The following is a 1,153,433-nucleotide window of genomic DNA, read 5'->3' as shown; positions in this document are numbered from 1 at the left end:
CTCATTGTCAGAGGCACAGCATAACATAGCATGCCAGATATGGCCATGCAATGCCGTGCCATACCAACTGTCCCTTTCCCACACTTGCTGTATCATGCATTTTCTAGGCATAGTCAATCAGAGGCCTGACCGTGTATTTTTCTATCATTTCAAAATTCAACATGCTACCTTCTGACTGCAGCTAATAAGGGCTCTTTCACCTGCACAACATTTTACCCTGCATTAAATCAACACCATTCAACCTATTTTATTATCTGCATGGCACCTTCCTCACATAATACAGCTCAATTCTGGCCCCCCTTAGGCCATATTTGTGCTCTCCAGAACACCAATTTGAAGAAAAAACGAATACATTCATAAATGAAGAGAAGACCTTGCTCCTATTTAAACTACTTGAGCAAAAGGAGGTAGGTGGCAGGTGGTGGTGGGGGTGGCAAGATTTGTAAATGTGCCCAACTAATGCAATCAAAAAATGATTTAAATTGTTCCTGTATTTTTTTTAACTAAAAATAATCTTTTTACGTGCAAAAAATCTAATACTAGATTTTTTTCAATCTAAACATACTTTAAAGGCGGGGGCTGGATTCAAACTCCTGTCCATGAGTATCTTCCTGCACCAAAGACACTAGACTTTGCCACTGAGCTATAGGCTCTTGATGGGCTTCAGTTGTGCAAGAGACCCTATCAGCATCTGACAAGCCTTGGTGTCATTGCTAATGGCTGCCCCTGCACAGGACACATCACAGCCGTGATATAGGGAAGATTTGACAAGGTAGATATAGGGAAGCCTTTCTGGTCCAGTGGGTAAGTTCCTGCCTTCCACCCAGACAAGCAGGGTTCAATTCCCAGGCCTGACAGATGACACACTCAATTTCTCAGCAAGCATCTGTGCTTCAACAATTTTTTTCTTGCAGTTTCCCTTCCAAATCCTGCAACACCTTCACCTCAAATACACTCAAATCATTCCTCGATACTCATTCACTCAGTCATTCCACTTCTCCATTCTACAAGCTCAACAAAAACCAACAAGAACAAGAGCTACTTCAGCAAGCAGATTTAAAGCCTCTCTTTGGATTTATCTTGATGCTGCTGCCCTCTAGTATTGTTATATGGCAAGTGCAGCATAATCACAGGATTGAGAAAGGGGCAGTCCTATGCAAATAATCTCCTCCCATGATTACTTCTCTGAGCTTCCGTAGTGGTACAATGATGGGACCTTCAACAAATGGTCTTCAGCAGATTTCTAAAGTTGCCAAATTGTCTTAGGCTAAGGATTCTTCCAGTCGAAGGCCTTCAGATATGGACCCCACCCTCACTTAGCAGGGTCCAGAATTACCTGCAGTAATCCTCTATACAGAACATGGGCGTTCGTGGGCGTTTGTGGGCCTACTGTAAAGGTTGCATGTTAAAATCGGGATGTTTAAAGTCCCAGTCCTGGTCTCATTGTCAGAGGCACAGCATAACATAGCATGCCAGATATGGCCATGCAATGCCGTGCCATACCAACTGTCCCTTTTCCACACTTGCTGTATCATGCATTTTCTAGGCATAGTCAATCAGAGGCCTGACCGTGTATTTTTCTATCATTTCAAAATTCAACATGCTACCTTCTGACTGCAGCTAATAAGGGCTCTTTCACCTGCACAACATTTTACCCTGCATTAAATCAACACCATTCAACCTATTTTATTATCTGCATGGCACCTTCCTCACATAATACAGCTCAATTCTGGCCCCCCTTAGGCCATATTTGTGCTCTCCAGAACACCAATTTGAAGAAAAAACGAATACATTCATAAATGAAGAGAAGACCTTGCTCCTATTTAAACTACTTGAGCAAAAGGAGGTAGGTGGCAGGTGGTGGTGGGGGTGGCAAGATTTGTAAATGTGCCCAACTAATGCAATCAAAAAATGATTTAAATTGTTCCTGTATTTTTTTTAACTAAAAATAATCTTTTTACGTGCAAAAAATCTAATACTAGATTTTTTTCAATCTAAACATACTTTAAAGGCGGGGGCTGGATTCAAACTCCTGTCCATGAGTATCTTCCTGCACCAAAGACACTAGACTTTGCCACTGAGCTATAGGCTCTTGATGGGCTTCAGTTGTGCAAGAGACCCTATCAGCATCTGACAAGCCTTGGTGTCATTGCTAATGGCTGCCCCTGCACAGGACACATCACAGCCGTGATATAGGGAAGATTTGACAAGGTAGATATAGGGAAGCCTTTCTGGTCCAGTGGGTAAGTTCCTGCCTTCCACCCAGACAAGCAGGGTTCAATTCCCAGGCCTGACAGATGACACACTCAATTTCTCAGCAAGCATCTGTGCTTCAACAATTTTTTTCTTGCAGTTTCCCTTCCAAATCCTGCAACACCTTCACCTCAAATACACTCAAATCATTCCTCGATACTCATTCACTCAGTCATTCCACTTCTCCATTCTACAAGCTCAACAAAAACCAACAAGAACAAGAGCTACTTCAGCAAGCACATTTAAAGCCTCTCTTTGGATTTATCTTGATGCTGCTGCCCTCTAGTATTGTTATATGGCAAGTGCAGCATAATCACAGGATTGAGAAAGGGGCAGTCCTATGCAAATAATCTCCTCCCATGATTACTTCTCTGAGCTTCCGTAGTGGTACAATGATGGGACCTTCAACAAATGGTCTTCAGCAGATTTCTAAAGTTGCCAAATTGTCTTAGGCTAAGGATTCTTCCAGTCGAAGGCCTTCAGATATGGACCCCACCCTCACTTAGCAGGGTCCAGAATTACCTGCAGTAATCCTCTATACAGAACATGGGCGTTCGTGGGCCTACTGTAAAGGTTGCATGCTAAAATTGGGATGTTTAAAGTCCCAGTCGTGGTCTCATTGTCAGAGGCACAGCATAACATAGCCTGCTAGATATGGCCATGCCACGCAATGCCGTGCCATCCCATACCAACTGTCCCTTTCCCACACTTGCTGTATCATGCATTTTCTAGGCATAGTCAATCAGGGGCCTGACTGTGTATTTTTCTATCATTTCAAAATTCAACATGCTACCTTCTGACTGCAGCTAATAAGGGCTCTTTCACCTGCACAACATTTTACCCTGCATTAAATCAACACCATTCAACCTATTTTATTATCTGCATGGCACCTTCCTCACATAATACAGCTCAATTCTGGCCCCCCTTAGGCCATATTTGTGCTCTCCAGAACACCAATTTGAAGAAAAAACGAATACATTCATAAATGAAGAGAAGACCTTGCTCCTATTTAAACTACTTGAGCAAAAGGAGGTAGGTGGCAGGTGGTGGTGGGGGTGGCAAGATTTGTAAATGTGCCCAACTAATGCAATCAAAAAATGATTTAAATTATTCCTGTATTTTTTTTAACTAAAAATTATAATTTACGTGCAAAAAATCAAATACTGGATTTTTTTCAATCTAAACATACTTTAAAGGCAGGGGCTGGATTCAAACTCCTGTCCTGAGTATCTTCCTGCACCAAAGTCACTAGACTTTGCCACTGAGCTATAGGCTCTTGATGGGCTACAGTTGTGCAATAGACCCTATCAGCATCTGACAAGCCTTGGTGTCATTGCTAATGGCTGCCCCTGCACAGGACACATCACAGCTGTGATATAGGGAAGATTTGACAAGGTAGATATAGGGAAGCCTGTCTGGTCCAGTGGGTAAGTTCCTGCCTTCCACCCAGACAAGCAGGGTTCAATTCCCAGGCCTGAAAGATGACACACTCAGTTTCTCAGCAAGCATCTGTGCTTGAACAATTTTTTTCTTGCAGTTTCCCTTCCAAATCCTGCAACACCTTCACCTCAAATACACTCAAATCATTCCTCGATACTCATTCACTCAGTCATTCCACTTCTCCATTCTACAAGCTCAACAAAAACCAACAAGAACAAGAGCTACTTCAGCAAGCACATTTAAAGCCTCTCTTTGGATTTATCTTGATGCTGCTGCCCTCTAGTATTGTTATATGGCAAGTGCAGCATAATCACAGGATTGAGAAAGGGGCAGTCCTATGCAAATAATCTCCTCCCATGATTACTTCTCTGAGCTTCCGTAGTGGTACAATGATAGGACCTTCAACAAATGGTCTTCAGCAGATTTCTAAAGTTGCCAAATTGTCTTAGGCTAAGGATTCTTCCAGTCGAAGGCCTTCAGATAAGGACCCCACCCTCACTTAGCAGGGTCCAGAATTACCTGCAGTAATCCTCTATACAGAACATGGGCGTTCGTGGGCGGTTGTGGGCCTACTGTAAAGGTTGCATGTTTAAATCTGGATGTTTAAAGTCCCAGTCCTGGTCTCATTGTCAGAGGCACAGCATAACATAGCATGCCAGATATGGCCATGCAATGCTGTGCCATACCAACTGTCCCTTTCCCACACTTGCTGTATCATGCATTTTCTAGGCATAGTCAATCAGAGGCCTGACCGTGTATTTTTCTATCACTTCAAAATTCAACATGCTACCTTCTGACTACAGCTAATAAGGGCTCTTTCACCTGCAAAACATTTTACCCTGCATTAAATCAACACCATTCAACCTATTTTATTATCTGCATGGCACCTTCCTCACATAATACAGCTCAATTCTGGCCCCCCTTAGGCCATATTTGTGCTCTCCAGAACACCAATTTGAAGAAAAAACGAATACATTCATAAATGAAGAGAAGACCTTGCTCCTATTTAAACTATTTGAGCAAAAGGAGGTAGGTGGCAGGTGGTGGTGGGGGTGGCAAGATTTGTAAATGTGCCCAACTAATGCAATCAAAAAATGATTTAAATTGTTCCTGTATTTTTTTTAACTAAAAATAATCTTTTTACGTGCAAAAAATCAAATACTGGATTTTTTTCAATCCAAACATACTTTAAAGGCGGGGGCTGGATTCAAACTCCTGTCCATGAGTATCTTCCTGCACCAAAGGCACTAGACTTTGCCACTGAGCTATAGGCTCTTGATGGGCTTCAGTTGTGCAAGAGACCCTATCAGCATCTGACAAGCCTTGGTGTCATTGCTAATGGCTGCCCCTGCACAGGACACATCACAGCCGTGATATAGGGAAGATTTGACAAGGTAGATATAGGGAAGCCTTTCTGGTCCAGTGGGTAAGTTCCTGCCTTCCACCCAGACAAGCAGGGTTCAATTCCCAAGCCTGACAGATGACACACTCAATTTCTCAGCAAGCATCTGTGCTTGAACAATTTTTTTCTTGCAGTTTCCCTTCCAAATCCTGCAACACCTTCACCTCAAATACACTCAAATCATTCCTCGATACTCATTCACTCAGTCATTCCACTTCTCCATTCTACAAGCTCAACAAAAACCAACAAGAACAAGAGCTACTTCAGCAAGCAGATTTAAAGCCTCTCTTTGGATTTATCTTGATGCTGCTGCCCTCTAGTATTGTTATATGGCAAGTGCAGCATAATCACAGGATTGAGAAAGGGGCAGTCCTATGCAAATAATCTCCTCCCATGATTACTTCTCTGAGCTTCCGTAGTGGTACAATGATAGGACCTTCAACAAATGGTCTTCAGCAGATTTCTAAAGTTGCCAAATTGTCTTAGGCTAAGGATTCTTCCAGTCGAAGGCCTTCAGATAAGGACCCCACCCTCACTTAGCAGGGTCCAGAATTACCTGCAGTAATCCTCTATACAGAACATGGGCGTTCGTGGGCGTTCGTGGGCCTACTGTAAAGGTTGCATGTTAAAATCGGGATGTTTAAAGTCCCAGTCCTGGTCTCATTGTCAGAGGCACAGCATAACATAGCATGCCAGATATGGCCATGCAATGCCGTGCCATACCAACTGTCCCTTTCCCACACTTGCTGTATCATGCATTTTCTAGGCATAGTCAATCAGAGGCCTGACCGTGTATTTTTCTATCATTTCAAAATTCAACATGCTACCTTCTGACTGCAGCTAATAAGGGCTCTTTCACCTGCACAACATTTTACCCTGCATTAAATCAACACCATTCAACCTATTTTATTATCTGCATGGCACCTTCCTCACATAATACAGCTCAATTCTGGCCCCCCTTAGGCCATATTTGTGCTCTCCAGAACACCAATTTGAAGAAAAAACGAATACATTCATAAATGAAGAGAAGACCTTGCTCCTATTTAAACTACTTGAGCAAAAGGAGGTAGGTGGCAGGTGGTGGTGGGGGTGGCAAGATTTGTAAATGTGCCCAACTAATGCAATCAAAAAATGATTTAAATTGTTCCTGTATTTTTTTTAACTAAAAATAATCTTTTTACGTGCAAAAAATCTAATACTAGATTTTTTTCAATCTAAACATACTTTAAAGGCGGGGGCTGGATTCAAACTCCTGTCCATGAGTATCTTCCTGCACCAAAGACACTAGACTTTGCCACTGAGCTATAGGCTCTTGATGGGCTTCAGTTGTGCAAGAGACCCTATCAGCATCTGACAAGCCTTGGTGTCATTGCTAATGGCTGCCCCTGCACAGGACACATCACAGCCGTGATATAGGGAAGATTTGACAAGTTAGATATAGGGAGGCCTTTCTGGTCCAGTGGGTAAGTTCCTGCCTTCCACCCAGACAAGCAGGGTTCAATTCCCAGGCCTGACAGATGACACACTCAATTTCTCAGCAAGCATCTGTGCTTGAACAATTTTTTTCTTGCAGTTTCCCTTCCAAATCCTGCAACACCTTCCCCTCAAATACACTCAAATCATTCCTCGATACTCATTCACTCAGTCATTCCACTTCTCCATTCTACAAGCTCAACAAAAACCAACAAGAACAAGAGCTACTTCAGCAAGCACATTTAAAGCCTCTCTTTGGATTTATCTTGATGCTGCTGCCCTCTAGTATTGTTATATGGCAAGTGCAGCATAATCACAGGATTGAGAAAGGGGCAGTCCTATGCAAATAATCTCCTCCCATGATTACTTCTCTGAGCTTCCGTAGTGGTACAATGATAGGACCTTCAACAAATGGTCTTCAGCAGATTTCTAAAGTTGCCAAATTGTCTTAGGCTAAGGATTCTTCCAGTCGAAGGCCTTCAGATAAGGACCCCACCCTCACTTAGCAGGGTCCAGAATTACCTGCAGTAATCCTCTATACAGAACATGGGCGTTCGTGGGCGTTTGTGGGCCTACTGTAAAGGTTGCATGTTAAAATCGGGATGTTTAAAGTCCCAGTCCTGGTCTCATTGTCAGAGGCACAGCATAACATAGCATGCCAGATATGGCCATGCAATGCCGTGCCATACCAACTGTCCCTTTCCCACACTTGCTGTATCATGCATTTTCTAGGCATAGTCAATCAGAGGCCTGACCGTGTATTTTTCTATCATTTCAAAATTCAACATGCTACCTTCTGACTGCAGCTAATAAGGGCTCTTTCACCTGCACAACATTTTACCCTGCATTAAATCAACACCATTCAACCTATTTTATTATCTGCATGGCACCTTCCTCACATAATACAGCTCAATTCTGGCCCCCCTTAGGCCATATTTGTGCTCTCCAGAACACCAATTTGAAGAAAAAACGAATACATTCATAAATGAAGAGAAGACCTTGCTCCTATTTAAACTACTTGAGCAAAAGGAGGTAGGTGGCAGGTGGTGGTGGGGGTGGCAAGATTTGTAAATGTGCCCAACTAATGCAATCAAAAAATGATTTAAATTGTTCCTGTATTTTTTTTAACTAAAAATAATCTTTTTACGTGCAAAAAATCTAATACTAGATTTTTTTCAATCTAAACATACTTTAAAGGCGGGGGCTGGATTCAAACTCCTGTCCATGAGTATCTTCCTGCACCAAAGACACTAGACTTTGCCACTGAGCTATAGGCTCTTGATGGGCTTCAGTTGTGCAAGAGACCCTATCAGCATCTGACAAGCCTTGGTGTCATTGCTAATGGCTGCCCCTGCACAGGACACATCACAGCCGTGATATAGGGAAGATTTGACAAGGTAGATATAGGGAAGCCTTTCTGGTCCAGTGGGTAAGTTCCTGCCTTCCACCCAGACAAGCAGGGTTCAATTCCCAGGCCTGACAGATGACACACTCAATTTCTCAGCAAGCATCTGTGCTTCAACAATTTTTTTCTTGCAGTTTCCCTTCCAAATCCTGCAACACCTTCACCTCAAATACACTCAAATCATTCCTCGATACTCATTCACTCAGTCATTCCACTTCTCCATTCTACAAGCTCAACAAAAACCAACAAGAACAAGAGCTACTTCAGCAAGCAGATTTAAAGCCTCTCTTTGGATTTATCTTGATGCTGCTGCCCTCTAGTATTGTTATATGGCAAGTGCAGCATAATCACAGGATTGAGAAAGGGGCAGTCCTATGCAAATAATCTCCTCCCATGATTACTTCTCTGAGCTTCCGTAGTGGTACAATGATGGGACCTTCAACAAATGGTCTTCAGCAGATTTCTAAAGTTGCCAAATTGTCTTAGGCTAAGGATTCTTCCAGTCGAAGGCCTTCAGATATGGACCCCACCCTCACTTAGCAGGGTCCAGAATTACCTGCAGTAATCCTCTATACAGAACATGGGCGTTCGTGGGCCTACTGTAAAGGTTGCATGCTAAAATTGGGATGTTTAAAGTCCCAGTCGTGGTCTCATTGTCAGAGGCACAGCATAACATAGCCTGCTAGATATGGCCATGCCACGCAATGCCGTGCCATCCCATACCAACTGTCCCTTTCCCACACTTGCTGTATCATGCATTTTCTAGGCATAGTCAATCAGGGGCCTGACTGTGTATTTTTCTATCATTTCAAAATTCAACATGCTACCTTCTGACTGCAGCTAATAAGGGCTCTTTCACCTGCACAACATTTTACCCTGCATTAAATCAACACCATTCAACCTATTTTATTATCTGCATGGCACCTTCCTCACATAATACAGCTCAATTCTGGCCCCCCTTAGGCCATATTTGTGCTCTCCAGAACACCAATTTGAAGAAAAAACGAATACATTCATAAATGAAGAGAAGACCTTGCTCCTATTTAAACTACTTGAGCAAAAGGAGGTAGGTGGCAGGTGGTGGTGGGGGTGGCAAGATTTGTAAATGTGCCCAACTAATGCAATCAAAAAATGATTTAAATTATTCCTGTATTTTTTTTAACTAAAAATTATCTTTTTACGTGCAAAAAATCAAATACTGGATTTTTTTCAATCTAAACATACTTTAAAGGCAGGGGCTGGATTCAAACTCCTGTCCTGAGTATCTTCCTGCACCAAAGTCACTAGACTTTGCCACTGAGCTATAGGCTCTTGATGGGCTACAGTTGTGCAATAGACCCTATCAGCATCTGACAAGCCTTGGTGTCATTGCTAATGGCTGCCCCTGCACAGGACACATCACAGCTGTGATATAGGGAAGATTTGACAAGGTAGATATAGGGAAGCCTGTCTGGTCCAGTGGGTAAGTTCCTGCCTTCCACCCAGACAAGCAGGGTTCAATTCCCAGGCCTGAAAGATGACACACTCAATTTCTCAGCAAGCATCTGTGCTTGAACAATTTTTTTCTTGCAGTTTCCCTTCCAAATCCTGCAACACCTTCACCTCAAATACACTCAAATCATTCCTCGATACTCATTCACTCAGTCATTCCACTTCTCCATTCTACAAGCTCAACAAAAACCAACAAGAACAAGAGCTACTTCAGCAAGCACATTTAAAGCCTCTCTTTGGATTTATCTTGATGCTGCTGCCCTCTAGTATTGTTATATGGCAAGTGCAGCATAATCACAGGATTGAGAAAGGGGCAGTCCTATGCAAATAATCTCCTCCCATGATTACTTCTCTGAGCTTCCGTAGTGGTACAATGATAGGACCTTCAACAAATGGTCTTCAGCAGATTTCTAAAGTTGCCAAATTGTCTTAGGCTAAGGATTCTTCCAGTCGAAGGCCTTCAGATAAGGACCCCACCCTCACTTAGCAGGGTCCAGAATTACCTGCAGTAATCCTCTATACAGAACATGGGCGTTCGTGGGCCTACTGTAAAGGTTGCATGTTAAAATCGGGATGTTTAAAGTCCCAGTCCTGGTCTCATTGTCAGAGGCACAGCATAACATAGCATGCCAGATATGGCCATGCAATGCCGTGCCATACCAACTGTCCCTTTCCCACACTTGCTGTATCATGCATTTTCTAGGCATAGTCAATCAGAGGCCTGACCGTGTATTTTTCTATCACTTCAAAATTCAACATGCTACCTTCTGACTGCAGCTAATAAGGGCTCTTTCACCTGCAAAACATTTTACCCTGCATTAAATCAACACCATTCAACCTATTTTATTATCTGCATGGCACCTTCCTCACATAATACAGCTCAATTCTGGCCCCCCTTAGGCCATATTTGTGCTCTCCAGAACACCAATTTGAAGAAAAAACGAATACATTCATAAATGAAGAGAAGACCTTGCTCCTATTTAAACTATTTGAGCAAAAGGAGGTAGGTGGCAGGTGGTGGTGGGGGTGGCAAGATTTGTAAATGTGCCCAACTAATGCAATCAAAAAATGATTTAAATTGTTCCTGTATTTTTTTTAACTAAAAATAATCTTTTTACGTGCAAAAAATCAAATTCTGGATTTTTTTCAATCCAAACATACTTTAAAGGCGGGGGCTGGATTCAAACTCCTGTCCATGAGTATCTTCCTGCACCAAAGGCACTAGACTTTGCCACTGAGCTATAGGCTCTTGATGGGCTTCAGTTGTGCAAGAGACCCTATCAGCATCTGACAAGCCTTGGTGTCATTGCTAATGGCTGCCCCTGCACAGGACACATCACAGCCGTGATATAGGGAAGATTTGACAAGGTAGATATAGGGAAGCCTTTCTGGTCCAGTGGGTAAGTTCCTGCCTTCCACCCAGACAAGCAGGGTTCAATTCCCAAGCCTGACAGATGACACACTCAATTTCTCAGCAAGCATCTGTGCTTGAACAATTTTTTTCTTGCAGTTTCCCTTCCAAATCCTGCAACACCTTCACCTCAAATACACTCAAATCATTCCTCGATACTCATTCACTCAGTCATTCCACTTCTCCATTCTACAAGCTCAACAAAAACCAACAAGAACAAGAGCTACTTCAGCAAGCAGATTTAAAGCCTCTCTTTGGATTTATCTTGATGCTGCTGCCCTCTAGTATTGTTATATGGCAAGTGCAGCATAATCACAGGATTGAGAAAGGGGCAGTCCTATGCAAATAATCTCCTCCCATGATTACTTCTCTGAGCTTCCGTAGTGGTACAATGATAGGACCTTCAACAAATGGTCTTCAGCAGATTTCTAAAGTTGCCAAATTGTCTTAGGCTAAGGATTCTTCCAGTCGAAGGCCTTCAGATAAGGACCCCACCCTCACTTAGCAGGGTCCAGAATTACCTGCAGTAATCCTCTATACAGAACATGGGCGTTCGTGGGCGTTTGTGGGCCTACTGTAAAGGTTGCATGTTAAAATCGGGATGTTTAAAGTCCCAGTCCTGGTCTCATTGTCAGAGGCCCAGCATAACATAGCATGCCAGATATGGCCATGCAATGCTGTGCCATACCAACTGTCCCTTTCCCACACTTGCTGTATCATGCATTTTCTAGGCATAGTCAATCAGAGGCCTGACCGTGTATTTTTCTATCACTTCAAAATTCAACATGCTACCTTCTGACTACAGCTAATAAGGGCTCTTTCACCTGCAAAACATTTTACCCTGCATTAAATCAACACCATTCAACCTATTTTATTATCTGCATGGCACCTTCCTCACATAATACAGCTCAATTCTGGCCCCCCTTAGGCCATATTTGTGCTCTCCAGAACACCAATTTGAAGAAAAAACGAATACATTCATAAATGAAGAGAAGACCTTGCTCCTATTTAAACTACTTGAGCAAAAGGAGGTAGGTGGCAGGTGGTGGTGGGGGTGGCAAGATTTGTAAATGTGCCCAACTAATGCAATCAAAAAATGATTTAAATTGTTCCTGTATTTTTTTTAACTAAAAATAATCTTTTTACGTGCAAAAAATCTAATACTAGATTTTTTTCAATCTAAACATACTTTAAAGGCGGGGGCTGGATTCAAACTCCTGTCCATGAGTATCTTCCTGCACCAAAGACACTAGACTTTGCCACTGAGCTATAGGCTCTTGATGGGCTTCAGTTGTGCAAGAGACCCTATCAGCATCTGACAAGCCTTGGTGTCATTGCTAATGGCTGCCCCTGCACAGGACACATCACAGCCGTGATATAGGGAAGATTTGACAAGTTAGATATAGGGAAGCCTTTCTGGTCCAGTGGGTAAGTTCCTGCCTTCCACCCAGACAAGCAGGGTTCAATTCCCAGGCCTGACAGATGACACACTCAATTTCTCAGCAAGCATCTGTGCTTGAACAATTTTTTTCTTGCAGTTTCCCTTCCAAATCCTGCAACACCTTCCCCTCAAATACACTCAAATCATTCCTCGATACTCATTCACTCAGTCATTCCACTTCTCCATTCTACAAGCTCAACAAAAACCAACAAGAACAAGAGCTACTTCAGCAAGCACATTTAAAGCCTCTCTTTGGATTTATCTTGATGCTGCTGCCCTCTAGTATTGTTATATGGCAAGTGCAGCATAATCACAGGATTGAGAAAGGGGCAGTCCTATGCAAATAATCTCCTCCCATGATTACTTCTCTGAGCTTCCGTAGTGGTACAATGATAGGACCTTCAACAAATGGTCTTCAGCAGATTTCTAAAGTTGCCAAATTGTCTTAGGCTAAGGATTCTTCCAGTCGAAGGCCTTCAGATAAGGACCCCACCCTCACTTAGCAGGGTCCAGAATTACCTGCAGTAATCCTCTATACAGAACATGGGCGTTCGTGGGCGTTTGTGGGCCTACTGTAAAGGTTGCATGTTAAAATCGGGATGTTTAAAGTCCCAGTCCTGGTCTCATTGTCAGAGGCACAGCATAACATAGCATGCCAGATATGGCCATGCAATGCCGTGCCATACCAACTGTCCCTTTCCCACACTTGCTGTATCATGCATTTTCTAGGCATAGTCAATCAGAGGCCTGACCGTGTATTTTTCTATCATTTCAAAATTCAACATGCTACCTTCTGACTGCAGCTAATAAGGGCTCTTTCACCTGCACAACATTTTACCCTGCATTAAATCAACACCATTCAACCTATTTTATTATCTGCATGGCACCTTCCTCACATAATACAGCTCAATTCTGGCCCCCCTTAGGCCATATTTGTGCTCTCCAGAACACCAATTTGAAGAAAAAACGAATACATTCATAAATGAAGAGAAGACCTTGCTCCTATTTAAACTACTTGAGCAAAAGGAGGTAGGTGGCAGGTGGTGGTGGGGGTGGCAAGATTTGTAAATGTGCCCAACTAATGCAATCAAAAAATGATTTAAATTGTTCCTGTATTTTTTTTAACTAAAAATAATCTTTTTACGTGCAAAAAATCTAATACTAGATTTTTTTCAATCTAAACATACTTTAAAGGCGGGGGCTGGATTCAAACTCCTGTCCATGAGTATCTTCCTGCACCAAAGACACTAGACTTTGCCACTGAGCTATAGGCTCTTGATGGGCTTCAGTTGTGCAAGAGACCCTATCAGCATCTGACAAGCCTTGGTGTCATTGCTAATGGCTGCCCCTGCACAGGACACATCACAGCCGTGATATAGGGAAGATTTGACAAGGTAGATATAGGGAAGCCTTTCTGGTCCAGTGGGTAAGTTCCTGCCTTCCACCCAGACAAGCAGGGTTCAATTCCCAGGCCTGACAGATGACACACTCAATTTCTCAGCAAGCATCTGTGCTTCAACAATTTTTTTCTTGCAGTTTCCCTTCCAAATCCTGCAACACCTTCACCTCAAATACACTCAAATCATTCCTCGATACTCATTCACTCAGTCATTCCACTTCTCCATTCTACAAGCTCAACAAAAACCAACAAGAACAAGAGCTACTTCAGCAAGCAGATTTAAAGCCTCTCTTTGGATTTATCTTGATGCTGCTGCCCTCTAGTATTGTTATATGGCAAGTGCAGCATAATCACAGGATTGAGAAAGGGGCAGTCCTATGCAAATAATCTCCTCCCATGATTACTTCTCTGAGCTTCCGTAGTGGTACAATGATGGGACCTTCAACAAATGGTCTTCAGCAGATTTCTAAAGTTGCCAAATTGTCTTAGGCTAAGGATTCTTCCAGTCGAAGGCCTTCAGATATGGACCCCACCCTCACTTAGCAGGGTCCAGAATTACCTGCAGTAATCCTCTATACAGAACATGGGCGTTCGTGGGCGTTTGTGGGCCTACTGTAAAGGTTGCATGTTAAAATCGGGATGTTTAAAGTCCCAGTCCTGGTCTCATTGTCAGAGGCACAGCATAACATAGCATGCCAGATATGGCCATGCAATGCCGTGCCATACCAACTGTCCCTTTTCCACACTTGCTGTATCATGCATTTTCTAGGCATAGTCAATCAGAGGCCTGACCGTGTATTTTTCTATCATTTCAAAATTCAACATGCTACCTTCTGACTGCAGCTAATAAGGGCTCTTTCACCTGCACAACATTTTACCCTGCATTAAATCAACACCATTCAACCTATTTTATTATCTGCATGGCACCTTCCTCACATAATACAGCTCAATTCTGGCCCCCCTTAGGCCATATTTGTGCTCTCCAGAACACCAATTTGAAGAAAAAACGAATACATTCATAAATGAAGAGAAGACCTTGCTCCTATTTAAACTACTTGAGCAAAAGGAGGTAGGTGGCAGGTGGTGGTGGGGGTGGCAAGATTTGTAAATGTGCCCAACTAATGCAATCAAAAAATGATTTAAATTGTTCCTGTATTTTTTTTAACTAAAAATAATCTTTTTACGTGCAAAAAATCTAATACTAGATTTTTTTCAATCTAAACATACTTTAAAGGCGGGGGCTGGATTCAAACTCCTGTCCATGAGTATCTTCCTGCACCAAAGACACTAGACTTTGCCACTGAGCTATAGGCTCTTGATGGGCTTCAGTTGTGCAAGAGACCCTATCAGCATCTGACAAGCCTTGGTGTCATTGCTAATGGCTGCCCCTGCACAGGACACATCACAGCCGTGATATAGGGAAGATTTGACAAGGTAGATATAGGGAAGCCTTTCTGGTCCAGTGGGTAAGTTCCTGCCTTCCACCCAGACAAGCAGGGTTCAATTCCCAGGCCTGACAGATGACACACTCAATTTCTCAGCAAGCATCTGTGCTTCAACAATTTTTTTCTTGCAGTTTCCCTTCCAAATCCTGCAACACCTTCACCTCAAATACACTCAAATCATTCCTCGATACTCATTCACTCAGTCATTCCACTTCTCCATTCTACAAGCTCAACAAAAACCAACAAGAACAAGAGCTACTTCAGCAAGCACATTTAAAGCCTCTCTTTGGATTTATCTTGATGCTGCTGCCCTCTAGTATTGTTATATGGCAAGTGCAGCATAATCACAGGATTGAGAAAGGGGCAGTCCTATGCAAATAATCTCCTCCCATGATTACTTCTCTGAGCTTCCGTAGTGGTACAATGATGGGACCTTCAACAAATGGTCTTCAGCAGATTTCTAAAGTTGCCAAATTGTCTTAGGCTAAGGATTCTTCCAGTCGAAGGCCTTCAGATATGGACCCCACCCTCACTTAGCAGGGTCCAGAATTACCTGCAGTAATCCTCTATACAGAACATGGGCGTTCGTGGGCCTACTGTAAAGGTTGCATGCTAAAATTGGGATGTTTAAAGTCCCAGTCGTGGTCTCATTGTCAGAGGCACAGCATAACATAGCCTGCTAGATATGGCCATGCCACGCAATGCCGTGCCATCCCATACCAACTGTCCCTTTCCCACACTTGCTGTATCATGCATTTTCTAGGCATAGTCAATCAGGGGCCTGACTGTGTATTTTTCTATCATTTCAAAATTCAACATGCTACCTTCTGACTGCAGCTAATAAGGGCTCTTTCACCTGCACAACATTTTACCCTGCATTAAATCAACACCATTCAACCTATTTTATTATCTGCATGGCACCTTCCTCACATAATACAGCTCAATTCTGGCCCCCCTTAGGCCATATTTGTGCTCTCCAGAACACCAATTTGAAGAAAAAACGAATACATTCATAAATGAAGAGAAGACCTTGCTCCTATTTAAACTACTTGAGCAAAAGGAGGTAGGTGGCAGGTGGTGGTGGGGGTGGCAAGATTTGTAAATGTGCCCAACTAATGCAATCAAAAAATGATTTAAATTATTCCTGTATTTTTTTTAACTAAAAATTATAATTTACGTGCAAAAAATCAAATACTGGATTTTTTTCAATCTAAACATACTTTAAAGGCAGGGGCTGGATTCAAACTCCTGTCCTGAGTATCTTCCTGCACCAAAGTCACTAGACTTTGCCACTGAGCTATAGGCTCTTGATGGGCTACAGTTGTGCAATAGACCCTATCAGCATCTGACAAGCCTTGGTGTCATTGCTAATGGCTGCCCCTGCACAGGACACATCACAGCTGTGATATAGGGAAGATTTGACAAGGTAGATATAGGGAAGCCTGTCTGGTCCAGTGGGTAAGTTCCTGCCTTCCACCCAGACAAGCAGGGTTCAATTCCCAGGCCTGAAAGATGACACACTCAGTTTCTCAGCAAGCATCTGTGCTTGAACAATTTTTTTCTTGCAGTTTCCCTTCCAAATCCTGCAACACCTTCACCTCAAATACACTCAAATCATTCCTCGATACTCATTCACTCAGTCATTCCACTTCTCCATTCTACAAGCTCAACAAAAACCAACAAGAACAAGAGCTACTTCAGCAAGCACATTTAAAGCCTCTCTTTGGATTTATCTTGATGCTGCTGCCCTCTAGTATTGTTATATGGCAAGTGCAGCATAATCACAGGATTGAGAAAGGGGCAGTCCTATGCAAATAATCTCCTCCCATGATTACTTCTCTGAGCTTCCGTAGTGGTACAATGATAGGACCTTCAACAAATGGTCTTCAGCAGATTTCTAAAGTTGCCAAATTGTCTTAGGCTAAGGATTCTTCCAGTCGAAGGCCTTCAGATAAGGACCCCACCCTCACTTAGCAGGGTCCAGAATTACCTGCAGTAATCCTCTATACAGAACATGGGCGTTCGTGGGCGGTTGTGGGCCTACTGTAAAGGTTGCATGTTTAAATCTGGATGTTTAAAGTCCCAGTCCTGGTCTCATTGTCAGAGGCACAGCATAACATAGCATGCCAGATATGGCCATGCAATGCTGTGCCATACCAACTGTCCCTTTCCCACACTTGCTGTATCATGCATTTTCTAGGCATAGTCAATCAGAGGCCTGACCGTGTATTTTTCTATCACTTCAAAATTCAACATGCTACCTTCTGACTACAGCTAATAAGGGCTCTTTCACCTGCAAAACATTTTACCCTGCATTAAATCAACACCATTCAACCTATTTTATTATCTGCATGGCACCTTCCTCACATAATACAGCTCAATTCTGGCCCCCCTTAGGCCATATTTGTGCTCTCCAGAACACCAATTTGAAGAAAAAACGAATACATTCATAAATGAAGAGAAGACCTTGCTCCTATTTAAACTATTTGAGCAAAAGGAGGTAGGTGGCAGGTGGTGGTGGGGGTGGCAAGATTTGTAAATGTGCCCAACTAATGCAATCAAAAAATGATTTAAATTGTTCCTGTATTTTTTTTAACTAAAAATAATCTTTTTACGTGCAAAAAATCAAATACTGGATTTTTTTCAATCCAAACATACTTTAAAGGCGGGGGCTGGATTCAAACTCCTGTCCATGAGTATCTTCCTGCACCAAAGGCACTAGACTTTGCCACTGAGCTATAGGCTCTTGATGGGCTTCAGTTGTGCAAGAGACCCTATCAGCATCTGACAAGCCTTGGTGTCATTGCTAATGGCTGCCCCTGCACAGGACACATCACAGCCGTGATATAGGGAAGATTTGACAAGGTAGATATAGGGAAGCCTTTCTGGTCCAGTGGGTAAGTTCCTGCCTTCCACCCAGACAAGCAGGGTTCAATTCCCAAGCCTGACAGATGACACACTCAATTTCTCAGCAAGCATCTGTGCTTGAACAATTTTTTTCTTGCAGTTTCCCTTCCAAATCCTGCAACACCTTCACCTCAAATACACTCAAATCATTCCTCGATACTCATTCACTCAGTCATTCCACTTCTCCATTCTACAAGCTCAACAAAAACCAACAAGAACAAGAGCTACTTCAGCAAGCAGATTTAAAGCCTCTCTTTGGATTTATCTTGATGCTGCTGCCCTCTAGTATTGTTATATGGCAAGTGCAGCATAATCACAGGATTGAGAAAGGGGCAGTCCTATGCAAATAATCTCCTCCCATGATTACTTCTCTGAGCTTCCGTAGTGGTACAATGATAGGACCTTCAACAAATGGTCTTCAGCAGATTTCTAAAGTTGCCAAATTGTCTTAGGCTAAGGATTCTTCCAGTCGAAGGCCTTCAGATAAGGACCCCACCCTCACTTAGCAGGGTCCAGAATTACCTGCAGTAATCCTCTATACAGAACATGGGCGTTCGTGGGCGTTTGTGGGCCTACTGTAAAGGTTGCATGTTAAAATCGGGATGTTTAAAGTCCCAGTCCTGGTCTCATTGTCAGAGGCACAGCATAACATAGCATGCCAGATATGGCCATGCAATGCCGTGCCATACCAACTGTCCCTTTCCCACACTTGCTGTATCATGCATTTTCTAGGCATAGTCAATCAGAGGCCTGACCGTGTATTTTTCTATCATTTCAAAATTCAACATGCTACCTTCTGACTGCAGCTAATAAGGGCTCTTTCACCTGCACAACATTTTACCCTGCATTAAATCAACACCATTCAACCTATTTTATTATCTGCATGGCACCTTCCTCACATAATACAGCTCAATTCTGGCCCCCCTTAGGCCATATTTGTGCTCTCCAGAACACCAATTTGAAGAAAAAACGAATACATTCATAAATGAAGAGAAGACCTTGCTCCTATTTAAACTACTTGAGCAAAAGGAGGTAGGTGGCAGGTGGTGGTGGGGGTGGCAAGATTTGTAAATGTGCCCAACTAATGCAATCAAAAAATGATTTAAATTGTTCCTGTATTTTTTTTAACTAAAAATAATCTTTTTACGTGCAAAAAATCTAATACTAGATTTTTTTCAATCTAAACATACTTTAAAGGCGGGGGCTGGATTCAAACTCCTGTCCATGAGTATCTTCCTGCACCAAAGACACTAGACTTTGCCACTGAGCTATAGGCTCTTGATGGGCTTCAGTTGTGCAAGAGACCCTATCAGCATCTGACAAGCCTTGGTGTCATTGCTAATGGCTGCCCCTGCACAGGACACATCACAGCCGTGATATAGGGAAGATTTGACAAGTTAGATATAGGGAGGCCTTTCTGGTCCAGTGGGTAAGTTCCTGCCTTCCACCCAGACAAGCAGGGTTCAATTCCCAGGCCTGACAGATGACACACTCAATTTCTCAGCAAGCATCTGTGCTTGAACAATTTTTTTCTTGCAGTTTCCCTTCCAAATCCTGCAACACCTTCCCCTCAAATACACTCAAATCATTCCTCGATACTCATTCACTCAGTCATTCCACTTCTCCATTCTACAAGCTCAACAAAAACCAACAAGAACAAGAGCTACTTCAGCAAGCACATTTAAAGCCTCTCTTTGGATTTATCTTGATGCTGCTGCCCTCTAGTATTGTTATATGGCAAGTGCAGCATAATCACAGGATTGAGAAAGGGGCAGTCCTATGCAAATAATCTCCTCCCATGATTACTTCTCTGAGCTTCCGTAGTGGTACAATGATAGGACCTTCAACAAATGGTCTTCAGCAGATTTCTAAAGTTGCCAAATTGTCTTAGGCTAAGGATTCTTCCAGTCGAAGGCCTTCAGATAAGGACCCCACCCTCACTTAGCAGGGTCCAGAATTACCTGCAGTAATCCTCTATACAGAACATGGGCGTTCGTGGGCGTTTGTGGGCCTACTGTAAAGGTTGCATGTTAAAATCGGGATGTTTAAAGTCCCAGTCCTGGTCTCATTGTCAGAGGCACAGCATAACATAGCATGCCAGATATGGCCATGCAATGCCGTGCCATACCAACTGTCCCTTTCCCACACTTGCTGTATCATGCATTTTCTAGGCATAGTCAATCAGAGGCCTGACCGTGTATTTTTCTATCATTTCAAAATTCAACATGCTACCTTCTGACTGCAGCTAATAAGGGCTCTTTCACCTGCACAACATTTTACCCTGCATTAAATCAACACCATTCAACCTATTTTATTATCTGCATGGCACCTTCCTCACATAATACAGCTCAATTCTGGCCCCCCTTAGGCCATATTTGTGCTCTCCAGAACACCAATTTGAAGAAAAAACGAATACATTCATAAATGAAGAGAAGACCTTGCTCCTATTTAAACTACTTGAGCAAAAGGAGGTAGGTGGCAGGTGGTGGTGGGGGTGGCAAGATTTGTAAATGTGCCCAACTAATGCAATCAAAAAATGATTTAAATTGTTCCTGTATTTTTTTTAACTAAAAATAATCTTTTTACGTGCAAAAAATCTAATACTAGATTTTTTTCAATCTAAACATACTTTAAAGGCGGGGGCTGGATTCAAACTCCTGTCCATGAGTATCTTCCTGCACCAAAGACACTAGACTTTGCCACTGAGCTATAGGCTCTTGATGGGCTTCAGTTGTGCAAGAGACCCTATCAGCATCTGACAAGCCTTGGTGTCATTGCTAATGGCTGCCCCTGCACAGGACACATCACAGCCGTGATATAGGGAAGATTTGACAAGGTAGATATAGGGAAGCCTTTCTGGTCCAGTGGGTAAGTTCCTGCCTTCCACCCAGACAAGCAGGGTTCAATTCCCAGGCCTGACAGATGACACACTCAATTTCTCAGCAAGCATCTGTGCTTCAACAATTTTTTTCTTGCAGTTTCCCTTCCAAATCCTGCAACACCTTCACCTCAAATACACTCAAATCATTCCTCGATACTCATTCACTCAGTCATTCCACTTCTCCATTCTACAAGCTCAACAAAAACCAACAAGAACAAGAGCTACTTCAGCAAGCAGATTTAAAGCCTCTCTTTGGATTTATCTTGATGCTGCTGCCCTCTAGTATTGTTATATGGCAAGTGCAGCATAATCACAGGATTGAGAAAGGGGCAGTCCTATGCAAATAATCTCCTCCCATGATTACTTCTCTGAGCTTCCGTAGTGGTACAATGATGGGACCTTCAACAAATGGTCTTCAGCAGATTTCTAAAGTTGCCAAATTGTCTTAGGCTAAGGATTCTTCCAGTCGAAGGCCTTCAGATATGGACCCCACCCTCACTTAGCAGGGTCCAGAATTACCTGCAGTAATCCTCTATACAGAACATGGGCGTTCGTGGGCCTACTGTAAAGGTTGCATGCTAAAATTGGGATGTTTAAAGTCCCAGTCGTGGTCTCATTGTCAGAGGCACAGCATAACATAGCCTGCTAGATATGGCCATGCCACGCAATGCCGTGCCATCCCATACCAACTGTCCCTTTCCCACACTTGCTGTATCATGCATTTTCTAGGCATAGTCAATCAGGGGCCTGACTGTGTATTTTTCTATCATTTCAAAATTCAACATGCTACCTTCTGACTGCAGCTAATAAGGGCTCTTTCACCTGCACAACATTTTACCCTGCATTAAATCAACACCATTCAACCTATTTTATTATCTGCATGGCACCTTCCTCACATAATACAGCTCAATTCTGGCCCCCCTTAGGCCATATTTGTGCTCTCCAGAACACCAATTTGAAGAAAAAACGAATACATTCATAAATGAAGAGAAGACCTTGCTCCTATTTAAACTACTTGAGCAAAAGGAGGTAGGTGGCAGGTGGTGGTGGGGGTGGCAAGATTTGTAAATGTGCCCAACTAATGCAATCAAAAAATGATTTAAATTATTCCTGTATTTTTTTTAACTAAAAATTATAATTTACGTGCAAAAAATCAAATACTGGATTTTTTTCAATCTAAACATACTTTAAAGGCAGGGGCTGGATTCAAACTCCTGTCCTGAGTATCTTCCTGCACCAAAGTCACTAGACTTTGCCACTGAGCTATAGGCTCTTGATGGGCTACAGTTGTGCAATAGACCCTATCAGCATCTGACAAGCCTTGGTGTCATTGCTAATGGCTGCCCCTGCACAGGACACATCACAGCTGTGATATAGGGAAGATTTGACAAGGTAGATATAGGGAAGCCTGTCTGGTCCAGTGGGTAAGTTCCTGCCTTCCACCCAGACAAGCAGGGTTCAATTCCCAGGCCTGAAAGATGACACACTCAATTTCTCAGCAAGCATCTGTGCTTGAACAATTTTTTTCTTGCAGTTTCCCTTCCAAATCCTGCAACACCTTCACCTCAAATACACTCAAATCATTCCTCGATACTCATTCACTCAGTCATTCCACTTCTCCATTCTACAAGCTCAACAAAAACCAACAAGAACAAGAGCTACTTCAGCAAGCACATTTAAAGCCTCTCTTTGGATTTATCTTGATGCTGCTGCCCTCTAGTATTGTTATATGGCAAGTGCAGCATAATCACAGGATTGAGAAAGGGGCAGTCCTATGCAAATAATCTCCTCCCATGATTACTTCTCTGAGCTTCCGTAGTGGTACAATGATAGGACCTTCAACAAATGGTCTTCAGCAGATTTCTAAAGTTGCCAAATTGTCTTAGGCTAAGGATTCTTCCAGTCGAAGGCCTTCAGATAAGGACCCCACCCTCACTTAGCAGGGTCCAGAATTACCTGCAGTAATCCTCTATACAGAACATGGGCGTTCGTGGGCGGTTGTGGGCCTACTGTAAAGGTTGCATGTTTAAATCTGGATGTTTAAAGTCCCAGTCCTGGTCTCATTGTCAGAGGCACAGCATAACATAGCATGCCAGATATGGCCATGCAATGCTGTGCCATACCAACTGTCCCTTTCCCACACTTGCTGTATCATGCATTTTCTAGGCATAGTCAATCAGAGGCCTGACCGTGTATTTTTCTATCACTTCAAAATTCAACATGCTACCTTCTGACTACAGCTAATAAGGGCTCTTTCACCTGCAAAACATTTTACCCTGCATTAAATCAACACCATTCAACCTATTTTATTATCTGCATGGCACCTTCCTCACATAATACAGCTCAATTCTGGCCCCCCTTAGGCCATATTTGTGCTCTCCAGAACACCAATTTGAAGAAAAAACGAATACATTCATAAATGAAGAGAAGACCTTGCTCCTATTTAAACTATTTGAGCAAAAGGAGGTAGGTGGCAGGTGGTGGTGGGGGTGGCAAGATTTGTAAATGTGCCCAACTAATGCAATCAAAAAATGATTTAAATTGTTCCTGTATTTTTTTTAACTAAAAATAATCTTTTTACGTGCAAAAAATCAAATACTGGATTTTTTTCAATCCAAACATACTTTAAAGGCGGGGGCTGGATTCAAACTCCTGTCCATGAGTATCTTCCTGCACCAAAGGCACTAGACTTTGCCACTGAGCTATAGGCTCTTGATGGGCTTCAGTTGTGCAAGAGACCCTATCAGCATCTGACAAGCCTTGGTGTCATTGCTAATGGCTGCCCCTGCACAGGACACATCACAGCCGTGATATAGGGAAGATTTGACAAGGTAGATATAGGGAAGCCTTTCTGGTCCAGTGGGTAAGTTCCTGCCTTCCACCCAGACAAGCAGGGTTCAATTCCCAAGCCTGACAGATGACACACTCAATTTCTCAGCAAGCATCTGTGCTTGAACAATTTTTTTCTTGCAGTTTCCCTTCCAAATCCTGCAACACCTTCACCTCAAATACACTCAAATCATTCCTCGATACTCATTCACTCAGTCATTCCACTTCTCCATTCTACAAGCTCAACAAAAACCAACAAGAACAAGAGCTACTTCAGCAAGCAGATTTAAAGCCTCTCTTTGGATTTATCTTGATGCTGCTGCCCTCTAGTATTGTTATATGGCAAGTGCAGCATAATCACAGGATTGAGAAAGGGGCAGTCCTATGCAAATAATCTCCTCCCATGATTACTTCTCTGAGCTTCCGTAGTGGTACAATGATAGGACCTTCAACAAATGGTCTTCAGCAGATTTCTAAAGTTGCCAAATTGTCTTAGGCTAAGGATTCTTCCAGTCGAAGGCCTTCAGATAAGGACCCCACCCTCACTTAGCAGGGTCCAGAATTACCTGCAGTAATCCTCTATACAGAACATGGGCGTTCGTGGGCGTTTGTGGGCCTACTGTAAAGGTTGCATGTTAAAATCGGGATGTTTAAAGTCCCAGTCCTGGTCTCATTGTCAGAGGCACAGCATAACATAGCATGCCAGATATGGCCATGCAATGCCGTGCCATACCAACTGTCCCTTTCCCACACTTGCTGTATCATGCATTTTCTAGGCATAGTCAATCAGAGGCCTGACCGTGTATTTTTCTATCATTTCAAAATTCAACATGCTACCTTCTGACTGCAGCTAATAAGGGCTCTTTCACCTGCACAACATTTTACCCTGCATTAAATCAACACCATTCAACCTATTTTATTATCTGCATGGCACCTTCCTCACATAATACAGCTCAATTCTGGCCCCCCTTAGGCCATATTTGTGCTCTCCAGAACACCAATTTGAAGAAAAAACGAATACATTCATAAATGAAGAGAAGACCTTGCTCCTATTTAAACTACTTGAGCAAAAGGAGGTAGGTGGCAGGTGGTGGTGGGGGTGGCAAGATTTGTAAATGTGCCCAACTAATGCAATCAAAAAATGATTTAAATTGTTCCTGTATTTTTTTTAACTAAAAATAATCTTTTTACGTGCAAAAAATCTAATACTAGATTTTTTTCAATCTAAACATACTTTAAAGGCGGGGGCTGGATTCAAACTCCTGTCCATGAGTATCTTCCTGCACCAAAGACACTAGACTTTGCCACTGAGCTATAGGCTCTTGATGGGCTTCAGTTGTGCAAGAGACCCTATCAGCATCTGACAAGCCTTGGTGTCATTGCTAATGGCTGCCCCTGCACAGGACACATCACAGCCGTGATATAGGGAAGATTTGACAAGGTAGATATAGGGAAGCCTTTCTGGTCCAGTGGGTAAGTTCCTGCCTTCCACCCAGACAAGCAGGGTTCAATTCCCAGGCCTGACAGATGACACACTCAATTTCTCAGCAAGCATCTGTGCTTCAACAATTTTTTTCTTGCAGTTTCCCTTCCAAATCCTGCAACACCTTCACCTCAAATACACTCAAATCATTCCTCGATACTCATTCACTCAGTCATTCCACTTCTCCATTCTACAAGCTCAACAAAAACCAACAAGAACAAGAGCTACTTCAGCAAGCAGATTTAAAGCCTCTCTTTGGATTTATCTTGATGCTGCTGCCCTCTAGTATTGTTATATGGCAAGTGCAGCATAATCACAGGATTGAGAAAGGGGCAGTCCTATGCAAATAATCTCCTCCCATGATTACTTCTCTGAGCTTCCGTAGTGGTACAATGATGGGACCTTCAACAAATGGTCTTCAGCAGATTTCTAAAGTTGCCAAATTGTCTTAGGCTAAGGATTCTTCCAGTCGAAGGCCTTCAGATATGGACCCCACCCTCACTTAGCAGGGTCCAGAATTACCTGCAGTAATCCTCTATACAGAACATGGGCGTTCGTGGGCGTTTGTGGGCCTACTGTAAAGGTTGCATGTTAAAATCGGGATGTTTAAAGTCCCAGTCCTGGTCTCATTGTCAGAGGCACAGCATAACATAGCATGCCAGATATGGCCATGCAATGCCGTGCCATACCAACTGTCCCTTTTCCACACTTGCTGTATCATGCATTTTCTAGGCATAGTCAATCAGAGGCCTGACCGTGTATTTTTCTATCATTTCAAAATTCAACATGCTACCTTCTGACTGCAGCTAATAAGGGCTCTTTCACCTGCACAACATTTTACCCTGCATTAAATCAACACCATTCAACCTATTTTATTATCTGCATGGCACCTTCCTCACATAATACAGCTCAATTCTGGCCCCCCTTAGGCCATATTTGTGCTCTCCAGAACACCAATTTGAAGAAAAAACGAATACATTCATAAATGAAGAGAAGACCTTGCTCCTATTTAAACTACTTGAGCAAAAGGAGGTAGGTGGCAGGTGGTGGTGGGGGTGGCAAGATTTGTAAATGTGCCCAACTAATGCAATCAAAAAATGATTTAAATTGTTCCTGTATTTTTTTTAACTAAAAATAATCTTTTTACGTGCAAAAAATCTAATACTAGATTTTTTTCAATCTAAACATACTTTAAAGGCGGGGGCTGGATTCAAACTCCTGTCCATGAGTATCTTCCTGCACCAAAGACACTAGACTTTGCCACTGAGCTATAGGCTCTTGATGGGCTTCAGTTGTGCAAGAGACCCTATCAGCATCTGACAAGCCTTGGTGTCATTGCTAATGGCTGCCCCTGCACAGGACACATCACAGCCGTGATATAGGGAAGATTTGACAAGGTAGATATAGGGAAGCCTTTCTGGTCCAGTGGGTAAGTTCCTGCCTTCCACCCAGACAAGCAGGGTTCAATTCCCAGGCCTGACAGATGACACACTCAATTTCTCAGCAAGCATCTGTGCTTCAACAATTTTTTTCTTGCAGTTTCCCTTCCAAATCCTGCAACACCTTCACCTCAAATACACTCAAATCATTCCTCGATACTCATTCACTCAGTCATTCCACTTCTCCATTCTACAAGCTCAACAAAAACCAACAAGAACAAGAGCTACTTCAGCAAGCACATTTAAAGCCTCTCTTTGGATTTATCTTGATGCTGCTGCCCTCTAGTATTGTTATATGGCAAGTGCAGCATAATCACAGGATTGAGAAAGGGGCAGTCCTATGCAAATAATCTCCTCCCATGATTACTTCTCTGAGCTTCCGTAGTGGTACAATGATGGGACCTTCAACAAATGGTCTTCAGCAGATTTCTAAAGTTGCCAAATTGTCTTAGGCTAAGGATTCTTCCAGTCGAAGGCCTTCAGATATGGACCCCACCCTCACTTAGCAGGGTCCAGAATTACCTGCAGTAATCCTCTATACAGAACATGGGCGTTCGTGGGCCTACTGTAAAGGTTGCATGCTAAAATTGGGATGTTTAAAGTCCCAGTCGTGGTCTCATTGTCAGAGGCACAGCATAACATAGCCTGCTAGATATGGCCATGCCACGCAATGCCGTGCCATCCCATACCAACTGTCCCTTTCCCACACTTGCTGTATCATGCATTTTCTAGGCATAGTCAATCAGGGGCCTGACTGTGTATTTTTCTATCATTTCAAAATTCAACATGCTACCTTCTGACTGCAGCTAATAAGGGCTCTTTCACCTGCACAACATTTTACCCTGCATTAAATCAACACCATTCAACCTATTTTATTATCTGCATGGCACCTTCCTCACATAATACAGCTCAATTCTGGCCCCCCTTAGGCCATATTTGTGCTCTCCAGAACACCAATTTGAAGAAAAAACGAATACATTCATAAATGAAGAGAAGACCTTGCTCCTATTTAAACTACTTGAGCAAAAGGAGGTAGGTGGCAGGTGGTGGTGGGGGTGGCAAGATTTGTAAATGTGCCCAACTAATGCAATCAAAAAATGATTTAAATTATTCCTGTATTTTTTTTAACTAAAAATTATAATTTACGTGCAAAAAATCAAATACTGGATTTTTTTCAATCTAAACATACTTTAAAGGCAGGGGCTGGATTCAAACTCCTGTCCTGAGTATCTTCCTGCACCAAAGTCACTAGACTTTGCCACTGAGCTATAGGCTCTTGATGGGCTACAGTTGTGCAATAGACCCTATCAGCATCTGACAAGCCTTGGTGTCATTGCTAATGGCTGCCCCTGCACAGGACACATCACAGCTGTGATATAGGGAAGATTTGACAAGGTAGATATAGGGAAGCCTGTCTGGTCCAGTGGGTAAGTTCCTGCCTTCCACCCAGACAAGCAGGGTTCAATTCCCAGGCCTGAAAGATGACACACTCAGTTTCTCAGCAAGCATCTGTGCTTGAACAATTTTTTTCTTGCAGTTTCCCTTCCAAATCCTGCAACACCTTCACCTCAAATACACTCAAATCATTCCTCGATACTCATTCACTCAGTCATTCCACTTCTCCATTCTACAAGCTCAACAAAAACCAACAAGAACAAGAGCTACTTCAGCAAGCACATTTAAAGCCTCTCTTTGGATTTATCTTGATGCTGCTGCCCTCTAGTATTGTTATATGGCAAGTGCAGCATAATCACAGGATTGAGAAAGGGGCAGTCCTATGCAAATAATCTCCTCCCATGATTACTTCTCTGAGCTTCCGTAGTGGTACAATGATAGGACCTTCAACAAATGGTCTTCAGCAGATTTCTAAAGTTGCCAAATTGTCTTAGGCTAAGGATTCTTCCAGTCGAAGGCCTTCAGATAAGGACCCCACCCTCACTTAGCAGGGTCCAGAATTACCTGCAGTAATCCTCTATACAGAACATGGGCGTTCGTGGGCGGTTGTGGGCCTACTGTAAAGGTTGCATGTTTAAATCTGGATGTTTAAAGTCCCAGTCCTGGTCTCATTGTCAGAGGCACAGCATAACATAGCATGCCAGATATGGCCATGCAATGCTGTGCCATACCAACTGTCCCTTTCCCACACTTGCTGTATCATGCATTTTCTAGGCATAGTCAATCAGAGGCCTGACCGTGTATTTTTCTATCACTTCAAAATTCAACATGCTACCTTCTGACTACAGCTAATAAGGGCTCTTTCACCTGCAAAACATTTTACCCTGCATTAAATCAACACCATTCAACCTATTTTATTATCTGCATGGCACCTTCCTCACATAATACAGCTCAATTCTGGCCCCCCTTAGGCCATATTTGTGCTCTCCAGAACACCAATTTGAAGAAAAAACGAATACATTCATAAATGAAGAGAAGACCTTGCTCCTATTTAAACTATTTGAGCAAAAGGAGGTAGGTGGCAGGTGGTGGTGGGGGTGGCAAGATTTGTAAATGTGCCCAACTAATGCAATCAAAAAATGATTTAAATTGTTCCTGTATTTTTTTTAACTAAAAATAATCTTTTTACGTGCAAAAAATCAAATACTGGATTTTTTTCAATCCAAACATACTTTAAAGGCGGGGGCTGGATTCAAACTCCTGTCCATGAGTATCTTCCTGCACCAAAGGCACTAGACTTTGCCACTGAGCTATAGGCTCTTGATGGGCTTCAGTTGTGCAAGAGACCCTATCAGCATCTGACAAGCCTTGGTGTCATTGCTAATGGCTGCCCCTGCACAGGACACATCACAGCCGTGATATAGGGAAGATTTGACAAGGTAGATATAGGGAAGCCTTTCTGGTCCAGTGGGTAAGTTCCTGCCTTCCACCCAGACAAGCAGGGTTCAATTCCCAAGCCTGACAGATGACACACTCAATTTCTCAGCAAGCATCTGTGCTTGAACAATTTTTTTCTTGCAGTTTCCCTTCCAAATCCTGCAACACCTTCACCTCAAATACACTCAAATCATTCCTCGATACTCATTCACTCAGTCATTCCACTTCTCCATTCTACAAGCTCAACAAAAACCAACAAGAACAAGAGCTACTTCAGCAAGCAGATTTAAAGCCTCTCTTTGGATTTATCTTGATGCTGCTGCCCTCTAGTATTGTTATATGGCAAGTGCAGCATAATCACAGGATTGAGAAAGGGGCAGTCCTATGCAAATAATCTCCTCCCATGATTACTTCTCTGAGCTTCCGTAGTGGTACAATGATAGGACCTTCAACAAATGGTCTTCAGCAGATTTCTAAAGTTGCCAAATTGTCTTAGGCTAAGGATTCTTCCAGTCGAAGGCCTTCAGATAAGGACCCCACCCTCACTTAGCAGGGTCCAGAATTACCTGCAGTAATCCTCTATACAGAACATGGGCGTTCGTGGGCGTTTGTGGGCCTACTGTAAAGGTTGCATGTTAAAATCGGGATGTTTAAAGTCCCAGTCCTGGTCTCATTGTCAGAGGCACAGCATAACATAGCATGCCAGATATGGCCATGCAATGCCGTGCCATACCAACTGTCCCTTTCCCACACTTGCTGTATCATGCATTTTCTAGGCATAGTCAATCAGAGGCCTGACCGTGTATTTTTCTATCATTTCAAAATTCAACATGCTACCTTCTGACTGCAGCTAATAAGGGCTCTTTCACCTGCACAACATTTTACCCTGCATTAAATCAACACCATTCAACCTATTTTATTATCTGCATGGCACCTTCCTCACATAATACAGCTCAATTCTGGCCCCCCTTAGGCCATATTTGTGCTCTCCAGAACACCAATTTGAAGAAAAAACGAATACATTCATAAATGAAGAGAAGACCTTGCTCCTATTTAAACTACTTGAGCAAAAGGAGGTAGGTGGCAGGTGGTGGTGGGGGTGGCAAGATTTGTAAATGTGCCCAACTAATGCAATCAAAAAATGATTTAAATTGTTCCTGTATTTTTTTTAACTAAAAATAATCTTTTTACGTGCAAAAAATCTAATACTAGATTTTTTTCAATCTAAACATACTTTAAAGGCGGGGGCTGGATTCAAACTCCTGTCCATGAGTATCTTCCTGCACCAAAGACACTAGACTTTGCCACTGAGCTATAGGCTCTTGATGGGCTTCAGTTGTGCAAGAGACCCTATCAGCATCTGACAAGCCTTGGTGTCATTGCTAATGGCTGCCCCTGCACAGGACACATCACAGCCGTGATATAGGGAAGATTTGACAAGGTAGATATAGGGAAGCCTTTCTGGTCCAGTGGGTAAGTTCCTGCCTTCCACCCAGACAAGCAGGGTTCAATTCCCAGGCCTGACAGATGACACACTCAATTTCTCAGCAAGCATCTGTGCTTCAACAATTTTTTTCTTGCAGTTTCCCTTCCAAATCCTGCAACACCTTCACCTCAAATACACTCAAATCATTCCTCGATACTCATTCACTCAGTCATTCCACTTCTCCATTCTACAAGCTCAACAAAAACCAACAAGAACAAGAGCTACTTCAGCAAGCACATTTAAAGCCTCTCTTTGGATTTATCTTGATGCTGCTGCCCTCTAGTATTGTTATATGGCAAGTGCAGCATAATCACAGGATTGAGAAAGGGGCAGTCCTATGCAAATAATCTCCTCCCATGATTACTTCTCTGAGCTTCCGTAGTGGTACAATGATGGGACCTTCAACAAATGGTCTTCAGCAGATTTCTAAAGTTGCCAAATTGTCTTAGGCTAAGGATTCTTCCAGTCGAAGGCCTTCAGATATGGACCCCACCCTCACTTAGCAGGGTCCAGAATTACCTGCAGTAATCCTCTATACAGAACATGGGCGTTCGTGGGCCTACTGTAAAGGTTGCATGCTAAAATTGGGATGTTTAAAGTCCCAGTCGTGGTCTCATTGTCAGAGGCACAGCATAACATAGCCTGCTAGATATGGCCATGCCACGCAATGCCGTGCCATCCCATACCAACTGTCCCTTTCCCACACTTGCTGTATCATGCATTTTCTAGGCATAGTCAATCAGGGGCCTGACTGTGTATTTTTCTATCATTTCAAAATTCAACATGCTACCTTCTGACTGCAGCTAATAAGGGCTCTTTCACCTGCACAACATTTTACCCTGCATTAAATCAACACCATTCAACCTATTTTATTATCTGCATGGCACCTTCCTCACATAATACAGCTCAATTCTGGCCCCCCTTAGGCCATATTTGTGCTCTCCAGAACACCAATTTGAAGAAAAAACGAATACATTCATAAATGAAGAGAAGACCTTGCTCCTATTTAAACTACTTGAGCAAAAGGAGGTAGGTGGCAGGTGGTGGTGGGGGTGGCAAGATTTGTAAATGTGCCCAACTAATGCAATCAAAAAATGATTTAAATTATTCCTGTATTTTTTTTAACTAAAAATTATAATTTACGTGCAAAAAATCAAATACTGGATTTTTTTCAATCTAAACATACTTTAAAGGCAGGGGCTGGATTCAAACTCCTGTCCTGAGTATCTTCCTGCACCAAAGTCACTAGACTTTGCCACTGAGCTATAGGCTCTTGATGGGCTACAGTTGTGCAATAGACCCTATCAGCATCTGACAAGCCTTGGTGTCATTGCTAATGGCTGCCCCTGCACAGGACACATCACAGCTGTGATATAGGGAAGATTTGACAAGGTAGATATAGGGAAGCCTGTCTGGTCCAGTGGGTAAGTTCCTGCCTTCCACCCAGACAAGCAGGGTTCAATTCCCAGGCCTGAAAGATGACACACTCAGTTTCTCAGCAAGCATCTGTGCTTGAACAATTTTTTTCTTGCAGTTTCCCTTCCAAATCCTGCAACACCTTCACCTCAAATACACTCAAATCATTCCTCGATACTCATTCACTCAGTCATTCCACTTCTCCATTCTACAAGCTCAACAAAAACCAACAAGAACAAGAGCTACTTCAGCAAGCACATTTAAAGCCTCTCTTTGGATTTATCTTGATGCTGCTGCCCTCTAGTATTGTTATATGGCAAGTGCAGCATAATCACAGGATTGAGAAAGGGGCAGTCCTATGCAAATAATCTCCTCCCATGATTACTTCTCTGAGCTTCCGTAGTGGTACAATGATAGGACCTTCAACAAATGGTCTTCAGCAGATTTCTAAAGTTGCCAAATTGTCTTAGGCTAAGGATTCTTCCAGTCGAAGGCCTTCAGATAAGGACCCCACCCTCACTTAGCAGGGTCCAGAATTACCTGCAGTAATCCTCTATACAGAACATGGGCGTTCGTGGGCGGTTGTGGGCCTACTGTAAAGGTTGCATGTTTAAATCTGGATGTTTAAAGTCCCAGTCCTGGTCTCATTGTCAGAGGCACAGCATAACATAGCATGCCAGATATGGCCATGCAATGCTGTGCCATACCAACTGTCCCTTTCCCACACTTGCTGTATCATGCATTTTCTAGGCATAGTCAATCAGAGGCCTGACCGTGTATTTTTCTATCACTTCAAAATTCAACATGCTACCTTCTGACTACAGCTAATAAGGGCTCTTTCACCTGCAAAACATTTTACCCTGCATTAAATCAACACCATTCAACCTATTTTATTATCTGCATGGCACCTTCCTCACATAATACAGCTCAATTCTGGCCCCCCTTAGGCCATATTTGTGCTCTCCAGAACACCAATTTGAAGAAAAAACGAATACATTCATAAATGAAGAGAAGACCTTGCTCCTATTTAAACTATTTGAGCAAAAGGAGGTAGGTGGCAGGTGGTGGTGGGGGTGGCAAGATTTGTAAATGTGCCCAACTAATGCAATCAAAAAATGATTTAAATTGTTCCTGTATTTTTTTTAACTAAAAATAATCTTTTTACGTGCAAAAAATCAAATACTGGATTTTTTTCAATCCAAACATACTTTAAAGGCGGGGGCTGGATTCAAACTCCTGTCCATGAGTATCTTCCTGCACCAAAGGCACTAGACTTTGCCACTGAGCTATAGGCTCTTGATGGGCTTCAGTTGTGCAAGAGACCCTATCAGCATCTGACAAGCCTTGGTGTCATTGCTAATGGCTGCCCCTGCACAGGACACATCACAGCCGTGATATAGGGAAGATTTGACAAGGTAGATATAGGGAAGCCTTTCTGGTCCAGTGGGTAAGTTCCTGCCTTCCACCCAGACAAGCAGGGTTCAATTCCCAAGCCTGACAGATGACACACTCAATTTCTCAGCAAGCATCTGTGCTTGAACAATTTTTTTCTTGCAGTTTCCCTTCCAAATCCTGCAACACCTTCACCTCAAATACACTCAAATCATTCCTCGATACTCATTCACTCAGTCATTCCACTTCTCCATTCTACAAGCTCAACAAAAACCAACAAGAACAAGAGCTACTTCAGCAAGCAGATTTAAAGCCTCTCTTTGGATTTATCTTGATGCTGCTGCCCTCTAGTATTGTTATATGGCAAGTGCAGCATAATCACAGGATTGAGAAAGGGGCAGTCCTATGCAAATAATCTCCTCCCATGATTACTTCTCTGAGCTTCCGTAGTGGTACAATGATAGGACCTTCAACAAATGGTCTTCAGCAGATTTCTAAAGTTGCCAAATTGTCTTAGGCTAAGGATTCTTCCAGTCGAAGGCCTTCAGATAAGGACCCCACCCTCACTTAGCAGGGTCCAGAATTACCTGCAGTAATCCTCTATACAGAACATGGGCGTTCGTGGGCGTTCGTGGGCCTACTGTAAAGGTTGCATGTTAAAATCGGGATGTTTAAAGTCCCAGTCCTGGTCTCATTGTCAGAGGCACAGCATAACATAGCATGCCAGATATGGCCATGCAATGCCGTGCCATACCAACTGTCCCTTTCCCACACTTGCTGTATCATGCATTTTCTAGGCATAGTCAATCAGAGGCCTGACCGTGTATTTTTCTATCATTTCAAAATTCAACATGCTACCTTCTGACTGCAGCTAATAAGGGCTCTTTCACCTGCACAACATTTTACCCTGCATTAAATCAACACCATTCAACCTATTTTATTATCTGCATGGCACCTTCCTCACATAATACAGCTCAATTCTGGCCCCCCTTAGGCCATATTTGTGCTCTCCAGAACACCAATTTGAAGAAAAAACGAATACATTCATAAATGAAGAGAAGACCTTGCTCCTATTTAAACTACTTGAGCAAAAGGAGGTAGGTGGCAGGTGGTGGTGGGGGTGGCAAGATTTGTAAATGTGCCCAACTAATGCAATCAAAAAATGATTTAAATTGTTCCTGTATTTTTTTTAACTAAAAATAATCTTTTTACGTGCAAAAAATCTAATACTAGATTTTTTTCAATCTAAACATACTTTAAAGGCGGGGGCTGGATTCAAACTCCTGTCCATGAGTATCTTCCTGCACCAAAGACACTAGACTTTGCCACTGAGCTATAGGCTCTTGATGGGCTTCAGTTGTGCAAGAGACCCTATCAGCATCTGACAAGCCTTGGTGTCATTGCTAATGGCTGCCCCTGCACAGGACACATCACAGCCGTGATATAGGGAAGATTTGACAAGTTAGATATAGGGAGGCCTTTCTGGTCCAGTGGGTAAGTTCCTGCCTTCCACCCAGACAAGCAGGGTTCAATTCCCAGGCCTGACAGATGACACACTCAATTTCTCAGCAAGCATCTGTGCTTGAACAATTTTTTTCTTGCAGTTTCCCTTCCAAATCCTGCAACACCTTCCCCTCAAATACACTCAAATCATTCCTCGATACTCATTCACTCAGTCATTCCACTTCTCCATTCTACAAGCTCAACAAAAACCAACAAGAACAAGAGCTACTTCAGCAAGCACATTTAAAGCCTCTCTTTGGATTTATCTTGATGCTGCTGCCCTCTAGTATTGTTATATGGCAAGTGCAGCATAATCACAGGATTGAGAAAGGGGCAGTCCTATGCAAATAATCTCCTCCCATGATTACTTCTCTGAGCTTCCGTAGTGGTACAATGATAGGACCTTCAACAAATGGTCTTCAGCAGATTTCTAAAGTTGCCAAATTGTCTTAGGCTAAGGATTCTTCCAGTCGAAGGCCTTCAGATAAGGACCCCACCCTCACTTAGCAGGGTCCAGAATTACCTGCAGTAATCCTCTATACAGAACATGGGCGTTCGTGGGCGTTTGTGGGCCTACTGTAAAGGTTGCATGTTAAAATCAGGATGTTTAAAGTCCCAGTCCTGGTCTCATTGTCAGAGGCACAGCATAACATAGCATGCCAGATATGGCCATGCAATGCCGTGCCATACCAACTGTCCCTTTCCCACACTTGCTGTATCATGCATTTTCTAGGCATAGTCAATCAGAGGCCTGACCGTGTATTTTTCTATCATTTCAAAATTCAACATGCTACCTTCTGACTGCAGCTAATAAGGGCTCTTTCACCTGCACAACATTTTACCCTGCATTAAATCAACACCATTCAACCTATTTTATTATCTGCATGGCACCTTCCTCACATAATACAGCTCAATTCTGGCCCCCCTTAGGCCATATTTGTGCTCTCCAGAACACCAATTTGAAGAAAAAACGAATACATTCATAAATGAAGAGAAGACCTTGCTCCTATTTAAACTACTTGAGCAAAAGGAGGTAGGTGGCAGGTGGTGGTGGGGGTGGCAAGATTTGTAAATGTGCCCAACTAATGCAATCAAAAAATGATTTAAATTGTTCCTGTATTTTTTTTAACTAAAAATAATCTTTTTACGTGCAAAAAATCTAATACTAGATTTTTTTCAATCTAAACATACTTTAAAGGCGGGGGCTGGATTCAAACTCCTGTCCATGAGTATCTTCCTGCACCAAAGACACTAGACTTTGCCACTGAGCTATAGGCTCTTGATGGGCTTCAGTTGTGCAAGAGACCCTATCAGCATCTGACAAGCCTTGGTGTCATTGCTAATGGCTGCCCCTGCACAGGACACATCACAGCCGTGATATAGGGAAGATTTGACAAGGTAGATATAGGGAAGCCTTTCTGGTCCAGTGGGTAAGTTCCTGCCTTCCACCCAGACAAGCAGGGTTCAATTCCCAGGCCTGACAGATGACACACTCAATTTCTCAGCAAGCATCTGTGCTTCAACAATTTTTTTCTTGCAGTTTCCCTTCCAAATCCTGCAACACCTTCACCTCAAATACACTCAAATCATTCCTCGATACTCATTCACTCAGTCATTCCACTTCTCCATTCTACAAGCTCAACAAAAACCAACAAGAACAAGAGCTACTTCAGCAAGCAGATTTAAAGCCTCTCTTTGGATTTATCTTGATGCTGCTGCCCTCTAGTATTGTTATATGGCAAGTGCAGCATAATCACAGGATTGAGAAAGGGGCAGTCCTATGCAAATAATCTCCTCCCATGATTACTTCTCTGAGCTTCCGTAGTGGTACAATGATGGGACCTTCAACAAATGGTCTTCAGCAGATTTCTAAAGTTGCCAAATTGTCTTAGGCTAAGGATTCTTCCAGTCGAAGGCCTTCAGATATGGACCCCACCCTCACTTAGCAGGGTCCAGAATTACCTGCAGTAATCCTCTATACAGAACATGGGCGTTCGTGGGCCTACTGTAAAGGTTGCATGCTAAAATTGGGATGTTTAAAGTCCCAGTCGTGGTCTCATTGTCAGAGGCACAGCATAACATAGCCTGCTAGATATGGCCATGCCACGCAATGCCGTGCCATCCCATACCAACTGTCCCTTTCCCACACTTGCTGTATCATGCATTTTCTAGGCATAGTCAATCAGGGGCCTGACTGTGTATTTTTCTATCATTTCAAAATTCAACATGCTACCTTCTGACTGCAGCTAATAAGGGCTCTTTCACCTGCACAACATTTTACCCTGCATTAAATCAACACCATTCAACCTATTTTATTATCTGCATGGCACCTTCCTCACATAATACAGCTCAATTCTGGCCCCCCTTAGGCCATATTTGTGCTCTCCAGAACACCAATTTGAAGAAAAAACGAATACATTCATAAATGAAGAGAAGACCTTGCTCCTATTTAAACTACTTGAGCAAAAGGAGGTAGGTGGCAGGTGGTGGTGGGGGTGGCAAGATTTGTAAATGTGCCCAACTAATGCAATCAAAAAATGATTTAAATTATTCCTGTATTTTTTTTAACTAAAAATTATCTTTTTACGTGCAAAAAATCAAATACTGGATTTTTTTCAATCTAAACATACTTTAAAGGCAGGGGCTGGATTCAAACTCCTGTCCTGAGTATCTTCCTGCACCAAAGTCACTAGACTTTGCCACTGAGCTATAGGCTCTTGATGGGCTACAGTTGTGCAATAGACCCTATCAGCATCTGACAAGCCTTGGTGTCATTGCTAATGGCTGCCCCTGCACAGGACACATCACAGCTGTGATATAGGGAAGATTTGACAAGGTAGATATAGGGAAGCCTGTCTGGTCCAGTGGGTAAGTTCCTGCCTTCCACCCAGACAAGCAGGGTTCAATTCCCAGGCCTGAAAGATGACACACTCAATTTCTCAGCAAGCATCTGTGCTTGAACAATTTTTTTCTTGCAGTTTCCCTTCCAAATCCTGCAACACCTTCACCTCAAATACACTCAAATCATTCCTCGATACTCATTCACTCAGTCATTCCACTTCTCCATTCTACAAGCTCAACAAAAACCAACAAGAACAAGAGCTACTTCAGCAAGCACATTTAAAGCCTCTCTTTGGATTTATCTTGATGCTGCTGCCCTCTAGTATTGTTATATGGCAAGTGCAGCATAATCACAGGATTGAGAAAGGGGCAGTCCTATGCAAATAATCTCCTCCCATGATTACTTCTCTGAGCTTCCGTAGTGGTACAATGATAGGACCTTCAACAAATGGTCTTCAGCAGATTTCTAAAGTTGCCAAATTGTCTTAGGCTAAGGATTCTTCCAGTCGAAGGCCTTCAGATAAGGACCCCACCCTCACTTAGCAGGGTCCAGAATTACCTGCAGTAATCCTCTATACAGAACATGGGCGTTCGTGGGCGGTTGTGGGCCTACTGTAAAGGTTGCATGTTTAAATCTGGATGTTTAAAGTCCCAGTCCTGGTCTCATTGTCAGAGGCACAGCATAACATAGCATGCCAGATATGGCCATGCAATGCTGTGCCATACCAACTGTCCCTTTCCCACACTTGCTGTATCATGCATTTTCTAGGCATAGTCAATCAGAGGCCTGACCGTGTATTTTTCTATCACTTCAAAATTCAACATGCTACCTTCTGACTACAGCTAATAAGGGCTCTTTCACCTGCAAAACATTTTACCCTGCATTAAATCAACACCATTCAACCTATTTTATTATCTGCATGGCACCTTCCTCACATAATACAGCTCAATTCTGGCCCCCCTTAGGCCATATTTGTGCTCTCCAGAACACCAATTTGAAGAAAAAACGAATACATTCATAAATGAAGAGAAGACCTTGCTCCTATTTAAACTATTTGAGCAAAAGGAGGTAGGTGGCAGGTGGTGGTGGGGGTGGCAAGATTTGTAAATGTGCCCAACTAATGCAATCAAAAAATGATTTAAATTGTTCCTGTATTTTTTTTAACTAAAAATAATCTTTTTACGTGCAAAAAATCAAATACTGGATTTTTTTCAATCCAAACATACTTTAAAGGCGGGGGCTGGATTCAAACTCCTGTCCATGAGTATCTTCCTGCACCAAAGGCACTAGACTTTGCCACTGAGCTATAGGCTCTTGATGGGCTTCAGTTGTGCAAGAGACCCTATCAGCATCTGACAAGCCTTGGTGTCATTGCTAATGGCTGCCCCTGCACAGGACACATCACAGCCGTGATATAGGGAAGATTTGACAAGGTAGATATAGGGAAGCCTTTCTGGTCCAGTGGGTAAGTTCCTGCCTTCCACCCAGACAAGCAGGGTTCAATTCCCAAGCCTGACAGATGACACACTCAATTTCTCAGCAAGCATCTGTGCTTGAACAATTTTTTTCTTGCAGTTTCCCTTCCAAATCCTGCAACACCTTCACCTCAAATACACTCAAATCATTCCTCGATACTCATTCACTCAGTCATTCCACTTCTCCATTCTACAAGCTCAACAAAAACCAACAAGAACAAGAGCTACTTCAGCAAGCAGATTTAAAGCCTCTCTTTGGATTTATCTTGATGCTGCTGCCCTCTAGTATTGTTATATGGCAAGTGCAGCATAATCACAGGATTGAGAAAGGGGCAGTCCTATGCAAATAATCTCCTCCCATGATTACTTCTCTGAGCTTCCGTAGTGGTACAATGATAGGACCTTCAACAAATGGTCTTCAGCAGATTTCTAAAGTTGCCAAATTGTCTTAGGCTAAGGATTCTTCCAGTCGAAGGCCTTCAGATAAGGACCCCACCCTCACTTAGCAGGGTCCAGAATTACCTGCAGTAATCCTCTATACAGAACATGGGCGTTCGTGGGCGTTTGTGGGCCTACTGTAAAGGTTGCATGTTAAAATCGGGATGTTTAAAGTCCCAGTCCTGGTCTCATTGTCAGAGGCACAGCATAACATAGCATGCCAGATATGGCCATGCAATGCCGTGCCATACCAACTGTCCCTTTCCCACACTTGCTGTATCATGCATTTTCTAGGCATAGTCAATCAGAGGCCTGACCGTGTATTTTTCTATCACTTCAAAATTCAACATGCTACCTTCTGACTGCAGCTAATAAGGGCTCTTTCACCTGCAAAACATTTTACCCTGCATTAAATCAACACCATTCAACCTATTTTATTATCTGCATGGCACCTTCCTCACATAATACAGCTCAATTCTGGCCCCCCTTAGGCCATATTTGTGCTCTCCAGAACACCAATTTGAAGAAAAAACGAATACATTCATAAATGAAGAGAAGACCTTGCTCCTATTTAAACTATTTGAGCAAAAGGAGGTAGGTGGCAGGTGGTGGTGGGGGTGGCAAGATTTGTAAATGTGCCCAACTAATGCAATCAAAAAATGATTTAAATTGTTCCTGTATTTTTTTTAACTAAAAATAATCTTTTTACGTGCAAAAAATCAAATTCTGGATTTTTTTCAATCCAAACATACTTTAAAGGCGGGGGCTGGATTCAAACTCCTGTCCATGAGTATCTTCCTGCACCAAAGGCACTAGACTTTGCCACTGAGCTATAGGCTCTTGATGGGCTTCAGTTGTGCAAGAGACCCTATCAGCATCTGACAAGCCTTGGTGTCATTGCTAATGGCTGCCCCTGCACAGGACACATCACAGCCGTGATATAGGGAAGATTTGACAAGGTAGATATAGGGAAGCCTTTCTGGTCCAGTGGGTAAGTTCCTGCCTTCCACCCAGACAAGCAGGGTTCAATTCCCAAGCCTGACAGATGACACACTCAATTTCTCAGCAAGCATCTGTGCTTGAACAATTTTTTTCTTGCAGTTTCCCTTCCAAATCCTGCAACACCTTCACCTCAAATACACTCAAATCATTCCTCGATACTCATTCACTCAGTCATTCCACTTCTCCATTCTACAAGCTCAACAAAAACCAACAAGAACAAGAGCTACTTCAGCAAGCAGATTTAAAGCCTCTCTTTGGATTTATCTTGATGCTGCTGCCCTCTAGTATTGTTATATGGCAAGTGCAGCATAATCACAGGATTGAGAAAGGGGCAGTCCTATGCAAATAATCTCCTCCCATGATTACTTCTCTGAGCTTCCGTAGTGGTACAATGATAGGACCTTCAACAAATGGTCTTCAGCAGATTTCTAAAGTTGCCAAATTGTCTTAGGCTAAGGATTCTTCCAGTCGAAGGCCTTCAGATAAGGACCCCACCCTCACTTAGCAGGGTCCAGAATTACCTGCAGTAATCCTCTATACAGAACATGGGCGTTCGTGGGCGTTTGTGGGCCTACTGTAAAGGTTGCATGTTAAAATCGGGATGTTTAAAGTCCCAGTCCTGGTCTCATTGTCAGAGGCCCAGCATAACATAGCATGCCAGATATGGCCATGCAATGCTGTGCCATACCAACTGTCCCTTTCCCACACTTGCTGTATCATGCATTTTCTAGGCATAGTCAATCAGAGGCCTGACCGTGTATTTTTCTATCACTTCAAAATTCAACATGCTACCTTCTGACTACAGCTAATAAGGGCTCTTTCACCTGCAAAACATTTTACCCTGCATTAAATCAACACCATTCAACCTATTTTATTATCTGCATGGCACCTTCCTCACATAATACAGCTCAATTCTGGCCCCCCTTAGGCCATATTTGTGCTCTCCAGAACACCAATTTGAAGAAAAAACGAATACATTCATAAATGAAGAGAAGACCTTGCTCCTATTTAAACTACTTGAGCAAAAGGAGGTAGGTGGCAGGTGGTGGTGGGGGTGGCAAGATTTGTAAATGTGCCCAACTAATGCAATCAAAAAATGATTTAAATTGTTCCTGTATTTTTTTTAACTAAAAATAATCTTTTTACGTGCAAAAAATCTAATACTAGATTTTTTTCAATCTAAACATACTTTAAAGGCGGGGGCTGGATTCAAACTCCTGTCCATGAGTATCTTCCTGCACCAAAGACACTAGACTTTGCCACTGAGCTATAGGCTCTTGATGGGCTTCAGTTGTGCAAGAGACCCTATCAGCATCTGACAAGCCTTGGTGTCATTGCTAATGGCTGCCCCTGCACAGGACACATCACAGCCGTGATATAGGGAAGATTTGACAAGTTAGATATAGGGAAGCCTTTCTGGTCCAGTGGGTAAGTTCCTGCCTTCCACCCAGACAAGCAGGGTTCAATTCCCAGGCCTGACAGATGACACACTCAATTTCTCAGCAAGCATCTGTGCTTGAACAATTTTTTTCTTGCAGTTTCCCTTCCAAATCCTGCAACACCTTCCCCTCAAATACACTCAAATCATTCCTCGATACTCATTCACTCAGTCATTCCACTTCTCCATTCTACAAGCTCAACAAAAACCAACAAGAACAAGAGCTACTTCAGCAAGCACATTTAAAGCCTCTCTTTGGATTTATCTTGATGCTGCTGCCCTCTAGTATTGTTATATGGCAAGTGCAGCATAATCACAGGATTGAGAAAGGGGCAGTCCTATGCAAATAATCTCCTCCCATGATTACTTCTCTGAGCTTCCGTAGTGGTACAATGATAGGACCTTCAACAAATGGTCTTCAGCAGATTTCTAAAGTTGCCAAATTGTCTTAGGCTAAGGATTCTTCCAGTCGAAGGCCTTCAGATAAGGACCCCACCCTCACTTAGCAGGGTCCAGAATTACCTGCAGTAATCCTCTATACAGAACATGGGCGTTCGTGGGCGTTTGTGGGCCTACTGTAAAGGTTGCATGTTAAAATCGGGATGTTTAAAGTCCCAGTCCTGGTCTCATTGTCAGAGGCACAGCATAACATAGCATGCCAGATATGGCCATGCAATGCCGTGCCATACCAACTGTCCCTTTCCCACACTTGCTGTATCATGCATTTTCTAGGCATAGTCAATCAGAGGCCTGACCGTGTATTTTTCTATCATTTCAAAATTCAACATGCTACCTTCTGACTGCAGCTAATAAGGGCTCTTTCACCTGCACAACATTTTACCCTGCATTAAATCAACACCATTCAACCTATTTTATTATCTGCATGGCACCTTCCTCACATAATACAGCTCAATTCTGGCCCCCCTTAGGCCATATTTGTGCTCTCCAGAACACCAATTTGAAGAAAAAACGAATACATTCATAAATGAAGAGAAGACCTTGCTCCTATTTAAACTACTTGAGCAAAAGGAGGTAGGTGGCAGGTGGTGGTGGGGGTGGCAAGATTTGTAAATGTGCCCAACTAATGCAATCAAAAAATGATTTAAATTGTTCCTGTATTTTTTTTAACTAAAAATAATCTTTTTACGTGCAAAAAATCTAATACTAGATTTTTTTCAATCTAAACATACTTTAAAGGCGGGGGCTGGATTCAAACTCCTGTCCATGAGTATCTTCCTGCACCAAAGACACTAGACTTTGCCACTGAGCTATAGGCTCTTGATGGGCTTCAGTTGTGCAAGAGACCCTATCAGCATCTGACAAGCCTTGGTGTCATTGCTAATGGCTGCCCCTGCACAGGACACATCACAGCCGTGATATAGGGAAGATTTGACAAGGTAGATATAGGGAAGCCTTTCTGGTCCAGTGGGTAAGTTCCTGCCTTCCACCCAGACAAGCAGGGTTCAATTCCCAGGCCTGACAGATGACACACTCAATTTCTCAGCAAGCATCTGTGCTTCAACAATTTTTTTCTTGCAGTTTCCCTTCCAAATCCTGCAACACCTTCACCTCAAATACACTCAAATCATTCCTCGATACTCATTCACTCAGTCATTCCACTTCTCCATTCTACAAGCTCAACAAAAACCAACAAGAACAAGAGCTACTTCAGCAAGCAGATTTAAAGCCTCTCTTTGGATTTATCTTGATGCTGCTGCCCTCTAGTATTGTTATATGGCAAGTGCAGCATAATCACAGGATTGAGAAAGGGGCAGTCCTATGCAAATAATCTCCTCCCATGATTACTTCTCTGAGCTTCCGTAGTGGTACAATGATGGGACCTTCAACAAATGGTCTTCAGCAGATTTCTAAAGTTGCCAAATTGTCTTAGGCTAAGGATTCTTCCAGTCGAAGGCCTTCAGATATGGACCCCACCCTCACTTAGCAGGGTCCAGAATTACCTGCAGTAATCCTCTATACAGAACATGGGCGTTCGTGGGCGTTTGTGGGCCTACTGTAAAGGTTGCATGTTAAAATCGGGATGTTTAAAGTCCCAGTCCTGGTCTCATTGTCAGAGGCACAGCATAACATAGCATGCCAGATATGGCCATGCAATGCCGTGCCATACCAACTGTCCCTTTTCCACACTTGCTGTATCATGCATTTTCTAGGCATAGTCAATCAGAGGCCTGACCGTGTATTTTTCTATCATTTCAAAATTCAACATGCTACCTTCTGACTGCAGCTAATAAGGGCTCTTTCACCTGCACAACATTTTACCCTGCATTAAATCAACACCATTCAACCTATTTTATTATCTGCATGGCACCTTCCTCACATAATACAGCTCAATTCTGGCCCCCCTTAGGCCATATTTGTGCTCTCCAGAACACCAATTTGAAGAAAAAACGAATACATTCATAAATGAAGAGAAGACCTTGCTCCTATTTAAACTACTTGAGCAAAAGGAGGTAGGTGGCAGGTGGTGGTGGGGGTGGCAAGATTTGTAAATGTGCCCAACTAATGCAATCAAAAAATGATTTAAATTGTTCCTGTATTTTTTTTAACTAAAAATAATCTTTTTACGTGCAAAAAATCTAATACTAGATTTTTTTCAATCTAAACATACTTTAAAGGCGGGGGCTGGATTCAAACTCCTGTCCATGAGTATCTTCCTGCACCAAAGACACTAGACTTTGCCACTGAGCTATAGGCTCTTGATGGGCTTCAGTTGTGCAAGAGACCCTATCAGCATCTGACAAGCCTTGGTGTCATTGCTAATGGCTGCCCCTGCACAGGACACATCACAGCCGTGATATAGGGAAGATTTGACAAGGTAGATATAGGGAAGCCTTTCTGGTCCAGTGGGTAAGTTCCTGCCTTCCACCCAGACAAGCAGGGTTCAATTCCCAGGCCTGACAGATGACACACTCAATTTCTCAGCAAGCATCTGTGCTTCAACAATTTTTTTCTTGCAGTTTCCCTTCCAAATCCTGCAACACCTTCACCTCAAATACACTCAAATCATTCCTCGATACTCATTCACTCAGTCATTCCACTTCTCCATTCTACAAGCTCAACAAAAACCAACAAGAACAAGAGCTACTTCAGCAAGCACATTTAAAGCCTCTCTTTGGATTTATCTTGATGCTGCTGCCCTCTAGTATTGTTATATGGCAAGTGCAGCATAATCACAGGATTGAGAAAGGGGCAGTCCTATGCAAATAATCTCCTCCCATGATTACTTCTCTGAGCTTCCGTAGTGGTACAATGATGGGACCTTCAACAAATGGTCTTCAGCAGATTTCTAAAGTTGCCAAATTGTCTTAGGCTAAGGATTCTTCCAGTCGAAGGCCTTCAGATATGGACCCCACCCTCACTTAGCAGGGTCCAGAATTACCTGCAGTAATCCTCTATACAGAACATGGGCGTTCGTGGGCCTACTGTAAAGGTTGCATGCTAAAATTGGGATGTTTAAAGTCCCAGTCGTGGTCTCATTGTCAGAGGCACAGCATAACATAGCCTGCTAGATATGGCCATGCCACGCAATGCCGTGCCATCCCATACCAACTGTCCCTTTCCCACACTTGCTGTATCATGCATTTTCTAGGCATAGTCAATCAGGGGCCTGACTGTGTATTTTTCTATCATTTCAAAATTCAACATGCTACCTTCTGACTGCAGCTAATAAGGGCTCTTTCACCTGCACAACATTTTACCCTGCATTAAATCAACACCATTCAACCTATTTTATTATCTGCATGGCACCTTCCTCACATAATACAGCTCAATTCTGGCCCCCCTTAGGCCATATTTGTGCTCTCCAGAACACCAATTTGAAGAAAAAACGAATACATTCATAAATGAAGAGAAGACCTTGCTCCTATTTAAACTACTTGAGCAAAAGGAGGTAGGTGGCAGGTGGTGGTGGGGGTGGCAAGATTTGTAAATGTGCCCAACTAATGCAATCAAAAAATGATTTAAATTATTCCTGTATTTTTTTTAACTAAAAATTATAATTTACGTGCAAAAAATCAAATACTGGATTTTTTTCAATCTAAACATACTTTAAAGGCAGGGGCTGGATTCAAACTCCTGTCCTGAGTATCTTCCTGCACCAAAGTCACTAGACTTTGCCACTGAGCTATAGGCTCTTGATGGGCTACAGTTGTGCAATAGACCCTATCAGCATCTGACAAGCCTTGGTGTCATTGCTAATGGCTGCCCCTGCACAGGACACATCACAGCTGTGATATAGGGAAGATTTGACAAGGTAGATATAGGGAAGCCTGTCTGGTCCAGTGGGTAAGTTCCTGCCTTCCACCCAGACAAGCAGGGTTCAATTCCCAGGCCTGAAAGATGACACACTCAGTTTCTCAGCAAGCATCTGTGCTTGAACAATTTTTTTCTTGCAGTTTCCCTTCCAAATCCTGCAACACCTTCACCTCAAATACACTCAAATCATTCCTCGATACTCATTCACTCAGTCATTCCACTTCTCCATTCTACAAGCTCAACAAAAACCAACAAGAACAAGAGCTACTTCAGCAAGCACATTTAAAGCCTCTCTTTGGATTTATCTTGATGCTGCTGCCCTCTAGTATTGTTATATGGCAAGTGCAGCATAATCACAGGATTGAGAAAGGGGCAGTCCTATGCAAATAATCTCCTCCCATGATTACTTCTCTGAGCTTCCGTAGTGGTACAATGATAGGACCTTCAACAAATGGTCTTCAGCAGATTTCTAAAGTTGCCAAATTGTCTTAGGCTAAGGATTCTTCCAGTCGAAGGCCTTCAGATAAGGACCCCACCCTCACTTAGCAGGGTCCAGAATTACCTGCAGTAATCCTCTATACAGAACATGGGCGTTCGTGGGCGGTTGTGGGCCTACTGTAAAGGTTGCATGTTTAAATCTGGATGTTTAAAGTCCCAGTCCTGGTCTCATTGTCAGAGGCACAGCATAACATAGCATGCCAGATATGGCCATGCAATGCTGTGCCATACCAACTGTCCCTTTCCCACACTTGCTGTATCATGCATTTTCTAGGCATAGTCAATCAGAGGCCTGACCGTGTATTTTTCTATCACTTCAAAATTCAACATGCTACCTTCTGACTACAGCTAATAAGGGCTCTTTCACCTGCAAAACATTTTACCCTGCATTAAATCAACACCATTCAACCTATTTTATTATCTGCATGGCACCTTCCTCACATAATACAGCTCAATTCTGGCCCCCCTTAGGCCATATTTGTGCTCTCCAGAACACCAATTTGAAGAAAAAACGAATACATTCATAAATGAAGAGAAGACCTTGCTCCTATTTAAACTATTTGAGCAAAAGGAGGTAGGTGGCAGGTGGTGGTGGGGGTGGCAAGATTTGTAAATGTGCCCAACTAATGCAATCAAAAAATGATTTAAATTGTTCCTGTATTTTTTTTAACTAAAAATAATCTTTTTACGTGCAAAAAATCAAATACTGGATTTTTTTCAATCCAAACATACTTTAAAGGCGGGGGCTGGATTCAAACTCCTGTCCATGAGTATCTTCCTGCACCAAAGGCACTAGACTTTGCCACTGAGCTATAGGCTCTTGATGGGCTTCAGTTGTGCAAGAGACCCTATCAGCATCTGACAAGCCTTGGTGTCATTGCTAATGGCTGCCCCTGCACAGGACACATCACAGCCGTGATATAGGGAAGATTTGACAAGGTAGATATAGGGAAGCCTTTCTGGTCCAGTGGGTAAGTTCCTGCCTTCCACCCAGACAAGCAGGGTTCAATTCCCAAGCCTGACAGATGACACACTCAATTTCTCAGCAAGCATCTGTGCTTGAACAATTTTTTTCTTGCAGTTTCCCTTCCAAATCCTGCAACACCTTCACCTCAAATACACTCAAATCATTCCTCGATACTCATTCACTCAGTCATTCCACTTCTCCATTCTACAAGCTCAACAAAAACCAACAAGAACAAGAGCTACTTCAGCAAGCAGATTTAAAGCCTCTCTTTGGATTTATCTTGATGCTGCTGCCCTCTAGTATTGTTATATGGCAAGTGCAGCATAATCACAGGATTGAGAAAGGGGCAGTCCTATGCAAATAATCTCCTCCCATGATTACTTCTCTGAGCTTCCGTAGTGGTACAATGATAGGACCTTCAACAAATGGTCTTCAGCAGATTTCTAAAGTTGCCAAATTGTCTTAGGCTAAGGATTCTTCCAGTCGAAGGCCTTCAGATAAGGACCCCACCCTCACTTAGCAGGGTCCAGAATTACCTGCAGTAATCCTCTATACAGAACATGGGCGTTCGTGGGCGTTTGTGGGCCTACTGTAAAGGTTGCATGTTAAAATCGGGATGTTTAAAGTCCCAGTCCTGGTCTCATTGTCAGAGGCACAGCATAACATAGCATGCCAGATATGGCCATGCAATGCCGTGCCATACCAACTGTCCCTTTCCCACACTTGCTGTATCATGCATTTTCTAGGCATAGTCAATCAGAGGCCTGACCGTGTATTTTTCTATCATTTCAAAATTCAACATGCTACCTTCTGACTGCAGCTAATAAGGGCTCTTTCACCTGCACAACATTTTACCCTGCATTAAATCAACACCATTCAACCTATTTTATTATCTGCATGGCACCTTCCTCACATAATACAGCTCAATTCTGGCCCCCCTTAGGCCATATTTGTGCTCTCCAGAACACCAATTTGAAGAAAAAACGAATACATTCATAAATGAAGAGAAGACCTTGCTCCTATTTAAACTACTTGAGCAAAAGGAGGTAGGTGGCAGGTGGTGGTGGGGGTGGCAAGATTTGTAAATGTGCCCAACTAATGCAATCAAAAAATGATTTAAATTGTTCCTGTATTTTTTTTAACTAAAAATAATCTTTTTACGTGCAAAAAATCTAATACTAGATTTTTTTCAATCTAAACATACTTTAAAGGCGGGGGCTGGATTCAAACTCCTGTCCATGAGTATCTTCCTGCACCAAAGACACTAGACTTTGCCACTGAGCTATAGGCTCTTGATGGGCTTCAGTTGTGCAAGAGACCCTATCAGCATCTGACAAGCCTTGGTGTCATTGCTAATGGCTGCCCCTGCACAGGACACATCACAGCCGTGATATAGGGAAGATTTGACAAGTTAGATATAGGGAGGCCTTTCTGGTCCAGTGGGTAAGTTCCTGCCTTCCACCCAGACAAGCAGGGTTCAATTCCCAGGCCTGACAGATGACACACTCAATTTCTCAGCAAGCATCTGTGCTTGAACAATTTTTTTCTTGCAGTTTCCCTTCCAAATCCTGCAACACCTTCCCCTCAAATACACTCAAATCATTCCTCGATACTCATTCACTCAGTCATTCCACTTCTCCATTCTACAAGCTCAACAAAAACCAACAAGAACAAGAGCTACTTCAGCAAGCACATTTAAAGCCTCTCTTTGGATTTATCTTGATGCTGCTGCCCTCTAGTATTGTTATATGGCAAGTGCAGCATAATCACAGGATTGAGAAAGGGGCAGTCCTATGCAAATAATCTCCTCCCATGATTACTTCTCTGAGCTTCCGTAGTGGTACAATGATAGGACCTTCAACAAATGGTCTTCAGCAGATTTCTAAAGTTGCCAAATTGTCTTAGGCTAAGGATTCTTCCAGTCGAAGGCCTTCAGATAAGGACCCCACCCTCACTTAGCAGGGTCCAGAATTACCTGCAGTAATCCTCTATACAGAACATGGGCGTTCGTGGGCGTTTGTGGGCCTACTGTAAAGGTTGCATGTTAAAATCGGGATGTTTAAAGTCCCAGTCCTGGTCTCATTGTCAGAGGCACAGCATAACATAGCATGCCAGATATGGCCATGCAATGCCGTGCCATACCAACTGTCCCTTTCCCACACTTGCTGTATCATGCATTTTCTAGGCATAGTCAATCAGAGGCCTGACCGTGTATTTTTCTATCATTTCAAAATTCAACATGCTACCTTCTGACTGCAGCTAATAAGGGCTCTTTCACCTGCACAACATTTTACCCTGCATTAAATCAACACCATTCAACCTATTTTATTATCTGCATGGCACCTTCCTCACATAATACAGCTCAATTCTGGCCCCCCTTAGGCCATATTTGTGCTCTCCAGAACACCAATTTGAAGAAAAAACGAATACATTCATAAATGAAGAGAAGACCTTGCTCCTATTTAAACTACTTGAGCAAAAGGAGGTAGGTGGCAGGTGGTGGTGGGGGTGGCAAGATTTGTAAATGTGCCCAACTAATGCAATCAAAAAATGATTTAAATTGTTCCTGTATTTTTTTTAACTAAAAATAATCTTTTTACGTGCAAAAAATCTAATACTAGATTTTTTTCAATCTAAACATACTTTAAAGGCGGGGGCTGGATTCAAACTCCTGTCCATGAGTATCTTCCTGCACCAAAGACACTAGACTTTGCCACTGAGCTATAGGCTCTTGATGGGCTTCAGTTGTGCAAGAGACCCTATCAGCATCTGACAAGCCTTGGTGTCATTGCTAATGGCTGCCCCTGCACAGGACACATCACAGCCGTGATATAGGGAAGATTTGACAAGGTAGATATAGGGAAGCCTTTCTGGTCCAGTGGGTAAGTTCCTGCCTTCCACCCAGACAAGCAGGGTTCAATTCCCAGGCCTGACAGATGACACACTCAATTTCTCAGCAAGCATCTGTGCTTCAACAATTTTTTTCTTGCAGTTTCCCTTCCAAATCCTGCAACACCTTCACCTCAAATACACTCAAATCATTCCTCGATACTCATTCACTCAGTCATTCCACTTCTCCATTCTACAAGCTCAACAAAAACCAACAAGAACAAGAGCTACTTCAGCAAGCAGATTTAAAGCCTCTCTTTGGATTTATCTTGATGCTGCTGCCCTCTAGTATTGTTATATGGCAAGTGCAGCATAATCACAGGATTGAGAAAGGGGCAGTCCTATGCAAATAATCTCCTCCCATGATTACTTCTCTGAGCTTCCGTAGTGGTACAATGATGGGACCTTCAACAAATGGTCTTCAGCAGATTTCTAAAGTTGCCAAATTGTCTTAGGCTAAGGATTCTTCCAGTCGAAGGCCTTCAGATATGGACCCCACCCTCACTTAGCAGGGTCCAGAATTACCTGCAGTAATCCTCTATACAGAACATGGGCGTTCGTGGGCCTACTGTAAAGGTTGCATGCTAAAATTGGGATGTTTAAAGTCCCAGTCGTGGTCTCATTGTCAGAGGCACAGCATAACATAGCCTGCTAGATATGGCCATGCCACGCAATGCCGTGCCATCCCATACCAACTGTCCCTTTCCCACACTTGCTGTATCATGCATTTTCTAGGCATAGTCAATCAGGGGCCTGACTGTGTATTTTTCTATCATTTCAAAATTCAACATGCTACCTTCTGACTGCAGCTAATAAGGGCTCTTTCACCTGCACAACATTTTACCCTGCATTAAATCAACACCATTCAACCTATTTTATTATCTGCATGGCACCTTCCTCACATAATACAGCTCAATTCTGGCCCCCCTTAGGCCATATTTGTGCTCTCCAGAACACCAATTTGAAGAAAAAACGAATACATTCATAAATGAAGAGAAGACCTTGCTCCTATTTAAACTACTTGAGCAAAAGGAGGTAGGTGGCAGGTGGTGGTGGGGGTGGCAAGATTTGTAAATGTGCCCAACTAATGCAATCAAAAAATGATTTAAATTATTCCTGTATTTTTTTTAACTAAAAATTATAATTTACGTGCAAAAAATCAAATACTGGATTTTTTTCAATCTAAACATACTTTAAAGGCAGGGGCTGGATTCAAACTCCTGTCCTGAGTATCTTCCTGCACCAAAGTCACTAGACTTTGCCACTGAGCTATAGGCTCTTGATGGGCTACAGTTGTGCAATAGACCCTATCAGCATCTGACAAGCCTTGGTGTCATTGCTAATGGCTGCCCCTGCACAGGACACATCACAGCTGTGATATAGGGAAGATTTGACAAGGTAGATATAGGGAAGCCTGTCTGGTCCAGTGGGTAAGTTCCTGCCTTCCACCCAGACAAGCAGGGTTCAATTCCCAGGCCTGAAAGATGACACACTCAATTTCTCAGCAAGCATCTGTGCTTGAACAATTTTTTTCTTGCAGTTTCCCTTCCAAATCCTGCAACACCTTCACCTCAAATACACTCAAATCATTCCTCGATACTCATTCACTCAGTCATTCCACTTCTCCATTCTACAAGCTCAACAAAAACCAACAAGAACAAGAGCTACTTCAGCAAGCACATTTAAAGCCTCTCTTTGGATTTATCTTGATGCTGCTGCCCTCTAGTATTGTTATATGGCAAGTGCAGCATAATCACAGGATTGAGAAAGGGGCAGTCCTATGCAAATAATCTCCTCCCATGATTACTTCTCTGAGCTTCCGTAGTGGTACAATGATAGGACCTTCAACAAATGGTCTTCAGCAGATTTCTAAAGTTGCCAAATTGTCTTAGGCTAAGGATTCTTCCAGTCGAAGGCCTTCAGATAAGGACCCCACCCTCACTTAGCAGGGTCCAGAATTACCTGCAGTAATCCTCTATACAGAACATGGGCGTTCGTGGGCGGTTGTGGGCCTACTGTAAAGGTTGCATGTTTAAATCTGGATGTTTAAAGTCCCAGTCCTGGTCTCATTGTCAGAGGCACAGCATAACATAGCATGCCAGATATGGCCATGCAATGCTGTGCCATACCAACTGTCCCTTTCCCACACTTGCTGTATCATGCATTTTCTAGGCATAGTCAATCAGAGGCCTGACCGTGTATTTTTCTATCACTTCAAAATTCAACATGCTACCTTCTGACTACAGCTAATAAGGGCTCTTTCACCTGCAAAACATTTTACCCTGCATTAAATCAACACCATTCAACCTATTTTATTATCTGCATGGCACCTTCCTCACATAATACAGCTCAATTCTGGCCCCCCTTAGGCCATATTTGTGCTCTCCAGAACACCAATTTGAAGAAAAAACGAATACATTCATAAATGAAGAGAAGACCTTGCTCCTATTTAAACTATTTGAGCAAAAGGAGGTAGGTGGCAGGTGGTGGTGGGGGTGGCAAGATTTGTAAATGTGCCCAACTAATGCAATCAAAAAATGATTTAAATTGTTCCTGTATTTTTTTTAACTAAAAATAATCTTTTTACGTGCAAAAAATCAAATACTGGATTTTTTTCAATCCAAACATACTTTAAAGGCGGGGGCTGGATTCAAACTCCTGTCCATGAGTATCTTCCTGCACCAAAGGCACTAGACTTTGCCACTGAGCTATAGGCTCTTGATGGGCTTCAGTTGTGCAAGAGACCCTATCAGCATCTGACAAGCCTTGGTGTCATTGCTAATGGCTGCCCCTGCACAGGACACATCACAGCCGTGATATAGGGAAGATTTGACAAGGTAGATATAGGGAAGCCTTTCTGGTCCAGTGGGTAAGTTCCTGCCTTCCACCCAGACAAGCAGGGTTCAATTCCCAAGCCTGACAGATGACACACTCAATTTCTCAGCAAGCATCTGTGCTTGAACAATTTTTTTCTTGCAGTTTCCCTTCCAAATCCTGCAACACCTTCACCTCAAATACACTCAAATCATTCCTCGATACTCATTCACTCAGTCATTCCACTTCTCCATTCTACAAGCTCAACAAAAACCAACAAGAACAAGAGCTACTTCAGCAAGCAGATTTAAAGCCTCTCTTTGGATTTATCTTGATGCTGCTGCCCTCTAGTATTGTTATATGGCAAGTGCAGCATAATCACAGGATTGAGAAAGGGGCAGTCCTATGCAAATAATCTCCTCCCATGATTACTTCTCTGAGCTTCCGTAGTGGTACAATGATAGGACCTTCAACAAATGGTCTTCAGCAGATTTCTAAAGTTGCCAAATTGTCTTAGGCTAAGGATTCTTCCAGTCGAAGGCCTTCAGATAAGGACCCCACCCTCACTTAGCAGGGTCCAGAATTACCTGCAGTAATCCTCTATACAGAACATGGGCGTTCGTGGGCGTTTGTGGGCCTACTGTAAAGGTTGCATGTTAAAATCGGGATGTTTAAAGTCCCAGTCCTGGTCTCATTGTCAGAGGCACAGCATAACATAGCATGCCAGATATGGCCATGCAATGCCGTGCCATACCAACTGTCCCTTTCCCACACTTGCTGTATCATGCATTTTCTAGGCATAGTCAATCAGAGGCCTGACCGTGTATTTTTCTATCACTTCAAAATTCAACATGCTACCTTCTGACTGCAGCTAATAAGGGCTCTTTCACCTGCAAAACATTTTACCCTGCATTAAATCAACACCATTCAACCTATTTTATTATCTGCATGGCACCTTCCTCACATAATACAGCTCAATTCTGGCCCCCCTTAGGCCATATTTGTGCTCTCCAGAACACCAATTTGAAGAAAAAACGAATACATTCATAAATGAAGAGAAGACCTTGCTCCTATTTAAACTATTTGAGCAAAAGGAGGTAGGTGGCAGGTGGTGGTGGGGGTGGCAAGATTTGTAAATGTGCCCAACTAATGCAATCAAAAAATGATTTAAATTGTTCCTGTATTTTTTTTAACTAAAAATAATCTTTTTACGTGCAAAAAATCAAATACTGGATTTTTTTCAATCCAAACATACTTTAAAGGCGGGGGCTGGATTCAAACTCCTGTCCATGAGTATCTTCCTGCACCAAAGGCACTAGACTTTGCCACTGAGCTATAGGCTCTTGATGGGCTTCAGTTGTGCAAGAGACCCTATCAGCATCTGACAAGCCTTGGTGTCATTGCTAATGGCTGCCCCTGCACAGGACACATCACAGCCGTGATATAGGGAAGATTTGACAAGGTAGATATAGGGAAGCCTTTCTGGTCCAGTGGGTAAGTTCCTGCCTTCCACCCAGACAAGCAGGGTTCAATTCCCAAGCCTGACAGATGACACACTCAATTTCTCAGCAAGCATCTGTGCTTGAGCAATTTTTTTCTTGCAGTTTCCCTTCCAAATCCTGCAACACCTTCACCTCAAATACACTCAAATCATTCCTCGATACTCATTCACTCAGTCATTCCACTTCTCCATTCTACAAGCTCAACAAAAACCAACAAGAACAAGAGCTACTTCAGCAAGCAGATTTAAAGCCTCTCTTTGGATTTATCTTGATGCTGCTGCCCTCTAGTATTGTTATATGGCAAGTGCAGCATAATCACAGGATTGAGAAAGGGGCAGTCCTATGCAAATAATCTCCTCCCATGATTACTTCTCTGAGCTTCCGTAGTGGTACAATGATAGGACCTTCAACAAATGGTCTTCAGCAGATTTCTAAAGTTGCCAAATTGTCTTAGGCTAAGGATTCTTCCAGTCGAAGGCCTTCAGATAAGGACCCCACCCTCACTTAGCAGGGTCCAGAATTACCTGCAGTAATCCTCTATACAGAACATGGGCGTTCGTGGGCGTTTGTGGGCCTACTGTAAAGGTTGCATGTTAAAATCGGGATGTTTAAAGTCCCAGTCCTGGTCTCATTGTCAGAGGCACAGCATAACATAGCATGCCAGATATGGCCATGCAATGCCGTGCCATACCAACTGTCCCTTTCCCACACTTGCTGTATCATGCATTTTCTAGGCATAGTCAATCAGAGGCCTGACCGTGTATTTTTCTATCATTTCAAAATTCAACATGCTACCTTCTGACTGCAGCTAATAAGGGCTCTTTCACCTGCACAACATTTTACCCTGCATTAAATCAACACCATTCAACCTATTTTATTATCTGCATGGCACCTTCCTCACATAATACAGCTCAATTCTGGCCCCCCTTAGGCCATATTTGTGCTCTCCAGAACACCAATTTGAAGAAAAAACGAATACATTCATAAATGAAGAGAAGACCTTGCTCCTATTTAAACTACTTGAGCAAAAGGAGGTAGGTGGCAGGTGGTGGTGGGGGTGGCAAGATTTGTAAATGTGCCCAACTAATGCAATCAAAAAATGATTTAAATTATTCCTGTATTTTTTTTAACTAAAAATTATCTTTTTACGTGCAAAAAATCAAATACTGGATTTTTTTCAATCTAAACATACTTTAAAGGCAGGGGCTGGATTCAAACTCCTGTCCTGAGTATCTTCCTGCACCAAAGTCACTAGACTTTGCCACTGAGCTATAGGCTCTTGATGGGCTACAGTTGTGCAATAGACCCTATCAGCATCTGACAAGCCTTGGTGTCATTGCTAATGGCTGCCCCTGCACAGGACACATCACAGCCGTGATATAGGGAAGATTTGACAAGGTAGATATAGGGAAGCCTGTCTGGTCCAGTGGGTAAGTTCCTGCCTTCCACCCAGACAAGCAGGGTTCAATTCCCAGGCCTGACAGATGACACACTCAATTTCTCAGCAAGCATCTGTGCTTGAACAATTTTTTTCTTGCAGTTTCCCTTCCAAATCCTGCAACACCTTCCCCTCAAATACACTCAAATCATTCCTCGATACTCATTCACTCAGTCATTCCACTTCTCCATTCTACAAGCTCAACAAAAACCAACAAGAACAAGAGCTACTTCAGCAAGCACATTTAAATCCTCTCTTTGGATTTATCTTGATGCTGCTGCCCTCTAGTATTGTTATATGGCAAGTGCAGCATAATCACAGGATTGAGAAAGGGGCAGTCCTATGCAAATAATCTCCTCCCATGATTACTTCTCTGAGCTTCCGTAGTGGTACAATGATAGGACCTTCAACAAATGGTCTTCAGCAGATTTCTAAAGTTGCCAAATTGTCTTAGGCTAAGGATTCTTCCAGTCGAAGGCCTTCAGATAAGGACCCCACCCTCACTTAGCAGGGTCCAGAATTACCTGCAGTAATCCTCTATACAGAACATGGGCGTTCGTGGGCGTTTGTGGGCCTACTGTAAAGGTTGCATGTTAAAATCGGGATGTTTAAAGTCCCAGTCCTGGTCTCATTGTCAGAGGCACAGCATAACATAGCATGCCAGATATGGCCATGCAATGCCGTGCCATACCAACTGTCCCTTTCCCACACTTGCTGTATCATGCATTTTCTAGGCATAGTCAATCAGAGGCCTGACCGTGTATTTTTCTATCATTTCAAAATTCAACATGCTACCTTCTGACTGCAGCTAATAAGGGCTCTTTCACCTGCACAACATTTTACCCTGCATTAAATCAACACCATTCAACCTATTTTATTATCTGCATGGCACCTTCCTCACATAATACAGCTCAATTCTGGCCCCCCTTAGGCCATATTTGTGCTCTCCAGAACACCAATTTGAAGAAAAAACGAATACATTCATAAATGAAGAGAAGACCTTGCTCCTATTTAAACTACTTGAGCAAAAGGAGGTAGGTGGCAGGTGGTGGTGGGGGTGGCAAGATTTGTAAATGTGCCCAACTAATGCAATCAAAAAATGATTTAGATTGTTCCTGTATTTTTTTTAAGTACAAATAATCTTTTTACGTGCAAAAGATCAAATACTGGATTTTTTTCAATCTATACATACTTTAAAGGCGGGGGCTGGATTCAAACTCCTGTCCATGAGTATCTTCCTGCACCAAAGGCACTAGACTTTGCCACTGAGCTATAGGCTCTTGATGGGCTTTAGTTGTGCAAGAGACCCTATCAGCATCTGACAAGCCTTGGTGTCATTGCTAATGGCTGCCCCTGCACAGGCCACATCATAGCCATGATATAGGGAAGATTTGACAAGTTAGATATAGGGAAGCCTGTCTGGTCCAGTGGGTAAGTTCCTGCCTTCCACCCAGACAAGCTGGGTTCGATTCCCAGGCATGACAGATGACACACTCAATTTCTCAGCAAGCATCTGTGCTTGAACAATTTTTTTCTTGCAGTTTCCCTTCCAAATCCTGCAACCCCTTCACTTCAAATACACTCAAATCATTCCTCGATACTCATTCACTCAGTCATTCCACTTCTCCATTCTACAAGCTCAACAAAAACCAACAAGAACAAGAGCTACTTCAGCAAGCACATTTAAAGCCTCTCTTTGGATTTATCTTAATGCTGCTGCCCTCTAGTATTGTTATATGGCAAGTGCAGCATAATCACAGGATTGAGAAAGGGGCAGTCTTATGCAAATAATCTCCTCCCATGCTTACTTCTCTGAGCTTCCGTAGTGGTACTATGATAGGACCTTCAACAAATGGTCTTCAGCAGATTTTTAAAGTTGCCAAATTGTCTTAGGCTAAGGATTGTTCCAGTCGAAGGCCTTCAGATAAGGACCCCACCCTCACTTAGCAGGGTCCAGAATTACCTGCTGTAATCCTCTATACAGAACATGGGCGTTCGTGGGCCTACTGTAAAGGTTGCATGTTAAAATCGGGATGTTTAAAGTCACAGTCCTGCTCTCATTGTCAGAGGCACAGCATAACATAGTATGCCAGATATGGCCATGCAATGCCGTGCCATACCAACTGTCCCTTTCCCACACTTGCTGTATCATGCATTTTCTAGGCATAGTCAATCAGAGGCCTGACCGTGTATTTTTCTATCATTTCAAAATTCAACATGCTACCTTCTGACTGCAGCTAATAAGGGCTCTTTCACCTGCACAACATTTTACCCTGCATTAAATCAACACCATTCAACCTATTTTATTATCTGCATGGCACCTTCCTCACATAATACAGCTCAATTCTGGCCCCCCTTAGGCCATATTTGTGCTCTCCAGAACACCAATTTGAAGAAAAAACGAATACATTCATAAATGAAGAGAAGACCTTGCTCCTATTTAAACTACTTGAGCAAAAGGAGGTAGGTGGCAGGTGGTGGTGGCAAGATTTGTAAATGTGCCCAACTAATGCAATCAAAAAATGATTTAAATTGTTCCTGTATTTTTTTTAAGTACAAATAATCTTTTTACGCGCAAAAGATCAAATACTGGATTTTTTTCAATCTAAACATACTTTAAAGGCGGGGGCTGGATTCAAACTCCTGTCCATGAGTATCTTCCTGCACCAAAGGCACTAGACTTTGCCACTGAGCTATAGGCTCTTGATGGGCTTCAGTTGTGCAAGAGACCCTATCAGCATCTGACAAGCCTTGGTGTCATTGCTAATGGCTGCCCCTGCACAGGCCACATCACAGCCATGATATAGGGATGATTTGACAAGGTAGATATAGGGAAGCATGTCTGGTCCAGTGGGTAAGTTCCTGCCTTCCACCCAGACAAGCAGGGTTCAATTCCCAGGCTTGACAGATGACACACTCAATTTCTCAGCAAGCATCTGTGCTTGAACAATTTTTTTCTTGCAGTTTCCCTTCCAAATCCTGCAACACCTTCACCTCAAATACACTCAAATCATTCCTCGATACTCATTCACTCAGTCATTCCACTTCTCCATTCTACAAGCTCAACAAAAACCAACAAGAACAAGAGCTACTTCAGCAAGCAGATTTAAAGCCTCTCTTTGGATTTATCTTGATGCTGCTGCCCTCTAGTATTGTTATATGGCAAGTGCAGCATAATCACAGGATTGAGAAAGGGGCAGTCCTATGCAAATAATCTCCTCCCATGATTACTTCTCTGAGCTTCCGTAGTGGTACAATGATAGGACCTTCAACAAATGGTCTTCAGCAGATTTCTAAAGTTGCCAAATTGTCTTAGGCTAAGGATTCTTCCAGTCGAAGGCCTTCAGATAAGGACCCCACCCTCACTTAGCAGGGTCCAGAATTACCTGCAGTAATCCTCTATACAGAACATGGGCGTTCGTGGGCGTTTGTGGGCCTACTGTAAAGGTTGCATGTTAAAATCGGGATGTTTAAAGTCCCAGTCCTGGTCTCATTGTCAGAGGCACAGCATAACATAGCATGCCAGATATGGCCATGCAATGCCGTGCCATACCAACTGTCCCTTTCCCACACTTGCTGTATCATGCATTTTCTAGGCATAGTCAATCAGAGGCCTGACCGTGTATTTTTCTATCACTTCAAAATTCAACATGCTACCTTCTGACTGCAGCTAATAAGGGCTCTTTCACCTGCAAAACATTTTACCCTGCATTAAATCAACACCATTCAACCTATTTTATTATCTGCATGGCACCTTCCTCACATAATACAGCTCAATTCTGGCCCCCCTTAGGCCATATTTGTGCTCTCCAGAACACCAATTTGAAGAAAAAACGAATACATTCATAAATGAAGAGAAGACCTTGCTCCTATTTAAACTATTTGAGCAAAAGGAGGTAGGTGGCAGGTGGTGGTGGGGGTGGCAAGATTTGTAAATGTGCCCAACTAATGCAATCAAAAAATGATTTAAATTGTTCCTGTATTTTTTTTAACTAAAAATAATCTTTTTACGTGCAAAAAATCAAATACTGGATTTTTTTCAATCCAAACATACTTTAAAGGCGGGGGCTGGATTCAAACTCCTGTCCATGAGTATCTTCCTGCACCAAAGGCACTAGACTTTGCCACTGAGCTATAGGCTCTTGATGGGCTTCAGTTGTGCAAGAGACCCTATCAGCATCTGACAAGCCTTGGTGTCATTGCTAATGGCTGCCCCTGCACAGGACACATCACAGCCGTGATATAGGGAAGATTTGACAAGGTAGATATAGGGAAGCCTTTCTGGTCCAGTGGGTAAGTTCCTGCCTTCCACCCAGACAAGCAGGGTTCAATTCCCAAGCCTGACAGATGACACACTCAATTTCTCAGCAAGCATCTGTGCTTGAACAATTTTTTTCTTGCAGTTTCCCTTCCAAATCCTGCAACACCTTCCCCTCAAATACACTCAAATCATTCCTCGATACTCATTCACTCAGTCATTCCACTTCTCCATTCTACAAGCTCAACAAAAACCAACAAGAACAAGAGCTACTTCAGCAAGCACATTTAAAGCCTCTCTTTGGATTTATCTTGATGCTGCTGCCCTCTAGTATTGTTATATGGCAAGTGCAGCATAATCACAGGATTGAGAAAGGGGCAGTCCTATGCAAATAATCTCCTCCCATGATTACTTCTCTGAGCTTCCGTAGTGGTACAATGATAGGACCTTCAACAAATGGTCTTCAGCAGATTTCTAAAGTTGCCAAATTGTCTTAGGCTAAGGATTCTTCCAGTCGAAGGCCTTCAGATAAGGACCCCACCCTCACTTAGCAGGGTCCAGAATTACCTGCAGTAATCCTCTATACAGAACATGGGCGTTCGTGGGCGGTTGTGGGCCTACTGTAAAGGTTGCATGTTTAAATCTGGATGTTTAAAGTCCCAGTCCTGGTCTCATTGTCAGAGGCACAGCATAACATAGCATGCCAGATATGGCCATGCAATGCTGTGCCATACCAACTGTCCCTTTCCCACACTTGCTGTATCATGCATTTTCTAGGCATAGTCAATCAGAGGCCTGACCGTGTATTTTTCTATCACTTCAAAATTCAACATGCTACCTTCTGACTACAGCTAATAAGGGCTCTTTCACCTGCAAAACATTTTACCCTGCATTAAATCAACACCATTCAACCTATTTTATTATCTGCATGGCACCTTCCTCACATAATACAGCTCAATTCTGGCCCCCCTTAGGCCATATTTGTGCTCTCCAGAACACCAATTTGAAGAAAAAACGAATACATTCATAAATGAAGAGAAGACCTTGCTCCTATTTAAACTATTTGAGCAAAAGGAGGTAGGTGGCAGGTGGTGGTGGGGGTGGCAAGATTTGTAAATGTGCCCAACTAATGCAATCAAAAAATGATTTAAATTGTTCCTGTATTTTTTTTAACTAAAAATAATCTTTTTACGTGCAAAAAATCAAATACTGGATTTTTTTCAATCCAAACATACTTTAAAGGCGGGGGCTGGATTCAAACTCCTGTCCATGAGTATCTTCCTGCACCAAAGGCACTAGACTTTGCCACTGAGCTATAGGCTCTTGATGGGCTTCAGTTGTGCAAGAGACCCTATCAGCATCTGACAAGCCTTGGTGTCATTGCTAATGGCTGCCCCTGCACAGGACACATCACAGCCGTGATATAGGGAAGATTTGACAAGGTAGATATAGGGAAGCCTTTCTGGTCCAGTGGGTAAGTTCCTGCCTTCCACCCAGACAAGCAGGGTTCAATTCCCAAGCCTGACAGATGACACACTCAATTTCTCAGCAAGCATCTGTGCTTGAGCAATTTTTTTCTTGCAGTTTCCCTTCCAAATCCTGCAACACCTTCCCCTCAAATACACTCAAATCATTCCTCGATACTCATTCACTCAGTCATTCCACTTCTCCATTCTACAAGCTCAACAAAAACCAACAAGAACAAGAGCTACTTCAGCAAGCACATTTAAATCCTCTCTTTGGATTTATCTTGATGCTGCTGCCCTCTAGTATTGTTATATGGCAAGTGCAGCATAATCACAGGATTGAGAAAGGGGCAGTCCTATGCAAATAATCTCCTCCCATGATTACTTCTCTGAGCTTCCGTAGTGGTACAATGATAGGACCTTCAACAAATGGTCTTCAGCAGATTTCTAAAGTTGCCAAATTGTCTTAGGCTAAGGATTCTTCCAGTCGAAGGCCTTCAGATAAGGACCCCACCCTCACTTAGCAGGGTCCAGAATTACCTGCAGTAATCCTCTATACAGAACATGGGCGTTCGTGGGCGTTTGTGGGCCTACTGTAAAGGTTGCATGTTAAAATCGGGATGTTTAAAGTCCCAGTCCTGGTCTCATTGTCAGAGGCACAGCATAACATAGCATGCCAGATATGGCCATGCAATGCCGTGCCATACCAACTGTCCCTTTCCCACACTTGCTGTATCATGCATTTTCTAGGCATAGTCAATCAGAGGCCTGACCGTGTATTTTTCTATCATTTCAAAATTCAACATGCTACCTTCTGACTGCAGCTAATAAGGGCTCTTTCACCTGCACAACATTTTACCCTGCATTAAATCAACACCATTCAACCTATTTTATTATCTGCATGGCACCTTCCTCACATAATACAGCTCAATTCTGGCCCCCCTTAGGCCATATTTGTGCTCTCCAGAACACCAATTTGAAGAAAAAACGAATACATTCATAAATGAAGAGAAGACCTTGCTCCTATTTAAACTACTTGAGCAAAAGGAGGTAGGTGGCAGGTGGTGGTGGGGGTGGCAAGATTTGTAAATGTGCCCAACTAATGCAATCAAAAAATGATTTAGATTGTTCCTGTATTTTTTTTAAGTACAAATAATCTTTTTACGTGCAAAAGATCAAATACTGGATTTTTTTCAATCTATACATACTTTAAAGGCGGGGGCTGGATTCAAACTCCTGTCCATGAGTATCTTCCTGCACCAAAGGCACTAGACTTTGCCACTGAGCTATAGGCTCTTGATGGGCTTTAGTTGTGCAAGAGACCCTATCAGCATCTGACAAGCCTTGGTGTCATTGCTAATGGCTGCCCCTGCACAGGCCACATCATAGCCATGATATAGGGAAGATTTGACAAGTTAGATATAGGGAAGCCTGTCTGGTCCAGTGGGTAAGTTCCTGCCTTCCACCCAGACAAGCTGGGTTCGATTCCCAGGCATGACAGATGACACACTCAATTTCTCAGCAAGCATCTGTGCTTGAACAATTTTTTTCTTGCAGTTTCCCTTCCAAATCCTGCAACCCCTTCACTTCAAATACACTCAAATCATTCCTCGATACTCATTCACTCAGTCATTCCACTTCTCCATTCTACAAGCTCAACAAAAACCAACAAGAACAAGAGCTACTTCAGCAAGCACATTTAAAGCCTCTCTTTGGATTTATCTTAATGCTGCTGCCCTCTAGTATTGTTATATGGCAAGTGCAGCATAATCACAGGATTGAGAAAGGGGCAGTCTTATGCAAATAATCTCCTCCCATGCTTACTTCTCTGAGCTTCCGTAGTGGTACTATGATAGGACCTTCAACAAATGGTCTTCAGCAGATTTTTAAAGTTGCCAAATTGTCTTAGGCTAAGGATTGTTCCAGTCGAAGGCCTTCAGATAAGGACCCCACCCTCACTTAGCAGGGTCCAGAATTACCTGCTGTAATCCTCTATACAGAACATGGGCGTTCGTGGGCCTACTGTAAAGGTTGCATGTTAAAATCGGGATGTTTAAAGTCACAGTCCTGCTCTCATTGTCAGAGGCACAGCATAACATAGTATGCCAGATATGGCCATGCAATGCCGTGCCATACCAACTGTCCCTTTCCCACACTTGCTGTATCATGCATTTTCTAGGCATAGTCAATCAGAGGCCTGACCGTGTATTTTTCTATCATTTCAAAATTCAACATGCTACCTTCTGACTGCAGCTAATAAGGGCTCTTTCACCTGCACAACATTTTACCCTGCATTAAATCAACACCATTCAACCTATTTTATTATCTGCATGGCACCTTCCTCACATAATACAGCTCAATTCTGGCCCCCCTTAGGCCATATTTGTGCTCTCCAGAACACCAATTTGAAGAAAAAACGAATACATTCATAAATGAAGAGAAGACCTTGCTCCTATTTAAACTACTTGAGCAAAAGGAGGTAGGTGGCAGGTGGTGGTGGCAAGATTTGTAAATGTGCCCAACTAATGCAATCAAAAAATGATTTAAATTGTTCCTGTATTTTTTTTAAGTACAAATAATCTTTTTACGCGCAAAAGATCAAATACTGGATTTTTTTCAATCTAAACATACTTTAAAGGCGGGGGCTGGATTCAAACTCCTGTCCATGAGTATCTTCCTGCACCAAAGGCACTAGACTTTGCCACTGAGCTATAGGCTCTTGATGGGCTTCAGTTGTGCAAGAGACCCTATCAGCATCTGACAAGCCTTGGTGTCATTGCTAATGGCTGCCCCTGCACAGGCCACATCACAGCCATGATATAGGGATGATTTGACAAGGTAGATATAGGGAAGCATGTCTGGTCCAGTGGGTAAGTTCCTGCCTTCCACCCAGACAAGCAGGGTTCAATTCCCAGGCTTGACAGATGACACACTCAATTTCTCAGCAAGCATCTGTGCTTGAACAATTTTTTTCTTGCAGTTTCCCTTCCAAATCCTGCAACACCTTCACCTCAAATACACTCAAATCATTCCTCGATACTCATTCACTCAGTCATTCCACTTCTCCATTCTACAAGCTCAACAAAAACCAACAAGAACAAGAGCTACTTCAGCAAGCAGATTTAAAGCCTCTCTTTGGATTTATCTTGATGCTGCTGCCCTCTAGTATTGTTATATGGCAAGTGCAGCATAATCACAGGATTGAGAAAGGGGCAGTCCTATGCAAATAATCTCCTCCCATGATTACTTCTCTGAGCTTCCGTAGTGGTACAATGATAGGACCTTCAACAAATGGTCTTCAGCAGATTTCTAAAGTTGCCAAATTGTCTTAGGCTAAGGATTCTTCCAGTCGAAGGCCTTCAGATAAGGACCCCACCCTCACTTAGCAGGGTCCAGAATTACCTGCAGTAATCCTCTATACAGAACATGGGCGTTCGTGGGCGTTTGTGGGCCTACTGTAAAGGTTGCATGTTAAAATCGGGATGTTTAAAGTCCCAGTCCTGGTCTCATTGTCAGAGGCACAGCATAACATAGCATGCCAGATATGGCCATGCAATGCCGTGCCATACCAACTGTCCCTTTCCCACACTTGCTGTATCATGCATTTTCTAGGCATAGTCAATCAGAGGCCTGACCGTGTATTTTTCTATCACTTCAAAATTCAACATGCTACCTTCTGACTGCAGCTAATAAGGGCTCTTTCACCTGCAAAACATTTTACCCTGCATTAAATCAACACCATTCAACCTATTTTATTATCTGCATGGCACCTTCCTCACATAATACAGCTCAATTCTGGCCCCCCTTAGGCCATATTTGTGCTCTCCAGAACACCAATTTGAAGAAAAAACGAATACATTCATAAATGAAGAGAAGACCTTGCTCCTATTTAAACTATTTGAGCAAAAGGAGGTAGGTGGCAGGTGGTGGTGGGGGTGGCAAGATTTGTAAATGTGCCCAACTAATGCAATCAAAAAATGATTTAAATTGTTCCTGTATTTTTTTTAACTAAAAATAATCTTTTTACGTGCAAAAAATCAAATACTGGATTTTTTTCAATCCAAACATACTTTAAAGGCGGGGGCTGGATTCAAACTCCTGTCCATGAGTATCTTCCTGCACCAAAGGCACTAGACTTTGCCACTGAGCTATAGGCTCTTGATGGGCTTCAGTTGTGCAAGAGACCCTATCAGCATCTGACAAGCCTTGGTGTCATTGCTAATGGCTGCCCCTGCACAGGACACATCACAGCCGTGATATAGGGAAGATTTGACAAGGTAGATATAGGGAAGCCTTTCTGGTCCAGTGGGTAAGTTCCTGCCTTCCACCCAGACAAGCAGGGTTCAATTCCCAAGCCTGACAGATGACACACTCAATTTCTCAGCAAGCATCTGTGCTTGAACAATTTTTTTCTTGCAGTTTCCCTTCCAAATCCTGCAACACCTTCCCCTCAAATACACTCAAATCATTCCTCGATACTCATTCACTCAGTCATTCCACTTCTCCATTCTACAAGCTCAACAAAAACCAACAAGAACAAGAGCTACTTCAGCAAGCACATTTAAAGCCTCTCTTTGGATTTATCTTGATGCTGCTGCCCTCTAGTATTGTTATATGGCAAGTGCAGCATAATCACAGGATTGAGAAAGGGGCAGTCCTATGCAAATAATCTCCTCCCATGATTACTTCTCTGAGCTTCCGTAGTGGTACAATGATAGGACCTTCAACAAATGGTCTTCAGCAGATTTCTAAAGTTGCCAAATTGTCTTAGGCTAAGGATTCTTCCAGTCGAAGGCCTTCAGATAAGGACCCCACCCTCACTTAGCAGGGTCCAGAATTACCTGCAGTAATCCTCTATACAGAACATGGGCGTTCGTGGGCGGTTGTGGGCCTACTGTAAAGGTTGCATGTTTAAATCTGGATGTTTAAAGTCCCAGTCCTGGTCTCATTGTCAGAGGCACAGCATAACATAGCATGCCAGATATGGCCATGCAATGCTGTGCCATACCAACTGTCCCTTTCCCACACTTGCTGTATCATGCATTTTCTAGGCATAGTCAATCAGAGGCCTGACCGTGTATTTTTCTATCACTTCAAAATTCAACATGCTACCTTCTGACTACAGCTAATAAGGGCTCTTTCACCTGCAAAACATTTTACCCTGCATTAAATCAACACCATTCAACCTATTTTATTATCTGCATGGCACCTTCCTCACATAATACAGCTCAATTCTGGCCCCCCTTAGGCCATATTTGTGCTCTCCAGAACACCAATTTGAAGAAAAAACGAATACATTCATAAATGAAGAGAAGACCTTGCTCCTATTTAAACTATTTGAGCAAAAGGAGGTAGGTGGCAGGTGGTGGTGGGGGTGGCAAGATTTGTAAATGTGCCCAACTAATGCAATCAAAAAATGATTTAAATTGTTCCTGTATTTTTTTTAACTAAAAATAATCTTTTTACGTGCAAAAAATCAAATACTGGATTTTTTTCAATCCAAACATACTTTAAAGGCGGGGGCTGGATTCAAACTCCTGTCCATGAGTATCTTCCTGCACCAAAGGCACTAGACTTTGCCACTGAGCTATAGGCTCTTGATGGGCTTCAGTTGTGCAAGAGACCCTATCAGCATCTGACAAGCCTTGGTGTCATTGCTAATGGCTGCCCCTGCACAGGACACATCACAGCCGTGATATAGGGAAGATTTGACAAGGTAGATATAGGGAAGCCTTTCTGGTCCAGTGGGTAAGTTCCTGCCTTCCACCCAGACAAGCAGGGTTCAATTCCCAAGCCTGACAGATGACACACTCAATTTCTCAGCAAGCATCTGTGCTTGAGCAATTTTTTTCTTGCAGTTTCCCTTCCAAATCCTGCAACACCTTCACCTCAAATACACTCAAATCATTCCTCGATACTCATTCACTCAGTCATTCCACTTCTCCATTCTACAAGCTCAACAAAAACCAACAAGAACAAGAGCTACTTCAGCAAGCAGATTTAAAGCCTCTCTTTGGATTTATCTTGATGCTGCTGCCCTCTAGTATTGTTATATGGCAAGTGCAGCATAATCACAGGATTGAGAAAGGGGCAGTCCTATGCAAATAATCTCCTCCCATGATTACTTCTCTGAGCTTCCGTAGTGGTACAATGATAGGACCTTCAACAAATGGTCTTCAGCAGATTTCTAAAGTTGCCAAATTGTCTTAGGCTAAGGATTCTTCCAGTCGAAGGCCTTCAGATAAGGACCCCACCCTCACTTAGCAGGGTCCAGAATTACCTGCAGTAATCCTCTATACAGAACATGGGCGTTCGTGGGCGTTTGTGGGCCTACTGTAAAGGTTGCATGTTAAAATCGGGATGTTTAAAGTCCCAGTCCTGGTCTCATTGTCAGAGGCACAGCATAACATAGCATGCCAGATATGGCCATGCAATGCCGTGCCATACCAACTGTCCCTTTCCCACACTTGCTGTATCATGCATTTTCTAGGCATAGTCAATCAGAGGCCTGACCGTGTATTTTTCTATCATTTCAAAATTCAACATGCTACCTTCTGACTGCAGCTAATAAGGGCTCTTTCACCTGCACAACATTTTACCCTGCATTAAATCAACACCATTCAACCTATTTTATTATCTGCATGGCACCTTCCTCACATAATACAGCTCAATTCTGGCCCCCCTTAGGCCATATTTGTGCTCTCCAGAACACCAATTTGAAGAAAAAACGAATACATTCATAAATGAAGAGAAGACCTTGCTCCTATTTAAACTACTTGAGCAAAAGGAGGTAGGTGGCAGGTGGTGGTGGGGGTGGCAAGATTTGTAAATGTGCCCAACTAATGCAATCAAAAAATGATTTAAATTATTCCTGTATTTTTTTTAACTAAAAATTATCTTTTTACGTGCAAAAAATCAAATACTGGATTTTTTTCAATCTAAACATACTTTAAAGGCAGGGGCTGGATTCAAACTCCTGTCCTGAGTATCTTCCTGCACCAAAGTCACTAGACTTTGCCACTGAGCTATAGGCTCTTGATGGGCTACAGTTGTGCAATAGACCCTATCAGCATCTGACAAGCCTTGGTGTCATTGCTAATGGCTGCCCCTGCACAGGACACATCACAGCCGTGATATAGGGAAGATTTGACAAGGTAGATATAGGGAAGCCTGTCTGGTCCAGTGGGTAAGTTCCTGCCTTCCACCCAGACAAGCAGGGTTCAATTCCCAGGCCTGACAGATGACACACTCAATTTCTCAGCAAGCATCTGTGCTTGAACAATTTTTTTCTTGCAGTTTCCCTTCCAAATCCTGCAACACCTTCCCCTCAAATACACTCAAATCATTCCTCGATACTCATTCACTCAGTCATTCCACTTCTCCATTCTACAAGCTCAACAAAAACCAACAAGAACAAGAGCTACTTCAGCAAGCACATTTAAATCCTCTCTTTGGATTTATCTTGATGCTGCTGCCCTCTAGTATTGTTATATGGCAAGTGCAGCATAATCACAGGATTGAGAAAGGGGCAGTCCTATGCAAATAATCTCCTCCCATGATTACTTCTCTGAGCTTCCGTAGTGGTACAATGATAGGACCTTCAACAAATGGTCTTCAGCAGATTTCTAAAGTTGCCAAATTGTCTTAGGCTAAGGATTCTTCCAGTCGAAGGCCTTCAGATAAGGACCCCACCCTCACTTAGCAGGGTCCAGAATTACCTGCAGTAATCCTCTATACAGAACATGGGCGTTCGTGGGCGTTTGTGGGCCTACTGTAAAGGTTGCATGTTAAAATCGGGATGTTTAAAGTCCCAGTCCTGGTCTCATTGTCAGAGGCACAGCATAACATAGCATGCCAGATATGGCCATGCAATGCCGTGCCATACCAACTGTCCCTTTCCCACACTTGCTGTATCATGCATTTTCTAGGCATAGTCAATCAGAGGCCTGACCGTGTATTTTTCTATCATTTCAAAATTCAACATGCTACCTTCTGACTGCAGCTAATAAGGGCTCTTTCACCTGCACAACATTTTACCCTGCATTAAATCAACACCATTCAACCTATTTTATTATCTGCATGGCACCTTCCTCACATAATACAGCTCAATTCTGGCCCCCCTTAGGCCATATTTGTGCTCTCCAGAACACCAATTTGAAGAAAAAACGAATACATTCATAAATGAAGAGAAGACCTTGCTCCTATTTAAACTACTTGAGCAAAAGGAGGTAGGTGGCAGGTGGTGGTGGGGGTGGCAAGATTTGTAAATGTGCCCAACTAATGCAATCAAAAAATGATTTAGATTGTTCCTGTATTTTTTTTAAGTACAAATAATCTTTTTACGTGCAAAAGATCAAATACTGGATTTTTTTCAATCTATACATACTTTAAAGGCGGGGGCTGGATTCAAACTCCTGTCCATGAGTATCTTCCTGCACCAAAGGCACTAGACTTTGCCACTGAGCTATAGGCTCTTGATGGGCTTTAGTTGTGCAAGAGACCCTATCAGCATCTGACAAGCCTTGGTGTCATTGCTAATGGCTGCCCCTGCACAGGCCACATCATAGCCATGATATAGGGAAGATTTGACAAGTTAGATATAGGGAAGCCTGTCTGGTCCAGTGGGTAAGTTCCTGCCTTCCACCCAGACAAGCTGGGTTCGATTCCCAGGCATGACAGATGACACACTCAATTTCTCAGCAAGCATCTGTGCTTGAACAATTTTTTTCTTGCAGTTTCCCTTCCAAATCCTGCAACCCCTTCACTTCAAATACACTCAAATCATTCCTCGATACTCATTCACTCAGTCATTCCACTTCTCCATTCTACAAGCTCAACAAAAACCAACAAGAACAAGAGCTACTTCAGCAAGCACATTTAAAGCCTCTCTTTGGATTTATCTTAATGCTGCTGCCCTCTAGTATTGTTATATGGCAAGTGCAGCATAATCACAGGATTGAGAAAGGGGCAGTCTTATGCAAATAATCTCCTCCCATGCTTACTTCTCTGAGCTTCCGTAGTGGTACTATGATAGGACCTTCAACAAATGGTCTTCAGCAGATTTTTAAAGTTGCCAAATTGTCTTAGGCTAAGGATTGTTCCAGTCGAAGGCCTTCAGATAAGGACCCCACCCTCACTTAGCAGGGTCCAGAATTACCTGCTGTAATCCTCTATACAGAACATGGGCGTTCGTGGGCCTACTGTAAAGGTTGCATGTTAAAATCGGGATGTTTAAAGTCACAGTCCTGCTCTCATTGTCAGAGGCACAGCATAACATAGTATGCCAGATATGGCCATGCAATGCCGTGCCATACCAACTGTCCCTTTCCCACACTTGCTGTATCATGCATTTTCTAGGCATAGTCAATCAGAGGCCTGACCGTGTATTTTTCTATCATTTCAAAATTCAACATGCTACCTTCTGACTGCAGCTAATAAGGGCTCTTTCACCTGCACAACATTTTACCCTGCATTAAATCAACACCATTCAACCTATTTTATTATCTGCATGGCACCTTCCTCACATAATACAGCTCAATTCTGGCCCCCCTTAGGCCATATTTGTGCTCTCCAGAACACCAATTTGAAGAAAAAACGAATACATTCATAAATGAAGAGAAGACCTTGCTCCTATTTAAACTACTTGAGCAAAAGGAGGTAGGTGGCAGGTGGTGGTGGCAAGATTTGTAAATGTGCCCAACTAATGCAATCAAAAAATGATTTAAATTGTTCCTGTATTTTTTTTAAGTACAAATAATCTTTTTACGCGCAAAAGATCAAATACTGGATTTTTTTCAATCTAAACATACTTTAAAGGCGGGGGCTGGATTCAAACTCCTGTCCATGAGTATCTTCCTGCACCAAAGGCACTAGACTTTGCCACTGAGCTATAGGCTCTTGATGGGCTTCAGTTGTGCAAGAGACCCTATCAGCATCTGACAAGCCTTGGTGTCATTGCTAATGGCTGCCCCTGCACAGGCCACATCACAGCCATGATATAGGGATGATTTGACAAGGTAGATATAGGGAAGCATGTCTGGTCCAGTGGGTAAGTTCCTGCCTTCCACCCAGACAAGCAGGGTTCAATTCCCAGGCTTGACAGATGACACACTCAATTTCTCAGCAAGCATCTGTGCTTGAACAATTTTTTTCTTGCAGTTTCCCTTCCAAATCCTGCAACACCTTCACCTCAAATACACTCAAATCATTCCTCGATACTCATTCACTCAGTCATTCCACTTCTCCATTCTACAAGCTCAACAAAAACCAACAAGAACAAGAGCTACTTCAGCAAGCAGATTTAAAGCCTCTCTTTGGATTTATCTTGATGCTGCTGCCCTCTAGTATTGTTATATGGCAAGTGCAGCATAATCACAGGATTGAGAAAGGGGCAGTCCTATGCAAATAATCTCCTCCCATGATTACTTCTCTGAGCTTCCGTAGTGGTACAATGATAGGACCTTCAACAAATGGTCTTCAGCAGATTTCTAAAGTTGCCAAATTGTCTTAGGCTAAGGATTCTTCCAGTCGAAGGCCTTCAGATAAGGACCCCACCCTCACTTAGCAGGGTCCAGAATTACCTGCAGTAATCCTCTATACAGAACATGGGCGTTCGTGGGCGTTTGTGGGCCTACTGTAAAGGTTGCATGTTAAAATCGGGATGTTTAAAGTCCCAGTCCTGGTCTCATTGTCAGAGGCACAGCATAACATAGCATGCCAGATATGGCCATGCAATGCCGTGCCATACCAACTGTCCCTTTCCCACACTTGCTGTATCATGCATTTTCTAGGCATAGTCAATCAGAGGCCTGACCGTGTATTTTTCTATCACTTCAAAATTCAACATGCTACCTTCTGACTGCAGCTAATAAGGGCTCTTTCACCTGCAAAACATTTTACCCTGCATTAAATCAACACCATTCAACCTATTTTATTATCTGCATGGCACCTTCCTCACATAATACAGCTCAATTCTGGCCCCCCTTAGGCCATATTTGTGCTCTCCAGAACACCAATTTGAAGAAAAAACGAATACATTCATAAATGAAGAGAAGACCTTGCTCCTATTTAAACTATTTGAGCAAAAGGAGGTAGGTGGCAGGTGGTGGTGGGGGTGGCAAGATTTGTAAATGTGCCCAACTAATGCAATCAAAAAATGATTTAAATTGTTCCTGTATTTTTTTTAACTAAAAATAATCTTTTTACGTGCAAAAAATCAAATACTGGATTTTTTTCAATCCAAACATACTTTAAAGGCGGGGGCTGGATTCAAACTCCTGTCCATGAGTATCTTCCTGCACCAAAGGCACTAGACTTTGCCACTGAGCTATAGGCTCTTGATGGGCTTCAGTTGTGCAAGAGACCCTATCAGCATCTGACAAGCCTTGGTGTCATTGCTAATGGCTGCCCCTGCACAGGACACATCACAGCCGTGATATAGGGAAGATTTGACAAGGTAGATATAGGGAAGCCTTTCTGGTCCAGTGGGTAAGTTCCTGCCTTCCACCCAGACAAGCAGGGTTCAATTCCCAAGCCTGACAGATGACACACTCAATTTCTCAGCAAGCATCTGTGCTTGAACAATTTTTTTCTTGCAGTTTCCCTTCCAAATCCTGCAACACCTTCACCTCAAATACACTCAAATCATTCCTCGATACTCATTCACTCAGTCATTCCACTTCTCCATTCTACAAGCTCAACAAAAACCAACAAGAACAAGAGCTACTTCAGCAAGCAGATTTAAAGCCTCTCTTTGGATTTATCTTGATGCTGCTGCCCTCTAGTATTGTTATATGGCAAGTGCAGCATAATCACAGGATTGAGAAAGGGGCAGTCCTATGCAAATAATCTCCTCCCATGATTACTTCTCTGAGCTTCCGTAGTGGTACAATGATAGGACCTTCAACAAATGGTCTTCAGCAGATTTCTAAAGTTGCCAAATTGTCTTAGGCTAAGGATTCTTCCAGTCGAAGGCCTTCAGATAAGGACCCCACCCTCACTTAGCAGGGTCCAGAATTACCTGCAGTAATCCTCTATACAGAACATGGGCGTTCGTGGGCGTTTGTGGGCCTACTGTAAAGGTTGCATGTTAAAATCGGGATGTTTAAAGTCCCAGTCCTGGTCTCATTGTCAGAGGCACAGCATAACATAGCATGCCAGATATGGCCATGCAATGCTGTGCCATACCAACTGTCCCTTTCCCACACTTGCTGTATCATGCATTTTCTAGGCATAGTCAATCAGAGGCCTGACCGTGTATTTTTCTATCACTTCAAAATTCAACATGCTACCTTCTGACTACAGCTAATAAGGGCTCTTTCACCTGCAAAACATTTTACCCTGCATTAAATCAACACCATTCAACCTATTTTATTATCTGCATGGCACCTTCCTCACATAATACAGCTCAATTCTGGCCCCCCTTAGGCCATATTTGTGCTCTCCAGAACACCAATTTGAAGAAAAAACGAATACATTCATAAATGAAGAGAAGACCTTGCTCCTATTTAAACTACTTGAGCAAAAGGAGGTAGGTGGCAGGTGGTGGTGGGGGTGGCAAGATTTGTAAATGTGCCCAACTAATGCAATCAAAAAATGATTTAAATTGTTCCTGTATTTTTTTTAACTAAAAATAATCTTTTTACGTGCAAAAAATCTAATACTAGATTTTTTTCAATCTAAACATACTTTAAAGGCGGGGGCTGGATTCAAACTCCTGTCCATGAGTATCTTCCTGCACCAAAGACACTAGACTTTGCCACTGAGCTATAGGCTCTTGATGGGCTTCAGTTGTGCAAGAGACCCTATCAGCATCTGACAAGCCTTGGTGTCATTGCTAATGGCTGCCCCTGCACAGGACACATCACAGCCGTGATATAGGGAAGATTTGACAAGTTAGATATAGGGAAGCCTTTCTGGTCCAGTGGGTAAGTTCCTGCCTTCCACCCAGACAAGCAGGGTTCAATTCCCAGGCCTGACAGATGACACACTCAATTTCTCAGCAAGCATCTGTGCTTGAACAATTTTTTTCTTGCAGTTTCCCTTCCAAATCCTGCAACACCTTCCCCTCAAATACACTCAAATCATTCCTCGATACTCATTCACTCAGTCATTCCACTTCTCCATTCTACAAGCTCAACAAAAACCAACAAGAACAAGAGCTACTTCAGCAAGCACATTTAAAGCCTCTCTTTGGATTTATCTTGATGCTGCTGCCCTCTAGTATTGTTATATGGCAAGTGCAGCATAATCACAGGATTGAGAAAGGGGCAGTCCTATGCAAATAATCTCCTCCCATGATTACTTCTCTGAGCTTCCGTAGTGGTACAATGATAGGACCTTCAACAAATGGTCTTCAGCAGATTTCTAAAGTTGCCAAATTGTCTTAGGCTAAGGATTCTTCCAGTCGAAGGCCTTCAGATAAGGACCCCACCCTCACTTAGCAGGGTCCAGAATTACCTGCAGTAATCCTCTATACAGAACATGGGCGTTCGTGGGCGTTTGTGGGCCTACTGTAAAGGTTGCATGTTAAAATCGGGATGTTTAAAGTCCCAGTCCTGGTCTCATTGTCAGAGGCACAGCATAACATAGCATGCCAGATATGGCCATGCAATGCCGTGCCATACCAACTGTCCCTTTCCCACACTTGCTGTATCATGCATTTTCTAGGCATAGTCAATCAGAGGCCTGACCGTGTATTTTTCTATCATTTCAAAATTCAACATGCTACCTTCTGACTGCAGCTAATAAGGGCTCTTTCACCTGCACAACATTTTACCCTGCATTAAATCAACACCATTCAACCTATTTTATTATCTGCATGGCACCTTCCTCACATAATACAGCTCAATTCTGGCCCCCCTTAGGCCATATTTGTGCTCTCCAGAACACCAATTTGAAGAAAAAACGAATACATTCATAAATGAAGAGAAGACCTTGCTCCTATTTAAACTACTTGAGCAAAAGGAGGTAGGTGGCAGGTGGTGGTGGGGGTGGCAAGATTTGTAAATGTGCCCAACTAATGCAATCAAAAAATGATTTAAATTGTTCCTGTATTTTTTTTAACTAAAAATAATCTTTTTACGTGCAAAAAATCTAATACTAGATTTTTTTCAATCTAAACATACTTTAAAGGCGGGGGCTGGATTCAAACTCCTGTCCATGAGTATCTTCCTGCACCAAAGACACTAGACTTTGCCACTGAGCTATAGGCTCTTGATGGGCTTCAGTTGTGCAAGAGACCCTATCAGCATCTGACAAGCCTTGGTGTCATTGCTAATGGCTGCCCCTGCACAGGACACATCACAGCCGTGATATAGGGAAGATTTGACAAGGTAGATATAGGGAAGCCTTTCTGGTCCAGTGGGTAAGTTCCTGCCTTCCACCCAGACAAGCAGGGTTCAATTCCCAGGCCTGACAGATGACACACTCAATTTCTCAGCAAGCATCTGTGCTTCAACAATTTTTTTCTTGCAGTTTCCCTTCCAAATCCTGCAACACCTTCACCTCAAATACACTCAAATCATTCCTCGATACTCATTCACTCAGTCATTCCACTTCTCCATTCTACAAGCTCAACAAAAACCAACAAGAACAAGAGCTACTTCAGCAAGCAGATTTAAAGCCTCTCTTTGGATTTATCTTGATGCTGCTGCCCTCTAGTATTGTTATATGGCAAGTGCAGCATAATCACAGGATTGAGAAAGGGGCAGTCCTATGCAAATAATCTCCTCCCATGATTACTTCTCTGAGCTTCCGTAGTGGTACAATGATGGGACCTTCAACAAATGGTCTTCAGCAGATTTCTAAAGTTGCCAAATTGTCTTAGGCTAAGGATTCTTCCAGTCGAAGGCCTTCAGATATGGACCCCACCCTCACTTAGCAGGGTCCAGAATTACCTGCAGTAATCCTCTATACAGAACATGGGCGTTCGTGGGCGTTTGTGGGCCTACTGTAAAGGTTGCATGTTAAAATCGGGATGTTTAAAGTCCCAGTCCTGGTCTCATTGTCAGAGGCACAGCATAACATAGCATGCCAGATATGGCCATGCAATGCCGTGCCATACCAACTGTCCCTTTTCCACACTTGCTGTATCATGCATTTTCTAGGCATAGTCAATCAGAGGCCTGACCGTGTATTTTTCTATCATTTCAAAATTCAACATGCTACCTTCTGACTGCAGCTAATAAGGGCTCTTTCACCTGCACAACATTTTACCCTGCATTAAATCAACACCATTCAACCTATTTTATTATCTGCATGGCACCTTCCTCACATAATACAGCTCAATTCTGGCCCCCCTTAGGCCATATTTGTGCTCTCCAGAACACCAATTTGAAGAAAAAACGAATACATTCATAAATGAAGAGAAGACCTTGCTCCTATTTAAACTACTTGAGCAAAAGGAGGTAGGTGGCAGGTGGTGGTGGGGGTGGCAAGATTTGTAAATGTGCCCAACTAATGCAATCAAAAAATGATTTAAATTGTTCCTGTATTTTTTTTAACTAAAAATAATCTTTTTACGTGCAAAAAATCTAATACTAGATTTTTTTCAATCTAAACATACTTTAAAGGCGGGGGCTGGATTCAAACTCCTGTCCATGAGTATCTTCCTGCACCAAAGACACTAGACTTTGCCACTGAGCTATAGGCTCTTGATGGGCTTCAGTTGTGCAAGAGACCCTATCAGCATCTGACAAGCCTTGGTGTCATTGCTAATGGCTGCCCCTGCACAGGACACATCACAGCCGTGATATAGGGAAGATTTGACAAGGTAGATATAGGGAAGCCTTTCTGGTCCAGTGGGTAAGTTCCTGCCTTCCACCCAGACAAGCAGGGTTCAATTCCCAGGCCTGACAGATGACACACTCAATTTCTCAGCAAGCATCTGTGCTTCAACAATTTTTTTCTTGCAGTTTCCCTTCCAAATCCTGCAACACCTTCACCTCAAATACACTCAAATCATTCCTCGATACTCATTCACTCAGTCATTCCACTTCTCCATTCTACAAGCTCAACAAAAACCAACAAGAACAAGAGCTACTTCAGCAAGCACATTTAAAGCCTCTCTTTGGATTTATCTTGATGCTGCTGCCCTCTAGTATTGTTATATGGCAAGTGCAGCATAATCACAGGATTGAGAAAGGGGCAGTCCTATGCAAATAATCTCCTCCCATGATTACTTCTCTGAGCTTCCGTAGTGGTACAATGATGGGACCTTCAACAAATGGTCTTCAGCAGATTTCTAAAGTTGCCAAATTGTCTTAGGCTAAGGATTCTTCCAGTCGAAGGCCTTCAGATATGGACCCCACCCTCACTTAGCAGGGTCCAGAATTACCTGCAGTAATCCTCTATACAGAACATGGGCGTTCGTGGGCCTACTGTAAAGGTTGCATGCTAAAATTGGGATGTTTAAAGTCCCAGTCGTGGTCTCATTGTCAGAGGCACAGCATAACATAGCCTGCTAGATATGGCCATGCCACGCAATGCCGTGCCATCCCATACCAACTGTCCCTTTCCCACACTTGCTGTATCATGCATTTTCTAGGCATAGTCAATCAGGGGCCTGACTGTGTATTTTTCTATCATTTCAAAATTCAACATGCTACCTTCTGACTGCAGCTAATAAGGGCTCTTTCACCTGCACAACATTTTACCCTGCATTAAATCAACACCATTCAACCTATTTTATTATCTGCATGGCACCTTCCTCACATAATACAGCTCAATTCTGGCCCCCCTTAGGCCATATTTGTGCTCTCCAGAACACCAATTTGAAGAAAAAACGAATACATTCATAAATGAAGAGAAGACCTTGCTCCTATTTAAACTACTTGAGCAAAAGGAGGTAGGTGGCAGGTGGTGGTGGGGGTGGCAAGATTTGTAAATGTGCCCAACTAATGCAATCAAAAAATGATTTAAATTATTCCTGTATTTTTTTTAACTAAAAATTATAATTTACGTGCAAAAAATCAAATACTGGATTTTTTTCAATCTAAACATACTTTAAAGGCAGGGGCTGGATTCAAACTCCTGTCCTGAGTATCTTCCTGCACCAAAGTCACTAGACTTTGCCACTGAGCTATAGGCTCTTGATGGGCTACAGTTGTGCAATAGACCCTATCAGCATCTGACAAGCCTTGGTGTCATTGCTAATGGCTGCCCCTGCACAGGACACATCACAGCTGTGATATAGGGAAGATTTGACAAGGTAGATATAGGGAAGCCTGTCTGGTCCAGTGGGTAAGTTCCTGCCTTCCACCCAGACAAGCAGGGTTCAATTCCCAGGCCTGAAAGATGACACACTCAGTTTCTCAGCAAGCATCTGTGCTTGAACAATTTTTTTCTTGCAGTTTCCCTTCCAAATCCTGCAACACCTTCACCTCAAATACACTCAAATCATTCCTCGATACTCATTCACTCAGTCATTCCACTTCTCCATTCTACAAGCTCAACAAAAACCAACAAGAACAAGAGCTACTTCAGCAAGCACATTTAAAGCCTCTCTTTGGATTTATCTTGATGCTGCTGCCCTCTAGTATTGTTATATGGCAAGTGCAGCATAATCACAGGATTGAGAAAGGGGCAGTCCTATGCAAATAATCTCCTCCCATGATTACTTCTCTGAGCTTCCGTAGTGGTACAATGATAGGACCTTCAACAAATGGTCTTCAGCAGATTTCTAAAGTTGCCAAATTGTCTTAGGCTAAGGATTCTTCCAGTCGAAGGCCTTCAGATAAGGACCCCACCCTCACTTAGCAGGGTCCAGAATTACCTGCAGTAATCCTCTATACAGAACATGGGCGTTCGTGGGCGGTTGTGGGCCTACTGTAAAGGTTGCATGTTTAAATCTGGATGTTTAAAGTCCCAGTCCTGGTCTCATTGTCAGAGGCACAGCATAACATAGCATGCCAGATATGGCCATGCAATGCTGTGCCATACCAACTGTCCCTTTCCCACACTTGCTGTATCATGCATTTTCTAGGCATAGTCAATCAGAGGCCTGACCGTGTATTTTTCTATCACTTCAAAATTCAACATGCTACCTTCTGACTACAGCTAATAAGGGCTCTTTCACCTGCAAAACATTTTACCCTGCATTAAATCAACACCATTCAACCTATTTTATTATCTGCATGGCACCTTCCTCACATAATACAGCTCAATTCTGGCCCCCCTTAGGCCATATTTGTGCTCTCCAGAACACCAATTTGAAGAAAAAACGAATACATTCATAAATGAAGAGAAGACCTTGCTCCTATTTAAACTATTTGAGCAAAAGGAGGTAGGTGGCAGGTGGTGGTGGGGGTGGCAAGATTTGTAAATGTGCCCAACTAATGCAATCAAAAAATGATTTAAATTGTTCCTGTATTTTTTTTAACTAAAAATAATCTTTTTACGTGCAAAAAATCAAATACTGGATTTTTTTCAATCCAAACATACTTTAAAGGCGGGGGCTGGATTCAAACTCCTGTCCATGAGTATCTTCCTGCACCAAAGGCACTAGACTTTGCCACTGAGCTATAGGCTCTTGATGGGCTTCAGTTGTGCAAGAGACCCTATCAGCATCTGACAAGCCTTGGTGTCATTGCTAATGGCTGCCCCTGCACAGGACACATCACAGCCGTGATATAGGGAAGATTTGACAAGGTAGATATAGGGAAGCCTTTCTGGTCCAGTGGGTAAGTTCCTGCCTTCCACCCAGACAAGCAGGGTTCAATTCCCAAGCCTGACAGATGACACACTCAATTTCTCAGCAAGCATCTGTGCTTGAACAATTTTTTTCTTGCAGTTTCCCTTCCAAATCCTGCAACACCTTCACCTCAAATACACTCAAATCATTCCTCGATACTCATTCACTCAGTCATTCCACTTCTCCATTCTACAAGCTCAACAAAAACCAACAAGAACAAGAGCTACTTCAGCAAGCAGATTTAAAGCCTCTCTTTGGATTTATCTTGATGCTGCTGCCCTCTAGTATTGTTATATGGCAAGTGCAGCATAATCACAGGATTGAGAAAGGGGCAGTCCTATGCAAATAATCTCCTCCCATGATTACTTCTCTGAGCTTCCGTAGTGGTACAATGATAGGACCTTCAACAAATGGTCTTCAGCAGATTTCTAAAGTTGCCAAATTGTCTTAGGCTAAGGATTCTTCCAGTCGAAGGCCTTCAGATAAGGACCCCACCCTCACTTAGCAGGGTCCAGAATTACCTGCAGTAATCCTCTATACAGAACATGGGCGTTCGTGGGCGTTTGTGGGCCTACTGTAAAGGTTGCATGTTAAAATCGGGATGTTTAAAGTCCCAGTCCTGGTCTCATTGTCAGAGGCACAGCATAACATAGCATGCCAGATATGGCCATGCAATGCCGTGCCATACCAACTGTCCCTTTCCCACACTTGCTGTATCATGCATTTTCTAGGCATAGTCAATCAGAGGCCTGACCGTGTATTTTTCTATCATTTCAAAATTCAACATGCTACCTTCTGACTGCAGCTAATAAGGGCTCTTTCACCTGCACAACATTTTACCCTGCATTAAATCAACACCATTCAACCTATTTTATTATTTGCATGGCACCTTCCTCACATAATACAGCTCAATTCTGGCCCCCCTTAGGCCATATTTGTGCTCTCCAGAACACCAATTTGAAGAAAAAACGAATACATTCATAAATGAAGAGAAGACCTTGCTCCTATTTAAACTACTTGAGCAAAAGGAGGTAGGTGGCAGGTGGTGGTGGGGGTGGCAAGATTTGTAAATGTGCCCAACTAATGCAATCAAAAAATGATTTAAATTGTTCCTGTATTTTTTTTAACTAAAAATAATCTTTTTACGTGCAAAAAATCTAATACTAGATTTTTTTCAATCTAAACATACTTTAAAGGCGGGGGCTGGATTCAAACTCCTGTCCATGAGTATCTTCCTGCACCAAAGACACTAGACTTTGCCACTGAGCTATAGGCTCTTGATGGGCTTCAGTTGTGCAAGAGACCCTATCAGCATCTGACAAGCCTTGGTGTCATTGCTAATGGCTGCCCCTGCACAGGACACATCACAGCCGTGATATAGGGAAGATTTGACAAGTTAGATATAGGGAGGCCTTTCTGGTCCAGTGGGTAAGTTCCTGCCTTCCACCCAGACAAGCAGGGTTCAATTCCCAGGCCTGACAGATGACACACTCAATTTCTCAGCAAGCATCTGTGCTTGAACAATTTTTTTCTTGCAGTTTCCCTTCCAAATCCTGCAACACCTTCCCCTCAAATACACTCAAATCATTCCTCGATACTCATTCACTCAGTCATTCCACTTCTCCATTCTACAAGCTCAACAAAAACCAACAAGAACAAGAGCTACTTCAGCAAGCACATTTAAAGCCTCTCTTTGGATTTATCTTGATGCTGCTGCCCTCTAGTATTGTTATATGGCAAGTGCAGCATAATCACAGGATTGAGAAAGGGGCAGTCCTATGCAAATAATCTCCTCCCATGATTACTTCTCTGAGCTTCCGTAGTGGTACAATGATAGGACCTTCAACAAATGGTCTTCAGCAGATTTCTAAAGTTGCCAAATTGTCTTAGGCTAAGGATTCTTCCAGTCGAAGGCCTTCAGATAAGGACCCCACCCTCACTTAGCAGGGTCCAGAATTACCTGCAGTAATCCTCTATACAGAACATGGGCGTTCGTGGGCGTTTGTGGGCCTACTGTAAAGGTTGCATGTTAAAATCGGGATGTTTAAAGTCCCAGTCCTGGTCTCATTGTCAGAGGCACAGCATAACATAGCATGCCAGATATGGCCATGCAATGCCGTGCCATACCAACTGTCCCTTTCCCACACTTGCTGTATCATGCATTTTCTAGGCATAGTCAATCAGAGGCCTGACCGTGTATTTTTCTATCATTTCAAAATTCAACATGCTACCTTCTGACTGCAGCTAATAAGGGCTCTTTCACCTGCACAACATTTTACCCTGCATTAAATCAACACCATTCAACCTATTTTATTATCTGCATGGCACCTTCCTCACATAATACAGCTCAATTCTGGCCCCCCTTAGGCCATATTTGTGCTCTCCAGAACACCAATTTGAAGAAAAAACGAATACATTCATAAATGAAGAGAAGACCTTGCTCCTATTTAAACTACTTGAGCAAAAGGAGGTAGGTGGCAGGTGGTGGTGGGGGTGGCAAGATTTGTAAATGTGCCCAACTAATGCAATCAAAAAATGATTTAAATTGTTCCTGTATTTTTTTTAACTAAAAATAATCTTTTTACGTGCAAAAAATCTAATACTAGATTTTTTTCAATCTAAACATACTTTAAAGGCGGGGGCTGGATTCAAACTCCTGTCCATGAGTATCTTCCTGCACCAAAGACACTAGACTTTGCCACTGAGCTATAGGCTCTTGATGGGCTTCAGTTGTGCAAGAGACCCTATCAGCATCTGACAAGCCTTGGTGTCATTGCTAATGGCTGCCCCTGCACAGGACACATCACAGCCGTGATATAGGGAAGATTTGACAAGGTAGATATAGGGAAGCCTTTCTGGTCCAGTGGGTAAGTTCCTGCCTTCCACCCAGACAAGCAGGGTTCAATTCCCAGGCCTGACAGATGACACACTCAATTTCTCAGCAAGCATCTGTGCTTCAACAATTTTTTTCTTGCAGTTTCCCTTCCAAATCCTGCAACACCTTCACCTCAAATACACTCAAATCATTCCTCGATACTCATTCACTCAGTCATTCCACTTCTCCATTCTACAAGCTCAACAAAAACCAACAAGAACAAGAGCTACTTCAGCAAGCAGATTTAAAGCCTCTCTTTGGATTTATCTTGATGCTGCTGCCCTCTAGTATTGTTATATGGCAAGTGCAGCATAATCACAGGATTGAGAAAGGGGCAGTCCTATGCAAATAATCTCCTCCCATGATTACTTCTCTGAGCTTCCGTAGTGGTACAATGATGGGACCTTCAACAAATGGTCTTCAGCAGATTTCTAAAGTTGCCAAATTGTCTTAGGCTAAGGATTCTTCCAGTCGAAGGCCTTCAGATATGGACCCCACCCTCACTTAGCAGGGTCCAGAATTACCTGCAGTAATCCTCTATACAGAACATGGGCGTTCGTGGGCCTACTGTAAAGGTTGCATGCTAAAATTGGGATGTTTAAAGTCCCAGTCGTGGTCTCATTGTCAGAGGCACAGCATAACATAGCCTGCTAGATATGGCCATGCCACGCAATGCCGTGCCATCCCATACCAACTGTCCCTTTCCCACACTTGCTGTATCATGCATTTTCTAGGCATAGTCAATCAGGGGCCTGACTGTGTATTTTTCTATCATTTCAAAATTCAACATGCTACCTTCTGACTGCAGCTAATAAGGGCTCTTTCACCTGCACAACATTTTACCCTGCATTAAATCAACACCATTCAACCTATTTTATTATCTGCATGGCACCTTCCTCACATAATACAGCTCAATTCTGGCCCCCCTTAGGCCATATTTGTGCTCTCCAGAACACCAATTTGAAGAAAAAACGAATACATTCATAAATGAAGAGAAGACCTTGCTCCTATTTAAACTACTTGAGCAAAAGGAGGTAGGTGGCAGGTGGTGGTGGGGGTGGCAAGATTTGTAAATGTGCCCAACTAATGCAATCAAAAAATGATTTAAATTATTCCTGTATTTTTTTTAACTAAAAATTATAATTTACGTGCAAAAAATCAAATACTGGATTTTTTTCAATCTAAACATACTTTAAAGGCAGGGGCTGGATTCAAACTCCTGTCCTGAGTATCTTCCTGCACCAAAGTCACTAGACTTTGCCACTGAGCTATAGGCTCTTGATGGGCTACAGTTGTGCAATAGACCCTATCAGCATCTGACAAGCCTTGGTGTCATTGCTAATGGCTGCCCCTGCACAGGACACATCACAGCTGTGATATAGGGAAGATTTGACAAGGTAGATATAGGGAAGCCTGTCTGGTCCAGTGGGTAAGTTCCTGCCTTCCACCCAGACAAGCAGGGTTCAATTCCCAGGCCTGAAAGATGACACACTCAATTTCTCAGCAAGCATCTGTGCTTGAACAATTTTTTTCTTGCAGTTTCCCTTCCAAATCCTGCAACACCTTCACCTCAAATACACTCAAATCATTCCTCGATACTCATTCACTCAGTCATTCCACTTCTCCATTCTACAAGCTCAACAAAAACCAACAAGAACAAGAGCTACTTCAGCAAGCACATTTAAAGCCTCTCTTTGGATTTATCTTGATGCTGCTGCCCTCTAGTATTGTTATATGGCAAGTGCAGCATAATCACAGGATTGAGAAAGGGGCAGTCCTATGCAAATAATCTCCTCCCATGATTACTTCTCTGAGCTTCCGTAGTGGTACAATGATAGGACCTTCAACAAATGGTCTTCAGCAGATTTCTAAAGTTGCCAAATTGTCTTAGGCTAAGGATTCTTCCAGTCGAAGGCCTTCAGATAAGGACCCCACCCTCACTTAGCAGGGTCCAGAATTACCTGCAGTAATCCTCTATACAGAACATGGGCGTTCGTGGGCGGTTGTGGGCCTACTGTAAAGGTTGCATGTTTAAATCTGGATGTTTAAAGTCCCAGTCCTGGTCTCATTGTCAGAGGCACAGCATAACATAGCATGCCAGATATGGCCATGCAATGCTGTGCCATACCAACTGTCCCTTTCCCACACTTGCTGTATCATGCATTTTCTAGGCATAGTCAATCAGAGGCCTGACCGTGTATTTTTCTATCACTTCAAAATTCAACATGCTACCTTCTGACTACAGCTAATAAGGGCTCTTTCACCTGCAAAACATTTTACCCTGCATTAAATCAACACCATTCAACCTATTTTATTATCTGCATGGCACCTTCCTCACATAATACAGCTCAATTCTGGCCCCCCTTAGGCCATATTTGTGCTCTCCAGAACACCAATTTGAAGAAAAAACGAATACATTCATAAATGAAGAGAAGACCTTGCTCCTATTTAAACTATTTGAGCAAAAGGAGGTAGGTGGCAGGTGGTGGTGGGGGTGGCAAGATTTGTAAATGTGCCCAACTAATGCAATCAAAAAATGATTTAAATTGTTCCTGTATTTTTTTTAACTAAAAATAATCTTTTTACGTGCAAAAAATCAAATACTGGATTTTTTTCAATCCAAACATACTTTAAAGGCGGGGGCTGGATTCAAACTCCTGTCCATGAGTATCTTCCTGCACCAAAGGCACTAGACTTTGCCACTGAGCTATAGGCTCTTGATGGGCTTCAGTTGTGCAAGAGACCCTATCAGCATCTGACAAGCCTTGGTGTCATTGCTAATGGCTGCCCCTGCACAGGACACATCACAGCCGTGATATAGGGAAGATTTGACAAGGTAGATATAGGGAAGCCTTTCTGGTCCAGTGGGTAAGTTCCTGCCTTCCACCCAGACAAGCAGGGTTCAATTCCCAAGCCTGACAGATGACACACTCAATTTCTCAGCAAGCATCTGTGCTTGAACAATTTTTTTCTTGCAGTTTCCCTTCCAAATCCTGCAACACCTTCACCTCAAATACACTCAAATCATTCCTCGATACTCATTCACTCAGTCATTCCACTTCTCCATTCTACAAGCTCAACAAAAACCAACAAGAACAAGAGCTACTTCAGCAAGCAGATTTAAAGCCTCTCTTTGGATTTATCTTGATGCTGCTGCCCTCTAGTATTGTTATATGGCAAGTGCAGCATAATCACAGGATTGAGAAAGGGGCAGTCCTATGCAAATAATCTCCTCCCATGATTACTTCTCTGAGCTTCCGTAGTGGTACAATGATAGGACCTTCAACAAATGGTCTTCAGCAGATTTCTAAAGTTGCCAAATTGTCTTAGGCTAAGGATTCTTCCAGTCGAAGGCCTTCAGATAAGGACCCCACCCTCACTTAGCAGGGTCCAGAATTACCTGCAGTAATCCTCTATACAGAACATGGGCGTTCGTGGGCGTTTGTGGGCCTACTGTAAAGGTTGCATGTTAAAATCGGGATGTTTAAAGTCCCAGTCCTGGTCTCATTGTCAGAGGCACAGCATAACATAGCATGCCAGATATGGCCATGCAATGCCGTGCCATACCAACTGTCCCTTTCCCACACTTGCTGTATCATGCATTTTCTAGGCATAGTCAATCAGAGGCCTGACCGTGTATTTTTCTATCACTTCAAAATTCAACATGCTACCTTCTGACTGCAGCTAATAAGGGCTCTTTCACCTGCAAAACATTTTACCCTGCATTAAATCAACACCATTCAACCTATTTTATTATCTGCATGGCACCTTCCTCACATAATACAGCTCAATTCTGGCCCCCCTTAGGCCATATTTGTGCTCTCCAGAACACCAATTTGAAGAAAAAACGAATACATTCATAAATGAAGAGAAGACCTTGCTCCTATTTAAACTATTTGAGCAAAAGGAGGTAGGTGGCAGGTGGTGGTGGGGGTGGCAAGATTTGTAAATGTGCCCAACTAATGCAATCAAAAAATGATTTAAATTGTTCCTGTATTTTTTTTAACTAAAAATAATCTTTTTACGTGCAAAAAATCAAATACTGGATTTTTTTCAATCCAAACATACTTTAAAGGCGGGGGCTGGATTCAAACTCCTGTCCATGAGTATCTTCCTGCACCAAAGGCACTAGACTTTGCCACTGAGCTATAGGCTCTTGATGGGCTTCAGTTGTGCAAGAGACCCTATCAGCATCTGACAAGCCTTGGTGTCATTGCTAATGGCTGCCCCTGCACAGGACACATCACAGCCGTGATATAGGGAAGATTTGACAAGGTAGATATAGGGAAGCCTTTCTGGTCCAGTGGGTAAGTTCCTGCCTTCCACCCAGACAAGCAGGGTTCAATTCCCAAGCCTGACAGATGACACACTCAATTTCTCAGCAAGCATCTGTGCTTGAGCAATTTTTTTCTTGCAGTTTCCCTTCCAAATCCTGCAACACCTTCACCTCAAATACACTCAAATCATTCCTCGATACTCATTCACTCAGTCATTCCACTTCTCCATTCTACAAGCTCAACAAAAACCAACAAGAACAAGAGCTACTTCAGCAAGCAGATTTAAAGCCTCTCTTTGGATTTATCTTGATGCTGCTGCCCTCTAGTATTGTTATATGGCAAGTGCAGCATAATCACAGGATTGAGAAAGGGGCAGTCCTATGCAAATAATCTCCTCCCATGATTACTTCTCTGAGCTTCCGTAGTGGTACAATGATAGGACCTTCAACAAATGGTCTTCAGCAGATTTCTAAAGTTGCCAAATTGTCTTAGGCTAAGGATTCTTCCAGTCGAAGGCCTTCAGATAAGGACCCCACCCTCACTTAGCAGGGTCCAGAATTACCTGCAGTAATCCTCTATACAGAACATGGGCGTTCGTGGGCGTTTGTGGGCCTACTGTAAAGGTTGCATGTTAAAATCGGGATGTTTAAAGTCCCAGTCCTGGTCTCATTGTCAGAGGCACAGCATAACATAGCATGCCAGATATGGCCATGCAATGCCGTGCCATACCAACTGTCCCTTTCCCACACTTGCTGTATCATGCATTTTCTAGGCATAGTCAATCAGAGGCCTGACCGTGTATTTTTCTATCATTTCAAAATTCAACATGCTACCTTCTGACTGCAGCTAATAAGGGCTCTTTCACCTGCACAACATTTTACCCTGCATTAAATCAACACCATTCAACCTATTTTATTATCTGCATGGCACCTTCCTCACATAATACAGCTCAATTCTGGCCCCCCTTAGGCCATATTTGTGCTCTCCAGAACACCAATTTGAAGAAAAAACGAATACATTCATAAATGAAGAGAAGACCTTGCTCCTATTTAAACTACTTGAGCAAAAGGAGGTAGGTGGCAGGTGGTGGTGGGGGTGGCAAGATTTGTAAATGTGCCCAACTAATGCAATCAAAAAATGATTTAAATTATTCCTGTATTTTTTTTAACTAAAAATTATCTTTTTACGTGCAAAAAATCAAATACTGGATTTTTTTCAATCTAAACATACTTTAAAGGCAGGGGCTGGATTCAAACTCCTGTCCTGAGTATCTTCCTGCACCAAAGTCACTAGACTTTGCCACTGAGCTATAGGCTCTTGATGGGCTACAGTTGTGCAATAGACCCTATCAGCATCTGACAAGCCTTGGTGTCATTGCTAATGGCTGCCCCTGCACAGGACACATCACAGCCGTGATATAGGGAAGATTTGACAAGGTAGATATAGGGAAGCCTGTCTGGTCCAGTGGGTAAGTTCCTGCCTTCCACCCAGACAAGCAGGGTTCAATTCCCAGGCCTGACAGATGACACACTCAATTTCTCAGCAAGCATCTGTGCTTGAACAATTTTTTTCTTGCAGTTTCCCTTCCAAATCCTGCAACACCTTCCCCTCAAATACACTCAAATCATTCCTCGATACTCATTCACTCAGTCATTCCACTTCTCCATTCTACAAGCTCAACAAAAACCAACAAGAACAAGAGCTACTTCAGCAAGCACATTTAAATCCTCTCTTTGGATTTATCTTGATGCTGCTGCCCTCTAGTATTGTTATATGGCAAGTGCAGCATAATCACAGGATTGAGAAAGGGGCAGTCCTATGCAAATAATCTCCTCCCATGATTACTTCTCTGAGCTTCCGTAGTGGTACAATGATAGGACCTTCAACAAATGGTCTTCAGCAGATTTCTAAAGTTGCCAAATTGTCTTAGGCTAAGGATTCTTCCAGTCGAAGGCCTTCAGATAAGGACCCCACCCTCACTTAGCAGGGTCCAGAATTACCTGCAGTAATCCTCTATACAGAACATGGGCGTTCGTGGGCGTTTGTGGGCCTACTGTAAAGGTTGCATGTTAAAATCGGGATGTTTAAAGTCCCAGTCCTGGTCTCATTGTCAGAGGCACAGCATAACATAGCATGCCAGATATGGCCATGCAATGCCGTGCCATACCAACTGTCCCTTTCCCACACTTGCTGTATCATGCATTTTCTAGGCATAGTCAATCAGAGGCCTGACCGTGTATTTTTCTATCATTTCAAAATTCAACATGCTACCTTCTGACTGCAGCTAATAAGGGCTCTTTCACCTGCACAACATTTTACCCTGCATTAAATCAACACCATTCAACCTATTTTATTATCTGCATGGCACCTTCCTCACATAATACAGCTCAATTCTGGCCCCCCTTAGGCCATATTTGTGCTCTCCAGAACACCAATTTGAAGAAAAAACGAATACATTCATAAATGAAGAGAAGACCTTGCTCCTATTTAAACTACTTGAGCAAAAGGAGGTAGGTGGCAGGTGGTGGTGGGGGTGGCAAGATTTGTAAATGTGCCCAACTAATGCAATCAAAAAATGATTTAGATTGTTCCTGTATTTTTTTTAAGTACAAATAATCTTTTTACGTGCAAAAGATCAAATACTGGATTTTTTTCAATCTATACATACTTTAAAGGCGGGGGCTGGATTCAAACTCCTGTCCATGAGTATCTTCCTGCACCAAAGGCACTAGACTTTGCCACTGAGCTATAGGCTCTTGATGGGCTTTAGTTGTGCAAGAGACCCTATCAGCATCTGACAAGCCTTGGTGTCATTGCTAATGGCTGCCCCTGCACAGGCCACATCATAGCCATGATATAGGGAAGATTTGACAAGTTAGATATAGGGAAGCCTGTCTGGTCCAGTGGGTAAGTTCCTGCCTTCCACCCAGACAAGCTGGGTTCGATTCCCAGGCATGACAGATGACACACTCAATTTCTCAGCAAGCATCTGTGCTTGAACAATTTTTTTCTTGCAGTTTCCCTTCCAAATCCTGCAACCCCTTCACTTCAAATACACTCAAATCATTCCTCGATACTCATTCACTCAGTCATTCCACTTCTCCATTCTACAAGCTCAACAAAAACCAACAAGAACAAGAGCTACTTCAGCAAGCACATTTAAAGCCTCTCTTTGGATTTATCTTAATGCTGCTGCCCTCTAGTATTGTTATATGGCAAGTGCAGCATAATCACAGGATTGAGAAAGGGGCAGTCTTATGCAAATAATCTCCTCCCATGCTTACTTCTCTGAGCTTCCGTAGTGGTACTATGATAGGACCTTCAACAAATGGTCTTCAGCAGATTTTTAAAGTTGCCAAATTGTCTTAGGCTAAGGATTGTTCCAGTCGAAGGCCTTCAGATAAGGACCCCACCCTCACTTAGCAGGGTCCAGAATTACCTGCTGTAATCCTCTATACAGAACATGGGCGTTCGTGGGCCTACTGTAAAGGTTGCATGTTAAAATCGGGATGTTTAAAGTCACAGTCCTGCTCTCATTGTCAGAGGCACAGCATAACATAGTATGCCAGATATGGCCATGCAATGCCGTGCCATACCAACTGTCCCTTTCCCACACTTGCTGTATCATGCATTTTCTAGGCATAGTCAATCAGAGGCCTGACCGTGTATTTTTCTATCATTTCAAAATTCAACATGCTACCTTCTGACTGCAGCTAATAAGGGCTCTTTCACCTGCACAACATTTTACCCTGCATTAAATCAACACCATTCAACCTATTTTATTATCTGCATGGCACCTTCCTCACATAATACAGCTCAATTCTGGCCCCCCTTAGGCCATATTTGTGCTCTCCAGAACACCAATTTGAAGAAAAAACGAATACATTCATAAATGAAGAGAAGACCTTGCTCCTATTTAAACTACTTGAGCAAAAGGAGGTAGGTGGCAGGTGGTGGTGGCAAGATTTGTAAATGTGCCCAACTAATGCAATCAAAAAATGATTTAAATTGTTCCTGTATTTTTTTTAAGTACAAATAATCTTTTTACGCGCAAAAGATCAAATACTGGATTTTTTTCAATCTAAACATACTTTAAAGGCGGGGGCTGGATTCAAACTCCTGTCCATGAGTATCTTCCTGCACCAAAGGCACTAGACTTTGCCACTGAGCTATAGGCTCTTGATGGGCTTCAGTTGTGCAAGAGACCCTATCAGCATCTGACAAGCCTTGGTGTCATTGCTAATGGCTGCCCCTGCACAGGCCACATCACAGCCATGATATAGGGATGATTTGACAAGGTAGATATAGGGAAGCATGTCTGGTCCAGTGGGTAAGTTCCTGCCTTCCACCCAGACAAGCAGGGTTCAATTCCCAGGCTTGACAGATGACACACTCAATTTCTCAGCAAGCATCTGTGCTTGAACAATTTTTTTCTTGCAGTTTCCCTTCCAAATCCTGCAACACCTTCACCTCAAATACACTCAAATCATTCCTCGATACTCATTCACTCAGTCATTCCACTTCTCCATTCTACAAGCTCAACAAAAACCAACAAGAACAAGAGCTACTTCAGCAAGCAGATTTAAAGCCTCTCTTTGGATTTATCTTGATGCTGCTGCCCTCTAGTATTGTTATATGGCAAGTGCAGCATAATCACAGGATTGAGAAAGGGGCAGTCCTATGCAAATAATCTCCTCCCATGATTACTTCTCTGAGCTTCCGTAGTGGTACAATGATAGGACCTTCAACAAATGGTCTTCAGCAGATTTCTAAAGTTGCCAAATTGTCTTAGGCTAAGGATTCTTCCAGTCGAAGGCCTTCAGATAAGGACCCCACCCTCACTTAGCAGGGTCCAGAATTACCTGCAGTAATCCTCTATACAGAACATGGGCGTTCGTGGGCGTTTGTGGGCCTACTGTAAAGGTTGCATGTTAAAATCGGGATGTTTAAAGTCCCAGTCCTGGTCTCATTGTCAGAGGCACAGCATAACATAGCATGCCAGATATGGCCATGCAATGCCGTGCCATACCAACTGTCCCTTTCCCACACTTGCTGTATCATGCATTTTCTAGGCATAGTCAATCAGAGGCCTGACCGTGTATTTTTCTATCACTTCAAAATTCAACATGCTACCTTCTGACTGCAGCTAATAAGGGCTCTTTCACCTGCAAAACATTTTACCCTGCATTAAATCAACACCATTCAACCTATTTTATTATCTGCATGGCACCTTCCTCACATAATACAGCTCAATTCTGGCCCCCCTTAGGCCATATTTGTGCTCTCCAGAACACCAATTTGAAGAAAAAACGAATACATTCATAAATGAAGAGAAGACCTTGCTCCTATTTAAACTATTTGAGCAAAAGGAGGTAGGTGGCAGGTGGTGGTGGGGGTGGCAAGATTTGTAAATGTGCCCAACTAATGCAATCAAAAAATGATTTAAATTGTTCCTGTATTTTTTTTAACTAAAAATAATCTTTTTACGTGCAAAAAATCAAATACTGGATTTTTTTCAATCCAAACATACTTTAAAGGCGGGGGCTGGATTCAAACTCCTGTCCATGAGTATCTTCCTGCACCAAAGGCACTAGACTTTGCCACTGAGCTATAGGCTCTTGATGGGCTTCAGTTGTGCAAGAGACCCTATCAGCATCTGACAAGCCTTGGTGTCATTGCTAATGGCTGCCCCTGCACAGGACACATCACAGCCGTGATATAGGGAAGATTTGACAAGGTAGATATAGGGAAGCCTTTCTGGTCCAGTGGGTAAGTTCCTGCCTTCCACCCAGACAAGCAGGGTTCAATTCCCAAGCCTGACAGATGACACACTCAATTTCTCAGCAAGCATCTGTGCTTGAACAATTTTTTTCTTGCAGTTTCCCTTCCAAATCCTGCAACACCTTCACCTCAAATACACTCAAATCATTCCTCGATACTCATTCACTCAGTCATTCCACTTCTCCATTCTACAAGCTCAACAAAAACCAACAAGAACAAGAGCTACTTCAGCAAGCAGATTTAAAGCCTCTCTTTGGATTTATCTTGATGCTGCTGCCCTCTAGTATTGTTATATGGCAAGTGCAGCATAATCACAGGATTGAGAAAGGGGCAGTCCTATGCAAATAATCTCCTCCCATGATTACTTCTCTGAGCTTCCGTAGTGGTACAATGATAGGACCTTCAACAAATGGTCTTCAGCAGATTTCTAAAGTTGCCAAATTGTCTTAGGCTAAGGATTCTTCCAGTCGAAGGCCTTCAGATAAGGACCCCACCCTCACTTAGCAGGGTCCAGAATTACCTGCAGTAATCCTCTATACAGAACATGGGCGTTCGTGGGCGTTTGTGGGCCTACTGTAAAGGTTGCATGTTAAAATCGGGATGTTTAAAGTCCCAGTCCTGGTCTCATTGTCAGAGGCACAGCATAACATAGCATGCCAGATATGGCCATGCAATGCCGTGCCATACCAACTGTCCCTTTCCCACACTTGCTGTATCATGCATTTTCTAGGCATAGTCAATCAGAGGCCTGACCGTGTATTTTTCTATCATTTCAAAATTCAACATGCTACCTTCTGACTGCAGCTAATAAGGGCTCTTTCACCTGCACAACATTTTACCCTGCATTAAATCAACACCATTCAACCTATTTTATTATCTGCATGGCACCTTCCTCACATAATACAGCTCAATTCTGGCCCCCCTTAGGCCATATTTGTGCTCTCCAGAACACCAATTTGAAGAAAAAACGAATACATTCATAAATGAAGAGAAGACCTTGCTCCTATTTAAACTACTTGAGCAAAAGGAGGTAGGTGGCAGGTGGTGGTGGGGGTGGCAAGATTTGTAAATGTGCCCAACTAATGCAATCAAAAAATGATTTAAATTATTCCTGTATTTTTTTTAACTAAAAATTATCTTTTTACGTGCAAAAAATCAAATACTGGATTTTTTTCAATCTAAACATACTTTAAAGGCAGGGGCTGGATTCAAACTCCTGTCCTGAGTATCTTCCTGCACCAAAGTCACTAGACTTTGCCACTGAGCTATAGGCTCTTGATGGGCTACAGTTGTGCAATAGACCCTATCAGCATCTGACAAGCCTTGGTGTCATTGCTAATGGCTGCCCCTGCACAGGACACATCACAGCCGTGATATAGGGAAGATTTGACAAGGTAGATATAGGGAAGCCTGTCTGGTCCAGTGGGTAAGTTCCTGCCTTCCACCCAGACAAGCAGGGTTCAATTCCCAGGCCTGACAGATGACACACTCAATTTCTCAGCAAGCATCTGTGCTTGAACAATTTTTTTCTTGCAGTTTCCCTTCCAAATCCTGCAACACCTTCCCCTCAAATACACTCAAATCATTCCTCGATACTCATTCACTCAGTCATTCCACTTCTCCATTCTACAAGCTCAACAAAAACCAACAAGAACAAGAGCTACTTCAGCAAGCACATTTAAATCCTCTCTTTGGATTTATCTTGATGCTGCTGCCCTCTAGTATTGTTATATGGCAAGTGCAGCATAATCACAGGATTGAGAAAGGGGCAGTCCTATGCAAATAATCTCCTCCCATGATTACTTCTCTGAGCTTCCGTAGTGGTACAATGATAGGACCTTCAACAAATGGTCTTCAGCAGATTTCTAAAGTTGCCAAATTGTCTTAGGCTAAGGATTCTTCCAGTCGAAGGCCTTCAGATAAGGACCCCACCCTCACTTAGCAGGGTCCAGAATTACCTGCAGTAATCCTCTATACAGAACATGGGCGTTCGTGGGCGTTTGTGGGCCTACTGTAAAGGTTGCATGTTAAAATCGGGATGTTTAAAGTCCCAGTCCTGGTCTCATTGTCAGAGGCACAGCATAACATAGCATGCCAGATATGGCCATGCAATGCCGTGCCATACCAACTGTCCCTTTCCCACACTTGCTGTATCATGCATTTTCTAGGCATAGTCAATCAGAGGCCTGACCGTGTATTTTTCTATCATTTCAAAATTCAACATGCTACCTTCTGACTGCAGCTAATAAGGGCTCTTTCACCTGCACAACATTTTACCCTGCATTAAATCAACACCATTCAACCTATTTTATTATCTGCATGGCACCTTCCTCACATAATACAGCTCAATTCTGGCCCCCCTTAGGCCATATTTGTGCTCTCCAGAACACCAATTTGAAGAAAAAACGAATACATTCATAAATGAAGAGAAGACCTTGCTCCTATTTAAACTACTTGAGCAAAAGGAGGTAGGTGGCAGGTGGTGGTGGGGGTGGCAAGATTTGTAAATGTGCCCAACTAATGCAATCAAAAAATGATTTAGATTGTTCCTGTATTTTTTTTAAGTACAAATAATCTTTTTACGTGCAAAAGATCAAATACTGGATTTTTTTCAATCTATACATACTTTAAAGGCGGGGGCTGGATTCAAACTCCTGTCCATGAGTATCTTCCTGCACCAAAGGCACTAGACTTTGCCACTGAGCTATAGGCTCTTGATGGGCTTTAGTTGTGCAAGAGACCCTATCAGCATCTGACAAGCCTTGGTGTCATTGCTAATGGCTGCCCCTGCACAGGCCACATCATAGCCATGATATAGGGAAGATTTGACAAGTTAGATATAGGGAAGCCTGTCTGGTCCAGTGGGTAAGTTCCTGCCTTCCACCCAGACAAGCTGGGTTCGATTCCCAGGCATGACAGATGACACACTCAATTTCTCAGCAAGCATCTGTGCTTGAACAATTTTTTTCTTGCAGTTTCCCTTCCAAATCCTGCAACCCCTTCACTTCAAATACACTCAAATCATTCCTCGATACTCATTCACTCAGTCATTCCACTTCTCCATTCTACAAGCTCAACAAAAACCAACAAGAACAAGAGCTACTTCAGCAAGCACATTTAAAGCCTCTCTTTGGATTTATCTTAATGCTGCTGCCCTCTAGTATTGTTATATGGCAAGTGCAGCATAATCACAGGATTGAGAAAGGGGCAGTCTTATGCAAATAATCTCCTCCCATGCTTACTTCTCTGAGCTTCCGTAGTGGTACTATGATAGGACCTTCAACAAATGGTCTTCAGCAGATTTTTAAAGTTGCCAAATTGTCTTAGGCTAAGGATTGTTCCAGTCGAAGGCCTTCAGATAAGGACCCCACCCTCACTTAGCAGGGTCCAGAATTACCTGCTGTAATCCTCTATACAGAACATGGGCGTTCGTGGGCCTACTGTAAAGGTTGCATGTTAAAATCGGGATGTTTAAAGTCACAGTCCTGCTCTCATTGTCAGAGGCACAGCATAACATAGTATGCCAGATATGGCCATGCAATGCCGTGCCATACCAACTGTCCCTTTCCCACACTTGCTGTATCATGCATTTTCTAGGCATAGTCAATCAGAGGCCTGACCGTGTATTTTTCTATCATTTCAAAATTCAACATGCTACCTTCTGACTGCAGCTAATAAGGGCTCTTTCACCTGCACAACATTTTACCCTGCATTAAATCAACACCATTCAACCTATTTTATTATCTGCATGGCACCTTCCTCACATAATACAGCTCAATTCTGGCCCCCCTTAGGCCATATTTGTGCTCTCCAGAACACCAATTTGAAGAAAAAACGAATACATTCATAAATGAAGAGAAGACCTTGCTCCTATTTAAACTACTTGAGCAAAAGGAGGTAGGTGGCAGGTGGTGGTGGCAAGATTTGTAAATGTGCCCAACTAATGCAATCAAAAAATGATTTAAATTGTTCCTGTATTTTTTTTAAGTACAAATAATCTTTTTACGCGCAAAAGATCAAATACTGGATTTTTTTCAATCTAAACATACTTTAAAGGCGGGGGCTGGATTCAAACTCCTGTCCATGAGTATCTTCCTGCACCAAAGGCACTAGACTTTGCCACTGAGCTATAGGCTCTTGATGGGCTTCAGTTGTGCAAGAGACCCTATCAGCATCTGACAAGCCTTGGTGTCATTGCTAATGGCTGCCCCTGCACAGGCCACATCACAGCCATGATATAGGGATGATTTGACAAGGTAGATATAGGGAAGCATGTCTGGTCCAGTGGGTAAGTTCCTGCCTTCCACCCAGACAAGCAGGGTTCAATTCCCAGGCTTGACAGATGACACACTCAATTTCTCAGCAAGCACCTGTGCTTGAACAATTTTTTTCTTGCAGTTTCCCTTCCACATCCTGCAACACCTTCACTTCAAATACACTCAAATCATTCCTCGATACTCATTCACTCAGTCATTCCACTTCTCCATTCTACAAGCTCAACAAAAACCAACAAGAACAAGAGCTACTTCAGCAAGCAGATTTAAAGCCTCTCTTTGGATTTATCTTAATGCTGCTGCCCTCTAGTATTGTTATATGGCAAGTGCAGCATAATCACAGGATTGAGAAAGGGGCAGTCCTATGCAAATAACCTCCTCCCATGATTACTTCTCTGAGCTTCCGTAGTGGTACGATGATAGGACCTTCAACAAATGGTCTTCAGCAGATTTTTAAAGTTGCCAAATTGTCTTAGGCTATGGATTCTTCCAGTCGAAGGCCTTCAGATAAGGACCCCACCCTCACTTAGCAGGGTCCAGAATTACCTGCTGTAATCCTCTATACAGAACATGGGCGTTCGTGGGCCTACTGTAAAGGTTGCATGCTAAAATTGGGATGTTTAAAGTCCCAGTTCTGTTCTCATTGTCATAGGCACAGCATAACATAGCATGCCAGCTATGGCCACGCAATACCGTGCCATACCAACTGTCCCTTTCCCACTCTTGCTGTATCATGCATTTTCTAGGCATAGTCAATCAGAGGCCTGACCGTGTATTTTTCTATCACTTCAAAATTCAACATGCTACCTTCTGACTGCAGCTAATAAGGGCTCTTTCACCTGCACAACATTTTACCCTGCATTAAATCAACACCATTCAACCTATTTTATTATCTGCATGGCACCTTCCTCACATAATACAGCTCAATTCTGGCCCCCCTTAGGCCATATTTGTGCTCTCCAGAACACCAATTTGAAGAAAAAAGGAATACATTCATAAATGAAGAGAAGACCTTGCTCCTATTTAAACTACTTGAGCAAAAGGAGGTAGGTGGCAGGTGGTGGTGGCAAGATTTGTAAATGTGCCCAACTAATGCAATCAAAAAATGATTTAAATTGTTCCTGTATTTTTTTTAAGTACAAATAATCTTTTTACGCGCAAAAGATCAAATACTGGATTTTTTTCAATCTAAACATACTTTAAAGGCGGGGGCTGGATTCAAACTCCTGTCCATGAGTATCTTCCTGCACCAAAGGCACTAGACTTTGCCACTGAGCTATAGGCTCTTGATGGGCTTCAGTTGTGCAAGAGACCCTATCAGCATCTGACAAGCCTTGGTGTCATTGCTAATGGCTGCCCCTGCACAGGCCACATCACAGCCATGATATAGGGATGATTTGACAAGGTATATATAGGGAAGCCTGTCTGGTCCAGTGGGTAAGTTCCTGCCTTCCACCCAGACAAGCAGGGCTCAATTCCCAGGCTTGACAGATGACACACTCAATTTCTCAGCAAGCATCTGTGCTTGAACAATTTTTTTCTTGCAGTTTCCCTTCCACATCCTGCAACACCTTCACTTCAAATACACTCAAATCATTCCTCGATACTCATTCACTCAGTCATTCCACTTCTCCATTCTACAAGCTCAACAAAAACCAACAAGAACAAGAGCTACTTCAGCAAGCACATTTAAAGCCTCTCTTTGGATTTATCTTGATGCTGCTGCCCTCTAGTATTGTTATATGGCAAGTGCAGCATAATCACAGGATTGAGAAAGGGGCAGTCCTATGCAAATAATCTCCTCCCATGATTACTTCTCTGAGCTTCCGTAGTGGTACAATGATAGGACCTTCAACAAATGGTCTTCAGCAGATTTCTAAAGTTGCCAAATTGTCTTAGGCTAAGGATTCTTCCAGTCGAAGGCCTTCAGATAAGGACCCCACCCTCACTTAGCAGGGTCCAGAATTACCTGCAGTAATCCTCTATACAGAACATGGGCGTTCGTGGGCGTTTGTGGGCCTACTGTAAAGGTTGCATGTTAAAATCGGGATGTTTAAAGTCCCAGTCCTGGTCTCATTGTCAGAGGCACAGCATAACATAGCATGCCAGATATGGCCATGCAATGCCGTGCCATACCAACTGTCCCTTTCCCACACTTGCTGTATCATGCATTTTCTAGGCATAGTCAATCAGAGGCCTGACCGTGTATTTTTCTATCATTTCAAAATTCAACATGCTACCTTCTGACTGCAGCTAATAAGGGCTCTTTCACCTGCACAACATTTTACCCTGCATTAAATCAACACCATTCAACCTATTTTATTATCTGCATGGCACCTTCCTCACATAATACAGCTCAATTCTGGCCCCCCTTAGGCCATATTTGTGCTCTCCAGAACACCAATTTGAAGAAAAAACGAATACATTCATAAATGAAGAGAAGACCTTGCTCCTATTTAAACTACTTGAGCAAAAGGAGGTAGGTGGCAGGTGGTGGTGGCAAGATTTGTAAATGTGCCCAACTAATGCAATCAAAAAATGATTTAAATTGTTCCTGTATTTTTTTTAAGTACAAATAATCTTTTTACGCGCAAAAGATCAAATACTGGATTTTTTTCAATCTAAACATACTTTAAAGGCGGGGGCTGGATTCAAACTCCTGTCCATGAGTATCTTCCTGCACGTGCAGCATAATCACAGGATTGAGAAAGGGGCAGTCCTATGCAAATAATCTCAATCCAGACAAGCAGGGTTCAATTCCCAGGCCTGACAGATGACACACTCAATTTCTCAGCAAGCATCTGTGCTTCAACAATTTTTTTCTTGCAGTTTCCCTTCCAAATCCTGCAACACCTTCACCTCAAATACACTCAAATCATTCCTCGATACTCATTCACTCAGTCATTCCACTTCTCCATTCTACAAGCTCAACAAAAACCAACAAGAACAAGAGCTACTTCAGCAAGCAGATTTAAAGCCTCTCTTTGGATTTATCTTGATGCTGCTGCCCTCTAGTATTGTTATATGGCAAGTGCAGCATAATCACAGGATTGAGAAAGGGGCAGTCCTATGCAAATAATCTCCTCCCATGATTACTTCTCTGAGCTTCCGTAGTGGTACAATGATGGGACCTTCAACAAATGGTCTTCAGCAGATTTCTAAAGTTGCCAAATTGTCTTAGGCTAAGGATTCTTCCAGTCGAAGGCCTTCAGATATGGACCCCACCCTCACTTAGCAGGGTCCAGAATTACCTGCAGTAATCCTCTATACAGAACATGGGCGTTCGTGGGCCTACTGTAAAGGTTGCATGCTAAAATTGGGATGTTTAAAGTCCCAGTCGTGGTCTCATTGTCAGAGGCACAGCATAACATAGCCTGCTAGATATGGCCATGCCACGCAATGCCGTGCCATCCCATACCAACTGTCCCTTTCCCACACTTGCTGTATCATGCATTTTCTAGGCATAGTCAATCAGGGGCCTGACTGTGTATTTTTCTATCATTTCAAAATTCAACATGCTACCTTCTGACTGCAGCTAATAAGGGCTCTTTCACCTGCACAACATTTTACCCTGCATTAAATCAACACCATTCAACCTATTTTATTATCTGCATGGCACCTTCCTCACATAATACAGCTCAATTCTGGCCCCCCTTAGGCCATATTTGTGCTCTCCAGAACACCAATTTGAAGAAAAAACGAATACATTCATAAATGAAGAGAAGACCTTGCTCCTATTTAAACTACTTGAGCAAAAGGAGGTAGGTGGCAGGTGGTGGTGGGGGTGGCAAGATTTGTAAATGTGCCCAACTAATGCAATCAAAAAATGATTTAAATTATTCCTGTATTTTTTTTAACTAAAAATTATAATTTACGTGCAAAAAATCAAATACTGGATTTTTTTCAATCTAAACATACTTTAAAGGCAGGGGCTGGATTCAAACTCCTGTCCTGAGTATCTTCCTGCACCAAAGTCACTAGACTTTGCCACTGAGCTATAGGCTCTTGATGGGCTACAGTTGTGCAATAGACCCTATCAGCATCTGACAAGCCTTGGTGTCATTGCTAATGGCTGCCCCTGCACAGGACACATCACAGCTGTGATATAGGGAAGATTTGACAAGGTAGATATAGGGAAGCCTGTCTGGTCCAGTGGGTAAGTTCCTGCCTTCCACCCAGACAAGCAGGGTTCAATTCCCAGGCCTGAAAGATGACACACTCAATTTCTCAGCAAGCATCTGTGCTTGAACAATTTTTTTCTTGCAGTTTCCCTTCCAAATCCTGCAACACCTTCACCTCAAATACACTCAAATCATTCCTCGATACTCATTCACTCAGTCATTCCACTTCTCCATTCTACAAGCTCAACAAAAACCAACAAGAACAAGAGCTACTTCAGCAAGCACATTTAAAGCCTCTCTTTGGATTTATCTTGATGCTGCTGCCCTCTAGTATTGTTATATGGCAAGTGCAGCATAATCACAGGATTGAGAAAGGGGCAGTCCTATGCAAATAATCTCCTCCCATGATTACTTCTCTGAGCTTCCGTAGTGGTACAATGATAGGACCTTCAACAAATGGTCTTCAGCAGATTTCTAAAGTTGCCAAATTGTCTTAGGCTAAGGATTCTTCCAGTCGAAGGCCTTCAGATAAGGACCCCACCCTCACTTAGCAGGGTCCAGAATTACCTGCAGTAATCCTCTATACAGAACATGGGCGTTCGTGGGCGGTTGTGGGCCTACTGTAAAGGTTGCATGTTTAAATCTGGATGTTTAAAGTCCCAGTCCTGGTCTCATTGTCAGAGGCACAGCATAACATAGCATGCCAGATATGGCCATGCAATGCTGTGCCATACCAACTGTCCCTTTCCCACACTTGCTGTATCATGCATTTTCTAGGCATAGTCAATCAGAGGCCTGACCGTGTATTTTTCTATCACTTCAAAATTCAACATGCTACCTTCTGACTACAGCTAATAAGGGCTCTTTCACCTGCAAAACATTTTACCCTGCATTAAATCAACACCATTCAACCTATTTTATTATCTGCATGGCACCTTCCTCACATAATACAGCTCAATTCTGGCCCCCCTTAGGCCATATTTGTGCTCTCCAGAACACCAATTTGAAGAAAAAACGAATACATTCATAAATGAAGAGAAGACCTTGCTCCTATTTAAACTATTTGAGCAAAAGGAGGTAGGTGGCAGGTGGTGGTGGGGGTGGCAAGATTTGTAAATGTGCCCAACTAATGCAATCAAAAAATGATTTAAATTGTTCCTGTATTTTTTTTAACTAAAAATAATCTTTTTACGTGCAAAAAATCAAATACTGGATTTTTTTCAATCCAAACATACTTTAAAGGCGGGGGCTGGATTCAAACTCCTGTCCATGAGTATCTTCCTGCACCAAAGGCACTAGACTTTGCCACTGAGCTATAGGCTCTTGATGGGCTTCAGTTGTGCAAGAGACCCTATCAGCATCTGACAAGCCTTGGTGTCATTGCTAATGGCTGCCCCTGCACAGGACACATCACAGCCGTGATATAGGGAAGATTTGACAAGGTAGATATAGGGAAGCCTTTCTGGTCCAGTGGGTAAGTTCCTGCCTTCCACCCAGACAAGCAGGGTTCAATTCCCAAGCCTGACAGATGACACACTCAATTTCTCAGCAAGCATCTGTGCTTGAACAATTTTTTTCTTGCAGTTTCCCTTCCAAATCCTGCAACACCTTCACCTCAAATACACTCAAATCATTCCTCGATACTCATTCACTCAGTCATTCCACTTCTCCATTCTACAAGCTCAACAAAAACCAACAAGAACAAGAGCTACTTCAGCAAGCAGATTTAAAGCCTCTCTTTGGATTTATCTTGATGCTGCTGCCCTCTAGTATTGTTATATGGCAAGTGCAGCATAATCACAGGATTGAGAAAGGGGCAGTCCTATGCAAATAATCTCCTCCCATGATTACTTCTCTGAGCTTCCGTAGTGGTACAATGATAGGACCTTCAACAAATGGTCTTCAGCAGATTTCTAAAGTTGCCAAATTGTCTTAGGCTAAGGATTCTTCCAGTCGAAGGCCTTCAGATAAGGACCCCACCCTCACTTAGCAGGGTCCAGAATTACCTGCAGTAATCCTCTATACAGAACATGGGCGTTCGTGGGCGTTTGTGGGCCTACTGTAAAGGTTGCATGTTAAAATCGGGATGTTTAAAGTCCCAGTCCTGGTCTCATTGTCAGAGGCACAGCATAACATAGCATGCCAGATATGGCCATGCAATGCCGTGCCATACCAACTGTCCCTTTCCCACACTTGCTGTATCATGCATTTTCTAGGCATAGTCAATCAGAGGCCTGACCGTGTATTTTTCTATCACTTCAAAATTCAACATGCTACCTTCTGACTGCAGCTAATAAGGGCTCTTTCACCTGCAAAACATTTTACCCTGCATTAAATCAACACCATTCAACCTATTTTATTATCTGCATGGCACCTTCCTCACATAATACAGCTCAATTCTGGCCCCCCTTAGGCCATATTTGTGCTCTCCAGAACACCAATTTGAAGAAAAAACGAATACATTCATAAATGAAGAGAAGACCTTGCTCCTATTTAAACTATTTGAGCAAAAGGAGGTAGGTGGCAGGTGGTGGTGGGGGTGGCAAGATTTGTAAATGTGCCCAACTAATGCAATCAAAAAATGATTTAAATTGTTCCTGTATTTTTTTTAACTAAAAATAATCTTTTTACGTGCAAAAAATCAAATACTGGATTTTTTTCAATCCAAACATACTTTAAAGGCGGGGGCTGGATTCAAACTCCTGTCCATGAGTATCTTCCTGCACCAAAGGCACTAGACTTTGCCACTGAGCTATAGGCTCTTGATGGGCTTCAGTTGTGCAAGAGACCCTATCAGCATCTGACAAGCCTTGGTGTCATTGCTAATGGCTGCCCCTGCACAGGACACATCACAGCCGTGATATAGGGAAGATTTGACAAGGTAGATATAGGGAAGCCTTTCTGGTCCAGTGGGTAAGTTCCTGCCTTCCACCCAGACAAGCAGGGTTCAATTCCCAAGCCTGACAGATGACACACTCAATTTCTCAGCAAGCATCTGTGCTTGAACAATTTTTTTCTTGCAGTTTCCCTTCCAAATCCTGCAACACCTTCACCTCAAATACACTCAAATCATTCCTCGATACTCATTCACTCAGTCATTCCACTTCTCCATTCTACAAGCTCAACAAAAACCAACAAGAACAAGAGCTACTTCAGCAAGCAGATTTAAAGCCTCTCTTTGGATTTATCTTGATGCTGCTGCCCTCTAGTATTGTTATATGGCAAGTGCAGCATAATCACAGGATTGAGAAAGGGGCAGTCCTATGCAAATAATCTCCTCCCATGATTACTTCTCTGAGCTTCCGTAGTGGTACAATGATAGGACCTTCAACAAATGGTCTTCAGCAGATTTCTAAAGTTGCCAAATTGTCTTAGGCTAAGGATTCTTCCAGTCGAAGGCCTTCAGATAAGGACCCCACCCTCACTTAGCAGGGTCCAGAATTACCTGCAGTAATCCTCTATACAGAACATGGGCGTTCGTGGGCGTTTGTGGGCCTTTGTGGGCCTACTGTAAAGGTTGCATGTTAAAATCGGGATGTTTAAAGTCCCAGTCCTGGTCTCATTGTCAGAGGCACAGCATAACATAGCATGCCAGATATGGCCATGCAATGCCGTGCCATACCAACTGTCCCTTTCCCACACTTGCTGTATCATGCATTTTCTAGGCATAGTCAATCAGAGGCCTGACCGTGTATTTTTCTATCATTTCAAAATTCAACATGCTACCTTCTGACTGCAGCTAATAAGGGCTCTTTCACCTGCACAACATTTTACCCTGCATTAAATCAACACCATTCAACCTATTTTATTATCTGCATGGCACCTTCCTCACATAATACAGCTCAATTCTGGCCCCCCTTAGGCCATATTTGTGCTCTCCAGAACACCAATTTGAAGAAAAAACGAATACATTCATAAATGAAGAGAAGACCTTGCTCCTATTTAAACTACTTGAGCAAAAGGAGGTAGGTGGCAGGTGGTGGTGGGGGTGGCAAGATTTGTAAATGTGCCCAACTAATGCAATCAAAAAATGATTTAAATTGTTCCTGTATTTTTTTTAACTAAAAATAATCTTTTTACGTGCAAAAAATCTAATACTAGATTTTTTTCAATCTAAACATACTTTAAAGGCGGGGGCTGGATTCAAACTCCTGTCCATGAGTATCTTCCTGCACCAAAGACACTAGACTTTGCCACTGAGCTATAGGCTCTTGATGGGCTTCAGTTGTGCAAGAGACCCTATCAGCATCTGACAAGCCTTGGTGTCATTGCTAATGGCTGCCCCTGCACAGGACACATCACAGCCGTGATATAGGGAAGATTTGACAAGGTAGATATAGGGAAGCCTTTCTGGTCCAGTGGGTAAGTTCCTGCCTTCCACCCAGACAAGCAGGGTTCAATTCCCAGGCCTGACAGATGACACACTCAATTTCTCAGCAAGCATCTGTGCTTCAACAATTTTTTTCTTGCAGTTTCCCTTCCAAATCCTGCAACACCTTCACCTCAAATACACTCAAATCATTCCTCGATACTCATTCACTCAGTCATTCCACTTCTCCATTCTACAAGCTCAACAAAAACCAACAAGAACAAGAGCTACTTCAGCAAGCAGATTTAAAGCCTCTCTTTGGATTTATCTTGATGCTGCTGCCCTCTAGTATTGTTATATGGCAAGTGCAGCATAATCACAGGATTGAGAAAGGGGCAGTCCTATGCAAATAATCTCCTCCCATGATTACTTCTCTGAGCTTCCGTAGTGGTACAATGATGGGACCTTCAACAAATGGTCTTCAGCAGATTTCTAAAGTTGCCAAATTGTCTTAGGCTAAGGATTCTTCCAGTCGAAGGCCTTCAGATATGGACCCCACCCTCACTTAGCAGGGTCCAGAATTACCTGCAGTAATCCTCTATACAGAACATGGGCGTTCGTGGGCCTACTGTAAAGGTTGCATGCTAAAATTGGGATGTTTAAAGTCCCAGTCGTGGTCTCATTGTCAGAGGCACAGCATAACATAGCCTGCTAGATATGGCCATGCCACGCAATGCCGTGCCATCCCATACCAACTGTCCCTTTCCCACACTTGCTGTATCATGCATTTTCTAGGCATAGTCAATCAGGGGCCTGACTGTGTATTTTTCTATCATTTCAAAATTCAACATGCTACCTTCTGACTGCAGCTAATAAGGGCTCTTTCACCTGCACAACATTTTACCCTGCATTAAATCAACACCATTCAACCTATTTTATTATCTGCATGGCACCTTCCTCACATAATACAGCTCAATTCTGGCCCCCCTTAGGCCATATTTGTGCTCTCCAGAACACCAATTTGAAGAAAAAACGAATACATTCATAAATGAAGAGAAGACCTTGCTCCTATTTAAACTACTTGAGCAAAAGGAGGTAGGTGGCAGGTGGTGGTGGGGGTGGCAAGATTTGTAAATGTGCCCAACTAATGCAATCAAAAAATGATTTAAATTATTCCTGTATTTTTTTTAACTAAAAATTATAATTTACGTGCAAAAAATCAAATACTGGATTTTTTTCAATCTAAACATACTTTAAAGGCAGGGGCTGGATTCAAACTCCTGTCCTGAGTATCTTCCTGCACCAAAGTCACTAGACTTTGCCACTGAGCTATAGGCTCTTGATGGGCTACAGTTGTGCAATAGACCCTATCAGCATCTGACAAGCCTTGGTGTCATTGCTAATGGCTGCCCCTGCACAGGACACATCACAGCTGTGATATAGGGAAGATTTGACAAGGTAGATATAGGGAAGCCTGTCTGGTCCAGTGGGTAAGTTCCTGCCTTCCACCCAGACAAGCAGGGTTCAATTCCCAGGCCTGAAAGATGACACACTCAATTTCTCAGCAAGCATCTGTGCTTGAACAATTTTTTTCTTGCAGTTTCCCTTCCAAATCCTGCAACACCTTCACCTCAAATACACTCAAATCATTCCTCGATACTCATTCACTCAGTCATTCCACTTCTCCATTCTACAAGCTCAACAAAAACCAACAAGAACAAGAGCTACTTCAGCAAGCACATTTAAAGCCTCTCTTTGGATTTATCTTGATGCTGCTGCCCTCTAGTATTGTTATATGGCAAGTGCAGCATAATCACAGGATTGAGAAAGGGGCAGTCCTATGCAAATAATCTCCTCCCATGATTACTTCTCTGAGCTTCCGTAGTGGTACAATGATAGGACCTTCAACAAATGGTCTTCAGCAGATTTCTAAAGTTGCCAAATTGTCTTAGGCTAAGGATTCTTCCAGTCGAAGGCCTTCAGATAAGGACCCCACCCTCACTTAGCAGGGTCCAGAATTACCTGCAGTAATCCTCTATACAGAACATGGGCGTTCGTGGGCGGTTGTGGGCCTACTGTAAAGGTTGCATGTTTAAATCTGGATGTTTAAAGTCCCAGTCCTGGTCTCATTGTCAGAGGCACAGCATAACATAGCATGCCAGATATGGCCATGCAATGCTGTGCCATACCAACTGTCCCTTTCCCACACTTGCTGTATCATGCATTTTCTAGGCATAGTCAATCAGAGGCCTGACCGTGTATTTTTCTATCACTTCAAAATTCAACATGCTACCTTCTGACTACAGCTAATAAGGGCTCTTTCACCTGCAAAACATTTTACCCTGCATTAAATCAACACCATTCAACCTATTTTATTATCTGCATGGCACCTTCCTCACATAATACAGCTCAATTCTGGCCCCCCTTAGGCCATATTTGTGCTCTCCAGAACACCAATTTGAAGAAAAAACGAATACATTCATAAATGAAGAGAAGACCTTGCTCCTATTTAAACTATTTGAGCAAAAGGAGGTAGGTGGCAGGTGGTGGTGGGGGTGGCAAGATTTGTAAATGTGCCCAACTAATGCAATCAAAAAATGATTTAAATTGTTCCTGTATTTTTTTTAACTAAAAATAATCTTTTTACGTGCAAAAAATCAAATACTGGATTTTTTTCAATCCAAACATACTTTAAAGGCGGGGGCTGGATTCAAACTCCTGTCCATGAGTATCTTCCTGCACCAAAGGCACTAGACTTTGCCACTGAGCTATAGGCTCTTGATGGGCTTCAGTTGTGCAAGAGACCCTATCAGCATCTGACAAGCCTTGGTGTCATTGCTAATGGCTGCCCCTGCACAGGACACATCACAGCCGTGATATAGGGAAGATTTGACAAGGTAGATATAGGGAAGCCTTTCTGGTCCAGTGGGTAAGTTCCTGCCTTCCACCCAGACAAGCAGGGTTCAATTCCCAAGCCTGACAGATGACACACTCAATTTCTCAGCAAGCATCTGTGCTTGAACAATTTTTTTCTTGCAGTTTCCCTTCCAAATCCTGCAACACCTTCACCTCAAATACACTCAAATCATTCCTCGATACTCATTCACTCAGTCATTCCACTTCTCCATTCTACAAGCTCAACAAAAACCAACAAGAACAAGAGCTACTTCAGCAAGCAGATTTAAAGCCTCTCTTTGGATTTATCTTGATGCTGCTGCCCTCTAGTATTGTTATATGGCAAGTGCAGCATAATCACAGGATTGAGAAAGGGGCAGTCCTATGCAAATAATCTCCTCCCATGATTACTTCTCTGAGCTTCCGTAGTGGTACAATGATAGGACCTTCAACAAATGGTCTTCAGCAGATTTCTAAAGTTGCCAAATTGTCTTAGGCTAAGGATTCTTCCAGTCGAAGGCCTTCAGATAAGGACCCCACCCTCACTTAGCAGGGTCCAGAATTACCTGCAGTAATCCTCTACACAGAACATGGGCGTTCGTGGGCGGTTGTGGGCCTACTGTAAAGGTTGCATGTTTAAATCTGGATGTTTAAAGTCCCAGTCCTGGTCTCATTGTCAGAGGCACAGCATAACATAGCATGCCAGATATGGCCATGCAATGCCGTGCCATACCAACTGTCCCTTTCCCACACTTGCTGTATCATGCATTTTCTAGGCATAGTCAATCAGAGGCCTGACCGTGTATTTTTCTATCATTTCAAAATTCAACATGCTACCTTCTGACTGCAGCTAATAAGGGCTCTTTCACCTGCACAACATTTTACCCTGCATTAAATCAACACCATTCAACCTATTTTATTATCTGCATGGCACCTTCCTCACATAATACAGCTCAATTCTGGCCCCCCTTAGGCCATATTTGTGCTCTCCAGAACACCAATTTGAAGAAAAAACGAATACATTCATAAATGAAGAGAAGACCTTGCTCCTATTTAAACTACTTGAGCAAAAGGAGGTAGGTGGCAGGTGGTGGTGGGGGTGGCAAGATTTGTAAATGTGCCCAACTAATGCAATCAAAAAATGATTTAAATTATTCCTGTATTTTTTTTAACTAAAAATTATCTTTTTACGTGCAAAAAATCAAATACTGGATTTTTTTCAATCTAAACATACTTTAAAGGCAGGGGCTGGATTCAAACTCCTGTCCTGAGTATCTTCCTGCACCAAAGTCACTAGACTTTGCCACTGAGCTATAGGCTCTTGATGGGCTACAGTTGTGCAATAGACCCTATCAGCATCTGACAAGCCTTGGTGTCATTGCTAATGGCTGCCCCTGCACAGGACACATCACAGCCGTGATATAGGGAAGATTTGACAAGGTAGATATAGGGAAGCCTGTCTGGTCCAGTGGGTAAGTTCCTGCCTTCCACCCAGACAAGCAGGGTTCAATTCCCAGGCCTGACAGATGACACACTCAATTTCTCAGCAAGCATCTGTGCTTGAACAATTTTTTTCTTGCAGTTTCCCTTCCAAATCCTGCAACACCTTCCCCTCAAATACACTCAAATCATTCCTCGATACTCATTCACTCAGTCATTCCACTTCTCCATTCTACAAGCTCAACAAAAACCAACAAGAACAAGAGCTACTTCAGCAAGCACATTTAAATCCTCTCTTTGGATTTATCTTGATGCTGCTGCCCTCTAGTATTGTTATATGGCAAGTGCAGCATAATCACAGGATTGAGAAAGGGGCAGTCCTATGCAAATAATCTCCTCCCATGATTACTTCTCTGAGCTTCCGTAGTGGTACAATGATAGGACCTTCAACAAATGGTCTTCAGCAGATTTCTAAAGTTGCCAAATTGTCTTAGGCTAAGGATTCTTCCAGTCGAAGGCCTTCAGATAAGGACCCCACCCTCACTTAGCAGGGTCCAGAATTACCTGCAGTAATCCTCTATACAGAACATGGGCGTTCGTGGGCGTTTGTGGGCCTACTGTAAAGGTTGCATGTTAAAATCGGGATGTTTAAAGTCCCAGTCCTGGTCTCATTGTCAGAGGCACAGCATAACATAGCATGCCAGATATGGCCATGCAATGCCGTGCCATACCAACTGTCCCTTTCCCACACTTGCTGTATCATGCATTTTCTAGGCATAGTCAATCAGAGGCCTGACCGTGTATTTTTCTATCATTTCAAAATTCAACATGCTACCTTCTGACTGCAGCTAATAAGGGCTCTTTCACCTGCACAACATTTTACCCTGCATTAAATCAACACCATTCAACCTATTTTATTATCTGCATGGCACCTTCCTCACATAATACAGCTCAATTCTGGCCCCCCTTAGGCCATATTTGTGCTCTCCAGAACACCAATTTGAAGAAAAAACGAATACATTCATAAATGAAGAGAAGACCTTGCTCCTATTTAAACTACTTGAGCAAAAGGAGGTAGGTGGCAGGTGGTGGTGGGGGTGGCAAGATTTGTAAATGTGCCCAACTAATGCAATCAAAAAATGATTTAGATTGTTCCTGTATTTTTTTTAAGTACAAATAATCTTTTTACGTGCAAAAGATCAAATACTGGATTTTTTTCAATCTATACATACTTTAAAGGCGGGGGCTGGATTCAAACTCCTGTCCATGAGTATCTTCCTGCACCAAAGGCACTAGACTTTGCCACTGAGCTATAGGCTCTTGATGGGCTTTAGTTGTGCAAGAGACCCTATCAGCATCTGACAAGCCTTGGTGTCATTGCTAATGGCTGCCCCTGCACAGGCCACATCATAGCCATGATATAGGGAAGATTTGACAAGTTAGATATAGGGAAGCCTGTCTGGTCCAGTGGGTAAGTTCCTGCCTTCCACCCAGACAAGCTGGGTTCGATTCCCAGGCATGACAGATGACACACTCAATTTCTCAGCAAGCATCTGTGCTTGAACAATTTTTTTCTTGCAGTTTCCCTTCCAAATCCTGCAACCCCTTCACTTCAAATACACTCAAATCATTCCTCGATACTCATTCACTCAGTCATTCCACTTCTCCATTCTACAAGCTCAACAAAAACCAACAAGAACAAGAGCTACTTCAGCAAGCACATTTAAAGCCTCTCTTTGGATTTATCTTAATGCTGCTGCCCTCTAGTATTGTTATATGGCAAGTGCAGCATAATCACAGGATTGAGAAAGGGGCAGTCTTATGCAAATAATCTCCTCCCATGCTTACTTCTCTGAGCTTCCGTAGTGGTACTATGATAGGACCTTCAACAAATGGTCTTCAGCAGATTTTTAAAGTTGCCAAATTGTCTTAGGCTAAGGATTGTTCCAGTCGAAGGCCTTCAGATAAGGACCCCACCCTCACTTAGCAGGGTCCAGAATTACCTGCTGTAATCCTCTATACAGAACATGGGCGTTCGTGGGCCTACTGTAAAGGTTGCATGTTAAAATCGGGATGTTTAAAGTCACAGTCCTGCTCTCATTGTCAGAGGCACAGCATAACATAGTATGCCAGATATGGCCATGCAATGCCGTGCCATACCAACTGTCCCTTTCCCACACTTGCTGTATCATGCATTTTCTAGGCATAGTCAATCAGAGGCCTGACCGTGTATTTTTCTATCATTTCAAAATTCAACATGCTACCTTCTGACTGCAGCTAATAAGGGCTCTTTCACCTGCACAACATTTTACCCTGCATTAAATCAACACCATTCAACCTATTTTATTATCTGCATGGCACCTTCCTCACATAATACAGCTCAATTCTGGCCCCCCTTAGGCCATATTTGTGCTCTCCAGAACACCAATTTGAAGAAAAAACGAATACATTCATAAATGAAGAGAAGACCTTGCTCCTATTTAAACTACTTGAGCAAAAGGAGGTAGGTGGCAGGTGGTGGTGGCAAGATTTGTAAATGTGCCCAACTAATGCAATCAAAAAATGATTTAAATTGTTCCTGTATTTTTTTTAAGTACAAATAATCTTTTTACGCGCAAAAGATCAAATACTGGATTTTTTTCAATCTAAACATACTTTAAAGGCGGGGGCTGGATTCAAACTCCTGTCCATGAGTATCTTCCTGCACCAAAGGCACTAGACTTTGCCACTGAGCTATAGGCTCTTGATGGGCTTCAGTTGTGCAAGAGACCCTATCAGCATCTGACAAGCCTTGGTGTCATTGCTAATGGCTGCCCCTGCACAGGCCACATCACAGCCATGATATAGGGATGATTTGACAAGGTAGATATAGGGAAGCATGTCTGGTCCAGTGGGTAAGTTCCTGCCTTCCACCCAGACAAGCAGGGTTCAATTCCCAGGCTTGACAGATGACACACTCAATTTCTCAGCAAGCACCTGTGCTTGAACAATTTTTTTCTTGCAGTTTCCCTTCCACATCCTGCAACACCTTCACTTCAAATACACTCAAATCATTCCTCGATACTCATTCACTCAGTCATTCCACTTCTCCATTCTACAAGCTCAACAAAAACCAACAAGAACAAGAGCTACTTCAGCAAGCAGATTTAAAGCCTCTCTTTGGATTTATCTTAATGCTGCTGCCCTCTAGTATTGTTATATGGCAAGTGCAGCATAATCACAGGATTGAGAAAGGGGCAGTCCTATGCAAATAACCTCCTCCCATGATTACTTCTCTGAGCTTCCGTAGTGGTACGATGATAGGACCTTCAACAAATGGTCTTCAGCAGATTTTTAAAGTTGCCAAATTGTCTTAGGCTATGGATTCTTCCAGTCGAAGGCCTTCAGATAAGGACCCCACCCTCACTTAGCAGGGTCCAGAATTACCTGCTGTAATCCTCTATACAGAACATGGGCGTTCGTGGGCCTACTGTAAAGGTTGCATGCTAAAATTGGGATGTTTAAAGTCCCAGTTCTGTTCTCATTGTCATAGGCACAGCATAACATAGCATGCCAGCTATGGCCACGCAATACCGTGCCATACCAACTGTCCCTTTCCCACTCTTGCTGTATCATGCATTTTCTAGGCATAGTCAATCAGAGGCCTGACCGTGTATTTTTCTATCACTTCAAAATTCAACATGCTACCTTCTGACTGCAGCTAATAAGGGCTCTTTCACCTGCACAACATTTTACCCTGCATTAAATCAACACCATTCAACCTATTTTATTATCTGCATGGCACCTTCCTCACATAATACAGCTCAATTCTGGCCCCCCTTAGGCCATATTTGTGCTCTCCAGAACACCAATTTGAAGAAAAAAGGAATACATTCATAAATGAAGAGAAGACCTTGCTCCTATTTAAACTACTTGAGCAAAAGGAGGTAGGTGGCAGGTGGTGGTGGCAAGATTTGTAAATGTGCCCAACTAATGCAATCAAAAAATGATTTAAATTGTTCCTGTATTTTTTTTAAGTACAAATAATCTTTTTACGCGCAAAAGATCAAATACTGGATTTTTTTCAATCTAAACATACTTTAAAGGCGGGGGCTGGATTCAAACTCCTGTCCATGAGTATCTTCCTGCACCAAAGGCACTAGACTTTGCCACTGAGCTATAGGCTCTTGATGGGCTTCAGTTGTGCAAGAGACCCTATCAGCATCTGACAAGCCTTGGTGTCATTGCTAATGGCTGCCCCTGCACAGGCCACATCACAGCCATGATATAGGGATGATTTGACAAGGTATATATAGGGAAGCCTGTCTGGTCCAGTGGGTAAGTTCCTGCCTTCCACCCAGACAAGCAGGGCTCAATTCCCAGGCTTGACAGATGACACACTCAATTTCTCAGCAAGCATCTGTGCTTGAACAATTTTTTTCTTGCAGTTTCCCTTCCACATCCTGCAACACCTTCACTTCAAATACACTCAAATCATTCCTCGATACTCATTCACTCAGTCATTCCACTTCTCCATTCTACAAGCTCAACAAAAACCAACAAGAACAAGAGCTACTTCAGCAAGCACATTTAAAGCCTCTCTTTGGATTTATCTTGATGCTGCTGCCCTCTAGTATTGTTATATGGCAAGTGCAGCATAATCACAGGATTGAGAAAGGGGCAGTCCTATGCAAATAATCTCCTCCCATGATTACTTCTCTGAGCTTCCGTAGTGGTACAATGATAGGACCTTCAACAAATGGTCTTCAGCAGATTTCTAAAGTTGCCAAATTGTCTTAGGCTAAGGATTCTTCCAGTCGAAGGCCTTCAGATAAGGACCCCACCCTCACTTAGCAGGGTCCAGAATTACCTGCAGTAATCCTCTATACAGAACATGGGCGTTCGTGGGCGTTTGTGGGCCTACTGTAAAGGTTGCATGTTAAAATCGGGATGTTTAAAGTCCCAGTCCTGGTCTCATTGTCAGAGGCACAGCATAACATAGCATGCCAGATATGGCCATGCAATGCCGTGCCATACCAACTGTCCCTTTCCCACACTTGCTGTATCATGCATTTTCTAGGCATAGTCAATCAGAGGCCTGACCGTGTATTTTTCTATCATTTCAAAATTCAACATGCTACCTTCTGACTGCAGCTAATAAGGGCTCTTTCACCTGCACAACATTTTACCCTGCATTAAATCAACACCATTCAACCTATTTTATTATCTGCATGGCACCTTCCTCACATAATACAGCTCAATTCTGGCCCCCCTTAGGCCATATTTGTGCTCTCCAGAACACCAATTTGAAGAAAAAACGAATACATTCATAAATGAAGAGAAGACCTTGCTCCTATTTAAACTACTTGAGCAAAAGGAGGTAGGTGGCAGGTGGTGGTGGCAAGATTTGTAAATGTGCCCAACTAATGCAATCAAAAAATGATTTAAATTGTTCCTGTATTTTTTTTAAGTACAAATAATCTTTTTACGCGCAAAAGATCAAATACTGGATTTTTTTCAATCTAAACATACTTTAAAGGCGGGGGCTGGATTCAAACTCCTGTCCATGAGTATCTTCCTGCACGTGCAGCATAATCACAGGATTGAGAAAGGGGCAGTCCTATGCAAATAATCTCAATCCAGACAAGCAGGGTTCAATTCCCAGGCCTGACAGATGACACACTCAATTTCTCAGCAAGCATCTGTGCTTCAACAATTTTTTTCTTGCAGTTTCCCTTCCAAATCCTGCAACACCTTCACCTCAAATACACTCAAATCATTCCTCGATACTCATTCACTCAGTCATTCCACTTCTCCATTCTACAAGCTCAACAAAAACCAACAAGAACAAGAGCTACTTCAGCAAGCAGATTTAAAGCCTCTCTTTGGATTTATCTTGATGCTGCTGCCCTCTAGTATTGTTATATGGCAAGTGCAGCATAATCACAGGATTGAGAAAGGGGCAGTCCTATGCAAATAATCTCCTCCCATGATTACTTCTCTGAGCTTCCGTAGTGGTACAATGATGGGACCTTCAACAAATGGTCTTCAGCAGATTTCTAAAGTTGCCAAATTGTCTTAGGCTAAGGATTCTTCCAGTCGAAGGCCTTCAGATATGGACCCCACCCTCACTTAGCAGGGTCCAGAATTACCTGCAGTAATCCTCTATACAGAACATGGGCGTTCGTGGGCCTACTGTAAAGGTTGCATGCTAAAATTGGGATGTTTAAAGTCCCAGTCGTGGTCTCATTGTCAGAGGCACAGCATAACATAGCCTGCTAGATATGGCCATGCCACGCAATGCCGTGCCATCCCATACCAACTGTCCCTTTCCCACACTTGCTGTATCATGCATTTTCTAGGCATAGTCAATCAGGGGCCTGACTGTGTATTTTTCTATCATTTCAAAATTCAACATGCTACCTTCTGACTGCAGCTAATAAGGGCTCTTTCACCTGCACAACATTTTACCCTGCATTAAATCAACACCATTCAACCTATTTTATTATCTGCATGGCACCTTCCTCACATAATACAGCTCAATTCTGGCCCCCCTTAGGCCATATTTGTGCTCTCCAGAACACCAATTTGAAGAAAAAACGAATACATTCATAAATGAAGAGAAGACCTTGCTCCTATTTAAACTACTTGAGCAAAAGGAGGTAGGTGGCAGGTGGTGGTGGGGGTGGCAAGATTTGTAAATGTGCCCAACTAATGCAATCAAAAAATGATTTAAATTATTCCTGTATTTTTTTTAACTAAAAATTATAATTTACGTGCAAAAAATCAAATACTGGATTTTTTTCAATCTAAACATACTTTAAAGGCAGGGGCTGGATTCAAACTCCTGTCCTGAGTATCTTCCTGCACCAAAGTCACTAGACTTTGCCACTGAGCTATAGGCTCTTGATGGGCTACAGTTGTGCAATAGACCCTATCAGCATCTGACAAGCCTTGGTGTCATTGCTAATGGCTGCCCCTGCACAGGACACATCACAGCTGTGATATAGGGAAGATTTGACAAGGTAGATATAGGGAAGCCTGTCTGGTCCAGTGGGTAAGTTCCTGCCTTCCACCCAGACAAGCAGGGTTCAATTCCCAGGCCTGAAAGATGACACACTCAATTTCTCAGCAAGCATCTGTGCTTGAACAATTTTTTTCTTGCAGTTTCCCTTCCAAATCCTGCAACACCTTCACCTCAAATACACTCAAATCATTCCTCGATACTCATTCACTCAGTCATTCCACTTCTCCATTCTACAAGCTCAACAAAAACCAACAAGAACAAGAGCTACTTCAGCAAGCACATTTAAAGCCTCTCTTTGGATTTATCTTGATGCTGCTGCCCTCTAGTATTGTTATATGGCAAGTGCAGCATAATCACAGGATTGAGAAAGGGGCAGTCCTATGCAAATAATCTCCTCCCATGATTACTTCTCTGAGCTTCCGTAGTGGTACAATGATAGGACCTTCAACAAATGGTCTTCAGCAGATTTCTAAAGTTGCCAAATTGTCTTAGGCTAAGGATTCTTCCAGTCGAAGGCCTTCAGATAAGGACCCCACCCTCACTTAGCAGGGTCCAGAATTACCTGCAGTAATCCTCTATACAGAACATGGGCGTTCGTGGGCGGTTGTGGGCCTACTGTAAAGGTTGCATGTTTAAATCTGGATGTTTAAAGTCCCAGTCCTGGTCTCATTGTCAGAGGCACAGCATAACATAGCATGCCAGATATGGCCATGCAATGCTGTGCCATACCAACTGTCCCTTTCCCACACTTGCTGTATCATGCATTTTCTAGGCATAGTCAATCAGAGGCCTGACCGTGTATTTTTCTATCACTTCAAAATTCAACATGCTACCTTCTGACTACAGCTAATAAGGGCTCTTTCACCTGCAAAACATTTTACCCTGCATTAAATCAACACCATTCAACCTATTTTATTATCTGCATGGCACCTTCCTCACATAATACAGCTCAATTCTGGCCCCCCTTAGGCCATATTTGTGCTCTCCAGAACACCAATTTGAAGAAAAAACGAATACATTCATAAATGAAGAGAAGACCTTGCTCCTATTTAAACTATTTGAGCAAAAGGAGGTAGGTGGCAGGTGGTGGTGGGGGTGGCAAGATTTGTAAATGTGCCCAACTAATGCAATCAAAAAATGATTTAAATTGTTCCTGTATTTTTTTTAACTAAAAATAATCTTTTTACGTGCAAAAAATCAAATACTGGATTTTTTTCAATCCAAACATACTTTAAAGGCGGGGGCTGGATTCAAACTCCTGTCCATGAGTATCTTCCTGCACCAAAGGCACTAGACTTTGCCACTGAGCTATAGGCTCTTGATGGGCTTCAGTTGTGCAAGAGACCCTATCAGCATCTGACAAGCCTTGGTGTCATTGCTAATGGCTGCCCCTGCACAGGACACATCACAGCCGTGATATAGGGAAGATTTGACAAGGTAGATATAGGGAAGCCTTTCTGGTCCAGTGGGTAAGTTCCTGCCTTCCACCCAGACAAGCAGGGTTCAATTCCCAAGCCTGACAGATGACACACTCAATTTCTCAGCAAGCATCTGTGCTTGAACAATTTTTTTCTTGCAGTTTCCCTTCCAAATCCTGCAACACCTTCACCTCAAATACACTCAAATCATTCCTCGATACTCATTCACTCAGTCATTCCACTTCTCCATTCTACAAGCTCAACAAAAACCAACAAGAACAAGAGCTACTTCAGCAAGCAGATTTAAAGCCTCTCTTTGGATTTATCTTGATGCTGCTGCCCTCTAGTATTGTTATATGGCAAGTGCAGCATAATCACAGGATTGAGAAAGGGGCAGTCCTATGCAAATAATCTCCTCCCATGATTACTTCTCTGAGCTTCCGTAGTGGTACAATGATAGGACCTTCAACAAATGGTCTTCAGCAGATTTCTAAAGTTGCCAAATTGTCTTAGGCTAAGGATTCTTCCAGTCGAAGGCCTTCAGATAAGGACCCCACCCTCACTTAGCAGGGTCCAGAATTACCTGCAGTAATCCTCTATACAGAACATGGGCGTTCGTGGGCGTTTGTGGGCCTACTGTAAAGGTTGCATGTTAAAATCGGGATGTTTAAAGTCCCAGTCCTGGTCTCATTGTCAGAGGCACAGCATAACATAGCATGCCAGATATGGCCATGCAATGCCGTGCCATACCAACTGTCCCTTTCCCACACTTGCTGTATCATGCATTTTCTAGGCATAGTCAATCAGAGGCCTGACCGTGTATTTTTCTATCACTTCAAAATTCAACATGCTACCTTCTGACTGCAGCTAATAAGGGCTCTTTCACCTGCAAAACATTTTACCCTGCATTAAATCAACACCATTCAACCTATTTTATTATCTGCATGGCACCTTCCTCACATAATACAGCTCAATTCTGGCCCCCCTTAGGCCATATTTGTGCTCTCCAGAACACCAATTTGAAGAAAAAACGAATACATTCATAAATGAAGAGAAGACCTTGCTCCTATTTAAACTATTTGAGCAAAAGGAGGTAGGTGGCAGGTGGTGGTGGGGGTGGCAAGATTTGTAAATGTGCCCAACTAATGCAATCAAAAAATGATTTAAATTGTTCCTGTATTTTTTTTAACTAAAAATAATCTTTTTACGTGCAAAAAATCAAATACTGGATTTTTTTCAATCCAAACATACTTTAAAGGCGGGGGCTGGATTCAAACTCCTGTCCATGAGTATCTTCCTGCACCAAAGGCACTAGACTTTGCCACTGAGCTATAGGCTCTTGATGGGCTTCAGTTGTGCAAGAGACCCTATCAGCATCTGACAAGCCTTGGTGTCATTGCTAATGGCTGCCCCTGCACAGGACACATCACAGCCGTGATATAGGGAAGATTTGACAAGGTAGATATAGGGAAGCCTTTCTGGTCCAGTGGGTAAGTTCCTGCCTTCCACCCAGACAAGCAGGGTTCAATTCCCAAGCCTGACAGATGACACACTCAATTTCTCAGCAAGCATCTGTGCTTGAACAATTTTTTTCTTGCAGTTTCCCTTCCAAATCCTGCAACACCTTCACCTCAAATACACTCAAATCATTCCTCGATACTCATTCACTCAGTCATTCCACTTCTCCATTCTACAAGCTCAACAAAAACCAACAAGAACAAGAGCTACTTCAGCAAGCAGATTTAAAGCCTCTCTTTGGATTTATCTTGATGCTGCTGCCCTCTAGTATTGTTATATGGCAAGTGCAGCATAATCACAGGATTGAGAAAGGGGCAGTCCTATGCAAATAATCTCCTCCCATGATTACTTCTCTGAGCTTCCGTAGTGGTACAATGATAGGACCTTCAACAAATGGTCTTCAGCAGATTTCTAAAGTTGCCAAATTGTCTTAGGCTAAGGATTCTTCCAGTCGAAGGCCTTCAGATAAGGACCCCACCCTCACTTAGCAGGGTCCAGAATTACCTGCAGTAATCCTCTATACAGAACATGGGCGTTCGTGGGCGTTTGTGGGCCTACTGTAAAGGTTGCATGTTAAAATCGGGATGTTTAAAGTCCCAGTCCTGGTCTCATTGTCAGAGGCACAGCATAACATAGCATGCCAGATATGGCCATGCAATGCCGTGCCATACCAACTGTCCCTTTCCCACACTTGCTGTATCATGCATTTTCTAGGCATAGTCAATCAGAGGCCTGACCGTGTATTTTTCTATCATTTCAAAATTCAACATGCTACCTTCTGACTGCAGCTAATAAGGGCTCTTTCACCTGCACAACATTTTACCCTGCATTAAATCAACACCATTCAACCTATTTTATTATCTGCATGGCACCTTCCTCACATAATACAGCTCAATTCTGGCCCCCCTTAGGCCATATTTGTGCTCTCCAGAACACCAATTTGAAGAAAAAACGAATACATTCATAAATGAAGAGAAGACCTTGCTCCTATTTAAACTACTTGAGCAAAAGGAGGTAGGTGGCAGGTGGTGGTGGGGGTGGCAAGATTTGTAAATGTGCCCAACTAATGCAATCAAAAAATGATTTAAATTGTTCCTGTATTTTTTTTAACTAAAAATAATCTTTTTACGTGCAAAAAATCTAATACTAGATTTTTTTCAATCTAAACATACTTTAAAGGCGGGGGCTGGATTCAAACTCCTGTCCATGAGTATCTTCCTGCACCAAAGACACTAGACTTTGCCACTGAGCTATAGGCTCTTGATGGGCTTCAGTTGTGCAAGAGACCCTATCAGCATCTGACAAGCCTTGGTGTCATTGCTAATGGCTGCCCCTGCACAGGACACATCACAGCCGTGATATAGGGAAGATTTGACAAGGTAGATATAGGGAAGCCTTTCTGGTCCAGTGGGTAAGTTCCTGCCTTCCACCCAGACAAGCAGGGTTCAATTCCCAGGCCTGACAGATGACACACTCAATTTCTCAGCAAGCATCTGTGCTTCAACAATTTTTTTCTTGCAGTTTCCCTTCCAAATCCTGCAACACCTTCACCTCAAATACACTCAAATCATTCCTCGATACTCATTCACTCAGTCATTCCACTTCTCCATTCTACAAGCTCAACAAAAACCAACAAGAACAAGAGCTACTTCAGCAAGCAGATTTAAAGCCTCTCTTTGGATTTATCTTGATGCTGCTGCCCTCTAGTATTGTTATATGGCAAGTGCAGCATAATCACAGGATTGAGAAAGGGGCAGTCCTATGCAAATAATCTCCTCCCATGATTACTTCTCTGAGCTTCCGTAGTGGTACAATGATGGGACCTTCAACAAATGGTCTTCAGCAGATTTCTAAAGTTGCCAAATTGTCTTAGGCTAAGGATTCTTCCAGTCGAAGGCCTTCAGATATGGACCCCACCCTCACTTAGCAGGGTCCAGAATTACCTGCAGTAATCCTCTATACAGAACATGGGCGTTCGTGGGCCTACTGTAAAGGTTGCATGCTAAAATTGGGATGTTTAAAGTCCCAGTCGTGGTCTCATTGTCAGAGGCACAGCATAACATAGCCTGCTAGATATGGCCATGCCACGCAATGCCGTGCCATCCCATACCAACTGTCCCTTTCCCACACTTGCTGTATCATGCATTTTCTAGGCATAGTCAATCAGGGGCCTGACTGTGTATTTTTCTATCATTTCAAAATTCAACATGCTACCTTCTGACTGCAGCTAATAAGGGCTCTTTCACCTGCACAACATTTTACCCTGCATTAAATCAACACCATTCAACCTATTTTATTATCTGCATGGCACCTTCCTCACATAATACAGCTCAATTCTGGCCCCCCTTAGGCCATATTTGTGCTCTCCAGAACACCAATTTGAAGAAAAAACGAATACATTCATAAATGAAGAGAAGACCTTGCTCCTATTTAAACTACTTGAGCAAAAGGAGGTAGGTGGCAGGTGGTGGTGGGGGTGGCAAGATTTGTAAATGTGCCCAACTAATGCAATCAAAAAATGATTTAAATTATTCCTGTATTTTTTTTAACTAAAAATTATCTTTTTACGTGCAAAAAATCAAATACTGGATTTTTTTCAATCTAAACATACTTTAAAGGCAGGGGCTGGATTCAAACTCCTGTCCTGAGTATCTTCCTGCACCAAAGTCACTAGACTTTGCCACTGAGCTATAGGCTCTTGATGGGCTACAGTTGTGCAATAGACCCTATCAGCATCTGACAAGCCTTGGTGTCATTGCTAATGGCTGCCCCTGCACAGGACACATCACAGCCGTGATATAGGGAAGATTTGACAAGGTAGATATAGGGAAGCCTGTCTGGTCCAGTGGGTAAGTTCCTGCCTTCCACCCAGACAAGCAGGGTTCAATTCCCAGGCCTGACAGATGACACACTCAATTTCTCAGCAAGCATCTGTGCTTGAACAATTTTTTTCTTGCAGTTTCCCTTCCAAATCCTGCAACACCTTCCCCTCAAATACACTCAAATCATTCCTCGATACTCATTCACTCAGTCATTCCACTTCTCCATTCTACAAGCTCAACAAAAACCAACAAGAACAAGAGCTACTTCAGCAAGCACATTTAAATCCTCTCTTTGGATTTATCTTGATGCTGCTGCCCTCTAGTATTGTTATATGGCAAGTGCAGCATAATCACAGGATTGAGAAAGGGGCAGTCCTATGCAAATAATCTCCTCCCATGATTACTTCTCTGAGCTTCCGTAGTGGTACAATGATAGGACCTTCAACAAATGGTCTTCAGCAGATTTCTAAAGTTGCCAAATTGTCTTAGGCTAAGGATTCTTCCAGTCGAAGGCCTTCAGATAAGGACCCCACCCTCACTTAGCAGGGTCCAGAATTACCTGCAGTAATCCTCTATACAGAACATGGGCGTTCGTGGGCGTTTGTGGGCCTACTGTAAAGGTTGCATGTTAAAATCGGGATGTTTAAAGTCCCAGTCCTGGTCTCATTGTCAGAGGCACAGCATAACATAGCATGCCAGATATGGCCATGCAATGCCGTGCCATACCAACTGTCCCTTTCCCACACTTGCTGTATCATGCATTTTCTAGGCATAGTCAATCAGAGGCCTGACCGTGTATTTTTCTATCATTTCAAAATTCAACATGCTACCTTCTGACTGCAGCTAATAAGGGCTCTTTCACCTGCACAACATTTTACCCTGCATTAAATCAACACCATTCAACCTATTTTATTATCTGCATGGCACCTTCCTCACATAATACAGCTCAATTCTGGCCCCCCTTAGGCCATATTTGTGCTCTCCAGAACACCAATTTGAAGAAAAAACGAATACATTCATAAATGAAGAGAAGACCTTGCTCCTATTTAAACTACTTGAGCAAAAGGAGGTAGGTGGCAGGTGGTGGTGGGGGTGGCAAGATTTGTAAATGTGCCCAACTAATGCAATCAAAAAATGATTTAGATTGTTCCTGTATTTTTTTTAAGTACAAATAATCTTTTTACGTGCAAAAGATCAAATACTGGATTTTTTTCAATCTATACATACTTTAAAGGCGGGGGCTGGATTCAAACTCCTGTCCATGAGTATCTTCCTGCACCAAAGGCACTAGACTTTGCCACTGAGCTATAGGCTCTTGATGGGCTTTAGTTGTGCAAGAGACCCTATCAGCATCTGACAAGCCTTGGTGTCATTGCTAATGGCTGCCCCTGCACAGGCCACATCATAGCCATGATATAGGGAAGATTTGACAAGTTAGATATAGGGAAGCCTGTCTGGTCCAGTGGGTAAGTTCCTGCCTTCCACCCAGACAAGCTGGGTTCGATTCCCAGGCATGACAGATGACACACTCAATTTCTCAGCAAGCATCTGTGCTTGAACAATTTTTTTCTTGCAGTTTCCCTTCCAAATCCTGCAACCCCTTCACTTCAAATACACTCAAATCATTCCTCGATACTCATTCACTCAGTCATTCCACTTCTCCATTCTACAAGCTCAACAAAAACCAACAAGAACAAGAGCTACTTCAGCAAGCACATTTAAAGCCTCTCTTTGGATTTATCTTAATGCTGCTGCCCTCTAGTATTGTTATATGGCAAGTGCAGCATAATCACAGGATTGAGAAAGGGGCAGTCTTATGCAAATAATCTCCTCCCATGCTTACTTCTCTGAGCTTCCGTAGTGGTACTATGATAGGACCTTCAACAAATGGTCTTCAGCAGATTTTTAAAGTTGCCAAATTGTCTTAGGCTAAGGATTGTTCCAGTCGAAGGCCTTCAGATAAGGACCCCACCCTCACTTAGCAGGGTCCAGAATTACCTGCTGTAATCCTCTATACAGAACATGGGCGTTCGTGGGCCTACTGTAAAGGTTGCATGTTAAAATCGGGATGTTTAAAGTCACAGTCCTGCTCTCATTGTCAGAGGCACAGCATAACATAGTATGCCAGATATGGCCATGCAATGCCGTGCCATACCAACTGTCCCTTTCCCACACTTGCTGTATCATGCATTTTCTAGGCATAGTCAATCAGAGGCCTGACCGTGTATTTTTCTATCATTTCAAAATTCAACATGCTACCTTCTGACTGCAGCTAATAAGGGCTCTTTCACCTGCACAACATTTTACCCTGCATTAAATCAACACCATTCAACCTATTTTATTATCTGCATGGCACCTTCCTCACATAATACAGCTCAATTCTGGCCCCCCTTAGGCCATATTTGTGCTCTCCAGAACACCAATTTGAAGAAAAAACGAATACATTCATAAATGAAGAGAAGACCTTGCTCCTATTTAAACTACTTGAGCAAAAGGAGGTAGGTGGCAGGTGGTGGTGGCAAGATTTGTAAATGTGCCCAACTAATGCAATCAAAAAATGATTTAAATTGTTCCTGTATTTTTTTTAAGTACAAATAATCTTTTTACGCGCAAAAGATCAAATACTGGATTTTTTTCAATCTAAACATACTTTAAAGGCGGGGGCTGGATTCAAACTCCTGTCCATGAGTATCTTCCTGCACCAAAGGCACTAGACTTTGCCACTGAGCTATAGGCTCTTGATGGGCTTCAGTTGTGCAAGAGACCCTATCAGCATCTGACAAGCCTTGGTGTCATTGCTAATGGCTGCCCCTGCACAGGCCACATCACAGCCATGATATAGGGATGATTTGACAAGGTAGATATAGGGAAGCATGTCTGGTCCAGTGGGTAAGTTCCTGCCTTCCACCCAGACAAGCAGGGTTCAATTCCCAGGCTTGACAGATGACACACTCAATTTCTCAGCAAGCATCTGTGCTTGAACAATTTTTTTCTTGCAGTTTCCCTTCCAAATCCTGCAACACCTTCACCTCAAATACACTCAAATCATTCCTCGATACTCATTCACTCAGTCATTCCACTTCTCCATTCTACAAGCTCAACAAAAACCAACAAGAACAAGAGCTACTTCAGCAAGCAGATTTAAAGCCTCTCTTTGGATTTATCTTGATGCTGCTGCCCTCTAGTATTGTTATATGGCAAGTGCAGCATAATCACAGGATTGAGAAAGGGGCAGTCCTATGCAAATAATCTCCTCCCATGATTACTTCTCTGAGCTTCCGTAGTGGTACAATGATAGGACCTTCAACAAATGGTCTTCAGCAGATTTCTAAAGTTGCCAAATTGTCTTAGGCTAAGGATTCTTCCAGTCGAAGGCCTTCAGATAAGGACCCCACCCTCACTTAGCAGGGTCCAGAATTACCTGCAGTAATCCTCTATACAGAACATGGGCGTTCGTGGGCGTTTGTGGGCCTACTGTAAAGGTTGCATGTTAAAATCGGGATGTTTAAAGTCCCAGTCCTGGTCTCATTGTCAGAGGCACAGCATAACATAGCATGCCAGATATGGCCATGCAATGCCGTGCCATACCAACTGTCCCTTTCCCACACTTGCTGTATCATGCATTTTCTAGGCATAGTCAATCAGAGGCCTGACCGTGTATTTTTCTATCACTTCAAAATTCAACATGCTACCTTCTGACTGCAGCTAATAAGGGCTCTTTCACCTGCAAAACATTTTACCCTGCATTAAATCAACACCATTCAACCTATTTTATTATCTGCATGGCACCTTCCTCACATAATACAGCTCAATTCTGGCCCCCCTTAGGCCATATTTGTGCTCTCCAGAACACCAATTTGAAGAAAAAACGAATACATTCATAAATGAAGAGAAGACCTTGCTCCTATTTAAACTATTTGAGCAAAAGGAGGTAGGTGGCAGGTGGTGGTGGGGGTGGCAAGATTTGTAAATGTGCCCAACTAATGCAATCAAAAAATGATTTAAATTGTTCCTGTATTTTTTTTAACTAAAAATAATCTTTTTACGTGCAAAAAATCAAATACTGGATTTTTTTCAATCCAAACATACTTTAAAGGCGGGGGCTGGATTCAAACTCCTGTCCATGAGTATCTTCCTGCACCAAAGGCACTAGACTTTGCCACTGAGCTATAGGCTCTTGATGGGCTTCAGTTGTGCAAGAGACCCTATCAGCATCTGACAAGCCTTGGTGTCATTGCTAATGGCTGCCCCTGCACAGGACACATCACAGCCGTGATATAGGGAAGATTTGACAAGGTAGATATAGGGAAGCCTTTCTGGTCCAGTGGGTAAGTTCCTGCCTTCCACCCAGACAAGCAGGGTTCAATTCCCAAGCCTGACAGATGACACACTCAATTTCTCAGCAAGCATCTGTGCTTGAACAATTTTTTTCTTGCAGTTTCCCTTCCAAATCCTGCAACACCTTCACCTCAAATACACTCAAATCATTCCTCGATACTCATTCACTCAGTCATTCCACTTCTCCATTCTACAAGCTCAACAAAAACCAACAAGAACAAGAGCTACTTCAGCAAGCAGATTTAAAGCCTCTCTTTGGATTTATCTTGATGCTGCTGCCCTCTAGTATTGTTATATGGCAAGTGCAGCATAATCACAGGATTGAGAAAGGGGCAGTCCTATGCAAATAATCTCCTCCCATGATTACTTCTCTGAGCTTCCGTAGTGGTACAATGATAGGACCTTCAACAAATGGTCTTCAGCAGATTTCTAAAGTTGCCAAATTGTCTTAGGCTAAGGATTCTTCCAGTCGAAGGCCTTCAGATAAGGACCCCACCCTCACTTAGCAGGGTCCAGAATTACCTGCAGTAATCCTCTATACAGAACATGGGCGTTCGTGGGCGTTTGTGGGCCTACTGTAAAGGTTGCATGTTAAAATCGGGATGTTTAAAGTCCCAGTCCTGGTCTCATTGTCAGAGGCACAGCATAACATAGCATGCCAGATATGGCCATGCAATGCCGTGCCATACCAACTGTCCCTTTCCCACACTTGCTGTATCATGCATTTTCTAGGCATAGTCAATCAGAGGCCTGACCGTGTATTTTTCTATCATTTCAAAATTCAACATGCTACCTTCTGACTGCAGCTAATAAGGGCTCTTTCACCTGCACAACATTTTACCCTGCATTAAATCAACACCATTCAACCTATTTTATTATCTGCATGGCACCTTCCTCACATAATACAGCTCAATTCTGGCCCCCCTTAGGCCATATTTGTGCTCTCCAGAACACCAATTTGAAGAAAAAACGAATACATTCATAAATGAAGAGAAGACCTTGCTCCTATTTAAACTACTTGAGCAAAAGGAGGTAGGTGGCAGGTGGTGGTGGGGGTGGCAAGATTTGTAAATGTGCCCAACTAATGCAATCAAAAAATGATTTAAATTATTCCTGTATTTTTTTTAACTAAAAATTATCTTTTTACGTGCAAAAAATCAAATACTGGATTTTTTTCAATCTAAACATACTTTAAAGGCAGGGGCTGGATTCAAACTCCTGTCCTGAGTATCTTCCTGCACCAAAGTCACTAGACTTTGCCACTGAGCTATAGGCTCTTGATGGGCTACAGTTGTGCAATAGACCCTATCAGCATCTGACAAGCCTTGGTGTCATTGCTAATGGCTGCCCCTGCACAGGACACATCACAGCCGTGATATAGGGAAGATTTGACAAGGTAGATATAGGGAAGCCTGTCTGGTCCAGTGGGTAAGTTCCTGCCTTCCACCCAGACAAGCAGGGTTCAATTCCCAGGCCTGACAGATGACACACTCAATTTCTCAGCAAGCATCTGTGCTTGAACAATTTTTTTCTTGCAGTTTCCCTTCCAAATCCTGCAACACCTTCCCCTCAAATACACTCAAATCATTCCTCGATACTCATTCACTCAGTCATTCCACTTCTCCATTCTACAAGCTCAACAAAAACCAACAAGAACAAGAGCTACTTCAGCAAGCACATTTAAATCCTCTCTTTGGATTTATCTTGATGCTGCTGCCCTCTAGTATTGTTATATGGCAAGTGCAGCATAATCACAGGATTGAGAAAGGGGCAGTCCTATGCAAATAATCTCCTCCCATGATTACTTCTCTGAGCTTCCGTAGTGGTACAATGATAGGACCTTCAACAAATGGTCTTCAGCAGATTTCTAAAGTTGCCAAATTGTCTTAGGCTAAGGATTCTTCCAGTCGAAGGCCTTCAGATAAGGACCCCACCCTCACTTAGCAGGGTCCAGAATTACCTGCAGTAATCCTCTATACAGAACATGGGCGTTCGTGGGCGTTTGTGGGCCTACTGTAAAGGTTGCATGTTAAAATCGGGATGTTTAAAGTCCCAGTCCTGGTCTCATTGTCAGAGGCACAGCATAACATAGCATGCCAGATATGGCCATGCAATGCCGTGCCATACCAACTGTCCCTTTCCCACACTTGCTGTATCATGCATTTTCTAGGCATAGTCAATCAGAGGCCTGACCGTGTATTTTTCTATCATTTCAAAATTCAACATGCTACCTTCTGACTGCAGCTAATAAGGGCTCTTTCACCTGCACAACATTTTACCCTGCATTAAATCAACACCATTCAACCTATTTTATTATCTGCATGGCACCTTCCTCACATAATACAGCTCAATTCTGGCCCCCCTTAGGCCATATTTGTGCTCTCCAGAACACCAATTTGAAGAAAAAACGAATACATTCATAAATGAAGAGAAGACCTTGCTCCTATTTAAACTACTTGAGCAAAAGGAGGTAGGTGGCAGGTGGTGGTGGGGGTGGCAAGATTTGTAAATGTGCCCAACTAATGCAATCAAAAAATGATTTAGATTGTTCCTGTATTTTTTTTAAGTACAAATAATCTTTTTACGTGCAAAAGATCAAATACTGGATTTTTTTCAATCTATACATACTTTAAAGGCGGGGGCTGGATTCAAACTCCTGTCCATGAGTATCTTCCTGCACCAAAGGCACTAGACTTTGCCACTGAGCTATAGGCTCTTGATGGGCTTTAGTTGTGCAAGAGACCCTATCAGCATCTGACAAGCCTTGGTGTCATTGCTAATGGCTGCCCCTGCACAGGCCACATCATAGCCATGATATAGGGAAGATTTGACAAGTTAGATATAGGGAAGCCTGTCTGGTCCAGTGGGTAAGTTCCTGCCTTCCACCCAGACAAGCTGGGTTCGATTCCCAGGCATGACAGATGACACACTCAATTTCTCAGCAAGCATCTGTGCTTGAACAATTTTTTTCTTGCAGTTTCCCTTCCAAATCCTGCAACCCCTTCACTTCAAATACACTCAAATCATTCCTCGATACTCATTCACTCAGTCATTCCACTTCTCCATTCTACAAGCTCAACAAAAACCAACAAGAACAAGAGCTACTTCAGCAAGCACATTTAAAGCCTCTCTTTGGATTTATCTTAATGCTGCTGCCCTCTAGTATTGTTATATGGCAAGTGCAGCATAATCACAGGATTGAGAAAGGGGCAGTCTTATGCAAATAATCTCCTCCCATGCTTACTTCTCTGAGCTTCCGTAGTGGTACTATGATAGGACCTTCAACAAATGGTCTTCAGCAGATTTTTAAAGTTGCCAAATTGTCTTAGGCTAAGGATTGTTCCAGTCGAAGGCCTTCAGATAAGGACCCCACCCTCACTTAGCAGGGTCCAGAATTACCTGCTGTAATCCTCTATACAGAACATGGGCGTTCGTGGGCCTACTGTAAAGGTTGCATGTTAAAATCGGGATGTTTAAAGTCACAGTCCTGCTCTCATTGTCAGAGGCACAGCATAACATAGTATGCCAGATATGGCCATGCAATGCCGTGCCATACCAACTGTCCCTTTCCCACACTTGCTGTATCATGCATTTTCTAGGCATAGTCAATCAGAGGCCTGACCGTGTATTTTTCTATCATTTCAAAATTCAACATGCTACCTTCTGACTGCAGCTAATAAGGGCTCTTTCACCTGCACAACATTTTACCCTGCATTAAATCAACACCATTCAACCTATTTTATTATCTGCATGGCACCTTCCTCACATAATACAGCTCAATTCTGGCCCCCCTTAGGCCATATTTGTGCTCTCCAGAACACCAATTTGAAGAAAAAACGAATACATTCATAAATGAAGAGAAGACCTTGCTCCTATTTAAACTACTTGAGCAAAAGGAGGTAGGTGGCAGGTGGTGGTGGCAAGATTTGTAAATGTGCCCAACTAATGCAATCAAAAAATGATTTAAATTGTTCCTGTATTTTTTTTAAGTACAAATAATCTTTTTACGCGCAAAAGATCAAATACTGGATTTTTTTCAATCTAAACATACTTTAAAGGCGGGGGCTGGATTCAAACTCCTGTCCATGAGTATCTTCCTGCACCAAAGGCACTAGACTTTGCCACTGAGCTATAGGCTCTTGATGGGCTTCAGTTGTGCAAGAGACCCTATCAGCATCTGACAAGCCTTGGTGTCATTGCTAATGGCTGCCCCTGCACAGGCCACATCACAGCCATGATATAGGGATGATTTGACAAGGTAGATATAGGGAAGCATGTCTGGTCCAGTGGGTAAGTTCCTGCCTTCCACCCAGACAAGCAGGGTTCAATTCCCAGGCTTGACAGATGACACACTCAATTTCTCAGCAAGCACCTGTGCTTGAACAATTTTTTTCTTGCAGTTTCCCTTCCACATCCTGCAACACCTTCACTTCAAATACACTCAAATCATTCCTCGATACTCATTCACTCAGTCATTCCACTTCTCCATTCTACAAGCTCAACAAAAACCAACAAGAACAAGAGCTACTTCAGCAAGCAGATTTAAAGCCTCTCTTTGGATTTATCTTAATGCTGCTGCCCTCTAGTATTGTTATATGGCAAGTGCAGCATAATCACAGGATTGAGAAAGGGGCAGTCCTATGCAAATAACCTCCTCCCATGATTACTTCTCTGAGCTTCCGTAGTGGTACGATGATAGGACCTTCAACAAATGGTCTTCAGCAGATTTTTAAAGTTGCCAAATTGTCTTAGGCTATGGATTCTTCCAGTCGAAGGCCTTCAGATAAGGACCCCACCCTCACTTAGCAGGGTCCAGAATTACCTGCTGTAATCCTCTATACAGAACATGGGCGTTCGTGGGCCTACTGTAAAGGTTGCATGCTAAAATTGGGATGTTTAAAGTCCCAGTTCTGTTCTCATTGTCATAGGCACAGCATAACATAGCATGCCAGCTATGGCCACGCAATACCGTGCCATACCAACTGTCCCTTTCCCACTCTTGCTGTATCATGCATTTTCTAGGCATAGTCAATCAGAGGCCTGACCGTGTATTTTTCTATCACTTCAAAATTCAACATGCTACCTTCTGACTGCAGCTAATAAGGGCTCTTTCACCTGCACAACATTTTACCCTGCATTAAATCAACACCATTCAACCTATTTTATTATCTGCATGGCACCTTCCTCACATAATACAGCTCAATTCTGGCCCCCCTTAGGCCATATTTGTGCTCTCCAGAACACCAATTTGAAGAAAAAAGGAATACATTCATAAATGAAGAGAAGACCTTGCTCCTATTTAAACTACTTGAGCAAAAGGAGGTAGGTGGCAGGTGGTGGTGGCAAGATTTGTAAATGTGCCCAACTAATGCAATCAAAAAATGATTTAAATTGTTCCTGTATTTTTTTTAAGTACAAATAATCTTTTTACGCGCAAAAGATCAAATACTGGATTTTTTTCAATCTAAACATACTTTAAAGGCGGGGGCTGGATTCAAACTCCTGTCCATGAGTATCTTCCTGCACCAAAGGCACTAGACTTTGCCACTGAGCTATAGGCTCTTGATGGGCTTCAGTTGTGCAAGAGACCCTATCAGCATCTGACAAGCCTTGGTGTCATTGCTAATGGCTGCCCCTGCACAGGCCACATCACAGCCATGATATAGGGATGATTTGACAAGGTATATATAGGGAAGCCTGTCTGGTCCAGTGGGTAAGTTCCTGCCTTCCACCCAGACAAGCAGGGCTCAATTCCCAGGCTTGACAGATGACACACTCAATTTCTCAGCAAGCATCTGTGCTTGAACAATTTTTTTCTTGCAGTTTCCCTTCCACATCCTGCAACACCTTCACTTCAAATACACTCAAATCATTCCTCGATACTCATTCACTCAGTCATTCCACTTCTCCATTCTACAAGCTCAACAAAAACCAACAAGAACAAGAGCTACTTCAGCAAGCACATTTAAAGCCTCTCTTTGGATTTATCTTGATGCTGCTGCCCTCTAGTATTGTTATATGGCAAGTGCAGCATAATCACAGGATTGAGAAAGGGGCAGTCCTATGCAAATAATCTCCTCCCATGATTACTTCTCTGAGCTTCCGTAGTGGTACAATGATAGGACCTTCAACAAATGGTCTTCAGCAGATTTCTAAAGTTGCCAAATTGTCTTAGGCTAAGGATTCTTCCAGTCGAAGGCCTTCAGATAAGGACCCCACCCTCACTTAGCAGGGTCCAGAATTACCTGCAGTAATCCTCTATACAGAACATGGGCGTTCGTGGGCGTTTGTGGGCCTACTGTAAAGGTTGCATGTTAAAATCGGGATGTTTAAAGTCCCAGTCCTGGTCTCATTGTCAGAGGCACAGCATAACATAGCATGCCAGATATGGCCATGCAATGCCGTGCCATACCAACTGTCCCTTTCCCACACTTGCTGTATCATGCATTTTCTAGGCATAGTCAATCAGAGGCCTGACCGTGTATTTTTCTATCATTTCAAAATTCAACATGCTACCTTCTGACTGCAGCTAATAAGGGCTCTTTCACCTGCACAACATTTTACCCTGCATTAAATCAACACCATTCAACCTATTTTATTATCTGCATGGCACCTTCCTCACATAATACAGCTCAATTCTGGCCCCCCTTAGGCCATATTTGTGCTCTCCAGAACACCAATTTGAAGAAAAAACGAATACATTCATAAATGAAGAGAAGACCTTGCTCCTATTTAAACTACTTGAGCAAAAGGAGGTAGGTGGCAGGTGGTGGTGGCAAGATTTGTAAATGTGCCCAACTAATGCAATCAAAAAATGATTTAAATTGTTCCTGTATTTTTTTTAAGTACAAATAATCTTTTTACGCGCAAAAGATCAAATACTGGATTTTTTTCAATCTAAACATACTTTAAAGGCGGGGGCTGGATTCAAACTCCTGTCCATGAGTATCTTCCTGCACGTGCAGCATAATCACAGGATTGAGAAAGGGGCAGTCCTATGCAAATAATCTCAATCCAGACAAGCAGGGTTCAATTCCCAGGCCTGACAGATGACACACTCAATTTCTCAGCAAGCATCTGTGCTTCAACAATTTTTTTCTTGCAGTTTCCCTTCCAAATCCTGCAACACCTTCACCTCAAATACACTCAAATCATTCCTCGATACTCATTCACTCAGTCATTCCACTTCTCCATTCTACAAGCTCAACAAAAACCAACAAGAACAAGAGCTACTTCAGCAAGCAGATTTAAAGCCTCTCTTTGGATTTATCTTGATGCTGCTGCCCTCTAGTATTGTTATATGGCAAGTGCAGCATAATCACAGGATTGAGAAAGGGGCAGTCCTATGCAAATAATCTCCTCCCATGATTACTTCTCTGAGCTTCCGTAGTGGTACAATGATGGGACCTTCAACAAATGGTCTTCAGCAGATTTCTAAAGTTGCCAAATTGTCTTAGGCTAAGGATTCTTCCAGTCGAAGGCCTTCAGATATGGACCCCACCCTCACTTAGCAGGGTCCAGAATTACCTGCAGTAATCCTCTATACAGAACATGGGCGTTCGTGGGCCTACTGTAAAGGTTGCATGCTAAAATTGGGATGTTTAAAGTCCCAGTCGTGGTCTCATTGTCAGAGGCACAGCATAACATAGCCTGCTAGATATGGCCATGCCACGCAATGCCGTGCCATCCCATACCAACTGTCCCTTTCCCACACTTGCTGTATCATGCATTTTCTAGGCATAGTCAATCAGGGGCCTGACTGTGTATTTTTCTATCATTTCAAAATTCAACATGCTACCTTCTGACTGCAGCTAATAAGGGCTCTTTCACCTGCACAACATTTTACCCTGCATTAAATCAACACCATTCAACCTATTTTATTATCTGCATGGCACCTTCCTCACATAATACAGCTCAATTCTGGCCCCCCTTAGGCCATATTTGTGCTCTCCAGAACACCAATTTGAAGAAAAAACGAATACATTCATAAATGAAGAGAAGACCTTGCTCCTATTTAAACTACTTGAGCAAAAGGAGGTAGGTGGCAGGTGGTGGTGGGGGTGGCAAGATTTGTAAATGTGCCCAACTAATGCAATCAAAAAATGATTTAAATTATTCCTGTATTTTTTTTAACTAAAAATTATAATTTACGTGCAAAAAATCAAATACTGGATTTTTTTCAATCTAAACATACTTTAAAGGCAGGGGCTGGATTCAAACTCCTGTCCTGAGTATCTTCCTGCACCAAAGTCACTAGACTTTGCCACTGAGCTATAGGCTCTTGATGGGCTACAGTTGTGCAATAGACCCTATCAGCATCTGACAAGCCTTGGTGTCATTGCTAATGGCTGCCCCTGCACAGGACACATCACAGCTGTGATATAGGGAAGATTTGACAAGGTAGATATAGGGAAGCCTGTCTGGTCCAGTGGGTAAGTTCCTGCCTTCCACCCAGACAAGCAGGGTTCAATTCCCAGGCCTGAAAGATGACACACTCAATTTCTCAGCAAGCATCTGTGCTTGAACAATTTTTTTCTTGCAGTTTCCCTTCCAAATCCTGCAACACCTTCACCTCAAATACACTCAAATCATTCCTCGATACTCATTCACTCAGTCATTCCACTTCTCCATTCTACAAGCTCAACAAAAACCAACAAGAACAAGAGCTACTTCAGCAAGCACATTTAAAGCCTCTCTTTGGATTTATCTTGATGCTGCTGCCCTCTAGTATTGTTATATGGCAAGTGCAGCATAATCACAGGATTGAGAAAGGGGCAGTCCTATGCAAATAATCTCCTCCCATGATTACTTCTCTGAGCTTCCGTAGTGGTACAATGATAGGACCTTCAACAAATGGTCTTCAGCAGATTTCTAAAGTTGCCAAATTGTCTTAGGCTAAGGATTCTTCCAGTCGAAGGCCTTCAGATAAGGACCCCACCCTCACTTAGCAGGGTCCAGAATTACCTGCAGTAATCCTCTATACAGAACATGGGCGTTCGTGGGCGGTTGTGGGCCTACTGTAAAGGTTGCATGTTTAAATCTGGATGTTTAAAGTCCCAGTCCTGGTCTCATTGTCAGAGGCACAGCATAACATAGCATGCCAGATATGGCCATGCAATGCTGTGCCATACCAACTGTCCCTTTCCCACACTTGCTGTATCATGCATTTTCTAGGCATAGTCAATCAGAGGCCTGACCGTGTATTTTTCTATCACTTCAAAATTCAACATGCTACCTTCTGACTACAGCTAATAAGGGCTCTTTCACCTGCAAAACATTTTACCCTGCATTAAATCAACACCATTCAACCTATTTTATTATCTGCATGGCACCTTCCTCACATAATACAGCTCAATTCTGGCCCCCCTTAGGCCATATTTGTGCTCTCCAGAACACCAATTTGAAGAAAAAACGAATACATTCATAAATGAAGAGAAGACCTTGCTCCTATTTAAACTATTTGAGCAAAAGGAGGTAGGTGGCAGGTGGTGGTGGGGGTGGCAAGATTTGTAAATGTGCCCAACTAATGCAATCAAAAAATGATTTAAATTGTTCCTGTATTTTTTTTAACTAAAAATAATCTTTTTACGTGCAAAAAATCAAATACTGGATTTTTTTCAATCCAAACATACTTTAAAGGCGGGGGCTGGATTCAAACTCCTGTCCATGAGTATCTTCCTGCACCAAAGGCACTAGACTTTGCCACTGAGCTATAGGCTCTTGATGGGCTTCAGTTGTGCAAGAGACCCTATCAGCATCTGACAAGCCTTGGTGTCATTGCTAATGGCTGCCCCTGCACAGGACACATCACAGCCGTGATATAGGGAAGATTTGACAAGGTAGATATAGGGAAGCCTTTCTGGTCCAGTGGGTAAGTTCCTGCCTTCCACCCAGACAAGCAGGGTTCAATTCCCAAGCCTGACAGATGACACACTCAATTTCTCAGCAAGCATCTGTGCTTGAACAATTTTTTTCTTGCAGTTTCCCTTCCAAATCCTGCAACACCTTCACCTCAAATACACTCAAATCATTCCTCGATACTCATTCACTCAGTCATTCCACTTCTCCATTCTACAAGCTCAACAAAAACCAACAAGAACAAGAGCTACTTCAGCAAGCAGATTTAAAGCCTCTCTTTGGATTTATCTTGATGCTGCTGCCCTCTAGTATTGTTATATGGCAAGTGCAGCATAATCACAGGATTGAGAAAGGGGCAGTCCTATGCAAATAATCTCCTCCCATGATTACTTCTCTGAGCTTCCGTAGTGGTACAATGATAGGACCTTCAACAAATGGTCTTCAGCAGATTTCTAAAGTTGCCAAATTGTCTTAGGCTAAGGATTCTTCCAGTCGAAGGCCTTCAGATAAGGACCCCACCCTCACTTAGCAGGGTCCAGAATTACCTGCAGTAATCCTCTATACAGAACATGGGCGTTCGTGGGCGTTTGTGGGCCTACTGTAAAGGTTGCATGTTAAAATCGGGATGTTTAAAGTCCCAGTCCTGGTCTCATTGTCAGAGGCACAGCATAACATAGCATGCCAGATATGGCCATGCAATGCCGTGCCATACCAACTGTCCCTTTCCCACACTTGCTGTATCATGCATTTTCTAGGCATAGTCAATCAGAGGCCTGACCGTGTATTTTTCTATCACTTCAAAATTCAACATGCTACCTTCTGACTGCAGCTAATAAGGGCTCTTTCACCTGCAAAACATTTTACCCTGCATTAAATCAACACCATTCAACCTATTTTATTATCTGCATGGCACCTTCCTCACATAATACAGCTCAATTCTGGCCCCCCTTAGGCCATATTTGTGCTCTCCAGAACACCAATTTGAAGAAAAAACGAATACATTCATAAATGAAGAGAAGACCTTGCTCCTATTTAAACTATTTGAGCAAAAGGAGGTAGGTGGCAGGTGGTGGTGGGGGTGGCAAGATTTGTAAATGTGCCCAACTAATGCAATCAAAAAATGATTTAAATTGTTCCTGTATTTTTTTTAACTAAAAATAATCTTTTTACGTGCAAAAAATCAAATACTGGATTTTTTTCAATCCAAACATACTTTAAAGGCGGGGGCTGGATTCAAACTCCTGTCCATGAGTATCTTCCTGCACCAAAGGCACTAGACTTTGCCACTGAGCTATAGGCTCTTGATGGGCTTCAGTTGTGCAAGAGACCCTATCAGCATCTGACAAGCCTTGGTGTCATTGCTAATGGCTGCCCCTGCACAGGACACATCACAGCCGTGATATAGGGAAGATTTGACAAGGTAGATATAGGGAAGCCTTTCTGGTCCAGTGGGTAAGTTCCTGCCTTCCACCCAGACAAGCAGGGTTCAATTCCCAAGCCTGACAGATGACACACTCAATTTCTCAGCAAGCATCTGTGCTTGAACAATTTTTTTCTTGCAGTTTCCCTTCCAAATCCTGCAACACCTTCACCTCAAATACACTCAAATCATTCCTCGATACTCATTCACTCAGTCATTCCACTTCTCCATTCTACAAGCTCAACAAAAACCAACAAGAACAAGAGCTACTTCAGCAAGCAGATTTAAAGCCTCTCTTTGGATTTATCTTGATGCTGCTGCCCTCTAGTATTGTTATATGGCAAGTGCAGCATAATCACAGGATTGAGAAAGGGGCAGTCCTATGCAAATAATCTCCTCCCATGATTACTTCTCTGAGCTTCCGTAGTGGTACAATGATAGGACCTTCAACAAATGGTCTTCAGCAGATTTCTAAAGTTGCCAAATTGTCTTAGGCTAAGGATTCTTCCAGTCGAAGGCCTTCAGATAAGGACCCCACCCTCACTTAGCAGGGTCCAGAATTACCTGCAGTAATCCTCTATACAGAACATGGGCGTTCGTGGGCGTTTGTGGGCCTTTGTGGGCCTACTGTAAAGGTTGCATGTTAAAATCGGGATGTTTAAAGTCCCAGTCCTGGTCTCATTGTCAGAGGCACAGCATAACATAGCATGCCAGATATGGCCATGCAATGCCGTGCCATACCAACTGTCCCTTTCCCACACTTGCTGTATCATGCATTTTCTAGGCATAGTCAATCAGAGGCCTGACCGTGTATTTTTCTATCATTTCAAAATTCAACATGCTACCTTCTGACTGCAGCTAATAAGGGCTCTTTCACCTGCACAACATTTTACCCTGCATTAAATCAACACCATTCAACCTATTTTATTATCTGCATGGCACCTTCCTCACATAATACAGCTCAATTCTGGCCCCCCTTAGGCCATATTTGTGCTCTCCAGAACACCAATTTGAAGAAAAAACGAATACATTCATAAATGAAGAGAAGACCTTGCTCCTATTTAAACTACTTGAGCAAAAGGAGGTAGGTGGCAGGTGGTGGTGGGGGTGGCAAGATTTGTAAATGTGCCCAACTAATGCAATCAAAAAATGATTTAAATTGTTCCTGTATTTTTTTTAACTAAAAATAATCTTTTTACGTGCAAAAAATCTAATACTAGATTTTTTTCAATCTAAACATACTTTAAAGGCGGGGGCTGGATTCAAACTCCTGTCCATGAGTATCTTCCTGCACCAAAGACACTAGACTTTGCCACTGAGCTATAGGCTCTTGATGGGCTTCAGTTGTGCAAGAGACCCTATCAGCATCTGACAAGCCTTGGTGTCATTGCTAATGGCTGCCCCTGCACAGGACACATCACAGCCGTGATATAGGGAAGATTTGACAAGGTAGATATAGGGAAGCCTTTCTGGTCCAGTGGGTAAGTTCCTGCCTTCCACCCAGACAAGCAGGGTTCAATTCCCAGGCCTGACAGATGACACACTCAATTTCTCAGCAAGCATCTGTGCTTCAACAATTTTTTTCTTGCAGTTTCCCTTCCAAATCCTGCAACACCTTCACCTCAAATACACTCAAATCATTCCTCGATACTCATTCACTCAGTCATTCCACTTCTCCATTCTACAAGCTCAACAAAAACCAACAAGAACAAGAGCTACTTCAGCAAGCAGATTTAAAGCCTCTCTTTGGATTTATCTTGATGCTGCTGCCCTCTAGTATTGTTATATGGCAAGTGCAGCATAATCACAGGATTGAGAAAGGGGCAGTCCTATGCAAATAATCTCCTCCCATGATTACTTCTCTGAGCTTCCGTAGTGGTACAATGATGGGACCTTCAACAAATGGTCTTCAGCAGATTTCTAAAGTTGCCAAATTGTCTTAGGCTAAGGATTCTTCCAGTCGAAGGCCTTCAGATATGGACCCCACCCTCACTTAGCAGGGTCCAGAATTACCTGCAGTAATCCTCTATACAGAACATGGGCGTTCGTGGGCCTACTGTAAAGGTTGCATGCTAAAATTGGGATGTTTAAAGTCCCAGTCGTGGTCTCATTGTCAGAGGCACAGCATAACATAGCCTGCTAGATATGGCCATGCCACGCAATGCCGTGCCATCCCATACCAACTGTCCCTTTCCCACACTTGCTGTATCATGCATTTTCTAGGCATAGTCAATCAGGGGCCTGACTGTGTATTTTTCTATCATTTCAAAATTCAACATGCTACCTTCTGACTGCAGCTAATAAGGGCTCTTTCACCTGCACAACATTTTACCCTGCATTAAATCAACACCATTCAACCTATTTTATTATCTGCATGGCACCTTCCTCACATAATACAGCTCAATTCTGGCCCCCCTTAGGCCATATTTGTGCTCTCCAGAACACCAATTTGAAGAAAAAACGAATACATTCATAAATGAAGAGAAGACCTTGCTCCTATTTAAACTACTTGAGCAAAAGGAGGTAGGTGGCAGGTGGTGGTGGGGGTGGCAAGATTTGTAAATGTGCCCAACTAATGCAATCAAAAAATGATTTAAATTATTCCTGTATTTTTTTTAACTAAAAATTATAATTTACGTGCAAAAAATCAAATACTGGATTTTTTTCAATCTAAACATACTTTAAAGGCAGGGGCTGGATTCAAACTCCTGTCCTGAGTATCTTCCTGCACCAAAGTCACTAGACTTTGCCACTGAGCTATAGGCTCTTGATGGGCTACAGTTGTGCAATAGACCCTATCAGCATCTGACAAGCCTTGGTGTCATTGCTAATGGCTGCCCCTGCACAGGACACATCACAGCTGTGATATAGGGAAGATTTGACAAGGTAGATATAGGGAAGCCTGTCTGGTCCAGTGGGTAAGTTCCTGCCTTCCACCCAGACAAGCAGGGTTCAATTCCCAGGCCTGAAAGATGACACACTCAATTTCTCAGCAAGCATCTGTGCTTGAACAATTTTTTTCTTGCAGTTTCCCTTCCAAATCCTGCAACACCTTCACCTCAAATACACTCAAATCATTCCTCGATACTCATTCACTCAGTCATTCCACTTCTCCATTCTACAAGCTCAACAAAAACCAACAAGAACAAGAGCTACTTCAGCAAGCACATTTAAAGCCTCTCTTTGGATTTATCTTGATGCTGCTGCCCTCTAGTATTGTTATATGGCAAGTGCAGCATAATCACAGGATTGAGAAAGGGGCAGTCCTATGCAAATAATCTCCTCCCATGATTACTTCTCTGAGCTTCCGTAGTGGTACAATGATAGGACCTTCAACAAATGGTCTTCAGCAGATTTCTAAAGTTGCCAAATTGTCTTAGGCTAAGGATTCTTCCAGTCGAAGGCCTTCAGATAAGGACCCCACCCTCACTTAGCAGGGTCCAGAATTACCTGCAGTAATCCTCTATACAGAACATGGGCGTTCGTGGGCGGTTGTGGGCCTACTGTAAAGGTTGCATGTTTAAATCTGGATGTTTAAAGTCCCAGTCCTGGTCTCATTGTCAGAGGCACAGCATAACATAGCATGCCAGATATGGCCATGCAATGCTGTGCCATACCAACTGTCCCTTTCCCACACTTGCTGTATCATGCATTTTCTAGGCATAGTCAATCAGAGGCCTGACCGTGTATTTTTCTATCACTTCAAAATTCAACATGCTACCTTCTGACTACAGCTAATAAGGGCTCTTTCACCTGCAAAACATTTTACCCTGCATTAAATCAACACCATTCAACCTATTTTATTATCTGCATGGCACCTTCCTCACATAATACAGCTCAATTCTGGCCCCCCTTAGGCCATATTTGTGCTCTCCAGAACACCAATTTGAAGAAAAAACGAATACATTCATAAATGAAGAGAAGACCTTGCTCCTATTTAAACTATTTGAGCAAAAGGAGGTAGGTGGCAGGTGGTGGTGGGGGTGGCAAGATTTGTAAATGTGCCCAACTAATGCAATCAAAAAATGATTTAAATTGTTCCTGTATTTTTTTTAACTAAAAATAATCTTTTTACGTGCAAAAAATCAAATACTGGATTTTTTTCAATCCAAACATACTTTAAAGGCGGGGGCTGGATTCAAACTCCTGTCCATGAGTATCTTCCTGCACCAAAGGCACTAGACTTTGCCACTGAGCTATAGGCTCTTGATGGGCTTCAGTTGTGCAAGAGACCCTATCAGCATCTGACAAGCCTTGGTGTCATTGCTAATGGCTGCCCCTGCACAGGACACATCACAGCCGTGATATAGGGAAGATTTGACAAGGTAGATATAGGGAAGCCTTTCTGGTCCAGTGGGTAAGTTCCTGCCTTCCACCCAGACAAGCAGGGTTCAATTCCCAAGCCTGACAGATGACACACTCAATTTCTCAGCAAGCATCTGTGCTTGAACAATTTTTTTCTTGCAGTTTCCCTTCCAAATCCTGCAACACCTTCACCTCAAATACACTCAAATCATTCCTCGATACTCATTCACTCAGTCATTCCACTTCTCCATTCTACAAGCTCAACAAAAACCAACAAGAACAAGAGCTACTTCAGCAAGCAGATTTAAAGCCTCTCTTTGGATTTATCTTGATGCTGCTGCCCTCTAGTATTGTTATATGGCAAGTGCAGCATAATCACAGGATTGAGAAAGGGGCAGTCCTATGCAAATAATCTCCTCCCATGATTACTTCTCTGAGCTTCCGTAGTGGTACAATGATAGGACCTTCAACAAATGGTCTTCAGCAGATTTCTAAAGTTGCCAAATTGTCTTAGGCTAAGGATTCTTCCAGTCGAAGGCCTTCAGATAAGGACCCCACCCTCACTTAGCAGGGTCCAGAATTACCTGCAGTAATCCTCTACACAGAACATGGGCGTTCGTGGGCGGTTGTGGGCCTACTGTAAAGGTTGCATGTTTAAATCTGGATGTTTAAAGTCCCAGTCCTGGTCTCATTGTCAGAGGCACAGCATAACATAGCATGCCAGATATGGCCATGCAATGCCGTGCCATACCAACTGTCCCTTTCCCACACTTGCTGTATCATGCATTTTCTAGGCATAGTCAATCAGAGGCCTGACCGTGTATTTTTCTATCATTTCAAAATTCAACATGCTACCTTCTGACTGCAGCTAATAAGGGCTCTTTCACCTGCACAACATTTTACCCTGCATTAAATCAACACCATTCAACCTATTTTATTATCTGCATGGCACCTTCCTCACATAATACAGCTCAATTCTGGCCCCCCTTAGGCCATATTTGTGCTCTCCAGAACACCAATTTGAAGAAAAAACGAATACATTCATAAATGAAGAGAAGACCTTGCTCCTATTTAAACTACTTGAGCAAAAGGAGGTAGGTGGCAGGTGGTGGTGGGGGTGGCAAGATTTGTAAATGTGCCCAACTAATGCAATCAAAAAATGATTTAAATTATTCCTGTATTTTTTTTAACTAAAAATTATCTTTTTACGTGCAAAAAATCAAATACTGGATTTTTTTCAATCTAAACATACTTTAAAGGCAGGGGCTGGATTCAAACTCCTGTCCTGAGTATCTTCCTGCACCAAAGTCACTAGACTTTGCCACTGAGCTATAGGCTCTTGATGGGCTACAGTTGTGCAATAGACCCTATCAGCATCTGACAAGCCTTGGTGTCATTGCTAATGGCTGCCCCTGCACAGGACACATCACAGCCGTGATATAGGGAAGATTTGACAAGGTAGATATAGGGAAGCCTGTCTGGTCCAGTGGGTAAGTTCCTGCCTTCCACCCAGACAAGCAGGGTTCAATTCCCAGGCCTGACAGATGACACACTCAATTTCTCAGCAAGCATCTGTGCTTGAACAATTTTTTTCTTGCAGTTTCCCTTCCAAATCCTGCAACACCTTCCCCTCAAATACACTCAAATCATTCCTCGATACTCATTCACTCAGTCATTCCACTTCTCCATTCTACAAGCTCAACAAAAACCAACAAGAACAAGAGCTACTTCAGCAAGCACATTTAAATCCTCTCTTTGGATTTATCTTGATGCTGCTGCCCTCTAGTATTGTTATATGGCAAGTGCAGCATAATCACAGGATTGAGAAAGGGGCAGTCCTATGCAAATAATCTCCTCCCATGATTACTTCTCTGAGCTTCCGTAGTGGTACAATGATAGGACCTTCAACAAATGGTCTTCAGCAGATTTCTAAAGTTGCCAAATTGTCTTAGGCTAAGGATTCTTCCAGTCGAAGGCCTTCAGATAAGGACCCCACCCTCACTTAGCAGGGTCCAGAATTACCTGCAGTAATCCTCTATACAGAACATGGGCGTTCGTGGGCGTTTGTGGGCCTACTGTAAAGGTTGCATGTTAAAATCGGGATGTTTAAAGTCCCAGTCCTGGTCTCATTGTCAGAGGCACAGCATAACATAGCATGCCAGATATGGCCATGCAATGCCGTGCCATACCAACTGTCCCTTTCCCACACTTGCTGTATCATGCATTTTCTAGGCATAGTCAATCAGAGGCCTGACCGTGTATTTTTCTATCATTTCAAAATTCAACATGCTACCTTCTGACTGCAGCTAATAAGGGCTCTTTCACCTGCACAACATTTTACCCTGCATTAAATCAACACCATTCAACCTATTTTATTATCTGCATGGCACCTTCCTCACATAATACAGCTCAATTCTGGCCCCCCTTAGGCCATATTTGTGCTCTCCAGAACACCAATTTGAAGAAAAAACGAATACATTCATAAATGAAGAGAAGACCTTGCTCCTATTTAAACTACTTGAGCAAAAGGAGGTAGGTGGCAGGTGGTGGTGGGGGTGGCAAGATTTGTAAATGTGCCCAACTAATGCAATCAAAAAATGATTTAGATTGTTCCTGTATTTTTTTTAAGTACAAATAATCTTTTTACGTGCAAAAGATCAAATACTGGATTTTTTTCAATCTATACATACTTTAAAGGCGGGGGCTGGATTCAAACTCCTGTCCATGAGTATCTTCCTGCACCAAAGGCACTAGACTTTGCCACTGAGCTATAGGCTCTTGATGGGCTTTAGTTGTGCAAGAGACCCTATCAGCATCTGACAAGCCTTGGTGTCATTGCTAATGGCTGCCCCTGCACAGGCCACATCATAGCCATGATATAGGGAAGATTTGACAAGTTAGATATAGGGAAGCCTGTCTGGTCCAGTGGGTAAGTTCCTGCCTTCCACCCAGACAAGCTGGGTTCGATTCCCAGGCATGACAGATGACACACTCAATTTCTCAGCAAGCATCTGTGCTTGAACAATTTTTTTCTTGCAGTTTCCCTTCCAAATCCTGCAACCCCTTCACTTCAAATACACTCAAATCATTCCTCGATACTCATTCACTCAGTCATTCCACTTCTCCATTCTACAAGCTCAACAAAAACCAACAAGAACAAGAGCTACTTCAGCAAGCACATTTAAAGCCTCTCTTTGGATTTATCTTAATGCTGCTGCCCTCTAGTATTGTTATATGGCAAGTGCAGCATAATCACAGGATTGAGAAAGGGGCAGTCTTATGCAAATAATCTCCTCCCATGCTTACTTCTCTGAGCTTCCGTAGTGGTACTATGATAGGACCTTCAACAAATGGTCTTCAGCAGATTTTTAAAGTTGCCAAATTGTCTTAGGCTAAGGATTGTTCCAGTCGAAGGCCTTCAGATAAGGACCCCACCCTCACTTAGCAGGGTCCAGAATTACCTGCTGTAATCCTCTATACAGAACATGGGCGTTCGTGGGCCTACTGTAAAGGTTGCATGTTAAAATCGGGATGTTTAAAGTCCCAGTCCTGGTCTCATTGTCAGAGGCACAGCATAACATAGCATGCCAGATATGGCCATGCAATGCCGTGCCATACCAACTGTCCCTTTCCCACACTTGCTGTATCATGCATTTTCTAGGCATAGTCAATCAGAGGCCTGACCGTGTATTTTTCTATCATTTCAAAATTCAACATGCTACCTTCTGACTGCAGCTAATAAGGGCTCTTTCACCTGCACAACATTTTACCCTGCATTAAATCAACACCATTCAACCTATTTTATTATCTGCATGGCACCTTCCTCACATAATACAGCTCAATTCTGGCCCCCCTTAGGCCATATTTGTGCTCTCCAGAACACCAATTTGAAGAAAAAACGAATACATTCATAAATGAAGAGAAGACCTTGCTCCTATTTAAACTACTTGAGCAAAAGGAGGTAGGTGGCAGGTGGTGGTGGGGGTGGCAAGATTTGTAAATGTGCCCAACTAATGCAATCAAAAAATGATTTAAATTGTTCCTGTATTTTTTTTAACTAAAAATAATCTTTTTACGTGCAAAAAATCTAATACTAGATTTTTTTCAATCTAAACATACTTTAAAGGCGGGGGCTGGATTCAAACTCCTGTCCATGAGTATCTTCCTGCACCAAAGACACTAGACTTTGCCACTGAGCTATAGGCTCTTGATGGGCTTCAGTTGTGCAAGAGACCCTATCAGCATCTGACAAGCCTTGGTGTCATTGCTAATGGCTGCCCCTGCACAGGACACATCACAGCCGTGATATAGGGAAGATTTGACAAGGTAGATATAGGGAAGCCTTTCTGGTCCAGTGGGTAAGTTCCTGCCTTCCACCCAGACAAGCAGGGTTCAATTCCCAGGCCTGACAGATGACACACTCAATTTCTCAGCAAGCATCTGTGCTTCAACAATTTTTTTCTTGCAGTTTCCCTTCCAAATCCTGCAACACCTTCACCTCAAATACACTCAAATCATTCCTCGATACTCATTCACTCAGTCATTCCACTTCTCCATTCTACAAGCTCAACAAAAACCAACAAGAACAAGAGCTACTTCAGCAAGCAGATTTAAAGCCTCTCTTTGGATTTATCTTGATGCTGCTGCCCTCTAGTATTGTTATATGGCAAGTGCAGCATAATCACAGGATTGAGAAAGGGGCAGTCCTATGCAAATAATCTCCTCCCATGATTACTTCTCTGAGCTTCCGTAGTGGTACAATGATGGGACCTTCAACAAATGGTCTTCAGCAGATTTCTAAAGTTGCCAAATTGTCTTAGGCTAAGGATTCTTCCAGTCGAAGGCCTTCAGATATGGACCCCACCCTCACTTAGCAGGGTCCAGAATTACCTGCAGTAATCCTCTATACAGAACATGGGCGTTCGTGGGCCTACTGTAAAGGTTGCATGCTAAAATTGGGATGTTTAAAGTCCCAGTCGTGGTCTCATTGTCAGAGGCACAGCATAACATAGCCTGCTAGATATGGCCATGCCACGCAATGCCGTGCCATCCCATACCAACTGTCCCTTTCCCACACTTGCTGTATCATGCATTTTCTAGGCATAGTCAATCAGGGGCCTGACTGTGTATTTTTCTATCATTTCAAAATTCAACATGCTACCTTCTGACTGCAGCTAATAAGGGCTCTTTCACCTGCACAACATTTTACCCTGCATTAAATCAACACCATTCAACCTATTTTATTATCTGCATGGCACCTTCCTCACATAATACAGCTCAATTCTGGCCCCCCTTAGGCCATATTTGTGCTCTCCAGAACACCAATTTGAAGAAAAAACGAATACATTCATAAATGAAGAGAAGACCTTGCTCCTATTTAAACTACTTGAGCAAAAGGAGGTAGGTGGCAGGTGGTGGTGGGGGTGGCAAGATTTGTAAATGTGCCCAACTAATGCAATCAAAAAATGATTTAAATTATTCCTGTATTTTTTTTAACTAAAAATTATAATTTACGTGCAAAAAATCAAATACTGGATTTTTTTCAATCTAAACATACTTTAAAGGCAGGGGCTGGATTCAAACTCCTGTCCTGAGTATCTTCCTGCACCAAAGTCACTAGACTTTGCCACTGAGCTATAGGCTCTTGATGGGCTACAGTTGTGCAATAGACCCTATCAGCATCTGACAAGCCTTGGTGTCATTGCTAATGGCTGCCCCTGCACAGGACACATCACAGCTGTGATATAGGGAAGATTTGACAAGGTAGATATAGGGAAGCCTGTCTGGTCCAGTGGGTAAGTTCCTGCCTTCCACCCAGACAAGCAGGGTTCAATTCCCAGGCCTGAAAGATGACACACTCAATTTCTCAGCAAGCATCTGTGCTTGAACAATTTTTTTCTTGCAGTTTCCCTTCCAAATCCTGCAACACCTTCACCTCAAATACACTCAAATCATTCCTCGATACTCATTCACTCAGTCATTCCACTTCTCCATTCTACAAGCTCAACAAAAACCAACAAGAACAAGAGCTACTTCAGCAAGCACATTTAAAGCCTCTCTTTGGATTTATCTTGATGCTGCTGCCCTCTAGTATTGTTATATGGCAAGTGCAGCATAATCACAGGATTGAGAAAGGGGCAGTCCTATGCAAATAATCTCCTCCCATGATTACTTCTCTGAGCTTCCGTAGTGGTACAATGATAGGACCTTCAACAAATGGTCTTCAGCAGATTTCTAAAGTTGCCAAATTGTCTTAGGCTAAGGATTCTTCCAGTCGAAGGCCTTCAGATAAGGACCCCACCCTCACTTAGCAGGGTCCAGAATTACCTGCAGTAATCCTCTATACAGAACATGGGCGTTCGTGGGCGGTTGTGGGCCTACTGTAAAGGTTGCATGTTTAAATCTGGATGTTTAAAGTCCCAGTCCTGGTCTCATTGTCAGAGGCACAGCATAACATAGCATGCCAGATATGGCCATGCAATGCTGTGCCATACCAACTGTCCCTTTCCCACACTTGCTGTATCATGCATTTTCTAGGCATAGTCAATCAGAGGCCTGACCGTGTATTTTTCTATCACTTCAAAATTCAACATGCTACCTTCTGACTACAGCTAATAAGGGCTCTTTCACCTGCAAAACATTTTACCCTGCATTAAATCAACACCATTCAACCTATTTTATTATCTGCATGGCACCTTCCTCACATAATACAGCTCAATTCTGGCCCCCCTTAGGCCATATTTGTGCTCTCCAGAACACCAATTTGAAGAAAAAACGAATACATTCATAAATGAAGAGAAGACCTTGCTCCTATTTAAACTATTTGAGCAAAAGGAGGTAGGTGGCAGGTGGTGGTGGGGGTGGCAAGATTTGTAAATGTGCCCAACTAATGCAATCAAAAAATGATTTAAATTGTTCCTGTATTTTTTTTAACTAAAAATAATCTTTTTACGTGCAAAAAATCAAATACTGGATTTTTTTCAATCCAAACATACTTTAAAGGCGGGGGCTGGATTCAAACTCCTGTCCATGAGTATCTTCCTGCACCAAAGGCACTAGACTTTGCCACTGAGCTATAGGCTCTTGATGGGCTTCAGTTGTGCAAGAGACCCTATCAGCATCTGACAAGCCTTGGTGTCATTGCTAATGGCTGCCCCTGCACAGGACACATCACAGCCGTGATATAGGGAAGATTTGACAAGGTAGATATAGGGAAGCCTTTCTGGTCCAGTGGGTAAGTTCCTGCCTTCCACCCAGACAAGCAGGGTTCAATTCCCAAGCCTGACAGATGACACACTCAATTTCTCAGCAAGCATCTGTGCTTGAACAATTTTTTTCTTGCAGTTTCCCTTCCAAATCCTGCAACACCTTCACCTCAAATACACTCAAATCATTCCTCGATACTCATTCACTCAGTCATTCCACTTCTCCATTCTACAAGCTCAACAAAAACCAACAAGAACAAGAGCTACTTCAGCAAGCAGATTTAAAGCCTCTCTTTGGATTTATCTTGATGCTGCTGCCCTCTAGTATTGTTATATGGCAAGTGCAGCATAATCACAGGATTGAGAAAGGGGCAGTCCTATGCAAATAATCTCCTCCCATGATTACTTCTCTGAGCTTCCGTAGTGGTACAATGATAGGACCTTCAACAAATGGTCTTCAGCAGATTTCTAAAGTTGCCAAATTGTCTTAGGCTAAGGATTCTTCCAGTCGAAGGCCTTCAGATAAGGACCCCACCCTCACTTAGCAGGGTCCAGAATTACCTGCAGTAATCCTCTACACAGAACATGGGCGTTCGTGGGCGGTTGTGGGCCTACTGTAAAGGTTGCATGTTTAAATCTGGATGTTTAAAGTCCCAGTCCTGGTCTCATTGTCAGAGGCACAGCATAACATAGCATGCCAGATATGGCCATGCAATGCCGTGCCATACCAACTGTCCCTTTCCCACACTTGCTGTATCATGCATTTTCTAGGCATAGTCAATCAGAGGCCTGACCGTGTATTTTTCTATCATTTCAAAATTCAACATGCTACCTTCTGACTGCAGCTAATAAGGGCTCTTTCACCTGCACAACATTTTACCCTGCATTAAATCAACACCATTCAACCTATTTTATTATCTGCATGGCACCTTCCTCACATAATACAGCTCAATTCTGGCCCCCCTTAGGCCATATTTGTGCTCTCCAGAACACCAATTTGAAGAAAAAACGAATACATTCATAAATGAAGAGAAGACCTTGCTCCTATTTAAACTACTTGAGCAAAAGGAGGTAGGTGGCAGGTGGTGGTGGGGGTGGCAAGATTTGTAAATGTGCCCAACTAATGCAATCAAAAAATGATTTAAATTATTCCTGTATTTTTTTTAACTAAAAATTATCTTTTTACGTGCAAAAAATCAAATACTGGATTTTTTTCAATCTAAACATACTTTAAAGGCAGGGGCTGGATTCAAACTCCTGTCCTGAGTATCTTCCTGCACCAAAGTCACTAGACTTTGCCACTGAGCTATAGGCTCTTGATGGGCTACAGTTGTGCAATAGACCCTATCAGCATCTGACAAGCCTTGGTGTCATTGCTAATGGCTGCCCCTGCACAGGACACATCACAGCCGTGATATAGGGAAGATTTGACAAGGTAGATATAGGGAAGCCTGTCTGGTCCAGTGGGTAAGTTCCTGCCTTCCACCCAGACAAGCAGGGTTCAATTCCCAGGCCTGACAGATGACACACTCAATTTCTCAGCAAGCATCTGTGCTTGAACAATTTTTTTCTTGCAGTTTCCCTTCCAAATCCTGCAACACCTTCCCCTCAAATACACTCAAATCATTCCTCGATACTCATTCACTCAGTCATTCCACTTCTCCATTCTACAAGCTCAACAAAAACCAACAAGAACAAGAGCTACTTCAGCAAGCACATTTAAATCCTCTCTTTGGATTTATCTTGATGCTGCTGCCCTCTAGTATTGTTATATGGCAAGTGCAGCATAATCACAGGATTGAGAAAGGGGCAGTCCTATGCAAATAATCTCCTCCCATGATTACTTCTCTGAGCTTCCGTAGTGGTACAATGATAGGACCTTCAACAAATGGTCTTCAGCAGATTTCTAAAGTTGCCAAATTGTCTTAGGCTAAGGATTCTTCCAGTCGAAGGCCTTCAGATAAGGACCCCACCCTCACTTAGCAGGGTCCAGAATTACCTGCAGTAATCCTCTATACAGAACATGGGCGTTCGTGGGCGTTTGTGGGCCTACTGTAAAGGTTGCATGTTAAAATCGGGATGTTTAAAGTCCCAGTCCTGGTCTCATTGTCAGAGGCACAGCATAACATAGCATGCCAGATATGGCCATGCAATGCCGTGCCATACCAACTGTCCCTTTCCCACACTTGCTGTATCATGCATTTTCTAGGCATAGTCAATCAGAGGCCTGACCGTGTATTTTTCTATCATTTCAAAATTCAACATGCTACCTTCTGACTGCAGCTAATAAGGGCTCTTTCACCTGCACAACATTTTACCCTGCATTAAATCAACACCATTCAACCTATTTTATTATCTGCATGGCACCTTCCTCACATAATACAGCTCAATTCTGGCCCCCCTTAGGCCATATTTGTGCTCTCCAGAACACCAATTTGAAGAAAAAACGAATACATTCATAAATGAAGAGAAGACCTTGCTCCTATTTAAACTACTTGAGCAAAAGGAGGTAGGTGGCAGGTGGTGGTGGGGGTGGCAAGATTTGTAAATGTGCCCAACTAATGCAATCAAAAAATGATTTAGATTGTTCCTGTATTTTTTTTAAGTACAAATAATCTTTTTACGTGCAAAAGATCAAATACTGGATTTTTTTCAATCTATACATACTTTAAAGGCGGGGGCTGGATTCAAACTCCTGTCCATGAGTATCTTCCTGCACCAAAGGCACTAGACTTTGCCACTGAGCTATAGGCTCTTGATGGGCTTTAGTTGTGCAAGAGACCCTATCAGCATCTGACAAGCCTTGGTGTCATTGCTAATGGCTGCCCCTGCACAGGCCACATCATAGCCATGATATAGGGAAGATTTGACAAGTTAGATATAGGGAAGCCTGTCTGGTCCAGTGGGTAAGTTCCTGCCTTCCACCCAGACAAGCTGGGTTCGATTCCCAGGCATGACAGATGACACACTCAATTTCTCAGCAAGCATCTGTGCTTGAACAATTTTTTTCTTGCAGTTTCCCTTCCAAATCCTGCAACCCCTTCACTTCAAATACACTCAAATCATTCCTCGATACTCATTCACTCAGTCATTCCACTTCTCCATTCTACAAGCTCAACAAAAACCAACAAGAACAAGAGCTACTTCAGCAAGCACATTTAAAGCCTCTCTTTGGATTTATCTTAATGCTGCTGCCCTCTAGTATTGTTATATGGCAAGTGCAGCATAATCACAGGATTGAGAAAGGGGCAGTCTTATGCAAATAATCTCCTCCCATGCTTACTTCTCTGAGCTTCCGTAGTGGTACTATGATAGGACCTTCAACAAATGGTCTTCAGCAGATTTTTAAAGTTGCCAAATTGTCTTAGGCTAAGGATTGTTCCAGTCGAAGGCCTTCAGATAAGGACCCCACCCTCACTTAGCAGGGTCCAGAATTACCTGCTGTAATCCTCTATACAGAACATGGGCGTTCGTGGGCCTACTGTAAAGGTTGCATGTTAAAATCGGGATGTTTAAAGTCACAGTCCTGCTCTCATTGTCAGAGGCACAGCATAACATAGTATGCCAGATATGGCCATGCAATGCCGTGCCATACCAACTGTCCCTTTCCCACACTTGCTGTATCATGCATTTTCTAGGCATAGTCAATCAGAGGCCTGACCGTGTATTTTTCTATCATTTCAAAATTCAACATGCTACCTTCTGACTGCAGCTAATAAGGGCTCTTTCACCTGCACAACATTTTACCCTGCATTAAATCAACACCATTCAACCTATTTTATTATCTGCATGGCACCTTCCTCACATAATACAGCTCAATTCTGGCCCCCCTTAGGCCATATTTGTGCTCTCCAGAACACCAATTTGAAGAAAAAACGAATACATTCATAAATGAAGAGAAGACCTTGCTCCTATTTAAACTACTTGAGCAAAAGGAGGTAGGTGGCAGGTGGTGGTGGCAAGATTTGTAAATGTGCCCAACTAATGCAATCAAAAAATGATTTAAATTGTTCCTGTATTTTTTTTAAGTACAAATAATCTTTTTACGCGCAAAAGATCAAATACTGGATTTTTTTCAATCTAAACATACTTTAAAGGCGGGGGCTGGATTCAAACTCCTGTCCATGAGTATCTTCCTGCACCAAAGGCACTAGACTTTGCCACTGAGCTATAGGCTCTTGATGGGCTTCAGTTGTGCAAGAGACCCTATCAGCATCTGACAAGCCTTGGTGTCATTGCTAATGGCTGCCCCTGCACAGGCCACATCACAGCCATGATATAGGGATGATTTGACAAGGTAGATATAGGGAAGCATGTCTGGTCCAGTGGGTAAGTTCCTGCCTTCCACCCAGACAAGCAGGGTTCAATTCCCAGGCTTGACAGATGACACACTCAATTTCTCAGCAAGCACCTGTGCTTGAACAATTTTTTTCTTGCAGTTTCCCTTCCACATCCTGCAACACCTTCACTTCAAATACACTCAAATCATTCCTCGATACTCATTCACTCAGTCATTCCACTTCTCCATTCTACAAGCTCAACAAAAACCAACAAGAACAAGAGCTACTTCAGCAAGCAGATTTAAAGCCTCTCTTTGGATTTATCTTAATGCTGCTGCCCTCTAGTATTGTTATATGGCAAGTGCAGCATAATCACAGGATTGAGAAAGGGGCAGTCCTATGCAAATAACCTCCTCCCATGATTACTTCTCTGAGCTTCCGTAGTGGTACGATGATAGGACCTTCAACAAATGGTCTTCAGCAGATTTTTAAAGTTGCCAAATTGTCTTAGGCTATGGATTCTTCCAGTCGAAGGCCTTCAGATAAGGACCCCACCCTCACTTAGCAGGGTCCAGAATTACCTGCTGTAATCCTCTATACAGAACATGGGCGTTCGTGGGCCTACTGTAAAGGTTGCATGCTAAAATTGGGATGTTTAAAGTCCCAGTTCTGTTCTCATTGTCATAGGCACAGCATAACATAGCATGCCAGCTATGGCCACGCAATACCGTGCCATACCAACTGTCCCTTTCCCACTCTTGCTGTATCATGCATTTTCTAGGCATAGTCAATCAGAGGCCTGACCGTGTATTTTTCTATCACTTCAAAATTCAACATGCTACCTTCTGACTGCAGCTAATAAGGGCTCTTTCACCTGCACAACATTTTACCCTGCATTAAATCAACACCATTCAACCTATTTTATTATCTGCATGGCACCTTCCTCACATAATACAGCTCAATTCTGGCCCCCCTTAGGCCATATTTGTGCTCTCCAGAACACCAATTTGAAGAAAAAAGGAATACATTCATAAATGAAGAGAAGACCTTGCTCCTATTTAAACTACTTGAGCAAAAGGAGGTAGGTGGCAGGTGGTGGTGGCAAGATTTGTAAATGTGCCCAACTAATGCAATCAAAAAATGATTTAAATTGTTCCTGTATTTTTTTTAAGTACAAATAATCTTTTTACGCGCAAAAGATCAAATACTGGATTTTTTTCAATCTAAACATACTTTAAAGGCGGGGTCTGGATTCAAACTCCTGTCCATGAGTATCTTCCTGCACCAAAGGCACTAGACTTTGCCACTGAGCTATAGGCTCTTGATGGGCTTCAGTTGTGCAAGAGACCCTATCAGCATCTGACAAGCCTTGGTGTCATTGCTAATGGCTGCCCCTGCACAGGCCACATCACAGCCATGATATAGGGATGATTTGACAAGGTATATATAGGGAAGCCTGTCTGGTCCAGTGGGTAAGTTCCTGCCTTCCACCCAGACAAGCAGGGCTCAATTCCCAGGCTTGACAGATGACACACTCAATTTCTCAGCAAGCATCTGTGCTTGAACAATTTTTTTCTTGCAGTTTCCCTTCCACATCCTGCAACACCTTCACTTCAAATACACTCAAATCATTCCTCGATACTCATTCACTCAGTCATTCCACTTCTCCATTCTACAAGCTCAACAAAAACCAACAAGAACAAGAGCTACTTCAGCAAGCACATTTAAAGCCTCTCTTTGGATTTATCTTGATGCTGCTGCCCTCTAGTATTGTTATATGGCAAGTGCAGCATAATCACAGGATTGAGAAAGGGGCAGTCCTATGCAAATAATCTCCTCCCATGATTACTTCTCTGAGCTTCCGTAGTGGTACAATGATAGGACCTTCAACAAATGGTCTTCAGCAGATTTCTAAAGTTGCCAAATTGTCTTAGGCTAAGGATTCTTCCAGTCGAAGGCCTTCAGATAAGGACCCCACCCTCACTTAGCAGGGTCCAGAATTACCTGCAGTAATCCTCTATACAGAACATGGGCGTTCGTGGGCGTTTGTGGGCCTACTGTAAAGGTTGCATGTTAAAATCGGGATGTTTAAAGTCCCAGTCCTGGTCTCATTGTCAGAGGCACAGCATAACATAGCATGCCAGATATGGCCATGCAATGCCGTGCCATACCAACTGTCCCTTTCCCACACTTGCTGTATCATGCATTTTCTAGGCATAGTCAATCAGAGGCCTGACCGTGTATTTTTCTATCATTTCAAAATTCAACATGCTACCTTCTGACTGCAGCTAATAAGGGCTCTTTCACCTGCACAACATTTTACCCTGCATTAAATCAACACCATTCAACCTATTTTATTATCTGCATGGCACCTTCCTCACATAATACAGCTCAATTCTGGCCCCCCTTAGGCCATATTTGTGCTCTCCAGAACACCAATTTGAAGAAAAAACGAATACATTCATAAATGAAGAGAAGACCTTGCTCCTATTTAAACTACTTGAGCAAAAGGAGGTAGGTGGCAGGTGGTGGTGGCAAGATTTGTAAATGTGCCCAACTAATGCAATCAAAAAATGATTTAAATTGTTCCTGTATTTTTTTTAAGTACAAATAATCTTTTTACGCGCAAAAGATCAAATACTGGATTTTTTTCAATCTAAACATACTTTAAAGGCGGGGGCTGGATTCAAACTCCTGTCCATGAGTATCTTCCTGCACGTGCAGCATAATCACAGGATTGAGAAAGGGGCAGTCCTATGCAAATAATCTCAATCCAGACAAGCAGGGTTCAATTCCCAGGCCTGACAGATGACACACTCAATTTCTCAGCAAGCATCTGTGCTTCAACAATTTTTTTCTTGCAGTTTCCCTTCCAAATCCTGCAACACCTTCACCTCAAATACACTCAAATCATTCCTCGATACTCATTCACTCAGTCATTCCACTTCTCCATTCTACAAGCTCAACAAAAACCAACAAGAACAAGAGCTACTTCAGCAAGCAGATTTAAAGCCTCTCTTTGGATTTATCTTGATGCTGCTGCCCTCTAGTATTGTTATATGGCAAGTGCAGCATAATCACAGGATTGAGAAAGGGGCAGTCCTATGCAAATAATCTCCTCCCATGATTACTTCTCTGAGCTTCCGTAGTGGTACAATGATGGGACCTTCAACAAATGGTCTTCAGCAGATTTCTAAAGTTGCCAAATTGTCTTAGGCTAAGGATTCTTCCAGTCGAAGGCCTTCAGATATGGACCCCACCCTCACTTAGCAGGGTCCAGAATTACCTGCAGTAATCCTCTATACAGAACATGGGCGTTCGTGGGCCTACTGTAAAGGTTGCATGCTAAAATTGGGATGTTTAAAGTCCCAGTCGTGGTCTCATTGTCAGAGGCACAGCATAACATAGCCTGCTAGATATGGCCATGCCACGCAATGCCGTGCCATCCCATACCAACTGTCCCTTTCCCACACTTGCTGTATCATGCATTTTCTAGGCATAGTCAATCAGGGGCCTGACTGTGTATTTTTCTATCATTTCAAAATTCAACATGCTACCTTCTGACTGCAGCTAATAAGGGCTCTTTCACCTGCACAACATTTTACCCTGCATTAAATCAACACCATTCAACCTATTTTATTATCTGCATGGCACCTTCCTCACATAATACAGCTCAATTCTGGCCCCCCTTAGGCCATATTTGTGCTCTCCAGAACACCAATTTGAAGAAAAAACGAATACATTCATAAATGAAGAGAAGACCTTGCTCCTATTTAAACTACTTGAGCAAAAGGAGGTAGGTGGCAGGTGGTGGTGGGGGTGGCAAGATTTGTAAATGTGCCCAACTAATGCAATCAAAAAATGATTTAAATTATTCCTGTATTTTTTTTAACTAAAAATTATAATTTACGTGCAAAAAATCAAATACTGGATTTTTTTCAATCTAAACATACTTTAAAGGCAGGGGCTGGATTCAAACTCCTGTCCTGAGTATCTTCCTGCACCAAAGTCACTAGACTTTGCCACTGAGCTATAGGCTCTTGATGGGCTACAGTTGTGCAATAGACCCTATCAGCATCTGACAAGCCTTGGTGTCATTGCTAATGGCTGCCCCTGCACAGGACACATCACAGCTGTGATATAGGGAAGATTTGACAAGGTAGATATAGGGAAGCCTGTCTGGTCCAGTGGGTAAGTTCCTGCCTTCCACCCAGACAAGCAGGGTTCAATTCCCAGGCCTGAAAGATGACACACTCAATTTCTCAGCAAGCATCTGTGCTTGAACAATTTTTTTCTTGCAGTTTCCCTTCCAAATCCTGCAACACCTTCACCTCAAATACACTCAAATCATTCCTCGATACTCATTCACTCAGTCATTCCACTTCTCCATTCTACAAGCTCAACAAAAACCAACAAGAACAAGAGCTACTTCAGCAAGCACATTTAAAGCCTCTCTTTGGATTTATCTTGATGCTGCTGCCCTCTAGTATTGTTATATGGCAAGTGCAGCATAATCACAGGATTGAGAAAGGGGCAGTCCTATGCAAATAATCTCCTCCCATGATTACTTCTCTGAGCTTCCGTAGTGGTACAATGATAGGACCTTCAACAAATGGTCTTCAGCAGATTTCTAAAGTTGCCAAATTGTCTTAGGCTAAGGATTCTTCCAGTCGAAGGCCTTCAGATAAGGACCCCACCCTCACTTAGCAGGGTCCAGAATTACCTGCAGTAATCCTCTATACAGAACATGGGCGTTCGTGGGCGGTTGTGGGCCTACTGTAAAGGTTGCATGTTTAAATCTGGATGTTTAAAGTCCCAGTCCTGGTCTCATTGTCAGAGGCACAGCATAACATAGCATGCCAGATATGGCCATGCAATGCTGTGCCATACCAACTGTCCCTTTCCCACACTTGCTGTATCATGCATTTTCTAGGCATAGTCAATCAGAGGCCTGACCGTGTATTTTTCTATCACTTCAAAATTCAACATGCTACCTTCTGACTACAGCTAATAAGGGCTCTTTCACCTGCAAAACATTTTACCCTGCATTAAATCAACACCATTCAACCTATTTTATTATCTGCATGGCACCTTCCTCACATAATACAGCTCAATTCTGGCCCCCCTTAGGCCATATTTGTGCTCTCCAGAACACCAATTTGAAGAAAAAACGAATACATTCATAAATGAAGAGAAGACCTTGCTCCTATTTAAACTATTTGAGCAAAAGGAGGTAGGTGGCAGGTGGTGGTGGGGGTGGCAAGATTTGTAAATGTGCCCAACTAATGCAATCAAAAAATGATTTAAATTGTTCCTGTATTTTTTTTAACTAAAAATAATCTTTTTACGTGCAAAAAATCAAATACTGGATTTTTTTCAATCCAAACATACTTTAAAGGCGGGGGCTGGATTCAAACTCCTGTCCATGAGTATCTTCCTGCACCAAAGGCACTAGACTTTGCCACTGAGCTATAGGCTCTTGATGGGCTTCAGTTGTGCAAGAGACCCTATCAGCATCTGACAAGCCTTGGTGTCATTGCTAATGGCTGCCCCTGCACAGGACACATCACAGCCGTGATATAGGGAAGATTTGACAAGGTAGATATAGGGAAGCCTTTCTGGTCCAGTGGGTAAGTTCCTGCCTTCCACCCAGACAAGCAGGGTTCAATTCCCAAGCCTGACAGATGACACACTCAATTTCTCAGCAAGCATCTGTGCTTGAACAATTTTTTTCTTGCAGTTTCCCTTCCAAATCCTGCAACACCTTCACCTCAAATACACTCAAATCATTCCTCGATACTCATTCACTCAGTCATTCCACTTCTCCATTCTACAAGCTCAACAAAAACCAACAAGAACAAGAGCTACTTCAGCAAGCAGATTTAAAGCCTCTCTTTGGATTTATCTTGATGCTGCTGCCCTCTAGTATTGTTATATGGCAAGTGCAGCATAATCACAGGATTGAGAAAGGGGCAGTCCTATGCAAATAATCTCCTCCCATGATTACTTCTCTGAGCTTCCGTAGTGGTACAATGATAGGACCTTCAACAAATGGTCTTCAGCAGATTTCTAAAGTTGCCAAATTGTCTTAGGCTAAGGATTCTTCCAGTCGAAGGCCTTCAGATAAGGACCCCACCCTCACTTAGCAGGGTCCAGAATTACCTGCAGTAATCCTCTATACAGAACATGGGCGTTCGTGGGCGTTCGTGGGCCTACTGTAAAGGTTGCATGTTAAAATCGGGATGTTTAAAGTCCCAGTCCTGGTCTCATTGTCAGAGGCACAGCATAACATAGCATGCCAGATATGGCCATGCAATGCCGTGCCATACCAACTGTCCCTTTCCCACACTTGCTGTATCATGCATTTTCTAGGCATAGTCAATCAGAGGCCTGACCGTGTATTTTTCTATCATTTCAAAATTCAACATGCTACCTTCTGACTGCAGCTAATAAGGGCTCTTTCACCTGCACAACATTTTACCCTGCATTAAATCAACACCATTCAACCTATTTTATTATCTGCATGGCACCTTCCTCACATAATACAGCTCAATTCTGGCCCCCCTTAGGCCATATTTGTGCTCTCCAGAACACCAATTTGAAGAAAAAACGAATACATTCATAAATGAAGAGAAGACCTTGCTCCTATTTAAACTACTTGAGCAAAAGGAGGTAGGTGGCAGGTGGTGGTGGGGGTGGCAAGATTTGTAAATGTGCCCAACTAATGCAATCAAAAAATGATTTAAATTGTTCCTGTATTTTTTTTAACTAAAAATAATCTTTTTACGTGCAAAAAATCTAATACTAGATTTTTTTCAATCTAAACATACTTTAAAGGCGGGGGCTGGATTCAAACTCCTGTCCATGAGTATCTTCCTGCACCAAAGACACTAGACTTTGCCACTGAGCTATAGGCTCTTGATGGGCTTCAGTTGTGCAAGAGACCCTATCAGCATCTGACAAGCCTTGGTGTCATTGCTAATGGCTGCCCCTGCACAGGACACATCACAGCCGTGATATAGGGAAGATTTGACAAGTTAGACATAGGGAAGCCTTTCTGGTCCAGTGGGTAAGTTCCTGCCTTCCACCCAGACAAGCAGGGTTCAATTCCCAGGCCTGACAGATGACACACTCAATTTCTCAGCAAGCATCTGTGCTTGAACAATTTTTTTCTTGCAGTTTCCCTTCCAAATCCTGCAACACCTTCCCCTCAAATACACTCAAATCATTCCTCGATACTCATTCACTCAGTCATTCCACTTCTCCATTCTACAAGCTCAACAAAAACCAACAAGAACAAGAGCTACTTCAGCAAGCACATTTAAAGCCTCTCTTTGGATTTATCTTGATGCTGCTGCCCTCTAGTATTGTTATATGGCAAGTGCAGCATAATCACAGGATTGAGAAAGGGGCAGTCCTATGCAAATAATCTCCTCCCATGATTACTTCTCTGAGCTTCCGTAGTGGTACAATGATAGGACCTTCAACAAATGGTCTTCAGCAGATTTCTAAAGTTGCCAAATTGTCTTAGGCTAAGGATTCTTCCAGTCGAAGGCCTTCAGATAAGGACCCCACCCTCACTTAGCAGGGTCCAGAATTACCTGCAGTAATCCTCTATACAGAACATGGGCGTTCGTGGGCGTTTGTGGGCCTACTGTAAAGGTTGCATGTTAAAATCGGGATGTTTAAAGTCCCAGTCCTGGTCTCATTGTCAGAGGCACAGCATAACATAGCATGCCAGATATGGCCATGCAATGCCGTGCCATACCAACTGTCCCTTTCCCACACTTGCTGTATCATGCATTTTCTAGGCATAGTCAATCAGAGGCCTGACCGTGTATTTTTCTATCATTTCAAAATTCAACATGCTACCTTCTGACTGCAGCTAATAAGGGCTCTTTCACCTGCACAACATTTTACCCTGCATTAAATCAACACCATTCAACCTATTTTATTATCTGCATGGCACCTTCCTCACATAATACAGCTCAATTCTGGCCCCCCTTAGGCCATATTTGTGCTCTCCAGAACACCAATTTGAAGAAAAAACGAATACATTCATAAATGAAGAGAAGACCTTGCTCCTATTTAAACTACTTGAGCAAAAGGAGGTAGGTGGCAGGTGGTGGTGGCAAGATTTGTAAATGTGCCCAACTAATGCAATCAAAAAATGATTTAAATTGTTCCTGTATTTTTTTTAAGTACAAATAATCTTTTTACGCGCAAAAGATCAAATACTGGATTTTTTTCAATCTAAACATACTTTAAAGGCGGGGGCTGGATTCAAACTCCTGTCCATGAGTATCTTCCTGCACGTGCAGCATAATCACAGGATTGAGAAAGGGGCAGTCCTATGCAAATAATCTCAATCCAGACAAGCAGGGTTCAATTCCCAGGCCTGACAGATGACACACTCAATTTCTCAGCAAGCATCTGTGCTTCAACAATTTTTTTCTTGCAGTTTCCCTTCCAAATCCTGCAACACCTTCACCTCAAATACACTCAAATCATTCCTCGATACTCATTCACTCAGTCATTCCACTTCTCCATTCTACAAGCTCAACAAAAACCAACAAGAACAAGAGCTACTTCAGCAAGCAGATTTAAAGCCTCTCTTTGGATTTATCTTGATGCTGCTGCCCTCTAGTATTGTTATATGGCAAGTGCAGCATAATCACAGGATTGAGAAAGGGGCAGTCCTATGCAAATAATCTCCTCCCATGATTACTTCTCTGAGCTTCCGTAGTGGTACAATGATGGGACCTTCAACAAATGGTCTTCAGCAGATTTCTAAAGTTGCCAAATTGTCTTAGGCTAAGGATTCTTCCAGTCGAAGGCCTTCAGATATGGACCCCACCCTCACTTAGCAGGGTCCAGAATTACCTGCAGTAATCCTCTATACAGAACATGGGCGTTCGTGGGCCTACTGTAAAGGTTGCATGCTAAAATTGGGATGTTTAAAGTCCCAGTCGTGGTCTCATTGTCAGAGGCACAGCATAACATAGCCTGCTAGATATGGCCATGCCACGCAATGCCGTGCCATCCCATACCAACTGTCCCTTTCCCACACTTGCTGTATCATGCATTTTCTAGGCATAGTCAATCAGGGGCCTGACTGTGTATTTTTCTATCATTTCAAAATTCAACATGCTACCTTCTGACTGCAGCTAATAAGGGCTCTTTCACCTGCACAACATTTTACCCTGCATTAAATCAACACCATTCAACCTATTTTATTATCTGCATGGCACCTTCCTCACATAATACAGCTCAATTCTGGCCCCCCTTAGGCCATATTTGTGCTCTCCAGAACACCAATTTGAAGAAAAAACGAATACATTCATAAATGAAGAGAAGACCTTGCTCCTATTTAAACTACTTGAGCAAAAGGAGGTAGGTGGCAGGTGGTGGTGGGGGTGGCAAGATTTGTAAATGTGCCCAACTAATGCAATCAAAAAATGATTTAAATTATTCCTGTATTTTTTTTAACTAAAAATTATAATTTACGTGCAAAAAATCAAATACTGGATTTTTTTCAATCTAAACATACTTTAAAGGCAGGGGCTGGATTCAAACTCCTGTCCTGAGTATCTTCCTGCACCAAAGTCACTAGACTTTGCCACTGAGCTATAGGCTCTTGATGGGCTACAGTTGTGCAATAGACCCTATCAGCATCTGACAAGCCTTGGTGTCATTGCTAATGGCTGCCCCTGCACAGGACACATCACAGCTGTGATATAGGGAAGATTTGACAAGGTAGATATAGGGAAGCCTGTCTGGTCCAGTGGGTAAGTTCCTGCCTTCCACCCAGACAAGCAGGGTTCAATTCCCAGGCCTGAAAGATGACACACTCAGTTTCTCAGCAAGCATCTGTGCTTGAACAATTTTTTTCTTGCAGTTTCCCTTCCAAATCCTGCAACACCTTCACCTCAAATACACTCAAATCATTCCTCGATACTCATTCACTCAGTCATTCCACTTCTCCATTCTACAAGCTCAACAAAAACCAACAAGAACAAGAGCTACTTCAGCAAGCACATTTAAAGCCTCTCTTTGGATTTATCTTGATGCTGCTGCCCTCTAGTATTGTTATATGGCAAGTGCAGCATAATCACAGGATTGAGAAAGGGGCAGTCCTATGCAAATAATCTCCTCCCATGATTACTTCTCTGAGCTTCCGTAGTGGTACAATGATAGGACCTTCAACAAATGGTCTTCAGCAGATTTCTAAAGTTGCCAAATTGTCTTAGGCTAAGGATTCTTCCAGTCGAAGGCCTTCAGATAAGGACCCCACCCTCACTTAGCAGGGTCCAGAATTACCTGCAGTAATCCTCTATACAGAACATGGGCGTTCGTGGGCGGTTGTGGGCCTACTGTAAAGGTTGCATGTTTAAATCTGGATGTTTAAAGTCCCAGTCCTGGTCTCATTGTCAGAGGCACAGCATAACATAGCATGCCAGATATGGCCATGCAATGCTGTGCCATACCAACTGTCCCTTTCCCACACTTGCTGTATCATGCATTTTCTAGGCATAGTCAATCAGAGGCCTGACCGTGCATTTTTCTATCACTTCAAAATTCAACATGCTACCTTCTGACTACAGCTAATAAGGGCTCTTTCACCTGCAAAACATTTTACCCTGCATTAAATCAACACCATTCAACCTATTTTATTATCTGCATGGCACCTTCCTCACATAATACAGCTCAATTCTGGCCCCCCTTAGGCCATATTTGTGCTCTCCAGAACACCAATTTGAAGAAAAAACGAATACATTCATAAATGAAGAGAAGACCTTGCTCCTATTTAAACTATTTGAGCAAAAGGAGGTAGGTGGCAGGTGGTGGTGGGGGTGGCAAGATTTGTAAATGTGCCCAACTAATGCAATCAAAAAATGATTTAAATTGTTCCTGTATTTTTTTTAACTAAAAATAATCTTTTTACGTGCAAAAAATCAAATACTGGATTTTTTTCAATCCAAACATACTTTAAAGGCGGGGGCTGGATTCAAACTCCTGTCCATGAGTATCTTCCTGCACCAAAGGCACTAGACTTTGCCACTGAGCTATAGGCTCTTGATGGGCTTCAGTTGTGCAAGAGACCCTATCAGCATCTGACAAGCCTTGGTGTCATTGCTAATGGCTGCCCCTGCACAGGACACATCACAGCCGTGATATAGGGAAGATTTGACAAGGTAGATATAGGGAAGCCTTACTGGTCCAGTGGGTAAGTTCCTGCCTTCCACCCAGACAAGCAGGGTTCAATTCCCAAGCCTGACAGATGACACACTCAATTTCTCAGCAAGCATCTGTGCTTGAACAATTTTTTTCTTGCAGTTTCCCTTCCAAATCCTGCAACACCTTCACCTCAAATACACTCAAATCATTCCTCGATACTCATTCACTCAGTCATTCCACTTCTCCATTCTACAAGCTCAACAAAAACCAACAAGAACAAGAGCTACTTCAGCAAGCAGATTTAAAGCCTCTCTTTGGATTTATCTTGATGCTGCTGCCCTCTAGTATTGTTATATGGCAAGTGCAGCATAATCACAGGATTGAGAAAGGGGCAGTCCTATGCAAATAATCTCCTCCCATGATTACTTCTCTGAGCTTCCGTAGTGGTACAATGATAGGACCTTCAACAAATGGTCTTCAGCAGATTTCTAAAGTTGCCAAATTGTCTTAGGCTAAGGATTCTTCCAGTCGAAGGCCTTCAGATAAGGACCCCACCCTCACTTAGCAGGGTCCAGAATTACCTGCAGTAATCCTCTATACAGAACATGGGCGTTCGTGGGCCTACTGTAAAGGTTGCATGTTAAAATCGGGATGTTTAAAGTCACAGTCCTGCTCTCATTGTCAGAGGCACAGCATAACATAGTATGCCAGATATGGCCATGCAATGCCGTGCCATACCAACTGTCCCTTTCCCACACTTGCTGTATCATGCATTTTCTAGGCATAGTCAATCAGAGGCCTGACCGTGTATTTTTCTATCATTTCAAAATTCAACATGCTACCTTCTGACTGCAGCTAATAAGGGCTCTTTCACCTGCACAACATTTTACCCTGCATTAAATCAACACCATTCAACCTATTTTATTATCTGCATGGCACCTTCCTCACATAATACAGCTCAATTCTGGCCCCCCTTAGGCCATATTTGTGCTCTCCAGAACACCAATTTGAAGAAAAAACGAATACATTCATAAATGAAGAGAAGACCTTGCTCCTATTTAAACTACTTGAGCAAAAGGAGGTAGGTGGCAGGTGGTGGTGGCAAGATTTGTAAATGTGCCCAACTAATGCAATCAAAAAATGATTTAAATTGTTCCTGTATTTTTTTTAAGTACAAATAATCTTTTTACGCGCAAAAGATCAAATACTGGATTTTTTTCAATCTAAACATACTTTAAAGGCGGGGGCTGGATTCAAACTCCTGTCCATGAGTATCTTCCTGCACCAAAGGCACTAGACTTTGCCACTGAGCTATAGGCTCTTGATGGGCTTCAGTTGTGCAAGAGACCCTATCAGCATCTGACAAGCCTTGGTGTCATTGCTAATGGCTGCCCCTGCACAGGCCACATCACAGCCATGATATAGGGATGATTTGACAAGGTAGATATAGGGAAGCATGTCTGGTCCAGTGGGTAAGTTCCTGCCTTCCACCCAGACAAGCAGGGTTCAATTCCCAGGCTTGACAGATGACACACTCAATTTCTCAGCAAGCACCTGTGCTTGAACAATTTTTTTCTTGCAGTTTCCCTTCCACATCCTGCAACACCTTCACTTCAAATACACTCAAATCATTCCTCGATACTCATTCACTCAGTCATTCCACTTCTCCATTCTACAAGCTCAACAAAAACCAACAAGAACAAGAGCTACTTCAGCAAGCAGATTTAAAGCCTCTCTTTGGATTTATCTTAATGCTGCTGCCCTCTAGTATTGTTATATGGCAAGTGCAGCATAATCACAGGATTGAGAAAGGGGCAGTCCTATGCAAATAACCTCCTCCCATGATTACTTCTCTGAGCTTCCGTAGTGGTACGATGATAGGACCTTCAACAAATGGTCTTCAGCAGATTTTTAAAGTTGCCAAATTGTCTTAGGCTATGGATTCTTCCAGTCGAAGGCCTTCAGATAAGGACCCCACCCTCACTTAGCAGGGTCCAGAATTACCTGCTGTAATCCTCTATACAGAACATGGGCGTTCGTGGGCCTACTGTAAAGGTTGCATGCTAAAATTGGGATGTTTAAAGTCCCAGTTCTGTTCTCATTGTCATAGGCACAGCATAACATAGCATGCCAGCTATGGCCACGCAATACCGTGCCATACCAACTGTCCCTTTCCCACTCTTGCTGTATCATGCATTTTCTAGGCATAGTCAATCAGAGGCCTGACCGTGTATTTTTCTATCACTTCAAAATTCAACATGCTACCTTCTGACTGCAGCTAATAAGGGCTCTTTCACCTGCACAACATTTTACCCTGCATTAAATCAACACCATTCAACCTATTTTATTATCTGCATGGCACCTTCCTCACATAATACAGCTCAATTCTGGCCCCCCTTAGGCCATATTTGTGCTCTCCAGAACACCAATTTGAAGAAAAAAGGAATACATTCATAAATGAAGAGAAGACCTTGCTCCTATTTAAACTACTTGAGCAAAAGGAGGTAGGTGGCAGGTGGTGGTGGCAAGATTTGTAAATGTGCCCAACTAATGCAATCAAAAAATGATTTAAATTGTTCCTGTATTTTTTTTAAGTACAAATAATCTTTTTACGCGCAAAAGATCAAATACTGGATTTTTTTCAATCTAAACATACTTTAAAGGCGGGGGCTGGATTCAAACTCCTGTCCATGAGTATCTTCCTGCACCAAAGGCACTAGACTTTGCCACTGAGCTATAGGCTCTTGATGGGCTTCAGTTGTGCAAGAGACCCTATCAGCATCTGACAAGCCTTGGTGTCATTGCTAATGGCTGCCCCTGCACAGGCCACATCACAGCCATGATATAGGGATGATTTGACAAGGTATATATAGGGAAGCCTGTCTGGTCCAGTGGGTAAGTTCCTGCCTTCCACCCAGACAAGCAGGGCTCAATTCCCAGGCTTGACAGATGACACACTCAATTTCTCAGCAAGCATCTGTGCTTGAACAATTTTTTTCTTGCAGTTTCCCTTCCACATCCTGCAACACCTTCACTTCAAATACACTCAAATCATTCCTCGATACTCATTCACTCAGTCATTCCACTTCTCCATTCTACAAGCTCAACAAAAACCAACAAGAACAAGAGCTACTTCAGCAAGCACATTTAAAGCCTCTCTTTGGATTTATCTTGATGCTGCTGCCCTCTAGTATTGTTATATGGCAAGTGCAGCATAATCACAGGATTGAGAAAGGGGCAGTCCTATGCAAATAATCTCCTCCCATGATTACTTCTCTGAGCTTCCGTAGTGGTACAATGATAGGACCTTCAACAAATGGTCTTCAGCAGATTTCTAAAGTTGCCAAATTGTCTTAGGCTAAGGATTCTTCCAGTCGAAGGCCTTCAGATAAGGACCCCACCCTCACTTAGCAGGGTCCAGAATTACCTGCAGTAATCCTCTATACAGAACATGGGCGTTCGTGGGCGTTTGTGGGCCTACTGTAAAGGTTGCATGTTAAAATCGGGATGTTTAAAGTCCCAGTCCTGGTCTCATTGTCAGAGGCACAGCATAACATAGCATGCCAGATATGGCCATGCAATGCCGTGCCATACCAACTGTCCCTTTCCCACACTTGCTGTATCATGCATTTTCTAGGCATAGTCAATCAGAGGCCTGACCGTGTATTTTTCTATCATTTCAAAATTCAACATGCTACCTTCTGACTGCAGCTAATAAGGGCTCTTTCACCTGCACAACATTTTACCCTGCATTAAATCAACACCATTCAACCTATTTTATTATCTGCATGGCACCTTCCTCACATAATACAGCTCAATTCTGGCCCCCCTTAGGCCATATTTGTGCTCTCCAGAACACCAATTTGAAGAAAAAACGAATACATTCATAAATGAAGAGAAGACCTTGCTCCTATTTAAACTACTTGAGCAAAAGGAGGTAGGTGGCAGGTGGTGGTGGCAAGATTTGTAAATGTGCCCAACTAATGCAATCAAAAAATGATTTAAATTGTTCCTGTATTTTTTTTAAGTACAAATAATCTTTTTACGCGCAAAAGATCAAATACTGGATTTTTTTCAATCTAAACATACTTTAAAGGCGGGGGCTGGATTCAAACTCCTGTCCATGAGTATCTTCCTGCACGTGCAGCATAATCACAGGATTGAGAAAGGGGCAGTCCTATGCAAATAATCTCAATCCAGACAAGCAGGGTTCAATTCCCAGGCCTGACAGATGACACACTCAATTTCTCAGCAAGCATCTGTGCTTCAACAATTTTTTTCTTGCAGTTTCCCTTCCAAATCCTGCAACACCTTCACCTCAAATACACTCAAATCATTCCTCGATACTCATTCACTCAGTCATTCCACTTCTCCATTCTACAAGCTCAACAAAAACCAACAAGAACAAGAGCTACTTCAGCAAGCAGATTTAAAGCCTCTCTTTGGATTTATCTTGATGCTGCTGCCCTCTAGTATTGTTATATGGCAAGTGCAGCATAATCACAGGATTGAGAAAGGGGCAGTCCTATGCAAATAATCTCCTCCCATGATTACTTCTCTGAGCTTCCGTAGTGGTACAATGATGGGACCTTCAACAAATGGTCTTCAGCAGATTTCTAAAGTTGCCAAATTGTCTTAGGCTAAGGATTCTTCCAGTCGAAGGCCTTCAGATATGGACCCCACCCTCACTTAGCAGGGTCCAGAATTACCTGCAGTAATCCTCTATACAGAACATGGGCGTTCGTGGGCCTACTGTAAAGGTTGCATGCTAAAATTGGGATGTTTAAAGTCCCAGTCGTGGTCTCATTGTCAGAGGCACAGCATAACATAGCCTGCTAGATATGGCCATGCCACGCAATGCCGTGCCATCCCATACCAACTGTCCCTTTCCCACACTTGCTGTATCATGCATTTTCTAGGCATAGTCAATCAGGGGCCTGACTGTGTATTTTTCTATCATTTCAAAATTCAACATGCTACCTTCTGACTGCAGCTAATAAGGGCTCTTTCACCTGCACAACATTTTACCCTGCATTAAATCAACACCATTCAACCTATTTTATTATCTGCATGGCACCTTCCTCACATAATACAGCTCAATTCTGGCCCCCCTTAGGCCATATTTGTGCTCTCCAGAACACCAATTTGAAGAAAAAACGAATACATTCATAAATGAAGAGAAGACCTTGCTCCTATTTAAACTACTTGAGCAAAAGGAGGTAGGTGGCAGGTGGTGGTGGGGGTGGCAAGATTTGTAAATGTGCCCAACTAATGCAATCAAAAAATGATTTAAATTATTCCTGTATTTTTTTTAACTAAAAATTATAATTTACGTGCAAAAAATCAAATACTGGATTTTTTTCAATCTAAACATACTTTAAAGGCAGGGGCTGGATTCAAACTCCTGTCCTGAGTATCTTCCTGCACCAAAGTCACTAGACTTTGCCACTGAGCTATAGGCTCTTGATGGGCTACAGTTGTGCAATAGACCCTATCAGCATCTGACAAGCCTTGGTGTCATTGCTAATGGCTGCCCCTGCACAGGACACATCACAGCTGTGATATAGGGAAGATTTGACAAGGTAGATATAGGGAAGCCTGTCTGGTCCAGTGGGTAAGTTCCTGCCTTCCACCCAGACAAGCAGGGTTCAATTCCCAGGCCTGAAAGATGACACACTCAGTTTCTCAGCAAGCATCTGTGCTTGAACAATTTTTTTCTTGCAGTTTCCCTTCCAAATCCTGCAACACCTTCACCTCAAATACACTCAAATCATTCCTCGATACTCATTCACTCAGTCATTCCACTTCTCCATTCTACAAGCTCAACAAAAACCAACAAGAACAAGAGCTACTTCAGCAAGCACATTTAAAGCCTCTCTTTGGATTTATCTTGATGCTGCTGCCCTCTAGTATTGTTATATGGCAAGTGCAGCATAATCACAGGATTGAGAAAGGGGCAGTCCTATGCAAATAATCTCCTCCCATGATTACTTCTCTGAGCTTCCGTAGTGGTACAATGATAGGACCTTCAACAAATGGTCTTCAGCAGATTTCTAAAGTTGCCAAATTGTCTTAGGCTAAGGATTCTTCCAGTCGAAGGCCTTCAGATAAGGACCCCACCCTCACTTAGCAGGGTCCAGAATTACCTGCAGTAATCCTCTATACAGAACATGGGCGTTCGTGGGCGGTTGTGGGCCTACTGTAAAGGTTGCATGTTTAAATCTGGATGTTTAAAGTCCCAGTCCTGGTCTCATTGTCAGAGGCACAGCATAACATAGCATGCCAGATATGGCCATGCAATGCTGTGCCATACCAACTGTCCCTTTCCCACACTTGCTGTATCATGCATTTTCTAGGCATAGTCAATCAGAGGCCTGACCGTGTATTTTTCTATCACTTCAAAATTCAACATGCTACCTTCTGACTACAGCTAATAAGGGCTCTTTCACCTGCAAAACATTTTACCCTGCATTAAATCAACACCATTCAACCTATTTTATTATCTGCATGGCACCTTCCTCACATAATACAGCTCAATTCTGGCCCCCCTTAGGCCATATTTGTGCTCTCCAGAACACCAATTTGAAGAAAAAACGAATACATTCATAAATGAAGAGAAGACCTTGCTCCTATTTAAACTATTTGAGCAAAAGGAGGTAGGTGGCAGGTGGTGGTGGGGGTGGCAAGATTTGTAAATGTGCCCAACTAATGCAATCAAAAAATGATTTAAATTGTTCCTGTATTTTTTTTAACTAAAAATAATCTTTTTACGTGCAAAAAATCAAATACTGGATTTTTTTCAATCCAAACATACTTTAAAGGCGGGGGCTGGATTCAAACTCCTGTCCATGAGTATCTTCCTGCACCAAAGGCACTAGACTTTGCCACTGAGCTATAGGCTCTTGATGGGCTTCAGTTGTGCAAGAGACCCTATCAGCATCTGACAAGCCTTGGTGTCATTGCTAATGGCTGCCCCTGCACAGGACACATCACAGCCGTGATATAGGGAAGATTTGACAAGGTAGATATAGGGAAGCCTTTCTGGTCCAGTGGGTAAGTTCCTGCCTTCCACCCAGACAAGCAGGGTTCAATTCCCAAGCCTGACAGATGACACACTCAATTTCTCAGCAAGCATCTGTGCTTGAACAATTTTTTTCTTGCAGTTTCCCTTCCAAATCCTGCAACACCTTCACCTCAAATACACTCAAATCATTCCTCGATACTCATTCACTCAGTCATTCCACTTCTCCATTCTACAAGCTCAACAAAAACCAACAAGAACAAGAGCTACTTCAGCAAGCAGATTTAAAGCCTCTCTTTGGATTTATCTTGATGCTGCTGCCCTCTAGTATTGTTATATGGCAAGTGCAGCATAATCACAGGATTGAGAAAGGGGCAGTCCTATGCAAATAATCTCCTCCCATGATTACTTCTCTGAGCTTCCGTAGTGGTACAATGATAGGACCTTCAACAAATGGTCTTCAGCAGATTTCTAAAGTTGCCAAATTGTCTTAGGCTAAGGATTCTTCCAGTCGAAGGCCTTCAGATAAGGACCCCACCCTCACTTAGCAGGGTCCAGAATTACCTGCAGTAATCCTCTATACAGAACATGGGCGTTCGTGGGCGTTTGTGGGCCTACTGTAAAGGTTGCATGTTAAAATCGGGATGTTTAAAGTCCCAGTCCTGGTCTCATTGTCAGAGGCACAGCATAACATAGCATGCCAGATATGGCCATGCAATGCCGTGCCATACCAACTGTCCCTTTCCCACACTTGCTGTATCATGCATTTTCTAGGCATAGTCAATCAGAGGCCTGACCGTGTATTTTTCTATCATTTCAAAATTCAACATGCTACCTTCTGACTGCAGCTAATAAGGGCTCTTTCACCTGCACAACATTTTACCCTGCATTAAATCAACACCATTCAACCTATTTTATTATCTGCATGGCACCTTCCTCACATAATACAGCTCAATTCTGGCCCCCCTTAGGCCATATTTGTGCTCTCCAGAACACCAATTTGAAGAAAAAACGAATACATTCATAAATGAAGAGAAGACCTTGCTCCTATTTAAACTACTTGAGCAAAAGGAGGTAGGTGGCAGGTGGTGGTGGGGGTGGCAAGATTTGTAAATGTGCCCAACTAATGCAATCAAAAAATGATTTAAATTGTTCCTGTATTTTTTTTAACTAAAAATAATCTTTTTACGTGCAAAAAATCTAATACTAGATTTTTTTCAATCTAAACATACTTTAAAGGCGGGGGCTGGATTCAAACTCCTGTCCATGAGTATCTTCCTGCACCAAAGACACTAGACTTTGCCACTGAGCTATAGGCTCTTGATGGGCTTCAGTTGTGCAAGAGACCCTATCAGCATCTGACAAGCCTTGGTGTCATTGCTAATGGCTGCCCCTGCACAGGACACATCACAGCCGTGATATAGGGAAGATTTGACAAGTTAGACATAGGGAAGCCTTTCTGGTCCAGTGGGTAAGTTCCTGCCTTCCACCCAGACAAGCAGGGTTCAATTCCCAGGCCTGACAGATGACACACTCAATTTCTCAGCAAGCATCTGTGCTTGAACAATTTTTTTCTTGCAGTTTCCCTTCCAAATCCTGCAACACCTTCCCCTCAAATACACTCAAATCATTCCTCGATACTCATTCACTCAGTCATTCCACTTCTCCATTCTACAAGCTCAACAAAAACCAACAAGAACAAGAGCTACTTCAGCAAGCACATTTAAAGCCTCTCTTTGGATTTATCTTGATGCTGCTGCCCTCTAGTATTGTTATATGGCAAGTGCAGCATAATCACAGGATTGAGAAAGGGGCAGTCCTATGCAAATAATCTCCTCCCATGATTACTTCTCTGAGCTTCCGTAGTGGTACAATGATAGGACCTTCAACAAATGGTCTTCAGCAGATTTCTAAAGTTGCCAAATTGTCTTAGGCTAAGGATTCTTCCAGTCGAAGGCCTTCAGATAAGGACCCCACCCTCACTTAGCAGGGTCCAGAATTACCTGCAGTAATCCTCTATACAGAACATGGGCGTTCGTGGGCGTTTGTGGGCCTACTGTAAAGGTTGCATGTTAAAATCGGGATGTTTAAAGTCCCAGTCCTGGTCTCATTGTCAGAGGCACAGCATAACATAGCATGCCAGATATGGCCATGCAATGCCGTGCCATACCAACTGTCCCTTTCCCACACTTGCTGTATCATGCATTTTCTAGGCATAGTCAATCAGAGGCCTGACCGTGTATTTTTCTATCATTTCAAAATTCAACATGCTACCTTCTGACTGCAGCTAATAAGGGCTCTTTCACCTGCACAACATTTTACCCTGCATTAAATCAACACCATTCAACCTATTTTATTATCTGCATGGCACCTTCCTCACATAATACAGCTCAATTCTGGCCCCCCTTAGGCCATATTTGTGCTCTCCAGAACACCAATTTGAAGAAAAAACGAATACATTCATAAATGAAGAGAAGACCTTGCTCCTATTTAAACTACTTGAGCAAAAGGAGGTAGGTGGCAGGTGGTGGTGGCAAGATTTGTAAATGTGCCCAACTAATGCAATCAAAAAATGATTTAAATTGTTCCTGTATTTTTTTTAAGTACAAATAATCTTTTTACGCGCAAAAGATCAAATACTGGATTTTTTTCAATCTAAACATACTTTAAAGGCGGGGGCTGGATTCAAACTCCTGTCCATGAGTATCTTCCTGCACGTGCAGCATAATCACAGGATTGAGAAAGGGGCAGTCCTATGCAAATAATCTCAATCCAGACAAGCAGGGTTCAATTCCCAGGCCTGACAGATGACACACTCAATTTCTCAGCAAGCATCTGTGCTTCAACAATTTTTTTCTTGCAGTTTCCCTTCCAAATCCTGCAACACCTTCACCTCAAATACACTCAAATCATTCCTCGATACTCATTCACTCAGTCATTCCACTTCTCCATTCTACAAGCTCAACAAAAACCAACAAGAACAAGAGCTACTTCAGCAAGCAGATTTAAAGCCTCTCTTTGGATTTATCTTGATGCTGCTGCCCTCTAGTATTGTTATATGGCAAGTGCAGCATAATCACAGGATTGAGAAAGGGGCAGTCCTATGCAAATAATCTCCTCCCATGATTACTTCTCTGAGCTTCCGTAGTGGTACAATGATAGGACCTTCAACAAATGGTCTTCAGCAGATTTCTAAAGTTGCCAAATTGTCTTAGGCTAAGGATTCTTCCAGTCGAAGGCCTTCAGATAAGGACCCCACCCTCACTTAGCAGGGTCCAGAATTACCTGCAGTAATCCTCTATACAGAACATGGGCGTTCGTGGGCGTTTGTGGGCCTACTGTAAAGGTTGCATGTTAAAATCGGGATGTTTAAAGTCCCAGTCCTGGTCTCATTGTCAGAGGCACAGCATAACATAGCATGCCAGATATGGCCATGCAATGCCGTGCCATACCAACTGTCCCTTTCCCACACTTGCTGTATCATGCATTTTCTAGGCATAGTCAATCAGAGGCCTGACCGTGTATTTTTCTATCATTTCAAAATTCAACATGCTACCTTCTGACTGCAGCTAATAAGGGCTCTTTCACCTGCACAACATTTTACCCTGCATTAAATCAACACCATTCAACCTATTTTATTATCTGCATGGCACCTTCCTCACATAATACAGCTCAATTCTGGCCCCCCTTAGGCCATATTTGTGCTCTCCAGAACACCAATTTGAAGAAAAAACGAATACATTCATAAATGAAGAGAAGACCTTGCTCCTATTTAAACTACTTGAGCAAAAGGAGGTAGGTGGCAGGTGGTGGTGGGGGTGGCAAGATTTGTAAATGTGCCCAACTAATGCAATCAAAAAATGATTTAAATTATTCCTGTATTTTTTTTAACTAAAAATTATCTTTTTACGTGCAAAAAATCAAATACTGGATTTTTTTCAATCTAAACATACTTTAAAGGCAGGGGCTGGATTCAAACTCCTGTCCTGAGTATCTTCCTGCACCAAAGTCACTAGACTTTGCCACTGAGCTATAGGCTCTTGATGGGCTACAGTTGTGCAATAGACCCTATCAGCATCTGACAAGCCTTGGTGTCATTGCTAATGGCTGCCCCTGCACAGGACACATCACAGCCGTGATATAGGGAAGATTTGACAAGGTAGATATAGGGAAGCCTGTCTGGTCCAGTGGGTAAGTTCCTGCCTTCCACCCAGACAAGCAGGGTTCAATTCCCAGGCCTGACAGATGACACACTCAATTTCTCAGCAAGCATCTGTGCTTGAACAATTTTTTTCTTGCAGTTTCCCTTCCAAATCCTGCAACACCTTCCCCTCAAATACACTCAAATCATTCCTCGATACTCATTCACTCAGTCATTCCACTTCTCCATTCTACAAGCTCAACAAAAACCAACAAGAACAAGAGCTACTTCAGCAAGCACATTTAAATCCTCTCTTTGGATTTATCTTGATGCTGCTGCCCTCTAGTATTGTTATATGGCAAGTGCAGCATAATCACAGGATTGAGAAAGGGGCAGTCCTATGCAAATAATCTCCTCCCATGATTACTTCTCTGAGCTTCCGTAGTGGTACAATGATAGGACCTTCAACAAATGGTCTTCAGCAGATTTCTAAAGTTGCCAAATTGTCTTAGGCTAAGGATTCTTCCAGTCGAAGGCCTTCAGATAAGGACCCCACCCTCACTTAGCAGGGTCCAGAATTACCTGCAGTAATCCTCTATACAGAACATGGGCGTTCGTGGGCGGTTGTGGGCCTACTGTAAAGGTTGCATGTTAAAATCGGGATGTTTAAAGTCCCAGTCCTGGTTTCATTGTCAGAGGCACAGCATAACATAGCATGCCAGATATGGCCATGCAATGCCGTGCCATACCAACTGTCCCTTTCCCACACTTGCTGTATCATGCATTTTCTAGGCATAGTCAATCAGAGGCCTGACCGTGTATTTTTCTATCATTTCAAAATTCAACATGCTACCTTCTGACTGCAGCTAATAAGGGCTCTTTCACCTGCACAACATTTTACCCTGCATTAAATCAACACCATTCAACCTATTTTATTATCTGCATGGCACCTTCCTCACATAATACAGCTCAATTCTGGCCCCCCTTAGGCCATATTTGTGCTCTCCAGAACACCAATTTGAAGAAAAAACGAATACATTCATAAATGAAGAGAAGACCTTGCTCCTATTTAAACTACTTGAGCAAAAGGAGGTAGGTGGCAGGTGGTGGTGGCAAGATTTGTAAATGTGCCCAACTAATGCAATCAAAAAATGATTTAAATTGTTCCTGTATTTTTTTTAAGTACAAATAATCTTTTTACGCGCAAAAGATCAAATACTGGATTTTTTTCAATCTAAACATACTTTAAAGGCGGGGGCTGGATTCAAACTCCTGTCCATGAGTATCTTCCTGCACGTGCAGCATAATCACAGGATTGAGAAAGGGGCAGTCCTATGCAAATAATCTCAATCCAGACAAGCAGGGTTCAATTCCCAGGCCTGACAGATGACACACTCAATTTCTCAGCAAGCATCTGTGCTTCAACAATTTTTTTCTTGCAGTTTCCCTTCCAAATCCTGCAACACCTTCACCTCAAATACACTCAAATCATTCCTCGATACTCATTCACTCAGTCATTCCACTTCTCCATTCTACAAGCTCAACAAAAACCAACAAGAACAAGAGCTACTTCAGCAAGCAGATTTAAAGCCTCTCTTTGGATTTATCTTGATGCTGCTGCCCTCTAGTATTGTTATATGGCAAGTGCAGCATAATCACAGGATTGAGAAAGGGGCAGTCCTATGCAAATAATCTCCTCCCATGATTACTTCTCTGAGCTTCCGTAGTGGTACAATGATGGGACCTTCAACAAATGGTCTTCAGCAGATTTCTAAAGTTGCCAAATTGTCTTAGGCTAAGGATTCTTCCAGTCGAAGGCCTTCAGATATGGACCCCACCCTCACTTAGCAGGGTCCAGAATTACCTGCAGTAATCCTCTATACAGAACATGGGCGTTCGTGGGCCTACTGTAAAGGTTGCATGCTAAAATTGGGATGTTTAAAGTCCCAGTCGTGGTCTCATTGTCAGAGGCACAGCATAACATAGCCTGCTAGATATGGCCATGCCACGCAATGCCGTGCCATCCCATACCAACTGTCCCTTTCCCACACTTGCTGTATCATGCATTTTCTAGGCATAGTCAATCAGGGGCCTGACTGTGTATTTTTCTATCATTTCAAAATTCAACATGCTACCTTCTGACTGCAGCTAATAAGGGCTCTTTCACCTGCACAACATTTTACCCTGCATTAAATCAACACCATTCAACCTATTTTATTATCTGCATGGCACCTTCCTCACATAATACAGCTCAATTCTGGCCCCCCTTAGGCCATATTTGTGCTCTCCAGAACACCAATTTGAAGAAAAAACGAATACATTCATAAATGAAGAGAAGACCTTGCTCCTATTTAAACTACTTGAGCAAAAGGAGGTAGGTGGCAGGTGGTGGTGGGGGTGGCAAGATTTGTAAATGTGCCCAACTAATGCAATCAAAAAATGATTTAAATTATTCCTGTATTTTTTTTAACTAAAAATTATAATTTACGTGCAAAAAATCAAATACTGGATTTTTTTCAATCTAAACATACTTTAAAGGCAGGGGCTGGATTCAAACTCCTGTCCTGAGTATCTTCCTGCACCAAAGTCACTAGACTTTGCCACTGAGCTATAGGCTCTTGATGGGCTACAGTTGTGCAATAGACCCTATCAGCATCTGACAAGCCTTGGTGTCATTGCTAATGGCTGCCCCTGCACAGGACACATCACAGCTGTGATATAGGGAAGATTTGACAAGGTAGATATAGGGAAGCCTGTCTGGTCCAGTGGGTAAGTTCCTGCCTTCCACCCAGACAAGCAGGGTTCAATTCCCAGGCCTGAAAGATGACACACTCAGTTTCTCAGCAAGCATCTGTGCTTGAACAATTTTTTTCTTGCAGTTTCCCTTCCAAATCCTGCAACACCTTCACCTCAAATACACTCAAATCATTCCTCGATACTCATTCACTCAGTCATTCCACTTCTCCATTCTACAAGCTCAACAAAAACCAACAAGAACAAGAGCTACTTCAGCAAGCACATTTAAAGCCTCTCTTTGGATTTATCTTGATGCTGCTGCCCTCTAGTATTGTTATATGGCAAGTGCAGCATAATCACAGGATTGAGAAAGGGGCAGTCCTATGCAAATAATCTCCTCCCATGATTACTTCTCTGAGCTTCCGTAGTGGTACAATGATAGGACCTTCAACAAATGGTCTTCAGCAGATTTCTAAAGTTGCCAAATTGTCTTAGGCTAAGGATTCTTCCAGTCGAAGGCCTTCAGATAAGGACCCCACCCTCACTTAGCAGGGTCCAGAATTACCTGCAGTAATCCTCTATACAGAACATGGGCGTTCGTGGGCGGTTGTGGGCCTACTGTAAAGGTTGCATGTTTAAATCTGGATGTTTAAAGTCCCAGTCCTGGTCTCATTGTCAGAGGCACAGCATAACATAGCATGCCAGATATGGCCATGCAATGCTGTGCCATACCAACTGTCCCTTTCCCACACTTGCTGTATCATGCATTTTCTAGGCATAGTCAATCAGAGGCCTGACCGTGTATTTTTCTATCACTTCAAAATTCAACATGCTACCTTCTGACTACAGCTAATAAGGGCTCTTTCACCTGCAAAACATTTTACCCTGCATTAAATCAACACCATTCAACCTATTTTATTATCTGCATGGCACCTTCCTCACATAATACAGCTCAATTCTGGCCCCCCTTAGGCCATATTTGTGCTCTCCAGAACACCAATTTGAAGAAAAAACGAATACATTCATAAATGAAGAGAAGACCTTGCTCCTATTTAAACTATTTGAGCAAAAGGAGGTAGGTGGCAGGTGGTGGTGGGGGTGGCAAGATTTGTAAATGTGCCCAACTAATGCAATCAAAAAATGATTTAAATTGTTCCTGTATTTTTTTTAACTAAAAATAATCTTTTTACGTGCAAAAAATCAAATACTGGATTTTTTTCAATCCAAACATACTTTAAAGGCGGGGGCTGGATTCAAACTCCTGTCCATGAGTATCTTCCTGCACCAAAGGCACTAGACTTTGCCACTGAGCTATAGGCTCTTGATGGGCTTCAGTTGTGCAAGAGACCCTATCAGCATCTGACAAGCCTTGGTGTCATTGCTAATGGCTGCCCCTGCACAGGACACATCACAGCCGTGATATAGGGAAGATTTGACAAGGTAGATATAGGGAAGCCTTTCTGGTCCAGTGGGTAAGTTCCTGCCTTCCACCCAGACAAGCAGGGTTCAATTCCCAAGCCTGACAGATGACACACTCAATTTCTCAGCAAGCATCTGTGCTTGAACAATTTTTTTCTTGCAGTTTCCCTTCCAAATCCTGCAACACCTTCACCTCAAATACACTCAAATCATTCCTCGATACTCATTCACTCAGTCATTCCACTTCTCCATTCTACAAGCTCAACAAAAACCAACAAGAACAAGAGCTACTTCAGCAAGCAGATTTAAAGCCTCTCTTTGGATTTATCTTGATGCTGCTGCCCTCTAGTATTGTTATATGGCAAGTGCAGCATAATCACAGGATTGAGAAAGGGGCAGTCCTATGCAAATAATCTCCTCCCATGATTACTTCTCTGAGCTTCCGTAGTGGTACAATGATAGGACCTTCAACAAATGGTCTTCAGCAGATTTCTAAAGTTGCCAAATTGTCTTAGGCTAAGGATTCTTCCAGTCGAAGGCCTTCAGATAAGGACCCCACCCTCACTTAGCAGGGTCCAGAATTACCTGCAGTAATCCTCTATACAGAACATGGGCGTTCGTGGGCGTTTGTGGGCCTACTGTAAAGGTTGCATGTTAAAATCGGGATGTTTAAAGTCCCAGTCCTGGTCTCATTGTCAGAGGCACAGCATAACATAGCATGCCAGATATGGCCATGCAATGCCGTGCCATACCAACTGTCCCTTTCCCACACTTGCTGTATCATGCATTTTCTAGGCATAGTCAATCAGAGGCCTGACCGTGTATTTTTCTATCATTTCAAAATTCAACATGCTACCTTCTGACTGCAGCTAATAAGGGCTCTTTCACCTGCACAACATTTTACCCTGCATTAAATCAACACCATTCAACCTATTTTATTATCTGCATGGCACCTTCCTCACATAATACAGCTCAATTCTGGCCCCCCTTAGGCCATATTTGTGCTCTCCAGAACACCAATTTGAAGAAAAAACGAATACATTCATAAATGAAGAGAAGACCTTGCTCCTATTTAAACTACTTGAGCAAAAGGAGGTAGGTGGCAGGTGGTGGTGGGGGTGGCAAGATTTGTAAATGTGCCCAACTAATGCAATCAAAAAATGATTTAAATTGTTCCTGTATTTTTTTTAACTAAAAATAATCTTTTTACGTGCAAAAAATCTAATACTAGATTTTTTTCAATCTAAACATACTTTAAAGGCGGGGGCTGGATTCAAACTCCTGTCCATGAGTATCTTCCTGCACCAAAGACACTAGACTTTGCCACTGAGCTATAGGCTCTTGATGGGCTTCAGTTGTGCAAGAGACCCTATCAGCATCTGACAAGCCTTGGTGTCATTGCTAATGGCTGCCCCTGCACAGGCCACATCACAGCCATGATATAGGGATGATTTGACAAGGTAGATATAGGGAAGCATGTCTGGTCCAGTGGGTAAGTTCCTGCCTTCCACCCAGACAAGCAGGGTTCAATTCCCAGGCTTGACAGATGACACACTCAATTTCTCAGCAAGCACCTGTGCTTGAACAATTTTTTTCTTGCAGTTTCCCTTCCACATCCTGCAACACCTTCACTTCAAATACACTCAAATCATTCCTCGATACTCATTCACTCAGTCATTCCACTTCTCCATTCTACAAGCTCAACAAAAACCAACAAGAACAAGAGCTACTTCAGCAAGCAGATTTAAAGCCTCTCTTTGGATTTATCTTAATGCTGCTGCCCTCTAGTATTGTTATATGGCAAGTGCAGCATAATCACAGGATTGAGAAAGGGGCAGTCCTATGCAAATAACCTCCTCCCATGATTACTTCTCTGAGCTTCCGTAGTGGTACGATGATAGGACCTTCAACAAATGGTCTTCAGCAGATTTTTAAAGTTGCCAAATTGTCTTAGGCTATGGATTCTTCCAGTCGAAGGCCTTCAGATAAGGACCCCACCCTCACTTAGCAGGGTCCAGAATTACCTGCTGTAATCCTCTATACAGAACATGGGCGTTCGTGGGCCTACTGTAAAGGTTGCATGCTAAAATTGGGATGTTTAAAGTCCCAGTTCTGTTCTCATTGTCATAGGCACAGCATAACATAGCATGCCAGCTATGGCCACGCAATACCGTGCCATACCAACTGTCCCTTTCCCACTCTTGCTGTATCATGCATTTTCTAGGCATAGTCAATCAGAGGCCTGACCGTGTATTTTTCTATCACTTCAAAATTCAACATGCTACCTTCTGACTGCAGCTAATAAGGGCTCTTTCACCTGCACAACATTTTACCCTGCATTAAATCAACACCATTCAACCTATTTTATTATCTGCATGGCACCTTCCTCACATAATACAGCTCAATTCTGGCCCCCCTTAGGCCATATTTGTGCTCTCCAGAACACCAATTTGAAGAAAAAAGGAATACATTCATAAATGAAGAGAAGACCTTGCTCCTATTTAAACTACTTGAGCAAAAGGAGGTAGGTGGCAGGTGGTGGTGGCAAGATTTGTAAATGTGCCCAACTAATGCAATCAAAAAATGATTTAAATTGTTCCTGTATTTTTTTTAAGTACAAATAATCTTTTTACGCGCAAAAGATCAAATACTGGATTTTTTTCAATCTAAACATACTTTAAAGGCGGGGGCTGGATTCAAACTCCTGTCCATGAGTATCTTCCTGCACCAAAGGCACTAGACTTTGCCACTGAGCTATAGGCTCTTGATGGGCTTCAGTTGTGCAAGAGACCCTATCAGCATCTGACAAGCCTTGGTGTCATTGCTAATGGCTGCCCCTGCACAGGCCACATCACAGCCATGATATAGGGATGATTTGACAAGGTATATATAGGGAAGCCTGTCTGGTCCAGTGGGTAAGTTCCTGCCTTCCACCCAGACAAGCAGGGCTCAATTCCCAGGCTTGACAGATGACACACTCAATTTCTCAGCAAGCATCTGTGCTTGAACAATTTTTTTCTTGCAGTTTCCCTTCCACATCCTGCAACACCTTCACTTCAAATACACTCAAATCATTCCTCGATACTCATTCACTCAGTCATTCCACTTCTCCATTCTACAAGCTCAACAAAAACCAACAAGAACAAGAGCTACTTCAGCAAGCACATTTAAAGCCTCTCTTTGGATTTATCTTGATGCTGCTGCCCTCTAGTATTGTTATATGGCAAGTGCAGCATAATCACAGGATTGAGAAAGGGGCAGTCCTATGCAAATAATCTCCTCCCATGATTACTTCTCTGAGCTTCCGTAGTGGTACAATGATAGGACCTTCAACAAATGGTCTTCAGCAGATTTCTAAAGTTGCCAAATTGTCTTAGGCTAAGGATTCTTCCAGTCGAAGGCCTTCAGATAAGGACCCCACCCTCACTTAGCAGGGTCCAGAATTACCTGCAGTAATCCTCTATACAGAACATGGGCGTTCGTGGGCGTTTGTGGGCCTACTGTAAAGGTTGCATGTTAAAATCGGGATGTTTAAAGTCCCAGTCCTGGTCTCATTGTCAGAGGCACAGCATAACATAGCATGCCAGATATGGCCATGCAATGCCGTGCCATACCAACTGTCCCTTTCCCACACTTGCTGTATCATGCATTTTCTAGGCATAGTCAATCAGAGGCCTGACCGTGTATTTTTCTATCATTTCAAAATTCAACATGCTACCTTCTGACTGCAGCTAATAAGGGCTCTTTCACCTGCACAACATTTTACCCTGCATTAAATCAACACCATTCAACCTATTTTATTATCTGCATGGCACCTTCCTCACATAATACAGCTCAATTCTGGCCCCCCTTAGGCCATATTTGTGCTCTCCAGAACACCAATTTGAAGAAAAAACGAATACATTCATAAATGAAGAGAAGACCTTGCTCCTATTTAAACTACTTGAGCAAAAGGAGGTAGGTGGCAGGTGGTGGTGGCAAGATTTGTAAATGTGCCCAACTAATGCAATCAAAAAATGATTTAAATTGTTCCTGTATTTTTTTTAAGTACAAATAATCTTTTTACGCGCAAAAGATCAAATACTGGATTTTTTTCAATCTAAACATACTTTAAAGGCGGGGGCTGGATTCAAACTCCTGTCCATGAGTATCTTCCTGCACGTGCAGCATAATCACAGGATTGAGAAAGGGGCAGTCCTATGCAAATAATCTCAATCCAGACAAGCAGGGTTCAATTCCCAGGCCTGACAGATGACACACTCAATTTCTCAGCAAGCATCTGTGCTTCAACAATTTTTTTCTTGCAGTTTCCCTTCCAAATCCTGCAACACCTTCACCTCAAATACACTCAAATCATTCCTCGATACTCATTCACTCAGTCATTCCACTTCTCCATTCTACAAGCTCAACAAAAACCAACAAGAACAAGAGCTACTTCAGCAAGCAGATTTAAAGCCTCTCTTTGGATTTATCTTGATGCTGCTGCCCTCTAGTATTGTTATATGGCAAGTGCAGCATAATCACAGGATTGAGAAAGGGGCAGTCCTATGCAAATAATCTCCTCCCATGATTACTTCTCTGAGCTTCCGTAGTGGTACAATGATGGGACCTTCAACAAATGGTCTTCAGCAGATTTCTAAAGTTGCCAAATTGTCTTAGGCTAAGGATTCTTCCAGTCGAAGGCCTTCAGATATGGACCCCACCCTCACTTAGCAGGGTCCAGAATTACCTGCAGTAATCCTCTATACAGAACATGGGCGTTCGTGGGCCTACTGTAAAGGTTGCATGCTAAAATTGGGATGTTTAAAGTCCCAGTCGTGGTCTCATTGTCAGAGGCACAGCATAACATAGCCTGCTAGATATGGCCATGCCACGCAATGCCGTGCCATCCCATACCAACTGTCCCTTTCCCACACTTGCTGTATCATGCATTTTCTAGGCATAGTCAATCAGGGGCCTGACTGTGTATTTTTCTATCATTTCAAAATTCAACATGCTACCTTCTGACTGCAGCTAATAAGGGCTCTTTCACCTGCACAACATTTTACCCTGCATTAAATCAACACCATTCAACCTATTTTATTATCTGCATGGCACCTTCCTCACATAATACAGCTCAATTCTGGCCCCCCTTAGGCCATATTTGTGCTCTCCAGAACACCAATTTGAAGAAAAAACGAATACATTCATAAATGAAGAGAAGACCTTGCTCCTATTTAAACTACTTGAGCAAAAGGAGGTAGGTGGCAGGTGGTGGTGGGGGTGGCAAGATTTGTAAATGTGCCCAACTAATGCAATCAAAAAATGATTTAAATTATTCCTGTATTTTTTTTAACTAAAAATTATAATTTACGTGCAAAAAATCAAATACTGGATTTTTTTCAATCTAAACATACTTTAAAGGCAGGGGCTGGATTCAAACTCCTGTCCTGAGTATCTTCCTGCACCAAAGTCACTAGACTTTGCCACTGAGCTATAGGCTCTTGATGGGCTACAGTTGTGCAATAGACCCTATCAGCATCTGACAAGCCTTGGTGTCATTGCTAATGGCTGCCCCTGCACAGGACACATCACAGCTGTGATATAGGGAAGATTTGACAAGGTAGATATAGGGAAGCCTGTCTGGTCCAGTGGGTAAGTTCCTGCCTTCCACCCAGACAAGCAGGGTTCAATTCCCAGGCCTGAAAGATGACACACTCAGTTTCTCAGCAAGCATCTGTGCTTGAACAATTTTTTTCTTGCAGTTTCCCTTCCAAATCCTGCAACACCTTCACCTCAAATACACTCAAATCATTCCTCGATACTCATTCACTCAGTCATTCCACTTCTCCATTCTACAAGCTCAACAAAAACCAACAAGAACAAGAGCTACTTCAGCAAGCACATTTAAAGCCTCTCTTTGGATTTATCTTGATGCTGCTGCCCTCTAGTATTGTTATATGGCAAGTGCAGCATAATCACAGGATTGAGAAAGGGGCAGTCCTATGCAAATAATCTCCTCCCATGATTACTTCTCTGAGCTTCCGTAGTGGTACAATGATAGGACCTTCAACAAATGGTCTTCAGCAGATTTCTAAAGTTGCCAAATTGTCTTAGGCTAAGGATTCTTCCAGTCGAAGGCCTTCAGATAAGGACCCCACCCTCACTTAGCAGGGTCCAGAATTACCTGCAGTAATCCTCTATACAGAACATGGGCGTTCGTGGGCGGTTGTGGGCCTACTGTAAAGGTTGCATGTTTAAATCTGGATGTTTAAAGTCCCAGTCCTGGTCTCATTGTCAGAGGCACAGCATAACATAGCATGCCAGATATGGCCATGCAATGCTGTGCCATACCAACTGTCCCTTTCCCACACTTGCTGTATCATGCATTTTCTAGGCATAGTCAATCAGAGGCCTGACCGTGTATTTTTCTATCACTTCAAAATTCAACATGCTACCTTCTGACTACAGCTAATAAGGGCTCTTTCACCTGCAAAACATTTTACCCTGCATTAAATCAACACCATTCAACCTATTTTATTATCTGCATGGCACCTTCCTCACATAATACAGCTCAATTCTGGCCCCCCTTAGGCCATATTTGTGCTCTCCAGAACACCAATTTGAAGAAAAAACGAATACATTCATAAATGAAGAGAAGACCTTGCTCCTATTTAAACTATTTGAGCAAAAGGAGGTAGGTGGCAGGTGGTGGTGGGGGTGGCAAGATTTGTAAATGTGCCCAACTAATGCAATCAAAAAATGATTTAAATTGTTCCTGTATTTTTTTTAACTAAAAATAATCTTTTTACGTGCAAAAAATCAAATACTGGATTTTTTTCAATCCAAACATACTTTAAAGGCGGGGGCTGGATTCAAACTCCTGTCCATGAGTATCTTCCTGCACCAAAGGCACTAGACTTTGCCACTGAGCTATAGGCTCTTGATGGGCTTCAGTTGTGCAAGAGACCCTATCAGCATCTGACAAGCCTTGGTGTCATTGCTAATGGCTGCCCCTGCACAGGACACATCACAGCCGTGATATAGGGAAGATTTGACAAGGTAGATATAGGGAAGCCTTTCTGGTCCAGTGGGTAAGTTCCTGCCTTCCACCCAGACAAGCAGGGTTCAATTCCCAAGCCTGACAGATGACACACTCAATTTCTCAGCAAGCATCTGTGCTTGAACAATTTTTTTCTTGCAGTTTCCCTTCCAAATCCTGCAACACCTTCACCTCAAATACACTCAAATCATTCCTCGATACTCATTCACTCAGTCATTCCACTTCTCCATTCTACAAGCTCAACAAAAACCAACAAGAACAAGAGCTACTTCAGCAAGCAGATTTAAAGCCTCTCTTTGGATTTATCTTGATGCTGCTGCCCTCTAGTATTGTTATATGGCAAGTGCAGCATAATCACAGGATTGAGAAAGGGGCAGTCCTATGCAAATAATCTCCTCCCATGATTACTTCTCTGAGCTTCCGTAGTGGTACAATGATAGGACCTTCAACAAATGGTCTTCAGCAGATTTCTAAAGTTGCCAAATTGTCTTAGGCTAAGGATTCTTCCAGTCGAAGGCCTTCAGATAAGGACCCCACCCTCACTTAGCAGGGTCCAGAATTACCTGCAGTAATCCTCTATACAGAACATGGGCGTTCGTGGGCGTTTGTGGGCCTACTGTAAAGGTTGCATGTTAAAATCGGGATGTTTAAAGTCCCAGTCCTGGTCTCATTGTCAGAGGCACAGCATAACATAGCATGCCAGATATGGCCATGCAATGCCGTGCCATACCAACTGTCCCTTTCCCACACTTGCTGTATCATGCATTTTCTAGGCATAGTCAATCAGAGGCCTGACCGTGTATTTTTCTATCATTTCAAAATTCAACATGCTACCTTCTGACTGCAGCTAATAAGGGCTCTTTCACCTGCACAACATTTTACCCTGCATTAAATCAACACCATTCAACCTATTTTATTATCTGCATGGCACCTTCCTCACATAATACAGCTCAATTCTGGCCCCCCTTAGGCCATATTTGTGCTCTCCAGAACACCAATTTGAAGAAAAAACGAATACATTCATAAATGAAGAGAAGACCTTGCTCCTATTTAAACTACTTGAGCAAAAGGAGGTAGGTGGCAGGTGGTGGTGGGGGTGGCAAGATTTGTAAATGTGCCCAACTAATGCAATCAAAAAATGATTTAAATTGTTCCTGTATTTTTTTTAACTAAAAATAATCTTTTTACGTGCAAAAAATCTAATACTAGATTTTTTTCAATCTAAACATACTTTAAAGGCGGGGGCTGGATTCAAACTCCTGTCCATGAGTATCTTCCTGCACCAAAGACACTAGACTTTGCCACTGAGCTATAGGCTCTTGATGGGCTTCAGTTGTGCAAGAGACCCTATCAGCATCTGACAAGCCTTGGTGTCATTGCTAATGGCTGCCCCTGCACAGGACACATCACAGCCGTGATATAGGGAAGATTTGACAAGTTAGACATAGGGAAGCCTTTCTGGTCCAGTGGGTAAGTTCCTGCCTTCCACCCAGACAAGCAGGGTTCAATTCCCAGGCCTGACAGATGACACACTCAATTTCTCAGCAAGCATCTGTGCTTGAACAATTTTTTTCTTGCAGTTTCCCTTCCAAATCCTGCAACACCTTCCCCTCAAATACACTCAAATCATTCCTCGATACTCATTCACTCAGTCATTCCACTTCTCCATTCTACAAGCTCAACAAAAACCAACAAGAACAAGAGCTACTTCAGCAAGCACATTTAAAGCCTCTCTTTGGATTTATCTTGATGCTGCTGCCCTCTAGTATTGTTATATGGCAAGTGCAGCATAATCACAGGATTGAGAAAGGGGCAGTCCTATGCAAATAATCTCCTCCCATGATTACTTCTCTGAGCTTCCGTAGTGGTACAATGATAGGACCTTCAACAAATGGTCTTCAGCAGATTTCTAAAGTTGCCAAATTGTCTTAGGCTAAGGATTCTTCCAGTCGAAGGCCTTCAGATAAGGACCCCACCCTCACTTAGCAGGGTCCAGAATTACCTGCAGTAATCCTCTATACAGAACATGGGCGTTCGTGGGCGTTTGTGGGCCTACTGTAAAGGTTGCATGTTAAAATCGGGATGTTTAAAGTCCCAGTCCTGGTCTCATTGTCAGAGGCACAGCATAACATAGCATGCCAGATATGGCCATGCAATGCCGTGCCATACCAACTGTCCCTTTCCCACACTTGCTGTATCATGCATTTTCTAGGCATAGTCAATCAGAGGCCTGACCGTGTATTTTTCTATCATTTCAAAATTCAACATGCTACCTTCTGACTGCAGCTAATAAGGGCTCTTTCACCTGCACAACATTTTACCCTGCATTAAATCAACACCATTCAACCTATTTTATTATCTGCATGGCACCTTCCTCACATAATACAGCTCAATTCTGGCCCCCCTTAGGCCATATTTGTGCTCTCCAGAACACCAATTTGAAGAAAAAACGAATACATTCATAAATGAAGAGAAGACCTTGCTCCTATTTAAACTACTTGAGCAAAAGGAGGTAGGTGGCAGGTGGTGGTGGCAAGATTTGTAAATGTGCCCAACTAATGCAATCAAAAAATGATTTAAATTGTTCCTGTATTTTTTTTAAGTACAAATAATCTTTTTACGCGCAAAAGATCAAATACTGGATTTTTTTCAATCTAAACATACTTTAAAGGCGGGGGCTGGATTCAAACTCCTGTCCATGAGTATCTTCCTGCACGTGCAGCATAATCACAGGATTGAGAAAGGGGCAGTCCTATGCAAATAATCTCAATCCAGACAAGCAGGGTTCAATTCCCAGGCCTGACAGATGACACACTCAATTTCTCAGCAAGCATCTGTGCTTCAACAATTTTTTTCTTGCAGTTTCCCTTCCAAATCCTGCAACACCTTCACCTCAAATACACTCAAATCATTCCTCGATACTCATTCACTCAGTCATTCCACTTCTCCATTCTACAAGCTCAACAAAAACCAACAAGAACAAGAGCTACTTCAGCAAGCAGATTTAAAGCCTCTCTTTGGATTTATCTTGATGCTGCTGCCCTCTAGTATTGTTATATGGCAAGTGCAGCATAATCACAGGATTGAGAAAGGGGCAGTCCTATGCAAATAATCTCCTCCCATGATTACTTCTCTGAGCTTCCGTAGTGGTACAATGATAGGACCTTCAACAAATGGTCTTCAGCAGATTTCTAAAGTTGCCAAATTGTCTTAGGCTAAGGATTCTTCCAGTCGAAGGCCTTCAGATAAGGACCCCACCCTCACTTAGCAGGGTCCAGAATTACCTGCAGTAATCCTCTATACAGAACATGGGCGTTCGTGGGCGTTTGTGGGCCTACTGTAAAGGTTGCATGTTAAAATCGGGATGTTTAAAGTCCCAGTCCTGGTCTCATTGTCAGAGGCACAGCATAACATAGCATGCCAGATATGGCCATGCAATGCCGTGCCATACCAACTGTCCCTTTCCCACACTTGCTGTATCATGCATTTTCTAGGCATAGTCAATCAGAGGCCTGACCGTGTATTTTTCTATCATTTCAAAATTCAACATGCTACCTTCTGACTGCAGCTAATAAGGGCTCTTTCACCTGCACAACATTTTACCCTGCATTAAATCAACACCATTCAACCTATTTTATTATCTGCATGGCACCTTCCTCACATAATACAGCTCAATTCTGGCCCCCCTTAGGCCATATTTGTGCTCTCCAGAACACCAATTTGAAGAAAAAACGAATACATTCATAAATGAAGAGAAGACCTTGCTCCTATTTAAACTACTTGAGCAAAAGGAGGTAGGTGGCAGGTGGTGGTGGGGGTGGCAAGATTTGTAAATGTGCCCAACTAATGCAATCAAAAAATGATTTAAATTATTCCTGTATTTTTTTTAACTAAAAATTATCTTTTTACGTGCAAAAAATCAAATACTGGATTTTTTTCAATCTAAACATACTTTAAAGGCAGGGGCTGGATTCAAACTCCTGTCCTGAGTATCTTCCTGCACCAAAGTCACTAGACTTTGCCACTGAGCTATAGGCTCTTGATGGGCTACAGTTGTGCAATAGACCCTATCAGCATCTGACAAGCCTTGGTGTCATTGCTAATGGCTGCCCCTGCACAGGACACATCACAGCCGTGATATAGGGAAGATTTGACAAGGTAGATATAGGGAAGCCTGTCTGGTCCAGTGGGTAAGTTCCTGCCTTCCACCCAGACAAGCAGGGTTCAATTCCCAGGCCTGACAGATGACACACTCAATTTCTCAGCAAGCATCTGTGCTTGAACAATTTTTTTCTTGCAGTTTCCCTTCCAAATCCTGCAACACCTTCCCCTCAAATACACTCAAATCATTCCTCGATACTCATTCACTCAGTCATTCCACTTCTCCATTCTACAAGCTCAACAAAAACCAACAAGAACAAGAGCTACTTCAGCAAGCACATTTAAATCCTCTCTTTGGATTTATCTTGATGCTGCTGCCCTCTAGTATTGTTATATGGCAAGTGCAGCATAATCACAGGATTGAGAAAGGGGCAGTCCTATGCAAATAATCTCCTCCCATGATTACTTCTCTGAGCTTCCGTAGTGGTACAATGATAGGACCTTCAACAAATGGTCTTCAGCAGATTTCTAAAGTTGCCAAATTGTCTTAGGCTAAGGATTCTTCCAGTCGAAGGCCTTCAGATAAGGACCCCACCCTCACTTAGCAGGGTCCAGAATTACCTGCAGTAATCCTCTATACAGAACATGGGCGTTCGTGGGCGGTTGTGGGCCTACTGTAAAGGTTGCATGTTAAAATCGGGATGTTTAAAGTCCCAGTCCTGGTTTCATTGTCAGAGGCACAGCATAACATAGCATGCCAGATATGGCCATGCAATGCCGTGCCATACCAACTGTCCCTTTCCCACACTTGCTGTATCATGCATTTTCTAGGCATAGTCAATCAGAGGCCTGACCGTGTATTTTTCTATCATTTCAAAATTCAACATGCTACCTTCTGACTGCAGCTAATAAGGGCTCTTTCACCTGCACAACATTTTACCCTGCATTAAATCAACACCATTCAACCTATTTTATTATCTGCATGGCACCTTCCTCACATAATACAGCTCAATTCTGGCCCCCCTTAGGCCATATTTGTGCTCTCCAGAACACCAATTTGAAGAAAAAACGAATACATTCATAAATGAAGAGAAGACCTTGCTCCTATTTAAACTACTTGAGCAAAAGGAGGTAGGTGGCAGGTGGTGGTGGCAAGATTTGTAAATGTGCCCAACTAATGCAATCAAAAAATGATTTAAATTGTTCCTGTATTTTTTTTAAGTACAAATAATCTTTTTACGCGCAAAAGATCAAATACTGGATTTTTTTCAATCTAAACATACTTTAAAGGCGGGGGCTGGATTCAAACTCCTGTCCATGAGTATCTTCCTGCACGTGCAGCATAATCACAGGATTGAGAAAGGGGCAGTCCTATGCAAATAATCTCAATCCAGACAAGCAGGGTTCAATTCCCAGGCCTGACAGATGACACACTCAATTTCTCAGCAAGCATCTGTGCTTCAACAATTTTTTTCTTGCAGTTTCCCTTCCAAATCCTGCAACACCTTCACCTCAAATACACTCAAATCATTCCTCGATACTCATTCACTCAGTCATTCCACTTCTCCATTCTACAAGCTCAACAAAAACCAACAAGAACAAGAGCTACTTCAGCAAGCAGATTTAAAGCCTCTCTTTGGATTTATCTTGATGCTGCTGCCCTCTAGTATTGTTATATGGCAAGTGCAGCATAATCACAGGATTGAGAAAGGGGCAGTCCTATGCAAATAATCTCCTCCCATGATTACTTCTCTGAGCTTCCGTAGTGGTACAATGATGGGACCTTCAACAAATGGTCTTCAGCAGATTTCTAAAGTTGCCAAATTGTCTTAGGCTAAGGATTCTTCCAGTCGAAGGCCTTCAGATATGGACCCCACCCTCACTTAGCAGGGTCCAGAATTACCTGCAGTAATCCTCTATACAGAACATGGGCGTTCGTGGGCCTACTGTAAAGGTTGCATGCTAAAATTGGGATGTTTAAAGTCCCAGTCGTGGTCTCATTGTCAGAGGCACAGCATAACATAGCCTGCTAGATATGGCCATGCCACGCAATGCCGTGCCATCCCATACCAACTGTCCCTTTCCCACACTTGCTGTATCATGCATTTTCTAGGCATAGTCAATCAGGGGCCTGACTGTGTATTTTTCTATCATTTCAAAATTCAACATGCTACCTTCTGACTGCAGCTAATAAGGGCTCTTTCACCTGCACAACATTTTACCCTGCATTAAATCAACACCATTCAACCTATTTTATTATCTGCATGGCACCTTCCTCACATAATACAGCTCAATTCTGGCCCCCCTTAGGCCATATTTGTGCTCTCCAGAACACCAATTTGAAGAAAAAACGAATACATTCATAAATGAAGAGAAGACCTTGCTCCTATTTAAACTACTTGAGCAAAAGGAGGTAGGTGGCAGGTGGTGGTGGGGGTGGCAAGATTTGTAAATGTGCCCAACTAATGCAATCAAAAAATGATTTAAATTATTCCTGTATTTTTTTTAACTAAAAATTATAATTTACGTGCAAAAAATCAAATACTGGATTTTTTTCAATCTAAACATACTTTAAAGGCAGGGGCTGGATTCAAACTCCTGTCCTGAGTATCTTCCTGCACCAAAGTCACTAGACTTTGCCACTGAGCTATAGGCTCTTGATGGGCTACAGTTGTGCAATAGACCCTATCAGCATCTGACAAGCCTTGGTGTCATTGCTAATGGCTGCCCCTGCACAGGACACATCACAGCTGTGATATAGGGAAGATTTGACAAGGTAGATATAGGGAAGCCTGTCTGGTCCAGTGGGTAAGTTCCTGCCTTCCACCCAGACAAGCAGGGTTCAATTCCCAGGCCTGAAAGATGACACACTCAGTTTCTCAGCAAGCATCTGTGCTTGAACAATTTTTTTCTTGCAGTTTCCCTTCCAAATCCTGCAACACCTTCACCTCAAATACACTCAAATCATTCCTCGATACTCATTCACTCAGTCATTCCACTTCTCCATTCTACAAGCTCAACAAAAACCAACAAGAACAAGAGCTACTTCAGCAAGCACATTTAAAGCCTCTCTTTGGATTTATCTTGATGCTGCTGCCCTCTAGTATTGTTATATGGCAAGTGCAGCATAATCACAGGATTGAGAAAGGGGCAGTCCTATGCAAATAATCTCCTCCCATGATTACTTCTCTGAGCTTCCGTAGTGGTACAATGATAGGACCTTCAACAAATGGTCTTCAGCAGATTTCTAAAGTTGCCAAATTGTCTTAGGCTAAGGATTCTTCCAGTCGAAGGCCTTCAGATAAGGACCCCACCCTCACTTAGCAGGGTCCAGAATTACCTGCAGTAATCCTCTATACAGAACATGGGCGTTCGTGGGCGGTTGTGGGCCTACTGTAAAGGTTGCATGTTTAAATCTGGATGTTTAAAGTCCCAGTCCTGGTCTCATTGTCAGAGGCACAGCATAACATAGCATGCCAGATATGGCCATGCAATGCTGTGCCATACCAACTGTCCCTTTCCCACACTTGCTGTATCATGCATTTTCTAGGCATAGTCAATCAGAGGCCTGACCGTGTATTTTTCTATCACTTCAAAATTCAACATGCTACCTTCTGACTACAGCTAATAAGGGCTCTTTCACCTGCAAAACATTTTACCCTGCATTAAATCAACACCATTCAACCTATTTTATTATCTGCATGGCACCTTCCTCACATAATACAGCTCAATTCTGGCCCCCCTTAGGCCATATTTGTGCTCTCCAGAACACCAATTTGAAGAAAAAACGAATACATTCATAAATGAAGAGAAGACCTTGCTCCTATTTAAACTATTTGAGCAAAAGGAGGTAGGTGGCAGGTGGTGGTGGGGGTGGCAAGATTTGTAAATGTGCCCAACTAATGCAATCAAAAAATGATTTAAATTGTTCCTGTATTTTTTTTAACTAAAAATAATCTTTTTACGTGCAAAAAATCAAATACTGGATTTTTTTCAATCCAAACATACTTTAAAGGCGGGGGCTGGATTCAAACTCCTGTCCATGAGTATCTTCCTGCACCAAAGGCACTAGACTTTGCCACTGAGCTATAGGCTCTTGATGGGCTTCAGTTGTGCAAGAGACCCTATCAGCATCTGACAAGCCTTGGTGTCATTGCTAATGGCTGCCCCTGCACAGGACACATCACAGCCGTGATATAGGGAAGATTTGACAAGGTAGATATAGGGAAGCCTTTCTGGTCCAGTGGGTAAGTTCCTGCCTTCCACCCAGACAAGCAGGGTTCAATTCCCAAGCCTGACAGATGACACACTCAATTTCTCAGCAAGCATCTGTGCTTGAACAATTTTTTTCTTGCAGTTTCCCTTCCAAATCCTGCAACACCTTCACCTCAAATACACTCAAATCATTCCTCGATACTCATTCACTCAGTCATTCCACTTCTCCATTCTACAAGCTCAACAAAAACCAACAAGAACAAGAGCTACTTCAGCAAGCAGATTTAAAGCCTCTCTTTGGATTTATCTTGATGCTGCTGCCCTCTAGTATTGTTATATGGCAAGTGCAGCATAATCACAGGATTGAGAAAGGGGCAGTCCTATGCAAATAATCTCCTCCCATGATTACTTCTCTGAGCTTCCGTAGTGGTACAATGATAGGACCTTCAACAAATGGTCTTCAGCAGATTTCTAAAGTTGCCAAATTGTCTTAGGCTAAGGATTCTTCCAGTCGAAGGCCTTCAGATAAGGACCCCACCCTCACTTAGCAGGGTCCAGAATTACCTGCAGTAATCCTCTATACAGAACATGGGCGTTCGTGGGCGTTTGTGGGCCTACTGTAAAGGTTGCATGTTAAAATCGGGATGTTTAAAGTCCCAGTCCTGGTCTCATTGTCAGAGGCACAGCATAACATAGCATGCCAGATATGGCCATGCAATGCCGTGCCATACCAACTGTCCCTTTCCCACACTTGCTGTATCATGCATTTTCTAGGCATAGTCAATCAGAGGCCTGACCGTGTATTTTTCTATCATTTCAAAATTCAACATGCTACCTTCTGACTGCAGCTAATAAGGGCTCTTTCACCTGCACAACATTTTACCCTGCATTAAATCAACACCATTCAACCTATTTTATTATCTGCATGGCACCTTCCTCACATAATACAGCTCAATTCTGGCCCCCCTTAGGCCATATTTGTGCTCTCCAGAACACCAATTTGAAGAAAAAACGAATACATTCATAAATGAAGAGAAGACCTTGCTCCTATTTAAACTACTTGAGCAAAAGGAGGTAGGTGGCAGGTGGTGGTGGGGGTGGCAAGATTTGTAAATGTGCCCAACTAATGCAATCAAAAAATGATTTAAATTGTTCCTGTATTTTTTTTAACTAAAAATAATCTTTTTACGTGCAAAAAATCTAATACTAGATTTTTTTCAATCTAAACATACTTTAAAGGCGGGGGCTGGATTCAAACTCCTGTCCATGAGTATCTTCCTGCACCAAAGACACTAGACTTTGCCACTGAGCTATAGGCTCTTGATGGGCTTCAGTTGTGCAAGAGACCCTATCAGCATCTGACAAGCCTTGGTGTCATTGCTAATGGCTGCCCCTGCACAGGACACATCACAGCCGTGATATAGGGAAGATTTGACAAGTTAGACATAGGGAAGCCTTTCTGGTCCAGTGGGTAAGTTCCTGCCTTCCACCCAGACAAGCAGGGTTCAATTCCCAGGCCTGACAGATGACACACTCAATTTCTCAGCAAGCATCTGTGCTTGAACAATTTTTTTCTTGCAGTTTCCCTTCCAAATCCTGCAACACCTTCCCCTCAAATACACTCAAATCATTCCTCGATACTCATTCACTCAGTCATTCCACTTCTCCATTCTACAAGCTCAACAAAAACCAACAAGAACAAGAGCTACTTCAGCAAGCACATTTAAAGCCTCTCTTTGGATTTATCTTGATGCTGCTGCCCTCTAGTATTGTTATATGGCAAGTGCAGCATAATCACAGGATTGAGAAAGGGGCAGTCCTATGCAAATAATCTCCTCCCATGATTACTTCTCTGAGCTTCCGTAGTGGTACAATGATAGGACCTTCAACAAATGGTCTTCAGCAGATTTCTAAAGTTGCCAAATTGTCTTAGGCTAAGGATTCTTCCAGTCGAAGGCCTTCAGATAAGGACCCCACCCTCACTTAGCAGGGTCCAGAATTACCTGCAGTAATCCTCTATACAGAACATGGGCGTTCGTGGGCGTTTGTGGGCCTACTGTAAAGGTTGCATGTTAAAATCGGGATGTTTAAAGTCCCAGTCCTGGTCTCATTGTCAGAGGCACAGCATAACATAGCATGCCAGATATGGCCATGCAATGCCGTGCCATACCAACTGTCCCTTTCCCACACTTGCTGTATCATGCATTTTCTAGGCATAGTCAATCAGAGGCCTGACCGTGTATTTTTCTATCATTTCAAAATTCAACATGCTACCTTCTGACTGCAGCTAATAAGGGCTCTTTCACCTGCACAACATTTTACCCTGCATTAAATCAACACCATTCAACCTATTTTATTATCTGCATGGCACCTTCCTCACATAATACAGCTCAATTCTGGCCCCCCTTAGGCCATATTTGTGCTCTCCAGAACACCAATTTGAAGAAAAAACGAATACATTCATAAATGAAGAGAAGACCTTGCTCCTATTTAAACTACTTGAGCAAAAGGAGGTAGGTGGCAGGTGGTGGTGGCAAGATTTGTAAATGTGCCCAACTAATGCAATCAAAAAATGATTTAAATTGTTCCTGTATTTTTTTTAAGTACAAATAATCTTTTTACGCGCAAAAGATCAAATACTGGATTTTTTTCAATCTAAACATACTTTAAAGGCGGGGGCTGGATTCAAACTCCTGTCCATGAGTATCTTCCTGCACGTGCAGCATAATCACAGGATTGAGAAAGGGGCAGTCCTATGCAAATAATCTCAATCCAGACAAGCAGGGTTCAATTCCCAGGCCTGACAGATGACACACTCAATTTCTCAGCAAGCATCTGTGCTTCAACAATTTTTTTCTTGCAGTTTCCCTTCCAAATCCTGCAACACCTTCACCTCAAATACACTCAAATCATTCCTCGATACTCATTCACTCAGTCATTCCACTTCTCCATTCTACAAGCTCAACAAAAACCAACAAGAACAAGAGCTACTTCAGCAAGCAGATTTAAAGCCTCTCTTTGGATTTATCTTGATGCTGCTGCCCTCTAGTATTGTTATATGGCAAGTGCAGCATAATCACAGGATTGAGAAAGGGGCAGTCCTATGCAAATAATCTCCTCCCATGATTACTTCTCTGAGCTTCCGTAGTGGTACAATGATAGGACCTTCAACAAATGGTCTTCAGCAGATTTCTAAAGTTGCCAAATTGTCTTAGGCTAAGGATTCTTCCAGTCGAAGGCCTTCAGATAAGGACCCCACCCTCACTTAGCAGGGTCCAGAATTACCTGCAGTAATCCTCTATACAGAACATGGGCGTTCGTGGGCGTTTGTGGGCCTACTGTAAAGGTTGCATGTTAAAATCGGGATGTTTAAAGTCCCAGTCCTGGTCTCATTGTCAGAGGCACAGCATAACATAGCATGCCAGATATGGCCATGCAATGCCGTGCCATACCAACTGTCCCTTTCCCACACTTGCTGTATCATGCATTTTCTAGGCATAGTCAATCAGAGGCCTGACCGTGTATTTTTCTATCATTTCAAAATTCAACATGCTACCTTCTGACTGCAGCTAATAAGGGCTCTTTCACCTGCACAACATTTTACCCTGCATTAAATCAACACCATTCAACCTATTTTATTATCTGCATGGCACCTTCCTCACATAATACAGCTCAATTCTGGCCCCCCTTAGGCCATATTTGTGCTCTCCAGAACACCAATTTGAAGAAAAAACGAATACATTCATAAATGAAGAGAAGACCTTGCTCCTATTTAAACTACTTGAGCAAAAGGAGGTAGGTGGCAGGTGGTGGTGGGGGTGGCAAGATTTGTAAATGTGCCCAACTAATGCAATCAAAAAATGATTTAAATTATTCCTGTATTTTTTTTAACTAAAAATTATCTTTTTACGTGCAAAAAATCAAATACTGGATTTTTTTCAATCTAAACATACTTTAAAGGCAGGGGCTGGATTCAAACTCCTGTCCTGAGTATCTTCCTGCACCAAAGTCACTAGACTTTGCCACTGAGCTATAGGCTCTTGATGGGCTACAGTTGTGCAATAGACCCTATCAGCATCTGACAAGCCTTGGTGTCATTGCTAATGGCTGCCCCTGCACAGGACACATCACAGCCGTGATATAGGGAAGATTTGACAAGGTAGATATAGGGAAGCCTGTCTGGTCCAGTGGGTAAGTTCCTGCCTTCCACCCAGACAAGCAGGGTTCAATTCCCAGGCCTGACAGATGACACACTCAATTTCTCAGCAAGCATCTGTGCTTGAACAATTTTTTTCTTGCAGTTTCCCTTCCAAATCCTGCAACACCTTCCCCTCAAATACACTCAAATCATTCCTCGATACTCATTCACTCAGTCATTCCACTTCTCCATTCTACAAGCTCAACAAAAACCAACAAGAACAAGAGCTACTTCAGCAAGCACATTTAAATCCTCTCTTTGGATTTATCTTGATGCTGCTGCCCTCTAGTATTGTTATATGGCAAGTGCAGCATAATCACAGGATTGAGAAAGGGGCAGTCCTATGCAAATAATCTCCTCCCATGATTACTTCTCTGAGCTTCCGTAGTGGTACAATGATAGGACCTTCAACAAATGGTCTTCAGCAGATTTCTAAAGTTGCCAAATTGTCTTAGGCTAAGGATTCTTCCAGTCGAAGGCCTTCAGATAAGGACCCCACCCTCACTTAGCAGGGTCCAGAATTACCTGCAGTAATCCTCTATACAGAACATGGGCGTTCGTGGGCGTTTGTGGGCCTACTGTAAAGGTTGCATGTTAAAATCGGGATGTTTAAAGTCCCAGTCCTGGTCTCATTGTCAGAGGCACAGCATAACATAGCATGCCAGATATGGCCATGCAATGCCGTGCCATACCAACTGTCCCTTTCCCACACTTGCTGTATCATGCATTTTCTAGGCATAGTCAATCAGAGGCCTGACCGTGTATTTTTCTATCATTTCAAAATTCAACATGCTACCTTCTGACTGCAGCTAATAAGGGCTCTTTCACCTGCACAACATTTTACCCTGCATTAAATCAACACCATTCAACCTATTTTATTATCTGCATGGCACCTTCCTCACATAATACAGCTCAATTCTGGCCCCCCTTAGGCCATATTTGTGCTCTCCAGAACACCAATTTGAAGAAAAAACGAATACATTCATAAATGAAGAGAAGACCTTGCTCCTATTTAAACTACTTGAGCAAAAGGAGGTAGGTGGCAGGTGGTGGTGGGGGTGGCAAGATTTGTAAATGTGCCCAACTAATGCAATCAAAAAATGATTTAGATTGTTCCTGTATTTTTTTTAAGTACAAATAATCTTTTTACGTGCAAAAGATCAAATACTGGATTTTTTTCAATCTATACATACTTTAAAGGCGGGGGCTGGATTCAAACTCCTGTCCATGAGTATCTTCCTGCACCAAAGGCACTAGACTTTGCCACTGAGCTATAGGCTCTTGATGGGCTTTAGTTGTGCAAGAGACCCTATCAGCATCTGACAAGCCTTGGTGTCATTGCTAATGGCTGCCCCTGCACAGGCCACATCATAGCCATGATATAGGGAAGATTTGACAAGTTAGATATAGGGAAGCCTGTCTGGTCCAGTGGGTAAGTTCCTGCCTTCCACCCAGACAAGCTGGGTTCGATTCCCAGGCATGACAGATGACACACTCAATTTCTCAGCAAGCATCTGTGCTTGAACAATTTTTTTCTTGCAGTTTCCCTTCCAAATCCTGCAACCCCTTCACTTCAAATACACTCAAATCATTCCTCGATACTCATTCACTCAGTCATTCCACTTCTCCATTCTACAAGCTCAACAAAAACCAACAAGAACAAGAGCTACTTCAGCAAGCACATTTAAAGCCTCTCTTTGGATTTATCTTAATGCTGCTGCCCTCTAGTATTGTTATATGGCAAGTGCAGCATAATCACAGGATTGAGAAAGGGGCAGTCTTATGCAAATAATCTCCTCCCATGCTTACTTCTCTGAGCTTCCGTAGTGGTACTATGATAGGACCTTCAACAAATGGTCTTCAGCAGATTTTTAAAGTTGCCAAATTGTCTTAGGCTAAGGATTGTTCCAGTCGAAGGCCTTCAGATAAGGACCCCACCCTCACTTAGCAGGGTCCAGAATTACCTGCTGTAATCCTCTATACAGAACATGGGCGTTCGTGGGCCTACTGTAAAGGTTGCATGTTAAAATCGGGATGTTTAAAGTCACAGTCCTGCTCTCATTGTCAGAGGCACAGCATAACATAGTATGCCAGATATGGCCATGCAATGCCGTGCCATACCAACTGTCCCTTTCCCACACTTGCTGTATCATGCATTTTCTAGGCATAGTCAATCAGAGGCCTGACCGTGTATTTTTCTATCATTTCAAAATTCAACATGCTACCTTCTGACTGCAGCTAATAAGGGCTCTTTCACCTGCACAACATTTTACCCTGCATTAAATCAACACCATTCAACCTATTTTATTATCTGCATGGCACCTTCCTCACATAATACAGCTCAATTCTGGCCCCCCTTAGGCCATATTTGTGCTCTCCAGAACACCAATTTGAAGAAAAAACGAATACATTCATAAATGAAGAGAAGACCTTGCTCCTATTTAAACTACTTGAGCAAAAGGAGGTAGGTGGCAGGTGGTGGTGGCAAGATTTGTAAATGTGCCCAACTAATGCAATCAAAAAATGATTTAAATTGTTCCTGTATTTTTTTTAAGTACAAATAATCTTTTTACGCGCAAAAGATCAAATACTGGATTTTTTTCAATCTAAACATACTTTAAAGGCGGGGGCTGGATTCAAACTCCTGTCCATGAGTATCTTCCTGCACCAAAGGCACTAGACTTTGCCACTGAGCTATAGGCTCTTGATGGGCTTCAGTTGTGCAAGAGACCCTATCAGCATCTGACAAGCCTTGGTGTCATTGCTAATGGCTGCCCCTGCACAGGCCACATCACAGCCATGATATAGGGATGATTTGACAAGGTAGATATAGGGAAGCATGTCTGGTCCAGTGGGTAAGTTCCTGCCTTCCACCCAGACAAGCAGGGTTCAATTCCCAGGCTTGACAGATGACACACTCAATTTCTCAGCAAGCACCTGTGCTTGAACAATTTTTTTCTTGCAGTTTCCCTTCCACATCCTGCAACACCTTCACTTCAAATACACTCAAATCATTCCTCGATACTCATTCACTCAGTCATTCCACTTCTCCATTCTACAAGCTCAACAAAAACCAACAAGAACAAGAGCTACTTCAGCAAGCAGATTTAAAGCCTCTCTTTGGATTTATCTTAATGCTGCTGCCCTCTAGTATTGTTATATGGCAAGTGCAGCATAATCACAGGATTGAGAAAGGGGCAGTCCTATGCAAATAACCTCCTCCCATGATTACTTCTCTGAGCTTCCGTAGTGGTACGATGATAGGACCTTCAACAAATGGTCTTCAGCAGATTTTTAAAGTTGCCAAATTGTCTTAGGCTATGGATTCTTCCAGTCGAAGGCCTTCAGATAAGGACCCCACCCTCACTTAGCAGGGTCCAGAATTACCAGCTGTAATCCTCTATACAGAACATGGGCGTTCGTGGGCCTACTGTAAAGGTTGCATGCTAAAATTGGGATGTTTAAAGTCCCAGTTCTGTTCTCATTGTCATAGGCACAGCATAACATAGCATGCCAGCTATGGCCACGCAATACCGTGCCATACCAACTGTCCCTTTCCCACTCTTGCTGTATCATGCATTTTCTAGGCATAGTCAATCAGAGGCCTGACCGTGTATTTTTCTATCACTTCAAAATTCAACATGCTACCTTCTGACTGCAGCTAATAAGGGCTCTTTCACCTGCACAACATTTTACCCTGCATTAAATCAACACCATTCAACCTATTTTATTATCTGCATGGCACCTTCCTCACATAATACAGCTCAATTCTGGCCCCCCTTAGGCCATATTTGTGCTCTCCAGAACACCAATTTGAAGAAAAAAGGAATACATTCATAAATGAAGAGAAGACCTTGCTCCTATTTAAACTACTTGAGCAAAAGGAGGTAGGTGGCAGGTGGTGGTGGCAAGATTTGTAAATGTGCCCAACTAATGCAATCAAAAAATGATTTAAATTGTTCCTGTATTTTTTTTAAGTACAAATAATCTTTTTACGCGCAAAAGATCAAATACTGGATTTTTTTCAATCTAAACATACTTTAAATGCGGGGGCTGGATTCAAACTCCTGTCCATGAGTATCTTCCTGCACCAAAGGCACTAGACTTTGCCACTGAGCTATAGGCTCTTGATGGGCTTCAGTTGTGCAAGAGACCCTATCAGCATCTGACAAGCCTTGGTGTCATTGCTAATGGCTGCCCCTGCACAGGCCACATCACAGCCATGATATAGGGATGATTTGACAAGGTATATATAGGGAAGCCTGTCTGGTCCAGTGGGTAAGTTCCTGCCTTCCACCCAGACAAGCAGGGCTCAATTCCCAGGCTTGACAGATGACACACTCAATTTCTCAGCAAGCATCTGTGCTTGAACAATTTTTTTCTTGCAGTTTCCCTTCCACATCCTGCAACACCTTCACTTCAAATACACTCAAATCATTCCTCGATACTCATTCACTCAGTCATTCCACTTCTCCATTCTACAAGCTCAACAAAAACCAACAAGAACAAGAGCTACTTCAGCAAGCACATTTAAAGCCTCTCTTTGGATTTATCTTGATGCTGCTGCCCTCTAGTATTGTTATATGGCAAGTGCAGCATAATCACAGGATTGAGAAAGGGGCAGTCCTATGCAAATAATCTCCTCCCATGATTACTTCTCTGAGCTTCCGTAGTGGTACAATGATAGGACCTTCAACAAATGGTCTTCAGCAGATTTCTAAAGTTGCCAAATTGTCTTAGGCTAAGGATTCTTCCAGTCGAAGGCCTTCAGATAAGGACCCCACCCTCACTTAGCAGGGTCCAGAATTACCTGCAGTAATCCTCTATACAGAACATGGGCGTTCGTGGGCGTTTGTGGGCCTACTGTAAAGGTTGCATGTTAAAATCGGGATGTTTAAAGTCCCAGTCCTGGTCTCATTGTCAGAGGCACAGCATAACATAGCATGCCAGATATGGCCATGCAATGCCGTGCCATACCAACTGTCCCTTTCCTACACTTGCTGTATCATGCATTTTCTAGGCATAGTCAATCAGAGGCCTGACCGTGTATTTTTCTATCATTTCAAAATTCAACATGCTACCTTCTGACTGCAGCTAATAAGGGCTCTTTCACCTGCACAACATTTTACCCTGCATTAAATCAACACCATTCAACCTATTTTATTATCTGCATGGCACCTTCCTCACATAATACAGCTCAATTCTGGCCCCCCTTAGGCCATATTTGTGCTCTCCAGAACACCAATTTGAAGAAAAAACGAATACATTCATAAATGAAGAGAAGACCTTGCTCCTATTTAAACTACTTGAGCAAAAGGAGGTAGGTGGCAGGTGGTGGTGGCAAGATTTGTAAATGTGCCCAACTAATGCAATCAAAAAATGATTTAAATTGTTCCTGTATTTTTTTTAAGTACAAATAATCTTTTTACGCGCAAAAGATCAAATACTGGATTTTTTTCAATCTAAACATACTTTAAAGGCGGGGGCTGGATTCAAACTCCTGTCCATGAGTATCTTCCTGCACGTGCAGCATAATCACAGGATTGAGAAAGGGGCAGTCCTATGCAAATAATCTCAATCCAGACAAGCAGGGTTCAATTCCCAGGCCTGACAGATGACACACTCAATTTCTCAGCAAGCATCTGTGCTTCAACAATTTTTTTCTTGCAGTTTCCCTTCCAAATCCTGCAACACCTTCACCTCAAATACACTCAAATCATTCCTCGATACTCATTCACTCAGTCATTCCACTTCTCCATTCTACAAGCTCAACAAAAACCAACAAGAACAAGAGCTACTTCAGCAAGCAGATTTAAAGCCTCTCTTTGGATTTATCTTGATGCTGCTGCCCTCTAGTATTGTTATATGGCAAGTGCAGCATAATCACAGGATTGAGAAAGGGGCAGTCCTATGCAAATAATCTCCTCCCATGATTACTTCTCTGAGCTTCCGTAGTGGTACAATGATGGGACCTTCAACAAATGGTCTTCAGCAGATTTCTAAAGTTGCCAAATTGTCTTAGGCTAAGGATTCTTCCAGTCGAAGGCCTTCAGATATGGACCCCACCCTCACTTAGCAGGGTCCAGAATTACCTGCAGTAATCCTCTATACAGAACATGGGCGTTCGTGGGCCTACTGTAAAGGTTGCATGCTAAAATTGGGATGTTTAAAGTCCCAGTCGTGGTCTCATTGTCAGAGGCACAGCATAACATAGCCTGCTAGATATGGCCATGCCACGCAATGCCGTGCCATCCCATACCAACTGTCCCTTTCCCACACTTGCTGTATCATGCATTTTCTAGGCATAGTCAATCAGGGGCCTGACTGTGTATTTTTCTATCATTTCAAAATTCAACATGCTACCTTCTGACTGCAGCTAATAAGGGCTCTTTCACCTGCACAACATTTTACCCTGCATTAAATCAACACCATTCAACCTATTTTATTATCTGCATGGCACCTTCCTCACATAATACAGCTCAATTCTGGCCCCCCTTAGGCCATATTTGTGCTCTCCAGAACACCAATTTGAAGAAAAAACGAATACATTCATAAATGAAGAGAAGACCTTGCTCCTATTTAAACTACTTGAGCAAAAGGAGGTAGGTGGCAGGTGGTGGTGGGGGTGGCAAGATTTGTAAATGTGCCCAACTAATGCAATCAAAAAATGATTTAAATTATTCCTGTATTTTTTTTAACTAAAAATTATAATTTACGTGCAAAAAATCAAATACTGGATTTTTTTCAATCTAAACATACTTTAAAGGCAGGGGCTGGATTCAAACTCCTGTCCTGAGTATCTTCCTGCACCAAAGTCACTAGACTTTGCCACTGAGCTATAGGCTCTTGATGGGCTACAGTTGTGCAATAGACCCTATCAGCATCTGACAAGCCTTGGTGTCATTGCTAATGGCTGCCCCTGCACAGGACACATCACAGCTGTGATATAGGGAAGATTTGACAAGGTAGATATAGGGAAGCCTGTCTGGTCCAGTGGGTAAGTTCCTGCCTTCCACCCAGACAAGCAGGGTTCAATTCCCAGGCCTGAAAGATGACACACTCAGTTTCTCAGCAAGCATCTGTGCTTGAACAATTTTTTTCTTGCAGTTTCCCTTCCAAATCCTGCAACACCTTCACCTCAAATACACTCAAATCATTCCTCGATACTCATTCACTCAGTCATTCCACTTCTCCATTCTACAAGCTCAACAAAAACCAACAAGAACAAGAGCTACTTCAGCAAGCACATTTAAAGCCTCTCTTTGGATTTATCTTGATGCTGCTGCCCTCTAGTATTGTTATATGGCAAGTGCAGCATAATCACAGGATTGAGAAAGGGGCAGTCCTATGCAAATAATCTCCTCCCATGATTACTTCTCTGAGCTTCCGTAGTGGTACAATGATAGGACCTTCAACAAATGGTCTTCAGCAGATTTCTAAAGTTGCCAAATTGTCTTAGGCTAAGGATTCTTCCAGTCGAAGGCCTTCAGATAAGGACCCCACCCTCACTTAGCAGGGTCCAGAATTACCTGCAGTAATCCTCTATACAGAACATGGGCGTTCGTGGGCGGTTGTGGGCCTACTGTAAAGGTTGCATGTTTAAATCTGGATGTTTAAAGTCCCAGTCCTGGTCTCATTGTCAGAGGCACAGCATAACATAGCATGCCAGATATGGCCATGCAATGCTGTGCCATACCAACTGTCCCTTTCCCACACTTGCTGTATCATGCATTTTCTAGGCATAGTCAATCAGAGGCCTGACCGTGTATTTTTCTATCACTTCAAAATTCAACATGCTACCTTCTGACTACAGCTAATAAGGGCTCTTTCACCTGCAAAACATTTTACCCTGCATTAAATCAACACCATTCAACCTATTTTATTATCTGCATGGCACCTTCCTCACATAATACAGCTCAATTCTGGCCCCCCTTAGGCCATATTTGTGCTCTCCAGAACACCAATTTGAAGAAAAAACGAATACATTCATAAATGAAGAGAAGACCTTGCTCCTATTTAAACTATTTGAGCAAAAGGAGGTAGGTGGCAGGTGGTGGTGGGGGTGGCAAGATTTGTAAATGTGCCCAACTAATGCAATCAAAAAATGATTTAAATTGTTCCTGTATTTTTTTTAACTAAAAATAATCTTTTTACGTGCAAAAAATCAAATACTGGATTTTTTTCAATCCAAACATACTTTAAAGGCGGGGGCTGGATTCAAACTCCTGTCCATGAGTATCTTCCTGCACCAAAGGCACTAGACTTTGCCACTGAGCTATAGGCTCTTGATGGGCTTCAGTTGTGCAAGAGACCCTATCAGCATCTGACAAGCCTTGGTGTCATTGCTAATGGCTGCCCCTGCACAGGACACATCACAGCCGTGATATAGGGAAGATTTGACAAGGTAGATATAGGGAAGCCTTTCTGGTCCAGTGGGTAAGTTCCTGCCTTCCACCCAGACAAGCAGGGTTCAATTCCCAAGCCTGACAGATGACACACTCAATTTCTCAGCAAGCATCTGTGCTTGAACAATTTTTTTCTTGCAGTTTCCCTTCCAAATCCTGCAACACCTTCACCTCAAATACACTCAAATCATTCCTCGATACTCATTCACTCAGTCATTCCACTTCTCCATTCTACAAGCTCAACAAAAACCAACAAGAACAAGAGCTACTTCAGCAAGCAGATTTAAAGCCTCTCTTTGGATTTATCTTGATGCTGCTGCCCTCTAGTATTGTTATATGGCAAGTGCAGCATAATCACAGGATTGAGAAAGGGGCAGTCCTATGCAAATAATCTCCTCCCATGATTACTTCTCTGAGCTTCCGTAGTGGTACAATGATAGGACCTTCAACAAATGGTCTTCAGCAGATTTCTAAAGTTGCCAAATTGTCTTAGGCTAAGGATTCTTCCAGTCGAAGGCCTTCAGATAAGGACCCCACCCTCACTTAGCAGGGTCCAGAATTACCTGCAGTAATCCTCTATACAGAACATGGGCGTTCGTGGGCGTTTGTGGGCCTACTGTAAAGGTTGCATGTTAAAATCGGGATGTTTAAAGTCCCAGTCCTGGTCTCATTGTCAGAGGCACAGCATAACATAGCATGCCAGATATGGCCATGCAATGCCGTGCCATACCAACTGTCCCTTTCCCACACTTGCTGTATCATGCATTTTCTAGGCATAGTCAATCAGAGGCCTGACCGTGTATTTTTCTATCATTTCAAAATTCAACATGCTACCTTCTGACTGCAGCTAATAAGGGCTCTTTCACCTGCACAACATTTTACCCTGCATTAAATCAACACCATTCAACCTATTTTATTATCTGCATGGCACCTTCCTCACATAATACAGCTCAATTCTGGCCCCCCTTAGGCCATATTTGTGCTCTCCAGAACACCAATTTGAAGAAAAAACGAATACATTCATAAATGAAGAGAAGACCTTGCTCCTATTTAAACTACTTGAGCAAAAGGAGGTAGGTGGCAGGTGGTGGTGGGGGTGGCAAGATTTGTAAATGTGCCCAACTAATGCAATCAAAAAATGATTTAAATTGTTCCTGTATTTTTTTTAACTAAAAATAATCTTTTTACGTGCAAAAAATCTAATACTAGATTTTTTTCAATCTAAACATACTTTAAAGGCGGGGGCTGGATTCAAACTCCTGTCCATGAGTATCTTCCTGCACCAAAGACACTAGACTTTGCCACTGAGCTATAGGCTCTTGATGGGCTTCAGTTGTGCAAGAGACCCTATCAGCATCTGACAAGCCTTGGTGTCATTGCTAATGGCTGCCCCTGCACAGGACACATCACAGCCGTGATATAGGGAAGATTTGACAAGTTAGACATAGGGAAGCCTTTCTGGTCCAGTGGGTAAGTTCCTGCCTTCCACCCAGACAAGCAGGGTTCAATTCCCAGGCCTGACAGATGACACACTCAATTTCTCAGCAAGCATCTGTGCTTGAACAATTTTTTTCTTGCAGTTTCCCTTCCAAATCCTGCAACACCTTCCCCTCAAATACACTCAAATCATTCCTCGATACTCATTCACTCAGTCATTCCACTTCTCCATTCTACAAGCTCAACAAAAACCAACAAGAACAAGAGCTACTTCAGCAAGCACATTTAAAGCCTCTCTTTGGATTTATCTTGATGCTGCTGCCCTCTAGTATTGTTATATGGCAAGTGCAGCATAATCACAGGATTGAGAAAGGGGCAGTCCTATGCAAATAATCTCCTCCCATGATTACTTCTCTGAGCTTCCGTAGTGGTACAATGATAGGACCTTCAACAAATGGTCTTCAGCAGATTTCTAAAGTTGCCAAATTGTCTTAGGCTAAGGATTCTTCCAGTCGAAGGCCTTCAGATAAGGACCCCACCCTCACTTAGCAGGGTCCAGAATTACCTGCAGTAATCCTCTATACAGAACATGGGCGTTCGTGGGCGTTTGTGGGCCTACTGTAAAGGTTGCATGTTAAAATCGGGATGTTTAAAGTCCCAGTCCTGGTCTCATTGTCAGAGGCACAGCATAACATAGCATGCCAGATATGGCCATGCAATGCCGTGCCATACCAACTGTCCCTTTCCCACACTTGCTGTATCATGCATTTTCTAGGCATAGTCAATCAGAGGCCTGACCGTGTATTTTTCTATCATTTCAAAATTCAACATGCTACCTTCTGACTGCAGCTAATAAGGGCTCTTTCACCTGCACAACATTTTACCCTGCATTAAATCAACACCATTCAACCTATTTTATTATCTGCATGGCACCTTCCTCACATAATACAGCTCAATTCTGGCCCCCCTTAGGCCATATTTGTGCTCTCCAGAACACCAATTTGAAGAAAAAACGAATACATTCATAAATGAAGAGAAGACCTTGCTCCTATTTAAACTACTTGAGCAAAAGGAGGTAGGTGGCAGGTGGTGGTGGCAAGATTTGTAAATGTGCCCAACTAATGCAATCAAAAAATGATTTAAATTGTTCCTGTATTTTTTTTAAGTACAAATAATCTTTTTACGCGCAAAAGATCAAATACTGGATTTTTTTCAATCTAAACATACTTTAAAGGCGGGGGCTGGATTCAAACTCCTGTCCATGAGTATCTTCCTGCACGTGCAGCATAATCACAGGATTGAGAAAGGGGCAGTCCTATGCAAATAATCTCAATCCAGACAAGCAGGGTTCAATTCCCAGGCCTGACAGATGACACACTCAATTTCTCAGCAAGCATCTGTGCTTCAACAATTTTTTTCTTGCAGTTTCCCTTCCAAATCCTGCAACACCTTCACCTCAAATACACTCAAATCATTCCTCGATACTCATTCACTCAGTCATTCCACTTCTCCATTCTACAAGCTCAACAAAAACCAACAAGAACAAGAGCTACTTCAGCAAGCAGATTTAAAGCCTCTCTTTGGATTTATCTTGATGCTGCTGCCCTCTAGTATTGTTATATGGCAAGTGCAGCATAATCACAGGATTGAGAAAGGGGCAGTCCTATGCAAATAATCTCCTCCCATGATTACTTCTCTGAGCTTCCGTAGTGGTACAATGATGGGACCTTCAACAAATGGTCTTCAGCAGATTTCTAAAGTTGCCAAATTGTCTTAGGCTAAGGATTCTTCCAGTCGAAGGCCTTCAGATATGGACCCCACCCTCACTTAGCAGGGTCCAGAATTACCTGCAGTAATCCTCTATACAGAACATGGGCGTTCGTGGGCCTACTGTAAAGGTTGCATGCTAAAATTGGGATGTTTAAAGTCCCAGTCGTGGTCTCATTGTCAGAGGCACAGCATAACATAGCCTGCTAGATATGGCCATGCCACGCAATGCCGTGCCATCCCATACCAACTGTCCCTTTCCCACACTTGCTGTATCATGCATTTTCTAGGCATAGTCAATCAGGGGCCTGACTGTGTATTTTTCTATCATTTCAAAATTCAACATGCTACCTTCTGACTGCAGCTAATAAGGGCTCTTTCACCTGCACAACATTTTACCCTGCATTAAATCAACACCATTCAACCTATTTTATTATCTGCATGGCACCTTCCTCACATAATACAGCTCAATTCTGGCCCCCCTTAGGCCATATTTGTGCTCTCCAGAACACCAATTTGAAGAAAAAACGAATACATTCATAAATGAAGAGAAGACCTTGCTCCTATTTAAACTACTTGAGCAAAAGGAGGTAGGTGGCAGGTGGTGGTGGGGGTGGCAAGATTTGTAAATGTGCCCAACTAATGCAATCAAAAAATGATTTAAATTATTCCTGTATTTTTTTTAACTAAAAATTATAATTTACGTGCAAAAAATCAAATACTGGATTTTTTTCAATCTAAACATACTTTAAAGGCAGGGGCTGGATTCAAACTCCTGTCCTGAGTATCTTCCTGCACCAAAGTCACTAGACTTTGCCACTGAGCTATAGGCTCTTGATGGGCTACAGTTGTGCAATAGACCCTATCAGCATCTGACAAGCCTTGGTGTCATTGCTAATGGCTGCCCCTGCACAGGACACATCACAGCTGTGATATAGGGAAGATTTGACAAGGTAGATATAGGGAAGCCTGTCTGGTCCAGTGGGTAAGTTCCTGCCTTCCACCCAGACAAGCAGGGTTCAATTCCCAGGCCTGAAAGATGACACACTCAGTTTCTCAGCAAGCATCTGTGCTTGAACAATTTTTTTCTTGCAGTTTCCCTTCCAAATCCTGCAACACCTTCACCTCAAATACACTCAAATCATTCCTCGATACTCATTCACTCAGTCATTCCACTTCTCCATTCTACAAGCTCAACAAAAACCAACAAGAACAAGAGCTACTTCAGCAAGCACATTTAAAGCCTCTCTTTGGATTTATCTTGATGCTGCTGCCCTCTAGTATTGTTATATGGCAAGTGCAGCATAATCACAGGATTGAGAAAGGGGCAGTCCTATGCAAATAATCTCCTCCCATGATTACTTCTCTGAGCTTCCGTAGTGGTACAATGATAGGACCTTCAACAAATGGTCTTCAGCAGATTTCTAAAGTTGCCAAATTGTCTTAGGCTAAGGATTCTTCCAGTCGAAGGCCTTCAGATAAGGACCCCACCCTCACTTAGCAGGGTCCAGAATTACCTGCAGTAATCCTCTATACAGAACATGGGCGTTCGTGGGCGGTTGTGGGCCTACTGTAAAGGTTGCATGTTTAAATCTGGATGTTTAAAGTCCCAGTCCTGGTCTCATTGTCAGAGGCACAGCATAACATAGCATGCCAGATATGGCCATGCAATGCTGTGCCATACCAACTGTCCCTTTCCCACACTTGCTGTATCATGCATTTTCTAGGCATAGTCAATCAGAGGCCTGACCGTGTATTTTTCTATCACTTCAAAATTCAACATGCTACCTTCTGACTACAGCTAATAAGGGCTCTTTCACCTGCAAAACATTTTACCCTGCATTAAATCAACACCATTCAACCTATTTTATTATCTGCATGGCACCTTCCTCACATAATACAGCTCAATTCTGGCCCCCCTTAGGCCATATTTGTGCTCTCCAGAACACCAATTTGAAGAAAAAACGAATACATTCATAAATGAAGAGAAGACCTTGCTCCTATTTAAACTATTTGAGCAAAAGGAGGTAGGTGGCAGGTGGTGGTGGGGGTGGCAAGATTTGTAAATGTGCCCAACTAATGCAATCAAAAAATGATTTAAATTGTTCCTGTATTTTTTTTAACTAAAAATAATCTTTTTACGTGCAAAAAATCAAATACTGGATTTTTTTCAATCCAAACATACTTTAAAGGCGGGGGCTGGATTCAAACTCCTGTCCATGAGTATCTTCCTGCACCAAAGGCACTAGACTTTGCCACTGAGCTATAGGCTCTTGATGGGCTTCAGTTGTGCAAGAGACCCTATCAGCATCTGACAAGCCTTGGTGTCATTGCTAATGGCTGCCCCTGCACAGGACACATCACAGCCGTGATATAGGGAAGATTTGACAAGGTAGATATAGGGAAGCCTTTCTGGTCCAGTGGGTAAGTTCCTGCCTTCCACCCAGACAAGCAGGGTTCAATTCCCAAGCCTGACAGATGACACACTCAATTTCTCAGCAAGCATCTGTGCTTGAACAATTTTTTTCTTGCAGTTTCCCTTCCAAATCCTGCAACACCTTCACCTCAAATACACTCAAATCATTCCTCGATACTCATTCACTCAGTCATTCCACTTCTCCATTCTACAAGCTCAACAAAAACCAACAAGAACAAGAGCTACTTCAGCAAGCAGATTTAAAGCCTCTCTTTGGATTTATCTTGATGCTGCTGCCCTCTAGTATTGTTATATGGCAAGTGCAGCATAATCACAGGATTGAGAAAGGGGCAGTCCTATGCAAATAATCTCCTCCCATGATTACTTCTCTGAGCTTCCGTAGTGGTACAATGATAGGACCTTCAACAAATGGTCTTCAGCAGATTTCTAAAGTTGCCAAATTGTCTTAGGCTAAGGATTCTTCCAGTCGAAGGCCTTCAGATAAGGACCCCACCCTCACTTAGCAGGGTCCAGAATTACCTGCAGTAATCCTCTATACAGAACATGGGCGTTCGTGGGCGTTTGTGGGCCTACTGTAAAGGTTGCATGTTAAAATCGGGATGTTTAAAGTCCCAGTCCTGGTCTCATTGTCAGAGGCACAGCATAACATAGCATGCCAGATATGGCCATGCAATGCCGTGCCATACCAACTGTCCCTTTCCCACACTTGCTGTATCATGCATTTTCTAGGCATAGTCAATCAGAGGCCTGACCGTGTATTTTTCTATCATTTCAAAATTCAACATGCTACCTTCTGACTGCAGCTAATAAGGGCTCTTTCACCTGCACAACATTTTACCCTGCATTAAATCAACACCATTCAACCTATTTTATTATCTGCATGGCACCTTCCTCACATAATACAGCTCAATTCTGGCCCCCCTTAGGCCATATTTGTGCTCTCCAGAACACCAATTTGAAGAAAAAACGAATACATTCATAAATGAAGAGAAGACCTTGCTCCTATTTAAACTACTTGAGCAAAAGGAGGTAGGTGGCAGGTGGTGGTGGGGGTGGCAAGATTTGTAAATGTGCCCAACTAATGCAATCAAAAAATGATTTAAATTGTTCCTGTATTTTTTTTAACTAAAAATAATCTTTTTACGTGCAAAAAATCTAATACTAGATTTTTTTCAATCTAAACATACTTTAAAGGCGGGGGCTGGATTCAAACTCCTGTCCATGAGTATCTTCCTGCACCAAAGACACTAGACTTTGCCACTGAGCTATAGGCTCTTGATGGGCTTCAGTTGTGCAAGAGACCCTATCAGCATCTGACAAGCCTTGGTGTCATTGCTAATGGCTGCCCCTGCACAGGACACATCACAGCCGTGATATAGGGAAGATTTGACAAGTTAGACATAGGGAAGCCTTTCTGGTCCAGTGGGTAAGTTCCTGCCTTCCACCCAGACAAGCAGGGTTCAATTCCCAGGCCTGACAGATGACACACTCAATTTCTCAGCAAGCATCTGTGCTTGAACAATTTTTTTCTTGCAGTTTCCCTTCCAAATCCTGCAACACCTTCCCCTCAAATACACTCAAATCATTCCTCGATACTCATTCACTCAGTCATTCCACTTCTCCATTCTACAAGCTCAACAAAAACCAACAAGAACAAGAGCTACTTCAGCAAGCACATTTAAAGCCTCTCTTTGGATTTATCTTGATGCTGCTGCCCTCTAGTATTGTTATATGGCAAGTGCAGCATAATCACAGGATTGAGAAAGGGGCAGTCCTATGCAAATAATCTCCTCCCATGATTACTTCTCTGAGCTTCCGTAGTGGTACAATGATAGGACCTTCAACAAATGGTCTTCAGCAGATTTCTAAAGTTGCCAAATTGTCTTAGGCTAAGGATTCTTCCAGTCGAAGGCCTTCAGATAAGGACCCCACCCTCACTTAGCAGGGTCCAGAATTACCTGCAGTAATCCTCTATACAGAACATGGGCGTTCGTGGGCGTTTGTGGGCCTACTGTAAAGGTTGCATGTTAAAATCGGGATGTTTAAAGTCCCAGTCCTGGTCTCATTGTCAGAGGCACAGCATAACATAGCATGCCAGATATGGCCATGCAATGCCGTGCCATACCAACTGTCCCTTTCCCACACTTGCTGTATCATGCATTTTCTAGGCATAGTCAATCAGAGGCCTGACCGTGTATTTTTCTATCATTTCAAAATTCAACATGCTACCTTCTGACTGCAGCTAATAAGGGCTCTTTCACCTGCACAACATTTTACCCTGCATTAAATCAACACCATTCAACCTATTTTATTATCTGCATGGCACCTTCCTCACATAATACAGCTCAATTCTGGCCCCCCTTAGGCCATATTTGTGCTCTCCAGAACACCAATTTGAAGAAAAAACGAATACATTCATAAATGAAGAGAAGACCTTGCTCCTATTTAAACTACTTGAGCAAAAGGAGGTAGGTGGCAGGTGGTGGTGGCAAGATTTGTAAATGTGCCCAACTAATGCAATCAAAAAATGATTTAAATTGTTCCTGTATTTTTTTTAAGTACAAATAATCTTTTTACGCGCAAAAGATCAAATACTGGATTTTTTTCAATCTAAACATACTTTAAAGGCGGGGGCTGGATTCAAACTCCTGTCCATGAGTATCTTCCTGCACGTGCAGCATAATCACAGGATTGAGAAAGGGGCAGTCCTATGCAAATAATCTCAATCCAGACAAGCAGGGTTCAATTCCCAGGCCTGACAGATGACACACTCAATTTCTCAGCAAGCATCTGTGCTTCAACAATTTTTTTCTTGCAGTTTCCCTTCCAAATCCTGCAACACCTTCACCTCAAATACACTCAAATCATTCCTCGATACTCATTCACTCAGTCATTCCACTTCTCCATTCTACAAGCTCAACAAAAACCAACAAGAACAAGAGCTACTTCAGCAAGCAGATTTAAAGCCTCTCTTTGGATTTATCTTGATGCTGCTGCCCTCTAGTATTGTTATATGGCAAGTGCAGCATAATCACAGGATTGAGAAAGGGGCAGTCCTATGCAAATAATCTCCTCCCATGATTACTTCTCTGAGCTTCCGTAGTGGTACAATGATGGGACCTTCAACAAATGGTCTTCAGCAGATTTCTAAAGTTGCCAAATTGTCTTAGGCTAAGGATTCTTCCAGTCGAAGGCCTTCAGATATGGACCCCACCCTCACTTAGCAGGGTCCAGAATTACCTGCAGTAATCCTCTATACAGAACATGGGCGTTCGTGGGCCTACTGTAAAGGTTGCATGCTAAAATTGGGATGTTTAAAGTCCCAGTCGTGGTCTCATTGTCAGAGGCACAGCATAACATAGCCTGCTAGATATGGCCATGCCACGCAATGCCGTGCCATCCCATACCAACTGTCCCTTTCCCACACTTGCTGTATCATGCATTTTCTAGGCATAGTCAATCAGGGGCCTGACTGTGTATTTTTCTATCATTTCAAAATTCAACATGCTACCTTCTGACTGCAGCTAATAAGGGCTCTTTCACCTGCACAACATTTTACCCTGCATTAAATCAACACCATTCAACCTATTTTATTATCTGCATGGCACCTTCCTCACATAATACAGCTCAATTCTGGCCCCCCTTAGGCCATATTTGTGCTCTCCAGAACACCAATTTGAAGAAAAAACGAATACATTCATAAATGAAGAGAAGACCTTGCTCCTATTTAAACTACTTGAGCAAAAGGAGGTAGGTGGCAGGTGGTGGTGGGGGTGGCAAGATTTGTAAATGTGCCCAACTAATGCAATCAAAAAATGATTTAAATTATTCCTGTATTTTTTTTAACTAAAAATTATAATTTACGTGCAAAAAATCAAATACTGGATTTTTTTCAATCTAAACATACTTTAAAGGCAGGGGCTGGATTCAAACTCCTGTCCTGAGTATCTTCCTGCACCAAAGTCACTAGACTTTGCCACTGAGCTATAGGCTCTTGATGGGCTACAGTTGTGCAATAGACCCTATCAGCATCTGACAAGCCTTGGTGTCATTGCTAATGGCTGCCCCTGCACAGGACACATCACAGCTGTGATATAGGGAAGATTTGACAAGGTAGATATAGGGAAGCCTGTCTGGTCCAGTGGGTAAGTTCCTGCCTTCCACCCAGACAAGCAGGGTTCAATTCCCAGGCCTGAAAGATGACACACTCAGTTTCTCAGCAAGCATCTGTGCTTGAACAATTTTTTTCTTGCAGTTTCCCTTCCAAATCCTGCAACACCTTCACCTCAAATACACTCAAATCATTCCTCGATACTCATTCACTCAGTCATTCCACTTCTCCATTCTACAAGCTCAACAAAAACCAACAAGAACAAGAGCTACTTCAGCAAGCAGATTTAAAGCCTCTCTTTGGATTTATCTTGATGCTGCTGCCCTCTAGTATTGTTATATGGCAAGTGCAGCATAATCACAGGATTGAGAAAGGGGCAGTCCTATGCAAATAATCTCCTCCCATGATTACTTCTCTGAGCTTCCGTAGTGGTACAATGATGGGACCTTCAACAAATGGTCTTCAGCAGATTTCTAAAGTTGCCAAATTGTCTTAGGCTAAGGATTCTTCCAGTCGAAGGCCTTCAGATATGGACCCCACCCTCACTTAGCAGGGTCCAGAATTACCTGCAGTAATCCTCTATACAGAACATGGGCGTTCGTGGGCGGTTGTGGGCCTACTGTAAAGGTTGCATGTTTAAATCTGGATGTTTAAAGTCCCAGTCCTGGTCTCATTGTCAGAGGCACAGCATAACATAGCATGCCAGATATGGCCATGCAATGCTGTGCCATACCAACTGTCCCTTTCCCACACTTGCTGTATCATGCATTTTCTAGGCATAGTCAATCAGAGGCCTGACCGTGCATTTTTCTATCACTTCAAAATTCAACATGCTACCTTCTGACTACAGCTAATAAGGGCTCTTTCACCTGCAAAACATTTTACCCTGCATTAAATCAACACCATTCAACCTATTTTATTATCTGCATGGCACCTTCCTCACATAATACAGCTCAATTCTGGCCCCCCTTAGGCCATATTTGTGCTCTCCAGAACACCAATTTGAAGAAAAAACGAATACATTCATAAATGAAGAGAAGACCTTGCTCCTATTTAAACTATTTGAGCAAAAGGAGGTAGGTGGCAGGTGGTGGTGGGGGTGGCAAGATTTGTAAATGTGCCCAACTAATGCAATCAAAAAATGATTTAAATTGTTCCTGTATTTTTTTTAACTAAAAATAATCTTTTTACGTGCAAAAAATCAAATACTGGAATTTTTTCAATCCAAACATACTTTAAAGGCGGGGGCTGGATTCAAACTCCTGTCCACGAGTATCTTCCTGCACCAAAGGCACTAGACTTTGCCACTGAGCTATAGGCTCTTGATGGGCTTCAGTTGTGCAAGAGACCCTATCAGCATCTGACAAGCCTTGGTGTCATTGCTAATGGCTGCCCCTGCACAGGACACATCACAGCCGTGATATAGGGAAGATTTGACAAGGTAGATATAGGGAAGCCTTTCTGGTCCAGTGGGTAAGTTCCTGCCTTCCACCCAGACAAGCAGGGTTCAATTCCCAAGCCTGACAGATGACACACTCAATTTCTCAGCAAGCATCTGTGCTTGAACAATTTTTTTCTTGCAGTTTCCCTTCCAAATCCTGCAACACCTTCACCTCAAATACACTCAAATCATTCCTCGATACTCATTCACTCAGTCATTCCACTTCTCCATTCTACAAGCTCAACAAAAACCAACAAGAACAAGAGCTACTTCAGCAAGCAGATTTAAAGCCTCTCTTTGGATTTATCTTGATGCTGCTGCCCTCTAGTATTGTTATATGGCAAGTGCAGCATAATCACAGGATTGAGAAAGGGGCAGTCCTATGCAAATAATCTCCTCCCATGATTACTTCTCTGAGCTTCCGTAGTGGTACAATGATAGGACCTTCAACAAATGGTCTTCAGCAGATTTCTAAAGTTGCCAAATTGTCTTAGGCTAAGGATTCTTCCAGTCGAAGGCCTTCAGATAAGGACCCCACCCTCACTTAGCAGGGTCCAGAATTACCTGCAGTAATCCTCTATACAGAACATGGGCGTTCGTGGGCCTACTGTAAAGGTTGCATGTTAAAATCGGGATGTTTAAAGTCACAGTCCTGCTCTCATTGTCAGAGGCACAGCATAACATAGTATGCCAGATATGGCCATGCAATGCCGTGCCATACCAACTGTCCCTTTCCCACACTTGCTGTATCATGCATTTTCTAGGCATAGTCAATCAGAGGCCTGACCGTGTATTTTTCTATCATTTCAAAATTCAACATGCTACCTTCTGACTGCAGCTAATAAGGGCTCTTTCACCTGCACAACATTTTACCCTGCATTAAATCAACACCATTCAACCTATTTTATTATCTGCATGGCACCTTCCTCACATAATACAGCTCAATTCTGGCCCCCCTTAGGCCATATTTGTGCTCTCCAGAACACCAATTTGAAGAAAAAACGAATACATTCATAAATGAAGAGAAGACCTTGCTCCTATTTAAACTACTTGAGCAAAAGGAGGTAGGTGGCAGGTGGTGGTGGCAAGATTTGTAAATGTGCCCAACTAATGCAATCAAAAAATGATTTAAATTGTTCCTGTATTTTTTTTAAGTACAAATAATCTTTTTACGCGCAAAAGATCAAATACTGGATTTTTTTCAATCTAAACATACTTTAAAGGCGGGGGCTGGATTCAAACTCCTGTCCATGAGTATCTTCCTGCACCAAAGGCACTAGACTTTGCCACTGAGCTATAGGCTCTTGATGGGCTTCAGTTGTGCAAGAGACCCTATCAGCATCTGACAAGCCTTGGTGTCATTGCTAATGGCTGCCCCTGCACAGGCCACATCACAGCCATGATATAGGGATGATTTGACAAGGTAGATATAGGGAAGCATGTCTGGTCCAGTGGGTAAGTTCCTGCCTTCCACCCAGACAAGCAGGGTTCAATTCCCAGGCTTGACAGATGACACACTCAATTTCTCAGCAAGCACCTGTGCTTGAACAATTTTTTTCTTGCAGTTTCCCTTCCACATCCTGCAACACCTTCACTTCAAATACACTCAAATCATTCCTCGATACTCATTCACTCAGTCATTCCACTTCTCCATTCTACAAGCTCAACAAAAACCAACAAGAACAAGAGCTACTTCAGCAAGCAGATTTAAAGCCTCTCTTTGGATTTATCTTAATGCTGCTGCCCTCTAGTATTGTTATATGGCAAGTGCAGCATAATCACAGGATTGAGAAAGGGGCAGTCCTATGCAAATAACCTCCTCCCATGATTACTTCTCTGAGCTTCCGTAGTGGTACGATGATAGGACCTTCAACAAATGGTCTTCAGCAGATTTTTAAAGTTGCCAAATTGTCTTAGGCTATGGATTCTTCCAGTCGAAGGCCTTCAGATAAGGACCCCACCCTCACTTAGCAGGGTCCAGAATTACCTGCTGTAATCCTCTATACAGAACATGGGCGTTCGTGGGCCTACTGTAAAGGTTGCATGCTAAAATTGGGATGTTTAAAGTCCCAGTTCTGTTCTCATTGTCATAGGCACAGCATAACATAGCATGCCAGCTATGGCCACGCAATACCGTGCCATACCAACTGTCCCTTTCCCACTCTTGCTGTATCATGCATTTTCTAGGCATAGTCAATCAGAGGCCTGACCGTGTATTTTTCTATCACTTCAAAATTCAACATGCTACCTTCTGACTGCAGCTAATAAGGGCTCTTTCACCTGCACAACATTTTACCCTGCATTAAATCAACACCATTCAACCTATTTTATTATCTGCATGGCACCTTCCTCACATAATACAGCTCAATTCTGGCCCCCCTTAGGCCATATTTGTGCTCTCCAGAACACCAATTTGAAGAAAAAAGGAATACATTCATAAATGAAGAGAAGACCTTGCTCCTATTTAAACTACTTGAGCAAAAGGAGGTAGGTGGCAGGTGGTGGTGGCAAGATTTGTAAATGTGCCCAACTAATGCAATCAAAAAATGATTTAAATTGTTCCTGTATTTTTTTTAAGTACAAATAATCTTTTTACGCGCAAAAGATCAAATACTGGATTTTTTTCAATCTAAACATACTTTAAAGGCGGGGGCTGGATTCAAACTCCTGTCCATGAGTATCTTCCTGCACCAAAGGCACTAGACTTTGCCACTGAGCTATAGGCTCTTGATGGGCTTCAGTTGTGCAAGAGACCCTATCAGCATCTGACAAGCCTTGGTGTCATTGCTAATGGCTGCCCCTGCACAGGCCACATCACAGCCATGATATAGGGATGATTTGACAAGGTATATATAGGGAAGCCTGTCTGGTCCAGTGGGTAAGTTCCTGCCTTCCACCCAGACAAGCAGGGCTCAATTCCCAGGCTTGACAGATGACACACTCAATTTCTCAGCAAGCATCTGTGCTTGAACAATTTTTTTCTTGCAGTTTCCCTTCCACATCCTGCAACACCTTCACTTCAAATACACTCAAATCATTCCTCGATACTCATTCACTCAGTCATTCCACTTCTCCATTCTACAAGCTCAACAAAAACCAACAAGAACAAGAGCTACTTCAGCAAGCACATTTAAAGCCTCTCTTTGGATTTATCTTGATGCTGCTGCCCTCTAGTATTGTTATATGGCAAGTGCAGCATAATCACAGGATTGAGAAAGGGGCAGTCCTATGCAAATAATCTCCTCCCATGATTACTTCTCTGAGCTTCCGTAGTGGTACAATGATAGGACCTTCAACAAATGGTCTTCAGCAGATTTCTAAAGTTGCCAAATTGTCTTAGGCTAAGGATTCTTCCAGTCGAAGGCCTTCAGATAAGGACCCCACCCTCACTTAGCAGGGTCCAGAATTACCTGCAGTAATCCTCTATACAGAACATGGGCGTTCGTGGGCGTTTGTGGGCCTACTGTAAAGGTTGCATGTTAAAATCGGGATGTTTAAAGTCCCAGTCCTGGTCTCATTGTCAGAGGCACAGCATAACATAGCATGCCAGATATGGCCATGCAATGCCGTGCCATACCAACTGTCCCTTTCCCACACTTGCTGTATCATGCATTTTCTAGGCATAGTCAATCAGAGGCCTGACCGTGTATTTTTCTATCATTTCAAAATTCAACATGCTACCTTCTGACTGCAGCTAATAAGGGCTCTTTCACCTGCACAACATTTTACCCTGCATTAAATCAACACCATTCAACCTATTTTATTATCTGCATGGCACCTTCCTCACATAATACAGCTCAATTCTGGCCCCCCTTAGGCCATATTTGTGCTCTCCAGAACACCAATTTGAAGAAAAAACGAATACATTCATAAATGAAGAGAAGACCTTGCTCCTATTTAAACTACTTGAGCAAAAGGAGGTAGGTGGCAGGTGGTGGTGGCAAGATTTGTAAATGTGCCCAACTAATGCAATCAAAAAATGATTTAAATTGTTCCTGTATTTTTTTTAAGTACAAATAATCTTTTTACGCGCAAAAGATCAAATACTGGATTTTTTTCAATCTAAACATACTTTAAAGGCGGGGGCTGGATTCAAACTCCTGTCCATGAGTATCTTCCTGCACGTGCAGCATAATCACAGGATTGAGAAAGGGGCAGTCCTATGCAAATAATCTCAATCCAGACAAGCAGGGTTCAATTCCCAGGCCTGACAGATGACACACTCAATTTCTCAGCAAGCATCTGTGCTTCAACAATTTTTTTCTTGCAGTTTCCCTTCCAAATCCTGCAACACCTTCACCTCAAATACACTCAAATCATTCCTCGATACTCATTCACTCAGTCATTCCACTTCTCCATTCTACAAGCTCAACAAAAACCAACAAGAACAAGAGCTACTTCAGCAAGCAGATTTAAAGCCTCTCTTTGGATTTATCTTGATGCTGCTGCCCTCTAGTATTGTTATATGGCAAGTGCAGCATAATCACAGGATTGAGAAAGGGGCAGTCCTATGCAAATAATCTCCTCCCATGATTACTTCTCTGAGCTTCCGTAGTGGTACAATGATGGGACCTTCAACAAATGGTCTTCAGCAGATTTCTAAAGTTGCCAAATTGTCTTAGGCTAAGGATTCTTCCAGTCGAAGGCCTTCAGATATGGACCCCACCCTCACTTAGCAGGGTCCAGAATTACCTGCAGTAATCCTCTATACAGAACATGGGCGTTCGTGGGCCTACTGTAAAGGTTGCATGCTAAAATTGGGATGTTTAAAGTCCCAGTCGTGGTCTCATTGTCAGAGGCACAGCATAACATAGCCTGCTAGATATGGCCATGCCACGCAATGCCGTGCCATCCCATACCAACTGTCCCTTTCCCACACTTGCTGTATCATGCATTTTCTAGGCATAGTCAATCAGGGGCCTGACTGTGTATTTTTCTATCATTTCAAAATTCAACATGCTACCTTCTGACTGCAGCTAATAAGGGCTCTTTCACCTGCACAACATTTTACCCTGCATTAAATCAACACCATTCAACCTATTTTATTATCTGCATGGCACCTTCCTCACATAATACAGCTCAATTCTGGCCCCCCTTAGGCCATATTTGTGCTCTCCAGAACACCAATTTGAAGAAAAAACGAATACATTCATAAATGAAGAGAAGACCTTGCTCCTATTTAAACTACTTGAGCAAAAGGAGGTAGGTGGCAGGTGGTGGTGGGGGTGGCAAGATTTGTAAATGTGCCCAACTAATGCAATCAAAAAATGATTTAAATTATTCCTGTATTTTTTTTAACTAAAAATTATAATTTACGTGCAAAAAATCAAATACTGGATTTTTTTCAATCTAAACATACTTTAAAGGCAGGGGCTGGATTCAAACTCCTGTCCTGAGTATCTTCCTGCACCAAAGTCACTAGACTTTGCCACTGAGCTATAGGCTCTTGATGGGCTACAGTTGTGCAATAGACCCTATCAGCATCTGACAAGCCTTGGTGTCATTGCTAATGGCTGCCCCTGCACAGGACACATCACAGCTGTGATATAGGGAAGATTTGACAAGGTAGATATAGGGAAGCCTGTCTGGTCCAGTGGGTAAGTTCCTGCCTTCCACCCAGACAAGCAGGGTTCAATTCCCAGGCCTGAAAGATGACACACTCAGTTTCTCAGCAAGCATCTGTGCTTGAACAATTTTTTTCTTGCAGTTTCCCTTCCAAATCCTGCAACACCTTCACCTCAAATACACTCAAATCATTCCTCGATACTCATTCACTCAGTCATTCCACTTCTCCATTCTACAAGCTCAACAAAAACCAACAAGAACAAGAGCTACTTCAGCAAGCACATTTAAAGCCTCTCTTTGGATTTATCTTGATGCTGCTGCCCTCTAGTATTGTTATATGGCAAGTGCAGCATAATCACAGGATTGAGAAAGGGGCAGTCCTATGCAAATAATCTCCTCCCATGATTACTTCTCTGAGCTTCCGTAGTGGTACAATGATAGGACCTTCAACAAATGGTCTTCAGCAGATTTCTAAAGTTGCCAAATTGTCTTAGGCTAAGGATTCTTCCAGTCGAAGGCCTTCAGATAAGGACCCCACCCTCACTTAGCAGGGTCCAGAATTACCTGCAGTAATCCTCTATACAGAACATGGGCGTTCGTGGGCGGTTGTGGGCCTACTGTAAAGGTTGCATGTTTAAATCTGGATGTTTAAAGTCCCAGTCCTGGTCTCATTGTCAGAGGCACAGCATAACATAGCATGCCAGATATGGCCATGCAATGCTGTGCCATACCAACTGTCCCTTTCCCACACTTGCTGTATCATGCATTTTCTAGGCATAGTCAATCAGAGGCCTGACCGTGTATTTTTCTATCACTTCAAAATTCAACATGCTACCTTCTGACTACAGCTAATAAGGGCTCTTTCACCTGCAAAACATTTTACCCTGCATTAAATCAACACCATTCAACCTATTTTATTATCTGCATGGCACCTTCCTCACATAATACAGCTCAATTCTGGCCCCCCTTAGGCCATATTTGTGCTCTCCAGAACACCAATTTGAAGAAAAAACGAATACATTCATAAATGAAGAGAAGACCTTGCTCCTATTTAAACTATTTGAGCAAAAGGAGGTAGGTGGCAGGTGGTGGTGGGGGTGGCAAGATTTGTAAATGTGCCCAACTAATGCAATCAAAAAATGATTTAAATTGTTCCTGTATTTTTTTTAACTAAAAATAATCTTTTTACGTGCAAAAAATCAAATACTGGAATTTTTTCAATCCAAACATACTTTAAAGGCGGGGGCTGGATTCAAACTCCTGTCCATGAGTATCTTCCTGCACCAAAGGCACTAGACTTTGCCACTGAGCTATAGGCTCTTGATGGGCTTCAGTTGTGCAAGAGACCCTATCAGCATCTGACAAGCCTTGGTGTCATTGCTAATGGCTGCCCCTGCACAGGACACATCACAGCCGTGATATAGGGAAGATTTGACAAGGTAGATATAGGGAAGCCTTTCTGGTCCAGTGGGTAAGTTCCTGCCTTCCACCCAGACAAGCAGGGTTCAATTCCCAAGCCTGACAGATGACACACTCAATTTCTCAGCAAGCATCTGTGCTTGAACAATTTTTTTCTTGCAGTTTCCCTTCCAAATCCTGCAACACCTTCACCTCAAATACACTCAAATCATTCCTCGATACTCATTCACTCAGTCATTCCACTTCTCCATTCTACAAGCTCAACAAAAACCAACAAGAACAAGAGCTACTTCAGCAAGCAGATTTAAAGCCTCTCTTTGGATTTATCTTGATGCTGCTGCCCTCTAGTATTGTTATATGGCAAGTGCAGCATAATCACAGGATTGAGAAAGGGGCAGTCCTATGCAAATAATCTCCTCCCATGATTACTTCTCTGAGCTTCCGTAGTGGTACAATGATAGGACCTTCAACAAATGGTCTTCAGCAGATTTCTAAAGTTGCCAAATTGTCTTAGGCTAAGGATTCTTCCAGTCGAAGGCCTTCAGATAAGGACCCCACCCTCACTTAGCAGGGTCCAGAATTACCTGCAGTAATCCTCTATACAGAACATGGGCGTTCGTGGGCCTACTGTAAAGGTTGCATGTTAAAATCGGGATGTTTAAAGTCACAGTCCTGCTCTCATTGTCAGAGGCACAGCATAACATAGTATGCCAGATATGGCCATGCAATGCCGTGCCATACCAACTGTCCCTTTCCCACACTTGCTGTATCATGCATTTTCTAGGCATAGTCAATCAGAGGCCTGACCGTGTATTTTTCTATCATTTCAAAATTCAACATGCTACCTTCTGACTGCAGCTAATAAGGGCTCTTTCACCTGCACAACATTTTACCCTGCATTAAATCAACACCATTCAACCTATTTTATTATCTGCATGGCACCTTCCTCACATAATACAGCTCAATTCTGGCCCCCCTTAGGCCATATTTGTGCTCTCCAGAACACCAATTTGAAGAAAAAACGAATACATTCATAAATGAAGAGAAGACCTTGCTCCTATTTAAACTACTTGAGCAAAAGGAGGTAGGTGGCAGGTGGTGGTGGCAAGATTTGTAAATGTGCCCAACTAATGCAATCAAAAAATGATTTAAATTGTTCCTGTATTTTTTTTAAGTACAAATAATCTTTTTACGCGCAAAAGATCAAATACTGGATTTTTTTCAATCTAAACATACTTTAAAGGCGGGGGCTGGATTCAAACTCCTGTCCATGAGTATCTTCCTGCACCAAAGGCACTAGACTTTGCCACTGAGCTATAGGCTCTTGATGGGCTTCAGTTGTGCAAGAGACCCTATCAGCATCTGACAAGCCTTGGTGTCATTGCTAATGGCTGCCCCTGCACAGGCCACATCACAGCCATGATATAGGGATGATTTGACAAGGTAGATATAGGGAAGCATGTCTGGTCCAGTGGGTAAGTTCCTGCCTTCCACCCAGACAAGCAGGGTTCAATTCCCAGGCTTGACAGATGACACACTCAATTTCTCAGCAAGCACCTGTGCTTGAACAATTTTTTTCTTGCAGTTTCCCTTCCACATCCTGCAACACCTTCACTTCAAATACACTCAAATCATTCCTCGATACTCATTCACTCAGTCATTCCACTTCTCCATTCTACAAGCTCAACAAAAACCAACAAGAACAAGAGCTACTTCAGCAAGCAGATTTAAAGCCTCTCTTTGGATTTATCTTAATGCTGCTGCCCTCTAGTATTGTTATATGGCAAGTGCAGCATAATCACAGGATTGAGAAAGGGGCAGTCCTATGCAAATAACCTCCTCCCATGATTACTTCTCTGAGCTTCCGTAGTGGTACGATGATAGGACCTTCAACAAATGGTCTTCAGCAGATTTTTAAAGTTGCCAAATTGTCTTAGGCTATGGATTCTTCCAGTCGAAGGCCTTCAGATAAGGACCCCACCCTCACTTAGCAGGGTCCAGAATTACCTGCTGTAATCCTCTATACAGAACATGGGCGTTCGTGGGCCTACTGTAAAGGTTGCATGCTAAAATTGGGATGTTTAAAGTCCCAGTTCTGTTCTCATTGTCATAGGCACAGCATAACATAGCATGCCAGCTATGGCCACGCAATACCGTGCCATACCAACTGTCCCTTTCCCACTCTTGCTGTATCATGCATTTTCTAGGCATAGTCAATCAGAGGCCTGACCGTGTATTTTTCTATCACTTCAAAATTCAACATGCTACCTTCTGACTGCAGCTAATAAGGGCTCTTTCACCTGCACAACATTTTACCCTGCATTAAATCAACACCATTCAACCTATTTTATTATCTGCATGGCACCTTCCTCACATAATACAGCTCAATTCTGGCCCCCCTTAGGCCATATTTGTGCTCTCCAGAACACCAATTTGAAGAAAAAAGGAATACATTCATAAATGAAGAGAAGACCTTGCTCCTATTTAAACTACTTGAGCAAAAGGAGGTAGGTGGCAGGTGGTGGTGGCAAGATTTGTAAATGTGCCCAACTAATGCAATCAAAAAATGATTTAAATTGTTCCTGTATTTTTTTTAAGTACAAATAATCTTTTTACGCGCAAAAGATCAAATACTGGATTTTTTTCAATCTAAACATACTTTAAAGGCGGGGGCTGGATTCAAACTCCTGTCCATGAGTATCTTCCTGCACCAAAGGCACTAGACTTTGCCACTGAGCTATAGGCTCTTGATGGGCTTCAGTTGTGCAAGAGACCCTATCAGCATCTGACAAGCCTTGGTGTCATTGCTAATGGCTGCCCCTGCACAGGCCACATCACAGCCATGATATAGGGATGATTTGACAAGGTATATATAGGGAAGCCTGTCTGGTCCAGTGGGTAAGTTCCTGCCTTCCACCCAGACAAGCAGGGCTCAATTCCCAGGCTTGACAGATGACACACTCAATTTCTCAGCAAGCATCTGTGCTTGAACAATTTTTTTCTTGCAGTTTCCCTTCCACATCCTGCAACACCTTCACTTCAAATACACTCAAATCATTCCTCGATACTCATTCACTCAGTCATTCCACTTCTCCATTCTACAAGCTCAACAAAAACCAACAAGAACAAGAGCTACTTCAGCAAGCACATTTAAAGCCTCTCTTTGGATTTATCTTGATGCTGCTGCCCTCTAGTATTGTTATATGGCAAGTGCAGCATAATCACAGGATTGAGAAAGGGGCAGTCCTATGCAAATAATCTCCTCCCATGATTACTTCTCTGAGCTTCCGTAGTGGTACAATGATAGGACCTTCAACAAATGGTCTTCAGCAGATTTCTAAAGTTGCCAAATTGTCTTAGGCTAAGGATTCTTCCAGTCGAAGGCCTTCAGATAAGGACCCCACCCTCACTTAGCAGGGTCCAGAATTACCTGCAGTAATCCTCTATACAGAACATGGGCGTTCGTGGGCGTTTGTGGGCCTACTGTAAAGGTTGCATGTTAAAATCGGGATGTTTAAAGTCCCAGTCCTGGTCTCATTGTCAGAGGCACAGCATAACATAGCATGCCAGATATGGCCATGCAATGCCGTGCCATACCAACTGTCCCTTTCCCACACTTGCTGTATCATGCATTTTCTAGGCATAGTCAATCAGAGGCCTGACCGTGTATTTTTCTATCATTTCAAAATTCAACATGCTACCTTCTGACTGCAGCTAATAAGGGCTCTTTCACCTGCACAACATTTTACCCTGCATTAAATCAACACCATTCAACCTATTTTATTATCTGCATGGCACCTTCCTCACATAATACAGCTCAATTCTGGCCCCCCTTAGGCCATATTTGTGCTCTCCAGAACACCAATTTGAAGAAAAAACGAATACATTCATAAATGAAGAGAAGACCTTGCTCCTATTTAAACTATTTGAGCAAAAGGAGGTAGGTGGCAGGTGGTGGTGGGGGTGGCAAGATTTGTAAATGTGCCCAACTAATGCAATCAAAAAATGATTTAAATTGTTCCTGTATTTTTTTTAACTAAAAATAATCTTTTTACGTGCAAAAAATCAAATACTGGAATTTTTTCAATCCAAACATACTTTAAAGGCGGGGGCTGGATTCAAACTCCTGTCCACGAGTATCTTCCTGCACCAAAGGCACTAGACTTTGCCACTGAGCTATAGGCTCTTGATGGGCTTCAGTTGTGCAAGAGACCCTATCAGCATCTGACAAGCCTTGGTGTCATTGCTAATGGCTGCCCCTGCACAGGACACATCACAGCCGTGATATAGGGAAGATTTGACAAGGTAGATATAGGGAAGCCTTTCTGGTCCAGTGGGTAAGTTCCTGCCTTCCACCCAGACAAGCAGGGTTCAATTCCCAAGCCTGACAGATGACACACTCAATTTCTCAGCAAGCATCTGTGCTTGAACAATTTTTTTCTTGCAGTTTCCCTTCCAAATCCTGCAACACCTTCACCTCAAATACACTCAAATCATTCCTCGATACTCATTCACTCAGTCATTCCACTTCTCCATTCTACAAGCTCAACAAAAACCAACAAGAACAAGAGCTACTTCAGCAAGCAGATTTAAAGCCTCTCTTTGGATTTATCTTGATGCTGCTGCCCTCTAGTATTGTTATATGGCAAGTGCAGCATAATCACAGGATTGAGAAAGGGGCAGTCCTATGCAAATAATCTCCTCCCATGATTACTTCTCTGAGCTTCCGTAGTGGTACAATGATAGGACCTTCAACAAATGGTCTTCAGCAGATTTCTAAAGTTGCCAAATTGTCTTAGGCTAAGGATTCTTCCAGTCGAAGGCCTTCAGATAAGGACCCCACCCTCACTTAGCAGGGTCCAGAATTACCTGCAGTAATCCTCTATACAGAACATGGGCGTTCGTGGGCCTACTGTAAAGGTTGCATGTTAAAATCGGGATGTTTAAAGTCACAGTCCTGCTCTCATTGTCAGAGGCACAGCATAACATAGTATGCCAGATATGGCCATGCAATGCCGTGCCATACCAACTGTCCCTTTCCCACACTTGCTGTATCATGCATTTTCTAGGCATAGTCAATCAGAGGCCTGACCGTGTATTTTTCTATCATTTCAAAATTCAACATGCTACCTTCTGACTGCAGCTAATAAGGGCTCTTTCACCTGCACAACATTTTACCCTGCATTAAATCAACACCATTCAACCTATTTTATTATCTGCATGGCACCTTCCTCACATAATACAGCTCAATTCTGGCCCCCCTTAGGCCATATTTGTGCTCTCCAGAACACCAATTTGAAGAAAAAACGAATACATTCATAAATGAAGAGAAGACCTTGCTCCTATTTAAACTACTTGAGCAAAAGGAGGTAGGTGGCAGGTGGTGGTGGCAAGATTTGTAAATGTGCCCAACTAATGCAATCAAAAAATGATTTAAATTGTTCCTGTATTTTTTTTAAGTACAAATAATCTTTTTACGCGCAAAAGATCAAATACTGGATTTTTTTCAATCTAAACATACTTTAAAGGCGGGGGCTGGATTCAAACTCCTGTCCATGAGTATCTTCCTGCACCAAAGGCACTAGACTTTGCCACTGAGCTATAGGCTCTTGATGGGCTTCAGTTGTGCAAGAGACCCTATCAGCATCTGACAAGCCTTGGTGTCATTGCTAATGGCTGCCCCTGCACAGGCCACATCACAGCCATGATATAGGGATGATTTGACAAGGTAGATATAGGGAAGCATGTCTGGTCCAGTGGGTAAGTTCCTGCCTTCCACCCAGACAAGCAGGGTTCAATTCCCAGGCTTGACAGATGACACACTCAATTTCTCAGCAAGCACCTGTGCTTGAACAATTTTTTTCTTGCAGTTTCCCTTCCACATCCTGCAACACCTTCACTTCAAATACACTCAAATCATTCCTCGATACTCATTCACTCAGTCATTCCACTTCTCCATTCTACAAGCTCAACAAAAACCAACAAGAACAAGAGCTACTTCAGCAAGCAGATTTAAAGCCTCTCTTTGGATTTATCTTAATGCTGCTGCCCTCTAGTATTGTTATATGGCAAGTGCAGCATAATCACAGGATTGAGAAAGGGGCAGTCCTATGCAAATAACCTCCTCCCATGATTACTTCTCTGAGCTTCCGTAGTGGTACGATGATAGGACCTTCAACAAATGGTCTTCAGCAGATTTTTAAAGTTGCCAAATTGTCTTAGGCTATGGATTCTTCCAGTCGAAGGCCTTCAGATAAGGACCCCACCCTCACTTAGCAGGGTCCAGAATTACCTGCTGTAATCCTCTATACAGAACATGGGCGTTCGTGGGCCTACTGTAAAGGTTGCATGCTAAAATTGGGATGTTTAAAGTCCCAGTTCTGTTCTCATTGTCATAGGCACAGCATAACATAGCATGCCAGCTATGGCCACGCAATACCGTGCCATACCAACTGTCCCTTTCCCACTCTTGCTGTATCATGCATTTTCTAGGCATAGTCAATCAGAGGCCTGACCGTGTATTTTTCTATCACTTCAAAATTCAACATGCTACCTTCTGACTGCAGCTAATAAGGGCTCTTTCACCTGCACAACATTTTACCCTGCATTAAATCAACACCATTCAACCTATTTTATTATCTGCATGGCACCTTCCTCACATAATACAGCTCAATTCTGGCCCCCCTTAGGCCATATTTGTGCTCTCCAGAACACCAATTTGAAGAAAAAAGGAATACATTCATAAATGAAGAGAAGACCTTGCTCCTATTTAAACTACTTGAGCAAAAGGAGGTAGGTGGCAGGTGGTGGTGGCAAGATTTGTAAATGTGCCCAACTAATGCAATCAAAAAATGATTTAAATTGTTCCTGTATTTTTTTTAAGTACAAATAATCTTTTTACGCGCAAAAGATCAAATACTGGATTTTTTTCAATCTAAACATACTTTAAAGGCGGGGGCTGGATTCAAACTCCTGTCCATGAGTATCTTCCTGCACCAAAGGCACTAGACTTTGCCACTGAGCTATAGGCTCTTGATGGGCTTCAGTTGTGCAAGAGACCCTATCAGCATCTGACAAGCCTTGGTGTCATTGCTAATGGCTGCCCCTGCACAGGCCACATCACAGCCATGATATAGGGATGATTTGACAAGGTATATATAGGGAAGCCTGTCTGGTCCAGTGGGTAAGTTCCTGCCTTCCACCCAGACAAGCAGGGCTCAATTCCCAGGCTTGACAGATGACACACTCAATTTCTCAGCAAGCATCTGTGCTTGAACAATTTTTTTCTTGCAGTTTCCCTTCCACATCCTGCAACACCTTCACTTCAAATACACTCAAATCATTCCTCGATACTCATTCACTCAGTCATTCCACTTCTCCATTCTACAAGCTCAACAAAAACCAACAAGAACAAGAGCTACTTCAGCAAGCACATTTAAAGCCTCTCTTTGGATTTATCTTGATGCTGCTGCCCTCTAGTATTGTTATATGGCAAGTGCAGCATAATCACAGGATTGAGAAAGGGGCAGTCCTATGCAAATAATCTCCTCCCATGATTACTTCTCTGAGCTTCCGTAGTGGTACAATGATAGGACCTTCAACAAATGGTCTTCAGCAGATTTCTAAAGTTGCCAAATTGTCTTAGGCTAAGGATTCTTCCAGTCGAAGGCCTTCAGATAAGGACCCCACCCTCACTTAGCAGGGTCCAGAATTACCTGCAGTAATCCTCTATACAGAACATGGGCGTTCGTGGGCGTTTGTGGGCCTACTGTAAAGGTTGCATGTTAAAATCGGGATGTTTAAAGTCCCAGTCCTGGTCTCATTGTCAGAGGCACAGCATAACATAGCATGCCAGATATGGCCATGCAATGCCGTGCCATACCAACTGTCCCTTTCCCACACTTGCTGTATCATGCATTTTCTAGGCATAGTCAATCAGAGGCCTGACCGTGTATTTTTCTATCATTTCAAAATTCAACATGCTACCTTCTGACTGCAGCTAATAAGGGCTCTTTCACCTGCACAACATTTTACCCTGCATTAAATCAACACCATTCAACCTATTTTATTATCTGCATGGCACCTTCCTCACATAATACAGCTCAATTCTGGCCCCCCTTAGGCCATATTTGTGCTCTCCAGAACACCAATTTGAAGAAAAAACGAATACATTCATAAATGAAGAGAAGACCTTGCTCCTATTTAAACTACTTGAGCAAAAGGAGGTAGGTGGCAGGTGGTGGTGGCAAGATTTGTAAATGTGCCCAACTAATGCAATCAAAAAATGATTTAAATTGTTCCTGTATTTTTTTTAAGTACAAATAATCTTTTTACGCGCAAAAGATCAAATACTGGATTTTTTTCAATCTAAACATACTTTAAAGGCGGGGGCTGGATTCAAACTCCTGTCCATGAGTATCTTCCTGCACGTGCAGCATAATCACAGGATTGAGAAAGGGGCAGTCCTATGCAAATAATCTCAATCCAGACAAGCAGGGTTCAATTCCCAGGCCTGACAGATGACACACTCAATTTCTCAGCAAGCATCTGTGCTTCAACAATTTTTTTCTTGCAGTTTCCCTTCCAAATCCTGCAACACCTTCACCTCAAATACACTCAAATCATTCCTCGATACTCATTCACTCAGTCATTCCACTTCTCCATTCTACAAGCTCAACAAAAACCAACAAGAACAAGAGCTACTTCAGCAAGCAGATTTAAAGCCTCTCTTTGGATTTATCTTGATGCTGCTGCCCTCTAGTATTGTTATATGGCAAGTGCAGCATAATCACAGGATTGAGAAAGGGGCAGTCCTATGCAAATAATCTCCTCCCATGATTACTTCTCTGAGCTTCCGTAGTGGTACAATGATGGGACCTTCAACAAATGGTCTTCAGCAGATTTCTAAAGTTGCCAAATTGTCTTAGGCTAAGGATTCTTCCAGTCGAAGGCCTTCAGATATGGACCCCACCCTCACTTAGCAGGGTCCAGAATTACCTGCAGTAATCCTCTATACAGAACATGGGCGTTCGTGGGCCTACTGTAAAGGTTGCATGCTAAAATTGGGATGTTTAAAGTCCCAGTCGTGGTCTCATTGTCAGAGGCACAGCATAACATAGCCTGCTAGATATGGCCATGCCACGCAATGCCGTGCCATCCCATACCAACTGTCCCTTTCCCACACTTGCTGTATCATGCATTTTCTAGGCATAGTCAATCAGGGGCCTGACTGTGTATTTTTCTATCATTTCAAAATTCAACATGCTACCTTCTGACTGCAGCTAATAAGGGCTCTTTCACCTGCACAACATTTTACCCTGCATTAAATCAACACCATTCAACCTATTTTATTATCTGCATGGCACCTTCCTCACATAATACAGCTCAATTCTGGCCCCCCTTAGGCCATATTTGTGCTCTCCAGAACACCAATTTGAAGAAAAAACGAATACATTCATAAATGAAGAGAAGACCTTGCTCCTATTTAAACTACTTGAGCAAAAGGAGGTAGGTGGCAGGTGGTGGTGGGGGTGGCAAGATTTGTAAATGTGCCCAACTAATGCAATCAAAAAATGATTTAAATTATTCCTGTATTTTTTTTAACTAAAAATTATAATTTACGTGCAAAAAATCAAATACTGGATTTTTTTCAATCTAAACATACTTTAAAGGCAGGGGCTGGATTCAAACTCCTGTCCTGAGTATCTTCCTGCACCAAAGTCACTAGACTTTGCCACTGAGCTATAGGCTCTTGATGGGCTACAGTTGTGCAATAGACCCTATCAGCATCTGACAAGCCTTGGTGTCATTGCTAATGGCTGCCCCTGCACAGGACACATCACAGCTGTGATATAGGGAAGATTTGACAAGGTAGATATAGGGAAGCCTGTCTGGTCCAGTGGGTAAGTTCCTGCCTTCCACCCAGACAAGCAGGGTTCAATTCCCAGGCCTGAAAGATGACACACTCAGTTTCTCAGCAAGCATCTGTGCTTGAACAATTTTTTTCTTGCAGTTTCCCTTCCAAATCCTGCAACACCTTCACCTCAAATACACTCAAATCATTCCTCGATACTCATTCACTCAGTCATTCCACTTCTCCATTCTACAAGCTCAACAAAAACCAACAAGAACAAGAGCTACTTCAGCAAGCACATTTAAAGCCTCTCTTTGGATTTATCTTGATGCTGCTGCCCTCTAGTATTGTTATATGGCAAGTGCAGCATAATCACAGGATTGAGAAAGGGGCAGTCCTATGCAAATAATCTCCTCCCATGATTACTTCTCTGAGCTTCCGTAGTGGTACAATGATAGGACCTTCAACAAATGGTCTTCAGCAGATTTCTAAAGTTGCCAAATTGTCTTAGGCTAAGGATTCTTCCAGTCGAAGGCCTTCAGATAAGGACCCCACCCTCACTTAGCAGGGTCCAGAATTACCTGCAGTAATCCTCTATACAGAACATGGGCGTTCGTGGGCGGTTGTGGGCCTACTGTAAAGGTTGCATGTTTAAATCTGGATGTTTAAAGTCCCAGTCCTGGTCTCATTGTCAGAGGCACAGCATAACATAGCATGCCAGATATGGCCATGCAATGCTGTGCCATACCAACTGTCCCTTTCCCACACTTGCTGTATCATGCATTTTCTAGGCATAGTCAATCAGAGGCCTGACCGTGTATTTTTCTATCACTTCAAAATTCAACATGCTACCTTCTGACTACAGCTAATAAGGGCTCTTTCACCTGCAAAACATTTTACCCTGCATTAAATCAACACCATTCAACCTATTTTATTATCTGCATGGCACCTTCCTCACATAATACAGCTCAATTCTGGCCCCCCTTAGGCCATATTTGTGCTCTCCAGAACACCAATTTGAAGAAAAAACGAATACATTCATAAATGAAGAGAAGACCTTGCTCCTATTTAAACTATTTGAGCAAAAGGAGGTAGGTGGCAGGTGGTGGTGGGGGTGGCAAGATTTGTAAATGTGCCCAACTAATGCAATCAAAAAATGATTTAAATTGTTCCTGTATTTTTTTTAACTAAAAATAATCTTTTTACGTGCAAAAAATCAAATACTGGAATTTTTTCAATCCAAACATACTTTAAAGGCGGGGGCTGGATTCAAACTCCTGTCCATGAGTATCTTCCTGCACCAAAGGCACTAGACTTTGCCACTGAGCTATAGGCTCTTGATGGGCTTCAGTTGTGCAAGAGACCCTATCAGCATCTGACAAGCCTTGGTGTCATTGCTAATGGCTGCCCCTGCACAGGACACATCACAGCCGTGATATAGGGAAGATTTGACAAGGTAGATATAGGGAAGCCTTTCTGGTCCAGTGGGTAAGTTCCTGCCTTCCACCCAGACAAGCAGGGTTCAATTCCCAAGCCTGACAGATGACACACTCAATTTCTCAGCAAGCATCTGTGCTTGAACAATTTTTTTCTTGCAGTTTCCCTTCCAAATCCTGCAACACCTTCACCTCAAATACACTCAAATCATTCCTCGATACTCATTCACTCAGTCATTCCACTTCTCCATTCTACAAGCTCAACAAAAACCAACAAGAACAAGAGCTACTTCAGCAAGCAGATTTAAAGCCTCTCTTTGGATTTATCTTGATGCTGCTGCCCTCTAGTATTGTTATATGGCAAGTGCAGCATAATCACAGGATTGAGAAAGGGGCAGTCCTATGCAAATAATCTCCTCCCATGATTACTTCTCTGAGCTTCCGTAGTGGTACAATGATAGGACCTTCAACAAATGGTCTTCAGCAGATTTCTAAAGTTGCCAAATTGTCTTAGGCTAAGGATTCTTCCAGTCGAAGGCCTTCAGATAAGGACCCCACCCTCACTTAGCAGGGTCCAGAATTACCTGCAGTAATCCTCTATACAGAACATGGGCGTTCGTGGGCCTACTGTAAAGGTTGCATGTTAAAATCGGGATGTTTAAAGTCACAGTCCTGCTCTCATTGTCAGAGGCACAGCATAACATAGTATGCCAGATATGGCCATGCAATGCCGTGCCATACCAACTGTCCCTTTCCCACACTTGCTGTATCATGCATTTTCTAGGCATAGTCAATCAGAGGCCTGACCGTGTATTTTTCTATCATTTCAAAATTCAACATGCTACCTTCTGACTGCAGCTAATAAGGGCTCTTTCACCTGCACAACATTTTACCCTGCATTAAATCAACACCATTCAACCTATTTTATTATCTGCATGGCACCTTCCTCACATAATACAGCTCAATTCTGGCCCCCCTTAGGCCATATTTGTGCTCTCCAGAACACCAATTTGAAGAAAAAACGAATACATTCATAAATGAAGAGAAGACCTTGCTCCTATTTAAACTACTTGAGCAAAAGGAGGTAGGTGGCAGGTGGTGGTGGCAAGATTTGTAAATGTGCCCAACTAATGCAATCAAAAAATGATTTAAATTGTTCCTGTATTTTTTTTAAGTACAAATAATCTTTTTACGCGCAAAAGATCAAATACTGGATTTTTTTCAATCTAAACATACTTTAAAGGCGGGGGCTGGATTCAAACTCCTGTCCATGAGTATCTTCCTGCACCAAAGGCACTAGACTTTGCCACTGAGCTATAGGCTCTTGATGGGCTTCAGTTGTGCAAGAGACCCTATCAGCATCTGACAAGCCTTGGTGTCATTGCTAATGGCTGCCCCTGCACAGGCCACATCACAGCCATGATATAGGGATGATTTGACAAGGTAGATATAGGGAAGCATGTCTGGTCCAGTGGGTAAGTTCCTGCCTTCCACCCAGACAAGCAGGGTTCAATTCCCAGGCTTGACAGATGACACACTCAATTTCTCAGCAAGCACCTGTGCTTGAACAATTTTTTTCTTGCAGTTTCCCTTCCACATCCTGCAACACCTTCACTTCAAATACACTCAAATCATTCCTCGATACTCATTCACTCAGTCATTCCACTTCTCCATTCTACAAGCTCAACAAAAACCAACAAGAACAAGAGCTACTTCAGCAAGCAGATTTAAAGCCTCTCTTTGGATTTATCTTAATGCTGCTGCCCTCTAGTATTGTTATATGGCAAGTGCAGCATAATCACAGGATTGAGAAAGGGGCAGTCCTATGCAAATAACCTCCTCCCATGATTACTTCTCTGAGCTTCCGTAGTGGTACGATGATAGGACCTTCAACAAATGGTCTTCAGCAGATTTTTAAAGTTGCCAAATTGTCTTAGGCTATGGATTCTTCCAGTCGAAGGCCTTCAGATAAGGACCCCACCCTCACTTAGCAGGGTCCAGAATTACCTGCTGTAATCCTCTATACAGAACATGGGCGTTCGTGGGCCTACTGTAAAGGTTGCATGCTAAAATTGGGATGTTTAAAGTCCCAGTTCTGTTCTCATTGTCATAGGCACAGCATAACATAGCATGCCAGCTATGGCCACGCAATACCGTGCCATACCAACTGTCCCTTTCCCACTCTTGCTGTATCATGCATTTTCTAGGCATAGTCAATCAGAGGCCTGACCGTGTATTTTTCTATCACTTCAAAATTCAACATGCTACCTTCTGACTGCAGCTAATAAGGGCTCTTTCACCTGCACAACATTTTACCCTGCATTAAATCAACACCATTCAACCTATTTTATTATCTGCATGGCACCTTCCTCACATAATACAGCTCAATTCTGGCCCCCCTTAGGCCATATTTGTGCTCTCCAGAACACCAATTTGAAGAAAAAAGGAATACATTCATAAATGAAGAGAAGACCTTGCTCCTATTTAAACTACTTGAGCAAAAGGAGGTAGGTGGCAGGTGGTGGTGGCAAGATTTGTAAATGTGCCCAACTAATGCAATCAAAAAATGATTTAAATTGTTCCTGTATTTTTTTTAAGTACAAATAATCTTTTTACGCGCAAAAGATCAAATACTGGATTTTTTTCAATCTAAACATACTTTAAAGGCGGGGGCTGGATTCAAACTCCTGTCCATGAGTATCTTCCTGCACCAAAGGCACTAGACTTTGCCACTGAGCTATAGGCTCTTGATGGGCTTCAGTTGTGCAAGAGACCCTATCAGCATCTGACAAGCCTTGGTGTCATTGCTAATGGCTGCCCCTGCACAGGCCACATCACAGCCATGATATAGGGATGATTTGACAAGGTATATATAGGGAAGCCTGTCTGGTCCAGTGGGTAAGTTCCTGCCTTCCACCCAGACAAGCAGGGCTCAATTCCCAGGCTTGACAGATGACACACTCAATTTCTCAGCAAGCATCTGTGCTTGAACAATTTTTTTCTTGCAGTTTCCCTTCCACATCCTGCAACACCTTCACTTCAAATACACTCAAATCATTCCTCGATACTCATTCACTCAGTCATTCCACTTCTCCATTCTACAAGCTCAACAAAAACCAACAAGAACAAGAGCTACTTCAGCAAGCACATTTAAAGCCTCTCTTTGGATTTATCTTGATGCTGCTGCCCTCTAGTATTGTTATATGGCAAGTGCAGCATAATCACAGGATTGAGAAAGGGGCAGTCCTATGCAAATAATCTCCTCCCATGATTACTTCTCTGAGCTTCCGTAGTGGTACAATGATAGGACCTTCAACAAATGGTCTTCAGCAGATTTCTAAAGTTGCCAAATTGTCTTAGGCTAAGGATTCTTCCAGTCGAAGGCCTTCAGATAAGGACCCCACCCTCACTTAGCAGGGTCCAGAATTACCTGCAGTAATCCTCTATACAGAACATGGGCGTTCGTGGGCGTTTGTGGGCCTACTGTAAAGGTTGCATGTTAAAATCGGGATGTTTAAAGTCCCAGTCCTGGTCTCATTGTCAGAGGCACAGCATAACATAGCATGCCAGATATGGCCATGCAATGCCGTGCCATACCAACTGTCCCTTTCCCACACTTGCTGTATCATGCATTTTCTAGGCATAGTCAATCAGAGGCCTGACCGTGTATTTTTCTATCATTTCAAAATTCAACATGCTACCTTCTGACTGCAGCTAATAAGGGCTCTTTCACCTGCACAACATTTTACCCTGCATTAAATCAACACCATTCAACCTATTTTATTATCTGCATGGCACCTTCCTCACATAATACAGCTCAATTCTGGCCCCCCTTAGGCCATATTTGTGCTCTCCAGAACACCAATTTGAAGAAAAAACGAATACATTCATAAATGAAGAGAAGACCTTGCTCCTATTTAAACTACTTGAGCAAAAGGAGGTAGGTGGCAGGTGGTGGTGGCAAGATTTGTAAATGTGCCCAACTAATGCAATCAAAAAATGATTTAAATTGTTCCTGTATTTTTTTTAAGTACAAATAATCTTTTTACGCGCAAAAGATCAAATACTGGATTTTTTTCAATCTAAACATACTTTAAAGGCGGGGGCTGGATTCAAACTCCTGTCCATGAGTATCTTCCTGCACGTGCAGCATAATCACAGGATTGAGAAAGGGGCAGTCCTATGCAAATAATCTCAATCCAGACAAGCAGGGTTCAATTCCCAGGCCTGACAGATGACACACTCAATTTCTCAGCAAGCATCTGTGCTTCAACAATTTTTTTCTTGCAGTTTCCCTTCCAAATCCTGCAACACCTTCACCTCAAATACACTCAAATCATTCCTCGATACTCATTCACTCAGTCATTCCACTTCTCCATTCTACAAGCTCAACAAAAACCAACAAGAACAAGAGCTACTTCAGCAAGCAGATTTAAAGCCTCTCTTTGGATTTATCTTGATGCTGCTGCCCTCTAGTATTGTTATATGGCAAGTGCAGCATAATCACAGGATTGAGAAAGGGGCAGTCCTATGCAAATAATCTCCTCCCATGATTACTTCTCTGAGCTTCCGTAGTGGTACAATGATGGGACCTTCAACAAATGGTCTTCAGCAGATTTCTAAAGTTGCCAAATTGTCTTAGGCTAAGGATTCTTCCAGTCGAAGGCCTTCAGATATGGACCCCACCCTCACTTAGCAGGGTCCAGAATTACCTGCAGTAATCCTCTATACAGAACATGGGCGTTCGTGGGCCTACTGTAAAGGTTGCATGCTAAAATTGGGATGTTTAAAGTCCCAGTCGTGGTCTCATTGTCAGAGGCACAGCATAACATAGCCTGCTAGATATGGCCATGCCACGCAATGCCGTGCCATCCCATACCAACTGTCCCTTTCCCACACTTGCTGTATCATGCATTTTCTAGGCATAGTCAATCAGGGGCCTGACTGTGTATTTTTCTATCATTTCAAAATTCAACATGCTACCTTCTGACTGCAGCTAATAAGGGCTCTTTCACCTGCACAACATTTTACCCTGCATTAAATCAACACCATTCAACCTATTTTATTATCTGCATGGCACCTTCCTCACATAATACAGCTCAATTCTGGCCCCCCTTAGGCCATATTTGTGCTCTCCAGAACACCAATTTGAAGAAAAAACGAATACATTCATAAATGAAGAGAAGACCTTGCTCCTATTTAAACTACTTGAGCAAAAGGAGGTAGGTGGCAGGTGGTGGTGGGGGTGGCAAGATTTGTAAATGTGCCCAACTAATGCAATCAAAAAATGATTTAAATTATTCCTGTATTTTTTTTAACTAAAAATTATAATTTACGTGCAAAAAATCAAATACTGGATTTTTTTCAATCTAAACATACTTTAAAGGCAGGGGCTGGATTCAAACTCCTGTCCTGAGTATCTTCCTGCACCAAAGTCACTAGACTTTGCCACTGAGCTATAGGCTCTTGATGGGCTACAGTTGTGCAATAGACCCTATCAGCATCTGACAAGCCTTGGTGTCATTGCTAATGGCTGCCCCTGCACAGGACACATCACAGCTGTGATATAGGGAAGATTTGACAAGGTAGATATAGGGAAGCCTGTCTGGTCCAGTGGGTAAGTTCCTGCCTTCCACCCAGACAAGCAGGGTTCAATTCCCAGGCCTGAAAGATGACACACTCAGTTTCTCAGCAAGCATCTGTGCTTGAACAATTTTTTTCTTGCAGTTTCCCTTCCAAATCCTGCAACACCTTCACCTCAAATACACTCAAATCATTCCTCGATACTCATTCACTCAGTCATTCCACTTCTCCATTCTACAAGCTCAACAAAAACCAACAAGAACAAGAGCTACTTCAGCAAGCACATTTAAAGCCTCTCTTTGGATTTATCTTGATGCTGCTGCCCTCTAGTATTGTTATATGGCAAGTGCAGCATAATCACAGGATTGAGAAAGGGGCAGTCCTATGCAAATAATCTCCTCCCATGATTACTTCTCTGAGCTTCCGTAGTGGTACAATGATAGGACCTTCAACAAATGGTCTTCAGCAGATTTCTAAAGTTGCCAAATTGTCTTAGGCTAAGGATTCTTCCAGTCGAAGGCCTTCAGATAAGGACCCCACCCTCACTTAGCAGGGTCCAGAATTACCTGCAGTAATCCTCTATACAGAACATGGGCGTTCGTGGGCGGTTGTGGGCCTACTGTAAAGGTTGCATGTTTAAATCTGGATGTTTAAAGTCCCAGTCCTGGTCTCATTGTCAGAGGCACAGCATAACATAGCATGCCAGATATGGCCATGCAATGCTGTGCCATACCAACTGTCCCTTTCCCACACTTGCTGTATCATGCATTTTCTAGGCATAGTCAATCAGAGGCCTGACCGTGTATTTTTCTATCACTTCAAAATTCAACATGCTACCTTCTGACTACAGCTAATAAGGGCTCTTTCACCTGCAAAACATTTTACCCTGCATTAAATCAACACCATTCAACCTATTTTATTATCTGCATGGCACCTTCCTCACATAATACAGCTCAATTCTGGCCCCCCTTAGGCCATATTTGTGCTCTCCAGAACACCAATTTGAAGAAAAAACGAATACATTCATAAATGAAGAGAAGACCTTGCTCCTATTTAAACTATTTGAGCAAAAGGAGGTAGGTGGCAGGTGGTGGTGGGGGTGGCAAGATTTGTAAATGTGCCCAACTAATGCAATCAAAAAATGATTTAAATTGTTCCTGTATTTTTTTTAACTAAAAATAATCTTTTTACGTGCAAAAAATCAAATACTGGATTTTTTTCAATCCAAACATACTTTAAAGGCGGGGGCTGGATTCAAACTCCTGTCCATGAGTATCTTCCTGCACCAAAGGCACTAGACTTTGCCACTGAGCTATAGGCTCTTGATGGGCTTCAGTTGTGCAAGAGACCCTATCAGCATCTGACAAGCCTTGGTGTCATTGCTAATGGCTGCCCCTGCACAGGACACATCACAGCCGTGATATAGGGAAGATTTGACAAGGTAGATATAGGGAAGCCTTTCTGGTCCAGTGGGTAAGTTCCTGCCTTCCACCCAGACAAGCAGGGTTCAATTCCCAAGCCTGACAGATGACACACTCAATTTCTCAGCAAGCATCTGTGCTTGAACAATTTTTTTCTTGCAGTTTCCCTTCCAAATCCTGCAACACCTTCACCTCAAATACACTCAAATCATTCCTCGATACTCATTCACTCAGTCATTCCACTTCTCCATTCTACAAGCTCAACAAAAACCAACAAGAACAAGAGCTACTTCAGCAAGCAGATTTAAAGCCTCTCTTTGGATTTATCTTGATGCTGCTGCCCTCTAGTATTGTTATATGGCAAGTGCAGCATAATCACAGGATTGAGAAAGGGGCAGTCCTATGCAAATAATCTCCTCCCATGATTACTTCTCTGAGCTTCCGTAGTGGTACAATGATAGGACCTTCAACAAATGGTCTTCAGCAGATTTCTAAAGTTGCCAAATTGTCTTAGGCTAAGGATTCTTCCAGTCGAAGGCCTTCAGATAAGGACCCCACCCTCACTTAGCAGGGTCCAGAATTACCTGCAGTAATCCTCTATACAGAACATGGGCGTTCGTGGGCGTTTGTGGGCCTACTGTAAAGGTTGCATGTTAAAATCGGGATGTTTAAAGTCCCAGTCCTGGTCTCATTGTCAGAGGCACAGCATAACATAGCATGCCAGATATGGCCATGCAATGCCGTGCCATACCAACTGTCCCTTTCCCACACTTGCTGTATCATGCATTTTCTAGGCATAGTCAATCAGAGGCCTGACCGTGTATTTTTCTATCATTTCAAAATTCAACATGCTACCTTCTGACTGCAGCTAATAAGGGCTCTTTCACCTGCACAACATTTTACCCTGCATTAAATCAACACCATTCAACCTATTTTATTATCTGCATGGCACCTTCCTCACATAATACAGCTCAATTCTGGCCCCCCTTAGGCCATATTTGTGCTCTCCAGAACACCAATTTGAAGAAAAAACGAATACATTCATAAATGAAGAGAAGACCTTGCTCCTATTTAAACTACTTGAGCAAAAGGAGGTAGGTGGCAGGTGGTGGTGGGGGTGGCAAGATTTGTAAATGTGCCCAACTAATGCAATCAAAAAATGATTTAAATTGTTCCTGTATTTTTTTTAACTAAAAATAATCTTTTTACGTGCAAAAAATCTAATACTAGATTTTTTTCAATCTAAACATACTTTAAAGGCGGGGGCTGGATTCAAACTCCTGTCCATGAGTATCTTCCTGCACCAAAGACACTAGACTTTGCCACTGAGCTATAGGCTCTTGATGGGCTTCAGTTGTGCAAGAGACCCTATCAGCATCTGACAAGCCTTGGTGTCATTGCTAATGGCTGCCCCTGCACAGGACACATCACAGCCGTGATATAGGGAAGATTTGACAAGTTAGACATAGGGAAGCCTTTCTGGTCCAGTGGGTAAGTTCCTGCCTTCCACCCAGACAAGCAGGGTTCAATTCCCAGGCCTGACAGATGACACACTCAATTTCTCAGCAAGCATCTGTGCTTGAACAATTTTTTTCTTGCAGTTTCCCTTCCAAATCCTGCAACACCTTCCCCTCAAATACACTCAAATCATTCCTCGATACTCATTCACTCAGTCATTCCACTTCTCCATTCTACAAGCTCAACAAAAACCAACAAGAACAAGAGCTACTTCAGCAAGCACATTTAAAGCCTCTCTTTGGATTTATCTTGATGCTGCTGCCCTCTAGTATTGTTATATGGCAAGTGCAGCATAATCACAGGATTGAGAAAGGGGCAGTCCTATGCAAATAATCTCCTCCCATGATTACTTCTCTGAGCTTCCGTAGTGGTACAATGATAGGACCTTCAACAAATGGTCTTCAGCAGATTTCTAAAGTTGCCAAATTGTCTTAGGCTAAGGATTCTTCCAGTCGAAGGCCTTCAGATAAGGACCCCACCCTCACTTAGCAGGGTCCAGAATTACCTGCAGTAATCCTCTATACAGAACATGGGCGTTCGTGGGCGTTTGTGGGCCTACTGTAAAGGTTGCATGTTAAAATCGGGATGTTTAAAGTCCCAGTCCTGGTCTCATTGTCAGAGGCACAGCATAACATAGCATGCCAGATATGGCCATGCAATGCCGTGCCATACCAACTGTCCCTTTCCCACACTTGCTGTATCATGCATTTTCTAGGCATAGTCAATCAGAGGCCTGACCGTGTATTTTTCTATCATTTCAAAATTCAACATGCTACCTTCTGACTGCAGCTAATAAGGGCTCTTTCACCTGCACAACATTTTACCCTGCATTAAATCAACACCATTCAACCTATTTTATTATCTGCATGGCACCTTCCTCACATAATACAGCTCAATTCTGGCCCCCCTTAGGCCATATTTGTGCTCTCCAGAACACCAATTTGAAGAAAAAACGAATACATTCATAAATGAAGAGAAGACCTTGCTCCTATTTAAACTACTTGAGCAAAAGGAGGTAGGTGGCAGGTGGTGGTGGCAAGATTTGTAAATGTGCCCAACTAATGCAATCAAAAAATGATTTAAATTGTTCCTGTATTTTTTTTAAGTACAAATAATCTTTTTACGCGCAAAAGATCAAATACTGGATTTTTTTCAATCTAAACATACTTTAAAGGCGGGGGCTGGATTCAAACTCCTGTCCATGAGTATCTTCCTGCACGTGCAGCATAATCACAGGATTGAGAAAGGGGCAGTCCTATGCAAATAATCTCAATCCAGACAAGCAGGGTTCAATTCCCAGGCCTGACAGATGACACACTCAATTTCTCAGCAAGCATCTGTGCTTCAACAATTTTTTTCTTGCAGTTTCCCTTCCAAATCCTGCAACACCTTCACCTCAAATACACTCAAATCATTCCTCGATACTCATTCACTCAGTCATTCCACTTCTCCATTCTACAAGCTCAACAAAAACCAACAAGAACAAGAGCTACTTCAGCAAGCAGATTTAAAGCCTCTCTTTGGATTTATCTTGATGCTGCTGCCCTCTAGTATTGTTATATGGCAAGTGCAGCATAATCACAGGATTGAGAAAGGGGCAGTCCTATGCAAATAATCTCCTCCCATGATTACTTCTCTGAGCTTCCGTAGTGGTACAATGATGGGACCTTCAACAAATGGTCTTCAGCAGATTTCTAAAGTTGCCAAATTGTCTTAGGCTAAGGATTCTTCCAGTCGAAGGCCTTCAGATATGGACCCCACCCTCACTTAGCAGGGTCCAGAATTACCTGCAGTAATCCTCTATACAGAACATGGGCGTTCGTGGGCCTACTGTAAAGGTTGCATGCTAAAATTGGGATGTTTAAAGTCCCAGTCGTGGTCTCATTGTCAGAGGCACAGCATAACATAGCCTGCTAGATATGGCCATGCCACGCAATGCCGTGCCATCCCATACCAACTGTCCCTTTCCCACACTTGCTGTATCATGCATTTTCTAGGCATAGTCAATCAGGGGCCTGACTGTGTATTTTTCTTTCATTTCAAAATTCAACATGCTACCTTCTGACTGCAGCTAATAAGGGCTCTTTCACCTGCACAACATTTTACCCTGCATTAAATCAACACCATTCAACCTATTTTATTATCTGCATGGCACCTTCCTCACATAATACAGCTCAATTCTGGCCCCCCTTAGGCCATATTTGTGCTCTCCAGAACACCAATTTGAAGAAAAAACGAATACATTCATAAATGAAGAGAAGACCTTGCTCCTATTTAAACTACTTGAGCAAAAGGAGGTAGGTGGCAGGTGGTGGTGGGGGTGGCAAGATTTGTAAATGTGCCCAACTAATGCAATCAAAAAATGATTTAAATTATTCCTGTATTTTTTTTAACTAAAAATTATAATTTACGTGCAAAAAATCAAATACTGGATTTTTTTCAATCTAAACATACTTTAAAGGCAGGGGCTGGATTCAAACTCCTGTCCTGAGTATCTTCCTGCACCAAAGTCACTAGACTTTGCCACTGAGCTATAGGCTCTTGATGGGCTACAGTTGTGCAATAGACCCTATCAGCATCTGACAAGCCTTGGTGTCATTGCTAATGGCTGCCCCTGCACAGGACACATCACAGCTGTGATATAGGGAAGATTTGACAAGGTAGATATAGGGAAGCCTGTCTGGTCCAGTGGGTAAGTTCCTGCCTTCCACCCAGACAAGCAGGGTTCAATTCCCAGGCCTGAAAGATGACACACTCAGTTTCTCAGCAAGCATCTGTGCTTGAACAATTTTTTTCTTGCAGTTTCCCTTCCAAATCCTGCAACACCTTCACCTCAAATACACTCAAATCATTCCTCGATACTCATTCACTCAGTCATTCCACTTCTCCATTCTACAAGCTCAACAAAAACCAACAAGAACAAGAGCTACTTCAGCAAGCACATTTAAAGCCTCTCTTTGGATTTATCTTGATGCTGCTGCCCTCTAGTATTGTTATATGGCAAGTGCAGCATAATCACAGGATTGAGAAAGGGGCAGTCCTATGCAAATAATCTCCTCCCATGATTACTTCTCTGAGCTTCCGTAGTGGTACAATGATAGGACCTTCAACAAATGGTCTTCAGCAGATTTCTAAAGTTGCCAAATTGTCTTAGGCTAAGGATTCTTCCAGTCGAAGGCCTTCAGATAAGGACCCCACCCTCACTTAGCAGGGTCCAGAATTACCTGCAGTAATCCTCTATACAGAACATGGGCGTTCGTGGGCGTTTGTGGGCCTACTGTAAAGGTTGCATGTTAAAATCGGGATGTTTAAAGTCCCAGTCCTGGTCTCATTGTCAGAGGCACAGCATAACATAGCATGCCAGATATGGCCATGCAATGCCGTGCCATACCAACTGTCCCTTTCCCACACTTGCTGTATCATGCATTTTCTAGGCATAGTCAATCAGAGGCCTGACCGTGTATTTTTCTATCACTTCAAAATTCAACATGCTACCTTCTGACTGCAGCTAATAAGGGCTCTTTCACCTGCACAACATTTTACCCTGCATTAAATCAACACCATTCAACCTATTTTATTATCTGCATGGCACCTTCCTCACATAATACAGCTCAATTCTGGCCCCCCTTAGGCCATATTTGTGCTCTCCAGAACACCAATTTGAAGAAAAAAGGAATACATTCATAAATGAAGAGAAGACCTTGCTCCTATTTAAACTACTTGAGCAAAAGGAGGTAGGTGGCAGGTGGTGGTGGCAAGATTTGTAAATGTGCCCAACTAATGCAATCAAAAAATGATTTAAATTGTTCCTGTATTTTTTTTAAGTACAAATAATCTTTTTACGCGCAAAAGATCAAATACTGGATTTTTTTCAATCTAAACATACTTTAAAGGCGGGGGCTGGATTCAAACTCCTGTCCATGAGTATCTTCCTGCACCAAAGGCACTAGACTTTGCCACTGAGCTATAGGCTCTTGATGGGCTTCAGTTGTGCAAGAGACCCTATCAGCATCTGACAAGCCTTGGTGTCATTGCTAATGGCTGCCCCTGCACAGGCCACATCACAGCCATGATATAGGGATGATTTGACAAGGTATATATAGGGAAGCCTGTCTGGTCCAGTGGGTAAGTTCCTGCCTTCCACCCAGACAAGCAGGGCTCAATTCCCAGGCTTGACAGATGACACACTCAATTTCTCAGCAAGCATCTGTGCTTGAACAATTTTTTTCTTGCAGTTTCCCTTCCACATCCTGCAACACCTTCACTTCAAATACACTCAAATCATTCCTCGATACTCATTCACTCAGTCATTCCACTTCTCCATTCTACAAGCTCAACAAAAACCAACAAGAACAAGAGCTACTTCAGCAAGCACATTTAAAGCCTCTCTTTGGATTTATCTTGATGCTGCTGCCCTCTAGTATTGTTATATGGCAAGTGCAGCATAATCACAGGATTGAGAAAGGGGCAGTCCTATGCAAATAATCTCCTCCCATGATTACTTCTCTGAGCTTCCGTAGTGGTACAATGATAGGACCTTCAACAAATGGTCTTCAGCAGATTTCTAAAGTTGCCAAATTGTCTTAGGCTAAGGATTCTTCCAGTCGAAGGCCTTCAGATAAGGACCCCACCCTCACTTAGCAGGGTCCAGAATTACCTGCAGTAATCCTCTATACAGAACATGGGCGTTCGTGGGCGTTTGTGGGCCTACTGTAAAGGTTGCATGTTAAAATCGGGATGTTTAAAGTCCCAGTCCTGGTCTCATTGTCAGAGGCACAGCATAACATAGCATGCCAGATATGGCCATGCAATGCCGTGCCATACCAACTGTCCCTTTCCCACACTTGCTGTATCATGCATTTTCTAGGCATAGTCAATCAGAGGCCTGACCGTGTATTTTTCTATCATTTCAAAATTCAACATGCTACCTTCTGACTGCAGCTAATAAGGGCTCTTTCACCTGCACAACATTTTACCCTGCATTAAATCAACACCATTCAACCTATTTTATTATCTGCATGGCACCTTCCTCACATAATACAGCTCAATTCTGGCCCCCCTTAGGCCATATTTGTGCTCTCCAGAACACCAATTTGAAGAAAAAACGAATACATTCATAAATGAAGAGAAGACCTTGCTCCTATTTAAACTACTTGAGCAAAAGGAGGTAGGTGGCAGGTGGTGGTGGCAAGATTTGTAAATGTGCCCAACTAATGCAATCAAAAAATGATTTAAATTGTTCCTGTATTTTTTTTAAGTACAAATAATCTTTTTACGCGCAAAAGATCAAATACTGGATTTTTTTCAATCTAAACATACTTTAAAGGCGGGGGCTGGATTCAAACTCCTGTCCATGAGTATCTTCCTGCACGTGCAGCATAATCACAGGATTGAGAAAGGGGCAGTCCTATGCAAATAATCTCAATCCAGACAAGCAGGGTTCAATTCCCAGGCCTGACAGATGACACACTCAATTTCTCAGCAAGCATCTGTGCTTCAACAATTTTTTTCTTGCAGTTTCCCTTCCAAATCCTGCAACACCTTCACCTCAAATACACTCAAATCATTCCTCGATACTCATTCACTCAGTCATTCCACTTCTCCATTCTACAAGCTCAACAAAAACCAACAAGAACAAGAGCTACTTCAGCAAGCAGATTTAAAGCCTCTCTTTGGATTTATCTTGATGCTGCTGCCCTCTAGTATTGTTATATGGCAAGTGCAGCATAATCACAGGATTGAGAAAGGGGCAGTCCTATGCAAATAATCTCCTCCCATGATTACTTCTCTGAGCTTCCGTAGTGGTACAATGATGGGACCTTCAACAAATGGTCTTCAGCAGATTTCTAAAGTTGCCAAATTGTCTTAGGCTAAGGATTCTTCCAGTCGAAGGCCTTCAGATATGGACCCCACCCTCACTTAGCAGGGTCCAGAATTACCTGCAGTAATCCTCTATACAGAACATGGGCGTTCGTGGGCCTACTGTAAAGGTTGCATGCTAAAATTGGGATGTTTAAAGTCCCAGTCGTGGTCTCATTGTCAGAGGCACAGCATAACATAGCCTGCTAGATATGGCCATGCCACGCAATGCCGTGCCATCCCATACCAACTGTCCCTTTCCCACACTTGCTGTATCATGCATTTTCTAGGCATAGTCAATCAGGGGCCTGACTGTGTATTTTTCTATCATTTCAAAATTCAACATGCTACCTTCTGACTGCAGCTAATAAGGGCTCTTTCACCTGCACAACATTTTACCCTGCATTAAATCAACACCATTCAACCTATTTTATTATCTGCATGGCACCTTCCTCACATAATACAGCTCAATTCTGGCCCCCCTTAGGCCATATTTGTGCTCTCCAGAACACCAATTTGAAGAAAAAACGAATACATTCATAAATGAAGAGAAGACCTTGCTCCTATTTAAACTACTTGAGCAAAAGGAGGTAGGTGGCAGGTGGTGGTGGGGGTGGCAAGATTTGTAAATGTGCCCAACTAATGCAATCAAAAAATGATTTAAATTATTCCTGTATTTTTTTTAACTAAAAATTATAATTTACGTGCAAAAAATCAAATACTGGATTTTTTTCAATCTAAACATACTTTAAAGGCAGGGGCTGGATTCAAACTCCTGTCCTGAGTATCTTCCTGCACCAAAGTCACTAGACTTTGCCACTGAGCTATAGGCTCTTGATGGGCTACAGTTGTGCAATAGACCCTATCAGCATCTGACAAGCCTTGGTGTCATTGCTAATGGCTGCCCCTGCACAGGACACATCACAGCTGTGATATAGGGAAGATTTGACAAGGTAGATATAGGGAAGCCTGTCTGGTCCAGTGGGTAAGTTCCTGCCTTCCACCCAGACAAGCAGGGTTCAATTCCCAGGCCTGAAAGATGACACACTCAGTTTCTCAGCAAGCATCTGTGCTTGAACAATTTTTTTCTTGCAGTTTCCCTTCCAAATCCTGCAACACCTTCACCTCAAATACACTCAAATCATTCCTCGATACTCATTCACTCAGTCATTCCACTTCTCCATTCTACAAGCTCAACAAAAACCAACAAGAACAAGAGCTACTTCAGCAAGCACATTTAAAGCCTCTCTTTGGATTTATCTTGATGCTGCTGCCCTCTAGTATTGTTATATGGCAAGTGCAGCATAATCACAGGATTGAGAAAGGGGCAGTCCTATGCAAATAATCTCCTCCCATGATTACTTCTCTGAGCTTCCGTAGTGGTACAATGATAGGACCTTCAACAAATGGTCTTCAGCAGATTTCTAAAGTTGCCAAATTGTCTTAGGCTAAGGATTCTTCCAGTCGAAGGCCTTCAGATAAGGACCCCACCCTCACTTAGCAGGGTCCAGAATTACCTGCAGTAATCCTCTATACAGAACATGGGCGTTCGTGGGCGGTTGTGGGCCTACTGTAAAGGTTGCATGTTTAAATCTGGATGTTTAAAGTCCCAGTCCTGGTCTCATTGTCAGAGGCACAGCATAACATAGCATGCCAGATATGGCCATGCAATGCTGTGCCATACCAACTGTCCCTTTCCCACACTTGCTGTATCATGCATTTTCTAGGCATAGTCAATCAGAGGCCTGACCGTGTATTTTTCTATCACTTCAAAATTCAACATGCTACCTTCTGACTACAGCTAATAAGGGCTCTTTCACCTGCAAAACATTTTACCCTGCATTAAATCAACACCATTCAACCTATTTTATTATCTGCATGGCACCTTCCTCACATAATACAGCTCAATTCTGGCCCCCCTTAGGCCATATTTGTGCTCTCCAGAACACCAATTTGAAGAAAAAACGAATACATTCATAAATGAAGAGAAGACCTTGCTCCTATTTAAACTATTTGAGCAAAAGGAGGTAGGTGGCAGGTGGTGGTGGGGGTGGCAAGATTTGTAAATGTGCCCAACTAATGCAATCAAAAAATGATTTAAATTGTTCCTGTATTTTTTTTAACTAAAAATAATCTTTTTACGTGCAAAAAATCAAATACTGGATTTTTTTCAATCCAAACATACTTTAAAGGCGGGGGCTGGATTCAAACTCCTGTCCATGAGTATCTTCCTGCACCAAAGGCACTAGACTTTGCCACTGAGCTATAGGCTCTTGATGGGCTTCAGTTGTGCAAGAGACCCTATCAGCATCTGACAAGCCTTGGTGTCATTGCTAATGGCTGCCCCTGCACAGGACACATCACAGCCGTGATATAGGGAAGATTTGACAAGGTAGATATAGGGAAGCCTTTCTGGTCCAGTGGGTAAGTTCCTGCCTTCCACCCAGACAAGCAGGGTTCAATTCCCAAGCCTGACAGATGACACACTCAATTTCTCAGCAAGCATCTGTGCTTGAACAATTTTTTTCTTGCAGTTTCCCTTCCAAATCCTGCAACACCTTCACCTCAAATACACTCAAATCATTCCTCGATACTCATTCACTCAGTCATTCCACTTCTCCATTCTACAAGCTCAACAAAAACCAACAAGAACAAGAGCTACTTCAGCAAGCAGATTTAAAGCCTCTCTTTGGATTTATCTTGATGCTGCTGCCCTCTAGTATTGTTATATGGCAAGTGCAGCATAATCACAGGATTGAGAAAGGGGCAGTCCTATGCAAATAATCTCCTCCCATGATTACTTCTCTGAGCTTCCGTAGTGGTACAATGATAGGACCTTCAACAAATGGTCTTCAGCAGATTTCTAAAGTTGCCAAATTGTCTTAGGCTAAGGATTCTTCCAGTCGAAGGCCTTCAGATAAGGACCCCACCCTCACTTAGCAGGGTCCAGAATTACCTGCAGTAATCCTCTATACAGAACATGGGCGTTCGTGGGCGTTTGTGGGCCTACTGTAAAGGTTGCATGTTAAAATCGGGATGTTTAAAGTCCCAGTCCTGGTCTCATTGTCAGAGGCACAGCATAACATAGCATGCCAGATATGGCCATGCAATGCCGTGCCATACCAACTGTCCCTTTCCCACACTTGCTGTATCATGCATTTTCTAGGCATAGTCAATCAGAGGCCTGACCGTGTATTTTTCTATCATTTCAAAATTCAACATGCTACCTTCTGACTGCAGCTAATAAGGGCTCTTTCACCTGCACAACATTTTACCCTGCATTAAATCAACACCATTCAACCTATTTTATTATCTGCATGGCACCTTCCTCACATAATACAGCTCAATTCTGGCCCCCCTTAGGCCATATTTGTGCTCTCCAGAACACCAATTTGAAGAAAAAACGAATACATTCATAAATGAAGAGAAGACCTTGCTCCTATTTAAACTACTTGAGCAAAAGGAGGTAGGTGGCAGGTGGTGGTGGGGGTGGCAAGATTTGTAAATGTGCCCAACTAATGCAATCAAAAAATGATTTAAATTGTTCCTGTATTTTTTTTAACTAAAAATAATCTTTTTACGTGCAAAAAATCTAATACTAGATTTTTTTCAATCTAAACATACTTTAAAGGCGGGGGCTGGATTCAAACTCCTGTCCATGAGTATCTTCCTGCACCAAAGACACTAGACTTTGCCACTGAGCTATAGGCTCTTGATGGGCTTCAGTTGTGCAAGAGACCCTATCAGCATCTGACAAGCCTTGGTGTCATTGCTAATGGCTGCCCCTGCACAGGACACATCACAGCCGTGATATAGGGAAGATTTGACAAGTTAGACATAGGGAAGCCTTTCTGGTCCAGTGGGTAAGTTCCTGCCTTCCACCCAGACAAGCAGGGTTCAATTCCCAGGCCTGACAGATGACACACTCAATTTCTCAGCAAGCATCTGTGCTTGAACAATTTTTTTCTTGCAGTTTCCCTTCCAAATCCTGCAACACCTTCCCCTCAAATACACTCAAATCATTCCTCGATACTCATTCACTCAGTCATTCCACTTCTCCATTCTACAAGCTCAACAAAAACCAACAAGAACAAGAGCTACTTCAGCAAGCACATTTAAAGCCTCTCTTTGGATTTATCTTGATGCTGCTGCCCTCTAGTATTGTTATATGGCAAGTGCAGCATAATCACAGGATTGAGAAAGGGGCAGTCCTATGCAAATAATCTCCTCCCATGATTACTTCTCTGAGCTTCCGTAGTGGTACAATGATAGGACCTTCAACAAATGGTCTTCAGCAGATTTCTAAAGTTGCCAAATTGTCTTAGGCTAAGGATTCTTCCAGTCGAAGGCCTTCAGATAAGGACCCCACCCTCACTTAGCAGGGTCCAGAATTACCTGCAGTAATCCTCTATACAGAACATGGGCGTTCGTGGGCGTTTGTGGGCCTACTGTAAAGGTTGCATGTTAAAATCGGGATGTTTAAAGTCCCAGTCCTGGTCTCATTGTCAGAGGCACAGCATAACATAGCATGCCAGATATGGCCATGCAATGCCGTGCCATACCAACTGTCCCTTTCCCACACTTGCTGTATCATGCATTTTCTAGGCATAGTCAATCAGAGGCCTGACCGTGTATTTTTCTATCATTTCAAAATTCAACATGCTACCTTCTGACTGCAGCTAATAAGGGCTCTTTCACCTGCACAACATTTTACCCTGCATTAAATCAACACCATTCAACCTATTTTATTATCTGCATGGCACCTTCCTCACATAATACAGCTCAATTCTGGCCCCCCTTAGGCCATATTTGTGCTCTCCAGAACACCAATTTGAAGAAAAAACGAATACATTCATAAATGAAGAGAAGACCTTGCTCCTATTTAAACTACTTGAGCAAAAGGAGGTAGGTGGCAGGTGGTGGTGGCAAGATTTGTAAATGTGCCCAACTAATGCAATCAAAAAATGATTTAAATTGTTCCTGTATTTTTTTTAAGTACAAATAATCTTTTTACGCGCAAAAGATCAAATACTGGATTTTTTTCAATCTAAACATACTTTAAAGGCGGGGGCTGGATTCAAACTCCTGTCCATGAGTATCTTCCTGCACGTGCAGCATAATCACAGGATTGAGAAAGGGGCAGTCCTATGCAAATAATCTCAATCCAGACAAGCAGGGTTCAATTCCCAGGCCTGACAGATGACACACTCAATTTCTCAGCAAGCATCTGTGCTTCAACAATTTTTTTCTTGCAGTTTCCCTTCCAAATCCTGCAACACCTTCACCTCAAATACACTCAAATCATTCCTCGATACTCATTCACTCAGTCATTCCACTTCTCCATTCTACAAGCTCAACAAAAACCAACAAGAACAAGAGCTACTTCAGCAAGCAGATTTAAAGCCTCTCTTTGGATTTATCTTGATGCTGCTGCCCTCTAGTATTGTTATATGGCAAGTGCAGCATAATCACAGGATTGAGAAAGGGGCAGTCCTATGCAAATAATCTCCTCCCATGATTACTTCTCTGAGCTTCCGTAGTGGTACAATGATGGGACCTTCAACAAATGGTCTTCAGCAGATTTCTAAAGTTGCCAAATTGTCTTAGGCTAAGGATTCTTCCAGTCGAAGGCCTTCAGATATGGACCCCACCCTCACTTAGCAGGGTCCAGAATTACCTGCAGTAATCCTCTATACAGAACATGGGCGTTCGTGGGCCTACTGTAAAGGTTGCATGCTAAAATTGGGATGTTTAAAGTCCCAGTCGTGGTCTCATTGTCAGAGGCACAGCATAACATAGCCTGCTAGATATGGCCATGCCACGCAATGCCGTGCCATCCCATACCAACTGTCCCTTTCCCACACTTGCTGTATCATGCATTTTCTAGGCATAGTCAATCAGGGGCCTGACTGTGTATTTTTCTTTCATTTCAAAATTCAACATGCTACCTTCTGACTGCAGCTAATAAGGGCTCTTTCACCTGCACAACATTTTACCCTGCATTAAATCAACACCATTCAACCTATTTTATTATCTGCATGGCACCTTCCTCACATAATACAGCTCAATTCTGGCCCCCCTTAGGCCATATTTGTGCTCTCCAGAACACCAATTTGAAGAAAAAACGAATACATTCATAAATGAAGAGAAGACCTTGCTCCTATTTAAACTACTTGAGCAAAAGGAGGTAGGTGGCAGGTGGTGGTGGGGGTGGCAAGATTTGTAAATGTGCCCAACTAATGCAATCAAAAAATGATTTAAATTATTCCTGTATTTTTTTTAACTAAAAATTATAATTTACGTGCAAAAAATCAAATACTGGATTTTTTTCAATCTAAACATACTTTAAAGGCAGGGGCTGGATTCAAACTCCTGTCCTGAGTATCTTCCTGCACCAAAGTCACTAGACTTTGCCACTGAGCTATAGGCTCTTGATGGGCTACAGTTGTGCAATAGACCCTATCAGCATCTGACAAGCCTTGGTGTCATTGCTAATGGCTGCCCCTGCACAGGACACATCACAGCTGTGATATAGGGAAGATTTGACAAGGTAGATATAGGGAAGCCTGTCTGGTCCAGTGGGTAAGTTCCTGCCTTCCACCCAGACAAGCAGGGTTCAATTCCCAGGCCTGAAAGATGACACACTCAGTTTCTCAGCAAGCATCTGTGCTTGAACAATTTTTTTCTTGCAGTTTCCCTTCCAAATCCTGCAACACCTTCACCTCAAATACACTCAAATCATTCCTCGATACTCATTCACTCAGTCATTCCACTTCTCCATTCTACAAGCTCAACAAAAACCAACAAGAACAAGAGCTACTTCAGCAAGCACATTTAAAGCCTCTCTTTGGATTTATCTTGATGCTGCTGCCCTCTAGTATTGTTATATGGCAAGTGCAGCATAATCACAGGATTGAGAAAGGGGCAGTCCTATGCAAATAATCTCCTCCCATGATTACTTCTCTGAGCTTCCGTAGTGGTACAATGATAGGACCTTCAACAAATGGTCTTCAGCAGATTTCTAAAGTTGCCAAATTGTCTTAGGCTAAGGATTCTTCCAGTCGAAGGCCTTCAGATAAGGACCCCACCCTCACTTAGCAGGGTCCAGAATTACCTGCAGTAATCCTCTATACAGAACATGGGCGTTCGTGGGCGTTTGTGGGCCTACTGTAAAGGTTGCATGTTAAAATCGGGATGTTTAAAGTCCCAGTCCTGGTCTCATTGTCAGAGGCACAGCATAACATAGCATGCCAGATATGGCCATGCAATGCCGTGCCATACCAACTGTCCCTTTCCCACACTTGCTGTATCATGCATTTTCTAGGCATAGTCAATCAGAGGCCTGACCGTGTATTTTTCTATCACTTCAAAATTCAACATGCTACCTTCTGACTGCAGCTAATAAGGGCTCTTTCACCTGCACAACATTTTACCCTGCATTAAATCAACACCATTCAACCTATTTTATTATCTGCATGGCACCTTCCTCACATAATACAGCTCAATTCTGGCCCCCCTTAGGCCATATTTGTGCTCTCCAGAACACCAATTTGAAGAAAAAAGGAATACATTCATAAATGAAGAGAAGACCTTGCTCCTATTTAAACTACTTGAGCAAAAGGAGGTAGGTGGCAGGTGGTGGTGGCAAGATTTGTAAATGTGCCCAACTAATGCAATCAAAAAATGATTTAAATTGTTCCTGTATTTTTTTTAAGTACAAATAATCTTTTTACGCGCAAAAGATCAAATACTGGATTTTTTTCAATCTAAACATACTTTAAAGGCGGGGGCTGGATTCAAACTCCTGTCCATGAGTATCTTCCTGCACCAAAGGCACTAGACTTTGCCACTGAGCTATAGGCTCTTGATGGGCTTCAGTTGTGCAAGAGACCCTATCAGCATCTGACAAGCCTTGGTGTCATTGCTAATGGCTGCCCCTGCACAGGCCACATCACAGCCATGATATAGGGATGATTTGACAAGGTATATATAGGGAAGCCTGTCTGGTCCAGTGGGTAAGTTCCTGCCTTCCACCCAGACAAGCAGGGCTCAATTCCCAGGCTTGACAGATGACACACTCAATTTCTCAGCAAGCATCTGTGCTTGAACAATTTTTTTCTTGCAGTTTCCCTTCCACATCCTGCAACACCTTCACTTCAAATACACTCAAATCATTCCTCGATACTCATTCACTCAGTCATTCCACTTCTCCATTCTACAAGCTCAACAAAAACCAACAAGAACAAGAGCTACTTCAGCAAGCACATTTAAAGCCTCTCTTTGGATTTATCTTGATGCTGCTGCCCTCTAGTATTGTTATATGGCAAGTGCAGCATAATCACAGGATTGAGAAAGGGGCAGTCCTATGCAAATAATCTCCTCCCATGATTACTTCTCTGAGCTTCCGTAGTGGTACAATGATAGGACCTTCAACAAATGGTCTTCAGCAGATTTCTAAAGTTGCCAAATTGTCTTAGGCTAAGGATTCTTCCAGTCGAAGGCCTTCAGATAAGGACCCCACCCTCACTTAGCAGGGTCCAGAATTACCTGCAGTAATCCTCTATACAGAACATGGGCGTTCGTGGGCGTTTGTGGGCCTACTGTAAAGGTTGCATGTTAAAATCGGGATGTTTAAAGTCCCAGTCCTGGTCTCATTGTCAGAGGCACAGCATAACATAGCATGCCAGATATGGCCATGCAATGCCGTGCCATACCAACTGTCCCTTTCCCACACTTGCTGTATCATGCATTTTCTAGGCATAGTCAATCAGAGGCCTGACCGTGTATTTTTCTATCATTTCAAAATTCAACATGCTACCTTCTGACTGCAGCTAATAAGGGCTCTTTCACCTGCACAACATTTTACCCTGCATTAAATCAACACCATTCAACCTATTTTATTATCTGCATGGCACCTTCCTCACATAATACAGCTCAATTCTGGCCCCCCTTAGGCCATATTTGTGCTCTCCAGAACACCAATTTGAAGAAAAAACGAATACATTCATAAATGAAGAGAAGACCTTGCTCCTATTTAAACTACTTGAGCAAAAGGAGGTAGGTGGCAGGTGGTGGTGGCAAGATTTGTAAATGTGCCCAACTAATGCAATCAAAAAATGATTTAAATTGTTCCTGTATTTTTTTTAAGTACAAATAATCTTTTTACGCGCAAAAGATCAAATACTGGATTTTTTTCAATCTAAACATACTTTAAAGGCGGGGGCTGGATTCAAACTCCTGTCCATGAGTATCTTCCTGCACGTGCAGCATAATCACAGGATTGAGAAAGGGGCAGTCCTATGCAAATAATCTCAATCCAGACAAGCAGGGTTCAATTCCCAGGCCTGACAGATGACACACTCAATTTCTCAGCAAGCATCTGTGCTTCAACAATTTTTTTCTTGCAGTTTCCCTTCCAAATCCTGCAACACCTTCACCTCAAATACACTCAAATCATTCCTCGATACTCATTCACTCAGTCATTCCACTTCTCCATTCTACAAGCTCAACAAAAACCAACAAGAACAAGAGCTACTTCAGCAAGCAGATTTAAAGCCTCTCTTTGGATTTATCTTGATGCTGCTGCCCTCTAGTATTGTTATATGGCAAGTGCAGCATAATCACAGGATTGAGAAAGGGGCAGTCCTATGCAAATAATCTCCTCCCATGATTACTTCTCTGAGCTTCCGTAGTGGTACAATGATGGGACCTTCAACAAATGGTCTTCAGCAGATTTCTAAAGTTGCCAAATTGTCTTAGGCTAAGGATTCTTCCAGTCGAAGGCCTTCAGATATGGACCCCACCCTCACTTAGCAGGGTCCAGAATTACCTGCAGTAATCCTCTATACAGAACATGGGCGTTCGTGGGCCTACTGTAAAGGTTGCATGCTAAAATTGGGATGTTTAAAGTCCCAGTCGTGGTCTCATTGTCAGAGGCACAGCATAACATAGCCTGCTAGATATGGCCATGCCACGCAATGCCGTGCCATCCCATACCAACTGTCCCTTTCCCACACTTGCTGTATCATGCATTTTCTAGGCATAGTCAATCAGGGGCCTGACTGTGTATTTTTCTATCATTTCAAAATTCAACATGCTACCTTCTGACTGCAGCTAATAAGGGCTCTTTCACCTGCACAACATTTTACCCTGCATTAAATCAACACCATTCAACCTATTTTATTATCTGCATGGCACCTTCCTCACATAATACAGCTCAATTCTGGCCCCCCTTAGGCCATATTTGTGCTCTCCAGAACACCAATTTGAAGAAAAAACGAATACATTCATAAATGAAGAGAAGACCTTGCTCCTATTTAAACTACTTGAGCAAAAGGAGGTAGGTGGCAGGTGGTGGTGGGGGTGGCAAGATTTGTAAATGTGCCCAACTAATGCAATCAAAAAATGATTTAAATTATTCCTGTATTTTTTTTAACTAAAAATTATAATTTACGTGCAAAAAATCAAATACTGGATTTTTTTCAATCTAAACATACTTTAAAGGCAGGGGCTGGATTCAAACTCCTGTCCTGAGTATCTTCCTGCACCAAAGTCACTAGACTTTGCCACTGAGCTATAGGCTCTTGATGGGCTACAGTTGTGCAATAGACCCTATCAGCATCTGACAAGCCTTGGTGTCATTGCTAATGGCTGCCCCTGCACAGGACACATCACAGCTGTGATATAGGGAAGATTTGACAAGGTAGATATAGGGAAGCCTGTCTGGTCCAGTGGGTAAGTTCCTGCCTTCCACCCAGACAAGCAGGGTTCAATTCCCAGGCCTGAAAGATGACACACTCAGTTTCTCAGCAAGCATCTGTGCTTGAACAATTTTTTTCTTGCAGTTTCCCTTCCAAATCCTGCAACACCTTCACCTCAAATACACTCAAATCATTCCTCGATACTCATTCACTCAGTCATTCCACTTCTCCATTCTACAAGCTCAACAAAAACCAACAAGAACAAGAGCTACTTCAGCAAGCACATTTAAAGCCTCTCTTTGGATTTATCTTGATGCTGCTGCCCTCTAGTATTGTTATATGGCAAGTGCAGCATAATCACAGGATTGAGAAAGGGGCAGTCCTATGCAAATAATCTCCTCCCATGATTACTTCTCTGAGCTTCCGTAGTGGTACAATGATAGGACCTTCAACAAATGGTCTTCAGCAGATTTCTAAAGTTGCCAAATTGTCTTAGGCTAAGGATTCTTCCAGTCGAAGGCCTTCAGATAAGGACCCCACCCTCACTTAGCAGGGTCCAGAATTACCTGCAGTAATCCTCTATACAGAACATGGGCGTTCGTGGGCGGTTGTGGGCCTACTGTAAAGGTTGCATGTTTAAATCTGGATGTTTAAAGTCCCAGTCCTGGTCTCATTGTCAGAGGCACAGCATAACATAGCATGCCAGATATGGCCATGCAATGCTGTGCCATACCAACTGTCCCTTTCCCACACTTGCTGTATCATGCATTTTCTAGGCATAGTCAATCAGAGGCCTGACCGTGTATTTTTCTATCACTTCAAAATTCAACATGCTACCTTCTGACTACAGCTAATAAGGGCTCTTTCACCTGCAAAACATTTTACCCTGCATTAAATCAACACCATTCAACCTATTTTATTATCTGCATGGCACCTTCCTCACATAATACAGCTCAATTCTGGCCCCCCTTAGGCCATATTTGTGCTCTCCAGAACACCAATTTGAAGAAAAAACGAATACATTCATAAATGAAGAGAAGACCTTGCTCCTATTTAAACTATTTGAGCAAAAGGAGGTAGGTGGCAGGTGGTGGTGGGGGTGGCAAGATTTGTAAATGTGCCCAACTAATGCAATCAAAAAATGATTTAAATTGTTCCTGTATTTTTTTTAACTAAAAATAATCTTTTTACGTGCAAAAAATCAAATACTGGATTTTTTTCAATCCAAACATACTTTAAAGGCGGGGGCTGGATTCAAACTCCTGTCCATGAGTATCTTCCTGCACCAAAGGCACTAGACTTTGCCACTGAGCTATAGGCTCTTGATGGGCTTCAGTTGTGCAAGAGACCCTATCAGCATCTGACAAGCCTTGGTGTCATTGCTAATGGCTGCCCCTGCACAGGACACATCACAGCCGTGATATAGGGAAGATTTGACAAGGTAGATATAGGGAAGCCTTTCTGGTCCAGTGGGTAAGTTCCTGCCTTCCACCCAGACAAGCAGGGTTCAATTCCCAAGCCTGACAGATGACACACTCAATTTCTCAGCAAGCATCTGTGCTTGAACAATTTTTTTCTTGCAGTTTCCCTTCCAAATCCTGCAACACCTTCACCTCAAATACACTCAAATCATTCCTCGATACTCATTCACTCAGTCATTCCACTTCTCCATTCTACAAGCTCAACAAAAACCAACAAGAACAAGAGCTACTTCAGCAAGCAGATTTAAAGCCTCTCTTTGGATTTATCTTGATGCTGCTGCCCTCTAGTATTGTTATATGGCAAGTGCAGCATAATCACAGGATTGAGAAAGGGGCAGTCCTATGCAAATAATCTCCTCCCATGATTACTTCTCTGAGCTTCCGTAGTGGTACAATGATAGGACCTTCAACAAATGGTCTTCAGCAGATTTCTAAAGTTGCCAAATTGTCTTAGGCTAAGGATTCTTCCAGTCGAAGGCCTTCAGATAAGGACCCCACCCTCACTTAGCAGGGTCCAGAATTACCTGCAGTAATCCTCTATACAGAACATGGGCGTTCGTGGGCGTTTGTGGGCCTACTGTAAAGGTTGCATGTTAAAATCGGGATGTTTAAAGTCCCAGTCCTGGTCTCATTGTCAGAGGCACAGCATAACATAGCATGCCAGATATGGCCATGCAATGCCGTGCCATACCAACTGTCCCTTTCCCACACTTGCTGTATCATGCATTTTCTAGGCATAGTCAATCAGAGGCCTGACCGTGTATTTTTCTATCATTTCAAAATTCAACATGCTACCTTCTGACTGCAGCTAATAAGGGCTCTTTCACCTGCACAACATTTTACCCTGCATTAAATCAACACCATTCAACCTATTTTATTATCTGCATGGCACCTTCCTCACATAATACAGCTCAATTCTGGCCCCCCTTAGGCCATATTTGTGCTCTCCAGAACACCAATTTGAAGAAAAAACGAATACATTCATAAATGAAGAGAAGACCTTGCTCCTATTTAAACTACTTGAGCAAAAGGAGGTAGGTGGCAGGTGGTGGTGGGGGTGGCAAGATTTGTAAATGTGCCCAACTAATGCAATCAAAAAATGATTTAAATTGTTCCTGTATTTTTTTTAACTAAAAATAATCTTTTTACGTGCAAAAAATCTAATACTAGATTTTTTTCAATCTAAACATACTTTAAAGGCGGGGGCTGGATTCAAACTCCTGTCCATGAGTATCTTCCTGCACCAAAGACACTAGACTTTGCCACTGAGCTATAGGCTCTTGATGGGCTTCAGTTGTGCAAGAGACCCTATCAGCATCTGACAAGCCTTGGTGTCATTGCTAATGGCTGCCCCTGCACAGGACACATCACAGCCGTGATATAGGGAAGATTTGACAAGTTAGACATAGGGAAGCCTTTCTGGTCCAGTGGGTAAGTTCCTGCCTTCCACCCAGACAAGCAGGGTTCAATTCCCAGGCCTGACAGATGACACACTCAATTTCTCAGCAAGCATCTGTGCTTGAACAATTTTTTTCTTGCAGTTTCCCTTCCAAATCCTGCAACACCTTCCCCTCAAATACACTCAAATCATTCCTCGATACTCATTCACTCAGTCATTCCACTTCTCCATTCTACAAGCTCAACAAAAACCAACAAGAACAAGAGCTACTTCAGCAAGCACATTTAAAGCCTCTCTTTGGATTTATCTTGATGCTGCTGCCCTCTAGTATTGTTATATGGCAAGTGCAGCATAATCACAGGATTGAGAAAGGGGCAGTCCTATGCAAATAATCTCCTCCCATGATTACTTCTCTGAGCTTCCGTAGTGGTACAATGATAGGACCTTCAACAAATGGTCTTCAGCAGATTTCTAAAGTTGCCAAATTGTCTTAGGCTAAGGATTCTTCCAGTCGAAGGCCTTCAGATAAGGACCCCACCCTCACTTAGCAGGGTCCAGAATTACCTGCAGTAATCCTCTATACAGAACATGGGCGTTCGTGGGCGTTTGTGGGCCTACTGTAAAGGTTGCATGTTAAAATCGGGATGTTTAAAGTCCCAGTCCTGGTCTCATTGTCAGAGGCACAGCATAACATAGCATGCCAGATATGGCCATGCAATGCCGTGCCATACCAACTGTCCCTTTCCCACACTTGCTGTATCATGCATTTTCTAGGCATAGTCAATCAGAGGCCTGACCGTGTATTTTTCTATCATTTCAAAATTCAACATGCTACCTTCTGACTGCAGCTAATAAGGGCTCTTTCACCTGCACAACATTTTACCCTGCATTAAATCAACACCATTCAACCTATTTTATTATCTGCATGGCACCTTCCTCACATAATACAGCTCAATTCTGGCCCCCCTTAGGCCATATTTGTGCTCTCCAGAACACCAATTTGAAGAAAAAACGAATACATTCATAAATGAAGAGAAGACCTTGCTCCTATTTAAACTACTTGAGCAAAAGGAGGTAGGTGGCAGGTGGTGGTGGCAAGATTTGTAAATGTGCCCAACTAATGCAATCAAAAAATGATTTAAATTGTTCCTGTATTTTTTTTAAGTACAAATAATCTTTTTACGCGCAAAAGATCAAATACTGGATTTTTTTCAATCTAAACATACTTTAAAGGCGGGGGCTGGATTCAAACTCCTGTCCATGAGTATCTTCCTGCACGTGCAGCATAATCACAGGATTGAGAAAGGGGCAGTCCTATGCAAATAATCTCAATCCAGACAAGCAGGGTTCAATTCCCAGGCCTGACAGATGACACACTCAATTTCTCAGCAAGCATCTGTGCTTCAACAATTTTTTTCTTGCAGTTTCCCTTCCAAATCCTGCAACACCTTCACCTCAAATACACTCAAATCATTCCTCGATACTCATTCACTCAGTCATTCCACTTCTCCATTCTACAAGCTCAACAAAAACCAACAAGAACAAGAGCTACTTCAGCAAGCAGATTTAAAGCCTCTCTTTGGATTTATCTTGATGCTGCTGCCCTCTAGTATTGTTATATGGCAAGTGCAGCATAATCACAGGATTGAGAAAGGGGCAGTCCTATGCAAATAATCTCCTCCCATGATTACTTCTCTGAGCTTCCGTAGTGGTACAATGATGGGACCTTCAACAAATGGTCTTCAGCAGATTTCTAAAGTTGCCAAATTGTCTTAGGCTAAGGATTCTTCCAGTCGAAGGCCTTCAGATATGGACCCCACCCTCACTTAGCAGGGTCCAGAATTACCTGCAGTAATCCTCTATACAGAACATGGGCGTTCGTGGGCCTACTGTAAAGGTTGCATGCTAAAATTGGGATGTTTAAAGTCCCAGTCGTGGTCTCATTGTCAGAGGCACAGCATAACATAGCCTGCTAGATATGGCCATGCCACGCAATGCCGTGCCATCCCATACCAACTGTCCCTTTCCCACACTTGCTGTATCATGCATTTTCTAGGCATAGTCAATCAGGGGCCTGACTGTGTATTTTTCTTTCATTTCAAAATTCAACATGCTACCTTCTGACTGCAGCTAATAAGGGCTCTTTCACCTGCACAACATTTTACCCTGCATTAAATCAACACCATTCAACCTATTTTATTATCTGCATGGCACCTTCCTCACATAATACAGCTCAATTCTGGCCCCCCTTAGGCCATATTTGTGCTCTCCAGAACACCAATTTGAAGAAAAAACGAATACATTCATAAATGAAGAGAAGACCTTGCTCCTATTTAAACTACTTGAGCAAAAGGAGGTAGGTGGCAGGTGGTGGTGGGGGTGGCAAGATTTGTAAATGTGCCCAACTAATGCAATCAAAAAATGATTTAAATTATTCCTGTATTTTTTTTAACTAAAAATTATAATTTACGTGCAAAAAATCAAATACTGGATTTTTTTCAATCTAAACATACTTTAAAGGCAGGGGCTGGATTCAAACTCCTGTCCTGAGTATCTTCCTGCACCAAAGTCACTAGACTTTGCCACTGAGCTATAGGCTCTTGATGGGCTACAGTTGTGCAATAGACCCTATCAGCATCTGACAAGCCTTGGTGTCATTGCTAATGGCTGCCCCTGCACAGGACACATCACAGCTGTGATATAGGGAAGATTTGACAAGGTAGATATAGGGAAGCCTGTCTGGTCCAGTGGGTAAGTTCCTGGCCTCCACCCAGACAAGCAGGGTTCAATTCCCAGGCCTGAAAGATGACACACTCAGTTTCTCAGCAAGCATCTGTGCTTGAACAATTTTTTTCTTGCAGTTTCCCTTCCAAATCCTGCAACACCTTCACCTCAAATACACTCAAATCATTCCTCGATACTCATTCACTCAGTCATTCCACTTCTCCATTCTACAAGCTCAACAAAAACCAACAAGAACAAGAGCTACTTCAGCAAGCACATTTAAAGCCTCTCTTTGGATTTATCTTGATGCTGCTGCCCTCTAGTATTGTTATATGGCAAGTGCAGCATAATCACAGGATTGAGAAAGGGGCAGTCCTATGCAAATAATCTCCTCCCATGATTACTTCTCTGAGCTTCCGTAGTGGTACAATGATAGGACCTTCAACAAATGGTCTTCAGCAGATTTCTAAAGTTGCCAAATTGTCTTAGGCTAAGGATTCTTCCAGTCGAAGGCCTTCAGATAAGGACCCCACCCTCACTTAGCAGGGTCCAGAATTACCTGCAGTAATCCTCTATACAGAACATGGGCGTTCGTGGGCGGTTGTGGGCCTACTGTAAAGGTTGCATGTTTAAATCTGGATGTTTAAAGTCCCAGTCCTGGTCTCATTGTCAGAGGCACAGCATAACATAGCATGCCAGATATGGCCATGCAATGCTGTGCCATACCAACTGTCCCTTTCCCACACTTGCTGTATCATGCATTTTCTAGGCATAGTCAATCAGAGGCCTGACCGTGCATTTTTCTATCACTTCAAAATTCAACATGCTACCTTCTGACTACAGCTAATAAGGGCTCTTTCACCTGCAAAACATTTTACCCTGCATTAAATCAACACCATTCAACCTATTTTATTATCTGCATGGCACCTTCCTCACATAATACAGCTCAATTCTGGCCCCCCTTAGGCCATATTTGTGCTCTCCAGAACACCAATTTGAAGAAAAAACGAATACATTCATAAATGAAGAGAAGACCTTGCTCCTATTTAAACTATTTGAGCAAAAGGAGGTAGGTGGCAGGTGGTGGTGGGGGTGGCAAGATTTGTAAATGTGCCCAACTAATGCAATCAAAAAATGATTTAAATTGTTCCTGTATTTTTTTTAACTAAAAATAATCTTTTTACGTGCAAAAAATCAAATACTGGATTTTTTTCAATCCAAACATACTTTAAAGGCGGGGGCTGGATTCAAACTCCTGTCCATGAGTATCTTCCTGCACCAAAGGCACTAGACTTTGCCACTGAGCTATAGGCTCTTGATGGGCTTCAGTTGTGCAAGAGACCCTATCAGCATCTGACAAGCCTTGGTGTCATTGCTAATGGCTGCCCCTGCACAGGACACATCACAGCCGTGATATAGGGAAGATTTGACAAGGTAGATATAGGGAAGCCTTTCTGGTCCAGTGGGTAAGTTCCTGCCTTCCACCCAGACAAGCAGGGTTCAATTCCCAAGCCTGACAGATGACACACTCAATTTCTCAGCAAGCATCTGTGCTTGAACAATTTTTTTCTTGCAGTTTCCCTTCCAAATCCTGCAACACCTTCACCTCAAATACACTCAAATCATTCCTCGATACTCATTCACTCAGTCATTCCACTTCTCCATTCTACAAGCTCAACAAAAACCAACAAGAACAAGAGCTACTTCAGCAAGCAGATTTAAAGCCTCTCTTTGGATTTATCTTGATGCTGCTGCCCTCTAGTATTGTTATATGGCAAGTGCAGCATAATCACAGGATTGAGAAAGGGGCAGTCCTATGCAAATAATCTCCTCCCATGATTACTTCTCTGAGCTTCCGTAGTGGTACAATGATAGGACCTTCAACAAATGGTCTTCAGCAGATTTCTAAAGTTGCCAAATTGTCTTAGGCTAAGGATTCTTCCAGTCGAAGGCCTTCAGATAAGGACCCCACCCTCACTTAGCAGGGTCCAGAATTACCTGCAGTAATCCTCTATACAGAACATGGGCGTTCGTGGGCGTTTGTGGGCCTACTGTAAAGGTTGCATGTTAAAATCGGGATGTTTAAAGTCCCAGTCCTGGTCTCATTGTCAGAGGCACAGCATAACATAGCATGCCAGATATGGCCATGCAATGCCGTGCCATACCAACTGTCCCTTTCCCACACTTGCTGTATCATGCATTTTCTAGGCATAGTCAATCAGAGGCCTGACCGTGTATTTTTCTATCATTTCAAAATTCAACATGCTACCTTCTGACTGCAGCTAATAAGGGCTCTTTCACCTGCACAACATTTTACCCTGCATTAAATCAACACCATTCAACCTATTTTATTATCTGCATGGCACCTTCCTCACATAATACAGCTCAATTCTGGCCCCCCTTAGGCCATATTTGTGCTCTCCAGAACACCAATTTGAAGAAAAAACGAATACATTCATAAATGAAGAGAAGACCTTGCTCCTATTTAAACTACTTGAGCAAAAGGAGGTAGGTGGCAGGTGGTGGTGGGGGTGGCAAGATTTGTAAATGTGCCCAACTAATGCAATCAAAAAATGATTTAAATTGTTCCTGTATTTTTTTTAACTAAAAATAATCTTTTTACGTGCAAAAAATCTAATACTAGATTTTTTTCAATCTAAACATACTTTAAAGGCGGGGGCTGGATTCAAACTCCTGTCCATGAGTATCTTCCTGCACCAAAGACACTAGACTTTGCCACTGAGCTATAGGCTCTTGATGGGCTTCAGTTGTGCAAGAGACCCTATCAGCATCTGACAAGCCTTGGTGTCATTGCTAATGGCTGCCCCTGCACAGGACACATCACAGCCGTGATATAGGGAAGATTTGACAAGTTAGACATAGGGAAGCCTTTCTGGTCCAGTGGGTAAGTTCCTGCCTTCCACCCAGACAAGCAGGGTTCAATTCCCAGGCCTGACAGATGACACACTCAATTTCTCAGCAAGCATCTGTGCTTGAACAATTTTTTTCTTGCAGTTTCCCTTCCAAATCCTGCAACACCTTCCCCTCAAATACACTCAAATCATTCCTCGATACTCATTCACTCAGTCATTCCACTTCTCCATTCTACAAGCTCAACAAAAACCAACAAGAACAAGAGCTACTTCAGCAAGCACATTTAAAGCCTCTCTTTGGATTTATCTTGATGCTGCTGCCCTCTAGTATTGTTATATGGCAAGTGCAGCATAATCACAGGATTGAGAAAGGGGCAGTCCTATGCAAATAATCTCCTCCCATGATTACTTCTCTGAGCTTCCGTAGTGGTACAATGATAGGACCTTCAACAAATGGTCTTCAGCAGATTTCTAAAGTTGCCAAATTGTCTTAGGCTAAGGATTCTTCCAGTCGAAGGCCTTCAGATAAGGACCCCACCCTCACTTAGCAGGGTCCAGAATTACCTGCAGTAATCCTCTATACAGAACATGGGCGTTCGTGGGCGTTTGTGGGCCTACTGTAAAGGTTGCATGTTAAAATCGGGATGTTTAAAGTCCCAGTCCTGGTCTCATTGTCAGAGGCACAGCATAACATAGCATGCCAGATATGGCCATGCAATGCCGTGCCATACCAACTGTCCCTTTCCCACACTTGCTGTATCATGCATTTTCTAGGCATAGTCAATCAGAGGCCTGACCGTGTATTTTTCTATCATTTCAAAATTCAACATGCTACCTTCTGACTGCAGCTAATAAGGGCTCTTTCACCTGCACAACATTTTACCCTGCATTAAATCAACACCATTCAACCTATTTTATTATCTGCATGGCACCTTCCTCACATAATACAGCTCAATTCTGGCCCCCCTTAGGCCATATTTGTGCTCTCCAGAACACCAATTTGAAGAAAAAACGAATACATTCATAAATGAAGAGAAGACCTTGCTCCTATTTAAACTACTTGAGCAAAAGGAGGTAGGTGGCAGGTGGTGGTGGCAAGATTTGTAAATGTGCCCAACTAATGCAATCAAAAAATGATTTAAATTGTTCCTGTATTTTTTTTAAGTACAAATAATCTTTTTACGCGCAAAAGATCAAATACTGGATTTTTTTCAATCTAAACATACTTTAAAGGCGGGGGCTGGATTCAAACTCCTGTCCATGAGTATCTTCCTGCACGTGCAGCATAATCACAGGATTGAGAAAGGGGCAGTCCTATGCAAATAATCTCAATCCAGACAAGCAGGGTTCAATTCCCAGGCCTGACAGATGACACACTCAATTTCTCAGCAAGCATCTGTGCTTCAACAATTTTTTTCTTGCAGTTTCCCTTCCAAATCCTGCAACACCTTCACCTCAAATACACTCAAATCATTCCTCGATACTCATTCACTCAGTCATTCCACTTCTCCATTCTACAAGCTCAACAAAAACCAACAAGAACAAGAGCTACTTCAGCAAGCAGATTTAAAGCCTCTCTTTGGATTTATCTTGATGCTGCTGCCCTCTAGTATTGTTATATGGCAAGTGCAGCATAATCACAGGATTGAGAAAGGGGCAGTCCTATGCAAATAATCTCCTCCCATGATTACTTCTCTGAGCTTCCGTAGTGGTACAATGATGGGACCTTCAACAAATGGTCTTCAGCAGATTTCTAAAGTTGCCAAATTGTCTTAGGCTAAGGATTCTTCCAGTCGAAGGCCTTCAGATATGGACCCCACCCTCACTTAGCAGGGTCCAGAATTACCTGCAGTAATCCTCTATACAGAACATGGGCGTTCGTGGGCCTACTGTAAAGGTTGCATGCTAAAATTGGGATGTTTAAAGTCCCAGTCGTGGTCTCATTGTCAGAGGCACAGCATAACATAGCCTGCTAGATATGGCCATGCCACGCAATGCCGTGCCATCCCATACCAACTGTCCCTTTCCCACACTTGCTGTATCATGCATTTTCTAGGCATAGTCAATCAGGGGCCTGACTGTGTATTTTTCTTTCATTTCAAAATTCAACATGCTACCTTCTGACTGCAGCTAATAAGGGCTCTTTCACCTGCACAACATTTTACCCTGCATTAAATCAACACCATTCAACCTATTTTATTATCTGCATGGCACCTTCCTCACATAATACAGCTCAATTCTGGCCCCCCTTAGGCCATATTTGTGCTCTCCAGAACACCAATTTGAAGAAAAAACGAATACATTCATAAATGAAGAGAAGACCTTGCTCCTATTTAAACTACTTGAGCAAAAGGAGGTAGGTGGCAGGTGGTGGTGGGGGTGGCAAGATTTGTAAATGTGCCCAACTAATGCAATCAAAAAATGATTTAAATTATTCCTGTATTTTTTTTAACTAAAAATTATAATTTACGTGCAAAAAATCAAATACTGGATTTTTTTCAATCTAAACATACTTTAAAGGCAGGGGCTGGATTCAAACTCCTGTCCTGAGTATCTTCCTGCACCAAAGTCACTAGACTTTGCCACTGAGCTATAGGCTCTTGATGGGCTACAGTTGTGCAATAGACCCTATCAGCATCTGACAAGCCTTGGTGTCATTGCTAATGGCTGCCCCTGCACAGGACACATCACAGCTGTGATATAGGGAAGATTTGACAAGGTAGATATAGGGAAGCCTGTCTGGTCCAGTGGGTAAGTTCCTGCCTTCCACCCAGACAAGCAGGGTTCAATTCCCAGGCCTGAAAGATGACACACTCAGTTTCTCAGCAAGCATCTGTGCTTGAACAATTTTTTTCTTGCAGTTTCCCTTCCAAATCCTGCAACACCTTCACCTCAAATACACTCAAATCATTCCTCGATACTCATTCACTCAGTCATTCCACTTCTCCATTCTACAAGCTCAACAAAAACCAACAAGAACAAGAGCTACTTCAGCAAGCACATTTAAAGCCTCTCTTTGGATTTATCTTGATGCTGCTGCCCTCTAGTATTGTTATATGGCAAGTGCAGCATAATCACAGGATTGAGAAAGGGGCAGTCCTATGCAAATAATCTCCTCCCATGATTACTTCTCTGAGCTTCCGTAGTGGTACAATGATAGGACCTTCAACAAATGGTCTTCAGCAGATTTCTAAAGTTGCCAAATTGTCTTAGGCTAAGGATTCTTCCAGTCGAAGGCCTTCAGATAAGGACCCCACCCTCACTTAGCAGGGTCCAGAATTACCTGCAGTAATCCTCTATACAGAACATGGGCGTTCGTGGGCGGTTGTGGGCCTACTGTAAAGGTTGCATGTTTAAATCTGGATGTTTAAAGTCCCAGTCCTGGTCTCATTGTCAGAGGCACAGCATAACATAGCATGCCAGATATGGCCATGCAATGCTGTGCCATACCAACTGTCCCTTTCCCACACTTGCTGTATCATGCATTTTCTAGGCATAGTCAATCAGAGGCCTGACCGTGCATTTTTCTATCACTTCAAAATTCAACATGCTACCTTCTGACTACAGCTAATAAGGGCTCTTTCACCTGCAAAACATTTTACCCTGCATTAAATCAACACCATTCAACCTATTTTATTATCTGCATGGCACCTTCCTCACATAATACAGCTCAATTCTGGCCCCCCTTAGGCCATATTTGTGCTCTCCAGAACACCAATTTGAAGAAAAAACGAATACATTCATAAATGAAGAGAAGACCTTGCTCCTATTTAAACTATTTGAGCAAAAGGAGGTAGGTGGCAGGTGGTGGTGGGGGTGGCAAGATTTGTAAATGTGCCCAACTAATGCAATCAAAAAATGATTTAAATTGTTCCTGTATTTTTTTTAACTAAAAATAATCTTTTTACGTGCAAAAAATCAAATACTGGATTTTTTTCAATCCAAACATACTTTAAAGGCGGGGGCTGGATTCAAACTCCTGTCCATGAGTATCTTCCTGCACCAAAGGCACTAGACTTTGCCACTGAGCTATAGGCTCTTGATGGGCTTCAGTTGTGCAAGAGACCCTATCAGCATCTGACAAGCCTTGGTGTCATTGCTAATGGCTGCCCCTGCACAGGACACATCACAGCCGTGATATAGGGAAGATTTGACAAGGTAGATATAGGGAAGCCTTTCTGGTCCAGTGGGTAAGTTCCTGCCTTCCACCCAGACAAGCAGGGTTCAATTCCCAAGCCTGACAGATGACACACTCAATTTCTCAGCAAGCATCTGTGCTTGAACAATTTTTTTCTTGCAGTTTCCCTTCCAAATCCTGCAACACCTTCACCTCAAATACACTCAAATCATTCCTCGATACTCATTCACTCAGTCATTCCACTTCTCCATTCTACAAGCTCAACAAAAACCAACAAGAACAAGAGCTACTTCAGCAAGCAGATTTAAAGCCTCTCTTTGGATTTATCTTGATGCTGCTGCCCTCTAGTATTGTTATATGGCAAGTGCAGCATAATCACAGGATTGAGAAAGGGGCAGTCCTATGCAAATAATCTCCTCCCATGATTACTTCTCTGAGCTTCCGTAGTGGTACAATGATAGGACCTTCAACAAATGGTCTTCAGCAGATTTCTAAAGTTGCCAAATTGTCTTAGGCTAAGGATTCTTCCAGTCGAAGGCCTTCAGATAAGGACCCCACCCTCACTTAGCAGGGTCCAGAATTACCTGCAGTAATCCTCTATACAGAACATGGGCGTTCGTGGGCGTTTGTGGGCCTACTGTAAAGGTTGCATGTTAAAATCGGGATGTTTAAAGTCCCAGTCCTGGTCTCATTGTCAGAGGCACAGCATAACATAGCATGCCAGATATGGCCATGCAATGCCGTGCCATACCAACTGTCCCTTTCCCACACTTGCTGTATCATGCATTTTCTAGGCATAGTCAATCAGAGGCCTGACCGTGTATTTTTCTATCATTTCAAAATTCAACATGCTACCTTCTGACTGCAGCTAATAAGGGCTCTTTCACCTGCACAACATTTTACCCTGCATTAAATCAACACCATTCAACCTATTTTATTATCTGCATGGCACCTTCCTCACATAATACAGCTCAATTCTGGCCCCCCTTAGGCCATATTTGTGCTCTCCAGAACACCAATTTGAAGAAAAAACGAATACATTCATAAATGAAGAGAAGACCTTGCTCCTATTTAAACTACTTGAGCAAAAGGAGGTAGGTGGCAGGTGGTGGTGGGGGTGGCAAGATTTGTAAATGTGCCCAACTAATGCAATCAAAAAATGATTTAAATTGTTCCTGTATTTTTTTTAACTAAAAATAATCTTTTTACGTGCAAAAAATCTAATACTAGATTTTTTTCAATCTAAACATACTTTAAAGGCGGGGGCTGGATTCAAACTCCTGTCCATGAGTATCTTCCTGCACCAAAGACACTAGACTTTGCCACTGAGCTATAGGCTCTTGATGGGCTTCAGTTGTGCAAGAGACCCTATCAGCATCTGACAAGCCTTGGTGTCATTGCTAATGGCTGCCCCTGCACAGGACACATCACAGCCGTGATATAGGGAAGATTTGACAAGTTAGACATAGGGAAGCCTTTCTGGTCCAGTGGGTAAGTTCCTGCCTTCCACCCAGACAAGCAGGGTTCAATTCCCAGGCCTGACAGATGACACACTCAATTTCTCAGCAAGCATCTGTGCTTGAACAATTTTTTTCTTGCAGTTTCCCTTCCAAATCCTGCAACACCTTCCCCTCAAATACACTCAAATCATTCCTCGATACTCATTCACTCAGTCATTCCACTTCTCCATTCTACAAGCTCAACAAAAACCAACAAGAACAAGAGCTACTTCAGCAAGCACATTTAAAGCCTCTCTTTGGATTTATCTTGATGCTGCTGCCCTCTAGTATTGTTATATGGCAAGTGCAGCATAATCACAGGATTGAGAAAGGGGCAGTCCTATGCAAATAATCTCCTCCCATGATTACTTCTCTGAGCTTCCGTAGTGGTACAATGATAGGACCTTCAACAAATGGTCTTCAGCAGATTTCTAAAGTTGCCAAATTGTCTTAGGCTAAGGATTCTTCCAGTCGAAGGCCTTCAGATAAGGACCCCACCCTCACTTAGCAGGGTCCAGAATTACCTGCAGTAATCCTCTATACAGAACATGGGCGTTCGTGGGCGTTTGTGGGCCTACTGTAAAGGTTGCATGTTAAAATCGGGATGTTTAAAGTCCCAGTCCTGGTCTCATTGTCAGAGGCACAGCATAACATAGCATGCCAGATATGGCCATGCAATGCCGTGCCATACCAACTGTCCCTTTCCCACACTTGCTGTATCATGCATTTTCTAGGCATAGTCAATCAGAGGCCTGACCGTGTATTTTTCTATCATTTCAAAATTCAACATGCTACCTTCTGACTGCAGCTAATAAGGGCTCTTTCACCTGCACAACATTTTACCCTGCATTAAATCAACACCATTCAACCTATTTTATTATCTGCATGGCACCTTCCTCACATAATACAGCTCAATTCTGGCCCCCCTTAGGCCATATTTGTGCTCTCCAGAACACCAATTTGAAGAAAAAACGAATACATTCATAAATGAAGAGAAGACCTTGCTCCTATTTAAACTACTTGAGCAAAAGGAGGTAGGTGGCAGGTGGTGGTGGGGGTGGCAAGATTTGTAAATGTGCCCAACTAATGCAATCAAAAAATGATTTAAATTGTTCCTGTATTTTTTTTAACTAAAAATAATCTTTTTACGTGCAAAAAATCTAATACTAGATTTTTTTCAATCTAAACATACTTTAAAGGCGGGGGCTGGATTCAAACTCCTGTCCATGAGTATCTTCCTGCACCAAAGACACTAGACTTTGCCACTGAGCTATAGGCTCTTGATGGGCTTCAGTTGTGCAAGAGACCCTATCAGCATCTGACAAGCCTTGGTGTCATTGCTAATGGCTGCCCCTGCACAGGACACATCACAGCCGTGATATAGGGAAGATTTGACAAGGTAGATATAGGGAAGCCTTTCTGGTCCAGTGGGTAAGTTCCTGCCTTCCACCCAGACAAGCAGGGTTCAATTCCCAGGCCTGACAGATGACACACTCAATTTCTCAGCAAGCATCTGTGCTTCAACAATTTTTTTCTTGCAGTTTCCCTTCCAAATCCTGCAACACCTTCACCTCAAATACACTCAAATCATTCCTCGATACTCATTCACTCAGTCATTCCACTTCTCCATTCTACAAGCTCAACAAAAACCAACAAGAACAAGAGCTACTTCAGCAAGCAGATTTAAAGCCTCTCTTTGGATTTATCTTGATGCTGCTGCCCTCTAGTATTGTTATATGGCAAGTGCAGCATAATCACAGGATTGAGAAAGGGGCAGTCCTATGCAAATAATCTCCTCCCATGATTACTTCTCTGAGCTTCCGTAGTGGTACAATGATGGGACCTTCAACAAATGGTCTTCAGCAGATTTCTAAAGTTGCCAAATTGTCTTAGGCTAAGGATTCTTCCAGTCGAAGGCCTTCAGATATGGACCCCACCCTCACTTAGCAGGGTCCAGAATTACCTGCAGTAATCCTCTATACAGAACATGGGCGTTCGTGGGCCTACTGTAAAGGTTGCATGCTAAAATTGGGATGTTTAAAGTCCCAGTCGTGGTCTCATTGTCAGAGGCACAGCATAACATAGCCTGCTAGATATGGCCATGCCACGCAATGCCGTGCCATCCCATACCAACTGTCCCTTTCCCACACTTGCTGTATCATGCATTTTCTAGGCATAGTCAATCAGGGGCCTGACTGTGTATTTTTCTATCATTTCAAAATTCAACATGCTACCTTCTGACTGCAGCTAATAAGGGCTCTTTCACCTGCACAACATTTTACCCTGCATTAAATCAACACCATTCAACCTATTTTATTATCTGCATGGCACCTTCCTCACATAATACAGCTCAATTCTGGCCCCCCTTAGGCCATATTTGTGCTCTCCAGAACACCAATTTGAAGAAAAAACGAATACATTCATAAATGAAGAGAAGACCTTGCTCCTATTTAAACTACTTGAGCAAAAGGAGGTAGGTGGCAGGTGGTGGTGGGGGTGGCAAGATTTGTAAATGTGCCCAACTAATGCAATCAAAAAATGATTTAAATTATTCCTGTATTTTTTTTAACTAAAAATTATAATTTACGTGCAAAAAATCAAATACTGGATTTTTTTCAATCTAAACATACTTTGAAGGCAGGGGCTGGATTCAAACTCCTGTCCTGAGTATCTTCCTGCACCAAAGTCACTAGACTTTGCCACTGAGCTATAGGCTCTTGATGGGCTACAGTTGTGCAATAGACCCTATCAGCATCTGACAAGCCTTGGTGTCATTGCTAATGGCTGCCCCTGCACAGGACACATCACAGCTGTGATATAGGGAAGATTTGACAAGGTAGATATAGGGAAGCCTGTCTGGTCCAGTGGGTAAGTTCCTGCCTTCCACCCAGACAAGCAGGGTTCAATTCCCAGGCCTGAAAGATGACACACTCAATTTCTCAGCAAGCATCTGTGCTTGAACAATTTTTTTCTTGCAGTTTCCCTTCCAAATCCTGCAACACCTTCACCTCAAATACACTCAAATCATTCCTCGATACTCATTCACTCAGTCATTCCACTTCTCCATTCTACAAGCTCAACAAAAACCAACAAGAACAAGAGCTACTTCAGCAAGCACATTTAAAGCCTCTCTTTGGATTTATCTTGATGCTGCTGCCCTCTAGTATTGTTATATGGCAAGTGCAGCATAATCACAGGATTGAGAAAGGGGCAGTCCTATGCAAATAATCTCCTCCCATGATTTCTTCTCTGAGCTTCCGTAGTGGTACAATGATAGGACCTTCAACAAATGGTCTTCAGCAGATTTCTAAAGTTGCCAAATTGTCTTAGGCTAAGGATTCTTCCAGTCGAAGGCCTTCAGATAAGGACCCCACCCTCACTTAGCAGGGTCCAGAATTACCTGCAGTAATCCTCTATACAGAACATGGGCGTTTGTGGGCCTACTGTAAAGGTTGCATGTTTAAATCTGGATGTTTAAAGTCCCAGTCCTGGTCTCATTGTCAGAGGCACAGCATAACATAGCATGCCAGATATGGCCATGCAATGCTGTGCCATACCAACTGTCCCTTTCCCACACTTGCTGTATCATGCATTTTCTAGGCATAGTCAATCAGAGGCCTGACCGTGTATTTTTCTATCACTTCAAAATTCAACATGCTACCTTCTGACTACAGCTAATAAGGGCTCTTTCACCTGCACAACATTTTACCCTGCATTAAATCAACACCATTCAACCTATTTTATTATCTGCATGGCACCTTCCTCACATAATACAGCTCAATTCTGGCCCCCCTTAGGCCATATTTGTGCTCTCCAGAACACCAATTTGAAGAAAAAACGAATACATTCATAAATGAAGAGAAGACCTTGCTCCTATTTAAACTATTTGAGCAAAAGGAGGTAGGTGGCAGGTGGTGGTGGGGGTGGCAAGATTTGTAAATGTGCCCAACTAATGCAATCAAAAAATGATTTAAATTGTTCCTGTATTTTTTTTAACTAAAAATAATCTTTTTACGTGCAAAAAATCAAATACTGGATTTTTTTCAATCCAAACATACTTTAAAGGCGGGGGCTGGATTCAAACTCCTGTCCATGAGTATCTTCCTGCACCAAAGGCACTAGACTTTGCCACTGAGCTATAGGCTCTTGATGGGCTTCAGTTGTGCAAGAGACCCTATCAGCATCTGACAAGCCTTGGTGTCATTGCTAATGGCTGCCCCTGCACAGGACACATCACAGCCGTGATATAGGGAAGATTTGACAAGGTAGATATAGGGAAGCCTTTCTGGTCCAGTGGGTAAGTTCCTGCCTTCCACCCAGACAAGCAGGGTTCAATTCCCAAGCCTGACAGATGACACACTCTATTTCTCAGCAAGCATCTGTGCTTGAACAATTTTTTTCTTGCAGTTTCCCTTCCAAATCCTGCAACACCTTCACCTCAAATACACTCAAATCATTCCTCGATACTCATTCACTCAGTCATTCCACTTCTCCATTCTACAAGCTCAACAAAAACCAACAAGAACAAGAGCTACTTCAGCAAGCAGATTTAAAGCCTCTCTTTGGATTTATCTTGATGCTGCTGCCCTCTAGTATTGTTATATGGCAAGTGCAGCATAATCACAGGATTGAGAAAGGGGCAGTCCTATGCAAATAATCTCCTCCCATGATTACTTCTCTGAGCTTCCGTAGTGGTACAATGATAGGACCTTCAACAAATGGTCTTCAGCAGATTTCTAAAGTTGCCAAATTGTCTTAGGCTAAGGATTCTTCCAGTCGAAGGCCTTCAGATAAGGACCCCACCCTCACTTAGCAGGGTCCAGAATTACCTGCAGTAATCCTCTATACAGAACATGGGCGTTCGTGGGCGTTTGTGGGCCTACTGTAAAGGTTGCATGTTAAAATCGGGATGTTTAAAGTCCCAGTCCTGGTCTCATTGTCAGAGGCACAGCATAACATAGCATGCCAGATATGGCCATGCAATGCCGTGCCATACCAACTGTCCCTTTCCCACACTTGCTGTATCATGCATTTTCTAGGCATAGTCAATCAGAGGCCTGACCGTGTATTTTTCTATCACTTCAAAATTCAACATGCTACCTTCTGACTGCAGCTAATAAGGGCTCTTTCACCTGCAAAACATTTTACCCTGCATTAAATCAACACCATTCAACCTATTTTATTATCTGCATGGCACCTTCCTCACATAATACAGCTCAATTCTGGCCCCCCTTAGGCCATATTTGTGCTCTCCAGAACACCAATTTGAAGAAAAAACGAATACATTCATAAATGAAGAGAAGACCTTGCTCCTATTTAAACTATTTGAGCAAAAGGAGGTAGGTGGCAGGTGGTGGTGGGGGTGGCAAGATTTGTAAATGTGCCCAACTAATGCAATCAAAAAATGATTTAAATTGTTCCTGTATTTTTTTTAACTAAAAATAATCTTTTTACGTGCAAAAAATCAAATACTGGATTTTTTTCAATCCAAACATACTTTAAAGGCGGGGGCTGGATTCAAACTCCTGTCCATGAGTATCTTCCTGCACCAAAGGCACTAGACTTTGCCACTGAGCTATAGGCTCTTGATGGGCTTCAGTTGTGCAAGAGACCCTATCAGCATCTGACAAGCCTTGGTGTCATTGCTAATGGCTGCCCCTGCACAGGACACATCACAGCCGTGATATAGGGAAGATTTGACAAGGTAGATATAGGGAAGCCTTTCTGGTCCAGTGGGTAAGTTCCTGCCTTCCACCCAGACAAGCAGGGTTCAATTCCCAAGCCTGACAGATGACACACTCAATTTCTCAGCAAGCATCTGTGCTTGAACAATTTTTTTCTTGCAGTTTCCCTTCCAAATCCTGCAACACCTTCACCTCAAATACACTCAAATCATTCCTCGATACTCATTCACTCAGTCATTCCACTTCTCCATTCTACAAGCTCAACAAAAACCAACAAGAACAAGAGCTACTTCAGCAAGCAGATTTAAAGCCTCTCTTTGGATTTATCTTGATGCTGCTGCCCTCTAGTATTGTTATATGGCAAGTGCAGCATAATCACAGGATTGAGAAAGGGGCAGTCCTATGCAAATAATCTCCTCCCATGATTACTTCTCTGAGCTTCCGTAGTGGTACAATGATAGGACCTTCAACAAATGGTCTTCAGCAGATTTCTAAAGTTGCCAAATTGTCTTAGGCTAAGGATTCTTCCAGTCGAAGGCCTTCAGATAAGGACCCCACCCTCACTTAGCAGGGTCCAGAATTACCTGCAGTAATCCTCTATACAGAACATGGGCGTTCGTGGGCGTTTGTGGGCCTACTGTAAAGGTTGCATGTTAAAATCCGGATGTTTAAAGTCCCAGTCCTGGTCTCATTGTCAGAGGCACAGCATAACATAGCATGCCAGATATGGCCATGCAATGCCGTGCCATACCAACTGTCCCTTTCCCACACTTGCTGTATCATGCATTTTCTAGGCATAGTCAATCAGAGGCCTGACCGTGTATTTTTCTATCATTTCAAAATTCAACATGCTACCTTCTGACTGCAGCTAATAAGGGCTCTTTCACCTGCACAACATTTTACCCTGCATTAAATCAACACCATTCAACCTATTTTATTATCTGCATGGCACCTTCCTCACATAATACAGCTCAATTCTGGCCCCCCTTAGGCCATATTTGTGCTCTCCAGAACACCAATTTGAAGAAAAAACGAATACATTCATAAATGAAGAGAAGACCTTGCTCCTATTTAAACTACTTGAGCAAAAGGAGGTAGGTGGCAGGTGGTGGTGGGGGTGGCAAGATTTGTAAATGTGCCCAACTAATGCAATCAAAAAATGATTTAAATTATTCCTGTATTTTTTTTAACTAAAAATTATCTTTTTACGTGCAAAAAATCAAATACTGGATTTTTTTCAATCTAAACATACTTTAAAGGCAGGGGCTGGATTCAAACTCCTGTCCTGAGTATCTTCCTGCACCAAAGTCACTAGACTTTGCCACTGAGCTATAGGCTCTTGATGGGCTACAGTTGTGCAATAGACCCTATCAGCATCTGACAAGCCTTGGTGTCATTGCTAATGGCTGCCCCTGCACAGGACACATCACAGCCGTGATATAGGGAAGATTTGACAAGGTAGATATAGGGAAGCCTGTCTGGTCCAGTGGGTAAGTTCCTGCCTTCCACCCAGACAAGCAGGGTTCAATTCCCAGGCCTGACAGATGACACACTCAATTTCTCAGCAAGCATCTGTGCTTGAACAATTTTTTTCTTGCAGTTTCCCTTCCAAATCCTGCAACACCTTCCCCTCAAATACACTCAAATCATTCCTCGATACTCATTCACTCAGTCATTCCACTTCTCCATTCTACAAGCTCAACAAAAACCAACAAGAACAAGAGCTACTTCAGCAAGCACATTTAAAGCCTCTCTTTGGATTTATCTTGATGCTGCTGCCCTCTAGTATTGTTATATGGCAAGTGCAGCATAATCACAGGATTGAGAAAGGGGCAGTCCTATGCAAATAATCTCCTCCCATGATTACTTCTCTGAGCTTCCGTAGTGGTACAATGATAGGACCTTCAACAAATGGTCTTCAGCAGATTTCTAAAGTTGCCAAATTGTCTTAGGCTAAGGATTCTTCCAGTCGAAGGCCTTCAGATAAGGACCCCACCCTCACTTAGCAGGGTCCAGAATTACCTGCAGTAATCCTCTATACAGAACATGGGCGTTCGTGGGCGTTTGTGGGCCTACTGTAAAGGTTGCATGTTAAAATCGGGATGTTTAAAGTCCCAGTCCTGGTCTCATTGTCAGAGGCACAGCATAACATAGCATGCCAGATATGGCCATGCAATGCCGTGCCATACCAACTGTCCCTTTCCCACACTTGCTGTATCATGCATTTTCTAGGCATAGTCAATCAGAGGCCTGACCGTGTATTTTTCTATCATTTCAAAATTCAACATGCTACCTTCTGACTGCAGCTAATAAGGGCTCTTTCACCTGCACAACATTTTACCCTGCATTAAATCAACACCATTCAACCTATTTTATTATCTGCATGGCACCTTCCTCACATAATACAGCTCAATTCTGGCCCCCCTTAGGCCATATTTGTGCTCTCCAGAACACCAATTTGAAGAAAAAACGAATACATTCATAAATGAAGAGAAGACCTTGCTCCTATTTAAACTACTTGAGCAAAAGGAGGTAGGTGGCAGGTGGTGGTGGGGGTGGCAAGATTTGTAAATGTGCCCAACTAATGCAATCAAAAAATGATTTAGATTGTTCCTGTATTTTTTTTAAGTACAAATAATCTTTTTACGTGCAAAAGATCAAATACTGGATTTTTTTCAATCTATACATACTTTAAAGGCGGGGGCTGGATTCAAACTCCTGTCCATGAGTATCTTCCTGCACCAAAGGCACTAGACTTTGCCACTGAGCTATAGGCTCTTGATGGGCTTTAGTTGTGCAAGAGACCCTATCAGCATCTGACAAGCCTTGGTGTCATTGCTAATGGCTGCCCCTGCACAGGCCACATCATAGCCATGATATAGGGAAGATTTGACAAGTTAGATATAGGGAAGCCTGTCTGGTCCAGTGGGTAAGTTCCTGCCTTCCACCCAGACAAGCTGGGTTCGATTCCCAGGCATGACAGATGACACACTCAATTTCTCAGCAAGCATCTGTGCTTGAACAATTTTTTTCTTGCAGTTTCCCTTCCAAATCCTGCAACCCCTTCACTTCAAATACACTCAAATCATTCCTCGATACTCATTCACTCAGTCATTCCACTTCTCCATTCTACAAGCTCAACAAAAACCAACAAGAACAAGAGCTACTTCAGCAAGCACATTTAAAGCCTCTCTTTGGATTTATCTTAATGCTGCTGCCCTCTAGTATTGTTATATGGCAAGTGCAGCATAATCACAGGATTGAGAAAGGGGCAGTCTTATGCAAATAATCTCCTCCCATGCTTACTTCTCTGAGCTTCCGTAGTGGTACTATGATAGGACCTTCAACAAATGGTCTTCAGCAGATTTTTAAAGTTGCCAAATTGTCTTAGGCTAAGGATTGTTCCAGTCGAAGGCCTTCAGATAAGGACCCCACCCTCACTTAGCAGGGTCCAGAATTACCTGCTGTAATCCTCTATACAGAACATGGGCGTTCGTGGGCCTACTGTAAAGGTTGCATGTTAAAATTGGGATATTTAAAGTCACAGTCCTGCTCTCATTGTCAGAGGCACAGCATAACATAGTATGCCAGATATGGCCACGCAATGCCGTGCCATACCAACTGTCCCTTTCCCACACTTGCTGTATCATGCATTTTCTAGGCATAGTCAATCAGAGGCCTGACCGTGTATTTTTCTATCACTTCAAAATTCAACATGCTACCTTCTGACTGCAGCTAATAAGGGCTCTTTCACCTGCACAACATTTTACCCTGCATTAAATCAACACCATTCAACCTATTTTATTATCTGCATGGCACCTTCCTCACATAATACAGCTCAATTCTGGCCCCCCTTAGGCCATATTTGTGCTCTCCAGAACACCAATTTGAAGAAAAAACGAATACATTCATAAATGAAGAGAAGACCTTGCTCCTATTTAAACTACTTGAGCAAAAGGAGGTAGGTGGCAGGTGGTGGTGGCAAGATTTGTAAATGTGCCCAACTAATGCAATCAAAAAATGATTTAAATTGTTCCTGTATTTTTTTTAAGTACAAATAATCTTTTTACGCGCAAAAGATCAAATACTGGATTTTTTTCAATCTAAACATACTTTAAAGGCGGGGGCTGGATTCAAACTCCTGTCCATGAGTATCTTCCTGCACCAAAGGCACTAGACTTTGCCACTGAGCTTTAGGCTCTTGATGGGCTTCAGTTGTGCAAGAGACCCTATCAGCATCTGACAAGCCTTGGTGTCATTGCTAATGGCTGCCCCTGCACAGGCCACATCACAGCCATGATATAGGGATGATTTGACAAGGTAGATATAGGGAAGCATGTCTGGTCCAGTGGGTAAGTTCCTGCCTTCCACCCAGACAAGCAGGGTTCAATTCCCAGGCTTGACAGATGACACACTCAATTTCTCAGCAAGCACCTGTGCTTGAACAATTTTTTTCTTGCAGTTTCCCTTCCACATCCTGCAACACCTTCACTTCAAATACACTCAAATCATTCCTCGATACTCATTCACTCAGTCATTCCACTTCTCCATTCTACAAGCTCAACAAAAACCAACAAGAACAAGAGCTACTTCAGCAAGCAGATTTAAAGCCTCTCTTTGGATTTATCTTAATGCTGCTGCCCTCTAGTATTGTTATATGGCAAGTGCAGCATAATCACAGGATTGAGAAAGGGGCAGTCCTATGCAAATAACCTCCTCCCATGATTACTTCTCTGAGCTTCCGTAGTGGTACGATGATAGGACCTTCAACAAATGGTCTTCAGCAGATTTTTAAAGTTGCCAAATTGTCTTAGGCTATGGATTCTTCCAGTCGAAGGCCTTCAGATAAGGACCCCACCCTCACTTAGCAGGGTCCAGAATTACCTGCTGTAATCCTCTATACAGAACATGGGCGTTCGTGGGCCTACTGTAAAGGTTGCATGCTAAAATTGGGATGTTTAAAGTCCCAGTTCTGTTCTCATTGTCATAGGCACAGCATAACATAGCATGCCAGCTGTGGCCACGCAATACCGTGCCATACCAACTGTCCCTTTCCCACTCTTGCTGTATCATGCATTTTCTAGGCATAGTCAATCAGAGGCCTGACCGTGTATTTTTCTATCACTTCAAAATTCAACATGCTACCTTCTGACTGCAGCTAATAAGGGCTCTTTCACCTGCACAACATTTTACCCTGCATTAAATCAACACCATTCAACCTATTTTATTATCTGCATGGCACCTTCCTCACATAATACAGCTCAATTCTGGCCCCCCTTAGGCCATATTTGTGCTCTCCAGAACACCAATTTGAAGAAAAAAGGAATACATTCATAAATGAAGAGAAGACCTTGCTCCTATTTAAACTACTTGAGCAAAAGGAGGTAGGTGGCAGGTGGTGGTGGCAAGATTTGTAAATGTGCCCAACTAATGCAATCAAAAAATGATTTAAATTGTTCCTGTATTTTTTTTAAGTACAAATAATCTTTTTACGCGCAAAAGATCAAATACTGGATTTTTTTCAATCTAAACATACTTTAAAGGCAGGGGCTGGATTCAAACTCCTGTCCATGAGTATCTTCCTGCACCAAAGGCACTAGACTTTGCCACTGAGCTATAGGCTCTTGATGGGCTTCAGTTGTGCAAGAGACCCTATCAGCATCTGACAAGCCTTGGTGTCATTGCTAATGGCTGCCCCTGCACAGGCCACATCACAGCCATGATATAGGGATGATTTGACAAGGTATATATAGGGAAGCCTGTCTGGTCCAGTGGGTAAGTTCCTGCCTTCCACCCAGACAAGCAGGGCTCAATTCCCAGGCTTGACAGATGACACACTCAATTTCTCAGCAAGCATCTGTGCTTGAACAATTTTTTTCTTGCAGTTTCCCTTCCACATCCTGCAACACCTTCACTTCAAATACACTCAAATCATTCCTCGATACTCATTCACTCAGTCATTCCACTTCTCCATTCTACAAGCTCAACAAAAACCAACAAGAACAAGAGCTACTTCAGCAAGCAGATTTAAAGCCTCTCTTTGGATTTATCTTAATGCTGCTGCCCTCTAGTATTGTTATATGGCAAGTGCAGCATAATCACAGGATTGAGAAAGGGGAAGTCCTATGCAAATAACCTCCTCCCATGATTACTTCTCTGAGCTTCCGTAGTGGTACGATGATAGGACCTTCAACAAATGGTCTTCAGCAGATTTTTAAAGTTGCCAAATTGTCTTAGGCTAAGGATTCTTCCAGTCGAAGGCCTTCAGATAAGGACCCCACCCTCACTTAGCAGGGTCCAGAATTACCTGCTATAATCCTCTATACAGAACATGGGCGTTCGTGGGCCTACTGTAAAGGTTGCATGCTAAAATTGGGATGTTTAAAGTCCCAGTCCTGGTCTCATTGTCATAGGCACAGCATAACATAGCATGCCAGCTATGGCCACGCAATGCCGTGCCATACCAACTGTCCCTTTCATACTCTTGCTGTATCATGCATTTTCTAGGCATAGTCAATCAGAGGCCTGACCATGTATTTTTCTATCACTTCAAAATTCAACATGCTACTTTCTGACTGCAGCTAATAAGGGCTCTTTCACCTGCACAACATTTTACCCTGCATTAAATCAACACCATTCAATCTATTTTATTATCTGCATGGCACCTTCCTCACATAATACAGCTCAATTCTGGCCCCCCTTAGGCCATATTTGTGCTCTCCAGAACACCAATTTGAAGAAAAAACGAATTCATTCATAAATGAAGATAAGACCTTGCTCCTATTTAAACTACTTGAGCAAAAGGAGGTAGGTGGCAGGTGGTGGTGGGGGTGGCAAGATTTGTAAATGTGCCCAACTAATGCAATCAAAAAATGATTTAGATTGTTCCTGTATTTTTTTTAAGTACAAATAATCTTTTTACGTGCAAAAGATCAAATACTGGATTTTTTTCAATCTAAACATACTTTAAAGGCGGGGGCTGGATTCAAACTCCTGTCCATGAGTATCTTCCTGCACCAAAGGCACTAGACTTTGCCACTGAGCAATAGGCTCTTGATGGGCTTTAGTTGTGCAAGAGACCCTATCAGCATCTGACAAGCCTTGGTGTCATTGCTAATGGCTGCCCCTGCACAGGCCACATCATAGCCATGATATAGGGAAGATTTGACAAGTTAGATATAGGGAAGCCTGTCTGGTCCAGTGGGGAAGTTCCTGCCTTCCACCCAGACAAGCAGGGTTCAATTCCCAGGCTTGACAGATGACACACTCAATTTCTCAGCAAGCATCTGTGCTTGAACAATTTTTTTCTTGCAGTTTCCCTTCCAAATCCTGCAACACCTTCACTTCAAATACACTCAAATCATTCCTCGATACTCATTCACTCAGTCATTCCACTTCTCCATTCTACAAGCTCAACAAAAACCAACAAGAACAAGAGCTACTTCAGCAAGCACATTTAAAGCCTCTCTTTGGATTTATCTTAATGCTGCTGCCCTCTAGTATTGTTATATGGCAAGTGCAGCATAATCACAGGATTGAGAAAGGGGCAGTCCTATGCAAATAATCTCCTCCCATGATTACTTCTCTGAGCTTCCGTAGTGGTACGATGATAGGACCTTCAACAAATGGTCTTCAGCAGATTTTTAAAGTTGCCAAATTGTCTTAGGCTAAGGATTGTTCCAGTCGAAGGCCTTCAGATAAGGACCCCACCCTCACTTAGCAGGGTCCAGAATTACCTGCTGTAATCCTCTATACAGAACATGGGCGTTCGTGGGCCTACTGTAAAGGTTGCATGTTAAAATTGGGATGTTTAAAGTCCCAGTCCTGGTCTCATTGTCAGAGGCACAGCATAACATAGCATGTTAGATATGGCCATGCCACGCCGTGCCATACCATACCAACTGTCCCTTTCCCACACTTGCTGTATCATGCATTTTCTAGGCATAGTCAATCAAAGGCCTGACCGTGTATTTTTCTATCATTTTAAAATTCAACATGCTACCTTCTGACTGCAGCTAATAAGGGCTCTTTCACCTGCACAACATTTTACCCTGCATTAAATCAACACCATTCAACCTATTTTATTATCTGCATGGCACCTTCCTCACATAATACAGCTCAATTCTGGCCCCCCTTAGGCCATATTTGTGCTCTCCAGAACACCAAATTGAAGAAAAAACGAATACATTCATAAATGAAGAGAAGACCTTGCTCCTATTTAAACTACTTGAGCAAAAGGAGGTAGGTGGCAGGTGGTGGTGGGGGTGGCAAGATTTGTAAATGTGCCCAACTAATGCAATCAAAAAATGATTTAAATTGTTCCTGTATTTTTTTTAACTAAAAATAATCTTTTTACGTGCAAAAAATCAAATACTGGATTTTTTTCAATCTAAACATACTTTAAAGGCAGGGGCTGGATTCAAACTCCTGTCCATGAGTATCTTCCTGCACCAAAGGCACTAGACTTTGCCACTGAGCTATAGGCTCTTGATGGGCTACAGTTGTGCAAGAGACCCTATCAGCATCTGACAAGCCTTGGTGTCTTTGCTAATGGCTGCCCCTGCACAGGACACATCACAGCCGTGATATAGGGAAGATTTGACAAATTAGATATAGGGAGGCCTGTCTGGTCCAGTGGGTAAGTTCCTGCCTGCCACCCAGACAAGCAGCGTTCAATTCCCAGGCCTGACAGATGACACACGCAGGCCCGTATTTATACTCCGTCTGCGCCGAATTAGCATCCTTTTTTTCGACGCAAATTCGGCGCAAAACTAACGGCATATTTATACTTTGGCGTTAGACGCGTCTAGCGCCAAAGTATGGGCAAATAGCGTCATTTTTTTGCGTGAACGCCTTCCTTGCGTTAATGAGATGCAAGGAAGGCGTTCCCGTCTAAAAAAATGACGGCGACGCAAATGCGTCGTATTTATACTCCCGGGCAAAAATCACGACCGGGAGGTGGTGGGTCAAAAAACCCCGCATTTGCGCCACTATTTAACGCCTGGGTCAGGGTAGGCGTTAAGGGGCCTGTGGGCTCAAAATGAGCCCACAGGTGCCCTCCCCTGCCCCCAGGGACCCCCCCTGCCACCCCTGCCCACCCCAGGAGGACACCCAAGGATGGAGGGACCCACCCCAGGGACATTCAGGTAAGTTCAGGTAAGTATAATTTTTTATATTTTTTAATTTTTTTTGGGTGGCATAGGGGGGCCTTATTTGTGCCCCCCTACATGCCACTATGCCCAATGACCATGCCCAGGGGACATAAGTCCCCTGGGCATGGCCATTGGGCAAGGGGGCATGACTCCTGTCTTTACTAAGACAGGAGTCATTTAAATGGCGTCTGGGCGTCGAAAATAATGGCGCAAATCGGGTTGAGGCGATTTTTTTGCCTCAACCTGACTTGCCCCATTTTAAGACGCCCTAACGCCATTTTCCCCCTACGCCGGCGCTGCCTGGTCTACGTGTTTTTTTTCCACGCACACCAGGCAGCGCCGGTCTGCTAGCGCCGGCTAACGCCATTCCATAAATACGGCGCCCGCATGGCGCTTCAGAATGGCGTTAGACGGCGCTAAATATTTTGACGCTAAACTGCGTTAGCGCAGTTTAGCGTCAAAAAGTATAAATATGGGCCTCAATTTCTCAGCAAGCATCTGTGCTTGAACAATTTTTTTCTTGCAGTTTCCCTTCCAAATCCTGCAACACCTTCACCTCAAATACACTCAAATCATTCCTCGATACTCATTCACTCAGTCATTCCACTTCTCCATTCTACAAGCTCAACAAAAACCAACAAGAACAAGAGCTACTTCAGCAAGCAGATTTAAAGCCTCTCTTTGGATTTATCTTGATGCTGCTGCCCTCTAGTATTGTTATATGGCAAGTGCAGCATAATCACAGGATTGAGAAAGGGGCAGTCCTATGCAAATAATCTCCTCCCATGATTACTTCTCTGAGCTTCCGTAGTGGTACAATGATAGGACCTTCAACAAATGGTCTTCAGCAGATTTCTAAAGTTGCCAAATTGTCTTAGGCTAAGGATTCTTCCAGTCGAAGGCCTTCAGATAAGGACCCCACCCTCACTTAGCAGGGTCCAGAATTACCTGCAGTAATCCTATATACAGAACATGGGCGTTTGTGGGCCTACTGTAAAGGTTGCATGTTAAAATCGGGATGTTTAAAGTCCCAGTCCTGGTCTCATTGTCAGAGGCACAGCATAACATAGCACGCTAGATATGGCCACGACACGCAATGCCGTGCCATACCATACCATACCATACCATACCAACTGTCCCTTTCCCACACTTGCTGTATCATGCATTTTCTAGGCATAGTCAATCAGAGGCCTGACCGTGTATTTTTCTATCATTTCAAAATTCAACATGCTACCTTCTGACTGCAGCTAATAAGGGCTCTTTCACCTGCACAACATTTTACCCTGCATTAAATCAACACCATTCAACCTATTTTATTATCTGCATGGCACCTTCCTCACATAATACAGCTCAATTCTGGCCCCCTTAGGCCATATTTGTGCTCTCCAGAACACCAATTTGAAGAAAAAACGAATACATTCATAAATGAAGAGAAGACCTTGCTCCTATTTAAACTACTTGAGCAAAAGGAGGTAGGTGGCAGGTGGTGGTGGAGGTGGCAAGATTTGTAAATGTGCCCAACTAATGCAACCAAAAAATGATTTAAATTGTTCCTGTATTTTTTTTTACAAAAAATAATCTTTTTACGTGCAAAAAATCAAATACTGGATTTTTTTCAATCTAAACATACTCTAAAGGCTGGGGCTGGATTCAAACTCCTGTCCATGAGTATCTTCCTGCACCAAAGGCACTAGACTTTGCCACTGAGCTATAGGCTCTTGATGGGCTACAGTTGTGCAAGAGACACTATCAGCATCTGACAAGCCTTGGTGTCTTTGCTAATGGCTGCCCCTGCACAGGACACATCACAGCCGTGATATAGGGAAGATTTGACAAGTTAGATATAGGGAGGACTGTCTGGTCCAGTGGGTAAGTTCCTGCCTTCCACCCAGACAAGCAGGGTTCAATTCCCAGGCCTGAAAGATGACACACTCAGTTTCTCAGCAAGCATCTGTGCTTGAACAATTTTTTTCTTGCAGTTTCCCTTCCAAATCCTGCAACACCTTCACCTCAAATACACTCAAATCATTCCTCGATACTCATTCACTCAGTCATTCCACTTCTCCATTCTACAAGCTCAACAAAAACCAACAAGAACAAGAGCTACTTCAGCAAGCACATTTAAAGCCTCTCTTTGGATTTATCTTGATGCTGCTGCCCTCTAGTATTGTTATATGGCAAGTGCAGCATAATCACAGGATTGAGAAAGGGGCAGTCCTATGCAAATAATCTCCTCCCATGATTACTTCTCTGAGCTTCCGTAGTGGTACAATGATAGGACCTTCAACAAATGGTCTTCAGCAGATTTCTAAAGTTGCCAAATTGTCTTAGGCTAAGGATTCTTCCAGTCGAAGGCCTTCAGATAAGGACCCCACCCTCACTTAGCAGGGTCCAGAATTACCTGCAGTAATCCTCTATACAGAACATGGGCGTTCGTGGGCGGTTGTGGGCCTACTGTAAAGGTTGCATGTTTAAATCTGGATGTTTAAAGTCCCAGTCCTGGTCTCATTGTCAGAGGCACAGCATAACATAGCATGCCAGATATGGCCATGCAATGCTGTGCCATACCAACTGTCCCTTTCCCACACTTGCTGTATCATGCATTTTCTAGGCATAGTCAATCAGAGGCCTGACCGTGTATTTTTCTATCACTTCAAAATTCAACATGCTACCTTCTGACTACAGCTAATAAGGGCTCTTTCACCTGCAAAACATTTTACCCTGCATTAAATCAACACCATTCAACCTATTTTATTATCTGCATGGCACCTTCCTCACATAATACAGCTCAATTCTGGCCCCCCTTAGGCCATATTTGTGCTCTCCAGAACACCAATTTGAAGAAAAAACGAATACATTCATAAATGAAGAGAAGACCTTGCTCCTATTTAAACTATTTGAGCAAAAGGAGGTAGGTGGCAGGTGGTGGTGGGGGTGGCAAGATTTGTAAATGTGCCCAACTAATGCAATCAAAAAATGATTTAAATTGTTCCTGTATTTTTTTTAACTAAAAATAATCTTTTTACGTGCAAAAAATCAAATACTGGATTTTTTTCAATCCAAACATACTTTAAAGGCGGGGGCTGGATTCAAACTCCTGTCCATGAGTATCTTCCTGCACCAAAGGCACTAGACTTTGCCACTGAGCTATAGGCTCTTGATGGGCTTCAGTTGTGCAAGAGACCCTATCAGCATCTGACAAGCCTTGGTGTCATTGCTAATGGCTGCCCCTGCACAGGACACATCACAGCCGTGATATAGGGAAGATTTGACAAGGTAGATATAGGGAAGCCTTTCTGGTCCAGTGGGTAAGTTCCTGCCTTCCACCCAGACAAGCAGGGTTCAATTCCCAAGCCTGACAGATGACACACTCAATTTCTCAGCAAGCATCTGTGCTTGAACAATTTTTTTCTTGCAGTTTCCCTTCCAAATCCTGCAACACCTTCACCTCAAATACACTCAAATCATTCCTCGATACTCATTCACTCAGTCATTCCACTTCTCCATTCTACAAGCTCAACAAAAACCAACAAGAACAAGAGCTACTTCAGCAAGCAGATTTAAAGCCTCTCTTTGGATTTATCTTGATGCTGCTGCCCTCTAGTATTGTTATATGGCAAGTGCAGCATAATCACAGGATTGAGAAAGGGGCAGTCCTATGCAAATAATCTCCTCCCATGATTACTTCTCTGAGCTTCCGTAGTGGTACAATGATAGGACCTTCAACAAATGGTCTTCAGCAGATTTCTAAAGTTGCCAAATTGTCTTAGGCTAAGGATTCTTCCAGTCGAAGGCCTTCAGATAAGGACCCCACCCTCACTTAGCAGGGTCCAGAATTACCTGCAGTAATCCTCTATACAGAACATGGGCGTTCGTGGGCGTTTGTGGGCCTACTGTAAAGGTTGCATGTTAAAATCGGGATGTTTAAAGTCCCAGTCCTGGTCTCATTGTCAGAGGCACAGCATAACATAGCATGCCAGATATGGCCATGCAATGCCGTGCCATACCAACTGTCCCTTTCCCACACTTGCTGTATCATGCATTTTCTAGGCATAGTCAATCAGAGGCCTGACCGTGTATTTTTCTATCATTTCAAAATTCAACATGCTACCTTCTGACTGCAGCTAATAAGGGCTCTTTCACCTGCACAACATTTTACCCTGCATTAAATCAACACCATTCAACCTATTTTATTATCTGCATGGCACCTTCCTCACATAATACAGCTCAATTCTGGCCCCCCTTAGGCCATATTTGTGCTCTCCAGAACACCAATTTGAAGAAAAAACGAATACATTCATAAATGAAGAGAAGACCTTGCTCCTATTTAAACTACTTGAGCAAAAGGAGGTAGGTGGCAGGTGGTGGTGGGGGTGGCAAGATTTGTAAATGTGCCCAACTAATGCAATCAAAAAATGATTTAAATTGTTCCTGTATTTTTTTTAACTAAAAATAATCTTTTTACGTGCAAAAAATCTAATACTAGATTTTTTTCAATCTAAACATACTTTAAAGGCGGGGGCTGGATTCAAACTCCTGTCCATGAGTATCTTCCTGCACCAAAGACACTAGACTTTGCCACTGAGCTATAGGCTCTTGATGGGCTTCAGTTGTGCAAGAGACCCTATCAGCATCTGACAAGCCTTGGTGTCATTGCTAATGGCTGCCCCTGCACAGGACACATCACAGCCGTGATATAGGGAAGATTTGACAAGTTAGACATAGGGAAGCCTTTCTGGTCCAGTGGGTAAGTTCCTGCCTTCCACCCAGACAAGCAGGGTTCAATTCCCAGGCCTGACAGATGACACACTCAATTTCTCAGCAAGCATCTGTGCTTGAACAATTTTTTTCTTGCAGTTTCCCTTCCAAATCCTGCAACACCTTCCCCTCAAATACACTCAAATCATTCCTCGATACTCATTCACTCAGTCATTCCACTTCTCCATTCTACAAGCTCAACAAAAACCAACAAGAACAAGAGCTACTTCAGCAAGCACATTTAAAGCCTCTCTTTGGATTTATCTTGATGCTGCTGCCCTCTAGTATTGTTATATGGCAAGTGCAGCATAATCACAGGATTGAGAAAGGGGCAGTCCTATGCAAATAATCTCCTCCCATGATTACTTCTCTGAGCTTCCGTAGTGGTACAATGATAGGACCTTCAACAAATGGTCTTCAGCAGATTTCTAAAGTTGCCAAATTGTCTTAGGCTAAGGATTCTTCCAGTCGAAGGCCTTCAGATAAGGACCCCACCCTCACTTAGCAGGGTCCAGAATTACCTGCAGTAATCCTCTATACAGAACATGGGCGTTCGTGGGCGTTTGTGGGCCTACTGTAAAGGTTGCATGTTAAAATCGGGATGTTTAAAGTCCCAGTCCTGGTCTCATTGTCAGAGGCACAGCATAACATAGCATGCCAGATATGGCCATGCAATGCCGTGCCATACCAACTGTCCCTTTCCCACACTTGCTGTATCATGCATTTTCTAGGCATAGTCAATCAGAGGCCTGACCGTGTATTTTTCTATCATTTCAAAATTCAACATGCTACCTTCTGACTGCAGCTAATAAGGGCTCTTTCACCTGCACAACATTTTACCCTGCATTAAATCAACACCATTCAACCTATTTTATTATCTGCATGGCACCTTCCTCACATAATACAGCTCAATTCTGGCCCCCCTTAGGCCATATTTGTGCTCTCCAGAACACCAATTTGAAGAAAAAACGAATACATTCATAAATGAAGAGAAGACCTTGCTCCTATTTAAACTACTTGAGCAAAAGGAGGTAGGTGGCAGGTGGTGGTGGGGGTGGCAAGATTTGTAAATGTGCCCAACTAATGCAATCAAAAAATGATTTAAATTGTTCCTGTATTTTTTTTAACTAAAAATAATCTTTTTACGTGCAAAAAATCTAATACTAGATTTTTTTCAATCTAAACATACTTTAAAGGCGGGGGCTGGATTCAAACTCCTGTCCATGAGTATCTTCCTGCACCAAAGACACTAGACTTTGCCACTGAGCTATAGGCTCTTGATGGGCTTCAGTTGTGCAAGAGACCCTATCAGCATCTGACAAGCCTTGGTGTCATTGCTAATGGCTGCCCCTGCACAGGACACATCACAGCCGTGATATAGGGAAGATTTGACAAGGTAGATATAGGGAAGCCTTTCTGGTCCAGTGGGTAAGTTCCTGCCTTCCACCCAGACAAGCAGGGTTCAATTCCCAGGCCTGACAGATGACACACTCAATTTCTCAGCAAGCATCTGTGCTTCAACAATTTTTTTCTTGCAGTTTCCCTTCCAAATCCTGCAACACCTTCACCTCAAATACACTCAAATCATTCCTCGATACTCATTCACTCAGTCATTCCACTTCTCCATTCTACAAGCTCAACAAAAACCAACAAGAACAAGAGCTACTTCAGCAAGCAGATTTAAAGCCTCTCTTTGGATTTATCTTGATGCTGCTGCCCTCTAGTATTGTTATATGGCAAGTGCAGCATAATCACAGGATTGAGAAAGGGGCAGTCCTATGCAAATAATCTCCTCCCATGATTACTTCTCTGAGCTTCCGTAGTGGTACAATGATGGGACCTTCAACAAATGGTCTTCAGCAGATTTCTAAAGTTGCCAAATTGTCTTAGGCTAAGGATTCTTCCAGTCGAAGGCCTTCAGATATGGACCCCACCCTCACTTAGCAGGGTCCAGAATTACCTGCAGTAATCCTCTATACAGAACATGGGTGTTCGTGGGCCTACTGTAAAGGTTGCATGCTAAAATTGGGATGTTTAAAGTCCCAGTCGTGGTCTCATTGTCAGAGGCACAGCATAACATAGCCTGCTAGATATGGCCATGCCACGCAATGCCGTGCCATCCCATACCAACTGTCCCTTTCCCACACTTGCTGTATCATGCATTTTCTAGGCATAGTCAATCAGGGGCCTGACTGTGTATTTTTCTATCATTTCAAAATTCAACATGCTACCTTCTGACTGCAGCTAATAAGGGCTCTTTCACCTGCACAACATTTTACCCTGCATTAAATCAACACCATTCAACCTATTTTATTATCTGCATGGCACCTTCCTCACATAATACAGCTCAATTCTGGCCCCCCTTAGGCCATATTTGTGCTCTCCAGAACACCAATTTGAAGAAAAAACGAATACATTCATAAATGAAGAGAAGACCTTGCTCCTATTTAAACTACTTGAGCAAAAGGAGGTAGGTGGCAGGTGGTGGTGGGGGTGGCAAGATTTGTAAATGTGCCCAACTAATGCAATCAAAAAATGATTTAAATTATTCCTGTATTTTTTTTAACTAAAAATTATAATTTACGTGCAAAAAATCAAATACTGGATTTTTTTCAATCTAAACATACTTTAAAGGCGGGGGCTGGATTCAAACTCCTGTCCATGAGTATCTTCCTGCACCAAAGGCACTAGACTTTGCCACTGAGCTATAGGCTCTTGATGGGCTTCAGTTGTGCAATAGACCCTATCAGCATCTGACAAGCCTTGGTGTCATTGCTAATGGCTGCCCCTGCACAGGACACATCACAGCCGTGATATGGGGAAGATTTGACAAGGTAGATATAGGGAAGCCTTTCTGGTCCAGTGGGTAAGTTCCTGCCTTCCACCCAGACAAGCAGGGTTCAATTCCCAAGCCTGACAGATGACACACTCAATTTCTCAGCAAGCATCTGTGCTTGAACAATTTTTTTCTTGCAGTTTCCCTTCCAAATCCTGCAACACCTTCACCTCAAATACACTCAAATCATTCCTCGATACTCATTCACTCAGTCATTCCACTTCTCCATTCTACAAGCTCAACAAAAACCAACAAGAACAAGAGCTACTTCAGCAAGCAGATTTAAAGCCTCTCTTTGGATTTATCTTGATGCTGCTGCCCTCTAGTATTGTTATATGGCAAGTGCAGCATAATCACAGGATTGAGAAAGGGGCAGTCCTATGCAAATAATCTCCTCCCATGATTACTTCTCTGAGCTTCCGTAGTGGTACAATGATAGGACCTTCAACAAATGGTCTTCAGCAGATTTCTAAAGTTGCCAAATTGTCTTAGGCTAAGGATTCTTCCAGTCGAAGGCCTTCAGATAAGGACCCCACCCTCACTTAGCAGGGTCCAGAATTACCTGCAGTAATCCTCTATACAGAACATGGGCGTTCGTGGGCGTTTGTGGGCCTACTGTAAAGGTTGCATGTTAAAATCCGGATGTTTAAAGTCCCAGTCCTGGTCTCATTGTCAGAGGCACAGCATAACATAGCATGCCAGATATGGCCATGCAATGCCGTGCCATACCAACTGTCCCTTTCCCACACTTGCTGTATCATGCATTTTCTAGGCATAGTCAATCAGAGGCCTGACCGTGTATTTTTCTATCATTTCAAAATTCAACATGCTACCTTCTGACTGCAGCTAATAAGGGCTCTTTCACCTGCACAACATTTTACCCTGCATTAAATCAACACCATTCAACCTATTTTATTATCTGCATGGCACCTTCCTCACATAATACAGCTCAATTCTGGCCCCCCTTAGGCCATATTTGTGCTCTCCAGAACACCAATTTGAAGAAAAAACGAATACATTCATAAATGAAGAGAAGACCTTGCTCCTATTTAAACTACTTGAGCAAAAGGAGGTAGGTGGCAGGTGGTGGTGGGGGTGGCAAGATTTGTAAATGTGCCCAACTAATGCAATCAAAAAATGATTTAAATTATTCCTGTATTTTTTTTAACTAAAAATTATCTTTTTACGTGCAAAAAATCAAATACTGGATTTTTTTCAATCTAAACATACTTTAAAGGCAGGGGCTGGATTCAAACTCCTGTCCTGAGTATCTTCCTGCACCAAAGTCACTAGACTTTGCCACTGAGCTATAGGCTCTTGATGGGCTACAGTTGTGCAATAGACCCTATCAGCATCTGACAAGCCTTGGTGTCATTGCTAATGGCTGCCCCTGCACAGGACACATCACAGCCGTGATATAGGGAAGATTTGACAAGGTAGATATAGGGAAGCCTGTCTGGTCCAGTGGGTAAGTTCCTGCCTTCCACCCAGACAAGCAGGGTTCAATTCCCAGGCCTGACAGATGACACACTCAATTTCTCAGCAAGCATCTGTGCTTGAACAATTTTTTTCTTGCAGTTTCCCTTCCAAATCCTGCAACACCTTCCCCTCAAATACACTCAAATCATTCCTCGATACTCATTCACTCAGTCATTCCACTTCTCCATTCTACAAGCTCAACAAAAACCAACAAGAACAAGAGCTACTTCAGCAAGCACATTTAAAGCCTCTCTTTGGATTTATCTTGATGCTGCTGCCCTCTAGTATTGTTATATGGCAAGTGCAGCATAATCACAGGATTGAGAAAGGGGCAGTCCTATGCAAATAATCTCCTCCCATGATTACTTCTCTGAGCTTCCGTAGTGGTACAATGATAGGACCTTCAACAAATGGTCTTCAGCAGATTTCTAAAGTTGCCAAATTGTCTTAGGCTAAGGATTCTTCCAGTCGAAGGCCTTCAGATAAGGACCCCACCCTCACTTAGCAGGGTCCAGAATTACCTGCAGTAATCCTCTATACAGAACATGGGCGTTCGTGGGCGTTTGTGGGCCTACTGTAAAGGTTGCATGTTAAAATCGGGATGTTTAAAGTCCCAGTCCTGGTCTCATTGTCAGAGGCACAGCATAACATAGCATGCCAGATATGGCCATGCAATGCCGTGCCATACCAACTGTCCCTTTCCCACACTTGCTGTATCATGCATTTTCTAGGCATAGTCAATCAGAGGCCTGACCGTGTATTTTTCTATCATTTCAAAATTCAACATGCTACCTTCTGACTGCAGCTAATAAGGGCTCTTTCACCTGCACAACATTTTACCCTGCATTAAATCAACACCATTCAACCTATTTTATTATCTGCATGGCACCTTCCTCACATAATACAGCTCAATTCTGGCCCCCCTTAGGCCATATTTGTGCTCTCCAGAACACCAATTTGAAGAAAAAACGAATACATTCATAAATGAAGAGAAGACCTTGCTCCTATTTAAACTACTTGAGCAAAAGGAGGTAGGTGGCAGGTGGTGGTGGGGGTGGCAAGATTTGTAAATGTGCCCAACTAATGCAATCAAAAAATGATTTAGATTGTTCCTGTATTTTTTTTAAGTACAAATAATCTTTTTACGTGCAAAAGATCAAATACTGGATTTTTTTCAATCTATACATACTTTAAAGGCGGGGGCTGGATTCAAACTCCTGTCCATGAGTATCTTCCTGCACCAAAGGCACTAGACTTTGCCACTGAGCTATAGGCTCTTGATGGGCTTTAGTTGTGCAAGAGACCCTATCAGCATCTGACAAGCCTTGGTGTCATTGCTAATGGCTGCCCCTGCACAGGCCACATCATAGCCATGATATAGGGAAGATTTGACAAGTTAGATATAGGGAAGCCTGTCTGGTCCAGTGGGTAAGTTCCTGCCTTCCACCCAGACAAGCTGGGTTCGATTCCCAGGCATGACAGATGACACACTCAATTTCTCAGCAAGCATCTGTGCTTGAACAATTTTTTTCTTGCAGTTTCCCTTCCAAATCCTGCAACCCCTTCACTTCAAATACACTCAAATCATTCCTCGATACTCATTCACTCAGTCATTCCACTTCTCCATTCTACAAGCTCAACAAAAACCAACAAGAACAAGAGCTACTTCAGCAAGCACATTTAAAGCCTCTCTTTGGATTTATCTTAATGCTGCTGCCCTCTAGTATTGTTATATGGCAAGTGCAGCATAATCACAGGATTGAGAAAGGGGCAGTCTTATGCAAATAATCTCCTCCCATGCTTACTTCTCTGAGCTTCCGTAGTGGTACTATGATAGGACCTTCAACAAATGGTCTTCAGCAGATTTTTAAAGTTGCCAAATTGTCTTAGGCTAAGGATTGTTCCAGTCGAAGGCCTTCAGATAAGGACCCCACCCTCACTTAGCAGGGTCCAGAATTACCTGCTGTAATCCTCTATACAGAACATGGGCGTTCGTGGGCCTACTGTAAAGGTTGCATGTTAAAATTGGGATATTTAAAGTCACAGTCCTGCTCTCATTGTCAGAGGCACAGCATAACATAGTATGCCAGATATGGCCACGCAATGCCGTGCCATACCAACTGTCCCTTTCCCACACTTGCTGTATCATGCATTTTCTAGGCATAGTCAATCAGAGGCCTGACCGTGTATTTTTCTATCACTTCAAAATTCAACATGCTACCTTCTGACTGCAGCTAATAAGGGCTCTTTCACCTGCACAACATTTTACCCTGCATTAAATCAACACCATTCAACCTATTTTATTATCTGCATGGCACCTTCCTCACATAATACAGCTCAATTCTGGCCCCCCTTAGGCCATATTTGTGCTCTCCAGAACACCAATTTGAAGAAAAAACGAATACATTCATAAATGAAGAGAAGACCTTGCTCCTATTTAAACTACTTGAGCAAAAGGAGGTAGGTGGCAGGTGGTGGTGGCAAGATTTGTAAATGTGCCCAACTAATGCAATCAAAAAATGATTTAAATTGTTCCTGTATTTTTTTTAAGTACAAATAATCTTTTTACGCGCAAAAGATCAAATACTGGATTTTTTTCAATCTAAACATACTTTAAAGGCGGGGGCTGGATTCAAACTCCTGTCCATGAGTATCTTCCTGCACCAAAGGCACTAGACTTTGCCACTGAGCTTTAGGCTCTTGATGGGCTTCAGTTGTGCAAGAGACCCTATCAGCATCTGACAAGCCTTGGTGTCATTGCTAATGGCTGCCCCTGCACAGGCCACATCACAGCCATGATATAGGGATGATTTGACAAGGTAGATATAGGGAAGCATGTCTGGTCCAGTGGGTAAGTTCCTGCCTTCCACCCAGACAAGCAGGGTTCAATTCCCAGGCTTGACAGATGACACACTCAATTTCTCAGCAAGCACCTGTGCTTGAACAATTTTTTTCTTGCAGTTTCCCTTCCACATCCTGCAACACCTTCACTTCAAATACACTCAAATCATTCCTCGATACTCATTCACTCAGTCATTCCACTTCTCCATTCTACAAGCTCAACAAAAACCAACAAGAACAAGAGCTACTTCAGCAAGCAGATTTAAAGCCTCTCTTTGGATTTATCTTAATGCTGCTGCCCTCTAGTATTGTTATATGGCAAGTGCAGCATAATCACAGGATTGAGAAAGGGGCAGTCCTATGCAAATAACCTCCTCCCATGATTACTTCTCTGAGCTTCCGTAGTGGTACGATGATAGGACCTTCAACAAATGGTCTTCAGCAGATTTTTAAAGTTGCCAAATTGTCTTAGGCTATGGATTCTTCCAGTCGAAGGCCTTCAGATAAGGACCCCACCCTCACTTAGCAGGGTCCAGAATTACCTGCTGTAATCCTCTATACAGAACATGGGCGTTCGTGGGCCTACTGTAAAGGTTGCATGCTAAAATTGGGATGTTTAAAGTCCCAGTTCTGTTCTCATTGTCATAGGCACAGCATAACATAGCATGCCAGCTATGGCCACGCAATACCGTGCCATACCAACTGTCCCTTTCCCACTCTTGCTGTATCATGCATTTTCTAGGCATAGTCAATCAGAGGCCTGACCGTGTATTTTTCTATCACTTCAAAATTCAACATGCTACCTTCTGACTGCAGCTAATAAGGGCTCTTTCACCTGCACAACATTTTACCCTGCATTAAATCAACACCATTCAACCTATTTTATTATCTGCATGGCACCTTCCTCACATAATACAGCTCAATTCTGGCCCCCCTTAGGCCATATTTGTGCTCTCCAGAACACCAATTTGAAGAAAAAAGGAATACATTCATAAATGAAGAGAAGACCTTGCTCCTATTTAAACTACTTGAGCAAAAGGAGGTAGGTGGCAGGTGGTGGTGGCAAGATTTGTAAATGTGCCCAACTAATGCAATCAAAAAATGATTTAAATTGTTCCTGTATTTTTTTTAAGTACAAATAATCTTTTTACGCGCAAAAGATCAAATACTGGATTTTTTTCAATCTAAACATACTTTAAAGGCAGGGGCTGGATTCAAACTCCTGTCCATGAGTATCTTCCTGCACCAAAGGCACTAGACTTTGCCACTGAGCTATAGGCTCTTGATGGGCTTCAGTTGTGCAAGAGACCCTATCAGCATCTGACAAGCCTTGGTGTCATTGCTAATGGCTGCCCCTGCACAGGCCACATCACAGCCATGATATAGGGATGATTTGACAAGGTATATATAGGGAAGCCTGTCTGGTCCAGTGGGTAAGTTCCTGCCTTCCACCCAGACAAGCAGGGCTCAATTCCCAGGCTTGACAGATGACACACTCAATTTCTCAGCAAGCATCTGTGCTTGAACAATTTTTTTCTTGCAGTTTCCCTTCCACATCCTGCAACACCTTCACTTCAAATACACTCAAATCATTCCTCGATACTCATTCACTCAGTCATTCCACTTCTCCATTCTACAAGCTCAACAAAAACCAACAAGAACAAGAGCTACTTCAGCAAGCAGATTTAAAGCCTCTCTTTGGATTTATCTTAATGCTGCTGCCCTCTAGTATTGTTATATGGCAAGTGCAGCATAATCACAGGATTGAGAAAGGGGAAGTCCTATGCAAATAACCTCCTCCCATGATTACTTCTCTGAGCTTCCGTAGTGGTACGATGATAGGACCTTCAACAAATGGTCTTCAGCAGATTTTTAAAGTTGCCAAATTGTCTTAGGCTAAGGATTCTTCCAGTCGAAGGCCTTCAGATAAGGACCCCACCCTCACTTAGCAGGGTCCAGAATTACCTGCTATAATCCTCTATACAGAACATGGGCGTTCGTGGGCCTACTGTAAAGGTTGCATGCTAAAATTGGGATGTTTAAAGTCCCAGTCCTGGTCTCATTGTCATAGGCACAGCATAACATAGCATGCCAGCTATGGCCACGCAATGCCGTGCCATACCAACTGTCCCTTTCCCACTCTTGCTGTATCATGCATTTTCTAGGCATAGTCAATCAGAGGCCTGACCGTGTATTTTTCTATCACTTCAAAATTCAACATGCTACTTTCTGACTGCAGCTAATAAGGGCTCTTTCACCTGCACAACATTTTACCCTGCATTAAATCAACACCATTCAATCTATTTTATTATCTGCATGGCACCTTCCTCACATAATACAGCTCAATTCTGGCCCCCCTTAGGCCATATTTGTGCTCTCCAGAACACCAATTTGAAGAAAAAACGAATTCATTCATAAATGAAGATAAGACCTTGCTCCTATTTAAACTACTTGAGCAAAAGGAGGTAGGTGGCAGGTGGTGGTGGGGGTGGCAAGATTTGTAAATGTGCCCAACTAATGCAATCAAAAAATGATTTAGATTGTTCCTGTATTTTTTTTAAGTACAAATAATCTTTTTACGTGCAAAAGATCAAATACTGGATTTTTTTCAATCTAAACATACTTTAAAGGCGGGGGCTGGATTCAAACTCCTGTCCATGAGTATCTTCCTGCACCAAAGGCACTAGACTTTGCCACTGAGCAATAGGCTCTTGATGGGCTTTAGTTGTGCAAGAGACCCTATCAGCATCTGACAAGCCTTGGTGTCATTGCTAATGGCTGCCCCTGCACAGGCCACATCATAGCCATGATATAGGGAAGATTTGACAAGTTAGACATAGGGAAGCCTGTCTGGTCCAGTGGGGAAGTTCCTGCCTTCCACCCAGACAAGCAGGGTTCAATTCCCAGGCTTGACAGATGACACACTCAATTTCTCAGCAAGCATCTGTGCTTGAACAATTTTTTTCTTGCAGTTTCCCTTCCAAATCCTGCAACACCTTCACTTCAAATACACTCAAATCATTCCTCGATACTCATTCACTCAGTCATTCCACTTCTCCATTCTACAAGCTCAACAAAAACCAACAAGAACAAGAGCTACTTCAGCAAGCACATTTAAAGCCTCTCTTTGGATTTATCTTAATGCTGCTGCCCTCTAGTATTGTTATATGGCAAGTGCAGCATAATCACAGGATTGAGAAAGGGGCAGTCCTATGCAAATAATCTCCTCCCATGATTACTTCTCTGAGCTTCCGTAGTGGTACGATGATAGGACCTTCAACAAATGGTCTTCAGCAGATTTTTAAAGTTGCCAAATTGTCTTAGGCTAAGGATTGTTCCAGTCGAAGGCCTTCAGATAAGGACCCCACCCTCACTTAGCAGGGTCCAGAATTACCTGCTGTAATCCTCTATACAGAACATGGGCGTTCGTGGGCCTACTGTAAAGGTTGCATGTTAAAATTGGGATGTTTAAAGTCCCAGTCCTGGTCTCATTGTCAGAGGCACAGCATAACATAGCATGTTAGATATGGCCATGCCACGCCGTGCCATACCATACCAACTGTCCCTTTCCCACACTTGCTGTATCATGCATTTTCTAGGCATAGTCAATCAAAGGCCTGACCGTGTATTTTTCTATCATTTTAAAATTCAACATGCTACCTTCTGACTGCAGCTAATAAGGGCTCTTTCACCTGCACAACATTTTACCCTGCATTAAATCAACACCATTCAACCTATTTTATTATCTGCATGGCACCTTCCTCACATAATACAGCTCAATTCTGGCCCCCCTTAGGCCATATTTGTGCTCTCCAGAACACCAAATTGAAGAAAAAACGAATACATTCATAAATGAAGAGAAGACCTTGCTCCTATTTAAACTACTTGAGCAAAAGGAGGTAGGTGGCAGGTGGTGGTGGGGGTGGCAAGATTTGTAAATGTGCCCAACTAATGCAATCAAAAAATGATTTAAATTGTTCCTGTATTTTTTTTAACTAAAAATAATCTTTTTACGTGCAAAAAATCAAATACTGGATTTTTTTCAATCTAAACATACTTTAAAGGCAGGGGCTGGATTCAAACTCCTGTCCATGAGTATCTTCCTGCACCAAAGGCACTAGACTTTGCCACTGAGCTATAGGCTCTTGATGGGCTACAGTTGTGCAAGAGACCCTATCAGCATCTGACAAGCCTTGGTGTCTTTGCTAATGGCTGCCCCTGCACAGGACACATCACAGCCGTGATATAGGGAAGATTTGACAAATTAGATATAGGGAGGCCTGTCTGGTCCAGTGGGTAAGTTCCTGCCTGCCACCCAGACAAGCAGCGTTCAATTCCCAGGCCTGACAGATGACACACGCAGGCCCGTATTTATACTCCGTCTGCGCCGAATTAGCATCCTTTTTTTCGACGCAAATTCGGCGCAAAACTAACGCCATATTTATACTTTGGCGTTAGACGCGTCTAGCGCCAAAGTATGGGCAAATAGCGTCATTTTTTTGCGTGAACGCCTTCCTTGCGTTAATGAGATGCAAGGAAGGCGTTCCCGTCTAAAAAAATGACGGCGACGCAAATGCGTCGTATTTATACTCCCGGGCAAAAATCACGACCGGGAGGTGGTGGGTCAAAAAACCCCGCATTTGCGCCACTATTTAACGCCTGGGTCAGGGTAGGCGTTAAGGGGCCTGTGGGCTCAAAATGAGCCCACAGGTGCCCTCCCCTGCCCCCAGGGACCCCCCCTGCCACCCCTGCCCACCCCAGGAGGACACCCAAGGATGGAGGGACCCACCCCAGGGACATTCAGGTAAGTTCAGGTAAGTATAATTTTTTATATTTTTTAATTTTTTTTGGGTGGCATAGGGGGGCCTTATTTGTGCCCCCCTACATGCCACTATGCCCAATGACCATGCCCAGGGGACATAAGTCCCCTGGGCATGGCCATTGGGCAAGGGGGCATGACTCCTGTCTTTACTAAGACAGGAGTCATTTAAATGGCGTCTGGGCGTCGAAAATAATGGCGCAAATCGGGTTGAGGCGATTTTTTTGCCTCAACCTGACTTGCCCCATTTTAAGACGCCCTAACGCCATTTTCCCCCTACGCCGGCGCTGCCTGGTCTACGTGTTTTTTTTCCACGCACACCAGGCAGCGCCGGTCTGCTAGCGCCGGCTAACGCCATTCCATAAATACGGCGCCCGCATGGCGCTTCAGAATGGCGTTAGACGGCGCTAAATATTTTGACGCTAAACTGCGTTAGCGCAGTTTAGCGTCAAAAAGTATAAATATGGGCCTCAATTTCTCAGCAAGCATCTGTGCTTGAACAATTTTTTTCTTGCAGTTTCCCTTCCAAATCCTGCAACACCTTCACCTCAAATACACTCAAATCATTCCTCGATACTCATTCACTCAGTCATTCCACTTCTCCATTCTACAAGCTCAACAAAAACCAACAAGAACAAGAGCTACTTCAGCAAGCAGATTTAAAGCCTCTCTTTGGATTTATCTTGATGCTGCTGCCCTCTAGTATTGTTATATGGCAAGTGCAGCATAATCACAGGATTGAGAAAGGGGCAGTCCTATGCAAATAATCTCCTCCCATGATTACTTCTCTGAGCTTCCGTAGTGGTACAATGATAGGACCTTCAACAAATGGTCTTCAGCAGATTTCTAAAGTTGCCAAATTGTCTTAGGCTAAGGATTCTTCCAGTCGAAGGCCTTCAGATAAGGACCCCACCCTCACTTAGCAGGGTCCAGAATTACCTGCAGTAATCCTATATACAGAACATGGGCGTTTGTGGGCCTACTGTAAAGGTTGCATGTTAAAATCGGGATGTTTAAAGTCCCAGTCCTGGTCTCATTGTCAGAGGCACAGCATAACATAGCACGCTAGATATGGCCACGACACGCAATGCCGTGCCATACCATACCATACCATACCATACCAACTGTCCCTTTCCCACACTTGCTGTATCATGCATTTTCTAGGCATAGTCAATGAGAGGCCTGACCGTGTATTTTTCTATCACTTCAAAATTCAACATGCTACCTTCTGACTGCAGCTAATAAGGGCTCTTTCACCTGCACAACATTTTACCCTGCATTAAATCAACACCATTCAACCTATTTTATTATCTGCATGGCACCTTCCTCACATAATACAGCTCAATTCTGGCCCCCCTTAGGCCATATTTGTGCTCTCCAGAACACCAATTTGAAGAAAAAACGAATACATTCATAAATGAAGAGAAGACCTTGCTCCTATTTAAACTACTTGAGCAAAAGGAGGTAGGTGGCAGGTGGTGGTGGGGGTGGCAAGATTTGTAAATGTGCCCAACTAATGCAATCAAAAAATGATTTAAATTGTTCCTGTATTTTTTTTAACTAAAAATAATCTTTTTACGTGCAAAAAATCTAATACTAGATTTTTTTCAATCTAAACATACTTTAAAGGCGGGGGCTGGATTCAAACTCCTGTCCATGAGTATCTTCCTGCACCAAAGACACTAGACTTTGCCACTGAGCTATAGGCTCTTGATGGGCTTCAGTTGTGCAAGAGACCCTATCAGCATCTGACAAGCCTTGGTGTCATTGCTAATGGCTGCCCCTGCACAGGACACATCACAGCCGTGATATAGGGAAGATTTGACAAGGTAGATATAGGGAAGCCTTTCTGGTCCAGTGGGTAAGTTCCTGCCTTCCACCCAGACAAGCAGGGTTCAATTCCCAGGCCTGACAGATGACACACTCAATTTCTCAGCAAGCATCTGTGCTTCAACAATTTTTTTCTTGCAGTTTCCCTTCCAAATCCTGCAACACCTTCACCTCAAATACACTCAAATCATTCCTCGATACTCATTCACTCAGTCATTCCACTTCTCCATTCTACAAGCTCAACAAAAACCAACAAGAACAAGAGCTACTTCAGCAAGCAGATTTAAAGCCTCTCTTTGGATTTATCTTGATGCTGCTGCCCTCTAGTATTGTTATATGGCAAGTGCAGCATAATCACAGGATTGAGAAAGGGGCAGTCCTATGCAAATAATCTCCTCCCATGATTACTTCTCTGAGCTTCCGTAGTGGTACAATGATGGGACCTTCAACAAATGGTCTTCAGCAGATTTCTAAAGTTGCCAAATTGTCTTAGGCTAAGGATTCTTCCAGTCGAAGGCCTTCAGATATGGACCCCACCCTCACTTAGCAGGGTCCAGAATTACCTGCAGTAATCCTCTATACAGAACATGGGCGTTCGTGGGCCTACTGTAAAGGTTGCATGCTAAAATTGGGATGTTTAAAGTCCCAGTCGTGGTCTCATTGTCAGAGGCACAGCATAACATAGCCTGCTAGATATGGCCATGCCACGCAATGCCGTGCCATCCCATACCAACTGTCCCTTTCCCACACTTGCTGTATCATGCATTTTCTAGGCATAGTCAATCAGGGGCCTGACTGTGTATTTTTCTATCATTTCAAAATTCAACATGCTACCTTCTGACTGCAGCTAATAAGGGCTCTTTCACCTGCACAACATTTTACCCTGCATTAAATCAACACCATTCAACCTATTTTATTATCTGCATGGCACCTTCCTCACATAATACAGCTCAATTCTGGCCCCCCTTAGGCCATATTTGTGCTCTCCAGAACACCAATTTGAAGAAAAAACGAATACATTCATAAATGAAGAGAAGACCTTGCTCCTATTTAAACTACTTGAGCAAAAGGAGGTAGGTGGCAGGTGGTGGTGGGGGTGGCAAGATTTGTAAATGTGCCCAACTAATGCAATCAAAAAATGATTTAAATTATTCCTGTATTTTTTTTAACTAAAAATTATCTTTTTACGTGCAAAAAATCAAATACTGGATTTTTTTCAATCTAAACATACTTTAAAGGCAGGGGCTGGATTCAAACTCCTGTCCTGAGTATCTTCCTGCACCAAAGTCACTAGACTTTGCCACTGAGCTATAGGCTCTTGATGGGCTACAGTTGTGCAATAGACCCTATCAGCATCTGACAAGCCTTGGTGTCATTGCTAATGGCTGCCCCTGCACAGGACACATCACAGCTGTGATATAGGGAAGATTTGACAAGGTAGATATAGGGAAGCCTGTCTGGTCCAGTGGGTAAGTTCCTGCCTTCCACCCAGACAAGCAGGGTTCAATTCCCAGGCCTGAAAGATGACACACTCAATTTCTCAGCAAGCATCTGTGCTTGAACAATTTTTTTCTTGCAGTTTCCCTTCCAAATCCTGCAACACCTTCACCTCAAATACACTCAAATCATTCCTCGATACTCATTCACTCAGTCATTCCACTTCTCCATTCTACAAGCTCAACAAAAACCAACAAGAACAAGAGCTACTTCAGCAAGCACATTTAAAGCCTCTCTTTGGATTTATCTTGATGCTGCTGCCCTCTAGTATTGTTATATGGCAAGTGCAGCATAATCACAGGATTGAGAAAGGGGCAGTCCTATGCAAATAATCTCCTCCCATGATTACTTCTCTGAGCTTCCGTAGTGGTACAATGATAGGACCTTCAACAAATGGTCTTCAGCAGATTTCTAAAGTTGCCAAATTGTCTTAGGCTAAGGATTCTTCCAGTCGAAGGCCTTCAGATAAGGACCCCACCCTCACTTAGCAGGGTCCAGAATTACCTGCAGTAATCCTCTATACAGAACATGGGCGTTCGTGGGCGGTTGTGGGCCTACTGTAAAGGTTGCATGTTTAAATCTGGATGTTTAAAGTCCCAGTCCTGGTCTCATTGTCAGAGGCACAGCATAACATAGCATGCCAGATATGGCCATGCAATGCTGTGCCATACCAACTGTCCCTTTCCCACACTTGCTGTATCATGCATTTTCTAGGCATAGTCAATCAGAGGCCTGACCGTGTATTTTTCTATCACTTCAAAATTCAACATGCTACCTTCTGACTACAGCTAATAAGGGCTCTTTCACCTGCAAAACATTTTACCCTGCATTAAATCAACACCATTCAACCTATTTTATTATCTGCATGGCACCTTCCTCACATAATACAGCTCAATTCTGGCCCCCCTTAGGCCATATTTGTGCTCTCCAGAACACCAATTTGAAGAAAAAACGAATACATTCATAAATGAAGAGAAGACCTTGCTCCTATTTAAACTATTTGAGCAAAAGGAGGTAGGTGGCAGGTGGTGGTGGGGGTGGCAAGATTTGTAAATGTGCCCAACTAATGCAATCAAAAAATGATTTAAATTGTTCCTGTATTTTTTTTAACTAAAAATAATCTTTTTACGTGCAAAAAATCAAATACTGGATTTTTTTCAATCCAAACATACTTTAAAGGCGGGGGCTGGATTCAAACTCCTGTCCATGAGTATCTTCCTGCACCAAAGGCACTAGACTTTGCCACTGAGCTATAGGCTCTTGATGGGCTTCAGTTGTGCAAGAGACCCTATCAGCATCTGACAAGCCTTGGTGTCATTGCTAATGGCTGCCCCTGCACAGGACACATCACAGCCGTGATATAGGGAAGATTTGACAAGGTAGATATAGGGAAGCCTTTCTGGTCCAGTGGGTAAGTTCCTGCCTTCCACCCAGACAAGCAGGGTTCAATTCCCAGGCCTGAAAGATGACACACTCAATTTCTCAGCAAGCATCTGTGCTTGAACAATTTTTTTCTTGCAGTTTCCCTTCCAAATCCTGCAACACCTTCACCTCAAATACACTCAAATCATTCCTCGATACTCATTCACTCAGTCATTCCACTTCTCCATTCTACAAGCTCAACAAAAACCAACAAGAACAAGAGCTACTTCAGCAAGCAGATTTAAAGCCTCTCTTTGGATTTATCTTGATGCTGCTGCCCTCTAGTATTGTTATATGGCAAGTGCAGCATAATCACAGGATTGAGAAAGGGGCAGTCCTATGCAAATAATCTCCTCCCATGATTACTTCTCTGAGCTTCCGTAGTGGTACAATGATAGGACCTTCAACAAATGGTCTTCAGCAGATTTCTAAAGTTGCCAAATTGTCTTAGGCTAAGGATTCTTCCAGTCGAAGGCCTTCAGATAAGGACCCCACCCTCACTTAGCAGGGTCCAGAATTACCTGCAGTAATCCTCTATACAGAACATGGGCGTTTGTGGGCCTACTGTAAAGGTTGCATGTTAAAATCGGGATGTTTAAAGTCCCAGTCCTGGTCTCATTGTCAGAGGCACAGCATAACATAGCATGCCAGATATGGCCATGCAATGCCGTGCCATACCAACTGTCCCTTTCCCACACTTGCTGTATCATGCATTTTCTAGGCATAGTCAATCAGAGGCCTGACCGTGTATTTTTCTATCATTTCAAAATTCAACATGCTACCTTCTGACTGCAGCTAATAAGGGCTCTTTCACCTGCACAACATTTTACCCTGCATTAAATCAACACCATTCAACCTATTTTATTATCTGCATGGCACCTTCCTCACATAATACAGCTCAATTCTGGCCCCCCTTAGGCCATATTTGTGCTCTCCAGAACACCAATTTGAAGAAAAAACGAATACATTCATAAATGAAGAGAAGACCTTGCTCCTATTTAAACTACTTGAGCAAAAGGAGGTAGGTGGCAGGTGGTGGTGGGGGTGGCAAGATTTGTAAATGTGCCCAACTAATGCAATCAAAAAATGATTTAAATTTTTCCTGTATTTTTTTTAACTAAAAATTATAATTTACGTGCAAAAAATCAAATACTGGATTTTTTTCAATCTAAACATACTTTAAAGGCAGGGGCTGGATTCAAACTCCTGTCCTGAGTATCTTCCTGCACCAAAGTCACTAGACTTTGCCACTGAGCTATAGGCTCTTGATGGGCTACAGTTGTGCAATAGACCCTATCAGCATCTGACAAGCCTTGGTGTCATTGCTAATGGCTGCCCCTGCACAGGACACATCACAGCTGTGATATAGGGAAGATTTGACAAGGTAGCTATAGGGAAGCCTGTCTGGTCCAGTGGGTAAGTTCCTGCCTTCCACCCAGACAAGCAGGGTTCAATTCCCAGGCCTGAAAGATGACACACTCAATTTCTCAGCAAGCATCTGTGCTTGAACAATTTTTTTCTTGCAGTTTCCCTTCCAAATCCTGCAACACCTTCACCTCAAATACACTCAAATCATTCCTCGATACTCATTCACTCAGTCATTCCACTTCTCCATTCTACAAGCTCAACAAAAACCAACAAGAACAAGAGCTACTTCAGCAAGCACATTTAAAGCCTCTCTTTGGATTTATCTTGATGCTGCTGCCCTCTAGTATTGTTATATGGCAAGTGCAGCATAATCACAGGATTGAGAAAGGGGCAGTCCTATGCAAATAATCTCCTCCCATGATTACTTCTCTGAGCTTCCGTAGTGGTACAATGATAGGACCTTCAACAAATGGTCTTCAGCAGATTTCTAAAGTTGCCAAATTGTCTTAGGCTAAGGATTCTTCCAGTCGAAGGCCTTCAGATAAGGACCCCACCCTCACTTAGCAGGGTCCAGAATTACCTGCAGTAATCCTCTATACAGAACATGGGCGTTCGTGGGCGGTTGTGGGCCTACTGTAAAGGTTGCATGTTTAAATCTGGATGTTTAAAGTCCCAGTCCTGGTCTCATTGTCAGAGGCACAGCATAACATAGCATGCCAGATATGGCCATGCAATGCTGTGCCATACCAACTGTCCCTTTCCCACACTTGCTGTATCATGCATTTTCTAGGCATAGTCAATCAGAGGCCTGACCGTGTATTTTTCTATCACTTCAAAATTCAACATGCTACCTTCTGACTACAGCTAATAAGGGCTCTTTCACCTGCAAAACATTTTACCCTGCATTAAATCAACACCATTCAACCTATTTTATTATCTGCATGGCACCTTCCTCACATAATACAGCTCAATTCTGGCCCCCCTTAGGCCATATTTGTGCTCTCCAGAACACCAATTTGAAGAAAAAACGAATACATTCATAAATGAAGAGAAGACCTTGCTCCTATTTAAACTATTTGAGCAAAAGGAGGTAGGTGGCAGGTGGTGGTGGGGGTGGCAAGATTTGTAAATGTGCCCAACTAATGCAATCAAAAAATGATTTAAATTGTTCCTGTATTTTTTTTAACTAAAAATAATCTTTTTACGTGCAAAAAATCAAATACTGGATTTTTTTCAATCCAAACATACTTTAAAGGCGGGGGCTGGATTCAAACTCCTGTCCATGAGTATCTTCCTGCACCAAAGGCACTAGACTTTGCCACTGAGCTATAGGCTCTTGATGGGCTTCAGTTGTGCAAGAGACCCTATCAGCATCTGACAAGCCTTGGTGTCATTGCTAATGGCTGCCCCTGCACAGGACACATCACAGCCGTGATATAGGGAAGATTTGACAAGGTAGATATAGGGAAGCCTTTCTGGTCCAGTGGGTAAGTTCCTGCCTTCCACCCAGACAAGCAGGGTTCAATTCCCAAGCCTGACAGATGACACACTCAATTTCTCAGCAAGCATCTGTGCTTGAACAATTTTTTTCTTGCAGTTTCCCTTCCAAATCCTGCAACACCTTCACCTCAAATACACTCAAATCATTCCTCGATACTCATTCACTCAGTCATTCCACTTCTCCATTCTACAAGCTCAACAAAAACCAACAAGAACAAGAGCTACTTCAGCAAGCAGATTTAAAGCCTCTCTTTGGATTTATCTTGATGCTGCTGCCCTCTAGTATTGTTATATGGCAAGTGCAGCATAATCACAGGATTGAGAAAGGGGCAGTCCTATGCAAATAATCTCCTCCCATGATTACTTCTCTGAGCTTCCGTAGTGGTACAATGATAGGACCTTCAACAAATGGTCTTCAGCAGATTTCTAAAGTTGCCAAATTGTCTTAGGCTAAGGATTCTTCCAGTCGAAGGCCTTCAGATAAGGACCCCACCCTCACTTAGCAGGGTCCAGAATTACCTGCAGTAATCCTCTATACAGAACATGGGCGTTCGTGGGCGTTTGTGGGCCTACTGTAAAGGTTGCATGTTAAAATCGGGATGTTTAAAGTCCCAGTCCTGGTTTCATTGTCAGAGGCACAGCATAACATAGCATGCCAGATATGGCCATGCAATGCCGTGCCATACCAACTGTCCCTTTCCCACACTTGCTGTATCATGCATTTTCTAGGCATAGTCAATCAGAGGCCTGACCGTGTATTTTTCTATCATTTCAAAATTCAACATGCTACCTTCTGACTGCAGCTAATAAGGGCTCTTTCACCTGCACAACATTTTACCCTGCATTAAATCAACACCATTCAACCTATTTTATTATCTGCATGGCACCTTCCTCACATAATACAGCTCAATTCTGGCCCCCCTTAGGCCATATTTGTGCTCTCCAGAACACCAATTTGAAGAAAAAACGAATACATTCATAAATGAAGAGAAGACCTTGCTCCTATTTAAACTACTTGAGCAAAAGGAGGTAGGTGGCAGGTGGTGGTGGGGGTGGCAAGATTTGTAAATGTGCCCAACTAATGCAATCAAAAAATGATTTAAATTATTCCTGTATTTTTTTTAACTAAAAATTATCTTTTTACGTGCAAAAAATCAAATACTGGATTTTTTTCAATCTAAACATACTTTAAAGGCAGGGGCTGGATTCAAACTCCTGTCCTGAGTATCTTCCTGCACCAAAGTCACTAGACTTTGCCACTGAGCTATAGGCTCTTGATGGGCTACAGTTGTGCAATAGACCCTATCAGCATCTGACAAGCCTTGGTGTCATTGCTAATGGCTGCCCCTGCACAGGACACATCACAGCCGTGATATAGGGAAGATTTGACAAGGTAGATATAGGGAAGCCTGTCTGGTCCAGTGGGTAAGTTCCTGCCTTCCACCCAGACAAGCAGGGTTCAATTCCCAGGCCTGACAGATGACACACTCAATTTCTCAGCAAGCATCTGTGCTTGAACAATTTTTTTCTTGCAGTTTCCCTTCCAAATCCTGCAACACCTTCCCCTCAAATACACTCAAATCATTCCTCGATACTCATTCACTCAGTCATTCCACTTCTCCATTCTACAAGCTCAACAAAAACCAACAAGAACAAGAGCTACTTCAGCAAGCACATTTAAAGCCTCTCTTTGGATTTATCTTGATGCTGCTGCCCTCTAGTATTGTTATATGGCAAGTGCAGCATAATCACAGGATTGAGAAAGGGGCAGTCCTATGCAAATAATCTCCTCCCATGATTACTTCTCTGAGCTTCCGTAGTGGTACAATGATAGGACCTTCAACAAATGGTCTTCAGCAGATTTCTAAAGTTGCCAAATTGTCTTAGGCTAAGGATTCTTCCAGTCGAAGGCCTTCAGATAAGGACCCCACCCTCACTTAGCAGGGTCCAGAATTACCTGCAGTAATCCTCTATACAGAACATGGGCGTTCGTGGGCGTTTGTGGGCCTACTGTAAAGGTTGCATGTTAAAATCGGGATGTTTAAAGTCCCAGTCCTGGTCTCATTGTCAGAGGCACAGCATAACATAGCATGCCAGATATGGCCATGCAATGCCGTGCCATACCAACTGTCCCTTTCCCACACTTGCTGTATCATGCATTTTCTAGGCATAGTCAATCAGAGGCCTGACCGTGTATTTTTCTATCATTTCAAAATTCAACATGCTACCTTCTGACTGCAGCTAATAAGGGCTCTTTCACCTGCACAACATTTTACCCTGCATTAAATCAACACCATTCAACCTATTTTATTATCTGCATGGCACCTTCCTCACATAATACAGCTCAATTCTGGCCCCCCTTAGGCCATATTTGTGCTCTCCAGAACACCAATTTGAAGAAAAAACGAATACATTCATAAATGAAGAGAAGACCTTGCTCCTATTTAAACTACTTGAGCAAAAGGAGGTAGGTGGCAGGTGGTGGTGGGGGTGGCAAGATTTGTAAATGTGCCCAACTAATGCAATCAAAAAATGATTTAGATTGTTCCTGTATTTTTTTTAAGTACAAATAATCTTTTTACGTGCAAAAGATCAAATACTGGATTTTTTTCAATCTATACATACTTTAAAGGCGGGGGCTGGATTCAAACTCCTGTCCATGAGTATCTTCCTGCACCAAAGGCACTAGACTTTGCCACTGAGCTATAGGCTCTTGATGGGCTTTAGTTGTGCAAGAGACCCTATCAGCATCTGACAAGCCTTGGTGTCATTGCTAATGGCTGCCCCTGCACAGGCCACATCATAGCCATGATATAGGGAAGATTTGACAAGTTAGATATAGGGAAGCCTGTCTGGTCCAGTGGGTAAGTTCCTGCCTTCCACCCAGACAAGCTGGGTTCGATTCCCAGGCATGACAGATGACACACTCAATTTCTCAGCAAGCATCTGTGCTTGAACAATTTTTTTCTTGCAGTTTCCCTTCCAAATCCTGCAACCCCTTCACTTCAAATACACTCAAATCATTCCTCGATACTCATTCACTCAGTCATTCCACTTCTCCATTCTACAAGCTCAACAAAAACCAACAAGAACAAGAGCTACTTCAGCAAGCACATTTAAAGCCTCTCTTTGGATTTATCTTAATGCTGCTGCCCTCTAGTATTGTTATATGGCAAGTGCAGCATAATCACAGGATTGAGAAAGGGGCAGTCTTATGCAAATAATCTCCTCCCATGCTTACTTCTCTGAGCTTCCGTAGTGGTACTATGATAGGACCTTCAACAAATGGTCTTCAGCAGATTTTTAAAGTTGCCAAATTGTCTTAGGCTAAGGATTGTTCCAGTCGAAGGCCTTCAGATAAGGACCCCACCCTCACTTAGCAGGGTCCAGAATTACCTGCTGTAATCCTCTATACAGAACATGGGCGTTCGTGGGCCTACTGTAAAGGTTGCATGTTAAAATTGGGATATTTAAAGTCACAGTCCTGCTCTCATTGTCAGAGGCACAGCATAACATAGTATGCCAGATATGGCCACGCAATGCCGTGCCATACCAACTGTCCCTTTCCCACACTTGCTGTATCATGCATTTTCTAGGCATAGTCAATCAGAGGCCTGACCGTGTATTTTTCTATCACTTCAAAATTCAACATGCTACCTTCTGACTGCAGCTAATAAGGGCTCTTTCACCTGCACAACATTTTACCCTGCATTAAATCAACACCATTCAACCTATTTTATTATCTGCATGGCACCTTCCTCACATAATACAGCTCAATTCTGGCCCCCCTTAGGCCATATTTGTGCTCTCCAGAACACCAATTTGAAGAAAAAACGAATACATTCATAAATGAAGAGAAGACCTTGCTCCTATTTAAACTACTTGAGCAAAAGGAGGTAGGTGGCAGGTGGTGGTGGCAAGATTTGTAAATGTGCCCAACTAATGCAATCAAAAAATGATTTAAATTGTTCCTGTATTTTTTTTAAGTACAAATAATCTTTTTACGCGCAAAAGATCAAATACTGGATTTTTTTCAATCTAAACATACTTTAAAGGCGGGGGCTGGATTCAAACTCCTGTCCATGAGTATCTTCCTGCACCAAAGGCACTAGACTTTGCCACTGAGCTATAGGCTCTTGATGGGCTTCAGTTGTGCAAGAGACCCTATCAGCATCTGACAAGCCTTGGTGTCATTGCTAATGGCTGCCCCTGCACAGGCCACATCACAGCCATGATATAGGGATGATTTGACAAGGTAGATATAGGGAAGCATGTCTGGTCCAGTGGGTAAGTTCCTGCCTTCCACCCAGACAAGCAGGGTTCAATTCCCAGGCTTGACAGATGACACACTCAATTTCTCAGCAAGCACCTGTGCTTGAACAATTTTTTTCTTGCAGTTTCCCTTCCACATCCTGCAACACCTTCACTTCAAATACACTCAAATCATTCCTCGATACTCATTCACTCAGTCATTCCACTTCTCCATTCTACAAGCTCAACAAAAACCAACAAGAACAAGAGCTACTTCAGCAAGCAGATTTAAAGCCTCTCTTTGGATTTATCTTAATGCTGCTGCCCTCTAGTATTGTTATATGGCAAGTGCAGCATAATCACAGGATTGAGAAAGGGGCAGTCCTATGCAAATAACCTCCTCCCATGATTACTTCTCTGAGCTTCCGTAGTGGTACGATGATAGGACCTTCAACAAATGGTCTTCAGCAGATTTTTAAAGTTGCCAAATTGTCTTAGGCTATGGATTCTTCCAGTCGAAGGCCTTCAGATAAGGACCCCACCCTCACTTAGCAGGGTCCAGAATTACCTGCTGTAATCCTCTATACAGAACATGGGCGTTCGTGGGCCTACTGTAAAGGTTGCATGCTAAAATTGGGATGTTTAAAGTCCCAGTTCTGTTCTCATTGTCATAGGCACAGCATAACATAGCATGCCAGCTATGGCCACGCAATACCGTGCCATACCAACTGTCCCTTTCCCACTCTTGCTGTATCATGCATTTTCTAGGCATAGTCAATCAGAGGCCTGACCGTGTATTTTTCTATCACTTCAAAATTCAACATGCTACCTTCTGACTGCAGCTAATAAGGGCTCTTTCACCTGCACAACATTTTACCCTGCATTAAATCAACACCATTCAACCTATTTTATTATCTGCATGGCACCTTCCTCACATAATACAGCTCAATTCTGGCCCCCCTTAGGCCATATTTGTGCTCTCCAGAACACCAATTTGAAGAAAAAAGGAATACATTCATAAATGAAGAGAAGACCTTGCTCCTATTTAAACTACTTGAGCAAAAGGAGGTAGGTGGCAGGTGGTGGTAGCAAGATTTGTAAATGTGCCCAACTAATGCAATCAAAAAATGATTTAAATTGTTCCTGTATTTTTTTTAAGTACAAATAATCTTTTTACGCGCAAAAGATCAAATACTGGATTTTTTTCAATCTAAACATACTTTAAAGGCGGGGGCTGGATTCAAACTCCTGTCCATGAGTATCTTCCTGCACCAAAGGCACTAGACTTTGCCACTGAGCTATAGGCTCTTGATGGGCTTCAGTTGTGCAAGAGACCCTATCAGCATCTGACAAGCCTTGGTGTCATTGCTAATGGCTGCCCCTGCACAGGCCACATCACAGCCATGATATAGGGAAGATTTGACAAGTTAGAGATAGGGAAGCCTGTCTGGTCCAGTGGGTAAGTTCCTGCCTTCCACCCAGACAAGCAGGGCTCAATTCCCAGGCTTGACAGATGACACACTCAATTTCTCAGCAAGCATCTGTGCTTGAACAATTTTTTTCTTGCAGTTTCCCTTCCACATCCTGCAACACCTTCACTTCAAATACACTCAAATCATTCCTCGATACTCATTCACTCAGTCATTCCACTTCTCCATTCTACAAGCTCAACAAAAACCAACAAGAACAAGAGCTACTTCAGCAAGCAGATTTAAAGCCTCTCTTTGGATTTATCTTAATGCTGCTGCCCTCTAGTATTGTTATATGGCAAGTGCAGCATAATCACAGGATTGAGAAAGGGGAAGTCCTATGCAAATAACCTCCTCCCATGATTACTTCTCTGAGCTTCCGTAGTGGTACGATGATAGGACCTTCAACAAATGGTCTTCAGCAGATTTTTAAAGTTGCCAAATTGTCTTAGGCTAAGGATTCTTCCAGTCGAAGGCCTTCAGATAAGGACCCCACCCTCACTTAGCAGGGTCCAGAATTACCTGCTATAATCCTCTATACAGAACATGGGCGTTCGTGGGCCTACTGTAAAGGTTGCATGCTAAAATTGGGATGTTTAAAGTCCCAGTCCTGGTCTCATTGTCATAGGCACAGCATAACATAGCATGCCAGCTATGGCCACGCAATGCCGTGCCATACCAACTGTCCCTTTCCCACTCTTGCTGTATCATGCATTTTCTAGGCATAGTCAATCAGAGGCCTGACCGTGTATTTTTCTATCACTTCAAAATTCAACATGCTACTTTCTGACTGCAGCTAATAAGGGCTCTTTCACCTGCACAACATTTTACCCTGCATTAAATCAACACCATTCAATCTATTTTATTATCTGCATGGCACCTTCCTCACATAATACAGCTCAATTCTGGCCCCCCTTAGGCCATATTTGTGCTCTCCAGAACACCAATTTGAAGAAAAAACGAATTCATTCATAAATGAAGATAAGACCTTGCTCCTATTTAAACTACTTGAGCAAAAGGAGGTAGGTGGCAGGTGGTGGTGGGGGTGGCAAGATTTGTAAATGTGCCCAACTAATGCAATCAAAAAATGATTTAGATTGTTCCTGTATTTTTTTTAAGTACAAATAATCTTTTTACGTGCAAAAGATCAAATACTGGATTTTTTTCAATCTAAACATACTTTAAAGGCGGGGGCTGGATTCAAACTCCTGTCCATGAGTATCTTCCTGCACCAAAGGCACTAGACTTTGCCACTGAGCAATAGGCTCTTGATGGGCTTTAGTTGTGCAAGAGACCCTATCAGCATCTGACAAGCCTTGGTGTCATTGCTAATGGCTGCCCCTGCACAGGCCACATCATAGCCATGATATAGGGAAGATTTGACAAGTTAGATATAGGGAAGCCTGTCTGGTCCAGTGGGGAAGTTCCTGCCTTCCACCCAGACAAGCAGGGTTCAATTCCCAGGCTTGACAGATGACACACTCAATTTCTCAGCAAGCATCTGTGCTTGAACAATTTTTTTCTTGCAGTTTCCCTTCCAAATCCTGCAACACCTTCACTTCAAATACACTCAAATCATTCCTCGATACTCATTCACTCAGTCATTCCACTTCTCCATTCTACAAGCTCAACAAAAACCAACAAGAACAAGAGCTACTTCAGCAAGCACATTTAAAGCCTCTCTTTGGATTTATCTTAATGCTGCTGCCCTCTAGTATTGTTATATGGCAAGTGCAGCATAATCACAGGATTGAGAAAGGGGCAGTCCTATGCAAATAATCTCCTCCCATGATTACTTCTCTGAGCTTCCGTAGTGGTACGATGATAGGACCTTCAACAAATGGTCTTCAGCAGATTTTTAAAGTTGCCAAATTGTCTTAGGCTAAGGATTGTTCCAGTCGAAGGCCTTCAGATAAGGACCCCACCCTCACTTAGCAGGGTCCAGAATTACCTGCTGTAATCCTCTATACAGAACATGGGCGTTCGTGGGCCTACTGTAAAGGTTGCATGTTAAAATTGGGATGTTTAAAGTCCCAGTCCTGGTCTCATTGTCAGAGGCACAGCATAACATAGCATGTTAGATATGGCCATGCCACGCCGTGCCATACCATACCAACTGTCCCTTTCCCACACTTGCTGTATCATGCATTTTCTAGGCATAGTCAATCAAAGGCCTGACCGTGTATTTTTCTATCATTTTAAAATTCAACATGCTACCTTCTGACTGCAGCTAATAAGGGCTCTTTCACCTGCACAACATTTTACCCTGCATTAAATCAACACCATTCAACCTATTTTATTATCTGCATGGCACCTTCCTCACATAATACAGCTCAATTCTGGCCCCCCTTAGGCCATATTTGTGCTCTCCAGAACACCAAATTGAAGAAAAAACGAATACATTCATAAATGAAGAGAAGACCTTGCTCCTATTTAAACTACTTGAGCAAAAGGAGGTAGGTGGCAGGTGGTGGTGGGGGTGGCAAGATTTGTAAATGTGCCCAACTAATGCAATCAAAAAATGATTTAAATTGTTCCTGTATTTTTTTTAACTAAAAATAATCTTTTTACGTGCAAAAAATCAAATACTGGATTTTTTTCAATCTAAACATACTTTAAAGGCAGGGGCTGGATTCAAACTCCTGTCCATGAGTATCTTCCTGCACCAAAGGCACTAGACTTTGCCACTGAGCTATAGGCTCTTGATGGGCTACAGTTGTGCAAGAGACCCTATCAGCATCTGACAAGCCTTGGTGTCTTTGCTAATGGCTGCCCCTGCACAGGACACATCACAGCCGTGATATAGGGAAGATTTGACAAATTAGATATAGGGAGGCCTGTCTGGTCCAGTGGGTAAGTTCCTGCCTGCCACCCAGACAAGCAGCGTTCAATTCCCAGGCCTGACAGATGACACACGCAGGCCCGTATTTATACTCCGTCTGCGCCGAATTAGCATCCTTTTTTTCGACGCAAATTCGGCGCAAAACTAACGCCATATTTATACTTTGGCGTTAGACGCGTCTAGCGCCAAAGTATGGGCAAATAGCGTCATTTTTTTGCGTGAACGCCTTCCTTGCGTTAATGAGATGCAAGGAAGGCGTTCCCGTCTAAAAAAATGACGGCGACGCAAATGCGTCGTATTTATACTCCCGGGCAAAAATCACGACCGGGAGGTGGTGGGTCAAAAAACCCCGCATTTGCGCCACTATTTAACGCCTGGGTCAGGGTAGGCGTTAAGGGGCCTGTGGGCTCAAAATGAGCCCACAGGTGCCCTCCCCTGCCCCCAGGGACCCCCCCTGCCACCCCTGCCCACCCCAGGAGGACACCCAAGGATGGAGGGACCCACCCCAGGGACATTCAGGTAAGTTCAGGTAAGTATAATTTTTTATATTTTTTAATTTTTTTTGGGTGGCATAGGGGGGCCTTATTTGTGCCCCCCTACATGCCACTATGCCCAATGACCATGCCCAGGGGACATAAGTCCCCTGGGCATGGCCATTGGGCAAGGGGGCATGACTCCTGTCTTTACTAAGACAGGAGTCATTTAAATGGCGTCTGGGCGTCGAAAATAATGGCGCAAATCGGGTTGAGGCGATTTTTTTGCCTCAACCTGACTTGCCCCATTTTAAGACGCCCTAACGCCATTTTCCCCCTACGCCGGCGCTGCCTGGTCTACGTGTTTTTTTTCCACGCACACCAGGCAGCGCCGGTCTGCTAGCGCCGGCTAACGCCATTCCATAAATACGGCGCCCGCATGGCGCTTCAGAATGGCGTTAGACGGCGCTAAATATTTTGACGCTAAACTGCGTTAGCGCAGTTTAGCGTCAAAAAGTATAAATATGGGCCTCAATTTCTCAGCAAGCATCTGTGCTTGAACAATTTTTTTCTTGCAGTTTCCCTTCCAAATCCTGCAACACCTTCACCTCAAATACACTCAAATCATTCCTCGATACTCATTCACTCAGTCATTCCACTTCTCCATTCTACAAGCTCAACAAAAACCAACAAGAACAAGAGCTACTTCAGCAAGCAGATTTAAAGCCTCTCTTTGGATTTATCTTGATGCTGCTGCCCTCTAGTATTGTTATATGGCAAGTGCAGCATAATCACAGGATTGAGAAAGGGGCAGTCCTATGCAAATAATCTCCTCCCATGATTACTTCTCTGAGCTTCCGTAGTGGTACAATGATAGGACCTTCAACAAATGGTCTTCAGCAGATTTCTAAAGTTGCCAAATTGTCTTAGGCTAAGGATTCTTCCAGTCGAAGGCCTTCAGATAAGGACCCCACCCTCACTTAGCAGGGTCCAGAATTACCTGCAGTAATCCTATATACAGAACATGGGCGTTTGTGGGCCTACTGTAAAGGTTGCATGTTAAAATCGGGATGTTTAAAGTCCCAGTCCTGGTCTCATTGTCAGAGGCACAGCATAACATAGCACGCTAGATATGGCCACGACACGCAATGCCGTGCCATACCATACCATACCATACCATACCAACTGTCCCTTTCCCACACTTGCTGTATCATGCATTTTCTAGGCATAGTCAATCAGAGGCCTGACCGTGTATTTTTCTATCATTTCAAAATTCAACATGCTACCTTCTGACTGCAGCTAATAAGGGCTCTTTCACCTGCACAACATTTTACCCTGCATTAAATCAACACCATTCAACCTATTTTATTATCTGCATGGCACCTTCCTCACATAATACAGCTCAATTCTGGCCCCCTTAGGCCATATTTGTGCTCTCCAGAACACCAATTTGAAGAAAAAACGAATACATTCATAAATGAAGAGAAGACCTTGCTCCTATTTAAACTACTTGAGCAAAAGGAGGTAGGTGGCAGGTGGTGGTGGAGGTGGCAAGATTTGTAAATGTGCCCAACTAATGCAACCAAAAAATGATTTAAATTGTTCCTGTATTTTTTTTTACAAAAAATAATCTTTTTACGTGCAAAAAATCAAATACTGGATTTTTTTCAATCTAAACATACTCTAAAGGCTGGGGCTGGATTCAAACTCCTGTCCATGAGTATCTTCCTGCACCAAAGGCACTAGACTTTGCCACTGAGCTATAGGCTCTTGATGGGCTACAGTTGTGCAAGAGACACTATCAGCATCTGACAAGCCTTGGTGTCTTTGCTAATGGCTGCCCCTGCACAGGACACATCACAGCCGTGATATAGGGAAGATTTGACAAGTTAGATATAGGGAGGACTGTCTGGTCCAGTGGGTAAGTTCCTGCCTTCCACCCAGACAAGCAGGGTTCAATTCCCAGGCCTGACAGATGACACACTCAATTTCTCAGCAAGCATCTGTGCTTGAACAATTTTATTCTTGCAGTTTCCCTTCCAAATCCTGCAACACCTTCACCTCAAATACACTCAAATCATTCCTCGATACTCATTCACTCAGTCATTCCACTTCTCCATTCTACAAGCTCAACAAAAACCAACAAGAACAAGAGCTACTTCAGCAAGCAGATTTAAAGCCTCTCTTTGGATTTATCTTGATGCTGCTGCCCTCTAGTATTGTTATATGGCAAGTGCAGCATAATCACAGGATTGAGAAAGGGGCAGTCCTATGCAAATAATCTCCTCCCATGATTACTTCTCTGAGCTTCCGTAGTGGTACGATGATAGGACCTTCAACAAACGGTCTTCAGCAGATTTTTAAAGTTGCCAAATTGTCTTAGGCTAAGGATTCTTCCAGTCGAAGGCCTTCAGATAAGGACCCCACCCTCACTTAGCAGGGTCCAGAATTACCTGCTGTAATCCTCTATACAGAACATGGGCGTTCGTGGGCCTACTGTAAAGGTTGCATGTTAAAATTGGGATGTTTAAAGTCCCAGTCCTGGTCTCATTGTCAGAGGCACAGCATAACATAGCACGCTAGATATGGCAACGCCACGCAATGCTGTGCCATACCATACCAACTGTCCCTTTCCCACACTTGCTGTATCATGCATTTTCTAGGCATAGTCAATCAGAGGCCTGACCGTGTATTTTTCTATCATTTTAAAATTCAACATGCTACCTTCTGACTGCAGCTAATAAGGGCTCTTTCACCTGCACAACATTTTACCCTGCATTAAATCAACACCATTCAACCTATTTTATTATCTGCATGGCACCTTCCTCACATAATACAGCTCAATTCTGGCCCCCCTTAGGCCATATTTGTGCTCTCCAGAACACCAAATTGAAGAAAAAACAAATACATTCATAAATGAAGAGAAGACCTTGCTCCTATTTAAACTACTTGAGCAAAAGGAGGTAGGTGGCAGGTGGTGGTGGGGGTGGCAAGATTTGTAAATGTGCCCAACTAATGCAATCAAAAAATTATTTAAATTGTTCCTGTATTTTTTTTAACTAAAAATAATCTTTTTACGTGCAAAATATCAAATACTGGATTTTTTTCAATCTAAACATACTTTAAAGGCAGGGGCTGGATTCAAACTCCTGTCCAGGAGTATCTTCCTGCACCAAAGGTACTAGACTTTGCCATTGAGCTATAGGCTCTTGATGGGCTACAGTTGTGCAAGAGACCCTATCAGCATCTGACAAGCCTTGGTGTCTTTGCTAATGGCTGCCCCTGCACAGGACACATCACAGCCGTGATATAGGGAAGATTTGACAAATTAGATATAGGGAGGCCTGTCTGGTCCAGTGGGTAAGTTCCTGCCTTCCACCCAGACAAGCAGCGTTCAATTCCCAGGCCTGACAGATGACACACTCAGGCCCGTATTTATACTCCGTCTGCGCCGAATTAGCATCCTTTTTTTCGACGCAAATTCGGCGCAAAACTAACGCCATATTTATACTTTGGCGTTAGACGCGTCTAGCGCCAAAGTATGGGCAAATAGCGTCATTTTTTTGCGTGAACGCCTTCCTTGCGTTAATGAGATGCAAGGAAGGCGTTCCCGTCTAAAAAAATGACGGCGACGCAAATGCGTCGTATTTATACTCCCGGGCAAAAATCACGCCCGGGAGGTGGCGGGTCAAAAAACCCTGCATTTGCGCCACTATTTAACGCCTGGGTCAGGGTAGGCGTTAAGGGGCCTGTGGGCTCAAAATGAGCCCACAGGTGCCCTCCCCTTCCCCCAGGGACCCCCCCTGCCCACCACAGGAGGACACCCAAGGATGGAGGGACCCACCCCAGGGACATTCAGGTAAGTTCAGGTAAGTATAATTTTTTATATTTTTTAATTTTTTTTGGGTGGCATAGGGGGGCCTTATTTGTGCCCCCCTACATGCCACTATGCCCAATGACCATGCCCAGGGGACATAAGTCCCCTGGGCATGGCCATTGGGCAACGGGGCATGACTCCTGTCTTTACTAAGACAGGAGTCATTTAAATGGCGTCTGGGCGTCGAAAATAATGGCGCAAATCGGGTTGAGGCGATTTTTTTGCCTGAACCTGACTTGCCCCATTTTAAGACGCCCTAACGCCATTTTCCCCCTATGCCGGCGCTGCCTGGTCTACGTGGTTTTTTTCCACGCACACCAGGCAGCGCCGGTCTGCTAGCGCCGGCTAACGCCATTCCATAAATACGGCGCCCGCATGGCGCTTCAGAATGGCGTTAGACGGCGCTAAATATTTTGACGCTAAACTGCGTTAGCGCAGTTTAGCGTCAAAAAGTATAAATATGGGCCTCAATTTCTCAGCAAGCATCTGTGCTTGAACAATTTTTTTCTTGCAGTTTCCCTTCCAAATCCTGCAACACCTTCACCTCAAATACACTCAAATCATTCCTCGATACTCATTCACTCAGTCATTCCACTTCTCCATTCTACAAGCTCAACAAAAACCAACAAGAACAAGAGCTACTTCAGCAAGCAGATTTAAAGCCTCTCTTTGGATTTATCTTGATGCTGCTGCCCTCTAGTATTGTTATATGGCAAGTGCAGCATAATCACAGGATTGAGAAAGGGGCAGTCCTATGCAAATAATCTCCTCCCATGATTACTTCTCTGAGCTTCCGTAGTGGTACAATGATAGGACCTTCAACAAATGGTCTTCAGCAGATTTCTAAAGTTGCCAAATTGTCTTAGGCTAAGGATTCTTCCAGTCGAAGGCCTTCAGATAAGGACCTCACCCTCACTTAGCAGGGTCCAGAATTACCTGCAGTAATCCTATATACAGAACATGGGCGTTCGTGGGCCTACTGTAAAGGTTGCATGTTAAAATCGGGATGTTTAAAGTCACAGTCCTGCTCTCATTGTCAGAGGCACAGCATAACATAGCATGCCAGATATGGCCACGCAATGCCGTGCCATACCAACTGTCCCTTTCCCACACTTGCTGTATCATGCATTTTCTAGGCATAGTCAATGAGAGGCCTGACCGTGTATTTTTCTATCACTTCAAAATTCAACATGCTACCTTCTGACTGCAGCTAATAAGGGCTCTTTCACCTGCACAACATTTTACCCTGCATTAAATCAACACCATTCAACCTATTTTATTATCTGCATGGCACCTTCCTCACATAATACAGCTCAATTCTGGCCCCCCTTAGGCCATATTTGTGCTCTCCAGAACACCAATTTGAAGAAAAAACGAATACATTCATAAATGAAGAGAAGACCTTGCTCCTATTTAAACTACTTGAGCAAAAGGAGGTAGGTGGCAGATGGTGGTGGGGGTGGCAAGATTTGTAAATGTGCCCAACTAATGCAATCAAAAAATGATTTAAATTGTTCCTGTATTTTTTTTAAGTACAAATAATCTTTTTACGTGCAAAAGATCAAATACTGGATTTTTTTCAATCTAAACATACTTTAAAGGCGGGGGCTGGATTCAAACTCCTGTCCATGAGTATCTTCCTGCACCAAAGGCACTAGACTTTGCCACTGAGCTATAGGCTCTTGATGGGCTTCAGTTGTGCAAGAGACCCTATCAGCATCTGACAAGCCTTGGTGTCATTGCTAATGGCTGCCCCTGCACAGGACACATCACAGCCATGATATAGGGAAGATTTGACAAGTTAGATATAGGGAAGCCTGTCTGGTCCAGTGGGTAAGTTCCTGCCTTCCACCCAGACAAGCTGGGTTCGATTCCCAGGCATGACAGATGACACACTCAATTTCTCAGCAAGCATCTGTGCTTGAACAATTTTTTTCTTGCAGTTTCCCTTCCAAATCCTGCAACCCCTTCACTTCAAATACACTCAAATCATTCCTCGATACTCATTCACTCAGTCATTCCACTTCTCCATTCTACAAGCTCAACAAAAACCAACAAGAACAAGAGCTACTTCAGCAAGCACATTTAAAGCCTCTCTTTGGATTTATCTTAATGATGCTGCCCTCTAGTATTGTTATATGGCAAGTGCAGCATAATCACAGGATTGAGAAAGGGGCAGTCTTATGCAAATAACCTCCTCCCATGATTACTTCTCTGAGCTTCCGTAGTGGTACGATGATAGGACCTTCAACAAATGTTCTTCAGCAGATTTTTAAAGTTGCCAAATTGTCTTAGGCTAAGGGTTCTTCCAGTCGAAGGCCTTCAGATAAGGACCCCACCCTCACTTAGCAGGGTCCAGAATTACCTGCTGTAATCCTCTATACAGAACATGGGCGTTCGTTGGCCTACTGTAAAGGTTGCATGCTAAAATTGGGATGTTTAAAGTCCCAGTCCTGTTCTCATTGTCATAGGCACAGCATAACATAGCATGCCAGCTATGGCCACGCAATGCTGTGCCATACCAACTGTCCCTTTCCCACTCTTGCTGTATCATGCATTTTCTAGGCATAGTCAATCAGAGGCCTGACCGTGTATTTTTCTATCACTTCAAAATTCAACATGCTACCTTCTGACTGCAGCTAATAAGGGCTCTTTCACCTGCACAACATTTTACCCTGCATTAAATCAACACCATTCAACCTATTTTATTATCTGCATGGCACCTTCCTCACATAATACAGCTCAATTCTGGCCCCCCTTAGGCCATATTTGTGCTCTCCAGAACACCAATTTGAAGAAAAAACAAATTCATTCATAAATGAAGATAAGACCTTGCTCCTATTTAAACTACTTGAGCAAAAGGAGGTAGGTGGCAGGTGGTGGTGGGGGTGGCAAGATTTGTAAATGTGCCCAACTAATGCAATCAAAAAATGATTTAGATTGTTCCTGTATTTTTTTTAAGTACAAATAATCTTTTTACGTGCAAAAGATCAAATACTGGATTTTTTTCAATCTAAACATACTTTAAAGGCGGGGGCAGGATTCAAACTCCTGTCCATGAGTATCTTCCTGCACCAAAGGCACTTGACTTTGCCACTGAGCTATAGGCTCTTGATGGGCTTTAGTTGTGCAAGACACCCTATCAGCATCTGACAAGCCGTGGTGTCATTGCTAATGGCTGCCCCTGCACAGGCCACATCATAGCCATGATATAGGGAAGATTTGACAAGTTAGATATAGGGAAGCCTGTCTGGTCCAGTGGGTAAGTTCCTGCCTTCCACCCAGACAAGCTGGGTTCGATTCCCAGGCATGACAGATGACACACTCAATTTCTCAGCAAGCATCTGTGCTTGAACAATTTTTTTCTTGCAATTTCCCTTCCAAATCCTGCAACCCCTTCACTTCAAATACACTCAAATCATTCCTCGATACTCATTCACTCAGTCATTCCACTTCTCCATTCTACAAGCTCAACAAAAACCAACAAGAACAAGAGCTACTTCAGCAAGCACATTTAAAGCCTCTCTTTGGATTTATCTTAATGCTGCTGCCCTCTAGTATTGTTATATGGCAAGTGCAGCATAATCACAGGATTGAGAAAGGGGCAGTCTTATGCAAATAATCTCCTCCCATGATTACTTCTCTGAGCTTCCGTAGTGGTACTATGATAGGACCTTCAACAAATGGTCTTCAGCAGATTTTTAAAGTTGCCAAATTGTCTTAGGCTAAGGATTGTTCCAGTCGAAGGCCTTCAGATAAGGACCCCACCCTCACTTAGCAGGGTCCAGAATTACCTGCTGTAATCCTCTATACAGAACATGGGCGTTCGTGGGCCTATTGTAAAGGTTGCATGTTAAAATTGGGATGTTTAAAGTCCCAGTCCTGGTCTCATTGTCAGAGGCAGAGCATAACATAGCATGCTAGATATGGCAACGCCACGCAATGCCGTGCCATACCATACCAACTGTCCTTTTCCCACACTTGCTGTATCATGCATTTTCTAGGCATAGTCAATCAGAGGCCTGACTGTGTATTTTTCTATCATTTTAAAATTCAACATGCTACCTTCTGACTGCAGCTAATAAGGGCTCTTTCACCTGCACAACATTTTACTCTGCATTAAATCAACACCATTCAACCTATTTTATTATCTGCATGGCACCTTCCTCACATAATACAGCTCAATTCTGGCCCCCCTTAGGCCATATTTGTGCTCTCCAGAACACCAAATTGAAGAAAAAACGAATACATTCATAAATGAAGAGAAGACCTTGCTCCTATTTAAACTACTTGAGCAAAAGGAGGTAGGTGGCAGGTGGTGGTGGAGGTGGCAAGATTTGTAAATGTGCCCAACTAATGCAATCAAAAAATGATTTAAATTGTTCCTGTATTTTTTTTAACTAAAAATAATCTTTTTACGTGCAAAAAATCAAATACTGGATTTTTTTCAATCTAAACATACTTTAAAGGCGGGGGCTGGATTTAAACTCCTGTCCATGAGTATCTTCCTGCACCAAAGGCACTAGACTTTGCCACTGAGCTATAGGCTCTTGATGGGCTACAGTTGTGCAAGAGACCCTATCAGCATCTGACAAGCCTCGGTGTCTTTGCTAATGGCTGCCCCTGCACAGGACACATCACAGCTGTGATATAGGGAAGATTTGACAAGTTAGATATAAGGAGGCCTGTCTGGTCCAGTGGGTAAGTTCCTGCCTTCCACCCAGACAAGCAGGGTTCAATTCCCAGGCCTGACAGATGACACACTCAATTTCTCAGCAAGCATCTGTGCTTGAACAATTTTTTTCTTGCAGTTTCCCTTCCAAATCCTGCTGCACCTTCACCTCAAATACACTCAAATCATTCCTCGATACTCATTCACTCAGTCATTCCACTTCTCCATTCTACAAGCTCAACAAAAACCAACAAGAACAAGAGCTACTTCAGCAAGCAGATTTAAAGCCTCTCTTTGGATTTATCTTGATGCTGCTGCCCTCTAGTATTGTTATATGGCAAGTGCAGCATAATCACAGGATTGAGAAAGGGGCAGTCCTATGCAAATAATCTCCTCCCATGATTACTTCTCTGAGCTTCCGTAGTGGTACAATGATAGGACCTTCAACAAATGGTCTTTAGCAGATTTCTAAAGTTGCCAAATTGTCTTAGGCTAAGGATTCTTCCAGTAGAAGGCCTTCAGATAAGGACCCCACCCTCACTTAGCAGGGTCCAGAATTACCTGCAGTAATCCTCTATACAGAACATGGGCGTTCGTGGGGGTTTGTGGGCCTACTGTAAAGGTTGCATGTTAAAATCGGGATATTTAAAGTCACAGTCCTGCTCTCATTGTCAGAGGCACAGCATAACATAGTATGCCAGATATGGCCACGCAATGCCGTGCCATACCAACTGTCCCTTTCCCACACTTGCTGTATCATGCATTTTCTAGGCATAGTCAATCAGAGGCCTGACCGTGTATTTTTCTATCACTTCAAAATTCAACATGCTACCTTCTGACTGCAGCTAATAAGGGCTCTTTCACCTGCACAACATTTTACCCTGCATTAAATCAACACCATTCAACCTATTTTATTATCTGCATGGCACCTTCCTCACATAATACAGCTCAATTCTGGCCCCCCTTAGGCCATATTTGTGCTCTCCAGAACACCAATTTGAAGAAAAAACGAATACATTCATAAATGAAGAGAAGACCTTGCTCCTATTTAAACTACTTGAGCAAAAGGAGGTAGGTGGCAGGTGGTGGTGGGGGTGGCAAGATTTGTAAATGTGCCCAACTAATGCAATCAAAAAATGATTTAAATTGTTCCTGTATTTTTTTTAAGTACAAATAATCTTTTTACGTGCAAAAGATCAAATACTGGATTTTTTTCAATCTAAACATACTTTAAAGGCGGGGGCTGGATTCAAACTCCTGTCCATGAGTATCTTCCTGCACCAAAGGCACTAGACTTTGCCACTGAGCTATAGGCTCTTGATGGGCTTCAGTTGTGCAAGAGACCCTATCAGCATCTGACAAGCCTTGGTGTCATTGCTAATGGCTGCCCCTGCACAGGCCACATCACAGCCATGATATAGGGAAGATTTGACAAGTTAGAGATAGGGAAGCCCGTCTGGTCCAGTGGGTAAGTTACTGCCTTCCACCCAAACAAGCAGGGCTTGATTCCCAGGCCTGACAGATGACACACTCAATTTCTCAGCAAGCATCTGTGCATTAACAATTTTTTTCTAGCAGTTTCCCTTCCAAATCCTGCAACACTTCACCTCAAATACAGTCTTATCATTCCTCGATACTCATTCACTCAGTCATTCCACTTCTCCATTCTACAAGCTCAACAAAAACCAACAAGAACAAGAGCTAGTTCAGCAAGCAGATTTAAAGCCTCTCTTTTGATTTATCTTGATGCTGCTGCCCTCTAGTAATGTTATATGGCAACTGCAGCATAATCACAGGATTGAGAAAGGGGCAGTCCTATGCAAATAATCTCCTCCCATGATTACTTCTCTGAGCTTCCGTAGTGGTACGATGATAGGACCTTCAACAAGGGGTCTTCAGCAGATTTCTAAAGTTGCCAAATTGTCTTAGGCTAAGGACTGTTCCAGTCGAAGGTCTTCAGATAAGGACCCCACCCTCACTTAGCAGGGTCCAGAATTACCTGCAGTAATCTTCTATGCAGAACATGGGTGTTTGTGGGCCTACTGTAAAGATTGCATGCTAAAACAGGGATGGCTAAAGTCCCAATCCTGGTCTCATTGTCAGAGGCACAGCATAACATAGCATGCCAGACATGGCCACGCAGTGCCATGTCATACCAACTGCCCCTTCCCCACACTTGCTGTATCATGCATTTTCAAGGCATAGTCAATCAGAGGCCTGACCGTGTACTTTTCTATCACTTCAAAATTCAACATGCTACCTTCTGACTGCAGCTAATAAGGGCTCTTTCACCTGCACAACATTTTACCCTGCATTAAATCAACACCATTCAACCTATTTTATTATCTGCATGGCACCTTCCTCACATAATACAGCTCAATTCGGCCCCCCCTTAGGCCATATTTGTGCTCTCCAGAACACCAATTTGAAGAAAAAACGAATACATTCATAAATGAAGATAAGACCTTGCTCCTATTTAAACTACTTGAGCAAAAGGAGGTAGGTGGCAGGTGGTGGTGGGGGTGGCAAGATTTGTAAATGTGCCCAACTAATGCAATCAAAAAATGACTTAAATTGTTCCTGTATTTTTTTTTCAGTAAAAATAATGTTTTTACGTGCAAAAAACTCAAATAGTGGATTTTTTTTCAATCTAAACATTCATTAAGAGCAGTGGCTGGATTCAAACCGCTGTCCATGAGTATCTTCCTGCACCAAAGGCACTAGATTTTGCCACTGAGCTATAGGCTCTTGATGGGCTTCAGTTGTGCAAGAGACCCTATCAGCATCTGACAAGCCTTGGTGTCATTGCTAATGGCTGCCCCTGCACAGGACACATCACAGCCATGATATAGGGAAGATTTGACAAGTTAGAGATAGGGAAGCCTGTCTGGTCCAGTGGGTAAGTCCCTGCCTTCCACCCAGACAAGCAGGGTTTGGTTGAGGCCTGACATATGACACACTCAATTTCTCAGCAAGCATCTGTGCATTAACAATTTTGTTCTTGCAGTTTCCCTTCCAAATCCTGCAACACTTCCCCTCAAATACAGTCTAATCATTCCTCGATACTCATTTACTCAGTCATTCCACTTCTCCATTCTACAAGCTCAACAAAAACCAACAAGAACAAGAGCTAGTTCAGCAAGCAGATTTAAAGCCTCTCTTTGGATTTATCTTGATGCTGCTGCCCTCTAGTAATAATATATGGCAACTGCAGCATAATCACAGGATTGAGAAAGGGGCAGTCCTATGCAAATAATCTCCTCCCATGATTACTTCTCTGAGCTTCCGTAGTGGTACGATGATAGGACCTTCAACAAATGGTCTTCAGCAGATTTCTAAAGTTGCCAAATTGTCTTAGGGTAAGGATTGTTCCAGTCGAAGGCCTTCAGATAAGGACCCCACCCTCACTTAGCAGGGGCCAGAATTACCTGCAGTAATCCTCTATACAGAACATGGGTGTTCGTGGGCCTACTGTAAAGGTTGCATGCTAAAACAGGGATGGCTAAAGTCCCAGTCCCAGTCCCAGTCCTGGTCTCGTTGTCAGAGACACAGCATAACATAGCATGCCAGACATGTCCATGCAGTGCCATGCCATACCAACTGCCCCTTCCCCACACTTGCTGTATCATGCATTTTCAAGGCATAGTCAATCAGAGGCCTGACCGTGTACTTTTCTATCACTTCAAAATTCAACATGCTACCTTCTGACTGCAGCTAATAAGGGCTCTTTCACCTGCACAACATTTTACCCTGCATTAAATCAACACCATTCAACCTATTTTATTATCTGCATGGCACCTTCCTCACATAATACAGCTCAATTCTACCCCCCCCTTAGGCCATATTTGTGCTCTCCAAAACACCAATTTGAAGAAAAAACGAATACATTCATAAATGAAGATAAGACCTTGCTCCTATTCAAACTACTTGAGCAAAAGGAGGTAGGTGGCAGGTGGTGGTGGGGGTGGCAAGATTTGTAAATGTGCCCAACTAATGCAATCAAAAAATGACTTAAATTGTTCCTGTATTTTTTTTTCAGTAAAAATAATGGCCCATATTTATACTTTTTGACGCTAAACTGCGCTAACGCAGTTTAGCGTCCCAAAATTTAGCGCCCTCTAACGCCATTCTGAAGCGCCATGCGGGCGCCGTATTTATGGAATGGCGTTAGCCAGCGCTAGCAGACCGGCGCTGCCTGGTGTGCGTGGAAAAAAACCACGTAGACCAGGCAGCGCCGGCGTAGGGGGAAAATGGCGTTAGGGCGTCTTAAAATGGGGCAAGTCAGGTTGAGGCAAAAAAATCGCCTCAACCCGATTTGCGCCATTTTTTTCGACGCCCAGACGCCATTTAAATGACTCCTGTCTTAGTAAAGACAGGAGTCATGCCCCCTTGCCCAATGGCCATGCCCAGGGGACTTCTGTCCCCTGGGCATGGTCATTGGGCATAGTGGCATGTAGGGGGGCACAAATAAGGCCCCCCTATGCCACCCAAAAAAATTAAAAAATATACAAAATTATACTTACCTGAACTTACCTGAATGTCCCTGGGGTGGGTCCCTCCATCCTTGGGTGTCCTCCTGGGGTGGGCAGGGGTGGCAGGGGGGGTCCCTGGGGGCAGGGGAGGGCACCTGTGGGCTCATTTTGAGCCCACAGGCCCCTTAACGCCTACCCTGACCCAGGCGTTAAATAGTGGCGCAAATGCGGGGTTTTTTGACCCGCCAACTCCCGGGCGTGATTTTTGCCCGGGAGTATAAATACGACGCATTTGCGTCGCCGTCATTTTTTTAGACGGGAACGCCTTCCTTGTATCTCATTAACGCAAGGAAGGCGTTCACGCAAAAAAATTACGCTATTTGCCCATACTTTGGCGCTAGACGCGTCTAACGCCAAAGTATAAATATGGCGTTAGTTTTGCGCCGAATTTGCGTCGAAAAAAACGACGCTAATTCGGCGCAAACGGAGTATAAATACGGGCCAATATTTTTACGTGCCAAAAACTCAAATACTAGATTTTTTTTCAATCTAAACATTCATTAAGAGCAGTGGCTGGATTCAAACTGCTGTCCATGAGTATCTTCCTGCACCAAAGGCACTAGATATTGCCACTGAGCTATAGGCTCTTGATGGGCTTCAGTTGTGCAAGAGACCCTATCAGCATCTGACAAGCCTTGGTGTCATTGCTAATGGCTGCCCCTGCACAGGACACATCACAGCCATGATATAGGGAAGATTTGACAAGTTAGAGATAGGGAAGCCCGTCTGGTCCAGTGGGTAAGTCCCTGCCTTCCACCCAGACAAGCAGGGTTTTATTCAGGCCTGACATATGACACACTCAATTTCTCAGCAAGCATCTGTGCATTAACAATTTTTTTCTTGCAGTTTCCCTTCCAAATCCTGCAACACTTCACCTCTAATACAGTCTAGTCATTCCTCGATACTCATTCACTCAGTCATTCCACTTCTCCATTCTACAAGCTCAACAAAAACAAACAAGAACAAGCGCTAGTTCAGCAAGCAGATTTAAAGCCTCTCTTTGGATTTATCTTGATGCTGCTGCCCTCTAGTAATGTTAAATGGCAACTGCAGCATAATCACAGGATTGAGAAAGGGGCAGTCCTATGCAACTAATCTCCTCCCATGATTACTTCTCTGAGCTTCCGTGGTGGTACGATGATAGGACCTTCAACAAGTGGTCTTCAGCAGATTTCTAAAGTTGCCAAATTGTCTTAGGCTAAGGATTGTTCCAGTCGAAGGCCTCCAGATAAGGACCCCACCCTCATTTAGCAGGGTCCAGAATACCTGCAGTAATCCTCTATACAAAACATGGGCGTTCGTGGGCCTACTGTAAAGGTTGCATGCTAAAACAGGGATGTCTAAAGTCTCAGTCCTGGTATCATTGTCAGAGGCACAGCATAACATAGCACGCCAGACATGGCCATGCAATGCCGTGCCAAACCAACTGCCCCTTCCCCACACTTACTGCATCATTCATTTTCAAGGCATAGTCAATCAGAGGCCTGACTTTGTTCTTTTCTATCACTTCAAAATTCAACATGCTACTTTCTGACTGCAGCTAATAAGGGCTCTTTCACCTGCACAGCATTTTACCCTGCATTAAATCAACACCATTCAACCTATTTTATTATCTGCATGGCACCTTCCTCACATAATACAGCTCAATTCTGCCCCCCCCTTAGGCCATATTTGTGTTCTCCAGAACACTAATTTGAAGAAAAAACGAATACATTCATAAATGAAGATAAGACCTTGCTCCTATTTAAACTACTTGAGCAAAAGGAGGTAGGTGGCAGGTGGTGGTGGGGGTGGCAAGATTTGTAAATGTGCCCAACTAATGCAATCAAAAAATGACTTAAATTGTTCCTGTATTGTTTTTAAGTACAAATAATCTTTTTACATGCAAAAAAAACAAATAATGGATTTTTTTCAATCTAAACATATTTTAAAGGCGGTGGCTGGATTCAAAATCCTGTCCAGGGGTATCTTCTTGCACCAAAGGCACTAGACTTTGCCACTGAGCTATAGGCTCTTGATAGGCTTCAGTTGTGCAAGAGACGCTATCAGCATCTGACAGGCCTTGGTGTCATTGCTAATGGCTGCCCATGCACAGGACACATAACAGCCATGATATAGGGAAGATTTGACAAATGAGAACTAGGGAAGCCCGTCTGGTCCAGTGGGTCAATTCTTACCATCCATCCAGACAACCAGGGTTCAATCCCCAGGCCTGACAGATGGCACACTCAATTTCTCAGCAAGCAACTGTGTATTGACCACTTTTTTCTTGCAATTTTCCTTCCAAATCCTGCAACCCCTTCACCACAAATACAGTCCAATCATTCCTCAATACTCATTCACTCAGTCATTCCACTTCTCCATTCTACAGGCTCAACAAAAACCAACAAGAACAAGAGCTAGTTAAGCAAGCAGACTTAAAGCCTCTCTTTGGATTTATCTTGATGCTGCTGCCCTCTAGTAATGTTATATGGCAACTGCAGCATAATCACAGGATTGAGAAAGGGGCAGTCCTATGCAAATAATCTCCTCCCATGATTACTTCTCTGAGCTTCCGTAGTGGTACGATGATAGGACCTTCAACAAATGGTCTTCAGCAGATTTCTAAAGTTGCCAAATTGTCTTAGGCTAAGGATTGTTCCAGTCGAAGGCCTTCAGATAAGGACCCCACCCTCACTTAGCAGGGGCCAGAATTACCTGCAGTAATCCTCCATACAGAACATGGGCGTTCGTGGGCTTACTGTAAAAATTGCATGCTAAAAGTGTGATGTCTAAAATTCCAGTCCCAACACTGGTCTCAGTATTAGAGGCACAGCATAACATAGCATGCCAGACATGGCCATGCAATACCGTGCCAAACCAACTGCCCCTTCCCCACACTTACTGCATCATGCATTTTCAAGGCATAGTCAATCAGAGGCCTGACTTTGTTCTTTTCTATCACTGTAAAATTCAACATGCTACCTTCTGACTGCAGCTTCTAAGGGCTCTTTCACCTGCACAACATTTTACCCTGCATTAAATCAACACCATTCAACCTATTTTATTATCTGCATGGCACCTTCCTCACATAATACAGCTCAATTCTGCCCCTCCTTAGGCCATATTTGTGCTCTCCACAACACCAATTTGAAGAAAAAACGAATACATTCATAAATGAAGATAAGACCTTGCTCCTATTTAAACTACTTGAGCAAAAGGAGGGAGGTGGCAGGTGGTGGTGGGGGTGGCAAGATTTGTAAATGTGCCCTACTAATGCAATCAAAAAATGACTTAAATTGTTCCTGTATTTTTTTTAAGTAAAAATAATCTTTTTACGTGCAAAAAATCAAATATGGGATTTTTTTCAATCTACACATACTTTAGAGGCAGTGGCTGGATTCAAACCCCTGTCCAGGGGTATCTTCCTGCACCAAAGGCACTAGACTTTGCCACTGAGCTATAGGCTCTTGATGAGCTTTAGTTGTGCAAGAGACCAAATCAGCATCTGATAGGCCTGTGGTGTCATTGCTAATGGCTTCCCCTGCACAGGACACATCACAACCATGATATAGGGAAGATTTGACAAGTTAGAGATAGGGAAGCCCGTCTGGACCAGTGGGTAAGTTCCTGCATTCCACCCAGACAAGCAGGATTCAATTCCCAGGCCTGACAGATGACACACTCAATTTCTCAGCAAGCATCTGTTCATTAACCACATTCTCTTGCAGTTTTCCTTCCAAATCCTGCAACCCCTTCACCACAAATACAGTCCAATCATTCCTCGATACTCATTCACTCAGTCATTCCACTCCTCCATTCTACAGGCTCAACAAGAACAAGAGCTAGTTCAGCAAGCAGATTTAAAGCCTCTCTTTGGATTAACTTGATGCTGCTGCCCTCTAGTAATGTTATATGGCAACTGCAGCATAATCACAGGATTGAGAAAGGGGCAGTCCTATGCAAATAATCTCCTCCCATGATTACTTCTCTGAGCTTCCGTAGTGGTACGATGATAGGACCTTCAACAAATGGTCTTCAGCAGATTTCTAAAGTTGCCAAATTGCCTTAGGCTAAGGATTGTTCCAGTCGAAGGACTTCAGATAAGTATGTGGAACTTGAGTGCAATGGCCTAGGTGTGCATGCAAATCATGATCATGGGTGTCCTTGCAACTCTGTGTCTGTTGTAAGTCATGCCTTACTGGAAGTATATGATGTGGACCAAGGTCTGTATTTCCTGACATGTGTAGCGCTACGATTTGTCAAGGGTTTGCTGACTCCTAATTGTTGATAGACCTTACCTGTGGTATGTGTGTGTAGAGCCAAACACGTGTTGAGCTTTCTATACACTCCTGGGTGTCCATGTTGTTTGGAATTGTTTGTTGTTTCTCCACCACCCCCCAAACACAGGCATGGGTTTATGAATAGGGTACCTAGGACTGATGCTACCAGTATGTTACACATACATGTGAATAAGTGAATGTTTGGTCGGAACCTAGTATACACACTCGGGTATGGCACATGAGTACTATACTAGCAAGTCCAATTACAACTTGCAGACCATGTGGCTTTAGATTTCCTTCCTGTCCACTGACATCTGTAGCCCAGGCATTGGCGGAGGATGTGTAGCATGATTGTTAGCTGACAACTGGCAGAACTCAGATGGCAAATTAATGCCAGTTGCTACCAATCTTTTACGTTTTGGATGTGCTATGTGTGATATGACCTTTGTAGGCTGGCCTGCCATGTACTTCCTCAGGGACATTCAATGATCTGTATGGTGATATGAGCTGTTACAAGTACAGTAGATGTATTGTCTGATTTACTTCTTGTGCCATTTCACACAATGCAGTTCCTAATGTAAATTGTTTGCCTTTGTCTTCACAGCTGCAAACATGACACCCATCCAGGTCCGTGAGTTCCAGAGGCGGGCCATAAGATACCAACATATCCTGCTGGTAGAGTCTGGGTTCAGGAGGATGGCCCGTAGATACCGGAATGAACGAGCCTCCGGAGCATGGAGGGCTTTCCCACAGGGTGGCTCTACTTTGCCCACCACAGCCGCCACCAGCACAACCACCAGTTCCACCCAGGTGGCACCACCCACAGCTGCGACTGTTGTCCCAAAGTCTGCAGTTGTTCCAGGCCTCAGCAGTGCAACACCTTCAGGGCAGCCCACAGGCATTGGCTCTACATGCCCACAAACCTCCTCCTCCGGTACCCAGACTGCCCCAGCTGCTACAGTTGACCCTGCAGCTTTCCAGGCAATGGAACGGAAAATGGACCGTGTGCTAGGGAAAATTAGTTATCTGAGCCGGGACGTTCGCCATATTATCAGGCGCAAGCGGTCCATAAAGCGGACCCTCCGGAGGGCCAACCTCTAGACTTTTGTATATGGGCATGATTCCCTCCCCTCCCTCCTCTTTCCTTGTTCTCATACTTAGTGGGCTTAGGGGGCTTAGTGTTAGTTTAGTATAGGCTGTTAGTTTAGTTAGTGTTAGTGGGTGGGGGTGGGGGTCCTGAATATTTCTAATTTTACTTATTAAGTGTGTTCTATGTTGGGGTTCTTGTGTGTATAAAAAACAAAAAAATCTAAAATAAAAAAAAAATACAAAAAAATATATAGTTGTTTAGGATAGTATAGTATATGTTTAGGTTAGTATCTGTTGTCCTCCATGTGTCCCGTCTCATAAGGGGGTGGGGCGTTGATGTTTAGAATGTTTCGTTACTTGTGATAAGTAAGTTTAGGTTAGGTTAGTTAGGGACAGTTGTGGGTAATGAATCGTCAGGGTAGATTACGGTAGGTAAGACTTTTCCCTCAGTTTCCTCTTCTGTGATTACCATTTAATAAATATATAGTGAACCCTTTACAGTATGTGTTAAGTACTTGTTGATCATGGCCTTGGCATTAGTGTACATGAATTTTGTACTATTACATTCGTGCCCTATGCTACGAACAAATCCCAACTGAGCTGTAAGATTGGCAGCTCCCCCAGAGCTACCTTGCAAAGATTCCACCATTCGTTGCAACCACCAATCACATTTAATATGGATCCCAACGTGTGTTTGTCAATAAGTATGTTTTCTAAGTCACAAACAGTGCTTCCAGATTTGGTATTGGGGGAACAGTTTTAGGTCTGACTGCAGTGTGATGTTCAAGGACACCCCTATAAGATGAGTTGTCATAAGCACTCTTGTAGTATCGTCTTCATGACTCACATAGATTATTTGTGACACTGTTCAGCATGATTACCTATGTGGATGTAAACTCAGTCACCTTCATTCATGCAGTTTTTGGAGTGTTTGCTTAGATTTGTGTGCACTGTTATATGTGTTAGTATTGCATGGTGACAACATTTTGCGGCTACTATTTGATGACTTAGATATCTCTTGAGGAAGCATTATTCTGTCCGACACAGCATGATGGTGTATGGTTTCTCACTTCATCAGATATTACCCTCAGGAAGGGCAGAGTATGATGCAATCCTGGCCACTGTGCAGATTTATATGACTGCATAATTTCAGGACAGTTGTATTGACAAGCTTCGTTATTTCACAGGAGGCACATTTCAGTTATCTACTGCACAGTTGATGTGTCACATTACCCAGATGCAGATTTTTGGTTTAAGTGCTATTTATTGAAAAGTGCAGTAGTGGTATATGTACATTGTCCATGATTGTAAGTCCATTATAGTGGCATCTTCCATTGTGATCCTACACAAGGGGTAAAGGAAAATGCTCTTGACATGCTGGGGTGAGGTTTCAGACAGTGCAGCGGGACAGGATTTGCCAATGAGTAAGAGAGAGACAAGCACTGGGCAGGCTGACAAGATATACAGTGGTTAGCAGAACAGTCATTGAGTACAGTTGTTGTAAGACTGGCATGTTAAAAAACGCAGGACCTTGGTAATAGTTGGCGATGTGGCAGGGACTAGTGCTTCCGGGTACTTTCCCATGTGAATGTGATCTGTTCCAAGTCTTATTCTTCTGATGTGTGTGTTTCCTCCTCTGTCCTTGGTGGTGGTGATTGTGAAGGGGCAACACACACCTCAGTCTTAGAAGACGTGGAGTCAGACATCCCGGTCGCTGCTACCTGTGAAGGTCTTAAGAGCAGTACTGCAGCAAGGAGGATCTGCTGATTCTTAAGAATAGCAGCCACATCATGATGGTAGGCATCCAGGTCGGCCCTGAGGGGGTCATGATTGCATGATTGCATTCGTGCATGCAGTGGAAGGTTTGGGGTGCGAGGTGTTGTGGCAACTCCCTTACTGCAGTGGTGAATTCCTTTACAGTTTCTAGTAGTCCTTACAGGATGGATGTTAGGGCTTGCATGGCTGCTGCCTGATCTGCAGATGACATCATGCACAAACACACCCCCTCTAGGCTGGCTGCCATAGTTTGCATCCCCACCCGCACCTCATTGGCCAGCTCCCGCTGTACCCCAACTACAGTTCTCTCAAAGCTGGTGCCTGTGTCGTCTGAGTCCTCAGCTGTATTGAAGCTGGCAGGTCTTACAATTGAGGTGGTGGGTGGATCCTCTACGATGGCTGCTTGTTCTGTGCTCCTCCTTTGTGACTGAAGGTGGGGTCTGGAGGGTTCCAAGGACATCTTGGATGGTCTGCTGGGGAATGTTTCCCAGCTCGTCATCCATGTCATCAGGGTATTCCGGGACAGGCATATCCCCAGAAGATCCATTGTCCTCTGAAATGAAATGGGGTACAATTAGTGTGTGTGTGTTGTGGCTTTTGTGATGTGACATGCCTGCCTTGTGATGATTTCACATTGTGATCTTGTTTCCTGTTCATTGCTCCAGTCTTTCAGATGGCCATTCTCCCAGGCCTATGCCCCACCTGCATGTCACATGTATTGTGGTAAGTTATTAGACTTGTCGGCATCATCTCCTCTAGGTGTTGGTTTTGGCCAAATAGTGATTTGCCACCTTCTTGTCCTACTCAACCCTCTGTCTACATCCATTCTCATGGTGAGACCTTTCACTGGCTGTGGGTGCTCTGATGGCACTAGCAGCACACTTAACAATCTGGACCTGCCCCAGTCTCTGATCTTTCACATCCACTTATATATAGTTGACCTGTAGCGTATCCTATGCATAGCATTGTCATGGCACGATATGGATGTTGGCATTGGTAATGTGTACAGCTGATGTTAGGGAATGTGTGGTACATTGAATTTCCCTGATAGTCTTAGCAGTGTTCTTCTTCGTCCTCTGACTGTGCAGGTGTATTTCAGTGACCAGTTACATGTGCCCTCCCCCTCAATGCTGTTGTCTGAGCAGTATGCCATTTGGGATGTTACATTGTGACCCAGCCACAGGATGGACCCAGACATATGCAGCATGGGTGTGACCTTAGTGCTGTGTAGGTCCTAATGTTGATAACATTGGCTGATGTTTGTGACAACTATGGGCATTGACATTTGACAGGACTGGAGCCTTTGTCTTGTTTCTGGGGATTATCAGAGTTGTCATCCTCAACCCTCTAATTTAGGTGTGTATGATCCATGGGGAAGTTACTGCCATTGGCTGCTTGAGCTGCACACAGAGCGGAGGAGTTAGTGGCAACTGTTGGCACTGTTACATTCCAGTTGTTGGTATGACTAGAGGTTGTTAATTGGGCCCTAGTTAATGTAGGAGGTATAGTGGCTGACGTGTGCCAGGATGTCAGTTTGACATTGTGCCCTTCCCTCCTGGCGTGGCTTTAACTTTGCTCCATCGTTGGCATGGCAGCATGCCCCCATGGGACTGTTGTTGGTGTAGTGTTATGGTGTGCCCCAGCTTCTCTCTGTGCAGGCCATGCCTCCATGCCATACCCCTTTACCCATGCCACTCCATGTATATAATGACTTCCATGCATTTTGTGGTCGGTATCCCCCTGCTTACAGTTGACATTAGTGCATTATAATTCCCCATGCGACTTACCCTGCATGTGCGTTGTCTCCTGGAAGTCTGCGCTGTCCTGTCCTGGAATCCCTGTGACGATCTCCTCAGGGATGACGGCTGCGACCATCTCCTCCATGTGGTCCAGGGCCCCCTGGTGTGCTGGACTCCCACCTCCAGTCTGCAGTGCTGCCTTCCTGTTCCTGGCCATCTTTTCCTTGGTCCTGCGCTTGCAGTCATGCCAGCATTTCTTGCACTTGATGACTGTTCTGCGTACTTCTGCCACACTGTTGATCTTGTCAACAATTTGTTGCCATATTGCCTCTCTCCTACTGATTGGCAACTTTGAGGTGACAAACAGTTGGTGCTGGTGTTCTTTCACCACTTTAACCAGGATTTCCTGTTCCTCTGCACTGAAGCGACACTTTCTTTTCTTCTTAAAAGTGTCCTGGTTCTTGTGTGGGTCCTCCTGGCTGGTTCCTGGTCTGTTGTCATCTTCCTGGGGTCTGTACAGGCGTCTAGAATCCATTTTGGCTTTCCTCTGCTGAAATGGCTGTGTTTGCGGGGAATTTTGACGCTATTGCATCAAAAAACGCACATATCCGGTGTGCAGTGTCGTAAATCGACCTACAGTCATTTCCACTGCGTTAACGTCATTTTGCTTTACGACTTGATGCTGCGGTATGCGTAAAAAAAAATGACTTACACCTGTGGTTTGCGCCGCCGGGCGTCAAAGTATAAATTTGACGCCCACACGGCGCACCCAAATGGCGTTAGCCAGCGGTAATATTTTTGACGCAAAACTGCACCGGCGCAGTTTCGTGTCAAAAAGTATAAATATGGGCTTGGATGTTTTGGGTCATACCCAGAAAAATAAGTACATTTATAAAAATAACGTTTCAGGCTCCCCACAGGTGGTGTTGAACAGTGTTCCCACTGTGTGTAATTAAGTATTAGTCTGTGTCTAGTGGCATGGTGCAGGTAGTAATGTTCCCAGTTATTATAGCAGAACATTTCCCCATAATTTATTGTATTTGTATATACATCATCACTTTCAAATACTGAATGGTCCTTTATTTCAGTTAACATAGAATCAACTGCCTGGACATCCCAATCATCCGATACAACACCAGGTGTAATTACATCAGTCATAGAAATTTTGAAGACATATGGAATGGAACGTTGTCCCACACAATCCCATCAGGAATTGGTACAGCCAAAATGTTCACAAGGGACAAGTCTCTTCGGACCTTCTGTGAGGAAAAATATGGAGTTAAGGCCTCATCCACAGGCGCAACAAAGGAACATTCAGGAAGGTAATTACCATTTGTGAGCAAAAAGAAAACAGTCACAAAACCAATCCATAGAAACAATGCAAAAAATGTCAAGCAGAACCATAAATAGTTCAATGGGTGAATTAAATAGTTATTTTTAAGCAATAGGTACAGCTTACGTGTCTTTGATACAGTTTCAATTACTGGAGTGGATAAATCTGAAGAAAAGTCATCAATGTCGAAGTAACCAGAAGGGGTCTTTGCAAACACAGGAGCAGGTGCATTACTGGTGTATGGATTCACTTCGTGTGGAGGTTCATAGTAGACTGTGTCATCAGTCTGTGTTGTGTTAGTGTAGAAAACAGCCAAATCTTGGGCAGGTGCTGTCATTGAAGTGTTTACTGGAATCAACAAGAGCTAATTTTCCACCCTCCCCGCAGCCGAGGAGGTATTTGCAGCATCATTGACATGCTTGTGTAGTCAGAAGTAGTGTTGTTATTTCTGCTTTGAAGAGGCATATCATGTTGGGTAGTGAGAGGGGACTGGGAACTACCCAAGGGACCTCTGGGTATACTGTTCAGGATTGGCCACATGGTGAACTTTGATGTCATCAATGGAAATGAATCTGTTTGCTTTGGAACCAGGCAGCGGTGGTAAGATGACAGTTCTAGTACTCCCAGGACTGAGACCGGTGCTCTGTAGGATGGACCGAATTCCTTCTTCACAGCGATCTTCTCACAAACCAGATCCCCGACTTTAGGAATCCAGCCGGTGGAAGTTGTTGGTAAATCCCTTATTCCTAAGGTGGCAGCACTGGAGGATGATTTATCATCACAAAATTGCTGAAGCTCCTGTAAAACACTGAGGCATTCATTTATGTCAAAAGGTGTGTCTGCTGCCACCAAACCAGTCCCATCAAGATCTGGGACATACATAGGTATCCCAAAGAGAACCTCATTGGGAGTGCGTCCCCCAAGGATCGTCTTGGCAGAATATTCAGTGCTCTCTGGACCCCATATAGGTGATGAAGCCAGATACGGCCAGAAGCTAATATTTTAGCTGTTAAGGACTGCTTTAGATCATGGTTCCTCCTCTCCATGACCGAATTTCCCTCGGGATGGTATGGTGAGGAGTAATGGCGTTCAACACCCATTGATCACATGGTGTCGCTGAATGCCTTAGAGGCAAACGCAGGGCCCTTGTCCGGATGCAATGATGCATCCGCAAATGTGCTGATAAAGATCAGCAAGGCTTTTGGGTGTGGCCGAGCCGGGCAAGATGTCGGACGCGTGATTGCGTAGCTCCGGCAGGGCCTGCAAAATTCTCCTGCCATAATACCCCTTACAGGGGCCTGGCGAATCCATCCGCTTCCTGCGGGGGTGCCGACCTGGGTGGGGAGCGGCGGAGAGTAGAGTTGCTGCCTGAGGCCTGGCTGACGTAATGACCAAGAAGCGGCCTGGGGCGCGTCGTGTGCAAGGCCGGAGCGGTGGCCTGGAGTGAGGTGAAGTGCCTGAAGGGGAGAAGGAGTGGAGGCTGAGGGCGCGGTCGGTCCCTCGGACCGCGCCATTATTAGGGTGCCTTCGGACCCAGGCCCTGCGCTGTGACGCTGCGGTGACCTGCTGGCTCCCTTGTGGTCTGGAGCGGGGCACGACGCGCAGCGGGAGAGGTGAGCCGAGGCCGCGGACTGCGGCGGATCCCCGGGCCGGAATCGGAAAGCTGCGTGTTCTTCCCCTGAGGCCCCAGCGTGGCCCGAATGATCCCGTGGGCCGCGGGGACGATGGACTACGCCCCGAGGTCAGAGAGGCAGAGCAGGTGAGCGGCCCGAGTGGACCCCGCGCCGGACCCCTGAGATCCTTGGCCCAGGTGGGAGGACCTGAGCGCCTGCAAGAAGAACTGTGGGAGACCACTGGGACAGTGAGGGGCCCTCCCCCCACTGGAGTGAGCGATCCAGATGCCTGTCCTAAGGCACAGCATGAGAGAACTGGGCACAGAGGCAATTTAGAGAAGATGGCATGACATGGGTGATCGTAGGCCGAGAAGGGGGCCGATGAGAGGACAGACCCAAGTCGAGGACTACTAGCTGGACCGAGGACCCAGCTGCACCCAGAAGGTACAGAACAGCGGCACACACACACAGAGGGAACAGGGACTGGAGACAGACCCACACCAAGAAGTCTGCGGAGACATGAGGGGCACATAGACTGGGCCCTGGGTCTCGGGGGTGCAGGGAGTACTGGCGGAGGGGGCTGAGAAGATCGATCCCCGAAACCCATAGTGGGGGGTCCTACACTGTTTGGGCATCCCAGTCACATAGCCGCGATCTACAGATGCCATCCAAAGCCCGGATCAGAGGTAGCATGGCGAGCCGCAGATCCCCAGATGATTGCCGTGATGGACACAGCGGAGACCCACGCCATCCAACTGTGCAAACCACCCTCGATAAAATATTAGACGCTATTGAAGACACTAAAACAACCCTGCAACATGACATCAATCAGGTGGCGGTGGAAGGTGGCCTCCTGAGAGCGGACCACCAGAAGTTGACCGACAGAGTCTGTGAAACTGAAAACAAAATCCTGGAAATTGTTCCGAAACAGGAGACACTGGAAGCCATGATAACCGACCTGACCGATCGGATCCTTCGCCTGGAGAGATGGGTTGAAGACGCAGAAGGGAGAAACCGCAGGAACAATGTGCAGGTGGTGGGTATCCCGGAAGGTACAGAAGGGAAGGACATGGTGGGGTTCATGGAGGAATGGATGTGGATGGTGGTGGCCCCTGGGGGCCTCTCACCTTTCTTCACCCTGGAGCGAGCACACAGAGTACCCTCGAGACCCTTGGAGCCAGGAAGACCACCGCGAGTAGTGGTGGCCAAATTACTGCACTACCGAGACAGAGGCCCCCTCCTCCAGCGTGCCAGAGAGGCTGGGCCCTTCAATGTAGCGAACAGGGAGGTGACATTGTTCCCCAACTTCATATTGGAAGTGCCAACCAAAAGTGTCAACACCAGAGCAGTACGCGCTCTATTGGCGACAAAAATGCAAATACCCAGCACTCTCAAAACAACGTAATTTATGCATTGTGCTGATATGTTGTGGTTTAACCTTTTGCATTGCAGAGTTCAATCCTGAAGACTTATTTTTAATATGCTTACAAATACTGTTCCTTTGCAATGTATTGCTGCAGGTTTTCAGAGTGTGTTAGGGAGTGGCCCCTTTCCAGGGCCTTCTAGAGACTTTCCCTGCAACATGCCTGGGCGTGGTTCTGGGCTGGGCCAAGACTCTATAAAAGAGAGCCAGCCCAACTCCCAGTGCTCACTATTCAGAGGTCCCGGTGCAGAGCAGCAGCTTCTTCCTGAGCTCCTGTCCAGGCGGCCTATTTGGATCTTCCAGTCTTCTGCCCTTCATCCTTCATTGGTGATCATTGTTCCAGGCGGTAAGACAGTGGTTGGACTGTTCCAACACCGCTATTGAGAATTTTCATATTCTTGGTTTAATTCTTAAATGAGTAACAGATTACTTGCGTGCTACCATTTCTTGACATTTATATGGTAGTTTACAAATAGGCAAGACGCTCGATTTGTTTCATAAAGGTTTGACTTTGTTATTCATTGCGTGCTACCATTTCTTGACATTTGCATGGTGGCTTAAGAATCGTCAAGACGCGCAATTCGTTTTATGGTGTTTAAACATTGTTGTCCATTGCGCTCCTATTTCTTGGTATTTTACATGGTGACACTTGAATCGGCAAGACGCACGATTCTCTCCTCGAGTTTATTTCATGTTGTTTATTGTATGCCACTATTCTAAGATATTTATTATGTAATATTTGAGTTGACAAGTTATGTGATTTGTTTCCTGAATCCATATTGTGTTATTCATGTTGCACAATCCTTTTATGGTGTTTACTCTATATATATACATATATATGCAATATGCGCAATTTGTGTTGAATCATTTTAAGAGAACACAGAAGACCAGAGTTTCTAGAGGCAATATTGTATGGTCCTAGTATACATTCTCAAAACAGGATTTATATGACTGGTTTAAAATTTAGTCAGAATGTTTTTTCTGATTCTCATGTAAAGGAAAGTACTTGAATAAGAAAGTTTTCATTTAATTCATCTTGATTCCCTTACAGGTATCCGGCCATCTTGAAACTTAGTCATTTTAAACTTAACTCTTAGATTGTTCATGTTTTCAGAGTGACTAGGCTTAGAATCATAGTCTAGTATTGATTTCAGGAGATATAATTTTCATATCCTGTGTTCTAACCTTTTTCTTACTACAGGTCTCCTTCCCAGCTGTTCCCTTCCTAATCCCCTCTTCCCCTCTTGAACTCTCTCAGTCTCTGTGATTTATCTATCAGAGTCTTGGAGCTGGTCAGTGGTGGACGTGTTGGGAACGTGCACAGACCCCGAGGATCTGGTGACTCTGACAAAAAGGGCCTCTTTCCTAGCGGTTAAGAGGGCGCTGAGGGAGGAGGGGATCCAGTACTCACTACTCTTCCCGGCCACACTGAGGATAATAGACAACGACAAAACCATGTTTTTCCTGCAACCTGATGACTCTTGGGAATGGCTGGAGTCCCGAGGATTAGGAGAGGGATGTCAGGGGGGAGGTGCCCGGACCTGATGGAACCCCTGCGGAGGATGGAAAAGACCACGGAACAAGCACCGGGCACGGGGAGAGCCGATCAGGGTGTGAAGGAATTGGCCAAGAAGGCAGCTCTGGAGGCAGCGGCCTCCATTACCAAGGAAACATCACCACGGGACAGCAGCGGAGAGGAATCGGATCGGGCCTCTGTGTCCTCGGTGGGGACTCGGGCTGCTCCCCACCCGCACCAAAAGTGACCCCCCAAACAGCAGATGAACTGGGATAAACAAACTCATGAACAGGCCCGAGGGCGTGGAGTACAGAATGGACAGCAGGCCCTAGCGGGCACTGAGCTCACCCCCCACAGGTGTCTCGTCCACTCTCTTCCGGATGGCGAGACCTTTATCTAACACGTTGACTAAGTCGCACAGTTGCACTCTTTCATGGGCCACCTACAGTTTGTGAGGCGCCCTGGGGAACGGGAGATGGGAGTTACGAGTTTATGTTTTTAAGGTGCTGTCGCATGGGGGGGTTGCGGAAATTTGGGACATGCAAATTGGGGGGTGGTCGGTGGGTCTGACCGGGAGGAGGGCTAAGGACCTATCAAGGACACACTACAATGACAGAATATAATATGTTGACATGGAATATTAGAGGAATGGGGTCACCTAACAAAAGACATAGGGTCCTGGCCTACTTAAAAAGGCGGGGCATACACGTGGCCCTATTATAAGAAACTCACATTGTGGCCACTGAGATCAATAAACTAAGGAGGAGGCGGAGGGGGCAGATTTTCACCACCAAATACTCTGCATTCACCAGGTGGGCCCTGGTATGGGTCAAAGCTGGGGTCCCATTTGAGGCCACCTCCACAGACATTGACCAGGAGGGCAGGTCCGTTAGGGGGAAGCTTCATGGGGCACCGATAGCACTGACCAGTGTATATGCCCCTAACCAGGATCAGATCCCTTTTATGCAACGGCTATCGGGCCACATCACACGTAGCAAGGGGAGGAATTAATGATTGGAGGGGACTTTAACAGCACAATGGACACTGACCTGGATCGTTCCACCCCGCCGCTGGTGGGTGCCCAGGCACACAAAATAGCTAAGAATCTAAGCGAGTGGGTGGAGGCTTGAGAAATGGTATACGTCTGGCGCAGTCAGCACCCCCAGGATAGGGATTACTCCTTTTACTCCTACCTCCACCGTGTGCACACCAGGATAGACAGGATAGTCTGCTCTGCCACAATTGCGCAAGAGGTAACACGCTCAGAATACTTGGGGTGCACCCTCTCTGACCATAGCCCTCTCATGCTTACCTGGAGAGCGACCAGGGATAGACCACCAATCCTGATATGGAGGCTGTCCCTCACAGCACTAGATGACCAGACGTATAGAGAAATGCTACGATCCCATCTGGCGAATCAGATCGCCATTAACAAAGGTACGGTGTCTGCGCGGCACGTGGAGTGGGAGGCTCTTAAGGAAGCGACCAGGGGTTTCTGTCTAGGGCAAACAATTGGAATCAGACGTTCACTGGAGTGGGAATTGATCAAGCTAGAGAAGGTTATACACAAAGGAGAAACAGGAAGGAGTGAAGAGGCAACTGAACGGGAAAGATTCATTGAGGCTATGAAGACCTACTCACAGGTTGAGGAACAGCTGAGATGCCATAGTACACAGAGACATTGGGTCTCAGTGCAGGCCGAGGAGGGCAGATCGGGTAGGATGTTGGCCTGGCTGGTGAGACCAAGAGGAGGGGAGAAACCCACTGTGGGGGTTAGAGACATGAAGGGGGTACATAGAAGTCAACCAGGGACAATAAACTATGCCTTCAAAGAATATTACACCTTTTTTTACTGGAGCCCAGAGGCGCTTGACCAAGAAGCGCTTGACACCTACCTGCGCTCAGTGCCCCTAAATAGGCTGGACCAGAGGGGGAGGGAGGACTTGGGGGGACCGGTGACCCTAGGGGAGGTACAAGATGCTATTGCGCAATTGGCAACAGGGAAGACCCCGGGTACGGACGGACTCCCAATGGACTTCTATAAGAAATACTCGACCTAGCTGGTGCCCCAGTGTGTGGAACTGTACACAGAGGCTTTCCAGAGGGGCTGGTTGTCGGACATGATGAGGGAGGCATTGGTGATCCCTCTTCCCAAGACAGACTCAGATGACGCGTCAGTGACCAATTTTCGCCCACTATTAATGCTGAATAATGACTTCAAAATTCTCAGCAAACTTATGGCCAACCGACTGTTACCACACATATCCAGTCTGATCCATGAGGACCAGAATGGGTTTTTGCCTGCACGCAATACCTCACTAAACCTTAGACGCCTATTTGCCATCCTATATATGCCGCGTGGAGAGAGACCTACTGAGAGGACGTTCCTGGCTATTGACTTCGAGAAAGCTTTTGACTCGGTTGGATGGGATTATTTAAGGGCTGTAATGCCTCGGATGGAGCTGGGGGAGGACTGGGTGAGATGGGTAGACCTATTATATGAAGCCCCACTGGCTAGAGTAAGGGCGGGAAGGATGATATCGGGAACCTACCCCATACATATGGGTACCAGGCAGGGATGCCCGCTCTCCCCACTATTATTTGCGCTGGCAATAGAGCCACTGGCTGCGTGGCTAAGAATGGAAGGTAAGGGGAGAGGGATAGAGTGGGGACAGGACGAACACATTATATCCCTCTATGTGGACGATGTCCTAATCTATCTAAGAGATGGTAACTCGGGACTGCCGTGGGCACTTGGAAACCTGGAACATTTTGGCAGACTGTCTGGACTGCGCCTTAACAGAAGTGAGACCTTCGTATTTCCGCTGGTGGAGGGTGGTTTACGCCCCCAGAGCTGCCCATAAGACATGGTGTGGGCACCGCACACCTTCAAATACCTGGGCATACAGGTGTACCATGAACTCAAGGACCTAAGGGAAGGTAATGTGGGATGGGCACTAAGATCGGTCCGCGCCTCCATGGGATTCTGGAGGTCCCTTAAATTATCCATAATGGCCAGAGTGGCATTGTCCAAGATGGTAATGTTGCCGCGCCTCCTCTACTACTTTACGAACCTGCCGATATCACTCCCGCGGTCGTGGTTCAGGGAACTGAACAGCCTTCTCAGAGATCTCATATGGGATGGAGGACGTAGGAGTTCCGGACTTTGAGTTTTACAACCTGGCGTGCCAGTTACAGTGGATCCTCAGATGGTGCTCAGGGGAGGGCTGAGTGCACAAGTGTAATAGCGGAGACGAGATAGGGATAGATCGGATTATAGCGCAAATGATTGGCAGACGAGTGGAGGTGCAGGAGCGGACCATTATGACCAAGGCAGCCCTGGTGTGCTGGAAACGATGCATGAGACGTATGGGGGGCGGGTACCCCTATTCTTCTGCACTACCTCTGGGAGTATTGACTCAGGGCACTAAGGAGGGAGCTCTACTGGGTTCTGGACTGGGGGTATGGGGCAAAGCCGGAGTAGGAAGCATTGGGGACTTCTTCAATAACAGGATATTAAGAACTTTCACGGAAATGGTAGAACAAAAGGGGATTCCGCCCGGCCAATTTCTGCTACACCATCACTTGTTGCACCACATAAAGACACATTGGGACACAATTAACGCAGAGCCCCCCACACAGCAAGTCCTACACCTCCTGCTGACATCAAGAACCGACCGACACCTAGTATCCGGGTTGTATAAGGCACAGTGCGAAGACCCGCTAGACCCACTACAAACATTGATAGAGAGATTGGAAAAGACACTAGGGAAAGACTTAACGGAGGCCGAGTGGAGGAAGGCCCTGGCGCACCCACGGGTGGTCTCACGAAACACTAGACTACGATACATACAATACAACTATATACATAGAACATACCTCACCCCGCATAGGTTGAATCTAATCTGTGAAGGTGAACCTCGAGGTTGCCCTAGATGCTTCGAGGTAGACGCGGACCTGGACCATATGGTTTGGCGCTGCACTGGGCTCCAACGGGGCTGATTTGGAGGGTCTGCTGGGTGTTGCTCTGGAGCCGACCCCCTCTATGTGCCTTCTGGGCCTGCATACGGGTACATCATTTGAAAAGGTGTGCAACCGATTCTTAAACCTGGCCTTAGTCTTGTTCAGAAGGCAAATTACATCAGGATGGAGGCTGTCGAGACCTCCACTTGTAGAGGATTGGAGGGATCTAATTAAATGGGCGAAGGCTGAGTTACAGGTGCTGAGAAGTGAAGAGGCTCTGGGGATACGGATGAAACCCCTGACACCGCATGCGAGGAAATCCTGATCAGATGGGAAGGTAATGAATGGGAAGAGAGGCTACAGGTAGGAGGGCCGGGGACAGACACAGACTGGGAGAAAGGAGAGGAACCGGAATAGGCTAAGCACACCCAGTCATAACATGGAGGGGCACAGCTGTCCACACCCTTCTCCTGAAGCAATCACAGATAAGGTAAAGGAAGGAGGGGGGAAGACTCAGAGAGTTGTGGGGAACATGGACTCCCCAGGGTAAACAGAGGTATGGAGGTGCCCCCCTCTGGTCCCAGGGAACTCCCCCACAGATGGGTAGCAATGAGGGAGACATACCGGGGATGCTACCCCCGATACCGGATCATCACAGCACCCCATAGCAAAGTAGTGGTCACTAGTTGCGCCCCCCCATGACACACCACTAGTTGATAGTTGGCATAGTTAAGAAGAACCAGGTTGACGCGACACAAAGGCAGATCGTTATTAAACATAATACATGAGCATATGGAGACACCGAGTATGGAAAATACAGAGAAGAGTTCTTGCAAACATGCATACAGGGAACACATGTGAAATTATAAATACACAGGCTGAACAAGTGAATATAACGGGGAATACATGGTCACCTATGAATGTAACGACATTGATGTAAGCAATTCATGGAAATGTAGGAGCGAACCAAGTTGAAAATGTTAATAAACAAAGATAAAAAATAAAAAAAGATCAGCAACTCTTTTATAACAGTTCGAGCGTCAGCTGACCACTGAGGCCATACCCACAGGAATCTAGAACTAAAATCTACAGTGACTAAGATGTATTTGTATGCACCATCCGGTTGAAGGGGACCACAATGGTCCAGGTACACACATTGTAGTGGCCTGCTGGACACTAAGAGGGATGTCTGCAGTGGGCGTTTAATGTTGGAACCCTTTTTCTGCTGGCAGATGCCACAACAAAGGACACATTGTTTTGTCTGCTTGTTTAGACCTGACCACCAGAAGCATTTCTGTAAGAGTGTTACTGTGGCCAAGATAGCAGCATGAGCTGAAGCGACACCCTCATGAGCTGCTTTTATTAGATCTAATCTCTGGTCTTCGTTGAGGATCACTCGATCTCCAACCCCAGGAAGTGTTGTATAAGCAACATTCTGTGCACTGATGTGGTAAGACTATTTTTTAGGGTATCCTTTTGGAAGAAGCTTGCCTTCAGTTGAAGCTTTCACGGCAGTCATAATTTCATTAACCAATCTCGTCTGTGAACGAGTTACTGCAGCCACAGAAGCTGTAACAACTGCAGATATGGCTGCTTCATCAGCCAAAATGTTGCTGATAATGTGTACACCTACACGTTGGTGGACCAATGTATGTACTACATGGACACACTGTAGTTTATCCTTGAGATCAGCCACCGTCCCCCACAATGTTTTGTGTTTTATGGTGTTCCCTTTGGAGTCTCTAAACCCATTCAGCTTCCAATGATTGAGGTAATCATTGTAGGACTGGACGCAGTAGTCTGAGTCGCAGACAATTGAAGTCGACAATCCTGGCTCTCTATGTTCTAGCACTAGAATAAGGGCTTTGAGTTCAGTCAGCAGAGCTGTGGAGTCTCCTAGGGTCTGCGTGTAGGTATTGTCAGGGTGGACAACTCCATCCTTCATCACTCCACTCACGGCTGCGCAAGCGGCTGAATATTAATGTTTCATACCTACAGCTGTTTGTACTGAACCATCAGTGTAAATGACAGTATGGTATCTGTCAAGAGGCAATATATCTAGAGGAGCGGGGTACTCCTGTTGGTATTGGAGAAATTCTTGTGTCTGAAGTTTTGGATCAAAGATGTGGTCAACATCGGTGGCAGTCAGGGAGGTTGCCCACTGAATCCAGCGTAGACATAATGCTTTAGCGTTAGGAACGCTTGCTTTGGTGACGGCATCTAAGATTGGCACCGGGGTAACGACAGTGAAGCGTTTCCCTTGGGCAAGTGGCCTCTCCTTAATGACAGCCATTTGAACTGCAGTTAGAATCTTTTCTGTGGGTGCAAATTGTTCTGCATTAGAATATAAATTAGATTTGTTATGCTGTCGGCACTGTGTTGGAAATGTCTAACTTTTATTTGTATTTTTTACGCACTACGTTGTTAATTAGTGCTGTGCTATGTGAAGTTTGTGTAGCGTATGTACGTGTATGACTGTTTAAGTGTCTATAATCTAAAACTATTCTGTAGGAATGGTCTGGTTTTGCAAAGGGGAATAACGGGTTATTCATTGCAGAGACACAGGGCTCAATTACTCCCTGGTATTCGAGATGAGTGAGGATCTCCCTCACTGGAGCTTTTGCTTCATGTTTAACAGGATATTGTGGCTGGGGTTGGGGTGTTGACCTGATAGGTATTACATGACAAAGAGAATCCTTGTCCCAACCTGCATGATTGCGGTACAACACAGGTGCCTGCGCTAAAGCCCAATTGACATTGTAGGCTTTTTTTACCGCTTCTGGAACAAGACCAGAGAAAGCAGGCAAAATGACATCTTCCCCATGTGGGAGCTTATGGACGTGCTCAGTTGGCCAGTCCCTTTCGGCCAGTAGGATATCACAACTAAGTTCATCCCAAAATGTCACCCCAATGGGGCGCTCTACATCTCCCTCCATTTGGATCATAAACCCTGTCGGGTGGGAGACCGCACCCATCCACAGTCTCAACTGCAATGAAATCGCTAGTTGTTGTTGCATCTAGATGATCTTTCAGACTCTGACATATTGTGACCTCTGCTGCGCTGTCTACCAGTTTCACTGCCCATGTCTTGTTCTTCAGCAATGTTCTCAAGTGTACTGGCATTTTTAATTGACAGTGCTGCCACCTTTTGTTTTTTTAAACTGTGGCTTGTGTTGTAGGGACTTTTCTTCTTTTTTGTCTGAAGATTGTGGTGAGTCTTTCTTCTATTTCACATATTCAGGACGTCGATCAGGATGGCCCCCTCTCTCGCCATGTCTATCCGGTGCATCCTGAAAGGAACGAGAGGGATGTGAATCAGTATATCTGTCAGGAGCTTTTATATTTTCTCTATTTCTGAGAGTATATCCCCTTTCGGAGTTCTACGGATGTGGAGAATCTGCTCTCTGATTTTATATGTCTTCAAATTGCTTTTGTTTATCCCAGCACTTCTTAGAACCCTCCTGTGCCTGTTTAGTACCTTCCTTAGGGTTGGTACTCTGTAGTTCAAGCTTCTTCGGCTTGGCTCCCAAACTATCCCGTCTTATACTAGTATGGGTATCGGAAATAATTTTCGGTAGCTGTTTCTCCTGGTCCAAGCGTGGAATCTCTCAGAGACGCTGACGTGTAGCCAGTGCTACTGCTTCCCCTCTAATGTTACTGAGTATGATTGAGGAGACCGCGTTGAAGTTATGCATTAATTTCATCCCCAAATCCAGGGCGGGTGCAGATCCCCTGCTCGTTTTGTTTTTGTTTCAACACTTCCAGCAAGTGTAGGGGTACCATGTGTGGTAGTATAAATTGCAGTGAAGACTGTACCCCATGTGGTGCAGTCATCCACCGAGGGAACCATCCCAAAGGGCAAGCACATTGTGAGAATTCTATGTTTCTCCTCTGGTCCCATGTGGGGAAACAGAGCTTCCAGCTGATTTATTTTCCTGGGCTAACCAGTTGGTATCTTCTCTTGTTCTGTGGGTACCTTACCCATGGTAGTATGTACTGTTTGTGGATTAATCCCAGTAGCCAATTGATATTCAGCAGGTGCTTGTGGTGCTGCACACGCTGGTGTAGTGTTCAAAGTTCGTATTACAAACTGAACAAGTCGTCTATAAAGTGTTACTAGTTCAAGGTATAAGTTTTGCAGGTCTGCTTCCTGTATATTTTGTATACCTGAGTGATGTGTGCATGTGGCAAGCATAAGGCAAGTTGGTCTATCATTACCTAAGGGACCTAATCTCACGGGTTGTATTACATGTGGAAGGGGGGCATTAAACCAGTTCTGATGATCTTGATAAGTAATTGCAATCTCAAGATACTGGTATGCTTGGTACCATTGAGGTACGTATGTGATTCTGTATGTGTGGAATGTAAATTATCTTTGGTCTTCATCTGGAAAGGTGACCCAAGACTAGAGTGTTTCTGTTTGGTAAGCTTCACTAGCTTTTACTATGAATGTAACATCCCCGTCCTCATGTGTTAAGCCATGCACTACTAGGTGTGGTGTCAATGCTTGTCTAGCATTCCCAGGAATGTCTATGGCATTAGCCATATTGTGAAATGGGAAAAGAGATGGATCACCAAACAAGGAGTATAGTCCTTTTAAGATTTTGAGCTTAAACAACCTACAGCCTAATTAGGTGCTCCCTGTTCAGCTGAGGAGGATCTTCCCCAAGACCACGGATGTCTTCGTATAATGGTGCTTAGGTTATCTGCTGTATGTGAGACAGTGATAGTCAGGGTATCCGTAAATTAGTGCCCAAACACCATCGTTGGTGGCGCCGTGCCGTAGTTTGAGTCTTGCTCTTGGCAAGACTGTTGGTTTAAGGATGACAGTACTTATGTTTGTAGGCGAATATGCCAGTCCTACAACAAGTTGCAACTGTCGTCCCAAACCCTCCCGGCTTACAAGCAGCACCTTACCAAAACTCAAACAGTAAAAGGTGATTTCTGGCAGCCTTTACGCATGGACTCAAGAGTGTGACATCTCAAGGAGTGCTGTGGTTAAACGGAGATTACCCCTTTCTCACATAAACACCAGGGCCCATATTTATACTTTTTGATGCAAAACTGCGCCGGCGCAGTTTTGCGTCAAAAATATTACCGCTGGCAAATGCCATTTTGGTGCGCCGTACGGGCGTCAAATTTATACTTTGACGCCCGGCGGCGCAAACCACAGGTGTAAGTCTTTTTTTTTTTACGCACAACGCAGCGTCAAAGCGTAAAGCAAAATGACGTTAACGCGGCGGAAATGACTGGGGGTCGAGTTACGACACTGCACACCGGATATGCGCGTTTTTTGATTCAATAGCATCAAAATTCCCCGCAAACACACCCATTTCAGCAGAGGAAAGCCAAAATGGATCCCAGACGCCTGTAGAGACCTCAGGAAGATGACAAGAGACCAGGAACCAGCCAGGAGGACCCACACAAGAACCAGGACACTTTTAAGAAGAAAATAAAGTGTTGCTTCAGTGCAGAGGAACAGGAAATCCTGGTTAAAGAGGTGACGGAACACCAGCACCAACTGTTTGTCACCTCAATGTTGCCAATCAGTAGGAGAGAGGCAATATTGCAACAAATTGATGACAAGATCAACAGTGTGGCAGAAGTATGCAGAACAGTCATCGAGTGCAAGAAACACTGGCATGACTGCAAGTGCAGGACCAAGTAAAAGATGGCCAGGAACAGGAAGGCAGCACTGCAGACTGGAGGTGGGAGTCCAGCACACCAGGAGGCCCTGGACCACATGGAGGAAATGGTCGCACCTGTTATCCCTGAGGAGATCGTCACAGGGATTCCAGGACAGGACAGCGCAGACTTCCAGGAGACAACGCACATGCAGGGTAAGTCGCGTGGGGAATTATAATGCACTAATGTCAACTGTAAGCAGGGGGGATACCGACCACAAAATGCATGGAAGTCATTATATACATGGAGTGGCATGGGTAAAGGGGTATGGCATGGGGGCATGGCCTGCACAGAGAGAAGCTGGGGCACACCATAACACTACACCAACAATAGTCCCATGGGGGCATGCTGCCATGCCAACGATGGAGCAAAGGTAAAGCCACGCCAGGAGGGAAGGGCACAATGTCAAACTGACATCCTGGCCCTCGTCAGCCACTATACCCCCTACATTAACTAGGGACCAATTAACAACCTCTAGTCATACCGACAACTGGAATGTAACAGTGACAATAGTTGCCACTACCACCTCCGCTCTGTGTGCAGCTCAAGTAGCCAATTGCAGTAACTTCCCCATGGATCATACACACTTAAATTAGAGGGTTGAGGATTACAACTCCAATAATCCCCTGAAACAAGACAAAGGCTCCAGTCCTGTCAAATGTCAATGCCCATAGTTGCCGCAAACATCAGCCAATGTCATCAACATTAGGAGCTACACAGCACTAAGGTCACACCCATGCTGCATATGTCAGGGTCCATCCTGTGGCTGGGTCACAATGTAACATCCTAAATGGCATACTGCTCAGACAACAGCATTGAGGGGGAGGACACATGTAACCGGTCACTGAAATACACCTGCACAGTCAGAGGAGGAAATAGGACACTGCTACGACTATCAGGGCAATCCAATGTACCACACATTCCCTAACATCAGCTATACACATTACCAATGCCAACATCCATATCGTGCCATAACAATGCTATGCATAGGATACGCTACATGTCAACTACATATAAGTGGATGTGAAAGATCAGAGACTGGGGCAGGTCCAGATTGTTAAGTGTGCTGCTAGTGCCATCAGAGCACCCACAACCAGTGAAAGGTCTCACCATGAGAATGGAAGTAGACAGAGGGTTGAGTAGGATAAGAAGGTGGCAAATCACTATTTGGCCAAAACCAACACCTAGAGGAGATGATGCCGACAAGTCTAATAACTTACCACAATACATGTGACATGCAGGTGGGGTATAGGCATGGGAGATTGGCCATCTGAAAGACTGGAGCAATGAACAGGAAACAAGATCACAATGTGAAATCATCACAAGGCAGGCATGTCACATCACAAAAGCCACAACACACACCCACTAATTGTACCCCATTTCATTTCAGAGGACAATGGATCTACTGTGGATATGCCTGTCCCAGAATACCCTGATGACATGGATGACGAGCTGAGAAACATTCCCCAGCAGACCATCCAAGATGTCCTTGGAACCCTCCAGACCCCGCCTTCAGTCACAAGGAGCACAGAACAAGCAGCCATCGCAGAGGATCCACCCACCACCCCAATTGTAAGACCTGCCAGCTCCAATACAGCTGAGGATTCAGACGACACAGGCACCAGCTTTGAGAGAACTGTAGTTGGGGTACAGCAGGAGCTGTACTCAATGACTGTTCTGCTAACCACTGTATATCTTGTCAGCCTGCCCAGTGCTTGTCTCTCTCTTACTCATTGGCAAATCCTGTCCCTCTGCACTGTCTGAAACATCACCCCAGCATGCCAAAAGCATTTTCCTTTACCCCTTGTGTAGGATCACAATGGAAGATGTCAATATAATGGACTCACAATCATGGACAATGTACATATACCCCTACTGCACTTTTCAACAAATAGCACTTCCACCAAAAATCTGTCTCTGGGTAATGTGACACATCAACTGTGCATTAGATAACTGAAATGTGCCTCCTGTGAAATAACATACCTTGTCAACACAACTGTCCTGAAATTATGTAGTCATATAAATCTGCACAGTGGTCAGGATTGCATCATACTCTTCCCTTCCTGAGAGTAATATCTGATGAAGTGAGAAACCATACACCATCATGCTGTGTTGGACAGAATAATGCTTCCTCAAGGAATATCTAAGTCATCAAATAGTGGCCGTAAAAAGTTGTCATCGTGCAATACTAACACATATAACAGTGCGCACAAATCTAAGCAAACTCTCCAAAAACTGCATGAATGAAGGTGTCTGAGTTTACATCCAAATAGGTAATCATGCTGAACAGTGTCACAAATGATCTATGTGAGTCATGACGACGATACTACAAGAGTGCCTGAGACAACTCATCTTATAAGGGTGTCCTCACACTGCAGTCAGACCTAAAACTGTTCTCCCCATACCAAATCTGGAAGCACTGTTTGTGACTTAGAAAACATACTTATTGGCAAAAACATGTTGGGATCCATATTAACTGTGATTGGTGGTTGCAACAAATGGTGGAATCTTTGCAAGGTAGCTCTGGGTAGCTGCCAATCTTACAGCTCAGTTGGGATTTGTTCGTAGCATAGGACACAAATGTAACAGTGCAAAATTCATGTACACTAATGCCAAGGCCATGATCAACAAGCATTTAACACATACTGTAAAGGGTTCACTATATATTTATTAAATGGTAATCACAGAAGAGGAAACTGAGGGAAAAGTCTTACCTACCCTAATCTACCCTGACTACTCATTACCCACATCTGTCCCTAACTAACCTAACCTAAACTTACTTATCACATGTAACGAAATGTTCTAAACATCAACCCCTGCCCCCCTTATGAGACGGGACACATGGAGTACAACAGATACTAACCTAAACACATACTATACTATCCTAAACAAATATATATATATATATTTTTGTTATTTAAAAAAAAAAAAAATATACACACAAGAACACCAACATAGCCCCCACCCACCCACCCACACATGTAATAAGTAAAAATGGAAAGATTCAGGACCCCCCACCCACTAACACTAACTAAACTAACAGCCCATACTAACCTAACACTAAGCCCCCTAAGCCCACTAAGTATGAGAACAAGGAAAGAGAAAGGAAAGAGGAAAGAGAAGGGAGGGAATCATGTCCATATACAAAAGTCTAGATGTTGGCCCTCCGGAGGGTCCGCTTTATGGACCGCACACACCTGATAATATGGCGAACGTCCCGGCTCAGATGACTAATTTTCTGTAGCACACGGTCCATTTTACGTTCCATTGCCTGGAAAGCTGCAGGGTCAACTGTAGTAGCTTGGGCAGTCTGGGTACCGGCGGAGGAAGTTTGTGGGCATGTAGAGCCAATGCCTGTGGGCTGCCCTAAAGGTGTTGCACTGCTGGGGCCTGGAACAACTGCAGACATTGGGACAACAGTCCCAGCTGTGGGTGGTGCCACTTGGGTGGAACTGGTGGTTGTGCTGGTGGTGGCTGTGGTGGGCAATTCCAGTATCTACGGGCCATCCTCCTGAACCCCGACTCTACCAGCAGGATATGTTGGTATCTTATGGCCTGCCTCTGGAACTCACGGACCTGGATGGGTGTCATGTTTGCAGCTGTGAAGACAAAGGCAAACAATTTACATTAGGAACTGCATTGTGTGAAATGGCACACGAAGTAAATCAGACAATACATCTACTGTACTTGTAACAGCTCATATCACCATACAGATCATTGAATGTCCCTGAGGAAGTACATGGCAGACCAGCCTACAAAGGTCATATCACACATAGCACATCCAAAACCTACAAGATGGGTAACAACTGGCATTAACTTGCCACCTGCGTTCTGCCAGTTGTCAGCTAACAATCATGCTACACATCCTCCGCCAATGCCTGGGCTACAGATGTCAGTGTACAGGATGGAAATCTAAAGCCACATGGTCTGCAAGTTGTAATTGGACTTGCTAGTATAGTACTCATGTGCCATACCCGAGTGTGTATACTAGGTTCCGACCAAACATTCACTTATTCACATGTATGTGTAACATACTGGTAGCATCAGTCCTAGGTACCCTATTCATAAACCCATGCCTGTGTTTGAGGTGGGGTGGAGAAACAACAAACAATTCCAAACAACATGGACACCCAGGAGTGTATAGAAAGCTCAACACATGTTTGGCTCTACAGACACACCACAGTTAAGGGCTATCAACAATTAGGAGTCAGTAAACCCTTGACAAATCCTAGCGCCACACGTCAGGAAATGCAGTCCTTGGTCCACATCATATACTTCCAGTAAGTCATGACTTACAACAGACACAGAGTTGCAAGAACACCCATGATCATGATTTGCATGCACACCTAGGCCATTGCACTCAAGTTCCACATACTTGTAGCACTACATTTGGAACTACATGCAGCTAGGAAGTTCAACCTACAGTTTAATAAGTACTTTGGTGAATAGGGAAGCAGAAGTCTGTTGGAAAGCGATTTGCAGTACCAATCTGGGAGAATGTGGGTCTGACAGGCATATTAAATCTGAGATGAGTTCCAGTGCGACTCTTGTTGATACAAGTGTTATCCACATGACTCACCCCAGTTCTCATTGCGGGGCTTACAGGAATGACCTACAATCCCTAGACAATACAATAGGATAAGCATTGGCCAACTCAAAAAGTTTGAGAAACTGAAATCCCACTCATGAAACAAGACAAATGATTTGCCAGCGCATCACACCTTGCTATGTGTTAAACACACAGGAGTCCATCACACATCACCAGCAAACACAACACATAGCAGACATATCAACACTTACTGGAGTGGTCGGGGTCCTCAAATGTAGCCACCTCTCCCACAGTGTAGGGTGCCGGTCCACCTGTAAAGCATGGAAGGAAGAAATGTGCTCAGAATCTGTGCACTGACCATCAATTTCAAAGACAAAAACAATGTGTAAGCTGACATAAGTAATGAAAGCCATTCAGACATGATGATACTGCATCTGATATATCACGGCCAACATGTACATAGCATGGGTCACCTGTGACAGTTACACACATATCTACACACATGCAGTGGCCCTAAGTATATGTGGTGGCAAACATGCTCCTTCATTAGTGAGCAGAAATAATAATGGTGTGTAATCGTCTCATCATGTGCATCCAAGAGAGACATCCAAAGCCTGGTTACTTGAGGACTGCATTACCAGTCAAACAGCCTATGTGGCCATGACACATTTATGACACATAGGTACAATGTACAGAGGGACAGGGACTTTTGTAAGCCCTCATGTTTTTACAGTTTCTTCATTTGATGTGGCCCAGCAATGGTGATTTGCACCAAACATGGAGATATGAACCCATGTGCATACCTTTGGACTGCCATCCCTAATTGGAATGTGGCACAACAAACTCCAAAAACCAGTCTATGTTAGCTGAGGGCACCTTACACCTTTTCCCGATGTTTTCAAATCCAGATCTGACATGTATCCAAAAAAATGAAGGACCACAATAATCCCTAACATTCATAGAACTTCCGTGAACGCTTTCCTTACACACTCACCAGACACACATGAGACATATGTCTGGGCCACATTGCTATCATCAATTGACGTGAAGCCAGCACTCATTCAAGTCAGTCTAGCTATGGCGTCAAAAAAGTTTGCCAATATTTTAGTACATCTATACTTCGCTGGCAAATGTGACCTATATAGACATGATTGGCTCCTATTTTGTTTTGTTGTCTGACACAAAGGCGGCACCAAATTACATTAAGCAAAAGTATTCTGTAAGTTTGCAGAGCACGTGCTTCCTGACAGCTAGCAATTGTGATCCTTCACATAGTGCATCAATGACCCTGTATGTTTCCGCAGCATTACACACAGGCAGCAACTGAGCTGGCAGATATTGTACAAATGATCTGATGTCACTACAGAGCTTTTAAATGTGCACATTTACATGATTTGTACTCACCAACAGGGCCACCAATCACTATTCCCAGGTGGTCCAGCAGATCTTGCTCCCTGGTGATGAGGTCAGCCCAGCAGTGCTTCAGCTGGTGGTCATTCCTCTAGCTCCCATACACGTGCTGCAAGTGATGCAGCACCTTCCCCCACCGGATTCTTCGCGCCTCAGTGTGATACCCCTGTATCACCCTGCCTTGATCATGAGTGGGAGGAAATGGCACACCAGCCATATAAACCCCCCCAACTCCTCCTCACCCATCCTACAAAGATGTGGCCTACCCAACATCTCAGCACTGAAAAGGGGAATAGGGGAGAAAGAAGAAGAAAGGAGAAAAGGGGGAAAGTAGGAGTACGAAAAAAGAAGTAAACTTAACAACTAAAAGAGCCCAACTATCCCCAAACTAGCACTACCCACAACAGACTCCCACAAACAACAAATACACTAGAATACTGGACAATTGTAAACAAAACACATTCAGACAGTATACAACAACAATATTTATTTCACAAAGTAACAAGTAAGATAGCACACAGGACACCAATGCACAAAATCACTGGACAACACTCTGAGCACAGCCACACAGTCTAGAAGATTCACAGACTGCAAAGTGAAAGTGAATGTACACCCACTGTACATAATCTGTAAACAGGATATCCTATTAGATCACATCCTGCATAAAATGGCTGCTGTTTTTATCGTTATGCGCCATATTTTTTCACGCATACAGAATGTGCATCATATTTTTCTATGCACAGGAGTGAAAATTAGGCTGCATCCAAATAGTAGTAAATTGTCTTTACAATTATTTGGATGTGGCCTAGTTTTCACTCCTGTGCATTCAAAAATATGACACACATTCTGTATTGGTGGGGAAAAAATGACGCATAATGCTAAAAACGTCAAAATTTCAGTGCATAAACTGGTTTTGGGGATTTTTTCAATTTTTATGTTATGTTACATTTGGGACACAACTGAGATAGGCTGATTGCACCACTTTGATGTTGATGGTGTATGTTCACATGTGAGACATCATACTGCAGCGGACCATGACCCGCTACTTCCTTAACAGGATTTTGACAGTTGGCTGACAGACTAGATGGCCATATGTGTGGCCTACATATATGTATTGCACAATTTGTGCATGTTTGGCATCAGGAGAGGATAGCAAGGTGACGTACATAAGTACAATACCTCAATGCCTATGGCTCAATGTGTGTGCAGTGGCAACTAATGTAGTTGTTGACCCAGTGTGTGTGCATCAGAAGATGCATTATTGAAAATATGCTTGTATGAATGTGAAGTCAATGTGTCCAAACCTTAGATGCAAGTCATTGTGGAAATGAGAGAGGACATGTGTTAGTCATACATGTAGCAACATCCGTTGTGTGCACCTCCAAAATTTTGGGTAATGTAGACACCACAAATGACAAAGCAGATGGCAGACGCTTGTTCATGTCAATGGTCCACAATTTCACCATCCCATGTCCTAGATTTTTGGTAACTGCTTCCTAGGCACTTGTTGGTGAATCCCACAGTGAGTCAGGCACATGCAGTGACGAAGTGGGTACCATGTAATTGGCCCAGACAGCCAAAGGTGAACCACAAATGTATTATGACGCCACAGTTGAGGTCATATAACTGAGTCACAACTCTCCAGTGGCTGTGGTGGACCAGCATACAAGGCAGCACGTGTCCACATATTTCCAGTGATCAATTGCACAGAGGTGTCTTGTTCATGTGTGTGGTCCAATGTTGATCCTGTATATTTTTAGGGGTGTATGTTGTCACAGTTACGTCCAGGTCTCATCATGAGTCAGTGGTAGCTATTCCTGTATCTACTGAGTATCCTTCGGAGATCAATGTGAGTAAAGTCAATGAGGACATGAGAACCTACATGGGTATGGTCCCACCCTGTCACTGAAGACGTGTAATGAGACTGTCAACAGGGCAACCCAGGTGCCATGTTCCGCAGGTGTCATTACAACATTTGTACACAGGTTGGCCTCTGAAATTCCCACTGCATCTGGGAACATCCTAGCCTCTGTGCTGATTATTTTTGCAGCTATTCACCACACACAACCCATCAATATGTTGTGAGCAATGTAATTCAGCGTGTGAACTGTCAGGGTCCTAACATCTGTGGACTTTTCATGGACATTATCAGGGGTTGCTGGTTCTGCTGGAGGCACCGTATCCAATCCCTGCATATGGCCCTGGGACACTGTCACACTTTGTCGTTCATGCATAAATGAGACCCAGACAAGGGATGGGCCATGATTTTGGTATTCAAAGACAATTTAACAAATATGGTACAATTAAAAGGCAGATGATGCTATACAATGTATTTTGGTATGCATTGATGAAGCACATGAAATAAGTGTGGTCCTCTGCTATTGCCCTTCAAAGGAGAAATGTACAGGATCTATGTCATTTACAGTGTGTGTGTATGTGACCGTTGTATGATACGCATCACAATTGCTCTGGGATTTTCAGTGTCATGATCGGTATATCAGCAATGCTCCACAAGGCAACGCTCTTATTCTGATAGTTAGAGATAAAGGTGAGCACAAATGATTAGCCAGACCATGATATGGTGATTATTATCGGTGTTTATTTACATTAGTTCATAAAGTGGTGATGGTGATTATATTTAAAATAAATTGTTCACGATATGTTGGCACCTACGCAATCCAGCGGCTGTGTTTTGTTGTTCCCCCTCATGTTGCAGGCCACCATCCTCCTCTTCCTCCTCTTCAGGCATGTGTGGCTCTGGTTCCAGGAGGGGAATGTTCCTTCTTGTGCAAATGTTGTGCAGGATGGCACATGTTAGAATGATCTTACAGACCATTTCAGGAGAATATAGGAGGCTACCACCAGTGATGTCGAGGCACCTGAATCTCGACTTGAGGATGCTGAAGGTCCTCTCAACTATGCTGCGTGTCCTCCTATGTGCGTCATTGTAGGCACGCTCTGCTGCAGTACTTGGGTTGCCAATAGGTGTCATAATCCATGGCTGGATCCCATACCCCTGATCAGCTGAAAGAGAAAATGAATGGGATCATGTTGATGTAGCTTGCCCCATTTATATCAGCTTGCATGGCAGTAGTTGTTCTGTGTTGTCTGTGACTCTTTTGTGTTATTGTGTTGCATACTAGGCTTGTAGGATGTACCATCTGCATTGTGTTGTTTCCTTGGCTGAACGAGTGTTTGGCTGCTGACCGGTTGTCAGCAGTATGTTTTGGGATTTGCAGTACAAAACATGGGCCTAACTAAAAACAAGGCAGCCATCTTAAAAGATTTAATTAAATAAATGTGCTAAAACAGAGCAAGCTAAGTAGGGTGACACTGACGGGGCACGAGTCTGCAAGCCAAAGGCTAAGCTAACTCCTGTATCCCATTAAAACAAACTAGGATTCAATACAGCAGGTGTCCACACATAGGGCCAGATGTAGAAAGCATTTTGCGGTACCGACTCGCAAATTGTGAATGCGACTCGCAAATAGGAAGGGGTGTTCCCTTCCTATTTGCGACTCGCATCGCTATGCTAAATTGCTTTGTGACCGCGAATGCAATTCACAGTTACTACCAGTGTCACACTGGTGGTAACCCATTCGCAAAAGGGAAAGGGTCCAATGGACCACTGCCTACTCTGAAAAACCGAAACCAAAAGGTTTTATTATTTTTTTTATTTTGCAACTCGTTTTCCTTTAAGGAAAACGGGCTGCAAAATTTTTTAAAAAATGCTTTATTTAAAAAACAGTCACAGACATGGAGGTCTGCTGACTTCAGCAGGCCACTATCCCTGTGAGTGCAGGGACTCGCTATGGGGTCGCAAAATGCGACCCACATCATTAATATTAATGAGGTGGGTCTTTGCGACCCCATAGCGACTAGCAGAAGGTGTCTGAGACACCATTCTGCATATGGTTTTGCGACTCCGAAATTGCGAGTCGCTCCGAGTCGCAAAACCTAGTTTTGCTACATTTGGCCCATAGTCCCCACAAGGATGGTAACACGTGTAGGTGTGTGTGTTGTATATATATATATATATATATATATATATATATATATATATATAGTCCATATATAGGACAGCTCTGAGGCAGTGTCAGAGACTGGGACAGCAGATACTGAGACAGCATCTGACGGACAGGACAATGGAGCTGAATCTGGGAGTGATTTTTCAGTCAGCAATGGCCCATCCAGCAACTCCTCTTCCAGTGATTCTGAGGAAGACGATGAGGACAGTTGTGCTGTCCCTTCACAAGCACAAGCTGTGCAGGAGGACAACAGCAGGTTAGCCCAACCCAGAGTGCAGGTGCGTGCAGCAGCAAGCACAGACAGATTGATCTCTTGGCAGCCCCTCACTTTAGTTCAGCCCCAAATTCCCCCTTTCGCCGGAAACGTTGGATGTAAAGTAGATATGCCCAGCTTTTTACCAATAGACTACGTCCATCTCTTTGGATGTTCACTTCCTTGTGCAGCAAGCAAATTTCGGGGGCACAGCAGTGGACTCCCACTTCGCTGGTGGAGTTGTGGATATTTTTGGCCTTAAACTCAAAATGGGCTTGTCAGAAATCCACCTTGCAGTCCTACTGGACGACTCGCACAGTTTGGGTAACCCCCATCTTCGCACAGGGCTGCGCCAGGAAAGGACCCCTAATCGTATTACAGAGACATCAAAATTACTTATCACAAAAACAACCTGATTTTGTAAGGCAGACACCTGCGTTTTTGGTCTTGGGCTCGGCGGCCACATAGGGAAACCTATCAAACTCAGACATTTCTGAAAACTAGAAACCCAGGGGAGTCCATGGAGGTGTGGCTTGTGTGGATTCCCCAATGTTTTCTTACCCGGAATACCCTGCAAAGGTGAAGCATTGAATAAAAACTCTATTTTTCCTTGCATTTCTGTCACGTAAACTACAGGAATATGCAGGACTCCACAAAATTCATACACCTCAACATTTCTCACTTGTACTGATAAAAACACTATCCCACTTGTGTGTCTGTGTCTAGTGCCTGCGTCAGGAATGGAGCACCCCTGGGTCAACAGTAGCCCTCATGTAAGGACAACCATTGATCGTTGTGTGATCTATTTTTGTCACGGGCACTAAGCCCAGGCACAACAGTGGAGTAGCGTTTTTATCAGGATAAGTTGGGGAATGCTAGATGGTAAGCAGTTTGTGGATCTTTGCTTATTCTTGTAGTTCACATCACAGAAATGCACAGAAAAATAGTGCTTTTATTCAAAGTTTTACCTTTTCAGGGCATCCTGGGGAAAAAAACTTTGGGGAACCCTCAAAAGCGATACCTTCCTGGACTCCCCTTGATATTTACTTTTTGGAAATGTCTGGGTTTGATAGGTTTTCCCTAAATCGTTCCCAATCCCAAGACTAATTATTACACTCACCTTAGTTATCATTATCACCACAATACGTTTTGGGACCTTCCCTGTCGTGGGCACTTGGCCTACCCACACAAGTGAGGTCATATTTTTATCGGGGGACCTGGAGAAATGCTGGGTTGAAGGACGTTTGTGGCTCCCCTCAGGATCCAGAATTTTCCATCACAGAAACACACGGAAAAAGTGTTTTGTTTTTTTACCAACATTTTGAGGTTTGCAAAGGATTCTGGGCAACAGAACCTGTTGAGAGCCCCACAAGTCACACCATCCTGGATTTCCCAAAGTGTCTAGTTTTGAAAAGCCAAATTCCACAGCTAAGTGCTTTGCAAAAAATACATCCAATTTCAGTGGGAAAATGTGATTTATCCACATTGTGTTGTGGGTCATTTCCTATCGCGGGCACTAGGTCTACCTACACAAGTGAGGTACCATTTTTATCGGGAGACTTAGGGAAATGCTGGGTGATAGGAAGTTTGTGGCTCTCCTTAGATTGCAGAACTTTGCAGCACCGTAATGTGAGAACATGTGGTTTGTTTTTTACAAAATGTAAGGTTTGCAAAGGATTCTGAGTGGCAGAAGCTGGAGAAAGCCCCACAAGTCACCCCATTTTAGATTCCTCTAGGTGTCCAGCTTTCAGTGGGAAAATGTGATCCACGTTGTGTTTTGGGTCATTTCCTGTCGCAGGCACTAGGCCTCCCATACAAGTGAGGTACCTTTTTATCGAGAGACTTGGGGGAATGCTTGGTGGAAGGAAATTTGTGGCTACCCTTTAGATTGCAGAACTTCGCAGCACCGAAATGTGAGGAAAATGTGTTTTTTAGAAAAAAATTGAAGTTTGCAAATTATTCTGGGTGGCAGAACCTGTTTAGAGCCCTACAAGTCACCCAATCCTAGATTTCCCTAGGTGTCTAGTTTTCAAACATATACAGGTTTGCTGGTTTTCCCTAAGTGCCTGCTAAGCTAGACCCCAAAATCCACAGCTCGGCATTTAGCAAAAAACACATCCATTATCAGTGTAAAAATGTGATGTGTCCACATTATGTTTTGTGGCATTTCCTGTCGCGGGCACTAGGCCTACTCACACAAGTGAGGTAACATTTTTATTGAGAGACTTACGAAAACACAGAATAGCAGAACAAGTGTTATTACCAATTGTCCTTGTCTGCATATTTGCCTTCCATATGTAAGACAGTGTAAGAAAGAAGTCATTTTAAGAAATTCCCTGAAATAGTATGGGATCCCCAAATTTAGAGATGTGCAAATAACCACCGCTTCTAAACTCCATATCTTGTGCCAGTTTTCAAAATTTACAGGTTTCCTTGATACCTATTTTTCACTCTTTATATTTTACCAATTAATTGCTTCATACCCAGTACACAATGGAAACCCATTGCAATGTGCAGTTAATTTATTGACTCTGGGTACCTTGGGTTCTTCATGAACCTAGAAGCCCTATATAGCTCCACAAACAGAAGTGTCCAGTGGGTGTACATATATTGATTTTGAAAATCTGCCATAGCTGAAAAAAGTTACAGATGAAAACGTAGACAGAAATGGCTGTTTTGTTCATCTCAATTTCAATATTTTTTTATTTCAACTGGTACATTCTATAAGGAAATTCTGAAGGATCTACACAAATGACCACTTGCTGTATTCACAATTCTATCTACTTTTCAGAAATTTCTAGCTGTCTGGGACTTACCATTGGTTTCATACCCATTTTTGTCACTAACTGGAAGGAGGCTAAAAGCACAAAAAATAGTACAAATGGGGTATGTCCCAGTAAAATGATGGAACTGTGTTGAAAATTTGGTTTTCGGATTCAAGTCTGCCTGTTTCTGAAAGCTGGGGAAATGGTGATTTTAGCAGCACAAACCCTTTGTGAATGCCATTTGCAGGGGGAAAAAACAGATGCTTTCTTCTGCAGCACTTTCCCCTCATTTTCCCCCAAAATCCCAAATTTTAGCTGTATCTTGCCTAATTTCTCAGTCCCCACCAGGGTAATCCACAAACCCTGGGTACTTTTAGAATCCCCAGGATGTTGTAAAAAAAGGATGCAAATTTGGCATGCATAGCTTCTGTGGAAAAAAAGTTATGGAGCCTAAAGTGCGAACTACGCCGTATAGCTAAAAAAGGGCTCAGCACTGGGGAGAAAAGGCCCAACAGCTAAGGGGTTAAGGAAAACAGGATGCATTTAAAAAAACTGATTTATTTAAAAAGCAGTCACAAAAATTGTGGTCCCCAGCAGGACACCATCCCTTTGAGTGCCAGCCACTCCCAATGGGTAATAAATTGTGACTTCTCTCATGAATATTAATGAGGCAGGTCCCTTGCAACCCATTTAGGAATCACAAACAGTGTTTGTGACACTGATGTATATCAGCTTTTGCGACTCGCAAATTGCAGATCATTAAAAATTGCAATTTGCGAGTCACAAAAGCTGACGGTCATACATCTGGCCCGTGTTTTTTTGTTGAAAAATCTTTAGGTGTTCCTCATTTAGTTGTGAGATCAAACTTTCTAAATCAATGCACTCACTTAACCTATAGCAGTTTCTTTTTAACTCATAGCTAAGGACACCTCATTTTCAATAATAGGCTGACCAAGGGGATCTTGACTATTAGGCACTGAGCTCTGGCTGTCTTGTGAGCTGTACTTTGCAACTTTTATAGCAAGTGTTTCCTCCTGTTGGATTTCCTCATTTGACATTTTCTGATATGCAGGAAATACTTCACATTGGATGCTATCTTTGACAGCATTTAAAGCATAAAGGAAGTCAGGTAAAATAGTTTTATTTTCTCACCTGTCTGACAGCTCAACGTACAATGAGGAATGAGACCTGGTTTTCCATGTTTCACTAAACATCCGTGACAGTCAGTCACTCCAAACATTCCTTGCTCAATGTTTTCATCTACATAAATCCTGTACCTATAGTACCTCATACAAACACATGTTTTCTAGTTGGTCACTTCAATTAAGGTAATAAGTGTCCATCATATTTGTTTTAAGGAGCTCAGTGCTTTCTGGATAAAATTGAACAAGATACTCAATTTCAGGAAACGGTCTCAACACACATATTTGTGTTGATGCCAGGCTTAAAATAGCTGAAATTATTGATTTGGACTGCCTGTATGAGCTTGAAGAACTATGTTTGGCACAACCTACATTGGATCCAATTTCTCTGTGTGAAAGCAACTTTAAACTGTAAAGCTTTTTACTTAAAGACCTCTCTGATGCTATTTCTTCCCATATATCCTTCAACTCTGTCTTTTCTGACTCTGCTATATATGAAGTGATGTATTGAGCTACAGCAATAGATTTGCCTGCTGCAAACTGAATATGCAAGTTGCCATTCCACATGGACAGGATTACTCTATTGGAATCATTGATAGGTTTTGAAGCCTCACTTCTTTTCCAGTCATATATATTTTAGGGGATTTTCCAACAATAGTGTGTCTGACTGCAGACATAACACATCACTCTTCCTTTGGAGATTGCAGGCCTAGGGACTCCAAAACAACACTTAGGGCCTGAGTACAGCCTTTTCATGGTGGGGTCCCTGCCGTGAAAAAGCTGGTGGAAAGGAAGAGTTGGGGGCAACAGGGGGACCCCTGTACTGCCCATGACCATGTCAGACAGTGCACATTCTGAGGGTGCTGTGTGCGACTGCATTGGCCTCAGCTCCCTGAGGGGGCTGAGTCCAATGCCGCAGACCTGTTTCCACCGGGCTGACTGGAGGGAAGAAGCACATAACCTCACCTAGTGGTTGGTTCTTTTGTTGCAGAAAAAATGGAGCATGGCTTCAAATCTGTGCTTGAAGTATCTTCAAACATTTTCAGGATCAATGAAACACAATTCTCTTGCAGACTTGAAATCGATCTCTGGAATGTTTGCATTAGCTTGCCTGAGAAAGTAATGAAGATCATCCCAAGCATACTCAGTGAAGCTCAAAGTAACAAACCAGGTAGGTGCATCTAGATTGTGTAACAAACACTTTAGCTCATCGTGATGGCAGATCCAATAATCATTGATACCATGTTGGCAAGTGTTGTAAATGGCCCTTCCTGTAGGGTTATCACCAAACTTTTTGCCTTTTTCCTCCTGTTTTTTTCTGACCAACTTTTTCTTGTCCATTGGACTCTGAGCACTTTACCACTGCTAATCAGTGCTAAAGTGTATGTGCTTCTCCCCAAACATGGAAACATTGGTGTAACCACAACTGGCATATTTAATGTACCTGTAAGTCCCTTGTAAAATGATATACCATATGCCCAGGGCCTGTAAATTATATGCTACTAGTGGGCCTCCAGCACTGATTGTGCCACCCACTTAAGTAGCTCTGTAAACATGGCTCAGGCCTGCCACTGCAGAGCGTGTGTGCAGTCTCACTGCCACCTTCACTTGGCATTTAAACCTCTTGCCAAACCCAGAAATCCCCTTTTCTTACATATGTCACCCCTAAGGTAGGCGCTAGGTAGCTCATAGGGCAGGGTGCTATGTAAGCAAAAGGCAGGATATGTACTTTTAAGTTTTTAATGTCTGAGTAATTAAAGAAAACTCCTAAAGTATTTTTTTTTGTGTGAGGCCTGCCCTTCTCACAGGCCAGCATTGGAAATTCCTTATAATACCTTTAAGCTCTAATTCCTGGTCTGAGATGAGTAGCAGCAACATGTTTAGTACCATTGGAATGGTAATAATAAATCCTAATAACTGGTAAAGTCAGATTTATTATTACTATCTTAAAAATGAAACTTTTAGAAAGTGGGCATTTCTCTGTACTCACCACCCTGTGTATCCACAGCCTATTCTCAATACATGTCTACCCTGGGCTGGGTGACAGCTACACTTGTGCATTGCCCTCCAGACAACCACAACACAAGATACTCAACTGCATCTGCATGCATCTACATGCTGATGGGTCTTCCTGGGGAGGAGTTTGGGAGGAGCTCATACTTAAACAGTCAGCAGTCTTTGGGATATTGTGCTACCTATAGCCAAGTTTGTATATAACAATAGCTTACATTCTGCTACACACTAACGCACCAATTAATTTCATGACAGGCTATCACCCTAGGACCTCATCTATCACCACCAACACTTCCCTAATCGCACCAGTCAAGGAACATCTCCAACAGATTCAAACCATTCAGGAATGTGCTAAAAACTTTTAACAGCTAAAGAGACCATGAAATTGCATGTGGATAAACACAGCAAACATGCTCCGTCATATCAAGTGAGTGACTATGTTTGATATCTACTTAAAACTGGAAGGGTTCCAAAAACTGCAACCTAGAATCATTGGACCATTCCCAATTGAAAAAATAAGCAATCCAGCCTTGGTTAAAATCCATTGCCCAAGTATGTCATGCATCCAGGGTTTCATGTATCTCTTTTAAAACCCCCATCATCCTGCCACAAGTTTAGATACTCCTCCACCTTGCATTCCCATTCAAGGTCACCATGAATATGAAGTGCATCAAATGCGCGGATGATTATATTACCTTGTGTTCTGTAAAGTATACGATGCATCAGAAGACTCTTGGGAACCAGCCTCATTTAACCATGCCCCCGCTTGCTTAGAAGATTTCATGCCCTGAACCCAAACAAACCCCGCCCTGTCAGGCGGCCTTTGGGAGGATAACTGCTGTGACTCTAATCCCTCGGGCTACAGCACACTCATAAGCATTGCTACAGTACAGTGGGATATGTTTCACATGTTCATGAATTGGGGTGTGCATGCATTTGATGGAATCATGACACAGGGTTTCTCCGTGGTACCATTTTGCACTAGGGTGTATGTGTTTGTGGTTCACTTTTTTTAGATGTTCAAGCAGTCGGTTGAACCAAATTATGTGAAAGAACATTGTTTTGTTTTCTAAGTAATCACCACGTGCTATGAGCATATGGCATGATGACTTATCCCTAGGTACATGGCAGCAAAGCGGAAGAAAACATGACTCATCCTTGAATAATCACAGCACGCAGAAGAAAACATGGCTGATCCTTGCTTAAGTCACCATCATGTGTTATGTATATATTGCAAAAACATGATGACTCATCCTTGATTAATAATCACTACCTGTTATGTACATATGCAAAATCATGATGATTCATCCATAGGTACATGAGCAATTAAGCCACTCACAAGGAAAACAACAGTGACTCACATCACCAACAAGACTATTTAAACCAACCCTTTCATTGTGCCCGTGCTTGGCCTTGTCAATACTTACATGAATCTCCAACCTCCTGTAGCCTGGTAACGGTCTTTTCCTTCTTCTACCTGTGTCCTCCTTCAGCATTGGTTCCCTGTGAGATGCGTCTCCCAACACGTTATGGCTTATTTGGTCCTTTTTAGGAAAAATGATTGACTGCATAATAGAGAATAATCTTTTGGTGAAGTACTTGCAAGAAAGACTGAGTAGTACCAGAATCCTGGAGTGCTTCAATTTACTGATTTTTGTTGTTTGCAAACAATTGACATTTGAATTAATCCTGATTTTATATGTTTAAAAAATAATTGATTGTTATTGCTAACCAAGACTTTCTTGGCTGCTGTGAAGAAACAGGAGACCAGATTTGGTGAATGACTGAAGTAGATTGTCTTTGAGAACTTTGGGGCATATTTATACTCTGTTTGCACCGAATGTGCGTCAAACATTTTGACGCACATTCGGCGCAAACTGTGCACCATATTTCAACTTTGACGCCGAGCCTGCGAATGCCAAAATGCTGCTGTGTGTGTCATTTTCTGGATGCGCGAAACCTCCTTGCGTTAATGACATGCAAGGTAGGCGTTCCCGTCCAAAAAATGACTTAAACACCCGTGCGCCTTATTTATGCTACCGCAGAAAAATGGCGCACAGCCGGGAGGCAGAGGCGGAAAATGACGCACAACCCGGTTTGCATAAAAAAATAACGCCTCGGTCAGGGCAGGTGTTAAAATGGGGCAAACACACATGTATTTAATGAAACCACACAGAAGCAACAGCAGAGCTCTAAAAGGAAGACATGGAGGTGCTTTTCATCCAGCATGCACGCAGACGCTGAGCACAGGAACAACAACAGCAGCTTCCACAACACCCGCAGGGACACCAAAGGCAACGCAGAAGGCAGGAGAGGATATTCCGCACCAGGACAACCCTTATGGGACTCCACCAAAAAGACATCATTCAGAGGTACAGGCTGAACTGACAAACCATTCAGCAGCTGCTGCACTTCATTGAGCCACAGTTGGCACCCAGATTGCAAACACCCCGCACCATTCCACCAGAAACCAAGCTGTTAGCTGTACTACACATGTTGGCAAGTGTCTCCTTTCAAACTACTGGCGCCCTGGTTGCTGGGATCTCACAGCCATCATTCTCCACCTTCCTACCCAAGGTACTGGATGCCATCATCTCACTCACACCCCACCACATCTGCTTCCCCAACACACAGCAGAAGTAGCAGAACACAAAACAGGGGTTTTACCTAATTAATGGCTTCCCACATGTCCTTGGTGCCATTGACTGCACACATGTATGCATTGTGCCACCTGCTGCAACCGAACATCTATACCGCAACAGGAAGAACACACACTCCATCAATGTGCAGGCCATTGTCGATCACCAGGGATTGATCACCAACATCGTGGCAAAGTATCCTGGGAGTGTACATGATTCATTCATCTTCTGTCACTGCACCATCAATCAACACTTCCAGGATGGACGATATGGAAATGGACTACTTGTTGGTAAGTACAGAAACCTACTTATATAGACACTGCACAGCAACCCTCTAGGACACACAACACATACACCACGACATCGGCATATGGACAGGAACACACTGAGGTTGTGACACCGCTAGGCATGCTTCATATCTTCACCCAATGGGAGACACACCAAGGGACAAATTACCATTCCAAATAACAACTGATGCCACTCCACAAACATAAGGGAACAATTAAAAAACAATACAATGACAAACACATGGCCCCAACTGGCAGTACATCTGGGAAGAAGAACCTTTCAATATCACATCAATAACACTCAATCCAACACCCTTCAAATCAATACGTGCTGTGTAAGTGGTGTGTAATGTTTTTAGCTGCAGGTCAAACACCATGACACACATAGCATGATGAGGAGTACAATGAAGGTCACGTGCAATCATTGAGGCTGTTCCAATATCTCACATCACTCCTGCTCTCACATTGCCCACTACCAAGAAGCAAGTAGACTGTGTGAAGAACACATCTTGATGGGACAATATTGAAAGTGCACATTCCTTCACATACCCATTGCGACAAATTAACACACACACAACAGATGAGATGTACTGCCATGTGGACCTTCTGAAACTCTGAATGACAATCTCACCACCAAGTTAGCCATCGGAACCTGCATATGTTCAGTTATATAGGAACACGTAACAACCTGAGTCGACTTGGCAAGGGCGGAGAAATAGGTCTGCAGTGAACTTGTCACACATGTGAAACCAGTGTATAGTCAATTGTTAACATGTCAGTGCTCACAACATATGGAGATGTTTTGCACAATATCACCTTGCCAAATCAAAGGGTCTCCCAGATCCTGAAATTAATCTATTGCATATGTCAAATTGTATGGGATGTCCAGGGTACATAGATGCAGCTGTGTTACCACCACTGTCAAATTGATTCTGTGTATGCAACTATCATCTCACCCCAAGTGAAGACACAGGGACACCTGTATCACAAATCACAATGCAAGGGAATACACACTGTACTGCAACTCTACAAAAATACTGCTGACATCCGGTCAACAGCCAAACACCCGTTCAGATAAGGAAACAACCCAGTGCTGATGGTACATCCTAGAAGCCTAGCAATTGACACAATAACACAAATACCAAGGAGTCACAGATAACACAAGAGACCTACTGCAATGCAAGGTGATATTTATGGGGCAAGCTACATCAACATGTTCTCACTCATTTTCTCTTTCAGCTGATCAGGGGTATGGGATCCAGCCATGGATTATGAAACCATTTGGCAACCCAAGCACTGCATCAGAGCATGCCTATAATGAGGCACATAGGAGGACACACACCATAGTCGAGAGGATCTTTTGCATCCTGAAGTCAAGGTTCAGGTGCTTCGACATCACCGGAGGCAGCCTCCTATACTCACCAGAAATTGTCTGCAAAATAATTTTGACCTGTGCCATCCTGCACAACATGTACTAGCGGAGCACAATTTTTTTTTCCTTTCTTTCTAATTTTTTCTAAGGTATTGATAATCAAAAAGTCAAAAAGTCAAATATGACTATATAATTAGTAAATTGTGATAGACTGTCCACAATCCATATACATTATTATCCTCAAACAATGTAGGTTCTCATAATTTTATATAATGAAAATATTTATTTAAAAAATTGGTGACAATAATAAATAACATACAACACTAAACCCCTACAGTAGAAAACCAACCAACATAAAAGACATAATGTAAATAGATGCAATAAAAATCCATAATCTAACACAGAAATGAACTATGAGTCAAAGGACCGGATGATATTTTGTCGAATCCACATGTAACATCAGCCGACACGTGTTTCGCCTACACATTGGACTTCTTCAAGGCTGATAAATCATAATTCAAAAACATTACATTAATAATTTAAAAATTACAAAATCTAAAAGACAACTCCAAAAATTAAAGAAAGGATCACAGTTAGTCAACCTGCACCAAGAGTGTGTTGGAAATAGAAAACGTGCCATAGAGAACCTACATCCCAAATTAGTCTTTGAGATTAATATAGTAAGTAAGAGTGATAGGGATGAAATTTGATATGAATGTGAAGGTGAGTCACTATTTTTAAGTATGAAAGAGAGACCCATGTAACCCCCAAAAAGAGTTTTGAAGGGAAAGTACCTTAATCTCTCCATTTACCACTTGTATCTCCAAATGATATTCAAATCTCTAAATAACAGAGAAACAGGGGAAGAGATCCAATCATCAACTGTCAAAATGTTGACCATATGTGTTACCTATATTCAAAATCTGGTACCCCACTAACCTTGGTATTGTCCGCACTAAGCTTGTTCATTGTACAAAAAAAAAAAAACTGATTTTCATTTTTTTGACAATATAATTTTAGTTCATCAGCTTATAGTTAGTCCTACAAATAAATGAAAAGAATATGTATGCACATATTAGTAGATGATATAGGCCATGTTATGGCCTTTATTTATCATATCCTTCTCATCAAAGGAACCGTAATTCAATCTAAACAAAATATCTAAACCGTCACGATAACATGAAACCTGGTTCCCTACAAAGTGTAATTTAACTCCATATAGATACATAACGTCACAAATAAAACTAACCTCTATATGTTGTTCAAAGTGCTTGGCCATAACAATGTCAGGCCACAAATAGAAAGTCACATAAGAAAATGTATCGCCGATACTAAATAAGGTCATGATATGAGAGAGAATATTCAAACCTGAATCAATATCAAATAGGTATAATAAAGTTCTTTTCATTTATTTGCATAACAATAAAAACGCACCGCATTTGAGGCAGGAAGTGATGTAATAGGATATCCTGTTTACAGAATTGGAATAGTGGGTGTACTTTCACTTTCACTTTGCAGTCTGTGATATTTCCTGACTGTGTGGCTGTGTCTAGAATTGTCTCTCTGTGCATTTTGTGACTTTGTCTCCAGTGTGGTCTATAAATTGTCTTTGTGTTTTTCATAACTGTCTGTGGTATCCTGACTGAGTGTTTTTGTGGTCATTTGTATTGTCAACATTTGTCTTTGTTGTGTTGGGTGTCTGTTGTGGGTGGTGGTAGTTTGGGTATAGTTGGGCTGTGTTAGTTGTTTTTTTTGCCTTTTTCCTGTCCTACTTTCTCTCTATTCTCCTTTTTTCCCATTTATCCCCTCTTTATTTTTCTCACATAATGTTGGGTAGGCCTCGTCTGGGCAGGATGGGAGAGGAGGAGCTGGGTGGGTTCATTTGGCTGGTGTGCCATTTCCTACCCCTGTTGATTGAGGTAGGTGGTCGTGTGATCCAAGGTTATCACACAGAGGTACGGAGGCTCCGGTGGGCAAAGGTGTTGTACCCTCTGCAGAGTATATATAACACACCACGAAATGACCACCAGCTGAAGCACCGCTGGGCTGACCTTGTATTCAGAAAGCAAGATCTGCTGGACCACCCGGGCATTGTGATTGGTGGCCCTGTTGGTGAGTACAAATCAGGATAATGTGCACGTTTAAATGCTCTGTAGTGACAGTAGCTGTTTTTTTCATAATCTGCCGGCAATGTTTTTGAACATGTGGAATGCTAGTGAAACATACAGGGCCATATTTCTACTTTGTTAGCACCGCAATTGCAAGCTGTTTTGAAGCAAGAGCGGTGCAAACTTCAAAAATACAATTGTATGTAGTAAGTTTGCGCTGCATTTGTGTCAAACAGCAACACAAATGTGGTGCAAAATATGTTTAGATATGGGCCACAGTTGCCTGTGAGGTGTAGAACTTTCCGACACATTACCGTCATTTGTTGACGCAATAGCTACACTAACTTTATAAACAGAACAGTAGCCAGACTATTAGTGCAGCCGTCACGTCAATTGATGATGGCAATGTGGCACAAACATATGTTTCATGTGTGGTCGGTAAGTGTGTCAGGAAACAGATCATGGAAATCTCGAAAATTTTCATAAATATTGTGTACCTCCATTTGTTTCGGATACATTTCTGAACTGGATTTGGACACATACGTAACAAGTTATAGCTGCGCTCAGATAACATCTTAGACTGATATTTGGAGTTTGTAGTGCCACATTTCAATTAGGGTGGCTGGCAAAAGGTATGCACATGGGTTCATATCTCTATGGTTGGTGCAACTCACCATAACTGTGGCACATCAATTGAAGAAAATGATACAAATTGAGGGGTAACAATTGTCCCTGGCCCTCTGTACATTGTATCTGTGTGTCTAAAATTGGTCTTAGTCACAATGTCTGGGTGACTGGTATTGCAGTCCTCACGGAAAGTGGCTTTGGATGTCTCTCATGTATACACATGATGAGAGGAATACACTCCATGATTGTGTCTGCTCACTAATGAAGGAGCATGTTTGCCACGACATGATAGTTAGGGCCACTGCATGTGTGCAGATATGTGTGTATCACTCACTGGAGTCCCCAGATCTGTACATGTTTGCAGTGGTATGTAAGATGCAGTATTATCATGTCTGAGAGGCTTCACTTTCTGAGTTCACATTACACATAGTATTAGTTTTTTGAATTGTTGTACAGTGCACAGACATTGAGCACATTTCTCCCTTCCATGCTTTACAGGTGGACCGGCACCATACACTATTGGAGAGGTGGCTCGATTTGCGAACCCAGACATCTCCAGTAAGTGTTGATATTTATGTTCTGTGTTGTGTTAGCTGATGATGTGTGATTGACTCCTGTGTGTTGGACCCATAGCAAGGTGTGATGTGCTGGTCAATCATTTGTTTTGTTCCATGAGTGGAAGATCATTTTATCAGCATGTTTGAGTTGGACGATTCTTATCGTATTGTCATAATTAGGGATTCTAGGTCAGTCATCTAGGCACGGCAATGTGAATAGGGATGAGTCATGTGGATAAAACTTGAATCTGAAAAAGTGGCAGTGGACCATATAAGGGAATTATTCAGCCAGTCAGACCCTGATTTTCCCAGAATAGGGATGCCAAAGTGTTAGCCACAGACTTCAGCTTCCCTATTCACTAATGGAAATGTTTGATAAACTTCCTAGCTGCATGTAGCTCCACATGTGGTGCTACGAGTATGAGGCACTTGAGTACAATGGCCTAGGTGTGCATGCAGCTCATGGCCAGAGGTGTGCTTGCATCTATCTGTTTGTTGTCATGGCTTAATGGTAGTAACTGATGTGGACAAAGGTATGCATTTCCAAAGATAAGTGTTGATGGGATTGTCCAAGGTTTGGGTGTATCCTATTTGGAGTTCCTCCTTATCTGTGGTGTGCTGCCAAAACCCATGTACAGCTTCCAAAGCTTCCTGGGTGTCCTTGTTATTAGAAATTATTAGTTGATTGTCCACCCACCCCCCCCCCCAGACACAGGCGTAGGGTTGGGAATGGTGTACCTAGGACTGATGATCCAAGTTTGGTACACAGACATGTAAATCAGTAAATCACTTGTCCAAACCTAGGGTACCCACTCATGATTAGCACATGCTTTCTATACTGGCAAGTCCATTTACAACTCACAGATCTTGTGGCCCTAGGTTGCCATCCAGTACATCGGAATTTGTTGACCTGGCAGTGGTGGAGGATATGCAGCATGATTTTTACCTGAAAACTGGCAGAACTATGATGCCAAATTAATTCCAGTTGTTACCCATCTTGTAGGGTTTGGATGTGCTATTTTATGATAGGACATTTGTAGACTGGCATGCCATGCACTTCCTCAGGGACTGTCAGTGATCTGTATGATGATATGGGCTGTTACAGATACATTAGATGTAATGTCTGATTTACTTCTTGAGCCATTTCACACAATGCAGTACCTAATGTTTGGTTTTCTATTTGTCCTAACAGCTGCAAATATGACTCCCATCCAGATTCGGGAGTTTCAACGCCGGGCAATGCGATACTGCGATACCGCCACATTCTTGATGTTGAGTCTGGGTTCCGCAACATGGCAAGAATATATCGCCATGAAAGAGCCTCCGGAGCGTGGAGGGCATTTGCACAAGGGGAACCCTCCATGTCTACCACAGCCACCAGCACCACCACTACCAGGCAGGTGGCACCAACAGCAGCTGGGACCTTTGTGGGACCATCAACTGCAACAGCATCGGAGCAGTCACAACACCACCTGCCCCGCAGTCTACAGACATTGCCCCGACAAGGGCCCATACTTCCTCGGCTGACACCCAGACCACCCCTGCTGCATCTATAGACCCTGCAGCTTTTGCAGAGATGCAAAGGAAATTGGACCGTGTCCTAAGAAAGATGACCAGACTGCAGCAGGAGGTGGCACAGGTCAACCAGCGGGTGCGTCCTATTAAAAAGACCCTGAGGAGGGCCAACCTGTAGGCATGAACGCAGACATGATTCCCTCCCTTCCCTCCTCTTTCCTGGTTCTTAAACTTAGTGGGTTTAGGGGGCTTAGTGCTAGGTTAGTATAGGCTGTTAGTTTAGTTAGTAGTAGTGGGTGGAGAGTGGGGTTTCGGAATCTTTCTACAGTTTTTTATTATGTGTGTATGGCAATGTTAGGGTTTTGGTGTTTAAAAACAAATATATATCTTTTTTTTTTTAATTACAAAAAATAATTTACAAAAAAATATATATTTGTTTAGTATAGGATAGTATATGTTTAAGTTAGTATCTGTTGTCCTCCATGTGTTCCGTCTTATAAGGGGGGTTGATGTTTAGATCGTTTCGACAAATGTGATAAGTACGTTTAGCTTAGGTTAGTTATGGACAGTTGTGGGTAATGTGTAGTTAGAGTAGATTAGGTTAGGTAAGGTGTTTCCCCTAGTTTTAACTTCTGTTTTTACTCTTTAATAAATATGTAGGTAACCCTTTACAATATGTGTCAAATGCTTGTAGATCAGGGCCTTGCCACGAGTGAACAGTGTCTCTTTTGTATTAGCTTTTGTGTCCCATGCATCAACAATATCCCAACTGAGCTGATACATTGGCAGCTACCCCAAAGCTACTTAGCTAAGATTCAGCCATTCATTGCACCCACCACTCACGGTTACTATGGATCCCAAAGTGTGGTTATTTTGTGATGTATGTTTTCAATGTCACATACTGTGCTACCAGAATTGATATTGGGACACTGTGTTAAGTCTGACTGCAGCCTGATGTCCAAGCAATTCCTTATAAGGTGAGTGGTAGTATGCTCTCTTGTAGTGTAGTGTACATAACTCACACATATCAATTTTTACAATGTGCAGTATGGTTACTTATTTGTATGGAAACTCAAACACATCCCTTCATGCAGTTTGGTGTGTGTTAGGTTTAAATTGGGGCAAATGTCAAATACGAATGTTTTCACTTTTAGCAACAATTAAAGGCAGTATTTTCTGGCTTAGACATCCCTTGAGGAAGCGTTATTCTGTCCAACACAGCATTATACTGTATAGTTTCTATTTACCTCAGATTTAACCCTTAGGAAGGGCAGATGATGGTACAATCCAGGCCACTGTGTATAGATATCAGCCCACATTATTTCTGGACAGCTGTAGTGACAATCTATAATCATTGACAGGAGGTAAACATCACTGATCTACCGCACGGTTAATTTGTCACATTACATAGAGACAAAGTGGTTGTGTAAGTGCTATTTATTTTAAAAGTGCTGTAGTGCTATATGTACATTGTCCATGATTGTGAGTCCATTATTGTGATATCTTCCATTGTGATCAGACACATGTGCAAAAGGACATGTCATTGGACATGCTGGGGTGAAGTGTCAGACAGAGCAGAGGGACAGGATTTGCCAATGAGTTAGTGAGAGACAATCACCAGGCAGGGTGACAAGATAAACAGCGGGTTGCAGAACAGTGCTTGAGTACAGTTGTTGCAAGACTGGCATGTTACAAAGCAAAAGGACCTTGGTAATATGTGGCCATGTGGCAGGGGCTAGTGCTACCGGGTACTCTTACGTGTGAAGGTGATCTGTTCCACGTCTTCATCTTCTGATGTGTGTGTAGTCTCCTCTGCCCTTGGTGGTGGTGGTTGTGAAGGGGCAACACACACCTCAGTGTTTGAAGACGTAGAGTCAGATATCCCGGTAGCTGCTACCTGTGGGGGTCTTAAGGGCAGTTCTGCAGCAAGGAGGATCTGCTGGTTCTTAAGAATAGCAGCCACATCACGGTGGTAGGCAGCCAGGTCGGCCCTGAGGGGTTCAATGTTGCATTCGTGCACGCGTTGATAGGATTGCTGTTGTCGGTGTTGGGTCAACTGTATTACGGCTGTGCTGATTTCCTTCAACCTTTTTTCTACTTCCTGCAAGATAGTTGTTCGCCCTTGCATAGCTGCTGCCTGTTCTTCAGTTGACATCATGCACGAACGCACCCCCTCTTGGCTGGCTGCCATATTTTGCATCCTCACCAGCACCTCCTTGGCCAGCTCCCGCTGTACTCCAACTACAGTTCTCTCAAAGCTGGTGCCAGTGTCGTCAGAGTCCTCAGCTGTGTTGGAGCTGGCAGGTTGTACAATTGGTGTTGTGGGTGGGTCCTCTGTGATGGCTGCTACTTCTGTGCTCCTCCTTGTGACTGAAGGTGGGGTCTGGAGGGTTCCAAGGACATCTTGGAGGGTCTGCTGGCTGATGTTTGTCAGCTCGTCATCCATGTCATCAGGGTAGTCCTGGACAGGCATACCCGCAGGATGTCCATCATCCTCTGCAATGAGATATGGTACAATTTGTGTGTCAGTGTTGTGGGCTTTGTAATGTGACATGCCTGCCTTCCAATTATTTTCACATTGTGATCTTGGTTCCTGTTCATTGTTTCTGTCTTTCAGATTGGCATTCTCCCAGGCCTATGCCCCACCTGCATGTCACATGTATTGTGGCCAGTTAGTGGACTTGTCAGCATCATATCCTCTAGGTGTTGGTTCTGGCCAAATAGTGAATTGCCACCTTCTTGTCCTACTCAACCCTCTGTCTACTTCCATTCTCATGGTGAGGCCTTTCACTGGCTGTGGGTGCTCTGATGGCACTAGCACCACATGTAATAATCTGGACCTGCCCCAGTCTCTGATCTTTCACATCCACCTATATGTAGTTGAGATGTAGCACATACTATGTATAGCATTGTTATGGCACAATATGGATGTCAGCATTAGTAATGTGTACTGCTGATGTTAGGGAATGTGTGGTATATTGGATTGCACTGATAGTCGTAGCAGTGTCCTATTTCCTCCTCTGACTGTGCTGGTTTATTTCTGTGAACAGTTACATGTGTCCTCCCCCTGAATGCTGTTGTCTGAGCAGTATGACATTTGGGCTGTTGTCTGGTGTCATTGGAGCTATAGTGACCCAGGCACAGGGTGGACCCTGACATATGCAGCATGGGTATGACATTAGTGCTGTGTACCTTCTAATGTTCATGACAATGGGTGAAGTTTGCGGCAACTTTTAGTGATCACATTTGACAGGATTGGAACATTTGTATTGATTTCAGGGGATTGATAACGTTGTCATCCTGAACCCTCTAATTTGGGTGTGTTTGATCCATGGGGACGTTAATGCCATTAGCCACTTGACCTGCACACACAGAAGAGGTGGTAGTTGCAACTGTTGTCAATGTTACATTTCACTTGCAGGTATGGCCAGATGTTGTTGATTGGGCCCTAGTTAATGTAGGGAGTATACTGGCTGACGTGTGATGGGCTGACAGTTTAATGTTGTAACCTGCCCTCCTGGCCTGGCTTAACCTTTTCAACATCCTTGGCATGGCAGCATACCCCCATGCAAAGGTTGACGGTATTGTGTAGTGGTGTGCCCCAGGTTTCCTCAGTACGGGCCATGCTCCCGTACAGTGCGCCTTACCTGAATATCATGACTTCCATGCATTGTGTAGTGGGTATGTCCCCCCCCACCAGTTGCAGTTAACAATTAGGCATTTTAGTTCCCCATGCAACTTACCCTGCATGTGTGTTGTCTCCTGGTAGTCTGCGCTGTCCTGTCCTTGAATCCCTGTGACAATCTCCTCAGGGATGACGGCTACCACCATCTCCTCCATGTGGTCCAGGGCCCCTGTGGTGCTGGACTCCCACCTCCAGTCTGCAGTGCTGCCTTCCTGTTCCTGGCCATCTTTTCCTTGGTACTGCGCTTGCAGTCATGCCAGTGTTTCTTGCACTCAATGACTGTTCTGTGTGCTTCTGCCACACTGTTGATCTTGTCAACAATTTGTTGCCATATTGCCTCTATCCTACTAATTGGTAACTTTGAGGTGACAAACAGTTGGTGCTGGTGTTCCGTCACCTCTTTCACCAGAATTTCCTGTTCCTCTGCACTGAAGTGACACTTTCTTTTCTTCTTCTCCCTGTCCTGGGTCTTGTGTGGGTCCTCCTGGCTGGTTCCTGGTATGTTGTCATCTTCCTGGGGTCTGTGAAAGCATCTGGGATCCATTTTGGCTCTCCTCTGCACAAATTGCAGTGTTTGCGGCGAATTTTTACGCTATTGCGTCAAAAAAAGCTGCATATCTGATTTGCGGTGTCGTAAACCGGCTCACAGTCATTTCCGCCACGTTAACGTAATTCTCCTTTACGACATGACGCAGAGGTTTGAGTAAAAAAAAATGACTCACACCTGTGGTTTGTGCCGCCATGCGTCAAAGTATACATTTGACGCCCGCACAGCGCAAAGAAATGGCGTTAGCCGACGGTAATGCCACAGACCAAACAAAGGCCCATATTTATACTTTTTGACGCAAAACGGCGCCGACTCAGTTTTGCGTCAAAAAGTATAAATATGGGCCTTTGTAAGGTCTGTGCTGTATGGGACAAAAGACATTATATGCGATGAAAGCCCCTGTTGAGATTTTAAGTACTGTAACCTGTATGTCCTTTGACATGTTAAGTTTTGTGGCATAAAATCAAAGCTGCTTTCAGAAGAGCCCACACATTAGTAAATTTATTGTGCCTCTGTTTAGAAATGTTCCCATGTTGGAGTCCTGCTAACCAAGGGGGCCGATGCCCACTACAACACATCCTGTCCATCCGTCCCTGCCTCCATAAGGAGTGCTGCGACCGAGTGGTTAATTTCTTCTCCTCCAAACCCCCTTCTCTTTGGGGCCTTGCCTGGTGCAGCGCTTAGCTAAAATAATCACTGCAATCGTGGCCAGCCTCTAGAGGAAGTTGAGGCCATACTCACCCCATCGGAACAACCTGGGAAATTCAGGTGTGTGGCTCATGACAGGTGGCAACATCCAAAAGACAACAGGTCTGATACAATCCCAGGAACTTCTATTCAATCATTGCTGCCGCTCTACAAGGCTCCCTATGGTATCAGGCGCTGCGGGATAAGCACATACGCCGTCTTCACTTGCTTATCGGACTCTACGGGGAGGTACAGGCAGGGTCTACTTAGACCTCCCTTTTGTTTGTATGTCCCATACTTGGGGGCATGCTTTTTGGACTTTGAAGTCGTTACGCGCAAGGAATACCTGGCCTTGATTTGGAAAGAACGCGGTTCTAATACTTTGGATTCTTAAATTTTTGAGTTAATTTCATCATGTGGATTTCAAACTGAACACCGTCAGCTACTCCTTTCTAAAGTTTTTCTAGAGCCTTGAAAAAGTCCGAGAGGACGAAACACGTGTTGGCTGTTTTGTTTCTCATCTATGCCTGTTCATTCTGAGGAGTCAGACTGTTATTGTAACCTGCTATATACTTTTTCATATGTGGATTTAAACATCTTTGAACTATGATTCAACTACCACTGAGGATTAAACGTTTCACACTAAGTCACCCGACTTTGGACTCATTTGTTTGGAGTGCCTTGGTTGCTCTTTTCTTAGATGCTCTACAAGATCTGTTCACCCAAAGTGGGTGTCTGTTCCTGGCTCAAACCCATGTACTTACCAACAGCAACGTATCGCTACAACAGAATAACAAGGGAAAATTAATGTTTTCACAGAAGAAATGTAACTCAAGTGATAAGTTTGGAGGACACATATACTTAGCACAAGCAAAGAAAATCTCTGTAAATAAACACAGTAGTCAATGTATGGAAACTTTGATCAATAAACATCTTTGTCTTGGACTTTCCTGAACTGACCATTACCACTACATTAGCATCAGAGACTGAAATGCTCAGTATGTCACAAGTTGTTCTGACATTGGAGGTTACAATATGTAAAGGTACACTTACGCCCAGGTGAAGAAGTGGTCAATAACATCTTGACGGAGGTCAGTTCCTTCTTCTTCACCACTGTCATCTTCATTGTGCAGTTCAACATCCTCACCCAGTGGCTCTTCACGGTCTCCGTCCTCAGCAATGTTTGGTATATTCCTTCACAGGGCTATGTTGTGCAACTGCAGCATTCCATGGTGATTGTGCACACCTTATGAGGTGAGTAGAGGAGGGATCCACTAGTCTTAACCAGACATATAAATCTGGCCTTAAGGAGCCCAAATGTCTGCTCCACTGGCCTCCATGTTCTTCCAAGGCCCCTATTGAAGTGGACTTCCCATGGTGTTGTTGGTTTCCTCAGCGGTGCTAACAACCCTAGTCTGTTAGGATAAGCTGAGTCTCGTACTGATATATTGCTTCCATGTAGATTATTATCATATGAAGCCATTGTACCTTCCTAAGCTAGAATTAAAGCATATGATCCTCAAGTAATTCTGTCCTTACCAACAAGCCAGACCCTCTCAGCTCCAAGTTGTGACATTTGCAGGGGTATGGCACACACACTTGAGATGTACAAATCAACTAAGCAGATAACTTTCACATTGATGGAATGAAACTTCTTCCGATTGCAGTATAACTGTTCCCTGGCGTGTGGTGGCACCAAGGCAATAAGTGTATGAATAGTGCATGGTAGGCCATCCAAAGCATCCATTTTCCCTTCACAGTGGCAAAATCCTGTTATGGTGGGAATGGATGTAGCTATTGATATGCCTCAGCATTGAATAAAGGACTTCTCGTAGCACGTCACTGACAGGTGGTTGGGATATGCCTCCTGATACTGCCACAGTATGTTGGAAAGATCCTGTGGCCACAAAGTGAAATGCTGCCATGAGTTTAATTATTGGTGCTATTGCTATTGCTGTTGTATTCATATTCTGGGGCAGGAGATCAGGCTCCAGTTGGTGACACAAATCCAGGATAGTTTGTCTATTTAATCTGAACTTTTTTATTATATCCCTTTCCTCCATGGTGCTAAGGTCTAGAATTGGCCTCAAGACATGAGGCAATCATCTTCTGCCCATGCCTGGGTTCAAATGTCTGCATGTATAGAAATAACTTTTAATGATCAGACCATACTTTAATATTCAACACACATCTTATACCTTGGTAACATTAGGAATCTCATTGTGTCATGTATGTATACATAATTTTAGCAAATTGTTTCTGCTTTAAAACTCCCTTTTTTACATGCCTGTTTTTTATTATGTGCATATAAAACATTGTAATGTATAATTTGCTAAATAAATTAATTAATAAATCTGATTGAGACTTCTAGTTGCAAATTCCTCATCTTAGAATTTCCCCCAGGCATCAGACTGGATCCGGAGATTTTTCTTCAAGCAATACCCTTGCGCCTCAGTAGATGGCGTTGGTCGACTCCGCAGGCGTGGTTGCCGTCATAGTCACTGCCTCAGCACAGTGATGTCAGTTCTTTCCTTTCCGCGCCACACGCTGATCCGGATAGAGCTACCCTGGTCTATTTTTGACCGACTTCGACCCTTTTGTTGAGTTTTCTGTGAGTTTTTTGGTGCGTCGAGGATGTCCCCGAAGACCAGTTTCAAGCTGTGCAAGGACTGTCACTGCATGATGTTGGTGACAGATTTGCATCAGGTTTGTTTGTGGTGCCTGGAGCGCGACCCAAAGTCGGGCTCCTAGTGCCGGGCCATGCACACGAAGGCCTTGAGGGAGCAGTCTCTCAAGCTCATGGCAGCCCGGCGCTCGACTCCACGTAGGTCCCAGTCTCGCTCTAGAGAAAGGTCTCAAGATCATTTGCGGAGCCTCTACCATTCTTCTTCCTCCAAATCTTTGATAGGTAAGAAGAAGAAGTCCCTTCGACTTAGCCCAGTCACTCGGCTGATGCAACATGGGCGTTGACGCTCGCGCTTGCCCGATTTTCCGGGAGCAGGAGCGACCCCTGCCCAAGTAAAAGAGCTTTATGAGGCCATGTGCCTCATTTTTGGGTGGACCGACCCCGACACATCGCCTTCGGGCCCAAGGGGTTCGTTCGAGGGGCCTTCGGGTTTGGCACCGGCGGCTTTGGCTTCGCCCATCTGGGTCCCCTCCGGATCAGCTCCCGGATCTGCACCAACGCCGGTCGTACCACTGAGACCTTCCACGGCACTGGTTCAATTGTCGATGTTCCCGACGTCAGTAGCGCCCACTAACGACATCGACTCGATCCTCATCCCCAACGAGTTGGAGTCAGAGCGGCATCGGCTAACGCCGCCTCTGTCCTCAATGAAGCGTACTCAGCCCAGGTTGGGTTTGGCCCCTTTTCCTTATGGGTACGAATTCAGAGGAGGATTGGAGGGGTCCCTGGACCCTTGCGGATACCAGGATGACCCATCTTTGGACTGGGAAGAGGAATTGGGTGAGGTCAGTGGATTCGACACTTCTCCAGACGCTGGCATGCTGTCTCCTCCTACTGTGGCTACGGTGGAGGGAGCGACTTATGCTATGGTGGTCAGTAGGGCGGCTGAGGTCCTTGGCCTTGAGAGGTCAGGTCCAATCTCCTGTTGTATGTGCTTCAACCAGGGGCTTCCAAATATGAGCCCTTTTTGATGCCCTCAATGGTGTCCTTTTGGGTACTTGGTCCGAACCCAACACAGCTGCTCCTGTGAATAGGACTATCGCACACTGCCATCGGCCCGCCCTGAATGACCCTAAATTTCTGTCCCAACACCCCACACCCCACACCTGAGAGTCTTGTCATCCAGGCTTCCTCTTCCTCAGGCACATTTCCTTCCGCACCCCAGGATAGGGAATTAAAAAGGCTGGAACAATTTGGGAAGATGTTTTCTTCCTCCAGTCTCGCGCTGCGATCCCAGTGCAGACACTACTGACACCGAGGGACCCAGTACTACAGAGGGTGAAGAGACTGTCGCGGAGGTCACGAGCGACTCCACATCATCTTCAAATGCCTCCACAGATGACCAGTCCCTAGTGGTGGCAGACCCTAGTGTGACTATTCCACCAGCATCATCGTCCACCACCCATGTTTTCATCTCCATCCTCCCTCTTGCTCCCCCGCCCCTACTGTTGGCCATAGCAGCTCCTCTAAAAGGGGTGGTGTCATCTTCGCTGCAGAGACCTCGCCCTGGTCTCCCAGGCTGCGCTCAACGAGGAGGCTATTGATCTTTTGCAGACTATCTTTTGTAGGCCATACCGCAGTACTAAGTGCCATCCAGGGACTTAGTGGTCAAATGGCACAGATGCTAACTTACCTGGATGGCATTCACACTGCCATGTCTGGCCTACAGTGGTGATTCTAGGGTTTGGCCTCCTCATTGACCACAGCCTCCCACCCGTCCCGACCTTATGCACCAATTCCCATCCCCTCCCCATCCCAATCCCTCTTCCCAGCCATATCTAAACACATGCGCTCCTTTACACTGACCTACTAGACAATACACAAACAGCACATCCTAACATAAACACTACAAGAAACATAGACACATACACACTTATGCAGAAACCACATACCCCACCACCATCACAACTACAAGCCTACCCACAGATACCACAACCATCACAACATACACATACACACTCACCACCAGTATACCCGCAGACATCAGACCCACCACAACACAAACATCCACACTCACCACCAGCACACATCAGACACCACACCCACTACAACACAAACACACACCACCACCACACCCGCAGACCCCACACCCACCACAACACACATATGCACCAGGACAATCACAGGCACAACCACACACAGCACCTCCAAAGTAGACCTGTCCACACACACACACATACTGTACACAAATGCACACATTCATCCACACAACAGACACACATTAAAAACACAAAACATACTCCATGTGTACCAGACCCTCAGGCATCCACGCCATCAACAGACATATGCACAACAGACACTGTCTCTCGATCTACCTCCCTATCCCTACTCCCTCCTGAACACCATACCTTTTTCCTAAGGAGCACCTTATGTTTGCCCTGGCCCTGACCCCTTCCTTATCCCAGATCACCCCTCCCCAATGTAAGAACACCCCTCCCAAACGTTTTGTCACCCCTTCCACACCCTACCCTCCCCTTCCATACCCCAACCCACCTCTTCCACATCCCAACCCCCCTCTCCCAAATCCAAATGCACCCCTCCCAAATCCAAACCCACTGCTCCCAAACCCAAGGACCTACCCCCAACATGTAATATCATTGAGGCACCTCCTCTCTGCCCCATAGATCCCCCTTCCAGAGGAGGTTTATTTAGACAGTGCAAATAAGGGGCAGGTTATGGGCATGCAACCCAGACTTGGGGCTTTGTGGCCTTGAGCCTCTGTTGTGTTTTTGCTTGTTTACGCCTAATTTCAGAGAGTTATCTCATTTATATAAAACATTTTACTTTGAGAATACCTTTGTCCTGGCCTTATTTTTGGATTGTTACTAATTGTTTGCTGATGATGTATTTTCTGCTAATGTATGTCCCATTAACGTATTCTCATTTGTGACAGTGACAAGCACAGGTTTAATTTTTTAGATATTATTAAAATGCATACTTTGGTGTTGTACTTTTGTGATAAACATGTCAATTTTGGTGAAAGCATTCATGACGTTATTGTACACCAAAATGTATATGTGTTTCTGTTATTGTGACTAGAGAATTCATGTGTGTGTATTTTAACATTATGTGTCAATAATATACACATAGGTATTACACAGGGAACCTGACACTTTACAGTTAAATGACATCTAATGTTTGTCATAAATTATTGCACACACCTCTATAGACACATTTCGATTTGTGATTGCTGTGACTTTTTGTGTGGGTGTCCATTGTCATGAAGGGAGTTATTACCAGATTGGTGGGTGTTAATATCTTGAGGTGTGTTTTTAAATATTTCTCTAACTATGATATTACACACATATGCATTGCACATTATTGTACTATTTCTCACAAGTATTTGTTAAACATGCTCTAGTCCAGTGATAATTTACAGCGAAAATTCCAACAATGACATTAAAACAGTGACTTACCTTCTGTGCTAGGGATGACGGGGTTGTTTTTGTCTCGGTCTAGTAGCAGCAGCAAAGGTAGTACATGTGCGATTAGGTTCATGGTCGCAGTAAATGGGAAAAGTGCGAAAAATGTACGGTTTGTGCTTATATACCTCCCAATCCGACCAATTCGGGTGTGGTGGCTTGGCCGCCACAGTTAGGTTGAAGGGAATACACATTGTGATTGGCTAGGTGGTTACAAGGGAAGCAACTTTTGCCTATGGCGCTATCGATGCAGGTGGTGATTCTTGGCGGTGACAGTGGTTCGCCGGCAGTCTTTTGTCTGTGGGATTGCCAACATCTAAATAGGGTGGGTGGATTGCCAAGTTGACTGACAGAGAATCTGACAGTAAGTCAACGGCGAGACAGTTACAACCAAGATCTAAATCAGGTCCTCTATCATTAAATACCTAAACTTCGAGTACTTTCTTAAATGCAGCTGAAGTTACCAACCTCTTTCAGCTCCAAATTAAATTACATCTGCTGAGCATAACTCAAACAGACTTTTTTCCCCTCCAATGCACCAAGGACAATCTGAGCTACCTCTGGTCTGCACCCAATTACATCACATTACTTCAACCATGCAATTAGAGTGGGAGCTATTGGTTGAGCCTTGGCCCTTTTTTTCTACTTCTCCCCATAAAATCTTGAGCATCTCTTGCAGGATGATAGAACAGTTCATGGCAGGCCCAGTAATTTTCCATGCATATCTCCCAAGAGGCTTCCAGGATCATAAAACACCTCATGGAATTCTCAGCAGTTTTCCATGCTGGTCTCGCAAGACACTTGGGAGAATTAATGAACCCTGAAGGTTTTCCCCTACTCTCAGAAGTGCGCTCACGAGTCTCTTGAGGGATCACAACTCAATTGTAGGGCAATAAGAGTACATGCGAGGGATTAGCCTCTCATCTGACAACCTTCTCCTGGATAATGTTTGTGCATACTAGGTTGAGAGGAGGGACTACCCTATCCTTTCAAACCTCTCTTTGAATTACAAGTATACATAATAGTATGTGGGTAGGTCCTGCCCTCTCCTGTCAGACCCCTCTCTGAGATAATGGATGTGCATGGTAGAGTATTTAAATAGTCTGGCCTCCCCTTTGAGACCTCTTTCTCAGATGACAGCTATGCGTAGAAGGGTGCGTAGATGCACTTCCTTTTCCTGGGATACATCTCTCTCAGATGGTGACTGTGCCTAGTAGTATAAGGGGAGGGACTGCCCTCTCCTGCCACCTCTTTCTGAGATGACGGGTGGACATAATAGTGAGTGGAGAGAGACTGCCCTTTCCTGTCATATCTGTCTCTCAGGTGACAGTGTCAGGAACACAGTAGCAGGAGTCAAAACTTTTTTGTGCAAAGGACGAAAGAGTCAGACATTGACAAGAGCCCAGCGATATCCGTATTGGAGGCATGGTAGGTCATCCACAAAACCATTGTTGAAGGCAATCCTCCACGTGTTTACTGCATGCTCCGATTCTGAGATCCTCAAAATGGGGGACATTCCCGGAAAGTTAGTGGTCTAGTTTTTATACGCAAGCAGCATTTCCAGCTCAACACCCAAGCGATCAACGAGGAAGACTTTGCACTTCAGCTGGACTTCTGAGGCACTGGTAGTGACTCTCCTATGTACATACTTTTCCTCTCAGAAGAATTTCTAGTCAGGAAGAATGCTACTCAGTCAAGTCATGGACAACTGCTCATGTATAAGAGTAGTCTCTTCTTCTTTTGTACAGCAAGTATTTCAGTTTCCTCAGCACTCATTTGTTTGACGGGAGTTAGAGTGCTGAGTACAGCGTTTCGCTTTCACCACAAAGGTCAGATAAGAGATACCTTTTTCGAAGTTGTATTTTTCAGATTGGGAGTAAGACTTTCTCCGTTAGGAAATTACTTTCTCAGAGAATTCTCATGACATTAAATGTATTTACTGTGGATTAAAACGGAAACAAGAAATCTATACAACTCATCTATGCAAATATCTACAAATATATTTATTCATGTACAACTAAGAAAGTATTAGAAATCTCTACAATGGAACTCACTCAATTCAATTCTACAACCTCCACATCAAGTGCACTGTCACAGTATTAGTATCATATTATTCCAAGAAAAAAAACACTTTTCTATTTATGTGACAAAGTATTTATTAAGAGAGGAGCACAAGTCTTGCTCATTAGAGGTATGAAGTAATGATGTACATGAAACAAGAAGTAAATGATTTAGTGATATTTAAAATATGTATTAGAAGTGTGATTTGCATATTTGTGCTTGCCTTCCCCAACAGGTAGCTGTCATCCATATCTTCGGGCAAATACAAAGAATAGAAGCAAAGATTCCCCTGCAAGACAGTCTCTCTTGTTTCTCTATCCCTTGACCTGCTTTTTAGGTCAGGAGAAGCTCCCCACACTGCACAGCTCCACCATTGTGCCCGCAGCCCTCTCCCCGCCGCGCAGTTGCTACTGCGGGTTCGAGGCCCACCTCCATCTGCAGGTCCCCGCCTCCACCTCATTCCTGGTGGTCTAGTGGTGCCGTAAGTATTGTCTGTCTGTTTGCCTTGTGTCTGTTTTTCATTTTCTTTTTCACGGCTTCTCTGTTTTTCTTTCTCTGTTTTATTGTGCTTTTTTCACTGTTTCTCTATTTTCTTGCCCTGTTTCAATTCCTTGTGCTTCCCCCGTGGTTCACCTGCTGCTGCGTCTCCCGTGGCTCCACCCACCTTGTGCGCCCATTCGTGCTTCCCTCCCACATCCCAGCTGCTCCTCCCTCCCACCTCCCCCTCTTAATGGCGGCCGCTGCGCGGTGAGGTGAACATCCCTTGACCTGCTTTTGAGGTCAGGAGAAGCTCCCCGTGCCGCACAGCGCCACCGTTCTGCCCGTGTCCCTCTCCCCACCCTCGCAGATGTTACTGTGACTTCGAGGCCCTCCTCCTCCGTCAGGCCCCCGCCTCCACCTCATCCCTGGTGGTCTAGTGGTGCCGTAAGGATTGTCTGTCTTTTTGCCTTGTGTCTGTTTCTCACTTTCTTTTTCACTGCTTCTCTGTTTTTCTTGCTCTGTTTTTTGTGCCTTTTTCACAGTTTCTCTATTTTCTTGCCCTGTTTCCATTCCTTATGCTTCCCCCTTGGTTCCCCTGCCGCTGCGTCCCCGCAGCCCTGCACCCCTCGCGTGCCCATTCGCGCTTCCCTCCCACCTCCCAGCTGCTCCTCCCTACCATCTTCCCCTCTTAATGGCTGGCCACTGTGCGGCCATGCCGGAGGCGCGCCAGAGGCAAGCCCGTCTGAGCAGTCCGCACCTGGATCACACCCAGCACCAGTCTCCCCAGCCTCCTAGATCCCCCCGGCACCAGACGCCACTACAACGCCAATGCCCTCCACGCCCTCAACACCGGCTGCTCTACCACCTGCTTCCAGGCCTCACCAAAACCCACGGCCCATTCTCCTGCCGGAACTGCAACTTCTCCACCCTCTGAGCCACCACCTCACATGCCAGAACTGGATGAAACCACTTCAGGTGCACCCTTCTTAACACCCACTCGGTCCACAAGCATGCCATCGAGCTCTGGGACCTTAACATCTCCTCCTCCTCCGACATCGCATTCCTGACAGAGACCTGGATGAACCCATCCTCAGCTCCCGACATTGCCATAGCCATCCCAGACGGTTACAAAATCACCCGCAGAGACCACACCAACAGACCGGGAGGAGGGATCGCCATAGTCCACAGAAACACCATCAGAATCTCAACACCAAAGACACCCTCAGCACCGGCGAACACATGCACTTCCAAATCCACATCGACCTCAAGACCACCCTCAGAGGTACCCTCATCTACAGACCCCCCCAGACCTCAGTTCAGTGACTCCATCGTCAACATCGTCAGCACTGAAGCCCTTGCTTCTACAGATTACATCCTCCTCGGGGACCTGAACCTCCACCTCAAAAACACAAATGACAGCAACAAGATCGCCTGCTCAACAACCTCGACAACCTCGGACTCAATCAACTCGTCACATTTCCCACCCATTCCGCCAGACACACGCTCGACCCCATCTTCTCCGCCAGCAGACACATCACCTTCAGCCACACCACCGAACTCCACTGGACCAACCACCCCTGCGTCCACTTCACCTTCAATAAACCCACCACCCACTACCACCCGCAACCGATCCCCTGCAGCAGCTGGAACAAGATCACCAATGACCGGCTGATCTCCGCCCTCGGCCGAGGCCCACCAGCTGACTCTACGGACACCGACTCAGCCACCCACAACCTCAGGTAATGGATCGACAACTGCGCCAACCCTCTTGCCCCAATCAAGAAGCCCTCTCACAATCGTGCCATCAGAAAGGTTACCACTGACATCCGTACCTCCAAACAGGCCTGCCGCAAACTCGAGAGGAAGTGGCACCAGGAACAGACACCAGCCATCCACTCAGCCCTCAAGAACGCCATCCGCAAGCACCCCCAGCTCATCCGGGCTACCAAGAGATCCTCCTTCATGGAACGTATCGACATCAACACACACAAGAGCAAAGAGCTCTTCAGCATCGTAAAGGAACTCTCCAACCCCAGCTCCAGCACCAATGACATCTCACCTTCGCAAGACCTCTGCAACTCCCTTGCCACCTTCTTTCACCGCAAGATCACAGACATCCACAACAGCTTCAACAACAAGACCTCATCAGCAGCCACTAACACCTCCATCTCATCGCCCTCCAACCACACCAACCTCCTGCTCTCCTGGGCGCACGTCAACGATGCCAACACCATCAAAGTAATGAACACCATTCATTCCGGCTCTCCAGCTGACCCCTGCCCGCACTACATTTACAGCAGAGCGAGCTCCATCATCGCCCCCCAACTCTGTATGATAATCAATAGCTCCTTTGAGACAGCCACCTTCCCAGAAAACTGGAAGCACACCGAGATCAACACCTTATTCAAGAACCCCAGGCGGATCCTAAGTACCTCAAAAACTATCAGCCCATCTCCCTGCTTCTGTTCCCAGCAAAGGTACTCAAGAAGATCATCAACAGGCAACTGTCCCACCACCTGAAGGAAAACAACACTCTGGACCCATCCCAATTCGGCTTTCGCAGCAATCACAGCACCAAGACTGCCCTCATCGCGGCAACTGACGACATTTGGACCCTCCTGGACTCCTGGGCTGGATCACCTCCTTCCTCACCGACAGAACACAGAGAGTCCGCCTCCCTCCAGTCCTATCTGAAGCCACCAAGACCATCTGCGGTGTACCACAGGGCCCCTCCCTCAGCCCGACACCTCCCTCAGCCCGACACTCTTCAATGTCTACATGGCACCGCTCACCAAAATTGTCCGATCTCACAACCTCAACATCATCTCTTACACCGACAACTCCCAGCTGATCCTCTCCCACACCAAGGACCTCGCCACAGCCAAAAACAACCTCCACGAGGGTATGAAGGCCGTCGCCAACTGGATGAAGAACAGTCGACTAAAACTAAACTCAGATAAGACAGAGGTCCGCATCCTCGGCCCCACCCCATCCACTTGGGATGCCTCCTGGTGGCGGCCGTCACTGGGAGCCGCACCAATGCCCACCAACCACGCCCGCAACCTGGGTTTTATCCTTGACTCATCGCTCTCCATGACCTAACAAGTCAACGCCGTCTCGTCCTCCTGCTTCAACACCCTCCGCATGCTCCACAAAATCTACAGGTGAATCCCTACCGAAACCAGCAGGACGGTTACCCAGGCCCTCATCAGCAGCAGACTGGACTACGGCAACGCTCTCTACGCGGGATCCACGGCAGCTCTCCAGAAAAGACTGCAACAGATACAGAACGCCTCTGCACGCCTCATCCTCAACATCCCCCGCCACAGCCACACGAGAGCCCACCTGAGAAACCTACACTGGCTTCCTGTCAACAAAAGGATCACATTCAAACTCCTAACCCACGCCCACAAAGCACTCCACAATGTCGGACCAGCATACCTCAACGATCGTCTCACCTTCTACACCCCGAACCATCAGCTCCGCTCCGCCAACCTCACCTTCGCCACTGTACCACACAGCCACAGGACAACTACTGGCGGCAGATCCTTCTTCTACCTCGCGGCCAAGACCTGGAACACCCTCCCCATCCACCTACGGTAGACCACGGACCTACTGACCTTCAGGAGACTCCTCAAGACATGGCTGTTCAAGCAGTAGCAGCTCCCCCCCTCCTCAAAGCGCCTTGAGACCCTCACGTGTGAGTAGCTCGCTCTACAAATACACTGATGGATTGATTGATTATCCATTTCCCCTTTCTCCCTGGTTGATATATCACATTGGCAATTAATCAGAGGGTCAGTGTGGATATACGTGGAGGAGCATAGCGACCAGCTTCTGGTCCTGAGGAATCTAGCTGTCTAGAACTTAACACTACTGACAGACAGGCATGTGTATTAGGGTGTGTACATGGACTGGCCTTTCCTTTCAGACCTCTCTCTCATATGATGGGTGTGTGTGTATTAAGGTGTATGGAGAGAGACTAGCCTCTCCACTGAGACCTCTCTCTTAGATGACTGGTGAGCGTACTAGTGAGTGAAGAAGAACTGTCCTTTCCTGTCAGACCTCTCTCTCTTAGATGACGGATGTGTATATTAGGGTGTGTAGACAGACTGACTTCTGTCAGACCTCTCTCTCAGATGATAGATTAGCATACTAAGTTGTGTGCATGGACTGGCTTCTCCTTTCAGACCTGTCTCTCAGGTGACGGTGTGCATTTTAGGGTGTGTACATGAACTGGCTTTTTCTTTCAGACTTCTTTCTCAGATGATAGGTGTGCATAGTAGGGTGTGTACATGAACTATCCTCGGGTGTGCGTAGTAAGGTGTGTGAAGAGAGATTGGCCTCTCCACTGAGACCTCTCTCTTAGATGTGTGTGTGCAGAGTAGGGTTTGTGGAGAGGGATTGGCCTCTCCGCTGAGACCTCTCTCAGCTGTCAGATGTATTCGGGTTTGTACATGGAATGGCCTCTCCTGTCTGACCTGTCTCCCAGATGACTTGCATATATCATAGGATGTGTGCATGGACTGTCCTCTCCTTACAGACTTCTCTGTCAGAAGACAGGAATGCATAGTAGGGTACAGGACGGGAGACTGGCCTATCAAGATCGCTCTCTCAGATGACAGTGTGCATAGTAGTGAGTTGAGAGTGTCTGCCCTTTCCTGTTAGACCTCTCTCTCAGAAGACAGGTGTCCATTTAGGGTGTGTACACGGACTGGCCTCTTCTGTCAGACCTCTCTCTCAGATGCTGGATGTGTGTAGCACGGTGTGTACATAGACTAGCATGTCCTTCCAGACCACTGTCTCAGATGACGAGTGTGCATAGTAAGGTGTGGGGAGTGACATACCTCTCTTTTCTAACTCTCTCTCAGATGATGGGTGTATGTACTAGTGTGTGTATAAGGACTCGCCTCTCCTGCCAGACCTCTCTCTCAGATGATGGGTTAGAGTAGTAAGGTGTGTGCATGGACTGGCATCTCCTTTCTGACTTCACTCTCAGATGATGGGTGAGAATAGTAGGGTGTGTGGAGAGAAACAGGCCTCTCCACTGAAACATCTCTCTCAGATGACAGTTGTGCATACTAGTGAGTGCAGTTGGACTGCTCTTGCCTGTCAGACCTCCCTCTCAGATGAAGGGTGTGCAAAATAGGGACCGTACATTGGCTGGCCTCTCCTATCAGACCTCTTTTTCAGATGACAGGTTAGCGTAGTAAGGTGTGTGCATGCACTGTCCTCTCCTTTCAGACTTCTCTCTCAGATCACAGGTGTGCATAGTAGTGAGTAGAGAGGGACCTCCCTTTCATGTCAGACTTCCCTTTCAGATGACAGGTGTGTGTAGTAAAGTGTGTGGAGAGAGACTAGCCTCTCTTCTGAGACCTCTCTCTCAGATGACAGGTATGCTTAATAATAAGTGGATAAGGACTGCATTTTCCTTTCGGACCTCTCTCTCAGATGGCGGGTATGCGTAATAAGGTGTGTGCATGGACTGGTCTCTCTTTTCAGACCTCTCTCTCAGACGGCAAGTATGCGTAGTGGCTGAGTGGAGAGAAACTGGCCTCTCCACTGAGACCCCTCTCCTGGATGAGAGGGGTGCATAGTATGCTCTGTCAAGGTACTGTCCTCCATGCTAAAACCCCTCTCTTTGACAATGGGTGTGCATAGTAGGGTGTGGGAAGAGAGTGTACTCTCCTAAGAACTCTTACCAGCTGATGTATATACATTGTAGGCTCTGATAAACATCTCCATAAAATTACTTTCCACAGCAGCAAGTGTGCATACTACAGTATTTTCAAAGATGACCTTATCTTTTCTACTTTTCATGGTCCTGCAAGAATCTTGCAAGATCGCAACATGCTTCTAAAATAAGAATCAGCCATCTACTCATCACAATACTTACATCTTGCATATTTCTTCTCAAAAGCAAAAGCAGGGACCACAATAGCCATTCCTACTAATAGAGTGTATTGAGACTCTTCTACTCATTTGTACTATTCACAGTCCTGTGAAAGTCCTTCAAGATCCTGAAAATTAGTTCAAAACAATAACCATTTATTATCTTCACGAATGTTATCCCTTGAACACCTCCCCTATAAATCTAGGGGACAGCATGCCATTCTGCTGCCCCTTTATATAGCTTTTTTAATTCAATTTCAACAATAGCTCCAATTTTTCATAGTAAAGAGAAGTCGAGGCCATTTCATTTCTAACATTCCAACAGTCAGCCAATCAGAGGGCTCGCGGGACTCATGGGAGCCTCTTGCTCCTGCAAGAGCATGGAGATTCACGTGAAAAACGAGTCTCTAATCCAATCTGTCGTGGATCCATTTTAGTTAGTTGCTTGAGCACAGTGATAGCTTAGCCTCTGCTTGCGGCCCATGCCCTTTTACCCAGTTGTTATGCTCTGTTCTTTTTGTTCATTTTATTTTCTTAAACTCTTAGTGGTATTGTTTTAATTTCAATTTCAGCTGCTATTCTGCAAAAGCGTCATTATCTGTGCTACGGATGACATACTTTACATCATGTTCTCTTCCTTGGAATCACAAGAACAGAATGTGAAGCAAACAGAATAGTATTTTGTATTTCCAGCCCCAAGCCTCCGTAAAGAGTCTAGCAATAAGGTACATACCCGCGTCAGGCTTCTGTGCATGAACATAAGCATGTCCCCTGTAAAAACATTTTGCAGGATAAAGTGTATTAGAGAGGGTTCCAGACAGAATTTTCATCTATGCTGCATGCCGGTTTTCCGGCTGACCTCAACCTTTGTGTCTCCACGGATCCCGATATGGAGACTGGCGGCCTGACCTTTTACCAAGGCAACGGGGTGGGGTGGGGTGTGGTTCTCATGGACACTGTACGGACAGCTTCCATCGCCATGCTCTCACTTAGGGGCTAGAGATTAGGCTTTTTAGGTAGGAATTGTGTACTCATGTTATTACAAATATGTTGTGGTTGTCTATATTCACATCTCTGATTTTTACAAACCTAATTTTGTTACTTCTCCTTATCCTAATCATTGCAGCTCATGAATTTTAGCGCAGATTGCAGTCTTTTAAATAAATGTATTGAAAACAATCCTGCATCTCTTTTCTTGCCTGTGTGTGTGTAAGAGACTTGTATGTGGAGAGAAAAGGGTAAGACGTATTTCCACAATGATTTACCTGAGGGGTTTTCAGAGCCAATGCAAGGCTGCCACAAATCATCTTTACCGGGTGGGTTTTGGTGAGGTGCTGCTAGTGAGCCGGGAAGGTTGGGCCAACAGTTGCCATCTGGTGTAGGAGTGACGCAAAGGTGCTGCAGCCCAAAATCCAGCAGTTATGTTACTGTGACAAATACCTTATGACAAATCACAAAGCTCCATTTTTGATTTTATGCTCTCACAGGAGGTCTGCGGGACTCTCGCAAGCCCACATGCCGAAATATACAATTTTTTTCATCCCTCAATTTCTTAAAAACTACTGAACGGATTTACACCAAATCACAAAAAGCACAATCTGCAGACCAAAATCTAGCTTCCTGACAATTTGATGTAATTTCATTTAGCATTTTTTGCTAAAACCTGACTTGAAGTCTAAGGAAAATGCAGATTTTTCTCCATCCCCGCTTGGCAGATCACCCCAAAACTTTCCAAGAAGGAGCTGAGGTGGATGAACTTTTTTGTGAAGTTTCGTTAAGATTCGTAAAACGAGGCCAACATTATTACCAAACCAAAAAAAGCTCATTCTGTGAAAAAGCAGACTTAACTATAACTACCCGATGGAGATCGCCACTAGGTAACATATATAAATTAAACTTTTAGACAGTTTAAAAATTGAAAAGGTTTTAAATGAATTAGTTATCTATTATATGACTTTTAACCAAGTTTACTAAATAAAATAAATTAAAGTGATAATTGTTTTTTTTTTTATGTTTATAAATTAGAAATTAAATTAATTTTGTTATTTAATAGACATTAAATTTGATAAGTTCCTGTGCCTGAAATGTTTATTTTATAATTCCAGATAAAATAAATGTTATTTGTGTATACATTAAAATATTTAAATTATTTGTTTAAATAATATTTAATAAGTTTCCCTATACTTTTCTATAGCGAGATCTGCACCTCTGTGGTGAAGGTTTCCACCTATAGGGGAGAAGTTGCTTTTAGTAACTTTACACTCGTCAATTTTGTTATAGAGGACTCCACCCTCTTATTTGAGGGGTGGAGACTTGTAAGTCTACACCTGAGGGGAGACATACAAGTCAGATTCAGAAATAGTGGCTAGAAAAATGAGAGAGTTGCGCCTAGGTGTGGGAGTAAATATGCATGTGAATAAATACACACCTACATATTTACCTTTATGAATTGGGCCCTTGATGTAAAACATATATAGGGACAATCACCAGAAAATAGGCCCACGAGTGCACACTTCATGCAATAAATGGTGTGCCTCTTTTATTCTACATATTCCAATCATGTTTCAGGGCTGTTTTTTAGTTTTAGATTTACTTGCTGCCCATGCCATTGACCTCTAGGTGTGCCTCTTTCAATTAAGAAATAGCCTTGCAGTACAGTAATTTACATTCCATATGTTTAATGTGTCTTTTAAGAGATCGTCAGGCCAGTTCTTATGGTCCTTCTCAATTCAAGGACAGAAAAACATGTGCTACAGCAAGCTCAGTTAAACACAAGGGGGCATATTTATACTCTGCTTGAGCCGAATATGCGTCAAAAAAATTTACGCACATTCACGCAAACCCTGCCCCATATTTATACTTTGACGCCCGACCCCGCGGACGTCAAAATCCCACCATGTGCGTCATATTTTGGAAGGGGGAACCTGCCTTGCATTAATTATATGCAAGGCAGGCGTTCCCTTCCAAAAAATGACCTTAAGGCCTGTGTGCCTTTTTTATACTCTGGCGTCATTTTGACGCACAGGAGGGGGTGGGCCTTAAAAATGGCGCACAGCCTGATGGGCGCCGTTTTTTAACGCCTGGGTCAGGGCAGGCGTTAAGGGACCTGTGGGCTCGGAAGGAGCCCATAGGTTCCCTCCCCTGCCCCTAGGGACACCCCCTGCCACCCTTGCCCACCCCAGGAGGACACCCAAGGATGGAGGGACCCATCCCAGGGAAGGAAAGGTAAGTTCTGGTAAGTATTTTTTTTTTTTTTTTAAGTGGCATAGGGGGGCCTGATTTGGGCCACCCTACATACCACTATGCCCAATGACCATGCCCAGGGGACATAAGTCCCCTGGGCATGGCCATTGGGCAAGGGGGCATGACTCCTGTCTTTGCTGTGACAGGAGTCATGTCAATGGGAATTGTGCGTTGAAAAAAATGGCGCAAGTCCAGTGTGAGGCCTGATTTTTGCCTCAGACCTGACGCACCATTTTTTGACGCACAACCCCCATTTTCCCATACGCCGCCGCTGCCTGGTGTGAGTCATTTTTTTTTTTACGCGTACCAGTCCGCAGCGCCGGCTTACGTCATTCCATAAATAAGGCGCCCGCATGGTGCGATGGAATGGCGTTAGCCGGCGGTAACATTTTTGACGCACAACTGCGTTGGCGCAGTTATGTGTCAAAAAGTATAAATATGGCACAAGGTCTGACCTTTTCAGTTGCTGATTTTTCGGAGGTAACAAATTAAAACAGTTATGGCTTACTCTCGGAGGGTGACTTTGGTAAACATCTTGATAAGATACTACATGTTAACACAATAAATATATTGTGGTAAGGCTATTCATTTCAAAGCGATCACCAAACTCCCCACTCATATTAATAATAATAATGTGCTCCTATTTCACACTTGCCTATTATGTGTAACCTTGTGTTGCTGTACAAGTTTTTTTTCAGCCGCTTTAGGATGAAAGTATGAGGCTGCTCCGCTAGTATTTAAATATGTGAACTTCAGCTTCCATTCAGTACGATGTGCATTAAACCACTGAGCTATCCTACTCAATTATGAACACAAGTCAACTTTGATATCTGAGCCAGGGCCCCTGGAATTATGTGGCAGGATTTACTCAATTGTGTAGCAAGAAAAGGCAAATTATCCAGCATAATTCAGATCACTTTGTGATGGCATTTCCTCAATATTTTGACAATTTTACACACTAAAACTATCCGAGCAAAGAGTTAACCTCATTAGTAAGCATATGACACAGAAATACAGCAGTAAGCAACAGAAAGATGCCCAGTCCACCTTAGCAAAGGGCCTTCCACTGTGCAACAACACGTGGTGTGATCTAGAAACAAACTTTTGTATTATTTAAAATCTTCAGTTCCTTCAGCAGATGACGGATTATGTGGCAAATCCATATTTATGCTAGAAACGCTGCTGCAGCGTAATTTCACTGCCCCTGCTCTAAGCACTATACTTATGACTTCTTGCAAAAGTCATTTGCCCACATGTAAACGACTATTTGGACTGGACTTTGGAAGAGGGCCAGGTCAGAGCAGGAATCGGAATGGAAATCCTATTTTACTGCGGAGCCTTGAAAGCGAGAGAGAGCCGCCACCAACTCCTGGCAGAGCGAAGGTGAAGGGCTTCAGCCACGGGCACTGGCAACAAGTTGCCGCCTCCCGGGTCCCTCCCTCTCCCTGCTGGAGGAGGTAACAATGCGGAAGTGCTCGTTCAAATAAAGTGACAGCACAAGAGGAAGCCACTGCAGCGCTGTGAGACAGTGCGCTCACGCACAGGGTTTGAGACCATGGCCACCCTATCCAGCGCAGACAGGAGGGCCTTCGCCATGAAGATCAACAGGTAAGCCCTCACACGCCGTCCGCGCCGGACGCGCTTGCTGTGCTACCATGACGCGCAGACGGGGTCCCAAGACACCATAGTGAAAACAAAAATATACCCCTGGGACAGGGAGAGGCGCGCATTGGGGAGCCCTGCATGGGAGGACTTGTTGTTTTTTCTTCAGTTGGTGGAACCGAAAAAGTAAACGTCTTCTTTGCTGAGAAGGGATAGTGTCCTTCAGGGAGGAGGTTACTGCAGTGCCCATTTCATGGTGAAGTGGAGCAGTACAACCCACCGCAGGACTATGCAAATGCAGCCCTGCCTGAATCAGGCACGTGCGTTCATGGTCCTATTACCAGCCACTTACAAGCAGGCTGCAGGTAACCAGCTTGAATTACTGTTTAGACCATGGGTACTCGCAAACATTTTCTCAGGGGCCAAAAAGTTTGGTCTGTGATGTGCCTGGGTGCCGCATTGAAGCCAGGGCAGTGGCGGTTGGGTGGGGTGGTTAGGGGGAGTGGTGGCAAGGTAGGTGTAGGGGAAGCAAAGGATACATTTAATGGCTGAAATAAACAATAGGAAACCAGAAAACCTGGAATTAATCCTGGCTTACCCACTTTTACAAATTGTGTGATCCTAGGCAATTGTTTAATCTCACTTTCCCTCCTTTTTCTGCATTATCACATTTAAGAGGACCTCAAAATACATGATTCATGGTGTGTGCTGCACAAAACCTGCTTCTATGTTTGATTTATTAAACTATAATTTTGTTGATGTATGATAGGAACCCAGGCCACCCATAAAGTGCACATACCAAGTGACTTCCCTCTTTCATTTACTATTGGTGGTGTAAGGGGAAGAATTCATGTTTCCAAATGTATGCTTGAAAACTATCACTTTTAAATTAATACTTCTCAATGCACTGATAAAATAAATTGTACTAAGGCGAAAAGGTTCTGCATGTTAACTAAATACACTTTTTTTAATTTTGAAGAGACTGTCTTAGTTTTACACTTATGCTGCAAGATGTCTTTAAAAATGAAGGCATTTCTAAAGTTAAGTGCAGGAGTCCCTAGTTACTTCCTTTCTTTAACACCAATTAAGTTTGAACTAAATGACTGTGTGTCTATTTAATATTTTTATTGTTAGTGCGGTGGAGTAAAACAGCTGCCCAGTGCTCCTGTTGCCCAAGGGGCCGCATGTAAAGGTCCGAGGGGCCGCATGAGGCCCGCGGGCCGTACTTTGAGTATCCAGGGTTTAGACCGAGAGCCTGATCTCCACCAGTAACTTTGTTAGAATGTCTGTGTTGTCAGGGAAACGGATGGCTGCATTCGTTGGTGGGTTTGGAAAGCTTCATTCTGGGAACCCATAAGTTGGGGATGGGGGTCAAGATGGGCAACTTAAAGGGGGTGGAGCATAGATGTCAATTCACCAAAATGCCAGGGGTAGCAGAAGTGACATCACATGCCTTTTGACCTCCACCTTCACTCATGGACACCTATTTACACATGCACACAAATTCATACTTACACATTCTCACATAAACACACTCCCACAAGCATGCGTACACCATACATTTCAAAGCATTTTTACTTTCCTCAGCTGCCATGAAAGGGCATATTCAAGCTAATTTTACATTTTTTTATTACACTTTTAGTGAATAATATGTTACTATGCGCTATTTGTGTAATAAATATTGACAGAAAAAAGAGCGAGTCCCAACTGACATCCATAAGGACTAGCTGCCCTTGTGTTTCTGGCACTGTATTTGCCACCTCTGAAGCCTGGGGTCGCAAAGGCAGTGCCAGGGGTCACAGCTGTGACCCCCTGGCGACCACCAAAACAATGTCCATGGGGTGGAGTCACTAGGAGCAGAGTTATAAAAAGTAGTTTAACAGTCAGTTTGTACATTTATTGACAAAAAAAACACTCTGTCACTAGTAAATTGGCACCAAGGAGAAATGTGGCAGTAAACCTGTTCTAGCTTAAATTGCTGCACTGTAAAATATCCTATGGGGTTAGAGCGCCTGTGCCGAGACCTTTGTCTGCTCAGTAAATCTCAGGCAATGATATTAAAGGTAAGATAAAGCTAGTGGCTAAAGCATTTGCTGGAGAGATCTGTTTTTGTTTAGTCAGTTTTGAATCAGTAAGTAGCATAGAGGAATAATGTGTCTCCGGGAAAGCACATTGTGTAACACACAGACGACAGAATATGATCTTATGTATATAGGTATGTGGGTCACTGCCTTCGACAAAAAGAGCCTTCTAATAGTTGGAGTTCATAAATTGCAGTCCTAATAAAGAACAGTAGCTATGAACCAGCAGCAAAGGCCTGCATGCAAAGTGCAAGACATGGGTTAAAAACACTATAGATTTTTCTCCAGCTGTTATTACAGAGCTATTAAAAAGAGTTTCTTTGAGAAGTAATAAAAGACAACATCAAGCACTGCGGTACATTTTAAATATTATGCGTTTCTCCTGGACATACAAATTTAGCACATAATCCCAACAATAAAGCTGATGCGTGACTCCTCCTACACCCGGATATTATCTTCATTTTATATAGCATCCTGTTAACTGATTTACGGTACACGCTTTTATGATTTATTGTCAATGTATAATGTATTAGTGATGTAAAGCACATTGACACTCTACAGTGGTGTTAGTATTGCTATAAAAGTATTAAATAAAAAAATATAGCAAGTGCTGTTTAAAATTGTTATTCGTGTAAATACTCGTACACACTGATACATCTGGCATAATTCCCATACATGCATCTCTCTTACATATAGGGGTTGCACAGTCAAAAATCTGCTGCCACATCTGTCAAGTAATTTTCCCATAAGTACTTTGTTACTCCATTGCATTGGCATCTAAGTGTTAGGCTGCAGATAGCTCTTAGCTGGAATTCTACTTCAATAAAAGGACTTCCCTTTGTTTTGGGCCAAATCTGAAAGAAAAAAAGAAAAATCCCACTTTCCTCCTGCTCTGAGAAGACGAAGTGCGGCGCTGCTGAATTGTGTCCCGGTGAGGGCAAATTACACCGGGACAAATTCAGCAAATTTCATTGTGGCCAGACGGATCCCCGATCCGGCTAATTAACAGCTGCTGGATTGGGGAGCTGGCTGGTTCCCCCTTCGTTCTCTCGCCGCCAACATTCATTTTAATGGGCATATACCAGGTGGAAAACAGTTTTCTCATGGCCCTAGTCAACTCTTGAAACGAGGAGACTCCCAGTCTAATTGTCAAGATGCTGGTCAAGGATGGCGGTCTGCCCCACACTACATATGTTCAGCAGGTAAACGACTTGTGGTTCCCTGCTCCCCATTTCCAGCATTATGTCACAAAAGAGGGGCATGCCGTCATCTTGTGAGGCGCCAAATTGTGAACATACCGCATAAGGCCGATGCCCACCTCTTAGGACTCAATCTCCCAGTTTTGAATCTCACACTAGTACTGCTAATACATTTTTCACCAACTCATTTGTAAAATCTGTTCTGACTGGGGCCGGCTTAGCACTGGTGGCGCCTGGTGCGACAATCTGTTTTGCCCCTCCTTTCCAAATAACCTCACTCACCATGAATTCCCCCACAACTCTCCAACAGTGCACCTCATACGTCCATAGCCCTCTCTGAAATATTTTTTTTTTTTATTGTGCTACTCATAGTTCACTCACTCTCCCTTCTGTGATTTGCATTGTACACGTTCTTTGCAGCAGGCACATTAACCCTCCAGGCTACTTTATGGTGAGCCAAAATTGCCACTAGGCAAAATTCCGATCTCTCACCAGTAGGAATATTAAAGTTATCTTGACATTTGTGGTTTTAAACCGAAAGCTATTTTTAACACAGTGCCCCCATTGAAGTCAGCGCCAGGTGCAGCTGCACCGGTCGCACCTACCTAAAGCCGCCCCCTGATTCTGACCAGTGCAGTTCGGTGGGGGCGGTATAGGAGATGCCCCTCGGCCTGACCGGCTGGGATCCCGATTTCTGCAATTTCTCGCAGAGAATGAGGCGAACGGGACATCTGCAATTCCAAGGCCTGCACGTGGTGCGGTGCGCGCACGTGCTCAGCATCAACACAATCACGCGAAAAGATTGCAGGGCTGAAGTGCTGTGAAACACAAGAACTGCCCCTGTATTTAACATTTCCGTTGTTTGTTAGTTTCTCTGCTGGCAAGTTCTGTTTTGGGTGCTGGCATGTTGCGCGTATAGACAGCTGCTTCCAGGCATGCAAAAAAAAAAAAAAAAAAAAAAACAGAGCAACCCGCAGTTGCTTACTCATATCCGCAGCGGTGCAGTAGGTACAGTCGAGACGAACCCCGGTACGCGAAGTTGACGAAGTGAAACCTTTACTAGCATCCACAGTACTGTGTAAACATGTCGGTATGTTATCAGGCACACGCAACGAATAGGCGCGCCGGAGACAAAATCACAACAGACTTTTTAAAAAATGAATAAAGATCAGTTGTGGTTGCCTCATTTTATTATTATTCAGAAGTTCGTGTTATTTTTTTCTGTGAAAAAAGATGACTGTTAATTTGCACCAAAATACTTGTATTTTACCTGTTTTCGTATATATGTCAGGTGCTGCATAGCCTGGGGCTTCTGAGGCCCATGTTTGAGTCTTCTCATAAGTCTTTAGTGAATAAAATGATCAGTTTTCTGCACAATCTGATCAGAGCCTTTGGGATGGTGGTGGTGGTTTAAGATACGACACAGCAGAGGACATCACTTATCTTCTATAGTTCCACTGAAAAGTGTCACACCAGCAGTCTCCCTGTTCACAGCATGTTTTGGGTACAGATGGCAGTTCCTGATTTACAAAATAGAAACCTGTAGACATTTTAGGGTGACCACCTGATTTCAGGTCATTATGGACTCTGACCTGATTTAGATCTTGGCAGAGGGAATACTCTGTCACAAACGTGATGGCTATCCTGTGCATCACATTACGATCCTCATAGCTTATCTTGGGATCATATTGCGGTAAATGGGACGACGGAGTATTCCCCTCTGCAGAGATCTTCACGTTTGTGAGGAGTATTCCCGTCTGCAGAGATCTTCACGTTTGTGACTGAGTATTCCCCTCCCCGAGATCTAAATCAGGCCTGATGTCTGCAGTCCAGATCTTTTCACCTACAAATCATTGATTTCTGGTGCGTTGGTCTAATTAGTTGAAGACTGCAGCACCCAGAATGCATTAGGCTATCTTAAAGAGGCCCCGGCTGTAAACAGTATCCTAATTGACATGGAAGAATGTGGCAACTTTAAGACATTTTTACCTCCAGTTGGAACTTAACACCACACCAAAACTCCCTAACCACCTTTCCCCCTACAGACATTGCTTTAGGGTGTGGGTGGAAGGATGCCCTTGAGAGAGGGGCAAAGGGGAGCCAATGGCAAGGCAGTGAATAGCCACAAAGCCATAATTTTGTGTGGCTTCACAAACCATACCAGTGATTGTCCACATCACATTTTCATACTTAAACGCTATGTCAACAATGGTAAAGGTATGCAAATTTGTTGTAAAAAAGAGAACAAGATTTGCATTGATTTGAGATTGGAGTGTGGTGTGGAAAGGTTACATCTAAGAACATATTTTTCTGGTAGACAAAACAAGTTGATTCCTGACACCCTCCCATATGCAGATTATTAGTTTGTTAACTGAACTCAGTTAGTGCAGGGACATCTCTGGATTTGAGGGGCTCTGGGCCAAATGCATTTTGAGGGCCCTTGTTCGGAAGAGCTTTGAATTTATGATCAGGGATAGTGACGTGTTTTCACTACTATACCACAGCGGCATATCACAAATATTACTGCAAATAAACTATGTCACACACTCCGATTTCTCATAAGTGAGGCCCTCTTTTGATCCAAAAGAAACTTTTTTATTGATGTTGTATGACACAAAAACATACCATTTCTCTGCAAAATGATTCACACATCCCCACTATAAAAATAAATTGAAGGAAAACGGTATTTAAAAAAAAATCTGCTTAGGACATATTCAGTGCCATTAGGGCAAAACTGCAGAACAGAACTGGCTGTATCAGGGGGGCCTGCTGAAAGGTTGGGGCCCTGGGTCAGAGCCCACTTTGCCCAGGCCTTAAAACGTCTCTGAGCTACAGAAGTTCGAGTATTCATGGAAATCACCATTTTGGGTAGAATTCCAAGCACTGTACTTGGGTATTTTATGAATCACTAAAAGAATAGAAGTGCACACAAATGATAGCCTAACTCTAGGATGAATGCTTATCTGTGTGTTCAAAGGTGGAACTGGATAGCTTGAATTATCAGCCCTCCCATTTCTAGTTTATCATAAGTGGAATGGAGAAGTTCACTCATTTCGTGACCTATATGTCTGCTACTAAAATAATAAGGCATACTCTTTAGATCATTCGCCCCTAACATGCAGATACTGTTATACATCGCACTGCAAAACAGCGCTTTCAAACAATGATGTGAATTTAAGACCCAAAATAATACTTTTCATCAGCAGTTTGAGAAATTTACTGTCATATTTGAAAAAAAATACTAAAATCACTTAGTGTAGTCGCTCATGGATCTGATATATTTTCATCACACCAATGATTATATGACAACGCTCCACAATGTCAGTGAATATTACTACTATTGTATGCTTACTCATCCCTTAAATCAGGGATGTAGGAAAGTGCCTGTGCTATAACCTGCTGATCTGGAAAAAGGGTTTTAGAATAATCCGGGTATTGATCTGGGAGTTCTCCGATTACCTTCCCTAATGGAGAGTCCTGTGCCCAATGTATGTACTTAATAACATATTTTTCTAAGATGCCTGGCTATTGTTCTAATGAAATATTTAAGTGCAGAGGTGAATCAAATGCAATTTGGAATTCTCGATATCATCTTCAACGCGTCATCCTGTTGCTCATTGTTATCTTGGCAGTGTTTACACTGCTTGACAACTGGGATCCGCCTATCATCACAATGACTGATAATTCAGGCCTTGTCTGATTTATGGCTCTTAAGGCAGCAATAATGCACTAGCTTACTATATGTGGGTAAGACACAGAACTACAGAAGTAGAAACAAACCGTCTTCGATCCAGGAAATGTTACAAATAGGGACTGCTGATATATATCTTATTTTAAGGATTTCATATATTGATTTTTTTCTCTTAGAGTATTTCAAAATATTTTGTGGAAGCAAAACCTGTCTCTCAGTGAACGTTCCTTTTTTTAGGAAATGTTTTTTCTCTCAACGACTGGTTTTTTAATTCTGGTGATTCCTTTAGTCGCCACAATCCCTTATACTATGTGACATAGACTACAAGATTTAAACAAGACTTGTGCACCCAGATTTAATTTAGACTCATCACCATAACATACAGATGAGGGTCTACATGCTCAGCTTTGGATCAGAATATGCAGTTTAAAATGAAGGGACAATTGCATCGAAGTATCCTACCTGAGAAACTCAGGGTCCACATGCTCCGTTTAATGTCCGAGAAATCACTATTTTTTCTGCTGGTGGAGCCTCCATTGTCTTCACCGGTGGAAACCTTTGACCGATGACCCTTATGACATTGGGCCATCCTGATAGGACCTAAGACCATTTACCATTCCGATGTACCTTTCCTTGTTTGAGCATATCAGGTAAAGACTGGAAGTCCTGAGCAAGAAGGCAAAAATACCTTTACACACTAGAAAACAACTTTTAGCTTGTCAAGAACATTTTTTAATTATTTTTTTTAAAACAAACTCTTGTTTGGAGGTTTGTTTAAAAAAAATAGTGGGTGTTCAACAAACTTTCAGTGCCTTTAACAGAGGTGCCACAACATCAGCTCTGCTGAAGGCACAGACCTCGGCCTGTCTGGTAGAGAGCTCTATATACGGCGAACGGTCTTCCACAAGGGCAGTGGAGTCAATCTCTTCACTGCCATGGCCACCAACAGACCAGCTGGCAAACTCTAAATGAGACTGTAGTCTTAAACAAACGCTTCAGGGCTTCATGCTCAGATTACAATTTTACATAGTTCTACCAGATCTCGATAAGGCTGTGCATACTCACATTTAGATAAGCTTCAATGCTCCAAATTTGAAAATAATTTTACACTTGGTTAGTTAGCTGCAACTCTGTGCACTCAGATTTCGACAAGAGTGTACACTCCCAGTGTGTTTTCTCCTTGGAGCTTTGCACAGGCACTCACACAACACAAAACAATTCATTGATTTACTTACCATTATAAAATCAGTGGGTGCAGCACACACTTGTGAAATGCCACCCATGCAACCTTTAGTAAATGAACCCCCTTACGTTTTTATGAAATTCCACAAACCAAGGTGAGGGAGCTGTACTTGGGCTTTGTGGCAGCCAACACAGAGAGTAGCGAGCTGCCCAAGCCTACTGTGAGAGGTTTAGTTGCAATTCAAATGGGCACAAGTACTGAGCTGCCTCTGTCGATTGTGAAATATGCTTGGGAATAGGCGCTTCTGACCCAATTTCACATGGGATACATAAAATGCCACCTATGCTTTCCACTAGGTCAGTTTGATATAAAATCTTTCTTGATCTGCCCGTGTGATGAATCCTGCCCCCAATATTTGGTTCACTTCTTTATTTTCTGCAAATTTTATCAGACGGCTAGGCGTAAATACCTGCCACCTGTTTTAAAACTTTGTGGATTTTTCCAATAAAGCCTTGCTTTTTATTTCCTTCATATGTTGTCTGTTCCACATGTGTTTTACGCAGTGGGGGGTTTCTTAAAAATGGGCTTGGACATTAGAAAACAAATGGCCATTTAATGTTGCTTCCTAATGTGCCTGTGCATTCCATTTCTCACTTGCAATTTTCATCAAACACTTGTGATATGCGGACATTTTTAACAATAGAAAGCTACTACTTGTTCTAATGTTTTATAGATGATGCATCTTTCATCGATTTTAGCTCATGTTACTGTATACACTTTTTAATATGTCTAGTGATTTTAAAAAGGCTCTTTTAGATAAATGATACATATGCAGGGAGTTTTCCATGACTGACATGGATTTATTGCAGACATTGTGTTTATTCTATTATGATTATATATGCATAATCAAATTAAGATTTATTTAATTTGATTAAATTCTACATGCTTATATTTAGGTAGCAAGACTACACTACTGCATTTAAAAGAATACTCCACACACTCAGATTTTTTTTTTGTATTCCTGTAGTTTACAAAAAGTAAACACAGTTGTAGATTTAATTACGATTCTGAGTATGGGACTTTAATAAATCTTCACATGCTTGGGCATTAAGGAAACTCACAGATTTGCATGGGTGTCTTTGGACCTCCAGATTTATTTGCAACTCTACGCACTGACCTTTTTCTGTGACTCTGACCCCTCTTTATATTCTAATTTTTTTATACTCTGCATTTCTGCATTGTGATGCATAGCTGTAGGAGGCACAATCTTTGCTTCACATGGTGTTTTACAGTGTAATATTTTTTTCTCTCGACTCCTGGATTTTACTATATCTTATACCAGGGACATTTTAAGGATTTTGGGGGCCCAGGGTCAAATGTGTTTGAGGGGTCCCTGTTTGGAACAGCTTTGAATTTATGATCCATTTTCATCTCTTTTATGCCCCCTTTGGCCAGGTCACCTACATTGCACAGGCAAACTCATCCTTATTCTAAATGTGTTCTAATATTCTGGGATAGTGGCATGTTTCTTCAATATTGTAAAACAGCAGCAGCTCACTAATATGTATTGCAAATAATATCCGTGACACCCTTCCATTTCTCATATGTGAGGTCCTATTTTGATCTAAAATATTTTTTGTGGATGTTGCATGAAACATATACACAACATTTCTCTGCAAAAGTTCTGTAACAGACAATCACATATTACCCACATTAAAAATAAATTAAAGAAAACTATATTTAAAAAAATCTGTTTGAGAATTATTCAAGGTAATTAGGGCAAGACTCTGCAGAACAGAGGGGGTGTATGGGGTGGGTGCTGAAATGCTGGGACCCTGGGCCAGAGCCCACTTTGCCCATGTCTTAAAACACCTCTACCTTATACATCATGCTAGTTATTAAACCACCCAGCTCTGCATTTTTACCCGTCTGTCCTGCCTCCTATATGAGGATACCCCAGGCATAAGATTCCAAAGGCTTTTGTAAACATTTCAAAGGCAGCATAAAACAGTGCAGCAGCCCCCAGGGCTCTATCGTCGTGCGCTATGAAGCACCTACCTGTCTGACACTTACAGAGTTAAAGTGAAATAATGTTTTTTTTCTAAGCAGTGTACATTAGTCATCGCCTGCCCTGAGGCAAACACACGTGGAGCATCTGAAACCTCTGCAATGCAATCCTCCATTGTGCTGGGCATAGCTCTTCTGCTGCAGTTTTAAGCAAATACTTCAGGGCCTGTCTGCCAAACCATGCTTAGCTAAGCAGAAGCATGAAAGAAGGCCAAATTTACTTGTTGGCATAGACATTGTCAACATTTTTGAATGCCACTCGCATGACGTAATAGGGCAATGCGGTCGACTCTTGGGGCATTAGCCAGGACTAACCTGCAAGACTATATTAATATTTGGAACATGCGAGTAAATCTAAAAATGAAAGCTTTCTCTTTACTTTGAACTGAAGCTGCATTTTGTTTTACATATTCGTGAATGTGCACAGATCCTAATTTTGGTAGACTCCGGCTTGGTAGTCACTGTGTTTGAGATTTTTGCTAACCTAAGAGGAACAGAGCCTGAAGAACTTCCGCGTCATCCTTCCCTCTTCGGTCAGATACAGGTTTTCCATGGCTCTGGGACGGAAGTATGTCGCCATCTGAAGTTAGCTGTGCTCGGAAGCCACGCACTGTTTAAGTAAAAGTCATGTCTGCGGGTCAGCAACTGTAGCCTCTGAATGCTTTCAGTACTTTGCGAAAACGCCCAGAACCGCGTGCCACTTGGACACTTTTCTCTCTGAATACATTGTGCCTATTAGAGAAAAATCTGTGGTGATTTCATACAGCTGTTGAGGTCACTTCCCCTCATCAAGAATACTGCTAAATGTCATAACCAGCCCCAAATGCACGCATAGCCAGCAACACAGCCTTACTCCTTGCACGTTGTTTTGCAGCACGGTCTATATAGCCTTAAAAACGTTGCACTGTATGTTTCCTGTGTGAGTGCCTATTTGACCTTTGACACATTTCACATTCCAGCTCTCAGTGGAGTTTCCCTTAAATATTCTTGTTGATTTCATGTCAACTAAACTTTGCAAAGCCTAGGATTAATCATTAAAAGACATGGTATGTGATTTGTCAGAACAGTTTGCACATTCATTTAGTCAGTCATTAATTTACGAATTGGTGGGTTTGAGTGCTGTCAAGCATACAGAGACGTGTCCTGTTGGCACTGTTAGGTCTCACCTACCAAACAGCACGAGCTGGCTAGTTGCAACAGGCCTGTCTCGGGCTTACCAAGACCTTTCAGTGGGCTTCAAGGCAACTGTTGCTTTCCATTGGATGGTTTCATTGTCTCTCTCACTTGCTTCTGTGTTATTCAATAGTGCTGGACTTGGCCCTTTCTACAGCGTCATCCCCAAACTTTTTGACTTCACCCTCCTGTTTGTTGACCTTTATGACTCTGCACATTTTACCACTGCTAACCAGTGCTAAAATGTTTGGGCTTTCTCCTTTAAGCCTGGTAGAATTGGCTTACTCCCAATTATCACATTAAATTTCATTTAAGTGACTTTTCTTTTTATTTGATTCATAACTTATGGCAGGTGGAATGATCAAAGCTCCTGCCACCCCAAGAAACCTTCTTGATCTTTGAGACAGTAACTGATTTGGAAGTTGCAGGGCGCAACAATCAATGCGGTCTGTACCATACAAATTTATTTTTCAAGTACTCCGGTCCAGAACCGTAGAGTGCTTTGTGCACCATGCCAAGAGCATTAAAGGCCACTTGCTTTTTCACTGCAAGCCAGTGAAGCTCCAATAAGGCACCCAAGACTGATTTAACCTTTGGTATGTTTTTTTAAGGAGATGGCAGCTGCATTCTGCAGTATCTGAAGTTTATTTAGGAAATGTTGATGTATGCCCAAGTAAAGGGCATTGCAGTAATCCAAACCCGATAACACCAATGCAATGATGAATAATTTCTGTAAATCAAAAGGAATAAAAGGCAGAATTGTCCTCAGAATTCTCAGCACAGAAAAGCAAGATGACATCAATTGACTGAGCTGGTCAGTAAATGAAAGGTTAGAGTACAAATCATCCCTAAATTCCTGTTTTTGGGTACTGGCATAGAGGAAAGCCCCAGGATCTGGGGCCACTAAGATTTATTCTAAAAGGAGGTGTCCTTCCTAAATTGGAGAACCTCTCTTTTTTCAGAGTTCAACTTGAGGTAGCTGTTATTCATCCAGCTGACAATTGCACACATGCATCTGTTAAAGCAATCATTGTCCTCATCAACATTGTGAGAGATAAACACTACAATTTGAGTGTTGTCGGCATAGGACACTGTAGCAAAGCCAAAGGAATGGATCAACTTGGCTAAGGGAGCCACATATATGTAGAGAAGCTTTGACCCCAAGAGACACCACAAGACAAGGAAAAAGATTTTGAAGTAAACTCTCCAAGGGCCACAGCTGCTCTCTACTAGTTAGAAATGAGAAGAGGAGATCAAAAGCCGATTCAGCAATCCCAATTTCCGCTAGGCGCTCCAACAGGACACCAATGGCCCATAGTGTCAAAGGCTGCAGACAGTTCCAAAAGGATCACTGCAGCCATTCCTCCGGTATCCATGTTGTGTCTTATCTCTTCAGAGGATACAATCAGAGCTGACCCAGTACAGTTAATTGTTCTGAAGTCGAACTGCGCTCCATTAAGTACCTCTTTTTATCTAGTTTCTTTGGCTTTGATATTTAGGTACTTCTCAAGGACCTTCACCGGCATAGGTAGGTGTGAGATGGGACAATAGTCTTTTTCTCATTAGGTTTGATGGAGTGTTTTTTTTAGCAGTGGAAAAATTGAAGCTTTTTTCCAATCTCAAGGGACGTTACTGTAACATACTCCCCAGCCTCGGTACCCACCAATTACTACGTCACACACAGAGCTGTAAATCACTCATCTTTATTCTCGTGCATGTGAAGTCCAACATTCCAAACAAAGCTTTCATTAAATTCAGTTCTAGTGAGTACATCACACCGCTACAGAGTCTGTTCAGAGCCAAAAGTGTTACATCCTAAAACTTGCAAGACACTACATCTCCCCCTCTATTAAATGAAAAATTAAAATGTTTACAGAACCAGTAGACACACACACACATATATACATATATATATAGAGATATACATATATAAATTCAGCAATTAGAGTTCTTTCAAGTAACTATAACTCGCACCATAAGGTAACTATAACTCATGCTAATTACACAGCTAATTACTCCACATGTTATATCATTGATAAGATCTTGTATGGCATCTTTGATATTATCACTGCAACATTTGCAATAAAATTCTTGATAAGAAAACTGTGCATGGCAAGGGCGCGAGTTATAGTTTTCTTAGGCCATGAGTTATAGTTACTTGAAAGAGCTCTAACTATAACTGCTGAATTTCTATGGTTTTGTACGAGTAAATTCAGAACCTGACTATAACGTCCCTGTAACCTTTGTGGTTTTTTTGGTGAATTTCTTAGTTTTTTTAACATAAAGTAATTTTAATTACTATATGTGATTCCAACCCCTTTGGCCGTGCACACACGGGGTTGATCGCAAGGCCTGACCAGCAGCCAGGCCTTACAGCCAAGCCATTATAACCACCCAACTCTGCACCATGCACAACCTTTGGCCGTACGCAGCACAGGTTGGCCACAGGGCCTGTCTCTGTCAGTGGATCTTTGAGTGGGTGCATGAGTGTCTGAGTGGGTCTGAAAATGTGTGTGTGAGTTTATGAGTGCATTGAGTGGGTACATAATTGTCTGAGTGGGTGCCTGAGTTTCTGAGTGCATGTATGAGTGAATAAATTAGTGTATGGATGAGTCTGTGGTTTTCCTTTCAAATGTTTTCAGATTTGCAAATATTTTGCAAATAATTTGCGAATATTTGTGAATTCTCATGAATCCCCCACAGGGTGCTGAAAAAATATTTAAAACCTATAATTGGCCCCTAAAACACAATTATATCACACCCCTGGGGTCAGGGTACCTTCACCCTGACCCATTATGCCACTTTCAATTTGGATTTTTTTACCCCGGGGACCTTGTTCCATAAAATAAAATGGTGGCTGCAACTTTCCAGTCAGGTTGCGGTCAGCCAATTGCAACGCTTGTTTTCAAAAGCATATTTGAGAAATTTGAGAATTTTTACGATTTATTTGCAGAGGGTCTGCGGGCCTAGATATACAAATTTAATTTCCCTTTAATATCTCCAAAAGTACTGAATGGATTTACACCAAATAAACGAAAGCACAATCTGCATATTGAAGCTAGCTTTCTGCCCCATTTGGTGTAATTCTGTCCAGCGATTCAGGCTGTAGACATGTCTAAAGGTCCTATGGGAATTAAGATGGGAAATGCAGCTTTTTTCACACACCCCTTTTTCTTAGCCCCGCTTGACGGATCACCCCAAAAATGTCCTTCCATAACAAGAATCACTGCAACACTTTTTTTTGGAAAGTTTTGTGAAGATTCATCAAACGGTGCTAAAATATAGGCATGTCAAAAAACGCTTTTTCTATGAAAACATGGTCTAACTGTAACTATCTAGTGGCAATCTGTGACTGACACTATGTTTGTTTTGTATATATACTAGTAGCCCACCATTCACCACATTGGAAGAATATTGTTTTTTTACAATTGAATCAGCGACCGCGAAGAGAGCCTCCAAGAGGCAGAGGAGAAGGGGGAGATTTAAAAAGAACCGGAGAGGGGAATCGACAATCAGAAACCGAGAAAGTGCCTGCGAGAAATATGCCACAGGGCAGGAGAAAGAAATAACTGATGAGAATAAACTCACCATAGTGAATATCTCCTCTTATGAATTATCACATGATGAATTATCACATTTTAGAGTTGGGGTTTATCATTCTGTCCAGTAGCTAATTTTAATTACACCAAAACCCGTATTGACATTTGTCAATTTGTAAGAAAATTGAAATTGTTAAACATTTTTACCCAACAAGATCGTATCCTGAGACAAATTCAACTATGATGGATTTGTCTACATAGTTGACGATAGGTGACATTGGTGGTCTAGCCACCCTTAGAGAATTGGAACTAGGAGAAAGAGGTTGGGATAAGGAGATTTAATTATTGCAGGGATTGGGATTGGAAACAAGGGGAACCAGTGTGAATAAATTCCAGTCGAAATCTAGATGTAATCCCACAACTCCCCGTGACAATATTGATGCTTTTCATGAAGCAGTAGTATTTGATTTGTTTAAACTCTGGAAGGACAGTAGGGATATGTTTGTGACTAATTTAACACCTGGACAACACGCATCATTAATTTCACCAAGTAAATCAAATGCCTTTGTGATCAAACCAGCAGACAAAGGTGGTAGTGTTGTATTATGGGATTTGAAAAAATATCAAAAGGAAGCAAGGAGACAGTTACTGTTGTCAAAATGTTATGAAAAGTCGACGCTAACAGCATATAAGAACTCATTAACATCATTCTATGAGTTATTGACAGGAAATTATAATTATGGTCTTCTCACTGAGGATGAGTTTAAATGTTTGCCAGTTAAAAAAACGGTAGCACCCTGTTTTTACATGTTGCCGAAAATCCACAAGGATAGGGTTAATCCCCCTGGTAGACCAATAGTGTAGGCGAAAGGCAGCTTATTAGAGAATACCTCAGTGTACCGTGACTATTTCCTATGTCCTTATATTTCTAGTCTGGTCTCTTTTTGTAGAGACAGTATGGACTTTATCACGAAAATACAAAATATGCCATGGCAGGCTAATTATATTGTGGTGACCATAGATGTGGTGTCCCTATATACATGTATCCCACACGATTTAGGTATCCAGGCATGTCAACATTTTTTTAGGGATAAGCCTTTAAGATTATATGAACATTCTGAATTGCTTCTAAAGATGTTGAAGTTTTGACTGGAGAACAACTTCTTTTTATTTGAAGATCAATGATATAGGCAGGTCACAGGGACTGCAATGGGAAGTTCCTTTGCTCCTAGCTATGCCTGTTTATTTATGGGATGGTGGGAGACACAACATGTGATGATGGAGGAAAATGAGAAATGGACTAAACATATAATTTTTTGGACAAGATAGATCGATTATATTTTTCTAATATGGGACGGACCAGAAAAAGTCATACACGATTTCTTGGCTTCGTTACCCAATAATGAGCTTAATCTTAAATTTACATATAAAACACACAGAGAGGTCATGTCATTTTTGGATGCTGAGGTGTAATAGAGGATGAGATTCCTCAGATTAGACTTTTTCGTAAAAGTACGGCGGGAAATAGCATCTAGCATGCCCACAGCCATCACCCACCAAGATTGAAGTGGAGTATACCGTATGGGAAATTACTCAGGGCTAAGAGAAACTGTAGTACATCTACGAGTTTTCATAGTGAACAGGCAAATATGATAAGAAGATTTCAATCTAGAGGATACCCCAGAAAAGTAAATAAGGAGGCCTGTGAAAAAGCGGCTAGGGTACACAGACAAACTCTTCTTATTCCAAGACAGAAGCAAGTTAATGATAAGGTTGTGAGATGCATTACTACCTATAATGCCCATTCGGACCCGGTCACGAAGATCCTGAATCGATATTGGCATCTAATTAGAACTGACAGGGCTATTATCCTGCTTGTTGGCCCACATCCAAGGATCACATATGGGAAAAGTAGTTCCCTACAGGATATACTTGTGCATGGTTATCAGATGAAGGACAGGGAAACTTTCTGGATAAACATCAAGGTTTTTTCAGATGTACAAAATGTAAGGCTTGCAAAAACAGTGTAAACTGAAAAACATATGTTGTATCCACAGGACAAGAAGTCAGGATAAAAAGATTTTTGAATTGTAATTCTGACTATGCAATCTATGTGATTATCTGCCCATGTGGGCTTCAATATGTGGGAAGTACAATTTTCCCCCCTGAATAAACGCATTTTAGAACACTGGCGAGCCATCAAGAATAATGATGCTTCTTATCCGGTGGCTCGCCATTGTAACCTTATGCATCAAGGAAGAACTGATGTAATGTCATTTTTTGGAATTGACAGGGTACAGCTATCTCCAAGAGGAGGTGATAGGGAACGGATTCTGTTAAGAATGGAGTCCGAGTACATAATTAGGCTTAATAGCAGACATCCGTGGGGACTGAACAAGGATGAGGAACTTCATGTGCATATAGGGTAATCCTTACATTATGTGAGTAATGCTGTGATGGGATCTAAAAAGGAATTTGAGATCAGGTTTATGTTAGGCTGGGTAGTGGGGTATTATGTATGACTTGCGTTTGTTTGATAGCCCAGACTCCAGAGTTATAATTTGTGTATCTGAATTCTTTTTTTTCTTTTTTTATATGTTGAGAAATTGTTTTTTCTTTTAAAAAAGACTTCAATACCTCAGATACTTCCTGGGATAATGGAATATTGTCGAAAAATGTGGTGAATGGCCACTTGGCTGAAACGGTGGTGATCATCATACCAGGCAATAGATTATACTTTTTCTGTTAAAAATTATAAAATTGAGAATTTCTTAAAAAATCATTTGAAAAGCTGAAAAATCTATAAAAAAAAGTCCAAACTTTGAGATAATGAAATTTTGGATATATATTTTGATAATAACTGAGATATTATTATTTTTGGATGATTTTATTTTAATTAAGATTTGGATCTATTTGGGGTGTTTTTGAAATTGTTTTCAATGTGGGATGCTGTGGTGTTCTTTTCAAATAATGATCTGTCTTTTATGTCTAGGGAAACCATGGGTATATTTTCTAAGGGAGAGGGGGCGTCTGTAATTATTTGGGCTGATGAAGAAGACTGCAGCCTTTGCAAGTCAAGAAATTGTTCTCCTTAAAATATGGGGACAGCCTTGAATAAATAAATCAATCGTTGTTTGGAGTGCCGTTTGGATAACTTTCCTTGTTATATTATATATATATATATATATATATATATATATATATATATATATATATATAAATGAAGAAATAGGTACAATTATATCTCTTCGATCAACCTTCTTGGCACTTTGATAATTCAACCCAATCTGGTTACTGAAAGCTTTGGGCTGTCAACCTCAGTGTCAGAGACTGCTAAGGATAGTGAAGAAGTTGCAGCAGTCACTGAGTTTTCAGGCTCAGTCTTTCTTTCAGCATTTTGAGTTATAGACTGATGAATCACTGGCCTGAAGTGAGAAAAGTTTCTGGTAACAGACTTCCCAGGGCACTGGGAAGTCACCATGTGTCCTTTGGTACACACCACTTTGAATGGTTCACCGTCATATGGAGCATCAGATTTTCTTTTTTGGGAGATCACTCAATCACTGTTTTCAAAAGGGATGTCCTTTGCATGTCACCTCTTGTCAGCTTAAGCTTTCATTTTCTTCCTGTTAACCAAGTCCCTTGTATGAATCAATGTTCTCCATCTGGTCTCTTTTTGTGGTCCATTAAGGTACCATGCTGTCCCAAACAACAACGTTGCAGGACTTTCACTTGTGGTCGATTGTGGTGCTGAAAGATAAGCTTGTAGATTAGCATTTAGTACTGTTTTCAAACTGAGCTTCTCAAGAGTTGCATGCTGTACTGCTTTCTTTAGTGTACTTATAAAACTCTCAACAATTCTATTGACCTGCGGCCACAAAGATGTACTATTTTGATGCTTTATATTCAGATGGTCCAGAAATTCTTTGAATGTTTTACTATTAAAGGGTGGGCCATTACCATGCTTCTCAATTGCTGGAATGCCCCAAATCACCAGGATGCCATACATTTTTTCAGTTGCTCGTTCTGACAATCAGGTGATGTCCATTGTCCTGTGGGCCCCAAAAAAACAATGGCTATTCTCTCCCATGCATGCTTATGGAGATCTGACATGTTCAGAGTATGTTGAGAAACATTGGTAGAAAGGCATGCCTTGATTTCCTTTTCATCTCTTTCATCTAAGTACAGAAACCAAACTCAGTCTTGGAGAGCTCCTTTTGTGGCAACTGTACCACGATGTCCTTCGTAAGCCACTTCAATTACTTTCTGTTGCAGACTGTCCGGAATTAGGATTATCGACCCTCGGAGTATGACTTCTTCTTCAGTTATGACAATTCATCCTTGACATTTTTGTATTTTTGATATTCACCGACATGGGTGAGAGGTTGAGTATGTCGGTTCCATGACTGATGTGTAATTATGGGCCAGATGTAGCAATCTACAATTTTGCGACTTGCAAATTGCGAGTCAGACCGACTCGCAATTTGCAACTCACAAAATTGTATGCAGAAAGTGTTTCAGACACCTTCTGCGACTCGCTATGGGGTCGCAAAGACCCACCTCATGAATATTAATGAGGTGGGTCGCATTTTGCGACCCCATAGCGAGTCCATGCACTCACAGGGATGGTGGCCTGCTGAAGACAGCAGACCTCCATGTCTGTGACTGCTTTTTTAATAAAGCAGCTTTTTTTTTTCTTTTTGCAGCCCGTTTTCCTTAAAGTAAAACGAGTTGCAAAAAGAAAAACTTCCGAAACCATTTGGTTTTGTTTTTTTCAGAGCAGGCAGTGGTCCATAGGACCACTGCCTGCTCTGAATTTTTTTTTTTTTCGGCATTCACAAAGGGGAAGGGGTCCCATGGGGACCCCTTCCCTTTTGCGAATGAGTTACCACCCACTTCAAGTGGGTGGTAACTGCGAGTTGGTTTGCGACCGCATTCGCGGTCACAAAGCAACTCAGCATGGCGATGCGGTCGCGAATAGGAAGGGAAAACTCCTTCCTATTTGCGAATCGCATCCTCAAATTGCGAGTCGGTACCGACTCGCAATTTGAGGTTGTGCATCACGTTCGGCCTTTTGCATGCCGCAAACTGCGTTTTTCGCAGTTTGCGACATGAAAAAGGCTTCCTACATCTGGCACTATGGGCCAGATGTAGCAAAACAAAAAATTGCGACTCGCATTTTGCGAGTTGATGCGACTCGCAAAATGCGAGTTGCAATTTGTAATGCAAGGAAAAAAAACGTTCCGAAATAGCGACTCGCACCCGGACTCGCAACGCATTGGGCGAGTCCGCAGATTGCGAGGTCGCTTTTTGCGAGTGTGCAAAAAACGAACTCGCAATTAGCGAGTAGGTGTCGCAAATTGCGATTACCTTGAAAATTGCTTACAGGTGCAGCAGAACACTCCAGAAACCACACCAGAACACTCTGGAAACACTTCCTGGCACATGATGATGACATCACAGCCAGGAAGTTTACAAATACACCTGGGAGGAGGCAGGACCACACCCTTTTATAACTGCCGAATTTCACACAGCACAAACAGCAGCTGCCATGGAGGGAACCCCAAGAAAGAGGAAGCTCAAATTTTCTGAGAGGGAGCTGGAGGTGCTGACAGAGGAATGCTGTCAGCACTATGATGACTTGTTTGGGAGAGCAGCCCTCAATGTTCCTGAGGCCACAAAAAAACAGCTGTGGCAGGACATCCAGGACAAGATCAATTCCCTGGGGGTGAGCCATAGGACCATCGACGACATCAAGAAGAGGTGGTATGACCTCCGCTCCCGGACCAAGGAGAGGGTGGCTGAAAGGCTACGGGAGATGAGAGGCACAGGAGGGGGACCATCGTCTGTGCCACCACCCACACCCCTGGAAGAAAGGGTGGAAGAAACCTTGGAGCAGGAGGCAGTGTCTGGATTTGGGGACCTGGACACCTCAGAGCCCAGCACATCAACCGGTGAGTACCATGTGATATGCCTGTACCCCTATCAATGCCACACCCCCACCCACCATGTACACAGGGGCATGCACAACCAAAATAGCTCCATTTCAGGGTAGCAAATGCCAGAATGATGCATTATGGGAAATGTAGTCAAGTAGGCAGTTCATAGGCAAATGTTTATTAGGAAGTGTGCAATAGATAGTAGACACTAACAGTCTGTTCCCCATGTCCCACAGGTCTCCAGCAAGACACCACCAACATTCCAAGCACCCAGGCCCATGAAGACACCCCAGGACCCGCCAGCACCCCCACCTGCACGGTCAGCAGCATCCCTGCAGTAGCCACACCTGCTGCAACAATTCCGCAAGAGGCTGCCCCAGCAACAGGCAGGGAGGAGACAGATGGAAGCTCAGGGCAGCCACCACTGCGCAGGCGTCGCAGGTCAATCCCATCTGGGCTGCAGTCTGCATCCGGGCTACTTCCTCCAACCACCAGTGAGGCACATCTGCTGCGTGGTCAGCGCCTGCAGAACAGAATTTTGGGCAGAATTAGTGGTGTGCTGCACCGCTTTGTGCGCAACAACCATGCCAGCATGCAGCACCTCAACACACGGATGGACATGATCTGCAGTAACACTGGGGACCTTGCCCTTGCCATGAGGGAACTGGCGGGAGGACTACTGGCCCAGGCAGAGGGTGGGCGGCGCAGGGATCGGCAGATCATGCACAGACTGGACAGGATGGCCACATCCATCGGCAGGCTCGCCATGAATACCACAGGCCTGTCGAGGAGGACAGTTGGGCTGCAAGTGGAGATGGGCCATTTCGCTGGGGATGTGGCAAGGGGCCTGGGACGTCTCACCCACATTATCGAACTGCTGGAGACACGGGAAATGTCGAGGGCCACAGGGGAAACACCCCAGGACAGTGAGGAGGGCTCAACAGTGAGCAGTGTCTCTGTCACTGACAGCAGGGTGCTCAGGAGTGGCAGGCAGAGCACCACGGAAGCAGCAGGGACCAGCCAGGCTGGCAGGAGGGGCAGAAGGTCTTAGAGATCACCCTGGACCATTAAATGTGGCACATGACGTTAATGTGCCACATGCCTGGTTGGCATTTTCCTGCCCATGGACAATCTTCACTTGTGAATAGTTTATTTAATACACTAATAAAACAGTTATTTTTTTGCCACTTGACAAATGGAGTTTTTGGTTAATAGGTGAGTATGGTGGGAGTTGACACGTACCGTCCAAAATATTGTGTTGCAATGTGTTCCCATCTCAGTCTGCCTTGATTTGCCATACTCCTATCCCCATGATGGCGATGTGGTTGTTCTTGCTCTTCATCATCAGGATCTGGGTCTGCAGGGGTGAGAGGTAGCCCACGTCGGGTGGCTATGTTGTGGAGGATGGCGCATGCGACCACAATTTTGAATGCGGTAATGGGGGTGTATTGGAGGGCACCTCCACTGCGGTGGAGGCATCTGAATCTTGCCTTCAGGAGTCCGAAGGTGCGCTCAATGAGGTTCCTGGTCCTCTTATGTGCACTGTTGTATTGCCTCTCTGAATCATTGCTGGGTGTTAAAAACGGAGTCATGATCCAAGGCCTGAGAGCATATGCACTGTCACCTGTTGGGCACAAAAGTACACTGTTAGGAAGTCCAGATTGTCGTGCACAGTGACCTGTGTGTATGTCTGCAAGTGTCTGTGGCTCCACCTAGGAGGTAACCGTCTCCGAATTCCCCACGTTCCAGGCGTTGATGTATCCCACTATGCCTAAAAATTTATGAGTCATGGGTACTGCCTGGAAACTTAGCTACAATGTCCGTGATGACATAATGGGCGTCACAAACAACCTGAATATTGAGTGAGTGGGTACACTTTCTGTTGCGGAAAAGGTGTTCTAGATTACCAGGGGGGCATATTTGAATGTGTGTCCCATCTACACACCTTATGACATGGGGAAAGTGGGCAATGCGGTAAAAGTCCAGCTTGGTGCTGTTCATTTCTGCCTCATTCCTTGGTAAGTATATGAAGTGGGACATGTGCGTGACTAAGGCATCTAGGAATGCCCTGAGGAACCTTGACACTGCACTTTGGGATACCCCACCTGCCACAGCAATGACCCCCTGATAGCTCCCTGAGGCCAAGAGGTGCAGTGAGCATAGCACTTGCACATGCGTAGGGATGGCGCAGCCACGCAGAGTTTGGTGCTCTAGCTGTGGTTTGAGTAAATCTATTAATTCTAGGATGGCTGCGCTGCTAAGGTGGTATTTGTCATAGATCTCATCCTCAGTTTGCTGAAAAAGAGTCTGCCTTGTTCTATATATCTTCTCCTGTCTGTGGCCCCTCCTCCTCTGCTGGGCTGCGTGGACTCTCCTTCTCACTGCTATCAGGTATATCTCCGCCATCTTGTGTAACCCAGATGCCTTCTGGGTCTCCTTTTATACATTGGTAATGGTTACCACCTGCTCTGAGTTAGTGGTAAATGGGACATGCAAAATGGGCTTTTTGCGACTAGTCGCAATTTGCGAGTTGCAATTGCATAAGGTTTGCGACTCGCAAATTGCGAATTGGTATTTGCGGGTCGCAAAATGGGGTCGCAACGGATGCGACTCGCAAACGGGTCCCATCGCTTTTTGCAAGTCGGAAATGGGCTTTTTGCATCCCATTTCCGATTTTGCACTGTCGCAAATTGCGATTCTGCCCGTTTGCGAGTCGCAAACGTTTGCTACATCTGGCCCTAAGTCCTTTAACTTCAGCATGTCACTATCATGGCTTATGGCAGTGATAATCTGGGCAATTGTAGTAGAAGCTAGTGTACTTGACTTGCCAATGAAATTAATGTAGGCCTCAACTGTCTTGGATGGAGTACCATGACCTTGTATATGCACTCTCGAAAAGCAGACAGCAGGATTCTGATCCTTCCCTGGACGATGCACAATCGTATAATCGTATTCTTCCGATTGGAGTCCCCATCATTCAATGCAAGGAGGCATCTTGGCTTTTGGATTGCCAAAGATTGTCAGTAAAGCTTGATAATCAGTTACTGGCGTGAAAGGCTTTTCATACGAGAATACATGGAAACGTTCACAAGCCCATAACATGGGCAAACTTTATTTCACAGATTGTGAGTAAGCACGTTCTGTTTGGGACAAACCTCTACTAGCATAGGCTACAATACGCCGTCAAGCATTTGGGTGTCCATTATTGTGTGTAAGAATAGCACCTAGCCTGACCAGGCTGACATTAACAACAACCTCTTTATGAAGCTTTGGATTAAAGTATGTCATTTCAATAGCATTTTCATGGCATGTTTGATCCTCTTGAAACTTTGCTCAAATTATTGTGACCATTGAAAAGAAACATTTTTCTTCATTAACAAAGTCTTGCATGTATCTTGAACAGTAACAGGCCATGCCAAGAACGGAACGTACCATTGAAATATTTTGTGGGGGATCAGCATTTGACAGAGCTTGTACTTTTGCTGGATCAGGTGTCATACCCCCATTAACTCTCCAGACAGCCCTCAACCCCCCTACATTCACACCACCCCAATCACACACACGCACACACGCAGATACACACTCATTCACACATACATGCATGCATGCATTCTTTCATCCGCACTCACATCCGCACACACTTCAAAATATGCACGCAGACGCGCATTCCTATTTCCATACATACTCACCCACACTTCCATACATTCACGCACACAATCAGCACTAAACACACACCCACATTCATGCACACACAACACCCTCCTCCCCTGTCGGAGACCTGACATACCTGGATCCAGGGGGTCTTCCGGCAGGAGACGGGACAGGGCGCTGCTACCACCAGCAGCACCTGCTAGGCCGTATTATTTGTCATAATACGGCTGGCGGTGGTCTACTTGCGTGGTGCCGCTGGTGGTAGCAGCACCACCTTACCACCAGTATGGCCACAGCAGGATCTCCGCCTTTCTTGTGGCGGAAATCCGGCTGTGGTCATATTATGGTGGACAGATGGTAGCCGCGGTGACGGTCTTTTGGCGGCCATCGCCGCGGAGGTAGGCAGTTTTTACCGCCAATGTCAAAAGACTTTGGCGGGCGGCATGCCACCAAGTTGAATCCGCCGCACGGCCGCCAATGCGGCCGCACTCCCGCTGTGGCCATTTGGAGATCACCGCTGGGCCGGCGGTCGGAAACCTAGTTTCCGCCCACCTACCCAACGGGGATCTCGGCCGCAACACGGGAGCCGGCTCCAAATATAGCTGGCGGTGTTGCGGCGGTGCGACGGGTGCAGTTGCACCCGTCGCGCTTTTCACTGTCTGCTATGCAGACAGTGAAAAGCTCCATGGGGCCGTGGCAAGGCAGTGCAGGGGCCCCCAGGAGCCCCGCGACTCCCCTTTCCGGCAGCCTTTTCATGGCGGTTCATACCGCAAATGAATAGGCTGGGGGGAGGGGGACTCGTAATCCCCTGGGCAGCGTTGCAAGCAGCGCTGCCCTGTGGGATTACAACCGCTGGGACCAATGTGGCGGGAAACCGCCGGGACCAATGTGGCAGGAAACCGCTGGGACCAATGTGGCAGGAAACCGCTGGTCCCGGCGGTGTGACCGTGGCGTTTCCGCCGCGGTCGTAATTCCATGGGAAGCACCGCCAGCGTGTTGGCGGTGCTTCCATCGAAACAGCCCTGGCGGTCTTTGAACACAAGGGTTGTAATGAGGGCCTAAGTCTCTTGTAGCGAAACACACCAACATGTGTAGAAAAGGCTGTATTGTACCTGCAAACTTCTTCAGGTTCCCACTGGTGATAACCTTTATTTTAATCAAGGTGACAAAAGATCTTTGCATTATGTATTTGCATTATCATGTCAGCAATATGTGGACCTGGATACCTTTCTCTTTCAATTGCCTTGTTTGCCTGATGCATGTCAACGCAGATGGGTACACTGTTCTTTTTAGGCACTACCAGTATGGGAGAAACCCATGGTGTTAGACCAATGGAACGCTCAATAATGTCATGTTTAAGTAGCAATTCAAGTTCTTTTTCAACAGCTACTTAAATTATCAGCAATTTGTCTCTAAGCAACAAGATGGACATCTTCATTAATATTCAGTTTTCCTTTCATAGTGTTAAATCTTCCTAAACCATGGACAACAAAAGAAATTGACTTACGATTTCATGATGAGCATTCCTGTTGAAATTCACAGAAATCAGTCCCATGTCAGCAGTTGTACTGAAGCTGAGTAAACAGGCACTTGACGCTGTACCCTGAAGCACATGGATCAGTGCTTGTACCTTTGTTTTCTTATGTTTTACTGTCACTGCAAATGAACCTTGACTTGTATGCATTAATGCAGCCCATGTATACATTTTGGTCTTCAATGATGTGAGGGTCGCTAATGGAGACAGTTAATTGCATTATGTTTATCAACTTTGTGTCCTTCAGTCCTTTGATTGTTGTACCTTTTACACTAATGACTGATTTGCTCTGGGCACCTCCGGTCTCCATGTCAGCAGCTTGTCTTTCAGCCCACTTAGCAGCTCTGGAAGCCATCAACACTTGCTCCAAACTTAGGGGCATATTTATACTCTGTCTGCGCCGAATGTGCGTCAAAAAGTTTGACGCACATTCAGCGCAAACTTTGCCCCGTATTTAAACTTTGACGCCCTAGCCCGCGGACGACAAAATTCCGCTGTGTGCGTCATTTTTTGGATGAGGCAACCCGCCATGTGTTAATCATATGCAAGGTAGGCGTTCCCATCCAAAAAATGACTTTAACGGGCGTGCGTCGTATTTATGCTTTCGGGCAACAATGACGCACGGCCGGGAGGCGGAGCCGGAAAATGACGCACAGCCCCATTTGCGGCAAAAATTAACACCTGGGTCAGGGCAGGCATTAAAATGGGGCAAACACACCTGTTTAATCAGAACACACAGAAGCAACAGCATAGCAGCAGAGCAGCAACAGGGAGACATGGAGGTGATTCTAATCCAGCGTGCACGTAGACGCAGAGCCCAGCATCAACAACAGCATCTACAACAACACCAGCAGGGACCCCAAAGGCAGGGCAGAAGGCAGGAGAGGATATTCTGCCCCAGAACAACCCTTCATGGCCTTAGGGAACACAACATCATCCAGAGGTACAGGTTGAACTGGCAGGCCGTTCAGCAGCTGCTGCGCAACATTGAACCGCAGTTGGCACCCACTTTGCTGACACCCGCACCATCCCAACAGAAACCAAGCTGATTGCCGTACTTCACATGCTGGCAAGTGGCTCTTTTCAAACAACCGGTGCCCTGGTTGCCGGAATATCACAACCATAATTCTCCGCCTTTTTGCCCAAAGTACTGGATCCCATCATTGGACTTACACTCCGCCACATCTGCTTCCCTAACACACTGCAGAAGCAGCAGAAAACAGAACAGGGGTTCTACCTCATCAGTGGCTTCCCACATGTCCTTGGTGCAATCGACTGCACACATGTACGCCTTGTGCCACCTGCTGCAACTGAACACCTCTACCGCAACAGGAAGCACACACATTCCATCAACGTGCAAGCTATTGTCGATCACCAGGGATTGATCACCAACATCGTGGCTAAATATCCTGGGAGTGTCCATGACTCCTTCATCTTCCGTCACTGCACCATCAATGAACACTTCCAGGATGGACGGTATGGCAATGGACTACTTGTTGGTAAGTACAAAAACCTACTTATATACACACTGCACAGCAACCCTCTAGGACACACAACACATACACCACAACAGCAACATGTGAACAGGAACACATTGAGGTCGTGACATCGCTAGCTATGTTTCTTAGGTCACCATTGAACCTGTCATACATCTGAAATTACTGTACAGCCTAGTGTTAAGACGTCAAAGATCACAACGTGTGGAGTGGGTTGCCTAAGTGTCACCTTGCAAAATGTAAGTGTCCCAATTACATTTACATGAATCCATTGCATAAGTCTAAAGGTATGGGATGTCCAGGGTACATTGATATGAACGTGTTAACAACACTGTCAATTTTAACCTGTGTATGGAACTATCATCTCACCCCCAGTGAAGACACAGGGACATCTGTATCACAAGTCACAATGCCAGGGAGGGCACACTGTACTGCAAATCCCAAAACATACTGCTGACAAACGGTCATCAGACAAACACTCATTCAGCCAAGGAAACAACACAATGCAGATGGTACATCCTACAAGCCTAGGATGCAATATTATAACACAAAAGAGTCACAGACAACACAACTACTGCCATGAAAGGTCATTTCAATATGGCCAGCTACATCAACATGATCCCATTCATTTTCTCTTGCAGCTGATCAGGGATATGGCATCCAGCCATGGATAATGACACCTACTGGCAACCCGAGTACTGCTGCAGAGCGTGCCTACAACAACGCACATAGGAGGACACGCAGCATAGTCCAGAGGACCTTCGGCATCCTCAAGTCAAGGTTCCGGTGCCTCAACATCACTGGTGGTAGCCTCCTATATTCCCCAGAGATGGTCTGTAAGATCATCCTAACATGTGCTATCCTGCACAACATTTGCATCAAAAGGAACATTCCCCTCCTGGAACCAGAGCCACACATGCCTGAAGAGGAGGAAGAGGAGGGTGCTGGCCTGCAACATGAGGGGGAACTACAGAACAAGGCCGCTGGTATACGCAGGCAGCAACATATCGTCAACAATTTCTTTTAAATATAATCACCATCACCACTTTATGAACTAATTTAAATAAACACCTATAATAATCACCATATCATGGTCTGGCTAATCATTTTTGCACACCTTCATCTCTATTACATTTGTGTCCTATGCTACAAACAAATCCCAACTGAGCTGCATGATTGGCAGCTACCCCAGAGCTACCTTGCAAAGTTTCCACCATTCGTTGCAACCACCAATCACAGTTAATATGGATGACAATGTGTTTCTGTTGATAAGTGTGTTCTCTGCGTCACAAACTGTGCTTCCAGATTTGGTATTGGGGGAACAGTTTTAGGTCTGACTGCAGTGTGATGATCAAGGACACCCTTATAAGATGAGTTCTCATTGGCACTCTTGTATTCTTGTCTTCATGACTCTCATATGTCATTTGTGACACAGTTCAGCATGATTACCTATTTGTATGTAAACTCAGACACCTTCATTTATGAAGTTTTTGTAGTGTTTGCTTAGATTAGTGTGCACTGTTATATGTGTTAATATTGCATGGTGACAACATTTTGCGGCCACTATTTGATGACTTAGATATCCCTTGAGGAAGCATTCTTCTGTCCAACACAGCATGATGGTGTATGGTTTCTCACTTCATCAGATCTTACCCTCAGGAAGGGCAGAGTATGATGCAGTCATGGGGACTGTGCAGATTTATCTGACTACATAATATCAGGACAGTTGTATTGACAAGCTACGTAATTTGACAGTAGGCACATTTCAGTTATCTACTGCACAGTTGATATGACACATTACCCAGAGACAGATTGGTTGGGTAAGTGCTATTTATTGAAAAGTGCTGTAGTGCTATCAATACATTGTTCATGATTGTGAGTCCATTATAGTGACATCTTACATTGTGATCCTACACAAGGGGTTACGGAAATGCTTTTGACATGCTGGGGTTGATGTTTCAGACAGTGCAGAGGGACAGGATTTGCCAATGAGCAGGAGAGAGACAATCACTGGGCTGGGTGACAAGATATACAGTGGTTTGCAGAACAGTGCTTGAGTACAGTTGTTGCAAGACTGGCAAGTTACAAAGCGCAGGGCCTTGGTACTAGTTGGCCATGTGGCAGGGACTAGTGCTTCCGGGTACTTTTCCTTGTGAATGTGATCTGTTCCATGTCTTCTTCTTCTGATGTGTGTGTTGCCTCCTCTGTCCTTGTTTGTGGTGGTTGTGAAGGGGCAACACACGCCTCAGTGTTAGAAGACGTGGAGTCAGACATCCCGGTCGCTGCTCCCTGTGAAGGTCTTAAGGGCAGTACTGCAGCAAGGAGTATCTGCTGGTTCTTGAGAATAGCAGCCACATCACGATGGTAGGCAGCCAGGTCAGCCCTGAGGGGTTCAATGTTGCATTCGTGCACGCATTGACAGTATTGCTGTTGTAGGTGTTGGGTCCAGTGTATTACAGCTGTGCTGATTTCCTTCTGGGTTTTTTGCAGTTCCTGAAAGATAGATGTTAGGGCTTGCATAGCTGCTGCCTGATCTGCAGATCTTGGTACCTGTGCCACCCACCAATGCAAGGGCCTTGTGAGTGTGACTCTTTGCACCACAGCAACCACCTGCAATGCCTGGCAATGTGAGATCTGTACTTCACACTGCAGCATCAATAGCCCATGGTGATCGCCAATTTGACCCTCCAGCAACGACCGTCCGCAATGCCCACTCTTTGAGCTACATCGACGATCATCCATGATGCTCTCCGTGCTCCTTGCTTCTCCCTCCACCACAAATGGAACGATTTGTGCTGGACATTTCAAGGTAACCCTTTTAATAGGACTAACCTGGTGCCTGTGTCTGGCCCACACTCCATCAGGGCTGGCCTGAACTTGTGACTTCACCTGGGTTTCACACAACCAGATATCTGCAAGTGCCACTTTGTGCTATTAAGTGCTTTCCTTACCTGAAATGTTTAAAATTACATATCTCCGGTTCAACTGATTGGATTTTTGTCATTTTGGTCTCAAATAATGCACTACATTATTTTACTCTATTTTTTAAATGGGTGTGGCATTTTTCTTGTGTTGTGTTTTCACTTTATTACATTTAGAACTGCTGCATAAATACTTCACACATTGCCTCTAAAGTAAGCCTGGCTGCTTTTGTGCCAAGCTAAGAGAAAGTTAAACACAGGTTAATTTGGGGTTTGCTTATGTTTTATCCTGATAGGGATTTGGTTGCTGCTTGAGTAGGATTTCACTCCCCTCAACCAGTACCCCAGTTTCCAACAGATAGGGTGCCTTCCTCTTTTGGTGTTTGTCTCTCCCCTGATGCCTAATCTCTTTGCCATTCTTTTGATTGGTTGACTTGTATCCTTCCACTGCTGAATTTTAGCGAATTACTTTTTCCTTTTTCTTAAGCACTCCATGTGAGTGCAAATAGGTGCTAGCTCTCTCCCTAGTGTGCTTTTCCCTGCCAAATACTTGCCCCTGCACACTGTGTGGCTCTCTTCCTCATGTGCTCTTTGTTCTCTTTCTTATATACTTTCCCTACCCCAAATACCCTTGCCCAGCTTTTGGAAACTGGGCTCCACCAATTTAATATGCCCTGATTTTTCCTTTTTGGATTACCCAGTTTTTGACTTTTTACTGCAGGTGAGTCTCACTACACGTGTCTCATCCACGGTAATCACATGGCATATGGATTACATATGTTTATCACCAGTATTCACCTTTTAAGATAAGGCTGTTGCGATGCCGCAAGGATAAGGGGCACTTGGCTTGTTGGACATGAACATGTGTGCACACTTGTGCACATATGTGAGAGCTGCATGTGTGCAGGCTGTAGGTGTGAAGGCTGGCATGCGCAGCCCTGTAACTGCACAGAGGAAGTCTGGCGCAGAGGGGAATCTGCAGGATTAGATATTAACCTGGGGTAGGGCTTATAATGTTAATGTACACTCATAGGGAAAGTGAGTGTGGTTTACTGCTTTGTCTCGAGTAACATGTAAATCTGCCTCAGAGTGCAATGTCACTTCCCTTTGGCCTACAAAGTCCAATGACATATCAAAAAAGAAGGTGGGACATGTGAGGCAGAATCATATCTGAGAGGTCGAAGAAGAAAACTGTACCACATAAGGGTGATCCAGAATTGTCATATTTCTCTGGCTCAGCAACAGTTTCAGAGCCCAGGCCTTTTCTCACCCTGCTGGGCAACGTTAATTTAATTTCTCTCCAGTAGCAGGAAAAAAGGATTCCCCACAGAAAAGTACTAATTAACAGTGCTTTTCTCAGCTCCTGAGCTTGAATAGGTGGGATGAAAATCTGCATCTGTTATTTCCCTGGCGAGCTTTGCCCTTTGACCAAAAAAGAGAGTGCATGGGACTCCACTGTATCTCCTTTGCACTACTTCTGGGGTGCACGACAATTATATCATTTGAGGGAATGGGCATATGTGGGCCCTGTACCCTTTTCCATTTTGCCCCATCGGCCGCCATCTCCCATAGCCTTTGTGCTACTCTAAGAGAAGGAGAAAGTGCCCAGGATCCATATTCTGTGCCCCCAATAGTGGTGGGACTGAACCTGCTCCCCATGCCCCTGTTTGCAGGGAACGGAGTGGCCACAACAGAAGGGAAACAGGAGCGAGCATGGGAGTGAGTTACCTTAACCTGCGGGCAATAGAGGAGATGCTTCTTGAACGGGGAGTTTTGCGAAGCAGCCAGGGGTCACCTACCCAGGCTGCCCCTATCAAAGGAAGGCATATGGGGTGCCAAGGTGGGACTCAGAACCCCTAAAAGAAAAAAAACAACAAAAGCAGCTCTCCCCCAAAATAGCAGGATAGCCGCTCATAAAATATTCACTGTTCCTACCTTGAACGCCCAATAATGCCCTTCGGGGCTTATCCATGTGCATATTGTTCTTGCCTTGTGGTGGCCCCAGGAGGACGGGTACCAGCACCGAATTTGAAAAGTGTTGTGGGGGGGCTATAGGAGCAACAGCAGCCACCCCCCGCCAGTGATATTTGAAAACTGACCCTACGCTTGCAGGGTCTAGCAATCCATGACCCTCTGGAATTCTCACTTAGTTTTTAAAGCACTCCTAAGGCTGGAGTTTTTGCTCTACTGCTGAGAGTGTAGTGGTCTCTAGGTGCTCATTTTATGACTATATTATATGTGACCTGAAGATGTATAAGGAAAACACACGGAGTGTAGTGTTCTGTAGCGGCTGTATATGGATGCATTGTATGCGATTTAGAAGTTGCGCTCTATTTAGGGCTGTTTTTATGGTTGTATTTCGTGTCTTCTGAAAATATGTAAAAACACAACTTTTTTGAGATAATAATGCTGACTGTGTTTACTGATCAAGTTTGATATGCTCTGTTGACATTACAAGTTGCCTTTATCCATGGTTATTATTGATTATTGCATTTATGCACAACATTATGTCAGCAAATGGTGATTACCAGCCCACACCACTTCCCGCTGAGTAGGCCTTGGACTGCTCTGTTTCACTACCCTGAGAAAATAATGCGCTACAGTGGGGTGCTTAGTTCGCAGTAACAGGCAATTGTGGAACTATTACTTGAGGGGGTATCACATCCTGCACAACTAATAACCCAGTTTCCCATATCAGCTCTCTGTGATGCTCTCTCCATTGTGTGCTACTCCCACACCCATCCTTCCTGCTCTTTCTATTGTGTGCTTCTCCTGCCCCATGCCATCCTTATTTCTCTCTGTTTTGTGCTTCTCCATCTTCCCTTTTTGCTTTTCCTCTCAGTCGAAGTCCCGTCCCCAATTTTGCTCTCTCCTTTGTGTGTTGCTTTTCCCGTTCTCCTGCTACCCACTCCCAGTCCCACTACTTCCATTCCCTCTTCATACCCTCCCATTCTTTTTTATTTTATTTTTTCTATTGTGAACATTTATTTACTGATCCAAGTGGCTTCTGCCATTTTTGTTTGGTAAAAAAGAAGAAAATTACATATGTGCCATTCTGTTGGTATACGCATATGCGCTGACAGATGCACACGCCTACAGAATAATGTGACCAGTAATGGCGATAGCATAATCATGCCTTTTGTTCCTCTTTTTTTGCTGTGGCTCTGCAGTGCTGGAAAAAACATTTAGCTTTTTGCTGATGATGTACACCATCAGCAAATAGCATTGGCAAAGCCAATAGGTCCAAAAGGTGAGACAATGAACATTCATTAAGTTGGTAATCTTTTACACTTATTTTTAAATTGCCTACCTTAAGAGAATCAGCAGATGGCTGCTTGCTGTAAAATGTTGGTTTTCCCTCTCCTGCAGAGTAACACCTTTCTGAAAAGTCAGCTTGATAGGTTCTAAAATATTCACCTTGCACTGCTTTGAGGGTGTACTAAATAAACATTATTGTTCAAGATGCTAACAGTGGTTAATACAGAGGGAATGCAGATATGACAAGCTTTAGTGTGCAAAAGTCCTAATTTTATTAAAGACACAGAGACAAGCATTATGCATTTTCTCTTTGCCTCTAATCCTGCAGCAGCCATACACTAAACAAAAATGGAAAAAGAAGCTTAGATATTTTAGGCCAGATGTTCAAGTCCTTTTTTGCATTTCTTACTGGCCGAATCGGTATTTCAGGCTGTTAAGAGATGCAAATCAGCCTTTTCTGATATACAAAAGCATTTAGGAAACCACAGTTTGCAATCACCAGAGTAGGAAATCATAAATAGGGATTACCTATTTGCGATTCCTTTTCTGATGTACGAAACATTTCCTATATACTATTTGGGCATTTAGGAACTGCAATTACCTTCGACCTTGTGCAATTTAAAAAAAAGCTCCTCAAAATGCTTTTTTTGAATTGCAGTGAAGCACATACATGCCCCTTGGGCATGTGTATGCTCCTCATGTGCACCACTATTTTTGGGGTGCACCAAGGGGGGCCTTTTGCCCATTGTAATCCTTGGTTTTGCATTTCCCAAACAGCGATTTCTTTGTAAGATTTAGCTATTTGGGAAATGCAAACCCGCCCATTGACACAAATGCGATGGGGTTCCTCATTAGCGATTTCCTAATAGTGATTCCTACTATGTAGAAATCGCTATTAGAAAATCATATCTCTGTACATATCATTTTGCATTTCCTAAACAGCAATTTCTTTGAAGTTGTGATATAAGAAAATGAAACTTGCATTTTTGTACATCTGGCCTTTTGAAACTACAGCTTTCAGCAGACTTTGGGATTTGAACTACAATAGGTGTAACACAGGTGCATCATAATGCAGTATGTAATGCTAGAAAGTGCTCAATCCCACATCTTTCTTGAAGTCAGTGCATATATTTTGGAAATGGTAGGAAGATGAAGATGGCACACAGATGAAAAACTGCGACCCATTTATTGCCTTTCACTGAATAATTAGGTTTAGGAGCTGTCATTAGACAACCAAAAACTAGAACAAAGTGATCAATACCAAAGACTTTATCACAAAGAGTGCGAGAAAAATAAAGTATTTCACCTCAATAAATAATCTTAGATGTCTGATAATACTTGCTATTGTGTCGTTGACAAAATTATGACTATCCTACATTAAAGATTTAAAAATCCGCATTTTATACCAGGACCTTCTGTTATGAAAGTTCAAAACTCCCATTATGCAAGTTCAAAGCATATTGATTGCAGAAAAAGTACCATGATTCGCGGCTTACAATAAAACGTTCTGAAAGTAGAAGCTGAGGGCCAAACTTCAGCTCTTAGGGTATCTTCCACTCTAGATCATGTCAAAAAAACGTTAAGGACCGTGGCTCTTCTAGAACAGTGAGCATTAAAAAGAAAAGTATCAGTCACATCCTGTGTCATAGCCCACTTAACCGATATGAATATTGATGTTGAGGATACTGGAGAATAACGTTTTCTGGAAGAAACCAGGGGCTGTGTGGAAGACATCTGGGGAGACGCTATGCAGGGTTTGTATTATTTGAGACAACAAATAACACAAAGTTCTGGATGATCTTGAAAAGAAGGATACTTCACCAAAGAAGATGCAGTTTTTGCTCTCCGGGACTTGGAAAAGGCTACAGAAGAAGTAAACTGTCAACCTGATAGATCCAAAGCTCAGACATCTGTACTCTTATACAGATCAAACACAATAACATAGTAAGCTTTGCTGACAATCATATGAAAGAAATTAAATGATTATCTGACAAACATTGTGTCAAATTAAGTACAATAGTTAAGTCCTACAAATAATATTTAACAGTAGGAGGTATAGTCACCCTTATTCCTTAGCATTCTAATGATAAGAGCATGTTCACCAAGGGCCTTCCCATCACAATGACAGTTGTACAAAGAAGTGGTGGCTATATGAGTATTAACCGACTTATCTGAAGCCACTATAAATGTAAAAACTTAGTTATAAGGGATATATCAGCTGAAGGCGGATTGTTGTTTGATTACATACACAAGCAAGTCAGGAAAGACCATGCTGGTTTGTACATGCTGACTGTTCCTGGAGCCCTTGATGAGTCGACAGAGTTCTCCAAAAGTCCTCGCCTGACCTACTAGTCCTAGTACTTTCTAGGCCATCAGTTGTAGCTGTCCAGAGTGAATCAATTTATTGATTTTAGAGGAGATAATTGTTGTTGGTAACTAGCATTTCAGTTTTCACTGACATCTCCACCAGGTCTGAATACCAAATCTGTACTGGATAAAATGGAGGTATTATCACCAGAGATGTCTTTTACCATTTAACTTTGTCAAGACAATGAGAAGTCCTCAAGAAAGATGGAAACACTTTGAAAGACACATATTCAAGAAGTGGAGAAAAGCATCCAGTCGCAAGAGCTAATGGACCGACAGCTGTGGAAGTGAGGTAGTAAACTGCTCAAGCTGGGAGAAAAGAAAGTGATTGAAAAATCCCCAAATAATCTGATATAGTTTAGTTTAATGTTTATTTTAATGAATTTATAGAGCGCATGGCTACCCGGGGGCTTCCCAGCGCTGAAGGTAGACCATAAACTAGACCGTAAACTCAGAAGAGCCTATACTGAAAATAAAAATGTCTTCAATTACTTGTGAAAGGAAGATTCCAACTGTTCTTGACGAAGTTCCAATGGAAGAGAGTTCCAGAGGTGTACGGCTTTAGCTGAGAAAGAGTTGCCTCCCCATGTTGCTTTCTTGAAATGGGAAGTGTTAACCAGCGAGGCAGTGGAGGATCTGAGTGGCCTTGAAGGGACGTAAGGTGACATACATTGCCTGAGAAATCGCAGACCCTTGTTGTGGAGGGCTTTATGTGTCATAATCTGGCAGGGATCTAACCAGAAGCCTAAGCTCTTTAGGTTTTCTTTGGGAGGGGGTAGATTTTTAAAGTTTTCCAGTGCTGACACAGGAGACTTAAGGAGAGCCTGGTTGCCAACTATCATTACTTCCGATTTATCATCATTAAGTTTAAGTTTAGAAGCAGTCATCTATTTAGCTACATCCACAAGACAGGAGGATAGATTAGTTTGGGCAGTATTTCCAGGATTCGAGAGAGAAACTACCAGCTGGGTGTCATCAGCATATAATATCAAGGAAAGACCATGAGGTTCTATGATTTTAGCTAAGGAGTGTCAAATAAATATTAAAAAGAGTGGGGCTCAGCGAGGAGCCCTGCGGGACCCCACAAGTGAGGGAAAATGTATTGGAAAGGAAGGTAGGGTCAAGAACTTGAAAAGTTTTATCTTTCAAGAAGGAGGAAAACCATCTTAGTGTGTTACCTTCGATTCCTATGGTTGAAAGTCTTTGAAGTAGTGGGCTATGGTCTACTGTATCAAACGCGGCACTGAGGTCTAATAGGATGATGGCTGCATGTCCACCTCGATCAAGTAATTGCAGGCATCTTCCATAATAGCTAATAAGGCTGACTCTGTACTGTGTTGTGGTCTAAATCCCATTTGTGAGGGGTGCAAGAGTTCATGGTTTTCAAGAAAACATGTTAATTGATTGTTAATGTGTTTTTCAATTATCTTCGCCAAAATGGGAAGGAGGGCAATAGGTCTATATTTGCTCAGAAGCATAGGGTCAAGTTTAGGTTTTTTCAATAAAGGCTTAACAACAGCATGTTTCAAGAGCTGAGGTACAAGAACAGAGGTTAAAGATTGGTTTAAAATGTTTTTTAATATAGGTGAAATTATATTGGGGCCAGAGCTAATATATGAGGAGGGGTGGGATCTAGGGGGGAATCCCGATTTTATGGTGTGCAGATGTTTAATAACTAGGGCCTCTGTTACAGGCCGAAAAGAGGGGAGTGAAACTGTCGGAGATTGAGGATCGTTATATGAATGCCGATCTATTTCTTGAAGGGAGATGGAAGGGAAAGTAGAATTAATATCTATAATTTTCTTTTGGAAGTAGCCTGCCAGTTTTTTGCTATGGGTGGTGGAGGCCTCTATAGGGATGTCAGTGGCGGAGACCAGAGTAAGTTCTTTAAAGATCGTCAAAATCTCTTTAGGGGAGTTTGCAGACTGTTCAATTCTAGATTTGTAGAATGTTACTTGGGCCAGTTTGATTTCTGCATGTAATGTTCTGATTGCCTCCCTATATTGTATCTTAGATTCGATATCACAGTCCTTTCTCCACCTTCTTTCAAGTTGTTTGCACTTTTTTTTATATTGAAGCAATTGATGTGTAAACCATGGCTTGGCTGTGTGATTGGTTCTTCTGACAACAGTCTTGGTTAGAAGTAAAGTGTCTAAGGAAGTAGAAATCCACTTATTAAAGTTTTTTATTAGGCACAAACTAGACTCCTCATAGATAGGAAGATGTAGAGTATCCTGCCAGTCTCTGTGGTTCAATTTTGACCATTGGCGGAGAGTTAACTATGATGGAAGAAAGGGAATTAGCAATATGATACAGCCATCCAATTGAACAGGAGATACTTTTTGTGAGATGAATGAACAAATGGAGAGATATGCGTCTGTTGCAAAGTGAGCCCTTTCTGACCCCAGCTTTGCATTTTTTTTGGAATTCAACTCTTGGTAATTTTGAACTCTAAAACTGGATTACTGCTATCCAGGACCCAGTGTATGTGCTCTGAACCTACAAAAAGTCGAATTTGGCTTAAAAACTATTTTGAATTAAGAACTGACCAGACAAATCTCAATTTGTTCAATGTCAATATTATTGTCAGTCTGACTGTTAACAGGCTCAGTCTAAGGGGGAGGCAGTGATATTTCATACTGCTCTTGAATGGATTGCTGAAGCTTGGCTGGCACTTTGTCTCATCACTGTTTATTTTCTTGGCACTAGTTACAGTGTGGGAAGCACCATTAGACAAAGTATTTCCTTACCTGTGACATTTCCGGAGTGTGTGTATGAGCAAGTGTCCGCATGTTCCTGAGTGCTCCCTCTCAAGTGGGCACTATTCTGGATGTTGTTTTTAAGGATGTATGTGCACTGATGAGATACCTACTATGAGTATAGGTGGCAAGATGCACCTATCATCCTACAGAAAGGAATTGCACGTAAAAGATATGCCCGCTGAAGGCATAAGCACTGTTAGCTGGTGTGCAGGAGAGTTATCATGGCGTTTATCAGGATATGGAGGTGCCTTTGGCCTACTTTTCCTGTAGTGTTATTTAATGTAGTGAAATGCGGCGTTTGACTTGTCAATGAGCATATGGCCATGGCGGATGTACAAATTGTCGTTGCAGGTCGCACTACACCTTGTACTATTTGTGCGCCCTCAACAAATGTAGCAGTGGGTTTGTAAAGCTCCCCTATGTCGTGCTGTGGTGAAATTGATGGCTAGCAAAATGATGCGTCTCTCTTTCCTGTGGAAACAATAAAGAATCCGATACAAACTCATGAATCAAGCACCTGAGATATGGCGAAAGCAACTGTGAGTGAAATGTAGCGAACCCTGACAAGTGCATGAGCTATAATCCTCAGCCAGGCAGTGTTGCGACACAAAATAGCCAGCCTGTAAAACGTAGAGTGATCTCTGCAATCTGTAAACAATAAAATGACGAGAACAGTATCAGTGTGACATCTGCCTTTACCCACAGAGCTTCAAACAAAGAATTACTCCCAAATGATAAGGTGAATAAGCATGAGCGAAATAGATACATAGTGCAAAATGCACAACCAAGCTGGTGCAGTAACGTAACAAAGGCCCCGGTGCTCCAGGGGCCCCTTCAGCACATTGCCCTTCTCTGAAAGCTCCCGAGTGAGCTCGGAAGGGCCCCCCTGCATGTACTTTGCAGGGTGGGGCCCTCAAGTTTCGTTATGCCACTGAGCTGGTGGACGATCCTTTCAATTATGTTGAAATAAAATCTAATTTTGGCAGTAGTCTAACTTTCTCAGAAATCAAAATTATTAATTACTTTAACAATCTGTTGTAGCTCTCTGTATGTTTTTAAATAAAATGTAGTTTGCCTTTAGCTGTCTAAAATGTCCCTTCGTTAAAAGCACCACGGTAGCATCTTTCCTTCCTATGCTTTCAGATGCAACAATGGCCACTCCTCTTGTCTCTGCCAACTTCTCAGAGACTGCTCAAAAACTTCATAGGCAGGGGCCTTTCGTATGCCAGTTATCAAAAACTTCAGAAGTAGAGGCCTTTCCCATGCCAATTAATCAGCATGCTTAAACTTAATTTTCTGAATGTCTAAAGCAGTGGTTCCCAACCTTTTGACTTTTGTGGACCCCAGGGACCCCTACTGAATCATTATTGGAATCCGGGAACTCCCCAGTAAGTCATTACCGAAAGCTGGGAACCTAATCTGTTAATATTATTTAATTTTCTAAGCAGTCGAGGACCCCCTGAGGAGGCGTCGCAGGCTGGGAACCACTGGTCTAAAAGGTTAGAAAACCTTGACAAAACCAAAAGGCGTGGCAATTTGGATAATTTTGAGGTTGACATCTTGTACCTAAGCCTATTTCGCTCTGTAACAGTATTTAAAATATGGTTTATATAACAAAAATACTATATCAGGGGGCGGTGAGGCAATAATCAGTAACATTTAAGAGTGTGGGTAGTATTACAACAGGAGTTTGTGAATCAACCCTGAAACATTCAATTAGTAAAACTGGAAGGTGGACATAGCACTTTGCATTTGTTCAAATTGTATATCAATATTCCCTGAATGTTCACATTTTATTCCCATTGATGTTTTGGGCGAATTCACAGAGGCACGTAAGAGTACATTCAAATAGTCCTATAGATCTACAAATTCCACAATACCTTTGTGAATAGGCCACAGAGTGTTCATGTCTGGTAGTCTGGCATTTTGAAATCTAGGCTTTCCACAAACATTAGGTTTGAGGTACCCCATGTGATTTTTGACTCTAAAAGTATTTCTTTGAGAAATGTATGTTATTTGGTTGAGCCAGAGAGAGTACGGCCTCATGATAGCAACACTTCTAACTGGGCATGTTTTTGCCCATACATACACACATAGAAAGTGATCCCATTCACTGAATCACACGTGTGTTACATACAGTGTAATGGTACATTATTTTGATGTCGAGACTGGAGATACACTCTGTGTGCAACATTTGATAGAGAGTATGATAGAATAGTAATATGAGAATGGACATCAAATCTTACCAATTTATAAAAAATTGAAAGGGCTTTTGTTCTAAATGTTGTGGGCCAACTGGTATAGTATGATTCATAAGTAAATAATAAAGCCTTAGTCTGTTGCCATGCTTTGCTTGGCATCATGCCAACTTTCTGTTTCATAAATAATGGGGTTTTCTTGTAGAAAGACATTATTGTGGTATGAGATTCAGGGTGACCAGAGGGTGGAGACATTTGATTCTTGGAAACAGTGATTAGAGCCTGTTAATTTTTTAACATCTATTCAGCTGCAACCAACTTCGGTATCCATTTTTTGAGTGCCTGATGTTTTTAATAATTGGAAACATCATGGGGCCTATTCATAAAGACATTTTAAGTAGTGCTCTTTCAATACTCTGCTATTTACTCCTACACGCCTTTGTGACTTTTTTTGTAACCATTTCTATTGAAAATACGGTACTGCGGCACATTACAAAATACAAGGCAGGAGCATTATTCATTGTGATGTGTAAATCCCATCATATACAAAACAGGATGTGTGGGAACAAGTGCAGGAGTAAACGGTTCGTTTCTTATCCAACATAAACAGTATAACAACAAGTGAACCAGCATGTGATGAGACGTTTAGCTTCATTGCATAATCGTAATTACACAACCACCTAGTCCAAATCTCGGGCTTAGTCCAATATCTTGTGTTTACCCCAATCTGTGGTGGTGCATAGAGTGGGGTGGCCTTCATGTGAGTCAACAGGAGGTGTAGGTGGACTTACTAATTGAAAAGATGATTTTTAGGTATCGTATGGTGCTAGATGTCGAAAAGTGAATGTGAAGTTCAAGTAACAATGTTTCCCAATCTGCAGCTATGGGATATTTCCAGAGACCTCTGCTTTCTACTCGTCTCAAGGATACTGTTTCCGCTAGGCCCCATTAAAGTGTTGCTGCTCGCCAGTGGGCAGCAGTAGTTAGCACCTGAGGTTTCCAATGCATAGTTATAAGTCTACAGGCCACTAGTACCGCCAGGTTGATAAATCTGTTGTTGGCCTTGGCGATAGGTGATTTGCGGAAGAGGTCAAGTAGCAAACCCTCAAGCAAGCACAAGTCAGAGCGCCCTGTAACACTTTCTATTTTGTTGTGTATTTGGGCCCAATAATCTACTACTTCTGGACAGTCCCAGAACATATGTTTCATGCCAGCCCCTAGTTGCTGACACCGTGGATATGCTGACCAGGAGCCAAACCTGCGAGAGAGTGAGGTACGCTCTATGCAGAATGTTATGCTGGGTATATTGAAACTTTGCATTGCTCGACACTCGCCTGGGGTACTCTAGAGCTGTCTCCCATTTCTTAATAGTGAATTCTTTACACAGGTCTCTCTACCACTCTCTATGAGTTGCAGCTAAGGGGTTCTTCGCAGCATGTGCAAACACTCGGGCCAGCCATGTTATCAATTTGCGTCCTTCACCCATCATTTACAACAAATGAACCAACAGGTGGGGGTCTGGTTCTGTGTCAGTGATCCCCCATAGACAGAGTGCTCCCATTGGCGGGAGGCGCACCTGGGGCATAAAGAGGCGTTGCATCTCTTCTCGCACCTGTGCATGGGCGGACGGGCTTACCTCTTCTGTGTATCGCCCCACCAACCAATATGCCGGCCTTTGTAACTGCGCCACCAAGTAATAATGCTCAAAATTAGGGACACCTAAGCTGCCTTCTGTTATGGGGCGCTGTAGTTTTCGAAGTGCTACTCGGTTTCTGCCCTTGTTCCAAATAAAGGACCCTAATATGGAATGCAAAGCATGAGAGGTAGATTGGGTATATTGAGTGTTGGATTCTGAAAGAAGTTTAACAGCCGGGGTAACATCACCATTTTTGCCAAAGACACCCTACCAGGAACTGTGAGGGGCAGCATGCTCCAAAAGGCCAGCTGAGGCATCATTGCTGCCACTGCTTTCATGAAATTACCATCTAGTAAATCTTGTTTGTCATGGTAGGTATTAATGCCCAAATACCTGAATGTGTGGGGTTCCCATTTTAGTCGGTGTCACTCTACTTAAAAGTCTTCTGGAGGGAAGTGCCATGTGGAATTCCCGCAATAGGGTCTGGACTGGGACAAAACCGTTACGGATGTCTCGGATATAAATCAGGACGTCATCCGCATATAATGGGACTGCATGAATTTCCCCATATATCGGAATACCTGTACACCCCCTAATTGGATTAGTTTCTGTGCTATGGCTCAATGGCCAGAGCAAATAAAGGGGACAGCGGGCAACCTTGTCACGTCCCTCATTTTATATGCAGCGAAGGGGAGATGCATTGTCCTATATGGACCCTTGCCATTGGATCTGTATATAGCAGTCTTATCAACGATTGGATCCTCCCTGTGATCTCAAATGTTGTCAGAGTGGGGAAGAGGTAGCCCCAATCCACTGTATCAAATGCCTTCTCTGGGTCCCGGACCAGGCATGCCGCAAAGGGCCAGCTGGGTGGGGCCTGTTCCAGCACTCTGTACAGTCTGCGATATTTAGCATAGTGGATCTCCCAGGGATGAACCCATTCTGGTCCCTATGTACCAGCCTCTCCATTAGTCCCTGTAGGTAGGCTCGCTAATATTTGTGCTCAGTATCTTATAGTCAGATCCTAACATAGATAATGGGCGATAGGAAGCCAGTTCTTCTGGGTCTTTACCTGGTTTGGGAAGGGAAACCAATAACCATCCCTGCATACTCTGCGGAAGGCGACCCTCATCTATTTCTGCGATGTATAGTTCAAGTAATGTAGGGGCAAGCTAGTGTTCATATGTTTTGTACAATTCAATTGGGAGTTCATCTAACCCCAGTGTTTTTTTGGTGTCTGCTCCCCGAATCGACCCTTTAATCTCCTGCAGTGTAATAAGAGTGTTGAGGTCTTCTCTCTCCACTGGGATTACGTTGGGGAGATCGACCTCCTCCAAGAATCTGCGTATGTTGTCCCGCCTGGCAACTTGGGGGGTTCATATAGTGCACTGGAATGTGTCGTGAATGCTTCATGTATCTGTGTCTGTTGAAGAGCAAACATTGTTAGAGAGGTGTGGATCCGCCCTGCGGGCCTAGGGGGATTTGCGCTACGGAGCAACCGGACCAGGAGGCAACCGGCTTTTTCATCTTTGGTATGCATTTTAGCTTGATATGACTGAAAGTCAACCTGTGTAACTGTTCCACTAAGTGTATATGCTTAGTTAGTGCTGAGTCTAGGTCCGTTTGTGCTACAGGGTCAGATCTGTCTCTATTTTCCAGGGCTTTCAAGGGCACCTCAGTCTGTGTCAGGTCCCTGTGTATTGTCACCTTCACACCAACCACTGTGCAAATAAAAAGGCCACGTAACACTACCTTCATTGCTTCCCAATCCATAAGTTTAGAACTGGAGGTACTCCAGTTGCCCTCAAAGTAATGTGTTAGTGTGTCTTTTGTCTCGTCCCGGAGTCCATAACCTTCTAACAAGGCCAGTTGTGACCTTTATGTGGGAACTATTGGTCGGACTGCTCCCCGTTCCAATTGTAATTGCATTGGATTGTGGTCAGAGAAGGTCTTACCCAGGTATTCTACCCCCATTGCTACTAGCCGGGTCACATAGGATTCTGTCTAATCTGACATGCAGGTCATGCACAGCTTAGTTATATGAATAGTCAATCATATTCAGATACAGGGACCTCCAGCAGTCTTAGAGCGGCCAATGTTGAAGCCACTGGGAAAATAATGTAACTGTTGACACAACAGGGGAACTTGTGAGTGGAGGAGTGCGAGCGATCCAACTATGTATCAAGTATGCAATTAAAATCATCCCCTAGTATCCAAGGGATATGGGTCCTACGTGTTAAAGCTGGTGAGAGTTTGGAGAAGAATGAAGGCTGCGCCACATTAGGGACATATATGCTACTTAATAATGCTGCCTTACGATCCAGGAGACCCTCCACCAACACATATCTGCCCTCTGGGTCAATGTCGGCTGATAGGAGGTGGAAAGGGACCCCAGACAAATCCAGATTAATGCTCCTCGTGCAAAGCCTGAATATGTGGTGCTACATCACTGACCCCTCCACCGCTTCTGTAAGCAAACTTCCTCCCCTCGTGCCACGTGTCTCCTGCAGAAAGCCTATTTGTACACCCCTTCTTAAATATTGCTGCACAGAGTGACTCTTCCTAATACTGCTCATCCCCCAGACATTCCATGTTATTAGTTTAAGTGGAGCCATCTACTCGGCAAAGGTATAGTGGTAGCCCATCTAGGGCTATTGTTATGAGTCTGCTGCCCCCACCTCCAATGTAAAGCCCAGGGGTGATCTAAAAAAGAAGGGTCCTTATCACATCACATGTTTTAACTGTTTGATGAACCTGAACTCCCAACTCCAAACCCAGGGCAGCTCCGGAACTTGGAGTCGCCCAAACCAGTAAAATTGTAGCCCATAGATGAGGTGCTCCCACACTAGCTTCCATACTGATGGCTGCGCCTAGGAGTCCAACGGTGAGGGAGGGTGATCAGCCTCAGTGAGGACGTGTAGGACTGTAACTGCTGTGGGTTACAGCCAACTTGTGAACCACGGACCAAGGGACCCATGTTATAAAAGTGACCACTGGCTCTATGCATGTATGGTACCCCACCTTACCCTTGTCTCACATTTTAATGCAGTATAAGCGCAGTTCTACAGGCCAAGGATCAAAGGATTTCATCTGCCATTTGGAGTGTCACATTTGGCAGTGATTGCAAAGTCATAGTGTCCTCTGAGTTCATGGAGGCATATTTGGCAGCTTCATTGTCTAGAGAAGCCTCTGGAAGCGAGGGGCTGTCTGTCTATAGAGTGACAGCAGTTTTCAATGCCTGGGCTTTTTCTACATTGGCTTGCTCCGGAATGGGTTTCCCCGGGATAAGGGCTTTCGGATGTGAGCCCGACACTCGTCTCTTTTTGTTTGATTTTTTTGTGCTGCTGCACTGGAGCACCGGTAAGGAAGGCAAGGAGGCCACGTAACGGTGGTGTTCCACCTAGTCCCAAGGAGTCTGTTGGCTCCGTAAAGAAGAAGGTTTTATTGCCAGCCATTACCTCTAACTTGTCTGGGAAGAGAAGTGAATAGCGGAGGCTTGCTTGTTGCAATTTGCATTTCACTCCAAGGAAGAAGGCCCTGCGACGATGTTCCGACAACGTGTAATATGGGAAAAGGTATTCTCTGTTATTGTCGTGGTGGAGTTGGGTCGCCATCCGAGCTGCCCGCAGAAGACTTTCTTTGTCTCTATAGTTCAGTATGCGCACAACCACAGGTCTTTGGGGAGACCGTGGTGGTGGACGTCGCTCAGGCATTCTGTGGGCACGTCCCACTAGAAAGTTTGTGGACAGTTGGGCCGGCGCCACCTTTTGTGCTAGCCATTGCTAAAAAAAAGACGTACCATTGGTGCCTTCGGCGCCCTCTGGAAATACCACGATATGGACACTGTTCTGGTGGTATATCCCTTCAGAGTCTTCAGCTCTAGACTCTAGTTCCCGTACTTTGGCAGTAAGTGAACATACCTGCTCTGTCAGTTCTTTGACTACTGGGCTGATTTTTGTGATGCCTTGTTCCATGTGGGTGACTTTGCCTGCCAATTTCTGCTGGTCGGCTCGTGGGAGTCCAAGCTCTATGGCTGTGGCATCCACCTTTGTGTTTAGCTCCTGCTTAGTGATTGTTATAGCAAACAGTATTTAATCTAGCTTGGCCTCTGGTGCAGAGAGGCGGGGATCCATCACTCCAGAGTTCGGAATTCCCAGGTTGCTGTGGTGGACGCCCCAGTCTGGCCCTGTGACTCATTCTCGGTGTGGCAGGTGGTAACCAGTGCTTCTTCACAACGGTCAGCTCCTCAACGCCAGTGATATACAATTACCAGGAAACTGCTAAGCAGTTTCTATGTGTTGCTTATCCTGTGCAACGCTATGGTATGAGGTGGGTTGGATCTGACGCAGGGCCTGCTGCTTCCCTACTACCAAGCCTCATCAGCAGTCCTCTCTCCATCCACGGTGCGGTCAGTGCCAGGGCCTCAACTGAGACAGCGTGTTGTGCAGGCCTTTGGCACTACAACGCTGGGGGGGGGGTGGAGGAAGAGAGAAGTCACCCCACGAGGTCTCTGCTGGGCAGCACCACAGAAATTGTTATATTGAAGGGGGGAGGAGGGCCGTTGTCCCATGGGGCTCTGGAGTTCTATTGGCGTGCAGTGAGGGAGTTCAGGCACTGAGTCCAAGGTAAGCAGGGTGTTTAGGAGGGAGGAGTGGGCCAAGATGATAATACAGAAGCAGTGAAAAGAGCACTTTATTTAGCTACGCGCATCACTCCTGCTCCTGCAAGGATTCCATGCCGTTAACCGAGTCGTTTGCTTTAGCCACAGTTTTAGGTCTTGGGCCCCCCTCGTCTCATTACTGCTCTCCGGTGCCTACCGCCGCTCGATCAGGGTTCCAGTGTCCACCATGTCCTCTTGCGGTAAGAATTGCGATGTTTATTTCTGTATTCATCCCTGTGTGCACCCCACTGCACATCTGCACCCCTGTGTGTGCGGGCGCCGGCTTCTAGGCCTCCGCTGGCCGGCACACATGTAGTCCAGGGGACGATGGTTATCTGCCGCCTGGCTCCCTGTCGAGTCCTCCTCCCAGGCCCACACATTCAGTTCAGTCCAGGGCGGAAGATGGCTGCAGGTCTTGCAGGATCTTGGATCAGCAGCCAGTGTGTCTCTAAAGTCTTGCATGGTTGGTTATGTCCCCCCCCCCCCACATGCCTATGTGACTTGACCCAAAAACGTACAATGCTAATAAAATGGGAAGAGTGCAAAAAAAGTACTTGAGTAGTTCTCCTACATGCTTTTGTGGCGTGGTCTAAAACATCTAAAATGGCAATAAAATGGGAAGAGTACATAAAAGAATACTCCTGTAGTTTCAGTTCCTGTACTCATAGATGTTTTTGTGAATAACTATATTCTAATGTGTACATTATTCTGTATGCAAATATATTTTGGGGGGGTCTGATTCAGTAATCATTAGACCTATTGAGTAACTGATAAGATGTCATTAACAGAAATAAAGCAAAGAGGCGAGTGCTCAGAGAGAAAATAGCTACTGGGTCTCACTATGTGTGGTCTGCAGGAACTCATACTGAAAACTATGCAGCCATCTTTGCCATTTGAACATTGACTGCCCCATCTCCTACTCATATTGATATTATTATTCAGGATTGGGTTGGAATTTGAAGTTTGCTGAATAAACTATGTGAACACATAGCTTGGGTTTTAAATTTAAAAAGGGGCAAGAGTGAAAAAGTGTAAAATTATATCGAAGCGGTGAAGCCGGCAGGCCTAACTTATTGTTCAGGTTCAGGTGTGAACAAACTGGCCCTGGTGACATTCAATTCACTGATGCGAGTCTTTCTGGTAGGAGGATGTTTGCTACTGCTACACTGAGCACTGGGCAATGTTCAGACAAAAATTCATTCAGGGATGTCATGCATCTGTTGCAAAAATCAGATCACTTCATAATGGTTGAAAGAGTTTCATCATCCCAGTGCAAACTTTTGTTTACAAAGCGCATCTCCACAGACTCTGTCAAGGAAAACGAGAGGATATTACCGACACGCCACCGTCCAGAGTTTGTCAAGGAGAAGAGGCAGGCTAGCAGTAACTCTTATGGTGTGTGGGAAGGAGCGAGCGCATGCACTGTCGTGTTCAGAATTCCACTTACATTTTTTTAATTAATTCTACTTTTTAACATTGCAAAATTGCGCAGTAGGAATCAAAATACTACAATTTTTGTGTGTAAAACATATTGCACAATTATTCCTATGCATTTGCTGACTGCAAAATGTATGCCTACTTCTTGGCATGTTTTGCTGCGTTCTAGTAAAAAGCGTAGGAGAAAGCTGAATGCACTTCTGCACATTTATATGAAACGCTTTATTTGATGTTGTTGCTTTGAGGGTGCAAATGTGTCCATAAGGATAAAAGCCATTGTGCTTTTTAAAGTTGTCGGCTTTGCAGATGAAAACGCAGTGAACATGAGACCCAAGCCTCTGTTTGTTGTGGTTGTAATTGGACTGTCTTCATCCTTTTTTATAAGATCTTGCTTCCTACAGTTCGCTATAATTGTGGTTAGCATGTATTATAAAAACGTTCTAAAATGATAGTTTCCTTTTTTACTTCCTTTGGTATCTAGAGAAGCGACCGATGTGTATGCAACATGAGCTGTATAAAAATATATGCAATTTTATTTATAGTTTATAATCAGAGGATGACAGGAAGCAATTGTGTGTTCCTGGGGACATAGGGCCAGATGTAGCAAAGGTTTTTACCCATTCTGTGTCTATGGGAAAAAGTGTTCGTACATATGGCCCATAGTACTTTACTGTGACTGCCAATGCAAAGTTATACACGAATGTTCAAGTCATTTATTTTAATTTATTTAATTTGTACAGTGCGAGCAATAGCATATCAAATCCGCTTCAAGACGCCTGCAAACAAAATAGTGCATCTAAAACAATCATAACTAAAACAATTAAATCCTGAGTTTAAAAGACAAGCCAAAATAAACTAAGTAATATGTGTTTCTAGGTACACAGCTTTAAAAATGAGTCTCCAATTTTCATTTAAAAGAGTACAGTTGAAAGAGCCAAATTTGCATACTTATCGTTCATGAACCGCCAATGATAACATAAACAATGTATTCTGGCTTGACATATGTTACATATGTGTACCATTTTTGTTTATACTAATGTATCTAAGACTAGCGTATGCATAAGTGAGTCTGAAATTCCTCAAAAAATTCACTATCTAAGATAAGATAGGTGATCAATGCTATAAAAGGCTCATTAAGTGACCATTAGTTTGGTGAGGTCCTTTGCTCCAGAGCATCACACAAGATACTTCCAGAAGATCCTGACAGAGACTGCCAGACTGCTGTACTGTGGCAGCATCCCGCCTTGCGCAGAGAGCTGATTCTGCGCCAACTCCGAGAGGAGAAGAGCTGAGTCCAGCTGATGTTTGTTTTCCTTTTGAGGGACCACTCTCTCCCGTCTACTGATAACTACAGCTTCTTGCTGTACACAGATATGCAGTGTGCTTAGTCCTCCTACAAAAGTGTAGATGCTAGTTAAGCTGCTCCATGCTCTCATAGTATAACATGTAGAAGTAGGCTTTAGGGTATTAGGTTGCCACATGGTATTTCCACTCTGGTAGAAACATTAATATTATTTTCGCTGTTAGCAATATGGTTCAGAGCTGTTTTATTCTGTTCTGTGTGATCATTTAACATGCACTAAGCAACAGGAAGAGACTGCTGAAATAAAACATTTTAAGCTTAAAGTGTCTTTATCTTAGAGCAGTGCTTGTGTGTGTATTATGAAGACTGAAATTGGGTTTAAATTATCACTGCTTTCCTGACCCATTTGTTAAGGACTGTTATTAACCCAGCATGGACACCACATCAACTATGTATTGAGTGGGGACTACAATAACCTGTTCCTTCACATTCACGCGTTGGTGCACTGAACTAATTTCAGAGGTCTGTTGGTGTGAAAGCAAACCATGTTGATGCCACTCCAGAGACTTAGTTTATGCAACACATGAACTACGACGGAATGTCAAATTTCTGCACAGGTCAATCAGGAAATGATCCTTAACTTTTATTCTTTGCAGTCTTTTTCATGGAGTGTGAAAACACATCTGGCATAAAGAACAGAATCCAAAAATTTAATATGAAAAAATGGGGATCAATACAACAAATTTCATGTATAATTTAATACACTAAAGCCTTTAGAATGAGTTCATTCCAAACAGAAAAGAAAAACGATTTGTGCTAGAACTACTCATTTCTAGTCAAAAAAAGATCTACCAATTTCTTTACTTCTCTATTCTTATTTTCAAACTTTACATTGGCTACCTGCCTCTGACCAAGCCATGTGGCCAACCTGCACTGCACATGACTGAAGACCATGCCTACTGGGGCTTGGCTGTCTTTGGTAGATGTTATTCATAGGATCTGGCTGAAGGGAAGACCCTTTGTTCAACCCCCTGCGCACAGCCTAAGTCCATGTGGAGCAGGGGTGGTCACCACCATCAGATGAATGCAGGGCATGGCCAAAGACTACCCCTATGGGCAGCCCTCACTGTGCACATTAGTTGGACACATGTCCCAGCCAAAGGCCAGGCTCATTGGCCAACTGGCTGTTGCCTTACCAGCCATAATTCACACTACACATGCGATGCCCACGGCCTCACATTTGATGTAACACATGACATCACAAATGACAAACTCACTTGTGACATGAAAGATTACCTTACCTTTAATGTTATGAGCAACATGGCTCTGGATTCTCTAGGACTTTCTTGTTTGGATGTGTGTGGAAATTTAAAGATGTGGTGTCGTCCTTTGTTATTGTTATAACTATTGTGAGGTCATGATCATTGCATCTGGCCAGGCCCTCCATCCAGCACCCCATGGATGGCCACCCAACCCCATGTGGACGATCAACCCTCCAACTGCTCATATCCATCAGCCATGCTCAGCTGGGTTTCACACGGTGCCCAACCTACTACAGACAGCATACAGCAAACAGCCTGCACAAACAGCCAGCACAAGCGGAGCCTATAAACTTGTTAAACATGTTTTTGGTACCATGGCACTGGATTAGACTAGATTGCACCTCTAGTACCACAGAGGTCCAGTCCTCAGAACTTCACTTCTAGGGATCCATTTTTTTTTTCATGTTTAAACCCGAGAGAAGGTCTCTTTAGGACATTTCACATGACCTGGGGGTCAGGGTTTGAGCATTGTTCTACCTTATGTGCCCTTTCTTAGGTTTTTTACAGGACTCGTAACTAAGTCTCAAGTCTTGTAATTGCAGCTGCAACATATTCTCCAGTCAGATAGTTTCAGTACTTTGGGTCCTTCTACAGATCCACGGTACACAAAATGGCTGACGGGGAAAAAAGTTAGCGCAGCCAATCAGAATTGACTATTTTTCAAATTTTTGGTACCGAAGAAGTACCGCAGTACTCCTGAAACACCAAACCACCCAGATATTTCTAACTTTTTCTGGGGATCGTCATCCTCAACCTGAACCCCTCATTAAATGCAAATTTCTCAAAAAGAACTAAGAGAAATTACACCAAATCACAAATCACTTTCTGAGTAAAGATTGGTGTAATTCAGTGTGTAAACTTTCCTATGAGAATACAAATGGGTGATCACACTTTTCTTGGTCTTCGTGTGACAGATCAGCACAAATCTTTCCAAGAAGGAGCCAGAGTGGGTGAACTTTATTCTTGGAAAAGTTTGCACAGTGGAACCAATGTGTAGTTATAGTTTGGACCTGGTTTCCTTAGGAAGAGAGTTTTTTGGGTTGTAATAACTTTGACCAATCTTTGCAAAACTTCCAGAAAGAAAGTTCATCCACTTCAGCTTTTTCCTAGGAAGCTTTGGAGTGATCTGTCAAGTGTGGGCCGAGGACAAAAAAGAGGGGTCCCAAAACATAATTTGCCCATGCAATTTTCTGTAGAAAAATTGAACAATGATCCCGCAGAAACAGCTAAACGTAATTTTAGCAAATTTGGCAGAAAGCTAGATCTTGCTCCAGACATCATGCCTTTTGTGATTTGGTGTAAATCTGCTCAGTAGTTTTTCAGAATTTAGAAGCTAACATTTTTGTATGTCTGGACTGTTGAATTTGTGGGAGGCTCTTGAGAGTCCCATGAAATCCACCAAAATACCCTAGCATCCCCGGCCCACCTACCCTTAAGTCTACCCTCAACCCTCCCGACCCTAACCCCTCTACGCACCCATAAAATAAGAATCAATCCCCCAACCGCTAAAAACAACCCCAGCCCCACAAACCTCGACCGATCCTTCTTCCTGCTTGCCCACCCATCCTCCCCCATCCTGATGCCTAAACCTCCCCTATCCACACCCTAAAAATCTCCCCCCAGGCCCCCTGCCCTTTAATCAACCCCAACACCCCCCCCCCCATTCTGCCCTGATATTCACACAACTACCACAATCCCCCTGGCCCCCTGCCCTTTAATCTACCCTGAACCCTCCCCACAACCATGAGAGCACCACCAGGATTGGTCTGAGCGGCTTGGTCTGCTGCTCAGACACTGCATGGGAGTCTGTGCAGTTTCTCTAACCCAGCTGTGCAACACGAATGGGTTGGAGAAACTTAAGTGCGCATGTCAGTTTGGCCACACTAAGAGGGCCGGCCAAACTGATATGCGCACTTAAGTGCATTCAGTGACTCCACTCCCCCTCCCCTTTGACCCCTTCCATGGCCCAGCCCTGCCCTTCCCTGAACATGAAAAATAAAACAGCAGCTGTTTAATTTTCAACTGCTGGCTCCTAGCAGGGGAGGGGGTGGCAGCGCTCCTGTGTCATTGCGAAGGAGCCGCTCCTGTCAATTAGTTCAAAACCTTTATGCCAATATGGGATAATATCACAGGTCGCAAACATATGTGCTGTGTCTGCTAGAGGTTTGCTAAAGGAAAACAATTCAATGTCTCCTTTAGGGCCCATTTATGTAGTTGATACGTGTATACTATAGATTATAAAAGGTTTTATAAAATAGGTATTGAACTGGGAGACATTTGAGATACTCTGAGTGAGCAGACTAGTTCGCGTTATCTAGGTGAGAGAGACGCTATCATTACAATTTTGCTAGCAGCCAAAGTCAAATTATTACCCTCTGACTCGCCAGAATTGTATAAAAAGTGCGTATGTATCCACGTCTCCATACTTAAACAAAACTCTGTGGAAACTCTTTGCTAGTCAAGTTGATCTCATTGGGAGAGCAATTCTCTTAACTGTAAGTAGCAAAAAGATCTAATTATCTTCTGTGATTCTTTTTTCCATCACTTAACTCCTGAAATTATAAAAGGATTAAATTAATGTGAAGCTGCCCAAGGTTAGACATTGAGACCCACACCAGCTGAGATTTTACCGAAGAGAGGCATCTTGATGGACATCAGTAGACGACTTATGGACCGATTAGCCCACTAGACCTTGCGGTAAACCAAGAGAGTTTTAAACTGTGTATGTTCAAAATAAGCAGTGCCTTTCAGGCCTTTAGAGGGGTAGAGACATTTGGGGAAAAACATGGTACTCAGGAATAAGCCAGCTAAGCCCCATTTACGTGGCCCAAAGACAGCTGAATGTCTAAAAATAATTGGGGAGATACAATAGTTCCGGAGTGAAAGAACTGGGAGCTGTAAGTAGCGTATGGCACACCAACGTTTTTTAAATTAACAGATACATTTCTGCCAACTACTTTCTTCTTATTTGAAGAAGCTCTTACAGAGATATAGGGGAATAGACCTAAATAAATAGAGATATCATAGCAAGATAACCTTTTTAAGAACTTTGCATCTGCCCATGGAAAGGGTTAACAAAGATGATGGTTTCCATACTAAGAGAAATATGAATGGCAAGATATCTAGCCACAGTGACGTTTTTTCAAGCATCAGGATTGTCCAAGCAGGCATTAGGTAAGATTTATGTCATGTACCATAGAGGCATTTTCTATAGCAGCGAGTGCCTTCATTGTAGATGATGTTAAAATTGCAATATCATTTGTATATGCTAGGAGCTTAGATTCCCAGTTATCCAGCCTTGGTGGTGGAATTGAGGCAGGTGATTTTAGTATCAAAGTATATGGATCAAGATAGAGGGAAAATGGCAACAGGTATAGGAGACATCCCTGCTTTGTGACCAAAATTAATTTGAATAACTTCAGAAAGGCCTTCCATATCAGTAAAGCTGACAGTTAGAGCGGAATAAAGCATCCTACTCCATATTATGAAACCAGGCCTGGAATCCATCAAAAGCATAACCATTCATAGGTACCACGAAGGGATTCTTTCAAATGCTTTTTTAGCATCCAACAGGATCATCCTGGCAGGCCTTCTCAACTCACATGCAACATCAAGCGCTAAGTTTATGTGGGAAATGGTATCCATTGCGGGAACAAATCCGTGCTGCATTGGGCCAATTAACGTAGTGGTAATGGCTGCCAGTCGGCTAGACAGTATTCACGTATAGGAATCTGCAGTAATAAAGATTCCCCTCAAGAGATTGCTGTCAACTTCAGAAAAGTAGATGAATTAACAAGTTCATGCAGGAGACAGGTAATTATATTTAGAAATCTCTTGTAAAATTCCGTCGGGATAGAATCAGGACCTGTAAATTTACCCATTGCCAATTGTGAGATAGCTCTTTCGATCGCCTCCCTACTGATTGAAGTATCCAGCTCTGCCCCCTGTTCAGCAGTAAGTTATTAAAACGAATTGCCTTTAAACAGCTGTCAGCCATACCCTGAGTTCAGTGCTTAATTTGTGCTTGTTGTTTCCGGTGCTGTGCACTTATTTTTTGAGGGCCGGGGCTTATTCTTCTGCCTCAAGCATTTAATGTGAGCAACAGACTCATATGGGAATGATGGAGGAAGGGAAAAACGAAAAAGCGTCACAAACGGCGAAAGTAGGAAACTTCTAGAGTGAGCTGAAGGGGGAGGGAGTGCCTGTAAATGGACTGAAGAGGCCCGAGATGGCTTCAGGATTACACTGCCTCAGTATTCCGTGCTCGCACATTTAATTGCAGCAGCCCTGAGTTTAAGAGGAGGACTTTGGGCACCTGCACGTTTTTATTTACAAATTAAGCACTGCCTGAGTTGCCCTGTAATCATCATTATAAAGGTTGGAATAAAATTTATAAAAGACTGCAAAGATATCAAATCTTCCTTGTTTCACCTATTATACTCAATACCAAGTTTTTATTGTTCTTTTCTTTTATTTGAAATGCGGATAGCTGGTCCATCTCCTCACTATTTTCGAAGCAAGAAAAGTGTTTCAACTGCTAATTAAGTAAACCCTATCCCAAATATTTTTCTTTCATTGCATTAGCAGCGCGGTCAAATGTCCAACTATATTAGAAACATTGTGCGGGCGATTTTTATACCTATGTCTGAGGGAGAATTCCAGTTAAAAAAGTTTCTCCCATAACTGTACCTCAGAGGCCCGTTACTTTTTGCCCTCTCTAATAGTGTAACTCAAAGTCTGGATGCAAACAAAAGCTTTTAGGGCATCCCAAACAGTAGCTGGCTTTGTGGAACATCTATGGATGCTAATAAATTTGCTTAAGCATGGACCCATATAGCTAATATACGCTGGGGCACTTTGTAACTTGCAATCAAAGATTCAGCGATGTATGGCATTACCCACTTTTCTTGACTTTACAAATAATGACAATGAATTGTGATCCAACACAGTTCTAGGGTTTGTTTTAATGGATAGGGCAGATATATTGCTGTGACTTGCAAAAAACTAATTTAGGCGGGAGGATATCCTGTGTGGAATGAAATAGTAAGGAAAGCCATGTCCTCCTGTCCCCGCATGGCAAGCCCGCCAAACATCTATATGTGTGTCAGAAACTGGTACCTTGTTGCAGTACCCCTCCACTTTATGCCTGGTTTATGAATGCAACTTGGACTGGAGTGCACTGGGATCCTGCTAACTAGGTTCCCAATGTCAGTGATCTTTCCCTAAAAAAATGCTAAAGTAATTGGATACACCTTTAGCTACCACTGTAAGTCCCTAGTAAAATGTATTTAGGTACCCAGGGCATGGGGTACTATAAGTAAGCCCCTGAGGTCAGCAGCACTGATTGTGCCACCCTCTAGGGCCATACATCCAGATGCACCCAGCACTGCCATAGCAGGCTGAGTGTTCTGGTGCAAGCCTAACACACAAACACGACTCGGCCCTGTCCACCATACACTGCATTTACTATGGGTAAGACACCCCTCTTGCAGGCCTTACATCCCTAAGGCATGGTGCCCCATATTATATGTGAGGGCATAGCTGCATGAGCAATATGCCCCAACTGTGCCCCTGACAAACCTGGGACATAGTGATTGAACAGAGCAGCCATTTAAATGGATGTGCTGGACACTGATCAACACGAGTTTCCCAGCTACTTAATGGCCACTCTGAACCCTGGGTTGTTTGGTATCAAACAACTCAGAATGACAAATGCAAACTGGTACCAATACTGGATTTATTATAAAATGTGCCCAGGGGTCACCTTAGAGGTACCCCCTGCAAAAGCTAACTATCCTGGCATGGTTACTGACTGGTTCCAGCCAGCCTGCCACATCCAGACGGCCAATACACAAACCTTGAGAGAGAGCCCTGTCTCTGTGGTTTGTAAAACAATGCCCTTCCTGGGTGGAGGAGCTAACACCCCCTCCCTCAGGAATGTGCACTGCCCTGGCAGTGAGCTTTAAAGGGCTACCGCCCTTGAAACTCAATCCTCAGGCCTGCTCGTAGCAGCAGATGGCCTCCCCCTTTGCAAACCCCCAGTTTTGGAGGGAGCAAAGGCGGGAAACCACACAAATGATAGGAGGAGTGGCCTCACCTAGTATGCACCACTCCTAGGGGCTTGCAGGCGAAGTGGACCTTCCATTTCATTTTCCTCCATGTTGGATGGCAGCAAAAAATAGCCAATGAGGTTTAGGGTAGTGACCTTTCCCACAGGAAGGGGTCACTGTAGTGGTTGTAGCCACCCAAGTGTAAGTGTGCCATTGAACACTACCAGGTTCTCCCTAGAACGCCCACTAAATTCAGTATTTTTGGGCTCCCCTAGACCAAGAAATCAGATTCATCAATCAATCAATTCTTGTAAAGCGCGACTACTCACCCGTTAGGGTGTCAAGGCACTGGGAGTGTAGCGTTCCCCGGTGGATCTTACAAAAGCCATGTCTTCAGTTCCTTCGTGAAGCTGAGGAGGGAGGTGGTTTGTCTGATGTGGAGAGGAAGGGCTTTGCAGACGGTGGCAGCGAGGTAGGAAAAGGAGCGTCCTCCTGTTCTGGTTTTCCTGTTGTGGGGTACTTCTGCATGAGAGAGCTGGGCTGAGCGCAGGGTCCTGTGAGGTACGTGAAGGTTAAGTTGATGGCTCAGGTAGTCTGGTCCGGTGTTGTGGAGGGCTTTGTGTGCATGGGTGAGGATCTTGAAGGTGATTCTTTTCTCTATGGGAAGCCAGTGCAGTGTACACAGGTGTTGCGAGATGTGGCAGTATCGAGGTAGGTCGAGGACCAGTCTGGTGACCTTCTATATGTTTTGTAGTTTGCAGATGAGTTTCTTGTTGATATCGACGTAGAGTGCGTTACCATAGTCCAGTCTGCTGATGATGAGGGCATGTGTGACGGTCTTTCTATGTTCGAGGGGTATCCATTTGAAGGACTTGCGTCGGAGGTGGAGGTTGAAAAGTAGATGGAGGTGACTGAGTTGATTTGATAGCTCATGCTGAGATTGGAGTCCAGAATGGTCCCGAGGTTGCGGGATTGACTGGCAGGGGAGGGTGGGTTTCCGAGGGTGGGTGGCCACCAGGAGTCGTTCCTCGCGTTTGGTTGAGGTCCCATGATGAGTACTTCGGTCTTGTTTACATTGAGTTGAGGGCAGCTGTTTCTCATCCATTTGGCGACTGCTTCCATGCCTTCGTGGAAATTGTGTTTCGCTTTGTTGGGTTCGTTAGAGAGGGAGAGGATGAGTTGGGTGTCGTCAGCGTAGGAGATGATGTTGATTCCGTAGCTTCTGACGATGGTGGCTAGCGGGGCCATGTAAGCGTTAAACAGCATGGGGCTGAGGGAAGATTCCTGGGGAACTCCGCATGTGGTGGGTGTGGGGTCTGCGAGGAAGGGGGCAAGTCTCACTCGTTGAGTTCTGCCAGAGAGGAAGGATTGGATCCAGTCGAGGGCCTAGTCTCTGATGTCAGCTTCGTGGAGTCTTCGTATCAGGGTGTGATGGGAGACTGTCGAAGGCCGCCGAGAGGTCTAGCAGGATGAGTGCCGCAGTCTCTCCTTTGTCCATCAGGGAGCAGATGTCATCTGTTGTGGCTAGGAGAGCTGTTTCGGTGCTATGTTTTTTCCTGAATCCCGGATTGGGAGATGTCAAGGATGTTGTGGTCTTCTAAAAACATGGTGAGTTGGCTGTTGACGCTTTTTCGATGACTTTCACAGGAAAGGGGAGTAGGGAGATGGGCTTGAAGTTTTTGAGGTTGGTGGGGTCTGCTGAGGGTTTCTTGAGGAGGGGGCTGATCTCGGCATGTTTCCAGTCGTCGGGGAAGGTGGTAGCAGCTAGTGAGCAGTTGATGGTGAGGCGGAGCTTGGGGGCGATGGTGTCTGCGGCTCTATTGAAAATGTGGTGGGGGCATGAGTCCTTGGGCACCCCGGAGTGTATGGACCTCATTGTTCTCAGAGTATCTTCGGTGGTGAGGGGGGTCCAGGTGATGATTGTTGGTTTGTTGGTGTCGGGTTTTGGTAGAGGGGGTTCTGCGCGTAGGTTGTCATTGCTGAAACTGTCATAGATGGTCTTGATTTTATGGTGAAGTAGGTGTTAAGTCTGTCACAGAGGTCCTGTGAGGGTGGGATTTCTGTTGTTTCACTGTTGGGTTGGACGAACTCCTTGATGATGCTGAAGAGTTCCTTGCTGTTGTGTGTGTGAGGAGATTCAGTTTTTTATAGCTTTCTTTCTGGGGTTTCTGATGAGTTGGTGGTGTGCAGTGGTGGCGGCTCTGAAGTTGCTATGGGCTTCTGTGGATTTGGTGTTTCTCCAGTTTTTCTCGAGGCGGCGACAAGTGTGTCTCGATTCTCAGAGTTCTGGGGTGAAAGAGCTGGCTTTCTTTGCGTGGGAACTGTTGTTCTTTTTGAGGGGGGCTATGGTGTTGGTGCAGTCAGCGATCCATTTGTGGAAGGTGCATGCTGTGGTGTTTGGGTCGTCGTTGTGTGCAATGTTGGGGACGGTGATTGCTACGGTGGCGGTGAGCTGGTCATCGGTGATTCTTGTCCAGTTTCTATGTGATTGTTGGTGTTGGGGTCTGATGACGATGGGTGTGTTGAAGGTGAAATGGATGCATCAGTGGTCTGTCCAAGGGAGTTCTGAGGTGTGACTGAAGGTAGCGGAGGTTCCTGTAGTGAAAATGGGGTCGAGAGTGTGTCCTTCTGAGTGTGTTGGCTCTGTCACGATCTGTCGGAGCCCTATGTTGTGGAGGTTGTCCAGGATGGATGCGGTGTTGGGGTCTTGTAGGTTGTCGAGGTGGAAGTTGAGGTCTCCCAGCAGGGTGTAGTTGGTGGCTATGATGGCTTGTGTTGATATGTAGTCCGTGATGGAGTCGGCAAAGGGAGCAAGTGGTCCAGGATGGGGGTAGATGAGGGTTCCTCTGATGGTGGATGTCGGGCTGGTATGTAGTTTGAAGTTGAAGTGTTCCATCAGGCTTGTGGATTCTTCGGAGTCTTCGGAATGTGTGTTCAGGTGGAGGTTGGACCTGTGGACGATGGCGATTCCCACCCCCCCCAGGGCGGCTGGGGCGTCCTTTCCGGATGATCTTGTATCCCTGGGGAATGGCGATGGCGATGTCCGGGCCTGAGGTGGTGTTGGTCCAGGTCTCGGTGAGGAATGCGACATGCGGGGTGGTGCTGCCAAGAGATCCCAGATTTCGGTAGCATGTTTATGGTGGGAGCGGATGTTGAGGAGAATGCACTTCAGATATTTTGTTGTCTGTGTGTTGTTGCAGGTGGGTTGTGCTGGGTCCAAAGTCTTGGTGGTGGTGTAGGTTTGGCAGCAGCGGAGGCAACTGAAGGGTCCGTGGGTGTTGGCTGGTGATGCTTGCTTGCAGTTGTTGTTGCATCCTTGGTTGAGTGCAATGAGTGCTGCTGACATGTAGAGGCAGAGGGTGTCAGTACCAGGGGTCCTGGAGCTCGTTGAGGTTGGGTCGTGGACGGGTGGCGGACAGGCGCAGACAGCCTTGCCTTTGGTGCGGCCACCATTAAGTAGGGAGGGGGAGTAGAGGAAAGCTGGGAGGCGGGAGCGGGAAACGGCACAAAAAAGGGAGGCGGGCCGCAGGGGCAGCAGCGGCAGGGAGAGTGCGAGAGAGAGAGAGAAACGAGTGACAAGAGAAATGAGGGAAGGATAGAGGAAAGCAGAAGGCGAAAGGCACAAAAACAGTACACAAAGGAAAAACAGCACAAAAACAGTACACAAAGGGAAAAGCAGAGGAAAAAAGAGAAAAGAGACAGAGGTCAGCCCAGCAGAAGAGCAGAGCTCTCCACTAGACACCAGGGATGAGGCGCAGGCAGAAGCCTGCAGTTGGAGGAGGGCCTTGAACTTCTGACCGAGGTCAGAGTTCGAGTCAGACGGGCTTCACCTGCAGGTGGAGCTACACAGTGGCAAAGCAGTTCACTGACTAGGTCAGTGAGGTTACTCTTCCTCCCGTGCATCAGGAAGAAAAGAAGACAGCACCAAAGAACCCGACAGGACATGAACAGAGGACCTGCTGCAACAGAAGAGGCTCCAAGACCCCTGCTTGTTGCACCAGAGTCCTGACAATTGCCACTGTGGAGGAGCTGACCATTGGACCAACCGCAAAAGAACCAGAGGACCTCCAGGCTTCACAAATAGCCTGAGATCTCCCTCCTGAGTGGAGGCACCACTCAAGAAGCAAAGAAACCTGCGAAGAACCAGCAAACCAGTGAGCATCACTTCTCCAACCGGACAATATCTCCACAACCGAAAGTTGCAGCTGGATCTGATGACACACCAATGACAGCCCAGACAAGACCTGCAAGTGTGCCAACTTTAGTGGCACAGCACCCTCCCATGGCCGAGTTGTGTCAATACCCCAGGTATTGGTCAGCGCACATTGGACACCACCAGAAACAGCTCACCCAGTGCTGCAACTGGACCAGGAGGAAGCCCCCAAGTTGAGGGACTTCAGGAACACCCTGGACCTTCCACCAGAGTACCCTCGTCATCCTGCAAGGCCCCCGGAAGAAGACTTACCTCCAGCTCCAAAGGGTTACATAGCGCACAGCATGCAACCGCGATCCATCCAGCCGCCCTGAGCCCTGCATCACGGAACCTGCTGTGTGCCACAGGTCCCTAACCTCTGGCAACCTCAACAGCCCAAGAGGGCCCAAAGGCACCACCTTTAAACCTGAAAACCAGCTCCTTTTCCAGGTGGCTCCTCCAAATGGCCCTGTGCCTATACGAAGAAACTTTCCAGCACTGCTCCCACTGGAACCGGGAGCCGTCTGAGACTCTACAGTTGGCACGGTGTGCCCACCAACCGCATCAACCATCCTACAAAAGAAGACTGGTAACTCACCTCAACCAGCTGCCTTAAAAATTGGAGCATTAGATAGTTTAATTTTTATCTCTGGAAATCAGCGTGTGGTTGCCTGGATCCCCTGCACAGTGTGCCTAGTTTCGCACACTACATAGAGTGTCAGCCTCCTACAATGTGTATCAAGGATTTGTTTCAGAGTTGCTCTAGACTTCCTCAAGTGCCACTGGCTTGATTCATGAGATGCTGTTGAAGTCACAACAGGTGAATAATCAAGGTAAAGTCACCACACATGAAAATTGAGTACTGCCACATGCAGAGTTTGTCAAGAAGGAAATCGGAAATTGTAGGATGATCTGTATACGGAGCAGAGATTATGCAGATTGTCAATTGTAAATTTTCATTCTCTGTATGAGCAATCAGATATCTTCCAGATTTATGAAGCCTGACCTAATAAGTAACCCATCTATCCCCCTGGAGAGTAGCGCCACCCCACTCTTTGAGGTTGTTTCAAGGGTATGATAACCTAGGGTACTCAGTTTATGAAGTTCACTTACAGTGACATACTTAATTCCTTTTGAACACCTCTGATCTAAGCAATGGTTACAACTATTAGAAGTATTATGAAAATGGGAGCAAAGTTTTCCTACCCTTGACATCAAGGTTTAATTTGGTTGAAACTTCATTCTTTCCTTTTTGCCCCTGCAACTACCCTATAGTTGCTTACTTTTGGTACAATGCCCAGAGTGCTTCTGCATGCCCATGTCCCTCACCAACCCTTGCCCCGAATGCCCCTCCCAGCCTTCTACCACCATCCAGCATACATCCATTCATATTCACATCCTGCTTTCCCTGGGGAAAGTAGGACTAAGCTGAGAGTAAGTCCACAAGTGAGTCCACACCTTTACCGCCCATTGTGTGAGATTACAACAAGACTGACAAAAAACCCACTCCTATTGAATACTACAATAACAATAGCTCCCAGATTCAACATATTCTCCCAAAATCAATTGATTACAAGAACAAACTGAAAAAAAAGAGAAAAGGAAAAAGCAAACTGAAAAGGAACCGAACAAACGTAAAAGAACAAAATGTGCCTTTAAAACATCTCTATGTATAAAATACCACAAATGAAGAAAGGCAAGCATAAATTCAAAGAAAAGTCAGCCTTTCCCTAGTCTAAGCATGTCAGCTTTGGCACAAGTCAAAGAATCACTTAGCATTAGATTCCCCCCATTGTTTTAACACATCTGGTGCTCTCCCTGGGTGCTCACAGTAGATTGTTTTACCATTAAAACATATCTTCAAATTAGAAAGCTCTTGAGTTGCTCCAAGTTTCTGGAAAGATGAAATTGTCTCCCCTAGACGCCACATGCGTTCTACTGTCTCATGAAAGAAATCAGACTTGACAAAGAACACTCCACAGGCTTTAATAGGTTTGGGTGGGAGAGTCAAATGAAAATAAGTTGCCTGAAAATGAAGATCAAGACAGCACACTGATACTGAGCGGCCCAACCTTTGTTTGGTTTGCGAAATGGACATCTATGAGCATGCTGTATCAGGCAATCTATATTCCAGTCACTGACTAGAGGGAATGATTGCCTAAATAAATGAATATAGCTTCTAGGATCACCCCCCTCATTTCCTTCTGGAATCCCCAGCATGCAGAGCTTGTTTTGCCTCTTGAGATTTTTGATGTCTTTCATCTTTTGGGGCATGTTCCACATTTTACCTTCAGGTTTGGCTGGTGTCATGGCGGCACTGGGCTGACACAGCTTTTGCCTCCTTCAGGGGACTAGATGAAGACTCTGGTTATTGATTGGCTGTTGGGGTGCATGGATGCAAAGTTCAGCAGAATAAAGAATGGCCGACAGTTTTGTATACCGCTCACACCACTAACTTGGCTTGCCTGTTCATTGAGCATTCTCTGGACGACTGGCGGTGGCGGCGTGGGAGTGTTTCCGGCACTACTGTTCTTCTGTATGACTCTCATCCCTGTTCCTACTGCACCAGTGGTGTGCGGGCTCAGACCCAGATCCTGACGACAGCAAAGAAAGAAAAGTGCTGCTTTGCAGTTGGGCCCTGCACAGCGTCTTCAGGGTGTGAGAGCAGCAGGGGCTGCCAGTGAGGGGCCGGATATTGCAGTGCCAGGTCCTAAATGGCCGCATAAAGGAAAGCACCCAAAAAGACACTCAAAACCCCCAAAAAGCTCAACACAGAGCACAACATGGACAAATACACAAGGAGTCCAACGAGGCTACCAGCCTGTCCAAGACACTCAACGCTTGTGAGGATAGCCATGATGGAGATACTATGGTTAGCAAGGAAGACGCTATTGCTGATGGAACCCTTGGAGCTGGGTTTATGGGATTGGTACTACTGCCAGCATTGAAGGCTCCTCAGTTAGACACCCAAGCAGACCTCTCAGCTGCACATTTTTACAGTGGCCCCCCAACAGATCCTCGTGCAGAAAACTATGGTGAACTTTTTTTGGCCCCAGGGGTTCGGGCTTGCATGATACTATCACCCCCTCACTTGGTCCTTCTGTACTTACAATTGGGGTTATTGCTGAGCTCAACTACAACTGCAACTGTGAATTGTAATGGCAGGCTGCCCCCATTGGCTGCTGTGGAGGAAGATTCTATAAAGAAGGATACATCCCTGATTGAGACTCAGGCGGTGGGTCTGACATGCCCTGGGTCCTAGGGTATAATGAGTCCGTGAATCAGAAAGCTCTAGAAGCCTTTTTCTCATTAGCAGATTTCTTTCAGACTGACAGCCTAGCCACTTAAGGCTCAGACTCTGAACACGCTCCAGTGAAGGAAATTGAAGCATCTAGTGCACAAACAGTAGGTGAGGGTAGAGGGCTAGCCCCTATGAGCTCTATAAAAGTGGCGAATGTCAGGGAAATAATTAGCCTGAACATCACCTTAATAATACAGGGGTCATTGGTGAGACAAGCGAGGATGTGCTCTTATGTGATTCTGAGGGAGTTGCACTAACCCCTAACAACGAAACCCAGCCGGAGCCATGATCAATGATATCTCATACAGATTTAGCTGAAAGTGGGAACAACCATCTTGTGGAATGGTCTTTAAATTCTCCCTTGGTGGTTAAACCCAGGCAGTCTATTTTGGGTGGAAAAGACTCCGAGTCTGGAGCAACAGATTCTCTCTCCCCATCTTCAATTTATAATCTGTTTCAACTCCACAGGGAGGAGTGTACAAAGGACTTTCCATCTAAAAACACAGGTGGTATTACGGAAAATGCCTGAGAACATGGACATAGTACATGGCCGCCTGAATGGTATGGAGTCACAATCTGCTAGACTCATGGAGTCAACACAAGTCATTAAAAGTCAAGTTGGTCAACATTAAGGCAAAACAAAGAACCTCTTTAATAACTAAATCTGTGGAAGTGTTTTTTAATTGATCAGACTTGTATTTTAGAGATGCTGTAAAATAAGGCACCATTTCGCTAATATAATTCAGAAATGTGTTATGTAATTCAATATCTGTTAGAGAGATAGCCACACTTAAATGTGGACCATCTTAGAACCTCCCATTCTTCTTCAAAGTTCAGCTTGAGCTGCTGCAGTCATATCATTCGCCAAGAAACTCTCACATAGGCCACTTCGAGTTCACATCCCTATTTCTCCACATACCATTGCATTCCTGAACACGACGCTGTCTTTAACGAGTTATAAGTTAGTCGAGTCAGGAAATGTATTAAGTAATATAAGGTTTACGATCACAACCGGCGCAGAGTCCACATTTTTCAGAACAAAATACACCTCACCAGCCACTTAACAATGTGATTTCTTTTCTAAAAAAAAAAGGAAAAAAGTTCATACATCTTTTGCTATAAAGTGGTGGATTTTTCACTACTATCATTTATCAATTTGGATTAGATGCACACACGGAAAGCTTATTTTTGTCGATTTCAGTGCAAAGATCGTGGTATTTTTGTGACCCTCAAGAGAAATGTAACATTAAATTATACCCCTGGGTGTATTGGTCCTAAAGTGACTATGAGATAACTGCCTTTAGTTTAAGTATTGCCCTTTAAAGCCTGTGAAAGACTATAGATATGCATGTTGTTTTTTTGGATCAGTTCATGATATTCTTTAAAGGTTCGAATAATTGCCGTATAGCAATAGTTTGTCAACTTTACCAACAGATTGATCCTGACAGACTCATATCAGATCTCTCCTAAAAGATATTTTAAATTTTTATTCAATTCAAAAGCTACTGTGTGAAGTGCAAATTGTACTTCGTTCGTTTACAAAATCATTCTTGAAAATGTGCCCATTTGCTGACTTGACTGCTACTTTTCTTTTTTCTCCCATTTTGCACTTCAATAATAATAATTAGGTTGCCTTGAGATGAGTCTGGAGAATACATTGGCTAGATAACAACTCTTTCAATGTTGGTTGCTCAATAATGTTTGTTTTGGTCGGCCTTCAATTGGCAGCGCATGCAATATGCGCAGTTCTATATTTGATTCTTCTAGCTAAACCGTCTCTTTCTACAGCCACGTATCCAAAACTTCATTCTAGTAAAGCAAACAACGATTATGCAGAGTTTAGGCTGCGAAAACGATTACATTAACACAAGGAAAACCCACTGGCATGAACTGAAAGGATAATGCCACTAGGTCCCAGCTCCAGACCTGTGAACTACATAACACTCCCGTATACAAGAAATGGAAGGTGGAAAAAGAGTGAATGGCGCTCCTGCCCTCAATTTATACGAGCCATATTATGATCACTCTACACGGTGCAGTAAAATGAGGTTCCACCCTCCGAACACCCCACATGGTAACCACAGAAGTTACCTCAAAATTAACAATGTATATCTGCACACAATGTATATCTGCGTGTTTCATCCGGCGAGTACGCCCGAGATCGGCTATGGATAGCCGATTTCGGGCGTACTCGCCGAGCTATGGGACCGCTGAACACAGGAAATACGGCGGAGGATAGATATTTACATACAATTTGAACAACACCAATCCGATATTGCTTTATAAATGGATATATACTAAGTATTTCAGAATATTGGGTGCTTGAAAGGTTGGTTACACCATTATACCTACTTGCAAGGAGGTCCTGAGGAAATCCAGGGGTACTCCCCGGATGAAACACGTGTTGACGGACAAGCAAGTGAACGATTTTGTAATAATTTGAACATTGTTTTTGGATACTATATGCGGACAAACAAGTGAACAATTACGTTTGAACTTCAAATATATTTTGGATTCTTGTTTTTGGGAAATACAATTGGATTACTGAGTACAGTTTGGAAAGACTCAAATATTTTGTGACCAGAGATCGTTTGAATTGGAAATCCGTTTTAAAAGATACCCACTAATGAACTTTTGGACTAAGATTTCTCTTTGTAATAAATTGTTTTTTGGAACTCAAGAAAGGACATTATTTTGAATGTAATATTATTGTTCGATTATATTCTGTACATATATATACTGCTCGATTATTGTTTTACACGTGTGCAGATATACAATATACAGTGTACAAAACACTCCCGGACACGCTATAAACCTTGCACCACTTTTCACTCCAGCCTTTGTTTTTGCACTAATGCACAAATGCATTCTGGAACATGTAGTCATTTAGTTCCTCAAAACTCACGTCCTGCAGGTGGCATCAGTTCATTATCCCTTTTTCTTTGATTGGTCACACTTGTTGTGGTTCTAGTTCCCTGTTTTCCTTTGCCTCCTCAGGCTTCCGTACTTTTTCCCTCCCCCACTTCCTGTGTCATCAGTGTTCACCTGTGCAGCTCTGCCGACCGGCATGTGCCTTCAATGCTTCTTGCTCTTGAAGCTGCCTTTCCTACTGACGCTCTGCTCAAACATGGTGTGACTTGCTGCTCTGCTTCAAGAACCCACTCTTGTCATTTCTGAGCCTTGTTACGGGATTCCGTTGCTCTTTCTTAGTTCGCTCTGTCATCTGTTATTTTGTGTTAACAATCTCGACATTGTTGTGAGTGTGCCAGTGATTTCTGATAAGGTTTGCCCCAGACACTCTTTTAACTCTCTTCTTCCGTTATTCAGCTCAGTTTCCTTTCTTATTGTGCTGTCTTCTAGATGCAAACCGATCATTCTCCTGGAGTATGTAAACTACCATTTTTGGTGGTTCGTCTATTGATCCTCTGCTTTTAACTTTTCTATTGTTTATGCCATATCCCTACACAATGAGCCGTGTACTGCATGGCTGTCTTCTTCCCTTGACATTGTGCAGTTCCTGTCCAGTTTTCAGATCCCACTCCAGCCCAGCCTACCTGTTTTCAGCTCCGGTCCTTCCTCTTCCAGGCCAAGGTAGCACCTATTATGTGCTAAACCCCTCCCCTGACTATTACTGGCCCAGCTGAGAGCAAGCTCTTCCTGCTAAACATGTGTCCTGTTAGAACCGCCTCACTTTGTTTACACATCATGCCATAATTTCGTAGTTTGCCTTTTCTTTCTTCGTCCTTTTTTCTATGCTACTGGTGTGCTATTGCCCATGGTTGTTAAACTTCAGTTTACACACAGGTCGGAATTGCGAGTTAAAAAGTATTTAACGCATCCAATAATTATCGGCTGTGTTAAATACCTCAAGCTTCTAAACTTTCAGCAGGTCAAACCTGCCTAAATTTAACGGTGGAACTGTGTACTGTATTTACCTTACCAGGTGCATAAATGCCAATAGACCTGTTTCAGGCTGGAGTCTCCTGGTTTTTTAATGCCAAAAACAGCTCAACTTTGGCTGTCTGAAATTGCTTCTGTTTCACTACAAATCAATAGAGGAAATACATTCTCCCAATTTGTTTTGAAAATCTCCCACTTTCCTCCCCTAAAATGCTGGTTTATATGCAGGCGGATTTGGGTGTGTTAAACACGAGAATCTGTTTGTTATTCCCCAATACCCCATAATAGGTGCTATTTATCACACTCAATAAATAACAAACCCCAGGGCATTGTTATTTACTAAGTAAAATAAATAGCACATTTACTTGTAATCAGGGCCTGTGTAGGAAGTGAGAGATGATGCCATTTCCTAGGCAAGATAGTCATTTTAGAGCTTATTTGTGTTGGATTCCACAATTAGCTATGGTACATTGCCTAGCATTGCAAATCATTTTCTGCAGCTGTAGATGTTTCACCATCTATATCCAGATGGGCTCAAGCAAGAGCAATTCTAGCATATTTGTTGAATATATCTGTCATTAACAGGTTTTGGATGCAGACTGTTCACTTTATGAATAATGCTCAGCTGGGGTGAAACTTTTTAATCCTTGTGACTTAAGCAAGGGCGTGTGATTGCTTGCAGTGCTTGCAAAATCATAAGACATTTGCTTTGCTGATTTATGCAATTCAAAGTAGAAAAAGGTTTAAGATTGGTTCCAGAAGAGTCAATTACATTTTGTATCTGCGTTGCAAGCAGCTATATTAGCTACAATGGTTCCCTTAAAGGTAACATTCACAAGCACATACATCTATAACCATGACACGCTCCCACCCTACTTGATATTTATCTCTGCAACACACTATGGCCCTCATTACGACCCTGGCGGTTGGCGGAGAAGTGGCGGTCTTACCGCCAACAGGCTGGCGGTAAAAAAATAGGAATTATGACCATGGCGGTTACCGCCATGGTCATCCGCCACTTCTCCGGTCCGACTGCCAGGGCAGAGACGACCGCTGGGCTGGAGACTTGGGTCTCTAGCCTGGCAGCCGTCACAAGAACGCCGGCGGTATCACAACCCGGCTGATCACCATGGATTTCATGTGGTTGGGAACCGCCATGAAATCCATGGCGGTAAGCGCTATCAGTGGCATGGAATTCCTTCCCTGGCACTCATAGGGGTCTCTTCCACCCCCCATCCCCGCTTCCTCCCCCCACCCCCCTGTCACCCCCAAAAGGTGGCAGGACCCCCCTCCCCACCCCTACCCCCAACATCGCAACCCAGACACACACCGTACACGCATACATACACCACCAACACACATACCCGCACACATATCACCAAACATGCCAACAGCCACACACAGTCATACACACACTGTTAGAAATGGGGTTTTTGGTTGGCAGTCAGGTTACCTCCTGTCCAAGCAAAAGCCCTCACTCTAGTCAGGGTAAGTCACCCACTATCCAAGATTATCCTGTGCCCACCCTCTGGTAGCTTGGCACGAGCAGTCAGGCTTAACTTAGAAGGCAATGTGTAAAGTATTTGTGCAATAAATCATACAATACCACCATATAGCACCACAAAACTACACCACACAGTGTTTAGAAAAATATATAATATTTATCAGGATAATTGTAGGTCAAAAAGAATAAAGTTGCAATGGAAAATTGTAGAAATATCACAGGGAAGTGATATAAAGTGTCTTAAGTCTTTAGAATGCAATACAGTGTCTTTCAAGCACAAAGTACCTGGTTTCTGGTGGAAAATCTCCTCAGAGGGCCACAGGAGAAGAGATGCGTGGAAAAAGGGGTGTGTGCGTCGATTTCTCCTCAGCACACACAGACTTGCGTCGGTCTTTTCCACGCGGGGAAGTCGGGCGTCGTTTTCCGGCGCGCAGACAGTCTCTTTTTGTGGATCGCGGGGATTACCAGATGTCCCGGGTCTGTGCGTGGATTCTCCTGCTTGTTTTCCGGCTGCGCGTCGTTCTGCGGGGCTGCGCGTCGAAGTTTCGATCTCACGGTAGGCGTCGCGTCGATTTCTCCTTGGAAGTCGGGCGGCGTTGTCCTTGCGAGGCCGTGCGTCGAAAGTTTGGTCTCACGGCAGGCGTCGCGTCGATTTCTCCTTGGAAGTCGGGCGGCGTTGTCCTTGCGAGGCCGTGCGTCAAAGTTTCGCACTCACGGTGAGCGTCGCGTCGATTTCTCCTGGAAAGTCGAGCGGCTTTGTCCTTGCGAGGTTGTGCGTCGAAGTCTCGATCGTCCCGAGGGCGTCGCGTCGATCAGCGTCGGTGTGCGGCGTTTTTCTCGCCGCGAAACAAGCTGTGCGTCGAAATTTTCGGCGCACGGAGCGTCCAAGTGAAAGGAAGAAGTCTTTTTGGTCCTGAGACTTCAAGGAACAGGAGGCAAGCTCTATCCAAGCCCTTGGAGAGCACTTTCACAGCCAGACAAGAGTTCAGCAAGGCAGCAGGGCAACAGCAAGACAGCAGTCCTTTGTAGAAAGCAGACAGGTGAGTCCTTTGAGCAGCCAGGCAGTTCTTCTTGGCAGGATGTAGTTTCTGGTTCCGGTTTCTTCTCCAGCAAGTGTCTGATGAGGTAGGGCAGAGGCCCTGTTTTATACCCAAATGTGCCTTTGAAGTGGGGGAGACTTCAAAGAGAGGCTAAGAAGTGCACCAGGTCCCCTTTCAGTTCAATCCTGTCTGCCAGGGTCCCAGTAGGGGGTGTGGCAGTCCTTTGTGTGAGGGCAGGCCCTCCACCCTCCCAGCCCAGGAAGACCCATTCAAAATGCAGATGTATGCAAGTGAGGCTGAGTACCCTGTGTTTGGGGTGTGTCTGAGTGAATGCACAAGGAGCTGTCAACTAAACCTAGCCAGACGTGGATTGCAAGGCACAGAAGGATTTAAGTGCAAAGAAATGCTCACTTTCTAAAAGTGGCATTTCTAGAATAGTAATATTAAATCCGACTTCACCAGTCAGTAGGATTTTGTATTACCATTCTGGCCATACTAAATATGACCTCCCTGCTCCTTTCAGATCAGCAGCTGCCACTTCAACAGTGTATGAGGGCAGCCCCAAGGTTAGCCTATGAAGGGAGCAGGTCTCTCAGTAGTGCAAAAACGAATTTAGGAGTTTTACACTACCAGGACATATAACTACACAGGTACATGTCCTGCCTTTTACCTACACAGCACCCTGCCCTAGGGGATACCCAGGGCACACATTAAGGGTGACTTATATGCAGAAAAAGGGGAGTTCTAGGCTTGGCAAGTACTTTTAAAGGCCAAGTCGAGGTGGCAGTGAAACTGCACACCCAGGCCTAGCAATGGTAGGCCTGAGACAAGGAAAAGGGGCTACTTAAGTGGGTGGCACAATCCGTGCTGCAGGTCCACTAGTAGCATTTAATCTATATGCCCTAGGCACCTGGAGTGCACATGACTGGGGACTTATAAGTAGATTAAATAGTTCAATCAGGTATGATCCAAAGTTACCATGTTTACAGAGAGAGCATATACACTTTATCACTGGTTAGCAGTGGTAAAGTGCGCAGAGTCTAAAAACCAGCAAAACAGTATCCAAAACGAGGAGGGAGGCAGGCAAAAAGTTAGGGGTGACTACCCTAAGGCTGTCAGGTCTAACATGTGTCCCCCCCAGCTGAAAGTGGGGAGAGCTACCCGACCTCCTGGGAGCTCTCATCGCTAAGGCGGAAGTACCTGGAGAGACCATCAGCATTGGCGTGGTCAACCCCTGGGCGATGTTCCACCGTAAAGTCCATCCCCTGTAGGGAAATGGACCACCTCAGAAGTTTTGGATTCTCACCCCTCATCTGCATGAGCCATCTGAGGGGTCTGTGGTCTGTCTGAACTAGGAAGTGAGTCCCAAACAGGTAGGGCCTCAGCTTCTTCAGGGCCCAGACCACAGCAAAAGCTTCTCTTTCAATAGCACTCCACCTCTGTTCCCGTGGTAATAGCCTTCTGCTAATAAAGACTACCGGTTGATCTTGGCCCTCCTCATTTAGCTGTGCTAGGACTGCCCCTATGCCATGCTCTGAAGCGTCTGTCTGCACGATAAATTCCTGGGAGTAGTCAGGGGCCTTGAGCACGGGGGCCGTGCACATGGCTTCCTTTAGGGCGTCAAAGGCTTTCTGACAAGCCTCTGTCCAATTCACCAACCTAGGTTGCTTCTTGGACGTGAGTTCTGTCAAGGGGGACACAATGGTACCATAGCCCTTGACAAACCTGCGGTAGTATCCGGTGAGGCCTAAAAAGGCTCTCACCTCAGTCTGGGTTCGAGGTGGTTGCCAGGCCTTGATAGTTTCGATCTTGGCCTGGAGTGGCTGCACCTTGCCACCACCTACTAGGTGTCCCAAGTACACCACGGAACCCTGCCCAATCTGGCACTTACTAGCCTTGATGGTCAGGCCTGCCTGTTGCAGGGCCTGAAGCACCTCCTTGAGGTGGAGCAGGTGTTCCTCCCAGCTGGAACTGTAGACAGCTATGTCATCCAGGTAGGCTGCACAGAAGGCATCCTTGCCAGCCAGGACCCCGTTAACCAACCGTTGGAAGGTAGCGGGGGCATTTTTTAATCCAAACGGCATCACTCGGAACTGGTAATGGCCGTCAGGGGTGGAAAAGGCGGACCTTTCCTTAGACCCCTCAGTCAGGGCGATCTGCCAGTACCCTGAAGTAAGATCAAACGTACTCAGGAACTTGGCAGCGCCTAGCCTGTCCACGAGCTCATCAGCTCGGGGGATGGGGTGAGCATCAGTCCGGGTGACTGAGTTGAGACCCCGGTAGTCCACACAGAACCGGAGCTCTGGCTTCGCACCTGGGGCAGTAGCCTTAGGGACCAATACCACTGGGCTGGCCCAGGGACTACTGGATTTCTCAATGACCCCTAGAGTCAACATCTTGGAGACCTCCTCCTTGATGCTGGTCTTCACCTTATCCGACAACCTGTAAATTTTGTTTTTCACAGGGAGACTGTCACCGGTGTCAATATCATGAACACAGAGGTGGGTCAGCCCAGGAGTAAGGGAGAACAGGGGGGAGAACTGCTCCAACAGCTCATAACAGTCTCCTTTCTGATTTAGAGTCAGGGTGCCAGACAGAATGACCCCGCTTACTGACCCATCACCTTCTTGGGCAGAGAGGAGGTCGGGGAGAGGTTCACTCTCCTCTTCCGTTCCTTCATCTGTGACCAGAAGCATGTTGATCTCCGACCTCTCACAATGAGCTTTTAGTCGGTTCACATGGAGCACCCTTAGGGGATTCCTAGGGGTTTTGAGGTCCACTAGGTAAGTGGCCTCCCCTTTCCGCTCCTTTATTTCAAATGGGCCAGACCAGCGGTCCTGGAGAGCTCTGGGCTCTACTGGCTCCATTACCCACACTTTGTCTCCAGGTTGAAACTCTACCAGGGTGGCCTTCTGGTCATACCATTGTTTCATCACCTCTTGACTGGCCTCAAGGTTATCTTGGGCTTCTTTCCAGAAGCGGGTCATCTGGTTGCGGAGGGCCAACATATAGCTGACCACATCCTGAGGGGGTGCCTTTGGAGCTTTCTCCAATCCCTCCTGGACAATGCTTAAGGGTCCCCTGACAGGGTACCCATAGAGAAGTTCAAAGGGACTGAACCCTACCCCTCTCTGGGGGACCTCTCTGTAAGCAAAGAGAAGGCATGGTAAGAGGACGTCCCACTTACGCCTCATGGCCTCAGGAAGGCCACCAATCATGCCTTTCAGGGTCTTGTTGAATCTCTCCACAAGACCGTTCGTCTGGGGGTGATAGGGTGTGGTGAACTTGTAAGTTACACCACACGCATCCCACAGCGACTTCATGTATGCGGACATGAAGTTAGTGCCTCTGTCAGACACTATTTCCTTGGGGAACCCCACACGGGTAAATATCCCCATCAGGGTTCTGGCCACCACCGGTGCAGTTACTGTCCTTAGAGGGATTGCCTCTGGGTAACGGGTGGCATGGTCCACCAAAACCAGGATGAACCTGTTGCCTAAGGCAGTTTTGGGGTCCAAGGGGCCAACAATGTCGATGCCCACCCTTTCAAAGGGGGTGCCAACGACAGGAAGTGGAATCAGGGGGGTTTTAACCCTTTTTCCTGCTTTACCACTGGCCTGGCAGGTAGGACAGGATCTGCAGAACTTGTCTGAGTGTGTCCTCATTTTGGGCCAATAAAAGTGGGTGACAAGCCTGTTAAAGGTCTTGCCCTGCCCCAAATGTCCTGCCAGGGGAATGTTGTGAGCCAGACCCAGTAGGAAGGTTCGGTAACATTGGGGGACCACCAGCACACGTGCTGCCCCAAAGCCCGGAACCTTAGGCTCACTGTAAAGGAGATCATTCTCCCAATATAGGTGGTGATCGCCAGAGGCGTCGCCGGCTGCCTGGTTTGAGGCTTGTTTCCTCAAACCTTCTAGAGTGGGACATTCTTTCTGCGCCTTGCAGAAGTCCTCCCTGGTGGGTCCACCCTCAACTTGCCAACCAGCAAGCTCAGGTAAGTCACCTAGGGCGGCGATGTCTTCCCCAGTTGGCTCGGAAGCCTCCTCCTCAGGAGCCCCGTCAGCCACTGTGGGAACAGCGGGGGCCGGTTTCCCGCACCCCTGGTCCCTCCTCCTGGCAGCTCTCTGGGCCATCGTTCCAGGCTCCAGATGCCCTTGACTTCCCTCTCGGTCAGCCATGGACCGTGTGGTCATGCAGACCCACTCAGGTAACCCTAACATCTCCAGGTGAGACCTGAGCTCCACTTCTTTCCAAGCAGTGTGCTCAAGGTCATTGCCTAACAGACAATCTACAGGCATGGCAGGACTCACAGCTACTTTCAGAGTACCAGAGACCCCCCCCCACTCAAAGGGAACCAGAGCCACCGGTAGGTGACTCTCGCGATTGTCAGCTACTCTGACCTGGTGGAATGTATTAGGCATTATCTGCTCTGCGGACACCAGCTGACTCTTGATAGTAGTCATACTGGCTCCTGTGTCACGCAGAGCCTCCACCCTCTGCCCATCAATGGTGACCCACTGCCGGTACTTGGAAGTATTTCTAGGCATGTGGGCCTTGGGCACCATTTCTCCTTCTCCCAGGGACACTAGGGAAATCTCTACCTGTTCCCCAAAGCTAGTTGGGTCCATCTCCCCCCCGAGTGCTACACTAGTCAACCCAGGTGCCTGTCCGGTAGTGGACGGTGCCCTCTTGGGGCACTGAGGATCGCCTTTGTAGTGACCATATTGGTAACATTCCATGCATTTGGGGCTAGATTTTCCTGACTTGTCAAATGTCCCTGGCTTTCTCCCAAATTTGGAAAAGGAAGGGTTGCCACCCCCTCCCTGGGAATTCTTTTGGGGGCCTTTAGAGAGTTCCTTATCTGTAAGTTTATCTCCCCCCTCTTTCTTCTGTTGGGAACCCTGACCACCTTTGTGGGAGTCCCCCCCAGGTACCTTTTTGGACACTCTGGTGCTAACCCAGAGGTCCGCCTCCTCAGCAAGCTTCCTGGGATCAGTCAGCTTACTATCCACTAGGTGCTGGCGCAAATCTGTATAAGTAACATTAAGCATATGCTCTCTCAGGATCAAATCATATAAACTTTTATAATCTGCTACTTTGTTGCCCCGCACCCATCCATTCAGTGCCTTACTAGAGAAATCAAAGAAATCTACCCATGTTTGTGTGGTTTGTTTGGTGCTGTCCCTGAACCTCTGACGAAATCCCTCAGGGGTCAGCCCAAACTTGGCAAGTAAAGTGGCTTTTTGGAGTGGGTATGTGTTTTGATCCGGTGGATCCAATGTGAGAAGTGTGTCCCTCCCCAATGGCGGCACATAACCCCACATAGCTACCCCCCATTGCCCTTCAGGAACCTCATGAGCCCTTAGTGCAACTTCATAAGCAGCTAACCATTTATCTATGTCATCTCCCACCACAAAACTGGGCACCACATTTTTGGGTATACGAACCTTCTTTTCTCCAGCAGGTCCTGTCTGTATGCTGCCACCATTATTGCTGGATTCAGACTGTCTTGCCTTGATCTCCAGCTCCTTGAGACTCAGTTCATGAGCCAACAATAGTTTCTTTTCAGCCAAAGCTCTTTCAGCTTCCACTTGTTTGGCTGCTCTTTCAGCTTCTGCTTGTTTGGCTGCCCTTTCAGCTTCTGCTTGAATCTGTTTGGCTGTCCTTTCAGCTTCAATCTGTTTGGCTGCTCTTTCAGCCTCAGCTTGTTTGGCTTCTCTTTCTGCCCTCCTCTCCTCCTGTTGCGCCTCAATTTTCAGTTTTGCCATTTGCAATTGGAACTCCCTTTCCTCTCTCCTTTCCTCTGCGGTCAGGCTTTGCATGGAGACACTGCTCCCTGGTCTGGAAGGGTGCACAATTGCAGTGGTAACACCATCCATAGATGGTGAAAATCCTTCTGAGGGGCCATTTTCTGGCTCCCCTTCCTCATCATCCTCTAAATGGGCTTCTGCCCAGGCCCTCAGCGCCACTTGAAAGTCCTCCTTTCTGGAGGCCCCTTGGGTGGGTACCCTCAATGCCCTGCAGAATCCTCTTAGTTGTTTGACCGTGTATGTATCCAACTGGACTAGGTCAAAGTCCCCTGTCTGAGACCCAGTCAGAGACATGTTGAGTGAGGATTTAGTTTTTGAAAATTGTCAGGAAAAAACGGATTTTCAAAAAGAGATAAAAACCAAGTTGACCTTCAACTGTGGGTAGGTAGTGAGATACTTAGCTACTGTATGTCACTGCACAAATACAAGTCCTATCCCACCGCTGCCACCAATGTTAGAAATGGGGTTTTTGGTTGGCAGTCAGGTTACCTCCTGTCCAAGCAAAAGCCCTCACTCTAGTCAGGGTAAGTCACCCACTATCCAAGATTATCCTGTGCCCACCCTCTGGTAGCTTGGCACGAGCAGTCAGGCTTAACTTAGAAGGCAATGTGTAAAGTATTTGTGCAATAAATCATACAATACCACCATATAGCACCACAAAACTACACCACACAGTGTTTAGAAAAATATATAATATTTATCAGGATAATTGTAGGTCAAAAAGAATAAAGTTGCAATGGAAAATTGTAGAAATATCACAGGGAAGTGATATAAAGTGTCTTAAGTCTTTAGAATGCAATACAGTGTCTTTCAAGCACAAAGTACCTGGTTTCTGGTGGAAAATCTCCTCAGAGGGCCACAGGAGAAGAGATGCGTGGAAAAAGGGGTGTGTGCGTCGATTTCTCCTCAGCACACACAGACTTGCGTCGGTCTTTTCCACGCGGGGAAGTCGGGCGTCGTTTTCCGGCGCGCAGACAGTCTCTTTTTGTGGATCGCGGGGATTACCAGATGTCCCGGGTCTGTGCGTGGATTCTCCTGCTTGTTTTACGGCTGCGCGTCGTTCTGCGGGGCTGCGCGTCGAAGTTTCGATCTCACGGTAGGCGTCGCGTCGATTTCTCCTTGGAAGTCGGGCGGCGTTGTCCTTGCGAGGCCGTGCGTCGAAAGTTTGGTCTCACGGCAGGCGTCGCGTCGATTTCTCCTTGGAAGTCGGGCGGCGTTGTCCTTGCGAGGCCGTGCGTCAAAGTTTCGCACTCACGGTGAGCGTCGCGTCGATTTCTCCTGGAAAGTCGAGCGGCTTTGTCCTTGCGAGGTTGTGCGTCGAAGTCTCGATCGTCCCGAGGGCGTCGCGTCGATCAGCGTCGGTGTGCGGCGTTTTTCTCGCCGCGAAACAAGCTGTGCGTCGAAATTTTCGGCGCGCGGAGCGTCCAAGTGAAAGGAAGAAGTCTTTTTGGTCCTGAGACTTCAAGGAACAGGAGGCAAGCTCTATCCAAGCCCTTGGAGAGCACTTTCACAGCCAGACAAGAGTTCAGCAAGGCAGCAGGGCAACAGCAAGACAGCAGTCCTTTGTAGAAAGCAGACAGGTGAGTCCTTTGAGCAGCCAGGCAGTTCTTCTTGGCAGGATGTAGTTTCTGGTTCCGGTTTCTTCTCCAGCAAGTGTCTGATGAGGTAGGGCAGAGGCCCTGTTTTATACCCAAATGTGCCTTTGAAGTGGGGGAGACTTCAAAGAGAGGCTAAGAAGTGCACCAGGTCCCCTTTCAGTTCAATCCTGTCTGCCAGGGTCCCAGTAGGGGGTGTGGCAGTCCTTTGTGTGAGGGCAGGCCCTCCACCCTCCCAGCCCAGGAAGACCCATTCAAAATGCAGATGTATGCAAGTGAGGCTGAGTACCCTGTGTTTGGGGTGTGTCTGAGTGAATGCACAAGGAGCTGTCAACTAAACCTAGCCAGACGTGGATTGCAAGGCACAGAAGGATTTAAGTGCAAAGAAATGCTCACTTTCTAAAAGTGGCATTTCTAGAATAGTAATATTAAATCCGACTTCACCAGTCAGTAGGATTTTGTATTACCATTCTGGCCATACTAAATATGACCTCCCTGCTCCTTTCAGATCAGCAGCTGCCACTTCAACAGTGTATGAGGGCAGCCCCAAGGTTAGCCTATGAAGGGAGCAGGTCTCTCAGTAGTGCAAAAACGAATTTAGGAGTTTTACACTACCAGGACATATAACTACACAGGTACATGTCCTGCCTTTTACCTACACAGCACCCTGCCCTAGGGGATACCCAGGGCACACATTAAGGGTGACTTATATGCAGAAAAAGGGGAGTTCTAGGCTTGGCAAGTACTTTTAAAGGCCAAGTCGAGGTGGCAGTGAAACTGCACACCCAGGCCTAGCAATGGTAGGCCTGAGACAAGGAAAAGGGGCTACTTAAGTGGGTGGCACAATCCGTGCTGCAGGTCCACTAGTAGCATTTAATCTATATGCCCTAGGCACCTGGAGTGCACATGACTGGGGACTTATAAGTAGATTAAATAGTTCAATCAGGTATGATCCAAAGTTACCATGTTTACAGAGAGAGCATATACACTTTATCACTGGTTAGCAGTGGTAAAGTGCGCAGAGTCTAAAAACCAGCAAAACAGTATCCAAAACGAGGAGGGAGGCAGGCAAAAAGTTAGGGGTGACTACCCTAAGGCTGTCAGGTCTAACACACACACATCCATTCAGACATACATACTGACAGACATGCACACATTTACAAACACAACACACCCCCGCATGCATTCACGCACTCACACACACCCCCTCTACATACTCACACGCACACCTCCATTCACGCACACAACACACAACATCCCCCACCCCCCTCCCCTAACGGACGATCAACTTACCTGGTCCGTTGATCCTCCGGGAGGGGACAGGATCCATGGGGGCTGCTCCGCCGCCAGCACCCCGTCAACAGATCACCGCCACGCCGAATCACGTGGGCGGTGTTCTGTTGACGGGGTGGTAGAGGTGGAGCAACCTCCACTTTCCCGCTGACCACCAGTATGGCTGCTGGTGGCTCTCCGTCCGGAAAAGGACGGAGGGCTGCCAGCAGTCAAAATTCGCAGAGCGGAAAACCGCCTGCACTAGCGGTCTTCAGCATGGCGGTCCCTCAGTGGTCTTGCAAAAAGACTGCCGAGGTTGTAATGACCACCTATGTGTTGAGGAGATAAAATACTAAATAGTTACTCTGTCTTGATCATTTCTCCGCGAGTGATGATTTGCCTGTTGTTGGTACAGTCAGTTAGTATCACTCTGAGAATATTGGTTGTTTCCTTGGGAATCTAGGGCTAGATGTGAAAAGTCATTTAGCATTTTTTAAAGGCCCAAAATTGCAATTGGGACTGTTAGGAAATGCTAAATGGGCTTTTCAGATGTACTAAGCGCTTTAGGGAATCATAAATTGTCATTTCTACCCAGTAGAAATCACAATTTGCGATCCTCTAAATAGGAAATCACAAATAGGGATTGCCTATTTGTGCTTCCTATTCAGATGTACAAAGCATTTCCTATATCCTAAGTGGGCATTTAGGAAATGCAATAACCATTAACTCCAAGTCTATGGTCACCATGTGTAATTAAAAAAAACACCAAAATATGCTTTTTTTAAGGTGCAGTACAGCACACACAAGCCCTTAGGACACGTGTGTGCTTTACATGTGCACCACTGATTTTGGGGTGCTTCCTAGGAGGCCTGTTGCCCATAGGCATCCTTGGTTTTGCATTTCCAGAAAAATCGCTATTTTGAAAACGCAAAACCGACCAGTTGTAACAAATGGCATGGGATTCCTTAATTGCGATTACCTAATAGAGATTCCTACTTTACTAATCACATTTTGATACATATCATTTTGCGTTTCCTAAATAGCGATTTATATGGAGTTGCAATCTAGGAAATGGAGAATTGCATCTACGTACATCTAGCTCCTAGTTCTTTCCTGTTAATGCCATTTAGTGGTGGTGATAGTGCTCTGAATCTCCAGTTGGACAGTTTATATGCAGTCTGAAATGATGACCTTAGAAGAGGCCGATAAGGGTTGAAATTGTAATGTGTGCAAAGTGTTGTAGGTATAGTTTTAGGGCAAATAAAGGCAAATACATGAATCATCTATATTAGAGGAAGTTGTGTCTGCGGGTCAAATCAAGCAATCATAGTAAATCTAGTAAACCTAAGTCCGAAATTAGTCTGCTATTGATCAGATTGGTCGGAAACCCATGAGATACCCAGATGTCTAACCCTAACCCACCTTACCCTTTTCAGACAGAACGGGCGAGCTGCACTGCTGAAGCAGCTGATAGAACTAGCAAACTCACTTGTGTGATACCACATAAGACCACCTCCTGTATTAGAGCATCCACACTGATCTTATTAGAGAGTCAGTCTCTCCCAGGAAGTCCACCCCAACAGAGTTAACCGGAATGCATTTTTAGTGTAGCCCCACCACAGTCTTCGCACAGTGAAACAGAATGAAGATGCAGCCGTAAGTCATTGACTTAATAAATCAGAGAAAGCATCATGGGCTTTCTTTAAGGTTGATGTAATTTTCTCTTGTAAGGAAGGCTGAAACTCCATGAAGCAGAAGCTTATATCATTTCCAAAATTTGTGCTAATAGAAAATACTTCTGATCTGATGAGGGGATACTTTGCATGGATGCAAGTGAGGTCATGACCATTCACTTAATTTGTCCAGCCAGTACATCCTTTATATATCAGTAATCAAATATTTATGAATAATGTGCATTTCACATAAAGTCAAGGCAAAAACAAAAGACATAAATACTGCAGTTGTCTGTCCTGTATATCCAATCTATTGTAAAACTACTTTTTGCTTTCATGCCCCAATTTATCTGAATAATATATGATATGCATAGTGAAGATTTGCGGCAAGTATTGAAATCTAAAAACCTTTGAAAAAATGTGTTAAAACCTTGAGACAGCAAAGGCAGCCTCAAACAGACACCTTACCAAAAGCAGTGTGACTCCAGACAAGTTGTAAAGTACCAGAAGGACATTCCAGTTGTTGTAAGTGCCATGAGAAACAAACAGCATAATCACAGCAACAGCACTGCACAACAGTAGATGCTCTTAGCACCCCTACAACATCCACCTCAAAGTACCTTCTTCTATAAGTATCTTCAGTGGGACTCATTATTTAGTAATGCACCAAATAGGAGCTCATGCAAGCTTCTCCCCATCGTCTCCAGTTTACCAGGCATGTCAATTTAGAAAGAGCCCGGAATCATCCTCACCCCATACTGATTCATCTCCTAAGGACAGTCAATGCAGATGGACCCAAACAATTCACATGTGGTTTGCAAACACACTCTTCAAACAGAAGAGCTAGTAACTGCAAGTGACTCTTGTCATGTTCTCTTCTTCACTGACACTTAGGATCTGATTTAGACCGTAGTGCCAGAGGTCATCCCCTCTGCTACCCTAGCCAGAGTACCACCTGTCAAATTAAGATATCACCTCTGGCCCTACAGTGATCTCTATATCTTCTCAGGAGCCACCGCCAGGGTGGGTCTTGGGAAGGCACATAATGTTCATCACGCATCCGTTATGTTTCTGATGGACGTGCACCAATTATTATTTTTCAGCAATAAACTTCTAAAGCTGGAGTGAGTTTGTGCAAAAAAGGGCCCTACCATGGGAGGTTTCTCCCAAGGTGTGGTGGCAATTATTCTTTTTTTTGTGTGTTTTACCTGGTGGTGATAAACAGAAAAAACCACCCGTTCTACTCTAAATAGGGCAGGCGGTCTGATGCTCTTACTCCGACAGACCTTATTCTGTTGGACTGTCCGAATAAGCTTTGCAATTGCATAATCAGCAGAGGCACCATCATCAGGATTTTGACAGTCTGCCCCACTCATAACTGAATGTGTAGGTGAAGGGTGTGGGCCTTTAATGAAACTACTTGATCACAGACTTCAAAGAACTGCTCCTTTCATATTTGCATTGTTTCACAAAAATAGATAAACTAAAGTTGAGAATTAGTATATTGATCTACGTGAGATTTATGTTTGTACTTTTGAATATCGTACCTGTGGTACAATAATTTCGAGGACAGAATATCGAAGGACAAACTATCAAAAAGTATGTGCATAGTTAAGTGTAGATTTACCACTTCAAACTCCACAGGTACGTCCCTTGATGATAGCTATAGTGCCAAGGTGTATATATGTGGAGTGTATAAAATCTAGACTTGCCTGTTGATATTTTATTTTCAGTATTTTGTCTTTGATATTATGTCACATCAGGATTCTGGTGTTCCTATTCATGGCACACATCATCTATTTAACAATCTGGTCAGCGTAGCACTGCTGACCTGGAGCCTCTGTTCGAGCTGTAGTTACAACCAGATTGGAATATTACTACCTTTGAAACTTTCCCTTGTTACTACACACTTCATACTAATAAGCAGTCAAAATGCATGACCACAAATATATGGACTACAAAACTGGCACCCAAACACATTGTCCCAAGTACCTTTTGTTTGTGCAAACCTGTGGGGGTATATTTTAATAAGGCTCACTATATTTTTATATTCCATTATGTCACATTTTCAATATGACTTCCAACATTGTATTCCCTATATATATAGCTATTCTCAGTATTCCATGTGCATTTAGATCCTCTTTACATCTCATGTTGCCTAATGACTTTCCACATTCCTCTAGTTCTTGCTCTAGTTCTTGCTGTCCAGGTAATGTGCATCCTGCTGCCATTTTTGTCAAACACGTTTTCTTGATCCATTGCCCTGATTGAACCATTTTTGTACAGCGAAGGAGTGAGCTGAAGACAGTACCCACCTTCCCCCCCAAAACCCACAGCGCGGTTACACTTCATCCACATTAAGACACTGCCTAGTCATTTTGAGAAAGAAAATCAGACACTCTCCAGAGTAGAGGTCTTCAAAAAGTGGGGTGCATCCCGGATGCCTAAGTTGATGTCCGAGGGGACACCAGGCTGTAGCCAAGAAAAGCTCTTAATATGCACCTGATGAGCTCGTACAAAGATGCCAAAACAGCACAGTGATTTTGTTTAGTAAAGAACAGTCAGCAACCCCAGTCTTGTAGTAGATGCCAGAGGAGGGCCTCCAAACTTGTGACACTTTTAATGTGACAGGTCAAGCAATAGCACAATGGCAATTATTTTAACTACTTTTAAAAGGCATAACTGCACATAGAAGCAATTGTCAAATATGTCAGTACTTCCCTTGACCCCCATTTCGAGTGAAACATATTTAGCATTCACACGTACTTCTCCAACAGCACACTGCATTTTAGAACTTGTATTTTTGTCTTTAACATTGAGGAAACAGCTTAAAAAAATCAACATCAACAGAGTATTTTGCTGAAAAGGGCCAGGACAGACTAGATTTGCCTCACATGACATGAGACAAACTGCATCCAAGGAATGTTGCTGTGACAAAATCAAACTCATTGTTGTGAACATTTCTTTCACACTGTTTGCCTCCTTTTATTACTATTTCACACACAAGATTTATCTTCAGGAAGAGGTAATCTACTAAATAGTGTCTGGAAGATTATCATTTGAAACGTTTGGTTTGCTTTGTTTTGCCCTTCATAGATCTAGCGTACAAAGTTGAAAAGCATTGCTGCAAATCAGCACTGTTTAGATTTGTTAGGGAGTGTGCGCTCAAGCCCCAGAAAGTTGTTTAAGTTACTTACAATATTTAGCATTCTCTGGAAAAAAAAATGATGAGAACTAGTTTGTTATTTGAGGGGGCCCGGTGAAACTGTGTTACTTAAGGGGGCACGGTAAAACATCTAAAGATTATTGCTCTAAGTTTTTAGCGGCTAGGTAGCTTGAAAATACAGGTATTTTCCCTAAGATGAGTCCAGTGTGAAACCTGATCAGCTTTAAATGCCTCTCATAAACTCCTGGCTTCACCATTCAGAATATTTTGAGGGATGAAGCAATTAGCCTACCCTCAGGCTCACACAAGAAATTGACCCCAACAAATATATTTGAGTATAAGCATTACACAATATTTTGTTAAGTACCATACAAAAAAATAGCAACTGTCCTTAATTTACGCGAACCCACAGTTTAGTATGGTTTTTACATGAATCTCAATGAGTGAATAAAGGGCCATATGAATGAACACAGTTTCCGATAGACATAGAATGGATAAAACCCTTTGATACATCTGGCCCTAAGTCCTTGTTTGTTCTCAGTATTAAGGCTATAATATATACTGATTACCCTTTTCTTTTTTTTCTGTTTCAATGTATCACACGTGGCAGACATGCAAAGTAAGTTTTATACTTTAATGTCCTCCTTTGGTTTCCTAATTTCTGTTGTCAGGTTAATTCACTCGGTCACCGTTAGAGACCTCCACCAGCAACTAGTTTTGTGTTTAGGGATATGACAACTGTCCTCTGTCGGTACTCTACATGCAGTTTAAGTTCAGCATTATTGATAAATAAAACACAAGTTTATTGTCATAAACATGGATGACTTAACAATGGGGAAAAAACACTTAAGTAAAATGGCTTAGTATGTGGGGGGGGCACAGCATAAGTGGTCATTTTAATGTATTTACTCTACCTGAGGAGAGGAGCGGCTCGCGGGGCTTTGTCGGGGTGGTGGGCACGGGGGCATGGGGCGAGGGGTTGGGGGGTCAGAGGGGCACGGGAGCAAATTAATAAAAAATAAAAAATCACTTACCTACTTTGCTCCTGCGCCACTCCTCTCCCGTCGCTGCTGCAGGCACAGGCTCCTAGCCAATCCTGACGCTGCTCAGAGCAGTGTAAGGATTAGCTGGTAGCACCCAGCCAGGGCTCTCCCATGCACACTGGGAGCCTGTGCAGGCTCTCTCCAGCCTGGCTGGAGAGAGCCTTGTATGCATGTGTGTTTGGCCGGCACAAGACGGCCGGCCAAACACACATGCGCTCTGAGGGGAGTGCGCAGAGCACTCCCCTCTGCTCGTCTACCCCAATGTCCCGCCTCTTTCACATGGAAATAATAATAAATAGAGTTTATTATCCTTTCCTTGTATAAAGATTTGCAGCAGTTGCTGCTGGCGGGGGGCGACACTCCTCCGCCCAAATGCCTTTTGCTTCTTGCACCACATGATTTGTGGCTACTTAACCTATATAGAGACAACTAAGCTGTTCAGCTGTCACCTACTTTTATAGCCGTTCCTTCAGGCAGTGATTAAGGGAAACCAATAAAGGGGGTTATATTTGCCTTTGACATTGAACTCAGAACCTGGTTTAATGATGGTGAAACCATTAAAATTGTGCCTCTGCGGTATCCCTGGGGGAGACACCACTCTTCCAGACTTTCTTTCCCAGTGTCTTTGGGCCAGGAACTGTTGAGTTTGCAACTCCAAACATGATAATTCTGGGCCCAGAGACATCAGGCCCATACTCACCAGTGTAGCTGCAGGAACTGCAGTGGCTACCATTCAGAGACCCTGCCTTCATATTGCAGCATGAGAGGAGCAAGAAAAAGCTCTCCCAAACTAAAGTTAAAACTGCTCACCCTCCATCCCTTTCCCCTGCACTGCAAATGGTAAATGCATTCAGATTTGAGCCCATTATTTCCCCCTCAAAGGTGGAAAAGATATGGAACTGGATACAATATTTCTGTGTCTATCTGTTATTCCCCTTTCTGGGAAAAATAACTCATAACATTCGGATACAGGTGTAGTGTCTTGCATGATTTAGAACAAAACCTTTCTGGCCACCAGCAGAATCAGTATCAGTGTGGGATAATCGCTAGAATGGAATGTTATAAAAGATTTGTTTCAATTGTTATGGTTCACACTTACAAACAAGGAATGAAGACGTGTGATTTACACCTCCGTGTGCAGCCTTGTCATTGGCAGGTACCCAGGCTGGGGAAGGCGCTACCACAACTATGGGGATACTGGCCAGAATCTCTGATTCTGGAGTCTAAAATTGCCAGATTTATGTGGAGGGATGTCACCCAGAAACCCCAATTCTGGCCCTCAGCTATCCCTGCACCTGTATCTTGGCAATTTATAATTCAGCTTTGTGTGAGCTAAGGCCCATATTTATACTTTTTGACGCAAAACTGCGCTAACGCAGTTTTGCGCCCAAAAAATTAGCGCCGGCTAACGCCATTCTGAAGCGCCATGCGGGCGCAGTATTTATTGAATGGCGTTAGCCGGCGTTAGCCGACAGGCGCTGCCAGGTGTGCGTGAAAAAAAACGACGTACACCAGGCAGCGCCGGCGTAGGGAAAAATGGCGTTTGGGCGTCCCAAAATGGGGCAAGTCAGGCTGAGGCAAAAAAATCGCCTTAACCCGATTTGCGCCATTTTGTTTGGGCGCCCAGACGCCATTAACATGACTCCTGTCTTAGCAAAGACAGGAGTCATGCCCCCTTGCCCAATGGCCATGCCCAGGTGACTTTCTGTCCCCTGGGCATGGTCATTGGGCATAGTGGCATGTAGGGGGGCACAAATCAGGCCCCCCTATGCCACAAAAAAAAAAAAAAAAATACTTACCACAACTTACCTTTTCTTCCCTGGGATGGGTCCCTCCATCCTTGGGTGTCCTCCTGGGGTGGGCAAGGGTGGCAGGGGGTGTCCCTGGGGGCAGGGGATGGCACCTCTGGGCTCACTCTGAGCCCACAGGTCCCTTAACGCCTGCCCTGACCCAGGCGTTAAAAAGAGGCGCAAATGTGTTTTTTTTTGCCCCGCCCACTCCCGGGCGTGATTTTTGCCCGGGAGTATAAATACCACGCACATGCCTGGGAGTCATTGTTTAAGACGGGAACGCCTACCTTGCATCTCATTAACGCAAGGAAGGTGTTCACGAAAAAAAATGACGCTAACTCCATGAACTTTGGCGCTAGACGCGTCTAACGCCAAAGTATAAATATGGAGTTAGTTTTGCATCTAATTTGCGTCGAAAAAAACAACGCAAATTCGGCGCAAAAGGAGTATAAATATGCCCCTTAATGTCTACATAATTAGAGTATAAAGAAGTTTCCCATTTAATTTAACCTTTAAGCTGTCAAATTAGGACCCTCTTAAACCCTTCTGACAGGATTAGATTCTAGTACACCAACTAAGGGATCAGGGTCTACTCATGCATGCATTCATACAAATTCACATTGTCCTACTAGACCTGTCTTCTGTCTGGAATCTTATCAGTGGTATCAGGGCCACATTTCTGTTTACAATAGATGCTAGATCTCACGTAGACACTAACAATTAAAGCATCTGCCTAACACCAAGCTTTAGCGGTGGTGAGGGAAGGGACTTCTTTATACAAAGGCATTTCCATAAAAATAAGGGACACCCTTTCCCATTAACAAAGATAGTGCCACCCAGTAAATATCACAAAAGACACACTTTGTTTGAAATTTCTTCATTTTAGCAACCTTGGCTGGATTTTGATAGGGCCTGAGTGCTGCGTGTTCTTCACACCTCAACAACCTCCAAACTGATATTGAAAGGCACCTCAAGCACACACACATGCTCTCAGCACTTCAAATGGCTCCTACTCACCACCCAATCAGCCTACTGCCATTCAGAACAATAAAGCAGCAGCACAATGTATTCACTACATACATAAGCCCTCTGTTTAACAATGCATCAAAGTTTTCACTCCCATAATGAGCAATGCTGAATCAGGTCAATCAGAGATCGAGGGCATAATTTAGAGTTTGGTGGATGAGTACCTCTGTCACAAACATGACGGTTTTACAATTCCCATAAGATATAATGGGATCATAATACGGCAGACGGGATATCCGTCATGTTTGTGATGGAGTAACCCCATCCACCAAAATCTAAATTAGGCTCTAAGTGCTGTTGCTGTGTGAAAATGTTCATGCCCCTTACATGAAGTGAGGTCAAGAGCTGGAGAAAAGGACACCTGGCACATTTTTATTATAATCGTCGTCACTATAGAACATAAAGTAGACCAACATAAATTTGTAACAAGTTGGCATACTTTTGGTGAAATGCTTCACAGACAGTGAGAGCTTGACAGGGCTGTTTAATTCCATGTACTACTTGAAAAACCTCGACATCCAGATAAACACTTGTGAGTAGACCTATCAGACCTTTTTTAATGCTTGGTTAATTCTCATACAGGCTGATCACCTCCCCTTTTATCAGGCAGTGGCTTTTCAGGTACCAGCACATTTCAGGTGAAAGCCCTGTAGTCTTACCATTGAACCCAGACCTTGATAAATTTCCTGGGACACCCTCTGGTCTTGTAGAGCGGCTGTCCAGCCTGCATGCTCAAATCCAAATTCTGGGCCCACCCATCTACCCCAAGGGGGCCCTACAGCCCCATAATTGGACCACATCCCACTTTGCCACCATCAAGCCAGTGTTAAAGAATATGAGATGGTATTTGGGAAAGGTTTGGTAACGGCGTATTCCTAGAAGTACCACCTGTGATGAAATCTTTATCATATTATCCAGTACTCTAGACAGATGCCTCTCCACCCCCTCCAAGAATGGCCATATGCTGGGACGCTAACTGACCATATGGAGCAGCGTTCCTCTCTAAGTGCAGCTCCACAGGAATCTACCTTTGGGGATCTGACCGATTTTATGTAGTTGTGTTCTGGTAGGGTAAGCCCTGTGGGGCACTTTAAGCTGCACTAGCCGGAAGCCCGATCAGATTGCAGCTTCCCGGGGGTGTCTATTGGCCTCGTGCTAGTCCCGCTCATTGAGGATCCCAAGATCACTTTTGCAATATTTCCTAAGGGTCACCAATGGTATCTGTGTGTTTAGTATCAGCATCCTATAAATCTTGGAGATTGCATGTTTATGTAACAGTGCTTTAATATTTCTATACTCTAGTGGGGCTCCTCCTCCATGCTTTCAAGGAAAGTCTTATAAGCAGACAATGCATGCTTCAATTGTCGCTGAAGGTCCGAGAAGTACAGTACGCCCTGGGGCCTCAGACATCCCCTATCTAAGAGATGTCAAACAAATCCCATTTCTTGGAATCTCTGCAGTGTTTTCAAGTCTTAGGTGATCATTACAACCTCGGTGGCCTTTTTGCAAGACCGCCGAGGGACCGCCTTGCTGAAGACCGCCAGTGCAGGCGGTTTTCCGCTCGCCGAATTATGACTGCTGGCAGCCCTCCGTCCTTTTTCCTTTTCCAGACGGAGAGCCGCCAGCAGCCATACTGGCGGTCGGCAGGGAAGTGGAGGTTGCTCCACCTCCACTGCCCCATCAACAGAACACTGCCCACCAAATCACATTCCGTGATTCGGCGTGGTGGTGTTCTGTTGTCGGGGTGCTGGCGGTGGAGCAGCCCCCATGGATCCCGTCCCCTCCCGGAGGATCAACGGACAAGATAAGTTGATCGTCCATTAGGGGAGGGGGGTGGGGGGATGTTGTGTGTTGTGTGCGTGAATGGAGGTGTGCGTGTGAGTATGTAGAGGGGGTGAGTGCGTGAATGCATGCGGTGTGTGTTGTGTTTGTAAATGTGTGCGTGTCTGTCTGTAGGTATGGCTGAATGGATGTGTGCGTGTATGTCTGTATGTGGGTGTGCGTTTATGACTGTGTGTGTGGCTGTTGGCATGTTTGGTGATATGTGTGCGGGTATGTGTGTTGGTGGGGTATGCATGCATGTACGGTGTGTGTCTGGGTTGTGATGTTGGGGCTAGGGGTGGGGAGGGGGGTTCTGCCACCTTTGGGAGTTGGTAGGGTGGTGGGAGGTGTGGGGGGAGGAAGCGGGGTGGGGGGTGGGTTAGACCCCTATCAGTGCCAGGAAAGGGATTCCCTGGCACTGATAGTGCTTACTGCCATGGATTTCATGGCGGTTCCCAACTGTATGAAATCCATGGCGGTCAGCCGGGTCGTGATACCGCCGGCGGTCTTGTGACGGCCGCCGGGCTGGAGACCCAAGTCTCCAGCCCAGCGGTCGGATCGGAGAAGTGGCGGAAGAACATGGCGGTAACCGCCATGGTCATAATTCCAATTTTTTTACCGCCAGCCTGTTGGCGGTAAGACCGCCACTTCTCCGCCAACCTCCAGGGTCGTAATGAGGGCCTTAGTCTGGCAGAGCCACATAGGGATGTTTCCAGAGAAGGCTTGTGCTCCCATCCCAATGCTTTGCAGGCCTTCATCCTAATTCTGACTGTTTGAGGCAGCTGACCATCCAGCCGTTCCCTCCTGTACAAATCCTTAAGGTGTCCCCCTGCTTGGCATTGATCAGATATCTGCCATTAGGAGGGTTCCCTTTGATCTGCAAATGTCCATTTGTTAACTATGTACAGTTGGGGTGCTCCATAGTACTGCCTGAGTTCTGTGGGACCCCTCCCTTGTAGGGACCCCTGGTTAGCATATGCAGAAAAAGTCTGGGGGATGTACCATCCCAAAGCAGCCAGTGAGTAACCTCATCCACCCTCCGGAAGAAGCTGTCAGGTGCTTTGACGGGTATATTATGTAACTGGTTTGGAGCAGAGACTGTGACTGTGATGGAAGCGGAACTGAAGCTTTTGCAGGATTTCTCGCAAGAGCTGCGGAATGGATCGGCAGCAGCAGCGGCACCCTTGATCTTCTCTATGCTCCTTTCCTGAGCGGGCGGCTTGAAACTTGATACTGCCATTCCGGGAGAGAGCCGGAGAAGAGCAGCAGAGCCGCGGAGGTAGCAACGGCGGCAGTAGTGACGGCAGGTCTGGGGGAGCTGAAGAAAGAACTGCGTCCTTACCAACAGCGGCAGCAGCGGCAATAGCGGCAAGCGGCAGGCCTTGAGGTGCTGTGCGCTGGGGAGTGACGCAGCTCAGGACGGAGTGTCGGTTGACCGATGGCTTGGCTGGTGGCTTGGCTGCCAGTTGAGTTGATTGGCGGCAGCTGGCAGTGAGTTATGGGTCCTGGGCCTGGGGCCATGGGCACGGAGAACCCCCTTCACAGCTTAGCATAGCTCCCCACAGCTGCTCTTCACTTTTTGCCCACAAGGAGCACTTTTGTCTTCGCTTACGCCCATATTGGACATAAGACGGGCAGAAAACGCTGGTGAGGACGGGTGAGGACCTCAGGGCACCCTATGGGACGCTGTGGCCCTACCCGGAGGGCCTGATAAGGTAAAACGTGATATAAGTATAAAACAAAAGGCAATTATAGACAATAAAAGACAACAAAAGGCATTTAAAAGTTATTGGGAGCGTCTGGTCGGTGGCTTGAGGAGCAAGACGACGGCATAGTACCGTCGTACCCCTGTACCCCTGTCGTACCTCTCTAGAAATAATTGGAGTGGAGAATTGAGGGTGGAGAGGCGGAAGTTTAGGATTATTCCTATCAAACCTTTTAGACTATCCACTTTCCACATCCTAGCTCCCCACGCCACCTGCTCATTGACAATTTTGCTTGACACTCCACTTATCTTCATGACTTTGGCTCATACTGTTTTCCCCTAGAGCTCCTACTCTGGTTTACTTTGGTCTCTTCTGGTCTCTTCTGGCCTACTCCAGCATACAAAGTCTTGTAAGTTGGGAATTAAGGTGCTGAATAAGAGTTGATAAAGCTGATAAAGTGCCTGAGAGAACTGAAAATAGGGGTCGAGGGGTAGAAGCTCTGAGTCGTTTGCCAACTCCTCAAAGTAGTTCCTTCCCTGGACATGATAGCTAAACATCTCCGAATAGGTAGAGCTTTCCTTAACTAGGCATGTAAAAAGACTTAATCTAACCCTCTAAGAAAGAAGAGCATTTCTCACCTGAACACAAAAAACTCTTGCAGCATTCTTCCTTTTTTTCAAAAGGAGCTAATTGATGAGCTACCATCTAAGGAGGAAGCTAACACAAACTCTAATGTTTTTGATACCTTTGGAAAGGGTGTGGCTCTAATTTCCCCGATCAGTAAGCCACCTATCATTGGAGGGGATTTGGAGAACACTAACTTTCCTCCTACCAATATGGGACCCCCCACAAATGCCGGGGATTTTTACCTTGCTGGACATCGAGGTGAATGGAGCACGAGATGTAAAGAGCCTGTCCTTTCATTGTGTGACCCCGTCCTCCGATGGAAGAGACAATCCTCCCGGTCTAAGGCTTACTAGCAGTACACCTTCGGATCCCTCTTTGTCTCCAGTATTTTCTTCATTGACTCATGATTTCATGCTTCCTGGGAACTCTCCAAGTGTACCTTTGGATCAACACATAGTAATTTTGGAGTCCATTTAATGCTTAGAGAGAATATTATCTTCTATCTTAGCACTTCTTAAAAAATCAATCAATAGTTTTGATCATTCTCAAGACACTCTCTTGGCTATATTGAAAGCTCTGACGGGCCAAAAGAAGGATGGGCCAGCCCTGGTTGAGAAAGTTCAAATGCTCACAAAGGATGCCCTCAATAAATCGAGGTGCAGCAGTCCTAGTACACCATTGAATGCCTTGGAAACAAGTTTCAATATGAACCTGACCAAATTTCCAGATCACACAAATAAGGGCACTCAGGCTGGTAAATCACAAGTGTCCTTTAAACCTGTGATCTGTGAGGAAACCCTTCAACCAGAAAGTTTTGACTATTCTTTAGAAAATTTATTTTCCAATCCACTTCCTCAGTCGAATATCTTGGTGTCAACAAACCCGAAGGAAAACTCAATTTCCCCCGTGGTCCCATTCCCGATATTTCTACTGCAGTCCAAGATACCTCCCAGTTCCTCAATTGCTGTGAACAATGGGAATGCATCTATTAAGCAAGTAGACAACAAAAGGAATATGGGAAAACCATTAAAAGGGAAAAAGTTGAGAAGAAAAGCTAAATAACTAATTCCCAAAACAAAACCCAAGAAAGGTAAAGTTCGACATCCAGGTACCTACAGGAATCCCCCTTTCCTAAGGAAGATAATAAGAGGGTCCCAAGGAAGAATATGTTCAAAGACCCGGAAGACCCCGTCAAGAGAAGAACTTGATCTAATACCCCCATGGGGTTCTCCTGTGGATAATGTGGATGATCTACCAAGTGTAAAGAGGATCTCATCCTCCCTAAATCCATATGCCTATTCGTTTTGTAATGTGAAATTAAACTCAGTGACCTCAAACTTAAATTCTGACCCCTTAGATGTGGGGGATGTTAATTCTGAGATGGAGAATATCCCGGCAATCTGAGACAACTTTATGTCTTGAGTTTTTTGTTTTATTTGATTTGAATTTACTTCTGAATCGCTCTCTTTTAAGTTCTTGCTTTAGAGATATACCTGAGTTAAAATTAATTGAAAGTAGTGATATCTCTTTTATATTCCTAATGCAAGGTCATGGTTCTGTAAAGACAAAAGTCTGGTTTTATTCTAAAACAATAGTAAATCTGATTTTAGGCAATTGTGAACAATTGTAGCATAGAGACATAGACGTGGTTCCAGTTAGGAGAAAGGACTCTCATTTGTTTAGACTGCAGTCCCCCACTGTTACATGTATGAATGGAAGTAACCTACTTCATGGGCGAGAGTCTCCTGCTTCCTCACTGGAAAATGTTAAGATCTCTCTTCTCCGTGGAGGAAGAGTGGTGCAGCTCGTTGAAGATGCCCCTTTTCCTCACAGGGGTACTAAGCAGGATAACTGGAGTTGGTTAGCGGGGGCCTCAAACAGTACTCGGGCTGAGGTTAAATTACCACAAGACAGTCTTTAACCATAAACTTCATGTGGTCTCTTGGAATGCTGCAGGAATAGAGAATCATATGGGTAAATTAGAGTTAATCCAGCAATGGAGGATGGTAGGAAAATGCCTGTGTTAGTGGTAAATGCTTATATTCCCTCTGATAAGGAGCATGATACGACATTACTGCATATGATTAATTATATGTCCTCCTTTTGTTTAAATTCACATGAAGGTGTATATGAAGTATTGATATCTGGGGATTTAAATTGTAAAATCTCTAATCTGTCTCTTTCCATTTTCTGTGATATTGAAAGAGAATCTGTGCTCAACATTCCTCCTATCTTATTTCCCCCTAAAATTAGGAAGGATAAAAGGGGATATATTTTATTAAAAGGTCAGAGGGAACTTAGTTGCATAATTTTAAATGGTCGATTTCACTCAGACTCCCCAGCAGCCTTTACCCATAAATCTCGTCTGAGTAGTTCCATCATTAACTATTTTTTGGCTTTTTACTCCCTAGCCCAATTAGTGGAGGACATGACAATCATCAATACTCCATTTAGTGACCATAAGATCCTGAGCCTTACACTAAAACTCCAACCATCCTCAATAGAGACATGGAATTTCAAGGGCCATAATATTAATTTTAATGGGAAAACCAGTATAATCCACAGGTCTCCTTCGAAAACTCTATTTGTGAAAGAAATGCTTGAAATACCCACGAGAATTATTGATGATTGGAATGAAGATGTGATAAACTGCTTTTCTGACTTTATGGGAAATATAATTCAGAGAGACCAGTTAAAACGTATTAAACCTCCACAAAAGAAATTAAGGCTTTCTCTTCTTCCATTGAATAGGGAAATCAATAGATTGGTTAGGTGGCAGTATGGGTGGGAATCTGAGGAGAGGAGTAGAAGAATTTCCCTACTTAAGAGGAGAAGAGTGCGGATGAAGTTGGGAATAAGGAAGGAGGCGGCAGACCAGAGATGGATAGCGTTGAGGGAAGCAACCATAGTTAAAAACACTCGTAAATTTTGGTCATTCATCGCTGAAGGCTGTGGGTCACGTAAATCTCCTTGGAGGCACTATATCCTCTTGCTGTATGATGAAAACGGGGAAGTTGAGTCAGGTGAATTGGACCTCAAGATTGGTAATTGTCTGGAGCCTGATGCCTTCAGTGCCCCTTCAGCTACTGAGATTGAGGGGTTTATAAGGTCGATGCGGGCATCTGGAGAAATGGGCCCAAATGAGGTTCCAATGGCAGTAATTAAACAAGAGCTCTTGCTTTGAGCAAGGATTCTCAACCCGGTATTCTATTCCTGTTATTCAAAAGGTATAATTCCGGCATCTTGGACTGGGAGTGTCATAGTTCCTTTGTATAAAAAGGGTGATAGATCTTCACCCATAAATTATCAGCAAATAGCCCTGTTGGATGCTGTTGGTAAGATCTTTGCTAAAAGCATACTTGTGCATCTAACATCTTGGGTTGAAGAAAATTTGATCCTCCCTTTCGAACAGGCAGGTTTCAGGAAGAAACATAACACTCTAGATAACATCCTATTAATGCAAACTATATATGAAAAGTATGTTTTGGTTATGGGTGGGGTGGTATATGCTGCTTTCATAGACTTCTCAACAGCTTTTAACAGGGTGGACCGTAAGATTCTATGGAAGAAATTATCTGAATTGAGTGTTCCCATAAATTTGTTACGCTTAGTTATAGCCCTGCACTCTTCAACATGGTTTAAAGTGCTTTTAGGCGGAGAGCAGGGTTTGTCTGCAGAATTTGTTACAATAAATGGTCTAAAACAGGGCTGCCTGTTGTCGCCCCTTCTTTTTTCCTTATATATTCATGACCTGCCCTCCGTATTAGGGAATACCAAGGCTTTGCACCTAAAATTGGAGGCAGTTTGATTCCTTGCCTTCTTTATGCTGATGACATAGTGGTGCTTGATCTTACCCCAACAGGTCTAAATAGGCTTCTGGCTGCCTTAAATGATTACCCTAAGCAGCATCACTTATAAATTAATGCGTCAAAGTCTCAGGTGGTATGCTTCTTAGGGAATAAATCCTGTAAAGAAAATAATTTCGTATGGTCCATGGATCAGCAGAGGTTGGAGCGGATGAATTCCTACTGTTTTTTGGGAAAAACCCTATCCTATTCTCTTAGTGATCGAGACCATATATGTAACAATGTCAGCAAGGCTCTGTCTCAGGCTCACGGTATATTGCCTTCTTATAATGCTGTGGGCTGGCGGCATTTTTCTAATCTATTATCTGTTTATCAAGCAAAAATCTCACCCACCCTTCTGTATGCCATAGAAGGAACTGAAATTTCAAAATGGGAGTTTTTAAATAAGACAGAAGGACAGATCTTAAGAAGCTTGGTCTCCGGTAATAATTCAGTACCCGTGGCAGCCTTAAGGCGTGAATTTGGCATTAAGAGTGTTTACACACAGGGCCTAGCTGTGGTAATTCAGAGGGCCTTCAGCTTAGCTCATAGTGCAGATTCCACACTAAGACACCTTGCATATAAAAAAATATTCGGTACATTAAGAGAAAAATCTCAGTTTTTTAGAAATTTCAACCTTGCTATGCAATTGTTTGAGTTAGATGTTGACCCATTTTTATCTCAACACCCCTTGTCATTTAAAAAGAGCCTAAAAGAGGCTGTAAGGGGTAAAGGTTTTTTATGGGATATGGAGTTTTGTCGCCAAAATAGGAGGCTTAGGTCGTTAACTAATTCTGTGATTTTTAAATATTCTCAACTTTATTTATTCGGGAATTTACCACATGGAGCGTGATGCTTGTTCACCCTGTTGAGATTTGATAGATTACCTCTTAAAGATTTAACTTCTATGTGGGATGGATCCTCGAATATTTGCAATCTCTGCCAGATGGGGGTACAGAATTTTAAGCATGTGCTATTCGTTTGTCCCACCTTAGTTGAATTAAGGACGTAATGGATGCTACATTTCTAGTGCACTATTTTACCTCATAGGCTGGGACGTGCTGTTATGGCCCTTCCCAGAAGTTATTGGTTTAGGATCAATGCACTATACCTTCCCTAGAATGGTACTGAATTGCTCTTTTGTATGATGTTGCTGGGTTTTAATACATCTTTTACATATCATAACGTTTTATATTGGATTTCATCTGTGTAATTGGTTAAAGAAGGTTGAGAACGAAAGTGATTCAACTGTAGTTTTTTTGTGATTATTGTTTCTCACATGTAAATATTGTATGGTATCCTAAGATGCAACTGATGGGCAGAAACTTAATTATATTGTATTTTAAAGATAACCCTGTTTTATATTTTTTTTATCAATTTAATGTATATTAAGCATTGTATTTAAAGATAGTCTGTTTAGATGTGGACCTCTTTGGTGTTCCAAATCGTGAAATAAAATACATTGAAATTTAAATATTATGTAACACACGTAAGAACTTATGCAATGTAGTCTTTTTAAACATGGCCGCTTGCCCCATGAGCAATAGGAGAGTTCCTTATAATATTTCACCTCAATGGTATAGGCATCAAGAATCTGCCTCAGATTGTCCCGGATGAATTGGGTGACATAAATTCCCAGGTATCAGAAGCCTTCTGTATTCCACTGGAACATCCCAGTTCTGAGGGAGATCCTAGGTGTGAGCAGGAAAACTACTGATTTGTGACAATTGACACACTCTCCAGTGTATCACCAAAGATCTTACTTTTTACAAGATTCAGGGAACAAAATAACAAGGGTCAGACAGGTACAACAGCACATCATCAGCATACAACAATATAATGTCACCCCAGCAAGGTTCCCAGTGGAGCACAAGTCGTACATTTTTTATTAGCACAAATACTGTCACTGTGCTTTGAGGCCCAAATTCTCTTTGCTTATGCTAGAGGAACATTCCTAGCTCAGCTATTCTGGATGAAGCTTTACAATGGTGCATTCATCATTTGCTGCAAAATACATTATCCTTAGATCCTCTACGCTTGCATCATGAAACCCCAACGTTGAGAAACGTTCCTAATCTCAAGAAACAAAACTAAATTTTAGTACACTGGAGTATTGCTCAAAATCTAAAGAACAACCCACATGATGCAATATCGAATCTTTCATCTCATTGCCAAAGAAAGAAGCTGACTCCTTCTCGGTTCTAGAGCACCACCACGGGAGGCAGATAATAACCATCCCAGGTCTCATTCAGTGGAACTTTCTACCGACAGGCCCCTCTTTGAAAGCAATCAGTTTCACTTATAGAAGAAAGTGAGGATCACTGCAACATATCACACTTGAACAGAACTCCATTCCACTTAATGTACTTAGGGGCATATTTATAGGCCCCCAGCGCCACCTTGCGCCACATTAACGTCATTTATTTTGACGTTAATGTGACCCAACATGGCCGAAATCTCTGCGCCGAATTTACAGTGTGGCGCATTGCATACATTGCGCCACTCTGTAACCCTTTGCGCTACATTATGCCTGTGCCAGGCATAATGAATGCAAAGGGGTGTTCCTCCGTTAGGTGAGCCAGGAAATGGCGTAAGGAAATATATAGGATTTCCTTACGCCATGTTTTATGGCACTTTTAACGCCTGCTCAGGAGCAGGCGTTTAAAGGGGCCTTCCATTCTTTATAATGGGGCCCTATGTACTCGGCAGGAGTAGCGCCAAAGTTTGGTGCTACTCCTGCAGAGTACATCAATAGCGTCATGAAAGATGACGCTATTGCACCCTACCCTTCACCATGGTGCGCCGTATTTTAAATACAGCGCACACATGGTGGCAGTAGGGAGGGTGCTGAGGGGCTCAGGGAAAGTGGTGCTGCACTCGGAGCAGCGCCACTTTCCATAAATCTGCCCCTAGATATCCAGATGTGACTGGTGAATATTAAATGAATAAATACACTGTGGAAACATAAATAGGACTACTGTTCTGCCAATCTGAAGAAAACACTACCAATGAAGATTTAGGGGGTCATTCCGACCCCGGCGGTCAAGGACCGCCGGGGCCAGGGATGCGGGAGCACCGCCAACAGGCTGGCGGTGCTCCTCAGGAGATTCTGACCGCAGCGGTTCAGCCGCGGTCAGAACAGGAAAACCGGCGGTCTCCCGCCGGTTTTCCGCTGTCCTGCAGAATCCTCCATGGCGGCGCAGCTTGCTTCGCCGCCATGGGGATTCTGACACCCCATACCGCCATCCTGTTCCTGGCGGGCGACAGGATGGCGGTATGGGGTGTTGTGGGGCCCCTGGGGGCCCCTGCAGTGCCCATGCCAATGGCATGGGCACTGCAGGGGCCCCCGTAAGAGGGCCCCACTTTGTATTTCAGTGTCTGCTTTGCAGACACTGAAATACGCGACGGGTGCCACTGCACCCGTCGCACATACCTACTCCGCCGGCTCCATTCGGAGCCGGCTTCCTCGTGGGGAGGGGTTTCCCGCTGGGCTGGCGGGCGGCCTTCTGGCGGTCGCCCGCCAGCCCAGCGGGAAAGCCAGAATGGCCTCCGCGGTCTTTCGACCGCGGAGCGGCCATATGGCGGCTCCCTCCAGGCGGGCGGCTCCCGCCACCCGCAGGGGTCAGAATGACCCCCTTAGTCCCATATTTATACTTTTTTAGCACCGCATTTGTGTTATTTTTTTACGCAAAAGTGTCGCAAACCTACAAAATACAATTGTAAATTTTACGTTTGTGGCGCTATTGCGTTAAAAAGCGGCGCAAATGTGGTGCTAAAAAAGTATAACTACGGGCCTTAATTTGATATTTTTTACGCATTAAACCAGCTCAACTGAAGCACCAGAGTAGATGTAATTAGATAGTCTCAGGTATATTTAGATGTTACTATATAGAAAGCCTTTTCGCTATCGGTTTTTGTATTCCCGCCTTGCTTCTTTCTCTTAGGCAGAGAGAGCATGCTGGCTCACCTGGCTGTGTGCTTATGGTCTGGCTGTAGTGAGAGATAATGATGGACTATGCTAAACATGTTCGCTGGGCCGTCGCGGGTCAGTGGACCAGTTGCACTTGAAGTGTGGATCCATTTAGGCTCAAATCTGCCCAGCGAGAGACGCCGCTGGAATATTTACATCACATTTGCAAGGCTTTGTTTGATTTTGCTGGTGTTTTTGTGTAACTCGGTATGAATACATGCTATGTTTGTGATGCATTTGCTTGTCACGGTGGAGACGCCATGACATACATTGTAGTGTACAATTCATCGCTTGAAAACATGGAGCAGTGCCTCGTCTTTGGCCTGCTCTGTGTATAAAAGTGAGTGTCGTATTGATTTATACCAGGAACAATTTCCAAACCGAAATATATTGCAATCATGTAAGACATCTTTCATGCAAGGACAAAAGGAAATGTCTAGAAGGAGAAACATAAGATTTGCACCGGCTCTGAAGAACTGTAAAGAAAAGTAGGTTCTTGCAGATATGCATGTCGGCCCCAAAGCAGCCTGTTAATTTTTCCATTCTTTAAGATGCCAGTGCATTTCTGAAGGAACTTCCATTCAAAACACTATTTACGTTAGTTAAACTGAACGTTTCTAACAGCAGGGGGTTTTAACATGTCAAGTTTAAAACTCGTTTTGATTCTTTTGACACATATTTGAATATATTCTTTTTTAAATAAAGTGGTACATTCACTGCGCTTTCCTGAACCAAGTTTCTGAAATCTAAAGTTGGGAATTTGATATGTTAATTGTTAATGATTAGGGTAATTATGTTGTGTGGGGTGCTAAACACAGCATAATGTTTAGGATTTTTCAGGCCCTGGGCAAAATATAATTTGTGGAACTCCGTTAGGAGAATATTGGAAAATGGATTATTACTAAGGGCAGGTAAGTACCTAAATTTAGCAATAGGCCACTAACCTCTGCTTAGGTCCAGTTAGGTCTCAATAAATTAAACCCAGCTAAACCCTTGGTAGCTTGGCAATGAGCGACAAGGCTTAACTTAGGAGACAAATGTGTAAAGCATTTAAAAATCACAAAACAGTAAATAAGTAAAACACAAAACACAATACAAATCCAATACCGATTTATGAAAATAGATTATATTTTTATCTTCAAAATGACACCAAAACAATTAAAATTGTATGCTGGTGTTTTCCTAACTCTGATGATGCCCTGGGTACTGCTAACCAGTCCCAGGGCTTGTGCTCTGTATAAAATACATATGCAAATTAGGCTAATTATAATTCTATGTCAGCCTACCTGTAAGTCCCTAGTATATGGTAAGGCATGTAGATTTAGGGACCCTAGCATAGATAGTACACCCATAGGTGCACTGCTGAGGTGTGCCGGGTCATTTTAAAGGCAGGCCTGCCTTGCTGGCTGCTTTTAAATTAATGTTATATGCAAATTCGACTTTGGAACTAAAAGTACCAAAACTACCTTATTTTTACATATGTCACCCCTAAGGTGTGCCCTATGTGCCCCTAGGGCTGGGTGCCATGTAACTATAAGCAGGGACCTTAAAAAAAGGTCCAGAGTTCAGGCCACCCACGAGGTAACACTGTCACACTTAATTTCAGAAGTGTTTCTTGATTCAGAAAAGTGGTCCACAGCACCAGTCAAGAGTTTTGAGGCTCTGGTTTGCCTCTTGGGGTTTGGGACTACAACTCCCACAATGCACCTCTTCAACTTATAGAGTTGCTTCAAACATTTCTAAACTTCTGGATCTTCTTCCAGAGGTCCTTTTTGGGTCCTTGAAGTGTCCTCAACTTGATCCAAGGTTCCAGAAGCTCTGAGTTGCTCCTTGGGAGTGGAAACTACTATTCCCAGAATGCACCTGGTCAGAATCCGCAAATGGCCACTGGACGCTGGTCAGTTGGGCTCTGCTTGCAGGACTTGATGCAGGGGACTCTGGGTAGCTCCTTTGTACCTGTAGCGAAGGGAGTCCCTTCTCGAAGCAGTAGAAGACAGGCAAAGTACTTTTAGTGTTGAAGCCCCAGTGTGCAGCTGGTGCAAACCTTTAGATTGCAGTGTCCAGGTACAGGTAAGGGGTCCAGCAGGGCACTCCTTCTTCTTCTGATGTTCTTCCTTGTAGAGATCTGGTAGGGATCTGAAGTGTGGGTGCAGCTCTGCCAGTTTTATCCTTGCTCCTGGGTAAAAAACAGGGGGGTTCTGGTTCTCCAATCAGATGCAGGGTCTTTCCCCCTGTGATGGCCACTTCCTGGGAAGTGGGGCACAAATCAATCCCAGGGAGCAATATTCTTCAAAAATCCATCATGGGTGAAACTGATTTTTGGAGGTTACATGTGGCTGAGCCCACCCACTGGTGTGGCTAAAAATCTTAAACACACCCCTCTCCTGCCCTCTCCTAATCTAATCAGGGGGGTACCTAATTGTCTGGGTTTGCAGGATGTGAAGGAGGTGCTGGGTTGCTCCAAATGTCCTTCACTGCCTTTGAAGACCAGTTTAGCAGCCCTTCCCCTTCCTGCTTCTCCATCTGCTGAGGGGATTTCCCCCCCCCCCCCCAGGCACCTCTCTTTGTGTTCAGTCCAGGCCACTTAACACCTCATCAAGGCAGCCTGGTGGCCAGAGGCTGGTCAATCAGAGAAGAGCACTACAGGGCTGAAGTTGGCAACTTTTTAGGTAGAGTTTAAAACCTGTTACCTGAACAAGTTATATTAAATCCGACAATTGTAAGTTGTTGGATTTATTATAACAATTAATTTGATACCAAACGTGAGCCATCTGAAACTTAAAGTGACTTTATAAATGTAAAAAGTCTCCCCATTCTAGCCTATGGAGGCCATTCACTACAATGAGGGAAAAACTAATTTGACTGTTGACCTTACCAGGGCTTATAGAACTATTTTACAAGGTCACTGCTTATAGTTGCATGGCACCCAGTCCTAGTGGCATAGGACACACCTTAGGGGGGACCTATGTGTACAAAATAAGGTAGTTTAAGACTTTGGAAGTACCTTTAATTCCCAAGTCGAATTTGCATACAACTTTAATTTAAAAGCAGCCAGCAAGGCATGCCTGCCTTTAAAATGACCCTGGGCACCCCAGCAGTGTACCTATGGGTGCACTCTCTATGCCAGGATCCCTAAACCTACATGCCCTACCATATACTAGGGACTTGTAGGGAGGTTGACATAGAATTATAATTAGCCTAATTTGCATACTTATTTTATACAGAACACAGGCCCTGGGACTTGTTAGCAGTACCCAGGGCACAATCAAAGTCAGGAAAACACCAACAAAAAGTGAAACATGGGGGCAGAAAAGTTAGGGGGCCTCTGCAGTCAGCCCCGTTTTCTCAGAGAGAAATTTTGAATTTTATTACCCATTTTCTGCTAATTTAAGCCCAGATGATATTGAATTATAAGTTAAACTTTCTGACACAGCCAAAATATGTTTTTCAAGGAGCCCCAAAAATCATTATACTAGCACTTGGTAATCAGAGTCACAGAGTTAAGTGGTAGAAGTAGGCAAATAAAGGGAGGGATGTTCATATAGAAAAATAGGAGTGAGCTATAGACAGAAATATCACCTTACCAGGGGGCCCCTTTGAGGATGTGGGCCCTGGACATGAGTTAAAATGTCTCAGCCAGAACAAAAGCTCTGTTTTTACTGTTTTTGGCAGTACTCCACCATGTTTCAGATTGGAATTGTCTGATGCTGTGTTCCAACTGACATTTGGAGGTGACAGCATTTATTTCCTTTGTCAGGTATTGTTGTTTAGTTCAGATACAGACAATTGTCACCTTTCACAAATACCTCTTTTATTGTAAGTTGTAGGCATGTTGACAACATGTGTACAAGCTATCCCTTTGACCTTTTACCTGTTGAAGTAGCAGAAATGTTATTAACTCATTTTATGTCACAATAATCATCTGAAAGTGACAGAGTTTGCATTTTGTTCTGTCAGTGCTAGCAAGTTATAAATTGGTGCACTGACAATTATATCAATGTGTACATCACTGAGAGTAGACCTAATTTGACTGATGTGGTACATGCCTAAAAATACAAATGGAATCACTTGTTCTGATTTTAATCATTTATTTGTGTTGTTAACTACTAGGTTTTATTAAAACGATAATAGTTTTCTGAAGAGGAATGTTTTAAAAGTAACATTCTCAGTTCTGCATGACACCTATTAGACTGTATCAATACAGTCTTCCATTTTAAAACACTTATAATATCATGAACTGACCATAATAATAATCTTGATTTTTGAATAGGCATGTTTTATGTACTTTGTTGAAAATATCTGAGCAACGTTAATCATTCCTAAGCCTTACTGAGGCCTGCAAGGCCCTGTTTTCTGAAATGCTTAAACATGTTTGTTCATCCTTGTTGCTGTGACCTTTTTCCCTTCTAGTTTACGTTCCCATGAGATGCTAGTTTGGTAATGGAATGTCCTATTGTCTTACACCTAGTTTAGATTGTCAGATTAACCTTGTTTCAATCAACATGGATGACCTCATGAACATGCCTTTTCCCGAGCTGGACCTGAGAACTTTGCTATAGGTTTTAAATTTCAGTCATATGCTTGATGGTCATTGGACAATTCAAAACGTTTGAATTTTGTGGTGTGATGGACTGACGAATCACTGTGTGCCATGGACTATAATATGTCGTCCCCTCCAGACGGAGGGAGGGTACCTTTCCATTTTAACATGGAGTTTTCATCATTTTTGCAGCAGTTCCTCAGAGCCACACTCCTGCCTTCCCGATTTACCTCCCATCTGATTTCCCCTTAGGAGAGGAGCATTTGCTCTTCTCGGAGATGGTCTTGATCCTGTTTTGTTTCATCTCATACTTCCCCTTAAACTCTCAAAAGGAACTCTTTCAATTTTCCCTTTGGACAGTTCCACTTAATTTCCCCCTGGATCAGTCACTCTGGTTGTTTCTCTATGACTCTTTTGAACCTTTGTCATTGTTGTGAAGAACTGACCCTATTGGGCTCTGAGAGGTACCAACTTCTCAGTATTTGTAATCATTCAAATGCTGTATTTAGTTTAGGGTTTTATCCTGATCCATCAAGGAAGACTCTTGATCGAGCCTCTGACATGCTGCTGCTTTCCCTTTTTACTTACCTATTGCCCATGCTGGCAATCTGCCTTTTGCCCCATATGATTTTTTTCCAAATTCTTGATGTTCCATATGTGCTTTTTGCTTACAAGTGTTGTAACTCCAACACAGGTATTTCTGTATCACGTTTGATAGGAATTTCCCTTGTCCAAACTTGATTAAATTAGGCAATTTAGATTGGCCCTGATGCAACCATTGCTATACAAACCTCAAATTGTATTACTGATATTTTACAGGATTATTCTTGAATGTTTTGTCCTGTTAATGTTGTCTCGTTTAAATCTATTCCACCATTTTGGCTAACCAATAGAGATTCTGTATCTTTATGTTTTTTTCTTGTGACTCATTTATATTACTCTAAGCATTAGCTTGTGATAAATCCTTGAACTTTCCCTGCCTGGAGTTTCTTTATATGGCCACATGGGCCATACTGTACTTTTGATTTGTTGTTGAAATTGTGGAACCTAACTAGTCCTACCTTCAGCTAGTTGCAAAGATTCATTGGCCACGTCTAATGCATAGATAAGGAGAAAATGCTTTATTACTATTGAGGAAAAAGGTCTAGTTAGTCAAAAAACAATACATTACATCCCACCCCTTCTGGGTCCTGGAGTGAAGAGAAAAAGAAACAACAGGTTAATAGTCTCTCTAGTGCGCCCTCTGTGTAAGAGTGCAGAGGGACATCTTTGGGTCTTCGGACATTGTTGTCACTATCATCATCTGATCCGTCCAGTGTTGCATAGTCACGCAGAAGGCTGTGGATCAACTTCTGGCAGGCCAGGGTCAATGTCTCCTTCTTCCCTGCCACCAAGCAGTTTCTGGAAAACAGAAGAACATCTTTAAAATAGTACAGGAGCCTCCAGCAGTCCTGGAGGTCTCCGAGTTTGTGCGTCCCTGGGAACAATCCATATATTACTGAGTCCGCTGTGATGCACAATGTTGGTATCAGCGTCCAATCTCCATGGTTAGGGTCTTCAGCAGGTCTTGGGTGTAGGTGCATTCCCAGAACAGATAGTAGGATGGCTCATCTGTGGTGCATCCTTCCGGGCAGGACTTGTATCGGTTGAGCCCTCTTGTGTGCATGAAGGCTCACACTGGCAGACCTCATTAGATGGCCACACAGACAATGTCTTTGTGGTGGTTGGTCAGGTGCTTGGAGGTGACGTTCTCCCACACATGGTCCCCTGTGGCAGAAGGGAGGGTGCTGATCGGTTGGCTGACTTCCCCCGCATGGATCTTGTGATCCTCAGAGTCAACTGGTTTGGGGCAGTAGTCACCAGATCATGTTCTTAACAAATGTTTCCACTTTCTTGTACAACCACAGGGTATCCCAGTTGTAAGGGTCAGCACTTGCCCACTCTGCACATCCGAGGCACCTCCACGTTGGCAGCATGAAGAAGCGGTCCTCTCGGTATCCCTCATGCAGTGGCACATGAAGATTGCCCTCAAGATGGTGGCAATGTCCGGAACTCGTTTGCTTTCTTTGTCATGGGTCTTGAACAAGACCTTACTCTTCAGTCTGTCCATCTTGGAATTCCTGATGAAGTAGAACATCATTGTTGTGATGCCTTGGCCATTCCAGGCTGCACTGGCCACACTTGGGTGATGTACTGGGTCTTGTAATACAGTTCCAAAGACTTCCCTCCGATCATCAGCTTCCGGAGGCTCCAGAGTCCCAGCTTCTGCTTCATCTTCGCCAGTCTCACTTCCCATGTCTTGTCTGCCGTACACCATTTTCCGAACTGATCTTAGCAGTCTGTGACACACTTCATCCAGTAAGGGCCTGTTGCATCGAAGGTTGCAGTCTGTCATTGATGACTTGACAGGTATTGGTGGTGTTCAGGTAATGATTCCAGTTAATCTTCAGTTAATCTTCATATATACAAAGAAGGCCACATGAACAGCGTTGGTATCTCCTCTATTCGGGCCTCTGATGTAACTGAGAATCCATGGTGGCTCTCAGAAAAACCTCACTAAAGATCACTTGCTGAATTAAACATTTCAGGGCAGACAGAAATAAACGTAGGGATATAGAGAAGTCAGAGAAACCAGAGCACTTCTAAGGTCACAACACTTCCCCATTCCTACTTAGCAAAATATGGGCAACCAGGCATACACAAACAAGAACGTACCTAAACAAGATAACAAATACACCAAGCACTCCTTCAGGAACAAATCTATCCAAAGATCTAGACACAATCACAAAACACACCCATACCCCAACATAGTGCCTCAAATAAAAAATGCCTGCATTCAGGCACGTGGTACACAAAAGTACACAACCATATAAAACAAAACACATACAGAAACTATCAAGCCCGTTGGTCCCCCTTACTATAAAAGTAGCCAACACCAACTTAGTTCCCTGTATGAATCCTCAATTCTATCCAGGAAAATGCACAAAATGTCTGAGATATATAGCACAAAGAAATCTTTCAAACCCTGAGATGTGGCACATAGAATGCACACCAATCAAAGTGGTGCATGACTAATAATCATCCTCAAAGTGGCACATGGCTTACAAGACAAAGGCCTGGGCAAACCATATAATGTGGTGCACAGCCCAAACAAATACACACCCAAACCACTCAAGTGATGCATATGTGCATGACTAATAATCATCCTCAAAGTGGCACATGGCTTACAAGACAAAGGCCTGGGCAAACCATATAATGTGGTGCACAGCCCAAACAAATACACACCCAAACCACTCAAGTGATGCATAGTCTAAGCGCATCTTCAAAATTAGGATAAACAATGGGCAATTCCCTATAGGAAGCATGCCTCAGTCAATGTTTACCAATGTCCTTGATCATTTTTTTCAAGACATCCACTGTATTTACCTCACATGAACTTATTGTTGCCATTATCAATGCGGCTGAGACAATGAAGCACAATATGCCAACAAACGTATCTGCACTACACGCTGTCACTCATAGTTGTAACGATCACACCCATACCATCCCACACTGAAAACTGTGCCCAACAAAAGCCAAAGCTGGCTAACAGCTCTACAAACTTGCAATAGAACATCCCATCAGTAGCAGTCTTGTGCCCTTTTTGAAAGAGTGTACACTGAATTGTTATTCAACCTGGGTACTGGGTCGATTGCCAGTGTGGTTCGGGCAGCAAGCTAAGCATTACGGATTTTCTATATCTTTATCCTGTGCAGTGTCATAGTGTTGAATTCATGTTGGTATTCTATTAAGGTATATGTGCATACTGCTCTGCAGGTTGATTACAATTCATTCCATGTGTTTTCATCTATGGTATGGGATCCCTGGAATTGTCCCCATCTGAATGTATATATGAGGCATCAGGTAACAGCAAGACAAGTAAATGAGCCAGAAATTCTCTCAGGTATTAAATTAGTGAAGCCCCATAACCACCTGGCTTAACTACGTGCCTTGTCAGTATTATTACAAAGTTTCCAGTATTCTTGCTCTTGGTTAAATTGTATAAAAACATGCCGTTATATGGAATTAAACTCATTCTTACAAACAAAAACTGTTATCTTTGTTATTCATATTGGGTAAAAAAAAATATGACTATAATCACTATCTCCTTCCAAACAGTTATATGAGATCAGGTTCTAACAAAGTGCCTGTTTAATGTGTTTGCAAAAATACTGTACGTCACTCAAATGGAACTTATTTGAGGACGATTGATATATAGGTAAGAGAATACTTATTAAAGTGAACAATAATAATGCCTTTCCCATGGCATTTGGTTTCCATGATGATGAAAGCGCATTCATCTTACTAAAATCTTGCAAAGATTTTACACCAGTTTTGCTTCTCAGAATGGGATTCCATGCACAAGACATCATATAGGCTGTTATCCATGTTAAACATGTACTATAAAATTCCTGAATTAGTACACCCTGACAAAAACGGGTTTCATACCTTGACACAGAACTTTCTCAACTCTAGCAAACACGTACTGAGGAATCACAAATGTCTGACTGCAACACCAGCAGAAATAGCCATAGATTTGGAAAAGGCATTCGATATGCTAGGATAGTTGTACCTACTAGCTGTATTGGAGCAGATAGGTATGGCGAAGATACAATAGAATGGGCCTCATTATTATACATGGGCCCCACTGCTTGAGTGTGACCCGCACAGTAGTGTTGGTTTGTTGCCTCCACAGGGTGAGATACTAGACAAGGATGTTGCGTTTTCCAAGTACTGCAGCATTGGTGCCACTGGAGAACATACTCAGAAGTGGGAAACAGCTGAGGACTGATGGTCCCAGAGATAACACGTCATATCTTTGAACGCTGATGACATACTGATATGTTTAAAGGATGTGAACATAGGAGTAAGATTAGTGATTCGGGCGTAGCAGCAAAAGTGAATTTGAAAAAGTCTTGTATGTGTGGCCTTCTAAGGAAAATGGAGGAGCCGCGGAGAGAGTGGAAGTGTATGAGGAATATAATGACGGGAAACAGGAGGGCGAGCACGGTGGCACTAAAAGTCAACAAGGCCATCTGGGAAATCTCACTTTTGTCCGTTATGGGACAGGTGATGCCATTGAAAATGGTGTAACTGCTGTAATTACTCTATTTCACAACAATTTCCATGTTCCTCCTGGCAGTGCTTTTTCAGGAACTGAAATCTCCACCCAAAGTGGTGTAGTGTTGCAAGGCAGACCCTCGTAATGCCACTGGGAGAATGAGAACTGGCAGTATCGCATTTTGAGCTGTATGTCACCTGCCAGTACAGCGCCAACCAGTGGCTGAATGTCTTACATACAAAATAATGATGAAGAATGGGAGGAGGTATCCTGGTTGCACACATATGGAAAGGTAGAGAATATCGAAGAAACAGCCCCAAGCTGCTACAGGTAGCTAAAGCTATTTGTGCCAGTGTTTCATAAAGACAGGAACAGCAGTAATGCAAGCCACAGATCTAATACTGCTAGTCTTTTAGATAGAGCAACAACCAAACAGCTATGTACTGTGACCCAGTGGCTGACAGCAGGGACAGAGAAAAGTGGTGAGCTAAAAAACATTGGTAAACTTAAAACGTTTGCTGAAATGGTAGAAGAGAATGAAACCATTAAAGCCGAATTCTTGCAATTTAAACCAACGAATAAACTAATCCAGCATATGTGAGGATGTGGTGCAACAAAATTCATGGTATATGGGGTTCTGCAGATGCCATTATTAGTAGGGTATAGTGAGAGGCGCGTAATGTTATCATATTGTATCTTACTGACCCAGACATAAAGGGACCTTGGAGGTCTAAGAAACAGATGGGGATCTTTATATGCATAGTGGGCGAAGTGGCAGGGGATGGGAGGCAGTCTTAGCATTTATGTTTAAAGTTTTGTGACATGCCCACTTCAAACTTATACAATATAATTATGTAAATCGAATATATTTGACCCTGACACCTCCTCCTGGAAATTGGACAAAATGCTCCAAAGGGCTGGCTATGCATGCCCTGTGTGCCAGGAAGAGGAGGTAAGTTGTTTTTCATATAGCTTGGGCATGGAAGATCATTGAATATTGAACTAATGGCTTGACATTTGTGACTGGTAAAACTGGTCTATTACACCTTAAAATGTTCCTGTTGAGGCTACAAAGCATAGCAAATAAACATTTTTGGATACAGCACTATTGCTAGCACTTAATCACCACATACTGAAAATCAAGTGTAGCACTCACGCCTATGCAGTGGCTGATAGAGGAATAGAAGTGGGAAGAGATAGAGCCTGCCATCAGTGAAGGCCTTCCAGACATAGGATGATAAGACAGAAGTGATAATAAATGGAAGATCAGAAAACGTGAGAGTCAATACGTTTTAGGTCCAGAATTTTGGGGAAGAATGAATGTCCGAAAAGTGTATCTGTTTCCAAGAACTGTGAAGGACTTTATGAATTTGCTGCTTTCTGGCACAAAGAAATATCTGGTATATGTGTATGTGATTTATATAAGAAATTTTCAATGTGAGCATTGGCCTCTTAGGAAAGCCAGCAATATACCAATATCGTGTATGGAAATCTGCAAATAACGGTGGGATTGGATTTTCTGGCCTTGTAATATTTCAACATCGTACTCCATAAATAAAATTCAGCTATCATGGACTCAGCATGAATGAAAACAGGAGAGGCTTGATCCACATATTTACATCATGCATGCATCAACACTGAATAAGACTTGGAAGACCTCAGAGGTTCCCAGGATGCCCTTTTTTGTTACTGTAGAAAACATAATTATGAGGAAAGACGGGTAACTTCCTCTTTGGGTAAAAACGAATGCAATTCTAATGGATCTGGTATTTTTTGCCTCGATCATAGATAGGATTGTAATCCAAATAGATAAAACCAGGAGTGCCCGAAGCTTAAACTTTGGGTAGTTACATTGTAATCCCAAGCCCTTTAGTATCACGCTATGGGGAAATAGTGAGGAACAGAATGGGAAGCGAGAAATACTGGTTTGCAATCTGTACAGAGACCCTTATTACTTGTAAGTAGAGATATGACACAAACAGACTTAAAATATACTTTACAAGTAGGAGCAATGAGGTTAAATTACATACAAGCATTTGTAATTCCACTCACCATCTGAAGGCTATGGGATAGCTTTGCCAACAGGGTGAATCCAGAGATTGCAGAATGAAAAGGAGCTGAGTGAGCAAGAACGAGAGGTGAGCAGCAACAGCTACAACACCCTGACTGCAGTAGTGTGGATAAAACGCAACTGGAAGGTAGACCGGCGTGACCTTAAATGAGGAACCAAGAAGCTCAACAACTGGTGGAAAACAAAGTCCATCTGAAAGTGCAGCATTTATATAATGCTATGCCCACTGTGCCTGCCACCATCTTGGATTGACAACGCCCCTATTCTCTACATAGAGAGCATCTGCAACTTAGAAAGGAGAAGGTGCAAATGCTTTCATGCACAACCTCCATTTGCCTGGTAGCCATGGACGACATGTCAACCTTCTGTTTTGGGTCATTCCCCTGATTCTCCTTTGTACCTGGAAACCCTTGGAGTCTGCAGTGTGAATTTTAAAGCCTGTTCACTGGTGTGCCTTGCCATTTGTCAACTTTGCATCATCATGTGTCTCAGTCAGATTTGGATTGCTGGAGTTATGGCTCCTGTTTTCCCATACGAAGACAGTAATTTATATTTGCTTGTCAGAGGAGTTCTTCAGTACACCTTTGTCAACCACAATGCTGTTTTTAAGTTCTCTTTATTCATGTGTGTTTTCAGTTCCCAATCAGTCTTACATCTGTACAAGCTTTTAAATAGTTGTGCTGGTGGAAAAGGATCCCAAGTCTTGGTTATGAACTGGTCAAGGTTTTTTGGCTATTTCTTAATGGGAAACTATGGAGCATATTTATAGTGCCCAAGCGCTACCTTGTGCCACATTAATGTCATTGTTTTTTTACGTTAATGTGGCCCAACGAGCCAAAATCCCCATGCCTTATTCACAGGGTGGTGCAATTCATGCACTGCGCCACTCAGTAACCCTTTGCACTACATTATGCCTGCACCAGGCATAATGTAAGCAAAGGGGGCATTCCCCCGTTAGGGGAGGCAGAAAAATGGCATAAGGAAATCTATGAGATTTCTGTACGCCATTTTTTATGTCACTTTTAATTCCTGCTCAATAGCAGGCATTAAAAAGGGCCTTCCATTCTTTAGAATGGGGCCCTATGTGCTCTGCAGGAGTAGCGCCAATATTTTTGCACTACTCCTGTAGAGTACATCAATAGCGTCATAAAAGATTACGCTATTGCCTCTTACCCTGCTCCACGGTGCGTCAACATGGTGGCGGTAGGGGGGGGTGCTAAGGGGCGCAGGGAAATTGGCGCTGCACTCAGTGCAGCACCGCTTTCTATAGATCTGCCCCCAGGTCTTGTAATTTCAACCATTCACTAGATTCACACCTGCGTTTAATCTCAAAGCAAATACACCTTCTGACATATTGTACTTTGATGATGGTATTGAGCTGGACCTATAGAGATAGGTCACTCTGATGGTCTTGTGACGAGACTAACTCATATGCTCGAGAGAGAGTTTAATTTCTCATTATTCCGGAGAGAGGTAAATGAACCCTTGCAAATACAAAACTCTTATTGGTGTTTTGTTGCAGGGCTGAGCCGGCTGACTTTTCCAGAACATTTTGTGCATCAAACGAGGAATACTCTGTATCACTACGATGTGATTTGGTAGGACTTTGTAGGACTGTATGTCTGATTGTCATACCCAAGATCTATGTTTTTTTTGTGCTTTTGTGCACTGCCCCCTTTCTTTGTGCACCTCCTTTCTCATTTCACCCTTTTCTGTGCTTTGTTTGTGTTTTGTTTACTACCCACGTCTGGATTTAGAGCCTGATTTACAGTTTTTGGTGGATGGGGTTACTACGTCAGAAACATGACGGACATCCCGTCCGCCTTATTACGATTTCTATAGGATATAATGGGATCATGATACGGAAGATGGGATATCTGTCACGTTTCTGACAGAATAACCCCATCCGCCAAACTCTAAAATAAGCCCTTAGGCCCATATTTATACTTTTTGATGTAAACCAGTGCCAGCGCAGGTTTGCGTCAAAAAGTTTACCGCCGGCTAACGCCATTCCAACGCGCCAGCCAGGCGCCTTATTAATGGAATGACGTTAGCCGGCGTTGCGGCATGGTTTGCGTCAAAATAAATGACTCAAACCGGGCAGCACAGGCATAGGGAAAAATGGGGGTTGTGTGTCAATGAATGGTACAAGTCAGGTTAGAGTAAAAAATCTTGGCTCTAACCTGACTTGCGCCATTTTTTGATGCACCCCTCCCCCCCATTGAAATGACTCCTGTCTTAGCAAAGACAGGAGTCATGCCCCCCTGCCCAATGTCCATGCCCAGGGGACTTATGTCCCCTGGGCATTTTCATTGGGCACAGTGGCATTTAGGGGGGCTCAAGGTTAGGTCCGCCTATGCCACTTAAAAAAAAATTATACTTACCTCTACTTACCTGTACTTACCTGGGATGGGTCCCCCCATCCATGGGTGTCCTCCAGGGGTGGGCGAGGGTGGCAGGGGGTGTCCCTGGGTGCAGGAAGGGCACCTGTGGACTGCTTCCATGGTCAGAAACCATGGAAATTAACCCACAGGTCCCTTAACGCCGGCCCGAAACCCAGGCGTTAAAAACGGCGCACATCAGGCTGGGCACCATTTTTTAAGGCCCGCCGCCTCCTCTGCGTCAAAATGACGCAGGAGGATAAATAAGGCGCAGATGCCTTAAAGTCATTTTTTGCACGGGAACGCCTACCTTGCATATCATTAGTGCAAAGTAGGTTTTCACGTCCAAAAAATGACGCAAACTCCATAACTTTGGCGCTGGACGGATCCAACGCCAAAGTATAAATATGGAGTTAAGTTTGTACCGAATTTGCGTTAAAAAAAAATGACGCAAGTCCGGCACAAACAGAGTATAACTATGCCCCTAAGTCTTTTTGTTAGGGAAGCACATTGCTGAAAACAAGGAAGAAAAGAGGTTTGTTTCAGCTCATGTGTCATTGCTGGATTTCACATTTTGTCATGACTGTTTTTCCACACTTATCGGATAGCTTAATGTTTCTGTTATCTCGTCCCTGATCATCTAAATTAAGGTTTTAGATGGAATATAGTCTTGCTGTGTAGTATGTACTTATTCTGTAGATATTAGATGTGTAACTTTGTTATGTCACAGAGTGTTTTGCATAAATAAATATGAAAAATTAATTTTATGAAGTTGCAGGTGCAAACTGGGTTTTACGGCTAAAATGTCAGCTTCCTTTAATATTTTTGTCTTTCATGCAAGTAGTAATCCATCTTAAAAAGGACACAAGAGTATATTCAAGGGCCTTGTTATTTGTGCAAACTTCTCCTTTAAATGTTTATGAAGTCCATTCTTAAGCTTCTTAAGCCAAGTAACTTGGTGGTACTCAGGCACAAGGTATCTACCAACACTTCCCTAAAATCCATGAAGTGGAATCTTACAGGTTGTACTGCATATCCACTAATATATGTTCAGAGCTGAGGTCCTGACAGTGACTTTTATAATTGTAAAAAATTATTTTATGTAAATAAATAGTTTATGTCAAATGATGTAAAGCAAATGGTGATTACTAGATCAGTGCACTACGTGTGATAATGTTTTTCAATAAATCTGATCTGGGGGCTTTCATGCTAAATCATTGATCAAAACTAGATCTGAGGATGACTGCAAATGTCATGCAGTTTACTAGTATGCTGACATAATACATCCCTGAGGGATATCTAAAATTGTCCTCCTTCACGATTACTTGAGAGCATCCCTAAACTCCTTATACTCTTTTATCACACACAAATCTTTCATTTTCATCGAACTCTGACAAGTGATTTTGGGGCCTCATTCACTCAGGACCTAACAATCACTACCCAACTGATTTATTAGGTGATCGGATGCCGACAGTCCTTGATGTCTTCATTACACGTTCCCCCCTTGTTGCAGTATGCAGAAATTCGCTATCCAGAGATTGCACTCATATCCTACATAGTGATTCAGTACCACCCTGTAATACTTAGGAAATCATAACAAAGATTCCATAACAATGAATCTAGTTACCTTAGGCTTATACTATTCATATTTTGACAATGATTGACTAAACTATTACCTTATTCATATCATATCGTGACACACATTTCCACGTAGGATTGCTTGCCTCTTTCCATGGTCTTCTAATTAGCATTTGTCAACTAAAGCAGAATGTGAGTTAGAAATGGGCAAAACAAAAGCTTTGTTACATTACAATGCTCTCAGCTTTCGATGGTATTGTGTATTTTAAATGATAACAAATTCTGCTCAAGTCTGGGTGTAATACATATTTCCACTTCTGGTGCTCCCTCAAGTGTGGTGAATAAAGATGCTGCTGGAACTGGTATGGGATTGTGCTTTGTTACATCAAACTAGAACTTACTTGCACTAGAGCATTCAAATTAAAAGGTGAAAGAATGCTCTGTGATATTGCGATTACTTTGTAATTTTAGGTATTCATCGGCTGAAATAAGAAAGCAATTCGTCCAGCAGCCGAGCCCTGCAATGTTCCACCAGCGCAGCATAAGCAACTCTGCCTCTGCTCCACTGCAGCTGGTAAGTAATGAAGCCCATTCTCCTGGGGTGTCTTCCAATTGAAGGTAAAAGCACTCAGGTGGCAATATGTATCAATCAGGGGTGTTTAACATAAGCCAAGTAGGGTCTGATCCATGGCAGATTTCAAGGATAACCACTGACTTTGCATTTTTCCATGTAGATTAATTGCATGTAATTACATTTTATGTGGCTATCTTAAAACTTGAACATGGATGCGGCCCCCTCCAATGTACTTTGGGCAATCCTGAAGTAGATCATTGAAGAAGATGGCTTTCTATGACTTGTTTTCCTAGACATTAAGATAGCAATACAGATGATTTTCATTTAGAAATTATTTCCTGAGCTTTGCATTCAAAGCAGGATCCTGCTCTTCCAGTCAGAGTTGTGGAAAACATCTGTGTGGGTAGCTTTATCTTGGGTCATGGATTTATAATAACGAGAACCAGATGAAGTTTAAGTTCTCATGTCTGTGATGTAAATGTTCTTCACTCCATTGTTAGTACTGGGACTCTAGAGTCAACATTGGGGCCGGTGTTGACTGGGTGCATTTTTCAGTTGTTGCCTTGCGGTTTCATTTTGTGTGATATTTGGGATGAAATAGTTCAGTGTTTGGATCTGTGCGTGAGGATGTATCTTTTACACAGGTCACGTGGTAAAAGGAGCCATGGGAGCGATTTGTGAATGAGCATCAATTGCTCTCTTTTGCTTTGTGTAGCTGGATTCCGGCAGCAGTCTAAGTACAATTAAATTGGATTTGGGATGTGAAAGCGCCCTTTGCCATTCTTGACGCTTCTTTAGTTTTGGGAATTTTAGAACAGCCTGTCTGCCTGTTAACAATGAAACAAAATTTTAAAAATCCTGCAACATAATGATGGGGCTAGAGAAGTGACAGTGAAAGAAAGTCAGTAACTCGGTATTATCTACAGGTAGTTAGATAAAGATGGGTAGGGTTTCTTTTTTCCAGTGTTTATTCTATTGCGAATTTCAGTGGGTATTTTTCAGTGCCTTCTTAACTTCTGAAAATCAGTGGTTAACAGTGGCATCCCATGATTTTCTCAAAACTGTTCTCTACTCTTTACAAAATATACTACAGAAAATTTAACTCAATTTTATTGTGGTAAGACCATTTCTACCCTAACAAAAAGTCTCTCTTTAAAATAAACAACTGAGAGTTTGGAGAAAGAACGGTTTAACAAGGAAGTAACCCTGTTGATTCAGGCGGTGGGTGCCTGTCTTGATATCTACTTTGCGTTTGAGTGCTCTCTCTCTCTCTCCTTCCCCCTCACAAACACAATTTTGTCAAAACTGACGTTGCCCAACTCCTATGCAGTTTGTGTTCATGTTTGCTCTCCTCCTCATGCCAGGCTCAGCTTTCTGAGCATCTCTTAAAAGCGGGTCACAATTTCTCATTAAAGGCATAAGGCTTAAGTGTATTCCTTAATAAGTCAAAAAGGGGGTCATTATGAACCCCGGGGGTTCAGACCGCCATGCCGGCAGTGGGGGAAAAGACCGCCACCGGCATGGCGGTCTGAACCGCCATATTATGGACACAGTGAGGGCCGCCTATGGTGTCCCTCCTCCACCGCCAGGCTGCCGCCGACAGGCAGGCTGACGGTGGAGGGAATCATTTTTCAACAGGGCAGCGCTGCAAGCAGCGCTGGCCCTCAGATAGTGATCCCTTCTGCCACCAGCTTTTCCCTGGCGGAGAAAGGATGGCAGAAGGGGTGCTCTGGGGCACCTCTGGGGGCCCCTGCACTGCCCATGCACTTGGCCTGAGCAGTACAGAGGCCCCGTGCAGTGCCCCTTCGCGCAGGTCACTGCCCGGATCTGTGCGACGGGTGCATCTGCACCCACCACACACCAACATTGGCGGCGGCTCCATTTGGAGACGCTGTCAATGTTACGGCCCAGCGGGGAAAACATTATGCGGCCGGGAAGGGTTGTCGCACTAGCGGTCTTCTATTGACCGCCAGCGCGAATCTGGGCGGTTAAAACCGCTGAGGTCATAATGAGGGCCAAAGTCTTTAGAGACCTCTCAGAGGCAAGCACATCAAACCATAACAAATTCCTATTGTGCCAAAGACATATGGCATGCATGATAGAGACTGTTTCTTTAAAATATTAAATTGTTGGTTCACTGTATCACCCTACTGCCAGAGTTCCTACACATTTCCTGCTATCAATATTTGCCCTATCTCTCAGCTCAGTGCCAGTCTTTTCCTCTCATTCAACGTATTGGCAGTCCACAGTGTCTGTCTGTCCTCTTGTGATTTACTGTCAGCTGCTGTGAGGATTGAGTGTGCTAGAGAGGTCTTTAAGTTGGGCACCAAGAGGATGGGTGGGACCTGTGAACAGAAGGAAAAGGAAGGCCTCAAGGCAAGGCAACACAGGCTTCTTAGAGAGTCAACAAACCACACCCAGCCTGGAAAGTATGCAAACGAATAAAGAGAGAGCGATCAAAATAAGCCAGAGTGAAATTATAGAGAGAGGAGAAACTGGGGAAAAATGACGAGAGAAAATGGGAGCTGTGGAGAAGCACAAAGAAAGGAACCTAGAAACAGAGAGGAGACTTAACACTTGAGAGTCACAGCAGTGTGAAGCTGTGATAGCAAGCACTACATAAAAGTAATCGTACTGCATTAGCATAGCTGCCCAGACCCAGAATGCAAATCGTGCTGTGCGTTAGGGTTCTCTGGGTACATCGTAAGAGCTGGTTGTAGATCCTAATACAGCACGGATTGAAGTGCACTACACGAGAGAGTGTATTACTAAATTTCACATATGATTAGGGGAGGGACTGAGAAATGGTCCCACGGATTATCAGATGGTTGGTGTGTGCACATGTGGAGGGGTGTATAACTGCAAATGCACTAGCATGGGACGCATACTCCAGATGTGTCTGTTACGAGCATAATATCTAATGTTCTGATAGCCGGGGAGCCAATACATCTGTGCATTTTTTTGATCCAGTTACAGTATTGGCACAGAGGAGAATGTGCCGAACTGAAAAGTAGGAATCAAAAAGTTTGCTGCAAACTGTACTGAAACTCCTAAAATTCAAGACTTTCAAGTTTCCTTGGCTCATGTGCGAGTAGCTCACCTAGTCCAGGTTTTTGCTTTGCAGTCTGGGACTTGAAGTCCTGGTTTTGTACAATAAAAAGAATGGGGATTAAAAAAACGGAGCTCTATCAGCTACGCATATTTGGACCTACGAAACTTGAGGGCTCAGGAAAACCACTAGGAAGAAGCTGATGGGGAATATCCTACTGCGTCACTAAACCCTTGTCAAATAATTTCAGCTGCTTCTAGAGGCTACTGAAATTATATTCTGCAGAACTAGGAAGAAAGCACCGCCGTGAAGCCTTCAACAGCTCTTATTCTTCTCCCTCCATCAATTGGTACAGAAGGTTGACAGCTGCCTTTTAGACAGACCTCCTTTCCTGATGGCTTCCTACATTAATGATGCCTGACACTGGGAGGAGGGAAAGGGAAAGAGAGTTAAAGTCAGTGGTGAGAGCTGTGTCTCTTGACATACCGGATTCAAAAGGGTGCACACTACTCACTGCCCCTACTTCCTGTGACGTTGACACCACAGTCCCTTAATGTGGATAGCGCAGCATGTGCAAGAGACATCTTGGAATAGGTGAAATACTTTTTTTAAAACAGTGGTTTCTAATTGAAACCGAAAAAGCTAATTTTGATAAGGGTTTTGAACTCGGTAGCAAAAGTAGGCAGCTGTTACACAGGCGTATTCTTTATTATCCCCTAGTACCACCTTTTTTACCAGAGAAGGTAACGACAGGCACCTATAATGAACAAGGCTCATACAGCTCTTTGCTTGGTGTAGTTTCTACTACTAGCCACTACCCTAATATCTCAATTGGAGGCTGTAGTAATAGGTCAATCCTGTGATATCAGGAGGCCAAAGAATGCATGAGCTCACTTCTGTTACTTTGTATTCCAGTGAATCCATATCCATGACTCCAAGTGCTACTCTAGGTAGGAAAGAGACCAGCTTTGTGATCCTTTGCCACTACAATCTTTGACTGTATCTTTGTACCGGTCTACAGTGGCTGGAAGGGCGATTCCTCTCTGCTCCACTTTCACTGCGTCTCTGCCTGTAGCACCCAGTATGTTTGGTCTCCTTTTTTTGTTAGCCTAACCGTAAACCCAGCCTCTCCACTACCTGCACATTCTGCCAGGGCTGTACTTCTCTACCTCGCTGTCCCTTATTACTGTGGCTGCAAAGCTCAGTCTGTCTGCTCCTCCTGCTTACTGCATGAGCTGCAGAGCCTGACCTCAGTGTTTTACTCTCATGTTGCCCAGATGGCAGAGTGTGTCTTTTGCTCACTTTTCCAATGTTACTGTAGTCTCAAAGCGCGCAGAGTTTAGCCACGTAGGCCCAGATTTATTTCAAAGTGGCGCAGCGCGATGCTGCCCCAAAATTGGCAGTGTCGTGCTGCGTCACTTTAGAAATGCGGGGATGCGCCCTATTTAAGTGAATACGGCGCACTCCTGCGTTTCCCTCTGTGCTGGCGCTAAATTTAGGTGCCAACGCAGGCATCCTTGCACCATCGTGCAAGGATGTCTGCGTTGAGGGGTGTGATTGTTTAAGTGCCAAAGCATCATGTCCAAATGATCGTTTATGTGCAGGAAGGGACATCTTCCAGCACATAAACAATAATTTCTGTCATTTTGCTTTTTGAATGTGTGCAGCAGAATGCGCAGCACGCATAGAAAAAGCAAATAGCGAGGAGGAATAAAAGTATTCCTCCTCATTGCGCCCTGCAAATGCCACCCCTGGGGATGGCGTTAGATTTTGGCGCTGCCTCAGGTTTACGAAGTTTCATAAATCTGAGGTGGCATCAAAATGCAATGGGTGTTGCTGTGGCACACCCACAGCAACACCCATTGCCCGCCCCTTCCACGCACAGTGCTGCGTGGGAAGGGGCCATACTTCCAAGGTGGCGATAAGCCACAAAAAGTGGCTTAATGCCACCTTGTAAATACAGTGCACTGTTTAGCGCCACAGGAGCGTCACAAAAAGTGACGCTCATGTGGCGCTAGGTGCCTATCAATACGGCCCATAGCTCCTTTCTCATTTCATCTTGGATGTAATGTTTGACCGCTCTACTATAACTTCTGCAGAGGTTGTCGTCTAAGTGTTAGGTATGATCAACAGTCGTCTTTAGCTGTCTCACTAGCCTCATATCAGCAAAAACTGCATTACAAGTACATATGTAGAAGGGCTTTGGAACAGCAGTCTTCAATCATTGGTACGTCCATTTCCCATTCCATTTCCAACACCACTGCATACAGCATGAAGGCAGTGGTTCAGTCACTTCAGCCATTGCGTCTCGTACATTGTGAGGGCGATCATTTTTCTATGCATTGAGAGACAACGTTTCTCCTGATCATATGACCGCTGCTTCCTAAATTAGTACACGCAGCAGCAGGGCTGGTAGGGAAATATATCAACTTGCTGCCGCCTTTGTCTTTCCATTCTTTATACTTAAAAAATGTAATCACCCTGATGTACTTAAAAGGTTTCGGGATCCAGTAATTCAAAACCGCTTTTACCTTTTCTGTGCACCAAAAGAATCATATTGTTCTGTGATGTACATAAAAACTAACAGGGGTTTCTATATCTTACCCAAGTATATCTGCCTGCCAGAAAGCACCCGTGCTATTCTATTAAAGCTATATGAAATAGTAATTTCTTTTTAACTACATTTTTTTATTGCAAGCACACAGCGGCCACATTTAGGCAGGGGCATGGTTTATTTCTTCTTTTTAATTTTGGGCATTTGTTTGCATAACAAAATAAGAAAAATGATTAACATTTGCACCAGCTTGTGATAGAAGGAATTATTTGCATTAGCAATGTTTGCTTTTGCAGGTTCGCTACAGACCTCTTTAGTTGTCTATGGAAGACTACTTTGTAACCAGTAATTTAACATATACTTACAGCGTGCTTTGAGTCTGCTACTTAGTTATAATTAGTTAATTAGAGATGGCTTAGGCTCTGTTGTGCTCATGACTGGATGGCTTTTTTTGTCTTTCCTTGTGCGCCCCCCCCTCCTTTGACTATTTACGTTTCACCCTGCTTTTTGATTGGTTGATTCTATTCTGTCACTGCTGATGTCATGGAACAATTTTCATTGTTGAATGTTTTGCTGCTATTGTAGCATTAGGCCCGATGGAAGAACATGTCCGTCTCTTTTTGTGTCTCTCACCCATCCTTTTTCTCTCTCCCATTCTCACATTCCAACTCATCCTTCTGATCCCGCAACTAAGCCTAAGTATCCCTCTCTTTCTTTCTCTCGCTTTCTCCCTCGTCCAACACCAAGCTCTGCTACCTCTTGATGTCTCTGCCACTTCTCACTTCTCTTCCATCTCTCTTTTCACTTACGCACTTCTCTCTCTCTCCTGCCTCTCTCTCATTCTGGCAAATTGTACATTGCCTGAAACAGCCTCTCCTGGTTTGGTGATCCAGGCTTATTTCCTGCTGCATTTCTCACCTTTCATCAAAGGGAGGAGCGAGCACTACCATTGAAATGTTGCCAAAGGCCAGAAGCAGAGACTGATTGAATGAGGGTCAGCCATTCAACCATAGTGAGCTAGCACGGAAGAATTTTATTTAGAGTTAAGTGAATGGTCTCCATTACCACCTTACTCTTGGCACCCCCCCACCCACTGCTGCTACTACTTGCATTGCCAGTGCTTGCTAAATTTCTTCACAAGCGGTGACCAAGCTGTGGTAGGTTGGGATTAGAATGTTAGGAGGGTGGTAGAATGTTGGAGGGGAACCAGAATGTTGTGGGGATTCTTAGCGGGTGAGTTGGACATGAGCAATTGATGGGCTGGGAGCAAGCTGGCACCGCTCCTTTACTCTGTGTACTTACTCCTCAATAAAGTACATTTTGATAATTTACCTGCTGCGGATTACTTTGAGAACACATTCTTCCACAAACTGAGAGCCGGGAGCGTCCATCTTGGAACATTATTTTATATACTCACAAGATGGCATGGCATGTAGATTTAATGTGGCAGCCATTTTGGAATGGTATAATAATTGTTTCTATAATTATTGTTATGTCATTTCAAGATAACTGCCACACCTATGCATGCATAATGATGGCTGTCTTAGAAGTATACAAAATAACAATTTAAGATAGCCTTCCAATGCTATTGGCCTTGCAAATGCTTGTGCCACAATTTTCTACACACTGGCATAGCCAGTACCACCAGCAAACTAGCATTGGCAAAGCAAAACTGATTAACTTTGCCAATGCTTGTTTCATTTTTCTGACTATTGCACAGCCTTGCCTCTCAGAATCTCCCAGTACCAGATTTTCCATGGCATTTTGATAATTGCATTGTGAAAATACCAAGTTAAAGAAAAGCTCATGGAGTTAATGGTTAGCACTTGCACTGGAGGGCACCTGTTCAAGAGTGGCCATGGGTCAATCTGTTGAGATCTCTTCTTGAGCACCCTAAAACTGTTTATGGTTGTACATCCGCACTTGATAAAAAAAAAAAGTGCCATAAGGGCTTGTCAAAATAAGAGACCTTTCTTCACAAGGGAACTTTTAAGGAAGTGGAAAAGGGCTGTGCTTGGGTCCAGTTTTCAACTTTGAAATGGATGAACATGGGCAAGAGCCTAACATAACGTATGAGTAATATTTTATTTGCAAAACAAAATGTATATTTCAAAAGAGGAATTTAGTGTTAGTTGGGCAATATTATTTTGCATGTAAGAATGAATTAATTTAGTGACCCAGACGTAAATAGGAAACAAGCACGAGTTCAAAAACTGGAGCATTCAGAAAGTATATACCTGCGTCCTACAATGCAGATTAAAGTCTGTGTCCATTGTGTTCAATCTAATTCCGCAAAATAAAGTCAGTTGTTGGAACTGGGACTATTGCAAACTATTGAAATCAGTACCAGAGATAGATGCAAGAGATTGAACTCAATTTCTGTCTGTTTCTGCGTGTCCCCCATGTCTTACTTCCTTGTTCTCAAATGCTGTGGTTTTGTGCTGGCTTCCTGTGGTTATTGTCAGAAAGAAGGTGACGTGTTCTCGTCTTCTGAAACCATATTGCTCTGCAAATGTAACTTTGTTCAATTTGACTTCCTGTAACCGCCATTTTGTGCGTCATCCGACCGAAGTACATTCGTCTCCAGGACTTTGAAAGGTATGGCTTAAAAATACAATTTGCTTAATTGATTCATTTTGAAGAGAGACGCTCGTTTTCTTTTGGTTATATAAATAGGAAATCAGAGCATACATAACTGAGTAAGGTACTCTTAAATTGTGTATGAGAATTTGCATGTGTTAATTCAATTACAAGTGCTTGCAAAACCAATAGGGCTAGAATTGGTTGCTGCCGTGTTTGCTTTGCCAATGCTTATTTTGTTTGTGTTTTTTGTTGTTGCTGAAGGCACGCATTGTATGAAAACAAGCATTCTCTAAAAGCTTTTATATAATGTATACATATATTTTCAATAAAAGCACACATTGCACTAGTAGGCCCGGACACTAGGGGATTAATTATTGTGGGATGTGCACAATGTTTAAAAATAGAATACCATCACTCACTGTAGTGGGTTGACTCTGTACCCTATGCTGGTGGGCTGATCAAACAAAAGGTCTTGTTTGCGCCAGACCTCAAATAACAAGATAACAAATGAAGGTTAATTTATTCTAATGAACCAACTTTATCTTGCTTTTGCCCATTTGAACTATACAGTAATGTAGAGTGTATTATTCAACAAATAATCTTTAGAAAACTTTGAAATAAATAATAAAAACGTGAGGGAGAAAGAAAGGTACTCCGAATAATTGAAATTATTTAAAAATGATGGCGTGCCTTCCATACCTAAAACCAAACTAGCAGAAACAGAGATTATTTTCATGGCATTGTTTGTTTCACCTAGTCTTCACTTTCTGTATGTATTGCTAGTTGTTGCTCTGCAATAGTTCTATGTTTAGTGCCCGTGCAGTTATCAGTGAAAGTGTTGCTAAGGATGTAGCAAATGTAAAATGCTATTAGTGGGGAGGGGAGGAGTAAGTTTTTTGCACTGCATTTTGAGTGCACTGTTTTTCACTCACTTTTGAAAAACAGGGTACCATTATTTGTTGGGTGGGCTATTTTACATCTGGCTTTAACAAGTATTGCCTTTTAGTCTCTGATGCTTGTGGTTAAGAGTAGAGGTGGGAATGCCAAAAAATTAACAGGAAGGGTGAACTAGAGCCGAGCAACGTTCTGACGAGGCTTTAAGAGCCTGCGCCCGAGCCGAGACATGAAAATGTTTGACATGTCATTTGTGCAACAGACTTCATGTAAAAATATCACGAAGTCAAATCAACATTAAAAAAATGTATTTCTTTAACAACCGGAAGCATTTTAGCTTAGTACATCAATTCATATCACAGCATTAAGAGGTATTTATTAAAGATGATAGTTTCTTAACATGAAAGTAGAAACATTCATGCCTCCACCTCGCCCTGGCAACAATGCCTTTAGTGAACTAAGGCCCATATTTATACTTTTTGATGCAAATCAGCGCTAGCGCATATTTGTGCCAAAAAGTTTACCGCCGCTAATGCCATTCCAACGTGCCAGCTGGGCGCCTTATTTATGGAATGACATTAGCCGACGCTGCGGCCTGGTTAGCGTAAAAATAAATGACGGTAACTGGGCAGCGGAGGCGAATGGAAGACTGGGAGCTTTGCACCAAAGAATGGTGCAAGTCAAGTTAGAGTCAAAAATATTGGCTCTAACCTGACTAGTGCCATTTTTTGACGCACAACCCCCATGGAAATGACTCCTGTCTTATCAAAGACAGGAGTCATGCCCCCCTGCCCAATGGCCATGCCCAGGGGACTTATGTTCCCTGGGCATGGCCATTGGGCACAGTGGCATGTAAGGGGGCCCAAGTTAAGCCAATTAAAAAAAAAAAAATTATACTTACTTGCACTTACCTTCACTCACCATGGATGGGTCCATGGGTGTCCTCCAGGGGTGGGCGAGCGTTGCAGGGGGTGTCCCTGGGTGCAGGGAAGGGCACCTGGGGACTGCTTCCATGGTCTCCCACCATGGAAATAAGCCCACAGGTCCCTTAACGTCTGCCCTGACCCAGGCGTTAAAAAACAACGCAAATCCGGCTGGGTGCCATGTTTTAAGGCCCGCTTCCTCCTGTGCCTCATTTTGACCGCGGAGGATAAATAAGGCACACATGCCTTAGAGTAATTTTTTGCACGGGAACGCCTACCTTGCATCTCATTAACGCAAGGTAGGTTTTCACGTCCAAAAATGACTCAAACTCCATAACTTTGGCACTAGACAGGTCTAGCGCCAAAGTATAACTATGGAGTTAAGTTTGCGCTGAATTTGCGCCAAAATAAATGACGCAGATCTGGCGCAAACAGAGTATAAATATGGGCCTAAGAGACATGTCACTTGTCATGTGCACCCTATAAGCTGTCTAGAGTCTTACTATACATGGAGCAACATTATACTATATTAAATCAAACATGAGAAAGATATTTGCCTTTGATCAGACAATTTTGTCAAGAGGAAAAGCTGGGACTTGCAAGCTTTCTGGTTTCACGTTGCCTAATTCAGCCACTACAGAGGCAGCTCATTTTCTCGCTTGTTTGACATAAAGGTTAATGCGCTGTTTTTAACCCCATCGCTGCCAGGCCTTTTCCGCCCTGTGCCAAGCCCTTTTTTGGCTATTTGGGGCAGTTTGTGCTTACGCCCTCATAACTTTTTGTCCACATAAGCTACCATTGCCAAATTTGCCTCCTTTTTTCCAACATCCTAGGGATTCCAACAGTACTGAGAGTTTGTGAGTTCCCCTGGAAGAGACTAAGAAATTAGCCAAAATACACCTAAATTTCATTTTTTTAAAGGGAAATAAGGGCTGCAGAAGAAAGCCTGTGTTTTTTTCTTGAAAATGGCATCAACAAAGGGTTTGCGGAGCTAAAATCACCATCTTCCCAGCTTTCATGAACATTTCACTGGAACATGCCCCATTTTTACTATTTTTTTGTGCTTTCAGCCTCCTTCCAGATAGTTACAGAAATGGGTGTGAAACCAATGCTGGATCCCGGACAGCTAAACATTTCTGAAAAGTAGACAAAATTCTGAATTCAGCAACGGGTCATTTGTGTAGATCCTTCAAGGTTTTCCTAGAAAGTAACAGCTAAAATAAAAAAATATTGGAATTGAGGTGTAAAAAAGAGACATTTCTGTCTACGTTTTCTTCTATAACTTTTTCCAGCTATGGCAGATTTTTGAAAGCAGAATACTGTTATGTCTGCTGGACTCTTCTGGTTGCGGGGATATATAGGGCTTGTAGGTTCATCATGAACCCTAGGTACCCCAAGCCAATAAAGGAGCTGCATCTTGCAATGGGTTTTCATTGTATACCGGGTACAGCAATTCATTGGGTGAAATATAAAGAGTGAAAAATTGGTATCAAGGAATCCTTGGTATTTCCAAAATGGACACAATATAAGGTGTTGAGAAGCAGTGGTTATTTGCACATCTCTGAATTCTGAGGTCCCCATACTAGCATGGGAATTAGAGGGCATTTCTCAAATAGATGTTTTTTTTTTTACACACCATCTTACATTTGGAAGGGAAAAATATAGAGAAGATAAAGGGCCAAAACACTTGTTCTTTTATGCTGTGTTCCCCCAAGTCTCCTGATAACAATGGTACCTCACTTGCGTGGGTAGGCCTAATGCCCGTGACAGGAAATGCAATATGGACACATCACATTTTTACATTGAAATCTGGCGTGTTTTTTGGATGCACTAGAGGCCTCTGCCCACCTTGGATTCAAGATGGCAGAATCAAGTGACCACCTGGAGGAGCTCTGTGCACCACCCCTGGGGTGGTGATGGGCAGGGGCGTGGTCACTCCCCTTTCCTTTGTCCAGTTTTGTGCCAGAGCAGGGACCAAGGGTCCCTGGACTGGTGCAAACTGGTTTATGCAAGGAGAGCACCAAATGTGCCCTTCAAAGCATACCGGTGGCTTGAGGAGGCTACCCCTTCCACATTATGTAACACCTATTTCCAAGGGAGAGGGTTTTACCTCCCTCTCCCACAAGAAATCCTTCCTCTGCCTGAGCTGGTCAAGCAGCAGGAGGGCAGAAACCTGTCTGAGGGGTGGCAGCAGCGCGGGCAGTCCAGAAAACCCCAGAAGACTGGTAGGAGCAATGCTGGGGGTCCCCTCAGGAGCCCCCAGAGTGCATGGAATCATACAACCAATAGTGGCAACAGTATGTGGTATAGTATAATTCCAACATGTTTGATACCAAACATGCCCAGGTCCGGAGTTACCATTATGTAGCTGGACACAGGTGTCCAGTACACCGGTACAATGGCTTCCCCTGCACTTACGTAGTCCAGTTTAATAGAGCTGGAGTTCGTAGGGGCACCTCTGCTCATGCAGGGGTCCCCTCACACACAGGTACCTGCACCCTGCCCTCTGGGCTAGGAGGGCCTGCCATAGGGGTGACTTACAGTGTTTGGAGTGAAAGGGTGCATGCACATTTTCACGCAGGCTGCAATGGCTGGCCTGCAGACATTTTTTGAATGGGCTCCCATGGGTGGCACAATGCATGCTGCAGCCCATGGGGATCCCCTGGTTCCCCAATGATCTGGGTTCCCTAGTACCATATACTAGGGACTTATATAGTGGCACCAGTATGCCAATTATGGGGTGTGCAAAGTCTTAAGCAATCAAGTAAGAATCAACACGAACAATCCAGGTTGTTAGGTGAGGGAGATTATTTAAAGTATGTATGTAGTCCTGGTAATGTTCTGGTTCTACTGAGTATAGTTTCCTGTCCTACAAGTACAAACTCTGTCTTCAGCTTCTGCATCCACTGGCAGATTGTAGTCACATTTGTTAATGAATAGAAGTGTGACTGAGATAAACACAACACACGATCGTCCTACACTTTACTTACAGATGAGTTTCATCTCCATATTTTGCCTACAATAAACTATGGCCCTTGTGAACAAAACCATTTTACGGTCAGTAAAGGTTTGAATCTGAAAATTGGAGCCTTTGCGACAGCAGAATGGCATTTATTTATTCAATTTGTCTATCGGTATGATGTTAGCAAATCTTCCCGAATCACAGTTTGGGTTTGGGGATAGATAGAGATTCGGTATTTGGAAGGGGAAAGTTAAGGGTGTCCTTCCAGATACCAAATTATTAACCTATGTATCAATGTTTTGCGTTCAAAATTCAGTTGCAAAACATAAATATATTACTACCTCATACGAGGTGGTAAGGCATTCGCAAAGGGGAAGGGATCGCAATGAGACCCCTTTCCCTCTGTGAATGTTCACAAAAACGTTTTTGTGAGCATGCAGTGGTTCATGAGGCCACTGCTTGCTCTTAAAAAAAGGTTTGTGTCATTTTTCGATGTTTTTTTAAAATGCATCCCGTTTGAAAGGAAAACGGGCTGCTTTAAAAATATATATATATATATATCTTTATTTAAAAGCAGCAGGCCACCCTGCCTGTTATTGTAGCCAGTCGTAGTGGGTTTTAATTTTCAACCATCCTCATGCATATTAATGAGGTGGGTCAAATTGCAATTGAGGAGTGACCTATTAATACTTAGGTCGGTTCCCAAAATGCAAATAGATTTGTTAAAAGTCTGTGCACAAATTGCGACCACTTTTAACAAATTAATTGTTGTACACTCCATTTAAGGGATGGCAAATTGTGATATCTCAATTTACAATTCCTTAAATTTAATCTTTGTGCATGAGAGCCTGTGTGCCTAAGTAAGACATCCTTGTGGTGAAAGCTGGATATTTTAAGGAAGAAGTTGGAGGATTGATCCAGTGTACCACTTAAAAGTGGGCGCCCACATCTTTTCCACCTGGTGGCAGCAGGCAGCTAAGGTACTCACCGCGCAAGCACAAAACAACCCGGCACATCTGAGCAAAGCCTTTTTTGGTGCTTTTGCAAGGAGATCATTTTTACTTCTGAGACAAGCAGTGGTGCACAGGACAGGCTTGTCTAGGATCATTTTCTCCTCTTTGTTTTGAAGGAACTGTTGTTCTTTTACTCCCGGTTTCTTGTTTTTGTTAGTTGAAAAAATCTCAAACTCCTCTTGTTTCAGGTGCCTCGGAGGATAGGATTTAACAAGTCCTGGTGAGCACGGTCACACAGTGCCCATAACAAGCTGGCATACTCTGAAGCGCTATACAGTGAGGGGTCTCTTAGGACCAGTGTAGGTAAGGTGGCATCCCTGGATCATAGAGAGGGAGCAGCCCACTCAAAATCAGCAAACAGCACAATTCCATGTGGGAAGACGGCAGTAGCCAGGCGCATGAGAGTGAGGACGTCTACCCACGTTAAACAAATGTAAAGGGAGAGTCTTTTATAAGATCCTTGGTGACATGAAAAGATTACTGTTGGCATTTTTTGCTACAATGTAAACAGAATAGTAGCTTTTTGCCCAAATCCACAGTGCACCATAATGTGGAAATGTGTTTTGTTTCATCAAGCTGATGGGTATGACCCAGAAGCAACAATTAACACAGTCACTGTGTGGACACAGTGATGACCATGTGTACAGAAAAATGTGTCTTGTTATTTTTCTGTCAACATTAGAAAGGAGATAATGAGATGTATTATACATTCCCAGTTCAGGGTGGTGGAATCACAAGAGACAAGCGAAGATTTGAAGATGTGGAAGAATGTATTCTTTACTGTTACTCACTTTATTAGAGTTCAGTATACTGACCTCAGAAGGATAGTACAGTATGTAAATTGTATGAATTAATTTATTTACAAAGTTACTCCTCTCGCGAGATGATCATGGGAGCCGAACACAACCCCCTGCATGGACTATGAGGGGGGCTGTACTTCCTGTCCGGCTCCAACGATCCGCTCGCAAGATTGTACATTTGCATAAGCTCATAACAGTGTATTTTTGCCATTTTGAAGAAAGTAAACTGTGAGAAGTGTTGTTTAAAGTTGAAAAACACTTGGTGTATTGTTGCATTTGAGGTATTTAGAAAGTTCTCCGTGTTTTACAATGTCACTGGACTCTTGCGAGACACCTGTGAGACACCCGGGAGATGAAAGACATCTGAAGGAAGGATCGTGAATGGTTCCTATGGGTGTCTTTATTTAGCAAAGAAAGATTCCTTACTTGTTGCTTCATTTGCCTATTGGGTTTTCCTGTGAATACACCTTTATGCTTAGCTCTCTGACTTTGCTCATTGTCTGTGATCAGATTGTCATCCCCTGATTCAGATGAGAACCCTACTTCTGTTCGTGCAAGTCAGCCACCCTGGTAGTCCTTGGTCTGGTAATTTTTTCAGATGATGCCTGGTGTGAAGAAAGTGTCAAAAATATGTAATTTGTAACATATGCAAACACAGAGTTCAGCAGGGGCAGCTGGAACAAGCAATATTACATGAGTGCCACTGGTATGCCTTGCTCAGGCTAAAGTAGCCTGAATTGCAGAGCTTGGTAATTCTTTAGGGGCGCCCACATCTTTTCCACCTGGTGGCAGCGGGCAGCTAAGGTACTCACCGCGCAAGCACAAAACAACCCGGCACATCTGAGCAAAGCCTTTTTTGGTGCTTTTGCAAGGAGATCATTTTTACTTCTGAGACAAGCAGTGGTGCACAGGACAGGCTTGTCTAGGATCATTTTCTCCTCTTTGTTTTGAAGGAACTGTTGTTCTTTTACTCCCGGTTTCTTGTTTTTGTTCTATCCCTTTTTAAAAAATACAATAAAGTTAAAAATGGTAAAAAACACAAAAATACAGTTTTTAAAACTTTTACTTGAAAAGGCTCTTTTCAGAGCTACCATGTACATTAATTATGTATGTTGGTGCACTATGTACCCTTTTTTCCTTCTTGATGATTCTCAAGAGAGACTTGCGAGAGCCATGATGCTCCCATGTATAGCTTGGGTAATTCTCGCAAACCTCTCACGAGAGTCAGGTGCACAGTCCTCTGCGTCCACTGCGAGGGAGCAGTGTTTGCTGGTTTGTGTTCACGAGTGTCTCGCAAAACTGTAGTTTTATAATGTAATTTGCATTTTCACTGAACATATCCTGGTATGATTTTTATGCAGACTTTGGTACCCTTTTTTTAGTACGATCTGGTGAGACTCTTATGAGATTGTAAAGTTTTTTTAAGTTGCAAAAAGTACACTCTCCTTCATTACAGTACGTCAACTTTTACTTCCTTCTCCTAGAACTTTAGGAAAAAGTGACCACTCCATTCCCACCTGTCCACAGTTTGGCTGTAAATAGTAGGGTGTGAGGAGAGACTGGACTCTTCAAAAACACCACACTACAGAATAACCGCTCTACATAATAGCTTATAATAGGGCTGGCCGTTCCACTGAGACCTCTCCCCAGGACAATATGGATGTGCAATACTGTGTGAGGAATGAATGGGCTGCACACTGAGAACTCTCTCTTGGGTGAAGATTGCGCTAGGGTGTAGGAAGAACGCAGCCTCTACACTCAGACCTCTCTCAGATCACAGGGGTGCATAGTAGAGTGTTGGGAGGTACTGGCCTCTCTGCTGAGAGTTCTCCCTGGGATAATGGGTGCATTTAGTAGGGAGTGGAGAGGGACTGGTCCCTATCGTTAGATCTCTCTCTTGGATGATGGGTATGCGTAGTAGGGTGTTGGTAGAGACGGGCCTCTGTGCTGAGACATCTTTGCTAAGACATCTCTGTTGAATAACAGATGTACAACTATGCTCCAGAGGGAAACTAAGCACTAAGCAAAGAAGTTTCTCTTAGGTTACCGGCATACAGACATAGATAGACTACCAGGTCAGACACCTCCCCAGAGTAAAACATGTGCAAAATAGGTTGTAGGTAGAGACTCCTATCTCTGCTAATACCTCTCTTTATGATAATAAATGTTATTAATAGAGTATGCTATGTACAGAGACAGGCCTCTGCACCAGTGAAACTCTCTCTAGAATGACAAGCATTTATACTAAGATTTGCAAAAGAACTGCCATCTCTATCAGCTGACAGCAGTGCACAGTATACTATGAGGATGCATTCGCTTCTGTGCCAAAACCTCTCTTTTGTATAAAAATCTTCATACTACAGTAGGAAGAAACACTAATCTCCTATAGTATCTTACACATACATTTACATCATGCAGCACAGATACAGCTCTTGAAGATGGGACTGCCACTTTAATTCAACATTTAAAAACTATAATAACATTAAAATCTATCAAGGAAAGAAATCAAAAGTAACTTTAAACTTTTGATTACAAAAAAGACAATTTAACAACATTATAAACAACGACATTAAAAAAACTAAAATAACAACTATAAAACCAAACAATACAACAGACTTAACTAATCTATAACATTTTTATCTCACTCCGGCACCAACACCTCCTTCGCTTTTGCTTCTTTTTCCTACTGGATTTTGTTGTGCGCAGATCTTCTGCTTCTTTTTATCAGCCACCTTAGCCTGCCATGCAATATCTGCTTTAATAGTCTTTTTCTGGCAGGATACGTGGCAAAAGAGTCACTTAAAATAAAATGTGCAGAAAGCAGTTCAGCCAGGAAATTAGAAATAATGAGTGTGTTACACCATTACAGGAATCTACACCTGCTCAAGCAGAAAACAGCCCTTCTTTTCTAAAAAAAAATCACATTTTTGCTGTTTAATTAAGCAGATATTTTTGTCATCAAAAAGAAGTTGAGCTATGTAGAACAAGATTCTTCAAGGGTACAAATGTTGCGTAGGCAGTAACACCATTATCAGTTGTCCAACTATTTTTTTTCCTGGCCTTCAACACAGTTACTGTTCTCTCTTTCTTCCTAAGTGAACGATTTTTGTTTTATTCCTCCAAATATTTTATGGCATGATACTTCTGTCCACCTAAAAAAAGAGAAGAAAACCAAAAGAATTAAAATTACATACTGATCAATAATTGATAACAGTGATACATCTCTATATACTCTAACGTTTGCTTATATTTTTTACCTACAATCACTTAGTAATTTGTATTGTACCATTATCTTCATATTCCCTTCTCTTAAATAATTTAACATCCTCAACCCATGCATTTTATTTCACAATTAAGTCATAACATGCCTTCAAACATTGTTCCATAACAACTGGTAAAGTAACACATTCCTCTTTGCTCACTAACAGTGAAACCAATGTTTTACTCTGGAAATTACACTATCCTCTCTAAAACATCTTGTGAGGTATTGTATTGACACATTGCTGATGTTTTATTTGATAATTTCAGAAGCACTACCTCTTTTACTTACAACTACATACAGATTAAACATTTCAATTTGTAATACAGCATCCAGTACTTGGTGATAACTCTCTAAATTCTAAGGTCTACCTCTCTAAAGCTAAATTAATTAACATGCACCTCTATAGACAGCGTTTCACTCACTAAACCGTGTATAGAATCAATTTACTTAGAAAAGTTTCTTATATACAGCTGAAGGCACCAGTCTGTCTCAGTTCCAGATCAGTCACTTCTGCTGAGCACAACTCCAACATGCTTCCTTCTCTTCCAAATCTCCAAAAACAATCTGAGCTATCCCTGGTTCTGCACCCTGTTACATCACATCATTTCTACAACCATGCAATAAACATATTGGTTGAGCCTTGGCCCTATTTTTTCACTCCCTCCTTATATGACCTTATGAGACTCTCGCAAGATCTCAAAACATATTGTGGCAGGCCCAGTAATTTTCCAGGTGGATCTTGTGAGAGACTCAAAGATTTCTAAAACACCTCAAGGCACACTCTGTAATTTCTCCTCAGGTCTTGCAAGCCTCTCATAAGATTGCACGTGTCCATGGTGCCAGCTTCACTCCCTGAAGCATGTAAGCTACTCTCATGAGAGGCTTGAGGAATCGCAATAAATAGTAGTGAAATAGTAGTATGAAGGATGGAGTATCCTCTTCACGGAGACCTATCTCTTATGTTACAGGTCTGTGTATTGAGGCGTAGAGAGAGACTGGCCTCTCCACCGAGACCTCTGTTTTAGATGACAGATGTGTGTAGTAGTGTGTATGGAGGGACTGGCCTCTCCACTGAGACCCCTCTCTTGGATTACATAGTAATGTGTGTACATGGACTGCCCTCTGCTTCCCGACCTCTCTTATAGATGACGGTTTTGCACAGTAGGGTGTATGAGAGAGACTGCCTCTCTACTAAATCTTCTCTCTCAGGTGACTTGTGTTTGTATTAGAGTATGTCCATGGACTGGCCTCTTCTATCAGACTTCTGTCTCAGATGATGGCTGTGTGTTGTAAGGTATGTAAATGGTCTACCCTCTCCTTCCAGAACGCTCTCTCAGGTGACGGGTGTGCATAGTAGGCTGCATGAGAAAGGCTGGCCTATACAGTGAAACCTCCGTATCAGATGACAGGTGTGGTTAGTTAAGCGTATACATGGACTAGCCTCTTCTGTCAGACCTCTGTCTCAGATGATGACTGTGGACAGTATTACATGGACTAGCTTCTCCTATCAGACCTCTCTGTCAGATAACAGGTGTACATATTAGGGTGTGTACTTAGACTGGCCTCTTCTGTCACAGCTCTGTCTCAGATGATGGGTTCGCGTAGGAGAGGGTGTGTGGAGAGAGACTGGTCTCTCCGCTGAGACCTCTCTCTTGGATGATAGGTGTGCATAGTATGCTATTACCAGGGACTATCCTCCCTGCTAACACTTCTTTCTGATAATGAATGTGCATAGTATGGTGTGGGAAGAGATTATACCTACTCACAACTCTTACAAAGTGTGCATTCTACAGTGTATTCAAAGATCAACTACTCCTTTCTATTGTTCACGATGCCATGAGAGTCTTGTGAGAACGAAACTTTTTTGGAAAATAGGAGTTAACTATCTACTCTTCACAGTACTTATCTCGTACACCTTCCTCTCAAAAACAATTACCACAATATGCATTCCTAATAATGGAGTGTATTCAGAACTCATCTATCCCTTTTTATTATTCATGACCCCGGGAGAGTCCCCCAAGAGTGTACAAATTAGTTTAAAACAATAATAATTTGTTTTCTTCACAATAGTTATCCCTTAGAGACCTCCTCTCTAAACTTAAGAGGACAGCATGCCTTTCTGCTGCCCCCTGGTATAACTTTTTTATTCCAGTTCCACAACAACTTAAATGTTTCACAGTGAAAAATAGTGGGCGCCATTTCATTTCTAACATTCCAACAGTCAGCCAGTGAGAGCACTCGTGAGATTCCTGGAGCCTCTTGCGCCTGATCACATGAAAAACAGGCCTCACAAACAACACAGGGCTCCATTTTTTTATTTGCTGTCTTATGGTGGCTCCTAGGACTCTCCCGAGCCCAACGATTTAAATATACAATTATTTTCAACCCTTAATTTCACAAAAACTACTGAAAGGATGCAAACCAAATCACAAAAAGCACAATCTGCATATGTTTATATTTAGCCCTACAGAGGTGGCGATCCTGGAGCTCCATAGAGCCTTAGGAGGGGGCCCTGGACACCTTTTTTTTTTTTTAATATTGTTTCTTGCCCCCGGGACCTGGCCCACCCAGGGGCTAAATTTTGAACAAGTGAGGGAGACCATACTTTTTTTTTCTTTAATTATGTATTGAAAGAGCCCATGGAGAGGGGTTTGTGCGGCCCACCTCCAAAATGTTGGGGCTCCCGGCTTCAAAGGCGTTGGAAGGGGAGGCCCCGTGTGCCCCCTCTTTTTTTTTTAAACCACGCATGCCTCCGGGACCTGGCCTACCTAAGGACTAAATTGTAAACAAGCGCAGGAAGCTGCACATGTTTTTTTTTTTCTTTCCCCACTGGATTCGCAGATCCATCGCAGTCTTCAGCTAAACAAAAAAAATATTTTTTGCCTTGACATAGTCCTTGGGCGACCCCAGCAACAGGGCTAGGAAGTCAGAGTATTCCTACCCTGCCCCCTTTTATTGTTTTTCCTAACTTGTTTTTTGTGACAACTGAGTCTGAGTCCCAAAATGGCTACCTACACTTCCTTGATGAAGTGTTGGCAGGCAATCAGATCTCAGCATGAGACTTCTGGGATTCACAGAGCCTCACCGGTCCTTAGTTATACACATTTGGTTTTCTGTAAATATCTCTAAAACTACTGAACTGATTTACACCAAATGACAAAAAGGGTGCTTTCTGGACGAAGAGCTACCTTTCCGCCAAAGTTGATGTAATTCCAACCAGCGGTCGGGGCTGCAGTTGTGTCTAAAAATCCCTACGAAAATTGCATGGGGGAAAAATCATTTTAAGACCTCCCCCATTTTCTCTGCCCTTCATGACAAATCACCCTAAAGCTTCTAAAACAGCAGCTGAAGTGAGTGGCAAAATAGTTTTGAAAAATTTGTGAAGATTCGTCAAACAGTGCTAAAGTTATTGGAAAAATAAAAAAGGCTTTTCCTATGGTAACTAGGTCCCAAAAAATAAGTCGCTCACCTCAGCGTCCGTCTGGAAAGTATTGGGGTGATTCATCAAGCGGGGGCCAAGAAAAGGGGGGGTCCCTTTTTCCCCATGCATTTTTCTATAGGGATTTTGAACAGGAATAGCGCCCGAGCCACTGGACAGAATTACACCAAATTTGGCAGAAAGGTAGCTCTTGGTCCAGGAAGTGACCTTTTTGTTATTTGTGTATATCCGTTCAGTAGTTTTTGGGAAATTGAAGAAAATCAAAATTTGTAAATATAGGGACACAAAGGCTCTGCAAACCCTCCCGATCTCGTGCTGAGATCGGATTGGCTGCCAACACTTCCACAAGGAAGCGTTGGTAGCCATTTTGAGACTTGGCTTCCGATAACACAAAATGGCAGCCTCAACTTTCTAGTCAGGTTATGCCCAGCCAATTGCAGTGCTTCTATTCGCACGCGCTATCAAAACAATTCATGAATATTTGCGATTTATTCAAGAGCAGAGATTAACAAATTTATTTTCCCTTTAATATCTCTAAAACTACTGGATGGGTTTACACTAAATAAGCAAAATGTTTTCTCTCAGCTCTTGCTATTGGCTTCTTGGTTTATCATTCCACCGTCCCGGAAGCATTTTCATTCAAATGTATGAGGGAATATTTTATATCTGAAAAGTACAGTCACCACACTGTTTGCCACATTCAGGGGCATATTTATACTCTGTTTGCGCCGAATGTGCGTCAAGAAGTTTATACTATGACGCCCGAATCCGCGGCAAAAATCCTCCGTGTGCATCATTTTTTGGATGCGGGCAACCGCCTTGCGTTAATGACATGCAAGGTAGGTGTTCCCGTCCAAAAAATGACTTTAAGGCCCATGCGCCTTATTTAGACTCCCATGTCATTTTGACGCACAGGAGGGGGCCAGCCTTAAAAAATGGCGCACAGCCTGATGTGTGCCGTTTTTTAACGCCTGAGTGAGGACAGGCGTTAAGGGACCTGTGGGCTCATTTCAATGGTCTCTGACCATGGAAACAGTCCAGAGGTGCCCTTCCCTGCCCCCAGGGACACCCCCTGCCACCCTTGCCCACCCCTGGAGGACACCCATTGATGGAGGGACCCATCCCAGGTAGGTACAGGTAAGTTGGGGTAAGTATCATTTTCTAATTTTTTTAGAGTGGCATAGGGGGCCTAATTTGGGCCCCCCTTTATGCCACTGTGCCCAATGGCCATACCCAGGGGACAGAAGTCCCCTGGGCATGGCCATTGAGCAAGGGGGCATGACTCCTGTCTTTGCTAAGACAGAGTCATTTCAATGGGGGGTTGTGCGTCAAAAAATGGCACAAGTCCGGTTTGAGCCATGATTTTTTACTCAAACCTGACTTGCACCATTTTTTGACGCACAACCCCCGTTTTCCCCTATGCCGGCGCTGCCTGGTTTGAGTCATTTATTTTTTACTCTGACCAGCCCACAGCGCCGGCTAACGTGAATCCTTAAATAAGGCACCTGCCTGGCACGTAGGAATGGCATTAGCCGGCGGTAATTTTTTGGACGCAAACCAGCGCCGGCGCTGGTTTGCGTCAAAAAGTATAAATATGGGCCTTAGTGCCCTGCGTGTGAGGCAGGGTCTAACAGTGCTCTGCCTCGGATCAGGAGACTAGCGTGCCAGCCCAAATCACACAGGTGAGGCCCCGGCTACTGGTGCTCCGGTAGGTCTCACAACACTGTGTTGCCATTGGAAGGTCATCTGGTGGCTCGCAGTCGTCCCTTGGTATCCCCAGTGACATCCGACACTGGGGAATGTCATGCCTGGCTGCGGTGCGGATAATGAAATGGATGGACGGGGATTAGGTTGGGGAGCCTCTGGAGCTCGTTTCTTGCACGACCATTACAATCGTCTGCTAACCACAACTTACCTTAAGTAATTATTAAACACATTTTTAATTACCGTTTTCCCTTCATTTGCTTTGTTTATGTTTTATACAACATCCATAAAAAAGTTTCTTTTAGATCAAAACAGAACCTCTCATATGAAAAATGTGAGGCGTCACAGAGAATATTTGCAGTAATATTAGTGAGCTGCTGCTCTGTTAAATATTGAAAACACAAGTCACTATCCCTGAATATTAAATGTAAACACATTTAAAATTTGCATGAGTGTGCCAGTGCACAGTCAGTGACCATGCCAAAGAGTGCATGAAAAGCTGAAATTGGATCATAAATTCGAAACAGTTGTGAACAAGGACCCTTAAAATCCGTTTGTCCCAGGTCCTACAAAATCCTTAATACCAACTATTCCATCATGGGCCTTTCAATTTTTACTGGAGCTTTAAAATGAATTTTGTAAACCCTACTCTGAGTTTTTCACCTGCTTACAAATTCACAAATATTTTCAACCTCCCAATTTGGAGGTATATTTTTGATTTATCCATGCAATCTTTTCAGTTTTATATGAAGATCTTGCTTCTATAATATAATGTTTTGGTATTCATTTACTTTCGCACCTCCTGCGTCCCAAACCCCGAGCCCATTTGCCATGCTATTAGGCTCCTGCGGCACAGTGGGCCCTCGCCCTTTGAGAGGGTCCCCAACCCTTCGGAAGGCCCCGTTCTGCCCAAGGCCAATGAATATATGGGAGACATGGGAGACCTGGGTGCCCCTTTTCACGTAATGGGGGAGGAGGGGGTCATCAGCGGGAGAAGGGGGGGGGCATCATTTTGCATTACGTCATTGCATGCTAATGAGCTAAGGCAGAACAAGCAATGAGTTTGTGTTTATTCATCTGAGAGTGCTATTGGTATTCGCGTTCCAGTGAAGACAAAAGCAGAATTAGGACAGGCAGCTTCTGTTGAGAATTCCCAGCCAATGTCTTGCATCTCACAGCCCTGGTTAGTGATTAAACCAGACTGAGGTATGCGGGAGAAAACTGAAATGCGTGTCTGAACTGGACAAGCTTACATAACGATTATCAAAACGAGAACTGGCAAATCCGTATTATTTACATTTTTGTTTAGAATATTGGGTGTCTACACTCTTCAGAAGTCTAGTCCAGGTGAAAGGTTTATGGTTTCTGACAATTGTGCTGTATGTAGTGGAATCTTTAATGTTTAAGACTAGGCATGTCAGTTCACATATCTGTGTGCCTCGGGCTTAAGAGAGGGAGTTTCTTTTCTCATTAATTATCCAGTGAAGAGGGCGATTTCTTGGCCATGCATGGCCGCGGAGAAAGTCTTAAATTTGCAAAATGGATGCTTGTTATGTCTTATGAAGAAATTACTTACTTTAGCAGATCCACCATGTATAGACAAAGCAAATAGATCTGGCCTTGGCAAGCTGGTACAATGGCTGTGTTTTTATTTTATATTGGGAGCATATTGCATATACCATAAAAATAAAGACATTGTGTTTGCACTAAAACGTTTACATTAAAACAAAATTAACCATCACAAATAATTTTAACAGTACATACGGGTGCTTCCCAGCAGGCATGTTTATTCACAACGGGTCTAGAAACCCTTTTTATTTTTAATCAACTTCATAGGAAATATATCCTTATTATGGGTGCAAAGAAAAGGTAATTATGGCTACTTTGAATTACTGTACCCGGAAGACATAGTTTAAACTTGTTAGGATGGCTAAACGTTTTTAAAAAAATGATAAAGGATGGAAAGAGAAAAGCATTTGCAAAGTGCTGTATTGGCCAAACAGTGCACTGAAGGAAAATCCTTGTCCTATGCTGTAGTGGAGGGAAAGAGCATTTTGATAAGGTATGATGCACATTGGCTATGAAGAAACGCGTGCATAAAGACAGTACATCTTGAATTCGTTTGTTTGGCTCAATGGGGGTCAGTGAATTTCATCAGAGTGGAAGTGATGTAGTTGGCAAGCTTTGTTCCAGTGTTGTTTTGTCAAATTTGCATATTAAAGGGCTATTCATTGATGTGCAGATATATGGACGGTATTTGACTTCTCATCTTCTTTTCACTGCATTTGAGAAGATTTACAAATACAGCAGTCACCCACTGCATGGTCTCTAAATATGACATACAGCGGAAACTCTTCTCCTTTTCCTGGATCCCATCCTTATGAAACTCCCACTATTTCACAAGTACCCAGTAGAAGGCAGTTGATGCCACATGGAACTTATAGATAAAGGGCTTAAAATACCCTAAGTAAAGGGCACTGGCACTGATTCATTGCCAGTGAACGCAACAAATGACGTTTCTGGAGATCTACTTTCATATTTTCTGGAACTTATAAAAGTAATTATGACAGGAGCTCTGAGCCCATCTTCTTGGGAATTAGCTCAAAATATGAATTTGTTGAAAAAAATGATACGCATCAATGAGATTAAGGCCGTGGAGACCATAATCCTTTTTATGTGCAGACTATAAAATGTATAGCTGATTGATCACTAAATTAGTTAAGAATATTTCTTCCTTGGTTTCACCACACCAATATGGCCTCATCCCAGCCATGGGCACCACTGTCATGCAAATATTGCTACTACACTGATAGTTGCTACAGAACAAGCATCACGTCCACTGACTTTTATTGAACTGAATGCTGAAAAGGCATTTAACCAGGTGGAGTGGCCCTTTCTTTGGTTGATGGTGTATGGGCTGGATTCCACCATCAGTTTGAGATTGGATTCAGGGGTAGTACCGGTCATTATGGGCCAATAATCAGTCGTCATACATTATCCCCATCGCACTGGTTACCTAGGTATGCTGACCCCTTTCTCCATTTCTTTATGCCCGAGCCAATTTGTCTACTACTACAAAATTCCAACAATAGTACTTCCTTATCGAGTAACTAAAATACTTCCATATGCCACCAACTTACTAATCTTTACTCCTAACGGACTTCTGCCCAAACCGTACCAGCAATAAAAGCAGCAGCTGAGGAATTTGGCTCTATTTTTGGTTAAACAGTTAGCAAGGAAACATGCATATTCCTATTGCAGGAGCATCAATGCCAAGCATTGCTATCCTCATTCCCTGTTTAGTAACTCAACTAAAGTATATCCAGGTCTGGCTAAGGTTTATGAGAAATTCTTAGGCCCTGGAACTTGAAGTAGCTCTTTGAAATGTTATTGGCCTCTGAAAAGAATGGGACTACCTACCCTTGTCCCTGTTGTGTCAGACTTGTGTAATTAAAATGATTCTCCTTCTGAAAATGTTATAATTTTGAATTAGTTAGGAATTATTTTGCTATACTCCTCAAAGTGTTTCTTTAAGCAAATATATGCAGTGTTTTTCTGTAAAAAAGAATGAGTGGTGGTGCCCATAGCACTGCTCAGAATCCTGTGGCCTACAATATTACATTTCAGCACATGGATCACCAAGGCTATGTCACCTTGAATCCATCCCAGGCCTCAATAGTCCAACAACAGACACCCCCTGCTCCTAGGTCTCACTCTCGTTGCTTCCTGCTTTCTCCCTTTGTGATGGGTTGTCTATCTTTCTATTCCTCCCTCTTTCCGCTTTATGGTTTTTTTTTTGCTCTCTTGCGAAATGTCAGAAGAAGAAAAATAAGAACTGTTACCTAAAAATCAGTGCCGGTGGCCCTCACCAGCAGCCACAAGCTCAAATTAAGCGATGACTATATGCGATACCTGCCTCAATTATCTGGGGCCATAAAGAACATAGACTCTATGTACACTGTCTTTGACTGTCCCTAATTAGGGAAGGGTGATCACTCCCCAATTTTCAGTTTTATTACTGGGCATCACTGATAAAGAGGCTCACTGGTACAAGATATTTCAATGATTCTGACTCTATGGTCTGATTTGTTCCTATTTTGAAATGCTAAACCCAGACACCATCCTAGACATTTTAATTTGAAAGATCTATAGACCTGTTTCAATTTTGGTCGGAAAATTGCTAATGACAAATTATCCTGGTGGTTTATTCTCCCATATGGAGTATTCTGATAGTGCCTGAAACGTTTTGAGTAGTTTAGGGCTCACTTTAGCTAGATTCAGATTTTTTGTACAAAAACCAGCTATTCTAACATGGGCCTTTCAATCTTTTCTGGCACTTTCAAATGAATTTTCAATTCCCTACTGGCAGTTTTTCACCTACTTACAAATTGACGAATGCTTTTAACATTCTAATTTGGAGGGACTTTTTTGATTTATCCCTGCAGTATTTTCAGCTTTATATAACAATCTAACAAAAATTAATTTTTAGCATTCATTTACTTTAAACTTAGAAGATGGTTCACTGATTTGGTCAGCACAGGATCCCAATGGTTCAATATCAATATAAATCAGGAACAGGGCCAACAGATTAATTATCAGGATGGAAATTACCTGAGATTAAAAATAATTTAATTTTGCATGCCATGTGAATTTGCTTGTTTGCAATTTGTGTACCAATAGAGAGACATCAGCTATTCAGATTTGCGCATATGGATCTATGAAGTAATGGATATTTTTACTTTAAAAACAGATTTTTATGACAATTCACCCTCAAAAAGTAGTTGGGTTTGAGGTCAGTTTCACAAAGATGCTTTTATGAACTATACTTATGATTGAGACACTTTACCGATTTTGCTGATTGTCATCAATAGTATTCCTGATAGCCAACTGTTACTAAATAATACCTGTTTATGATCTATTTGGATATTCAGATAGTAAGGATTCCAGCTTTTGGTTTTTCTGCTCTTGTTCGACAGGTGTTAATTGAAGTTTTCTTTTACTTTCTCTCTTGGATTTTGCTGAGAGACTTGGTGAAGATCAATTCTTTATGTGATGTTTCTTGGAACCCAGTTCCTCCTCACAGGTTGATGTCACTGTGTCTTTGATCTTCTCTCACTGAGTTTCGCTGTGTCTCTGTTGTATTCTAGTTCTTGCAGGACTTGAAACTTGTTACTAAGGGTGACTGAGTATTGGTATGTTGGTTCCATCCATGCTTTCTTCAGCTTTAGCTTTAGCCTGGCCATAACAAGGTGATGGTCCAATGCGCTCTCACATCCTGCATGCACCTTCGAAACTTCTTGGCAATTCATACATAGTTAATGTGATTGTCTTTTGAATGGGCTGGTGACACCCATGTTGCCTTGTGTATTCTTTTTTGTGGAAATTCACTACTGCCTATCACCAGACTGTTCAGGGCATAGAGATCTGTGATCCCTTCCCCATTCTCCTTCATAAGCAAAAGCTTAAGGCAATTACACCAAATTCAACAAGGAAGCAAATAGAAGCTTAAGAGCAGACAGGCGATGATTCATCAATGGTTTTGCCACCAAAGCCCAGGAAGCAGCAAGCCATGGAAACTTGGAATAATTCTACAACATAACAAGGATACTTTGCAGCAGATACAGCAAGCCAGAAAGACCTGTTAAAGACAAAGCTGGGAAGACAATTATGGGTACCAAAGGCCAACAACGAAGATGGGTCACTCACTGTGAAGAACTGCTTAACCAGTAAGTGCCACAGTCTATACCAGACATATAGCCAACTGACAAGGACTTACCAATCAACTGCAGCAGACCAACCAAGGAGAAAATAAGGCAAGCCTTCAAACATCTTAGAAATGGGAAGGCAGCAGGACTTGACAACATTCCTGCAAAGGCACTGAAAGCAGACATTGAAACATCAGTACACATGCTCTACCCCATGCTTTGAAAGATCTGAAAAGAGGAAAAAGTGCTGTCAGACTGGAAGGAGGGATATCTCATCAAGATCCCCAAGAAAGGTGACCTGAGTTACTGTGCAAGCTACAGAGGGATAACTCTTCCTTCAACCACAGGCAAAGTGCTCAACAGAGTCATCCTGAATAGAACAAAGGAGCAAATCAATCCTCCGTTACGAGATCAGCAAGCTGGCTTCCACAAAGATAGATCATGTATAGACCAGATTGCAAGACTGCGCATCATTATTGAGCAGTCGATGGAATGGAACTCCTCCCTCTTCATCAGCTATGAGAAGGCACTCAACAGCATGGATAGAGACCCTTGGAAACTCCTCCACCACTATGGTGTGCCAGATAAACTCATAACAATCATCAGGAACTCTTACAAAGGAATTACCTGCAAGATAGTCTATGGAGGACTACTCACAGAAGCCTTCCAAGTGTGGGACAGAGTCTACCAGGGATGTTTGCTATTGCCTTTTTCCTTCCTTCTGGCCATAGACTGGATCATAAAGATATCCACAAAAAGGAGAAGAAATAGGATCCAGTGGGCACCTTGGATGCGGCTTGATGACCTGGACTTTGCAGACGACTTGGCCCTCCTCTCCTATACTGTCCTGCAGATGCAAGAGAAGACCAACACAGTGGCAGCAACATCAGTACAATGTGACCTCAACATTCACAGGGGAAAAACCAAGATCTGAAGGCTAACATGGCCAGTACAATCACTCTTGCAGGTAATGCACTGGAAAAGGTTGAGGCCTTCACCTATCTGGGCAGTGTCATGGACAAGCAGGGTGGCACAGGCGCCGATGTCAAGGCAAGAATTGGCATGCAAGGGCTGCCTTCATTCAGCTAAAGAAGATCTGGAGCTCCACAGACCTAACACTGCAAACCAACGTAAAATGTGTCCTTCTGCATGGAGCAGAAACTTGGAGGATAGCAGTGACCACCACCAACAACATCCATACCATAATCAACAGCTGCCTGAGGAAAATACTCCAAATCTACTGCCCACACACCATCAGCAACAACTACCTATCGCAGAAGACTTTCAGGTTCCCTACTCATGAAGAAACTATGAAAAGACACTAGGCTATATAGGTCACACCCTCCACAATCCCCGCTCAAGCACCATCAGGCAAGTCCTCACCTACAACTCTCAAGGAAGAAGGAAAAGAGGAAAGCCAAGAAACACCTGGCACTGAGGCCCCAAGGTGACTCAAGGAGATGAGTTACACTTGGGGTCAGATTGAAGGAAAAGTCCAGGAAAGAGGTGGGTCAAGGGTCCTGGTTGATGACCTATACCACGGAAGGGGTAGCAGGCCTAAGTAAATATATAGAAAGGCAAATATACAAAAAACAACATATACATTGTTATTGTAAATTGTTGACTTGTTTGAAGTGAGTGATAACTTGTAAATTTATGATGATTTTGTAATCTAAGTTGTGCTCTAAAATGGGCATAAAATGGCTTACAATTAAGTTTTAATTAGCCTTTATTCTTCTTTAATGTTTCTAATTATAAGGCATACTCAAAGTCTATTTTCTCTGATTTACACCTTTATAAAGATATGATGGGGCTCTGCGAAACAATCTCCAAAATGGCCAAATATGAATAGAAAACAGGTAGAGCAACATTTGTGTCCTAAGCAGTATGGTAAGAGTCACCAACAACAAATAACACAGTTAAGGCCACTTGAGTCCCAAAGGATGATGGCCTAAGACTAATGAGGAAAAAACTTACAAAGGAAATATACAATGTGAAAACCATGGAGGTTTCTTTGAAAAGTAAGAATAATTACAGTCTAAGTATATAGTCAAATGATCTAATGATCTAATGTCAAAGAATCTGCCTTCATAGAAGCGGGAAAAAGTTCTGACAAACAAAAATATTTTATATTCTGAATTAAATAAGTCCAAAATGTGGGACTGCTTGGTATGAAAGCAAAGAAAGGTGTGGCTGATAGCCCAAAATAGTCACTTAATATAGTTTTAGAAGAGTCAAAAATAACCCTCTCGACATAACCTGTGGTGGTATCATATGACTGACCTAATAAAGTTACTTGACATAAACTGATCAACATCATAGAAATTGTGTTACATAAAACAGGCTATCCCAAAAAGCTCCTAAACATTTAAGAACTAATTATCCCCTTTACCTCATGTGTTCCAGTGTGTTTCCTGGAATTTCTTCCTCTTCACTACTACATCCTTCATGTGGGTGTAGGAGTCAGCTATCCCTTCCTCTACAGTTAGGAGTATGCCCCTCCTGTTTTAGGTACTAACTCCCAATAATGCTATAATAATGCACCCCAGTGCTTCTGGTCCAACCTAGCATTTTTAATGGTCTTTCATATGAGGCAAACCATTTGTCAATGTCACTACCCACCACAAAGCTAGGTACTACTTGTTTAGCCAATTGAGGAGTATGTTAACCCCCCCTCCCAGAACCTCGCCATTGCTGCCACCATCTCCAATGGACGTCAAGTCCAGTTTGGACTTTTTTTATTCTAAGGCCGGTCTCTCCTCCTCAAGTGCTCATTTCTTCTCTTCCAAGGCTAGGGCAGCCAGCTTGGTCTGAAGGTCACGAGAGACCAGGACAAAGGTAAGGTTAAAGGCTGACTGCAATGGAGCACAGGTCTGATATGAGGCCCAGGTTGCTCCCAGTCAAAGAGTTACCTTCTGACTTTGGGGATTTTTCAGAAAGTAGGGTTCTCAGTGTGGCAAGGCAACACGCTGGATCCAAAGACGGGGTCATTGATGATGGATTGCCAAATAGCAAGGTCTGTGCAAAGCCATTGAAGTCTAGCTCTTAAGGTTCTCCTTACAGGTTTCTACTTCTGGTGCAGTCCTTTTTTTGTCTTCCACAGGTCCAGTAGTGTTCTGAACAGGGTGCCCAGGGGTGCCACATTTATGCCTGGCACTAGTCTATGGGTGAGGTTCCTGACCAATATGGAAAAAGTTCCAAGGTGTAATCCTACCCACTTTTGATGTGTGCCCCACTGCAAACAATTTCACAGTGCCCCACTCTGCCCAAAGCCGACATGGCAGAACCTTTCCTCCCTTGTGCAGAGATCCTGAACCCACCCTAGCGGTATGGACAGGGAAAGAAGCAAACCCTCCTCACTGAGATTGGTGCCTGGCTGGCTAGAAGGACAATAGAAGGGTAGGCCCAGGTATGAGCTACATCTGCCTGTGACAGAGCAGGCCCCTTTGAAGATAAGTAGGTTTCCTGGCACGCATAGATGGTCATTGTGCCAAAGGAACAGGACGCCTCCCACTTTGATGTTTAATATTAAACCTTTACATTTCTTGATTTTAAATATAAAGCACCTTGCCTTTTTGCATTCAAGCCCCACTTAGGGGTGACATATTAATATTTAAAAGTAGGGTTTAGGCCTGTCAGAAGGCTATTTTGCAGGGATACATTTGCAGTTGAAACCTACACAGAAAAGGTACTGGTGGCAGGCCTGTAGTCATGTTTTGCATTGTTACATTGGTGATGGAATAATATGTGCTGCAGTCCACTATTGAAATTTAACTTACAGGCACTGGGTAAACTTAGTACCATATACTAGGGACTTATCGATAAGTTAAATATGCCAATTAGGTGTACACCACTTCAACATGTATTAGGAGACAGAGCACATACACTGGACATTGAACAGCAATGTCCCAGTGTACAGAGTCCAAACACCAGGTGACAGCTCCCAAGCATAAGCAAACACTTCGCTTCCAGCAAGCGGAAGCTTTAAAAATGCTCCTGCTTGCTGGAAGCGGAGATTTCACTTCTTTCCCAGATTAAATTATCACTCCCACACACAGGGAGCTGCTATTTCTAGCAGCTCCCAGTGTGGCGAAGCAGTGCCGGATCCTGCAGGAGACAGAGCCGGCTGTGACAATGCCGGCTGTGACAGTGGGGGCATGTCCCCCTTCAGTCACCCTAAGTTTGACTGGTGGCCAGGGACATGTGGCTGGGTCCTGGGGAATGGGGTCACCAGGGCTGAAATTGGCTTAGGGAGAGGGTCATGTGCCTCCCTCCCTTTTAAAAAAAAGTATTTGGCCCCAGAAAAGTGCTGGTCCCTGGTCGGGTCCTCATGGCTCCCCGTTCATGGCTTTTAAAATGTAGCCCCGGGGGAGTGTGTGCAGCCTGTCATATATTGTTTTAATGTTGTCCCAGGGAGGTGGTGGTCCCTGAGACTGGGGGGGGGGCGTTCAGTGTGGAACCCCCCCATATATTTATTTAAGGTTGCCCTGGGGTGGGGGGGGTGTTCCGTGAGGTCCCCCATATATTTATTTAATGTTTTTTTAATTAATGTTTATATATATCTATATATATATATATATTACCTAGTGGCAGTGGCTACTAGATAGTTATAGTTACAACCTAGTTTCTATATAGAAAGCGTGTTACTTGCCTACATCTTTGGCGCCGCTTGACAAATCTTCACAAAACTTTCCAAAAGAATTTGCCAGTTCAGTCAGCTGCTGCCTGGAAAGTTTCGGGGTGATCTGTCCACTGGGGCGTAGAGAAAAAAGGGGGGGGTCCCAAAACACGTTTTCCCCATTAATTCCCATAGGGATTTTGAACAGCGATAGCACAAAAACTATTGAACTAAATTACACTAAATTTGGCATGAAGGTAGGTCTTGGTCTAGAAAGAGAGGTTTTTTTGTTTTGGTGCAATTCCATTCAGTAGTTTTTTAAAAAATTAAGGCGAAAACAAATTAGTATATCTATGGACGTGAAGGATTTGTGACCCCTGATGAGCTTGTGCTGAGATCTAATTGGCTGATAACACTTCAACCACAGAAGCTGTTGAAGTGTTGTCAGCCATCTTGGGACTTGGCTGAAGCTGAGTCCCCAAAAAAACAAAACAAAACAAAAGGAGCCAGGGTACGAACACCCTGACTCCTTAGCTGTGGTGGTGGGGTCCCAAAGATCCCACCCCTCCCCTGGAGCTAAAAAGCCTTTTTTTTATTTTACGAGCGGGCCCATGGTGGATCCACAAATCCACTCGTAATAAAATTTTAAAAAACAAAGCATTGTCTCCCACGCTTTGTTAGTTTAATGCCCCCAGGTGGGCCACATCCCACAGGGGCACGAGTTATAGTTACCTTAGGGCATGAGTGATGAGGTAACTATAAATGTGAATTTCTATGGTTGTGTACGTTTAAAATGTGAGCCTAACTAAAACCTCCCTGGAACCTTTCTGTTTTTCAGTGAATATAGATATATATATATATTTATATATATATATATGCGGAGGGCCCAGGGTGAATATATAGGCAAACATTTACAAGGCTACATTTAAACATTTATATAACATTACCTATGACAGGACCTCCACCCTGAGCCTCCCGGCCCACCTTCCCACTATGTCTCCCCTCTCCTGGGAGCACGCAGCCAACCTTTTCCTGGGCTGCATGAAACACATTAATGACTTGAATTATTTTAGAATTTGGATGTGCCAATGGGAACTAGAGCATAGGTTTTAAATCTGCTTTGTAGAATGACTTGACCTTTGTCGTAAAAACCAGGACATGTATTTAAAATCAAGAATAACGTCTGGACACCGGGGCAGTCCTCTGAAAACCATGACTGTCCAGGGAAATCTGGGATGTGTGGTCACCCTACACGTGTACATTTGCATAGAGGGTTTCATCAGTAGTTGACTGAAGTAGGAGAGTGGGGTGGAAGGACCACTCTGCCTCCTCAGGAATGTAAATAGAGGTTCTGTGAGGAAAAGTGGACTTTTCTCTATCTGTGTACCAGCCTGCTAAGAAGCTGGAACTCATGCTAAACGTGGGTGGAGAATCTCTGCAGTTCCAAGAACATGCAGCTCTGGCCAAGCAGCCTGTAGTAGCTACTGCAGCTCAGACCCTTGTGAGTCTAAGGGGCATATTTATAAGCCCCTAGCCCCAACTTGCGCCACATTAATGTCATTTTGTTTTACGCTAATGCGGCACAACGGGGCCAAAATCCTTGCGCCATATTTACAAAGTGGCGCAATGCATGCATTGCACCTTTTTGTAACCCTTTGCGCTACATCATGCCTGCGCCAGGCATAATGTATGCAAAGGGGACATTCCCCCTTTAGGGAGGGGGCAAAAAAATTGCGCAAGGAAATCTTTGAGATTTCTGTGCACCATTTTTTCCGGCACTTTTAATGCGCTCCAAGCAGGCATTAAAAGGGGGCTTCCATTATTTAGAATGGGCCCCTGTGTACTCTGCAGGAGTAGTGGCAACATTTTGCCGCTACTCCTACAGAGTACATCAATAGTGTCTCTCAGAATACCGCTGTAGCCCCCTACCCTGTGCCATGGTGCGCCATAATTTAAATACGGTGCACACATGATGGCGGGAGGGGGCGCCAAAGGGCGCAGGGAAATTGGTGCTGCACTCGGTGCAGCACCACTTTGCATAAATCTGCCCCTAAGTATAAAGAAGGGAGAGTGAAGTGAGAGTTAGCATGGGTTGCTTGGTGACAAAGATGCTTGCACTGAAGTCAATCTTTACATAAGTGGGCAGTTTGGTTTCTTGTATTGCAGTGGTGCTGTCCATAATTGTGTTATGTGAATTCTGATATTACAGTGGTGTTGTAAGTATCCAAGAAATGTAAAAACAATGCCTGTGGTGCTGTACAAACCAGGGTATTGTGGATGCCTGTATTTAAATATTGATTTACATAGTGGAGAAATTTAGGGTTACAATGGTGCTCAACATACCTGTGCAGTGTGGTCTCTGGTATGCCTGTGGTGCTTTACATCCCTAAACAGCGCAGTTTTTAATGCTGGTGGTTATTTTACATACTGACGGAATGTAGATACTGCCAGGGCAATGTGCCGTGTTTATGTTGTGGCAATTTAGACATAGACATTAAAGCAGTATTTGTACCATAACAGGTACCTTTAATGTGTCGGGCCAGGCCCTGGAGCATTAGTACCCTACACCGGTTCTAGCAAAGGAAAAAACACAGTCAGAGCACCCTAAGCAGATCCTTGCTGCAGTGATCAGTCTTGTTTCACAGTTACCAACACAGATCTTGCTGAGCATCACTGATCCACCATGGTAAGTTGGCATTTTGAGAGGTATCTTGGCATCTTAGCATACTTGAGCTGCAACCAAGCAGGCTGGCAGATTTTGCACCATATCATTAACAGCACTTATATATCTGCTGTGTATGCAGCTGTTTTGTACCTGCACATAATTTATTAATAGGCATATACATGATTTTCTGTCTTGGAGAAATATTCATTCTCAGTAATCATACCAACGCTAAAGTATTGGAACCTTTCATTAATTCCCTTTTAGACCTGCTGCTAAATTCAGTGGTTCTCTTAGGAGGTATTTTATTTTGTTTTGGCAACTCTGGTGACACCTACAAACTTCTCTCAGGTCAGATTTTCAAACAACCCCATTGCTCTGGGCAAGTGGGCCTATCACTTGCACAGGGCAATGGGGCTAGTCTTATATAATATATACATTCTATACTGTAGTCTTATTTTGGGTCCTAGTCCTTTCCTGCCTGAACAACTGTTCTTGATTGTAAGTGTGAAATATGATCTCCAAGAGAAGATGAGGAGAAAATTAATGATTCTAAATCCTGAATGTTATTACTTACTCACAATTTTCTTAATATCTTTAGTCAACGAAACTCTAAATATGTATAATTGTAGTTATTTGCTACTTCTTGTTTTCAGTTTGAATTTGAAAATAATATAAGACTTTGAAATCACATTTAGCTGCATATTATCGATCTAAAACATAACAAATCGTGCACCATCACATCTAATCTCTGTTAAATTAAAGAATCAAATTAAGTTTAGCCTCCATACGTTTAAGTAGGACTTTTTGTCCAAAACATTTGCTGAGAACTCTAATGGAGGAAGCCTCTCTGTAAGGCTCCTGCTGGTGTTTCCCCACCCCCTACCATCCTGACTCCCAGAACGCTCCCCTGACCTCCCTGGAGGGACAAACAAAGAAACTAACGACCCCGTGGGTAATGAGAGATTCATAACTGATGCTGTGATGAAGTAAGCAGCAGATTCATGGGAGCATTGGTGGACGGACTGCGAGTAAGATGGCGGCCATGGCCTAGTGAAGGGACAGAGGATGATCTTGGTAACATGCAGCGGGAAGCTAACCCGGATCGCTGAAGAAATGCGGCTCCCGAGCATACCTCTCTCATAGGGGCAGGAGACTCCCGCTGACAGATGCCACAGCGACTACACAACCCTGGCAATGAGGCGGAGTGCGGTAAGAGTGTGCCACATGGGGAAGACGGCCTGAACGCCGAGTGCAGGATGAGAGTAGAGAGCCCTTCCTGCGTATGGCAATGAGCCGAAGCTGCTGCATGGGAAGGCACAACACTACAAGGAGGGCAGACAGGGCATCTAGCAACCCTCAGCGAGAGATTAACTATCTGACGCTCCATTAGGACAAGCAGCAGAACCGACAAGAGCAACAGAGATTTGGCCGTGCGTGAGATGGCGGTTGCAGCCCGCTGAAAAAACAGAGATCCTTCGAAGCAGCAGGCGATAAGGAGACAGCCCTGGAGATTGGCAGATCGCAACTCCTGATTGCACCTCTCCCCTAGGGAAGGAGAGCTCCCACTAAAAGACATCCCTGACACTATACGGCTTCCCGGCGACATGGTGGAGTGGGAGAGAGGCCACGTACGAGGTGAGGGAAGTGGGTCTGATTCACTCACAGGAGTGAAGCAGGGCTGCTGCACACAGCGGTGACGGACAAGAAGTGCCTAAAATCAGCAAAGGAAAAACAAGGTGCCTGATCTAAAATGCCTTGGGAGAACGCTTGGAGAAGAACCTGACCGACGAGAACTCTAGAGGCCCAATGAGGTATAAACCTGGTGACACAGGCCCAAGGGCCCTGACCAGTCCCTGGCACCGGTTGCTTTATGGGCACAAGGAAGTGAATTGAACGAGCACATACAAAGGTGGGCCCCCGGAGATCCGTGGAGGATGCAACCACCGCAACATACTGGCAGAGTCCAACAAGGTGATCTATAACCCATACCAAACCACTAGACTAACAGATCCGACTCGGGGTTCTGACAGTGGGAGCCAAGCGGAGCCAGGGTCTGGTATTGCAGCCACAACAGAGGCTCCCTGATTCCATGCCCGGACATTAAACAACCTCACCCCATAGAAGGCCCAGACAACCCCACCCTCCAGGCCATCTTGCAGGCAATCACAGCCTCTCGTGAAGCCCTAGGGGGAAAGATCGACGCAACGTCGACGGATCTGACAATACTGCATGATGACCACCACCTACCAGCGGAAAGAGTATCTACCTCAGAGAAACAAATCAAAGAGATCATTCCAGTTGTAAAAATTCAACCGATAAACTGAAAAAGCTGGAGGGACAAATCCATGTTTCGGAACTAAGAGCAGAGGATGAAGAAAATAGATCATGGAAGAATAATATTCACATAATTGGTTTACCGGAGCAAATTGAGAAGAAGAATATTGTGGACTTCCTAGAACATTGGCTCCGGGAGGCGGTAGCAGAAGAGGGTCTTTCCTCCTTTATCATCCTGGAGAGGGCACATAGGGTCCCAGCATGCTCTCCCCCACCGGGGGCCCCTCCACGTCCAGTCGTCGCAAGGTTATTACACTGTATGGACAGAGACTGCCTTCTGAGTCAGGTGAGGAAAAATGGTGACTATTCCCAGACTTTTCACAAGAGGTGCAGAAACGGAGAGCTACTTTTCGTGAAACAAAGCAAAAGTTGAGGCAATTGAACATTCAGTATGGCATGATGTTTCCAGCCCGCTTGCGCATCATAACAAAAAAAGGAACACAATTCTTTCACTCTTCAGAAAAGGTCTGGCAATGGATAGACACCTGTGAGACGAACGGCCTAGATACCGAAAGAGGTGCCACAACAACAGCAAAGACACCCTCAACATAGACTACAGCACAAACCAACTATCTCTTCCCCAGTGGAACTTCAACAGGAATGCCAGAAAGTGATGGAAGCAGTGGCCTCCCTGAACGGCTGGGCTATGGGCTCATCCCCAATGATCGGAGAAGAGATGGACCAGGCAAGCTCCGATCGAGACTCTGTCATCACTCGACTATCTGAAGAGACTGGACCAGAAGTGACACCAGGGACTTCTGACTGCATAATATGACTCTCTCTCCTTTGAAAATGTTGGAACTTGAACCACCGCGTGGGTACGATGGTGCATTAGCACAATGAGCTCCCCTGGGGAAAAAGGGGATGGAGATGGAGGAGAGGTTGACCAAGAAGACCGAGGACAGCTGAAACTATGGAGAAATTAAGATGGCGGGCAGGATACCGGCGGCGAAGCAGCACTACTGAAACAACTTAAATAGCCGGCCTCTAATTTTGTAAGCACTGTTACCAAATGTATAGTTTGGATGAGAGACAGTTGTCTTTTTGTCCTGGGGAAGAGGGGTTGGGAAATGGTTTGTTGTGATGTTTCTATAGGGGATTGAGTTTACTGCATCTGAGGGAACACATATAGACCTGGGGTGGGTCACGTTCAAATGATGGAAAGGAGGCAGAGAGGAGGGAAACAGAGGAATTTAGGATTAAGGCCAATCTGCGATTACACCTGAGAAATATAAGTTTAATCATGGAATGCATACAATGTCAAAAAGGTATAAAGTCTTCTATTTGCAACAACTGGGGTACATGTAGCTATGCTCCAAGAAACACATATGACACTAAAAGAGGGATGGACTATACAGAAACGTGGGAGAGGACAGGTCTTTTACACCACTTACTCAGCCTTCGCCAGAGGAATTTTGATCTGGGTGAGGGCTGGTGTTCTGTTCCAACCAATTGATAGTTTTATTGATTCTGATTAGCGCTAGGTGGCGGTGGGAGGTAGACTTGAAGGCCATGATTTAGCTGTGGTCAGTGTCTACGTGCCCAATGTGGACCAAGGTTCATTTTTTGCCAGACTTACTGACAGATTGGCCCCCACTTGTAATATACACAAAAGTGTTGGGCGGAGATTTTAACTGCATGGAGGATAATGATATAGATTGTTCACATCCTTCACTAAAAGACTCCCCAATAACAAGGGTAGCACAGCAGTTAACAACCTGGCTGGGGCAATGAGGGGCTCATAGATGCATGGCGTAGATCACACGCACACACCCGACACTACTCATATTTTTCACACTTGTATGACTTACATGTACGTCTGGATGCTTTTCTCTGCAAACCTGAGGTATTCACAACCATTCAAAATGTCAAATACTTTGCCCGCACCATATCAGATCATAACCCCATATTAATGTCACTGGGGTGGGGCTGTCCCCTTCCTAGTATTCCAACATGGAAACTAAAACCTGAATCTTTAGAAGACCCCTGTTACCGGGTAGCAGAGAGACAGCATATTATTAATTTCTTTACTGATAATGTAGACACAGCTAGCAGCCCCTTAATTGAGTGGGACGCTTTCGGTAGGGTTGAGGCGTACACTGATTAAAGACAGCTAGAGGCAGAAGATACATTAAAAGAGGAAGAAACGAATAGGCCAGGACATCCAGACCTCCAACAGAAAATACTAGAACTGAAAGGGAAAGTAGCGGGTCAGGTGGAAAAACGTTGTTGCTTTAATTACAAGAATTACATTTCGAGGGCTCATGCAGAGAGAGATAAATCAGGAAGAATGCTTGCGTGGTTAGCATCACCTACAAAAAGGGGGGCAATCATTATGGAGATACATACAGATGAGGGGGACAAACTTTACAAACAGGAGGAGATTAATGCACATTTCTTGAAATATTATGAAAGACTATATAAAAGCGCTCACTACTGGGAAGTAGAGACCACTTGGGCCTATCTGTACCAAGTGCCACTTGCGGTGCTCCCTCAGGAAACCGCTGAATGGCTGGGAGGAGATTTCACATTACCAGAGGTTAGCAGTGCCATCAAGGACTAAGCTAGTGGTAAGACACCGGGGACAGACGGCCTTCCAGTCAAATTTCATGCCCTATATTCCGGCCTGTTGGCCCCATGACTAGTAGCCCTCTATAAAGCGGCAGGGGAACAAGGAACTTTACCGGCCACAACTCTAGAAGCGTTGGTGGTGCCCTTGGTAAATTCCGACAAGACCCCAACTGAGTGCGGGGCATATAGGCCATTGTCTATGCTGAACCTGGACTATAAGATTCTTAGCAACATTCTGGCAACGCAGCTTCTCCCACATATGACACATTTAGTGCATCCGGATCAGGCGGGGTTCGTCCCAGGACAGAGCATGGCTGGCAACATCCGTAGGCTAGTGGCGGTCCTGACGGACCCCTCCTATGAAAAGATGGAGATGGGGATCCTGGCAGTAGATATCTAAAAAGCCTTTGCCAGTCTTGAATGGAGCTTCCTTTACTCTGTAATGGCAAAAATGGGGCTGGGACGACTATGTGAAGTGGGTGAAGCTTCTTTATGATGCCCTGGTAGCTAGGGTTCACACTGGCCAAAAAATCTCAGACACATACGTCATTGAGTGGGGTACTAGACAGGGATGCCCCTTATCCCCACTATAGTTCGCAATCGTCGTGGAACCTTTGGCGGCTCTGGCTCGAAAGGGAGATGGGGGGACAGGGAATATATGCCGGAGACATGTGGCACCGGATAGCTGTATGCGCAGATGACTTGATTATCTTCTTAGGCACTATGAGGAGAGATCTGCCTAAGGCCCGGCTCCTATTATCCAGTTTTAGTGCCTATTGGGACTCGGAGTGAATTGGCAGAAGTCCCACCCTTTCCCTTTAGGGCATGCAGCAGTGGCACCCCCGGATCTGGATGTATTACTATGGGAAGCGCACTGTATTACATTTCTGGGTGTCAAAATATACCACGACATACGTAACACCCTGGACGCCATTGTGGGACGTGCCATCCAGGCTGCCCAAACAAATATGGCCTTCTGGCAGACGCTGCCTTTATCACTGGCTGGTAGAGTACACTTCTGAAAATGATAGTGCTGCCGAGACTGCTGTACTATTTTTCAGTTCTTCCGGTGTGGATACCTAGATCCACCTTTAGGGAGTTAGATACTCTGGTAATATCATTCCTATGGGGGGAAATCGGAAACGGGTGGCCCTGTCTAAATTGAAAAGGCAGTCAACAGAAGGGGGATTGGCAGTCACTGATTATGAATCCTATTATCTCACAGCACAAATCCAATGGTTCGCACAATGGTTAGCGAGCAGGTAAACCCCCAGTGAAACCATGCACACCCACCCTAAAGAAACTGGTGGGAGTCCTGATAAGGATTCGACAATCTATGGGGGAGGATACGCTAGAACTGAAGGTACTCAAGCATTGCTGGATGCACTATATACGTAAAACTAAGATCAAAACTCCTTACTCCTCTGACTTCCCTTTACTGTTCTTGCAGACCTTTGCCACATGTGGGTAAATGGGAAGGATTACATATTTGGAAAACAGCAGGAGTAGCAACTGTCGGCGATCTTGTTAGAGACAGCACTTTAATCTCTTTTCAAGAACTCAGAGCAGAGTTTGATTTACCCAGAAGACATTTTCAGTTCTTTGGCTCAGTTACCGCAATCATTCGACAACACTGGGGGGCAGTCTTAGCGGAGCCTACTGCGCATGCCACCACTACCTACCTGGTGGTATCATCGGGCACATATAGAGCAGTCACAAATTAATACCATAGAATAAGAGCTGATTCAACCATGCCCTTGGAGTGGCTGAAACTCCAGTTGATGATCTGGGAGACCCCATACCAGATAACTCCTGGAAAATTATCTTAGAAAGAGTTTCCAAGGTCTTGAGGAACCTTAGGTTTAAGATAGTGAACTTCTTCATATTACATAGAGCATACATGACACCGGGGCAGATTGACTGACATTTTAATACATCAAGGATGAAGTGCCCAAGATGAAGAACGATGGGGGCGGACTTTGTTTTGTTCTGAGATTGCCGCGGTTGGGGGCATACTGGGAAGAGATGACTCATCCGGTAGCTGATATCATAGATAGAGATGTCCCTTGCATGCCAGACCATTGCCTACTAGGTTGGTTCCTGCACACCCCTAAAAAGAAGGCAACTAGCAGATTCCAGGGCTTAGCCAACATTCTGGCCAAGAGGGAGATTAGCATGAGCTGGAAAAACCCACAAGGTCCATCTGTAGCTAGATGGTACAGGGAATTGGAGAATTGGACAGTATGTGAGGGAGATACTCTTCTTCGAAAGGCTAAGAGGGGGTTTAGACCTCTCTATATGGCAAGGGCATGGAAGGCCATAGTGGATTGTATGAAATAATTGACCCAGGCCTACCCCAACCCTTCCCTGGATGGCTCCCAGAATGAATGCCTTCCCTAAAATATGAATGTCCAGGCTTGAGCAGTACGCATACCTCCCCCGCCTATGGAAAGATTAGCCTCAGATTACACACTAATATACCACGTCCCATATGCATTGGACTTGACTCATTGGGGAGGGGGGAGGGGGGAAGGAATAAAGGGATTGGTTAGATTATACTTGTTTATGACAATGTTTTTGGTTGGGGCCATCATTGACAATATGCAGACCAACAGTTGTGCATTGAATATAACTACTGTTGATTATGACGCAAGCCTGCCAATAAGAATTTGTTTACAAAAAAAAAATATTTGCTGAAATGTTTTGTACAGTAAGTTTCACTTAGGAATTCCCCATGGTACTACTCTGGAAAAGAAGAGTCTTGGAGTTAGGCCATGTCAAGTTTACGTTGGGATAATTGACAAAAGTAATACTGATTCAGATTAAGACAAAACACTTAACATTTAAAGAGAATTCAATTGTGCACAGGCACAACCAGTTTTCTATTATTTACAGGAGCTTTGTAAAGTGCTAACATGACCCAAGGGTATTTGAGCACAGTACATAGCAAGAATAAACCATAATAAGCAAAGTAAATGATAAAATAGTACATTCAGTTACATAAGTAGGTAAAGCCAGATCCTGGCATCTGTGGTCGGCCAACTGAACCGGCTCTCGGCCTTCTGGCTGAGGTGTGGACCTACATGAATCTGAGAATGAAGATTATTCGACTGAACATATACCATGACATTTCACAATAATCTACTGTTGATAATTGTTTCGACTCGCCACACCAGGTCATTGTGAACTTTAGGGAGGAGGGGATGTTCTAAATTCATGTCTAAAATGAAATACTTAAAAAGCCAGAGTGACTGGCTTGGTGACTAAAACTAATTCATGTTCTTCAAATTTGCAGCCTCAGTTTTATGACGTAGTGGAGCCACTGGACTTTGAAGGTGTCCTCATGACACAGATGAACAGTTTGGACTCGGACCTCAGACAGGACCTTGGAGACTTTCCTGAGGATGATTTGGACCTTGTCCTCACACCCAAAGAATGCAGGACTTTGCAGCCTTCTCTGCCAGAGGAAGGGTAAATACTATTTTATCTTGTTTTAATGGGCAATATTGTAAGGTATGTCCAGCTTCTCGTTTCGATATTTATTGGTTTATTAGCAGTTGTCTGTAGTGAAAATCAGGCAATAGAGTGTTTTAGTGAAAGTAGCAGAGGTTCAAAAACTAAAGCATAGGACACAACAATTCATGAAAGGTCTTTGCAGTCACAGGATGGAGAAGCATCCCTAATTTTCAAGCGAGTACTTAGTGCCCAGCCAAGTATTTGAACCACATATTGTGTATGTTTTTACCTTTCCAGTCTATAAAAGCTAGTGGTAGGTATGGGTAAAAAAGTATATCTTGACAAAAAACCCAATACCGAAATGACTTGGACCTGTTGAATAGAGTTCGTAAATTGCCTGTCTCTCAATTCTTACTTAAATAGTACATCTAGAGTTAAAGGTAAAGTTCCACCCAGTGTATATTTGTAGTTATTAAATGGCCTACAATTATGATAATGCATCACCATAAACGAATCTGTTTTACTTGAGACAGATTAGAGAATAGCAGGGAGGGAGAAAGATGGGGGCTGCCACTGTTACTTTACAGCTGATAAAGTTAGAAAAAAGTGACAAAATCTGGACTGGAAAAATGAAATGGTGAGATGATTATGTGATTTTGTATTGTAGGTCGTCCAAAGCCCAAATATATGTTTTAAGGTTATTTATATTTTTGACATCAATGACACATGAAAGTACACCATTGCCCAGACATAAGTGAATTGAAGTTAAAAAATTATCAGTGCACACACAACACTAGCATTCATTTCACTAGGATAATGGAGACATACTATATATTCTTATGTTCCTTGTAAGAGAACAATTTATAATCTGTTTGAATGAGAACATATTAACATACTTTCATTTACAGCAAGCCTAAAACATTTTGAATAAATCACCCTCTCAAAGAACTATATGAGCCACCAAGCTTTTCAAGCCTGCCAGCAATCAGGCAACTTTTAGTTACTTCCAGGTTTTGTCATTATTTTCAAGCTACTCTTTGTCTGTCCACAATGGTGTAGTATTGGTTGATATTTTGTTACTGCGTCTTAAGAAGAAATACCCATACCTTTTAATTCTTGTGTTATCTTCATTGTACCTCAGTATCATGCCTGCAACGTTTTGGTGGTTCTAGCTTAGGGCCTGATTTAGAGGTTGGTGGGCGGGTTACTCTGTCACAAATGTGACAGATATCCTGCCCGCCATATTACGATTCCCATAGGATATAAAGGGATAGTAATACGGCGGACGGGATATTCGTCACGTTTGTGACGGAGTAACCCCATTCACCAAACTCTAAATCAGGCCCCTAGGCTTTATATGAACTTTTTGAAATTGTGGGGATAGTGTCCCCAAACCAGCACAGTACTCCAGGCACAGGTGACAGTTTCTCCCACAAAGCTTTACAGTTGTATTGCATCTTTCATTTTCTGCTCCTTATACCACTTACTCAGCTCAAGAGGTATTTAAAGATGTTTTTCCAAACTTTCTCAGTTTCACAGATGAAAGAGGTTGGAAATTTTTACAAAACCCAAGCAAAAACTAAATTTGACTGAAGAAAAAATGAAAATCCTATGTATTGTAGGAGAGTTCTCCATCAGCAAAGCATTTTGCTGGAACAATCAAACACTAAAAAGTGTTTTTGCAACAGGTAAAGTTGTGACAAGCTGACAAACTTTACAGTTTAACATTGTTTCAGTATATCAACTCTGAAAAACCTCTACAATGTCATTTTAATGTTGCATGTCCCAGCCCACTCCTTTTTTTCCAATGCTTTGTCCTATTTTAAAGATTTGAGGTAATAAAATAAGTAAGAGTGCCCCTAACTCACTCGTCATATTAATGTCTTCTTGCATTCCCTATACATGACTGACAGACGATTATCTATGCCATAACAGCAGCTTTTGAAATTGGGCAAATAAATACTTAGTTATCTACATTTCCATTGTTACAGAGCTGTGCATAGCCAATGGCTGAGTCAGGGCTCATAGAAACTGGAGAATTTGAAAGAGGTGACTGGAAAACACTTTGTGATTTTGATCCCTACTTAAATATAAAGGGCCCGGTTTAGAGTTTGACAGATGTGTGATATCTGTCAAAAAGTGGCAGGTGATCATCTACCCTATTTAAAATGTATAAGGCCTTTAGGTATTATAAATAGAGCAGTAAGGATGCCACTTTTTTGCGGTGGATACACTGCATCTGCAAACTGCACATAAGGTCCATAGTCCTTCAGAAGCTTTCTACATCTTGACTGACATTAAAGTGCATTTTTAGCTGTAGGTAGTGCTTCTCACTTCAAAACGACAAGTGTAAGAAAGCAGTGATCACTAAATATAAGTTTAGGAAAATGTGGCGCAGTCAGTTGGCTTGATGGACTGACAATAAATAGGTGCAATATATTTATTGATAGGCCTCTTTAGATTGCCTGGCTTGGTTCCAAAATAAACGACACGGGCCAATCTTAAAATACTTACTTCAGTATATTTTTGTTTTGGTAGCAATTGCAATAATAAAGGTTTAGCTTGGCAAATTACTTTCCCTACTCTATTGGTTTAACATTTTAGAATGGTGGTAATAGGGCCTGTATTAGCACATGCTGTAAAGTATGGGTTAAGAAAGGTATATATGTGCATAAATATATATGTATGTCTCCACGGGCAGTCATTAAGGGCAAACCTAGCTCCAAAACAATGTCTCACGCCACACAGGCTATTGAAAAAGAGAGAGTAAAAAGGTGGGAAGTGGGACAAGGGAAGGCACATGCTGTACTAGGTTTTTGAACATTAGTGTAGACAAACTTACTAAATGGCATCAATCATATGGATCACATAGATGAGGTGTTTATTGAAAAGGAGAGTTTTCCATTAATTCCTGGAGTACAAGGTGTGACTAGAGTTCTAGATTTTAGGGGCATAGCAGAACATCTTGTCTTTGTCTTGCTGCATTTTTCTGTGTTGAGCGTGATGAGATTATTGCTGTGAGTATCACAGTGATCTTGATCTTGCTTCACAGATAGAGGCTGGTATGTCCTAAATCCCTTGATCAGTCACATAGGAGTGTGTTCAAGGCACTCTTGAGGGTAAATTCCATATCATATACGGTAGATAATTGACCTGTTCACTGAAGTATTTTCTGACATGTACAGTAAACAACAGTAGCCACACTCACAAAGTCTAACCATATCTGCAGGAAATGCCATATGTCTCCTCCATCTCCTCAACTGGTGAAACATTGTAGTTACAAGTCTTTAAGTGGGAGTTTGGAGGTTATTCGCCATTCTCTCATTCCTAAACTCTCTATTTTATGTTTGGCAGCCCTGTTTAGAGTGCATAGAGTTCATAAAGACACATTACACTCAAAGTAGGGGAGAGAGGTTATCTGCAACTTTCTGGCAGATGTCCTGCCATCTCACAGTGGTCATTCATAAACCTTGTGGTTCGCAGAACTGAGCTACACTCATTTTCAGCTTGAGCCACATTCAGTTTTACCACATCAACAAAGGTAAAAAGTGTGTTTTGACCAAAAGGACAATCATTAATATGGCTTAAAGAGCTGGCTTAAGGAGTTTGGCCTGCACAACACGGAAACTGTGATAGAAGATTACTGCCCCTGCAGCTTGAGGTCAAGAAGGTGGATTTGAGAGGGAATTGTTCTACTGGTGACCTCAGGGATCGCATTTATTCATGAAGGAGTTCATAATGTGCGTTAGACCTGGCACCCTTGGCATGGTTTCCCCCTGACCTTTTGCCTTCTGACCTCCTGTTTTGCTGACTTCATTTTTGCTGGCTTTAGGATTCAGGGCACTTTACCACTGCTGGCCAGAGCTAAAATGCTCTTTCCCTAAAACATGGTAGCATTGACCTATCCAAGGGCAGGGTGCATTGTATTTAAAAAGTTGGACATGTACTTTTAAGTTTTCATGTCCAGCTAGTGAAAAACTGTTTTTCATTACTGCAAGGCCTATCTCTCTCATGGGTTAGCACTGGGATTACCTTATTACATTTTGTAAGTGTAATTTCCAATTAAGACCAGATAGATATTTCTAGTTTGGTGTCTCTGAGCTCCCAATTTAAAGTCACAACTTATGGTAAAGTTGGATTTGAAGTTGCAAGTCTGAAAATGCCACTTTTAGAAAGTTGGCATGTACTTACTTTAACTATTCTGTGCCTTTGCCTGTTGCTGAATGCACTTCTGGATAGGTGACTACTGGGCTCTTGTGCATTCCCTCCAGACAGACACACACAAAGGGAACTTAGTTGTGCCTGATGGGCCGTTAACATCTTGATGGGTCATCCTGAGCAGGATAGGAGGGAGAAGCTGATACACCTAAATGAACTGGGAGCCGAGCCCTCACAAAAGGCTATATAAACCACCTCTAGTGTGTCTGGGTCAAGGTAGGAAGGGCAGGGACTTTGTGCACTCCAAAGACCTCTTTTTGAAGTCTCCCCCACTTCAAAGGCACAACTGAGTATAGGCACTGGACCTCAGACACCACCAAATCAGTACACTTCTGCATCTAAGGACATTATGCCAGGAAGAAGGACTGTTGTGCTGAAGGGACTGTCACTCTGATGGAACTCTGGTGGACTTTGCTGGACTCCTGCTTAGCTGTGCCTGCCCTGCTGCCTGATGCCCTCCTTCCCTCGGAATGAGAAAGACTGGACCCACATCTCTACATCTCCAGGACCAAAGTGACTCCAACGGCTTGCTGCCTTGCCTCCTGTTCTGAAGTGTGAGGGACATCAAAGATTTCACTGACCTCTGCCAGCTGTGAGTCCTGTCCTGCCAAGTGGTGCCGATCCAGTCCTGAGCCCTTGGAGGTGGGTTTCCCTGTGCTGATCCAGCAGAATCCACACATCATTGTCACAGCACCGATCGGAACTGCCGCACCTTACTTTAACTCTGCCACACAGCCGTGGCTGCTGAGGACAAATACATTGCAACACCGATTGTGTGGCTCAGGATTGACGATGATGCATCACCTTCATTGCAAAGGTTTTGACACCACACCACTGCGTGACTACAGATGACTTCAGTTCGATGAAGACGCATCCCTTGATTGGGCAGATCAGAACCAACGCATCACCTTCACATCGTCTCCTCTGCTACTCGCATTGGATCCTCAACGTTGACGTAACCCTCCATACAAGGTACTTTTTCAATGGGGCAAGGTTGTTCCATGTAGCCCGCCCACAGCTTATCACGGTCAGTCTGAACTTGCGATTTTACCCCGGTTTAGCACGACCAGATAGTCTTGGTTGGTGCTTTATGCTTCCAAGCACTACAGCTACATTTAGTTTTTAGAAATTCATATCTCGACTTCTACTATTGGTTTTTTGTCATTTTTATCTCATTTTACTCATAATAATATACTTTATTTTTCTAACTTGGTGTGAAGTCTGTTTGTGGTGTTTTCACTGTGTTACTGTTACACATTGCCTCCTCAATTAAGCCTGCCTGCCAAACTACCAGATGGTGGGCACACGTTAATTTAGGGTGTGTAACTAACTTACCCTGACTAGGATTGTGGTTCCTGCTTGGATAAGGTGCAGACCTCTTCCAACCAAAAACCTAATTTCAAACAATGCCCATGGCCTTGGAGGAGATTCTGGTGTTCGGGAGCACTTGCTCCACCACGTTTTAAATGTAGATGGCATGGCTCTCCTTTTGTGGTCTGTTTGTCCTTCTTCCGGTCTTTATTGGGCAGCTTTGACAGCGCTTTCATGGAACCCTTCATGGGCGCCGGCATAGACTTGGCTGCTCAGGCATGATAGACACTCGGCACTTGCTGTGGGATCAGGAGAAGGAAATGAGGAAGTAGCTGATAAACAACTTGCAGTGTAGCCATCCCACTTATTGTATAAATTAGAGGCCTGCATTTTGCACCTTTAGCACATCTTTCTTATTTATCCCGTACGTATCCAAAATCTTTTGTCACATTGCAATCAGTAGTGCAATTAATTGACATCCGGCTGCTGTTGTGGTTGGTAATCTGTGATCCTTTCTCTGCAAATTGGCGAACATTAGAGATAGCCCAGTCGCTCTATGCTACAGGAACCATTGTGTAAAATGTGTATTACAGCATGCTTCACGGCAAATGACAGTACAGTAGGATTAACCTCCACAAGTTGAAGGGCATTTGTAACCCTCAAAACATTTAAGTAAAGGGCGTTTTAGTTCCAACAGTAGCATACTTGTTTATTTGTAACAATAGCAAATAAGCAGTCACGCATTATTTATAGGGAGGTCAGTGTTTACAAATCAGAAAATGTGTTAGCTCAGCTGCAGAAAGTCATGTTATGATAGCATTAATAGACCTTCTTTTAAAAGACAATGTGAATGTTGTGCAGGGTTAGTTGAAAGACCCATTTCATCCGGTAGTCATGGAAGATAATCAAGTTATTTTAGGATGCCAGGTATCCCCTTGGGACTTTGGCTACATCCAGAAACGACAGCCACATAAATTATATTTCACTTAAAAATGACAATGAGCTGTTTGTAAGTGGTCTTTATTGTATGCATGCCTGCCTATCCTGTGTCTTGTTAGATTTCTTTGCATCTCCTTTCTAATTTGGGTTGCGGTTTACTGTGCTCTGGAACGGAAAATTGCTATAAAATGTGCTTTTGAGAAATGAATTTCGCCCCTGGTGTCCACAGAATAAAAAGTAACGAGGCCACAATTTTGAGATAGGCAGTGCCGAACCTAGTGCCTACTTAGAATAACCTTCAAGGGTAAACCAGATTTCTGCAAGTGCAGTGCTTAATCTAAACTGAAGGTTGTTGGTGGGGGCCATCAGTACTCATTTTTGGGGACCGTCACTTAGTCCATTAGATATTTACTGACAGCAAGAGAGGGGAAAAAAGCCAACGAAGTGCAAAGAAGGAGATAGAGAAAGATGGAAAAAAGCGTCACAAAAAGGGAAAGGAGGAATCTGCAGGAGTGAGATAAAGAGGCAGGCAGTTTCTTGAAGCTGATTAAAGAGGCATGAGGTGGATTCAACATTGCGGAGCCTTGATATTCGGTGCTCTGACATTAAAAAGCATCTGACGCAGGCGTCTGAACAGAGATTTAGGCACCTACACTCATTCTTTTACAGATTAAGGGCCAGATGTATCAAAGTATTTTGTCCATTCCGTGTCTATGAGAAAATGTGTTCATACATATGGCCCTAAGTACTGTGTAAGGGCGACTGTCTTACCTTTGTGATTTTGTCCTTAGCAGCAAAGGAAACCTCCACACACATATGTGTAAGGCACAATATAAAGATAATCAAATTCAGATCACATTTCAATGAGTTATGATTCAAATTACCCAATTTCTTCACATACCCCCTTTATCGTCACACACCAGGGCAAACAAGTTATATAATTGTGAAAATGCACTTTTAAAAGCGTTTAAATTGACTCAAGTTCTCAGCTTTCTGTGTGACACTCAAAGGCAACAAGAGCCATTGTTTACTCTATATGGTGCAAATCAGGCTGCGGACCAAAGAGTGCTTCACCAAAGGGTGAAAACCCAGGAAACATTGTAAGAAAAGTTATAGACAGGCACCGGGGGAAGGTAATGGCTGATGTCTGAGAAGAATGCCTAATACCAAAGTAAATGTAAAAGCTACAGTGTTTCATAGTTTCCTTCGGTGACATCATTAACTAATGTATTTGTAAAACGATATAGCCAGCCTTAAACAATTCAGCTGCATAAATTGTCAAGTCCACCTCATTCAGACACAAAATAACTAAAGGTTTGAATTTTTCAAGGCATATTTTATTTGGGCTGGATTAGCATCTTTTCATGTATAGTTGTTTTTATTGCTGCCCTCCTTTACCTGGAAACTAACCAGTTCTAAAGTGCTTGTGCTCTCCTTTACAACATGGTAGATTTGGCTTGTACCCGATTGGCAAATTTCATTTACATGTAATGTAAGCCTCTTGTGAAGTGGTACTACATGTACGCAGGATATGTAAATTAACTGCTACTTGTGGGCCAGCAGTATTGATTGTGCCACCCACATAAGTAGCCCTTCAAACATGTCTCAGACCTGTCATTGCAGTCTGTATGTGCAGTTTTTAAACTGCCATTTCTACCTGGCTAAATAAATATTTTGCCAGGTGAGATCCTTCCTTTTTAATAAATATGTCACCCATAGGGTAGGTCCCAAACAGCCCAGAGGGCAGGGTGCAGTGTATTTAAAAAGAAGTATGTGTGCTTTTACCTATCCTGGTAGGGAAACACTCTTAAAGTTGTTTTTCACTACTGCAATGGCAAACTCTCCCATAGAATAACATTGGAGTTACCTTATTAATAAGCTGTAACCGCCAATTGGGAACAGGTAGACAAGCTGAGTTTGGTGTGTAAAGTATTGTAATTAAAAGTCCTCTTTAATGGTGAAGTCAGATTTTTAATCACAATTCTGAAAATTTAACTTTAAGAAAGTTGTGTTAACAATCACAGGAGACACCCGTAGTCCCAGTAGAGGCCTTGGTAAATATGGTAACATGCAACAATGTCTCAGTGGGAATCAATGAAGGGATGAGATTCAAGAAGTGAATATAATTACAATGTAAACATTATATAGCAAACAAATAGTCCCAGGAACATGATTAAATAAAACTATATTATCACCAAAGACATACAAATTGAGCTTCACAAATCAGTTTGCAGCGTAACCCATATATAAACTTGTACATTAAGTAAAAAAGTGAACATTTTGTGCTTGTGAAGAAAAAGAAGGTGCAGGTGAGACACGTGAAAAAAACTAAAGAATGCTACAGCATATTGGAGAGGAATGCAGAACAAAGTTATGCATGAGATAAATACACTTATAAAGGAACTTTATCAAATCAAATCATAATTCAAAAGTTCAAATTTATTTTGTGCAAGTCAACAGTGTTTTGACTTTCGTGACTGGAGGTCATCATCAGGACATGAATAACACAACATAGGGTGATGGCTGCCTCCTTGGTGAGATATGAAAATTAATATAAAAGATGAAGCACAGAGTGAAGCAGGTACAAAGAGTAATTCAAGGACAGATAAAAAGGTACCTGGAGAGATTTGTAGGTACGTAGAAGAAAAGAGATGACAAGAAGAAGGAATAGCATTAGTCCCTATTGTTAATCAACTGACCCCTAACTAGTCAACCCAACAGGAGTGTCACTCACATAGGGGTATTCTACCAAGGGCTGAGAATCCACACGCTGAGACAACAATCACTGGCTGTCATCCACTAGGGTACGGTCATCCACAAAATGACAATTCCCAAGGGTTCCAAGTACCGGGCTGGGAGGGAAAGGAGAGATCCACCAGTTATTACTTAAAAGCTGGTGAATGTAAAGTGTAACACAAATGGAGGGCTGACTGGGACGTTTACCTGGAAGGTGACAACACTCAGGGGGAGGTGGGAGTGTCCAGGAATAAGAGCTATGTTCAGGGGTACTTCGCAAGGTCCCTAAGGACCAGACAAAACATCTAGAAGAATAAGCAAAAACATTAGTGTGCCTGCGCACCTTGTAGCCTAGTATATAGAAGAAATTTCATGGGGAGCATACTGACCCAAGTGTGGGTACCAGGTCAACTGTCTAAATGACTCAACAATGTTTAGGCCAAGGACACGACTACATGTCCAGTGCAGAAAAGATTCTGAGGTCAGAGGTGAAGCCAATCTACCCCAAGTCATGACTGCAAAAGAAAAAGCCAGTCAGCATGGAGAGAAGGAAGTAGAATAACCTCATACATCAATAAAACCAGGTCGCAGCACTGCCAGGGTAATCCCGCACTGTTCCGCTCAAGTGGAACCTTGAAGCATCCGCATACAATATTAGTGTGAGATATTACCATGCAAACAGGAGAAATACGACTGTTGTGGGAGGTGAAATATGAATGGGACATAAATCTAAAAAGTGAGGCAGCCTTCAGAAAATGTACCCAAACAAAACTGCATGACATGAGTGGGTGCCCCTGGCAAAACGGGTGCACTAACTTGTATCAGTCGGCGCGTCCTAACAATCAGGTTCAATACACAGAGTGGGCTTATTGAAGTCAGAGGCGTATGGAAAAGCATGACTGCTAACTAGCGGTAGCATAAAAAGTGCTCACAAGGGAGGACATTAGGAAGAAAGAGATGAAAAAAGGACAGAGTCTTGAAAGAGGCCCAGCTCGGCCTACTATCTATATTTTTCGGTTTTAAAACATGATAGTTAATATCAGAGGACCACCACATTAGGCAAAATAATATACAATGAATGATATGTAATAACTCATACACTAATATGAGTGATATACTGAACGCAATAAAGGTTACATAGGGCCTGATTACAACTTTGGCGGAGGGTGTTAATTCGTCCCAAATGTGACGGATATCCTACCCACCATATTACGAGTTCCATAGGATATAATGGACTTGTAATACTGCGGGTGGTATATCCGTCACATTTGGGACGGATTAACACCCTCCGCCAAAGTTGTAATCAGGCCCATAGTGTTAAGAAACATGATAGTTAATAACAGCAAATAAAGCAGAATAATGTACAGTATCTGACATGTAATAAATGTGACAATAGTTAAGTGATATTAATGGGAACTCACTATGTCAGAAAGTACATTTTCCAAAATGTAATAGAGGTTACAAGGTATCGCAGAATAACCATAAGGCACACAAATATTAATGAAAATGTCTTGTTGCTCAGTTCTTTAGATCAAGGAATTTTAGGTTGATACCTGTTCTTCTCATCCAGGGTGCTAATTCTATGATCCACTGAATTACAGCTGGAGATCCAGTGATATTCACAGCACAATAGAATCTGTGAGAGGTCGCCTCCACACATTGGTAGAGTGGGTTGGTCCTCCACTTGCCATATAAAATCATTTTCAGTATGATTATGGGCTTTAAAGTGTGAGACCAATGGGACATTTACAACTTGACATTTAATTCTGCTTTTATGTTGTATAATCCATGCCTTCATGATCTGAGTGGTTTGCCCGATGTAGACTAAATTGGATGGACATTTGATGTCATAAATCACAGTTGTAAAGTGACAATTGCTTAATTGTTTCAAGGTGTTTGTGGTGGTACCTGTGTCAAATGTTTTGATGTTCAAGGTCTGTGCACACACAGAACAGTTTTGACATTTGAAATGGCCCATTATGGGGGAAAGACCCCATGTGTCTGTGATAGATTGGTTAGTCTTAGAATTAGGTGTCTAAGTAATGGCATGGGAGAGATGGTCCTCGAGATTTCTACCCTTCCTGTAGGAAAATAGAGATGGTGCAGAAAAAAGTGGTTCAGCCCTCAGTATGTTCCAGTTTTTCTTGATGACTGTTCAATCTTATTGCTAGCTGGGCAGAAGGTGTATACAAAAGGTAGCCATTTATTCTCTGGTTTGGGCTTGGGTGTAACGTTTCCTTGTGGCAGTACCACGCAAGCTTGAGTGAGCGTGAAACCAACCAACATAAATAATGCCGGGATACCAGTTTTTCTTTTAGTACTGCTGTCTCCCTGACATAATCTTTTTTCCACTTGCTCTGAGTCTTCTGGGATGGTTACTAGAGTATTGATGCAAAGTATTGCATTCCATAGGCTTATGAAACAGTGATGTGCTTAATTTTCCATCCTGGACTTGTAAGGAAAGGTCCAGAAAGGGAAGATCATTGGTCTTAGCCTCATAGGTGAATTTTAAATGGGACTGAATGGGAAGAAGGAGCAGAACCAACACACCTATTCTGCTGTGTGGATTTTCCTGAAGTACTTCCCATCACAGTCCACAGCCCAATCGTAACTGGCGCTGCCTAGCGCATCTCTGATGCAGGTCCCCACATCGAAAGCTACTCATTGATGGTAGCCTCGACGACAACACAGGACTCCACATCACAAGCCCCACAGCTTCTTCAGAACCAGCCAGCGCATGATGCATCCTCGATGCAGGACTTCGCATCGCAAGCCCCTTCTTCAGTGACCTCCTCGACAACGATGCAGGACCTCATATTGCAGCCGCACAGCTCTTTGGAACTGACACTGGAAGATGCATCATAGCTGGGTACCTGTAGCCGGCCTGTACTCCATTGCTGTTGGCCTGAGCTTGTGACTTTGTCCCGGTCTAGCGTGACTAGATAACTACAGTTGCTGCTTTATGTTTTTTGGTGCTATATTCACTGAAATCTTTAAAAATGTATATTTCTGGTTCTAATAATCGTTTTTTTGTTGCTTTAGTCTTCATCCATTCATTAAAATTTACTCTAGTTTTCTAAATTGTTGTGGGATTTTTCTTGTGTTTTTACGTTATTACTGTTTTAAGTGCTGCATAAATACTTTACACATTGCCTCTAAATCAAGCCTGACTGCTCTGTGCCAAGCTATCAGAAGTTTGAGCACATGGTAATTTGAGGTTTGCTTGTGCCTCACCCTGACAAGGATTGTGGTTCCTGCTCTAGTAGAGTCTCAGCTCCTCCTCAAACAGTGATCCAATTTCTTGCAGAAAAGGATATTAAACTATATCAGTAAATATTATTGGTTGCTCTACTCAATTTTTTCCAAGATCATCAAAGCTGTCTGTAGAATTTCTAAAGGTTCATCCTTCGTGCAGTACTGTTGAGCATGTTTCTAGTCCTGCCGGCCTATTTCTTAGGGTTCAGAAAAAGTAGCTTCTATATTTATGCAGGGACACCCAGGTTCACTGTATGTAGGAAATAATGTGAAACTAGCAACATATCACTCATTGCATGAAATATATCCTGGCCTGAATATACTAGAACAAGGCTATAGGAAAGAACCCTCTTTTTGGTATGTTACCCCCAATTTCTGCCTGATGTCAGTGTGTCTGACTGTGTCACTGGGATCCTACTAACCAGGGCCCCAGTGCTATGCTCTCTCCCCTCAATTTTGTCACTGCATACAGGTAACCCAGTATATCATCCCAAATTGGCATACTGGTCACCCCTTATAAGCCCCTAGTATATGGTACTTAGGTACCCAGGGCATTGGGGTTGCAGGAGATCCCTATGGGCCTCAGCATTACTTTTGTCACCCATAGGGAGCCCATGTAAAGGCTTCTACAGGACTGCCATTGCAGCTTGTGTGAAATGGTGCATGTACCCTTTCACTGCCATTTACACTGCACCAGGTGACGTATAAGTCACCTATATGTCAGGCCTTCCAACTCTGAAGGCTAGGTGCAAAGTACCTTTGTGTGAGGGCACCCCTACACTAGCAGAGGTGCCCCAATGTCATCCATGACCATTTCCCCGGACTTCGTGAGTGCGGGGATGCCATTTTACAGGTGCACTGGACATAGGTCTATACCTATCTCCAGCTTCACAATGGTAACTCTGAATATGGCAATGTAAGGTGTCTAACATCTTGGAATTATACCCCAATATTGATTCTAGCATTGGTTGTATAATTCCACGCACTCTGGGGGCTTCACAGTGGACCCCCAGTACTGCCATACCAGCCTTCTGAGGTTTTCCAGGCAGCCCCAGCTGCTGCCACCTCACAGACAGGTTTCTACCCTCCTGTTGCTCAAGCAGCTCGAGCTCAGGAAGGCAGATCAAAGCATTTCCTTTGGGAGGGTGGTGTTATACCTGCTCCCTTTGGGAGTAGGTGTTACATGCATGGGAGGGGTAGCCTCCCAGAGCCTCTGGAAATGCTTTGTAGGGCACAGATGGTGCCCTCCTTGCATAATCCAGTCTACACCAGTTCACGGACCCCCAGGCCCTGCTGTGGCACGAAATTAGACAAAGGAAAGGGGAGTGACCACTCCTCTGTCCATCACCACCCCAGGGGTGGTGCCCTGAGTGCCTCCAGAGTGTCCCTGAGTTTTGCCATCTTGGATTCCAAGGTGGTGAGGCGCTCTGGGAGTATCTGAGTGGCCAGTGCCAGCAGGTGACTACAGAGCCCTCCCCTGATAGGTGCTTACCTGTGTAGCTGACCAATCCCCATGTCAGGGCTATTTAGGGTCTCTCCTCTGGGTGATTCCTCAGATTCAGATTGCAAAACCCCAGCAGAAATCCTCTGTGTCCTTTACTTCACCTTCTACGGACGAAACTGCCTTTGGTCCCTCCAGGAACTCTACAAACTGCAACAAAGAAGCAAAGAAGAATTCTGCAACATTGTATCTTCAGCTCCTACCAGCAACTGCAACTGTTTCCAGGTCATGCATCCTCCAAGGACTGCCTGTCTTCAGCCTGCACCAGAAGAACAAAGGAATCTCCCTTGAATTGAAGGAGTCACTTCTCTGCTTCAGCAGGCACCCCTCTGCAGCGACAATCAGTGGCTTGGGTCCCCTCTCCTGAAAAAGTGCATAGATGCAAGCAACTCGGGTGGTGGGCTGAAGTGGTCCCGACGGTCCTGAAGTCCAGCTGTCCAACTTTGGTGGAGGTAAGAGCTTGCCTCCCCAAGCAAGACAGTACCACTGTGCACCACATGTTTTGCAGTTGCCAAGGCTTGTTGGTATCCTTCCATGAAGCTCTTCGTGCACCGTGCGGCTCTGGCCCCCAGCACTCCTTCCTGCAACGCACAAACTCCTGCATGGTTCTCCGGCGGTGTGGGAGTCCTTTGTGTAGTGCTGCGTGGGCCTCCTTTTGCACCTTCTTTGTCCCCATGCTGTTGGACTCCTGTGTGTGCTGCCTGGTCTTCTGAAGGCTCTCTGGGTTGCTGAGAGTCTCCTCTGTCTCCCCCTCCTGGGTAGAGGCCATCAGGTCCCTCCTGGTCCCGGACAGAGCCATTTTCCACTCACTGCTAGCTTTTTGTGTGCCAAGGCTTGTTGGCTGAATCCAGTGACACAAACCAGACTGCAATCATCCATCCGGCATGGGGCATCATCTGCACCAACCAGGAACATGCATCCATCTTCTTGGATGCAGTACTGACTGTTCTTCTTCACCGGTGGCTCTCCTTGTGCACCTTCATCTTAGAAGGGGCTCCCGTTCTCCCTGGATTCTTCAGTGCTTCTTGGAGTTGGTCCCCTTCTTCCACAGGTCTTCAGGTCCAGGAATCCATTGTTGGTGTCTTGCATTTTCTCCTGGTTCTTGCATAATCTTCTATCACATGTTCTTGTGTGTTCTAGGAAACTTACTGTAATTTACTGCTTTCCTGGGCTCTGGTGTGGGTTCTGTTACTTACCTTTGGTGTTTTCTTACACTCCCAGTGCCCTGCTACACACTACACTTACCGAGGTAGGAAAACCGACGATCGCATTTCACTATTTTAGTATATGGTTTGTGTTCCCCCAGGCCCATTTCTGACTATTGCGATTTTCACTCTTTGTGCTTTCTAACTGTTTTTATAGCTATTACTGCATTCTAGTGTATATACTGTGTATATTACTTACCTCTTAAGGGAGTATAGTCTCTAAGGTATTTTTGGCTTTTGTGTCACCAAAATAAAATACTTTTATTTTTGTAACACTGAGTATTTTCTTTCATGTATGTAAGTACTGTGTAACCACAGTGGTATTGCATAAGCTTTGCATGACTCCTAGTTAGACCTTGGCTGCTTGCCCACACTACCCCTATAGAGCCTGGCTTGTAGACACTGAATACATTTCACTAATAAGGGATAACTGGACCTGGTATAAGGTGTACGTACCTCTGGCACCCAATACAAACCACGCCAGCCTCCTACAAAGGCTTGCCTCAAAGTATCCAGAACTGAGATCAGGATACAGGCATACCCTTTGAGTGACCAAAGCGCCCACCCACCTACACAAATGCTGAATAACACTGAAGTTATCTTCTACACTGCCTGGTCCTTCACACCGCAAATCAACAAGGTCATCCAAATCACATTTACTCTCCTATTGCTTCTATATGGTGTCTTTCATTTACTGTAAAGAAACACTGAAAGAATTTGTACTATACTGTTTACTGTAATTTACTGTAAAGAAACACTGGGTAATACTGGTGCTAGCCATGATAGCACCATACCTGGATATTTGAGACCAGTCACCAGTCCTTTTGACAAAGGCATTGAATTGACCAGGTATCTAAGGTTTCTGACTCACAACAGACTTGGCCTGACCACATACAAAAGGTTTATGGATTATCCTCACCATAAACCTCACACTTGAAGAACACATTCGGTCAGAGTCTGAAAATTCAATGATTGATCACAAAAGATCCAATCATCTGACAGAGCCAGAAGCCAAGACATGCCTTTCTGTTGGGACTGTCCTATACTATTACTATTGGACTGATGAAGGATAGTCAAAACCAGGGGTGGGTGGAATGTTTCATTCAACCAGTGGACTTGACCGAATTGGGTGACTCTGCGTTACTCTTGTAACCAGGAGCTACAGCTAAATACCACCAGTCGCAATGTGGCATAATTTTTTTTCCAGCAGTGATTCAGAATTGCAAGCTAGAGAGCGAGATTTGGCATCCCCTGGCATGATTTTCTAACACAGAGGGGATGGGTGGTCCCAGGGGGTTGTGAGCACTCACAGTCAGAAGGCTGCTTCTCCAGTAGATTTGCTGCCACTCAAGTAGATTTTCTACTCGAGTGCCAGCAAAATCAACTTGAAAAGCCACTCACTCTTGTGCACCGCATGATGCAGTTCTCCCTGATGTTTCCACGTTGCTCGTGCTAGCAACATTAAATTGCAGCACAACATGCACATTTTCCACCCATTAGTGGAGCTCCATGGAATCTTGCTGAGTATTTATGTAAATCCATGGAATTCCTCAGAGTGAAACTCCAAGATTTCTGCCCACCTCTAGCCAAGACTCCCTTTTTTATATTTGACTTCCAATATAAACTTGTCATAGCTGTCAAGGCTTACTATATTTGCTGTCTTGACTTGACTGGGTGGGTTAGCTGAGATCTGCAGATACAGTATTACACACACAAAAAAGATCAATGTCCGGTATTATGTTTTGTAAAATGAGTAGACTTTGATTTGCAGTCATAAGCATAAGGCTGTTAAAATAAGGGAAGAACAAAAGAAACTTGAACATCTCAGGAGTTTTTGTTTGAATTATCCGTGGGTTGTGGAAGATCAGGATGCACATCATGATGGCACCAAAGGGCAACAGAAAACCACAATTTACATTCTTGGTGACTCACATCGATACAGAGGGACTCACTAGCACTGTGTACACCCACTAGGGATGCAGGAACACTAGTATTTACTATAATGTAATTAAATCTTTGCCCAGTGCTAAGACTGAGTATGCGCTAGCTGGCACAAACAAACATCCTGGCAAAATATGTAAAAACTGATGTGCCTCTGGCTAGAAATCAACTGATAAAGGTCCCTCAAAAAGTGAAGGTGGGCTAAATTGATGCCACATAGACTTGGCAGAATCAAGTGGGGGTATCATGCCTGTATAGGCTGTCACCCTCAGCACATCCTCATCTGTCTACATGCGAGCATGCTTTCAAGGCAGAGTTGTTGCGTAACTCCCACCTCTGGGTCTTTGTCTTTGTTCTTGTTGCAGAAGAACATTTCTTTTTGATCTGGGTCAGTTTGACTGCTGAAGCCTATGTCTCTTGGATTAGGTGTTCTTAAGTTTGGACTTCCATGAAGGTTTCAGTCTCAGCTGGATACTGACTATTGTCCTCCCACCATTGCAGATCTCTTGTTACATAAGAACAGTTCCTATTCCAGCAGAACACAGCAGTTTCAGGCAGCTCATCAGTCTCATCATGTTTAGCCCTGGTCCAAAGTTAGTGGTGACAGAGTCACTATGGCAGCAAGGCCTCTCGCATATTTTTAGTAAAGTCTTCAGATGAAGTCAAAATGATTAAATGATAGTGAAAAGGCAATCTCTTCTCACTGGTTTTTAAATAAAAATGTCTGTGCCCCCAATCACAGGTACTGCCACGAATTATAAGTCTATACTAGCCTGGTAAGGAGGGAGTACACTCCTTGACTATGGGTAGATTATCTTTGGATAAGCCACTGTTGAATAGAATCCGATACTTTGCTGGGGAGCAACAATAACCTTATGCACATCCCCTGGTAGTTGTTGAATTCAAGACAAGTGGGGAAGAACACTCAAGCAGATCCAAATGTGCTAAAAGGGTTGGATATTCCAGCTACCCATTCAGTGTGGAGGCTCTCATTCTTATATTGTCTGAATCCATTATTACTTTACCCTCTGTTGCCATGAAGTGCAGTAAAGTGGTTGCAAATCGATGTGTGGTGTGTAAAAGCCCCAAATAAGCAATATAAATAAAACAAATACTTTACTTGTTGGCTCTCCCTCAGAAAAGTCCACGCAACTACCCATACAACACTGTGCGTCAACATGTGTCACAAGTCTCTCCTGTAACCAAATGCAGAAAGACAAAACTCTGATCCCACATTCAACGTGACCTAAATATACAGCTAACTGATTAATAGGAAACCCAGCAGAGAATGCCTCCACCAGCTACCTACTGCACATTTATATCTGCTGGGCAGTGGGCATGTGTACTGAATGGGAAGGTGGATAAAATAGCCACATAGAAGGCAGAATCCTCCAGGCTCACCATGTAGAACTGCAACCCACTGAAGGTCTTCTTCCATGCAGTTGCGCAATTATGTATACTCATTGTACCAGTACATACCAATTACTTGTATATGAGGTTTACATGGCCCACAATTTGTGCATCATCTTGAGTTGTGAACATAAGAATGGAGACTAATGGCCCAATTTAGATATTAGCTGACTAGTTACTCCGTCACAACTACCAAAATCTAAATCCCACAGGATATAATGGGGTTTAGATATTGGCGGATGGGATATCCATCACCATTGTGACGGAGTTACTCATCCGCTAATATTTAAATCAGGCCCTTAAGCACTAATTGTGCCTGTTCTCCACCTTCCCAATTTGTGCAATCTTGAGCAGTATTACAGCAACATTTTTGCCACATTTTACCTGGCAAAATTCAAATGAGCAAACACCCACGGAATACATAGTTATACCCGAGTTAGACTCCAGATTTGGGCCAAACAGGAGTTTGCACTTGCATTGGTATTTGTGCCGCAGTTAGAAAGAGGGCCCTAGTCTGATACATTCACATAACAGAGATACATTTTTTACATTACTAACAGCACAAAGCAACAAATTGACTCAGACCCTGGCCCGTGATAGAAACCTCCTAATTTTTTTTAATCCTTCCCCAGATTAGTGAATGCGCCGTGGTGTTATACAAATAGCTGACAGTGAGTTATATGAGTATCAAATAACACTCCCTGGTTATTTAGTCACATAAGTCACTTTACAGTTTTAAAAACGGACTGATAAGTAAAATAAAGGGTCTCTTGAAGAAGATGCAGCTACTCCGCAAAACTCAAAATCCGATTTATTGAGCTCACCTCGGTTGAGCTTCAAGCATACATTTTAACTCTTGTCTAAGATTCTGTGATAATAGGTAGAAATATGTAAAAGTACAAAAGAAGATCATGGAACACGGGTGCAGCAGAATTTTCCAATTATGTTAATATATCTGTAAATCTGCTAATATGCAAATAGTAAAAGTCTCCAAGTTGTGACCCGTCCCTTCCTCCTTGCAAAGGTTAGTGCAATAGTTAGTGCGCCCAAAGGCGTTTTTCTTTTCATTTTCAAATTAAGTTCCAGATTCTTAACTGTTGAACTGCGACTTGGGATAAACGATTTGAAGTGGAGGGGATGCACTGATGCCCTGACCTCTGCCACTGTCAGCCAGGTTCTCCTAATGTTCCTCTCTTGTTTTGGTGATGTTGATAATATTTGTTTCAGAGAACGTGAAATATTTTATTTGATAGCTCCTAACTTTGCTGTAGAGTCGTAAAGCTTAATAAAAAAAAGCCTATGTGTCTGAACAAGTGCAGTTAATACTATGGCGTATCAACCCTCTTTATGACAGCCTTAAAAATTCGGGTGCCTGGCACGCCGATGAAACCACAAATGATTTGCTAACAGTTTGCATGTGATTGAATCTAGCTGTGATGGGAAAATGCAAACCATATTGCAGGTGCTGGGCGCCCATCCACTGGCCATCCATCAACTTCCGGTGACGGCAGAAGTCTAGTGTGTCACATTATCTCTAGTAATCTCAGAGAGCACCCATTAAGGAGGTCCAATGCCCTGAAAACAAAGACGTTGGAAGGGACTTAAATTCAGAGAGCCCGATTCATAAAGGCAAACGTACACTTTTGTGTTTGCCATGATGGTTCAGGTCCAGAGAAGTGGGAGGGTCAAACATGCAACTTTATGTTATTTTCGGACACACATGGTTTTAACGTTTCCTACTTCATGGCACCATTTGCCTACAATTAATAATGTTTCCATTACAGCCTGTGATGTCAAGGCATGCAGACATTTTCTTAGAGTCTACTGTAGCCTCTCTCTGTGTCAGGATATGGTAGATTTACTGACACCCAATATATAGGATAAATATGAAATAAAATACCCTCTTCCATAGATTATAAGGATAGTGCAAGCCACGGAAAGCGTTCCTTAATGACGTCGTGTAATTCAAAGGTTGGTTGCAGTATCCTTTTAGCGTACAGCAGAGCGTATTAGTCACATTATGCTGTCTATAGAAAGCTTAAATCCTTAGACTCTTCCACTTTCCCATGAAAAGGTAATATGGTGTGAATATGTTGAATACATGCAAAATCTGTACTGTGAAATTAAACACACCAGTGTGCAATTAGTAATTTGTTGCGAAAACATAATGTAACTAGTTCAATGTAAGTTACTACTAAAAAGGACATATTTCAGTATGTGTGGGAGCTTGCGGAAATGTTCCGCCTTCATATATTGATTTCTATCCCTTCAAAAACATTAGAAGTCTGCAATAAATACTTCCTTTCTTATAATGAGCTCTTGTAAAGGGACTTTTTAGTCTCCTTTTTTCGTATTTACCATTCATATCAAGGAAATATATTAAAGAAGACCTGAAAAGCTAGCTACTGCTTTCACTGTTTCTGGCCATGGCAGATGAATTGCTATGTCACAACTGTAAGAATTTAATTCAATGGAATAGCTGCATCATTTTCTTATTACAGGTTGCAAGTGATGTCACAATTATCAGTGATGTAACAAAATTTGGGCATCAAGATGTCGGTCGCACTCTGAGAGTGCTCCGGACCCCTCCGTCATCCACTGTTACCCATGCCACATGTGGACCCATTGGACCGGCGCCAGGACTCCCTTCTAGCCATAGGGGAGCCCCAGAACAAATTGTGAGGTGCTGCGAGGCCTCCACCAGCTGGAGCGCCCAAACTCCTGGAGGGCCTCAGATGACGAGCATCCAAGATGGCGGGCCCCACTAGCCCCGAATGGCACTGCCCTGAGAACTCATGCATTTGGTGATGAGACGTTGGGGCAGGTGACCAGAGGAACCTGGTGACAGCTGGCCCCCCTCACCTGGACTGGCTTTACAGATATTGGCCCCCGGTGGGGAAGCAGAGCACAGGCCGGCAACAGAGGCCCAGAAAATGCTGACCTGTGTGCAGGCCTACGCCAGCCGGCGCTGAAGAGGTGAGTGCACCAGATCGGGCCTGGCCTGGGGGACTCCCATGGCTCCCGGTTCCTGGGAGGGATTGGCTCGCACCCCTTTCCCCTCCGCCTTGACTCACGCCCTGTGGGCCCAACAGTGAAGAAGGGGAGTGGTGGCCTCCCTGATCAGCTTGGGGTGCTTCCTGGGGTGCGGAGATGCCGCAAGTGGAATCTGTGGCCGCCGGGTCACTTGGCTGCCGGGCCTTGAGCTGTGGGGCGAACTTGCGACTGGACCTGCGCTGTTGGGGGCGCGCAGGCCCTTGGCACAGCGTGACATTTCAAGACCTGCAGGGCACGACTAAGAACTGCTTGATGCCGATCCAGGTCGCCTGCTGGCCCTCTGCCGCCTGGGGCCTGTTTTGTCGGGCCTGCAGGTGGCATGGCCCTGAGAGACTAGGCCTTACAGACTTATGTCCCACTGAGGCCTGGTGAGATAGAGGAGACCAAGCCCTGCCGGTGCTCCACGGACACAGTCGCACATTGCCCCCTAACACCACGGGGAAAGACAAACCCAGGAAAACACCCTCCTCCCAAACTCAGATAGATAAATTCATTACTCCAGCTGGGGCCCTCGGAGGAGGCACCATGGGGGCCCCTGCCCTGACTGAGGAGAAGGGGAAAGACAGCAACAAGATCCTACATGCCATACAGTCCTCCCATGTAGTGGTTGAGAACAAAATTGGGGAGGTGAGAGTAGATATGGTGTTGCTGCGACAGGACCGCAAAAATGTCTCAGCACGACTCACTGAAGCAGAAAAACGTGTGTCGACAGTGGAGGACGAGGTATGCGATCTCAAGACTAAGGTGTCCTGCCTCCTAACCCATATGCACCAGCTACAGCAACACTCAGAGGACGCTAAAAACCACTCAAGGTGGAATAACCTGCGTTTCGTGGGATTCCCGGAGACGACCGGGGGCCTGGCCCATCGAAGTCCTGGAGGCCTGGCTTAGATCATGGATGCCTTTCGGACAGACTGTCCACATGGTTCGCCATTGAACGGGCCCACAGAGCCCTCCCGCTGGTGGAACTGCCTATGGCACTTATTGCCCGTTTCCTCAAATTTCGAGACCGGGACGCTATCCTGCGTGAGGCCCGTGCTCAGGCGGAACTCCTCTATCAGAACTCAAAGATACCGATATATGCTCCTCTTCCCAACCCGCCTCAAGGTTCTACATGCAGGCAAGACACACTTTTTTGACACGCCATAGGTGGCCTGGAAGAGGGCGAAGGAGGAGCTGCCAGTCCGGGAGGCGTAGCACAGTATTCCCCCCTCCCTTCAGGCAGACGCTGGTCGACGCGCCTGGGGCAGACTTAAGGGCCTCCGATTGCCCTGGGCGCGTCTGTGCTGGCTCCCGCCGCAGACGCCGATCCTGACGAGCCTCACAAACTCATGGGGCGGCCCCCTCCTTGCCATCGCCTCCACAGCAGAAGGCAGCCTACCATGGTCTGGCGCCTCCGGGGCAAACGACTCTGGAAGAAGGAGAAAGACTGAGCCAAACTCCACCCATTTGACTGTCCGGCAGGGCAATGGCCGACTCAGCATGGGCCCATCAGTGGAATGCATCTGAGATTAAACCTACTGGAGGGGTCCACTACTCCACACCACCTGGGGTTTACCTTATCTTTCCTTGGTTTTCAGGGTCTTTCAGGGCAACAGATGCTTCTTCAAGTTAGGAGGGGAAATATAGAGAGGGGAGAGTTGGGAGGTGTTTATCAGCGCATGACTGCGTTACTATAGTGTTGTTTGTTCTCCATCTTTAACATTTGGATGTTGCACATCAGAGGATACACGCTCACGGCGGCCCACCAGTGCAAATGTCCGGTACCCCCACCGGCATGAGCAGAACCGGGGGAAACTCCTTCTCACAGCACTGTATGGCACCCACCACTGTAGTCTTGTGAACCGTCAACGGTCTCCTCGAAAAAATGAAAAGGATGGCAGTACTACACTATGCGCAGTGCCTCCGCCCCTCTATCCTACTTCTCCAGGAAACACATCTATTGGGAACTACATGCCCATTCTTGGCCCTATATGGCTTTGACCAGGTCTACTACGCAGGTTACAAAAGGGGTACCAGGGCAGTAGCGAGACTTCTGCACCGAGACTGCCCCTTAGTGATACAGCAGTCATGGATGGACCCACAGGGGAGATTCGTGGCCCTACGGGCCCGGAAGGTGGGCATAACCTCAACCTACTCTGCATATATGCCCCCCCCACGGGGCTCAAGGGGTTTCTTCTTGCTCTTACCGCATTACTGGCCGAGATGCCCATGGGGTTTTCAATTATGGTTGACGACATGAACGCGAGCCTTGACATTACAGGCCCCCTGTCAGACATGCGCCGCAGACGGTACCTATCTCTCACCAAATGGATGACGAGCACGGGTCTCTGTGACACCTGGCAGATGTGGCACCCCACCTGTGGCAATACACCCACACTTCAGCTGCACATCACACCCAAGCCCATATAGACATGCTCCTTACACCTGCCTCTGACCTTTCCCTGGTCACCCAAATCCAGATACTCGCCCGTGGCCTCTCTGACCATGCCCCTATCTCCCTGACTGTTGACCATCCTGATTAGAGTCGAAGGCCTATGTGGTGTATCAATGCACGGGTTTTGCAGGACGAGGCCTACTCTACGGACCTCCATAAGGAGATCGAACACTACTTCAGTGACAGTACCGGATTGATCCAATCCCATATCACACTCTGGGCAAGGCCACAATTCGTGGACATGCTCAGAGTCTTCTACGACGGCGGGAGAGGAAGAAACAGGCCCACGGCACGCTGCTTGAGGCCTGGGTACTCCAACTGGAGCACAAGGTGGTTAGAACGAGAGAGGAGAGGCATAGGCGAGCCCTGGAGGTGGTGAGAAAGAAAATTAGAACCCACTCCCTGGAGGAGGTAAAACAAATTTGGTGGGCATCTCAGGCCCGAATCTACAGCTGGGGTGACAAGAACAGTAAGCTTCTGTACTGGCTGGCAAACAGACCAATGATGGGACGGGTGATCCCTGAGATAATGGACGACTCTGGGACAATTCACACCACCCTCCGGGAAATAGCCAAGACATTTGCTCTGTACTATGTCGCCCTATACACTGCAGTACCCAGACCCGCCATTGAACAGCAGATGACATTGTTAAATGAACTAGGCATGCAGATCCTCTCAGCCCCCATTAGTAGAAGCCTTGACGACCCCATAACCATAGAGAAAATTGGGGAGGCTATCACGAAACTGTGACCCGGGAATACCCCCAGCCCAGATGGGTACCCGGCAGAATATTGTTCTAAATTCTGGGACATACTATTGCCCCAACTCCATGGTCTCTACACAGAGGCCCTGGAGAGGGGTGCCTTCCCTCATGATTTGGACCAGGCCACGATAGTGGTGCTGCCCAAGTCCAGGCCCCCCTCTTTGTCCTGCTCAGATTACTGTCCGATATCATTAGTCCGATGTCATTAGTTAACAGTGAACTTAAAATGTATGCCAATATACTGGCTACTCGTCTAAGGCCGGAACTAAGCCATTTGATCCATCCTGACCAATGCGGCTTTATGCCAGCCCGCAGCACCAGACACTGCCTGCGACGGCTCCATGTTACCCTGGCACACAGACATGTGCGCCCCTCCCCACTAGCCCTCCTTCTAATTGAGTTTGAAAAAGCATTCGATACAGTGGTCTGGGGCTACCTAGACTTGACCCTTTGGAAAGCGAGCCTGGCGCGCAAGTTCCGACACATGGTTCAGTTACTGTATCAAACACCGACGGCCCGTATCCTATTAAATGGGATGCTTTTGGAGGACTTCCCTGTCGGGAGAGGCACTAGACAGAGCTTCATGCTGTCCCCTGTCCTCTTTGCCCCAGCCATAGAACCATTTACACAAATGATTCGTCGAGATGCCTTCCTGGAAGGCTGGCGATAGATGGGAGGGGAGGAGGACCGCATCTCGCTCTTATGTCTTGCTGTACCTGTCACGGCCAGAGACAAGCAGCCCAAGGTGTCTCCAATTGCTGCACATTTTCGGAGAGGCCTCTGGCTTTAAGATGAATTCCAAGAAATCTCTTCTGGTCTCGCTCTCGGAGTCTTGTGCTCTGGGTGACTGGCAAATGAACATTCCTATCCGATGCTTAAGCTTTACGTACCTTGGCATGAAGGTGGCACTTGACCTGTCTATGACCTAGGCCCTCAATCTTACCCTTCTTGCCCCCTAGATGAAAACGGAACTGGGGAAATGGCAGACCCTGTCGTTAAAAGTAATGGGCCGTAAAGCACTCTATAAAATGCATGTCCTGCGCAGCTTCCTATATGTACTGCAAAATCTCCCCCTCTTGTTCCCCCGCCATTGGTTTCAGGAGATGGACGCCACGGTTTGCTCCTTTATATGGCGCAATGGCTGACAGCGCGTTTCCTGGGACACTTGCCAGCACAGTGTGTATGGCGGCAGTCTAGCTATATCTAATTTATACTTCTGTTATTTGGAAGCACAGGTACTCACTATCAACAAATGACTAACAGGGGGATGGGACTATCCAACTTACCGCTTAGAACGATCCACACTGGGGTTCTCACATCTTATGGACCTGCTCTACAGCAGCCCCATCCCAAGGCCATCCCAGAAGTCACCACTCAGGTCCTGTATGGTTAGCGGGTGGCTCAAAGACAGATAGGGTGGTGGGGCCGGGTCACCCAGCACACCCCTCTATGGTGGGGGACATGGCTAAGAGAGGTTGCCAAACTGGATTGTTGTGCACGATGGGACACCATAGGCATCACAGTAGTGGTAGATGTCTGGGAGGGCACACACAAGATGTCTTTTCGAGAAATATATGCACTGACCCAGACACAATTCCACAAGTTTTTACAATTAAGACATGCATTGTGTGCCCATGTTAACAACAACACTTGTGTACCGGAATTTAGCCCCTTGGAGGCAAATGTAATGATGGGGGCCCAGAGTGCTGGGGGAATCGCGCAGATTTATTGCTCCCTTGGGCTGAACGCTTCAACATCTCTCCAGCCCCTACAGACCCCCTGGGAAACTTGGGTTGGTCCATTGGACGAGGAGGACTGGCGAAATGAAATGATGGTATTGCGTGTCCTCGCAATCTCAGCCAGACTGCGTATGGTGCAAATGTACTACTTACACTGTGCCTACCTAACCCTGCCCCGACTCTTTCGTGCCAGGCTCAAACCAAACTCTCAATGCAACAGATGCCCTTATTCACCGGCAGACTTCTTCCATGTAGCATGGTCCTGCCCCAAGGTACAACGATATTGGACACACATCTTCACTGAGCTCTCCACATTGCTCAACCGTAATGGCCCTTTTGGGGGTGATGGAGGGCATGGGGAGCTCTCAGCCGATCCGTAGGGTTGTGGGCACAGCCCTACTTATCGCAAAAAGAGACATTACTAGGCATTGGGAGTCTAAGGCGTCCCCCTCATTACAGCAACGGAGGAGGAGGATGGACTGTTGCGTCCAAATGGAGCAACCTGTTTACCAGGCAAGGGGATGTCAGGGTAAATATCACAAGATCTGGGATGCCTGGGTGGGCCCTACTTGAGCGTGAATCCTCTGTTCGACCCATGTATCAAATGGACCTGTTGACCTATGACTCTGTACTTAAATGTGATATTGCGCTAATGAAATGTGTCTCCCTGCGTGTGACATGTTGTTATATATATATAAATCAATAAAAGTTGGTTATCAAAAAACAAAACTTGAGGGGGCCCCCTGCAAAGTACACCAAGGCCCCCCCCACACACACACACACAGGCCCAGTCAGGAGCTATGAGGCAGGGGCCCACCACCTGTGCAAAGCTTACTGTGCTGAAGGGGGTTGGCCCTGGAGCTCAGGGCACCCCCATGCACCGTGAGGGCTGCCAGGACTTTTGTTACACCAGTGACATTTAGGGCCTGATTATGACCTTGGTGGATGGGCTACTCCGTCACAAAAGTGTGATATCCCGCCTGCCATTTTACTAGTTCCATTATATCCTATGGAACTTGTAAAACGGCATGCGGGATATCTGTCACCTTTGTGACGGAGTAGCCCATCCACCAAGGTCGTAATCAGGCCCATAGTCTGCAATAAGAATATTAGAGGCAGGTTTGTATACTTAATATGCATAGAATCACAGGTCTTACTGTTGATTTTTTCCGTGAGTATATTTTATCCTTTTTAGAGGGAATTCTGCTTTGTGAACAATGCCTCTGTGTTTTTGGTTACACTCTGGCCAAAGTTGTCCTGTTCCTTACCATGGCCGGTCCCTGTGCTTTATTTTTCTGCTTATAGCCTAAAGAATGCATTCTGCCTCTGTTAGTCGCTGCATTATGCTTTTTTAAGGTCTGCACTTGTAAAAATCTGTTATCCTGGCAGATGTTTTGGATTATCATGCCCCCTTTGTTGTGGGTGGTCCATGACAGATCCTGTTTTGGACTAGCAAAGTGAGCCAGTGGCTGAATAAATGGCACCTTAGGTTCCAGCTACTGTCATTGCCTTTATGTGGCACTTACTACCCCTAATACACCTGATAATCCATTGAAGCAGTTTATGACGGGTAGCTCACTGCTCCAGAACCCTGGGTTATTGGTTTGGGTTGTTGGTTTTCGGATTCGTTTTGTGCCCTCAAGGAAACCATGCCATGCATTGTATGAGGTAGGTTAAACTAATAGGCCTCAGGTGTGATCACTAGTAGGGAAAGTGAGTTCATGCAGAGGGTTTGTGGGATGAATTGATAGGCAGAGGTGATTAGGTATTGTCATGTTGCAAGAATGTGGTTCTAAAGGAGGAGAGGTTGGGATCTGTGAAATGAGATGTGGACAAGCAGTTCCACCAGGCTGTGATTCTGTTTGTCCCGACCCGCACAGAATGCAAAGGCCCGGAATGTGGGTCACTGCACAAAGGGGTATTAAATCATTCTTGGTATCGAAGCACACGTGAATGTGACGCTCCAGCAGTCTCCATTCTGGACATGCAGCATCTTATGGCGAGCAGTATTAAAATAACGTGTAGTGTGCACAAATTTTAACCTCTACAGTGACATGTTTTCGCCACATCTGAAGTCCAAGTAAGTAGTTGACAGTTCAAAGGTGGGCTACTAAATTGAAAGTTAATTTAAACCATGTGTTGTATGAAAACCGCCTTAATTATTTAAATGTGTACACAATGCAAAAACCCCGAATGTGACAGTGGGAGAGACATTCACCTTTCAAGGAAAAATAAAGCAGTGGAAGAAATTAGGATTTCTCTGTTGATAAAGATTATGTTTTACAAAGACTCTACAAATAAATAAAAGTAATTGATAAAGGTTTAGTGACAGTATTACGAAATATTTTTTAGAGAAGAGGTAGTAAATGCAGCTTCCCATTAAAAAACCAGAACATTAAATTCGTTCAAATAGGCCGGAAGAGCCTCGGAGAGGCCGCCAGAGAAGGAAAAGCCGGAGACAGTGCACCTGGGGGTTAGTTGTCAGTAGAGCAGTCCCTAAGTCACGTCAGTGCTTCTAGGGAAAGTTATGCAAAGGAGCACCTCAAGCAGTGGCTAAACGTACACGCGAGGAACTATCAGCCAGGGCATCACCGAGCAAGGAAGGAGAGCAGGAGGAAAGAACCTTGAATAAAATAGTGTCTGACCCGGAACATGTTTCAGTAACAGAAAGGGCAAGGGAAGACGGGGAAAGGTACCCGATGTCATCCACTGAGCTAGGGTAGCACAATCAACATGATAATGGGAACGCAGCCAGTCCCTAATCCTGAAAACAGTTCACGAAACCACACATTATTCAAGAAATGTTTAAACATCGAACACTTCTGTAAAGTAAGCATCACATAATTAGATATACATAACGATATAAGGGAGTTGCAGCTCAAATATTTAAAATTACCATAATTTCGAGAAGATGGAGTGTGCGGTGTGTTTGAGTGCTATCCGAGACTTTACACAAATAAAGGGGCCTAGACTGGTATGGCACTTTTGCTACTTTGAATGAATGGGATGCACAACTGTCTCTCAGAGGTGGTCAGCAGCAGAGGCATGAAAGGAACAGTGCATGTTGTAACATCCCCTTGCAAGGCAAAGTTAGCAGGAGACTAGACCAATACAACTACCATACTTTATTGTTCCGAAAAATGCAAAACCTTGGGAGCCAGGAGAATTAATAGTTTATAGTTAGTTATGTAAAACCAAGGACACATGCAAGGTGGATGTTAGACTAAGGCCCTCATTACAAACTTGGCGGTCGGACGAGGCCGACCGCCAAGGCTGTACTGCCAGTCGGCCGCCCATGCGGCCGTAAATCCGCCGGCCACATTTGGACATCCCCGCTGGCCCGGGCGGGGATGTCGGCTGTAACATTGCAGCCGGATCCTAATGGAGCCGACGGCAATGTGGCGGTGCGGCGGGTGCAGCAGCACCCATCGCTCTTTTCACAGACAGTGAAAATCGCGACGGGCTTTGCCTGGGGGCCCCTGGACTGCCCATGCTAATGAATCCTCTTCCAACCAGCATTTCAATGGCGGTGTCTACTGCCATGGACAAGCTGGCGGGAAGGGGAGTCAAAATCCCCAGGGCAGCACTGTGGTCAAAATATGGCGCTTTGTACCGCCAGCCTGTTGGCGGTACGATCGCCACTTCAACCCTGGCGATCGTTGACCGCCAGGGTTGTAATGAGGCCCTAAAAGTGGCGTTATTTCTAGGCCTGGTTAAAGCTTTAATTAAGCTGATTTAGTAATTGGATCAATTTTGGCAATTTGATATTAATCTTTTAATGTGAAATTACAGAAAATTGCTCAATTACATAGGTTCATAAAATTATGAGTAGTTTGGCATAAAAACCTACTGCAGGAGCACAGGAACAAGTAATTTAGCGAGCAAGAGCACCTGCTGGCTGCTGCTCTTCGTGTTCTGTTGCATTTAATTCTATTTCCTTAAAGTAGAATGCATCCTAGGGTCCAGTTTGGATGAAAGGGTCCACTTTGTGCTAAGGAAAGACCGCTAAATGTTGGGTTATGCTCTTCACACAATTCTACATAATCCCTCGGAAATTTGGCTGTAATTTTCCCAGACTTCGTGAGTGCGGAGACGCCATTTTAAGCGTGCACTGGACATAGGTCAATACCTATGTGCAGCTTCACAATGGTAACTCCGAATATGGCCATGTAAGGTATCTAACAACTGAGAATTGTACCCCAATACTGATTCCAGTATTGGTTGCACAATCCCCTGCACTCTGGGGGCTCCACAATGGACCCCCAGTGCGGCCATACCAGCCTTCTGAGGTTTTCCAGGCAGCTCCAGCTGCTGCCACCTCACAGACAGGCTTCTGCCCCCCTGTTGCTTGAGCAGTTCAAGCCCAGGAAGCCAGAACAAAGCATTTCCTTAGGGAGAAGGGTCCCTAAGGACCCTCTCCCTTTGGAAATAGGTGCTACAGGCATGGGAGGGTAGCCTCCTAGAACCTCTGGAATTGCTTTGAAGGGCACAGATGGTGCCCTCCTTGCATAATCCAGTCTACACCAGTTCAGGGACCCCCAGTCCCTGCTCTGGTGCGAAACTGGACAAAGGAAAGGGGAGTGGCTACTCCCCTGTCCATCACCACCCCAGGGGTGGTGCCAGAGCTCCTCCAGAGTGTCTCTGGGTTTTGCCATCTTGGATTCCAAGGTGGTGGGGCACTCTGGGAGCATCTGAGTGGCCAGTGCCAGCAGGTGACATCAGAGCCCTCCTCTGATCCCCTGATAGGTGCTTACCTGTGTAGCTGATCAATCGCCCTTTCAGGGCTATTTAGGGTCTCTCTCCTGAGTGTTTCTGCAGATTCGGATGGCAAGACTCCAGCAGGAATCCTCTGCATCCTTTACTTCATCTTCTGCCGATGGAACCGCAGCTGAACCCTCCAGGAACTCTACAAACTGCAACAAAGAAGACTTCTGCAACATTGTATCTTCAGCTCCTGTCAGCAACTACAACTGTTTCCAGGTCATGCATCCTCTGAGGACTGCCTGTCCTCAGCCTGCACCAGAAGAACCAAAGGAATCTCCAGTGGAGTAATGGAGTCACTTCCCTGCTTCAGCAGGCACCTCTCAGCAGCGACGACCGGTGGCGTGGGTCTCCTCTCCTCATGACGAGCGTGGATCCAGCAACACGGGTGGTGGACTAAAGTGACCTTGACAGTCCCAAGGTCCAGCTGTCCAACTTTGGTGGAGGTAAGGGCTTGCCTTCCCATGCAAGACAGTACCCCCGTGCACCGCGTGACTTGCAGTTGCCAAGGCTTGTGTGTGACCTTCCCAGAAGTTCTTCATGCACTGCACTGCTTAGTCTCCCAGCACTCCATCCTGTGACGCACAGCTTCCTTAGTGGTTCTCCAGCGGCGTGGGATCTCTTTGTGTCATTCTGCGTGGGCCTCCATTTGCACCTTCTTTGTCTCCGTGCTGTGGGACTCCTGTGCACACTGCCTGATCTTCTGAGGGCTCTCTGAGTTGTTGAGAGTCCCCCCTGCCTCCCCCTCCTGGGTAGAGGCCACCAGGTCCCTCCTGGTCCCAGGCAGCTCCATTTTCCGCTAACCGCGAGCTTTGCATGTGCCAATGCTTGTTGGCGTAATCCAGCACGCAAACCAGTCTGCAATCATCCGTCCGGCGTGCGACATCTTCTGCACAAACCAGGAACCTGCATCTGTCTTCTTGGGTGCATAACTGACTTTGTCTTCTTACAAGTGGTTCTTCTTTTGCACCTTCATCCAGGTTAGCAGGGGCTCCTATTCTCCCTGGACTCTTCAGTGCTTCTTGGACTTGGTCCCCTTCTTCCACGGGTCTTCAGTTCCAGGAATCCTTTGTTGGTGTCTTGCAGTCTCTTCTGGTTCTTGCATAACCTTCTATCACAACTTCTTGTGTGTTCTAGGAAACTTGCTGTGATTTACTCCTGTTTTCCTGGGCTCTGGGGTGGGTTCCATTACTTACTTTTTACTCCCAGCGCCCCTCTACACGCTACCCTTGCTTAGGTGGGACACCTTCTTTCGCATTCCGCTATTTTAGTTTATGGTTTGTTTTCCCCCTAGGCCCTTTGCAACCTATTGTGATTTTCACAATTTGCTCTGTTTTCTAACTGTTTTACAGCTATTTCTGCATTCTAGTGTATATATTGTGTACATTAATTACCCCCTAAGGCAGTGTAGTCTCTAAGGTATTTTTGGCATTGTGTCACTAAAAATAAATTACCTTTATTTTTGTAACATTGAGTATTTTCTTTCATGTGTGTGAGTACTGTGTGAGTACAGTGATCTTTCAAGAGCTTTGCATGTCTCCTATATAAGCCTTGGCTGCTCAGCTACAGCTGCCCCTAGGCAGCGTGGCTTCTAGACACTGACTACATTTCACTAATAAGGGATAACTGGACTTGGTATAAGGTGTATACTACAAAGCAGGCCAGCCTCCTACAACAATAAAATGCAACACAAAAATAATACATAATTATTCTACCACCTCCATAAACCTGCTTTCATAATACGGTGGGAAACCATGTTTGCATCAAGCTCTGCCATCCTTACCACAAAGAGCATGTAATAGTGCCAGTCAAAAATGTTTTGTTATTAATCACTGACTTCGGGTTTTTTCTACTATGAAGTTATGTGAGCCCAACATTGTCAGATGAAAATATTTTGATTTCTAATAAGATAGAATAAACACCAGTTTTTTAATAGATTTTGGTGACTTAATTAAGTAGCCTTGGCAACCACTGCAACAAAATCCCGAACAGTGTAACATTGAATTAACTTATGTATGTCCGTAACACTGATGTTTGCATTGGCAAAAACAAGGAACTTGGCAGTGTTGTGGCTGGGTGACAGAGTACAAGAGCAACACAGCCATGTCAAATAACAGCTCTTTTCTTTGCTTCTATTGTTCACTCTCTGGGAAGGTATAAAAGAATTCGAAAGTACGAGCAGTGTTCCCAGTACGAAGCCTCTGGTTGGACTGCACTTATGAGGTAATCGGCCTCCTCTCACCTGACCTTCCTTAAGGTGCGAGTACGAATTGAAAATTCCCTCACATGCTGCGACTTGTAGTGTCAAATCTCCACTCTCTCTTTCCACGTAAATAAAGCAATATTCGAGTGTGTGCAGCCTGTGGTTTTGACTTTTGACGCGCAGTGGCTCACTAGTTGAAAGTACTAAATGAACGCCAGTGGCTGCCTGTCAGCAGTCAGCCAGGCCTGGCAGTCAGAGCCCTGCACGCCTCACAGAACTCACTGCTGGTGTCAGTAGGCCGTAGAATTCTGCATCCTGCTTCAGTAAGTATTCTGTCCCTGGGCTAAGGCATTTTTGTTCCAGCTGAAACATGTCTCTTTATTGTTATCCCTGCAGGGCTGATCTGGACCTACACGTCAAGGACTGCGTAGAGACCTATATTCGCGACTGGCTGGTTGTAAACAGAAAGTAAGTTATTCTGCTAATTGTCTGGATACCTGGTGTAGCTCCTTGTATTGTTATAATTCTCTCTAGTAGGCGTTCGAATAAGAATGTATTTTCTTGAAATTAGATTTTAAGGAAATTTGATGGAGGCTTTCCAAGCAGAAACATCGTGTGTGTGCATGGGGCACAAAGGCCTTTTGTGCAGTAAGTGTTCCAAACATAGCCTTGGCATCAGTACCAGAATTGTCACACACTGCGCTACATCTTTCTTCAGTGCTTAATTTGTAATTAAAAACGTGCCAGTGCCCAGAGCCCTCCTCTTAAACACGCGGCTGCTGCAATTAAATGTGCGAACACTGAATACCGAGGCAGCGTAAACCTGAAGCATCTCGGGCCTCTTTTAATCAATTTACAGCCACTTTCTGCCCCTTCAGGTCATTCTGGCAGCTTTCTGCTTTCTCCCTTTGTGACGCTTTTTTTTTTTCTCTTCCTCTGTCTTTCTCATATGTGTCTTTTGCTCGCAGCAAGTGCTTGAGGCATAAAAATAAGCACCGGCCCTCAAAAATAAGTGCCGGTGCTCCGCACCGGAAACAAAAAGCACAAATTAGCACTGTCTTTCCTGGACCTTACCGGCACTCTCACGTAAGGGGCTACCGAAAGAATACACACCGTTTGGTAGGTGTGCTTGCTCACTTATGCCATCAAGGTCAATAGATAAAAAAGATACATTTTATCTGTCTTAGGCTCTTCCTTGTTTTTTTTCTAATCACAGTGTTTTTCTTGGTCTGCTTGTATATGCCCATATCCAACACGATGGCCTCATCTCAATAAAAGATGGATTGTCAGTGCCAAGCGTTTCTGCTAGTCAGTATTGAAATGATGAGGCAGTCGCAGTAACAGAGGATTAATTTCCATTGACAGGAGAGCCACTGATTCTGCATATATTAGGATTGTTCCAAGTGCATGTGTTAGTGTTCATTTTATGTGTTCATGCATAGAAAGAGGACTAAGGGCCTGATTTAGTTATTGTCGTATGGGTTACTCCATCACAACGGTGACGGATATCCCGTCCGCCAAAATCTAAATCCCATTGGAAATAATGGGTTTTACATTTTGGCGGATGAGATATCTATGACCGTTGTGACGGAGTAACCCATCCGCCAGTATCTGTCAGGCTGTACACCTCTAATGATTGTTAAAAACAGTCCTGTCCATAATGCAGGCACCAGTGCAGCATGGCAGAAGGGTGCCTGCATTTGTGCTAGGCAGCACACAGTGTGCCAGGAGAGAGCAGAAGTGCAACATAACTTAGTAGATATGGCAAATTTCTGCTTTTTCCCTTTCACACAAGGTAACAAGTTGCCTTGTTATGTTGTATGGCGTGAAATATTAGTAACTCCGCCCTCCCAGTCCAAGCACTATCAAGGTTAATTGAGGAAAGTAATAATTACAGAATAAAGGAAATAATAGAACCTGACAAGGTGAGAGATGTTGACTTAGAGGTAAAACATTTAAACACTGGGTGCAAAGAGTTATGAATTCTATTGCCCCTTTAAAGATGAGCAGGAGGCACCAGAAGCATCCGTCAGCAGTGTGGTATAAGGATGGCCTATGTTTAAATAAATATAAATGAAAAGCACTAGAAAAAGAGTGGCGTAAAAGTTATCAATGCAATGAAAAGAGTAAATACGTTGAGTTCTTATAAAATATCAAAAGCAAATTAAAGAAACTAAAATGGTCACCCTAGCTAACAAGATTCAATCAGTCAATAATAAGTCCAAATATTTGTTTTAATCATTAATGAGACAGGAAACTCTCCTTGCCATGTCAACAAAATTGAACATGTAGTGGAGCTATGTGATATCATCACTTAATTCTCAGATAAGGTCAACTTAATTTCTAATAATTTTTACTTACAGGGATATAGTAGAGTATACTGCTGCATTTGTTTCTTGAAAAGGTGAAGGTGACACTACTCAAAGCGTGCTGCAGTTTGGCTCAATTTTGGTAGATCTATGCCCTGCAAAAATCATTCAAGTGGCCATGGAAACAATAGCTCCACATATGACTAATATTATCAGTCTCACTTTTCAGCATGGAACATTTTCCTTAGACTGGAAAAAAGCCATTGTTAGGCCAGCACTGAAAACAAACCTTCAGGGATCCTATGGTCCATAGTTACTCTTGCCCAATTGCCCTACTGCTTTTTATGTTTAAAGTGGCAGAGAAGTTTGCCAATCTCAAATTATCCAAGTTTGTCTTGGATAATCATAAGCTAGGTGACTTCCAAACACGTTTTTGTAGCTTATCATTGGACAGAGTTTGTGTTTATGCAGAGATGAATAGGCTGCAGATGATACAGATAGAGGAGAAATAGCGTCTCTCATATTACCTGATCTATCCACACCCTCTTACACAGATTCTCATTCCATTCTCAATATATGTTTAAGAGGAATTGGTGTAAATGCCCAGGCATTACATTGGCTGAAGGGATTTTTGTCTAACCACTGTGCTGTGGTTCCTTACCTCCTTTAACATCCAATAAGATCCTGGTAGAATTTGAGGTTGCCCAAGGGTCATCTTTCAGCCCCAAGTTGTCATATGTATCTGCTGCTCACCTAGTTGGACTAATTAAATCACTTGTTCTAGATGTAATGACATATGCAGATGATACGAAGATCATCCTTTGAATGGAAGGAGACCAATAGCTGGCTAGGTTTACCATCTGTATGGACTCAATAGCTACCTAGATGAGGGAGAAGTGTCTAAAATTGAATTCCGACAAGCTAGAGGTACTGATAATACAAGGCTCTCATTTAGTTTGGACGAAACACTGGTGGCCAAGATCTCTAGGACTTGTGGAACATCTGTAAATGCTGTTCACAATCCTGAGTTCATATTTGACGATGAACTCAATTGCTCCAGGCAAATCACCAAAGTTATTTCTACCAACTTTGTTCCTTTAAAGAAAATGAGTAAAGTAATTGCTAGACTTTCTCCAGAGCATATGTTCTCTGTCATAGAGGCTACAGCAGGATCTTTGCTGGATTGGTGTAACTCCCTGTATCTAGCTCCAATTGAGAATGTAGTACATAAAACGCAGATCATTTAACAAAGGGCAGCCAGAATTGAGATGAATCTTTAACAGAATATCATGATCTCTAAATATTTAGATTAATTAATTTATCTGCCCGTTGAAAAAGGATTAGTTTTAAAAACCTTACAATCTGGCAAAAATCCATCAATGTCCCTTGTCCTAAATTTGTCAAGAACAAAAGCTCTATGTTCCATCACATAAATTGCTTTCCTCATATGCTTGCCTCATAACATTTCCAACTATCAAGAGAATGAGACGACGCAGCAGATCCTTTTCATATGCAGCATCCCCGATTATACCAAAACAGTTACATGTAACCAATAATCATCTGGCCTGTAGGAAACTGTCAAAAATATATGTGTTTATATTCATTTTGTTGTAAACAGTCAACAGAACCAGGACACCTTACTAGTAATCCCCCACTGAAAAATGGTTAACATAACATAACTAAGGGGCTGATTTAGAATGTGGCTATCAGGGTATTCTGTTGCAAGTGTACCCTCTCCACCTAACTCTTGGTCTGCCTGCCTGATTTAAAGATGGGCGGTCTATCAAGTTTACACTACCAGAGTAAAATTGAATCCCTCGATGTAAACCTTCTAGTGGCCGAAGGTAGTAGGGGTTGTCAGAGGTAAGCCATGTGACCATTCATTCACCCCATTTAGAGTTGGCAGACAGATGCCTTTTTTCTTTACTATCCGTTACTGCCGGGTATAGCCTGATGGTGAGGGACAGTACATAATGAAAAAATGACATCCCACACAATTTGGATCCTAATTAAGTTACACAAAATGTATATTAGTCTTCCAAAAGTTATCATAACCAGGATACATTTTTATAAATAAACATCCTAGTAGTCATTCTTTGGATCACTGATTAAACAACTTTCTCTTTTATGGTGGCAAAGGTCAGGATCATCTTGTCTGGGCTCTTCTGCATGTATTTTCCCTATAGATGATCTAATGTAAGCAGTCACCCTTTCAGTCATTCAAAATAAGGCCAAATTCAAACTCTCCCTAATGATGCATTAACGTATTGCAGGCATGGAATACCTTAGTGAGTGCCTTCTAGTTTTCCAGCGCTAAATGTACTATTGGTGGATCTGTGAGAACAAGCCAGATTCAAAAAGTGATGTGTGTGACAAAAGCTCCTCGAACAAATAAATAGGCATTTTCGTAAAATCATTACTGTCCTTCAAGACCAAGAAGAGTGCAAAAACAAAAATATATTTCAGGATCAGAAGACATACTTCAGCCTCGGCACTCTTTTTGCTGAGCAACAGTATACTTATCACTTAATCTCACTTTATCTATAGGCTGCATATGTACGACTCACATAAGCATGTTTCAGAGATGACAATAATCACACTCAGCTCCATGTATAAACTGGAACAGCCACACTTCCTTGAGTAATTTAAAGAGGAGAGAAAGCATTCTTCCCTTTCTGATTTTTAAACAGGCTTCAAATAAAAGTACCCTTTACAGCGCTGCTGCAAAACATGGAGTAGCAATTGCTTTGCTAAAAAACGAATTACGTTAACAGGAAAAATTAAATACCCTAGTGGTATTTTGCATGATGATCCTCCCGAACAGTAACCACTATAATGAACTCTAAACACCTTGTGAATAATGCTGTAGGCTGCCCTTTGTATGCTCTTCATCTGTATTTCGGAAACTCTCACTCCCCCTCTCAAATGAACACAAACCATACTGTTGTTCTGAAAGATAGTTTATATTTTTTTAGCAGCAAATCAAGATGAAAATGACAAACATCCAATAGGTAAAAGTCCAGATATTAATTTTTAAATAATATCTGAAATTGTAGTGCTTAGAAACTGAGGCCCATATTTTTACTTTTTTAGCACCACATTTGTGCCGCTTTTTGACGCAAAAACGGCGCTAACTCACAAAATACAATTGTATTTTGCAAGTTTGTGCTGCTTTTGTGTCCAACTTTGGCCTGCTGAAAGAGTACCTTGTATGGAGGTCTGCGTCAGCGTCAAGGATCTAATGCGAAGAGCAGAGGAGATGATGAGAAAGGCCTGCAGAACTTCCTGGAGGTGGAAGAGATGGTCATTCCAGCTGTTTCTGAAGATAGCTATGTCATTCAGGTATGCAGCACTTATGGCCTCCATCCCAGGCAGGATTTGGTTTACCAGCCCCTGGAAGGTGGCAGGGGCATTGTTGAGAGCAAAGGGCATTACCCTAAACTGGTAGTCGCCCTCTGGGGTGGAGAAGGCTGAACTTTCCTTTGCTCCTTGAGTTAGGGCTATCTGCCAGTATCCTAAAGAAAGGTCAAAAGTACTCAGGAACTGAGCAGCCCTAATCTGAAAATTAGCTCATCTGTCCATGGGATTGGATGAGCATCAGTTTTGGTGACTGAATTGAGCCCCCTATAGACTACACAGAACCTGAGTTCTGGTTTAGTGCCCTTTGGGGCAGCCTTTGGTACCAGCACCACAAGACTGGACCAGGGGCTACTGGAAGGACTTCCCATTTCCAGCATTTTGGAAACCTCTTCCTTAATTATGTCCCTCACTTTGTCTGACAGCTGGTAAATTGTATTCTTGACAGGAAAGCTGTCTCCTGTGTCCGTGTCGTGGGTACACATGTGTTTAACCAAAGGAGTGAGGCAAAACAGAGAGGAGAACTGTCCCAGCAACTGCTGACAGTTCCTCTGCTGTTCAGGAGTCAGAGTAGGGGAGAAGTTCACACCTTCCACTGACCCATCCTTGCCTTTGGAGCCTAAGAGGTCAGATAGAGGCTCATGCTCCTCCTTCTCCCTTCCATCTGCCCCCAACGGCATGGGCTTGAGACGGTTGAGGTGGATAACACTTAAGGGGTGCATGGGAATCTTGCGATCCACCAAGTAGGTAGCCTCCCCCTTCCACTCAACAACAAAATGAGGCCCAGTCAAATTGTGTTGGAGGGCCCCTCAGCTCCACCACCCACAGTTTCTGTCCACGTTGTAAGTCCACATGAGCTGCTGTCATACCACTGCTTCACTACTTCCTGGCTGGCCTCTAAGTTGTCTGAAGCTTGCCTCCATAACTTGGCCATCTGGCTGCAGAAGGCCAGTATGTAGTTCACTAAATCCAGGGGAGGTTCCCTGGGAGAATGCTCCAACTCTTGCTTTACCAGGCTGAGAGGTCCTTTTACAGGGTGCCCATACAGAAGCTCAAAGGGGAATAACCCAACCCTCTTCTGTGGCAACTCTCTGTATGCAAAAAGTAGGCATGGCAGAAGGACGTCCCACTTATGCCTCAGAGCCTCAGGTAGGCACCTGATCATGCCTTTCAGGGTCTTGTTAAATCTCTCAACAATCCCATTGGTTTGTGGATGATAGTGGGTGGAGAACTTATAAGTAACTCCACACTCCAACATTGACTGCATAAAAGCACACATGAAGTTGGTGCCCCTGTCAGACACCACGTCTTAGAGGAAACCCACTCGAATAAAGATCCCCATCAGGGCCCTAGCCCTGCAGGTGCAGTAGTAGCCCTCAGAGGTATGTCCTCTGGGTACCTAGTGGTGTGATCCACCAGAACCAGGCTGTACCTGTAACCAGAAGAGGTCTGGTGATCCAAGGGCCCTACAGTGTCAATACCTACCATCTCGAAGGGGGTGCCAATGACAGGTAAGGGAGACAGGAAAGCCTTTAGCTCTGTCCTGTCTTCTCACTGGCCTGGCCTGGTAAAGACCTTCTCTTCTGGGGTAGTAAAAGTGAGGGACACGCCTGCAAAGGTCTTGTCCTGGGTAAGATGTCCCAGTGAGAAGGACCGGTAGCATTGTGGGACCTCCAAGGCCCTTGTTGTGCCACGCCCGTTCCTTAGGCTCTCTGTACAAGTGGTTGTCCTCCTAGTAAATGTGGCAATTACCAGAGGCATCACCTCTGTTGCCTCATACTCTCCAAGGCTGGGCACACCCTCTGAGCTTTGCAGAAGTCCTCCCTGGTGTGTCCTCCTTCTACCTGCCATCCAGCAGGATCTGGTAAGTCACCAAGGGAGATTCTGTCCTTTCCACTGTGGTCTGGGGTAGCCTCCGTGGGCACCGTGGGCACCCCATCCACCTCAGGTAGGAGACACTAAGGGGCTGGTCCTCCACTCCCCTTACCCTTCCTTAACTTAGCAGCTGTATGGGCCATTGCTCCAGGCTCCAGACCTTTTTGATTTCCTCTCTGGGTAGCCATGGACCTGATGGTAGCACAAACCCACACAGGTATCCCCAACATTTCCAGGTGTGACCTGAGCACCACTTCCTTCCAAGCAGTGTGCTCTAGGTCATTCCCTAGCAAACAGTCCACAAGCATGGCAGAGCCTACAGCTACTTACAGAAGACCTGAGATCCCCCTCACTCAAAGGGATCAAGGGTTTCTGGGCAGTGACCCTCACAGTTGTCTGCCACCACAACCTGGTGGAATACATTGGGTAAAGTCTGCTCTGGGGGAACCAGGTGACTCCTTACCATCATAATACTGGTACCTGTATCCCTCAGAGCCTCCACACTTTGCCCACTGATGGTAACCTATTGCCTATTCTTGGCAGTATTGGATGGCAACGGGTCTTTGGACCATCTCCGTGTCACCCAGGGACACTATGGTAATCCTAGTAAGTTACCTCCCACTAACTGGGGCAAGCTCCTCCCCAAGCATTACAGTTGCGCTCCTGGAATCCTCCCTCCAGTGGGAGGAGGTTCTCTTGTTGGGCACTTGGGATCCCGCTTGACATGCCCATATTCAAAGCACTCATAGCACTTGGAAGGTATGTACTCGCTGTTGTCAGGGAAGCTATTTTTCTGGTGACCAGATTGGGTATGGGGCCCATCCCCTGAAAACCATTTTGGGGGCCTTGAGAGTTCTCCTTCTTTTTATCTCCCCCCCCTTCCATCTGGTGGGAGCCCTTACCACCCTTTCAGGAGTCCCCCCAGATGTCTTTGTGGACACTCTGGTGCTGACCCAGAGGTCCATCTCTTCAGCAAGCTTCCTGGGGTCAGACAGCTTGCTATCCACTAGGTGCTGGCAAAGTTCTGCAAAACAAACTTCAAGCATGTGCCCTCTCAGAATCAGACTGTACAGCCCATAAAAGTTTGCTGCCCCTCACCCAGCCCTTCCACGACTGGCTAGAAAAATCTAGAAACTCCACCCCAGGTTTGTGTAGGGAGTTTGTGGCTCTTCCTGAACCTCTGGTTGTACTTCTCTGGAGTTATTCCAAACTTGTTGATGAGTATAGCCTTCATGGAAGAGTACTGTGTCTTGTCTCCTGCTTCTAGTGTCAGGAGTGTATCCCTTCCCACCATGGGCATATACCTCCACAAGCTACCACGACCCCCAATACTCTTCAGGGACCTTGTACACTTTGAGAGCCACCCCATAGGTCATGAACCATTTGTCTATGTCATCCCCCACCACATAACTAGACACCAAATCCTTTGGGATGCAGACCCTCACCTCAAACGCAGACACTGATGGTATGCTGCAACCATCACTGCTGGACGCAGCCTGCCTGGCCTTAACATCCAGCTCTTTCATACTGAGCTCATGGGCCAGAAGTAGTTTCCCTTTCCTCAAAAGCCATTTGTTTCTCTTCTGTGTCCTTGGCCAACCTTTTCTCCTCCAAGTCTTTCTCCAATTTGAGCTTAGCGAGCTCCAATCTCAATTTCCTCTCCATCCGCCTGTCCTCCAGATCCTCTGGGGACAGACCTCTGTGACACTCTGCTCTCCACCCAGGTTGAATCTCTAACAGTGGAAGGATGTTGTCCCCTACTCCAGAGGTAGCAGCCCAAGACCCGTCTCTGGGCCTTAGTCCAAATAATCCTCCATATCCTGCTCTTCCTCTAGGTCCACATTCAATGCAGCATTTGCTTCTGACCAGGCTCTCAGTGCCTTTTGCAGCTCCACCTCCATGCTGGAGCTCTTTACAGGAAGCCCAAAGTCCTTGCAGAAATCTCTGAGCTGGGCTGCCATGTACTCCTTAGGTTTGGCCAGCTTGGAATCCATTTTTGTAGGTTTAGACGTAGAATTTCTAGTCAGAGATGTGATTTCAGGAAAAAAATGCCAATGAGGGAGAATTTGAAAGTAAAAATTGCCAATTAGAGAGAATAGGGAAAAACAGATGCCAGTGAGGATCAGAGATGATTGATTCAATTGGTCTTAGATAGCAATGTGCACCAAATTACTGTAAGGCACTGCAAACATACAAGTCCTATCCTCACTGCTGATCACCAGTGTCAGAAATTGGGTCTCTAGTTGGCAGAGGTGTGCTCCCTGTCCAAGTAGGGACCACAATCCTAGCCAGGGTAAGTCAGATAAATACCTTAAATTAATCTTTGCTCACCCTCGAATAGCTTGGCAAAGAGCAGTCAGGATTAATTTAAGAGGCAATGTGTAAAGTATTTGTTCAATACTTTAGACAGTAACAAAGTGAAAATACCAAATAAAGACTTCACACCAAGTTAGAAAAATAGATTATATTTTTTGGAGTAAAACAAGGCCAAAATGACAAAAAGCTAATAAGTAGAAGTTGAGATGGATTTTGTCATCATACTGATACCCCCAAAAGGACGGTGCAGAACATAATTTTGTCTATGTTACCAGGATTATATGACATGGAGGAGCAAATTATGTATTAAGGTTTTCTTAACTATGTGGCAAAAATGCAAATTGTATAGCACATTTTCTACTAGTTTTATTTTCATTTATTTTAGCCTGAAGTAACATTTTTTCATAAAATTTGCTATTTTTATAAGTTATGACGCGAATTGTGTGGCAAAGGTAAATCCATAATTATGTGATTAACACTGCAGCCACAGCATGACATAATTACTTTGGCCGTCTCCACTGACCAATGTATTATCAACAATTTATTCATGAAGATAAGCTTAAATATTCTAGTTGCAATCATTACACGTTTTAGCTGCAATTTGAAGAAAACAGCTTTTTCAATGTAACTACGCCACAATCTCAGTGTTACAGCGACATTTATAAACCACTTGACCTTTAGCCCTGTGGTTTATGATGTCACCGGAATCCCTCTTATACATTTGCTAGTTAGGCATAACACAATTACTACTTTCTGTAATTCACAAAAATTGCAACGAATCCACATGGAATGCTGAACCAGGTGCAGGTTTTCATGAGGATTCCTCCGAAGTCTTGTGATTTAACAATTGGATGCCCATCCCCTACGTGCAGACCTGTCCTTAGTAGAGAACTGTGCAAAGTGGGAGTAGGATCACCTATGCAAATGCACACTAAAAACCTTTTTTCAAAGGGAAGTATATTTTTCTCCATGGGGATACATCTTCAACGATACCTCATCCAAAACTGGGGGTGTTTCATTTCTGTTTACACATTGAAAATGAATTTATGCCAGCTCTGTGTTACAGCAAAAGTCTGACCCTTTAAGACTAGAAAAGTCTCACGCTTTAAGACTAGAAAGAGATGCGGAGTCCGTGGATGCCCACCAACATAGTTGTTTTTGGGCTTTTGCAAACGTCCAGGCCTAGCCATGTCTTGGAATTGCTCGGATGCCCATATTCCCATTCAATTTACAGGTGTTGAGAAATCCACAATCATGCTGGAGCTCTCTTTGCTCGCAAATGGGCTTAAGCCCGCCAGGAATCCCTTGTAAACTCCTGACAGTTGTAAATTTGGTAAATTAGGTTGCAAACTTAAATGTAGGTCCTAATTTGAGTTTATGAATGAGGGCCCTTGTTGGTAAATGCTGCAAAATTATTTTGAGTTTAAAAAGCTTAATTTAGATAACGAGGCAATATTCAAAGGCAACAATAAAATCCATTAAACAAGCAACGATAATATCTCTATCATTAAAGCATGCTATTTAAAAACAACTGACTTGAAAAGTAACCAAATAAGAGTAAAGCCTTTGTTAGTTTTATGGGTAGGTAAGGAGAAAGGATACAAAGAAAAGGAAGACAGAGAATAAGACAATACCTATGAGCAGGTATGCTTGAACACTGAGTGATTAGCTATCAAAGATTTCAAGAAAAACGAAACAATTTCAGAAAAAGAAAAGGGCGAAAGTAAGAATTCCTCAATGTGGAGCAATAATAGGGAAAAAGCAGAAGTACTGCGTCATAACCATAAAGAAGCATGCAAAAACAAAAGGCTTTATTATATTGACGACAGTGAGGAAAAAGAACACATCCCTCCCGTTTAGATTTTTTAAGCATGGTCAAAGAAATGCGGGGCCTCTTTCCTTTCCGTAAAAAGGTAGTGAGAAGTGAGTCAAGCTTCTTGAAATAGGTTGTGAGCGGTATTATGGAAACGGTATAGAGCATAATGGGTGAGATCATTAACCTAATAGCTTCTGAACAGCCCCACTAGGATAGAAATAATGAATTCCAACTAGAAAGCAAGAAGACAGATTTAGAAATAGTTTCTTGTAGAAATAGACCAAAATTTCAATTTTTCAAGGGATTGCACTGGTTCATTCAAAAGTGTACATATCAGAACACTCGGGTGCATGAATATATGTATTTTTTTCTATAAGCAAGTGTTATTGTTTAGAAATAGTACGCACGTGACATACATCGATAACAGCAAACGTTGAGTCTTCAGATCAGGTTCCTCGTATCGATCCTTATCTATATACATTATAAACAGCATTACATTAACACACCATAATAGTTCCACCTTTTACCCCACACTTTGTCATGTTTTTTTGGACAACCTCGAGAGGCATAAATCGTTTTTTCTTGGTGTGCACACCAGTCCACCCCCGCCCGCCACACCGCCATCGAGGGAATTTTAGGTTGCTTCCACATACGAGCTATGTCTCTCTTCGCGATCAAGAATATATGTATTTACAGAGAGAAAAAACAAAGGTTGAAGAATACTACAACAAGGATGGAGTTTTCATATCACTGAATAGTGCTGATGATCAATGATTCCCACTCAAACAGTCGGCAAGAGCAAAATATCGTAACCATTTCTTTCTTGACAGCAACAGACCATGAAGCCTATTCACAAACTGCATTTTGTAGTATGTTTAGTAACACTACAAAAAGACCAATAACACACTACAAAGTCCTAGGTATTGATCTACATGTGGAGGTCTGTTACTATCCTATTTTCTGCATGTGGAGATCCCCACCCACCTGCGGAGATCTCCATACATGTAGCTGTACGTTTTAGTAGTAAATGTGGAAGGGGTAAGAAGAATGGTTGGAAAATGGGGAACTTCACAACCAAATAGGAGGTATCAAGGGAATAGTAAGGAGGTGTTTGGGTAGGGTTATCAAGACGTTTAGGGAAGACATACTCCCACCCAAAAGATTAGAACATTGTGCTATTCACAAACTCCACATTTATAGATACTGCAGCTTAAAAAAAGACCCAAAAGTGTAGTAAGTGTACTCCAGCTGGCCATCTGCTGGTACTGCTCACCCTCTCATAGAACATAATGGAGCCAGGGACATCAAAAAATGCTTATACAAGCTAATGTTTAACTAAATTATTTTATTTTAGTTTTTCGTTTTTTAGAAATATAAATACAGTTAAATTATTGTTAAGTAAAATATATATGAATAAAACATAATTTTTAGTTTATTATAACATATAATAAATAAAACTTTCAAAATTTAAGGTAATTTGATTTTTTTAAATAATTTATGTTCATCCGGTACAACCTTTCTTAATGGATTTACTGCATAATAAATAAATATATATTGTATACTTTAGGTGGAATTTAAAGGTTTACCTTTAAATATTTTTACTGTTTTCTTGGTCTTTTAAACTTTTCACTATACTTTTCCAAAAGGCGATAGCCGTTGTGATGGTGGATATCCTTCCAACTTGTGAAAACTTGCAAATAGTAACTTCACATGTGTAAATTAGGCTCCAGACCCTGGATTCTGAGGGTGGGGCACACAAGCCTACATTTTCTAGTACATTTACTCTAATTAATGCTGAATAGCCTATAGTAGTAAATTCAAAACAAAGTGTAAAATTAAATATACACATGTAAATGTACTCACATGTAAATATACCTTGGTGAATAGCCCCCAGTGGGATTAGTTGTGTCACAAAAAGTATGTAAGTTGATGAACACAGAATAAGTCATATAAAATAGGATTTCCATTCGTATTTTAAAAGTTTCAACCTTCCTTTTATTTATTTTTATTCAAACACTGTATTACTGCCTTTCATGACTGAATGTATGGATGAGTAACTTCATGTTAATGATTTTGTATCTCTTAAATGTGGTATGGCCCTACCAAGGTATTTTAAATGTTCACTTATGTGTTGCTTTTAGTGAATTCAAGAAAAATAGCCCTCCCATTCCAAGCTGTGAAACAGTTTAAACAGATGGTAATTTTTCCAATAGTAATACTTGTGAACCCTTTGATGTTTAAACAAGAGATGACATCACATGCATTTCCTTCTCTTAGAAACCAAGGACATGTTCGTAATTCCTGCTTTTCCAGAACTGGCTCCCGGCGGGAATTCTCAACACCTCTTCCAAAACAAACGTTTGAGTCCGATGAACCACTGGATTGCTGCAGCCAGAACTATCAGGTAATCTTGAGAGGCCAAAGTAGTAGGCAACAAAGAGTGCCCGTTGCATCAGTTGTGACATGGTTTTGTCTGTGCTAGCTCTGATAAAATCTGCATGATAGTGTCAGGGCCAATGCAATGACGGTGTTGTCCTCAAGAAGAGATGAGAAAATATAAGATTGAAGACATCATTCCGAATAAGGCAACAAACAAGGATAGACTCAAGAAAGGCTTGAAATCAGTAGATTAGAAAACAATGTACGTGTATTTAAATATTAAAGTGCAGTACAGGAGACAAAAATGTTAATAGTCTCAATAAATGAGTCTCAGGGCTCAGAAATAAATTGCCATAAAGCATTTAAAGTAGATGCAGTATGAGAAAAGCCCTTAAAATAGAAGAAGTCCAGAGACTGCAGCAAATCAATAAAGAAATGGACGGCATCCCTAGTAGAGACCCAAAATAATCGGGCTCACCCCCAAAATGATGGCTTTTTATAATAAATGTTACAACAAAAAGCAATGGACATTTCACAGTCAGCATGAAGTGAGCAAATATATGAACACATTGTCAAATCACAGCACAGCATTGTGAACCCTCATATGATCCCACCATCCTAGCACAGTCCCTCTAATGAATTATAATAAGCTCCCTCTGACCTAACGTCATCAGAGGTGTCAGAAGAAATCTAGTTACACAGACAGTGAAAAGTCTCATAAATGAGTAGCCAACAGTGAGTGAATAAGAAGAGCCTTGAAAAGTAACTAAATGCTTCCTCTGGAGATCTTCGAGAGCAGCATGCCATCAAAAAACATCAATGTACATTTTGCTGCAAGCTGTGTCAATTAGAAATATAAACACACAATAAATATTATGGTAGCTCCAAAAGGCAAGATGGAGTTGAGATGTAATTAAGGCCTAGTTGGTTTGACAGGAAAACATAGTTCTGTACATCACAGCATGATTGTTTCAATTGAAAACGTGTTTTTGTTAATAAGCAAATATGATTCTAATTATAAAATAGCTACAACACTTTCCCCACGATCTGTCTTGTACAGGAGCAAGGCGCTGTAGAATTGAATGGCCTGGGGGCTCTGAATTTGGTTCCCCTTACAATATCACCGGACAGAAATGTAGATTCGGTATCAATCTCTGCCTCTCAGTGAGTAACCTAGAAGGAATCAGTAGGGTGATGTTGTCTCCTAAGGTGAAATTTTTTTTTCCACAATAATAATGCATATTCTGCTGTGACATTACAGAATGTAAAAGCAGCACTAAAAGCACTTCAGAACAGGATCTCGTCACTGGAGTGTTGAGAACATTGACCTCTCTCAAAAGCAGCACATTACGCAAACTTTGTACTATTCTAGAAGGCACAGCAAATCCATTATGTCCATTTGTGCTGCTTATGTATTTGGAATGAAGCCAACATATTTTTCTTTGTCTTTATAACGTAAAGATTGAGCAACAAAGCAAAAAATGATGAAAGATTCAATACAGCATGGACAAATGTCTACAGATCATTGCCAAAGTCAGCAATGCCCATGCTGTACAGCATGAAAAAAAGGCAATAGGCAGAGCCAGTAGTCTCAAAGGTGAGACCTATTGGCTTTGTCAATGCTTGATAGGTCTAGGCATGCGTGAAAAAGAAAAAAAATACGATATTTTGCAAAAAAATAAATTACATAAAAAATAATTGTGCCCATGTTCATGTCTTAGTGAAAATACATTTGGAAGCAGATAACATCTGCTGTCACAATAAAGCAAATAACATCTATTGTCGCAATAAACATCTATTTCAAAGAGAAAAGGGCTTCTTTAAAAGGCATTTGGCATAGTAAAGCACAATTACAAATGGTTCAACAAGGATGACAGGGAAGAAGAAAAAATAAAAGTAGTACCTCAGTCACAGTGTGATCATTGGAAGGACAACAAATAATTTGAAGCAATCAGTACTTGGTCCATGCTCCAGCCTAAATCAGAGGAAGTAAAACCAGTAGGCACCGGGAAATTAGAAGGCATCAAATTAGAGTGACAATAAAGCCAATGAATGCTAAGCAGTGGGTGGGCTGTAAGCCCCTTGTTGCATACAATATCTCTTGCATGCGCTGTCACAGGCGAGACAAAAAGACGTGCTCCATTGTTTTACAGGGTCAAAACTTCACATAAAATGACATTCATTTTCTTAATGGAGTTCTCAATGGACATGAATTAACTGTGCTGATGAGAAGCCTTTTCGAGAATTGTATAAATGTGTCTATTTTCAAATATTCTGTGTGGGTTATTGAGAGTTATGGTGAAAGGGAAATGTTTTTTTTTTAGTGTTGCAGATCTGCTACCAAATAAATTTGAGAAAATGAGTAGCCATGTATAAAACAAAAATTAGAGGATCTATAGATGAACAAACTAAAATATTGTTCTTATTTGTGGAACTATTAAGCCTACTCATTCGTAAATCCAATTTTACTGAGTTCATTGGTGGTATTCTATAGTCACTTGTAAATTGATACTGTGTGGGTGGGTTACATCCCTTCTCTCTTTGTTCTGTCTCTTTTCTATGTGTTTTATTTGTATTTTCTTGAACAATAATTGAGGGAAATGGTTGGCATATTCGGTATGGAGGGCCTTGTATGGCAAAATACACAATAATTACATCTAAGAAAATGAAAGCTCGTAACTCATGTTCTATATCTATGATCTTACAGTGTGAAATAAATATTCATTTTAAATGTGAGTCTATACTTGAGAATTCAGGGATCGTGCACTGAGATATTTTAAATTATGCTATGAAGCACATATTTTCTTTAGTACACCACAGGGAGGGTGCCCAAGTCACTTAGTGAGTCTGTCCTAAGTGGTCATGTCCCTTAACACTCTGGGAAGGTGGCAATTTCACAAGTGTGTTGGCAGTTTCACAAGTATCAATAACTCTTGCTTGCTAGAATGTGTACTAACTCCGGTTTATACGGGCACAGGAAAATTGCAGTCCTCCGAAGGTGCTGTGTGGTGACTCTGGTCGTACAACACTTACATCGTGCGACTTTGACCTGCGAAGTCTGCCCCCTGAGGCTCGGCTGGAGAATTTGTTGCAGCATGTCGGCGCAGAGGACTTCGACAGACAGAATGAAGAGGCACGGAGGGCCAATAGGCAGTCTGAGCTTTTTGCCCTCTATCCAACAATGGACGAGGTGGGTTAAAAGGTCCTGATTTATTGTGGGTCCTTCAGTTAGGAGCAGAAGTCCGATCTCCTGCTATACACTGCAGCCAATATTTTTTAATACAGTAATTTGATTTTCTCACATTTTTATGCACTCGTTCTTTTGCAAGCCAAATTGACCCACCATTATTGTCTCCCCTGTCATGTTCTTGAATCTGCGTGCATACAACTGAGCAATTAGATCACTTGGAGGTTATTGCTTGAAAGGGGTTACATTTGCATTGAGTTCCAATGTAGATAAATTAAACCACATATTGAAAAACTCATTCATTACATCTCCACCATTAACCTTTTTTTGTCCTCTGCTCACATGATTCTCTGAAAGCACTTCAAATTGCAGAAATTCAGGGCACATCACTCAGAATGCAGGGTTTAACGCTCTATACACCTGCTTCAATGCAGAACCAAACCATCCATTTTGGGAAACCCTGAGTAAGGCAATTAACCAGGGATTCATGCCACTAAAGGATTGTCTTTTTGTCAGTGATAAAACAAGTTGGATCTGGGTTTGCTCTTGCAGCTGATTAGAATCTAATTGGCCTGGGTTTTGACAACCTTGATGTACTAACAGTTAAAAAACAAGGGGACATATTTATGGTCTAGCTTCCGTCGCTGAGCGGCGCAAACCTTAAGTGAGATTTATGAAACAACTGAAAGATTAGGGGCCATATTTATGGCCTGGCTTGCGTCACTCTTGCACCACGCAACATGGTGCAAGAGCGACACAAACCTTAAGTGAGATTTATGAAACCACGCACGGCCACCCTTGATGTACTAAAAAACAGATATAAGATTAGGGGCCATATTTATGGCCTGGCTTGCGTCACTCTTGCACCACGCAACATGGGGCAAGAGCGACACAAACCTTAAGTGAGATTTATGAAACCACGCACGGCCATCTTGCATGGCCCTGTGTGCCTTTATAAATCCTGAGTAATGTAACTTAGCAGAAATCGCTGTGGTACATTACTCTGTGACAGGGAGGCATCTACATGGGTGTTCCCATGCAACATACATGGATGTTGACTCATTCCCAGATTTACAAGAACTTGTAAGTCTGGGAATGCGCCAAAAATATACACCTTCCCAGGAGAGTTGTAACGAGGAGAAATATGATTATTTCTCTTCATTTTTTCCTCTTTCTATGTGTGCCACAGCTTTCCATGTGTGTTTCATCCTGCAGCATACATAGTAAGAGGAAAAAGCCTCTGAGGATTGATTTTGTGCACGAAAGTGTCCCTTCCTGCACAAAAACAGTCCTGCATGCAGCACAGGCACCCTTACACCATGGTGCAAGGGTTTCAGGGTTGGGGCTAGGGTGCCAAACGGGCACCCGCGCAGGGAGAAAGGACAGGAATGTGCTGTATTGTATAAATACAGTGCATTCCTGCCCTTTCCTGGTGACACAGGGCAACGCAGTAAGGTGACGTGCTGCGCTGCCGTGTGCCACAAAGTTCACAAATTTGGGCCTAGGTAGGTGTCTGCAGACCATCTCATTCCACTGTAGCAATATCTAATTAACACTTAAAGGAGACAAAGCAAACAAATTTGTATTGCTGACAGTGAGACTCTCAAATAATTTGAAAGCAACCATAAATGTTTAGCAATGAGTAGTGCACATCCATTGGATAAATCAACACACAAAACCAAAAACAGCTCCTTGCATGAACATAGTCACTGCAGTTCCACTTCATTCTCTCTTTCAGTGCTTATTAGGGTGTCTAAGGCAATGAATAACCTGGTAAAGTGCATCTGCGCTTTCTCAGGCAAACACACCTCCTTATGGGAAATGTAAATCACTCATCGAAAGGGAACCCAATCTCCTGACTCTCTCAAACAGGAACTAAACAATAACTGTGGATATGATGTCTCCAGATTTACTGGTCTCCAAGTGCCTGGGAATCTCCATCGGTTTGGATGGTTTTGTAAGTGGCTCCTGCCATATTGGAGCTGGTCAGTACCTTCAGTGAGCGTCTCTTTAACTATGTCACAACTATGTGGCTGAGTTCACAGAATTATGTGACAAATGTTTTTACATGTCATGAAATGCAAATCCTGAGGAGCATTGTGTGGCAACATATTCTCACTATTATTACATTTTAACACAAATATGTATTGTTGATTCTGTCACTTTATTAAGGAAGATAGTAAATATATCCTGGTTTATAGGTGTGAAATATTAACTGAATTCCAGTGTTCAGGAATGCTAATGAAGCAGGATTATGGAGCATGGGTTATGGGACCATGTGGTAAAAAGTTGCTGTGGGCTTAGCGACAAACCTGTAATATTGGTTGGCATAGCGTCACAAAGTCAGTGGTAACTTTGGTTTTCAATTTACTTACATGGACACTATTATGTGTAGATGGTGTGCGTTAACCTATTATGCGATGCTGCATTTGCAGTAGTCACAAGTAGGTATTGATACAAAATAGACCTCATTGGTTCAGGAAATGCAGCGAGTTCTTAAGAGAAAAAAATAAAAAAAATACAGCAAATAATATTCAAAATGTTATGCACAAGAAATTAATAGGTATTTTTTTTATGGAAAAGAGGAATTACATTTCATTAATACTGACCTCTCAACTCCTAGAGAAAAGTAATGTGTATAGTGTTGCTCTTAGAAAAAAAATAAACCTATGTGCACTGGCATTTGATACTAAAAGGAATGTGGTTGTACTACTGAATATCAAAGACAGAATATTGACAAGACATAATATTGTTACAAGGATATCCAGTAACAGAATATCAAAGGGGTAAGTGCACAGAGGTAGCTAAATGTTTATTATCATTACTTCTTTATCTACGTATCTTACAGATATATGTATTAGTAAGGTACATTTGTGGAGTTAAGTATAGAAAATCTATACAATCTTACCTTTTGATATTTTGTCCTTGTCACAATATTCTGATATACCCACCTAAACTTTAGTTTGCAGCCTTACAGGTGTAATAAGAAGTAACTCATGTTTTAATTCTTATTTGTTTTAGGAGGATGCTGTTGAAATACGCCCTGTCCCAGAATGTCCAGTGGAACACTTTGGGACCAGAATCTTGGTCAAGCTGCAGACTTTAAAGTATTTGAGTGATTTTGTTTATCTATGCTTTTCTCTCATTTTGAATGTTATTATTTATCCTGGGAGGAGGTTTAGTCTTGTGGGTGAGTCAGTGATTTTTTTAACCATCTGTTCCAGGTTTTGATGCCAGTCTCCTCCTTATCCCCATTCTCATGCAGCGCACATTGACTTGTTGGGCCCTGCTGTGGTGCCCCTTCCCTGCTGTGGTGCCCCTGTGTGTACAGAGGTGGAGTCTAAAAGCATGAACACCCTGTGTGCTGGGGTGTTATTGTTTTTACACTACGGAGGTGCAAGCCTTTCAAAAATATCTATGAGCAAAGGCGTAACAAAGACCCCCGCAGCCCCTGCTTTTCTCTAGTTGTGTTACACCACTGTCTATGAGGCCACGCAAAGTTATGCAAAACCCATGGATTTTGATGCTGCCCTAGATTTACTTACTCTTGTAAACCTGGATCAGCGCCAAAACCTTACGCCTCCCCAGAGCAGGCATAACAAGAAGAAACATTTATCCTCGTTGTTTTCCTCTTTCCATATGTGCTGCACACAGAAAGAGGAAAACACCTCTCAGGACTGTTTTTGTGCAGGAAGGTCTCCCATCATGCATACATCGCAGGCACCCTTGCACCATGGTGCAAGGATGCCTGTGTTGGTGTTAGGGAGCCAATTGTGCACCAGCACAGAGGGAAAGGACAGGAATGCACTGTATTTCATAAATATGGTGCATTCCCGCACTTTTAGATTGGTATAGGCCAGCGCAGCAAGACGATCTGCGGTGCTGGCCTACGACAATTCTCCATAAATATGCCCCTGTGTTTTTACTTTTAATTATATTTAATTATAACGTTTATTAGATATAGAAATATTTCATCATAAAATGAATACATTGCATGTCCTGCAGTATTATAATATTGGAAATAGGGGCATGTTTGGCAGGCCAGGCACACCCTTGTTCCCTGTCAGTGTATGATGAGCAAAATATACTTTTACGACTGACAATTATGTTTAAAAAAAAATCAAATAAGTTTAAAACTTGGGGGCTGTGCCTCAAAAGTGGGCATATGTGAGGCATGCACTGCTCTGTTTCACACCCAGTGGCGCCTCTAGACGTGGTTTTAACTGGGGGAGGGGCGAGCACACTGGGCCACAGATAAAACTAGTCACACCACCTGCAAAGCGAATGTGTATATGTGTGTATGTGTTTGTGTGTGCCTAAAATGTGTAAATGGCCTTATATGGATGTGAGACAGATATACACACATATATATATATATATAGTCATATTTAAACATTTTTTAGCACACATAGGCTTGTGTTCTGTCTCAAACACTGCTTTACAGTGAAAGGTACATTGACAAATAAAGGTATGTAGCACGACGCTACGTCGGTGTTTTCCTGTGATGCCTCTTGACATATTCAGCAGCCGCGGGGGTACATCACAAGTAGAGAGGAGGGCGGTGTGCAGGACAAATAGAACTGGGGCACGGGCTCACCTGCCTTCCGTCAAGCAACATCACTGTTTACACCCTGGTTTGTAAACTGCTGGTGCCTTTCTCGCACTATAATAAATACAGAAGCCATTTTTATGAAGAGTCAGTAAACTTGCATTAGCGTAAGTCCCTCCTCTTCCTTCTTTGATGTGCTTTTCTTCCAAACGTGGAACTCACTGGAGATGCAGGCTGACTGCTTTTACTTTCCAGTGCCAATTTTACACAGCACCTTCGCAGAAATGCAAGAATGAATAATTCCCTTTTTGGCCAGACTGACTAAGATTTTGCAATAGAATTTGTGGGCTAAGAGCAGTCCCACTTACTGCGGAAAAGCGTGTTCAGATAAAAAAAATATCCCACTGCGGCTTCCCAGTGACACTTTAAAACGCTTTCATACTGGTACTAATATTGTGCTTAAGGCCTTTCTTAGCGTCACAAGCGCCTAACCCCTTACAACCTGACCAGTTGCCTAAGTTTAGTAGACTAAAATTATTTCATTACACTCGTTAAGATAAAAACGCTTTAGCGATGGATCATTTTATTGTCAAGGCTCCTCCCTTTTAACCGTGTTGGCTTCATCCTTTCATATGTAGGATACATTCCCCAAATCCAGGATATCCCTGAAGACTCACCTCTTCCAAAAAGCCTTTGGTCTGCTCTCCTACTGATAAGTAGACATTCCAGTCTACTTCATGTTATTTGGCTTTGTCTGTGATTGTTTAATGCATTTGAAGAGCACCAGTAGTCGTCTAATAGCTCTTTCCATTTGAGAACAAGGAAATTATTATGTTAGGAATCCTACACAGAATAAAAGCGATTCTCAAGTGGTCTCTGAGTTGTGATGGTAAAGCCTTTGAAGTATAAAACGGTGTGCAATGGGCTCCTAATGATTAGTAAAGTCAGGTCTCAAACACAAACATCATCTCATCTGGTTATACACCTGCCCACTTGTTGTTATTCCAGCGTTTACGGCTCTTTGAAGCGACCTCCGGGCTGGCCAGGCAATATCCAATACGGTGAATTAAATTGGAATAAATAAAATGAACGTAATGTATGACAGTAATATAATAACAACAGTGAATTACTGTAAATTAAGTATCTGAGGTGAAGTTGTTCAATGGTCAGGCTGAATGGATTATGTTGTTGAATTATTTCACACCAGACTGTATTGTGTTGGTAGCAGGACGCACACATTGTAGCCTCGTTGCGTGGTATATTTTGAAGCATCGTGTCCTTCCATTGAGTTCAATTGAGTTAAAAAAAAAAAGGCTGTAATTGCAGCATTAGCCAATTGTGTTGTCTCGGATTTTACAGTTGTTATGAAGTTGTTTTCCGACTGAAAATGATCACTTGCACTGTCTGAGCTCTTCATATATGAAAGACAAAGGAGAGACACAAATGACACAACTTGCAAATACCCACGAACTTGGAAAACATTGAGTGCGGCTGCACGTCCCAAACCGGAAGGAGTGCCGGCCCCATAGCATCACTTCCGGCACTATGGAAAAATGTGTCTTGTAAAAATGATTGAACATCCTTCTTCCCAAATGTAATGCTTGCCCATCTGTCTCAGTGAACGTATTCCTTGCACAGTCCTGATCCTTCTTGTGTACCTTTACAGGCTGTTCCAGTTGCCTCTCGTCCCTTTTTATGTCTGCGCTGCAGATAGCTCTAACTTTCTCCCAGAATCACGTAATAAAAAAAATCAAAAATAAGAAATCCCGTATGCATACAGAGGCCCATTTGTCCAGACTCCTTTAGTCCTTGGTCTGTTAACTGTCGTTCACATTTAGCTGCTGCCCACCACAGCATATGTCAATCGAAGGTAACTTTTTAAATTCTATTTTTTCTTTATTTTTGCACGCCAAATGGCTACCAGGTTTAGGCAATTGCATTTTTATTGTTCTTTTGATTTCGGTGGCTACTCTTGCAATCAAAATAAAAAGAGTAAAAGCAGCTTACCGGGGCAGACCTCTTGGCTTTGCTGATGAGTGTTCTTCAATGCAACCGGCCTCTTAAAGCCTGGTTACTCATAACAAGTCAAGTTTTCTGTTCTTTTAATTCATTTCCTGGCCCCTTTTCGTGCTTGTTTCAACTGCTGAATACCTTTGTTCATGTTTGGATGGAAAAACGGGACTTAGATCACTGCGCATGGCCTGAGCACGTCGAATACAGCAGCTCCAGCCTCGTTTTACTATAATGCAGAATATTAGAGAATTTGCATTAGAGGCACAGGTGGCGTGGTATTGTCTGACTACTATCATAGAGTCTGACATTTCGCTCTGGCTGTATTCCCTAGCCTGCACATTGCCGACCACAGGTGCTGGCAAACATTACTGCAACAGCGACAGCTAGTGGACACACAATATTTTCGCGGTGGTTCAGAAGTTTTTGTTAATTGCCAATCTGTATGTAGGATACGGGACAATAGAAAATAATAAGAACTTGATTTAGAGTTAGGCGCAGCGGATACTCCATCACGACTGTGACGGACATTCCGTCCGCGGAAACCTAAATCCCATAGGAAACAATGGGATTTAGATTGTTGTGACAGTGTAACCCCTCGGCTGAAACCTAAATCTGACCCAAGGGCATGATTCAGAACTTGGAGGACGGGTCACTGCATCACAACAGTGGCCGATGTCCCGTCTGCTGAAATCTAAATCCCATTGTTTGATCAAATAGGATTTAGATTTTAGCTGGCGGGACTTCCGTCACCCTTGTCAGGAGTAATCCGTCCGCCAAGTTTTAAATCAGGCCCTTAGTCTCTGCGTTTCTGGGTGTGAGCGTAATGTCACATGACTCAAGACAGCTTACAAAGTGTGCCTGATGCAAACGCAAGTTAACCAAACTGGTCTTGCCTAGTTATGCTGTCTGAAAGGATAAGATGGTTGGGGAACACTATAGGTAAACATATTACGCTATAGTACATATGGCTGGAAGCAGCAGTCATTCAGTCTTTGGCCAGTGACCAATTTCCCTAAAGATACTTTCGAACCAAAAGCGATTGTCCAGAGGGGTGGAAGGGTTTGTGCTTTGGTGCAATATTACTGGATATAATAAATTGTTCTTTCTCACTCCAACAGATTCGACATCGAAATTGAACCTCTGTTTGCAAGCATTGCCCTGTACGATATAAAGGAAAGGAAAAAGGTAAGAGCACTGGGCAGACCCTTTGTGGCCGATTCTCATATGAATACCGGAAGTAGCCCTAGAGTAGTACATACTTGCTAATGTGAGCCGGCCCTGAAACCTCCAGCTCCTTAATAATAAAAGTGCAAAGTCCTTTCTGTTTGTACTAATTTTATATGAACATCAGAAAATATTCCAATTTTATTCTGTTTTTTAGATGCTTTGGGCCCAATTCTCAAAGGCATGTAAGAGTATGCAAAGAATAAATACTACAGTAATACTAGTGTAGAGATGCACCAGGGCTGCGGAGTTCATTGGGTTCAGAAAATGAGGGTTTCAAGTCATAGTCTGCAGAATAAGAAAATATAGCAGGAACGCTTGAATGTGGAGACATTCTATAGACACAATAGATTCTCTCGGCCATTAATTACTTGCAATCAAACGATTGCTGCCAGCTATAGATTGTGTATTGTGCTTTTGTGTATTGTATTGTGGATGCTGGCAAGTGTATTCAGCAACCACCGCTCCGCTCAATCTTTTATGTAAGGACCACTCATTAGACAGGATTTCTGATGAAACTAAGACAGTCCTTGGGTGGTGCAACCTGAAGCATGGAGGGCTCTTCTCACAACCAGTGACTCCCAGGTATGCAGCAGTGATTGCAATGCTTAGCTACATTTTGTTAGGGCTCTTGTAATAGTAACAGAAGTCTCTTGGCCTGGGCAGTACTGTGATAATTATGTGGAAGTATTTGGCCTTCGTTCTCTTCATATCAAGATGTCCAGTGGCTTTGCAGAAAATTATCTTGTTGCAGAGGCTGAAGTGATGTGCATGTCTATTTAATACACCTTAATGAGGCAGGGCCTTTTGTATAGGTTTTTGATATTTGCTAATAATATGGTGCTGATTGTCAAAGTATACTGTACCCATTCTCTTGACACGTGTGGAAATAGTGAGAATCGCAATTTCTCACGTCTTTCTAACTTGCTAAACTCCATTTAATAGATTTTCTCAACTCCATTTAACAGATTTTCTCAACTTCATTTAACAGATTTCCGAAAACTTTCAATGTGACCTAAATTCTGAGCAGTTAAAAGGATTCTTGCGTAGCCACACCCCCAGCATCGCACAAACAAGCCAGGCAAAGTCTGCCGTTTTTTCTGTAACTTATCCATCTGCGGACATCTACTTGGTAGTAAAGGTGAGGTTAGGCCAAAAGTTGCAAGATGTCATTTTGTTTCTATGGCATGTACACATATTTGGGTTGGAGCTAAAAAAACGTTGTTAAAATGATTACTCTTGTTTACAATATATTATTTTTTCACAGATGTTTGGTACATTTTGTGGATATTGCAGCATTTACAAAAACAACAAGTGATGGACGGAATGCTGAACATTGTCAAACATTCACCCCCAGTCACAGATCTGGGTTTAATCCATCGTTTTTTTGCTGCCCATGCCATTCCAGTTTGGACCCAGCCATATGCAAATCAGTCTTGACCCTGTTCCCCATGGGAACAGTCCAGCCCGAACTGCTAGGCCAGGTCTTCCCTGGACTGGAAACAAGCATCCTGGGACCGGTTTCGGGGTTTCACCCCTCATCAGCCAGGCTAGCTTGAATCCAGTGGCATGGGAAGCACGGGACCCACGTCTGGGCATACCCTTCCCACTTGGGGCGACAAATGCAAAAGGGTATGCCCAGACGTGGGTCCCTTGCTTCCCATGCCACTGGATTCAAGCTAGCCTGGCTGATGAGGGGTGAAACCCCGAAACCGGTCCCAGGATGCTTGTTTCTGGTCCAGTGAGGATCTGGCTTGGCAGTTCGGTCTGGACTGTTCCCATGAGGAACAGGGTCAAGACTGATTTGCATATGGCTGGGTCCAAACTGGGGTGGCATGGGGAGCAAAAGAACGATGGATTAAACCCAGATCTATGACTGGGGGTGAGTGCTTGACAATGTTCAGCATTCCGTCCATCACTTGTTGTTTTTGCTTTGTCGCCCTAAGTGGGAAGGGTATGCCCAGACGTGGGTCCCTTGCTTCCCATGCCACTGGATTTAAGCTAGCCTGGCTGATGAGGGGTGAAACCCCGAAACCGGTCCCAGGATGCTTGTTTCTGGTCCAGTGAGGACCTGGCTTGGCAGTTCGGTCTGGACTGTTCCCATGAGGAACAGGGTCAAGACTGATTTGCATATGGCTGGGTCCAAACTGGGGTGGCATGGGGAGCAAAAGAACGATGGATTAAACCCAGATCTATGACTGGGGGTGAGTGCTTGACAATGTTCAGCATTCCGTGCTTTGTCGCCCTAAGTGGGAAGGGTATGCCCAGACGTGGGTCCCTTGCTTCCCATGCCACTGGATTCAAGCTAGCCTGGCTGATGAGGGGTGAAACCCTGAAACCGGTCCCAGGATGCTTGTTTCTGGTCCAGTGAGGACCTGGCTTGGCAGTTCGGTCTGGACTGTGGGGTGGCATGGGGAGCAAAAGAACGATGGATTAAACCCAGATCTATGACTGGGGGTGAGTGCTTGACAATGTTCAGCATTCCGTCCATCACTTGTTGTTTTTGCTTTGTTGCCCTAAGTGGGAAGGGTATGCCCAGAAGTGGGTCCCTTGCTTCCCATGCCACTGGATTCAAGCTAGCCTGGCTGATGAGGGGTGAAACCCCGAAACCGGTCCCAGGATGCTTGTTTCTGGTCCAGTGAGGACCTGGCTTGGCAGTTTGGTCTGGACTGTTCCCATGAGGAACAGGGTCAAGATTGATTTGCATATGGCTGGGTCCAAACTGGGGTGGCATGGGGAGCAAAAGAACGATGGATTAAACCCAGATCTATGACTGGGGGTGAGTGCTTGACAATGTTCAGCATTCCGTCCATCACTTGTTGTTTTTGCTTTGTCGCCCTAAGTGGGAAGGGTATGCCCAGACGTGGGTCCCTTGCTTCCCATGCCACTGGATTCAAGCTAGCCTGGCTGATGAGGGGTGAAACCCCGAAACCGGTCCCAGGATGCTTCTTTCTGGAACGATGGATTAAACCCAGATCTATGACTGGGGGTGAGTGCTTGACAATGTTCAGCATTCCGTCCATCACTTGTTGTTATTGCAGCATTTGAACAATACACGCTCCTGTGTCTCTACTCTGCACACATGAGTGGGGCCAGGATAGAACTGTATAAACTCGAATTCATTAACTCAGTCTTCCTTGTGGATGCTACTTTGATGAGACACGCAAGACTCATTAAAGTGGTGACCCGCGATGGACATATAACATACTTATGTACAGTACTTAATTTGTAAAAGAACTAATGCCGGTGCTGAAATCAAACCCCCACCGCTGTTTCTGTTATATTTAACTTAGTCCTCTTTAACCCTCTACAAGCCACTGCCTGTTCCCTTTATCTCACTCTTGCTGGTCCCTGCTTTCCCACCTTCTGGCGGTGTTGCCGTCTTTCTCTTCCTCTGTCTTTTCCCTTTTATGTGTTTTTCCCTCTCTTGCTCTCAGTCAGTGTCTAATAAGGAAAAATAAGCACCAATCCCCAAAAATGGTTGCCTGAGGGCCCCACAGGCAGCCACCAGCTGAAATGAAACATTGCATATATATACTTACCTTCACAATTGGTCCTCAATACTTACGCTACAATATTTTGGTGCTCTAACATTTCAAACACAATATTTAGGTAGAATTATCCAGTGCATTGGGGAAGAGGGAACAACACCATGACACCGTTGCCGGGTGGAAAAGGCCGCTTTATTGGAAACAGGTGCACTTACAAATAATCAAACCTTGGTCTTTGCCTTACAAAACTAAAACCTCACTAAACATCGATTTCACCTATCCAAAATATCCTCCTCCCTCCCCTACCCTGTCCTCCCACCTCCCTTTAACCTTATCCTGCCTTCTCTTGCTCCACTCATGTTTCTTAACTATCCTCCCTGTCGGACCCGTTTGTTCTCTTTACCCAGTTCCTAATGCAACCTGCCATTCTACTTTGCAAAGTATCATAACCGCTAATGGCAAGCTTCCTTCCTGTCCATTGTGTCCTGCTGTTGCCCCCCACTAATATCCGAAATTGTCCTGCCAGATTCACTATCAGTACATATTTCGGTTGTCATGTAAACTCTCTCCACCTCTGCTAGCACCTGTTCCAAGTGACAACAAACAGAACTTAAACCCTGTGCACCCGTTCTCCTTCCGTGCCCTTTCCAACACCAACCCGAGAAACCCCCATTCAAATTCCCTGAACCAAAGAAATTGGGGTGGGCGGATAGGGACAAAAACTTTCCACTTAGCCAAAAACGGGGCACCATGTCACCTATTGACAAAATGGTGGTCGGCACTCAAAATGTCTCCTTAATATACCCCCACCCTGAAGCCCAAACACGTAACCCAAAAATAGCCCAACTTCGCCCTGGACCATATCACCCTCCCCAATAATTCCGAGGGGGGGGACCTCCCCTAGCTCGGCAATCCCCTCCCCCCGGGGCCCCATTGGCACCAGAACAGGAGTGATTTTCTGTGGCACCTGAGTTTTTGTCTCGATAGTTATGAAAGCAGATAACTAGCCACATTCTAAATATGATGTCCATTCACATGGAAGCCCAGAGATCAAAATAAATGCTGTTCCTATAATCAAACCTAGAAGAAATAAAAGCATCAAACAGAATGAAATAATGTAAGAAGGCTGGTTAGAAATAAGTTGTCTCAGTAGTTTTGAACAGGCAAAAGGAGCAGTGCCAGAACCCAAAGGTTCCTCACTATCTTTGAAGGTTTGGCATGGCGGCTCATCAAGGTCGACTGTAGTCTTCAGTCTCTTGGTGAGGAGTCAATGATGGTTAGAATTTCTAATTTGATCTGGTTACTTTCATCATCTGATCATATACAAACATGAGGTGTTCTTGGCTTTTTTACTATAGCCTTATAGCCCGCTGCCGAGAGCTATACTGATTGTTAAAGGACTTGAACCTGAGCTAAAGGCCTGGGCCCTATAACAAGGGAGAAAGCCTTTAACAAGTGGTATAGGCAAAAGGGCTATATGGCTACTAGAACATTTCACCCACTAAGGGTAGAATGTTCTAAAAGGGAGAACCATAAAGACAAACATTGGAATGTTGGCGCAGAAGGATCATAGCAGTCATTATAAGCCTGGAGCTACTCCATTGTCTTTACTGGAGCTCTCCACATTCCAATTTTCTAGTGACGAATAACTTGCATGTCATCATTGTATACCAAAAAGTGAATAGACACGTAACAAAAGTCTTTCTGGTAGTTGTATGTAACAACAAGACTTTCCATGCACCCCTTAGCACCCCCCTATTGCCACCATGTGTGCGACGTATTTAAGATACAGCGCACCATGGCGCAGGGTAGGGGGCAATAGCCTCATATCACATGATGCTCTTGATGTACTCTGCAGGAGTAGCGCCAAAATATTGGCGCTACTTCTGCAGAGTACATAGGGCTCCATTCTAAAGAATGGAAGCCCCCTTTTAATGCCTGCTCTTGAGCAGGTGTTAAAAGCGGCGTAAAAAAGGGCGCAAGGAAATCTCATAGATTTCCTTATGCCATTTATCCGGCTCCCCTTTCGGGGGAACGCCCCCTTTACATACATTATGACTGGTGCAGGCATAATCTAGTGCAAAGGGTTACAGGGTGGCGCAATGCGTGCATTGCGCCAACCTGTAAATACGGCGCAGAGATTTCAGCCTCGTTGGGCCACATTAACATCATAAATAATGTGTTAATGTGGCGCAAGGTGGCGCTAGGGGACTATAAATATCCCCCTTAGTTTCTGGGAGGTTGTAAAATAATCAGAGATACTTCCCTGAAGGTAATATTCTTGTTTCCCTAAACCAAAACTTAACAGAGTGCTGCCCCACAATGAGTTGGTCAACTACCATGTCAAAGAAAAACAGTTTAGAATTTGGGATTTCTCATCTATCCAGGGATTAGCAGAGCAAATGTTTAGAGAACTGGGACACTAAATAGTGCAGGAGCAAGAATAGTTGTGTCCTGCTGAACAAGATGTCACAGATGTCGTGATGAACTGCCCTAATGTATTGTTGTTTTTGCAGAAACCTATTTGGGAGAGAGAACCTGTATAACCCTTTCAGCACAAGAGTAACATGGTCAGATCTCCTTGTACCAATGGTGAGACTGGTGGCTGGAGAGTGGCCATTGTAGGAGCTGGGAGACATTGAGGATAGTTTTTATTCTGTCAACATGCATGAGCACTGGGATTTAGTCGATTGTTCAGAAAAATAGCTTGACATTTCTGAGGAAGCTCCTCTGATGCTAAGCAAGCTTTTTTGACATCCCTAATATTGTGTTTAGATGTAGCTTTAAATATTCAACGGGCATCCCTAATTCAATGAGCTGGAGTCATGATTTTAGGTGCAAGATGTCCGTCATTGCTAACACCTTTAAGTTTATATGAGTTTCCTCAGTATGTTGGTGTATTGAAATGTTTTTTTTTACTTGCAGGGCCCCAAGGGCTACATGTAAGATTTTAATGTCAGAGGAGAAGGAGTAGAACTATGAGGAATGCTACAAGTGCCTTTTAGAATGGAGGACCCCAACTTGGAGCTTTCAATATGTGCCTATCAATGTGTGCCTCAGTGTCTAATTGATTGATTTCATGATTCAGCATTTGTAAAGTGCTCTACTACCCCAAGGGGTGTGCTGACTCTAAAGAAATCTCAGTACTGTGAAGAATGAATAAGCTCCTGCGAGAAAAGATGAATTTTAAGATGGTTGTGGAACATAGTGAGAGGGGGAGGAATGAAGAGAGAGTGGTAAAGAGTCCCAGGCTTTGGTGCTCGGATCTGCAGAAGATCTGCCATCCACTCTGCAGTGTGTGACTCTGGCAATTAGAAGTACTCATGCCAATTGAGGACAGTTGATGTGAGGGTGGAGAGGAGTGTGATGTGTTCCACAGTGATAGAGCCTAGAGAGCACTGAGGCAAAGATTTGTTTTATTAAAGATCTTAAGTGCATCAGCATTGCCTAATGTTATAGCAATCTCTGTTCTGCTTTTGGAGCTGTAGGTAAATTGATGAATTTGGAACAGAAGGATTTGTGTAATATGCTGTGGAGCTGTTGGGCTACAGAAATTTCAAGCTCCAGAATAGGACATGTACGATTGTATGCTAAATAATAATTATTCTCAGTTAAGTTATTTTACTGTAGGAGGTTTAGGACTTGGACTATCTAAATGACAAGGAGCCTGATGCTGGAGAGGAGCTAACAACCTGTAAAATACGTTTCGATGGCTCAAGGGACAGCAATTTAATTTTCAGGGTGTAGTAATATGTTAGACTGTAGGCCTCAAAGTGTGGATGATGGTGCAGAGGTTATCAATGATTATGGCCTGAAATGATTGTCATTTCGGTACAACTTTTTTATGTGTCTTCAGGTTTGTGAGAAGAGCGGTTTCTGAGATCTATGACTTTTCTGATGAAGTATACTTTTTTGCATGAAAAACTAAGGCCCAGATTTATACTCTGTTTGCACTGAATTAGTGTCATTTTTTTAATGCTAATTCAGCGTAAACTTAACTCCATATTTATATTTTGACGCTAGACTAGTCTGGCACCAAAATATTGGATTTAAAGCCATTCTTAGGATGCGTGAAACCACCTTGCGTCAATGAGATGCAAGGTGGGCGTTCCCGTCTAAAAAATAACTCAAAGCCCCTACCGCCTTATTTATCCTCCTGTGAAAATATGGGACACTGGAGAGAGACAGGCCTAAATAATGGCACTAAGCCTGCTTAGCACCATTATTTAACACATGGGTCTGGGCAGGCGTTAGGGGACCTGTGGGCCCATTTCCATGGTCAAACACCATAGAAAGAGCCCACAGGTGCCCTCCTCAAACCCCACGAACACCCCCACCCTTACCAGAGGGACACCACAGGATAGAGGACCCCATCCCAGGTAAGTAGGGTAAGTATAGGTATTTTATTTTGTTTTTTTAAAGTGCCATTGGGGGCCCTGAAGTGCCCCCCACCCAACATGGCACTGGGTGCAATGGCCTTGCCAAGGGGACACTTGTCTCCTGTGCCGGCCATTAGGGCGGGTTGTGTCATTCCATTAATTTGGTGCCCAGTTGGCATCCTGGAATGGCACAAGCCTGTGCTATAATGTTTTACACAAAACTTCATAAACGCAGTTTTGTGTCAAAAAGTATAAATCTGGGCCTTAATTGTACCGGTGGATTTTCTAAATGAAGTGTGCCTATTTTGATGACTTGATGGCCTACTTTTGTTGTGTACTTCAAATGTTGGAGAAGGCAAAAAGGTACATAATATTAGCAGGGAAGATTAGTTTTCAAAGGCTGGTTTCATGTTTCTATTGGTTGGGTATTTTGGGAGGTTAACCCTCTTAAACGGACGTCTATTAGTTTATTATGGAAGCATTTGCTGTGGCTGTTGGGTCCATAGAAAATGCTAACTCTGATTTTGTTGGGAGGGAGATTTGACTGCTGAATAATTCATGCTATTTGGAGAGTGGTTGGTGTACTTTTTAAGTGGGTATAGTTCTTATGGATGTCAGCAAGGCCCACTCTTAATTTGTGAGCAATGTTCTGATGTGAAAGTGTACCCATCAAACAGAGAGGTGCATGGTAATGTAGCCACGTCTTACTGAGGAATAGAGAGCCTTGTTTGTTGTTGAAAATGATGTCAGTGATCTTTCGGTGTGCCCGGGCTTTGAGCCTTCATCAATGAGCATGCTATTTAGTGATGCATTTTCTCCAGTGGTGATGGGCGCTGTGGGAGTGAGTTAAAGTGAGACGAAGCAACTGGCAGTCTTTTACAAGTCATGGTCTATGTAGGGTTTCTGCACTAGGATCCTTTCCCCAACAGGCCTAGACAGGGACTCATCACTAGAGTAAGACATAATATACTTTGTCTTTCACTGGGTACTTAATGGAGTAAATGGATGGGGATTGGCAAGGGATTCTGTTAAGGCAGAAATAAGGTTCCTAAAGAATGAAAGAGATAAATGATTTTGCTTAGAGCAAACCATTAAAAACCATGTGATACTAGAAAAGCTAATCAGAAGAGTAAAAAAGCCATGAAAGTTAAATAAGTGACAGTGTAGTGGGCAATTAATATACACGTTTTCTTGCAAATTTACTAGAACATAGCAAGCTTCTGCATGGAGAAAAAAAAAATATTTGTGCAGAAAAAGTTGTGCTACTGCACATAAGCAATGGCATTTCCGCTGACATATTTATAAGCCTTGAACTATTGCATGAGCTAAAAGAAATGGCAATGCAGAGGTTTAGGTTTTCCTCAAATCTATGACTAGTGTATATTTTCAGCTGTATCTCATGGTAGTTTTGTCAGTTATTAAAAGTATGCACCAATGTGAGGGTGTAACTTTGCGGGTGCAGATGTAGGTCTGTTTGAGAATGTATCCCGATTTAATCAGAATATGAACATTTTTTGTATTGTTCTCTTATTGTTGGGAGCAACCCAAAAAAGAAGCCCAAGGATAACTAGCACTGCAGAGAAGACGTGAGGAATTAATAATGTTTACTAAACTGTTTTATTCGAATCCTCTTGAAGATTTGAAATTACATTCAAATGTATCTATTAGGAATGAAATAATTTTAATTGTTTTGGTTTTCATATGTATGAGGCAGTTATTTTGAAGGATGCAATTTCTTTTAACTGGCACATCTAAAGAAGTAAACTGTGTGAAACATGTATGATGGACATCAGCAATTACATATAAGGATCTTGTAGCAAGACAAAATATAAGGCGTATTAGATGTAGTGTTCAGTTATTAACAAACATATGTATGTTCCTTTCCAAAACAAAAAACAAAACAAAATAAACATAAGCATCAAGAGTAGGTTAATGAACAGAGAGGTAGAAGGTGGGCTTAACAATGTATTGGCTGTTATTGGAAATGTCGTCAGCAATATCAGGGTATATCCTGATGTCCAGATTCATTAATGAGCATGAGATTACGGGCCATATGTACAAACCATTTTTTCAGTTGCGCACTCTCTTATTCAGAGTTTGCAACCACAAAAATGTTTTTTGCAATGTACTAAACTTGTTTTAGAAGTTGGTAGCGCTTTATCAACTCCTAAAGTGGGTTTAGTCAATGTATAAGTAATTGCTATCTGGAAGGTGTGTGTTATTGGTGTCTGTTCCAAGTAACAATTCCCATCCTTATGTCTCAAAGGTTTAGGAGCAAAATAGTTGTTGAAAAACCATTGAAAAGTTACTGAACTTCATATGTTACCTCCCTTTTGGACCACTTCCCTTTTGGGAAAGTGAACAAAGTTTGTTGAAGAGTAGACAGTAGTCCATGGGACTGTTGCCAACTCTTAGACAAACAAAAAAAAGGAAAAACCTTATTTTTTAACACAGTCTTATTTTAAAAACAATAATAGACATGGTGGTCTGCTGGCCCCACTAGGCCACCATCCCTGTGATGGACTTCAATCATAGTGATTTGCAATTTACGACCTACCTCATTAACGTTCAAGGGGTTAGATGATGGATAGTCATGGAAGATTACATATAAAGATCTTGTAGGAAAACAATATATAAGACGTATTAGATATAATATTCGTTTAAACAATAACTTACTGTTAAAAAGGACATGTATGTACCTCCCCAAAACAAAATATACATAAGGATAGATTAATAAATAAAGAGGTGGAATGGGGCTTAGCAGTTTATAGGCTGCTGTTGGTATTGGAGTCAGCAATACCAGGGTGTATCCTGAGGGTGTATCCTGAGGCGCAGGTTCATTAATAAGCTTGAGATTAACAGTCATGTTGTGACTTACTATCATTCAGATTTTTATGAATGGACCTTTCAGTGCATAGGTCAGTTCTTAAAAATCTTATTTCACAACCAGATATTCAGATATCTGGACCTCAGTGTGGGCATTTCTATGGTGATAAAGGTTGCTTTGGAGGCCAAATGTCGATGTTTTCTGGAGTGCAGTGTTAGCAGTGTTAGTGAGAGACTGTTCTGTAGGAATGGTGATTTGTTAGTATAATGTAAGAGGCATCTGATTACCTACTCTGTGTGTTGTGCAGGGTTTTTGCATTCAGACATAATACCTAGCAGGCCCACATTGTAAGTCATTATACAAGTCATGCATAAGAGCTTTGGCCTTTCAGTGGACATAATGGAAGACCTTAAGTACAGGGATGAGATGAGAGATTGATGATCCCAAAGTAGACAGTATGCTGGTTGGAATACCGCAGAAGACATGGTCTTGGAAGCAGGGAAACCTAAAGCACAGGATGACTGATCACTTGGATACCAAGAATTCTTCAGATTAGGTTATTCCTTCATTTGCATACTTTAGTGTAGAATCAGAATCCCTTCAAACAACACAATTTAAAATGGCAGTATGACCCTTGTGGCCAAACAAGTAAAACTGCAGTCTGAAATAAAGTTAAGGGGTTTTATTACAAGATTAGGCCCTCGTTACGACCCTGGCAGTCAGTGGTAATTTGGGGAAAAGTACTACCAACAGGCTGGCGGTACCTTTTCCCAAATTATGACATTGGCGGTTTGGCTCAAGCCAAACCACCAATGTACCACTCCGTCCGCCAGGGTGGTAATGGCCGCTGGGCTGGAGACTTCGGTCTCCAGCCAGGCGGCCATCACAATCCCACCCTCGGGATTATGACCCTGCCAACCGCCATGGGTTTTGTGGCAAGAGTACGCCACAAAAACCATGGCTGTTGGCACTATCAGTGCCAGGGAATCCCTTCCCTGGCACTGATAGGGGTCTCCCCCTCCCCAGAATCTTCCCCTACCCTCCCCCTCCCTCTCCTGCCCCCGCACATTTACACACCCACACGCGCACACATACACACTCATACACACATGCATACCCACATCCACCCACGCATGCACACATACATACCCACACCCCAACACACACCAACATACATTGTCGCACACACGCATTCACAACATACACGTACACTCACATTCAATCATTCACGCACTCATTCAACGCAACTCACACCCGCATGCACGCATACAAAAACAGACACCCCCACACACACACACACACACACACAACACCCCCACACACGCACACACCACCCTCCCACCCCCGTCTCCTGTCAGGGAACCCGGCTTACCTGCTTGCAGGGGGTCCTCCTGCAGGAGATGTGACGCGGCGCTGCTGCCAGCAGCAACGTCCGCCAGCAAAACACCACCAGGCCGTATCATTGCTCATGTTACGGTTGGCGGTGTTTCGCTGGCGTGGCGCTGCTGAAAGCAGCACCACCTTACCGCCGTCTGCCGCCATGACCGTCGACGGTATTCCGCCTACGGTCATAATGCAAGTGGGCGGCTGGTAGACGCAGCGACGGTATGTTGGCTGCTGTAGCCGTGGCGGTAGGCGGTCAATACTGCCAATGTTGTAATAAGGGCCTTAGACTCAAAGTAATGTTGACAGTTCTCAAAACAAAGTTATAAAAATACAGAATCACCATTGGTTGTCCAAGGTGATGGAAAAGATTCAAACCAATTAACATCAAAAGTACAGAACATTCAACAAAAGCAATACAAATCATCAGAAGGATAAGCTGATTGTCAGAAAACAAGTGCCGTTCAGTTCTTTCAGGCATTAAGGCAATTTAAAAGTCATCTAAGCTTAGTTAGTTAGGGCATGGGAGAACCCCAGTGGTGGCCAGTAACTTTAGGAGGGAGGGGGAAGGGAGGAACACACAGGTACACATACACACTTGCACTCAGTCATTCACATAGGGTAGGGGATGGATGGGGCACACATGCACACTTGCACTCAGTCATTCACACACATGCGCACACACATCCATTCACAACACTCATTGTGAAATATTGAAACATACACGCAAACATGCACCAAACATTCATTAAAAAAAAACACACACATACTTTTACCTTCAGCTCTGCCTCGGAGGTCCCAGGATAGTTGGGACTGCTGCCTTCCCTCACTGGCTAACCTAGGGTCAGCCAATGAGGGAAGGCAGCAGTCCCAACTTGTCAGTGAGACTGCTGCCCACCCCACTCTGGCGAGGTGTCACTGATTGACATTCGGCCCTTGGCACTTCAGGGCTTAAAACTGAAGTGCCCAGGTCCAAAGCAATCGGTGGCATTCCCCCTCATCCTGAGGGGGAGGGCCTTGAGGCAACTTTGCTAGGCTGAAGCGGTCACACCCACAGAGCTGTGACTTCTTCAACCCAGCAAAGTTCAGCTCAGGCAGCCAGGAGCCTGAGCAGATAGCACATTTCTAGCTCCTGGGTGCTGGACCTGAACTTTGCTCAGCTTGACATACACTCTTCTTGAGGGGCAAAAGGTGGGGGGTCATGGCCCCTCAGCCCCAAAGGACAGACTGTGACTGAAGAACCCTACTGATTAGAAAGTGAATAGTTAACATATGCTGGGCAAAATTCATGTGGACAAAAAGTAAAAAAGAAAAAGGACAACAAGAATTTGGAAAAATGACATTTGGGGCAAAAGGTGACTAACCAAAGGTGGCAAAAAGTTGGTAAAAAGGGAAGGCACCAGCATGTCAGGAGCTCAGTAAAGATTCTTCCTCTTGGGGTCAGGAGAAAATTGTCTAAGTCTCAGCAAAACATTGGAACAAGGGTAAGGGTAGAGAGGCCTGTACCTCTCAGAGTCCAATTGGTCTAGCATGAAGAGTGGACCAAAGAAGGGTGAGGCACAGAATGCTTCTGATAGAGCTCGGGAATGGTAAATTAAAGTCCATAGTGCAAGATGATTCGCTCCACATGACTCTGAAGGTGTGATTGTCCAATCAAAGTTAATCATGAAACTGCACCATCAGTGAAGATTCCCACTACTGACATGAGAAAGGAAGCCATATTAGCTCATCCGTACTGGTTGGAACAAATGCATGCATTTTCCATTTCCACAGTTCCTGAATGTACTGTGCTCAAGGTTAAAGGTCACTTTCTCAGGCTCACTATATGTAAAACTACAGGGCATCTATTACCAAGCTAGGATTTCACAGGAATGAAGTCTGAAAGAAAAGTTCACATTAGCAAGAATGACTAAGCATTTTCTGCACAATCAGGAAACAGGGCCTCACAGGCCTCACTTAGGCTCAACAGAGTCAATCAAAATGGCACATTCATGTATATCAAAATACGGCTCATATGACATTCAAAATTTTAAATCCATTATTAACAAGCTTTGACAGTGTGCATGTTACAATACATTTAAAAATCAATAACTCGGTTAATACGTTGCTTAAACTATAGTGCAGAACTGCAATTTCAACTTTTGCATGTAACATTTAAAAGATTGCTTTTCTGAAATTCATTATCATTTTAGTGCAAACTGTTAATCAATAAAATCGAATTCATTTGTTATGCATTAAGTGTTAAGGCTATACTACCACACTTTAGTCCTCTAGTCTACAGTGAATGCATATTAGTATAGGCTTACAGTGCCCCACTTCACAACAAGCTTACTAATTACGACCTTGGCAGAGGGGATTACTCTGTCACAAATGTGACGGAGATCCTGCCTGCCATATTTCAAGTTCCATAACATCCTATGGGTCTTGTAATACGGCGAACGGGATAGCAGTCACATTTGTGATGAAGTAATCCCCTCCGCCAAGATTCTAATCAGTCCCTAAGACTTCAGATAGTAAAATGCAAAGATTGTCACATATAGATGATAACTTTGACGTCAAAGGTAGCAATAACATTTCTTATACGTCAGTGTCAAAGACTAAAGTGTATACATTGGCTGCATCAACACCATTAAAGAGTCAAGGTTCATTTGTAGCAACTACGAGACACCAAAAGACGAATGTACAAGCACCCATTCACGTATTTCAATGGCATCAAGTGCCTGTTTACTCAGTTTCAATACTGCTGCTGATATGGGACTGATATCTGGAAGCTACAACATGAATGCTCATCATGAAATAGTAAGTCAGTTCCTGTTGTTGTGTCATGGATTAAGGATTGGGAGAATTTAGGACCATAGTGAAACTGCATATCAATGAGGACATTTGTCAAGTTGCTCAAAGACATAGACAAATTGCATTTCATCTACAAGAAGCTGTCGAGAAAGAGCTTTGTACATTACAAAGGCATGATATCATTAAGCAATCTACTGATCCAACTCTGTTGGTTTTGCTTATAGTGGTAGTGCCCAAAAAGGACAGGGAAGGAGCTGTATGCATCTGTGTTGAGATGAGTCAGGCTAACAAGGCAATTGAAAGAGAACAACATCCTGGTCCGCGCATTACAGACATGACCACGCAGCTAAATGTGATCTTGATCTGAACAAAGGCTATCATCAGTTGGAACTCAAAGAGATGTGTAGGTTCTATCCATATTTGTTTGTTCCAATTTAAGTCCTTACGTTTTGGTGTGCCACCAGCAGCAGACCTTTTTCAAAATGTCATTCGATGTATCATACAGCCTGTCATTAATGTTTTCACTTACAGTGATGACATATTGATTTTCGTAGCCACCCAGAAGGAACATTCTAAAGCTCTTACACTAGTGTGTCATTTACTTGCTGATGCAGGATTAACTCTGAATGCTGTGGTACGTGAGGTTCAGAAAACAAAACTCTAATTCTTTGGCCACATCTTTTCTGATGTGGGTATGACACCAGACCCAGCTAAAGTACTATCTCTGTCAACCACCAATTCCCCACAAGATATTACCACATTGCATTCATCCCTTGGCAAGGCCAGTTACTGTTCCAGATACATGTGTGACTTTGCCAAAGTGAGTGCTCCCTAACGGGACTTAATGAAAAGAAATGCTTCATTTTACTGGTCACAAGAATATGAACAATGTTTTAAGAAAATCTATCATGAATTGGAGAGTGCTCCTGAAATGGCCCACTTTGATCCAAAGCTTCATACAGTGGTATATGGCTGTTGCAAACCCTGACGGGTTGGCCACGATCCTTGCTCAACACAGTGGACAGCCAAATGCTTGAAGGCAAGCAGAAGATGACAACAAGTAATTGAAGCGGCCTATGAAGGACATTGTGGAAACGTTGCCACTAAACGAGCTCTACGAAACCAAATTTGGTTTCCTCATCTTGACAAGAGAGTTGAAGGCCTGTGGTATCTAGAATTGTTCATGTCCCAAAACCATTCAACATACCTTTAACATGTTGGATTTACCAAAACAACCATAGGAAAGAATTGCTATTGATTTCTTTAGTTCTCTTGACCTGATGGTGATTGTCGGTGAATATTCCCCTTTTCCACTAGTAGAAGACTCCACTTCTCAAGAAAAAGTTAATCGAAAAGTTAGATGGCATTTTTGCAATATGGGGTGTGCCTTCACTTCAGAAGTCTGACAATGGCCCGCCTTTCAACCGTCAAGAATTCAGAGACTTTCTTTAACATCACAATAAAAAGCATCATAAAAGCACAGCTTTTTGGCAACATGCAAAAGGTGTTGCTGAACTCTTTATGAGCACACTCAAAAAGACTGTCCAGCATGCTATATTGGAGAAGCATAATCTGAAGTCAGCTCTCCAAACTACTCTTTAAGCTTACCGGTCAACTCCTCATTCAAATACAGGTGAAAGTACTGCCATCCTTATGTTTGGAAGAGCCATGATGACCAAGTTACTGCAATGCACCAACAAAACATTTACAATAGATGGTGAATTTCGTTGAATAGACTTGTGTTGTAATAAAAGATGAAAGTATTTGCTGAAAAGCATTGATGTGCCAAGAACATTGTTTTCAAAGAAGGAGTTCAAGAATTGATGCAACAACAGAAAAAATGCAAATCTGATGCTCCCTTTGATGCTGAACCCTTCAAAGTTCAAAGTTGTAACTAGCAAAGGATACGTGGTGACTGGTCACTGTTCTGGAAAGTACATTACGCAAGATTCTTTGCACTTCAGGCATCTGCCTCATTATTCGCCAGTGCCTGATGTCAGAGATGAGATTGGCTCAATTGAGATTATAGAGAGTCCTTGACTGCATCTGTTCCTGCATCACAGTTGCCAGTCATGGACTCTTCTCTTCTCTCTTGATAGTCTCAAAGGACATGTTCTGGGTGTGTAGTCAGAGCTCCAAGATGAGGAGTTGTAATCTGTATACTTTTAAAAAAAAAAACAATTTTATTTAACAAGGGGGAGATGTATTGTCTTGTAGGTTAGTGATGACTGGACCTTTTTGGATACTGATGGACTTGTTAGTACTGTTACATAAGTGTTCAGGTGTGGTGAATAGATTTCATGTTTAGAATGTTGAGCTCGCAGTTAGAAGTAGAGCAATAAAGACATGTTGGACCAAGCTTCTTGTGTAGCATATTCATTTATAAGCACGCAGGCTGGGGATGACTCTACAACATATATGTGTGAATGCTGATTTTGCGACCAGTCCTAAATCTCTGTTCTGCATCTGCATACACTTACGCAGTCAGAACATTCTGTGTGGATCAACCCATCATTGCAATTCTCATTTCAAAAGGCAAGAAGGGAATTACTTATAATAGGACTTTGAGATACTTCATACCTGTATTTCCGAATTGATTACTTGCTAATCAAATGATAACAAGATATTCAGCATGTGTCACATAAACAGAGTTTTGACCACGTTTTTAAAGTGATACTAAATACTGTCTTTTTTTATAGATCGAAAAAGTTCTTCAACAAGGGGAAATTGGAGAGTGTGCAGAACCATACATAGTTATTAAGGAAACTGAAGGAGGCAAGGTATGGAAATCATGAAATGCTTACGTAAAACAGCTTGATCGGTATAAGTTGGATTTTGTTTTTAATGTGGTGTAGAAATAATAACCATTACTTGTATCTTCACTGTGGAGGAGGATTTGCATAAGTAAGGATGTGGAAACAAGGTGGAAACACAATGAAAAGAAAGAGAACAGAAAAGAATGGACTAACGTGTACTCAAAATAGAAAATCTGTGAGAGAATGTTAAAGGATTAGGAGTAATTGGGATTTTTAATGTATTTATTATTTATGATTTTTATTAATTCTTCCAAATGTGAAATATATGACATGTTTTATTGTATTTCGTAATTCAGTATGTTTTCAGTCCGTAGTGACCGCAAAATAAACATGATTGATTGAAGATTAAACAGTAATTAGTTGAAAGACAGAAACATGTAAAGTTGTCAGCTTTTCAAGTACCTCTGCCACGAGGATAATATGAAATGGTGTAATAATATAATATAATATAATATAATATAATACAATATAATATAATATAATATAATATAATATAATATATTATAATATAATATAATATAATATATTATTTTAACACCTATGCTATTATTACTGCTTAGTAATAGTAATTGTACTGCAACTTAGTTTCTACCTGATTCTAAAAATACTATTTTTATGAAAGGAAGAAAAATACCACAGGATCAAAGTAGGGAGCAAGAGAATGCCTTCTGTCCTAGTATCACTTAATTAATACAGCATTCCATTTTGGTGGCAGCAGCTGAATCCTTTTCACATTACCCATGCAGGGAAAAAAAATATAGGACTTTATTATTTTCAAGATCAAGCACTTACAACTTTATATAGTTGTCAAATTAATCTGCAGTTGTTTAACAACTAGCGTAAATTGCACACTTTTATTATGTATTTTTTCACATAACTCAAGTAGACATGTCACATATGCGTTTGATTCCAACCTGGCTTTTTGTCCAATTGCACCTTGCATGCTGGGATTTGTAGGACCCTACTTATAAGGATAAAATCAAAACTACAATTCCCAAAGTGGAATGTGAGGTTGGCTAAACAGCCAGGACTCGCTGGAAGTGTCATATCTAACATGTGCCTGCGTGGCCGTTGCGTAAAAATAATATGGCATTAAAAAGTTATATTATAGCAGTAATGTTATAGGCAAAAATGCATAGCTCTAAACCTCTACTACTTTGCTTCCAAAAAGATCCTCAGCAGAGTATTTCCTGAGCTACTTATAAAGTCATTTTTAAAGCCTATTAAGGCATTATGTGCCTCCAAAAGTGCCATTTGCGCTAAACTTTTTGGGGGCAGAACCTTCAACGCCAAACCTCCTAAAAGGGAGTAATTGAGTCCTACCAATGTTATTTTGGAATTGTGTCTCAGTGCACTATTTGTCTCAAATTTGCCAGAAATGTATTGAAGAGAACTATTAACTCCCTCTGCATGATATGAGCACTATATAAAAGAACAGTTTATTCTGTATATCACACTGAATGATATGGTAAATAACAGTGATTTAATGGTATTCAGTTTATTGACCGTGGAAGGAAAAAGGTTGAAATCAACCTACCGATATTCAAGCTCATGATCTGCATGCATTGCACAGTTGTCAGTAGCAAGCATATAATTTACCTAGACATCTTGCCAGCTTTTGAATTATTTAATCAACCATTTCCTGGAGTAAACCTGCACCAGGCAGGTCGAGCAAAAAATGTACTTTGCATGTGGCTCTAAAATACCTTTAGAGGTTCCTGCAGGAATTGCATCCAGAATCACAGAGGCGGACTCCTGGGTGAACTCCTGGAGGTGGAACAAGATCTGCAAACTGTTAGACCACACTGTCTCACTATTACAGTGTGTGTCATCCGGCCCAGCTTTAGCACTGGTGGCATCCGGTGAGACAATCAATCAATCAATTTTGACGCCTCCCACCTATGACCACCACCTCAGATTCCCTCACTACCACAGGGCAAAAGCGGCCCCTCATCTCACCATAGTTCCATAATCACATACATTTCATTTGTTTCAAAGCACTGGTAAAAGTTGGCTTTACTGATAAAAATGTATATCTAGGCAAACTTACCTTTTTTAGCAACATTAGGAATTCATAATGAAAGACTAGGGAAAAAGAATAATGTCCTGACCTATTTTATGCAGTTTGCATGCAGCTCTTTGATGACAGTTCATAACAGTCAATAATCTATATTTTGGGTTTTTGTATGAACTGCGGTAACAAAAGGAAAGGATTTCTCTGACAAAAGGCAGTAATCCACTCACTATCAACATAAAATACAGATCTGTGATCTGCACAGTACGCGTACTTTGCAGCAGGCATTTTAACCTTCTGAGCTACTTTATTGCGAGTCAAAATCAGATCTCTCTCTCTCACCCTAGCAGAAACATTAATCACAGGCATTTTCATGACATGTTTATTGCTGCATGAAATCTGGACAACAAGGAACTCTGCAGCAGGTGTTTTTAACATCGTAAGTGATTGATAAATAAAGGTCATCACCGCCTTCCCAGGTGAGTGCCCAGTGCAGCCGCACCGGTCGCACTGCCCTAAAGCGAGCCCTGTCAGTCATCAATTGACATTCATTGACAGCCCAAGAGATGAGAAGTTGAGCAGCCTGACTGATAGAGCATATGCGCTTTAGCCAACACATGTTGTGGGACTAGTTTTCTCTCACACAGTCAAAGTAACAGGTGCGGAAATGCAACCAAAGATATGGTCTGACTATTCATTTATCACCTTCCCACTCTTCAGTGTGACATACAATCTGATCCACAGTCTAACTAAATGCCCTTCAGAAATTATAAAAAAGTGGCTTCCATATTGCAGGCAGTAAACTGCATGCAAGACCACAGGACACAACTAGCCTAGAGGACCCCTGGTGTGGAACCGAATTATGTAATACTTTTCAAGGGCATTAAGGGCCTGATTGCAAGGCTGGCAGTCTCAAGACTGCCAGCCTCACGGTGGAGGTCAGGACTGCTGACCCAGGTGGTCAGACCTCCAGGGTACCACCATCATCGCCGGGATCAGTGATCCCAACGGGCTGACAGTGGCAGAGCTCGGAATCAGCCTGGGTGGTGCTGCATGCAGGTTCTCCGGTTCTCTGCCAGCCTTTTCATGGCGGTATCACTGCCATGAAAAGGCTGGTGGAGAATATGGGCAGAGGGCCACGAAGGGCCCTACACTGCCCATCCACTCTGCATGGGCAGTGCAGTGGTCCCCCTGCCCAGCACCCTCGCAATGCTCACTGTGCAGACAGTGAGCATTACGAGGGTGTAGGTGCCCCCTGCTGCGGCAGCATTGCCGAGCGCTTGATTACGAGCCGGTGACAATGCTGTCGCCACTTTCCCGCTGGGCTGATGGGCAGAAACCTTGGTTTCAGGAAAGTCGCAATGGGCCCAGCAGGGAAGTAGCCATCATGGCTGCAACCTCCTTGTCGGAAGGTCGGCTGACAGGTCTTCCCTACTGCCAGACTCGTAATGAGACCCTTAGTCTTGTCCCATATACAACATGCAGTGATCATTCCCAATTGGACTGTCAATTAAGAACGTCTATGATATTTGCTATATCCTAGCAAAATCTGTCGGTAAATGTAACTAGGCAGTAGAAGAGTATGTACCTCTCCATGCTCCAGGCCCTTCAGTAATTTTAAATATCATTGAAAAGAGTAAAAACTGTAATAGTCAACATCACTGATAAATTCCTGTTTTCACTGGTTGACCATAATGCACCCCTGATACTTCTAATTATGTCAGAATTTCATAACATATTTCTGCAAAGAAAGAATGACTGAAGGAATGGGTGGGAACTGCATGTATTTCCATAAAATGTATACAATAATTTCAGCAAGAGTGAAGCATTCATTCAAAATGGACTCTACAATGTCTTATACTTGCTATTTACTGCACATGACATCGTTTCACCAAGTGAATTACATAGCACAATCTGCAATCCCAGTTTAATTTCATACAAGTATCACGTATAAGCAATATGTTATTAGATCATTTTAAAAATAAATTTAAAAAAATCCATTTTAATATTAAAATGTAAATCACACTAGAAAAAGTATTTGCACATACAAACACACACACCACAAATGTATAATAGCATATATATATATATATATATATATATATATATATATATATATATATATATAGTAGTATTTTTTAAAAGTAGATACTTTTAAAAACAATACAGTATCAAATAAATTAAAAACAAGATATTGTACAAAATATATAATTTTATATGCTCAAAATATCTTTTACAATCTTCAAATATGAAGAAATTAACAATTAACAATAAAAAAACATATTAATCAAAATAACATGAATTAATATATATTTAAGGAAAACACTACTCAGTTCAGTTCAGTTCATAATCTTTATTCGACACGACAAATACCAAAAAACATTAGGCCATAAAAGCACATGAAAAAAAACAATAGGCCATAAAAGCATATAAATACATATAAGTCATCATTTTAACACCATTTACACTTAAATTGCAGTTTCTTTTAGACAGGTTCCTTCGGAATGCAGATGAGGCTTTTCCTAACTTGTATGGCTTTTAAAATATATAGTGCCACCCTATGACACACATTTGGATTAACAGGAACTCCATTGCAACCAGATGTGTTCTTATATTGAGTTCATTAAAAAGCGGTTTGAAATAAAAGATTCTAAGATGTTCACAGAACTTACAAAACAGGACAAAGTGCAAAGTGTTCTGTTTGCTAACCCCATCACAGGGGCATTTAACTAACTCATGTGGGCAATACCTGTTTTGGGGAAATGCTACTAAATGGTGCACAATACCCAATCTTAGTCTAATTAGGACAAACCGGTGCTACATGTTAGTAACTTCAGAGAGATAACCATACCTACTTGCTTTAAGTGAATAGGACATGTATATACCAACAGTGATTTTAGTAGATTCAATTGTGTTTCTACCATCCACTTTGTATTGCACAAAAGTGTCCTTAATACATTTTTGGATAATGTCAGCACATCCTCTGTAGTTAAATTTATAGATAAATTAAAAACAGAGTTAAAAGAAGAAGCAAGAAAAGCAAGCCATGGAATACACAGGGCATTGTCCAATTTTATACAGTCTAAGATGAGTTCCTTAGTGAAGGTGGTGACTTCCTTAGACCATATACTACGCCATAGAAGCAAGGGTCTCACCTGTAGCATATCTTCCAGGTATTGTAAGCCCACCTCCTGATGTGTAATCCAATTGGAAGCTGAGGTGGGTAAGCATAACAGGTGTTTTAGGAAACAATTCACCTCTAGTTGTAAGGGGGTACTTTTTATATATCCCCACACTCCTGCATCATATGCTACTGTGGAAACAACTCTAGCCCTATAAATATTCAGCATAGTCCCTATGGGACGACTCCCTAGTTTACTGGCAGATCTAAAAATAGCACCGGAGTTTCTTTTTAACCTGTTCCTACCCGAACAGATAAGCTGTTCTTACAACCCATTACTTGAGAACAATACACCCAGGTAATTGAAATAATTAACAGTACTAATCTCCGTATTCTGAATGTAAAAACTTCTACATCTCTTTACTTTCTGGCCACATACCATAGTAAATGTTTTAGATTTATTAATTATCATGCCCCCTGATGTCATAAAATGCTCAAAACCACACATACGTTTCTGAAGCCCCACTGGTGTCCTGGAAATCAGGACAACATCGTCCGCGTAAAGTAATGCAGGCACAGGGAGTCCTTCCACGTATGGTGGATCATCCTGTAATCCCTGTAAATGTTTATCTACCCCATTGATAAATAGGGAAAACAGTAACGTGGCAAGGACGTAACCTTGTTGGATACCTCTTCCTATCTTAAGAGGGGTGGTACATTCTCCCATTTGGCCAAAGGAAACTTTACATGTTATGTCTCTATATAAGAGGGACAAGAAATTGATGATATACCTTGGGATACCCATATCTAATAATAATGTAGGCCATAAAAGGGCGTGTTCCACTAGGTCAAAGGCACTACTGAGATCTGCAAAACAACGGTATGATACACCTTTTTTGGCCTTGGTGTACTTTCCTATTATCAGGTCTAGATTAACACATTGTTCAATAGCGCCTAATCCTTTTTTAAAGCCAAACTGAACAGAAGACAGAATGTTACTGTCCAGAGCCCAGTCATTTATTCTTCACAGAATAACTCTACTAAATGTTTTCAAAGATGAGTCCAGTAATGATATTGGGCAATAATTTTTAGGGTCAGCCTTGTCTCCTTTTTTATAAATAGGTATGATAATGGAGGTGAAGCAAGACACTGGGATATCCCCAGATATGGCCATATTACAGAGCCTGGTCAAGATTGGTACCCCAAAAATACTGTTACCGGCACCCCATCAGGTCCTGGGGCCTTGCCCTCAGCACTAACTAGGACGGCAGAGCAGACCTCATCTGTTGTAATCTGTAAGTAATTGGGAGGCCCCAACTCGAATTGCCCAATTAGATCTGCTGCCCCAGTCCTTTCCTTAAAAACCTCCTAATAGTGGTCCATCCATGCTGCACAGGCTACACTAGATCCCAAATCTGGGGGGACCCATTCAGACATAAAAGGGACATTTATTGTTTCTCAAAACAGTTTAGCATTGTTTGTTTCCGTCGCCACTGCTTGTTTCAAGCATGCCTCTCCCTCAATTCTTTCTGCCTTTGCTCCCGAACCTTCCTATATTCCACTCGTAGGGACTTGATTACCACCGGGTCTCTAGGTAATGTCTGAAGGGCTAATTTGAGATTCCCCCTAGCTTTAGTGCAAGCATGGTTGAACCACCCTTTATTATTCTTGGACCGCCTATGTTGTGGGTAATGTGTCAAAAGACCCTGAATATATGCAGTAATTATACTAAAACAACTAATCAGCCATGGGGATTCAATATCCTTTTGTAGACAATAGCCAATTTATTGCGGGCATCCTCGTATAACATTCCGCAGAAAGTCAACAGGATCGATATCTTCCCATTTCCGTCTCACCCCATTAGTTCTATGTACCTCAACCTGATTAGGGATAGTATAGAACACATCCTTTGGCCCCCAAAAAGCAGTTGGAAGAAGAATCGGATCATGATCACTAAGTAGTGTTAGGTCTGAATAGGGTGTATAACAACCATTTTATGTAAATGAAGACACAATATTATGAACTATAACAGATGATGAATTGGCACCTCTATAAGTTAGTATTATCTCACCATTACCACCAAGCTTACGTTCCATTAGTGTCAAGTCAAATGTCAACAACATCAAATTAAGAGCCTCCCATGGCAAAAATGGTCATACCCTACCCCATCAGGGGTAGTAAGCCCACAAGTTAGCGATAGAGGCCGGGAACAAGACTGCATATTAAAGTACCCAGCCCATAGTATGATACGATTAGAGCAACTAGAGCATAAACTTGTGTAAACTTTGGTCCAGGGTGTGAACAACCCTGCAACGGGTAGAGTCAAAGACATTATTGTAATAATTAACTAGGATCACATCAGCCATGTTCTTATACTTAAGCCACAACAATTGAAAATAGGGGACTCCCAAAAGGTCTTTTTAACCACTACAAGAAGTTTATTGGAGATAAGCACCAAGAGCCCCCCTTAGCCCTCCCAGATTGTGAAGGTGTAGCTGGCAGGAAGTGTGAGGTAAATCCATGCATACAAACAGGGGAAACACACCATGTTTCTTGGATGCAGACCACATCCAGTTTACTAATAACAGCACCCCAATCTTCTGTCTAAATTTTACCACGTATGCTTTGAACATTCCATGTTGCAAAATAGTGGCACCCTCTATTATTATCTGTAAACCCTTTACCCCCAGTCCCTACCTTTCTCAGGGTGACTGGCTTTTGGGCTACTTCTATCGGTACCCCTTCACAGTTGTTAATAATAGCCACAGAATCCATACCATCTGTGCCCTGAGGCACTATGGGTGCTTTGTAGAGACTTGTTACCGTCATTCGTTTAGCAATTCCCACTATAATGGACCTCATCGTCTGGCTGTCTGCATAGGCCTTATAAAACAGTCAGTCGTTATCTGCCAGTGAGCTCAATGCCTGATATTTATTACTTAGTAGTAACAGGGGTGTAGTGTAGATTGTCAGTATGCTTCATACCTTGATGTACCAAGGGAAACCCTGGCTGCACAGGTTGCAAATTTCTATAAAATACCCCCAACGGGAGCAATACTGGAGTGTTACTACCTTGGGAGCGTAGAGAAGCCCTAGACAGAACATCCCTCACGAGACAGGGACTTCCAAAGTTGATAATTATACAATCACCCCCATGATCTTTTACTAGTGATCCCACCCATCCTACTCTCCGGGTTAAGATTATCTGATGGGCATTATCTATTGAGAGTAGATTATTTTGGGCTAGCCAATGCATGGCCTTATTCTTCAAGCCCCCCTGAGGTTCAATCTGATCAGGCCATAAAGGGGGGACATTAGCAATGATGGTAACATAGGGCCAACACTCTGGCAGTAAGTTAACGGTTGAAAGATCTTCCCTCAAGTGTGGCTGGGCAGAGCCGAGTTTCTGCGGGTTCAGAGTGTTACAAGAATGGGGCTGTTCGGATGCTTTAGGGTTTAGAATGGGTCGTAGGCCATCTGAAACAGGCCCTTGCAGTCTCTTGTTAGAAACTGTATGCCACCCACTTGGTTGATCTACTTTATGGGCCTCCCTTAATTGCCCTTGTGTAGGGGCCCTATGTCCCGAGCTAGATACTATGCCTATTCCATCTTTTGGGTCTGTACCCTGCAATATAACTGTGGGACCTAACTCATTATGTGTAATATTCTGTGCAACAGTAATTTGGGAATTGGTAGACACTGTAGGCAGAGAGAACTTCTGACACATTGTCAGTATTTTCTCCACTCCAGTTTATCATTAATTGGCCTTAGCAAGTCATCTTGGACAGATATGAAATAATTCCAGGCTGTAGGTACGGTATTTCTGGCCATAGCAGGGCCCAGATTGCTATCAGCCCCCCTTCTGCACCATTTCTTCCTTTTTACAATAGGTGACTGATTGTCTGGTGTAGGGTTTGCACTAAAGAGGGCCCTAGGCTCTATCTGATCATCACCATTCCTCATAACAGCTGGTTTAATAATATGGTGAATGTCAGGTACTTGTTCTGGGGGTATAAGGGATCGGTCTAATTCTTCCTCCAATCCTGCTACCCCCAAAGATAAACACCTTTCGGCGAGGCCAATTTCTTTGGAAATGACCCCTAGTGCTTGTACTAGGAAAGAATCAATTGTGGTATGACAGGGTTCTGTATCTGCCTTCTGGCCTCCCACCTTCCGTTTGCCCATAATTGGGGATGTGTGTTATCGCCTCCTTTGATAAACGGTTTCTAGCTGAGGGGGAGGACTTCCAATAAGCTTAATCAATAGGGGCAGGAACACCCCGACTTTCTCACCTATACTTATTATGGGTTATATGTAACTTCCAGATAGGAGACTGGGACTGTCATAGAGAACAATAAGTATGTAAAGAGATAAGAGAATAAAATAAAAGCACAAAACCAAGAGAGCAGGCCCAGCCCAGCCTCGGTCGGCCGCGTACGGGCGCAGACGGGCCCGCACTTGGCCCGCTCTTAGCCCGGGCACGCGACTGCATGTGTCCCGTGCAGCGGAAGCACAAGTCTTAATTTATGTGCCTTGGGCGCAACAGAGCGTTGTAGGCGGCCTCCGACCTCTGGTGTCCCTGGAAGGTGTGGTTCAGACCAGCCTTCCGCCCGAGTCAAGATGCAGAGTCATGCGCGCAGCAGAAGTGCAAGCCTTAATTTATGCACCTTGGGTGCGACAGAGCGTCGTAGGCTGCCTCCTCCCTCCAGTGTCCCTGGGAGGTCTGGTTCGGACCAGCCTTCCGCCCTTGAGTCAAGATGCAGAGTGATAGGAAAACACTAGTCATCTACGACCTGAATTTAATGAACATTTTTAAAACGTAAAAAATCTATAAACAGATAATTAGCAAAAATAAATAAATGAATGCTAATTAATATATATATATATATATATATATATATATATATGTATATATATATATATATATATGTATATATATATATATACATATATATATATATATATATATTTAAATATTACCCATCCAATCCCCAAATAAACCCAAATAAAAAATTATACATTAATATAATATTAAGTGTAATTAAACACTAATTTATCAATACTGTGATTAATGAAAAAGCACATTAAAATAAAAAGGCATACTAAAATCCAATATTAAAAAGTACATTTTAAATGTCGATATCAATGTAGGAAAGTTAAAAACATATACTTAAAGTTGATTTTTTACCACAATATTTTTTTGTGGCAATATTTTGGCAGTGGTACTGTGGTCATATGATATATCGGAGCTGATAGCTAGGTCGAGCTACACTGTCTATGCTATGAATGAATCTACCTCTCTCACAGTGTAATCCATGACCTGATGTTATTATTGTCCATACCAAAGAATCCAGGAAGCAAAGCTGATGTTTGTGCCTACTTTAACGCTTTGTCACAGGCTGCAGGATGGTGTGCGCCATAAAGACAATGACAGAGTAATAAGAGTCACATTGCCACTGTCTCTGCAGGCATATTCTGCCCTCCGGCATCTGGAGGTGTCTATTGGTCTAACAGCTCTGTAGGCAAATTCATTCACTATAGAAATTTGTGTTTGACCTCATACACAAAGGTTCCAATCCCAGCAGGTCTACAAATCCTGTCATCCTCCTGAGGTTGAGAAAATGAGTACCATTGAGTTAAATAACACTAAATATCTAATATAGCATGAAGAGCTCAGCGTACAAGAGGTTTCAGTCTGATTTTTGTTTTGCATTCTAAACCAGTAGTGGCGGGGGAGCTAAACATATTGGTAATCTTAGGGATGGTGAGCGGGAAAGGAACATGAATGCTGCTGGGCCTCCTGCTTTTGCTTAAGGAAGGTAGACTGCATGGTACACTGATTAGTCTGCTGAATCCTTATCAGAAATGATCTTCAAAATTAGGTTCTGGGTTTCAAGGTCCCTTATCCTGTGCAAGAACTTCAGGAAATTTCTCTCCCCACAGTGCACAATGATGCTATCTGTGAGGCTTACAGGTGATCTGTTTTCTGAGGCCTAAATCTCCCTGTTCCTATCTTGGAATGTAGCCATGCAATAGTTTTATTCTTTAGACCATTCTTGGGTTTCCATCTCAATGGTTTCTGACATTCCTGGCATGGCTTGCTTGTTCAGAATAATGTCATTCAAAGTAGGATTTTCAGCAGTAAGCATTACTGATTTTGGGAACGTCTGGGTTTGCATGTTACCTTTATTCACCAAGGGCAAGTTCTTTGGAAATCTCTGTGATCTCCATTCACTCCTTTCATTGATATCATTGCAAACACCCTCTCTCTGGGGTTTGGATGGTTTTACAATGATTTTGCTTTGGAATATTTACATCCTATAAGGATGCACATTTATAGTCTAGAGGACCATTCATTTGAGTTCTTGCTGTAGTCAATGTCTAGGTGAGTTTACCATTTTAAAGCAGAGATCAACTCCTCCCTCACCAAGAAAAGGAACACTTTAATGTTACATTGTGTCAGACCTTCCTAAATTCTCTTTTTTTAGATGAAATCATCCTTCTTGACCACCTGCTTTGTCACTTCCTTTACCAATGACAGGGTCCGCATTTTCTTAGGGATTTTCCCATTTTCATATCTGTGAAGTGGGGCACTCTGTTCAACTCTTAGGCTTGGATTCGGCCTTCAGATGAAACTGCTTCCTAGAAACATTCATGGATGGACTGTTTGACACTCATGAGTTGTGCCCAAATCATCAACACTTATTGGTTGTTTTGCTTATTTCTGTGAAAGGTCTGGGTGACAGACAATAGTGAAAAACGTGTGTGCCAGGCTAACCCTTGCCTGCAGGCATCTCTCTAAGCTTTGATCTCAGTCTTCTTCTCTGCTTCAAGTTTCCCATATCCTCCTTGCACGTCTGTCTTTTAAAGACTGAACACGATCTAATTGTGGAGCAGGTGATTTGACTGAAACCCGGTATCAATTGTCACATGAGTTTTGAGTCTGGTGTAGAGTGTACATGTTGAGGCCACTTGGGGTGAATGGGATAAACATTCTGTCAAGTTGTTACTCCATGGAAGCCAAGGAAACTGAAGAAACTCATTGAGGCGCCTCATGCCTACTGGTTTTGGGAAACATCTGCATAACATCCTTTGAGCTCTTATGATGGGGCTCTTATATTACAAAAGGTTTAGAAGGAGCTTTAACTGGGCAATTTGGATTTACGATCAAGGGGGAGATTTTAAGAACCGACCTCAGCATGTCTTCCTGAGTTTTTGAAATGGTATACTGAAATTTTGCCAAAGTAGATGTCTTAGAGGCTGTAAAAGAGAAAAGAGCAAAGAACAGCCATAGTTCCCAAAACAACTCTTCTTCCCTTGAACGTTTATTTCCCTAGGCTCCTAAAATCTCTTGCACCACCCTCTGTTCCTTATGGCACCTTAAAGCCTTAAAGCTCCTCAAGAGCCACTAGGAAATTGGACCCTAGTGAATCTTTGGTTCTTACTAGATTACTCCATCCCTTTTTTGGGCGCTATCTCCAGGAGTCACCTGGGATGTGGGTACATGGGGGTCACAGAAAAAATCAACTTCCAGGGCTAACAAAGACAGTGTTGAAAGTGGGGATATACTAAGAACAGGCAAAGAGAAGCTTGCCTGCAACAAATCCTTCAATTGATGAAACAAAATGTCTTATCTTCATCACCGTGGTTGGTTCTACCGACTAAATAATGACCCATAAGGGTCAGCTAGTGTGCTCTGTAACCTGAGCAGCAATCGTCCTCGGAAGACATCAAGTGATGGCCTGCTGCTGATAGTGTGAAATCGCATATCTTTTTAGGAGCCCAAAGTATACCAGTTCAAACTAGTGAAGAGTTGAACAATGTGCAAAGGAATTGTGAGTTCATCAATGATGCACAATCCAAATGCAGGCAGTCTGCACAGCTCAGTGTGACAGACTCTTGCACACCCATGCCTCTTTCCAGTTATCCTGCAGGCTTTTGTAGGCAGTCCCACTACCCAGTCTCATCCTCACAGATTACCCATCCCATTCCAAGTTCCAAACCTGGGTTCAGCACAGAACAGCTACCTTGAAGATCCTCAGTGATATTTACCTCCTTATAGTGTTTGCTCTTTCAGCAGCATTTGACACTGTTGGTCTTCGTAGACTGCTGGAATTGCTTGAATTCTGAATTGGCTTTCACAACATGGTACTGAAATGGTTCCCCACATAACTCCTTCATCAGAAACAACTGGTGGAAATTGGGATTGACAGCCCATCCAGTACACCAGTCTTCTGCGTAATGCCCTAAGTCCCTTATTAACTTCATTCTTACTCAATCTTTACTAAAAGAGCAGCATGGTATTACAAACACCCACCCTCAAAAGAGGAAGCTCATTGTTATTCCCAATCTATACTTCTAAAGTAACTACAGCCAAAAAGGTCCCAAAACTCTAGTAGACGTACTTTAGGTCGGTCTTGGAGTAAGACTAAGGGCCTCATTACGAGTTTGGCAGTCCTCCAACCGCCAAACTTGCGGTGCCGGTCGGACTGTCGCACTCTTGGCAGTCTGACCATCAGATAATGATCCTGGCGGTCGGATCCCTGATCCCGACGGGTTGGTGACAGTCAAAGTTGTGGTCAGCCACGGTGGTGTCGAGTTCGGCACCGCCATGCTGATCACGACTTTGCTTTCCGCCAGCCTTTCTATGGTGGGGTCACTGCCGTGCAAAGGCTCGTGGAAAGGCAGTGTTACGGGCCACAGGGTGACCTCTGCACTGCCCACGACTATGTCAGGGGCAGTTCAGGGGCCCCCATGCTAGCACCCTTGGAATGCGCACTTTCTGCTATGTGCATTCTGAGGATGCTTTGTGCAATGACATTGGGAGTCGAGGCTAATGCTGCCACAGTTTCCACCGGGCTGACCAGCGGAACTTCGCAAAACAATGTTTTCTGCCGGTCAGCCCGGTGGAAACATCTTAATACGACGGTGATGAGACAGCAGGCTCGATGGCCGCCTCACCACTGCTGTATGGGAGTTGTGGCGGTTCAACCGTCCAACTCATAATGAGGCCTTAAGTCTAGCACCACACAGGGCCACTCACATGTACTGCAATACACTCCGATAGAAAATAGTGGAAGAAGGGATTAAAATACCCCCTCCCCAAGGAAATAATGTTAAATAAAATTATTTCAACTTTTTCCTAAGGAATACACAATTAATTTCATTAGTTAAAGTGCAGTAACATTATATTTGATTAGTACTAGGTTTACAATAGTATACATTATTTAATATTTACAATTCACAATAAATATATAATTTTTTTTTAAAGAATAATAAATTGTAATATTTTCCTTCACTTTCCCATAGGAGCACCTCTGTCACGGTGGCAGTGAGTTCTATATATATCCGAAAAGTTACTAATAGTAATTTTATACTTGTAAATCCTTTTGCAGGAGGCTCTACTAGGTAGTGAACACATGCAAGTCTTCACCAAGGTGTAAATCTCTACTCTGAAATTATAATTAGCAAAAAAGTGTAAATTAAAACCTACATATAGTAGTAGATTTCCATGTGAATACAATTACATGTTCAAATGTATGTATGTGAATAAACTCCTGTGCTTTTATCCACCCACTCTTCTGTATCCTCTTCTTCCTCTCATCACACTATTTCTAATGATAACCCTGTGCATCCAGAATCCCAGAAGTAGTCCAGTGTTGTAGTTTCTACTGTTTCTACTGTTGTATGTAGAGCACAGTAGCATTAAAGCAAAAATAGAAAGAAATAAACGATACATGGGGTGGGTCGTATGCAATGTTTTTGTCGTGTTTAAGAATCACTTTGACAAATGTTTTTGAAAATTCTCATGTTCTGAAGACAACTGCTGATTTGTCGCATTTATCTCTAATCAAATGGGTATCCCTGGAATCACTGTAGGCATGCGGTTCAACCGCCATGAAAAAGCTAGTGGAGAACAACCACGCTGGACCCCTGCACTGCCCATGCCATGCCCATGGCACGGGCAGTGCAGGGGCGTCCCTGCCCAGCACCCTCAAAATGCTCACTGTCTGTTGTGCAAACAGTGTGCAGTTTGAGGATGCTAGTGCCCCCTGCGTGCAGCAGCATTGCCACCGGCTCTATTTTGAGCTGGCGGCAAGGCTGCCTCACCTTTCCCACTGGGCTTGTCGCTCGTCAGTCCAGTGGGAAAGTCGTAATCGGGCCGGTGGGGAGACCACCACCTTGACGACGGTCTCCTCACCATGGGTCTTTAAAACTCGTAATCAGGCCCACAATTTTCAAGTGGTTCCTGTAATTAACTATTTTTAATAATCTGACTGAGCACTTTTATGGAAATTAGGGCCAAAGCAGAGACTATTTTGTGTAAGTAACCTTTCATAGAGACCTTAAATAATCTTAGTTGTGTTTTTCAGAGTAAGGATAAAGTTGAAAAACTTAAATCTCAAGCGGAGTCCTTCTGCCAGCGTTTGGGAAAATACCGCATGCCTTTTGCCTGGGCACATGTAAGCCTCGCCAGTGTCTTTAATGTTTCAACACTTGAACGAGAAGCTGGAGAAAATGAAAGCTTGAATGGTAAATTTGTGATATTTAAAAGCATTCTTGACTCAACTTATTGTTTATAAAGTATTCCCTGTTTCATAATTTAAATTTGACAATGTCTACCCTTACACTTTTAACCATGTAAGCATTGGCAATGCCAATAGATCTGGCTTTTTAGGAATGTTTTATGGTATTGGGAAGCATTGAACTGTTATAATATTGGTGAAAGTTAAAAGGTCAGGTGACAGTTCACTCTCAAACCTGACCTAAAAATCCATGTACATTAATGACTGTCCTCCTTCCATCCCATCTGTGTTGCTGCCAGACGAAAACAGCATAAATTATCTAGTTAACTAAAACACTTTAAAAGCATTACAATGTCATGTTTGTGCCCCTGAAAGTTCAACCTTAGGCAGCCGGATAAATAAAATGATCACATCAGCGTGGAGGGCAGGCATTACTTTGTGGAAGCACACAACGACTGTTTAATCAAAGCATGTAATCCTGGCTCACAACATGTGGGCGGAGTTAAAGCACTTCTCTAGTAATGCTCACATAATTGCTTAGCAACAGCTGCGCTGTCAAGCCAGATCATAAAAAAAGGAGCATGCAACACAGGGTTTTAAGTGGGATGAAAAAATTGGGAGCCATGGAAACTAAAATACTGTACTACTCATACTATATTACCTCCCTGCTATTTTTGTGTCTCACTCTGAGCTTTCTGTTATTGCATCCAGATAAATAATATAACATATGTCTAAAACAAGAAACAACTATTGGCTTTGCCAATTGTTGTTTGCTGTTTAAGATAAATGAATAACAACAACGACTTTGTTGTAAAAAAATAATATTGAAACGGTCAATTCTGGAAATATGAAACTGTGGATTAAACATTACTATGGTTTGTGAAAGGGGTATTAATATTCAGGGTGTCTCAATCACTCCATTCCTCTCACATTTTTCTCTGCAAACTATGTTAGGCATTAAGCCTTTTCCCCCCCTACATCCCTGTGAAATCCCCCTCTCAAATATTTCACACCTGAACTCTTTCCTTTTCAGCACCCTATTTTTACTCTCTTCTATTTGCACTTCCTTTCCTCACTATCACTTAAACCTCCCACCCAAACAGACTATGTACCATCTCATCTGGAAGCTCTGCATTTTCTTATACTTGTGCCCAAGTATCTCAACAGCTGTGTACTCCTTCACACACATTTACATAGAACCACAATTGCAACTGACAAATGTGACAATTTTTCTGCAATCTCTGCAGAAAGTCAAAAGATTGGATTCTGAACAATTTTTGACTCACTGGCAGGTACTGTGAGAAACACAGACTGCCTTCAGGCTCAAGTCTAGAGCTCTCAGTCGTGGCCAGTTAGAAACACCTGAAGGTGACTCAGTTCAAAATATGCACAATACAAAAGTGACATGTTACATGAAAAAAAAACAATCAACACCACATCCTGGAAAAAGCAAACACTCTTAGGGAATGGAAGTTTAAGTAAAATGTGAAATAGAAACAGGAATTACATTCCAGCCATTGTTCAGAAATCGATCAGTGCTCTGCCTGTTTTTTAGGGACATAAATGTAGGGCCCGATAGGGACCCATTTCAATGTCATTTTTTCATTTAACTCTGCCGCTAACTATAGCCAGCTGCAATATAGCATCCTCCACTATGAATTCTTTCGAAGCCTTGTCCCGGTTGGATGGCTAAGATTGATGGTGCCTGGACATTGCAATCAGTGTCCCTGGAATTAAGGGCCAACAGAATATATTGCATTTTACTCCTGCTGCCCCCCCCCCTAATCTGGGTACTCCTGCTGTCTCCCCTAATCTGGGTTTTGCTAAGGTTTCAAGCAGAACCCTTAATGTTCCACCCTTAATTACTAATATGTGTCATATACAGTCAGATTTAGAGTCTCCTCTCTCCCGGCAAGCAGAGAGCAACTTTGCTGGATTTGTTTTTAATATTCTCAATCAATCAATCAATAATTTCTTAAGCAGGCTACTCACCCGGTAGGGTCTCAAGGCGCTGGGGGTGGAGGAAGGGGGTGTTACTGCTCGAAGAACCATGTTTTGAGGCGCTTTCTAAAGGCTAGGAGGTCCTGGGTCTTGCGTAGGTTGGTGGGGAGGGAGTGCCAGATTTTGGCGCGAGGTAGGAGAAGGATCTGCCGCCAGAGGTGGTGCGTTGGATGCGGGGGACTGTTGCGAGGGCGAGGTCGGCGGAGCGGAGCTGGTGGGTCGGGATATGGAAGTTAAGTTGTTCTTTGAGGTAGGCTGGTCTGGTGTCATGGAGGGCTTTGTGAGCATCGTTTAGGATTTTGAAGACTATCCTTTTGTTGATGGGCAGCCAGTGAAAGGATCTGAGGTGGTCGGAGATGTGCTTGTGGCAAGGGAGGTTGAGGATGAGACGTGCGGCAGCGTTCTCGATGCGCTGGAGTTTTCTCTGAAGCTTGGCTGTGGTCCCTGCGTAGAGGTAGGCTGGTCTGGTGTCATGGAGGGCTTTGTGAGCGTGGATTAGGATTTTGAAGACTATCCTTTTGTTGATGGGCAGCCAGTGAAGGGATCTGAGGTGGGCGGAGATGTGCTTGTGGCAAGGGAGGTTGAGGATAAGACGTGCGGCAGCGTTCTGGATGCGCTGGAGTTTTCTCTGAAGCTTGGCTGTGGTCCCTGCGTAGAGGGCATTGCCGTAGTCCAGTCTGCTGCTGACGAGGGCGTGGGTGACCGGTCTTCTGGTTTCTATCGGAATCCACTTAAAGGTCTTGTGTAGCATGCCGAGGGTGTTGAATCAGGAGGATGATATGGCGTTGACTTGCTGAGTCATGGAGAGAGACGAGTCTAGTATGAAGCCGAGACTGCTTGCGTGGGTGGTGGGTGTCGGGGGTGGTTTTAGGGTGGCAGGCCACCATGAGTCGTTCCATGCTGTCTTGTTGGGTCCGACGATGATGATCTTGGTTTTTCCTGGGATCAGTTTGAGGTGGCTTGCTGTCATCCAATTAGCAATGGCGAGGAGTCCGGCGTGGAGGTTGTTCTTGGTGGTAGATGGGTTCCTCGTGAGGGAGAGGATGAGCTGGGTGTCGTCGGCGTAGGAAATGATGTTGAGGCCGTGGGGGTGGGCAATGCTGGTGAGCGGAGCCATGTAGGTTTTGAAGAGGGTGGGGCTGAGTGAGGATCCTTGAGGGACTCCACATATGTTCTTGGTGGCTTAAGACCAGAATGGAGGGAGGTGAACTCTTTGGGTTCTTTCGGAGAGGAAGGAGGTGAGCCAGTCCAGGGCTTTGTGGCGAATTCCGGCGTCGAAGAGGCGTGTGCGTAGGGTTTGATGGCATACGGTGTCAAAGGCTAGAAGGATGAGGGCAACGGTTTCGCCCTTGTCAAGTCTGGTCCTGATGTCGTCAGTGCAGGTGATGAGGACGGTCTCGGTGCTGTGGTTTTTGCGGAATCCAGACTGGGAGACGTCAAGTATGTTGTTGTCCTCCAGGAAGTGGGACAGTTGTATGTTGACTATCTTCTCCATGACCTTCGCGGGGAATGGGAGTAGGGAGATAGGTCGGTAGATTGTGAGGTCTTCAGCGTCTGCTTTGGGTTTTTTGAGCAGGGCATTGACTTCGGCGTGTTTCCAAATATCTGGGAAGGTGGCGGTCTTGAAGGAGCTGTTGATGACGGACCGGAGCTGGGGAGCGATGATTTGGTTGGCCTTGTTGAAGACGTGGTGGGGGCAGGGGTCTGTTGGGGGGCCTGAGTGGATGGACCTCATGGTTTTGCTGGTTTCTTCATCGTTGGCGGGGGTCCAGGTGCTCAGTACGTTGGTGCGGAAGGGAGCTGTGGGGTTGGATGCATCGGTGGTGGTGAAGGTGGGTGGCGACATTATGAAGCTTTCTTGTATGTCTGCGATCTTGCGGTGGAAGTAGCTGGAGAGGGAGTTGCAGAGGTCTTGCGAGTGCGGAGGGTTGATGGTGCAGGATTTGGGTTTGGTGAGTTCTTTGATGATGGAAAAATGTTCCTTGCTGTTGTGTGCATTGTTGTCTATGCCTTCTTTGTAGAAGGATCGTTTGGTGATCCAGATGAGCTGGTGGTGTTTGTGCATGGCTGATTTGAGGGCGGAGAATTTGCTCACTGATGGTTCTTGGCGCCAGGCTCTCTCAGCTTTCCGGCATTCTCATTTGGAGGTCTGCAGTTCTGCGGTGGACCAGAGAGCTGTCTTGTTGATGTGGGTGTTGCTGTTTTTTTTGAGTGGGGCGAGGGAGTTAGTGCACTTGTCGAGCCATCGTTTGAGGTTGAGGGTGGCAGCGTTGGGGTTGTTGGTAGTGGGTGGTGTAGATTGGGCGAGGTTGGAGATAAGTTGTTCCTTGGAGATCTTGTTCCACTTGCGGTGAGGGATAGGATGTTGTTGGTGGTGGGCTTCAGGAAGGAGAAGTGGACGCAGTGGTGGTCAGTCCAATGGAGTTCGGTGGTGTGAGTGAAGGCAATGTGGCTGCTGGAGGAGAATATGGCATCAAGCGTGTGTCCGGCTGAGTGGGTGGGTGAAGTGACCAGTTGCTTGAGGCCGAGGTTTGCGAGGTTGTCCAGCAGGGCAATGGAGTTGCAGTCGCTGGCGCTCTTCAGGTGGAAATTTAGGTCACCGAGGAGCAGGTAGTCCGTGGAGGCGAGGGCGTGGGAGCTGATAGCGTCGGCGATGGTGTCACAGAATAGGGTACGGGGCCTGGTGGTCTGTAGACGAGGGTTCCTCTTAAGGTGGTGTTGGCGTTGATGTGTATCTGAAAGTGTAAGTGCTCTGCGGCGTCCAGGGTGTCGTTGGTGTTGATGGAAATCCTGATGGAATTTCTGTGTATTATGGTGATTCCCCCTCCTGGTTTATTGATACAGTCTCTTCGGCTGATTTTGTATCCCTCTGGAATGGCTATGGCGATGTCGGGTTCCGATGAGGGGTTCGTCCATGTTTCAGTGAGGAAGGCGATGTCGGGAGAGGCTGTCGTGAGTAGGTCCCAAAGCTCGATGGCGTGCTTGTGGACGGAGCGGGTGTTGAGGATGCAGCTGAGGTGATTGGGGTGTTTGGTGTTGTTGTGGTGTTTGTTGTCTTGAGTGCAGAAGTGGCATGAGTGACATGCGAAAGGTCCGTGGGTGTGTCTGGGGTCGGCCTGGGCGCAGGCGGTGTGCCGGCCTGGGTTTAGAGCGTGGGGTTCTGTAGTGGAATAGAGGCACATGGGGATGCCGGAGGTCTTGTGGAAGATTGCTGGATTCAAGTTCAAAGTGTTGGACCCCCAATGGTTTGAATGTATTGAGCAATACCATTTCTACATGTTCCAAGAAACATGGCTAACCCGGCCATGTTATCAATCTGTTTATATCGCCTATTATGTTAATGCTAGTCTTTCAGTACATGGCGGGCTTCGGGGGGGTCTTTTGATCTGGACTAAAATTAAGTTAAATCTTCGCATAGAACCCCTAACCATTGACTCCCCTGACATTCTAGCAATACAAATCCAGATAGGAGTAGCCTGTATCTTCTCAAAGTATACCTCTGGCCAAGGCCCAGGAACCTGGAAGCTCCATCTTTAACCACCTTATGCCACTACATTAGCACCGTAAATATCAAGGGCATGATTGTCATTTGCGGAGATTTTATTATCACTTTCGAGCCCATATAGGACTTCGATCTGGTTACAGAGGAAGAAGATAAGAGTTGGGGTATATCTTCTCTTAGTGCCAAATCCTATGTACCATGCACTACGGCAGCTATTCAGGTTGCCGTATTGCAATGAAAAATGGTTTGAAGGTTTGCAATGGTAGATCTAACTCTGATATACAAGGTCAGCCTTCCTACAGGAGAGGCTTAATTAGAACCAAACTAGGCTATTTTTTCGATTGGGACCACCATGTGGCACAAAATGGTAGACTTTACTATGGACAGCAGAAAAGATAGTGATCACTACCCACTACACCTCAAGCTCCCAGGTGCTTTGATTAAAGACCATGGCGACCCTGTAATCCTAACTATCACGCCAACTCTAGGGAATGATTGAGGCTCCATTAAATGGCCATCAATTTTGGGGAATCCAGAGACCTTGAGTGAGATATATAATGTATTCTCGACAGCAGTAGCACCTTTTAGCCACCTCCTTCCCTCTGACATCCCTATGGTTGATATACATCACAAGGTAGCTGGTGCTCTAAAAATTATCTTCACCTTCATGAGGCAATCAATTCCAAGTAGGCTAAACAATACCCACACTAACCCCTGGTATACCAGGGCCTTCAGCAAATCCAAAAAAGTCCTTGTAAATAAAGCCCTAGCTGAGGTACTTATTGCTAGAATCCCGTACAAAAAATCACTAACACTAGCTCAACGAAATTTGGTACAACTCTAGCAGGAGTGACTTACTAGTAGCAACACAGTCTGGTGATAATAGAACATTCTGGAAAACTATAGCACACAGGAGAGCTCATGTTGAACCGTAGGTCGAATACTACCTGAACCCAGGTATTTGGGTGGGCCATTTCACTAAATTATACAGAAACTCACACAATGATAATTATTCTCCCTCCGACCCACATCCAGAATCCATTTTACTGGAGTCATATTTTTCCTTGGAGAAGTGTGGCACAATGGCAGACCCTGATGCAGAGATCTGGCCCGGGGTTCAATTCCCGCCTTGGCGGGTCTTGGGCTCAATTCCCTTCAACCAGATAATTCTCGCCTCAGTGCCTAATCTAATTAATGGGTCCCACTCTGTAACTCTGGGCAATAGCTTGCTTAATCTCCACAACGGCCCTGACAGCGCTTGGATGCCTGGCTTCACCCTGGGGGTGCCCAGGAGTGGGCGCCTCACAGGGAAAAGCCAGGAGGGGTTCCACAGCGGTATGCGTACAGCGCCTTGAGACCCTAACGGGTGAGTAGTGCGCTATACAAGTGCACAGTTTACAGTTGTTACAGAGGCAACTATACTAGCAGTTAAATTGGGTAAGGCCCACAGGCCAGCAAAATCCCAGGAGAATTACTGTCCCGTGATCTGGGTCCCCTATGTTAATAAATTGTGTAATGCCATTGCTTCAGGGACATCGATCATAGACACCTGGAAAGGTGCAGAGATTATTCCCATTTACAAAAAGGGGGACCGTTTGAATCCAGGCAACAGTAGACCAATAAGTCTCTTGGACACCTTACAGAAGGACTATGCGAGACAGGTATTAAATAAACATAATGATTGGGTTAATGATGCAAGGACCCTGAGTCCTTACCAAGCTGGTTTCAGACCCAAAGTAAGCACCATAGATCAAGTGCTGAGTCTAATCGTTATTGTCTAGAAATAAAACAAGTTGAGAGATGGCCTTTTGTACATATCCTTTGTTGATCTTAGGGTCACACTTGATCAAGTTCCTAGGGAATACACGTGGGCATCATTTAAGAATAAGGGGGTCCCGATGGCTTACTTGTCCAATTAATAAGACTCCATCAGGATAATTAAGCCCAAGTCCATTGGGATCCACAGGGGCAATTAACTGATTGTATCTCCATATATAAAGGGGCGAGACAAGGGTGCATGTTAGCCCCTACACTCGTCTCCCTCTATGTTAATGATGTCTTACAGGACTTATTAAAGGTAACATTGATGCCACCATCTAAACCTGGCCACCAAAAAAACTCTTTTAACCTCCTACTTGTCATCCCTTGGCCAAAGTGACCCTCATGAGCTAGAGAAAATAGTTTAAACCTCAATCCAACTGGTGGAACAAAACGTTCTCCCCCGCATCAATACGCTGTCCCCACAACATGACAATTCATCCAACACATCCAAAAATGGTCTAACCGACAACGGAAGCGAACTCTCCCTTCTAGCCCCTAAGGAAACTAGTTTAAAGACACACCTAAGACAATCATCTTCTGCCATCTCACTCTTCCATGTTAGCTGGTGCCGGTGCCAAACTAATGGCCTCCAAAATACTTTTCTTTGGTTTGATACTCCCTTTAGCAATAGAGTACCCTAAGTAGTCAATTTCTTCAACTAAGAAAGTGCATTTCTCCTTATTTAAACTTAAGCCAGCTTCTCGAATGATCTTGAGTACTTTCCTAAGTGTGACATTATGATCATCAACAGTTTCACCCATCACAAGGATGTCATCCTGAAAGAATAATACATCCTTAACATCTCCAAACATCCTACCCATCATGCGTTGAAACACACTCGCAGCGGATGCCAGACCAAAAGGCATACGGGTAAATTGGAAGGAGCCTTCTGGAGTGACAAACGCTGTAAAATGCTTGGATTCAGGATGGAGTCTAATCTGATGGTAGGCACTGCTCAAATCTAATTTCGAGAAAAACCTACCATTTTTGACAGCTGTTAACAATTCGTTAATATTAGGCAGGGGGTAAGTATCCACCACAATGTTCTGATTCACAGACCTTAAGTCTACCCACAACCTCACCTTCCCATCTGATTTCCGTGTAATAACAACTGGAGAAATCCATGGGGAGACTTCAATAGGTTCAATAGTACCCTCCACCAACATGTTGCTTATTACTTTCTTGACTTCCTCCCTCACTACAAATGGTATCTTGCGAACGTTGTGTTCAATAGGGTGAGCATCCGAACTCTTTCTCAAACACCCCCTTGGCACCCTCCAAAATGTCTTCCAATTGTATGTTATCTACCAACAAAACTTGACTGGATGCTCTAGGACTGACGACGATGTTGAGATCAAATTGATGCATCCATCCCAGGATAGGCGGACCCTCAACAGCCACATAGATTTTCCTCTTCCTAAGCAGAATTTCTTTCAACATATAACCAAGCAATTGAATTTCCACCCCTTGGTATCCACCCGGGGATATATCTTTTGGTAATAATTTTTCTTTCCTCCAATGGCGTTTAAAAAGACTCTCTGGAATTATGGTGTACAATGAACCAGAGTCCACCATGAGATTTACCTGGGCTTCCCCAATAGAGAAAAGAGCTGATGGTCTAGAGCATCTGCGGTCACCCCCATTCACACTCAAGATTACATCGTTCTCAACTACGAGTTTCCTGTCTTCACAAGAAGATTCACAGCATTCTTCCACTATATTTATGCTCGACTTAGATTCTTTAGCAAATCGGTTACTTTCCCTGCACACACGAAATCGGTTACTTTCCCTGCACACACGGGCATAATGCCCCCTTCGGCCACACTTATGACACTCCTTATTAGCAGCAAAACATTTCTTGGAATCCCCTAAATTAGAAGTACTACCACACGAAAGCACTCCCTCCCCTTGCTCCTGATAAACCCCCCTTTCTTTGATGCAGTTCCAGTTTCCGGTTGAGACCCTGTAGAATCGTTTGACAAAGCCATAACATCCACAGTTTTCTCTTTCCTTTCTAATTCTTTAATACAGCGTCTCAATTCCTCCATCACTTTTGCCAGGTCAATTGCTTCTTGCAACGAGGGATCCTTCGCCGCCCATAACCTCTCCTGAATCTTTTTATCACGGCCTTGAACAATGAGTTGATCCCGTATCAGTTCATCTGTCATGGTACCAAACCTGCACTTGACAGACAACTCTCTCAACCGTGACACAAAATCATCAATTGATTCATGGTGATCCTGGGGTTGAGTATAAAATGTATACCTCGCTAGTACTAAATTAGTCTCCTTAGCGAACATGTTCTCCAACCTTTTAATGGCTTCTTTAAAAACATCGTCCATAGGCTGACCATTGGGCCCCATGGAAGGGGGAAGATATTTAAAGATTCTTTGACCTTCACACCCCAAAGTACTTAAACGGATAGCTTTTTTTCTTTGTGGCGAATAACCCTGACCATCCAAAGCAACAATATAATTCTCAAGCATTTCTATCCAATCCTCCCAAGGGAGAGCTGGAGTACCTGGAAGTGGTAGAAATAATGGTGGAGGAGAAATATTGGTATGGTTAGCCATTACAAAAGTACTGAGAAAAGTAATAAGAATACAATATAAATAACACAATAAAGTGAAATGTCAAGGTTCAGTACTACTACAAGTCAATATCCACAAAAATAAAATATAAAGAACAGCACTACTACAAGTCAATATCCACAAAAATAAAATATGAAGAACAGTATATTGTTTTCCTTTTTTCCCCCAGAAACTCTCACTGTGTCCTGTTTTCTAGGCTTGAAGCACACCACTTCCTCATCAGCACCCTGAAAGCGCAAGATCCTCTCCACTGTCTCTTGTATAGTAGAAACTCTGACAGTGCAACACAAAAATATGGTGAATTCCTCGTCACTGCTCCAAGTGCCGCCCCTGAAATCCACCTCCTCCGATAGGAGTGCTGGTGTGGCCAACCTGAAGGTGTGGCCAGCTTGAAGATGCCGATCCCCTTCTCACTGCTTCCGGGGTGCTGCCTCTGAAATCCCTCTCCTCCAATAGGAGCGCCGGTGTGACCAGCCTGCTCTGTCGGAAACACTGGTGGAGACTTTCTCCACTCGGGGAAACATGCGCCGATCAATAACTGCGAAACAAAAACGAACCGGCTGCCCTTCACTTCGGCGACGTAATAGAAGAACGGCAGGTGTCCGTTAGCGCCGGACGGGGGCCTACCAGGGAGATACGAAAGCAATGAAGGCGCCCCCCGGATCGACACACGCTGCGGCAACAACACGGGAATAAACTCTTCGCCAGCTGCAGTGGAAAACTGGAAATGAGCGCTGCTCCCTTCCGGGAAACACGAAAAAGCACTCCGGAACGCAACTAAGAACCAACACATAACAAGTCATAAATTTAGAACAGGGGAAATTGGAGTATCTGGGTATTATGTTGGATAGAGAGCGTAATGCACTCTTCACATTCAAAAGCATGGGTCAGTGCTTCAACATCAAGCTTAGGCTATATATAAAAGACATCAGGTAACATCATCAAGAGCCCAACTCCCAGCTATAGACTCATACAAATTGAAGGCTCAATCTGCAGCCTTATATGGGGCTGAAATTTGGGGCTATGCTAACTGTGAACTGCAAGAATAAGTTTGTTCGCTCTCTTAATCTCAGCAAAAGCACCCCTCTCTTCCCTATGTTCCTAGATCCGGCACTTAAAAGAGTGGAACATATTGCTTTGCTAAGGCCTCTTTTACTTTTGGACTGTAGAAGAGCTTAATGCCATAAGAAAAGCGGTGGAAGAATTGCTGACCCTAGACAAGAACATGACTTTTCCTTGGTTTAGACACATCCAATCGTGGTTATTAAAACTGAGTTTGGGAAGCTTTTGGTCTGACCCAAGTTCTCTAAACTCCCTTTCAAAAAAAGTACCTGAAACCTCTTCTGGGACTACTCTAAAGCTAACCTCCATCGAAACCCCTTCTTAGGAAAATCGACAACCCAGTTTTTTTTGTTCTCAATGACAACCCTTACTTTGAACCTTACTTTGAACCCTTCCCTGATATCCCTCTACCACAACTGGCAAAGTAATTGTACTTAAAGTTCGATATATGGTCTTTTACTTTGTGGCAATTTCTCACTAAAGAAAATATTTCTCATGTTTTGTTTTTCTTTTCTACCTATGCTAAGCCCAGAAGTAAATCAATTTACCCGCCGTGTAAACACCTAGGCTTCAGGTGACATCATGAAGCCTATTTATGTGACACTCCAGTGGCCCTAACCTCTGCTCCATATTTACAGGAGGTGTAAAACCACTTTTTGTGGCGTTACACCCCCTTGTAAATATGGACCCCTCCGACGCAGTTATCTGCATCAGAGGGACGTGCAATGGATGTTGCTGTGGGCGTGCCACAGCACCACCCATTGCATTTTGATGCTGACTCAGATTTACAAGATTTCATAAACCTGAAGCAGCGCCAAAATCTAATGCCACCCGCAGGGGTGGCGTTAGCAAGGCACATCGAGGAGGAATACTTTTATTCCTCCTCGTTTTTTGCTTTTTCTATGCGTTCTGCATTCTGCAGCACGCATAGAAAGAGCAAAGTGCCTGAAATGATTGTTAACTTGCGGGAAGGTGTCCCTTCCTGCACATAAACAATCATTTGAAAAAGATGCTTTGGCACTTCTGTGTGTGCAGCGCCATTAGTGATTGTTTATGTGAGGGAAGGGACACCTTCCCGCACATATGCAATCACACCGCCCAACACAGACATCCTTGCACGATGGTGCAAGGATGCCTGCGTTGACGCTGGCAGCTAAATTTAACGCCAGCGCAGTTGACAACACAGGGGTGCGCAGTATTCACTTAAATACGGATCATCCCTGCATTGTGAAAATGGCAGAGTGCGGCGCTGCCAATTTTAACGCAGCAACGCACTCCATCATTTTGTCCATAAATATGGGCCTTAGTGCATTACAGGGAGACACATCTATTCACACTGTATTTTTGTTAAGCAACTATTTATTTGTGGTAGGGCTACTGAGAAAACAAAAAGATGTAAAATTTTAAAGGCCGAACTAGCACTCCCTGTCTATTATAATAGTTTTAGTTTAGCTAATACAATGAGTTTAAAAGTCTTGTGAGTGTCATCATTTTGAATGACGCAGCTAATTGTATTTGTTTCCTTCCTTTACTTTCATATTTAACCCCTTCGCTGCCAGGCCTTTTCCCCCTCCTGTGCCGAGCCTTTTTTTGGCTATTTGGAGCAGTTCGCGCTTAGGCCCTCATAACTTTTTGTTCACATAAGCTACCCACGCCAAATTTACTTCCTTTTTTTCCAACATCCTAGGGATTCTAGAGGTACCCAGACTTTGTGGGTTCCCCGGAAGGAGGCCAAGAAATTAGCCAAAAAACAGTGAAAATTTCGTTTTTTTCAAAAAAATTGGAAAAATGGGCTGCAGAAGAAGGCTTGTGGTTTTTTCCCTGAAAAGGGCATCAACAAAGGGTTTGCGGTGATAAAATCACCAGCTTCCCAGCTTTCAGGAACAGGCAGACTTGAATCAGAAAACCCAATTTTTCAACACAATTTTGGCATTTTACGGGGACATACCCCATTTTTACGATTTTTTGTGCTTTCAGCCTCCTTCCAGTCAGTGACAGAAATGGGCATGAAACCAACGCTGGATCCCAGAAACCGCAACATTTTTGAAAAGTAGACAAAAATCTCAATTCAGCAAGGGGTAATTTGTGTAGATCCTACAAGGGTTTCCTACAGAAAATAACAACTGAAAAAGAAAAATATTGAAATTGAGGTGAAAAAAACATCAATTTTTCTCTACGTTTTACTCTGTAACTTTTTCCAGCAATGTCAGATTTTCGAAAGCAATATACCGTTACGTCTGCTGGACTCTACTGGTTGCGGGGATATATAGGGCTTATAGGTTCATCAAGAACTCTAGGTACCCAGAGCCAATAAATGACCTGCACCCTGCAGTGGGTTTTCAATCTATGCCGGGTATACAGCAATTCATTTGCTGAAATAAAAAGAGTAAAAATTAGCTATCAAGAAAACCTTTGTATTTCCAAAATGGGCACAAGATAAGGTGTTGAGAAGCAGTGGTTATTTGCACATCTCTGAATTCCGGGGTGCCCATACTAGCATGTGAATTACAGGGCATTTCTCAAATAGACGTCTTTTTTACACACTGTCTTACATTTGGAAGGAAAAAATGTAGAGAAAGACAAGGGGCAATAACACTTGTTTTGCTATTCTATGTTCCCTTAAGTCTCCCGATAAAAATGATACCTCACTTGTGTGGGTAGGCCTAGCGCCCGCGACAGGATATGCCCCAAAACACAACGTGGGCACATCACAAAAAACAGAGCTGTTTTTAGCAAAGTGACTACCTGTAGATTTAGGCCTGTAGCTCAGCCGCCACCTAGGGAAACCTACCAAACCTGTGCATTTCTGAAAACTAGAGACCTAGGGGAATCCAAGATGGGGTGGCTTGTGTGGCTCGGACCAGGTTCTGTTACCCAGAATCCTTTGCAAACCTCAAAATTTGGCTAAAAAAACACATGTTCCTCAAATTTCTGTGGCAGAAAGTTCTGGAATCTGAGAGGAGCCACAAATTTCCTTCCACCCAGCGTTCCCCCACGTCTCCCGATAAAAATGATACCTCACTTGTGTGGGTAGGCCTAGCGCCGGCGACAGAAAACGCCCCAAAGCGCAACGTGGACACATCCAAATTTGTGAAGGAAAACAGAGGTGTTTTTTGCAAAGCGCCTACCTGTAGATTTTGGCCTGTAGCTCAGCCGCCACCTAGGGAAACCTACCAAACCTGTGCATTTCTGAAAACTAGAGACCTAGGGGAATCCAAGATGGGGTGACGTGTGGCTCGGACCAGGTTCTGTTACCCAGAATCCTTTGCAAACCTTAAAATTTGGCTAAAAAAACACATGTTCCTCACATTTCTGCGGCAGAAAGTTCTAGAATCTGAGAGGAGCCACGAATTTCCTTCCACCCAGCGTTCCCCCACGTCTCCCGATAAAAATGATACCTCACTTGTGTGGGTAGGCCTAGCGCCCGTGACAGGAAATGCCCCAAAGCGCAACGTGGACACAGCCAAATTGGTGAAGGAAAACAGAGGTGTTTTTTGCAAAGTGCCTACCTGTAGATTTTGGCCTGTAGCTCAGCGGCCACCTAGGGAAACCTACCAAACCTGTGCATTTCTGAAAACTAGAGACCTAGGGGAATCCAAGATGGGGTGACTTGTGTGGCTCGGACCAGGTTCTGTTACCCAGAATCCTTTGCAAACCTCAAAATTTGGCTAAAAAAACACATGTTCCTCACATTTCTGTGGCAGAAAGTTCTAGGATCTGAGAGGAGCCACGAATTTCCTTCCACCCAGCGTTCCCCCACGTCTCCCGATAAAAATGATACCTCACTTGTGTGGGTAGGCCTAGCGCCCGTGACAGGAAATGCCCCAAAGCGCAACGTGGACACAGCCAAATTGGTGAAGGAAAACAGAGGTGTTTTTTGCAAAGTGCCTACCTGTAGATTTTGGCCTGTAGCTCAGCCGCCACCTAGGGAAACCTACCAAACCTGTGCATTTCTGAAAACTAGAGACCTAGGGGAATCCAAGATGGGGTGACTTGTGTGGCTCGGACCAGGTTCTGTTACCCAGAATCCTTTGCAAACCTCAAAATTTGGCTAAAAAAACACATGTTCCTCACATTTCTGTGGCAGAAAGTTCTGGAATCTGAGAGGAGCCACGAATTTCCTTCCACCCAGCGATCCCCCACGTCTCCCGATAAAAATGATACCTCACTTGTGTGGGTAGGCCTAGCGCCCGTGACAGGAAATGCCCCAAAGCGCAACGTGGACACAGCCAAATTGGTGAAGGAAAACAGAGGTGTTTTTTGCAAAGTGCCTACCTGTAGATTTAGGCCTGTAGCTCAGCCGCCACCTAGGGAAACCTACCAAACCTGTACATTTCTGAAAACTAGAGACCTAGGGGAATCCAAGATGGGGTGACTTGTGTGGCTCGGACCAGGTTCTGTTACCCAGAATCCTTTGCAAACCTCAAAATTTGGCTAAAAAAACACATGTTCCTCACATTTCTGTGGCAGAAAGTTTTGGAATCTGAGAGGAGCCACGAATTTCCTTCCACCCAGCGTTCCCCCACGTCTCCCGATAATAATGATACCTCACTTGTGTGGGTAGGCCTAGCGCCGGCGACAGAAAACGCCCCAAAGCGCAACGTGGACACATCCAAATTTGTGAAGGAAAACAGAGGTGTTTTTTGCAAAGCGCCTACCTGTAGATTTTGGCCTGTAGCTCAGCCGCCACCTAGGGAAACCTACCAAACCTGTGCATTTCTGAAAACTAGAGACCTAGGGGAATCCAAGATGGGGTGACGTGTGGCTCGGACCAGGTTCTGTTACCCAGAATCCTTTGCAAACCTTAAAATTTGGCTAAAAAAACACATGTTCCTCACATTTCTGCGGCAGAAAGTTCTAGAATCTGAGAGGAGCCACGAATTTCCTTCCACCCAGCGTTCCCCCACGTCTCCCGATAAAAATGATACCTCACTTGTGTGGGTAGGCCTAGCGCCCGTGACAGGAAATGCCCCAAAGCGCAACGTGGACACAGCCAAATTGGTGAAGGAAAACAGAGGTGTTTTTTGCAAAGTGCCTACCTGTAGATTTTGGCCTGTAGCTCAGCGGCCACCTAGGGAAACCTACCAAACCTGTGCATTTCTGAAAACTAGAGACCTAGGGGAATCCAAGATGGGGTGACTTGTGTGGCTCGGACCAGGTTCTGTTACCCAGAATCCTTTGCAAACCTCAAAATTTGGCTAAAAAAACACATGTTCCTCACATTTCTGTGGCAGAAAGTTCTAGGATCTGAGAGGAGCCACGAATTTCCTTCCACCCAGCGTTCCCCCACGTCTCCCGATAAAAATGATACCTCACTTGTGTGGGTAGGCCTAGCGCCCGTGACAGGAAATGCCCCAAAGCGCAACGTGGACACAGCCAAATTGGTGAAGGAAAACAGAGGTGTTTTTTGCAAAGTGCCTACCTGTAGATTTTGGCCTGTAGCTCAGCCGCCACCTAGGGAAACCTACCAAACCTGTGCATTTCTGAAAACTAGAGACCTAGGGGAATCCAAGATGGGGTGACTTGTGTGGCTCGGACCAGGTTCTGTTACCCAGAATCCTTTGCAAACCTCAAAATTTGGCTAAAAAAACACATGTTCCTCACATTTCTGTGGCAGAAAGTTCTGGAATCTGAGAGGAGCCACGAATTTCCTTCCACCCAGCGATCCCCCACGTCTCCCGATAAAAATGATACCTCACTTGTGTGGGTAGGCCTAGCGCCCGTGACAGGAAATGCCCCAAAGCGCAACGTGGACACAGCCAAATTGGTGAAGGAAAACAGAGGTGTTTTTTGCAAAGTGCCTACCTGTAGATTTTGGCCTGTAGCTCAGCCGCCACCTAGGGACACCTACAAAACCTGTGCATTTCTGAAAACTAGAGACCTAGGGGAATCCAAGATGGGGTGACTTGTGTGGCTCGGACCAGGTTCTGTTACCCAGAATCCTTTGCAAACCTCAAAATTTGGCTAAAAAAACACATGTTCCTAACATTTCTGTGGCAGAAAGTTCTGGAATCTGAGAGGAGCCACGAATTTCCTTCCACCCAGCGTTCCCCCACGTCTCCCGATAAAAATGATACCTCACTTGTGTGGGTAGGCCTAGCGCCCGCGACAGGAAATGCCCCAAAGCGCAACGTGGACACATCCAAATTGGTGAAGGAAAACAGAGGTGTTTTTTGCAAAGTGCCTACCTGTAGATTTAGGCCTGTAGCTCAGCCGCCACCTAGGGAAACCTACCAAACCTGTACATTTCTGAAAACTAGAGACCTAGGGGAATCCAAGATGGGGTGACTTGTGTGGCTCGGACCAGGTTCTGTTACCCAGAATCCTTTGCAAACCTCAAAATTTGGCTAAAAAAACACATGTTCCTCACATTTCTGTGGCAGAAAGTTTTGGAATCTGAGAGGAGCCACGAATTTCCTTCCACCCAGCGTTCCCCCACGTCTCCCGATAATAATGATACCTCACTTGTGTGGGTAGGCCTAGCGCCCGTGACAGGAAATGCCCCAAAGCGCAACGTGGACACAGCCAAATTGGTGAAGGAAAACAGAGGTGTTTTTTGAAAAGTGCCTACCTGTAGATTTTGGCCTGTAGCTCAGCCGCCACCTAGGGAAACCTACCAAACCTGTGCATTTCTGAAAACTAGAGACCTAGGGGAATCCAAGATGGGGTGACTTGTGTGGCTCGGACCAGGTTCTGTTACCCAGAATCCTTTGCAAACCTCAAAATTTGGCTAAAAAAACACATGTTCCTCACATTTCTGTGGCAGAAAGTTCTGGAATCTGAGAGGAGCCACGAATTTCCTTCCACCCAGCGATCCCCCACGTCTCCCGATAAAAATGATACCTCACTTGTGTGGGTAGGCCTAGCGCCCGTGACAGGAAATGCCCCAAAGCGCAACGTGGACACAGCCAAATTGGTGAAGGAAAACAGAGGTGTTTTTTGCAAAGTGCCTACCTGTAGATTTAGGCCTGTAGCTCAGCCGCCACCTAGGGAAACCTACCAAACCTGTACATTTCTGAAAACTAGAGACCTAGGGGAATCCAAGATGGGGTGACTTGTGTGGCTCGGACCAGGTTCTGTTACCCAGAATCCTTTGCAAACCTCAAAATTTGGCTAAAAAAACACATGTTCCTCACATTTCTGTGGCAGAAAGTTTTGGAATCTGAGAGGAGCCACGAATTTCCTTCCACCCAGCGTTCCCCCACGTCTCCCGATAAAAATGATACCTCACTTGTGTGGGTAGGCCTAGCGCCCGTGACAGGAAATGCCCCAAAGCGCAACGTGGACACAGCCAAATTGGTGAAGGAAAACAGAGGTGTTTTTTGCAAAGTGCCTACCTGTAGATTTTGGCCTGTAGCTCAGCCGCCACCTAGGGAAACCTACCAAACCTGTGCATTTCTGAAAACTAGAGACCTAGGGGAATCCAAGATGGGGTGACTTGTGTGGCTCGGACCAGTTTCTGTTACCCAGAATCCTTTGCAAACCTCAAAATTTGGCTAAAAAAACACATGTTCCTCACATTTCTGTGGCAGAAAGTTCTGGAATCTGGGAGGAGACACGAATTTCCTTCCACCCAGCGTTCCCCCACGTCTCCCGATAAAAATGATACCTCACTTGTGTGGGTAGGCCTAGCGCCCGTGACAGGAAATGCCCCAAAGCGCAACGTGGACACAGCCAAATTGGTGAAGGAAAACAGAGGTGTTTTTTGCAAAGTGCCTACCTGTAGATTTTGGCCTGTAGCTCAGCCGCCACCTAGGGAAACCTACCAAACCTGTGCATTTCTGAAAACTAGAGACCTAGGGGAATCCAAGATGGGGTGACTTGTGTGGCTCGGACCAGGTTCTGTTACCCAGAATCCTTTGCAAACCTCAAAATTTGGCAAAAAAAACACATGTTCCTCACATTTCTGTGGCAGAAAGTTCTGGAATCTGAGAGGAACCACGAATTTCCTTCCATCCAGCGTTCCCCCACGTCTCCCGATAAAAATGATACCTCACTTGTGTGGGTAGGCCTAGCGCCCGTGACAGGAAATGCCCCAAAGCGCAACGTGGACACAGCTAAATTGGTGAAGGAAAACAGAGGTGTTTTATGCAAAGTGCCTACCTGTAGATTTTGGCCTGTAGCTCAGCCGCCACCTAGGGAAACCTACCAAACCTGTGCATTTCTGAAAACTAGAGACCTAGGGGAATCCAAGATGGGGTGACTTATGTGGCTCGGACCAGGTTCTGTTACCCAGAATCCTTTGCAAACCTCAAAATTTGGCTTAAAAAACACATGTTCCTCACATTTCTGTGGCAGAAAGTTCTGGAATCTGAGAGGAGCCACGAATTTCCTTCCACCCAGCGTTCCCCCACGTCTCCCGATAAAAATGATACCTCACTTGTGTGGGTAGGCGTAGCGCCTGTGACAGGAAATGCCCCAAAGCGCAACGTGGACACATCACAGAAAACAGACCTGTTTTTAGCAAAGTGCCTACCTGTAGATTTTGGCCTGTAGCTCAGCCGCCACCTAGGGAAACCTACCAAACCTGTGCATTTCTGAAAACTAGAGACCTAGGGGAATCCAAGATGGGGTGACTTGTGTGGCTCGGACCAGGTTCTGTTACCCAGAATCCTTTGCAAACCTCAAAATTTGGCTAAAAAAAACACATGTTCCTAACATTTCTGTGGCAGAAAGTTCTGGAATCTGAGAGGAGCCACGAATTTCCTTCCACCCAGCGTTCCCCCACTTCTCCCGATAAAAATGATACCTCACTTGTGTGGGTAGGCCTAGCGCCCGCGACAGAAAACGCCCCAAACCGCAACGTGGACACATCCAAATTTGTGAAGGAAAACAGAGGTGTTTTTTTGCAAAGTGCCTACCTGTAGATTTTGGCTTGTAGCTCAGCCGCCACCTAGGGAAACCTACCAAACCTGTGCATTTCTGAAAACTAGAGACCTAGGGGAATCCAAGATGGGGTGACTTGTGTGGCTCGGACCAGGTTCTGTTACCCAGAATCCTTTGCAAACCTCAAAATTTGGCTAAAAAAACTCATGTTCCTCACATTTCTGTGGCAGAACGTTCTGGAATCTGAGAGGAGCCACGAATTTCCTTCCACCCAGCGTTCCCCCACGTCTCACGATAAAAATCATACCTCACATGTGTGGGTAGGCCTAGCGCCCGCGACAGGAAATGCCCCAAAGCGCAACGTGGACACATCCAAATTTGTGAAGGAAAACAGAGGTGTTTTTTGCAAAGTGCCTACCTGTAGATTTTGGCCTGTAGCTCAGCCGCCACCTAGGGAAACCTACCAAACCTGTGCATTTCTGAAAACTAGAGACCTAGGGGAATCCAAGATGGGGTGACTTGTGTGGCTTGGACCAGGTTCTGTTACCCAGAATCCTTTGCAAACCTCAAAATTTGGCTAAAAAAACACATGTTCCTCACATTTCTGTGGCAGAAAGTTCTGGAATCTGAGAGGAGCCATGAATTTCCTTCCACCCAGCGTTCCCCCACGTCTCCCGATAAAAATGATACCTCACTTGTGTGGGTAGGCCTAGCGCCCGTGACAGGAAATGCCCCAAAGCGCAACGTGGACACATCCAAATTTATGAAGGAAAACAGAGGTGTTTTTTGCTAAGTGCCTACCTGTAGATTTTGGCCTGTAGCTCAGCCGCCACCTAGGGAAACCTTCCAAACCTGTGCATTTCTGAAAACTAGAGACCTAGGGGAATCCAAGATGGGGTGACTTGTGTGGCTCGGACCAGGTTCTGTTACCCAGAATCCTTTGCAAACCTCAAAATTTGGCTAAAAAAACTCATGTTCCTCACATTTCTGTGGCAGAACGTTCTGGAATCTGAGAGGAGCCACGAATTTCCTTCCACCCAGCGTTCCCCCACGTCTCACGATAAAAATGATACCTCACATGTGTGGGTAGGCCTAGCGCCCGCGACAGGAAATGCCCTAAAGCGCAACGTGGACACATCCAAATTTGTGAAGGAAAACAGAGGTGTTTTTTGCAAAGTGCCTACCTGTAGATTTTGGCCTGTAGCTCAGCCGCCACCTAGGGAAACCTACCAAAACCTGTGCATTTCTGAAAACTAGAGACCTAGGGGAATCCAAGATGGGGTGACTTGTGTGGCTCGGACCAGGTTCTGTTACCCAGAATCCTTTGCACACCTCAAAATTTGGCTAAAAAAACACATGTTCCTCACATTTCTGTGGCAGAAAGTTCTGGAATCTGAGAGGAGCCATGAATTTCCTTCCACCCAGCGTTCCCCCACGTCTCCCGATAAAAATGATACCTCACTTGTGTGGGTAGGCCTAGCGCCCGTGACAGGAAATGCCCCAAAGCGCAACGTGGACACAGCCAAATTGGTGAAGGAAAACAGAGGTGTTTTTTGCAAAGTGCCTACCTGTAGATTTTGGCCTGTAGCTCAGCCGCCACCTATGGAAACCTACCAAACCTGTGCATTTCTGAAAACTAGAGACCTCGGGGAATCCAAGATGGGGTGACTTGTGTGGCTCGGACCAGGTTCTGTTACCCAGAATCCTTTGCAAACCTCAAAATTTTGCTAAAAAAACACATGTTCCTCACATTTCTGTGGCAGAAAGTTCTGGAATCTGAGAGGAGCCACGAATTTCCTTCCACCCAGCGTTCCCCCACGTCTCCCGATAAAAATGATACCTCACTTGTGTGGGTAGGCCTAGCGCCCGTGACAGGAAATGCCCCAAAGCGCAACGTGGACACAGCCAAATTGGTGAAGGAAAACAGAGGTGTTTTTTGCAAAGTGCCTACCTGTAGATTTTGGCCTGTAGCTCAGCCGCCACCTAGGGACACCTACAAAACCTGTGCATTTCTGAAAACTAGAGACCTAGGGGAATCCAAGATGGGGTGACTTGTGTGGCTCGGACCAGGTTCTGTTACCCAGAATCCTTTGCAAACCTCAAAATTTGGCTAAAAAAACACATGTTCCTAACATTTCTGTGGCAGAAAGTTCTGGAATCTGAGAGGAGCCACGAATTTCCTTCCACCCAGCGTTCCCCCACGTCTCCCGATAAAAATGATACCTCACTTGTGTGGGTAGGCCTAGCGCCCGCGACAGGAAATGCCCCAAAGCGCAACGTGGACACATCCAAATTGGTGAAGGAAAACAGAGGTGTTTTTTGCAAAGTGCCTACCTGTAGATTTTGGCCTGTAGCTCAGCCGCCACCTAGGGAAACCTACCAAACCTGTGCATTTCTGAAAACTAGAGACGCAGGGGAATCCAAGATGGGGTGACTTGTGTGGCTCGGACCAGGTTCTGTTACCCAGAATCCTTTCCAAACCTCAAAATTTGGCTAAAAAAACACATGTTCCTAACATTTCTGTGGCAGAAAGTTCTGGAATCTGAGAGGAGCCACGAATTTCCTTCCACCCAGCGTTCCCCCACGTCTCCCGATAAAAATGATACCTCACTTGTGTGGGTAGGCCTAGCGCCCGCGACAGGAAACGCCCCAAACCGCAACGTGGACACATCCAAATTTGTGAAGGAAAACAGAGGTGTTTTTTGCAAAGTGCCTACCTGTAGATTTTGGCTTGTAGCTCAGCCGCCACCTAGGGAAACCTACCAAACCTGTGCATTTCTGAAAACTAGATACCTAGGGGAATCCAAGATGGGGTGACTTGTGTGGCTCGGACCAGGTTCTGTTACCCAGAATCCTTTGCAAACCTCAAAATTTGGCTAAAAAAACACATGTTCCTCACATTTCTGTGGCAGAAAGTTCTGGAATCTGAGAGGAGCCACAAATTTCCTTCCACCCAGCGTTCCCCCACGTCTCCCGATAAAAATTATACCTCACTTGTGTGGGTAGGCCTAGCGCCCGCGACAGAAAACGCCCCAAACCGCAACGTGGACACATCCAAATTTGTGAAGGAAAACAGAGGTGTTTTTTGCAAAGTGCCTACCTGTAGATTTTGGCTTGTAGCTCAGCCGCCACCTAGGGAAACCTACCAAACCTGTGTATTTCTGAAAACTAGAGACCTAGGGGAATCCAAGATGGGTGACTTGTGTGGCTCGGACCAGGTTCTGTTACCCAGAATCCTTTGCAAACCTCAAAATTTGGCTACAAAAACACATGTTCCTCACATTTCTGTGGCAGAAAGTTCTGGAATCTGAGAGGAGCCACGAATTTCCTTCCAACCAGCGTTCCCCCACGTCTCCCGATAAAAATGATACCTCACTTGTGTGGGTAGGCCTAGCGCCCGCGACAGAAAACGCCCCAAACCGCAACGTGGACACATCCAAATTTCTGAAGGAAAACAGAGGTGTTTTTTGCAAAGTGCCTACCTGTAGATTTTGGCTTGTAGCTCAGCCGCCACCTAGGGAAACCTACTAAACCTGTGCATTTCTGAAAACTAGATACCTAGGGGAATCCATGATGGGGTGACTTGTGTGGCTCGGACCAGGTTCTGTTACCCAGAATCCTTTGCAAACCTCAAAATTTGGCTAAAAAAACACATGTTCCTCACATTTCTGTGGCAGAAAGTTCTGGAATCTGAGAGGAGCCAGAAATTTCCTTCCACCCAGCGTTCCCCCACATCTCCCGATAAAAATTATACCTCACTTGTGTGGGTAGGCCTAGCGCCCGCGACAGAAAACGCCCCAAACCGCAACGTGGACACATCCAAATTTGTGAAGGAAAACCGAGGTGTTTTTTGCAAAGTGCCTACCTGTAGATTTTGGCTTGTAGCTCAGCCGCCACCTAGGGAAACCTACCAAACCTGTGCATTTCTGAAAACTAGAGACCTAGGGGAATCCAAGATGGGTGACTTGTGTGGCTCGGACCAGGTTCTGTTACCCAGAATCCTTTGCAAACCTCAAAATTTGGCTACAAAAACACATGTTCCTCACATTTCTGTGGCAGAAAGTTCTGGAATCTGAGAGGAGCCACGAATTTCCTTCCAACCAGCGTTCCCCCACGTCTCCCGATAATAATGATACCTCACTTGTGTGGGTAGGCCTAGCGCCCGTGACAGGAAATGCCCCAAAGCCCAACGTGGACACAGCCAAATTGGTGAAGGAAAACAGAGGTGTTTTTTGCAAAGTGCCTACCTGTAGATTTTGGCCTGTAGCTCAGCCGCCACCTAGGGAAACCTACCAAACCTGTGCATTTCTGAAAACTAGAGACCTAGGGGAATCCAAGATGGGGTGACTTGTGTGGCTCGGACCAGGTTCTGTTACCCAGAATCCTTTGCAAACCTCAAAATTTGGCTAAAAAAACACATGTTCCTCACATTTCTGTGGCAGAAAGTTCTGGAATCTGAGAGGAGCCACGAATTTCCTTCCACCCAGCGATCCCCCACGTCTCCCGATAAAAATGATACCTCACTTGTGTGGGTAGGCCTAGCGCCCGTGACAGGAAATGCCCCAAAGCGCAACGTGGACACAGCCAAATTGGTGAAGGAAAACAGAGGTGTTTTTTGCAAAGTGCCTACCTGTAGATTTAGGCCTGTAGCTCAGCCGCCACCTAGGGAAACCTACCAAACCTGTACATTTCTGAAAACTAGAGACCTAGGGGAATCCAAGATGGGGTGACTTGTGTGGCTCGGACCAGGTTCTGTTACCCAGAATCCTTTGCAAACCTCAAAATTTGGCACAAAAAAAAACACATGTTCCTCACATTTCTGTGGCAGAAAGTTTTGGAATCTGAGAGGAGCCACGAATTTCCTTCCACCCAGCGTTCCCCCACGTCTCCCGATAAAAATGATACCTCACTTGTGTGGGTAGGCCTAGCGCCCGTGACAGGAAATGCCCCAAAGCGCAACGTGGACACAGCCAAATTGGTGAAGGAAAACAGAGGTGTTTTTTGCAAAGTGCCTACCTGTAGATTTTGGCCTGTAGCTCAGCCGCCACCTAGGGAAACCTACCAAACCTGTGCATTTCTGAAAACTAGAGACCTAGGGGAATCCAAGATGGGGTGACTTGTGTGGCTCGGACCAGGTTCTGTTACCCAGAATCCTTTGCAAACCTCAAAATTTGGCTAAAAAAACACATGTTCCTCACATTTCTGTGGCAGAAAGTTTTGGAATCTGAGAGGAGCCACGAATTTCCTTCCACCCAGCGTTCCCCCACGTCTCCCGATAAAAATGATACCTCACTTGTGTGGGTAGGCCTAGCGCCCGTGACAGGAAATGCCCCAAAGCGCAACGTGGACACAGCCAAATTGGTGAAGGAAAACAGAGGTGTTTTTTGCAAAGTGCCTACCTGTAGATTTTGGCCTGTAGCTCAGCCGCCACCTAGGGAAACCTACCAAACCTGTGCATTTCTGAAAACTAGAGACCTAGGGGAATCCAAGATGGGGTGACTTGTGTGGCTCGGACCAGGTTCTGTTACCCAGAATCCTTTGCAAACCTCAAAATTTGGCTAAAAAAACACATGTTCCTCACATTTCTGTGGCAGAAAGTTCTGGAATCTGGGAGGAGCCACGAATTTCCTTCCACCCAGCGTTCCCCCACGTCTCCCGATAAAAATGATACCTCACTTGTGTGGGTAGGCCTAGCGCCCGTGACAGGAAATGCCCCAAAGTGCAACGTGGACACAGCCAAATTGGTGAAGGAAAACAGAGGTGTTTTTTGCAAAGTGCCTACCTGTAGATTTTGGCCTGTAGCTCAGCCGCCACCTAGGGAAACCTACCAAACCTGTGCATTTCTGAAAACTAGAGACCTAGGGGAATCCAAGATGGGGTGACTTGTGTGGCTCGGACCAGGTTCTGTTACCCAGAATCCTTTGCAAACCTCAAAATTTGGCAAAAAAAACACATGTTCCTCACATTTCTGTGGCAGAAAGTTCTGGAATCTGAGAGGAACCACGAATTTCCTTCCATCCAGCGTTCCCCCACGTCTCCCGATAAAAATGATACCTCACTTGTGTGGGTAGGCCTAGCGCCCGTGACAGGAAATGCCCCAAAGCGCAACGTGGACACAGCTAAATTGGTGAAGGAAAACAGAGGTGTTTTATGCAAAGTGCCTACCTGTAGATTTTGGCCTGTAGCTCAGCCGCCACCTAGGGAAACCTACCAAACCTGTGCATTTCTGAAAACTAGAGACCTAGGGGAATCCAAGATAGGTTGACTTATGTGGCTCGGACCAGGTTCTGTTACCCAGAATCCTTTGCAAACCTCAAAATTTGGCTTAAAAAACACACGTTCCTCACATTTCTGTGGCAGAAAGTTCTGGAATCTGAGAGGAGCCACGAATTTCCTTCCACCCAGCGTTCCCCCACGTCTCCCGATAAAAATGATACCTCACTTGTGTGGGTAGGCGTAGCGCCTGTGACAGGAAATGCCCCAAAGCGCAACGTGGACACATCACAGAAAACAGACCTGTTTTTAGCAAAGTGCCTACCTGTAGATTTTGGCCTGTAGCTCAGCCGCCACCTAGGGAAACCTACCAAACCTGTGCATTTCTGAAAACTAGAGACCTAGGGGAATCCAAGATGGGGTGACTTGTGTGGCTCGGACCAGGTTCTGTTACCCAGAATCCTTTGCAAACCTCAAAATTTGGCTAAAAAAAACACATGTTCCTAACATTTCTGTGGCAGAAAGTTCTGGAATCTGAGAGGAGCCACGAATTTCCTTCCACCCAGCGTTCCCCCACTTCTCCCGATAAAAATGATACCTCACTTGTGTGGGTAGGCCTAGCGCCCGCGACAGAAAACGCCCCAAACCGCAACGTGGACACATCCAAATTTGTGAAGGAAAACAGGTGTTTTTTTGCAAAGTGCCTACCTGTAGATTTTGGCTTGTAGCTCAGCCGCCACCTAGGGAAACCTACCAAACCTGTGCATTTCTGAAAACTAGAGACCTAGGGGAATCCAAGATGGGGTGACTTGTGTGGCTCGGACCAGGTTCTGTTACCCAGAATCCTTTGCAAACCTCAAAATTTGGCTAAAAAAACTCATGTTCCTCACATTTCTGTGGCAGAACGTTCTGGAATCTGAGAGGAGCCACGAATTTCCTTCCACCCAGCGTTCCCCCACGTCTCACGATAAAAATCATACCTCACATGTGTGGGTAGGCCTAGCGCCCGCGACAGGAAATGCCCCAAAGCGCAACGTGGACACATCCAAATTTGTGAAGGAAAACAGAGGTGTTTTTTGCAAAGTGCCTACCTGTAGATTTTGGCCTGTAGCTCAGCCGCCACCTAGGGAAACCTACCAAACCTGTGCATTTCTGAAAACTAGAGACCTAGGGGAATCCAAGATGGGGGGACTTGTGTGGCTCGGACCAGGTTCTGTTACCCAGAATCCTTTGCAAACCTCAAAATTTGGCTAAAAAAACACATGTTCCTCACATTTCTGTGGCAGAAAGTTCTGGAATCTGAGAGGAGCCATGAATTTCCTTCCACCCAGCGTTCCCCCACGTCTCCCGATAAAAATGATACCTCACTTGTGTGGGTAGGCCTAGCGCCCGTGACAGGAAATGCCCCAAAGCGCAACGTGGACACATCCAAATTTGTGAAGGAAAACAGAGGTGTTTTTTGCTAAGTGCCTACCTGTAGATTTTGGCCTGTAGCTCAGCCGCCACCTAGGGAAACCTACCAAACCTGTGCATTTCTGAAAACTAGAGACCTAGGGGAATCCAAGATGGGGTGACTTGTGTGGCTCGGACCAGGTTCTGTTACCCAGAATCCTTTGCAAACCTCAAAATTTGGCTAAAAAAACTCATGTTCCTCACATTTCTGTGGCAGAACGTTCTGGAATCTGAGAGGAGCCACGAATTTCCTTCCACCCAGCGTTCCCCCACGTCTCACGATAAAAATGATACCTCACATGTGTGGGTAGGCCTAGCGCCCGCGACAGGAAATGCCCCAAAGCGCAACGTGGACACATCCAAATTTGTGAAGGAAAACAGAGGTGTTTTTTGCAAAGTGCCTACCTGTAGATTTTGGCCTGTAGCTCAGCCGCCACCTAGGGAAACCTACCAAAACCTGTGCATTTCTGAAAACTAGAGACCTAGGGGAATCCAAGATGGGGTGACTTGTGTGGCTCGGACCAGGTTCTGTTACCCAGAATCCTTTGCAAACCTCAAAATTTGGCTAAAAAAACACATGTTCCTCACATTTCTGTGGCAGAAAGTTCTGGAATCTGAGAGGAGCCACGAATTTCCTTCCACCCAGCGTTCCCCCACGTCTCCCGATAAAAATGATACCTCACTTGTGTGGGTAGGCCTAGCGCCCGTGACAGGAAATGCCCCAAAGCGCAACGTGGACACAGCCAAATTGGTGAAGGAAAACAGAGGTGTTTTTTGCAAAGTGCCTACCTGTAGATTTTGGCTTGTAGCTCAGCCGCCACCTAGGGAAACCTACCAAACCTGTGCATTTCTGAAAACTAGAGACCTAGGGGAATCCAAGATGGGGTGACTTGTGTGGCTCGGACCAGGTTCTGTTACCCAGAATCCTTTGCAAACCTCAAAATTTGGCTAAAAAAACACATGTTCCTCACATTTCTGTGGCAGAACGTTCTGGAATCTGAGAGGAGCCACGAATTTCCTTCCACCCAGCGTTCCCCCATGTCTCACGATAAAAATGATACCTCACATGTGTGGGTAGGCCTAGCGCCCGCGACAGGAAACGCCCCAAAGCGCAACGTGGACACATCCAAATTTGTGAAGAAAACAGAGGTGTTTTTTGCAAAGTGCCTACCTGTAGATTTTGGCCTGTAGCTCAGCCGCCACCTAGGGAAACCTACCAAACCTGTGCATTTCTGAAAACTAGAGACCTCGGGGAATCCAAGATGGGGTGACTTGTGTGGCTCGGACCAGGTTCTGTTACCCAGAATCCTTTGCAAACCTCAAAATTTGGCTAAAAAAACACATGTTCCTCACATTTCTGTGGCAGAAAGTTCTGGAATCTGAGAGGAGCCACGAATTTCCTTCCACCCAGCGTTCCCCCACGTCTCCCGATAAAAATGATACCTCACTTGTGTGGGTAGGCCTAGCGCCCGTGACAGGAAATGCCCCAAAGCGCAACGTGGACACAGCCAAATTGGTGAAGGAAAACAGAGGTGTTTTTTGCAAAGTGCCTACCTGTAGATTTTGGCCTGTAGCTCAGCCGCCACCTAGGGACACCTACAAAACCTGTGCATTTCTGAAAACTAGAGACCTAGGGGAATCCAAGATGGGGTGACTTGTGTGGCTCGGACCAGGTTCTGTTACCCAGAATCCTTTGCAAACCTCAAAATTTGGCTAAAAAAACACATGTTCCAAACATTTCTGTAGCAGAAAGTTCTGGAATCTGAGAGGAGCCACGAATTTCCTTCCACCCAGCGTTCCCCCATGTCTCCCGATATAAATGATACCTCACTTGTGTGGGTAGGCCTAGCGCCCGCGACAGAAAACGCCTTAAACCGCAACGTGGACACATCCAAATTTGTGAAGGAAAACAGAGGTGTTTTTTGCAAAGTGCCTACCTGTAGATTTTGGCTTGTAGCTCAGCCGCCACCTAGGGAAACCTACCAAACCTGTGCATTTCTGAAAACTAGATACCTAGGGGAATCCATCATGGGGTGACTTGTGTGGCTCGGACCAGGTTCTGTTACCCAGAATCCTTTGCAAACCTCAAAATTTGGCTAAAAAAAACCCATGTTCCTCACATTTCTGTGGCAGAAAGTTCTGGAATCTGAGAGGAGCCACGAATTTCCTTCCACCCAGCGTTCCCCCACGTCTCCCGATAAAAATGATACCTCACTTGTGTGGGTAGGCCTAGCGCCCGCGACAGGAAATGCCCCAAAGCGCAACGTGGACACATCCAAATTGGTGAAGGAAAACAGAGGTGTTTTTTGCAAAGTGCCTACCTGTAGATTTTGGCCTGTAGCTCAGCCGCCACCTAGGGAAACCTACCAAACCTGTGCATTTCTGAAAACTAGAGACGTAGGGGAATCCAAGATGGGGTGACTTGTGTGGCTCGGACCAGGTTCTGTTACCCAGAATCCTTTCCAAACCTCAAAATTTGGCTAAAAAAACACATGTTCCTAACATTTCTGTGGCAGAAAGTTCTGGAATCTGAGAGGAGCCACGAATTTCCTTCCACCCAGCGTTCCCCCACGTCTCCCGATAAAAATGATACCTCACTTGTGTGGGTAGGCCTAGCGCCCGCGACAGGAAACGCCCCAAACCGCAACGTGGACACATCCAAATTTGTGAAGTAAAACAGAGGTGTTTTTTGCAAAGTGCCTACCTGTAGATTTTGGCTTGTAGCTCAGCCGCCACCTAGGGAAACCTTCCAAACCTGTGCATTTCTAAAAACTAGATACCTAGGGGAATCCAAGATGGGGTGACTTGTGTGGCTCGGACCAGGTTCTGTTACCCAGAATCCTTTGCAAACCTCAAAATTTGGCTAAAAAAACACATGTTCCTCACATTTCTGTGGCAGAAAGTTCTGGAATCTGAGAGGAGCCACAAATTTCCTTCCACCCAGCGTTCCCCCACGTCTCCCGATAAAAATTATACCTCACTTGTGTGGGTAGGCCTAGCGCCCGCGACAGAAAACGCCCCAAACCGCAACGTGGACACATCCAAATTTGTGAAGGAAAACAGAGGTGTTTTTTGCAAAGTGCCTACCTGTAGATTTTGGCTTGTAGCTCAGCCGCCACCTAGGGAAACCTACCAAACCTGTGTATTTCTGAAAACTAGAGACCTAGGGGAATCCAAGATGGGTGACTTGTGTGGCTTGGACCAGGTTCTGTTACCCAGAATCCTTTGCAAACCTCAAAATTTGGCTACAAAAACACATGTTCCTCACATTTCTGTGGCAGAAAGTTCTGGAATCTGAGAGGAGCCACGAATTTCCTTCCAACCAGCGTTCCCCCACGTCTCCCGATAAAAATGATACCTCACTTGTGTGGGTAGGCCTAGCGCCCGCGACAGAAAACGCCCCAAACCGCAACGTGGACACATCCAAATTTCTGAAGGAAAACAGAGGTGTTTTTTGCAAAGTGCCTACCTGTAGATTTTGGCTTGTAGCTCAGCCGCCACCTAGGGAAACCTACTAAACCTGTGCATTTCTGAAAACTAGATACCTAGGGGAATCCATGATGGGGTGACTTGTGTGGCTCGGACCAGGTTCTGTTACCCAGAATCCTTTGCAAACCTCAAAATTTGGCTAAAAAAACACATGTTCCTCACATTTCTGTGGCAGAAAGTTCTGGAATCTGAGAGGAGCCACAAATTTCCTTCCACCCAGCGTTCCCCCACGTCTCCCGATAAAAATTATACCTCACTTGTGTGGGTAGGCCTAGCGCCCGCGACAGAAAACGCCCCAAACCGCAACGTGGACACATCCAAATTTGTGAAGGAAAACCGAGGTGTTTTTTGCAAAGTGCCTACCTGTAGATTTTGGCTTGTAGCTCAGCCGCCACCTAGGGAAACCTACCAAACCTGTGCATTTCTGAAAACTAGAGACCTAGGGGAATCCAAGATGGGTGACTTGTGTGGCTCGGACCAGGTTCTGTTACCCAGAATCCTTTGCAAACCTCAAAATTTGGCTACAAAAACACATGTTCCTCACATTTCTGTGGCAGAAAGTTCTGGAATCTGAGAGGAGCCACGAATTTCCTTCCAACCAGCGTTCCCCCACGTCTCCCGATAATAATGATACCTCACTTGTGTGGGTAGGCCTAGCGCCCGTGACAGGAAATGCCCCAAAGCGCAACGTGGACACAGCCAAATTGGTGAAGGAAAACAGAGGTGTTTTTTGCAAAGTGCCTACCTGTAGATTTTGGCCTGTAGCTCAGCCGCCACCTAGGGAAACCTACCAAACCTGTGCATTTCTGAAAACTAGAGACGTAGGGGAATCCAAGATGGGGTGACTTGTGTGGCTCGGACCAGGTTCTGTTACCCAGAATCCTTTCCAAACCTCAAAATTTGGCTAAAAAAACACATGTTCCTAACATTTCTGTGGCAGAAAGTTCTGGAATCTGAGAGGAGCCACGAATTTCCTTCCACCCAGCGTTCCCCCACGTCTCCCGATAAAAATGATACCTCACTTGTGTGGGTAGGCCTAGCGCCCGCGACAGGAAACGCCCCAAACCGCAACGTGGACTCATCCAAATTTGTGAAGGAAAACAGAGGTGTTTTTTGCAAAGTGCCTACCTGTAGATTTTGGCTTGTAGCTCAGCCGCCACCTAGGGAAACCTTCCAAACCTGTGCATTTCTAAAAACTAGATACCTAGGGGAATCCAAGATGGGGTGACTTGTGTGGCTCGGACCAGGTTCTGTTACCCAGAATCCTTTGCAAACCTCAAAATTTGGCTAAAAAAACACATGTTCCTCACATTTCTGTGGCAGAAAGTTCTGGAATCTGAGAGGAGCCACAAATTTCCTTCCACCCAGCGTTCCCCCACGTCTCCCGATAAAAATTATACCTCACTTGTGTGGGTAGGCCTAGCGCCCGCGACAGAAAACGCCCCAAACCGCAACGTGGACACATCCAAATTTGTGAAGGAAAACAGAGGTGTTTTTTGCAAAGTGCCTACCTGTAGATTTTGGCTTGTAGCTCAGCCGCCACCTAGGGAAACCTACCAAACCTGTGTATTTCTGAAAACTAGAGACCTAGGGGAATCCAAGATGGGTGACTTGTGTGGCTCGGACCAGGTTCTGTTACCCAGAATCCTTTGCAAACCTCAAAATTTGGCTACAAAAACACATGTTCCTCACATTTCTGTGGCAGAAAGTTCTGGAATCTGAGAGGAGCCACGAATTTCCTTCCAACCAGCGTTCCCCCACGTCTCCCGATAAAAATGATACCTCACTTGTGTGGGTAGGCCTAGCGCCCGCGACAGAAAACGCCCCAAACCGCAACGTGGACACATCCAAATTTCTGAAGGAAAACAGAGGTGTTTTTTGCAAAGTGCCTACCTGTAGATTTTGGCTTGTAGCTCAGCCGCCACCTAGGGAAACCTACTAAACCTGTGCATTTCTGAAAACTAGAGACCTAGGGGAATCCATGATGGGGTGACTTGTGTGGCTCGGACCAGGTTCTGTTACCCAGAATCCTTTGCAAACCTCAAAATTTGGCTAAAAAAACACATGTTCCTCACATTTCTGTGGCAGAAAGTTCTGGAATCTGAGAGGCGCCACAAATTTCCTTCCACCCAGCGTTCCCCCACGTCTCCCGATAAAAATTATACCTCACTTGTGTGGGTAGGCCTAGCGCCCGCGACAGAAAACGCCCCAAACCGCAACGTGGACACATCCAAATTTGTGAAGGAAAACCGAGGTGTTTTTTGCAAAGTGCCTACCTGTAGATTTTGGCTTGTAGCTCAGCCGCCACCTAGGGAAACCTACCAAACCTGTGCATTTCTGAAAACTAGAGACCTAGGGGAATCCAAGATGGGTGACTTGTGTGGCTCGGACCAGGTTCTGTTACCCAGAATCCTTTGCAAACCTCAAAATTTGGCTACAAAAACACATGTTCCTCACATTTCTGTGGCAGAAAGTTCTGGAATCTGAGAGGAGCCACGAATTTCCTTCCAACCAGCGTTCCCCCACGTCTCCCGATAATAATGATACCTCACTTGTGTGGGTAGGCCTAGCGCCCGTGACAGGAAATGCCCCAAAGCGCAACGTGGACACAGCCAAATTGGTGAAGGAAAACAGAGGTGTTTTTTGCAAAGTGCCTACCTGTAGATTTTGGCCTGTAGCTCAGCCGCCACCTAGGGAAACCTACCAAACCTGTGCATTTCTGAAAACTAGAGACCTAGGGGAATCCAAGATGGGGTGACTTGTGTGGCTCGGACCAGGTTCTGTTACCCAGAATCCTTTGCAAACCTCAAAATTTGGCTAAAAAAACACATGTTCCTCACATTTCTGTGGCAGAAAGTTCTGGAATCTGAGAGGAGCCACGAATTTCCTTCCACCCAGCGATCCCCCACGTCTCCCGATAAAAATGATACCTCACTTGTGTGGGTAGGCCTAGCGCCCGTGACAGGAAATGCCCCAAAGCGCAACGTGGACACAGCCAAATTGGTGAAGGAAAACAGAGGTGTTTTTTGCAAAGTGCCTACCTGTAGATTTAGGCCTGTAGCTCAGCCGCCACCTAGGGAAACCTACCAAACCTGTACATTTCTGAAAACTAGAGACCTAGGGGAATCCAAGATGGGGTGACTTGTGTGGCTCGGACCAGGTTCTGTTACCCAGAATCCTTTGCAAACCTCAAAATTTGGCTAAAAAAACACATGTTCCTCACATTTCTGTGGCAGAAAGTTTTGGAATCTGAGAGGAGCCACGAATTTCCTTCCACCCAGCGTTCCCCCACGTCTCCCGATAAAAATGATACCTCACTTGTGTGGGTAGGCCTAGCGCCCGTGACAGGAAATGCCCCAAAGCGCAACGTGGACACAGCCAAATTGGTGAAGGAAAACAAAGGTGTTTTTTGCAAAGTGCCTACCTGTAGATTTTGGCCTGTAGCTCAGCCGCCACCTAGGGAAACCTACCAAACCTGTGCATTTCTGAAAACTAGAGACCTAGGGGAATCCAAGATGGGGTGACTTGTGTGGCTCGGACCAGGTTCTGTTACCCAGAATCCTTTGCAAACCTCAAAATTTGGCTAAAAAAACACATGTTCCTCACATTTCTGTGGCAGAAAGTTCTGGAATCTGGGAGGAGCCACGAATTTCCTTCCACCCAGCGTTCCCCCACGTCTCCCGATAAAAATGATACCTCACTTGTGTGGGTAGGCCTAGCGCCCGTGACAGGAAATGCCCCAAAGCGCAACGTGGACACAGCCAAATTGGTGAAGGAAAACAGAGGTGTTTTTTGCAAAGTGCCTACCTGTAGATTTTGGCCTGTAGCTCAGCCGCCACCTAGGGAAACCTACCAAACCTGTGCATTTCTGAAAACTAGAGACCTAGGGGAATCCAAGATGGGGTGACTTGTGTGGCTCGGACCAGGTTCTGTTACCCAGAATCCTTTGCAAACCTCAAAATTTGGCAAAAAAAACACATCTTCCTCACATTTCTGTGGCAGAAAGTTCTGGAATCTGAGAGGAACCACGAATTTCCTTCCATCCAGCGTTCCCCCACGTCTCCCGATAAAAATGATACCTCACTTGTGTGGGTAGGCCTAGCGCCCGTGACAGGAAATGCCCCAAAGCGCAAAGTGGACACAGCTAAATTGGTGAAGGAAAACAGAGGTGTTTTATGCAAAGTGGCTACCTGTAGATTTTGGCCTGTAGCTCAGCCGCCACCTAGGGAAACCTACCAAACCTGTGCATTTCTGAAAACTAGAGACCTAGGGGAATCCAAGATGGGGTGACTTATGTGGCTCGGACCAGGTTCTGTTACCCAGAATCCTTTGCAAACCTCAAAATTTGGCTTAAAAAACACATGTTCCTCACATTTCTGTGGCAGAAAGTTCTGGAATCTGAGAGGAGCCACGAATTTCCTTCCACCCAGCGTTCCCCCACGTCTCCCGATAAAAATGATACCTCACTTGTGTGGGTAGGCCTAGCGCCTGTGACAGGAAATGCCCCAAAGCGCAACGTGGACACATCACAGAAAACAGACCTGTTTTTAGCAAAGTGCCTACCTGTAGATTTTGGCCTGTAGCTCAGCCGCCACCTAGGGAAACCTACCAAACCTGTGCATTTCTGAAAACTAGAGACCTAGGGGAATCCAAGATGGGGTGACTTGTGTGGCTCGGACCAGGTTCTGTTACCCAGAATCCTTTGCAAACCTCAAAATTTGGCTAAAAAAAACACATGTTCCTAACATTTCTGTGGCAGAAAGTTCTGGAATCTGAGAGGAGCCACGAATTTCCTTCCACCCAGCGTTCCCCCACTTCTCCCGATAAAAATGATACCTCACTTGTGTGGGTAGGCCTAGCGCCCGCGACAGAAAACGCCCCAAACCGCAACGTGGACACATCCAAATTTGTGAAGGAAAACAGAGGTGTTTTTTTGCAAAGTGCCTACCTGTAGATTTTGGCTTGTAGCTCAGCCGCCACCTAGGGAAACCTACCAAACCTGTGCATTTCTGAAAACTAGAGACCTAGGGGAATCCAAGATGGGGTGACTTGTGTGGCTCGGACCAGGTTCTGTTACCCAGAATCCTTTGCAAACCTCAAAATTTGGCTAAAAAAACTCATGTTCCTCACATTTCTGTGGCAGAACGTTCTGGAATCTGAGAGGAGCCACGAATTTCCTTCCACCCAGCGTTCCCCCACGTCTCACGATAAAAATCATACCTCACATGTGTGGGTAGGCCTAGCGCCCGCGACAGGAAATGCCCCAAAGCGCAACGTGGACACATCCAAATTTGTGAAGGAAAACAGAGGTGTTTTTTGCAAAGTGCCTACCTGTAGATTTTGGCCTGTAGCTCAGCCGCCACCTAGGGAAACCTACCAAACCTGTGCATTTCTGAAAACTAGAGACCTAGGGGAATCCAAGATGGGGTGACTTGTGTGGCTCGGACCAGGTTCTGTTACCCAGAATCCTTTGCAAACCTCACAATTTGGCTAAAAAAACACATGTTCCTCACATTTCTGTGGCAGAAAGTTCTGGAATCTGAGAGGAGCCATGAATTTCCTTCCACCCAGCGTTCCCCCACGTCTCCCGATAAAAATGATACCTCACTTGTGTGGGTAGGCCTAGCGCCCGTGACAGGAAATGCCCCAAAGCGCAACGTGGACACATCCAAATTTGTGAAGGAAAACAGAGGTGTTTTTTGCTAAGTGCCTACCTGTAGATTTTGGCCTGTAGCTCAGCCGCCACCTAGGGAAACCTACCAAACCTGTGCATTTCTGAAAACTAGAGACCTAGGGGAATCCAAGATGGGGTGACTTGTGTGGCTCGGACCAGGTTCTGTTACCCAGAATCCTTTGCAAACCTCAAAATTTGGCTAAAAAAACTCATGTTCCTCACATTTCTGTGGCAGAACGTTCTGGAATCTGAGAGGAGCCACGAATTTCCTTCCACCCAGCGTTCCCCCACGTCTCACGATAAAAATGATACCTCACATGTGTGGGTAGGCCTAGCGCCTGCGACAGGAAATGCCCCAAAGCGCAACGTGGACACATCCAAATTTGTGAAGGAAAACAGAGGTGTTTTTTGCAAAGTGCCTACCTGTAGATTTTGGCCTGTAGCTCAGCCGCCACCTAGGGAAACCTACCAAAACCTGTGCATTTCTGCAAACTAGAGACCTAGGGGAATCCAAGATGGGGTGACTTGTGTGGCTCGGACCAGGTTCTGTTACCCAGAATCCTTTGCAAACCTCAAAATTTGGCTAAAAAACACATGTTCCTCACATTTCTGTGGCAGAAAGTTCTGGAATCTGAGAGGAGCCATGAATTTCCTTCCACCCAGCGTTCCCCCACGTCTCCCGATAAAAATGATACCTCACTTGTGTGGGTAGGCCTAGCGCCCGTGACAGGAAATGCCCCAAAGCGCAACGTGGACACAGCCAAATTGGTGAAGGAAAACAGAGGTGTTTTTTGCAAAGTGCCTACCTGTAGATTTTGGCTTGTAGCTCAGCCGCCACCTAGGGAAACCTACCAAACCTGTGCATTTCTGAAAACTAGAGACCTAGGGGAATCCAAGATGGGGTGACTTGTGTGGCTCGGACCAGGTTCTGTTACCCAGAATCCTTTGCAAACCTCAAAATTTGGCTAAAAAAACACATGTTCCTCACATTTCTGTGGCAGAACGTTCTGGAATCTGAGAGGAGCCACGAATTTCCTTCCACCCAGCGTTCCCCCATGTCTCACGATAAAAATGATACCTCACATGTGTGGGTAGGCCTAGCGCCCGCGACAGGAAACGCCCCAAAGCGCAACGTGGACACATCCAAATTTGTGAAGAAAACAGAGGTGTTTTTTGCAAAGTGCCTACCTGTAGATTTTGGCCTGTAGCTCAGCCGCCACCTAGGGAAACCTACCAAACCTGTGCATTTCTGAAAACTAGAGACCTCGGGGAATCCAAGATGGGGTGACTTGTGTGGCTCGGACCAGGTTCTGTTACCCAGAATCCTTTGCAAACCTCAAAATTTGGCTAAAAAAACACATGTTCCTCACATTTCTGTGGCAGAAAGTTCTGGAATCTGAGAGGAGCCACGAATTTCCTTCCACCCAGCGTTCCCCCACGTCTCCCGATAAAAATGATACCTCACTTGTGTGGGTAGGCCTAGCGCCCGTGACAGGAAATGCCCCAAAGCGCAACGTGGACACAGCCAAATTGGTGAAGGAAAACAGAGGTGTTTTTTGCAAAGTGCCTACCTGTAGATTTTGGCCTGTAGCTCAGCCGCCACCTAGGGACACCTACAAAACCTGTGCATTTCTGAAAACTAGAGACCTAGGGGAATCCAAGATGGGGTGACTTGTGTGGCTCGGACCAGGTTCTGTTACCCAGAATCCTTTGCAAACCTCAAAATTTGGCTAAAAAAACACATGTTCCTAACATTTCTGTGGCAGAAAGTTCTGGAATCTGAGAGGAGCCACGAATTTCCTTCCACCCAGCGTTCCCCCACGTCTCCCGATATAAATGATACCTCACTTGTGTGGGTAGGCCTAGCGCCCGCGACAGAAAACGCCTTAAACCGCAACGTGGACACATCCAAATTTGTGAAGGAAAACAGAGGTGTTTTTTGCAAAGTGCCTACCTGTAGATTTTGGCTTGTAGCTCAGCCGCCACCTAGGGAAACCTACCAAACCTGTGCATTTCTGAAAACTAGATACCTAGGGGAATCCATCAAGGGGTGACTTGTGTGGCTCGGACCAGGTTCTGTTACCCAGAATCCTTTGCAAACCTCAAAATTTGGCTAAAAAAAAACCATGTTCCTCACATTTCTGTGGCAGAAAGTTCTGGAATCTGAGAGGAGCCACGAATTTCCTTCCACCCAGCGTTCCCCCACGTCTCCCGATAAAAATGATACCTCACTTGTGTGGGTAGGCCTAGCGCCCGCGACAGGAAATGCCCCAAAGCGCAACGTGGACACATCCAAATTGGTGAAGGAAAACAGAGGTGTTTTTTGCAAAGTGCCTACCTGTAGATTTTGGCCTGTAGCTCAGCCGCCACCTAGGGAAACCTACCAAACCTGTGCATTTCTGAAAACTAGAGACGTAGGGGAATCCAAGATGGGGTGACTTGTGTGGCTCGGACCAGGTTCTGTTACCCAGAATCCTTTCCAAACCTCAAAATTTGGCTAAAAAAACACATGTTCCTCACATTTCTGTGGCAGAAAGTTCTGGAATCTGAGAGGAGCCATGAATTTCCTTCCACCCAGCGTTCCCCCACGTCTCCCGATAAAAATGATACCTCACTTGTGTGGGTAGGCCTAGCGCCCGCGACAGGAAACGCCCCAAACCGCAACGTGGACACATCCAAATTTGTGAAGGAAAACAGAGGTGTTTTTTGCAAAGTGCCTACCTGTAGATTTTGGCTTGTAGCTCAGCCGCCACCTAGGGAAACCTACCAAACCTGTGCATTTCTGAAAACTAGATACCTAGGGGAATCCAAGATGGGGTGACTTGTGTGGCTCGGACCAGGTTCTGTTACCCAGAATCCTTTGCAAACCTCAAAATTTGGCTAAAAAAACACATGTTCCTCACATTTCTGTGGCAGAAAGTTCTGGAATCTGAGAGGAGCCACAAATTTCCTTCCACCCAGCGTTCCCCCACGTCTCCCGATAAAAATTATACCTCACTTGTGTGGGTAGGCCTAGCGCCCGCGACAGAAAACGCCCCAAACCGCAACGTGGACACATCCAAATTTGTGAAGGAAAACAGAGGTGTTTTTTGCAAAGTGCCTACCTGTAGATTTTGGCTTGTAGCTCAGCCGCCACCTAGGGAAACCTACCAAACCTGTGTATTTCTGAAAACTAGAGACCTAGGGGAATCCAAGATGGGTGACTTGTGTGGCTCGGACCAGGTTCTGTTACCCAGAATCCTTTGCAAACCTCAAAATTTGGCTACAAAAACACATGTTCCTCACATTTCTGTGGCAGAAAGTTCTGGAATCTGAGAGGAGCCACGAATTTCCTTCCAACCAGCGTTCCCCCACGTCTCCCGATAAAAATGATACCTCACTTGTGTGGGTAGGCCTAGCGCCCGCGACAGAAAACGCCCCAAACCGCAACGTGGACACATCCAAATTTCTGAAGGAAAACAGAGGTGTTTTTTGCAAAGTGCCTACCTGTAGATTTTGGCCTGTAGCTCAGCCGCCACCTAGGGAAACCTACCAAACCTGTGCATTTCTGAAAACTAGAGACCTAGGGGAATCCAAGATGGGGTGACTTGTGTGGCTCGGACCAGGTTCTGTTACCCAGAATCCTTTGCAAACCTCAAAATTTGGCTAAAAAAACACATGTTCCTCACATTTCTGTGGCAGAAAGTTCTGGAATCTGAGAGGAGCCACGAATTTCCTTCCACCCAGCGATCCCCCACGTCTCCCGATAAAAATGATACCTCACTTGTATGGGTAGGCCTAGCGCCCGTGACAGGAAATGCCCCAAAGCGCAACGTGGACACAGCCAAATTGGTGAAGGAAAACAGAGGTGTTTTTTGCAAAGTGCCTACCTGTAGATTTAGGCCTGTAGCTCAGCCGCCACCTAGGGAAACCTACCAAACCTGTACATTTCTGAAAACTAGAGACCTAGGGGAATCCAAGATGGGGTGACTTGTGTGGCTCGGACCAGGTTCTGTTACCCAGAATCCTTTGCAAACCTCAAAATTTGGCTAAAAAAACACATGTTCCTCACATTTCTGTGGCAGAAAGTTCTGGAATCTGAGAGGAGCCACGAATTTCCTTCCACCCAGCGATCCCCCACGTCTCCCGATAAAAATGATACCTCACTTGTGTGGGTAGGCCTAGCGCCCGTGACAGGAAATGCCCCAAAGCGCAACGTGGACACACCCAAATTGGTGAAGGAAAACAGAGGTGTTTTTTGCAAAGTGCCTACCTGTAGATTTTGGCCTGTAGCTCAGCCGCCACCTAGGGAAACCTACCAAACCTGTGCATTTCTGAAAACTAGAGACCTAGGGGAATCCAAGATGGGGTGACTTGTGTGGCTCGGACCAGGTTCTGTTACCCAGAATCCTTTGCAAACCTCAAAATTTGGCTAAAAAAACACATGTTCCTCACATTTCTGTGGCAGAAAGTTTTGGAATCTGAGAGGAGCCACGAATTTCCTTCCACCCAGCGTTCCCCCACGTCTCCCGATAAAAATGTCACCTCACTTGTGTGGGTAGGCCTAGCGCCCGTGACAGGAAATGCCCCAAAGCGCAACGTGGACACAGCCAAATTGGTGAAGGAAAACAGAGGTGTTTTTTGCAAAGTGCATACCTGTAGATTTTGGCCTGTAGCTCAGCCGCCACCTAGGGAAACCTACCAAACCTGTGCATTTCTGAAAACTAGAGACCTAGGGGAATCCAAGATGGGGTGACTTGTGTGGCTCGGACCAGGTTCTGTTACCCAGAATCCTTTGCAAACCTCAAAATTTGGCTAAAAAAACACATGTTCCTCACATTTCTGTGGCAGAAAGTTCTGGAATCTGGGAGGAGCCACGAATTTCCTTCCACCCAGCGTTCCCCCACGTCTCCCGATAAAAATAATACCTCACTTGTGTGGGTAGGCCTAGCGCCCGTGACAGGAAATGCTCCAAAGCGCAACGTGGACACAGCCAAATTGGTGAAGGAAAACAGAGGTGTTTTTTGCAAAGTGCCTACCTGTAGATTTTGGCCTGTAGCTCAGCCGCCACCTAGGGAAACCTACCAAACCTGTGCATTTCTGAAAACTAGAGACCTAGGGGAATCCAAGATGGGGTGACTTGTGTGGCTCGGACCAGGTTCTGTTACCCAGAATCCTTTGCAAACCTCAAAATTTGGCAAAAAAAACACATGTTCCTCACATTTCTGTGGCAGAAAGTTCTGGAATCTGAGAGGAACCACGAATTTCCTTCCATCCAGCGTTCCCCCACGTCTCCCGATAAAAATGATACCTCACTTGTGTGGGTAGGCCTAGCGCCCGTGACAGGAAATGCCCCAAAGCGCAACGTGGACACAGCTAAATTGGTGAAGGAAAACAGAGGTGTTTTATGCAAAGTGCCTACCTGTAGATTTTGGCCTGTAGCTCAGCCGCCACCTAGGGAAACCTACCAAACCTGTGCATTTCTGAAAACTAGAGACCTAGGGGAATCCAAGATGGGGTGACTTATGTGGCTCGGACCAGGTTCTGTTACCCAGAATCCTTTGCAAACCTCAAAATTTGGCTTAAAAAACACATGTTCCTCACATTTCTGTGGCAGAAAGTTCTGGAATCTGAGAGGAGCCACGAATTTCCTTCCACCCAGCGTTCCCCCACGTCTCCCGATAAAAATGATACCTCACTTGTGTGGGTAGGCATAGCGCCTGTGACAGGAAATGCCCCAAAGCGCAACGTGGACACATCACAGAAAACAGACCTGTTTTTAGCAAAGTGCCTACCTGTAGATTTTGGCCTGTAGCTCAGCCGCCACCTAGGGAAACCTACCAAACCTGTGCATTTCTGAAAACTAGAGACCTAGGGGAATCCAAGATGGGGTGACTTGTGTGGCTCGGACCAGGTTCTGTTACCCAGAATCCTTTGCAAACCTCAAAATTTGGCTAAAAAAAACACATGTTCCTAACATTTCTGTGGCAGAAAGTTCTGGAATCTGAGAGGAGCCACGAATTTCCTTCCACCCAGCGTTCCCCCACTTCTCCCGATAAAAATGATACCTCACTTGTGTGGGTAGGCCTAGCGCCCGCGACAGAAAACGCCCCAAACCGCAACGTGGACACATCCAAATTTGTGAAGGAAAACAGGTGTTTTTTTGCAAAGTGCCTACCTGTAGATTTTGGCTTGTAGCTCAGCCGCCACCTAGGGAAACCTACCAAACCTGTGCATTTCTGAAAACTAGAGACCTAGGGGAATCCAAGATGGGGTGACTTGTGTGGCTCGGACCAGGTTCTGTTACCCAGAATCCTTTGCAAACCTCAAAATTTGGCTAAAAAAACTCATGTTCCTCACATTTCTGTGGCAGAACGTTCTGGAATCTGAGAGGAGCCACGAATTTCCTTCCACCCAGCGTTCCCCCACGTCTCACGATAAAAATCATACCTCACATGTGTGGGTAGGCCTAGCGCCCGCGACAGGAAATGCCCCAAAGCGCAACGTGGACACATCCAAATTTGTGAAGGAAAACAGAGGTGTTTTTTGCAAAGTGCCTACCTGTAGATTTTGGCCTGTAGCTCAGCCGCCACCTAGGGAAACCTACCAAACCTGTGCATTTCTGAAAACTAGAGACCTAGGGGAATCCAAGATGGGGTGACTTGTGTGGCTCGGACCAGGTTCTGTTACCCAGAATCCTTTGCAAACCTCAAAATTTGGCTAAAAAAACACATGTTCCTCACATTTCTGTGGCAGAAAGTTCTGGAATCTGAGAGGAGCCATGAATTTCCTTCCACCCAGCGTTCCCCCACGTCTCCCGATAAAAATGATACCTCACTTGTGTGGGTAGGCCTAGCGCCCGTGACAGGAAATGCCCCAAAGCGCAACGTGGACACAGCCAAATTGGTGAAGGAAAACAGAGGTGTTTTTTGCAAAGTGCCTACCTGTAGATTTTGGCTTGTAGCTCAGCCGCCACCTAGGGAAACCTACCAAACCTGTGCATTTCTGAAAACTAGAGACCTAGGGGAATCCAAGATGGGGTGACTTGTGTGGCTCGGACCAGGTTCTGTTACCCAGAATCCTTTGCAAACCTCAAAATTTGGCTAAAAAAACACATGTTCCTCACATTTCTGTGGCAGAACGTTCTGGAATCTGAGAGGAGCCACGAATTTCCTTCCACCCAGCGTTCCCCCATGTCTCACGATAAAAATGATACCTCACATGTGTGGGTAGGCCTAGCGCCCGCGACAGGAAACGCCCCAAAGCGCAACGTGGACACATCCAAATTTGTGAAGAAAACAGAGGTGTTTTTTGCAAAGTGCCTACCTGTAGATTTTGGCCTGTAGCTCAGCCGCCACCTAGGGACACCTACCAAACCTGTGCATTTCTGAAAACTAGAGACCTCGGGGAATCCAAGATGGGGTGACTTGTGTGGCTCGGACCAGGTTCTGTTACCCAGAATCCTTTGCAAACCTCAAAATTTGGCTAAAAAAACACATGTTCCTAACATTTCTGTGGCAGAAAGTTCTGGAATCTGAGAGGAGCCACGAATTTCCTTCCACCCAGCGTTCCCCCACGTCTCCCGATATAAATGATACCTCACTTGTGTGGGTAGGCCTAGCGCCCGCGACAGAAAACGCCTTAAACCGCAACGTGGACACATCCAAATTTGTGAAGGAAAACAGAGGTGTTTTTTGCAAAGTGCCTACCTGTAGATTTTGGCTTGTAGCTCAGCCGCCACCTAGGGAAACCTACCAAACCTGTGCATTTCTGAAAACTAGATACCTAGGGGAATCCATCATGGGGTGACTTGTGTGGCTCGGACCAGGTTCTGTTACCCAGAATCCTTTGCAAACCTCAAAATTTGGCTAAAAAAAACCCTTGTTCCTCACATTTCTGTGGCAGAAAGTTCTGGAATCTGAGAGGAGCCACGAATTTCCTTCCACCCAGCGTTCCCCCACGTCTCCCGATAAAAATGATACCTCACTTGTGTGGGTAGGCCTAGCGCCCGCGACAGGAAATGCCCCAAAGCGCAACGTGGACACATCCAAATTGGTGAAGGAAAACAGAGGTGTTTTTTGCAAAGTGCCTACCTGTAGATTTTGGCCTGTAGCTCAGCCGCCACCTAGGGAAACCTACCAAACCTGTGCATTTCTGAAAACTAGAGACGTAGGGGAATCCAAGATGGGGTGACTTGTGTGGCTCGGACCAGGTTCTGTTACCCAGAATCCTTTCCAAACCTCAAAATTTGGCTAAAAAAACACATGTTCCTAACATTTCTGTGGCAGAAAGTTCTGGAATCTGAGAGGAGCCACGAATTTCCTTCCACCCAGCGTTCCCCCACGTCTCCCGATAAAAATGATACCTCACTTGTGTGGGTAGGCCTAGCGCCCGCGACAGGAAACGCCCCAAACCGCAACGTGGACACATCCAAATTTGTGAAGGAAAACAGAGGTGTTTTTTGCAAAGTGCCTACCTGTAGATTTTGGCTTGTAGCTCAGCCGCCACCTAGGGAAACCTACCAAACCTGTGCATTTCTAAAAACTAGATACCTAGGGGAATCCAAGATGGGGTGACTTGTGTGGCTCGGACCAGGTTCTGTTACCCAGAATCCTTTGCAAACCTCAAAATTTGGCTAAAAAAACACATGTTCCTCACATTTCTGTGGCAGAAAGTTCTGGAATCTGAGAGGAGCCACAAATTTCCTTCCACCCAGCGTTCCCCCACGTCTCCCGATAAAAATTATACCTCACTTGTGTGGGTAGGCCTAGCGCCCGCGACAGAAAACGCCCCAAACCGCAACGTGGACACATCCAAATTTGTGAAGGAAAACAGAGGTGTTTTTTGCAAAGTGCCTACCTGTAGATTTTGGCTTGTAGCTCAGCCGCCACCTAGGGAAACCTACCAAACCTGTGTATTTCTGAAAACTAGAGACCTAGGGGAATCCAAGATGGGTGACTTGTGTGGCTCGGACCAGGTTCTGTTACCCAGAATCCTTTGCAAACCTCAAAATTTGGCTACAAAAACACATGTTCCTCACATTTCTGTGGCAGAAAGTTCTGGAATCTGAGAGGAGCCACGAATTTCCTTCCAACCAGCGTTCCCCCACGTCTCCCGATAAAAATGATACCTCACTTGTGTGGGTAGGCCTAGCGCCCGCGACAGAAAACGCCCCAAACCGCAACGTGGACACATCCAAATTTCTGAAGGAAAACAGAGGTGTTTTTTGCAAAGTGCCTACCTGTAGATTTTGGCTTGTAGCTCAGCCGCCACCTAGGGAAACCTACTAAACCTGTGCATTTCTGAAAACTAGATACCTAGGGGAATCCATGATGGGGTGACTTGTGTGGCTCGGACCAGGTTCTGTTACCCAGAATCCTTTGCAAACCTCAAAATTTGGCTAAAAAAACACATGTTCCTCACATTTCTGTGGCAGAAAGTTCTGGAATCTGAGAGGAGCCACAAATTTCCTTCCACCCAGCGTTCCCCCACGTCTCCCGATAAAAATTATACCTCACTTGTGTGGGTAGGCCTAGCGCCCGCGACAGAAAACGCCCCAAACCGCAACGTGGACACATCCAAATTTGTGAAGGAAAACCGAGGTGTTTTTTGCAAAGTGCCTACCTGTAGATTTTGGCTTGTAGCTCAGCCGCCACCTAGGGAAACCTACCAAACCTGTGCATTTCTGAAAACTAGAGACCTAGGGGAATCCAAGATGGGTGACTTGTGTGGCTCGGACCAGGTTCTGTTACCCAGAATCCTTTGCAAACCTCAAAATTTGGCTACAAAAACACATGTTCCTCACATTTCTGTGGCAGAAAGTTCTGGAATCTGAGAGGAGCCACGAATTTCCTTCCAACCAGCGTTCCCCCACGTCTCCCGATAATAATGATACCTCACTTGTGTGGGTAGGCCTAGCGCCCGTGACAGGAAATGCCCCAAAGCGCAACGTGGACACAGCCAAATTGGTGAAGGAAAACAGAGGTGTTTTTTGCAAAGTGCCTACCTGTAGATTTTGGCCTGTAGCTCAGCCGCCACCTAGGGAAACCTACCAAACCTGTGCATTTCTGAAAACTAGAGACCTAGGGGAATCCAAGATGGGGTGACTTGTGTGGCTCGGACCAGGTTCTGTTACCCAGAATCCTTTGCAAACCTCAAAATTTGGCTAAAAAAACACATGTTCCTCACATTTCTGTGGCAGAAAGTTCTGGAATCTGAGAGGAGCCACGAATTTCCTTCCACCCAGCGATCCCCCACGTCTCCCGATAAAAATAATACCTCACTTGTGTGGGTAGGCCTAGCGCCCGTGACAGGAAATGCCCCAAAGCGCAACGTGGACACAGCCAAATTGGTGAAGGAAAACAGAGGTGTTTTTTGCAAAGTGCCTACCTGTAGATTTAGGCCTGTAGCTCAGCCGCCACCTAGGGAAACCTACCAAACCTGTACATTTCTGAAAACTAGAGACCTAGGGGAATCCAAGATGGGGTGACTTGTGTGGCTCGGACCAGGTTCTGTTACCCAGAATCCTTTGCAAACCTCAAAATTTGGCTAAAAAAACACATGTTCCTCACATTTCTGTGGCAGAAAGTTTTGGAATCTGAGAGGAGCCACGAATTTCCTTCCACCCAGCGTTCCCCCACGTCTCCCGATAAAAATGATACCTCACTTGTGTGGGTAGGCCTAGCGCCCGTGACAGGAAATGCCCCAAAGCGCAACGTGGACACAGCCAAATTGGTGAAGGAAAACAGAGGTGTTTTTTGCAAAGTGCCTACCTGTAGATTTTGGCCTGTAGCTCAGCCGCCACCTAGGGAAACCTACCAAACCTGTGCATTTCTGAAAACTAGAGACCTAGGGGAATCCAAGATGGGGTGACTTGTGTGGCTCGGACCAGGTTCTGTTACCCAGAATCCTTTGCAAACCTCAAAATTTGGCTAAAAAAACACATGTTCCTCACATTTCTGTGGCAGAAAGTTCTGGAATCTGGGAGGAGCCACGAATTTCCTTCCACCCAGCGTTCCCCCACGTCTCCCGATAAAAATGATACCTCACTTGTGTGGGTAGGCCTAGCGCCCGTGACAGGAAATGCCCCAAAGCGCAACGTGGACACAGCCAAATTGGTGAAGGAAAACAGAGGTGTTTTTTGCAAAGTGCCTACCTGTAGATTTTGGCCTGTAGCTCAGCCGCCACCTAGGGAAACCTACCAAACCTGTGCATTTCTGAAAACTAGAGACCTAGGGGAATCCAAGATGGGGTGACTTGTGTGGCTCGGACCAGGTTCTGTTACCCAGAATCCTTTGCAAACCTCAAAATTTGGCAAAAAAAACACATCTTCCTCACATTTCTGTGGCAGAAAGTTCTGGAATCTGAGAGGAACCACGAATTTCCTTCCATCCAGCGTTCCCCCACGTCTCCCGATAAAAATGATACCTCACTTGTGTGGGTAGGCCTAGCGCCCGTGACAGGAAATGCCCCAAAGCGCAAAGTGGACACAGCTAAATTGGTGAAGGAAAACAGAGGTGTTTTATGCAAAGTGCCTACCTGTAGATTTTGGCCTGTAGCTCAGCCGCCACCTAGGGAAACCTACCAAACCTGTGCATTTCTGAAAACTAGAGACCTAGGGGAATCCAAGATGGGGTGACTTATGTGGCTCGGACCAGGTTCTGTTACCCAGAATCCTTTGCAAACCTCAAAATTTGGCTTAAAAAACACATGTTCCTCACATTTCTGTGGCAGAAAGTTCTGGAATCTGAGAGGAGCCACGAATTTCCTTCCACCCAGCGTTCCCCCACGTCTCCCGATAAAAATGATACCTCACTTGTGTGGGTAGGCCTAGCGCCTGTGACAGGAAATGCCCCAAAGCGCAACGTGGACACATCACAGAAAACAGACCTGTTTTTAGCAAAGTGCCTACCTGTAGATTTTGGCCTGTAGCTCAGCCGCCACCTAGGGAAACCTACCAAACCTGTGCATTTCTGAAAACTAGAGACCTAGGGGAATCCAAGATGGGGTGACTTGTGTGGCTCGGACCAGGTTCTGTTACCCAGAATCCTTTGCAAACCTCAAAATTTGGCTAAAAAAAACACATGTTCCTAACATTTCTGTGGCAGAAAGTTCTGGAATCTGAGAGGAGCCACGAATTTCCTTCCACCCAGCGTTCCCCCACTTCTCCCGATAAAAATGATACCTCACTTGTGTGGGTAGGCCTAGCGCCCGCGACAGAAAACGCCCCAAACCGCAACGTGGACACATCCAAATTTGTGAAGGAAAACAGAGGTGTTTTTTTGCAAAGTGCCTACCTGTAGATTTTGGCTTGTAGCTCAGCCGCCACCTAGGGAAACCTACCAAACCTGTGCATTTCTGAAAACTAGAGACCTAGGGGAATCCAAGATGGGGTGACTTGTGTGGCTCGGACCAGGTTCTGTTACCCAGAATCCTTTGCAAACCTCAAAATTTGGCTAAAAAAACTCATGTTCCTCACATTTCTGTGGCAGAACGTTCTGGAATCTGAGAGGAGCCACGAATTTCCTTCCACCCAGCGTTCCCCCACGTCTCACGATAAAAATCATACCTCACATGTGTGGGTAGGCCTAGCGCCCGCGACAGGAAATGCCCCAAAGTGCAACGTGGACACATCCAAATTTGTGAAGGAAAACAGAGGTGTTTTTTGCAAAGTGCCTACCTGTAGATTTTGGCCTGTAGCTCAGCCGCCACCTAGGGAAACCTACCAAACCTGTGCATTTCTGAAAACTAGAGACCTAGGGGAATCCAAGATGGGGTGACTTGTGTGGCTCGGACCAGGTTCTGTTACCCAGAATCCTTTGCAAACCTCAAAATTTGGCTAAAAAAACACATGTTCCTCACATTTCTGTGGCAGAAAGTTCTGGAATCTGAGAGGAGCCATGAATTTCCTTCCACCCAGCGTTCCCCCACGTCTCCCGATAAAAATGATACCTCACTTGTGTGGGTAGGCCTAGCGCCCGTGACAGGAAATGCCCCAAAGCGCAACGTGGACACATCCAAATTTGTGAAGGAAAACAGAGGTGTTTTTTGCTAAGTGCCTACCTGTAGATTTTGGCCTGTAGCTCAGCCGCCACCTAGGGAAACCTACCAAACCTGTGCATTTCTGAAAACTAGAGACCTAGGGGAATCCAAGATGGGGTGACTTGTGTGGCTCGGACCAGGTTCTGTTACCCAGAATCCTTTGCAAACCTCAAAATTTGGCTAAAAAAACTCATGTTCCTCACATTTCTGTGGCAGAACGTTCTGGAATCTGAGAGGAGCCACGAATTTCCTTCCACCCAGCGTTCCCCCACGTCTCACGATAAAAATGATACCTCACATGTGTGGGTAGGCCTAGCGCCTGCGACAGGAAATGCCCCAAAGCGCAACGTGGACACATCCAAATTTGTGAAGGAAAACAGAGGTGTTTTTTGCAAAGTGCCTACCTGTAGATTTTGGCCTGTAGCTCAGCCGCCACCTAGGGAAACCTACCAAAACCTGTGCATTTCTGCAAACTAGAGACCTAGGGGAATCCAAGATGGGGTGACTTGTGTGGCTCGGACCAGGTTCTGTTACCCAGAATCCTTTGCAAACCTCAAAATTTGGCTAAAAAAACACATGTTCCTCACATTTCTGTGGCAGAAAGTTCTGGAATCTGAGAGGAGCCATGAATTTCCTTCCACCCAGCGTTCCCCCACGTCTCCCGATAAAAATGATACCTCACTTGTGTGGGTAGGCCTAGCGCCCGTGACAGGAAATGCCCCAAAGCGCAACGTGGACACAGCCAAATTGGTGAAGGAAAACAGAGGTGTTTTTTGCAAAGTGCCTACCTGTAGATTTTGGCTTGTAGCTCAGCCGCCACCTAGGGAAACCTACCAAACCTGTGCATTTCTGAAAACTAGAGACCTAGGGGAATCCAAGATGGGGTGACTTGTGTGGCTCGGACCAGGTTCTGTTACCCAGAATCCTTTGCAAACCTCAAAATTTGGCTAAAAAAACACATGTTCCTCACATTTCTGTGGCAGAACGTTCTGGAATCTGAGAGGAGCCACGAATTTCCTTCCACCCAGCGTTCCCCCATGTCTCACGATAAAAATTATACCTCACATGTGTGGGTAGGCCTAGCGCCCGCGACAGGAAACGCCCCAAAGCGCAACGTGGACACAGCCAAATTGGTGAAGAAAACAGAGGTGTTTTTTGCAAAGTGCCTACCTGTAGATTTTGGCCTGTAGCTCAGCCGCCACCTAGGGACACCTACAAAACCTGTGCATTTCTGAAAACTAGAGACCTCGGGGAATCCAAGATGGGGTGACTTATGTGGCTCGGACCAGGTTCTGTTACCCAGAATCCTTTGCAAACCTCAAAATTTGGCTAAAAAAACACATGTTCCTCACATTTCTGTGGCAGAAAGTTCTGGAATCTGAGAGGAGCCACGAATTTCCTTCCACCCAGCGTTCCCCCACGTCTCCCGATAAAAATGATACCTCACTTGTGTGGGTAGGCCTAGCGCCCGTGACAGGAAATGCCCCAAAGCGCAACGTGGACACAGCCAAATTGGTGAAGGAAAACAGAGGTGTTTTTTGCAAAGTGCCTACCTGTAGATTTTGGCCTGTAGCTCAGCCGCCACCTAGGGACACCTACAAAACCTGTGCATTTCTGAAAACTAGAGACCTAGGGGAATCCAAGATGGGGTGACTTGTGTGGCTCGGACCAGGTTCTGTTACCCAGAATCCTTTGCAAACCTCAAAATTTGGCTAAAAAAACACATGTTCCTCACATTTCTGTGGCAGAAAGTTCTGGAATCTGAGAGGAGCCACGAATTTCCTTCCACCCAGCGTTCCCCCACGTCTCCCGATATAAATGATACCTCACTTGTGTGGGTAGGCCTAGCGCCCGCGACAGAAAACGCCTTAAACCGCAACGTGGACACATCCAAATTTGTGAAGGAAAACAGAGGTGTTTTTTGCAAAGTGCCTACCTGTAGATTTTGGCTTGTAGCTCAGCCGCCACCTAGGGAAACCTACCAAACCTGTGCATTTCTGAAAACTAGATACCTAGGGGAATCCATCATGGGGTGACTTGTGTGGCTCGGACCAGGTTCTGTTACCCAGAATCCTTTGCAAACCTCAAAATTTGGCTAAAAAAAACCCATGTTCCTCACATTTCTGTGGCAGAAAGTTCTGGAATCTGAGAGGAGCCACGAATTTCCTTCCACCCAGCGTTCCCCCACGTCTCCCGATAAAAATGATACCTCACTTATGTGGGTAGGCCTAGCGCCCGCGACAGGAAATGCCCCAAAGCGCAACGTGGACACATCCAAATTGGTGAAGGAAAACAGAGGTGTTTTTTGCAAAGTGCCTACCTGTAGATTTTGGCCTGTAGCTCAGCCGCCACCTAGGGAAACCTACCAAACCTGTGCATTTCTGAAAACTAGAGACGTAGGGGAATCCAAGATGGGGTGACTTGTGTGGCTCGGACCAGGTTCTGTTACCCAGAATCCTTTCCAAACCTCAAAATTTGGCTAAAGAAACACATGTTCCTAACATTTCTGTGGCAGAAAGTTCTGGAATCTGAGAGGAGCCACGAATTTCCTTCCACCCAGCGTTCCCCCACGTCTCCCGATAAAAATGATACCTCACTTGTGTGGGTAGGCCTAGCGCCCGCGACAGAAAACGCCCCAAACCGCAACGTGGACACATCCAAATTTGGGAAGGAAAACAGAGGTGTTTTTTGCAAAGTGCCTACCTGTAGATTTTGGCTTGTAGCTCAGCCGCCACCTAGGGAAACCTACCAAACCTGTGTATTTCTGAAAACTAGAGACCTAGGGGAATCCAAGATGGGTGACTTGTGTGGCTCGGACCAGGTTCTGTTACCCAGAATCCTTTGCAAACCTCAAAATTTGGCTACAAAAACACATGTTCCTCACATTTCTGTGGCAGAAAGTTCTGGAATCTGAGAGGAGCCACGAATTTCCTTCCAACCAGCGTTCCCCCACGTCTCCCGATAAAAATGATACCTCACTTGTGTGGGTAGGCCTAGCGCCCGCGACAGAAAACGCCCCAAACCGCAACGTGGACACATCCAAATTTCTGAAGGAAAACAGAGGTGTTTTTTGCAAAGTGCCTACCTGTAGATTTTGGCTTGTAGCTCAGCCGCCACCTAGGGAAACCTACTAAACCTGTGCATTTCTGAAAACTAGATACCTAGGGGAATCCATGATGGGGTGACTTGTGTGGCTCGGACCAGGTTCTGTTACCCAGAATCCTTTGCAAACCTCAAAATTTGGCTAAAAAAACACATGTTCCTCACATTTCTGTGGCAGAAAGTTCTGGAATCTGAGAGGAGCCACAAATTTCCTTCCACCCAGCGTTCCCCCACGTCTCCCGATAAAAATTATACCTCACTTGTGTGGGTAGGCCTAGCGCCCGCGACAGAAAACGCCCCAAACCGCAACGTGGACACATCCAAATTTGTGAAGGAAAACCGAGGTGTTTTTTACAAAGTGCCTACCTGTAGATTTTGGCTTGTAGCTCAGCCGCCACCTAGGGAAACCTACCAAACCTGTGCATTTCTGAAAACTAGAGACCTAGGGGAATCCAAGATGGGTGACTTGTGTGGCTCGGACCAGGTTCTGTTACCCAGAATCCTTTGCAAACCTCAAAATTTGGCTACAAAAACACATGTTCCTCACATTTCTGTGGCAGAAAGTTCTGGAATCTGAGAGGAGCCACGAATTTCCTTCCAACCAGCGTTCCCCCACGTCTCCCGATAAAAATGATACCTCACTTGTGTGGGTAGGCCTAGCGCCCGCGACAGAAAACGCCCCAAACCGCAACGTGGACACATCCAAATTTGTGAAGGAAAACAGAGGTGTTTTTTGCAAAGTGCCTACCTGTAGATTTTGGCTTGTAGCTCAGCCGCCACCTAGGGAAACCTACCAAACCTGTGCATTTCTGAAAACTAGATACCTAGGGGAATCCATGATGGGGTGACTTGTGTGGCTCGGACCAGGTTCTGTTACCCAGAATCCTTTGCAAACCTCAAAATTTGGCTAAAAAAACACATGTTCCTAACATTTCTGTGGCAGAAAGTTCTGGAATCTGAGAGGAGCCACGAATTTCCTTCCACCCAGCGTTCCCCCACGTCTCCCGATATAAATGATACCTCACTTGTGTGGGTAGGCCTAGCGCCCGCGACAGAAAACGCCTTAAACCGCAACGTGGACACATCCAAATTTGTGAAGGAAAACAGAGGTGTTTTTTGCAAAGTGCCTACCTGTAGATTTTGGCTTGTAGCTCAGCCGCCACCTAGGGAAACCTACCAAACCTGTGCATTTCTGAAAACTAGATACCTAGGGGAATCCATGATGGGGTGACTTGTGTGGCTCGGACCAGGTTCTGTTACCCAGAATCCTTTGCAAACCTCAAAATTTGGCTAAAAAAACACATGTTCCTCACATTTCTGTGGCAGAAAGTTCTGGAATCTGAGAGGAGCCACGAATTTCCTTCCACCCAGCGTTCCCCCACGTCTCCCGATAAAAATGATACCTCACTTGTGTGGGTAGGCCTAGCGCCCGCGACAGGAAATGCCCCAAAGCGCAACGTGGACACATCCAAATTGGTGAAGGAAAACAGAGGTGTTTTTTGCAAAGTGCCTACCTGTAGATTTTGGCCTGTAGCTCAGCCGCCACCTAGGGAAACCTACCAAACCTGTGCATTTCTGAAAACTAGAGACCTAGGGGAATCCAAGATGGGGTGACTTGTGTGGCTCGGACCAGGTTCTGTTACCCAGAATCCTTTGCAAACCTCAAAATTTGGCAAAAAAAACACATCTTCCTCACATTTCTGTGGCAGAAAGTTCTGGAATCTGAGAGGAGCCACGAATTTCCTTCCAACCAGCGTTCCCCCACGTCTCCCGATAAAAATGATACCTCACTTGTGTGGGTAGGCCTAGCGCCCGCGACAGGAAACGCCCCAAACCGCAACGTGGACACATCCAAATTTGTGAAGGAAAACAGAGGTGTTTTTTGCAAAGTGCCTACCTGTAGATTTTGGCTTGTAGCTCAGCCGCCACCTAGGGAAACCTACCAAACCTGTGCATTTCTGAAAACTAGATACCTAGGGGAATCCAAGATGGGGTGACTTGTGTGGCTCGGACCAGGTTCTGTTACCCAGAATCCTTTGCAAACCTCAAAATTTGGCTAAAAAAACACATGTTCCTCACATTTCTGTGGCAGAAACTTCTGGAATCTGAGAGGAGCCACAAATTTCCTTCCACCCAGCGTTCCCCCACGTCTCCCGATAAAAATTATACCTCACTTGTGTGGGTAGGCCTAGCGCCCGCGACAGAAAACGCCCCAAACCGCAACGTGGACACATCCAAATTTGTGAAGGAAAACAGAGGTGTTTTTTGCAAAGTGCCTACCTGTAGATTTTGGCTTGTAGCTCAGCCGCCACCTAGGGAAACCTACCAAACCTGTGCATTTCTGAAAACTAGAGACCTAGGGGAATCCAAGATGGGTGACTTGTGTGGCTCGGACCAGGTTCTGTTACCCAGAATCCTTTGCAAACCTCAAAATTTGGCTACAAAAACACGTTCCTCACATTTCTGTGGCAGAAAGTTCTGGAATCTGAGAGGAGCCACGAATTTCCTTCCAACCAGCGTTCCCCCACGTCTCCCGATAAAAATGATACCTCACTTGTGTGGGTAGGCCTAGCGCCCGCGACAGAAAACGCCCCAAACCGCAACGTGGACACATCCAAATTTGTGAAGGAAAACAGAGGTGTTTTTTGCAAAGTGCCTACCTGTAGATTTTGGCTTGTAGCTCAGCCGTCACCTAGGGAAACCTACCAAACCTGTGCATTTCTGAAAACTAGATACCTAGGGGAATCCATGATGGGGTGACTTGTGTGGCTCGGACCAGGTTCTGTTACCCAGAATCCTTTGCAAACCTCAAAATTTGGCTAAAAAAACACATGTTCCTCACATTTCTGTGGCAGAAAGTTCTGGAATCTGAGAGGAGCCACAAATTTCCTTCCACCCAGCGTTCCCCCACGTCTCCCGATAAAAATGATACCTCACTTGTGTGGGTAGGCCTAGCGCCCGCGACAGGAAATGCCCCAAAGCGCAACGTGGACACATCCAAATTGGTGAAGGAAAACAGAGGTGTTTTTTGCAAAGTGCCTACCTGTAGATTTTGGCCTGTAGCTCAGCCGCCACCTAGGGAAACCTACCAAACCTGTGCATTTCTGAAAACTAGAGACCTAGGGGAATCCAAGATGGGGTGACTTGTGTGGCTCGGACCAGGTTCTGTTACCCAGAATCCTTTGCAAACCTCAAAATTTGGCTAAAAAAACACATGTTCCTAACATTTCTGTGGCAGAAAGTTCTGGAATCTGAGAGGAGCCACGAATTTCCTTCCACCCAGCGTTCCCCCACGTCTCCCGATAAAAATGATACCTCACTTGTGTGGGTAGGCCTAGCGCCCGCGACAGGAAACGCCCCAAACCGCAACGTGGACACATCCAAATTTGTGAAGGAAAACAGAGGTGTTTTTTGCAAAGTGCCTACCTGTAGATTTTGGCTTGTAGCTCAGCCGCCACCTAGGGAAACCTACCAAACCTGTGCATTTCTGAAAACTAGATACCTAGGGGAATCCATGATGGGGTGACTTGTGTGGCTCGGACCAGGTTCTGTTACCCAGAATCCTTTGCAAACCTCAAAATTTGGCTAAAAAAACACATGTTCCTCACATTTCTGTGGCAGAAAGTTCTGGAATCTGAGAGGAGCCACGAATTTCCTTCCACCCAGCGTTCCCCCACGTCTCCCGATATAAATGATACCTCACTTGTGTGGGTAGGCCTAGCGCCCGCGACAGAAAACGCCTTAAACCGCAACGTGGACACATCCAAATTTGTGAAGGAAAACAGAGGTGTTTTTTGCAAAGTGCCTACCTGTAGATTTTGGCTTGTAGCTCAGCCGCCACCTAGGGAAACCTACCAAACCTGTGCATTTCTGAAAACTAGATACCTAGGGGAATCCATGATGGGGTGACTTGTGTGGCTCGGACCAGGTTCTGTTACCCAGAATCCTTTGCAAACCTCAAAATTTGGCTAAAAAAACACATGTTCCTCACATTTCTGTGGCAGAAAGTTCTGGAATCTGAGAGGAGCCACGAATTTCCTTCCACCCAGCGTTCCCCCACGTCTCCCGATAAAAATGATACCTCACTTGTGTGGGTAGGCCTAGCGCCCGCGACAGGAAATGCCCCAAAGCGCAACGTGGACACATCCAAATTGGTGAAGGAAAACAGAGGTGTTTTTTGCAAAGTGCCTACCTGTAGATTTTGGCCTGTAGCTCAGCCGCCACCTAGGGAAACCTACCAAACCTGTGCATTTCTGAAAACTAGAGACCTAGGGGAATCCAAGATGGGGTGACTTGTGTGGCTCGGACCAGGTTCTGTTACCCAGAATCCTTTGCAAACCTCAAAATTTGGCAAAAAAAACACATCTTCCTCACATTTCTGTGGCAGAAAGTTCTGGAATCTGAGAGGAGCCACGAATTTCCTTCCAACCAGCGTTCCCCCACGTCTCCCGATAAAAATGATACCTCACTTGTGTGGGTAGGCCTAGCGCCCGCGACAGGAAACGCCCCAAACCGCAACGTGGACACATCCAAATTTGTGAAGGAAAACAGAGGTGTTTTTTGCAAAGTGCCTACCTGTAGATTTTGGCTTGTAGCTCAGCCGCCACCTAGGGAAACCTACCAAACCTGTGCATTTCTGAAAACTAGATACCTAGGGGAATCCAAGATGGGGTGACTTGTGTGGCTCGGACCAGGTTCTGTTACCCAGAATCCTTTGCAAACCTCAAAATTTGGCTAAAAAAACACATGTTCCTCACATTTCTGTGGCAGAAACTTCTGGAATCTGAGAGGAGCCACAAATTTCCTTCCACCCAGCGTTCCCCCACGTCTCCCGATAAAAATTATACCTCACTTGTGTGGGTAGGCCTAGCGCCCGCGACAGAAAACGCCCCAAACCGCAACGTGGACACATCCAAATTTGTGAAGGAAAACAGAGGTGTTTTTTGCAAAGTGCCTACCTGTAGATTTTGGCTTGTAGCTCAGCCGCCACCTAGGGAAACCTACCAAACCTGTGCATTTCTGAAAACTAGAGACCTAGGGGAATCCAAGATGGGTGACTTGTGTGGCTCGGACCAGGTTCTGTTACCCAGAATCCTTTGCAAACCTCAAAATTTGGCTACAAAAACACGTTCCTCACATTTCTGTGGCAGAAAGTTCTGGAATCTGAGAGGAGCCACGAATTTCCTTCCAACCAGCGTTCCCCCACGTCTCCCGATAAAAATGATACCTCACTTGTGTGGGTAGGCCTAGCGCCCGCGACAGAAAACGCCCCAAACCGCAACGTGGACACATCCAAATTTGTGAAGGAAAACAGAGGTGTTTTTTGCAAAGTGCCTACCTGTAGATTTTGGCTTGTAGCTCAGCCGTCACCTAGGGAAACCTACCAAACCTGTGCATTTCTGAAAACTAGATACCTAGGGGAATCCATGATGGGGTGACTTGTGTGGCTCGGACCAGGTTCTGTTACCCAGAATCCTTTGCAAACCTCAAAATTTGGCTAAAAAAACACATGTTCCTCACATTTCTGTGGCAGAAAGTTCTGGAATCTGAGAGGAGCCACAAATTTCCTTCCACCCAGCGTTCCCCCACGTCTCCCGATAAAAATGATACCTCACTTGTGTGGGTAGGCCTAGCGCCCGCGACAGGAAATGCCCCAAAGCGCAACGTGGACACATCCAAATTGGTGAAGGAAAACAGAGGTGTTTTTTGCAAAGTGCCTACCTGTAGATTTTGGCCTGTAGCTCAGCCGCCACCTAGGGAAACCTACCAAACCTGTGCATTTCTGAAAACTAGAGACCTAGGGGAATCCAAGATGGGGTGACTTGTGTGGCTCGGACCAGGTTCTGTTACCCAGAATCCTTTGCAAACCTCAAAATTTGGCTAAAAAAACACATGTTCCTAACATTTCTGTGGCAGAAAGTTCTGGAATCTGAGAGGAGCCACGAATTTCCTTCCACCCAGCGTTCCCCCACGTCTCCCGATAAAAATGATACCTCACTTGTGTGGGTAGGCCTAGCGCCCGCGACAGGAAACGCCCCAAACCGCAACGTGGACACATCCAAATTTGTGAAGGAAAACAGAGGTGTTTTTTGCAAAGTGCCTACCTGTAGATTTTGGCTTGTAGCTCAGCCGCCACCTAGGGAAACCTACCAAACCTGTGCATTTCTGAAAACTAGATACCTAGGGGAATCCAAGATGGGGTGACTTGTGTGGCTCAGACCAGGTTCTGTTACCCAGAATCCTTTGCAAACCTCAAAATTTGGCTAAAAAAACACATGTTCCTCACATTTCTGTGGCAGAAAGTTCTGGAATCTGAGAGGAGCCACAAATTTCCTTCCACCCAGCGTTCCCCCACGTCTCCCGATAAAAATTATACCTCACTTGTGTGGGTAGGCCTAGCGCCCGCGACAGAAAACGCCCCAAACCGCAACGTGGACACATCCAAATTTGTGAAGGAAAACAGAGGTGTTTTTTGCAAAGTGCCTACCTGTAGATTTTGGCTTGTAGCTCAGCCGCCACCTAGGGAAACCTACCAAACCTGTGCATTTCTGAAAACTAGAGGCCTAGGGGAATCCAAGATGGGGTGACTTGTGTGGCTCGGACCAGGTTCTGTTACCCAGAATCCTTTGCAAACCTCAAAATTTGGCTACAAAAACACATGTTCCTCACATTTCTGTGGCAGAAAGTTCTGGAATCTGAGAGGAGCCACGAATTTCCTTCCAACCAGCGTTCCCCCACGTCTCCCGATAAAAATGATACCTCACTTGTGTGGGTAGGCCTAGCGCCCGCGACAGAAAACGCCCCAAACCGCAACGTGGACACATCCAAATTTGTGAAGGAAAACAGAGGTGTTTTTTGCAAAGTGCCTACCTGTAGATTTTGGCTTGTAGCTCAGCCGCCACCTAGGGAAACCTACCAAACCTGTGCATTTCTGAAAACTAGATACCTAGGGGAATCCAAGATGGGGTGACTTGTGTGGCTCGGACCAGGTTCTGTTACGCAGAATCCTTTGCAAACCTCAAAATTTGGCTAAAAAAACACATGTTCCTAACATTTCTGTGGCAGAAAGTTCTGGAATCTGAGAGGAGCCACGAATTTCCTTCCACCCAGCGTTCCCCCACGTCTCCCGATAAAAATGATACCTCACTTGTGTGGGTAGGCCTAGCGCCCGCGACAGGAAATGCCCCAAAGCGCAACGTGGACACATCCAAATTGGTGAAGGAAAACAGAGGTGTTTTTTGCAAAGTGCCTACCTGTAGACTTTGGCCTGTAGCTCAGCCGCCACCTAGGGAAACCTACCAAACCTGTGCATTTCTAAAAACTAGAGACCTAGGGGAATCCAAGATGGGGTGACTTGTGTGGCTCGGACCAGGTTCTGTTACCCAGAATCCTTTGCAAACCTCAAAATTTGGCTAAAAAAACACATGTTCCTAACATTTCTGTGGCAGAAAGTTCTGGAATCTGAGAGGAGCCACGAATTTCCTTCCACCCAGCGTTCCCCCACGTCTCCCGATAAAAATGATACCTCACTTGTGTGGGTAGGCCTAGCGCCCGCAACAGGAAACGCCCCAAACCGCAACGTGGACACATCCAAATTTGTGAAGGAAAACAGAGGTGTTTTTTGCAAAGTGCCTACCTGTAGATTTTGGCCTGTAGCTCAGCCGCCACCTAGGGAAACCTACCAAACCTGTGCATTTCTGAAAACTAGAGACCTAGGGGAATCCAAGATGGGGTGACTTGTGTGGCTCGGACTAGGTTCTGTTACCCAGAATCCTTTGCAAACCTCAAAATTTGGCTAAAAAAACTCATGTTCCTCACATTTCTGTGGCAGAACGTTCTGGAATCTGAGAGGAGCCACGAATTTCCTTCCACCCAGCGTTCCCCCACGTCTCCCGATAAAAATGATACCTCACTTGTGTGGGTAGGCCTAGCGCCCGTGACAGGAAATGCCCCAAAGCGCAACGTGGACACAGCCAAATTGGTGAAGGAAAACAGAGGTGTTTTTTGCAAAGTGCCTACCTATAGATTTTGGCCTGTAGCTCAGCCACCACCTAGGGAAACCTAAAAAACCTGTGCATTTCTGAAAACTAGAGACCTAGGGGAATCCAATATGGGGTGACTTGTGTGGCTCGGACCAGGTTCTGTTACCCAGAATCCTTTGCAAACCTCAAAATTTGGCTAAAAAAACACATGTTCCTAACATTTCTGTGGCAGAAAGTTCTGGAATCTGAGAGGAGCCACGAATTTCCTTCCACCCAGCGTTTCCCCACGTCTCCCGATATAAATGATACCTCACTTGTGTGGGTAGGCCTAGCGCCCGTGACAGAAAACGCCCCAAACCGCAACGTGGACACATCCAAATTTGTGAAGGAAAACAGAGGTGTTTTTTGCAAAGTGCCTACCTGTAGATTTTGGCTTGTAGCTCAGCCGCCACCTAGGGAAACCTACCAAACCTGTGCATTTCTGAAAACTAGATACCTAGGGGAATCCATGATGGGGTGACTTGTGTGGCTCGGACCAGGTTCTGTTACCCAGAATCCTTTGCAAACCTCAAAATTTGGCTAAAAAAACACATGTTCCTCACATTTCTGTGGCAGAAAGTTCTGGAATCTGAGAGGAGCCACGGATTTCCTTCCACCCAGCATTCCCCCACGTCTCCCGATAAAAATGATACCTCACTTGTGTGGGTAGGCCTAGCGCCCGTGACAGGAAATGCCCCAAAGCGCAACGTGGACACAGCCAAATTGGTGAAGGAAAACAGAGGTGTTTTTTGCAAAGTGCCTACCTGTAGATTTTGGCCTGTAGCTCAGCCGCCACCTAGGAAAACCTACCAAACCTGTGCATTTCTGAAAACTAGAGACCTAGGGGAATCCAAGATGGGGTGACTTGTGTGGCTCGGACCAGGTTCTGTTACCCAGAATCCTTTGCAAACCTCCAAATTTGGCTAAAAAAACACATGTTCCTCACATTTCTGTGGCAGAAAGTTCTGGAATCTGAGAGGAGCCACAAATTTCCTTCCACCCAGCGTTCCCCCACGTCTCCCGATAAAAATGATACCTCACTTGTGTGGGTAGGCCTAGCGCCCGCGACAGGAAATGCCCCAAAGCGCAACGTGGACACATCCAAATTGGTGAAGGAAAACAGAGGTGTTTTTTGCAAAGTGCCTACCTGTAGATTTTGGCCTGTAGCTCAGCCGCCACCTAGGGAAACCTACCAAACCTGTGCATTTCTGAAAACTAGAGACCTAGGAGAATCCAAGATGGGGTGACTTGTGTGGCTCGGACCAGGTTCTGTTACGCAGAATCCTTTGCAAACCTCAAAATTTGGCTAAAAAAACACATGTTCCTAACATTTCTGTGGCAGAAAGTTCTGGAATCTGAGAGGAGCCACGAATTTCCTTCCACCCAGCGTTCCCCCACGTCTCCCGATAAAAATGATACCTCACTTGTGTGGGTAGGCCCAGCGCCCGCGACAGAAAACGCCCCAAACCGCAACGTGGACACATCCAAATTTGTGAAGGAAAACAGAGGTGTTTTTTGCAAAGTGCCTACCTGTAGATTTTGGCTTGTAGCTCAGCCGCCACCTAGGGAAACCTACCAAACCTGTGCATTTCTGAAAACTAGAGACCTAGGGGAATCCAAGATGGGGTGACTTGTGTGGCTCGGACCAGGTTCTGTTACCCAGAATCCTTTGCAAACCTCAAAATTTGGCTAAAAAAACACATGTTCCTCACATTTCTGTGGCAGAAAGTTCTGGAATCTGAGAGGAGCCACGAATTTCCTTCCACCCAGCGTTCCCCCACGTCTCCCGATAAAAATTATACCTCACTTGTGTGGGTAGGCCTAGCGCCTGTGACAGGAAATGCCCCAAAGCGCAACGTGGACACAGCCAAATTGGTGAAGGAAAACAGAGGTGTTTTTTGCAAAGTGCCTACCTGTAGATTTTGGCCTGTAGCTCAGCCGCCACCTAGGGAAACCTACAAAACCTGTGCATTTCTGAAAACTAGAGACCTAGGGGAATCCAAGATGGGGTGACTTGTGTGGCTCGGACCAGGTTCTGTTACCCAGAATCCTTTGCAAACCTCAAAATTTGGCTAAAAAAACACATGTTCCTAACATTTCTGTGGCAGAAAGTTCTGGAATCTGAGAGGAGCCACGAATTTCCTTCCACCCAGCGTTCCCCCACGTCTCCCGATATAAATGATACCTCACTTGTGTGGGTAGGCCTAGCGCCCGCGACAGAAAACGCCCCAAACCGCAATGTGGACACATCCAAATTTGTGAAGGAAAACAGAGGTGTTTTTTGCAAAGTGCCTACCTGTAGATTTTGGCTTGTAGCTCAGCCGCCACCTAGGGAAACCTACCAAACCTGTGCATTTCTGAAAACTAGATACCTAGGGGAATCCATGATGGGGTGACTTGTGTGGCTCGGACCAGGTTCTGTTACCCAGAATCCTTTGCAAACCTCAAAATTTGGCTAAAAAAACACATGTTCCTCACATTTCTGTGGCAGAAAGTTCTGGAATCTGAGAGGAGCCACGAATTTCCTTCCACCCAGCGTTCCCCCACGTCTTCCGATAAAAATGATACCTCACTTGTGTGGGTAGGCCTAGCGCCTGTGACAGGAAATGCCCCAAAGCGCAACGTGGACACAGCCAAATTGGTGAAGGAAAACAGAGGTGTTTTTTGCAAAGTGCCTACCTGTAGGTTTTGGCCTGTAGCTCAGCCGCCACCTAGGGAAACCTACCAAACCTGTGCATTTCTGAAAACTAGAGACCTAGGGGAATCCAAGATGGGGTGACTTGTGTGGCTCGGACCAGGTTCTGTTACCCAGAATCCTTTGCAAACCTCCAAATTTGGATAAAAAAACACATGTTCCTCACATTTCTGTGGCAGAAAGTTCTGGAATCTGAGAGGAGCCACAAATTTCCTTCCACCCAGCGTTCCCCCACGTCTCCCGATAAAAATGATACCTCACTTGTGTGGGTAGGCCTAGCGCCCGCAACAGGAAATGCCCCAAAGCGCAACGTGGACACATCCAAATTGGTGAAGGAAAACAGAGGTGTTTTTTGCAAAGTGCCTACCTGTAGATTTTGGCCTGTAGCTCAGCCGCCACCTAGGGAAACCTACCAAACCTGTGCATTTCTGAAAACTAGAGACCTAGGAGAATCCAAGATGGGGTGACTTGTGTGGCTCGGACCAGGTTCTGTTACGCAGAATCCTTTGCAAACCTCAAAATTTGGCTAAAAAAACACATGTTCCTAACATTTCTGTGGCAGAAAGTTCTGGAATCTGAGAGGAGCCACGAATTTCCTTCCACCCAGCGTTCCCCCACGTCTCCCGATAAAAATGATACCTCACTTGTGTGGGTAGGCCTAGCGCCCGCGACAGGAAACGCCCCAAACCGCAACGTGGACACATCCAAATTTGTGAAGGAAAACAGAGGTGTTTTTTGCAAAGTGCCTACCTGTAGATTTTGGCTTGTAGCTCAGCCGCCACCTAGGGAAACCTACCAAACCTGTGCATTTCTGAAAACTAGAGACCTAGGGGAATCCAAGATGGGGTGACTTGTGTGGCTCGGACCAGGTTCTGTTACCCAGAATCCTTTGCAAACCTCAAAATTTGGCTAAAAAAACACATGTTCCTCACATTTCTGTGGCAGAAAGTTCTGGAATCTGAGAGGAGCCACAAATTTCCTTCCACCCAGCGTTCCCCCACGTCTCCCGATAAAAATGATACCTCACTTGTGTGGGTAGGCCTAGCGCCCGCGACAGGAAATGCCCCAAAGCGCAACGTGGACACATCCAAATTGGTGAAGGAAAACAGAGGTGTTTTTTGCAAAGTGCCTACCTGTAGATTTTGGCCTGTAGCTCAGCCGCCACCTAGGGAAACCTACCAAACCTGTGCATTTCTGAAAACTAGAGACCTAGGAGAATCCAAGATGGGGTGACTTGTGTGGCTCGGACCAGGTTCTGTTACGCAGAATCCTTTGCAAACCTCAAAATTTGGCTAAAAAAACACATGTTCCTAACATTTCTGTGGCAGAAAGTTCTGGAATCTGAGAGGAGCCACGAATTTCCTTCCACCCAGCGTTCCCCCACGTCTCCCGATAAAAATGATACCTCACTTGTGTGGGTAGGCCCAGCGCCCGCGACAGAAAACGCCCCAAACCGCAACGTGGACACATCCAAATTTGTGAAGGAAAACAGAGGTGTTTTTTGCAAAGTGCCTACCTGTAGATTTTGGCTTGTAGCTCAGCCGCCACCTAGGGAAACCTACCAAACCTGTGCATTTCTGAAAACTAGATACCTAGGGGAATCCATGATGGGGTGACTTGTGTGGCTCGGACCAGGTTCTGTTACCCAGAATCCTTTGCAAACCTCAAAATTTGGCTAAAAAAACACATGTTCCTCACATTTCTGTGGCAGAAAGTTCTGGAATCTGAGAGGAGCCACGAATTTCCTTCCACCCAGCGTTCCCCCACGTCTCCCGATAAAAATGATACCTCACTTGTGTGGGTAGGCCTAGCGCCTGTGACAGGAAATGCCCCAAAGCGCAACGTGGACACAGCCAAATTGGTGAAGGAAAACAGAGGTGTTTTTTGCAAAGTGCCTACCTGTAGATTTTGGCCTGTAGCTCAGCCGCCACCTAGGGAAACCTACCAAACCTGTGCATTTCTGAAAACTAGAGACCTAGGGGAATCCAAGATGGGGTGACTTGTGTGGCTCGGACCAGGTTCTGTTACCCAGAATCCTTTGCAAACCTCCAAATTTGGCTAAAAAAACACATGTTCCTCACATTTCTGTGGCAGAAAGTTCTGGAATCTGAGAGGAGCCACAAATTTCCTTCCACCCAGCGTTCCCCCACGTCTCCCGATAAAAATGATACCTCACTTGTGTGGGTAGGCCTAGCGCCCGCGACAGGAAATGCCCCAAAGCGCAACGTGGACACATCCAAATTGGTGAAGGAAAACAGAGGTGTTTTTTGCAAAGTGCCTACCTGTAGATTTTGGCCTGTAGCTCAGCCGCCACCTAGGGAAACCTACCAAACCTGTGCATTTCTGAAAACTAGAGACCTAGGAGAATCCAAGATGGGGTGACTTGTGTGGCTCGGACCAGGTTCTGTTACGCAGAATCCTTTGCAAACCTCAAAATTTGGCTAAAAAAACACATGTTCCTAACATTTCTGTGGCAGAAAGTTCTGGAATCTGAGAGGAGCCACGAATTTCCTTCCACCCAGCGTTCCCCCACGTCTCCCGATAAAAATGATACCTCACTTGTGTGGGTAGGCCTAGCGCCCGCGACAGGAAACGCCCCAAACCGCAACGTGGACACATCCAAATTTGTGAAGGAAAACAGAGGTGTTTTTTGCAAAGTGCCTACCTGTAGATTTTGGCTTGTAGCTCAGCCGCCACCTAGGGAAACCTACCAAACCTGTGCATTTCTGAAAACTAGAGACCTAGGGGAATCCAAGATGGGGTGACTTGTGTGGCTCGGACCAGGTTCTGTTACCCAGAATCCTTTGCAAACCTCAAAATTTGGCTAAAAAAACACATGTTCCTCACATTTCTGTGGCAGAAAGTTCTGGAATTTGAGAGGAGCCACAAATTTCCTTCCACCCAGCGTTCCCCCACGTCTCCCGATAAAAATTATACCTCACTTGTGTGGGTAGGCCCAGCGCCCGCGACAGAAAACGCCCCAAACCGCAACGTGGACGCAGCCAAATTGGTGAAGGAAAACAGAGGTGTTTTTTGCAAAGTGCCTACCTGTAGATTTTGGCCTGTAGCTCAGCCGCCACCTAGGGAAACCTACAAAACCTGTGCATTTCTGAAAACTAGAGACCTAGGGGAATCCAAGATGGGGTGACTTGTGTGGCTCGGACCAGGTTCTGTTACCCAGAATCCTTTGCAAACCTCAAAATTTGGCTAAAAAAACACATGTTCCTAACATTTCTGTGGCAGAAAGTTCTGGAATCTGAGAGGAGCCACGAATTTCCTTCCACCCAGCGTTCCCCCACGTCTCCCGATATAAATGATACCTCACTTGTGTGGGTAGGCCTAGCGCCCGCGACAGAAAACGCCCCAAACCGCAATGTGGACACACCCAAATTTGTGAAGGAAAACAGAGGTGTTTTTTGCAAAGTGCCTACCTGTAGATTTTGGCTTGTAGCTCAGCCGCCACCTAGGGAAAACTACCAAACCTGTGCATTTCTGAAAACTAGATACCTAGGGGAATCCATGATGGGGTGACTTGTGTGGCTCGGACCAGGTTCTGTTACCCAGAATCCTTTGCAAACCTCAAAATTTGGCTAAAAAAACACATGTTCCTCACATTTCTGTGGCAGAAAGTTCTGGAATCTGAGAGGAGCCACGAATTTCCTTCCACCCAGCGTTCCCCCACGTCTCCCGATAAAAATGATACCTCACTTGTGTGGGTAGGCCTAGCGCCCGTGACAGGAAATGCCCCAAAGCGCAACGTGGACACAGCCAAATTGGTGAAGGAAAACAGAGGTGTTTTTTGCAAAGTGCCTACCTGTAGATTTTGGCCTGTAGCTCAGCCGCCACCTAGGGAAACCTACCAAACCTGTGCATTTCTGAAAACTAGAGACCTAGGGGAATCCAAGATGGGGTGACTTGTGTGGCTCGGACCAGGTTCTGTTACCCAGAATCCTTTGCAAACCTCCAAATTTGGCTAAAAAAACACATGTTCCTCACATTTCTGTGGCAGAAAGTTCTGGAATCTGAGAGGAGCCACAAATTTCCTTCCACCCAGCGTTCCCCCACGTCTCCCGATAAAAATGATACCTCACTTGTGTGGGTAGGCCTAGCGCCCGCGACAGGAAATGCCCCAAAGCGCAACGTGGACACATCCAAATTGGTGAAGGAAAACAGAGGTGTTTTTTGCAAAGTGCCTACCTGTAGATTTTGGCCTGTAGCTCAGCCGCCACCTAGGGAAACCTACCAAACCTGTGCATTTCTGAAAACTAGAGACCTAGGAGAATCCAAGATGGGGTGACTTGTGTGGCTCGGACCAGGTTCTGTTACGCAGAATCCTTTGCAAACCTCAAAATTTGGCTAAAAAAACACATGTTCCTAACATTTCTGTGGCAGAAAGTTCTGGAATCTGAGAGGAGCCACGAATTTCCTTCCACCCAGCGTTCCCCCACGTCTCCCGATAAAAATTATACCTCACTTGTGTGGGTAGGCCCAGCGCCCGCGACAGAAAACGCCCCAAACCGCAACGTGGACACATCCAAATTTGTGAAGGAAAACAGAGGTGTTTTTTGCAAAGTGCCTACCTGTAGATTTTGGCTTGTAGCTCAGCCGCCACCTAGGGAAACCTACCAAACCTGTGCATTTCTGAAAACTAGAGACCTAGGGGAATCCAAGATGGGGTGACTTGTGTGGCTCGGACCAGGTTCTGTTACCCAGAATCCTTTGCAAACCTCAAAATTTGGCTAAAAAAACACATGTTCCTCACATTTCTGTGGCAGAAAGTTCTGGAATCTGAGAGGAGCCACGAATTTCCTTCCACCCAGCGTTCCCCCACGTCTCCCGATAAAAATGATACCTCACTTGTGTGGGTAGGCCTAGCGCCTGTGACATGAAATGCCCCAAAGCGCAACGTGGACACAGCCAAATTGGTGAAGGAAAACAGAGGTGTTTTTTGCAAAGTGCCTACCTGTAGATTTTGGCCTGTAGCTCAGCTGCCACCTAGGGAAACCTACAAAACCTGTGCATTTCTGAAAACTAGAGACCTAGGGGAATCCAAGATGGGGTGACTTGTGTGGCTCGGACCAGGTTCTGTTACCCAGAATCCTTTGCAAACCTCAAAATTTGGCTAACATTTCTGTGGCAGAAAGTTCTGGAATCTGAGAGGAGCCACGAATTTCCTTCCACCCAGCGTTCCCCCACGTCTCCCGATATAAATGATACCTCACTTGTGTGGGTAGGCCTAGCGCCCGCGACAGAAAACGCCCCAAACCGCAATGTGGACACATCCAAATTTGTGAAGGAAAACAGAGGTGTTTTTTGCAAAGTGCCTACCTGTAGATTTTGGCTTGTAGCTCAGCCGCCACCTAGGGAAACCTACCAAACCTGTGCATTTCTGAAAACTAGATACCTAGGGGAATCCATGATGGGGTGACTTGTGTGGCTCGGACCAGGTTCTGTTACCCAGAATCCTTTGCAAACCTCAAAATTTGGCTAAAAAAACACATGTTCCTCACATTTCTGTGGCAGAAAGTTCTGGAATCTGAGAGGAGCCACGAATTTCCTTCCACCCAGCGTTCCCCCACGTCTCCCGATAAAAATGATACCTCACTTGTGTGGGTAGGCCTAGCGCCTGTGACAGGAAATGCCCCAAAGCGCAACGTGGACACAGCCAAATTGGTGAAGGAAAACAGAGGTGTTTTTTGCAAAGTGCCTACCTGTAGATTTTGGCCTGTAGCTCAGCCGCCACCTAGGGAAACCTACCAAACCTGTGCATTTCTGAAAACTAGAGACCTAGGGGAATCCAAGATGGGGTGACTTGTGTGGCTCGGACCAGGTTCTGTTACCCAGAATCCTTTGCAAACCTCCAAATTTGGCTAAAAAAACACATGTTCCTCACATTTCTGTGGCAGAAAGTTCTGGAATCTGAGAGGAGCCACAAATTTCCTTCCACCCAGCGTTCCCCCACGTCTCCCGATAAAAATGATACCTCACTTGTGTGGGTAGGCCTAGCGCCCGCGACAGGAAATGCCCCAAAGCGCAACGTGGACACATCCAAATTGGTGAAGGAAAACAGAGGTGTTTTTTGCAAAGTGCCTACCTGTAGATTTTGGCCTGTAGCTCAGCCGCCACCTAGGGAAACCTACCAAACCTGTGCATTTCTGAAAACTAGAGACCTAGGAGAATCCAAGATGGGGTGACTTGTGTGGCTCGGACCAGGTTCTGTTACGCAGAATCCTTTGCAAACCTCAAAATTTGGCTAAAAAAACACATGTTCCTAACATTTCTGTGGCAGAAAGTTCTGGAATCTGAGAGGAGCCACGAATTTCCTTCCACCCAGCGTTCCCCCACGTCTCCCGATAAAAATGATACCTCACTTGTGTGGGTAGGCCTAGCGCCCGCGACAGGAAGCGCCCCAAACCGCAACGTGGACACATCCAAATTTGTGAAGGAAAACAGAGGTGTTTTTTGCAAAGTGCCTACCTGTAGATTTTGGCTTGTAGCTCAGCCGCCACCTAGGGAAACCTACCAAACCTGTGCATTTCTGAAAACTAGAGACCTAGGGGAATCCAAGATGGGGTGACTTGTGTGGCTCGGACCAGGTTCTGTTACCCAGAATCCTTTGCAAACCTCAAAATTTGGCTTAAAAAACACATGTTCCTCACATTTCTGTGGCAGAAAGTTCTGGAATTTGAGAGGAGCCACAAATTTCCTTCCACCCAGCGTTCCCCCACGTCTCCCGATAAAAATTATACCTCACTTGTGTGGGTAGGCCCAGCGCCCGCGACAGAAAACGCCCCAAACCGCAACGTGGACACATCCAAATTTGTGAAGGAAAACAGAGGTGTTTTTTGCAAAGTGCCTACCTGTAGATTTTGGCTTGTAGCTCAGCCGCCACCTAGGGAAACCTACCAAACCTGTGCATTTCTGAAAACTAGAGACCTAGGGGAATCCAAGATGGGGTGACTTGTGTGGCTCGGACCAGGTTCTGTTACCCAGAATCCTTTGCAAACCTCAAAATTTGGCTAAAAAAACACATGTTCCTCACATTTCTGTGGCAGAAAGTTCTGGAATCTGAGAGGAGCCACGAATTTCCTTCCAACCAGCGTTCCCCCACGTCTCCCGATAAAAATTATACCTCACTTGTGTGGGTAGGCCTAGCGCCTGTGACAGGAAATGCCCCAAAGCGCAACGTGGACACAGCCAAATTGGTGAAGGAAAACAGAGGTGTTTTTTGCAAAGTGCCTACCTGTAGATTTTGGCCTGTAGCTCAGCCGCCACCTAGGGAAACCTACAAAACCTGTGCATTTCTGAAAACTAGAGACCTAGGGGAATCCAAGATGGGGTAACTTGTGTGGCTCGGACCAGGTTCTGTTACCCAGAATCCTTTGCAAACCTCAAAATTTGGCTAAAAAAACACATGTTCCTAACATTTCTGTGGCAGAAAGTTCTGGAATCTGAGAGGAGCCACGAATTTCCTTCCACCCAGCGTTCCCCCACGTCTCCCGATATAAATGATACCTCACTTGTGTGGGTAGGCCTAGCGCCCGCGACAGAAAACGCCCCAAACCGCAATGTGGACACACCCAAATTTGTGAAGGAAAACAGAGGTGTTTTTTGCAAAGTGCCTACCTGTAGATTTTGGCTTGTAGCTCAGCCGCCACCTAGGGAAACCTACCAAACCTGTGCATTTCTGAAAACTAGAGACCTAGGGGAATCCAAGATGGGGTGACTTGTGTGGCTCGGACCAGGTTCTGTTACCCAGAATCCTTTGCAAACCTCAAAATTTGGCTAAAAAAACACATGTTCCTCACATTTCTGTGGCAGAAAGTTCTGGAATCTGAGAGGAGCCACAAATTTCCTTCCACCCAGCGTTCCCCCACGTCTCCCGATAAAAATGATACCTCACTTGTGTGGGTAGGCCTAGCGCCCGCGACAGGAAATGCCCCAAAGCGCAACGTGGACACATCCAAATTGGTGAAGGAAAACAGAGGTGTTTTTTGCAAAGTGCCTACCTGTAGATTTTGGCCTGTAGCTCAGCCGCCACCTAGGGAAACCTACCAAACCTGTGCATTTCTGAAAACTAGAGACCTAAGGGAATCCAAGATGGGGTGACTTGTGTGGCTCGGACCAGGTTCTGTTACCCAGAATCCTTTGCAAACCTCAAAATTTGGCTAAAAAAACACATGTTCCTAACATTTCTGTGGCAGAAAGTTCTGGAATCTGAGAGGAGCCACGAATTTCCTTCCACCCAGCGTTCCCCCACGTCTCCCGATAAAAATGATATCTCACTTGTGTGGGTAGGCCTAGCGCCCGTGACAAAAAACGCCCCAAACTGCAACGTGGACACATCCAAATTTGTGAAGGAAAACAGAGGTGTTTTTTTGCAAAGTGCCTACCTGTAGATTTTGGCCTGTAGCTCAGCTGCCACCTAGGGAAACCTACAAAACCTGTGCATTTCTGAAAACTAGAGACCTAGGGGAATCCAAGATGGGGTGACTTGTGTGGCTCGGACCAGGTTCTGTTACCCAGAATCCTTTGCAAACCTCAAAATTTGGCTAACATTTCTGTGGCAGAAAGTTCTGGAATCTGAGAGGAGCCACGAATTTCCTTCCACCCAGCGTTCCCCCACGTCTCCCGATATAAATGATACCTCACTTGTGTGGGTAGGCCTAGCGCCCGCGACAGAAAACGCCCCAAACCGCAATGTGGACACATCCAAATTTGTGAAGGAAAACAGAGGTGTTTTTTGCAAAGTGCCTACCTGTAGATTTTGGCTTGTAGCTCAGCCGCCACCTAGGGAAACCTACCAAACCTGTGCATTTCTGAAAACTAGATACCTAGGGGAATCCATGATGGGGTGACTTGTGTGGCTCGGACCAGGTTCTGTTACCCAGAATCCTTTGCAAACCTCAAAATTTGGCTAAAAAAACACATGTTCCTCACATTTCTGTGGCAGAAAGTTCTGGAATCTGAGAGGAGCCACGAATTTCCTTCCACCCAGCGTTCCCCCACGTCTCCCGATAAAAATGATACCTCACTTGTGTGGGTAGGCCTAGCGCCTGTGACAGGAAATGCCCCAAAGCGCAACGTGGACACAGCCAAATTGGTGAAGGAAAACAGAGGTGTTTTTTGCAAAGTGCCTACCTGTAGATTTTGGCCTGTAGCTCAGCCGCCACCTAGGGAAACCTACCAAACCTGTGCATTTCTGAAAACTAGAGACCTAGGGGAATCCAAGATGGGGTGACTTGTGTGGCTCGGACCAGGTTCTGTTACCCAGAATCCTTTGCAAACCTCCAAATTTGGCTAAAAAAACACATGTTCCTCACATTTCTGTGGCAGAAAGTTCTGGAATCTGAGAGGAGCCACAAATTTCCTTCCACCCAGCGTTCCCCCACGTCTCCCGATAAAAATGATACCTCACTTGTGTGGGTAGGCCTAGCGCCCGCGACAGGAAATGCCCCAAAGCGCAACGTGGACACATCCAAATTGGTGAAGGAAAACAGAGGTGTTTTTTGCAAAGTGCCTACCTGTAGATTTTGGCCTGTAGCTCAGCCGCCACCTAGGGAAACCTACCAAACCTGTGCATTTCTGAAAACTAGAGACCTAGGAGAATCCAAGATGGGGTGACTTGTGTGGCTCGGACCAGGTTCTGTTACGCAGAATCCTTTGCAAACCTCAAAATTTGGCTAAAAAAACACATGTTCCTAACATTTCTGTGGCAGAAAGTTCTGGAATCTGAGAGGAGCCACGAATTTCCTTCCACCCAGCGTTCCCCCACGTCTCCCGATAAAAATGATACCTCACTTGTGTGGGTAGGCCTAGCGCCCGCGACAGGAAGCGCCCCAAACCGCAACGTGGACACATCCAAATTTGTGAAGGAAAACAGAGGTGTTTTTTGCAAAGTGCCTACCTGTAGATTTTGGCTTGTAGCTCAGCCGCCACCTAGGGAAACCTACCAAACCTGTGCATTTCTGAAAACTAGAGACCTAGGGGAATCCAAGATGGGGTGACTTGTGTGGCTCGGACCAGGTTCTGTTACCCAGAATCCTTTGCAAACCTCAAAATTTGGCTAAAAAAACACATGTTCCTCACATTTCTGTGGCAGAAAGTTCTGGAATTTGAGAGGAGCCACAAATTTCCTTCCACCCAGCGTTCCCCCACGTCTCCCGATAAAAATTATACCTCACTTGTGTGGGTAGGCCCAGCGCCCGCGACAGAAAACGCCCCAAACCGCAACGTGGACACATCCAAATTTGTGAAGGAAAACAGAGGTGTTTTTTGCAAAGTGCCTACCTGTAGATTTTGGCTTGTAGCTCAGCCGCCACCTAGGGAAACCTACCAAACCTGTGCATTTCTGAAAACTAGAGACCTAGGGGAATCCAAGATGGGGTGACTTGTGTGGCTCGGACCAGGTTCTGTTACCCAGAATCCTTTGCAAACCTCAAAATTTGGCTAAAAAAACACATGTTCCTCACATTTCTGTGGCAGAAAGTTCTGGAATCTGAGAGGAGCCACGAATTTCCTTCCAACCAGCGTTCCCCCACGTCTCCCGATAAAAATTATACCTCACTTGTGTGGGTAGGCCTAGCGCCTGTGACAGGAAATGCCCCAAAGCGCAACGTGGACACAGCCAAATTGGTGAAGGAAAACAGAGGTGTTTTTTGCAAAGTGCCTACCTGTAGATTTTGGCCTGTAGCTCAGCCGCCACCTAGGGAAACCTACAAAACCTGTGCATTTCTGAAAACTAGAGACCTAGGGGAATCCAAGATGGGGTGACTTGTGTGGCTCGGACCAGGTTCTGTTACCCAGAATCCTTTGCAAACCTCAAAATTTGGCTAAAAAAACACATGTTCCTAACATTTCTGTGGCAGAAAGTTCTGGAATCTGAGAGGAGCCACGAATTTCCTTCCACCCAGCGTTCCCCCACGTCTCCCGATATAAATGATACCTCACTTGTGTGGGTAGGCCTAGCGCCCGCGACAGAAAACGCCCCAAACCGCAATGTGGACACACCCAAATTTGTGAAGGAAAACAGAGGTGTTTTTTGCAAAGTGCCTACCTGTAGATTTTGGCTTGTAGCTCAGCCGCCACCTAGGGAAACCTACCAAACCTGTGCATTTCTGAAAACTAGAGACCTAGGGGAATCCAAGATGGGGTGACTTGTGTGGCTCGGACCAGGTTCTGTTACCCAGAATCCTTTGCAAACCTCAAAATTTGGCTAAAAAAACACATGTTCCTCACATTTCTGTGGCAGAAAGTTCTGGAATCTGAGAGGAGCCACAAATTTCCTTCCACCCAGCGTTCCCCCACGTCTCCCGATAAAAATGATACCTCACTTGTGTGGGTAGGCCTAGCGCCCGCGACAGGAAATGCCCCAAAGCGCAACGTGGACACATCCAAATTGGTGAAGGAAAACAGAGGTGTTTTTTGCAAAGTGCCTACCTGTAGATTTTGGCCTGTAGCTCAGCCGCCACCTAGGGAAACCTACCAAACCTGTGCATTTCTGAAAACTAGAGACCTAAGGGAATCCAAGATGGGGTGACTTGTGTGGCTCGGACCAGGTTCTGTTACCCAGAATCCTTTGCAAACCTCAAAATTTGGCTAAAAAAACACATGTTCCTAACATTTCTGTGGCAGAAAGTTCTGGAATCTGAGAGGAGCCACGAATTTCCTTCCACCCAGCGTTCCCCCACGTCTCCCGATAAAAATGATATCTCACTTGTGTGGGTAGGCCTAGCGCCCGTGACAAAAAACGCCCCAAACTGCAACGTGGACACATCCAAATTTGTGAAGGAAAACAGAGGTGTTTTTTTGCAAAGTGCCTACCTGTAGATTTTGGCTTGTAGCTCAGCCGCCACCTAGGGAAACCTACCAAACCTGTGCATTTCTGAAAACTAGAGACCTAGGAGAATCCAAGATGGGGTGACTTGTGTGGCTCGGACCAGGTTCTGTTACGCAGAATCCTTTGCAAACCTCAAAATTTGGCTAAAAAAACACATGTTCCTAACATTTCTGTGGCAGAAAGTTCTGGAATCTGAGAGGAGCCACGAATTTCCTTCCACCCAGCGTTCCCCCACGTCTCCCGATATAAATGATACCTCACTTGTGTGGGTAGGCCTAGCGCCCGCGACAGAAAACGCCCCAAACCGCAACGTGGACACATCCAAATTTGTGAAGGAAAACAGAGGTGTTTTTTGCAAAGTGCCTACCTGTAGATTTTGGCTTGTAGCTCAGCCGCCACCTAGGGAAACCTACCAAACCTGTGCATTTCTGAAAACTAGAGACCTAGGGGAATCCAAGATGGGGTGACTTGTGTGGCTCGGACCAGGTTCTGTTACCCAGAATCCTTTGCAAACCTCAAAATTTGGCTAAAAAAACACATGTTCCTCACATTTCTGTGGCAGAAAGTTCTGGAATCTGAGAGGAGCCACAAATTTCCTTCCACCCAGCGTTCCCCCACGTCTCCCGATAAAAATGATACCTCACTTGTGTGGGTAGGCCTAGCGCCCGCGACAGGAAATGCCCCAAAGCGCAACGTGGACACATCCAAATTGGTGAAGGAAAACAGAGGTGTTTTTTGCAAAGTGCCTACCTGTAGATTTTGGCCTGTAGCTCAGCCGCCACCTAGGGAAACCTACCAAACCTGTGCATTTCTGAAAACTAGAGACCTAAGGGAATCCAAGATGGGGTGACTTGTGTGGCTCGGACCAGGTTCTGTTACCCAGAATCCTTTGCAAACCTCAAAATTTGGCTAAAAAAACACATGTTCCTAACATTTCTGTGGCAGAAAGTTCTGGAATCTGAGAGGAGCCACGAATTTCCTTCCACCCAGCGTTCCCCCACGTCTCCCGATAAAAATGATATCTCACTTGTGTGGGTAGGCCTAGCGCCCGTGACAAAAAACGCCCCAAACTGCAACGTGGACACATCCAAATTTGTGAAGGAAAACAGAGGTGTTTTTTTGCAAAGTGCCTACCTGTAGATTTTGGCTTGTAGCTCAGCCGCCACCTAGGGAAACCTACCAAACCTGTGCATTTCTGAAAACTAGAGACCTAGGAGAATCCAAGATGGGGTGACTTGTGTGGCTCGGACCAGGTTCTGTTACGCAGAATCCTTTGCAAACCTCAAAATTTGGCTAAAAAAACACATGTTCCTAACATTTCTGTGGCAGAAAGTTCTGGAATCTGAGAGGAGCCACGAATTTCCTTCCACCCAGCGTTCCCCCACGTCTCCCGATAAAAATGATACCTCACTTGTGTGGGTAGGCCTAGCGCCCGCGACAGGAAACGCCCCAAACCGCAACGTGGACACATCCAAATTTGTGAAGGAAAACAGAGGTGTTTTTTGCAAAGTGCCTACCTGTAGATTTTGGCTTGTAGCTCAGCCGCCACCTAGGGAAACCTACCAAACCTGTGCATTTCTGAAAACTAGAGACCTAGGGGAATCCAAGATGGGGTGACTTGTGTGGCTCGGACCAGGTTCTGTTACCCAGAATCCTTTGCAAACCTCAAAATTTGGCTAAAAAAACACATGTTCCTCACATTTCTGTGGCAGAAAGTTCTGGAATTTGAGAGGAGCCACAAATTTCCTTCCACCCAGCGTTCCCCCACGTCTCCCGATAAAAATTATACCTCACTTGTGTGGGTAGGCCCAGCGCCCGCGACAGAAAACGCCCCAAACCGCAACGTGGACACATCCAAATTTGTGAAGGAAAACAGAGGTGTTTTTTGCAAAGTGCCTACCTGTAGATTTTGGCTTGTAGCTCAGCCGCCACCTAGGGAAACCTACCAAACCTGTGCATTTCTGAAAACTAGAGACCTAGGGGAATCCAAGATGGGGTGACTTGTGTGGCTCGGACCAGGTTCTGTTACCCAGAATCCTTTGCAAACCTCAAAATTTGGCTAAAAAAACACATGTTCCTCACATTTCTGTGGCAGAAAGTTCTGGAATCTGAGAGGAGCCACGAATTTCCTTCCAACCAGCATTCCCCCACGTCTCCCGATAAAAATGATACCTCACTTGTGTGGGTAGGCCTAGCGCCTGTGACAGGAAATGCCCCAAAGCGCAACGTGGACACAGCCAAATTGGTGAAGGAAAACAGAGGTGTTTTTTGCAAAGTGCCTACCTGTAGATTTTGGCCTGTAGCTCAGCCGCCACCTAGGGAAACCTACCAAACCTGTGCATTTCTGAAAACTAGAGACCTAGGAGAATCCAAGATGGGGTGACTTGTGTGGCTCGGACCAGGTTCTGTTACCCAGAATCCTTTGCAAACCTCAAAATTTGGCTAAAAAAACACATGTTCCTCACATTTCTGTGGCAGAAAGTTCTGGAATCTGAGAGGAGCCACAAATTTCCTTCCACCCAGCGTTCCCCCACGTCTCCCGATAAAAATGATACCTCACTTGTGTGGGTAGGCCTAGCGCCCGCGACAGGAAATGCCCCAAAGCGCAACGTGGACACATCCAAATTGGTGAAGGAAAACAGAGGTGTTTTTTGCAAAGTGCCTACCTGTAGATTTTGGCCTGTAGCTCAGCCGCCACCTAGGGAAACCTACCAAACCTGTGCATTTCTGAAAACTAGAGACCTAGGAGAATCCAAGATGGGGTGACTTGTGTGGCTCGGACCAGGTTCTGTTACGCAGAATCCTTTGCAAACCTCAAAATTTGGCTAAAAAAAACACATGTTCCTAACATTTCTGTGGCAGAAAGTTCTGGAATCTGAGAGGAGCCACGAATTTCCTTCCACCCAGCGTTCCCCCACGTCTCCCGATAAAAATGATACCTCACTTGTGTGGGTAGGCCCAGCGCCCGCGACAGAAAACGCCCCAAACCGCAACGTGGACACATCCAAATTTGTGAAGGAAAACAGAGGTGTTTTTTGCAAAGTGCCTACCTGTAGATTTTGGCTTGTAGCTCAGCCGCCACCTAGGGAAACCTACCAAACCTGTGCATTTCTGAAAACTAGAGACCTAGGGGAATCCAAGATGGGGTGACTTGTGTGGCTCGGACCAGGTTCTGTTACCCAGAATCCTTTGCAAACCTCAAAATTTGGCTAAAAAAACACATGTTCCTCACATTTCTGTGGCAGAAAGTTCTGGAATCTGAGAGGAGCCACGAATTTCCTTCCACCCAGCGTTCCCCCACGTCTCCCGATAAAAATTATACCTCACTTGTGTGGGTAGGCCTAGCGCCTGTGACAGGAAATGCCCCAAAGCGCAACGTGGACACAGCCAAATTGGTGAAGGAAAACAGAGGTGTTTTTTGCAAAGTGCCTACCTGTAGATTTTGGCCTGTAGCTCAGCCGCCACCTAGGGAAACCTACAAAACCTGTGCATTTCTGAAAACTAGAGACCTAGGGGAATCCAAGATGGGGTGACTTGTGTGGCTCGGACCAGGTTCTGTTACCCAGAATCCTTTGCAAACCTCAAAATTTGGCTAAAAAAAACACATGTTCCTAACATTTCTGTGGCAGAAAGTTCTGGAATCTGAGAGGAGCCACGAATTTCCTTCCACCCAGCGTTCCCCCACGTCTCCCGATATAAATGATACCTCACTTGTGTGGGTAGGCCTAGCGCCCGCGACAGAAAACGCCCCAAACCGCAATGTGGACACATCCAAATTTGTGAAGGAAAACAGAGGTGTTTTTTGCAAAGTGCCTACCTGTAGATTTTGGCTTGTAGCTCAGCCGCCACCTAGGGAAACCTACCAAACCTGTGCATTTCTGAAAACTAGATACCTAGGGGAATCCATGATGGGGTGACTTGTGTGGCTCGGACCAGGTTCTGTTACCCAGAATCCTTTGCAAACCTCAAAATTTGGCTAAAAAAACACATGTTCCTCACATTTCTGTGGCAGAAAGTTCTGGAATCTGAGAGGAGCCACGAATTTCCTTCCACCCAGCGTTCCCCCACGTCTCCCGATAAAAATGATACCTCACTTGTGTGGGTAGGCCTAGCGCCTGTGACAGGAAATGCCCCAAAGCGCAACGTGGACACAGCCAAATTGGTGAAGGAAAACAGAGGTGTTTTTTGCAAAGTGCCTACCTGTAGGTTTTGGCCTGTAGCTCAGCCGCCACCTAGGGAAACCTACCAAACCTGTGCATTTCTGAAAACTAGAGACCTAGGGGAATCCAAGATGGGGTGACTTGTGTGGCTCGGACCAGGTTCTGTTACCCAGAATCCTTTGCAAACCTCCAAATTTGGCTAAAAAAACACATGTTCCTCACATTTCTGTGGCAGAAAGTTCTGGAATCTGAGAGGAGCCACAAATTTCCTTCCACCCAGCGTTCCCCCACGTCTCCCGATAAAAATGATACCTCACTTGTGTGGGTAGGCCTAGCGCCCGCGACAGGAAATGCCCCAAAGCGCAACGTGGACACATCCAAATTGGTGAAGGAAAACAGAGGTGTTTTTTGCAAAGTGCCTACCTGTAGATTTTGGCCTGTAGCTCAGCCGCCACCTAGGGAAACCTACCAAACCTGTGCATTTCTGAAAACTAGAGACCTAGGAGAATCCAAGATGGGGTGACTTGTGTGGCTCGGACCAGGTTCTGTTACGCAGAATCCTTTGCAAACCTCAAAATTTGGCTAAAAAAAACACATGTTCCTAACATTTCTGTGGCAGAAAGTTCTGGAATCTGAGAGGAGCCACGAATTTCCTTCCACCCAGCGTTCCCCCACGTCTCCCGATAAAAATGATACCTCACTTGTGTGGGTAGGCCTAGCGCCCGCGACAGGAAACGCCCCAAACCGCAACGTGGACACATCCAAATTTGTGAAGGAAAACAGAGGTGTTTTTTGCAAAGTGCCTACCTGTAGATTTTGGCTTGTAGCTCAGCCGCCACCTAGGGAAACCTACCAAACCTGTGCATTTCTGAAAACTAGAGACCTAGGGGAATCCAAGATGGGGTGACTTGTGTGGCTCGGACCAGGTTCTGTTACCCAGAATCCTTTGCAAACCTCCAAATTTGGCTAAAAAAACACATGTTCCTCACATTTCTGTGGCAGAAAGTTCTGGAATCTGAGAGGAGCCACAAATTTCCTTCCACCCAGCGTTCCCCCACGTCTCCCGATAAAAATGATACCTCACTTGTGTGGGTAGGCCTAGCGCCCGCGACAGGAAATGCCCCAAAGCGCAACGTGGACACATCCAAATTGGTGAAGGAAAACAGAGGTGTTTTTTGCAAAGTGCCTACCTGTAGATTTTGGCCTGTAGCTCAGCCGCCACCTAGGGAAACCTACCAAACCTGTGCATTTCTGAAAACTAGAGACCTAGGAGAATCCAAGATGGGGTGACTTGTGTGGCTCGGACCAGGTTCTGTTACGCAGAATCCTTTGCAAACCTCAAAATTTGGCTAAAAAAACACATGTTCCTAACATTTCTGTGGCAGAAAGTTCTGGAATCTGAGAGGAGCCACGAATTTCCTTCCACCCAGCGTTCCCCCACGTCTCCCGATAAAAATGATACCTCACTTGTGTGGGTAGGCCCAGCGCCCGCGACAGAAAACGCCCCAAACCGCAACGTGGACACATCCAAATTTGTGAAGGAAAACAGAGGTGTTTTTTGCAAAGTGCCTACCTGTAGATTTTGGCTTGTAGCTCAGCCGCCACCTAGGGAAACCTACCAAACCTGTGCATTTCTGAAAACTAGAGACCTAGGGGAATCCAAGATGGGGTGACTTGTGTGGCTCGGACCAGGTTCTGTTACCCAGAATCCTTTGCAAACCTCAAAATTTGGCTAAAAAAACACATGTTCCTCACATTTCTGTGGCAGAAAGTTCTGGAATCTGAGAGGAGCCACGAATATCCTTCCAACCAGCGTTCCCCCACGTCTCCCGATAAAAATGATACCTCACTTGTGTGGGTAGGCCTAGCGCCTGTGACAGGAAATGCCCCAAAGCGCAACGTGGACACAGCCAAATTGGTGAAGGAAAACAGAGGTGTTTTTTGCAAAGTGCCTACCTGTAGATTTTGGCCTGTAGCTCAGCTGCCACCTAGGGAAACCTACAAAACCTGTGCATTTCTGAAAACTAGAGACCTAGGGGAATCCAAGATGGGGTGACTTGTGTGGCTCGGACCAGGTTCTGTTACCCAGAATCCTTTGCAAACCTCAAAATTTGGCTAAAAAAACACATGTTCCTAACATTTCTGTGGCAGAAAGTTCTGGAATCTGAGAGGAGCCACGAATTTCCTTCCACCCAGCGTTCCCCCACGTCTCCCGATATAAATGATACCTCACTTGTGTGGGTAGGCCTAGCGCCCGCGACAGAAAACGCCCCAAACCGCAATGTGGACACATCCAAATTTGTGAAGGAAAACAGAGGTGTTTTTTGCAAAGTGCCTACCTGTAGATTTTGGCTTGTAGCTCAGCCGCCACCTAGGGAAACCTACCAAACCTGTGCATTTCTGAAAACTAGATACCTAGGGGAATCCATGATGGGGTGACTTGTGTGGCTCGGACCAGGTTCTGTTACCCAGAATCCTTTGCAAACCTCAAAATTTGGCTAAAAAAACACATGTTCCTCACATTTCTGTGGCAGAAAGTTCTGGAATCTGAGAGGAGCCACGAATTTCCTTCCACCCAGCGTTCCCCCACGTCTCCCGATAAAAATGATACCTCACTTGTGTGGGTAGGCCTAGCGCCTGTGACAGGAAATGCCCCAAAGCGCAACGTGGACACAGCCAAATTGGTGAAGGAAAACAGAGGTGTTTTTTGCAAAGTGCCTACCTGTAGATTTTGGCCTGTAGCTCAGCCGCCACCTAGGGAAACCTACCAAACCTGTGCATTTCTGAAAACTAGAGACCTAGGGGAATCCAAGATGGGGTGACTTGTGTGGCTCGGACCAGGTTCTGTTACCCAGAATCCTTTGCAAACCTCCAAATTTGGCTAAAAAAAACACATGTTCCTCACATTTCTGTGGCAGAAAGTTCTGGAATCTGAGAGGAGCCACAAATTTCCTTCCACCCAGCGTTCCCCCACGTCTCCCGATAAAAATGATACCTCACTTGTGTGGGTAGGCCTAGCGCCCGCGACAGGAAATGCCCCAAAGCGCAACGTGGACACATCCAAATTGGTGAAGGAAAACAGAGGTGTTTTTTGCAAAGTGCCTACCTGTAGATTTTGGCCTGTAGCTCAGCCGCCACCTAGGGAAACCTACCAAACCTGTGCATTTCTGAAAACTAGAGACCTAGGAGAATCCAAGATGGGGTGACTTGTGTGGCTCGGACCAGGTTCTGTTACGCAGAATCCTTTGCAAACCTCAAAATTTGGCTAAAAAAACACATGTTCCTAACATTTCTGTGGCAGAAAGTTCTGGAATCTGAGAGGAGCCACGAATTTCCTTCCACCCAGCGTTCCCCCACGTCTCCCGATAAAAATGATACCTCACTTGTGTGGGTAGGCCTAGCGCCCGCGACAGGAAACGCCCCAAACCGCAACGTGGACACATCCAAATTTGTGAAGGAAAACAGAGGTGTTTTTTGCAAAGTGCCTACCTGTAGATTTTGGCTTGTAGCTCAGCCGCCACCTAGGGAAACCTACCAAACCTGTGCATTTCTGAAAACTAGAGACCTAGGGGAATCCAAGATGGGGTGACTTGTGTGGCTCGGACCAGGTTCTGTTACCCAGAATCCTTTGCAAACCTCAAAATTTGGCTAAAAAAACACATGTTCCTCACATTTCTGTGGCAGAAAGTTCTGGAATTTGAGAGGAGCCACAAATTTCCTTCCACCCAGCGTTCCCCCACGTCTCCCGATAAAAATTATACCTCACTTGTGTGGGTAGGCCCAGCGCCCGCGACAGAAAACGCCCCAAACCGCAACGTGGACACATCCAAATTTGTGAAGGAAAACAGAGGTGTTTTTTGCAAAGTGCCTACCTGTAGATTTTGGCTTGTAGCTCAGCCGCCACCTAGGGAAACCTACCAAACCTGTGCATTTCTGAAAACTAGAGACCTAGGGGAATCCAAGATGGGGTGACTTGTGTGGCTCGGACCAGGTTCTGTTACCCAGAATCCTTTGCAAACCTCAAAATTTGGCTAAAAAAACACATGTTCCTCACATTTCTGTGGCAGAAAGTTCTGGAATCTGAGAGGAGCCACGAATTTCCTTCCAACCAGCGTTCCCCCACGTCTCCCGATAAAAATTATACCTCACTTGTGTGGGTAGGCCTAGCGCCTGTGACAGGAAATGCCCCAAAGCGCAACGTGGACACAGCCAAATTGGTGAAGGAAAACAGAGGTGTTTTTTGCAAAGTGCCTACCTGTAGATTTTGGCCTGTAGCTCAGCCGCCACCTAGGGAAACCTACAAAACCTGTGCATTTCTGAAAACTAGAGACCTAGGGGAATCCAAGATGGGGTGACTTGTGTGGCTCGGACCAGGTTCTGTTACCCAGAATCCTTTGCAAACCTCAAAATTTGGCTAAAAAAACACATGTTCCTAACATTTCTGTGGCAGAAAGTTCTGGAATCTGAGAGGAGCCACGAATTTCCTTCCACCCAGCGTTCCCCCACGTCTCCCGATATAAATGATACCTCACTTGTGTGGGTAGGCCTAGCGCCCGCGACAGAAAACGCCCCAAACCGCAATGTGGACACACCCAAATTTGTGAAGGAAAACAGAGGTGTTTTTTGCAAAGTGCCTACCTGTAGATTTTGGCTTGTAGCTCAGCCGCCACCTAGGGAAAACTACCAAACCTGTGCATTTCTGAAAACTAGATACCTAGGGGAATCCATGATGGGGTGACTTGTGTGGCTCGGACCAGGTTCTGTTACCCAGAATCCTTTGCAAACCTCAAAATTTGGCTAAAAAAACACATGTTCCTCACATTTCTGTGGCAGAAAGTTCTGGAATCTGAGAGGAGCCACAAATTTCCTTCCACCCAGCGTTCCCCCACGTCTCCCGATAAAAATGATACCTCACTTGTGTGGGTAGGCCTAGCGCCCGCGACAGGAAATGCCCCAAAGCGCAACGTGGACACATCCAAATTGGTGAAGGAAAACAGAGGTGTTTTTTGCAAAGTGCCTACCTGTAGATTTTGGCCTGTAGCTCAGCCGCCACCTAGGGAAACCTACCAAACCTGTGCATTTCTGAAAACTAGAGACCTAGGAGAATCCAAGATGGGGTGACTTGTGTGGCTCGGACCAGGTTCTGTTACGCAGAATCCTTTGCAAACCTCAAAATTTGGCTAAAAAAACACATGTTCCTAACATTTCTGTGGCAGAAAGTTCTGGAATCTGAGAGGAGCCACGAATTTCCTTCCACCCAGCGTTCCCCCACGTCTCCCGATAAAAATGATACCTCACTTGTGTGGGTAGGCCCAGCGCCCGCGACAGAAAACGCCCCAAACCGCAACGTGGACACATCCAAATTTGTGAAGGAAAACAGAGGTGTTTTTTGCAAAGTGCCTACCTGTAGATTTTGGCTTGTAGCTCAGCCGCCACCTAGGGAAACCTACCAAACCTGTGCATTTCTGAAAACTAGAGACCTAGGGGAATCCAAGATGGGGTGACTTGTGTGGCTCGGACCAGGTTCTGTTACCCAGAATCCTTTGCAAACCTCAAAATTTGGCTAAAAAAACACATGTTCCTCACATTTCTGTGGCAGAAAGTTCTGGAATCTGAGAGGAGCCACGAATTTCCTTCCAACCAGCGTTCCCCCACGTCTCCCGATAAAAATTATACCTCACTTGTGTGGGTAGGCCTAGCGCCTGTGACAGGAAATGCCCCAAAGCGCAACGTGGACACAGCCAAATTGGTGAAGGAAAACAGAGGTGTTTTTTGCAAAGTGCCTACCTGTAGATTTTGGCCTGTAGCTCAGCCGCCACCTAGGGAAACCTACAAAACCTGTGCATTTCTGAAAACTAGAGACCTAGGGGAATCCAAGATGGGGTGACTTGTGTGGCTCGGACCAGGTTCTGTTACCCAGAATCCTTTGCAAACCTCAAAATTTGGCTAAAAAAACACATGTTCCTAACATTTCTGTGGCAGAAAGTTCTGGAATCTGAGAGGAGCCACGAATTTCCTTCCACCCAGCGTTCCCCCACGTCTCCCGATATAAATGATACCTCACTTGTGTGGGTAGGCCTAGCGCCCGCGACAGAAAACGCCCCAAACCGCAATGTGGACACTCCCAAATTTGTGAAGGAAAACAGAGGTGTTTTTTGCAAAGTGCCTACCTGTAGATTTTGGCTTGTAGCTCAGCCGCCACCTAGGGAAACCTACCAAACCTGTGCATTTCTGAAAACTAGAGACCTAGGGGAATCCAAGATGGGGTGACTTGTGTGGCTCGGACCAGGTTCTGTTACCCAGAATCCTTTGCAAACCTCAAAATTTGGCTAAAAAAACACATGTTCCTCACATTTCTGTGGCAGAAAGTTCTGGAATCTGAGAGGAGCCACAAATTTCCTTCCACCCAGCGTTCCCCCACGTCTCCCGATAAAAATGATACCTCACTTGTGTGGGTAGGCCTAGCGCCTGTGACAGGAAATGCCCCAAAGCGCAACGTGGACACAGCCAAATTGGTGAAGGAAAACAGAGGTGTTTTTTGCAAAGTGCCTACCTGTAGGTTTTGGCCTGTAGCTCAGCCGCCACCTAGGGAAACCTACCAAACCTGTGCATTTCTGAAAACTAGAGACCTAGGGGAATCCAAGATGGGGTGACTTGTGTGGCTCGGACCAGGTTCTGTTACCCAGAATCCTTTGCAAACCTCCAAATTTGGCTAAAAAAACACATGTTCCTCACATTTCTGTGGCAGAAAGTTCTGGAATCTGAGAGGAGCCACAAATTTCCTTCCACCCAGCGTTCCCCCACGTCTCCCGATAAAAATGATACCTCACTTGTGTGGGTAGGCCTAGCGCCCGCGACAGGAAATGCCCCAAAGCGCAACGTGGACACATCCAAATTGGTGAAGGAAAACAGAGGTGTTTTTTGCAAAGTGCCTACCTGTAGATTTTGGCCTGTAGCTCAGCCGCCACCTAGGGAAACCTACCAAACCTGTGCATTTCTGAAAACTAGAGACCTAGGAGAATCCAAGATGGGGTGACTTGTGTGGCTCGGACCAGGTTCTGTTACGCAGAATCCTTTGCAAACCTCAAAATTTGGCTAAAAAAACACATGTTCCTAACATTTCTGTGGCAGAAAGTTCTGGAATCTGAGAGGAGCCACGAATTTCCTTCCACCCAGCGTTCCCCCACGTCTCCCGATAAAAATGATACCTCACTTGTGTGGGTAGGCCTAGCGCCCGCGACAGGAAACGCCCCAAACCGCAACGTGGACACATCCAAATTTGTGAAGGAAAACAGAGGTGTTTTTTGCAAAGTGCCTACCTGTAGATTTTGGCTTGTAGCTCAGCCGCCACCTAGGGAAACCTACCAAACCTGTGCATTTCTGAAAACTAGAGACCTAGGGGAATCCAAGATGGGGTGACTTGTGTGGCTCGGACCAGGTTCTGTTACCCAGAATCCTTTGCAAACCTCCAAATTTGGCTAAAAAAACACATGTTCCTCACATTTCTGTGGCAGAAAGTTCTGGAATCTGAGAGGAGCCACAAATTTCCTTCCACCCAGCGTTCCCCCACGTCTCCCGATAAAAATGATACCTCACTTGTGTGGGTAGGCCTAGCGCCCGTGACAGGAAATGCCCCAAAGCGCAACGTGGACACATCCAAATTGGTGAAGGAAAACAGAGGTGTTTTTTGCAAAGTGCCTACCTGTAGATTTTGGCCTGTAGCTCAGCCGCCACCTAGGGAAACCTACCAAACCTGTGCATTTCTGAAAACTAGAGACCTAGGAGAATCCAAGATGGGGTGACTTGTGTGGCTCGGACCAGGTTCTGTTACGCAGAATCCTTTGCAAACCTCAAAATTTGGCTAAAAAAACACATGTTCCTAACATTTCTGTGGCAGAAAGTTCTGGAATCTGAGAGGAGCCACGAATTTCCTTCCACCCAGCGTTCCCCCACGTCTCCCGATAAAAATGATACCTCACTTGTGTGGGTAGGCCCAGCGCCCGCGACAGAAAACGCCCCAAACCGCAACGTGGACACATCCAAATTTGTGAAGGAAAACAGAGGTGTTTTTTGCAAAGTGCCTACCTGTAGATTTTGGCTTGTAGCTCAGCCGCCACCTAGGGAAACCTACCAAACCTGTGCATTTCTGAAAACTAGAGACCTAGGGGAATCCAAGATGGGGTGACTTGTGTGGCTCGGACCAGGTTCTGTTACCCAGAATCCTTTGCAAACCTCAAAATTTGGCTAAAAAAACACATGTTCCTCACATTTCTGTGGCAGAAAGTTCTGGAATCTGAGAGGAGCCACGAATATCCTTCCAACCAGCGTTCCCCCACGTCTCCCGATAAAAATGATACCTCACTTGTGTGGGTAGGCCTAGCGCCTGTGACAGGAAATGCCCCAAAGCGCAACGTGGACACAGCCAAATTGGTGAAGGAAAACAGAGGTGTTTTTTGCAAAGTGCCTACCTGTAGATTTTGGCCTGTAGCTCAGCTGCCACCTAGGGAAACCTACAAAACCTGTGCATTTCTGAAAACTAGAGACCTAGGGGAATCCAAGATGGGGTGACTTGTGTGGCTCGGACCAGGTTCTGTTACCCAGAATCCTTTGCAAACCTCAAAATTTGGCTAAAAAAACACATGTTCCTAACATTTCTGTGGCAGAAAGTTCTGGAATCTGAGAGGAGCCACGAATTTCCTTCCACCCAGCGTTCCCCCACGTCTCCCGATATAAATGATACCTCACTTGTGTGGGTAGGCCTAGCGCCCGCGACAGAAAACGCCCCAAACCGCAATGTGGACACATCCAAATTTGTGAAGGAAAACAGAGGTGTTTTTTGCAAAGTGCCTACCTGTAGATTTTGGCTTGTAGCTCAGCCGCCACCTAGGGAAACCTACCAAACCTGTGCATTTCTGAAAACTAGATACCTAGGGGAATCCATGATGGGGTGACTTGTGTGGCTCGGACCAGGTTCTGTTACCCAGAATCCTTTGCAAACCTCAAAATTTGGCTAAAAAAACACATGTTCCTCACATTTCTGTGGCAGAAAGTTCTGGAATCTGAGAGGAGCCACGAATTTCCTTCCACCCAGCGTTCCCCCACGTCTCCCGATAAAAATGATACCTCACTTGTGTGGGTAGGCCTAGCGCCTGTGACAGGAAATGCCCCAAAGCGCAACGTGGACACAGCCAAATTGGTGAAGGAAAACAGAGGTGTTTTTTGCAAAGTGCCTACCTGTAGATTTTGGCCTGTAGCTCAGCCGCCACCTAGGGAAACCTACCAAACCTGTGCATTTCTGAAAACTAGAGACCTAGGGGAATCCAAGATGGGGTGACTTGTGTGGCTCGGACCAGGTTCTGTTACCCAGAATCCTTTGCAAACCTCCAAATTTGGCTAAAAAAACACATGTTCCTCACATTTCTGTGGCAGAAAGTTCTGGAATCTGAGAGGAGCCACAAATTTCCTTCCACCCAGCGTTCCCCCACGTCTCCCGATAAAAATGATACCTCACTTGTGTGGGTAGGCCTAGCGCCTGCGACAGGAAATGCCCCAAAGCGCAACGTGGACACATCCAAATTGGTGAAGGAAAACAGAGGTGTTTTTTGCAAAGTGCCTACCTGTAGATTTTGGCCTGTAGCTCAGCCGCCACCTAGGGAAACCTACCAAACCTGTGCATTTCTGAAAACTAGAGACCTAGGAGAATCCAAGATGGGGTGACTTGTGTGGCTCGGACCAGGTTCTGTTACGCAGAATCGTTTGCAAACCTCAAAATTTGGCTAAAAAAACACATGTTCCTAACATTTCTGTGGCAGAAAGTTCTGGAATCTGAGAGGAGCCACGAATTTCCTTCCACCCAGCGTTCCCCCACGTCTCCCGATAAAAATGATACCTCACTTGTGTGGGTAGGCCTAGCGCCCGCGACAGGAAACGCCCCAAACCGCAACGTGGACACATCCAAATTTGTGAAGGAAAACAGAGGTGTTTTTTGCAAAGTGCCTACCTGTAGATTTTGGCTTGTAGCTCAGCCGCCACCTAGGGAAACCTACCAAACCTGTGCATTTCTGAAAACTAGAGACCTAGGGGAATCCAAGATGGGGTGACTTGTGTGGCTCGGACCAGGTTCTGTTACCCAGAATCCTTTGCAAACCTCAAAATTTGGCTAAAAAAACACATGTTCCTCACATTTCTGTGGCAGAAAGTTCTGGAATTTGAGAGGAGCCACAAATTTCCTTCCACCCAGCGTTCCCCCACGTCTCCCGATAAAAATTATACCTCACTTGTGTGGGTAGGCCCAGCGCCCGCGACAGAAAACGCCCCAAACCGCAACGTGGACACATCCAAATTTGTGAAGGAAAACAGAGGTGTTTTTTGCAAAGTGCCTACCTGTAGATTTTGGCTTGTAGCTCAGCCGCCACCTAGGGAAACCTACCAAACCTGTGCATTTCTGAAAACTAGAGACCTAGGGGAATCCAAGATGGGGTGACTTGTGTGGCTCGGACCAGGTTCTGTTACCCAGAATCCTTTGCAAACCTCAAAATTTGGCTAAAAAAACACATGTTCCTCACATTTCTGTGGCAGAAAGTTCTGGAATCTGAGAGGAGCCACGAATTTCCTTCCAACCAGCGTTCCCCCACGTCTCCCGATAAAAATTATACCTCACTTGTGTGGGTAGGCCTAGCGCCTGTGACAGGAAATGCCCCAAAGCGCAACGTGGACACAGCCAAATTGGTGAAGGAAAACAGAGGTGTTTTTTGCAAAGTGCCTACCTGTAGATTTTGGCCTGTAGCTCAGCCGCCACCTAGGGAAACCTACAAAACCTGTGCATTTCTGAAAACTAGAGACCTAGGGGAATCCAAGATGGGGTGACTTGTGTGGCTCGGACCAGGTTCTGTTACCCAGAATCCTTTGCAAACCTCAAAATTTGGCTAAAAAAACACATGTTCCTAACATTTCTGTGGCAGAAAGTTCTGGAATCTGAGAGGAGCCACGAATTTCCTTCCACCCAGCGTTCCCCCACGTCTCCCGATATAAATGATACCTCACTTGTGTGGGTAGGCCTAGCGCCCGCGACAGAAAACGCCCCAAACCGCAATGTGGACACTCCCAAATTTGTGAAGGAAAACAGAGGTGTTTTTTGCAAAGTGCCTACCTGTAGATTTTGGCTTGTAGCTCAGCCGCCACCTAGGGAAACCTACCAAACCTGTGCATTTCTGAAAACTAGAGACCTAGGGGAATCCAAGATGGGGTGACTTGTGTGGCTCGGACCAGGTTCTGTTACCCAGAATCCTTTGCAAACCTCAAAATTTGGCTAAAAAAACACATGTTCCTCACATTTCTGTGGCAGAAAGTTCTGGAATCTGAGAGGAGCCACAAATTTCCTTCCACCCAGCGTTCCCCCACGTCTCCCGATAAAAATGATACCTCACTTGTGTGGGTAGGCCTAGCGCCCGCGACAGGAAATGCCCCAAAGCGCAACGTGGACACATCCAAATTGGTGAAGGAAAACAGAGGTGTTTTTTGCAAAGTGCCTACCTGTAGATTTTGGCCTGTAGCTCAGCCGCCACCTAGGGAAACCTACCAAACCTGTGCATTTCTGAAAACTAGAGACCTAAGGGAATCCAAGATGGGGTGACTTGTGTGGCTCGGACCAGGTTCTGTTACCCAGAATCCTTTGCAAACCTCAAAATTTGGCTAAAAAAACACATGTTCCTAACATTTCTGTGGCAGAAAGTTCTGGAATCTGAGAGGAGCCACGAATTTCCTTCCACCCAGCGTTTTCCCACGTCTCCCGATAAAAATGATATCTCACTTGTGTGGGTAGGCCTAGCGCCCGTGACAAAAAACGCCCCAAACTGCAACGTGGACACATCCAAATTTGTGAAGGAAAACAGAGGTGTTTTTTTGCAAAGTGCCTACCTGTAGATTTTGGCTTGTAGCTCAGCCGCCACCTAGGGAAACCTACCAAACCTGTGCATTTCTGAAAACTAGAGACCTAGGAGAATCCAAGATGGGGTGACTTGTGTGGCTCGGACCAGGTTCTGTTACGCAGAATCCTTTGCAAACCTCAAAATTTGGCTAAAAAAACACATGTTCCTAACATTTCTGTGGCAGAAAGTTCTGGAATCTGAGAGGAGCCACGAATTTCCTTCCACCCAGCGTTCCCCCACGTCTCCCGATAAAAATGATACCTCACTTGTGTGGGTAGGCCTAGCGCCCGCGACAGGAAACGCCCCAAACCGCAACGTGGACACATCCAAATTTGTGAAGGAAAACAGAGGTGTTTTTTGCAAAGTGCCTACCTGTAGATTTTGGCTTGTAGCTCAGCCGCCACCTAGGGAAACCTACCAAACCTGTGCATTTCTGAAAACTAGAGACCTAGGGGAATCCAAGATGGGGTGACTTGTGTGGCTCGGACCAGGTTCTGTTACCCAGAATCCTTTGCAAACCTCAAAATTTGGCTAAAAAAACACATGTTCCTCACATTTCTGTGGCAGAAAGTTCTGGAATTTGAGAGGAGCCACAAATTTCCTTCCACCCAGCGTTCCCCCACGTCTCCCGATAAAAATTATACCTCACTTGTGTGGGTAGGCCCAGCGCCCGCGACAGAAAACGCCCCAAACCGCAACGTGGACACAGCCAAATTGGTGAAGGAAAACAGAGGTGTTTTTTGCAAAGTGCCTACCTGTAGATTTTGGCCTGTAGCTCAGCCGCCACCTAGGGAAACCTACAAAACCTGTGCATTTCTGAAAACTAGAGACCTAGGGGAATCCAAGATGGGGTGACTTGTGTGGCTCGGACCAGGTTCTGTTACCCAGAATCCTTTGCAAACCTCAAAATTTGGCTAAAAAAACACATGTTCCTAACATTTCTGTGGCAGAAAGTTCTGGAATCTGAGAGGAGCCACGAATTTCCTTCCACCCAGCGTTCCCCCACGTCTCCCGATATAAATGATACCTCACTTGTGTGGGTAGGCCTAGCGCCCGCGACAGAAAACGCCCCAAACCGCAATGTGGACACACCCAAATTTGTGAAGGAAAACAGAGGTGTTTTTTGCAAAGTGCCTACCTGTAGATTTTGGCTTGTAGCTCAGCCGCCACCTAGGGAAACCTACCAAACCTGTGCATTTCTGAAAACTAGAGACCTAGGGGAATCCAAGATGGGGTGACTTGTGTGGCTCGGACCAGGTTCTGTTACCCAGAATCCTTTGCAAACCTCAAAATTTGGCTAAAAAAACACATGTTCCTCACATTTCTGTGGCAGAAAGTTCTGGAATCTGAGAGGAGCCACAAATTTCCTTCCACCCAGCGTTCCCCCACGTCTCCCGATAAAAATGATACCTCACTTGTGTGGGTAGGCCTAGCGCCCGCGACAGGAAATGCCCCAAAGCGCAACGTGGACACATCCAAATTGGTGAAGGAAAACAGAGGTGTTTTTTGCAAAGTGCCTACCTGTAGATTTTGGCCTGTAGCTCAGCCGCCACCTAGGGAAACCTACCAAACCTGTGCATTTCTGAAAACTAGAGACCTAAGGGAATCCAAGATGGGGTGACTTGTGTGGCTCGGACCAGGTTCTGTTACCCAGAATCCTTTGCAAACCTCAAAATTTGGCTAAAAAACCACATGTTCCTAACATTTCTGTGGCAGAAAGTTCTGGAATCTGAGAGGAGCCACGAATTTCCTTCCACCCAGCGTTTTCCCACGTCTCCCGATAAAAATGATATCTCACTTGTGTGGGTAGGCCTAGCGCCCGTGACAAAAAACGCCCCAAACTGCAACGTGGACACATCCAAATTTGTGAAGGAAAACAGAGGTGTTTTTTTGCAAAGTGCCTACCTGTAGATTTTGGCTTGTAGCTCAGCCGCCACCTAGGGAAACCTACCAAACCTGTGCATTTCTGAAAACTAGAGACCTAGGAGAATCCAAGATGGGGTGACTTGTGTGGCTCGGACCAGGTTCTGTTACGCAGAATCCTTTGCAAACCTCAAAATTTGGCTAAAAAAACACATGTTCCTAACATTTCTGTGGCAGAAAGTTCTGGAATCTGAGAGGAGCCACGAATTTCCTTCCACCCAGCGTTCCCCCACGTCTCCCGATAAAAATGATACCTCACTTGTGTGGGTAGGCCTAGCGCCCGCGACAGGAAACGCCCCAAACCGCAACGTGGACACATCCAAATTTGTGAAGGAAAACAGAGGTGTTTTTTGCAAAGTGCCTACCTGTAGATTTTGGCTTGTAGCTCAGCCGCCACCTAGGGAAACCTACCAAACCTGTGCATTTCTGAAAACTAGAGACCTAGGGGAATCCAAGATGGGGTGACTTGTGTGGCTCGGACCAGGTTCTGTTACCCAGAATCCTTTGCAAACCTCAAAATTTGGCTAAAAAAACACATGTTCCTCACATTTCTGTGGCAGAAAGTTCTGGAATTTGAGAGGAGCCACAAATTTCCTTCCACCCAGCGTTCCCCCACGTCTCCCGATAAAAATTATACCTCACTTGTGTGGGTAGGCCCAGCGCCCGCGACAGAAAACGCCCCAAACCGCAACGTGGACACATCCAAATTTGTGAAGGAAAACAGAGGTGTTTTTTGCAAAGTGCCTACCTGTAGATTTTGGCTTGTAGCTCAGCCGCCACCTAGGGAAACCTACCAAACCTGTGCATTTCTGAAAACTAGAGACCTAGGGGAATCCAAGATGGGGTGACTTGTGTGGCTCGGACCAGGTTCTGTTACCCAGAATCCTTTGCAAACCTCAAAATTTGGCTAAAAAAACACATGTTCCTCACATTTCTGTGGCAGAAAGTTCTGGAATCTGAGAGGAGCCACGAATTTCCTTCCAACCAGCATTCCCCCACGTCTCCCGATAAAAATGATACCTCACTTGTGTGGGTAGGCCTAGCGCCTGTGACAGGAAATGCCCCAAAGCGCAACGTGGACACAGCCAAATTGGTGAAGGAAAACAGAGGTGTTTTTTGCAAAGTGCCTACCTGTAGATTTTGGCCTGTAGCTCAGCCGCCACCTAGGGAAACCTACAAAACCTGTGCATTTCTGAAAACTAGAGACCTAGGGGAATCCAAGATGGGGTGACTTGTGTGGGTCGGACCAGGTTCTGTTACCCAGAATCCTTTGCAAACCTCAAAATTTGGCTAAAAAAACACATGTTCCTAACATTTCTGTGGCAGAAAGTTCTGGAATCTGAGAGGAGCCACGAATTTCCTTCCACCCAGCGTTCCCCCACGTCTCCCGATATAAATGATACCTCACTTGTGTGGGTAGGCCTAGCGCCCGCGACAGAAAACGCCCCAAACCGCAATGTGGACACACCCAAATTTGTGAAGGAAAACAGAGGTGTTTTTTGCAAAGTGCCTACCTGTAGATTTTGGCCTGTAGCTCAGCCGCCACCTAGGGAAACCTACCAAACCTGTGCATTTCTGAAAACTAGATACCTAGGGGAATCCATGATGGGGTGACTTGTGTGGCTCGGACCAGGTTCTGTTACCCAGAATCCTTTGCAAACCTCAAAATTTGGCTAAAAAAACACATGTTCCTCACATTTCTGTGGCAGAAAGTTCTGGAATCTGAGAGGAGCCACAAATTTCCTTCCAGCCAGCGTTCCCCCACGTCTCCCGATAAAAATGATACCTCACTTGTGTGGGTAGGCCTAGCGCCTGTGACAGGAAATGCCCCAAAGCGCAACGTGGACACAGCCAAATTGGTGAAGGAAAACAGAGGTGTTTTTTGCAAAGTGCCTACCTGTAGATTTTGGCCTGTAGCTCAGCCGCCACCTAGGGAAACCTACCAAACCTGTGCATTTCTGAAAACTAGAGACCTAGGGGAATCCAAGATGGGGTGACTTGTGTGGCTCGGACCAGGTTCTGTTACCCAGAATCCTTTGCAAACCTCCAAATTTGGCTAAAAAAACACATGTTCCTCACATTTCTGTGGCAGAAAGTTCTGGAATCTGAGAGGAGCCACAAATTTCCTTCCAGCCAGCGTTCCCCCACGTCTCCCGATAAAAATGATACCTCACTTGTGTGGGTAGGCCTAGCGCCCGCGACAGGAAATGCCCCAAAGCGCAACGTGGACACATCCAAATTGGTGAAGGAAAACAGAGGTGTTTTTTGCAAAGTGCCTACCTGTAGATTTTGGCCTGTAGCTCAGCCGCCACCTAGGGAAACCTACCAAACCTGTGCATTTCTGAAAACTAGAGACCTAGGGGAATCCAAGATGGGGTGACTTGTGTGGCTCGGACCAGGTTCTGTTACCCAGAATCTTTTGCAAACCTCAAAATTTGGCTAAAAAAACACATGTTCCTAACATTTCTGTGGCAGAAAGTTCTGGAATCTGAGAGGAGCCACGAATTTCCTTCCACCCAGCGTTCCCCCACGTCTCCCGATAAAAATGATACCTCACTTGTGTGGGTAGGCCTAGCGCCCGCGACAGGAAACGCCCCAAACCGCAACGTGGACACATCCAAATTTGTGAAGGAAAACAGAGGTGTTTTTTGCAAAGTGCCTACCTGTAGATTTTGGCTTGTAGCTCAGCCGCCACCTAGGGAAACCTACCAAACCTGTGCATTTCTGAAAACTAGAGACCTAGGGGAATCCAAGATGGGGTGACTTGTGTGGCTCGGACCAGGTTCTGTTACCCAGAATCCTTTGCAAACCTCAAAATTTGGCTAAAAAAACACATGTTCCTCACATTTCTGTGGCAGAAAGTTCTGGAATCTGAGAGGAGCCACAAATTTCCTTCCACCCAGCGTTCCCCCACGGCTCCCGATAAAAATGATACCTCACTTGTGTGGGTAGGCCTAGCGCCCGCGACAGAAAACGCCCCAAACCGCAACGTGGACACATCCAAATTTGTGAAGGAAAACAGAGGTGTTTTTTTGCAAAGTGCCTACCTGTAGATTTTGGCTTGTAGCTCAGCCGCCACCTAGGGAAACCTACCAAACCTGTGCATTTCTGAAAACTAGAGACCTAGGAGAATCCAAGATGGGGTGACTTGTGTGGCTCGGACCAGGTTCTGTTACCCAGAATCCTTTGCAAACCTCAAAATTTGGCTAAAAAAACACATGTTCCTCGAATTTCTGTGGCAGAAAGTTCTGGAATCTGAGAGGAGCCACGTATTTCCTTCCAACCAGCATTCCCCCACGTCTCCCGATAAAAATGATACCTCACTTGTGTGGGTAGGCCTAGCGCCCGCGACAGAAAACGCCCCAAACCGCAACGTGGACACATCCAAATTTGTGAAGGAAAACAGAGGTGTTTTTTGCAAAGTGCCTACCTGTAGATTTTGGCTTGTAGCTCAGCCGCCACCTAGGGAAACCTACCAAACCTGTGCATTTCTGAAAACTAGATACCTAGGGGAATCCAAGATGGGGTGACTTGTGTGGCTCGGACCAGGTTCTGTTACCCAGAATCCTTTGCAAACCTCAAAATTTGGCTAAAAAAACACATGTTCCTCACATTTCTGTGGCAGAAAGTTCTGGAATCTGAGAGGAGCCACGAATTTCCTTCCACCCAGCGTTCCCCCACGTCTCCCGATAAAAATGATACCTCACTTGTGTGGATAGGCCTAGCGCCCGTGACAGGAAATGCCCCAAAGCGCAACATGGACACAGCCAAATTGGTGAAGGAAAACGGAGGTGTTTTTTGCAAAGTGCCTACCTGTAGATTTTGGCCTGTAGCTCAGCCGCCACCTAGGGAAACCTACCAAACCTGTGCATTTCTGAAAACTAGAGACCTAGGGGAATCCAAGATGGGGTGACTTGTGTGGCTCGGACCAGGTTCTGTTACCCAGAATCCTTTGCAAACCTCAAAATTTGGCTAAAAAAACACATGTTCCTCACATTTCTGTGGCAGAAAGTTCTGGAATCTGAGAGGAGCCACAAATTTCCTTCCACCCAGCGTTCCCCCTCGTCTCCCTATAAAAATGATACCTCACTTGTGTGGGTAGGCCTAGCGCCCGCGACAGGAAATGCCCCAAAGCGCAACGTGGACACATCACAGAAAACAGACCTGTTTTTAGCAAAGTGCCTACCTGTACATTTTGGCCTGTAGCTCAGCCGCACCTAGGGAAACCTACCAAACCTGTGCATTTCTGAAAACTAGAGACCTAGGGGAATCCAAGATGGGGTGACTTGTGTGGCTCGGACCAGGTTCTGTTACCCAGAATCCTTTGCAAACCTCAAAATTTGGCTAAAAAAAACACATGTTCCTAACATTTCTGTGGCAGAAAGTTCTGGAATCTGAGAGGAGCCACGAATTTCCTTCCACCCAGCGTTCCCCCACGTCTCCCGATAAAAATGATATCTCACTTGTGTGGGTAGGCCTAGCGCCCGCGACAAAAAACGCCCCAAACCGCAACGTGGACACATCCAAATTTGTGAAGGAAAACAGAGGTGTTTTTTTGCAAAGTGCCTACCTGTAGATTTTGGCTTGTAGCTCAGCCGCCACCTAGGGAAACCTACCAAACCTGTGCATTTCTGAAAACTAGAGACCTAGGGGAATCCAAGATGGGGTGACTTCTGTGGCTCGGACCAGGTTCTGTTACCCAGAATCCTTTGCAAACCTCAAAATTTGGCTAAAAAAACACATGTTCCTCAAATTTCTGTGGCAGAAAGTTCTGGAATCTGAGAGGAGCCACAAATTTTCTTCCACCCAGCGTTCCCCCACGTCTCCCGATAAAAATGATACCTCACTTGTGTGGGTAGGCCTAGCGCCCGTGACAGGATATGCCCCAAAAAGCAACGTGGACACATCACATTTTTTTATTGAAAACAGTGCCTACCTGTAGATTTTGGCCTCTAGCTCAGCCGGCACCTAGGGAAACCTACCAAACCTGTGCATTTCTGAAAACTAGAGACCTTGGGGAATCCAAGATGGGGTGACTTGTGTGGCTCGGACTAGGTTCTGTTACCCAGAATCCTTTGCAAACCTCAAATTCGGTCTAAAAAAACACATTTTCCACACATTTCGGTGACAGAAAGTTCTGGAATCTGAGTGGAGCCACAAATTTCCTTCCACCCAGCGTTCCCCCAAGTCTCCCGATAAAAATGATACCTCACTTGTGTGGGTGGGCCAGGTGCCTGCAACAGAATAAGGCCCAAAACTTGTAGAGATAGAGGGGATAGCACAGCAAGTTTATAAGGACATATTCTTTTATACATCTTTAGACTGACTCTGCTTTGGGGACCCACATAAGTGAGGTGTCATTTTACTTGGGAGGCTGAGGGGAACACTGGGGAGTAGGAATTTTGTGCTGGAGTGGTGATCCTACGAAGAAAAGTAAGGAAAATATGCTTTTTTAAGCACATTTTGAGGTTTACAGAGGAGTCTGGGTAAGAAAATGTTGGGGGATCCACGCAAGCCACACCTCCCTGGACTCCTTGGGGTGTCTAGTTTTATAAAATGTCTGGGTTTGGTAGGTTTCCCTAGATGAAGGCCACACACAGGACCAAAAACATAGGTGCCCTCTCCCCCCCAAACACAGGTAGTTTTGTAATATATCGTTTTGATGTGCCCACATACGTCTGTGATGTGCCAAACACTAAAATTTTGAAAAGAAACACAGTTAGGTTATGTGAAAAAGACCCCTCACCCACCAACCAAGTTGGTGGCATGCTTCATCATCGGGGTCCCACCTGAGGCACCTAGCGTGTCACAGGTGTGCTGCGACGCCTGATTACAGCGGAGCAGGTTTTGTCATTTTTACCACACATACTGGTTGGATTTGGCACGAGGGTGAGTGATGGTTCAGTGGATCAAATTTTACTAACAAGAGCTTTCACAAAAATGAAATGCACTGTTAGTAACTGAAAGGCAAAAAACTGAACCAATGACTCACAGCTTGTGAGCTGTAAAGACGCGACAAGGCACCAACTGCTTTACAGTCCATTCACACAACTTTCATACATGACACACACAAGGCCATTCACACCGCCAGCCAAGGGCCCAGCACATTACAACACTCACATCGACAGACAGCGCCACTCAAGGGCCCATCACTTACATACGCCCACATGCCTGATACAACAATCACACCAGCTGATGGGAGTGTGTGGACTGGTGTTTGGCTGGCAGTGTGTTGCAGTAGCCAACAGCAAGTCAATATGTACACTCTCAGCCAAGCCCCACTCCACCCACAATGGCATCATTTTTTTTTTTTTTTTTAACAGAGGAACCCCTAACTAAGTAGAAAGAATTACAAAACTACAAACACAAAAGCTCTAACTAAGAACATGACAGAAATGCTAACCATGAAACTAAACACATGAAAATACAAAACAGACAGGAGTTTACACTCATGGTTGTTCCCAGAAATTCTTCTGGGTGTGGTAATTCTTAAAACAAGCACCGACACACAGCCCAGGCTTTGAAGGACAATCTGGGCAGTACATTCAAGTCTCCCTCCGGATACCTCTTCGAAAACACACTCTACATTTCTTAGCTGGAAAGTCTTTTTTGGGTGTGGGAGGAATGTGCTCAGCAAAGTGGCGATCTTTCAATCTAGCCACATCCTCCACCACTGCTCCTCTAGGAACTCTGGCCTGTTCCACCACAATAAGGCTCTCTATCACTGACTCCTGAAATTTCACAAATGTCATCTTTGACTCTGGAGACCTATCCCTAAACACAATAAAAGCATTGAAGGTTGCTAAGTGGAAGAGGTGAAGTGCTAACTTCTTATACCAAACGTAAGGCTTACGAATAGCAGTATAAGGTTCCAACCTCTGGTCAACTCTATCTACACCTCCCATGTGCTTATTATAATCTAAAATGCACATAGGTTTGCGCACTTCAGCAACCTGGCCCCAAACAGTCACAGGGGAAGTACTCTCATCATGGATGGTACTTAGCATGTAGACATCCCTCTTGTCTGAAAATTTCAAAGCTAGCAGCTCCTCGTTCCGCAAGGCACAGCACTGTCCTCTCTCAAGTTTTTTACAGACAAGCTCCCTTGGATAGCCTTTCCGGTTAGAACGGATTGTGCCACAAGCAACTGTGTCCACTCTAAACAATTCCTTGAACAATTGCACACCAGTGTAGAAGTTATCTACATACAAATGGTGACCTTTGTTGAACAGTCGTCTACAAAGATCCCACACAATTTTCTCAGTAACTCCAAAAGTGGGAGGACAACCAGGGGGGTCAATATTGGAATCCCTACCAGTGTACACACGGAAAATATACAATTTAATTCCATATCGTGCCCTTTTGCTAGGAATGTACTGCCTAAAAACCAAACGACCCTTGAAGAGGACCAAAGACTCGTCCACACTTAACTCTTTGCCTGGAACATAGACCTCCGAAAACCGATCTACAAAATGATCAAGGACAGGCCTAATCTTAAAAAGACGGTCAGAATCTGGGTGATCTCGTGGCAAGGCTAAAGCATTGTCAATAAAATGCAGCATCCTAAGAAGAAGCAAATACCGATTACGACTCATGGTCGCTGGAAATATAGCTGTTGCCATCAAGGGACTAGTAGACCAATAAGAAGCCAGTGACGGCTTCCTTATCAACCCCATCAAAAAAGTCAAACCCAAAAACTTTTTTAACTCCTCCAAATTTGTGGGAATCCACTGGGCAGCTCTAGAGTGTGGCCTAAGTCTAGCAGCGTTGTCCCTCAAATGCTGCTCCGCATACAAATTAGTCTGCTCAACAATCTCTTCCAAAAACACATCATCCATGAATAACTCAAAGAAATTGATAGGCATAAAGTTCTCTGTATTGGCGTTACACCCCGGGAGACCAGTAAAGGCATGCAACTCTGGCTGCTCCATGTTTGGGGCAACCCAGACATCAGGTCTTTTAACGGGAAACCTTTCAGCCCCAGGTTGCTGCACTATTGGCACATCAATGTCCTCCTCTAAAACAGGCCCTTCATCTGCACTGAGTGTGGCTTCATCATCAGAAGATTCCCCTCCAAGAGAAACATCACTGCCAGAATCTCTGACTTCCTCCTCTGCCTCAGATGCCGAGTCCGTCTCATAGTCATGATCAGACTGTGACTCAAAAAGCATACCAACCACCTGCTGAGCGGTCATCCTGCGGCTAGCCATGATCTCTCCTGCTAAAATTAACTGGATAAATTCACCACCAACAACCAGCACTGTGTAAGACAAGTAACAAAGTGTAGCTTTGTTAGTAAGAGTTATAAACTCAAAAACTATACCGCTCACTTGCCTGAAAAAGCTTGATTCACCAGCTACTACACAGCAATCACCAATGATATCCCACTAAAAATAAAGAAAGAAAGGCAAATTAGAAATAAGACAAAAAAAATATCATTGTGCACAAACCTAAGGACAATTTCACACACAATCCTGCATTTAGTACACCCCCTACAAACATGTAATTCATGCATGGCAACAATACTCCTTTGGAGAAAATTGTTTTTACTTACCTAAAACATGCAACTGTGCAAACTGCAGGTCAACCACCGCCAAAACCGCAAGGAGCCACAGCAAATAAAGCAAAAGCTTTGAACTAGAACAAAAAGGAGGAAAACATTTTTTATCACAAATGCAAAGACTTCTTCAGTTGACAAACACCCCACCATCAAACATTTAGAAATTGGTGCCTAAGTGGATTCTGCCATAGGGGCAGATGGGCCTACTAATAAAATAGGCCTGTCTACCCCAAGGAAGCCAGAAAATACCTTTAGTAGTGTGTCCCCATGGAGAGCGACCCTTGCCAAAGGGGACAGCCCTCAAAAAAAAAAAAAAAACACACACACAACACTATCCCTGGTGCCTAAGTGGCTTCTACCCCCTTTGGGGGCAGGTGGGCCTAACAAAATAGGCCCATCTGCCCCCAGGGGGTGTAGAAATGGGCAACAGGTCAATGCCCCCCTTGGGGGGGGGGGGCACCCCGTGACCAAGGGGACGTCCCCCCACAAAAATAAACAAATAAAAAAAATCCCTGGCGTTCTAGTGGTTTCTGCCCCCCTTGGGGGCAGACCAGCCTAAACATAATAGGCTGATCTGTCTCCAAGGGGTGCAGAAATGGCCTGGGTACATGTGCCCCCAAAGTGGGGGGCGATCCTTGCCCAAGGCCCCCCCCATCCACTAACACACACACACACACTATCCCTGGTGTCTAAGTGGCTTCTGCCCCCCTTGGGGGCAGGTGGGCCTAACAAAATAGGCCCATCTGCCCCCAGGGGGTGTAGAAATGGCCAACAGGTCAATGCCTCCCTTGGGGGGGTGCCCCGTGACCAAGGGGACGCCCCCCCACAAAAATAAACACATTAAAAAAAATCCCTGGCGTTCTAGTAGTTTCTGCCCCCCTTGGGGGCAGACCAGCCTAAAAATAATAGGCTGATCTGTCTCCAAGGGGTGCAGAAATGGCCTGGGTACATGTGCCCCCAAAGTGGGTGGCGACCCTTGCCCAAGGCCCCCCCCATCCACTAACACACACACACACACACACACTATCCCTGGTGTCTAAGTGGCTTCTGCCCCCCTTGGGGGCAGGTGGGCCTAACAAAATAGGCCCATCTGCACCCAGGGGGTGTAGAAATGGCCAACAGGTCAATGCCTCCCTTGGGGGGGCGCCCCGTGACCAAGGGGACGCCCCCCCACAAAAATAGACACATAAAAAAAAATCCCTGGCGTTCTAGTAGTTTCTGCCCCCCTTGGGGGCAGACCAGCCTAAAAATAATAGGCTGATCTGTCTCCAAGGGGTGCAGAAAAGTCCTGGGTACATGTGCCCCCAAAGTGGGGGGCGACCCTTGCCCAAGGCCCCCCCCATCCACTAACACACACACACACACACTATCCCTGGTGTCTAAGTGGCTTTTGCCCCCCTTGGGGGCAGGTGGGCCTAACAAAATAGGCCCATCTGCCCCCAGGGGGTGTAGAAATGGCCAACAGGTCAATGCCTCCCTTGGGGGGGCGCCCCGTGACCAAGGGGACGCCCCCCCACAAAAATAAACACATTAAAAAAAATCCCTGGCGTTCTAGTAGTTTCTGCCCCCCTTGGGGGCAGACCAGCCTAAAAATAATAGGCTGATCTGTCTCCAAGGGGTGCAGAAATGGCCTGGGTACATGTGCCCCCAAAGTGGGGGGCGACCCTTGCCCAAGGCCCCCCCCATCCACTAACACACACACACACACTATCCCTGGTGTCTAAGTGGCTTCTGCCACCCTTGGGGGCAGGTGGGCCTAACAAAATAGGCCCATCTGCCCCCAGGGGGTGTAGAAATGGCCAACAGGTCAATGCCTCCCTTGGGGGGGCACCCCGTGACCAAGGGGACGCCCCCCCCACAAAAATAAACACATAAAAAAAATCCCTGGCGTTCTAGTAGTTTCTGCCCCCCTTGGGGGCAGACCAGCCTAAAAATAATAGGCTGATCTGTCTCCAAGGGGTGCAGAAATGGCCTGGGTACATGTGCCCCCAAAGTGGGTGGCGACCCTTGCCCAAGGCCCCCCCATCCACTAACACACACACACACACTATCCCTGGTGTCTAAGTGGCTTCTGCCCCCCTTGGGGGCAGGTGGGCCTAACAAAATAGGCCCATCTGCCCCCAGGGGGTGTAGAAATGGCCAACAGGTCAATGCCTCCCTTGGGGGCCGCCCCGTGACCAAGGGGACGCCCCCCCACAAAAATAAACACATAAAAATAAATCCCTGGCGTTCTAGTAGTTTCTGCCCCCCTTGGGGGCAGACCAGCCTAAAAATAATAGGCTTATCTGTCTCCAAGGGGTGCAGAAATGGCCTGGGTACATGTGCCCCCAAAGTGGGGGGCGACCCTTGCCCAAGGCCCGCACCATCCACTAACACACACACACACACACACACTATCCCTGGTGTCTAAGTGGCTTCTGCCCCCCTTGGGGGCAGGTGGGCCTAACAAAATAGGCCCATCTGCACCCAGGGGGTGTAGAAATGGCCAACAGGTCAATGCCTCCCTTGGGGGGGCGCCCCGTGACCAAGGGGACGCCCCCCCACAAAAATAGACACATAAAAAAAAATCCCTGGCGTTCTAGTAGTTTCTGCCCCCCTTGGGGGCAGACCAGCCTAAAAATAATAGGCTGATCTGTCTCCAAGGGGTGCAGAAAAGTCCTGGGTACATGTGCCCCCAAAGTGGGGGGCGACCCTTGCCCAAGGCCCCCCCCATCCACTAACACACACACACACACACTATCCCTGGTGTCTAAGTGGCTTTTGCCCCCCTTGGGGGCAGGTGGGCCTAACAAAATAGGCCCATCTGCCCCCAGGGGGTGTAGAAATGGCCAACAGGTCAATGCCTCCCTTGGGGGGGCGCCCCGTGACCAAGGGGACGCCCCCCCACAAAAATAAACACATTAAAAAAAATCCCTGGCGTTCTAGTAGTTTCTGCCCCCCTTGGGGGCAGACCAGCCTAAAAATAATAGGCTGATCTGTCTCCAAGGGGTGCAGAAATGGCCTGGGTACATGTGCCCCCAAAGTGGGGGGCGACCCTTGCCCAAGGCCCCCCCCATCCACTAACACACACACACACACTATCCCTGGTGTCTAAGTGGCTTCTGCCACCCTTGGGGGCAGGTGGGCCTAACAAAATAGGCCCATCTGCCCCCAGGGGGTGTAGAAATGGCCAACAGGTCAATGCCTCCCTTGGGGGGGCACCCCGTGACCAAGGGGACGCCCCCCCCACAAAAATAAACACATAAAAAAAATCCCTGGCGTTCTAGTAGTTTCTGCCCCCCTTGGGGGCAGACCAGCCTAAAAATAATAGGCTGATCTGTCTCCAAGGGGTGCAGAAATGGCCTGGGTACATGTGCCCCCAAAGTGGGTGGCGACCCTTGCCCAAGGCCCCCCCATCCACTAACACACACACACACACTATCCCTGGTGTCTAAGTGGCTTCTGCCCCCCTTGGGGGCAGGTGGGCCTAACAAAATAGGCCCATCTGCCCCCAGGGGGTGTAGAAATGGCCAACAGGTCAATGCCTCCCTTGGGGGCCGCCCCGTGACCAAGGGGACGCCCCCCCACAAAAATAAACACATAAAAATAAATCCCTGGCGTTCTAGTAGTTTCTGCCCCCCTTGGGGGCAGACCAGCCTAAAAATAATAGGCTTATCTGTCTCCAAGGGGTGCAGAAATGGCCTGGGTACATGTGCCCCCAAAGTGGGGGGCGACCCTTGCCCAAGGCCCGCACCATCCACTAACACACACACACACACACACACTATCCCTGGTGTCTAAGTGGCTTCTGCCCCCCTTGGGGGCAGGTGGGCCTAAGAAAATAGGCCCATCTGCCCCCAGGGGGTGTAGAAATGGGCAACAGGTCAATGCCCCCCTTGGGGGGGCACCCGTGACCAAGGGGACGCCCCCCCACAAAAATAAACAAATTTAAAAAAATCCCTGGCGTTCTAGTAGTTTCTGCCCCCCTTGGGGGCAGACCAGCCTAAAAATAATAGGCTGATCTGTCTCCAAGGGGTGCAGAAATGGCCTGGGTACATGTGCCCCCAAAGTGGGGGGCGACCCTTGCCCAAGGCTCCCCCATCCACTAACACACACACACACTATCCCTGGTGTCTAAGTGGCTTCTGCCCCCCTTGCGGGCAGGTGGGCCTAAGAAAATAGGCCCATCTGCCCCCAGGGGGTGTAGAAATGGGCAACAGGTCAATGCCCCCCTTGGGGGGGGGCGCCCCGTGACCAAGGGGACGCCCCCCCACAAAAATAAACAAATTTAAAAAAATCCCTGGCGTTCTAGTAGTTTCTGCCCCCCTTGGGGGCAGACCAGCCTAAAAATAATAGGCTGATCTGTCTCCAAGGGGTGCAGAAATGGCCTGGGTACATGTGCCCCCAAAGTGGGGGGCGAGCCTTGCCCAAGGCCCCCCCATCCACTAACACACACACACACTATCCCTGGTGTCTAAGTGGCTTCTGCCCCCCTTGGGGGCAGGTGGGCCTAACAAAATAGGCCCATCTGCCCCCAGGGGGTGTAGAAATGGGCAACAGGTCAATGCCCCCCTTGGGGGGCGCGCCCCGTGACCAAGGGGACGCCCCCCCCACAAAAATAAACACATTTTTAAAAATCCCTGGCGTTCTAGTAGTTTCTGCCCCCCTTGGGGGCAGACCAGCCTAAAAATAATAGGCTGATCTGTCTCCAAGGGGTGCAGAAATGGCCTGGGTACATGTGCCCCCAAAGTGGGGGGTGACCCTTGCCCAAGGCCCCCCCCATCCACTAACACACACACACACACTATCCCTAGTGTCTAAGTGGCTTCTGCCCCCCTTGGGGGCAGGTGGGCCTAAGAAAATAGGCCCATCTGCCCCCAGGGGGTGTAGAAATGGGCAACAGGTTAATGCCCCCCTTGGGGGGGCGCCCCTTGACCAAGGGGACGCCCCCCCACAAAAATAAACAAATTAAAAAAAATCCCTGGCGTTCTAGTAGTTTCTGCCCCCCTTGGGGGCAGACCAGCCTAAAAATAATAGGCTGATCTGTCTCCAAGGGGTGCAGAAATGGCCTGGGTACATGTGCCCCCAAAGTGGGGGGCGACCCTTGCCCAAGGCCCCCCCCATCCACTAACACACACACACACACACTATCCCTGGTGTCTAAGTGGCTTCTGCCCCCCTTGGGGGCAGGTGGGCCTAAGAAAATAGGCCCATCTGCCCCCAGGGGGTGTAGAAATGGGAAACAGGTCAATGCCCCCCTTGGGGGGGGCGCCCGTGACCAAGGGGACGGCCCCCACAAAAATAAACAATAGGCTGATCTGTGTCCAAGGGGTGCAGAAATGGCCTGGGTACATGTGCCCCCAAAGTGGGGGGCGACCCTTGCCCAAGGGGGCACCCCCCCATCCACTACACACACAATCCCTGGTGCCTAAGTGGCTTCTGCCCCCCTTGGGGGCAGATGGACCTAAAATAAATAGGCCGATTTGCCCCCAAGGGGGGCAGGAAAGGCCAACAGTTCTCTGCCCCCTTGGGGGGGGCGCCCCTTGCCCAAGGGGGCACCCCCCCCCACATAAATACACATACAAATAAAAAACCCTGGTGATCTAGTGTTTTCTGCCCCCCTTGGGGGCAGATCTGGCTAAAAAGTAGCCAATCTGCCCTCAAGGGGGGCAGAAATGGCCCTAAAAGACATGCCCCCCAAAGGGGAGCGACCCTTGCCCAAGGGGGCGCCCCCCCATCCACTACACACACAATCCCTGGTGCCTAAGTGGCTTCTGCCCCCCTTGGGGGCAGATGGACCTAAAAAAAATAGGCCGATCTGCCCCCAAGGGGGGCAGAAAAGGCCAACAGTTCTCTGCCCCCTTGGGGGGGCGCCCCTTGCCCAAGGGGGCACCCCCCCCACACATAAATACACATAACAATATAAATCCCTGGTGATCTAGTGTTTTCTGCCCCCCTTGGGGGCAGATCTGGCTAAAAAGTAGCCAGATCTGCCACCAAGGGGGGCAGAAATGGCCTAAGTAATTGCCCCCTAAAGGGGAGCGACCCTTGCCCAAGGGGCCGCTCCCCGCATGCCAGAAACAGAAAGATCAACAAAAAAAACCAAATCCCTGGTGTCTAGTGGGCATTCCTGCTGCCCGATCGCAATGCGATCGGGCAGCAGGAATGCTCAAAGAGACACCGGGGAAAAGGAAAAGCCTTTCCTTTTCCCCGGTGCCTCTTTAGCCCCAACCCCCCACCCACCGGGAAGAGGAACTCACCTCTTGACTCGTCGCCGCACAGGAAGCAAATGGCTTCCTGTGCGGCGAGGATCCCATAATGAAGTCAGCGCGCGATCGCGCGCTGACGTCATTATGGGGGGGTCGGGGGTGGAAGGGGAAGGGCTTCCCCTTCCATCCCTGACTTTGGGGGGTGGGGGGGAAGCACACAGAGGGAGCGAGAGCGCTCCCTCTGGGCTGTGTGCCGAGGACGTAGTGGTTACGTCCTCGGCACAGCAGCACTGTGCCGCGGGACGTAACTACTACGTCCGCGGCACAGAAGGGGTTAAAAAAAAATGTAAGCATATTTAATGAATATCAATTACTGTTTTACTACGATGTTTCAAACATCATTGACTTTTAGGCCGCAATGCTTTTTATGAACAGTGTTATTTCCCTATTATGAAATGGATGTGTCATCTGTTTTTAACTGAACTGTACGTTTATGATAATATTTTCAAACTATTTTTTATATTTTGGTTGAATGCATTCAAATGCATTATGTTTTGTATGTTTTAAGAAAATACATTTTCCGAAATAAACTTTCCTTGACTGAAAATGTTATTTTTTAATTACTGCTGGTTCTGAGACCCAGAGGGACCGGCCCACTTAAAGTCCTGATACCACAGGTTAAAAAAACACATATTTGAAAAAGTTTATATATATTTGTTTAAATCCACAACCTTTAACTCATCTTGTTATTTACTCCATCCAAAAGGATTTGGAAGGAGGGAGGGCAGTATTCAGCGCTTAATTTGTGCTTGTTGTGTCCGGTGTAGAGCACCAGTACTTATTTTTTAGGGCGGCACTTATTTTTCTGACTCAAGCATTTACTGCGAGCAAAAGACACATAGGGAAAAGACGGAGGAGTAGAAAAACGAAAAAGGGTCAGAAAAGGGAAAAGCAGGAAGCTGCAAGAGTGAGTTGAAGGGGCAGGGAATGGCTGTAAATGGATTAATGAGGCCCAAGTTGGCTTCGGGATTATGCTGCCTCAGTATTCTGTGCTTGCACATTTAATTGCAGCAGCCGCGTGTTTCAGAGGAGAGCTTTGGGGCCAGATGTAGCAAGCCGTTTGCTTGTCGCAAACTGTGAAAAACGCCATGCAAACGGCCTCCCGCGATGCTCATTCCGAAATTGCGAGTCGGTACCGACTTGCAATTTGGGAATGCGACTCGCAAATGGGAAGGGGTGTTCCCTTCCTATTTGCGACTAGCATCGCAATTCAGACTTGCTTTGTGACCGCGAATGCAGTCGCAAAGCAACTCGCAGTTACCACCAGTGTCACACTGGTGGTAACTCATTCGCAAAAGGGAAGGGGTACCCATGGGACCCCTTCCCCTTTGTGAATGTCGACAAAAATATTTTTTCAGAGCAGGCAGTGGTCCTATGGACCACTGCCTACTCTGAAAAACGAAACCAAATGGTTTTGGTATTTTTTTCATTTTGCAACTCGTTTTCCTTTAAGGAAAACGGGCTGCAAAATGAAAAAAAAAAACTGCTTTATTTACAAAGCAGTCACAGACATGGAGGTCTGCTGACTTCAGCAGGCCACCATCCCTGTGAGTGCAGGGACTAGCTATGGGGTCGCAAAAAGCGACCCACCTCATTAATATTAATGAGGTGGGTCTTTGCGACCCCATAGCGAGTCGCAGAAGGTGTCTGAGACACCATTCTGCATATGCTTTTGCGAGTCTGAAATTGCGAGTCGCACCGACTCGCAATTTCAGACTCGCAAAAGCATATCTTGCTACATCTGGCCCTTGGGCTCTATTGGATATTAGTAGTGAGATCATAAAATGGTTGAGCATGGATAAGGACTTCAGGTCTGTTTTCACAACAAAGTGTTTATTCTTGCAGTTTAAGTGCTTTAACCACTTTCTCTGTGTCTCTGTCAAAAGCATCACGGGCTCATTGACAAAATGTTAGTCACAGACAAGTGTTTTGCCCTGTGCTGCAATCAGTCTCACCTTTTGGGATGCTGTTTTTCATTTAATAGTCCCATACTTTAACCTAATTATTATCAATTGGGTATTAATAGGCTTGCAACTAATTGCAGTAGGATAATGACTGCTGAGAGTGAGACCGGCAAAGGGCCCCCTTGAGGGTCCCATTGGGCATTGCAGCTCCAGCCCAACAAGGAGCTGCCAGACGATGAAGCATGACACCCTTCTGGGTGTGTGAGGGCTATTGCTTCTGATCAATCGGATACCCTGATCCAGTTGCTCAGCCCCTTTCTGACCATCAACTTCCCTCTTTTCGTTCCTGCTTTCACGAGGAGCTGCAGACCCTTGTGGTTTATGTTACATTTAAGGATCATGTGTGCTGGATCTGATAATTCGCTCTATGCCCCTCCTTATTCTCCTTGGCTTCTTTATGGAAACCAGCACTTATTATTTGTCTTTAGGCTTTGTTGCAAGGCAAGCAAGAGAGAAATAACACTAGAGGCATAAAGAAGGAGAAAGAGAACGATGGAAGTACAGTGACAAAGAAAATATGAATGGAAAAGGACCAGAAGGAGAGAGATAAAGTGGCAGGAAATGTCTAGGAGTGGATGAAAGAGGAATGAGGCACAACTAAAACTGCACAGCGTTGGTATTCGGCACTCCCTATATTCAATAGTGCCAGCCACGGATTTTCAAGCAAAACTTTGGACCCCGGCCCTTATTCTTTAACAAATTAAGCACTGGTGCCTTTTGGAACATACAATAGGGACACGACCTGGATCCACAGTGATCTAGCTCTTTGATACCTGCCACAACCCCAGTCACAATCCTTATCAAATGCTCAGGTGCACTTACCTGATGAGACCTGGAAAACATTGAGGTCTGCTTTTTGTAGGGCACAAAATCAGCTGCATCTCTCTACCTGGTGCTCTCCATGTGATTCTGAATGGAAGAATGATGGGGTGATGGTGTAACCAACTTCTCTGACTGCACACTGGTTCATGGCTATTCTAATTAACTTAGGTGCCTTCAAGTTTCAAATAAGTCTACCGTTCCTTTCTTTGAAGCTGTACACCACTTGCCCCCACAAAACATACAGTTCTGATGAAAAAGAGAATATTAAATTTATTTTGCCACATGTCCTGTGTTACTATCCACTGACTACCTATCCTTCCTATCAGAGTTAGGAATACAGTTGGTCTAGTTTTTCATTCCTAAAGTCTAGTTCAGAAGATACCACACTGAAGAAAACAAAATCTGTACTCTCATTATTTCTTTTTAGCAGTTTCAGATACACATATAAAATCTTAGAGGCTATTAATGCAACTTCTAAGCAACTCAGAAACCAAAGTTTCCTGAGAGCCTTTTACATCTTCACTCTTCAAATCAGATTTAAGGGAATAGGTAATTTTGTCTGGGAAAGAATAACTATTTTGTTTCATCCAAATTGCCACTCTGCCTTTGTTGATGTGTGAGGTCCCATGAGGATCTAGAGAGAGAGTTCTCAAGTACTTTGTCTCCTCTCTGGGTTGCTGGTGATGTTAATTGCTTTCAGGGACATTCTGCTGTATTTTTCCATTTCGCTGATTGGGACCATATTTTTTTGTTGGTATCTTTCACCGATTCACATGCCACCGACCTCCTTTCCTCCCTACTCCAGTTGGGGGCTGATCATATCAAACATTGCATCGGTAGAAACTATGACTGTGACCTCAACGGGGTGGGGTTTCAGCCTTTATATCTCTTTCATCAGAATGAGGACACAGAAAATGGATGGGTGACATAATCTACTGTTTTAAGCACTCTCATGTTAAATGTAGTGGAATTATTAGTGTGAGGTTAGAGGATATTTCTCAGTTTATGAATTATGGATGTTATCAATGCTAGTGAACAATGTACCTGAGCTAAGCTCATGTGCTACCTGCTATAAATTGAACATAAGAAATATATCTGCTCCAGTGACTTAGCTTTATCAGTTTGGGAGTATGACCACACAACCAAGAATGTGACCAAATGCAAGAAAACAAACCACAGTTGTACTTAAGCACCTTCACTCGGGGATGAACAGGATCTGCCTGTAAATTAAAGCCAACCTCAGTTTTAAAATCCAAACTATTTAGCACCATCATGTTGATGACTGCCCTTTGTACACTGTACACTGTGGTTTTCATATTGGAATCCTTTGCTACATTTAATCCTTATGTATAGGCTGTACTGATTTTTATTGGACCCTTTTCATATCCTTTTTTTAATTAAGAAAAAAGAGGTACTATTACATAAACATCAGAATAGAAACAAATACATAGTCAAAACAAAAGCAGACTATGGTTAGTATTGAATTGGAATTCAAAAATAACAAATTACATTGCACTGTTTCTTTCATATACACGTATATAAATTGCTTTAAAAAGTGACGGGTAGTCCATACTACTGTTGAAATAGTGCTAAACTGGGTTTCCTGGGAACAACTGCGTGTTTGGAATAGATCCCAGAGAACAGTATCAACAAGCTTTGTGTTCTTCATGAATCCTTTCTATGCAGACACGAACAAACAAGCATTAACTGAACAACAGCAAACAAAGTGAAAATCAAATGTTACTGTTCTTGCAGAACAGGTGTATCAATCTCAAAGGCTGGAGACAGATTTTATTTGGAAAGACAAAATTAGACTGATTTGAGTAAAGATTCCCTCCAAAAACTGAATAGAAAGGTCATATGAAGCAAACATATAGTAGTCACCATCTAGATCGCAACATCTATGACAGAATCCCCATTTGAAAAGGAATACAGTAAATCATGGCTAGAGTCTGAAATATTTGAAAATGAAATTCTGCAGGATTGAGGAAATGCTTGAGACCTGCAACTTCATCACTAATAGTTTCTCTTTTAATATTAATTTGTAGCTTTTGATCAATCTAATGTTAATCTTTCTAAGTCCGAAGTGCTGGATCCCATCATTGCATGTGCTGACACTGCCTCCCCTCAAGCACAACCCAAGGACAAAAGCCCGCCTACAGACCAGCACAAATGCAGAAAAATTCAAGACACTATAGACAAAGACATCTTCAACTTAGCTCTAAGATCCTACAACAAGCATATATGAAACACCAAGTGCACAGCTCTTGCAGATCACATTGATGCCAGAACTAACAGCAGTAAGGAAATCTTCATCATCATCAAAGATTTCACCACGCCTTCTGCCGCCTCTAGCAACATCACCCCCTCACAAGGGCTTTGCAACAAATTATCAGAATTCTTCTGTAAATAAATCACCTCTATATAGAGCAATTTCAGCCCCCTGCCAGGTCCCCACACCGTCACCCTCAACTTCCCATTACGGCTGATGAACAAACCCAAAACTCATGGCCCACCATGACCACCATGACCACCATCAAAATCTCTGTTATGAAAACCAACCACACGGGTGCTCCCCCAACCCTTGCCCTGACCACCCCTTCACCAAAGGACCCGTACCAATCAGCAGAGCACTAACACTCATCCTCAACACCACTATTAACTCAGACACCTGGAAACATTCCACCATCATGCTCCAGCTCAACAAACTATCCGCTGACCCAGCCATGCTTTCCAACTACATACCCATCTCACTCCTACCATACCCAGGAAAGGTCTCAGAGAAACTAATTAACCGAAACCTCAACAACCACCAGCTCCCTGAAGCCACATAGTTTTGGATTCTGGCCCAACAACAGTAGAGAAACAATACTCATCGCTGCTACAGACATCATCTGCATGATCCTTGAGAGAGGAGACCTCTCTGCGGCATTTGACGCGGTCTCACACCCCATCCTCATCAGAAGCCTGCACGAATTGGCATCTAAGGACCTGTTCTCCACTGTATGTGCTCCTTCTTAATGGATTGAACACAAGCTGTCAGCCTGGCACCTTACTCCATGGAAGCCTAAAAACTCATCTGTGGAGTGCTGCAAGGCTCATCAATCAGGCCCACCCTCTTCAACTCATTCATGATCTCTCTGGCTAACATCATCTGTCCACACAACATCAACATCCTCTTGCACGCAGACGACATGCAACTCATGTTTTTCATCTCAGACAAGACCCCCAACACAAGAAACAAGTTCTCCAGTTTAGCAGTGCCAAAATCGCTAGCTGGATGTAATCCAACTATCCCAATCTCAACATCGAAAAGACAAAAGTAGCGATCTTCAGCAAGAACATATCAACATGAAGCTCCAGATGGTGGCCAGCCAAAGTTGGAGGCAGACCCATGCCAGAAACCTCAGAATAATGATCACCAGCAAACTGGAGATGACCGCACAAGTCAAAGCTGTCACTGCATCCGGCTTCAACACCCCCTGAAGATGCTAGGGAAGATCTTCAAATGGCTCCCAAGCAACACTAGAAAAACTGTCACTCATGCCGTAGTCACTAGCAAGTCTGACTATAAGAACACCTCTATGCCGGGCTCACCAAGCAGCTCACTAGAAGAGTACAAACAATCCAGAACTCGGCAGACAGACTCATCCTCCCACACAGGACTCACATCACACCACAGCTCAAGGAACTACACTGGCTCCCGATATACAATTCAATTCAAACTCCTCACACACACATTCAAAACCAACCTGCTGAAACAGTTGCACCTCCTTCCACCAACCACCCACACACCTCCGCTCCACAGGACTCCTACTCAACACACATCCCATGCATACACAAAACTAGGTCTCGAGGACAGGCATTGTCTTGCATCGCTCCAAAAGCATGGAACTGCCTCTCACGCCACATCAGAGCCCTCTCCTCCTCTCATCTTGAATTCTGCAAGAAGATGAAGACATGACTTTTAAATGAACCCGCCTATCATAGGCAGGGCTAGGCACACACACATGCTCAGTATAAGGATACCTATAGATGATAGTGCACATTACAAATAGACATAACATACTATCAGTTATTGCAGGATAGTACTCAGAAACACAATGAGGTTCTCTGAAAATAGACAGCTGGATTATGTTTGAGATTGAATCCTTCAGCAAAATGTGATTTTAAAGTTCTTCACTAGCTGGTGCTATTTAAACCAGTAATTTGAACTAATATATTATTGTGATCTTAAATACCTATTCCCTTGTGTTACCTGATCTACTCACTTAACTCCTTCTCAATCTAATGACGTGTCCATCATTGTGTTTCTCTTAAGAAATCATTTGTAAACCATGTATCTTTGAAATGTCAAACTAAACTTTAATTAAAACTAATATATTCTCCATTTCAATAACGTGTTGAATATTAGTCTTTACAGAGGCTTGCATCAGTTTTAAGCTAAATGTGGCGAAGAACAGTAGTAATACGACCCTAAATGTTCTTTAATTTGTACTATTCCTTTTTCTGTTGAGTGCATCAGGACGGTAATGCTCTTTAAAATATTGTTTTCTACATTACCTGTTTAGGGACAAATATTTTCAGTATGTTCCCTGGACTCTCTGACCATCTGTTGAATGAGAATAACCAATCCACTCTTTATTTCAATTATATACTACTTTTGCTCATTAGTCTACCCACCGACGTCTGCAGCCAAAAGAGACTCCAAAATAGTCCTTCCATTTCAGCGTTCCACACTTTTTGCAAATGTTCTGTTAGGAAACAATATTGCGTGGATGATAATTCAAGTATTTCATTTTATCTCCAGGTAAAGGAAACTCAGGGGATAGAAGATCAATGCTGGCACAAGGACGAAAACTATCTGAGAGGAGCAGTACTTATGAGGACTTTTTCCCTATGTCAAACAATAAGCCAACATGTTTGTCTGTCAACAGTTTTTTCAAGCAGGTACACTGATAGTAAAGAATAAATAGTAGACCATCTATTTTGTGATTTAGGGATGTTTATTTATAAGTTCAAGTTTATTTACTTTTGGGTTTAAGTATGTTTCTTTGACAAAGAGGTCACTTACAGTGTGGCGATCTAGCTTAGCAGCAGCCTGCTTGTCAAATAGAGAGTTCTCTACACTGGGACTTTTCACCAAAATAAGTCCTGATAAAGCAGGAACACTTTTGGTGAAAATTAATTACTGGATTTGCAGGCATGTATTTTTTTTAAACTATCTGAGCTCTTTAAATTTAACCACATACCCAGCTGTACTAGCCTTGAATGCCAAACTCCGTATCTGGTATTAATGCTAATCTAGTACATGAATAAAGGCCGAGGTCTGTCCTTTGAGCTCCTGAACCTATCCAGTGGGTGGGAATACCAAACATGCCTTCATTGTGGGCAGAGAACTACTGTCTGTGTCCTGGGGTAGCGCATGCAGCTGCAGTGGCAGCGTGCCATGTTTCAAAAAGATTAATAGTATGACCAAACCTTTTTACCTGGGTCACTGAGAATGAGGCCATCCAGCTCCTAAGAACTGTAAAGTTCCTTTGCTATGTGTAACAGACGAACATTGCTCTGACATCTTGTGTGTAGGTCAAGTGTGTAGATTGTGTAGCACAAGTATAGTAGTAGGTGTGTGTGTGGGTGAGCCTGAGTACTGAATCCAGTGGGATCACTTCTCAGATGCCCCTGGCCTGGCATAGCACAAGATGGAGTGTGAGGGCTGTTCTCCTACAAAGTGGAACTGTATCCTATATATAATCTGCATTCCTGTGGACGTGGGGTGATGGGAGCAGAGATCTAGATTTTGAAGTGACGAGGATAGGGAAGGGTTAGAAATTCCATGAGGCCATGTTGCTCATTAGTTCTTCCTCAGCACTGCCATTTGGTTTATATTAGGAGTGAGGGCTGGGGTTGTGTGAGAGTAGAGGTTCAATAAAGATGTCAGAAACCAGGATGAATCTTGAGGTTGATTTATTCATTAAAAAAGTAACTCCAGCTACAACCTTTGAGAGCTCAGAGGCAACTGATTTCACATTCTCCGTTTGACCATAAACATTTTACGACTAGATTCTAATGGAACACCAATAGTCATGGCCACATTACAGCCCATAGAATACATTGAAGTTAGATAAAGTAACTTAAAAAACATTAACACATTTTGGTAAATGGCACGTTACCACAGGCTGCATCTTCTGGTATTTCCACATCCAAACCCTTAATGGCTAGGGACAGGAGGGTTTGGCTAAGTACCTGAAGAGGGGAGTGGACCTCACTCTTTCTGGTGGAGGAGATGAGAATATGTCTGAAGTGCCTAGAAGCCTGCGTGACTTGTGAGAGTAGGAAGGAGTCTGTTTGGTCCTGCATGAGGACAGAACATCCAGGAGCAGAAGACCCAAGGGACTGAGGAACAGCCAGAAAGATGTGAGGACAGAACATCCAGGAGCAGAAGACCCAAGGGACTGAGGAACAGCCAGAAAGATGTGACTACATGAGAGTGATATAGAAGTAGCTGGCATTGCAGTGGGCCTCTCTTGTCTCTCACAACTAGTGGGAACTGTTTCAAGTACTTTTGATGTAGGCCCAGCCAAATCTGCATCACCCCTGTTTATTGCTTTGACTCAGTTGAGGATGTAACTTACATTGTACTGGTCAGGCTGCATATGCTGTGATCCTTGCCTTGGCCTCAAAAGTCTTCAAATGCCATCAGCCTGTTCAGGCAGCATCTTTCACGAACCTTGCATCTGCCCTATTGGGTGGCAACTACCTACGTCAGCCTAAACATGATCTGCAGCTTACCCACCACCCAAGGAAGACACAGGAGCCATGGTCACCCCTGTGTTGGAGCTCCTGCACATCAGGACTAAACCAAGAGGACATATAGACTGTGACACAGCCCATGCCCGGCCTACCTGGCAGCCTTGAACTATCTTCTCTACTCGTGGCCCCTGTCTGCTGGAATGTGGTGGGACTGCCCGATGTGCTCTGAAGGACAAGGAAAAGACCATCAACTACCCACTACACCACAAAGGGTAATAACTCAGAAAACCATGAAGTAAGTGCCCATATGGTTTGTGGGGGAACCTTAAGACTGCACCTGCACCTGATTCATTCTTTAATTTGACTCTTAAAGGGATTGGGGTGTCAGCCTGGGACCATGGGGCCACTGAGTAGTTTGAAAAATATATATATTTTCTTTTAAACACAGTCCTGATTTGTTTAATGAAAACAGGCTTCATTAAAAAAAATGTTTTACTTTCTTGAAAGGCAGGCACAGACATTGTGATGGTCCCAGCAGGCTATCATCCTTGTGATGACCTCCAATCATAGAGGTTCACAATTTGTGACATACCTCGTTATTATTCATGAGGTAGGCTGGATTACAACCCAGTACAAATCAGATTTTGAGAAACCAACCTACTAGTATATAGGCCAATTCTTAAAAATATTTACTGGTCTCAAATTACTGGTTTCAATTTGCGAGTATTTTGCGACCAGATATTCACACATCTAGCCCTAAGTGATAAACAAATGTTTTTTTATTGGTAGGTCTCTCCTAAGGAAAACTGGTTTTCAGAGCCTTACTTAGAGTTGGGCGAATGAGGAGCATCTGCCAAAAAGTGGTGAATGCCCTGCCTTCCATATTAAAAAAATATTGCTGTCAATGGCACTCTAAATATGCCAGGTGGAAGAGATGCCTCCTTTTGGCAGATGGTCCATTCCAGCAAACTCTAAATACAGCCTTAAGTCAAGAACATGAAATAAAAATACAGTATCTATTGTTTTGATAGCTAGACCTTATCCAGCTTGCTCCCTCACCTAGTTTCCCTAAGTTTGTGGTCCATGATTATTCTCCTCTGGGATCAAGCTCTAGGTTATTTCTTGGTATCCATATAATGTGACAAGATTTTAATTGTTGTTGATTTTACTATATGGATAGATGACATCCAGGGAAAGCAAGTCTTAGAGCTTGTGGGTCACTTATGGGCTGATTTTGAGTTGAACGAGTAGAGGGTACTCTGTCAGGATGACAGAGGGCATTAGTTGATAAATCTACAGTTCACCACAAACTCCACTGTCAACCCTTATGTTAGCAGCAACTGTTGTGATGGCAGTTCCAGTCCATTTTTTAAAAGCTTGATGGATAGCTCCATCAAACATGATGGCCACCAGTCATACTTTGACACAATTTTTCATTTAAAAAACAAAAAAACTCCTAAGGCTGAAAATGGACTGCTAATAACCCCCTCACCATAGGAATTTTCTTCCATTGTGTGGGGGGTCACTATTTGTTTTTTACTGTGCTTGGTCTCAAAGCTGTACCTGGTGGTGACTGAAAAAAACACACAAAACGCTGTCCACTCTAAATAAAGCAATATGTGTTATGTGTTACATTGGATGGCGCACACTCCTTTGGGCCATCAGACAAGTATGTCGGCGACAGAGCTGGAGTACGGTCTGTTGTCAACATACTTAAAGTCCTCCCACCTCTAAATCAGTCAGACGACCTTGTGTTTGCCAAAGAGGCTATTTTGTCACCATTATGATGGAGTAACCTCTCTGCTAAACTCCAAATCATCCCACTAGACTATTTAATTTTTAAGTAGAGGGTGAATGGCTCCACCTCTGAGGGTATCCATACCTCAGGATTGTATTTGGCCCCACTTGCCTAGTCAACAATCTAGCAACAATCTAGTGACTCCATTGAGTGGTTTGATCATTACTTCATTATTTTACTATAGCAAATGGCAAGACAGCCTTTCTTATCCACTTCTTGAAGCTTCAACAGTCCCTTTCCCCCTCATCCCTACACTTTTACCTGCCTCACTTCCCTCACTTCCCTGTCATGCAAACTGTTATTAATTTCCCATGCATCATATCATCTCATATTTCTCCTCCTTTTTATCAGAAATTGAAAGTTTATTTGCTCAATAGCTCAGTGATCATTGAATGTTACAAATAGATAAATCATGGCCAAAAAAGAAAGAGAGAGAGAGAGAGATAAAAACCAATCAATCTATTTCTATTTATTATTTATAAATGATCCCGTACCATCTTGGTGCTAGGAAACACATTATAATAGTTAGCTAAATTAGAGTGCTATAGAAAAGGGGCAGAGTGGGAGGGCACTTGGGGGTAGGTGAATAGATAGGACTTAACTGCACATTTAAGAGAAACAATAGTGGTGCTCTTGTAAAGCTCCAAAGGGCAGTCATTCCAGAGTTTGGGTACCAACGCTTGAATCGCTATTCCTCCATTTATGATTATACAAATTGAGTACAACACAGACACAATTAACAGCAAAAGATCGAAAGCAAACCTGTAGGATGTACATTTAGCTTACCTGATCTAAGGAGGGGGGATTGTCAGTGGTACACTAAGAGCTATGCGAAAATTTACACATTGTTGTGAGTTGCTACACTCTTTAGACAAGAGATTTGACCCCCTCCTTCATTATTCATGAGTTACAGTCCTGTACATCCTCTCAATCTTAACATGCACATGCAAGTTGATATGTTTCAGCCCCGGCCTTCAGTTGAATTCATGGAAAGAGAATGTTACTGTTCAGGAATCCATATATCAAAATCCATAGTCGCGTGACACGGGCCTCCTACACGTCCCACCTCTAAGGTACCACAGGTCCTGTTACAAAGTAACAGACATAAAGTGCAGCACTGCTACCTAAGACAAAAGAAAAGCATAGATTTCCCCCCAAAAAGTAACATGCATGCGTACATATATCATGCCAAAACAGTGCATGTACTGCCCACGTAAAAATAAAGGGCCTGATTAGGAGTTCGGCAGATGGTTTTCACTGCCTGCGGAACTTCCGACAGGTAGGTTTCCGCCACACTGGCTACCTCCCCGCCGGGCCCATTAAGAGTTTCCCACTAGGCTGGCGGGCTGTAACCTAGGTTTCCTCCCGCCAGCCTTGCGGGAAAGAGGTTACAGCATTGTCTCCAGCTTGCAGTGCTGTAGCCAGTAGGGTGCACTAGCACCCTCGCAATGTTCACTGTCTGCAAAGCAGACAGTGAATATTGCCACGGTGATGAGCAGGGGGAACCCTGCACTGCCCATGCCAAGAGCATGGGCAGTGCAGGGGCCCCCTGTGGCCCCCTGCACCTGATCTCTGTCAGCCTTTTCATGGCGGTGTTACCGCCATGAAAAGGCTGGCGGAGCACAAGGTTGTAATCCGCAGGGCAGCTCTGCATGCAGCGCTACCCTGGCAGATTAGAATTTCCACCACCGCCAGAATCCGAGATCCTGGCAGAGCTGGCGGCCAGGTTTGTTATGTGGCGGTCATAAGAGCGCCACACTCATAATGAGGTCCAGAAGTGTGTATGTGTGTGGGGGGGCTGGCTATGAATAGGAATAGGTGGAGTTACATAAGAAAACTACTCAATTAGGAATTTTTTTATCGTCTCAAATGTACAAGTGGGTCTTTCCATGTGCATTGCACTCCCTCAACAAGTGTGTGGGCTGTTCCCAAATAATACAATAAAATGTATTCACTGCACCACTTAGAAATTAATGGACCACAACATTGAAATGGTCATGCTGCCTATTATAACTCCTTTTTGGTTTCTCCGATAACTGCACGCTCAACACACTCTCCCAATTCACCCTGCTGTGCTCTTTATGATGTTTGTTCATTGCCTAAATACCATGTTTAAGTTGATGACATAATTCTTCACTACAATTTGGATTTTTTGTTTCTGACTCAAATCTGGTTGCATGATGCATCCTGTCCTGCCCTTTCTTTGGCCCTTGCTGCTGACTGCAAAGTTATTAGACTGGGTACGGATACAAAGGCAGGAGATGGTTAGTCACAATGGATTTTAGAGACTTATTTGGTTAGCTCCCTACAAATACACACATCTTTATTGCTGCTGAATTACTAGGTTTTATACCATTCATATCCCTTACTACTCCTAACCTGGAATCTAATTAAATACGATTTTCTTGGATTTTCTTTCTTCTCTGATCTTATCTCACTTAAACTTACTCCTTCACAGACATTCTAACATTTGGGCATCCTGCCCTTCCCCCACCAATTCAGGTTACTTTCTCGAACTATGTTATCCACTTGATTTGGAATAGTTTATATATGGTCCTATACATTCTAAAAGTCGCACTCTTTACGTTCTTTTTTCGTCTTTTTGCAAATTTATTATTAATCAATGGATCCCCTGCTTTGGATATATAAGCTATTAGGTGATCCACCCTCCAAGATTGCCCCAAAACAAACGTTCTTCGATCAGAATCATTCACTGGAGCTTTGAATGCCACCTGCCCTGATAACAACACTTGAGAATAATGCAATAAATGAAGTAGCTGCTTTGCATGAATCTGTTACCAGTTGGATCAATAGAGAGCTTTATGTGGTTTCTTCAAACAAAAAGCACATCTCTCGACCCAAAAATCCTTCAGAGTCCTGATTTTTCAATAATTTATGCAACATGAAAATAGCATGTAAAAAGCTAGAAAGAATATGGCAGGAAGAATACAGCTTAGCAATAAGCTGGCATAGGGAACAAGCCTCTATAAATATAAGGGTACGATTGGCATGCTAAAACAACCTATTTTTAAACAGCAGATTCAATCAGCTGCCAACTTTACAAGGAAATATTTACATTGTTAACTCATTCATTCACCCTAACTGTCTTGCTTTTGACATCTCTGGAGATCTGCTATGATATTGTCCTATACTTAATCAATAAAATTGATAAGATCCATATCAATTTTAGCATCTGTAAAAAATATTTTTCTGCTGAAGTGGCCACTAGCACACTCCCAACTCCTCATCACACTTAGTCATCATTGGCATTTGATCCTCTCTCCTTTACTGTCCTTTGTGAGCTGCTACTCCCCATCAAATCAGGCTCCTATTGTGAACCATGAACTGCTTGCCCGCTTACATTTGGCTATTGACTCTCTTACCTCTGTTTTTACATTAGTATCTAACACTTCCCTTTTGACCACTGAGGTTACCCTTGCTGGAAACTGAGTTATTTCCCCCATTTTGAAAGGGCTTGATGTTGATTTCTCCATTGCCAGCAATTATTGCCTAAGTTGTTGCTACCAGCCCTGATCAAGATTTTGGAAAAGCATGTGAATTACGTACTGTCATCTTATATCTCAAAATTATCAGTCCTAGATCTGTCAAACGAAACAAGTCAATATAAATATAAGTGTATGATTAGGCATGCTAAAACAACCTATTTGTGAACAGCACTGAGGGAGATCTATTTGGGGGGTCTAGTGGCCAAGACTCCTAATTCGGGAGGGTAGCCTGGCACTGAGCAGGTGTGAGTCTAGGCACACCTAGGGCCTAGTGCGACCACTCAAAAAGCTAGGTCCTCGGCTTCTTGCAGAACTTAAGAAGTGAGGAGAAGGCTTTTATGTGCAGCAGCAGATCATTCCACCCTTTAAGAACGATGTAAGAGAAGTTTCAACGGCCAGATTTGGTTTTCCATATGTGTGAGATTTGTGCAAGTAAGAGTTCGGACAAGCAGAGGTGTCTGAAAGGTTTGTGAAAGCAGATGCAATTGTTGAGGTATGATGGGCCAGTGTTGTGTAGTGCCTTGAAAGTGTAGGTGAGGAGTTTGAGTAGTGCCAATAGAGGTCTTTCAGGTTTGGTGTGATGTGAGTGCAGCGTGGGAGGTTGACAGTGATTCTGGCTGCTGAGCTCTGAATGGTCTGCAGCTTTCTGGTGAGCTTTTTGTTGATTCCGGCATAGAGGTTTTTCTCGTAGTCCAGTTTGCTTGTGCACAGGGTGTGTGTGATGGTTTTCCAGGTGCTGATTGGGGACCATTTGAAAATCTTTTACATCATCTTTGGGGTATGGAAGTATTAAGTGTTGACTGCATTGACTTGGGCGGTCACGTTGAGTTTGCTGTTGATGATGATCTTGAGGTTCTTGGCATGGGGTTGGGGGTGGATGTCAGTCCTAGCTCTGTTGGCCACCAGGTGGAGTCCCACAGTGATATGCTCTTCCCAAAGATCGCATTTTCAGTCTTGTCGGTGTTCAGCTTTAGACAGTTGGTCTTCATCCAGTTGGTGATTTTAGTCATGCAGGCTTTGAACTTGATCGGGTTACTGGGTGTCTTGTCCATGAGGGACAGGATCAGATGCATGTTGTTGGCAAAGGAGAGGATGTTGATATTGTGAGAGTGGATAAAGCTGGCTAGCGGGATCATTTATGTATTGAAAAGGGTCAGGCTCAGGGAGGATCCTTGCGGCACTCCGCAGATGAGGTTGCAGGCGTTCAAGGTGTACAGTGCCAGGATAACTGACTGGGTTTTTCCAGTCAGGAAGGACCAGCTCCATTGAAGTGTGTGTCCTTGTATTCTGGTATAATGTATGAGGATGGGGTGGAGACTGTGTCAAATGCAGAGGAGAGGTGCAGGAGAATGAGTCTGTCTTACCTGGCAATCTTATAACTAAGCAAGATGGCTATGGTGATGTCAGGTGCCAATGCAGGGTTCAGACAGATTTCTGTGAGTAAATGGTCAGGGCATTGTCGTGCAGAAGAACCAATATTTCTGTGGAATGTTTGGTGACTGAGTGGGTGTTGAGGAGCATGCATGCAAGTGTGGAATCTTGTGTGGGTGGTTGAAGGACTGTGTGAGTGTCGGAGAGTGGTGTGTGGGTGCTGTCGGTGCAGTGGGTGTAGGTAAGTGCATGAAAACCTACAGGAAGCGCTGCGTTGTGTGGTGCAGCGAGGCAACAGCGTGTGGTGCAGCAGCCAAAGTTGAGGGTGCAGAGGGTCGCAGCATGATTGTGGGAGGAGGGGGAGGATCAGGGTTCCTGGCGCTGGGCACATCGTCCCCGCACCAGTGTTGCCACATCTGCTGTGCATCCATGCTGTGGCAGTTGTGAAAGAGGCCCTGGGAGAGAGCAGTAAGATGATAAGATAACCATTGAGCAGACAAGTCTGGAAGTTAGCAGACCCACCCACTTCTATGTAATCACATACCAATTTTGAAAATACATCACATAGTTGCATGAAAAAACATACAGGTTATTGTACTCTTCCTGTGCTTTACCAACTGTTTCATATGAACTCATATTTGAAAAGCCTAAATTGTACTTCTAATTCTTGCAAACTAGGGATGGTCAAATCTTTAGCCTTTGGCTTCAAGGTCGGATGAAATTTGAAAACCTTGCCTTTCGCAAATGTGGGAACAGTTTCCTAACTTTGCCCAAAGCAAAGTTTTTCTGGGGGAACCACTGTAGGACAGTTTCATCCAGCCAAAGACCCATGCCTCAGAGAATGAGACTTCCAGTGTCAGGGGGCACAGTACATGGCTGTTGTATAGCAGCAGTCCACCCGCTGCCTCTCATTGTCTAATTTCCTGCTACCGTGACGGACCTCTGAAGCTGCCATTTTACTTTTTTTCACTTCAAGAAGTTTGCAAAATTTAAAAACAATTATACGAAGTTGCAAAACTTCAGACCTTGAACCTTTTCCTATCCCTAAATAGAGCTACAATAATTGAGAGGTCCTGATTGAAAAAACAGAAGAGTGACACATGTTGCAATTGTGCTTTGAAGTCAGATCATGAAAGTGTGGTATCTGTGATACAGGGCACATGTATTTAGCAACAAATAAGGACCTGCATTATAAATAAATGCATAAACTAATGCATAAATCAGTATATAATGCAATTTACATATGTTAACTCACCTTTCTAAACATAGATCTCATCAGAAAGTTACACTTTGCAGAACTATCTAATTGCCTTTCTGGTTATAGGAAGGAGAAAGACTCAGTGATGAGGATTTATTCAAGTTTTTGGGTGACTACAAAAGATCCTCTTCCTTACAAAGAAGAGTTAAATCCATTCCAGGTAAGAAAGTACCCTCGTACATGTTACTCCCTGACTCCTTTCTATCCACATTGAAACCCTTTCTTTCTTTCTTTCTTTCTTTCTTTCTTTCTTTCTTTCTTTCTTTTCTTCTGACTGTATTGATTTTTTTAACCCTTTTTATTAGTATTTTGTATAATATTGCGAACAGTGATCCCATCATGGTCCTTCTGACTGCATTGATAACCTCAAGAATGTGTCTTTTGTTGTGGATGTGGGAGATAGTTATTAAATGTCGTGAACCTCCAGGGCCTGACAGCATATACTGGTGGGACTCAGCCAGCAACACGAGCATTGTTTCCTCACCCCAAAAAATGGCTATCCCGCGGAATAATCACTTGTTACCTTTACAGCTGCATATCTCGTCCCAACTGGTATACGATTGCATCTTTCTTGTGATAGGACCAGGCCAACGTCTCCAACTACCCAAAACATCGCAGACACCTTTTTTAGTTCGTTGAGTCTAAAATCTCCAAAATATTTTCTGCAGACCGTACATTATGCTTGCTACAATGCTTCACTGCTGTGGTAACAGTAACAACGTTAATGTAAAAAACAAGTGCAAACATGTGTATGCATATATATATATGTATATATACATGGCCCAATTCACATGGAAGCACCACCGTTGCGGCAGAGGCCCCATACTTGTGGTGGAATCTCCCCAATGAGAACTGCAGTGTGGCGCCACGATTGCGGAGAATCCGCCACGACTGCAGAACCTCTGCCACGACTATAGAGGCTCTTTGTGAATCAGGCCTGTACTGTACAACTTGAGAGTGTATTTTGCTTGAATAAAAGAAAGTTCCCTAAGAGCTACAGGTTAGTGAGTGCCTGTTTCACAAATTCAATAGGATGAGGAGCTGGTTGCAGAGAGTTGCATACAATACGATGTACATGAGAGGGTATCTATGGAAAGGCAAAGGACAAGCAGTAACGAGTTGACAGACTGAGCACTTGCAGAGGTGATTCAGGACTTGTGAATGCTCAATGCGAGTAGGTAGGATTTATGTATATATCGCACATCAGAAAGCATCTACATCATGCATAGAAAGAACAATAAGCCTCCCTGTATTGTTTTTGTGCAGGGAGGTATGCCTCACTGCATAAAAACAATCTTGCCAAAAACGTAGGCATTTGTGCACCATAATTGCACTATGATAGGAGGGTGACTGTGTTGGTGCTAGGCAGCCACAAGGGAAACAGCGCAGGAGAGGAGTGAAGAACCCATATCGTAGAAGATATCAATCACACTTTTCAGCTCTTTCCCGTTCATGCAACGCAACACAGCCACTTTGCTTGCTGCCCAGCGTTGTGTGAATGTTTGCTAGATATGCCCCCTAGTTTCATTCATTCAGTCTACCTAGTCTCTTTAGTGTTGTTGTGATGCACATGGATTCCTCTTTGGAGCAAGAGGATTGGTCAAATTGTGGTCATGTTATCTGTTTTGATTTGTTTGCAGCATCAATTTGCATGTGTCAGTTTGTCATGCTGAAGCACCTTTTGAGTTCTTTAAAGTCTACCTAAGGTACCTGAGATGTAACGGAAGCAAGAATATCCAAGGTAGTTAGACATTGAGTATGATTTCCGGGATGGCCACTAGAATTATCCGATTCTGCAGCTGCAGCTTTTCCTACCTAAATATGGATTTACAACACTTATCAAATAATCCACAGTATGCTGCATAATATGGAGATTTCAACAAAACAAATGTCTATCTTCAATGGCTATTAATTGTGCCATACGTGGTGCCACCCTGTGGCAGTCACTTTGCGAGGGTGAAATGGTCAACTCTATCTTGCTTATTGTTGTAGTCAGGTGTTAGACTGGTACTAACAAGGTGAATCATTTGCCCACCCAGCTCAGATATGGGCTAGTGCCACCTCTCTCTTACTCTTTGTGTTTAAATTGATGAATCACTACCGCAAGAAGGTAGACAAAATAGTCACAATTATCGTGAAGAACCTGAATGCCAGGCTTTATTAAGATACAGCCAAATACACTTCAATGGTTTTCTTTTTCTCACCTACCAATTGCATTTTAAGAACAGTATCCGAGAGGCATTCCTGAGGTGATGTATATATTAGTAATATGTTCAGTCCAAAATTGTGTGTCCTATAACAGTTAGCGGAGTAGAACAAATGTTGAGATTATTGTATTTGTGTATGCTGTAGCATTGCTTTCTTCACTATACAGTAAAAGACAAACTCAAACTTAGTGCAGCAAATTTGCTTAATGTGGACAAACCTTTCTTTGCATTTGAAAACTTGAAACACATGTTGCCCAAGTTTCCAGCTATAAAGCCATCACATTTAGAACACTTTATGATACTTATTCCAAAATCCAAGTTGAAAGAACCTCGGACCTCTACAAATCTGGTGCGTTTTCCTGGAGACATAAACATTTGGGATTTTCCTCTCCCTCCAAAAGCTTTCCCTGATCTACTCTCGAAAAGGCTCATTTTTCACATGTGCAAATTCACAAAGAGAATTTGTATGTGTTCAAGTTTGTTGTGACAGCCTATTCCAGTTCCACAGAGATGCAGTGGAATAGGTAGAATATAATTGTATGCAGGGACATGTTCGAGGCCTTTAAGTTTTATACGTGTCACCACTACTCCCATAGTTGAGGGGGTAGGAGGGTGACAAACTGATGACATCAAGAGGTCCCTTTACCATGCTAAGCTAGCTCATGGGAACATATGAATGAATTAGCCATGGGTTTGTACACGCTGCTCTGTTATACTTGGAAAATAGGGCCGACATTGCGAAAGGGGCATTTACGCCCAGTTGTGCACCCCTTCCACCACTGGTTGGGCCTGATTCTGAATCAGGATTTAGGGGTTCATTAATTGGGCTGCGTACGTGCAGGGGCAGGCTATGCCTCACAAACGTGCTGGCAAGTTCTGCAAAACCTGGGACAATGTCTTCAGTCAACAAGTTTCCTCCAAAGAGTATCTTCCCATCTCCCCTTGCTCACACTTGGCTCTGCGCCCACTTCTCTACTTGCAATTGTCACAGCTTCCTTTGAATTCTCTCCTTCCACACCACACCTAAATGTTTCATGCACCACATTGATTTGTTTTGTAGTACAAAAAACAGTCCCTGACAGCGTTTTGTCTCTGGATCTTGTTTGTCTCTAGGTACTTTGAAGCTGGAAGTAACCCCAGTGTTAGAAGGCCTCAGTTCCTGTGTTACTCCAGAGTTATTACCCGTTAAACCTTTTCCTGAAAGTCGTTGCCGACCCACTAAAGAAATTCTTGAGTTTCCTGTTCGTGAAGTTTATGTTCCCCACACCATCTATAGGTAAGGAACCTTTCACACAGACTCAACTGTTTAAAAATAAGGTATTATTGTTTTGATGATGGAAGCAATTTTGCTAGAAAGTGACCACACCAGCGTATGTTAAGCATGCTCCTCTGAGCCACTACTTTATCCATACTTTAGGGTGACAGAAGGAAAGCTTCTGCTTTAAAATGTGTCCGACACCAAGCAATCCTATTGTTACGAGAAGTGAAGTGAACAAGAGGGAGCCATCCACTGTAATGCGTATAATTTGAAGATCACAGGTTCAAATACAGGCAGTACCAACTCACGTTTTCATTCATTTAAGGTTGATATATTGTATACCACTAAAAAAATAAGACCTGCTATTTTAGGTGCTATGAAATGGCACAACAATACAAAACTATTGTAGCTGTGTAATGCAATTTATTATAAGTATAAACATTCATCTTGATCATTTCAGGGGTTTCATCTCATACAGATGTTAAACTATGATTTTCTTTATTGGCTTGTATAGTGGTTTGCCACCATGCTGCATGAACATGAGACAGGGGTGCCCATTTCATCTTCCTGGAGGAGAGCTGAATGTGCACCCAAGGTGAAATAGTTCTTGTTCTCAACTGTGGGGTGCTGTGTGTGGTTCTGTGTATATATGTGGTGCTTGTCCCGCTTATGTATGGGAATAACACACCCAACATGATTCAGATTTCCACAGCGTATCATCCAATTTTCAGTTTCAATTTTTATTATTATGGTAGGGAACTCCAATGGAGGTACACATAACTCAATGTCAAGAATACAAAATACAACAATACATTACACATTTTAAAATACAACATAATTAGATAGGATTGAAACCATAACAAATAACATCATACATAAAAATTCACAACTTGCAGCTGTTATATGACTGACATTTTGTATATACAAGCAACCTGATTCATTAATACAAATTTTAAATTAAAACAGTCAAAAAATTGAAAAATGCTATTACAAGCCATTTCATTAGGTGTAAACATTAAACACTTGCGAGCCTACAATACATTGTTGTAAGTGGGACAGTTGACTACTAGTAAAGAGTTTGCCATTTGCATGAGAAGTGCTATCTGTCTAAAACTTGTTGGAGAGGATTGGAGCCCTTTTTATACAGTATGATGAAACTACCGTTCCAAGGCAAAGGGATTTTTCCAGTTCGATAACAATATTCAAAAAGCAGTTATAGTTATGGATCCTGATTTTATGGTGTTTACTTTTTTTAACATTTCATTCTGTATTTGTTTTTTGCACATGTTATTGGTATTTATCCATATTTATTTTGTATTTTCAGAGTAAATGGAGTCGTAAAATGGTATATTTAAACATTTACTTAACTGATAAACTTGCATTCGTACTTTACTACCTGTTGCGTTTTTGCCAAACTAAGCAACCAAATATAGCAAAATACTAAACCAGCCAAGTTAAAATTAGCATTATAAAAAATATATGTTAACATATGCCTGTATTTGGGAAATCTAATCCTGTTATTTAACGTCCCATGCTGTCTATCTGCTGGAAATCATGAAAGACAGCATAGAGAGTCGCTCACAAGAAGAGCAATTTTCTGTATTTTTTAACATTTAAAACTTTAAAAAAATACAGACAGGAAACACATTTATTTATCTGTAGAATCAATAAAAACTGAAAACTGGGAGCCTTAGTTCTAGGTATACTTATCTCAACAAACTATAACATGTGCCCTAAGATAAGTATAACTTGCACCCCGTCATATACAGTTTTCTCATCAAAAATGTTATTGCAAATGTTGCAGTGATATTATCAATGATGTCATAGAAGATGTCGGGACTGATGTAGTATGTGCGGTAATCAGCAGTGCATGGCGAGGGTGTAAGTTATAGGTACCTTAGGGCACGATTTATAGTTTCTTGAGATATTGTTATTAAAAAGTGATGTTCTCAGTAAAGTGCTGTAAAAATATACAGAAAATTATAAATACATTTCTCAACATGTTACCACGTTAGTAAAGTGGTAATAGATTGGGATAGGGAAAACGATAAAACCTAGTGCTTACCTATATGTTACCTAACCCACAGCTCGGAGTAATGTAGAACACAGCAAAACTGTGCTAAAAATGGCATGGCTGCCTTTTACGTTTGGTAAACATAGCCAATAGCCAATCACATCGTATCTTATCATCCACATGTACCACGGTATACTGCAAACTTACCAAGGTATACTGTGACACAGTATTTTAACACCTATACCTTTAACATTACTTACACTATTTACATATACTATGAAAAATTATCATTTACGCCTCATAATGTGTATTCCTGCCACATTACATATACATCCATTCACCCACTTTCACACTACGTCTATTTTAATTATCACACTCCACTCTATGCCACTCCACTGTACTCTATACCACTCCATTCTATGCCACTCCACTCTATGTTATTACACTCTGTCACTCCACTCACATCACTCCACTATACTCTACTCCACTCTCCTCAATTCCAATCTACACCACTCCACTGTACACTATTACACTCTTCGCTACTCCATTCTATGTCACTCCACCCTACGCCACTCCAGTCTATGCCTCTCCACTCTAGGCTATTCAACTGTATGCTATTCCATTGTATGCAACTCCACTGTACAACCCTATGTTATATACTGTTTCACTCTATGCCACTCCATTGTACACCACTTCAGTGTACACCACTGCGCTGTACACTATTCCACTGTATGCCACTCCATTAAACGCTCCTCCACTATTCACCACTTCACTCTACAATAATCCTTTGTACACTATTACACTGTTCAACACTCCACTCTATGCCATTCCAGTCTATGCTATTCCACCGTACGACACTCCGCTCTGTACCAGTCCATTGTACTCTATTCCACTATATGGCACTCCACTCTGCATTACTACACGGTACGCCACTACACTGTACGCCACTATATTCAATGTTATTCCACTCTACACTGACTCTAATGTGTGCTACTCCACATGTATGTGACTCCACTCTGTGCCAGTCCACTGTACACCACCACACTCTACACTATTTTACTCTATACCACTCTACTCTACACCACAACACTGTACACTATTCCAGTGTATGCCAGTCCACTCTACCACACTGCACTCTACGCCAGCGCACTCTTATTCACTCCATTGTAAGCGATTCCACTTCATGCCACTCCACTCTAAGCCACTTTATCCTATGGCATCCATAGCCACTACTCTGTATGCCAGTCCACTGTATGCTATTCCACTGTATATCACTCCACTGTACGTCAATCTACTATAATGTATTCCACTGTATGCCACTCCACTCTACTCTTGTTACAAATAAACAGGGTGACCCAAAAATCCCCACATAACTGAGTAATCTAAACTGTAAAGCACGCAATGTTCATGGAGAAATCATTTGCATACAAATATTTCAGCGATATTAAATACAATTAATGTTGTAATTAACCATGGATCAAATTCCATAAATGAATATTCATTTATTTGCATACAAATATTTCAGCGATATTAAATACTATTAATGTTGTAATTAACCATAGATCAAATTCTATAAATTAATATTCATTTATGGAATTTGATCTATGGTTAATTACAATATTAATAGTATTTAATATTGCTGAAATATTTGTATGCAAATGATTCCTCCATGAACATTGCATGCTTTACACTCCACTCTACTCTGTCACATTCTGCATCATTCCACTCTATGGCACTCCAATCTGCAGCACTCTACTGTGTGCCACAAGAAAGCGTATTAGCTGCATATCTGAGGAGAGGGGACCCTTCTCCCCTATGTGGGGGGGTGTTGCTGGGCAACTGCTGCGAGGAGCGCGAAGGGTACCAACTTCTCCTTCTCGGTCTGTGGAAGCAGATGCATGCAGGGCCTGACCACAAAAAGGACATGTGTAGTATCCTCCATAGCCACCTATGCCTAAGGGAGAGCAAGAGTAGATCTTTCCACCCGGGTACAACCCAAATCACACTTTGATCCTCCGTTGACAGGTGCAAAGCACAGTGCATCAGTATTGTTTCTGCAGTCTTCTCAGTGACTAAAAGGTGGATGCTCTGGAGCAGATCTCGTGATTACAGTCCTTTTTGAACCAGTAGTGCCTCCCCTTGGCAGAGAACAGTAATGCAGCTTCCCTGTGCGCCTTATGCAAGCCTTTCCAATAATCAACCAATATTTGTAAAGCGCAGCTACTCACCCGTGAGTGTCCCAAGGCGCTGGGGGAGAGGTGAGGGGCCTCATCTGAAGAGCAACGTCTTGAGGTTCGTCCTGAAAATGATGAGCGACAGGTTTTGTCTGAGGTGCAGGGGGAGGTTGTTCCAGCTCTTTGCTGCAGTATAGGTGAAGGATCATCCTCTGCCAGTGGTTTTGCAGATGCAAGCAATGGTGACCAGGGCTATCTGGGCAGAGCGGAGGGATCTTCGAGGTAGAAGACAAGCTTCAAAACAAGAATCTTTAAACAAACAATAAACTTTAGCTCTGTTAAGGGCACAAAGAGCTGTGTACAGAACTGGCGAGCAAGAGGATTAAATGCAAATTAAAGGCTGTTTGGTTATCAAACGGTAGGCTCAGAGAGCAGCATGGATAATTAAACTAAAACCTGTTCAATAGGAGCTCCTAAGCAGTAGCACAAATATAGTTTCCCATGGTCACGTGATGGACTTGTGTTTTTCCCGTGGCACTGATTCAGCAGGGAGCTGGAGGTGTCCACACAAGGCAGTGTCACACATTGGTAAAATATTCTACACATCTGAGTAAATTAAAACTTCTGTGGAACGCTTGCTAGTTAGGGGCTGAATATAGTCATCACATAAGATTGCTTGAGGTGTGTTGATAATGTATTCAGCACTTAGGACATATTTGCCGCTATTGGTCGTGTAGAGTAAAATTATAGGTAATGCAAGGCTCTAATAGATGCCAAGCAGTTTCCTTATGTTCAACTATTTCTTTTTTAAATGTCATTGATATTGCTTCCCAGGACTTGTAGGGGTTGGCGGTAAACCCTACCATGCGGTGGTTGGCAGAGTTTTTGTTGAACTCTGCTTTCTCTAAAAGAAACTCTGCGAACTCTGCCGGCAGAGCGGAGTTTTCCTTCCACCCATACTCCTGTTAATGCTGATGTACAGTTCTCTACTTTACTTTATAACACTTTACAACACTTACACTATACAACAGTCTGCACAACTCCTTCTATGCCGTTCCACACCAGTTTAATATACTGTACTGCAGTGGTCTCCAAACTTTTTAATGCCGCACCCCCCCAGTTGAAAAATAAACATCATTGGGCCCCACCTCAGAATTTTTCACAATAATTTTATAAAGATGGCAATATTTAAATATCTCCAGACGTATTTAAACATTGCAGTTAAGTACTGTTACCTTTTTAAAAGTGCAATAACATGTTTCTGCTTTTAAAAAAACACTGTTATCTGTTTAACTCTTCTTTTGGCCAGAACCTGGTGCCCCCCCTGGGATCACTTGAGGCCCCCCTAGCGCCCCCCAGTATGAAGACATCTGCTGTACAGATTCAAAAACTACTCTACTGTACTCCTCTCTACTCCACTACTGCACTGTACATCACCCCACTGTAGGCTACTCTGTGCCTTTGAACTCTACCATAGGAGAGGGTAGTATACTGTACCATAATCAACTTGACACCACTCAACTCTACAACATAGAACACTGTAATCCACTCTGTGGCACTCTACTGTACTCCACTCAGCAGCACTTTCTAACACTCTACAGCACCAGTCCACTCCATTCTACCACACACCATTGCAGTCTACAACACTTTACTCCACTGTATGCTATGATACTCCTCTCTACTCCACTCCATGCCACTCTGCTCTACAACATGTTACTCCATACTATGCTATGTCCCTCCACTCCACTCTACTCCACTGCACATCACTTTATCCCACCCTGTGACACTATGCAACACTACACTGTACATCATTCCAATCTACTGCACTCTACTCCAATCTATGCAACTCCACTCTGCAAGACTCTACTACACTCTGTGCCACCATACAACAGTGCGGTCCACTCTATGCCACTATACTACACTTTACAACCATCTACTCAATGCCTCTACACTCCACTGTACAACAGTCTACTCCACTCTATGCCACTTTCCAGCACTCTACGACACACTCTTCCACAGTACTGTAGAAAATGCCACTCCAGTATATAAAACTTTACTCAACTCTTCACTATGAACTCCACACTATGCCTGTCTACTCTAGTGCTCTTCACACCACTGTACTATACAACACGCCACTGCGCTATATAACACTTTATTCAACCGTACACAACACCACTCCATTCTACTCCACTCTACTCCATTGTACAACACCCCACTCTACTCCACTCCACTGTACACCACTCTACCAACTCCATTGTACTCCACTCTACACTACTCCACTGTATGCTATTCCTCTATGCTATACTCCACCACACTACACTCTACTGAACTCCACTCTACTCCACTCTATGACACCAAACTATACGTCAATGGAGAAATAATTTTGATTGTATCTTGCAAGGGGTTTATCATTAAAAGACTCAACATATTTGATACAAAGCTGGAACTTGGTAAAAGATATCTAAATGCAAGGTAGGCCCCTTCATGAGGCGAGGCACAGTACCACCAGCAGGAGGCAGCATAGTGCCCCATATCACAGCTGGAAACTATAAATTTAGACCCTTTTATACGTGCCTTCTATGGTTCAATTTTAGTAAAGCATGATAGTCTTTGGAAAAACACTTGGTTTTTTTTTGGGGGGGGGGTTCTAAATGAATTATGGAATTGATGCACACCCAAAGCATCATCATGAATAGCATACAATCAGGCACTGTGATTGTTGTGCGTGGTAAGACATTCACAGAGCGAAAATAATTTTCATCAACTTCATATTTTTGAAATTCCTCATAGAATGAATGACCTTTAAAGAAGTCAACATGAAAGTGATAGTCGCATCAGATTTATGAATTGTTAATGTGCTATAGGGACATACCAATAGAGAAGTTATCTTTTGGGCCGGAGTTCACGTCCCTCTCAGCGCAGCTTAGTTTCTGTCCTGTGTGTTTTGTGTTTTATGAAACGCTGCATAGATAAGGGTCTGGGATAGCAACAGAACACGGTGTGCAAACCGCGGGAACAGCACAAGCAGCGGCGGTGTGCTCGTACAGTTTACCGAGTTCATTATCTCCACTTCAACTTTGCCTTACTTGGCAGGTGCACAGTCTCAGAGCCGAAGCTAAGGAAGCCTTAGCAAAGGGACAAGCTTGACTCTGTAAACGCAGCGGGACCATTTCACAAACTCGTCCTCAAGTACGTGTGTGCGTGAGCTGAATTTACCTGCGCTTGGGTGACTCACAAACAGGAGCGTAGCTATCAACAGGGCAGCATGAACAGTGCCTCCGATGCCCAGGAGTGGCAGGGACCAACCAAATGTTGTGGGCTCATTTTCTTTGAGTGTGCATTAGAACCCAGGATGCCTTTGCTGCAACGCTGTTCACAAACACCTTCGGTTTGCATGTGCATGGATTATTAATGTGATAATATGCTCACGTTCTTATGGCATTCATCTTTTGTGTTTGAAAATGTATATAGAGCTTTGCACCTCTAATAGGACGCCTTCTTGGCGACCTTCTATAGTGCATGACTGCAAAGGTGTAGACTGCAGTGTGGCCTATATAGGGGGATTGGGTGAGGCGCATGAGGTGCAGCTGTAACCCAGTCATACTATGGCAAAATGGCAGCTTTGATTACATGTTCGTGCTTTGCTGAGTATTTTTCTCGCCTTAAAAAAAAAATCAGGGCCCGATTCACAAAGCCTCCTTATTCAGGCTCATTAGACAGAGACAAATGGCTTGATTTGTCAGGGCAGAGAACTCACATGTTTGCGTGAGGAAACAGCTAGGAGAGAGTTGCTTAGACTCTTGGTTCACTGACATAATATCTAAACCAAAAATATCGTGTCAAAAATATAGATCACACAAATATGGTTAATATGGTTATTTATACAAAAATATCGAGAAAAATATTGTTTTACCCTCATATTGCAAAAAATATAAACACAAATATTGTTTTTAATATATATAGTAAATACTGTAAATCTTAAATATGTTAACATATACCAGTAAAATAAAATAAATTACTTATGTTTAAATATTTTAAAATACATAATATTATATACTCAAACAAACACATATATATGAATGTGTGTATATTTATATACATATATATTGTAAATCAATTAAAACATAATAATTTAAATTTAAATGATAATTTTCTATTTTTTAATATACTAAAATGACAAGTACACATATATGTATTTACATTCACATACAAAAATATAAAAATGTAACAAATAATCTGCAAACAAAATTAAAATATTTCCAACTGAATTATTCATAAAAAGTTAACAATAGATAAAAATACGTTTTACAAAAAATATGTTACAAATTACATACATTTTATATATATTAAAGATATAAAATTAAATACACAAAAACATAATAATAAACATTTAAACAGTACTAAAAAAACTATTAAACTGTAGAAATAATAAATATACTATTCCCACCCCAACAGTAGGGAAAGTGTTGAACGCAGAAGGGGTAACATTTATTATTTACACTTCAGTCACAGCAACAGTAGGGAAAGCATTGGACACTGGAGAGGTAACATTTACAATTCCCAATCCAGCGTATGCAATAGTAGGAAAAGCGTTGGACGCAGAAGTGGTAGAATTTACTATTCCCACTTTAGTGTGTGCAACAGGAGGGAAAGCGCTGGACACCGGAAGGGTAACATTTACTGTTTCCACTCCAGTTTGTGCAACAGTAAGGAAAGTGTTGGTCTAAATAGGGGTAAAATTTGCTATTCCGACTCCAGTGTGTGCAATAGTAGAGAAAGCATTGTCACTCCAGTTGATGCAACAGTAGAGAAAGCGTTGGACTCAGGAGGGGTAAAATTTACTACTCCCACTCCAGTGTGTGCAACAGTAGGGAAAGCGTTTGACTCAGGAGGGGTAAAATTTGCTAATCCAACTCCAGTGTGTGCAACAGTAGGGAAAGCATTGTCACGCCAGTTGATGCAACAGTAGAGAAAGTGTTGGACTCAGGAGGGGTAAAATGTACTGCTCCTACTCCAGTGTGTACAACAGTAGGGAAAGCGTTGGGCTCGAGAAGGGTAAAATTACTATTCACACACCAGTGTGTGCAACAGTAGGGAAAGCTTTGGACTCAGGAAGGGTAAAATTTACTATTCCCACTCCACTGTGTGCAACAGTAGGGAAAGCTTTGGACTCAGGAGAGGTAAAATTTACTATTCCCACCCTAGTCTGTTCAATAGCAGGGAAAGCGCTGGACTCGGAAAGGATAAAGGGGGTTATTCTAACTTTGGAGGAGGTGTTAATCCGTCCCAAAAGTGACGGAAAAGTGACGGATTTACCACCAGCCGTATTACAAGTCCATTATATCCTATGGAACTCGTAATACGGCTGGTGGTATATCCGTCACTTTACCGTCACTTTTGGGACGGATTAACACTCCTCCAAAGTTAGAATAACCCCCAAAATGTGCTATTCCCACTCCGTTTAGTGCAACAAGTGAAAGAGAGTATTTCTCTTCAAATAAATAAGGCATTTTAACAACTCTCTTAAATACCCAAAAATATAAAAATATAAATATAAAAATATTTCTACATTTTATCAAAAATAAAACAGTTTACATAATTATTACAATTTTACATAAATGTTATCAGTTAAAGCAGGTAACAATAATATAATGTAATGGAAATAAGAAATATAAAAATATAACACAATTAACATATTAGGTAGTAAAAAAACAATTTTTTATAAATAAATAACATTTTTAATTTTTGATTATTTATAAAACGTCCCACCCTATTCCTCTACAAACTAAAGAACACACACCTAAATTATAACTTAACAAATATGATAATTTCACAATTAACATAATTATACGTTAAATAATTAATAATAAATTAATATTTAATTGTAGATAAATTATTTCTTAATTAACTTCCCACCCTTTACCCCTACAAACACAACAACCCACACTTGAAATATAATTTTAAAATATAATTCCACAATTTACATAATTAATTATCAATTAAATAATTAATAATATTTGAAAATGAATTATTAATGAATTACAAATAATTAACTTCCTACCATTTACCCCCTACAAATCTCAAAACCTACACCTAAAATATAACTAAAAAAATACATCAATTACAAAATTTGCATAATTAATTATCAATGACATAATTAATATCAATTACAAATTATTTCGTAAATAATTATAATTAATTAACTTCCAACCCTTTACCCCTACAAACTCCACAAACCACACCTAAAACATAACTTAAAAAAGAAATTAATTACACATTTTGCATAATTAATTATCAAGTAAATAATATAATAATAATTACAATTAATTATTAATTAATTATAATGTATTTACTACCCACCCTGCACCCAACAAACCCCACAACCCGCTACAACACTAAAAATTACAATTCATAATTAGATTAAATTTAAAAACAAATACAAATATCCAAATTATATTAAAAAAACATTATCAATAATTATACAAACAATTTATAACATATACAATTAAAACACATACTAAAATACATAGAGATAATTAAAAAATGATATTCTTTACAATTATATTTTCGTTAACGATATTAACAACATAGATATTTTTAACATCAATATTACTTACCTTAGAAAATTGATATTTTTGTCAATGATATTCCTCCATCACAATATTTAGTATCACAATATTGAAAACTTGATACTTGTGTGTCTCAATATTTTAACTCAATATTTTGTCCAAGGACTCCGGCTACATCAGTGACTTTAATCAGTAGGTGGTGCCACAGTTCAGGTGGAGTATTTGCTTCCCTTATTATTGTTGCAAATCATTTTATTTTACCAAAGTCTCCTTCGGTGTTCATTAGTGTGCATTAGTGTGCATATTGCTTTACCCCATTGGTTCCAGGTCTCTGTCCCTTCCCATTCTGGATAGACTACCCATGTACAGACCTCAATATGCTGCCTGCCTCCTGGGTAACACAGCCTAGAGGTCTTCTCGCCTCTAGCATTTCATCTAGCCTATGTCCTTCCTGACTTTGAGCACCATCTTCAGGTGATGAAACGGAGATGAGAGAGACATTTCGACTACTTTCAAGCAGCAGATCTCCAGTCCCTACACAGTGCACACCTCGCAACTTGCATGGCCAAGAGGGCTTCTTCCTGCACCAACCTCACCTTTCATTGGGAAATGCTACTTAATTCTCCTTCCAGAGCTTACCATCTGGACATAGGTTTTAAATATAATTTTATTGTTTTCAGCGCACATAGTGCCAATTACTACAATAACATAGTATACTGTGCTCCCACCCAGAACCACCATCAGGTAGTACAGGATCTACAAGAACTTGTGATGGAGTGTGGGAGAGTATGACCAAAAAGAGAAGGGGCTGGAGAGTATGACCAAAAAGAGAAACCTGCAGTTGAGTAGCAGAGGTTTCAAATTATACAGGACACAAAGGAGGCTCAGTTTACGGGGTGTTGATAAATTATACTGGGAAATCAACCAAGTTCAAACACTAAAGATGAACAGCAAATTAAAGAGCTTATCTATCTTCTGGGGTGAGCAGATATGTTAGAGGTCGGGAGTGATGTTGTCCATTCCACTCTGCCTAGGTTATGTGTTCAAGTGAAGGGTGGATCCCATGGTGGGAGAGCACAGGAGAACGCGGGTGGGGGCCAGGAATGCAGTATTAGTCTGAGTCCCCCTCCTCACTCTAAGGAGGTGTCTGAAGGATGCCAGAGCTTTTTAATTGAGGGCAGGCTTATAATATAGTGTCCCACACTCGCGCATGCTCCGGGGACCGGAGTCCCCGTTACACTTTCGTCTGGACAGCACACTCACACTCTGCCCATTTAATCACCTCCACTCGCCACAACATGAGCTAGGTCCTCGAGAGACTTTACCAGGCAGTTGCCAATTGGCGACATGCCAGGGCCAGTGCCAGGTCTTTGAAGGTGGTCTTCGATTACTTGTTGCAGATTCAGGGAAGAGGCCCAATAGGCAGTACATTGGAGTTTTCAGAATATGTCATCCCATAGCTAGGGTTATGTAATGCATTATGCTGTCCCAGTAAGTGTGAAGAGATGGGCAATGCCACACCATACGGTAGAAGTCTGCACCCTCTATGTTACCTCTAGGCATGTGGTGCTTGCCTCAGGAAACATTGCATTAATCCTCATAGGGCTGAAGTAGGCTCTGTGGAGGAAGTAATACTGCATAGGTTTAATCTGACATTTATAGATAGGTGTGGCGTGGCCTTGAGGATATTGTACCATTTTTGGGCCAATTTATATTTTGGCAGATGGCCTGCTGTTCAGCTATGGGGACAGAGTAAAAAACCCCTTCCCCATCACAGAGGGACCATCTACCTAATTTATAAATTGCCTCCAAGCAGGTGATCATTTATAAAAGCATTGGCAGGAACTGCCATCATGGCGGTTCCTGTCAATGCATTTTACTCATTGCTAAAGGGCTACAACAGCAAAAAGTTATTATTTTTGTAAATAAAAAGAATAATACTTCTTACAACAGGAAAGTCATCTCCCATGACTGGGGGAGCATTATTTTATTTTTACTCTCCCTCACCGAATAAAAAATGGCTCTATGTCCGCCCATACTAATTGGGTAGGCGGACATGTAGCCATTTCTCTGATGGCCCTTACTCCACAGGGCCTTTGGAGAACTTTGAAGATGGTGGAGACGGAGTAGTCTGTGACCAAATTTAAGGTCCGTCTGCATATAGATCAGGTGGATAGACCACTATGTTGACGAGGAGGGAACTCTGTTGCTGCTGGCACAGAGTTCCCTTCCTGCCAGCTTCTAAATCAGGCCCTTTGTCTGGAGTGTCAATATCCTCTATCCAGCAGTCATGCAGACCCGTCAGGTATGTGTTAGCTTGTCGTAATAGTGCATTGTAAAGAAGGGAGATCACTCTGGTTTTACCCACTATTGTGTAAATGACCTGGAGTTCATTGTGTACAGCAGGCACAGAAGCACCAAGTTTCCAGAGTAGAAAAAGGCGAAGGGCCCAAACTCCACCGCAAAATCCTGGAAGACTCAATGTATTGTTTTTTAAGTCTACCTAAGGAACATAAACCAGACCTGTCCCACTCCTACTGCCTGCCACCATCTTCCGTTGGGGTGCATATCAGTTAAGGCTAAATGCAAGTGTTAACTAGTGTAGGGGAGTTTATGATGAGTCTGGTGAGGCACCCGAACCCAGTATATTTGAGCATAGTAATCAGAATACCTTCCTCTGGGGCTTGCACTTTCTGCAAGGGACAGAGGAGCAACTGGAGGAAGGCATTGCAAATGGGGGTCTCTGTGGGTTTTGCTCAAGGGTGTCCCCCAATGACTCTTTCTATTGTGCTGCCCAGACTAGCCGTGTGGCCAGATAATATAGCTTATACATCTGGGCCAGAACCTGCTCTCTGTAGAAGGGAGATGGGATTTGGCCAGGGAGACCCTTCATCTATTTGTGTCCCTGAGTAAGGTCAACAGCAACACATCTATTTGCTGGAAAACAGCCTGAGGTACTCACATGGAAAGAGTGGTGAAAAAGTACAATACTCATGGAAGAACCACCTCTTCACTAGGGCAGCGTGGCCCTTGATGGACAGGGGCAATGTGTACCAAAAGGAAATAGATTACCCTAGCGAACCCTGGCTATTGCCCTCAATCAGTTGGGATTTAGAGCAACAGATTTGTACTCCCATATAGTGAAAGGTATAGGGTTCCCATCATATCTCCTCTCCAAGCTCCACAGGTCTATTCTCTGATTCCACAGCATGTAAGGAACAGGTTATGGATTTGCCCAAGTTCACCTGGAGCCCTGATACCTCTACAAATCTAGTAAGTGGTGTGCAAGCACATGCTATATCTGATCTCTTCCTGCGAAGATAAAGAAGCAGTCATCAGTTTATAGGGATAGGTGCAGTGAGTGGTCGCCCAGATGCAGTCTGTGAAAAGAGTGGTCCTGTCTGAGTGTCAATGCCAGGGGCAAACAGCAGTGGTTAAAGCAGACAGCCCTGTCCGGTGCCTCTTTCAATGTTGCAAGGGTAAAAAATTAACCTGCTGGTCTTAAAGTATGCAGTTGTTACAGTGATACTAGTTTTACTACATGAGGAACCCACTATCAAGGCTCATACAGGCAATGACCAGGTATAGAAAGTCCCAAATTAAAGAGTCAAAATCTTTCTCTGTGTCGACCAGTAGCATTATAACCTTAAGGTCCTCTAGGAGAGGAGAGTGTAAGACGTGGGCGAGTTGTCTGATGTTAGAGATCGTGCTGCATGTCGGGATATATCCTGATTGATCCAGATGTATCAGGCTCTGTAGCCAAGGTAACAGTTGGTTAACCAGTATATTACTTAATATTTTATAGTTCACATTTAGGTATGACAATAGCCCATAGGAGGAGACAAGGTGCACTTCTATGCTCCACTTTAAGAGTGGGATGATCAGGGCTTCACACATGGGAGGGAGGAGGAGGCACTGTGCTCTTTTGCAGTGTAGTAGAATTTGGTCAGTGGGGTAACTGAAATGTCCACAAAAGCTGAATAAAATTTGACAGGCAACCCATCGGTCCCTGCTAGTTTTCCCCTGGGAAGAGATTTGATGACCTCCCTCAGCTTCTGAACCTGGATGTCTCCCTAAAGCGGCTATGTCGTGGCTCACTCTATTAGCCGCAGCGTCTATGATATAAGTGTGTAGATCGTGCGGACTAGGAGTGGGCTAGGCATTGTAGAAGTGGGCATAACAGTCTCAGAATCTGGCATTAATATTAGCTTGTATGACCCTCTTATGGCCTGCTAGGTCGACAAGAGATAAGATTTGGGATTGCTGCCTTTGAGGGTTCGCAAGCCATGCAGGTAACCACCTGGCTATCTCTTGTTTGCTATGCATCATAGTGATGTATTGGCATAGTCATGTCCTCTCAGTCTCTCAATTAACAGAAGCTTCTCCCTTTTGGTCCCTGCCCGCTAATGCGTAGAGGGGTTGAGGGCTTGACACACTATCCAGTGTGTCAAGTATTTGTTCCTGCTGCACTATTGTGTAGTTCAGAGCGGATCCCCATTGATGTAGCTATGCAGTATCCCCCTCACATTCAATCGGGAATGAGGACAAGGGGCCCTCTTTCTCCGCAAGATAATTATGGAGGGTAGTTGCTAGAGAGTCCAGAAAGACTGGGTATTCCAGGCCATCTGTGTTGAGTTTTCAGGATGGGTTCCGGGATCTGGAAAAGTCCCAATGTAAGATGTCTAGGTGGACAAAAAGGTCATGCAGTCCTGAGTGGTATTAATATTCCCTGAGCAGTGGGTTATGCGCTTTGCAGGTGTCTATTTCTGCTTCCAGCCCCTAAGGAATTTTGCCACGGGGAGGTAGGCAATGGTGGATGGCATCTGTCCAAGTTCGAATCTGCTATCCAGTTAAAGTCTCCTCCTATGATCAGCAGGTGACGTAGAATTGAGGAGAGGTGCGCAGATAGGGATGAAGACAGTTTGCTGATCTACGTTTGAGACATAGAGATTTAGCAATGCAATATATTTCCTCTCCAGTTTGACCCCTAACACTATGTAGCTGTCCTCTGACTCAATACTTTCAAGCTGTGGCAGGAAGGGTATGCCTTACAGGATCCAGATGAGTACTCCTTGGGAGAAGGCTGAGTAGTTTGTGTGATATTTGTTTTTGCAAAGCAAGCCCTTCCTCCTTGGTTAGGTGAGTTTTTTGTAGCAAGGTAACCTGTATCTTACATCTCTTAATGTGGGCCGTGACTCTGTATCTCTTACTTGGGTAGTTAGGACCCCTCACATTCCAGATGAGCAGCCTGATGGTGGAATCAGCTCTAGACATGGTCCGTGATCTCCCCTCCCAACCACAAATCCCAAACCACATCCCACAGCGCTATCCCCTCAGGCCAACCCACTCAAAGTGTGCTGCAGAAAGGAAAAACAAGAAACATCAAAAACAAACCCCAAATGAACCCACCCAGGATGATTACAAGTCTAATACATCAAGTAGATGAACACCTGAGTGTAATATGAAGGGGTTATTGCCTGTGAAAAAGGTTCATAACAGCGATATAACCAGTCATGTGAGTTCATCAGCGTTGGCAGGGGTGACCTTTGGCATGGGTGCACTGGTGTCAGAGTCTGCACTGCTCCCAATGAGTGAGTCAGTGTTCTCCTCCGAGCCAGTTGCTCTCTCTGAGCTCTCCCGGGGCGCATGATCACTGCAGCATTGAAGGGGCCTTTCCTGCATACCTGCCATAGGAGGAAGATTCAATCCATGTAGTGTAGTAGTCACACAACCACCGGCTATGGGTCTGCCCCGGGCACGAGGGAAGGGTGTACTGGCACTCTGTGTGCTCATTTAAGTGTGAAATGCTTGGACAGGCCTCTGGGTCTACCAACTCCTGTAGCTGGTCTTCTAGGAGTGAAAGCATTGATGCCATTTCTATCTGTTCTGGAAGGTCCACTACTCTGATGTTATTTCATCTGGCCCATCCCTCCTGGTTCTAAATTCAGGCCTCTAAAGTCTTGACCCATAAGTGCATTGAGGTCCACCTAGTGAGATTCAGATGTGGAGCCCAGCGCCAAAAGTTCAGACACCACTTGGCAAATTCAATTGACTGTCTTTCTGTGGTCCTCTTGCAGCAACCTCATGTACACTACTAATGAGGCTATTTTGGTTTCAAGTGCGTCTCTGGTGGAGCTTAAGGCCTACCAAGCTAAGATGGTGTCCTACGCACTGTGGGGGCCTGTGCTGTGGCGACCCTCTCCAAGGGGGTGTCCCAAGTGTGGGTGTGAGAGAATGCCATGATCCTGCCCAGTGGCAGAGTAAGTATCCCAGATGGGAAAATGGAGTAGGCCTTAGCATACACTGGTGACCTGTTTTGTTTTAGGGAATACAGGGTGGGATCCCAGTAGCTGAGAGGGTGCATTTAGGAGTCAGGCCCCACAGCTTCACCAGGGCTCACAATTCCAGAGTGCATAGTAGGCAGTTCTCTGGTTACTGGTGAACCATGCACAATGGTGGTAAGGAGGAGAGGTGTGGCACACAGCAGATCATGTAATCCTCTTGTCCGATGGGCAGGTGCAAGGGTTCTAAATGGTAGCCGTAGTTTCAGGAGGGAGATAAGAGTAGCGACCATTATAGCGTGGAGGCCCTCCTCAGTAGCACTGCATGGCAATGTCTAAGGCTCCCAGGGGCAGCACAGATCAGTCTCAGGTAGGGTTTTAGTTGACTCTGGGCGGCCTGGAGTCTCTTGGATCCCTCTCCTAACCAGCACCCTCCCCAGAGGGGAAGCCACAGCAAAAGCCTGGTGAGCAAGGCTGGATGTCAGATGGCCAAAGTGGTGGAGCAAGATGGACCTGGGGGTCCACATAAAGGGCAGTTTGCACCCCGGATGGTGCTGCAATCTCAGGCCCGCTCACTGAGCCGCACTTACTGGCTGTGCAATTCTCAGTCTGTTTGGGACCCCACAGAGAGATCCTTAGGTGCTCTGCATCAGGTGCCAACTCTCTGGTTGCAGGATGGATGCCCATGTGGCAAGGTAAGCTGAATTTCACAAGCTGAGGAGAGCACCCGCTCGGGTCACTCTGCCAATAATTGCAGTTAGCCCCACCCTCAAGGGCCATTAGATTAAGAGCATCTTCGTGTGGTGTCTTCACTGTTTGGCCCTGTTAGGCCCTGGATAAACCTTAGGCTAGTATCATGTTTCTCTCCCTAACTCACTCTTTTGTTTTCCTTATATTCAGGCAGGGGCACCACACCTGACCAGGAGCCCAATCTACATTTCCTCCTATGATCTCACCTCCATACACTTTTAGGAACCTGTTGGCAAGGAGGCAGAATTTCCTGTTGGGGTCACATCTCCACTTGGGTGGACCCTGGGACCTAACTTATGGGTTTTGCATGCAGCACTGCCAGGTGGACTACATCACTTTACTGGCTCTGTAAACAATAACTCCAGTGAGTTGCACCTCACTACTCATATAACCCAGTTGGTTGCTCCTCTTTTCCATGGTGAACCCGATAATTGCTATAATTGGTAGTGGGGAGCTATGACTTCCATTGGAGCCTTCTGGCATCCCTGCCACTCAATGTGGAATGTCATAGACATATTCTTTTTTGGTGATTTGGATAGCAGTGTTTTCCTCTGGGTTGCACCGTACATGCTCCTGTGTGTACCCCATTGACTCTTACCCAAATTGGTGGTTATGTATCTGAGTCTCCAGTAGGTTGCCTCCTTGCACCTGAGCAAACCCCTGGACACACAATAGCAGTATGGATTATGAATATATATGTGTAGTAGGTTCTCTCTGCTGTCCTGGATGTACCCCTGGGGAGTTGAGCCATAGAACAGTAGAGCTTGCCTGCCCACATTTAAACTTTGCCCATTTTATCATTCTACAGGCTCTAACCTTAACTAAGCAAGCACAAACATTTGGATAGTTACCATTCAGCTGCAGATGTAATGTAGGAAGAGTTTGATAATCACATGTAAACACAACTTCTTTTCTTTTCTCCATGTTTAATCATAGACACAAATTGGTTGTAAACACTTGGAGGAGACCTTTGAACATCACACAACATCACATACCTAAACTAATTTATAAACCCATACTCAACACACACAGGTGAATGAAGCACCGTTTAAATGCTACAATACAATACCAAAGGTAAATTTTCACTACTAAATTGATTTTCCCAGCATAATATTACCCTAATGTGGAGTAATGAGGCACACGTGTAAATCTTATAGCAGAGCAGAAAGTAAATGCGGCATGGTGGGGATTCCATAAATTGGTTTGGAGCACCCACAAACTCACTACCTTAAGGGTACTCACAAATTTCTTCATGACCCATGGAAACAGTGGGTAACGGAATTCCCTGGGTGATATTTGCACCCAATTTTACCAGTTAAGGCAACATTGATGGGATAAGCTTCTTAGGCCCACATTACTTGAGTTGTAGGAGTAACAGTTTTTTCAGTTTTTACAACACTATTGCCATTCTTTCCCTCAGGAATGGAGAATTATTTCTCCAATTGGTGCGTTTTAATTGATTTTCTCCTGTTTTCCTGAATGCTAGGCCTTTTTCATGCACACAGGTTGCCAGTTTTTCTTGGTGAAATTTTAATGGGTGAAAATATCAGGAGTACGGAGTTCCACACAACTTGTAACCCCAAGAGGGCAGGGAACGCCTGTTAACTGCTAAATCAGAATTACCTCCCAATTCCTACTAAAGACCTTAGGGGGTTATTTAAGGGCCGGGGGGACACCACCATAAATTAGTGGTGCAGCAGCCCTGCCAAACATACAGTTCCCTGCATGGCAGTCCTTAGTGGTCCACACATACAAGGAAAAACACATTTTTTTGTTTTCTGAAAACAAACTCCTGTGTTAGGAATTTGTTGTCAGAAAACGAAAAGCTTTACCAAGAAGGCACCTCAAACATGGTACCCACTCAGCAAAGGATCAGGTGCTTCAGCGATGGCTTTTATGAAGGAACAGATATGCCCACCTACCGTGGGTTAATCTCTATGGATGACAGGTAGGCCTCAGGTAGGGCAGTGGAGGACAAAGCCTCTGCTCACCTGGCATACTGTTGAAAATAGCACTTTTTGCCCAAAAAGATTACTCATGTTTGGTACAAATTTACAACATTTCAGGGATATCCAAAGAATGCCAGCCATACTCAAGGAAATCTGGAAAAGTTGTAGGCTTCCCAGAGCACTTCAAGACAAGACTATCTGTGAAGATAGATACGGACATAACATCCCTACTACTTTTTTTCATTTTGTGGGTGTGGGTGCATTACCAAAAAACTGCATACGTGCTACTACACAATTTTAACATTCATGACCTTTATTGACTCTAAATATGATGGAACCACTCCCAGTGCAGCGCTTCTAAGTAGGGATTCAAAATAGACTGACAAATCCTCATCTTGAGCTGGCATCCTTGATGAGGGGCAGCCTTATGAAGCGCATTTCCTTTTCTGAATTAAGATTTGCACTCTTTATGCAGACGCAAGAAATGAAAAGACTAGCACAAGTTCATTATCAAGGGCATTACACCAACCATTTCTTCTTGCAGTGTTTCACAGAGTTTGTAGTTTCTATGTTGTATGCTTGTATTTGTTGTTTGTTAAAACGCACTTACACCCAGGGGTCTCTTGGTGCTGGCTTGTAGGGTGGTTCAGAAAACACATTGAAAGGGATCTTGACAATGTCCAGGTTTTAAGAATTTATCTTAACAAACAATTGTTGATCATGGTTTGGAGAGAAGAGGGCACTGTCTTTGAGATGAATGGAATTGAAACAGAAAAGGCTTTGCTGCCAGGGCTTTATGGATTTATTGAGGCTGTGGATCAGCCGTGGGAATGTATTTCGTCAGTCTATAGGAAATACATTTGGGAATCTTGCTATAAAGTGTTTGATGGATAATACAAAACACCTTAAAGATAACACAATGATAAATTGAAAGCAACCATAAGTCGTGGAGGATAGGCTTAGCATGAGCAAAGCAGAGAGCCCCTGTAAACAGGCAGGCTGCCTGGTTTTGAATGGCCTGTCAACAGTACTCTAGGAAAGCTTAGAGTAGTTTTAGACACACAGGTGTAGGATATTAAAGAGTTCAGCTTTGAGCCTATGAGAGCTAAAGAGTTCAGCTTTGAGCCTATGAGAGCTGCCATGCTAGTATGTCTGCAATCTGTTGGAAGCAGGGGCAGAACGGGGCAAAGAAGTCTGAAAAATGTGGGGCATGCAGGAGGATATAACTAAGACAAAAACATGATTGTTCATCTGGTTCACAGAACCTTTCTATACATTGTTTTTGCTAGGGACTAAAGCCAAACTCATCAGGCCAGAAGGAAGAATGCTAAAGGTTGAGACTGTCACTATTAATTATAAAAAAAAATTCTATGTGTTGTTCCTATCCAGTGTTGTACTGCTGGAAGACATGGTTGAAGGATCTAAGCTTCGTTAGAGGTGTTACTGAGTCTAAAGATTAGTTGTGTGTCATCCGTGCATACTGAGTGCTTTAGTACATGAGATTTGGGCATGCATATTTCCCAGCAAGCTGCAAAGTCTGCATGCTTAAAGATGATGCAGATCTGCATTAGCAGATGTCATGTTTTTTAATCCACACAAAGAGTGTGTTTTCCCATGTGGGGCACACATTCATATGAAAACATTCATTCCTACCCTCATCACTTTTTTATTTATAAATGCCTTGGGCTGAGAACATTTGTTTGCATTAAATTCTGTTGGAAACCCCACGGAAGAGATATGTGAATACCCACAAGCATACAAGTTTGTGGGGGTTCACCGACTTTTACTGGGTGGTGCACGCAGAGATGCCTACACAACTGCTTCTATCTCCAAACTTGTTAATGTAGCAGTTCCAACATACTGGCATTATTGTTGTGTTCATAAGTGCACTTTCCACATGTAAAATTCCACCATTGTTGACTCCGGCAGATTCCAGGATTGGGCTTTGTGTTGGAAACTTTTTTAGACATCTTCTAAGTTGAACTTAGGTGTGAGCAACGTTCAATGAGTTGGAGCATTTGTTTTCTCAAAATAAAGAACATTTTCAAAATTGAAAATGAACAATGCTGTATAATTAATACCCTTTGTTCAACCATCATTTTACTAGTGATAAAAATAAACATAAAATAGACCGTTAGATTAACAAGTGGTCCGTTATTTGCTGATTATCGGAAAAAGAATGTGCAAACCCCCTTTTCCTGTAGACAAATTAATATTCTAAAACACCATAATTAACTTCAGGTTTATTGTTGATATCGGGTTTCAATATCCAATATTAAAATTAAAGGCATCATTACAAATCTATGGAAGTAAAACGCTTCACACAGCTGTTACAGAATTAAACTAACATACGATTAATATCACTATAATTATAAACTACTGAAGGGTACTTTTCAGAGGTAATTTATGAACCAAGGGCTGTTTGCCTTTCAGCACAGCCAGTCTACAAACATTTGCAAAAAAGCACAAGTAAAGTCTAGCAACCTTCCGGATGGAAGATTGATTTTAATTCAATATTTAGGCCGCAGCATACTGTATACAACCCATGAAAAATATTAAAAAGGAGTTTCATGCAGCATTGATATGTTCAATAAGGAGAGATGTTCTTGTAGTTATCTGATTTACAAGTCATCGTACCTAGAGGTAATAATCCTAGGCTCAAGGGCACATAAAAATACTTTAACTTAGGTGTTGTAATTACATCTAGAGATACATCCTTATTACTGTGTTTTTGTTTGAATATTGTGTGCCCCAAGTTTAAAGCAATTAATCCACGTGGCAATTTTCCAAAATGTAAATTTTGATCTTCAGAAGTCCTGCACTCAATTTTGTCCATCATATAACTGAAGTCCAATTATCTCATTTGGGATCCAATGCAATGCATAAAGGGAGTTGAGGCACATTTATAAGTGTTCGATCTTCCACAAGGTGGCCTCAGAGAACCATCACATGATGATTTAATCATAAGCAGGCCTGTAGAGCACCTGTTTCAAACCGTTAATTGGATCAGCAACACATAGGCCTAATTCAGATTTCAATTGGAGTACAAGTGTACACTGTCCTAGTGTAACAGCCTCGTCAGAAAATAATTCTCCTCTACTTGCAGTGGGGCATGTTGTTTATGTGTCAAAATATTACTTAATTTATGTTATGATTTAGGTAACGTTTTAATGAAGTATTTTGTTTATCTTTATGAGTGTATTATGCATGCAGTAGTGAGGGGTTTTGCTTCTCTGAAATATTATTAATTAATAATGGGCTATTCATTGTTTGGTATTTTCGGTTTCTGTTTACTTTGCATGATTACACTGCCAACATCATAAAAACATTTTCAAGCAGGAGGAAGGAAAACCTCTTTTTAAAACTTGGTGGATGGAGTTCAACGCCCTCCCTAAACAAGGTTTTACCTCTTGCGTCCATGAGGCCGGAGACATGCTTAATGCCAGTTAAATGAGAATAATATCACCTTATCAGGAAATGGGTACCCCAAAGGTTAATAAGGAGCGGGACGGGACAAGCAAAAGACAAAACGGAAAAAAAAAAACTCCTACAAAAGAATCCTGAAAGAAATAATCAACATTGAGCAAACAATTAATACGCATATATGAAACTGAACATTATAAGTGATGTAACAAATAATTTTATTGTTAATGCTAAATCAATAATATCTACATATATATACGAACGCTCTAAGGACAAAAAAATGGGAAAACTCTCTCTCTACCAACAATCATACCCAAATATATTGACTTAGGATTAACAATAAAATTATTCGTTACATCATTTATAATGTTCAGTTTCATATATGTGTATCAATTTTTTCTCAACGTTGATGATTTCTTTTAGGATTCTTGTTGGAACCTTTTGTAGGAGGTGGCTTTTTTCCATTTTGTCTTTTAATATCACCTTATCGCCTGCATGTGGCCCACTAAACATCTGCATGTAAGAACAAGATGGTGATACTTGTCCTCCAATTTCCATAAGGCTTGACCGTGAGGCAACTGTGGTAGTTGAACCTGCCCTGCCAACTTCGACAAGGTGGTACCTGTGTGTCACTTTTCTCATTGCACAGCAACTCTCAGAGGATTTTATGGTCATTGAGGAAAGCCAGCATTCCATGTCAAACCAAGACACAATGGAAATCCTTATTATCTTACCTGTAGTGTGCGCACGTCCAACAAAATGGAAATCCTGTGGAGTGACAGGGGTATTTAAATTATTTTGAAAATGGGAAAAGTTGCATATTTATTTCATGTCAGACACCAAGTCCTCTTAAAATTATTTCAGTTGTTTTCTAAATTCATCTAACTATTGAGTTTCTGATTGCAAATTGATACGAATTCTTTAAATAAAAGTTACATGGCAAAACCTTATTTCTGAATAAAGGCCAAAGGAGAAAATGATTGCATTAGCTTGTAGTTAGGTATATATTTGTGCATGCCCTTGTTTTTTATTAAAATCTATTACTTTCTAGGGATGTAATTAATATGTGATACACAATATAAGAAAGAGGACCAATATGGGGATGTGCTAGGATTAAAGTCACACCCTGGCCTCAAATATTTTTCCAACCTTGACTTATACTTTTTAAGCAATCATATTATATAATTACGTAACTCACTCTTTTACAACACTGAAAAGGCTAAAACATAAAATGTTCAACTTCAGAGCAGAGCAGTTACTGTTTTTAAGAGAGCCTTTACCTCACACGCAAAGGCATCAGTACTGAATCAACACAGTTGCAGTCTAATGTGGCATAAATATTTCAATACAATTTATATTTTTTTTAGAAGTTTGAGAAGTAATAGGGTGCGACAATAAGTGAGCAAAATAAATTCCTAAAAACAGGATCATCTTCATGACCTCAGAGTGGTAATCATTCATTTGTTTCCTTTCCACACAAGATGAGGGCAACATACTACCAGAGAAAGCACCTGCAAACATAAATGGAGACATCTTCAGAACCATTGATGGTCATTTTTAGGATGTTATAATTTTATTGCTTCCAAACTCTGTGAAAGATCATTTACTTCTTGAAGTCTTCCTTTTTGTTTTTCCATAACAGTGTCACTCTTGGGTAAGAGTCTGCAGAAGATAAATGCTAATGAGGTAAATTCTGCCCAAGTGCAGAAGTTAAATAAAATGATTTGGAGCTTTGTTGCTTTTCTAAGCACCAAGGATTTATTTTGAAATGAAAAACACTTTTGTGAGGAAATACCATTCTAAACAATGCACCATGAAGAATGCTCAAACTAATATTTCAATTAAAATTAGATGGAGTAGAAAAACAAGGCATCTGTAACAAATCCCTTTATAATGACAAATGATGTTGACATCTCTCACTCACATTAACCATAACCCTAAATCTAACCCTCAAACCAAACCATAATTCTGAGCCTCACTCAGCACATACCCTATCCTTATTACTACTTTGCAGAATGTTGCAGATCGATGATTTTAAGTTCTTTTTAAATCTATATATACACTAATAATGATAGTATTGGTAACACTACGTTTAACAATGCTACCCTTTTATTTTTAGATCCCATTTTTTTTATTGAAAATAAAAATATAGTTACACATTTCTATTTTTAGTCTTGCTGGAGTAATCTAAAATAAAATGTATCATGCATATTTGTTCATTGCGATTTCTTCATAAATATTTCTTCATAGTTAGACAATCCTGCTTTTTAATGAAGAAATAAAGTTGAGAAAACGTTTACATTGTCTCTAAAAGTCAATAGCTTGACCTCCGAAAGATGAGGGAAAATTGTCAAGGCTTCCTGAAAAGGCGCAACTTTGGTTGACAAGATTTGCTCTATTAGTCCGATCAGAGCTTGTTTGCAGGAAGTTCAGTGTTATCATGGGACTGCTGAAATCAAGTAACCGATCTTGTGGAGCACTTGTTGACTATAGTATCTTGCTTTGCCACCTAGAAGATTTTGACAGTGAAATGGGAGCTCCATAAAAGGCAGCAAAGTGATCTCAGCAAAAAAACGTTTTCGGATGCTTCCCTTTTTCAAATTTGTCCCACTTGGGGCTTTTGGCTTCAAAACTCAAGGCTCCAGCAGAGCCTCGAAGATCAAGTATCCATCTTCGTTAGGATCTCGTTGAATGGACCCTGCTGTCATGCCTCACTAGGGCATTTGGACTTCTGTAAAAAGAGTAAGTCAGGTGGTCGAACTATTGGCTGGTGCAACCTGTAAGGTTCTGATTCTAACTTCATCAAGAATGGCCGAGATCTGTGCCTATGTCCCAGTCAACTGCAACCATAGACACTTAGTAATTCCTTTCTTGGTTAAAATTTTTAAAACCTTATTCCGTTTTAAGTGGAGGAGCCGTTCTTCAACCACCTTTAATATACTTTCATTTTGTTGAATGCTAGGATATGCCTGAGAGTAAGGGACAAAACACCACTGACCTTACAGGCTGAGGGTAAACCCCTCATGAACTGGCAGAAAGGGCTGTCCTTATGGTTGGATGGGATGATAAAGTGCTATACCAATCTCCTTTTAGACATATACGTAGTTTGCGTTAGAACACACTATGATACCGTTATCTGTCGTGGTTTATATTCATGTAAAATCTATCACTTCATAGCCATAATATGGGCAGATTGGTTTGTAAATGTAATTGTTTGCTCCCAATCCAGACAAATAATTATTTCCCGAAAAATCTTACTACCACCCTAACCCGTGCAGGAGATGGTCAGGCATTCTCGGTGCTTAACAAAGCATGAGGCTATGGTTAAAGTAGTGCCTAAAGACAAAGCTTGTTTTTCGCATCAAGTTTGGGCCTGGGAGACGGTCATTTCTAATCAAAGCCTGGACCTCTGGTTGTGGATTGATGGAATTCTTTTATGAATTAAAATTTCGGTAACCTACTTTCCAAATAGTGAGCTTATCAGTCCACCTTTTTGTGCAGTAGTTCCAGAGCAAAAAAAGGAAGCTTTAGGGCTTGCGGGAGACTGCATTACATTCAACTCCATAGAAACCCTACGAATAATGGAAAATGTATCCATTTTACAGTGAACTGAGTGGGCAAGGTTTTCTCTCCTTTCCTTACTCATCCTTAAGATGTATGGTATCTGGCTCTCTTCTACCTATTTTTTCTCAGTCAGTACCAACTTCAGTGCACTGATGAGCTCCGAAAGAGTGACACAAGCATATTTTGCCTGAGATCTTCAGTCTTTGCGCCGATCCGCTAGGAGTTGTGTTGGCTGGGCAGGGCATTCTGATCCACCACTATAAGGATGACAGGCAGCCTATTTGTTGATAGTGCTGGTACTTGTGAACTTCACTGGCTTAACAGTTCATTTTCTGTGACTAAAGGGTAGATGCCGCCTTACTAACTGACTATCAATCCTGAAATTGTTTTTTTTCATCTTTGATATGTTCAGGTCAGTTGTGCAAGAAGTAGTTCTCTCACGATCAGTGAAAGGTACATCCTTTTGAAATTTTCTGTCATAATGCTGTTTATTTGATTATTGGAAGTTGTTTATGTATCCAAAGAGCCCATAAATAAAGCTAATCTAGAACTAGCTATTTTGCACTAGTGTCCATGTTTTGATATTCGTGGTCCATCATGTTGTATATCTTTGCAAGATTTTTTAAACTAAAAGTTGTTCAGCAAAGTCAAGTTGCGAACTGCAGTGTTTTAAATGATGGTACAGGTCTGAACTTTGTTTGGAATAACTGAAGGTAACAAGAGTTCTTTCCTGTTTCAAGTTGTACACGTGCATGGCGATAGTGGCTTGCTTTCGGAAGATACTCCTTTTTTGAAGAGTGACCCAGCAGAGCTGAATGTTGTCTTTTTATATCACAACGTTCCTGTTCCACTGCACATTACGTTAAATGGGATTCCCCCATACTTTTGATCTTTACCATATTAGGGCTGCACTCCAAGATCCCTGTTACCTCTGCAGTGAAATACCGGGTTTGATATTTTTGTTACTGGCCAGTATCTCCTTGTGAGGTAGCAGAAGTTACACATTGGTTAATCCGAAATGGGGAACAACATTTGGACTCTGGAAAACCAAGTCCAATACCATATGTTTTGCAAACTCCCCTGGGTAACAACAGGCCAAATCTGTAGCCATTCATCGCCCACAAAGATTAGGTGGCAAATGGATAGGTGTTTTTTTCCTTTGTCTGTGGCAGGGTAGATGAGAGCATGAGGCAGAAGCAGGACAGATTTATTTTTCCCCAGATGAGGGGGAGCACCTTCTTCTCCCCTATGCGGATGTATGTGGATGGCAGGGGCTGTGTGCAGCCCCTGCAGCTCTGCAGATGTCTCCATGCCCAATGTCTCCAGGCCTGGAAAAATCAGGTCCAGAGTTTGCAGACTCAATAATTTCTGGCCAGGACACACATAGTTGCCCAAAGCGGTGTCCCCTTTGACATACCGCATCAGAGAACTCTTTACTAAGCCTTAATGTTGGGTATTTGGTTCTAAATCATTACACACAGTTTAAAGCATACAAAAACCACAAAACTATAAAACAATGAAACTAATTTCAATTGAGTTATTAACTTTAACCCCAACCCAAATGCTAAACCCAACTCTAGCAAATGACGTGCAGATTCAACTAAATCCCTGATGGCACCAAGCAAGCAAAACCAATGAGCCCCCCTCCCTCCCCTAGAAGAGCTACCTTGTCTCTTCCATACAATCATCTATCCATGCATCCTTTCACCTTGATATCCACCCTCTGACATCCACTATTTCACCTTTACATTCTGTCATCCATTATTCTTCCATCCATCATTCAATCTGCCCCTATTCCATCCATTCTTCAACTCTTCCATCCATCCATCAATCCTTCCATCCATCCACTCTGCCATCCTTTGATCCATCCACTTTGCCATCCATTCTGCCATCCATCCGCCCACTCTGTCATCCATCCATCCATTCATCCATCCATCCATCTTGCCATCAATCCATCATACATTCATCCACTCTGCTATCCACCCTACCATTCACTCTTCCATTCATTAGTCTTTTCACCCACTCATCCGTCAATCATTTTACTCTACCATTCTTTCACCTGTCCATCAACTGATCCGTTAACTTATCCTTTCACTCACTCATCCATCTACCCACTCATTCATCCACCCTCGCATCCATCCATCCTTTCACCCTTCCTTCCAATCACTATTTCTTTCACGTTCCCTCTCTATTTAACCACCTTTAGTTCTTCCTTGCCCCTTCTTGCTTTTCCACTCATGCTGTATTGCTTTATAACGGTAATTTTCAGCTTTTGTTTGCCGAGAAGAGGCCTATACAGAACACCACCTCCGCTGTAGCTGCTAAAGCAGGGAGTTCACAACACTTCATGGCTAATCCTAATCATATATCGAATCGATACATTTGCTGTGTTTTTTCAATGTAATTTATAGTAGAATTAAATTATCTTGTAGGAGTATTGAAGGACACATGTTATGTAACAGTTTTGTAAGAAGACATAAATGTGAGAAATAGGTTTTGTTTCAAAGCATATTTTGAAGTTTTAATAGCAGGAGAATAGAAGAAACAGTACATTGATTTCATGTTCTCGGGTTGTAGGCACCTTCACAGATGAGGCATCTTGATTAAAATACCAACATACCTCTACAAAGAGAATACCTTTTAGAGGGCATTTGTGCGTACAAGTGAATTTGCATGTTAATTCGAAGCAACCCAATTTCCCAGAATGGCTGAAGCCAAGCATATGACACATGATGTGGACATAGATAATGCTTGAAGACCTTGATTTTTAAAGGAATTGTTTTCCATACCACACACCTTCTTTTCACAGGATTGTTTCTAATTAGGTGTCTGCTAGTTGGAAAACAATGTTTAGAGTAGGCACACTAGATTAATGTTCTTGTGAAATTACAAGTGCAGAGCTTATTTTGTTTCATACATTAGCATAATGCTTCATTTTATGAAAATCTGACATTTTCCTTGAATTGAATTGGACCAAGATGGGTTTTACTGAAGGAGGTGTTGAATACACTTCTGCCAACCAGGGACGGCCTCCTCTTTAGGCCTCCAGGACTACACCTCCTTGTTTTCTGATCTGTTTTTCATATAACAAGAGTGAATAATAAGGCGCCTACACAGATCATCAGAGATTATCCAGGGTTGGAGAAACCCCGAGTCCTGGCCTCAGTGTTCTGTCACACCTCAGTGTCTCCCCATCTGTGATTTATACGGTGTGATAGAGCGTTCCGTCCTAATAAATTACCTGTATTTGGACGCTCTTGGGTCGATGAATCTTTTGACCAAGTGGGGCTCTCTTCACCCGAGATTAGTCAGTTTAATCAAATCAATAATCAATAACGAACATAAGCAATGCCCTGATCAACATAACACTTCACAATTAATCCAGAAAACATTTCGGCGAACCATGACCTTCCGGCCATGAATAACCACACCAGTTTATTCAAAGTTAATGAATTTATTTCCCTATATTAACAAAGCTAGCACGATATAAATGTGTCTCAACACCAAATGATATATGTAAATGAACATTAATAGCTGTCCATAACGGCGAAAAAGATGCAATCTATGCAGCATTTGAATAACAATGCATTCGATGATAGCAACGCAAACCACTAAAACTATAATCTGTAATGGGCTAATTGCATACATTAGTCAGCATAACAAGGTCTCAAATTGCATCGTGCAACAAATGAATCCTCATCTAACCTCAAATTAGCATCTGCATGTGGGATTTCATGCAAAAAACAATTTAGCAACATTGATTTGGAAAACTCCTAACTAGGGCTCTTATCAAAAATCAGCAGTTGGTTACCTAAAAAGAAACACAATGCAATTGTACATTTTCCTTTCATATTTACCAAATTCAATCAGCATTCAAGGAAGTCTTCGTCTCACAGGTACCGGTTTCGATCAGCATGGGACGGGGCAAAGGGGGCAGGGTGGACGGGGCAATTGCCTCACAGCGGCAAGATAAAAGGACAAAACTACTACTTTATGCAAAGGGGCAAATCGAAGTTAAAGTCTCTAGGGCGAGAATTACTTAAAGTCTCTTTCTCTCGATTAGAGAAAGCATCAAAGTCTCATTCAAAATGGCGTCGAACATCAATTGGCATCGTAGAAGATGGCAAAATGACGAGGTCGGCAAGATGGGCCATAATGGCTGCAATGGGCAATAATGTCCTCAATGGGTGCAATGGGTAATGGCTGCTTTCTTCTTGTGCACCAGGTTTAAATAATCAACAGTTCAAATCCAGTAGGGTCTTCCATTGGAGGGTTCATAGGTTGGCTTCAAATTGTCCAATCAAAACAACAATTCACAAGCTTCTACCTAGGCATACATTATCCTTGGAGTCGGGAACATAAGTTGCAACATATTTTACCAATTAACTCACTTTCAGAGCTTCCATTGTCTGCACCTGCAGATTGACCTTGGAGCAAAGAAGAAGATGCCAGGCTGGCACGAAACCTTAAAGATAAGCATGTGAACCGATCTCACTGGAAAAGTACAGCTTCAAGCAAGAATACACGTTTTATTAGCACATTAGAAAAACACGAGCATCTAAACCGTGAGACAAGGCAACTAGGCCGAAGCCTCCACTAAAGTTATGCTAAGTTAAAACATTTCAAACAAGCAAATCATGGCACACGTTTACGGTTATGTCAGATTAGTACAATTCTAATACATCACGTTATATAAAGCACGCTTATAAATGTTGGCGAACTACTCTGAGGGCACATTTGTCCCCGTACAATCTTTATTAGTTCGGTTAAAGTCACACTTGATTATTGCGGCACTACGTTTATGCGCTAATAAATGTAAAACCTTCGTTTCTGCGTCATCAGGTGTGACACATAAAAGTAGCAACAGGTGCAGGAGGCTTAAGGCCTACAGTGCCCATAGCTACACACGAACTCACCAGTCACCCCACCCTTTGCTAACTTCTACAGAGTTAGGAAAGGGTGGGGTGAAAGAGCAGAACTAAAACTTTGTGACTGCACATGTTCGAGTTTTCAGTGTCAAGCGATGGAAGCAGCAAGGAGCAGCAGGAGTGCACACGAGACTTGCACAGGCCACAAGGTAAGTACAAAATGCTTTTGATGCTGTGTGTTTATGCATAAGAGTCTATTTACGAGAGCCAGAGTGTATGTGTGATCATATTTATGTTTCTGTGTGTGTGAGTGAAAGTGAGCAAGTGTGTCAATGAAGGAGTGAGTCAAAGTGAATGAGAATGAGTGATAGGAAGAGTGAGTACAAGTGAGAATGACAGTAATTCTAACTGACTGTGTGTGAGACTGACTGAGTCAACGTCTGAGTGAGCCTCAGTGAATGAGGGAGGCAGAGTGAGAATGCCTGAGACTGGTTGGGTCAAACTGATTGAAAATGAGTGAGATTGAGTGTGAATGGTTGACCCTGAGTTTATCCGAGTGAGATTGAGTCAGAGTGAGTGTGAATGAGTATGACTGAGTGAAAATTAGTGATTATGAGTCAGAGTGGTACTGAGTGAATCAGAATTAGTGGGGATGAGGAAGTCAGTGAGAATGAATGTGTCTAAGTGTTAACTACCAAAACTGACTGTGAATAGGTTAGACTGAGTGATTCAAAGTGAGTTTTGTGTGAGTCAGACTGAGTCAAAATGACTGGGATTGGGTGAGAATTAGTTAATTTGAGTCAGTCACGGTGAATTTGGATGAAACAGAATGAGTGGGACTGAGTGAAATAAGGAGAATGGGTAAGTCAGGGAGAAACTGAGGGAGACTAGGTTCAGCCGCCACTGCTGCCAACTAAAAAGTGGTTTCAGAACCTGTCAACACACTCTGTCATGTGTTTCACCGCTAATAACAGTCGAAAACGTGGATTCTGCTCCTTGGAAGGTAGAAACTTTACTTTTGTCTTCGGCTTCCCAGTTTTCTTTTCCGGGATGCTACCTAAAAAATATAGTAGAGGAAAAATGCAGTGTTAGCAGTGCAATTCATTATACTTAAAGCTTGGGTATATGGAGCATACATTTTGGGAACAGATCAAATGACTTATCCAGCAGCGCTAGCTCCCTCTATGATAGTTAGTTCCTCTAGATTCATAAGACAAACTAAATTTACACAGTGGTCAAAAACAAAAAAGGCTAAAACTATAAATACTCAATGAATTCCTGTTGAAAAGTCCCTGTGCATCTAATGTCAGTTGTGAAAAGAACTTTTGAATGCGTCAGGGCAAAAATACTTCTTTGTACTTGTTGGTCCAAATTAAAAAAAAAGTCCACTTCCTGACACACACTAAGGCTCATTCCCATAGAAGGAAGGGGTCCTAAATGCTAAATGGGCAAGATGGAGGGGAGCATGGAGTTGCACGCTACCTCTGTTGTTTGGCATGGCACAGGTAGGTAATTTGTAGTCCCCTGCCTGGACAGATGGGAGCACATGCTACCCCCCCCCACCCTTGGTCAAGGCAGGAGTAGTAAATTCCCACTGCCCCTTAGGCCAGGTGGGGGGTACAGGCCTGTAATCCCCCTCCTTTCCCAGGGAGCTCTATATTAACTTCCTCAGACGTTGTTTAAATATCTCCCAGAATTTGTGACCATGATAAGAGATTCCTAGAAAATTGAGCCCACACACTGGGAACCCAAATCATTAATTCTCGTGCTCAATTTAATTTTTAGAAAAAAACAGTTCTGATCTTTCTGAACATTAGGGGAGATTTAGAAATTTGGCTTTTACAAGCCAGACCTATCAGATTTGATAAAGTTACAGGTTGGGGACACAGGGGTAGCAAAAGTGCAGGGGCATCCCAGGGGATTTAAGGGTGAGGGGGCCACATTGATGAGAGTCAGCGGAGATGCAAAAGAACCAAAGTAAAAGTGGGGGTACATACAAGAGCTGCAGAAGCATGGCAGTGTGGTACAGGGGGATGTTAACTGTGGCTTCACCGTAAAAAGTTAATAGTAATGAGATTCAAAAGTTAACATGTTACCGGCATCTTGTGTCATATCTCCACTAACCTCGTACCCCAACATAGTGACTACAATTCATCCATTCACCCATCATTTATAAATGATGGGTGTATGGTGTCTATACAAAACACTATACATCATATAGGTATTCACACATCATATATAACAGCATACCAACCATTATACCTATGCACAGCTACCGTGCGCTGAACACCTAATGAGACAACTTCACAGCCATGTTCATATGCCCACACCCACTACCTTATGACCATCCATCCACCATGAAATTCCCAAACCCACATATATGTTATATATTTAGATGAATAGATCGGTGGGTGGATGGATGTATATCAACAGTTAAAGTATAGTTATGGTTGCGTTTTAAAGCCAAAAAATCCCTTTAATTCCCCAGTTATGGTTACCTCCACAAACCATAGCTCCCACACCTACCATATAAACCATAGCACACACATCAAATGCAGTGCTCATGATCTTACAATTATTATAACAGTAAATTACAGGAGTTTACACCACATGTTTACATTTTATCACACACAATAGTTAATACTATATGTACAGACTTTCATTCATTAAATTACGAAAGTAGGGATGAAAAACAATCTGAAAAGTCAGATAGAGACAGGAAGTGTAAGGTGATGGAAGAAACAGGCATAATGCGGAATAGCAAGGCAGCCTTGGTATTCAGCAACCACAGCCAGCACTCCGCAGCCGCGGTGGAAAACTCCTAAGAAAAACTTTGGGGCCCTGAAATATCATTTTTTACAAATTTAGTACTGCTTACCTCCAAGGAGCGAAGCACTTCACAATGAACATTTTGGCTGTGGCAGAGCACCTTAAACACAGGAGGCATATGCACAAACAGACCTACGCTCTGCACCCAATGTATCACTTGTGTGCAGGGCAAAACGGCTATGCATGATGAATTGTGAACCAGCCTCCTCATAAATATTAATGAGGCAGGTACTGTCCTCGCACCCCAAAGCACAAATCAACAAACATAAGGGCGACTAGCTCCAGTGGACAGAGAGCGTTTATGTCAGCATTCCCTTACGCTGTGTCCTAGCTCCTCCTGATGTCCAATGCTTGCACATGCGCAATGCAAGTTGTCTTAACTGGACAGGACCCGCTTTTGCAGGTTTTATCACCTGCCCTCTGCAGCTGGTCGTCTTTCCATGCTTTGTGGCTACAGGATGGAGCTTTGCTGCCTTCTCCCCCTTGCAACTAGTAAGGACATGCTATGTGTGCACTGACTCTCCTGCCATTTGCGAATCAGAATCCACTTTGTGTACTGGGAAGTGCCAGTTTGAGGTGTTACTGGCAGGAGCATTACCTAGGGTGCTTCTGTGACTGCAATGCTGGTTAGTAGGTATGCCCCACCACATTCTGAAAGTACCATTTATAAAAGCACCAAATTACAACAGATTTGGATTATATGAAAGCAGTTCGTTTGACATATTTAAATGGCATAACATGTATTTACATTTTGATCAATACTACGACATGCATTTATGTTACCTTATTTGTATTTTCATCGTCGGGATGACTGAGCTGTTTTGCAGAGAAACAAATATTTCTATGCAAACATCCCGAGCCATCTGAACCAAGGTCCCTAAGGGGCAAGGTCAACAACTTAATAGATATGTCCATATCACAATTCTGCTATGATGAAGATTACTCAAAATATACCTTTTGTGATTCTTAAAACGTCATTCAAAAAAACATGCTGTTCACAGCAAAAAGCATGGTGTACTACCAAAAAGACCGCACAGCGCATTCATTCAACAAAAAATGAGCATATTTATACAACCTTTCCTCCACTACAGGTCTCTCTTGTCCATTTAATGCAGCGCTTAGAAGTAATCCTTTTCCGTTCTATTATAAAACTACATTGAAATAACTAAAAACAACATATATGGTATCCTGGGATATCAGTGCATCAGCGCTTGTGGTTTAAAATTGCGATTGCCAAGTGCAGGCATTGGCCGTGAAACAAAACCCACCTCTTTTACTAGATTTTCAAGTCTTGCCTCCTGGGCATTCATTTCTTTGTCCTGGGTCTCCATGTCTGCGAAAAGGTCATCGATTCGCACGTCTTGAGACTTCAACAAAGCCTGGGCAAAAAGAAAATGCCAAAGCAACTGATTAGAAAGTGGTGAAGTGTGTGGTAAAGCAGAGGCCACACTAGAAACGTGAACTGCGGTGGGTGCTATAAAAAAACCCTCAAAGAAATGATACAATAAAAGGAATCCACCGATGGGAACCATGTGGATTGTGATCAGCAGAATCATATACAAGCCATGTTCAGTAATGTGGCACATTCAGGACCCAATTCACAAAGGGACTTATGACTCGTAAAGTTATGAGTGCAGAATTTCCGTGCCAGGGGCGGAATCTCTGTACCTCAGTGTTGAGTGCGGAGATTCCCTCACCAGTGCGGAAACTCCACACTCGTAACTCTTGGTGAATTGGGCCCTCAGTGTTCACTATCAGAGAAACGGGGTCCAACAGCTAGTAATGGTTAGCAGCCAGTTAGTAGATCATCTGAATAGTATAATTAAAGCAATTAATTATATTGTATTGATATTCATATAGCGCTTATTGGGCGGTCCATTTGCACTATTTATATTGGACATTGTACACCTGGTGAGGTTGTGACGAGTCCAATTCACTAAAGGCATAATAATTCAGCTATCAACTCGCACTGTTGGGATCTCCTCTATGTGTTTACAATGGTGTTGCAGTGAAAACGTGGGTGATATCTAGGGCCACTGGAAATATGTGATTGTCTGATTGCGGTGATTTGCGCATAATTATAGATTTGCCACATAAACCATCATCTGCAGCATAATCTGTAGATTTTAACGAAGAAGTTGTGTTTCTAGCTCAGACGGTTCTAAAGTTCCTTAAAATGCAGCTACACGTATTGTTGACACTTTGCAAAGCTGGGCGAGCCACCTTTCTGTTGCTTAAGGCTATATTTGGGTATTAAAAGGGTAGTAAAGAGATGCAACCAATGCCGAGGCAGTGTTACCACGTTTAAAAATGACGAAATAATATTACAAAATGCGCTGCATTATGCCGCACAGTTTGCATTGCTTGCTCATAATTTACTCAACCCTGTTGCGTAATTTGACCCTCTCCTGCCGCATAATTACAGCGGCCCTGGTGATAACTCATAACAAGAGCTATAAGCACTAGCGTGAGTGCTGTGTGCCGTCCTACCATCAGTTGTGTCTCCAAGTCCAGGATGTTTTCCAGCCGCTCCTCCAAGGACTGCATCTTGGCTCGATGAAAGGCTTCCAGCTCCATCATCTGGCTGAGGTAGGTCTTGGCCTCTTCGGAGACCCACACGAACTCGCCGCCCTGGAGTCCGAGCTCCTCCGCGCGCCGGGCTAGGATGTCCCTGGCCCTTTCGCAATCGCCGATCTGCTGCACTAACTCGGCCAGCGAGCGGTTGAACAGCTCCAGCTCCTGGTAGACTCGGGCCATCTCCTCCTTGGTGTGAGCCACCTGCTCCTTCAGCACGAAGCCGAGGTGCAGGAGGGCTTGCGACAGCAGGTTGACATCCAGGCTCTCGTCAGTCAAGACATCCTGTTCGTCCTCATCCATGCTTAGGGCCAAGAGGAAGCATAAAACAGCGGGGAGCGCGCGAACTAAAAGCATGCTCATCGTGACTGCAAGCAGCGCGCGCGTACCGGGAGCTGCGTCCGAGTGGGTCACTTGCAGGCAGTGAAGTTATCTGTGGCGCTGGGGAAGGCAACGTGAACCCAAGTCAGAATGAAAGTCATTCCACATTCCACCGGTTAACCCCTACGGTTCCCTGGCCAGTGTTGGCGGGGCTGTCTCCAATTTCTTCAGTGGTTCTTAGTTGAGCTGTCCATGGTGGCGTGGGACCTTCCAGCTTCTGGCGCACAACGGATTTGCAGCAGCGCGGGAGAAAATATTTCACTGGAGAAACTAAGTATTGAAGGCCAATGCCAGCAACATGCTGTTCACAACCCTGACGAGTTGCCAAAGCAAGTTAGTAGAGGAGTAAAATGCAACATCACAGAATGTGCTTGGGTGGAACAATGATTAGTACTGTATAGTCATTAGGGTGTTTCCAGAGTGGCTCCTGGATCCTTCGGGCTTTTAAGACACAGTGATTGTGGATAAAGTGAGAAACTGGGTGAATATGCTACAGAGTAAGGACAAGAATGCTATGACAGACAGTAAGAAAAATATTAAGATTGCGGGGTGGCTCCTCCATAATAGTGGAGGAGCGTCCCCCCCTGCTCAGAGTCAGGCAGTGAAAAATAAAATGATAATAATAAAATTTTATTATCATTTTATTTTCGACTGGTTGAGCCAATGGAATGCACGGTGGGGCCACGGCAGGGAGGAGGAGTGGTGGGCATTGTAAGTGCGCACGCCGGTTTGACCAGCCATTTTAGGACAGCGAAACCGACAAGCACGCTTTTATTTCTCCAACCCAGCTGTGTTGCTCAGTTGGGTAGAGAAAAAGGCACAGGCTCCATGTGCCTGAGCGAGTGTCAGACCAGCCCGCTCAGGCCATTTCCAGCGGTGCTCTCATGCTTTGGTATAACATGAGAGCAGCGTCTGGATTGGGTGGGGAGCCTGTGCTTGTGGCACATGCTGGGAGAAGAGGAGGACCAACGCGGCAGGCAGCGGCAGGTAAATCTTTTTTTAAAATTACCAATCCCCTAACCCCCAACCCTACCCACTACTTTAGATTATGAAATGGTTTTATTCTCATTTTATTTTTCACTGACTGATTCTGCGCAGGCGAGCAACGCTTTTCCGCTATTACGGGTGAGCCGCCCCTGACAAGAAATAGTGTTAAATAAAATAAATTATTTGGAATTATAAATTATGTACATATTTTTTTTGAAACAGGGTTTATTTACTTTCGTATAAACACTGAGCAAGTACAATGAGGCAGGATAAAGCATGTACAAGAGATCACATTTGCCACTCTCTCTTGCAGTTGTCTGAGCAATGCCAGATGACAAGCTGAAGTCCTCATGTGCCCCGATGTTCAACCATAAGTCGTGCAGTGTCCAAATATCAATAACGATTCAGATACAATAATCGTCCTTTCAGAAGCCCATCCAGGCAACAGGCCTTAACAGAACGAGCAACACTCCCCACCCCATCCACTACTCACATCCCTTGGTGTCCTCCCCCCCACCCAAACAACAATGCAGGAAATGTACGTGAAGGAAGGTTAGCATTGAGGAATATTTCCATGTCATCGGCATATGATGAAATATAATAGGTTATTCTCCATAAAAGCACCCTTGTATAACGGATGCCTAAACAAGCTCTGCTCACCAGATGCTACTGTTATAGTGAACAGCAGTAGAGATAGTGGACAACCCTATCTGGTGCTTCTTCCCACAGCGCACTTCTCCGATACCACCCAGCCCATAAGGACCCTTGCAGTAGAAGAGGAATACAACAGCCGTGCCTTGTCTATAAATCCCTGTCGCAGTCAGGGCAACACAATATAGAGGTAATCCCACTCCAGGCTATCAAAGGCCTTCTCAATGTCTATTAACATCAACCTGGCTCTCTCCGGGTTGTCTGTGTTGACCCTAAGGAGAGCTAGCAACCTCCGAATGTTCAGCTATGTATAGCGTCCTAGGTTAAATGCTAATTGATCAGGGTGAATAAGACTCTGCCTGTAGGGTAATATACTGTTGGCCAGGATCCCCCTAAGTATATTATAATCAGAATTCAAGTTTGATAAGAGTCTGTACGCCTTCATGTCCATGTCTTGTTTCCCTGGCTTAAGTAGGGGGATTATTACTGCCTCCCTCATCAAGGGTGGGAGGACGTGACCATCTTGGGCTTCCTGATACAGAGTGGCCAATTGGGGGCTAGTAATTCTATATAGGCTGTGTAGAACTCCACCGAGAAGCTATCCATTCCCGGGGCTTTCCCCGGACCATTCTCTGCACCTCTGCCTTAATCTCTTCCTCTGTGATATTGCCCTCCAAGGCCTCTGCTTCTTTGGACTGGCATCGCTGCAGGGGCAGACTGTCTAGAAACTGGTGGGCACAGCCTCCCCATCTTCCCTATTGCTAGTATAATAGTGTGGCATAATATATGGCAAAGGTCTGATTTATGTTGTCTTGCTTATAGACCGTATCTCCTCTGTCAGTTTCTAGTTCCAGAACTTGTGCACCATTGTTGGGGGGTAGCCAGCCAGGCTAATGGTGTGCCTGACTGACCCCTCGCTGCATGTGTGCATATCATATATTCCTTGTAGTCTAAACAACTGAAGTACTCCACGTATTCCGCCACCTGCTCTTTAGCCTCTAGCTTTTAGCAGATCACGTTGCTGCTCCGGTCTACTGACACTGTCCCTTTCTAGTGCCTTAAGTTCTTGTTCTTGCGCTGAGATCTCGGACAATGAAGTCTCACTGACTCCTGTCAATTTTGAGATGCACTGACCCCTAATGACTACCTTGAATGCTTCCCATACAGTAAGCCCCCTAGGCTGTCGAATCTTTGTTGTCAGCAAATTACTTTCGGATCCCCTCCCCAATAGTCTCCCAATAAATGGGGTCTTCTAGACTCTCTGTTTTCAATCACCAGCTTGGGATACAAGTATGTGCTGTTTCCCAGGACATGGACGGAAAAAGAAAGTTATGGTCAGATATTGTTCTCGCCAGATATTCCACATCATAATGGATCCTAGGACATCGGGCGAGCAGAGGAAGGTGTCCAGTAATACATGCAATTCATGAATCGATGAAAAATAGGAATAATCCCAGTCTGTTGGGTAGACATGTCTCCACAGGACCGTGATCCTCCAGTGGTTTTGCCATGCAAAAAAGATCCCTGCTAGGCAACGTATCAGGAGAGTCCCTGAGTAGCAGGTGGGAGCGGTCCAGGTAATTATCTGCTACACACCTGAAATCCCCCCAATAGGCATCGCTTGTGACGTCTGGCAGGCCAGAGTGTGGGAGAGACTGACAACATGAAAGGGTACCCCTGGTTTTACTCATATGAGTGTCCCCCTGGCAAAAGCTGAATTAGTGCTATATTCTGTGTTCCCTCCAGCATCGATGTAGCACCAACCCTTCCTGATTATTCAAATTGGTCTCCTGTAAAAGGGCTATGTGTACACCCCTGCATAGGCCTGGACTTTGTAGCGCTTGGACATATTATTAAGGCCTCGGACATGGCAGTATATTATTTTATATATATTGCACCCTCCTGACATCTGTGAACTGTATTGTCCCTGCATGTCCCATAGTGTGACTGTACAAGTGTGCAGCTATCCTTATACCTTGAGTTGTGTTATAAATATGAGGTACAAACAACAACAGGAACCCTAAACTATACATCCCAAGCTCCCCATCCCTTGGACAGAATGGTAACATTCCACCATCCAAACTTTACACAAACACAAACAATCCAGCAGGCTACGGTGCCCACCGACACAAAATGGGGAGAGAGAGCCCCTGCATAGAGGACACCTGGCTTTGCCACACATCATATAGCCATGCCAGCAAGCATGGCATGTTGTCTCCTGTCCCTGGAGTTTAGTCAGGATGAAAGCCACAGGCAGCATAACTGAGGCTGTATGCCCACCTCTATCCCATCCCCCCAACCACTCAAGGAGGAGAGCCAGAGCATCAGCCAAGGTCACCAGCTGTCTGTGGGGTAACACAGGGTAGCCTCTCACTGCTGCATGTGTTTACTGTGGATTCCATTTCTGGGCCAGAGCATCCCATTAGTGTTGGCGTCTTTTCTGAGTTCGAGGTCATAAGTTTTGCTGTTGTTTCCACCGCATGTTGATGATTCAGATGCACCTGAGAAACAGCCAGGATGACACCTCGGGGGTGCCCTGTGCGGGGGTGGGGATGGGGCAGAGAGCTTTGCATCTTCAACCAGACTCAGACCTCCTTTGGGTGTTAGACAAATCTGGTTCCGTGATCAGTGATTACTCTCAGTCACACTGGATACAGCATGGCATTCTTGATATCCAGCTCGTGGAGCCATTTCTTGGCCTCCACAAAGGATGCCTTAATTTTTATGCACTGCAAGGGTGAAATCAGGGAAAATCACTATTTTGCTATTCTCAATGTGTAGGTCACTGAGGTCACAGGCACAGTTGAGGATATGGTCACGGTTTTGGTAATGTCGCTCAACAATCGGCCTGGTGGCAGTGAGTGTGCTGGTACCCTGTGTGCCCTTTCCAGGGCAAAGAAGCGGGACAGGTCCACTGAGGCCACAGTGTTCTTGATCCAGTCTTCTAGATAAGCCACCATATTATTTTCTTCTGCTCTCTCTGGCATGTCTACCACCCGGATATCATTTCTACGCGCCCTCCCTTGAATCTTCCTCCCCATGCTCCAGTAGGCGGATACTGTCAATTACGCGAGTTATCAGAGATTTGAGGTCCCTTGTCATAGGGGCAATATCATTTAGTGTTAGTTCATGTTTCGCCAGCATGTCAGCTAGTTTGACTTGGTCATCAGAAAGGATGCTGAGATCCACCATGACAGTGTCTATCTTGTGCTTCAAGAGATCTCTCAAGTCTCTAATGGCCAGCAATATGGAGTCTAGTTTGTCCTGAAGGGCATGTAGGCCCCCATCCAAAGGGCCAGTCCTCTCACTCATTTGGTCTCCAACAAGCACCGTCTCCTCCCAGGGCCTAGCCTTCTCATCCTTTCAGCATGAGTGGTCCCCCATGGTCATGGGGAACTGGGGCTGATGTGTGGTTCACCACCGCCTCCCCCAAACCCCAAAGTCTCACATCCTCTGTTGTCAAATACCCTCCTGAGTTCCACAACTAAGGTGTGCTCCCCAGTACATCACTCAGGGGATGGGAGGCAGGTGTGCACAGGAAGGGTCGGACCCCACCAGACATTCCACGGGCACGGAGCAGCCCCATCCCGCAGGTCTGTTAATGTCCATCACACCTCAGCCAGCAAGCCTCCCTCTGGTGTAGCAGGGGCCAGCTGAGTGGTCTGCCCCTTGAGTCAAGAGTGGCTGCAGCAGCTGATGCAGTCCTGCATTCCAATTGAGAACCAAGGCGCTCTCCACTCCTCCTGAGCTACCCATAAAGTAGGTATGAGGCCCTCTCTGGGGTCCCCTAGCAGTCGTAGGGCTGAGCAAATGGCAGGTGGGCAAGAATCCTGGGCAGGTCAGCCCAACAGCCCATCCGGCAATTCTCTATGCCTGGTGTAGACAGTCTCAGTCAGAGCTTGCCAAAACAGGGTAGGGCAAGTGCCTGGTCACCTCCCTCAAGGCGATTCAGGGCAGCCAGCTCGGCAGCACATGGGCAGAGCAGGCTTCAAGGGGCTCCCTACTCATCCTCTGTTTCAGACTGTACCTGCCTAGCTGGGTGTAGCAGCTCCCAGGGCAGATCCTGCTGTGGAGCTCTCCACTCACTGACACTAGGCAGCCCATCCCTGCAGCTGCCTAGTATTCCTCTCCCCACCTGCAGATGCCAAGGTTGCTCAGGAGAGCCAAACACAGGCTTTGGTGTCTCGTCCCCCACAAACTAGGCTCGTCATAGTGAGCTGACTCTGATGGCCACCATGCTAAGGGCTCTCCCCTCAGGGCCTCAGCACTCATCCTGTCCTTCTCAGCAAAGGCTGCTGTGGCATTAATTTTGACTTCTGTTGGTCATGGACACCAGCATATTTGTGCCCGTTTCTCTTACATAGTATGGGGGGTGGTAATAAAGACAGGTCCGTGCTGGATGGGAATGCTCCACCGGGAGCTCCTCAGTTAATGTCCTACTCCATTGGTGTCAAGTCAGTCCCCCCTTAAATTATTCAACAAACATTTAGTTTAATGAGTTAATGTGCTGTATTATTTTATTCATGCAGATCTAGGTAAATAATAATTTTAAGTCAATGTACATTCATATTTTACATTACAATATTTTTCATATTTTGTGTACTGATTATTAAGCTTTATACATTTTTCCTGTACTTTGCCATAGGGAGATCTTCACCCCTGTGACAGAGATCTCTGTCTATGTGTGAAAAGTTACTAATAGTAACTTTACACTCGTAAATCCTGTTCTAGCAGGCTTCACTTCCTTTTTTCAAAGGAGTGACTAAATCCAGGTCTACACTTAATATGTTTGCACTAGAGAGAAGTGAATAGCAAAAATGTGTAAAGTTACCACTAGGTGCAATAGTAAGTGTACACGTAAGTAAATCTACACTCGTACATTTACCTTTATTCATAGGCCCCAATGTAATTTCCTTATTGCACGCTGGTGTTTTCTGACTGGCAACTGTCAAGATTTTCTGCTTTTATGATTTCTCATTTGGTCTCTGGTATCAGTGGATTTCAGACCACTTTGTGTAGGACCTTGTTTTACACAACCTCATTTTTAAACTTTTTCTTTTCATTAGCATCATTTTGATTAAAACATGGAGCCTTGCGTGCCTTTTAATCCAGACATGAATGGATAGTTGCCATCATTACTATACATTACAAAAATGTAGGCCATTTTAATAAAAACTAGATGCATATACAAATATTCACCTGTTAAAATGCACCTGTTACCACTATCTGACACAAATATGTAAGGAGTTTGAGCTACATCCACTGTGTACAATGAGTTTTTTTAGGACTATATATAAAGTTATATTTTCACATGGAGTTATTTTAGCAAAATCTTGTGTTATGACTTAAGGCAAATTATCATTGCATTTCGATATGAAAGTCAGTTTTGATCAATAGTAAACATCTTTAAATCCAAAAGAGCATTGGATTGTTTGTCCTTGTGGTTCAACATTTCAAAACATTTTAAGGGCGATAGGAAATACAAAGATAATCCATCCTAAAGATGGTTTTATGAATGACATGGTAAAAAGAAGTTCAATGACTCTTAGTGCTAATATATCACAAACAGCGATGTCAAAATCATGAGCAATTTAATCTTTGAGATAAAAGATCAACATTTAAACCAGCAATGGACATTCTTGAAAACCTGAAGGCTGTGAGTTTTAACCAGACACTATGCAGCACCACACATAAAGTCGGATCAAACTTGATCTTGAATTAGGTCACAACATAAACACACACAACATATTGATCCTACCAAAGATCTGGATGAACCACTCTTTCATCTCCTTGCACCTCTCATATCTGGGCTACAATCCCCTCCCCATGGTGGAAGTAACCCACTGCCGACCTTTTTCAGGAACTACAGAAGCCTTAGCACAAAATACCTTTAAAACTAGCCCTCCTAACTAAGATGCTGAAGTCTTGATGAATATTCTCTATCTTAACACCTCCTCTTCCCTTGATGTGTGACCCAGTCAATCAACAAAATATAACTAAGCATCAAATCAAATGGTTTAACAAGTAACTAGCAGAGCATAAATGAGCAAGCCCAAGTAGTGAACTTTGCTACATGGGAAGATCCTCTTTAAGCTCTTTGCTGCCCTAATGTCTCATATATATATATATATATATATATATATATATATATACATCATAAAAAGGTGTTGCCCTTATTACATACATATACATCATTGTTTGGTATGCTCCTCCTGGGGTGGCACACATTTTTAAAAAATAGGGACCAATCTTCTTTATATCATGGGTTGGTGGGAGCGAGTTTGCCTGGTCCCTTCTAAGCACTGGCAAACCCCTGCACGAGATGTTCCATGTTCACATATGGGCTGGTTTATTAATATGCAATTGATATCAATAGCGACATCACACATTTTGGATGGGCCTGTAAGAGATATCCTGGTTCCTCCCAGACCCAAGTATCGAGCTGATGGGCTGGTTATGGGAGGGGCAAAGGGCAGCTATTGCTGTACCTAGCTGCTCCCTAGCCGTGCTCACCAGCTCAATCCACTTTTACCCCACAACAGAAGAATTGAATCAGGATGTGGGGATTAGATTGTGAAGAACTAGGATCATTCATAACACATACCCCCACTGCAGTTCCTATTTCCTGATTAAATTTGAAGGGGTTTCTTAGTTTCCAAATGCTTGTCGTTAGGAGAAACATTGCAAAACAAAGGAGGAAAGTGTCTGTGACCCAGCAAAGAACAAGACTTTGTTTGGATTTTGTGTAGCCTAAAAAAAGACTAGTCACCCTCTGGCTCATTGCTGCAGCAATTCTGTGCTCCTAGAAGGAGTCAAATATTGTTTGAATATTTCTTCACATAAGAAAATATCCAAACCACCTCTGGCTCCTTGCTGCAGATATGTGACCCAGGAAAGTGTAAGATGCTTTTTGGATTTTTCCTTAGGCTCAGAAAAAATCCAAACAGTGTCTGAGTCCTTGCTAGGGCAGAGACATAAACGTTGGTGCTTGAGGAAAGAGTTGGACACTATTTTGTCTTCTTAGCCTAAGAACAAATCCATTCAGTGTCTACCTTTTCTTGGGGCACCAGCACCCAACGAGGAGCCAGACACAGATTTTTCCTAGGCCATGGACAAATCCAGTAAGAATCAGATTTCTTGATGGGGCACAGAAACGCATGTCTGAGCCCCAGCGTGAAGCCATATGCTTTTTTCCAAATCTAAGAAAAAAATCTGGTAAGCATCTGGCTCTTTACTGGGGCAACACAGTTCTGTTCCCCAGTAAGAAGTCAGATGTTGTTTGAATATATTCCTAGCCTTAGAAAAAACACAGTGTGTCTTCAATTTGGGGCACGTGCACACAGTTCTGTATGCCTGGACAGTACAGACATGTGTCCAGAAAGGAACTTGCGTGACGCAGACACACACAGTCTTTGCCATTGCAAGGTGCAAAATGCTTGTAGAATTTTAGCGCCAGGCAAATACAAACTGTACATTGCTCCAAACTGGGGCATAGAAGATATGTATATGCCCCGCAAAGAGCCAGGCACTGTTTGGATATTTTTGTATACTAAGAAGAAATCCAAACAGTCTTCCTCCATGCTGGGGCATAGAATTGTGGGGGAAAGGGTCACAAGGTATCCAATTGTACATTTTTGCACAGAAAGCAGAGCCTCAAAAATAATACGTTATGTAATATTGCTATGTATAGTGCACTAATCACCTCAGAGGGTATTCAGGTGTGTGGGTAGGTAGGTGTGTAGGTGCCTAAGGTGCTTATACGAAGTGCCAGGTCCTCAACTTCTTGTGGAACTCAAGAAGTGAGGAGGAGGCTCTGGTGTGTTGAGGGAGGCCATTCCATGTCTTGGGGGAAAGTAGGTGAATGAGGGACCTCCAGTTTTGCTTTTTTGGATGTGGGTAATGTGTGTCAGTGAGAGTGAAGCAAAGCGTAGGTGTCTGGTAGGCTGGTGAAAGTGTTTGCAGTTGTTCAGGTATTCTGGTCCCGTGTTGTGTAGGGCTTTGTGTGTGTGCGTGAGAAGGTTGAATTGGCTGCCCCTGTGAATCGGTAGCCAGTGAAGCTCCTTGATCGGTCTGGAGTCTGTGAAGGAGTTGTTTGGAGATTCCGGCATAAAGAGTGTTGCCGTAGTCCAACTTGCTGGTGATGAGTGCTCGTGTGACTTTCTTTCTGGTGTTCTGAGGTAGCCATTTAAAAATCTTTTATAGCATGTGTAGGATGTGGAAGCAGGAGGTGCACACTGCATTGACTTTAGTAGTCATGTTGAGCTTGTCGTCTAGGATGATTCCTGGATTTCTTGCATGGTCTGTGCGTGTGGGTGTGGGTGTTGGTCCCAGCTCTGATGGTAACCAGATGGAATCCCCTGGGGAAGTCTTGTTGCCAAAGGCCAGTATTTCTGTCTTGTCAAAGTTGGTTCTCATCCTGTCTGCTCCCACGGTCATTCAGTTAGTGAAGTTGATCCTGCTGGTGGTTGTCTTGTCTATAAGGGTGAGGATGAGTTGCGTGTCATCAGCATAGGAGGTGGCTGTGATGTCTTGTGATCAGATGGTATACCATTACTTCCAACAGACTAGTGTTTGTAGCTTATTAAAAAATCAAAAGCCCACCTTACCTAAAGCCTGCAATTGGGCTCTGATTTAGATTGCTTTTATGTGTACAACAAACATGCATCACTTGATTAAAAAGGTCATATATGTTTAAATATACACCAGAATCTGAATTTAGAAACACCACACTGAATTCTGCATATAATTAACAAGCCAATGTTTTTGGTGACATAAACTTAAAAGAGGAATGCAAACATCTAGTGAAATTTGCTAGGTAATATCAAATTCATAAGTTAATTTCCTACCATATCACATTCCCAGAACTCTCCAGATTAAAACAGAAGATCAAAAGAATATTGCCCTGGACAGGCTGGGGCTAAATGTTATTGTGGAAAGAGCAAGACAGAAACTTGGAATTAGGTTGATTTTTGGTTCATGAGTATAGATGGGGTATTTGGGCATGGGGGTCATCTGGCACATAGGGAAACCTACCAAACCCAGACATTTCTGAGCTCTGACCTAGATGGTATGTCTTGCATGGATGCCATCACTTATTGTTACTCAGAATGCCATGCATAGGTTAAGCATTTATTAAGAAAACAGAATTTTCTCACATTTCTGTAACCGAACGTTTCAGAATATGTAGGGAACAGCAAAACTCCCACCACCCGGTGTTGCCACGCCTGCCAATAAAAACAGTGCCTCACACGTATGGGTGAGCAGAGCGTAACTTGCTGGAACAGAACAAATCTGTGATTATGTGAGGTCAACATTCGGTCAATGTGGACTTCACATGGTCTCAGTCTTGGCCTATTCCAGTCTTGGGCAATTGACACATCTACACATGTGGGGTACTTTTTTTATCAGAAGAAGTGCAGAAACCTTATGATTCTGTGTCATAAAACCTGCATTTATGCAAGCGACAACACTGTGGAGTTCCCTGTTTCTTTAGTTTTCAGAAATGTCTGGTTTTGGTAGTTTCCCCTGTGTGCCAACCAACCTGAGGCCCATAAACTACAGCTATGCCACATGGATTCTTCCCCCATCAATAACATTCCTGGGTATCTAGTGTGTGGATCTCTGCTCAAACCGATGGAAGTGCCATGCATGTTTCCTAACCTCTGGTTCAGAAGACTCAGAGGAACATAGATTTGGGTCTAACCATGGCAGAAATATGCTGCTATGTGAAGATGTCTGAAGTGAGCTACCATGTCTTGGGAAAGAAAAATGCTAAAAATCTGACCAACGTCTTGTTCAGCATGTTAGCTGGGCCAGCCAGTCAGGGTGAGGGCAGTCTGGCACCCAGCAAACAAAACCATATGATCTGTACATTTTAAAATATATGTATGTATTGTATTTCCATAGAGTCTCTGGGTGATACTGTCAGCCAAATTCAGATAGCCTAAACCAGCATGTCACTGGAAGTTGCTTTTCAGTTTTCCAAAATGCACTGCACCCAGTTGATTGCCTGTAGGCAACCTGAACCTATAAAAAATCTATAATGCCTGGTATGCCTATGTTCTTGTTAAGCATATGCTCCTTTTAGAGAGGGCCTATAGAGAATTACTATGCCTTTAGGAAGTAATCCAACAGATCTCATGTTCAGCACAATCGCCTCATCAGTTAGTTAGGATGAGGGTGAACTGATGCACAACAATAAAAACCTTAGAATGTCCTAATGTTAAAAATAGATGGCTATGCTATATTTCAAAAGAGCCAGTGATTCCACCCACCACTAAAAGACAGGTATCCTAAACTAGCATTTTGCATGCAGTTGCTTTCCAAATTTCCCAAATGCACTGTACCCAGTTTATTGCCTGTGGGAACCCTGGACTCATAAAAACCCATACATGTCTGTCATGAGAGAGACAGGAAGTAATTACCATGTTTTGGGAAATAAATGCTAAATGTCTGAAAAGCAGCGTGTTTCATGCAATCTCCTGGCCAGTCAAAAATAGAAAGAGGGATGTCTCACTATTAGACCTTACACGCAGAGGTAGTCATTCCCCCAAATGTTTTGTTTTTCTCTAGGATGTTTTTGCTGGTTCTCGCAAAAGGCCTACTGGCCCTTGGCATTTCCCCACCGGAAGTACAGTGTGAGTGCCAGCATCATCCTTCTATCCACCTGGAAGTAACACTAGGCTGGGTGTGCCACTTGCACTCGGGTAGTTTCCCCATAGAGGTATGAGAACTGGCATCACTTGCCAAGTTGTGGAGATTTGCGCACCGTTTCCAGTAATTGAGCTTGATAGAACAGGCCAGTATCGGCAGTCTTGCACCTTTGTGGTGGCTTTAATGAAAGTGTCCTAAATTCCCCGGTAGGCATGGGTGTGCGCCAAGGCATATGTGCCCTAGGGAGTGCTGAATACCCTATAAGGTAACAAGGGAGACTCAGTCTTATTAGGTCTGGGTGTAATAATGGACTTCAGGGGAGAAGCCTCATGATGTTTAGTATTGTTTAGTTCAGAAAGACAAACCCCTTCTGATGGGAAACGTGGTTTTGTCATCGATGCCCTAGAAATGCCACTTCAGGGAAGTGGACATTTCTAGGTTCAGAAGTGGTTCAGGTGTCTTAAAAATTAGGCTTCATTCTACGGGCCATAGGGGTGGGGCACATCTGTGCATTCCCCAGAGGGTCATTTTGAAACTCAGGCATCCTGTACGACAGATCCCTGTCATTTGAGGCCTGGCTAGATAAATTGGGGGGAGAGGTTTTTGACCCTTTGCTTCAGTGCCAGAGCTTGGCCTCACTAAGGATACAGATCTGCATTCTAGAACCTCAGAGCGGACAAAGAGGAAATTTAGGGGAGACTCTAAAGGCAGGTTGGCTTGCCCCCTGTTCTCTGAGGAGGTCTCAGGAACATCAAAGGTCTGCTGAGAGGGACTTAGATCAACGTCTGGTATTATCTGAAGAGCCATGACCTCTGCTGCTTCTATATACCTAATGCTAGATTTCACCTGGCAGCAGTGGTGTTAGCGTCTCCTAAGTATCATTTCTGGAGACTGGAAATGCCTGGTGCAGAGCTTGTCAAAGACTGCCCGCAATTCAGCTGGGTGGCCCTTCATCATGGGGACCACTGCACGCCGAAACATCTTGTTGATGTGAACAGGATCACCCAATGCGGGACCCTTCGGTTTCCGCTATTGTCAAGTGCGTTGCATTTCTCTTGTGTGAGCATCAGCTGAATGCTCATTGTGTGCGGTGCCCTTTTCATTGGTTGCAACCCCTGGGGGTGCAACCTGACTTGTGCTGTACTTTGCCTTGTATGGCACGACTGAACTTGCATCAAAATGTGTGACTGGGGAGTCTGGTGCGACTCCAAGTCATTGTGTATTAGACAGTGTGCCTCCTTCCAGAGAGGTACAGAAACCAAGGTTCAGATTTAAAGAAAAGTGGCGCAGCGCAGTGCTGCGCCAAAATTGGCAGCACAGCGCTGCGTCACTTTAGAAATGCAGGGATGCACCGTATTTAAGGGAATACGGTGCACCCCCGCGTTTCCCCCTTCGCTGGTGCTAAATCTAGCTGCCAGCGACAATGCAGGCATCCTTGCACCATTGTGCAAGGTTGTCTGTGTTGAGTGGTGTGATTGTTTATGTGAGGGAAGGTGTCCCTTCCTGCACATAAACAATCACTAATGGTGCTTTGTGTGTGCTGCATTGTGCACCCACATAGACGTGCCAAAGAGCCATTAGTGACTATTTATGTGCAGGAAGGGACACCTTCCCGCACATAAACAATAATTTCTGGCATTTTGCTGTTTCTATGCGTGCAGCAGAATGCAGCACGTATAGAAAAAATAACAAACGAGGAAGAATAAAAGTATTCCTCCTCGTTGCACCCTGCTAACGCCACCCCTGGGGGTATCGTTAGATTTTGGCGCTGCCTCAGGTTTACGTGATTTCATAAGTCTGAGGCAGCATCAAAATGCAATGGGTGTTGCAGTGGCACGCCCACAGCAACAACCATTACATGCCCCTTCCATGCACAGTGCTGCTTGGGAAAGGGCCGTATTTACAGGCGCTGTGCTTAAAGCGACAAGAGCGTCACAAAAAGTGACGGTCCTGTGGCACTAGGACCATATAAATACGGCCCCTTGTTCCAACTGTGACCTGATGGTCTAGTGCGACTCAAGTCATCGTGCGTTGGACAGTGTGCCTCACAGAGGGGTGCAGAATTTAGTCCTTTTGTGGGAGAGTTTGGGAGAGTCTGGTGCAGTTCAAGTCATCAAGCACCAGACGGGTGTCTCTCTCCGAGGAGGTACCATCTTGGGAATTGGCTTGTGAATGATCATACAGTCAGGGTGAGTCAGATCAGCAGACCCATGTCGTCCTTTTTTGTGGAGGTGCGGCACTGAGCACTTTTCACATGGAACCTTAACTGTCTGGGGTCACTTGAGTCCTCATACCCCAGACGCAGCATCTCCTAGTACAGGAGGTGCGGGCCTAGTAACTTGTCGTGTGCAACTGGAAGAGTTGAGGGTAACTAGTGTCAACAACCCCTGAAGAGTCCTCTCCGTTCTGGAGGTGCTGAAATTGGTAACTATTTGGTAACTGTGAGAAATGGGGCCTCTAATTGACAGTGGTTTGCACCCTGTCCAAGTAAAGACCCTTACTATAATCAGGGTAAGGGAGCCTTACACAGCTAAGATAACCCCTGGTTACCCCCTTTGTAGCCTGTCATGAGCAGTCAGGCTTATCTCAGAGGCAATGTGTAAAGTATTTGTACACACACACACACAGACACACACACAGTAACAGAGTGACAACAACACTTACGTTCTCCACACGAGTGTAGAAAAATAGCTAATATTTATCCGAGTGAAACAAGACCAAAACTTCAAAAATACACAAGTGAAGATGGCATTTTTTAAAGGTTGCAATGAGTCTTAATCCATAGGATTGGATAGTTTCAGCACAGAGTACCTGGGATGCATCAAAAACAAAGACTATGTGGGCCACAGTGGAGGTGAGGCGCTGAAAATCAAAGCAATGCCTCAGTTGCTTACTGCGCAGGGGAGGTGATGCGTTGAATTTTTACTCACAGGAGAGGCGATGTGTCTGTTCCTTACTGGTAGGAGAGATGATGCATTGATTCTTTCCTCACAGTAAAGGCGATGCGTTGATTTCCAGACAGACATCCTTGGTTCCTTACTGTGGTGCGGGGGTCGATGAGAAATTGATGCCCTGGGGATAATGCATTGAAAATTCAGACGCGCTGTGTTGATGGAGCCACGGGGAAAGAGGTGCTGCGTCTATTCTCCAGCACAGGACAGGCGCTGCGTTGATTTTTCACCACGTCGTTCATGGATTTTCTCCTTCAGGTCATCAGCTTACACTTCCAAGGGCCCAGGGACTGGAGATGGCACAACTTGGCAAGTCAGGACTTACAGCAGGTCCCGGCACTGGCAGATGAAGCCTTTGATGCCCTTGAGACTTCTTAACAAGAGGCAAGCTCTGTTCAAGCCCTTGGAGAACCTTGGAAAGCAGGATGTAGAAAGCAAAGACCAGTCCTTTGGCTCCCAGGACAGGAGCAGCAAGCAGCAGGCCAGCACAACAAAGCAATGGGCACAGTGGCTGTCCCTCCTACAGTATTCAGATCTTCTTCCTGGCAGAATGTCCTCTTTCCAGAAATGTTCTTTCTTTATGGGGTCAGAGGTCCAGTACTTATACCCATTTCTGCCTTTGAAGTAGACAAACTTCAAAGAAAAGTCTTTGTAGTGCACAAGATCCCTGCCTTTTCTGCCCTGGCCCCAGACACAATCCAGGGGGTTGGAGGCTGCTTTGTGCAAGGACAGGCACAGCCCTATTCAGGTGCAAGTCTTAGCTCCTCCCACCACTCTAGCCCAGGAACACCCAGCAAGATAGGGCACACCTCAGCTGAATTCACAAACAGCCCGACTATCATCCTGACCCACATGTGTATTCCACAGACAGGCAGAGGCACAGAACGGTTAAGCAAGAAAATGCCCACTTTCTAAAAGTGACATTTTCAAACTTAGAATTTAAAAACCAACTTCACCAAAAGTTGTATTTTTAAATTGTGAGTTTAGAGTGCCCAAACTCCATACCCGTATCTGCTCCCAGTGGAAAACTACATTTAAATGATACTTCAAGGCTATCCCCATGTTACCCTATGGGAGAGATAGCCCTTCCAATAGTGAGAAACAAATTTAGCAGATTTTCACTATCAGGACATGTAAAACACACCAGTACATGTCCTACCTTTTAAATACACTGCACCCTGTCCATGGGGTTGTCTTGGGCCTACCTTAGGGGTGACTTAGATGTAGTAAAATAGAAGGTTTGGGCCTGGCAAGTGGGTGCACTTGTTTAAAACTGAATTTATGTGTTACACTGATTGTGGGGAATTCTAGGGTGGGTCTTGTGGTGACAACATTTGGCAACTTATGTGGGTGCTGGGAGGCAATGTATCCTTTTGCTAATGTGAATAAGCAGTAGTACTGTGTAACACAGCTGGCCCTCATATCATGGGTTCCATTGCAAATTGGGGCATAGGCCTAGAGTTACATTATAACCATACTCTATTGACAAGGTGTGTGATGGATACAATCTTTTTATACATATACTGAGTGTGAAGTCTTGTTTTGTGCCACGCAGTGTGGTTGTGGTGTGGAAGTGCTGTGTCTTTGCTTTACACATTGCCTCTTTGACAAGGCTGACTACTCTGTGATAAGCTACCCAAGAGTGAACACAGATTATACAGTAAGTAAAATCACCCATCCTTCATGGGAGTGAGGGGTCCTTCCTGGCATGGGCCCTATTTTAGCCAACCAGAACATGTTGCCTCCAACACTCACAAATAGCAATGAAAACCTTAGGCTGTGTATGTGGGGTTGTGGTATGTTTCCATATAGCCCAGGGGTGTTACCGGTGGCCAAAGACAGGTAGCCTGAGCTAGCATATTGCTTGCAGTTGCTTTCCAAATGTACCACATGCACTGGAGCCAGTTTATCGCCTGTGTGCACCTTGAGCGCCTCGAAAACCCAAACTTGTCCGGTACCCACGTACTCTGGAGATGCAGGGGTAAAGTACTGGGTTAAGCCTGGGCAGGGACATTTTCCTGTGCAAGGGAGACCAAAGGGCGTTTTAGAAAAAAGTATTGCTAAAAATCAGAGAAATGTCATGTTCAATGCATCCTACAAGCCAGTCAGTAGAGCAAGAAAGGTCTGGCTTGCACCAATGGATTCCCTATGTCATATAAAAGTAGAAAATATATACATTTTACACTTTCCATGTAGTCCTGATTGTGATATCTGCCATGAAATGGCCAGTGCACCACAATTGTGTGATCGGCACTAATATTTCATAATTGAGCTAACACATATTGGTATTACCAGACTCCTGACATCACTCAGGGCAACCTTTTCTTGGTTAGGTTTCAAGGATTTATCTTGGTCCAGACTGCAATGTGATATTGATGTGGGGGTATGCACCAAATATAGTTTTAAATGTATTGAAAAAAACATATCCTTTAATGGTTGTACATAGAGAACAAATGGTTACATGTGGCCAAACAAACTAATAGCAATCTTGTTTTAACAAAGCTGAGGCTCAGAGATGCACAAACACCCTGGTAATGAAAGGGTCAAATGACACACAGGAGACACTACCAAAGTCCCATCACTAGACACTATTTTGAAAAGTGCATCTATGAGGCCTAACATAAAAAGGGGATCTTCAACAACTGGAGAGGACTATCTAACCTAGATGACCTTAAAACAACCCTAAAGCACCTCAGCAACATTGCAACAGTCTTATAAATGTATTCTAGTCCAAAATAATAACCACCATTCATAATGCAACCTCCATTCAACAATACACCTTCTCACTGCCTGCCCATATTTTCATCTGTGCCTCAATTCACATTCATAAACTTTTAGCAGCTGGAGGCTGGAGAGGTGTGGAAACTGACATGCACTACTAATAAGCCAAGATCTGAGGGAATTAAATCTGGATGTGCCAAAACTAGCCAATGAAAGTATACCTATCCTGCTTTTTGCTGACGACGCTGTATTACTGGCAAGAACAGAGATAGCAATGCATCGTCTACTTAGGGGTTTCGAATCATTTTGCACCTCAAGGAGCATGGTAATTAATGAGGAGAAAACAAAGTTTATGATTCTCAACCCAAAACAAACGATGCATTCGACCTTCAGGGTAAACAACAAGCCCTTGGCTCGAGTGACCACCTATGACTACCTGGGTTGCAGACTGGACGAAAAACAGACATGGAAATCACAAATCTACAAAAGTAACATCTCCTTGGCCCAGCACGCCGGAGCGGTACTTAGATTTGCTAAAGCCACAGGCAACCATTCTGTGAGTTCTGCACTGCTTGCTTATAAAACCAAAGCAAGGACGGCAGCACTTTACAGCGCAGAGATTTGGGGATTTAGAAAGACCCCATTAATACAAGTAACTGAGAATAATTTCCTACGCCGATTACTTTGTTTAGGCACTGCCGCACCAATGAATGCGTTGAGAACTGATTTACAAATGAGAAAGGTCGAGGATTACATTGCACTGGCCCCGATAAGATATTGGATCCGTATCTGGGCAAAAGAGGAACTCAAACCATACAGAGAAACACTCATGGACATCATGAAGCTACAAAATTACCGAAAATTGCCTTGGTTTAAACACATCTCAACTACCCTGGTTGCTATTGGCCAAGAAGACCTCTGGCTTCATCCAGGGAAAATCAGAAAGCCCAGTTTATCTGTCATTAAAAAGGCATACTGGGACCAAAAGACTCAGAGTATGTGTGAGACACTTAGCCCTTTACTCAAGAGGTACATTTTGCTCAACCAAGAGCTTAAACCAGCAATTTTCATAGACTGCATCTATCCGGAAGAAAAAAGGGCTCTCTATTTTAAATTTCGTATGGGTACATTACCAGTGATGGCGGTGACTAACAGATGGCAAGCCGTCTCACAGTGCGGATCAGAATGCTGTCCTTGCCTTCATGGTGGCCAAGAAACATTATCCCACTTCCTTTTATTATGTCATTTTACGCTTAAACTCCGCAAATTGTACTTACGTCCGCTTTTTAGATCATACGGGATCAGGAAATGTAATGAGGCGGAAGTGCTTTGTATGCGATCAGATGAGAAACATATTGTGGCGAAGGTTTCAACTTATATATTGGAAGCGTGGAAGTTACGTTCATCAATGTACTCACAGTTGGCCTAAGTATAATTACTTGTGTTATCCTAGCTATCATTAGTATGAGACATCGCTGAAGGTTGCTGATTAAACCAGGCAAGGTCCTGGGTTATTATTATACTGCTGGCAGGTATCGCAAGAACCCAAATGATTAGTGCAAGAATAGGATATTTAAATTTTAGATCTATAATGTTTTTAGAATAAGTAAAGAGTCTTATGCCAATTATGGCTAATAATCAAGTTTTATGATATTGCAGGGCATATTGGATTCACCTAGGGCCACGTAAAATCAAAAACTCAAGTATAGTTTTTCTTTTTTACAATGTTTTATTTAATGTGATTTTATTGCGTGTGATGGATTGATACTTATTGTGTATTATTGTTATGGCCGGATAGGCTGACAACAATTAAATAAATGGTAAATGGTAAATGGACATGCACTACTAAAGCATCTAACCCACTAGCAAACAATGCCCATCTGCATGCATCAAACAATTCCTCTACTTGCTTATAAGAGATATGACTAGTATGATAAATACCAATTGTAAGAAATTGATTTACTGGTTGAGAGGATAAAACCCTATTCATGCAGCAACCACAATTATCTGTTTGGGTGAAGTCACAAGCAAACCCTAAATTAACCTGTACTCAACGCTCCGGGAGCTTGGCATTGAGCAGTCAGGCTTAAGTTAGAAGCCATGTGTAAAGTATTTATGCAGCACTTCACATAGTAATAAAGTGAAAACAATGCAAGAAAAATCCCAGAAAAACAGAGTAAGATTTAATAAATAGTTTGACTAAAATTACAAAAATCCAATCAGTAGAACTGGAGATATGCAATTTTAAAGATGTAAGTGAATATAGTGCTAAAAAGCACAAAGCAGCAACTGTAGTTATCTAGTCACACTAGACTAAGTCAAAGTCACAACAATGGAGCACAGGGGCCAAGTTAGGCCTATTGATCAACAATACTTTAAATCCTGGTTGTGGAGCACTGCAAGGTCCGTCATCGAGGATGTGTCATGCAGCTGAGACGATGCGAGGTCCTGATGTGGAGATGCATTGTGCAGCAGTAATTCTGGGAGGCTGTGAGGCTGCGATGCGGCGTCCTGCATCCTTGCCGAGGATGTCATCAATGTGGGGCTTTGGATGCAAAGTCCTTTGTCAAAGATGTGTAGCTCACCGGCTGGCTCCAAAGAAGTTACGGTGCTTGCGATGTGGAGTCCTGCGTCATCATCACGACTGACCTCAACAAGGGGTTAATGATGTGAAGACCTGTGTAGAGGATGAGTCACGTAGCAACAGTTCCTATGAGGCTGATGTGAAGACCTGTGTAGAGGATGAGTCACGTAGCAACAGTTCCTATGAGGCTGCAGGCTGCAATGCAAAGTCCTGAGTCAGGTTGCATGCAGAGGTTTTGGGAGGTCATACGTCGCACAGCGGCTCTTACATGGAGGTTCTGGGAGGCGATGCGTAGGTTCTGCTGGGACCACAGTGGGGCTGGCAGAGCACCTTTAGGCCCACTTTCAAGGGTCCAGCACTGGGGTGGCACCATCTGGGAGAATAGGACACACAGATAGCAGAGGCCTGGATACAAGGTCGTTGGATCTTGTTCTGTCACTGATGCTCTGATCAGGATGCCAGCTAAGTGAGCCATTGGAGTCACTTTGGTGGTCCTAAATTCAAGATGCAAGTCCAATCCTTTTCTCACTGTCCAGAGGGCAGCAGGAAAGCACACATGGGCAGCAAAGTGGCAGCCTTTCTTGCAGCAAGGCAGCACCACAGTCCTTCTTCTGAGTCTTCCATAGGTGCAGAGATGTACGGAAGAGCTGGGTAAAAGGGTCCAATTAGAAGTAGGAGAATATTCTGGAGGTTTCTGCCCCAAGAGGTGTCTGGAATTTCCTGACTCCATGCCCTAATCCCAGATTGTCTGAGGTCACAGTAGAATATTGTCAAACCCTTTGTGAGTGTGCTCAGGCAGAACCTTTGTGATGTGCAAGTGTGGTAGGTGAGCACCCCCCTTTAGGTCAGACAGGCTCATCCTGCAAACACCTATCTTTCCTTTGCCTCACTGTCTGGGAGCAATACACAAAGACCAACTGCCAGCTACACCTAGTTATGTTTCCCAGGGACAGCCTCCAGACACCAAATTGTTATGACAGGAAAATACCAACTTTTTAAAAGTTCTAAAATAAAACTAGGAATTGGGCCTATTGTAAGTCAGTGAGTTTAGGCCACTATGATTATAAGAAAAAGAACACCTACCCTGACCCCATTATGAGCTATTTTCAATTGCAGGGTGCAAATTGAGTGTTATTGCAGCCAAACTTTTTTATTTTTGATAACTTCAATTTTTATATTTTTCTTCTCTGTTAGATAGTTGTTTTTTTTAAAAGAAGACATGTCATCCACTTCAGAGTGACAAGATTCCGCACACAAATAATATAGATAACTTAACCACTGTACTATGTTAGAACAACATAAAACAGTGACACAACAAATGGACTGTTGAAAAGACAAAAAAATACCATCTTCCCATACCCCCTTTCAAACCAGTTCTATCATTCAAATCAAGGGAAAAAAAGAAATGAACACATTTTTTAACGGAAAAATACTCTCCTAAAAACAAAGGGAATAGATGGCATATATCATTACACAGTTGAGGGGCCTATATTGGAAAAGGGACCTAAATGACTTTTACAATTCCTAAGGGTTCCCTTCCACCCACCAAATTCCGAGCCAAATCACTTGATTGAGAACAGTCGACACATTTTGAACCCTATAAATCAGGGTTCTCCTCAGGACCATGAACTGGATTAAGGCTACACCTTCTTGAGGTCCCAAAAAATAATTCAACCTAAATTAGACAACTAAAAAAGAAATAAGAATACAAAATAATGAACAAATATGACCTAAAACAATTCTTTTTAATTATGCCAACTCCCATCAAACGAGCTGTGCACTTACTTTGGATGTTCAAATTTTTCAAAAATAATCCCAGATTCCATCGAGTCAGAGAAAATCACTAATCAGCTAGAGCAAAAGAGAAGTAAAACAACCTCAATAAATGAAACTAAGTCCACGTAAATGTAATGAATAATTGGATTACAAAGAGTACCTTAAAATGAAACAGGGACTCGCAAACTTGTTACTGAAACACCTAATAAGACCGTCCTTGTTTCAGTCCAACTGATCTTTCTCAACCCGAGGAAGAGAAACACATGAGAAAATTTGAATCTTAAACTGCTACACCTTATTCAAATCAAACACGATGAAGAAACAAATCTATGAAACAATAGTGGCACCACCTGTCTGTCCTGTGTGTGCACTGTCATTACTTGCAGAACACCAATATAGCGTTTGGGAAAACTTTCCTAAACATACATTAGTACCGGCAACCGAGCAAAATGAAATATCAGAGCCCTCTCTGAATGAAAAGCTCTGTGTTCACTAGTCTATATTGAACTTTTAAAAGACAGGCCTTTGATTCGGAAGAACTTACGCTTTTCTGAAAAAGTTTTTCAGACGCTTATAGCGACAATTATCCAGACAGGCCAGTTGTCACAATTGTGTTTCATACAAATGGCCCCAATAAGAACAAGCACAATTTGTAAATCCTATGTTTCATAAGCTAATCAGAACATTGGTCTGAGCAAATGATCCAACCAACATACAGTGCACTAGCCCTGAACTTACAGCGTTCTAACTCAACCTGCCTTCCTGGCACTTCTGCTCCCGGGTCTGCCAATCGTATCAGAGTTCTTGTTCGACATCCATTTATAATTGGTCAACCCCATTAAGTGACATCTAAAAGGCCCAACCATTTGAACAAGATTAACACAGCTGTCTCGGTGGCATGCCCGGTGCATTGTGAATCTCGTAGTCCACGATTTCACTAACAAAGATTTTTGGACCAGATTTTTAGCTCCTCTTAGCATTACACGATTACGACCATCGAGTTCATAGAGCACCAAGCTTATTTTTTCTTTATTCTCCTAATTTTGAAGTGCCCCAAAACATTTTTTCATTACCCATTAATATCTATGGCAACTAAATCTCTAAACACACTTCCAACTTAATATTGTCTAAGATTCATACCCAATACCAAATGACAACCAAACTCCAAAGGCTGTGAAATTCAGATTGGTGAAGAGATCCTATACAGAGGAGCTTAATCTGGGAGGCACTCTCTTATAGGTGTTGTAACTCAGACATTTCATTCAGCCCATTGATCATAATTTTAAATTTCAAAATTAAACAAGCTTCCTTTTGATTCAAACTTTGTTCCAGGTTTCCACCTCTTTCATGAGTTCAATCACAGATAATAGTGTCCAGCGCAATTCATCCTCAATGTGTTTTCTTTCAAAACAATTATTCACTAATGACACCGTAATAACTTTGCGGCAATTCCTTGACTTGTGTTGGATTATCCTTTGTCTCACCTCTTGGTGAGTCTTACATATGTACAATTTATTACATGAGCATATAATTCCATAGATTACATTTTTAGTCTTGCAATTGGAAAAAGACCTGTGGTAACATTTCACACTGTTATGTGAAAATTCTGAGCCCTCAAGGGTTTGATTGCAAACAATACAAGTGCCACATTTATGATGTCCCTTTACGGTGGTAGACTCAAAAGTTTTCGCAATCCTTTTTCTTCTAACTTGGAGGAACGTACACTCGTACAATCTGTTGCCCAATGCTGATGTTCCATTTTAATGCAAATAATGGATGTTAGGAGTAATGAAGGCCTGAAAGTAGGTGCCAATTTTGTAAACATTTTTTTCAAATGATTTGTTTGAAGTTAAAATGTAGACACGCAAACCAGATGTTACATTTTTGGGATGTCTTTTTTCTCCAATAAACATTCCCTTGGTGTAAACCAAGCTCTTTTCATGGTGTTCTTTAACAATCTTTTGGGGTACCCTCTTTCTTTTAATTTGTCAATCAGGATTTCAGCATCTTTATTGCCATTTTGTACAAACACATAACCAGGTCAGGGCAGTCACGCCCCATCGGGGCTCTGCTGCTGAAGGGGTAATCATGTGAATGGTTTGAGGAAAAGACCATGACTGTTTGGGGGACATTCTACAGGGAAGTGCAGGTGATGAAGTCCAGTTTTAACATGAGAGTATGCTAAAATAAAGCCTTGGAAATTGCAGAAGACGACCCATTTCATAGGCCGAGATGAGGCAAGTATTGTCTATGCTTTATGAAGGAGATGGAGCAGTGTGGAGGTGCTCCAGAAATAATCTGTGGTGCAGGCAGGGCCTTCCTAAGGTCCAGGTGCAGAGCCAAGCAAGCAGTATGCTGATTGAGAAAGAAAGTCACCTGAATGTTCTTGACTGAGGAGACCATGATGGCCCCACCAACCACTCTTTGGGTAGGGGAAGAGAAGAGATCTTTAGAGAGAGTCTCGCCACATTGTAAGACTGGTCCGTCATTTGTGGCACTGTGGTACGTGTTGCAAAAGATTGAATGAAAACCACGGTGCTTCAGAGAGTTAGGTGTAACATGAGATTGAAGTTGCATCGTGAGATATGGAGAGGTAGTGCCTCTTTGGTAAATCATTGTTCAAGACTGAAGAATCCACAACTGGGAGGTGTGGGTCATATTGAGCAACTGGTGGCTTTATTGAAGAGAAGATCCCTTTCATGGCTGATTAATTACAGCATTTACTGCAGGAGCATTTGGTTTCTAAATTACCAGAATTTTGTTTTCAGACTCAACTTCATCTTTTAACTTGTCTAGAAAAAGTTTATTGCATATTTAGTGCACCAGAGAGGTCCAATATAATTGATTCAAAAGTGCGTACCTGTAACCTTTTATCTGTTTTGTTATCCCATGCCTGCTTCTGTACCACGTTAAAAAGTGGTATAAACCGGGGCCATATCCTCCTTCTTTTCTGCGTTCCCCTTCTCGCCCAGGCAGCGGCCTGGAACCCGTACACAAATCCTCCTTCCGCTTGACAACTAACGCGGAAAAGCACTGCCCCCTCATGGAGCACCTCCACTTCCTAGTCAACTCAGTCACATCCTCCTGCTTTCAGACACTTTGACTTCTCCGGAAGATCTACAAATGTATCCCAAAGGACTGCCGCAAATCTGCAACCCATGCCCTGGTTACCAGCAGACCCAATTAAGGCAACACTCTCTACGCCGATAAAACCCAGAACAACCTGAAGAAATTACAGCAGCCAAAAAACCTTTGCCAGACTCATCCTGGACATTCCCCACTGTGAACATATCTTCAATCACCTAAGAGACCTCCACTGGCTTCCCATCGAAAAAAGAATGAACTTCAAGCTCCTCCTCCACGCTTACAAGGCTCTCCACAACCTAGGACCCGCCTACCTCAACCACCGCATCCCCTTCTACTCCCCCACTAGACCCCTCAGCTCAACATGCGCTAGCCACCGTACCCCGCATTTGGAAGGTCTTGGCTGGTGGAATATCCTTCGCCCACTTTGCAGCAAAGAGCTAAAACACCCTGCCCAAGCACCTCAGGCAGTCACCATCGCTACATGCATTCAGGAAGGATATTATAATCTGGGTCTTCAACTGAAGCTCAGAGGACAAACCCCCTTAGCACCTTGAGACCCTTATGGGTGAGTATTTGCGCCTTATAAACCCTGATTTGATTTGACTCTTCTATGCCTGCTTACCTTTTCTTCCTCTATCTCTCTCGATGTTGACTGTCACTGCACTTTGGATGTCTATGATTCACAGCAAGACGTCTGCACAAATCTTCCTTATTTAGAGGAGTCACACCATTAGGGCATTTTTACCCATAGAATAATAACATCAGTGGAAGTATGAACTGCTGGTGGACTACATGCTAGGATACGTTTGGCTATTACCTAGCAGCATTTGTGGAAGTTTTATTTCATCAGCGGTTTAAGCATGGACATGGCATAGTATAGTATGTTTGTAGATGGATAATTGTGATAATGTAGTAATTCATTTTATACTGCTGAATGATAATGTTTCAATTATACCAATTGACATACATTTAAAAATGAAAGTTTGGAAAATTGTGGAGACATATCTTGATTTGCTTGTCCTGGATCAGCTTCTTCTCATCCAATTGCAGTCTAAGACAAATCGGGTCAGTGGAGCCATCCTAACAACTGGTGTCATGCGGAGAACCCCTAGGATCACTTCTGTGATGATTGCTTTTCTATATTTATATACGCCCGCTGGTGAATATCCTCAAACAAAACCACTTAAATTTCCACATGTATGCTATGGATACCCAAATCCCCTTCGAACTGGAAGATAACCCAGAGAACCGGGCCAGCATCACTGTATGCTTAGATCATGTCTTTGACGAGATGAAGGAGAATTTCCTCTGTATGAATGATGCCAAACAAATAACCCCTGTTAGTGCCTGTTAGGAACTAATCTTGAGTCTTTGACCCTCATCTGATCCCGTACCTCAGAACATCTCAAATAACTTCTTAAAAAGTAAGAATCCCAGGAATGTTTTTAATGTTGAGCTGTTTTTTGAGCCCCAAGCTACAGGTCAGATAGGTTAATTGCAACTTCTATACATCTCCAAAATTCTTCCAGACTGACCAATGTGAGGAGCTCTGGAGATCCCTGGTCATGGGCCACTTTGACCACTGTAATATCTACTAATGGCTTCCCAAGAAAATCAATGGCTGCCCCCAAAATCTATAATATTAGGATCCTAAAGTGTGTGTGAACCTTCACAAACTAGACCATAGACCACATTGAATCAGAACTTACTGGCAACCGTTGGATGCGAGGGTTAAGTTTAAGGCCTTCTGCATAGTCCTCAAACCAAGGGAAAGGGACCACAAATAGTAACAGTGTGTAGCCTTCACTGTTTTGCAACCAGGAACCTTTGTTCCATGAATGCACACTTCATTACTCAAAAATACTTCAAATGAATTAAACATAGAGGCTGATCCTTTGAAGTCAAGGGCTATAAGCCATAGAACTCTCTAAACCCAAATTTGAAAGCTGAACCGAACTGTAGTTCAGAAACCGTTTGGAAGAAACTTGCCCATAAGTGAGATTACTGTACAGCAAGCGAGTCATGACAAATGTCAGACAAGGTTATAACCCATAGTGTCTTTGAGACTGTGGTGGGAACCTGCCAGGTTGTCAGAGACCGCCACCTCAACCCCTGCAAAAGTAGATCACCTGCACTATTTAGACCCCACCTCTCTTTTATCTTTGTGATGAAAGAGCATTTGCCAGTGCAGCAATGAGGTCCACTCAGAATTCTACTTTGCTACGCAGAAGCAAACCCTCAGAGTGTGCCCAGAATGGTTCAAGAGGGCATCCATCTGACCTTTTTCGGCGGCAGAAACCCTCAGGGGTACAGTGATATTGCTAGTCAAGTGTAGCAGTGAGGGCCAGCAGTGCTCGCTTTGGTGATGCCTGAGATTTAACCAACTGACATGAGGTGGATCAGTAACATCTGCGGAAATGGAACCCAGCCTCTCCTTCTTCGGATCAGCGCACAGCATAGGACGTCAGCATCTGCACCATGCCAGATGCTTTGAGAGCTATCCTACCTGCATTCTTACCCACAGCTGGCTCCACCCACAAAGACCGACAAGAGCATGGTGAGGGTGTGGTGGTAGCTAGTTCCAAGTAGTAGAATACTCTCTATGGCCTGTGACAGCAAAAGGGACTTTGATTCCCGCCAGCCCCCTCAAGGGCCTGTTTGCTAAATACAATTGGGCCTTCCATCCCTGTAAGTGGAATGGGGTAGGGCTGAGGGCCCCTGCAGGAGGGTGAATCCAAGTGGCAAAGCACAACTCTGGGCTCTAACACTTGCTTAGATGGCGGAAGCAGGTAAGTGATGGGGGGAGGGGTCTGTGTTCTTGAATCCTTGCCTCATTCTTTGACTTGGCCAGTAGACACAAGTTGTTGACATAAGGGATTCCCTCCTGTGACTGAATGCCCCACATGACCCGTAGTGGCACTAAAGATCATATACAGGGAGGGCTTAACTTTGTGAAAAGGTAGCCTACAGTCATATTGACACCTCTTCTCTCCCTTGAAGGGTGTATTAACCCTGTGTCAATTTTGTTCACCCAGTGTGCCTGGAAAAAACAACACACAACAATCTTCACTTGTTAATGCCAGGGAGGATAAGAAGTGCTTTCTCTTCTGTTATATCTCCATTCACTGTTACCCTCCTTCATGACATACAGCTGAAGACATTGCTAAAATATCCCTGGGTTGGTACTTTTGAGCCGGATTGGACACATTCTTTCTGACCAGACTATTTCGCAATACTATCATCCAGCTGCGACCCGGTCCACTGTAGCATTGAGGAATACACAGGCCTCCTTTCTGTCCCTGGATCTGCTTCCTCTGCTTATATACTTAAAACCTTTTTGAAATTGGGAGGCAATAACAGGCAGAGGCTGCCTCTGGTGGCAAAATGAGCTCCCATCCACTGTAAACCAAGATGCCTGATGTTACTCTGGATGCCATAATGAAGGACATATCTACCATTGGCATGAAGAGGGGCACTTTTGACTTTTGACAAAGGAAGATGTGCCTACAATATGTAGAGAGGCAGCTGCATTCGCAACCGGATTTAGATGCAGACATTTGCCACTCTAAACATAAGATTACTGATTTGGAGAATGTCTCTCAGAGGGACAACATCTGCCTGTACAGTGTCAGCAGATCGAGAAAGAAGGCATGGTCTCGTTGCTTCCTTTCCTGTTGGTTCTGCAATTACGAGACCCCTCTGTCTTGTAGAGAGAGCACAAAAAAACAGAGACTTCCGGAGACCAGATAACCTGAGACCTACTGTTGCCTCCCTGTTATGCCATCAAGATGTTTGTGCTATTCTGCAGGTTGTCTAGAACTGTGAGGGCACTTTCCTTTTGATGACGAACCTGTATACATTTCAGCTAAGTATTCCCATACCTATCCAGGGACATCTTAAGGATTCTTTGGGGTCCCAGGCCAAACGTATTTTGGAGACCCCTGTTAGGAACAGCTTCAAATGTATGATCCTATTACAGATCTTTAACGCCCTCTCTGGCCAGGTCACTGACAGTGCACATGCAGACTGGTCCATATTCTAAATGTGTTTCTAGCTAATATTCAGTAGCTGTAATGTGTGTTTTCAATTGTGTAATGCAGCAGCAGCTCACTATTTTTTTCAAATAATCTCTGTGAAGCCCCTGCCATTTTTCAAATGTGAGGTCCTGTTTCGAATTAAAAGTAACTTTTTTATGGGTGTTGCTGGTGATGATAAACATAAACACAACACTTCCCTGCAATATGTACGTAATAAACTCCACAGATTACCCGCATTCAAAATACATTAACGGAAAATAGTATTTAAACAATCTATGTTTAAGAATCATTCAAAGTCATCAAGACAGGAATGTTTGTAGAGCAAAGCTGGCTCTTTTAAACTCTTTCAGGGGTCCCTGGGCCAGAGCCCTCTGTGCCAATGCCTTAAAACGCCTCTGTTCCCATTACGCCTCTGTCAAGAGAAAGAAATGTCCAAGACTGCAATAGGGAAACATCACGTTTTGACCTCCTTGACCCGACGGTGATGATTATCACGACTGATGGAAAAACCTCTGAATTCTCTTAACCTGATGATTTGTAAAGATTTCTGACCACCTTTGACTTCACATCAATGGACACATCCACCCCTCCCCAAGATGAAGTATTCACGGCTGAATCCGGCAATGACGAGGCAAAAAGCCCTATGCACTTTCATCCGTATTCAGACCCACAGGGACTGACCAAGGTGTCGAGTCCCATGTGAAAGACAGAGATAAGTCCCATTCCCCCCTAAAGAATCATTCCTCTGGGTGATGGGTCAAGAAGCAGCTGAATGCCCTTCATTCCAAATATCCTTTTATTGTTATGCTTTGGGGGTTATTTCATATTTTCGTCTGTGAATGGGTTCTATGCCTTAGCATGTGTTATAGACTCTCATTTTGGAGTGTATGTCCCAAAGCTTAGTCGGCCAATTTCTCCTTTTTGTATCAGTCACTCTACTCCCCTTTTTGCACTCCCCCATTGTCCATTTCATGGCCCCATAATGGCTGCTTACTCTGACCATCCTTTAGCTTGGCACAGTACTGTATTCGATCAATATGGCCCCCTGCTTATGCCATGCATTCTGAATCACAGTATGATCTGCAGATGCTGCCTCCCTTGGTGGGTAGTAGCCCGGGCACCTATTTACTCTCTTTTAGGACCCCGCACATATACTGTTATTTGAGGATGCCTATGGAGATCCCCTTGCCAACTGGAGTAGGAGTTTGGCTCACATTTAACGTTTTGTGTTCATTAAAACCCCCCGAGATCAGTACCCCTACATCCAAACTGAATACTACCAAATGCATAGTGTTTCTGTGGCCCGGTGCCTTCTCTCCATGGTGTTGAAGAAGAACTTTTCTCCATGCTTTTAGTACAACCCTCACATCTCCCCTGTTGGATTCGATTGAATATTCCTGCCCATAGCACACATCCATTCTATAATGGTTATGCCCAGTGGGACAGCCCCTGGATTACCCACTGCCAAACTACAGCACATTATCTTCGTGGATGTCAAACTAAGTTAAAAACATCTTACTCTGTCTCAGTAGCAAAAATACCAACATATCATTACTGCAGGACCATGGACGTTAACACCCTGAAACAGGATTTGGTTAGTAGTGTGATTAGAGGGTGCCACACAGGCAATGGTGCAACAGCCTCAGAGGTGAGCTCTAGTTGCTCTCAAAAATGTGGGGTGACAATACTGATACTGATACACAAAACCCTCCCCATTGGATTCACAGGTGCGGATATGCCTTTCTGAAACTGAAGACTTATGGACAGATGTTGGTGTTGAACTCTGCACATGCTCCCAATTCAGGCAAGAAGTGAATTATTGTGCAGGTCCCCAGACTTCTTACTGAAGTCCCTGATGCACAGGCAGTACTCTCTACCTCTTGTCTTGCCATCATAGATCTACAGGCCAATTTATGCTCACCGTTATGAGAGCATACAAGGCACATGCTTGCGATAAAGCTTCTTCGTACTCAGCTGCCAAACTGTAGAATAACCCGTCTTTTAACTTTTCCTCAGGAATCTGGCTCCTTTGCTATACCTAACAAATGGCCTTTTTTCATTTCTTTTCTGTCCCACCTCTGCTTTTTGTCTGCTTTGTTATTATACCAGTGCCATGAAGTTTCAGCGTACTTGTGCTTGTCAGAGTCTTTTTTTATATGTGCAATGTTGAGTAACACATAATGAGTGTGGATTAGTAGTTTTTTGATTAATGGAAGTCATAACCGATTTAAAATGAATGCATAGAAATGGTTAGATGTATAATTAATAAAGTAGTTCAGTGGTGCCACATTTTCATGAAGACACCATTTTATTCAAAAAGATGCAGTTTCTAGTATTCTGTTCATCTTGCTCCTGCTTTTTCCACTCCCAATCAATGCCCCCATGCAAGTCTTCTCTCCCCATGGTTTTCACAGACCACAGTGCAGTGTGGCGCAATTGTCTGTTTCTTTAGAGAGCATGTATTGTGAATAAAGCTTTCCATCATGTTCTTGATGTAACTTTTCTTGAAGGACATTTCCGCTGGAAGTGCCGATACTGGGCTGCTGGCTCATTATTGTATTGGTCTTTGTTACAGAATATTTCATTGAATGTTTTGCATTTCCGAAGGTAATAGAAGATTCTTGATTATTTTTAGAAATAGTCTAGTGCTATAGAATTTATTGTGATGATCCATTTTCTATTTTTTCTAAAATGTTCTGTTGGTAATTATGTTATGCAGAATCGGCACTTTTTCATCATTTTCTACACTTAAAAATTGTGTAAAAAAAACACTGGTTTTATATGGACAGGGGAGGCTTTGACTTTATTCCTCACAGAACTATGTCCATTTGGGTGACTTTATTTTCCCTATAGAACTCTGTTTTCATGGGGTAGACTTTCACTTTTCTCACAACTCTGTACATTTTTACTTTGGAAATCTGTTAGTCTTCTTTATTTGAACTTGACAGTTCTGATTTCTGACTATGTATTTCTGCATCTGAGCCTGAGCATGGATTTACTTTGTATTGCCTAGTCTAAACTTTTGTAATAAAACGTTTTATCTTACCATTGTTTTACATCTCAGTTCTTGAGGGGACCCAGTCATTAATTGTGATTTTACTATTTGTTGGGCCTAATGTTGTGGACGGCGTTGTTTCTTAACGTTAATTCAAGGGTGTTGGAGCCAAATCACTAGAAATAATTTTGCTGTGATCAAGATATTGGGGTTCAGTAAATTATTGGAGTTCGGGCTCCCACACACTCCATAAATAAATAATATCATGCAATACCATATAGTACAATACAATACATTACAATACAATACTTTGTCTCAATTGAAACTTGGCTATTGACCCAGTTCCAGATAGGACTGGAGCTTTAGACAAATGTAATTGTGGCTGAAAGAGTTCTGTTGTGGTTGCTGAATGTCATGTCTGACCTTAATTTGGTGTATGTGGCGTATTACGTATCTCTCGGACAAAGAGTACACTTCCCTGCTCTGCCTGATGCTTTAAACTGAGATTTTACACAGGGATTTACCAGATAATTCCTCAGATCAATTCGATGTTTCATTAGAGCATTTGACACCACCCACACAGTACTGGCGAATGCAGCCATTTCTCCACTTACCCTCTCCAAATGATGAATAATGTGACCTCCTAAATAGTGAGATCACTATTTAAAAGAGATTAAAGAGGCCATTTTATCATCGTCAACTTGCAAGTGCCAGAATGAAGATGGATCCTCTGGTGAATTGTTCAAAATATACAAGGATCAATTAGCACCCATGTTATATCAGGCTTTCAGTGAGGCAGAATCCTCTGGGTCCCTGGGATCCATCTCTAACATGGCCTTCATTACCTCTATTCTCAAAGAGGGGAAAATTCACTAGAGTGTGGGAGCAAAAGGCCAATTTGAATCACAAACATGGATGTCATAATCCTGGACAAAAGTTTAGTTTCCAGGCTGCATAATGTAATTTCTTAATCACCACTTGCAGGTTGCTTTTGTTTTGGATCATTCTTCCAAGAACCATTTGAGAATCCTGCTCATCTTGCCATAGCCATTTTGTATTCTCCCTTGGTTAGGGAAAAACCTATGAGACAGTATCCTAGACAGTCTTTCCTCTGCATCCTCATTATGGTCACAGGCTAATTATTGTAAGATTCTCCATAACTGGTATTGAATGCTAGTTACACACATCGGGGCTCTTGAACCATTCTGAATGCTGCCATTGCTGACACTTTTACTGCAATCTTATGCACTGCATATAGCTGTCCTACTGTCATGCTATACTTTTCAATGTTATTGTCAAATGTATTCCTGCCAAAGGTATGATCCTGGCATGTTGGGCCGTCTAGCATGACATGACTGGTAGCATGGTCCCTTCCAAACACATGTTCTGCTTGGTGGTAATCTTACTTGTTGATGCCAAGACCTGCATTCTGCAGTATTAGGGGAAGCCCTCAGTTCTAACATAATTAGTGGAAGACTCAACTGACGAGGAAATTTGCCTGTGAGCTTTTATATGTAAGACAAATTACCTGATGGCAGTCTTTGACACAATATTGGAAATCTTCCTGAGGCCCTACGCATGAAATAGTGCTGTATCCATCTGACTTGTCTCTTAGTCACACACCTACCTTCATGTTGTCCCTTCAATGTGCTATTCAGCACTCTGAAGCTGCTGTGTGAAATGCTGTTTCTATGAGAAACAATACCAACCACTGACCACCCCCACATCCCCATGTTCCGTCATATTTTGACCACAGGAAAGCCCATCACTGAGTTGCTGGACTTCAGCAGATGCATTGTTTAGTTCAACCTAATTTCGGTGGATTTTATGTCATGATTTACTTTCTCTTATTGATTTAATTTCTCTTGGCCTTACATGTTTTGCTCACAATGGGCTGTAAATCTTAGTTGAATCTGTTGTCTGCATACTTTACAGACTGAGTAGCTAGTCTGATTGTTTAATATCTGTTTTATTGACAATGTATTTCAAAGATATCCCTCTACAGAAAGTTTGCAAAGAAACCCAGCAGCCCCCCACCCCCAGGTATTAATAGGACAGGAGCAGAGCGAGAATCACACTAATTGATGGCGGAACTGCAGCCATGCCAGCCCTGAAATGACACAGTAAGAACTCTTTGGGTCCACAGCTGACTCCCTTATTATCAAGGCTTTTAGCACTCTACTGTAAAGATACTCTAGAGCTCTACAAACTTCGAACATTAATAAAGAATGAAATTATAAGAGAAAGAAATCAGTATTAAAGGACACTGGCTATTACTCGGGATTGTCCACCAGGTTGATGTCTTGTTGGGATTGGAACTAATGCCAAATGACATTGAGCAATTACTGTAGCTTTTCCAGACTTTACTAATTCGCTTCATGCTTGCTCAATAAAATACCGAAGAGTGGAAGAACTAAACACCATATTTCCCAGAACGTAAAAGCGGAGAGTGCAGTTCATGGGCTCTTAGAGATTTGTACATGGTGACTCCTGTCTCGGACCAAAGAGAACATTCGTCTCTAAAGATGGCCTCCATATCTGAACACAGGAGGAGTCTCCAAAACTGAGAAGAGTATTCCACATGAGGCCTCCAGAACTAATGGCAACAATGTAGATGAGGCCTCCTGACTTGGGCACAACACTTCAGTGAGATGTGGGCACAACACTTCAGTCAGATGTGGTCATCAGTGCTAGACTCTATAACCCAGAAATAGGCCCAAGAAATGAGGAAAATATACTAAATGTGTCACTTAGAACGGGACACAGTAGCTGGTGATGACATCTAAATGAATAAAAGGTGCTGGAGGTGGTCACTTAATAATATTAATAATTACATTTATAAAGCACACGCCTGCCCAATCAAGCACCCTGGTGCTAAAAGCAGACAAGACATGTCACTACAGCTTAAATGGTGAATAGCCAGGTCTTCAGCTCCTTCTAACCAGAGGCTCCTCAATGATGCATCACAAAAACAAGAGGTAGCTCATTCCAAGGCTTAGATGCGAGGTAGGGAAATGATGACCCATCCTTAGTTTTGATGCAGACTCTCAGGGTCTTCTGGAGAGATAACTCTCCCAATCGAAAAGGCCAGGGCGGCTGATAGGGGAGAAGCCTGCAACCTAGTTATTTGGGAGCTGCCCAATGAATTGCATGAAACGCAATTCTTAATGTGGAGCCAATGCAAATCTTTAACACGAGAAGTGACAGCTTGACATCTGGGTCCCCCCAGAATCAGTTTGGCTGCAGCATTTTTAACAATTTTGAACAATTTGTAAATATTCCACTAAGTAATACACCCAGGAACAGAGTGTTAGCGTAGTCCAATCTGGATGTAATACAGGAATGGACAACAATTTTTCAGATATCTAATGGGAAAAACTAAAAGGTCTTCTTTAGAGTGGTTAAGAGAGAAAACATGTCCCTCCACAGCAAGTATCTGTGGCTGGAATGAGAGTTTATCATCAAATTTGACCTCTACGTTTCTGACTATTGCCAAGGAGATAGGTGGCATCTCTGGTTTAGTGGCCACCACACCCGGGTCTAAAAGCCACCTTTTGAGCAAAGAGGATGATCTCTGTTTTAGATGAATTACATCTAAGACAGTTCTTGTTAATCTGATCCACAGCATCTACTAAATACTGCTTAAAGGTCGACTGTAGGCGTATAGCGCTGTCACGCAATGAAAAGATTAATTGGGTGTCATCAGCGTAGGAAACTACTTGGGTGCCAGCGTATTCTGCAATGGATGCCAAAGGTGACATGTAAACATTATACAAGGTAGGCTTCAAAGCAGAGCCCTGAGGACTCCATCTTTGAGTGACTCAACCGAAGATGAAAGTGGTTGCATGCTCACAGACGGCCCTGTGCCCGATAAAAAGGATGGTGTCCATAGCAAAGCTGTGTCCAATCTCAGCCAGTCTAGACAAAAGAATGTGATGAGAAATGGTTTTAAATACTGCCAATAAGTCCAAAAGAATGAGAGTAATGCTCCGACCCTGATCAAGATAGACTTTGATGGATTCTGAAACCTCCAATAATGCAGTTTCTGTGCTATGACCTGGTCGGAATCCTTACTGAGATGGATGTAGCAGCTTGTTATGTTCCAGATACTGATTAAGCTACTTATTGACTATTGGATGCCACTTTAAGGAGATAGGTCTAACATTCTACAGCTTTGAGGGTCTGCCGATGGCTTTTTTATCAAGGGGATCAGTGCTGCCTGCCTCCATGCTTGGAGAACAATTCTGTAGTATAGAGAAGCATTAACGTTTTTGTTGATCACTGGGTTAATAACCTCAATGGCAGCTGCTAAATACTGGGTGGACATGGATCAGCCAGTGCACCTAAAGGGCACTGTATAGCCACACATCTAGATTCCTCTAGGGAGACCCGGTAAAACTGAGAAGGGAACATGCCACTTTTAAAGATGGTAAATCAGACCTGGGATCAAAAAATAAATCAGAACCCTTTTTTGGGACCCCATTTTGTATGTTATCCACCTTTTGTTAAAAAAATACCGACACAGTGTTACACAGCTCCTGAGTGGCCGGGAATTTAGCAGAGCCTGCCTTAGGTTTCAGAATAGCCTTCACTATCTTGAAAGTTTCCTGGCTAGAATTCTCTGCTTACATCATCTTTGTACAAAAAAACCTCAGCCTGCACAATCTTAATTCTTTTCCTAAAAGATTTAAAAGCCTGTTTAAAAATGACGTTATGCTCCTAGCCTTTCCCACTACGCCATTTCTTCCAAACTATTTCCAGTTTTTTGTTAGTTAATAAAAGCTCTTGAGAAAACCAAGGCACTGATGTAGTCTGCCGTGGGGAACGTAAGGCTCAAAGCGAGGTCAACTTATCTGCGGCCTCGGACAGCCACCCAGGAAACCGGTCACTTAGACTGGACATAACACTCCAGACATAATACTTGAGATGAGTGCAGGAGTACACATGGAAGCAGTGGTCTGTCTTCTTCGGCTCTTGCAATGTACTGGGAGGCAAAGGAGTTAGCATCAAACCTACAACTTACAATTCCGTGAAGCCCATTTGGCAACACAAGAAGGACCAGGAATCAATATAGAGTTTAGGGGGTTTATTACAAATTAATATTCAATCCAAGGTAGGTGCATAGTAGGATCAGATTGTAAAATCAGAACCAGCAAGCTGAAATGCCGGAATAAGTTCATTTTCAATACCATAAGGCATAAATAACGATGTCAGTCACAGCAATGTAAAAGCTAAGAAGTAAGAATTGACATATTTTAAAGAAATTGAGATTGCTCCTCCTCAATTGGATTAGAATTAAGGATGTCTAGCTAGGTTCTTGGCTAACTAGAATAAAGTATCTAGGCCCATATTTATACTTTTTGACGCAAACCAGCACCAGGGCTGGTTTGCGCCAAAAAATTTACTGCCGGCTAACGCCATTCCAACGCACCAGGCTTGGAGTGACGTTAGCCGGCGCTGCGGCCTGGTTAGAGTAAAAAAAAAAATTACTCTAACAGGGCAACGCAGCCGTAGGGCAGAATGGGGGTTGTGCGTCAAAAAATGGTGCAAGTCAGATTAGAGTAAAAAATCATGGCTCTAACTGGACTTGCGCCATTTTTTGACGCACAAACCCCATTGAAATGACTCCTATCTTAGGAAAGACAGGAGTCATGCCCCCCTGCCCAATGGCCATGCCCAGGGGACTTCTGTCCCCTGGGCATGGCCATTGGGCACAGTGGCATGTAGGGGGGCCCAAGTTAGGCCCCCCTATGCCACTTAAAAAAAAAAAAAATACTTACCTCTACTTACCTGGGATGGGTCCCCCCCATCCATGTGTGTCCTCCAGGGGTGGGCGAGGGTGGCAGGAAGGTATCCCTGGAGGCAGGGAAGGGCACCTGTGGACTGCTTCCATGGTCAGAGACCATAGAAATGAGCCCACAGGTCCTGCCCTCACCCAGGCGTTAAAAAATGGCGCAAATCAGGCTGTGCGCCATTTTTTCAGGCCTGTCCCCTCCTGTGCGTCAAAATGGCGCAGGAGTATAAATAAGGCGCACATGCCTTAAAGTCATTTTTTGGATGGGAATGCCTACCTTGCATGTCATTAACGCAAGGCAGTTTCACGCATCCAGAAAATGACACACACTGCTGAATTTTGACGTTCGCGGGGTCGGGCGTCAAAATATAAATATGGTGTTAGGTTTGAGCCGAATTTGCGCCAAAAAATTTGACGCGAATTCGGTGCAAACAGAGTATAAATATGGGCCCTAGGGTCTTGTGACAAAGCAATGTAGGTGTCAGCATTGCAAATACGTCAGTAGAAGTCATCAGAAAAAAGGAACAGTTTGCCTAAAGCTTCACCTTATAAGGGCAAAAGGTTCCGAGAGGCCCGCACCCCATCCAAGTCTGAAAGAATCTACTGACTCTCTACCAAGATGAACACTAACTTAAAGTGGAAAGTTCCAGGCACAAACATGTCCCTCGTAACATCATCCAGAGACTCTAATTATTTCCCGTTCTCACAGAGCATCTTGCAACATGGAGCAATTCTCCCATCCCATGGAACTCTAATGACCAGATTAACCTTGGGCATCTTCACACCAGACATGAAAAGATTAGGAGGTTTCTTCTGATCATCAAACCATCCGGTCCATGCCAAGAAGTTCCTTCTCAGGCTTTGCTAGCACTAAGACACTATACTTTTTTCTCTAGCTAATGAACAATGCATGCACACCTGCAAAAGAAAAAAAACATGCAAAGTAAGGAAAAATACAAATTTAAGTGTAACAATTATGTTAAAGTAAATTCAAACATGAATAAGAAAGTTAATGATTACATATGCAATGCGTTTTCAGTAAATACAATATATCAGAGTATAGGTGTAAATGTGAATGAGAGCTACAAATTGTCGTGTCAAAGTCAAACATTAGAGCACACTCGTATATATGATATTCTAATACCTACAGTGAACGCACCTTCAATAATACAGTCTAATGCTTTACTTTAATATCAAGCCACACAGAATATATGCTGTAGGTTACATCTTGCGCTACTTTTGTATCATGTAGAGGTAAAGTCAAAATCGTGCTTCTTCATGAGGTTTTGCTTACTTCATTTTTCTGATCTACATCTCAAAGGGTCGATAGAAAAGCCTCATGATCACTGCCTGTGGTAACATACATGCATTAAATAGCAGAACAGAGCTAACACATTCAGCAATCCTTGAAAATAGTGAGCTAATATTTTTGTCATCGAGGCCCTGGGAACGTGCTGCCCTATACTCTGGTAACTCACGCTCATGCCATTCCTCATGCCATTTTACTTTCCATGTGACTGGGCCATATTGTTTACCTACTTTAACACCATTTCATATGGAAACTCCATAAACGTAAGGACAGGAGAAATTGCACTACTGCTTGGTGTGCAGTGGTTGTACCATCTGTTCTGTCTATTTGTGTATGAGTGTAGCTTGATAGGTTGCTGCCACCTGTATATGAGGGATGCATGCAATGATGCTGAGCGTGTGTGTGTGTTGTGTGTATGCATGCATGAGAAGGAAGAAATAGGGAAGACTGCATTGCTGACCTTTGTGATATACCTGCTGTGCGCATGTGTGTGTAGTGTGAGAGTGTTTGGATGTGTGTGTGCATACATAATTGTGTATGTGACCTACACTCTGCTGTACAGGTTGTATGTGTTCTATGTGTGCATGAGGGAAACTTGGACTCCTGCATACCACATAGAAAAGTGATATATGGAATGCTTAAATTAGTCTCATACACCTGTAAATGATTAGTGCCATGTTCCAATTAAATATTGTTTTGCCCACCATGCCACATTTACACAGAGATGAGCCACATTCATATCAGACTTGGCGTCCAATAGAAAAGTCCAACTTGGACTGCCGGACAAAGTCCCCTCCAGACGAGAACACTTCCAGAAGGGAACACAAGCAACCTCAATCCGTGTTTTGCCTCTCTGGGTCTCATTAAGGTGATGCAGCTTCAGTTGAATGTGACTGTGACCATTGGACCCACTTCTGGGTATATATGTCGTGGTTAACGCCAGTCACTCAGAATAAAAAAAAAAGTGATGGATTGAATGCTTAAATTAATCACAGCCTCTGGCAGATACCTGGACAGTATTCAAATCCATTGCTTCTTTCCCCACAATGTCACCTAAGACAGATGCTGTAGAATATTGTGCTTCCCAGGATATATGTTAGGACGAGGTCTATGGATCTTTTCACCCAGCATGTAAGGGTGTGGAGACACCTGGCATAAAACTTCAACAAATCTATCACAATTACCAGTATAACTCATTCAGGCACATGAATGAAACTCCAAGCCGAAACATAGTTAAAAGGGCTTTATTACAAATTAATGCTCAGAGTTACATAAATGAGTCTCAAAACAAGGCTATAACGATACAGAATCATTATAGGCTTTTTTAACCTCCTAAATAAGTTCAGTCAAACTGACTTTAAAAACACTAAACACTCAACAACGGCAACACATAAGAGCAATACAAACATCTAAAAAGAATGAAACATGTGCATTTACCTTGTTCTAAGACTGCATTCTTCAGTAACCTCGGCAAGGGAAAGCCCTCCGAATTAGCAAATCCATTTAACGTGCTGGGGCAACCACAGGTGGGCAAAAAGGCAGAAGGCACAAAAAAGACAAAAAGAATTTGGGCAAGGGAAATCTGGGGAATCAAGAGATCAACTAAGGTTGACAAATATACGTAAAAAGGGAAAGTGTCAGCATGTCAGAAGCTCGGTCAAGAGTCTTCTTCGTGGGTCAAGGGAAAAATCTTTCTGAGTCTCAGCAAGACATTTCAAAGGGGGCAAAGGGTAGAGAGAAATATACCTATCAGAGGCCAATGGGTTCAGCAAATGGTGAGAAGATCTTCTGATTCAGATTCTGTCCAAAGTCCAGTTGGGTATATTAAAGTTCATAGGGCAAGCAGATTCATCCATCTATCACTCCGTATGACACAAAAGGTGGAAATGTTCAATGGCAAACAGTCATACGATTCAGACTGCAACATTAGTGAGAATTCTCAGGATCTTCATGGGAACGGTTTCCATCTGTACTCTTCCATGCAAATCTGATATAATTGCATACCTATTAATTCCACAGTTGCTGAATGTTCAGGAATTAAGGTTTCGCTCATAAGCTTGCTATTCATAAAACAATAGAATATCTATTTCCAAGCTAGCTTTCTCAGGAGAACAACATCTGAAAAAAGTTAATGTTAACAAGAATGACTAAACATTTTCTGCACAGTCAGAAGCAGGGCTTTGCAGGCCTCACTTAGGCTAATGCAAGTGAATTAAGACAGCTCTTTCGTTTATGCATTTACCATACATTTAGGATCTACAGACCTTAAATTCATTATTAATAAGCTATTAGACTTGCTCATGTTACAGCAAATTCAAATCACCAGGATTCTGTTAACCTTTTCATGAAATATTACTGAATTCTGTACATTTGCATGTTACTTTTAAAACATTTTCTACATGAAATCAATGCAGACTGTTAGTTTACACCATGAACTATAACATAATGAAAAAATTAAAAGTGAATGCACGTTAATATGACTTTTCAGTGCGCCAATTTACAACTAAACTTTTAATACTTTGATTAGCATAAGGCATAAACTGTCATGTATAGATGATCTCTGAAACATGAGGGGCAATACTAAAATGTCTGGTATTTACAGATAAAAGAAATACACAAATTAGCTTCTGACCTAATAAGAACAGTGAGGTGTACCTTGGGGGGAATGGCACAGGGTGCACAAGACCCGTGTCTGAGCATGCCCTTCACATATAGGACATCTGACTTAGAAAACAAAAAAGTGGTGGATTTGATGCTTCTATTAGTAGCAGGCACTGGGAAATATGCAGGTGTGCATCAAAGTTATAAGTTTGCCTGCTACTTGAATAATGGAAATTGTGTCGGTTGAAGGTAGTAACAGGATGTGTGGACCACAGGAAAAGAGGTGTTGAAAGAGTATCAAGTACTGAAAAAGAGCAAAATAACGTGCATGAAAGCTTGCTGATAGCTGGTTTCTTGTTTGCAGATGTCACTATATGACAAAACTGTGTTTTACCATTATTTAGGTGGTTCTTTTTTTACCCTCTTTTTCAGAGTCTATGGCAAGTGCATATATGTACTTGTTTGAAACTCGAAATGAAAATTACACTCTATTTTTTTACAGTGGGAGATTAATAGACTTCTTCATTTACTTGGATTTATATTCGACATTTGAAGACAGTGTCATATGTTTTTGATGAAGGGCCAATGGTACTCTAAAATGCATTGACTATAATGTCTATGCTTAAAAGGATTTGAGAATTTAATAAAGTTAATTACAAATATTTCATAAATGGAAATGTAACATAAGCTTGAGTAAAGGAACAGTGTGATCAACCCTCTTGAAATATCTTAATATAATATATGGGAGCCTGCAATCCTTGTAATAAAGCCAGTCTCTCATTCCCTTACACAAGTTGATCTGTGACTTCTCTATTCACCTGTAATAATGAAATGATGCAGCTGCTCAACTGTAATAATTTGTTACCGTTGAATTGTGACATCATAATGACACCTGGCAGTGACAGCAGCCAAGATGAAAAAGAGGTCACAGAGCATAATAACAGCTGCATTTAAAACTACAAAGAGAAATCACACACATGACTTTCCTAAAAATGAACAGTGATCAGTAGAAGGGAAATATTTATGGCAATTGGTTTATTTTTTCCTCACGTTTGTTCATTACAGGAAAGACAGAGTCTCTGTGAATGTTTCTATACATTCTGAGCTACAACACTGTTTAATCTGACTTACATTAAACCAATTCTACTATCTAGATTCAACAAATTATTATTAGCCTTTTGGCGTGTTTAATTGTGAACTACAGATTTCACTTTTATTGTTTATATCTGCAACCATTAGTACTATCTCCTTAATGGGAAAGAGCACAACACCAAGGATTTAAGTAGTTTATAGGAAGTGTGATAATGTGAAGATGTCTTATAAGGAATAAAATACCCTCTGACATACATTAGTAACATATTCCAAGTCATCTTGAAGTTCCATGACCTTATAAAGGAACATGAACTTCGGCCTTGTTCATTTATTAGATCACAAACCTCCTTGGTGACTGACAATATCTTTATAATGCATGGGATTCTGCAATCCCTGTATAAAAATGTGTCTCTAATATCCTTATAATGGGCGACTTGTGACGCACTCAGTCTCCAATATAAAGAAATGAGGTCAGAGTTCAAATGTATTAACTTATTACAGTTGAGTTTTGAAGTCACAATGCCAGCTGCCAGGGGCAGCAGCCAAGGGGAAAGGCAGGTCAGGACACAGTGCAAAATTAAAACAGCTTTTTAAAGTAACGGAAACAAGACAAAATGTTGCTTTTATTTCTTTTGCTCTGTGTCTTCAACTCTACAATGCCAAGCATAAAATAGATGTTAATGACAACATGTTTATTTTTTGTACTCCATGGGAAATCATAGAAAAGTTGTAATCTTTCTGCATGTTTCTGCAGCATCTTTTTTTTTAATGACTTCAATTCAATTGCTTCTGATATCTTTTTCCAACAACTGGTTAGCATCCTTTTTGATGTGTTTAGTTTTGTACTAGTGATTATATTTGTATTTTACATGTTTGCAAACATGCTCTCTTGTTGTCTATGAAAGAGCTATGCACCAAAGATTAAAGTGGTTTGTGGGAAAGGTGATGGTGTGACTATGTATTTCAAGGGATACAGTAAACCCTGCTATACATGATAAGGATATGTCAAGTCACCTCCGAGTTCCATAACCTTATAAAGGAGTTTGGCCTTCAGCCTTGTTCCTCTAAAAGGCCATGGAGGTCATTGGTGACTTGCAATATCCTTATACTGTATGGCATGGGATACTTTATCTCATAAATAAGGTACGGCAAGAACTTATGTAGGTTTTTATGTTGTTTCAGCTTATGTGTATATGTATTGACTGCTTATTTGTACTAGGCCTGAAACTTTATAGCCTCATCATATCAATATTTTACTTGCTTTTCAATTTTGCCTAGATACATTTTATGATCACTTCATAACAAATACAAGATTCCACAACAAGGCCCATATTTAAAGGAAAATAACGTAGCGCAATGCCGCACCAAAATTGACAGCGGCACGCTCCGTCATTTTCACAATGCAGGGATGCGCCATATTTGATTTAATATGGCTCACCCCTGTGTTGTTGCATGTGTTGGCACTAAATTTAGCTGCCAGCACCAACATAGGCATCATTGCACCATCGTGCAAGGATGTCTGCGTTGAGGGGTTTGATTGCTTATGTGTGGGAAGGGGTCCCTTCCTGCACATAGACAATCACTAATGGCGATTTGGCACTTCTGTGTGTGCTGCAGAATACACAGAAGTGCCAAAGCGTCATTTTGAAGTGATTGTTTATATGCAGGAAGGGACACCTTCCCACACATAAACAATCATGTCTGCCATTTTGCTTTTTTGTGCTTGCTGTAGAATGCAGCACACATAGAAAAAGCAAAAAACGCGGAGGGAAAAAAGTATTCCTCCTCGTTGCGCCTTGCTAATGCCACCCCTGGTGTGACGTTAGATTTTGCCACTGCCTCAGGTTTAAGAAAATTCGTAAATCTGAGGTAGCGTCAAAATGCAATGGGTGTTGCTGTGGCACGCCCACAGCAACACCCATTGAACACCCCATCCACGCAAAGGGCTGCGTGTGAAGGGGTCATATTTACAAGGTGGCGCTAAGCCACAAAAAGTGGCTTAACGCCACCGTGTAAATACGGTGCAGGGTATAGAGCCACCGGGACATCACAAAAAGTGATTCTCCGGTGGCACTAGAGGCTCATAAATACACCCCAAGTATCTTCACGATAGGTCCTGAAAAGTCAGTTTCAATGCCAGTTTACAAATTAACTACAGATTATGTATATGAGTTTGTTTTAGTTTCGGTCCATAAAATATGTTTCATTAATGTTTAAAAAAAACTGGTGTGTAGCCAGCTCTACCTGGCCTATAATGACCAAATCTGCGATAAGATTGACATTACACATTCCAACCCATAAAATTAACTCTTTCTTTGGCTCTATTTCAGAGTGGATGCTCTCACCTCTGGGACTCGCTTCACTCCTGGTCCACGCTAGGGCCACACCCATTTATTCTGAAAACTGCTGGAAGCCACCAGTTCATAATGGTTTTAACCTAGCCCAGCTCTACCCAATCACCCAGCTTGCCTTGCCCTCCTAGCCTCACATCTTTCAGATACACACTGCACTACCCTAGATACCAGGCCCCATTTTATGTCTCTCAGGTGCTAGGTTTATATATACTATAACTGACAGTACATTTGTTCCTCTTTATCTTTCTAGTACTCTGTAGTATTGAGGTATGAGTAAGCAGCTACAGGTTACACATTTTGCCAAGGCAAGAAGGACCTGTTCCATCTACAATGAACGAATAGAAATATAATTTTACCAAAACAAATGTTTGCTTGGCTGTAATTATGGAACAGTAATAAAAGATGTTATCAAAACTAAATTGTATGCCCCTCTAAAGTTGAAGTCATCTTTGGTGTGCCTTTTGTTTTGGGGACATAAAAGACAAAAAAATGTTTTGTCTGAACTTCAAGGAGCGGCTATTTTAAAAGCAATAAACTTTGTCTCAGTATAATGTTTGTATTATATTTGAACAGCAACATCCCAAACTACTTTTGGTATTAGGTGGGTGGCCGACCGAAACGGGGGCTCGGTGTTTGAATGTATGAGGCTGAGATAGTTTAGCTAGAATTTCCTGATAACAAAAAGAGATTTATTGTCAAGCCTGGTCCGGCTCTGTGGTCGCAGTAAAAAAACTTCTTAAATCGGCTCCCTCGGAATGCAGTTGAAGGTTTAGCAGTGTCCCTCACTGTACCTTGAACTTTCCCTTCCTTGGCAAAGAAACAGTGCCGTCTTTTTCTTCTGAAACAAACGTTTACCAGGGACGAGGGAGCAGATACGCCCACGCTGTGTCCAGAACATCGCTGATAGGCCAGGAATCTCTTCTGGGCGCCTGGGCTGACTCCTGTTTATGAGGTGCGTCAGAGCCAATTTGATAAAATCTATATTTTCAGTCACAGCTCAGCTTTAGGTGGACAAGAGCCACAGTGTTTTCCTGATTTTGTAGGAAATATTTCTTAGAGTGGCCTTTTTAGCTTGAAGGGTGGTGCGATTGCATGTTCCACCATGTGTGCATCCTTCCTGTGATTACTGGAAGGCATTTCGTCGCTGAACAAAATGCGTGTTTTGTTGCAATGTGGTGGATCTTACTGTTCGTGCAATAAAGAGCGATCTAGAGGAAACGTGGACATTCAGCTTTTATTCACAAATGGCATGATTTACGAGTGGAAATTCACGTTTCACATTACCAGAAATGTGGAATTTCACTTGGAGCCCTAGTTATTCAGACAATAATCCACCAGTTTGGTGCAATATCGTGTGGGAGTAAATCCACTCTCATAGGATTGGCTTTTAATAGAAGGGATGCCCAGAAATGCTGGTGCCCACCCTCATTTATTGGTCTGCTTGTACCCTGGCAATGGTTTGAGACTTGCCAAGGACAGCATTAAATCAATTCGCAGCAAGGTACTGGGAAGGGAACGCGCACAAAATTCCTGGGGTGTGGAGGAAGGAGGAAATATATCTTCTAGAAAGAACGTTAGCATGTGCATTTGAACTTGCTCTGGGATGTTTGTGTGAACAAAGATACATATGTATAGAAATTATGTGGAAAAGGACATCACCGGAACAGGATTAAGGAGTACACCCCAGAGAACTGTGAGATTTACAGTTTAAGGAGCACATTCGGCAACCTTTCTGAATCCCAAAACAGCCAGAAATGTTCTCTAAAAGTAAAAGGAAACCTACTAGAGTAACTTTCTGTCTGTATTTTTTGTAAATCACGCCCACATAGTTTTCATTGTTCTGTTGTTTCACTTGTAAATTATCTGAATTTTGATGATGGCAAATAACGTATTTTTCAGAGTGTCAACTGCTTCTCATTTTCACCCTTTTTAAGACTATCTCAAACTTTCTCAGAGCTAGGCTTAATGCGGATGGCAGTTACCACCATTTTAGAGTGGTGCTGCGTCCTCTAACGGGAATTGTCAGTGGCAGAGCGTGTATCTGCAGCAGTGATTTGGTCACACGCAATAATCCAATAGTCTGGATTGTGGCACAGTTCAGAAGTTCCTGTTCAGTAATGTACAACATTTTGCTAATGCCACTAATTACCAAAAACACCGCTCGTATTCATGCCAACTTCCATAACGAGAAGGCTGAAGTTCATCTGAAATAAGGTATACATGCCTGACAAGCAGGTTTAGGAAAACTGCTAGGGTGTTGTTTTTGGTTTTTGAAGGCATGCTACTGAATTTATTAGTGCTGTGTGTGCGTGTGGTGGTGAGGTTCATAACAGGAGGGAGATAACATTTCCAGTTAAGCCTGCTGGGAGAGGGGTTAGGGATTCCAGTGAGAAACCTTTGCCATTGAGTCACTAATAATTACACTTCCCTGCAGGGAACAGACAGCGCTACACATCCATATTAATGGAAGGCTGTGTGCGGTTTAAATGATAACAATTAAACATACCAGTACATATGTAAAACTGATATGTCTTCCAAGTAGCTGATGAGTGACACCATAAAGTGGTATAATGTTCTCTTAAGCATTCAGAAATAGCAGTGCAACATTTCCCATTAACTTTGAAGCTCTTCCTCAATGTGGCCAGTCAAAAGCTGGGAAGATTCAGAACTCTGTCTCCTTCAAGATATAGAGTACTCAATGTGGGACTGTGGGCTGTTCCTCAAAGAGAAAAGAGTTATGCCCTCCTGGTTGTCCAAATTCCCACTCCTGGCTCACACCTGTCATTCATGTAGATCAGCAATTAAATAAACTGATGCCATGCCTTCTTATTCAAAGAATTCTGGCATTGCAAACAGCACTAAAGGCTGAACTAGCCTACTAGATCCACCTATAAACGGCCTTGCAGGCAAAACCATAAAACAAACAAGAAGTCTAAAACAAGCGGACAGAATTATACCAGGTGCAGAAGAATGGGCCACATTATTCTGACTACAAAACAACCATATTTTATATCAATGTGTGAGGTGCGGGTATCTACATACCATGCAACCATTTCCAGCTCCTTAAGGTGGGAAGCAGATGGTCCCATCCAACTTTGGAACCTAGATAGCACCTGTGACTCAAGGACCTGTGGTAGAGTGATTCCACAGCAGGCAAGGAGGCAGGGTTAATTTCTATATGTAATGTTTGATTGTACTATGCGTCTCAGGGAAATGGGCCATAGCAGGCAAGGAGGCAGGGTTATTTCTGTATGTAATGTTTGATTGTACTATGTGCCTCAGTGAAATAGGCCATAGCTGCCGTCCCTAGCTGGAGGCACTACAAAAAAACTCAGGCAACATTCACAATAAATTTATAGTGGCAACGTAATTTGGTGAGTTGCATATTCATTGCTGACATCAGGGTACAATTTATTGGTCATTTCAGGGATAACTCAACCTTTCATTTCCTTCAGAAGCTGAAAAAATGAATGCCAATAAGCTGAGTAATAGCAACAGCTCCTATTCACAACATCTAGAAACTAAGGGCCCTATTAAAGGGAGATATGAGTGCCAGAATTTATGATACCAGGTGGTATTGCCCTGTGAGATTTCAGGGATTATAAATTGTGTTCCCCAGCAGGAGCGGATCGTGGGGCACGGAAGAGGTTGTACGGCGTGCAGGGGGCAAGTGAGGGGGGGAATAAACTTTACATTTCTTAAATAAATAAAAAAACACTTACCTTCTCCACTCCTGCGCCGTGCCGCTCCTCTGCTGCAGGCAGACACAGGCTCCCAGTCTGCCCTGCAGCCAATTCTGACGCTGCTCAGAGTAGCGTCAGAATTGGTTGGGAGCGCCCAGCCAGGGCGTTCCCAGGCAGACTGGGAGCCTGTGAAGGCTCTCTCCAGCCCAGCAACTGTTTTGCCGGGCTGGAGAGAGCACACTGCGCATGTGTGTTTGCTGGCCCGAGAAGGCCAGCCAAACATACATGCGCAGTGAGGGGGAGTGCTGTGCACTCCCCCTCACTGCTCATCACCCCGTGGCCCCGCCCCTGTGAAACAAAAACAATAATAAACAAAGTTTATTATAATTTTCTTTTAAAGGTTTTGCAGCTGCCACTGCAGGTGGGGGGGGGGGAGAGGTGACACTCCTCTGCCCTAATGGAGGAGCCGCCCCTGTTCCCCAGACTGAGGAATAACATGTGTAATCTGGAATACCGAGTACAATTCTGCATGTTTTTCCCCTTCCAGGGGAAATAATGGGCCCAAATTCATAAACATTTATCTCCTCCTTGGAGCAGGTGATAAATGCTCCAAAGGCGTTTTCCTTTTGCCCATGGGAAGGGGGTCAGGGCTAACTGCTTCTGCTCACCCACACACTGAAATATGTGCGTAAGGGTGCACAGGAGTAGCCTGCAGTTCTGCTGATGGTTCTGGGTCTTGTCTCTCTGGGTCCAGAGTTGAGGACCCAGTAATTATTGGCCAGTGGCACTGCAAACCTTGTACTTGGCTAAAATGGTAGCCCCAAAAGGGTTCTGCCCAATGCAGCTCTTAATAGGACGCTTAGAGCTGTGAAAATAAGTGATGTATTGAAATGCAAAGTATTATTATTATAACAGATGGGATTTGAAACAGCAATTTTTTTATGTGACCAATGTAGAAATAATCCAAGAATTGATGTCCAGACCATACCACATCAAACCCATCTTTACCATCAAAGCAGCTTGTACCAGGCCAGCTGGATGAAGGCCAACTAAAAGATTTGTTTTTGTCAAAAATGCCTGTGCCATACCCCATAAACCTGAAATGTGGTACAGCAAGAACAGCCTGTCACAACACTGTGCCAATTTTATATTTGACCGTGTTTTATTAATTGTTAAGGGTTGACCTCGTGTAATGAGGTCCTCTATCCAAAACTCATTGGTGTCTAGATATTTGGACAGTGACTGCCACTCTTGGAACCACTCCGACTCCCACTGACCATGCACGCAACCAAGGATTCATCTTGGACCCCTCACTATCCATGCCCCAGCAAGTCAACGCCATCTCCTCCTCCTGCTTCAACACCCTCTGCATGCTCCGAAAGATCTACAAATGGATACCCACCGAAACCATAAGAACAGTCACCCAAGCCCTCGTAAGCAGCAAGCTGGACTACGGCAATGCCCTCTACGCAAGAACCAGGGCCAAACTCCAGAAGAGGCTGCAACACATCCAGAACACCTCTGCATGCCTCATCCTGGACATCCCCCACCACTGCCACATCACAGACCCCCTGAAAAACCTTCACTGGCTCCCAATCAACAAAAGAATCACCTTCAAACTCCTCACCCACGCTCACAAAGCCATGCACAACACAGGACCAGAATACCTCAACAGTCGACTCTCATTCTACACCCCGACCGGGTATCTCAGCTCCACCGACCTCACCCTCGCAATTGTCTTGCGCGTCCGCAGAACTACAACCGGCGGTAGATCATTCTCGCACCTCGCCGCCAAAACGTGGAACACTCTTCCCACCCACCTGCACCAGACCAAAGACCTCCTTACCTTCAGGAAACTTCTCAAGACCTGGCTGTTCGAGCAGTAGCAGCATTTCACTCCCTTCTCCTCTTCCCCTTACCCCTCGTCAGGGTAAGACCCTTACGGGTGAGTAGGGCACTTTACAAATTCCTGAGTGATTGATTGACTGTGTCACACACCATAAGAGTCACGACTAGTGATAATATTTATTATAATTTTGGCCATGTTTGGGTTAAATATTTTAAATTGTCCAATAGCAAGATAGCAAGCAACACAATTTCTTCTGGTTCTTAAGCTCAATTTATGTAAAAAACAGACAACGGAAACAATATTTGTTCACGTTACACAAATTTATACTTTGTGAAAAATACTATTTAAAATACTTGAATTATCCCTATGCGTATTATGTGTACATGTTATTGCTTTCAGTATATTTTATAATGTATTCATATCTTGTTTCAGAAATCTGCTCTATGTGTACCCACAAAGGCTGAATTTTGCCAACAAACTTTCATCCGCCAGGAACATTACCATTAAGATTCAGTTCATGTCTGGTGAAGATCCCAGCTGTGCCATGCCGGTAATATTCAGTTTACTCTTTTTATTTCTGTTCTCTGCAATTGCCATAAACAACCTTAAAGAATGTCTTTCCTTGTAAGGCTTTACCATACCGAGCTCACGTGACGGCCACTGCAGGATCACACAGTCCAAGTACAAGTTCCTGCAGGTGAATTCTGCACGTGGCGCTGTAATTTAGTGTTACCCTTCAATATTTGTGACCAACTTTCAATCATTGTTTGCACTAATGAGATTTGTGAATGTCTACTTTTGCACATTTGGTATCTATCATTTAGACAACTGCAAACTGGAGATTAACTGTTTTATAGATTAGCAAACCTACTACCACAATACCCAGTAATATATTAATTTGAAGGCTATTTTTGCCGAGTTGCATGCTAGAAGACTCTCAAAAAGTGTCTCCTTCAATACTGAAGATATTCACTGAAAATCAATTTCTGATGCTGGAGCACCTCCCACACCAAAATAAAAAACAAGGTAATCACTAACAGTACTTCTCTTCACGAATTGTGTCCAAGTGTATTCACAAAATAACCATTACTGATTGATTCACAACTCAGATAGAAATTCCTAAAATTGAGGTGTCATACTACACGTGGTATCCAACAACAGTAACTCACTGGTGTACCTACAAGCAGTGTTTTTACTGTTTAGATACTCACAGGTACAGAGTACCCAGGTTAATTTAATTTGCAGGGAGAGTACCAACACGTTTCAAAAATAGTTCATTACTTTTACGAGAGACTACTGAAACTTGCCAGCAGTAAACATGTACTCTGTTACATTGTGTACCTGCACTTTTAGATTTCCATTTCAAGCTCTTTCTAGATTAAATGGCAGTTCACACTCTAACTCTTCTTCTGCCTGTTAAAGTGGACTCAGAACCGAGGCGAGACCCTTACCCAATTGTGTTACTCCAGAAACACGACTCTATTTCAAGAGCGAGTAGGTGTCAGTTTCATCCAACAAATTCTCGAATGTGTAGCGTGGATCCTCAATCCTTACTGTGTATGAGAGCCTGGAAATACTGCCTGGCACCGCGGTTTGCTTTTCCTAGGATGACCCATGATACAGGGGTCATTTGATGTTAGGGTATAGGGCACACCAAAAAATAATGTACATCCTCAAACTTTTGTGCATTGGATGCTCCAATCTAGGCCTGGTGAATGACAAGTACATCCCCTAACTGTGACTGGGAACACATTGTATAACTAGATCCTCATCGACACCGAAATAAAGCTCCCCCTAACCGAAATAAAGTTTAAAAAAAATACTGCAAGTGAGGTTTTAGACTGTCACTCTACCGTCACTCGCACATAGTTAAAAGTCGAGAGGAAAAGTTCAGTCTGCTGGAACTCATTCACCATAGGTAAGCAGGGAGGATATGACGCATAGTTTCAATCCTTGTCCTTTGAGGCAGGCATGCAGCCGTTTTGAAGGTACATTGTAAAGTTTCCATTTCATTTCTATGTAAGGTAAATAGTAGACGTGTCGTTCCATATGAAGATGTGTATTGGTTTTCTTTGATTTTCCACAATTATTTCATAGGACTTACTTCCTGAACAATTTACACAGCGCATGGTGCCCTGAGGCCTTCTGGTCAGAAGTAGAGGTTTAACAGATTTCTCGTGAGGTATTTATTTAGCTGCCAAAGCCGCATGCCAGGTGCCACTGTACTTTGATAGAACTTTGAGTCTGACCTGTTTATTAGAATTAATGCAGCTAGCAAGTGGCCGTTTCTGTTTGGCAGTTTTCTGAGAACATTTTTCCACGAACTGCATTGAATTGTTTCAAATCGGTGTGGAAAGGTTTGCCCGGTGGCAGTGGTGTTAATGGGCGCCAATGGCTGATGGAACTGCATCTTTTCTACTCCCATATGTTTTAATCAGAAGCACTCCCCCCCTCCCGCTCTCTGTTCTGTTTTGAACCTTTTTTCATCTGTCAGTATTTGGCCCATGACCACGACAGTGAAATAATGTGACACGAGGAGGTTTCTAGTGGAGACAAGACAATCCAAGTTTGTATGGAACTAAGATTTTACTTTAACTGTCAGCCAGCAATTAAAGTTTAACAATCTGAAGAAACCATTGAGGAAATTCGCACTAAATTTAAATCATGCATCTTAAACATCGGGTCATCCTCCTACCTTGCTCCTAAAGCCTGGAAGGACCTGCTCCTGAACGTCAGAGCTTCCTCCCCAGTTCTAGAATTCAGCAAGAAAGTGAAGACCTACTCTTCACCCAGCCCCAACCTTGACTCATCCCGAAGAGCTCCTGCTTCAGTACTAAGATACCCTCCTGGGTGAGTTGTGTGCTAAACAATTAAACATAACATAATAATCACGAACCAAAAAGGTCTTCAATAGCACCTTATGGTTTCATTTTGTTTTGCAAATTATTACATACAATAAGGGACTAGGGCAGCGGTTCTCAAATTTGTACTTCTGTGGACCCCCACTATTTTACTCCTGTGGGCTGGGGAGTCTTGCCTAAGCAATTTCTATGATTTGAACCTAAGAACAACACACAAAATAACAGAAGAAACATATATCAAACAAATGTACAAAATATTAAATGTTGAATTTAATTTACAAACAAAAAACATACAGAAATCAAAACTTCTGTTTTATTTGGACAGTTGGAGGCTTTCTACATTTGTTTTTATTTCTAACAAACAAAGCAATACACTAGGCTATAGCACATCACTTTGTCTTTTTGATCTCCTAATGCACATTCTCCTTTTGTCAGCACCAACCCTTGCTTTAATTGAGGCCACCAATTATCCATACTTCATTCTGTATAATCTGCTAGTGTTGTCCTCACAAATTATGCTAAGAATACCAATTTAATTCTTAGCTTTCAGATTCCTTAATGTTTACAGAACATGTCAAATTTTTCTATTTTCCATTTTGCTTTTTTTATGCATATATGCTTTATTAAGCTGCTAACAAACAATAGAAGACCCGTTGGGTAGGTGTCATGGCCGCAGGTTAAGATCTGCTGTACTACAGGGTTGGTATGGAAATATACCCAATCTTGGACTTTGCTTTTGTCAAAGAAATCTAAACTTTGGTTGACTCAGAAAGTGTTTATAAACAAACACAAAAATGAATGGTATGTGAATCACAGAGTTAACCTAGCCTGAAAACATCAAGCTCTTCAAGTGGAGAGAAGGCCCAAATGCAATGGCGACTGGCACCCTAAATATGTGGGGGTCAGCCACTGACCAGCAGTGCCTGGTCAACACCAAGGCTGTCAGGCTTGGCTCATTATAAACATCGTTTAAAACAAATCACGACCGACAACTCTGGCATTGAGGCTAAAGGCAGTGTGACTCATACAGATCATCAGTGGGTTACAAATAATTTTTAAAAAATGTACGCACCCAGTGCATATGCTGGCTCGCCTCCAGTTCTCCTTCTTAAGTCCCTCAACGCTGGTCTGGTCTGCCGGCTGCATCAGTTCTCCACACCAATCTGAACACTGCTCTCATGCTGCTGACAATGTTAGCAGCATAAAAGGAGCACCAGGATTGGTTGGAACAGGCTGCGCCGACGCTCCTGCTGGCACGGGGGGACTGTGCCTGCTCTCTACCAAACTGACTTTGACAGCTGAGTGGAGAGGTTTGCACTGCGCATATCAAGCTGGCTGTGGCAAGACAGCCAACCAAAGTGACATATGCACTGTAAACTGGTGGAGTGAGCACCACTGCCCTGCTGCCGGTCAGTAGCTGTGGCCCTGCCTAGAAACACAGCTCAGGCTGGGGAAAGGGAAAAATAAAATAAATTCACTCTATTGCCATTTTATATTTCACCTTTTGTGGCACTGGCAGCAGGGGGACAACGCTCCTCTGCCCTAATGGCGGGGCCGAGGCTGCCCAAATATATGCTCTGGTTCACACAGGTTTCTAGTGTTAATCACATGGTACAATTCTCACAAAGAATAGAAGCAAATACCTGCTGAACTCATCTAGAAAAAGGGCTTTCAAAAGTTACAAAAATATAAACAGTTTTTGCCAGAGGAAGCTCTTCAACATTTTTTCTCTTTGAGTACCAATACCCAGTACGCCTGTGACAGGCACATATTGTGGGCAATGTTAGCATGATCAGAAATGCATAACTGTACTAAAATAGAGTAATGCTAAGACAGGTAAACACATTTTTTATTTCCATATATTCCTCATTTGCTAGCGCAGTTTTCGGTGTTTTAAATAGTGGTACGTTGGTGCTGTAACAAAGGTTGGTTTGTACAAAGAACATTTTAAGATAGGCATTTATTGTAATATCTAGGGGATCTATATCAAAGTGATGGTGACATGTACTTGTTTTCAAAGTAGGACTCTGTGTTACTCCGCAACTTAGCATTCCTCAGATTTATTAAATGTCATTTTCAGAAATGTGTAACATATATATATACAGATAGCCAAGCACAGTAAAATAATAAAAATAAACATGTTCAGCAGTTGCCTTTCTTGTTGCCCCATGGTGATAACATAATTTGTTGAAAACTTGAACACAAAAAATAAGATACTTTAAAATGTTAAACACTAAGGCCCTCATTCCGACCCTGGCGGTCTAAAACCGCCAGGGCCGCGGGCAACGGAAGCACCGCCAACAGGCTGGCGGTGCTTCAGTGCCCATTCTGACCGCAGCGGTAAAGCCGCGGTCAGAAATGGGGATCCGGCGGTTTCCTGCCGGATTTCCCATGGCTGGGCTGAACCTCCATGGCGGCGCTGCAAGCAGCGCCGCCATGTGGATTCCGACCCCCTTCCCGCCAGCCTGTTTCTGGCGGTTTTGACTGCCAGGAACAGGATGTCGGGAACGGTGTCGTGGGGCCCCTGGGGGCCCCTGCACTGCCCATGCCACTGGCATGGGCAGTGCAGGAGGCCCCTAACAGGGCCCCAGCATGATTTCCACTGTCTGCATAGCAGACAGTGAAAATCACGACGGGTGCAACTGCACCCGTCGCACCCCTGCAACACCGCCGGCTCCATCCGGAGCCGGCCTCTGTGTTGCAGGGCCTTTCCCGCTGGGACGGCGGGTGCTCCCTTGGCGGGCGCCCGCCGGCCCAGCGGGAAAGTCAGAATGGCCTCCGCGGTCTTCTGACCGCGGAGCGGCCATTTGGCGGTTCCCGCCAGGCGGGCGGCGTCCGCCGCCCGCCCGGGTCAGAATGACCCCCTAAATGTATATAGAGCTCAGCAGAACACAATTGATTATGTATAGCATTTTTATTTCACGTATTCCTCTTGCAAAATGGCAAGACTCATTTAATATCTTGCTGTGCCTGCAAAGGTGTTAATTTTTTAAGTGCATACGAACCTTTTGGAATGCGAAGGTAGTTGTCTGGGAATCTCCCATGCAAACTTGTGTTTTAATTGTGATTTTGCTGGAGGAAACATCTAGAGCACCAATGACTTGGGGACAAGCTCTTATAATATAGCTTCTAAAAGGTACAAATTAAACCGAAAAAAGCCAATAGTTACAAATCACTTCTGTCTGTATGAGGAAGTCCCTAAAAGAATTGCACTTAGCCTTACAAATAGCAATTTACAATAATTGTTAATTTTTTATAGTGAAATGCAAATATAGAAAGTTTGAACTTACCTAAATACCCTTTTTGGTAGGAATCAGGTGACCAAACATGCCACTGCTATAAATCACTCACAAAATCGTAACAGCTGATACCACGGTGCATACAGAATTTTTTTTACAGAAACACTACTGAAAAGCTAGGGATGCAAAACGGGAAACAAAGGATACAAATAGATGTACCCAGTTTATAATAAATGCCAATGAGGCCTTCATTATCATGGTTTTCAATGTAAAGCTTTGTAAATGTATGAGAGGATAGTGAAACGTTCTGAATAGCTACTCGTTTCTGTAGTTTCCGTACGAGATTTTTCGTGAGGGCAGCAAGGCAGCCACTGGAAAAAGTCACATTTGGATGATTTTTTGGAGCGCACTTTGTCTCTCCGGGGTCTGATTACAAGCAATATTCCATCAGGATCCATTGCCTTAGATTGACTTGATGAGTTGAAACGGTGATGAGACTTAGGAAATAGTTCCGTCTAGGAAAACACATTTCCTGGGGCTGATCTATAATGTAAGTTTTGCTTTGTTACTTCTGAACCTGTGTCCTTCTCAGAAAGTAGAACTCGTGCCAGCTTGTACAGGTCACAGGCAAGTCCTAGAACCGTTCTAGTACCTTAAATCAACCTAACCAGAGCTTGTTGTGTAGATTTTTGCAGAGGGAGGGGGAAGGAGCCATCCTTGATGCTACCTTAAGACTGCACCTTATCAAGCAAACAATCAGCTGTTTACTTCCGGAGGGATTATGAACTCCAAGAGGTTCAAAGTGGTGGCATAGCTTGCCCTTCATAGGAAAATATGGTCCCTCAATTAGTGGAGGTATTTACACTACACATTATTTAAAAATGTACTTTCCTGTCTGGGAACTCATCCACTTTTTTCCGGAATGTAGCATGAGAAATACGTTTGGGAGTTAACCTTATTGCTTCCCAGATCTCATGCTAGGCCTCCTTTCTATAGCGACTGGGGTCAATCAGCTGGATTGTGCAACTACAGTCAAGACCACTGCATTTCCAGAGTTAGTGTTCCTCGAAGACATATTGCACCTGAGTGTCATAGCAACAGGGGTGCTGCCCTACCCCACACTATGATAATGCCAGTGATTGTGTCTGATAACAGTGCTGGAATCGGCAAAAGAAATGCACTCGACCTGTCTAAATAAGAAGCCACCCCCACCTCCTGCGGTGTAACAGAAGCCTGATTATTACCGAAAGTGGGAAAATTTCACATCTGCATTCAAATGTAATTTAAAAACCAAGTATTTGCATATTGTGACATTGAAGTACATAAAAAATAGGATGTTTCCTAATATCACTTAAAAAAATTGAATTCAAAAACCTCTATGCACTTACCAGAAGTTCACTGCAAGCTTAAAAATATCTAATTGTATACTGTCACACCTCAGATATTAAAATTAGAATTCGTTTGGGGGCCTATTCCAGGTGTGTGGACTAGGTTCATATCAAGCAGAAACATTTTTTGGTGGAGCAAATATTTAAAGTGTGCATGTAAAGGCTATAGTGTGGCTGAACATAGCTGGCTGCAGCATGTTGCTAATGTAAGCCAATCAATTTCGAGTGCACTTTTTAAGCCTGAATTTTCGCACATAGCTGCCAAAAGAACCACTTTTCCACTGTATTTACATTGGGCTTTGGATCTGTCTCTTGCAGAAATTTGTATTTTTCGACCAGCCTCTTTCATCGATTGTCTTAAGACTTTGACAATCTTATCTTAGATCAGCCAAGTCAAGTATGTATCTCTTGGCTGTTTGGGTACTGATGTTGGAGTGTACTGGGTGCGGTAAGGTTCACACAACGTATATTTCTGACTGCTGCACAAAGATGGGGTTCCCCAGGGGTAGGAAATATCCAGATCACTCATAATCTGATTAAAAGTCGACTAAAGTAAGTTCAGGAAATCATAATGAAGTTTCTTTGAGTAATTTCTGGAATGTTAGAAGAACGCCTGCAGCACCTGTGCCATGCAAATGTGGGGTGAAGATGAGAGAATAGAGGGGTCCAGCAAGACAGACAGTAGGCAGATGTGACCCCTGCCTGTGCTCACATTGTCCAGTGAGTGGCATACTTCTGCTCAGATGCATAGGAGAAGGAAATGTTTGATGTGTCAGTTTTCTCAAATTAATTTGTAAAGACGTTGTGCTGAGAGGACTATTCACCTGAACAGGCAGATTTGTAGTATTTAAAATGACACTGTTATCACAACAAGACATGTCACACTGATGTCATCAGTGGCTAATGATCTGGAGGAAATGTTTCAGGGACAATTTTCTAGAGCGTAACATACCCACTTATAAAACTGATATTTATTTTTAATAAAGACAGAAATGAACATTGGACCACAAATGTTGCATTTTTAATGTTTTTAGTCTTCGGATTTAAAAATTATAATTTCTTGGCTCTGTTCTCATAAACCTTTATTTGTATAGAACTGTAGTTTTGAATAACTTATTTTTTATCTGTATGTACTTGTATTATATTTAACTCAATTTATGCATTTTCAATATTTGCTTTTTTGAGTGTTTAAGGTTCTTGTTTTCTAAATATTTAAGGGTAAGGGTGGAAGAAATTGCCAGAGGTTTGATATACGAGTAAAAACTTCTTGGTTCTGCCTGCTGACAAATCATAGTCTAGCAAGTCATAATTTGCTCCTCCAACATTACAACATTCAGATAAGGAGAGAATTTGCAGACAACGTAAAATGACATTATGAAAGAAATACAGCGTTATGCTAAGTATGCTTATTATTTTCAATGATTATTGTAGGTCATCTTTGGAAAGTCGTCTGGTCCAGAATTTGTACAGGAGATGTACACAGCCATAACATACCATAACAGGTGAGTGCACGAAGTGTCTACATAAAGTATTACTAGAGTTCACCATATTATGATACTCCGATTCCAACATAGGGTATAATCCTTTCACATCATGTCCAGTTACTACCCTAAATTTTCAAAGAACCATACAGAAGTATTTAGAAGTATTGTGCCAAAGATATGTGTGTAACTGTCACACATTAGGAATTGTAATCAGAAATTACATCATATGCAAAACAAAAACAGACACAATAATGCAAAAGTCAATAAAATGGTAATAATTGCCAACAATGGAATCATTTTGGCAGAATTTTAAACTCAGGTTTTTGTGACCCGTTGGGATGGATGCTTGTGACTTGAGCCTCACAATTATTTGCCTGGTCTCTTTCTGCTACATCAGTCTCTTTGTGGCATTTCCCAGCGATCCAAAATTTCCTGGAACAAAATTCTTGATCTTTCCTTCTGTCCTCTGTGTAGGCCCTGAGATTTACTCAGTTGGTCTTAGCACCGTCCATATCCCATACAAAGGAGCATACCTTTGATTTCGTCTACACTATTGCTTAGTTACTATTGCTAGACTCTTCCTCCATAGCACCCCCACGCACCTCCCAGTACTACGAGAAAACCCCTGAAATCCAAGATCCTTGCAGCTTTAATTGAATTCCACATGCTCAATCTGTCAGATATATTGTTAAATAAAACGTGTGCTTATGCTTTTGAGTTTTGTTGCCTCTTTCATAACCATGCTTCTGGAAAAAGTTTGCCTTCCCACCTACTGTAGTCTTTCAGTTCAACTCATAAATGTTATTGCCAGTAAATTGGCTTTGTCTGCCTTGTGTGGGGCTTGTGGAGATATTATAATTATATGAAAATAATGTAACAGGTTTCTCTAAAATATCAGTGGCTAGCCATGAGGATAATGGGCCATCAGTTCAAAGTAGAAAGGGGTAAAATGGTAGAAGAGAATCATGCATTGTAGGCATGAAGTTGCAAAGGTATAGATGTGTCCAAAGTGTGATGGAGATGTCCACTTGGAGACTGAGAACTTTGGGTGTGATTTAGAGTTTGACGAATGGCCTACTCCATCACAAATGTGATGGATATTCTGTCCACCTTATTCCAAGTGCATTATATCCTGTTACACTTGTAAATAGGCACATAGGAGTTTGTAACGGAGTGACTCATTTGCTGAACTCTCAATCAAGCAGTTTGATCATAAGGAACTTATTCAAGCTGGGGTAAAACCCCAGAGAAGCAGCTGGTGAGTCACACATTCAACATTTTAGCCACTCAGGCACATCTGCTGGGCTTGCCAAGGGTACTTTATTTTTAATTTTATGAGAGAGTTACTAAGGCTTGGCTGTGAACATGGCCGTTTTATAAATAAGTAGAGTTTATGGGCAGCAAGTGGGTTAACAGTGGGTTTAGGGCCCATGTAGTGAGTTTCAAGATGACAAAACATCTTTTTCACTTCACTCAATTCAGGATGATGGTGAAAACTTTAGAAGCAAGCTGTGGCTCAACCATGCCCATATTTATATAAGGATATTGTTAAAGAGTGCAGCCTGGAAGTCAACGTAAATAGTGTTTGATTTACAGAAGTAACCGAATGGAAGAAATCTTGCAGTGTCTAATTTATCAGATGTGTGAAGTATGCTGGGAATAATTTAGCAATAACTAGCTTTTAAAGGTTTTTAGTGGGGGGCGTGGCCAAGATGGCGGCGTGAGCAGACGAGTTCACCTGAGCTCCGCCGCCCAGGTCACAATAAAAGCTTTGTGGCCCCGTCTTTGGGAGCCCCAGGCCCTCCTGGATAGCTGAGAGGGACCAAGAGACAGCGGACGCTTCGAGGGAGGGTCGGGCTGCCCTCCGAGGAGAGCACTTTCGGTGTTGGGCCTTGCGGCCTGGACTGCGCTTGCGGTCGTCGGCAGCGGCGCGTGGCGGCTGTGCCGCGTCGGAGCAGCGGAGGGTGCTGACCCTTGCGACGGAGGTCCCGACGCGGAGCGGAGGTGCGGCGGGTCTCCGCGGCCCGCAGCGGCCATTTCTTTGCAGGGCTGCTACGGGCTGGAGGTCCCGAACGCGACACAATGCATCACTGCACATTTACGCCCCCGCTCCAGGTGGAGCTTGGATGGGTGCTAGGGGGTTGGGTCACACATCGGCGGTGCGGTCGGCCCGCAGTGGCCCAGCCCAAGTTCAGAAGGAGCTTGGGGCCTGCTACTGGCCTACGAACTTTGGGCGGCGCTAGATGCAGAAACTGGTGCCCAGAGTCTCAAGGGCATAAAGTGAAGGATCTGGCAACCCAACCCATGCCGGGCAGTGCGAAGAGGCTCTAGACGTGACGAAAGAGGCACTCGGGGCTATGACATCCTCCAAGCCAAAACGAGATCAGTCGGTGAGAGAAATGCTGACCATATCCCACCCGGTGCAAGGCAATTCGGCTGAGGGCCCGGCGGTGGGACGGTCTCCTGAGGTACGTGGAGAGAGGGTGGAGGATGAGGAGGCCCCGGTCACAAAGGATTTCCTTACCTCACTGTTTGACTCGCTACGGAGTGACCTGCAGGAACTTCGTTGAGACATTTTCCAACAGGTGAAAGAGCTACGAGTGGAGGTCACGTCTCTGGGCGAGCGTGTGGCCCAGGTTGAGGATGGCGAGACCTCTCGGGGCGAAGAGTTAGCAGGCATGCAACAAGAGGTCATACGCCTCTGTGACCAGCAGGAACTCCTCCAGTCTGCAGTTGAAGACTTGGAAAATAGGTTGCGACGGCATAACATTCGCATCCGAGGTGTGCCCCTCGGAGCAGAGAAGGAGGATATTAGTGAATTTGTGGTGGCGTTGTTTGACTCTGTGCTTGGCCTGGAGGGTGTCCGGGAGATTACACTGGATAGGGTCCATCGTGCGGGTCGCAGCGGCGGACCCGGAGAGCGTCCGCCTGATATCCTGGCATGTGTTCATAATTATGGGCTTAAAGAAAGCATCTTGCAGAGGGCCCGTAATCTCCCACAGATTCAGTTTCGAGGGCACACGCTCCAATTATTTCAAGACCTCTCGCTGCGGACTCTGCAGAGGCGGCGCGAATTTAAGCCCATCACGGAGCACCTCCGGGCGCACTCGGTGTCATACTTTTGGGGGCACCCTTTTCGCCTCATCTTTCGTTGGGAAGAACAGCTCCGCCAGGTGAAATCAGTCCCAGAAGCGAGAAAGATTCTTCGTTTGGAGGGAGACTCCCAGGAAGAGGGCGCATCTACGGTCATGACTGATGGGTATCAACCGCGATGGCGGCGTAAGGAGAGGAAGAGAAAACAGCAGCGACCTACAACATCGGAGCAGGCTCAGGAGCGGCAATCTGTACTTAGTAGCGTGGCCGCTGGAACACATGCTTAATGGACGGAGGGTTGGGATGGTGGCTGGGGAGTGGGCCGCAACAATTCAGGTCATGTGACTGTTGCGACGGGACCTGGGCGGCAGAGTCAGTGGACGCTATACGACGAATTTGAGTGATTGTGCTGCCACTGTTGAGACTTTGCCTCTTAGGAGATGAGTGATAGAGGACTTTATAGTTATGAGCACCTGTTGTGCGTTATGGTTGTAAGTTGGTGTGCTTCCCCTGGATCTTGTATACAGATTGTCTTGGCTACTGGGCCCCCTGGTTCGGAGCGGCCTTGGGACTGGTCTGGGCGCGGGCTCCCCCGGCGGACCCTCCCCATGAGTGATTTTGATACTGGGTCATATGTCTCTTAAGTGTCTAAGCTTGAATGTCCGAGGTCTTAACAGTCCGGCTAAGAGATCCTGTCGACGCTTGAGCGCTCTGGTAGTCACATTTGCCTTTTACAGGAAACACATCTGCTGGCTAGGGACACATATCGTATGCGCTCAAAGTGGTTTCCTAGACAGTTCTGGTCCTCGTCCCCCACGAAACATGCTGGGGTGGCGATATTGCTCTAGAAGACCTTCTCTGGTGAAGTGATAGCAAAGATACATGAGGTACAGGGCAGATTCCTGGCCCTTAGACTACGGGTGGGGGCTTTCTGCTTTACCATTGCCTCTCTGTATGCCCCCAATGCACAGCAAGAATCCTTCCTGAAACAGGCGATTGCTCCGGCGCTTGTGACACCCGATAGTGCTGTTTTAGTGGGAGGTGATTTTAATTTGGTAATGGACAATGAGTTGGACAGATCTGGGCACCGCTTTGGGCAGACGGGTGCGTTGACGACGGCAGGGCGACAGTGGTTGGCCGAGTGTGGACTGGAGGATGTTTGGCAGAGATCACATCCTTCGCTTAGGGACTACTCTTTTTATTCGGCAGCTACCAAGACGTACGCACTGATTGACCTCTTTCTGGCTTCACGAAAATTCGCTTCTCGAGTTCGAGAGACCACAATAGAGCCCAGGGCCCTTACAGATCATGCGCCTATCACGGTGGAGGTTGGGGTGGATGTGGGTCGGGTGGGCAGCTCGAGCTGGCGTTTCAGGGATGCGATCTTGCAGAATAGAGAAACGGAGGAGTCGCTACGGCGCGTGATTTCGGATTATCTTTACCACAATGATGATGGGACAACCAGTTTGGAGACTCGGTGGGAGGCTCGGAAGGCAGTGGTGCGGGGGGAGGTTATGTCGCTATCAGCAAGAGATAATAGGGCAAGGAGGGAGCAGAGGGCGGCGCTAGGACAAGGGATGGCAGCATTGGAGCGATCCCATAAGTCCACGTGTGCACCGACAACTTGGCGGGAACTGGAGAAAATGAGGCAGCAGCTGAAGCGGTTGGACTGGGACAGGGCGGAGTATGCGATAGCGCGGCTTAAGCATAAATATTACATTGGGAGTAATAAGTGTGGCAGGCTCTTGGCGCATTGGTTGAGAGGACAGCGCGCGGCAGCAGCGATAAAAATGGTCCGCTCACCTTCGGGGAGGGAGGCCCACACAGATGATCACATTGCAGAAGCGTTCCCCGAATATTATCGGGTGTTGTATACGGCTGATGCCCAGAGCAATGCGAATCCAGCCGCATTCCTCGCGGGGATAGCAATTACTCCGCTTGGTGAGAGGGAAGTGTCTTCCTGGGATCAGGCTATCAGAGTGGAGGAGGTTATCTCGGCAATATCAAGGCTTAAGGTGGGGAAGTCACCCGGCCCTGATGGCTTTACGGCGCTCTTTTATAAGACTTTCTGCGCGGAGCTTGCACTGCTTTTGCCGCGTCTTTTTAACTTTAACTCCTTTCAGGAGTCAGGGGCTCTTGTGCCCAGTATGTCCGAAGCTACCATTGCGGTGATACACAAGCAAGGGAAAGATCCCAAGGAGTGTGCTTCGTACAGACCAATCTCGCTTTTGAACATAGACGCTAAGCTCTTTACTGGAATACTGGCCCACCGCCTTAATCCCTATATGCCAGGTCTTATAGATCCGGACCAGGCGGGCTTTATACCCCATCGTCAGTGCAGTGATAATACAAAGCGACTGTAACATTTGATAGATAAAACTAATAGATCTCGTAGGGAGATGCTGCTCCTCTCTATTGACGCGGAGAAGGCGTTTGATAGGGTCCACTGGCCTTACTTATTCCGGGTCTTGGAGTGTTATGGATTGGGCCCGGCCTTCAGGAGGTGGGTTCAGTGCATTTATCGCTCACCTAGGGCTGCGGTCCTGGTTAATGGTATAGTCTCTTTGCCGTTCCCAGTTGGACAGGGGACTCGGCAGGGGTGCCCTCTCTCCCCCCTTTTGTTTGTGCTTTACATGGAGCCCTTCGCTCAGCGTCTACGCAACAGCCCCTTGGTCTCTGGGGTGAAGTTTGGAGGGGATCACCACCTTATCACGCTGTATGCAGATGATGTGATTCTTACCCTGACTGAGCCCGCAACCTCACTGCCTGAACTAATGGCGATAATGGAGGAGTTTAGCCAGATCTCGGGGTTCCGGGTAAATATGCAGAAATCCCAAGTCCTTAGTTTGTCTGTGAACCCAGAACGTGAGCAAGAGTAGGAACCTACAACCCCCCTTTATCTTTAGCAATTTCAAGTTTCTCAATTCCAATACTTTGGATCACTTATTCCACTGGAATGAACTAAACAACCTTTCTATTTCCTTAAAGAACTTTTCAGGAATCACTATCAGGAGTGCAGAGAGTGAAAGGCAACTAGCGACAGTAACTTAATTTTAATCAGTTCAGCTCTGCCAACTATAGAGACTGGTAAATGACTTCAGCTATTTAAAAGTGATCGAATTTTGGAGAATAGTGGACGAATGCTTAACCTATAAAAATCATCTAGCTCATGCGAGAACCAGATTCCCAAATATCTCTTATGATTGTTACTGTGAGCATCAGCCAAATCCCTGGGAAAAATCCATGGTCAAGAATTAAATACTAGGAGATCAGTTTTTGTTTTGCTGATTTTATAGCCCCTAATTCAACAAAGTTGCTAATTGTTTCAAACACTGCCTCAATTGATTGAGCCTTTGAAGACCTAAATACCAAAAGATCATCTGCAAAGACCTTAAGTTTGGAGCCCCTGGAGCTAATGACTCTATCTCCAAGGAGGCTTTTAAAGCCATCGACAGTGGCTCAATGTAGATAGCAAATAGTAAGGGTGATAAAGGCCATCCTTGCCTGGTGCCCCTAGAAATTTGAAGTCTGCCATGTTTTTCCAGTGATTATCAGAGAGATACTAGTACCGTTATGCAAATTTCTTAGGGTATCGATCAGCTGAGGTGGGAGCCCAACTTTTCCTAATAATGTGAACAAGAATGACAGCGGACTACATCCAAAGCTGTTTTTGCATTAATAAAAATGCAAATAGCTAGGCCTGTATCAACCAAACATAATCAGTGACTTTAACAAACAAATTAGTATTAGCACAGAGGTGCCCTACGGGCATAAAGCCATTCTAGTCCTTATGATTAATTTGAGGTAGTAACGCAGCCAGCCAGCCTTGTAGCAATTATTTTTAAACAGGATTTTACAGTCAGTGTTAAGTAGCATTACAGGTTGGTAAGAGTTCAAATTAGCAGGATCCATCCCCTTTCTTACAAAAAAAAGTCCCTCTCAAGAACAACTGGGGAATACTGCAGCCAGATAAATATGGTTGGAAAATTGTGTGATTAGGGCTTTTAATTGTTCAACAAAGATCTCATACAAATCAGAGGGGAACCCTTCTTTGCCACTCCCTTTCCCCTAGGTAAGCTCTTAATGATCTCTGCTAATTCTTACTGTGTGAAGTGACTAACCAAACCTGCTGCTCTTTTAGCAGCAACCTAGGAAGGTACCATTTCTGTAGGTACTTCATAATGGCAAAGGCTGGTGTCTCTAATGTATTGGTGTAAATATCCTCAAAATGCTCTAGGAAGAGCTGCTGTATTCACTTGGGATCGCAGGTGAGGCTTAGCAAGTAGGGATCCTGCACGTTGGTACTCTGAGCTGCCATGGCTCCCGTTTTTGTATGCCACACCTGTTACCCTTCTTCATAGGGTTGTTGCCCTACTGCTCTAAAACTGACTAATTCTTCTTCAAGTATAAAAAGGTTAAAATCCTTTCTAGCCTTTTCTCATTGATGAAAATGTTGATGGTTGTGTGACCTATTGAATGTGGCTTTTGCCTGCAGTAGTCTATCTTGTTTGGAATAAAGCTCTTGGCCTGCTTATGTCTTTTTAAGGCTTCTAATGAAATTAATTCCCCATGCAAAGTGGCCTTGTATGCGGAATCCAGGTTTATCTAAAAACATCCAGAAATCTTCTCCTTAATGGCGGTATGGTCCACAAAGCAATTGGGTAGAAAACTACAATGCCCAAATTGCCCTAGATGTGAGGTTAAAAAAAACAATCAATTAGGCTGATTGGAACCTCACAGAGAAATAGGCATATTGCTGAGCTGCCAGGTTGTTAGTTCTCCACACACTATCAGACCAAGATCACTTTTCAGAAGCTGGAAGGCTTGGAGCAACTTACGTTTTTTATATATCTAGGGCAAAAGAATGGAGCAAATTAAAATCTCCACCAATAACAATTGAATTGAAAAAATCCACTAAAACCAGCCTCAGGTGATGGCGTGATTCAGGGTTATCTCTGATTGGGCCTTAATACGAAACTACAGTGAAAACAAGTGCTTGCACTTTAACCGCAGCAGCTGCCATCTCCTGGCTCTATTGTGAAGGGTCTTTCTGATGTACAATGGAAATTTATTTGAAACTAAAATTATGACCCCCTGATGTGCGGCAGAAGATGAAGATACTACCAATTCTATTAAGGGAAACCTAAAATGAGCCTTCACTTCGAACAAGCTTTTAAGATGGGTCTTCCTAAACTGCGAGTATGACATTGCTATTGGCTGCCTAAAACAGTAATCCTAATTTCTTGCAGAAACTATTGATTCCATTAACATTAAGGAAATTATTTTAAGCTGATGCATCTAAACCTGTGAAAGAACAGACCACAACGAATCTATAGTATTTGTCATCAGAACTTTTTTTCTGAACCTTTTCCCTACATCATAACCCCCAAAACCCCTTCCAATCCCTGCCCCCCGTGGCCCTACCTCAACCTCTGCTCCAACCTCCTTGGTATGAGCCCACCCTCCCCTCATCCTACTTCCTCCCATCCTACTTGTTGTGCACTAGTAGGCACAGGGTGGTAGGCCAAATGTAGAGGAGGAAAACGACTGTCCTTACTCGATACCACGCTGGCCCTGGAGCTTGGGAAAGAAGAAAGAGACATATTCTGTGAATAATAATCGACTCTAGTGCTCTAAAGCCCACTAGCTAGCCCAAAAACAAAAACTTTTGCAGACTGATTAGCGCTGCGCTCTAAGCCAGCAAACCTAAGTTTAATAAAACCAGGGCTCTCTAAAAGAAATCAGATTCCTAAATTCTTAAATAACGAAGTTCACTTAAGATAACAAACAAGACGGCCGAAAAAGTGTAAGCCCTTTAAACAACAACACCTGAAAGGTGGATTGATTGTCTCAACTTCAACATCTCTTTAATCAGCTCTGTCCCCTTGGGCGCTTTCGAAGTTCGCTAAGTAGCCGTTGGGCAGAGTCTATATCAGTAAAGATCTGAAATGCCACCTTCGCAAGGACCTTTAGCCTAAAAGCTTTAAGCAACATAGCCTGAGCACCCAAGGAGGGAAACTCACACATCATTTGTTTAAAAGCCCTTCTCTTCCTCACTGATTCGAAAGAAATATCTGAAATATCTGAAATTACTGAAAGCGAAACCCTTTCAGTGATCTATACTCTTTGTGCTCAATAGTTGCAGGCAAAATGTTTTCCTCAACTCTGTAATCACTAAAATTGTGAATTACTTGGTTTGACTGAGAAAGGGACTCTGTGGGCTCTCAATATTGTATAGTCACCCCTTATCTCGGGGAGCATGAGAGTTGTTATCAGTTGCTTTACAACCTCTCATTGGGATTTTCTGATCCTCTGACTCTGGGGCTCCACTGAATCTTAAATTAGAACTCTCTGCCCTTTTGTCCTGATCTTCCAGCTTGTTCCTTATTGATGCAATCTCCCATGAGAAGAGGAGTTTTTCTTGAAAAATTTATTTTGGGTGTCCTCAGTTGGACTCTCTTTGTTGGAGATAGAGCACTTTATTTGATGGAGTGCTTAGCTTTTTCCTTCAATTCCTGCATCTTAGCACCAAGAGCCATTGCAAACAATGTCTGACTGACTTTGAAGCCTTTTATCTCTAACTAGATCGCTTGGAACATAGAAGCGGCTTTGTTGGCCTGGTTCTGAGGGCCAGGGAAAGTAAAGGGTTCTCTTCTCCAAGATTTAGGACCATATTTATACTTTTTCATGCAAAACTGCGCTAACGCATTTTTGTTTGAAAAAGTTTACCGCTGGCTAGCGCCATTCCGAGCCGCTGGCCTGGAGTCTTATTTATGGAATGGCGCTATCCAGCGCAAAGGGTGGGCTAACATCATGGAAAATTACATTAGCCGGGTGGGGGTGGCAGTATGGGAGGAGGGGGTTTTGCAAAAAAAAAAAGACATGAGGCTGGTCAGAGTAAAAACAGATGACTCTAAACAGCCTACCATCATTTTTTGACACTAGACTCACCATATCACATGACTACCACCACCCCAATGGCCAGTACAGGGGACAAGGGTTCCCTGGGCATGGCCAGTGCACCCAGTGCCATGTATGGGGGCCTATTTCAGGGCCCTCAATGGCACTTTAAAAAAAATCAAAAATACTTACATCTACTTACCTATACTTACCTGGAATAGGGGCCCCCATTCCCTGGGGTCCCTCTGGTGTGGGAGTGGGGTGTCCCTGGGGCCTTGGGAGGACACCTATGGACTTATTCCATGGTGTTCCACCATAGAAATAGGCCCACAGGTCCCCTAACACCTGGTCTGGCCCAGGCATTAAATAATGGCGCTAAGCAAGCTTAGCACCATTATTTAGGCCCGCCTCCCTCCCGTGCACCATTTTTGCAAGGGAGGATAAATAAGGCGCCTGGGCCTTAGAGTCATTTTTTGACCGGGTACGCCTACCTTGCATCTCATTGACACAAGGTAGATTCACGCTAGCAAAAAATGACTTTAACTCCAAATGTTTGGCGCTAGACGGGTCTAGCGTGTCAGTATAAATTTGGAGTTAAGTTTGCGCTGAATTAACGTAAAACAAATTACGCTAATTCAGCGCAAAGCAGGTATAAGTCTGAGCCCTATTGTTGGGGGAGGGACTTTTACCAAATTTGATTCATTTGTTTGACTCAAGTTAATTAGAGTAGCAGTGGTACGCTGGGCCCAGGAGATGTTCGCAGGCCAGCGCTTGCTGCAGACCTTCCCCCTCATTCACTATCATTGCCTTTCCGGACTCCTGACTTGTTCTGTCTTGTTTCTCCACACAATCTTTGTCTTTGTGTCTTCCTTGAATAAGGAGTCGAGAGTTGACAAAAATTGGATAGCTCTTGGTTCCAGAACCAGCAGCTTCCCATTTTTTCCCTAGGTTATAGGTTTATGAAGGCTCTGGTAGCACTATAGTATTTTTTTTACAAATGGACCTCTCGTGGGCAGTCTGAATGTGGTAGATTATCTCTTGGTGCTGCAGTGGCCCCCTGCTTGGCATGACACTCTGCCCTCTGGTCGGAGTTATGACTTGTGTTCCAATCCGGAAACTTTCATTGAGATACAACATCAGTCTTGGAGAGCCAAAATGTAAGCTGCCTGATCCACCTAGTCCACTGCTGAAAATCAAAGACATTTCCCCCCTCAGTTTGGAAGACTCCCCGCATCCGAGGCCTCAAGTGATAGATTGAGGTTAGGTTCCCTCAATCTTTGGCATAGGAAGCTTGAATCCATCAGCTCCTGTAAAGGTTCCTGATTTGTCAATATTCAGCCTCTCTCTTGCTTAAGTGCACTCTGCCATCAATCTGTTCAACGTAACATGACAGTTTGCTGAAAGTGGAGCATGGGAGTGGGTTAGCCTTCTTACTTCTTTTGGTGGGGAGCTCTGCCCTTTCCTACTAACAGCTGAGATAACATTGACCTTTGCTTTTGGCATCAGTTGATCAATTATAAGCACTTCAAGCGATCATTAAATTAGTCCAATATTGCACTGCAGATAGAGGGAATGATTCAACTGAAGACTTACAGCTGCACTACAGACTTCCATGGTATTGCAGCTAAACCACTATACACTCCACACAGTGATTAAGATCTGCCGAAACCCTAGCCATGAATAGACTCCATCCTGGCTGAAGCCACAGTTGGGTTGTCAAAATATTCCGCTAGACACAGGAACAATGTTCTGCAAACCTCTCATTTAGATACCGCTTAATATGTGGTAAGTGATCATCCCAACTTCTTGACCCGTACAGACAACTTTAAACACTTACCTTACCTCCTCTTTTCTACCCCACAACAGTTGAAAAGGTGAATGAAAAGCGGGGAGCGTATGTCTAATAAGGGTATCTCAAATAGTGAGCAGAGGGTGTAAATGCAATGTAGAAACCACCACAACCTTGTCTCTTGCCTGTACCAGGGGTTGCAGCTCCAATTCCTGCTGGTTCAGTCAATGGGTTGGACATACGGGCAGCAACACAAATTGATGGGGAGTCAATAAAAAAAAGTGTGCGGCGGTCCAGTGTCCTGCCTCACTCATCTTCAGAGGCGCATTCATCAACAGGCTATCGGTAGAGCAGTGCAACTCTCTGCCATCTCTGAAACGGGGTGTGTCTTCCCCCTCAGGACCGCTTCAGGTGGCAGCGATACTCATGGACCACTTGCCTGTTTGTTTCCTTACAGGATGTAGGAAATTAATAGAGAAAGTAAGTGGCAAAACCATTCAAGGTTCATCATATTTGAGAGTTTAGGGTCTTTTACTATTCAGTGTGCTGGTCATTTACTGTTCAGTGTGCCAGGACTACAGCCATCAACTGTTGGCTGCAGTGTTGCAATCTCTGTTTTTCCTCCAAAGCAGCTGCCTCCTCCCAGGCAAGAGCAGCTTCACTGGAAAAATCAGTGACTGCAGGGCAACCAAGCAGCCTCCTGTCAGTATTTATGTTTTTTTCAGAAGCAGACCCTCAAACCGGGAGTCTTTCTTTGGAAAAAGATATCTAATGCCCCAGCAAATTATGAGTAAATCACATCACACGGGGGAACGTTCTGGAGGAAGTAGCGAAAAATGTAGTATACAAAGATATACATTTCTTGAAAATTGGTAATGATGTCAGACGAAAAATGGGAATTTCCAGGGACATTGAAATCAGCTGCAGGATTATGTTTACCACCTACCCCCCAGATCATTACGGATACTGTTTCAAGTCCTGCATTTTTCTGTGACAAGCTAAAGCACTCTTAGAGTTTTAGTTTTGTTTTGCCTCCATTGAACTAATTAGAGTGAGATGCCTACAATCAGTGATTTTTTGGCGAACAGTTCTTGACTGGACGCAGTGTCCATAAAGACGTGAACGGGGCTGGTGACTCTATTTCTGGTCTTTGTCTCTCTATGGTCTCTCTTAATGAGCACATAAGTATTTTGTCAAAACTCAGATGTTTTACTAACAACACCGAGGGTGTGTTAACTTCAAAGTGGTCCCACATTTCACACTGTTCCAGAGACACTGTTATGAGTAAACATCCACCTTTCTCCAGGATGGGAACATATCTGCCAAATGTCTGCAAATACACACAAACTTGAAAAGTGAGTTGTTCACCTACTTACAGAGGACTTCCCAGTCTGGAACATCCAAACCCGCCTACCCGCCTTTTCTCCTGAGTTGTTTACATGTACAATTATGGAATAATGGCGTAATTTTTTATGTATTTAAATCTGTTTGCAAGTGTAAATTCACTCATAAGTGAAGGTTTATGGACACCTATGTTTAACATAATTTCGCAAATACCTTTCTGAACACTGACTATTTAGAGGACTTTGTTTTCCCTTAAATTTAAATATTTTGCTGAAAAAAAGTACTGTAGGAAGAAGGGAACTGGAGACAGAGTAACTTGGCACATATTTGAAATGTCTCAGTAGTAGATCAGAACAGTTTGTACTGCAATGAAATGATGTAGAAAATAGTCCATGTACATGAGTACGTGTGTGATTTTTAATCGTATGTGTTTTTAATCTGACCTTACCATTGTGTTCAAATCGCTCCATAAACAATAATGTCCAGTTCTTTAGGCCAGTCAGCTTTTAAGTTGTAATGGAATACTTTCCTTGTTTCACCCAGGTGTCCAGATTTCTACGAAGAAGTAAAATTTAAGCTACCAGCTAAACTCACAGAAAAGCACCACCTATTGTTCACATTCTATCACATCAGCTGCCAGCAAAAACAAGGAACCTCAGTGGAAACCCTTCTAGGTTATTCGGTATGTTTGTGTTTATTAATCCCTCGCTATGATGCATATATGCAGTTCATAACAAAGCTTTGTACATCTGTTGAAGCACTGATTCATTTCTAACCAACCAGTGATCAAGAAAGACAACAGAATAGAGCTATGAGGGCTATATATTTCCATAAAAGTAGGATTCAATGCAAGCCGATCAATTACAAGCATAAACAAAGACGACAAGTCTCAACCTTTCCAAGACAGATATCATAAATGTGTGTGCATGCATGGTGCCCAATTTGTAATGTTTTTTTTTTTTTTAAAGTAAAAGGAAAAGATTCCGAAATGGCTGTCGCATAGCACAGTGGTTGTCTTGGAATATGGTGAAACTAACCAGTGGTCAGCAAAGTATTGCTCACTTTTGACTAAATTAATCATGGTGCCTTTGCTCAAAGCGTAATTGATGTAGTTAATTAACAAGAAAGGATTGAAGAGTCTGCAAAATATACTATAAAGCAATCTATCCCAATAATTTAATCTCTCCTCCTCCTCATGCACTCAACGTTATCTGCTTTTTTGGAAACATTAATAAATGTAGCTAAAGATAAGGTGCATCAGATGGAACACCTGAGTATAATTAAATCCTAGCTAGCAGGAAGGGCGAGTTGCTGAAGATTTGAATGAGGACCAAGAACAAACAGTATTACATTGTCCCCAATTTTTTCAAAAAGCTCAAAAAAGCCAAGGATTTTTTTTTAAAGGCGCACACTGCAGCAACAACGAAGAAAAAACTTGCAAAAAATGATGATTCCATAGACACCAAGAAGGATATTGAAACAAATAATGAGGACCAGCCTGTAACTACAGACTCCAGCACAGCATCAGTAAATGAAACAGTGCATAAATTAAAGACTAACACACGGCCTTCCAATGACAGGCAGAGAATGCAACAGAGGTATCAGGGAAAGGAAACACGCTTGATTCAGTGGCACGTAAGAAGTGAGCTGCTGCTTTAAAGGAAACGGTTAATAGAAATCCAGCTTGTAATGGAGGCCACGCTTCTTTTTCACATAATAGAAAAGGCTGTTGTGTAAAACGTTTATCAACAATACAGGGAGTGCAGAATTATTAGGCAAATGAGTATTTTGACCACATCATCCTCTTTATGCATGTTGTCTTACTCCAAGCTGTATAGGCTCAAAAGCCTACTACCAATTAAGCATATTAGGTGATGTGCATCTCTGTAATGAGAAGGGGTGTGGTCTAATGACATCAACACCCTATATCAGGTGTGCATAATTATTAGGCAACTTCCTTTCCTTTGGCAAAATGGGTCAAAAGAAGGACTTGACAGGCTCAGAAAAGTCAAAAATAGTGAGATATCTTGCAGAGGGATGCAGCACTCTTAAAATTGCAAAGCTTCTGAAGCGTGATCATCGAACAATCAAGCGTTTCATTCAAAATAGTCAACAGGGTCGCAAGAAGCGTGTGGAAAAACCAAGGCGCAAAATAACTGCCCATGAACTGAGAAAAGTCAAGCGTGCAGCTGCCACGATGCCACTTGCCACCAGTTTGGCCATATTTCAGAGCTGCAACATCACTGGAGTGCCCAAAAGCACAAGGTGTGCAATACTCAGAGACATGACCAAGGTAAGAAAGGCTGAAAGACGACCACCACTGAACAAGACCCACAAGCTGAAACGTCAAGACTGGGCCAAGAAATATCTCAAGACTGATTTTTCTAAGGTTTTATGGACTGATGAAATGAGAGTGAGTCTTGATGGGCCAGATGGATGGGCCCGTGGCTGGATTGGTAAAGGGCAGAGAGCTCCAGTCCGACTCAGACGCCAGCAAGGTGGAGGTGGGGTACTGGTTTGGGCTGGTATCATCAAAGATGAGCTTGTGGGGCCTTTTCGGGATGAGGATGGAGTCAAGCTCAACTCCCAGTCCTACTGCCAGTTCCTGGAAGACACCTTCTTCAAGCAGTGGTACAGGAAGAAGTCTGCATCCTTCAAGAAAAACATGATTTTCATGCAGGACAATGCTCCATCACACGCGTCCAAGTACTCCACAGCGTGGCTGGCAAGAAAGGGTATAAAAGAAGGAAATCTAATGACATGGCCTCCTTGTTCACCTGATCTGAACCCCATTGAGAACCTGTGGTCCATCATCAAATGTGAGATTTACAAGGAGGGAAAACAGTACACCTCTCTGAACAGTGTCTGGGAGGCTGTGGTTGCTGCTGCACGCAATGTTGATGGTGAACAGATCAAAACACTGACAGAATCCATGGATGCAGGCTTTTGAGTGTCCTTGCAAAGAAAGGTGGCTATATTGGTCACTGATTTGTTTTTGTTTTGTTTTTGAATGTCAGAAATGTATATTTGTGAATGTTGAGATGTTATATTGGTTTCACTGGTAATGATAAATAATTGAAATGGGTATATATATTTTTTTGTTAAGTTGCCTAATAATTATGCACAGTGATAGTCACCTGCACACACAGATATCCCCCTAACATAGCTAAAACTAAAAACAAACTAAAAACTACTTCCAAAAATATTCAGTTTTGATATTAATGAGTTTTTTGAGTTCATTGAGAACATGGTTGTTGTTCAATAATAAAATTAATCCTCAAAAATACAACTTGCCTAATAATTCTGCACTCCCTGTAGAGATTATTGTCTTCTTGAAAATTTGCTGATGTTAGGACACAGGACGATACTTGCAGACATCAACATACAGTCTGGCTTTATATTGAGAAGAGTTTTAAGGAAGGTGAAGTGTTAAATTGTAGCATGATTTTAACCATTTTGAAAAAATATCTTCCCTTTCTGAGATCACACCTGTAGAACATTTATTAGAAATACAATTATATCACCCAACAAAATATCTCTTCATTTAACTGTGAACATTCTCAAAGGATAATTTGTTTTAGGTTTTAGAGTGGGGAAGAAGTGGCCACCTTTAATAAGCTAGCACTGATTTTTTTTCAGAATACTGTAAACCAAATGGATTGTTGTTAAAAATAATTTTGAAGTTGCTAATTGGTCATTTGCTATGAAATAGTTGCAAGTAACAACCTGTGCTATTGGGGATCATGGTCAGGACATGTTACATGTATTTCAAGCCATTATAAAAAGATTAGATAGATGGGAAAGAAGTGTGCAACAAATGACCTTGTTTGAAAAAGAGTGTAGTGATTATTGGCACCAGGTCTAAAAGGCACTTCAAAGGCATCTATTTGCTAGACCTCCCATGGCAAGTAAGCGGCTATAATGTGATAATCCTGGACCGAAGAAAGTGACACGCTTTGTAGCTTTTAGCAGAGCAAGCCAGTAAGTACAACCACAAACCTTATGTGTACAGAATTTAGGTCAGGATTAAGAAGCAACTTGAAATCTACTGATTTAAAAAATGTACGAAAAAGCATCTAACAATGGGATCTAACTTGGCTAACTTATAATATTGTGTATGTTTGGTCTGACTAACTTACAGACCGGTTCTAGTAGAGTCTGCTGTTACCCTCCATTACATAATGAACAGATTTATAAATTCTATGCACTTTTCTTGTAGCGATTAATTTAGAATATAGCAAACATTTCAAAGAGCCTTGTTTTGCCAGCACAAGTTTATGCCACGTTCAAACAATTTGGGCCCATTCTTGATAATATGTTCCAACCAAGCCTAGTTCCAAACAAGTTGCCTCAATAGAGTACGAACTTCTTAACATGAGGCAAGATCTCCATAAGCGATTTTCTATTTTTTCTAACTTGACAATTTCTTTAACACAGGCACTCTTTACTCCATTATTAAGATTCACTACATTCCAGCTCAACAGCTTGCAACTTTTCTGTATCAGGCCCCTGCATAAAGAATTGTCCCAGGGAAATTGTGTAATCCTGGGATCTGTGCACAGTCAATCATAGTTTGCCAAAGAATTCAAATGCCCAAAACTGTTTCACAGGGTAATTGGACCGTTGTTATTAGCTCCCACGTTATTGCTTTGTGGTCACATACTGGATAAGTGAGGGAATTAGCAATAAACATGCAGGGTTTTAAAAAAAAAAAAAAAACAAGCAGCAACACAGTGATAACAGTACCTGACCTCTTATTGTCAGCAAATTGAGCCAATATACGAGCAGCAACACCAGGTTTGTTAAGGTTTACCAATATACAATCATCATCAATTCACCTTCCTAATCATGATAATATGTTGAGCTAACTGGACTCCACTGTTAACATTTCTACCCGACCAGTGCATAATTTTATTTTTTAGCTGGTTGTGGTTTTCTAGTGCCCCCTTCTGTAGGGGTGAAACATTACTCAAAAACACTATGTAAGATGTTACCTCAGGCAGAATATTGATAGTTATATTTGCATTAGCCAGATACAAGCACTACAAGAAAACAGGTCCACTCGAGTGTCATTTAAAGCAGAGCGCTTTGTGAGAGTATTATGGTGAGTCACACAGTTGTCCTTCCTCGGATGCAAAAACTGATCATGGCTGGGTTTAGTTGCATTAACCTCATCGCCCAGGACAACACTTACAGGGTCCTGTCTGATTGGCCGAGATGACACATCACTACCTCCAGAGAGGGGAGACGTGTGAGGAGACATCACATTATTATGTACTCTCTAAAGTTTACCCAATGAAGTTAAGTGACTCAGCCTCAGAGGCTAAGGGGCATATTTATGAAAAGTGGCGCTGCATATAGTAAAGTGCCACTTTTCTTCCACCCTTTAGCGCCCCCCTACAGGTAGGGGGCAATACCGTCATTTTTTGTACGCAATTGATGTACTCTGCAGGAGTAGCACCAAACTGTTGGCGCTACTCCTGCAGAGTACATAGGGGTCCATTGTATTTAATGGCATGCCCCCTTTTAACACCTGCTTTGAGCAGGCGTTAAAAGTGCTGAAAAAAATGACGCAAGGAAATCTGTAAGATTTCCTTGTGCTATTTTTTCGGACCCCTTAACAGAGGGATGCCCCCTTTGCATACATTATGCCTGGCCTGGGCATAATGTACCGCAAAGGGTTACAAAGTGGCGCAATGCATGCATTGCACCACTTTGTAAATATGGTGCTGGGTTTTTGGCCTTCTAACACCACATTAGCATAAAAAAACATGCACTAATGTGGCTTTAGAATGGTGCTAGGTGCTCTTAAATATTCCCCTAAGTCTGGTAAAACACCCTCAGTTACTCCAACCTTTTAAGGCAATCATCAAATGTTTTTTCAACCAGGTATTCCAGTCTAGAATATAGATGGTCAAAACATTGTACCAATATGTCTCCAACTGGTCTTTTTTGACTGTTCTTTGTTACTGCATAAGGAGGTTTTTCACACATTGGGGTAATGGGAATAGTTTCTTTCTTTTTTTCTTTTACTGGTGGAGGGATTGGGTTCTAATGAACTTTCGAGAATGTCAGGGCTAACATCAAGAAGGACATGGTGTTCTTCAGCCAAAACTGTCACGGAATTAAGTTCCAAGGATAGGCCACTTTCGCTAGATGTTGAAGCGGGTGTAGGTAATTGTAAAGGGGGGGTTTGGAGGTGAAACTACCTTCCTCCCCGGCTCCACATTAAGCAAGCCCATAAGTGTGAAGTCCCAGTTCTTCCTCATCCATGGTGGTTTCCTTGTTTAAGGCTCCTACTGCAGATGTCAAGAAAGACAGAGGATACATTTTGAAAGGGTGCAGCTTTTCAGCTACGTTTCCCCAAGGCGTCATGATGACCAGAGGCAGGTGAAAGAGAGATGGCCCTGTCATTTACAGGCTCAGACAGGCCCATCTTGGGCTGGGCACTTCCCATGCTGTGGAAAGAAATGCCTGCTTAAGAGGAGCCTCCACACCTTAACGACTGACACCTGGAACAATGTTGCAAAGGAATATGTAAAACTGTTGTAGCCATGGCACTTTGAAATGTATTTCTCATGTAGGATGAAAATTATAAATAAAGTGTTTAAAAAAAAAGGTGCCTCCTGGCCCCGCATCTGCCTGCAATGTCCTCCGGACCTCGTGGTTCCCAGGAGCTAGGGTGAGAGATAGGTTGCAGGTAGACGAGCAGCCCGCACTATGAGAAGGAATGCTTGCTTAAGAGGAAACTCCTGGCCCTCCTCTGTTCAGTGAAGTAGGCAGGGGTGGCTCCTCCATAAGGGCCGAGGAGCATCGCCCCCCGGCCAGCACCGGCATCTGCACACTTTTTTCCCAAAAATTATCATAAACTGTGTTTATGATCGTTTTTTGGGGGAAAAGGGCCGGGTCACGGGGGTGACAAGAAGTGAGGGGGAGTGCTGAGCACTTCCCCTCCCTCGCATGTGTGTTTGGCCGGCTGTCTAGGGCCGGCCAAACACACATGCGCACAGGGCTCTCTCCAGCCCAGCGAGAGAGCCTGCACAGGCTCCCAGTCTGCCTGGGAGCGCCTAGGCTGGCGCTCCCAGCCAATCCTAACACTGCTATAAGCAGAGTCAAGATTGGCGCAGGGCAGGCTGGGAGCCTGTTCCTGCCTGCAGCGAGACGGGAGGAGGCAGTGGAGTGGCGCAGGAGCAGAGTAAGTGTTTTTTTTATTTATTTTTATTTTTATTTAATATAATTCCCCCTTCCCTCGTGCGCTGCCCCACCCCTTTCAATTAGCGCGAGCCGCGACTGGAAGTAGGGCACAAGCCCCCTATTAATCATTGCTCTACAAAATGCCCTGTGTCAGGTTGCTTGTCCTAGTTGGCCCCAGAACAGGGATCATTTCTCCATAAGAACTGCACGCTAGATAATCATACTAAAGAGTGCATACATCTGCACCGCAATTAGGACACAGTCACTCCAGGATAATATGTTTGCCCCAAACAAATATCAAGTAGGAAGCAGCAGTACCATAAAGGAATTTGTGAAGCAATCAATTTGAAATTATTACATAGGCAGCAAAAATAGTGATTTTGTTACGTCTCCCTATATGTGATCGAAATTCCCCAACTTTAAAACCATCCATTAGAGTCATTTTAAAATTTTCCATTTTTGTGTTCTTCATTTGATTACTACAGTACCATAGACTAGGTATTACATATATGATCGATTCGAATAATTAATGTCCATTTTCGCCTTTGTTTCTTTCTGATTATTGATTTTGACTTCATCTCTTGCAGTGGCTACCAATTATTTTAAACGACCGCCTACAGACTGGGACCTATTGCCTTCCTGTTGCGTTAGACAAGCTGCCTTTCAACTACTGGATGCACTCCCCAGAGGTACTATCAAGGAGGGGGGATAGCAATCATAGAATAAGATTAGAGCACAGAATGTTCCATCAATTACGCAAACTCTTCTTTGTAAGGGGCAATACAATAACTTTAGTGAGAAAGTACCTATGAAAAGGTCGGAAGGAAGGAGGTGCAATCAGTGTTCAAATGATAGAGTAGTTTATTGTACAGGTGGTAAGCCAGGGACTAACTACATGCTCTACAGTGATGGAAGGAAGGAAAGTTGATTTACCATATTATCTGTCGAGCACACTGTCACAATTACACAAGAGCTGTTTCTTACTGTGTTGTTATGTATTTCCCTCTGGTGCTCCCCTTATCACTCACAGTGCTACTCTGGTTATACCTTGTATTCAGCAAACAAGCCTTTACAATCAAACATGTCACCTCTTCTCACAAAATCCCAAACAATTGTTTTAGGCTGCTACCCCTTGTGGGGATCATGACATTAGGGGAATCAGTGCCCGGCTGCTGATGGCATCTGGAACTGAGCGTTTTAGAGATGTAAAGCTGTTGGAATGTCTCTCTGAAACTTCTGCTCTTGGTCTGTCCTCCTCTCTCTTCTCAACGTCTTCTCTGGTCTTCACTCCTATACCTCCGACTCACTGCTTTCTCCTCCACTCTTCTCTGTTCATCTCACCTCCTCCCTCTTACTGTTCTCCTCCACCGCCTCACTACGTCTCTCCGCTGCAACTTCACTCTGCCTCTGTTCTTTTGCCTCATTGTTGCCTTCTCCAACTCCCCACTCTGCTATCACGTCTTGCTCTGCACTGCGACCTTGCTGGGTGCTAGATGTCCAGTGGTGAATCTACCATCTTCAGCATTTCCCACCTTGGTACTTCCTGAAAGCTCAAGCAAGGCACATGAATGCTGGGTCCAAGTCATGTCTACAGAGGAGTGTCTGAAGTGAGATGGTTCACTCTCAGAATCCAGATCTGCATGATATGAGGCAGGCTGGGAAAGCAACCTTACACACTATCATAAGAGGAAAGGGTATTACCTTGTGTGAACCTGTTGATATACTTTAGATTGTCAAGGTTAACCTTCAAAATTGGCAGAACATGGTGTGTCTCTCTGTGCGACTTACATTTACGTTAAAACATTATTTTGAACTGCAAGCGAGACCTATAACAGATGCATTCACTGTGAAATACACTTTTTAACTGGAGCCCAATGAGGTTGAAACCAGCACTGATCTTGCTTTATTTACAAATTCCCGTGTACCATCAACTTGGGAGAACATGTACTTTCTCTCTATAAATCTGATTAGGCTATTGAGTATGCCACACAATAACCTGGACATAAATTTTTTAGCCAATAGTGTTCCGACATTCTAGGTGCCTTCTCATTTGAAGTGGGAGGGGCTCAAGTTAGAAATCAACAAAAGTCACTGTTCAAATTTTTTAGATATGCCCCATGTGCTACTAGACGAAGAATCTCGTCTGGTGGTGCTGGGCTGGCAATGGATCACCAGCACAGTTCCTGATCCTTGAAGGTTAGTTTATTTCCCTTGTGACTTGCTCAGATGGCTTTTTAAAATTTTAATGAGTCCACATTCCTGCTTAGGGTTGCTAATGAACATGACAAGTTCCTGATGCAAGTCTTTAGTTCACTTACTTTTTCAATGATGGCATGCCTGGAACTCACATATTTACTCTGCCCTGGGCCTGGGGTAATGTTCCAGTCTGGGATCCCACCCCCTCACCTGCTTGACATCATTCATCATAAAGCTGTCTGTGTAAACATTCCTAAATTCCTTCACCCTACCAAAAGCTCCATAGCCAAGTGGACAGCAACCCAGATGGGTGAATGCAAAACCTATCCCTCCAGTTCACTTGCAGACTTTTATCTGCCTGGTCAGAGTATGGACCAGGCCCCTGTATACCAGGTAGGAATGTATGATCCAAATACAACTGCTAAAATCAGACAAACCCAAAGAAACACTACCTCCACAGGAAATCCCAACAGGTGCTCCACCACTTCACAAACTAGACCTCTTACCTTATAGTGTATTGCCCTTGAAAGATAAATACTGCCTCTGTTCTCTACAGAACTGCCACCCCCCACTCTAGATTTCTGACTCAGCTCTCCTTCAGCACACCCTCACCAATTTGTGGGCCATTTCCTTTTAGCACCTCTGCCAGCTCACTGCAATATCCTTGATGCCAGATGATGAAACAAGCAGACAGATAACTGTAAAAGCAGTGGAAAAAATTAAACAGCTCCCCTAAGAGCACACCTGTCTCATACAATACTGAGGTAATAAACATGCCTACTTTAGGAACAACTCCATGTACTAGCACACTCAGCAAATTCACCGCATTTAAGAAGCTGAAATGTCTAGGATTATTAGTATCTCAGATCTCTGCCTACCCAAACTTCTAACACTAAGGGGGTCATTCTGACCCTGGCGGTCTTGGACCACCAGGGTCACGAATGACGGAAGCACCGCCAACAGGCTGGCGGTGCTTCACATGCCATTCTGACCGCGGCTGTAAAGCCGCGGTCCGCCCGCCGCGGTCCGCCCGCCGGGGCCGGCGGTTTTCCGCCGTTTTTGCCCCGGCTGGGAGAATCCACCAGGGCAGCGCTGCAAGCAGCGCTGCCCTGGGGATTCTGACCCCCGTACCGCCAGCCTGTTTCTGGCGGTTTTCACCGCCAGGAAGAGGCTGGCGGTAAGGGGTGTCCTGGGGCCCCTGGGGCCACTGGCATGGGCAGTGCAGGGGCCCCCTACCAGGGCCCCGGCCAGCTTTTCACTGTCTGCCTAGCAGACAGTGAAAAGCGCGACGGGTGCAACTGCACCCGTCGCACAGCCGCAACACCGCCGGCTCCATTCGGAGCCGGCTCCTGTGTTGCGGCCCTCATTCCCGCTGGCCCAGCGGGAATGTCAGAATGGGGGCCGCGGAATTTTGGCCGCATGGCGGCCAAATGGCGGTTTCCACCTGGCGGGCGGCGGTAGCCACCCGCCAAGGTTGGAATGACCCCCTAAAGCTATCAAATTTTGACAACCAGCTGTTATACTAATTATCACTAACTCTATTAGTGCTCCCCTTTAGCTTAGGGAAGTCCCTTAACTGCTCAAGCACATGCTGAAAACCCCATGATCGAAAAAGCTAAATTTATTTCTAGAGTGTCTTACCAGCTATGTGTGTCTGACCTCCATTGTCTAGATAAAGTTATTAAGTGTGCAAATGCCCATCTCTGATCTTATCTGGAAAATAATAACTTCCTTTGAAATTTCTAGGGTTCGATCACTGAAAAGAGCTGAGACATTCCTCAGGAACCTCACAGAATATATACTGGCATTGGTGGAAAGACTCTTTAATGGTCCACCTCTTTCCTTTGCCATCTGTATCACAAATTAAAGTGCCCTCCAACCTGTCTACTCCTGTGGTCATGAATTGTCGTATCCTGAAACGTGAATGTTGTACCTGTGGAAATGACCATATTTGAGTGGTGTACCCCGATATTTTTGTCTTAACTCTTTGCTGGCAGTAGAACTCTGTGCAGTTTAGATCTGCTAGCCAGTAATAAAGCGCTCATGCTCCTCTTTTCAACATGATGAAATTGGTATACCCCTAATTGGCATATTTAATTTACTTATAGATACTTATAAGTCCATACTATATAGTGCAAAGTATATCCATGACCTGTATATTAAATGTCACTAGTGGGCTGCAGCGCCTATTGTGCCATCCGCTACAGTGGCAATGTAAATCACGGCTTTAAGCCCACGACTATAGCCTGGCCAAAGCAGCTTTTAAACTGCAGTTTGACCTCTCAAACTAAACTATTTGTACTGGTCTGAACCTTCCTTTTAAATATTAATAAGTGACCTCGAAGTAGGTCTAACTGCCCATAAGGCAGGGTAAATGGTAGTTAAAAGTTTGATATGTAGGAATTTAATGTTAAACATGGCCTTACAGTGAAAAGCCCTAAAATATATTTTCATTTTAGCAAGGCCAGCTGTTCCCAGGAAAACACTGGGCTGCAATAATAACATTTAATAATGCTATATCCAGCTTAAAAAGCAGCTGGAAATTTAATTCTGTTACTCTTTGTAATATGTTTTAGATGCCCAGTTCACTAGTGAAGTCGTTTTTTTAATAAAGATTATGGCAAGGGTACCGTCAGAAAGTTACATATACCCTGCCTAAAGCCTCTGGAGGGAAATTTGCATTAGCATCCAGCTGCAGCCCTCGACGTGCTTAACCCTCAATGAGGTATGAGAAATGTTCCCAAAGCTGGAGGAGACAAAGGTGTGTGGGGAAGTCTTTCTGTTCCTATGGTAGAATGATGATTTGGGCAATGTCCATGAACTTAACTTCAAAGGGGGTTTCCCTATCACAGGTAGATGACAGATGATACCTACACAGGCCCTTCTTTATTCCCCCAGTCAGCCAGGCTCCAATCACAATGGGGAGGGACCTGTCCCAGAACTGGTTTGAAGTGACCACAGAGTAGGATTTGTTCATTTCCCTGGCCCCACCTCTAGGATGGGCAGGTGGGCTTTGCACAGGGGAGAAGGGTTTCATCCTCTTGGATTTAGGCAGATAGGGGCACTGTGGGATTGTTTTCTATGGGGAACACAGGGTTACCCATGGGAACTTTTACCCTACTGGATAGGGAGGGAGGAGGAGTACCCCACAGGCTGGGTCCAGACATAAACGTGGCACCCATAGAAACCTCATCAGAACACTTCAGATCAGAAGATGACTGAACCTGCTGTCTGAAACTTGAAGGTCTGAACCTGCTCTCTCTCTTGCACTTAAGATAAGTAAGGGGACTTCAAGGGTCATAGGGCGGACCTCCTCTTCATGTTACAAGGACACAACAAGCTACAAGAGACCTTTCTTGCAACAGCCCCACTTACCAGTTCCAAGTAGACCTGCCTGGATGAAGCTGGTGGTTTCTGCCGAAGTGAATATTGACCCCCAAGCGCTGTTTCTAAGGTCCTGAAACCCTGGGCTGTGTCAGAGTGTGCTCCTAACATCCTGAGAAGCTTGGAACTTAGAAACATTTGGGCTCAAAATTAACTCCAAAGGACTGGTTCCAAACTACATATCCGATCCATCAAAGGCTGCCCCTGCACTGAAGGATTAGCTATCTCTCTCTCTGAGCTTTTCTACAACCATAAATCCTATTCAGCAGCACTTTTTGAGAGAAGGCATCCAGACTTGTGGAGACCTCTTTCAACTACAGCCGTAGCCTTACCCCACTGAAGGAATCCAAGCTGCAAAAAAGATACTAAAAACAAACCATGTAATGGTGCCAAAAGTATACGGTTAGCAAGGGATTAGATGAGGTTGTGGGAACATTACAAAAACACTTAGAACTTTACTTGGTGGAGTTGCCAACTGGATAAGAGCCAATTCTTTCATTCTAAAAGCTGACAAGAAGGAGTTCTTAATCCTTGGCAAAACTTCTCTGTGGATCTCCGAGTGGTGGCCCAATAATGTCAACCTTTTCCCCGTGCCTGTTTAGCAGGCCCATAATCTGGCCGTTATCTTAGACAACAAGCTCTCTTTTGAAGGCCACATTAACTGTTTGACTTCTACCTGTTTTTCCTACTATATATCATTAGAAAAATCTTACCTTATTTTCTAATTTCCTTCAGAAGAATGTTCGTGCTGGATCTAATAACCTCAAAACTAGGTTATTTCATATCTCTGTTTGCTGGGCTTCCCAAAGATTGCAATTAGTGCACAGTGTTTCCACATGTTTGGTGCTGGGTCTTAGCAAACACTCTCATATTTCTTCCCATCTAATTCAGAGTCATTAGCTGCCGGTTTCCACTCATAGTGTATTTAAAGTGTTGTGTTTCTATTGCAAAGCCCCATACAACCATCCCATGAGTACACCTGTTTTTCCCTATATGACACTTCAAGTATCTTATGCTCCCCTGAGTACACATCTGTTTTTTCTCTTTATAACTCTTTGTGTCTGTTATGCTACTACTCTTGATATTTTGATCTATCTCCAAGGTTTAGAAAAGCCAGGTTGGATGGTCCTTCCTCTGCCGTGCTGATGGCTAAGGCTTGGAACAGCCTGCTATCAAAACATCAAGCAAAAAGTGTTTAACTAGATTTTACAAGCTGTTAAAACACCTTTATTCACCCCTTCAACCCAGTGACCAATCAATGTTCCAAGTTCCAGTTAGAGCCAGGACACCCCTCTATTGGGCTAATTGAGTGCTCTATCAAATTTCTAATCAATCAATAAATCACAAAAAGCAAAAAGATCCTGGTGGCTTCTCTAATTGCCTTACATTAAGAACAGCTAATCTTGACATACGAATAGCCATCTTCTATCATTAATCTATATTAGCGAAAGGACTGATGGTTCAGAAAACTAAGTGAAAAATAAGTAAGGAACAAGAAAAGAATAGAAAAGTTTGTAGAGGCCCAAAAATAATATGGTGAATGTCAGTTACTGCCGGCACACATTTGATGCATGCTTATTTTATTTAGTTTAAATCTTTATAATTTTTATACCCTAACACAGGTCAATTATCAGAAACCTTCTAAAGAAAAGTGGAGGGCTAGGAAATCTTGTAGTTGGATTTAGTTGGACAAAATTATAAGAATAGCACAATAGGTCTCTAGAATAGCACAGTAGGTCTCTAGAACCAGGATTAGTAGCAGTGGTACAGATTAAACACCTGTTGAGCCAGTGCATCTTGAGGACTTCCTTCACTAGAAAGTTGCTTTCAAAACATATGGGTTAAGGAACAAAGTTATAAAGGGAAGAGCATTGACCATGATGTGCTGTGCCCACAACATATTTGTTAGTCACCGGGTGCACAGTAATTTTGTTTTGGATTTATTAATTTAGAATGTATGAATTTAGATATCTGTTTGGCCAAAATAGCATCACCTAGATGGTGGAATTTAAGGGTGTCTCTCCATAAAGATCCCTGTATATCAAGCATACGGTCATAAATTTGAGATTTTGTTGCAGTAGATCTACAATGGTATAGTAGAATATACATCACTGCACTTTAGGAAAACAATAAGTTAGGCTGTATAGTTTTCACTCTACTGTGCTTCCCGTCACCTTTTAATTAAGGTCCCCATATCTTCCTTGACTATAATCCAATTTGTAGATACCCACAGCAAGCATAAAGGGAATTATTTGGGGTAGAGTCAGGTTGTGGATAATTTTAGAGGATGGCAATGCCTGGTTCCAGCCAAATGGAAATGTAGCAGGACCACCAAAACCTTAGAGTAGGATCTTGGTGATAGAAACATAACAGTTTAGTTGGATCACGTTTTGGTTGCTTGAAACCCACTCTGTGACTTGGCACCGATCACATTAAGCACCAAAAACTTTGAAAGACATTTTGATGTTGTCACCATAAATTTAGTCTCCTTTGTTTCAGCTGTCAAAATTATTCTGAGGGGTACTGAAGACATTGGAGCATTAGTTGATGGGATGATGCACCTCAAGTAATAACTACTATCCTTATCAGGGTGATTTGGGTGTCATTAGCATATGCAAAGAACTTAAGCACAAAAGATTCAATGAGATCCGCCAGGGGAAAACATAACAATTGAATAAAATAGGCCTTAAAATTGAACTTTGTGAAACCCCTGCTTTAATAGAATTAAATGAAGACCAAACATTTCCCAGAAACACTGCCTGCATGTGGTTGCCGAGAAATTAACAAAGCCAGTTATAAATTGTGCATTTGACAAGAATGTCTTCAAGTTATTTTAACAGGATGCCATGAGACACGGTTTCCAAGGCAGCAGACATCAAGAATCAATACATTGAGACATATTGCGGTCTCCCTATATCGCCGGTTCCCCAGACTCTCAAATGCTGGGAGCTCTTGATTTTCAAACAAAATTCCCTGTGCCTTGTGTGTTATGCCTATTGTTAGACCTTTCAACCTTAGGGAAGTCTCCCCTGAACATTTTACCTTCTCCCCTACTGTTTTGCTGAATTTGTTTTTGTTGCTCTTAGGTCTCTATGCAATTACCACTGCTAACCAGTGCTAAAGTGCTTGTGCTCGCTCCCTAAAACATGGTAAAACTGGATTACACCTAATTAGCATATTTAATTTACTTATAAGTCCCTAGTAAATTGGTATACCATATTTTCAGGGCCAGTTAATTAGATGCTACCAGTGGGCCCGAAGCACTTATTGTGCCACCCACTTAAGTAGACCTCTAAAACAATTTTCCTGTCTCAGGCCTGCTATTGCACCCTGTGTGCAAATTGCAAATTTGACTCTGCAAAATAAACCTTTTATTCAAACAAAACTCAAGATAGAGAGAGAGGGCGGACCAGGAGCTGAAAAGGTCTAGTATCCTGGCTCTATACAATAATTAATCAAAAAATAAAGGGATACTGTTCTTAACAGAGAAGACCCCTTTCCAGGCGAGCAGAGGGCCGGCTAGGCCGGTCATGTGCGGTGCTCCACGAACCTCAATGAGCTGAATGCCACCCTCTGCCTACAACCTATGGGGCCCTGTCATGACTTTCTGCAGGGCTGAACATTCACACATGTCAGACGTTTCTAAATGGTACTATCAAATTAGTTTATATTTTCTAAGACTGAACATTAACAGAGGTCACTTGATACACTTGTAGTGGTAACCATTAGTGTACCATCCCACTGACATTTGTAGTTCCCAATTAGGGAACTTTTATTCACTTGTGGTCCTGAACAAGTGCTTGGATCGGATTCACCTGGACCGCCAGGTGTGAAACATGTCGACCTTTACTCATTTTTGACTTCTATAGTTATGTGGGTACATTACCTTCCAAAAGTAGCTGATGATGCCTTTCTCTGGTGGCTTTTTTTTAACACCGCCAGGAATACTGTGTAATTAAATTACTTTTTGGTAACCCATAGACGGTTTTGGTTATTCACTTCTCCCTTCACTTACATTTAGTTCTGCATTTTTGACCTCATATTTTAGGACACCCTTACACTTATAGGCTTCACAAAATGGCATTGCATGAAAGGATCTCCGCTAAAGTGACCCTTTGTGGGGCCCGTAGGACATTGTAGTGCCGGTCCTATGAGGAGCAGCCCGATGATGAAGCATGACATCCCTTTTGGGATGTGTGAGGGCACCAAATATTAAGGGAGCAATTCCCCTACTGTTTGACCTGAATGAGTGTGTAGCCTTCTGGGATCTTCTTTGTTAGGAACAGTATCCCTTTATTTTTTTAATTAAAATAAACCTTTAGCGAAGCCTAAGCCTCCCTTTTTAATGCAGATAAGTCACCCCTTGCGTAGACCCTAAACAGCCCACAGGGGAGGGAACATTTAAAGAGTTTCACCTCTACTTTTATGTTTTTCATGTCCTGGTAATGAAGAATTCACAAATGAATTGTTCTCTACTTGAGGCCTGCCTCTACCACACAATAACATTGGATTACCTTATCACATTTAATAAGGGATAACTGTTGTTTGAGAACAGGTAGAAATGTCATGTTTGGTGACTAGCGAATTGTAATTTAAAATTGTCTTTAATGGTAAAGTTGGATTGTAAGGCATAGTCCTGAAAATGCCACTGTTAGAAAGTTGGCATCTTCTTGCCCTAACCATTGGGTGCCTGCAGCCTCTATCCTGGGTCATGTGACTAAGGGCCTGATTTAGATCTTGGCGATAACAGACTTGCTGTCAGTTTACAGTCTGAAAATGTGTCCACCACCATGACGGACCACCTGCCGTATTTAGTTCTAGGTGGTTCCATAGACTTCAACCTGCCCAAGTCCCACCGACTCCGCCAAGCATTCTGTCAAAATGTCTCTCTGCGCTCTCACTCCCATCACCAGAGGCCTAATTGTGGAACTTTCCAATGCTGTAATCGGCTTCCAGACCTTCACCCACATGCATCCTGACTTCTAGCAATCTGGATGCTCTTTGCAAACTACCAGCAATTTCCAATCCACGCTCATGCTTAGAACTCCATTACCTAGAATACACTGCTCTCTGCTTCATCTCCACTCCTGCAGGCCAAGGATGGGTGGATGAATTCAGAACACCTGTGGCTGGCTGCTGCTAGCCTGCTCACACCTGATGCATGTGATTACTGTGAACCCTTTTAGGCCTCAGCTCCCTTCAGCCCATTGTTAATCATTGTAGCTGTATTCCGGTGAGACTGACCCTTGTTTCCTTACATTTCTGAGCCATAGTTATTTATTGTTCCTGTTTCTGAGCCTTTCTCTATTCCTTGTTCCTTGAACTAGCACTGCCTGCAGTGCTACCTTGACTCCTGAGACTTAGCAAATCCTTGTTCCTGGATTAGCACTCCCCACAGTGCTACCTTGACTCTTGAGCCGCAGCAAAACCCTTGCTCCTGAACTAACACACCCTACAGTGCTACTTGACTCCTGAACTACAGCTATTCCTTGCTCCTTGAGCTATTTCTGCCTGCTGTATTTCCTTGTTTCCTTGATTCCTGCACCAGCACTTCTTGAAGCCTCTCCTTCTGTATTTTCCTTTTCCCAGTCCTTGACTTTCTTTCTGTTTCTTTGTTCTCATTCCTAGTTTACTGTTGTCCTGCTGTCTTGCTTCTAGTTTCCTTGTATTGTTTGTTACTTGCTTTCTGCCAAGTGTGCCCTTGTTTTCCTTTCTTTCCTGGTAAGCACTCCTACTTGCTAGCTCCTTGTCTATCATGGTTGTATTTAGTTCTATACCCTTGCTGTTACCACCTTGCATGTTCCTGTTTGATTACCAGGATCTGTGGCTCAGCTGACAACCTAGGTGGTGTTTCTTGTGCACTATGAGTATTGTTTTTTAGTTACTTTTATAACATCACCAGAGGGGTCATCTACACAGGCCCTGCCTTTGCATGTATATCCACTATATGGGTATTAGCAGTCAGAATCTGTAACAGTAACTGTGGGTGAGGAGCTTACTGAACTTCAGCCTTACCTTGTGGAGCTCCCGAGTGGTTTACCCCACGTTCCCTTTATTGTTAATGTTGTATAGATATATATGTCTTGCATGTTCACCCTGGGGTGTTAGTTAGTCTGGATGTCACATTACCTCTTGAATGCCTGTTCGTTCTTTCTAAGCCTTATCTCTCTTATTTCCTTAAATAGAGCTTCCCTTTTGGATCCCTTCTCTCCTCTGACTCTCTGTGTGATCTTGGGCAGATCTATACAATTATTCTGCCTCCTTTGTCTTCCCTGCCACCAGTCTACCCAGCACCCCGACAGTTCCTGACACATTCCCATCGGTTGCAATGGCACCATAGGAAAGTGTGGCTGATGGCTGGAGTCTAGCCACACTTACCGCCAAGCAGATTTGGATGTGCCATCCCACCAAACAAAAAGTTGTGGTCTGACCTCCACTTCTGACTTGGCGGATTGGTAAGAAAAGGGGGTGAAAACTCACCTTTTCTCCCATTTCAACTTCCATTTCTGTCTGTACACAACTAGACAGGACCCTCCATCACTGCTGCCACAGAACTACAGAGAAAACACAAACCCACTGTTGCTGGTCATGAAGGAAGGTAGTGCACATTGGCTGTGTATGTGTACTTTTGCAGTTGCGCCTAGCTGCACATTAGCTCAGGACCACTTCAGACATATACATTCACAGTAATTTATTTAAATTGCATAGGTCAGCAACAGGCGTTGGTCAGAAATGGGCGGGGCCACGCTGGTACACAGCACATATCAAACACATACCCAACTGTCATTATGGTGCCAGTATTCATTGCCAAATGAATACTGCCACCACAATGACGGTACATTAACACTTGTCTACTGTGCTGATGTGTGCACATTGCAAGGGGAACTGTACCTGTCATGTTGTGCATCAAGTTGTGTGTGTGACTAAGTATGTGTATGTGTGTGTGCAATGCGATTGCCTGGGTGAAGTGGAGGGTGATTTAGTGTGTGGTGTGGTTGTGTCAGTATGTATGCCACTTCCATATGGTGTTGATGTTGTTGTGTATGTTGTGTTGTGTGTTGTGTTGCTGTGTTCAACATTCAGTTGCATGTTGTTGTGTGGTGGTCATTGTCGTGCTGTGTGTAGTCGTGTTGTAAGTGTGTTTGTGTAGATGTGTGTGTTGGTTGTTGTGGTTGGGTCGTTTGTTGGTGCAGTGTCACTAGTGTGCGTATGTTATGTCATGGTTATACGTCAGTGTGTGTTTGCTGTATTTACGTGTTGTGTTGTGGCAGAAAGGCAATGGCTATTGGTGTGTTGTGTTATGTTGTGTGTGATGCATTTGTGAAGGGTAGAGTGTGTGTGTAATGTAGCTGTATTCCATAGCCACTGCCATTTTCCTATGTCCATTGGGTCCAGCAATATCCTCTCTCCGGCATAAAACCACCAGCAGGACACCACCTGTACATCTGTAACATCTAATGCGCCTTTGGTAACCCACCTTCCTGACTGCTAAGAAGAGCGATCTGTCATGGCGGTCTTTGGCCGATGGGTGGAACACTGTCAACTAGATAGTCTTTTTGGGCCCATCGCCGGTACGGATTGGCTGTAACACCGCCAAGTTCTAAATCAGGCCCTAATTGTAGTTGGAAGTTGGCCTTTGTGTATTCCTCCCAGACTGTAACACTAAAGGGGACTATGCGTTGACAGGATGGGCCATTCTGACAGGATAGGAGAATCGGAACTGTGCACAGCCACACTTTCATTTCAAAGAAGCTGCCTCAGCATACACACAAAAACTGCACACTAGCCTTACGTAACCCCAGACCCAGTGGAGCCAGGGCAGGAAGGAAGGAAATTGCAGAACAATCTTGGGGGGGGGGGGGGGGGGGACAATCCTGAAGTTTCTTCCGCTCCAAAGCTGGCACCAGGTATAAAAAAAGGACCCTCAGGCCCACTCTTTAGTGCAATCTTGGACCTGTGGTATAACAAAAGGATTGCCCCACTGCTTGAGGCCTAACCTGGTCTCTGAGAAGGAATGCTGGACCTGTTCCCTTTATGCCAAGCAAAATGACTTCAAGGGTCAGCTGGCCACAGTCCTTTGTGGCAATTAACTCAGGTTAGTTTTAGACTGGCCCAAGGCAAGTTCAGTATATCGACTCTGATTTAAGGTAGATAACAGTTGTCCAGGGCACCTGAACCTCTGTGATATATAAATGTCTTTCAGAAAAAATAATCATTACATCCAGTGGCTTAGGCTTGAAGTGAATGAGCTTCTTTCTTCCAGAGAGTGGTCAGATGATTTTTATTCTATAAACAACTAATCTTAACAGTGTTGTTCTTTTCCATCATCAAAACTATATCTGGCTGACTCAGCACACCCACAGCCAGGAGAATGGACTGGAGATGAATAAGTGCAGAAAAAAACAAGTCAATTAACCTCCTCCATCAATACAGCGAGGATCCAGTGAGGATCCAGAATGACATTTTCATATCCATCAGGACTTCCCCTGCCCTACTCCACATTAGGGACGACCTAAACACAAACTTTTTAAAGAAAACTACATAGCATCAAAATAACAGTCCAGTCCTCTCTCGGAACCCAGCTACCCCTTCAGTCACTGTTTGGCTATTTCTTTGATTTTGACCATCTGCAGACCTCTGCTGCGGTTTATCTAGGTTTGCACTATACATATACCACATACCATGAGTGAATCTCTAAGCAAGAATCATGTAAACCCTAATGTTTAATTTTTATATCCTTTGCTGCCCAGCTTCTTGGGCAGCTGACCAGCAACTGATCAATTTCAGCAGCTTATCTCAGTGGAAGCTTCTCTCTGATCAGAGGCTGAATTTCTCATATGTTCCTGAAATCAAATCCAAGTTGGACTGACATCTTAATTTTTCAGTTCTCAATAAATGACTGAAGTACTTACCTTTGACATTGCATGATTCCCTGTCTCGCCGATCAACAACAGGCATAACCTTGGTCTTCTCATGGACTCCAGTCTTTCCTTAAAGCACAGAGTGGCAAGTGTTCTAAAAGCCTGCTTTTTAAGAGTTGGTTTAAACGTCTCGTCCATCTTGACATTATACACTGCATTATGGTGATTATGGTGTTGAATGCTTTTTATTTCTGCCTGTGGATTTAGCCAATAGTCTTTATCCCGGCCTAGCAGTGAAATCAGTGATCTCACTTCAGGGAGTGTGTGCGAGCTTCAAGGACATCAACTATCTCTTTCTGAGTCACATGCTTTCATTTCATGCAGGATTCTGTGGTCAATCAAAGAGAAACCGCTGGCGATCTATTATTGTGAGAGAACAGAGAATGTGGAAAGGGGTCGAATCGATGTTTTGTTTTTAAGGCGTGCTACACTGGAACTCCGTGCCTGCTAGCATCGACTCATATATATGCTCCCTATTTAAAAGCACATGCCACTTGTGTTGATTCTCATGGGTCTGGTAACAGGAGTCACACACAGATATCGAGCCCTGCAATTGCCCAAAATCTCCATGGAAAAGACCGCTGTAACAGATGCAGTAATTGGCGTGGAAGCGCCTCCCACATATTATTCTCCCAAAATGTGCAATCCTCATTATTTCCTCTCATCTAGAGCGGTAATGATAATTCCAGACAGAGAAATAACGGGGATTAATCCGGGGACTCGTACCAGTGGTGTAACAAAGGCCCCCGGAGCTCCCGCGTTGCGGGGGGTGGGGCGAGCTCCAGGGGGCCCTCAGCACACTTCTCTGGCCTGAGAGCTCATTTGTGAGTCCAGAGTGGGGGCACCTCCTATTCTGCATGGGCGGAGCTCAAGTTTTGTGGCGTCAAGATCCTTGTGTTCAGGTACACTGGTTGGTTTTCGTGTTCGGTATGTAAACACATCGTTGAATAGAACAGTTGTCGTTTTTTAATTAAAAGGAATTAGCGGGTAACAACTTTTGCAGTTAGATTTAGAAATAAATAAAATAACAATTGTGTAGAAAGCGTTCACGCTGTATATTATTCCCACATTTAAAATTACACTTAAGCTACGGATGATGAGCGTCAGTTGACCAGGGCCCTCTTGTATGTATTTCGCAGAAGGTTCCGCAGCAGACTCCCCCCATTAAGTGGGTTGAAGGACACAAAGGCGTGTTTAACATCGAGGTGCAGGCTGTTTCATCGATTCACACCCAGGTAAGTGACAGCTTCGACAAAGCACGTTGAAACGTTGTTTTGTGAAACATTTATCATGGCATTGGGGGGTCGATGTAGTAATCGGATGTGCAAATAGTGCAAAACGGTGCTCTACTGGTGCAAAATAGCTTGCCACTTGTACAGCATATTTGATATAGCCCTACATTGTAACACATGTTCATGCATGGAGCAAACGTAAGTAAGTGATTGGCTTAGATCTGGTGGGACTGCAAAAGTAGTGCTGCTTGTCATGGAGCTTTTTCTTAGAAAGGGAGTAACAGAGCTTCCGGAAGCATTCAAATTCGACCCCTTTGTCACTTGACTGACTAGTGCAAAAGGACATTTGTACTCGTGCAGTTACACCATTTTTCACCATCCAGTGCAAACATTGGCGAATTCTGGTGCTGGTAACTTAGTACGGTCCGACAATATCAGCTCCAAGCACAACTGTGGGCTTCCTGCTAATTGGATGGTAGGCGTAATCAAAAGGGACTTTATTTACCAGGACACGTGCTTTTCCAGGGCTCCGCACTTGCTCAAAATGTATTCATGGATTTTGAACAATGTTGTCATGTTTATCGATGGTGAAGCAACTAATACAGCTAATAGCAGTAGATGACACTATTAGTCGGAGCTGCTGCGTTTGCTGTCTGCCCGGAAGATATGATTTTAACTAAGACAAAGGTGCTCGTGCTATATAGGTTCCATGTGAAGTTTTTTCCTGGGCTCCCTAAAAAAGTATGTCATGCCTGGGGAAAACCAGCGATTTTGAGTTCTGACAATGGAAGACTATTCCTCTAAGACAGTGGTTCCCAACCTTTTGACTTCTGTGGACCCCCACTTTATCATTACTGGAATCCGGGGCCCCCACTGAATCATTATTGGGGTCCAGTGACCCCCTACCGAGTCATTACTGAAGGCTGGGGACCTAATCTGTTAATATTATTTGATTTTCTAAGCAGTCGTGTACCCCCGGAGGAGGCTTCGCGGACCCCCAGGGGTCCCTGGACCACAGGTTGGGAACCACTGCTCTAGGAGGAACTTCAGATATAGTACACAAAGGGCATGGCCTATTGCCTCCACTGCATGCCCTGCAAAAAAAAGAGTAGAATGCACATTTAATTCCTGCTGTGATTGCAGGCGATGGGCACCTACACTGGTTTACATCATTTTCATCATAAGACATTGATTCAGAGAAAGGCAGGAAAGTGAGAAAAAAGGAGCAAGAGAAACATAGGAACACAATCACAAAGGGAGAAAGCTAGGAAGAAAAAGAACCTGAAGAGTGAGCTAAAGAGACAGTTTGTGTAGTCTCCCTAGTCCTGAGATTAAATCGAGACTAGACAGTCATGGAATTTGGTAGTGTTGGTGGCACGTCTTAAGAACATGTTTAGTCCTGTGCATTTTTAATATAAATTAAGCATGCCCTGCCTGTAGTCACTGCAATTCACATCTATGAAAAAAGTGACAATATGATTAAGTGGTGCGTGCGCCTGAGTTAAAGGTTTTTGGCATGGAGGTAAGAGGGCTATAATATGCAATTGCATTCACTATCCGGGCACCAAAATCTGGCCATTACGAGATAATGACCCTCAAATGATCGAAAACCAGCAGACTTGGTTTTGTGGGCTCTTTTTCTGGATAGAGTGCCAATTCAATGTCCTTTAGTGGGCTCTTTCCTAATGCAATTTACCACCAGTTTGGGGCAGGTGATAAATTGCAGCAGAGGGAATACTGTGGAACTGAGGGTTGGGAGCTGTCCCTTACCTAGAAAGGCTGCCGTAGGCATTTACAGCTCCCCCTGTAACACAGAATGACGGCAAATAAGCTTTGCTCTACTGATCCTCTCATCCATATTAGCTCTGCATCCAAATGGAGGTCTGATGCTTCCAGACCTGAAATTAGAGGGGCCAGTATTTGCAGACCCGATACTTCTGCATCCAGAAACACTGGATTACTCCGAATTGCCCAGAGTGGTTCCCTGGGAATGATTCTGCACCGGTCAACTATTAATGAGCACTTACTAGTATATATGGGCCTTTTCAGAAGGACGTTGTTGAAAAGTAATCAATGAGTAATTGCAGACTGTGTGGTGGTTTACACTTGAGAAGAAATTCTCTTCGGGTTTATGGGATTATATAGAGATTGGCATCCACCTACTTAGAGTCTATACAAGGATGTGCACTTTTCAAATAGTCCTCTTAATCCCTTTTGTATAGAAAACACGTGATCAGCAGTATGGGTCCTAAGGTTTGTTTGATGAAGGCACTACAAGGTTAGATATGCTATTTGGGTTATCACAGTGAAAGGAGAACTAAAATCAAAAACATTTTCAAGATCTCAAAAAGGTGTCCCTCAATGATTGTGTGATATAAGCCTATTGAATGGGTAGGGGCCTTCTCTCAGGTAGTTCTTTCTGTTGCTCTTAGGGATAATTGACTGTTCAGTGAGCAGTGTCATCATGTGCAGGTCAAGCACCTCTCCATGGTCTCAGATACACATTGAAAAATGTGGGAAAGGTAAAAATGTCCTGATTAGAACATAATGATGGAGCACACTGACAGGTTGCATTGTCATTGAATTTATGTGATATTTTGTGTCCTCGTGAGTGTTTAAGTTCTATTGCCTGTCAGTGGTGAATAGCCTTCAAGCATTACATGCTTGAGGTTTTGCATACAAAATGTTTTCCGAAAAGACTGGATCTTGATTCTATAAGCCTCTCACTTTCATTTGCTCAGAGTCAGGCATAGACCATAGGTCATCAAGCTGTAAACATTCCTACTGCTGACCCAGGCTTCTATGTTCTCCAAGGGTCACACCTCTACCAAGTAACACCTACGTCAGGGTTATGGGGTCTTTACAAGTGGTAAGCACCACAAAGCAGGAGACATAGTGCATCACTAGTTTGGGTATTTGTTCGTAATCTGGCTAATTAGGCACCACAAGAGATATTCTTTCCAGTGTGGTCTCTTGCACCGTTTTTACGGACTTCAGGACGGGTCTTAAAAATTGATACATGCAACAAAGTTGAACAGAGTTGAACGGGCTCCATCCACTGCATTAATGGGATATTATTGGTGCAATTTCATAACCTGTTTGTACTAATGCTAGACTGTTCCTAAACCATCTTGCAGCCACCTTTGCAGCAAAGTGATGTTGCTCAAATCCAGTGATGGTAGCATTCGTGTCAATAAAGTCTTATGTGTGTTTCCTGGGAATGCACGTTTGCAGAAACATGACTTCTAGGCAAGAGTTCATCTTTTTTGCTCTCTTTCCTCCCTTTCTTGAAAGAAATCAAATCTGCAGAGGAATAGCAGGTGACTGGCCTATGTGCTGTGCATGAAGCCACCGCTGTTGACCTGCTGCCAAAGAGGATAAAGGATTCCTAATCTGTCTACTGAAATTGCCCTTCATAGCGAAGAGAAAGTTGTAAAATACTTTGCTTTTTTTACTACGATGCCCATCCGGAAAGAAGATGCGGCTCCAGGCAGCTGTTTTTATGTTGATGGGGCTTTCTGGCCCAATTATTTGGTCGTATTTGATAAAGTCTTATAAAATTAAGATGTAGAAATGGCAGTTTGTCAAATAAATCTCAAATTCAGAAGTTTAACCAAAAGTGACATATTTCTTTCAAGTAGCATGACAAGTTATTCACGACCACAAAGACGACATTAAGGCCTGATTTAGGTGTATGGGGTATTCCATCACAAATGAGACAGATATCTTGTCCGCTGTATTACAATCCCCATAGGATAAAATGGGATCGTAATATGGCGGACGGGATATCTGTCACGTTTGTGGCAGAGTTTTCCCCTCTGCCAAGTTCTAAAACAGGCCCTAAGTGATACATTATTTAATAGAAGAGGTTAAGGTTAAATGGCCTGTAGGCATCCTGGGTATTCTCGTGTGTAGTGAGAATCAACACAATTGCAGAAACCACTGGGCACGAGAAAGATGTACATTTCTCTTGAGTTCGTCGTCATTAGCATACTGTGATGTGGCTGCAGGCAGCCATCAGGCACCCCATTAATTAGGTGTACTTTTCAAAACACTAAGGAGAATCATTTAGTGTTTGGTAGATGTGATGCATCTGCCAAAAAAGAGCAGATGACCCTTTTGCCAAACACACACTTTGCCCACCCCATTTAGGGGTGGTGAAATGCCAGGCTTCTACCAGTGGCATGGCAACAAAAACCTTTGACTTATATCCTCACCACAGCAGCCAGTGTAGGTCAGAGTACACTAGAATATCCTCAATGTAGGGAAGAGGTTCCAACTTACATTTTTCCTGTTCAGGATCATCTGCCTACCCTGGCGATCATGACCAGGAAACAAATGTAATGGCCCCACACACTCCTACAGCATCAGGAGCATTGAAGTATTGCTTTTCAGTAATAAACTCCCACTTTGGGTGCCGGTGTTGAAAAATTAAAAAAATGACAGAGTGTGTGCACTGAACTTGACAACCGCTCAGCAGAGCTTCAGTGCCTTCAGTGGAACTGCTGCTGCCACAGCTTCAATAAATGCAGAGATTAACTACCTGCTTGTTGAGGATCTCTAAATACGGTGGAGTGTCTTCTCCTAAGAATGTCTAATTGAGTATAATAAGACTAGCTGGTTCTTCGGGTTACTTTCACAACATCGGCCAAATTTATCTTAGGGATGCCAAGTCTGTCCTAGGTTAAATTAAAAAAAAAGAATGTGCAGGGAGTGAGTGGGCCTTGGGGTTAACACGAATGGTTTGTTATATAGTTAAATAAGAAGGCGAAGCAAATGAAACCATATTCCACAAAAGTAGGTCTAATTTGAGATGATAACCTTAATTCTGACATTCCACCTAAGAATGATGCACTGGCAATTTCGTGGTATACCAATATGGATTGAAGAAATATATGTGTGATCAATATAAATCTACATCGTCACTGATTGTTTTTGTAAAGATGATAATTATTTAAATGTGTATTTCTAGAAATAGCTGCATCCCTGTTCACCATTATGTAAGGTAACCCACAGTCCATCTATACAGCCACTTGTTACAAAAGTGCCCAAGAAGAGGCTTCAAAACTCTGAAAAACCTTGGAGAGTTTTCATCAAAGTCAGATGTCATTTCCTAGAGCCTGTTCATAATTGGTGAGGATTGTTGGAGAATTGTAGATTTTCTGGTCGAAACATGATTTTGGAATTCTTTATATAAAATGCAGTCTAACAATTAGAAGTGGATAACCAGATAGTCAAATACATTGATTCACACTAAATGCTTAAATAAACACATTGGTTTGAGTTTACAGGACAATCACCTCGAAAAGTTCTTCACCCTCTGCCATGCTCTGGAAGGACCAGTTACTTTCCCTATCCGAGTGATGGATCGCAAGATCACAGAGATGACCCTTGAGCATGAGCTGAAGCTCAGCACGGTGGGACTGAGTTCTGCTCGACTGGAGCCCCTTGTGCTGTTCCTGCACCTCGTTTTGGACAAACTGTTCCAGCTTACTGTGCAACCTATGGTTATTGGAGGCCAGACAGGTACCATTGGCTTTTTCCTTGTATTCTGTTCTTATTCGAATCTGTGTATGGAATCTGGCCTACACTCATCAATGAACTACACCTTTATAGTCGTGCAATGTTTTTTTTAAAGTAGTCAGAGATTTAATTCAAACAGTATTTTGGCGTTCATCATTGCTTACAAAGTGAATTTGCATTTCTGATGGCAAGTAAGCATTGTATTTTCTAGCTCCTACTCGATCAAACTTTGTCTGATTTTTTGATAAAATCACAAAAGTGTGCACAGTAAATGTATACAATCGTAAAAATGTATAAAATCTAAAATGCAACTGCTACAGCTCACAGAGGGTGAACTATAAGGAGCGGTATTAAAAACACATCAGTGCCAGCTTTACACGATAAAAATAAATAAATAATCAGTGCCCATGCAGGGTCCCAGATAAAAAGCAAGTCATAAAAAAGCAAATAGTCGGAGACTTTAACCTTTGCAAGAACAAGAAGGCTGGTCTCACTTGACTAAAATTCAAAGGCAAAAGGAGCGGCCGGATATACTTATGATGGAGACTATTAAATCTTGGGCATATCATAACAATATGAAAGGTGGCAGCAGTGGAAACATCATCACAGGAACATGCCTGTAAGTCCGAAACATTGCACCAGGACCCTGTAGGTAGCAGCAGTTGGTAAAACAAGTTAAATCTAAAATAAGTTAACAACCTGCAATGGAAAATGGGCATCTCCAATGTCAGAAAGGTATCCATCCCAGGAACGGGTTTAACCATTATGAAATGGCACATAGAGTGCTGAAGAAGTGCAGTGGACTCTCACTCAGCTGCATCCCTAGCAAGAAAAGCCTGTTTTATCCAAGAGCTGTCACCCTTCACAATGCCCTCCGGTTCAGCAAAGAGCTCAGGGCCACCCAGTGAGATTAAAGTTCGTCTGATATACAAGAGCCATGGAATGCGCAATATACAATCCAGAGCCAGACAGTCTTGAATGATAAGTCCATTAAAGTTCAGGTCCGTCTTTAACCACATGGACAGCCACAGAAGCAGGGGGCATAGCCCAATGAGGTCGGAAATATACCCCAACCCATCTTCCTCGTGAACCATCTCAGAAAGTGTACTCTGAGGAACTCTGAAAAAACCTTTCAAGAAAGAGTTTTCAATGACCTGTTGGAAGGATAACACATAACCCCAAATGTCACACCCATAATAGACCACCGTAATGCACTTAGCCCTGAATATGCATGGACACCACATGTGCGTGGCCTAAGCGCCTAGTCAAGACACTGATCCCACTAATTGCTGATTTTAATCTAATGGTGTGTTTCTTAAACTGGGGTTGCCAGGTAATCTTGAAATCTAGTAGAATCCCTAAGTATGACAAATGATTACCCTACAGATGGGTTGCCGCTTAATCCCAAACCTTCTAGAACTAGTGTTTCTGGGACCTACCACCATTACATGGGACTTAGCGTAATTTGTGGGAAGATCTACCCCTCCATGCTCAATTCCTGAGGATCCAGGCTGCTGAAAGTAACCTTGGCTAGCACAGGCTTTTGCTACCTACAGTAAGCTTGTACGAAGGAAAGTCCTTCTGTGGCAAGGAAAGCTGAGCCTCTCGGAACTGGTTCAACATTTTCTGGTCTTCCCTCTGATTTTTCTTTCTGTGCACTCTACTGTCTGTGAGCCCACTGCAGGTGCTGCATTTATTCTTGATGGTTCCCAGAATCAGCTGGTGATTTCTTTTGCTAGGTCATCATTGGCGTTCCACCATAGGGTTGTGCAAAAGAACAGCACAACTAACTAGAACATACTGTGAGCTAAAAAGTATGATTTGTGTTAGACCTGACATCCTCAAGATGGTCTTCCCCCACCTTTTTGCCTGCCTTCTCCGCTATTCTGACATAGTTTTTCTGGTATTAGGAATCTGTGCACCTTACCACTGCTAACCAGTGCTAAAGTGCTTGTGCTTTCTCCCCTAAACATGGTAACTGTGGTTCATCCTCAAATGGTATATTTAATTTACTTATATGTCCCTAGTAAAGTGCTACTACAAATACCCAGGGCCTGTAAATGAAATGCTACTAGTGGGCTGGCAGCAATGATTGTGCCACCCACATGATGTTGGCCTGCCATTGAAGACCTTGGGTGGCCAGATCTACACTGCCATGTGGACCTGACAAAGTATCCCTTTTGTCAGGCCTAAACCTTCTCTTTTTATACATATTAGTCACCGCTAGGGCAGGCCCTGGACAGCCCAGAGGACAGGGTGCAATATATGTAAAATACAGGGGATATACTTTTAAGTTGTCCTGGTAGTGAAAAACTCTCAAAGTCTGGTGTCTATGTAATTACAATTTAAAATCCTAACTTAAAGTAAAGTCAGATTTTAAATTGCAATTCTGAAAATGCCACTTTTAGAAACTTGGCATTTTCTTGCTTTGCCCATTTCGTGGCTGCAGCCTGTCTCTGATCACGTCTGGGGTAGTCAACAGTTGGGCTTTGTTAATTCCTCCTAGACAGCCACACACAATGGAAGTTTAAATGTCACTTGACTGGCCATCTTGGCAGGGTGGTAGGGATGATCTAGACCCAGCCTCACTTACGCCTGAATAGGTTGTGTCCTGTCCCCACATAAAGAGCTGTATACCCCCTTGAAGTGAGCCTGGAGCAAAGGAAGGAAGGGAAGACCTCTGTGCACTTCAAAGGCAAGTCTTTAAAGTCCCCTCTACTTTAAAGGCACCACTGGATATAAGTACTGGACATCAGACTCTACCACTTCAGTTCACTTCTGGATTCTTTGCTAGGAAGAAGGACTGCTGTGCTGCTACAAGGACTGCCACTCTGCTGGACTGCTACTTTTCTAGACTCCTGCACTGCTGATCTGACCTGCTGCCCTCTTACTTGGGTGAGAAGGAGACTGGACCTGCAACACTTGAACCAAGAATCCAGAGTGACTCCAAGGCCTAGTTGACTGGCCTTCTGATCTGAAGTCTCAGGGACGTAAAAAATTCCAACAAACCTGTTGCTGCATCTGTACTCTCCAGCATGTTAGTCTACCCTGTCAAGTGGTGCCATTCAAGTCCTGGACCCTTGGAAGTGAGCCTAAGTTGCATTGCCTCTGTGGAACCATTGGAACCAACGCATCTTCTGTTGTGTGGCACAATCCGAAGCAGAACTGACTCTTTGTCTTCATTGTGTGAGTTGGACCCATCGCAAGCCTCGCTTCACCGCTGAATTCCACAACTCGGAACCAACACATCACCTTCGTAACCCCCTCTGTATGTCGCTTCTCCCGAGGCAAGCTCTTTGAATCCCTCATCAACAACAGCCTCGATGACGACGACAAACTTCTGCATGACAGCCACAGCGTTCATCGGAATTAATGCATTGTCTCTGCTGTGCCACACATCCTTGACACTGGCCTTCGCAACGCAAGCCCAGTCAACAGGATCTTCAACAACAACACATCAGGACCTTACACCGCAGTCTCATCATATCTCAGATCCAACTCATCGCCTCTGCTGCACGACGCATCTTCGATGTGGACCCACACCAGGCTTCGCAACCTCGGATCAGCAGGCCTAACTGAGTCCCCTTAGCTGGCTTGCACTCCATCACGGTTGGCCTGAACTTTTGACTTTGTCGCAGTCCAGCACCACTGGATATCCACAGTTTATGCTTTGCGCTTTTTGGTGCTATTTTGCTTTAAATCTTTAGAATTCAATATCTCCAGTTCTACTAATTGGATTTTTGTTGTTTTGATCTTGTTTTATCTATCAACTTATATTTTTCTAACCAGATGTGGTATATTTATGTGTGGTGGTTTCACTGCTTTACTATTTGAGGTGTTGCATAAATACTTGACAAACTGCCTCTAAGTTAAGTTTGACTGCTCTGTGCCAAGCTACCAGAGGGTGAGCACAGGGTAATTTGGGGTTTCCTTGTGCCTTACCCTGACTAGGATTGTGGTTGCTGCTTGACCAGGGCTTATACCTCAGTGAAACAGAAACCCAATTTCTAACAATTCGTACATACCATAAAGGATAAAGTTACCAAAATGAAGGCCGTAAAAAGAGAAGAAATAGAATGACCACTTATTTCCAAAATGGATGGCTTTTAGGAGTAAACCTTTGTTATGTCAGCTAGAAGTTGGTTGAAGATGTCAAGGAAAACACAATGCTGTAAAGGGCAGTAGTCATTGAGGTATTCCCAAGGTTAAGGAAGAGAGAAGGAAAGAGACTCTAAAGGTCGGTAGTAATAGACGTATTTCAGGTGATTCATTTCCTTTTTATGCACAGCTTCGATAGCAAGCCTTAGTCATTCACAACACATTCTAAATTTGGTAATTCACTCCTTTACCCACTGTTTCTACATTGTAAGGGCCTTCCAGGCCAGCCTGACAGAGCGCTTTGAGAGCCTTTCAGCAGAGTGCTTCTTGTCTGTCTTCACTTAAACCAGAAGAACAGAAGCTGAAGGGGGTGTAGGAAGGCAGGCAAGGTGGTGGGGATTGGTTAAGGGTGGCTTGTAAGGTATTTTATTCACATTTCAGACCGATAGGAGTAGTCATATTATGTATGGCTTCCCCATTACTCCTTTACCTCAGCCTAGCAGTATAAGCAGGGGCAAAAGATTTTGGGGCCATATATAACATGAAATTATAGATGGGTAACTCTGAGTTACAGTGATGTTTTTCATCTCGGGCTGTTGGTGACATCATAGACAACTCAAGCTTCGTTCTTCGATATCATGCAGACATTTGGTGAAAAACATCCCCGTCATTTACAGTAACCCATCTCTAATTCTATATATTTTAAATAGTTCATATAGTTTAAATAGTAATTGAACTTGAATTAAGAAAAAGTTGTGACATTCTGAAAACAGCAATGTGCTGTTTATTGTAATTTCAAGTATTCATCTTGTTTTTAATAGAACCGGCCATTCTTACAATACTTTATTCAATTTAAAGAAGTCCAACTCTACCTGTTATAACCATTAAAATACTGATGTTTTCTGATTTGTTTTCAGCCAATTTCTCCCAGTATGCTTTTGAATCCGTGGTGTCCATAGTAAACAGCCTCAACACCAGAAAAGATTTGAGCAAAGACCATCAAGGAAGGAGCTGCCTCTTGGCGTCTTACGTTTACTATGTATTCCGCCTCCCAGAAGTGAACAAGGACTTGTGCAAAGCAGGTATTGTTACCAGCCATGTGACGCATCCCTAGACCCCTATCTGTATTGGTGCACTTCAGTGGCCGAACATACAGCACCGCTTCTTCACTTGATAAAAGAGATATAGAAATATATGTTTGTTCTGTAAATGACGCTGTGTTGCTAACAGAACATGGTGTTCTGACTCGTTTGATTTAAAGAGACTGAAAGCTGCCTAGGTCTTAATCTATTAAAGGTGCATGTAGGGAGCAATATATAATTTGTGTATGTAAATGTGTCTGGTTCCACACATATTATAGCCATGGATTATGAGAAGCCGAATATTGATAAACTCTTTGTCATTCATCCAAACGTCAGAACAAATTAAATCTGTAACCCGCTTTTAAGAGATCAAATGCTCAATATTTTATTTAGGTAATTCTTTAAATAGTTATTTACACATATGTGCATTTATACATGTGTTTATTTATTTGGGGATTTGGAAGGTGCACCATACCACACTAGCCTCAGATTCTTTGATGTGACTGCTACTTACAGCAAATCTGCCTGTCAATGGACAGCAATCCCCTTCGCTTATTCTACACAGATGTACATATACATATAGTAATACAAGTTTTGCCTGTGAAATACGGATTTCATCATCATAATGACAACCCCCAAACTACTCTAACTTTAACATTGCAAAGCTACTAAAATTATGCAACATGAAGGACTAAATTACGGAGCATGGTTATCTAAATTATGCAACACTCTCTGTCAGTAGTATTTTTATCCATTTCAGATAGAAAGAACATTTTGGTGAAAACTGCAAATTTTGCAAATTCTGTGACAAATTAAGTAAATATATAATTATGCAATAAATACTGCAGCCACAGAATTGTCTAAACCTATTTATCATCACGTTTGCACATTATTTTAGTAACAGTCCATTTAAAAAAGGTAAACAAATCCTAAAGGTTTAATTTCCTCCAGTGCTCATTGTTAGCTCCACTTTGAAAAAAATGTTTTTTCCACATAACTGCCCTGAAATAAATATGTGATATAAAAATACAGAAGGGGTACCATGTATTATATAATATGGTTTCTGGTGTGTAGCAAGGTGGCAGTATTATGTGGAATGACTGGGGAGTCTTACCATGTAGTACTATAACGTTACCCAGAAGTGGACCTCAAGGTTCACAATAGTTAACCTTAGCTCAGTCCTGGTGGTAGGGCAAAGAGCAGACCAGGCTACTTAGAGGAACATGTGTAAAGCATTTCACACCACCCACCATGGACTATAAGTAAATGACACGACTCAAAAGAAATCCAACACCAATTTAGAAAAATAAAGCAGTTTTTTCTTATTTTAGGCACCAAGACAATCTTTTTATCTTACATACAACAGTGAATTTTTAAAGCTGAAAAGTTGAAAAATTGAGTACTTTTTATCGTCTAACGACTCCTATTAATGTCAATGGGGAAAATCACAGTGTGCAATCAATCACTTTTAGGGTGAACTCCAAGGAACCCACTTGGAGTTAAGGTTTTGCGGGTTCCTAGACCAAGTCTCAACAGTCAGTTTCTAGTTACCTTGTCCAGGGTGTCCAGGTGCAGAGGTGCTCTGGCTGTCCTTGGTGCTGACGGGATCCGCAGGCACTATCAAATTGCAGCACTTGAGAAAAGCACACTTCAGGGTGGACTCACACTCTACGCTTGGAAAGTAGAGGCCTTTGGGGCCCCAGGACATGGATTCCACAGCTGGAACGTATGCACCACATCCGGTGACCCGGGAGCAGAAACTGCCTTACATCTGTCAATCACAGGGACTGGTTGTGCCAAAGATACTTTGCTGCTCCTTTCGAAGTCACCTCCTTTAGGATGCAGATTCTCAGGAGTGAGGTTGTTGCTAAAGTCAGTCACTATGCTGAGGAGCTGCTCTGGAGTCTGCGATGTTCGAGAAGTCGCTAGTTACTAGGCTGGTGACAGACAAGCCTCGGCAGCGGCAAACATAGTCCATGGTTAATTTGTCAGCTGGAGGTCGTCCGGAAGGGGATAGCGGCTCGAAACTTGGTGCAATCAGGAAGGGATTGTCCTTCCAGTGAAAAGTCTGTATTATTTAGTTAGCTTAAATTAGCACGCCTATGGTGATTAAAAGTGGTCTGGTTCAAAGTTCAGTCAAAACTACCGAATGCACTACGTGTTTCCTGGAAACCTGGCAATCCTTGATAAGGTTTTGAAAGGGATTTCTGTGTCTTTGCCCCTTTAAGCCCTCCATTTCAATACGCATACATGGTTCCTGGGTGTAGCATTTCCGAACTGCTTTTTGCTCATTAGGTCTTCACCATTCCCTTGGGCTCCTCCATGTATAAGCTCAGGTGACTAGCATGAATGAAGTGCCTCACCCCCACCGAGTGTAAGCTCAGCATGACCAGAGAGTCCTGTAACATAGCTGTACACTTATAAATTGCTTTGAAACAGTAAACCATTTTGATGCACTTGAAGAAAGAAATATTTATTTCTAGAAACACCACCAATATGTCACTAAACGTTCTAATAGATTACATTGTGACTTTGGTTTGTATTTGTAAATTGGTTATTGCAGCAGAGAGACTGCAACCTACAAGGAGTAATTATTGCAGGAAGCACTTACCTAGTATAAATCGTTTGCTATCTCATACAGGTTAATTGTGCTCAGTGTCTCCAATCTAAGCCATCCAAATCATTGTTGTATCTAAGTGTACTGTTTTGGGGCAGGTGCAGCAGCTGGTGTCTGTTTTCCGGAGTCTCGATATTACACAGTTGGCCGCTCGTCTGCTTCCAATGTGGGCACCAGGCTCTTGCAGTCGAGGTTATTGAGCAGCAGTAATCCAGACCTGGCAGGAACGCAGAGCACCACTGATGAGGAAGTCAGAAACATCACAGCTTCAATGGTGAGTGATATTATGGTGGTTCATAGAGATTTATCGGCATACATGAATGAAGGTAGGGTCAGTCTGCAAGCGATGTGTGCATGTTTGTGTGTGTGTGTCTGTGTGTGTGGTGAGAGAGGCAGAAATTAACAAGGCAGCTGGAGAAGAAATAGACCTTTCAAAATCATCTCTAGCTAGGAAACACATGACTAATGCAAAAAACCCTAGGGTCAAAGGATCATGTTTATCTTTGTTCATCCATTGATATGTAGCGCAAGTTTGTATCAGCCTCAGAAAACTGTGATTTGTGCCTTGGACTTGCTGCTTCAGTATTGCCCACTGAGCAATTTCCTAAGTACTTACTCCTCAACTATTCAAGCATGTATCATATTTCCCATATAAATCTTGAATCAATCTCCTGATGGGAGTTTCCACTACTCTGTATATCACTACTTCTTCATTACCTCATGGACCATTATCTCTGCATTATATATTTAATGTTAAAAACATAGTTACGTCAATAATGATACCTCATCGCATTTATTATCCCATCACCTGAACTCTAAACCTACTGCTAGTACCCTTTCCCTAACCTTAAACCTTTTGTTACAGTGGAGTGTAATTGTATATCTGACCTTCACCTAATCCTACTTTTAAACCTTCAATGTAAACCTAACCCTCACAGTTGTCCTTACCTTTACTCTTTCCCTAAAGGTAAACTTGCCTTATTTTCCTTAATTTGATTAGGTCGGGCTAATGACGAGGAAATGTTGAGCTGGAAGTAACACATCAGGGTGAACTTGATGAGGTGACTGTGTACAGCATTAATATATGTATAGCAATGGCCTGTCCTCCTCAAATATTGTTACAAAGTTACATGCAAATGGGACCCTTATAAATGGCTCAGCAGTGTCTCCACACCTGTTACTGAACATATACATACAATACAATAGGTGGGAGCACAATGGTGCAATAATATTGGAATAGTTCCTTACATAATGTCCACTAAGCAGTTGTAAAGTTTTTATGTCAAATATATGTGTTGTTGCCACAGGTCTACATTGATGGGTGTCCATCATATTGAAAACAGCCACTAATTTGTGTCAATCATATAAAAAACAATCAGTCTCAGCAAAAAACAGCCATCGCGTGTTTCACCTCAAAAGAGGCTTTCCCAGTGTGGTGAATTGATGATAATAATGTGTTACATATCAGGTTATTATGTAAGCAACAAAACTAACACAAATAATAGATGTGGATTTGTACCCCTAGAGAGGAGACCGGGGTACCAAGAGTAGAAAAGAGAGGGTAGATGGAGTAGTGAACATTAGTGTTTTAGAGGATGCGTATTGGCATGATGACCTTAGTGTGAACATTGAAGACTAAGGGCCTGATTTAGAACTCGGCAGACTGGTTACTCTGTCACAACGGTGACAGATATTCCATCCACCAAAATCAAAATTCCATAGTATAGAATGGGATTTAGATTTTGGCAGACAGGATATCCATCAACGTTGTGACGGAGTAACCTGTCCACCAAGTTCTGAATCAGACACTAAGGGGGTTATTCTAACTTTGGAGGAGGTGTTAATCCGTCCCAAAAGTGACGGAAAAGTGACGGATTTACCACCAGCCGTATTACGAGTCCATTATATCCTATGGAACTCGTAATACGGCTGGTGGTATATCCGTCACTTTACCGTCACTTTTGGGACGGATTAACACTCCTCCAAAGTTAGAATAACCCCCTAAGTTGTGAATTTCATGCAACAAATCATTGATGAATAATTGTAAATGTGAAACAGAAAATCACTATTGTCTCCAAGTAACCAGTAGCAATACCCATCCAAGAACAAAGGTTTAGATTGAAGGTAATGTAGTTATGGCTAACATGTACCTCCAAATATAAATTAGCACATTGATATGTAGCAATTTAGTTATTATCTATTCACAACCTTGAGAAAGGCTCTTTTGAGACGAAACATAATGGGTGTTTTTCAATATGATTGGTTGTTTTTCAATTTGATTGACACTCTTTAATGGGAACCAACGACAAATAAATTCGACTTAAAAACTTTACAACTGCATTGTGGACATTACTGAAGGAACAATGTTACTGCACCTTTATGCTTCCATCCATTGTTGTATGCTTTTGACAGATGCCTACAGTGAAGTCTGGGCAGATGCTGAGCTGCTCTTTGTAGACTTCCTGCAGTGGTCCTGTATCAGCTACAGCCTACACAACCATCTTAAGCCACAATTAGGCTTCTGTATCTAGCCAACCAGGACACCAGGATGATACCTTCATGTCATGCTGTGAAATTTGAGTCAATCACACTAGGAGGCGATAATCATTTTGGAGTCCACACATTTCAATCATGCGCTTATGCCAACCACGGGTCTTGGAACACCTCAGCTGCATGTTCCTGTGCCACCTGAAGGAGGATTGCTATGGACGTATGGTGATCTTTGCAGGGACAGGAGTGCAATCTGGGGTGAGACCTTTCTAAAAGGGCAGAAGTCATTGAATGAGTCCTACACTTGTGCTCAGTGGCCTGTTTCCACCAGGTAGTACAGAGAGTGCAGAATTATTAGGCAAATGAGTATTTTGACCACATCATCCTCTTTATGCATGTTGTCTTACTCCAAGCTGTATAGGCTCGAAAGCCTACTACCAATTAAGCATATTAGGTGATGTGCATCTCTGTAATGAGAAGGGGTGTGGTCTAATGACATCAACACCCTATATCAGGTGTGCATAATTATTAGGCAACTTCCTTTCCTTTGGCAAAATGGGTCAAAAGAAGGCCTTGACAGGCTCAGAAAAGTCAAAAATAGTGAGATATCTTGCAGAGGGATGCAGCACTCTTAAAATTGCAAAGCTTCTGAAGTGTGATCATCGAACAATCAAGCGTTTCATTCAAAATAGTCAACAGGGTCGCAAGAAGCGTGTGGAAAAACCAAGGCGCAAAATAACTGCCCATGAACTGAGAAAAGTCAAGCGTGCAGCTGCCCCGATGCCACTTGCCACCAGTTTGGCCATATTTCAGAGCTGCAACATCACTGGAGTGCCCAAAAGCACAAGGTGTGCAATACTCATAGACATGGCCAAGGTAAGAAAGGCTGAAAGACGACCACCACTGAACAAGACACACAAGCAGAAACGTCAAGACTGGGCCAAGAAATATCTCAAGACTGATTTTTCTAAGGTTTTATGGACTGATGAAATGAGAGTGAGTCTTGATGGGCCAGATGGATGGGCCCGTGGCTGGATTGGTAAAGGGCAGAGAGCTCTAGTCCGACTCAGACGCCAGCAAGGTGGAGGTGGAGTACTGGTTCGGGCTGGTATCATCAAAGATGAGCTTGTGGGGCCTTTTCGGGTTGAGGATGGAGTCAAGCTCAACTCCCAGTCCTACTGCCAGTTCCTGGAAGACACCTTCTTCAAGCAGTGGTACAGGAAGAAGTCTGCATCCTTCAAGAAAAACATGATTTTCATGCAGGACAATGCTCCATCACACGCGTCCAAGTACTCCACAGCATGGCTGGCAAGAAAGGGTATAAAAGAAGGAAATCTAATGACATGGCCTCCTTGTTCACCTGATCTGAACCCCATTGAGAACCTGTGGTCCATCATCAAATGTGAGATTTACAAGGAGGGAAAACAGTACACCTCTCTGAACAGTGTCTGGGAGGCTGTGGTTGCTGCTGCACGCAATGTTGATGGTGAACAGATCAAAACACTGACAGAATCCATGGATGGCAGGCTTTTGAGTGTCCTTGCAAAGAAAGGTGGCTATATTGGTCACTGATTTGTTTTTGTTTTGTTTTTGAATGTCAGAAATGTATATTTGTGAATGTTGAGATGTTATTTTGGTTTCACTGGTAATAATAAATAATTGAAATGGGTATATATTTGTTTTTGTTAAGTTGCCTAATAATTATGCACAGTGATAGTCACCTGCACACACAGATATCCCCCTAACATAGCTAAAACTAAAAACAAACTAAAAACTACTTCCAAAAATATTCAGCTTTGATATTAATGAGTTTTTTGGATTCTTTGAGAACATGGTTGTTGTTCAATAATAAAATTAATCCTCAAAAATACAACTTGCCTAATAATTCTGCACTCCCTGTATTTGATCTCAATCTTGCAATATTAAAATTGAAACTGCATATCCCATAACACAATGTGCTGTTCGATAAAAAGTGAGATGGGGCTTAATGGGTCACATGTGACAACTGTGCTTCATATGTGGTATGTATCCCAATCACTGCCCATGCGCACACTCACCACATTCAAATTTGCCAAGTAAGTGTGACGAAGATACTAGTCATACATAGGTGATAGAACCCTGCTAGCAGCTGGAGCAATGGGGATGCAGTCACCAGATGAGGGAATGGAAGAGGAACGGCACATTAGAGAGTGAGAGACCCCATATCTTTGATTACTGGCAAAAATGGATGGCCAGGCGGTAAGCAAGAGAGTTAAAAATGGAATTGGACTGGATGGTGGGAAGAACCTTACAGGCAAGGGGCAGGGGAATGGACATAGACCCACATAGAAAAGGGGAGGATGTCTCTGCAATGATGTGGTATACCTTTACCCAGAGATAAATGTGAAAGAGACTGTTACACAGGAACATGTGAAAAGATGGAGGACTCTCCAAGTAGCAGAAAGCCACACACCATCATAGCCATGTGTCCTTACGCACTTTGCACAGTAACTGTTTTGTCTCATCAGTCACTCCTGTATCTATCCCCTCAGAGGGATCGTACGAAGGCTTTCCGTGAATGTAGCGGTCACTTAGAAGGGGTTTAAGACATTAGAGACCAAGGTTTAGGAGCAGCAGAAACAGGGCTAAAATATTTCCAGAAAGAGCTAATGTAAAAAAAAATACCAAGACCGTGACTGGTTTAAATTCCTCCTTATGAATAAACATTAAGCAAAAGCAAAATTGAAGTCATGTATGTTTCTCAGGCTATTGGGTGGAATGGTGTTTTTAAACTGGTGGCACTGGCATTTCAGAGCCTTCTCCCGCAAGATGAATACTCAAGGTTGGGCAGCAATGGTGACTGGTTTTGAATCACAGCATTTTTAGCAAGGAGCACCTGCAGTCGTTTTTTATTACTCAATACTGAGTTTGTACTTGGACATCTTTTACAGGTTACGGATCGGAACAGCAATCGTATGTCTTCCTACATTGAAGTCAAAAATGATCTGCCAACATCTTCTGGGAGTCCTAGGCCATCAAATAAAAAGGTACATACAGTGCATTAATGAGGCGTGTGCGACTTTCAATGTTTAAGTTTACACTGCCAGATAAAAATGTTCTTTGGTATAATGATTCATGCATGACAAGCAGCAAACACAAATGTACCCATCACTTATCATGTGCCACTGCGGTTATGCAATAGCAGCCAGAATATGCACCAGCTCATGTATACATGTTGAGATGAGTTTCTTAGGTTGGGGCAAATGTACTTCTCCTTTTCACAGTGAAGGTTCTAAACTTATCAGGCTTCCTAAAGTACCACGCCTGCTTTCACCACCTGAAAAATTGACACATTGTAGCCTTTGCCCTAAAATTTCTTCATGTGTGCTTTGTGGCTTTGAGAAGGAACTGATACTCGCAGGAGTGTACAAAACCAAGTGGTTGGTACTCACATTTAGATTTTCTGATCCTCTGTGTCAGTCACTAGGGCGGTGCGCGTTCTATGATAAAGCATGACGTGACAGCTGCTTGTGCCAGTGTGCATCTGTACATGTCCAGACCGGCGAGAGTGCAGAGGCGCGCAAATGCAATGGTACTTTGTAAATAATACCTCAAACTGGCGGGCTGACACTCTGGTCACAGAGGCTAGTGTCAATGGATGTCTAATGTAGCACAGTTAGCTTGAACCAAGCAAGTGGATATTCAGCTGGCTCTTGGAAATGATGAACTTCTTGCCCCCTTCACTCCAAGGCACTGGGACCAAAGTTCCACATTGCCTTTCTTGCGTCAGTACATGTAGTCCCTGGCACTCCATGGTGAATGTCAAGTAATCCTCTGTGTAGGCAGGCAAATTTCTCAAACCTTGAAGTGCATGTTTCTGAAGTTTCTTGATAAAATTCCAGTGTATCCTCACTTCCTCTCCAATGGGTCACTAAAATGCATTTTTCTGGTTTTGCGTATCCCTCGATCCAAGAAATAACCCACCTGGGCAGACTCAACCTCACCGTTAAAGGAACGGGAAGGAGTGCGCAAATTAGTATTATCTGGAATAAGCGGGATCCAGCTAAGCTAGGAAAAAATATAAAAACACCTAGGCAGTTACCGGTGTGTAGTCTACACTTTTAATAATGGTGTCTGCTGGTGTATTAAAAGCACGGATGGGACACCAGGGTGAGGAAAAGGACTCACTGGGTCACCTATCTAAAAAAGGTGAGTTTGATTCCGCCCAGGTGGCATTGTCCTACCTGGGTGGGGCTAGGTGGTCAAATGATGAAGCATGACACTATATAGTGTGTGAGACCACCTAGTCCATAAAGGAAATCCCCCTTCACTCCCCCCCTCCCTTCACCACTCCACAGCATTCACACTCCATTCACACACCTACTGAGGTCTAGGAGCCCTTGGATAATCTCCCTTGGGTTGAGCTCCTTATTTCAAGTGATCCCCATACCCTTTTGTGTTTTTGGCTTTACATGCAGGGAGTTAGTATGGGTTGATTCCTTTCAATCCTTTAGTCCAATCTCCCTGACTCTCCTTTTGTGTTACAATATTAAACAATTTCACCTGACTAGCTCAGTGTTTGGAAGCACGAAGTTACAGCTGGACCCATATACTGGGAAATATCAAGAGCTTTAAGCTGCTTTCAAAGAAACAGTATCATCAGTATCATAGCAATGTGAAATAAATATTTGGATAAATAATGCAAACATTTAGTAGGACACTCCACAGATGCTGGAGTGGATGTTTTGTGCTATCAATTCTCAAGTATGGCTCCCCGTATTAAGTGGGTTTAATTTTGAATTGACCTGTTTGTGGTGGCAAAAGATGGCAGCAAGGGCAGCTTTCCCAAACAGCAGAAGTGTATTTCCTAAATTCCTCTGGCTGGAGGATGAAGACCCATGCACCAAAGTGAAGATGAGGGTGACTGGGCCCTAAATGAAGATTTTGTTAAGAAGGGACTTCTGTTATGAATATGTTTCGGTGACAGTCAAAAGAAAAGGAGAAAGCAATGTGTAGTGTGACTGTAATCTAAAACTGCTTTTTGTGCAAGGAGACAAAGGGTAAGTGTAAGTTAAACGAAGTGAGAATATTAGAACAAACAACAACTTGTCATGCATGGCATAAGTATTATATTTCAAAAACATGACCCACACACTGGGTAAACCTACACCTTGTAGTACATGTACTACTGTATTTGTAGTCACAAAATACGAGTGTAATTGTATTACAATTGATTTTGAATCCTCACTCATAGCAGAGTCTCTGCAGACATAAACTTACTGGTAGTAAAATTGCACTTGTGGTTTGTGAATAGCAAAAACTATAGTAAACGTACTACAAAGTGTGAGTTTACCTTTGTGAATAAGGCCATTAGTGCACATAAGAGATACTCTCTTTTCACTGATGTGGTTGTAGCATACAGTTTAATGGACCATTTTGTGTTCTGAACATCAAAAGTAGACGATATTCATAAGATGAATTATATGTTAATATTTTTTTTTTTATAAATTAAGATTCTTCTATTAGCCACTATGAGGAAAACCTAATGGGAAGTAAGATATTTGCAATATGTATGTTTGATGTTATACTGAAAGAATAAAGAGGGGAAAGATTGTTATTCAATTCATGATTATGAGGTAGTCACTTGTCACAATTAATTGATTGTTGTCCCTGTGTATTCTTCTTCCTCAGCTCTTCCATGAAGAGTTAGCACTGCAGATGGTGGTCAGCACTGGAATGGTGAGGGAAAACGTCTTCAAGTATGCATGGTTCTTCTTTGAACTTCTGGTAAGGCTCTCAAATTGAACATAGCGCTTTAAATGCGCAACTAAGAACATTATGGACTAAACGTGTAAATGTATATCTGATATGCAGATGTGGCCTTATATGGCATGTTGGGTCAGATTACCATGTCAAATAACTGTCAGTTCCAGTGGACGATGATGTGCAATGTTAAAATCAATAAACTTGGTTATATAAATAAAATGTAAGTGCTTGCATGCTTGATAAGATGTTTGAAAAGAACGTCAAAGTACTCCTTCAAGCCTCACTCAGTCCCCGCTCTATGTAATTCACCCTTTCTCAGCCCTGGCAGTTCATTTTCAAAATGTTCACTTTTTAATATAAAAAACAACTGTCCTATTTATTTCTGTTCCCTCAGTACAAGAGGGTTTTTTGTCAGCTGCTACGTTGTAATGTATTTAAACACAATTTACTACACTTGGAGAGTATTCTGAGGACAGCGGGAATTAAGTCATTTTTTTCTAATAAACATTTAGGTGATTTGGAGGCAGATTCATAAAAATAGTATTAAATTTACGACTCATATATTTACTCCTATGATGAATACGTTTATTGTATCCACAAAAAATACCAAATAATTGATAATAATCTGATATCATGTAAAACTTATAAGCAAATAGATTGAAATTGGATTAAGTTGTTACCAATTCAGAGAAATGTATTTCGTTGCTAGGTGCGCATTTGTACTTTTCTGAGTGCTAACAGGTAGGGATACAATCTTTCGATCCTATGTTGTGTAATCAGTTATTTGACAGGTTTGACAGGTAAGAATAGATTTCTCGATTGTTTTTTATTCACCTTAAATAAGCAATGCTTTTGTGGGGGCATGGGTTGATATGGAATCTTAATGGTTGATATGTTATTATCGCTTTCAGTAAGCACCTTTATTTATTAGCAGTTTTGCAGAAGAATAAAATATAATTTGCAGGGACCACCTTTTTAGATGCTTGGTTAGTATTCCTAGGATCTAGTTGCTAATGATGAACTTCAGGATCACAGTTGTACAAATCTTTAAGTATATGCTCACAGGAGCGTTGAACAGTGGCCACTCTTCATAGAGATGATGTCAGAGTGACTATCAAATATTAATAAATGTTTTGTCTTGACAATCAGATTCATTCATTTTAGACACATTTCTCACTGGGCTGGATGGGAGGTAATGTGTGCCCGAGAGAGTGTGTTCTTCTGCTCACGTCAGAAAGGACTGTATGTCAGTCCTGGAGGATGGAAAAAGTTGCTGGTTACCACCAGTATTGCAAGATGGCTAAGAGTGACAACTAGGTGCTAGGGAGTTGTGTGAGCCTGTCATGGTGTTTGTCAAGAAGCTTGCATTCCACCTGTATCTAGAGACCATTTCAACACTCGGCCATTTTTGCTGTAGAAGATCAAAATTGAAGAGTGGAAGGTGGACAGGTTTTTCATAATGGTCTGAACTGTTGATGAGGGCCTGAACTGTCCTGATTGCTTACAACGCCCATTGCAAGTGCTGACCTTACACTGACCTTCCAATGATCCCGGAGGGTGTGTGATATTGTAACTCTTTCTTCAGAAGAGCAGAGTCAAATAGGCTCCCCAGAATCCCCATCTCCTAAAGCTGCATTTGGCTCTAACGCTGGTTTTGGTACAACCTCCTTTAACAACATTAGTGTGTATGCAATGCTTTAGGTAAATGTTTCATCTGTAATTGATGGTGCTTTCTTTGAATTGTTGAATATTAATTGTTTTTGCTGAATACTAAGCGTGAACCCTCTTTAAAGCTTTAAATTTGACTTCATGTACCCTAGCAATTCGGCTTTATGGTAGGTATACATTTTTCATGTTGTTTATTGCTCCACATCTTATTGAGTGTAGTGCAAACTCTAAGAAATATGTAAAATTATAAAGAGTATGTGGGAACCATATTTAAGTGCTTTACAATACAGTGTCATAATCCTGTGTCATGTTAAGTAGAGTCTTTCCTGTTTGTAAGTCCAGCATCAATATTTATGAGTGACTGCCTTGTAACGTTAGGCCTACACTTACGAAAAAAATATAAGCATAACTATCATCAATATACTGCATAGGTAGGGGCTCTTTGCAGTAGCTGCCCACAACTAAGAATAATGGTACAACATACTTTTCCTCCTTTTTAATTTTGTTTGACTTTTTTTTCCGTTTTTTTTAAAAGCATGATCAATTATTAGTTGTGTAATACAAGATGTTAACCCATGAGTTGAACAGTGGTGTTATGACTTTATCACTAATTTACTTTTCATCTCCTTATTTTTTATTTCCACATCTGTGTTTGTATATTGGTTTAGATTGTCTTTACAGTTTCCAAATGTATCCAGCATTCGAAGACTGCATCCCTTGCTTATGTTTGTATAATCCAGTATACAATACATTTCTAAGGATGGAACTGTGCAGACTGTGTGGGATTTTGCTATAGTAATTATTTGTTTCGTATTTAATTAGGTCAAAAGCATGGCTCAGTACATCCATCTTGTGGAAAAGCAGGACAATTCTCGGAGTACTCGATTTTCAGACCGCTTCAAGGATGATATCAACACCATTGTGAACGTGGTCACCTCAGAGATAGGGGCACTTCTGCTTAAGCCCCAGAAGGTAAGGCAATTGCAACATTTTCTTCTCTTGTAGATTTAGAGCCTTGGCGGATGGGATACTCTGTCATAAATGTGATGGATATCCTGTCCGCCATATTACAAGTTCCATTACATCCTATGGAACTTGTAAAAAGGCGGGCAGGATATCTGTCATGTTTGTGGCGGAGTATCCCATCCGCCAAGGTCATAATCAGGTCCATAGTGTTGATTCATCATTCAAATTCTAAAAACTCTGCACGGTACGCACAACGTAGTGTAGCAATGGCCAGGGTGTGTGGAAAAAGCAGCCCTCCTACCGTTTAGTAAGAAATCCACAATCATTTGCTTCACCTCCCATCAGAGGCTGGTTCTCCCTTAATGTGGTTCTGCGACCAGAACTAGTTGTAATCCAGCAAATCCTTAACCTGCAGGCCTCCAACTATTGATAAATAGTAATTGTGAAACCTCAAAGATGGGCCTCTGCCAAAACAATTTTAATTCTAACTACAAAGTTACTGCCTGCCTACAAGGTGGTTGTGTGTCAAAATATTGTTTCAAGAATATTGCCCTTCACTAATACCTTGTGCAAAATAACTAAATATTGAGAAGGTATGAGCATATATGTGAGCATAGATATGTTATTCTTAACTCCACATTCAACTTGTCAATGTATGTATATGTGGAGTTAAGTAAAGTAAACCTAAACTTATTTACTATTCTTACCTTGTATATATTTTGGTTCTCAATATTTTTTCCACAATATATTTTAGCATGATTTACTTAAACAATATTAAGGTGAAATACCCATAAAATGAACTTTGAAAATGAAGAGTGCTGAAAAATGGTCATCTGGCAACATGAGCACTTCATGAAACCCATAAATATGTACATGATAGGTCAAAATTGCCAGATATGCCAAATGTAAATAGGCTATTGAATCAGCTATCATTAAAGTGAGAATATCTTGGGTTTGTTTTCTGAGAATCTTTGATTTCAGGCACACAAAATACTGTTCAAGGTACAGCAAAATCACATGGTGCAGGTTTTAAATCCCCATATAATACATCTGGGAAGATGCAAATTGAGGCTGTATTAAAGGTGTAAAAAGTCCCTCTATACGATTATATTGTATAGAATGTGTTCCATTTCAGAAACACAAATTCCTAAATAAAGGTGCAGGTATGCTCTTTAAGACTCATAATGGGGATTAGGCTCTTGGTACAAGCCTCAAGACTAGTGGGCTTAACTCATGCTTTAAGTAAAGCACTCAGGGTTACTATACGTTGGTGCTTATGTCTCAATTAGGATTACACAAATTCCCTCAGAGAGTTGATCAAACTTGAATTGGATTTTTCAAAATCTTCCAAATACACTCTGAGTAAAAACAAAGACCTTTAAGTCTTCAGCAAGATTCAGCTATTAAGATATTGGTTGAAAGAACTGAGTTACAGCCTGAACACAGAATAGTGTGCCAATGTAAAATTCATGAAAATAGTTTGTGACTGAGCCATTCCTAATAATATACAGTTATACTTGTCTATCCTTTTAGATCATTCTATGAGGGCACTGTTCCTTGTTTTGTGGTATAGATGGCTTACCGTTAAGTGCAAATATAAGCAAGTGGTATGGAGATAGCGGATTTGTCCAGAATTTTCTTCACTGCACTAATTTTATTCAAGATCTTAATCATGCACTCTGTGCTTATCCAATTGGCCAACTTCTCAACAGTTTTGAAATCGGTTTCTGAAGAAAATGTTCAACATCACATTGTAACACACGCTCAGGAGGCTTTACAGTTATTTTATTTGCCACCTACAGTAAAATATTGTTATAGGATTTATACATTTTTGTACAATGTTTATGCCTTTATTGATTGCTTGATTGCTTCCCGGTTTATTGTGGAGGGAAATCTGAATGAAGTTAGCAGTTTTTTAAGTTATGAAAATATATGGTTGAACACCTTGGAAGAATTTTATCAATACATCTTGTCAGCTTGTTATTCCACGCATGCCAAACCCAGAGATTCTTTGCTAGACCCCAAGATCTAGGGAACCTAACTGACCAAATATAATCAGGGTAATGGTTGTAACAACACAGCTTCAAGATTTTGTGGAATTGATAATCAATTGTGGTTTGGGCCTGCTTATGGCACTGAATCTATTCTGACTACCATTACAGAAGAGCTGTCTTTCCTCCAAGACAAACACAAGAAGAGAGCAATGAAAGAATCAACCTATAACCCTCTTTCTCAACAAACACAAGAAATGACTAGTGAAGTGCCTCTATCTTTTACCCTCCTACAACACCACAGACTTTGTCCTACTGGTGGCAAGGCTGAAAGAGTGTATTGGGATGTCTACAATTGATCAGATTGTTTCTCCTCAACTGCAACCAACAAATGCATATTTATTCATTAAATAAGTGGAATTATCTTGAAGCATGCCTTCAGCATCTTCTCTGTCGTGCCTACTGTTCAGTATCTACAAAGTACTTCTGGTGCAGGTTTAAAAAAGTATAAAATCAATTTCCACACATACAGAGAAAGCACTGCATGCCTGAACCTTTTCACCTGAAGGGAACTTTGTTTGCATGAATTGTACTACACCTGCTAGGAGGAGCAAAGCATAGTTTGTTGCTTGCGGCACATTTACAAGCTTTGGAACACCTTCATCAGTCTTACTGAAATGACGGTATCTGGGAGTCACATACAACTACAACTTGAAGCTGTCCTCTAATGCCCAAGTCAATTCAGTGTCCAAGTGTGTCAACCTACAGCTTGCCTTGCTCCTGAAAATCCCACTACTTGATCAACCTGAGGATTGACTGAAGCTGACAAGAGCCCTGATGATGACATTCCTAAACTACTGCAGCATTGTTTACACTGGATGCTATGCAACCACACCTGCAGTCAGAATGTGTTGGAAGCCACCAAGATGTTGCCTACCTTCCAAGCTCTTTCTGTGGGTGCAGTGATAAAGTAAAAAAATATATCCAGCTCAGGGTAGAGACCAGTATACATGTAACAATTGGCATCTTGTACCATCCTTCAATTAATCCTCATATTCCGGCTGAACAGTTGATCAACCAGCCCGCAAGTGTCTCGGCATAGAGGAAGATTCCAAGGAGTCCAGGGGCAGAGGGTGTAAAATGTCCTGAGTTCAAACATGATGGCAGAAGGAAACTTCATGGATTCCAGAAAATTTCATGCAAGTCAACCATTTAGACTTGACTTCAGCTGATTGAAGAGCCTTTATGCAGAGAATCTCAATCTCACCTTGCACCTGATCAATTGCATATATTCTACTAACTTTGTACTCATACTAATGTTATTGAAACTCACAATGCTTATAAGTGCCCCAAAAGGTGACATATATGGATTTACTAAAATATTTGCATTTACTAAAATACTTAATAAATATTTAAAGTGTAAGCTGTGATCCGCTTGTATAAAAAGAATAAGGTAACCTACCATAGATTCTGTGAAACTTGTAAAAAGGGGGTTTGAGAAAGGCACACAGTTCAAAGTTAGAATGATAGAAATGGGTCTTAATGGGAACGAAATATGTAGAGTGTTTTCATTTTAGAGAGGAAAGGGTACATGGCAGTTTTGTTGAAAGGTGAGCCAAAAGCATATAGAGTGGGACCAAAGCAGGTGCATGCATTTTTATATAAAGGGAAGAATACTGAGAAAATAAAATCGAAGGTAAAATTAGATGAGATTTGTGGCTGTGGGTGGATGGGATTAACTACAGCTGCCCCCAAGACACTTTGGCCCATATTTATACGTTTTTGCGCCGCATTTGCGTCTTTTTTTTACGCAAAAGCAGCGCAAACTTACAAAATATAACTGTAGTTTGTAAGCTTGCGCCGCTTTTGCGTCAAAAAGTGATGCAAATGCATCGCAAATAAAGTATAAACATGGGCCTATGTTGGCTGATAGACTTACGTTGCTTTAATCCGAGTGACTAGTGAAGAGAAGTAGTGTTACCTTAAAGTGTTCTTTCTTTCTATGCTCACTGTCAACTCTGGCAACTCTTTCCACCAAGGCTTACTATAGCTCACTAGATACCTCCTTGTCTAGCTCTTGGTTTCACAGTTTGATGGAGAATTTTGCATTTAGCAACATTTCACCACAGCTAAGGCTGTTTCTTTACAACGTTCTAGAGAAAAGCCCATTAGCTTGGCCGTTTCCATTAGCTAGGCCGTTTTATGTCACCGTCTGCAGTCCCCCATGATGTAAACATGACTCCAGTCTGTTGCTGTATTGGGATATTGTGGAGTGAAATAAATGCCATTCTGATGAAAGCAATGGTTAAAGTAAAATAAGAATGATGTGTGTGTAATGAGAAAAGTGATCAGCTTTAGATGGGTAATTGTTCACCTGTGATCTGATACTCAACTCCCAGAACGATCCTTGCAGGTAGGCCCAATCTGAATTCAAACTGAGGCAGGCATGCCCTTGCTGGAAACACACATAAAATCAACCAGTAGCGTCAAAAGAGCGTCATGCACTTCTGCAACCAATTGTGAATCTGAAGGGGGAAGGGCTTGAGGAGAATCTAAATTTCATCTAGGTATTGGGTTCTAAATAGGGGGGGAGGGGGAGAAAGAGCTACCCAGTTGATTAGTAGTCACTTATGAAAAAGATCGAAAATAGATATTTTTTTGTAAATAAATATGTTTATTGCATTTTTGTTCTTTTTTTTCTTATAGGAAACTGAACAAGCGGAAAAGATTAACATTAGCCTGGCGTTTTTCTTATATGATCTGCTATCACTTATGGACCGTGGTGTTGTGTTTAATCTCATCAAGAATTATTGCAATCAGGTACAGCACATATTACTTTAGAGAGAAATCTTCGGCGTGAACCGATATGTCACAAAACAGAACTTAAAAAGTGTGCAAGAGATAGCAGTAAACTGCTGTAAAATAAAGGGAGTGTTACGGACAAGAGCTAAATTGTTTCTCCCCTCGACCCATAAATTGACTGCAGCAAAATGCGAAGAATACTGTTCACTGAGGGGTCCATTCACAAACGGCCTTCGCACCTGTGGCAGAGGCCCCCCAGTGGTGGCAGGGGGGGGGGCGCACTTGTGACGGGTGACCTGTACTTGTTGCGGGACCTCTGCCATGTGTAAATGCAGTAAGGCGGTCCCGCCACGAGTGCAGGACTTCTGCCATGTGTAAATGCAGGCTAACGTCATTCCTTAAATAAGGCGCCCGCATGGCACATAGGAATGGCGTTGGCCAGTGCTGTGCTAAATTTTAATCAGTCTGCCTCAGGTGTCTAATGAGCGTGAAAGGTTGTTTACGACCAAGAGAATGCAGTGCCATGGCAAAAGAGGTGGCAAGAGTTGTTGACTCTGTTCCTTAGGCCTCGGTTTCGCAGCAGTAACAGGCTACTCCCCAGGACGAGTTAACTGGCGTGAGCTGTGAGTCCCCTGGAGGTTGGGGGGTGAAATAACCAAAGTCTCATTATTAGAGGAGATCTACATAATTTAATCGCTCTGTAGATTTTTCCCTATTGCAGGGTCTGACTTGAATCGAAACCAACTACTGCTTTTCTGAGTGGGTGGGATAGGAGAAATTATAGTTTAATAATAATCTTGTCCAATCACTTAGCAGAATTAGAGGGCTTAGACATAAGCTTGGTGTAGTGACCAAATCCAGAGCATTTGAGAGAGATACTGGCGGAAATATGTTCTGTGATTCCCACCTCGGAGGGCTCAGGGATGGGTTATGCTACTAAAGGGAAATCTGCGAATTGTACCTAGGTAATAAGAAAACATGGATAAGTATCTATCTGCGGCTTCATTATAATTATTATCAATCAGCCGACTACGATTTGTTTCTTAAAGACCTAGGGGCATATTTACAGTGCTGATGCACCAGTTTTCTTGTGTCGCCCCTGCCCTACCTAACAACACCATGGCAGTCATTTGGGCAATAGCATCAGAATTTTTGACACTATTGTGGCGCATTACTGCACCAGCATCAAAAATGTTGACGCTAGTGAAGCAAAGTGCAAGGAGCCCCACAGGTTTTTATGCGTACGTCATTTTAATGTCTGCTTTGAGCAGGCGTTAAAAATGACGACAAAAATGATGCCGTGAAATCTAGTAAATGCTGAAATGCCCCCCTTGCATACATTATGCCTGGCACAGGCATAATGTGGTGCAAGGGGGTGCAAAGTGGTCCAATGTGAGCATTGCATCACTTTGTAAATATGATGCGGTAAAAAAGCCTTCCTAACGCCACATAAGCATTAAAAAATTGACGCAAATGTGATGCAGAATGGCACTAGGAGCTTGTAAATATGTGCCCTAGTCTCACGTGTTTCAAAGCAGTACATCTTCCCAACTCATTCAAACTTCCAGGAGGAGTAACCTGCTGTCCCTACCATCTTTTCACTGCCCATACCATCCAACACTATTCATTTCCCAGTTAGCTGAATGTAAGTGTCTAGGATTGACCCACCAAGGTTATCTCCCTTTTCTCAAGACATCCGGGTAAAAGGTCAAGTGAAGGCGAGAATTAATTTGAACCTCCACTTACCCAGTCCAGTAGGATGCTATTATTTATACTTGTTATCAGAGCATTCACTCTTGAAAATGCATCCTGTCAGTCAAAATCATACCAACATCCATCTTCATGCATCAAACATGAGCCCACACACCGCACTCTCTTTCGATGAAAAAACCTTCATTTCTTGAATTTAAAAGGAACCTTAGAAAGATTGTGGATCCCAAGGGAAATTTGAAAATCAATGGGATGATGGTCTTGCTATTGCTATTTATTTGCTGTTTGGTTCATTTATTGTGGTATTGCTATTTATTTAATTTATGGTGGTATTATAAAGGTGCTATTACAAAAATCTGGGGGGAGGTTAACAAACAGTTTGCGCTGGGTTTGAACCTTTGCAACTATCCATGGTTTGTGATGCAAAACCCTATCTACTAACAATAGTAGACAGGGTTTTGCACCAAAAAATGACGCCACCTGCAAGCAGGCATTAAAAAGGAGTAATTATTTTATTTCTCCTAACTTTTTCCACTTTGCATGTGTGCTGCCCTATACAGCACACATTCAACGTGGAAAATAGTGTTAAGGCCAGTCTAGGCATGGTATTTAGTGCTGGAAGGATACCCTTCCAGTGCAAAACCTGTGATAGACTCTCGTATACACTTAGAAATATGGTGCAAAGGTGTTTGTGTGGCACTGCACAGTCTGATTGTGTGCCAGAGCTAGGGAGAGAGCAGGATAGGGCCATATCCTAGAAGATATGGTGCTGTCCTGCTCTCTTCCTGTTACCCAAAGCAGCAACTTTAGGTGTTGCATTGTGTGACTGTTTTTAAAATCTGGTCATGGTATTAAAAACATGTGCTAAACTAAAGGCATCTACCTGTTGAAATGTTTTCCTTATGTCTTTTACTAGCTTTCAGCCAAGCTGAATTCATTTCCGGCCCTGATTTCCATGAGACTGGAGTTCCTGAGGATCCTCTGCAGTCATGAGCACTACCTGAACTTGAATCTCTTCTTTGTGACCCCGCAGTCTGCTCCTGCTTCTCCGTGCCCTTCCTTGTCGTCACAGGTAGGGGATGCATCGCCCTTGGGATCACTTCAAGTGGGTGCCCTCAGAGCCCAGACTTGCTGGGTGCTACCCCCCTTAGACGTAAGAAGAATGTAACAAAGGTCAGTCAAATGTAGTAAACAGGCATGGGCGGGAAGTGCCTGTTAATTGTAGGTTCCTGAAATGTATTTTTAGAAAGAGGTGAAGGCTTGGGTTATGTGACGAGGCCTCGTGAAAGCAATGAAACTTAAGGCAGTACAACTAGCATAGCTTTCTACTGGGCACCCTTTCATAATCTTCTGAGTAGGAAGGGCCATTTTACGCTAATCGCCAGCAGGAGATGTGCCTGTTTTTCCTTACTGCTTTCTATTTCTATTTATATTGTAATTCATTTAAATCAACTCTTAAGCGTATCTGTGACCCACTGGCACTGAAAAAGTGAATGTGAAAGTCTATGTTGCAAACAAGCCATCTTGGGCACTAGGGGCCAGATGTACGAAATTTTGCGTTTGCGACTCGCAAATTGCGTGTCTGAGCGACTCGCAATTTGCGAGTTGCAAACCCGGAAGCAGGATGGAGTCCCTGACACCATCTGCGAATCGCAGGGGGGTCGCAAAGACCCACCTCATTAATATTAATGAGGTGGGTCGCAATTTGCAACCCCCTTGCGATTCGCAGCACTCACAGGGATGGTGGCTTGCTGGAGACAGCAGGCCACCATGTCTGTAACTGCTTTTAAATAAAGCTGTTTTTTTTTTGTTCTGCAGCCCGTTTTCCTTAAAGGAAAACGAGTTGCAATACAAACGAAAAAATGAAACGTTTTGCGAATCGGTTACCACCAGTGTGACACTGGTGGTAACTGCGAATTGCTTTGCGACCGCGTTCGCGGTCACAAAGCAATTCTACATCGCGATGCGAATCGCAAATAGGAAGGGGAACACCCCTTCCTATTTGCGAGTCGCATTCCCATTTTGCGAGTCGGTAACCAGGTTACCGACTCGCAAAATGGGAATGAGCATCGCAATGTGCTTTTTGCATGGCGCAAACAGCAAAATTCGCTGTTTGCGCCATGCCAAAAGCTTGCTACATCTGGCCCTAGATGATCTCAAGGTTTTCATAAATTAAAAGAGATTATCCATGCATCTTCGGGCCATAGGAGGGAAACCTCAGCATAAAGTTGTTTACTTTGCACCATTTTGTGTTTAACCGACAGGCGGATGAGAAAGCTGGCCAGTGGCTGGAAGGATCTTAAGACAGTAGGGACTAAAACTCAAGGCCACCTAATCAAACCAGCAGGCAAGCCAGTGGAGCTGAGCACTGACCCTCCTCGTCACACAGGTCAAAATGCTTGCAGGTGCTTCTCAGTACCCTTGAGGCTAAGACAGTGCTTGATTTGTGCTTATTGTATCCGGTGCTGAGCACCAGAACTTATTTTTGAGGGCCAGGGCTTATTCTTCTGCCTCAAGCATTTGCTGCGAGCAAAAAACACAAATGAGAAAGACGGAGGAAGAGAAAAACGAAAAAGCATCACAAAGGGAGAAAACAGAAAGCTGCTAGAGTGAGCTGAAGGGGCAGGGAGTGGCTTTAAATAAATTGAAGAGGCCCGAGATGGCTTCAGGATTACGCTGCCTCAGTTATCCATGTTCCCACATTTAATCCCTAAACACACCCCATCTCTTAAAATAAAAGACCCTTTACTGCAACTAAACACTACTTATCTCTGAGACCTGAAAATTCCCACTACCCCAATGCAAAACCCATCACTGAACCCTGAAAACTCCTTAGAATGCTTAAACACCGCCCTTCTTTGAACCCTAGAAACGTCCTACTACCCCTATACCCCGCCCATCACTAAGCCCTACAACCTTTTTGTTACCTCCATACCCAAACTCTAAAAGCTCCTCACTACAATTATACACTACTCATCCCTGAACCTTAAAAACCACTCACTCCCCCACACAGAACGAATTTCTGGAGCGCCAGAATCAAATGTTTTCACAGGTTAGGGAATCTGTAAAAAAATATTCTGTGCCCTGTTTGTTGAAGTGTATTATGATTTTAAGGTTTTGTGATCTGTGAGTCTATTTGATGACTTAGGGTCTGATTTAGATTTAATGGAAAAGTTACTCCGTCACAACTGTGAAGGACATCCCGTCCCCTGAAATCTAAATCCCATTATGTCCTAACGGATGTAGATTTCAGCAGGCGGGATACCCGTCACCGTTGTGACGGATTGACCCATCCACTAGTATCTAAATCAGGCCCTTATTGTTTCCAGTTGTTGCACAGTGTCAAATGTTCTTTGTCACTGTTAAGACTTTCTAATCCCACTTTCTGTGTTGTAAATGTTATGCTGTGACACACTGGGTGCCCTGGTGCGCATTTAGTAATGGTTCAGTTTCTATGTGTTTGTGTAGAACTCAAGTTCAAGTTCCAGCTTCCAGGACCACAAAATCGCTAGCATGTTCGATCTTTCGGCTGACTATCGCCAGCAGCACTTCCTGACAGGGCTTCTCTTCACTGAGCTGGTGGCCGCTCTCGACACTGAGACGGAAGGGTAGGTGACTTCAGAGAATTCTTCATTTAGAAAAGAGTTTGTGAATGGAAGGGTAACAAAACTTGAGGTGGCCTCTCTGCACAGTCCAAGGATGGGCCCCCTCCCCTAGCTCAAGCAGGAGCTCCTAGGCCAGAGTAGTGTCCTGATGGGGCCCCCTGGAGCTTGGGGCCCCCACACACCACCGGGACTGCGGGGCGTTTGGTACACCACCACACTTCCCTTATTAAAGAGGGTTAAAGATGAAGAAAAAGTGACCCTGTGCAATTTTTTTGTTGCATAGCCTGTATTAAAGTGATAGGAATCACACAACACATTTGTGTTTTTTTTATTTTCTTTAACTGTTCAAAGAGAAAGGAATTTGGTATTCTTTTTTATCATTTTTGATATATGCGAAACCATTTCATGCATTGCAAATCCAGTATCAGAAGTGTTTAATCAGCTGTTTTTTGCCTGAGAAATGTAGCATGTTTATATGAATGTTTAATAATTCTTAGTGTATCTTTAGCTGGTTTTTGTCGTTTTCTGATTGATAAATGTGGTGGGAAAGAAGACAGAAAAGCATATGAGAATCAAATTTGTCTTGATTGAGAATCTCATTGTAATGTTCCATCAAGTTTGCCTTATGAAAAATGGCAATTTACCCAAAAGGTGACAAAGCTGTATCAGGTTTTCCTTTTTTCCACAGGATCTGTAAGGTCCAGAGGAAAGCAATTAGTGCCATACATAACCTGCTTGGCTCTCATGACCTGGACTCACGATGTTTGAAACCGGAACTGAAAACTAAAATTGCTGCCCTCTACCTCCCTTTGGTTGGGATCATCTTAGATGCAATGCCACACCTCTATGATTTCACAGGTACATTCTTTTCCTACCATTACCTGTTCTTTGCTTAATGCTGAAGCTTGATGATGCCCAGAAGGCCAAACTGCACTGTACTAAAAAGAGTACATAAACGATCAAGTACCGTTTGCCATACAATATAAGGATATTGCACATCTCTGAGGAGTTCCATTGCCATATCAAAGAATGAGGACAAAGGCAGTGGTCATTGAATTCTGAGGTGACTTATAGTATCCTTTTAATGCATGACATAGGGTGATATATTAATTATACTATATAGGTGCACCATTGCCCTTCCCTCAGTCCCTTGACCTCTTGCTCTTCGTGTGAATTAGTTTATTTGAAAATATATGGAATACATAAAGTGAGAATTTAAACACCCCAATGTACAAGTTGTAATTTGTTGCCGAAACATATTACATACAGTTTAATGTAGGTCAATTTCAAAAACAGTTCTAGTTCATAATGTATATTAACATGCAGAGAGATTCTTGTTTTTGTGTAATGAGCTATAGCTGTGCCAAGGTGAATATAATTCACACATTGCTCCTTTCTGTTAATTTCTGTTCATCTCTGGAAAGGAGTTCAGAGGAGCTGAAAAGTTAGTTCTTATGTTTACTGTTTAAATTGCAGTTGTAAAACTGTTCCTTGACCTTCCATTCACACTAGTTGTTTTGACATCACTTAACTGTAATAGCCTATTATAGCTGAGCAGCTACATAGTTTTCATGTTACAAGTGACTAGTGATGTCACAACAGTACTGTATTACAAGAATTAGAGCCAGTTATTTTAAAGGGATTGTAGTCTCCAGTGTACTATAAATAAATAAATAAATACATCTGGTATTGAATATTCGTAGGATGCAGAACGCATGTCTCCCAGGACCAATACTTAATTCTGAAGGGGTAAGTTTGAAATAGAAAAGAATTGTTTTCAAGAACAATAGATTAAATCCTCTAAACTATACTGCTGATAACACAAACTACTCTAATATCAGAAATAATCTCACACAATATGTCACCACATCCATACCTCAAGGAAAAGGCAATAAATTGTTAACCAATCTATCCTTGAATGCATGGATTCATAATCAATGTTCATTACAAACCTAGTAATTATGATATGGCCCTAGAATATTATTGTCAGAAGATCATCTGACATAAATATAGGGCCTGATTTAGAGTTTGGCGTGCGGGTTGCTTCGTCACAAACGTGACAGATATTCCATCCGGGTATTACGATTTCTGTAGCATATAATGGAATCATAATACGGCAGATGGGATATCCTTCACATTTGTGATGGAGTAACCCACCTTCCAAACCCTAAATCAGGCCTGTAGTCTCTTAATTAGAGTTCACAAAAATATTGACCCATTGGAGTTAACAATATAACATTTACAAACAATATTTATTTCAGAAAATATTTCTGTCTCTAATATTCTGACATACAACCTTAATCACTCCTCTCATTAGTTTACTTCACAATTCCAGTGAGCACAGGAACTGCAATAAGCCACCATAATGCAAACTCAACCACCCAAAGCTCAATCCAAAATTCTGTTTTTCAATTACCAGTGTTACATCCAGAGAACATACATATCGTTTGCCCTAGAAAAAACACAGTTCATAGAATATTGTCAGGTGAACTGACATAGCCATACTGATAGTGACTGTGGGTGAAATTTATGGCATTCAAAAAGAAGAAATTTACCTTAGTTATTCGTGCCTAAAGAAGCACCCATACGTCATCTTCCACATTCTGTGATCTCACACAACGTTGTGAATCCACGACCACTAAGGCCCATATTTATACTTTTTTAGCGCCGCATTTGCGTCAGTTTTTTATGCAAAATCGGCGTAAACTTACAACATACAATTGTATGTTGTAAGTTTGCTCCGCTTTTCCGTCACAAAATGACGCAAATGCGGCGCTAAAAAAAGTATAAATATGGGCCTAAGTACTTCTCTGTTGACAAACTAAATAACAAGTCAATGTCATTGGCATCTTATGTTCTCTTTGGAATATATTTCAGCATGTTTTTATTGATGATTTAACTTCATAAAGTCCCTCAAAGCAACCTTAAGCAGCAACAATATAATTTCTTTCTCCACCATCAAATCTATCACCGTGGACACATTGACTCTATACCTTCACATAATAAAGACCTCCCTCAAAGCTGGCACTTCCTTACCTCATTTGCTTCAAATGGTCATAATGCTTTATCTTAATCCACATGACCTGCTATTTACCAGACCGTCACCCACCTGTTTCCCCCTAAGAATAGCATTGCAAAATTAAGGTTAATTTACCCCAGCTGTCTCCTTCAGGCTTACCAATTATGCTTTTGGTTCTATTGCAACGCACAAAGTGCCACTAGACAGACTGTTGATGATGCCCTAAATATTACTAACAAAAGGGGCTGATGCTTCGTGATGTGTTTTTTTTACATTTAAATCGTATTCAACAGTATCAATCATACATTTCTGCTCAATACTCTCTCCATCTGCATTGGCATCACTCAAGGTGTCTCTACCGGACTACCTCATCCTTTGTTTAAAAAAAAAGCATGTTAAGAGAAGCTTCTCTAAATTACTTCAACTATCAGTCAAACACAAAAGTACCTAAGGCTCCATGGTTTTGCGATGATCTTCAGACTCTACATGAAACCTTCGGGGCATGACTGGCTAATAAAGGCATATACTTACACACGTATCATGGCAACACTGCCTCCACATTATTCAATCATGTATGTCCACAGTTTAACATAAACTTGACTCCCTCAGAATAGATTTCATTCTGTCAGTGGCGGAAGGTTTTCATTCACCATCTCCACCAAACTTAAGTTCATTGGTTTCAATATCAAGCTTTGATTTGCATTCAAAGACAATTTGAAAAATAAATCATGGACTGCCTGTTATAAGCTAAGTTTCTAACGTCTGATCAACCCACTATGCCTGCTTCACAGGGCAAGCACTTCCTTCTTCATATATTAAGCTCAAAACTCTGTAAATCATTTACAAGGATATCCAACCAGTAAGCCAGACTATGCATCTGAAAACTCCCCCAAATGCCCTGCATCACCCACAGCAAAAACCAGATGAAGATGGGGATTCGAAAGACAAGGAAAAAAATCAAGACAAGGGGCCTGATTACAACTTTGGAGGAGGTGTTAATTCGTCCCAAAAGTGATGGTAAAGTGACGGATATACCACCAGCCGTATTATGAGTCCATTATATCCTATGGAACTCGGAATATGGCTGGTGGTATATCCGTCACATTTGGGACGGATTAACACCTCCTCCAAAGTTGTAATCAGGGCCAAAATGTTTACTTTTCTTTAGCAATCATCTTCTATAACGAACTTCCCCTCTACTCAGATTGGCCTTTTTACTCCTGACTTTCAGGAAAGAAGTCAACTCCTTTGTCTTCCACCTGTCACTTCCCGTTTCAAACTGTATCTTGACTTTCTCTTGGAGGGTTGCGTGTTCACCACTAGGCACAATCATAGAAACTCCTCATATGGAGCCCTGCACTCCTCATCCCTAGAAGAGATTCACAGAGCACATAAAAGATCTGCTTCCACTTTTTATGTCAGATTTGTTTCCTCACATATCACAGAGACATGAGATCCTGCACTTGCTGAAACTTCTCACTATCTTATACTACTTTTTTCACATTTTAAATCATTTTTATAAGATGCATAAGTCCTCAGGGTGAAAACTATGTTGGAATTGGTGACACTAGATTACAGTGTTGTACTCTCAGTAGTAGTGCATGTCATGCTTGGGGCCTGACTATGACTCTCAGCATTGTGAATCATTGTCTTCAAATGCATCACAGAGTCTAGAGAGGGTAATCAAAAGCCTTTCTTGTTTTTTTATCATACTGATAAAATAAGGTCCTACTCTTGCTTTCCCTTGTGGAGTACACTCAAATAATCAATGAGGAGCTGTTCCCCTAACAGATCTGAGAAGGAGCAGAGGCACATCTCAAAGATTAAAACACGCAAAGGTCCCATCCAAAGTCATCAATCTCTTCAAACACCACTCTCAGTCTCATGCCTGCACTTGGAGCAGCAGTGACTGGACATGCAGATCAATCTTCTTTCTCAGTGGAAGATCCAACCACACACTTGAAAATACACAATTAATGATTGCTTCTCTAACTACTAGTTAAAAACAGTTTGACAACTTTGGATACCCCATGTTTTAGTTGTTATGGATGTGACTCCCCATCTGTGGATGATTACTTAATTCCTTTCTTGGATGGTGTTCCCTCTGTGCTGTTGTCTACAGCTCCTTCTCTGTGGCATCTGCCCCATCAGCTCCGGTGTGGTCCTCTGCCCTTCAGTGTCCTCCCTTGCAACTTTGTCTCTGGTGCCATTTCTGATCCTTCAGCTGTGACTGACATTTTTGCTGATCTCCAAACCTCAAGAGCGGATGGTGCCACCTCTGCATTTTCAGATGTAAACTATGTTTATTTTGCTATATAACCCTTTAAAGAAGCTATCAGTGGTGGCTGCTGGGAATCAAAAGTGGAGGGCCGCTCCTTTCCAGGTGGCAGTCACTCAGCTCCTCATCCTCCCAGCAGTCACTGGGTCAGAAAAGCACATGCTCCCAATCCAGGCACTGCTGTAATGCTACACTAAGCATGAGAGCAGCACTGGGATTGGCCTGATCGGGCTGGTTTGATGCTCGCTCAGGCACAGAGAGCCTGTGCCATTTCTCCAACCCTGCTTTGTAGCACAGCTAGGGTGGAGAAATGTAAGTGCGCGTGCCAGTTTGGCCATCCTAAGATGGCCGACCAAACCCACATGTGCATTTTACAGTGCCCACCACTCCTCCTCCCTATGACCTGCCCCTCCCACACTGCAATGACTGTCAGAGAGAGTCATTCAGTGGCAAATAAAATGATTATAAAATTATTTTATTATCATTTTATTTGTCACTGCCTGACGCTATTACGGAGGAGCTGCCCATGGAAGTTATGGTCTATTCTGTTGGATGAAGACACCAGAGCGTCTCACATACTGACTAATTCAGGAACTTCCAATCATTCTATGAGGGTACATCCTAATTATTATCAGAATCCAAACATAGATGTTGAAACTGTGATGGTTTATTCCCTCATCTAGATATTGCAAAACCCCTGAATGCCTCACCTGAGAGCTCCTTAGTATGTTCCATGTGAGGTCTTAGATAGCATCTCAGCCTTCTCTGACTTTAGCCACTGCAGCCCAAAAACGTCCACAGAGAGGAGAACAAATAGGATCACTGTAACTATAGTGTTATTCTTTCAGTCCAAATCACTTCTGCCTTTTAATGGTGAAGTTACAGTACATATTCTTGAGTAGAGCCTTCTTCTGTGCTTGTTTTAAGCATAAACATGGTGAACATACACAAACATGCACCATGGATAGCTATAGAGTCTCTAACTCTGCAGACTATGATGGTTCAGGCTTCTTCTGCAAGGAGCTGAACAAATGCATCAGAGCAAGGAATCAAAGAAACTGAATTTATTGGGACTTAAATTGTTGCTTTAAGTAACCCAGCTGTCATGTTCACCATGGCACATAAGTCCCTGGCCTCACTCCCTGCATGACCTTTGTGAGAGGGCCAGACACAATAATGTTCACACACATACCTTTTGCATAGGTGGCTTCAGACAGCCTTGCAACTTCAAAACATCTATTATAGAAATGGTGATGAGGTCCCTGGGTTTGAGCATGCATGGACTCTTCTCAGAGGTACAATGCAGACTTTTGAACTTTCCCATTAGGAAAGGATCTTTAGTATGAATGCTGATGAAACCATACCACAGCAGAAGACCTGGTCTTTCTTCATCTTGTAAGCCTTTTTCATAACAGTTATGCAATGTGTAAAAGATTTGAGTAGCAAAGTCATTGGTTACAGTGGAACCCCCAATAAGTGCAATAATACCTTCTGCTTTCAAGACAGAGGGGCAGTGATTATAAGCAATGTACTCCTCTCACTTTAGCCATCACAGCCCAAAAAGTATGTTAATGTGGGACCCTCAAAATAGCATGCATCTCAAGCAGGCGTCAGGCTTCCAGGTCTTGTGGAGTGGTGAAGAAGATGACCTTGTACCAACAAGTCCAGCACATTGCTCATTGACATACTCCCTTCTATTCATTAAGACTTCACTTCCTGTTCTCCCTACCATCCAGCTCTTATTTAGTTATGTCCATGGTAACAAACCTGATTTACAAAGCTGCAATAGAATCTATGTCTCACAGCAATACTAGCAAAAGTGTAATTCAAGATGTATTCTCGTGTATGTCACGACAAGGAACTTGTGACATTTTCAAGATCTTCACTTTTTGATGAAATTCTTGAATAAGAAAAAGTCCAAAATGGTAACTTTGGCAATTACCCTTTTGGCTCTGAGACTGGAATACTTGCAGTTGTTGACCTGTACAATGCATACTTCCACATTGCTATTAGACTCAACCAATTTGCTCAATCCTCTGACCTATTATAAGCACCAATGTTCCTTGCAAATGTTCTCGTAGCATAGCAGCACACCTCTTCTTGGCAAGGTTTCTGTGTTTCCTGTCTAAAGCAATTAGCTCAAAAACGCAAAGGATCCCGGGACAGCAGAAAAAACCCTACACAAAACTGCGGCTTATCTTTGTTATGCCTCAGCACATCACATACAATTCTGTCCCAATACCAGAAAAGCATAAAGGCTGTGTTGGACACATTCGAAAGGCATGCATTTACTTTATAGAAAGGGTACAGAATGTCACCCATACAACTCAACTTTGAATTCCATTAGTCAAACTCAAAAGTCATATTCATCTGACTCTCGAGTCTCTTTGCCTCGGAGCTCGGGTATCTTCCAGGACAATCGATAAGGACATGGATAAGGGTCTTTCAATGAAAGTTTCACTTTAAATTGAACGTATATTGGACTTCTCCAAAACAGGGTGACAGATCCTTCATAGTTTAAATAAATGGTTTAGCCATCTTCAGAAGATATCCATGCTGTTTAATCTCAGGAATTTATGGTGATGGATGCATCCCATGCGGGCTGGGAGCACATCTGGGTGACCTGTTCATCAGTGGAACTTGGTTCTGCAAGGAATGGTGATGGAACATTAACCTGCTGTACCTGAGGATAATTCACCTGGTCTTAGAGGCATTTCTCCCAGTTTGGGTTCTGATGGACAGTATTACCAGCATGCACAATGGCAACTAGTGAGGCAATATTGTAGTCCATACATCTATGTCCAGATGTCATGGAGGTATGTTTCTCAGTCTTGATGTTCGGTCCAACCCTGAGTGTGGCTCACAAGACAAGTTTTTTCTACCTGTTCTGCCCTGCCAACCAAGAGTGTGAACTTAATCAGAAAGTCTTGTTCAAGGTACAAATAGGAGTGAAAGTTTTCAAAGAGATTCCAGGGCTGGGGTAATTTGCGGATGCATTTGTTTTTCAGTGAACCCCACAGTTTATGTACACATCACCTTTCCAGTAATTTCTTCAGTTATCAGATTAACTATGATTTTGGTAGTCCATGATCGGGAATAAATAACTGCTAAGTCAATCAACTGTATTTCAGCATTTGTCCTCCCCAGAGCTTAATTTGAGCTCATGGTTGCCGGTGGAGGGCACAGGCACTTATTTTTGGGGGCAGACAGTTATTTCTCCACATCAGACATTTTCTGAGACCTTTATAGGGAAAGACAAACAAAACTAAAAAAACAGAGGAAGAGAAATACAGAAAATTTGCTGTCAAGGGAGAAAACAGACACCTGTAAAAGTGAGATAATGGAGTAGGGAGTGCCTCCAGTGAACTGAAGAAGTCTGAAGTAAATTTGGGACTACGCACCCTTGCTATTTGTGCTCTGACTTTTTATAGCACCAGCCGCGGGTGTCTGAGTGGCTCTTTGAGCACCAGCACTTATAATTTTACAAAGGACTGGTCCTCTCTTTCATGGAGGACCCTAGAATGCAGAAAAGAGAGGGATTGTGCTTCCTGAAGGGTGTAGCCTTAAACAATGGAGACTAAGAAGCTAGCTCTATCCAGCTGATATGGTTCAAATTGCGTACAAACGTTGTATTTGCCTTTCAAAGGTTGACTCAGGTGGAAATAATTAGTAGCTCTCTGTTTTATTGTCCCATGCCAAGATTTCTTGAGTTTACCGATTACCTGATGAGGATATGACTCAATGTAAATATGGTGAAGGACATTTGGAGACAACTTAGGTTTTTGCTCATTTTCAACAAGAATGTTCATAGGATACATTTTTTCTTCAACCACATCCTTCCAAGACAAAGGACAGAATATATTTACTATACCAGAAACTAGCCTGTTTTGTGTCTATTGCTCAAAATAGTCCAGGGCAGAGAAGATGTCATTTTTGGGATCTCTCTGGGGCTTCAATACATCATGGAGTGAAAAAAGGCACTCTCTACCTGAATTGCTGTATGTATAAAAAGAAAGACAATCGCTCACAATTGCGCTTTAGTATCACTTTATTCCACCATTTGAACCACCTAAAAGTATTATTCTGCATTTGTGGAAGGACACATGTTAATCTGCAATAGCCTTTCAACACATATTTGCAAGGCATTAATTTGTGGACTTAATGGATGAAACAAGGTTGGAACATGCTGTTTTCCAATAATTCTTAGTCTATCTGATCCACAGACTCTGTTATGAATTAATTTTCAATTTATTGGTGCAAAGTCTGGAATCTGATAGAAGAAGAATGCATCAGCATTACAAGATTTCTACCAATGGTAACACTTTTTTTCTGATGGATCTTCCCAAAGACTACTCATCACTCTTCATGACCCCTAACTCGGAGAATTCTTGGAACATTTTTGGTTCTAGTTCTCCATCTCTTCCTAAGCCCTCAGCATGAGGAATGGAGGCAGTACTGGCAACAAGGGCATTAAGGTGCCTTTATTGGCTACATATGTCAATCAGATGATGCCTCTGCAGCTATGCTGGGTGGTTTACTCTACAGAAGAACTGAAAAAAGACTCCTTACCCACCAATCCATAATCCTAGATTAGTAATTTATTCTAAATTATTTGTCTGCTGGAAAAGAGAGCATCCTTCAGAAAATGTGTTGCAGAGGTTAAGCAATTAGTTAATCTCTAACACAACGAGAACTATTAAAGGAGAACAATTTTAAACAATGGCAGTAAATTATTGGACAATGAAAGGTTTCCTAATGCAAAACACTAAATTAAATCATATGATCCCAGATCACTTTAAAGAATGTTACCTTCATATTAATGTTAACAACTAAATACATTGTTTCTTAGTAGAAATATTTGTAGTTATAGAGTAACCCAAAATAGAAGATAGCTAACCTCAGATTTTATGGTTGGACTTGATTTGAAGACCCAATCATAATATATGCATAAATTAATCAAGTTTGCTAGGTCTCTGATGGCACATCAGGGCATTTTTAGGAGAAGCGCTGAAAGTCAAAGGAGCACAACCACAAACATTGAATCGGAAGGCTCTGTTTAATATTGAAAATACATTTTGAAATGTTCACATCAATAAACAAGAACAGGATATTAGATCAGGGCCACAAGGAAAACGGGATGGTGCACATGCAGTATTTTCCACGAAGTTTGAATTGGCCACACTGCCACAGGATTGACAGTCTGCTGTGTAATTTGTTTGTAACTCAGGCAGATCAAAATGTATTAAAATTGCTTTTCACAGGTTCAGTGCAAGGCCAGACACAGTCGCAAATTGAATTGTCAATATCACAAAATAAAATGATGGACGGAGTGTACAAACTTTTCAAACACTCACCCCCAGTCACATATCTGGATTTAATCCATTTTTATTTTGCTTGCCACATCAACCCAGTTCGGACCCATCTATATCAAATCAGTCTTGACCCTGCTCCTTATGGGAGACGTCCAGCCTGAACTGCCAAGCCAGGTCCTCCTTGGACTCAAGCATCCTGGGACCAGTTTCAGGGTATCACCCTTCATCAGCCAGGCTAGCTTGAGACCAGTGGCACAGCAAGCAAGGGACCCACGTCTGGGCATACCCTCGCCACTTAAGGCGCACACACCAATATCACAAAATAAAATGATGGAGGAAGTGTTAAAACTTTTCAAACACTCACCCTCAGTCACGGATCTAGGTTTAATCCATTGTTATTTTCCTTGCCACATCAAACCAATTCGGACCTAGCTATATGCAAATCAGTCTTGTCTCCGCTCCCTATGGGAGCCATCCAGCCCAAACTGCTAAGCCAGGTCCTCCCTGGACAGGACTCAAGCATCCAAGGACTGCTTTCAGGGTATCACCCTTCATCAGCCACGCTAGCTTGAGTCCAGGGGCGCAGCAAGTAAGGGACCCACATCTGGACATACCCATGACACTTAGGGCGCACAAGGTAATATCACAAAATAAAATGATGGATGGAGTGTTGAAACTTTTCAAACACTCACCTCCAGTCACAGATCTGGGATTACTATTGAAAGGATTGGCAGAGCGTTCAAAATGAAAATGCACCTATCCCCATCACCAACTTGTATATAATCCTAGTAAAAAAACAAGAAGCAGGTATTTATGGTTCAATGTGTGAACAGATCACAGTACCTGCCGCCAAGGTACTAACTCAAGAGAGATACAATTATAGATATTTTGATAGTGCACCACTTAGAATAGAACAATTAAGTCCAGTTAATCTGTATCATCACAAGAACATCTTCTCTTTATTTAGTTTTCCTTGTATATAAAAACAAAACAGCCAAACACATTTCATCCTTAACAAGGACTTCTTCAGGGCTGAAATATGACAAAGGAAAATACATGACCTAAATATATATACAGAGTGACATAAACAATACACAAAAAAATAAATACAAACAATATATAAAAAAGACATACAAATATAAAAAGCACATTAAAGACATGACTAGCACATTAAATTAATATACAGGCAAGGGACAAACACAACAGAATATACTAAGGCCCTCATTCTGACCTTGGCGGTCTTTTCGCAAGACCGCCGAGTTACCGCCGCGGTAAAGACCGCCGACCGCGGCGGTATGCCGCTGCGTGTATTCCGACCGCTGGGAGCGTTCCGCCGGAATACCGCCAGCAGCCACACTGGCGGTCGGCGGGAAAGTGGAGACTGGTCAACCTCCACCGCCACGCCAGCAGAACACCGCCCCCAGAATTACGACCCACATTTCTGTGTGGCGGTCTTCTGTTGGCGGTCTTCTGTTGGCGGTCACGTCCCTATGGCTCCCGTCGCCTCCCGGAGGACCAACGCACAAGGTAAGTTGATCGTCCGTGAGGGGAGGGGGTGGGGGGGTGTTGTGTGATGTGTGCGTGCATGGGGGTGTGCGTGTGAGTGTGTAGAGGGGGTGTGTGAGTGCGTGCATGCGGGCGGGGAGTGCTGCTGTGCCTATGGGCAATGTGTGTAGTTCGGCGGGTGCGCATGTCGGCATGTATGTGTGCGGGTATGTGTCCCCGTTGTGTATGTGTGTGTGTAGGGGGTGTGTATATGTGCATGTTGGGGGTGTGTGCATGTCGGGGTGCGTGTATGTGCATGTCGGGGTGGGGGTGGGGAGGGGGTTTGTACCACCTCTGGGGGGTGGCAGGGGGGTGGAGGGTGTGGGGGGAGGACTCGGGGGGGCAGTGGGGGGTGGGGGAGACCCCTATCAGTGCCAGGGAAGGAATTCCCTGGCCCCGATAGTGCCTACCGCCATGGTTCACATGGCGGTTCCCGAACGCCAGAAACCGCGGCGGTAAGCAGGGTCATGATACCGTTGGCGGTCTTGGGTCGACCGCCGGACCGGAGTGCGCAGACTCCAGCCCGTCGGTCATGACCGCCGTGGCTGTCGGAGTGGGGAAGTGGCGGTCGGTCGCGGCGGTGACCGCCGCGGTCAGAATGCCATTTTTAATACCGCCGGTCTGTTCGCGGTCCGACCGCCGCCTCTCCGCCGACCGCCAAGGTCAGAATGAGGGCCTAAGTTGTTTGCGTGCATATGTAACATCTACATTGGAGAAAGAAGGGGGAAAACAGACAGAAACATCAAAGCAGACAAAGCTGGCAGCAGTTAACAAAAAATGGTGCGCCTGAAAGAAAAGATGTAACGGGAAAGATGAGTGCTAGGTATTTAAACCAGTGTTGATAGTCCTAAACGATACCAAAAAAAGGGGGGGTGATAGCACCAAGTATGAAAAAGAACATTACTAGAGACAAATGTTATTGAGACTTTATATAGTGAAGAATTTTAAATATGATCCTGTATCTGAATTGTCCAGCAATAATATAAATCAAGAAAGTCCTACCTTATGTATAAGTAATGCTTAATATCTCCTCACATACTGGTAATTTAGGTCATAGATGTCAACAAGGACGTAATACCAAAGTATTAGACTGAATGGAAAGAAGAGCAAAAAAAGAAAAAAAGATCAAACCAAATATGCCAATGAAAAAAGGGGTAGTAAGCATTAAGAAAAGACAGAAAAATAGAACACAGAAAAGAAGATAGAGAAGAGAATAAAAGTGCCTTCTGATACTCAGGCAATAGTAAATATAGTGCCCCTAAGGCAGTGAAGCATTAAACTTGTTATATTAAAATAGGGTAAAGCAATTTTAGAAATGAAACCATAAAAATACCTCTGTAAGGACCAATGGATCAGGAAGATGAGAACCGAAAAGTGTAAAAAAATATAGGAGTACGATAAAATTGCCAAAGTAGGTGCCAGAACGCATTAAAAGCCATGTTGAAAAACCGAAGTAGTTTGGTGAATTTAAATACCCACCCTCTCTAGAGAAATAAAAGTTACATGAAAAACCATGGTAGTGCCCCAAAATAGACATAAACAGCATGAATAGAAAGAAATCAGAAGGCGGGCATCAGAGACACTAATCCGGAATGTAATGTGGTGAAAGCGCTCAATGTAACCGAAAGAACTGACGGTCCTGTACGAAGTGCGTGAAAGAGGAGCATGTAAAGTTGCTTGTATTTAAGGCCAGCCAACAGATCCAATTTCAAACGAAACTTGGGGGAAAACGTTGCTGAGGCAACAGATCGGCCAAGGCAATGCTGATTGAAAAAAAGGGAAGGAAAGGAAGGCGGCCATCTTGAAATGGTCCAATGCATGTCAAAAGAGATAATATAAAAAGAAGTTTCAACAAAGGAAACAGAAAAACAAAGTTGAAATAAACGGCTGGAACAATTAAATGAAAATACACAATTCAGAAATTAATAAAAATATAAAATTAAGTAACAAAATAAATGACAAAAGAAGAAGAAAAAAAGAGCAACAATGAGAGTATAAGGATTCCATGTAATAAGCAATATGCCTATTGAAGCATAAGTGATGTCAAAGTAGTCACACCAAAGAGAGTTACTATATATGATACCTAGAGGAAGTGGTGAAATTCCTCATCAGAATTGTGGCCCATTTCACCAGCACGTAAGCGGCATATCCATGCTGCCTCCTTGCATCGTAGGGTCATTTCTCTGTCGTCTCCTCTGCGATTAGGTAATACCTGATCAACCCCATGGAACCAGATTTTACTGTCATTGGGATGTTGTTTCATCATATGGAGCGCCAGGGGATATTTTGTATCTTTGTTTTTGATTGCTCGGATGTGTTCCTGTATATGAAGTTTAAGGAGTCTGATGGTACCGCCTACATAGATTTTATCACAGCCACACCCCAAAATGTATGCAACATATTTTGTTTTACAATTAATGAAATGTCTGATTTCATACCTTTTGCCAGTATTATAGCTGAAACTGCTGATCTTATCAACACCTAAATTACACATATTGCATTTATGGCAAGTAAAAAAACCTTTAGGGCCTGTGGGTAACCATGTATGTGCCTTATTGGTGGTGATGTAGCTAGGACAAAGATAATCCCTCAAAGTCCAACCCCTACGATAGATCACCTGTGGTTTCCTAGGAATAGAACTACTAATACCAGGTACTTCTAATAGTAGGTGCCAGTGCCTACGCAGAGTCTTGTATATGTCATTACTCAATGTAGAAAATTGGGTGATAAATGTCAAACAACTAGATCTGTCTTTTCTTTTTTTGGGGTTGGTTATAAGTGTTGTATGCCTTTTTACTGTACCAATGCGTTTATGTGCATTAGTGAGAACGTCTTCACTGTATCCTCAATTTTTAAATCTCTGTTTTGCTTCATCAATGTGAACAGTGAAAGTGTTGCTGGTACTGCACTTGCGCCTTATGCAAATCATTTCACCAAAGGGGATATTATTAATGACTGATTTAGGATGAGCACTGCTGGCATGAAGAACACTATTACACGAAGTGGGCTTCCTGAAGAGAGTACTTTGTATCTTATTGTTTTCAACAAAAAATCTTATATCAAGGAAATCTATCTGTTCTTTACTGTACTGTAAGCTCAGTTTAACATTGTATGGATTGTCATTGAGGAACAGATGATATGCCAATAGTTGTTCCACAGACCCTTTCCACAGGGGAATAATATCATCAATGTATCTGCCCCAGAAGACTAATAAGTCTGTCCATTGCGTGCCATATTTGCCCCATGCATGCTCTCTCATACCAACCCATAAATAGGCAGGCATACGAGGGAGCAAACCTGGAACCCATCGCGGTCCCTTGTATCTGCTGGAACCACTGCCCATCATGAAGAAAAACGTTTTTGGAGAGAATAATGTCAATCATCTCCATCAACATGTTGTTATGCTGCCAGTGGTCAGCAGTTCTTGTACAGAGAAAAGATTTGACAGCTCTAGTCCCAAATTGTTTGTGTATGCAGGTATAAAGGCTGGTCACATCCATAGTCACAAACAGAAGCTCATCCGACCATTCAAAGTCATCAAATTTATTAAGTATATCTTCACTGTCTTGTATGTAAGACGGTAAGTTGTGTACAAAGGGTTGTAGGAACACATCAACATACTCTGACAGTCTCTCAGTGGGAGAGGAATTACTGGAAATTATAGATCTACCTGGAGGGAATTTGCCTCCTTTATGTATTTTAGGCAGTACATAGATACATGGAAAGTGTGGATCATGAACACTCAGGTATTTGTATTCACCATCTGAGATAAGGCAGCTTTCATGCCAATCATCTAGTAGCATATTAATGAACTCACTAAGGGATTGCATTGGATTCACTGTGGTGAATTTGTAACAGGCACTGTCTGACAGTTGCCTGTTAATTTCCTGGATATAATCCGATTTGTTCATAACCACAACATTTCTGCCCTAGTCGGCTTCCCTGATCACTATCGAGGGCTCAAGTTTTAAGGAGAATAATGCATTTCTCTCTAATTTGGAAGGATTGTCATCACTAAATTTAGAAATATTGAGCCTTTCCATAAGTTTATAAAAATCATTAGAGACTCGCATACGGAAAAGGTCAATATTATGATGTGTTCCTTGAGGGACAAATTTGGAACCAGGTCTAAGGCCACTGTTAACACATGTATTTTCCTGAATGCCCAGCTCATTCCTTAGAGCATGAATCTCAATGTGATCATTATCCGTGAGTGGCATAACCAGTTGTAAGTCATAAAGGTCAGAGACAATATGGGATAATGTGGGGGAAGACTCAAATGATGAGGTGACTGGTGTATGTACCGAGCTAAAGTAATCCTTCAATTTAAGCAGGCGTATGAATTTAAACAAGTCAATAAAAACATCAGTGGGATCATTCATTTGTGTGGGACAGAACCCCAAACCCTTACTAAGGATTTCGCATTCATCTTTATTAAGTACACGATAAGCAGGTTGACAATCAACAATTTATCTTCCTGTGTTGTAGAGGCAATGACTGGGGAGGGCATGGATGTAATAGCCTTCACCAAATCATATGTGGCTAATTTCCCTTGGAGCGTGTTTGTACCCCATGGGGATCTGGGCTTGTGTTTTTGCCTCCATCTTTTGCCACCCCTTCTGATCTTTCTTTTCGTACCAATTTGTTGCCCAGTCTGAGCCTTTCCATTTCCACTAAAAAAGGTGATGGATTCCGGGATGGAGTTGCTGATGTCGATGCTTTATTAGATATTGCACTATCAAGGGAACACATAGAACTAGAACTTGCTGAATCAGTGTCCCTCATTTCAGTGCGTGTTCTTTTGTTAGCCAACGATGATTTCAAATTGTCATATTTACGTGCAAAGGTATAAATTCTTCCTTCTTTGTAATCCATGTAATCCCATTTAATTTTGCGTAGTTTCTTATCACGCAGATATAATTGGTAATCTTCCAATACTCGGTCCATGATCTCATAGTTCTTTTTAGTAGCATCCTTAAGGTTCATACATTCAATACCTTTCTCGATTTTATCGACCTCGGCCTGCAATTTAGTGGTTTTTTTCTCGGAATGTTTAATTAATATGCGCATCATCGTAAAGGAGGCACTCTGTAGGTTTTCCTCCCGTTCCCTTAATGATTCCTCATCCAAGTCTTGTTGGAAGTTGGAAAAATTAGAATTCTCAGGCCTCATGGGATTTTCTTATTTTCTAAATATTTTTGCAATGTGATGCCATCCCACCATCTGGCCATCTCCTGTTTCTTCAGTTGTTCGAGTTTTTGAAATCTGGTCTTTAGACCATCTTGGCTTCTCAAACTGGTATTGGTTCCATCATGTGGAGCCTGATTAGAAAAGAGGTCCCTTGCCATTTCCTCACGTCTATCTTTGAAGTGTGACATGTTGTAAAAATTTGAAGTATTATAAGCAAGTGGGATAGTTCAAACGAGAACCCTGACAAAGAAACTATTGAAAGGATTGGCAGCGGGTTCAAAATGAAAATGCACCTATCCCTAAAAAGGGACAGGACTCAAGCATCCTCGGACCAGTTTCAAGGTATCACTCTTCATCAGCCAGGCTAGCTTGAGTCCAGTGGCACAGCAAGCAAGGGACCCACATCTGGGCATACCAGAGCCATTTAGGGCGCACAAGACAACATCATGAAATAAAATGATGGACCGAGTGTTGAAACTTTTCAAACACTACCCCCCCTCACAGATCTGGGTTTGATCCATTGTTATTTTGCTTGCCACGTCAACCCAGTTCAGACCCAGCTATTTGCACATCAGTCTTGACCCTGCTCCCTATGGGAGCAGTCCAACCCAAAATGCCAAGCCAGGTCCTCCCTGGACAGGACTCAAGCATCCTGGGACCGGTTTCAGAGTATCACCCTTCTTCAGCCAGGCTAGCTTGATTCCAGTGGCGCAGCAAGCAAGGGACCCCCGTCTGGGCATTCCCTAGCCACTGAGGGTGCACAAGGCAATATGACAAAATAAAATGATGGACGGAGTGTTGAAACTTTTCAAACACTCACCCCCAGTCACAGATCTGGGTTTCATTCTTTGTTATTTAGCTTGCCACGTCAACCCAGTTCGGACCCTTGCTTGCTGCGCCACTGGATTCAAGCTAGCCTGGCTGATGAAGGGTGATACCCTGAAACCGGTCCCAGGATGCTTGAATCCTGTCCAGGGAGGACCTGACTTGGCAGTTCGGGCTGGACTGCTCCCATAGGGAGCAGGGTCAAGACTGATTTGCATATGGCTGGGTCTAAACTGGGGTGACGTGGCAAGCAAAATAACGATGGATTAAACCCACATCTGTGACTGGGGGTGAGTGTTTGAAAAGTTTCTACACTCTGTCCACCATTTTATTTTGTAATGTTGTAAAGCTGACTTGTCACCTTTCCCTGCTGATTGCAGGAATTAGGCATTTGAGGAGGTGACAATTTTGGAGGGGTGGGTGAAAAATTCATTTCCACTGGTGAAGTTCACTAAGTTTTGCCCACTCATCATTCAGCTTGGAGTGCAGAGTTCCGGCAAAACTCTGCCAACCCCACGTGATAGAGTTTTTTCTTGTGCATAGCTTGCCAGTGTTAAGTTAGCGAGCAGTAGCAAGAATATGCACCCCGTAGCACGAATCTAAGAAGCTAAAATGCCCCCTGGCGAGATTTCTCAACATGGGCGCTCGCATTGAGAATGCTGATGCTCGAGTAGAAAATCTACTCAAGAAACAGAAAGAAGTAGCGCCCTCCGGTGCGCCACATGGTACCATTCTCACTGATTTTACAGTGCGGAAGAATCTCCCTGTGCTAAAAATTTGCGTGTGCAGCACAACAGGCCTGATTCAGCCCACTTGCGGAACTCTGCAGAAACTTGTGTTTTATGTAACTCCGCTAAATGCCACAGAGTTAAACTTCTCGAGTTATGACCACCCCTGCAATTTTGTTTGTAATCATTCCTAGTTGATGAACCTAAGCACGTGGTTGTGTTTTCTGCTAGAAACTTCAAAAAGTTAAAGTTGGAGAGCCTACAGAGTTTGGCAGAGCAGCTGAACTGCCACAAATGGCTTGTCTTCATGTCCCAACAAACTCACAGTTCCGCTGCCTCATTTAGAGGTGAGAGAACTGTAGGGTTTTCACTGGTGAGCATCATCTGGCTCTGCTAAAGGAAAGACTTGTCCTTGGCTTTTCTTTAGGGTGGGATAGTCATCATTTGTTTTTACCTGCCTAGGACCATCATACAAGGCATGGCAGTCGTGGGCAAGGTAGTTAAACCGTGACCCCAAAACACAAGGAGACACTCCCTGGGCATAGAGATCGGTATTTTCTTGTTTTTCGAAAACAGACTCCCATTTTGGGAATTTGCTTTTAGAAAACAAACTTTGCCCAGTGGGACACAACAATTCAGCAGAATGTTCTCACTTCACTGCACCCGTCGTCCCAGTGATTACATTGAAGGCAGTGAGATCCCTGCCCGCAAAGCAGGCAGGAATCTTATTATAAGACAGTATGTTATCTGCCAGGATAGCTGAGGCTAGAAATTCCGCTTGTTTTGGTGGGCTGGTGGAGCACCGACAAATACTAAATGATTGTCTTGGTCTTTAGAAGTATCCCAAATTTGTCACTTCTGGTTTCGATTGTTAAAATATCTCCTAGTGGGACACACATAATATGAAATGTACTAGGCTGATCGAAATGTTTTTAATGGACAGAGTTGCTTCCAGATGGTCAACAGAGGGCAATCCCAAACCTGAAGGAAAGTTTTAGAATATAAGTGACACACCCCAAATAAGTGAAGCACACCTATTAATATGGGAGGTATGTACATGGAGGCTTGTTGTCTGCAAAGTGCAACGTTTTGTGCTTATCATGGTCAATTTTACTCTGGGAGGTCAAAGGGTCATTGTTAAGTTGCCTTTCTTTGTTGCATAATTCACTCGTTCTCTGCTGCGGAACTCCAATGTCCCTTATTATAAGTCACCATAACAATGCATAATTATATAGTTTCAGATGCAAAGAGTGGAAAAGGGCGCAGTCCAGAGGAGGAGCCAGAATCTCCGATCCCGATTAACCAGAATGTTGCTATGGCGATCGCTGGAAACCAGCTCATCATGAAAACCAACGGAATGTTCCTTTCTTCACTGGTAGGGGGAGATTTTTATAGTATTTTATGCAGAAAGAGTGTGAACGAGTGGGGCCAGCTTTCTTCCCAGGCCGGTATTTTTGTGTGGTAATACCTCACTCTGTGCATACTGTTGCTTTGGGGTGCAGCATTCACCAGGACAGCGTCCCTGCATCTGCGGCATGGAACAGGCGGTGGCGTAGTATTACCCCGTGTTTCTGGCGTGTGAAACCCTGAATGACGTGGCCTTTCTGTGTACGAATTCCACATGGTTTTGCTTGTCAAAAATCACCCAGGAAAAAGACTTCACGGTACTGTAATTATTGGACACCTGGGAATCCCGTTTCAATCGCAAACTCCTGTTTGGGCTTGGATCTGGCTTTCACAAGGGGCATCATTGTCTACCACTGGTATCCGACATTCACAACTTAGTACCAAAAATGAGGATAGACTTGTTTATACTGTGCGAATACGATTGTTTTATTTATACTTCTCGTTCTGTTGACCTCATTCGTATTTCCAACTTGAAATTGTAATATTGTAAGAATAGCTTGATTGAAATGGGTTTTTATCAATGTTACTAGTGCATATATTCATATTATATATGTCTTGTCCACGTTGATCATTATTATATACAGTGATTTGTGACTGTATTCAAACAAACTTCAGTTGTATTGTTACTGCCCTGGCGTGCACTATAGTATATAATACACCCAATCTCATCCTCAAGACATATTCATATATGTACCGTTTTGCCTCACAGACATCAGCCACTTAGGCCCATATTTATGAAAGATGGCGCACAACTGCACTAACGCAGTTGTGCGTCTTTTTTTTTAACGCCATTCCTTAAAGCCATCCGTGCGCCATATCTATGAAATGACGCATGATGGCTCTAAGGTATGGCTAGCGTCACAAAAAAAAGACGCTAGACAATGGGGGATGGCATTAGTTGAAATGGTGTTAGTGAGTCAGAAATGACGTTAGGCTGGTTAGCGCCAAAATTACTGCCGCTAATCAGCCTAAGGTCATTTTTTGAAGCACAAGCAGCCAAAAACATGACTCCTGTCTAAGCATAGACAGGAGTCATGTCCACAACCCCAATGTCCACCACAGGAGACCAGTGTCTCCTGGACAAGCCCTACATACCCAGTGCCAGACAGGGGGCCCCTAGTGGCACACCACACACATACTCAAACACTTACCTGCAACTTACCTGGGATGGGCTCCCTCCTCCTGTAATGTCCCTGTGGTGTGGGTGGTGGTGTTGCTGGGGGTGGGCATCTTTGTGCCCATTCCATGCTGTGTAGCCATGGAAATGGACCTACCTTCACTCTAACGCCTGATCTGACCCAGGCATTAAATAATGGTGCTAAGAAGGCTTAGTGTCATTATTTAGGCCTGCCTCCCACCTGTGCATCGTTTCTGTGCCGGGAGTTAAATATGGCGCTCTGGGGCCAGTGTAATTTTTATGATGGGAATGCCTACCTTGCATCTCACTGGCGCAAGGTGGGTTCCCGCATCCTAGAAATGGCGCTAACTCAAATATTTTGACACTAGACGGGTCTAGCGTAAAAATATAAATATGGAGTTATGTTAGGGCCGCTTTAGTGCCAAAATAAATGGCGCTAAGACGACGCTAAATTTCCATAAATATGGGCCTTAGTTTATCATTGTTTACAAAAAAAGTTATTTTTTAACCAGTTGGCTCGTGTTCTAGGTCACCTTGACCTTTTCTCAGGTATGATGTGTATAGTATGAAGAAGAAAACACAGATCCCATTGGCTTACAACCAGTCTGGAGATATCTGACAGCATTCTTGCGCTATGAAAGCTGCACATGAATGTGTTCTGCTAATCTCTGCATTATAATCTTTATCCCCACGAACATAGAAGTGCAAATTGACAAAATAGCGCTCCTTTCTCTCTAGACACGTGGTTCTCACAAAGATTGCAGCCTTGTACATTTAAGGTTCATAAATAGATCCAAATTAACTTGTACTGTGCATTTAGACTTCATTATGTATGTTCAATATTTTAATCCCCTGCTTTGTATAGTGCCAGATACACGCCCGAGCTGTTGGTCACTATCTAGCAGGGTTAATCACATGAACGTCAATTCACCAAAATGCCAGGGGTAGCGGAGGTGACGTCGTTTAACCTTTACGTTCACTTACACACGAATGCTTACACGTACACACACATGTACACACACAGTCTCCCTTACAAACACACTCTCATCCACAAGCACGCACCTAACATATATATAAAATATGTTTTTCTTAAGTTGTCAGGTAGGGTCATATTCCAGTAAACCGCAATTTATTCTTTATTACACTAATAGTGAATGATAAAACATTATTCACTATTAGTGTAATAAAAAAAAATCTGTATAAAACAAGGAAAGACGAGCTGCCCCTGTGTTACTGGCACTGATTTTAACACCTCTGAGGCCAGGGGTCGCAATAGCAGTGCTAGGGATCGCAGCTGCAACCCCTGCCGACCCCTAAATGACACCCCTGGTTTATCAGTGTGCACGGGTGAGATTGAGATGTTTGTCATCCCCAAGTCACTGCGGGCTCAGAGGTGCCTGCTGTGGATAGTCGGTCAAAGTCCATATTCGTCCGATTAATCTCTTGTGTTCCGAAACATACTCTCTAGCTTGCTTTTCGTCCAACTAATGTGCCATAGCGCCTCATCAGGAACATGTGCTATATAGAATCAATTTCAATACAATGCAAGCTCGAATCGTAAGTCACAAAGGGGGTCATTAATACAGGAAGGAACAGCGTGTACGAGAACCGAATTAGGCCCACTTCTGGTAACTGCACCTTGTCTTTTCACTTTCCACATTCTAACAGGAGCAGCTCGCGGGTTGTGGAAGGGGCGGGCGGCGCATGGGGAGGGGCAGGAGTGAGGGGGGATAATAAACTTTAAAATAAATTAAATTTAAAAAAACACCACTTACCTTTTCTGCGGCGTCCCGCGCCACGCTCCTCTTCCCAGCTGGCTGGCTGCACGTAGGCACAGGCTCCTAGCCTGCCCTGCGGCCAATCCTGTGTCAGGATTGGCTGGGAGCGCCCAGCCTCGGCGCTCCCAGGCAGACTGGGAGCCTGGGCAGGCTCTCTGCATCCCGGCAACTGTGTTGCTGTGCTGCAGAGAGCACACTGCGCATGTATGTTTGGCCGGCCTGAGACGGCCGGCCAGACATACATGCACTCCCCCTCAGTTCACGTCACAGCCTGTGGCCCCTCCCCTTTAAAGAGAAAAAGATCATAAACAAAGTTTATTATCCTTTTCTTTTAAAGGATTTGCAGCTGCTGCTGCTGGCGGGGGGGGCAGCACCTCCCCGCCCTTAAGGAGGAGCCGCCCCTGCATTCTAATAAACATATCAATAACTTAAAGTTTAGATACATTATCAATGCAGAATGGGGCAAAGAATAACTTGCTACCTTAATGTGTTCACATACATCAATCAGTAAGATCTCTGCAAGAGCATGCGTTCATGCTGCGAAAGTTTACTAAAGTCCACCCTCTGCTGGACAGAAATATTATGACAACTAAGCATTATACAAAATTGGGGGTTGCTTTGTTCTATTTATTTGTTTTTTTGAGGTTTTTTTTATTTTATATGGCGCTGACATGGCCCATAAGCATCAAAGCGCTTTACAATAAAGTAGAATGTATCAAACAAAAAAAGAAAATATACATTTACATTAACATTAGAGAGAACATCAGATTAGCCTCCCCATGAGGTAGAGTGCTTCACACGTGTTCATTGTAGAGCACACCAGTCAAAGAAGGTGGTAGAGTACCACAAGACGGACATTAATTGTTCATACTAGTTGAGGTTGGTCGGCACTTGGCAGGAGCGTGAGGTGGTAGGGGCGGGTGAGGTCTGGTGTTATTCAAGGAGAAGAGCTTTGGGAGCTTTTTAAAAAGGTGATGATGTGGTAAGAAGGAGGCTCGGCAGTAGAGTTCCATTATCTTGTGGCGATTCTGGAGAAGGATTGGCTCATGTATCACCTATGATTGAAAGTGGGAGGCTTGAGGAGGCACAATTTAGGGTTTTGTGAGTCTCTGCCCGTGCCTGAGATTTTCAGTTTCTCAGAGTGGTGTAAGGGGATAGAGGAGTGCAGAGCTTTATGAGTGACGCAGGCAGTTTTAAATTGATCTCTCTCTTCAATGAGAAGCCACAGAAGGGCAAGTAGAATAGGGGAGATATGGTTGAATTTCTTTTGTTTTAACCTGAAGCGGGCTACTGCAGCAAGGACTGCTCTGAGAGGACATAGGTGAACTTTGGGAATACCAGAAAGGAGTGCAATTCTGTAGTCAAGTCTGGGGAGCATAAGTGACTTGAAAACAGGTTTAAGGTTGTTCACTGGGATGAGGTTCCTGATTTCCTAAAGAAGCCTTAGGTGGGAGCGGGCACTCTTACCCATAGAAGAGATACTGTTCTAGAAGTTCAGACATCTGTCGAGGGTGCATCCCAGAGACTTGGCATTTTGAATGATGGAAAGGCAGCCGTCCATGTCCAGGAGGCAATCTATCCAGTCTGGATTGGCAAGTTAGCTTTCTCTGGAGAGATGAGAAGAAACTATGGGCCAGATGTATCAATTTTCCCAATAGCGATTACCTAATTGTGATTTTTTGCGAATCGCAATTAGGTAATCGCTATTTTAATGTATGAAACTCAAGAAGTTTCATTTAGCGATTCCCAACGGCTCACAAATTAATCTACCTCATTAATATTCATGAGGTAGGTTGCAATTTGCGACCTATTGTGAATGGCTTAAAGGAAAACAGGATGCGTTTAAAAAAAGAAAAATGAAAAGTTTTCTTTCCATTTTTTAAGAGTAGGCAGTGTTCCGTGGGACCCCTTCCCATTTGCAAATGGGTTACCATCTACTTGAAGTAGGTGGTCAAATGCAAATGTTTTGCGACCGCATTTCGGTCACAAAACATTCCTACATACCTCTGCGATTCGGTATTAGGAAAGGACATGCCCCTTCCTAATACCGAATCGGTATGTAGTCGCAATTCCAATTTGCGATTCGGTAACAACTTACCGAATCGCAAATTGGGATTCATACATAACAAAATGCATTTTTGCGATCACAAACGGCCCGTTGATACATCTGGACCTATGTTTTTGCTGGGCTTAGTTTGAGGTGGTTCTTAGCCATCCAAGTTTGAATTCTATTCAAGGAGTTGGATAAGTGGGTGCAGTCTTCCAGGCATAGCTAGTTATATGTTTTCCATGTTTAATTCGAACCGTAAAATTGCTGTGGAAAAGCAACATATTTTGACTGTTCCAATGTACCGTCACTGTAATAACTTTATAGATGTTAAAGCTGAGCATTTTTGTGATTAGAATGTTTAAACATTGCATCACTCCTGGAAGAGGGTCTCAACCCTTGTTTGAGAGTCTAACACAAGTAAAATTAAGGGGGTCATTCTGACCCCGGCCGGCGGCGGAAGCCGCCGGCCTGGCTGGAACCGCCAGAATACCGCTGCGCGGTCAAAAGACCGCCGCGGGTATTCTGAGTTTCCCGCTGGGCTGGCGGGCGACCGCCAGAAGGCCGCCCGCCAGCCCAGCGGGAAACACCCTTCCATGAGGATGCCGGCTCCGAATGGAGCCGGCGGAGTGGAAGGGGTGCGACGGGTGCAGTTGCACCCGTCGCAATTTCAGTGTCTGCATGGCAGACACTGAAAATCTTTGTGGGGCCCTGTTACGGGGGCCCCACGACACCCCATACCAGCATCCTGTGCCTGGCGGCCAAAACCGCCAGGAACAGGATGGCGGTATGGGGATCGGAATCCCAATGGCGGCGCAGCAAGCTGCGCCGTCATGGAGGATTCCCCAGGGCAGCGGAAAACCGGCGGTACACCGCCGGTTTTCCGTTTCTGACCACGGCTGTACCGCCGCGGTCAGAATGCCCAAGGGAGCACCGCCAGCCTGTTGGCGGTGCTCCCGCGGTCGTTGGCCCTGGCGGATTTTACCGCCAGGGTCAGAATGACCCCCTAAGTCTGTTACCTAGCTGCCGAGCAGAACCCTATAATAGTAATCAACAATGTTGGCTACCGGACTGCTGGGTGGGAATATATCAGAACCTGGGGGAATCAACCCTATTGGGCCCAGTTGTCACTCAGCATGTTCAGTGAGACAGTCAACCTTAATTACCACCATATCATTCTTCCTCAACCATCTCCCAGTTTTCTTGCTTCTTGTTCTGTCATCGAATGGCACTGGTTACTAGAAGTGCTATTTTTTTGTGCTGCTGCCTATGATGTGATACAAAGTGGAGTCTATTCTCAAGACAAAAAGTATGCATGTAATTTTTTTTTCATTATCGTCTTCATTTCAGGTAAACTTTAAATCATTGTTTTTGGTCTCTTTTTTCAGACGCACAAGCAGTACAGTACGCTGAGCCCCGAAACCACTCGCAACTTGCTGATTTCTTTCCTGTGGATCCTGAAAAATGCAGATCAGACTCTAATCCAGAAGTGGATTTCAGATCTGCCATCCACACATCTGAACAGGATCCTGGACCTTTTTCTGATCTGTGTTTCATGCTTCGAGTACCGGGTATGTGGAACCACTGAGTCATTCTTGTATACTTTGTGAAAGAGTAAAGAGGTGACCAGTCGAATATTCCAATTAACATTGTGAGCACAGGACCTTTTTATGCTTGCTTGGTGGGTAACAGGGTAAGACTAGATGCACTAAGCATGGTGTGCTGGAGTACCTGATCCCACATACTCTTTGCTAGTAAAGATGTTGTGGTTTAGCTAAAATGATTAATTCCACGTATCGTGATTGTGCTATTGAGAATAATTTTTACCTGCTACCCGAATGAGTAACAATGCATTACAAGTCAAAGGAGCATTTAGATTGGGATTAGAATTCAGCAATCTCGGGGTTGTGACCAACAAGATGGCAAATCGGTCGCACTGAGTTAGTGCTTCTGGCCTGCAACAACTATCCTTGATAATCCTCCCGATTTAGGCGCGATACTGAGCCCCGACATCCTGGGGCTGATGCCTGCAATACTGAGACACAGTGGAATGGTCCCAATAATGCTCTGAGCACCGCACCTGCTACGGAAGTCAGGCGAGGCACCTGCGGGCCTATGCAGCCAGGCTATGCCGCACTGCCCAGGAGAAGGCCGAGTGCGGAAAGAAGCCGGGGGTGATGAGGCACTGCTGTGCCTGGAGGGACAGCGAATGGCAGCCAGGTGCAAATCAGCTTAGAGGGCCACGATGCACACACAGTGAAGGTCCTTATGAGGCTCAGAGGACTGCCCCTGCCACAGGAATTAGGCAAGTAGGGTGACCACCTGGCACTGAGGCAAATTCTGGACAGGACTGTAAAAAATTCAGGACAAAGGGTCAAAATTCAGGACAAAAATTCAGGACAAAGAGTCAAAATTCAGGACAAAAGTTCAAGAACAAACATCAGTTTTACAGACACACGCAAGAGAGGTCATGCCTCACTATGTTATCAGTGCATTTATTTACTCTTTTTTAACACAGCCCTATTTATTCACTGTGGACCTTTTGTAATTGCCTCCTGGTGTGCTACATTCAGGTGTCACATTACGTCCTTGTTCAGTAGTAAATTAATGCCCTTCACGGCAAGGCCATCACCCCTACCCAAATATACCCGATCTTTCCTGAAGAGAAAGTAACAGCAAAATGTTGATTATGTTTCTGAACATTTCAAAACCCCTGGCAAACAGTTTGGGAAACATTAAGGTAATTAACCTTATGCTAGTTTAAACAAATTGAACAAAAACATCTGGCTTACCCCAACCACCCATGGACTTTCCACCTAATTTTTTTTAAAGAGTAAGGGCAGATGGTGTGGGTGACAGTCTCACACCTAATGACAGGATGTGATGTACCCATAACTTGTCTGTAGTCTCACTGCGCTAGAGTGTATGTTTGGGACTCTACATTTATCTCAGAAATGGGAGCCCGGACTACCAATCAAAGGTAATAAAAGAGTAGGATGAAATCGAGATCAAATGGGAGATCCACGGCAATTAATTCAAAGGGTTGTTGCTAACAACTGGATAAAGAAGAGAAGAACAAGGTGGGACAGTTCCTAAAATCAGACAAGATGCGTCCACCAAGACTATTCAAAGGTATTGGGTACCTGGGGAGTTGTCTCTGCACACAGGAGTGAAACAGAAGGGGCACTGTCAAGTGGTTGAACAAGCAACACCCATCCACCTTGGCAAACTCTTCTGGTGCAATGGTCCGCTGTTAGTGCTTTTAAAGGGTGAGCAGGGGCCAGACCCCTTGCAAGGTTGTGCAAGGCAATTGCCCGCTTAGTCCATGTCTTTATGTGGTTTTGAAATTGAGCAAAAGCCAAACTAGAGATCTGGGTTATCCCTAAGTGTCAAGTACACATAGAATCTTCAAAATATTTGGGATGTAAATTGCACAAACAAAATTTACAAATTTTAAAATTTAATTAGTGTTTCTTTAACATATGGCACTTTTTTCGCCTTCATACACAATTAGATCTCAGATTGAACTGGGAACCAGTTATCTTTTGATACCTAGTGATTAATATCTACAATTCTTACACTGATTTCCAGGATGAAAATCTTGGCAGAGCGAACGGTCCCTCCAAGCCCAGTTTGCTTTTTGGTCTTCTCTTCTGCTTTCTGTAGAGGCCATGTGGCACTAGCGAAGATGGTGTGCTACCCCAATGATAGTATTATTTTGCAAACCTTCCCCTGCTCGTCCTTCATTCCTTCTTCAGACAGGCCACACATCAGATTTGGTCGCTGCGGCGCCATCGGGAGCTCTTTCCACTCTAAAGCTAACTGTGACTGCGGGTGGATTAGATCTTCTGGACTTAGAATGCTTTTATTCAGCTGCAGATGTCCAATGGGTGGTTCACTGGCTTTATGGCCACCTCCCTGCATGAGATGGGGTTTACCAGTAAAGACTTTTAAGGAATGCTTAATGCACTGCTCATTGTTTCCTACTGACCATTCTATGGATCACCATCCGAGGTTATCATGCATGGCTTTCTCTTGCCTTGCCAGAACCTGTAAACTCATTGACACGAAGAAACCCTATGCTCCTGCACTACCTTTGCTAAGCCTTCCCACTCGCACAGGATGGCTGTGCTCAGAGCAACTCCATCAGTGGCATGTTGCAGGTGTATTAAAATTGGGGACTTTGTTTCTGAACAGTGAGCTACTAAATTTCCAAACCCTTGTGGCAGACTACCATCTTCACCCTGGTCAACTCCTTACTTACAACCACCTTAAATAATCATTAAATGCCCTATTTCATGTCTGCTACCTAGCACTAACCCTACAAGAGGTGTGCCAGAAGCTCTGTACCATAGGAAATGGTGGCAAACTGATGGAATGGGTGTACAGACCTATCCTGCAACATGGAAGCCACTCCAGGTCTTCTTGTCATACTACCTGGGTGATTGTGGGGAAAGTCCAGTATTTTAGTCCATATCTTGCAGAGGTTTGGCTACATCAAAGTATCCCACAGCTGTCACTTTAAGTAAATTCATAGTGCTTCCTTGTGAATGCATTCTGCCCGTTGCTTGCCATTGGCCTTGTGATTTGTAACTCACAATTTGTTGCTTTCAATTTACTGGCTTTATTTGTTTTAGGCTATGCAGCTTGAATTTGTCCCTTCCCTTGCCAAAACCTTATTTACAGTATCCTGCCGAGTGCTCCCTTTCTGTAAACAGGCCTGTAAATCTTGTTTTTATCTTATCATATTTGCTGTGCATTCAAACAACAAAGTCAAATGTCAGGCTCTGTCTTCGGTGGGAACTTAGGCCCTCATTCCAACCCTGGCGGTCTCTGACCGCTAGGGCGGAGGGCAGCGGAAGCACGGCCAACAGGCTGGCGGTGCTTCCAGGGCTATTCTGACCGCGGCGGTAAAGCCGCGGTCAGAAAAGGGGAACCCCTGGCCCAGGGAATCCTCCATGGCGGCGCTGCTTGCAGCGCCGCCATGGGGATTCCGACCCCCTTCCCGCCAGCCTATTTCTGGCTGTTTACACCGCCAGAACCAGGATGGCAGGAACAGGTGTTGTGGGGCCCCTGGGGGCCCCTGTACTGCCCATGCCACTGGCATGGGCAGTGCAGGGGCCCCCTAACAGGGCCCCATACAGATTTTCACTGTCTGCTTTGCAGACAGTGAAAATCGCGACGGGTGCCACTGCACCCGTCGCACCCCTGCAACTCCGCCAGCTCCATTCGGAGCCGGCTTCCTCGTTGCAGGGGCTTTCCCGCTGGGCCGGCGGACAGCCTTTTGGCGGTCGCCCGCCGGCCCAGCGGGAAAGCCAGAATGGCATCGCAAGTCTCCTGACCGCGGAGCGGACATTCGGCAGTGACTGCATGGCGGGCGGCGACCGCCACCCGCCGCGGTCAGAATGACCGCCTTAGTGTTTACTTTCCTTTCTCGGACTTCAAAGTGAGAGGATTTATGCGACAATCTTGCTGGATACTGGGGTTAGGAAAGAGTTTTTTCTTTCACATGACCACATTTAAATAGACTTCAGAATATATCAGAATTAGAAGTACAAATCAAGCACATTTTTGTTAATTCTGAACTGTGCTGGAAACAAATACCTTTACATGATTAAAACAAATCATTACATTAGGTGATGCAATTTCCACACATCATCGTCTGTGCACAATATAGTTTGATTTGAAAAACTGTATATCTGTGCAAATGTAATGGTCATTTCAATCAAAAATGTGTTGTCTGTAATGGCAGTGTGTTACCACACCATGCATGCTCCACTCCACTCTGCTCTGCACCACTCCACACCACTGCACCCTACTCTGTATCACTCCACTTTACGCCACTCCATGCCACTGCACTCTTCTCCATTCGGAACCACTCCACATTATGCCACTGCTCTCTATGCTACTTCACACTATGCCTCTCTACTCTACTCTGTACTACTCTACTCTAAGCCACTGCACTTTACGCCTCTCTACACCACTGCGCTCTGCTCGTCTGCACGCCATACCACTCCAGCCTAGGCAACACCAATCTAATCCGCACAACTCCACTCTCTGCCACTCTGCAACGCTGCACTGTACGCCACTGCACTCTAAGCTAATACACTCTATGCTAATGCGCTTTACTCTGTAACACTCAACTTTATGCCCCTGCACTCTACATCAATACACTGTACATCATTCTAATCTACTCTGCACCTCTGCACTCTATGCCATGGCACTCTACTCTACTTTACTCTATGCCATCACACTCTATGCAACTCCACTCTAACCTGCACTTCTCCACTCTAAGCCACCTCACTCTACTGTGAAATAATCTACTTCATGCCACTGCACTCTGTGCCACTGCATTCTATGGCACTGCACTCTACCCTGCACCTCTCCACTCTATGCAACTGCACTGTACTCTGAAACAATCTATTCTACGCCACTGTACTCTATACCACTCTGACCATTGCACTCTAGTTCAATGCACTCTACACCACTGCAAGCTGACACTCTGCAACACTGCTCTGGCCGCCACTATACTCTACACCACTCTGCTCTGTACTACTGCATTTTGCACCAATATACTCTATTCCACTGCATTCTATGCCACTCTTCTCTGCCCAATGCCACTCTATGCAACTGCACTCTACACCAGTGCACTCTAAACAACTGCACTGCAATTTACTCTGCACTACTGTACTCTATGCCACTGTTCTCTGTACCACTCTACACCACTGCACTGACACTCTACTCTGCAACTCTGCACTCTGCACCACTCTACGCCACTGCACTCTAGGCACTATGCTCTACACCACTCTACAATACTCCACTCTGCACCACTCTACACCACTACACTCTATGCCACATGAGTCTACTCTGCACTCTATGACACTGCACCACACTGCATTACTGCACTCTCTGCTGCTCTATTGTATGCCACTCTAATCCACTGCACTCTATGTAACTCTACCCCATGCCACTATATGCCACTGCACTCTGCGCCAATACACTCTAAACAACTGCACTGTACGCCACTGCCCTCTACTCTATACCACTGTACTCTATGCCACTGCTCTGTGCCACTCTACTCCACACAACATCACTGCACTGACACTCTACTCTGCAGTGTTGCACTCTCCACCACCGTACTATACACCAATGTACTATGTACTACTGCATTCTAAGCCACTCTACTCTGCATCACTCCACTCTACAGCACTTTGCCCTACTCTGCACCACTCTACTCCCTGCAATATGAGTCTACTCTGCAATCTATGCCACTGCACCACTCTACACTACTGCTCTCTCTGCGACTCTATTGTATGCCACTCTACTCTACTGCACTCTGTGCCACTCTACTCTGTCCCATGCCACTGCACTCTACGCTAACGCACTCTAAACAACTGCACTGTACCCCACTGCACTGTACTTTGCACCACTGGGCTCTACGCCACTGCTCCTATGCTGCTCTACTCCACTCCACACCACTATGCCACTAGCTTTAAGCCATGCTGAACAGCAGCTACTCTGATGTATACCATGGCTAATGGCTAAAACACATTAGCAAAGCCAATAACTCTTTCGTAGATGAGACCTATTGCTTTGTCAATGTTTGTTAGTACTATGAGGTACCGAAGTACCTGAAAGAACTGTAAAAAATACAATTACATCATAATAAAGGCTGCTACAAAATGTGCAAATACATTTCGGTAAAATAAAAAAAAGTGCTTCTCAAATACAGCTTTGAATAATATACAGTTTATACCTAGTGCTAAAAAAATGTATAACACTACATTAAAACCACACACTCCACAGCTCACCTTGGAACACCATTACAATACCTCTCTGAAAGAAATATCTTTGCCACCAGAAAACTTCAAGTGACTCCTTTTAGTAAAGTCAATGCAGGCTTTCAAGCCCCTTTGTATTTGCAGATTTACCAGTTGCCTACATTTGCATGTCTTTAGGGAAGGAGACTCCCTGGCAAGAAGGCCTTTTCTTATCTGTCTGCCCCTCCCTCCCTCAGAGCACAGGAGACTCCCTGCCTTCCAGTCCAGCTGGGGAGACTGATCTGCCCGTAATTTCGCCCTGCCTCCGTTGTCCTTTAGGTGAAAGGATAAAATTACGGACAAATGCTGTCCGTGAAGACTTTCATCACGACAACGGACAGCAGGTCGAAATTACGGACAGTCCGTGAAATTTACGGACGGGTGGTCACCCTAAGGCAGTGGTCTCCAAACTTCTTAATGCCGCGCCCCCCCCAGTTGAAAAATAAAAATCTATGGGTCCCCCTCAGAATTTTTCACAAATATTTTATAAGGATGGCAATGTTTAAATATGTCCAGACCTATTTAAACATTGCAGTTAGGTGCTGTTATCTTTTTAAAAATGCAATAACATGCTTTTGTTTAAAACAAAGGCCTGTTATCGGTAGAATGCTTCTTTTGTCCAGAGTTTGGCGCCCCCCCTGGGAGCACTTGAGGCCCCCCTAGGGGGGCCCGCCCCACAGTTTGAAGACCTCTGCCCTAAGGCAAGGCACCTGTGTGCCTACGTAAGTAGCCTAGGCTGCACTGCTCAGAAGACCGAGACCGGAAGGCAGCCGGAAGAGACAATGCGCTGTTTAGCTCAGAGGGCCGGCGCCTGGCCGATGGCCGAACATTGGCCTGCAGGCAGTTTGAAGGGCCGAGACAGAGCTGCTTGAGGATACACGAGCTGACATCATAATTCCAGTGCTTAATTTGTGCTTGTTGTTTCCAGTGCTGAGCACCGGCACTTATTTCTGAGGGCCGAGGCTTAGTTTTGTGTCTCAAGCATTTACTGCGAGCAAAAGATGGAGGAAGAGAAAAAAGAAGCGTCACAAAGGGGAAAAACAGGAAGCTGCAAGAGTGAGCTGAAGTGGCGGGCAGTGGCTGTTAATGGATTGAAGAGGCCCGAGGTGGCTTCAGAATTACTCTGCCTCAGTATTATGTGCTCGCACTTTCAATTGAGGCAGCCGCGTGTTTAAGAGGAGAGCTTTTAGCACCGGCACCTTTTTATTTTCAAATTAAGCACTGGGTGGCCCGCTCCGTGGTTCGATGCAGCAGCTGCCGGCAAACAGTGAGGTGGCGACTACAGGTAAGCCCGGTCTGGGCTTGGCAGATAATTCTCCCTTGCAGGAGGTACAGTGAGGGGGGAAGCAGAGGCCTCTCATCTTGGATAGGAAGAAAGCAGTGTGGCTATGGACTTTACAGCCTGGAAGGCCAGCTGAAATAGACTGGTGTCCAGGCCCCAATTGACCAGGTGCTGTGTGGCCCTGTGGCTGCTGCAGGGCCCCGGGCTTTGGACCAACTAATAGTATACCTCAGCGCTTCTGACATGGAGGTCATTCTGTCCTTTTTGCATACAGTTTGATGATTGTAGGAACTGTAGATTTGCGGTGTGAGTCGTCACAACTCCGGCATTGTTATATTGCTTGACTGTAGGTGAGACACTACTTTTGCGACCACATGATGGTTTGCAATAAGAAATCGCACACAACCCAGCAGACCACAATGGATCAATACGCATCCTCTGGTTCAGCGGGGTCCCTCTGACGGCAGACACTGATGACCTGCAGGCCCCACAGGGTCCCACTGGTGCCCAAAACCTGATGGCTATTGAGGCCTACTGTGCAAAGACAAAAAGTAAAATTGATGCAATGGCACACAACATGAACCTCTTAAGAGCAGACATCCGGAAAGTAACGGAGCGCTCCATTGAGACTGAACAGCAAGTCAGTGCGCTGCAAGAGGAAATAAAGACCCCGAATGCCAGTGTCTTGATTCCGGAGATGCAGACACAGAAATTGGAGCTACGGGCAGAGGACGCGGAAGGCGAATCCCTTAGATTCAACCTGCGTTTTGTTGGTTTCCCATAAAAGCTTAGGGATCTAATCCCGAACTGTACCTGCAAAAATGTATTTGAGAGCAACTTTCAGACATTGGCCTTTCCCCAATCTTCATAGTGGAAAGATCCCACAGATTGCTGGCACCTGCGCCTCCTCCTAGGGGCACCCCTAGGACCATCGTAGCCAAGATACTAAATTACAGAGACCATGATGCTATGTTACAGGGGGTCCGCAGAGGAGGTGATCCCTCCTTTGAGAACCACATAATCTGCATATTTCCAGACTATACTAGATCTGTACAGCAACAACGACAATCATTTACTGGAGTTAAACTGAAGCTGAGGGCCCAGTGCTTAATTTGTGCTTGTTGTTTCCGGTGCTGAGCACCAGCACTTATTCTTCTGCCCCAAGCATTTGCTGCGAGCAAAAGACACATATGGGAAAGACGGAGGAAGAGAAAAACAAAAAAGCATCACAATGTGAGAAAGCAGAAAGCTGCAAAAGTGAGCTGAAGGGACAGGGAGTGGCTGTAAATGGATTAATTCTTCAGGATTACGCTGCCTCAGTATTCCATGTACCCACATTAAATTGCAGCAGCCGCGTGTTTAAGAGGAGGGCTTTGAGCACCGACATGTTTTTATTTACAAATTAAGCACTGTGAGGGCCATGTGTCTTCACTATATGCTATTGCACCCAGCTAAATTGAAAGTCTTGCACAATGGCCACACGCAGTTTTCACTGCACCGGAGGATGTGTGGGACTGGTTGGAGATCCGAGGGGATGGCCGGATTGAGTCAGGAAGACAAAGCGAGACTATGGGTGGAGTCAGAGACACCCGGAAAACAACTACAAAAAACAGGAGGCGAAGCAGACGGAGACAAAGGTGTGGATCCGGGTCTCGGGTGGCGATCCGGCAAGACGGCACATTGGAACTAGACAGTGGAGGCAGGAGCGCGAGCAAGCCAGGACCCTAGTGAAATCAGCGACATCTCCTGAATCGGCTGGCACCAGCTTGGAACAGCTGGCAGACCCCCCCCACCTATGGACTCTAAACAGTTGGAAACCGGACAGTGAAGACTGTAGATAAAAACCCTCTTATCAATTTTGTATCCTCCATCAGTGATAATTGTAACATATGTTGATTCACTAGAACACCCATTGTTTGTTGAACTGAGATATGAGTGCTTTTTTAGATCTCCACAGTATGTGTGTCCTGCGATACACTAGATGCACCCGGGAACAAAGTGGGTGCCAGGGCTTGGTCTCCTGGGAGGGTTCCTATAGCGGGCGGAGTACGATACATATATCAGATTTGCTGTCACTTCCCCTTCATATCACTACCTTGGTGTGATTGAATCCCACTCACCCTTGTGTGGTGCGAGGTGTGGACTGTGTGGGTGTGAGTGAATGGGAGCCTGTAATGTTGTCTGTATATCTGGGGGCAAATGGTAGGGACACCATAGTGTCCTCCTGGAGCCTGGACCAGCAGTAGATGACCTGAACCCAGGTCTGCCCTTGGGAGATAAAGTAGACCGTAGGGTAGATGTGACATATGACTCAATTCTGCAGTTTTTTTAATAGCCCAATGGACCAGTTAGTTTCCGGGCAACTGAGGAGACACGAGTTGTGATTTGATGTGTCTACCCGGGGAGGGAGGGGAGAGTTGGATAATGTATGCATTGTTTTGTTTATGATGACGATGGTGGTGAATGGGGTGGTGGAGGGAGTGGGAGATGAGGTGGGCTGAATGAGACATGGATAACCACACTGCTTGAGCCGGATGGGCGACTTCACTCAACTTCTCATGAGGAATGTGAGAGGACTGGTTACTTTTATAAAACACTACTGAACACACATACATTTGAGACGCACTGATAGCCACATAATCATGCTCCAGGAGACACATTTAATTGAGGGTTAAGCACAGAAGTTATAGTGAAAATGGAGGGGACAGTTATACTCCTCAACTTACTCCTCACATCATAGGGGGGTTTCCATGTGGGTGGCACTGGTTTACAGACCGGACTTTGAGGTGAGATATATGCTGGTACACGATAGACTGGATGGGATCAAATTGTGCCTTATCAATATCTACACTCCTAATGCAGATGAAGGACTTTTCCTGGCCCCAGAGACTGAACTCCTCCATTACGTGGATATGCCTCTTATCTGGGGGGCAACTTTAACTGTGTGCTGGATCATCACCGCAACGTGTGGGCACTAAACCAGCCATGTCGGCCAGTCTGTTGGAGGCCATGCACAGACTACAATGTGTGGATAAATGGAGGGAAATACACTCTACAGCAACAGAGTTTTCCTATTATTCTTCCTCTAACCATGTCCACAGCAGGCTAGATCAATTCCTCATTACCACTGGAGGGGCATTGAATGTCAGGGGAGCATGCCTGTCAGGTTCCTCTTTGAACATGTCCCTCTACTTCTACAATGTGATGTGGCAGGCATCCCCCACGGATCCCACTGTGGAGTCTCTGGCTGGAATCACTGGGAGACCCTTAGGTGGATATGCATCAGGCCATACAGGGTTATTTTGAGGCCTAATGGAACACCACTGCAAACCGGGGTACAGAATGGGGTGCTGGTAAGGTGGTGCTCCCTAGGAGCATGCCTGGGTTCAATCTGTGGCTTCAGGAGGAAACTTGAGAGGGACCTGCAGCAGGGAGAGGCCCTACTCACTCAGCTGCAGCAGGGAGAGGAAGAAGACTTGGAGGTCCTCGCAGCCACACATAGACGGGTAGCAAAGATATGGGATAGGCTGGACCGACATGTGAGGCGCAACTGTAGACAAAGACTTCATAGAGAAGGTGACCATTCAGGCTGCATGCTGGCCTGGCTGTTGCAGCGGGAAAGCCCCCCCCATGATACTCTCCTTAACGAAAGCAGATGGACAAGTAGTGGTCGGCCAATCTGCAATTAACTGCGTGCTGAGAGATTATCTAGCGGAGGCCTACAAGGCCCCTCCTGGAAAGGCCATAGGATACGATAGAGTTCTTAAAAGGCATTGCCATCCCATATCTGACTGCGGCAAACAGAGAGGTCTTCGAGGGATATATTCAGCTGGAGAAACTGAGAGTAGCCCTCCGAGATATGGCAAGAGGGAAGTCCCTGGCCCTGATGGCCCCCTGGTTGAGTTCTATCAGATGTACTTGGCTGAACTCCTGCCCAAACTCCTGGAAAACTTCCAGGAGACTGTATCGATAGGATCCCCCCCAGACCACATGAGGGAGGCCCCTCCTGCCTGGCAAAGACCCAGATGACCCAGTGTCTTATAGACCACTATCTATGTTAAATGTAGATGTCAAGTTATTGGCAAAGGTCTTGGCCACACAACTGTGCTGAGTGGCTCCCGTTTGGTACACACTGACCAGTGTGGTTTTATTCCGGTCAGGAGTACACTCATGAACCTCAGGAGGCTCTCACATGTTATGCATGCCACTTGAGACTCGGAGGTGGAGGCTGCTGTGGTAGCTTTAGACATCAAAAAAGCCTTTGATACCCTGTCCTGGGCCTACCTTTGGGAGGTGCTGAAGTGCATGGGGTTCGGTCCGCAACACATGGCATAGGTTCACTTTGTGTACACAGCGCCCAGGGAACGTGTGCGTATGGGGCAAGTGGTTTCTGAGGTCTTCTACATTGAGCGGGGTACCTGTCTGGGTTGCCCATTGTCACCGTTCCTCTTTGCTCTGGCCATGGAGCCCCTGGCAAGATACTTGTAGGAGAAACTTAGCGACAAGGGGATAATGGTGGGAGACACTTTGCATGTAGTATGTATGTATGCAGACGACACTCTTCTTTATGTGATGGACCTGATCTGCACAGTCCTGAGGCTGCTACAACTTATGTCAAATTTTGGGTAGGTATCAGGTCTCCGGGTAAACCACCATAAAACAGTGTTGTTCCCGTTGGCGGCATTGGCCTTGTGTACGGAGCCTACCCTTCAAGAGGTAGAACTCCCCTGCCATTTTCGATATCTGGGCATCGAAGTCACCCAGGATGACCATGTCCACTACAACTTGAACATTGGCACCACGTTGAGGGACCTTACTCGTTCCATAGACTTTTGAAGGACCTGGCTGCTGTTGATCACGGGACAAGAGGCATTGAGCAAAATGGTTCTATTCGTAAGATGCTTATACATAATGAAGAATTCCTTTTACATGCTGCCAACGTCTGTATTTTGGAAACTAAATGGACTCCTGGTGTCGCTGGTCTGGGCAGGCAAGTGCAGCAGGGTTCAACTGGAGACTCTGAGGTTGGACTAGGAGCAAGGGGGACTGGAACAAACAGACCTCCAAATGTATTACTTTGTGGGATTACTTCAGTACTCCACACTCTGGTGTGAGGAACTAACCAACTAGAGAAAAAGTTACTCGAGGTCTCATTTCCTTTAACTGATCTCCCAAAACTCCTGATGGGTGGACATAGGGTTACGTAGAACACACCGTTTAGAGTGGCACAGTTGACCTCGATCTGGGAAAGGGCAGTAACATAAGTGCTTAAACGTGCACCATACATGAAAATGCTCCCACTCTGGTGGCTTAAGTCCTTTTTATGCCTACAAAACTCTATGAACTTGATGCCCTGGATTGAGAGAAACTGTAGAACTGCTGGAGACTTACATCTAAATGGCACATTTATTACTCTGGCAGAGGCAGGCAAACTATTCAGTATTGGTCCTGGACAGTTCTTACAGTATGCGGCAATGTCACGCACAGCCTGTGATATAGTGACCGGATATCCGGCCGAACCGGTGGACTCTCATGTACTGTGAACACTAAAGGGTCTGGTTTCCCGAATTTATGTGGGCCTGAAAGGTGGTAGGCAGATTAACAAGGCAAAGTTGCATCTTAATTGGGATGCAGACCTAGACATTCCTTTGACGGATGCGGAATGGCACAGCGTTAGGGCACATGTACGGGAGATTGCAAATAAAGTTAGTTTTAAACTCACGCAATTTTAGTACCTTCACAGAGCGTATTTGACTCCTCGACGACTGGGCCGCATGTACCCCACCCGCACGGCTGATTGTATGCATTACGGAGTATCTCTGGCTGTATTTTCCCATGTTACGTGGGACTGTGGGGGGTTGCGGTCGTATTGGACGAAGGTCAGCTCCTCAGTCACCTGGCTTACTGGAGTCAACTTGGACCTGTCCACCAAACACTGCCTACTGTGCCCCCCACCCTCCCCACGGAGGTACGTAAGATCGTTTTTTATATTTGCTGTACCAGCCCTAGCTAGAAACCCGATATAGCCATCCACTAGGCTCGGGCAGCACCCAAGGCTCATGCACAATGGCAAAAAGACTTATTGGAATCAGTCATTGCAGAGGAAGTGCGACTCTGTGGAATCTATACAGATGATCATGAGGAGATAGATCTGGGCATATGGGATGAGATGGTTGATCGTATAAGTGGGGATCACAGCGGTGAGATGGATGAATCTGTTGCAGTTCTCTCCTATGACTCATCTGGCTCCCAACCCCCCACACCCTTCTCCAGCAATCTCCAACATCCTTGGCTTTGTGACTTGCTATATTCTGCAATGTGTAGTTCCTGTTAAGTCTTTATATCTGCGTTTTAATTTAGACATAGGCATGAAATATAGGCCACTTGGCATACCACTGATAAAGGTGACTCAAGGAAACACACAAATTCATCCCAGTGTTTTTCAAATGGAACCTGTTGTTTTGTATGTCATGAGGCACACTGGGCAGTGCACATGCAGTGTATGCTAGAATATAATGCGAACAGCTCTGTGGCTAAATCCGATGTCAAGTTTCAGTGTATGGCTGTGTTGGTGAGTTGGTCTCTGTCCGTACCTCGCTTTCCTCATCCTTTGTTCTACCTAGTAGCACAACAATGGCTGCAGCAGCAGAGATAGGCAGTTCAGCTGCTGCAGCAGACAGGACCACCGCACACACACCCTGCCTAGCAGCCTTAGAAAGGTGGATAATCGCCTTCCAAGAGGGCACTTTGATTGTTTGGTCTAAACTGGAAAGTTGGGAGAGCCCAAAGGCTGCTAGAACTGATCACAATGTTTTTTCCAAATGAATACATTTTGCAAGAACTATTTTGGTAGCGGGCTTCGTGGTGAGATGGAAATACATCCCTGGCTTAGTGAAAGAGGAGGGGTTAGGAAAGCGTGGCACAGATATGTAGCAATAACCTGGAATTCACTAGGACTTTCTGATTGAGGAGGACCTACAGGAAGCCCAAAGTACGATGTAAAGATGCAAAAGGGGTGAAAATAGGGAAGACAAAAGTAAAACAGAGCCACAGCTGAATCTACTCAAAGGCTGTCCATGCTTCTGTGAAGAGATTAAATGGAAAAGAGGACGGAAACAACAGAGGAAACAAAGGTGTGTGGTAGTCACACTTGCCAAACCTGGCCCGCTTAGAGGTTCCCAGAGTGGTCATCAAACAATCAAAATTTAGTAAGTGGCAGCATAAACATGTGGGACATTCATGCATTACCAATGAATACCACTTGCTCCAGATGGGGCTTGTGTCAGGTGGTTAACATAAGAGGCAAAAGATGTAGCATAGAAGCTTTTGGCAGACCTCATTGGTGTAAGTCACTCTTCTCCAAAATAGAGGACAGGATGGGCGAATATGAGGGTACAAGATACAGACTCGTGACTATTATCTAACAACATAGGGGCAAGGCCTGATGCAATCAAATGGAAAAAAGAAGGGAATAGGAACAATACAAAGAGGTAGGCCGATAACCAGTGATTGATTTATAAAAGTGTAAGTGCCAGGGCCCAAAGATTTTCTCAGAAGCCCCCTGCTAAATGCCAAGGCTGTCTAGCCTTCATTCCACCTTATGTTTCTTTCACCAGCCACCATGCACTCCCTGCCCAGTATCTCACTCTTGCAAGTTCTTTTTCATCCATCCTTTCTCTCCTTGTCACTAATTTTCTGCCATTCTTTTCCTCTGTCTTCCCCTCTTTTCTGCCTTTTTCTTTTTTGCTCTGTGTCAAAGGCTGATGATAAAAAGCAGTAAGTGCCAGTCTCCAAAAATTAGTGCCAATGGGCCCCACCAGTAACTGCTGGCTGAAATTAAGCCCTTCAGATGACCCATTTTGGCATCACAACAATGGTGAAAAGGGAAAGAAAGCAAAAGGTAAAACTTGCTGGTGACTAATATATGTGCAGGGTAATAGGAAAGGCAACCACGTTTTAGAAGGTCAGAATAAGAAGAGCAGCGTTCACCACCCCAGTCTCAAGAATTCCATGCAAAATGTCACCATGTAATTCTAGATTCATCAAGGCATGCCATTCCTAGGGATATACCTGCATCTAATTGCAGGAATTGTATGCAGAGTTTATGGTGGGTGATTGGCCGCACTAAATTCGTCACCACTTGAAATGAGGCCAATGGAGGCAGTTTTGGAAGCCAAGACAGGCAAGGCCAATGATGAAGCTGCAAATAACATCAGTTTGGTTAACTATATAGGGTACACTCCCTCGAATGGGGGACTACATGGCTGATGCAGTGTACAGTCATACAGCATCGTAGAGATCACTCTCAGATGATGCTATGTAATATACGCTTGAATTGGGAGTGGAAGTGTGAGCACATAAACCAGTCTAGGGAAGAAATAGGCCACCAGTGAAATAGCAGCAGCAAGATAAACAACGATTTGCAATGCAATGGGTCTCACATTTGTTCTAGTTAGAGCTAATAGCGTTGTAAATTCCTAACTGGACATTTCTTCCCACATAAGTTGAAAATGAAAAGTAAAACAGTTGACATAAGCGAGGCAATTCAAAGCGTCGTGGCCGCCATGAGCATGAGCACAAAGGAGAGACACAAAAAGAAAAAGAAGCTCGCTCGCAGTCAAATATATCAACAATCATGCAATTATCCATGTAACAGGGGCAGTCTGCAAAGCTGTAACAAAACCGCCCCAAGGATGGACAAATGTAAAGCATTTACCAATGATGATAAAGGATTTTTGAAAGGCAAGTCCAGGAACGAGTGAAAGTGATGGGCATGCAGTGGGCGTGGTTAAAAGGCCAAAATATTTACAACAGGTCAAAGCGATTGCGCGCTCGACCTAAAAAGGGAGAAGGATGGTGCCTGTGGCAAGAGGGCAGTCTAGTCGCTCCTACCAGAGCTTCTGTTGGCCATAAACAAAATCCTGTACAATCATACCTCATCTGGAGCCTGAATCCCCCTAAAAATGCACTGTGAGGTGACCTGGAGAGGGGTACTTCTGCTGGGTGAGAGCTGCAGTGGACAAGTTGCTGACATCGCCATGGTGTGCTGCAGCCTTTGTTGTGTGGCCTGCAGCCTGCTCAACGTCACAATGGTGAGTGGGAGAAGCATTTTGACGAGAACAAACAGCATACGAGGCCAGGACTGGTAATCATGGGGCAGCGGCTCCACAATGGACCATACTGGCCTGATGGTCATGTCAGGTGGGGGGAGCCTCGGCGGTGTGCAAAAATGTGCTGGCTTGCCATACACATGTGCAGGGGGAGCGGTTGTCTGCCTGGTTCCCACGCATCTCTGGGCAGGCTAGAAGCTCTGGAGCACATCCCAACCATCAAAAGGGGACTTGCACTAAGTGGCTGTGGGCGTACGTGACACCCCCGCCTGGAGAATGAGGTGGTGAAACTGTGCCGTGCTGGACTCAGGAATCCTGAGGTGCAGATGAAGGCCCGAGGTGGGCTGTGAGGTGCAGTGTAGCCTGGAGCAGGGCCCGCTACAAACCTGTGCCTGCAACTGGGGGTCTCACATGATTGCATGCTCAAGGCAGGCAAGGACCTAGAGAATGTGCACTGCAGGGCCCTAGGGACTAATAACTGATGGAGAGATGGATGAGCCTGATAGGAGGTGGAGGAGTGTGCCCCTCTCCAACAAAATGTTAGCCCACCAGTGGTACATGCGGGGGGCCCCAACCCTCCCAGATAGAGACGTGCGCTCTAACCATGGTGATTGGGGTCCATTTTTAGACAGCTTCCGAGTCCCCAGATGGGACCCCCGGAAATCTGCCCTGAGGACTTGTGGCATCAGACGCAGGGGTGTGCAGGTGAGCAGGACTGGTAGGGTCCGAAGATGCAGTGTGGAAGAGCGACCAGCTGCGGCGAGTTAGCTGCACGAATACGAGGCCGTGGCAGGCATATGCAGGACAATACATTGGCTGGTATCCCAGCTGGGGACCCCCGAGGTCAGGCGTGGTGACCTGGAGGTGCAGGACCCTGCTAGTACTGGGTGCACTGCTATAAGCATGGGAAGCTGCATGTGTGTTGTGCTGCATGAGTAGTGTGTCCCATCAGAGCTAGAGGAAGCTACTGGTTGCGAAGCTGCGAGGGGCCTGAGGGTTGCGTGAGACACGGAGGGCAGGGACACACATTGCAGGAGAGTTAGCCTGCACCCCCATAACTCCCCAGGTGGCTCTACAACCTGCACTTGGACTGTGTGGAGGAGGTCCCTTTCGGAATTTATTGCGACGGTGAATGGAGGGAGTTGGACCCTGCATTGGGGAGGTGGCCTGTTAATAAACGGGTGTCCACATCACAGATTTGAACAGAGTGGCTGGCGCCAAACTAAGTCACTATGGTGAAGGACAAGGCAACAGGACTAATCCAGGCTAATAAAATAGTTAATTATACACAGGCTGTCACGCTGGCTGGGAGGCCTGCAACCTGTCACTGTCAGACTTAATGGAGACCATTAAGGGTTCCCGGACAGAGTTGGCCACTAAGATATATTTGGTGCCATCAATGCTAACCTCCTTAGAGTGGATCTCCATAATATCACATACGCCACAGAAGGAAATGTAGGATAACTACAGTGGGAAGTCGCCACCCTGCAGGAAACTGTGTCCTCCTTGCAGAAGTTATCTGATAGAGACATCTTGTTGGAGATTCCATCAGACTGGATACGGAGATTTTTCTTCAAGCAGTACCCTTGCGCAACATCAGGTGGCATCTGTCTACTCTGCATCCTTCGTTGGCGTCGTGGTCACTGTGATGATGTTGCAGTTGTATATAGGCACCCCCCGTCGCGCTAATGTCAGATCTTTTCTTTACATGCCAGCCTATGTGCATAGCTGGAGAAGAGCTACCCTCTGTTGTTTTTTGACTGACTTTTCGATGTTTTGTCAAAGTTTTTTGACCGGATTTTTGACCGGATTTAATCCATGTGACTCCTGCCACGGCATGATGTTGGTGACGGATTCGCACCTCATGTACTTGTGGTGCCTAGAGCGCAACCACAACCCAAAGTCGTACTCCGAGTGCTGGGCCATGAACCCAAAGGCTTTGAGAGAGCGGTCCCTAAAGCTCATGGCGGCCCGGCGCTTGGCTCCATGTTACTCCCGGTCTTGATTGAGAGGAAGGTAACGAGACCACTCGCAGAGCCATCACCACTCCTCCTCGTCCCACCCCAAATCTTCAGGACATTCCGGTCACAAGAAGAAGTCGAAGAAGAACGAACATTCTTTGACTTCACCCCATCACTCGGACGATGTGACGTGGGAAGAGTGTCGTCAGTGTAGGCCTCCATCCTCGGAGCCTGCTTCTAGGTCGGCTGTATGCCTCCCCCAGTTCCCGGGTGCCAGAGCCACCCCTGCCCAAATCAGAGAGCTTTATGAGGCCATGCGCCTCATATATGGGCATTCCGGCCCTCCTTTGATGCCTTCTGGCCCAGTAGGGCCAGCGGGGGCCCCCTCAGGTTTTGCACCAGTGGCCTCGGCCTCAGCTCCGGAGGGCACGTCAGGATCTGTTACCGGATCCGAGCCAGCGCAGTTCGTGTCATAGCAACCTTCCCTGGCACCTGTTCAGAAGTCGACGCTCCCGACGTCGGTCGGGCCTACAATCGACATTGACCTCATACTGATTCCTGACTCTGACCTGGAGCCAGAACTTTGTCGCTCGAGGCCGATTCCGACTTCGATGGGGATCTCACTCCCCAGGTTGGATCCAGACCCTTATGCCTATGGGTACAGGTACGGTGAGAGTATGGAGGGATCGCTGAATCTTTAGAACACCAACTAGGTGACCCTAATTTCGACTGGGCTCAGGAGTTGGGTGAAGCCAGTGGTCTTGATACCTCCCCTGATGCTTGCATACTTTCACTCCCTACCGTGGCTACATAGGAGGGGTCCTCATATTCAATGGTGGTGAGAAGAGCAACTGAGGTCCTGGGCCTCAACTTCCATGGCTGTCAGGACTAACCTCCTGACTGAGGTGCTTCAGCCCGGTGTTTCTACATCAGAACCCCTTTTGCCCTTCAATGAAGCCCTCACTGCTGTCCTGCTTGGGGTGTGGTCTAAACCCAGCACAGGGGCTCCTGTCAACAGGACAATTGCCTGCTGAATAGACCTGCGCATAAATTCCTGACCCCACATCCTACGCCGGAGAGTTTGGTCATCCAGGCTTCTTCCTCTTCTGGCGCATTCCCTGCTGTATCCCTGAACAGGGAATCAAAACAACTGGACTAATATGGGAAGAAGTTATTCTCTCCCTCCAGTCTGGTGTTGTGATCTGTGAACACTGTATGCCTTTTGGGGCCTATACTACCATACTTTATGGGATACGGTCGCGAAGGTGCTGCCACAGGTCCCAGATGAGGCCCGGGCCATTCTTTCCCAAGCTGTTGCTGACGGGAGGGATGTAGCACAAGTTGATGGTTCATTGTGGGCTGGACATGACCGACTCACTAGGCAGATTGGTTGCATCATCGCTGGCCTTACGACGTCACGCTCGGTTGAGGACATCTTGCTTTTTTAGGGATGTCCAGCAATCCTTATGGAAATGCCCTTCAATGGCACCCATCTCTTCGGAGACAAAGTGGACTCAGCGCTCAAGCGCTTCAAGGAGTCCCGGGCTATGGCTCGGCCCCTTGGCCTCACAACTGCTCCTTGCCCCACTCAGTCTGCTTTTCATCCCTTTCCTTGCTATGGAAGGGGCACCCAACTGTGCCCATTTCCCTCCACCTACCATGCCACGCATGCTGACCAGCGCCTGCGTGGACGAGACCTCAGGATCTAACATTCCTGTAAATCAGGGTGCCAGTGGTCGGCCCAGTCCACCAACCTAAGCAGCCTCTAAATCCTCCTAGTCCGTCACTCCATCACAGACCCATCGGAGGCAGGATTTGCCATCACCTGCCCCACTGGGAATCCATCACGATGGACAGGTGGGCTTTCGAAATTGTCCGAGGAGGGAGCTACTCCATCCACTTTGAGGCTGCTCCTCCAGCCTTGCCGCCATTCTACGATCGGATGACAGAGGATCACTTGGCACTTCTCTGCGAGGAAGTTATGGCTGTCTTGGCCAAGGGACCCATGAAGAGGGTCCCTGTGCCAGAAGAAGGTCATGGTTGTTATTCCTGCTACTTTCTGGTGCCCAAAAAGAACAAAGGCTTCTGTCCTACCCTAGACTGATGAAAGTAGTGATCAGAGGGGTTTCCCTTAAGACTTTGTACAGTGTCAGATGACAGCTGGAACAAGACCTAGCCCAACAGGAGTCCCAGTTGCTTTACATGAAAAGGGCACTCCCTGCTCAGCTGCAGAAGCTCAGGGAATGGCAGCAAACTCATAAAGACCTGTTAGGTGACTGGGGGAGGCTGGAGAAACATACTTACTCGGCCTACCAGCAGAGGTTACATGTAGAAGGGTACAAAACTAGGGCAATACCGCTGCGTTTGTTGAAACAGCAGGAGTCCCAGGATCCGGCGTTGATGTTGCGGGACCCGTCTAGAACATTAGTCGACACCCAGCTTGTGATTAACAGGAATTCTGAGCTCACCTCTGCAGGACATATATGGGGCGTAGTGGGGGGACGGGCGATGGTGAGCCGCCTTCCTTGCTAAGATAGACCTTCCTAGACTAGGGGAAGAGGCTAGGACAGCCATGGATTAGCCTATTCCGAGGGTGAAAATCCTGGCAGCAGTGAGACAACTAAGAACTGCAAAAACACCAGGAGGCGATGGTCTTCCAGAAGAATTTTACCACGAGTATTCATATGTGGTCACCGAGAAATTGCTGAAAGTTCATCAAGAAGCACTTCGGCGGGGCTATTTCTCACTAGCATGCACTAATTTCTGGAGGGATCTCCCTTTGTCACTGATAGGCAGAGCATCTATTGTAAAAATGGTGGTGCTCCCCAGGTGTTTATACACCCAGCAGGGTACTATATACGAGATACACCAGAAATATTTTGCTGAATTAGACAGTATGATCATAGACCTCTTATGGGCCAATAAAAGGAAACATATAGGGTTACCCATGCTTAAGCAGACATGGTAGTGGGGAGGGATTGAGCTCCCCAATATAGAACTTTACTACCTCGCAGCTCACCTGCAACATGCAGTCCTCTGGCTAGAGGCAGGGGACAGTTGGGAAAAGAGTCTCCTGAAGGGCTCTCATGGAGACCTGACCCTCCCGGAGCTATTCATGTGTGGCACACGGGTACCAGCAGAGATGCCTTTCTTGATACAACATGTATGCTAGGTATGGGTGCGTGCGGTCACGAAAGATATGCTACGCTGGGTGCTGAAGCCATATGCGAGAATACTGGAGGTGATGTCTGTGCAAAGGTGGAAAGACTGATGCTGTGAGGTCCTAGACTATCTGTTAGAAATGGGGGCTTTGGTTGGCAGTCAGGTTACCCCCTGTCCAAGTAAGGACCCTCCCTCTAGTCAGGATAAAAGAGAATCACCCTCAGCTAACCCCCACTCCACAAGCAGGCAGGCTTAACTTCAGAGTGCTAGGTGTAATGTATTTGTACCAACACACTCAGTAACTTAATGAAAACTCTCCAAAATGACACAACACAGGTTTAGAAAAACAGAAAATATTTATCTAAACAAAACAAGACCAAAACGACAAAAATCCACAATACATAAGTCAAGTTATCAATTAAAAACCAAAAAGAGTCTTCATGTAATTTTAAACACAACGCTAACGCTGTTAGCGTGGAAATGTACCTGGGTGCATCAAAAATAACCCTGCATGGGCGAGTGTGCGTCAAAAAGGGCTTGCGATGCGTCTATATCACTCACGAGTGAGATCTGGCATTGTTTCTCCTTCAGTCGGGTCGGCGTGCATCGTTTCTTCTCTCCGCAGGAAAGCGATGACTCGATCTGGTCAGCACTCTCGGGTCTGGGCAGGCTTTGCGTTGTTTTTGCACGCCCAGCGATATCTGCGTCAGAAATCCTGCTGCATGATGATCTGAAAACCACAAAGTGCGAGTTGCGATCTCCCAGTTCTCCGTCAGCGATGCTGTGCGTCGTTTCCCCAGCCACAGGCGTCAATCTTCCCGTCACATTGCAGGCGAGCGTCAATTTTCAGCTGTGAAGCCAGCGGCGCATCAATGTTTCAGCCGCAGATCGGAGTCGCAAAGATCTTTTCCCCGCACGTCGATCGGTGCATGGATTTCTCACTCTTGGGCTACCAGCTTCTCCTTTCAGGTTCCCAGGAACTGGATGGGCACCACTTGGCAGAGTAAGAGTCTCAGCAGAGGCTCCAGGTGCTGGCAGAGAGAAGTATTTGCTGTCCCTGAGACTTCAAACAACAGCTCTAAATCAAGCCCTTGGAGAGTTCTTCACAAAAAGGAAGGCAACGCAAAGTCCAGTTTTTGTCCTCTAGCACAGGCAGAAGCAGCAACTGCAGGATAGCTCCACAAAGCACAGTCACAGGCAGGACAGCTCTTCTTCCTCAGCTCTTCAGCTCTTCTCCAGACAGAGGTTCCTCTTGGTTTCCAGAAGTGTTCTAAAGTCTGTGGTTTTGGGTGCCCCTCTTATATCCATTTTGCCGTTTGAAGTAGGCTTACTTCAAAGAAAAGTCTCTCTTGTTTGTGAAATCCTGCCTTGCCCAGGCCAGGCCCCAGACACACACTAGGGGGTTGGAGACTACATTGTGTGAGGGCAGGCACAGCCCTTTCAGGTGTGAGTGACCACTCCTCCACTCCCTCCTAGCACAGATGGCTCATCAGCATATGCAGGCTACACCCCAGCTCCCTTTGTGTCACTGTCTAGAGAGAGGTGCAAAAAGCCCAACTGTTAAACTGACCCAGACAGGGAATCCACAAACAGGCAGAGTCACAGAAATGTTTTAAGCAAGAAAATCCTCACTTTCTAAAAGTGCCATTTTCAAACACACAATCTTAAAATCAACTTTACTAAAAGATGTATGTTTAAGTTGTGAGCTCAGAGACCCGAAACTCCACATGTCTATCCGCCCCCAAAGGGAATCTACACTTTAATCAGATTTAAAGGTAGCCCCCATGTTAACCTATGAGAGGGACAGGCCTTGCAACAGTGAAAAACGAATTTAGCAGTATTTCACTGACAGGACATATAAAACACATTAATATGTGTCCTACCTTAACCATGCACTGCACCCTGCCCTTGGGGCTACCTAGGGATTATCTTAGGTGTGTCTTACATGTAAGAAAAGGGAAGGTTTAGGCCTGGCAAATGGGTACACTTGCCAAGTCGAATTAACAGTTTAAAACTGCTCACACAGACACTGCAGTGGCAGGTCTGAGCCATGTTTACAGAGCTACTAATGTGGGTGGCACAACCAGTGCTGCAGGCCCACTAGTAGCATTTGATTTACAGGCCCTGGGCACCTCCAGTGCACTGTACTAGGGACTTACTAGTAAATCAAATATGCAAATCATGGATGAACCAATTACGTACACGTTTTGTATAGGAGCACTTGCACTTTAGCACTGGCTAGCAGTGATAAAGTGCCCTAGTGAAGGTCAGTGTTGGAAAATCTAAACAGAATGTCTGGTTCGGAGGTGCTACACACCCGGCAGCAGTGTTGTTGGGGCTGATCTTGGCTTCAGTGAAAAACAAACGTAGCCATAGGTTCATGCTACTAGGCTTGCTACTTGCAAAGTGGAGTATTTCTACCAAATGGATGGGTGCACAGCCCCCAGCTACGCTGAATGGCTCTGAGATACGTCCAAATGGGCAGTGGAGGAAGAAGTCAGAATGAAACATGTGAGGAGGGACGAACGTTTAGAGGACGATTTATCTGCATGGGCATTATTGCTAACTGAATTGCTCAACGTGGCAGGCACAGGTTCAGAACTGGGGGAGCAAGGGGAACACGAATGAGTGAGACGTGAGGTGTCCTGAGAAATGACAGAAAGAAGGAGTAAGTACTCTGGAAATCAGGCTACCCACCAGAATAGACCAGGGAATGGTAAGAGTAACTGCATAGGCTGCTGGCGCAAAGTCCAGTAACTGTACCAATCACTTCTATGAAAGACAAATGCACGCAGTAGAGAAGTATACACTGTAGAAGATGAACAGCATTGGGGATGGTGGGAGTTGAGGGAATTGTTTGTATGCCAAGTAATATTGTAATTATCAGACAGTGTAAGCGTTGCAACACTGGAGTTCTGATGCAGTGTACGTATCCTATGAAAATCAATAAAGAATATATTTTTTAAAAGGATGATGCATGTGTAAAAGTAGGAGGGCATATCTCCTACTTAAAAATTGAGCGTCACTGCAGAAGAGAATCTAGGGCATGACCCTGATCCTGTGGTGGTCAGCCAAACTCTCAATGATGACACACTTTGCTCTGTGCAGCTGCCTCTGCACGGTTTGCAATGCAGGGCTTCCATCTATGATATGGTGTTCAAACAACTGAATACCGCAAAATCTAGGTACTTATTTTCCTAAATTGTGAGATGATGAACTGGAACAAGTGGATTGCTCCTTTACATTGTACTTTCTCTTCAGGGTAAACAGTCGTCAGATAAAGTGAGCACCCAAGTGCTTCAGAAGTCTCGGGATGTGAAGGCCCGTCTAGAAGAAGCTTTACTAAGAGGCGAAGGAGCTCGAGGGGAAATGATGAGACGCAGAACTCCAGCAGGTATATTTTCTCATACATTGTTGATTCAGGGTGATTGGATAGTTGAAAGTCAGACTTCTATAATATTTTTAAAGGAATACATCTTTAAGTAAAAATATTATTAATCAGACAGCTGAATAGAATAGCCTTTTCTTACTTAAATTTTAAAGTAGTTGTAGAAGATGCTATTATTATGCCACTCATTTTTAAGTTATAAAGTAATTATACCAGATGCTATTATTATACCACTCACTTTTCATCTTAGAAGTATTACCCCTAGAGTTGGCCTTGTTGAAATTCAAATCTGTCCCCTATAGATCTGCAACTGTCACACTAAGCCCCTAAACTACCTCACTGAGCTACAGTTACATTGCACAAGTATTGGCAAATTGCCTTCCTCAATTAGTATTTGATCATTATTTTTTTATTCTGTGTATTCATTTTATAAGAATGCTCATGATTTTGGTTTGGAAACAATTTGTCATTTTGGCCAGGTTTTTTTCTGACATCTGCAGTTGCATGGACCAATTAGCAATATCAAAGGTGAGACTGCAAGCGCTTCCACACACCAGGTACTTGATCCATGATGGGTCAAGTACCTGGTGTCTCCCTTCCCCCAGTTTTCTAACTCTCCTGGTAGCTTGGTCGATAAGTCAAGGCCTCAAATGAGTTGATGTGAAGGTTGAGTAGAGGTACACTGCAATAAACTACAATTATCATTGATGCAACTAAGATGAGAATGCCCAGCCAGAGTAAAAGAATGGCCAAATGAAAAAATACAAATGTGGAACCGTCCCCAAAATCATGGATGGTCTCTAAAACCTGTTCACAGTCCCTCATCACCCACAAACGTCAGACCTCTTAAGGGCACAATATATGTTGAAATCTATAAAGAAAGAAAACTGGATCCTACAAATATTTTGAGTTATGGATGTGGAAGTTACATTTAACTCCTAGCTTATGGTTAAGGTCTGCCGTGCTCTTGAAAAATTGATATCTTGTGACCTGGCTCCAGCAACAATAAGGCAGATACTGATAATTATGGTCTGGTCACAAATCATACCTCACCCTTCCAATAGACAATACTTATATCTGCAAACAACTGTAACAACATTAAATAATAACTCATATCCATATAAAGACATTAAAATGAATCATTAGTGATTCCATTAATAATGACAGTTGTAAAGTGATTTGTAATGTCACCAGTGATGTCATCAATATAATTTATAATGCCATCTGCCACATTATATTTGAGGTCATGACCACTCCATTCAGGGTTGATGCCTGAGTTATTGTTTGTGAAGGATAGCTTAACTGGCAAATGTAATGGTTTTTTAAACTTTTGCTTTGAAACTAGAATGTCACAATTGCATTTTTTCAGTGAATCTCTTCCCATGTGACTCTTACAAGATTTCTACTATCTGAACCATGAATTTATTTAAACTGCGTTTTCTTTCAGGAACATTATAAGTTTGACACAGAGGGCCATCACCTGGTACTTAAGACCCAACCATCTGCGGCTTTGGCTAGGCATGGTGGGGTTGATCGCAGGGCATGTAGTCATTCTCCCGTGCATCCATCCTACACTACACAGAGCCAAATAAAGATTTAGTAATGTGAATTATCCACAAAAGAAAATAGAAAGTGGTTTCTAGAAAGCAAATACATGAAAAATGCATGTGCTAGGAATAGCATAATGAGACCATTATGTTCAAAAAGACTCTCAAGAAGTCAACAAGATCAGACTAAAAGTGGCGTGCTCAAAAGAAACCATAGTGATTAAGGAGATTTTTACAGAAATATTTGGGACTAATTCAGGGTGATGAGCAATAGAATAGTTTCAGGTCAGAGATATTGCAGAGGGCAAGATCACTAAAAGATAAAATTACGGGGTTTATTTACTGTTTGGCAGGTCATGGAAAGGTTGTTCGCCACTGCACTGGTGGAGTACACCAAGCAGGCACTAAGGCATTGAGGTTTTTTAAACAAATAGGGGTCATTATTCCTATTTCCTGTTTGGGACTGCTAGTCTTCCCCTGGTGGTCTTGAACAGAAAAAATGGACTAGAATAAGAACGTTTGTCCTCTGCCCAGCTGTAAAACAGAAATGCAGACACTGTGGGATTCTGGGCCACTATGCGAAAATATGGAGGAAAAAAAAGAAATGTATAAAATATATGTGTGCGTGAAGACACCAGTAAAGATTGTGGAGAGCTCCATACTAGTGAGGATGAATGTGGTGGCAAGGTACCTAGTCTATGCAACAACCTCTTTTTGAATGTACAAATTGACGGTGCTAAAACTAAACCTGAATGTTCAAAGACTATTGGTGGTGTGCAGTGAACAATTTATGCAGACTCTGGGTCTCCATTTACTATTGTTAATGAGAAGTTATAAAAAAAGATATTTGTATATAAAGCAGAGGAGCAATTGTTAGCTGCTGATATCAACCCAGAAGGATATAGCAGAGAGAAAATTAATATAATTGGCTTGAGATGGCTTACATTTAGGTTCAAACATAGATCAACTTGTGTTAAATTGTATGTGGCATGTTCTTGGATGGTTTGATCAAAAGAATGTAAATATTGTGCTTGACCCCAACAGTAAAGAACAGGTATTAAGAATAGAGGATGGCGTGAATGATAGAAATAACATGCTCATAGGCTTTCCTGGGGTATTTAGTAGTAAACCAAGGAAACTTGAAGCATTCAAACACAAAATCCTTTTAAAGAAACATGCTGAACCTAAGATTCACAAGGTGAGGAACGTACCATTTATAGTCCGGGAAGAAGTTTCCTAAGAATTAGAGAGAGGCCGGGGCAGACTTGAAGACAATGATTGGAGTCAGGCCTGCAGATACCCAAGTGAAGTGGCAATCAGAGCAGGGTTCTGACTGATTTAGTTGAAATTGCTGCATAGGGCACACTATACACAGAACAACCTGTTTTGCATGGGGAGAGCAACTGACGATCTCTGCCTGGGGGGCTGCCAGATGAAGAGCAGCCTGATCCATACACTTCAGGAATGCCCGAAGGTCCGTGATTACTGGGAACACGTAGATGTTCAACTATCAGAGACCCCAGGATACAGAGTGCACCTCAACCCCAGCTGATCTCCTTGGGCATTTGAGTGGACCAATCTCTGGATCAATATGTCCTGTTGTTTAGAAACCCGGCCCTGATGGTGGCCTGCAGGGATCTCCTCAAACATTGGGGAGTGAAGATGTTGCCGACGAGGCGAGATTGGGAGGAAGGCATGGATGAGGCAGAGTAATTGATTTATCGTGCCAGGGGATGCGCCCGCAAATTCAAGAAGATTTGGAGCTCGTGGATGGAAATGAGAGAGGAGTTGGGCAAGACTCCAGGAGAGGGATGGCAAAAGATAAAATTATAGGTCCGACTTTGGCCCTGGATAGGGCCATTTGGACTCAAGAAATGATGAAAGTCTGATGTGAGGTCATTAAAAACAAAGATCCAGTCCTATTGTGATGGTAATATTCTTTGTAAATGGATGCACGCTTTTCCACATGCCCTCTGTGTAGGTGGGGTTGCTTTGTTATTTGTATTGTTTGAAAAACATGAAAAATATTATTTTTAAAAGAACATTCACCCTCATTATGGCAAATCATCCTACATCCACTGACCGGTGATCCAGTGTCAGTTGGGCCATCAGTCAGTGGTTTCCGCTGGAGGAGCCACTGTGTTCCATTGACTGTACACAGATTGGGGAACTGGAAGTCTGGCAGACAGGCTGCATCACCATGTTTTTGGTGCAGGACCCTGTCTGCCAAACTTTACGTAGGGCCCTAAGTATTGAAAGGCCACTTCACAAGTATTGATTAGAAAATAAAAAGTGAATAGCTATAAAATCAAACAAAAGTTTTTGGGATATGCAACAAATGCAAAGCATGCACTAGTATTATAAATCAAAGACAATAAAGACAAAATACACATGATCCAAAATAGAATTACTTGCAACAGTACCTTTTTTGTTTATGTCGTGGAATGCCCATGTAGACTAAGGCACACTGGAAGCACAACAAACAAAGGTAAAGAAAGAATTTTGGAACACCTACAAGCTACTCAAAATGAAGACCAAGTAATTCCTAATAATGAAAGATTACATGAAACACCGGGCGAAAGATTGGAACGTTTGTGAAATATTTTGGAATACATATTGTGCCAAAAATGAAGGAAGAGGCAATGTCTAAATGTATCATGAAACTGAAGACAAGTTTCCTAATTGACTGAATGCAGATGAGGACCTTCATGTTCACCTGATATAAATAATCATAACAGCCACTTCATTTTCAAAGAGACAATGCTAGCTGTCTAAAAAACAATACAAAAGTGAGAATGTAATGTATACATTTCTTTAAAAGTGCATTAAAAAGAAGCAGAACTACACCAAACATAAATAATCAACCTATCAGAGGGTATTCGCAACAAAATACACATGCACACTGTGACCATGAGCGATGATAATGTGAAAATATTGGACAGTCATAACTCAAGTAGTAAAAAATCAGTTCATACTTCTAAAAATTCAGAATTCTAGAATTCGTCCTACTTGTAAATAAATTAGGTTTTATAGACACGCGGGTGAAGGTATTACTACAACTAAAAAAAATAATGAAACAGCTGTGATCAGGACCTGTATAGTCGAAATGTGTTAGTATTAGTGGGCACTTTGGTGAAATAATGTCAGTAATAATTTACTGTTCAGTGTAAAATAGATGCAACCTGTTCATGTTGGAACCTGAGTCTGAAAAACAAACAATAATGCAGAAGCAAATTGTTTGAACAATATTTATGTTAAAAATAGTAGTGCAATAAAGGCATATGCTCTCTGTAATATAAATTAACTATCCAAACTCCTTAATCTTATCTGGCTTATATTTCATTTATTATTGTTCAGCATAAAACAAATGCATAAAGAGATGTAATGAAATGAAAAATGTTGTGAGCCAGCAACGCAGTGCATCTCACTGACAAGCTAGCAGTGTGTGTCTGATCAAAAACCAGAGGCCTCTATTAATATCATCTCTGTAGTGTTAGAGCAATATTTCTAATGTCTTTCCCACATTTATTTTCCTCTTTATTGGGTAATTGCAGGCCCTAACCTGAGTATGTGTAGTTTGCTCCTGTGAACACTGGAATCTCAAAATATTTTCTCTTATCACTTTGATTTTTACAAGAGTAAAGCAGGGCGCCATCCATATTTTTCCTTCCAGAACATTGTTTCCATGCGTGTGATCTTAGCTATCAGCCAGTAACTCTAATTTACCATTCTTGTCCTTTTTAGGGAATGATAGATTTGCTGGACTCAATGAAAACCTGAGGTGGAAAAAAGAACAGACTCAGTGGAGACAGGCCAATGAGAAGCTGGATAAGTGAGTTGTTTTAAAAAATGGGGAAAGCAAACATGCAGACATATTCTATTAATATCTTTCCATGTGTTCCTCGTAACTTAAAATGATGTCCCCTCAAAAGTGACACTTGCCATCAGACTTGGCCATAATAGTTTATGGTTGCTCTTCTTTGCATACATTGGAGCTACTTTTAAAAGTTGTAGTTGTATGTCATTTTTGGAAATCTCTCTCGGTGTACACAGTAAACAGAACGTCCTAAACCACCCCAGCACACTCGGCGCTACATGCAGCTGATTACTGTCCACTACGTTGATAGGTAATGTCCTGCAGGGTAAGCAGGAGAGGGATTGAACTGTCACCGAAGGGAAGGCAAGCCACTCAATTCTTGTGCCAGTAAATCTTAAATACAAGAGAATATCTGTATTTGCACCCAGTACCACCTTACTGTTCAAGTACTGTAGTATCCCATCAACTCTGTGGCATGGACTTCATTTTCGCTCATGGATAAGACGAGGTTAATCCCCATATTAAATGAGTTTATACGTGCACCCCCGTGTCTCTGAGGAGCCCATTTTGTTTAATCGAACATTCAGCTCTCACAAGGCAAAATGTTCTAATAGCTCCATACCCTACAGTATTGAGCTTCATCAGCCGTTAAAGCTCTGCTCCCTTGTTGTAGCTGGAGCAGGCTTTTTATGACCAGTATAGCCTTCTATTGTGGCCATATGACTCGAGAATATCTGCATGATAGAGATCCCATGTCTTTGTGAGGTACAAGAAATTTAATTATGATATCTATAAGCTACTGATAACAGCCGCAGCCATGAAAGAACCATACATACTTGTTTCTGTGCATGCCATACATGTGGCTTTATTCCACCATTACCATCTTAACATGCTATCACTTGTTTTCCCTGTACACTGTGTTTGAATGTGGTATCTTCTATGTCTGTTTTTTCCTTCTAGAACAAAAGCTGAAGTTGACCAAGAAGTGTTAATGAGTGGGAACTTAGCTACAGAAGCTAACTTAATTATTCTAGATATGCTTGAGATTATTATACAGGTGAGAAGAAATATCCCTTCGCCAGGTGTACAATAGAACCATCTCTCATTTACAGTAAGGATGTGACTTTTAATCCAGCATTATTGCTTAGGAATTATTGTATATTCCATTATTCAATCCAAAAGAAATAACACATTTGCATTCTGTAGTCAAAGTTTGACTTTGAATCATACGCATTATTGACTTGCCTGCACATCTATGGCTTTCAAGTGATATATATGCATGTTGTATTGTTTTGTACTGTATTGTAGCATTTGCATAGCACTTCATATCTATGACTAGGTCCTGAAGTGCTGCCAAGTAGATGGGTAAGAGGTTCTCTTTTCATTTGTTAGGTCTTCTTGGTAGTTTCATAGAGTCTTGTGTTAGCCTCCGCGGGATGCTCCTAGTGCATTGAGCCAAATTGCAGCTCCATCGGTTGAAATGAAGAAGTGTATGGAAGATAAAGTCATACTTTGAGCATGCTCATCGACTTTGAGTAAAAGGCTATTCTGTTTGATGTGCTTTGTGCATGGGTGTCAAAGTGTGTGTTTATGGAGTGCTGTGTGAGGAAATAGTTTTGACGTCATGAGTGAGGTCAGAAGAGATATTTCCGATGTATTGCAGCGAAGCTGGGGCTGCGCTCGAGCATGGAATGAAGCAGGGAGATGTGTGAGAGAGAGAGTTATGTTTCTGTAACATCTGCCAGTGGGTGGTAAGTACCTATCCGCTGCATGTGTTTGTTTGATAAGTCTTGAATTCGTATTCTAGATGTAATGGTAAGTGTCGTGTGAAAGGTTCAAAGGGGCTCCAGTCCTGACATGCACTCTTATGGCTACCTTTATGCTTTCAATGTGGGAATGTAATGTAGTTAGGACAGGGTATGACAAAGGTGAAGTATATACACTTCTGAGATAATATGAGCATGAGTGAGCTGCTGGAGAACAGCCAGATGTTTACCCCTTTGCTTAATTCAATATGGTGATCGCTGACCCTTATCCTTGCCAGCAGTGGATTCCAAAAGCTGAGCTCTCTGCACAAAGATGGAAGAGCCATCAGTGCATAGTTCCGAAAAGGAATGGATGGGCATTTCTGGACATACCTGTAAGCTTCTGCGTCTTACAGAGAGTAAGCAAATGTAGCTGGGTGTGTTCAAGGCTTAGAGCCTGATGTAGGCTTTAGTGTGTAGGAAAATCCATCTCAGACATGACAGGTGTCACGTTTGCTGTATTATAAGTGCATTATATCAAATGGCACTTGTAATACGGTGGATGGGATATCTGTGACGTTTGTGATGGAGTATCGCATCTGCCGAACTCTAAATCAAGCCCTTAGTCCACTGTCTCTCCGACTGATATCATATCTGCTTCTGTGAAGAATAGTCCGTATCCACTCCATTTCTTTGGGTTTTCTCCTATCTTTCTAGATTCACATAACTGACTTTCTCCAATGTGGATTCATTCGAAACAGAATTCAAGGAAAGTTATTTATTTTTATTTGTGTCAGTTTAGCAAGGGCAACCTCGAACACATTTGTCTGTTCGGCTTCTTAAAATGTCAGCTGCTTTTAGCACTGTTCTTAGTCTGTTCTTCTGTTTTCTGTCTCCTCAACTACAGTTTTGGGTAATAGGTCACTTATGTTTCAGCTCACAGTCATTACTACAATGAAAAGTATTCATATTCTACCTCATATCTTTTTCTACAGTGTCCGTTTAAGGCTCATTATAAGGTCTCCTGCTCTACTTATTGTGACCTAAATACAAAAAACTGAATATGGTGGAGGACAGCGGATATGAGAATATGTAATTGAGATAGCACTCAACAACAGCATATTTTACATTCCACATAAATTACTTTACATTATACCTAACTACAATCTGGGACAAAGGAAGGTCAAATGAATCACACAATACTGAAATATTAAATGGAACAAAGCCTCACCCGGATTAGGCAAGTGTTTGGAACCTTAAACAAGTTAGCTTTTCTGTTAATAGTCACGGCACAGGCCTCATGGACCCTAACTAACTGACAGCCAATGAATAAGGTTTAGTATGAGAGTATGTGAATGGGGTATGTTTATAAAGTGCAAAATGTCATGCACCACATCAATGGCAATGATACAGTTGATGATGATACAGAGCGAATAATGTAGACAGATGTTGGCTCACCTACTACTTAAACTGTGGCACCAGCAAAGGCTTTTAAATAGTTGCTTTCTTATGGTCTGCATAAACAATTAGTTTAAGCAATGGAGGCTGTAATACAAAATTTTACAAGTCACAGACACCATGGACAGCTACAGCACTTTACAGAAACACTTTGATCCACTCTTTGAACTCGGGTACCTTTCCAATCAATCATTGACTATATCTTTTGGCCCTTATAGAGCGGTGATGGTGCTAGCAGTAGTCAGTGGAAAGGATGGAAAGGGTTTATTATCTTTGTGTAGTGGTTATGTTGAGGAGCAGGTGAAGTGGCTAGTGCCATCCTTGCAAGGCATCATGATAGGCGTGAAATGGAGGTCTGTTTAGAAGAATGGGGAGGGTGGAGTATGTGTTAGAGGTTGAACGGCTGGCGGGGAGGTAAGGTGGCGGTTTGTAGTTGTTGATGGTGGTGTGCTTGGCAGTATCATATGGAGTGTGATTATTGCCATTGTGCAGCGTATGTGTAAGGTAATGGTGGGACATATATTGGTCCCTGATGCTTTGCAGAGGAATGCCTCCTGAAGTATTAAGTGTTCTGGGTGTGGTGTAATTAAAGTGATAAATAGGTTAATGAAATTGGATATTGATTGTTGTATGAGTACGTTATTGGTGTGGTTACTTCCTTATGAATGGACATGTAAGCTAGCAGCTGAGCATGTGGAGACCCCCTAGGAAGGTTGACTTGATGCCTGGAGGTAGATGGAGAACTTATGGGGAAGCAAAGCAGCCTGTTGTGGTACCTATTTAAAGGGACCTTAGGTTATTAACTTTCTTTTGCTAGGTTGCCTGAAGACCCCTGGATTCAAAAATAAACCAGGAATCAGAAACATATGGCATTCCTGATGCTAGTTTTCTTTGTCCGCAGGGTAACTCAGCTGTCGACTGCAAAGACAACCTTCTGGGCGGAGTCCTGAAAGTACTGGTGCACTCTCTGAGCAGCAACCAAAGCACCACATACCTGTGTCACTGCTTTGCTACACTGCGGGCTCTCATTGTTAAGGTAAATCATCGGCAATGGAATTATTTTCTTTGTAGAGAATACATCAGTCACATATGTCCCTGTTTGAAATTATACATTTTCCCTACAGTCTTGGTACATAAAGTTAACTTTGAGGCATTTTTTTCTTTTCGCGAAACTGGAGACTGGGTAAGCAACCTGGCTATGTACACCTTAGGCATTAGCTTGTTACCAAAAACTCGAAAATCTGACATTTGATATAAAAAAAAGAATATGTTGGAAACTACCAAGCTTATGCTTGGGCCTACTTTTTTTTATTATTAAAAACAATGCTAGTTTCTGAGGCACGATAACCGTGCTTTCAGGAAAAGACCAGTAAATTGTTAGTATGAAATATCTGTGTATTTACAAAGTTTTTCATTCAGAGATTCGAGAGATAAATTATTCTGGTTTGGAAACACCTATGGCTGATTTTGAGTAATCATTTCCTTGGATATAGCAAGCTCTTTTTTGTTGTGTAGCACTTATTTGGATGTATTTTGATGATACATCTTGATAGCTTCTATGACGTAGGTATCTGTGTGTGTAACATTTACATAGCGCATGCACCCGTGAGCTCAAGCACTGCTGTCTCAATTTGTAACGTCTCTCTGTTCTGAGAAATACGTCTGCTGTTTAATTTCTGACATTGCAAGATAGTTTTAAGTATTAATTTTCATTTAAAGCAAACTCTCGGCCATCTCCTAATGAGTGGCGGCTGGTTATTTTAAAAAGTGGAGGGCTGAAATCACCAGGCAAGCTCATATTTAAATGATAGTTCTGCATTATTTCAGGGAAAAGTACATTCACTTTTTGGTATAAAAGATTAAGGGCCTCATTATTAACATGGCGGTCCAGACTGCCATGCCGGCGGTGGTGGAAATTACCGCCACCGGCATGGCGGTCTGGACCGCCATATTATGAGCACAGGGGGGACCGCCAAAGGTTGCCCTCTGCCACTGCCAGACAGCCTGACGATGGCAGAGTTCTCTATCCGACAGGGCAGCGCTGCAAGTAGCGCTGCCCTCTGGATAAAGAACCCGTGTTCCACCAGCCATTCCTTGGCGGTTTCACCCGCCAGGGAAAGGCTGGCAGGAGGGGTGCTCCGGGCCCTCCTGGGGGCCCCTGCACTGCCCATGCACTTGGCAGGGGCAGTGCAGGGGCCCCCGTACACATTCCCATCGCGCAGGTCACTGTCCGATTTACAGGCAGTGATATGCGCGACCGGTGCTTCTGCACCCGCCACACTGCAGCATTGACGTCGGCTCCATTTGGAGCCGTCGGCAATGTCCAGGCCTAGCATTCTGCTGGCCGAGCCGGCCCAGCAGAATGTTGGTTATACGGCCAGCGTGGTCGTCAACAGGCTGGTGGTCTGTGATCAGACCGCCAGCATGAACACGGCCGGGATTCCCGCTATGCTCATAATGAGGCCCTAAGTGATTTGCCTATAATTGTAGGACATTTAACCGACGCCGAGAATGCAGCAGCAAGGAGCGCAATGCCAAAGATAATACTGTTTAATGTTAATTTGTCGCACTCTGTGCAGTAATTTGGGGTAAAATGAACCTGTTCTGCAGCAGTGAACTGCATGACTGACTTGTGATGCTGACCGTCATGCCGATAGAAGTGAACCCAGAGTAAATGGAAATGGAGCCAGCATGACACTGAGGTTTAGAGCACTCACCGGTATGAGCAAGCGTCTCTCCACTGGCACAGGAATAGAACTATACAGTCATCATTGAAAAGAATGTACCAGAACCACAGATTGGCTTTCCTAGTGACTCCTCCCTCACAACCACTGAAGAAAACATAAGGATGGCAGGAACCACCTACCAAAGACCACCCACCTTCTACCTGACTAAGCCAATCTACCCTGCCCCAGCCGATTCCCAATAGGAGTTTGTTGACAATGGCCTGGGCCAGATAAATATGCGCCTGAGGTAATCAACATTGAAGTGCCTAAAACAAGACCCCACCTCACACCTCATGTAATTACCATCTGTTAGACCTGGCATCCTTGGCGTAGTCTCCCCGAACTTTTTACCTCTACTTCCCAGGTTGTTCCCGTGTGCTGGACTCTGTTTTTGCTGTTTTTGTTACTCTGGTCACTTTACCACTGCTGACCAGTGCTAAAGTGCAGGTGCTCCCTATGTTAAATTGTATGTATTGGCTTTTTCATGATTGGCATATTTGCTTTACTAATAAGTCCCTAGTAAAGTGCACTAGAGGTGCCCAGGGTGACAAAGTGTCCTTTCCTCGGAATCTGCACGTTGCTGAACAAAAGGCCCACCTTCCGGCATCACCAACTCAGAAAGCTATTATAGCACAGAGTTATGATGAAGCCAGTCGGGGGGAAGAGAATTAGGGTAGGGAACAGCAGGGAGAGAGATCTGAAAAGAAAAGGTTAGAACAAATATGCCCTTACTCATTCATAGAAATATAACTCATCAATAGACTCTTAACTAAATACGTCCCTGGGATATCAGATGGAGACCCTTTTTGAAATGAGGGCAAAGCCCCTTCTTTGAAGCATGGAACAAGAATAAACTATGACCTCAGAACCAAGAGATGGCAAGAGCTTTGGACTATGATCGTACTCAGAATATCAATCCTGTAACATCTATGCATTCATAACATAAAAGTTTGATTATGACCTAGAAAATCTCAAATAATTAAATATGCTTTTCACATAATATGCTTTCCAAAAAACAATGAAAACTATGATTTGCTTATCTCCCAAAATACTTTCACATTCACAACTATAAAGGCCGAAAAGATTTTACTCATTGAACTTGAAGCGCTTTCCTTATAATACTAGGAAGCGCTTTTACTTGTCTTGCCTGAAGTGCTACGCTCGTTATGATGAGGGGGGCGCTTTACTCATGTGGCCTGAATCATTTTGATTGTTGTGCCAAGAGCCTTTTACTACTGTGGATTGAAGCGCTTTGATTGCCGTGCCAAGAGCGCTTTGCACCTGTGGACTAAAGCACTTGAATTGCCGTGCCAAGAGCGCTTTACATCTGTGGACTGAAGCACTTGAATTGCCGTGCCAAGAGCGCTTTACACCTTTGGACTTAAGCGCTTGAATTGCCATGCCAAGAGCGCTTTACCCCTGTGGACTGAAGCAATTGATTTGCCGTGCCAAGAGCACTTTACATCTGTGGACTGAAGTGCTTGAATTGCCATGCCAAGAGCACTTTACACCTTTTGACTGAAGTGCTTGAATTGTCGTGCCAGGAGCGCTTTACACCTGTGGACTGAAGCACTTGAATTGCCGTGCCTAGAGCGCTTTACATCTGTGGACTGAAGCGCTTGAATTGCTGTGCAAAGAGCGCTTTACACCTGTGCTCTGAAACACCTTTGATCGTCGCACCAAGGCCGCTGTACTCTGGAAACTGAAAACGCTTTGCTCGTTGTGCTAAGGGGCGCTTTACTTCTGGAAGTAACGACTTCCTCAAAAATTGGATTCATCAAGGCCTTACCGCTACGAGTACGACCTACTAATTTTTTAATTCACCATGGAAACAAGGATACTTCAATTGGATGTCACTCTGCTCTTCTTCAGAGAACCCCCCACGAGGTCTGACTGCATCGAAGTCTTCAAAATAGTGAGCAACGTGCTTGGGTGTGGCTGGGCTTTATAGGCCTGCCACACCCCAAGATGGCTACTGCCTCTAAAAACATGGGAATTGTAGTCCCTTCATGGAATAGCACTGATAAGTGCATCTTGTCCACCAATGTCCTCTATGTCCACCAACGTCCTCTATGAGCTTTGCCACAGGGCAGACGACGCTGATGGCCACCTTTGGAACAAGAGGGGACGACAAGTGGTGTGCATAAAGCGCTGCAGAGCCGTGCAGCGGAGTTTTGGGCGGGACCTGAAGTGCGCATGGCCTTATTCCTGACACAGGGCCTGTAAATCAAATGCTGCTAGTGGGCCTGCAGCACTTGTTCTGCCACCCAAATGAGTAGCCCTGTAAACATGGCTCAGACCTGCCACTGCCGTGTCTGTGGATGCAGTTTTAAACTGCCAGTTCGAGTTGGCACGTGTACCCACTTGCCATGCCTAAACCTTCTGTTTTGTTTACATGTAAGGCATGCCTAAGGTAGGCTCTAGTTAGCCTGTGGGCAAGGTGCAGTGTATGTTAAAGGTAGGACCTGTACTGATGTGTTTTTCGTGGCCTAACTGTGAAATACTTCCAAATTTGGTTTTCACTGTACAAGACCTATCTCTCTCATAGGTTAACATCGGGCTGCCTTTAAATATTGCTATAGTGCAGATTCCCTTTGAGAGAAGATAGAAATCTGGAGTTTGGGTTCTCTGAACTCACAATTTAAAAATACATCTTTTATTGAAGTTGGTATTTAGATTCTTAGTCTGAAGACGCCACTTTTAGAAAGTAGGCATTCTCTTGCTTAAACCATTCTGTGACTCTGCCTGTTTGTGGATTCCCTGTCTGGGTCAGTTTGACAGTTGGGTTCTTTCTGCATCTCCTCTAGACAGTGACACAAAGGGTGCTGGGGTGTAGCCTGCATATCCCAATGAGCAATCTGGGCTAGAGTTGAGGGAAGAGTGGTCACTCACACCTGAATGGGCTGTGCCTGCCCTAACACAATGCAGTCTCCAACCCCCTTATGTGTGTCTGGGTCCTGGCCAGGGCAAGACAGGATCTGGTGAACAACAGAGACTTTCCTTTGAAGTTGGCCTACTTCGAAGGCAGAAATGGGGATAAGTATTGGACCCAAAACCCCAGGCTTAAGATCACTTCTGGAATCAAGAGGAACCTCTGCCAAGGAGAAGAGCTGAAGAGCTGAGGAGAAGTGCTGCCCCTGCCTGTGACTGTGCTTTGTTGAGCTATCCTGCAATTGCTGCTTTTGCCTGTGAAAGGGGACAAAGACTGGACTTTGTGATATATTCCTACTTGAGAAGGATCTCCACGGGCCTGGAGTAGAGCTTGCCTCCTGTTTTGAAGCCTCAGGGACAGCAAAGGCTTCACCATCCAGTTTTGAGTCTACATGGTGTGGATTCTAGCTTGCCAGAGGGTGCCATCCCAGTTCCTGGGCCCCTGGAAGTGAATTTCTGGAGAGACCCTGTCTAACGATGCTGGACAACACCGTGTGACTTCGCTAAGGATGCAGCTGCACGGAAACCGTGACGCTGCCTGCCCCAAAGCCGTGGACCTCGCAGAAGAGAGACGACCCCAACGACTCCGCAGGCCTCACGTTGCCACAGCCGCTTATCCTGCATGACCTTGCTGAGATCAGAGTGTTGTAAGTCCAATGTCCGTGACATCCAATGACATCGCAGCACCTGCGGTCCTGTGATGTCATCTTGACCCTGTGAGGTCTCTCCACAACATCGTGACTTCTCCAGAGTTCCTATCTGCCGCAGGTACCAAGGGACTGACACATCGCAACCGATGCTCCCTCACCTCCACGGCTCTGCAGTAAGGACCTAACGCTGCTGCGCGATGCCTCTGCTCCTCTGCTCAGTAGCACCGGAACCGACGCCACATGGGATCCAGCGACACCTCGCTCCCCGGCTCTGTGCACCGGCCTGTTCTTTAATTGTCTTACAAAACATACTGTACCTGGGGGTCCAGGTAAATGGCGCCAGTGGCATTGCATTGTAGGAAACGACTCTGTCACAACGCTGCTTAACATCAAATTGCAGCATTTGTGCCTCTAGGCACTATTTTTGTGTTTTTAAGTGCTAAGATCATATTTGTAATGGTGTATTGTGGATATTTTTCATACTCGGTCTTGTTCATTTAGATAAAATATTTACTATTTTTCAAAACCTGTGTTGTGTCATTTTGTAGTGGTTCACTGTATTACTGTGTGTGTTAGTACAAATACTCAACACATTGTCTCTGAGTTAAGCCTGCCTGCTCGTGCCAAGCTACCAAGGGGATGAGCGGGGTTTAACTGAGTGTGATTCTCCTTTACCCTGACTAGAGAGAGGGTCCTTGCTTGGACAGGGGGCAACCTGACTGCCAACCAAAAAGCCCATTTCTAACACCATTGTTTGTGCCTAAAGGGCGACAGAGACCCTTGCCTGACACATGCGTACCTGCATAGCTGCTACCACTTGGCAAAAGAAAGACCTAGAGGCTAATTGAAATGGAATAGCCTGGCTTTGTGCTGCTAAGCTGCTCTGTATTCCTGCCTCTCTTCTCTCTCCCTCCCCATGACCAGTGGGGCAATGCTCATTATGCCCATATAAATAGCAGCCATGGCATATCCTAATTTTCTAAAACCGACTAAAAAGGGGCAAGATAGGACCATGAAAAGAAGTGGAAAGATTATGGCCCACATTATGACATTGGCGGTATAAACCGCCTACCGCCGCAGTGACGGCCGCCAAAAGACCGTCACCGCAGCTACCATCCGTCCACCAGAATATGACTACAGTCGGACTTCTGCACACAAGAAGGGCGGAAATGGTGGTAAGGTGGAGCTGCTACCACCAGCACCGCCATGCCAGTAGACTGCCGACAGCCATATCATGACATATGATACGGCCTGGCGGTGTTCAGCTGGCTGGCGCTGCTGGCAGTAGCAGCGCCCTGTCCAGTTCCCTGATGGAAGACCAGCTGGATGAAGGTAAGTTGGGTTTCCGACAGGGGTAGGGGTGTTGTGTGTGTGTATGGGTTTGTGCGCATGAATGTGTGAGTGAATGCTTCTGTGTGTGTAGTGTTGTTTGCGTGGGTGAATGCATGTAATTATGTAAATGTGAATGCATGTATGCATGTCAGTGTGAATGTGTGTACGGATGTGTGCGAGCATGACTGGATGTCTGTGTGTATGCCAGTGTGAGTGAGTGGGTGTATGCGTGGTGCGTGTCTGCGGGTGTGTGCGTGTATGGTGGGTGTGGAACCGGAAGGTGGGAGCATGGATGGAGGGTGGGGGGTGCGGGGCATCTGGGAAGTGTTTGGGGGAGGGGCATCTGGGGAGTATTTGGGGGGGTGGGTGAGCCTCCTACCAGTGACAGGGAAGGAATTCCCTGTCACTGGTAGGGCCTACCGCCGTGGTTTTCGTGGCGTTGCTAACGCCACAAAAACCATGGCGGTAGGCTGGCTCAAAATGCCGCCTGCGGTGCCATAGTGGCCACCGGGCTGGAGATTTGTATCTCTGGCCCGGTGGCTGCTACTGCCATGGCGGTAGGAATGGTAAATTAGCAGGTTGCCTGCAGCGAACCTGCCAATGTCATAATGTGGCGGTATGTACCGCCAGCCTGTTGGGGTCATAATGACCCCCTACATGTACGGAAAACATTTTACTTTTAAAAATGATGAAAAGTGGCCAAAGCCTATTTGAATATAGCTTTTTTTGGGTAGAAATTTCAAACTGTTTTAGGTATTTGTGTAAATTCACTGCTTTTCTTTCGTGGTTGAGACACCCTATGGAGAGTCAGGCATACTTTGAGGCCCATGAACCATTGGAATGTTTCACAAATGCCCCTTCAGTACTGTTAAAGCCTATAGCTTTTAATCAATAGCTTTTAATCAATTTATTTAATAATTTGTGCTGTAAATTCAGCATGTGTCCGGGCGAAAATTCCACATAAATCCCTTTCAATGACATCAAGCTCATTTGTTTCCCCTTTCACTCTGTAGAATTCGGGTCTGGTATTTGTGCCCCACCTCCGTCTCGCAGCCCAGCAGTCGCCCCTGAGAAAAACTTTTAGCCAGACAAATATTACATTTACAGTGATATAAAAAGGCAAAAACTACCTGTAGTCTTGCAAGGGTGAGGGCTCTATTACATTAATGCAAAAAGAACAGATGACGCACAGAATGCTGAACAAATCAAACATTATTCACCCCCAGCCATAGATCCAATTTAAATTCAGGCCACTTGTTTCAAGATAACCTGGCTGATGAGGTCTGATACCCCAAAACCGGTCCCAGGATGCTTGTTTCTGGTCCAGGGAGGACCAGGCCTGGATGTTCGGGCTGGACTGTTTGCATGGGGAGCAGGGTCAAGAATGACTTTCTTATGGCTGGGTCCAAACTAGGGTGGTGTGGTGAGCAACAAAACGATGGACTAAACCCAGATCTGTGACTGGTGGTGAATGTTTGATTTGTTCCGCATTCCATCCATAATCTATTCTTTTTGCCTTCATTACGTTAAGGCATATTGCATGAACAGGCAATTAGTGAACAGAAACTCTTTACACCCAGCTCATGTGCAGCCAGAATTAAAACACTACAACCAAAAGCTAGTGCATCTTCCTCTGGTAAAAGAATATGGAGAACAGACCCACACTGGACTGTTGCCACAGTCCAGGAATATCAGCACTGCAGCTTACCCCACCAATGACAGGGACCCACAACATCAAGAGATCCACACAAAGTGACCACAAACTGGAGAGGGAAACTGATCAATAGACACCGAAAAAGACACTGAAAACAAAAAGAGGTGAACCTGATGATGCTTCCATGGTGGCAGCAGAGGAATATAAACCAAGATGCACTTTCTAGTGACCTGTCTAAGGTACAGAGATTTCAAAGAAACCTACCTTTGGAGGTTCTTTGAGAAGGAAAACGATTTCCCAAGAAAAAGTGCATTTGCTCAAATTATAACGTACAAATAAGTGTAATAACTGTCATTCCTTACTGACTCTAGCTCTGTCCCTGTCTCCATTTCTGGTTCTATCTCTAATTCTATCTCTGTCTCTATCTCTGTCTATGTATCTAGCTCTGTTTCTATCTCTAGCTCTATTTCTTCCTCTATTTCTATCTCTGTCCCTAGCCCTATCTCTATCTCTAATTCTGTCTCTGTCTCCATCACTCTTTCCCTGTCTCCATCTCTGTCTCCACCTCTATCCCTAGCTCTAGTTCTGTCTGTATCTCCAGCTCTAGCTCTGCCTCTATCTCTAGTTCTGTCTTTATCTCTATCACTATCTCTAGCTATAGGTCTATCTCTAATTCTGTTCCCCTATCTCTTGTTCTGCCTCTTTCTCTAGCCCTATCTCTTTTTCTAGCTCTAGCTCTAGCCTTGACACAAAAAGTGATTTGAAGCATTATTTTCCCCTTTACATATATCTTTATGTTATGTGCCTTCCTTTCTATCAAAATGCATCTGTCTTTTGGTCAAGTGGTTACACAGTGTCATGTATTAACATTGACCACGCTGGTACAACTTGTCAGGACAATCAAGTCAATTTGAATTTGTGATTTTCCCAAGTTTTAACATGATTCCTTTTTGGAAAATGAACAACTGAGGGCCGGGCATGCTTATAACTGTTGAAGTTCAAACAAACTCTAGCAATTTTCGCCCTGTGTTTGTAACTTGTGATGCCCAACTAACTGATTACTGTTGTGTAGTTTTCCTGTGTGGTTGTGCCTTATGGATTTGCTGATGGTTACTATGGAGATGATGCACACACAAGTGGTTATTTTCTTTTGTCCCCCCAGTTTGGAGACCTGCTATTCGAAGAGGAAGTGGAACAGTGCTCCGACCTATGCCAGAGGGTCTTACATCACTGTAGCAGCAGCATGGAGACCACCCGCAGTCAGGCCTGCGCCACCCTCTACCTGATCATGAGATACAGCTTCAGCAGCATCAGCGTAAGAGGCCACATGCATCAGGGCCCTCGGCCAACACATGCTCTGTCCTGTAGATTATATATAGCTACAAAACAAGGCATGCTCTGAATGAGTGACAGGAACAAAGAAGCATCCATCTAGAGAACTGTGTCACAGCCTTTTGTAGTCTTGTCAGCCCTCTCCTTCAACCTCTTAAACGTGTATATACACTTTCAAGTATCTGCAGACCTGTTTTGAGTTCTGCAGTCCAGCAGCTAAACGATGCCCAGGGGCACTGTTGAGGTTGGACCTCGTGGGGAGCCATCTTGCGGTGCAATGTGAGATTCTGCTAGTTATATGGTGGCACTGTTCTGAAAAGGTGGGAAACAGTAGCTGAAGGGCATACATAAAGAGATACGGAAGATAAGCTATATCTTGTGGATGGCATCGATAGATGAAAAGTGTGTAATTTAAGGGATAACTCTTTCCATTTACATTTTCAGAGAGAATGTCCACACTGACACGAATATATCGTGTATGGCAAAGGATTTTTATTTTTTATTTTAAGTAAATAGAATCTAAATGTACAGCACCTTGTTTGGAATCCTAAGATGATCTGACCGAAAATATATTTATGTAGCATATGTTTTGAACACGTCATCTCAAAAAGACAATTTCAATCAGTGATGAAATATGATTTTTGTAGTTGATTGACTCAATCTTCAAAAATTGGGCGTTCTGTTTTAAGTACATGCATTTTAGAATACTTTTCACACATGTGCAGCCAAATTAAATAATTTTGAAACGCCGGAGCTCAAACTATAAATCAGGTGCATTCTGTCAGTTTACGCCATGACACGCCCTTAAGTCAATGAGCCTGCTATTGACTGGGACAGTCCATCTGATTACACAAAAGTACTTTAGTGAAAGACAGCTGCAATTTGATACGGTGGACGTGGATTGGCCTCAGTCTGAAGACAGGGCAGAAACCCCACCCACCCAGAGCAGGGGTGCAGTGTTTTATTGTACATACCTACAGGGGGATGTCTGTTGGTTCTTGGGGCCCTGTGTATACTGACTGTGCGCCACATTCTATGTAACGCACACCAGTACGCCTCCTGACAGTTTCTTTGTCATTGAGCCAACCGACTGTAGTACAGTATGGGCGCAACGTAATGGGTCCTCTTATTTGTGATTGCACTGGTGCACATCTTGCGCATTGGTACATTCCTTAATACAGGTGGGGCAGCTCAAGCATATGTGGGTCCTTCTGTAATCCCAAAGTGCCCTTGAGGATCAAACAAGAAGCGCACTTGCCCCTCGGGCCCTCGGGTCCTTTGTATAATATTACCACAAGTTTGACTAGATATAAGTTATGCAAAGGTAGCTACCTCTAAGTTACAGTCTTCTGAATCAAGTTAAGGTTGTTCAGAATTTGATCAACAATCAGTGTTTCATGAATATTTTTCAGTCCAAAAATTACATTTAGAGAAAGGTCAGAAAGAGACCTGCTTTTACAAGAGCGTTCCTTGTTTCACACTTGTTGTTATGGTGGAGTAGTTTTGCATGAAACATGTATGATAGTAGTAATCCAAAGGAACTTAACAGTTTTTAACAAGCTGTAAATTTGCACTCTAAAGTGACCACATACATAGCGTGAGCCTTGAAGCGTGATCTTAAATTGTTAACAATATTTTAATCCATTCAAAAGCTCTCAGCCGAATGGAAGGCATAATTACATAGAACGGATCAGCCTTCTAAATCCTGATGAATCTGAGTAGATACAGATTCATAAAGAACACCTGATACCCACAGGTGATGTGTTTTTTAAAATAATCAGCTATGCCGCTTCAAATCTCGGAGGGGCCGGAGGGTGAACAAAAAAAAAGTAAACTTACCTCGGACCACAGTCTCCCTCCGCCTCCTGCTGCCTCACTCCTGTTCCCTCAAAGTGGTGTCCCAGCATTCAATGGGACACCAGCACAGGCTCCCCAGCAATCCTGGCGCTGCTTTCATGCTAAACTTAGCATGAAAGCAGCTTGGACTGCCGCTCAGACACAGCCATGGCGTCTGTGGAGTTTCTCCAGCCTGGCTGTGTAGCACAGCCAGGTTGGAGAAACTAAGTGTACATGTGTGTTTGGCCAGCCTGATACAGCCAACCAAACACACATGCGCACTTAGGTGCACTCCATTCCTCCTCCTCCCTCCCACCTACTGTGGCCCAGCCCAGTCTCTCCCTGGACTGCTGGCTGAGCCAGCAGCCGAAAAGTAAAACAATAGTGAACTATCATTTTATTTTTCTGCTACTGGCTCAGCCTGGCGGGTGACGCTCCTTTGCCATAGCGAAGGAGCCGCCCCTGAAAATAATCTCAAATTCACTTACCTACGTAGTTTACAGAAATCCATTCTTAAATCGTTAGAAATTTCAAATAAGAAATGTTTGTTCTAGGAAAATATGACTAGCTATTCATATATAAAGCTTGCATACACATTATATGTGGAATCTCATACAAACAATTCTGAAAAATGTTACAAGTGTTTTTGAGTGGCACTGCTTTTGCTGAGAATAATTTCTGTATAATGTACCACATTTTCTGTACCGTGTGGATACCTAATTTATAGTGACTAATTTCCTCCTCTGTGCTCTTCGTTTACAGAACTTTGCAAGAGTTAAAATGCAAGTGACAATGTCTCTGGCATCGCTTGTGGGCAAGTCACAGGACTTTAATGAGGAGTACCTGCGGAAGTCATTGAGGACAATCCTGGCCTACGCGGAAGAAGACATAGACATGCAGCCAACCCTCTTCCCTGTTCAGGTGCGTTGAGAACACGTGAGGACCCATGATAATTCAAGAGTGGGTCATCATCCAATTCATGGGGATGATTCATCTGATTCACAATATAATGACATGTAACATTCTTCACAGTGAATATACTGCAGTCAATTGCCTGTGTTTGATGTTCACAACTCCACAAATCTTTTCACTGCAGTACATGGAAGGCTTCCGTCTTTGCAGGAACTGATTCTCAGTGATATCCCCAAGTTCATTCAATCCATTTTCCACTCTAAAGCTCTCCCTACCCTTCCTGGGTGCCGGAAAACAACATCGGAGCCTACACATCCCTGGTCTGCTTGTAGTTTCTCTACCATACCCTGCAGTGGGTATTTCATCAACCACTGTCCCAAGTCTCCTTATGGGGAATTCAATACAATAACTTATTGGTGACAGTTCTGCGTCTTAATTTGCTGTGGTGAATTCACAACTTTCCCTTAACATAAAGTTAAACTTTATTTTCTTTTGTGACTATACATATTTATCGAACGTTTGATAAGCATCCTAGCACTAAAACTGAGGATGGTCTACCATTAAGAAAATTGGTAACACAGACCGATACAAATTCAAGTACATTCACTTTTCCAATGAATTGTAATAAAAAGTGAACATATATCTTTTGAAACTGCATGGAATAAACTACAGACAGGGAATTACCTTGAGGCAGAACTGAATGATGAGGTAACTTTTCAATATAATCTGCAATTAGTATTTTTGTGCTGCATGGATACAAATAAGCATAGTTCCTGTGTTTGGCGAAGCTCATTTGGAGCAGACACACAAAAACACAATAGTTAGTCCTGAGATAGAGTCAGAAGCCGGTTTAAGCGTGGGAATTTTGCAGGGCCCCCACCTTCCAAGGCACTCATTAAAGTGATTAAGACAGTCAGAAGTCCGAAAACAGTGTGCATAAAAACAGATATTTTTTTAATTTGACAGGTGTTAAAAAACGGGGCACATCAGGCTGTGCGCTGTTTCTTAAGGCCCGCCCTCTCCTGTGCGTCAAAATGACGCAGGAGTATAAATAAGGCGCACATGCCTTAAAGTCATTTTTTGGGCGGGAACGCCTACCTTGCATGTCATTAACGCAAAGCAGTTTCCCGCATCCAAAAAATGACTCACACGGAGGAATTTTGACATCCGTGGGCTCAGGCGTCAAAGTTAAAATATGGTGCACGGTTTGTGCCGAATGTGCGTCTAAATGTTTAACGCACATTCGGCGCAAACAGAGTATCAGTATGCCCCTTAGTATTTTAAGTCTCAATCCATCACATGAGTGCACTTCTAAATCCCCCTGGGACAAGCAAAAGCGAAGAGCAGGGTCCAGTTGTGGTCCAGTTGTCTCTGATCAGCCGTGCAGTTACAGGAAAAGGCCTCTAGCTTTTTGTATCCCTGTAGCTTGAAAAGGTGGTCCACCTTATGACTCTTAGAGTCCACATCTTCATCCTGGGTACAAGCGGGACCAGGTCCAGTCCTTCAAGGCTTCTCTCAGGTCATGGAAAGTGTTCTAAAGTGAGTACCTGGAGCTGCCACATTTCGACTGGTACTAGCTAATGGGTTGGAATAACTCCTTGGCACACTAAAACCAACCCGTAAAAGTTCCCAGGGGTAACCCTACCCACTTTTGCAACATGTCCTGTTTTTCTTACTGCAAGCAAACCCAAAATGCCATGTGTCAGGACATTTTCAAGATGGTGGAAGTATTTGGACACACTAAACTTGGGCCCTGGGTGTGTGCGTGGCGGGTGTACTGTGGTAATGCAAGTGACCTCCCACATCAAGCCTATAATCCAATTTGAGGGAGTTATTGTACCCACAACAAACCCAGGAACAGAATTCTGGTAGGACAAAAGCAGGTTTTTCCAGTAACCAGACAGTGGATATGTAAGTATTGAGTTGATGCCCTGTTCTCTTACTTTAACCCCTTCTCTGCCAGGCCTTTTCCCACTCAGTTGTCAGGCCTTTTTTTGGCTGTTTGGGGCAGTTAGCGCTTAGGCTCTCATAACGTTTTGTCCACATAAGCTACCCACGCCAAATTTGTGTCCTTTTTTCCAACATCCTAGGGATTCTAGAGGTACCGAGACTTTGTGGGTTCCCTTGAAGGAGACCAAGAAATTAGCCAAAATACAGCTAAAATTTAATTTAATTTTTCAAAAAATGGGAAAAAAGGGCTGCAGAAGAAGGCTTGTGGTTTTTTCCCTGAAAATGGCATCAACAAAGGGTTTGCAGTGCTAATATCACCGACTTTCCAGCTTTCAGGAACAGGCAGACTTGAATCAGTAAACCCCATTTTTCAACACAATTTTGGCATTTTACTGGGACATACCCCATCTATTTTTTGTGCTATCAGCCTCCTTCCAGTTAGTGACAGAAATGGGTGTAAAACCAATGTTTGATCCCAGACAGCTAAACATTTCTGAAAAGTAGACAACATTCTGAATTTAGCAAGGGGTAATTTGTGTTGATCTTACAAGGGCTTTCTATGGAAAACAACAGCTGAAATAAACAAATACTGGAATTGAGGTGATAAAAACAGCCATTTTCTCCACGTTTTACTCTGTTAACTTTATCCTTCGATGTCAAATTTTTTAAAGCAATATACCGTTACGTCTGCTGGACTCTTCTGGTTACGGGGATATATAGGGCTTGTAGGTTCATCAAGAACCCTAGGTACCCAGAGCCAATAAATGAGCTGCACCTTGCATTGGGTTTTCATTCTATGCTGGATATACAGCAATTCATTTGCTGAAATATAAAGAGTGAAAAATAGGTATCAAGAAAACCTTTGTATTTCCAAAATGGGCATCAGATAAGCTGTTGAGAATCAGTGGTTATATGCACATCTCTGAATTCTGGGGTGCCCATACTACCATGTGAATTACAGGGCATTTCTCAAATAGACATCTTTTTTACACACTGTCTTACATTTGGATGGGAAAAATGTAGAGAAAGACAAGGGGCAATAACACCTGTTTTGTTATTCTGTGTTCCTGCAAGTATCCTGATAAAAATGGTACCTCCCTTGCGTGGGTAGGCCTAATGCTCGCGACAGGAAACGCAACATGGACACATCACATTTTTACATTGAAATCTGACGTGTTTTTTGCAAAGGGCCTAGCTGTAGATTTTGACCTCTAGCTCAGCCGGCACCTAGGGAAACCTACCAAACCTGCGCATTTTTGAAAACTAGACACGTAGGGGAATTCAAGATGCGGTGACTTGTGGGGCTCTCACCAGGTTCTGTTGCCCAGAATCCTTTGCAAACCTCAAAATGTGGCCGAAAAAACAAAACACTTTTTCCTCACATTTCGGTGACAGAAATTTCTGGAATCGGGGGGAGGAGCCACCATTTTCCTTCCACCAAGTGTTCCCCTAAGTCTCCCAATAAAAAATGGTACCTCACTTGTGTGCATAGGCCTAGCGCCCTTGACAGGAAGTGACCCAAAAACAACGTGGACACATCACATTCTCCCAAAGAAAACAGCCCTGTTTTTTGCAAAGTGCCTACCTGTGGATTTTGGCCTCTAGCTCAGCTGGCACCTAGGGAAAGATACCAAACCTGCACATTTTTTAAAACTAGACACCTAGGTGAATCCAATATGGGGTGACTTGTGGGGCCCTCTCCAGGTTCTGTTACCCAGAATCCTTTGCAAACCTTAAAATTTGGCCAAAAACACACTTTTTACTCACATTTCGGTGACAGAAAGTTCTGCAATCTGAGAGGAGCCACAAATGTCCTTCCACCCATCGTTCCCCCAAGTCTCCCGATGAAAATGGTACCTCACTTGTGTGGGTAGGCCTAGGCCCCGTGACAGAAAATGACCCAAAACACAACATGGACACATCACATTTTCCCAAAGAAAACAGAGCTGTTTTTTGCAAAGTGCCAAGCTGTGGATTTTGGCCTCTAGCTCAGCTGGCACCTATGGAAACCTACCAAACCTGCAACTTTTTTTTAAACTAGACACGTAGGGGAATCCAAGATGGTGTGACTTGTGGGGGTCTTGTTACCCAGAATCCTTTGCCTCAAAATTTGTCCAAAAAACACTTTTTCCTCCCATGTTGGTGACAGAAAGTTCTGGAATCTGAGATGAGCCACAAATGTCCTTCCACCAGTGTTCCCCCAAGTCTCCGGATGAAAATGGTACCACACTTGTGTGGGCAGGCCTAGTGCCCGCGAAAGCAAATGCCCCAAAACCCTATGTGGACACATCAAAATTATGAAATACTAAACTACCTGTTTTTGCGGGGGCCTGCGTTTTTGGTCCTGGGCTCAGCAGCCATATAGGGAAACCTATCAAACCTAAACATTTCCGAAAACTAGACACCTGAGGGAATCCAGGGAGGTGTGACTTGCATTGATCGCCCAATGTTTTCTTACCCAGAATCCTCAGCAAACCTCAAATTTAGCTAAAAAATCACATTTTCCCACATTTCTGTGTGGCATCACCGCACCGGGACAAATTTCCTACCACCCAATGTTCCCCTCAGTCTCCCGGTAAAAATGATACCTGACTTGTGTAAGTGGACCAAGTGCCTGTGACAGGGAAGAGCCAAAAACATGTTGAAATTGAGGGGGAACCAAAGCAGGTACAAAAGGGCAGTTTGAAAATAAAAACTTTTAGGCTGATAAGTGGGGCAAAATTTTTATCGGTATAGATGAGACAATGCTTGGTGGTAGGAATTTTGTGGATTCCCGCAGATTCCGGAAGGTTCCACCACAAAAATGTGGAAAAAATGTGTGATTTCCAGCAAAGTTGGAGGTTTGCAGGGCATTGTGAGTAAGAAAGTGGTGCACAGTGCATGAGAAGCACACCACCCTTGACTCACCCAGATGTTTAGTTTTTTAGATGTTTCTAAGTCTTGTGGATTTTTCTACATGGCAGCGTCCCAAAGTCTAAAAAGTACAGCCCTCACCGTTCCAAGTGGGACGATTTTGAGAGTTAGCCAAGCTCTCATGGCCCAAATGTAAAACCAAGAGTCCAGATAATCAAATGTCCTCTTGCTTGCCTTGCAATAAGATGTTTTAGTGTGCGGGGAGAGCTGAAAGACTGTTACCCCCTTCAGTTGGTAGCCACCACCACACTCGTTTTTTTTATTTTTTATTTCCTAACCTCTAGTAGACTTTCTGCCCCCGGGGTGTGGATCAGGGGTAATTGCCCCATCTGCCCACTGGTGGGCAGCACAACTTTGGCCCCATTTATTTGGGTGGGGGTATGTCCATACCAAACCCTCTTATTTTGAAAAAGATCTTCCCTGGTCTCTGGTGGGCTTTCTGCCTCCCTTGGGGACAGAAGGGCCTTCCAAAAATAGTCTTATCTGCCCCCAGATATGGCCAACAGTAATGTGCCCCCATGGAGAGTGACTCTTTCCCAAGGGTCTGTCCCCCCCCCAAACAAAACAACAAAACACACACATACACACACACCAATCCCTGGTGCCTAAGTGGTTTCTGCCCCCCACCCCGGGGACAGATCGGCCTAATAGCAATAGGCTGATCTGCCCCCCAAGGGCAGCATAAATGGGCTAAAATAAATTCCCCCCCCCCCAACCCCCCTCAGGGGAGCGACCCATGCCTAAGGGGTCGTGACTCATGCGTGAAAGTGGTGCAACAAAAAAAAAATCCCTGGTGCCTAGGGGGGCAGATCGGCCTAATACGAATGGGCCAATCTGCCCCCAAGTGGGACAGAAATGGCCTAAAATTAATTTGCCCCCCAGGGGAACGACCCTTGCCTAAGGTGTCGCTCCCCCCTGCGTGAAATTGATGCAAAAAAATAAAAATCTCTGGTGTCTAGTAGTTTCTGCCCCCCTTGGGGGCAGATTGGCCTAATAAAAATAGGCTGGCAGAAATGGCCTAAATACAATTTGCCCCCCAGGGGAGCGACCCTTGCCTAAGGGGTCTCTCCCGATACATAAAAACACAAAGTAAATATAAAAAATATATATCCCTGGTGTCTAGAGGTTTTTGCCCCCCGGGGGCAGATCAGCCTAATTATAATAGGCCGATCTGCCCCGAGGAGGGGCAGAAAAGGCCTACAAATATTTTGCCCACCTGTGGAGCAGCCCTTGCCCAAGGAGCTGCTCCACTTATGCGTAAGTATAAAAAAAAATCCCTGATGTCTAGTGGTTTCTGCCCCCGACATATAAAAATATATATATATATCTCTAGTGTCTAGGCGGGCCCCCCAGGGGCCGCTCCCCTTATGAGTAAATATAAAAAATACACAATTCCCTGGTGTCTAGTGGGCATTAGCAGAGACATGAAAGGAAAGGCCTTTCCTTTCATACCTCTGCCTGCCCCCTCCTCCCGAGCGGAAGAGAAATGCTGAGCATTTCTCTTCCGCATCGCGCTGGAAGCATGCTTCCAGTGTGATGGGAGGTGACCATCATTAGACGTCACTGGGGGGTCCGGGGAGGGAGTCGGGGTGGAAGGGGAAGCGACTCCCCTTCAAGCCCTGCCATGGGGGGGTGGGGGCGTGGCCCTCGGGGGGGAGCACTAGTGCTTCCCCAGAGGGCCAGTACTAGGACATAATAGTGATATCCGTGGCACCTCAGCGCCGCAGCCACAGGCGTAACCATTACGTCCTTGACGCCCAAGGGGTTAAACGGTGCCTCAAATGTTACATGTAGGTCAACAGACCTGTCAAGCAAGATCTGACACTGTTGTGGCAAAAAGGATGCCCTCAGCCCCTACTCTGCATCTTCTGTGGAGTTCAGAGGAGTTCTCATGTACCAGATACAGGGAAGGATTGCTTAATTTGAGCCCGTGGTCTGCAGTGCTTGGCACCAGCACTTACTTCACTTCATTGCTGTTTTCCATCTCACCTCTCTATTTCTCTCCTCCAGCTGCTTCGACTCCTTTAATGTCATCTTTATTTACCTCACCTCTATCTCTATCTCCTTTGTATATCACACCTCTTTGTACTTCTCTCTCATGGCCCTCTATGTAGCTCATCAATCTTTACCTTACCTCTCTGTCCCAATTCTCATTTTTTTCACTACATCATCTTTTTCTGACCGCCTATCATTCTCTCAGTAACCAATTTTCCAATTTACCTCACCATTCATTGCAGTCAAACTTCTCTGCATTCCCACTCCCTTTTTCTGTGTCTGCTCCCTCTACCTCATGTCTGACTACCTTACTGCTTTTTTACTATCTCTACCTCGCCATCACTATCATTTTTTCTGTCCTAACCGCCTGTCTCATATCACTCTCTGCAACTCCTTTATTTCAACAAGCCGTCTATAATTTACCTGTGGGTTTCTCTTATTACAGATCTCTGCCTTGCCTCTGTTTCTGCCTCTTTCTCTACTTAAGCTTCTGCCTCTCTCTCTAACTCTGTATCTATCTCACCTCTCTTATTCTACCTCACCTCTTTCACCTTTTCCCTCTACACACCATCTCTCTTGCTACCCTTCATCTCTTGCTCTACCTTTCCCTATGTCTCACTACTCTTGCACCTGTATTTAGTTCTCTCTACACCTGGTCTGTGTCACTTCCGACATCTACATTTCTGCCTCTACCTCGCTTTGACTTACCTCTGTTTCTACCGCACCTCTCTCTCTCTTCTTCACCCCCTGGTAACCACACTTTGCTCCCTCTCTCAACATTCCTCTTCCTAACTCCCTTCGCCACTTAACCACGCTCCAAATTTCTGACCTATCTTTTTACCTGCCTTTCTTCACCTGTCTCTTCCTCTCTTTGTCTCTTATAGGCTCTAAGCAACAGATTACTTCTTTTAAGTCCATTACTCTTTCAATGAAACATTGTAAGGGTAGAACCATGGTGATTAAATGGCCACACAAGCTGCCATCTTAAATCTGAAGTAAAAACAAATGAGGAAAACAAACCAAGGAAGGTAGAGTTGCATCTTGACCCAACATCTTATGCCGAAGACAATACCTTTAGAATAAACCCAATATAATCAATAACCAATATATATCAGCAACCCTGTATTTAGTCAAGACAATTTTGTAACCATCCATAATGAACGATTCTCAGGGAAATATACAGCTGATAAGAAGATATTCACGTTGAATATTCCTTTGCTATAGCTAATCATGCACTTACTGAAAGTACAAATTTCACTTCGGTGTCCAATTTCAGGACTTTTTACCAGAATATGGGCAAAAATTGTTTCCACTTCGCTGGATAGTGTGCCAAAACAAATCGACATCCTTGTCACAACTAACGCAAATAGGTATAAAAACTTCCTTTGAGAAACATCCTGCAGAGAATCAACATTCCTATCCAGTTTTTGAATAAAACTCCCTATGAGACAGTGACGCCCAAATAAAGAGAATTTTATTAGGTCAAGCCGTTCATTCATCCATTTAGAGAAACAGATCCTGTATAATTAATACTCTTGAGAACATTGCTGTCTACAAAGAATTCTACAAACAGTCTCGGGAAAATGTGTTGTACGAAAAATTATTTGTAAAACAATATTGCAGTTTTTGGATTTATTTTACAAGCGGCATTTCCCCTAGTATCGACTTTAGATATATTTTATGGAAAGTACTTTCAGTAAACTGATAGTTGAATGATTATTATGCGTCATATAATTTTGTTACTGGATTACCGTCTTCAGGGCATGTTTTACTGCAGAACCAACATTGGAGTAAAATCTTTCTAAACCTGTACAATGAGACCCCGTCCCACTGCACAGATTTAGCACCTTGCTGCTATCAAGCAGCAGTTCCACAGCCAGAATTAAAATATATTTTAACACCATTAATAAATATGCAGTTATTATATTTTCCAGAAATATACCTTACTGCCTGATCACGCATTTAGTACAAGCGGTTGTATTGATAGAGTGCCTGTGTGTGCCTTCATAATAGGTCACCATTTTACCAGTGTTTTCTGATTTGATCTTGAAAACGCTCATTTAATTTTGGTGAAGGTAGAGCTACAAGTGGGCAATGCACTGCTGAGGCAAAAGATCTAGAGTGCCAATGGTCAGATTCCTCTGAAAAACACTATAGTCTGACTGTGGCATTTAAATACAACCTCGTGAGGTCTTAATATTGAGAAATAACAGGTTCTTGCCTCATGCATGTGTCCTTGTACAACCAATGCATGCATGAGGCCATTACAGAGTTTCGGCTTCAACGTTTGCATTTACGTCTTTCATTTGCAATTGCAGGTTGAGGAGCTGCTCTGTAATCTCAACAGCATCTTGTCAGATACTGTAAAAATGAGGGAGTTCCAGGAAGACCCGGAGATGTTAATGGACTTAATGTACCGGTAAGTGAAACCCGAATATGTTACAAATGAGGTATAAAAATGCAACTGTTCAGATAAAAAAAAAACTCCATTAAATAAGCCATAGGTCTCACATTCCATATTTGCAAGAATAGATACCTACAAAAGAAATCTCCCGGTGAGGACTTGCAAATCCAGTCATTATCCACCATTACTCAATAGAACATAACACATGTTTTTTATATTGTCTGCAGGCTTCTTTGTAGTATAACTAATAAATAATAAATCCATCCATTTATGTGGATGGCTAGATATTGTTTGTTATCTGTCTTTGAATGATTTGCCATTTTGCAAATCTTGCACTTTGTATTACACTACCTAGTTACATGAGTGTGAAATCCAAATCAGGCATTGAGTGACGAGTTCATGAGTGAGCTCTGAACCAAGTTGCTTTTTCTGGAGGCTTGCTTATGTGCAGTGAGCAACACTAACATATGATAAACTTTCTGTACATGAATAATGTGTAATAATATCACTTTAAATGGCACATACCTGTTTTGAACATAATTGCACTGTATTTTAAACCATTGTGTTATTTCTAGTGAACAGTTTTCCAGCTTGAAAATGTTTCCAGTGGGCTGCATTGGATCACCTGCTGTGTATCTAGGCCCAGATGATTTAAATTGTTTTGAGACTGCAAACCCGTAATTCATAGAAGTACTTGGTTTGCAACAGAAAAATTGTGTTTTGTCATCTATTAAACCCATTTTGTGAATCAGTAAAGCATTTCTGTATGGCAGAATGGGTTTAATGACTCATTTGCAATTTAAAATGAAATGTATCAATGTATCAGGGCAATTTACTATGAAGTTTATTAATGGCAGTTGCAACCCACTGAAATGTTATTTACGTCTCAAATGAAGTGGTAACAGATTATCAAAGGGAAGCTGTACTCATTGGACAGGTTAATCTTTGAGAATCGCCTCGGAGGGATTTGTGGGAAGCAGGCAGTGTCAAATATGACATCACAAATAGGTGCAAACTTAACAGGCGAATTTATCTCACAAAATCATTTACAGTAATATCGTCTGACATAAAAAAAATTGATACATCGTCCCATTGCGTGTAGCTTTGCTGTCATTAACTCCGATAGAATTGTATTTTTGTCAACAATATTTAGGCCACTCTGTTTATGTCAGACGATATTCTAATAATTATATTTACCTACCACACCTAAATGGCTGAAATTGGTCAACTGTCAAATATGGAAGATTGAGGTTTCGGTCTGAAACAGAGGATTAATTGAACCATTTCAAGGGACTCCTTCTGGAGAAATATTTTTTATTCAGAAATGCTTGCTTATCTGATAACTTGTACATATTACTGTAACCCCCGTTACAATTATCCACATGCAAAAATGAAACACAGAAAAATATATTACTGTAAAGAACATTAAGTATTTTATGTTTTAGAATGCCTTTTCCTGCCATAAATTTGAAGCCTACAGACATTTGCAATATCTCAAAGCTACACAGTTACCTTTTTCATCATGTTTGATTAGAATTGCTAAAGGGTATCAGACGTCCCCCGACTTACGGCTGACCTGGCTACTGAATATGACAGAGAAACACTCCAATAAGAAATGCAAGACAGAAGCTGGCATGTGTCTGGTTCATGCAGCAGCACTCGTTGCAGAGTACCTGAGTATGCTGGAAGACCACAGCTACCTGCCAATCGGGAGTGTCAGCTTTCAGGTGGGTTTTATTTACTTTTCATTGTGCTACTTCAGTTTAATTAATTCTTACTTCAGTTGGCAATACAGGGAGTGCAGAATTATTAGGCAAATGAGTATTTTGACCACATCATCCTCTTTATGCATGTTGTCTTACTCCAAGCTGTATAGGCTCGAAAGCCTACTACCAATTAAGCATATTAGGTGATGTGCATCTCTGTAATGAGAAGGGGTGTGGTCTAATGACATCAACACCCTATATCAGGTGTGCATAATTATTAGGCAACTTCCTTTCCTTTGGCAAAATGGGTCAAAAGAAGGACTTGACAGGCTCAGAAAAGTCAAAAATAGTGAGATATCTTGCAGAGGGATGCAGCACTCTTAAAATTGCAAAGCTTCTGAAGCGTGATCATCGAACAATGAAGCGTTTCATTCAAAATAGTCAACAGGGTCGCAAGAAGCGTGTGGAAAAACCAAGGCGCAAAATAACTGCCCATGAACTGCGAAAAGTCAAGCGTGCAGCTGCCACGATGCCACTTGCCACCAGTTTGGCCATATTTCAGAGCTGCAACATCACTGGAGTGCCCTAAAGCACAAGGTGTGCAATACTCAGAGACATGGCCAAGGTAAGAAAGGCTGAAAGACGACCACCACTGAACAAGACACACAAGCTGAAACGTCAAAACTGGGCCAATAAATATCTCAAGACTGATTTGTCTAAGGTTTTATGGACTGATGAAATGAGAGTGAGTCTTGATGGGCCAGATGGATGGGCCCGTGGCTGGATTGGTAAAGGGCAGAGAGCTCCAGTCCGACTCAGACGCCAGCAAGGTGGAGGTGGAGTACTGGTTTGGGCTGGTATCATCAAAGATGAGCTTGTGGGGCCTTTTCGGGTTGAGGATGGAGTCAAGCTCAACTCCCAGTCCTACTGCCAGTTCCTGGAAGACACCTTCTTCAAGCAGTGGTACAGGAAGAAGTCTGCATCCTTCAAGAAAAACATGATTTTCATGCAGGACAATGCTCCATCACACGCGTCCAAGTACTCCACAGCGTGGCTGGCAAGAAAGGGTATAAAAGAAGGAAATCTAATGACATGGCCTCCTTGTTCACCTGATCTGAACCCCATTGAGAACCTGTGGTCCATCATCAAATGTGAGATTTACAAGGAGGGAAAACAGTACACCTCTCTGAACAGTGTCTGGGAGGCTGTGGTTGCTGCTGCACGCAATGTTGATGGTGAACAGATCAAAACACTGACAGAATCCATGGATGGCAGGCTTTTGAGTGTCCTTGCAAAGAAAGGTGGCTATATTGGTCACTGATTTGTTTTTGTTTTGTTTTTGAATGTCAGAAATGTATATTTGTGAATGTTGAGATGTTATATTGGTTTCACTGGTAATAATAAATAATTGAAATGGGTATATATATTTTTTTTGTTAAGTTGCCTAATAATTATGCACAGTAATAGTCACCTGCACACACAGATATCCCCCTAACATAGCTAAAACTAAAAACAAACTAAAAACTACTTCCAAAAATATTCAGCTTTGATATTAATGAGTTTTTTGGGTTCATTGAGAACATGGTTGTTGTTCAATAATAAAATTAATCCTCAAAAATACAACTTGCCTAATAATTCTGCACTCCCTGTACTGGTTAGATGCCAATTTGCTTATCTGTAAGCTGACTAATGCTTCTGCAGAACCAGCACATGAAATATAACATGGGCAATTCCAATGCGCAGATGCCAAACATCCATAAATATTCCTCACAGATAGACAAAACACTTAACAATAATTATATGGAGCTTTTGGGATCAGTGAAAGTAAGTGGAAAAGGGAGTTGGGAATTTTGGATGACTTGAACTGGGAAGAGGCAACGTATGGACCAAGGGCGATGTTGGTGGGATAGAGAAGGACACAGAAGAGATAAAAATGGGGAAACACGTGTACAGTGGAGGGCAGGGGCTGGGAAGCACAAGGCAATGGAGGATGGGTGGGTGGGTGTGAATGAGGAAGCACAAGGACAGCGGAGGGCGGATGGGTTAGCACACAACAGTGGATGGGTGGACAGAGATGGGGAAGCACACAAACAACGGCTAGTGAGGGTTGCTGATGGGGAAGCATGTGGACAACAGGAGGCAGTAGGGAAGGACGAACATCAACCCAAGGTGGGTGGGCGAGGAAAAAACAAGAATGGCAGAGGGAGGGAGGTGAAGGGATAAACCCAAGGGCAAAAAAGAGAAACACAAAGTATATTATGGAGACAGCTAGAAAAGACATGCACGGTCAGAGTGCTTAACCAAAAATAAAACATAGCACCAGAAAAGAAGCCGTGGAAGAACAGAAGTAATGGGTCCAAGCTCCAAGTGAGGGACAATCACCAAGAACAAATAACAAGCAAGCAAATAAGTATCAATAAAGCCAACCAATGGTAAGCAATGGGCAGGTTCTGAGCGCACTGTAAGTTAACAGCATATCTCTGAACAGACAGCAAAAGTGCTTTCTTAGGCACAACAAAAACATAAAATAGATACAAACACAAACTGCAAAGTCCGTAGAATCCTGAGAACGAGTCAAATCCATTTTTGAAGTGGCAGCACATAATGAGTGTTACAGGTCACTTCTTATTTCTTGGGATGCAAAAGCGGTACCTTCCATTACCAGTTGGTGATAATGACTCCACCATTTCAATTTAGAATATGGTGATGTGGCGGAACAGGACACTGCCCGTATTTGTGAATTGTTCTCTGGGGGATGATATATGCTCTACTGTGTTAAAGAACTCCTCTCCTTCCCTTCTTCGGTTTTATAGTGAGATGCGACTCCACTGTCTACAATTCAGGAACTGGTTTGGAATGGTTCCTTGTCAGAATTATATCTTCCTTCTGCTGTGCAGACAATTCTTTGTGTTAGCTAATGGCTGTTAAGCAGCGATGGTGCTAGCTCCAAACAGGAGTATCCTTGACATGAGCACAATGGGTGTTAGGTTCTGTACCTGGCTGCCATCAGCCTTTTTAGATGGGTCACTCAAGGGGAAGACACAAATCCATAGTCCTTTCTAGAAATTTCTTCCCCACTAACAACTAAATCTGCTGACTCACCCCCATTCACTTTCCACCACTTACATGACAGAGCTCATGAAGGACTAATCAGTAATCCAATCCCTTGCCACTTGGTCACATTGCATGTTGACGGGCAGTCCTTTCTCAATCCATTCACACTTCTGTCTACATCCTTCAGCTCAGAAATGTAGGCAAATCACGTTGATTGCCTTGTGAAACTCTATCAACACCTCCATCTTATGATATGTGAAAGCGAAGGGCAATCCAAAATGGATCCCATTGGACTGTAAAATACATACACCTTCAACCATGATGCAGACCTGCTAGTTGGCACTATACACACAACATCCACTTGCTAGTCATGGATGTCTGCGCAGGGACTTTATGTGACACATGAGCGGAACTTTACATGAGCGGGATGGGTGGTACTGAGTTCTTTTCTGGGAGCTGGAGTAAGACCCAGCCAGGCACTAATGATTAAAAAATGTTATGCTGCCATCACTGCTTTCTGTACAGGTCTCAGTATCTCGTGTGGCCACAGGGGTACACTTTGATGGACCTCATTTAACCTCAGAGCTAGACTCTGCATCTCAGGGTCAAGACCTCAGCCTCAGCACACGTGCTAGATTTTGTAGGTGCTGGTGCCAAAAGGAAGTTAGGATACCAAATGTACTTGCAATTAGGTAATTTAGTGCCAGGTTGTATGTGAAACTATCACGCACGTGACAGTTTCCTCCCAGCATATTTTGGCAAAATGCATCATTTTTAGAGGGTACTTTGGACTGAGAGAGCTTGATTTGATGAAGACTAGAGAGCAACTAAGTTGATTTTAATTTGAAGTTCATATACAATACATTCCATTGGTAGTCAAACAGTGAAGTGAATCAACCTTGAGTTATGAATGAGTTGCCCGACAAGGGCCTTCATTTATTTCCATTCGAATTCAGCTTTGGAAAAACAGTAAGAGGCATATTTATTCTCTGGTTGTGCTGAATTTGCGTAATTTTTTACACAAATTCAGCGCAAACTTAACTCGATATTTATATTTTGACGATAGACCTGTCTAGCGTCACAATATTGGCGTCAACGTCATTTTTGGATGTGTGAAACCACCTTGCGTCAATGAGATGCAAGGTAGGCTTACCCGTCCCAAAAATGACTCAAAGCCCCTAGCGCCTTATTTATCGTCCCGTACAAATAAGGTGCACGGGTAGGAGGAGGACCTAAATAATTTCGCTAAGCCTTAATGCCTGGGTCAGAGAAGGCGTTAGGGGACCTGTAGACCCATTTTCACAGGCAAACACCATAGAAAGGGCCCACAGGTGCCCGCCCCAGGAACAACCACACCAGAGGGACACTAGAGGATGGGGACCCATCCCAGGTAAGTAGGGCATTTTTTTGCCTCTAACCAGCCTAGCGTCATTTTTTGAGGTAAACCCCCTTCCCTCGAACCCCCACCCGGCTAATGTCATTTTACCAGACGCCAGCCCACCCTTAGCGCCGGCTTACGGGATTCCATAATTTTGGCCCCCGACTGGTGCTCTGGAATGACGTAAGCCGGCGCTATACTTTTTTGACGCAAAACTGCGTTTGCTCAGTTTTGCGTCAAAAAGTATAAACGTGGGCCTAAAGATCAAACAAGTTAGGCAAAATATGTGTGAAATGGTGCAATTTGCACATTTTTCTTACATCTCAATTGCATTATTATTGAATATATGTCACATTGTATTATATTTTCACTTATTAAGTGTTACATACACCTGAGAAGGTACTGAAGTGCGTTTAATGGATGTGTACCATGCTAGTCCTTAATTTGTGCTTGGTTGGTTCGAATGAGGGTGCTTAGGATGACATATGTGGGAAATGTTTCGAAGCCGTGCTGATGGCTAGTTGTAATCTTTTCACGTCACATGGCTTCATTTGGGTATCTAGGGAAGTGTAGAAGAATGAGAAACAACAACTCCATGGCACTTGTTGCTACCCTTTCCTTAAGTGTGAGTGTTGTGGCACTTCAATTAGACATCTGTTTAATGAGCTTGATCGAGCACTGAAGTTTGGTCTTCACTGGCTCTCTGCTCATACCTACTTTGCTAACGTATACCCCCAAGGCCCGTGTTTACGCATTCGTTTTCTGGTGCTGACGTGGTTTCTCTCATGTGTTCCAGAATGTTTCCTCTAATGTGCTTGAGGAATCTGCGGTCTCTGACGACATTCTCTCTCCTGATGAAGATGGGGTTTGTTCTGGAAGGTATTTCTCAGAGAATGGCCTGGTAGGACTTTTGGAACAAGCTACAGACCTCTTCAGCACGGTAAGTGCAACATGGAAAAGGTTTTGCTATTGGAAGCATGTTTGACGGTGGTGCATTACACACGAGGCATAATCTGCAAATTTCCTTGCCCTCTTTTAGACTCCAGCTGTTCAATTGTTTATTTAAAAAAATTCAGCTCCCCTCCTTCTGATGCTATACCTTGTGAATTAACAAGTCTTTTGTAGCCGTTTTCTCTTCTTCAGGGTCTGTAAATTCTATGCATTATCAATGATGAAATCCAATATTTTTCAGTCTGTTGTCATCTGCATTATCTTGTTGTTGTGATTTGTTATTGGAGTACTTTCAGTGGAAAAAAACGTGCTTCTACTTTATGACCTATAGAGCTGTGAGTATTACTGTTGTGTCCTACCCATTGTCCCTCAGGATCTACCTACCAGGAAAACTCTTTCTTCCTGAATCGGGATTATTAATTTTACAGTAAACCCCACACTTTCAGGGTTTCCCCCTGGACACAGTTCGTCTGTGAAAAGCGGGCAGACTTATTCTGGGGAAAGGTGCTGAAAGTGCTTGAAAAGGCTATGGTACACAAAAAATTACTCTCACTGTTAGTTTGCAATCCACAAAATTAATAATTCATAGTAGTGTGATATTACTCTACCTGGTAATTAATGTGCTGTGTGGTTTCAGCATTCCAGGAGTTGTGTTACCACATCAGATTTTACATTGGGCCTCTAATGAAACTCTGAGACATCTCCAAATCTTCTAACTCCTTCACTGATTGTCATATTATATACTCAGGATAATCACTGTGCCATTCAACATCCTTTCCTGTATTAAATGTCAATATTTTGGAGACTTCAGACTGCATATAGGAAATCCTCGGAAAACACTATAGTGGTGGAAGTACATAAACATATCCAGTCTCATTCCATCCTACTTTTGCTTTGTATGATCATGATTAAGTGTAAAAAAATAAATGCCTCTCTTCTGCCCCCAGGACCTCTAACTCTTGCTTGTAAAGTGAGTTTTGATGTGATACCAAGGCCGGGAGTCATCTGTGCATTCAGTAAGACATTGGTTCTTAAACTGTGGTCCGGGACCCCCTGGGTGTCCACAAAGCCTACTCAGGGTCTGAGTCTGCTTGTAAAACTAAACAATATTAACAGATTAATGGAGTTTATGTAAATAAGGAAGCAAAATATAACATTGGAGGGTACACATTTAGGGGGTCATTCCGACCCGGGGATGCGGGAGCACCGCCAACAGGCTGGCGGTGCTCCTCAGGACATTCTGACCGCGGCGGTTCAGCCGCGGTCAGAACAGGAAAACCGGCGGTCTCCCGCCGGTTTTCCGCTGTCCTGCAGAATCCTCCATGGCGGCGCAGCTTGCTGCGCCTCCATGGGGATTCTGACACCCCATACCGCCATCCTGTTCCTGGCGGGTCGCCCGCCAGGAACAGGATGGCGGTATGGGGTGTTGTGGGGCCCCTGGGGGCCCCTGCAGTGCCAATGGCATGGGCACTGCAGGGGCCCCCGTAAGAGGGCCCCACTTTGTATTTCAGTGTCTGCACCCGTCGCACATACCCACTCCGCCGGCTCCATTCGGAGCCGGCTTCCTCGTGGGGAGGGGTTTCCCGCTGGACTGGCGGGCGGCCTTCTGGCGGTCGCCCGCCATCCCAGCGGGAAAGCCAGAATGGCCTCTGCGGTCTTTCGACCGCGGAGCGGCCATATGGCGGCTCCCTCCAGGCGGGCGGCGACCGCCGCCCGCGGGGGTCAGAATGACCCCCTTAGTATTGTTTGATTTGAATTGTCCAATGAGTGTAAGAAAGCAACTGATTTATCCAGAACCAAATGTGAGGTAGCTCTGCATAATTAAACAAACACCCAATGTTCCCACTGTAAGATAGTGCCAAACCTTTTTCTGTGATGTTATGGCCACCAGGACCATATATACAAGGGGGTTTTGTCATGAGATGGATGCAGTAGAAGGCATCAATGCCCTTATTTTTCTTCACATTTCTCTCACACTCTTAAGCCTTTTTGTCTCTGATTTTATTTTTGTGCAGCTGGATTTCACTTTAACATTCTCTAGTTTTGAAGATCTTCGATCGCAATGAAAAATTAAGATTCCGTCACAGTGTTCAGTCCTTGACAATTGGCAGTGATCAAGCAGTATGCAGCTGGATAAGTGCAACGTTCTCAAAAATCTTTCCAAGGCATGGTGGTCCAGTAATTGGGCAAAAATTGCCATGTTCTCATGATATTGGAAGGGTTTCTTTAGAAGTGGAGGAAAAGCAAATTTTGTTCCATACCCAAAGAGGTAGAAAATATTAACCATCTGCCACACAAGTGAGGCAAGGAACCCTACCTGGATCCAGGCTGCTAAAGTTAAAAATACATCTTAATGTTTACCTGTGGGCTTTAGAGAGCATAACTGATCAGGACAGGATAATTCCACCATCTCCTGAAACTGGCAACCACGGTGATGGGTAATGAAAGTAGAATAGCCACATTTCTGTGAATGTAAAAGGAGTTGAATGCATATGTTCTACCTTGGGGGAACGTTATTTCAGGAACTATTTGGGAAAATTCACAAGGCCTACTGACTGTAGATAGGATTTTTGCTTCTTATATTGCTTTTCAACAAAGGGTTCGGCTAGTTTTCCTCATAAAATGTAATGTTGTGTTTTAGTAGTGCCACATGGTTTCTTCCCGCTTACACTTTTTTTTAGATTATTAATATTGCTGTGAAATCAGGGGGTACTGTCTCAGTCAATTTTGGTGCCTTCCCTTAGGCGACTTTATTTGGTTGCTGGATGAACAAGTTAAACAGTTCAAATCGTTTGGTGGAGGAGGGTATATTACCTTGTGGTCCTGCCAGTGCCCCTGCAGAGGCTGCATGAGATCTACTACTGACTGCTGTTAATGAAGGGAGGCTGGTAATTGTATTGCTGTACTCATAATACAGTGGAAAAAATGATTGGAATAGGACATCGCTGAGGAAAGGAATCTACTAAGGCTCAGGGAGGCCAGCTGCAATCCTATGTGTGCGATATTTACAGCAGGATCGAGACAAGTGTGATCAACCAGTGCACCTGCTGCAGGGACCTGTATTTGAACTCATGGTCTCAGGTTCACATCCTGGCAGGAGCAATCAGCCTTTCTTCCTGCCAAGGTTGATAAAAGAAGGACCACTGGGTTAGATAGCAATGAACAACAATACTTAAGTACCAATATACCCTTCTGGGTTACTGAGTGCTTTACTAATACCTGTTACCTTTTATATCAGAGTGATACTGGTATCTTAAGCATTAATTTGCTATGCTACTGAATATTAACTTACTAGGAAACTGAATATTCACACCCTACAATACACCTACAGGGTTTTATAAAGGGAGTTAGTTTGGATGTTAGCTATAAGGGACTATAAGGGACTCATATGTATTAATCGCCTAAAATGGAATTACAGGAAAATATGGAGTACAAGCTGAGAATTAATTAATTTGTAGAGGTGTGATCACAAATTTACTGGTATGAGAGTACTTGTGAGGCCAACTTAGATAAAATCTTTAAGTAACACAAGTATTTAATTCGGTTTGCAGGAAATTATTTACAAAGTCAACCTAAATGCTAATTACCAGAAAGTACTTAGTCCCAGAAATTATTTGTCAAATCAACCCTGATTTACAAGGAGCATAGAGATGTAGCCACTTATACAGTACTACCAGAATTGCCATGTTTTTTAGGTCAAGCATGAGAGCGGGCAAGCGCTGCTTTTCGGACCTGTTGTTATCTTTCTGTGGGCTTTAACCATGCCCACCTCGTGCCAATCACTTTCATTCATTCCTGGGCTTGCCTTTCAAAAATCTCTTGATGTCATTGGTAAATGCTTTGTTTGTCCTGCTTTGAGGATCTTTTGTTGCGCTTTGCAGACTGACCCTGTTAGATGGATTATTGCACGACTGCTAATATACTTTAACACCCGGTATAAGGACACATTAAAAGGTCAGTTAGAGGTTGTTTCACAAACCTTTTTTTTCTTTTATTTTTTTTTACAATTTTCTGCAATATACAACAACAACATGCAACAATCCTCACATCAAATCGTTTCAGTGTCGGAGTATACAGTACATAAAGTATGACATTACATTTCTATTGACTGTAACCATGGTCTTTTGGCTATCATACACCAATTCCTTCCCCTCCGACAGTACTACCAATAGTGACATGTGTGAAACCCTCCAATACATCCCCAGGCATTTCTGTTTATACATTTCAACCAAGACTGGTCTTGTGACAACCGTTAGGGGACAGCGCTTATGTTTAATGCCCAATATAACTGTTCTATCTCTCATCCTTCAGCTTTCATGTCTCTTTACCAACTAAATATGTTTGATATGGTCCCCAGTAGTTTTTTGGGTGGTTCTGTGGTGGGGTTAATTTATTATATGCGTCTGTCTGGGTATTCCAATATATCATATCAGCATGCCATTCTTTTAGGGTGGGTAAGGGGCCATGGGCCCATCTTATGGCTACCCTGCGGTTTTCTGGATGGAGGCCCATGGCCACCAGTCTCCTACCCTCCTTGTCCACATCTCTATCATAGCCGAGGAGTGCCAAGAGCGGTTTGACAGCCAGCTGGACTCCTGTGATGTCTGTCAATTTCGCAACCACTGTTATCCAAAACCATTGTATCCTGGGGCAGGTCCATGCCATGTGTAGAAAGCCCGCCTCTCACTCGCCACATCTCGGGCAGTCAGCTATAGTGCACAGTCCATATCTGAACAGCCTACTGGTTATATAGTATATCCAATTTATGTATTTGAAATTAATTAATCTGTGCATCCCATTAAGAGAGATGGATCATGTCGCAGAGCAGCAGTATTGCCACTGGGTATCTGTTAAAGCTACATCAAGGTCCCTTTTCAAATTCAACCTTACTTTATTAATCCTGGTGTATATGCCTCCTGAGCGTAGCCATATAGCCTGGATACTGCCTTGCTATGTGAGGTCTCTCCTATGACCATGCAGAGTGCCTGAATGTCTGGCGACTTTAGTAACTCATCTCCCAGGAGGTCATGCATGGCGTGCAGTGCTCTATAGTATTGATAACGCAAAAGTTGTCTAGGTACCTCTACTTGCTCTGTAACTGATTACCAGGATCGCACCACCCTGTCATGAAAAAAAATCCCCCAGTTTTTCAATGCCCATTTTCCGCAGTGCTGTGATTGCTCCTTTGTCCCTACCCAAAGGAAACCAGGCACACCACTATGTTTCACATACTTCGCATAGATTGGGAGGGGAGCTTTGAGTGTGGGCTGGACCTTGATTGTATTGCATGGACTCACTTGTAGTGGTGGGGGAGTTGGTGGCACAGGGTGGAAGTTGATAAACATACCCTAACCAACGTTTGCTGTTTACAGGGACGCTGATATGCAGGGCTACTGGAACTATGTGGCAAGAAAAATCCAGTTATGCATTTACACCACCAATAGCTCTAGCTCAAGCAAATTCGACACCAATTGCATTGTAAATGCTTGATTTCTTAAAGGAATGGGGGTGAACGGCATTTCAGTAATGCATATTACCTCATCACTCTAAATCAGTGAGATAGAAAACATATATGGAAATCTTCGTTTTACCAATAGCAAACAATTTCACACTTATCACGTGTTAAAAACTAATGACTGATAGTTATATTGTTGTCACACACTGAAAAACTCTATGCCACACAATTTAGGGACCCTGCCTAGTCGCACTTGCCTACCAGCTTTCAGCATCTTCAATTAATTCTCAGACATTGAAATTGAAGGTGAGGCAAAACCAGAAGCAAAAGACGGTCAGCTATGACATAATGGGCCTGATTACAACTTTGGAGGAGGTGTTAATCCGTCCCAAATGTGACGGATATACCACCAGCCGTATTACGAGTTCCATAGGATATAATGGACTCGTAATACGGCTGGTGGTAAATCCGTCACTTTACCGTCACTTTTGGGACGGATTAACACCTCCTCCAAAGTTGTAATCAGGCCCAATATCCGGTCCCACCTTGCACTTTCACCTCAACAGCTTCCCCTAATAATTCTAATTATGTGTCACTCTTTTCTTTCCTCAGGCAGGCTTATATGAAACAGTGAATGAAGTTTACAAAATTGTAATCCCAATACTGGAAGCTCATCGGGATTTCCGGAAACTTGCCTCTACTCATGACAAGCTGCAGAAAGCCTTTGACAGCATCATTAACAAGGTACGTGGCAAGAGTATATTCAGAGAACTATATTCCGGAACTAGATCTGGCACTATTACAAGAAATATTTGAGTTTATTTATTTACTTGTTAGTAATGCACTACAAGGCCCTGAATCAGAGTGCAGGTGCATCATAGAGTTTTACCTACATACACGCCCGTAGTTGCAGGAGAAGCAGTTCTTGGGTTTGGGTGGAGAAACAGGCGCAGGCGGCAAATGTGCACAGAGAAGATTGTTTACGAACATCTGTCTGAAGAGCTGGTAAAGGGCATTAGCAAGCTGTGGGACTATTTTGTAGACCTTCCCATGCCCAAATGTCTAGAATTTTGGGATTGATGTTGAACTTCTTGATAAACTTTACAATCCTCAAGTTGGTCAATGAACCTAGTTGATAGAATATAGCCTGTGATTTACCTGTTCACTCTTTTTAATTAAAAGCCAGTGAGGGCTGTATCACTTAACTAGGGCTCAGAGAAATACCACAATAGTTTTATAATTCTGGTTGCATATTTTGCAATATATGCAACCACGTCAGTCTGTTATCAGATTGGTAGATCTGACTTGTGAAGATATCTTGTGTAGAGTTAGAATAGTTTGAGTTGGCGATCAATATATGCATTTATTCACCATTTCGGACCAAGAGGCATGCAAATAAGTGGAACATGGCTTTTCGCAAAGGAGTATTCCCTGCAAAACCTCCACGCATGGGACTTACCAGCCTTTCAATTACTAATCTCATAGACGGTGATGATAAATCGTGGCATAGAAGTAATAAGTAAATGTGATGAAATAACAATTCTATATTTGATAAGGAGATGATAACTTGCAATTGCACAATGTCACTATGCTTGCCTCAGATTCATTTTAATATATGGTTTGTGTCAGATTTCGAGGAAAAATTTCCTCAGAACGTATGAAGCACCCCCATCATCAATAAACATTTAGGGGCATATTTATAGGCCACTAGAGCCACAGAAGCATCACTTTTCTTGACGCTTCTGTGGCGCTAAGAACTGCGCCGTACCATAATCTGGCCCTAGATCTCCTGAATAAAAGCCTTCTATACAAATCTCAGACTAAGAGTGACATAGGGCAGCAAGAGAAACAACCATTCTTATTTGGGAGAGAAAGGATACAGGAATGTCAAGACCCCCTGCTTTCATTAGCATTAGACTTAGGATCCTTAGAATCTCAAATCAGATATGATGAAAACATCAAGGGTGAATGTGTACTGGTATTATGTATAGCAAAGTTCTGTTTTATGCGACTTACATTTCGCTTAATGTGGGGAACCTGAAGTAGGATCTTCCATGGCTCCTAGATCATATAAATCACTTTGGTGACATGTTAGCCTACTGTAGGAAAACCAGGCTTTTTGCAGATGTCCCCGCACGTTTTCCCCACTTTGAACTACTAGATGCTGATTTTTTCGACCCTGACAATGTACTGGAAACTGCTAACCAGGTGCCTGTGCTCTCTTTCTAAATTGGTAAATGTGAATTTGTATCCCCAATTAGATTGTACTTTAACTCTCCTATATGTCTCTAGTATATGATACCGTGGTACCCAGGGCATGGGTATTAAAAGGGGTCACAAAGAAAAAACGGGGGGGGCTAATCAATTGGGAGATTTCTCTGGTCCTGTGCATCATACTCCCATACAGCTAGCAAAAAAGACAGATGCATAGTTCCACAGTGAATGTGACTCTTCACTGCCAACTCGGGGAGGAGTCAACTGATACGTACAAGTTTTTCAAACTAGGAACAAGAGCCCTCACTCCCCTTTCGGTGACATGCTTCATCATCGGGCTTTGCTCCTCGTCAGGCCGGCACTGCAATGCCTGACAGGCCCCTCAAGGGGGCTCTTTGCCGGAGATCTTTTAGAAATCCTTGCCGGTGGTGAGTGCAATATTGGGGATTGGTGAAACTAAGCTGGTAAAATTGACTAAGGGGAACCAAAAGAATGACCTTTATTATAAATATGGACCCCTGTCAAGGTTAAAAACAACCAAGGTGGGGGGACACCCTTGCTCGTGTATTAAGTTGTAAGTCATATGCCCTTACTTCTAGGGATTGACTCACAGAGAACAGTGTTAGTAATCCCTACATTTCCTGTAAAGAACTGGTCAACATGTTTTTTGCTGTGCTAGTCATTAGGATCCAAGTGCGATTCGTGAGGACCTAAAACAAGATCAACCTAATCCTCACTGTCATGTTGGACACATACCATATGATATTTAAATGATATGTAATGTAGAGCAGGAACCCTCCTCGAATTCGAAGGATGGGCCCAATAGGGATAGCAACGGGCTTGCGTGGTCCAATAAATCTATTAATTTGAAAGAAGACCGGCGCTCACTGCAGCACCTACCTCAGCTCTGCGCTCCCCGGGGTCACAAGGGCCTGAAGCACTGGTTGTGCCACCTTCAGTGACCCTGGCAAACTACTTACAGCAGGCTGACATTGGAGAGTGCAGGAGCAATGCAAACTGCTCAGTCTTGACTGTGCCCATCCCATGTGTGGAACAGTCACCTGTACTGCTTTTAGTATATGTCACACACCCCTAGAGAGAGCCTCCTGTGCCCAGGAGGCTGGAAGCAGTACATTAAGAGTGTAGACATGTAAGCACAAGCTTATATCGCTCTATAGTAACTTTGCTATTAAAGTGCACTATAAGTGATAGTTGGTCCATAGTATAACATGGGACTTGCACCAGGCAGACCCGGGTTGCTAGCTCCATTATGGTACTGCCTAGATATGTTGAGTTTGGTGTCAAACAACGTGCCTTCTCTCCTCAAACACAAATCTGGTGTCGAGGGACAGCTGGCATGTACCCAGATGGCACCTTAGAGTGTACCCACCAGTTTGCCCCAACTTCTTTGTGCTCTGGATGGCAGCCTCCACTTTCCAGGGTCTGCTGCCACCAAGAAAGGATTCTAAACTCCTGCCAGGTAGTGTGAACACTCCCAGGAAACAAAGGATGAGGCAGGAAGGAGGTCACACCACCCGCCCCTCCGCCAGGCTAGTAAATTGCCACTTGATGGCTGTGACCTTCATAGGCTTCACAGCTCCTGAGAGGCATCTCTGCTGTCCCCCAGAGGAAGACTTAGCCCTCCCCCTGCTCCAGGCACATTTGCTTTTGGTCAGGTGAGAAATTAGCTATGCAGGGCAGTGCACACCTCCAAGATGAGCTGCCTGGTCTGTGCACTAAAATTTGATTTCTGCCATCTTAGGAGTGGCAAAATGGAGGGTTCTGGGTAGTAAAGGTAACCCACTCCACCTGATGTGGTCACCTCAGGGGCAGATTAGGTACAAAAGCTAGCAGTCCATTTGCCACTAGCCTCCACACCCCTAACTCCCCTACATCCAGGATTTAAGGGGCTCCACTGACACCAGAACCTCAGATCTGAACAACTGACATTGAAGAAGGACCAAGAGGAGCCCTTTGTCGCTGACAACCGGACTTTGCTCACTGCAACAAAGCAAAAGAGGGATACTCTGTCCCTGAGGCACAGAGTGGGAACTGCTTGATTGACCATCATCCTTGGCTCAAACCTGACATTCCTGACCATAGGGACCCCTGTGGACACCAGAAGCACTCTCAGTCTCCCTTGGACTACTGGCACTAGTCCCCTGCAAAATGCAGGTGAAAAAGGCTCAAAGGATCAAATGTTTCACTGGCCATTGGGCCCTCTGTGGGATCGCCCGAATCCAGGTGGTCCACTATCTTGTAGGAGTTGTAGACCTGTGTGACCGGAACTTTCAGATCACTATGTCACTCCCCCTGAGAAGTTCCCAAAGCTTTTCAGGTGTGCTTACAGCTGCCAAGGTTTGTTGCTTGCTAGCCAGATAACTGACCCCAACACTTGATGCTGCAACTGCAGGGTACACTGTGCAGCTTGCATCCAACATTGACAACCAAGCCCCTGCTGAGTTTTTGCATTGTGTTTTCTGCTATGTCATGTAAGCTGTAAGATCAGCACTAGTGCGAGTCCCGCTCAACAACACGGACAGCCAGGACAACTCTGCACCCTGACGCCACGGGCCAGGTAAAACTGAACTGACTGTCGTGGCCTAGTCTTAGGACCCGCACCACCTTAACCCTGCAAGAGTTCCACATAACTCAGCCTTCAAGTTGCTGTTTGTAACTAGTGTTTTTTCTACACTGACTTCAACATTAAGTTTGAATGCCTATTTTTGCTGTGATTTAGTTTTGCTTCTAAAATCTATAACTCCGAAAGTACCGACGCAATTCCATTAGTTTTGGTGTCTAAATTAAGATAAAAAGAAGCCCTATTTGTATAAAGCGGGGTTGGATTTTTTGGAGTCATGTCAATTATGTATTGTTCATGTTGGTGCTCTGGAATGCATAACGCATGTTCCTCTAGTAAAGTCTGATTGTTTTTTGCTACACTACCAGGACTGAGCTAAGGATTTATTAAGGAGAATCCAAGGACCATCTTTGGGATATTGTGGGAGTATTAGCTGGTGAGGACTAATCCCCACACTAAAATAACACTCCACATTCCTACATTGGTGTTACATTACTACATTGGTGTTACAGCAGTGGGATCCTGAAGTTGTGTTTCACAGTACCACTTGGTCATAGGTGAATTTTGCATGAGAAATCTGAAAATATTTTTGCACAATGTTTTCAATTTTTCTAATTGGTTTGTAGGGATTCTGTGTAGGCCCCCATTCCACTAGACATTAAAAAAAACTTAGTAAGTTTGGAAAACGTTTTTAAAAGTTTTTCAAAATTTTTAATAATATCCCAAGTTCTAGGATAAAGGCACAATGGATGCTGATAAGAGTCTAGACTTATCCATCCTTCCAGCTCTTAGGATCAGAGACCTAGGAGTTGTGTGAAAAGCAAGCGACATTGGCTATAGAGTTACAGCCAAAAAGGAGGAACATTAAAAGGCACTGAATTTCCATAAAGAAATAAGAGTGGAAAAGGAGGACATTTCCTCAGAAAGTGACCCTGTAGAGGTCAAGGAAGATGCCCTAGCCCAAGTGCATGGAGGAGAAAGAGGTGACGACCAAGACTCTTCATCCTTTCCCAGGCCCCACTTACCGGTGAGAAGTGTCAAAAGTCACTCATTGAGGACAAGCACCAAATCTCCTTGGAGGAGAGAAAGCTTGACCTTGAGGAAAGGAGAATGGCCCTTGAAGGGAGGAGGGTTAAGTTGGGCTTGAAGCCCTAGAAGAGTGTCAGCGACAAAATCCCAAGGGAAAAGGATGAGTCCTTTGGTCCAAATATCCCCAAAGGGATTGTCCCCAAGTATAGGGATGGTGATGACATTGACAAATGCTTTGCAGCCTCTGAGAGGGCCTGCAAAATGAGAAGACTTTGGGGGTCATTACAACCTCGGCGGTCTGCATGGCAGACCGCCGATGTTGCGGGCGACAGAATACCGCCATTGCTGGCGGTATGGCTGGCTCCCTATTTTGACATTTCCGCTGGGCCAGCGGACGGTAACAGAGTTACCGTTCCCTGGCCCAGCGGAAAAGTCACTTCAACATTGCCGCCGGCTCGTAATTGAGCCGGTGGCAATGCTGATGTGCAGCGGGTGCAGTAGCACCCGTCGCGCATTTCTCAGTGAAATGCGCGATGGGGCTCTGCCTGGGGGCCCCTGCACTGCCCATGCCAAGTGCATGGGCAGTGCAGGGGCTCCCAGGGGCCCCCTGAGTCCCCTTACCGCCAGCCTCTTCCTGGCGGTGCAAACCGTCAGAAACAGGCTGGCGATAGGGGAGTCATAATCCCCAGGGAAGTGCTGCTTGCAGCGCTGGCCTGGTGGATTATCACCGCCGGGGCTGAAATGGCAGTATACCGCCGGCCCCGGCGTGCGCCGCGGTCAAAATACACCGGGAGGCACCGCCAGCCTGTTGGCGGTGCTCCCGTCCTTTTGGCCCTGGCGGTCAAATAACGCCAGGGTCATAATGACCCCCTAGGTCATCAACACTGGACCTTGCTACTTTGGGAGTTACTTACCAGTGAAGGGCAGAGATAGACCTTTGACCCTCCCTGAGGATGTGGCTGAGTCCTACAAACATATGAAGGAGACACTCATAGAAGGATTTGGGCCCACCACAGAAAAGTGTAGGCTGACAGTTAGGGACACCTATGAAAGACCAGAGCCAGACATGATTGGATTTAGTGGACTGTTCAGTCAAAGCACTAGAGTGCAGGATAAATGGTAACAGGGTTGATGGATATGACAGGCTTTGTAATTTAATTGTAAAAGAGCACATTTTGACAAACTGTTCCTCAGACAAGTCACACAAGCATCTAGTGGATTCATCACCTTCTAGTCCAGAGAGTTGGCTAAGAAAACTGATATGTGGATGAGGCAAGAGTACCCAAAAAAGACTCAGGGGTCACTCCAAGAAGGGGGTGTTACACCATAAAAAAAGCAAAGGAAGGAAACGGTGAGCCCACCAAAGAGACTCCCTCAGGAACCCACTACCCTAAACAGGAGGAAAGGTGGGGCATGGCCTCACAGCATTGCCTCTAGGACATGAGCTCCCGCCAGCCGGGTGGCAAAATTCATATAAATCCTGCAAAAATCCTGTGCAATCCTGTCTCTCTGACCCTGAAACTGAACCTACGAAGGACTTAGAACCCACGGATTGATTTCTGGTGCATGGGCAACGTGGGAACCGAGTGCGGGACCTGTGGTCTGGAGTGACCTGCGTGGAAGGAGGTCAAGGCCGGCATTGGGCTTCCATGGCTCGGGATGTAGGGGCCACAGTGGGTGGCTGAATGGCTTGGATTAACCGAGGTCCTGCCCGGTAGCTGCTAGTGCACTGTCTTCTGCCGACATGGCCTTGATGCTCCAACTCTCTGATTGCCGCCTCGTGCTCCAGTGACGGTGACCGCAGAACCTGGGAACGGGTGGGTGGCCAGAGGCAGAGGTGCGCAACGGGGAAGGCCACTGCCGGAGCGAGTTGGTGCCGCATCCTGTAAATCAACAGTGGCAGCTGTGATCGGAGGCCCAGGCTGAGCGGGGCTAAGATCAACAGTGCCGAGGGGCGGTGGAGCCGATGACTTAGAGAGCCTACGGGACACGGTGAGGTACCTCTGGGCTTGGAACAGGATCGCTTGCACCGACACGAGTTCCTACTAATACTCTGAGGGGGCACCGCAATCTACAGACTTCTGATCGCCCACCTCTGATGCAACAGGTGAGCTGAACGCTTGGTGTTCCCGTGACCTCTGGGGGCGGCAGCCGCGGGGTCATGCACGTGGTGCCTGGCCCTTTCTTGCTCAAACTAAGCGGGCGAGGCCACTGGGTCGCACACTCTATGCCATCGGCAGGTTGGGCCGTGCTAGTGGTATTGTGCTGGGCCCAGCTGTAATAGAGTAACCCACAGGCTAGTGCAGGTGAGAAACTGAACTGTGGGCTATGGTTTATGTGTCAAGCTACTAAGGTCCTCATCCCCTTGATATTGTCGCCACCCCTTACAGGCAATGTAACCCAGTCCTGCCTGTAAAGAACCTGTCATTGAATGTGATCGTCTGGAATTATTGGGGAACTATCGAGCCAGAGAGTGGCCTGGAGAGCAACCTTGGAGTGCCCCAACGACCCACCGATAACACTTGCTCGCTGCAATCTAACGGGCCATATGGGGAAGGATAAGTCAGCCTGCTCACACATTTCGAACACTATCACGCAATATACAATGCCTCACCAGCCCACACCGCGAATAACGAGGCAAACTGGGCCCCTGGAGGAGGGTGAACAGCTTGAGGCAGGAGCAGAACCCACTAGGGCAGAGATACTATCTACGATACATGGCACCCGCTCCACCTTAGAACCATTGGGAGGAGGATAGTTCCGGCAAGTTTTTGGCCTGGATTCTGCTTAGAGAGCAATCTCTGCCACCCATTAATTGCCTGGTCAACTTAGACAGAGATAGGGTCACATCTAGGATGGGCATAATGTACACGTTACAACAGCATTTTCAAAAGGTCTATACGGCAATCCACGTGTCAACAGGCTTGGATATGTCCCTTACCTGATGGCTACAGGACTGCAGAGACACACCCGTGTCCGAACAGTTAGATGGGCCACTGATTCTGGAAGAGATTCAAGAGGCCTTGCTGGCATAACCATGTTCCAAGGTACTGGGAGGGTGATGGCTTCCCACCTGAATATTACCACGCCTTTTCTGAAATACTGCCACCGCGACTATTGGATGTCTTGCAGGAGGCGTTCAAGCTGAGCAGGTTGCCCCAGTCCCTGAGGGATGGGGAAATATGCATGCTTCTTAAACTGGGTGGAGATACCACTGACCCATCAGCCTACAGGCCACTAACAATGATTAATCCTGACACCAAAGTACTCTGCAAGGCCCTTGCTATATATCTCACAGAACATATGCCCACACTGGTTCATGAAGACCAATGTGGCTTCAACCCCGGCTGCAGTGCTAGTCTGAATTTGCACAGATTGACACATGTGATGCGTGAGGTCTGATAACGACAGGATGAGATGGCACTGCTGGCCATTGATTTGGAGAAGGCATTTGACACACTGGACTGGGGCTATCTGCTTGAGGTTTTGCATGTCATGGGGTTTTACCCTAAGTTGTGCGGTTGGAAGCGCTTATTGTATGAGGACCCACGTGCCCGTGTGTGGGTTGGGAGACATCTCTCTGACACGTGGTCATTGGGCAGGAGTACACAACAAGGATGCCCGCCTTTTCCGCTTCTATTCGCACTTGCGATAGAACCCATGGCGCTCAGGGCGAGACGTGAGCTGCAACCCTGGGGAATACAGACAGGGGTTAATCGCCATGTTGCCTCCTTATATGCGGACGATGCTTTGTTTTATTTGTCCTCCTCTAGAGAGACTGTTCCAGCTCTCCTGCACATCCTGGAAGAGTTTGGTGCCATATCGGAACTACGCCTGAATAAAACTAAATCACTGGTATTCCCGCTCGCGGGTTTGGCCTCCATCCCCCCTGACCGGCTTCCGGAAGCGGGACTCCGTTGGGAGACCTCAGATTTTTGCTACCTCGGAATTAGAATTGCACTTACAAGCAAGTTGCAGATTGCGCTAAACCTGGAGAAAGTAATTGAGGGCCTCAAAAAATCAGTCACATTTTGGAACACGTTGCCACTTTTACAGATGGGCCGGCTGGCAATCTCTAAGCTGGTCCTTCTTCCCAGGTGCCTATACATCCTGCAGAATTCACTAACTATAATCCCTCAGAGGTATTTCCGACAATTAGACTCTTTTCTTGTCTCAATATTACAGGCGGGTAATAGGCCTAGGGTTGCCTTGTCAATCCTAACAAGACAATATGAAGAGGGTGGGTTGGATGCACTGAGGTTGGATTTGTATTACTTTGCAGCACATATTCAACATGCTGCACGCAGGCTGGACCCACCCGAGAACTGGGAAAAACATCTTCTTACTGGCATGGTGGATGTGGGAAAGCTGCCAGAGTTACTGACGGAGGGACAGAACGTGCAGCAATCGGCCCCATATCTAGTGCGGCAAACTGCAATTATTTGGCAGTGGTTTGTACGCATTTCTTTTAAGTGCGCTCCCTTCCATCGTGAGCTCCCAGTGTGGATTCTTAACCTAGTCCGTCACATGATGAACAATATGTCCTTTAAGCAATGGCGTAAGGGCGGCTGTGAGGTGCTAGGTGACTTATACCAAAATGAAAGGTTTATCTCCGAGGACGCTCAGGATGCCATCTCACTGGGGTGGGGTCAATTCCTGCAATATGAAGGGCTGGCAGGCGACGCACGTGAAACATGGATAACTTTTCCTGTGCACCAAAAGCAACACTCACACTGGGCGTCCTCCTTACCTGTGGTGCGGGTGCGTTCAAATGTTATAGGCCTACCGCTGCCGGCCCGAGCGGTGTGAAATCAAGACTTCACTGCCCCATTGTCAGAGAGTGACTGGGCTCGAGTAAATGCTCTTACACAAACTATCTTTTGTAATGCACGTTTTAAATTAGCCCATTATAACTCCCTTCATAGAACATATGTTACTCCCAGAGGGCTATGGAGGATCTCTGTTGCACGGTCTGACGCTTGCCCAAGATGCGGTAGTGAGGCAGCAGACTTTACATCTGGCTTGGCATTGTAGGTCAGTACGGGACTTAGGGGTGCAAGTGACTACAGAAATACAAAGGGTGGTGGGTTTGAAGTTTGATCAGGTGTCCCAAAGTTGCCTCCTTGGTAATATGCCTCGTCCAAAGCGCAGGAAGATGGAATATAAGTTTTTGCATCTCTCATTGGTGTTAGCAAAACGTAGGTTGCCATAACATGGATGGGTTTGGAATATGCCCACTGGAAAGCTGATACTTTGGAACGGGCTGTAGCAGAAAAGGTGCATATGGAAAAAAATCGGCATGATGACAAGGTTCCTGGGGACATAGCTGACTGGAAAGAGATATGTGCAGTTTTCACGGATCTGGACTCTACCTTAACCTCCGCAGATAGTGAGGAAGAAGATTCGGGGGTAATTGTGGGGGAAAAAGCAGGGACATAAAATATAGGGACACAGAGACGTACTGCTAATAAGTAAGGGGGGGGAATATTGATGCACATCCTAAAGAGGCAGGATGGTCTGGTGCAGGGTGGAAATGGACATGAAACTGTTGTGATGTTGTTTTCTATTGTACGATTGTATCAACAGTGTTTGTCTGCCTCCTTCTCTATGTGCCACCATATGACGCAGCTGTATGTTTTTGGTTCAAACATAAATAAAGTTTACAAAAAAAAGGAGGAGAGCAGAACCCAACCCATCTCTGACAAACTGAGGCAGGGTGACCCAGGGCTTTAAAAAATCTTGAATAACTGGCTGTGTTTTGACTGTCAGCAAGTAGGTCATTGCAGAGGGGATGCAGTCTGCCCCCAAAAGATGGTTAGCACTGGGCTGTCCACTGTAGCCATAGAGGAGGACTCCTCAGATGAGGAGGTCCTCTTAGCATTTAACTAGGAGAAGGGTCCAGATGGTAAGCTGGTGATCCCTGAGGGTGGTAGTAGGCATTTCCACCCCATTTAGATGAACGGGATCCTGCCATTTGCCTAAGAGACACATGTGCCCGTCACACTACAGTGGCTGACAGGTTGTTGTCCCCAGATCAGTATGTGCCAGGGAGAGACAAGAAGGGTAAGGGTAGACCCTGGGGAGGTCCCTGAGAGACATGTAGCTATAGTGCCTCTAGAAAGGGAGGGTATTCTTAGATGGCATAAGGTAGTGGCCAGTTCCGACCTACCCTTAGATTGCATCCCTGGCGAATGATCTCCCAGAGGATGGTCTGGTCCCAGATGGGCTGGTCACCCAGGGTGCCCCCAAAGCAGAGAACCTGGAGATCCAGTCCCTGCAGTTAGGAGATTGAGATCCCAAAAGAAAGGGAAAAGAAGAAGAAAAGGGAAGTCACACTTAACTAAGGATCCAGTGAGCCAAAGGTCCTCCACCCCAGTAAGATGAAAGCCCAAGATTGGCACGTGTAAGGCTTCACCTGACCATAAAGAAGTCCTGAGCAGTCGGCAGCTGGTAAACAGCAGGGTATCACCCCTGCACTGGCTGAAGGGAGAGTGGAAGAGGGGGGCCTGCCACAGGAAGTGGTAGCCCCCCACTCTAAACAGCAAAGAGAGGTTCCAAGAAAGAACCCAGAGTTGCTCCTAAAGCAACTCCCTCACAAGTCAGTGGAGAGTGTAGGGTGTGGTTTTGGATTCTGACATCTGTCAGTAGCCTCTGCTGGGTGCTGGCCTTCATGGCAACACTGTACTTTGCATGGCAGGCAGACCCTGCAGCCAAAAGCAAGTTACGCCCCCTGACCCTGTTGGTTATGGTGCGGTTGCTCAAGTGTTGGGAGGCCTATGTGGGTAAGCTAGGGGTAGCCCTACCAAGGAAAGGGTTAAAAAGGTGGGCACCTCAATAACCAGAGTGAAACGGGAGGAAGAAGAAGACAGCTATAGTGAAGGTTCGATTTAAAATGGGTCCTGTTACTATTGAGATAGGTCATCTGTCCAGATTGAGTGGCCTAGACAGGAGGATGTAAGGCAGAGTAGACCATGCAATAATACAGCCAGATTGCTTTACATTCTTTGTCGCCTGACAGGCCAGGAAAACTCACCCAGGAGTCTCCTGGGTGTGTTGGCTGGCGGGGGAGGTTATTCCCCTAAACCAGGATTTTTGCAGATGACCCCCCCCCCACACTTTTTGCCCCATTTGGACTACTAGATATCAGTTATTCCACCATGACAATGCACTGGAACCGTCTAACAGGTCCCAGTGCCTGTGCTCTCTTCCTAAATTGGTAAAGGAGAATAGATATCCCCAATTGGCTTGTACTTTAACTTCCTTATAAGTCCCTAGTATATGGTACCAAGGGTACCCAGGGCATGTGTATAAAGGGGTCATCAGGGCCTGAAGCATTGGTTGTGCCATCCCTACTGACCCAAACAAAATACTGACAACAGGCCTGCCAGTGCAGACTGCAGGAGCAGTGCAAACTGCTTGATCACAACTGTGCCCATACCATGTGTGGCACAGTCACTTGCACAGCTTTTAGTATATGTCAGTCACCCCTAGAGAAGGCCTCCTGTGCCCAGAAAGCAGGGTGCAGTATATTAAGAATACAGACATGTAAACACAAGCTTATATGTCTCTACAGTGACTTTGACTTTAAAGTACACAATAAGTGATAGTCGGTCCATAGGATAGCATGGGACCTGCACCCAGGCAAACCTGGGAGATCTAGCTGCATTATGGTACCACTTAGGTATGTCGAGTTTAGTGACAAACAGCATACCTTCTCTCCACTTACAATAATATGGTGTTGAGGGACGGCTGGCATGTACCCAGGTGTCACCTTAGAGGGCATCCACCTGTTTGTCCTAACTTTTTTGTGCACTGATTGGCCAGCCCATGCTTTCTCACACCTGTAAGGGTTCCACGTAACTCGACCTCGAATAGGCCATTTGTCACTAGTGGTTTTTCTTCGTTGTCTTTAACATTAGGCTTAAATGCGTATTTTTTCTGTGATTTAATTTTGCTTTTAAGTCCTGCTGTACTGATGAAATTCTGTTTGCTTTGGTTTCTAAATTAAGATAAGCTCTATTTTTATAAAATATGCTCTTTTTTATAAATTGATGTTGGAATTCTTTTGAGTTGTGTCAATTACTTATCGACCATGTTGGCACTCTGAAATGCTTACCACAGGTTCCTCTAGTAAAGCCTGAATGCTTTTTGCCACACTGCCAGGAATGAGCTAAGGATTTATTAGTGTGAATTCAAGAACCATCTTTGGGGTATTGTGAGAGTATTATATGGTAAGGACTAACCCCCACGCCACATAATACTCCACATTCCTACATCTACAAAATATACTAGAGCAAATCTGAAATTCAACAACCAGTTACAAATGTTTTGTCAGAGATCCCTATACATCTGTGGTTCACCCACTCTAGAAAGCCATTCCATCCCATCTCAGATGTAAGAAAGAACCACCTCATTTTGGCATAGGACTGAAAATGCACTTCTGCTCTACATATGACTTTGAGATCGGCTGTGCCTTCTCATACAAACCTCTATTCCCTTTGGCATCCTGTCTTGTTTTTCAGATGCCTTAGAAAGATCTCAGCTCCTCTGACCCAGAAAACTTCCAATAATGTTCACTGACCTTCCCTGCTACCTGTAAGACTTAGGCATGGACACAGCTGAGTCTAGGCATGCCTATCATTTTTTCTTTGTATGTATGCTGCGTCTTTGCACCCAATCCCCGATTAGCTCCATGCCGATTTGGCAGTGACGTATAATTCCTCGTCCAAGTGCATCCATCCCTTTCTATGCCCCCCTCATCTGGAAGCTTCCTTTGCAATCCTGGTCCTATTTCTAGATACGGTCAGGAAATGCTGGCTGCCCAGTCACCCCTACTTGACCCTTGTTAGGCAGGGTTTGATATAGGTAAAAATGATTAATCTGGGGATGTATTTATTACACAAGGATATCAATCTGAGGAGGGCAGAGGCTTCTCATTGTGTAAGAATTGTGACAAGGAAAGGGATCAGGAGGTAATGTATTTTATTTGTATGTTGTGTTGGCCAAGCACGATTTATAGGTTGGCTTATGAATTCACCACAGAATGGAACTATTCCAGACTTTATCACAACTTTTACTTTTCGTGTTTAGAATTACAGAATCAAACGCTGCCTAAAACAGTGTGCAAAAGTAAAGAGGAATTCAAAATATAAAATAGATTTCCTGCTTAGAGTACCAAGCAAAAGTGGCACTTCTTTCATTCTCCCTGCACAGTTTCCTATGTGTAGCTAAAGCTGGTTCTGTGCTTTACAGGCTCCTTTTCCAAGATGCTGCAGAATCTGACTGACATTTTTTATCTAGTGGGAATATGCAGATATTCTCCCACATTTAGAAAAAGAACTGTATCAAGGAAATCATTTTCAAATGCAATTTGAAACTGAGTTTTTTGTGCTCCGTGTCTAGAGTGTGTCACCCCCTGACTGTACAAAAGTTGCTGAACCGACTGAAGCACAAGTAAATTTTTCAGTGGATCATCTTCCAGAAATTGACAATAGAAGGAGTAATGCTTCAGAAACGCAGCATCTATTTGATCTCAATGTAGATTCTTTTTTATGCTCCTGTTATCCACTCATTAGCAACTCCTACAGCATACTTTTCGGTGGATGCTGGTACTTTATTACGTTGTGTTGCAAATATTTATGTTTTGTATGCAAACATCAACGGATGCAAAGTTTTATTTACTTCAAATGCAAGAGCAATTTGCAAGATTTGCAAGGTTTACTTGAATCATATTTTTAAGTGTTCTGTTCTAGTGTTTAAATAGACAGTGTATAAAACCAATTGAGAGCTAACTCTTTCCAACTCTTTCATTCATCCCTCAGGGTCACAAAAGAATGTTTGGGACCTACTTTCGTGTAGGGTTCTATGGAGCCAAATTTGGTGATTTGGATGAGCAAGAATATATTTACAAAGAGCCTGCAATTACCAAATTACCGGAAATTTCCCATCGGCTTGAGGTAAAACAGAATGCTTTCTTAACATGTACAATATTATATAGTGATAGACACAAATCGTGCCATTTTAATCACGTATTCTGATCGAGAGCACTATGTACCATTAGATCAGGGGTCTTCAAACTGGGGGGCGGGCCCCCACAGGGTTGCCTCAAGTGGTCCCATGTGGAGCACCAGGCTCTGGCCAAATGAAGCACTTCACAGATAACAGTGTTTTGTTTTAAGCAGAAACATGTTATTGCATTTTTAAAACGGCAACGGCACTTAACGGCAATGTTTAAATACATCTAGACATATTTAAACATTGCCATCTTTATAAAATATTTGGGAAAAATTCTGAAGGGGGGGGCAATGATTTTTATTTTTCACTTGGGGGGGCGCAGCATTAAAAAGTTTGGAGACCACTGCATTAGATCAAGAATGTTGTTTTGACACTGAGGTATAAAAGTGATCAGTGACTGCCACTGGATGCTTCCAGCACTTGCTTTCCGCCTGTAGAGGCTTTTGGTTCAGAGTAGACAGAAATTATGGTGCCTGGGACTGTACAGTAAATTTTGCCTAGAACAAGTTGTTTTGTAGACAATAGCTCACACCTGAAAATTTTGCATATGCTTCGTCACGATTTCGTTCTAGAGGGATGTGTCTGTAGATTTTCATGCAGCTAGCAAGGAAGTGAGACACAAAATAATGCACACATTAATGTATGGAAACATTTGAAGCATAAAGCGGTTAGCGCAGGTAGTTGCTGTAGAACAGATATGGGGGCAGGGTTTAAAATCTGAGAAATTATTTTTGTTCAGAATTGTTACAATAATTTAGCAAGTGAATGTACATAAAATTTAGGTAGAAATGTTTGACTCTCTGTGCATTGATTTTTATACCAGTGAATTGCTGTTTCTCACTAACTTAAAATATAGATTTATTCAACTGCACTAGAGCTAATCCACACAGACCAGTGGTAACTACCAGATTTAACTACTAAGGGGGTCATTACGACCTCAGCGGTCTTTTTGCAAGACCGCCGAGGGACCGCCGTGCGGAAGACCGCCTGTGCAGGCGGTTTGCCGCTCTGCGTATTATGACTGTTGGCTGCTCTCCGTCGTTATTCTGACGGAGAGCCGCCAACAGCCATACTTGCGGGCGGCGGGGAAGTGGAGGCTGGTCCACCTCCACCGCCACGCCAACAGAACACCGCCCAGCGAATCACGTCCCGTGATTCGCCTTGGCGGTGTTCTGTATGCGTGGAGGTGTCGGCGGAGCTGCCCCCATGGCTCCCGTCCCCTCCCGGAGGATCGACGGAACAGGTAAGTCGAACGTCCGTTAAGGGAGGCGGGTGGGGGGTGTTGTGTGTTGTGTGCGTGCATGGGGGTGTGCGTGTGTGTATGTAGAGGGTGTGTGTGAGTGCGTGTAAGCTTGCGGGGGTGTTGTGTGTATGGGAATGAGTGCGTGTATGGCTGTGGGTATGTCTGTATGGATGTGTGTGTGTATGTTTGAATGTGAGTGTGCATGCCTGACTGTGTGTGTGCTGTGGGCATGTATGTCGGGGTGTGTGCGTGTGTGTGGTGCCTGCATGCGTGTCGGGTGTGTGTGAGTAATGTTATGTTGGGGGTCGGGGTGGGGAGAGGGGCCCTGCCCCCTTTAGGGGGTGGCGGGGGGTGTACTGGAGGGAGTCGGGGTGGGGGTGGCGGGTGGGGGAGACCCCTATCAGTGCCAGGGAAGGAATTCCCTGGCACTGATAGTGCTTACTGCCATGGATTTCATGGCGGTTCAAACCGCTGGAAATCCACGGCGGTAAGCCGGATCCAAATACCGCCGGCGGTATACTGACGGCCGCAGGGCTGGAGACCCAGGTCTCCAGCCCGGCGGTCGTTTCCGCCCTGGCGGGCGGGACGGAGAACCGGCGGATTACCATGGCGGTAACCGCCATGGTCATAATTCACCAAGGTAAGACCGCCAGCCTGTTGGCGGTCTTACCGCTGGTTCTCCGCCATCCGCCAGAGTTGTAATGACCCCCTAAATGTGTGCAAAACAAAGTGGTGACAGCACTGAAACACACTAATTTATAGACCTTAGTCGCCAGAGAAATGAAGAGCCATAGGCCTATCTTAGTGGGATTGAGGATTAGTTAGCATTATAGAAGTTATACAATATTCCCTGACGTAGATTATAAGGATATTGCAAGTCACCAAAGAGTTCCATAACCATAATAATGAACGAGGCCAAAGTCCAAGTTCCTTTAGGTTATGGAACTCCGAGGTGACATGCAATATCCTTATGATGTACGGGAGGGAGGCAATTTATCCAATATAATACATGATCACAACATCACCCTACTACAAGACACTTAAAACCATGGTGCGTAACTCTTTCATATGAATGAGCGAACATGTTTGCAAACATGAAGTATAAAAATAAAACCTATAGTGCAAAATTAAGCGCCTCAAAAATCTGGTAGATATTTGCTGCAAACAGTTGTTAGGAACAGTTCAATACAAGCCAGTTTTAAAGAAAAAAAAGCTGCAGCAGCTTGAAATGTGTAGGAAGTACAGAAAGATCCTTTCTTTTCTCTAAGGAGTGCAGAAACTAAACATATTCTCTCTGTGAGTGTAAGCTACTGAAATAGAGCAGAAGAAAGAAAAACATTTCTCTGTTTTCATTGCTTTAAACAGCTGCTACAATTATGCTCTGTGACCTGACCTGTCATTCACCTCAACTTCTGGCTCTTGCAGCAGGCATTGTGAGGTCAGAACTCGACTTTAATAACTTATAATAGTTGAGTTCTGAAATCTTTTCCTAACAATCAGTGACTGAATGTGTCACTAGTCGCCGATTATAAAGAAATTAGAGACTGGCGTTTATACACGCATTACAAAATCCCATGTATTATAATATAATATTGTTATATATTTGGTTCAAAGTTTTGTGTGGCATAGTAAACACTTAGATAAGGGAAGTGATACCCATGCAGGAATGATATCATAAAACAAGCTAGGATTGTCTGAAGTCCTGTTAATGACCACTATAAGGCCCGAAACAATTAATGTGTCATGCATGAATGCTGGATGTATGTTAGATATAGGAGGAAAGAATTTTAAATGTGTGTCTGGATACACAATCAAAGCAATAAAAAATAGTTAAAACTAACTAAAAAATATACTGACACAAAAAAGCCTATTTTATGTGTTTTTTCTCTGCAGGGCTTTTATAGTCAGTGTTTTGGTGTGGAAGCCGTAGAAGTGATAAAGGATTCTGCTCCAGTGAACAAAGCAAAGCTGGATCCTAATAAGGTAAGAGACATATTAAGTACATGCAATGTGGTATGGCAAGCGTGGAGTGAAAAAAGAGTGATGTTGTTACACATGTGTACATTTACATGTATGCACGCTCCTCTGATGTTGCTCTACCTCCAGACAAGGAGTGCACGCCTAATGTAAAGACACGCTTCATGTATTTTGAAGACTTTTATTGCACCACGTAGCTCTATAGCATTATAATGTTGTCATCGACTTCAGAATGATTCACATAGGTGAATGAGGAATACATAGACACTATTGGACCTGTGAGCATATATGTCAATAAAATAAGATTTGTGGCTTGCAGGGTGGTTCCATAGCTTCCTTATTGATGCTAGCAAATTGGTTCTTATACTACAGGACAGCAGAAATCCCTAAGAAACATACCTTTTTATGTATCTGTGAGGTTAGCTCTAAAACCAACCTAGGCTTAGGGTGCTGAGGTTTACAAGTGTTAGGGGTAGGATGATCTGTAAAACTGAGACAAATCTTAACCAGTGACACAGAAAGAAAGCACTGGCTAAACTGATAGCTTGAAGATGATTGGAGGAACAGATAGTTGTGCAGGAATCTCAATAGTCCTCCTTCCACCACAGACTGCGTTATCCCCATATCTGTCTAGCACACTTTACATTACCTAAGAATATTAGAAGCCTGTGCCTTGAGAGATCACAACACCCGCTTAACTCCCAATAATGCATTTTTCTGCTCACATCACCAAATACCTCTTATTTACAGAACAGCTCGAAAAGTAGCCCAACATCCCCTGTTACTTAACTCATTTTAGCCCACTTGTAACCTAGGTGGTCAAACTAATTTTCTTCTTTCTTTGTCCAGTAAAATTTTAAAGAACATGTGCCATTGATTGCATAGCACCATTTTCCAAATGTGTGAGAAATCTCTTATACAAAAGCCACAATCATGTTCCAATTCTAGAGTAAACATAATTTTAGACTTCTCAGTTTTAACACATTTTAGTAAGTCTTGTGCCTGTTTTTCAGTTGCTCAGAAAGAATCTCAGTTTCTTCAGTCGACTACTGCTATCATTTTTGTGTAAATCATAACCAAAGATGATATGTGCCCCAAAATGTATGTGGTCATAAGCTCAGAAAGCATGCAGTAGGGTGTGGATGTATGTTAGTGGTAAAAAAGCCAAAGTTTTACTATTGAGTTCTTATCATGTCCTTAGATGTCCCAGTTCCTCCAATTATCACTGACCTCAACGCAATGTTAGCTGTCAAAGTGAATAATGTGGAGTGATATCGGATGGTACCCTTATCATGAAGTCACAAATTGGGGAAATGGTCCTAGAAGACCCTTTGGGTTTCTGTAGTATCGTTGAGCAGCAAATTTCCTTATTACACAACATCCAGTGGAAGTAGGTGCCTGATCATCTAGGAGCTGCATTAAGCAAACAAGCCATATGTTACTTCTCTCCTCCTTCCTGCTCCACTGTCTGCAGAAAGTGAACAATAAATCTGTGCACTTTGGTCGAAAGATAAAAGAGACCACTTCACCAAGAAGTTTCTAGCTGGTTTAGTACCTCGCTTTGTTGCAGATTCTCAATCTTTAGGACAGTTGCAGGTTTCCTACAGTAATCCTGGAAATATTTTGTGCATTCCTTGTTGTGTATACATAGAAGCAGCTCCGCATGCATACGTGTACAAACAGTTGTCAAGTCTCGAGCTTCTGGTTGTCGTCCCTATCAGATTTAAAAACTTCCAGCTAGACCACTTCTCAAACCTAGGAGGTGTTGCTCATGACATCTTTAAAGTTTGTTCCTTGATCCTGACACACAGTGAAAAGGCTTGGTTTATAGTCCTTTCAGTTGCCATCATCCCAAATAATAACATACTCTGACACCAACTTTATAGGTCCTTCAAACTCCGACTTGGTTTTGGGGATCCTTTGGCTAATGCCATTGAGCCTGCTGTCCCAAACATTGTTTTTAGATTTTTTTCTATGGAGGACTGAAGTATCTGGGCTGAATGTCCTAGTAGACCGAAGGGCATCACTTTGAATGATTCTCCTTGTACCCTAATCCTCAACCACATAGTACATTTATTCTGAGCTTCAGGCTCTGAAAACCAGTGGCAAACACCTTAATTAAGTGGCATTGGTATAGGCACTACAATGATCAAGCTAACATGTACAAAAAGCCATTTTCAAGGCTTGGGCCAATTCCTATTTTATGTGCTCCAACACTGCTAAAATATTGTTAAGAAAGTCTAAGGATTAGATGATCCCCTCTGTAGCAGAGAAACCATCTATCCTTCTGCCTAGCTCTTCAATCCTCTCTTTGCTTTTTCTTCGAAAGATTAATACTATTCTATTTGTACTGAACTTAGCACTGCCGTCTCTGTGATTCAATCTTTACTATCTTCTGCATTCAGAGTACCACAATACACTAGATAGTCATTCCCTTATTTCTGCCAGCAATTCCACTGAGAGCATTCACTGTACAAAATCTGTCTTCCCTCTGCATCACTGTCTCCATCCTCAACTTTGTTAAACTCTGGAGGCATAATTTCCCACTTAGCAATATGCTTGATTCCACTTTCAGCTTATGTCCACATCTTAGGAAGCCCAAAGCCAATATCACAATCAGGATAAACATTAGGTCTATATGTCACTTGCCTTTGGAAGCTGACATTCTTGAAAAAGTAGTGAATGCTCAGTTAAGCCAAAATTCTAGAGACCCTGGAAGTCTTTCATTCAGTGCAGTCATGGTTGTGACGGGCACATGAAACACAGGCAGTGTTGTTTCAGCTACAGATGAAACTCCCATGATCCTGTGTCATGGTGGGATCACAGACATGGTCCTGCTAGATCTCTCCACAATGCTTGACCCTGCGATCCCAGAATACTCATTGAGTGGCTATGGTATTAGGGGCCCGGCCTTTAGATTGGATTTGGTATATTCTCATGGCCACCAAGAGGCAGTTTCTCTTCACCCCATCCAAAGTTACTGTGTTCTCTTTAATGTGGTGTCCCATAGGTCTAGTGCCTGGGACCCCACTGCCTGGATTAGGTCATTAGGATTCTACTTTTTTATCTATATTTGTGATGCATAAGTTTTAAGTCAGCTGATCTTAAGGCTCCAGCCTCTCTTGTCACTTTCTCCACCTGCCTAAGTACAGTTGCATTCTTGATGTTACCTAATATGCTGAAAATTAATTTTCTTAAAACAAATGTTCTGGTCCAAAACACACAGCTCTGCATGTGGTCTTTTGGCTGGTACCCCCATGCTAGATTCTACCTCAAGTCCCTTATTTCTTAGATTGGTAGTTGGGGGGTCATTGTTGATATTACTCTTCCCTTTATTCCTGCATGAATTACATTCCTGCAACATACTATCAGCCCACGTAAATCTGATAAAGATTCAACCTTATTTCCCTGCACTAGTTACTCCTCTCGACCTACCTAAATACATTATTGCAAGCTTGCAGAAACACAAGAAATGTTGGGAAAGAAAGGAGTGACCGAGATATACTTTAGAGGGTAATGCAAGGCCACTAAAAGCTTTGATACCAACATGCAACAAACCAGGAAAAATATTGCAGTGAGGATCAAAGATTAAAGGCACAGATTTTCATATTTCAAACAAAAGGAGAACCCCTATCTAGGAAAAGAAAAACGAAAGATTAATGACTATAGGACCATTTATAAAAATACGAGCGGAAAAGCTGGGCCTACGGAAACAATGAGTAGAACTTAAGGAAAAAAGTGTGAAATTAACTGCAACAAATATGGGAAAAAATGTAAGTGGTAGAGAGAAGGAAGAACAATATCTAGCATATGTAACCAAGAATGGATATGATCCATCCTTTCAGCTTCATTTTCTGTTTGTTTGTCGACTGTACACAAGGGCTTTCTTAACTATGGGTCGATGCACATTTGGGAACTATCACGCAGCGAACATTTTTTATTTTAAGAAATTTAGTTGAAACAATTCTGGTGGACCTCATTGACTGAAGTCCTCAACCTGGGTCAAGCAAAGTGAAGGCTATTTCCTGAAATGTCCTGTGCAAAAACAGTGAAGGTTTGCAGAGACCAATGTGGCTCCAGTGAGCTGTACCTGGGACCTAATTGCCAGAGAGTGATGATTTAAGAGAGCAGAGATGGTGTGCCAACTGAGTAATAAAAGGGGTGTCCAACATAGGTCAAGGATTGCCAGATACAGTCCAGATTTTCAGGATACCCACCCAGGGTAAGCGATTGACTGAAATGGAACACATTTACATAATCAGTGCATACATCAAAATTTGGCATGGATTTGGCCCTTCTGGAACCAGGTTAGGAAATCGTGTGCCAATGCTATTCCTAATGTTTTTTATAACATATTCAGTTTCAAGAACGTTTATAAATGAGATTTGACCATCTTTTTCCATGCATTATGCGAGATGTGAAATATTATGTATTTGTTTGTGAGGGGTTCTTTTCTTTTTTATTTTTTTTCTAGGCCTACATACAAATTACATTTGTTGAGCCTTACTTTGACGAGTATGAAATGAAAGACAGGATGACATACTTCGAAAAGAATTTCAACCTGAGGCGGTTTATGTACACAACTCCTTTCACTATGGATGGGCGACCAAGAGGTGGCCTCTGTGAACAGTACAAGCGGAAAACCATCCTTACGACAATGCATGCCTTTCCCTACATCAAAACCAGAATCAACGTCATTCAAAAGGAAGAGGTACAGTGATGGGTCTAGAAAACAAAATCAGTCTGAAGTGAAGCAAGATATTCTACTAGAATAACCCAGCAAAAGGCTCTTTTAATGGCAGCGGCAACCTTTATATCAGGAAGAACCTCAAACTGATACAAATGAGACAATTAAAGGGGCAATTTTGAATGTTGTTACAATATTTCTCAAAATCCAAGCAGATATCCTCAAACAAAGGACCAATCTCAAATGCTTCTTGTGGGTGATTGTAAGAGATGCAGAACTAGGGGCCAGATGTAGCAAAGGTTTTGGAATTGTGAATAGATACAGATTCAGTATTTGGAAGCTGTGTGTTGTAGGCCTCCTTTCCAAACACTAAATCAATATGCTATGTGCCAATGTTTTGCCACGGAAATCCGACCACAAAATATTTAAAAGTTACTGAGGCCCAAAAGGAGGTCGCAACCCATTAGAAACAGGGAGGGTGTGCCTTGGGGACCCTTTCCCTTTTATAAATAAAATAAAAGTTTGTTGAAGAGCAGGCAGGGGCCCAGGGAACGTTCTTAAAAACCTTTATTGGTCGTAAAATACTGGTTATACATTTGCCCTGTTTTCTTCTCTTCACTGGATAGCCAATTTGGGATTGCAACAAAAATGGTCATAGATTTGTTAAGGATATCCAGATACTGATTCTCTAAATCACAAGCCTATATTTAAAATGCGCAAAGCATTTGGGGTCTACGCAGTGATCACCACAGTTATACATTAGCATGTTAACTTCCCTGTAATTTTATATTTTTTTAGTTCATCCTAACCCCAATTGAAGTTGCCATTGAAGATATGCAGAAGAAAACGCTGGAGCTGGCAATTGCCACAAGCCAGGAGCCTCCAGATGCCAAGATGCTGCAGATGGTTCTGCAGGGGTCAGTCGGAGCTACAGTCAACCAGGTAGGCATTTCAGTGTGAACATGTGAAGTCTTGGTATGGAACCATAGTAGGTTGTGTACCGCACTAAGGGGCTCATTTACAACCCCTTTGTGCCACCGTAGCATCATTTTTTTGATGCTACAGTAACACATAACTGTCCCCCACCCCACACCGTATTTACAAACTGGTTCAATGTCACCATTGCGCCAGTTTGTAAACCCTTTCACCACATTATACCTGCGCCAGGTATAATGTGTGCTACGAAGGCGTTCCCCCACAGTGAGGCCCAAAAAAATGGTGCAATTTGCCTGCGCCCTTCTAGCATAATTTTTTAATGCCCAACCAAGGCGGCCATTAAAGTAATGCTAGGCTCTTTTCAATGCGCCTCCCCAAGCTCTGCTGGACTCGCATCAACATTTTTGACGCTACTCCAGCAAAGCGCCACAATCACCTCAAACATTTTCATGCAGTTGTGCTAACGAGCGCCATGGTGTGCATTATTATAAATACAGCGCTACCATGGTGTCTTTAGGGGAACGCACGGCGAGCAAGGAAACTGGCGCATCAGAGCCAATGCACCAGTTCCTTGTAAATGAGGCACTAAATTTGATTGTGGTATTCATGCCTAGAATTTTCCAGTACCTTGTGCACATAACAGACCAACCTTCCATTGCCTCTTGTTTCTCCATATCCATTTTTCTTCCAGTCTTTTGCAAAATTACCTTCCACCTTTTTTGTTTTTTAATGTCTATCCTGCATACATATTGTAAGCCAGGCTGGATTTAAACCAGTAGCTGGCATTTCCTCTAACAGTTGGCATTACTGATGCTGCACAGAGGTGCCGACACGGGGTGAATAGGAGATAAGTGCCTTCTGTTTACTTGGTAGAGAGCGAAGTGTTTCTCCGAACTAATGCTCCTTTTCCAGTTCTGTTTTGTTCCTTATCTCCATAATCCTTTGCATCAATCAATGAGTTAGCCAACATATGTCTTCCTTGCTAGTGCACGCTAGTCTTTGGAAATACACTCCACTCATTTCTCCAGCCTCTTCATCACATTCTCACAGTTTTCTCTCTTCCTCCCACCTCTGCATCAATATCTCCATGTTTCTTGCATACGTGGTCCTTCCACCACTGATGCTGTCCTTTGAGTTTGTTTTAATTTTTCACTGGATGCAAGCAAGACCTCTCTCTTTATGAACATACAGAGTCTGGGCCAACTGCATTCCCTTTTATGCAATTTTTTTTTGTTCATAGCATTATGAAGATGGGAAGCTAAGGTCACATTCTGGTTAAAGTTTTCATATAGGGATTACTATGAAGAGTAATATCATAATGAATGGGAATGAGTACATGTTATCATTGAACTCAATATATTTACATACTTAACATTAACTCCTGCTATATCTGTGCTTCAAACAGGGCTGACAAAACAAATATAAAATGACATCTGCTGTTGCCTGTTTCATAAAGCGGGTAAAAGCTAGGACCCTGAATGAGGGCCAAGAAACATCAGCCAATACACATTGCACCCTGTTTGCAGGGGCAATGACTAGTTTATATTAAGTTAGCACAGAGTCTCAATGGATTGAGACAAGCTTCAGTGCTTTTTTAAGACTCACACCCTTTTGGTTCTACAGATTTTCACCGGTGGAACATGAACATCAAAGTTCATTCATGAATGTAAATGATCCCCAAGCTCATCAACGTCTTTACAGTAGATGTTTAGAACATTCAGTCTGCCTCTGAAGGTGACACAATCTTTCAGCTTGGTAGGCGGATGCTCTCTGAGTGGTGTCTTCTTCAATTGGGATCTCTATAATGGATACTATTTACTGAAACTTGGTTGCCCTTTCTGCTGTATTGCTACTGTTAGAACAGGACGTCAGTTTTCAGCAAAAACACCTGAGCATTGATGTACCATGGGCAGCAAAATCTTCCAGTATTGTTTTGAGGTGTAATTTGTTCTATTGTGAATGCTTTCAGTTCTTTCAATTGTAGCAATGGTGTACTAGTGCTTGGCATCGCACAAGAAGAGCATTAGGAAGCAATTTGAAGTGTGTGCATGGCACTTTAGGAGTCAAATCTAACACTGAGGGGCATAGTTATACTCTGTAAGCGCCAAATTTGTGTTCCCATTTTTAATGCAAATTCAACTCAAACCATACACCATATTTATACTTTGACGCCCGACCCCGCGAACATCTAAATTCAGCAGTGTGCGTAATTTTCTGAATGCGTGAAACCACCTTGCGTTAATGACATGCAAGGTAGGCATTCCCGTCCAAAAAATGACTTTAAGGCATATGCGCCTTATTTATACACCCGCATCATTTTGATGCACAGGAGGGGGCGGGCCTTAAAAAATGGCACACAGGCTGATTTGCACTGTTTTGTAACACCTGGGTGAGGGCAGGCATTAAGGGACCTGTGGGCTCATTTCCATGGTCTCTGACCATGGAAGCAGTAAACAGGTGCCCTTCCCTGCCCCCAGGGACACCCCCTGCCACCCTCGCCCACACCTGGAGTACACCCATGGATGGGGGGACCCATCCCAGGTAAGTTCAGGTAAGTAGAGGTAAGTAAATGTTTTTTTTTTTTAAGTGGCATGGGGGTCTAACTTGGGCCCCCCTACATGCCACTGTGCCCAGTGACCAGGCCCAGGCCCAGGCCCAGGGGACAGAAGTCCCCTGGGCATGTCCATTGGGCAGGGGGGGACATGACTTCTGTCTTTCCTAAGACAGGAGTCATTTCAATGGGGGTTGTGTGTCAAAAAATGGCGCAAGTCCAGTTAGAGCCATGATTTTTGACTCGGACCTGACTTGCACCATTTTTTGACGCACAACCCCCATTCTTCCCTACGCCTGCGCTGCCCGGTTAGTCTTTTTTTTTTACTCTAACCAGCCCACAGAGCCGGATAACATCAATCCATAAATAAGGCACCCGCCTGGTGTGTTGTAATGGCGTTAGCCCGGGTAAAAAAAATTATGCAAACCAGCGCCGGCGCTGGTTTGCGTCAAAAAGTATAAATATGGGCCTGAATGTGGAGAAAAGTGAATTTCACATAACAAGCCCTAAAGTACATCAAAGTAAATGCTCAGGCACATAGCCTGAAGCTGACATGGTTGCAACAGTGCTTAGTTTGACTTGGTGGTTGCAGATGGGGCACACCAGTACTCATTTTTGGGGGCTGGCACCTATTTGTCCTCAGCAGACTTTGACAAGAGAAAGAGAAAAACACAAACAATGTAAAGAAGGAGGAATAGAAAGATGGAAAACGAGTGGCAAAGGAAGACAGCAGAGATGAAAAGAACCTACAAGTGTGAAATAGAGAGGTAGGGAATACTTGTTGGTGGATTAAAGAGAGATGAGGTGGAATCAAGGCTACACAATCTTGGTATTTGGTATACTGACCTTCAATAGCACCCGCTGCAGACTTCTGAGCAAAACTTTGGGCATCAGCACTTATCCTGTTACAAATTAAGCACAGGGTGTGTCAGCGCACAGATCCTTGTCTCATCTATTTCATAATGGTGAGTGATTGGACGCTGCTTTAAAGTCAATTAACCTTTTGATTCATTTAGATTATATTGATTATCACATTGCTTAATATATTGATTATTGACACATAAAACAACATCAAACAATAATAACAATCACCAAAGAATCAATCTATGACACACCATTTCGAAATGAATAACCATACCTTTTAGCATCAATTAAATTATTTATTTCTCTCTATTGACAATGCTAAGGTCACGTACTTCATTCTTAACACCAAATGGTACAAATTAAGAAGCTTCACAGACTGAAGGATTGGCCTGAAAAATCTTAATTTAAACAAAGAAAATAAAACAATGAAATCACTAGTTAGAACACAAATCAATAACATGAATATCTGTGTAAGAGAGATAAAATACACTCGATTCAGTAATAAAACAATGTTAAATCATAAGCATAGAGAAAACACCTCACTAACTTCAAATTAGCATTAGCATGGTGGACATCATGCATACGTTTTAGTAACATTAATTTAGAAAACATATAGCTAAGGCACTATCAAAAATAGTAGCAGAAATTAAAACAGTAGCAGCTGGTAACTGCAAAACAAAAGACAAATAACATTGCACAAAACAATATAATTTCCAATCCTAAAGGATTCAGCACCACAGCATAGCTTCATCAGGGGGTCAGCAGTAACGGCATCAGGACGGGGGGAGGGAAAGGGGTGACAATTCAGAAATTTGGACTCTAAGTTCTCTGAACTATCAAGTTAATTATCTAAGGCAGGTAGCATAGCACTGCAGGCTCCAAGCATTGAGTGCTAAAGTATGCACCAGTATCATTGCACGAAGCATAGGAAAATAATTCAAAATAATAAAATACCAGAATGTCAGTAGACTGACTGGTGAAGCATGAAATGTCAAAGTTACAGATCATAAGAAATGAGAAGTGAAGTCTCTGGAAACCAGGAAGCATAGAAACCCCAATGTCTGATTCTCAAACATTAAATTAAACTTGCTAAACTTCTGTGATTGGCTGAAAACTTAGGGGCATATTTATACTCTGTTTGCGCCGAATTTGCGTTGTTTTTTTTTACGCAAATTCGACACAAAACTAACTCCATATTTATACTCTGGCGTTAGACGCGTCTAGCGCCAAAGTCCATGGAGTTTGCGTCACTTTTTAGCGTGGACACCTACTTTGCGTTAATGATATGCAAGGTAGGCGTTCCCATCTAAAAAATGGACTCCGAGGCATGTGCGCCGTATTTACACTCCCGGGCAAAAATCACGCCCGGGAGTGGGCGGGTCAAAAAAATGACGTCCAGCCGCTTTTGCGCCGTTTTTTAGCGCCTGGTCAGGGCAGGCGTTAAGGGACCTGTGGGCTCGGAAGGAGCCCAGAGGTGCCCTCCCATGCCCCCAGGGACCCCCCCTGTCACCCTTGCCCACCCCAGGAGGACGCCCAAGGATGGAGGGACCCATCCCAGGGAACATAAGGTAAGTTCAGGTAAGTATTTAAAAAAAAGAAATTGTGGCATAGGGGTGCCTGATTTGTGCCCCCCTACATGCCACTATGCCCAATGACCATGCCCAGGGGACAGAAGTCCCCTGGGCATGGCCATTGGGCAAGGGGGCATGACTCCTGTCTTTGCTAAGACAGGAGTCATTTCAATGGGGGTTGGGAGTCGAAAAAAATGGCGCAAATCGGGTTGAGGCGATAATTTTGCCTCAGCCTGACTTGCCCCATTTTTTGGCGCCCAAGCTCCATATTCCCCTACGCCGGCGCTGCCTGGTGTACGTCATTTTTTTTGACGCACACCAGGCAGCGCCGCCGGCTAACGCCGGCTAACGTCATTGAATAAATACGGCGCCCGCATGGCGCTTCAGAATGGCGTTAGCCGGCGTTAACTTTTTCGACGCACAACTGCGTTGGCGCAGTTGTGCGTCGAAAAGTATAAATATGGCCCTTAATGTGTGCATAAATCATCCAATCACAAAACATTAGCTCATCAGAAAATATTTCACTATTACCCTAAATGTTCTGTACTTCGCTGCCTCTTCCTTTTTGCGTAAGCCCAAACGATATTATTTATTATATCTGATGTCTTTTCCGCACTGTTTAGTGAAGGTCTTTGTCATTTCAGAATGCACTTGCTGCCGGACTATAGTCAGGAAGAAGTAGAAATTTTTTTCCAAATCAGATCTTCCTCTCGATAGAAACACATTCCAATAGTACGAACACAGAATGAACTCATGATTAAGGCAACAGAAGCATGTAATTCTACGGAAATGTTTTGTAGCAGTTGATACTTTAGCTCAGCTTGGCAGACTGATAACTACATGCTGTGACCTTGCTTGCTTAACAGACAGCAGAGAACAAATACTTTGTGTTAATTTGGCAGACATTCAACTTTAGCTCTGGCTTTGCTCTACCAAAAGAAGGCACAGCAGAAAACTCAAGAATTAATCGTATTATTTCAGCATTTATTTTTGCAAAGAATATGTTCTAAAAAAAGACTATATTTTTCTTTCATCACTGAGTTAACACATTTTAAAAAACATGTGCAGGCCTTTCACTCAGATGGCGGCCACTAATTAGGCACACTTTTCAAGTTAACATTTATTTTTCATTTGAAGCATTTCTCATGTTAGAGCGTAAGTATGATTACATTAGAATAATTATTTCATGTCAAAATATCTGCTCTCACAGGTGGCAGCACTGAGTCAGCTAGTGGTACCCACAGAGGTCTGTCCTCTGGGATCTTCGTGGGTGTGACTAGTTATTGTGTCACTGAAAGTCCAATGTTGAGAATGCCCCTACTTGAACTCATCAAACAATGGAGTGCCTTTGAGTAGATGTCTGGCTGTAAGGGAGCTCTCTGTGCAAGCATGTTGAAAGGGACTATGGGTCACAGTATCCAGCATCTATGCACTTTGGTAACTGTGAATGCAAATGCTGTTGGCATTGAGGCTATTCTAACCAAACACAGGAAGTAGATACAGCGTTGCAAACTATCTCTTATGTTAGTACAAGTCTGATAAATGTACAAGGGGCAAACCCTCAGCCAGAGAAGGAGACTGTTGTAATTGTATGAGCATGGGAACATTTTTAGCACTTCCTCTATTGAACAGGATTAACCTATATAACGAGGCATTTAGTGCATCTCATAATTTGTGTAAAGAATAAAGGACAAATGCTGATCTGTAATAAAAGGTGGGGAATCATCCAGAAGAATATGAGTACGGCCAAGTACACAAACAAGCAAAGAGACAGAATCCTGTGAACTGTGGCTCAGCAAACACTCAAGATTGTATAATAAAGAAAATGAAGAGGAGATCGTATTGGATGTTCCACTGTTAGTAATTAAGCAGTTGATTATAGAGAGGGATTGGCAAAAAGTAGTTATGAATTTGGGGTCGTACAGTGATGAATGCCGTGTTCAAACTTGAGCAAGATGAATTGTCAGTGGCAGGAAATGGTGCCCTGTAGAATCATATAAAAAGAGTAGAATAAGAGAGAGGGTTAAGAACCATGTGCATAAGGGTATCATAGATTTGTGGCCTTCAAAAAGCTTCTTTATTAAAAACTTTGGTTTCCCTCACATGGACAAATGAAAGAGTTATCTGTTATCTGTGCCACAGCATCAGCTGAGACACAAAACCTGTGCCAGCGCATGTCAAAGCTACTTGCAGGTCACTGGACAACTGTTACTCTGTACTACTTTGCCCACTTCCCGTCAAGGAAGTATCTCCTGATGATGAATGAATGCTCACAAGTTCCCAATTGCCAGGACATTACCATCGACCAGTGCAGCCGAAACCCTGTCAGCACTGGATGAAGTATTTTCTACCATGGGGATCCCATGCACAGTTCAGTCAGTCAAAGGCTACAGTTCACCAGCCATGCATGTGGACATTTCACATAGCAAGAATACTTCCATCATAAAAGATTCATTCCATTGTTGCCACAAGTTTATCACATGGTGAAAAATGTTGTGGGGACATAGCAATCACCACTGAAACTGCGAAGTCCAGAAAGTATACCAAATAGCTTCCAACAATACAACTGGAGCACAAGAGTTCTGATAGGTGGAGAAGATGCGGAGACAACAGCAAGAGTCTAGCACACATTAGTAAAAAGATGTAGGATATATTGATGGTAAAAAGGAAGTAGAGTGTCAGAAATCAAGTAAGAAGGCTGGGTACTAGTGAGGCAGAGCAAAAGGGAGACACACTTACTGATAAAGAACCACTGCAAGGCACACTTGGAAAATAACTCAGTCCCACCTTTAATTCCAGGGCCCACCATCACCAAAAAGTATCATATTTCAAGAAATGTCCCACTGACTGTCAGTCTGACGGAGATGATCTCTTGAACAATCCTAGCCATAGATGAACACTTGATGAGTGACATGTTCGACTGTCACCACAAGTCACAGAAAGGAGATTGAGCCAAGCAAGAGGTTGTTGCTCTATACCTGTTTTTTTTTCATAAAACTACAGAGACCAGCTGACATATAAGGAAAGGGAAGTGCTTAATTTGTCAAAAAAAAGAAAGTAAATAAGTGATTGGGGCCCTGAGTTTCACCCAGAAGCCTGAGGCCAGCGCTAATTAATCTTGGGTGGGGGTACCAAATTCCAAGGCTGTATGGTCCAGATTAAACCTCATGCCTCTGTAATCCACCACTAGACACTCCCTGTCTTTATCTTACTCTTGCAGGTTCATTTTCATCCCTGCTTTTTCCCTTTATTACTTTTGATCTCTCTTTCTCCTCATTCTTCTTTCCCTCTTCTGTGTTTTTCTCCCTCTTGCTCTAGATAAAAATAAGTACCGGTCCTCAAAATTAGTGCCATTGGCCCCACCTGCAACCACCGGCTGACAGTAAGCACTGAGAAAGGGGTTTCGGTCACAGGGAAATTTCAAGCTAAGACCCTCGAGGGAGGTCAAGACCAATCTATAGAACACAAGTTCTGGTAGAGACCTGGTGGCTATAATTCAAGCTCCCCTGGAGGCAATGGATTAGTATTACATGTGGTGAGTTAAAATATATTTATATATGCATATATATATATATATATATATATATATATATATATATATATATATATTAGGTCGTTATAGTTAAAACCATGTTTCCATAGAAAAAATCTTTTTTTGACTTGCCTTTATCTTTAGCACTGTTTGACGAAACTTTCCAAAAAAAAGTGTGCAGGTGATTCTTGTTGCACACACAAAGTTGCGGGGTGACCCGTCAAGCGGGGGGCGAGAAAAAGTGGTGAGTTCAATAAACATGCATTTACCATGTTCATTTCTTTAGGAGTTTTTAACATGACTACAGCCCGAACCGCTGGACGCAATGGCACCAAATTTGCAGAAAGGTGGTTTTTGGAATCCCAGAAAAAGAGTGAAAAAAAGAAAAGGGGCTAGGGTAGGGACACCCTGACCCCTTAGCTTTGGTGCAGGGGTCCCAGAGGGACCCCCCTAGGGCAAAAAAGCAGTTTTTGTTTATATTTTTGCCACGAATTTGCAGCAATTAAAAAAAAACAACTGTGGTCTCCTGCACTTGTTTTAATAAATCCCCGGGGTGCGCCTGGTCCTAGAAAATGTAAAAAACTAACAGAGGGAGCGGGGCTTTAATTCTATAGTATGCGGGGGCCCCCTGAACCCGGGGACAACCACCTCCCCAGGGCAAAATGCCTTACTTATAGTAGCAGGGTCGTGCCCAGGTGCCACCTCCCCTGGGCTGTTTGGATTTTATGCGGAGGAGGGCCTTACTGCTCCCCGCAGCCTCGGGAACCGCCACCTCCTCGGGTCTTTAGTTCAATAGTATGCGGTGGACTACGTGGCATCCCTGCGCCTCGGGACCACCACCGCCTGGGGGCATTTGTTTGAAAAGAAAGGGGGGGGGACTGCACGACCACCCTCAGCCCCAAGGACCACAACCGTCCCGGGGCTTAATTGAAGTAATGAAGGGGGTCCGTCAGCGACCCCTCGCACCAGGGACCAGGGACCACCACCTCCCTGGGGCGAATTCAAATGTTGAAGGGAGGTTGCACGGACCCCCACAAGGAGTCAATAATGGCCCTGGGGACCGCCACCCCCCAGGGCTGGCTCCTACTATGTCCCTGGGTGCCCACCCCTGGAACATGTCTATTTGCTGTGACAGCTCCCGCCAAGTCACAGCAAACACTCTGGTTCCAGCAAGCAAGACCTGTCAGAGCTCTCACTTGCTGGGAGCGGAGATTTCCTCTGTTTCCCTGCCCGCAGATGTGTGGGCAAGGAAACAGAGGAAACAATTGCTCTCACTGACAGGAAGCTGCATGTTTAGCATGACAGCAATGCTGGCTCCCGCAGGAGGTGGGAAGCCGTCTCGGACTGCGGGGGCCTTGAGGCTCCCCGTGGTCCCATTGTGCACTGGGTGCCCTGGAGGGCACCCAGGAGAGATGGCCGGGGCCCAGGGGATGGGGTCCCCGGGGCTGAAATTGCCCAGGGGAGGGGGACGTGCAGCCCCCCTCCTCCACTTAATGAAGGCCAGGCTCAGGAGATACGATCCACAGGGCCGAAATCGGCCCGTGGATGTGGGCCATGTGCCTCTTCCATTGAACTGTTATGGGCCTGTGGTATAGGGTCCGTGGGGCCAAAATCGGCCAGAGGAGGGGGGCCAAAATCGGCCAGAGGAGGGGGGCCACGCGGCCCTCCTCTCCCACACTGGCCATTCACCCAATGAGGTAGCACATACTAACTAACCAGTAGAAAGTGCTCTTGTTGTATAGTCATTTTGTGCAGAACTTTGGACTCTTGTTGGATAAACGAGCAGGTGAGCTTTTGTTCTGGCCATGATGCTCATTTAACAGAAATTAAATCTCGACAGGAAGCACTTACAAACATAAACGTAGCAGATTCCTAGTTGAAGCTCCACTTCTGGACAGGACAAATGGACCTAATTTCTGGGCTTGGTAAAGGCAAAGCAAGTTTGTTTACTCTGCGATTCCATATTAAAAAATAATCTGAAATCCATCATGGAGGTGAATGCATCTTTCATCTGTTGCAGCACAATCAGATACTCTTACACCCATTCTCACACCTAGACAGACACACTCACAGCCACTCTCACACCCAGAGACACCCTCTGACACCTATTCTCACACCCACAGAGACAGGCCCTGAAGCCAACTCCTGCTGCGCATGACCAAATGCAGTGCACAGTTGGGTGGTTAAGAGGAGTTGGCCGCAGGGAATGGCCGAAGGCCAGGCCTTGCAGGCACCCCCTGCTGCATACGGGCAAAGGGTGTACATAGCCTGGAGCCAAAGGCCATGCGCAAAGGTGGGACCGTACTGAGACCTACCCAAATTATCAAAATGGCCCACCTGAGGCTTCAAATCCTGCATCCCTCCCCGCAAGATTGGGATTCACCCCGGGGGACAGAGACTAGCTGACAACATTCCTGTGTTAGAGAACATAACAATTCTCTAGCCGTATTTATAACAACTTCATAAACGCAACATTAAAAACATTTCATAGCATTGTTAGATTCTATTTACAATATGTACATCAAGTCATTTTGGGTGGTAACTAATATATGGTATCTCCTAACAATAGCGGGATTTTTCCCGGGACACCCTTTAATCACAGATTTTAATATTCTCACTGATCTCTACAATGGATTTCCTTTGAACAACAAAACTAGCCTTGAAAAAGCCCCAGGTGAACCCACCATTAGGGGGCAAAACACGTGTCGGCTGTCCGTCTACAAGTCTAAAACTCCTTATTCAAAGAAAAACATACAACCAGTGTTTTTGATCTCCAGACCATATGAGCAGTAATAAATGCACTTGGATTCAACGTTTGGACTTGATATCTTATTTTCTGACGATAAATCGCATCATAACTGCCAATTCGATATTTTATGACAAAGTGGGTTCTCAATCTTCTATTACCTTATGTTACCAGCCTGGGGCAAACTGGTCCACACCACTTTTTGATAACCCACAACATGGAAAATAACTGGGCATCCTCCAGGAAGAGAGAAGTGGACCACATAAACTTTACTCTTTGAACCGTAGGTCCAGAAGTGTCTAAATTTGTGGGGTCAGAGACCCAGTTTATATACCCAAAAATGCCTTTGAAGTGGGGGAGACATCAAAGAGTGGTTTTGAAGTGCACAAGTTCCCCTTTCTGTGCAGTCTAGTCTGCCAGGGTCCCAGTAGGGGGTTTGGCAGCCCATTTTGTGAGGGCAGGCCACTAGCCTTTGAAATGTAAGTATCAGACCCTCCACACTTCCAGCCCAGGAAGACCCATTCAGTTTGCGGATAAGTACAGGTATGACTGAGTGTCTTGCTTTTGTGGTTGTCTGGGTGAAATGCACAAGGGAGCTGTCAACCAGCCCAGCCCAGATGTTCATTGGAGACAGACTGTAAGGCACAGATGGTTTTTAAGTGCAGAGAAATGCTCACTTCCTAGAAGTGGCATTTCTAAAATAGTTATATAAAATCCAACCTCACCAAAAAGCAGTAATTTCTATTATCATTCCGGCCATACTAAATATGACCAGGTTACCCCTTTCAGATCAGGATCTACCACTCAAAAGGTATATGACGGCAGCCCTAATGCTAGTTTATGAAAGGAGCAGGCCTCACAATAGTGGATAACGAATTTAGGAGCTTTCCTCTACAAGGCAAGTGAAACATGTATGTACATGTCCTGCCTTTTACCTACATAGCACCCTGCCCTTTGGGTTACCTAGGGCCTACCTTGGGGTGAAATACGTAGAAAAAGGGAATTTAAGGCTTGGCAAGTACTTTTAAATGCCAAGTCGAAGTGGCAGTGAAACTGCACATACAGGCCTTGCCATGGCAGGCCTGAGACATAGTTAAGGGGCTACTTATGTGGGTGGCACAATTAGTGCTGCAAGCCGACTAGTAGCATTTAAATTACAGGCCCTGGGCACATGTAGTGCACTTTACTAGGGACTTATAAGTATATTAAATATGCCAACTGGGGATAAACCAATGTTGCCATGTTTAAGGGAGAGAGCATATGCACTTTAGCACTGGTTAGCAGTAGTAAAGTGCGCAGAGTCCTAAAACTTGCAAAAACAGAGTCAGAAAAGTGGAGGGAGGCAAGCAAAAAGTTGGGGGATGACCACCTTAAGGCTGTCAGGACTAACAGGTTCCAACTCAGCCCCTGGGTGGAAGCGCCAAAACCTCTGTAGCTTGAAATGAGACAAGGCTCAGATGCATTATTGAAAATACCAGGTACATGTTTTGCTTTGAACAGAATGTTATTTTTCAAACAGATTAATACCAGTTCTTTTAACAGGCTCAGTACCCTTTTGCATCTGGCATATTGGAAATTAACTCATTCAACCACCGCCATGTTGTCAGGCCCTAAAATATAGGATGGATTGCGTAATTGGTCTACCCATATGTGTAATGCCACTACTATGGGAAATAACTCCAAAAAGATGATGTTCTTGATTAGCCCTGAAGACTGCTAATGCTGAGGCTAGGCTTGTGCACACCACCTGGTGCCTAATATGGCCCGAAAAAACCAATACTGCCAGCTGAGTCAGAAAACAAACTCAATTCTTGATTTTACTGCAAAGGTGCCGGCTACACCATTACCCCATTGAAGCCCTTAAGAAATGCCAGCCAAATTCTTAAATCCTGTTCAACATCAGAGGACAGGTGTGTTCTATGGTGCTTTTCTTTCAAACTGGACATGGCTTGGGCTATGGAGCGGGAGAAAGGACGACCCATTGGAATTATCCATAAGGAAAAATTTAGTTGTCCCACTAACACCTGTAACTGGCGTAGAGTACACTTCTTGGACCCTAGACATGTTTCCAGGGGTGCCTAAAAAGCCTAGACCTTGTCAAGAGGTAGCCTACACTCTCCTTTCACTGAATCAACTTCTATTCCCAGGAACACCAAGGCTGTGGCTAGCCCTGTATTCGTTTCATGAGCTAAGGTATCCCAAATTCAGCCATTAGGGACGTGAATGTAGCCAAAGACCTAGCACATCTATCAGACCCACTCGGTCCCAGGAACAAGATGTCATCTAAGTAATGAATGATAGAAGTTGACCCAGATGTCTTGTAAAAACCCATTCCATAAAGGTACTAAACTTCTCAAGATATGCACAAGAAACTGAACACCCCGTGAGCATGCATCTGTCATAATATAACTTCCCCTGGAACTGGAAACCCAACAAATAATAAATCATTGGGATGAACTGCTAAAAGCCAGAAGACTGACTCTATATCTGCCTTTGGCATTATTGAGGCAGCTGGGTCCAGGGGCCCTCATGGCAGAGTGCCATCAAGGGATGCATTCTTCAGAGCAGAGCACTGGGTCAATTGCATCATTTACTGATGCTCCACAAGTGGCTTGGAGATTGTGTATTAATTTAAATTCACCAGGGTCCTTTTTGGGTACCAACCCTAAGAGTGAGCAAAAGGCCCCACTATCCTGCACAAACTCAGTACCGTCCAGATTTTTCGTGCAGCCGCCCCTTGTGAAATACCTAAGGAATGCTGATTATTACAGAACTCTGGCCCCTGTATTCCTGGTGCTGGGTTGCTGAAACCATAGAAGAAACCATCATACAACTGTTGTACAATTTCATACTGTGGATACACAGTTAGACAAGGATTCAAGAACAATAGAGACATAGGTTCACCCACAACCAAAGGAAAGCCACCCTTATTTCTGCCCTCCCTTTTCCTTTGACTTCTTGAAGCGTTTGAACTCTGGGTGCCCTGCAGTACCACAAAAGGAGCAATTGTGCTTGAACTTGCAAGACCCCTGAGGTCTGGTACATGCCTTTTAGTTGAATGCCCAACAGGCCCCTTTGCGGTCCCCTCCTGCTTCTCAAGCCCGAAAGGGTGACTGTCCATTGGTCTCAGGTTTCTTTAGAATTATACTACACAACCAAGCATTCACATCAGTCTGATCCCATGACATGGAAGACTTTGTGGCTTTCTTTAACCTGAACACCTTATCATACGTATGCACCCACTATTTTATTCATATAATACGCAGTCTGGGGGCCCAAATCTGGGAATTTCTCAAGTAGATCTGACTGATAAATGGTAAAACCTTTGATCCAGTTTCTTATAGTTTATTCAGCCTTAGGTTTCTTCCATTTATGGGTAAAGTCCTTATTTTCTTTAATGTCCTCCTCTGCCGGCTTCACAATAGTAAGCTCAAAAATATCCACATATGTCCCCTTTTTAATCTTTGCCTTTATCTCCTCGGCCAGGTAGAGCCTAACTGATCCCTGGGTGATAGTACATGGTCATATGTGCTACCAGATTGGGTCACACCCTCACCTTTGGACTACATTGCTGGCACACTTGTAGAGGGCCCTCCTACTGCTGGGGTAGCAAGGCGGGCAGAATTGGCAGATACGGTGGGGCTGCTGCTGGAACCCTAGGTGCCTCCAGGTTCCTGCTGTGTTTTCCTGATGCTTGGAACTAGCTCCCCCCCATCAAGCTCCTCACTGTGGCCAATGCAGCTCCCTCGTTAGCCAAGGCAACACTTTGGCTAAGCTGCTGACTAGGCCTTCCCAGGCACCCTGCTCACTTATTGACCTAGTCGCTTCCGGGCATGGGCCCGGTACCTCCTCAGTCATTGGGATGACCATTTGTGTGTCTGCCTGCCCCTGACTAGGGACCACTGACTCCCTCCTGGGAGTCCCCCTTGCAGCTAGTTTCATCCCCCCCCCCCACCACCTTGGGTGTTACTCTCCTAGCCTGCTTTGGGACAGGAGGGAATGCTGATTTTAGTGGGAAACCTGTCCTCCTCCCTGTCTGCTGGTGCATCCCCAGGTACAACTGGGGTAGTATCATGTTGCTGGACACCACCATTTTCTGTCAATTAGGCCAGAGTTGGTTGCAAAAGTGCTAGGATCCAGTCCATGGTATCCAGATGCCCCATAACCACTTCCAAGTCAGATTTACACTTTACCTGTTTTGGGGGGATTTTTACCACCAGTACCTTGCCTGTTGCGTGTATCCCTCCCAAGTCAGTGTTAGGGCCTTAATTGCAAATGTCCTACTTAATTCAATACTACCCACATTCTCTACTTGGCAGTAAGATAGGAAGTGAAATAGCTGAGCCCATTAAAATGCAACAACCCGGCAAACCTAAATCCCCCGGTCACCTGCTAACCAGCCCCAGGCATATCACGAGTTAATACAACCTCAGAGGTGGACAAATAACACCGTCAGGAAATTCACCCAGCACAAACAGACTACTGAGGACAATAACCAAGCTAGCAGCGGCACTTACTGGAGAAAGAAAATGCTCAAAGGCAAAAATTGCACAAAACACCAACCGTACGAATCAGCTGATTTATTTCCTGGCTGTCCCGGACTAATATGCTGCCCCCAACCTGGACCTGGCCTGCCCCAGCACCAAGAGCACGTACAGCCCCAAAAACTACCCTCACTTTACCTTGTCTGAGCAATTCAAGTCCTGAACAACAGCAGCCAGCAGGGCTGGTGTGAGGTCAAACCTTCCTCCCGAGATTCTCCGAGGCTATTGCCAGCTACCACTGCCCAAGGCCAGGGAGCGGTCAGGCTAACAGGCAAGGGCTAGTCAGGCAGGGACCACAGCTGCAGCCGTGGCAATCCAAAAATCAGGGCAAAATCTTCAGGAAAGAAAGGTCCACAAAAATCCTGAGGAAAGAAAAGGCGCGGGATGCAGGCGCGTCGGGGGTTATCAGGGGCAGCCAGGCGAAAAATCAGGTAAGGTGAGTGCGGCTGGGATCCCTTTTTTGACCCATCTAGCCACCACTGCCAACCGCCTAGGTGCCCCCATTACCTGTCTGCCAGCTGATCAGGAAGATTGTGGATGCCTATAAAAATTTGAAATTCGCCGCCCACAGCTGTCCGCCGCTCTGAACTGGTCCGATCCGGCCCACACCTGTCTTGGGGGTTCGCCATCAGTTGGTGTTGCCTTTGGTTCAGACGTGGTTGGGTTCATGTATAGTAATGAAAATTACTTTACATTTAAAAAAACATTGAAATTCACTGAAAAAACTGAAAGCTACGGGGACATTATAGGAAATAACATTTTAAAAAAGCTTTAAAAATTCACTTAAAAAAGCAAAGGTTACATACATGTTATAGTTAGGTTCTGAATCTACTCGCACAAAAGCGGGAAAATTCAGCAGTTATAGTTAGAGTTATTTCAAGTAACTATAAGTCGCGGCCTAAGGTAACTATAACTTGCACCTTCGCCATGCACTAGTAATTACCCAAGATATTACAGCACTAATGACAACTTTTAGAACGTCAATAAAAATATCAATGAAACATTAGAAATCAAATTATTGATGAAAAAACTATGCATGGGGAGTGAATTATAGTTACCTTAGGTTGCGAGTTATAGTTACTTGAAATAACTATAACTATAACTGCTGAATTTCTCTGGTTTTGTGTGAGTAAATTCAGAACCTAACTATAACGTCCCTGTAATTTTGCTTTTTTCAGGGGAATATATATATATATATTTCTCGTTATCCTACACACATCTTCATCCTATGCAAATTACCTCCTATTCTGCGGCTACTGACTACATAGAGGCACAGAATCTTATCTCATGAGCCCACATAGTTTCTGCCTTTCAAAAGGGTGATGGTATGTGACTGATGTGACTTCCTGCTGCACGGTAGCTTACCTTCAGAGAGATGGCATAGAAATTACGTTAGAAGCAAAAGGTGCACTTGCACTTCTACCCGGAACAGTGAGTTGTGGCTGTATCTGTCCCTCGCAAAGTACTGGAAAGAGAATGAGATGGACAGATTGGAAGGGCATAGCTAGAGCGAGGGGAGAGGTAGATACGAAATGAGAGACAGAACTATAGGAGATATGAAGGACATAGACATGCCAAGAGGGGGACGTGGATCAAGGATAGAGGAAAGCAACACAGGAAGAGGGACCAGGTGACCAGGACAGGTTAAAGAGGAATTAGAGTTTAAGGCAAGCAAACCTTCACAAATTTAGATGTGATAGAATGAGAAAGAGGGGGGGGAATATGAAAAAGAAAGCAGGAGCACTCAATTTAGGAGTTACACAAAAAGTAATACTTTTGGAAATAAAAGGTATTGTAAAACTCCAATACAATATATTTCTATATTTCTTTTGAACTAATCAGAGTACAATTTATATATCTCTTAAATACAACTGTATACCATTTCCCTTCCTTCTACTTCCAATTTACTTCCAGAGATATTTTTGTTTTTCGCTTGTATTGTTCACCTCCTTGAAGTGGTACCTGACATGGTCTAATCCTGTACAGTACTTCTGTAGCTGAACAAAGGACACAAACATGCACAGCATTAAAGTAGCCTGTTGCTATCACAGGAGGAACCGTTTATGAGAAAATTAGTAATTCTGATTTTCTGTTACTAAAGATGTAGCCTTCTGTGTTTTTCTCTTCCTGTTAGGGCCCACTAGAAGTAGCCCAGGTCTTCCTGGCTGAGATTCCTGCGGATCCCAAACTCTACCGGCATCACAACAAGCTGCGGCTGTGTTTCAAAGAATTTATCATGCGGTAAGTATAATGCGCGTTGTTTCACCTACCAGTGAACCGGAGGCATTCATTTGTAGGCACTGCGCACGCCATAAAGAATCTATACGGATGGGCTTGACGGCGTCATTGTGACAGAACTCGGCACTATCCTTCTCCGTTCCTCCGGGTTGGTATATAAAGCTACTCTCTGCTTTAGGTCGGATGTAAATGGCACGTGAATGTGCCTTCTAAAACTGTAACGCTATACATCAGTATGAGAGAGTGAGAGAGAGAAAGGGAGGGGGAGAGAGTTAGAGAGTCTGCCTTCTATTTTCCTAATTTCCTAATGCATATGTTAATTAATTTCTGTCGTCTCCCAACAGTATTTTCCCTGCATTAATCACGCTTTTTGGTCACGTGCATCGGCCTGCTCTAGAATATTTATCTGACTAAAATGTATTATTTCCAAATAAGAATTATTGTGCTATGTAGAGCTCCAATTATAATGCCAGCGCACAAAAAGAGTAATTAAATTGCATACAAGAAAGCAAAAAAGGCATTTTTGTCCTAATCTGTTTTAAACTGACTGGTTTCTAGAGCAGTTTAAGGAGAATCAACCATACCCCTGCCTTACAGGTTTATGGTCTCTCTGAAAGACAGCTCCTCTGTCATGACAGAGGCCTTGCAGCAAGTTTACTGTGATCCCTAGGACCACCTGCCAGTGCTTCACTACAAGAGATGAGCAAGAAATAAATGACTGAGACTGTCCATCCAGTTCTAAGACTAACTTGTGTTCACATAAATGTGCAATGAAGGTCAGAGGAAACCTCTATAAAAATGTACTTTGAAGGTCGGTGCTGCAGGTCGAGCCGGAAATGCAAACAAATTACTACAGCATGTGACATTTTCCATCTAATTTCTGAGTGCTTGTGCCTTCAGAATTTAGATGTAAAATTCAAGCTTGGACGGGAAAGTTTTCCAGTCAAAATTTGGTTATTTTGATTTCCAGTTAAAATTTGGTTATATTGATTTTGATTTGAAGGAAGGGCTTGCAAGTGCGCCTGGTCCTTAGTAAGTAAATTTACAAGGGGTCGCGTATAGGCCAATGAACCTTTTGGATCGCATGGAGTATTCTAGCTATGTAGTAATCGATGAACATCAATTATCAGTTTAATTAATCAACAAACTCTAAGAGAATCATTAATCATGAGACAATATATCAACATTTTATGAATAACCACAACTCAATTATACGTTTTATCAATTTTATTTCCCTATTAGTTACAATACTAAGTCATCAGATTAGATCAAACTTTATTCAATCAGCTCAGTATTAGTTCATTAATGACCACCAATAACATAATCTAATCAGAACTTGAGAAAACATATGTTCGAATTCTTCAGCATAAACCAACAAGGATGAATATGACAGCATTAATAGCAGAGTTCAGCAATCAGACCGTCAATCATTTGTCACTGTCAACAGCACCTAAAGGACCCTTACCTAACCCAGATTAGCATTTAGCATGTGGGACTTCATGCAAAAACAATTTAGAAAACGTGAATTTGGAAAACATCTAGCTAAGAGACAAAAACTATAAAAACAGCGCAGTTGGTACCTAGAAAGAAAGGCACAAAAGTTCATCAGTCACATTGTCATAGCTACCTATCCACGAAATGGATCAGCAACAAAGTCAGTCTTCGTCTTCAGGTCATCAATCGATCAGCAACACATCAGGCTCTAAAGAGCATGAGCCCAATGACAGAATCTCGAACTGTGTCGCTTGACGTCATCAATTCTCCTCTCGCATCTGAAGTTTTTGCCCCTTGTCATGACTTTTTATTAGTGTTTTTTAGTCCATCCCCCAAATTCCTAATTGGCAGATGTGACTCTAACTTATAATATCAGTTTTACAAATATATGCGTTCTAATATTTCTCCATCCCCAATTAGTTGATTGGTTCGCTGTACGATGCCCTTATCATCCGGCTCATCAGGTATCGAAAATGTTGCATCTTCTTCTCCAGTCAGTGCTTCTATTGTTAAGTCCTGGGAAAGTACATTGAGTCTGTCTTACATCAAACTAGTTACATTTCCTAGTCCCTCATCTCATGTTCGTCGATACATTGCAGAAAATTCTAGCTAAGCAGATTTTATTAAACAGCAAACAGTTCCTGGTTAGTTCAGTACACCAGCTTCTCTGCAGTGCGCAAGAAATTCAACTTCTGTATGAGGCCTGGAAAACTAGGCCACAACTTCGGCTAAGTTAATTCTACAATATAATGCAAAACATAGGTTATACATCTCAATATGACATATTACTACATTATTCTTATACATTTTCATTATTTCATACATTTCTTAGCTCTATTAGTACAAGTTCGTATAAGTGGCTGACATACCCCCTGGGCTCATTTTCAAACATGCACATAAATTTTCCTCTACAATTAATTTCTCTATGAACGTTTGTAAGTCATAACATATAAGCATTTATTAATAATTTCTAATTAGCATATCTGTGTCAACAGTCCCTCCTCTGATGACTAAATATGTCATCACACCTTTCTTTCCCATCATTTCACAATTCTGTTTCAGCTGTATTTTGTCTCCTTCTTAAATGTTCCCTATAAAATCTTTCCCTGTTTCGTTCTTCCCTCCTCTGATTATTTTTAGATCTTTTCAATGTTATCTTTTGACATAATTTGCATGAACCCCATAATCCTAATATGCAAGCAATCACAATTAATATCCCTTGTATGATTTTTAATAATACCCCATTCCAAATTTGACTAAGCCAGTTTCCCACTGAAGCAAATCCTTTTCCAACCTTTTCCCAAATACCTGGTTCTTTCAACTCTTTTGAATCTTTACTTGAGTTAGTCAGATTAGTGAGTAAGGGCCAGATGTATGTAGCCTTTTGCGCCTCGCAAACGGTGAAAAACGCCGTTTGCGAGGCGCAAAAGGCCTTCCGAAATGCAGAGTCACATTTTGCGAGTCGGTACCGACTCTCAAAATGTGATTCCGACTCGCAAATAGGAAGGGGTGTTCCCTTCCTATTTGCGACCGCATCGCGATGTAGGGTTGATTTGTGACCGCGAAAGCGGTTGCAAACCAACTCGCAGTTACCATCCACTCGAAGTGGATGGTAACTCATTCGCAAACGGGAAGGGGTCCCCATGGGACCCCTTCCCCTTTGTGAATGCAAAATCTTTTTCTTTTTGCAGCTCGTTTTCCTTTAAGGAAAAGTGGCTGCAAAAAGAAGAAAAAAAAACTGCTTTATTTAAAAGCAGTCACAGACATGGTGGTCTGCTGTCTCCAGCAGGCCACCATCCCTGTGAGTGCCTAGACTCGCTATGGGGTCGCAAACTGCGACCCACCTCATTAATATTCATGAGGTGGGTCTTTGCGACCCCATAGCGACTCGCAGAAGGTGTCTTAGACACCTTTCTGCATTTCCTTTTGCGAGTTGCAAATTGCGAATCCATGGGACTCGCAATTTGCAACTCGCAAAAGGAAACCTACCTACATCTGGCCCCAGGTCTCTTATCTCCTTACTATTGTTAGGTATGTAAGAACAACAATGCCTAGAGTTAATCATCTTACAGTCTCCGCCGTCTTTCGCTAAAAGAATGTCTAAAGCAAGCCTATTTTGAAGCGTCATAGCTCTATCCACGGCTAATTCAGTATCTAAGACAACTTTCGTATCTTGATCGAATTCAGAATGACTCCCACTGAAGGAATCACTGCAGCAAAGATATCTCCCAGAACTGCAGAAGAGGTTTCCCTCCTCTGTCGCTTATGAAGTAATTCAGTCAATTTCGGAAACTTTTTTAAGTCATCTATCTGGTAAATTTTAGGAAAAACTATCCCCAAATAACATGTCCCATACCATCCTCTTGGAAGACGGTAATAAGCATTTAATCCACAAATATAGTATATCCCAGGAATAGCAGGGTCCTGACCATTCAGCATAAACGTCAACTTACTCAAAAACAAAAACACATGCCTACATTCACTCGTTCCCACAAATAAAGTGTCAGTGCATGATTTTGGCCTATATATACAAAGCTTTCCTACATGTAATGCATCTAATGCTAATTTCCCTTGCGTTTTAATAGCAGTGTAAGCATAATCTTTCTTGTAAGTCCTTTTCTCTAAGCCTTTTTCTAATTTCTCCTTTAATGCCTTTCTCCTATCATCAGTAAGCCCTATGAAGCTCTTTTCTAAAGGTGTAAGCAAGCACGTAAGGTTATTACGATGAGCATATGCGGTCCCAAATGTTAGTGTTGGCTCAAATAATCCTCTAACTAGCACTATATCATGCTCTTTAGCTACTCTACTCAGATATCTAATAATAGGAACAAACGAAAACAGCATGTCATAGATATTGTATATACTCTTGGTTATAGAATCTTGTTAGTAGCAAGGTACAGCTTAATCCATATGTTAGCGGAAGACCATGGTACGTAACCCCTTCTTCTACTGACAAAGGAATTTGTGAACACACAAGACAATTCCTCACATCCACTGTCTCAACATACTCATTCAACAAGCAATAGAAAACGTTAAAAGAAAGCTCTCCTTGTGCATTAGTATAATCATGCAAGTATTTCTCATCTACCTTAAACCTCTCTAAAGCTGTTAGTGTAGTAGTTTTAGGAGCAGAAGTAAAAGTAGGTCTTTTCATATCATGAACAGACATTCCCACAATCATTATTATAAACAAGATTCCACACATAACTCCCAAACCAACACTCATGTATCTGCAGCGCCTAGCAATTCTATCTTGATTATTTCGCTCAGCCATGATCTGTAAAGAATCAGAAAGCGGAAGTAACTCTTATAGAAAGTGCAGTAAAAATCAAAAATTCTTCTCTCACAGTTCAGTTTCACATCCAGGAACCCTTTTCCTTTGTCAAAATCGATGATCAGCTTGTCACATCGGTTTTATGTCAAATCATGTTTTCAATGTCTCTTCCAGTTTATTTTCAACAGTCTCCGTTAGTTTTTTTTAGATTAGCTCAACAATTCAGCTTCCTTCATCACCTTCAGGTTACATCAAAGTACTGACTCAGAACTTCTCTATAAAAACAAAAAGACATAAACTCACATTGCCATTCATTGGTAGTTGCATACGCCCATTCAGGACCTGTGTAACGTCGACTTGCTATTCTCTTTCTTTTCAACCTTTGATCACCACTTAATTCTCCTTCACTCAATTCTTCTTTTCTCGTAGTATGCACTTTTTCCTCTATTGTTTCATTTATGACAAGTTCCTTTTTCTTCCCTGTCTGCGATTCAGGCCAATTATCTCCTTTTCTTGTTCCTTCTGTTAATATTCCTCTCAGGATTGGACTTTTTTACTTCTCTTTTTCTATGGTGTTTTCTCTTGATGTACCTGCAACGGGCTCAGGAGGAGTCGGATCACTTTGACTTTGATCCGTCTCAACTCTTTCACCCTCTTGATCCAGCGCTTGCCCTGTCTGCTTCTCGGAGAACCTCTGCTGAGCTAGGCTCTCCTGCTGTATCCGTCGAGATTGGTTCTTGCGCACCCTCCTGTAATTATTCACCTTTGTCTCTTACAGGGGTAATAGAACTATCTTCCACGAGCTCTGGTTCAACCTTAGGCTCTATTGGCTCCTTTTCTGGCTCTGTTTCACAGTTGTTGGTGCTTTCAACAACGCTTCTTCATGATCTAGTGGACATACCACTCTCTTTGTATGGCTCGCATGTATCAAGTTTGGAAGTCCTGCACACTTCACAGCTGTCGTAGTTGTTAACACCACCTGATAAGGACCCCTCCAACGCAGTTCCAAACAGGTCTTGTGAACATGCTTTCTGACAGTGACCTAGTCACCGGCTCTCAGGTTGTGCCCTGGTTCGTGGATGGGTGGCAGGGTGGCAGGGTGGTGGCCTGCACCTGCTGAGAGAAAGAGTGAACTACATCAGCCAGACCCTTGCAGTAGTCCAACACCATATCATCTGTAATGTTTACAAGTGCATTGGCTGGAACTGCTGGTAATCTCATTGCTCTGCCCATGAGGGTTTTATGGGGCAATAGCCCTGTCTCCCTGTCAGGTGTATTTCTCATCGACATCAACACCAAAGGCAATGCATCTGGCTATTTCAGATTCATAGCTGCACACATCTTTGCAATTCTTGATTTCAAGGTACCATTCATATGTTCCACCAGTCCTGATGCTTCAGGGCAGTAACTACAATGCAACATTTGCTCAATGTTTAGTGGTACACATAAGAGTTTAATCACATCATTGTTGAAGTGAGTTCCCCTATCTGGTTCTAAAGAGATTGGAAACCCGAAAGGTGGTATCAACTCTCTAAGTAACAGCTTTGCTACGGTGAGACTGTCATTTCTTCTTGTAGGGTATGCATCAGTCCAGTGCCTAAAGACACACACTATTACCAACGCGTACTTCAAACCTACACACACAGGCATCTCAATGAAATCCAATTGCATTCTGCTGAGTGGACCTCCTGCTGTTCCAATGTGACTCAAATTTACCACTGTCCCTTTTCCCACATTTAGCTGCTGACAAATTATACTGCGATGACATACTGCCTCTGCTGCCTGCTTGAACTTAGGGTTAAACCAGTCAATTTTAAACAATCTAACCATGGCATCTCTTCCAATGTTTGCCTGTCCGGGGTAGTATCTGGCCATTTGAGACAATAAACTATTTGGCAGGACCATCTGACCCTCCTCAGAGACCCAAATCTTATCAGGTCGTTGAACACATTTTAATTTAACACAAAGACGCTTTTTTTTCTTGTCAACATTACTTTGCAATGTTTTCAGCTCTTCCAGAGTATCGATCACTTTCAATGCAAAACTTGTACATGTACTGTCTTCTTCTGACATCAGTTCCCACTTGTCTTTGAACGATATACAGTTCAACGCACAAAACCTTGCGACGATCTGCATATCCATTTCCCAATGAAATGTAATCTTGTGCCTTTTGATGGGCACTGCATTTCACCACGGCAATTTCTTCAGGTAACTGTATTGCATACAACAACTCCTTTATCTTGTCGCCATTTCTTACTAGTGTACCAGTAGAGGTCAGGAAACCTCTTTGGGACCACAACTGACCAAATTCATGGACAATTCCAAACCCATATTGGCTGTCAGTATAGATTGTGACTCTCAGTCTTGCAGAAACATGGCATGCTCTAGTAAGCGCTACCAATTCTGCTACTTGTGCAGAATATACACCTCGAAGCCAGTAAGCTTCTAATGTCCCTGTGATTGTGCATACAGAATATCCTGCTCTCAATTTCACTGTACCATCTCTGAGACATGAGCCATCAACAAAGACAATTTTATCATTTTCTTCCAATCGAGTATCTCTGATATCAGGCATTGGTTTTGTACACAGTTCAGTTACCTCAAGACAATCATGCTCGATATCTTCCTCTTTTTCAGTTTCAACAGTATCACTTGGAGGTAATGTTGCCAGGTTCAACACTGTACATCTTTTCAATGTTACATTTGGAGCTCCTAGTATGCTTGTCTCACACCTTGTCAATCTTGCACCAGTCAAGTACTGTGTTTTCCTCCTTGTCAGTAAAATCTCAACAGAATAAGGAACCATTACGGTCAAAGGGTATCTCATCACTACTCCCTCACATTGAGAAAGGCTTTGACCAACTGTGGCAACTGCCCGCAAACAGCCTGGTAAAGCTGCTGCGACCGGGTCCAAGTTAGCTGAAAAATAGGCTACTGGGCGATAAGCACCTCCATGGACCTGTGTCAAAACAGACAAAGAACAAGCATCACGTTCATGACAATACAATGTGAATGGCTTCGTGTAGTCAGGCATTCCCAACGCTGGAGCTCTGCACAAACTCTCTTTCAACTCAGTGAACGCTTTTATCTGATCCTCATCTAATGTTATGGGATCTGTAACATCTTTGTGTGTCAGCTGCTGCAATGGTTTAGCAATCTCAGCAAAATTTGGAATCCACTGACAACAATAACCTACCATTCCCAGAAACATCCTGACATCTCTCTGTGAAGTTGGAGGACTTCTCTGCAGTATCATTGTAATACTCTCTCTGGAGATTCTCCTTGACCCCTTCTCAGACTGGTGTCCCAAGTACTTCACTGACTTCTGACAGTACTGCAATTCAAAGGTGACACTTTATGTCCAAATTTTCCCAAATGATTCAACAGGGCAATCGAGTCATACTTACACTCGTCCCTTGTCCTGGATGCAATTAGCAAATCATCAATGTACTGCACCAGAGTTGATTGGTACGGTAGTTCCAATGATTCCAGATTCTTTTTCAGGATCTGATTTAATAGAGACGGTGACTCCGTATACCCTTGTGGAAGCCTGTACCAGCTGTAGACTCTGTCTAGGAATTTGAAACTAAAAAGAAATTGACTATCCTCATGAAGAGGCACAGAAAAGAAAGCTTGTGATAAGTCAACCACTGTGAACCACTCAGCATCGCAAGGAATCTGAAACAGTATCACTGCTGGGTTCGGCACTACAGGGCAACACTTGAACACCATGTCATTCACTTTTTGTAAGCCCTGCACAATGCGTACTTTCCCACATGGCTTCTTTAAGCCCATTATCGGTGAATTACATCGACTGCTCAACATTTCTTTCAGAACTCCTTGTTTTAGAAAATCTCCAATTATCTGCGCCACTTTCATCAGAACATCTTGTGCCATGTTATACTGTAGAAGCTGCGGAAACACTACATTCGGCTTCAGGGTTCTACTCACTTGATTAAACTCACTTCTTTACCTGTCAGGTCCCACACATTTTCCTGTACTGTTCCCTGCAAGTCTGCATGCAATTCTTTCACAGTAAACATCGGGAAAAACTTAATCAATGGGTACTCTTCGTTAACACTTTCAGTCTCGGTTTCAGGTGCCTGTTCTTCCTCATCATCGCTATTTGTCTGAACCTTAATTCCTGCAGTCGAACAACTAATTGAACATCTGGTCTTGCACAACAGATCCCTTCCCAGCTGAGATATTGGACTTGAATCACAGACTACAAACTTATGCAGTCCCTGGAAGTTGCCAATCTCAACCTGTACTGGATCTGTGATCGGATTTATCAACTGTCTGTTCGCTATTCCCACAACCTGAACTGTTCTGCCTGAAAAAGGTAAATTTGGAACTTCTCACTGTAGAGCGTGTAGCTCCTGTGTCCACTAAGAATGATACTCTGTGACCCATCACCTTTCCCTTCACAAAAGGTCCTCTCTGATCTACCTCTAAGGATGCTGCAAGCATACATAGCTCATCATTCGAACTAATACTCATCCATTCATCGTTTATTTCATTCTCACTATGTAATGGGAATTGGTGCACTGTGTCATTACTTCTACGTCTCTCACCTGTGACCTGCGGAGTACGCATCATCTGTTGCTGTTCGATCGGGGCTTGAGGTATCTGCATTTGCCGACTAAGTATCATAGGAACCTGCTGCTGCACTGGTTGCAACCGGGTCACTTGTGCACGCGGCACTTGCACCTGCTGCATGGGTTGAAAATTCTGCACTTGATTCTACACATTCGGATTTAGTCCTCTCATTCTAGGGACCTTCACAGTTTGAAATGTATTGACATCACCACCTTGCTGAACAACACCATCCTTCACCATCAATGGACACTCCTGTTTCCAGTGTCCCACGTTTCCGCACAGATGACATGGTAACATCTTTTTCATCCCTTGCACATCATTTTGAACGACTACAGTATTCAAATCCGGACCACGAGTCATGCTGACTCCACAACCCCTACCTCTCATCTGAGGTTGGAACATGGCAGTTCCCTGCTGCTGCGGTATCTGTTGTACTAAAGCTTCCTGCACTCCTGTCTGAGCTGCCTTAATTTGCATCACCATTGCTTTCTCCTTCAGCTTTTTCTGCTTCAACTCAATCTCATCACTACAGTATTTTTCATACTGCAACACCTCATCAATCGGCTTTGCTTGCCAGCAAATCAAATGACTTTTAATCATCTGCCCTATTTCAGGTCTCAATCCTTCGACTAACCTGGACACAAAGTGCAACATGTTTTTCAGCTCAATTGCTTCTTTACCACTGTACTCCTTGAACGCTTTCAGCAATCTCTCTTGATAGGTATGTATTGACTCTTTCACCTCCTGCACTGTCCTGTCAATCCTCTGCCAGTCAATATTTTTAGGCAAGATTCTCGTCTTCAGGGACTCAATCACCTTATAATAATGTTTCATCACTTCAGGTGATGGTGCACCTGTAACTCTATCCCTTTCCAGTTCACTCGTCAGCCAATCCATTGCTCTCTTACACTCAACCCATAAGTAAGCTGGAACCACTGTTTCCAACAAGGTATTTAAGTCTTCCCACAGACATTTAGAAAGCGTCACAAATCTATCTGTCTGCTGGTACCACTCAACCGGTTTCTCTCTCAGTTTTGGATAATCATTTGTGAATGACAGAATATCACTCCTGTGCCAGGGAACATGAACAAACTGCCCTCCTGGAATTTCCCTCAGCCGTAAGAAATTTACTGGATCCTCTTCAGACCCTTCTTGTGAATCTCATTTCCATTTATCCTTCTTCTTTGCCCATCTTCCTTCCCACTTTTCTAATGCTCCCCAAATCTGAGCACTCTACATTAATTCTTTAAGGTGCGCCTTCATTCCTGCTAACCTCAAATGCTCAAAATCCTTTGCCTCGAAGTCTAACCTGTAGCTCATCTTCAAGTGTTTTGTTTTCTCAATTTCTGTCATGTTTGTCTGCTAGATCTGCCAATTTCTGATGTATCTTACCCACCTCTCTCGTAATCCTTGGACACAAATACCTCAGCTCTTCTTCTGTATAGGATTCTAACCTATTCACTCCCATCGTCTCTTCAACTAGCCCGGTTATTTCTGTAGCCACCCTTACACGGTTTATTTGCTCTTCATCCTTGGAAGTGTTGCGAGGAATATTCAAACTATCCAACCACTCATTCACTTGCTGTGCTGTCAATCCCTGTAATGAGACATTACTCACATTCGGCAATGGTACCTGTTGTACCACTGCACTTGGAGTCTGCGGTATCAAAAGCTTCAGACTCTGACTTGCACTCGGGCCATTTACCGCATCTGGAAGCGCAACAAGTAGACTAAGATCCATCAATGGTCTAGATCCATCAAAGGTCTGTCCCATAGACAATACCACCTGCACATGATCACTCACTCCCCTCCTCAGAAGCCTCTGTGACATTTCACCCTGTTCTGCTGCAATTGTTTTCTTTTGTGAAAACTACTTCAAATGAGTCCAAACCAATTTCTAAAAGTTTAACTTTTGAATAAGGATATTGTAAACCCTTTTCTTGATTGTATTAAAGAGAAACTGGTGCCATTAAATAAATTACTGTATATTATTAAATACAGCAAGAATAATTAGCAATACGTTCATTCACAAATAGAGCCATAGTGTTACATTTATGTTATGGTCATAGACCAAACATACATGCTTGGATTTCATTTATGGCCAAAACCCTAATCACATGCAATGCTACAAAAAGGGCAGACATAGAAAAAAAAAAGTTAGTTAGTTAGTTAAAGTTAAACCTAAATTTGCACATCAATTTCTTACCAAAAAGTACTTTATTGCTGTATTGAAACTAACCAGAGATTTCAGGCACCATTGTTGAGTACAATTGCACATTCCATCTTACCTAAATTCATCTGAGTGTGGGATCCCACATGCAATATCCCATATTTTCAGAGTTCAGCTTCAGCTAACTCTGGTAATCCACAATACTGCCTCAACTAAGCAAACAGAAATTAGATAAATATCTACATTAAATGTACCTAATTGAGAATAAGAAATTATCACTTTTTAAGCATTTACTTAACTGTGGAAATTATGCCCAAGACAGAAAAGCTTGCTTAAATCATGTTAGTTCCACCAGTTTCTTAAGCTGTGTTGGAAGGGATAGCTTGGGTTTAGTGGCAGAGATACTGATTGAAGCTAGTATCACAAAAACACAGTTGCAAATTGGCTACAGGCTCAATGGAAATATTAGCTTGAGCCAAGGTCTATGAGACTTAAGGCCTGATTTAGAGTTTCTGACGGAACTAAAAGTCCTCCAATTTCTGGAGGAAACTCTAAATGCGGAATTTATCAATCCACTGTCTGAATTTCACACACTAGAGGGTTATAATGGTGGAGGAAATTAATTTGGTAGATTCTACTTCATATGTAAAGTTTCCTCCAGAAACTGAAGTGTTTTCAGTTTCTTTCTAAATCTACTTCTAATGAGCAATATTTTTATAAACAATATTCAGGCCACTATATTTATGTCAGTTAATATTTATTCGTATGCTATTCTGACATACTAGTGAGTAAAGCCTAGGCTGAATATTGTATATGTGCAAATATCTATTTTAAAACTTCCCTTTTACACTGGTGCATTATGCTCAGGACTATGATGACTGTGAGATCTAACATTTGCGGCACTATCTGGAAGTCATGGTTTCACTCATGATCTATCAAAGCTTCAAACAACTTGAGAAAACAAAAGGGTGTACTAGGACAAAAAACAAATGAAGTAAAATCACATAAAGTGATGTCTGTTGCAGGCATGTTTTACATAATATGGACGTGTGATTTTTTCTACTATGCCCTCCTCAGTGCTGACAAATGGGCTGCAGAGATAGTGTGAGTTGGTGTCCCAAGAGGACATTTTCCTCTCTCACCAATCTGTGAAGTGCAGCATGAGGTTAAATGTTGGCAATGAGTTGTGGGACTAGGGCACAACAGATGTATAAACGTTAAACCTCACTTTTTAAGTGATGCACAGGTGAGCAGCGAAGTTAAGAAGGAAGTAATGAAAAGACATTAAAAATAACATTATCCAGGGACTGCCGCCCATTGTTATAGAAATGTCAGCTAATGTAGGTCCCTGTGGTGGGAATAATGACTAAAAAATATTGTCTAATTTTTCATCAATGTAGTTATTTCTTCATATTATTGTCAGCAAACATGTCTATTCAAGCATCAAGGATTTTCCAGTTGGGTGAGACTAAACACTTTATATAATATTTCCATTGATAGGGGCAGATTGGATATTGCAGTTCTCCAGCCTCTGTTTTAGCCATTTGTCTGAAGGATGAGGTTGGGAAGTCTTAGATTTTACCAATGACTGAAGGAACCATAACCTCAAAAGATGTTTTAAGACTGATCCAAGAGTCTGCTGAATAACCAGGCCATACCTGAGTCAGCCTATGAAGAAACTGTGAATGGGATCATACTCTGCATGAATTCCTGAATTTTATTGACATCCATGTGCATATTCAGAAAAACCTCCCATCAAGTTGACAAAGGTGCTCTTGAACATTACTGAGCATTAATTGATTGTTTGCATATGCCAGTTTCCTCAGATTTGGGTCTCTCAAGAGAAGGATGTCTTGGTGCTCATAATCACATTACATTTTGGGCACAGGCAGTTAGATTTCCAGAACTGATAGGTATGCCTAAGACTCTTGCTTTCACCTCCATGTTAATGATCTTTGTGAGGGGCCCCAAGAAATCCAGGGGCTTTATCACACTGTCTCCAGGGTCCAGCAATTCTTTCATGGGATTTCTGGTATATTATGAGATGTAAGTCCTCAAGCTGTTAGCGTGTGTTTTCCTTTTAACTCCTAAGCAGCATTTATGCTAGATTTAAACTCCACTCAGTATTCCTCTCTCATCATGACAACAATCCATATTGTCACAGACGCTCATGCAATACATGAACAAATTGTTGGGCTACTAAGCATTTGGCAATTTAGAGGTGATTTATTGCCATTTGGAGTCTGAAGTACCAAGCCTCCTTAGGTGTTTGTAGTCCTTCAAGGAACTTCCCATGCAAAGAGGCTCATTCTGGGTTAATGGGGGATATGTGTAAAGAATGTCCTTCTCAACCATGCCAAGGGTGAACATCTGAAGCAGTCTGCCTGCTTAGCCCTCACCAAGGTCAGGCTTCACCTTCCAGAGGGGCTACAGAGAAATCTCCGGGAATACAGTGGACTGATTAAGACAATAAGTTGAGGAATCCTGAGCTCTTTAAGCCTTGTGAACATTCATGATTTGGTTTTGGTGGCAAACATTGCACCAGGATGTTGTGGCAGTCCCTAAAGCATTGGAATCTTGCTTGGGTTTCTCTTCAGAACCTATTGCTCTTTAGCCAGTGTATTTGTAAAATTGTGATCTAAAATTAATAATTTGGTCCCATTTAAAGCAAACGATTGATTGAATGAGGTAGGTCACATATATCATTGTGCTTCCTTATTGCCATATTAGAGTTATATTAAATTATTTTCTATGATAGCTAAAACGGTGGTGTATCAGCCTACCCTTAAAGTTTGCATTTCAATCACAAGGGCTTTAGGCAGTTGTATAACTTCAAAATGTCCTTCTAACAAATGTCCCTCCTGGAGATCATGAAGTTAAACTCTGTCTGAGTGACAAAAGTCACTAATGGCACATTCATTTTACTACTCTGTTTATGTAGCAGAGCTGAGCGATAAGTGTGCACAGTAGAGAAATGTGCGTGAAAGCCAACCAGTGCAGCAGTGGGACAGTTAGTGACGAAGGATCTCCTATTGAATTGCTGCTAGGTACTTTAGAATTAAAAGAAGCAGCGGGCCAGTGACTGGTGGTCTGTGAATTCTCTAGGAGATATCTGTCTTTGTTACTTGCAACAGATATGGCTTCCTGTTTTGAGAGACAGTTTCACCCATTATAGATCTGGCAGTAGTCTCTCCATTCAGACATGTAACATCTACTGAGAGTTCCATGCTTCATATGTGCATTCTGGAGAGGCCGTGCATCTAGGGTCCATGGCCCTAAGCAATGGAACTCCTTGCTTTTCCATCTTTGACAGATGTCAGATCCTCTGGCTTTCAATAAAGATTTAAAAGTTCTAGAATTCTGTCTTAGATAACCTATGTTTTCTTGAAGACAATCCAGTTTCTCCACACTGAGTTCACTCTCCAATTGTTCACCCATTTTCATTTTATCTCTCGAGTATTTAAATGCATTCATTCACAGTTTCTCTCCGTCCTATCTATTCTCTCTTGATCAGATTCACATCAAATATCACTCACTTCAGTACAACTCACAAACTCATCATGTAGAGTTTCCTGTCTCTTTTGCACACTTCCGACTTGCAATTAATTCTTACAATAATCACCTATACTCTAGGGGACTTATTTACAAGCCCCTTGCGCCAAGGGTGTGCGACTTTTTATATGGGAAAAAGTGACGCACCTGCGGCGCATTAAGATTGTAAATAAGCCCCTCGAGTCTCCACCCAACATCTATATGGGCAATCGCCAACCTATCCTTAAGACTCAATGAAAAATCACCACTTGACCATTGCTTCGCCATTTAGTATTCCAGCTAGTTAGCATAGCTACACAATAACCAGTGCTAAAGTGTAAGGGCTTGTTCATTGCTAATAAATACATATATATTGCTTACATATTTGTGTCCACACAATACTGTTGCTAAAAGCCTGAAAACTGTGAAATGTTTGGGATTGTTCCTGCAAGACTTCTTTCGAAAAAAATATTCGCATTGTTTGCACGAAGTATATACGGTTCTAATTCATTCTTCCTATTCTGAGCACAGATGTGGTGACGCAGTGGAAAAGAACAAGCGACTTATCAGTGCGGACCAAAAAGAGTACCACCAAGAACTGAGAAGGAACTACAACAAGCTGAAGGAGAACCTCAGGCCTATGCTGGAGCGGAAAATTCCCGAGCTGTATAAACCCATGGTGAAGGCCCGCAGTGAAACAAGGTAATGAGCGCCAAGGTAATTTTTAAAAGGAACACAAGAGACTGCAAAACAGAGCAAACCTTGACAAGCATAAACGTAAACTGTGTGGTGGGAGGCATTAGATGGACTCAGCGAATGATGTCGTTCGTGTGAAAATAAGAGGTTCTAAAGTATTGGATGCCAATGTAGAGTTCCAACAGTTACTTTTGACCCTTGTATAAATGTAATGCAGGCTGTTGTATATACATCAAGCTGTGGACTGTTTCCCAATCTTGCTGTGCTACGAGACTCCTCACTGATGAAGCCCAACAAGACAAAATTGTTAGTGTCCCAGTTCAGATGGCGCCTTGCTTAGCTAGTCGGACTGGCCTCTGTGTCTAATGCACAGACAGATTATAAAACAATATATTGGAATTCAGCTCAGACTAATTACCAGTGCCTGAAATATATTCAAGCATTCGATTAGTCTGTTTTTGCACGTTCCAATTACTAACCAGACCTGACCCTTCATTGCTTGGAATAACAGGCATGATCTCCCTGATCCACCTACATGGTGAAGGAATCTCTGTAGCTAGGCTAGATCGGTCTAGGAACCTACCTATTGTTCATTAGAAAGCAAACCTGTGATAGCAAGAAATTCTCATCTAGAGGTGGCAAATGAAGCACTGGCCAACATTATCACTTTGCTCATTACAGAGCTGAGCGGTAATTGATCAATTCTTTGGTGCAGCACCCACACTTTGCAAGGCATCATTAAGTTGCAATGAAACCTTTTATGAATTAGTTTATGACCATATTGTTAATGGGGTGCAGTGCTAAATATGAAAGGGTTGCTGTTGGTAGTGCTGTTGGTAGTGCAATAGGTGTTCACCCTTTTCCCTGCACAGAAAGAATTGATAGACAGTCACAATGTGACAATATCCTAATTGATATGTAGATAGGAGTCCCAAGAATGAGACCAGTAAGAGATGTATAGCTGTAATTTCACTGTCTCCTCCAGAATCACAAACTGCTACAGTTCCAATGTACCAGTATTCGTATCAAGATAATGGAGTCAAATGCTGGCAGGCTTGTGTCAATTTTTGTTCTGATGATTCACTTATGTTCCTGGAAAGCTTCAATCTACCAAGTACGCCTGGTGCCAGGCCAAGCTGCCCAGCTCATAAATATGAATACGCCATTGTGTGTGTGTGCATCACTGTTATTGTGTTGTTTGTACCATGACACCTTTGTGCATGCACAGCCAGTGTCTATTTAGACATTATTAAATATAGGAGTTAGCTAAGAAATGTACAAGATTTGTGTTACTTGCTACACAAGGGATGAATCCAGCTGATTCTGTAAATGCTTCAGCTGTAAAGAAAAGATTTTTATGGAACCACATCTGTATGGTCAATTTCTTGACCACTGAGTGCTACAAGCAGTGCACAATGAATATGCACTAATGCTAGGATGGGTACCTAGGCGTTTAAATTCATAACACCTTGGGGATGTAGTTTGGAAACTGCTGACAAAATACAGCAGGTGAAACAGTTTAGATACGGCAAGACCACCTGGCTCCCCACTTACACTGTGTAACAGTTAGCAACCACTGAGCCTGTAGTTTGAGTTTCTTACTGTTGGCGCTACCAAATCTGAGGTCGAAATTATAGATTTATTTTGCATTTGTCAACGCAAGTTTCTAAATAAGTTTCGAAATAAGGAAGGAATCAAGCCAAGTTTGGTTTCTGATTCCATGAATATGATTGCATATAAAGCTGGAAGAAATTATCTCACTTAGTAGGTAGCAAAACTGTCAACCTCAGCCCCGATTATATATCTGTATTATATCATTGGTGCTAGTTTTGTTTTGAAACGTCAAGTGTCTTTTGCGCAGTTTTTTGGTTTCATCAAAGTAAAACTGTAGCGTGCGTAGTTGGTGTTGATATTGGTTTGTTACTCCAATGCTTTAATTACAAAGTCTATGGACCTTGCTATTTACTGATCCTGTCTACTCATTCTGTCCATGCACACACTTCAGTCCTTATTGCAGCTGCCCCCTCCCTCAACTGACCATCGCCTTTAGATGTTGCCCTCTGTAATGTGCCGTTATATACACAAGCCGGCGCCCATGTAACCCTGCACTCCTGCTATGCATTTTGACTAGTTTCCTCTACTTACATACATCCATTACAAACATCCTCATCCCCTTTGGGTCACCCCTTTCTCTGCTCAGGCATTGGTGAGGTTATCCTGTAACTTTTGTCATGGATCTGGCCCTCTTGGACATATTCTGAATGCACATGTTCTTCTGTTATGTCATTGTGCAGCACCTGATATGCCATCTTCAATTTACTGGAAGTAAATCAACTGACTGTTTATTTCGTCTCATGATTTGTGTTTTTGTTTCCCATTTACAGGGAATCATTCCATAGAGGCAGTTTTAGAAAGTATGAATCACAAACTTCACAAAATAACTGAGACCTGGATTCCTCAGCCATGAAAATCAAGACCTTGTCGTCCAGATATTTCAAGACATAAGAATTTGCAATGCAAAAAGTTTTAGCTTTCCTGCAATGTAAACATTTTGGATGGTCAGCGTACTGAAAGATATGAAGACGGAAATTTTCAGGTGCGAGAAGAAGAAAATTATCAGTATTGAAAGAACGAGTAGCAAGGGCTGTGCGTCAGACACAGGACTTGGACTCCAATGCATTTCACTGTGGTCAATAGCACATGCTGTTGAGATGTACAGAAGCCAAAGGAAAAGGAAAGATCCCATGCTGTACCCATGAGTGTTTCTGCACCTAGAGATCAATATTGACTCAATGCACAGTATCACACAGAGACATTACATATGAGTTTGTGGGATAACCAGAAGATCTCCCCATTCCTGCAAATCATTTGACATAAAATGGAACTCATCTGCCTGCAATCAAAGGTCAGGTGACCTGTGCCCAACGTGTAGTCAAGTATGTAGTTCCAACACCTCAAACTGCAGAAGGCCTTAACCACATAGGCATAGCTATCATTAGTACTATAACTTCAGTGGCACGTGGACAGGGATGTGAAGACCTACTGCACCCCAGTTATGCCATTGCTTAAAGAAATGCATCAAGTAGATGCATTGCCAAGCCAGCACTATGACCTTGGTTGTTTACCTGACAATACTTGATAAAATGCCTTTCTTTGTGTATCAGGGTCAAAGTTTACTACAATGCAGTGGAAACAGCTGTAGAACTTCTTCAAATGCATGTGGTGAAAGTAGACTAGGAATCAATGTGCATCATATTCTTATTACAAGGGATCAGTCTGTGGCCATTTTCTTACATTTCGTTTTTAGGAGAAATGGAAGTGTTGCAGACATTTTATTTCTACTCGTAACATGAGTGAAACTGTGGCCTTAGAATATTTATAAAGAGTATAGAATATTTATAAAAAGTAGCCGGTAGCTAATAATGGGCATAGAACGCTTAATCAATCCTTGTTAGAAAGCCTCAATGCTAGGAAAAGCTGTTGTAAATATATCTGCTTTGTTGTCAAATGAGTGAATCATGCATATTCTTGGTTTATTGCGATGTGTTGCTCACTTGAGGGATGCAAGGGGAGCATCAGTCCTCTCAGAAGAGGCTGGTTCAGCTCTTCTGAGAACACTCTGTGTGGTGTTCCCCACTGGCAATCACCATATGTGGGCCAAGATTTACAAACAAAATGCGTTATGTTTGTATCAGATAAGTGATGCAAACCAGCGATTTTCTTCTTTTTTTTTATTTACTTTTGCGCTGGAAAGTTGCCTAAAAGTAATGCAGAGAGCTGCTTTGGATTACTCTGCATCAGCGGAGAGTTACACGGGTGTTCCCATACAACCACTGATGCTTTTTGATGCAAACCCTTATCTACTAATAATAGTAGGAATGGTTATGCGCCAAAAAATAGTGCCACTTTGAAGCAGGGGTTAAAAGGAGAAATATTTTTATTTCTCCTTCCTTTCAGGACTTTGCATGCGTGCTGCACTGAACAGCACAAATACAAAGCAGGAAAAGTTTTACAGTTTGTCTAGGCATCATATTTTGCACTGCAAGGGCGCCCTTTCAGTACAAAACCCATGCTAACTCACGCCGACTCCTATGCACTATGATGCAAAGGTGTGTGCGCGGCGCTAGGAAGAGGGGAAGAGAGTGCCTTATGTCTGTAGATATGGCGCTTACCTCATGTCTCCTTGGCATACAACGGAGCACAGCGTCTATGGGAGCTGCACTGCGTTCTGTGACATTTTGTAAATCTGTCCTGAACTGTTGTTTAAAAACCACGATATGCCCCAAGTGCTCTCTTGAAGCCAGTTTGTGTTCCCCAGACTTTAGCGAGGTATTCTGCAGGGGAAGACGTCACAGCGAGCAACAGGGCAGACAAAAACATTCCTGGTTTGAATGGTGGTGCTGCCACGGTTACTGCTTCCGGCCGCCATGAGATGCGGGAGGCGGGGTGCACCAGCCACATCCGGGCCACGAGCCAGCTTTCAAGAGATGAAAGCTGAATTGCTCCGTGATTATATATTGTTCCTATTTCACCATCTCCTACATTAAGCTGTTTTTCAAAATCTTAGATGAATCGGCAATATATTTTTTTCTATAAAACGTCTAAATTATATATTTTGTATATGGTTGGAAACAATGTATTGTATGTGTATAAAGATCTTGCCATTAAACGAGTTAACTTGTTACTAGACTTCTGACTCTTCGGAGATCACAGTTGCCCCTATTCTAAGATTTCGCTCATTTTTTATCTATCTTGTGCAATAGAAGAGATGCATTTCCCATGATCATGGCCTCCTAACCCTTTAACCTTCGGAATCAAGGCACAGGCTGAATCTGTGGCTAGACACATTTTCTCTGGGAAACAACCACTTATCCAATTCTACGAACCATGTCAAAGCCCAGAATAACTGGCCTATGGCATTTTAGCATTTATCAGCCAAAGCCCAATGTCTCACAAAAATATATAACTGTCACAGACGTGTGCCACCCTCTTTGTGGCTTCCTGTGTGATATAGTTGACTATCTTGAGGGAAATTATGAACTATGGGTGCTAAAACGAATCAACTCAACTAGAGGACCAGTGTGTTATTCAGTTGAATGTCCTTTACCTGTTGTACTTTTATGTTCAGTTTTTTCTTTTTTTCTCATTTGTTACATTATTGAAGGAGTTTGGTGTTTACTGTCGTTTGAAATGAGTCGAAGTGAGCGGCTGGTGCGCCTCTCTGGTACCTTTGATAAAAATAGCAAACATTTGGCCCATCAGAAGGGTCTTGTAACTGGCTCCTTCATATTTACAGAGGCCTTTTGTGTGTGAAGTGAGATGCCAAGTGAAAGCATCCTTCTGGTGGCTAGTAGATCTTTGTAAATCTTTGTTGACAGTGAGTGCAAAACTTTACCACCTGTTGGGAATTGTGTGGCCTTTGTGAATTGAGTTAGTTATTTCGTCCATTTTCCAATTAACATAAGCCCCTGTGCAAACAGTCACCAGCTGCCTTTGCACTGACTAGCAGGGGTCATGTCAGCTTCCCATTCACCATAGTAGGCGCCGGGAATCAGGAGATTTATGTCCTGGGCCACTACATACCCTCCGGTTTGGGGAATACGATGAAAGACCACCACAAGGTCACATCGTCTGTCAGTTCCCCTACGTGTTGCAGCACCTGAAGAACCATCTTATCCTAGATGTCCCCTAACACTTATATCTCTTTGTGCGTTGTGGGCGTTTTGCAATTTAATACAATGTTGCAGCCACATTTATATATTCCAGATTTTTACACTTAACTTGTAGCTTTTGCTTCCTGCCTATTGCCAAATGGAGGCAACTTCTGGGTCCGAATTTGTGCAGATAGCCTCCTGCGTGCCCAAAAGTAAGTGGTCTCATCTTAAGTAAGCTTCCTCCTCATTTAAGTGCCAAGATGCTCAAGTAAGTTGTAATGTGTCAAATCTCAGGATCTTTTACATATTTACTAAATTATAGAGATTGGAAAGGGTGGAAGACCGAACCAAAGTAGGACAGCTTCTATTTACATCCTACTATCTACAAGGGAGCCTGGGCTGTAAACCGGGCTCACTTCATGGATACAAAGGGGAAGGGGAGAAAAACTGGTACTTAGCAGACTCTGTATTAGTAAAACAAGATGAAAATCACAGCTCAGTCAGTAGATAGAACTTAGTCTACTATAATATACTAGTGTAAGAAAGGTCACGTCTGTATCTTCCAGTAATCACAGTTGACCTTTTCTTAGATCACACGTTTACACGAAAGTGTGGGGTTGATTATTGGAGAACACTTGCTCGTTTTAATGGACTTGAGACTCCTATTTCTGAGTAAGGTGTAAAGAATACGCTTTAACACTGAAATACATAAATCAAAGTTTGCTGATAATCACCTTGTAGTCAACGCAAGAATGTGTGGCCAGAATCCAAGGGAGCAATGCACTAAGAGTAATATAGGAACTTAAAGGCCGAAGAGCATAATCTCCTATTTACATAAAAAATACACTAAAATGCTTTCGGTCTGAATGAAAATTGGGACCATTTCCAAGATAGAGGTCCACAGAGGTCTCGAATGTCCAGGACATAACTGTTTTTTAAGGATGAAAACACTCACCCAGATTTAGGTGGCCTCCTGAGAAATACCTTAGGGCCTGGCACTTATTTTTCTACAAATTAAGCACTTGCTGTGTGCCCTGTCTGCTGAATCAATCTTTTTTTTTTATCGATACCCACACGCTAGCTGTCCATTTGGACCGATTTAACAGGATCTTTAGATGCATGCTGGTATTTCACTCAATAGCAGTATGATTTAAAGTTTGATATAAATGGTAACAAAAAGTTTGCAGGAAACTGGCATATGGGAGATCCCAATGGCCTTTGTCTGTCACAAAGTTCTGTCATTTGTTGCTTTCTATAGGCTGGCCAAACTTGATGAATGAATCACTTCATATAGAAAAGTGTGGTCTGCACTTTAATCTGTTGTGGTCTGGACTTTAATCGTTTGTGTCCCCCAGAGTTTTTAAGAGGGGATTTATCTTTGCCAGTGTAGGCAGCATGATAGCCCTTATCCTGAATAAATGGCACCCAACAGCAGCAAGGGAGCAAATAGTAAACCATCCCTTCTGAAGCAGATGCCAACAACCATATGCACAGTCTTGATTCCACCTCATGCCTCTTAATCTACCACCAGACAATCCCTGCTCTTTTATCCCCGTCTTGCAGGCTCGTATTCATTCCTGCTTTCTCCTTTTGTCACTTCTTTCTCTCTCTTCCTCCTTTCCCGCATCTGTGTTTTTCTTTCTCTTGCTCTGGGTCACAGTCTGATGAGGATAAATAAGTGCTGTTCCTCAGAAGTGGCTCCCACTTTCAACCAGTGGCTCAAATTAAGCACTGCTTAGTACTACCCCATTAGGGCTCTGGCCTGCCTAATTCCCTCTGAAGGGAAACGCAACGAGTTAAATGACTGTAATTTTTAAGGACTCATTTTTTAAAGGAAGGCGACAAGTTCCATTGCTACCTCACCACTAATTTAATATACAAACGAACTCCTGCTCCTTCCCTACGTGCAAAATCAGTCACAGGGTTACCACCTACGCTCAGCTGCAGGGTCCACATTTCTTATGGCTTTTTTACATCATCACTTCCTCTGAGGTACTTGAAATGTATTTTAGCACTTCAAATGTTTGCAGTGAAGCAAACTTCAGAAAAACAAAAGTGTAAATATTACATAAAAGTAAGAATTGTTGTAAAACAATGCTTGATTTTAAATAAATGGTTTAAGATATGGTAAAGAACAGGATATTCGAGGACGAATGCCATGACAACGGCATCATATTGCACCCATAAATAAATATAAATGGAAAATAAAACACAAAAGCACTCATTACATTTTCTTCTTTATCCTGGGAGGTTATACCACCCCATTAAAGACTAACACATTCAAGTGCTTTATTTACTGAATGTGGCACTACCTCCCCCTCTCCTGAGCACGTAGGGAAGTAATACTGCATGTTTTCCCCTGCTCCAACCTCAAAAACACAAAGGGGGATATTTGAGAGCCCCTAGCCCCACCTTAGCGTGGGCATAGCATAACTTGTTTTACGCTAAGGTTGTGCTAAAGTGGCTTTTTCTGCGCCACTTTATAAACCCTTGTGCCACATTATGCCTGTGCCAGGCATAATGTATGCAAGGGGGGCGTTCCAGCGCTAGGAGGCCCACAAAAATGGCACAGTGAAATTTAACAGATTTCACTGCGCCATTTTTGGCGTCATTTTTTACGGCTGCTCAGAAACCATAGAATACTATGGGCCTCGTTGCACTTGCATACCCAAAATTTGGGATGCTAGGTAGCAAAGCGCCACAATAGTGTAACAAATGTTGACGCTATTGTGCTAACGACTGCCATGTTGCACCGTAATACAAATACGGCGCAACCATGGTGTCGTCAGGTACCGGTAGAGGGGGGCACAGAAAAAGTGGGGCATCAGCTCTGATGTGCCATTTTTTCTTAAATATGGGCCAGAATGTGCTGTATATTCCTGCATAAATTCTGCCCTGCGTTATTAAAAGAAATGTGTTCAGGGAAATATTGCAGTATTTCAGCATCCGTTGAAATCCTCCTTTGGGCCCAACGTCTATTTGTGCCCAAAGAGGGATTAGGACAGGACTCGAATAAACCCTAAAATGGTTTAGGAAGAATATTTAAATGTAAATAAGGCCCAGCCATTCATCAAACATCGTAAATAAGTGTGTTACAGTTTCCCTCCCATCACCAAGTGGTGAGCTTACAAAAGTTTGCTTTAACTTGAGAACATGGGAATCACAAGCAGACCTAGCCTCAAGTCAAACATGAGTCGACAGGGGCGACCTTCGGGGCTTGAATTCTTCGGCAACATTACTTGTAAACACTGCTTGGTAAACGTAGGCTTAGTTATGAAGAAAGCAATACCCAGCGCCGGCCTGTGAGCCTGTCCATCTTGAAGGCCGGCCGCCTTGTGTTCAACATTACAATCAGTTGTCCAACACCCACTTCATTGTCTTCAAGGATGGCAGCCAGATATTTCGCCAAATCCTGATGTAAACAAGATAATCTGTAAGGTACTGAAGCAGGATTTAGAACTGCGCCACATGTATGCATGCCCTCCATGGATTTGCACATTGTTTGGCAGCCCGATTCTGTGGAGAGAGAAAAAAACGAAAATAAGTTTACGATGGAATCTGTCCTAAATCAGCCTGATTGTGCCTGGAACGTCAACAGATGTATGAGGGACAGAACCTGTTGTTATAATGTCAAAGTGAACATTTTTATGTGTTGTATTTCTCGCCTCACTTTTACAATGTTTGAAAATGTAATGGGCTGGTGAGCCATTGTACAGGTGTTAGTATTAAACTATTTTTGTATGCAATAAAGATATTGTTTTAAGAAAGACCAGGAAGTGTATTTTGTCAAAGATTGCACAGATCGTCAGATTCCAAAACTTTCAATTGTTTTCATGTTTGATCGCGGCATTGAAAAAAACACCCATACCATCCACCTTTTTTCCCCTTCAATCGTCATACCCATTATGGAGTGGCGAGAGAATGATGCACAGAGAAGCACCAATTTATGCTACAAGATGGCTAAATTATGCGGCAAGAACAGGCACATAATGCTTCTCTTTGTGTGACAGTGTCATCTAGCTATGTTGTCACTAAACTCATGTTGAAACCAAATGAGTGCCAATGCTATGCGCCGAGGAAGGTCGACACAGTAACAACATCGTACTGAAAAATGCTGCTCACAGCAAATAATGATTTTGTTTTGTATGAAAGCACATGTACCTCATTTAATTAGCACCCCCTATCTAATCCCCACAATGAAATAAACTGTGTAAAATATACAATGCGGACACAGTAAAAACAGACATCCACATTTCTTGTGTTAAAGGAGGTCCTCTATCATTCTGAGTGTCCCAGTTATGTTTTAGAATTGGCCTTCAGTTTTGAGTATGCCCTGCCGGCACCATGCGCGTCTAGGTTCCCCACTAAGAAACTCACCTGCAAAACAGCATTTTGCATTAAATGTGTTTAATTTAAGTGTCGCAGGCACCGTATGACTCGAGGCATCAGACTTCAAAATGGAAATATAGTGGGGATTTTTATGCACTGTAAGCGCCATCTTGAAATATCTGCTGTTTTGCAAACAAACCATGTGGTGTAAGTGAATTTCGAAAAATAATGAAGCAAAACGTTTTACTGACAAAGAAGCAATCGTTATTCCACCACCTTTAAAACACAAATAAATATGTAAAGACTTTGCCATGCGGCAGGCAAAAATCTATCTCCACTCCTTCAACTAGGGACGGTACTACTGCCTTGGCAAAGGTTTCATCTCATTAGTACAACTTTAATTACCTAAAAGCAGCAATGGACATGTGAAAAGTGACCCATTAAACTTTCCAAACTATGCCTTTTACTATACCGCACTACATTAGAAACATTTTACTTACTCTTATTGCACTATAAAAATCCGCTAGGTGGCACTAGAGAACAACATCAACGCTTTCCAAACAACGCATGTTGTGCTACGCCTTGTTTTCTGCTTTAAATAATAGTGCGTGTGTGTGTGTGTTCGTCAAAGGACAGAGGACCGGGTGGAGGTTGCATGTGGTCATTGAGTTTAAACTACCCTCTAGCCCAGAGGTCTTCAAACTTTTTGATTCCGGGACCCCCTCAAAAGTTTTTTAGGCATAAGGACCCACTCCTTACAAAAATTTCTAGTACTTGGTACTCCTCATCATCGACAATCAGAAACATCCCCAATTCCCACTGCAAATCATTTTTACGGTGAGGAAATAATATGGAACAGTGTTTATCAAACCAAAGGTCAGTGAGTGTGGGGGCGTGGTCAAGGGTGTCGCAAAAAACATAGGTCCTCATTTATGAGGAATTGGCGTAGGGCAGCACTGCAAGTCTTCTGGCTACATTGCCCGACACCAATATAAAAGGGCAGGAATGCACAGTATTTATGAAATACAGTGTATTCGTGCCCTTTCCCCCTGCACTGGCGCACAAATTGCTGCCTAGCGCCAATGTAGGCAGGGTTGTTTTTGTAGAGGAAGGGGCACATTCCTGAACAAAAACAACCCTGAAAGGTATTTTCCTTGTTCAATGTGTGCAGCAGAGTGCGACACACATGGAAAGAGGAAAAAATGAGGAGAAATGAACACATTTCTCCTCATTACGCCTGCGTAAGGATTTGGCACTGCTCCAGTTTGTGATTTTGTAAATCTGGGCAGCGTCATCATTTTTTATGCTAGTCTGGTGCTTTGCAGGATTAGCGTAAAAAATTATGACGCTAATCCTGCAAAGCACCCAGAGGTCCATTGTAATCAATGGAAGCCTCTTTTTAACGCCTGCACTTAGCAGGCGTTAAATGACGATAAAAATGGCGCAAAGGAATCTCATAGATTCTTTTACGCCATTTTTACAGCCCCTCCTAGCGCTGGAATGCTCCCCTTGCATACATTATGCCAGACGCAGGCATCATTAGACACAAGGGGTTACAAAGTGGCGCAATACAAGCATTGCGCCATTTCGTAAATATGACGCAGCTTTTTTTCCCTTCTAATGCCACATTAGCGTAAAAAAAATGACTCTAATGTGGCATTGGAACGGTGCAAGGCCAGCATAAATCTGCCTCTATGTATATACAATCACAATTAAAGGCACACACTTCACTGCCCAGTTGTTAACTCTTCGCACTACCACTCAAAGAGAACAAATATTTATCATTGCATAACTTTGACTGACTCGATCAATTAAAGCATCCTTTACATTTGTTTATTTTACCATTTACATTTGCAGATCAACTCCTAACTCATATTTACATTTCATTCAGGAAGCAGGCTCAATGGCTTATTTAGCTGTCTGTGCAGCTTCCTTTCACAGCACAGGAGACTCAATCAATGAAAGTTAACGATCGGCTGGGGGAATGCGCGACCCCCTTTCCAGGGCTCCACGGCCCCCCTGGGGGTCGCGACCCACAGATTGAAGACCTCTGCTCTAGCCCTCCTGAGCAAGCATGCACAATAATGGCCCGCATGAGAAGTAACCAGCAATTACTACGCTGGGCTTTAATGGGACGGCAGCAGCGCGTGTTGCCCTTTTTTAAGAAGTCTAATGAACAAATGCAATTCACTTAAGAGGAGATTGCTCTCAAACACTGCACTAAGCACCAGGCCTCGACAGAAGACCAACAGATACATAGCGAACTCAGACTTTCCTATGGGCCACGGTACTCAAAACTGTCTTCAATACTGTTTACAAAATTGAGGTACTTTTCCTCCCCACTTTATGGAGTAGAGCAATAGTTGTCGCCATCTTTAAAAATGGTTGCCGATCGGATCGGGGTAACTACCACCCAATTTCATTACGTTACACACTGGCCACTTCCCATGAACAACCTAACTGCTGCAACCCAAACCTCTCAACTTCTAGGGCGTCAATCCTGCTGGGGACTGACATCCGGGAACCAAAGAGGACTTAGCGAGAAGGGAAAGTGCAGACGAGGCTGCACCACTAGGAGACTCAACAAAGGAAACCACAGTCTCCTGGGTCAGAAAGGAGCTACCAGAATCACTGTGATCACCACCCCTCTAAATCCTCTGAAGGACCTTCAGGAGGAGGGGAACCGAAGGGAATGCATACAGGAGTATCTGTGGTCAAGGGACAGGCAGGGCATCTATCCCCCATGTACCTTGACCTGACCTCTCCAAGCAAAACAGAGGAACCAGAGCATTCTCCAGAGAAGCAAAGAGATCTAGGAAAGGAACCCCAAGAGAGATGTTACCAGATTGAAAGCCTGAACACTGAGATGGAAGTCCACTAACAAAAGCATATTCCTACTGGGCCTGTCTGCTGTAGGTTGACCACACCAGTAAGATACATTGCCCTGATAGAGAACAAATGAACCTCTGCCCAGGAAAGAATCTCCAAGGCCAACAGAGCTAGGGAAGGAGGTTTTGTGCCCCCCCCCCCCATCTGTACAGATATGGCTTTGCGACCTGATTGTCTGTCCTCACAAGAATCACCTTCCCATTAATGTGTCGGAAACAAACCACAGCAGGGCTCTGCCCACTGCTGCCAGATTTTGCCAATCTGAGGAATTGTGGGCTTCCCACCCTGACCAGCTGTCCTGAGCCTCCTTGTCTCCCAAGGTTGCATCCCAACCCCATTTGCTCGAGTCCGCCAATGGTAATGGCTCCACAAACGGAACTTCTTTCAGGAGATTCGAAGGACACAGCCACCACTGGAGATTCCGCACAACCACATGAGACACTGGAATGAGGAAAATGTAATCCCAGGAGTCCAGGAGCCCAATAAGCCAGAATATGCTGGACCAGACACTTCAGATGAAGGTGAGCCCAGGGTACCACTGAGGGGTTATATAAAAAAAGAAACCTTAGCAAAACATGCCTGTTGGGAGGCAGGATGGCCTCACACGTATAGACTACAATGAGGAGGACTCCCATATGGATTAAGTGCTCTAAGGATTCCTAGGGAGGCCATAGAGCCCAAAATGCTGCAGGGTAGTGGCGTAACACCACTTGGGCAGCAAGTCCAAAGTGGAGAGTCCATAGAGATGATATAGCAAATGTTTGTGCTTTATAGTTTTTCCAAAGTGAATTCCTAAAATAAGTCGGCTGTAGAGCAGGGGATGCTCCTCCGTTAGGGCGGAGGAGCATCACCCTCCCACCAGCAGCAGCAGGAGCTGCAAACCTTTAGAAATAAAACGATAATAAACATTGTATATTATTGTTTTATTTTTAAAGGGGCGGTGCCATAGGGGTGACGAGCACTGAGGGGAGTGCAAACAGCACTCCCCTCAGTGCACATGCATGTTTGACCGGCCATCTCGGGCTGACCAAACACACATGCGCACAAGGGCTCTCTCCAACCCCACACTACGTTGTTGAGTTGCAGAGAGGCGGACCAGGCTCCCAGTCTGCGTTGGAGCACCCAGCTAGGGTACTTCAGCCAATCATAATGCTGCTCTGAGCAGCGTCATGATTGGCGCAGGGCAGGCTGAGAGCCTGGAGTGTGGCGGCAATTAGGTAAGTTAATTTTTTTAATAGAAATTTTATTTTAATTTATTTTGGCTTGCCCCTGCCCCACCACTTTACTGAGTCACCAGCCATGACTGCTGAAGAGGGCCGAATAGCTATTGTCCAGATGTGAGCACATTTTGTCAGTTCATGCTTGTCTTTCAGAAGTGACAGTAAGCGGATGTTCCTGGAGAGCAGTTTAAAAAAAAGGGCATACGTGACTGTGAATGGAGCATTACACAGCCCTTCAGCCTGCAGGTCGACTAATGAGGCATGTAGTAAAGCTTAACTGGCATTTTACCTCTGGATTTCTCAATTTCTAGCCAGAGCACATGGTCTAATTTTGCCATCAGAGGCAGACAAAATTTGATGATGTATGATGGAACAATGCATGCCTTTTCCATGCATGCCTTTACAACGGAGTCTTTATCACGCATTAATCATAACAGATTATCATGCAGTATGCTGAAAAAACACACAGTACATTGCAGCGCCATGCAAAAATAATTCCTACATTTTTGTGCCATGCAACTTATCCCAGAGCAACGTAATACTGTGCAAATCACAAAAACATAGTTAAATAGCAATTCAACACAATGCAAACCAAGACAAAGCTATAAAATAGCTCTCCTCATTTTCTACATTTAAAAATAAAACATTAAAAACACATCTCAAAATAATACAAACTGTGTATGTATCACATTAAAACGTTTAACATATACACATTTGTCTTTCTTTCACTTCAGAGAATGCAGTCTCCCTTATCCCCAATCAAAATGGCTGTTGCATAATGTGGAGACAGTCAAAAACAATTTTTTCAACAAACAAAAGAATTAGGTGAGGTGATGGCGTGTAGGTGGTCCCCATAACACATCGCACGCCTCTTCTTGCCTCTCCCAGACGCTGCTGTTTCGACAACGAGGTACAATCATCATCCTGCCGTACATGTTGTCTCCTGATGAATGCTGCTGAATGCCGCTGAATGCTGTCTGGGTCGGCTATCGGGCAGGCAGTGGCCATTTTATATGTGATCAGAAAAGGTGGCTAGAGTTCCCTGGCGAAAGGGAGCTGTTAGACCTGACAGCCTTACGGTGGTCATCCCCCAACTTTTTGCCTGCTTCCGTCCACTTTTCTGACACTGTTTTTGCTGGTTTTAGGGCTCTGCGCACTTTACCACTGCTAACCAGTGCTAAAGTGCATATGCTCGCTCCCTTAAACATGGTAACATTGGCTCATACCCAACTGGCATATTTAATTTACTTGTAAGACCCTAGTAAAGTGCACTACCTGTGCCCATGGCCTGTGAGTTAAATGCTACAAGTGGGCCTGCAGCACTGATTGTGCCACCCACATAAGTAGCCCCTTAACCATGTCCCAGGCCTGCCATTGCAAGGCCTGGGTGTGCAGTTTCACTGCTGCTTCGACTTGGCATTTAAAAGTACTTGCCAAGCATTTAAACTCCCCTTTTGCTACATAAAAGTCACCCCTAAGATAAGTCCTAGGTAACCCATAGGGCTGGGTGCTATGTAGGTAAAAGGCAGGACATGTGCATGTGTGTTTTTCATGTCCTGGTAGTGGAAAGCTCCTAAATATATTTTCCACTACTGTGAGGCCTGCACCTTTCATAGGATAGCATTAGGACTATCCTCATATACTGTTTGAGTTGTAGATTCTGATCAGATAGGGGTGAACAGGTCATATTTAGTGTGCTCAGAATGGTAATACAAATCCTGCTTATTGGTGAAGTTTGATTGTATATTACTATTTTAGAAATGCCACTTTTAGAAAGTGAGCATTTCTCTGCACTTAAAATCCATCTGTGCCTTACAGCCTTTCTCTGATCCACGTCTGTGCTGGGCTGGTTGACAGCTCCCTTGTGCATTTCACCCAGACAACTACAAACACAGGATGCTCAGTCACACCTGCACTCATCTGCTTACTAAATGGGTCTTCCTGGGCTGGGAGGGTGGAGGACCTGACACTTACATTTCAAAGGCTAGTGGCCTGCCCTCACACAATGGACTGCCAAACCCCCTACTGGGGCCCTGGCAGACACACCTGTACTGAAAGGGGACCTTTTGCACTTCAAAGCTACTCTTTGAAGTTTCTCCCCACTTCAAAGGCATTTTTGCGTATATAAGCTGGGTCTCTGACCCCACCAAGTCAGACACTTCTGGACCTGAATCTGCAACCTGTCAAGAGGAACTGCCTGACTGCTCAAAGGACTCATCTGGACTGTGTTGCTGTGAAGGACTGCTGCCCTGCTGTTACCCTGCTGCCCTCTGACCTTGCTGAGAAGTGCTCTCCAACGGCTTGGATTGAGCCTGCCTCCTGTTTCTGAAGTCTCAGGGCCAAAAAGACTTCATCTCTTCAAGGAAACTCTGTGTGTGCCGAAAATTGACACACAGCCTGCAGGAAACGATGCACAACCTGCCCTGAGACCAGAAAATCGATGCACAGCCGAACCGGAACAACACTTCTCGAGCGAAGATCGATGCAGCACCTATATTGCGACTGGAAATTCGACACACAGTCCTACTGGATCGACGCACAGCCGAGCCAGAATGACAAAGCCTGACTTCCTGAGAGAAGAATCGATGCAGCGCCTGCCGTGCAACAGAAAATTTGACTCATTGCCATATCGGATCGACGCCAAGCCTTTGACTTTATCCCGCACCCCCAGGATTTCTACGCATTGTCCCTGGGCATCAAAAGGAAACTGCATCACAGTGAGGAACTCGGCGCAAAGCCCCTTGCAGTGTGGAAAGAAACAACACATTGTCTATGCCACGCCAGAGATTCCGACGCACACTCTACATTTTTCCACACACATCCTCCTCTGCAGTCTCCGTGAGTGTAATTTTTTACTCAAACCAGGTACTTTGTGAAACCAAGAGAAAACTGTTGATTTCTAACATTTAAGACACTTTTTAAACTTGCAAAAGTGATATTTCAACTTGTGCTTTTTGAATCTTTATCGTTTGACCTTAATTTAACCAGATAAATATGTTATATTTTTCTAAACCTGTGTGGTGTATTTTTGTGGTATTTTCACTGTGTTACTGTATGATGTATTGCACAAATACTTTACACATTGCCTTCTAAGTTAAGTCTGACTGCTCAATGCCATGCTACTAGAGGGTGGGCACAGGATCATTTGAATTGTGTGTGACTTACCTTAACTAGGATTGTGGTCCCTACTTGGACCAAGGTGAATACCTCTTCCAACCAAAGACCCCATTTCTAACAGGAGCTCACTATTTTGAAATGAGACAAGCTGAACTCAATGGCTCCAGCCTGACTGTGGGTCAGCAACTGAGTTTAATATCCCCTCTTGTGCCTTTCTTTCCTGCTGAATGGCCTTTCCTGCTTGTGATTCTGGGACACAAGTAAACCGGATTTTGTATAAATTATAAGGGGGCCTATCCGGATCTTTTCTGGGAAATTTATTTTTCCTTGCCTCAACATTGAACTGTTTGTGTTGGAACAAGCCGTTGAAGGTGATTAAGGGAAGCAGCAAGTCAAGTAAAGCGACACCTAAGGGAAGCTCCCACAAGGAGGGGCCCTAAAAGGCCCAGGCCTGATTAAGCTTAATGGCGCTAAGATGGCAGCTTGTCACCCCCATAAAGTTCACTAGTAAACTGGTCAGGGTCGGAGATGGCTGATTCTGAGTTTACACAAAGTTACTCTACTACCCAGGCATTAGAGACCTCTGAATCCCAAGCATCCAGGTCAGAGAGCGGCAGCATCTCTGGCCCGCTATTCGGTCAATCACAAAGAGTGTTACTTGGGTGAGAGAGGCAGCCTGAGGAGATTCCTATGGAGGGGTGTTACCAACTGAAGAAGATATATGAAGTTTCCAGGAGAAGCGAGGAGGATGTGACACCCCACTCGTAGATCCCAGTAAGAGTGCACTGGGCCCAGCCAGACTGCAAAACCCAATTTCAACTGAGTCTGGCACAAGTAACAGGGCTTCTGAGTTTTCTCCTCTCTTTCCTAATAGCAACATGGCCAGCTCTCCAAGCAATATATTGATGTTGGACCTGGAGTGGTGCTCAGAGCCCATCCCTCTTGCACCTCTTTGCTCGGATAGCCTAATGGGACTAGTAGATAATGAGACCCGGACCCTCTACAGGGATGAACACTAAAGCCTGATCACAGATTCAGTTCACAGATTCAGTTCACAGATTCAGTTCACCTGAACATAGAGAGGATCCAACACCAGCTGAAGGATTAAAAGCAATAAAATGTCCCCCGACCTTTTATTTTATGTGAGATTCTCAACAAGATGAAGTCATTAAAGATTAAGCAACAAACAATTGCCAAGCAGGTCACGGATAGACTGTCTAACCTTGAGGGGAAGATTTCACAAGCTCTTGACAGGATGGAAACAATGGAGCAGCGCATTTATGGATTGCAAGGATAAACTGACCCAGGTTAGGGGTGTGATGTCGTCACTGATACAGGACTGCACCACGAGAGAAAAGGGGAGTGGTAAAGCCATACCACCCCTCTGGCCGGGTCCGGTTGGACTAGGCAGTGACGAGGGAAGGGGAGGTGACAAGGGAGGTGGTGAAAGGGCGCGAAAGGAGTTTAGTGGAGGTAGCCAATAAAGTAAGACGTGTTTCCTCAGCCCAGGTGTCCGGCGTTTTGATTTAGGCCCTCGCCGGACCTTACATTTGGCGACGAGAGTGGGCCTACCAATCCTGGTAGTGACGCCCAAGCAGACGCCAAGACAGCCACATCGCCAAGGAAGAACAAACCACCTACCGAATAACGGACCGGGAGAGCGACAGGTGAGGCGCCACACCCCAGCAACGGCGCTCCCCGTCTCCAGCGGCGTGCGTGTCCCCAGGCGCGGTGGTGTCCTGGACCTGCCACAAACAGCGGAAGAAGCGGAGCACGCGGGGCACCGCTGCCCCAAAGGAAGAGGTACGCGCTCTTTCGCGCGACCGCGGACGAGTGAGCAGAGACGGCAGCAGGCGGGGCGCCGCACAGAAGGAGGAAGCGAGCGCTCCTGCGCGTTAGCGCACCTGCTGCTATTCCAGCCGCGCGGCCACAGCGCGACCGTGGCGGCAGCAAGGGAGGCGCCCGCGCCTTCCCATAACACAAAAAAAAAAAAAAAACGCAACTGGGAAGTCAAGGCTTCGAGCAGCACAGCAGCTGCCATAGAGTGGCAACCAACAAGAGGTGCCCACCTCACTCCTACAGAGACCCAGCTAGGGGAGTGCACCGAGGCCCCCCTACACCTGCCAGCAGCCGGCCCAGCAGTGCAAGAAGGCAGAACCACGCAGCCAGGCATCAAAGAAAAAAAAAAAACACATAAAGAGACGTGAAATAAAAGACACTACAAAGCGGAGCAGTGACAAGCCCCTGCAGAATCCTCAAACTCTAACCGCCCACCCAGACTAACACTACTCATGATGGCAGGCGTCCCTCCAATAGAACCATTCACCGTCACGGGCGCACCCCCCACCCAGGCAGCGAGGTGGAAAGTGTGGGTAGAACGCCTAGAAACATACTTTGAGGCTTTAGACATCAAACCAGAAAGACGCAGACCCCTCCTCCTCCACATAGGCGGAGCGGACATCCACAAAATCTTCAAGTCAGTGACTGAAGTACAGCCGCGTACTTACGAAACGTTAAAAAGAGCAATCACAGCACATTTTGAACCTTATGCCAACTCAGACTACGAACGGTTCTTACTACGTCAAGCACGCCAGATCACGGACGAATCTGTCGACGTCTTCTATGCAAGGCTAAAAGAGCTAGCCAGCACCTGCACTCTACCAGACGAAGAGGACGAAATCCGAGCACAGTTCATACAGGGGTGTTCCTCATCTAAACTCAGAGAACGCATCCTCCAGCAACCCAACATGCCGCTGAAGGACATTCTCACACTGGGGCGCTCTCAAGAGTTAGCGCGAGCTAGAGCAGCGCACATGGAACAACCGCCGACAACACAACCAAAAACGGAGGCGGCTAACGCGGTAAGAACAACCACACCGCGGCCAAAAAGAGAGCCGTATAAAGGAAGACTGTGGGGCAAGCCATGCAAGTGGTGCGGTGGCCCGGCACCACACCCGACCACCTGCCCAGCTTGGGGAAAATTATGCAGTGCATGCGGGAAGCTCAATCATTTTGCAAAGGTCTGCAAATCAACACCGAAACAGGCAAACAACCCCACAAAGAAAACCGTCAAGATGGTGGAGACCCCACTAACCCAATACTCGGACAGCGACACCGACAATGACCAGCACACAGTCCACGTAATTCATGCGGTTGGTGGTCGACGTTTACCCACATGCACTGTCACAGTCAGAGGCTCCCCGACACAGGCACTGGTGGACACAGGCGCGTCCATCAACTTAATGGCCTTAGATGTGTACAACAACCTGTCGCAACCGCGACCAACACTCCGGCCCACAAACGTACAAGTGTTTGCATTTGGAAACAACCGACCGCTAGACATAGCAGGGGTTTTCACGACTGAAGTTGCTCACGAGAACACGGAAAGGGCCACCAACGTGTATGTATCAAAGGACGGAACAGGATTCCTACTGAGCTGCCGCACGGCTCAAGACCTCAACCTGGTACATTTCGCTTTTGCAATCCACGTGAACACGCTCCAAGTCCTAATGCAAGATTTCAAGTCTCTATTCGAAGGCATCGGATGCCTCAAAGGGCCGCCACTACGCCTGCACATCGACGAATCGGTAGCCCCCACAGCGCTCAGACACCGTCGGATAGCGTTCCACCTCCGACCTAAAGTGGAACAGGAACTACGTCTCCTTGAGCAGGCAGGAATCATCGAAAAAGTGTCCGGCCCGACACCTTGGGTTTCCCCCATTGTAGTGGCCCGGAAACCCAAACAACCAGGGGCAGTCAGAATTTGCGTTGACATGCGCATACCAAACTTAGCAATTAAGAGAGAGCGCCACCTAACTCCCACTATAGATGACATCCTCAGTGAACTATCAGGATCGTACTGGTTCTCCAAAATGGACCTTCGGTCTGGTTACCATCAAATCATGCTGCACCCGGAGTCACGACCCATCACCACATTCTCCACCCACAATGGCCTCTGGAGATACAAGAGATTAAATTTTGGCATCTCTAGCGCAGCGGAGGTGTTCCAGCATGTCATCAAAGAGGTCCTGCAAGGACTGCCAGGAGTCCTCAACGTAAGTGATGACATCTTGGTCCACGCACCCACCGTGGAAGTACATTTGAAAAGGTTGCGGGCAGTATTTGCCAGACTTCAAAGTAAAGGGCTGACACTACATAAGGACAAATGCGAGTTCCTTAAACAAGAAATTTGTTTCTTCGGATACCGGTTTTCGAAAAACGGTGTCGGACCTGACCCCCTGAAAGTCAAAGACATCAAGGAGGCACCAGCTCCCACATCAGTATCAGGGGTAAGGAGCTTCCTAGGCATGGTCACATACTGCAGTCGATTCATGCAGAACCTGGCAGACGTCACAGGACCCCTGCGGGAGCTGACACAAGCGAACCGGCAATGGCAATGGGGCGAGGAACAGGAGAATGCATTCCAAGCCACGAAAAATGCGCTATCCGCAGAAACCACGCTGGCATTTTTCGACCCACAACGGCAATCGCAGTTAGTCGTCGATGCCAGCCCCACAGGACTAGGTGCGGTGCTAGCGCAAAAGCAAGATTGCGGTGAATGGGCACCCATCGCGTTCGTCAGCCGCACGCTCACGCCAACGGAACAGCGGTACTCGCAGATCGAACGTGAAGCCATCGCTATTCACTGGGGATGCCGTCATTACCACCTTTACCTGTACGGGAAGCCATTCTCAGTAGTGACGGACCACAAACCACTACTGCCTTTGTTTAAAGGCTCATCCTCAAAACCTCCACCGAGGATAGAAAAATGGATCCTGCAACTACAGGAATACGATTTCACGATAGAGTACCAACCTGGCACAAGAAATCCAGCTGATTTCCTCTCCCGACATGCACGCGTAGCCACACCACAAGAAGCAGAAGAAGCACAAGAAACGGAGGAATACGTCAGAATGGTAGTAGAGCGCGCCAGGCCCCTACCTATACCCCTCAGCGAAGTGGTCGAAGCAACCGCCCAAGACGAGTGTCTACAGCTAGCCATTGCAGCCACTAGAACGGGGAACTGGCGAGCCTTACAACGACCCGACGCTTTCAGAACGCAAGAAGCACAAGCCCGGTTGCATGCACTATTCAATGTACGACAAGAACTTTCCACAAGCGAAGAAGGCTGTCTTCTAAGAGGTCTCCGTTTAGTCATCCCGTCCAGCCTGACAACTAGAACAGTGTCCCTGGCTCATGGGGCACACCAAGGGATCGTGAAATCAAAAGCCCGCATCAGAGATAAAGTGTGGTTCCCAGGCCTGGACAAGATGGTGGAAGATGCAGTGAAACAGTGCCTAGTATGTCAAGCCAGCGGCAGCCCAGACCCTCCAACGCCAATCATCACTGAGGAGGGACCCACAATGCCGTGGCAACGAGTCAGTGCGGACTTCGGAAGCCTTCCAGGCGGCGCACATATGATCATTGTGATAGACGACTACTCTCGCTATCCGGAAGTCGAAATCGTACACTCCACAACTGCCCATGCAGTCATCCTCAAAATCGAGAAAATGATGGCCACTCACGGTCTGTTCGGAGAAGTGCGCACTGACAATGGACCCCCTTTTAACAGCCAGGAATGGGCAGAATTCCTAGCATCCACAAATACTAGACATCGGCGCATCACGCCGCGATGGCCACAAGCAAACGGAGAAGTGGAGAGATTTGTAAAGACAATCAACAAAGTCATCCGCATAGCGGTGGCAGAAGGAGAAAATCCGGAACGAGCCATATATGCATTCTTAAGAGAATACAGAGTCACGCCACACGCTACCACAGGAGCCGCCCCAGCCAGCTTTGCTTCGGGAGAGTGGTGTCGGATGCCATCCCACATCATCCATCATGGGCAACAAGACCGCCACCACCAAACGTGTCAGAAACCAAGAGAGCCAGCACCAACGCGAAGGCATCCAAGAAACGGAGAGCCCGTGAAATGGCGATACGGGTCGGGGACACCGTCCTGGTAAAAGATCGCCACCCAGGAGGGAAGTTCCGCCTCCCATTCGAAGCACAACCGTGGACTGTGACAGGAGTGAAAGGTACCATGGTAACGGCTCGGCGGGGGCCAGAGACAGTAACACGCAATGCAGCACTGTTCAAACACATACCCTGTGCGACGGAAGACAAAAGACATGAGGACACCCCAGAAGAGTGGACAGATTTGGACGGAGACGCCGGAGAGTCGGTACCAGCAAATGGAGAAGAAAGAGAAGCTCCAGAACACAGCGGAACACACCCGACGGCAGAGCAAAGATCAACACAACCCAGTGGAGAAAAGACAACCGACGGAGGAACACGAGAGAGCCAGGTGTCAGACCGATCCAAGACGGGAAGGTATCTGCTGAGGCACAATCCAGGCCCGTCCCGGAGGTATGAGAACTATGCAGACGAATGACGACCCCAGGGTGCCTGCCCGGGTAGTCCAGAACTGTTTGGATAGAAAAGCCACACCGGCGAAGTAAACTGTTTTCCAGTTTAGGTTTTGATGTTTATGTTAAAAGGTTCCCTTTCCCCGTTGGGGAGGGATGTGATGTCGTCACTGATACAGGACTGCACCACGAGAGAAAAGGGGAGTGGTAAAGCCATACCACCCCTCTGGCCGGGTCCGGTTGGACTAGGCAGTGACGAGGGAAGGGGAGGTGACAAGGGAGGTGGTGAAAGGGCGCGAAAGGAGTTTAGTGGAGGTAGCCAATAAAGTAAGACGTGTTTCCTCAGCCCAGGTGTCCGGCGTTTTGATTTAGGCCCTCGCCGGACCTTACAAGGGGTTCAGTGCAGCAGCTTGTGGAACAGCTAGGAACTCTAAAATTGAAGCATGAAGAGCTGAAAATCATTCATGAAGATCCAGTCTGCGAATAACAGGCATCCCAGAGCCTAAAGAAGATGCAGAGGGCCCATTAACGTTCGTAAATAACCTAATAAAGAAATGTGTCCTCCCCAATCATCCATCATACCTAAAAACTGTGTGGGTGCATCACATGCCTGCCCAAGTTCCGGCTAACTCAAGATATCCTTGCATGTTTTTAATTAACAGTGCTGATTTCCGGGTAAAGGAACGGGTCTTAAGCAAAACAATTCAAGAGAAAGAGTCCAATGTGAATAAAAACTACTAGATCGGCATCTTCTCAGACAGGAGCATGGACTCAGCCCACAGGAGGAAGGACTTCAAGGCTCTGCTCCCTGCATTTTGCCAAGCAGGGTCCCAGGCTACTACTTTTCATCCAGCTAAATTGAAGGTTCTGGATATTGGCAAATTCAGTCTGTCCACCTGTGTTGAAGAAGCACAGCTGTTCCTGAAGACTCTGTCATTCAATGCATAGATAAGGCAATCTGTTCATCATAATTTAACCTTATCTGTTTATTTGCAGGCGTGGAGGCGGGGTGGTGGGCAGTGTGGGGACACTGGGCACATCACCATGGTGCCAGATGGGTCGAGGTTGGGTTTCAGGGGCCACAGTGGGGGAGCGCCCAGGAGGTGAGAGCGAGTTGGGAGTGGGGAGGTACACAGGGGTGGTCTTCTTCAGGAAACTGAGGTTTTTCTTAGTTGGTTGTGCCATCGCAAGAAGGGACACCTTGTCTGGTGGTGGGGGAGTCACTGCATGGGAGGAGCAAAAAAATCATCTTTGGTACTGCAGATAAGTACAGTCTGGAATTGATAATAGGCCCAAACTGAGAAATTGGTTCTCAGTGTGACAAAAGAAGCTATACATATGGATAATAAGGGAACAGATTTTGTTATAGTCTGTCATAATGAAACTGGGTTAAATAATGGATGAAAGAGTGACGCAGTTTTTTAAAGCCTGCTGCAGTATGATCCCGCTGTTATACTTACACAAAAGCCACGCTTTGTCAGAGGGAAGGAAGGCAATAAACTCTGCTGTCCCTCGGTCAGCCAGTGTTTTCTTCATCCGCAGATTCAGCTCATAGGGGGCCAGCAGTGGTGATTAGTTGTAAAGCTCAGGTTAGCTGCCTCTACCCATAATGGATGAGGGGGTATTTTCGGCTATAGTTCCCATTGTAGTCTCTAACGTGAGATAAAATATTGTTTCTTTTTATGGCTCGATATATGATAACATCAAGCTTCTCCAGTCATTGTTATGGGAGAATGCAATCTCCCCGGGATACCTATTATAGGGGATGATTTAAGTGATCTCCCTGCACCTGGGCTTGATTATTCTAATCCAATTTGCAGGAAACACAAGAGAAATATAGAAAGGTTCTTTCTCGATCTGTGCTCTAGGCTGGTGGTCCAAGATGTCTGGCATTAGCTAAATTCAACAGCCACAGTTTATTTCTGCTATTCTAAGAGGTATTGGTCCGCCTCACGGATAGACTTATTTTTAGCCCCCTAACCATCTGAAATATTTCCTCTCATTATCACACTGGAGCCTTCTCAGACCATTTGGTGGGTGTCCTAAAATTCTCCACATTTTGTTTGAGAGCAAGTAGGAGAAGGGTATGGACAGGACACTGTTGGACCAGGAATCTTATGTCCAGTCCTTGTCAAATATTATTTCTCTATTACTGCCCATACAGCAGAGGGTGCTATTGTTTAGGAGGCATTTAAGGCTACAATTCGGGGATCTATAATCTCCATTCTGGCCTTCCAAAGGAAGTGGGATAAAGAAAAGCAGGACAGTTTACAAAGAGCAGCTGAAGAGGCATATTGTAAAGCTCTGGTTGAGCAGTCTCCCAGCTCTCTGCGTTTACTGCAGGAAAAGAGAGATATCTTGAAGGATTTCTTTCAGTGAAAGGAAATCCTTAATAGGCAGGCTAGCAATTGCCATGTGTGTGAAGAGGGTGAGAAAATGGGTAATTTCCTGGCTTGGGTGGCCAAGGAAAAAAAATATCAACACCTAATTACCCGTATAAAAGATCCTGGTACAGGAGAGATAGAGAGAGACTATGTGAAGATTGGGCAAATATTTCTGAATTATTATGACTCTCTTTATATGGGGGACACTGGAATATGGGATTCGGCCCGTACTGGCATGTTTACCTTCCAGAGGGAAGCAGCAAGACTGTCGCCCCGTTAATACGCTCAATCAGCCCGCAGATGTTATAAGGGCCATAAGAGAGCTACCTGGGTCTAAAGCCTTAGTAGAAGGTGGCATTGCGGTGGAATTTTAAAAGTGGTTTTGCACTTTATTTGCAGCCCGCTCTCTGATTTGTTTAATTCCATCCTAGCTGGGGGCTCTGTCCCATCCTCATTTAAGAAAGGAGCTTTAGTGCATGTTTTAAAGAAAGGGAAGCAGAGTCAGTCACATCTTCATCCAGGTCAATGACACTACTAAATAGAGATTATAAGCTTTTTACAAAAATGTTATCTAACCATATTAGTGTTGTGATGATTCACTCTGATCAGAGCGGCTTTATTAAAGGCCGCAGTTTGAGAGCTAGTACTTATTACTTGGCCGAGTTTATAGATCTGGTTACTACTGAGAATGGCCCTCATTATGACATTGGCAGTAAATTCCGAATGCCGCTGCGGTGACTGCCGCCAACATACCGCCGCAAAGGCAACATCTATCTGCCAGTTTATGACAGATACATGTAAAACTGACAGAAAACTGCCACAACCACAAATCTGCCAGACCCACTGAACGTGATAGATAAAGCACAAGAAGAAGGGGTGGAAAATGCCACAACACTCGCACATCAACACCAGTTTGTAAGCAGTGTCCATATATAGCAGTCCTTTAACGCATCAAGCAATGAAAATGCGTTGGGTGCCAACCCGGCCGGGCACATACCACCCAAGGTGTCCAAAAAGCCGCTGACTAGGGAATGGTCAGTGGTTACGTAGAATACATGAACAAGAGGCCAAGGCACACCGAAGACAGTTCTGTGTGGTTGATCCAAGTGGTCATTCAATTAGAGTCGAAGTCCAAAGCACAAATGAAACCAGACATTTATTAACCAATGATAAAGTGTGGTCAATATTCAGGTCAAAGACCACATGTGTCACAGTCAATCCACAATACAGCCAGCAGCCGACACGTGTTTCGTCTCCTAGACTTTATCAAGGCTTAAAATATACAAATATGGACAAGAGTAGGAATTAGAAAAAGAAGTTCCGACGAAGGCATGCTTAGTTTTCAGCCTCAAAGGTGGCCCATGTAATCCAAAAGTTTGGGAGTAAGAACTGGCCCAGATAAGCCAATTACTGGAAGATAATGTTGTGCCTCCGGTGTCGGTGGGAAACAAGACCTGAATATTGACCACACTTTATCATCGGTTAATAAATGTCTGGTTTCATTTGTGCTTAGGACTTTGACTCTAATTGAATGACCACTTGGATCAACCACACAGAACTGTCTTCGGTGTGCCCTGGCCTCTTGTTCATGTATTCCACTGAACATGATAAACTGTCAGAACGATCAGCCATACCGTTACGCCACCAATACTACGCCCTCCAAACAATGACCCACAGTCATTCAATGGTGGTAAACCACTGGCGGTGAACACCGCCAAGGCAGATAAGGCCACCCAAATATAAAACAAGACAACATTAGCCACAACAAAAAACTCACACCTGAGACCAATACACACACCCCACACACCCACCAACAGCACTATAAAACACACACCCACATCACCCACAATCCTTTGCGAACACAACAAGACGGATACACGGGCGACGCTAACACAAAAGAGACATGCACTCACATATCACAACTACCTATTCATCCCACACGTACCACACACCACACATCCCACCACATCACACATCACCCTCTGCACAACCTATACACACACCACACAACACCCATGTCCCCTTAAAGGCACCCTCGTTTCACCGATGAGGAAATGTGGGTCATGATTGAGGAAAAAGTAACGGTAGAGCCACAGCTGTTTAGGGCACCGGTCCAACAGATATCCATTGTCAGGAAGATGGAGCTATGGCAGAGGATCGTGGACAGGGTGAACGCAGTGGGACTTCATCCACGCACTTCATTCACGCACAAGGGACGACATCAGGAAGAGGAGGAACGACCTACGGGTAAAGGTGCGTTCCATTGCAGCAAGGCACCAGCTCGCCATCCACAGGACTGGCGGTGAACCCCCACCTCCTTCCCCACAGCTGACAGCATAGGAGGGGCAAGTCTTGGCAATCCTGCATCCTGAGGGACTCACTGGAGTTGCCAGAAGACTGGACACTGGTGAGTCAACATTTACTACCTATCACTCCCCCATACGTGCATGCCACCCTGCCACCCTCACCCGGCCACCCATCACACCACGCCATCGCAAACACTGCACCACCACAATTAACAAACCTAAATGCCAAGCCTTGCATGCCATACCCATTTCATGCACATCCCTTCCAGCCCTGCATGTACACCCACCACCAATGCATGCACAGCATGGAGAACTAACATTCCCACAATCCATCACCATATACAAACAAAGATGGTAGGGCAACAGCAATAGTATAGGGGAAGCTAGTGTTGCAGAATATGCCACAGACATGTAGCATGATACCCGACTTACATCCCCACAGGTGCCCCAGCCAATCTCAGCGGCGAGGAGGTGCCACTGCTACCCAGTCCCCCACCAGAAGATGCCCCCAGTGATGCCAACAACTCTGGAGTTCTGAATCTGGAGGAACAACCTGGCCCACAAGGGACACCTGGTCAGTCAGCTACCCCAGCCCACACCCAGTCCACTTCAGAGCCTCTCAAAATCCAACACCACAGCAGCCACCCAAACTCCCCAGACCTCTGTCCCCAGTAGTGTGCCCACCTGTACAGGGACCCCAGTCCACACCTCACAGACAAGACAATGAGGGTTCTGGGGTCAGTGGGCACACCGTTCAGGGTACACAGGCACAGGGGGGCAGGGACAGTCGGAGGACAGCTGTGCGCTAGCGGGAGGACAGGCCCAGGTAACCGACTGCCCAGGAGGCACTTACTAATGTCCTGGGGGCTTACCAAGAATCCCAGGACAAGATGGATGAGCTGATAAACATCATGCAGGAGAACCAGCGGCTGCAGGGGGAACAACACCAGGAGTTCAACCAAGAATTGCAGGCCCTGAACCCCACCATGGTCTCCATTGCCAGGGTGCTGGGTAATATGGCCAACATCATGAGGGACTACGCAGCACACCAACGGGCCCCTTCCACTAGACAGTGTATTGACCAGCCCTCCACATCTGCTGCAGCTATTGGACAGGAGGCCCTGCCACCGGACCCACAGGCCACCAGCACCGCTCCCTCTGCAGAAGGTGAACCACTCCGCAAACGGTCTCTGTGACCCAGACAGACACCAGAGACAGTTGACAAGACCAAGACCACTGCCAGGAAATGAGACCCTCCTGAATGTCCCCTTTGTGTTCCACTGTGTCACCTTGTCCACTTTGAACTGTCATTGCTCCCCTTCCTATGGCCCCTTGGGCACTGGACCTGTGCCACAAACAGACTGGCCCACTACTCCAGACTATTCCCAACTATCACCCCACTATATTGCACTTTGCATTGTATACCAAATTTCAATAAACACCCTTGGACACAACTTGAGTAATAGTGCTTTATCTGAAGGTAATGTACAATGTATAGAACTGTTATGAACTGCATGACCCTGTGTAAATGTCCAGTAATATGTAGATCCATCATACAAATGTGTCTCAGCAGTCTGTACACACTACACAGCATTACACTGTTGTAACCACAACAACATCTGCAATAAGGAAAGGCACAGGTGACAGTCAGGTGGGATCCAAAGGTAATGACTAGCATTATGCTACAACCACACAGCACAACACTGAAATGGAGAAATGTTTAGGTCAACAATCTTACCTGAGTGTCATTGGAAGAACTGTGGCATCATATGTGTCCTGTTGTCCACATCCTCCTCCTCCTCATCACTGTCCTCAGTGTCCACTGTTGCCACAGCTGCATTGTCACCCTCCTCCTCCCGCAGATAGGGCACATGCAATCTGAGGGGCAAATTGTGCAACATGCAGCCCACAACAACAATCCTGCAGACCTTCTCAGTGGAGTAGCATATGGATCCACCTGTCCGATCGAGGCACCTCCACCTAGCCTTCAGGAGACCGAAGGTCCTTTCAACAATCCTCCTGGTACGCCCGTGAGCATCATTGTACCTATTCTCAGCCCCTGTTCTCGGATTCCTAACAGGTGTCAGGAGCCAGGACAGGTTTGGGTAGCCAGAATAACCTGCAAGAAGTGAGGGACACACATTAGTCCTGCACAATGGCATGGGGATGACTCCTGAAGGCATACACTGACATACATTGGGTGGGGACTCAGGCTTACCTATAAGCCACACTCTCTTCCTCAGCAGCTGTGGGACACTGCTATTCCTCAGGACAAAGGCATCATGCACCGACCCAGGATATTTGGCAGTGACGTGGGAGATGTACTGGTCAGCAAGGCACACCATTGGGACATTGAGTGAGTGGAAACTCTTCCTATTCCTCTACACCTGTTCATTGGCCCTGGGGGGGACTAAGGCAATATGGGTCCCATCAGTGGCCCCAATTACATGTGGTATATGTCCCATCACATAGAATCCAGCCCTAACGGTGGGTAAATCATCTACCTGGGGTAATGCGATGTAGCTGCACATGTTTGAGCATGGCAGACAAAACCCTTGCAAGCACAACAGAGAATATTGGCTGTGACATTCCTGCAACCAAGCCCACTGTCACCTGGAAAGAGACAGTTGCCAGGAAATGGAGCACTGAGAGTACCTGCACAAGAGGGGGGGATTACTGTGATGCAATGGATAGCAGGTAGCAGATCAGGCTCCAATTGTGCACACCGCTCTGTGATTGTGGCTTTGTCCAGACGATAGGTGAGTATGATGTGCCTGTCTTCCAGTGTAGCAAAGTCCACAAGGGGTCAGTACAAAGGTGCTTGCCTCCTTCTCCTATTACTCCACAGTGGTTGGTATCTAAGGGACCCAAAAGTAAGAAGGGAGTGACAACAGGAACCATGAACACACTACAGCAGTGTACACAGAACATGCTTGTTTGTTGGACACTGGAATTGTATAGGTGAGTACATTTGAATACAATGAAGCACTTTTAAATCTGTACATGTGTACTAGTATTAGAAAATGGCAACCGCCTGTCCTGCATGCAGGGACAGGAGGAAGTGACCTCACTCTGCCAGCGTTCACATCATGGCGGGAGGCGGTCTGCACCGCCGTGCAATTTCTCATTGGCTAGCATGGCCCTCTATGGAGTATGGGAACCAATCATGATCAGTGCCGGCTGTGGCAGTGTTCACCGTCGCAGATGTGACCACCATTTTATTTCTACCACTTCACTTGATTCTTGACTTTTCACAGGAAGACATCTCCACTGCGTGTGCTGCTGTGACCTGTGTCTGGAACCTGCCATGTCACGTGCGATAGGGGAAAGAGCCCCAGCCTTCTCGTCGGAAGAGTTGGAGAGGCTTGTGGATGGGGTCCTACCCCTGTATGGGCAGTTGTATGGGCCTCCAGACCAACAGGTGAGTACAAATGGTATGTTGCATGCGACATGGCTTCATGTTGATGTATGAGTGTGCCAGCAGTGTGTCATTGGGGGGGTATGGCTGGTGGCAGTGTTAATGCAGGTGTACAAGTCATGTGTGTGCCTCATGAGGGGCTAATGCAGTTTGTAGGCCATATGTGTGACAGGCTGGATTCTCTGGTTCATGGTGTCCTACTGTTTGTGTTTCTTCTGCAGGTCGGCGCCCATCAGAAGAAGGGGTTGTGGCGTGCCATCGCCAAGGAAGTGCGGACCCTGGGGGTCTATAGCAGGTGGAGCAACCACTGCAGGAAATGGTGGGAGGACCTAAGATGCGGGCACGGAAGACCACGGAGGCTTAGCTAGGGATGGCCGCCATTTGTGTTGGACGAATCCAGCGCTGCAACTCGCCTGCTTCCAACAGCTCCACGTGGGTCATCCTTTGCATCACGCAAGAACCCGCAGCTATCTTCTTTGATGCTCTTCTGCAGTCTTCTTCCAACCGGAGAATCCTCTTTTGCACCATCTTCTAGGTTGGCAGGGGCTCCTGTCCTTCCTGGAATCTTCTGCGACTTCTGGACTTGGTCTCCTCTCTTCACAGGTCTTCAGGTCCAGGAATCCACCATTTGTTGCTTGAAGTCTTGCTTATTTCTTGCAATAACTCTAATCACGACTTGTAGTGTGTCCTAAGGAAATTTGCAGTACCTTACTCCTACGTTCCTGGGCTCTGGGGTGGGGTATTTTACTCATCTTTGTGGATTTCTTACTCTCCCAGCGATTCTCTACACACTACACTTGTCTAGAGGGGAATTTGTGATTCGCATTTGTTAGAAATGGGGTCTTTGGTTCGCAGTCAGGTTACCCCCTGTCCAGGCAAGGACCCTCACTCTAGTAGGGTAAAAGAGAATCACCCTCAGCTAACCCCTGCTTACCCCCTTGGTAGCTTGGCAAGAGCAGTAGGCCTAACTTCGGAGTGCTAGGTGTAAAGTATTTGTACCAACACACACAGTAACTTAATCAAAACACTACAAAATGACAAAACACAGGTTTAGAAAAATAGAAAATACTTATCTAAACAAAACAAGACTAAAATGACAAAAATCCACAATACACAAGTCAAGTTATCAATTAAAAAGCAAAAAGAGTCTTCATGTAATTTTAAACACAACCCTAATGCTGTTAAGCGTGAAAATATACCTTGGATGCATCAACAATAACCCTGCACGGGCGAGTGTGCGTCAAAAATGGCTTGCGATGCGTCGATTTCACTCACTCACGAGACCTTGCATCTTTTCTCTTCTAGTCGGGTCGGCGTGCGTCGTTTCTTCTCTCCGCAGGAGAGCGATGCATTGATCCGGTCGGCACTCTCGGGTCCGAGCAGGCCTTGCGTCATTGATACACGGCCAGCGGTTTTTGCATCGGAAATCCAGCCGCAAGATGATCCGAAAACCATGCAGCGAGGGTTGCGATCTCACCATCCTCCGTCAGCGATGCTGCGCATCATTTCTCCAGCCGCGGGCATCGATTATCCAGTCGCATTGCAGGCGAGCATTGATTTTCAGCCATGAAGCCAGCAGCGCATTGATTTTTCAGCCCCAGATCGGAGTCGCGTTGATCTTTTCCCTGCACGGCGGTCAGTGCATGGATTTCTCACTCTTGGGCTGCCAGCTTCTCCTTTCAGGGTCCCAGGAACTGAATGGGCACCACTTGGCAGAGTAGGAGTATCAGCAGAGGCTCCAGGTGCTGGCAGAGACAAGTCTTTGTTGTCCCTGAGACTCCAAACAACAGGAGGCAAGCTCTAAATCAAGCCCTTGGAGAGTTCTTCACAAGAAGGAAGGCAACCCAAAGTCCAGTCTTTGTCCTCTAGCACAGGCAGAAGCAGCAACTGCAGGATAGCTCCACAAAGCACAGGCAGGGCAGCTCTTCTTCTTCCGCTCTTCAGCTCTTCTCCAGGCAGAGGTTCCTCCTGGTTTCCAGAAGTGTTCTAATGTCTGTAGTTTTGGGTGCCCTTATTATACCCATGTTGCCCTTTGAAGTAGGCTCACTTCAAAGCAAAGTCTCTCTTCTTTGTGAAATCCTGCCTTGCCCAGTCTAGGCCCCAGACACACACCAGTGGGTTGGAGACTGCATTGTGTGAGGGCAGGCACAGCCCTTTCAGGTGTGAGTGACCACTCCTCCCCTCCCTCCTAGCACAGATGGCTCATCAGGCAATGCAGACTACACCCCAGCTCCATTTGTGTCACTGTGTAGTGAGAGGTGCAGCCAGCCCACCTGTCAAACTGGCCCAGACAGAGAATCCTCAAACAGAAATGGTTTAAGCAAGGAAATGCCCACTTTCTAAAAGTGGCATTTTCAAAAACAGAATCTTAAAATCAACTTTACTAAAAGATGTATTTTTAAATTGTGAGCTCAGAGACCCCACACTCCACATGTCTATCTGCTCCCAAAGGGAATCTACACTTTAATCATATTTAAAGGTAGCTCCCATGTTAACCTATGAGAGGGACAGGCCTTGCAACAGTGAAAAATTAATTTAGCAGCATTTCACTGTCAGGACATGTAAAACACAGTACTATGGGCCAGATGTAGGTACAAAAAAATTAGCGACTCGCAATTTGCGAGCATGTGCGACTCGCAATTTGCGTGTCGCTAACTGGAATGCAGGTAGAAATTGCGCAGACAAATTGCGACTCGCACCCGGAGTCGCACCGCAGATAGCGAGTCCGCTGTTTGCGAGGTCGCTTTTTGCGACCGCGCAAAAAACAGACTCGCAATTTGCGAGTGGGTGTCGCAAATTGCGACTGTGCTGAAAATTGAAAGCAGGTGCTGCAGAACACTCCAGAAACCACTCCAGAACACTCAGGAAAACACTTCCTGGCACATGATGATGACATCACAGCCAGGAAGTTTACAAATACACCTGGGAGGAGGGAGGACCACACCCTTTTTAACTGCAGCACAGCAAACAGAGCACCAGCAACAATGGCTGACACTCCCAGGAAGAGAAAGCTCAAGTTTGCAGAGAAGGAGCTGGAGGTGCTCACAGATGAGTGCTGTCAGCACCATGATGAGCTTTTTGGGAAGGCAGCCCTCAATGTGCCAGACTCTGCCAAAAAACGAATTTGGCAGGAAATCCAGGAGAAGGTAAACTCCCTGGGGGTCAGCCACAGGAGTGTGGATGAACTCAAGAAGAGGTGGTACGACCTCCGCTCCCGGACCAAGGAGAGGGTGGCAGAAAGGCTCCGGGAGATGAGAGGCACAGGAGGGGGACCATCTACCATACCACCACCCACACCCCTGGAGGAAAGGGTGGAGGAGACCCTGGAGCCGGAGTCTGTAACTGGATTTGGAGAACTGGACACCTCTGAGCCCGGACCATCAACCGGTGAGTACCATGTGATATGCCTGTA

At 43.9% G+C, this 1,153,433-nt stretch overlaps 2 protein-coding genes across 3 annotated transcripts; one reads left to right on the top strand and one right to left on the bottom strand.

Annotated features, from left to right (window-relative positions):
• The first annotated feature begins 413,705 nt into the window (after window positions 1–413,705).
• On the top strand, window positions 413,706–1,123,245 carry DOCK8 (dedicator of cytokinesis 8). 2 transcript variants are annotated; one of them, XM_069228642.1, is made up of 48 exons: window positions 413,706–413,857; window positions 530,742–530,844; window positions 575,216–575,391; window positions 609,246–609,317; window positions 622,800–622,926; window positions 625,879–626,091; window positions 629,110–629,195; window positions 633,769–633,835; window positions 634,866–635,015; window positions 651,447–651,527; window positions 667,072–667,231; window positions 782,947–783,086; window positions 792,889–792,982; window positions 796,143–796,305; window positions 885,220–885,337; window positions 893,707–893,777; window positions 907,429–907,567; window positions 914,667–914,768; window positions 929,720–929,815; window positions 935,104–935,338; window positions 940,351–940,515; window positions 943,231–943,406; window positions 948,553–948,648; window positions 951,293–951,388; window positions 953,858–954,007; window positions 958,699–958,812; window positions 961,421–961,576; window positions 963,973–964,112; window positions 964,798–964,967; window positions 984,242–984,381; window positions 990,765–990,947; window positions 1,015,973–1,016,105; window positions 1,021,391–1,021,478; window positions 1,022,424–1,022,520; window positions 1,025,568–1,025,702; window positions 1,035,122–1,035,274; window positions 1,037,890–1,038,048; window positions 1,047,216–1,047,316; window positions 1,048,836–1,049,028; window positions 1,054,236–1,054,379; window positions 1,060,458–1,060,589; window positions 1,075,491–1,075,625; window positions 1,078,820–1,078,909; window positions 1,083,378–1,083,614; window positions 1,084,389–1,084,532; window positions 1,102,469–1,102,575; window positions 1,118,172–1,118,342; window positions 1,120,721–1,123,245. In XM_069228642.1, the coding sequence occupies exons 1-48, from the start codon at window positions 413,805–413,807 to the stop codon at window positions 1,120,779–1,120,781; spliced, it is 6,312 nt and encodes a 2,103-aa protein (XP_069084743.1). In that variant the 5' UTR covers window positions 413,706–413,804; the 3' UTR covers window positions 1,120,782–1,123,245. The 2 variants fall into 2 exon arrangements, with proteins under 2 accessions (XP_069084743.1, XP_069084752.1); XM_069228651.1 differs by lacking the exons at window positions 413,706–413,857; window positions 530,742–530,844 and adding an exon at window positions 539,003–539,045.
• Window positions 826,452–833,892, bottom strand: LOC138284809 (angiopoietin-related protein 3-like). Its single transcript, XM_069224019.1, has 3 exons — window positions 833,199–833,892; window positions 831,977–832,087; window positions 826,452–828,936 (listed from the first exon to the last, which is right to left on the bottom strand). The coding sequence occupies exons 1-3, from the start codon at window positions 833,643–833,645 to the stop codon at window positions 828,892–828,894; spliced, it is 603 nt and encodes a 200-aa protein (XP_069080120.1). The 5' UTR covers window positions 833,646–833,892; the 3' UTR covers window positions 826,452–828,891.
• Window positions 1,123,246–1,153,433: the final 30,188 nt, after the last annotated feature.

Source organism: Pleurodeles waltl, chromosome 1_1 (assembly GCF_031143425.1).
Source record: "Pleurodeles waltl isolate 20211129_DDA chromosome 1_1, aPleWal1.hap1.20221129, whole genome shotgun sequence".
Taxonomy (NCBI): domain Eukaryota; kingdom Metazoa; phylum Chordata; class Amphibia; order Caudata; family Salamandridae; genus Pleurodeles; species Pleurodeles waltl.
This window is presented reverse-complemented; position numbering and strand designations above follow the sequence as displayed.

Excerpts from the sequence above, each read along its gene's own strand:
- DOCK8 (XM_069228642.1), top strand. The coding sequence starts at position 413,805 with ATGGCCACCCTATCCAGCGCAGACAGGAGGGCCTTCGCCATGAAGATC. Across the intron at positions 530,845-575,215 it reads CCTCTGCTCCACTGCAGCTG|CCTCAGTTTTATGACGTAGT; the intron begins GTAAGTAATGAA and ends TCAAATTTGCAG. Across the intron at positions 958,813-961,420 it reads TCAAGAATTATTGCAATCAG|CTTTCAGCCAAGCTGAATTC; the intron begins GTACAGCACATA and ends GTCTTTTACTAG.
- LOC138284809 (XM_069224019.1), bottom strand. The coding sequence starts at position 833,645 with ATGAGCATGCTTTTAGTTCGCGCGCTCCCCGCTGTTTTATGCTTCCTC. Across the intron at positions 832,088-833,198 it reads ACTTGGAGACACAACTGATG|GCTTTGTTGAAGTCTCAAGA; the intron begins GTAGGACGGCAC and ends CTTTTTGCCCAG. Across the intron at positions 828,937-831,976 it reads TTGAAAATCTAGTAAAAGAG|GTAGCATCCCGGAAAAGAAA; the intron begins GTGGGTTTTGTT and ends TATATTTTTTAG.